Raw genomic sequence first — 1,153,433 nt, 5'->3', positions numbered from 1 at the left:
TACTCAGTGAAGAGCATCAGGAGGCACCCCAAGGCATAGGGGCTCGGACTGGCAGTAGGATGCCTTGCGGTGGACAGCCGAGCTCGATCCTTATAAAAGCTTTTTAACTGCAGCAGCTTTAGTGGACGCTACTGGAGCTGGAATTACGCGGCTGCTGGCATGAGACTTGCCCTCCAATAGATCCTTGTAAATGAATTTAAAGTGTATTTATTCAAATTAGAGAGACAATTTAAATTAAAATGCTTAGAGCTGCCTCCACCACAGGGGGGCTCGCTCGACCCACCAGCGGACAGGCACCAGTATTGGGAGAGGGGGGCTGGCCGTCAGGGTTCACCGCGGCTCTGGCACAAACCCGGCGACACGGAGGTGGCACGGGCAGGAGCGGACTGAGCGTGTTGGCTTCTCACTTTTTGGATTTTAGAAGGGCATGACATGCCTATATCTGTGTCTCCCCCTCCTTTTACTCCTCCACCTCTTTTCTTTTCGCATGACTATATGTACTTGTCACTTTTCCATGTGTTAGTTGTGTCTTCTGAGCAGTTTGTCAGCTTTTGGACACCTTTGAAGGTGTTTTCTATGTGTTTCTATGTGTTTTTGTTTGCCTGCCATTGGTTTTAACGGTGTTCGAAGGTGTTCAACGAACAGTTCGACGAACAGTTCGGCGAACACACGGGTGTTCGACGAACCGAACCGAACTCGAACACTACGGGGGTGGCTCAACACTAATCAAATCTGTGAATTAACACATGTGGAATTACATACTTAACAAAAAAGTGTGAAACAACTGAAAATATGTCTTATATTCTAGGTTCTTCAAAGTAGCCACCTTTTGCTTTGATAACTGCTTTGCACACTCTTGGCATTCAAGAGGTAGTCACCGGAGTGGGGAGAAGTGAATATTCATTTTCTTTAATAGTGGCACACTGTAGCCACAGTCGCCAGCTTCCGGCAGCTGCTCAACGATCACAAATGCACACTACTAAAGAAAATTAATATTCACTGCTCTCCACTCCCATGGGTGTAGGGAGCAATGAATGTTTATTCTCTTTAACAGCGGGCGCACGTGATCACGAGCCTCTGCAGTCCCGAGAATGGGGAGCAGTGAATATTCTGACAGCTGACCTTGACATGTGATGGTGCATGGCAGTGACGTCATGTGCTGCTTACACACTTAGATCAGCAGCTGGCATCAAACAGGACACAGTGCTGGAGCAGAGGGAAGGAAGGTGAGTAGAATTGTTTATTTTTTTTATATGTGCAGCATTATGGAGGCCATGTACACTAGGATGGGGGGCCAGTGTATACCAGGATGGAAATGGAGAGTCATGTACACCAGGATGGAGATGGGGTGGTCATGTATACCAGTATGGGGATAAGGGGGTCATGTACTGTATATCAGGATGGGGATTAGGGGGCCATGTTTACCAGGATAGGGATGAGACGGCCATGTATACGGATGGCGATGAGGGGTCATATATACCAGGATGGCGATGAGGGTGTCATGTATACCAGGATGGGGATGAGGGGGCCATATATAACAGGATGGGGATGAGGGGGTCATGTATACCAGAACGGCGATGAGGGGGTCATGTATATGAGTATGGAGATGAGGAAGGCATGTATACCAGGATGAGGTTGAGGGGGCCTTGTATACAAGGATGGGGATGAGGGGGCCATGTATACCAGGATGGGGATGAAGGGGTAATGTATACCAGAAAGAGGATTTGGGCCATGTATTCCAGAATGGGGGCCATGTATACCAGGATGGAGGTGCCATGTATACCAGGATTATGGACCATGTATACCATGATGGGGGGCATGTACACCTGGATTAGGGGCCTTTTATACCAGGATGGGGAAAATATATATCTGGATTGGGACATATCTACATTGCTCAAAAAATTAAAGGGAGCACTCAAACAACACATCCTAGTTCTGAATGAATAAAATATTCTCATTGAATACTTTGTTCTGTACAAAGTTGAATGTGCTGACCACAAAATCACACAAAAATCATCAATGGAAATCAAATTTATTAACCAATGGAGGCCTGGATTTGGAGTCACCCCTAAAATTAAAGTGGAAAAACACACTACCGGCTTATCCAATTTTGATGTAATGTCCTTAAAACAAGTCAAAATGAGGCTCAGTATTGTGTGTGGCCTTCACGTGCCTGTATGAACTCCCTACAATGCCTGGGCATGCTCCTGATGAGGTTGCGGATGGTCTCCTGTGGGATCTCTTCCCAGACCTGGACTAAAGCATCCGCCAACTCCTGGACAGTCTGTGGTGCAACGTGACGTTGGTGGATGGAGTGAGACATGATGTCCCAGATGTGCTCAATCTGATTCAGGTCTGGGGAACAGGCGGGCCGGTCCATAGCTTCAATGCCTTCATCTTGCAGGAACTGCTGGCACACTCCAGCCACATGAGGTCTGGCATTGTCCTGCATTAGGAGGAACCCAGGGCCAACCGCACTAGCATATGGTCTCACAAGGGGTCTGAGGATCTCATCTTGGTACCTAATGGCAGTCAGGCTACCTCTGGCAAGTACATGGAAGGCTGTGCGGCGCTCCAAAGAAATGTCACCCCACACCATTACTAACCCACTGCCAAACCAGTCATGCTGAAGGATGTTGCAGGCAGCAGATCGCTCTCCACGGTGTCTTCAGACTCTGTCACGTCTGTCACATGTGCTCAGTGTGAACCTGCTTTCATCTGTGAAGAGCACAGGGCGCCAGTGGCGACTTTGCCAATCCTGGTGTGCTGTGGCAAATGCCAAGCATCCTGCACGGTGTTGGGCTGTGAGCACAACCCCCATCTGTGGACGTCAAGCCCTCATACCACCCTCATGGAGTCATTTGTGCAGACACATGCACATTTGTGGCCTGCTGGAGGTCATTTTGCAGGGCTCTGGCAGTGTTCCTCCTGTTCCTCCTTGCACAAAGGCAGAGGTAGCGGTCCTGCTGCTGGGTTGTTGCCCTCCTATGGCCCCCTCCAAGTCTCCTGGTGTACTGGCCTGTCTCCTGGTAGCGCCTCCAGCCTCTGGACACTACGCTGACAGACACAGCAAACCTTCTTGCCACAGCTCACATTGATGTGCCATCCTGGATGTGCTGCACTACCTGAGCAACTTCTGTGGCTTGTAGAGACCGTCTCATGCTACCATGAGTGTGAAAGCACAACCAACATTCAAAAGTGACCAAAACATCAGCCAGAAAGCATTGGTACTGAGATGTGATCTGTGGTCCCCACCTGCAGAAACACTCCTTTATTGAGGGTGTCTTGATAATTGCCAATAATTTCCATGTATTGTCTATTCTATTTGCACAACAGCATGTGAAATTGATGGTCAATCAGTGTTGCTTCCTAAGTGGACAGTTTGATTTCACAGAAGTTTGATTTACTTGGAGTTATATTCTGTTGTTTAAGTGTTCCCTTTATTATTTTGAGCAGTATTTATATCAGAATAGGGAGCAAATCAATTTTTTTACTATTTTCCTCCTCTAAAACCTGGGTGTGTCTTATGGTCCGGTGCATCTTATAGTCCAAAAAATATGGTAAGTAATATCTAGAGTTTCTTTCAAAGTTCACTCTGTAAATGCTGGGTGTAACTACTACAAACCCTCAGTGCAGCACAGAAGATACTAAACCTAAAGAACACAAGGAGTAGAGATGAGTGAATCAGTTCGCAGGACCCTGGTCTTGCAGTTATTTCAATATTCTTGGCTGCCGTTCAGGAGCCCTGAGAACCACCTACCACTTGCCGGCACCTCTTCTGATCAGTAGGCTCAGCTTAATGTCATACTTACATGACATTGTGCCATGCTTACAAATCAGAAGAGAAGGCAAGGGTTACAAAATTTGGAAGGCAGTTTCCATTTACAGGGCACCAATATGTCTGTCACAGAATACTGACGTGGCTGCTGGACCAGAGTCCTACAAAATTATTTGCTCATCTCTAACAAAGTGTGATGTAAAGCTTATAATAAGAGTTAACAAGAAACCACCATAATTGAGAAGTTATCTCTGGATTTGCCTGGAGCATAAGATATATAACTCAAATTAATTGGAAATATAATATGATATGTCGCTTTTACTTGACTTTTTATACAAGTAGTGTATGGGCAAAGAAAGAAGAGATTAGCAAATCTTTTACAAACTGAAGTTTCACAAAATATTTTAAATTGATATACCGCAAATCACAAGTGTCCCAATTGCCCAACAAAAATGCATTTTGACACTCTGAGGTCTCTTAGGACTGTATGAATTCCATTCAAGTTCTTTAACATTAACACAGCCTTAAGGCCCCGTCACACTTAGCGATGCTGCAACGATCCCAACAACGATACGACCTGTCAGGGATCGTTGCTGCGTCGCTATGTGGTCGCTGGTGAGCTGTCAAATAGGCAGGCTCACCAACGATCAGGGGAGCAGCGACATCGTGGAAAGAATCTTTCCACAATGTCCTGCTCCGGTTACCAGCCTGCTGAAGCAGGAGCAGGCTGGTAACCATGATAGACATCGGATTACTAGGGGCACACGCGCACCTAGTAACCCGTTGTTTATCATGGTTACCACTCTGCTACGGTGAGCAGGAGGTTACCGCTCACTTTAGCAGGCTCGTAACCATGATAAACATCGGGTTACTAGGTGCGCGTGTGCCCCTAGTAACCCGATGTTTATCATGGTTACCAGCCTGATCGCTGCTCCCGCTGGTCACACACAGCGATGTGTGCTGACCAGCGGGAGGGCAACGACCAAAAAATGGTCCAGGACACTTTGCAGCGATCAGCGACCTCACAGCAGGGGCCTGATCACTGCAAAGTGTTACACATAGCGACATCGCTGGTGAAGTCGCTGTTGCGTCACCAAAACCGTGACACAGGAGTGATCTCGCTAGTGATCTCGCTATGTGAGACGGGGGCTTAAGTAATGTCACAGTGACATTAAAATATATGGCTATGGGTAAACAAATGGTAATTGTTTTTCACTGCTGTGCTTTTATACATTATCTGTATAATTTGTCCATTGTTTTATGACTTTCACTCCATATCTCTATTGTTAAAGGGAATCTGTCAGCACATTTTTGCTATGTAATGTGAGTACAACATGAGGCAGGGGTTAAAACACAGATTTCAATGATTTGTCAAATGTCAGGATGTCAGCTGTTGTTTACTTACACTGAAGATTTTATCAGTTGGTGATTATCATTGTCTAGACTACAGCAGCTACAGCAACACATGTTTGCTAGTCCGGCTCCACCCCCTCTTGTGATAAGCAGCTCAATGTCAACAGGTCATGTAAATACAGAACCTGGTGTAGACGTGGTTAGCTTTGTTGTAAGTGGGATTAGCTTAATCAGCTCTGCTGCATTCTAAATTTAAGAACTCAGAATGGCTCCTTCAAGTATTCTAAGCGATCCTTGGATTCAGGGTCTCTTTGCCTATATCATGCTGCTCTCAGATGAGGTGTTAGTGTTACGTGTGAGGTGTCATTGTCTGTTATCTGTGATTTGGATGGGGGGGCTTGAAAATGTGTAAAGTTAATCTGTGCTGAAAAATCTACTAAAATAACAACATTATTACAACTGGACATTTTAGATTAGTATTAACAAGAAATCAAAACAGATGAACAGACTTAATTTTGAATTTCATTGGTTGCAAACAGGATGTGAGACAGGCATTCATTTTCGCAACCATGATCCCACTTTTTCTTAAATTTGGATATTCTAATTCAGGCTTTTTTGCACTGTATGTGTCACAGAACACCACAAAACATGAGCATTACAAATGCAAAACTTCAGCACTGAAATTACAAAACCACGAAGTACAATTCGTAGAACTATGGAAATCAGAGGATCGATAGATATTAGAAATGGATGAATATATTAAAGTGAAATATGATAATATTCAAATTTTATAAAAATCCGCATTCGCCAAAATGCATATTTTTTTTTAATTCACTTCTGCACAATTTCAGCAAAATTTTGACCACTGGCCGCAATTTTTCTGAACCGTAAAGAGCCTTCAAAATGTGCAAAAATAAAAAAAATTCTTTTACTCCCCTTGCTGATCACCTCTCCAGCCGTTTTGCTCCTCACCTTCAGCCGTGTGGTCTTCACTGCATCTTCTTATCACTGCCACTCGTGCTGATAGGTGAGAGGTAAATTGAGCATAAGGACTATTTTTTATTTTTTACATTTTATGTTTATTATGCTCTGGGGACTGACCAAGCAATAAAAAAGGGACATTGAATTTGGGGAAAATAACTTTTCTGCAAATCGAATTTCCTAGGAAAATTTGCACGATTCGAATTTCGCCTGATCTGCTTACCTCTTAAACACGTTAATGATATACAAATGATGAGAAAAACTAAACAAAATTTCCAAAACATTTTGATTAATTTAATATTGAGAATGATTGCCACATGCAGAAATGCACTCACTTACACACCTTCACATGCTATCAATGAGGTTAATATTGGTTATCTGAGGAATGTTCTGCCATGCTGAATGCACTTAGGCATGCAAATCATCGAGATCTGCTGCTAGTAGCTACCATTGCAGCTGTCCACGAATTTTATCCCTGATATGCTGGTTGGGAGACAAGGCTGAAGACTCTGTAGGCCATGGTAGCACATTAAGGTCGCACATTTCACATTTTGATAGGACATTTCTCTATTGCATATGTCTGAGCAAATGAATTATTGACAAATCCCCCGACCAAGATGGCTTTCATCCATGAATACTGAGGGAATTGAGCTCAGTAATTGGCAGACTGCTGTAGCTCATATTCTTAGACTCTCTTATAACAAGGGTAGTGCCACAGGATTGGAGGATAGCTGATGAGTTACCGATTTTTAAGAAAGGTAAAAAGGTGGATCCAGGCAACTACCATCCAGTAAATCTGACATCAGTAGTGTGCAAAGTTTTTAAGGCCTTTACAAGAGATGACATGCAGAGACATATTGAAGAGAATAATATAATAAATAACAACTAGCACGGATTCATGAAAGATAAGTTGTGTCAAACCAACATGTTGGGTTTCTATGAGGAGGTAAGTGCAAATCTGGATGTTGGTAATGCGGCTGATGTGATTTATCTGGACTTTGCAAAGGCATTTCATACTGTACCACATAACAACCTTATTCTGAAGCTACAGAAGCAAAGACTGGGGGAAACGATATGCAGATAGGTAAGGAACTGGCTAAATGAAAGGAAACAAAGAGTCGTCATGAATGGTATGTTCTCTAATTGGGATAAAGTCAGCAGTGGGGACCGCAGGGATCTGTACTAGGACCGATTCTTTTTATCCTCTTTAATAATGACCTTGTGGATGGGATTAAGTGTAAAGTGTCAGTCTTTGCTGATGACACCAAACTATGTTGGATATTAAAATCTGACCTTGACATTACAATATTGCAAAAAAATCTAGATAAGATGACTGAATGGGCAAACATTTGGCAAATGAGGTCTAATGTAGATAAATGTAGAGTAATGCACCTAGGACAGAGTAATCCTATTGCTACATATACATTAGATGGGAGTATCCTCAGGACTACAGAACAGGAGGAGAACTTAAAAGTAAGCTGAGCAGCAGTACTCAATGTCAAGCAGCAGCCGAAAAAGCAAACAACATTTTAGAATGTATAAAAAGAGAGATAAAACCCTGCAATCCCAGCGTATTGTTAACCCTTTATAAATCACATGTGAGGCCACATCTAGAATATGGGATCCAGTTTTGGGCTCCACATTTTAAAAAGGATATTCAGTAGTGTTGAGCGAGTATGTTCTATTAACCCTTTCGCCGATTATGCTCGGGCCGAGCTCCGAGTATTTACAGCTACTCGGTGATATGGTTGAATCGCTCCCGTGTACATGATTTGCAACTGTTTGACAGCTTTATTACATGGGAGGAATGTCTATTTTTTACACATTCCTCACATGTAATAAAGCTGTCAAACAGTTGCAAATCATGCAAACGGGAGCGATTCAACCATATCACCGAGCAGCTGTAAATACTCGGAGCTCGGGCCCGAGCATACTCGGACAGAACATACTCGCTCAACACTAATATTCAGAAGTTAGAGTCAGTTCAAAGGCGGGCAACTAGATATTTATAAGGATGGAAGGCCTCTCATATGATGACAGGTTGGAAAAGTTGGGCTTGTTTAGCTTAGAACAAAGATGACTCAGAAGAGATCTCATTTACATGTATAAATATATGTGTGGTCAGTACAAAGGACTGGCACACAACTTATTCCTTCTAAAGACCATACTAAGGACCAGTGGGCCATCATTACGAGTGGAAGAAAGGAGATTCCGGCAGCTAAATAGGAAAGGGTTCTTTACAGTTAGAGCTGTCAGACTGTGGAATGCCACAAGAGGTAGTAATGGCAGACACTATAACAGCTTTTTAAAAAGTGCTGGATGATTTCCTCAATACATATAACATTGTGGGTTATAGGTAAATTAGTGATAAAATGTACAATTGGTGAAGGAAGGTTGAACTTGATGGACCTATGTCTTTTTTCAACCTATGTAACTATGTAACTATATGAGCAACATTCAGCCTGGTGATGGCATGTTGAAAAATGGCTCCAAGAGTACCAAATTTCTCACATATAATGTTAGAATATTAAACAATCGCAAGAAAAGATTTGCAGTTTGGAATATGTAAACATAATATGTCTACAGGAGACCAAATTTAGCAAAGCGAATCATCCATTCCATCACCGAAACTATCCCCACATATTTGAATCCCTCAATACTAAAAAGAAAGCTGGGGTGGCCACAATCATTAAAAATTCTTTCTCATTTAAAATGTTAGAGGAGTTGGGAGATACCCCGGGGAGATACCACATCCTAGTTTGCCATAGCAATAATCACCTTTGTACGATTGTTAAACTTTATATCCCCAACAAAAGACTCTTTAAGTTCTTAGACAAACTAGTTAAAAAATACAGGCAGTAAGGAAAGGCGAACTAATATTTCTTGGTGACTTCAACATGGTACCTGATGGTCATATTAACTCATTTTACACCACAAGACACACTCCCCCATGTTTAAACACTTGGCTAGCAAAAAACAAATTCTTAGATGTTTTCCATTGCATAAATTCATCATCCAGAGAATATACTCACTTCTCTGATGTTAGTAAATCCTCATCCAGAATCGACCTATTTGTAACTGACACCATTTCAATTTCTAAATTTGAAGAGATCTCAATCCTGCCCAGATCCATTTCTGATCATTCCACAGTACTGGGAAAAACCTCAACAAGCCCTCATTTACAAAATAAACAGCTGTGGAAATGTAACTCCACATTATTACAAATCCCCTCCTATAAAACTGAAATTGAATCGGCCATTAAACACTATTTTCATCGAAAATTTCTCTGTTGAAATCAGTCCGTTCCAGGTCTGGAATGTGCACAAAGCGGTTATTAGAGGAATTTTGATGAAAATCTCATCCATTCACAAAAAAAAGACACAGAGAAAAAATCAATTCACTACAACTCTCAATAAAATCTAAAGAAGACTTACAATCGAGCCTTGTTTCCCCTTCGCCCACCTTACAGCGAGAAATTGTGGTTCTCAAACAAGAGCTTAAAAATAACTTTTCTCCTCATATGACTCATATATCAAATCCTGTAAATTTAACTCTTACTGCTCTCTCAAACCAACTAGGTACGTGTCACAGAGAATAAAACACACTAAAACCAAACAAAGGGTCTATCTCCAACAGGTGTGAACAAGTTTCACCCCAAGGATATAGCAGACACCTTCGCCAAGAACTATTCTAGTTTGCATAACTTAGACGCAGACCCCATCAATTAAATCCCCAAGTGAGGAAACCATCAACAAATTTCTCTCAAAAATCAACCTTCCAAAAATCAAACAGACTACTCTAGATTACCTAAATCTTTCCTTCTCTACTGAATAGATTCTAGCAACAATAGAAAAACGTAAAACTATGAAATCTCCTTGTTCTGACGGTTTTCAACAAGGAATACTACAGAAATTTGGTACCATACTTGCTCCTCATCTTATAAAGGTCTTTAATTTGGCCTCAGCTCATGGTTCCTTTCCAGCAGAAATGCTGGAAGCCACAATCATTCTAATCCACAAGTCGAAAGGGGACCATGACCAGGTCAAAAATTACAGGCCGATTTCTTTATTACCTCTGACATTAAAATATAAAGATCCTGGCAAGTAGACTGGAAGCCATCCTACCTGATCTAATTAATAAAGATCAGATATGTTTCATTGCAGGCTGCCAATCAACTAATGGAACCAGTAGGTATCTGAACATCATAAATAAGATGAACTATTCAAACCTCTCTTCCAATCTCCTTACCTCAGATGCCGAAAAAGCATTAGACAGACAAAATTGGGCCTATCTTAAGTTTACACTCTCAAAACTTGGATTGAACAATCCAACTTGGATTCCACTTCCATCTTGGCAATTTACTCTTCCCCAAGGGCCAAACTCTGTGTAATCAAGCACCTTTCAAATCCCATCCAGATACCCAATGGCACTAGATAGGTCTGTCTCCTCTCCCCTCTATAGTTTGCCCTGCAATCGAACCCTTGGCTCAAACTATTAGAGACAATCCTTCTATTAAAAGAATACATACTCCAACTCGCCACTTTAAAATTGGGCTTTTTGCCGACGACCTGATCCTGTCCTTAACTGATCCGGTAATCTCCATTAAAGAACTTTTACTCACTCTAAAATCATTTTAAGTGGTCTCATATTTCAAAATAAACTCTGATAAATCTCTGATTCTCCAGTTCAATCTAAAAAGCTCAACCATTAATGATATAAAAAATATCTTTATTTGGCAGGACAATGAGTTATCGTACCTGGGCATTATTCTTAATAAAAATCTGATATCTATTATCCCTATAAATATGTATAATATGACTAGAGTGATCTCAAAAGATTTATTTACCATTGGTATTTTTAAATTGTTATGAATAGGCAGAGTAATGGCAATCAAAACATTCATTCTTCCCAAAATATCTTATATTTTCAGGACTCTTCCTGTTACTATACCTCAATTCTACCTCATTAAACTACAAAAGATATTGAATGATTTAATCTGGAACATTAAAAAGTTAGAGCAGCAGCTAACAAACTATATAAAAATAAGCTACATGGAGGGTTAAGTCTTCCTAAGCTCTCCGCATACTATCTTGCTAATCTAGTAGATCAAAGTAATGGTTGGTTTAAATCAGAGACTCTCCAAGCTTGGCTAGATCTTGAAATAGAAGTACCAAATAATATAACCCAACATCTGTTGGTAAATTGTGTGTCTGTAATTAGAACAACCTAAGAAGGTGGACACATCAATTAAATCTAGAGTAAAATATAAAGTTTATTATTCAAATACAATAAAACCAGGTAAGGAAAATTAGGGTATGGTGTCCACCAAAAGGAGAGTATGTGGGGTCCAAAAAATTACTATGAATAGTATACAGCTCTCCGATTACAATTACCAAGGAGCACCAGTACAGTTCAAAAAGATGTATATACAGTTATATGAAAAAGTTTGGGCACCCCTATTAATCTTAAGCTTAATGTTTTATAAAAATTGGTGTTTTTGCAACAGCTATTTCAGTTTGATATATGTAATAACTGTTGGACACAGTAATGTTTCTGCCTTGAAATTAGGTTTTTTTGTACTAACAGAAAATGTGCAATCTGCCTTCAAACAAAATTTGACAGGTGCATAAGTATGGGCACCCTTATCATTTTCTTGTTTTAAATACTCCTACCTACTTTTTACTGACTTACTAAAGCACTTTTTTTGGTTTTGTAACCTCATTGAGCTTTGAACTTCATAGCCAGGTGTATGCAATCATGAGAAAAGCTACTTAAAGTGACCACTTGCAAGTTGTTCTCCTGTTTGAATCTCATCTGAAGAGTGGCATCATGGGCTCCTCAAAACAACTGTCAAATGATCTGAAAACAAAGATTATTCAACATAGTTGTTCAGGGGAAGGATACAAAAAGCTGTCTCAGAGTTTTAACCTGTCAGTTTCCACTGTGAGGAACATAGTAAGGAAATGGAAGAACACAGGGACAGTTTTTGTTAAGGCCAGAAGTGGCAGGCCAAGAAAAACATCAGAAAGGCAGAGAAGAAGAATGGTGAGATCAGTCAAGGACAATCCTCAGACCACCTCCAGAGAGCTGCAGCATCAACTTGCTGCAGATGGTGTCACTGTGCATTGGTCAACTATACAACGCAGTTTGCACTAGGAGAAGCTGTATGGGAGAGTGATGCGAAAGAAGCCGTTTCTGCAAGCACGCCACAGAGTCGGCTGAGATATGCAAAAGCACATTTGGAGAAGCCAATTTCTTTTTGGAAGAAGGTCCTGTGGACTGATGAAACCAAGATGGAGTTGTTAGGTCATACAAAAAGGCGTTATGCATGGAGGCAAAAAAACACAGCATTCCAAGAAAAACACTTGCTACCCACAGCAAAATTTGGTGGAGGTTCCATCATGCTTTGGGGCTGTGTGGCCAATGCCAGCACCGGGAATCTTGTTAAAGTTGAGGGACGCATGGATTCCACTCAGTATCAGCAGATTCTTGACAATAATGTTCAAGAATCAGTGACAAAGTTGAAGTTACGCAGGGGATGGATCTTTCAGCAAGACAATGATCCAAAACACCGCTCCAAATCTACTCAGGCATTCATGCAGAGGAACAATTACAATGTTCTGGAATGGCCATCCCAGTCCCCAGACCTGAATATCATTGAACATCTGTGGGATCATTTGAAGAGGGCTGTCCATGCTTGGCGACCATCAACGTAACTGAACTGGAATTGTTTTGTAAAGAGGAATGGTCAAAAATACCTTCATCCAGGATCCATGAAATCATTAAAAGCTACAGGAAGCGACTAGAGGCTGTTATTTTTGCAAAAGGAGGATCTACTAAATATTAATGTCACTTTTCTGGTGAGGTGCCCATACTTATGCACCTGTCAAATTTTGTTTGAATGCAGATTGCACATTTTCTTTTAGTACAATAAACCTCATTTCAAGGCAGAAACACTACTGTGTCCAACAGTTATTACATATATCAAACTGAAATAGCTGTTGCAAAAACACCAATTTTTATAAGACATTAAGCTTAAGATTAATAGGGGTGCCCAAACTTTTTCATATAACTGTATATATATATATATATATATATATATATATATATATATATATATATATATATCAATAATATATGACAGCATATAACATCATATAATAAAGTGCAAAGTATCAGTGCTATACACTGCTGAAATAAATATAAGTGGTTAAATGAATGAACTAACTGTGCAAACCTGCAATGTTTTAAAATACAATAGGAGGAAATAAGAAGGAATACTGACCCCCAGCGCTGCCACCACTCATCCAACGCGCATTTCGCCGATGCTTTAATGAGACTGTGGTAAGTATAGTAGGTAGGGTAATTATAGGGCAAGTAGAAAATGAGAAAACTGTGTGTGCCCTTGTCTGAGGGCTTAATGATCGTGTCTTCTAATGGCTGCAGCTCTTTGATTGCCTCTCTCTCATTTTTACTACAATTATCAAATGGTAGTGTGGTAGGGATCTGTTTGAATTCCTCACTAATGAGTTGGATGAACAGATTAATGTTGAATATAATGAGAGCGGAGGAAATCGTTGGGATTTGGGGATAATGGACATAGGTAACTTACCTGTTGGTTTTTCAGTTTGTTCCTCCAAGAGATTCTCCAGGACCCTTATGGCTTTGTGTTCCGCTGTAGTTGAAATTATACTCATGTCAGGTTTGTTGTAAAACATTTTTTTAAAAATTAACTTACAGGCGTAAAGGTGTAAGTCTTTTAACGCCATAAAATGGTCAAATTTGCTGGAAGGTGAAAAGGTCAGACCTTTACATAGCACATCAATCTGTGATTGTGTGAGTATATGATCAGTCAAATTAATTACCTTCAAAGATAACTTGTCTCCTTCCCCTAAGTTGGTATGTTTGGAAAAGTTTTTCAGGTCTCCATGGTTCCTTTGTCCGCCATTTTGTGTTATATTTGGATACAGAAGATTCGTTGCCACTAGTGAGGAGCGAGCATGCTCGCTACTGCTCGGTGCTCGCCCGAGCATCTCACTGCTATTTCCAGGGTTGCTCGGAGGGAGCTCGGGTCCCCTCCCTGCATGTTTGGCGCTCTTTAGAGCGCCAATCAACATGCAGGGATTGCCTGCCACTCATTGTAATGCCGTAGCCATGTTGGTTGTGGCATTATAGTGATTGGCTGGCCGCATAGCGTCATCGGGTCTATATCAGACCTGGCGCCGCCATGTTCGTCACAGTCACTCCGGAATCAGACAGTATAGGGAGAGGTGCTGCTGCATCAGGGAGAGATTTGCTTGTGTATTAGGTAGTATAGGGAGAAAAACCGTACATTACGCATATCCATCTTAACAAACAGTCCTTTTGAGGACTAACTAATCCATCTGCAGAGATATCAGGCAGGCAGTGTATATAGGCAGTCAGGCAAGGTATATAGCAGACTGCAGTGCATATAGCACAAGAGGCTCCATTTCAAATCTGCCTTCTGCTGCTGTTAGATATTTCTATACAAAGGCCCAGGTCTCAGGGGCCAGGAATACTTTTCTTTGGATCTTAATCCTCATTATTTGCTTGAAAAGCAATCCAGAGGACACTGTTTTTCTGCGCCATTTGCTTGTTGGCACTGGAGAATACAGCAGGTCCTTTCCATATTACAGCACTAGAAATCCAGCTATTTAAAACTGTGTTTTCTCCGTCAAACAGATCACATAAACGTTGGCAGAAAATACTGCCATTTCTGGCCTCCATTAAAAATTTCCTTTAGTGTGTCAGTGAAGCAATTCACATCAGTTTGCTGTTCAAACTACTTACCTACAGGCCAGGTATTTAAAACTCTGCTTTCTCCGTCACACAGATCACATATACGTTGTCAGAAAATACTGCCATTTCTGGCCTCCATTAAAAATTTCTTTCAGTGTGTCAGTGAAGCAATTCACACCAGTTTGCTGTTCAAACTACTTACCTACAGGCCAAGTATTTAAAACTCTGTTTTCTCCGTCAGACGGATCACATATATGTTCGCCCCAAACTCAGTCATTTGTAGTGAGCGTGGAAGATACTGTCCTCCATTCAAAATGGGCAAGGTAAGTGGCAAGGGACGGGGAACTGGACGTGATGGTAATGGTGCATGCAGAGGCCAAGGACATGGCCGAGGGCAGGCTGAAATTGTGCCACAACAAACACCCGCATCTTCTCGCCTGACCTTCCTGTCCCAATTTCTAGGGGACCGCAGCACACCATTATTGAACCCAGAGCAGTGTCAAAAGGTTGTTGGTTGGATAGTGGAAAATGCTTCCAGTCACTTAGCCAACACCACCACCACCACCCTGTCTTCCACACGGTCAAGTCTCAGTAGCCGTGAGTCTGGACCGCATATTCCTCACCCTGGTCCTCCATCCTCCCACCATGCCGAGTGCCCAGAGACAACTGATCCCACACTTGGACACGCTGAAGAGCTGTTCACTTTTCTATTTATAGATTCGGGCCTCACGCACGGTCCACTTGAAGCGGGGTAAGAGGAGATCGCGTGTAGCGATGCCCAAATATTTGAGCCGCCCTGGTCACACGAAGGCGACGGTGGGAAAGTGTCACAAGAGGTGGACGATGATGAGACACAATTGCCAGAAAGTCAGGAGGAGGACCAGGGTGCGGAAGTGAAAGACGAGGTGGTGGATGATATAGTAACTGACCCAACCTGGCAGGTAGACAAGCAGAGCGAGGACAGCAGCACACAGGGGGAGGGAGGCTGAGCACCCCAGCAGGCAGGAAGAAGCACTGTGGTGGCCGCAGACAGAAGGCAGCCATCCGTTCCCCGTAACACCAACACGAAGGAAGTAGCCAGTACAACTGTTAGGTATTCCCGAGTCTGGTTGTTTTTTAAAGACTCTGTCGATAACCCCAAAAAGGCCATTTGCACCACCTGCCAGGCCAAAATCAGCAGGGGTGGCAAAACGACCAGCCTGACCACCACCAGCATGATCAGGCACATGGCAGCAAAGCACCCGACTTTGTGGGCCGAACCCCAGGGTCCAGGAACAGTGTCTGCAGGCGGCACCATTGCTTCCTCCGCTGGTGTGCATGCAAGCCAATCCCCTGTCCATGGTGCATGCGAAGATGCCTCCTGCTCTGCACCTGTCGTTGCGCACTCTCACGTAGCAGCATCAGGAAGCACGTCCATGTCCTTGTCCCAATGCAGCGTTCAGTTGTCCATACCCCAGTCCTTGGAAGGCAAGCGCAAATATGCAGCCAACAACCCAAAGGCCACACTACTAAATTCTCACATTTCACGACTGCTTGCGCTTGAAATGTTGCCTTTCTGCAACCTGATGGCGGCGGCCGTCCCTCGGTACTCGGTCCCCAGCCGCCACTATTTCTCCCGGTGTGCCATCCCCGAATTACACAAAAACATGTCCCAAAACATTAGCCGTGCCCTCAACAACACAGTTACCGGGAAAGTTCACCTAACCACGGACACGTGGACAAGTGCTTGTGGGCAGGGACGGTACATCAGTTAGAACCCCCCTGTTTGTTTTTCCATCTTGTATTTTGCGGTCACATGACCACCTGCCTTTATATTCCAGCTCCGCCCTCCTGGCTGTGCTGGACTTGAGTGTTTGACTGTTTCTCTAGCCAGGTGCTTCTGTGCCTTTCTTTGTCAGTTCGTTTGGTCCTTCTGGACCTCCAGTACCTTTTTGCATGTTTGTATTTTTGTGTTCTGCAACATCTTCTCTGTTTAGGAGGTGTCCCATTTTTGTCCCAGTCCTTAGTTCTTTTAGGGACCCCTCCCCTTATGCTATAGGTCTTCGTTCAGACAAGCTGAGAACTAAGGCAGGTCTGTTCGCTAGGAACAGGCAGCCCGCTACATCGTAGGGATTCAGTTTAGTCTTACTGTAGGGACAGCTTTCCCCTATCTTTCCTTAGTACTTGTTGCAGATCATAACAGTAAGTCCAGCCCAAAAAAAAACTAAAAGGAAAGAAATTCGGGGATCAGTATGGTTTCCGTCCAGAATTTGGCTCAACACCTGCAGGGATTGTCTCTGGAGGTAGCCAAGTTCCAGATACACGTGAGTAGCTGTTCTGAAGCGCATTTTGTGGAACCCAAGGTAGGACTGCCTGATGTTTTTTATGGCAAACAGCAAGATTTTTTTTCCTTTAAAAATTCTTGTTTGTTATATTTTCTTTTGAGACCAAGGTCCTCTGGGAATGAATCACAGCGCATTGGTTTTATTCTGTCACTTTTGCGCAAAGAACGACAGGGGTGGGCCTTTTCTCTCCAACATAATGATCCATGTTTAAGGTTGGTAGAAGCATTTTTTTCTGCTATGGGGCTATTATATGATGATCCTGATCGAGTCTCATCTGCTGAGGCAGAACTCAGGCGTTTGAATCAGGGGTCAGGTGATGGTGAAAATTATTGCACGCACTTCAGAAGATGTGCCTCGGAAGTTAGATGGAATGATCCTGCTCTGAAATGTCTATTTCTTGTTGGTCTGAGTGAAAGGGTTAAGGATTTGCTAATTGCATTCCCCGCACCTGAGACTCTGCAGAATGCCATGCAATTAGCTGTCCATGTGGATAGGAGACTGAGATTTAGACAGAATGAGGTAAAGACTCCTGTAATGCCAGGTCCTAGTCCCCAGAAAATCTGCTCTGACAGCGGAGAACCGATGGAGGTTGGGGCGAAGTTGCTCCCCTCTCAGGAAAGAGACCGGAGGTTCACCGAGGGATTGTGTCTTTATTGAGGTAAAACTGACCATTTGATTAAGTATTGTGAGCTTTGTTTAAGTAAAGAAAAAAAAAGGTCAGTTAAGCCGGTATAGCTTGTTTACGCTCTGCAGGAGTATTTCTTTCTGGGAGTACTACTTTGCAGGAAAACTTGATTGAATTTCAGGTATTTGTGGATTGTGGTTCAACACTTAATGTGATTGATGAAGGGTTTTTAGAAAAACTTAAATTGAAATCCAAACCTTTGTCATCACCTATTTCTGTGATTGCAATTGATAACACTCCCTTGAAATGCATTACTCACAAGGTTGCTGCATTCCCCTCTCTATCAATGGAGTTCACGAAGAAATTTTGGACTTTGTTGTATTAGATAATTTACCCTCTCTGGTCATTTTAGGTTTGCCTTGGTTAAAACTGCACAATCCTTTGCTGGACTGGTCTACTAATGTGATTAAGTCTTGTAGTCTGAAGTGCTATGATAAATGTTGTAATGGTCGCATTGCGGCTGTGGAAAAAGGGGAATTACCTGTACCTATTCAAGATTTTTGGAGGGTTTTTTCAGAGGAGGAGTCGCAAGTTTTACCTCCTCATAGGGATTATGATTGCGCCACTGAGTTTGTTCCTGGAGCTACTCTTCCCAAGAGTCGCTTGTTTAATCTGACTATCCCTGAAAGAAAGGCCTTGGAGAAGTACATACAGGCTAGCCAGGCTGCTCGTCACATTAGACCTTCTAAGTCGCCTGTGGCAGTTGCATTTTTCTTTGTTAAAAAAAAGGACGGGGGTTTACGTCCATGTCTGGATATTCGTGAAATTAATAAGATTACCGTACGCAATTCCTACCCATTGCCGTTAATTCCTGACTTGTTTAACCAGTTGGTGGGGGCCAAGTGGTTCTCTAAAATTGATCTCCGGGGGGGCATACAATTTGTTACGAGTGAAGGAGGGTGATGAATGGAAAACTGCTTTTAACACTCCGGTAGGTCATTTTGAGAATCTGGTGATGCCTTTTGATCTTACCAATGCACCTGCATTTTTTCAGGACCTTATTAATGACATCCTGAGACCTTTGATTGGTTAGAATGTGGTTGTGTATTTGGATGACATTTTGATTTATTCACCAGATCTAGAGTCCCACTGGCAAAGTGTACATGAAGTTTTGCAATTATTGAGTGATAATTAGTGTTGAGCCACCCCCGTAGTGTTCGAGTTCGGTTCGGTTCGTCGAACACCCGTGTGTTCGCCGAACTGTTCGTCGAACTGTTCGTCGAACACCTTCGAACACCGTTAAAACCAATGGCAGGCAAACAAAAACACATAGAAACACATAGAAAACACCTTCAAAGGTGTCCAAAAGCTGACAAACTGCTCAGAAGACACAACTAACACATGGAAAAGTGACAAGTACATATAGTCATGCGAAAAGAAAAGAGGTGGAGGAGTAAAAGGAGGGGGAGACACAGATATAGGCATGTCATGCCCTTCTAAAATCCAAAAAGTGAGAAGCCGACACGTTCAGTCCGCTCCTGCCCGTGCCACCTCCGCGTCGCCGGGTTTGTGCCAGAGCCGCGGTGAACCCTGACGGCCAGCCCCCCTCTCCCAATACTGGTGCCTGTCCGCTGGTGGGTCGAGCGAGCCCCCCTGTGGTGGAGGCAGCTCTAAGCTTTTTAATTTAAATTGTCTCTCTAATTTGAATGAATACACTTTAAATCCATTTACAAGGATCTATTGGAGGGCAAGTCTCATGCCAGCAGCTGCGTAATTCCAGCTCCAGTAGCGTCCACTAAAGCTGCTGCAGTTAAAAAGCTTTTATAAGGATCGAGCTCGGCTGTCCACCGCAAGGCATCCTACTGCCAGTCCCAGCCCCTATGCCTTGGGGTGCCTCCTGATGCTCTTCACTGAGTATCCCGTGGTCCCGAAGCATTTCCTTTGAAAAAATGAAGTGTCCAAACTACAGGTGGTGTAGCTTGCTTAACAGCCGGGATAATCCGCTGACTAGCAGACACTGCTACTAGTCACAAAGTATTTCCTGGGCTAGATGCAGTTAAAAATTTGTAATTAGATACTCTCGTTGGATGCTGAGAAAGCATTCCATAGAGTCTCCTGGCACGCAATATATGATTCTCTTAAAAAGCTTGGGGTAGGGGTCTAGGGGACCCTTTTATAGCCAAAATCACGGCCCTGTATCGCAATACGTCACCTAGGCTGAAGATAAATGGGACTGTAGCACCCTGAGGGCTCGGTTGCTACAGAGGTATTGCACCTCACCCAGAGGTGTGATATCTCACTCTCAGGTAAGGATGTAGTGTGGATCAGGACCCGACACCTGCATGCATTACACCACATTGCCGTGGGGCAGGGCGACCAATATGCCCCTGAGATGTGCACGACAGTAACTGTCCCTGGCTGGAGTGGGGGGAGGGAACACTGAGGAAGGGGAACCCTGTAGTGCAGGAGCAGGGAGGAAGCAGTTCCTGGGTGCATTGAGAAGGGAGTATAAAAGGTGGGCACCATCTTAGTTCAGTGCAGAGAAGTCTGAGCAGAAGTGGCAGGTAGCAGGGGCTCTGCTTGAGCTCTGCTCCGGAGGCAGGCCTAGTAACAGAGGCCCAGGCCTGGAAGAGGGAGAAGGAAGGAAGAGGAGCGGAGAAGGCTCCAGGAATGAGGAACGAAGGGATCCCAGGGGTGCGGACGGGCGAGTCGCCACCGCACGCCCGAATCCACCTGCGTGGAGGGGTCAGGCCAAAGGGGGAGACCGGTCCCCGAAACTAGTGTAGGCTGGAAACGACCCTCAGCTAGAAACAGGAGGCTGGGACATTTTATGTGGCGCAGCCCCTCGCTACACCCGCTAGGAAGGCACCACATAGGGTCAGGGAAACTGGCGCCAAGTTTACCAAGAGGAGGCCCGAGGCAGCCGGACAGAAGGGTTGGTAAGAAAGGCCAGACAAAGGACACACAAAGGGGGTCCTGTGAAGCGCTCCAAAGTTATCTGGGAGTTGTCTGAGCCCCTCACCTGGTGAGCACAGTACGACGTGGGCAGCCGTTACCTGCAGACGTGGTCTGGATAATAAGAACTGTGAGTAAAGGCCCTGGACTGCATCACTGACTCCGTGTCATTACTGCTGCTGCCCTGCACCATCACCCCCATCCTCCGCATACACTGCCCTGAGGCTATACTCCTCCCGTGGGGAGTTATGGTACGCTCTGCTGCACCAACAACACCAGCCTCAGCGGTCTGCCCTGGAGCGGCGGTTCACTCTGACCGCAATCCACGGGTGGCGTAGTCGGACATTTAAACATCAAAACCACATAAATAGTTCCGCCACTGGTTTGACCGCCCTGAGGCACGGAACCGGGTCGCCGCCACGGAGACTACAACCACCAGCATCCACCAAAAAGGGTCCGGCTCCGGGTGTCCCAAGGCCCAGGAGGCGCGTCAGAACATTTTCATCACCTTTCACAATCACCAATGGGACAAGGCAGGGATGTTCTCTGTCCCCTCTCTTATACATCCTAGTGACAGAGCACCTGCTCTCATCAATTCGCCATAACCCCAATATTAGGTGGATTGAGGTGGGAGGCACCGAGTACAAGTGCTCTCTCTTTGCTGATGATGTCCTAGTATATATCACTCAATCACATATATCCATCCATGCTGTTATGGCTGAAATAGATCACTTTGTTACATGGTCAAATTTTAAAATCAATGCAGCGAAGTCTGAGGCCCTCGATGTCTCCCTCCCCAAATCCATATAGGATTCCATCCAGTCCAACTTTCCCTTTGCCTGGCCCTCACAGGGTATCAAATACTTAGGAATTCCTATTCATAGAGACATCTCCCATCTATGTTATCTTAATTTTGGGCCCTTTATTGAACAACTCCATACAGACCACGGTTGGCAAGTTAGAACTGTAAGATTCACTACATGAACCACTGGTGTTTTGTGGAAAAGCACATGTACACTGTGTTCCAAATTATTATGCAAAAAGTGTTTAGGAGTGATAAGGGAAGAATTTGTTTGTTTGTCAGTTAAACTCATTGATGGTGATGTGTGTCAGGGCTCTTTATATCACTGTAAGCAATTGCAGACACCTGTGCTAATTAGTTTGGCAGGTGTGTCCAATGAAAGGCAAGACTACTTAAGAAGGCTGTCTCACATTATTAAGCAGCCTACATTTTCTGCCAAAATGGGAAAGAAAAAGGATGTGTCGGCTGCTGAGAAGCAACAAATTGTGGAGTGTTTAGGTCAAGGCATGACTACAATCAACATTGTGCGATGATCAGGATGAAGTGTCTTGGCAATCAAGAAGTATGCAGCTGATTCACAGTACACACGTGTGCGTGCTGATAAGGGCAAATTGAGGACTCTTTCCTACAGGCAATTACGTCAGGTTGAAAGAGCAGCGGCAAAAAAGCCTTGTCATAGCAGCAGACAAGTTTTTGAAGCTGCTGGTGCCTCCAACGTCCCCCGAACAACAAGATGCAGGGTCCTTCAGAGGTTTGCAGCTGTGCATACGCCATCCTGTCAACCTCCTCTATCCACTTCACACAAGCAGAAACGGCTCCAGTGGGCCAAACATTACATGAAGACTGATTTCAAAACTGTTTTGTTCACGGATGAGTGCCGTGCAGCGCTCGATGGTCCAGATGGATGGAGTGGAGGATGGCTGGTTGATGGACACCCCACGCAAACACGGCTACAGCGCCAACAAGGAGGAGGTGGAGTAATGTTTTGGGCTGGAATCATGGGGAGAGAGATTGTCGGCCCCTTTAGGATCCCTGAAGGCGCTAAAGATGAACTCCATAATGTATGTGGATTTTCTCAAACAGCACTTCCTGCCATGGTTCAAGAAGAAGAACCGTGTATTTCACAGCAAGATCATTTTTCTGCATGATAATGCACCATCTCATGCTGCACATAAAACATCTGCATCTCTGGCTGATATGGACATAAAATGGGACAAACTTATGGTGTGACCCCCATGCTCCCCTGACCTCTACCCCATTCAGAACCTTTGGAGCATCATTAAAAGGAGTGTCTATGATGGCGGGAGGCAGTTCACATCTAAGCAACAGCTCTGGGAGGGTATTCTGTCCTCATGCAAAACAATTGAAGCAGAAACCATCCAAAACCTGACAAATTCAATGGACGAGAGAGTTCAGAAGCTCCTTTCGAACAAGGGGTCCTATGTGAAAATGTAACATCACCTAGAATAAAGTTTTGAGTTGAAAACTGTTTGATTTCAGTTTCTAACAACCTGCTAATGCTATTAATTTCAAAAATGACCATTTTTTTGGTCTTTATTAAAATGAAAAGGTTGATCGAAAAGTTTGGGGGATCTAAGAGTGTGGCAACCCAGTAGTCATGATTACTTCGAATTCTGACAATATGAGGGTCATGCTGCAGGTAGTGCAGCAAGAAGGCACTTATGTGTCTTGCGCATCTCGGAGCCCCAAAATTATTTTCCGGGCTAGATGCAGCTAAAAATTATTATTAATTTTAAATATGGTGAAGCTTTAGTATAGATGGCCTAATAGGATTAGTGCTGCACACTGCTACAAAGCCCAAATTATTTTCCAGTCAAGATACAGATAAACATGATTAGTAATTTTAAATCTGGTGGAGCTTATTATAGATGGCCTAATAGAATCAATGCTGCACACTGCTACAAAGCCCAAATTATTTTCCAGCCAAGATACAGATAAACATGATTAGTAATTTGAAAGCTTAAAACGGTTGGTAGGGTGATTTTAACCAATCATCAAGCTTTTACTCTCCCCAGGATGACACAGTGGTAGAAAAGTCGTTTCGGATCCATGATTTGTTCATCTTTATGAACGTGAGTCTGTCTACATTATCAGTGGAGAGCCGCGTGCGCTTATCTGTCAGCACACCACCAGCAGCGCTGAACACACGTTCAGACAGAACGCTGGCTGCGGGGCATGACAAGATCTCCAAGGCGTAAGTGGCTAGCTCCGGCCATTTATCCAGATTGGAAGCCCAAAAAGAGCAAGGGTCCAGTGACACAGTCATGGCTTCAATGTTTACTTGGAGATACTCCTGTACCATCGTCTCTAGGCGTTGACTATGTGTCAGACTTCTTGTCTCCTGTGGCCTTGCAAAGGATGGGCTAAAATAGTGGTGAAATGATTCCACAAAATTGATGTTACCAGCAGATACAGTGTTTCTGTTACGGTTTGAGTGCTGAACACTTGACGGTCCCACGGTTGGCAAGTTGGAACTGTGAGATTCACTACGTGCACCACTGGTATTTTGTGGAAAAGCACATGTAAGATTCTGCAACAGTCTCTGCTGATACTCCTGCATGCGTGCATCCCTTTCTATGGCAGGAATAATTTCTGCAAATTTACTTTTGTACCGGGGATCTAACAGTGTGGCAACCCAGTAGTCAGGATTATTTCTAATTCTCACAATTCGAGGGTCATGTTGCAGGTAGTGCAGCAAGAAGGCACTCATGTGTGTTGCGCATCCAGGAGCACCAAGTCCCTGTTGTGTTGGTGGCGAGGTAACAATTATGCTTCCTTCCTCTGTCCTCTCCCCCCAACCTCGCACAACAGAAATGTGATCAAGGTCTCCCTCATCTGATGAGTCTTCCATCAGTTCGTCCTCCACTTCTTCCTGGGCTCCTGCACCTTCCTCACTAGTTTGGCTGCTACCATGCGCCCTGGTAAAACCATCTCCCCCACCCTCACATGCCTGCTGCCTTGGTGCTGCCGACCGTCTGGACCTTGCAGATGTTAGCCCTTCCGCATACAACTCCTCCTCCTCTACTTCCTCCACCTCCTCTTGTGCCACCACCTGACTCCGAATTCTATTTAACATGTGCTCCAGCATGTAAATCACCGGAATAGTCATGCTGATAATGGCATCGTCAGCACTAAACATCTTCATCGCCATTTCAAAACTGTGCAGAAGGGTGCATAGGTCCCTGATCTGAGACCACTCCTCCAGCGTGATTTGCCCCACCTCTGGATCTCGTTGGCCCAGGCTATTCGTCAGAACGTATTGCACCAGGGCTTGTCGGTGCTGCCACAGTCGCTGCAACATGTGCAGAGTTGAATTCCACCGGGTAGGCACATCGCATTTTAGCCGGTGAAGTGGCAGGCCCAACGACTTCTGTAGAGATGTAAGTCGCTGAGCTGCGGGATACGAACGGCGGAAGTGAGCACACAGCGACCGTGCCCTCTGCAGAAGGCCATCTAGTCTGGGATAGTGGGCTAAAAATTGCTGGACAACCAGGTTCAACACGTGAGCCATACAAGGCACGTGTGTGACATTGCCCCGGCAAAGGGCCGCACCCAGATTTGCAGCATTGTCGCACACGGCCTTCCCTGGTTTCAGGTCCAGTGGAGACAACCATTCATGAAATTGGTTCTCCAGAGCTGACCACAACTCCTCAGCTGTGTGACTCACATTTCCCAGACATTTCAATGTAAAAACCACCTGATGACGTTGAGCCCTACTGCCAGCATAGTAAGGAGGTGTGCAGGATCCCTTCTGCGCAGTTAGAAAGCTTGTGGCATGACCAGACAGGCTTTGGGTGCAGGTGGAAGACCGAGAGGAGGTTGAGGAGGCAGAAGCAGTGGAGGAACTTTGACATAAAGAGGATTGACGCACAACTCATGGGGACGGCAAGACTTGGACAGCAGCCCCTTGTCCTGCTGTCACCATAGTTACCCAGTGCCCAGTCAGCGACATGTAACGCCCCTGTCCATGCCTACTCGTCCAAGTGTCTGTGGTGAAATGCACCCTGTCACACACAGAGTTTCTCAAAGAAGCGGCGATGTTGTGTGCGACATGCTGGTGGAGCGCAGGCACACCTTTCTTTGAGAAGTAGTGCCGACTGGGCATCTGGTACTGGGGCACTGCGACGGACATAAGGTCTCGAAAATCCTCTGTGTCCACCAGGCGGAAAGGCAGCATTTCTGTAGCCAAGAGCTTGCAGATGGTGAAATTCAACCTCTTAGCTTTCTCATGGCTAGGAGGAAATGGTCTTTTACTTGTCCACATCTGAGGGACCGAGGGCTGGCTATTGTGCTTAGACGGGGTTGATAAGGGTGTCCCCGGCAAACTGCCGGTCTGTGAGGAAGATGCAGGCGGACATGTTAGGTTGCCTTGATCCAAAGGTGGTGCTATCGATGTCGGACAGCGCTCAACACCAGCTGGTGTTACCACCTCCAAAGAAAATGATGACCTGCCAATCACGCTGGCTGTTGCGGGTAAAGAGGTGGCAGGTCTGCGCCCCAAAACAGGTGTGACTGCTGTCCCCCCAGTCACAGAGGATGAAGAGGCCGCGGATGCACAAGATATGGCAGACGGTGGTTGGCCCGGCCGGCTAGGCCGCATTGTAGCACACTGAGCTTCCCACTGCAACTTATGCTTCATGTCCATGTGCCGGTTCATGCATGAATTACTCAAACTATGTATTTTTTGGCCTCTACTTAGCTTTTGCTGACAAATGTTACAGATAACACGAGTTGGGTCATCTTTATCAATCTGAAAAAATGCCCAGGCTATGCAAGGCTTAGCACCCATGCGACCTGAAGAGCCACCACGACTTGTGGTGAGAGGCAGAGTTGTGTTTGAGGATGCAGTTGTTGACGTGCTTCCAGTACTACGTCTCTGTCCAGGAAGGCGCAACCTGACCTCGTCGTCACTAGCATCTTCCTCCACCTCCTCTGCTGACCTCATCTCTTGGCTGACTGTGGGTTAACAGTAAGTGGGATCTCATTGTCTTCCTCATTGTCTCCACCAACAGGAGTTACAGTTTGGGAATGAGGGTCTACATTATGGTCAGAACCTTCTGCGTCTGGTCCTGGATCCGACTCATAAAGATTCTGGCATCAGTGCAGATCATTTCCTCGTCTGGATTCACAGAAGCGCTGGAGTCGACCTCTGATTCCCAGGCTATAGTATGAGTAAACAGCTCTGCAGACTCAACCATCTGTTCTACCTCATACTCAGACGGGCAGCTGGAGATTTGGGAGCTGTGAGGAAGCAAGTGCGATTGGGTTGACACCTTTGAGGACTGGAGTATTTGTGATGTTGAAGTTGATGTGGAGGAGAGCCCACTTAAAGGAGCACTTGATATCCGTTGAAGCACCTGCTGTTTTTGTGCCTCATCTGGAATTTGTAGCGATTGGCATGGCCGTAAGAAAGGGATCTTATCACATTGTCCGCTAAAAGAAGTAGACATTTTAGTTTGGCTGGAAGATGGTCTTTCTTCTGCAGATGTTACTGTTGCTTTAACACCTACCCCACGGACACAACCTTTTTTCCCCTTCCCAACACGCCTATTCCCCTTTCCACCAGCAGCAGGCCTTTTTCCACTCATTTTGGTGGTTAACTAATTCACAATTCTGGAGTTATTTGCACAAAAAAACAATGGATGGGAACCGAGCAGAGCTGAGTGGCCAAACTGTGGTATTAGGCCAAAACTATTGGCTGGGTTAGATGCAGGAAAAAAATATATTTAATTTGCAACCTGATGGAGGTCAGTATAGATGGACTAATAGAACAAGTCCCACACACAGCTAGAAGCCCAAATATTTTTTCAGAGGTAGGTGCAGAAAATTTTTTTATTCAGTTTGCAACCTGATGGAGGTCTGTATAGATGGATTAATAGAACAAGTCCCACACACAGCTACAAGCCCAATATTTTTTCAGAGGTAGATGCAGAAAAAAAATATATTCAGTTTGCAACCTGATGGAGGTCAGTATAGATGGACTAATAGAGAAAGTCCCACACACTGCTAGAAGGCCAAATATTTTTTCAGAGCTAGATGCAGACAAAAAATTATTTTGAATTTGCAACCTGATGGAGGTCAGTATAGGTGGACTAATATAACAAGTCCCACACACTGCTAGAAGGCCAAATATTTTTTCAGAGCTAGATGCAGAAAAAAATTATATTCAGTTTGCAACCTGATGGAGGTCAGTATAGATGGACTAATAGAGAAAGTCCCACACACTGCTAGAAGGCCAAATATTTTTTCAGAGCTAGATGCAGACAAAAAATTATTTTGAATTTGCAATCTGATGGAGGTCAGTATAGGTGGACTAATAGAACAAGTCCCACACACTGCTAGAAGGCCAAATATTTTTTCAGAGCTAGATGCAGAAAAAAATTATATTCAGTTTGCAACCTGATGGAGGTCTGTATAGATGGATTAATAGAACAAGTCCCACACACAGCTAGAAGCCCAAATATTTTTTCAGAGGTAGATGCAGATAAAAATTATTTTTAATTTGCAACCTGATGGAGGTCAGTATATATGGACTAATAGAGAAAGTCCCACACACTGCTAGAAGGCCAAATATTTTTTCAGAGCTAGATGCAGAAAAAAATTATATTCAGTTTGCAACCTGATGGAGGTCAGTATAGATGGACTAATAGAGAAAGTCCCACACACTGCTAGAAGGCCACATATTTTTTCAGAGGTAGATGCAGAAAAAAATATATTCAGCTTGCAACCTGATGGAGGTCTGTATAGATGGATTAATAGAACAAGTCCCACACACAGCTAGAAGCCCAATATTTTTTCAGAGGTAGATGCAGAAAAAAATATATTCAGTTTGCAACCTGATGGAGGTCAGTATAGATGGACTAATACAACAAGTCCCACACACAGCTAGAAGCCCAATATTTTTTCAGAGGTAGATGCAGAAAAAAATATATTCAGTTTGCAACCTGATGGAGGTCTGTATAGATGGATTAATAGAAGAAGTCCCACACACAGCTAGAAGCCCAATATTTTTTCAGGGGTAGATGCAGAAAAAAATATATTCAGTTTGCAACCTGATGGAGGTCAGTATAGATGGACTAATACAACAAGTCCCACACACAGCTAGAAGCCCAATATTTTTTCAGAGGTAGATGCAGAAAAAAATATATTCAGTTTGCAACCTGATGGAGGTCTGTATAGATGGATTAATAGAACAAGTCCCCCACACAGCTAGAAGCCCAATATTTTTTCAGAGGTAGATGCAGAAAAAAATATATTCAGTTTGCAACCTGATGGAGGTCAGTATAGATGGACTAATACAACAAGTCCCACACACAGCTAGAAGCCCAATATTTTTTCAGAGCTTGATGCAGAAAAAAATTATATTCAATTTGCAACCTGATGGAGGTCAGTATAGATGGACTAATAGAATGATGCTATGCCCAAAAGATTTTACTTCACTAGGTGCAGTAAAAAAATTGGTATTCTATACACAGGTGGTATATCTTGCAACACAGATAGGCTACTCCACTGACTAACACACTCTGCAATAGGCCAAAAAGGATTAGCTTTGCTAGATTCAGCCAAATGCTGTGAAAAAAACTTGCACAGCACTGGCACAGACCTGCCTGGCAAAAACTGATAGGAACTGATGTAACCTAGTCCTGAAAAGGACTCCAATTACAATTAGTCTTTACTCCCACAATCTATCTATTTAAGAGCACAGACCTGCCTGATAAAAGTCGTAGGAAATGCTGTAACCTAGTCCTTAAAAGGACTGCAATCACAACTATTCCCTACTCCCAAGCTATCTGTAGATTTGTGCGAAAATTGGCTTGAAATTAACAAGGTATAGCGCACACAGCAACAGCGGTGCCGTCTAACACGCAGCTGCAGCAGTGAGAAAATGGTGGCGACGGGGAAAATGGCTTGTTCTTATAGGGCAAGGACATGTGACATACACTACCAATGACACATGCCCTTGCTTGTGTGAAAAAAAGCACTTCGCTCCGTGTGTGCGCTGCTGATAGGCTGACAGATTGCACCTCCCCACTGTAAATGCGGGAAAGAGAAAAAAAAAATGGAGATCTTCATTGTTCCTGCAGAGATCCATCCCCTGCCCCTCCCCCCACCCCGCTGTACACTCAAACTGCGTATTAACATTAATTTTCATCATTACTGAGAAAAAATCCAGTTATGATTTTGGTGCACGAACAGTTATCGAACATAACCTCGAACAGCCGAATTTTTCTCAAATTGTTCGTGTTCGCCGAACGGCTCGAACACCGCCCAAAACAGCTCGAATTTGAGATTGGCGAACAGTTCGAGTAGAACAACGCTCATCTCTAGTGATAATTCACTCTTTGCTAAGCTGGAGAAATGTGAATTCGCTGTTCAGAAAATTAGTCTTTTGGGCTACATTGTCTCCAGCGAGGGCTTTGAGATGGACCCGGTGAAGGTTCAGGCTGTGCAGGAATGGCCTAGGCCTATTGATTTGAAATCTATACAGAGATTTTTCGGTTTTGCCAATTATTACAGGAAATTCATTAAGAATTTTTCTGTAATTGTTAAGCCTCTGACCGATCTCACCAGGAAAGGTGCGAATACGGTCCAGTGGACTACTGAGGCCATTGAAGTGTCTGAGTATCTCAAAGAGAGGTTCAGTTCTGCCCCTATTCTTATGCAGCCTGTTGAGACCAAGCCTTTTTTGGTCGAGGTCGATGCTTCACCGGTGGGGGTCGGAGCCGTTTTTTCTCGGGAGAACAATGATGTAGTACATCCTTGTGCCTTCTTTTCGAAAAAAAATTCGGAAACCGAACTGAATTATGATGTTGGAAATCAGAAGTTGCTGGCTATTAAACTCGCGTTTGAACATTGGTGTCATTTGTTGGAAGGCGCTAGATTTCCTATTCAGGTGTTCACAGATCATAAGAATTTGATCTATCTGGATGCTGCCAAGCGCTTGAATGCCCGTCAAGCTAGGTGGGCACTTTTTTTTTCTCGGTTTCATTTTTCTGTTACCTATATCCCTGGTACTAAGAATGTTAAAGCCGATGCTTTATCTCGCGGCTTCTCTCCTACGGTCAGTGCCGAGGAGGAGCAGAGCATTTTACAGAAAGGAGTTGTGGTGGCGGCATTGGAATCCGTTTTGGAGAATGGGATTCTGAAAGCTCAAGATGATTCTCCATCTAACACTCCCCATGGGAGGTTGTTCGTGCCTAGAGTCTTTAGGAGAGATTTGTTTGTGGAGTGTCATGAGTCTCGGTTGGCAGTCATACCGTCTGTTCAGCGTGGATGGCCGGAGGACAGAGAGGAGAAGGAGAGCAGGGTCAGTCATCCTCTTGGTGGGGACATGGAAGTCTTTCCTGTTATCAGTCTGGCACGCATGGCTGAGTTTATTTTACGCTGCCTTTCCCATGACCCTCGCGTTCTCAAAATTTTGGGTGACAGTCATTACTGGTTGATGACACTTCTAGACCCACGCTACAAGGAGAACTTTATATCTCTTATTCCTGAGGCGGACAGCTCTTCAAAAATGGGGCTGTACCAGAAGGCCCTTGTTGCGGAGCTATTAAAAAAATTCCCATCTGAAAACACTGGCAGCAGAGGGCACACTTCGCTGGACAACCAAGGAGTACAGGCGAGAGAGACACAACTTCAATCCAGCAGAGGCAGGGGAACACTGTCAAAGTTCTGGGAGAGTTTTCTCAGACCCTCCAATCGCACAGGCCCTGAGGCGCGGGGTACTCTCACAAGGAGTGCAAAGTTTTGCGAGATGCTGAGTGAGTACCTTGCCGACCGTACCAACGTCCTCCGTGATTCCTCTGTGCCTTATAATTATTGGATATTTAAGCTGGATACGTGTAATGAACTGGCTCTCTATGCCTTGGAGGTCCTGGCCTGCTCTGCCGCCAGCATTTTATCACAGCGGGTTTTTAGTGCCGATGGTGGAATTATAACTGATAAGCGCATCCGCCTGTCAACTGAAAATGCTGACAGGCTGACGCTTATAAAAATGAATAAGGGCTGGATTGGGCCAGACTTTTCAACACCACCGAATGATAGCAGCATAACATAAACTCAAATCCAGTGTCTTTTCTTGGGAGGTGTATTCCCATGCACCTTTTCACACCCAGACATGGGTATACGCTTCCTGATTTTGGCTATTTGCTCTTGTCCTCCTCCTTCTCCTCATCTTCCACCACCATATCACCAGGGTGACCGTGGTCCGTGATGCAACATCCACATAATTTTTTAAAGGGTGTTTATGATACCCGTAAAAAAATATTTTTATACAGTATGTTCATGTATACCCCCCAGGGTTAAATATTTGTCAGTCCATACACTTAGAGCATGGGTATTGCAAGTAAAGGAGGCCCGCTCCTTTCTAATGGGAACATTTTTTTATGAGGCCCTCCTCCACGTCTCTTCCAAGGGGCATTGAAGTGCCTCCAAATTTTTGGCAGCCCTTATATTCACTGCATAGGCCAACACTATGGGAGACTCTCTCCTTTCTAATGGGAATTTGTCATTACTGTGGCCCTGCTCTATGTGTCTTTAAATTCTTAGTGGGGTTTTTCCTAAAATTGGTCAGCCGTTGGACTCACTGCATACCCTATTTCTGTATAGCAGAACCTCTCCTTTCTAATGGGAACATGTCGTACTTATTGCTATGGCCCTGCTCTGTGTGTCTTTAAATTCTTAGTGGTTTTTTTTCCTAAAATTGGTCAGCCGTTGGACTCACTGCATAACCTATAACTGTATAGCAGACGCTCTCCTTTCTAAATGGAATTTGTCGTTACTGTGGCCTTGCCCTATGTGTCTTTAAATTTTTTCTGGGGTTTTTCCTAAAATTGGTCAGCCGCTGGACTCACTGCATACCCTATAACTATACAGCAGACTCTCTCCTTTCTAAATGGAATTTGTTGTTACTGTGGCCCTGCTCTATGTGTCTTTAAATTCTTAGTGGGATTTTCCTAATATTGGTCAGCCGTTGGACTCGCTGCATACCCTATAACTGTATAGCAGACTCTCTCCTTTCTAATGGGAACAAGTCGTACCTTGTTACTGTGGCCCTGCTCTATGTGTCTTTAAATTCTTAGTGGGGTTTTTCCTAAAATTGGTCAGCCATTGGACTCACTGCATACCCTATAACTGTATAGCAGACCCTCTCCTTTCTAATGGGAACATGTCGTACTTGTTAGTGTGGCCCTGCTCTGTGTGTCTTTAAATTCTTAGTGGGGTTTTTTCCTAAAACTGGTCAGCTGTTGGACTCACTGCATACCCTATAACTGTATAGCAGACGCTTTCCTTTCTAATGTGAACATGTCGTACTTTTTACTGTGGCTCTGCTCTGTGTGTCTTTAAGTTCTTAGTGGGGCTTTTCCTAAAATTGGTCAGACGTTGGACTCACTTCATAACCTATAACTGTATAGCAGACTCTCTCCTTTCTAAATGGAATTTGTCGTTACTGTGGCTCTGCTCTATGTGTCTTTAAATTCTTAGTGTGGTTTTTCCTAAAATTGGTCAGCCGTTGGACTCAATGCATACCCTATAACTGTATAGCAGACCCTCTCCTTTCTAATGGGAACATGTCGTACTTGTTACTGTGGCTATGCTCTGTGTGTCTTTAAATTCTTAGTGGGGTTTTTCCTAAAATTGGTCAGCCTTTGGTCTCACTGCATACGCTATAACTGTATAGCAGACTCTCTCCTTTCTAAATGGAATTTGTTATTACTGTGGCCCTGCTCTGTGTGTCTTTAAATTCTTAGTGGGGTTTTTCCCATATTTCGGCAGCCCTTGTAGTCACAGCATTGGCATTACCACTATAGGAGACCCGCTCCTTTATAATGGGAACATTTTTTTTACTGATAGCCTCCTCTATGTCTTTTCAAAGGGGTATTGGGTTGTGTCCAAATTTTTGGCAGCCCTTACAGTCACTGGATGCGCAATAACAGTATAGGAAACCCACTAGTTAATAATGGGAACAACAAAGCATAGCCGGCTGATGGCTCTCTAACAATATCGAGGGCCGACTGCTGGCCTTTTAAGAATAGTAAGGGCCGTCTGATGTCCCTATAAAAGTAGGCTTCATGACTTTCAGAGTCCCTCCATCATAAATAAAGCAGGATGTGTCTGATGATGTGTCACACACCACATTGCCAGATAAGGATGAAAAATGTTAAAATGACATTTCCCGGTGAATGCATTTGTCTTAAAAAAGAACGTAAAAAAAACAAAACAATATGATCTTTCTTTAGTATAAAAAACAGCGTCACCAATTTAACCTCAATGTAATCACATTGTTCAGCTCCTGCACCTCCTCCTCCATCTCCGAAATGACCACATCAGTCACAAGCTGACAGCAATGCAGCACTGCCTTGGCCAAGCGACAACAGGCTGTGCTGAAGATAACATGCTTAATGCTTAATTGACAAACCGCCCAGCGCTGCAGAGTTGTTAAAAGCTGTAACACAGCAGCCTGATCTGTGGCTCTCACCGCTGAACATACAGCCAGGCATGGTCGTGTGTGACAATGGGCGGAACCTGGTGACAGAGAAATGACAGCTGGAGTAGATACGGTTTCCCTCTATGCCAGTCCTTTCACCGAGCTAATTACAACTCTCAGCAAAAAAAGCTGTAGACTTGCTCCGTACCGTCCCTGGCCACATTCACCTGTCCACGTGTTTGTGGGTAGGCAGTCCTTCCCAGTAAGTGCACTGGGGAGGGCACGGGTAATGTTGTGGGACTCGTGCTTGTGGAAAGCGGAGACGATACCGGGAAAAATAATGGCGGCTGGGAACTGAGTTTGGATACCCGGTCGCCGCCGTCATAAGATTGTGGACAGCGTCCGCCTCCATGAGCCTAAAAGGCCATATTTCGAGTGCAAGCAGCTGCCCAGAAATCTGGCAGTTTAGTGTTGCGGCCTGTTGGTGGGTGGGTGGCTGGCTGCATACTTGCGCTTGCATTCCAAGTAACAGAAAACAAAGCAGATGGTGGCCTCTATCATTAACATGGCCTCACCTCGGCACTATGAACTCTCCTGAAGGAGAAGCCAGGGCCCACCGGAGGAGTCTCCGGTTCTCTGGTGGGCCCGTCTAACCCTGCCGAGAAGCAGCCCTGGCTAAGAAAATTGTGGGGGAAGGTTCCCGGACACTCTATGGCTGCTTTTTTAATGTGGATCGGACATGCTTATGCATGTTATTTCTTAAACCGCATTGCAGATCAGGCCATTGTCCAACTCTGTATTCATGAAATTAAATGCGCAAAGAAAGATGTTTGTGTGTCAAAGCACCACCGACAAGTGCGAGTTGATTTTGGACGGGCTGCCATTGCTTCTGCAACAAGCTGTATTAAAGGACTTACTGTGAGAAATGACATGCAGGGTAGATACGGTTTCCCTCTATGCCAGTCCTTTCACCGAGCTAAATACAACTCTCAGCAAAAAAAGCTGTGGACTGGCTCCGTACCGTCCCTAGCCACATTCACCTGTCCACTTGTTTGTTGGTAGGCGTTCCTTCCCAGTAAGTGCACTGGAGAGGGCACGGGTAATGTTGTGGGACCCGTGCTTGTGGAAGGCGTAGACGATACCGGGAGAAATAGTGGCAGCTGGGGACCAAGTATGGACACCCGGCTGCTGCCGGCATGAGGTTTTGAAAAGCTTCGGCCTCCACTAGCCTAAAAGGCCACATTTCAAGTGCAAGCAGCTGTCAAAAATAGCTGTCAAAAATTTGGTAGTATAGTATTGCAGCCTGTGGGTGGGTGAGTGGGTGGCTGGCTGCATAATTGCGCTTGCATTCCAAGGAATGGGATAGGGAAAACTGAACGCTGCACTGGGACAAGGACGTGGACAGTGTTGCATGTCTGCCACCATAGGTGCATGGCGGGAGGCATCTTCGCATGCGCCAAGGATCACTTATAATGGGCACACATTTAGGCAGTGACCTTGGAGTCAGAAATGCTTCCAGAGGTCTTCCCCATGCTGTTCCTATGTCTTTTCAGCACTGTGTCTGATGATGTGTCACACACCACATGGCCAGATAAGGTTGTAAAATGTTAAAATTACATTTCCCAGTGAATGCATTTGTCTTTGTTGAAAGCAATGAAAAAGTGCAAAAATGCATCAAAAACACTATGTGTGAACATAGCCCAAGTTGTGGAGGAGTATTTTTGGTTTTGGTTATTTATTTTGCCTTATATACAAGTCATTACCCTGGAAAGGATGTTCCTTAATATATTTCCCAGGAAAATCCATTTTGGTTTTGTTTTTGTATGTTTTACTGTGAATCCGTAAAAGTGGCGTAATACTCTGACAACATTGTTGACAGCAGTGACCTGGGAGTCAGAAATGCTTCCAGGGGTCTTCCCCATGCTGTTCCCATGTAATTTGAGCACTGCTCCCATCGATTTGGGCAATTTTTAGGCCCTCTGCAGACCGCCTGGGGGAGCCGTCTGAAAAATGCTCGAGTTTCCCATAGACTTACATTGGGCTCGTTGCTCGGGTCGAGCACCCGAGTATTCCAATTTGCTTGACCCGAGCAACGAGTACCTGAGCATTTTAGTGCTCGCTCATCACTAGTTGCCACCCTAAGACAAGGGTGGCAATATTGCCTTGCTACCCCTGATAAAATATGAGAGAGAGGTTAAACGCCAAGTACTTGACCCCATTGCATATAAAAAACTTACCTACTATCCTTTGTCCAGTTTTTGGAACTCACTGGAGTCTATTCTATCTGACGCAGTCCAGAGGAACGTATTGATTAAGCAAGAAATGGAATATCTCTATACCAAGAACTCACGTGTAGCCTCGTTTTACATACTACCTAAATTAAATATCTAAAAAAAAAATCAGGTAGGCCCTTAGTGTCTGGGATAGGCAGCTTCTGTGAGCCAGCATGCAAGTTTATAGACCATACTCTGCGGCCAATGGTGGAAACTACCTTCTCATCTTAAGGACACCTCGGACCTCTTGAAGAAATTGGATGGGATCCAGGTGGACGAGAACGTTTTGATGGTGAGCTGTGACGTCGAAGCGTTATACACTTCCATCAAACATGAAGACGGGATTAGAGCAGTAACGTCATTCCTCAGGATTTCCAATATTGATGGTGAGTTGGCGGAACTCATTGTAACACTTTTAGACTTTGTTCTAAAGCACAATTTTTTTCTTTTTAAAGACTCCTTCATCCTATAGCTCCAGAGCACAGCGATGGGGGTGGCATGTGCCCCCGCATATGCTAATTTGTTCCAGGGGCTGTGAGAGAGAGAGATCTTCATGATCAGCCACGCCCTCCAGATTAGCAAAGTACTAAACTGTGGTCGATTCATAGACTATATATTTTTTCTATGGCAGGGTACGGAAGACGACTTAATATTGTTCATTTCAACTTTGAATGAAAATGACCGAAATATCAAATTGACCTGCAAGTTTGGGAGTCACAAAATTGATTTTTTGGATACCGCACTGGATATTGATCAGGAGGTATTCATCCAAACTGATGTTTATTGGAAACCAACCTAGGTAAATTCCCTACTATATGCTGAATCCGCGCACCCCAGAAACCTTATTAATAGAATACCGACAGGACAGCTTCTGAGGATGCGAAGGATCTGCTCTAATGATGAGACATTTGAATCCCAGGCTATTCTACTCAAGGACAGATTTCAGAGACGGGGTTATAGTGAGAAAGCCATGCAGCGGAGCTACTGTAGGGCCAAATTTTCCAGACGTCTAGATCTACTATAAAAAACCCAAAGGCCCATAACCTTGGACCTTGTTAGGGTCATCTCCACATTCAACTCTAGGAGTGGAGATATCTGGGCTGCTTTTAAAAAGCATTGGAGGATCTTACAATTGGACCCAACGTTAGCCCCTTTCCTTCTGGAGAATCCCACCATAACTTATCGGCGTTCACAAAATTTGAGAGACTTACTAGTCAAAAGTCTTTGGCATAGTCCCAAGAAGAATTTGTTTGGATCCAAAGGCCCACAATGGGGGTGTTTCCCTTGTGGCACCTGCGTTGCCCGCCCAAATGTCGAGTCAACTGAAACATTCACCAATGCTGATAGCTCTAAGAGCTACAAAATCATCCACTTCATTGCATGTAATACCATTGGTATAATTTATAGTGCCAGATGCCCTTGCAATAAGGTATACATTGGGATGACAAAAAGGGAACTTCATGGAAGGATGAGAGAGCATGTTCTGGACATCAGGGCTGCGAAAGAGAGTGAGGGATATGAAGATCTGAAGACTCTCTCTCGCCTCTTTAAGAAAGTTCATGACAGTGAACCTACAGGACTCAAGGTTAGTGGCATAGATAGAGTGCACTCGGGGATACATGGGGATGACTGGAAGAGAACACTGACACAGAAGAAGGTCCGTTGGATTAGTGTGATCAATACCATGTCTCCATTTGGTTTAAACGAATCCAATAATTTTTCACCATTCTTATGATCGACATAATTATACCCTAGAATTTATTGGTTTCGATCTATATGTTTTACTCTTCTTGCCTTTAAATATTTTTATCTCTATTCGTTTTAGTTCTTTCGTCTGTCTAACCTCCCTTTTTTGTGTGTGCCTGGTTACCATGGACCCCTTCTCCTCTACCTCGGTACGGATTATTGATCAAGAATAAACACAGCACCTGGGAATTTTTGGTTCTGCTCTTTGGACTTCCATTTTTTCTAACAATATGATGGACATTAGTTTATGTTGGGGCATATACTTCAATCCCTGTTTCACTCTGGATGGGGATTTTTTTGTATCTATTTATCTTTATTATTTATTTTTTATCAAATTATTTTTTTTATTTTTTAATTTTAATTTTTATTTTTCATTTGATATTTTTTATTTTTATTTGCATTTTATGTTCGTCACTGTATACATATTATACATATTGATTCCATTATGTATTTTTAATATACACTGCTCAAAAAAATAAAAGGAACACTTAAACAACAGAATATAACTCCAAGTAAATCAAACTTCTGTGAAATCAAACTGTCCACTTAGGAAGCAACACTGATTGACAATCAATTTCACATGCTGTTGTGCAAATGGAATAGACAATAGATGGAAATTATTGGCAATTTTCTAGATACACTCAATAAAGGAGTGGTTCTGCAGGTGGGGACCACAGACCACACCTCAGTACCAATGCTTTCTGGCTGATCTTTTGGTCACTTTTGAATGTTGGTTATGCTTTCACACTCGTGGTAGCATGAGATGCACTCTACAACCCACAGAAGTTGCTCAGAAAGTGCAGCTCATCCAGGATGGCACATCAATGCGAGCTGTGCCAAGGTTTGCTGTGTCTGTCAGAGTAGTGTCCAGAGGCTGGAGGCGCTACCAGGAAACAGGCCAGTAAACCAGGAGACGTGGAGGGGGCCGTAGGAAGGAAACAACCCAGCAGCAGGACCGCTACCTCTGCCTTTGTGCAAGGCGGAACAGGAGGAGCACTGCCAGAGCCCTGCAAAATGACCTCCAGCAGGCCACAAATGTGCATGTGTCTGCACAAACGGTTAGAAACTGACTCCATGAGGGTGGTATGAGGGCCCGACATCTACAGATTGGGGTTGTGCTTACAGCCCAACACCGTGCAGGATGCTTGGCATTTGCCACAGAAAACCAGGATTGGCAAAGTCGCCACTGGTGCCCTGTGCTCTTCACAGATGAAAGTAGGTTCACACTGAGCACATGTGACAGACGTGACAGAGTCTGGAGACGCCATGGAGAGCGATCTGCTGCCTTCAACATCCTTCAGCATGACCGGTTTGGCAGGGTCAGTAATGGTGTGAGGTGGGATTTCTTTGGAGGGCCGCACAGCCCTCCATGTGCTCGCCAGAGGTAGCCTGACTGACATTAGGTACCGAGGTGAGATCCTCAGACCCCTTGTGAGACCATATGCTGGTGCGGTTGGCCCTGGGTTCCTCCTAATGCAGGACAATGCCAGACCTCATGTGGCTGGAGTGTGTCAGCAGTTCCTGCAAGATGAAGGCATTGAATCTATGGACTGGCCCTCCCGTTCCCCAGACCTGAATCAGATTGAGCACATCTGGGACATCATGTCTCGCTCCATCCTCCAACGTCACGTTGCACCACAGACTGTCCAGGAGTTGGCGGATTCTTTAGTCCAGGTCTGGGAGGAGATCCCACAGGAGACCATCTGCAACCTCATCAGGAGCATGCCCAGGCATTTTAGGGAGGTCATACAGACACGTGGAGGCCACACACAATACTGAGCCTCATTTTGACTTGTTTTAAGGACATTACATCAAAGTTGGATCAGCCTGTAGTGTGTTTCTCCACTTTAATTTTGGGGGTGACTCCAAATCCAGGCCTCCATTTGTTAATAAATTTGATTTCCATTGATGATTTTTTGTATGATTTTGTTGTCAGCACATTCAACTTTGTACAGAACAAAGTATGCAATGGGAATATTTCATTCATTCAGATCTAGGATGTGTTATTTGAGTGTTCTCTTTATTTTTTTGAGCAGTGTATATTCCTATATATTTATCGTATATATTTTATATGTTTATAGCACTATTTCACTTTACACTTCTTTTATTATTGATGATATGAATATGTATGGCATATTAATAACTAATTGTATTAATTGTATGCATTGTTTTATATTTATGCACATTTCCATTTATCTTGATTCATTTACACTTCCATCACTTCTCACAGACATTTCACCTTATTTTCTTCCCCTTCTTGCTATTTCCAGTGTTGAATACATGAATATGTTCATTTCCTCTGAGATTGTTTTGGATGGAACGCAAGTGGCCTATACATGTGATCCCAAGCCTCCCTCTCACATTCGCAGTACGTCATCTCCGGTCCCTAGCTGTGCGGTCAAAGCTGCCACGCACGCCGGCGACATCTGTTCCCTCGGTCCGCCGCGCTCCTAGGAGACACAACTTCCGGGGGGGGAGACGGCACCAGCCTATGGCATGCATGGCGTCCCCTCCACTGGGCGCACACAGTTTTCTCATTGGCTACTTGCCCTATATATACTCTACCTACTATTCTTACCACATCCTCATTAAAGCATCGGTGAAACGCGCGTAGGATGAGTGGTGGCAGCTCTGGGGGTCAGTATTCCTTCTTATTTCCTCCTATTGTATTTTGCACATTGCAGGTTTGCACAGTTAGTTCATTCATTTAACCACTTATATTTATTTCAGCAGTGTATAGCACTGATTATTGTGATTATTATATAGCACTTTGCACTTTATTATATGATGTTATATGCTGTCATATATTATTGGTCTATTTATACATCTTTTTGAACTGTACTGGTGCTCCGTGGTAATTGTAGTAGGAGGGCTGTATACTATTCATAGTAATTTTTTGGACCCCCACACAGTCCCCTTTTGGTGGACACCCTACCCTAGCTTTCCTTACCAGGTTTTTTTATATTTGAATAATAAACTTTATATTTTACTCTAGATTTAATTGATGTGTACCCCTTCTTAGGTTGTTTTAGATCTTGAAATACTTCATAACAATTACCTCACTATTAGAGATCTATTATTCAAACATCTACTCAACCCTAAGTCTCATGAACCAAATCACTCTATTCTCCAGGCCACATTGTTTGCCTGGAAGAAATTAGACAAACCAAGGTAAAAAGAGAAAAAATGTTATCAAATCAAAAACCTTTCCCTTTTGTTGGTTTATACTAATTTCGACTATCAATTATCACCTACTTGGACCTTGGTCAGTCTCAAAAAGATCAAATATATCCACAATGGGATTGACTTTATACCCTTTACAGATCTAAAAAAGAAATATAGCCTTTAAATGACTGATTTCTTACATTATATATCACTGAAGGATCTTGGTAACACTATCTTATGCAATAAAGCCCCTCTGTCTGAGGTGGTATGCAACTAGTGTTGAGCCACCCCCGTAGTGTTCGAGTTCGGTTCGGTTCGTCGAACACCCGTATGTTCGTCGAACTGTTCGTCGAACACCTTCGAACACCGTTAAAACCAATGGCAAACAAAAACACATAGAAACACATAGAAAACACTTCAAAGGTGTCCAAAAGCTGACAAACTGCTCAGAAGACACATATAACACATGGAAAAGTGTCAAGTACATATAGTCATGCGAAAAAAAAAGAGGTGGAGGAGTAAAAGGAGGGGGAGACACAGATATAGGCATGTCATGCCCTTCTAAAACCAAAAATGTGCGAAGCCGACACGGCCAGTCCGTTCCTGCCCGTGCGACCTCCGTGTCGCCGGGTTTGTGCCAGAGCTGCGGTGGACCCTGACGGCCAGCCCCCCTCTCCCAATACTGGTGCCTGTCCGCTGGTGGGTCGAGCGAGCCCCCCTGTGGTGGAGGCAGGTCTAATCTTTTTAATTTAAATTGTCTCTCTAATTTGAATGAGTACACTTTAAATCCTTTTACAAGGATCTATTGGAGGGCAAGTCTCATGCCAGCAGCCGTGTAATTCCAGCTCCAGTAGCGTCCACTAAAGCTGCTGCAGTTCAAAAGCTTTTATAAGGATCGAGCTTGGCGGTCTACCGCAAGGCGTCCTACCGCCAGTCCCAGCCCCTGTGCCTTGGGGTGCCTCCCCGATGCTCTTCACTGAGTATCCCGGGGGCCCGAACCATTTCCTTTGAAAGAATTAAGTGTCCAAACTACAGGTGGTGTAGCTTGCTTAACAGCTGGGTTAATCCGCTGACTAGCAGACACTGCTACTAGGCCCAAAGTATTGCTTGGGCTAGATGCAGTTAAAAATTTGTAATTAGATACTCTCGTTGGATGCTGAGAAAGCATTCCATAGAGACTCCTGGCACGCCATATATTATTCTCTTAAAAAGCTTGGGGTAGGGGACCTTTTATAGCCAAAATCATGGCCCTGTATCGCAATCCGTCAGCTAGGCTGAAGATAAATGGAACATTATCATCACCTTTCATAATCACCAATGGGACAAGGCAGGGATGTCCTCTGTCCCCTCTCTTATACATCCTAGTGATGGAGCACCTTCTCTCATCAATTCACGATAACCCCAATATTAGGGGGATTGAGGTGGGAGGCACCGAGTACAAGTGCCCTACATTTGCTGATGATGTCCTAGTATATATCACTCAACCACATATATCCATCACTGCTATTATGGCTGAAATAGATCACTTTGGTACATGGTCAAATTTTAAAATCAATGCAGCGAAGTCTGAGGCCCTCGATGTCTCCCTCCCCAAATCCATACAGGATTCCATCCAGTCCAACTTTCCCTTTGCCTGGCCCTCACAGGGTATCAAATACTTAGGAATTAGTATTCATAGAGACCTCTCCCGTCTATTTTATCTTAATTTTGGGCCCTTTATTGAACAACTCCATAGAGATCTTACTTCTTGGCCGGTGAAGGATTTTTCCTGGTTCGGCTGAATAAATATAATAAAAATGAACGTCCTACCTAAACTCTTATACTTCTTCCAAACCATTCCCATGGTAATTTCCTCAAATTTTTGGAAAAGACTACGCAGTAGCTTTTGCAGATTTATCTGGGCAAGTGGGCGTCCACGCATTCGGGGGGACGTTCTGATCAGACACAAACAAAAGGGGGGCCTTCGCCTTTCGGATTGTAGAAGGTATTACATGGCAGCAGTACACGCTAGAATCCTGGACTTCTTTCATCATTCGGAGGGGAAATTGTGGGTCAAAATAGCTCAATCCATTTGTCCTAAAGCTCTTACCACTCTCCCACGGTGCGCCCATTTAATTGTCCCCTCTCTTGGCCTCATGTCATATAGTACTTATGCCACTGCTTTGGCTTTGAGATCCCAAAAAAAAAGTTTTTCCTCAATCGACCCCCATGGTCTCTTTCTCTCGATTTCAGATAATCCAGATTTCCCACCAGGACTATCTGCAAATAGATTTCTCAGTTCAAATAAATCCCATCCGATATTATTTTCTCATGTCATCTCCAATACTTCGCTGCTCACCCTCAATGACTTGTTACAGGGAAGAGCCACTTCCCCGAAGGCTAATTTTGAATATAGCCAGCTACAACACTTCTATTCTGAACTGTGAAGAAGCTCACACATCTTCATAGAGATCTCACAAACTTTGAAAAATTGAGCCTATCATTGTCACCCCCTACACACTCCATCTCCCTACTGTATAATCTCCTCATTGCCCAGGTAACTGACAATAGGCCAGGATTCTGCAGTGCATGGGAAAGGGAACTGGGGAAGTCCTTCTCTGACTCACAATGGGATAAATGTTTCTTCCTAACACATAAAACCTCAATAGGGTCCAAAGCTCAGGAAACCTCCTTCAAAATTATCTCTAGATGGTACCGGGTACCAGCAGTCCTTCATAGATGGTATCCAGTGGTCTCAGATAGATGTTGGAGATGTGGGGATGGGGAAGGGACAATGTCACACATATGGTGGGCATGCCCTATAATAAATGCATTTTGGGCAAAGGTGGTTCCCATGATTGAGAAAATAACTGGTCTGACTATCCATAATATGCCAGAAGCCCTCCTTTTATCAATGTTACCAATAAGTAAATGTAGTTATAAAAGGTCATCAATAGGCTACCTAATACAGGCGGCTAAGAATGTCATTCCACGACACTGGAAAAGCAGAGACCCACCCACTGTGGAGGAATGGTTTGCGGAGATCTCCCTCCTTAATAGGATGGAGCATCTGATTGCCATCTCACCGGCTGATGTTGATAGATATTGTGTGATTTGGAGGGATTGGATTGATTTGCAAAACTCTGACGCCTACCATCTAGCCCCCAACTAAAGTTATCCGTGATGTCAGCACAACAATGATCATAATCGCACTCTATTGATTAGTGGTCTGCCGTGGTCCGCTCCCTCTGTCTCTATCTTTCATATGGAAAAATACATGCTTGATCTGGATATTGATGGAAAACCCTCCCTGTACCCCCCAATGTACTGTCGTTATGCATAGATTTATAGTTATACTACCCCTTTTACTATGTATATTGTATTTTCTTGTACTTTTTCAACACAAAAATAAAAAAAAACTTGAATTTGAAAAAAAAAATTGTAATTAGATCTACAGGCGGTGGCTACTCCGCTGACTAGCAGACACTGAAGCTTTGGAGCAGACCTCTGATTCCCAGGCTATAGTATGAGTAAACAGCTCTTCAGACTCAACCATCTGTGTTACCCCAAGCCATAGTGTATGTAGTTTCTTACGGTTAAAAGGGGGGGGGGAGACCCGACCCACCTGGAATTGACGATGGCAACGTCATGTAAAACACAGCAATGGGACTCCAAAAAGAGTCTCCATTTTTTCCCAAAATTGTGGCACAGACACCACTTAAGTGGCATCAATTGTCCCAGAGTTGCTTAAAATGGTTGGTGAGGTGATTTTCCAAAATCCTCATGCTTTTAGTCTCCCCAGAATGACACAGGTGGGGCAGATGGTGGTGGTCCCGGCCTGCTAGGCCGCATTGTAGCACAGGGGGGTTCGCACTGCAACTTATGCTTCATATCCATGTGACGGTTCATGCATGAAGTTCTCAAACTATGCATTTTTTGGCCTCTACTTAGCTTTTGGTGACAAATGTTACAGATAACACCAGTTGGGTCATCCTTATCGATCTGAAAAAATGCACAGGCTATGCAAGGTTTAGAGCCCATGTGACTATGCTACTAGAAATACTATCAAATGATTGGCTGGGTTAGATGCAGAGCGTCTGGGTTTGGTTGGGGATCCCCACAGTCTGCCTAGGCTAGATGCAGTTAAAAATTATTATTAGATACACAGGCGGTGCAGCTTTCTTCACAGCTGGGCTAATGCGTCCAAAGTATTGGTAGACTCTATACTAAATAAGGAAGGATTCACTGACTGTGGTGTCCCCTCCGTGGGCCGTGGTGATTGGTGGAAATTTGGTGGATGATTATAGGAGAAAGCTCCTTAATAGAGAAAGTTGGTGGATTTATACTTTAAATACACGTGTACCAGCAGGTTTAAACATCAGACATGAATTGATGTATCATTATGAATGATCATTTATAGATTTTTATTTTACATATGTTCCTTTTTTCTTCTTTTCTTTTTCTTTTGGATTATTTACATTTATATGCATTGTTTCTATGCTATACGATTTTAACATGGTATGTGTGTATAAATTTCTGATTAACTCAGCCTTGAACAGGTGCATAGCAGGACATGACATATAAATACCACTTCCTTGCTGTTTTTTTGCTATGCAATGATTAAGAACCTTTAGTTCGAAACGCGTTTGCTGTTCTTCTCCAAGGTGGACTTTTAAAATATTTTTTGTATGACCCAATAAAAAGTGGATTTTAGAAGATTTGTTCAGCTGGATCTTCCTGGTTCCTCATGTTCATCTGGTAGCACTCCTGGCTCCGTGCTGTTGATCTTCTAGGTGGGTGAGCTGATTTTTTCCTTTCTTTTTCTGCCATGTGGCGATTGGTCATCCACTTTTGCTGCCCCTTACTCAACGAATTCACAAACATCTCCCGTCGGTTTGGAGTCCCATTATGCCCAACCAAAAACATAGGCCCCACAACTAAAAAAAATCATTCTTAGGCATTGAAATCGACACCACAGCAAGGTTGTTCCGCCTCCCATGGGAAAAAATACCAAAACATTACACCTGATCTAGGTTTTTTGCGCAGTATGGAAAGTAACACTGCAGCAGATGCAAGTATTACTAGGTCTCCTCGTGTTTGCGAGCCGGGTGATGCCAGTCGGAAGGGTTTTTTCTCTTCATTTATCGCCCGCAACAAAAGGGGCATCTAAACCGAGTCATACAATCAGAATCAGCAGGCAGATACAGGCGGACTTAGAGGTGTGGAAAACCTTCTTACAATCATACAACGGTCACACGTTATTTGTGTCAGCAGAACAGTCCAACATTCAACTAAGATTATTCACCGGGGCGGCAGAATCAGGCGGATATGCAGCGATACTAAATAACCAATGGTGCACAAGCTTATGGCCTCCGTATTGGGCAGAACAAGTGCTGACAAAAAAATAGACAGTCCTGGAACTGTTTCCAATAGTGGTAACAATAGAAATATGGGGCGCGCGTCTGGCTAACAAAAATATACTCTTCATAACAAAAAACACCAGCCTAGCGCACTTCATTAATAATATTGCATCATCGTCTCTCCCAGTGCTAGGCCTACTACGCCGGCTAGCATTCCTGTGCCTAAAACACAATGTATGGGTCCGCGCTAGCCATGATGCTGAGGGGTCTAACGCTGCTGCTAACGCTTTATCACAATTCAATTGGCAGATTTTCACAGAGCTCCTCCCCAACGCCCACCCATCTGGCAACAGTTGCTCAGCCTCCCTATGGGATCTACTGGAGAATAGTTGATGCCATTATTCAGAGCGTCAGTTGCCCGTCGATATGGCAAGCATACGGGAAGGAATGGGAAAAGTGGACATGACTAGTAGAGATGAGCGTTGTTCTACTCGAACTGTTCGCCAATCTCAAATTCGAGCTGTTTTGGGCGGTGTTCGAGCCGGTCGGCGAACACGAACAATTTGAGAAAAATTCGGCTGTTCGAGGTTATGTTCGATAACTGTTCGTGCACCAAAATCATAACTGGATTTTTTCTCAGTAATGATGAAAATTAATGTTAATACGCAGTTTGAGTGTACAGCGGGGCGGGGGGAGGGGCAGGGGATGGATCTCTGCAGGAACAATGAAGATCTCCATTTTTTTTTCTCTTTCCCGCATTTGCAGTGGGGAGGTGCAATCTGTCAGCCTTTCAGCAGCGCACACACGGAGCGAAGTGCTTTTTTTCACACAAGCAAGGGCATGTGTCATTGGCAGTGTATGTCACATGTCCTTGCCCTATAAGACCAAGCCATTTTCCCCGTCGCCACCATTTTCTCACTGCTGCAGCTGCGTGTTAGACGGCACCGCTGTTGCTGTGTGCGCTATACCTTGTTAATTTCAAGCCAATTTTCGCACAAATATACAGATAGCTTGGGAGTAGGGAATAGTTGTGATTGCAGTCCTTTTAAGGACTAGGTTACAGCATTTCCTACGACTTTTATCAGGCAGGTCTGTGCTCTTAAATAGATAGATTGTGGGAGTAAAGACTAATTGTAATTGGAGTCCTTTTCAGGACTAGGTTACATCAGTTCCTATCAGTTTTTGCCAGGCAGGTCTGTGCCAGTGCTGTGCAAGTTTTTTTCACAGCATTTGGCTGAATCTAGCAAAGCTAATCCTTTTTGGCCTATTGCAGAGTGTGTTAGTCAGTGGAGTAGCCTATCTGTGTTGCAAGATATACCACCTGTGTATAGAATACCAATTTTTTTACTGCACCTAGTGAAGTAAAATCTTTTGGGCATAGCATCATTCTATTAGTCCATCTATACTGACCTCCATCAGGTTGCAAACTGAATATAATTTTTTTCTGCATCTAGCTCTGAAAAAATATTTGGGCTTCTAGCAGTGTGTGGGACTTGGTCTATTAGTCCATCTATACTGACCTCCATCAGGTTGCAAATTAAAAATAATTTTTTTCTTCATTTAGCTCTGAAAAAATATTTGGGCTTCTAGCAGTGTGTGGGACTTGTTCTATTAGTCCTTCTATACTGACCTCCAGCAGGTTGCAAATTGAATATAATTTTTTTCTGCATCTAGCTCTGAAAAAATATTTGGGCTTCTAGCAGTGTGTGGGACTTGGTCTATTAGTCCATCTATACTGACCTCCATCAGGTTGCAAATTAAAAATAATTTTTTTCTGCATCTAGCTCTGAAAAAATATTTGGGCTTCTAGCAGTGTGTGGGACTTGGTCTATTAGTCCATCTATACTGACCACCATCAGGTTGCAAATTAAAAATAATTTTTTTCTTCATTTATCTCTGAAAAAATATTTGGGCTTCTAGCAGCGTGTGGGACTTGTTCTATTAGTCCATCTATACTGACCTCCATCAGGTTGCAAATTAAAAATAATTTTTTTCTGCATCTAGCTCTGAAAAAATATTTGGGCTTCTAGCAGTGTGTGGGACTTGGTCTATTAGTCCATCTATACTGACCTCCATCAGGTTGCAAATTAAAAATAATTTTTTTCTGCATCTAGCTCTGAAAAAATATTTGAGCTTCTAGCAGTGTGTGGGACTTGGTCTATTAGTCCATCTATACTGACCTCCATCAGGTTGCAAATTGAATAAAAAAATTTTCTGCATCTAGCTCTGAAAAAATATTTGGGCTTCTAGCGGTGTGTGGGACTTGGTCTATTAGTCCATCTATACTGACCTCCATCAGGTTGCAAATTAAAAATAATTTTTTTCTTCATTTAGCTCTGAAAAAATATTTGGGCTTCTAGCAGTGTGTGGGACTTGTTCTATTAGTCCGTCTATACTGACCTCCAGCAGGTTGCAAATTGAATATAATTTTTTTCTGCATCTAGCTCTGAAAAAATATTTGGGCTTCTAGCGGTGTGTGGGACTTGGTCTATTAGTCCATCTATACTGACCTCCATCAGGTTGCAAATTAAAAATAATTTTTTTCTGCATCTAGCTCTGAAAAAATATTTGGGCTTCTAGCAGTGTGTGGGACTTGGTCTATTAGTCCATCTATACTGACCTCCATCAGGTTGCAAATTAAAAATAATTTTTTTCTTCATTTATCTCTGAAAAAATATTTGGGCTTCTAGCAGCGTGTGGGACTTGTTCTATTAGTCCATCTATACTGACCTCCATCAGGTTGCAAATTAAAAATAATTTTTTTCTGCATCTAGCTCTGAAAAAATATTTGGGCTTCTAGCAGTGTGTGGGACTTGGTCTATTAGTCCATCTATACTGACCTCCATCAGGTTGCAAATTGAATAAAAAAATTTTCTGCATCTAGCTCTGAAAAAATATTTGGGCTTCTAGCGGTGTGTGGGACTTGGTCTATTAGTCCATCTATACTGACCTCCATCAGGTTGCAAATTAAAAATAATTTTTTTCTTCATTTAGCTCTGAAAAAATATTTGGGCTTCTAGCAGTGTGTGGGACTTGTTCTATTAGTCCTTCTATACTGACCTCCAGCAGGTTGCAAATTGAATATAATTTTTTTCTACATCTAGCTCTGAAAAAATATTTGGCCTTCTAGCGGTGTGTGGGACTTGGTCTATTAGTCCATCTATACTGACCTCCATCAGGTTGCAAATTAAAAATAATTTTTTTCTGCATCTAGCTCTGAAAAAATATTTGGGCTTCTAGCAGTGTGTGGGACTTGGTCTATTAGTCCATCTATACTGACCTCCATCAGGTTGCAAATTAAAAATAATTTTTTTCTTCATTTATCTCTGAAAAAATATTTGGGCTTCTAGCAGCGTGTGAGACTTGTTCTATTAGTCCATCTATACTGACCTCCATCAGGTTGCAAATTAAAAATAATTTTTTTCTGCATCTAGCTCTGAAAAAATATTTGGGCTTCTAGCAGTGTGTGGGACTTGGTCTATTAGTCCATCTATACTGACCTGCATCAGGTTGCAAATTAAAAATAATTTTTTTCTGCATCTAGCTCTGAAAAAATATTTGGGCTTCTAGCAGTGTGTGGGACTTGGTCTATTAGTCCATCTATACTGACCTCCATCAGGTTGCAAATTGAATAAAAAAATTTTCTGCATCTAGCTCTGAAAAAATATTTGGGCTTCTAGCGGTGTGTGGGACTTGGTCTATTAGTCCATCTATACTGACCTCCATCAGGTTGCAAATTAAAAATAATTTTTTTCTGCATCTAACCCAGCCAATAGTTTTGGCCTAATACCACAGTTTGGCCACTCAGCTCTGCTCGGTTACCATCCATTGTTTTTTTGTGCAAACAACTCCAGAGTTGTGAATTAGTTAACCACCAAAATGAGTGGAAAAAGGCCTGCTGCTGGTGGAAAGGGGAATAGGCGTTTTGGGAAGGGGAAAAAAGGTTGTGTCCGTGGGGTAGTTGCAGAAGAAAGACCATCTTCCAGCCAAACTAAAATGTCTACTTCTTTTAGCGGACAATGTGATAAGATCCCTTTCTTACGGTCACGCCAATCGCTACAAATTCCAGATGAGGCACAAAAACAGCAGGTGCTTCAACGGATATCAAGTGCTCCTTTAAGTGGGCTCTCCTCCACATCAACTTCAACATCACAAATACTCCAGTCCTCAAAGGTGTCACCCAAATCGCACTTGCTTCCTCACAGCTCCCAAATCTCCAGCTGCCCGTCTGAGTATGAGGTAGAACAGATGGTTGAGTCTGCAGAGCTGTTTACTCATACTATAGCCTGGGAATCAGAGGTCGACTCCAGCGCTTCTGTGAATCCAGACGAGGAAATGATCTGCACTGATGCCCAGAATCTTTATGAGTCGGATCCAGGACCAGACGCAGAAGGTTCTGACCATAATGTAGACCCTCATTCCCAAACTGTAACTCCTGTTGGTGGAGACAATGAGGAAGACGATGATAAGACTCAAATACCTGATTGGAGCGACAACTTTAGTTTTTTGTCAGGGCAGGAACAGGTTGGCTCTGAGGACGACGGGTGTGATAACGCACAGGGTGATGATGATGAGGTCGGAGATCCCTCTTACTGTCAACCCACAGTCAGCCAAGAGATGAGGTCAGCAGAGGAGGTGGAGGAAGATGCTAGTGACGACGAGGTCAGGTTGCGCCTTCCTGGACAGAGACGTAGTACTGGAAGCACGTCAACAACTGCATCCTCAAACACAACTCTGCCTCTCACCACAAGTCGTGGTGGCTCTTCAAGTCGCATGGGTGCTAAGCCTTGCATAGCCTGGGCATTTTTTCAGATCGATAAAGATGACCCAACTCGTGTTATCTGTAACATTTGTCAGCAAAAGCTAAGTAGAGGCCAAAAAATACATAGTTTGAGTACTTCATGCATGAACCGGCACATGGACATGAAGCATAAGTTGCAGTGTGAAGCTCAGTGTGCTACAATGCGGTCTAGCCGGCCGGGCCAACCACCGTCTGCCATATCTTGTGCATCCGCGGCCTCTTCATCCTCTGTGACTGGGGGGACAGCAGTCACACCTGTTTTGGGGCGCAGACCTGCCACCTCTTTACCCGCAACAGCCAGCGTGATTGGCAGGTCATCATTTTCTTTGGAGGTGGTAACACCAGCTGGTCTTGAGCGCTGTCCGACATCGATAGCACCACCTTTGGATCAAGGCAACCTAACATGTCCGCCTGCATCTTCCTCACAGACCGGCAGTTTGCCGGGGACACCCTTATCAACCCCGTCTAAGCACAATAGCCAGCCCTCGGTCCCTCAGATGTGGACAAGTAAAAGACCATTTCCTCCTAGCCATGAGAAAGCTAAGAGGTTGAATTTCACCATCTGCAAGCTCTTGGCTACAGAAATGCTGCCTTTCCGCCTGGTGGACACAGAGGATTTTCGAGACCTTATGTCCGTCGCAGTGCCCCAGTACCAGATGCCCAGTCGGCACTACTTCTCAAAGAAAGGTGTGCCTGCGCTCCACCAGCATGTCGCACACAACATCACCGCTTCTTTGAGAAACTCTGTGTGTGACAGGGTGCATTTCACCACAGACACTTGGACGAGTAGGCATGGACAGGGGCGTTACATGTCGCTGACTGGGCACTGGGTAACTATGGTGACAGCAGGACAAGGGGCTGCTGTCCAAGTCTTGCCGTCCCCACGAGTTGTGCGTCAATCCTCTTTATGTCAAAGTTCCACCACTGCTTCTGCCTCCTCAACCTCCTCTCGGTCTTCCACCTGCACCCAAAGCCTGTCTGGTCATGCCACAAGCTTTCTAACTGCGCAGAAGGGATCCTGCACACCTCCTTACTATGCTGGCAGTAGGGCTCAACGTCATCAGGCGGTTTTTACATTGAAATGTCTGGGAAATGTGAGTCACACAGCTGAGGAGTTGTGGTCAGCTCTGGAGAACCAATTTCATGAATGGTTGTCTCCACTGGACCTGAAACCAGGGAAGGCCGTGTGCGACAATGCTGCAAACCTGGGTGCGGCCCTTCGCCGGGGCAATGTCACACACGTGCCTTGTATGGCTCACGTGTTGAACCTGGTTGTCCAGCAATTTTTAGCCCACTATCCCAGACTAGATGGCCTTCTGCAGAGGGCACGGTCGCTGTGTGCTCACTTCCGCCGTTCGCATCCCGCAGCTCAGCGACTTACATCTCTACAGAAGTCGTTGGGCCTGCCACTTCACCGGCTAAAATGCGATCTGCCTACCCGGTGGAATTCAACTCTGCACATGTTGCAGCGACTGTGGCAGCACCGACAAGCCCTGGTGCAATACGTTCTGACGTATAGCCTGGGCCAACGAGATTCAGAGGTGGGGCAAATCACGCTGGAGGAGTGGTCTCAGATCAGGGACCTATGCACCCTTCTGCACAGTTTTGAAATGGCGACGAAGATGTTTAGTGCTGACGATGCCATTATCAGCATGACTATTCCGGTGATTTACATGCTGGAGCACATGTTAAACAGAATTCGGAGTCAGGTGGTGGCACAAGAGGAGGTGGAGGAAGTAGAGGAGGAGGAGTTGTATGCGGAAGGGCTAACATCTGCAAGGTCCAGACGGTCGGCAGCACCAAGGCGGCAGGCATGTGAGTGTGGGGGAGATGATTTTACCAGGGCGCATGGTAGCAGCCAAACTAGTGAGGAAGGTGCAGGAGCCCAGGAAGAAGTGGAGGACGAACTGATGGAAGACTCATCAGATGAGGGAGACCTTGATCACATTTCTGTTGTGCGAGGTTGGGGGGAGAGGACAGAGGAAGGAAGCATGATTGTTACCTCGCCACCAACACAACAGGGACTTGGTGCTCCTGGATGCGCAACACACATGAGTGCCTTCTTGCTGCACTACCTGCAACATGACCCTCGAATTGTGAGAATTAGAAATAATCCTGACTACTGGGTTGCCACACTGTTAGATCCCCGGTACAAAAGTAAATTTGCAGAAATTATTCCTGCCATAGAAAGGGATGCACGCATGCAGGAGTATCAGCAGAGACTGTTGCAGAATCTTACATGTGCTTTTCCACAAAATACCAGTGGTGCACGTAGTGAATCTCACAGTTCCAACTTGCCAACCGTGGGACCGTCAAGTGTTCAGCACTCAAACCGTGACAGAACCACAGTATCTGCTGGTAACATCAATTTTGCGGAATCATTTCACCACTTTTTTAGCCCATCCTTTGCAAGGCCACAGGAGACAAGAAGTCTGACACATAGTCAACGCCTAGGAACGATGGTACAGGAGTATCTCCAAGTAAACATTGAAGCCACGACTGTGTCACTGGACCCTTCCTCTTTTTGGGCTTCCAATCTGGATAAATGGCCGGAGCTAGCCACTTACGCCTTGGAGATCTTGTCATGCCCCGCAGCCAGCGTTCTGTCTGAACGTGTGTTCAGCGCTGCTGGTGGTGTGCTGACAGATAAGCGCACGCGGCTCTCCACTGATAATGTAGACAGACTCACGTTCATAAAGATGAACAAATCATGGATCCGAAACGACTTTTCTACCCCTGTGTCATCCTGGGGAGAGTAAAAGCTTGATGATTGGTTAAAATCACCCTACCAACCGTTTTAAGCTTTCAAATTACGAATCATGTTTATCTGTATCTTGACTGGAAAATAATTTGGGCTTTGTAGCAGTGTGCAGCACTGATCCTATTAGGCCATCTATACTAAAGCTTCACCAGATTTAAAATTAAAAATAATTTTTAGCTGCATCTAGCCCGGAAAATAATTTTGGGGCTCCAAGATGCGCAAGGCACATAAGTGCCTTCTTGCTGCACTACCTGCAGCATGACCCTCATATTGTCAGAATTCGAAGTAATCATGACTACTGGGTTGCCACACTCTTAGATCCCCCAAACTTTTCGATCAACCTTTTCATTTTAATAAAGACCAAAAAAATGGTCATTTTTGAAATTATAAGCATTAGCAGGTTGTTAGAAACTGAAATCAAACAGTTTTCAACTCAAAACTTTATTCTAGGTGATGTTACATTTTCACATAGGACCCCTTGTTCGAAAGGAGCTTCTGAACTCTTTCGTCCATTGAATTTGTCAGGTTTTGGATGGTTTCTGCTTCAATTGTTTTGCATGAGGACAGAATACCCTCCCAGAGCTGTTGCTTAGATGTGAACTGCCTCCCGCCATCATAGACACTCCTTTTAATGATGCTCCAAAGGTTCTGAATGGGGTAGAGGTCAGGGGAGCATGGGGGTCACATCATAAGTTTGTCCCCTTTTATGCCCATATCAGCCAGAGATGCAGATGTTTTATGTGCAGCATGAGATGGTGCATTATCATGCAGAAAAATGATCTTGCTGTGAAATACACGGTTCTTCTTCTTGAACCATGGCAGGAAGTGCTGTTTGAGAAAATCCACATACATTATGGAGTTCATCTTTAGCGCCTTCAGGGATCCTAAAGGGGCCGACAATCTCTCTCCCCATGATTCCAGCCCAAAACATTACTCCACCTCCTCCTTGCTGGCGCTGTAGCCGTGTTTGCGTGGGGTGTCCATCAACCAGCCATCCTCCACTCCATCCATCTGGACCATCGAGCGCTGCACGGCACTCATCCGTGAACAAAACAGTTTTGAAATCAGTCTTCATGTAATGTTTGGCCCACTGGAGCCGTTTCTGCTTGTGTGAAGTGGATAGAGGAGGTCGACAGGATGGCGCATGCACAGCTGCAAACCTCTGAAGGACCCTGCATCTTGTTGTTCGGGGGACGTTGGAGGCACAAGCAGCTTCAAAAACTTGTCTGCTGCTATGACAAGGCTTTTTTGCCGCTGCTCTTTCAACCTGACGTAATTGCCTGTAGGAAAGAGTCCTCAATTTGCCCTTATCAGCACGCACACGTGTGTACTGTGAATCAGCTACATACTTCTTGATTGCCAAGACACTTCATCCTGATCATCGCACAATGTTGATTGTAGTCATGCCTTGACCTAAACACTCCACAATTTGTTGCTTCTCAGCAGCCGACACATCCTTTTTCTTTCCCATTTTGGCAGAAAATGTAGGCTGCTTAATAATGTGAGAGAGCCTTCTTAAGTAGTCTTGCCTTTCATTGGACACACCTGCCAAACTAATTAGCACAGGTGTCTGCAATTGCTTACAGTGATATAAAGAGCCCTGACACACATCACCATCAATGAGTTTAACTGACAAACAAACAAATTCTTCCCTTATCACTCCTAAACACTTTTTGTATAATAATTTGGAACGCAGTGTACATGTGCTTTTCCACAAAACACCAGTGGTTCACGTAGTGAATCTTACAGTTCTAACTTGCCAACCGTGGTCTGTATGGAGTTGTTCAATAAAGGGCCCAAAATTAAGATAACATAGATGGGAGAGGTCTCTATGAATAGGAATTCCTAAGTATTTGATACCCTGTGAGGGCCAGGCAAAGGGAAAGTTGGACTGGATGGAATCCTATATGGATTTGGGGAGGGAGACATCGAGGGCCTCAGACTTCGCTGCATTGATTTTAAAATTTTACCATGTAACAAAGTGATCTATTTCAGCCATAACAGCATGGATGGGTATATGTGATTGAGTGATATATACTAGGACATCATCAGCAAATAGAGAGCACTTGTACTCGGTGCCTCCCACCTCAATCCACCTAATATTGGGGTTATGGCGAATTGATGAGAGCAGGTGCTCCGTCACTAGGATGTATAAGAGAGGGGACAGAGGACATCACTGCCTTGTCCCATTGGTGATTGTGAAAGGTGATGAAAATGTTCTGACGCACCCCCTGGGCCTTGGGACACCCGGAGCCGGACCCTTTTTGGTGGATGCTGGTGGTTGTAGTCTTCGTGGCGGCGACCCAGTTCCGTGGCTCAGGGCGGTCAAACCAGTGGCGGAACTATTTATGTGGTTTTCATGTTTAAATGTCCGACTACGCCACCCGTGGATTGCGGTCAGACTGAACCGCCGCTACAGGGCAGACCACTGAGGCTGGTGTTGTGGGTGCAGCAGAGCGTAGCATAACTCCCCACGGGAGGAGTATAGCCTCAGGGCAGTGTATGCGGAGGATGGGGGTGATGGTGCAGGGCAGCAGCAGTAACGACACGGAGTCAGTGATGCAGTTCAGGGCCTTTACTCACAGTTCTTATTATCCAGACCACGTCTGCAGGTAACGGCTGCCCACGTCGTACTGTGCTCACCAGGTGAGGGGCTCAGACAACTCCCAGATAACTTTGGAGCACTTCACAGGACCCCCTTTGTGTGTCCTTTGCTGGCCTTTCTTACCAACACTTCTGTCCGGCTGCCTCGGGCCTCCTCTTGGTAAACTTGGCGCCAGTTTCCCTGACCCTATGTGGTGCCTTCCTAGCGGGTGTAGCGAGGGGCTGCGCCACATAAAATGTCAGAGCCTCCGGTTTCTAGCTGAGGGTCGTTTCCTGCCTCCACTAGTTCGGGGACCGGTCTCCCCCTTTGGCCTGACCCCTCCACGCAGGTGGATTCGGGCGTGCGGTGGCGACTCGCCCGTCCGCACCCCTGGGATCCCTTCATTCCTCGTTCCTGGAGCCTTCTCCGCTCCTCTTCCTTCCTTCTCCCTCTTCCAGGCCTGGGCCTCTGTTACTAGGCCCGCCTCCGGAGCAGAGCTCATGCAGAGCCCCTGCTCCCTGCCACTTCTGCTCAGACTTCTCTGCACTGAACTAAGATGGTGCCCACCTTTTATACTCCCTTCTCAATGCACCCAGGAACTGCTTCCTCCCTGCTCCTGCACTACAGGGTTCCCCTTCCTCAGTGTTCCCTCCCCCCACTCCATCTCAGGGGCATATTGGTCGCCCTGCCCCACGGCAATGTGGTGTAATGCATGCAGGTGTCGGGTCCTGATCCACACTCCATCCTTACCTGAGAGTGAGATATCACACCTCTGGGTGAGGTGCAATACGTCTTTAGCAACCGAGCCCTCAGGGTGCTACAGTTCCATTTATCTTCAGCCTAGGTGACGTATTGCGATACAGGGCCGTGATTTTGGCTATAAAAGGGTCCCCTAGACCCCTACCCCAAGCTTTTTAAGAGAATCATATATGGCGTGCCAGGAGACTCTATGGAATGCTTTCTCAGCATCCAACGAGAGTATCTAATTACAAATTTTTAACTGCATCTAGCCCAGGAAATACTTTGTGCCTAGTAGCAGTGTCTGCTAGTAAGCAGATTATCCCGGCTGTTAAGCAAGCTGCACCACCTGTAGTTTAGACACTTAATTTTTTCAAAGGAAATGCTTCGGGACCATGGGATACTTAGTGAAGAGCATCAGGAGGCACCCCAAGGCATAGGGGCTGGGACTGGCAGTAGGATGCCTTGCGGTGGACAGCCGAGCTCGATCCTTATAAAAGCTTTTTAACTGCAGCAGCTTTAGTGGACGCTACTGGAGCTGGAATTACCGCGGCTGCTGGCATGAGACTTGCCCTCCAATAGATCCTTGTAAATGGATTTAAAGTGTATTCATTCAAATTAGAGAGACAATTTAAATTAAAAAGCTTAGAGCTGCCTCCACCACAGGGGGGCTCGCTCGACCCACCAGCGGACAGGCACCAGTATTGGGAGAGGGGGGCTGGCCGTCAGGGTTCACCGCGGCTCTGGCACAAACCCGGCGACACGGAGGTGGCACGGGCAGGAGCGGACTGGCCTTGTCGGCTTCTCACTTTTTGGATTTTAGAAGGGCATGACATGCCTATATCTGTGTCTCCCCCTCCTTTTACTCCTCCACCTCTTTTATTTTCGCATGACTATATGTACTTGTCACTTTTCCATGTGTTAGTTATGTCTTCTGAGCAGTTTGTCAGCTTTTGGACACCTTTGAAGGTGTTTTCTATGTGTTTCTATGTGTTTTTGTTTGCCTGCCATTGGTTTTAACGGTGTTCGAAGGTGTTCGACGAACAGTTTGGCGAACACACGGGTGTTCGACGAACCGAACCGAACTCGAACACTACGGGGGTGGCTCAACACTAATGACTAGTAGCAGGCAGACGGGTTGACCAATGTGAACAAGCCAGATTACAAGTCACCATAGAATTTCTCCACCAGCTAATGATGAGGGGCCTATCAGGGACGTCAGCGCAGCGGTGGCTGACCGGAGTAGCATTTCACTTCCAACTACTGAACTGGGGAGATGTGACAAAGAGATTCATCATCAGACAATACATAAAAGGGTGGAAAAGGGGTCAGCCAAGTCTGGAGTGTAGACGTCCCGTCCCGTGTCACTAAAACTGATTTCTCACATCATATCCCTAACACCATTAACATGATACTCACAATTCCAAGCAACACTACTGTCTACTGTATTTGCAATCGCCTTCTTCGGGGCGCTATGCATAAGCGAATTAGTCCCTCAATCCAAAATTATCACCAGTGGAGGCTTATTACACCAGGACGTAGTCATAGCCAATAATGTAATACGTCTACGCATACGCAAATCGAAAACGATTCCAGCGGGCAGGGGCACTTGGGTACTTCTACAACCCACAAATGGTACGCTGAGTCGGGTAACAATAGTAAAAACATATATAACCATCAGATCGCAAAGTAATTTCTTCCTATCACACATTGATGGAACGCCATTATCAAGATACCAGTTCCAAGCTATATTTAATAAATGCATAACATCGGCAGGGAACCACCCCAAAGATTATGGGACACACTCATTCCGCATAGGCGCGGCCACGGAAGCAGCAAGAGCAGGACTGTCAGAAACGCAAGTTCAGAGGATAGGGAGATGGCGATTCACGTGTTTGGCGAGATACATAAGACCGGACTTGTTATCCTAACATGGTTTGTTTCTTTTACAGGTGACGCTAAGCCAACAGTGTGGGTGATAGGCCACTCGTATATATATTGGGCAGAAAAAAGGGCGAAAGTCCACCCAGGTGGGAGGAAATTAGAGTTTCATAACACATATTTCAACTGGAGAGGTATTAGAGGCCTGCAATGGCCACAGGTACTAATGGAGGCAATCAAGGTAGGGAGAGAGGCAAGAGGTCCGGTCATCTTAGTTATACAGGCCGGGGGAAACGACCTAGGTTATCACAAGAGCGCATAACTAATGGCAATAATGAAACTAGACACTGAGCGGTTCAGAGAATTTTTCACAAAAGTAGTCAGAGATTGTGCCGAGCGCAGTATGGCAAGGTGCCCGAGACATCACGGCCATCGAACGGACAAGGCGGCTAATAAATATTTGGATACCAAAATTTATAAGAGACAGAGGCGGACAACTGGAATGAGATAAAGCAGGCCTCATACGTCCAGACTGTGATCACTTAATGGATATTGGACTGGACATATTCCTGTCAGGACTCCAGGATGGAGTGGAACAAGCGTTAAGAGTGATGGATGGGTGTCAGAGTCCTGCATACGAGTACTCAGGATCCTCCGTGGCCTGGAAATAGAAAGGACATGTTGGAGAGTTACACTTGTTGGCCAACTTGCCGTTGTGGAGAGTGGAGACACAGGGCATGCTGCAACAAGCTGAATTATTTTAGAAATAAAATGCCTTTCTAATGTAATGAGTATAAACAGTTAATAAAGCTGTGACCGATCCTCACCCATCCAGTTGTAAGAGTTACATGATTGTATTGTTAATGAGAGGGGGGCGGTAGGGGGCTGAGCATCTGGGTTTGGTTGGGGGTCACCACAGTCTGCCTAGGCTAGATGCAGTTAAAAATCATTATTAGATACACAGGCGGTGCAGCTTGCTTCGCAGCTGGGTTACTACGCTGACTAGCAGACACTGAAGCTTTGGAGCAGACCTCTGAGCAAACAGCTCTTCAGACTGAACCATCTGTGTTCCCCCAATCCATAGTGCATGTAGTTTCTTATGGTTAAAGGGGGGGGAGACCCAACCCACCTGTAATTGACGATGCCAACGTCACGTAAAACACAGCAAGGGGACTCCAAAAAGAGTCCCCATTTTTTCAAAAATGTGGGGCACACACACCACTTAAGTGGCATCAATTGCCCCAGAGTTGCTTAAAACGGTTGGTGAGGTGATTTTAACAATCCTCAAGCTTTTACTCTCCCCAGGATGACACAGGGGTAGAAAAGTCCTTGCGGATCCATGATTTGTTCATCTTTATGAACGTGAGTCTGTCTCCATTGTCAGTGGACAGCCGCGTGCGCTTATCTGTCAGCACACCACCAGCAGCGCTGAACACACGTTCAGAGAGAACGCTGGCTGTGGGACATGACAAGATCTCCAAGGCGTGACTGGCGAGCTCCGGCCATTTATCCAGATTGGAAGGCCAAAAAGAGCAAGGGTCCAGTGACACAGTCATGGCTTCGATGTTCACTTGGTGATACTCCTGTACCATCGTCTCTAGGCGTTGACTATTCGACTGACTTCTTGTCTCCTGTGGCCTTGCAAAGGATGGGCTAAAAAAGTGGTGAAAGGATTCCGCAAAATTGCTGTTACCAGCAGATACTGTGTTTCTGTTATGGTTTGAGTGCTGAAGACTCGACAGTTCCACGGTTGGCAAGTTAGAACTGTGAGATTCACTACGTGCACCACTGGTGTTTTGTGGAAAAGCACATGTAAGATTCTGCAACAGTCTCTGCTGATACTCCTGCATGCGTGAATCCCTTTCTATGGCAGGAATTATTTTGGCAAATTTACTTTTGTACCGGGGATCTAAGAGTATGGCAACCCAGTAGTCAGGATTATTTTGAATTCTGACAATTCGAGGGTCATGTTGCAGGTAGTGCAGCAAGAAGGCACTCATGTGTCTTGTGCATCCAGGAGCCCCAAGTCCCTGTTGTGTTGGTGGCTAGTTAAGAATCATGCTTCCTTCTTCTGCCCTCTCTGCCCAACCTCGCACAACAGATTTGTGATCAAGGTCTCCGTCATCTGATGAGTCTTCCATGCCCATCGCCAGTTCATCCTCCACTTCTTCCTGGGCTCCTGCACCTTCCTCACTAGTTTGGCTGCTACCATGCGCCCTGGTTAATCCCTCTCCCCCACCCTCCCATGCCTGCCGCCTTGGTGCTGCCGACCATCTGGACCTTGCAGATGTTAGCCCTTCCACATACAACTCCTCCTCCTCTACTTCCTCCACCTCCTCTTGTCCCACCACCTGACTCCGAATTCTGTTTTACAATGTGCAGCTAAAAATTATTAGTAATTTGAAAGCTGGTGGAGCTTAGTATAGATGGCCTAATAGAATGAGTACCACAGACTGCTACAGGCCCAAAATTATTTTCCAGACAAGATGCAGCTAAAAATTATTAGTAATTTGAAAGCTGGTGGAGCTTAGTATAGATGGCCTATTAGAATGAGTAACACACACTGCTACAGGCCAAAAATTATTTTCCAGACAAGATGCAGCTAAAAATTATTAGTAATTTGAAAGCTGGTGGAGCTTAGTATAGATGGCCTAATAGAATGAGTACCACACAGTGCTAATATGCTCAAAATTATTTTACAGGCAACATGCAGCTAAAAATTATAAGTAATTTGAAAGCTGGTGGAGCTTAGTATAGATGGCCTAATAGAATGAGTACCACACACTGCTAATATGCCCAAAATTATTTTACAGGCAAGATGCAGCTAAAAATTATTATTAATTTCAAAGCTGGTGGAGATTGGTATAGATGGCCTAATACAATGAGTACCACACACTGTTACTAAGCCCAAAATTATTTTCCGGGCTAGATGCAGCTAAAAATTATTATTAATTTCAAAGCTGGTGGAGCTTGGTATAGATTGCCTAATACAATGAGTACCACACACTGCTACTAAGCCCAAAATTATTTTCCGGGCTAGATGCAGCTAAAAATTATTATTAATTTCAAAGCTGGTGGAGCTTGGTATAGATGGCCTAATACAATGAGTACCACACACTGCTACTATGCCCAAAATTATTTGCATTACATACAGGTGGTGTAGCTTGCAACACAGATAGGCTACTCCACTGACTAACACACACTGCTAATATGCCCAAAAAGTTTTACTTGGCTAGGTGCAGTAAAAAATTTGTATTACATACACAGGTGGTGTAGCTTGCAAAACAGATAGGCTACTCCACTGACTAACACACACTGCTAATTTGCCCAAAAAGTTTTACTTGGCTAGGTGCAGTAAAAAATTTGTATTACATACACAGGTGGTGTAGCTTGCAACACAGATAGGCTACTCCACTGACTAACACACACTGCTAATATGCCCAAAAGGATTTGCTTAGCTAGATTTAGCCAAATGCTGTGAAAAACACTTGCACAGCACTAAAACAGACCTGCCTGGCAAAAAGTGATAGGAACTGATGTAACCTAGCCCTCAAAAGGGCTGGAATTACAACTAGTCACTACTCCCAACCTATCTGTCTATTTAAGAGCACAGACCTGCCTGCTAAAAGTGCTAGGAACTGCTGTAACCTAGCCCTCAAAAGGGCTGCAATTACAAACTAGTCCCTACTCCCTAAACCTTTCTGTCTTTTTAAGAGAAAATTCGCTTGCAATTCACAGTTACACAATATAGCGCTAACAGCAGCAGCAATGACGTCTAACAATTAGCTGCAGCAGTGAGAAAATGGTGGCAATGGGTAAAATGGCTGGGTCTTATAGGGCAAGGACATGTGACATACACAGCCAATGACACATTCCCTTGCTTGTGTGAAAAAAAGCACTTCGCTCCAGTTACGATTTTGGTGCACGAACAGTTATCGAACATAACCTTGAACAGCCGGATTTTTTTCAAATCGTTCGGGTTCGTCGAACGGCTCGAACACTGCCCAAAACAGCTCGAATTTGAAATTGGCGAACAGTTCAATTCGAACACCGCTCATCTCTATATGCAACCTAATCAATGATGGTGATCACAGGATCTTTTGGAGCACAAAGTATCCTTATAATATCTTCAAGGATGATGCTTCTTTCACCAAAACTCACTACATGTTCAACTGGAAATCAGATTTAAACAGGTCATTTACCTCAGAACAATGGGAGAATGCATTGAAATACTCATATTCATCCAATATTTCCATGCTTCTCCATGAGTACTTTTTTAAAGTTTTGGCTAGATGGTACTTTACTCCTGTTAGTCTTGCTCATTTTGATAATGAATGTTCTCCTCTATGCTGGAGGAATTGTGGACAACGGGGTACTCTGTTACATATCTTTTGGAGCTGTCCAAAAGTTAAAATGCTATTTGTTCACTGATCGTGAAACTGTTTAACAAAAATATTTTAATTACTCCACAAATGGCCCTCCTGTCAATTGAGCTGGAAAACTTTGAACCTGCCTACAGATAAATCTTATTTCATATTTTCCTAGTAGTAAAAAACTCCATTGCTTTCCTTTGGAAAGAAACTTTACCACCTAAATTCTGCGATATCATTGAAAAATGTCTCTCCACAGCTCCCTAGAGATTAGATACGCTGTCATTAACAACTACCAGCAAAAATATCTAAAGAAATGGGATTGTTGGACTTCAAACTTCCCTTAATTTTACATGTTATTGTCAAATCCACCTGAGCGTCCTCCATCTCATTTCCGAAATAAAAATTATTGGAAAAGAAAAATGGCTCTTGGAACATTTTAAAAAAATGGCCTTACCACTGGTTCCACCAATAAATAGATGGAACATCAAACTTTTAATATACTTGGAATGAATACTAGAAGGGTCTGGCTACCTTACAGTATGCCACCACATACCATAATCCCAATAATATATTCAATATATGTAATGAATAGTGTTGAGCGAGCACTAAAATGCTCGGTTGCTCGAAGCTTGGGCCGAGCTCACTGTGATACTCGGGTGCTCAACCCGAGCAACGAGCCCAATGTTAGTCTATGGGAGACCCGAACATTTTTGCGGTGGCTCCCCCGGCAGTCTGTAGAAAGCCTAAAAAGTGCCCAAAACGATAGTGACAGTGCTCAAATGACATGGGGACAGCATGGGGATCGCCCCTGGAAGCATTTCTGACCCCCAGGTCACTGCTGTCAACAACGTGGTCAGAGGTATTAAGCCACTTTTACAGGCTCACAATAAAACGTTCAAAAACGAAAGTGAAAGTGCTTTCCTGTGAAATATGTTAACCCCTTAACGACCATGGGTCTTTCTGCTTTTGTGTTTTCCTTTTTTGGTCACCCTTCTTCCCAGAGCCAGAACTTTTTTAATTTTCGTTCAATATGGCCATGTGAGGGCTTATTTTTTGCGGGACGAGTTGTACTTTTAAACACCTTCACTGGTTTTACCATATCATGTGCTGGAAAATGGGAAAAAAATTCCAAGTGCAGTGAAACTGCAAAAAAAAATGCAATTCCACAGTTGTTTTTTGGGTCCTTTTTTTACCACGTTCACAGATTGCTAAAACTGACCTGCCATCATTATTTTCCAGGTCGTTACGAGTTCATAGACACCAAACATGTATAGGTTCTTTTTTATTTAAGTGGTGAAAAAAAAATACAAACCTTGCTAAAAAAACAAAAAAAAATGACACCATTTTCCGAGACCCTTAGCTTCTCCATTTTTCGGGATCTGGGGCCAGGTGAGGGCTTATTTTTTGCGTGCCGGGCTGACGTTTTTATTGATACCATTTTGGGGTAGATCCGATGTTTTGATCGCCCGTTATTGCATTTTATTGCAAAGTTGTAGCGAACAAAAAAACTTAATTCTGGCGTTTAAATTTTTTTTCTCGTTACGCCGTTTACTGATTGTATTAATTCTTCTTTTATATTGATAGATCGGGTGATTCTGAACGCGGCGATACCAAATATGTGTATGTGTTTTTTTTTTATATATATATATTTTATTTTGAATGGGGTGAAAGGGGGGTGAATTAAACTTTTATATATTTTTTATTTTTTTTATTTTTTTAAAAACTTTTTTTTTACACTTTCTGCTTGCTTCTATAGTCTCCAGAGGAGACTAGAAGCAGCAGTTGTCTGATTGCTTCTACTGCATACAAGCGATGAGCAGATCACTTGTATGCAGGAGAAATGCTCACTTGCTATGAGCGCTGACCACTAGGTGACGCTCATAGCAATTGAGACATAACAACCACAGGCGTCTGCTGCAGACCCTGAGTTGTCATGCCCACCCATTGGTGACCCGCGATCAAGTGACGGGGTCACTGATGGGCGGGGCTTAGGACTCCCGGAAGCGCGAGTTAAATGCCACTGTCAGAGATTTAACATGTTAACAGCCGCGGGTGGATTGCGATTCCAATAATCAGCTGACATGTGCTCGCTTCAGTGCGGGCTCACCGCCTGAGCCCCCGCTGAACCGGCCTTCCCGACCTGGTGCGTACTATTACTGACCAGGTCGGAAAGGGGTTAAGGAACATACTTTCCAGGGTAAAGACTTGTGTATAAGGTAAAATAAATAACCAAAAACAAAAATACTCCTCCACACCTTGGGCTATGTTCACAAGTAGCATTTTTTATGCGTTTTTGCACGTTTGTATTGCTTTCAACCGTGACAAATGCATTCACCGGGAAATGTCATTTTAACATTTTACAACCTTATCTGGCCATGTGCTGTGTGACACATGCATACAGTGCTAAAAAGACATGGGAACAGCATGGGGAAGACCCCTGGAAGAATCTCTGACACCCAGGTCACTGCCTAAAAGTGTGCCCATCAGAAGTGATCCTTGCCGCATCAGAAGATGCAGACTTGCAACTATCCCCGTGCAAGTCCTTGTCCCAGGGCAGTGTTCAATTGTACCTCCCCCATAACTTGCAATACAAGCGCAAGTATGCAGCCTGCCACCCACCCACCCCCAGGCTGCAATACCATACTGCTAGCTTGCTTGCACTTGAAATTGGGCCTTTTAGGCATGTGGAGGTGGAATCTGGCCACCACGTCATGGCTGCGTCGGTAGCCTGGTATTCATACTCAGTCCCCAGCCGCCTGGCAGCCGGGTGTCCACGCTTGGTCCCCAGCCGCCAGGGGGCGGCCGGGTGCCCACACACAGTCCCCAGCTGCATGGGGGTGACCGGGTGGCCATAAACGGTCCCCAACCACCCCTATTTGTCCCGGTGCGCCTTATACAAAAGCGCGCATACCAAAACATTACCTGTGCCCTCCCCAGTGCATTTAGTGGGAAGGACAGCCTAACCACAAACACGTGGACAAGTGAATGTGGCCAGGAATGGTCCATCTCACTGATGCCTTCACACTGGGTTAATATTGTGGAAGCCGGGACACAGTTGGACACTGGGATGCAACACGTCCTCCAGATATAGAGGATTGCGGGTCCTGGGTCAATCAGGCTTCAACACAAAGTTCAGAAGGTAGACAGCAGCAGTGGTCGGCCTCCTACACAACGAGTAAATTATTCATGATCATGAGGCCATCCACCTCCTTAGCTTTCTGTTCCTTGGGATGCAAGCGCATGTATGTAGTAGCAGCTAGGCCTGAGGTGGTCAGCGTTTTGGCGCATATTCTACCTCCTTCGAGGATTGCTGGATGTTTTCCTGCTACTATCCCAGTTCTATGACTCCCGTTAAAACAAAGCTTCAGGTGATGAATGATGGATGAGGTGGTGGCAAAGGAGAAAGAGCAGGAGGAACAGGGACCATTCACATCAATATCAGGCCAGCCAACCACACATGTCTTGTAGGATATGTTTCTGAACCAAAAGGAGCGGTTCAGCTACACAGTTATAAGGCATACAGTGAATGCAATGCCTACCAAAAATTTCGAGGTACTCCAATGCCCCTTGGAAGAGACATGGAGGTCAGAGGGCCTTAACTAAACCGTTTTTTCCATTTATAGCAACTGGGTCTCCTGTACACTGTTGGCCTAAGCAGGGAATGGAAGGCTTTCCAAAAATTATTAGGCACTGCAATGCCCCTTGAAACAGACGTGGATTACAGCGTATTAAAAACCTTCTACCCATTATAGGGGAGTGGGTCTCCCTTAGTGTTCGCCTATGCATTGAAAAGCAAAAGCTGACAAAAATTAGGAGGAAATGCAATGCCCGTTGGAAGAGTCGTGGAGGTTAGAGGTAATTAAAAACAACATGTCAATGCACCCTTGGAAGAGCTGTGGAGTTCAGAGTGGTTTAACAAGACGGTTTTAATGCCCCTTAGAAGAGACGTGGAGTTCAGAGTGGTTTAACAAGACAGTTTTAATGCCCCTCGGAAGAGATGTGGAGGTCACAGTAGCTTAACAAGATGGCTTTAATGCCCCTTGGAAGAGACGTGGAGTTCAGAGTGGTTTAAAAAGACAGTTTTAATGCCCCTTGGAAAAGTGGTGGAGGTGACAGTGGAATAAAAAGACAATATCAATGCCCCGTGGAAGAGACGTGGAGGTCACAGTAGCTTAACAAGACAGTTTTAATGCCCCTTGGAAGAGTGGTGGAGGTCGCAGTGGAATAAAAAGACAATATCAAAGCTGTAATGCACACGCCCGGGCTGAGCGGCGTGTGCGTGTGATTGTAGTGATTCCACTGGACCGTGCCGGAGAGTGAATGCCTGGAGGGGCGTAACTAGGTATTCACCCGATCCGACCAGGGTCGCACGACGGCATACGACGCCAGTGCACCAAGGAGGAACCGAGCAGAGGGACCAGGTGCTCCTCCAGGACAGACCCCGGACACGGCTGTTGACCCACACAGGGGAATACAGGAACAGACTGGTAGGCTGGCACACAGACTGGTGGGTATAGGCAGGCACGACTGGTATGCAGGCAGGCGGGAAAGCAGGCAGGGGGGTACAGGCAAGCACAGTTAGAGTGCAGACAGGGAGGCACTAGCAGGTAGGGACACTAGCGGGCTAGGACCCAGTACACACTGGGACTCAGGAACACTCAGGAACAATACAGATGTGGCGGACAAACACAGCAGAGTGAGGCCGCCCAAAGAAGTGAGCGAGAACAGGGCAGGACAAGACCGCCTGGAGCGGTGAGCAAGAGTAGAGAAGGACAAGGCCGCCAGGAGCGGTGAGCAAAGGGTCAGAGCTGAGCGAGACTGCCGGAGCAATGAGCAAGAGTAAAGCAGGACGAGACCGCCTGGAGCGGTGAGCAAGAGTGGAGCAAGACTGCCGGAGCAGTGAGCAAAGGATAAGAGCGGAGCGAGACTGCCGGAGCAGTGAGCAAAAGGGTCAGAGCGGAGCAAGGCTGCCGGAGCAGCGAGCAAAGGAGACAGAGCAGGCTAGAACCGCCGGAGCAGTAAGCAAAGGAGTCAGAGCAGGCTAGAACCGCCAGAGCGGTGAGCAAAGGAGTCAGAGCAGGCTAGAACCGCCGGAGCGGTGAGCAAAGGAGTCAGAGCAGGCTAGAACCGCCGGAGCGGTGAGCAAAGGAGTCAGAGCAGGCTAGAACCGCCGGAGCGGTGAGCAAAGGAGTCAGAGCAGGCTAGAACCGCCAGAGCGGTGAGCAAAGGAGTCAGAGCAGGCAAGGCTGAGCAGGGGGGACAGGGCTCTGTTCACACGGAACAGACAGGAAGGGAAAGGCAGAGACAGATACCCACAGGGTACTTGCAGTGAAGTAGCGAGTGGACCACAAACTCACAAACGGGAGTACAGAAACAACAAGCAGGAGTTAGGTACGAGTTCCGACTCTGCAGAAAAAGGAAGGGAACGGACATAGAGGCAAAACAGGTAAAGGATAGGAGAGAGTTCAGACTGGAACTGAGTGTACGGAGGAGACCGACACTGCAGCGGAATACAGGAGCGGGTCTGGGAATACGGCCCCCAGAGAGGCAGGACGAACAGGCAAGGAGCGTGTTCAGACAGGACAGACAAGATACAGGAGCGGGTCTAGGTAATCGGCCCCTAGAAGGCGGGAGGAAAAGGCTAGGAGCGTGTTCAGACAGGACAGACAAGATACAGGAGCGGGTCTAGGTAATCGGCCCCTAGAAGGCAGGAGGAACAGACTAGGAGCGTGTTCAGACAGGCCTGGAAATACAGCCTCCAGGATAGGCAGACAAGAGAACACAGAACGGGACCTGGCACCTTCAGAGTGCAAGCACACACTGAAAGAAACACTATGCTCAGGCAGGGAATGATTGGAGCAGCTGAGCTATATACCATGTGACAGACAGCAATAGGCTGAGGACGCACAAGGGGTGTGACCCACAGCAGGTACAAAAAGCAGGAAGTGATCGGGCGCCGCCCTTAAGCAGCAGAAACAGACACAAACAGACAGCATGGAGGGAAGCCAGAGAGACATTCTGGACAGGAGAACAAGTGCGCGCTCTTGCACAGTGGGAGATGGACCACTATGCAAGGACGCCGCCAGGTATGTTACAAAAGCCCCTTGGAAGAGTGGTGGAGGTTACAGTGGAATAAAAAGACAATATCAACGCCCTGTGGAAGAGACGTGGAGGTCACAGTAGCTTAACAAGACGCTTTTAATGCCCCTTGAAAGAGTGGTGGAGGTCGCAGTGGAATAAAAAGACAATATTAACGACCCTTGGAAGAGACGTGGAGGTCACAGTAGATTAACAAGACGATTTTAATGCCCCTTACAAGAGCCATGCAGTACAGCATATTAAAAACATTATTCCCATTATTGGGGAGTGGGTCTCCCATAGTCTTTGCCTATGCCTTCCAAGCAAAAGCTGACAAAAATTAGGACAGAGGAACTTGCAATGCTGGCAACATGGACCACGGTCACCCTGGTGGTATAGTGGTCGTGGAGGCTGAGGATAAGGAGAAGAGCAAAAAACAGCCGAAATGAGGAAGCGTATACCCATGTGTGGGTGTGAAGCGATGCATGGGAATACACCTCCCGAAATAACACAGTGGATTTGACTTTATGTTACTCTGCTGTCATTTGGTGGTGATGAGAAGTCTGGCCCAATCCAGCCCTTGTTCATTTTGATAAGGGTCAGCTTGTCAGCATTGTCAGTTGACAGGCGAGTGCGCTTATCAGTTATAATTCCCTCAGCGGCACTAAAAACACGCTCCGATAACACGCTAGCGGCAGGGCAGGCCAGGACCTCCAAGGCATACAGAGTGAGTTCATTCCAAGTGTCCAGCTTGGATACCCAATAATTAAAAGGCACAGAGGAATCACGGAGGACGCTGGTACCCCCTCAACATCTTTTGAAACTTTCCACTCCTTGTGAGAGTACCCTGTGCCTCAGGGCCTGTAAGCTGGGCAGGCCTCAGAAAACTGTCCTAGAACATTGACAGTGTTCCCCTGCCTCTGCTGGATTGGAGTTGCGTCTCTCTCGCCTGTATGCCTTAGTTGGGCAGTGAACTGTGATCTCTGCCGCTACCGTGTTCAGATGGGAATTTTTTTAATAGTTCTGCAGCAAGGGCCTTCTGGTACTGCCCCATTTTTGTAGACCTCTCCAACTCAGGAATAAGAGAGTGAAAGTTCTCCTTGTAGAGGGGGTCTAAAAGTGTTATCAACCAGTAATGACTGTCACCCAACATTTTGACAATGCGAGGGTCACGGTTAAGGCAGCGTAACATAAAGTCAGCCATTGATGCCAGACTGGTAACGGGCAAGACTTCCGTGTCCTCACCAAGATGACGACTGATAGTGTTGAGCGATCACTAAAATGCTCGGGTGTTCGAAGCTCGGGCCGAGCTTACCGTGATACTCGGGTGCTCGACCCGAGCAACGAGCCCAATGTTAGTCTATGAGAGACGCGAGCATTTTTGCGGCAGCACCCCCGGCAGTCAGTAGAAAGCCTAAAAAGTGCCCAAAACGATAGTGACAGTGCTCAAAAGACATGGGGGCAGCATGGGGATCGCCCCTGGAAGCATTTCTGACCCCCAGGTCACTGCTGTCAACAACGTGGTCAGAGGTATTAAGCCACTTTTGCGGGCTCGCAATAAAACGTTCAAAAACGAAACTGAAACGGTTTTCCTGTGAAATATGTTAAGGAATTTCCTTTCCAGGGTAAAAACTTGTGTATAAGGTAAAATAAATAACCAAAAACAAAAATACTCCTCCACACCTTGGGCTGTGTTCACAAGTAGCATTTTTCATGCGTTTTTGCACTTTTGTATTGCTTTCAACCGTGACAAATGCGTTCACCGGGAAATGTCATTTTAACATTTTGCAACCTTATCTGGCCATGTGCTGTGTGACACATGCATACAGTGCTGAAAAGACAAGGGATCCCCCATTCCTTGCAATGCAAGCGAAAATATGCAGCCAACCACCCACCCACCCACAGGCTTCAATACCATACTTCTAGCTTTCACTTGAAATGGGGCCTTTTAGTTTGGAGGAGGCCGAAGCTGGCCACTACCTCATGGCCGCTTCGGCAGCGAGGTATCCATACTCTGTCCCCAGCCGCCCGGCGGCCGGGTGTCCACGCTCGATCCCCATCCACCAGGTGGCGGCCAGGTGTCCATACTCGGTCCCCAGCCGCCCTGATTTCTCCTGTCACCTTCCCCCACACTTTTCTTAGCCTGGCCTGCTTTAGGGCAGCATTGGACGAGCCCACCAGAGAACCAGACTCCTCCGGTGGGCCCTGGCTTCTCCATCAGGGGAGTTGAGAGTGCCTAGGTGAGGAGCATGATGATGATGATAGAAGTTAGCATCTGCTTTGTTTTCTTGGAATGCAAGCGCATGTATGTAGTAGCGGCTAGGCCTGAGGTGGTCCACGTTTTGGCGCATATCCTACCTCCTCCGAGGATTGCTGGATGTTTTCCTGCTACTATCCCAGTTCTATGACTCCCATTAAAACAAAGCTTCAGGTGATAAATGATGGATGAGGTGGTGGCAAAGGAGAAAGAGCAGGAGGAACAGGGACCATTCACATCAATATCAGGCCAGTCAACCAGATATGTCTTGTAGGATATGTTTTTGTAACAAAAGGAGCGGTTCGGCTACACAGTTATAAGTCATACAGTGAGTGCAATGCCTACCAAAAATTTCGAGCCACTCTAATTCCCCTTTGAAATGACATGGAGGTCAGAGGGCGTTAACTAAACCTTTTTTTCGATTTACAGCAACTGGGTCTCCCGTGCACTGTTGGCCTAAGCAGTGAATGGAAGGCTTTCCAAAAATTATGAGGAACTGCAATGCCCCTTACAAGAGCCATGTGTGGCACCCCAGGGGTCTGGTCACCACAGTAATAGAGATATTACGTCGGAGAACAAGTGGGAGGTTTCCTGGTCAGGATCCCTTAAACATGCAACATCCTCCTGCCCCAGTCCTGGGAGGGGAGAATTCTGCCCTTATAAACTGGATCTGGGGCGGGGTTGAGTGAGTCAGAGAACAGTCAGAGTCAGAGTGAGAGCAAGGGAAAGTAACAGCAAGGAGCTCTGTAGGAGCTAAAGACCAGGGGCTGAAAGCTGAGCAGAGCTCGCCCTGGCAGAAGACAATAGGAACCGGACACAGGAGTCCGAAGCTGTGAGGACTTATATATCCAGCAGCAGAAACCAGCCGGCAGGGGATTTCAGGTCCTCTGGCCATAGAAGCCCGGAGGCTCAGTCACAAGCAAGGGACCAGCACCGCCGTCGTGGAGCGGAGGCTAACAGAAGGCCCCAAGTCACCAGCCATGCGGGTGAGCACTACACGGTACACTCAGGGATGTGGGCTACTTCTACCCGCTTACAGCAAGGTAGCCAGGAAGAGTGCAGACAGACGGGGAGGCCTACAACTCCACCTGGCCAGGGGAACTCCTGCTTGCTCACAGACTGACCAGGCCTCTTATGCTAGCCAGTACTCCCGGGAGGGTCTACCTTATAATCATCAGTAAAGACCCTGAACTGCACTGCAAAGACTCTGAGTCATTCCTGCTGCGCTCGTGCACCATCACCCCCATCATCCAAACTCACTGCCCTGAGGCTATACTCCTCCCGAGGGGAGTTATCCCATTCTATGCTGCGCACACAACACCAGCCTCAGCGGTCTGCCTCGCAGCGGTGGTACTCCCTGACCGCAATCCATGGGTGGCGCAGTCGGATAATTAACCTCAAAACCTAAGAAAGATTGCCACTGGTTTGACCAGCCTGAGCCACGGGACCGGGTCACCGCCACGGAGACTACAGACCCCAGAGACCCGGCACCGGGTATCCCTCACACGTGTACACACGGCCAAGGGGGCGCGTCACATGCAGTACAGCATATTACAAACATAAGTCCCATTATTGGGGAGTGGGTGTCCCATAGTATTTGCTTATGCTTTGCAAGCAAGAGCTGCCAAAAATAAGGACGGAGCAACTTGCAATGTCCCTTACAAGAGCCATGCAGTACAGCATATTACAAACATAAGTCCCATTATTGGGGAGTGGGTGTCCCATGGTATTTGCTTATGCTTTCCCAGCAAAAGCTGCCAAAAATTATGACGGAGGAACTTGTAATGCTGGCACCCAGGTGGTATAGTGGTGGTGGAGGCTGAGGATAAGGAGAAGAAGATTAAACAGCCGAAACGAGAAAGCGTATACCCATGTGTGGGTGTGAAGCGGTGCATGTGAATACACCTCCTGAAATAACACAGTGGATTTGACTTTATGTTACTCTGCTGTCATTTGGTGGTGATGAGAAGTCTGGCCCAATCCAGCCCTTGTTCATTTTGATAAGGGTCAGCTTGTCAGCATTGTCAGTTGACAGGAGAGTGCGCTTATCAGTTATAATTCCCCCAGCGGCACTAAAAACACGCTCCGATAACACGCTAGCGGCTGGGCAGGCCAGGACCTCCAAGGCGTACAGAGCGAGTTCATTCCAAATGTCCAGCTTGGATACTCAATAATTAAAAGGCACAGAGGAATCACGGAGGACACTGGTACGATCGGCAAGGTACTCCCTCACCATCTTTTGAAACTTTCCACTCCTTGTGAGAGTACCCCGCGCCTCAGGGCCTGTAAGCTGGGCGGGAGTCAGAAAACTGTCCCAGAACGTTGACAGTGTTCCCCTGCCTCTGCTGGATTGGAGTTGCATCTCTCTCGCCTGTACGCCTTGGTTGGGCAACGAACTGTGACCTCTGCCGCTAGCGTATTCAGATGGGAATTTTTTTTAGAGTTCTGCAGCAAGGGCCTTCTGGTATTGCCCCATTTTTGTAGACCTCTCCACCTCAGGAATAAGAGAGTGAAAGTTCTCCTTGTAGCGGGGGTCTACAAGTGTCACCAACCAGTAATGACTGTCACCCAACATTTTGACAACGCGAGGGTCACGGTTAAGGCAGCGTAACATAAAGTCAGCCATGCGTGCCGGACTGGAAACGGGCAAGATTTCCGTGTCCTCACCAAGATGACGACTGACCATGCTCTCCTCCTCCTCTTCCTCCTCCTCCTCTTCCTCCTCCCCCCTGTCCTCAGGCCACCCACGCTGAACCGACGGTATGACACTTGTACAGGTACTACCGTCTACAACGCATGATAGCAGCTCCTGTTCTTCCTCCTCCTCCTCCTCCTCCTCCTCCTCTCCCTCATTGTCCCCCAATGCACGTTGGGATGAGATGAGGCTGGCCTGTGTGTAATCGCCCGCTACGGCTTCTTGATCCATCTCATCATACTCTGGCTGCAATGCCTCCTCTTTAATTCTCTGCAGAGAGCGTTGCAAAAGACAGACAAGTGGGATGCTGACACTAATGATGGCGTCATTGCCACTCACCATCTTGGTGGCCTCCTCAAAGTTTGTCAGGATGGTACATATGTCAGACATCCAGGTCCACTCCTGTGGTCTTATGTGTGGAGTCTGACCTGAATATCGACGGCCTTGTTGCAGCTGGTACTCCACAACTGCTTTCTTCTGCTCACAAATCCTTTGCAACATGTGGAGGATAGAGTTCCAACGTGTGGGGACATCACACACCAGTCGGTGTGCCGGAAGCTGCAAACGCTGCTGCAACACAGCAAGGGCGGCGGAAGCTGTAGCCGACTTGCGAAAATGAGCTGACAGGCGGCGTACTTTCACGAGCAGATCTGACAACTCGGGGTACGATTTAAGAAACCGCTGAACCACGAGGTTAAGCACATGAGCCAGGCATGGTACGTGTGTGATCTCACCTCGCCTCAGAGCCGCCACCAGGTTACGGCCATTGTCACACACGACCATGCCGGGATGTAGGTTCAGCGGTCTCAGCCACAGATCTGCCTGCTCTTTCACAGCTGTCCACAACTCACAAGCAGTGTGAGGTTTATCACCTAAGCTTATGAGTTTCAGCACAGCCTGTTGCCGCTTGGCGGAGGCAGTACTGCAATGCTTCCAGCTTGTAACTGATGTGGTGATATCTGAGATGGAGGCTTAACATGAGGAGGAGGAGGAGGATGCACAGGAGCTGTACACTGTGGGGGCAACTCTGACTGACATAGGGCCCGCAATCCTCGGTGTGGGGAGGATGTGTTCCGTCCCAAGGTCCGACTGGGTCCCGGCTTCCGCTATGTTTATCCAGTGTGCCGTCAGAGAGATGTACCGTCCCTGGCCACAAGCACTGGTCCACGTGTCCGTTGTCAGGTGGACTCTCCCAGTAACTGTGTTGTTGAGGGCACGGCAGATGCTTTGGGACACGTGCTTGTGTAGTGCGGGGATGGCACACCGGGCAAAATAGTGTCGGCTGGGGACCGAGTACCGAGGGACGGCCACCGCCATAAGATTGCGGAAGGATTCCGTCTCCACCAGCCTAAAAGGCAGCATTTCCAATGCAAGCAGTCGTGAAATGTGCGAATTTAGGACTGTGGCCTGTGGGGGGTTAGCTGCGAATTTCCGCTTTCGTTCAAAGGTCTGGGATATGGACAATTGAACGCTGCGGTGGGACATGGACGTGGACGTTGATGCTGTTTCTTGAGAAACTGCCATAACATGTGAAGACTGAGAGGAGGGGGCATCTTTACATGCAGTATGGACAGGGGATTGCCTTGCACACACAACAGGTGGTTCTATTGCACGCACAACAGTGGAAGAAGCAGTGGTGACACCCGCTGACACTCGTCGTGGACCCTGGGTTTCGCCCCACAAAGTCGGGTGCTTTGCTGCCATGTGCCTGATCATGCTGGTGGTGGTCAGGCTGGTAGTTTTGTCACCCCTGCTGATGCTGGCATGGCAGGTGGAACATATGGCCTTTTTGGGGTTATCAGCAGAGTCTTTAAAAAAATTCCAGACTCTGGAAGACCTACCGCTTGTACTGGCAACGTCCCTCATGTTGGTGTTACGGGGAACGATTGCCTGCCTTCTGTCTGCGGCCACCACACTGCTTCTTCCTGCCTGTTGGGGTACTCTGCCTCCCTCCCCCTGTGTGCTGCTGGTCTCACTCTGCATGTCCTCCTTCCACATTGGGTCAGTTACTAGATCATCCACCACCTCCTCCTCTTCCACTTGCGCACCACGATCCTCCTCCTCACTTCCTGGCAATTGTGTCTCATCATCGTCCACCTCTTGTGACAGATTGCCAACGTCGACTTCCTGTGGCCGTGGCTGTTCAAATATTTGGGCATCGCAACATGGGATCTCCTCTTCCACCACTTCAAGCGTATCAGGCGAGGGGCCCAAATATGGAAATGGACCAGTGAACAGCTCTTCAGAGTGTCCAAGTGTGTGATCACTTGCTGTCTGACGACACTCGGCATGGTGGGAGGAAGGAGCATCAGGGTGAGGAGGAGTATGCGGTCGAGACTCACGGCTACTAAGAGTTGACCGTGTGGAAGACAGACCGGAGGTGGTGGTGCCCAGGTAACTGGAAGTATTGTCTGCTATCCAATTAATAACCTGTTTTCACTGATCAGTTCTCAATACTGGTGTTGTTCTGTGCTTCCCTAGTAATTCGGTCATGAAGTGGGAGCGAGAAGATGTGGCTGTTGGTTGTGGCACATTTTCACCTTGGCCACGGCCCCGTCCTCTGCACGGACCATCACCAGAATGTCCACTTCCACGTCCCTTGCCACGCGCCTTGCCCATTGTAAATGAAGTAAAATAGCTTACACCTGCACTATCAATGGAAAAAGGGTAATAAAGAGTAGATTAGAACCGTGGAAGAGGAAAACCACAGTTATTGTTTACTGGGGTATACCACACTTTTCTAAATAGAGATATTTGCGGCTGAACAGTGAGCGACACACTCAAACTGCTTTTCTTTTAGATACCAAAGGCCCAAAACTGGGTAGTACAGCGATTTGACCCGTGGAACTGCGAAACCACACAGGGATGTCGGTCCTACACAAGACTATTTTCAACAGATATATTTTTGTGTCACAACAGTCAGGAGACACTACTGTTTTTCTTTACGGAAAAAACTACCAAAAGCTGAATAATAGAGATTTTTTACCGTGGGATGGCAAAACCACAGTTATTGTTTACTGGGGTATACCATACTTTTTCATATAGAGATATTTGCGGCTGAACAGTGAGCGACACACTCAAACAGTTTTTTTTTTAGATACAAATGGCCCAAAATGGATAATACAGAGATTTGAACCGTGGAAGTGCAAAACAACACTTCTGTTTCTCTAGCCTACACCAGACTATTTTCAACAGTTATATATGTGTCTAAAAAATCAGAGACATGCTTTTTTTTGGGGGGGGGAGGGGGGACACACCAAAAGGTTAATAAGACGGGTATTTGTACAGTGTGAAGGAGGAAAAAAAAAGGAGGATTTAGATGGAAAAAAAGGATTTTTCCTGGCCCTCGACACCTGGTGCTAAGTCCAGCAACTTGAGCAACAGGAGCACACAGGACTGTAATGCAGCGTTTGCTGGTATAACCACTGTGTCTCCTATACAGCCTGCCTGCCTGGTATCTGGGATGGATATTAGTCCTGAAAAGGACTGTTTGTTTGTTCTGGCAGCCTTTACAGACCCTACACTAACTATTTCGCAGTTTATATCTCTCCCTAAATCAGCAGCGCTGTCCCTACACTGTCTAATCCAGAGCGACTGTGTCCAAGATGCCGGCGCCCAGTTTTAAATACTCGAGGTGACACTGTGCGGCCAGCCAATCACTGTAATGCCCACAGCCAACATGGCTGCAGCATTACAGTGACTGGCTGGCAATCCCTGCATGTTCCTTGGCTCTGTAAAGAGCGCCAAACATGCAGGGCGGAGACCCGAGCTCCCGCCCGAGTAACCCGGAAATGCTCGGTGCTCGCCGAACATCCCGAGTAGCGTGATGCTCGGGCGAGTACCGAGCAGTGTCGAGCATGTTCGCTCAACACTAGTAATAAACTGTGTCCTAACATCTGATTTATGCTTTTAAGACAGTCCTGAGAAATACAGCAAACCTTTGTGTGACGGCATATATAGATTTGCCATAGTGGAGGAGCTAGACTACGTATGCAACCTACATAATTTGCAGTTCCTGCATTTTCAGTTCAGCAGTTTCTTAGGTTAGAAGAGCACACAGATGGTATCATCAGGGTTATTTGTAGCATCATGTGATCATGATTATATACTGCTGTGTGCGTGTTAGATACAAGTACATGTGTCTTATATACTGGTGTGTCTGTCACCTACTGACAGTGGGCAGCACGGTGGCTCAGTGGTTAGCACTCCAGTCTTGCAGTGCTGGAGTCCTGGGTTCAAAGCCCACCAAGGATAACATCTGCAAGGGGTTTGTATGTTCTCTCCATGTTTGCATTGGTTTCCTCCTACACTCCAAAGACATACTGATAGGGAATGTTTATTGTGAGCCCCAATGGGGACAGTGCCGATATTGACTGAGTTGTAAAGCACTGCAAAATATGTTGGCGCTATATACATAAAAAAATTATTATTAATATTATACAAAAGATTACTATTACTGATGCGTTATGTACTGGTGTGCGTGTGTGTGTAACATACTGATGTGTGTGTTATATATTGATGTGTGTCTTACATACTAATGTGTGTGTGTGTTATGTACTGGTGTGCATGTGTGTATTGCATACTGATGTGTGTGTTATAAATAAGAGCGTTTGACATGCCAGAAAAACATCGGTTTGTTTTTAAATCACCGTCTTTCATATTAATGGATTGGAATTAGTTACATTTTTTTATTACTCACTGTGCGGAAGTGCTGTTCCTCCGTCCTCTTCACTACTCCTGCTGTGCTGCACCAGCGAGAGACATGGCACCCGTTGGACTGCTCCTCCTGGTGTTTCAAATGCAGGCGTGGTAAGCTCCTTCCCCCCTACTCTGCCATTACTTTTGTGTTTTATGTACTGCTGTGTTTGTTACATATTGATGCTTGTGCTATGTACTGGTGTGCATGTGTACAGTGATGGCCAAAAGTATTGGCACCCCTGCAATTCTGTCAGATAATACTCAGTTTCTTCCTGAAAATGATTGCAATCACAAATTCTTTGGTATTATTCTCTTCATTTAATTTGCTTGCAAGGAAAAAACACAAAAGAGAATGAAGCAAAAATCAAATCATTGATCATTTCACACATAACTCCAAAAAAGGGCAGGACAGAAATAATGGCACCCTCAGCCTAATACTTGGTTGCACAACCTTTAGCCAAAATAACTGCGAACAACCGCTTCCCGTATCCATCAATGAGTTTCTTACAATGCTCTGCTGGAATTGTAGACCATTCTTTTTTGGCAAACTGCTCCAGGTCCCTGATATTTGAAGGATGCCTTCTCCAAACTGCCATTTTCAGATCTCTCCACAGGTGTTCTATGGGATTCAGGTCTGGACTCATTGCTGGCCACCTTAGAAGTCTCCAGTGCTTTCTCTCAAACCATTTTATAGTGCTTTTTGAAGTTTGTTTTGGGTCATTGTCTTGCTGGAAAACCCATGACCTCTGAGGGAGACCCAGCTTTCTCACACTGGGCCCTACATTATGCTGCAAAATTTGTTGGTAGTCTTCAGACTTCATAATGCCATGCACACGGTAAAGCAGTCCAGTGCCAGAGGCAGCATAGCAACCCCAAACATCAGGGAACATCCGCCATGTTTGACTGTAGGGACCGTGTTCTTTTCTTTGAATGCCTCTTTTTTTTCCTGTGCACTCTATGTTGATGCTTTTTCCCAAAAAGCTCTACTTTTGTCTCATCTGACCAGAGAACATTCTTCCAAAACGTTTTAGGCTTTCTCAGGTAAGTTTTGGCAAACTCTAGTGTAGCACCCTGAGGATTCGGCTGCTACAGGGGTATTGCACCTCAACCCAGAGGTGTGATATTCCACTCCCGGGTAAGGATGGAGTGTGGAACTGAGCTAGTAGGCTGCATGCACTACACACATCCCATTTCCGGGGAACAGACCGATGGTACTCCCACTAGAGAAATGTGCAGGTACGACAGTGTCTGTTCCTGGCTGGAGTGGGAGGGGGGTGGAACATCCCAGTAGTGTAGGGGCAGATAGGGGGAGCAGCCTGGGTAAAGCTAGGAGCTCATTGGGTGCTGGTCACCTGAGCTCACACATAGAGGGAGTATTTAAGGTGGGCACCATCTTAGATCAGGGTCAGTCTGTGAGACGTCAGTCAGTCAGCCACAGTCAGTCAGTCGGACAGTCTGTCTGAGAGCCTGAGAAGCAGAGCAGAGGAGAAGAGAGAGAGACCCAGAGGCGCAGAGGGGACCCCAAGAGCCCATAAGAGAGCTAATAGGGTGAAGGGTCGGCAACAGGGTACCGGATCCCAAGCTGGCAGAGGCTACAGCACACCTTAGCCAGGAACCGGAGGTCGTGGGCAGGATCTGCCACGATCACCCACTAAATCCACCCGGAAGGCAGACCAAGAATAGGGTCAGGGAGCCCAGAGGAGGCTTGACCAACAAGAGGCCCGAGGGAGCCGGACTTAGGTGGATCCCTGGTGGGAACGGCCAGAAGAAGGGAGAGACAGAAAGGAGCTCAGGACCACACTCCGGAGTTGCCTGGGAGTTGACCGAGTCCAGGACCTGGTGGACGCAGCACGGCTTGGGTGGTCACTGCTGTACACAGTGACCCGAGCAACACCAGTAAGTAAAACCCTGGAACTGCATTTTATGCCTCTGAGTCTCCTTGCTGCACCTTCACAACCACCATCCTCCACGGCTGACCCCCTGAGGCTATACCCCTCCCGTTGGGGGTTATACTACCTAAGCTGCACTCACATCATCAGCCTCAGTGGACTCTGCTGCAGCGGCGGCCGTATTGACCGCAAATCAACGGGTGGCGTAGCCGACACAAAAGAACATCTAGTAACATCATAAGGACTGCCACACACTGAGTTTGACACCCTGGGCACGGACCGGGTCACAGCCACTCGGAGACTACAACCCCCATCTGATCCGGCTCCGGGTATCCCCAACAGCACTGGCCCAGGGGGCGCGTCAACTTTGGCATAGTCGGCAGGATTACGTGCCCGCAACAACCGGGTACTGCGTGCCTGAAGAAAAGTTCACCGTTACCTTAAAAAGAAGTCTCCCGCCGGTTCCGGAGGGTCCCCGCCAACGGACCCCATCACAGGTCGTTTCCCGCCGGTTGTCCGCCATTTGCAGCTTTTTCCCGCCATCCATGGAGTTTCCCGCCACTGGGAGACGATTCCCGCCATTTCCGAAGATTTCCCGCCTTGGAAGAGCGGACGCCATTATGGGCGTGCCACAGGGTGGCAAGAGGTCACCTCCCATCGTGGGCCAGGTCGAAGAATGGCGCCAAAAGCGGAAACCGCGCCCACCAACAGAGACTGTGATGCTGGAAGTGTCCATCAGCGTAAGAGAACTGCCCCTGGAACTGACAATCACAAAGTTGCCCCAGGACCACCCTCGATGTGGGCAGAGACAGAAGAAGAGAACAAAGATGGGTGTCGCCTGGAGCAGTCTGGAGAGAGCGCACCCGGAGACAAGACGTCTGGAAGAGAGTCCAGAGAGAGCCTACCCGGAGATGGAGGGAGAGTCAGGCAGCACCGACCCTGTGGTCAGGAGCCTGTTGCAGGTCGCCACTCCAGAAGGCCTGCTGGAGATCCTAGCACAGCTCCCCCGAGACCGGGAGTGTGCACAGACCGCGCTGGAGGGCCTCGCACGGAGGATGGCCCGGGTGCAGCGAGAGACGTTGGCGGAGTGGAGCCGAGAGATGGCCCAGCAGACCGAAACCCGTCAGCGGAGCATGCCACCTGAGACGAGGAGACAGACCGCCTCTGAGGATGGCGCAGGAGGAATGAAGGCAGGAGACGGCGCCGAGAAGGGAGCTGAACGGACGGAGGCAGGTAAAGGGGACGTCTCTACCCCGAGCCGGGAAACCGCGTGCCTGCCCCAGCTCCCCGTCGCAGAGCCCGAAGTTCCCCCTGCCGTGCCCGTCGCTGCATCGACACCGCCGCCGACTAGGCCTCAACCGGAAACCGCGGCCGCGACCCCTGTGACGTCACACGCCTCGACCTCGAGCGTGGCCAAGCAGGAAATACCACCGGCCTGGTCGCAAGGCCTAGTACCTCCGGGCGCCGCAATACCAACAGCGCCCCCTACCTCCGCGGAGCCACCGGCCTGGCCGCAGGGCCGAGTAACCACGGGCGCCGCCGTTCTTACGGTGCCCTTTTCCTTTAGGGTGCCCCAAGCCTGGTCGCAAGGCCTGGTCAACCCGGGCGCCGCTACCATCAACGCGCCCTCAACATCTCGAGTGCCGCACCTGGGTGAAGATCTATTCGCCCAGCATACGTGCCCGGATGGGCAGCCCTTCATATGGCCCCAGGAGTACATTCAGCTGGAACTCCAGAGAGCAAGGCCCATGTGCGAGCCCCTGATTCCGGCTCCGAAGCCTGTAAAGAGGACCTCACCCCCGCTGGAGGAGGCACAGTTTGAGTGGGACCCCACCGGAGAAGACCTCATGGGGTTCACTCAGGAGACTCGGGCGGCCGCAGCAGAGCGTGCAGAGTGCTGCCGGCAGCAGCTCGAGGTCTTCGAGAGGGAGCGGAGAGAGAGGCGGGTCCGGGAACAGCAAGCGCAGATAAGGAGCGCGGAGCAGAAGAGCCGGACCAGGAGGAATCCCCGTGCAGCACATGGTCCCCCTTCCACCGGGACTGTGATAAAATTCAACATGCAGCACGGATGGGGCTTTATTAGAGACCATCAGACCCCCGGCGACGTCTTTGTAACCCGCAGAGACGTAGAAAGCCATCTGCCAGAGGGACACAGAGGTCGTGACCTGTATGTAGGGGACGAGGTCACCTTCACCCGGCACAAGTGTGCCAAAGGACCCTACGCCCTCCATGTGCATCGCCTGACGGAGGAGGAGCTGCGGTGTGAGGAGGAGCAAGAGGACCCGGACGGGTCTGAAGAATCTAAAGAAGGAGCAGGAGGACGCCGTCGTTGAAGTACGGTAGAGGGAGACTGTACATAGTTACCCGTCAGGGTATAAGAACTGTTCTAGTTAAAATATAGTCCCCGTTGGGACCAGCCAATTGAACTGATGCCCGCGTGTCCCTAGTTCCTAATACCTGGCCGAGGACTGAGAGCGGCCATATCCCCTTGTATATAGTTGCGCTTCCTAAAAGCGCCCCCTACCGGTTTTATAGGAAACTGTTTTCCTCAAGAGACTGTAGCACTTTACCCGGTCACAAGTTGCACCGTGACCGGAGGAGCCAGAAACAAGAATGTTATTTATGAAAAGTTTTTATGTGAAGAGTTTATTGCTGCTGATGATGTATATGATGTTTTATATGTTTATGAAAAAAAAAAAAATTTTGGATGTTGTGGATGTTTATATTTTACAGCCCGAGGACGTGCTGTGATTTACCAGGGGGGAATGTAGCACCCTGAGGATTCGGCTGCTACAGGGGTATTGCACCTCAACCCAGAGGTGTGATATTCCACTCCCGGGTAAGGATGGAGTGTGGAACTGAGCTAGTAGGCTGCATGCACTACACACATCCCATTTCCGGGGAACAGACCGATGGTACTCCCACTAGAGAAATGTGCAGGTACGACAGTGTCTGTTCCTGGCTGGAGTGGGAGGGGGGTGGAACATCCCAGTAGTGTAGGGGCAGATAGGGGGAGCAGCCTGGGTAAAGCTAGGAGCTCATTGGGTGCTGGTCACCTGAGCTCACACATAGAGGGAGTATTTAAGGTGGGCACCATCTTAGATCAGGGTCAGTCTGTGAGACGTCAGTCAGTCAGCCACAGTCAGTCAGTCGGACAGTCTGTCTGAGAGCCTGAGAAGCAGAGCAGAGGAGAAGAGAGAGAGACCCAGAGGCGCAGAGGGGACCCCAAGAGCCCATAAGAGAGCTAATAGGGTGAAGGGTCGGCAACAGGGTACCGGATCCCAAGCTGGCAGAGGCTACAGCACACCTTAGCCAGGAACCGGAGGTCGTGGGCAGGATCTGCCACGATCACCCACTAAATCCACCCGAAAGGCAGACCAAGAATAGGGTCAGGGAGCCCAGAGGAGGCTTGACCAACAAGAGGCCCGAGGGAGCCGGACTTAGGTGGATCCCTGGTGGGAACGGCCAGAAGAAGGGAGAGACAGAAAGGAGCTCAGGACCACACTCCGGAGTTGCCTGGGAGTTGACCGAGTCCAGGACCTGGTGGACGCAGCACGGCTTGGGTGGTCACTGCTGTACACAGTGACCCGAGCAACACCAGTAAGTAAAACCCTGGAACTGCATTTTATGCCTCTGAGTCTCCTTGCTGCACCTTCACAACCACCATCCTCCACGGCTGACCCCCTGAGGCTATACCCCTCCCGTTGGGGGTTATACTACCTAAGCTGCACTCACATCATCAGCCTCAGTGGACTCTGCTGCATTGACCGCAAATCAACGGGTGGCGTAGTCGACACAAAAGAACATCTAGTAACATCATAAGGACTGCCACACACTGAGTTTGACACCCTGGGCACGGACCGGGTCACAGCCACTCGGAAACTACAACCCCCATCTGATCCGGCTCCGGGTATCCCCAACAGCACTGGCCCAGGGGGCGCGTCACTAGCCTGGCTTTTTTATGTCTCAGGGTAAGAAGTGGGGTCTTCCTGGGTATCCTACCATACAGTCCCTTTTCATTCAGACGCCGACGGATAGTACAGGTTGACACTATTGTACCCTCGGACTGCAGGGAAGCTTGAACTTGTTTGGATGTTAGTCGAGGTTCTTTATCCACCATCCGCACAATCTTGAAATCTCTCGTCAATTTTTCTTTTCCGTCCACATCTAGGGAGGCTAGCCACAGTGCCATGGGCTTTAAACTTCTTGATGACACTGCGCACGGAAGACACAGGAACATTCAGGTCTTTGGAGATGGACTTGTAGCCTTGAGATTGCTCATGCTTCCTCACAATTTGGTTTCTCAAGTCCTCAGACAATTCTTTGGTCTTCTTTCTTTTCTCTATGCTCAATGTGGTACACACAAGGACACATGACAGAGGTTGAGTCAACTTTAATCCATGGTAACTGGCTGCAAGTGTGATTTAGCTATTGCCAACACCTGTTAGGTGCCACAGGTAAGTTACAGGTGCTGTTAATTACACGAATTAGAGAAGCATCACATGATTTTTGAATGGGTGCCAATACTTTTGTCCACCCCCCTTTTTTAGGTTTGGTGTGGAATTATATCCAATTTGGCTTTAGGACAATTCTTTTTGTGTTTTTTTCATTGAAGACAAATTAAATGAAGAGAATAATACCAAAGAATTTGTGATTGCAATCATTTTCAGGAAGAAACTGAGTATTATCTGCCAGAATTGCAGGGGTGCCAATACTTTTGGCCAGCACTGTATGTTACATACCGATGTGTGTGTAATATATTAATGTGTGTGTTATATTCAGAGGTGTGTTATATACAGAGGTGTGAGTTATACAGTATACTTCATTGTGTTTTATACTGATGCGTGTGTTATATTACCGATTTGTGTGTGATATATTGATGTATGAATTTTAAACTGATGTATGTGTGTAATATACTGATGTGTGTATATAACTATAACAGGTAGTATGCGTATATGTATGTAACAGTGTGTATGTGTGTGTAACATGCAGCTTGTCACATGCAATGTGTGTGTGCAACATGCAGAGTATATGTGTTGGTGTACGTAATATACCGTGTGTGTGTGTAGCATCCACATTTATAAATATAATGCAGATAAGAGTTTGTCAGTGTAAACATGTCCACTATCACTCAACAAACTAGCAAACTGATGCTCATTCCACGAGTGATTGGATTGTTTATGACGGAACAAAATAAACTTTTTATAGCAGGTGATGTGTTGCTGATAACATAAAACTCTGTGGCCATATAGCGATCTGTTAGTGATAGTTCTAAACCCATCATTCTTTGTCAGCCTTTGTAACGAGGAGGGAAAACTACTTCTGAACTACTTGAATATAGTTGCTTGGAGCTCATTTAATGGTCTGAAATCAGCTCTTATAAATGCACCCTGAATGTTCCTATGTGATAGTGCACTATGTCAGCATGTGGGGATCTAATTTAAATTTTTGCTCAGTGCCACACTTTGTAATTGATGTGATTATGGAACCAGTATTACTCTTATTTCTCCAAAGTGTCCCGTAAGTCATTTTTCAACAGGACAATGCCATGCCGCATGTTGCATGGCCTAAATGTGCTACCATGACCTGCAGCGTCTCCTTACTTGTCTCTCATCGAACAAATCTGAGGCGTCATTGAAAGGCAGTTGCAAAGGAAACTGTCAACAGTGGATCTTCATCATTTGCGAGACCAAGTGCATTTAACATGGTAAACCATCCTCAGACAACCATTAAAACTCTCATTGATAGAATGTCAAGGGGGAATAAGTGGTTATATTTCTATGGGTTGTGCTCATACTCAATATAGAATAAATCGATATGTTATGAAAAAAATTTGATTCCATTTTTATTATCATTTGGGGTAATGTTTCTCCTTGTGGAGAGAGACATACCGCATCTGGCATGTAAAGGTAAGGAGGCTTATTCGCTGTGCAGTGCTCCTCTGGGAAATTTAATATGCAAATCACCTCTTCAGAGAAAAAAGAGGACATGAACTCTATAGCGCCACTTATTGGAAGCAGCAATCCTACAAGTCACAATCAACCCTCCACAAGGAGAAATGTTACCCCTTAGACCTCAGTCCAGAGCCTCTCATATAGCCAATTAGTTCTCATACTTTGCACTGATGTGGGTACACAGCCTGAAACACGGTGTCTGCAAATTGAGATTCTGATTTGGATTTTATCCTAAGTCATATTGCATGACTCGTTAAAGGGTTGAATGTGACTTGTAGGATTGCTGCTTTCAATAGGTGGCACCATAGAGTTCAAGTCCTCTTTTTTCTCTGAAGAGTAGAGATGAGCGGTGTTCTACTCGAACTGTTCACCAATCTCAAATTCGAGATGTTTTGGGCGGTGTTCGAGCCGTTCGGCGAACACGAACGATTTGAAAAAAATTCGGCTGTTCGAGGTTACGTTCGATAACTGTTCGTGCACCAAAATCATAACTGGATTTTTCTCAGTAATGCTGAAAATTAATGTTAATACGCAGTTTGAGTGTACAGCGGGGCGGGGGGAGGGGCAGGGGATGGATCTCTGCAGGAATAATGAAGATCTCCATTTTTTTTCCTCTTTCCCGCATTTACAGTGGGGAGGTGCAATCTGTCAGCCTATCAGCAGCGCGCACACGGAGCGAACTGCTTTTTTTCACACAAGCAAAGGCATGTGTTGTTGGCAGTGTATGTCACATGTCCTTGCCCTATAAGACCCAGCCATTTTCCCCGTCGCCACCATTTTCTCACTGCTGCAGCTGCATGTTAGACGGCACCGCTGTTGCTGTGTGCGCTATACTTTGTTAATTTCAAGCCAATTTTTCGCACAAATCTACAGATAGCTTGGCAGTAGGGAATAGTTGTGATTGGAGTCCTTTTAAGGACTAGGTTACATCATTTCCTACGACTTTTATCAGGCAGGTCTGTGCTCTTAAATAGATAGGTTGTGGGAGTAAAGACTAATTGTAATTGCAGTCCTTTTCAGGGCTAGGTTACATCAGTTCCTATCACTTTTTGCCAGGCAGGTCTGTACCAGTGGTGTGCAAGTTTTTTTCACAGCATTTGGCTAAATCTAGCTAAGCAAATCCTTTTTGGCCTATTGCAGAGTGTGTTAGTCAGTGGAGTAGCCTATCTGTGTTGCAAGCTACACCACGTGTGTATAGAATGCAAATTTTTTTACTGCACCTAGTGAAGTAAAACATTTTGGGCATAGCATCATTCTATTAGTTCATCTATACTAACCTCCACCAGGTTGCAAATTCAATATAATATTTTTCTGCATCGAGCTCTGCAAAAACATTTAGGCTTCTAGCAGTGTGTGGGACTTGTTCTATTAGTCCATCTATACTGACCTCCATCAGGTTGCAAATTCAATCTAATTTTTTTCTGCATCTAGCTCTGAAAATATTTAGGCTTCTAGCAGTGTATGGGACTTGGTCTATTAGTCCATCTATACTGACCTCCATCAGGTTACAAATTCAATATAATTTTTTTCTGCATCTAGCTCTGAAAAAATATTTCATCTTGTAGCAGTGTGTGGGACTTGTTCTATTAGTCCATCTATACTGACCTCCATCTGGTTGCAAATTCAATATAATTTTTTTCTGCATCTAGCTCTGAAAATATTTAGGCTTCTAGCAGTGTATGGGACTTGGTCTATTAGTCCATCTATACTGACCTCCATCAGGTTGCAAATTCAATATAATTTTTTTCTGCATCTAGCTCTGAAAAAATATTTCAGCTTGTAGCAGTGTGTGGGACTTGTTCTATTAGTCCATCTATACTGACCTCCATCAGGTTGCAAATTCAATATAATTTTTTTCTGCATCTAGCTCTGAAAAAATATTTCAGCTTGTAGCAGTGTGTGGGACTTGTTCTATTAGTCCATCTATACTGACCTCCATCAGGTTGCAAATTCAATATAATTTTTATCTGCATCTAACCCAGCCAATACTTTTGGCCTAATACCACAGTTTGGTCACTTAGCTCTGCTCGGTTCCCATCCATTGTTTTTTGTGCAAACAACTCCAGAGTTGTGAATTAGTTAACCACCAAAATGAGTGGAAAAAGGCCTGCTGCTGATGGAAAGGGGAATAGGCGTGTTGGGAAGGGGAAAAAAGGTTGTGTCCGTGGGGTAGGTGTTAAAGCAACAGTAACATCTGCAGAAGAAAGACCATCTTACAGCCAAACTAAAATGTCTATTTCTTTTAGTGGACAATGTGATAAGATCCCTTTCTTATGGCCACGCCAATCGCTACAAATTCCAGATGAGGCACAAAAACAGCAGGTGCTTCAACGGATATCAAGTGCTCCTTTAAGTGGGCTCTCCTCCACCTCAGCTTCAACATCACAAATACACCAGTCCTCAGAGGTGTCACCCCAATCGCACTTGCTTCCTCACAGTTCCCAAGTCTCCAGCTGCCCTTCTGAGTATGGGGTAGAACAGATGGTTGAGTCTGCAGAGCTGTTTACTCATACTATAGCCTGGGAATCAGAGGTCGGCTCCAGAGCTTCTGTGACTCCAGACGAGGAAATGATCTGCACTGATGCCCAGAATCTTATGAGTCGGATCCAGGACCAGACGCAGAAGGTTCTGACCATAATGTAGACCCCTGTTCCCAAACTGTAACTCCTGTTGGTGGAGACAATGAGGAAGCCGATGATGAGACTCAAATGCCTGATTGGAGCGACAACTTTAGTTTTATGTCAGGGCAGGAACAGGTTGGCTCTGAGGACGACGGGTGTGATAACACACAGGGTGATGATGATGAGGTTGGAGATCCCACTTACTGTCAACCCACAGTCAGCCAAGAGATGAGGTCAGCAGAGAAGGTGGAGGAGGATGCTAGTGACGACGAGGTCAGGTTGCACCTTCCTGGACAGAGACATAGTACTGGAAGCACGTCAACAATTGCATCCTCAAACACAACTCTGCCTCTGACCACATGTCGTGGTGGCTCTCCAGGTCGCATGGGTGCTAAGCCTTGCATAGTCTGGGCATTTTTTCAGATCGATAAAGATGACCCAACTCGTGTTATCTGTAACATTTGTCAGCAAAAGCTAAGCAGAGGCCAAAAAATACATAGTTTGAGTACTTCATGCACGAACCGGCACATGGACATGAAGCATAAGTTGCAGTGGGAAGCTCACTGTGCTACAATGCGGCCTAGCCGGCCGGGCCAACCACCGTCTGCCCCATCTTGTGTATCCGCGGCCTCTTCATCCTCTGTGACTGGGGGGACAGCAGTCACACCTGTTTTGGGACGCAGACCTGCCACCTCTTTACCCGCAACAGCCAGCGTGATTGGCAGGTCATCATTTTCTTTGGAGGTGGTAACACCAGCTGGTGTTGAGCGCTGTCCGACATCGATAGCACCACCTTTGGATCAAGGCAACCTAACATGTCCGCCTGCATCTTCCTCACAGACCGGCAGTTTGCCGGGGACACCCTTCTCAACCCCGTCTAAGCACAACAGCCAGCCCTCGGTCCCTCAGATGTGGACAAGTAAAAGACCCTTTCCTCCTAGCCATGAGAAAGCTAAGAGGTTGAATTTCACCATCTGCAAGCTCTTGGCTTCAGAAATGCTTCCTTTCCGCCTGGTGGACACAGAGGATTTTCGAGACCTTATGTCGGTCGCAGTGCCCCAGCACCAGATGCCCAGTCGGCACTACTTCTCAAAGAAAGGTGTGCCTGCGCTCCACCAGCATGTCGCACACAACATGACCGCTTCATTTAGAAACTCTGTGTGTGACAGGGTCCATTTCACCTCAGACACTTGGACGAGTAGGCATGGACAGGGGCGTTACATGTCGCTGACTGGGCACTGGGTAACTATGGTGACAGCAGGACAAGGGGCTGCTGTCCAAGTCTTGCCGTCCCCACGAGTTGTGCGTCAATCCTCTTTATCTCAAAATTCCTCCACTGCTTCTGCCTCCTCAACCTCCTCTCGGTCCTCCACCTGCATCCAAAGCCTGTCTGGTCATGCCACAAGCTTTCTAACTGCGCAGAAGGGATCCTGCACACCTCCTTGCTTTGTTGGCAGCAGGACTCAAAGTCATCAGGCGGTTTTTACTTTGAAATGTGTGGGAAATGTGAGTCACACAGCTGAGGAGTTGTGGTCAGCTCTGGAGAACCAGTTTCATGAATGGTTGTCTCCACTTGACCTGAAACCAGGGAAGGCCGTGTGCCGACAATGCTGCATACCTGGGTGCGGCACTTCGCCGGGGCAATGTCACACACGTGCCTTGTATGGCTCACATGTTGAACCTGGTTGTCCAGCAATTTTTAGTCCACTATCCCGGACTAGATGGCCTTCTGCAGAGGGCACGGTCGCTGTGTGCTCACTTCCGCCGTTCGCACCCCGCAGCTAAGCGACTTACATCTCTACAGAAGTCGTTGGGCCTGCCACTTCACCGGCTAAAATGCGATGTGCCTAACCGGTGGAATTCAACTCTGCACATGTTGCAGCGACTTTGGCAGCAGCGACAAGCCTTGGTGCAATACTTTCTGATATATAGCCTGGGCCAACGAGATCCAGAGGTGGGGCAAATCACGCTGGAGGAGTGGTCTCAAATCAGGGACCTATGCACCCTTCTGCACAGTTTTGAAATGGCGACGAAGATGTTTAGTGCTGACGATGCCATTATCAGCATGACTATTCCGGTGATTTACATGATGGAACACATGTTAAACAGAATTCGGAGTCAGGTGGTGGCACAAGAGGAGGTGGAGGAAGTAGAGGAGGAGGAGTTGTTTGCGGAAGGGCTAACATCTGCAAGGTAGAGACGGTCGGCAGCACCAAGGCAGCAGGCATGTGAGGGTGGGGGAGATGGTTTTACCAGGGCACATGGTAGCAGCCAAACTAGTGAGTAAAGTGCAGGAGCCCAGGAAGAAGTGGAGGACGAACTGATGGAAGACTCAACAGATGAGGGAGACCTTGATCAAATTTCTGTTGTGCGAGGTTGGGGGGAGAGGACAGAGGAAGGAAGCATGATTGTTACCTCGCCACCAACACATCAGGGACTTGGTGCTCCTGGATGCGCAAGACACATGAGTGCCTTCCTTCTGCGCTACCTGCAACATGACCCTCGAATTGTGAGAATTAGAAATAATCCTGACTACTGGGTAGCCACACTGTTAGATCCCCGGTACAAAAGTAAATTTGCAGAAATTATTCCTGCCATAGAAAGGGATGCACGCATGCAGGAGTATCAGCAGAGACTGTTGCAGAATCTTACATGTTCTTTTCCACAAAACACCAGTGGTGCACGTAGTGAATCTCACAGTTCCAACTTGCCAACCGTGGGACCGTCGAGTGTTCAACACTCAAATCGAAACAGAAACACAGTATCTGCTGGTAACATCAATTTTGCGGAATCATTTCACCACTTTTTTAGCCCATCCTTTGCAAGGCCACAGGAGACAAGAAGTCTGACACATAGTCAATGCCTAGAGACGATGGTACAGGAGTATCTCCAAGTAAATATTGAAGCCATGACTGTGTCACTAGACCCTTGCTCTTTTTGGGCTTCCAATCTGGATAAATGGCCGGAGCTCGCGACTTACGCCTTGGAGATCTTGTCATGCCCCGCAGCCAGCGTTCTGTCTGAACGTGTGTTCAGCGCTGCTGGTGGTGTGCTGACAGATAAGCGCACGCGGCTCTCCACTGATAATGTAGACAGACTCACGTTCATAAAGATGAACAAATCATGGATCCGAAACGACTTTTCTACCCCTGTGTCATCCTGGGGAGAGTAAAAGCTTGATGATTTGTTAAAATCACCTCACCAACCGTTTTAAGCTTTAAAATTACTAATCATGTTTATCTGTATCTTGGCTGGAAAATAATTTGGGCTTTGTAGCAGTGTGCAGTACTGATTCTATTAGGCCATCTATACTAAGCTCCACCAGATTTAAAATTACTAATCATGGTTATCTGTATCTTGGCTGGAAAATAATTTGGGCTTTGTAGCAGTGTGCAGTACTGATTCTATTAGGCCATCTATACTAAGCTCCACCAGATTTAAAATTACTAATCATGTTTATTTGTATCTTGGCTGGAAAATAATTTGGGCTTTGTAGCAGTGGGCAGTACTGATTCTATTAGGCCATCTATACTAAGCTCCACCAGATTAAAAATTACTAATCATGTTTATCTGTATCTTGGCTGGAAAATAATTTGGGCTTTGTAGCAGTGTGCAGTACTGATTCTATTAGGCCATCTATACTAAGCTCCACCAGCTTTCAAATTAATAATAATTTTTAGCTGCATCTAGCCCGGTAAAAATTTTGGGTCTCCTAGATGCGCAAGACACATGAGTGCCTTCTTGCTGCACTACCTGCAACATGACCCTCAGATTGTCAGAATTCGAAGTAATCCTGACTACTGGGTTGCCACACTCTTAGATCCCCCACACTCTTCGATCAACCTTTTCTTTTTAATAGAGAACAAAAAAAATGGTCATTTTTGAAATTATAAGCATTAGCAGGTTATTAGAAACTGAAATCAAACAGTTTTCAACTCAAAACTTTATTCTAGGAGATGTTACATTTGCACATAGTACCCCTTTTTCGAAAGTAGATTCTCAACTCTCTCATCCATTGAATTTGTCAGGTTTTGGATGGTTTCTGCTTCAATTGTTTTGCATGAGGACAGAATACCCTCCCAGAGCTGTTGCTTAGATGTGAACTGCCTCCCGCCATCATAGACACTCCTTTTGATGATGCTCCAGAGGTTCTGAATGGGGTTGAGGTCAGGGGAGCATGGGGGTCACACCATAAGTTTGTCCCCTTTTATGCCCATATCAGCCAGAGATGCAGATGTGTTATGTGCAGCATGAGACGGTGCATTATCATGCATGAAAATGATCTTGCTGCGGAATACACGGTTCTTCTTCTTGAACCATGGCAGGAAGTGCTGTTTGAGAAACTCCACATACATTATGGAGTTCATCTTTACCCCTTCAGGGATCCTTAAGGGTCCGACAATCTCTCTCCCCATGATTCCAGCCCAAAACATTACTCCACCTCCTCCTTGTTGGCGCCGTAGCCATGTTTGCGTGGGGTGTCCTTCAACCAGCCATCCTCCACTCCATCCATCTGGACCATCGAACGTTGCACGGCACTCATCGGTGAACAAAACAGTTTTGATGTCAGTCTTCATGTATTGTTTAGCCCACTGGAGCCGTTTCTGCTTGTGTGGAGTGGATAGAGGAGGTCGACAGGATGGCTTACGCACAGCTGCAAACCTCTGAAGGATCGTGCATCTTGTTGTTCGGGGGACGTTGGAGGCACCAGCAGCTTCAAAAACTTGTCTGCTGCTATGACAAAGCTTTTTTGCCGCTGCAATTTTAACCTGACGTATTTGCCTGTAGGAAAGAGTCCTCAATTTTCCCTTATCAGCACGCACACGTGTGTACTGTGAATCAGCTACATACTTCTTGATTGTGCGATGATCAGGATGTAGTGTCTTGGCAATGTTGATTGTAGTCATGCCTTGACCTAAACACTCCACAATTTGTTGCTTCTCAGCAGCCGACACATCCTTTTTCTTTCCCGTTTTGGCAGAAAATGTAGGCTGCTTAATAATGTGGGACAGCCTTCTTAAGTAGTCTTGCCTTTCATTGGACACACCGGCCAAACGAATTAGCACAGGTGTCTGCAATTGCTTACAGTGATTTAAAGAGCCCTGACACACATCACCATCAATGAGTTTAACTGACAAACAAACAAATTCTTCCCTTATCACTCCTAAACACTTTTTGCATAATAATTTGGAACACAGTGTACATGTGCTTTTCCACAAAACACCAGTGGTTCACGTAGTGAATCTTACAGTTCTAACTTGCCAACCATGGTCTGTATGGAGTTGTTCAATAAAGGGCCCAAAATTAAGATAACATAGACGGGAGAGGTCTCTATGAATAGGAATTTCTAAGTATTTGATACCCTGTGAGGGCCAGGCAAAGGGAAAGTTGGACTGGATGGAATCCTGTATGGATTTGGGGAGGGAGACATCGAGGGCCTCAGACTTCGCTGCATTGATTTTAAAATTTGACCATGAAACAAAGTGATCTATTTCAGCCATAACAGCAGGGATGGATATATGTGATTGAGTGATATATACTAGGACATCATCAGCAAATGCAGAGCACTTGTACTCGGTGCCTCCCACCTCAATCCACCTAATATTGGGGTTATGGCGAATTGATGAGAGCAGGTGCTCCGTCAATAGGATGTATAAGAGAGGGGACAGAGGACATCCTGCCTTGTCCCATTGGTGATTATGAAAGGTGATGAAACTGTTCTGACGCGCCCCCTGGGCCTTGGGACACCCAGAGCCAGACCCTTTTTGGTGGATGCTGGTGGTTGTAGTCTCCGTGGCGGCGACCCTGTTCCGTGGCTGAGGGCGGTCAAACCAGTGGCGGAACTATTTATGTGGTTTTGATGTTTAAATGTCCGACTACGCCACCCGTGGATTGCGGTCAGAGAGAACCACCGCTGCAGGACAGACCGCTGAGGCTGGTGTTGTGGGTGCAGCAGAGCGTAGTATAACTCCCCACGGGAGGAGTATAACTCAGGGCAGTGTATGCGTAGGATGGGGGTGATGGTGCAGGGCAGCAGCAGTAACGACACAGAGTTAGTGATGCAGTCCAGGGCCTTTACTCACAGTTCTTAATATCCAGACCACTTCTGCAGGTAACGGCTGCCCACGTTGTACTGTGCTCACCAGGTGAGGGGCTCAGACAACTCCCAGATAACTTTGGAGTGCTTCACAGGACCCGCTTTGTGTGTCCTTTGTCTGGCATTTCTTACCAATGCTTCTGTCCAGCTGCCTCGGGCTTCCTCTTGGGAAACTTGGCGCCAGTTTCCCTGACCCTATGTTGTGCCTTCCTAGTGGGTGTAGCGAGGGGCTGCGCCACATAAAATATCACAGCCTCCAGTTTCTAGCTGAGGGTCGTTTCCCGCCTCCACTAGTTTCGGGGACCGGTCTCCCCCTTTGGCCTGACCCCTCCACGCAGGTAGATTCGGGCGTGCGGTGGCGACTCGCCCGTCCACACCCCTGGGATCCCTTCATTCCTCGTTCCTGGAGCCTTCTCCGCTCCTCTTCCTTCTTTCTCCCTCTTACAGGCCTGGGCCTCTGTTACTAGGCCTGCCTCCGGAGCAGAGCTCATGCAGAGCCCCTGCTCCCTGTCACTTCTGCTCAGACTTCTCTGCACTGAACTAAGATGGTGCCCACCTTTTATACTCCCTTCTCAATGCACCCAGGAACTGCTTCCTCCCTGCTCCTGCACTACAGGGTTCCCCTTCCTCGGTGTTCCCTCCCCCCACTCCAGCCAGGGACAGGGATTGTCGTGCCCATCTCAGGGGCATATTGGTCGCCCTGCCCCACGGCAATGTGGTGTAATGCATGCAGGTGTCGGGGTCCAGATCCATACTCCATCCTTACCTGAGAGTGAGATATCACACCTCTGGGTGAGGTGCAATACCTCTGTAGCAACCGAGCCCTCGGGGTGCTACAGTTCCATTTATCTTCAGCCTAGGTGACGTACTGCGATACAGGGCCGTGATTTTGGCCATAAAAGGGTCCCCTAGACCCCTACCCCAAGATTTTTAAGAGAATAATCTATGGCGTGCCAGGAGACTCTATGGAATGCTTTCTCAGAATCCAACGAGAGTATCAAATTACAAATTTTTAACTGCATCTAGACCAGGAAATACTTTGTGCCTAGTAGCAGTGTCTGCTAGTCAGCAGATCATCCCAGCTGTTAAGCAAGCTACACCACCTGTAGTTTGGACACTTAATTGTTTCAAAGGAAATGCTTCGGGACCCAGGGATACTCAGTGATGAGCATCAGGAGGTACCCCAAGGCATAGGGGCTGGGACTGGCGATAGGACGCCTTGCGGTGGACCGCCGAGCTCGATCCTTATAGAAGCTTTTTAGCTGCAGCAGCTTTAGTGGACGCTACCGGAGCTGGAATTACGTGGCTGCTGGCATGAGACTTGCCCTCCAATAGATCCTTGTAAAAGGATTTAAAGTGTATTCATTCAAATTAGAGAGACAATTTAAATTAAAAAGCTTAGACCTGCCTCCACCACAGGGGGGCTCGCTCGACCCACCAGCGGACAGGCACCAGTATTGGGAGAGGGGGGCTGGCCATCAGGGTCCAAAGCAGTTCTGGCACAAACCCGGCGACACGGACGTCGCACGGGCAGGAACGGACTGGCCGTGTCGGCTTCGCACTTTTTTGGTTTTAGAAGGGCATGACATGCCTATATCTGTGTCTTCCCCTCCTTTTACTCCTCCACCTCTTTTCTTTTCACATGACTATATGTACTTGTCACTTTTCCATTTGTTAGTTGTGTCTTCTGAACAGTTTGTCAGCTTTTGGACACCTTTGAAGGTGTTTTCTATGTGTTTCTATGTGTTTTTGTTTGCCTGCCATTGGTTTTAACGGTGTTCGAAGGTGTTCGACGAACAGTTCGACGAACAGTTCGGCGAACATACGGGTGTTCGACGAACCGAACCGAACTCGAACACTACGGGGGTGGCTCAACACTACTGAAGAGGCAATTTTCATATTATCATTTGTACACTATAATAATAACATGTCTATCGATCCTGTGATTTTACTAATTCCACCAGATTTCCTTATTGGTGTTACAATTTCAATGTTGAAGAGTGTATATATACACACATATACACACGTGGTCAAAATTGCTGGTACCCCTCATTTAATGAAAGAAAAACCCACAATGGTCACAGAAATAACTTGAATCTGACAAAAAAAATAATAAATTAAAAATCTATGAAAATGAACAAATGAAAGTCAGACATTGCTTTTTAACCCTGCTTCCACAGACTTTTTAAAAAAAAATAAACTCATGAAATAGGCCTGGACAGAAATGATGGTACTCTTAACTTAATATTTTGTTTAACAACCTTTTGAGGCAATCACTGCAATCAAACGATTCCTGTAACTGTCAATGAGACTTCTGCACCTCTCGACAGGTATTTTGGCCCACTCCTCACGAGCAAACTGCTCCAGTTGTCTCGTGTGTGAAGGTTGCCTTTTCCAGACAGCATGTTTCAGCTCTTTCCAAAGATGCTCAGTAGGATTTAGGTCAGGGCTCATAGAAGGCCACTTCAGAATAGTTTCATAGTTTCATAGTTTCATAGTTTATAAGGCCGAAAAAAGACAATCGTCCATCCAGTTCAGCCTATTTCTTGTGCACTGCAGCTATTCCGCAGCGTTGATCCAGGGGAAGGCAACAAAAAAAACATGCGGTATAGGCCAATTTACATCATTGAGGAAAAATTCACTTCCCGACACCAATCTGGCAGTCAGATTAAATCCCTGGATTAATTAACTAAGCATAAGATGTAATTTTATTGTTCTCAAGAAAGGCGTCCAGGCCTCTCTTGAACTCTTTAAGTGAGTTGGACATCACCACTTCCTCTCCCAGAGAGTTCCAGAGTCTCACGGCTCTGACCGTAAAGAATCCCCTTCTATGCTGGTGCAGGAACCTCCTTTCCTCCAGACGCATAGTGTGCCCCCTCGTCTTTGTCACCATCCTTGGTATAAACAGGTCATGGGAGAGATCTCTGTACTGCCCCCTGATGTATTTATACATGTTTATGAGGTCTCCCCTAAGCCTTCAATAGTCCATTGTTTTCCTCTTAGCCATTCTAGGGCGTTTTTAGCTGTGTGTTTTGGGTCATTATCCTGTTGCAAGACCCATGACCTGCGACTGAGACCAAGCTTTCTGACACTGGGCAGCACATTTCTCTCTAGAATCCCTTGATAGTCTTGAGATTTCATTGTACCCTGCACAGATTCAAGACACCCTGTGCCAGATGCAGCAAAGCAGCCACAGAACATAACAGAGCCTCCTCCATGTTTCACAGTAGGGACAGTGTTCTATTCTTGATATGCTGCATTTTTCCATCTGTGAACATAGAGCTAATGTGCCTTGCCAAAAACTTCCATTTTTGTCTCATCTGTCCATAGGATATTCTCCCAGAAGCTTTGTAGCTTGTCAACATGTAGTTTGGCAAATTCCAGTCTGGCTTTTTTGTGATTTTTTTTCAACAATGGTGTTCACCTTGGTTGTCTCCCATGAAGTCCACTTTGGATCAAACAACGACGGATGGTGCGATCTGACACTGATGTTCCTTGAGCTTGAAGTTCACCTTTAATCTCTTTAGAAGTTATCCTGGGCGCTTTTGTTACCATTCGTATTATTCGTCTCTTTGATTTGTCATTAATTTTCCTCCCAAGGCCACGTCCAGGGAGGTTGGCTACAGTCCCATGGATCTTACATTTCTGAATAATATATGCAACTGTAGTCACAGGAACATCAAGCTGCTTGGAGATGGTCTTATAACCTTTACCTTTAACATGCTTGTCTATAATTTTCTTTCTAATCTCCTGAGACAACTCTTTCCTTTGCTTCCTCTGGTCCATGTTGCGTGTGGTACACACCATGTCACCAAACAGCACAGTTAGTATCTGTAGCCCTATATACAGGCCCACTGAGTGATTACAAGATTGGACACACCTGTGATGCTAATTATTGGACACAACTTGACTTAACATGTCCCTTTTGTCACATTATTTTCAGGGATACCATCATTTCTGTAGAGGCCTATTTCATGAGTTTAATTTTTTTTTTAATTCTGTGGAAGTAGTGTTGAAAAGCAATGTCTGACTTTCATTTGTTCATTTTCATAGATTTTTAATTTATTATTACTTTTGTCAGATTCAAGTTATTTCTGTGACCATTGTGGGTTTTTCTTTCATTAAACGAGGGGTATCAACAATTTTTACCACGTGTGTACATATTAATGTAAGATGAAATTTTTTGTGAACAACAATACACTATACAAATTTAAATAAGGTAACATTATCAAGTTATATTTTCTTCTCTTTTCTAAGTTGTTCTCAACTGTGTCTACGATGTGTGCAATATTTGTATTTGTATTTGTATGCTTACATTTAATATAAGCAACAGGCTTATATATAATTCAATGACAGCATGCATAACATTTTAGTATGCTATCAATACAATTTTGTGATAGGCCTTTGCACTGCATTTTAGATTGGCAATAGAAACTACAAGGAAAGAAAAACAACCTGAATTATGAGTCTAGGAGAAAGTCCTCTGAGGATCAAGAGTAATAATACTGATTGCATACATTTTTCTTAACGACACATTAGAATAAAATTTGACCTGACTACCATAAAAAAACAGAAAACTTATTTTAAAGGGTAGTCCACATGAAGGACCTTAATTATAGAATTATACATCTATAAAAATGCATGACTTTGTGACATCATTCACTTAAATTAAAAAGTGAATGTCACATAACCTAAGCATTTTAATAAGTAAATATGATACAATTCTTTAAAGTGTTTAATTACTTATTTAATACAGGAAGTGTTGGATTGGGGTTCCAAAGGCCTACCTGTAACATTGACTGTGGGCTATCACTGTTGAGCTTGATGCAAATTTTATATTACCCTCATTCACAAATTTATATAATAATACACTGGATAGTTTGTTAAATAAATGTATATTCAACCCTGAATATACTAAAATGTTAGTGCATGCCCTCATAATCTCCCACCTTGACTACTGCATATCCTCCTCTGTGGACTCCCTGACATAACAAACAAAGTAAACAGTCTATATGGAAGCAGGGGCTCACCCGTTCAGATAAGTGTCCAGCTCTTAGTCTCTGGCAGAGACAAAACACCAGAGGTCTTTCTGTCTTTCTACCTCCACTTAAAGACAACTCTGAGGCAGTTCAGCTGTCCTTTTAACCCAGTTGCACTTCATGGATGGGAACAACCATTCTCGCCCAGCACTAACAGCCATTCCTAAAACCCAGACCGAAAAATCTGGGCCCATTCACAAACCTCTCAGCACCTATTCTCCTGGATCCTTCTTCTCTGGGTTTCATATCTGGGAGCAGATATGCGCTCCCAGGTGAGCGGGCAAGAGTCTCTGGACAGGCAGGTGGTCACGGCACGTGACGGCAGAGCCTCCAGGTAGGCTAGCAGGCAGGTAGCAGATATGCGCTCCCAGGTGAGCAGGCAAGAGTCTCTGGACAGGCAGGTGATCACGGCACGTGACGGCGGAGCCTCCAGGTGGGCTAGCAGACAGGTAGCAGGTGAACGCTCCCAAGTGAGCGGGCAAGAGTCTCTGGACAGGCAGGTGGTCACGGCACGTGACGGCTGAGCCTCCAGGTAGGCTAGCAGGCACGTAGCAGGTGAGCGCTCCCAGGTGAGCGGGCAGACTGATCCAGAGACAGACTGGCAGGGCTGGTAGGCAGACTGTCGGACCGCAGGAATGAAAGCAGGTAGATAAGTATCAGGCAGGTATTAAGCAGGAATCTGGCAGGTAACTGGCAGGTAACTGGTAACGGGACCTGAGGGCTGAAGCAGAGTTGAAAGGCTTTGCAACAACATTGCTCGGGCACCTCCATTTTGGAGGAGGTGCCTTATATATGGTGAGGTCCTCTGGCCATTGGCCGGGGACTCCTTAGGACGGCGCGCGCGGCCCCTTTAAGAGAGGGGGAGCGCGCGCGCGCGCGCGCCCTAAGCACAGTGGTCGGGAAGCAGCGTGCGCTGCCAGCAGAGCGGGAGGAAGACGCCGGGCACGGAGCGGAGAGGTGAGGGTAACGGCGTCCCTGCCTAGCAGGAGGCAGGGATGCCGACGCTACAGTACCCCCCCTTTAGGCCCCCCTTTTTTTAGGCCAGACAGAAATTTACCAAGGATGAGAGGGGCTTGGATGTTCTCCCGGGGCTCCCACGTTCTCTCCTCAGGACCAAACCCCTTCCAATCTACCAGAAAAAAGGTTTTTCCTCTTACCCTTTTGGTGGCCAGAATGTTCTCTACCTCAAACTCGTTTTCAGCGGAAACCGGAGCAGGGGGCGTACCTGTAGACTTGGAAAAAGAGTTAAGTATCACGGGTTTGAGGAGAGATACATGGAAGGAGTTAGGGATCCGCAAGTTGGCCGGGAGTTTCAATTTATAGGCCACCGGGTTGATTTGTTTGATAACTTCCAGTGAGCCGATGAACCGAGGCCCTAACTTGTAGGAAGGAACCTTGAGCCGGACATACTTGGACGAGAGCCAGACTTTATCTCCCGGACGGAATTGTGGAGGATCCAGGCGTTTTTTGTCAGCGTGTTTTTTCATCCACTCGGACGACTGAAGGAGTGCGGATCGGGTACTCTCCCAAATGGAGGAAAATTCGTTAACGAGAGATTCCGCAGCCGGATTGTCCACCGAGGTGGAGACGGGAAACGGGATCCGAGGCTGCTGACCGAAGACTACAAAAAACGGGGATTTGGAGGAAGATTCGCTCTCGTGATTATTGTAAGAGAATTCGGCCCATGGTAGGAGATCCACCCAGTCCGAATGGTGGGCATTAACGAAGTGCCGGAGGTAACTGGTCAGGATCTGATTGATCCGCTCCACTTGACTATTGGACTGTGGGTGGTAAGCGGAGGAGAAGTCCAGGGTGACGTCTAGCAGCTTACATGTGGCTCTCCAGTACCGTGAGGTGAACTGAACCCCACGATCCGACACGATGTGGAGGGGCAGGCCATGGAGACGGAAGATGTGGCGGATAAAGTCTTTAGCCAGCTCGGGTGCAGACGGGAGGCCCGGCAGGGGAATGAAGTGAGCCATCTTGGAAAAGCGGTCAGCGACCACCCAAATGACAGTACAACCGACAGAGACAGGGAGATCCGTTATAAAGTCCATAGCTATATGCTGCCACGGGGCAGCAGGTACTGGAAGAGGAAGGAGGCGACCGGCTGGCAGGTGTCTCGGAACCTTGTTGCGGGCGCAGGACACACAGGCTGAAACAAAGTCTATTACGTCCTTGTGCAGGGTAGGCCACCAGTAATGCCGGGCAATAAGCTGGAGGGTCTTTTTCTGACCGGCGTGGCCAGCTAGCTTAGACGAGTGACCCCAGTGTAGGACCTTCTTCCGATCAGGTACTGTTACGAACGTCTTACTGGGAGGGAGACGATTTAGATTCACGGGGGACACCTGCATTACTCTGGCGGGATCAATGATGTGCTTAGGTTCGTCCTCTAGATCAGACACCAGGAATGATCAGGACAAGGCGTCAGCTTTGATGTTTTTGTCTGCCGGGCGAAAATGAAGAACGAAATCAAAGCGGGCAAAAAACAAGGACCACCGGGCTTGGCGCGGGTTAAGTCTCTGGGCGCTCTGGAGGTAAGCCAAGTTCTTGTGGTCCGTGTAAATTATTACCGGGTGAAGAGCCCACTCGAGCAGGTAACGCCACTCCTCCAGTGCCAGCTTAATGGCCAATAACTCTCGGTCTCCTATAGAATAATTGCGCTCAGAAGGGGAGAAGAGTTTGGAGAAGAAGCCACAAGTAACCATTCTTCTGGAAGGCGAATTTTGGGTAAGTACCGCTCCGGCTCCAGAGGAGGAGGCATCAACTTCCAGGAAGAATTGTTTGTTGCCGTCCGGACGATGCAGCACCGGGGCGGAAGAGAAAGCCTGTTTTAAGGAAAGAAAGGCTTCCTCTGCTTCGGGCGGCCATTTTCTGGGATTAGTGCCCTTACTGGTGAGCGCAGAGATTGGGGCAGTCCGGGAAGAGAAGTTCGGTATGAAGAGGCGGTAGCAGTTGGCGAAGCCCAGGAACCGTTGAATAGCCTTGAACCCCTCTGGTCGGGGCCACTTCTGGATGGCAGACAGTTTCTCAGGATCCATTCATAGGCCGGTCTGAGAGATTATGCAGCCAAAAAATGGAAGCGAGGTCTGCTCAAAAAGGCACTTCTCATATTTAGCGTAGAGGTGGTTCTGCCTGAGCCTGAGCAGGACCTGACGAACATCTCTTCGGTGAGTGAGAAGATCCAGAGAGAAGACCAAGATGTCGTCCAGGTGCACCACTACGCAGGAGTAAAGAAGGTCCCGGAAGATGTCATTGACCAACTCTTGAAAAACGGCGGGAGCGTTACAGAGACCGAAGGGCTTTACAAGGTATTCATAGTGGCCGTCCCGGGTGTTGAATGCCGTCTTCCATTCATCCCCCTGACGGATACGGACCAGGTTATACGCCCCACGGAGTTCCAGCTTGGTGAAGATTCTAGCCCCCCTCAGACGGTCAAATAATTCCGGAATGAGCGGAAGGGGGTATTTATTCTTCACCGTGATCTGGTTAAGGCCTCTATAGTCTATACAGGGACGGAGTGAGCCGTCCTTCTTTTTGACGAAGAAGAAGCCTGCTCCCGCCAGGGAGGTAGATTTCCGGATAAACTCCCGGGCCAGATTCTCCTCAATATATTCAGACATGGACCGGGTCTCAGCAGCGGACAAAGGGTAAATACGCCCACGGGGAGGAGTAGCGCCCGGTATCAGGTCGATTGGGCAGTCGTATGGTCTATGAGGGGGTAATGTCTCTGCCTCCTTTTTATTAAAGATGTCCGCATAAGACCAATAGAGAACCGGAAGACCAGGTAGATTGGCTGGGGTAGGAGAAGGACGGACAGGATGGACGGGAACTAAACAAGTCTTATGACAGTCCTGTCCCCAGCGAAGGACTTCTCCGGTCTGCCAATCAAGCACGGGTGCATGTTTCTGAAGCCAAGGTAGGCCTAGCAAGATGGCGTGAGAGAGTCCAGGCAGAACATGAAAGAAGATGCTCTCAGAGTGCAGCATTCCCACCTGCAGAGTTATGGATTTGGTGATGAGTTGGATGGGATGTGGTAAGAGGCCCCCATCCACGGCAGCGACAGATAAGGGTACAGCCAGAGGTTTGGTGGGAATGCGGTATTTCTCTACCAGGGACTGAGAAATGAGATTTCCGGCAGCTCCAGAGTCAAGTTGGGCTAGTTCAAAATAACGGTTCTCCCCGCAGATGATAGAGACCGACAGCAACAGAGATGGAGAGGGTTTACTCTTGTCTAGGATGACCTCTCTGAGCGATCCTAGACACAGGCGTTTCCCGACCTCTCCGGGCAGGAACGGATCCGGTGCTCCTTACTGCCACAGTAGAAGCAGCTCCCCTCGGCTCGGCGTAACTCTTGACGGGTTTTGACCATCTTGGTCTGGTCGACCTGCATAGGCTCGGGTGAGTGCGCCTGTGGAGTAATGGGAGAAGTGACGGGTTTCTGGAAGGTAGGGGCTAGACGTGGAAACCTCCTCTCACGGGTGACCTCTTTGGCGCGCTCCTGGAACCGGATGTCAATCCGGGTGGCGAGTGTTATTAAGTCGTCGAGAGTGGTAGGAATGTCCCGACCAGCGAGTTCATCTTTAATACGGCAGGACAGACCCTCCCAAAAGACGAACACCAGGGTGTCGTTATCCCAGGCAAGCTCCGAAGCAAGGGTACGGAACCGTATGGCATATTGGCCCACGGTGAGATTTCCTTGACGGAGGCATAGCAGAGATGATGCGGATGAGGTCTTCCGTCCTGGTTCGTCGAAGACTTTCCGGAAAGCCGTGAGAAAGGCTGGCAGGTTGGACACCAGGGGGTCTCCTCTCTCCCATAGAGGATTTAGCCAAGCCAGTGCCTCCCCCGTGAGATGGGACATGATGAAGGCTACTTTGGCTCGGTCGGTGGAAAACTGGTGTGCCAACAGTTCGAAGTGCAGAGTGCACTGGTTAATGAAGCCCAGTGCCTGGCTGGGATCTCCGCCAAAACGAGGAGGGGCGGAGAGGCGGGGACCGGGAAGAGATGCCATGGTATTGATGGGCAGTGGCGGTGCCGGGGTAGTCAGTGTGCGAGTGGAGGCAGCTCCCGATGAGGTAGTCAATGTGTCCAGGCGGGAGTTAACACTACACAGGTGACTCAGGATGGACTCCTGTTGGGACCTCTGACGGGAAAGTTCATGACAAAGGTCCGAGAGCGAGGGAGCTTGGTTGCCACCGGGTTCCATGGCCCGAGCAAACTGTAACGGGTCTGGGAGGTGGAAACTCTGAGCAACTATACAAAGGGGCAGTCCTTGTAAGGAATCGGGTGGCTCCCAGGGAAGGCGGGCAGGTAGTCACAGCAAGTGACAGGGACAGTCTCTGGGTAGAAGGGCATGAGGTCACGGCAAGTGACGGGGACAGTCTCTTGACAGGCGGGTGGTCACGGCAAGTGACAGCAGGGTATGAGTCTCTAGACAGGCAGGTGGTCACGGCAAGTGACAGCGGGATAAGAGTCTCTAGACAGGCAGGTGGTCACGACACGTGACGGCAGAGCCTCCAGGTAGGCTAGCAAGCAGGTAGCAGATGAGCACTCCCAGGTGAGCGGGCAAGAGTCTCTGGACAGGCAGGTGGTCACGGCACGTGACGGCGGAGCCTCCAGGTAGGCTAGCAGGCAGGTAGCAGATATGCGCTCCCAGGTGAGCGGGCAAGAGTCTCTGGACAGGCAGGTGATCACGGCACCTGACGGCGGAGCCTCCAGGTAGGCTAGCAGGCAGGTAGAAGGTGAGCGGGCAAAAGTCTCTGGACAGGCAGGTGGTCACAGCAAGTGACGGCGGAGCCTCCAGGTAGGCTAGCAGACAGGTAGCAGGTGAACGCTCCCAGGTGAGCGGGCAAGAGTCTCTGGACAGGCAGGTGGCCACGGCATGTGACAGCAGAGCCTCCAGGTAGGCTAGCAGGCACGTAGCAGGTGAGCGCTCCCAGGTGAGCGGGCAAACTGATCCATAGACAGACTGGCAGGGCTGGTAGGCAGACTGTCAGACTGCAGGAATGAAAGCAGGTAGATAAGTATCAGGTAGGTATCAAGCAGGAATCTGGCAGGTAACTGGCAGGTAACTGGTAACGGGACCTGAGGGCTGAAGCAGAGTTGAAAGGCTTTGCAACAACATTGCTCGGGCACCTCCATTTTGGAGGAGGTGCCTTATATATGGTGAGGTCCTCCAGCCATTGGCCAGGGACTCCTTAGGATGGCGCGCGCGGCCCCTTTAAGAGAGGGGGAGCGCGCGCAGAACAGTGGCCGGGAAGCAGCGCGCGCTGCCAGCAGAGTGGGAGGAAGACGCCGGGCACGGAGCGGAGAGGTGAGGGGAACGGCGTCCCTGCCTAGCAGGAGGCAGGGACGCCGATGCTACATTCATCTTCTGTCATCATGCAATGTATACATGACAGGATATCCGAATTCGCATGTTGCCTCCTAGGCCTACGATTAACTTTATACTTAAAGTCCAGCAGGGCCAGAAACCACCAGGTCACTGGGGCATTGTCCACCTTTTTCTCCCGCATCCACCTCAACGGGGCATAGTTTGATACTATACTAAATTTTCTGCCCAACAAATAGTACATGAGACAGTCCAATGCATACTTGATGGCCAGGCATTCTTTCCACACTATGGAGTAGTTATTCTCACAAGTGAACAGCTTCCAACTTTATCACACAGCCCAACATCTGAAGCACCAAAAAATGGTGTAAAGTCCGGTGCCACCAACACTGGCTGTCTGCAGAGGGCCAGATTCAGTACATGAAAGGCTGCCTCAGCTTCCGGGAACCATTTAGCCATTGCTGACTGAGATCCGTCAGAGGAATTTCTATCAAGGTGAAGTTAGGGACAAATATTCGGTAGTAGCCCACAATGTCAAGAAATGCCCTGACCTATTTCTTCGAGAGTGGTTGTGGCCAGCTCTGTATTGCCTCTACCTTATTTATTTATGGTTTTATCTCTCCTCTGCCTAATACATAGCCCAAATATTGGGCCTCCTCCATCCCCATTTCTTTGTGTTGAAGGTAAAGCCCACCATCCATTATCATCTGGACTTTCCGCAGATGACTTCCACAGTACTGGCTGAATATTACAATGTCATCCAGGTAGGCTGCCTCACTTTTTGTAAAGGGCTAGGACCTGATCCATGGGCCTCTGAGAGTTGGTTGGAGCCCATGTATTGGTAACATATGTCTTACATCAAGAAGGCTGTCTTCCCCTTGGCCTCCTTAGATAGGGGTATGCTTTCATGTGGTCCAGGGTGATGATGTATCGGACTGGCCCCAGACTTTCAATCAGCTCATTTACCCTGGGCATTGGGTAGATATCAGACTTTAAGACCTCATTAAGCTTTCTATAGTCATTACTGAACAAATGACCGGAAAGACCAGTCCCGCTCAGCTCTACCAGCCATTCCTAAAACTCGAACCCAAAAATATGGAGCCATTAACAAAACTTCTCAGTACCTACTGTGCTGGAGCTTTCTTCTCTAGGTTTCTCATCACCGAGGCTAGGCACCTCAGTGACACATAATTTCTATTCATTATCTTCCCAGATGCAAGCCTACAATATATTTGTGTGATACAATATGAGCAATATAGATAATTATGGTATATTCACTGTTATATATATATTAATCTGATAGATATTTATGTTTGTATTATGTTAATGTTTCTGACTAGTATATGTGGACATGCATGCAGCATATTCCCTGGTTTCTGTAGTGTAGCTAACGATACGGAAGCAGAGAAGGCAGTCACCCCAGACCATTCACTTGAGGAGGGACCTCACTCAGGAAGCCCATCCCAAGCTACCACCACTTTTAACTATATCAGTATGTACAGAATGCTGATACGGTTCAACTCTACAATAGATACAGTGAAGGAAATAATTATTTGATCCCTTGCTGTTTTTGTAAGTTTGCCCACTGACAAAGACATGAAGAGTCTATAATTTTAAGGGTAGGTTAATTTTAACATTGAGAGATAGAATATCTGAAAAAAAATCAAGAAAATCACATTGTATAAATTTGATTATTTTTTTTGCATTTTGCAGTGAGAAATAAGTATTTGATTCCTCTGGCAAACAACACTTAATACTTGTTGGCAAGTACAGCAGTCAGACGTTTTTTGTAGTTGATGATGAGGGTTGCGCACATGTCAAGAGGAATTTTGGTCCACTTCTCTTTGTAGATCATCTCTAGATAATTCAGATTTTGAGGCTGTTGCTTGGCAACTCGGAGCTTCAACTCCCTCCATAAGTTTTCTTTGGGATTAAGGTCTGGAGACTCGCTAGGCCACTCCATGACCTTAATGTGCTTCTTTTTGAGCCACTCCTTTGTTGCCTTGGCTGTATGTTCTGGGTCATTGTCTTGCTGGAAGACCCAGCCACGACCCATTTTTAATGTCCTGGCAGAGGGAAGGAGGTTGTCACTCAGGATTTTACGGTACATGGCTCCATCCATTCTCCCATTGATGCGGTTAAATAGTCCTGTGCCTTTAGCATAGAAACACCCCCAAAACATGTTTCCATCTCCATGCTTGACAGTGGGGACGGTGTTCTTTGGGTCATTATTTCCTTCACTCTATATGGTCTCCTTGCACTACTGCTCCCTGTTCTAAAGGCCTCAGATTGCTTTGTGCCTGTGTCCCAGATAACTTGTGGCTGACACAACGGATGAGTCCCAGAGGAAGGTGGACCAATCTGATAACGTCATTGCAAACGGACTCTAATGTCCTGTGCTTGCCCTGGCAAGATGACATCACCGTGTTGGTCCATCCACAACTTGCCATTGTCTGCCGGCATACTCACAAGGATCCACTGCAGGCAGTTCCTTTTGCAATTGCTGATCATTGACATCCCAGATGTGCTTAATGGGAGACAAGTATGGAGATACTACAGGCTATGGTAGCACGTTTCATCCATGCAGGCTGCTTTCAGTAGCAAGAGTGACATGTGGCCTGGTGTTATACAATAGCTTCTGGGACACTTTGGAAAAATGACCATTCCACTGGTTCCATGACCAAATTAATGTAACACTGGGCTGATAGTGTAACTGCAATAAAAAATAGAAGGTCTGGCTACTGAATATTATGCTACCCTATACCATAATCCCTGAGTATGTGCATTGTGATGTTTGGTCTTATGGTTCCAGACAAATTTCCAGCATGAGTGCAGCCAATGCAAAAGTAGGACTCATTCCTGAAGAGGATAGACATCCCTTTAAGATTGCAATGGGGTTTTGCTCTTAAATATGATAGTTTTTGAGAGTGGTGGATAAGATTTCTGGAACACCTATTACTGGAATATCAGCCTCATAGCCCAATGCAAATTCCTTCTTATGGATTATGTATACACTGTTTGAAACCTTAGGCTTGGTATATGATGTCCAATTTCATTTGCAATACAGAATGGATCACAAAACTTCATTCTTCCAATCTGATGATCTGTCCATGCAGAGGATCACCTCTGTGCAGAGATTTGCCTCTTTGTACCTCTTACTGTCATTACAGTTCGTCGCTGTTCTCCCAATTGCAACATGCAACCTTGAACAGTTCTGGCATCTCAGCCTATGTGTATTACAATCTATTTGCGATAAACAGAGTTCTCTCAGTTCAAGGATTCTGTCACTCTCACAGTTTGCGACACTGGTTTTGAGTGGCAAACAGGAAGCACCTCAACAAGACTAAATTCAATTTTTGAAGTTTCATGTGGCTAAACATTTTTGCTTTCTTTCTGGATTTAATGACTTTACCACATGCCACAGATTGAAGCTAAGTGCTTGAAAATTTGATCATTTTCAGATCTTTGCAACACGTGCTACTTTTCTGGTTTTGACAGCTTTGTGGCTTGGACAACCTTGCTGCTGAATTTTCAATGTTGAGGCATTTATTTAGCTATAATTGATATGTATTGCAGATTGTATCTATGAATCATAGCTAGCAATTTTGAACTAAATACAATTATGGCTATTGAACTCTTATCAATTGCAATTATTTATAGAACACTGATGCCATTACAGTTATACAGGCACATTCTGGTATGGGTTAATTTTTTGCTCTTTATTTAATCATACTTAGCATTTACAATCATGTTCATGTTATATGACACTAGGCACTTACTTTACCTTCTGATAGGCAGTGGATCATTCTTTTCAGTTATGCACTTTGTGTTTCATTAAAACAATTAAAGCAAAAAATAAGGAAGGGGATATATGTAGAATCCCTACTCTGCCAGATCCACTAGTCAAAACAAATATAGAAAATAAAGTGGATTTAAAATTAGCTTTTGCTATCAAAAGGTAAAAACTGGCAATCCTCAATACAAAATTGACAGTACACATAACAAATACATAGGAATCTAGGATATATAAAAGTTGAGAAAATTGCCCGTGTCGATGTATGGGATCATGAACTAACAGTAGTCAGAAAATGGCAATGGCATCAGTGAATACCGATATTCCTCCTCCACAGTACCCCGTCATGTCGAGTCCAGGTGGTCTGCTATCCCTGTCAGTCCCTAAGATTTGGAACTGACCCTCAGACCCCAAGACTCCAACTCTTACAAGGGCAGTCCAAAGTCCAGCTTGAGTCATCAGGGGATTGGCACATATAACTGCAAAAACAGGAACATATGGCTTAACACCCACTACCTTGGGTGTGATCTGGGCCATTACCAGCATATGTGAATACGTTTTTGGACAGATCCCTAGCACATTAAAGGATTCATTTATAATGTGTTAAAACTATGGGAAAGATAAAATAAAAAAGAGTGCAACAGTTTGACCACCTACCTCCAAAATCACTTAAATCTTGGATGTAAGAGATAGCATATGGACTTCACTAGGATAACTGTGGAGTTCTTCCAGCAATATCTTAGCAGTGTTGATATTTTATCAAGCTAATGTTCACCTCCCATTTTTCTTTGATGGTTGCTGGAAATTTCTTTATTGAGTATTGTCAATTAAAGATTGTAAGGGTAAGGCGAATAAAAAAAAAATGATACATTGTATTATTTCTTGTGGGTCTTTAAATTGTGACATCCAAGTCCAGAATATAAACAACCGGCGCTGCTCTGCTATGAGGGAACTGTAGTGGAACCCGCTTTTCATTCTCCATGGGATATGCTCTGATTACATTTCCATCTCATTCTCAATAGTACAGGCACAGTCCTAATATAATGTAGCAAAGAGCAGAAATTCCACAAGACTCACCAAGATGTAAAATCAAACTCCATCAGCGATACCAGCTTGTTTTACCTCTCATATGTACCACTTATGGAATAAACTGCTTTGATTTTATGCTTTGGTAAGTGCTGACGAATTTCTGCTCTTTGCTACGTTATGTTGATCAAACTGCCATGCAAAGGTCGTTACAGAAAGTACCTCTTTATTTTAGCAGGGATTTAAGTAAATATTCTGAAGAGAATTTAGAGTAAAAAGACCAAAAGCCATAAAACAGTAAACAATTACCAAAAATTGGCACTTGACAATTAACAATTTAACGGGAAAAAAAAAGGAAAAATATTTGCTGGACCAAATCCATGTTCATAAGTGGCAGATTTGTTGTGGATGTGAGATGAAATCTTATTTTACAAACCCTATAGACACACATTAAATGTAAAATCTGATTATATTTATAGGAAACCTTGATGTAGATTTCACCTTTGTCAGCTCCACAAACGTATTTATGTGAATTCGCTGTAGATTAGATTTCTTGACCTATATTAATTTTCTCCTCGATAGGATGCATATAGAAAAGTGTACACAGCAGTACAGTACACAAAAGCTATACTAGTCCATAGGTTAGTTGTAGATGACCATGTATTTTATCATCCAAGAGAATTGGGTAATTATACAATTCACACTGTGATAAAACTTTGATCAGAGTTTTGATCAGAGTGTGATCATAGTGTGAGCCGATTTTCGTGGATGAGGAGAAGATGGAGACTAAAAATTCTCCATTTTCTCCATTCTGTTAGTATTTGAAAATTGTACTATTCTCAGACAACATCCGAGTGCACTCTGATAGTTTCCATGGACTCATTGACTTGCATGGCCAGGTGCAATCCAAATATTGGATCCAACTCAGCATGCAGTGATTTTATTCTCAGACCGGCTTGGTCCAAGGAAAATATCTGTCATGTGCACAGCCTTATATAATTACATTGATCTGATGTGCAGAAAATAAACTGATGGCACTTCCAATACAAGAAATTGGTGTGAACAGGTGCTTATTAGGAGAAGCTACCTCCATATACAATTAACAAACAAACAAAGTAGCACGCTGTAAGGCTAAGTATGTAAATATGAAGTATGAAATATGAATAGAATTACTGCTGTATAAAAAAGGAATTAAATGAGAAATCTTAGCGCATAAATTGGCCAATTCATAGGGGTGGAGTACTCAGTCAAAGCAGTCAAAGGAAGCTTCTCCTAGTAAGCACCTGTTGACACCTATTTCTTGTATTGGAAGTGCCATCAGTTTTTTTTCTGTTTATATGTTTAAGCTTTGACTGAGCTCTCCACCCCCATGCCGCAGGTGGTTTTATATGCAGTAGGATCTTACTTTCCCACACATAAGCAGACGGATGTCCGTTAGAGAGGTATTCACATTGGTAGGGTCCTGACATCGAGAAACGCCTTACCGTGGCTGCCAGGTACACATGAATTGGCCAATTTATGCGCTAAGATTTCTCATTTATTTCTATTGTCTACAGCAGTAATGCTATTCATATTTCATACTTCATATTTACATACTTAGCGTTACAGAGTGCTACTTTGTTTGTTAATTGATCTGATGTGCATTAGCCCTTAGTGAGTAAATCCCCTACCCCTCTACTCTTTAATATAGAGTATCACAGACTCTGCCCTGCAATACAGGCATGGTTGCCAACCGTCTAGAAATTCCAGCACAGTTTGTAAATATAAGCCACTTTTTTCCCTGTCTGTAAAAAATTTTGTTGTTCATGATTTTTTTTGAAGCTGAAGAAACTTCTACAGATAATTTTGACTGTAATTATCATCATTTTACAGTTTACAGTGAATGCAGATAATGTCTTTATATCAGAATTATGGGCTGTAGACATATATCACTTATAATCATAATGATTTTTTATGGTTTTCCAATGTGTCTGTAAAATATATTGTCTGTCGGTGAATTTTTGATAAGCTATCCAGAAAAAATAAAAAGTCAAGTTGGCAATAGTGAATATGGGCTCTGTCAGCCTCTGTGTATACAGAGATATCGTCATCTAGTACTATATGGAAGAGTATATTTGTACATGCAGAGTTAAACGAAACATGCCACAATTTAAAGGGGATATCATTTTTACTGTGGTGCCCCGTGCCATTCTTTGCTGACACAGATCGGTCACAGAACACTACTGTCGGCAATTCAGCTGCTTGTGCTGATGTCATGTCGACAGAAAAGCGGCTGCTTTTCCACTTTGCTCTGCTGACAGGGCGGGTCTGCCGACATCATTCTGTTTGACAGCCGGATCCCCTCTGTCAAACTGGAGGAGCCAGCTATCAATGAACATTATGTCATAAGTCGCCACGTACAAGAAGCAGGTAGGTAGGCACTGCATGCCTGTTAGTGCTTAGGCACATTTTTTTTTTACAATATCCCAGATAACCCCTTTAAGCGTGGAATTGGAGATGTATGGAGGAACAACAGAGAGAATACGGAAATCTACAGTATGGCTGCTGTATTGTGGCTACAAGATGAGGATGTAATATGGTCATATACATAGGCAGCATGTATCGTGTTCATTAATTTGGTTGAAAATTTTCTATTAATGTGTCCAGACCCAATTTTACTTGACATAAAGGGCAGATAATATCTTTCTGATTAACAGCCTAAAAAGTTATATGAATTATCATTAATTCCCTAAGGGATAACCAGCACTGGTGAAATAATGTGTTGTGTTAGAAGGCTCTACTTTAAAGCATTTATTAAGATTTTGTAATGTGCTCAAACACAGCAAGCTTGCTGTGCATTTCTTTGTCTCCCGTTATCCCTGTCTAATGATGCTGTATGTCTGCAAGAGAAAAAGGTTAGTCCCTTCAGACTGATAGGTCTGCATTATACGTGCACTTGTCTAAACTCATTTGTCTTGCCGGGAAAATGTATTATAGGAAATGCACAATCTTTTGCTATAAGTAATGTTTCATACAGCTTCACCTTTGCATATCAAGTAGTTTAAATGTCCTACTACAGTTTCTCATGATGTTAATGAAATTGTTATAAATTGTTTCTCATCACAATATGTCTACTCATAAAGGAGTCATTATAGTGTTTGTTATACCAAACCTGATGTGTGTAATGTAATGCTATTGTATAAGCGATAATGCTTGTCTTTTTCAGTTGATAATGATGAATGTCCTCCCTCTATGTCACTTCAAGGTCACTGTCATTATTGTCAGTTTTATTGATATGCTTTACACAAATCATTTTAAAATAGTATAATAAAAACGTGTGTGCAATGAAAAGTGTCACCCACTAGTTATTGTATATTTTTCACGTTGTGGAGTTTCTAATCTTTAGCAAAATTCAATATTAGAGAAAAGCAGAGTGATTTTTTAAAATGTTTCCTTTATTCATCTATGGAACACCCAAAAGCACCATTGTGAAAATATAAAAGAACCAATAAAGAATGTTAGGAATGTGATTAACTTACAGTGGCTTGCAAATGTATTCAACATCTTGGCTTTTTTCGTGTTTTGCTACCTCACAAACTGGAATTTCACTGTTTTTTTGAGGGTTTGCATCAGTTAGTGTAAAAAACATGCCTACAACTGTGAACATTTGTTTTTCTTTTTATTGTGAAGCAAACAACAAATGGAACAAAATAACTGAAAACTTCAGGGTGCATAACCATTCACCCCCTAAACTCAGCATGTTTTACTGTGGGGATGGTGTTCTTAGGGTGATGAGCTGTGACAGCTTGGCACCAGACATAGCGTTTAGCTTGGTGGCCAAAAAGTTCAATTTTGGTCTCATCTAACCACAGCACCTTCCTCTATACATTTGTGGAGTCTCCCACTCAAACCAGCCTTACAATTTTTGTGTGTGAGTAAAGATTTTTTTTGCCCACTCTTCCATGAAAGCCATCTTTATGCAGTGTATGGCTTATTGTGGTCATATGTACAGATACTCCAGTCTCTGCTTGGGAACTCTGCAGCTCCTTCAGGGTTGGTCTCTGTTCTGCCTCTCTGATTAATGCTCTCTTGGCAAGATAGTTGTGGTACCATATTCTTTCCATTTGATGATAATGGATTTGATGGTGCTCCAGGGGATCATCAGAGATTGGGATATTTTTTTATACCCCAACCATGACTTGTACTTCTCAACAACTTTGTCCCTGACTTTGTTTGGAGCTCTCCTTGGTCTTTATGGTGTGGTTTGGTTAGTAGTGCCTCTTGCTTAATGGTGTTGCAGCTTCTGTGGCCTTTCAGAAAAGGTGTGAATACTGACAGACCATGTGTCATTTAGATTGCACACAGGTAGACTTCCTTTCACTAAGCATGTGACTTATGAAGGTCATTGCTTGCACCACAAATTTGTGCTGATGTAACACACACAAATTGGATTACAAAAATATTTAAACACAGATTAGAATGTAACAAAATAGGTAAAAAAAACAATGTGGGTGAATATTTTCGCAAGCCACTATATGTCTACTTTCCACCTAAAAATTTTTTAAAACTGTGAAAGAAGACTTCTGATATGTGTGTTTTAAGGAAATCCCATACAATATTCCTTCTTAAGTATTTGTTTTATTATCTCAATGGCAAATGTTTAAATCAAATTAACAATTGAATGTTACTAGTTCCCTTGACTATCAATTGATTCTTTACACCAAATCAATAGCTAGGAAATGCTGCATGTAGTTAGTGAAGTAAAGAAGTTATTTTTATGGTAAAAAAGAGGTTAATGGGCACAATCCATAGTCAAGAACCAGGTAACCAACAGTTTACTTAGCCATTTTGAGTTCCTATCTGGTGTCCAAAGATAACATTGTAATAGCTGAGTGTGCAAAGATTTTGTCATATAGACATTCAGGGACAATGTTCAAACACTATCATCAGGATCTGGTGATTTTTCATATTTGTTCTTTTCTTTTTCTTCTCTTTCTTTCAAGAATCATAACTTATTTTTCTACTGACAGCCATTTGTGGGCTTGTTTTTTGTGAGACAAGTTTTAGTTTTGAATGACACCACCCATAAAACGTAAAAAAAAATGTTGAAAAAGTCCACAATTCCACCATATTTTTTTTACGCTTTGTTTTACGGCGTTCATCTTGTAGCAAAAATGACAACATGATTCTTCAGGTCACTATGATTAAATGGCATTAATAAACAGTTTTTTTAAAATATTTTAATGGATAAAAAAAATTCTGAACCTTGTAAGAAAACAAAAGTTTCTGAGACCCTATATTTTTATTTTTACATCACACTAAGCTGTACATCACATTGCTACCTGTTTGGTGTAAATACCATGCTGTGATAATTTTTTATTGCTTTTATTTGAGAAAATGCAGAAGCTAAAATATGGCAGTTCTGAAATTTTAATTGTTCTTTTACATTTTGGCATTAAATTTATGGCTTTAATAATTTTCTAATTTGACAGATCAGAAATTAATAAACATGCTGATACCAAATATGATAATTCTATTACTTTATTTTTCTTTATTTTTGAACTGGTAATTTAAACTTGTAGACATTTTTTTATATTTTAATATTTTTTTTTATTTTTTTAGCCCTATTAAGGAACTTGAAAGTGTGATCAGTTGATCACATACTATATAGCTGCAATATTTTAATATATAGTGTAAATAATTGTCTGGCTGGTATTTCCAGGAGTACAAAGATAGGAGTACCAAGATGGCTGTCAAGGAGGTCTTCAGTTAACCCCCATCTGCAATTTTAGCTCATTGTTTAAATTACAGAGGGCAGATTGGAGGCAGTGCACACACACACTAGTGATCAATCCATTTAGGCTACATGCCAAAGATCAGGAATAGCAGCTTTTTATACACAGCTCACCAGCGTTGTGTCTAAAATGCTGCATTCTATGATACAAACACAGTGGATGGGATTTATAGAAATCCTATTCCCACAGTGGTTTTATTTGATGCTGCGTAAACTCACCCACGAGATGGGTTTATGAGCTGCAGCATGTCAATTTCTGTTGTGGAGATGCTAGTCTCCGCAACAGAAATTCCCACAATAGTATGTATTGGATTCGGTAAATCCACATTGTTCAATGAACACATGTTGATTTAACTACGTGATTGAACGCAAAAATACGCTGAATCCAAAAGGCTGCTATTTCCTGATCGTGGGCACATAGCCCAAAATGTTTTTGTCAATGATTGAAGGCAAACTCCAGCCGCTGCTGTTAAAAGCAGATGCTGACTTTGTAACACAGCTAGCATAGTCTTGAATCTTTTCAGCTTCTGAGCCTGTCCCATATATCCCGAATGCAGACTGAGACTAAAATTGTAAGTCAAAGTTTGTTAACAAGTTAAAGAGTTAAAGGGGTCATCCATAAACAACATTTATACCTATCCACATTACCATATCCAATCCTAAATATAAAAGTTCCAAATCCCCATGTGAATAGAGCATTAGTGCCCATCATTGACCAACAAGCCACCTTTTTCTATTAGCCTGTGGGAGCAGTAGTGTGCATATGTGTCCTCTCCTCCTATAGATAGTGAAAGAAGTGATGACAAAAACAGCAATAAGTGTACCTAAAACTTAACCTTTACTTACAAATAAGATTAAAATTGGCAATCCTCATATAAAAAGTGTTGACATACAAACATAATAATTAAAAAGTAGTTACAAGATCTTGTAAAGGCGCCTGTGTCTCTGTGAGAGAACCAAGACTGACAGTGGTCAGACAAAAATAGGGAAATTACACCAAGAGATGTCACAATATATATAGATAAAAGTACACAGAAGGTCTATAAGGCTCTTAGGCTTATATATAAACACATTTTCAAAAGCATTAAAGAGAACAATAGCAATAGAGGAAAGATCTCACCAAGTATGTGGTTCTCAGAGAATCTCCAACCAAGTCCTCTTAATACCCCTTTAGATGGAGTCCTGGTCATCCATTATCTCTGTCAGTCCCTATAGAATGGATCTGACCCTGAGACCCCAAGACTCCGGCACTTACAAGGGTAGTCTACAGCTGGCCCTGAGGTACTAACGTGGCCCTGGACTGACCCTGTGTTCCTCCCGACGCATTTCTTCAGTCAGCTGAGTCAGCAGGGGAATGGCACATATATTTCCACACAAAGCCTGATGACAGGGACAGTGGATGACCAGGGCTCCATCTAAAGGGGCATTAAGAGGACTTTGTCGGAGATTCTCTTGGTGAGATCTTTCCTCTTTTGTTATTGCTCCCTTTAATGCTTTTGAAATTGTGTTTATATATGAGCCTAAGAGCCTTATAGGCCTTTGTGTGCTTTTCTCTATATACATTGGGACATCTCTTGGTGTCATCGCCCTGTTTTGGTCTGACCACTGTCAGTCTTGGTTCTCTCACAGGGACACGGGCGCCTTTACAAGTTTTTGTAACTACTTTTTAATTATTATGCTTGTATGTCAACACTATTTTATATGAGGATTGCCAATTTTAATCGTATTTGTTAAGAAAAGGTTACGTTTTAGGTACACTTATTGCTGTTTTTGTGATTTTGACCAGTGGATTTGGCGGAGTGGGGTCCGGAAACATGTCCCCCAACAATTTCACTTTCTGCTTTATCATTGAAAGAAGTGATGGTCAAACATGATCATTCCTGCTCTATTCTCTAAAATGGGATACAACTTTTCCTGACTGGTGGGGGTCCCAGTGGTTAGACCCAAAGCGATCATACATTTATTATCTATTTAATAGCTAAGGGTTAAATGTTGTTTGTTAGGTCATCCCCTTTATTTACAAAATACCCAGAATATGAAAAGGTTAAATTTCTATTAGAGTGCATTAGTCACTTTTTACTATATGTTTACAAAACTGAAAGATTGATAGGTGCAACTGGATAAGCAATTTGTGGAGACCAGCCAAAACTTTCATTAGAATCTAATTCAGCCTGGCTCCAGTTCCACTGTAATAAGAAATTTTAGACATTTGAATAATATGATAACAAATTTGATCACAAATAGTAAGCAATGAAGCAGAACGTCTTTGATATTAAACATGGAAATTTAAAAGTTCATATTCTAAGTTACTGAGTGACCTTAATGAGTTTCCAGCACTTAGCGGTGCGATATCATCAAACTGCTTAAGGAAATTATGCTGCTGAAGAGATACGGATCCAAATATCAAAACGTATTTATTAGTTTTAGAGTTCCAAGGAAATGAGCTCATCTTAAATTAAACATTTTAAAATGTAATTACATGAAGCTTATACCGTTATTTTCACTCAAGACAATTTGATGTTTACTTGCAAAATGATAATTAAATAAACAAATTTTACTTATCTGTTCTAACCAATATCCAAGTTTGTTGAATTCATGGTTAGGAAAAAGAAAAAAAAAAGAAGACGAAGAAAAAAAAAATAATTTATGTGAAATTAGGCTTTAAAGGGGTATTCCTATCTCCAACATCCTATCCCAATATTTATGTGCAAAATATTAGCAGTCTAACATTAATAATGTGTGTAATTACTGTTTACGGCAGAAAATATCATACAAGATGGGTAAAAAAATTCATGACTACGTATAGGTGAGTAATGGGCAACCAACAGAATCAACAGTCATAACATGAACACTGCTAATTGGGTGTAATTGACTCATTTAATGAAAGGAGGTGTTCAAATTAATAGCACTGCTGAGTTCTATTAGTGAGGTCATTCATTCTGTGAAGAAGCAAGGTCAATTATGACCCTTATATAAAGGGAACCTGTCACCAGAAAAACACTATTGATTTGCAGATGTGGGGTTATTCTGCAGGTTAATAGCATTATTAATTTGCCTGCCAGCGTTTGGCCAATTGCGGTGCCGGGCAAATTAATAATGTTATTAAAATTAACTTTTTTCTTCCTGGCAGTGTTCTGGTTTCCGTCATGGGGGGGGCTCGGTGCCCCGCACCCCTGGTTCTGACTTACACTGGCTCTGAATTGGGGCCGGCTTTCAGACAGGGCCAGGGACATGGTTACAGATGCCGCTCTGTAACCTCAGAGCGGTGACTGAACCCGTGCCGGTGCCACCCTCATGACTGAAACTGGAACAATGCCAGGGGGAATAAAGCTCATATTCTCCCGGCAGCACTCGAATAAGTGCAGGCGCCAGGCAGGTTCAGAAGGCTATTAACTTGCAGATTAAATTCATATCTACAGGTTAATAGAGTTTTTTCTGATGACAGGTTTCCTTTAAAGAAGGAGAGCAACAAATGTTGTAACCTGTTCACTGAGTAAAATGGGTCATTCCAGACATTTTAGTGAAGGACAGAGAAATTTGTACAAGAAGTTGATAGGAAAGGAGAAAGCATACAGCGAGTATAATATGTTTTGAACACATCAACAGTTTTCTAAGTAAATATATTTGTAAAGGTGCAATTGATATGAAATTCTCACCAGATGTCGGTAACAACTAGTAATGAGCGAGCATACTCGCAAGTACTCGGTACTCGCCCGAGCATCTCAGTACTCGAGATGCTCGGAGCTCGCCGAGTACTTGAGAGATGCTCGGGCGGATGCTCGGGTCCCCTCCCTGCATGTTTGGCGCTCTTTAGAGCGCCAATCAACATGCAGGGATTGCCTGCCACTCATTGTAATGCTGCAGCCATGGTGGTTGTGGCAGGCCGCACAGCGTCATCAGGTCTATATCAGACCTACTCCGCAATCAGGCCGTGTAGGGAGAGGTGCTGCTGAGACTTGGAGAGATTTGGTTGTGTATTAGGTAGTGTAGGGAGAAAACAAGTACATTACACATATCCATCTCAACAAACAGTCCTTCTGAGGACGAATCCATCTGCAGAGATATCAGGCAGGCAGTGTATATAGGCAGGCAGTGTATTTAGGCAGGCAGTGTATATAGCAGATTGCAGTGCATATAGCACAAGAGGCTCCATTCCAGTTCTGCCTTCTGCTGCTGTTAGATATTTCTAGACAAAGGCCCAGGTCTCAGGAATAATTTTTTGCTTCAAAAGCAATCCAGAGAACACCGTTTTTCTGCGCCATTTGCTTGTTGGCACTGCAGAATACAGCCAGGTCCTTTCCATATTACAGTGCTAAAAATCCAGCTATTTAAAACTGTGGTTTGTCCGTCACACGGATCACATATCATTGCGCTGAAAATTCTGCCATTTTTGTCCTCCATTCAAATTTTTTTCAGTGTGTCAGCAAAGTGTTTGGCACCGTTTGCTGTTCAAAATAGTTACCGACAGGCCAGGTATTTAAAACTGTGGTTTCTCCATCACACGGATTACATATAACTTTGCATCAAATTCAGCCATTTGTAGTGAGCGTGGAAAATATTGTCCTCCATTTAAAATGGGCAAAGCGCGTGGCAAGGGACAGGGAACTGGACGTGATGGTGATGGTGCATGCAGAGGCCAAGGCCGTGGGCAAGCTGAAATTGTGCCACAGCAAACACCCACATCTTCTCACCCGACCTTCCTGTACCAATTCCTAGGGGACCACAGAACACCACTAGTGAACCCAAAGCAGTGTCAAAAGGTTGTTGGTTGGATAGCAGATAATGCTTCCAGTCACTTAGCCACCACCACCACCCAGTCTTCCACACGGTCAAGTCTCAGTAGCTTTGAGGGTGGACCGCATATTCTTCACCCTGATCCTCCTTCCTCCCACCATGCCAAGTGCCCAGAGACTACTGATCCCACACTTGGACACTCTGAAGAGCTGTTCACTTATCCATTTATAGAATCGGGCCTCTCGCCTGGTCCACTTGAAGCGGGGCAAGAGGAGATTGCATGTAGCGATGCCCAAATATTTGAGCAGCCACAGTCACATGAAGGCGACGGTGGGAAAGTGTCACAAGAGGTGGATGATGATAAGACACAATTGCCAGAAAGTCAGGAGGAGAACCAGGGTGCTGAAGTGGAAGACGAGGTTGTGGATGATATAGTAACTGACCCAACCTGGCAGGAGGACATGCAAAGCGAGGACAGCAGCACACAGGGTGAGGGAGGCAGAGCACCCTAACAGGCTAGAAGAAGCAGTGAGGTAGCCGCAGACAAAAGGCAGGCAACCGTTCCCCGTAACAACAACACGAAGTAAGTTGCCAGTACAACTGTTAGGTCTTCCCGAGTCTGGTTGTTTTTTAAAGACTCTGCCGATAACTCCAAAAAGGCCATTTGCACCACCTGCCAGGCCAGCATCAGCAGGGGTGGCAAAACTATGAGCCTGACCACCACCAGCATGATCAGGCACATGTCAGCAAAGCACCCGACTTTGTAGGCCGAACCCCAGGGTCCAGGAACAGTGTCTGCGGGTGGCACCATTCCATCTTCCGCTATTGTGGATGCAAGCCATTCCCCTGTCCATGGTGCATGAAAAAATGCCTCCTGCCCTGCACCTGTCGTTGCACACTCTCAAGTAGCAGGATCAGGAAGCACGTCCACGTCCTTGTCCCAGGGCAGTGTTCAGTTGTCCATACCCCAGTCCCTGGAATGCAAGCGCAAATACGCAGCCAACGCCCCACAGGATACAATACTAATCTCCCACATTTCATGACCGCTTGCGCTCAAAATGTTGCCTTTTAGGCTCGTGGAGACGGAAGAATTCCGCAACTTGATGGCGGCTGCCGTCCCTCGGTACTCGGTCCCCAGCCGCCACTATTTCTTCTGGTGTGCCGTCCCCACATTACACAAGCACGTGTCCCAAAACATTAGCCGTGCCCTCAAAAACACAGTTACAGGGAAAGTCCACCTAACCACGGACACGTGGACAAGTGCTTGTGGGAAGGGACGGTAATTCTCACTGACAGAACACTGGGTTAACATAGTGGAAGCCGGGACCCAGTCGGACCTTGGGACGGAACACGTCCTCCCGACGCCAAGGATTGCGGGCCCTAGGTCAATCAGGGATGCCCCCACAGTCTACAGCTCCTGCACCTCATCCTCCTCAGCCTCCTCCTCCTTTTTAGCCTCCATCTCCGAAATGACCACATCAGTCACAAGCTGGAAGCACTGCAGCACAACATCGGCAAAGTGGCAACAGGCTGTGCTCTAGCTAATATGCTTAGCTGACAAACTGCACAATGCTGAAGAGTTGTGTACTACTCTGAAAGAGCAGGCAGATCTGTGGCTCACACTGCTGAACCTATAGCCAGGAATGGTCATGTGTGACAATGGCCGGAACCTGGTGGCGGCTCTGAGGCGAGGCGAGCTCACACACGTACCATGCCTGGCCCATGTGCTTAACCTCGTGGTTCAGCGGTCTCTCAAATCCTACCCGGAGCTGCCATATCGGCTTGTTAAAGTACGCCGCCTGTGTGCCCATTTTAGAAATTCACCTACAGCTTCCACCGCCCTTGCCATGTTCCAGCAAAGTTTGCAGCTTCCAGCTGGTGTGTGATGTACCCACGCGTTGGAACTCTACACTGCAGATGTTGGGAAGGATTTGTGAGCAGAAGAGGGCAGTTGTTGAGTACTAGCATCAACAAGGCAGTCGGTATTCAGTTCAGACTCTACACATAAGACCTCAGGAGTGGACATGGATGTCAGACATATGTACCACCCTTCAAAACTTTGAGGACTCCACCAAGATGGTGAGCGGCGATGACGCCATAATTAGCATCACCATCCCGCTTCTTTCTCTTCTGAAATGCTCTCTGCTCACAATCAAAGAGGATGCATTGCAGGCGGAGCGCGATGAGATGGAGCAAGGAACCATACAGGGTGATTACACACAGCCCAGCCTCATCTCATCCCAACATGGATTGGGTGACAATGAGGAAGAGTAGGAGGAAAACAGGAGCTAGTTTAATGCGCTATAGACGGTACTACCTGCACAGCTGTCATATCTTCTGTTCAGCGTGGATGGCCAGAGGACAGAGAGGAGGAGGAGGAGAGCATGGTCAGTCATACTCTGGGTGAGGACACGGAAGTCTTGCCTGTTAGTAGTCTGGCACACATGGATGAGTTTATGTTACTCTGCCTTTCCCATGACCCTCGCGTTCTCAAAATTTTGGGTGACAGTCATTACTGGTTGGTGACACTTCTAGACCCATGCTGCAAGGAGAACTTTATATCTCTTATTCCTGAGGCGGACAGGTCTACAAAAATGGCGCAGTACCAGAAGGCCCTTGTTGCGGAACTATTAAAAAAATTCCCATCTGAAAACGCTGGCGGCAGAGGTCATACTTCTTTGGACAACCAAGGAGTACACGCGAGAGAGACACAACTTCAATCCAGCAGAGGCATGGGAACGCAGTCAAAGTTCTGGGACAGTTGTTTCAGCCCCTCCCATCGAACAAGCCGTGAGGCGCGGCGTACTCTCACAAGGAGTGCGTAGTTTGGGAAGATGCTGAGGGAGTACCTTGCCGACTGTACCAACGTCCTCCGTGATTCCTCTGTGCCTTATAATTATTGGGCATCCAAGCTGGATACGTGGAATGAACTGGCTCTCTATGCCTTGGAGGTCCTGGCCTGCCCTGCCTCCAGAGTTTTATCAGAGCGGGTTTTTAGTGCCGCTGGTGAAATTATAACTGATAAGCGCATCCACCTGTCAACTGAAAATGCTGATAAGCTGACTTATAAAAATGAACAAGGGCTGGATTGGGCCAGCCTTCTCAACACCACCGAATGATAGCAGCGTAACATAAACTCAAATGCAGTGTCTTTTTTTGGGAGGTATATTCCCATGCACCCCTTCACACCCATACATGGGCATACACTTCCTGATTTTGTCTATTTGCTCTTGTCCTCCTTCTCCTCATCATCCACCACCATATCACCAGGGTGACCGTGGTCCGTGATGCAACACCCACATAATTTTTTAAAGGGTGTTTATAATAACAGTAAAAAAATTTTTTATACACTATGTTCATGTATACCTCCCAGGGGTAAATATTTGTCAGCCCATACACTTAGTGCATGGGCTTTACAAGTATAGGAGACCCGCTCCTTTCTAATGGGAACATTTTTTTATGAGGCCCTCCTCCACATCTATTCCAAGGGGCATTGGAGTGCCTTCCAATTTTTAGCAGCCCTTGCATTCGCTGCCTAGGCAAACACAATGGGAGACCCACTTCCAAATAATGGGAACATTGTTTTAAGGAGGCCCTCTGACCTCCACATCTCTTCCAAGGGGCATTGGAGTGCCTCCAAATTTTTGGCAACAGTTGCATTCACTACATAGGCAAATACCATAGGAGACCCACTTCCTAATAATGGGAACAATTTTTAAGGAGTCCCTCTGACCTCCACGTCGCTTCCAAGGGACATTGGAGTGCCTCCAAATTTTTGGCAACCCTTGCATTCACTACATAGGCAAGCACAATGGGAGACCCACTTCCTAATAATGGGAACATTGTTTTAAGGAGGCTCTCTGACCTTCACGTAACTTCCAAGGGGCATTGGAGTGCCTCCAAATTTTGGGCAACCCTTGCATTCACTGCATAGGCAAACTCAATGGGAGATCCACTTCCTAATAATGGGAGCATTGTTTTCAGGAAGCCCTCCTCTATGTCTCTTCAAAGGGGTATTGGGGTGCGTACAAATTTTGGGCAGCCCTGCCATTCACTGCATACGCACTAACAGTATAGAAGACCCATTCTTTAGTAATGGGAATAATAAAACATAGCTGGCTGATGGCTCTCTAAGAAAAGTGAGGGCGGACTGCTGGCCCTTTAAGAATAGTAAAGGTCGCCTGATGGCCCTATAAAAATAGGCTTTGTGACTTTCAGAGTCCCTCCTTCATAAATGAAACACGATGTGTCTGATGATATCTCACACACCACATGGCCAGATAAGGTTGTAAAATGTTAAAATTACATTTCCTGGTGGATGCTTATGTCACGGTTGAAAGCAATACAAAAGTGCAAAAACGCATCAAAAATGCTTCTTGTGAACATAGCCCAAGGTGAGGAGGAGCATTTTTGTTTTTGGTTATTTATTTTGCTTTATATACAAGTCATTACCCTTGAAAGGATGTTCCTTAACATATTTCCCAGGAAAATCCATTTTGGTTTCGTTTTTAAATGTTTTATTGTGAGTCCGTAAAAGTGGCGTAATACCTCTGACAACGTTGTTGACAGAAGTGACCTGAGAGTCAGAAATGCTTCCAGGGGTCTTCCCCATGCTGTCCCCATGTCATTTGAGCACTGTTCCCATTGATTTGGGAACTTTTTAGGCCCTCTGCAGACCGCCAGGGGGAGCCGTCTGAAAAATGCTCGAGTTTCCCATAGACTTACATTGGGCTCGTTGCTCGGGTCGAGCACCCGAGTATTCCAATTTGATCGACCCGAGCAACGAGTACCCGAGCATTTTAATGCTCGCTCAACACTAGCAACAACTCATCCAATCCACATAGGCAAAGAATTAAAACAAAAATGTCCAAAATAGTGACAATCGAGCACTAAAATGCTCGAGTGCTCAGTAGTCGAATCGAGCAGGTCAGACGTTTGGATGGACTCGACCCGAGTGAAGAGTATAGTGAAAGTCAAAGGGAAACTTGAACATTTTTCCGCAAGACCCTACCCAGCGGGCTGGAAGGCAGGAAAATCCCTGAAATGGGTGGAAACAGTACTCATAAAGAATGGAAACAGCATAGGGAAGACATCTGGACACGTTTCTGACTCCCAGGTTGCTGCTGGGAACAATGTTGTCAGAGTATTACGAAACTTTTAAGCACCGACAATAAAACATACAAAACCAAAGATAAAATGGATTATACAGGAAAAAATGTTAGGAAACATTTTTTCCTGTATAATGACTTGTAAATAAGGAAAAAGAAAAAAGAAAAAAAAAAGCCTCCTCCACCCTGTCATCTATGACTACAGTAGATGACATAGTAGAGAGGGAAATAAAACTACACCTGTTAGTACAATAAACCTCATTTCAAGGCAGAAACATTACTGTGTCCAACAGTTATTATATATATCAAAGTGAAATAGCTGTGGCAAAAACACCAATTTTTATAAAACATTAAGCTTAAGTTTAATTGGGGTGCCCAAACTTTTTCATATAACTGTAGCTGAACTGGTAGAGGATGAAATGCTGCAACAAATTAAAAATGCAGCAAACAATAATAGGGTCCTTATTATGGGGGATTTTAACGATCCAGATATTTAATGGGACATAGAATCTTCCAGTTGTGCTAACAGCTGAAAGTTCATATCCACAGTTCAGGACAATTACCTCTCTCAGCTGGTAGATGAACCAACCAGGGGAGGTAATCTGCTGGATCTGATACTGTCAAATAGACCAGATACAATTTCAGATCTACAGGTCTGGGAGCATTTGGGAAACAGCGACCATAATATGGTAAGTTTCAATGTAATATTCAATAAAACATATCAAAAGGGAAATGCAAAAACCTGGAACTTTAGGAAATCTGATTTCAACAAATTAAGGGAAGAGCTTAATCATGTAGACTGGGACCATGTCATGGTAACTGGGGATACCGAATGTAAATGGGGCATGTTTAAGGAAATACTACTGGAATCCTGTAGAAAATTTACACACTCTGGTAATAAGATGTACAGGAATAAAAAGAAACCATTATGGATTAATAAGACAGTACAAAGTTTAATAAGACAAAAACATGAGGGAAGAGCATACAGAAATAGCATTTCAGGAATATAAAGGCTAGTGATGAGCGAACGAGCTCGCCACTGCTCGGTTCTCACCCGAGCATCACTGTGCTCGACGAGCTCGGCGCACGGCGATCGACGAATATTTCTGGGTTGCTCGGGCGGGAACTCGGTTCCCCTCCCTGCATGTTTGGCACTCTTTAGAGAGCCAATGAACATGCAGGGTGTAGCATCGGCGTCTCTGCCTGGCAGGAGGCAGAGACGCCGTTCCCCTCACCGCCACGGTCCCGGTCCAGCATCTTCCTGTTCCCCTGCTGCTAAGGCGCGCACTGCACGCAGCTTCCTGGGCACTGTGCTTAGGGCACGTGCATTCCCTCCCTCTAAAAGGGGCCGCGCACCGTAATAAAGAGTTCCCAGTCGATGGCCGGAGGACCGCCCCTATATTAAGCACCTCCTCCAAAATGGAGGTGTTTGTGTGCTAACACTCTCCTCAGCCCTCAGGTTCCCTGCCCGGCAGTCTGTCTAACAGTTCTGCCTGCCAGTCTGTCTATCAGCCGTGCCCGCCAGCCTGCCTACCCGGAGCACCTGCCAGGTTACCTGCCGTGCCCGCCAGCCTTCCTACTCTGAGCACCTGCCAGTTACCCGCTGTGCCTGCCTGCCAGCCTACCCAGAGCACCTGCCAGTTACCTGCCATGCTTTCCAGTCTGCCAACCCGCAGCACCTGCCAGTTACCTGCCATACCCGCCTGCTCATTTACTCGGAGTACCTACCTGGCTATCCGCCGTACACGCCTGCTTGTCTACCCGGATCTCCCGCCAGCCTACCTGCTGTGCTCATCCGCTATACCAGTCAGCTCCTGCCATCTGACCCATGGGAGTCACCTGCTCTCACACAAGGTCGGTCCCAGAGTGGCACCTGGTTCACCTGGCCGGTCCCTCCTTGGTTCACAGAGTCAACTAAGCCGCCGTGTGACCTGGTCGTTCCGAGTAGGCACTTCGTTACGCCCCTCTGCTCCCTCCTGGCATTAAAGCACAGAGGTTCCACCACCCGGACCCGTAACACAGGGATTGCGTGCCATGCACTGTAATGCCGTAGACATGTTGGTTGTGGGCATTACAGTGATTGGCTGGCTGTACAGCTTCATCAGGTCTATATAAGACCTGGCGCCGCTATGCTCGTCACAGTGTACCCAGGAATCAGGCAGAGTAGGGAGAGGTGCTGCTGTGTCAGGGAGAAATTTGCTTCTTTATAGTTAGCATAGGTATTCCGCAACCTATATACAGTATATATCCATCTCAAATAACAGTCCTTCTGAGGACTAATCCAGCTTCAAATATTCAGTGATGATAGCAGGAGTTAGGGAGGCAGGCAGTGTATGTGGCAGACTTCAGTGCATGATACAGCACAAGAGGGTACATTGAACGTCCTGTTAGTATAGGTATTCCACAACATATATATATATATATACATCTGAACTAACAGTCCTTCGGAGGACTAATCCAGCTGCATATAATCAGTGCTAGGCAGGCAGGCAGTGTATGTGTCAGACTGCAGTATATGATACAGCACAAGAGGGTCCATTGAACGTTCTGTCTGCTGCTGCTGTAATAATTACAGATATTTGTAGACATAGCCCCAGATATCAGGGAAAAAAATTTTTTGATCTTAATCCTGGTTATGTGCTTAAAAAGCAATCCAGAGTACACCATTTTTCTGCTCCATTTGCTTGTTCTCAATGCAGAATAAAGCGAGATATGTTCCATATTTCAGCGATAAAAATCCAGAAATTTAAACTGAACGTGGAAAATATTGGCATCCTTTTCCATTCTGTTGTAGTGTGTCTTTCAAACTATTCACACTAGGTGTCTGTTAAAAATAGTATTAGTAAATTATAAGCCTGCTATTTAAAACCGCGGTTCTCTGTCAGACATAACACCTATAAGAGTGTTCTAAAATCAGCCATTTCTTCTATTTTCATTCAGTTGCAGTGTGCCGGTCAAGCTATTCACACTAGGTGTCTGTGAAGGATAGTATTAGCAAATTACAGGCCTGCTATTTAAAACCATGGTTCTCTGTCAGACATAACACCAATAAGAGTGTTTCAAAATCAAACATTTCTTTTATTTTCATTTCATTGCAGTGTGTCGGTCAAGCTATTCACACTAGGTGTCTGTGAAGGATAGTATTAGCAAATTACAGGCCTGCTATTTAAAACCATGGATCTCTGTCAGACATAACAAGTATAAGAGTGTTCAAAAACCAGACATTTCTCATCAGACATAACACCTATAAGAGTGTTCCAAAATCAGCCATTTCTTCTATTTTCATTCCTTTGCAGTGTGCCGGTCAAGCTATTCACACTAGGTGTCTGTGAAACATAGTATTAGCAAATTACAAGCCTGCTATTTAAAACCGTGGTTCTCTGTCAGACATAACACCTATAAGAGTGTTCAGAAATCAGACATTTCTTCCATTTTCATACTATTGCAGTGTGTCGGTCAAGCTATTCACACTAGGTGTCTGTGAAGAATAGTATTAGCAAATTTCAGGCCTGCTGTTTAAAATAGTGTTTCTCTGTCAGATGTATCACATATAACTGCATTCCAAAATCAGCCATTTCTTGTGTACGTGGAAAATATTGTTCTCCATTAAAAATGAGAAAGATCCGTGGCAAGAATGGGGAGATAGACTTGATGGTGATGGTGCATGAAGAGGCCGAGGCCAAGTACGTGGCCGTGGACAAGCTGTAATTGTGCCACAACAAACACCCACATCTTGTTGCTCGACCTTCCTTTCCCAATTACTAAGAGACTGCAGAACACCACTATTGAACCCAGAGCAGTGTGAAAAGGTTGTTGGTTGTATAGCAGATAACGCTTCCAGTCACTTTGCTACCACCACCACCACCCTGTCTTCCACACTGTCAAGTGCCCGAGTGACAACTGATCCCACACTTGGACAGTCAGACGAGCTGTTCACTTTTCCATTTGTAGATTCGAGCCTCTCGCTCTGCCAGCTTCAAGCGAGTCAAGAGGATAACGCGTGTAGCGATGCCCAAGGCGATGGTGGGAAAGTGCAATTACTGTCGTGAGAGGGGGATGATGATTATGATAATGAGACACAATTGCCGGAAAGTCAGGAGGAGGACCAGGGTGCGAAAGTGGAAAACAACGTGGCGGATGATATAGTAACTGACCCAACCTGGCAGGGGGACACACAGAATGAGGACAGCAGCACACAGGGGGAGGGAGGCGTAGAACCACAATAGGCAGAAAGAAGCAGTGTGGTGGTTGCAGACACAAGGCAGGAAAGCGTTCCTCGTAATGCCAACACAACGGAAGTTGCCAGTTCAACTGTTAGGTCTTCCCGAGTCTGGTTATTTTTTAAAGACTGCAGATAACCCCAAAAAGGCCATTTGCACCACCTGCCGGGCCAGCATCAGCAGGGGTATCAAAACTAGCAGCCTGATCACCACCAAGTTGACACCACTGCTTGTTCCGCTGTTGTGCGTGCAAGCCAATCCCCTGTCCATGGCGCAAGACAAGATGCTTCCCGCCCTGCACCTGTCGTTGAACACTCTCAACTAGCACCAACAGCAAGCAGGTCCACATCCTTGTCCTAGCGCAGTGTTCAGTTGTCCCTACCCCAGTCCTTGGAACGCAAGCGCAAATACGCAGCCAACTACCCACAGGCCACACTATAAAATTCACACATTTTGCGAATGCTTACACTCAAAATGTTACCTTTTAGGCTCGTGGAGACAGAGCCTTTCCACAGCCTGATGGGGGCAGCCGTCCCTCGGTACTCGGTCCCCAGCCGCCACTATTTCTCCCGGTGTGCCGTCCCCACATTACACGATCACCTGTCCCACAGCATTAGAGGTGCCCTCAACAACGTAGTTACTAGGAAAGTCCACCTAACCACAGACACGTGGACAAGCTCTTGTGGGTAGGGACTGTACATCTTGCTGACAGCACACTGGGTTAATATAGTGGAAGCCTTGACCCAGTCGGACCTTGGGATGAAACACGTCCTCCCGACGCCAAAGATTGCGGGCCCAGGGTCAATCAGGGTTGCCCTCACATTCTACAGCTCCTGCACCTCCTCCTCCTCCTCTTCCTCTTCAGCCTCCATCTCTGAAATGACCACATAAGTCGCAAGCTGGAAGCACTGCAGCACTGCCTTGGCCAAGCGGCAACAGGCTGTGCTGAAGCTGATATGCTTAGGTGACAAACCGCACAACGCTGAAGATTTGTGGACAGCTCTGAAATAGCAGGCAGATCTGTGGCTGACACCGCTGACTCTACAGCCAGGCATGGTCATGTGTGAAAATGGCTGGAACCTGGTGGCGGCTCTAAGGCGAGGCGAGCTTACAGATGTACCGTGCCTGGCCCATATGCTTAACCTCGTGTTCAGCGGTTTGTCAAAACCTACCCAGATTTATCGGATCTGCTTGTCAAAGTACGCTGCATGTGTGCCAATTTTAGACAATCTGCTACAGCTTCTATCTCTCTTACTGTGCTTCAGCATTGTTTGTAGCTTCCAGCTCACCGACTGATCTGCGATGTCCCAACGCGTAGAACTCTACATTGCAGATGTTAGGAAGGATTTGTAAGCAGAAGAGGGCAGTTGTTGACTACCAGCATCAACAAGTCCGTTGGTATTCAGGTCAGACTCCACACATAAAACCTCAGGAGTGGACATGGATGTCAGACATATGTGCCATCCTCCAAGACTTTGAGGACTCCACCAAGATGGTGAGTGGTGATGTCTCCATAATTAGCATCACCATCCCGCTTCTTTCTCTTCTGAAATGCTCTCTGCTCACAATCAAAGAGGATGCATTGCAGGCGGAGCATGATGAGATGGAGCAAGGAACCATACAGGGTGATTACACACAGCCCAGCTTCATCTCATCCCAATGTGCATTGGGTGACAATGAGGAAAAGGAGGAGGAGGAAGGACAGGAGCTAGTTTCATGCGCTATAGACGGTACTACCTGCACAGCTGTCATACCGTCTGTTCAGCGATGGCCAGAGGACAGAGAGCATGGTCATTCATCCTCTTGGTGAGGACACGGAAGTCTTGCCTGTTAGTAGTCTTGCACGCATGGCTGAGTTTATGATATGCTGCCTTTCCCATGACCCTCGCGTTCTCAAAATTGTGGGTGACAGTCATTACTGGTTGGTGACACTTCTAGACCCACGCTACAAGGAGAACTTTATATCTCTTATTCCTAAGGCGGACAGGTCTACAAAAATGGGGATGTACCAGAAGGCCCTTGTTGCGGAACTATTAAAAAAATTCCCATCTGAAAACGCTGGCGGCAGAGGGCACACTTCGTTGGACAACCAAAGAGTACAGGAGAGAGAGACAACTTCAATCCAGCAGAGGCAGGGGAACACTGTCAAAGTTCTGGGAGAGTTTTCTCAGTCCCTCCCATCGCACAGGCCCTGAGGCGCGGGGTACTCTCACAAGGAGTGCAAAGTTTGGGAAGATGCTGAGGGAGTGCCTTGCCGACCGTACCAACGTCCTCCGTGATTCCGCTGTGCCTTATAATTATTGGGTATTCAAGCTGGATATGTGGAATGAACTGGCTCTCAATGCCTTGAAGGTCCTGGCCTGCCCTGCCGCCAGCGTTTTATCAGAGCGGGTTTTTAGTGCCGCTTCTGGAATTATTACTGATAAGCGCATCTGCCTGTCAACTAAAAATTCTGACAGGCTGACTCTTATAAAAATAAACAAGGGCTGGATTGGGCCAGACTTCTCAACACCACCGAATAATAGCAGCGTAACAAATTCAAATCCAGTGTCTTTTCTTGGGAGGTGTATTCCCATGCACCTTTTCACACCCAGACAAGGGTATACGTTTCCTGACTTTGGCTATTTGCTCTTGTCCTCCTCCTTCTACTCATCCTCCACCACCATATCACCAGGGTGACCGTGGTCCAAGATGCAACACCCACATCATTTTTTAAAGGGTGTTTATGATGCCCGTAAAAAAAATTTTATACAATGTGTTCATGTATACCCCCAGGGGTAAATGTTTGTCAGCCCATATACTTAGTGCATGGGCATTACAAGTATAGGAGGTCCGCTCCTTTCTAATGGGAACATTTTTTAATGAGGTCCTTCTCCACGTCTCTTCCAAGGGGAATTGGAGTGCCTCCAAATTTTTGGCAACCCTTGCATTCACTGTATAGGCCAACACTATGGGAGACCCACTTCCTAATAAGGGGAACATTGTTTTGATGAGGCCCTCTGACCTCCATGTCTATTCCAAGGGGCATTGAAGTACCTCCAAATTTTTGGCAACCCTTGCATTCACTTCATAGGCCAGCACTATTGGAGACCCACTTCCTAATAATGGGAACATTGTTTTGAGGAGGCCCTCTGACATCCATGTCTCTTCCAAGGGGCATTGGAGTGCCTCCAAATTTTTGGCAACCCTTGAATTCACTGCATAAGCAAGCACAATAGGAGACCTACTTCCTAATAATGGTAACATTGTTTTCAGGAGGCCCTCCTCTAAGTCTCTTCAAAGGGGTATTGGGGTGCGTACAAATTTTGGGCAGCCCTGGCACTCACTGCATACGCAATAACAGTATAGGAGGCCCTCTCTTTAGTAATGGTAACAATAAAACATAGCCGGCTGATGGCTCTCTAAGAATAGTGAGGGCCGACTGCTGGTCCTTTAAAAATAGTAAAGGCCGCCTAATGGCCCTATAAAAATAGGCTTTGTGACTTTCAGAGTCCCTCCTTCATAAATGAAACACGATGTGTCTGATGATATCTCACACCACATGACCAGATTAGGTTGTAAAATGTTAAAATGACATTTCCTGGTGAATGCATTTGTCACAGTTGAAAGCAATGCAACAGTGAAGAAACACATCAAAAACGCTACGTGTGAACATAGCCCAAGGTGTGTAGGAGCATTTTTGTTTTTGGTTATTTATTTTGCTTTATATACAAGTCATTACCCTGGAAAGGATGTTCCATAACATATTTCCCAGGAAAATCCATTTTGGTTTCGTTTTGGTATGTTTTATTGTGAGTCTGTAAAAGTGGCGTAATACTCTGACAACGTTGTTGACAGCAGTGACCTGGGAGTCAGAAATGCTTCCAGGGGTCTTCCACATGCTGTTACCATGTCATTTGAGCACTGTTCCCTTCGATTTGAGCAATTTTTAGGCCCACTGCAGACTGTCGGGGGGAGCCACCTGAAAAATGCTTGAGTTTCCCATAGACTTACATTGGGCTCGTTGCACGGGTCGAGCACCCGAGTATTCAAATGTGCTCAACCCGAGCATCGAGCACCAGAGCATTTTAGTGCTCGATCATCACTACTCCTTGTTTGCCCAACAAACTGTGACCTCTGCTGCCAGCGTTATTAGGCCTGTCCAGCATGGGAATAAGAGACAGAAAGTTTTCCTTGTACCATGGGTCTAGAAGTGTCACCAACCAGTAATGACTGTCACCCAAAATTTGGACAATGCGATGGTCAATGGAAAGGCAACTTAACATAAACTCAGCCATGTGTGCCAGACTGCAGAGGCAAGACTTCCATGTCCTCATCTACAGGATGACTGACCATACCCTCCTCCTCCTCTTTCTCCTCCTCCCTGTCCTCAGGCCATCCACGCTGAACAGACGGTATGACAGGTGTACAGGTAGTACTGTTTATAGCCCAGGAAACTAGCTTCTGTTCTTCCTCCTCCTCCTCTTCCTTATTGTCACGCAATCCACATTGATATGAAATGAGGCTGGGCTGTGTGTAATCACCCTGTATGGTTCCTTGCTCCATCTCATTGTGCTGCACCTGCAATGCATCCTCTTTAATTATGAGCAGAGAGCGTTTCAGAAGACAGAGAAGTGGGATGGTGACGCTAATTATGGCGTCATCACCGCTCACTATCTTGGTGGAGTCCTCAAAGTTTTGGAGAATGGTACATATGTCTGACATCCATGTCCACTCCTGAAGTCTTATGTGTGGAGTCTGAACTGAATACCGACGGCCTTGTTGATATTGGTACTCAACAACTGCCCTCTTTTGCTCACAAATCCTTCTCAACACCTGCATTGTAGAGTTCCAACGTTTGGGGACATCGCAGATCAGTCGGTGAGCCGGAAGCTGTAAATGCTGCTGAAGCACGGCAAGAGCGGCAGAAGCTCTAGCTGACTTTCTAAAATGGGCACACAGGTGGCGTATTTTGACAAGCAGATCTAGCAGATCCGGGTAGGTTTTGAGAAACCTCTGAACCACGAGGTTAAGCACATGGGCCAGGCATGTTGCGTGTGTGAGTTCGCCTCGCCTCAGAGCTGCCACCAGGTTCTGGCCATTGTCACACATGACCATGCCTGGTTGTAGGGTCAGCAGTGTGAGACACAGATCTGCCTGCTCTTTCAGAGCTGTCCACAACTCTTCAGCATTGTGCGGTTTGTCACCTAAGCATATTAGCTTCAGCACATCCTGTTGCCGCTTGGCTGAGGCAGTGCTGCAGTGCTTCCAGCTTGCGACTGATGTGGTCATTTTGGAGATGGAGGCTTCCGTTTCCATGAGCCTAAAAGGAAACTTTTTGAGCGCAAGCATTCGCAAAATGTGTGAATTTACTAATGTGTCCTGTGGGGAGTTGGCTGAGTATTTGCGTTTGCATTCCAAGGACTTAGGTAGGGACAATTGAACGCTGTGCTGGCACAAGGATGTGGATGTGCTTGCTAATGTTGCTAGTTGAGAGTGTTCAATGACAGGTGCAGGGCGGGAAGCATCTTGGCATGCGCCATGGACAGAGGATTGGCGTGCATGCACAACAGAGGAGCAAACAGTGGTGTCACCTGCAGGCACTGTTGCTGGACCCTGGGGTTGGGTCCACTTAGTTGGGTGCGTTGCTGTCCTGTGCCTGATCATGCTGGTGGTGGACAGGCTGCTAGTTTTGCTACCCCTGCAGATGCTGGCCTGGCAGGTGGTGCAAATGGCCTTTGTGGGGTTATCTGCAGAGTCTTCAAAAAATAACCAGACTCGGGAAGACCTAACATTTGTACTGGGAACTTCCGTCGTGTTGGCATTACGAGGAACGTTTTCCCGACTTGTGTCTGCGGCCACCACACTGCTTCTCCCTGCTTGTTGTGGTGCTACACCTCCCTCCCCCTGTGTGCTGCTGTCCGCACTCTGTATGTCCCCCTGCCAGGTTGGGTCAGTTACTATATCATCCACCACGTCGTCATAAAATTCCGCACCTTGGTCCTCCTTCTAATTTTCTGGCAATTGTGTCTCATCATCATCATCCAACTCTTGTGACAGTAACTGCACTTTCTCACCGCCGCCTTCATGTGACCCTGGCTGCTCAAATATTTGGGCATCGCTACACGTGTTCTCCTTTTGACTCGCTTGAAGCTGGCAGGGCAAAAGGCCCAAGTCTACAAATGGAAAAGTGAACAGCTCTTCTGAGTGTCCAAGTGTGGGATCAGTTGTCTCTGGTCACTCGGCATGGTGGGAGGAAAGAGGATCATGGTGAGTAATATGTAGTTCAGATTCACGGCTACTGAGACTTGACCGTGTGGAAGACAGGGTGGTGGTGGTGGCAAAGTTACTCGAAGCATTATCTGCTATCCAACCAACAACCTTTTGACACTGCTCTGGGTTCAATAGTAGTGTACTGCTGTCCCCTAGTAATTGGGACAGGAAAGTCGAGCAACAAGATGTGGGTGTTTGTTGTGGCGCAATTTCAGTTTGTCCACGTCCTCAGGCTCTGCATGCACCATCACCATCTCGTCCACTTCCCTGTCCTTTGCCGCGCACCTTGCCTATTTTGAATGAAGGACAATATTTTCCACGTTCATGAGAAATGGCTGATTTTGGAATGCAGTTATATGTGATATGCCTGACAGAGAACCACAATTTTAAATAGCAGGCCTGTAATTTACTAATATTGTTCTACACAGAGACCTAGTGTGAGTAGCTTGACCGACACACTGCAACAGAATGGAAATGGAAGAAATGTCTGATTTTGGAACAGTCTTATAGGTGATATGTCTGACAGAGAACCACAGTTTTAAATAGCAGGCCTGTAATTTACTAATACTATCCTTCACAGACACCTAGTGTGAATAGCTTAACCGACACACTGCAACAGAATGGAAAAGGAGGCCTATATTTTCCACATTCAGTTCAAATTTCTGGATTTTTATCGCTGAAATATGGAACAGATCTAGCTTTATTCTGCAGTGAGAACAAGCAAATGGAGCAGAAAAATGGTGTACTCTGGATTGCTTTTAAAGCCAATAACCAGGGTTAAGATCAAAAAATAATTGCCATGGCCCCTGATATCTGGGGCTATGTCTACAAATAACTGTAGTTATTACAGCAGCAGCAGACAGGACTTTCAATGGACCCTTTTGTGCTGTATGATACTGCAGTCTGCCACATAAACTGCCAACCTGCCTAGGACTGATTATATGCAGCTGGATTATTCCTCAGAAGGACTGTTTGTTCAGTTGGATATATATATATATGTATATATATATATATATATATATATATATATATGTTGTGGAATACCTACACTAACTATAAATAAGCAAATCTCTCCCTGACGCAGCAGCACCTCTCCCTACTCTGCCTGATTCCGGGGTAGACTGTGACGAGCATAGCGGCACCAGGTTTTATATAGACCTGATGATGCTGTGCGGCCAGCCACCCACTGTAATGCCCACAACCAACATGGATACGGCATTACAGTGCATGGCAGGCAATTCCTACATGTTCATTGGCACTCTAAAGAACACCAAACATGCAGCAACCCGGAAATACTCGCCGAGTGTCGAGCTTGTCGAGCACAGTGATACTCAGGCGAGTACCGAGCAGTGGCGAGCACGTTCGCTCATCACTATTGAACAGTTAAATTCCATTGTTACCTCTTTTTGGCTTTTGTCTGACTTGACTCTCAGAATAATAAGCTTCCTGACATCTGGTGATAAATTTGGCTTTGATTTTGCCATGTTTTAACCTAAAAAACACATTAAAAAAGAAAAAGTTTAGGCAAAATGCGAGTACCCAAGACAAAATATGCAAAACATTTGGCCCAGCATATGTTAAAAATGAACACATAAAGGGATGAATCAAGGTCAAACGCAATTTTCATCCTTATGTAGCTGACAATCATTTGCTTCCGGTTTACTAAATTCACCATGAAAATGGCATCACAACACCCAGACAGAAGTAATCAAACTTTGAAAAAAATGCAAAAATGCTTTGGTTGTCACTGGGTACACATATACATATATATGTATATATATATATATATATATATATATATATATATATATATATATATATATATATGTATATTGTAAGGCAGCGCTAGTCATCATACTGGGGGATACTCGCAGCATCGGGTCAATTAAAGCACACATGCAATGTCTTTCCGGTATTTCACAATGCAGCAGTTTATTACTTATCATAAACCGCTTATGACACATATAATGTCCACGAGCCTTTCCAGTGGAAGCTATGCCCACTTGGCTCCAGTTACAGCCTTCAGCAAAGTAACTATAACAATGTCCATATAACGTACCGCTTTTACCTTTTGCCGGGTCTTAACAGTTTCAGACTTATTCTGCCACCACTATGGCTTTTAGGCTTCCCAGGTGGGGGTCTCCAGCCCTCGTACCTTCGAAGGCTACTGGTATGTCTTCACACTTAACATCCAGCCACTGCCTTTCAGGACTCTTGTCTTTTAAGCCTCTGCCCTCCAAGGCCACTGGCATCGCTTACACCTAAGGATCCAGCCTCGACCTTTCAGGCTTCACCAGGCTTCACACTAACGGTGTCCCACACGGGAACAGGCCTCACGCCTTACACACCCTGTCTCAAGACTACCAGGGTTTATATATCCTGTAATACACACACACAGGACCTGTGCTGATGTCACAGTCATGTGACCAGACATTCTGTGTGCACAGGGCCTGTGCTATGTCACAGTCATGTGACCAGTCATCTGAGGGGGAGGTACATGGTCAGCCAAAACACATCCTGGACCATTACCGTAAGGCCGCAAGTCACTGCATTACATATCCCCCCCCTCTGTTCAAACTAGTGGGGTTGAACACATAATATACACAATCACATTATAACCCCCAGTTCACACAGAGACCATGTACTTGACAATTGCGCTACTCAGCCCATGGAACCTTAGTCATCGACATTAGCCCATTCCTTAGGGACCTACCATCCGTCATTGTCACCAACTTCGTCAAGTCACATTTCCGGGTCATAACCTTGTCAGACCTCCTCCGCTCCCAGCGGTCAGTCGTAACTTTGTCAGACCTCCCCCGCTCCCAGCGGTCAGTCGTAACCTTGTCAGACCTCCCCCGCTCCCAGCGGTCAGTCGTAATCTTGTCAGACCTCCCCCGCTCCCAGCGGTCAATACAGCAGTGTGACTCACATGCCCTGGTATCTAAGGTCCGGTTAGACTCCGTACTGTCCCGTACTCTATCGGGTGGTTTTTATGGGCCTCTCAAACCTGAGTTACTGGAGGTTTCATTACCTCTAAACCCACGCCCACTATCCTCAGAACATCTTGAAAGGTCTTTAACTTCAGCTGTAGCTATTCTGTTATTTGAAGGGCCCTTTCTCTGTCTGGTCTCACAATTTCTAGACGGCTGCCATCTTCTGCTGCTCAGGCGATTCTGTCTTTCCACTCGCAGTCTAGCGAGATTCAACTGTTCTACCTCTCGCAGGTAGGTCACTCGGTACTACATCAGCATGCGTATATATGCAAGACTTTCTTCCGTTCCTGCAGCGGAGAATGACACCATGCCGTCTTCATCTGGCATCCAGTCCTGTTGATCACGTGGACTGCTTACTCTCATCACACCAGACTTCTTTGCCATCATCTGCATGGCTCGGCCATTTCTCCCAATGAGCTTTCTCACCAGAACATGAGGCACCCGGATGACCTCTTCCCGCAGACTGTGAGATTTTCTCATAAGCTCCAGTTGTCTAACGGCTTGTTCCGTCTTCAACCGGAGAAACCGCTTGGTGCGAATACATCGCCAGTGTATGTCACTTAGGATCGCCACCCTCTTCACTGTGACTTCGGTCGTGGACAGGACCACCAGCTGTTTAGCTTCTGAGGTCGAGTACACCTTACAGGCTCCCACAGCCTTCTTAAACTCTTCATGCACGAACTCACTGGTGCATTCTTCTCTCAAATCCTCTGGTACATCTATGAGGCATTTGTACCGAGACATTTCTGTCTCACCAGTGGTTTCCAGATGATCAACCAGCTCAAGTTTCAGAGACAACTGACTTTCAGCTTCTTCACCCTGTATGCTTCCCCTGAGCTGACTCACTGCTACAACTTCAAGAATTTTCAACTTGACCACTCCCATTTCATATTTATCTTCTGTTGACACTCTCTTAGCTCTCCTCAGGTCCACCTTCTCATGGTATAAGGGAGAGAGTGCAACTTTTTTTTCCTTTTCCTTCTCCAAGGAGGCCTGGTTCACTGAGTGATACTTTGCCAGGCGACTTTTGAGCTTGAAAACTTCTTCCTCTAGCTCAGCGACTCGCCTCTCAGCAGCCCATCTCTGAAGCTCTTCCTGCTTCAGCTGCTCCTTTAAAAGTAGAGTGTTCTCAGACCTCTCTGTCTCCAATGCGCTCACTTGGCTCTTAACAGCCAGTCTCTCAAGCTTCTCTTGCTTCAAATGGGCTTGTAGCAACTTCTTGAGCTTTTTGATCTCGACTCCTACATCCACCGAATCATCCAAGCTCGCATCATTCGAGTAGGTATTTTTTTCATACCTCCCATCTCCAGTGGCCAACTCCTGGCCCTGGTCTCTGGCTTCTCCGATAGACTCCTCCATCTTTTTCCGCTCAGCTTCCATCTTGCTGATTCTTTCCTTAAGGTAGGTCTCTGCCCTCTGGAGATTATCACAGAACGTCTGCAGCTCCTTTACCTGAGCTTCCAGACCTAGGATCTTTCTGCGGAGATCACCATTTTCATCACGGGTGTCCTGCAGAGTGGTCTCAACCACTTGGCGCATGTGCTCTGCATCCGCCTTATCATCCTCTAGTTTTTCTTTAACCCTGAGGAGATCCTCATAGTCTCTCTTAATTTGTTGCAGTTCCCCACTGTGTTCACCATATTCCTTCTTGGATTCACACAGCTCCCGATTGAACTGTTCGCGCAGTCGTTCTAGGTTTTGTTCACTCCCAGAAACTTCATCCTGCAGCGCCTCCTTCTCAAGCTTCAACGGGAAAACCTCCTCCTTGGTTTTGCGGCGGTCCTCCTTAATTTCCTGGAACATTTCCTTCCATTGGTTAATTTCCTCGTTGCTTGCCTCCAGGTCTCGCTGTAAGTTCTTCACAACCTGGTATATTTTCTGCCGTTCAGACTTCAGGCTCCGCTGGTCTGAGGATACATTCTCAAGGTTTTCCCATAGTTGCTGCACGTCACTCTGACACTGCTGCCTGATAGGCTCCAGCTCTTGGTCATGACAGGCCACCTCCTCTTCTGCCTCTAAAGGAGGATCCAAACTTGAAGCAAAGTCACACAGTACTAAATTTTCTTTATTTTCACTTGCAGCAAAGACTACAGGAGCAACCTTTTTGTGGCCCTTGCGCCGTTGACGACGAGAGGGGGACTCTCTCCCCTCGTCTAACCCTGCCGGACTGACCTCTCTTTCTACTTTCATAGTGTCACCATCAGCTACGGGGTCTATGTCACTCCCCATGGTTTTGTGGACTAACAGGTCACCTCCCACTTTGACGTCAACCCCTTCTACTGGAGCTACCCCGTTATCAATGGTCAAATTGTCATTTTTAGGCGGTACCCACCCACAACCAGTAACAAATTTTGGTTTTCTAAACTCCACGCTCTTGTGACAATCCGCGCCCTTTTGAGACTCCGCCCCCTTTTGAACAACCACATAGGTAGGGGAATTTTTACGAAAAATATCAGCAATAGTCTTAGGACCCAGTTCACAACATCTCTTACCACCTCCCTGGGCACTCTGGGACAATAATGGCGCCCCCAGAGAGTTTACAGAATGGTCCACTGCCGCCACTCTATACGGTGCCCACAGCTCCGGTGGTTCCTGCACCATGTCCAGTAGAAGTTTCCCAAATACCTGCTGCGGTCCCAACAGGCACCTTAATCGCTCAATAGCTTCATTTACTTTTGCTGCTCCGTTCACAGCCATCGCGGTACACTATTCATACTAGACACTTCACCGCTTTCCCGGAAAAAATTTTGCGGCCCCGCCGAGCCACAGCAAACCAGGTTTGAGTGTGAGGACAATTTTCGTAACCCCGCCGAGTTACAGCAAACCAGGTTTGAGTGCGAGGACAATTTTCGTAACCCCGCCGAGTTACAGCCAGATGCTTTAATTTTCGTGACCCCGCCGAGCCACAGCAAACCAGGTTTGAATGCGAAGACAATTTTCGTAACCCCGCCGAGTTACAGCAAGATGCTTGTATCCACACTCATCATCCTGTGCTATTGCCCCTAGCAACCGGGCTGCAGATGCCCCTAGCTACCGGGCTGCAGTTGCCCCTAGCAACCAGGCTGCAGTTGCTCGCATTCTCCAACTATCTGTAAGGCAGCGCTAGTCATCATACTGGGGGATACTCGCTGCACCGGGTCAATTAAAGCACACATGCAATGTCTTTCCGGTATTTCACAATGCAGCGGTTTATTATTTATCAAAAACCGCTTATCACACATATAATGTCCACGAGCCTTTCCAGTGGCAGCTATGCCCACTTGGCTCCAGTTACAGCCTTCAGCAAAGTAACTATAACAATGTCCATATAACGTACCGCTTTTACCTTTTGCCGGGTCTTAACGGTTTCAGACTTATTCTGCCACCACTGTGGCTTTTAGGCTTCCCAGGTGGGGGTCTCCAGCCCTCATACCTTCGAAGGCTACTGGTCTGTCTTCACACTTAACATCCAGCCACTGCCCTTCAAGACTCTTGTCTTTCAAGCCTCTGCCCTCCAAGGCCACTGACGTCGCTTACACCTAAGGATCCAGCCTCGACCTTTCAGGCTTCACCAGGCTTCACACTAATGGTGTCCCACACGGGAACAGGCCTCACGCCTTACACACCCTGTCTCAAGACTACCAGGGTTTATATATCCTGTAGTACACACACACAGGACCTGTGGTGATGTCACAGTCATGTGACCAGACATTCTGTGTGCACAGGTCCTGTGCTATGCCACAGTACCTGTGCTATGTCACAGTCATGTGACCAGTCACCTAAGTGGGAGGTACATGGTCAGCCAAAACACATCCTGGACCATTACCGTAATGCCGCAAGTTGCTGCATTACAATATATATACATATATATATATATATATATATATATATATAAATAAATAAATATATATATATTTTCTTTACATATATAAAATATATATGTATATATACAGTACAGACCAAAAGTTTGGAGATACCTTCTCATTTAAAGATTTTTCTGTATTTTCATGACTATGAAAATTGTACATTCACACTGAAGGCATCAAAACTATGAATTAACACATGTGGAATTATATTCTTAACAAAAAAGTGTGAAATAACTGAAAATATGTCTTATATTCTAGGTTCTTCAAAGTGGCCACCTTTTGCTTTGATGACTGCTTTGCACACTCTTGGCATTTTCTTGATGAGCTTCAAGAGATAGTCACCAGAAATGGTTTTCACTTCACAGGTGTGCCCTGTCAGGTTTAATAAGTGGGATTTCTTGCCTTATACAGTTATATGAAAAAGTTTGGGCACCCCTATTAATCTTAAGATTAATGTTTTATAAAAATTGGTGTTTTTGCAACAGCTATTTCAGTTTGATATATGTAATAACTGTTGGACACAGAAATGTTTCTGCCTTGAAATGAGGTTTATTGTACTAACAGAAAATGTGCAATCTACATTCAAACAAAATTTGACAGGTGCATAAGTATGGGCACACTTATTATTTTCTTGTTTTAAATAATCCTACCTACTTTTTACTGACGTACTAAAGCACTTTTTTTGGTTTTGTAACCTCATTGAGCTTTGAACTTCATAGCCAGGTGTATGCAATCATGAGAAAGGCCAGAAGTGGCAGGCCAAGAAAAACATCAGAAAGGCAGAGAAGAAGAATGGTGAGATCAGTCAAGGACAATCCTCTGACCACCTCCAGAGAGCTGCAGCATCAACTTACTACAGATGGTGTCACTGTGCATCGGTCAACTATACAACGCACTTTGCACAAGGAGAAGCTGTATGGGAGAGTGATGCGAAAGAAGCCGTTTCTGCAAGCACGCCACAAACAGAGTCGGCTGAGGTATGCAAAAGCACATTTGGAGAAGCCAATTTCTTTTTAGAAGAAGGTCCTGTGGACTGATGAAACCAAGATTGAGTTGTTTGGTCATACAAAAAGGCGTTATGCATGGCGGCAAAAAAGCACAGCATTCCAAGAAAAACACTTGCTACCCACAGTAAAATTTGGTGGAGGTTCCATCATGCTTTGGGGCTGTGTGGCCAATGCCGGCACCGGGAATCTTGTTAAAGTTGAGGGATGCATGGATTCCACTCAGTATCAGCAGATTCTTGACAATAATGTTCAAGAATCAGTGATAAAGTTGAAGTTACGCAGGGGATGGATCTTTCAGCAAGACAATGATCCAAAACACCGCTCCAAATTTACTCAGGCATTCATGCAGAGGAACAATTACAATGTTCTGGAATGGCCACCCAGTCCCCAGACCTGAATATCATTGAACATCTGTGGGATCATTTGAAGAGGGCTGTCCACGCTCGGCGACCATCAAACTTAACTGAACTGGAATTGTTTTGTAAAGAGGAATTGTCAAAAAGACCTTCATCCAGGATCCAGGAACTCATTAAAAGCTACAGGAAGCGACTAGAGGCTGTTATTTTTGCAAAAGGAGGATCTACTAAATATTAATGTCACTTTTCTGGTGAGGTGCCCATACTTATGCACCTGTCCAATTTTGTTTGAATGCAGATTGAACATTTTCTGTTAGTACAATAAACCTCATTTCAAGGCAGAAACATTACTGTGTCCAACAGTTATTACATGTATCAAACTGAAATAGCTGTTGCAAAAACACCAATTTTTATAAAACATTAAGCTTAAGATTAATAGGGGTGCTCAAACTTTTTCATATAACTGTAAATGGTGTTGGGACCATCAGTTGTGTTGTGCAGAACTCTAGTGGATACACAGCTGATAGTCCTACTGAATAGGCTGTTAAAATTTGTGTTATGGCAAGAAAAAAGCAGCTAAGTAAAGAAAAACGAGTGGCCATCTTTACTTTAAGAAATGAAGGTCAGTCAGTCCGAAAAATTGGGAAAACTTTGAAAGTGTCCCCAAGTGCAGTTGCAAAAACCATCAAGCGCTACAAAGAAACTGGCTCACATGAGGACCGCCCCAGGAAAGCAAGACAAAGAGTCACCTCTGCTTCTGAGGATAAGTTTATATGATTCACCAGCCTCAGAAATCGCAGGTTAACAGTAGCTCCGATTAGAGACCTGGTCAATGCCACACAGAGTTCTAGCAGCAGACACATCTCTTCAAAAACTATTAAAAGGAGACTTTGTGCAGCAGGCCTTCACGGTAAAATAGCTGCTAGGAAACCACTGCTAAGGACAGGCAACAAGCAGAAGAGACTTGTTTGGGCTAAATAACACAAGAAATGGACATTAGACCAGTGGAAATCTGTGCTTTGGTCTGTTCAGTCCAAATTTGAGATCTTTGGTTCCAACCACCGAGTCTTTGTGCGACGCAGAAAAGGTGAACGGATGGACTCTACATGCCTGGTTCCCACCATGAAGCAAGGAGGAGGAGGTGTGATGGTGTGAGGGTGCTTTGCTGGTGACACTGTTGGGGATTTATTCAAAATTGAAGGCATACTGAACCAACATGGCTGCCACAGCATCTTGCAGCGGCATGCTATTCCATCCGGTTTGCATTTAGTTGGACCATCATTTATTTTTCAACAGGACAATGGCCCCAATCACACCTCCAGGCTGTGTAAGGGCTATTTGACCAAGAGGGAGAGTGATGGGGTGCTACGCCAGATGACCTGGCCTCCACAGTCACCAGACCAGAACCCAATTGAGATGGTTTGGGGTGAGCTGGACCGTAGAGTGAAGGCTAAAGGGCCAACAAGTGCTAAGCATCTCTGGGAACTCCTTCAATATTGCTGGAAGACCATTTCCGGTGACTACCTCTTGAAGCTCATCAAGAGATTGCCAAGAGTGTGCAAAGCAGTCATCAAAGCAAAAGGTGGCTACTTTGAAGAACCTAGAATATAAGACATATTTTCAGCTGTTTCACACTTTTTTGTTAAGTATATAATTCCACATGTGTTAATTCATAGTGTTCATGCCTTCAGTGTGAATATACAATTTCCATAGTCAAGAAAATACAGAAAAATCTTTAAATGAGAAGGTGTGTCCAAACTTTTGGTCTGTACTATATATATATATATATATATATATATATATATATATATATATATATATATATATATACACTCTGCGGTCCAGCTCACCCCAAATCATCTCGATTGGGTTCAGGTCTAGAGAATGTGGAGGCCAGGTCTTTGCGTAGCACCCCATCACTTTCCTACTTGGCCAAATAGCCCTTACACAGCCTGGAGGTGTGTTTGGGGTCATTGTTCTGTTGAAAAATAAATGATGGTCCAAATAAATGCAAACCGGATGGAATAGCATGGCCCTGCAAGATGCTGTGGTAGCCATGCTGGTTCAGTATGCCTTCAATTTTGAATAAATCCCCAACAGTGTCACCAGCAAAGCACCCCCACACCATCACACCTCCTCCTCCATGCTTCACGGTGGGAACCAGGTATGTAGAGTCAATCCGTTCACCTTTTCTGCATCGCACATAGACACGGTGGTTGGAACCAAAGATCTCAAATTTGGACTCATCAGACCAGAGCACAGAGTTCCACTGGTCTAATGTCACTTCCTTGTGTTATTTAGCCCAAAAAAGTCTCTTCTGCTTGTTGCCTGTCCTTAGCAGTGGTTTCCTAGCAGCTATTTTACCATGAAGGCATACTGCACAAAGTCTCCTCTTAACAGTTGTTGTAGAGATGTGTCTGCTGCTAGAACTCTGTGTGGCATTGACCAGGTCTCTAATCTGAGCTGCGATTTCTGAGGCTGGTGACTCGGATAAACTTATCCTCAGAAGCAGAGGTGACTCTTGATCTTCCTTTCCTGGGGCGGTCGTCATGTGAGCCAGTTTCTTTGTAGCGCTTGATGGTTTTTGCAACTGCACTTGGGGACACTTTCAAAATTTGCCCAATTTTTCAGAATGATTGACTTTCATTTCTTAAAGTAATGATGGCCACTCGTTTTTCTTTACTTAGCTGCTTTTTTCTTGCCATAATACAAATTCTAGCAGTCTGTTCAGTAGGTCTATCAGCTGTGTATCCACCTGACTACTGCACAACACAACTGATGGTCCCAACCCCATTTATAAGGCAAGAAATCCCACTTATTAAACCTGACAGGGCACACCTGTGAAGTGAAAACCATTTCCAGTGACTACCTCTTGAAGCTCATCAAGAGAATGCCAAGAGTGTACAAAGCAGTCATCAAAGCGAAAGGTGGCCACTTTGAAGAACCTAGAATATTAGACATATTTTCAGTTGTTTCACACTGTTTTGTTAAGTATATAATTCCACATGTGTTAATTCATAGTATTGATGCCTTCAGTGTAAATGTACAATTTTCAAAGTCATGAACATACAGAAAAATCTTTAAATGAGAAGGTGTGTCCAAACTTTTGGTCTGTACTATATATATATATATATATATATATATATATATATATATATATATATATTTTTTTTTTTTTTTGCATAACATACAAAGGAAATGTGTCATTGTGTCATGTTTAACTTTAGGCCTTTTAGAGATAATTTCATCTTCAACATGCTTAACTGTCCACAATAACTGTAATTTTGTCCAGGGGTGCCCAAACATTTACATGCCACTGTATAGTTACCATCAGCGGATGTGTAAGACCCTCACTAGCTAATTTCATTGGTTCCTATATGATTTTCAAATAAAACTTTAACTATAAAGGTTAATGATAGAGATTAGCAAATTAAAAAAAATGATTTTGGCTTAAGTAAGTATTGGCCAAAATTTATTTTCATATTTATATATAAATTTATTTGGACAGAATCGATTCATCTAAACCGAAAGTTCCTCAAAATACTTTTATAGTGATACGAGGTCTTTCTAGTTACCAGAGCATAATAAATGGATGGGTGGGAAAGTGATCAAAATTAATTACATATTATACACATTTTTTGTAAAGTTTGAGGCAAATTTAAATTATCTCAAACTAATTTGATCATCTCTACTAGTGAAGAGCAAATATGTTCAAAATCCGATCTCCAAACTTAAGTTCGACATGAATGTGGCACATTCGGATTCGTGATCAGAAACATGAGCATTTTTTCTTAAATTCTGTAAAATCTGCACCATTTGGCGGATAAGTGAGGGAATGTGATTGCAGGGCAACTACAGCGTTTTTAACAGTTTAGAAAGCATAATGCTTGCGTATGATGAGTGAGGGGGACATGTTAGATAAGTGAAAGGCCTGGTGAAAGCTCAGAACAGGTCAGATCAGCGGCGAGCTTGTAATCTTTTTTTTTTTCTTTCCTGTAACTTTAAGTGAGGAAAGAAAAGCTAGCCCATCAGAGCGCAGGAAGCATCCACAGTGTCCAAATACAAGGGCTTCTGCCATTGGCTGCTGAAATCACATGTCCTCTCTATATAAAGAGCGGCCATGTTCCCTTAGTGCAATTTTATCCATGTCACATCGCCAGTGATAGAAGCTGCTCAGTGTGCTCCTGTTTAATGAGAGATATTCGCTAGATACATAGGCGCTTGTTTGGAAGTCAGATAGTGTAGATAAGTCCTCTGCTGTGTACCTGTTAAATCGACCTTGCAGCACATTTTTTCTTCTTTTGCAATTACTGAGATCCAGACAGAAACAGCAGGGCTCATGGCATATAACTATGTTGTGCACTGCTTGTATTGTGCTGTATGCACGAGTATACCTTCAATCTATTTTTTCACTTGCTTATGTGATAAAGCAAGAAAGCCCTTGTAGGCCACCTTTTGATTTTGTGGGGTTGAAATTCAGCTGTCTGCAGACTCTGCAGAGCTTCTCAGTGCAGAGCACAAAAAAACTTTTTTTTTCATTTGCTAATGTGATAATGCAATCTATGGTAGCCCACTTTGTCATTATAGTGGGTGAAATTCAGCTGTTTGCACAGTAAAAAATATATATTTTTTCTGTTTCTAGCCAGAGTCCACAAAAGATTTTTTTGTGTCGTAACCCTGATACACACTGCTATAAGCCATCGACTATTTTAGTGGCGTTGAACTTCAGCTGTTTTCAGAGTAAAAAAAAAGATTTTTTTCTGTTGCTAGCCAGAGACTAAAAAATATTTTTTCTCTCTTAAACGTGTTACACTGTGCTATAAGCCAGCTACTACATCAGTGGCGGTCAAATTCAGCTGCTATAAGCCACCTAGTCCTTTAGTTGCGGTGAAATTCAGCTGTGTGCAGAGCTTATGCAGAGTAGTAAAATCTATTTTTTCCTGTTCCTAATGTGATACAGCAGGCTAGATCCGAGTTTGAAATATCTTGGAGCATATATTCTATGCTATACAGGGCTCATCCACAGTAAAAAATCCATTTTTATGTTCCTAACGTGATACAGCTGTTATGATCTGCTACAGGGACTAAGGAAAGACAGGAGAACTGTCCCTACAATAGAACTAAACTAGATCCCTACGATGTAACAGGGAACCTGATTCTGCGATCTGACCCGCTAAAGTCCTCGGCTAGTCTGAACGAAGACCTATAAATGTGAGGGAGGGATCCCTACAAGAACTAGGGACTGGGATAAGTTGGACACCTCCTAGCAGAAATAGTAGCAGTCAAAGACAAACACACAACAAAAAGCATAGAGGTCAGAAGACCTAGCAAAACTAACAGAGAACGGCAACAGAGCACCAAGCTAGCTCAAGAGTAGTAAATACAATGAAGTCCAGCAAGACCAGGAGGGCGGAGCCGGATTAAATAGGCAAAAATGGTCATGTGACCAGCAAACTAAAAAAAAACTAACAGGAGAGTTCTAACAGTACCCCCTCTTCTAAGAGGATCCTCCTGATCCCCTAGGCCCAGACTTACCAGGAAAACTCCTGTGAAACGCTCTGACAAGTCTGGTAGCAGAAACATCATCCGCCCTCACCCATGAGTTATCCTCAGGTCCGAAACCCTTCCAAGCGACGAGATACTGCAAACTCCCTCTATACCGTCTAGAATTTAGGATGCGGGAAATTTCATATTCCCCGTCCTCCACCACCGGAGGAACAGTGGCAGAGGCATCACCATCAGACACATCAGCTTTTTTCAACAGAGAAACATGAAACACCGGGTTAATCTTCCAGGACGTAGAAACCTCCAACCTAACAGCAGATTGGTTAACTATCTGAAGCACCTTAAAGGGCCCTACGAACTTGGGACCCAATTTTTTAGAAGGAATCCTCAATTGCAGATTCTTAGAGGACAACCAAACCATGTCAACAACAGCAAACAAAACCTCTTGCCGTTTCCTATCAAAGTACCTCTTAGATTTTTTGTTAGCCTCCTGAAGATTACCACGCACATCCGTCCAAACTCTCTCCAAATCACCGGAAAAACTCTCCTCCTCAGGCACAGCCGAAACCAATTTGGAGAATGACCCAAAAGACGGATGTCTCCCAGAACAACAAAAAAAAGGCGAACACCCAGAAGAAGAGGATGTATGGTTGTTAAGAGCAAATTCAGCAAGTGGCAGAAACTCAGACCACCCCTCTTGATTGTCTGCCACAAAACAACGCAAGAACTGCTCAACATCCTGGTTCTTCCTTTCTGTCTGGCCATTAGACTCAGGATGATATCCAGATGAAAACGACAAATGAACTCCCAACCTGTCACAAAAGGCACGCCAAAAACGAGCCACGAACTGAGGTCCCCTATCAGAAACAATGTCAGTAGGAACACCATGTAGTCTGACAATTTCCTTGACAAAGGCCTTAGCGAGTGTCTTAGCGCAAGGCAGTTTGATGAAGTGACACATCTTGCTAAAACGGTCCACGACCACCCAGATGACCGTGAAACCTTCAGAGGGGGGAAGGTCAGTAATAAAGTTCATAGCCAGATGTGTCCAAGGTGCACTAGGAACCTCCAGAGGGCAAAGCAACCCCGCAGCAGGAGCATGCGAAGACTTAGATCTAGCACACACAGTACATTGGCGCACCCACTTAATGACTTCCTTCTGCCATCCAGGCCACCAAAAACTGCGACCCACAAGTCTCTTGGTCTCAGAAATTCCTGGATGACCTGCCAATCGAGACTCATGACACTCAACAAACAAATCTCTCCTAAAGGTCCTAGGCACAAACAACCTCCCATGGGGAGTGTTAGATGGGGCATTCTCCTGAGCTTTAAGAATCTCATCCTCCAAAACGGAGTCCAAAGCAGCAATCACAACACCTTCTTGTAAAATGCTCTCCTCTTCCTCCTCAACACCGACCAAGGGAGAAAAGCTGCGAGACAAAGCATCCGCTTTAACATTCTTGGTACCCGGGATGTAAGTAACGGAAAAATTAAACCGCGAGAAAAAAAGTGCCCACCTAGCCTGACGGGCATTCAAGCGCTTGGCAGCATCAAGATAGATCAGATTTTTATGATCAGTGAAAACCTGAATGGGAAATTCAGCACCTTCCAAGAGGTGACGCCAGTGTTCAAATGCGAGTTTAATCGCCAGCAATTCCCGATTACCAATATCGTAATTAAGTTCAGTCTCAGAAAATTTTTTTGAAAAAAGGGCACAGGGATATACTCCATCCTTGTTTTCCTGAGACAACACCGCACCGACCCCAACCGAAGAAGCATCAACCTCAACCAAATACGGCTTAGTCACATCAGGCTGCATAAGGATGGGAGCAGAGGTGAACCTCTCCTTTAGAAGCACAAAAGCTTCAATGGCCTCAGAAGTCCACTGAACCGCATTAGCACCTTTCCTGGTGAGATCGGTCAGCGGTTTGACAATAATAGAAACATTTTTTATGAATTTTCTGTAATAATTGGCGAAACCCAAAAACCTCTGTATCGATTTCAAACCAATAGGCCTAGGCCATTCCTGCACAGCTTGAACTTTAACCGGGTCCATCTCAAAACCTTCACTGGAGATAATGTAGCCCAAAAAACTAATTCTCTGTACAGCGAACTCACATTTCTCCAGCTTAGCAAAAAGCGAATTGTCCATTAATAACTGAAATACCTCACGTACGCTCCGCCAATGAGACTCCAGATCAGGCGAATAAATCAGAATGTCATCCAAATACACAACCACATTTTTGCCGATTAAAGGTCTAAGGATGTCATTAATAAGATTCTGAAAAAATGCTGGAGCATTGGTAAGACCAAAAGGCATAACCAGATTCTCAAAATGACCCACAGGAGTGTTAAAAGCAGTCTTCCATTCATCACCCTCCTTCATGCGCAACAAATTGTATGCCCCACGGAGATCAATTTTAGAGAACCACTTGGCCCCCACTAACTGGTTAAATAAATCAGGAATCAATGGCAGTGGGTAAGGATTGCGTACAGTAATTTTATTAATCTCACGAAAGTCCAGACAAGGACGTAAACCGCCATCTTTTTTTTTTACAAAAAAAAATCCAACAGCCACAGGAGACTTGGAAGGCCTAATGTGACCGGCGGCCAAGCTTGTCTGTATGTATTCCTCCAAATCCTTTCTCTCAGGAATAGTAAGATTAAATAAACGACTTTTAGGAAGAGTCGCTCCAGGGACAAATTCAATGGTACAATCATAGTCTCTATGGGGAGGCAAAATTTGTGACTCCTCCTCAGAAAAAACTCTCCAAAAATCCTGAATAGGTACAGGCAATTCCCCTTTATCTACAGCAGCAATATGTCCGTTACAACACTTGTCATAACACTTAGGGCTCCAGGACTTAATTTCATTGGTAGACCAATCCAGTACAGGATTGTGCAATTTTAACCAGGGTAACCCCAATATTACTGGAGAAGGCAAATTATCAATACCACCAAATCCAAATTTTCTTGGTGAATACCATTAATAGTGAGGGGAAATTCACAGACCTTATGAGTAACACTCTTCAAGGGAGAGCCATCAACAGAAACCTCAGCAATAGGGGATGACAAAGTTTTAGGTTCTAATCTAAGTTTTTCCAAGAATCCCCCATCAATCACATTCAGAGTAGAACCACAATCCACAAATACCCGAAATTCAATTAATTCATCCTGAGCAGCAGTTCTTAATAAAATGACCAGAATTTCCGCAATAGAAGCACAAGCCTTCAGAAAGCCTGCGATCTTTTTCCTGAGAGCGGGGTGCCATCGCCCCAATCTCCATCGGCTCTCCATTGTCAGCACAGACCCTCTCAAGACTCGGAGCTGACATAGCAGAGGATTTGCTCTCATTAACCCTTGCACGCAGTCTCCTGTCCACCCGTATAGCTAATTGCATTGCCTCCTGCAAGGTTCCAGGTGTGGGATAAGCAATCAGTAAATCCTTAACCCTTTCACCTAGCCCTGCAAGAAACAAGCTTTTCAAAGCTGAATCGTTCCACCCCACCTGGGCAGACCACCGACGGAAGTGAGAACAATATTTTTCCACATTACCTGATCCCTGCCTCAAACGTCTCAATTCAGACTCAGCAGATGAGACACGATCAGGATCATCATACAACAAACCCAGAGCAGAAAAAAAACTATCCACTGATCTAAAGCACGGATCACTAGGTTGGAGAGAGAAGGCCCATCCCTGAGGATCTTTGCGCAAAAGTGACATTATGAACCCTATGCGCTGTGATTCATCACCAGAGGATCCGGGTCTCAAACGAAAATACAATAAACAAGCATTTTTAAAAGAAAAAAAATCTTGCTGTTCGACTAAAAATAAATCAGGCAGACGTACCTTTGGTTCCACAAAATGTGCTCCAAAACAGCTACTCACGTGTTGTTGGAGCTTGGCCACCTCCAGAGAGAGGCGTTGAGCCAAATCTTGAACCGAGACCATGATGGAAAACTGGAGGTCTTTCCTTAGAGAAAATTTTTTTTTTTTTTTCTTTTAGGGCTGGACTTACTGTTATGATGTGCTACAGGGACTAAGGAAAGACAGGAGAACTGTCCCTACAATAGAACTAAACTACATCCCTACGATGTAACGGGGAACCTGATCCTGCGATCAGACCCGCTAAAGTCCTCGGCTAGTCTGAACGAAAACCTATAGATGTGAGGGAGGGATCCCTACAAGAACTAGGGACTGGGATAAGTTGGACACCTCCTAGCAGAAATAGTAGCAGTCAAAGACAAACACACAACAAAAAGCATAGAGGTCAGAAGACCTAGCAAAACTAACAGAGAACGGCAACAGAGCACCAAGCTAGCTCAAGAGTAGTAAATACAATGAAGTCCAGCAAGACCAGGAGGGCGGAGCCGGATTAAATAGGCAAAAATGGTCATGTGACCAGCAAACTAAAAAAAAACTAACAGGAGAGTTCTAACAACAGCAGGGGACATCTCAGTTTGAAATTGCTTGAAGCATGTTTCCTATGTTCTACAGGCCTCATCCACAGTAAAAAAATACTTTGCTAGGTTCCTAACGTTATTTAGCAGGGGACATCTCAGTTTGAAATAGTTTGGAGAATATCTTGTATGTTATATAGACCCTCATCCACACTTCTGTTAGTAACATTATACAGCAAGCCATATCTTACCTTGTTATTTATTGCCGCTGAAATTCAGGTGTGTGCAGAGCTGTTGCAGAGGAAAAAATCAAATTTTGATTTGCTAATAGCATGCTCCTATGACACTATCTGAGCAACATGAGTGGGAAAAAGAGAGGTCGCGATGGAAGGGGGAATAGGTTGGTGTTCAAGGTATACGTGGGGTAGGTGGTAATGTTAGTTAAAGCACTAGTGAACCAACACCATCATGTCCTCTCCGAAGACAGCTGACAACTTCTGGTGCTGGACGGGCTTCTCCGCTCCCTTTCTTTGTCAGCCACACAGCGATATGCCTTGTTGATAAGGGCCAAAAAGAGCAGGTGCTCCAGTGGATGGCAAGCGCTGCTTCAAGTGGCCTCTCTTCTTCTTCCTTCACCTCAATATCACACACAGCACAGTCCACAGAGGTGGCACCCCAGTTATCCATACTTCACCCCACGTCACAACTGGCCAACTGCCCAACTGACTGTAGAGAACCACAGATGAGTGAGTCTGCAGAACTGTTCACCCATTCTATACCATGGACATCAGAAGTGTACTCCAAACTTTGACAGAGTCAAGAAGAGGAGGAAAGCATCTACTTTGATGCCCAACATTTTTTTCAGTTGGCTTTGGGGCAGGACAGAGTAGGGTCCAAGCAGGATCCTGACCCTCATCACCAGACATTAACCACCGGGGAGGGAGGTGATCCTGATGAGACTCAGATACCTGAGGCTCATGCGGACTGTACTGTGCTGTCAGGGCAACAAGAGGAGAAGGGTTACTTTGAGGGTGAGGAATGGGATAACAAATTGGATGATGACGAGGTTGAAGATCCTACTTGGTGTGAACCCAGAGTCACGCTGCCAAGTAGCTCATCTGAGGAGGTAGAGGAGGAAGACGAGGAGGTTACCTTTCAACCTAAGGTGCAGTCATGGAGCGATGCAAGCACAAGGAACACTGAATCCTTAGCCACAACTGTCGCGGGTCTGCAGCCCGCAGGGGCGGCAAGGGTTGCCTAGCATGGGCCTTATTTGTCACTGCAAAACACGAGTCAACTCACATTAACTACACACTTTGCGAGAAAAAACTCAGTAGAGGGAATAAGTGCAATAATTTGACGACTACATGCATGAACCTTCACATGTGCCATCAACATGCATTACTCTGGCAATCTAACTGCGATAAAACGCAGACCTCAACAACCATCAGCCACCCCATCAACCACATCTTCTGCTTCTTCCTCCTCCTCTTTTACCATGCCAAGTATTGTCACGCAGGTCTCCCGCCGCAGAACCTCCTGTTCTTTACCCGCTCCAGGCTGAGTGAGAGCCTGTCAGTTGTAACGGAAGCGGACATGCCTGCTGTTTATGACTGATCTCAGAAAACAAGCACACCACAACTTTATCAATCTTTTGTAACATCTCCACCTGCATCTCACTCACGGTCCAGCAGTTTTTATGGTTCACCGTACTCTGCCCTCTCTCAGCACAGCAGCCAGCTCTCGGTCCTGTAAAAGATTGTTTCCTCCTTCACATGACAAAGCTAAGAGGTTGAACTCCACCATCTCCAATCTGTTGGCCATGGAAATGGTGGTGTCAGGCCCTAATTTTTTGAACTGTGACCACTCCTGTATGGCTGCTTTTTTTACTGAGGAAGAAACCAGAGAACCTGGGGGAAACCCTCACAAATATTGTCCTTGGTAGGATTTGAACCCAGGACTCCAGCGCTGCAAGGCTGCAGTGCTAACCACTGACCCATCGTGCTGCTCTTTCTAATCTTCCTGCTTTGATATCTAACATGCTGGAGAAACTTGCACCTACTGCCATTCAGTGTTTTCAGCTTCTTTGCGAGAAACTAATGTTTAGGCAGCCACTCAGTCTACCAAATAAAATTTGTGAGAAAGAAATTGTGGATGGCTTCGCTTCTGCTACTGGGTGCACTGCTAATACCATAGCATTGTGCAATAATTCTCTGAAAATATTCCAGGCACATTCCCACAGAAAAGTACTAGCAGCAAGTTGAGGAGATGGTTATCATCATAAAGGAATTAGCTTGTTGTCTAGAAGACCGACCAGCGTTGCAGTCTACCTTGTGAACATTGTGTTGAATCTTGCAAGGTGTCACAGGTTTACAGTGACAGAGAGGAGCTAGAAGACCGCAGCGTCTGATTCCTCCCACTCCTGAAGTCATTAGAAGCCTTTCGCCTTTATACTAATTGGTGCAGGGGATAATCTGCTCAGTTGTGAGCTCCTGGAAGCTTACCGTGATTTTGGTTCTCAGCAGATTTGTCCCGTGCATCTCACCTACTGTGTAACGCTGTACCCCAACACATCAGACTGTTGCCTACCATGCAAACCTTGAAAAGGAAGCTGATGACCCACTTCTTCTGACAAATGTACAATCTGCGGTAACCCTCACCCCAGCATACCGCTGCACGACTAGCTGTACCCTGACCTACTGTATCCTCACCCATCCCTTTTAGATTGTTTGTGCGCCCTCACAGGCTGGGTCCTCTCTCCTCTTGTACCAGTTGGTGAGTCACCGACGGAGACCCCTTTCACATGTAAAGCGCCAAGGTATAAATGTCACTGTAATAATAATAATAACCGTATATTACTTGTACTTTGTCATTTGATTGCATTTTCCAGGTGTCTACTAGTGTTGAGCCACCCCCGTAGTGTTCGAGTTCGGTTCGGTTCGTCGAACACCCGTATGTTCGCCGAACTGTTCGTCGAACTGTTCGTCGAACACCTTCGAACACCGTTAAAACCAATGGCAGGCAAACAAAAACACATAGAAACACAAAGAAAACACCTTCAAAGGTGTCCAAAAGCTGACAAACTGCACAGAAGACACAACTAACACATGGAAAAGTGACAAGTACATATAGTAATGCGAAAAGAAAAGAGGTGGAGGAGTAAAAGGAGGGGGAGACACAGATATAGGCATGTCATGCCCTTCTAAAACCAAAAAAGTGCGAAGCCGACACGGCCAGTCCGTTCCTGCCCGTGCGACCTCCGTGTCGCCGGCTTTGTGCCAGAGCTGCGGTGAACCCTGACAGCCAGCCCCCCTCTCCCAATACTGGTGCCTGTTCGCTGGTGGGTCGAGCGAGCCCCCCTGTGGTGGAGGCAGGTCTAAGCTTTTTAATTTAAATTGTCTCTCTAATTTGAATGAATACACTTTAAATCCTTTTACAAGGATCTAATGGAGGGCAAGTTTCATGCCAGCAGCCACGTAATTACAGCTACAGTAGCGTCCACTAAAGCTGCTGCAGTTGAAAAGCTTTTATAAGGATCGAGCTCGGCGGTCCACCGCAAGGTGTCCTACCGCCAGTCCCAGCTCCTATGCCTTGGGGTGCCTCCTGATGCTCTTCACTGAGTGTCCCAGGGTCCCGAAACATTTCCTTTGAAAAAATTAAGTGTCCAAACTACAGGTGGTGTAGCTTGCTTAACAGCTGGGATAATCCGCTGACTAGCAGACACTGCTACTAGGCACAAAGTATTTCCTGGGCTAGATGCAGTTAAAAATTTGTAATTAGATACTCTCGTTGGATGCTGAGAAAGCATTCCATAGAGTCTCCTGGCACGCCATATATTATTCTCTTAAAAAGCTTAGGGTAGGGGTCTAGGGGACCCTTTTATAGCCAAAATCACGGCCCTGTATCGCAATACGTCACCTAGGCTGAAGATAAAGGGAACTGCAGCACCCTGAGGGCTCGGTTGCTACAGAGGTATTGCACCTCACCCAGAGGTGTGATATCTCACTCTCAGGTAAGGATGGAGTGTGGATCAGGACCCTGACACCTGCATGCATTACATCACATTGCCCTGGGGCAGGGCGACCAATATGCCCCTGAGATGGGCACGACAGTCCCTGTCCCTGGCTGGAGTAGGGGGAGGGAACACCGAGGAAGGGGAACCCTGTAGTGCAGGAGCAGGGAGGAAGCAGTTCCTGGGTGCATTAAGAAGGGAGTATAAAAGGTGGGCACCATCTTAGTTCAGTGCAGAGAAGTCTGAGCAGAAGTGACAGGGAGCAGGGGCTCTGCATGAGCTCTGCTCCGGAGGCGGGCCTTGTTACCGAGGCCCAGGCCTGGAAGAGGGAGAAGGAAGGAAGAGTAGTGGAGAAGGCTCCAGGAACGAGGAACGAAGGGATCCCAGGGGTGTGGACGGGCGAGTCGCCACCGCACGCCCGAATCCACCTACGTGGAGGGGTCAGGCCAAAGGGGGAGACCGGTCCCCGAAACTAGTGGAGGCGGGAAACGACCCTCAGCTAGAAACCGGAGGCTGTGACATTTTATGTGGCGCAGCCTCTCGCTACACCCGCTAGGAAGGCACCACATAGGGTCAGGGAAACTGGCGCCAAGTTTACCAATAGGAGGCCCGAGGCAGCCGGACAGGAGCGTTGGTAAGAAAGGTCAGACAAAGGACACACAAAGGGGGTCCTGTGAAGCCCTCCAAAGTTATCTGGGAGTAGTCTGAGCCCCTCACCTGGTGAGCACAGTACGACGTGGGCAGCTGTTACCTGCAGAAGTGGTCTGGATAATAAGAACTGTGAGTAAAGGCCCTGGACTGCATCACTGACTCCGTGTCGTTACTGCTGCTGCCCTGCACCATCACCCCCATCCTCCGCATACACTGTCCTGAGGCTATACTCCTTCCGTGGGGAGTTATACTACGCTCTGCTGCACCCACAACACCAGCCTCAGTGGTCTGCCCTGCAGCGGCGGTTCACTCTGACCGCAATCCAGGGGTGGAGTAGTCGGACATTTAAACATCAAAACCACATAAATAGTTCTGCCACGGGTTTGACCGCCCTGAGCCACGGAACTGGGTCGCCGCCACGGAGACTACAAACACCAGCATCCACCAAAAAGGGTCCTGCTCCGGGTGTCCCAAGGCCCAGGGGGCGCGTCAGAACATTTTCATCACCTTTCATGATCACCAATGGGACAAGGCAGGGATGTCCTCTGTCCCCTCTCTTATACATCCTAGTGACGGAGCACCTGCTCTCATCAATTCGCCATAACCCCAATATTAGGTGGATTGAGGTGGGAGGCACCGAGTACAATTTGCTGATGATGTCCTAGTATATATCACTCAATCACATATATCCATCCCTGCTGTTATGGCTGAAATAGATCACTTTGTTACATGGTCAAATTTTAAAATCAATGCAGCAAAGTCTGAGGCCCTCGATGTCTCCCTCCCCAAATCCATACAGGATTCCATCCAGTCCAACTTTCCCTTTGCCTGGCCCTCACAGGGTATCAAATACTTAGGAATTCCTATTCATAGAGACCTCTCCCGTCTATGTTATCTTCATTTTCGGCCCTTTATTGAACAACTCCATACAGACCACGGTTGGCAAGTTAGAACGGTAAGATTCACTACGTGAACCACTGGTGTTTTGTGGAAAACCACATGTACACTGTGTTCCAAATTATTATGCAAAAAGTGTATAGGAATGATAAGGGAAGAATTTGTTTGTTTGTCAGTTAAACTCATTGATGGTGATGTGTGTCAGGGCTCTTTTTATCACTGTAAGCAATTGCAGACACCTGTGCTAATTAGTTTGACAGGTGTGTCCAATGAAAGGCAAGACTACTTAAGAAGGCTGTCCCACATTATTAAGCAGCCTACATTTTCTGCGAAAATGGGAAAGAAAAAGGATGTGTTGGCTTCTGAGAAGCAACAAATTGTGGAGTGTTTAGGTCAAGGCATGACTACAATCAACATTGCCAAGACACTTCATCCTGATCATCGCACAATCAAGAAGTATGTATCTGATTCACAGTACACACGTGTGCGTGCTGATAAGGTAAAATTGAGGACTCTTTCCTACAGGAAATTACGTCAGGTTAAAAGAGCAGCGGCAAAAAAGCCTTGTCATAGCAGCAGACAAGTATTTGAAGCTGCTGGTGCCTCCAACGTCCCCCGAACAACAAGATGCAGGGTCTTTCAGAGGTTTGCAGCTGTGTATACGCCACCCTGTCGACCTCCTCTATCCACTGCACACAAGCAGAAACGGCTCCAGTGGGCCAAACAATACATGAAGACTGACTTCAAAACTGTTTTGTTCACGGATGAGTGCCGTGCAACGCTAGATGGTCCAGATGGATGGAGTGGAGGATGGCTGGTTGATGGACACCCCACGCAAACACGGCTACAGCGTCAACAAGGAGGAGGTGGAGTAATGTTTTGGGCTGGAATCATGGGGAGAGAGATTGTCGGCCCCTTTAGGACCCCTGAAGGGGTAAAGATGAACTCCATAATGTATGTGGAGTTTCTCAAACAGCACTTCTTGCCATGGTTCAAGAAGAAGAACCGTGTATTCCACAGCAAGATCATTTTCATGCATGATAATGCACCGTCTCATGCTGCACATAACACATCTGCATCTGTGGCTGATATGGGCATAATAGGGGACAAACTTATGGTGTGACCCCCATGCTCCCCTGACCTCAACCCCATTCAGAACCTCTGGAGCATCATCAAAAGGAGTGTCTATGATGGCGGGAGGCAGTTCACATCTAAGCAACAGCTCTGGGAGGGTATTCTGTCCTCATGCAAAACAATTGAAGCAGAAACCATCCAAAACCCGACAAATTCAATGGACGAAACAGTTCAGAAGCTCCTTTCGAACAAGGGGTCCTATGTGCAAATGTAACATCACCTAGAATAAAGTTTTGAGTTGAAAACTGTTTGATTTAAGTTTCTAATAACCTGCTAATGCTTATAATTTCAAAAATGACCATTTTTTTGTTCTTTATTAAAATGAAAAGGTTGATCGAAGAGTGTGGGAGATCTAAGAGTGTGGCAACCCAGTAGTCAGGATTACTACGAATTCTGAGAATCTGAGGGTCATGTTGCAGGTGGTCCAGCAAGAAGGCACTCATGTGTCTTGCGCATCTGGGAGACCCAAAATTATTTTCCAGACTAGATGCAGCTAAAAATAATTATTAATTTGAAAGCTGGTGGAGCTTAGTATAGATGGCCTAATAGAACCAGTACTGCACACTGCTACAAAGCCCAAATTATTTTCCAGCCAAGATACAGATAAACATGATTAGTAATTTTAAATCTGGTGGAGTTTAGTATAGATGGCCTAATAGAATCAGTACTGAACACTGCTACAAAGCCCAAATTATTTTCCAGCCAAGATACAGATAAATGTGATTAGTAATTTTAGTAATTTTAGTAATTTTAGTAATTTTAAAGCTTAAAACAGTTGGTGAGGTGATTGTAACAAATCATCAAGCTTTTACTCTCCCCAGGATGACACAGGGGTAGAAAAGTCGTTTCGGATCCATGATTTGTTCATCTTTATGAACGTGAGTCTGTCTACATTATCAGTGGAGAACCGCGTGCGCTTATATGTCAGCACACCACCAGCAGCGCTGAACACACGTTCAGACAGAACGCTGGCTGCGGAGCATGACAAGATCTCCAAGGCGTAAGTGGCGAGCTCCGGCCATTTATCCAGATTGGAAGCCCAAAATGAGCAAGGGTCTAGTGACACAGTCATGGCTTCAATGTTTACTTGGAGATACTCCTGTACCATCGTCTCTAGGCGTTGACTATGTGTCAGACTTCTTGTATCCTGTGGCCTTGCAAAGGATGGGATAAAAAAGTGGTGAAATGATTCCGCAAAATTGATGTTACCAGCAGATTCTGTGTTTCTGTTACGGTTTGAGTGCTGAACACTCGACGGTCCCACGGTTGGCAAGTTGGAACTGTGAGATCCACTACGTGCACCACTGGTGCTTTGTGGAAAAGCACATGTAAGATTCTGCAACAGTCTCTGCTGATACTCCTGCATGCGTGCATCGCTTTCTATGGCAGGAATAATTTCTGCAAATTTACTTTTGTACTGGGGATCTAACAGTGTGGCAACCCAGTAGTCAGGATTATTTCTAATTCTCACAATTCGAGGGTCATGTTGCAGGTAGTGCAGCAAGAAGGCACTCATGTGTCTTGCGCATCCAGGAGCACCAAGTCCCTGTTGTGTTGGTGGCAAGGTAACAATCATGCTTCCTTCCTCTGTCCTCTCCCCCCAACCTCGCACAACAGAAATGTGATCAAGGTCTCCCTCATCTGATGAGTCTTCCATCAGTTCGTCCTCCACTTCTTCCTGGGCTCCTGCACCTTCCTCACTAGTTTGGCTGCTACCATGCGCCCTGGAAAAACCATCTCCCCCACCCTCACATGTCTGCCGCCTTGGTGCTGCCGACCGTCTGGACCTTGCAGATGTTAGCCCTTCCGCATACAACTCCTCCTCCTCTACTTCCTCCACCTCCTCTTGTGCCACCACCTGACTCCGAATTCTGTTTAACATGTGCTCCAGCATGTAAATCACCGGAATAGTCATGCTGATAATGGCATCGTCAGCACTAAACATCTTCGTCGCCATTTCAAAACTGTGCAGAAGGGTGCATAGGTCCCTGATCTGAGACCACTCCTCCAGCATGATTTGCCCCACCTCTGGATCTCGTTGGCCCAGGCAATACGTCAGAACGTAGAATACCTATCTGCCTACCATAAAATACATCGTCCGCAAATCCCTATAATAAAAGCAAAACCAAAAATATCTATTCTGGAGAAAAAAAAATATATATATTACAAAACCTTTCCCTCCAAAACAGGTGATAATTAAAGTCTATTAGTAGATGTTCTCCAAACAGACACATATAAGGGAAAATAGAGAAAATATTCTTTATTGAAAAAGATATAAATATCATAAAAATTACAATCAATATAAATAATAAAGTACAAAATAAAGACAGCAGGGGAGGGGAAGAGGGGGCAGCTAGAGAGTAATAGAATAAGGTGATAAATATAGCAGAGAGACTAACACCCCAAAAAAAGCATTCAATCTATGACAGATGTAAGTAAAAAATCCTAACACTGACCATATCAGATAATAATAATAATAATAACAGATCCTCTAGGGGAAGCTGAGAACATGTCTAACATAGAACCAATAATCCTATATATAAAATATATATATATATATATATATATATATATATATATATATATATATATGTATCAGAGTATATATGTATCAGAGTTGTTATATGCTGTCAAGTGGACTGTATAATCATAATAAATGCGCAATGAGATATACATGTCAGTGAGTCATAGAGACAGACATGGAGCTTCCATTACCTTGGGTCATGTCAGTGGGATTCAAGGCAGCGTGGGAGAGAATGCTAGGAGTGCAAGTGAGCCTCGACGCGCGTTTCGCCTGGAAATGGATTCGTCAGGAGGCGTCAGAACATATTGCACCAGGGCTTGTCGGTGCTGCCACAGTCGCTGCAACATGTGCAGAGTTGAATTCCACCGGGTAGGCACATCGCATTTAAGCCGGTGAAGTGGCAGGCCCAACGACTTCTGTAGAGATGTAAGTCGCTGAGCTGCGGGATGCGAACGGCGGAAGTGAGGACAAAGCAACCGTGCCCTCTGCAGAAGGCCATCTAATCCGGGATAGTGTGCTAAAAATTGCTGGACAACCAGGTTCAACACGTGAGCCATACAAGGCACGTGTGTGATATTTCCCCGGCGAAGGGCCGCACCAAGGTTTGCAGCATTGTCGCACACGGCCTTCCCTGGTTTCAGGTCCAGTGGAGACAACCATTCATGAAGCTGGTTCTCCAGAGCTGACCACAACCCCTTAGCTGTGTGACTCACATTTCCCAGACATTTCAAAGTAAAAACCGCCTGATGACGTTGAGCCCTGCTGCCAGCATAGTAAGGAGGTGTGCAGGATCCTTTCTGCACAGTTAGAAATCTTGTGGCATGACCAGACAGGCTTTGGGTGCAGGTGGAGGACCAAGAGGAGGTTGAGGAGGCAGAAGCAGTGGAGGAACTTTGAGATATAGAGGATTGACGCACAACTCGTGGGGACGGCAAGATTTGTACAGCAGCCCCTTGTCCTGCTGTCACCATAGTTACCCAGTGCCCAGTTAGCGACATGTAACGCCCCTGTCCATGCCTACTCGTCCAAGTGTCTTTGGTGAAATGCACCCTGTCACACATAGAGTTTCTCAAAGAAGCGGTGATGTTGTGTGCGACATGCTGGTGGAGCGCAGGCACACCTTTCTTTGAGAAGTAGTGCCGACTGGGCATCTGGTACTGGGGCACTGCGACAGACATAAGGTCTCGAAAATCCTCTGTGTCCATCAGGCGGAAAGGCAGCATTTCTGTAGCCAAGAGCTTGCAGATGGTGAAATTCAACCTCTTAGCTTTCTCATGGCTAGGAGGAAATGGTCTTTTAGTGGTCCACATCTGAGGGACCGAGGGCTGGCTGTTGTGCTTAGACGGGGTTGAGAAGGGTGTCCCCGGCAAACTGCCGGTCTGTGAGGAAGATGCCGGCGGACATGTTAGGTTGCTTTGATCCAAAGGTGGTGCTATCGATGTCGGACAGCGCTCAACACCAGCTGGTTTTACCACCTCCAAAGAAAATGATGACCTGCCAATCACGCTGGCTGTTGCGGGTAAAGAGGTGGCAGGTCTGCGTCCCAAAACAGGTGTCACTGCTGTCCCCCCAGTCACAGAGGATGAAGAGGCCGCGGATGCACAAGATGTGGCAGACGGTGGTTGGCCCGGCCGGCTAGGCCGCATTGTAGCACAGTAAGCTTCCCACTGCAACTTATGCTTCATGTCCATGTGCCGGTTCATGCATGAAGTACTCAAACGATTTATTTTTTGGCCTCTACTTAGCTTTTGCTGACAAATGTTACAGATAACGCGAGTTGGGTCATCTTTATCGATCTGAAAAAATGCACAGGCTATGCAAGGCTTAGCACCCATGCGACCTGAAGAGCCACCACGACTTGTGGTCAGAGGCAGAGTTGTGTTTGAGGATGCAGTTGTTGACATGCTTCCAGTACTACGTCTCTGTCCAGGAAGGCGCAACCTGACCTCGTCGTCACTAGTATCCTCCTCCACCTCCTCTGCTGACCTCATCTCTTGGCTGACTGTGGGTTGACAGTAAGTGGGATCTCCAACCTCATCATCATCACCCTGTGTGTTATCACACCCGTCGTCCTCAGAGCCAACCTGTTCCTGCCCTGACAAAAAACTAAAGTTGTCGCTCCAATCAGGTATTTGAGTCTCATCATCGTCTTCCTCATTGTCTCCACCAACAGGAGTTACAGTTTGGGAGCGAGGGTCTACATTATGGTCAGAACCTTCTGCGTCTGGTCCTGGATCCGACTCATAAAGATTCTGGGCATCAGTGCAGATGATTTCCTCGTCTGGATTCACAGAAGCTCTGGAGCCGACCTCTGATTCCCAGGCTATAGTATGAGTAAACAGCTCTGCAGACTCAACCATCTGTTCTACCCCATACTCAGACGGGCAGCTGGAGACTTGGGAGCTGTGAGGAAGCAAGAGCGATTGGGGTGACACCTCTGAGGACTGGAGTATTTCTGATGTTGAAGTTGAAGTGGAGGAGAGCCCACTTAAAGGAGCACTTGATATCCGTTGAAGCACCTGCTGTTTTTGTGCCTCATCTGGAATTTGTAGCGATTGGCGTGGCCGTAACAAAGGGATCTTATCACACTGGCCGCTAAAAGAAGTAGACATTTTAGTTTGGCTGAAAGATGGTCTTTCTTCTGCAGATGTTACTGTTGCTTTAACACCTACCCCACGGACACAACCTTTTTTCCCCTTCCCAACACGCCTATTCCCCTTTCCACCAGCAGCAGGTCTTTTTCCACTCATTTTGGTGGTTAACTAATTCACAACTCTGGAGTTGTTTGCACAAAAAAACAATGGATGGGAACCGAGCAGAGCTGAGTGGCCAAACTGTGGTATTAGGCCAAAAGTATTGGCAGGGTTAGATGCAGATAAAAATTATATTGAGTTTGCAATCTGATGGAGGTCAGTATAGATGGACTAATAGTACAAGTCCCACACACTGCTACAAGCTGAAATATTTTTTCAGAGCTAGATGCAGAAAAAAATTATATTGAATTTGCAACCTGATGGAGGTAAGTATAGATGGACTAATAGAACAAGTCTCACACACTGCTAGAAGCCCAAATATTTTTTCAGAGCTCGATGCAGAAAAAAATTATATTGAATTTGCAACCTGATGGAGGTCAGTATAGATGGACTAATAGAACAAGTCCCACACACTGCTACAAGCTGAAATATTTTTTCAGAGCTAGATGCAGAAAAAAATTATATTGAATTTGAAACCTGATGGAGGTTAGTATAGATGGATTAATAGAGCAAGTTCCACACACTGCTAGAAGCCTAAATATTTTTTCAGAGCTAGATGCAGAAAAAAATGATATTGAATTTGCAACCTGATGGAGGTCAGTATAGATGGACTAATAGAACAAGTCCCACACACTGCTACAAGCTGAAATATTTTTTCAGAGCTCGATGCCGAAGAAAATTATATTGAATTTGCAACCTGGTGGAGGTTAGTATAGATGGACTAATAGAATGATGCTATGCCCAAAAGGTTTTACTTCACTAGGTGCAGTAAAAAAATTTGTATTCTATACACAGGTGGTGTAGCTTGCAACACAGATAGGCTACTCCACTGAATAACACACTCTGCAATAGGCCAAAAAGGATTGCTTTACTAGATTTAGCCAAATGCTGTGAAGAAACTTGCACAGCACTGGCACAGACCTACCTGGCAAAAAGTGATAGGAACTGATGTAACCTAGCCCTGAAAAGGACTGCAATTACAATTAGTCTTTTCTCCCAACCTATCTATTTAAGAGCACAGACCTGCCTGATAAAAGTCGTATGAAATTATGTAACCTAGTCCTTAAAAGGACTGCAATCACAACTCTTCCCTACTCCCAAGCTATCTCTAGATTTGTGCGAAAATTGGCTTGAAATTAATAAAGTATAGCACACACTGCAACAGCGGTGCCGTCTAACACGCAGCTGCAGCAGTGAGAAAATGGTGGCTACGGGGAAAATGGCTGGGTCTTATAGGGCAAGGGCATGTGACATACACTGCCAATGACACATGCCCTTGCTTGTGTGAAAAAAAGCAGTTCGCTCCGTGTGTGCACTGCTGATACGCTGACAGGCTGCACCTCCCCACTGTAAATGCAGGAAAGAGAAAAAAAAATGGAGATCTTCATTATTCCTGCAGAGATCCATCCCCTGCCCCTCCCCCCGCCCCGCTGTACACTCAAACTGCGTATTAACATTAATTTTCAGCATTACTGAGAAAAAATCCAGTTATGATTTTGGTGCACGAACAGTTATCGAACATAACCTCGAACAGCCAAATTTTTTTCAAATCGTTCTTGTTCATCGAACGGCTCGAACACCGCCCAAAACAGCTCAAATTTGAGATTGGCAAACAGTTTGAGTCGAGCACCGCTCATCTCTAGTGTCTACCCCTAATTTGATGTGTTTTGGAATCTTTTGGGCCCAATTTCAAGGTGTTGTACATGCATTTTTTTTACACCCCATTGAATCCTATAGCGTTTGGTGATGTTCGGCAAATATTCGATGAATAAATCGGCGAATATTGCATATTCGACCATTGTAATCCGAACCGAATACTGAAACATTTGCTCATCTCTAATTTCTTCTACTGCATAGACCTTAAAGGGAATCTGTCACCCCTGGTACTTATCTGACCTCTAATATGGGCATACAGGTGATAGAAATGTAAATCTATTCATACCTGTATGCCTCATATTAGAGGTCTTGATATTGTGAAATCAAAAGTTATAAGTAATCCAGGCTCAACTATTGTACATAGGTGCCAGGAACACAACGTAATCAACTGTATACAAATAAAGTTCCGACACTCATAAAATGATGTAGAGAGTCAATACTTTCACTTTCATAAAGATCCTTTAATTGGTTCTTCAATAAATGATTGCCCAGTTGCCCAACGTTTCAACCCCACCGCGGTTTTCATCAGGGGCTTCAAATTAACTAATGCAAGATCATAGAAATAAACACAAATAAGTATAATATTAATATTAAACAAAAATATGACATAATAATAGAAGAATCACAAAAAAATGATTTACATCATAATAATCACCACACTGGATGGTCATAGAAACAACAAAGAGACCACATAAAAGGTCACAGAGACAACAAAGAGAAAAAAAGGATGTAGATATACTTATATCACAAAAGGCCTATGACCGTGTTAGAAGACACCTTCCGACATAATGCATATTGCATATTTTAGCCCATGTGATCCAAATATACATTAGGACCAAGGTAAGAATAATAAACCCAGAGGGAAGTACTAAGAGGAAACAAATATGATATGAATATGTAGAATACCTAAATGGTAATTTCTTTTCTCATGTGAGTAGGGGATCCTCAGAAGAAGGAGTGTGATATCCAGACACAAAATGCTTAATGCTGGTGACAGAAAAGATTTGGCTCAAGTAAATTATTAATCAAATGTCAGAATTTAGTGAATAAAGACTTACCCACCTAGAATTAAAGGTATGAGGTATGTCACATATGGTAGAAAAATCAGGTGTTGCCACCAATGATTATCAGGGAATTTCACCTGTCGGTCTAGAAAATTAGAATAAATCTTCAATAATAGTGCTATAGTATACTGTCTAATCCCCTAGAATTGGGATCGTGTACATACCTCTATGTGTTCCAATACCTCTGGCGCAGGTGACTGTGGTGTGCTCTGTGTACAGGGCTAACAAGGTTTAAATAGCGCTATCTTTCGCGCTCTATTTCCTGAATCGGGAGTTCCGTGACGTGACATCCAGTTTAGTGGAATACAATTTCCGGTTATGTGGAACGCATTGTCGCGCATGCGTGAGATGTATACTTCCTGTCTCAATTGGAACGCTAAGGCTACGTTCCACTGTGAGGGTAACGTGAATACATAGTGCACCCCTTCGTAGACTCGCATAGATGTATGACACATGTATGTGTTAAAGTGCAGATAGGGGAAAGGAATGGGAAGAAAAATGGAAAGGGGAAGGAAAGTAAAAGATAATTGGGAAAGATGAAATGTATGATATAATAGTTATAGAGCCAACACAATTCAGGTCTATAGAGGTATATCAAATAATCTGGAAATTATATGATTCCGATGTGTACGGTGTTCTGGTCATAGCTGGCATGGAAAAGACATCTTGTCTAAACATGATGAGTCTGAAAAAAATGAGCAGAACTATAATATTAAATGCTGTTCTAAAACTCGTCTCTAGACAAAAGGTAAGTGATCTGAGGGATCCATTTTATCTATAATGCAAAAAATGATAAGGAATGTAGAAAGAAAAAAAAATAAAAATTTGGGCGAAAAAATATGAATAAAAAAATTACAAAAAGTTCTTTTTAAAAAAATTTTTTAAAAAGATTTTTCCCAAAATTTTTTTTGCCGGAAAGGCAATCGAGGACGGATATCCTCTATTGACAAATTTATGTCCCATCTCCACGTGGCGTTTAATCTTTAATGACGAGTCTGACACTTCCTACCCACTCTGGTATGTTGTGAGATGGGGAGAGACTTTTTCACATGTCTTGGATGACAGCTGGTGTAATTCAATAAAGCATTACGATCTGTTGATTTCACAAATAAGTCAGTGGTGAAACGTCCCCTATCATCCACAATGACCATTATGTCCAGAAAATTGATGCGACTTCTATCATAATTCAATGTGAAGGAAATGCGTGGTGTGCAACCATTGAGATATGCCAGGAATTCGCCAAGTGCTATTTCATCTCTATCCCAGATCGCGAAAACATCATCAATATAGCGTTTCCATAGCCTAACACCTGGAAATGTGCCTGTACTAGGGGATACATATTTATCTTCAAAATGTGCCATGAACATATTGGCATATGGGGGGGCCATATTTGACCCCATAGCTGTCCCTCGTTTCTGCAAATAGAATCTGTCACCAAACAGAAAAAAATTATTATGTAGAATGATATCGGACAAATCCACACAAAGATCTTTGCATGGCTGTGAAAAAGAACTGTATTTGTCCAAGAACCAAGTCAATGCTTCATGATCGATTGAGGTGTACAAACTATTAACATCCAATGTGACCAAAATAGATCCCGAACGAATGCTATCAAGTTGGTGTACTTGTGACAGAAAATCTGTTGAGTCCTTGACATATGATGGAATGGCTGGCAAAAGAGGTGTTAACATTTTTTCTACCGTTTTGGCAAGAGGGGAGAGTAGGGAATCTATAGATGCCACTATTGGCCGTCCGAGAGGAAACTGTAAGTTTTTGTGGATTTTAGGGAGTGTGTAAAACACTGGTACCACTGGATGTTTATTGATCAGATAATCTGATAATTTCTGATCCATGATTCCTAGGCTAGATAGTGTATCTACCTTCGTACGAATAAGTTGACTGATACGAGCTGTAGGATTAATGGAGACCATGGTATATACTTCCGGATCACTAAGTTGCCCTTCAATTTCTCTGATATAATATGAGCGATCCATGACCACTATTGCACCCCCTTAATCAGCTGGCTTAATCATAATCTGATTATTTGTAGATAATGAATGTAGGGCCTGTTTTTCCACCTTATTAAGATTCATCCGAAGCGGATATATATCACTAGATATCTTGGTCATAAGCGTGTCAATGTCCCTTTTCACCAATGTGATATATGTCTCTACTGGATGATATGTTCTAGGAGGGTTAAACTGAGAAGGTATCCTAAGCCCCAATTCCTTGAGGGAAAGTTGTTCCGTCTTTTGTTGAATGGGTCGATGGCTAGAGAGATCATCATTAGTAGAAAAATGGACCTTCAGTCTGAGATTACAGAAAAATCGCCTAAGTTCTAAATCTAGGGTGAATGGGTCAAAGGACGGGGTTGGACAAAAGGATAATCCTTTTTGTAATAATCTGTTCTCTGTGGGAGTAAGGACCTGTGATGAGATGTTGTAAACGAGGATTTCGGGCCTACCTGTGACCGGAGTGTCATCCTGTCGGACTGTATCGGCATGGAAACAGGGGGTGGTGCTATTGTTTATGGCGTGTTGGGTTCTACGGAATGACTTCATATTACCCCGCCACATCTGGCGCATCGGGGTTGACGTGTCCCAAAAAAACATCTTGGATGTGGGGGTATATATTCCCCTTTGCTGCCGGAGGAAGAATAAAAGCGGGAACTTTGTGTTGTATAGCCAGCCCGCCATCTATACACTTGACCTGATAAATAGTCCTCTTGGTCTCTTCTAAACTTAGATATTTTACGATCCTGTAATGTTTTCTTATAGGTTATTAATGTATCTGTAGTTCTTTTTTTACGGTTCTCAAATTGTTCTACAGGCGTGGTATTAGCTAACTGATCCTCCAAGGAAATAATCCTTCTTTCAAGTTCAGTAATCTATTTTTGTATAGACTCTATAATAAGCAAAATAAGGTCCATAGAGCATTTGTTGAGAATGCTCTCAAATTTGTTACAAAATTCAATGTTGTCTGCAAAAAGAGTCGGTTGGAGATTAACTCTGAGTCCTCTAGGAATCCGTTTGACATGGTGATACTCTGCCAGAGTGGAGAGATGAAGGTCCAGGGTGACTAATTTTTTTCTTTCTTTTTCATAATCAAGGGTTTTATTATCTTCAGTGGAAGAGTGAAGAAAGGTATTCCTGTCAATCCTTGACAGGATAGCTGCAGTATCTTCGTCGTTATATGCAAATGTATTGAACGACATAAGGGTTAGAAATAGGAGCTCTGGTATAAACCAACAAGTAGACCTCAAAAGTTATATATAATCCAGGCTCAACTATTGTACAGTGGTGGCCAAAAGTATTGGCACCCTTGCAATTCTGTCAGATAATACTCAGTTTCTTCCTGAAAATGATTGCAATCACAAATTCTTTGGTATTATTATCTTCATTTAATTTGTCTTCAATGAAAAAACACAAAAAGAATTGTCCTAAAGCCAAATTGGATATAATTCCACACCAAGCCTAAAAAAGGGGGTGGACAAAATTATTGGCACTGTTTGAAAAATCATGTGATGCTTCTCTAATTTGTATAATTAACAGCACCTGTAACTTACCTGTGGCACCTAACAGGTGTTGGTAATAACTAAATCACACTTGCAGCCAGTTAATATGGCTTAAAGTTGACTCAACCTCTGTCCTGTGTCCTTGTGTGTACCACATTGAGCATGGAGTAAAGAAAGAAGACCAAAGAACTGTCTGAGGACTTGAGAAACCAAATTGCGAGGAAGCATGAGCAATCTCAAGGCTACAAGTCCATCTCCAAAGACCTGAATGTTCCTGTGTCTTCCGTGCGCAGTGTCATCAAGAAGTTTAAAGCCCATGGCACTGTGGCTAACCTCCCTAGATGTGGACGGAAAAGAAAAATTGACGAGAGATTTCAACGCAAGATTATGCGGATGGTGGATAAAGAACCTCGACTAACATCCAAACGAGTTCAAGCTGCCCTGCAGTCCGAGAGTACAACAGTGTCAACTCGTACTATCCGTCGGCGTCTGAATGAAAAGGGACTGTACGGTAGGATACCCAGGAAGACCCCACTTCTTACCCTGAGACATAAAAAAGCCAGGCTGGAGTTTGCCAAAACTTACCTGAGAAAGCCTAAAATGTTTTGGAAGAATGTTCTCTGGTCAGATGAGACAAAAGTAGAGCTTTTTGGGAAAAAGCATCAACATAGAGTGTACAGGAAAAAAAAGAGGCATTCAAAGAAAAGAACATGGTCCCTACAGTCAAACATGGCGGAGGTTCCCTGATGTTTTGGGATTGCTTTGCTGCCTCTGGCACTGGACTGCTTGACCGTTTGCATGGCATTATGAAGTCTTAAGACTCCCAACAAATTTTGCAGCATAATGTAGGGCCCAGTGTGAGAAAGCTGGGTCTCCCTCAGAGGTCATGGGTCTTCCAGCAGGACAATGACCCAAAACACACTTCCAAAAGCACTATAAAATGGTTTGAGAGAAAGCACTGGAGACTTCTAAGGTGGCCAGCAATGAGTCCAGACCTGAATCCCATAGAACACCTGTGGAGAGATCTCAAAATGGCAGTTTGGAGAAGGCACCCTTCAAATATCAGGTACTTGGAGCAGTTTGCCAAAAAAGAATGGTCTACAATTCCAGCAGAGCATTCTAAGAAACTCATTGATGGTTACCGGAAGCAGTTGTTCGCAGTTATTTTGGCTAAAGGTTGTGCAACCAAGTATTAGGCTGATGGTGCCAATACTTTTGTCTGACCCATTTTTGGAGTTTTGTGTGAAATGATCAATGATTTGATTTTTGTTTCATTCTCTTTTGTGTTTTTTCCTTGCAAGCAAATTAAATGAAGATAATAAGACCAAAGAATTTGTGATTGCAATCATTTTCAGGAAGAAACTGAGTATTATCTGACAGAATTGCAGGGGTGCCAATACTTTTGGCCACCACTATACATAGGTGCCAAGAACACAACGTAATCAACTGTATACAAATAAAGTTCCGGCACTCATAAAATGATGTAGAGAGTCAATAATTTCACTTTCATAAAGATCCTTTAATTGGTTCTTCAATAAATGATTGCCCAGTTGCCCGTTTCAACCCCACCGCGGTTTTCATCAGGGGCTTCAAATTAACTAATGCAAGATCATATAAATAAACACAAATAAGTAAAATATTAATATTAAACAAAAATATGACATAATATTAGAAGAATCACAAAAAAATGATTTACATCATAATAATCACCACATTGGATGGTCATAGAAACAACAAAGAGACCACATAAAAGGTCACAGAGACAACAAAGAGAAAAAAAGGATGTAGATATACTTATATCACACAAGGCCTAATGACCGTGTTAGAAGACACCTTCCGACATAATGCATATTGCATATTTTAGCCCATGTGATCCATATATACATTAGGTCCAAGGTAAAAATAATAAACCCAGAGGGAAGTAAAAGGAGGAAACAAATATAATATGAATATGTAGAATACCTAAATGGTAATTTCTTATCTCATGTGAGTAGGGGATCCTCAGAAGAAGGAGTGTGATATCCAGACACAAAATGCTTAATGCTGGTGACAGAAAAGATTTGGCTCAAGTAAATTATTAATCAAATGTCAGAATTTAGTGAATAAAGACTTACCCACCTAGAATTAAAAGCATGAGATATGTCACTTATGGTAGAAAAATCAGGTGTTTCCACCAAGGATTATCAGTCTACCACCCTACACGTGCCCTCCGTTCTGCAAATGACTTAAAACTAGTGTTGAGCATTCCGATACTGAAATATCGGGTATCGGCCGATATTCGCGGTATCGGAATTCCGATACTTAATTCCGATACTTTTGCAATATCGTATACCGGAATCGGAAGTTCCCATAATGCAATGAGACATTTTCATTTTATTCAGCCAATGAGGATCCTAAGAAGTGTGGGCACATCCTGTTAGGCATGTAGGCATCTTAACTAATGGCATGGCTGTGATTGGCTGCTGAAATGATGTCATGATGCACTATAAAAGCCACCGCCGCCATTTTGAGCTCACTCTGCTGTGAATTCAGTTAGGGATAGGACGCTGTTGTTCTGAGGGACAGTTTTAGCTACCTATTTGCTCTATACTGCTTTACCCAAGCTACTTTCTAAATCACTGTGCCTTGCAGTGCTAGTGCACAGTTCCCTGTGCTGTTCACCGCTGTCTGCAAGGTCTGTGTGTGTGAGTGCAGCTCACCCTGTAGTGTGTGCTTCAGCCAAGTCTGGTTGTAGTGCACTCAGTGTGTGTCACTGCCTCATACATTGTCCTTTTTTGCCAATTCATAATTTTTCCTGATATCTCCTATTAGTGTGGTGGTTCCATCTGTATTCAGCTAAATTGGTTCCAAACACACTATATAGGAGTAGATAGAGAAATTTTTTTCCGTCTTGCAGCGCTAGTGCACAGTGCTCTGCATCTGTACTGTTCACCGCTGTCTGCAAGGTCTGGTGTGTGAGTGCAGCTCACCCTGTAGTGTGTGCTTCAACCCCGTCTGGTTGTAGTGCACTCAGTGTGTGTCACTGCCTCATACATTGTCCTTTTTTGCCAATTCATAATTTTTCCTGATATCTCCTATTAGTGTGGTGGTTCCATCCGTATTCAGCTAAATTGGTTCCAAACACACTATATAGGAGTAGATAGAGAAATTTTTTTGGTCTTGCAGCGCTAGTGCACAGTGCTCTGCATCTGTACTGTTCACCGCTGTCTGCAAGGTCTGGTGTGTGAGTGCAGCTCACCCTGTAGTGTGTGCTTCAACCCCGTCTGGTTGTAGTGCACTCAGTGTGTGTCACTGCCTCATACATTGTCCTTTATTGCCAATTCATAATTTTTCCTGATATCTCCTATTAGTGTGGTGGTTCCATCCGTATTCAGCTAAATTGATTCCAAACACACTATATAGGAGTAGATAGAGGAGCCTTTCTGCAGCCTTGGGCCCTGCAGCCCCAGCCAGATTAGTATTAGCCTATTTTTTGCAGCCTCATCTATTGCATTGTAGGTTACCTTCCTACATTGTAATAGCTACAAAAAGTTTGTGATACTATCGTTATTACATCTTTAGGCACATCCAGTGTCTTTTTGTGACAAAAAAAAACCTAAATAAAGTTCACCAAACACTCCACTTTACAGTTGTGTAGGCCACATTAGCTCATATTAAAGTCTAGTCCACACTTTATAAAATTAGTGTTTCTTATACCTGTTAGCAGCTGTTCAGGAATAAGCACACTAAGCCCTTAGTACTTTTCTGCCTATCTTTATCAGTCTACCAAGATGAAGAAGGCAGGGAGTAAGGCATGTGGTCGTGGGCGTGGGCGTGGGCGTGGAGTTTCTGCAGGGAGAGGACGTGAGGATTCTGTGCCTGCAGGGAGAGGACGTGGGGATTCTGTGCCTGCTGCGGGCACCAGTGACTCAGCATCCCCCAGTTTTACCAGGGAACAGTCCTTTATGCGCAGCTTTGTAGGAGCTAGCCGTACCCCACTGCTGCGCGAGGACCAAATTGAAGCCGTTGTCGGATGGATGGCAGCTAACGCATCGACTTCAATTAGTTCCAGATCCTCTCAGGTCCTGAGCACTGAAGAGCACCCATCTGTCTCTTCACCACCTGCCAAATTGCCCAGGCAGTCAGAGAGCCCTGGACAGGAGCCATCTCTACTTCTGTTCTCTGAATCTCTTGGCTTGGAAAGAGGGGGCCAGCCAAGCAGAATTTGAGAATTTGAAGAAGAGGTAGTATGCAGTGATGCGCAACCGTTTTGTCTCTCTGAATCTGAAGAGGCGGGTGGGCCAGTGCCTATGGTCAGCAGCACACCTCAGTACGCATCTGATGATGAGACTCAGGTGCCACTTTTTGGTGCGTACTGTGCTGTCGAGACTACCCAGGAGAAGCAGTTGTTTGAAGAGGGTGGTGTAGATGATGAGATCCTTGACCCATCATGGCGTGAGGGACAGGAAGGTGGTGGGAGCAGCTCTGAGGAAGAGATTCCCCGAACGGCCCAAAAAGGAGGGAGAGGGAGGGGGCAGACTTGGTTGCCTGTAGCCTCCACTTCGGCACCCATTAGGAGCATGGCTCTTCCAAAATCCAAAGCGGGCGCTCCCAAGACTTGCAGTGCCTGGTCCTTTTTTGACACAGTTGCAGATGACATTTGCTTTGTCAAATGCAAGCTGTGTAATCAGAAGGTGAAAAGAGGGAAAAGTGTCAGCAACCTCAATACCACAAATATGTGGAAACATGTGCGGACCAAGCACGTGGTGGAGTTACACAAACACACTGAAGACCTAGGCCAACCTACAGCGCCACCTACCACCTCTTCAGCTCGTGTTGTAGCCTCTTCCTCCAGCTCACACACAGCTGGTTCGGCTTCCTCACAGGATCGCCATGGAAGAATCTCTGGCACTGTTGTACAGAGACACAGTGTAATTCCACCCACAGCACCACTTTCCCAGTCATCCTCACACTCCCAGGCCAGTCTACAGCCATCGTTAGCACAGGCATGGGAGAAAAGGCGCCCATACTCGGCAAACCACCCCCGAGCACAGGCTCTGAATGCTGGCATTGCTAAACTACTGGCCCTTGAAATGCTATCATTCAGGCTGGTGGAGACTGACACATTCCGTAACTTTATGGCATTGGCAGTCCCACAATACAACGTGCCCAGCCGCTTTTATTTCAGCAGGCAAGCCGTCCCTGCCCTGCAACATCATGTGGAGGGAAAAATTAAACATGCGCTACAAAACGCCGTCAATAGCAAGGTCCACCTGACCACTGATGCGTGGACCAGTAAGCATGGACAGGGACGATACCTTTCCCTCACTGCCCATTGGGTAAATGTTGTGGAGCCGGGTACAGATCTTGAGAGTGGCGCTGTACGTGTTCTGCCAACTCCAAGGATTGCAGGAATCCAGTCTGTACACATTGACTCCTCCTCATACTCCAGTTCCTCTGAATCAGCGCTGCAGGAGCCGTCACGGTCTACCTCCACATCGACCCGTGAACGGGTTACCTGTTATGATGACCGATATGAGCACAGCCGTGGCCAAACGTCAACAGGCCGTATTAAAATTAATTTCTTTGGGGAATCGAAGCCACACAGCGCAGGAGCTCTGGAATGCCATCAAGCAGCAGAGTGACGTGTGGTTTGTGCCAGCGAATCTCCAGCCAGGCATGGTAGTGTGTGACAATGGCCGAAATCTGGTGGCAGCTCTGGGCCTAGGCAACCTCACTCACATCCCATGTCTGGCACATGTGCTCAACTTGGTCGTGCAGAGTTTTTGAGGGACTATCCGGATCTTGATGCACTGCTTCACAAGGTCCGCATAGAGTGCGCTCACTTGCGGCGTTCCAGCAATGCAAGATCACGCATTGCAGCTCTGCAGCGCCGATTATGTCTTCCGGAACATCGCATCATATGTGACCTACCCACCAGGTGGAATTCAATGTTACATATGTTGGAGAGGTTGTGTGAGCAGCAGGCAGCAGTAATGGAGTACCAGCTGCAGCAGGCGCAAACAAGTCGCAGTGCGCGCCGTTCACACTTCACCACCACTGAGTGGGCCTCTATGAAGGACATTTGCCACGTTTTGCGTGCCTTCGATTATTCCACGCGGATGGCGAGTGCAGATGATGCACTAGTCAGCATGACTATCCCCCTTATCTGCCTGCTTGAAAAAACACTGCAAGCACTAAGGGACGAGGTTTTGGAAGAGGTGGAGGATGAGGAGTCACAAATGCCATCTGCTTCTCTACAGTCTGCGCAACGTGGTTCCTCACAAAGGCCTAGGCAGGGGACACTTTGTGAGGAGGATGAGGAGGAGTCAATGAATGAGGAAGACATCTGTCCAGAGGAGGGAGGTACACAATGCTCTAGTAGTCAGTATCTAGAGCGAGGGTGGGGTGATGCAGAGCAGGCAGAGATCACGCCTCAAGCAGGGGACAGCCTTTCTTGGCCAGTTGGCAGTCTGCAGCACATGGTTGATTTCATGCTGCAGTGCCTGAGAAACGACCGCCGCATCGCCCACATTCTCAACACGGCTGATTATTGGGTGTCCACCCTCCTAGATCCTCGCTACCGGGACAACTTACAAAGCCTCATAACACCGTTGAACCGGGAGCGTAAAATGCGGGAGTACCAAGACGCACTGGTGCATTCCATCATGTTCTCCATTCCAACCGAGAGCAGTGCTGCTAGTGCTTTACAAAGCAGCTCAGTGCGTCGAGGCAGTGGAGGAAGCTCTGCACAAAGAGGGAGCAGAAGCAGCGCCTCAGCACAAGGCAAGACCAGTATGGCCGAAATGTGGCAAAGTTTTGTGTCCCCGCCGCCACAAATGTCTACACCATCACAGACGGCTCCAGTCAGCAGGAGGCAACGTTTCCGTCAGATGGTGACAGACTACATGTCTTGCCCTCTTAGTGTACTCCCAGACGGCTCTTCTCCCTTCAAGTTTTGGGTCTGTAAGCTGGATACATGGCCAGAGCTTAGTCAGTATGCACTGGAGGTGCTAGTTGCCCTGCTGCTAGTGTATTATCGGAACGCGTCTTTAGTGCCGCAGGTGGTGTACTAACAGACCGTCGCATGCGACTATCCTCCGATAACGTTGACTGGCTTACTTTTCTCAAAATGAACAAGGCCTGGATCTCTCATGAATTTGCCAGTCCTCTTCCAGAACAAATAATTGGTTGGCAACAGTATCCAGGTCACCTGTTCTGATCATGTTTCTACCACCTGAACTGTAATCCCTGAGCTCCAACACCGCCAGTTGGCGCTCGGAAGTGCCGTCTGCACAGTCAACACTTGCTGCCGTGTTATTGGGGTTCAGTAACGTCAGCTGTTCCCCTGCTGTGCGGACGGCAATTTCTCCTGCTCTGTCCACATCCACTGTACTACTGATTTAAAACCTCCTCCAAATACACCTCTGGCTCCTCTGTTTTCAGTATTATCCCTGAGCTCCAACACCGCCAGTTGGCGCTCGGAAGTGCCGTCTGCACAGTCAACACTTGCTACCATGTTATTGGGGTTCAGTAACGTCAGCTGTTCCCCTGCTGTGCGGACGGCAATTTCTCCTGCTCTGTCCACATTCTCACTACTACAGATTTTAAAGTTGCTCCAATTACACCTCTGGCTCCTCTGTTTTCAGTATTATCCCTGAGCTCCAACACCGCCAGTTGGCGCACGGAAGTGCCATCTGCACAGTCAACACTTGCTGCCGTGTTATTCGGGTTCAGTAACGTCAGCTGTTCCCCTGCTGTGCGGACGGCAATTTCTCCTGCTTTGTCCACATCCACTGTACTACACATTTTAAAGTTGCTCCAATTACACCTCTGGCTCCTCTGTTTTCATTCTTATCCCTGGGCTCCAACACCGCCAGTTGGCGCTCGGAAGTGCCGTCTGCACAGTCAACACTTGCTGCGGTGTTATTGGGGTTCGGTAACGTCAGCTGTTCCCCTGCTGTGTTCACGGCAATTTCTCCTGCTCTGTCCATATTCACTGTGCTACTTATTTAAAACTTGCTCCAATTACACCTCTGGCTCCTCCGTTTTTAGTATTTACCCTGGGCTCCAATACCGCTAGTTGCTGCTCAGAAGTGCCGTCTGCACAGTCAACGCTTGCTCCAGTGTTATTGGGGTTCAGTAACGTCAGCTGATCCCCAGCTGTGTGTCCGGCAAATTCTCCTGCTTTGTCCACATCCACTGTACTACGGATTTAAAACCTCCTCCAAATACACCTCTGGCTTCTCTGTTTTTAGTATTTACCCTGGGCTCCAACACCGCCAGTTGGCGCACGGAAGTGCCATCTGCACAGTCAACACTTGCTGCCGTGTTATTGGGGTTCAGTAACGTCAGCTGTTCCCCTGCTGTGCGGACGGCAATTTCTCCTGCTTTGTCCACATCCACTGTACTACACATTTTAAAGTTGCTCCAATTACACCTCTGGCTCCTCTGTTTTCATTCTTATCCCTGGGCTCCAACACCGCCAGTTGGCGCTCGGAAGTGCCGTCTGCACAGTCAACACTTGCTGCGGTGTTATTGGGGTTCGGTAACGTCAGCTGTTCCCCTGCTGTGTTCACGGCAATTTCTCCTGCTCTGTCCATATTCACTGTGCTACTTATTTAAAACTTGCTCCAATTACACCTCTGGCTCCTCTCTATTTTTATTCTTATCCCTGGGCTCCAGCACCGCCAGTTGGCGCTCGGAAGTGCTGTCTGCACAGTCAACACTTGCTGCCGTGTTATTGGGGTTCGGTAACGTCAGCTGTTCCCCTGCTGTGTTCACGGCAATTTCTCCTGCTCTGTCCATATTCACTGTGCTACTTATTTAAAACTTGCTCCAATTACACCTCTGGCTCCTCTCTATTTTTATTCTTATCCCTGGGCTCCAGCACCGCCAGTTGGCGCTCGGAAGTGCTGTCTGCACAGTCAACACTTGCTGCCGTGTTATTGGGGTTCGGTAACGTCAGCTGTTCCCCTGCTGTACGGACGGCAATTTCTCCTGCTCTGTCCATATTCACTGTGCTACTTATTTAAAACTTGCTCCAATTACACCTCTGGCTCCTCTCTATTTTTATTCTTATCCCTGGGCTCCAGCACCGCCAGTTGGCGCTCGGAAGTGCTGTCTGCACAGTCAACACTTGCTGCCGTGTTATTGGGGTTCGTTAACGTCAGCTGTTCCCCTGCTGTACGGACGGCAATTTCTCCTGCTTTGTCCACATCCACTGTACTACACATTTTAAAGTTGCTCCAATTACACCTCTGGCTCCTCTGTTTTCATTCTTATCCCTGGGCTCCAGCACCGCCAGTTGGCGCTCGGAAGTGCCGTCTGCACAGTCAACACTTGCTGCGGTGTTATTGGGGTTCGGTAACGTCAGCTGTTCCCCTGCTGTGTTCACGGCAATTTCTCCTGCTTTGTCCACATCCACTGTACTACACATTTTAAAGTTGCTCCAATTACACCTCTGGCTCCTCTGTTTTCATTCTTATCCCTGGGCTCCAACACCGCCAGTTGGCGCTCGGAAGTGCCGTCTGCACAGTCAACACTTGCTGCGGTGTTATTGGGGTTCGGTAACGTCAGCTGTACCCCTGCTGTGTTCACGGCAATTTCTCCTGCTCTGTCCATATTCACTGTGCTACTTATTTAAAACTTGCTCCAATTACACCTCTGGCTCCTCTCTATTTTTATTCTTATCCCTGGGCTCCAGCACCGCCAGTTGGCGCTCGGAAGTGCTGTCTGCACAGTCAACACTTGCTGCCGTGTTATTGGGGTTCGGTAACGTCAGCTGTTCCCCTGCTGTACGGACGGCAATTTCTCCTGCTCTGTCCATATTCACTGTGCTACTTATTTAAAACTTGCTCCAATTACACCTCTGGCTCCTCTCTATTTTTATTCTTATCCCTGGGCTCCAGCACCGCCAGTTGGCGCTCGGAAGTGCTGTCTGCACAGTCAACACTTGCTGCCGTGTTATTGGGGTTCGGTAACGTCAGCTGTTCCCCTGCTGTACGGACGGCAATTTCTCCTGCTTTGTCCACATCCACTGTACTACACATTTTAAAGTTGCTCCAATTACACCTCTGGCTCCTCTGTTTTCATTCTTATCCCTGGGCTCCAGCACCGCCAGTTGGCGCTCGGAAGTGCCGTCTGCACAGTCAACACTTGCTGCGGTGTTATTGGGGTTCGGTAACGTCAGCTGTTCCCCTGCTGTGTTCACGGCAATTTCTCCTGCTCTGTCCATATTCACTGTGCTACTTATTTAAAACTTGCTCCAATTACACCTCTGGCTCCTCCGTTTTTAGTATTTACCCTGGGCTCCAATACCGCTAGTTTCTGCTCAGAAGTGCCGTCTGCACAGTCAACGCTTGCTCCAGTGTTATTGGGGTTCAGTAACGTCAGCTGATCCCCAGCTGTGTGTCCGGCAAATTCTCCTGCTTTGTCCACATCCACTGTACTACAGATTTAAAACCTCCTCCAAATACACCTCTGGCTCCTCTGTTTTTAGTACTTACCCTGGGCTCCAGCACCGCCAGCTGGTTCTCGGCAGTTCCATTCGCTCTTGTACCTTCTGCTACCCATCCGGGTTCCAGTACCGTCAGCTGGTCCTCGGTAGTTCCATTTGCTCTTGTATCTTCTGCTACCCATCCGGGTTCCAGTACCGTCAGCTGGTTCTCGGCAGTGTCTTTGGCACGGGTACTCCCTCCTGCCCAGCCTGGTTCCAGCACGCCAGCTGTTTCCGGGTAGTGTCAACGTCACTTTGCCTCCAATGCGTTGTCCTGTCGTGTTGCGGTCGGGTTAGCCGACTCTATGGTGCCTGCAGTTTAGGTGACTCCTATGTGGGCTGCGGGATCTGGCAATGAAGGCTGGTTCCATAGTGCCAATAGGACAAGCACCCCCTGTAGGACTGTGGGTTTTGGTAACTGCGGCCGGCTCGCGGCCTTGAACTTTTTTTTACATGGGTACCTTCTGCTACCCATCCGGGTTCCAGTACCGTCAGCTGGTTCTCGGCAGTGCCTTTGGATTAGGTGCCTCCTTCTCGGTATCCAAGTTCCACCAACGTCTGCTGGTCCTTGGTAGTGCTTTCTGGCACAGGTACCTCCTGCTTAGTAACCGAGTTCCAGTAACATCAGCTGGTCCTCGGTAGTTCCATTGGCTCTTGTACCTTCTGCTACCCATCCGGGTTCCAGTACCGTCAGCTGGTCCTCGGTAGTTCCTCAGCTTTCTTGTACCTTCTGCTACATTTCCAAGTTCAAGCTTTTTGAAATGGTTCTTGGTAATCACTCTGGATCTCCCTGACGAGGACCCTGAAGACGAGGACCCTGAAGACCAACCCTAAGAAGACGAGGACCCCGAAGACAATGACCCTGAAGACGAGGACCCTGAAGACCACCCCGAAGAAGACGAGGACCCTGAAGACCACCCCGAAGAAGACGAGGACCCTGAAGACCACCCCGAAGAAGACGAGGACCCCGAAGACGAGGACCCAGAAGACCAACCCGAAGAAGACGAGGACCCCGAAGACGAGGACCCCCAAAGACGACGACCCTGAAGACCACCCCGAAGAAGACCAAGAAGATGACCCTGAAGAAGTTGACCAAGAAGACAAAGAAGAGAAGACAAGCACCAAAATACAGAAGAACAAGAGACAGAAAACCAAGAAGCAGAAATACAAGAAGCTGCAGAACAAAAAGCGGAAGAACATTAAGCATAAGACTAAAAATCAGAGCAAAAGATAATATCTAAATTATAAGCAGAAGATGACTAAGCAGTGTATGGGGGTGAGTCCGTTCCTCCTCGTGGTGCCCCTGGAAAAGACCTGCTGCTGCAGGCCAAACTGAACGCGGACAAATCCTGTTGTAAATCTTTTGTGACGGGCAGAACGAAAGGTGTAATGTCCAACCTTTTATAGATAACAACTACAGGAATGCCTGTCACAAATAAGAATATGATGAAGAAGAAGAATATGAAGAAGATGAAGAAGTAGAATATGAAGAATGTAAAAAAAAGAATAATACGAAGAACGTGAAGAAGAAGAAGGTGAAGAAGAAGTGGATGAAAAAGATGCTGAGGATGATGAAGGAGAAAGTGTGGGAGAAGTAAAAAAGAAGGTGAAGAGCATGGAAGTAGTGAAACATAAATATCTGACAAAATATAAAAATACTTAACATAGTTAATATTTCCGTAACTCAGAACATAATAAAAAAATAGTAATTCCTGCTATTCCATTTGACTGGGCTAAACCTCTATGCCTTTATTGTCTCCCCCACCTCCCCCAATACATTCTACATTATTCTTAGTTGTTTTCCTTCATGTAGAAATAACCTACAAGGAAAGAAAGGGTTTATTTTAATTCCGATATTTATGTCCCATTGACTTGCATTGGTTTCCGGTATCGGAATCGGCGATATCCGATACTTTTTCGGTATCGGTCCGATCCAATCCGATCCGATATTTCCCGATATCGGAAGGTATCGCTCAACACTACTTAAAACTAAAATCCTCAATTCTTTGGAATGCACTACCCCGGACAGTTCGATTAATTCGCAATACCCACAGTTTCAAGCGAACCCTAAAAACACATTTCTTTAGACTGGCGTATCGCCTAAACACACTCTGTCTGTCCAAGTTTTCCCCCATATTAAAATCTTCTTCAACTTCAGGTTCATACCAACCATGCACTTAATAGCCTCTGTCAGGACTGTACACATACTCGCTGGCGACCAGTCCATGTATTATTATTTATCCTATTTAGTATATCAAGGCTGCATTATACAATATATGTACTTTTTACCTTTTGTGTCTCCCCCATTTCCTCATAGACTGTAAGCTTGCGAGCAGGGCCCTAACTCCTTTCGATATGAGATATGCTTATTCTGTATTGTCTGTATATGTCCCCCCTAAAATTTGTAAAGTGCTGCGGAATATGTTGGCTCTATAAAAATAAAAACTATTATTATTATTATTATTATTATTATTAACAGGGAATTTCACCTGTTGGTTGTAACGGGTCTGGGAGGTGGAACCTCTGAGCAACGATACAAAGGGGCAGTCCTTGTAAGGAAGCGGGTGGCTCCCAGGGTAGGCGAGCAGGTAGTCACGGCAAGTGACGGGGACAGTCTCTGGGTAGATGGGCAGGAGGTCTCAGCAAGTGACGGGGACAGTCTCTGGGTAGAAAGCCAGGAGGTCACGGCAAGTGACGGGAACAGTCTCTTGACAGGCGGGTGGTCACGGCAAGTGACGGCTAAGCCTCCAGATAGGCTAGCAGGCGGGTAGCAGGTGGACGCTCCCAGGTGAGCGGGCAAGAGTCTCTGGACAGGCAGGTGGTCACAGCAAGTGATGGCTAAGCCTCCAGTTAGACTGGCAGGCAGGTAGCAGGTGGACGCTCCCAGGTGAGCGGCCAAGAGTCTCTGGACAGGCAGGTGGTCACAGCAGGTGATGGCAGAGCCTCCAGGTAGGCTAGCAGGCAGGTAGCAGGCAGACGCTCCCAGGTGAGCGGGTAAGAGTCTCTGGACAGGCAGGTGGTCACAGCACGTGACGGCAGAGCCTCCAGGTAGGATAGCAGGCAGGTAGCAGATGAGCGCTCCCAGGTGAGTGGGCAATCAGATCCATAGACAGACTGGCAGGGCTGGTAGGCAGACTGTCGGACCGCAGGAATGCAAGTAGATAGACAAGTATCAGGCAGGTATCAAGCAGAAATCTGGCAGGTAACTGGCAGGTAACTGGCAGGTATCTGGTAACGGGACCTGAGGGCTGAAGCAGAGTGATAGGCTATGCAACAACATTGCTCGGGCACCTCCATTTTGGAGGAGGTGCCTTATATATGGTAAGGACCTCCGGCCATTGGCCGGGTACTCCTTAGGACGGCGCGCGCGGCCCCTTTAAGAGAGGAGGAGCGCGCCCGTGCCCTAAGCACAGTGGCCGGGAAGCAGCGCGCACTGCCAGCAGAGCGGGAGGAAGACGCCGGGCACGGAGCGGAGAGGTGAGGGGAACAGCGTCCCTGCCTAGCAGGAGGCAGGGACGCCGACGCTACAGTACCCCCCCCTTTAGGCCCCCCCTTTTTTAGGCCAGACAGAAATTTATCAAGGATGAGAGGGGCATGGATGTTCTCCCGGGGCTCCCACGTTCTCTCCTCAGAACCAAACCCCTTCCAATCCACTAGAAAAGAGGTCTTTTCTCTTACCCTTTTGGTGGCCAGAATGTTCTCTACCACAAACTCGTTATCAGCGGAAACCGGAGCAGGAGGCGTACCTGTAGACTTGGAAAAAAAGTTAAGTACCACGGGTTTGAGGAGAGATACATGGAAGGAGTTAGGGATCCGCAAGTTGGTCTGGAGTTTCAATTTATAGGCCACCGGATTGATTTGTTTGATAACTTCCAGTGGGCCGATGAACCGAGGCCCTAACTTGTGGGAAGGAATCTTGAGTCGGACATACTTGGACGAGAGCCAGACTTTATCTCCAGGACGGAATTGTGGAGGATCCAGGCGTTTTTTGTCAGCGTGTTTTTTCATCCGCTCGGACGACTGAAGGAGTGCGGATCGGGTACTCTCCCAAATGGAGGAGAATTCGCTAACGAGAGATTCCGCAGCCGGATTTTCCACCGAGGTGGAGACGGGAAATGGGATCCGAGGATGCTGACCGAAGACTACGAAAAACGGGGATTTGGAGGAAGATTCGCTCCCGTGATTATTGTAAGAGAACTCGGCCCATGGTAGGAGATCCACCCAGTCCAAATGATGGGCATTAACGAAGTGCCGGAGGTAACTGGTCAGGATCTGATTGATCCGCTCCACTTGACCATTGGACTGTGGGTGGTAAGGGGAGAAGTCCAGGGTGACGTTAAGCAGCTTACATGTGGCTCTCCAGAAGCGTGAGGTGAACTGAACCCCACGATCCGACACGATGTGGAGGGGCAGGCCATGGAGACGGAAGATGTGGCGGATAAAGTCTTTAGCCAGCTCGGGTGCAGACGGGAGACCCGGCAGGGGAATGAAGTGAGCCATCTTGGAAAAGCGGTCAGCGACCACCCAAATGACCGTACAACCGGCAGAGACAGGGAGAACCGTTATAAAGTCCATAGCTATATGCTGCCACGGGGCAGCAGGTACTGGAAGAGGAAGGAGGCGACCGGCTGGCAGGTGTCTCGGTACCTTGTTGCGGGCGCAGGACACACAGGCTGAAACAAAGTCTATTACGTCTGTTATGCACACGCCCGGGCTAAGCGGCGTGTGCGTGTGATTGGTAGTGATTCCACTGGACCGTGCCGGAGAGTGAATGCCTGGAGGGGCGTAACTAGGTATTCACCCGATCCGACCAGGGTCGCACGACGGCATACGACGCCAGTGCACCAAGGAGGAACCGAGCAGAGGGACCAGGTGCTACTCCAGGACAGACCCCGGACACGGCTGTTGACCCACACAGGGGAATACAGGAACAGACTGGTAGGCTGGCACACAGACTGGTGGGTATAGGCAGGCACGACTGGTATGCAGGCAGGCGGGTAAGCAGGCAGGGGGGGTACAGGCAAGCACAGCTAGAGTGCAGACAGGGAGGCACTAGCAGGTAGGAACACAGGCGGGATAGGGCCCAGTACACACTGGGACTCAGGAACATTACAGGCAGAGGGGTACAGGCAGGGCAGGACAGGACTGCCGGAGCAGCGGGCAGAAGCAGGGCAGGACAGGACTGCCGAAGCAGCGGGCAGAAGCAGGGCAGGACAGGACTGCCGGAGCAGCGGGCAGAAGCAGGGCAGGACAGGACTGCCGGAGCAGCGGGCAGAAGCAGGGCAGGACAGGACTCTGTTCACACGGAACAGACAGGAAGGGAAAGACAGATCCAGACACCCACAGGGTACTTGCAGTGAAGTAGCGAGTGGACCACAAACTCACAAACGGGAGTACAGAGACAACAGGCAGGAGTTAGGTACGAGTTCAGACTCTGCAGAAAATGGAAGGGAACGGACATAGAGGCAAAACAGGTAAAGGATAGGAGAGAGTTCAGACTGGAACTGAGTGTACGGAGGAGACCGACACTGCAGCGGGATACAGGAGCGGGTCTGGGAATACTGCCCCCAGAGAGGTGGGACGAACAGGCAAGGAGCGTGTTCAGACAGGACAGACAAGATACAGGAGCGGGTCTAGGTAATCGGCCCCTAGAAGGCGGGAGGAACAGGCTAGGAGCGTGTTCAGACAGGACAGACAAGATACAGGAGCGGGTCTAGGTAATCGGCCCCTAGAAGGCGGGAGGAACAGGCTAGGAGCGTGTTCAGACAGGACAGACAAGATACACAGAAAGGACTCAGTTCAGACACGGGAACTAATACCGCAAAGCAGGAGACATACAGGACTCAGTTCAGACACGGGAACTAATACCGCAAAGCAGGAGACATACAGGACTCAGTTCAGACACGGGAGCTGATACCGCAAAGCAGGAGACATACAGGACACAGTTCAGACACGGGAGCTGATACCGCAAAGCAGGAGACATACAGGACTAAGTTCAGACAGGCCTGGAAATACAGCCTCCAGGAAAGGCAGACAAGGAAACAAAGACGGGACCTGGCACCTTCAGAGTGCAAGCACACACTGAAGGAAACACTATGCTCAGGCAGGGATAGAAGGGAGCTGCTGAGCTATATACCAAGTGTCAGACAGCAATAGGCTGAGGACGCACAAGGGGTGTGACCCACAGCAGGTACAAAAAGCAGGAAGTGATCGGGCGCCGCCCTTAAGCAGCAGAGACAGACACAAACAGACAGCATGGAGGGAAGCCAGAGAGACATTCTGGACAGGAGATCAAGTGCGCGCTCCTGCACAGTGGGAGATGGACCACTATGCAAGGACGCCGCCAGGTATGTTACAGTACCTCCCCCCTTACGCCCCCTCTTCTTCAGGCCTGCCAGAATCTTCCGCAGGGAATTCGAGGACCAGTCGTTCACTGGGTTGGAGGGGGACAGAGACTTGAGGGTAATCTCTGCTTCGAGGTACATCTTGTCAAGCTCACAGGAAAAAATAGACGGGTTATCAGGTACATAATGAGGAAAAGTCACTGTCTCTTTGTTATCTGGTGGTACCCCGGAGGATTCAGGAAACAACTGGAGGTCCTCCGCCGGGTCAGAAGAGTGCAGAGGCTCAGAGAAAACAACTGCTTCAGAGTACACTAGGTCGGACTCACTGGAGGAAGCAGGCGAGGTATCGGGTACCGAGTATAGGAAAGTCTCTGTCCATTCACCACCAGGTGGCACCCCGAAGGGTTCTGAACACAACTGGAGGTCCTCCGCCTGGTCGGAGGGGTGTAGAGACTCGGGAGTAACCTCTGCTTCGGAGTACACTAGGTCGGACTCACTGGACGAAGCGAGCGAGGTATCAGGTACAGGATATAGGAAAGTCTCTGTCCATTCACCACCAGGTGGCACCCCGAAGGATTCTGAACACAACTGGAGGTCCTCCGCCTGGTCGGAGGGGTGTAGAGACTCAGGAGTAACCTCTGCTTCGGAGTACACTAGGTTGGACTCACTGGACGAAGCGAGCGAGGTATCAGGTACAGAGTATAGGAGAGTCTCTGTCCTTTCGCTACCAGGTAGCACCCCGAAGGGTTCAGGAGACAACTGGAGATCCTCCGCCTGGTCGGAGGGGTGTAGAGACTCGGAGGTAACTACCACTTTGGGGTACCCATTGTCAGGCTCACAGGACGAAGCGGACAAAGTATTGAGTACCGGGTGTAGAGAAGTCTCTCTCCATTTGTCATCGAGTGGTATCCCGGAGGATTCTGGAGGCAACAGGGGATCCTCCGCCAGGTAGTAGAGGTGCACAGACTCTGAGGTAACCACAGCTTTGGAGCATCCTTGGACATGCACACCGGTTAAAAAGAGAGAAGCAACTGATGCCGGGTGCAGGAAGTTCTCCTGTGTGGAGTCTGGATGGGCAGAAGTCTCTTCGGGCAGGAGAACTGGTGCACTACCCACGCACATTACCCATTGGGGTTTCTCCGGGATACAGGGAGATGAAGCTTCAGTAGGGTCTTCAAGGTTGGGGTCAGGAGGTCTCAGGGAGGACAGACCCTGGCGTGACGGCTTGCCTCTAAGTCTAGCACGTCTGGACTGCCTCTTGAGGTTGAGAGAAGTATTCCGGAAAGCGTAGTCACCCTGTGAGGATTCTGGGTGGGCAGTAGTCTCATTGGGCTGGAGGACTATTGCGCTACCCACACACATTACCCATCGGGGCTGCTCCGGGATATTGGGAGGTGAAGCTTCAGCAGGAGCCTCCGGGTTAGGATCATCGAAGACCATTAGAAAGGCCACCAGGAAGGCCATTAGGTCCCGGAGGATCGGATCCTGTGTTTCATATAGGGGGTTGATCCATTCCAAGGCATCACCCGCCAGGTAAGACATAATAAAGGCCACTTTAGCCCAATCGGAAGGAAAATAGAGAGTGTAGGCCTTAAAGTGTAGCATGCATTGCTCCACAAATGCACGACACTGTCTTGGATCCCCATAGTAACGTGGCGGATCCGCAGGAACGAGAGCTGATAGATCCATCTGGACGGTGCGTAATTTCGCCTGGAACTCAGCTAAGAGAAAAAAAAATTATTTATTTATTTTAATGCATATATTCGCTGGAAAACTTCTCAGAGGGCGAAGGCCGTGGGGCTCAACGGGAACCATGGCCTGAGCATGCTGTTATGCACACGCCCGGGCTAAGCGGCGTGTGCGTGTGATTGGTAGTGATTCCACTGGACCGTGCCGGAGAGTGAATGCCTGGAGGGGCGTAACTAGGTATTCACCCGATCCGACCAGGGTCGCACGACGGCATACGACGCCAGTGCACCAAGGAGGAACCGAGCAGAGGGACCAGGTGCTACTCCAGGACAGACCCCGGACACGGCTGTTGACCCACACAGGGGAATACAGGAACAGACTGGTAGGCTGGCACACAGACTGGTGGGTATAGGCAGGCACGACTGGTATGCAGGCAGGCGGGTAAGCAGGCAGGGGGGGTACAGGCAAGCACAGCTAGAGTGCAGACAGGGAGGCACTAGCAGGTAGGAACACAGGCGGGATAGGGCCCAGTACACACTGGGACTCAGGAACATTACAGGCAGAGGGGTACAGGCAGGGCAGGACAGGACTGCCGGAGCAGCGGGCAGAAGCAGGGCAGGACAGGACTGCCGGAGCAGCGGGCAGAAGCAGGGCAGGACAGGACTGCCGGAGCAGCGGGCAGAAGCAGGGCAGGACAGGACTGCCGGAGCAGCGGGCAGAAGCAGGGCAGGACAGGACTCTGTTCACACGGAACAGACAGGAAGGGAAAGACAGAGCCAGACACCCACAGGGTACTTGCAGTGAAGTAGCGAGTGGACCACAAACTCACAAACGGGAGTACAGAGACAACAGGCAGGAGTTAGGTACGAGTTCAGACTCTGCAGAAAAAGGAAGGGAACGGACATAGAGGCAAAACAGGTAAAGGATAGGAGAGAGTTCAGACTGGAACTGAGTGTACGGAGGAGACCGACACTGCAGCGGGATACAGGAGCGGGTCTGGGAATTCTGCCCCCAGAGAGGCGGGACGAACAGGCAAGGAGCGTGTTCAGACAGGACAGACAAGATACAGGAGCGGGTCTAGGTAATCGGCCCCTAGAAGGCGGGAGGAACAGGCTAGGAGCGTGTTCAGACAGGACAGACAAGATACAGGAGCGGGTCTAGGTAATCGGCCCCTAGAAGGCGGGAGGAACAGGCTAGGAGCGTGTTCAGACAGGACAGACAAGATACACAGAAAGGACTCAGTTCAGACACGGGAACTAATACCGCAAAGCAGGAGACATACAGGACTCAGTTCAGACACGGGAACTAATACCGCAAAGCAGGAGACATACAGGACTCAGTTCAGACACGGGAGCTGATACCGCAAAGCAGGAGACATACAGGACACAGTTCAGACACGGGAGCTGATACCGCAAAGCAGGAGACATACAGGACTAAGTTCAGACAGGCCTGGAAATACAGCCTCCAGGAAAGGCAGACAAGGAAACAAAGACGGGACCTGGCACCTTCAGAGTGCAAGCACACACTGAAGGAAACACTATGCTCAGGCAGGGATAGAAGGGAGCTGCTGAGCTATATACCAAGTGTCAGACAGCAATAGGCTGAGGACGCACAAGGGGTGTGACCCACAGCAGGTACAAAAAGCAGGAAGTGATCGGGCGCCGCCCTTAAGCAGCAGAGACAGACACAAACAGACAGCATGGAGGGAAGCCAGAGAGACATTCTGGACAGGAGATCAAGTGCGCGCTCCTGCACAGTGGGAGATGGACCACTATGCAAGGACGCCGCCAGGTATGTTACAACGTCCTTGTGCAGGGTAGGCCACCAGTAATGCCGGGCAATAAGCTGGAGGGTCTTTTTCTGACCGGCGTGGCCAGCTAGCTTAGACGAGTGACCCCAGTGTAGGACCTTCTTCCGATCAGGTACTGTTACGAATGTCTTACTGGGAGGGAGACGATTTAGATTCACGGAGGCCACCTGCATTACTCTGGCGGGATCAATGATGTGCTTAGGCTCCTCCTCTAGATCAGACACCAGGAAGGATCGGGACAAGGCGTCAGCTTTGATGTTTTTGTCTGCCGGGCGAAAATGAAGAACGAAATCAAAGCGGGCAAAAAACAAGGACCACCGGGCTTGGCGCGGGTTAAGTCTCTGGGCACTCTGGAGGTAAGCCAAGTTCTTGTGGTCCGTGTAAATAATTACCGGGTGAAGAGCCCCCTCGAGCAGGTAACGCCACTCCTCCAGTGCCAGCTTAATGGCCAATAACTCTTGGTCTCCTATAGAATAATTGCGCTCAGAAGGGGAGAAGAGTTTGGAGAAGAAGCCGCAAGTTACCATTCTTCCGGAAGACGACTTTTGGGTAAGTACCGCTCCGGCTCCAGAGGAGGAGGCGTCCACCTCTAGGAAGAACTGTTTGTTGCCGTCCGGACGATGCGGCACCGGGGCAGAAGAGAAAGCCTGTTTTAAGGAAAGAAAGGCTTCCTCTGCTTCGGGCGGCCATTCTCTGGGATTAGTGCTCTTACGGGTGAGCGCAGAGATTGGGGCAGTCCAGGAAGAGAAGTGCGGTATGAAGAGGCGGTAGTAGTTGGCGAAGCCCAGGAACCGCTGAATAGCCTTCAACCCCTCTGGTCGGGGCCACTTCTGGATGGCAGACAGTTTCTCAGGATCCATTCGTAGGCCGGTCTGAGATATTATGTAGCCCAAAAACGGAAGCGAGGTCTGCTCAAAGAGGCACTTCTCATATTTAGCATAGAGGTGGTTCTGCCTGAGCCTGAGCAGGACCTGACGAACATCCCTCCGGTGAGTGAGAAGATCCGGAGAGAAGACCAAGATGTCGTCCAGGTACACCACTACGCAGGAGTAGAGAAGGTCCCGGAAGATGTCATTGACCAACTCTTGAAAGACGGCGGGAGCGTTACAGAGACCGAAGGGCATTACCAGGTATTCATAGTGGCCGTCCCGGGTGTTGAATGCCGTCTTCCATTCATCCCCCAGACAGATACGGACCAGGTTATACGCCCCACGGAGGTCCAGCTTGGTGAAGACTCTAGCCCCCCTCAGACGGTCAAATAATTCCGGAATGAGCGGAAGGGGGTATTTATTCTTCACCGTGATCTGGTTATGGCCTCTATAGTCTATACAGGGACGGAGTGAGCCGTCCTTCTTTTTGACAAAGAAGAAGCCTGCTCCCGCCAGGGAGGTCGATTTCCGGATAAATCCCCAGGCCAGATTCTCCTCAATATATTCAGACATGGACCGGGTCTCAGCAGCGGACAAAGGGTAAATACGCCCACGGGGAGGAGTAGCGCCGGGCATCAGGTCGATTGGGCAGTCGTATGGTCTATGAGGGGGTAATGTCTCTGCCTCCTTTTTATTAAAGACGTCTGCATAAGACCAATAGGGAACCGGAGGACCAGGTAGATTGGCTGGGGTAGGAGAAGGACGGACAGGATGGACGGTAACTAAACAAGTCTTATGGCAGTCCTGTCCCCAGCGAAGGACTTCTCCGGTCTGCCAATCAAGCACGGGTGCATGTTTCTGAAGCCAAGGTAGGCCTAGCAAGAGGGTGTGAGAAAGTCCAGGCAGAACATGAAAGAAGATGCTCTCTGAGTGCAGCATTCCCACCTGCAGGGTTATGGATTCGGTGATGAGTTTGATGGGATGTGGTAAGAGGCCCCCATTTACGGTAGCGACAGACAAGGGTACAGCTAGAAGTTTGGTGGGAATGCGGTATTTCTCTACCAGGGACTGAGAAATGAGATTTCCGGCAGCTCCAGAGTCAAGTTGGGCTAGTTCAAAATAACGGTTCTCCCGGCATGATGATAGAGACCGACAGCAACAGAGATGGAGAGGGTTTACTCTTTTCTAGGATGACCTCTCTGAGCGATCCTAGATACAGGCGTTTCCCGACCTCTCCGGGCAGGAACGGATCCGGTGCTCCTTACTGCCACAGTAGAAGCAGCTCCCCTCGGCTCGGCGTAACTCTTGACGGGTCTTGACCATCTTGGTCTGGTCGACCTGCATAGGCTCGGGTGAGTGCGCCTGGGGAGTAACGGGAGAAATGACGGGTTTCTGGAAGGTAGGGGCTAGACGTGGAAACCTCCTCTCACGGGTGACCTCTTTGGCGCGCTCCTGGAACCGGATGTCTATCCGGGTGGCAAGAGTTATTAAGTCGTCGATAGTGGTAGAAATGTCCCGACCGGCGAGTTCATCTTTAATACGGCTGGACAGACCCTCCCAAAAGACAGACACCAGGGCGTCGTTATCCCAGTCCAGCTCCTAAGCAAGGGTACGGAACCGTATGGCATATTGGCCCACGGTGAGATTTCCTTGACGGAGGCATAACAGAGATGATGCGGATGAGGTATTCCGTCCTCGTTCGTCGAAGACTTTCCGGAAAGCCGTGAGAAAGGCTGGCAGGTTGGACACCAGGGGGTCTCCTCTCTCCCATAGAGGATTTAGCCAAGCCAGTGCCTCTCCCGTGAGATGGGACATGATGAAGGCTACTTTGGCTCGGTCGGTGGAAAACTGGTGTGTCAACAGTTCAAAGTGCAGAGTGCACTGGTTAATGAAGCCCCATGCCTGGCTGGGATCTCCGCCAAAACGAGGAGGAGCGGAGAGGCGGTGACCGGGAAGAGATGCCATGGTGTTGATGGGCTGCGGCGGTGCCGGGGTAGTAAGTGTGCGTGTGGAGGCAGCTCCCGAAGAGGTAGACAATGTGTCCAGGCGGGAGTTAACACTACGCAGATGACTCAGGATGGACTCCTGTTGGAACCTCTGACGGGAAAGTTCATGACACAAGTCCGAGAGCGAGGGAGCTTGGGTGCCACCGGGTTCCATGGCCCGAGCAAACTGTAATGGGTATGGGAGGTGGAACCTCTGAGCAACGATACAAAGGGGCAGTCCATGTAAGGAAGCGGGTGGCTCCCAGGGTAGGCGGGCAGGTAGTCACGGCAAGTAACGGGGACAGTCTCTGGGTAGAAGGGCAGGAGGTCTCGGCAAGTGACGGGGACAGTCTCTGGGTAGAAGGGCAGGAGGTCACGGCAAGTGACGGGAACAGTCTCTTGACAGGCGGGTGGTCACGGCAAGTGACGGCTAAGCCTCCAGATAGGCTAGCAGGCGGGTAGCAGGTGGACGCTCCCAGGGGAGCGGGCAAGAGTCTCTGGACAGGCAGGTGGTCACAGCAAGTGATGGCTAAGCCTCCAGGTAGACTAGCAGGCAGTTAGCAGGTGGACGCTCCCAGGTGAGCGGGCAAGAGTCTCTGGACAGGCAGGTGGTCACAGCAGGTGACGGCAGAGCCTCCAGGTAGGCTAGCAGGCAGATAGCAGGTGGACGCTCCCAGGTGAGCGGGTAAGAGTCTCTGGACAGGCAGATGGTCACAGCAGGTGACGGCATAGCCTCCAGGTAGGCTAGCAGGCAGGTAGCAGGTGGACGCTCCCAGGTGAGCGGGTAAGAGTCTCTGGACATGCAGGTGGTCACAGCAGGTGACGGCAGAGCCTCCAGTTAGGCTAGCAGGCAGGTAGCAGATGAGCGCTCCTAGGTGAGCGGGTAAGAGTCTCTGGACAGGCAGGTGGTCACAGCACGTGACAGCAGAGCCTCCAGGTAGGCTAGCAGGAAGGTAACAGATGAGCTCTCCCAGGTGAGCGGGCAGTCAGATCCATAGACAGACTGGCAGGGCTGGTAGGCAGACTGTCGGACCGCAGCAATGCAAGTAGATAGACAAGTATCAGGCAAGTATCAAGCAGGAATTTGGCAGGTAACTGGCAGGTAACTGGCAGGTATCTGGTAACGGGACCTGAGGGCTGAAGCAGAGTGATAGGCTATGCAACAACATTGCTCGGGCACCTCCATTTTGGAGGAGGTGCCTTATATATGGTGAGGTCCTCCGGCCGGGGACTCCTTAGGACGGCGCGCGCGGCCCCTTTAATAAAGGGGGAGCGCGTGCGCGCCCTAAGCACGGTGGCCGGGAAGCAGCGCGCGCTGCCAGCAGAGCGGGAGGAAGACGCCGGGCACGGAGCGGAGAGGTGAGGGGAACAGCGTCCCTGCCTAGCAGGAGGCAGGGACGCCGACGCTACATCGGTCTAGAAAATTAGAATAAATGTTCAATAATAGTGCTATAGTATACTGTCTAATCCCCTAGAATTGGGATCGTGTACATAACTCTATGTGTTCCGATACCTCTGGCGCAGGTGACTGTGGTGTGCTCTGTGTACAGGGCTAACAGGGTTTAAATAGCGCTATCTTTCGCGCTCTATTTCCAGAATCGGGAGTTCCGTGACGTGACATCCGGTTTAGTGGAATACAACTTCCGGTTATGTGGAACGCATCGTCGCTCTTGCGCGAGATGTATACTTCCTGTCTCAATTGGAATGCTAAGGCTGCGTTCCACTGTGAGGGTAACGTGAATACATAGTGCACCCCTTCGTAGACTCGCAAAGATGTATGACACATGTATGTGTTAAAGTGCTAGACAAAAGGTAAGTGATCTGAGGGATCCATTTTATCTATAATGCAAAAAATGGTAAGGAATGTAGAAAGAAAAAAAAAATTGGGGGGAAAAAATCTGAATAAAAAAATTACAAAATGTTCTTTTTAAAAAAAAATTTTGAAAAGATTTTTCAAAAACTTTTTTTGGGATAAAGCAAGGGAGGGAAAGGGGAGGAGAAAAAAGGGAAAAGGAAAAAAGGAAAGGAGTCATATATGAACCTCATATTCTCTATTAAGACCATAGGGCTCCAGTGTCTTCAAGGTGAAAATCCAAAATGCTTCCCTATCTTTAAGTTTCTGTATCCTATTGCCCCCCCCTCCTACTGTGTGGAGCATGATCTATGATCTGGAAACGAAGTTGTGCAACTGAGTGATGTTGTGCAGTAAAGTAATTCTGAATGGGTAACAGATTGTATTTGCATCGGATGGTTGATTTGTGTTTACTAATGCGGTCTCGGATATGCTGAGTAGTCTCACCAACATATCCGAGACCGCAAGGACATATGATTATTCCCTGATAATCCTTGGTGGCAACACCTGATTTTTCTACCATATGTGACATACCTCATACCTTTAATTCTAGGTGAGTAAGTCTTTATTCACTAAATTCTGACATTTGATTAATAATTTACTTGAGCCAAATCTTTTCTGTCACCAGCATTAAGCATTTTGTGTCTGGATATCACAATCCTTCTTCTGAGGATCCCCTACTCACATGAGAAAAGAAATTACCATTTAGGTATTCTACATATTCATATTATATTTGGGTCCTCTTTTTACTTCCCTCTGGGTTTATTAATCTTACCTTGGTCCTAATTAGTGTTGAGCCACCCCCGTAGTGTTCGAGTTCGGTTCGGTTCGTCGAACACCCGTGTGTTCGCCGAACTGTTCGTCGAACTGTTCGTCGAACACCTTCGAACACCGTTAAAACCAATGGCAGGCAAACAAAAACACATAGAAACACATAGAAAACACCTTCAAAGGTGTCCAAAAGCTGACAAACTGCTCAGAAGACACAACTAACACATGGTAAAGTGACAAGTACATATAGTCATGCGAAAAGAAAAGAGGTGGAGGAGTAAAAGGAGGGGGAGACACAAATATAGGCATGTCATGCCCTTCTAAAATCCAAAAAGTGAGAAGCCGACACATTCAGTCCGCTCCTGCCCGTGCCACCTCCGTGTCGCCGGGTTTGTGCCAGAGCCGCGGTGAACCCTGACGGCCAGCCCCCCTCTCCCAATACTGGTGCCTGTCCGCTGGTGGGTCGAGCGAGCCCCCCTGTGGTGGAGGCAGCTCTAAGCTTTTTAATTTAAATTGTCTCTCTAATTTGAATGAATACACTTTAAATCCATTTACAAGGATCTATTGGAGGGCAAGTCTCATGCCAGCAGCCGCGTAATTCCAGCTCCAGTAGCGTCCACTAAAGCTGCTGCAGTTAAAAAGCTTTTATAAGGATCGAGCTCGGCTGTCCACCGCAAGGCATCCTACTGCCAGTCCCAGCCCCTATGCCTTGGGGTGCCTCCTGATGCTCTTCACTGAGTATCCCGTGGTCCCGAAGCATTTCCTTTGAAAAAATGAAGTGTCCAAACTACAGGTGGTGTAGCTTGCTTAACAGCCGGGATAATCCGCTGACTAGCAGACCCTGCTACTAGGCACAAAGTATTTCCTGGGCTAGAAGCAGTTAAAAATTTGTAATTAGATACTCTCGTTGGATGCTGAGAAAGCATTCCATAGAGTCTCCTGGCACGCCATATATGATTCTCTTAAAAAGCTTGGGGTAGGGGTCTAGGGGACCCTTTCATAGCCAAAATCATGGCCCTGTATCACAATACGTCACCTAGGCTGAAGATAAATGGAACTGTAGCACCCTGAGGGCTCGGTTGCTACAGAGGTATTGCACCTCACCCAGAGGTGTGATATCTCACTCTCAGGTAAGGATGGAGTGTGGATCAGGACCCGACACCTGCATGCATTACACCACATTGCCGTGGGGCAGGGCGACCAATATGCCTCTGAGATGGGCATGACAGTCCCTGTCCCTGGCTGGAGTGGGGGGAGGGAACACTGAGGAAGGGGAACCCTGTAGTGCAGGAGCAGGGAGGAAGCAGTTCCTGGGTGCATTGAGAAGGGAGTATAAATGGTGGGCACCATCTTAGTTCAGTGCAGAGAAGTCTGAGCAGAAGTGGCAGGGAGCAGGGGCTCTGCATGAGCTCTGCTCCGGAGGCGGGCCTAGTAACAGAGGCCCAGGCCTGGAAGAGGGAGAAGGAAGGAAGAGGAGCGGAGAAGGCTCCAGGAACGAGGAATGAAGGGATCCCAGGGGTGCGGACGGGTGAGTCGCCACCGCACACCCGAATCCACCTGCGTGGAGGGGTCAGGCCAAAGGGGGAGACCGGTCCCCGAAACTAGTGGAGGCAGGAAACGACCCTCAGCTAGAAACCGGAGGCTCTGACATTTTATGTGGCGCAGCCCCTCGCTACACCCGCTAGGAAGGCACCACATAGGGTCAGGGAAACTGGCGCCAAGTTTACCAAGAGGAGGCCCGAGGCAGCCGGACAGAAGGGTTGGTAAGAAAGGCCAGACAAAGGACACACAAAGGGGGTCCTGTGAAGCGCTCCAAAGTTATCTGGGAGTTGTCTGAGCCCCTCACCTGGTGAGCACAGTACGACGTGGGCAGCCGTTACCTGCAGACGTGGTCTGGATAATAAGAACTGTGAGTAAAGGCCCTGGACTGCATCACTGACTCCGTGTCGTTACTGCTGCTGCCCTGCACCATCACCCCCTTCCTCCGCATACACTGCCCTGAGGCTATACTCCTCCCGTGGGGAGTTATGCTATGCTCTGCTGCACCCACAACACCAGCCTCAGCGGTCTGCCCTGCAGCGGCGGTTCACTCTGACCGCAATCCATGGGTGGCGTAGTCGGATATTTAAACATCAAAACCACATAAATAGTTCAGCCACTGGTTTGACCACGCTGAGCCACGGAACCGGGTCGCCGCCACGAAGACTTCAACCACCAGCATCCACCAAAAAGGGTCCGACTCCGGGTGTCCCAAGGCCCAGGGGGTGCATCAGAACATTTTCATCACCTTTCACAATCACCAATGGGACAAGGCAGGGATGTCCTCTGTCCCCTCTCTTATACATCCTAGTGACGGAGCACCTGCTCTCATCAATTCGCCATAACCCCAATATTAGGTGGATTGAGGTGGGAGGCACCGAGTACAAGTGCTCTCTATTTGCTGATGATGTCGTCCTAGTATATATCACTCAATCACATATATCCATCCATGCTGTTATGGCTGAAATAGATCACTTTGTTACATGGTCAAATTTTAAAATCAATGCAGCGAAGTCTGAGGCCCTCGATGTCTCCCTCCCCAAATCCATATAGGATTCCATCCAGTCCAACTTTCCCTTTGCCTGGCCCTCACAGGGTATCAAATACTTAGGAATTCCTATTCATAGAGACCTCTCCCATCTATGTTATCTTAATTTTGGGCCCTTTATTGAACAACTCCATACAGACCACGGTTGGCAAGTTAGAACGGTAAGATTCACTACGTGAACCACTGGTGTTTTGTGGAAAAGCACATGTACACTGTGTTCCAAATTATTATGCAAAAAGTGTTTAGGAGTGATAAGGGAAGAATTTGTTTGTTTGTCAGTTAAACTCATTGATGGTGATGTGTGTCAGGGCTCTTTATATCACTGTAAGCAATTGCAGACATCTGTGCTAATTAGTTTGGCAGGTGTGTCCAATGAAAGGCAAGACTACTTAAGAAGGCTGTCTCACATTATTAAGCAGCCTACATTTTCTGCCAAAATGGGAAAGAAAAAGGATGTGTCGGCTGCTGAGAAGCAACAAATTATGGAGTGTTTAGGTCAAGGCATGACTACAATCAACATTGTGCGATGATCAGGATGAAGTGTCTTGGCAATCAAGAAGTATGTAGCTGATTCACAGTACACACGTGTGCGTGCTGATAAGGGCAAATTGAGGACTCTTTCCTACAAGCAATTACGTCAGGTTAAAAGAGCAGCGGCAAAAAAGCCTTGTCATAGCAGCAGACAAGTTTTTGAAGCTGCTGGTGCCTCCAACGTCCCCCGAACAACAAGATGCAGGGTCCTTCAGAGGTTTGCAGCTGTGCATACGCCATCCTGTCGACCTCCTCTATCCACTTCACACAAGCAGAAACGGCTCCAGTGGGCTAAACATTACATGAAGACTGATTTCAAAACTGTTTTGTTCACGGATGAGTGCCGTGCAGCGCTCGATGGTCCAGATGGATGGAGTGGAGGATGGCTGGTTGATGGACACCCCACGCAAACACGGCTACAGCGCCAACAAGGAGGAGGTGGAGTAATGTTTTGGGCTGGAATCATGGGGAGAGAGATTGTCGGCCCCTTTAGAATCCCTGAAGGCGTTAAAGATGAACTCCATAATGTATGTGGATTTTCTCAAACAGCACTTCCTGCCATGGTTCAAGAAGAAGAACCGTGTATTTCACAGCAAGATCATTTTTTTGCATGATAATGCACCATCTCATGCTGCACATAAAACATCTGCATCTCTGGCTGATATGGGCATAAAAGGGGACAAACTTATGGTGTGACCCCCTTGCTCCCCTGACCTCTACCCCATTCAGAACCTCTGGAGCATCATCAAAAGGAGTGTCTATGATGGCGGGAGGCAGTTCACATCTAAGCAACACCTCTGGGAGGGTATTCTGTCCTCATGCAAAACAATTGAAGCAGAAACCATCCAAAACCTGACAAATTCAATGGACGAGAGAGTTCAGAAGCTCCTTTCGAACAAGGGGTCCTATGTGAAAATGTAACATCACCTAGAATAAAGTTTTGAGTTGAAAACTGTTTGATTTCAGTTTCTAATAACCTGCTAATGCTTATAATTTCAAAAATTACCATTTGTTTGGTCTTTATTAAAATGAAAAGGTTGATCGAAAAGTTTGGGGGATCTAAGAGTGTGGCAACCCAGTAGTCATGATTACTTCGAATTCTGACAATATGAGGGTCATGTTGCAGCAAGAAGGCACTTATGTGTCTTGCGCATCTCGGAGCCCCAAAATTATATTCCGGGCTAGATGCAGCTAAAAATTATTATTAATTTTAAATCTGGTGGAGCTTAGTATAGATGGCCTAATAGGATCAGTGCTGCACACTGCTACAAAGCCCAAATTATTTTCCAGCCAAGATACAGATAAACATGATTAGTAATTTTAAATCTGGTGGAGCTTATTATAGATGGCCTAATAGAATCAGTGCTGCACACTGCTACAAAGCCCAAATTATTTTCCAGCCAATATACAGATAAACATGATTAGTAATTTGAAAGCTTAAAACGGTTGGTAGGGTGATTTTAACCAATCATCAAGCTTTTACTCTCCCCAGGATGACACAGGGGTAGAAAAGTCGTTTCGGATCCATGATTTGTTCATCTTTATGAACGTCAGTCTGTCTACATTATCAGTGGAGAGCCGCGTGCGCTTATCTGTCAGCACACCACCAGCAGCGCTGAACACACGTTCAGACAGAACGCTGGCTGCGGGGCATGACAAGATCTCCAAGGCGTAAGTGGCTAGCTCCGGCCATTTATCCAGATTGGAAGCCCAAAAAGAGCAAGGGTCCAGTGACACAGTCGTGGCTTCAATGTTTACTTGGAGATACTCCTGTACCATCGTCTCTAGGCGTTGACTATGTGTCAGACTTCTTGTCTCCTGTGGCCTTGCAAAGGATGGGCTAAAAAAGTGGTGAAATGATTCCGCAAAATTGATGTTACCAGCAGATACTGTGGTTCTGTTACGGTTTGAGTGCTGAACACTTGACGGTCCCACGGTTGGCAAGTTGGAACTGTGAGATTCACTACGTGCACCACTGGTGTTTTGTGGAAAAGCACATGTAAGATTCTGCAACAGTCTCTGCTGATACTCCTGCATGCGTGCATCCCTTTCTATGGCAGGAATAATTTCTGCAAATTTACTTTTGTACCGGGGATCTAACAGTGTGGCAACCCAGTAGTCAGGATTATTTCTAATTCTCACAATTCGAGGGTCATGTTGCAGGTAGTGCAGCAAGAAGGCACTCACGTGTGTTGCGCATCCAGGAGCACCAAGTCCCTGTTGTGTTGGTGGCTAGGTAACAATCATGCTTCCTTCCTCTGTCCTCTCCCCCCAACCTCGCACAACAGAAATGTGATCAAGGTCTCCCTCATCTGATGAGTCTTCCATCAGTTCGTCCTCCACTTCTTCCTGGGCTCCTGCACCTTCTTCACTAGTTTGGCTGCTACCATGCGCCCTGGTAAAACCATCTCCCCCACCCTCACATGCCTGCCGCCTTGGTGCTGCCGACCGTCTGGACCTTGCAGATGTTAGCCCTTCCGCATACAACTCCTCCTCCTCTACTTCCTCCACCTCCTCTTGAGCCACCACCTGACTCCGAATTCTGTTTAACATGTGCTCCAGCATGTAAATCACCGGAATAGTCATGCTGATAATGGCATCGTCAGCACTAAACATCTTCGTCGCCATTTCAAAACTGTGCAGAAGGGTGCATAGGTCCCTGATCTGAGACCACTCCTCCAGCGTGATTTGCCCCACCTCTGGATCTCGTTGGCCCAGGCTATACATCAGAACGTATTGCACCAGGGCTTGTCGGTGCTGCCACAGTCGCTGCAACATGTGCAGAGTTGAATTCCACCGGGTAGGCACATCGCATTTTAGCTGGTGAAGTGGCAGGCCCAACGACTTCTGTAGAGATGTAAGTCGCTGAGCTGCGGGATGCGAACGGCGGAAGTGAGCACACAGCGACCGTGCCCTCTGCAGAAGGCCATCTAGTCTGGGATAGTGGGCTAAAAATTGCTGGACAACCAGGTTCAACACGTAAGCCATACAAGGCACGTGTGTGACATTGCCCCGGCGAAGGGCCGCACCCAGGTTTGCAGCATTGTCGCACACGGCCTTCCCTGGTTTCAGGTCCAGTGGAGACAACCATTCATGAAATTGGTTCTCCAGAGCTGACCACAACTCCTCAGCTGTGTGACTCACATTTCCCAGACATTTCAAAGTAAAAACCGCTTGATGACGTTGAGCCCTACTGCCAGCATAGTAAGGAGGTGTGCAGGATCCTATCTGCGCAGTTAGAAAGCTTGTGGCATGACCAGACAGGCTTTGGGTGCAGGTGGAAGACCGAGAGGAGGTTGAGGAGGCAGAAGCAGTGGAGGAACTTTGACATAAAGAGGATTGACGCACAACTCGTGGGGACGGCAAGACTTGGACAGCAGCCCCTTGTCCTGCTGTCACCATAGTTACCCAGTGCCCAGTCAGCGACATGTAACGCCCCTGTCCATGCCTACTCGTCCAAGTGTCTGTGGTGAAATGCACCCTGTCACACACAGAGTTTCTCAAAGAAGCGGTGATGTTGTGTGCGACATGCTGGTGGAGCGCAGGCACACCTTTCTTTGAGAAGTAGTGCCAACTGGGCATCTGGTACTGGGGCACTGCGACGGACATAAGGTCTCGAAAATCCTCTGTGTCCACCAGGCGGAAAGGCAGCATTTCTGTAGCCAAGATCTTGCAGATGGTGAAATTCAACCTCTTAGCTTCATCATGGCTAGGAGGAAATGGTCTTTTACTTGTCCACATCTGAGGGACCGAGGGCTGGCTATTGTGCTTAGACGGGGTTGATAAGGGTGTCCCCGGCAAACTGCCGGTCTGTGAGGAAGATGCAGGCGGACATGTTAGGTTGCCTTGATCCAAAGGTGGTGCTATCGATGTCGGACAGCGCTCAACACCAGCTGGTGTTACCACCTCCAAAGAAAATGATGACCTGCCAATCACGCTGGCTGTTGCGGGTAAAGAGGTGGCAGGTCTGCACCCCAAAACAGGTGTGGCTGCTGTTCCCCCAGTCACAGAGGATGAAGAGGCCGCGGATGCACAAGATATGGCAGACGGTGGTTGGCGCGGCCGGCTAGGCCGCATTGTAGCACTCTGAGCTTCCCACTGCAACTTATGCTTCTTGTCCATGTGCCGGTTCATGCATGAAGTACTCAAACTATGTATTTTTTGGCCTCTACTTAGCTTTTGCTGACAAATGTTACAGATAACACGAGTTGGGTCATCTTTATCGATCTGAAAAAATGCCCAGGCTATGCAAGGCTTAGCACCCATGCGACCTGAATAGCCACCACGACTTGTGGTGAGAGGCAGAGTTGTGTTTGAGGATGCAGTTGTTGACGTGCTTCCAGTACTACGTCTCTGTCCAGGAAGGCGCAACCTGACCTCGTCGTCAATAGCATCTTCCTCCACCTCCTCTGCTGACCTCATCTCTTGGCTGACTGTGGGTTGACAGTAAGTGGGATCTCCAACCTCATCATCATCACCCTGTGCGTTATCACACTCGTCGTCCTCAGAGCCAACCTGTTCCTGCCCTGACAAAAAACTAAAGTTGTCGCTCCAATCAGGTATTTGAGTCTCATCATCGTCTTCCTCATTGTCTCCACCAACAGGAGTTACAGTTTGGGAATGAGGGTCTACATTATGGTCAGAACCTTCTGCGTCTGGTCCTGGATCCGACTCATAAAGATTCTGGGCATCAGTGCAGATCATTTCCTCGTCTGGATTCACAGAAGCGCTGGAGTCAACCTCTGATTCCCAGGCTATAGTATGAGTAAACAGCTCTGCAGACTCAACCATCTGTTCTACCTCATACTCAGACGGGCAGCTGGAGATTTGGGAGCTGTGAGGAAGCAAGTGCGATTGGGGTGACACCTTTGAGGACTGGAGTATTTGAGATGTTGAAGTTGATGTGGAGGAGAGCCCACTTAAAGGAGCACTTGATATCCGTTGAAGCACCTGCTGTTTTTGTGCCTCATCTAGAATTTGTAGCGATTGGCGTGGCCGTAAGAAAGGGATCTTATCACATTGTCCGCTAAAAGAAGTAGACATTTTAGTTTGGCTGGAAGATGGTCTTTCTTCTGCAGATGTTACTGTTGCTTTAACACCTACCCCACGGACACAACCTTTTTTCTCCTTCCCAACACGCCTATTCCCCTTTCCACCAGCAGCAGGCCTTTTTCCACTCATTTTGGTGGTTAACTAATTCACAACTCTGGAGATGTTTGCACAAAAAAACAATGGATGGGAACCGAGCAGAGCTGAGTGGCCAAACTGTGGTATTAGGCCAAAACTATGGCTGTGTTAGATGGAGAAAAAAATTATATTCGATTTGCAACCTGATGGAGGTCAGTATAGATGGACTAATAGAACAAGTCCCACACACAGCTAGAAGCCCAAATATTTTTTCAGAGGTAGATGCAGATAAAAATTATTTTTAATTTGCAACCTGATGGAGGTCAGTGTACATGGACTAATAGAGAAAGTCCCACACACTGCTAGAAGGCCAAATATTTTTTCAGAGCTAGATGCAGATAAAAATTATTTTTAATTTGCAACCTGATGGAGGTCAGTATAGATGGACTAATAGAGAAAGTCCCACACACTGCTAGAAGGCCAACTATTTTTTCAGAGCTAGATGCAGAAAAAAATTATATTCAGTTTGCAACCTGATGGAGGTCTGTATAGATGAATTAATTGAACAAGTCCCACACACAGCTAGAAGCCCAATATTTTTTCAGAGGTAGATGCAGAAAAAAAATATATTCAGTTTGCAACCTGATGGAGGTCAGTATAGATGGACTAATAGAGAAAGTCCCACACACTGGTAGAAGTCCAAATATTTTTTCAGAGCTAGATGCAGAAAAAAATTATATTCAGTTTTGAACCTGATGAAGGTCAGTATAGATGGACTAATAGAGAAAGTCCCACACACTGCTAGAAGGCCAAATATTTTTTCAGATCTAGATGCAGATAAAAAAAATTTTTAATTTGCAACCTGATGGAGGTCAGTATAGATGGACTAATAGAGAAAGTCCCACACACTGCTAGAAGGCCAAATATTTTTTCAGAGCTAGATGCAGAAAAAAATTATATTCAGTTTGCAACCTGATGGAGGTCAGTATAGATGGACTAATAGAACAAGTCCCACACACTGCTAGAAGCCCAAATATTTTTTCAGAGCTAGATGCAGAAAAAAATTATATTCAATTTGCAACCTGATGGAGGTCAGTATAGATGGACTAATAGAATGATGCTATTCCCAAAAGATTTTACTTCACTAGGTGCAGTAAAAAAATTGGTATTCTATACACAGGTGGTATATCTTGCAACACAGATAGGCTACTCCACTGACTAACACACTCTGCAATAGGCCAAAAAGGATTAGCTTTGCTAGATTCAGCCAAATGCTGTGAAAAAAACTTGCACAGCACTGGCACAGACCTGCCTGGCAAAAACTGATAGGAACTGATGTAACCTAGTCCTGAAAAGGACTGCAATTACAATTAGTCTTTACTCCCACAATCTATCTATTTAAGAGCACAGACCTGCCTGATAAAAGTCGTAGGAAATGCTGTAACCTAGTCCTTAAAAGGACTGCAATCACAACTATTCCCTACTCCCAAGCTATCTGTAGATTTGTGCGAAAATTGGCTTGAAATTAACAAGGTATAGCGCACACAGCAACAGCGGTGCCGTCTAACACGCAGCTGCAGCAGTGAGAAAATGGTGGCGACGGGGAAAATGGCTTGGTCTTATAGGGCAAGGACATGTGACATACACTGCCAATGACACATGCCCTTGCTTGTGTGAAAAACAGCAGTTCACTCCGTGTGTGCACTGCTGATAGGCTGACAAACTGCACCTCCCCACTGCAAATGCGGGAAAGAGAAAAAAAAATGGAGATCTTCATTATTCCTGCAGAGATCCATCCCCTGCCCCTCCCCCCACCCCGCTGTACACTCAAACTGCGCATTAACATTAATTTTCATCATTACTGAGAAAAAATCCAGTTATGATTTTGGTGCACGAACAGTTATCAAACATAACCTCGAACAGCCGAATTTTTCTCAAATCGTTCGTGTTCGCCGAACGGCTCGAACACCGCCCAAAACAGCTCGAATTTGAGATTGGCGAACAGTTCGAGTAGAACAACGCTCATCTCTAGTCTAATGTATATATGGATCACATGGGCTAAAATATGCAATATGCATTATGTCGGAAGGCGTCTTCTAACACGGTCATTAGGCCTTGTGTGATATAAGTATATCTACATCCTTTTTTTCTCTTTGTTGTCTCTGTGGCCTTTTATGTGGTCTCTTTGTTGTTTCTATGACCATCCAATGTGGTGATTATTATGATGTAAATCATTTTTTTGTGATTCTTCTAATATTATGTCATATTTTTGTTTAATATTAATATTTTACTTATTTGTGTTTATTTCTATGATCTTGCATTAGTTAATTTGAAGCCCCTGATGAAAACCCCGGCGGGGTTGAAACGTTGGGCAACTGGGCAATCATTTATTGAAGAACCAATTAAAGGATCTTTATGAAAGTGAAATTATTGACTCTCTACATCATTTTATGAGTGCCGGAACTTTGTTTGTATATTGTTGTTGTGAAATGTCTTTTTATTCAATCAAGTTTCTGATGCTTGCAGGCCCGGGGACAGTGGTAATTATAATGTACCCTCCTCCCTACATGTCACAGTGCCCTGTGATGTGCAGTTGCCGCAGCCAAATCTGGACACTGACCTGCAGGGGACGGGGGAAACATTTTAATTAACTCAGTAGGCGGGGATTTCTTCCAGTCCCCGGGCCTGCAAGCATCTGAAACTTGATGGAATAAAAAGACATTTCACAGCAACAAGATCTCTAATATGAGGCATACAGATAGGAATAGATTTACATTTCTATCACTTGTATGCCCATATTAGAGGTCAGATAAGTGCCAGGGAGTGACAGATTCCGTTTAAAGGATATACATTATGTTTATAAGAAACAAGTGATAAGTAGTGTTGAGCGATACCTTCCGATATCGGGAAATATCGGATCGGATTGGATCGGACCGATACCCAAAAAATATCGGATGCTCTGGATGCCGTCACAGCCAGACACTGCAGAGAGCAAGCATGCCTGAGCTTCTCAGTGTCTGCGGCATGGCAAGCTGGATGGCAGCTTTCGGCTGCGATCCAGCCTGTCATGTCAATGTAGCAGAGCTGGAGCCGTTGTGGGAACCATGGAAAGGTAAGGATGAGGTTGCGTTATTATTTTACTTTTATTGCAGAAGACATTGGCTTCAGCTGGATTGGGCGTGATGGTAAGTATGGTTTAATTTAGAACATTAAAACATTGTGTGTTTATTTAAATTAAAGGACTTTATTATGGGTGTTGTGTTTTTTTAAATACTTTACTAGAAATTCATGGCGGTGATGTCTAATATTGGCAAGACCCCATGAATTTCGGGCTCAGGGACAGCTGATAATGCCAAGCTGGCCCTAACCCCTTTATTACCCAGTGAGCCACTGCACCAGGGCCCTGGATGAGTTGGGTACAGCGCCAGAACATGGCGCTTCTATGAACGCGCCATTTTATGGGGTGGCTGCGGACTGCAATTTGCGGGGGGGGCCCAGAAAGCTTGGGCCTCCCTGTGCTGCGGATTCCAGCCCCCAGCTGCCTAGTTGTACCTGGCTGGACACAAAAATAGGGCGAAGCCCCACGTATGTTTTTTTAATTATTTCATGAAATTCATGAAATAATAAAAAAAAAAAGGACTTCCCTATATTGTTGTGTCCGGCCAGGTACAAATAGGCAGCTGGTGGTTGGGGGCAGCCCGTTCCTGCCTGCTGTACCTGGCTTGACACAAAAAGAGAATCCTGACAGCGCACAGTGAGTGACTGCAGACATCTACCCTTGACAAACCCTTTAAACTATATAATTGTAGAACCAAATAATTTGCATACAAGACAATACAAGTGAGATGTACGTATATTTTGCATCATTTATCAAAACTGTCAGAAATATTAATCTTGTTGCTCATAGTAACCAATCAGAACTCATCTTTCATGTTTTAAAGTGGGACTCACAACAAATTTCACCACACTAGTTGCATACGATAATTAATACACCACATGAGACTGTTGTACTTTCATTAAATATCCATGTCAGAAAGGCTTTTAATTTCTGAACATTTTATGAATGAAATTAAAGAATGAGAAATGTTATAAGTCCAAATTTATTCAATCACTAATTATCCAGCCTGACTGGCTGCAGTTTATACTGATTGGCATGAGATTTCAGCAGCAGGGAGACATCGTTTTAGAAATAAGGTCATTAGCTTCATCAGGTCTAAAAGATCTATTCAATAATCTATAATGTGAAATTTGGTGACAGATCCACTTTAGCTACTCTGGAAGAATGAACTTTTATATCTGATCAGACAGTATATTTATATACAGACCAGTATAATGTAGCAAAGGGATTTCCATAGCAAAATACATTATGTAGTTGCACATGTATTACACAGATACTCTTTAATATGTATATTGCTATCTTTCTAGCACAGTTGGTGTTTTGAGTTGGATTGGGCATGAAAATTAAACTTGATTTAGTCAATTTAAGGCAACTGAGTTCTGGCATCCAAGGGTAGCGAATACAGTACAGTTTACACTTGGATGCTGGTGGGCTATGCTCCACAATAACATACAGTTAGTTTTTAGGCATATTCTTTAATGAATTTAACTGCAGTGCAGTAAGGTGCATACTGTGCATTCTCTGAACTTGCTGACTACATAAGGATCTCTTCCATGACATTTGCTGGTTAATGCAAAAGTATAGCCTACTGCACTGGGGTGATGATTTACAAAAAAGAAGTCTTATTTATAGTGTCGTCCCTGCAGATTGAATAGTGTAATGATGAATTCTCTAAATCACATTTAAAGAAAGGATAGGTGTTCAAACCTTGACAAGATTTATATGCCGGTATGAATCTCCAGCCAATTGTTCACGATATGGCTCAGTTTTCTGGGCTGAAAACCAAATATGAATCACACTGTTAGGACAGTAATATATTTGACACACTGTAATCAATACATACTTTACAGAACGATGAGCTGCCTGCGCTGGTGGAAAACCATTTTCGTATCATTGCTTTTAAAAAACTATGTATTAAGAACAATAAGAGATAATGATGGAAAGAGACGCGGGAAAGAGAGAAATAGACTATCCTGGTGATAACTCCGCATACAGATATAAAGACAGATAAAAACAAATGGTTTCTGTAATAAGGGTTTAGTAGTGACCTTGTAGTTTAATAAAGGTCACTTCTGACTGATATTACAGTAGTTTTGCACTGAAGTGAAATACACTGAATCTTATCCTGAAGAGACTATTTTAAACCACAGGACATACGTATTCTTGAAAAATAAATTCAGAAAAAATTCAGTCTACTATTAGAGGCCACGATTCATTACACAAGACTAGTTAAACATACCACTTCCAAATTAGCTAAAATATATTAGGAATTACTGTACATAAATTGCATTATACAGTAGGGGTTAGGCCTAAACACTTAAAACACTGAAAGGGAAATTGTCAGGCGATTCATGCTATTCAAACCGTAAGCAGCATGAATCACATGTGGGCTGCAGAATTACAGCCAGGTATAATATTCTCACACGTACATAAGAATAGACCTGTCAATCACCTACAGCAGCAGTAGGAAGAGCCAAACTAGTCTGATCCCCAGCCATGGTCCCTGGTCTCGGGGCTGGATCTTAAACGTATATTTTACCGGGAGCATTTCAGAGAACAATTTACAGCGCCTTGAAAAAGTATTCATACCCCGAGAATTTTTCCGCATTTTTTCACATTAAACTGTAAAATTTAAATGTATTTTGTCGCGGTTTTATGTGATATACCAATACAAAGTTATAAGTATTTGAGAAGTGTAAAGGAAATGATTTATAGTCTTTTTAATTATTTTGAAAATATAAATCTGAAAATTGTGACATGCATTTGTATTCATCCTGAGTCAAAACTTTGTAGGACTAAACCATTGTATTGTAATTCTGGCAGTATGTTTAGAGTGCTTGTTCTGCAGGATGGGAACCTACTCCCAAGTCTCAAGTCTTATGTAGCTTGCCCTGTATTCGGCTCCATCCATCTTCCATCATTTCCAACTAGCTTTCCTGTCCCTGCTGAAGAATGTATCCCGGCAGCATGATGCTGTCACTACCATGCTTTACTGTGGGTATCATGTTTGCATGGTGATGTGCAGTTTTTGTTTTCCGCCAGACATAGCGTTTTGCATTTAGCCCAAAAAGTTCTACTTTGGTCTCATCTGAGCAGTGCACATGCGTCCACATAATAACTGTGTTCCCTACATGACTTTTTGCAAACTATAAACGGGATTTGGTTTGCTTGAAAAAATGGCTTTGTTCTTGCCACTCTTCCATAAAGGCCAGATTTGTGGAGTATACAGTACGACTAATAGTAGTCATGTGGACAGACTCTCCTACCTAAGCTTTGGATCTCTGCAGCTCCCCCAGTATGACCATGGGAATCTTTGCTGCTTCTCTAACTAGTGCTCTTCTTGTTTGGGATGTCACTTTAGGTGGACAGCCATGTCTTGCTAGGTTTACAGTTGTGCCATGCTCCTTCCATTCTTGGATGATGGATTGAACAGTGCCCCATGAGATCTTCAAAGCTTGGGCTACTTTTTTTCTAATCTAACCCTACTTTGCTCTTCTCCACAAGCTTACCCCTGACCTGTCTGGTGTGTTCCTTGGTTTTCATGATTCTATTTGATCTGTAATGTTCTCAAATAACCCTCTGAGACCTTCACAGAATAACTGTAGTTATACAAAGAATAAATTACACACAGGTGGGCTCTATTTACTAATTATGTGCTTATTGAGGTAATTTGCCACCCAGGATTTTTTTTATTGGTTTCAGACTACAGGGGGCTGAATACAAATGCATATCACAATTTTGAGATTTATATATTTAAAATAATTGTAAAACCTTTACAGTTCACAACTAGTTGCTACTTTGTGTTGGTATATCACATAAAATCCCAATAAGTTTCTGGGTGTAACTTGAAAAATGTGGAAAAGTTCACGTGGCATGAATACTTTTTCAAGGCACTATACCTTTGTACAATCATACAGCCAGGTTGCTATTCCTTTACAGAAAAAAACCGCTACATTTGTCATTTTAAGAAAGGGTACATGTGTATTAGTATTTTAACATAGTGGTTTCAGTTTTGATCTGTGATTAAACTGCATTTATTCCTTCGTAAATAGAAAATGAAACCCACCACACAAATTATTGATGTTGCAGTTTCACTTCTATCTTTGGTAATCGAGTGTTCGTGCCTGATGATCTTGTAATTTCATATTCATTATAATTAACCACCCTCTATTTCTATTTTTTCATAGTCATTGCTGATAAATACAATATAGTTTTGTGCTAATTGCTGACAATTTGGTAAACATCCTTAATGATCAAGCAATAAGTTGTTCATTTGGTGGTCATCATCACTTTCTTCTCAGATAATAAGCCATGAGAGGCTGATTGCTCTGAAAGTAATTTTCACAAAGGTACATTTCCACAGGAAATATCCATGTGAGTAGGTGGATTTAAAATTTGGACTACATACTCTTGCAGGACCAAACTGAGTTCAGTCAGGTGTACAGTATATATAGTGTCCTCGGTTTTCTATAAATTATCTATCTATCTTCAAAATCTATTTATGAGTCGTCTGTAGACAGTCAGCATCTATTACAAATTTTGTCTGTAAGGACTATTACTATTTGTTAGGCTCCCCTATATATTATTTTCTTGTTTTCCACACCAAAGATGTATTTTTTCCTGTGTGTGATTGATTGTTTTAAATTTGGGAATAGGAATTGATAAAGACATTTTTTGCAAGTGAACGAATATGGCAAAGTTCGAATTCACCAAACTGCATGAATTTTTCAGGAAAATTTGATTCTCTTCTAAGTTATTCTCGGTAAATTGAATGTGACTTATTCAGATGCAGACCCCATATCATGATACAAATAATATGTTAAAGATAAAAATGTCTTATACTCACCTTGCCGCTCATTTCTATGGCTGCACCAGTCTGCTCAATCCTCTGTCCGGTCTTTGTTGCATTTTATTATCACTATTGCAAGTGCTATAAACATGGGCACACTTCGTGACACTTTGACTATACGCATGCATACATAGAACCATCCCAGGCCCCATCAAAGCCAGAAAACCAGCCCTAGTGTGAGAGACCCATGAATTTTTAGTGCTTGTGATGACAGTAAGAAGATGCGATGAGGACAGGAATGGTATACGTATTTTTTTTTTTTTTTTTTTTTTTTAATTTGCATTCTGATGGTTTTTTACAGGTCAGTGAAATGGCACCTAGCCAGACACTATTTTGCGAATCCATGCAGAAGCAAATTAAAAAAATATCTGCATTTTGAATGATATGGATTTTTGTAAAATTCAAGTAAAATTCAACTCCTCTTTGATACATTTTCTAATCTAATAATTATGATTTTAACTTGTGGCTATTTAGTCTAAAGCAAAACTTCTCCACTATTTGCAGTAGCATATTACATTGTGATTTGTAAATTGTTGCTACAGTCATGGCAGAAAGTGTTGGCACCCTTAAAATTGTTACAGAAAATTAAGTTTTTCTCCAAGAAAATTATTGCAATTACGCATGTTTTGTTATACACATGTTTATTTCCATTAAGTCTATTGTAACAACACAAAAAAAACAGAGAAAAAAAGGCAAATTGGACATAATTTCACACAAAACCCCAAAAATGGGTCGGAAAAAATTGTTGGCACATATCCAAAATTGTGGGTAAACAACTTTGTTTCAAACGAGTGATGCTCATTCAAACTTACCTGTGGCAAGTAACAGGTGTGGGTAATATGAAAATCACACCTGAAACCAGATAAAAAGGGGAGAAATTAACTCAAACTTTGCATTGTGTGTCTGTGTGTGCCACACTAAGCATGGAGAACAGTAAGAGTAGAGAACTGTCTGAGGACTTGAGTACCAAAATTGCTGAAAAATATCAACATTCTCAAAGTTACAAGTCCATCTCCAGAGATCCTGATGTTCCTTTGTCCACAGTGTGCAACTTAATCAAGAAGTTTACAACCCATGGCACTGTAGCTAATCTCCCTAAAAGTTGGCAGCAGAGAAAAATTGATGAAAGGTTGCAACGCAGGATTATCCAGATGGTGGATAAGCAGCCCCAATCAAGTTCCAAAGAAATTCAAGCTGTCTTGTTGGATCAGGGTGCTGTCCATTGACATTTGAATGAAATGAAAGGATATGGCAGGAGACCCAGAACGACCCCACGGCTGACACAGACATAAAAAAGCTAGACTATAGTTTGCCAAAACATAAGTCAAAATCCTTCTGGTAAAGTGTCTTGTGACAGATGAAACTAAGATAGAGGTTTTAGGTAAAGCACATCATTCTACTATTTACCAAAAGTAGAACGAGGCCTACAAAGAAAAGAACACAGTTCCTGCAGTCAAATATGGTTCAAAGATGTTTTGGGGTTGTTTTGCTACCTCTGGCATTGGGTGCCTTGACTGTGTGCAAGGCTTCATGAAATCTGAAGATTTCTTAGGTAATCCCTGCACATGTTGCAGCTGTCTAACAGCCACGAGACATGGAGCCGTGGCGACGTGAACATATTTTTCAAGCACGCCAAACATACCCTGTTAGCACCTGAGCGCGCTCGGATCACACCTTATTCAAGCACATTCACACATCACTAGTGTGCAACCAAATATTAAGTTGAGGGTGCCAACAATTCTGTCCAACCAATTTTTGTGGTTCAATATGAAATTATATCAAATTTGCATTTTTTTCTATTTTTTTTGTGTTGTTCCAATACACACAAAGGAACTGAACATGTGTATAACAAAACCTGTATCTACAATAATTTTTTGGGATAAATACTTCATTTTCTGAAACTATTTAAAGGGTGCCAACACTTTTGGCCATGACTGTATATTTTGACTGCAATTAAGACATTTTTGATTTCGATCCAATTTTATTCGGAATGAATCAAATTTGCTGAGTTGTCTCTACTACCTATGTATAAAAACATACATAGATTAAAATATGTGGCTACTAGAGATAAATAGATCAAACAAAATTTGAATTTGCCTCTTTGGATTTTCCTTAACAAATGTAATTTGCAGCCTAGTTATTATTTGCAAATATAATGTCATTTCAGACCCTAGAGTATAATAAATGTAAGATGTGAAAGATAAAAAAAATACTTGTACTACCTTACTGCTCATTTCTCCAACCTATCTGCTCCTCTCTGTCACCAATCTGGTCTTTCTTTCATCGTCTTCTCACCACTGCAAATGCTGAATTCAGGGTTCTGCACAAATGCAAAATGTCATGATGACACGATGTGCGCCATGTTTTTGCTCTCTAGATGTGGCGATACGAGTGGGGTCTGGTATCTTGTCTATTCTAGCACCGCTCATGCCTCTTCCTATTCATGATATGGTATATGTCATGGAGATATTAAGGAAAATATTAAGGATTTCTCTCTTTTGCTGAGTCCCCTCTTCACCCCCCCTCCCCTATACTATTTGTTAAAAGGACCAAGAACTGACACTTGGACCATCTGTCTGTATGCAAATTATCACACACAGCAGAAGTCACTTGAAGACAAATGCAGCACAAAGAAAGGTGCTACAAACCCAATCCGCATGCGAGTGTATTTTCCCCTGGAAGACGCTGGGGATAATTAGACACAGGCTTGCGAGAAATTTACACCTAGCTAAGGAGAATGCAGCTCATTAAATTCAAATACAGTCACAAGTCCCAGCTGCAAATTTCAAGACTTTTGGACACCGACATAAAATATTGAAAATTGTTATTTCCATAATTCTGATACTAATGGGACCCATATTTTAAGTTGCGGGGTCATCTAGGGAACAATATAGATATTTTCCTGTCACTATAAGCCCCTCCAGGGGGCTGTGGCAAAAAAAAGGACCAGAATGACAGATCGCAACTATGCCATGTGTAGTCCCTACGGAAAGGTAAATTCCTAATAAAAAATATGGTATCACTTTCGGGCTTTTGCAATCAACCAGTGAGAAGTTATCAATGAAGTTAGAGTTTTTAATAAAAACATGAAGGGTGGAGCCCAGCCCACATGATGTCAGCACAAGGGGCATGTGAGCAGGACCCCACTTCAGCATAAAAGATCCAACTGAAGATTGATTCATATTCATTGCCAGGAGTATATATTTATTATAGCAAAGGATCCTGTTCGATAACAGTCTAATCAAGCAGAATGTCTGCCCTCCACCTATCTTGAGTCGTCTCAGCAATCTTATAGTAAGTTTCTACTTTAATCCTTATTATTTTGTTTAACTGCATATGTATTGTATTGTCCCCTATTGTAAAATCTTTGTATATTTTTCCTAAACACTGCCTTCCTTTTGGATTAAATATTAAATTTAATAGTCCTGTTTCTTTTGCTCTGTAATCATTCCCTCCCCTGAAGCCATATGCTACCAGAACACAGGCGTCCAGCCAAGCCTGTATTATATTTCAAACTCGGCCGGAGGTGGCAGCGAATAATAATAATTGGGCTATCGTGAACTGGCAGTAACCGTACGGGACGTATGCACATATTCCATGCGCTGGAATCCGGAGGGGTGACACCATACGCTTTCTGCTCGCTAGCCCATAGCTCCATAGTGAGTAGTTGGGATCGTGTGCTCGCGAATCTCTGATAAAATCCTGACAGAGTGACGGCAACGGTGAGATATTGTGTGATCTCCCAGGTGTCGTCTCTGTGAGTCCATGACAGTATACTACTAGACAACTGTGGGCCATGTTGTAGGCACCCAAGCCGTTACAAGTAGCTAGGTTTACTTCATTATGGATGTACCACATCCAGGAGCCACCTTTTTTCTCCATCTGAGGATGTCTCCTAGCAATTGATTATAGCATTTGATTATGGCACCTCATAACTAACCTGTGAATTAGACTTCTTTATTTGGTTATATTCTACCTTTTACTATGTTTGAGTTGTGTGAAATAGCCTACTACTAGTGATGAGCCAGCACTTAAAGGCTCGGGTACTCGTTTCTCAGGTCGAGCAAATTGAAATGCTTGAGTGCTCGGTCTGAGTAACGAGCCCAATGTAAGTCTATGGGAAACTCGAGCATTTTTCCAGCGGCTCCTCCGGCGGTCTGCAGAGGGCCTAAAAATTGCCCAAAACAATGGGAACAGTGCTCAAATGACATTGGAACAGCATGGAAGGTGAAAAAGATGAGGTATTAGGAGTGCTAGGACAAGGGAGTATTATAAAAATATAAGGTAGCAAACCTTTAATATAATTTGGTATAAAAATTCCACAATGCGTTTCGATAGCATCAAGCCATCTTCATCAGGTGGTATATAAAAAACAGGAAGGAAGTGACAAATTTATAAGGGAAAAGGGTTAAGGGTACCTTAAGGGTTAATTGTTAGCAGGGTTAATTGTGTCCTGTGTTTTCATTGATGCTTTTCCTTTATAAATTTGTCACTTCCTTCCTGATTTTTATACTACCTGATGAAGATAGCTTGATGCTATCGAAACGCGTTGTGGAATTTTTGGACCAAATTATATTAAAGGTTTGATACCTTATATTTTTATAACACTCCCTTGTCCTAACACTCGTTTTGCCGCATCTTTCTCACCTTCCATATACTATACCTATTTTGGGCTCGCGGTGGGAGCTGCTTTGGATTATGCATTAATCATCCTGTGGCTCAAGGACCTGCGGTGATCCATTTCCAGCCACGCCTCTCAGTGGTCACGTGACCCGGATTAGGACGCCACACACAGCTTGTTGCCTGACTTTCATCTCCTCACCTTATGCGATTACCGGGGTTGTGCAGGTTTGCAAACCTTAGAAGATCAGTGACCCTTCGATTGCTTTTCTTCATTGTGCCAACAGGTTCCGTTCATTTGCGCTCCTCTTTATCTTTCTATAGGAACAGCATGGGGAAGACCCCTGGAAGCATTTATGACTCCCAGGTCACTGCTGTCAACAATGTTGTCAGAGCTATTACGTCAATTTTACGGACTCACAATAAAACATACAAAAACGAAACCAAAATGGATTTTCCTGGGAAATATGTTAAGGAGCATCCTTTCCAGGGTAATGATTTGTATATAAGGCAAAAAAAATATACAAAAACAAAAATGCTCCTCCGCACCTTGGGCTATATTCACATATAGCATTTTTGATGTGTTTTGCACTTTTGCATTGCTCTCAACCGTGACAAATGTATTCACCAGGAAATGTCATTTTAACATTTTACAACCTTATCTGGCCATGTGGTGTGTGAAACATCATCAGACACATCCTGTTTCATTTAAGAAGGAGGGATTGTGAAAGTCATAAACACTATTTTTACAGCCTTACAATTCTTAAAGGGCCAGCAGTCGGCTATGCTTTGTTGTTCCCATTATTAAAGAATGGCTCTCCTATACTGTTATTGCGTATGCAGTGACTGCAAGGGCTGCCAAAAATTTGGATGCACCCCAATACCCCTTTGAAGAGACATAGAGGAGGGTCTCAGTAAAAAAAAATGTTCCCATAATGGTAATGCCCATGCTGTGACTGCAAGGGCTGCCAAAATTTAAGAAAAACCCCACTAACAATTTAAACACACATAGAGCTGGGCCACAGTAATGACATGTTCCCATTAGAAAGGAGAGGGTCTGCTATACAGTTATAGGGTATGCAGTGAGTCCAACGGCTGTCAAAATTTAGGATAAACCATGCTAGCAATTTAAAAACACATAGAGCTGGGCTACAGTAATGAGTATGACATGTTCCCATTAAAAAGCAGAGGGTCTCCCGCACTTTGGTTATTGCTTATAGAGTGAATGCAACTGCTGCAAAAAAATTGGAGGAACTCCAATGTCCTTTGCAAGAGGCGTAGAGGTCGGACAGCCTCCTGAAAGCAATGTTTCCATTATTAGGAAGTGGGTCTGCCATACTGTATGCCTATGTAAAGAATGCAACGGCTGCCAAAAATTTGAAGGAACTCCAATGCCCCTTTGTCGCGCCAGGTGTGAGTGAAACACAGAGAGTCACGCCAGTTGTGAGTGCAACACAGAGGGGAAAGGGAAAGGAAGCCCAAACACTAGGGAAAGGGGGAAGAGGTGACCTCCTAATCTGTACTAGCGTCACCCTTTCTCCAATTGCATGCCTTGCCCTACTATCCCTGGCATAAGGCTATAGCTAGGGTTGGAAGGAGATGAGCACTAGTCAACCTCCGCTAGTACTCTAAAGACAAAAGGGGAAGACAACACAGGGGAATAACAACTTAGCTTTTAGAAGAATTCCAACAGGGCACACGGCCTCAAGACTCCAGAGAGCATGCGATGCTGCTTCAGCCAAGTTCCAAGTAGAAATGAGTATAACCGGCGACACCCACCTAGACCCACCAGGTATATACACCCAGTCTAAAGGGAGGTAGTCGCTGGGTCCGAAACACAGCCTCCTATCTAGGCAGCTGTCTGCATTGAAAAATGTGGAGATCTCCTGCACACCACTGCACACCACTGTCTGTCACCTCTGACACACCCGTGACAGTATCCCCCCCTCTACAAGTGGCCTCCGGACACTCAGAACCGGGTTTCTCAGGAAAAGAGGTGTGAAAAGAGAGAAACCAATCAGGGAGCATTCACCTCTGACGCTGAAACACACATCCTCTTCTCTGGACCATAGCCTTTCCAGTGCACCAAGTATTACAGAGAATGACGTTGGAGTCGAGAATCTACTATCCTCGAAATCTCGAACTCCAAATTACCATCAACCATTACTGGGGGCGGTGGTAGAGGTGAGGGCTCAAGAGGTCCTACGTACCTTTTGAGTAAGGACCTGTGGATCACATAGTGAACCTTAAGGGCCCGAGGAAGTTCAAGACGAAACGCTGCTGGGTTAATGGTGGTGGCAATTTTGTAGGGACCAATAAACCTAGGTCCCAGCTTCCAAGAAGGAACTTTCAATCTTACTTTCTTGGTAGAAAACCACACAAATTCATTCAAATTCAGGTCCGGACCTGGCAAGCGTTTTCTGTCAGCCATACGTTTATATCTGTCACCCATGGGCTTTAAATTACACAGAACACTCTGCCACACCGAAGATAGTGACGAAGCAAACCATTGCTCTTCAGGAACTCCTGAATCTCCTCCCCCACTGAAAGTACCAAATTGGGGATGATAACCATATGCATCAAAAAACGGTGACCTGCCGGTGGATTCTTGACCATGATTATTGATGTCAAATTCTGCCAGCGGTAAGCTCGGTCTGACCATTCGACTGAGGGTGGAAGGCAGAGGAAAAGGACAGCTGCACCCCCAGTCGAGAACAGAATGCCTTCCAGAACTAGTAAACAAACTGGGTACCCTGATCAGACACCACATTGGAGGGAACCCCGTGAAGCTTCACAATCTCATTTATGAACACCTGAGCAAGTGTCTTAGCATTGGGAAGTGCAGGTAAAGCGACAAAATTAACAATTTTACTGAAGCTATCAACTACTACCAAAACCACAGTTTTTCCTGCAGAAACTGGTAGGTCAGTAATATAATCCATGGACAAGTGTGTCCATGGCCTTCTAGGGATAGGTAGAGGAAGAAGAGTACCAGACGGACAGGTGTGCGAAACCTTAGAATGCATGCAAATACTACAAGCAGCTACGTGTTCAATTAAATCCCGATGCAACCCCAGCCACCAAAAACGAGAGAGGAGACATTCTAAAATGGGCACACAAGCGGCGTACTTTGACAAGCAGATCTGGCAGATCAGGGTAGGTTTTGAGAAACTGCTTAACCACGAGGTAAAACAGATGGGGCAGGCATGGTACATGTGAGCTCGCCTCGCCTCAGAGCTGCCACCAGATTCCGGCCATTGTCACACACGACCATGCCTGGCTGTAGGGTCAACAATGTCAGCCACAGATTTACCTGCTCTTTCAGAGCTGTCCACAACTCATCAGCGTTGTGCATTTTTTCACCTAAGCATATTAGCTTCAGCACAGCCTGTTGCAGCTTGGTCGAGGCAGTGCTGCAGTGCTTCCAACTTGTGACTGATGTGGTCATTTCGGAGATGGAGGCTGAAGAGGAGGAGGTGCAGAAGCTTCAGAATGTGGGGGCAACCCTGATTGACCCAGGGCCCGCAATCCTCGGCGGACATGTTCCGTCCCAAGGTCCAACTGGATTCCAGCTTGCACTATATTAACCCAGTGTGCTGTCAGCATGATGTACCATCCCTGCCCACAAGCATTTATCCACGGGTCCGTGGTTAGGTGGACTTTCTAAGTAACTGCGTTGTTGAGTGCCTGGCTAATGTTGTGGACATGTGCTCGTGTAATGTGGGGATGGCACACCGGGAGAAATAGTGGCGGTTGGGGACCGAGTACATGAGGTTGTGAAAAACTTCCATCTCCATGAGCATAAAAGGCAACATTTTGAGTGCAAGCATTCGTGAAATTTGTGAATTTAGTAGTGTGGCCTTTGCGGCGCTGGCTGAGTATTTGCGCTTGCGTTCCAAGGACTGCTACAAGGACGTGGAAGTGCTTGCTGATGGTGCTAGTTGAGAGTATGCAATGACACGTGAAGGGCGGGAGACATCTTGTCATGCGTCATGGACAGGGGATTGGCGTGCACACACAACAGTGGATAAAGCAATGGTGTCACCCGCTGACACTGTTTCTTGAACCTGGAGTTCGGCCAACTTAGACAGGTGCTTTGCTGCCATGTGCCGGATCATGCTGGTGGTGGTCAGGCTGCTAGTTTTGCTACCCCTGCGGGTGCTGTCCTGGCAGGTAGTGCAAATGGCCTTTTTGGGGTTATCTGCAGAGTCTTTAAAAACAACCAGACTCGGTAAGACCTAACAGTTGTATTGGCTACTTCGTGTTGGCATTAATAGAAACACTTTCTCACGTTGTGTCTGCGGCCGCCACACTGCTTCTTCCTGCCTGTTGTCGTGCTACGCCTCCCTCCCCCTGTGTGCTGCTGTTCTCGCTCTGTATGTCCCCCTGCCAGGTTGGGTCAGTTACTATATCATCCACCACCTCGTCTTCCACTTCCGCACCCTTGTCCTCCTTCTGACTTTCTGGCAATTGTGTCTCATCATCATCATCCACCTCTTGTGACAGTAACTGCACATTCCCACTGTTGCCTTTGTGTGACCCTGGCTGCTCCAATATTTGGGCATCGCTACACGCGTTCTCCTCTTGACTCACTTGAAGCTGGCCGAGCGAGAGGCCCGAATCTACAAATGGAAAAGTGAACAGCTCTTTTGAGTGTCCAAGTGTGGGATCAGTTGTCTCCAGGTACTCGGCATGGTTGGAGGAAGGAGGATCAGGGTGAGTAATATGCGGTCCACTCATGGCTACTGAGACTTGACTGTGTGGAAGACAAGGTGCTGGTGGTGACAAAGTGACTGGAAACATTATCTGCTATCCAACCAATAACCTTTTGATGCTGCTCTGGGTTCAATAGTGATGTACTGTGGTCCCCTAGTATTTGGGACAGAAAGGTCAAGCGACAAGATGTGGGTGTCTGTTGTGGCACAATTTAAGCTTGCCCACGACCACGTCCTCAGCCTTGGCTTCTGCATGCACCATCACAATCACGTCCACTTCACCGTCCCTTGCCATGTACTTTGCCCTTTTAAATGGAGGACAATATTTTCCACATTCACGAGAAATGGCTGATTTTGGAATGCAGTTATATGTGATACGTCTGACAGAGAACCACGTTTTTAAAGAGCAAGCCTTTAGTTTACTAATACAGTGCTGTGCAAATTAATTGGGACAAAGCCAAAAAAACATATTTTTGAATATTTAATAATAAAATGTTATAATGCACTGTTGCATATTAATTTTAGTAAGCAATATGTCCTCCTTTAGCAGATATGAGATTTTCAATGCATTTTGGCCTTGATTCTACCAAGTTTTTGCATAAATTCTTCAATTCTTCATCATGGAACCACACTTGTATGGCACTGTTTATCATGCGTTCTTTGGTTGTACAGTCCATTTTGCCAAGACGTCTCTTCACAATGCTGCACAAATTTTCTATAGGATTTAAGTCTGGTGAATTGCCAGGTCAGTCCAGCACTTTTACTTTATTTTCTTCCAGGAATTTCTTCACACACTTGGAATTGTGGCATGGAGATAAAGTACACTAAACCACTCCTCACAGAAACAAGCTCTCAACTGTAGCTGAGGGGGCAGCTAGCTGTTATTTTCTGACTAAAACCAGTCAAACCACATTTTGTTACTCAAGGTTGTACACTCACACCTGTTCAAAGCAATTAAAACTGGTTTGAATCACTGACTGGTAACAAACTTATGATTTTACTTAAAAAATGCGTTGTCCCAATTAATTTGCACAGCACTGTAATATTCTACACAGAGACCTAGTTTGAATAGATTGACTGACATACTGCAATGAAAATGAAGGCAGAAATGGCTGATTTTGGAACACTGTTATAGGTGATATGTCTGACAGAGAACCACGGGTTTAAATAGCAGGCCAGTAATTTCTAAATATTATTCTACACAGAGACCTAGTGTGAATAGCTTGACCAACACACTGCAACAAAATGGAAGGCAGAAATGACTGATTTTGGAACACTTATAGAGATAGGTCTGACAGCACCATGGTTTTAAATAGCAGGCCTGTAATTTACTAATACTATTCTTCACAGACAACTAGTGTGAATAGCTTCATCGACACACTGCAACAGAATGGAAAAGGGGGTCAATATTTTCCACGTTCAGTTCAAATTTCTGGAAATATGGAACAGATCTGGCTTTATTCTGCAGTGCTAACAAGCAAATGGAGCAGAAATATTGTGTACTCTGGATTGCTTTTTAAGCAAATAGCCGGGATAAAGATAAAAAAAAAATTGCCCTGGCACCTGATATCTGGGGCTGTGTCTACACATATCTGCAATTATTACAGCACAGCAGACAGGACGTTCAATGGACACTCTTGCGCTTTTTGCACTGCAGTCTGCCACATAAACTGCCTGCCTGCCTAACTCCTGCTATCACCTTCACCACTGAAAATATGCACCTGGATTAGTCCTCAGAAGGACTGTTAGTTCAGATGGATATATATATGTTGTAGAATACCTATACTAACTCAGCAGCACCTCTCCCTACTCTGCCTGTTTCCGGGGTTTACTGTTATGAGCATAGCGTTGCCAGGTCTTATATAGACCTGATGATGAGGTGCGGCTTGGAAATCACTGTAATGCCACAAACAGCATGGCTACGGAATTACAGTGAGTGGCAGGCAATCCCTGCATTTTAGTTGGCTCTCTAAAGAGCACCAAACATGCAGGAAGGGGACCCGAGTTCCCGCCCGAGCAACCCGGAAATAATCGTCGAGCGCCGAGCTTGTCAAGCACACTGATGCTCAGGCGAGTACTGAGTTGTGGCGAGCACGTTCGCTCATCACTACCTACTATATTTGTCAAAATGATACATTTGGTATGATGTACATCCTTTGAAGCCTTGATTATGGCCATTGGTGGAAACCGTTATTGTATTAAGTCTGTTTATACTGAATATGGACATACTTTGATATCTTAAACTTAGCTTCCACTCTCTAAAGGGAATTGTATATCATTATACCCTGTGATTTTGACATAGACGGTGCAATATATCCCATTTCCTAATTTGTCGATGGTCCCACCTCTAAGGCATTAAGGAAAGTGAGACATATCTAGTGCCTCTTTATTTTACATCTCTGGCACTCTTGTCTAAACCTATTTAAGAGGGATGCTGAAAGTACCATTTCTTTGTTTAACATAGGCGCAATGTGCGGTGTATACATGCCCATGTTCTTCTAAGCTATTCCTATTATGACTGCTTTGATAGCAATTTTTATTTCAAACTAAAATACAACTGTTTTTTACTTCTTTGAGCCTTCATCAGATATAATATCATGCACATTTTAGTTTGAAATAAAAATTATCTTCAAATCCGAATATCGAATTCCATCATCATCCTTCAGAAGCGTATATTGCTGGGAAAAATATTTACAAAGTGGTATCACTCATGAAAGCACTGTCCAGTAACATAGTAACATAATAACATAGTTTTTAAGGTTGAAGGAAGACTAAGTCCATCTAGTTCAACCCATAGCCTAACATGTTGATCCAGAGGAAGGCAAAAAAAATCCATGCGGCAAACACCAAGCTCTTCATTGGGGAAAAAAATCCTTCCTGACTCCATACGACAATCAGACTAGTTCCCTGGATGAACGCCCTATCAAGGAATCTAGTATTTATAACCTGTAATATTATACTTTTCAAGAAAGGCATCCATGCCCTTTTTAAATTTTAGTAGTGAATCACTCATTACAACATCATGCAGCAGAAAGTTCCATAGTCTCACTGCTCTTACAGTAAAGAATCCGCGTCTGTGATTATGATTAAACATTCTTTTCGGCAGGTGTAGAAGATGCCCCCTTGTCCCCGTCTCAGGCCTCAGAGTAAAAAGATCAGTAGAAAGGTCTTTGTACTGTCCCCTCATATACTTGTACATAGTAATAAGATCACCCCTAAGCCTTCGTTTTTCCAAAATAAATAACCCCAAGTGTAATATCCTGTCTTGGTATTGCAGACCCCCCAGTCCTCTAATAACCTTGGTCGCTCTTCTCTGCACCCACTCTAGTTCAGCTATGTCTTTCTTATACATCGGAGACCAGAACTGTACACAGTATTCTAAGTGTGGTCGCACTAGTGACTTGTATAGAGGTAAAATTATGTTCTCCTCATGAGCATCTATGCCTCTTTTAATGCATCCCATTATTTTATTTGCCTTTGCAGCAGCTGCCTAACACTGGCCACCAAACGTGAGCTTGTCGTCCACCAATACACCCAGGCATAGGCGGATTATAATGAGGGCAATCCGGGCTACCGCCCGGGGCCCCGAGCCTGCAGGGGGCCCGCGGCTCCGGGCGGGGTGTCTAATGCCGGATTGCCCTTATTATATGTGCGGGCCGCCACGGCACATACCGGTATCAGTGGCGGGAGGGGGGTCCCCGGACTGCTCCCCCAGCAGCGGCACACGGCCGCTACTTCTTCATCAGCCGGGCCCGCACTGCAACAGTTAACTCCCCTGTGCTGGCCCGGCCGTGTCTCCTAGCTGTGACGTCACGCAGTGCGCGCCCGGCCTGCACTGCTGCAACGGAGAAGTCAGAGCAGGCAGGGGAAATTGAGCCAGGGGATGGTGAGTCTGTATGTGTATATGTGTGTATGTGTGTATGTGTGTGTGTGTGTGTGTGTGTGTGCAGGCAGATATCATTGTGTGATGTCTGTTTATATGTATTTTTGTGCTTCAAATGTGTTTATGCGTGTATGTATATGTCTGTATATGCTTGTGTGTGTGCGTGACTGCATGCGTGACTGCGTGCGGCCTCCTGCTGAGTATAGTTGGCACCGTGCGGCCTCCCGCTGTCTCTGGGGGGGGCCGTGCGGCCTCCCACTATGTATAGATGGCGCCGTGTTGCCTCCCGCTGTGTATAGATGGCACCGTGCGGCCCCTTGCTGTGTATAGATGGCGCCGTGCGGCCTCCTGCTGTGTATTGATGGTGCCGTGCTGCCCCCTGCTGTGTATAGATGGTGCCGTGTGGCCCCCTGCTGTGTATAGATGGCGCCGTGTGGCCCCCTGCTGTGTATAGATGGTGCCGTGCGGCCCCCTGCTGAGTATAGATGGCGCCGTGTGGCCCCCTGCTGTGTATAGATGGGGCCGTGTGGCCTCCTGCTGTGTATAGATGGCGCCGTGCAGCCTCCTGCTGTGTATAGATGGTGCCGTGCGGCCACCTGCTGTGTATAGATGGCGCTGTGCGGCCTCCTGCTGTGTATAAATGGCACCGTGCAGCCTCCTGCTGTGCATAGATGGCACCGTGCGGCCTCCTGCTGTGTATAGATGGCTACGTGCGGCCTCCTGCTGTGTATAGATGGCGCCGTGCAGCCTCCTGCTGTGTATAGATGGCGCCGTGCGGCCTCCTGCTGTGTATAGATGGCGCCGTGCAGCCTCCCACTGTGTATAGATGGCTACGTGCGGCCTCCCGTTGTGTATAGATGGCTACGTGCGGCATCCCGCTTTGTATAGATGGCTATGTGCGGCCTCCCGCTATGTATAGATGGCACCGTGCAGCCTCCCGCTGTGTATAGATGGCTACGTGTGCTCAATATTGAGTCATACAATTAATGTAAGGCTATGTGCCCATGATACAGAAATGTTCCGGATTTTTTTTGAGCGTTTCTGAATCTCCCTGGCAGAAAAAACGCATGCGGATTCTACATGCGGATTGCACATGCGTTTTCCTGCCAGGGACATGCGGATGTGAAGCGTTCTTCACTTGCATTTCCGCATGCGGGTTGACAAGCGCTTTCCAAGCGATTTTAGCATCACTTGGAAAGTGCTTGACAACTTGGTTACACTATATAAATCCATGCAACCGGCATGGATTTATATAGTGTGACCGTAAAAGAATGGTAAAAAATAAAAAATATATACTTACCTTCTGATGGCCTGCCGACGTCAGTCACATGACTAAATGATGTCACGGCAGGTCCTTTTCAGACCATCACGAGCTGCCGGCAAGCTAGGAAGCATCGGATAAAGACACCGGGGGCCATCAGAAGGTAAGCATAATATTTATTTTTTATTTTATTCTTTTTTTACAGGTTCTATGGTACCCGGGTCTTGAGGAGAGTCTCCTGTTCTCCACACCCGGGTACCATCCGCACATTGAAATGCATGGATTCCACATCTACAGATGCAGGGATGCGGATTCCATGCGTTCTAATGCAAGTCAATGGCGGCGAAAACGCCGCGCTTCCGCAAAATAATTGGTAATGCTGCGGATTTTTCCGCAATGATAATCCGCAGCGGAAATTTCCGCAGCATGTACGCAGCACATGCGGATTATAATTGGGGAACATGGCAGACCTTCTACCAAGCGTTTTTTAAGCGTTTCTGCAGTGGAATTGCTGCTGCGGAAATGCTTAAAAAACGCATAGTGGGCACACAGCCTAAAAAAAAATATTATAATTAATATTGTGCCAAATTAATTTCACGTGAACTATCACATGATCTATCACAGGGGATCATGTGACATGTCACGTGATAAATCAGGTGTGTGTGTGTGTGGGGGGGGGGGGGCCGCGCCTTCTAAACTGCCTGGGGCCCTTGCTACTCTTATCCACCCCTGCACCCAGGTCTTTTTCAGTGACAGTTTTGCCCAGTGTTTTACAATTAAGCATATAATTATACATTTTATTTTCTCTTCCCAAGTGCATTACCTTAGATTTATCCCCATTAAAGCTCATTTGCCATTTGTTAGCCCAAGCCTCTAGTTTACATAGATCCTCCTGTAATATAAAATTGTCCTCCTCTGTATTGATTACCCTGCAGAGTTTAGTGTCATCTGCAAATATTGAAATACTACTCTGTATGCCCCCTACAAGATCATTAATAAATATGTTAAAAAGAAGCGGGCCCAATACTGACCCCTGTGGCACCCCACAGTTAACTGAGACCCAGTCTGAGTGTGTTCCATTAATAACCACTCTTTGTTTCCTATCACTGAGCCAATTCTTAACCCACATACATATATTTTCCCCTATCCCCATTGTTCTCATTTTATGTATCAACCTTTTGTGTGGAACCGTATCAAAAGCTTTTGAAAAGTCCATATACACAACATTCACTGCATTTCCTTGGTCCGGTCCGGAACTTGCCTCCTCATAAAAGTGGATCAGATTAGTTTGACAGGAACGGTCCCTCGTAAACCTTTGTTGATATTGGGTCATGAGGTTATTCTTCTTCAGATACTCTAGTATAGCATCTCTTAGAAAACCCTCCAGGATTTTACCCACAGTAGAGGTTAAGCTTACTGGCCTATAATTTCCAATTTCGGTTTTTGTCCCCTTTTTGAATATTGGCACCACATTTGCTATACGCCAGTCCTGTGGTACAGATTCTGTTATTATGGAATCTTTAAAGATTAAAAATAATGGTCTATCTATGATGTTACTTTATTTCCTGCAGTACTCGCGGGTGTATCCCATCCGGGCCCGGGGATTTGTCAACTTTAGTGATTTTTAGACGTTGCCGTACTTCCTGCTTGGTTAAGCAAGTGACATTTAATGGAGAATTTTTGTCATCACTAATCATCTTTTCTGTCATGCCATTTTCTTGTGTAAATACTGTTGAAAAAAAATCATTTAGCATATTGGCTTTTTCCTCATCCTCATCCACCATTTCACCCAGACTATTTTTAAGGGGGCCAACACTATCATTTTTTAGTTTTTTACTATTTATGTAGTTAAAGAATATTTTGGTATTATTATTTACTTTCTCTGGCAATGAGTCTCTCTGTCTCAATCTTTGCTGCCTTGATTTGGTTTTTAAAGAATTTATTTAATTTTCTGTATTTATTTAATGCCTCATCACTACCTACTTGCTTTGGTTCTCTAAATGCTTTTTTTTTGTCACTTATTGCATCCCTTACAGCTCTATTTAGCCATAGTGGTTTCCTCCTATTTCTACCATGCTTATTCCCATAGGGTATATATTGTGCACAGGTCTTATTCAGGATGCTAATAAATGTCTCCCATTTGCTTTGTGTAGTTTTATGTCTCAGGATATCGTCTCAGTTTATTGCACTAAGGTCATCTCTCAACCGTTGGAAATTTGCCTTCCTGAAGTTTAGTGTCCTTGTAACCCCTCTACTACACATCTTATTAAAGGATAAATGAAAACTTATTATTTTGTGATCACTATTACCCAAGTGACCCCCAACTCGTATATTTGCTATGCAGTCTGGCCTGTTGATTAATATTAGGTCTAGCAGTGCCCCCCTTCTTGTTAGGTCCTGAACCAGTTGTGAAAGGTAATTGTCTCTCAAAGTTGTCAAAAACCTATTACCTTTGCTTGAACTACAGGTTTCTGTTCCCCAATGTATTTCAGGGTAGTTGAAGTCCCCCATAATAATGACTTCTCCTTGACTCGCTGCTTCATCTATTTGCTTTATGAGGATATTCTCCGCTGCTTCCATTATTTTTGGACACTTATAACAAACCCCTATCAGTAATTTATTATTTTTCCCCTTCCCCTTATCTCCACCCACAGGGACTCTACATTTTCATTACATTCACATATATTTTCACGCAAGATGGGTTTTAAGGATGATTTTACATATAAACACACACCCACCCTCGCTTGTTTGTATGGTCATTTCTGAACAGACTATAGCCCTGTAAATTAACTGCCCAGTCATGGCTCTCGTCCAGCCATGTCTCAGATATCCCCACCATGTCATAATTATTTTCCAACAAAATTAATTCTAATTCCTCCATTTTGTTGGTGAGGCTTCTGGCATTAGTGCGCATGCATTTTATGTATCTCTCTGTCCCTCTATTCCTTCTTACTATATTGTCTCTTCTAACCCCACCCCCAATTTCTTTATTTGTGCCCAGGTCACTATCTGCACTATCTTCCCCACCTATAAAATGAATACCCCTCCCCCAATCCCTAGTTTAAACACTCCACCAACCTTCTAGCCATTTTCTCACCCAGCACCGCTGCACCCTCTCCATTGAGGTGCAGCCCATCCCTAGCGTTGAATCTGTAGGCAACTGAGAAGTCGGCCAAGTTCTCCAGGAACCCAAACCCCTCCTTCCTACACCAGTTCCTGAGCCACTTATTTATCTCCCTAATCTCCCGTTGCCTCTCTGGCATGGCACGTGGTACAGGTAGCATTTCAGAGAACACCACCTTGGAGATCCTTGCTTTAAGCTTGCAGCCTATTTCCCTGAAATCATCTTTAAGGACCTTCCACCTACCTCTAACTCTGTCATTTGTGACAATGTACACCATGACCGCTGGGTCCTCACCTGCCCCTCCCAGTAATCTGTCAACCCAATCAGCGATGTGCCATACTCAAGCACCAGGTAGGCAGCACACTGTTCGACGATCCCTGTCTTTGTGATAGATTGCACAATCTGTTCCCTTAATAATTGAGTCCCCCACTACTAGCACCTGCCTGGCCTGCCCTGCTCTCCTATTTCCCCCCTTACAGGAGCTGACACTCCTCCAGCTTTCAGAGGACATGCCTTGCTGCAGCAGTACTACCCCTGTACCGACACCCCCTCATCTGCCAACTTTGCAAACTTATTGTGGTGTGCCAGATCAGGACTAGCCTCCCTGGCACTCTTCCCTCTACCTTGCCTTCTAACTGTCACCAAGCTAGATGCCTCACTGTCCTGCAGCTCCCTACTACCACCCTCCCCCACATCTACCCCAGTGAGCAGCTGCTCAGTGAGCAACAGACTCCTTTCTATATTGTCAATGGATCTCAGTGTTGCCAGCTGTCCATTTAGATCCAGCAGTTGGGCTTCCAAACGCACAACGTGCACACATCTCGCACAGCAGTATGCCTCCACGACCGGCTGTTCACAGATTGCATACATGTGGCAAGATGTACACTGGATAGCATTGTCAATAATGGAGCTCATTTCCTAATGTGGATTTTCCTAGACAGAAATGTTAAGTAAAAATAAATGTAAAGAATTAATAAAATACAGACAGCAATTCAGTCCAAATTCCTCCCTTCCAAACTCCCTGAATTCAAGTCACTGAAAAACATGTCACACACTTACTTCCGTTTGCACTTACACTCCAGTCACACTCAGCTCGTTCACACTCGCTATGGAAGAAGATTTAAAGAGTTTTTTTTTTTTTTTCCTTTTAGCAGCAATCCACCCTACAGCTCATTGCACTACCAAAGTGCTCTCATTAGCTCCCAGATTTCTGCTGGTATCACTTGTTATATATGAGAAGGACTCTACAACCCACTGAAGTTGCTCAGGTAGTGCAGCTCATCCAGGATGGCACATCAATGCGAGCTGTGGCAAGAAGGTTTGTTGTGTCTGTCAGCGTAGTGTCCAGAGGCTGGAGGCGCTACAAGGAGACAGGCCAGTACACCAGGAGACGTGGAGGGGGCCATAGATGTAGATGTGACAGAGTCTGGAGATGCCGTGGAGAGCTATCTGCTGCCTGCAACATCCTTCAGCATGACCAATTTGGCAGTGGGTCAGTAATGGTGTGGGGTGGCATTTCTTTGGAGGGCCGCACAGCCCTCCATGTGCTCGCCAGAGGTAGCCTGACTGCCATTAGGTATGGAGATGAGATCCTCAGACCCCTTGTGAGACCATATGCTGGTGTGGTTGGCCCTGGGTTCCTCCTAAAGCAGGACAATGCCAGACCTCATGTGGCTGGAGTGTTTCAGCAGTTCCTGCAAGATGAAGGCACTGAAGCTATGGACTGGCCCGCCCGTTCCCCAGACCTGAATCCGATTGAGCACTTCAGGGACATCATGTCTCGCTCCATCCACCAACGTCATGTTGCACCACAGACCGTCCAGGAGTTGGCGGATGCTTTAGTCCTGGTCTGGGAGGAGATCCCACAGGAGACCATCCGCAACCTCATCAGGAGCATGCCCAGGTGTTGTAGGGAGGTCATACAGGCACGTGGAGGCAACACACAATACTGAGCCTCATTTTGACTTGTTTTAAGGACATAACATCAAAGTTGGATCAGCCTGTAGCATGTTTTTCCACTTTAATTTTGGGGGTGACTCCAAATCCAGGCCTCCATTGGTTAATAAATTTGATTTCCATTGATGATTTTTGTGTGATTTTGTTGTCAACACATTCAACTTTGTACAGAACAAAGTATTCAATGAGAACATTTCATTCATTCAGATCTAGGATGTGTTATTTGAGTGTTCCCTTTATTTTTTTGAGCAGTGTATATACACATGGTCCTTGCTCGCACAAGTGCAGGACTGCCCTGGTTCTCATTAGAGTTAAAAGCCCAGGCCTAACATGAAGAAGACAAGAGTTTCAGTGCTTCGAGGACAAGATGATGGACAGTGAGTAGTGGAGGGGTCAGATAGGTGAGTGGCAAGGGGATTATAAGTATATTTTTTTATTTTAACAACAACCATTTTGCTGAAGCCACACCAAAAAGAATCTCAAAAATGTTGGTGATTGCGGATTTTTGAAATATTAGTGTAGAATTCAATTCCATATTTGCTAATCATTAGTGACCACTAGTGTTGAGCGATACCTTCCGATATCAGGAAATATCGGATCGGATTGGATCGGGCCAATACCCAAAAAGTATCGGATATCGCCGATTCCGATACAGGAAACCAATGCAAGTCAATGGGACACAAATATCGGAATGAAAATAAACCCTTTCTTTCCTTGTAGGTAAATTCTACATGAAGGAAAACAACTAACAATAATGTAGAATGTATTGGGGGAGGTGGTTGCCCAAATCGATGGGAACAGTGCTAACAGTGAAACATGAAAAGCCGGCAATTCAGCAGCGGCATGCACCAGTACCCGACAATTTAGAATAGAAAGAATAGAGCTTCACACATAGATTGGATAGATAGAAACATGTCAGTCACATATATATTAAGTACAGTGACAGTGTTGCTTACTGTACTTGTCATTTAGTGTAAAGGATTTATTAAAAAAAATAACAGTGTTTTCATGCACAGTCTCTTTAAAAAAGCCGGCCGGCAATTCAGCAGTGGTACCCGACAATTTATAACAGAAAGAATAGAGAATCACACATAGATTAGATAGATAGAAACATGTCAGTCACATATATAAGAAGTACAGTGATAGTGTTGATTACCGTACTTGTCATTTAGTGTTAAAATAAAGGATTTATTAAAAAAAAAATGACGTGAGGTCCCCCCTATTTTAATAGCTAGCAAAGGCTAGGCAGACAGCTGGGGGCTGATATTAATAGCCCAGGAAGGGTGCCATGAATATTGGCCCCCTCCCAGGCTAGAAACACCAGCCGTCAGCCGCCCCAGATATGGCGCATCCATAGGATGGCACTTAGCCTCTCTCTTCCACGCTGCCCTGGTGCGGTGGCAGGGGGTAATAGTGGTAGGGTTCATGTCAGCGCCAGCTGCCATGAAGCACAGGTTAGTAATGATGGGCGTCTATAAGACACCCCCATTACTAACCTACAAAGTGTTAAAAAGAAAAAACGCACACTACACCCTGAAAAAAAAAATTAATTTGAAATAAAACACACCATTTTATTTAATTCTTAGTTTACTGAAAAAAAATAGTTACCTGTCCACGTTCCTCCGCTGATCTCCCATGCACAGCTGTCACATCTGGAGATGGTGACAGCTGTGCATGGCTGCTGTAAGCTCACACTGCCGGGAACACGTCCGCTCCCGGCAGCGTGAGCCCCTGACTGAGGTCACTGGAGTGCATTCAGTCAGCGCAGCTCCGGAGACCTCCTTTACGGCACTGCTGTACCGTGGGAATTTCTCACGGTACAGCAGGGCTGTAAAAGAGCTAACCGGAGCAGCGTTGTCTGAATTCCGGCGAACCCGCTTATGCAATGACGGGGCTGCTTTACGGCCCCGTCATTCTAGCGGCAGCAGCGGTTTAGAGCGTTCACATTCTATGTGGCTGCTCTAAACTGGAGATCATCGTGGGACACTCGTGGACAACTACGGAGGGGTAAGGATAAGGTTGTGGTTTATTATTTTATATTTTATTACAGGAGATCGATGGCTTCGGGGAATTAGGTGTCTAGGTGAATATAGGTGTAGTTTTTTTATTTTTTACTTTATTTTAGATGGCGATCGGCGGGGACAGGTAATGTATAAACTATTTTATTTTAGGCAACCACTGGCCTCCAATGACATGTATTTAAAATTTATTTGGGACCAAAAAAATATATATATGGGGGCCTAAAAAAACACGTATAGGGGCAAAAATAACTCATGGGGCAGTTTAAATAGCAGGATCAGGCTGTTGGGAACTACTGCTCCCATCGAGCTGATCCTGCTGGCACGAGTGGGTGGACGGGGGACAGATGTAGGCCGATGGGAGTAGTAGTGTCACATCGGCGTATGTCTGCCTGCACGCACACACCCGCAGACATCGCACAGACACCGTGCACACCCGCAGACATCGCACAGACACCGCGCACACCCGCAGACATCGCACAGACATCCCGCACACACTCGCAGACATCGCACAGACACCGCGCACACACTAATCATGACGGGCTGATGGTCTGGGAGGTGAGGCTGACCTGTGTGGCCGTGGGAAAGTTCATGTGAGTTCATGCAGTCAAGCATGAACTCACATGAATCCTCTGAGGGCACCGCGGCTACTTCAAATGAAAAGCTGATCAGCATCACCTGATACCTCAGCTGTTCATTTGAAATAACCGGTGGGAAAGCGCAGCACAGAACAGGAAAGCCAGCGGTGAAGTCTTTTCCCTGTCGGCTTCCCCGCCCAGGTCCTTCGATCCCCGCTGCTTGGTGCTGTGCTCCCCGCCCAGTCCAAACTTACGATCAGGATGGGTGGAGCGCAGGATCGGGGTGGGAGGCTGCGGGCAAGCAGTATGGGGCTGTGTGATTGCTTAAAAGCCGGCGCCCCACGACTTTTAAACAATCAGGAGAATTCTCTCACGCTGGGATGGCATTCTGATGACAGGCTGGATCGCAGCTGAGCGCTGCCATCCAGCTTGTCATCCTTCAGAGACACTGCAGAGCGCAGGCGTTATGGGAACTTCCAATTCCGGTATTCGATATTGTAAAAGTATCGGAATTAAGTATCGGAATTCCGATACCGCGAATATCGGTCGATACCCGATATTTCAGTATCGGAATGCTCAACACTAGTGACCACACATTAGAGATGCATGTGTGGCTATGATTAGAAAATATATCCGTGTTTTCCATTCAGACTCAGTGACACAGAAGTGATGGGAGTACAATAAAAGAGTTATCCCTTTCTAGAAACAAACATATGATTGTCCTCAACACTCACATGCCAATACAACTGGCATTATGGATCACGCTAAGGGCTCATGCAGATGACAATAATAATCGTAAAAGTGCTATCTCGTCCCTATGTTATTTTATGGGGCTGTGCACATTTCCAATTTTTTTCCTAGGATAGATCCAGGCCGGGGAAAAAATCTCAGCATGCCTGATATTTGGATTGCACTCTGCCATGCAAGTCAATGAGTGAATGGAAAACATTGGACTGCACTTGGATGACATCTGAGTGCTATCCGATTTCCACGGACTGAAAGAATACAGAAGGTGGAGACATTTTTTTCCCCATTTTTTCCTCTTCTTCTCCTCATCTGAGAGAATCGGAGCACACTATCAAAGTTCGATCAGAGTTTGATTTTCATAATCGACCTTGTTTTCTCGGCTGAAAAAACATAGTCTGCTGCACCTAGCCTAATAGTCAAAATTAGAGTGCGAGGAAAATAAGAGGTGATTGATTGTTTATTTTGTTATTTTAAACATTTGCAAGATTCAAAAATTTTTTAACAGATGGAAAACCTCTCTCCAGTCTCCAAGGTTTAATTCTTTTGTGCACTGTCTAAAGTAATTTTCCCAAGCCAGAAAACAAAAATATATTGTATTTTTCAGATTCTTAGGCTCACGTTTTTTCCCAAAATATTTTGGGAAAATGGGGGTACATCTTATATTCCGAATGTAGCTTACTGGGTGGGTGGTTCCGGTGGTGCAGGATCCCAGGATGCAGGGTCGCTGCTGTAGGAAGCTGGCAGCGGTGGCAGGAATGGGACGATGCTGCTGGCCCCGGACAGGAAGGAATGGGTCTTCGGCAGTGCGAGGCTGTGCCGGGCTTCGGGAGTCCCCGCACTTACCATCCTTTTCACTGCAGTGGACTTCAGGAAAATGTCCGCCTCCGGTGGTCATTTCATAGAGTCATAGAATGTTAAAGTTGGAGGGGACCTCCAGGGTCATCTGGTCCAATCCCCTGCTCAATGCATTTTTGAAGTCCACTGTAGTGAAAAGGATGAGAAGCGCGCGGACTCCCGACATATTCTGAAAGCACGGAGTCCGCCGCAGCCTTGGACTGTCGAGCATACCCTACTTCCAGCCCGGGGCCCGCAGCATCGCCCCACTCCTGCCGCCGCCAGATTCCTGCAGCAGTGACCCTGCCTCTTGTGACCCCATAACCCTGCAGCGGTCTTCCCCGGTAAGCTACCGTAAAAGCGGACTAAAAGACGCACCACCATTTTATTTTTAAAAATATTAATTTTTTCCACCCCAAAATTTGGGGTGCGTCTTATGGTCTAGTGAGTCTTATAATCCGCAAAATATGGTAATTTAATAAATCATTTACTAAATGTGAATATAGTTTAATAAAGTAATAATTAATTATACTAAAGGAAATATTTGCAAATAAACAAACCTATCCAGCAAACTATTACTGTAAATTTAATCCTAGACATAAATGGTAATACGCATTGTATGCAGTGTATTATAAATACTGTCAATCTGCCACCATGATAATGTATATTAATCTTGTTCCTATCATAAATGATGTAGGTATAGTGCAGTAAAATATAATAAATTATGTATGGAGCAGGCATAGCATTATCATTGTGATTAATAGCAAAACATTTTAACTAAAGATAATTACCCACTGATTGTTCTTAGTGTAAGAGGTTTTTTTTTTTTACAGAAGACTTTTTTAAACTCAGAACAATGAATCTCTATAATATTAAAATGATATAATTTAAGATTATAAGTAATAAGAAAGTTACAAAGATAATGACATGTTCATAAAAGTACAATATTTGTATCAATCAATTTTGGTCAGAGATTTTCATGTTTCTATGTATGAATTCGTTGTACAGTGTATAATTACCTTTCTGGAGAACAAATCAAGAAATTTGCATGCTCCAGGGTTTTTTTAAGAAATAATTTTCTTTTATCTAAAAAATAAAAGATTAAAATAGTAAGAAATTATGTATGTAATGCACATGCCCGGGTTGAGCGGCGTGTGCGTGTGATTCCACTGGACCGTGCCGGAGAGTGATTGCCTAGAGGGGCGTAACTAGGTATTCACCCGATCCGACCAGGGTCGCACGACGGCATACGACGCCAGTGCACCAAAGGAGGAACCGAGCAGAGGGACCAGGTGCTACTCCTGGACAGACCCCGGACACGGCTGTTGACCCACACAGGGGAATACAGGAACAGACTGGTTAGGCTGGCACACAGACTGGTGGGTATAGGCAGGCACAACTGGTATGCAGGCAGGCGGGTATGCAGGCAGGGGGGTACAGGCAAGCACGGCTAGAGTGCAGACAGGGAGGCACTAGCAGGTAGGAACACAGGCGGGATAGGACCCAGTACACACTGGGACTCAGGAACAGAACCACAGATGTGGCGGACAAACACAGCAGAGTAAGGCCGCCCAGAGTGGTGAGCGAGAGCAGGGCAAGATGAGACCGCCTAGAGCGGTGAGCGAGAGTAGAGCAGGATGAGGCCGTCTGGAGCGGTGGGCGAGAGAAGAGCAGGACGAGGCCACCTGGAGCGGTGAGCAAGAGTAGAGCAGGACGAGGCCGTCTGGAGTGGTGAGCAAGAGTAGAGCAGGACGAGGCCGCCTGGAGCGGTGAGCAAGAGTAGGGCAGTATGAGGTCGCCTGGAGCAGTGAGCAAGAGTAGAGCAGGACGAGGCCGCCTGGAGCGGTGAGCAAGAGTAGTCAGAGCAGACCGAGACTGCCAGAGCAGTGAGCAAAGGGTCAGAGCGGAGCATGACTGCCGGAGCAGTGAGCAAGGCAGAGCAGGCTAGAACCGCAGGAGCGGTGAGCAAGGCAGAGCAGGCTAGAACCACCGGAGCGGTGAGCAAGGCAGAGCAGGCAAGAACTGCCAGAGCGGTGAGCAAGGCAGAGCAGGGGGGACAGGGCTCTGTTCACACGGAACAGACAGGAAGGGAAAGGCAGAACCAGATACCCACAGGGTACTTGAAGTGAAGTAGCGAGTGGACCACAAACTCACAAACGGAAGTACAGTGACAACGAGCAGGAGTTAGGTGCGAGTTCAGACTCTGCAGAAAAAGGAAAGGTACAGACACAGGAAACAGGCTAGAAGAGTATACAGACAAGAACAGACACAGTAGCAAGATACAGGAGCGAGTCTAGGTATGCTGCCCCTAGAAGGCGGGAGGAACAGGCTAGGAGTGTGTTCAGACAGGACAGACAAGATACAGGAGCGGGTCTAGGTATGCGGCCCCTAGAAGGCGGAACGAACAGGCATGGAGTGTGCTCAGACAGGACTGGAAATACAGCCTACAAGAAAGGCAAGCAAGCAAACACAGAAAGGGACCTGGCACATTCAGAGTGAAAGAGCACACTGAATGAAACACAATGCTCAGGCAGGGATTCATTGGAGCAGCTGGGTTAAATATCAGGTGACAGACAGCAATAGGCTGAGGACGCACAAGGGGTGTGCCCGCAGCAGGTATAAGAAACAGGAAGTGATCGGGTGCCGCCCTTAAGCAGCAAACACAGAGGCAAGCAGACAGCATGGAGGGAAGCCAGGCTAGCAGACTGGACTGGAGATCAAGTGCGCGCTCTTGCACAGTGGGAGATGGACCACTATGCAAGGACGCCGCCAGGTATGTTACAATGTAGACATGTCATCCACGTTGCTTGACACTGTATTTTTATATACCCTAGGTAACTCTGATGTGAACCTGTTGCATTTACAAATACATTGCATTGGAAATAATAAATATTGCTCAGTATATCTACAATAACCCCCCAGATTATGACAGAGTCAGACAATTCTTTTATGCAATGGCACCTAACTTATTCTTGCTCAAAAGCCACTTTTAATTATGGCTTGATTGTATCAAGCCACACTAGAAATGATAAAGGAATAGATAGAAAAATGAGTCCTATAGCTGTCACCTAGGAATTAAATAATAATAGTAATCTTTATTTTTAAATAGCGCAAACGTATTCCGCAGCGCTTTCTATACATTATCATCGCTGTCCCCGTTGGGGCTCACAATCTACATTCCCTATCAGTATGTGTTTGGAGTGTGGGAGGAAACCCAAGTAAACACGGGGAAAACATACAAACTCCTTGCAGATGTTGTCCTTGGTGGGATTTGAACCCAAGACCCTAGCACTGCAGGGCTGCTTTGCGAACCACTGAGCTACCATGCTGCCCTTGCTGGATATAAGACTTTGACTTAAGTGATTTTTCAATTTATATTATTATTTTCATTAGACATTCCAGAGGTCCATGTGACTTTTGTGGAACACTGTTATAACATTTATAGGAGTAGCATGTAATAATCTTTTATTCTTTTAGAATATAAGCACTTCCATTAGTGATTGGCCGACAGATCTCTAAAGTGCATTGCAGAATTTAGCAGCAGCTATATAATGTGTCTAACATATTTCATTTACAGACAAAAAGCAAACAAATAAAGCCCGTGCACATAGAACATCATCCAATAAAACAAAAGTATAGATGTGATAGGTGAACCAGTGTGAGATGTGTAGATCAGGAGAGGAGACTGTCAGTCATTACATGTCTCACACTGGCAACTCTAACTTGCATTTAAAATAAGCTCCAGAGGCAGAATTTCAGGGAGATCAGTGTCCAGTTCATAGATCTTAACAGCTCATTTACATATTAAGAAAAGCATGGCTTTTTCTCGAATAAAACATTGGATCTCATATATCAAGGTATCATTTTATTCAACTTTTATTAACCTAGTTTTTCATACAGATGGCTTAGGAGGGTTGATCCTATTGACTAATACTTGTTTTTGCTGTTAAGTTGTTCATGCAATCATTGTTCATGCAAATGTTCACTTTGACTTCTCCCCCTAAATATAGGCACCATTGTATTCCCCTTTATATAACTGCCATTATTTTTATTGCATATATACACCTGAGGAAGAGGCCAGATTCAAAACGTGAAGTGTTTTTACTTTTCTACTCTTTTTAGCAATATTTTTTATATTTTTTATAACAAAAAGAGCTGTTGCAACCATTAAGGTGAGACTAGCCGTTTCAGTTGATGGAGTGGTTATGGATTAACAATTCCACCTGCAGTGCCACTTATGCTACCTGAGAATTTTGACATATTTCATTGTATATTTATACAGTGCCAAACTTCTGAGGCAAATTTCAGCTGCTTAAGAAAGTGTCAAGGGTGTGTAAAGCTGTCATCAGAGTAAAAAGGAAGTACTTTGATGAATATGAGGTTTAACACATACGGTAATCTGATTTGTTGCACATGTTTCTTTACACTCATTCTTTGTTTATGTTGTCTATCATGGTTTTGTTGGCTGCAGTCAGAATTTATAACGTGCACATTCCAATAAGCTCAAGAAAACCATTGCATGAACAGCTGTGTCAAAACTTTTGCACAATATTGTATGTAGAAATGTAATAGAAGGAGAAAAGTCTTTCAGAGAATCAATGCGAGATGTATGTAATAAGGAGAAAGAGCGCCATCTGGTGAGCATTTTAAGTTTGCACACTGGACCTGGTCAGGTGACCTCCAGCAGAGGATTTCAAAATTCAACGGTCGAGAGCGCATTGCCTGAGGTGATTTCGGCAGCAGACACAGAGAGAGACGTGATGCAGGCTGGACGTGCTGAATGAACCAGCGAGAGAGACCGGAATGAGAGACCCATAAGGCAAGATGGGTGGCTGCCGGTGAACGAGCCCCTTTGGTGTCACGGCTAAGGAAGAGGACTGGGACTTTGATACGACATTAAGGAAATGTACAAGACCCTCCTACCCACGAAGTGGTAAACCGCCCCGATTGACAGGACAAAGAGAGGATAGAAACGAGTCGTACCGGAGAGATCTCGTCAGCAGAAGCCGACGAGTGTCATCACTGAACAGGGCTGTCACTTCAACCAATCCCTCATGGTACCGGGAACAATCGGGTTTAGGGTATCAGGTTGGGAGGGGGACGGGTGAGGTGGAACAAGCCAAACGGGATCTAATTGACTTAGCCAGAAAAAGACTTAAAGGCCTAGCGGGAATAACCAGAGACCCCCGCTAGGGCCATTTGCAGAACCAATGGACTTCAGTGCTAATCCCATATTTAGGCTAGACACAGTATTTTAGAGAAAGATTTTATTGCTATGCTATTGTTATTGCTATTGTGATGTATTGTGTGTTATTGGTATTGTTATTGCTATTGTGATAGTGTTCTCATTTTTAACCCCTGTTGCAATCCCTGTCAGCTTTGTTTAATATATATATACATATATTAATTGCTATTTAAAGCTATTTGACTGCCCTCATTTTGTGACTCTGCGCGTTGCATTCTGACACCTGCATTACACAATCAGAAAATCTGAAAATAATAAAATTAAATTACTCAAAGAAAGAAACAAATATATGCAATAAGTTTGAGACACACTTTATTGTACAAGATACTATTTCAATCTTGAAATATGAAACTATTTCCCTTTTCTTATCTAGGATAGTAAACGATCCCTCAAGGAGCAGCTGCATAAATACTGGAACCTATCCCAGGGTATAGTTTTTAAGAAGCTGACATTCTTGTAAATCATTCTTATAAATGTATAATAAATGTATAAATCATCTTTCCACCAAAATTAATTCCAATTAGATGATAATAGAAAATATTATGGGCGCAGGTCACAGTAGTACAAATAGAAAGAGTGGAAAGTACTGTGCTGGAAGTTCAAAAGGAAGAAGTTTTTCTGCCATCTACGAATTTAGCTGTTAAGTACAATATTATTATTATTATTATTAATTTATATAGCGCCATTGATTCCATTATATATGGGCACAGTTATCAAAGGTTTTCCCAAATATTATTTCTTTGTAACAACTACACAAATCACAAATAACACAAAACAATGTTGGTTTTATAGCTTAACATTCTGGCTTCATAAAACATACCTCTACCAAATATAGGCAAATTAAACTTATGGCAAAAGTTTTTTTCAGAAAATTCCCCAAACAATGCTAAGAAAAAAATGGGTAATCACATTTCTAAAATATTATCACAAGTCTAAAAATGCAAATTAGTCTGTAGTTAAAAGTGAGAAATTACAACTGTTAGACTTGAAAAAAAGCACAGTTGTCAGTTGGTACGATGTAAAAAATTATAAAATCCTTCAATGTCAAAATCCAATACAGAGAGTATTTAAAGATTATGATTGTTCCCAGTCAGCTGTGTGTAAATTTTGATGCAAGTATAAGTAACATGGGAAGGTAATAGAAAAAAATAAAAAAGAGATAAAAACTCAAAACCATATGCATTGAAAATAAAAAAATATACAACAAAACAGAGGAAAAACAATTAGACGTAAACTGGAGAAAATGTATTTGACAGAACGGAAAGTATTAGTTGCCAGGAAATTAATTTATATATGTAGAAAAATCCAAATGAAAAAAGAATAGTAACACTTACACAGAGGGAATTAAAGTTACAGTGGGATGAAAAAAGCAATTATGGAGTGTGTGAGATTGGAAAAAAGGATATTCAGTTAAAAACGATAAAGAAGATAATGCTAAACTGGTGGTATTCTAATGAAACAAGTGAAGATGACTGCCTGAAATAAAATGTCTCCCTCATTTATGATACTGGGGCTGAATGTCATGTAGCGGACTGGGAGAAATGACAATGAGAAATGACAGTCAAGGTGCATGTGTACGTAGACATTTTGGACATTTTTTTATACTATTGATATAAATACAGTAGGTGTGATGATAACGATGCAGCTGCTCATGATGATGGTGAAGTCATTTTTCTTGGTGATGATGCCACTAGAACACAGAGTTTTAAAGCTTTTCTTCAAACGACATACAGTAGCGACCAAAGGATTTGCATTTTATTTAAAAGTGTAATTACTTCTGTCTGGTTGTTGTGATGCTATTTTCCTGGTGATGAAATGAAAGTGCATGAAGTTGTCATCATGCAAGACCCTAATTTTAACCAAAATACTTTTGAATATAGGTATGGTCATTTAATTAAAGAAAACTTACTGCCAAAAGTTTTGCGTATACTATTTATTGATCACAATATAGAGAGGAATTCATTGTTTACAATGCCATGACTTAGTATTTTGTAGCATAACCTCTTGCTTTAATTACTGCACTACACCGATGGGGCATTGAAGCCACTAGGGTATTCAAGACATCTTGAGGGATCTTGCTCCATTCCATTTGAAAATCTGCAAACAATTTATCTTTATTAATATGGGTAAGGGCCCCAACTCGTCACCCTAACTCCTCCCAAAGGTACTCTATAGCAGTTTTCCCCAACTCCACTTCTCAAGACCCACCAACAGGCCATGTTTTCAGGATTTCCTAAGTATTGCACAGGTGATAATTACATCACCTGCACAGGCAATAATTCCATCACCTGTGCAATACTAAGGAAATCCTGACAACATTATCTGTTGGTGGGCCTTGAGAACTTGAGTTGGGGAACAATGCTCTATAGGGTTTAAATCAGGTGATTGACTTGGCCATTGCAAGAGGCAAACATTTTTCTTTGCTAACCAATGTTTGACTGAATTGGATGTGTGCTTAGGATCACTGTCTTGCTGGAATTTCCATCCCCTGCCTACTTTGGTTTTACCATGTGGCAGCATTACATTCTCCAGTATACCCTTGTACATGGTAGCAGTCATATTTCCATCAATTCTATGCATAGGGCCAATGGCAGATGCAGAAAAGCAGCCCCAAACCATGACATTGCCTCCACCATGTTTCACTGTAGGTGTTTGGTACTTTACATCATTATGTTTTCCAATTGGGCGGTATATACAGTATTTATACATTCCCAATCTCACAGTATGTTCGTACCCACAGTATGATGCCCCCTAGAGCTCCCCCACAATATGATGGCCCCTACAGCCTCCTATACAATATGATGGACCCCACACCCCATACACACAGTATGATGGCTCCCACAGGCCCCACACTTTATTGTACTACATTCTCTCCTAACTTAGGAGATGAGCCACCGCTGATAGAATGCAGAGGTGGCAGGAACCCTAGGCAAGATGCTGTACACAATAAAATTACATGATAAATAAGTAAATTGCAAAGTTACTTGTCATCACAGGTTGTTTTTTGGAACTTAGCACATTTCTATTGAAGTGAGCGGTGCAGAATTGCAATGCCACACACAAACTATGGACTGAGGTGGTACTGTTTTGTGTAGACAACAGCCAGGTTTCCTTATGCTGGACAAGCCTTTTAACTCACTTGAATGATGTACAATTCAGTTCAAAGAGCAATAATAAGATTCCAGCATATTTTTTTGTAAATAATTTGTGGCATAAATAAGTCACAACCTAAAATAGATTCTAGAATGTAAGGCATCACTGGATTATCAGAATTAGATTGCAATCCTAAATCTAATGGATTTTTACAATGATTACATCAGATAAAATCACCATGGAAAACATACATAATGGGATTTTCTTTTCTATAATGAAAAGTTCCAACTTTCTTATGTGTTTTGTGTTTCAGTTTCTCTTTTTTTCATAAATTAACTAAATGCTGCTTACACATCTGCTGCAGTTCTTACAATAGACAGTATCAGAGCTCTCAGCCTGGAGTCTAGACATTTATGGTGCAGCTGTGTTTCTGCTCCTTTTACCATATGTAACTATACGGCATAGAGTTCCATGCTGATTTTTTTCCACTACATATATTGTACGGCAAATTGGCATGGAGTTTCAGTATCTGCACCACAAATCAATGGCATTTCAAAATAATTATTTTTTATGCAAAAATAGTCCTATAGAAGAGGAATGAGGTAAATTATATTTATATAATTTACTCTTGGCCGTGTAATTGCGCAAGAGAAAAAAAAAATGGATATGCAGTAATAGTATATTCAATGATATAAATATTCATTAATTCACTTTACAAACTTATGTATCTATGCAATATATCAACTGTCAGACTTCACAAAACAAGCAAGTCTAAGTATTTCATGACTCTATCTAGTTTATTCATGAATTTATATATTTTTTGTCCCTTCAGTGAAAAGTATTCTAGGATAACACTGCATATTTAAAAATCTGTCAAATTTTACCATCATAAAAAAGTTGCTGTTCAAGCAAGTTTGGGAATAGTTTAATTATGAATATGGATTGCATGGAAATGAGAAGCTCCATTTTTATAGGCAAAAAAAGAAAACTCTCACATGGGTATGATTCCCCTGAAATATGCATAAATATAATATTATTATTAATATTATGCGATTATTTAAGCAATAGTTGAGATGATGTTATTAAAACAAATCACTCTAAGAACAGGTTTCAGACTTCAGAGCAGTGGCTGCAAACCCCTCTATTCAAAGTCATTCTCACTTGGGGTCGAGGAAGCAAAGATAATATCAACTATTACATTTTCAAATTATATAAATTGTATAATTTATTATATTTTTTGTCAACTCATTTATAGTGAAACCTAAAAGACTACCTCTTTGATTCAGACTAGACTTCTGTGTCAGAATATTCAATTCAATTACATCACATTGAATATTCAAATATATGGTTCTTATTCTTTAAAGGTAACCTTTCACCAAATATTTCATGTTGAACTGGACACAGGGTGTAATAGTGGCTACAGAGTGAAATATAACATTATTTTCACATTTGCTTCTCTGTTTCAGAGATATTAGCAATCAAAATATTTGGCACCAAATGAGTTAATTTTTGTTAAGTCCGGGTAGGTGCTATTAGATAGTTGTCACTGAGGGCATGTACTTCTTTTCCTTGTATGATGCTAGCCAATCATAACCAGGCTCATAAGTAGGCAGTAACGCTCAACGTAAAGAAGAACATGGCTCCACTTTAGCTTAGAGCAGGTTTCCCAGTGTGTGAGATGTAATGACACAGCTCTGATCTCTTGGTATAAAGCTGTGTGCCCACGATGCGTTTTTTAAGCGTTTCCGCAGCGGCAAAAACGCTGCGGAGACGCATTAAAATCACATGGTAGAAGGCCTGCCATGTTCCCCAATGATAATCCGCATGTGCTGTGCACATGCTGTGGACATTTTTGCTGCGGATTATCATTGCGGAAAAAAACACAGCACTACCAATTATTTTGCAGAAGCGCTGCGTTTTCGCCGCCATAGACTTGCATTGAGCCGCTTCAAATCCGCAAGTATGTAAAACTACTTGCGGAATTGAAGCACATTTGCTGCGATTTTGGAACACAAGACCGCAGCAAATGGGAAGTGACCTCATGCCGGGGCATTCCTGCCAACCCAGACCATCCCATAAATCCAGGAAGACGAGAATCCCATACCATTCCCGTCTTCCTGGATCATGGCTGAGCATCTGGGGTGGTACAAAAGGATGGACCTGAATGTCCCGGTCATGATTAGTGTGGTGTGTGTCTGCCAGTGTCTGCGTGTGTCTGCCTTTGTCTGCGTGTGTCTGTGGTGTCTGCGTGTGTCTGCCGGTGTCTGCGTGTGTCTGTGGTGTCTGCGTGTGTCTGCCGGTGTCTGCGTGTGTCTGCCGGTGTCTGCGTAGGTCTGTGGTATCTGCGGGTGCTCTGTGCGGTGTCTCCGTGCAGGCAGACATAGGCCGATGTGACACTACTACTCCCATCGGCCTTTGTCTGTCCCCCGTCCACTAGTGCCAGCAGGATCAGCTCGATGGGAGCAGTAGTTCCCATCAGCCTGATCCTGCTGTTAAAATTGCCCTAATGTGTCCTTTAAACTGCCCCCATATGTTAATTTTTGGCCCCCATAGGTTTATATTTTGCCCCTATATCTTTTTATTTTTTATTTTTTATGCCCCCATATTTTTTTGATTTCACTTATTTAGTTATTTTTTTTATTTTTAATTTACAGTCCCCATTTTTTTTTTTTTTGGTCCACAAATTTTAAAAATACATTTCATTGGTGGCCAGTGGTTGCCTAAAATAAATTTAGTTTATACATTACCTGTCCCCGCCGATCGCCACCTAAAATAAAGTAAAAAATAAAAAAAATACATCTATACTCACCTAGACACCTAGTTCCCCGAAGCCATCGATCTCCTGTAATAAAATATAAAATAATAAACCACAAGTGTATCCTTACCCCTTCGTAGTAGTACACGAGGGTCCCACGAAGATCTCCAGTTTAGAGCAGCCACATAAAATGTGAACGCTCTAAACCGCCGCCGCTACAATGACGGGGCCGTAAAGCAGCCCAGTCATTGCGCAAGCGAGTTCACCGGAGTTCAGGCAGCACTGCTCTGGTGAGCTCCTTTATGGCGCTGCTTGCCGTGAGAAATTCCCACGGTACAGCGGGGCCGTAAAGGAGGTCACCGGAGCTGCGCTGACTGAATGCACTCCGGTGACCTCAATCAGGGGCTCATGCTGCCGGGAGTGGACGTGTTCCCGGCAGTGTGAGCATACAGCAGCCATGACAGCTGTCACATCTCCAGATGTGACAGCTACAGCTGTGCATGGGAGATCAGCGCAGGAACGTGGACAGGTAATTATTTTTTTTTAGTAAATTAATAATTAAATAAAATTGTGTCCTTTATTTCAAATAAACAATTTTTTTTCTGGGTCTAGTGTGTTTTTTTTTTTTTAACTCTTTGTAGGTTAGTAATGGGGGTGTCTTATAGACGCCCCTAATTACTAACCTGGACTTCATGGCAGCTGGCGCTGACATGAACCCCACCACTATTACCCCCTGCCACCGCACGAGGGCAGCGTGGAAGAGTGAGGCTAAGAGCCAGATTTGGCACACAAATATGATGGGCCAAATCTGGGGCGGCTGAGGGCTGATATTATAGCCTGGGAGTGGGCCTATAATCATGGCCCCTTTCTAGGCTATTAATATCAGGTCGCAGCTGTCCGCCTAGCCTTTGCTGGCTCCAATTTATAGGGGGACCCTATATATTTTTTTTGCGGGGTCCCCCTTTAGAATGGTCAGTAAAGGCTAAGCTAACTGCTGCAGCCTGATATTAATAGCCTAGAGAGGGGCCATGATCTCTGGCTACTTCCCAGACTATAACATCAGCCCTTATCCGTCTGCTTTCCCTCTGCTGGTTATTAAAAATACGCGTCAGCCCACCCAATTTTTTTTATTTTTAAATACATTGAAATGTAAGATTATTATACAGCGTATGCGTGACCAAGCATACATTGAAATGGGTCTGTGTGTCTCCGGTATGTGTGGAAAAAGTCATCACCACTTGTACCAGAGATTCTGACGTGTGAATTGGATATTGGGGGGAGGGGTTGCCCATGTGTGTAGGGGTTTGACTAGGAAATGACATCAAATTGACCCTTTTTTTTTTTTCACTAACTTTATTTGGCTTCAAAAATGTTTCAAAAAAGCTTACAAAATGCATCAAAAACGCATCAAAACCGCACATAGAATCCACTTGTGTTTTTCAGCCAGGGAGATGCAGAAATGGTCAGGAAAATTTCTGCTTCATTTCTGCATCGTGGGCACATAGCCTAACCTTGGTTTAACTTCAAGAGTCAGAAAGAAGGATGGGGAAATGCAGCAGAAATTAGCTGTGTGACTTTACAGACCCTTCTACCAGCTTTCCCAATCTCATACCAGGTTAATCTCCACTGTACTGCTCACCCTTCCACACTGCCTGTCTGTAGATGTGAGCCTGAAGTGTCATCATCACACGCATGTCTGATTTACTCAACAAGTCAACAAGTAATTGCTGTGCAGTTAGAACAGAACAGGTTGATATTTCATCTCATACAGGAGTAACATGCCTGTTCTGGACTATTCTGGTGTGAGTTAAAATGACACCTCTGCTTTGATCTCACTGTAGCGCAATTACAAGTTAAACAAATCAGACATAAGTGTGATACTGACACTTTCAGCTCTCATTATGGACAAAAAATGTGGGAGAGGGGCAATACAACAGATGACCTTGCTATGAGAGGAGGAAAGCTGATAGAAGGGTCTGTAATGTGACTTAGCTTATCTCGGCTGCATTGCCCTCCCTATACTGACTCATGCATGAGATAAGACTAGGAGATCAGGGCTGTATCATTACATCACAGACACTGAGAAACCTGTTCTAAGGTATGGTGGGGTGTGTTCTTCTTTTCTTTGAGTGTTGTTGCCTGCTTATGAATGGTCAGTGTCATATATTTGCAAAAAGTACACGCCCTCAGTGACAACAATCTGATAACACCCACTTGGACTTAACAAAACATAACTCTTCAGGAATAGAGATGAGCGGACCCCTGGAAGTTCGGGTTCTGGTACTTGACCTGAACTTTATTCCATAGTTTGGTACGGGTACCAGAAATCTACCCGAACTTGAACCAGAACCCAAACTCAAGTTCTACAAAATTCTCTCTCGCTCTGCAATGGACTTCCCCCGGAACTCCGAACATTGCAGCATACTCCCGGGAGATGTCCGTGTTCGGCGTTTAGCACTGGACAGTTACTGTTAAGTTCGTGTTCGCTCATCTCAAGAATGAAATACTTTGATTGCTAATATGTCCAAAATCAAAAGATGAAATTAAGAAAAGGAATGTTTCATTCCACTCTGCAGTCACTATTACATGTGTCTATGTGTGTCCAGCTCAACATTAAAAATTTGATGAAAGGTCCTCAATAAATAGACTAAACCTCTAGGGAACCATTTTGGGTGATCTGCTATAGATATTACTTTTACTGGCTGAATGAGCTGATACACAATGATTTGAGATTAGCACTGTCAGCAAACTAAATGAAGTCACTGAGCAAAATCACTTTTAAACACAGCCTGCCATGTGAAAAAATGATATTAACCTGCAGATATGGGAGTAATCTGCAGTTAATCGCATTCTTAAACCATCTAGCCTCTGAACTTAAAGCCCGGCTGTCGGTAGGAAATTAACTTTATTCCTCCCGGCAGCCTCATGCTTTAAGTCATAAAGCCCAGCTTCAGTCACCACTCAGTACATATTGAGCGGTGGCTGTAAGCATGTGCCAGCATTGACTAACAGTTGGGTTTACAGGGCATCATTGCTAAGTCAGCTGTCAGTCAACACCAGGGGTGTGATTTCAGGCACCACTCACTATGTACTATATACTGTCCAATGCACATTTTGATGCCTCAAATGTTAAAACTATTTTGGGGTATATTCAACCTGCTGATTCCAAAAATGACAACCATTTTTCCCTATCAGCTCTAGTTTTTGAGATTCAGAACATAAGCCATATGCCAGATTTTACTCTGCTTGTCCATAAAAAAAATCAGAATATTTTAATGTAGTGTTTAAATTAATATATTTTCAGCATGAATAAAACATGGTGAAAATTAAAAGAAAAGTGTACTACCTGAAAATCTATTCACATCATATCAAAAACACATATTTATGATGCAAACTGTTATTAGACACACAAGAAGCTCCTTTTGTAAGACTTCTGAGGCTATGTGCCCACGATGCAGAAATGCTCCGGACTTTTCCTGATCATTTCTGCATCTCCCCTGGCAGAAAAAACGCATGCGGATTGTACATGCCAGGGACATGCGGATGTGAAGCGTTCTTCACATGCATTTCCGCATGCGGGTTGACAAACACTTTCCAAGCGATTTTAGCACCAACTTGGTCACACTATATAAATCCATGCAAAAGGCATGGATTTATATAGTGTGACCCCAAAGAATGGTTAAAAATAAAAAAATAAATCTATACTTACCTTCCGATGGCCTCCGGAGTCTTGCTTCACCATCCTGGCTGCCGGCAGATCGCGGTACACTGAAGGACCTGCCGACGTCAGCATCGCGTGACCTGTCACATGACTATTGCGTCAGTGCAGGTCCTCCAGTCCATCGCGATCTGCCGGCAAGGGAGGACGAGCACACCGGGGACCTCCAAAAGGTAAGTATATATTTATTTATTTTTTTATAGTCTCTATGGTACCCGGGTCCGGAGGAGAGTCTCCTCTCCTCTAGACCTAGGTACCATCCGCACATTGAACGCATGTATTCCGCATGTGCTTATCTAGTGAAGCGGAATACATGCGTTCTAATGCAAGTCAATAGCGGCGAAAACGCAGCGCTTCCGCTAAATAATTGGTAGTGTTGCGTTTTTTTCCGCAATGATAATCCACAGCGGAAATTTCTACAGCATGTGCACAGCACATGTGGATTATCATTGGGGAACATGGCAGACCTTCTACCATGCGTTTTTTAAGCGTTTCTGCAGCGTTTTTGCCGCTGCGGAAATGCTTAAAAAACGCATCGTGGGCAAACAGCCTGAGAGTGGGATCTTCTAAGACAATCCTGCATACAATTCTAACAAAAGTCTGCTATCATGTGTACATCCCATCTTCCTTGGTATCTTGCGTCCATTGTTTTTATGGCTTGGTGAAATTTTTCACCTTGCTTATGCCACCAAAGTTCTCTGAAAATCAATCTACGTGACTGTGCAGATAATGGACTCTCTCACTCATGTTACAGCCAAGCCTACTGAAATGAAAGAGCATATACTCTACTAATTGAATGTAGTTTTCTACCTTCATGTTGCCCAGAAAGGTTTTCACAACAAGAACAAATGAAGATCATGCACATTATTTGATTTCATTAATTAATGACATCATATGTGGGTCACTTAACAGTTGTCTGATCTGTGGACCATCGAAAATTCCAGCCTTCAGTTTTTTCATGGTAAGTCCAGGTAGCTTGTGCTCTATGCATTCAAATTAAATAAAATCCAATTTGAAATGGACAGTATTCACATAGGTGGTCACCACCAAATATATAGCTATTAGAAAATAGGAAGGGTACCAAGGAGGAAAAGTATGTGAATAAAATGTAACTTTTAATAATAAAATTAAAATATTGATGAAACAAATTATCATACATCCAAGGGGATGTATATTGGGCCACTGCTGTAATAAATTATAAACAGCTATGACCCACAAAGTCCTGACTTCAATGTGACAGCACCAATACAAAATATTCTACAACCAATGTCCCTACAATTAGATGGTTGGGTGTTATAAATCTCCTATCTAGGGATCACATCTATCCCCATCTTAGCCTATCAAAAATTATTAATGTTATCTATTTCTGTTAATTATGCCGTATAATGAAAAGCAACATCAATATGAAAGGTGGCTAATATAGAAATCACCATCCATCAGCCTCATATTTGATCATATATCAGGTCTGTGGGGCTGATATACTGATATCTATAATAAATGAAAAGATGGCAGCTATTATAGGGATATAGTCCTATAGTGGGGAGTTTTCACGTGTGCCACAGTTATGTCGGCGTGAGCAACTAACACCCCACGTTGCTCACCCCATCTCACACTAGAGATTTCCTTGTCATTCCCGGCTCCTGCCATGTGCCATTTTCACTTCCTAAGTGCCTCACTATATGATTAGCATAACGCAGCGTGATGTTTGCTGTGCTGCTCCTGCCGCCTGAATATATCTAGCGGCACTGACCGCATGCGCACCACCTGCACACGATCAGCCTGCAAGCTCTGTGTGGGAGACTGTTCTAATCTATGTGCAGTACCTTCGCATGTGCCGATGAAATATCGTCACATGTGCTGGCAATTCACCTACCCAACGTGGGGTGTTAGTTGCTCACGCTGACATAACTGTGACACGCGTGAAAACTCCCCACTATAGGACTATATCACTATAATATCTGCCGTCTTTTCATTTATTATAGATATCAGTCATAGCTGTTTATAATTTATTACAGCAGTGGCCCAATATACATCCCCTTGGATGTATGATAATTTGTTTTATCAATATTTTAATTTTATTATTAAAAGTAAAGTTTTATTCACATGCTTTTCCTCCTTGGTACCCTTCCTATTTTCTAATTGCTCTATGCATTCAATGTGCATACCGTCCTTTTTCAAAGCCTTTACAAATTATTTTTTCAGGACTAGCTGTCATGGGAGTGTTAGATGTAGCAGACAGTTGTTCTGCAGCTGGTTGTAGAAGATCACTTTGTTTGGCATTACAGATGCCTTCTTAAATCTGTCTCACTCTAGGACCCAAAGGCTATCTCCTTCCTGCTCTGATTGACACCCTGGCCTGGGTGTTTAAATGCTTTCAGTTTGCTACAGGGAGGCACCGGTAATATTCACATGTTCTCTTGTGAAGGCTTGGAGCTATTGCAGTCTGCTTACTCTCTGGTGCTTGGAGGACGTATGGTGTAATCTCTCTGAAGTCTGCTGAAGCTAAATTGCTTCCCCCTGTGTTTGTCTCCCTTGTTGTCTTTAGTTGTTAGTAGGAACTGACTGGTGCTCATTCCCCCCTTTCCTATCCAGGGCCTAGCTCTAGGGAGATACAGGGCTTAGGTTTCCTGTTCGGTGATTGGTGAGGAACCAATATAGGGACGGTAGGGGAGCAAGGCGATATTAGATCAGCCTAGGTGGTCTCCACTCCCCCTTTCCGAAGTGTCTGGGCTCCCTTCCCCTCATCCCTTCATGTTGCACTTTGTCTTTCCTACACTGTGCATGATACCAGCTTTATCTAAGATACTAGAGCTGATGCAATCTATCCAAAGTAATTTCCTGAATCAATGCCCCAAATAACTCAAGGAACAGGCATATAAACAGCCCAGTAGAGATATGAGGGGGTGGCACACTGTATAAGGTAAAATCTTCTTTATTAGAAAACAAGTTAAATCATGGATGTAGGGGAGCAGGAGAGCGGGTCCACAGAAGGACAGCATGAATGTTCAATAATACGGTGTCTATGTCTTCATGACCAGAGTAAGAGAAACAAAAGAGGTCAGAAATTACAGACAAAACTGATAAGCTGTTAATTTCAGGCATTATAAAAAAACACAGGTATGCTTTGTATACATGAAGACCTCATGCTACTGATGCGATCAACTATTCCTTAGAAAAACTTGTTATAGGGCTACCTAATAGGGTTTTTTTTCTATACCACCATTGTATTCAATGTTTAGCCATCACCTCATATTCAGTGGCTAAAAATAATATTTTCATTGCTTGCTATATGAGACTCCAATTGTACCAATGTTGCAGCTCTAATGCTGAGCCGGCTGTCAGTGCCAGAGACGTGGTTATAGCCTCCGCTCATTATGTAATGAGCAGTGCCGAAGCTGCGCAGGCCCGCCCTATGACTGAAGGCCCAAGACTGCCAGGAGTAATAAAGTTCATTTCCTCCCAGCAGCGGGGCTTTTAATACAGGAGCCCGGCAGCTTCAGAACACAATTATCCTGCAGATTAACCCCATATCTGAGGGTTAATTCTGTTTTTTTTTTTTTACATGACAGGTTCCTTTAAAATGATCTTGACGCCGGTTTTTAACATATAATATTAATAAAGCTATTGGACTTTTTAATCAAGTTTTGGTGTTGTATGTCTTCCAAGAAGTCACAAATAATGTTTAAAGGCTTGCACCTTGATGTAGATAGGATTTTGTTATTATTTCATGTTCCATCACTTACTTAAAGTGATATCTAAATAGGATTTATTTAATGTAATAAAAAATATTTTAAACTAATTAGGAATCCATAGATAGCCAAGGAATGTGGTATTTGTGACTACGGTTCAGTCCTACATGGCTGGTTCAGATCTTCTAGATGAACGAAATGTCAGATTTTGACAATGATTATAAGGTGAGTACCAAAAGGTGTGATGTATTCATACAACATATTTGTTTTAGACAAAGCAAAACAATAGAGTCTACTAGTTACTTTGGTTGACCATCAATGGTGCAAGCATGAACTGCTGTTAGGTTGCATCCTGGAAACTCTGTTAAGAAATTCTATTGTGAAATGCAAATCAAAGGCAAAGCATCACTGGAAATTGCTATCAAATGTTGGCATGCATATATTAAGCAGGATCCAGAGACAGGGTATACAAGACCAAGTTCCATAGCTTTTGGCTCTTTGTCAGTGGTGTATCAGCTGAAAGATATTTAAGGAATACAGCAAAGGCTAGAAAAAGTGAAGGGGTTGCTGGACACATTCCTGCAAATTGCTTAGTTTTCTATAAACTGGATGGATAACAGTTTAGCAGCAGCTCCAGTTTATCTTTGGCTATATTTTTTTGACAATATTATCCAAGCCTATAAATTAGTATATATATGCCATAGTTGTTTCATGATAAATACAGAAATTATAGAAGCAAATTTACTGAGCAAATGGTTAAATTGAGTTTTGCAAAATTAATTAAGTGGTTTGATCACTTCCACAACCAATTTTTGTATTTGTGATTTTTTTCCTCCCTATTTCAAGATGCCTCAGATTTTTTCAATCAGCATAGCTGCATGAGGGCTTGTTTTATGCAGGACAAGTTGTAGTTTTAAATGACACCACTTAATGCTAAAAAATGTAAAAATAATGTATGTTGTGTGCAATAGTGAAAAATAGTTACAATTTGCCTCATAGTGGCACAGGGCTTATTTTTATGTGTTAATGATCAGCATCAGGCAGCTCTACTTACAGTTGTCGGTTTGACCAAAAGCTTAACTCGTCACTTTAGTTTGGAGGACAGGACGTTTTGCCTTAAGGGATATTTTCTACTCACCTGCCCCAATACAGGTGGTGGACCTGGCTCCCTTTTCCTATAGAAGCCTCCCTTTGTAGTGTTCCATTTTGGTTTTTTCAGCTAACCTGACCCCCTTCTCTGACATAATCATCCTAGGCCTTTTAAGTCCAACCTAGGCAGAAGTCAGCAGCTTAGATATTAAATAATATTGTCCACAGTTCGCTCATGTTGATCAGGAGACTTTATTTCACTTGGCTAAGCTCCAGCAAGTAGTCTATCATATTCTTTGCTATTCCTGACTCTTATGCTACAACCAATGTCATTCTAAGCTCAGGCCAATATACTAGATATTGTACACATCAACCTCTCAGACTCTCAGCACACAGGTTACCAAATTCCTTATGGCTGTTTTCAGTCCTGCTCAACTCCTGGCCTTTACAACAAAGTAAAACATCTCTTTAGGCATGTCTCCAAGTTTGCATTTACTTCTTTACACATCACTTTCATTAACCACTGCCCACTAGAAATGAAAACAAGGCACCAATGAGATCCCAGAAGTCCTGCATGGCCAGTCTAATGTCCCCTCACACCAATGTGCTTTTTGCTGCCAGCTTTTTCTTCCCCCGAAAGAAGTTGGCAGTGAAACGCGCGTTGAGATGAGGGGACATTGGACCGGCCATGCAGGACTTCTGTCATCTCTTTGGTGCTTTGTTTTCATTATTCACAGGTAATCTGGAACAGTCCTAAGAGACCTTCATAAGCGATTTGAGTTGAAGGTTAGACTGGGTGATACCATTCACTATACATATTTACCTGTTTATTATCTTTACACAGTAGCCATTCGAGCTTTGGATTAGTAATTAATATGTAGGGTATCCATACTATTTGTCACCTAGGTGTTTTGATTTGATTTTGTCTTATTGACATTGATCACAGAGTTTGTTATTTGTTGTACCTTATTGAATATACACTGTGTGCAGAATTAATAAGCAAGTTGTATTTTAGAGGACTATTTTTATTATTGATCAACAACTATGTTCTCAATCAACCCAAAAGACTCATAAATATCCAAGATTAATATTTTTGGAAGTTGGAGTGGTTTTTTTTTAGATTTGGCTATCTTAGGAAGATATCTGTTTCTGCAGGTAACTTTTACTGTGCAGAATTATAAGGGCAACTTAAAAACCAAATATAATCCCATCACACTTTTTTATTTTCACCAGGTAAACAAATATCAGTGCACAAAATTTAGAAATAAACATTTCTGACATGAGTACGGCAGCTCTAGTCATCATGCTGGGGGACACTCGCTTCACCGGGTCAATTAAACCACACATGCAACGACTTTCTGGTATTTCACAATTCAGCAGTTTATTACACTTCATAACTGCTTATAACCGAGTCCATCTCAGTGGCTCGCCGACATATTACACATATAATGTCCAAGAGCCTTTCCAGTGACAGATATGTCCACTTGGCTCCAGATACAGTCTTCAGCAAGGTAACAATATAAATGTCCATAAATAGTGTCAAGTAGTGTTTTTACCTTTGCTGGGTTTTAGCTGCTTCAGATTTGTTCTGCCACAGCTGTGGCTTTATGGCTTCCCAAATGGGGGTCTGCAGCCCTCATACCTTCAAAGGTTACTGGTATGTTTTCACACATAACATACAGCCTCTGCCTTCAAGGACTCTTGCCTTCCAAGCCTCTTGCCTGGTCAGCCAAAACACACCCTGGACAATTACAGTAATGCCGCAAGCGGCTGCATTACATATCCCCCCCCTCTGTTCAAACTTGTGGGGTTGAACACATAATATACACAATCACATTATAACCCACAGTTCACACCGAGACCATGTACTTGACAATTGCGCTGCTCAGCCCCTGGAACATTAGTCAACGACATTAGCCCATTCCTTAGGGACCTGCCATCTGTCATTGTCACTGACTTCGTCAAGTCACATTTCCGGGTCGTAACCTTGTCAGACCTCCGCCGCTCCCAGCGGTCAGTCTTAACCTTGTCAGACCTCCCCTGCTCCCAGCAGTCAGTCATAACCTTGTCAGACCTCCCCCGCTCCCAGCAGTCCATACAGCAGTGTGACTCACACGCCCTGGTATCTAAGGTCCGGTTCGACTCCGTACTGTCCCGTACTTTATTGGGTCGTTAGTATGGGCCTCTCAGACCTGAGTTACTGGAGGTCTCACTACCTCTAAACCCACACCCACTATCCTCAGGACATCTTGAAAGGTCTCTAACTTCAGCTGTAGCTATTCTGTTATTTGAAGGGCCTTTTCTCTGTCTGGTCTCACAATTTCTAGACGGCTGCCATCTTCTGCTGCTCAGACGATTCTGTCTTTCCACTAGCAGTCTAGCGAGATTCAACTGTTCTACCTCTCGCAGGTAGGTCACTTGTTACTCCATCAGCATGCGTGTATATGCAAGACTTTCTTCCGTTCCTACAGCGGAGAATGACACCATGCCATCTTCATCTGGTATCCAGTCCTGTCGATCACGTGGACTGCTTACTTTCATCACACCCGACTTCTTTACCATCATCTTCATGGCTTGGTCATTTCTCCCAATGAGCTTTCTTACCAGAGCATGAGGCACCCGGATGACCTATTCAGGCAGACTTTGAGCTTTTCTCATAAGCTCCAGTTGTCTAATGGCTTGTTCCGTCTTGAACCGGAAAAACCACTTTGTGCGAATACATAGCCAGTGCATGTCACTTAGGATAGCCACCCTCTTCATTGTGACTTCGGTTGTGGACAGGACCACCAGCTGTTTAGCTTCTGAGGTCAAGTACACCTTACAGGCCCCCACGGCCTTCTTAAACTCTTCATGCACGGACTCACTGGTGCATTCTTCTCTCAAATCCTCGGGTACATCTATGAGGCACTTGTACCGAGACGTTTCTGTCTCACCAGTGGTTTCCAGTTGATCAACCTGCTCAGGTTTCAGGGGCAACTGACTTTCAGCTTCTTCACCCTGTATGCTTCCCCTGAGCTGACTCACAGCTACAAATTCAAGAATTTTCGTCTTGACCTCTTCCATTTCATATTTATCTTCTGTTAACACTCTCTTAGTTCTTCTCAGGTACACCTTCTCATGGTATAAAGGAGTAAGTGCAACTTTTTTTCCCTTTTACTTCACCAAGGATGCCTCATTCACTGAGTGATACTTTGCCAGGCGACCTTTGAGCACGAAAACTTCTTCCTCTAGCTCAGCTACTCGCCTCTCAGCAGCCCATCTCTGAAGGTCTTCCTGCTTCAACTGCTCCTTTAACAGCAGAGTTCTCTCAGACCTCTCTGTCTCCATTGTGCCCAATCGGCTCTCAACAGCCAGTCTCTCAAGCTTCTCTTGCTTCAAATGGGCTTTTAGCGTCTCCTTGAGATCCTTGATCTCGGTTCTTACATCCACCGAATCATCCGAGCTTGCATGATTCGAGGAGGTATCTGTTTCATACCTCCCATCTCCAGTGGCCAACTCCTGGCCCTGATCTGTGGCTTCTCCGATAGACTCCTCCATCTTTTTCCGCTCTGCTTCCATCTTGCTGATTCTTTCCTTAAGGCACGTCTCTGCCCTTTGGAGATTATCACTAGAGATGAGCGTTGTTCGACTCGAACTGTTCGCCAATCTCAAATTCGAGCTGTTTTGGGCGGTGTTCGAGCCGTTCGGCGAACACGAACGATTTGAGAAAAATTTGACTGTTCGAGGTTATGTTCGATAACTGTTCGTGCACCAAAATCATAACTGGATTTTTTTCACAGTAATGATGAAAACTAATGTTAATACGCAGTTTGAGTGTACAGCGGGGTGGGGGGAGGGGCAGGGGATGGATCTCTGCAGGAATAATGAAGATCTCCATTTTTTTTTCTCTTTCTCGCATTTACAGTGGGGAGGTGCAATCTGTCAGCCTATCAGCAGCGCACACACGGAGCGAAGTACTTTTTTTCACACAAGCAAGGGCATGTGTCATTGGCAGTGTATGTCACATGTCCTTGCCCTATAAGACCAAGCCATTTTCCCCGTCGCCACCATTTTCTCACTGCTGCAGCTGCGTGTTAGATGGCACCGCTGTTGCTGTGTGCGCTATACCTTGTTAATTTCAAGCCAATTTTCGCACAAATCTACAGATAGCTTGGGAGTAGGGAATAGTTGTGATTGCAGTCCTTTTAAGGACTAGGTTACAGCATTTCCTACAACTTTTATCAGGCAGGTCTGTGCTCTTAAATAGATAGATTGTGGGAGTAAAGACTAATTGTAATTGCAGTCCTTTTCAGGACTAGGTTACATCAGTTCCTTTCAGTTTTTGCCAGGCAGGTCTGTGCCAGTGCTGTGCAAGTTTTTTTCACAGCATTTGGCTGAATCTAGCAAAGCTAATCCTTTTTGGCCTATTGCAGAGTGTGTTAGTCAGTGGAGTAGCCTATCTGTGTTGCAAGATATACCACCTGTGTATAGAATACCATTTTTTTTACTGCACCTAGTGAAGTAAAATTTTTTGGGCATAGCATCATTCTATTAGTCCATCTATACTGACCTCCATCAGGTTGCAAACTGAATATAATTTTTTTCTGCATCTAGCTCTGAAAAAATATTTGGCCTTCTAGCAGTGTGTGGGACTTTCTCTATTAGTCCATCTATACTGACCTCCATCACGCTGCAAATTCAAAATAATTTTTTGTCTGCATCTAGCTCTGAAAAAATATTTGGCCTTCTAGCAGTGTGTGGGACTTTCTCTATTAGTCCATCTATACTGACCTCCATCAGGTTGCAAATTAAAAATAATTTTTTGTCTGCATCTAGCTCTGAAAAAATATTTGGCCTTCTAGCAGTGTGTGGGACTTTCTCTATTAGTCCATCTATACTGACCTCCATCAGGCTGCAAATTAAAAATAATTTTTATCTGCATCTACCTCTGAAAAAATATTTGGGCTTCTAGCTGTGTGTGGGACTTGTTCTATTAGTCCATCTATACTGACCTCCATCAGGTTGCAAACGGAATATAATTTTTTTCTGCATCTAGCTCTGAAAAAATATTTGGCCTTCTAGCAGTGTGTGGGACTTTCTCTATTAGTCCATCTATACTGACCTCCATCAGGTTGCGAATTAAAAATAATTTTTTGTCTGCATCTAGCTCTGAAAAAATATTTGGCCTTCTAGCAGTGTGTGGGACTTTCTCTATTAGTCCATCTATACTGACCTCCATCAGGTTGCAAACTGAATATATTTTTTTTCTGCATCTACCTCTGAAAAAATATTTGGGCTTCTAGTTGTGTGTAGGACTTGTTCTATTAGTCCATCTATACTGACCTCCATCAGGTTGCAAACTGAATACAATTTTTTTCTGCATCTACCTCTGAAAAAATATTTGGGCTTCTAGCTGTGTGTGGGACTTGTTCTATTAGTCCATCTATACTGACCTCCATCAGGTTGCAAACTGAATACAATTTTTTTCTGCATCTACCTCTGAAAAAATATTTGTGCTTCTAGCTGTGTGTGGGACTTGTTATATTAGTCCATCTATACTGACCTCCATCAGGTTGCAAATTGAATATAATTTTTTTCTGCATCTAACCCAGCCAATAGTTTTGGCCTAATACCACAGTTTGGCCACTCAGCTCTGCTCGGTTCCCATCCATTGTTTTTTTGTGCAAACAACTCCAGAGTTGTGAATTAGTTAACCACCAAAATGAGTGGAAAAAGGCCTGCTGCTGGTGGAAAGGGGAATAGGTGTGTTGGGAAGGGGAAAAAAGGTTGTGTCCGTGGGGTAGGTGTTAAAGCAACAGTAACATCTGCAGAAGAAAGACCATCTTCCAGCCAAACTAAAATGTCTACTTCTTTTAGCGGACAATGTGATAAGATCCCTTTCTTACGGCCACGCCAATCGCTACAAATTCCAGATGAGGCACAAAAACAGCAGGTGCTTCAACGGATATCAAGTGCTCCTTTAAGTGGGCTCTCCTCCACATCAACTTCAACATCACAAATACTCCAATCCTCAAAGGTGTCACCCCAATCGCACTTGCTTCCTCACAGCTCCCAAATCTCCAGCTGCCCGTCTGAGTATGAGGTAGAACAGATGGTTGAGTCTGCAGAGCTGTTTACTCATACTATAGCCTGGGAATCAGAGGTCGACTCCAGCGCTTCTGTGAATCCAGACGAGTAAATGATCTGCACTGATGCCCAGAATCTTTATGAGTCGGATCCAGGACCAGACGCAGAAGGTTCTGACCATAATGTAGACCCCCGTTCCCAAACTGTAACTCCTGTTGGTGGAGACAATGAGGAAGAGGATGATGAGACTCAAATACCTGATTGGAGCGACAACTTTAGTGTTTTGTCAGGGCAGGAACAGGTTGGCTCTGAGGACGACGGGTGTGATAATAACGCACAGGGTGATAATGATGAGGTTGGAGATCCCACTTACTGTCAACCCACAGTCAGCCAAGAGATGAGGTCAGCAGAGGAGGTGGAGGAAGATGCTAGTGACGACGAGGTCAGGTTGCGCCTTCCTGGACAGAGACGTAGTACTGGAAGCACGTCAACAACTGCATCCTCAAACACAACTCTGCCTCTCACCACAAGTCGTGCTGGCTCTTCAGGTCGCATGGGTGCTAAGCCTTGCATAGCCTGGGCATTTTTTCAGATCGATAAAGATGACCCAACTCGTGTTATCTGTAACATTTGTCAGCAAAAGCTAAGTAGAGGCCAAAAAATACATAGTTTGAGTACTTCATGCATGAACCGGCACATGGACATGAAGCATAAGTTGCAGTGGGAAGCTCAGTGTGCTACAATGCGGCCTAGCCGGCCGGGCCAACCGCCGTCTGCCATATCTTGTGCATCCGCGGCCTCTTCATCCTCTGTGACTGGGGGGACAGCAGTCACAACTGTTTTGGGGCGCAGACCTGCCACCTCTTTACCCCCAACAGACAGCGTGATTGGCAGGTCATCATTTTCTTTGGAGGTGGTAACATCAGCTGGTGTTGAGCACTGTCCGACATCGATAGCACCACCTTTGGATCAAGGCAACCTAACATGTCTGCCTGCATCTTCCTCACAGACCGGCAGTTTGCCGGGGACACCCTTATCAACCCCGTCTAGGCACAATAGCCAGCCCTCGGTCCCTCAGATGTGGACTAGTAAAAGACCATTTCTTCCTAGCCATGAGAAAGCTAAGAGGTTGAATTTCACCATCTGCAAGCTCTTGGCTACAGAAATGCTGCCTTTCCGCCTGGTGGACACAGAGGATTTTCGAGACCTTATGTCCGTCGCAGTGCCCCAGTACCAGATGCCCAGTCGGCACTACTTCTCAAAGAAAGGTGTGCCTGCGCTCCACCAGCATGTCGCACACAACATCATCGCTTCTTTGAGAAACTCTGTGTGTGACAGGGTGCATTTCACCACAGACACTTGGACGAGTAGGCATGGACAGGGGCGTTACATGTCGCTGACTGGGCACTGGGTAACTATGGTGACAGCAGGACAAGGGGCTGCTGTCCAAGTCTTGCCGTCCCCACGAGTTGTGCGTCAATCCTCTTTATCTCAAAGTTCCTCCACTGCTTCTGCCTCCTCAACCTCCTCTCGGTCTTCCACCTGCACCCAAAGCCTGTCTGGTCATGCCACAAGCTTTCTAACTGCGCAGAAGGGATCCTGTACACCTCCTTACTATGCTGGCAGTAGGGCTCAACGTCATCAGGCGGTTTTTACTTTGAAATGTCTGGGAAATGTGAGTCACACAGCTGAGGAGTTGTGGTCAGCTCTGGAGAAGCAATTTCATGAATGGTTGTCTCCACTGGACCTGAAACCAGGGAAGGCCGTGTGCGACAATGCTGCAAACCTGGGTGCGGCCCTTCGCCGGGGCAATGTAACACACGTGCCTTGTATGGCTCACGTGTTGAACCTGGTTGTCCAGCAATTTTTAGCCCACTATCCCAGACTAGATGGCCTTCTGCAGAGGGCACGGTCGCTGTGTGCTCACTTCCGCCGTTTGCATCCCGCAGCTCAGCGACTTACATCTCTACAGAAGTCGTTGGGCCTGCCACTTCACCGGCTAAAATGCGATGTGCCTACCCGGTGGAATTCAACTCTGCACATTTTGCAGCGACTGTGGCAGCACTGACAAGCCCTGGTGCAATACGTTCTGACGTATAGCCTGGGCCAACGAGATCCAGAGGTGGGGCAAATCACGCTGGAGGAGTGGTCTCAGATCAGGGACCTATGCACCCTTCTGCACAGTTTTGAAATGGCGACGAAGATGTTTAGTGCTGACGATGCCATTATCAGCATGACTATTCCGGTGATTTACATGCTGGAGCACATGTTAAACAGAATTCGGAGTCAGGTGGTGGCACAAGAGGAGGTGGAGGAAGTAGAGGAGGAGGAGTTGTATGCGGAAGGGCTAACATCTGCAAGGTCCAGACGGTCGGCAGCACCAAGGCGGCAGGCATGTGAGGGTGGGGGAGATGGTTTTACCAGGACGCATGGTAGCAGCCAAACTAGTGAGGAAGGTGCAGATGAGACTCATCAGATGAGGGAGACCTTGATCACATTTCTGTTGTGCGAGGTTGGGGGGAGAGGACAGAGGAAGGAAGCATGATTGTTACCTCGCCACCAACACAACAGAGACTTGGTGCTCCTGGATGCGCAACACACATGAGTGCCTTCTTGCTGCACTACCTGCAACATGACCCTCGAATTGTGAGAATTAGAAATAATCCTGACTACTGGGTTGCCACACTGTTAGATCCCCGGTACAAAAGTAAATTTGCAGAAATTATTCCTGCCATAGAAAGGGATGCACGCATGCAGGAGTATCAGCAGAGACTGTTGCAGAATCTTACATGTGCTTTTCCACAAAACACCAGTGGTGCACGCAGTGAATCTCACAGTTCCAACTTGCCAACCATGGGACCGTCAAGTGTTCAGCACTCAAACTGTAACAGAACCACAGTATCTGCTGGTAACATCAATTTTGCGGAATCATTTCACCACTTTTTTAGCCCATCCTTTGCAAGGCCACAGGAGACAAGAAGTCTGACACATAGTCAACGCCTAGAGACGATGGTACAGGAGTATCTCCAAGTAAACATTGAAGCCATGACTGTGTCACTGGACCCTTGCTCTTTTTGGGCTTCCAATCTGGATAAATGGCCGGAGCTCGCCACTTACGCCTTGGAGATCTTGTCATGCCCCGCAGCCAGCGTTCTGTCTGAACGTGTGTTCAGCGCTGCTGGTGGTGTGCTGACATATAAGCGCACGCGGCTCTCCACTGATAATGTAGACAGACTCACGTTCATAAAGATGAACAAATCATGGATCCGAAACGACTTTTCTACCCCTGTGTCATCCTGGGGAGAGTAAAAGCTTGATGATTGGTTAAAATCACCCTACCAACCGTTTTAAGCTTTCAAACTACTAATCATGTTTATATGTATCTTGGCTGGAAAATAATTTGGGCTTTGTAGCAGTGTGCAGCACTGATTCTATTAGGCCATATATAATAAGCTCCACCAGATTTAAAATTACTAATCATGTTTATCTGTATCTTGACTGGAAAATAATTTGGGCTTTGTAGCAGTGTGCAGCACTGATCCTATTAGGCCATCTATACTAAGCTCCACCAGATTTAAAATTAATAATAATTTTTAGCTGCATCTAGCCCGGAAAATAATTTTGGGGCTCCGAGATGCGCAAGACACATAAGTGCCTTCTTGCTGCACTACCTGCAACATGACCCTCATATTGTCAGAATTCGAAGTAATCATGACTACTGGGTTGCCACACTCTTAGATCCCCCAAACTTTTCGATCAACCTTTTCATTTTAATAAAGACCAAAAAAATGGTCATTTTTGAAATTATAAGCATTAGCAGGTTATTAGAAACTGAAATCAAACAGTTTTCAACTCAAAACTTTATTCTAGGTGATGTTACATTTTCACATAGGACCCCTTGTTCAAAAGGAGCTTCTGAACTCTCTCGTCCATTGAATTTGTCAGGTTTTGGATGGTTTCTGCTTCAATTGTTTTGCATGAGGACAGAATACCCTCCCAGATCTGTTGCTTAGATGTGAACTGCCTCCCACCATCATAGACACTCCTTTTGATGATGCTCCAGAGGTTCTGAATGGGGTAGAGGTCAGGGGAGCATGGGGGTCACACCATAAGTTTGTCCCCTTTTATGCCCATATCAGCCAGAGATGCAGATGTTTTATGTGCAGCATGAGATGGTGCATTATCATGCAAAAAATGATCTTGCTGTGAAATACACGGTTCTTCTTCTTGAACCATGGCAGGAAATGCTGTTTGAGAAAATCCACATACATTATGGAGTTCATCTTTAGCGCCTTCAGGGATCCTAAAGGGGCCGACAATCTCTCTCCCCATGATTTCAGCCCAAAACATTTCTCCACCTCCTCCTTGTTGGCGCTGTAGCCGTGTTTGCATGGGGTGTCCATCAACCAGCCATCCTCCACTCCATCCATCTGGACCATCGAGCGCTGCACGGCACTCATCCGTGAACAAAACAGTTTTGAAATCAGTCTTCATGTAATGTTTGGCCCACTGGAGCCGTTTCTGCTTGTGTGAAGTGGATAGAGGAGGTCGACAGGATGGCGTATGCACAGCTGCAAACCTCTGAAGGACCCTGCATCTTGTTGTTCGGGGGACGTTGGAGGCACCAGCAGCTTCAAAAACTTGTCAGGTGCTATGACAAGGCTTTTTTGCCGCTGCTCTTTTAACTTGACGTAATTGCCTGTAGGAAAGAGTCCTCAATTTGCCCTTATTAGCACGCACACATGTGTACTGTGAATCAGCTACATACTTCTTGATTGCCAAGACACTTCTTCCTGATCATCGCACAATGTTGATTGTAGTCATGCCTTGACCTAAACACTCCACAAATTGTTGCTTCTCAGCAGCCGACACATCCTTTTTCTTTCCCATTTTGGCAGAAAATGTAGGCTGCTTAATAATGTGAGACAGCCTTCTTAAGTAGTCTTGCCTTTCATTGGACACACCTGCCAAACTAATTAGCACAGGTGTCTGCAATTGCTTACAGTGATATAAAGAGCCCTGACACACATCACCATCAATGAGTTTAACTGACAAACAAACAAATTCTTCCCTTATCACTCCTAAACACTTTTTGCATAATAATTTGGAACACAGTGTACATGTGCTTTTCCACAAAACACCAGTGGTTCACGTAGTGAATCTTACAGTTCTAACTTGCCAACCGTGGTCTGTATGGAGTTGTTCAATAAAGGGCCCAAAATTAAGATAACATAGATGGGAGAGGTCTCTATGAATAGGAATTCCTAAGTATTTGATACCCTGTGAGGGCCAGGCAAAGGGAAAGTTGGACTGGATGGAATCCTATATGGATTTGGGGAGGGAGACATCGAGGGCCTCAGACTTCGCTGCATTGATTTTAAAATTTGACCATGTAACAAAGTGATCTATTTCAGCCATAACAGCATGGATGGATATATGTGATTGGGTGATATATACTAGGACATCATCAGCAAATGCAGAGCACTTGTACTCGGTGCCTCCCACCTCAATCCACCTAATATTGGGGTTATGGCGAATTGATGAGAGCAGGTGCTCCGTCACTAGGATGTATAAGAGAGGGGACAGAGGACATCCCTGCCTTGTCCCATTGGTGATTGTGAAAGGTGATGAAAATGTTCTGATGCACACCCTGGGCCTTGGGACACCCGGAGCCGGACCCTTTTTGGTGGATGCTGGTGGTTGTAGTCTTCGTGGCGGCGACCCGGTTCCGTGGCTCAGGGTGGTCAAACCAGTGGCGGAACTATTTATGTGATTTTGATGTTTAAATGTCCGACTACGCCACCCTTGGATTGCGGTCAGAGTGAACCGCCGCTGCAGGGCAGACCGCTGAGGCTGGTGTTGTGGGTGCAGCAGAGCGTAGCATAACTCCCCACGCGAGGAGTATAGCCTCAGGGCAGTGTATGCGGAGGATGGGGGTGATGGTGCAGGGCAGCAGCAGTAACGACACGGAGTCAGTGATGCAGTCCAGGGCCTTTACTCACAGTTCTTATTATCCAGACCACGTCTGCAGGTAACGGCTGCCCACGTCGTACTGTGCTCACCAGGTGAGGGGCTCAGACAACTCCCAGATAACTTTGGAGCGCTTCACAGGACCCCCTTTGTGTGTCCTTTGTCTGGCCTTTCTTACCAACCCTTCTGTCCGGCTGCCTCGGGCCTCCTCTTGGTAAACTTGGCGCCAGTTTCCCTGACCCTATGTGGTGCCTTCCTAGCGGGTGTAGCGAGGGGCTGCGCAACATAAAATGTCACAGCCTCCGGTTTCTAGCTGAGGGTCGTTTCCTGCCTCCACTAGTTTCGGGGACCGGTCTCCCCCTTTGGCCTGACCCCTCCACGCAGGTGGATTCGGGCGTGCGGTGGTGACTCGCCCTTCCGCACCCCTGGGATCCCTTCATTCCTCGTTCCTGGAGCCTTCTCCGCTCCTCTTACTTCCTTCTCCCTCTTCCAGGCCTGGGCCTCTGTTACTAGGCCCGCCTCCGGAGCAGAGCTCATGCAGAGCCCCTGCTCCCTGCCACTTCTGCTCAGACTTCTCTGCACTGAACTAAGATGGTGCCCACCTTTTATACTCCCTTCTCAATGCACCCAGGAACTGCTTCCTCCCTGCTCCTGCACTACAGGGTTCCCCTTCCTCAGTGTTCCCTCCCCCCACTCCAGCCAGGGACAGGGACTGTCGTGCCCATCTCAAAGGCATATTGGTCGCCCTGCCCCACGGCAATGTGGTGTAATGCATGCAGGTGTCGGGTCCTGATCCACACTCCATCCTTACCTGAGAGTGATATATCACACCTCTGGGTGAGGTGCAATAACTCTGTAGCAACCGAGCCCTCAGGGTGCTACAGTTCCATCTATCTTCAGCCTAGGTGACGTATTGTGATACAGGGCCGTGATTTTGGCTATAAAAGGGTCCCCTAGACCCCTACCCCAAGCTTTTTAAGAGAATCATATATGGCGTGCCAGGAGACTCTATGGAATGCTTTCTCAGCATCCAACGAGAGTATCTAATTACAAATTTTTAACTGCATCTAGCCCAGGAAATACTTTGTGCCTAGTAGCAGTGTCTGCTAGTCAGCGGATTATCCCGGCTGTTAAGCAAGCTACACCACCTGTAGTTTGGACACTTAATTTTTTCAAAGGAAATGCTTCGGGACCATGGGATACTCAGTGAAGAGCATCAGGAGGCACCCCAAGGCATAGGGGCTGGGACTGGCAGTAGGATGCCTTGTGGTGGACAGCCGAGCTCGATCCTTATAAAAGCTTTTTAACTGCAGCAGCTTTAGTGGACGCTACTGGAGCTGGAATTACGCGGCTGCTGGCATGAGACTTGCCCTCCAATAGATCCTTGTAAATGGATTTAAAGTGTATTCATTCAAATTAGAGAGACAATTTAAATTATAAAGCTTAGAGCTGCCTCCACAACAGGGGGGGCTCGCTCGACCCACCAGCGGACAGGAACCAGTATTGGGAGAGGGGGGCTGGCCGTCAGGGTTCACCGCGGCTCTGGCACAAACCCGGCGACACGGAGGTGGCACGGGCAGGAGCGGACTGAACGTGTCGGCTTCTCACTTTTTGGATTTTAGAAGGGCATGACATGCCTATATCTGTGTCTCCCCCTCCTTTTACTCCTCCACCACTTTTCTTTTCGCATGACTATATGTACTTGTCACTTTTCCATGTATTAGTTGTGTCTTCTGAGCAGTTTGTCAGCTTTTGAACACCTTTGAAGGTGTTTTCTATGTGTTTCTATGTGTTTTTGTTTGCCTGCCATTGGTTTTAACGGTGTTCGAAGGTGTTCGGCGAACACATGGGTGTTCGACGAACCGAACCGAACTCGAACACTACGGGGGTTGCTCAACACTAATTATCACAGAACGTCTGCAGCTCATTCACCTGAGCTTCCAGACCTAGGGTCTCTCTGCGGAGATCATCATTTTCATCACGGGTGTCCTGCAGAGTGGTCTCAACCACTTGGCGCATGTTCTCTGCATCTTCCTTATCATCCTCTAGTTTTTCTTTAACCCTGAGGAGATCCTCATAGTCTCTCTTAATTTGTTGTAGCTCCCCACTGCGTTCACCATATTCCTTCTTGGATTCACACAGCTCCCGGTTGAACTGTTCGCGCAGTCGTTCTAGGTTTTGTTCACGCCCAGAAACTTCATCCTGCAGCGCCTCCTTCTCAAGCTTCAACCCCAAAACCTCCTCCTTGGTTTTGTGGCAGTCCTCCTTAATTTCCTGGAACATTTCCTTCCATTGGTTAATTTCCTCATTGCTTCCCTCAAGGTCTCGCTGTAAGTTCCTCACAACCTGGTATATTTTCTGCCGTTCAGACTCCAGGCTCCGCTGGTCTGAGGACACGTTCTCCAGGTTTTCCCATAGTTGCTGCACGTCACTCTGACACTGCTGCCTGATAGGCTCCAGCTCTTGGTCATGACTGGCCACCTCCTCTTTCAGGGCTGTCAGATCCTGATCCTTCTGTCTCAGTACTGTACCGGAGGTTGCTACTGGCAACGTCACCTCCTCTTCTGCCTATAAAGGAGGATCCACACTTGAAACAAAGGCACACAGTACTACATTTTCTTTATTTTCACTTGCAGCAAAGACTACAGGAGCAACCATTTTGTGGCCCTTGCGCCGTCGACGACGAGAGGGGGACTCTCTCCCCTCGTCTAGCCCCTCCTGACTGACCTCTCTTTCTACTTTCATAGTGTCACCATCAGTTGTGGGGTCTGTGTCACTCCCCATGGTGTCGTGGACCAACATGTCACCTCCCACGTTGACGTCAACCCCTTCTACTGGAGCTACACCGTTATCAATGGTCAAATTGTCAGTTTTAGGGGGTACCAACCCACAACCAGTAACAAATTTTGGTTTTCTATACTCCACGCTCTGGTGAAAATCCGCCCCCTTTGAGACTCCGCCCCCTTTTGGACACCCACACCTGTAGGGGGAATTTTACAAAAAAATCAACAATAGTCTTAGGACCCAGTTCACAACATCTCTTACCACCTCCCCGGGCACTCTGGGACAATACTGGCACCCCCAGAGAGTTCACAGAATGGTCCACTGCCGCCATTCTATATGGTGCCCACAGCTCCTGCCCTTCCTGCACCATGTCCTGTAGACGTTTCTCAAATACCTGCTGCGGTTTTAACTGGTACTTTAATTGCTCAATAGCTTCAGTTTCATTTGCTGCTCCGTTCACAGCCATCGCTGTATACTATTCACACTAGACACTTCACACCGCTCTCCCCGGAAACCTGCACAGCAAGCCAGGTTTGAGTGCGAGGACAATTTTCGTAACCCCGCCGAGTTACAGCCAGATGCTTTAATCTTTGTGACCCTGCCGAGCCACAGCAAACCAGGTTTGAGTGCGAGAACAATTTTCGTAACCCCGCCGAGTTACAGCAAGATGCATTAATCTTTGTGACCCCACCGAGCCACAGCAAGATGCTTGTATCCACACTCGTCATCCTGTGTCGTTGCCCCTAGCAACCGGGCTGCAGTTGCCCCTAGCAACCGGGCTGCAGTTGCCCCTAGCAACCGGGCTGCAGTTGCCTGCATTCTCCAACCACATGTAAGGCAGCGCTAGTCATCATGCTGGGGGACACTCGCTTCACCGGGTCAATTAAAGCACACATGCAACGACTTTCCGGTATTTCACAATTCAGCAGTTTATTACACTTCATAACTGCTTATAACCGAGTCCATCTCAGTGGCTCGCCGACATATTACACATATAATGTCCAAGAGCCTTTCCAGTGACAGATATGTCCACTTGGCTCCAGATATAGCCTTCAGCAAGGTAACAATATAAATGTCCACATCAAGCAGTGTTTTTACCTTTGCCGGGTTTTAGCTGCTTCAGATTTGTTCTGCCACAGCTGTGGCTTTATGGCTTCCCAGATGGGGGTCTCCAGCCCTCGCACCTTCAAAGTCTACTGGTATGTTTTCACACATAACATACAGCGTCTGCCTTCCAGGACTCTTGCCTTCCAAGCCTCTTGCCCTCCAAGGCTACTGGCATCTCTTACACCCAAGGATCCAGCCTCTGCCTTTCAGGCTTCGCCAGGCTTCACACTCTCACGGTGTCCCACACACGGGGAACAGGCCTCACGCCTTTCACACTGTCTCAAAACTACCAGGGTTTATATATCCTCCAGTGCACACACAAGACCTGTGCTGATGTCAGTCATGTGATCAGACCTTCTGTGTGCACAGGACCTGTGCTGACGTCACAGTCACTTAAGGGGGAGGTACATGGTCAGCCAAAACACACCCTGGACCATTACAGTAATGCCGCAAGCCTCTGCATTAAACATGCAAAAACAAAAGCCAAAAAAATTAGTGATCAATATAGCCACCTTTCTTTATGATGACACTTAACAGCCTTCCATCCATAGATTCTATCAGTTGCTTGATCTGTTTTCGATCAACATTGTGTGCAGCAGCCACCACAGCCTCCCAGACACTGTTCCGAGAAGTGTACTGTTTTCCCTCCCTGTAGATCTCACATTTTGTGATGGACCACGGGTTCTCTATGGGGTTCAGATCAGGTGAACAGGGGACCATGTCATTATTTTTTCTTCTTTTAGACCTTTACTGGCCAGCCACGCTGTGGAGTAGTTGGATGCATGTGATGGAGCATTGTTCTGCATGAAAATCATGTTTTTCTCGAACGATACCAACTTGTTCCTGTACCACTGCTTGAAGAAATTGTCTTCCAGGAACTGGCAGTAGATCTGGGACTTGAGCTTCACTCCATCCTCAACCCGAAAAGGTCCCACAAGATCATCTTTGATGATACCAGCCCATACCAGTACCCCACCTCCACCTTGCTGGTGTCTGAGTCGGAGTGGAGCTCTCTGCCCTTTGCTGATCCAGCCTCTGGCCCATATATCTGGCCCATCAAGAGTCACTCTCATTTCATCAGTCCATAAAACCTTTGAAAAATCAGTCTTAAGATATTTCTTGGCCCATTCTTGACGTTTTATCTTATGTTTCTTGTTCAAAGGTGGTCGTTTTTCAGCCTTCCTTACCTTGGCCATGTCCCTGAGTATCGCACACCTTGTGCTTTTTAATACTCCAGTAACGTTGCAGCTCTGAAATATGGCAAAACTGGTGGCGAATGGCATCTTGGCAGCTTCACGCTTGATTTTCCTCAATTCATGGGCAGTTATTTTGCGCCTTTTTTGGCCAACACGCTTCTTGTGACCCTGTTGGCTATTTGCCATGAAACGCTTGATTGTTTGGAGATCACGCTTCAAAAGTTTGGAAATTTCAAGACTGCAGCATCCCTCTGCAAGACATCTCACAATTTTGGACTTTTCAGTGTATATCATTTCTGCATCATTGGCCATCCCCTGATGTTGCCCCCTGATGATATTTTGCTATTTTTATTGTTTCTATGATATTTTTTCATTAAATATTATTGTTTTAGTAAATGGATTGCTTCCGTACCCAGTTTTTGTACTTTGAGCCAGGCTTTTTTTTGTGGTTTTGCAATTACTTCATATTTTTACTTGTGTTTAACCATGTTTTTTTTGGAAGATACCAGACTGCTTTCCTGTGATTAAATGCCTTCTCTTCTCGTGTGTCTGCTAACTTACACAACTTACTGTCCTGGTCCTTGCTGATCCATGTGTTGTCCACCAAGACCTGCTTTCCTTAGAGAATTCATCTCTGCAGGTGAATGAATATATTATTTTATTAATAATATTCAATTCCTGGACTAAGAAATGACACAGCGGTTTATGTTAAATAAACAACATTTTCTTTATCAGGCATGTACTAGGCGAATAGAGTTGATCAGTTTGGCTGAAGTCTGATGTTTTGAGTAATGAGATCACAAGGATTTTGAAGATTGGAAATAGCAGGGAAAACTTGGAGACGATAATATAAGGAACAAAGTTTCCAAAAATCTGGAAATTATTTAACATCCCATAAAAATATTGAAATGTCCCTCAGCTATTGATGTATGCATGATTTGTTTTAGTCGGAGAAAGTTCTGGTGTACTATGGTAATGAGATGCAAATTATGAGGAATGGGGAAAGAATATAGGAGACATCGATGTGAGGAGCATGCTGACCAATAATTCTTAAATTCACAGACAGTCCACAAAATTTGGAATGGATGTGTCTATGATTTAAGCTGGGGGAGCTTTTAAGGGTTATTATGGTTTTTATTGCCATATTTTTAGATCTCACAGTAAATGTGAGGATACATGGTAAACTTTTATTGGAACAATAAGAAAACAATGAATTGACGAGGCAGGCTGTGGATGTCTTTATACTTGTCATTATTATAAATTGAGTTTGCTGGGCAACTAGAGGTTACATTAGGACAAGAGAGTAGAGATGAGCGGTGTTCGACTCGAACTGTTCGCCAATCTCAAATTCGAGCTGTTTTGGGCGGTGTTCGAGCCGTTGGGCGAACACGAACGATTTGAAAAAAATTCGGCTATTCGAGGTTATGTTCGATAACTGTTCGTGCACCAAAATCATAACTGGATTTTTTCTCAGTAATGCTGAAAATTAATGTTAATACGCAGTTTGAGTGTACAGCGGGGTGGGGGGAGGGGCAGGGGATGGATTTCTGCAGGAATAATGAAGATCTCCATTTTTTTTTCTCTTTCCCGCATTTACAGTGGGGAGGTGCAATCTGTCAGCCTATCAGCAGCGCACACACGGAGCGAAGTGCTTTTTTTCACACAAGCAAGGGCATGTGTCATTGGCAGTGTATGTCACATGTCCTTGCCCTATAAGACCCAGCCATTTTCCCCGTCGCCACCATTTTCTCACTGCTGCAGCTGCGTGTTAGACGGCACCGCTGTTGCTGTGTACGCTATACCTTGTTAATTTCAAGCCAATTTTCGCACAAATCTACAGATAGCTTGGGAGTAGGGAAGAGTTGTGATTGCAGTCCTTTTAAGGACTAGGTTACAGCATTTCCTACGACTTTTATCAGGCAGGTCTGTGCTCTTAAATAGATAGGTTGGGAGTAAAGACTAATTGTAATTGCAGTCCTTTTCAGGACTAAGTTACATCAGTTCCTAACAGTTTTTGCCAGGTAGGTCTGTGCCAGTGCTGTGCAAGTTTTTTCACAGCATTTGGCTAAATCTAGCAAAGTTAATCCTTTTTGGCCTGTTGCAGAGTGTGTTAGTCAGTGGAGTAGCCTATCTGTGTTGGAAGCTATACCACCTGTGTATAGAATACCAATTTTTTTTACTGCACCTAGTGAAGTAAAACCTTTTGGGCATAGCATCATTCTATTAGTCCATCCATACTAACCTCCACGAGGTTGCAAATTGAATATAATTTTTTTCTGCATCTAGCTCTGAAAAAATATTTGGGCTTCTAGCAGTGTGTGGGACTTGTTCTATTAGTCCATCTATACTAACCTCCATCAGGTTACAAATTGAATATAATTTTTTTCTGCATCTAGCTCTGAAAAAATATTTGGGCTTCTAGCAGTGTGTGGGACTTGTTCTATTAGTCCATCTATACTGACCTCCATCAGGTTGCAAATTGAATATAATTTTTTTCTGCATCTAGCTCTGAAAAAATATTTGGGCTTCTAGCAGTGTGTGGGACTTGGTCTATTTGTCCATCTATACTGACCTCCATTAGGTTGCAAATTAAAAATAATTTTTATCTGCACCTAGCTCTGAAAAAATATTTGGGCTTCTAGCAGTGTGTGGGAATTGTTCTATTAGTCCATCTATACTGAACTCCATCAGGTTGCAAATTGAATATAATTTTTTTCTGCATCTAGCTCTGAAAAAATATTTGGGCATCTAGCAGTGTGTGGGACTTGGTCTATTAGTCCATTTATACTGACCTCCATCAGGTTGCAAATTGAATATAATTTTTTTCTGCATCTAGCTCTGAAAAAATATTTGGGCTTCTAGCAGTGTGTGGGACTTGGTCTATTAGTCCATCTATACTGACCTCCATCAGGTTGCAAATTGAATATAATTTTTATCTGCATCTTGCTCTGAAAAAATATTTGGGCTCCTAGCAGTGTGTGGGACTTGTTCTAATAGTCCATCTATACTGACCTCCATCAGGTTGCAAATTGAATATAATTTTTTTCTGCATCTAGCTCTGAAAAAATATTTGGGCTTCTAGCAGTGTGTGGGACTTGTTCTATTAGTCCATCTATACTGACCTCCATCAGGTTGCAAATTGAATATAATTTTTTTCTGCATCTAGCTCTGAAAAAATATTTGGGCTTCTAGCAGTGTGTGGGACTTGGTCTATTTGTCCATCTATACTGACCTCCATTAGGTTGCAAATTAAAAATAATTTTTATCTGCTAGGTATAAATTCGCGCCAGTGGTAGTGGGCCTGGAGAAAGGAAGCCAGAGGCGGACAATTAAAAATATATTTATTGAGAAGATAAAAAGCAAATAAAATATATTTTATTTGCTTTTTATCTTCTCAATAAATATATTTTTAATTGTCCGCCTCTGGCTTCCTTTCTCCAGGCCCACTACCACTGGCGCGAATTTATACCTATTATTTAACCTAACCTTTACCTGGACACCGGTGGTTCCCTGTCCATTAATTCGCCGCTTTGTTAGTGTTTAGCCGGTAGCGCCTTCTAAACCTACTATTACCTCTAATTTTTATTTGCACCTAGCTCTGAAAAAATATTTGGGCTTCTAGCAGTGTGTGGGAATTGTTCTATTAGTCCATCTATACTGAACTCCATCAGGTTGCAAATTGAATATAATTTTTTTCTGCATCTAGCTCTGAAAAAATATTTGGGCATCTAGCAGTGTGTGGGACTTGGTCTATTAGTCCATTTATACTGACCTCCATCAGGTTGCAAATTGAATATAATTTTTTTCTGCATCTAGCTCTGAAAAAATATTTGGGCTTCTAGCAGTGTGTGGGACTTGGTCTATTAGTCCATCTATATTGACCTCCATCAGGTTGCAAATTCAATATAATTGAATATAATTTTTATCTACATCTAACCCAGCCAATACTTTTGGCCTAATACCACAGTTTGGCCACTCATCTCTGCTCGGTTCCCATCCATTGTTTTTTTGTGCAAAGAACTCCAGAGTTGTGAATTAGTTAACCACCAAAATGAGTGGAAAAAGGCCTGCTGCTGGTGGAAAGGGGAATAGGCGTGTTGGGAAGGGGAAAAAAGGTTGTGTCCGTGGGGTAGGTGTTAAAGCAACAGTAACATCTGCAGAAGAAAGACCATCTTCCAGCCAAACTAAAATGTCTACTTCTTTTAGCGGACAATGCGATAAGATCCCTTTGTTTCGGCCACGCCAATCGCTACAAATTCCAAATGAGACACAAAAACAGTAGGCGCTTCAACGGATATCAAGTGCTCCTTTAAGTGGGCTCTCCTTCACCTCATCTTCAACATCACAAATACTCCAGTCCTCAGAGGTGTCACCCCAATCGCACTTGCTTCCTCACAGCTCCCAAATCTCCAGCTGCCCGTCTGAGTATGGGGTAGAACAGATGGTTGAGTCTGCAGAGCTGATTACTCATACTATAGCCTGGGAATCAGAGGTTGGCTCCAGAGCTTCTGTGAATCCAGATGAGGAAATGATCTGCACTGATGCCCAGAATCTTTATGAGTCGGATCCAGGACCAGACGCAGAAGGTTCTAACCATAATGTAGACCCTCATTCCCAAACTGTAACTCCTGTTGGTGGAGACAATGAGGAAAACGATGATGAGACTCAAATACCTGATTGGAGAGACAACTTTAGTTTTTTGTCAGGGCAGGAACAGGTTGGCTCTGAGGACGATGGGTGTGATAACACACAGCGTGATGATGATGAGGTTGGAGATCCCACTTACTGTCAACCCACAGTCAGCCAAGAGATGAGGTCAGCAGAGGAGGTGGAGGAGGATGCCAGTGACGACGAGGTCAGGTTGCGCCTTCCTGGACACAGACGTAGTACTGGACGCACGTCAACAACTGCATCCTCAAACACAACTCTACCTCTGACCACAAGTCGTGGTGGCTCTTCAGGTCGCATGGGTGCTAAGCCTTGCATAGCCTGGGCATTTTTTCCGATCGATAAAGATGACCCAACTCGTGTAATCTGTAACATTTGTCAGCAAAAGCTAAGTAGAGGCCAAAAAATACATAGTTTGAGTTCTTCATGCATGAACCGGCACGTGGACATGAAGCATAAGTTGCAGTGGGAAGCTCACTGTGCTACAATGCGGCCTAGCCGGCCGGGCCAGCCACCGTCTGCCACATCTTGTGCATCCGCGGCCTCTTCATCTCTGTGACATGGGGGACAGCAGTCACACCTGTTTTGGGACGGAGACCTGCCACCTCTTTACCCGCAACAGCCAGCGTGATTGGCAGGTCATCATTTTCTTTGGAGGTGGTAACAGCAGCTGGTGTTGAGCGCTGTCAGACACCGATAGCACCACCTTTGGATCAAGGCAACCTAACTTTTCCGCCTGCATCTTCCTCACAGACCGGCAGTTTGCCCGCGACACCCTTTTCAACCCCGTGTAAGCACAACAGCCAGCCCTCGGTCCCTCAGATGTGGGCAAGTAAAAGACCATTTCCACCTAGCCATGAGAAAGCTAAGAGGTTGAATTTCACCATCTGAAAGCTCTTGGCTACTGAAATGCTGCCTTTCCGCCTGGTGGACACAGAGGATTTTCGAGACCTTATGTCCGTCGCAGTGCTCCAGTACCAGATGCCCAGTCGGCACTACTTCTCAAAGAAAGGTGTGCCTGCGCTCCACCAGCATGTCGCACACAACATCACCGCTTCTTTGAGAATCTGTGTGTGTGACAGGGTGCATTTCACCACAGACACTTGGATGAGTAGGCATGGACAGGGGCATTACATGTCGCTGACTGGGCACTGGGTAACTATGGTGACAGCAGGACAAGGGGCTGCTGTCCAAGTCTTGCCGTAACCACGAGTTGTGAGTCAATCCTCTTTATCTCAAAGTTCCTCCACTGCTTCTGCCTCCTCAACCTCCTATCGGTCCTCCACCTGCACCCAAAGCCTGTCTGGTCATGCCACAAGCTTTCTAACTGCGCAGAAGGGATCCTGCACACCTCCTTACTATGCTGGCAGTAGAGCTCAACGTCATCAGGCGGTTTTTACTTTGAAATGTCTGGGAAATGTGAGTCACACAGCTGAGGAGTTGTGGTCAGCTCTGGAGAACCAATTTCATGAATGGTTGTCTCCACTGGACCTGAAACCAGGGAAGGCCGTGTGCGACAATGCTGCAAACCTTGGCGTGGCCCTTCGCCGGGGCAATGTCACACACGTGCCTTGTATGGCTCACGTGTTGAACCTGGTTGTCCAGCAATTTTTAGCCCACTATCCCGGACTAGATGGCCTTTTGCAGAGGGCACGGTCGGTGTTTGCTCACTTCCGCCGTTCGCATCCCGCAGCTCAGCGACTTACATCTCTACAGAAGTCGTTGGGCCTGCCACTTCACCGGCTAAAATGCGATGTGCCTACCCAGTGGAGTTCAACTCTGCACATGTTGCAGCGACTGTGGCAGCACCGACAAGCCCTGGTGCAATACGTTCTGACGTATAGCCTGGGCCAACGGGATCCAGAGGTGGGGCAAATCACGCTGGAGGAGTGGTCTCAATTCAGGGACCTATGCACCCTTCTGCACAGTTTTGAAATGGTGACGAAGATGTTTAGTGCTGATGATGCCATTATCAGCATGACTATTCCGGTGATTTACATGCTGGAGCACATGTTAAACAGAATTCGGAGTCAGGTGGTGGCACAAGAGGAGGTGGAGGAAGTAGAGGAGGAGGAGTTGTATGCGGAAGGGATAACATCTGCAAGGTCCAGACAGTCGGCAGCACCAAGGTGGCAGGCATGTGAGGGTGGGGGAGATGGTTTTACCAGGGTGCATGGTAGCAGCCAAACTAGTGAGGAAAGTGCAGGAGCCCAGGAAGAAGTGGAGGACGAACTGATGGAAGACTCATCAGATGAGGGAGACCTTGATCACATTTCTGTTGTGCGAGTTTGGGGGGAGAGGACAGAGGAAGGAAGCTTGATTGTTATCTCGCCACCAACATAACAGGGACTTGGTGCTCCTGGATACGCAAGACACATGAGTGCCTTATGCTGCACTACCTGCAACATGACCCTCGAATTGTGAGAATTAGAAATAATCCTGACTACTGGGTTGCCACACTGTTAGATCCCCGGTACAAAAGTAAATTTGCAGAAATTATTCCTGACATAGAAAGGGATGCACGCATGCAGGAGTATCAGCAGAGACTGTTGCAGAATCTTACATGTGCTTTTCCACAAAACACCAGTGGTGCACGTATTGAATCTCACAGTTCCAACTTGCCAACCATGGGACCGTAGAGTGATCAGCACTCAAACCGTAACAGAAACACAGTATCTGCTGGTAACATCAATTTTGCAGAATCTTTTCACCACTTTTTTAGCCCATCCTTTGCAAGGCCACAGGAGACAAGAAGTCTGACACATAGTCAACGCCTAGAGACGATGGTACAGGAGTATCTCCAAGTAAACATTGAAGCCATGACTGTGTCACTGGACCCTTGCTCTTTTTGGGCTTCCAATCTGGATAAATGGCCGGAGCTCGCCACTTACGCCTTGGAGATCTTGTCATGCCCCGCAGCCAGCGTTCTGTCTGAACGTGTGTTCAGCGCTGCTGGTGGTGTGCTGACAGATAAGCAAACGCGGCTCTCCACTGATAATGTAGACAGACTCACGTTCATAAAGATGAGCAAATCATGGATCCAAAACGACTTTTCTACCCCTGTGTCATCCTGGGGAGAGTAAAAGCTTGGTGATTGGTTAAAATCACCTCACCAACCATTTTAAGCTTTCAAATTACTAATTATGTTTATCTGTATCTTGGCTGGAAAATTATTTGGGCTTTGTAGCAGTGTGCAGTAATGATTCTATTAGGCCATCTATACTAAGCTCCACCAGATTTAAAATTACTAATCATGTTTATCTTTATCTTGGCTGGAAAATTATTTGGGCTTTGTAGCAGTGTGCAGTACTGATTCCATTAGGCCATCTATACTAAGCTCCACCAGATTTAAAATTACTAATCATGTTTATCTGTATCTTGGCTGGAAAATTATTTGTGCTTTGTAGCAGTGTGCAGTACTGATTCTATTAGGCCAACTATACTAAGCTCCACAAGATTTAAAATAAATAATCATTTTTATCTGTATCTTGGCTGGAAAATTATTTGGGCTTTGTAGCAGTGTGCAGTACTGATTCTATTAGGCCATCTATACTAAGCTCCACCAGATTTAAAATGAATAATCATGTTTATCTGTATCTTGGCTGGAAAATTATTTGGGCTTTGTAGCAGTGTGCAGTACTGATTCTATTAGGCCATCTATACTAAGCTCCACCAGATTTAAAATTAATAATAATTTTTAGCTGCATCTAGCCCGGAAAATAATTTTGGGGCTCCTAGATGTGCAAGACACATGAGTGCCTTCTTGCTGCACTACCTGCAACATGACCCTCAGATTGTCAGAATTCGAAGTAATCCTGACTACTGGGTTGCCACACTCTTAGATCCCCCACACTGTTCGATCAACCATTTCATTTTAATAAAGAACAAAAAAAAATGGTCATTTTTGAAATTATAAGCATTAGCAGGTTATTAGAAACTGAAATCAAACAGTTTTTAACTCAAAACTTTATTCTAGGTGATGTTACATTTGCACATAGGACCCCGTGTTCGAAAGGAGCTTCTGAACTCTCTCGTCCATTGAATTTGTCAGGTTTTGGATAGTTTCTGCTTCAATTGTTTTGCATGAGGACAGAATACCCTCCCAGAGCTGTTGCTTAGATGTGAACTGCCTCCGGCCACCATAGACACTGCTTTTGATGATGCTCCAGAGGTTCTCAATGGGGTTGAGGTCAGAGGAGCATGGGGGTCACACCATAAGTTTGTACCCTTTTATGCCCATATCAGCCAGAGATGCAGATGTGTTATGTGCAGCATGAGACGGTGCATTATTAAGCATGAAAATGATCTTGCTGTGGAATACACGGTTCTTCTTCTTGAACCATGGTAGGAAGTGCTGTTTGAGAAACTCCACATACATTATGGAGTTCATCTTTACCCCTTCACGAATCCTAAAGGGGCCGACAATCTCTCTCCCCATGATTAGAGCCCATAACATTAATCCACCTCCTCCTTGTTGGTGCTGTAGCCGTGTTTTCGTGTGGTGTCCATCAACCAGCCATCCTCCACTCCATCCATCTGGACCAAGGAGCATTGCACGGCACTCATCCGTGAACAAAACTGTTTTGAAGTCAGTCTTCATGTATTGTTTGGCCCACTGGAGCCGTTTCTGCTTGTGTGCAGTGGATAGAGGAGGTCGACAGGATGGCTTACGCACAGCTGCAAACCTCTGAAGGACCCTGCATCTTGTTGTTCGGGGAACGTTGGAGGCACCAGCAGCTTCAAAAACTTGTCTGATGCTACGACAAGGCTTTTTTGTCGCTGCTCTTTTAACCTGACATAATTGCATGTAGGAAAGAGTCCTCAATTTGCCCTTATCAGCACGCACACGTGTGTACTGTGAATCAGCTACATACTTCTTGATTGTTCGATGATCAGGATGAAGTGTCTTGGCAATGTTTATTGTAGTCATGCCTTGACCTAAACACTCCACAATTTGTTGCTTCTCAGCAGCCGACACATCCTTTTTCTTTCCCATTTTGGCAGAAAATGTAGGCTGCTTAATGATGTGGGACAGCCTTCTTAAGTAGTCTTGTCTTTCATTGGACACACCTGCCAAACTAATTAGCACAGGTGTCTGCAATTGCTTACAGTGATATAAAGAGCCCTGACACACATCACCATCAATGAGTTTAACTGACAAACAAACAAATTCTTCCCTTATCACTCCTAAACACTTTTTGCATAATAATTTGGAACACAGTGTACATGTGGTTTTCCACAAAACACCAGAGGTTCACGTAGTGAATCTTACAGTTCTAACTTGCCAACCTTGGTCTGTATGGAGTTGTTCAATAAAGGGCCCAAAATTAAGATAACATAGACGGGAGAGGTCTCTATGAATAGGAATTCCTAAGTATTTGATACCCTGTGGGGGCCAGGCAAAGGGAAAGTTGGACTGGATTGGGGAGGGAGACATCGATGGCCTCAGACTTCGCTGCATTGATTTTAAAATTTGACCATGTAACAAATAGTGTTGAGCCACCCCCGTAGTGTTCGAGTTCGGTTCGGTTCGTCGAACTGTTCGTCGAACACCTTCGAACACCGTTAAAACCAATAGCAGGCGAACAAAAACACATAGAAACACATAGAAAACACCTTCAAAAGTCCAAAAGCTGACAAACTGCTCAGAAGACACAACTAACACATGGAAAAGTGACAATTACATATAGTCATGCAAAAAGAAAAGAGGTGGAGGAGTAAAAGGAGGGGGAGACACAGATATAGGCATGTCATGCCCTTCTAAAATCCAAAAAGTGAGAAGCCGACACGGCCAGTCCGCTCCTGCCCGTGCCACCTCCGTGTCGCCGGGTTTGTGCCAGAGCCGCGGTGAACCCTGACGGCCAGCCCCCCTCTCCCAATACTGGTGCCTGCCCGCTGGTGGGTCGAGCGAGCCCCCCTGTGGTGGAGGCAGCTCTAAGCTTTTTAATTTAAATTGTCTCTCTAATTTGAATGAATACACTTTAAATCCATTTACATGGATCTATTGGAGGTCAAGTCTCATGCCAGCAGCCGCGTAATTCCAGCTCCAGTAGCGTCCACTAAAGCTGCTGCAGTTAAAAAGCTTTTATAAGGATCGAGCTCAGCTGTCCACCGCAAGGCATCCTACTGCCAGTCCCAGCCCCTAAGCCTTAGGGTGCCTCCTGATGTTCTTCACTGAGTATCCCGTGGTCCCGAAGCATTTCCTTTGAAAAAATTAAGTGTCCAAAATACAGGTGGTGTAGCTTGCTTAACAGCCGGGATAATCCGCTGACTAGCAGACACTGCTACTAGGCACAGAGTATTTCCTGGGCTAGATGCAGTTAAAAATTTGTAATTAGATACTCTCGTTGGATGCTGAGAAAGAATTCCATAGAGTCTCCTGGCACGCCATATATGATTCTCTTAAAAAGCTTGGGCTAGGGGTCTAGGGGACCCTTTTATAGCCAAAATGACGGCCGTGTATCGCAATACGTCACCTAGGCTGACGATAAATGGAACTGTAGCACCCTGAGGGCTCGGTTGCTACAGAGGTATTGCACCTCACCCAGAGGTGTGATATCTCACTCTCAGGTAAGGATGGAGTGTGGATCAGGACCCGACACCTGCATGCATTACACCACATTGCCGTGGGGCAGGGCGACAAATATGCCCCTGAGATGGGCACGACAGTCCCTGTCCCTGGCTGGAGTGGGGGGAGGGAACACTGAGGAAGGGGAACCCTGTAGTGCAGGAGCAGGGAGGAAGCAGTTCCTGGGTGCATTGAGAAGGGAGTATAAAAGGTGGGCACCATCTTATTTCAGTGCAGAAAAGTCTGAGCAGAAGTGACAGGGAGCAGGGGCTCTGCATGAGCTCTGCTCCGGAGGCGGGCCTAGTAACAGATTCCCAGGCGTGGAAGAGGGAGAAGGAAGGAAGAGGAGCGGAGAAGGCTCCAGGAACGAGGAACGAAGGGATCCCAGGGGTGCGGACGGGCGAGTCGCCACCGCACGCCCGAATCCACCTGCGTGGAGGGGTCAGGCCAAAGGGGGAGACCGGTCCCCGAAACTAGTGGAGGCAGGAAACGACCCTCAGCTAGAAACCGGAGGCTGTGACATTTTATGTGGCGCAGCCCTTCGCTACACCCGCTAGGAAGGCACCACATAGGGTCAGGGAAACTCGCGCCAAGTTTACCAAGAGGAAGCCCGAGGCAGCCGGACAGAAGGGTTGGTAAGAAAGGCCAGACAAAGGACACACAAAGGGGGTCCTGTGAAGCGCTCCAAAGTTATCTGGGAGTTGTCTGAGCCCCTCACCTGGTGAGCACAGTACGACGTGGGCAGCCGTTACCTGCAGACGTGGTCTGGATAATAAGAACTGTGAGTAAAGGCCCTGGACTGCATCACTGACTCCGTGTCGTTACTGCTGCTGCCCTGCACCATCACCCCCATCCTCCGCATACACTGCCCTGAGGCTATACTCCTCCCGTGGGGAGTTATGCTACGCTCTGCTGCACCCACAACACCAGCCTCAGCGGTCTGCCCTGCAGCGGCGGTTCACTCTGACCGCAATCCACGGGTGGCGTAGTCGGACATTTAAACATCAAAACCACATAAATAGTTCCGCCACTGGTTTGACCACCCTGAGCCACGGAACCGGGTCGCCGCCACGAAGACTACAACCACCAGCATCCACCAAAAAGGGTCCGGCTCCGGGTGTCCCAAGGCCCAGGGTGTGCATCAGAACATTTTCATCACCTTTCACAATCACCAATGGGACAAGGCAGGGATGTCCTCTGTCCCCTCTCTTATACATCCTAGTGACGGAGCACCTGCTCTCATCAATTCGCCATAACCCCAATATTAGGTGGATTGAGGTGGGAGGCACTGAGTACAAGTGCTCTCTATTTGCTGATGATGTCCTAGTATATATCACTCAATCACATATATCCATCCATGCTGTTATGGCTGAAATAGATCACTTTGTTACATGGTCAAATTTTAAAATCAATGCAGCGAATTCTGAGGCCCTCGATGTCTCCCTCCCCAAATCCATATAGGATTCCATCCAGTCCAACTTTCCCTTTGCCTGGCCCTCACAGGGTATCAAATACTTAGGAATTCCTATTCATAGAGACCTCTCCCATCTATGTTATCTTAATTTTGGGCCCTTGATTGAACAACTCCATACAGACCACAGTTGGCAAGTTAGAACTGTAAGATTCACTACGTGAACCACTGGTGTTTTGTGGAAAAGCACATGTACACTGTGTTCCAAATTATTATGCAAAAAGTGTTTAGGAGTGATAAAGGAAGAATTTGTTTGTTTGTCAGTTAAACTCATTGATGGTGATGTGTGTCAGGGCTCTTTATATCACTGTAAGCAATTGCAGACACCTGTGCTAATTAGTTTGGCAGGTGTGTCCAATGAAAGGCAAGACTACTTAAGAAGGCTGTCTCACATTATTAAGCAGCCTACATTTTCTGCCAAAATGGGAAAGAAAAAGGATGTGTCGGCTGCTGAGAAGCAACAATTTGTGGAGTGTTTTGGTCAAGGCATGACTACAATCAACATTGTGCGATGATCAGGATGAAGTGTCTTGGCAATCAAGAAGTATGTAGCTGATTCACAGTACACATGTGTGCGTGCTAATAAGGGCAAATTGAGGACTCTTTCCTACAGGCAATTACGTCAAGTTAAAAGAGCAGCGGCAAAAAAGCCTTGTCATAGCAGCAGACAAGTTTTTGAAGCTGCTGGTGCCTCCAACGTCCCCCGAACAACAAGATGCAGGGTCCTTCAGAGGTTTGCAGCTGTGCATACGCCATCCTGTCGACCTCCTCTATCCACTTCACACAAGCAGAAACGGCTCCAGTGGGCCAAACATTACATGAAGACTGATTTCAAAACTGTTTTGTTCACGGATGAGTGCCGTGCAGCGCTCGATGGTCCAGATGGATGGAGGATGGCTGGTTGATGGACACCCCACGCAAACACGGCTACAGCGCCAACAAGGAGGAGGTGGAGTAATGTTTTGGGCTGGAATCATGGGGAGAGAGATTGTCGGCCCCTTTAGGATCCCTGAAGGCGCTAAAGATGAACTCCATAATGTATGTGGATTTTCTCAAACAGCACTTCCTGCCATGGTTCAAGAAGAAGAACCGTGTATTTCACAGCAAGATCATTTTTTTGCATGATAATGCACCATCTCATGCTGCACATAAAACATCTGCATCTCTGGCTGATATGGGCATAAAAGGGGACAAACTTATGGTGTGACCCCCATGCTCCCCTGACCTCTACCCCATTCAGAACGTCTGGAGCATCATCAAAAGGAGTGTCTATGATGGCGGGAGGCAGTTCACATCTAAGCAACAGCTCTGGGAGGGTATTCTGTCCTCATGCAAAACAATTGAAGCAGAAACCATCCAAAACCTGACAAATTCAATGGACGAGAGAGTTCAGAAGCTCCTTTCGAACAAGGGGTCCTATGTGAAAATGTAACATCACCTAGAATAAAGTTTTGAGTTGAAAACTGTTTGATTTCAGTTTCTAATAACCTGCTAATGCTTATAATTTCAAAAATGACCATTTTTTTGGTCTTTATTAAAATGAAAAGGTTGATCGAAAAGTTTGGGGGATCTAAGAGTGTGGCAACCCAGTAGTCATGATTACTTCGAATTCTGACAATATGAGGGTCATGTTGCAGGTAGTGCAGCAAGAAGGCACTTATGTGTCTTGCGCATCTCGGAGCCCCAAAATTATTTTCCGGGCTAGATGCAGCTAAAAATTATTATTAATTTTAAATCTGGTGGAGCTTAGTATAGATGGCCTAATAGAATCAGTACTGCACACTGCTACAAAGCCCAAATAATTTTCCAGCCAAGATACAGATAAACATAATTAGTAATTTGAAATCTTAAAACGGTTGGTAGTGTGATTTTAACCAATCATCAAGCTTTTACTCTCCCCAGGATGACACAGGGCTAGAAAAGTCATTTCGGATCCATGATTTGTTCATCTTTATGAACGTCAGTCTGTCTACATTATCAGTGGAGAGCCGCGTGCGCTTATCTGTCAGCACACCACCAGCAGCGCTGAACACACATTCAGACAGAACGCTGGCTGCGGGGCATGACAAGATCTCCAAGGCGTAAGTGGCTAGCTCCGGCCATTTATCCAGATTGGAAGCCCAAAAAGAGCAAGGGTCCAGTGACACAGTCATGGCTTCAATGTTTACTTGGAGATACTCCTGTACCATCGTCTCTAGGCGTTGACTATGTGTCAGACTTCTTGTCTCCTGTGGCCTTGCAAAGGATGGGCTAAAAAAGTGGTGAAATGATTCCGCAAAATTGATGTTACCAGCAGATACTGTGGTTCTGTTACGGTTTGAGTGCTGAACACTTGACGGTTCCACGGTTGGCAAGTTGGAACTGTGAGATTCACTACGTGCACCACTGGTGTTTTGTGGAAAAGCACATGTAAGATTCTGCAACAGTCTCTGCTGATACTCCTGCATGCGTGCATCCCTTTCTATGGCAGGAATAATTTCTGCAAATTTACTTTTGTACCGGGGATCTAACAGTGTGGCAACCCAGTAGTCAGGATTATTTCTAATTCTCACAATTCGAGGGTCATGTTGCAGGTAGTGCAGCAAGAAGGCACTCATGTGTGTTGCGCATCCAGGAGCACCAAGTCCCTGTTGTGTTGGTGGCGAGGTAACAATCATGCTTCCTTCCTCTGTCCTCTCCCCCCAACCTCGCACAACAGAAATGTGATCAAGGTCTCCCTCATCTGATGAGTCTTCCATCAGTTCGTCCTCCACTTCTTCCTGGGCTCCTGCACCTTCCTCACTAGTTTGGCTGCTACCATGCGCCCTGGTAAAACCATCTCCCCCACCCTCACATGCCTGCCGCCTTGGTGCTGCCGACCGTCTGGACCTTGCAGATGTTAGCCCTTCCGCATACAACTCCTCCTCCTCTACTTCCTCCACCTCCTCTTGTGCCACCACCTGACTCCGAATTCTGTTTAACATGTGCTCCAGCATGTAAATCACCGGAATAGTCATGCTGATAATGGCATCGTCAGCACTAAACATCTTCGTCGTCATTTCAAAACTGTGCAGAAGGGTGCATAGGTCCCTGATCTGAGACCACTCCTCCAGCGTGATTTGCCCCACCTCTGGATCTCGTTGGCCCAGGCTATACGTCAGAACGTATTGCACCAGGGCTTGTCGGTGCTGCCACAGTCGCTGCAACATGTGCAGAGTTGAATTCCACCGGGTAGGCACATCGCATTTTAGCCGGTGAAGTGGCAGGCCCAACAACTTCTGTAGAGATGTAAGTCGCTGAGCTGCGGGATGCGAACGGCGGAAGTGAGCACACAGTGACCGTGCCCTCTGCAGAAGGCCATCTAGTCTGGGATAGTGGGCTAAAAATTGCTGGACAACCAGGTTCAACACGTGAGCCATACAAGGCACGTGTGTGACATTGCCCCGGCGAAGGGCCGCACCAAGGTTTGCAGCATTGTCGCACACGGCCTTCCCTGGTTTCAGGTCCAGTGGAGACAACCATTCATGAAATTGGTTCTCCAGAGCTGACCACAACTCCTCAGCTGTGTGATTCACATTTCCCAGACATTTCAAAGTAAAAACCGCCTGATGACGTTGAGCCCTACTGCCAGCATAGTAAGGAGGTGTGCAGGATCCCTTCTGCGCAGTTAGAAAGCTTGTGGCATGACCAGACAGGCTTTGGGTGCAGGTGGAAGACCGAGAGGAGATGGAGGAGGCAGAAGCAGTGGAGGAACTTTGAGATAAAGAGGATTGACGCACAACTCGTGGGGACGGCAAGACTTGGACAGCAGCCCCTTGTCCTGCTGTCACCATAGTTACCCAGTGCCCAGTCAGCGACATGTAACGCCCCTGTCCATGCCTACTCATCCAAGTGTCTGTGGTGAAATGCACCCTGTCACACACACAGATTCTCAAAGAAGCGGTGATGTTGTGTGCGACATGCTGGTGGAGCGCAGGCACACCTTTCTTTGAGAAGTAGTGCCGACTGGGCATCTGGAACTGGGGCACTGCGACGGACATAAGGTCTCGAAAATCCTCTGTGTCCACCAGGCGGAAAGGCAGCATTTCTGTAGCCAAGAGCTTGCAGATGGTGAAATTCAACCTCTTAACTTTCTCATGGCTAGGAGGAAATGGTCTTTTACTTGTCAACATCTGAGGGACCGAGGGCTGGCTATTGTGCTTCGACGGGGTTGATAAGGGTGTCCCCGGCAAACTGCCGGTCTGTGAGGAAGATGCAGGCGGACATGTTAGGTTGCCTTTATCCAAAGGTGGTGCTATCGATGTCGGACAGCGCTCAACACCAGCTGGTGTTACCACCTCCAAAGAAAATGATGACCTGCCAATCACGCTGGCTGTTGCGGGTAAAGAGGTGGCAGGTCTGCGCCCCAAAACGGGTGTGACTGCTGTCCCCCCAGTCACAGAGGATGAAGAGGCCGCAGATGCACAAGATATGGCAGACGGTGGTTGGCCCGGCCGGCTAGGCCGCATTGTAGCACACTGAGCTTCCCACTGCAACTTATGCTTCTCGTCCATGTGCCGGTTCATGCATGAAGTACTCAAACTATGTATTTTTTGGCCTCTACTTAGCTTTTTCTGACAAATGTTACAGATAACACGAGTTGGGTCATCTTTATCGATCTGAAAAAATGCCCAGGCTATGCAAGGCTTAGCACCCATGCGACCTGAAGAGCCACCACGACTTGTGGTGAGAGGCAGAGTTGTTTTTGAGGATGCAGTTGTTGACGTGCTTCCAGTACTACGTCTCTGTCCAGGAAGGCGCAACCTGACCTCATCGTCACTAGCATCTTCCTCCACCTCCTCTGCTGACCTCATCTCTTGGCTGACTGTGGGTTGACAGTAAGTGGGATCTCCAACCTCATCATCATCACCCTGTGCGTTATCACACCCGTCGTCCTCAGAGACAACCTGTTCCTGCCCTGACAAAAAACTAAAGTTGTCGCTCCAATCAGGTATTTGAGTCTCATCATCGTCTTCCTCATTGTCTCCACCAACAGGAGTTACAGTTTGGGAATGAGGGTCTACATTATGGTCAGAACCTTCTGCGTCTGGTCCTGGATCCGACTCATAAAGATTCTGGGCATCAGTGCAGATCATTTCCTCGTCTGGATTCACAGAAGCGCTGGAGTCGACCTCTGATTCCCAGGCTATAGTAAGAGTAAACAGCTCTGCAGACTCAACCATCTGTTCTACCTCATACTCAGACGGGCAGCTGGAGATTTGGGAGCTGTGAGGAAGCAAGTGCGATTGGGGTGACACCTTTGAGGACTGGAGTATTTGTGATGTTGAAGTTGATGTGGAGGAGAGCCCACTTAAAGGAACACTTGATATCCGTTGAAGCACCTGCTGTTTTTGTGCCTCATCTGGAATTTGTAGCGATTGGCGTGGCCGTAAGAAAGGAATCTTATCACATTGTCCGCTAAAAGAAGTAGACATTTTAGTTTGGCTGGAAGATGGTCTTTCTTCTGCAGATGTTACTGTTGCTTTAACACCTACCCCACGGACACAACCTTTTTTCCCCTTCCCAACACGCCTATTCCCCTTTCCACCAGCAGCAGGCCTTTTTCCACTCATTTTGGTGGTTAACTAATTCACAACTCTGGAGTTGTTTGCACAAAAAAACAATGGATGGGAACCGAGCGGAGCTGAGTGGCCAAACTGTGGTATTAGGCCAAAACTATTGGCTGGGTTAGATGCAGAAAAAAATTATATTCAATTTGCAACCTGATGGAGGTCAGTATAGATGGACTAATAGAACAAGTCCCACACACAGCTAGAAGCCCAAATATTTTTTCAGAGGTAGATGCAGAAAAAAAATATATTCAGTTTGTAACCTGATGGAGGTCAGTATAGATGGACTAATAGAGAAAGTCCCACACACTGCTAGAAGGCTAAATATTTTTTCAGAGCTAGATGCAGACAAAAAATTATTTTTAATTTGCAACCTGATGGAGGTCAGTATAGATGGACTAATAGAGAAAGTCCCACACACTGCTAGGAGGCCAAATATTTTTTCAGAGCTAGATGCAGATAAAAATTATTTTTAATTTGCAACCTGATGGAGGTCAGTATAGATGGACTAAAAGAGAAAGTCCCACACACTGCTAGAAGGCCAAATATTTTTTCAGAGCTTGATGCAGATAAAAATTATTTTTAATTTGCAACCTGATGGAGGTCAGTATAGATGGACTAATAGAGAAAGTCCCACACACTGCTAGAAGGCCAAATATTTTTTCAGAGCTAGATGCAGAAACAAATTATATTCAATTTGCAACCTGATGGAGGTCAGTATAGATGGACTAATAGAATGATGCTATGCCCAAAAGATTTTACTTCACTATGTGCAGTAAAAAAATTGGTATTCTATACACAGGTGGTATATCTTGCAACACAGATAGGCTACTCCACTGACTAACACACTGCAATAGGCCAAAAAGCTTTGCTAGATTCAGCCAAATGCTGTGAAAAAAACTTGCACAGCACTGGCACAGACCTGCCTGGCAAAAACTGATAGGAATTAATGTAACCTAGTCCTGAAAAGGACTGCAATTACAATTAGTCTTTACTCCCACAACCTATCTATTTAAGAGCACAGACCTGCCTGATAAAAGTCATAGGAAATGCTGTAACCTAGTCCTTAAAAGGACTGCAATCACAACTATTCCCTACTCCCAAGCTATCTGTAGATTTGTGCGAAAATTGGCTTGAAATTAACAAGGTATAGCGCACACAGCAACAGCGGTGCCGTCTAACACACTGCTGCAGCAGTGAGAAAATGGTGGCGACGGGGAAAATGGCTGGGTCTTATAGGGCAAGGACATGTGACATACACTGCCAATGACACATGCCCTTGCTTGTGTGAAAAAAAGCACTTCGCTCCGTGTGTGCGCTGCTGTTAGGCTGACAGATTGCACCTCCCCACTGTAAATGCGGGAAAGAGAGAAAAAAATGGAGATCTTCATTATTCCTGCAGAGATCCATCCCCTGCCCCTCCCCCCGCCCCGCTGTACACTCAAACTGCGTATTAACAATAATTTTCATCATTACTGAGAAAAAATCCAGTTATGATTTTGGTGCACGAACAGTTATCGAACATAACCTCGAACAGCCGAATTTTTCTCAAATCGTTCGTGTTCGCCGAACGGCTCGAACACCGCCCAAAACAGCTCGAATTTGAGATTGGCGAACAGTTCGAGTCGAACAACGCTCATCTCTAGTAACAAAGTGATCTATTTCAGCCATAACAGCAGGGATGAATATATGTGATTGAGTGATATATACTAGGACATCATCAGCAAATAGAGAGCACTTGTACTCGGTGCCTCCCACCTCAATCCACCTAATATTGGGGTTATGGCGAATTGATGAGAGCAGGTGCACCGTCACTAGGATGTATAAGAGAGGGGACAGAGGACATCCCTGCCTTGTCCCATTGGTGATTATTAAAGGTGATGAAAATGTTCTGACGCGCCCCCTGGGCCTTGGGACGCCCGGAGCCGGACCCTTTTTGGTGGATGCTGGTGGCTGTTGTCTCCGTGGCGGTGACCCGGTTCCATGGCTCAGGGCGGTCAAACCAGTGGCGGAACTATTTATGTGGTTTTGATGATTAAATGTCCACCTACGCCACCCGTGGATTGCGGTCAGAGTGAACTGCCGCTGCAGGGCAGACCGCTGAGGCTGGTGTTGTGGGTGCAGCAGAGCGTAGCATAACTCCCCACGGGAGGAGTATAGCCTCAGGGCAGTGTATGCAGAGGATGGGGGTGATGGTGCAGGGCAGCAGCAGTAATGACACGGAGTCAGTGATGCAGTCCAGTGCCTTTACTCACAGTTCTTATTATCCAGACCACTTCTGCAGGTAACGGCTGCCCACGTCGTACTGTGCTCACCAGGTGAGGGGCTCAGACAACTCCCAGATAACTTTGGAGCGCTTCACAGGGCCCCCTTTGTGTGTCCTTTGTCTGGCCTTTCTTACCAACGCTTCTGTCCGGCTGCCTCGGACCTCCTCTTGGTAAACTTGGGGCCAGTTTCCCTGACCCTATGTGGTGCCTTCCTAGCGGGAGTAGCGAGGGGCTGCGCCACATAAAATGTCACAGCCTCCGGTTTCTAGCTGAGGGTCGTTTCCTGCCTCCACTAGTTTCGGGGACCGGTCTCCCCCTTTGGCCTGACCCCTCCACGCAGGTGGATTCGGGCGTGAGGTGGCGACTCGCCCGTCCGCACCCCTGGGATCCCTTCGTTCCTCGTTCCTGGAGCCTTCTCCGCTCCTCTTCCTTCCTTCTCCCTCTTCCAGGCCTGGGCCTCTGTTACTAGGCCCGCCTCCGAAGCAGAGCTCATGCAGAGCCCCTGCTCCCTGTCACTTCTGCTCAGACTTCTCTGCACTGAACTAAGATGGTGCCCAGCTTTTATACTCCCTTCTCAATGCACCCAGGAACTGCTTCCTCCCAGCTCCTGCACTACAGAGTTCCCCTTCCTTGGTGTTCCCTCCCCCCACTCCAGCCAGGGACAGGGACTGTCGTGCCCACCTCAGGGGAATATTTGTCGCCCTGCCCCACGGCAATGTGGTGTAATGCATGCAGGTGTCGGGGTCCTAATCCACACTCCATCCTTACCTGAGAGTGAGATATCACACCTCTGGGTGAGGTGCAATACCTCTGTAGCAACCGAGCCCTCGGGGTGCCACAGTTCCATCTATCTTCAGCCAAGGTGATGTATTGCGATACAGGGCCATGATTTTGGCTATAAAAGGGTCCCCTAGACCCCTACCCCAAGCTTTTTAAGAGAATAATATATGGCGTGCCAGGAGACTCTATGGAATGCTTTCTCAGCATCCAACGAGAGTATCTAATTACAAATTTTTAACTGCATCTAGCCCAGGAAATACTTTGTGCCTAGTAGCAGTGTCTGCTAGTCAGCGGATTATCCCAGCTGTTAAGCAAGCTACACCACCTGTAGTTTGGACACTTAATTTTTTCAAAGGAAATGCTTCGGGACCCCGGGATACTCAATGAAGAGCATCGGGAGGCACCCCAAGGCATAGGGGCTGCAACTGGCGGTAGGACGCCTTGCGGTGGACCACCGAGCTCGATCCTTATAAAAGCTTTTTAACTGCAGCAGCTTTAGTGGACGCTACTGGAGCTGAAATTACGCGGCTGCTGGCATGAGACTTGCCCTCCAATAGATCCATGTAAAAGGATTTAAAGTGTATTCATTCAAATTAGGGAGACAATTTAAATTAAAAAGCTTAGAGCTGCCTCCACCACAGGGGGGCTTGCTCGACCCACCAGCGGACAGGCACCAGTATTGGGAGAGGGGGGCTGGCCGTCAGGGTCCACCGCGGCTCTGGCACAAACCAGGAGACACAGGGGTGGCACGGGCAGGAACGGACTGGCCGTGTCGGCTTCTCACTTTTTGGATTTTAGAAGAGCATGACATGCCTATATCTGTGTCTCCCCCTCCTTTTACTCCTCCACCTCTTTTCTTTTCGCATGACTATATGTACTTGTCACTTTTCCATATGTTAGTTATGTCTTCTGAGCAGTTTGTCAGCTTTTAGACACCTTTGAAGGTGTTTTCTATGTGTTACTATGTGTTTTTGTTTGCCTGCCATTGGTTTTAACGGTGTTCGAAGGTGTTTGACGAACAGTTCGACGAACAGTTCGGCGAACACAAGGGTGTTCGACGAACCGAACTCGAACACTACGGGGGTGGCTCAACACTGCAAGAGAGTAACTTTGAAGTGTTATGAGTGCAAGTGATAGCGTAAATCATGGAATTTTATGACCTGTCTTAGGCAGGTTCCAGGTTTACATGCAATTCTTTTCATGCATCACTGCTCAGAACTGAGCCATAATTCCAGTAGTATGACACAACACCACTAAGGCCACTGACTGTCTGTAGTGGTCACATGCTGACTACGGTACTTGTTCATAAAAACCAGTAGGACAACCAAAACTTTACTAGATTTGCAGAGAATAGGAGAGATTAGTCTTTTTATTAGTTTTAAAGTATTTGCTGCTTTTTCTATTTTTTTTCATTTCTTATTGTCATGTTATGAACAGTATAACATCATATTTATGCTGTATCTAATTTAAAGGGCAAAACATACATGTCCAGTAGTACTGTAAGCCCATGCGTTTGAAGATAATTCATTTGGAAAAAAAGTAAAGTTAGGGGAAATATATTATTATTCATGTACTTATAAACCTTCCTAGACAATGAGCTGCTGCATTAGCAAAGCTGGAGTACAAGACTACATGGTAGCACACACATACATGGCAATTTAATATCAAGCTTGTACATATTCAGTTCATTCCTCTGTCACATGCTCTAATATCAATACTTTCCACCCATGTTTACAAACCTACTAGTTTTATAGGGTGCAGTTCCCTGATATCATTGCTCCACCCTTTACTTACTTTTCCTCCCATATTGATCAATGTCATTTTTACTGAATCATTCAATCCACAGAGAGAAAACAGAGCAGGCAATGATTTGATTCCTAATTATTGACATGAGTACATTTGCTTCCAAAAGTTTATAGCCAGGATTTAACTATATTATTGCTAATTAATTCAAATATTAAATTTTGTTATTTAATAAAAAATAAACTAGGACTTGTATTTTTTTTTAAAGCACTCTTACTTTGTAGCATTTTTGCATAGTATTGAACATTCCATCCTCTGTCAGCATCATTTTGAAAGTAAAAGTAAATGGTGCTGTTATAAAGATTAAATTATTACCTAATCTCCAATGAGATTTATGTGCATAGGCCCGGGGCAGGAACAGAAGACCATATGCATAGTCCTACCCAGTACACTTAAAAGGATTGTGCCACCATAAAGAATACATTTAACTAGTCAGAAAACGTGGAAATAAATGTTTTTGTAATTTACAGAAATTAAAAATGATGCACCGTTCAAAAAATAACAACCTTTCATCTTCTGAAGTGTGTTCCCTTATGCCCCCTGGTGTTATTCCATTCCGTCCTCCCAGTGGTCAATCAGATGGTTGAGCATGCGCAGTTCCTGTCATCATAAGTGTTACCCCACCTCCCCACCCCCAGTGTGCACAAAGTATGTGAGATGTTCACAGAGGTCTGACAGCGAGTGCAGGATGCAGATTGCTGAGAAGCACAGGAAGCGTGTGCAGTAGTGATGAGCGAACAAGCTCACCACTGCTCAGTACTCGCCCGAGCATCACTGTGCTCGACCAGTATTTCCGGGATGCGTGGGCGGGAAATCGGGTCCCCTCCCTGCATGTTTGGCGCGCTTTATAGAGCGAATGAACATGCAGGGATTGCCTGCCATGCACTGTAATGCCGTAGCCACGTTGGTTGTGGGCATTACAGTGATTGGCTGGCCGCACAGCATCATCAGGTCTATATAAGACCGGACGCCGCCATGCTCGTCACAGTCTACCTGGGAATCAGGCAGAGTAGGGAGTGCTGCTGCTGCATCAGGAAGATATTTGCTTCTTCATAGTTAGTATAGGTATTCCACACCATATATATACTAGCTAATGAGCCAGTTCTACGCCCGGGTGGCGAGCATTTTTATTGGTATATGGTCTCCCATGCTGGCAAGTGCTGCCCCCATCCTGGTATTTGTGTTCCCCAATCCTGTTCCCCCATCCTGTTATGTGCTGCCCTCATCCCTATCCTGGTATGCATGGCACGCCTCATCCCTATCCTGGTATGCATGGCACCCCTCACCCCCAATCCTGGTATGCATGGTCCCCTCACCCCCAATCCTGGAATGTATGGCACCCCTCATCCCCCAATCCTGGCATGTGTGGTCCCCTCACCCCCAATCCTGGTATGTATGGCCCCCTTCATCCCCCAATCCTGGTATGTAAGGTATCCCTCATCCCCCAATCCTGGTATATGTGGCCCCCTCATCCCTCAATCCTGGTATGCATGGTCCCCTCACCACCAATCCTGGTATGCATGGTCCCCTTACCCCCAATCCTGGTATGCATGGTCCCCTCATCCCCAATCCTGGTATGCATGGTCCCCTCATCCCCAATCCTGGTATGCATGGCACCTCTCATCCCCCAATAATGGTATGTATGGGCCCCTCACCTCCAATCCTGGTATGCATGGCACCCCTCATCCCCCAATCCTGGTATGCATGGTATCCCTCATCCCCCAATCCTTGTATACGTGGCCCCCTCATCCCTCAATCCTGGTATGCATGGTCCCCTCACCCCCAATCCTGGTATACATGTCCCCTCATCCCCCAATCCTGGTATGTATGGCCCCCTCACCCCTTTCACGCTGCACACATATAAAAAAAATAAACACTTATACTCACCTTTCTTCCCTGTGCTCCAGCACTGCCTTGTCCTATTCTGCCGCAGGCTGGGGGAGGAGTGCAGCGCCGGAGCACCGCGCTGTCCGGCGCCATTTTGCTAAAGACACACTGAAAATGTGTCTTCAGTAAAATGGCGCCGGATAGCGCTATGCGCATGCACCGATTCTGACATCTCCATTCCGCCTCCGGTCTCCGGCCAGGAGAGAGGGGCCACGGCAACACTCCTTCCGGTCAGGTAAGTATGTAAGTATGGCGCCGGAGATCGCTGTATGCATTCAGTGTCTACGCATACCGCGATCTAATGGCACCATGCACTCCTCCTACCTGTAACGGCTCCATGCGTTCTTCTGTCTGGAGCCAGACTGCGCGTCGCGCATGCGCAGTTTATGGAGGCTTCAGACAGAGGGACACTTGGACGATTATATTATAGATATATCTATCTGAACCAACAGTCCTTCTGAGGACTAATCCAGCTGCATATAATGAGTGCTAGGCAGGCAGGCAGTGTATGTGGCAGACTGCAGTGTATAATACAGCACAAGAGGGTTCATTGAACGTCCTGTTAGTCTAGGTATTCCACAACATACATACATTATATAGATACAGTACAGACCAAAAGTTTAGACACACCTTCTCATTTAAAGATTTTTCTGTATTTTCATGACTATGAAAATTGTACATTCACACTGAAGGCATCAAAACTATGAACTAACACATGTGGAATTATATAGTTAACAAAAAAAGTGTGAAACAACTGGAAATATGTCTTATATTCTAGGTTCTTCAAAGTAGCCACCTTTTGCTTTGATGACTGCTTTGCACACTCTTGGCATTCTCTTGTTGAGCTTCAAGAGGTAGTCACCAGAAATGGTCTTCCAACAATCTTGAAGGAGTTCCCAGAGATGCTTAGCACTTGTTTGCTCTTTTGCCTTCACTCTGCGGTCCAGCTCACCCCAAACCATCTCGATTGGGTTCAGGTCTGGTGACTGTGGAGGCCAGGTCATCTGGCGTAGCACCCCATCACTCTTCTTCTTGGTCAAATAGCCCTTATACAGCCTGGAGGTGTGTTTGGGGTCATTGTCCTGTTGAAAAGTAAATGATGGTCCAACTAAACACAAACCGGATGGAATAGCATGCCGCTGCAAGATGCTGTGGTAGCCATGCTGGTTCAGTATGCCTTCAATTTTGAATAAATCCCTAACAGTGTCTTCAGCAAAGCACACCCACACCATCACACCTCCTCCTCCATGCTTCACGGTGGGAACAAGGCATGTAGAGTCCCTCCGTTCACCTTTTCTGCATAGCACAAAGACACAGTGGTTGGAACCAAATTTGGACTCATCAGACCAAAGCACAGATTTCCACTGGTCTAATGTCCATTCCTTGTGTTCTTTAGCCCAAACAAGTCTCTTCTGCTTGTTGCCTGTCCTTAGCAGTGGTTTCCTAGCAGCTATTTTACCATGAAGGCATGCTGCACAAAGTCTCCTCTTAACAGTTGTTGAAGAGATGTGTCTGCTGCTAGAACTCTGTGTGGCATTGACCTGGTCTCTAATCTGAGCTGCTGTTAACCTACGATTTCTGAGGCTGGTGACTCGGATAAACTTATCCTCAGAAGAAGAGGTGACTCATTCTCTTGATGAGCTTCAAGAGGTAGTCACCGGAAATGGTTTTCACTTCACAGGTGTGCCCTGTCAGGTTTAATAAGTGGGATTTCTTGCCTTATAAATGGGGTTGGGACCATCATAGTAACATAGTAACATAGTTTGTAAAGCCGAATAAAGACTTGCGTCCATCAAGTTCGACCTGTTAGTTCTGTAATTGCTAAAGTTGATCCAGAGGAGGGCAAAAACCCCAAATGATTTGGCCAATCTTCACCTGAGGAAAAATTCCCTCCCGACTCTGAAACCAGCAGTCAGAATAAATCCCTGTATCAACCTACTATTTTATTTTATTTTTAAGTATATGCTGAAATCTGCCTGGTATCTAGAAATGCATCCAGTCCCCGCTTGAACTGGTGTAGTGAATCCACATTACCGTCTCCTCACTCAGTGAATTCCATATTCTCACTGCTCTTACCGTAAAGAACCCCTTCCTATGCTGGTGCTGAAACCTTTTCTCTTCCAGTCTTAGTGAGTGCCCTCTTGTTACCGTAATATCCCTCCTTTTGAACAAATCCCGGGCAAGATCTCTATACTGTCCCCTAACATATTTGTACACATTTATTATGTCCCCCCTCAACCTTCTCTTTTCCAGGCTGAATAGTCCTAGTTTTGCCAACCTCTCTGGGTATTGCAGTCCCTCCATTCCCTTTATTAATTTTGTTGCCCTCCTTTGTACCTTTTCAAGCTCATTTATATCCTTTCTATATTTTGGGGCCCATAACTGAGCACAGTATTCCAAGTGTGGTCTGACCAGTGCTTTGTACAGTGGAAGAACAATGTTCTCATCCTTTGCAGCTATACCTCTTCTGATACATCCCATTACCCTGTTTGCCCTTACAGCAGCGGCCTGACTTTGGGCACTCCAATTTAGTTTGCTATCAATCAAGATGCCCAAGTCCTTCTCCATCTCTGAATTCCCCAATGATTTCCCATTCAGTGAGTACTGGTGACTTCCATTTTTCCTTCCCATATGTATGACCTTACATTTCTCCTCGTTAAACCTCATTTGCCATTTAATGCTCCACCTACCCAGCTTATCCAAATCAATCTGTCGGTCTGCACTGTCCTTTTTTGTATTAATTGTTTTACATAACTTTGTGTCATCTGCAAATATTGATATTTTACTATTTATCCCGTTGACTATGTCGTTAATAAAGATATTAAATAACATTGGGCCTAGTACAGACCCCTGTGGTACCCCACTAGTGACGCTTACCCAATCTGAGTATATTCCATTTATAACCACCCTCTGCCTTCTATCCTTTAGCCAGTTAGCTACCCACTTGCAGACATTTTCCCCCAGCCCCATCATTCTCATTTTGTATACCAACCTATTATGTGGCACGCTATCGAACGCTTTTGAGAAGTCGAGATACACGACATCCACTGGTTCCCCCTGATCTACTCGAGAGCTAACCTCCTCGTAGAAGTCATTCAGGTTTGTTTGGCAGGAGCGATTCCTCATGAATCCATGTTGGTTCGGGATTAAAAGATTATTAGCATCAAGATGCTCCGTAATTGCCTCTTTAATGAAGCTTTCAAAAATTTTGCCCACAACGGACGTCAGACTCACCGGCCGATAGTTTCCGGCGTCACTTTTCGCTCCCTTTTTGAATATTGGCACTACATTCGCCTGTCGCCAATCAAGTGGCACAGACCCAGTCTCAACAGAGTCCTTAAATATAAGATATAACGGTCTGTCTATCACATTCCTTAGTTCCCTTAGTACCCGTGGGTGTATGCCATCAGGTCCTGGTGATTTGTTTATTTTAATGTTACTGAGGCGTTTCTGTACCCCAGCTTGGGTTAGATTTGTCATACTTAGTGGAGGATTAAGTTTGTCACTTCTCATTTCTCCTGTTAGTTCGATTTCCTTTGTGAAAGTTGTCGAAAAAAAATTATTTAATAGATTAGCTTTATCCTCATCTTTCTCTATGATTTTGCCTTCCTCACTTTTTATCGGTCCAATATTATCCGATTTAATCCTTTTACTATTTATATACGTAAAGAACAGTTTGGGATTTGATCTACTTTCCCTAGCAATACGTCTCTCTGTTTCCTTCCTCGCTATTTTTATTTGTTTTTTACAGGTTCTCGTTTTTTCCTTGTAACACATTAGTGCCTCCTTACTGTTTTCCTGTTTTAATCTCTTGAATGCCTCTTTTTTGCTATTTAACGCCCCTTTTACGTTCTTGTTCAACCATATTGGTTTCCTCTTATTTCTGGCCCTTTTATTCCCATACGGTATATATCTCTCGCACTGAGTATTCAGAATTCTTTTGAAGGTTTCCCATTTACTATTCGTATTCCTTTGATTAAGAACTTTGTCCCAGTCAATAAGTTGAAGGCTTTCTTTCAGCTGATCAAACTTCGCCCTCCTAAAGTTTAATGTTTTTGTTGTTCCCTTATTGATAACCCTACTGAAGGGCATTTTGAAGTCGATAATATTATGGTCGCTATTACCTAGGTGCCCCCCTATCTGTACCTCAGTTATTCTATCAGGCCTATTAGTCAATATTAAGTCCAACACGGCCTTCCCTCTCGTTGGTTCCTGCACTAGTTGGGAGAGATAATTATCCTTAATATTTGTCAAGAACCTTTTTCCTTTCTGAGATCTACAGGTTTCTGTTTCCCAGTCAATATCCGGGTAGTTGAAATCCCCCATTACAATCACTTCATTATGTTTTGCTACTTTGTCTATTTGTCCTAATAGCAGATTCTCATTCTCCTCTGTTATATTGGGTGGCTTATAGCAGACCCCCAGTAATATATTATTATTATTTTTAGTTCCCTCTATCTCTACCCACATGGACTCGACCCCCTCTTCTCCCTCTCCTATATCTTCCCTTAGTCTGGGTTTTAGACATGACTTTACATATAAGCAGACTCCTCCGCCTTTCCCCTGTTTCCGGACCCTTCTAAATAAACTATAATCTAATAAATTTACCGCCCAGTCGTAGCTATCGTCTAGCCAAGTCTCTGTTATACCTACGATGTCATACCTCTCCTCCGATATAAGCGCCTGCAGCTCATCCGCCTTATTGGTCAGGCTTCTTGCGTTGGTCAGCATGCAAGATAAAACTTTGGGGTTATTTAACATCCTATTCTTCTCTAACGATCTAACTGTACTATCCCCACCCCCCTCTCCACCCTCATTATATTCACTTCTCCCCTTCCCCCTTGCTTGCCTCACATCCCACCTATTTCCTTGGTTTCCCCCCCCCGTCTCTAGTTTAAAAACTCCTCCAACCTATTAGCCATCTTCTTCCCCAGACTTCAGTTGTGTTGTGCAGAAGTCTGGTGGATACACAGCTGATAGTCCTACTGAATAGACTGTTAGAATTTGTATTATAGCAAGAAAAAAGCAACTAAGTAAAGAAAAACGAGTGGCCATCATTACTTTAAGAAATGAAGGTCAGTCAGTGCGAAAAATTGGGAAAACTTTGAAAGGGTCCCCAAGTGCAGTTGCAAAAACCATCAAGTGCTACAAAGAAACTGGCTCACATGAGGACCGCCCCAGGAAAGGAAGACAAAGAGTCACCTCTGCTTATGAGGATAAGTTTATCCGAGTCACCAGCCTCAGAAATCGCAGGTTAACAGCAGCTCAGATTAGAGACCAGGTCAATGCCACACAGAGTTCTAGCAGCAGACAGATCTCTTCAACAACTGTTAAGAGGAGTTTTTGTGCAGCAGGCCTTCAAGGTAAAACACAGAAGCTTCTAGGAAACCACTGCTAAGGCCAGGCAACAAGCAGAAAAGATTTGTTTATGCTAAAGAACACAAGGAATGGACATTAGACCAGTGGAAATCTGTGCTTTGGTCTGATGAGTCCAAATTTGAGATCTTTGGTTCCAACCACTGTTTCTTTGTGCGACGCAGAAAAGGTGAACGGATGGACTCTACATGCCTGGTTCCCACCGTGAAGCATGGAGGAGGAGGTGTGATGGTGTGGGGGTGCTTTACTGGTCACACTGTTGGGGATTTATTCAAACTTGAAGGCATACTGAACCAGCATGGCTACCACAGCATCTTGCAGCAGCATGCTATTCCATCCGGTTTGCGTTTAGTTGGACCATCATTTATTTTTCAACAGGACAATGACCCCAAACACACCTCCAGGCTGTGTAAGGGCTATTTGACCAAGAAGGAGAGTGATCCGGTGCTACGCCAGATGACCTGGCCTCCACAGTCACCAGACCTGAACCCAATCGAGATGGTTTGGGGTGAGCTGGACCGCAGAGTGAAGGCAAAAGGGCCAACAAGTGCTAAGCATCTCTTGGAACTCCTTCAAGATTGTTGGAAAACCATTTTTGGTGACTACCTCTAGAAGCTCATCAAGAGAATGCCAAGAATGTGCAAAGCAGTCATCAAAGCAAAAGGTGGCTACTTTGAAGAACCTAGAATATATGACATATTTTCAGTTGTTTCACACTTTTTTGTTAATTATATAATTCCACATGTGTTAATTCATAGTTTTGATGCCTTCAGTGTGAATGTACAATTTTCAAAGTCATGAAAATACAGAAAAATCTTTAAATGTGAAGGTGTGTCCAAACTTTTGGTCTGTACTGTATATATATATATATATATATATATATATATATATATATATATATATATATATATACACACACACTAGCCATTGAGACCGTTCTAAAACCGGGTGGTGAGCATTGTTATTGGTATATGGTCTCCCATGCTGCTATGTGCTGCCCCCATCCTGGTATTTGTGCTGCCTCCATCCTGGTATTTGTGCTCCCCAATCCTGTTCCCCCATCCTGCTATGTGTTGCCCTCATCCCTCTACTGGTATGCATGGCATGCCTAATCCCTATCCTGGTATGCATGGCACCTCTCACCCCCAATCCTGGTAGGCATGGCACCCCTCATCCTCAATCCTGGTATGCATGGCACCCCTCACCCCCAATCCTGGTATGCATGGCACCCCTCACCCCAAATTCTCCCAATCCTGCATGCATGGCACACCTCACCCCCAATTCAGGTCTGCATGGCACCCCTCATCCCCAATCCTGGCATGCATGGCGCCCCTCATTTCAATCCTGGCATGCATGGCGCCCCTCATCCCAATCCTGGCATGCATGGCGCTCCTCATCTTGGTATGCATGGCTCCTTCATACCCAATCCTGGTATGAATTGTACCCCATCCCTCATCCCTATCCTGGTATGCATGGCAGCCCATCCCCAATACTGGTATGCATGGTACCCCTCATCCCTATCCTGGTATACATGGTACCCCTCATCCCTATCCTGGTATGCATGGCCCCTCATCCGAATCCTGGTATGCATGGCCCCCCCAGATTCCTATCCTGGTATACATGGTACCCCTCATCCCTATCCTGGTATGTTTGGTACCCCTCATCCCTATCCTGGTATGCATGGCACCCCTCATCCCAAATCTGGTATAGATGGCACCCCTCATCCCAATCCTAGTATGCATAGCCCCCTCAACCCAAATTTGGCATAAATGGCACCCCTCATCACAATCCTGGTATGCATGGCACCTTTCATCCCCCAATCCTGGTATATATGGTACCCAATCCCTCATCCTGGTATGCATGGCACCCCTCATCCCCAATCCTGGTATACATGGTACCCCTCATCTCCAATTCTTGTATGCATGGCACTCCTCCTCGTCCCCATCCTGGTATGTATGGTTCCCCTCATCCTGGTATGCATGGCACCCCATCCCTCATCCTGGTATGCATGGCACCCCAACCCTCATCCTGGTATGCATGGCACCCCACATCCCTGTCCTGGCATGCATGGCACCCCACATCCCCAATCGTAGTATGCATGGTACCCCTCATCACCAATCCTTGTATGCATGGCACTCCTCGTCCCTATCCTGGTATGTATGGTACCCCTCATCCTGGTATGCATGGCACCCCATCTCTCATCCTGGTATGCATGGCACCCCAACCCTCATCCTGGTATGCATGGCCCCCTGCATCCCTATCCTGGCATGCATGGCAGCCCACATCCCCAATTGTAATATGCATGGTACCCCTCATCCCCAATCCCAGTATTCATGGCACCCTCATCCCAATTCTGGCATGTATGACCTCCTCATCCCTCAATCCTGGTATGCATGACACTCCATTCCTCATCCTGGTATGCATGGTACCCGACATTCCTCTCCTGGTATGCATGGTACCCCTCATCCTGGTATGCATAGCATCCCATCCCTCATCCTGGTATGCATGGCACCCCATCCCTCATCCTGGTATGCAAGGTGCCCCACATCCCTATTCTGGTATGTATGGCACCCTTCATCCCCCAATCTTGGTATGTATGGCCTCCTCATCCCAAACTCCTGATATGCATGGTACCCAACCCCTCATCCTGGTATGCATGGCTCCCTCATCCCCAATCCTGGTATGTATGGCCCTCTCATCCCTATTCTGGTATGCATGGCACTCCTCATCCCCCAATCCTGGTATGCATGGCACCACATATTACTATTCTGGTATGCATGGTACCCCTCATCCCTATCCTGTTATGTATGGTACCCCTCATCCTGGTATGCATGGCACCCCAACCCTCATCCTGGTATGCATGGCACCCCGCATCCCTATTCTGGCATGCATGGCACCCCACATCCCCAATCGCAATATGCATGGTACCCCTCATCCCTAATCCCGGTATACATGGCACCCCTCATCCCAATTCTGGTATGCATGACCTCCTCATCCCTCAATCCTGATATGCATGGCACTCCATCCCTCATCCTGGTATGCATGATACCCCGCATCCCTATTCTGGTTTGTATGGTACCCCTCATCCTGGTATACATGGCACCCCTCATCCCAATTCTGGTATGTATGACCTCCTCATACCTCAATCCTGGTATGCATGGCACTCCATCCCTCATCCTGGCATGCATGGTACCCGACATTCCTATCCGGGTATGCATGGTACCCCTCATCCTGATATGCATGGCACCCCATCCCTCATCCTGGTATGCAAGGTACCCCACATCCCTATTCTGGTATGTATGGCACCCCTCATCCCTATTCTGGTATGCATGGTACCCCTCATCCTGGTATGCATGGCACCCCATCCATCATCCTGGTATGCATGGTACCCCGCATTCCTATCCTGGTATGCATGGCACTCCTCATCCCCAATGCTGATATGCATGGCACCCCTCACACCTCAATCCTGGTATGCATGGTCCCCCCCCCAATCCTGATATGCATGGTCCCCCCCCCATTCCTGGTATGCATGGTCCCCTCACCCCCAATCCTTGTATGCATGGCACTCCTCATCCCTATCCTGGTATGTATGGTACCCCTCATCCTGGTATGCATGGCACCCCATCCCTCATCCTGGTATGCATGGCACCCCAACCCTCATCCTGGTATGCATGGCACCCCGCATCCCTATCCTGGCATGCATGGCACCCCACATCCCCAATCGCAGTATGCATGGTACCCCTCATCCCTAATCCCGGTATACATGGCAGCGCTCATCCCAATTCTGGTATGTATGACCTCCTCATCCCTCAATCCTGGTATGCATGGCACTCCATCCTTCATCCTGGTATGCATGGTACCCCGCATCCCTATTCTGGTATGTATGGTACCCCTCATCCTGGTATACATGGCACCCCTCATTACAATTCTGGTATGTATGACCTCCTCATACCTCAATCCTGGTATGCATGGCACTCCATCCCTCATCCTGGTATGCATGGTACCCAACATTGCTATCCTGGTATGCATGCTACCCCTCATCCTGATATGCATGGCACCCCATCCTTATCTTGGTATGCAAAGTACCCCACATCCCTATTCTGGTATTTATGGCACCCCTCATCCCCCAATCTTGGTATGTATGGCCTCCTCATCCCAAAGTCCTGATATGCATGGTACCCAACCCCTCATCCTTGTATGCATGGCTCCCTCTTCCCCAATCCCGGTATGTATGGCCCCCTCATCCCTATTCTGGTATGCATGGCACTCCTCATCCCCCAATCCTGGTATGCATGGTACCACATATTAATATTCTGGTATGCATGGCACCCCTCATCCCTATTCTGGTATGCATGGTACCCCCCATCCTGGTATGCATGGTACCCCTCATCTCTATTCTGGTATGCATGGTACCCCTCATCCTGGTATGCATGGCACCCCATCCATCATCCTTGTATGCATGGTACCCCACATTCCTATCCTGGTATGCATGGTGCTCCTCATCCCCAATGCTGGTATGCATGGTACCCCTCACCCCCCAATCCTGGTATGCATGGTCCCCTCACCCCACAATCCTGTTATGCATGGTACCCCTCATCCCCCAATCCTGGTATGCATGGCACCCCTCATCCCCCAATCCTGGTATGCATGGTCCCCTCCCCCCCAATCCTGAAATGCATGGTCCGTCCCCCCCAATCCTGGTATGCATGGTCACCTCACCCAACAAATCCTGGTATGCATGGCACCCCTCAATCCCCAATCCTCATGTGCATGGTCCCCTCACCTCCAATCCTGGTATGCATGATCCCCTCACCCCCAATCCTGGTATGCATGGTCCCCTCATCCCCCAATCCTGGTATGTATGGTACCTCTCACCCCCCAATCCTGGTATGTGTGGCCCCCTCACCCCCCAATCCTGGTATGTGTGGCCCCCTCACCTCCCAATCCTGGTATGTGTGGCCGTTTCATCCCCAATCCTGGTATGTGTGGCCCCCTCATCCTGGTATGCATGGCACCCCATCCCTCATCCTGGTATGCATGGCACCCCAACCCTCATCCTGATATGCATGGCACCCCACATCCCTATCCAGGCATGCATGGCACCCCACATCCCCAATCGTAGTATGCATGGTACCCCTCATCACCAATCCTTGTATGCATGGCACTCCTCGTCCCTATCCTGGTATGTATGGTACCCCTCATCCTGGTATGCATGGCACCCCATCTCTCATCCTGGTATGCATGGCACCCCAACCCTCATCCTGGTATGCATGGCCCCCTGCATCCCTATCCTGGCATGCATGGCAGCCCACATCCCAAATTGTAATATGCATGGTACCCCTCATCCCCAATCCCAGTATACTTGGCACCCCTCATCCCAATTCTGGCATGTATGACCTCCTCATCCCTCAATCCTGGTATGCATGGCACTCCATTCCTCATCCTGGTATGCATGGTACCCGACATTCCTCTCCTGGTATGCATGGTACCCCTCATCCTGGTATGCATGGCATCCCATCCCTCATCCTGGTATGCATGGCACCCCATCCCTCATCCTGGTATGCAAGGTGCCCCACATCCCTATTCTGGTATGTATGGCACCCTTCATCCCCCAATCTTGGTATGTATGGCCTCCTCATCCCAAACTCCTGATATGCATGGTACCCAACCCCTCATCCTGGTATGCATGGCTCCCTCATCCCCAATCCTGGAATGTATGGCCCTCTCATCCCTATTCTGGTATGCATGGCACTCCTCATCCCCCAATCCTGGTATGCATGGCACCACATATTACTATTCTGGTATGCATGGTACCCCTCATCCCTATCCTGTTATGTATGGTACCCCTCATCCTGGTATGCATGGCACCCCAACCCTCATCCTGGTATGCATGGCACCCCGCATCCCCATCCTGGCATGCATGGCACCCCACATCCCCAATCGCAATATGCATGGTACCCCTCATCCCTAATCCCGATATACATGGCACCCCTCATCCCAATTCTGGTATGCATGACCTCCTCATCCCTCAATCCTGATATGCATGGCACTCCATCCCTCATCCTGGTATGCATGATACCCCGCATCCCTATTCTGGTTTGTATGGTACCCCTCATCCTGGTATACATGGCACCCCTCATCCCAATTCTGGTATGTATGACCTCCTCATACCTCAATCCTGGTATGCATGGCACTCCATCCCTCATCCTGGTATGCATGGTACCCGACATTCCTATCCGGGTATGCATGGTACCCCTCATCCTGATATGCATGGCACCCCATCCCTCATCCTGGTATGCAAGGTACCCCACATCCCTATTCTGGTATGTATAGCACCCCTCATCCCCAATCCTGGTATGTATGGCCCCCTCATCCCTATTATGGTATGCATGGCACTCATCATCCCCCAATCCTGGTATGCATGGCACCACATATTACTATTCTGGTATGCATGGTACTCCTCATCCCTATTCTGGTATGCATGGTACCCCTCATCCTGGTATGCATGGCACCCCATCCATCATCCTGGTATGCATGGTACCCAGCATTACTATCCTGGTATGCATGGTACTCCTCATCCCCAATGCTGATATGCATGGCACCCCTCACACCTCAATCCTGGTATGCATGGTCCCCCCCCAATCCTGATATGCATGGTCCCCCCCCAATCCTGGTATGCATGGTCCCCTCACCCCCAATCCTTGTATGCATGGCACTCCTCTCCCTATCCTGGTATGTATGGTACCCCTCATCCTGGTATGCATGGCACCCCATCCCTCATCCTGGTATGCATGGCACCCCAACCCTCATCCTGGTATGCATGGCACCCCGCATCCCTATCCTGGCATGCATGGCACCCCACATCCCCAATCGCAATATGCATGGTACCCCTCATCCCTAATCCCGGTATACATGGCACCCCTCATCCCAATTCTGGTATGCATGACCTCCTCATCCCTCAATCCTGATATGCATGGCACTCCATCCCTCATCCTGGTATGCATGATACCCCGCATCCCTATTCTGGTTTGTATGGTACCCCTCATCCTGGTATACATGGCACCCCTCATCCCAATTCTGGTATGTATGACCTCCTCATACCTCAATCCTGGTATGCATGGCACTCCATCCCTCATCCTGGCATGCATGGTACCCGACATTCCTATCCGGGTATGCATGGTACCCCTCATTCTGATATGCATGGCACCCCATCCCTCATCCTGGTATGCAAGGTACCCCACATCCCTATTCTGGTATGTATGGCACCCCTCATCCCTATTCTGGTATGCATGGTACCCCTCATCCTGGTATGCATGGCACCCCATCCATCATCCTGGTATGCATGGTACCCCGCATTCCTATCCTGGTATGCATGGCACTCCTCATCCCCAATGCTGATATGCATGGCACCCCTCACACCTCAATCCTGGTATGCATGGTCCCCCCCCCAATCCTGATATGCATGGTCCCCCCCCCATTCCTGGTATGCATGGTCCCCTCACCCCCAATCCTTGTATGCATGGCACTCCTCATCCCTATCCTGGTATGTATGGTACCCCTCATCCTGGTATGCATGGCACCCCATCCCTCATCCTGGTATGCATGGCACCCCAACCCTCATCCTGGTATGCATGGCACCCCGCATCCCTATCCTGGCATGCATGGCACCCCACATCCCCAATCGCAGTATGCATGGTACCCCTCATCCCTAATCCCGGTATACATGGCAGCGCTCATCCCAATTCTGGTATGTATGACCTCCTCATCCCTCAATCCTGGTATGCATGGCACTCCATCCTTCATCCTGGTATGCATGGTACCCCGCATCCCTATTCTGGTATGTATGGTACCCCTCATCCTGGTATACATGGCACCCCTCATTACAATTCTGGTATGTATGACCTCCTCATACCTCAATCCTGGTATGCATGGCACTCCATCCCTCATCCTGGTATGCATGGTACCCAACATTGCTATCCTGGTATGCATGCTACCCCTCATCCTGATATGCATGGCACCCCATCCTTATCTTGGTATGCAAAGTACCCCACATCCCTATTCTGGTATTTATGGCACCCCTCATCCCCCAATCTTGGTATGTATGGCCTCCTCATCCCAAAGTCCTGATATGCATGGTACCCAACCCCTCATCCTTGTATGCATGGCTCCCTCTTCCCCAATCCTGGTATGTATGGCCCCCTCATCCCTATTCTGGTATGCATGGCACTCCTCATCCCCCAATCCTGGTATGCATGGTACCACATATTAATATTCTGGTATGCATGGCACCCCTCATCCCTATTCTGGTATGCATGGTACCCCCCATCCTGGTATGCATGGTACCCCTCATCTCTATTCTGGTATGCATGGTACCCCTCATCCTGGTATGCATGGCACCCCATCCATCATCCTTGTATGCATGGTACCCCACATTCCTATCCTGGTATGCATGGTGCTCCTCATCCCCAATGCTGGTATGCATGGTACCCCTCACCCCCCAATCCTGGTATGCATGGTCCCCTCACCCCACAATCCTGTTATGCATGGTACCCCTCATCCCCCAATCCTGGTATGCATGGCACCCCTCATCCCCCAATCCTGGTATGCATGGTCCCCTCCCCCCCAATCCTGAAATGCATGGTCCGTCCCCCCCAATCCTGGTATGCATGGTCACCTCACCCAACAAATCCTGGTATGCATGGCACCCCTCAATCCCCAATCCTCATGTGCATGGTCCCCTCACCTCCAATCCTGGTATGCATGATCCCCTCACCCCCAATCCTGGTATGCATGGTCCCCTCATCCCCCAATCCTGGTATGTATGGTACCTCTCACCCCCCAATCCTGGTATGTGTGGCCCCCTCACCCCCCAATCCTGGTATGTGTGGCCCCCTCACCTCCCAATCCTGGTATGTGTGGCCGTTTCATCCCCAATCCTGGTATGTGTGGCCCCCTCATCCTGGTATGCATGGCACCCCATCCCTCATCCTGGTATGCATGGCACCCCAACCCTCATCCTGATATGCATGGCACCCCACATCCCTATCCAGGCATGCATGGCACCCCACATCCCCAATCGTAGTATGCATGGTACCCCTCATCACCAATCCTTGTATGCATGGCACTCCTCGTCCCTATCCTGGTATGTATGGTACCCCTCATCCTGGTATGCATGGCACCCCATCTCTCATCCTGGTATGCATGGCACCCCAACCCTCATCCTGGTATGCATGGCCCCCTGCATCCCTATCCTGGCATGCATGGCAGCCCACATCCCAAATTGTAATATGCATGGTACCCCTCATCCCCAATCCCAGTATACTTGGCACCCCTCATCCCAATTCTGGCATGTATGACCTCCTCATCCCTCAATCCTGGTATGCATGGCACTCCATTCCTCATCCTGGTATGCATGGTACCCGACATTCCTCTCCTGGTATGCATGGTACCCCTCATCCTGGTATGCATGGCATCCCATCCCTCATCCTGGTATGCATGGCACCCCATCCCTCATCCTGGTATGCAAGGTGCCCCACATCCCTATTCTGGTATGTATGGCACCCTTCATCCCCCAATCTTGGTATGTATGGCCTCCTCATCCCAAACTCCTGATATGCATGATACCCAACCCCTCATCCTGGTATGCATGGCTCCCTCATCCCCAATCCTGGAATGTATGGCCCTCTCATCCCTATTCTGGTATGCATGGCACTCCTCATCCCCCAATCCTGGTATGCATGGCACCACATATTACTATTCTGGTATGCATGGTACCCCTCATCCCTATCCTGTTATGTATGGTACCCCTCATCCTGGTATGCATGGCACCCCAACCCTCATCCTGGTATGCATGGCACCCCGCATCCCCATCCTGGCATGCATGGCACCCCACATCCCCAATCGCAATATGCATGGTACCCCTCATCCCTAATCCCGATATACATGGCACCCCTCATCCCAATTCTGGTATGCATGACCTCCTCATCCCTCAATCCTGATATGCATGGCACTCCATCCCTCATCCTGGTATGCATGATACCCCGCAACCCTATTCTGGTTTGTATGGTACCCCTCATCCTGGTATACATGGCACCCCTCATCCCAATTCTGGTATGTATGACCTCCTCATACCTCAATCCTGGTATGCATGGCACTCCATCCCTCATCCTGGTATGCATGGTACCCGACATTCCTATCCGGGTATGCATGGTACCCCTCATCCTGATATGCATGGCACCCCATCCCTCATCCTGGTATGCAAGGTACCCCACATCCCTATTCTGGTATGTATAGCACCCCTCATCCCCAATCCTGGTATGTATGGCCCCCTCATCCCTATTATGGTATGCATGGCACTCATCATCCCCCAATCCTGGTATGCATGGCACCACATATTACTATTCTGGTATGCATGGTACTCCTCATCCCTATTCTGGTATGCATGGTACCCCTCATCCTGGTATGCATGGCACCCCATCCATCATCCTGGTATGCATGGTACCCAGCATTACTATCCTGGTATGCATGGTACTCCTCATCCCCAATGCTGATATGCATGGCACCCCTCACACCTCAATCCTGGTATGCATGGTCCCCCCCCAATCCTGATATGCATGGTCCCCCCCCAATCCTGGTATGCATGGTCCCCTCACCCCCAATCCTTGTATGCATGGCACTCCTCTCCCTATCCTGGTATGTATGGTACCCCTCATCCTGGTATGCATGGCACCCCATCCCTCATCCTGGTATGCATGGCACCCCAACCCTCATCCTGGTATGCATGGCACCCCGCATCCCTATCCTGGCATGCATGGCACCCCACATCCCCAATCGCAGTATGCATGGTACCCCTCATCCCTAATCCCGGTATACATGGCAGCGCTCATCCCAATTCTGGTATGTATGACCTCCTCATCCCTCAATCCTGGTATGCATGGCACTCCATCCTTCATCCTGGTATGCATGGTACCCCGCATCCCTATTCTGGTATGTATGGTACCCCTCATCCTGGTATACATGGCACCCCTCATCCCAATTCTGGTATGTATGACCTCCTCATACCTCAATCCTGGTATGCATGGCACTCCATCCCTCATCCTGGTATGCATGGTACCCAACATTGCTATCCTGGTATGCATGGTACCCCTCATCCTGATATGCATGGCACCCCATCCCTCATCTTGGTATGCAAGGTACCCCACATCCCTATTCTGGTATCTATGGCACCCCTCATCCCCCAATCTTGGTATGTATGGCCTCCTCATCCCAAAGTCCTGATATGCATGGTACCCAACCCATCATCCTTGTATGCATGGCTCCCTCTTCCCCAATCCCGGTATGTATGACCCCCTCATCCCTATTCTGGTATGCATGGCACTCCTCATCCCCCAATCCTGGTATGCATGGTACCACATATTACTATTCTGGTATGCATGGTACCCCTCATCCCTAATCTGGTATGCATGGTACCCCCCATCCTGGTATGCATGGTACCCCTCATCTCTATTCTGGTATGCATGGTACCCCTCATCCTGGTATGCCTGTCACCCCATCCATCATCCTTGTATGCATGGTACCCCACATTCCTATCCTGGTATGCATGGTACTCCTCATCCCCAATGCTGGTATGCATGGTACCCCTCACCCCCCAATCCTGGTATGCATGGTCCCCTCACCCCACAATCCTGTTATGCATGGTGCCCCTCATCCCCCAATCCTGGTATGCATGGCACCCCTCATCCCCCAATCCTGGTATGCATGGTCCCCTCCCCCCCAATCCTGAAATGCATGGTCCCCCCCCCAATCCTGGTATGCATGGACACCTCACCCAACAAATCCTGGTATGCATGGCACCCCTCAATCCCCAATCCTCATGTGCATGGTCCCCTCACCCCCAATCCTGGTATGCATGGTCCCCTCACCCCCAATCCTGGTATGCATGGTCCCCTCATCCCCCAATCCTGGTATGTATGGTACCTCTCACCCCCCAATCCTGGTATGTGTGGCCCCCTCACCCCCCAATCCTGGTATGTGTGGCCCCCTCACCTCCCAATCCTGGTATGTGTGGCCCCCTCATCCCCAATCCTGGTATGTGTGGCCCCCTCATCCCCCAATCCTGGTATGTGTGGCCCCCCTTATTCCCCCAATCCTGGTATGTGTGGAACCCTCATTCCCCAATCCTGGGATATGTGGCCCCCTCATTCCCCAATCCTGGCATGTGTGGCCCCCTCTTCCCCCTATCCTGGTATGTGTGACCCCCTCATCCCCCAATCCTGGTATGTGTGGCCCCCTCATCCCCCAATCCTGGTATATGCGGCCCCCTCATCCCCCAATTCTGGTATGTGCGGCCCGCTCATCATTTTCACGCTGCACACCCACAAAAAAAAAAAAATTATCTTAATCCTGATTATTAGATCTGGCTTTATTCTGCTCACTGCAGAATAAAGCCAGATCTGTTCCATATTACAGCAATAAAAATCCAGAAATTTGAACTGAACGTGGAAAATATTGGCCTCCTTTTCCATTCCATTGCAGTGTGTCAGTGAAGCTATTCACACTAGGTCTCCATGTAGAATAATATTAGTCAATTACAGGTCTACAATTTAAAGCCGTGATTCTTTGTCAGACATATCACCAAAAAGACTTAAAAAATCATACATTTCTTCCATTTACATTCCATTGCAGTGTGTCGATGACACTATTCACACTAGGTCTCCGTGTAGAATAATATTAGTAAATTACAGGCCTGCTATTTTAAATCGTGGTTCTCTGTCAGACATATCACATATAACTGCTTTCCAAAATCAGTCATTTCTCATGAACGTGAAAAATATTGTCCTCCATTTAAAATGGGCAAGATGCATTGCAAGGGATGGGGAAGTGGACGTGATGGTCATTGTGCATGCAGAGGTTGAGGATGTGGCCGTGGGCAAGGTGAAATTGTACCACGACAAACCCCCACATCTTCTCACTGGACCTTCTTGTCCCAATTACTAGGGAACTGCAGAGCACCACTTTTGAACCCAGAGCAGTTTGAAAAGGTTATTGGTTGGATAGCAGATAATGCTTCCAGCCACTTGGCCACCACCACCTCCACCCTGTCTTTCACACGGTCAAGACTCAGTAGCCATGAGTTTGGACCGCATATTGCTCACCCTGATCCTCCCTCCTCCCACCATGCCGAGCGCCCAAAGACAACTGATCCCACACTTGGACACTCAGAAGAGCTGTTCACTTTTCCATTTGTAGATTCGGGCCTCTTGCCCGGCCACCTTCAAGTGAGTCAAGAGGAGAACGCGTGTAGTGATGCCAAAATATTGAAGCAGCCACGGTCACATGAAGGCGATGGTGGCAAAGTGCAATTACTGTCGCAAGAGGTGGATGATGATGATGAGACACAATTGCCAGAAAGTCAGGAGGAGGACCAGGGTGCAGAAGTGGAAGACGAGGTGGTGGATGAAATAGTAACTGATCCAACCTGGCAGAGGGACACACACAGCGAGGACAGCAGCTCACAGGGGAAGGGAGGCGTAGCACCCCAACAGGCAGGATGAAGCAATGTGGTGGCCGCAGACACAAGGCAGGAAAGCGTTCCTTGTAACGTAACATAAACATGACAGAAGGTGCCAGTACAACTGTTAGGTCTTCCGAGTCTGGTTGTTTTTTTAAAGACTCTGCAGATAACCCCAAAAAGGCTATTTGCACCATCTGCCAGGCCAGCATCAGCAGGGATAGCAAAACTAGCGGCCTGACCACCACCAGCATGATCAGGCACACGGCAGCAAAGCACCCGACTTTGTGGGTCGAACCCCAGGGTCCAGCAACAGTGTCTGCAGGTGACACTACTGCTTCTGCCACTGTTGTGCATGCACGCCAATCCCCTGTCCATGGCGAGTGCAAAGATATCTCCCTCCCTGCACCTGTCATTTCACACTCTCAAGTAGCACAATCAGCAAGCACGTCCACGTCCTTTTCCCAGCGAAGCGTTCTGTTGTCCCTACTTCAGTCCTTGGAGCACAAGCGCAAATTCGCAGCTAACGCCCCACAGGCCACACTACTGAATTCACATGATTTTGCGAATGCTTGCACTCAAAATGTTGCCTTTTAGGCTCATGGAGACGGAAGTTTTCCGCAACCTGATGGCGGTGGCGGTCCCTTGGTACTCGGTCCGCAGCCGCCACTATTTCTCCTGGTGTGCCATCCCCACATTACACAAAAACGTGTCCCACAATATTAGACGTGCCCTCAACAACGCAGTTACTGGGAAAGTCCACCTAACCACGGACACGTGGACAAGTGCTTGTGGGCAGGGACGGTACATCTTGCTGACAGCACACTGGGTTAATATAGTGGAAGCCGGGACCCAGTCGGTCCTTGGGACAGAACACATCCTCCTGACACTGAGAATTGCGGGTCCTGGGTCAATCAGGGTTGCCCCCACATTCTACAGCTCCTACACATCTTCCTCTTCAGCATCCATCTACGAAATGACCACATCAGTCGCAAGCTGGAAGCACTGCCTCGGCCAAGCGGCAACAGGTTGTGCTGAAGCTAATATGCTTAGGTGACAAACCACACAAGGCTAATGAGTTGTGGACAGCTCTGAAAGAGCAGGAAGATCTGTGTCTGACACTGCTGAACCTACAGCCAGGCGTGGTCATGTGTGACAATGGCCGGAATCTGGTGGCAGCTCTAAGGTGAGACAAACTCACACACGTACCATGCCTGGCCCATGTGCTTAACCTTGTGGTTCAACATTTTCTCAAAGCCTACCCGGATATGCTGGATCTGCTTGTCAAAGTATGCCACCTGTGTGCCCATTTTAGAAAGTCAGCTACAGCTTCCGCCACCCTTGCCATGCTTCAGCAGCGTTTTCAGCTTCCAGCTCACCGACTGATCTGCGATATACCCATGCATTGGAGCTCTACATTGTAGATGTTGAGAATGATTTGTGAGCAGAAGAGGGCAGTTGTTGAGTACCAGCATCAACAAGGCCATCAGTATTCAGGTCAGACTCCACACATAAGACCTCAGGAGTGGACATGGATGTCAGACATATGTACCATCCTCCAAAACTTTGAGGACTCCACCAAGATGGTGAGCGGCGATGACGCCATAATTAGTGTCACCATCCTGCTTCTCTGTCTTTTGAAACGCTCTCTGCTCTCAATTAAAGAAGATGCACTGCAGGCGGAGCACGATGAGATAGAGCAAGGAACCATACAGGGTGATTCCACACAGCCCAGCCTCATCTCATCCCAACGTGGATTGGGTGACAATGAGGAAGAGGAGGAGGAGGAGGAGGAAGAACAGGAGCTAGTTTCCTGCGCTATAGACAGTACTACCTGCACAACTGTCATACCGTCTGTTCAGCGTGGATGGCCTGAGGACAGGGAGGAGGAGGAAGAGGAGGAGGATGAGGAGGAGAGCATGGTCAGTCATCCTCTTGGTGAGGACACAGAAGTCTTGCCTCTTTGCAGTCTGGCAAACATGGCTGAGTTTATGTTACGCTGCCTTTCCTGTGACCCTCTTGTTGTCTAAATTTTGGGTGATAGTCATTACTGATTGGTAATTGATATAATTATTGGGTATCCAAGCTAGACACGTGGCATTAACTGGTTCTCTACGCCTTGGAGGTCCTGGGCTTCCCTGCCACTAGCATTTTGTCAGAGCGGGTCTTTAGTGTCGCCGGTGAAATAATAACCAATAGGCGCATCCGCCTGTCAACTGAAAATGCTGACAGGCTAACTCTTATAAAAATGAACAAGGGCTGGATTGTGCCAGACTTCTCATCACCACCGAATGATAGCAGCGTAACATAAACTTAAATACAGTGTCTTTTTTTTGGGGAGGTCTAACTCTATTCCCATGCACCTCTGTCTTCACACCCAAAAATGGGTATATGCTTCCTCATTTTGTCTGTCTGCTCTTGTCCTCCTCCTTCTCTGCATCCTCATCCTCCACCACCATATCACCACCATATGTACCATATAAACATATCTACGTCTCTTGCAAGGGGAATTGGAGTTCCCCCAAATTTTTGGCAGCCGTTGCTTCAGTGCATAGGCAAATAGTTTGGGAGACCTACTTCCTAATAATGGGAGCGTTTTTTTCAGGAGGCCTTCCAACCTCTACACGTCTCTTGCAAGGGGTATTGGAGTGTCTCCAAATTTTTGATAGCCATTTCAGTCACTGCATAGGCAAACAGTATGGGAGACCCGCTCTTTCTAATGGGAATATGTCATTACTGAGGCCCACCTCTATATGTCTTTAAATTGTTATTGAGGTTTTTCTTAAATGTTGGTAGCCGTTGGACTCACTTCATACACTATAACTGTATAGCAGACCCTCTCCTTTCTAATGGAAACATGTCGTTACTGTGGCCCTGCTCTATGTGTCTTTAAATTGTTAGTGGGGTTTTTCCTAAATTTTGGCAGCCATTGGACTCACTTCATACCCTATAACTGTATACCAAACCTGCTCCTTTCTAATGGAAACATGTCGTTACTGTGGCCCAGCTCTATGTGTCTTTAAATTGTTAGTCGTTTTTTTCCCAAATTTTGGCAGCCCTTACAGTCACAGCATGGGGATTACCACTCTAGGAGACCCGCTCCTTTATAATGGGAACATTTTTTTTACTGAGACCCTCCTCTATGTCTCTTCAAAGGGATATTGAGTTGCGTTCAAATTTTTGGCAGCCCTTGCAGTCACTGGATACGCAATAACAGTATAGGAGACCCACTCATTAATAATGGGAACAACAAAGCCTAGCCGGCTGATGGCTCTCTAACAATAGCGAGGGCCGACTGCTGGCCCTTTAAAAATAGTAAAGGCCGCCAGATGACTCTATAAAAATAGGCTTTGTGACTTTCAGAGTCCCTCCATTATAAATGAAACAGGATGTGTCTGATGATGTGTCACACACCACATGGCCAGATAAGGTTGTAGAATGTTAAAATAACATTTCCCAGTGAATGCATTTGTCTTAAAAAATGATGTAAAAAAAATAAAAACACAGTAGAACATTTGTTTAGTATAAAAACCAGACTCACCAATCTAATCTCAAAGTAATCACATTGTTCAGCTCCTGCACCTCCTCCTCCAGTTCGGCCTCCATCTCCGAAATTACCACATCAGTCAAAAGCATTGTGACTAAAAGGGGAAAAAAAAACAAAACCTCCTTATATCTTCCTTAGAGAGTGTGAACGAGCTGAGTGTGACCGGTGAGTAAGTGCAAACGGAAGTAAGTGTGTGACTTGTTTTTCAGTGACTTGGATTCAGGGTGTTTGGGAGGGAAGAATTTGGACTGAATTGCTGTCTGTATTTTATTAATTCTTTACATTTCTTTTTACTTAACATTTCTGTCTAGTGCAATCCCCATTAGGAAATGATAATAAATGATCAGTTGGCAACACTGAGATCCATTAACAATATGCTCACTGGGGTAGATGTGGGGTAGGGTGGTAGTAGGGAGCTGCAGGACAGTGAGGCAGCTAGCTGGGTGACAGTTAGAAGGGGGGTAGAAGGAAGAGTGCCAGGGAGGCTAGTCCTGATCTGGCACACCACAATAAGTTTGAAAAGTTGGCAGATGAGGGGGGTGTTGGTACAGGGGTAGCATTGCTGCAGCAAGGCATGTCCTCTGAAAGCCGGAGGAGTGTCACCTCCAGTAAGGGGGGGGGGGAAGGAGAGCAGGGCAGGCCAGGCAGGTGCTGGTAGTGGGGGACTCAATTATTAGGGGAACAGATAGGGCAATCTGTCACAAAGACAGGGATCGTCGAACACTGTGCTGCCTACCAGGCGCTCGAGTCCGGCACATTGCTGATCGGGTTGACAGATTACTGGGAGGGGCTGGTGAGGACCCAGTGGTCATGGTGCACATTGGCACAAATTACAAAGTTAGAGGTAGGTGGAAGGTCCTTAAAGATGATTTCAGGGAATTAGGCTGCAAGCTTAAAGCAAAGACCCCCAAGGTGGTATTCTCTGAAATACTACCTGTACCATGTGCCATGCCAGAGAGGCAACGGGAGATTAGGGAGATAAATAAGTGGCTCAGGAACTGGTGTAGGAAGGAGGGGTTTGGGCTCCTGGAGAACTGGGCCGACTTCTCAGTTGGCTACAGATTCTACGCAAGGGATGGGCTGCACCTCAATGGGGAGGGTGCAGCTGTGCTGGGTGAGAAAATGGCTAGAAGGTTGGAGGAGTGTTTAAACTAGGGATTGGGGGGGATATTCATTTTATAGGTGGGGAAGATAGTGCAGATAGTGACCTGGGAACAAATAAAGAAATTGGGGGTGGGGTTAGAACAGTCAATATAGTAAGAAGGAATAGAGGTACAGAGAGATACATAAAATGCATGTACACTAATGCCAGAAGTCTCACCAACAAAATGGAGGTATTAGATTTAATTTTGTTGTAAAATAATTAGGACATTTTGGGGATATCTGAGACATGGCTGGACGAGAGTCATGACTGGGCAGTTAATTTACAGGGCTATAGTCTGTTCAGAAATGACCGTACAAACAAGCGAGGGAGGGTGTGGGTTTTTACGTAAAATCATCCTTAAAACCCATCTTGCGTGAGAATATATGTGAATCTAATGAAAACGTAGAGTCCCTGTGGGTAGAGAAAAAGGGAGGGGGAAAAAATAATAAATTACTGATAGGGGTTTGTTATAAGTCGGCAAAAATAATGGAAATATAAAGTGCCAATATTCAAAAAGGGGACAAAAAACAAACTTGGAAATTATAGGCCAGTAAGCTTAACCTCTACTGTGGGTAAAATCCTGGAGGGTTTCCTAAGAGATGCTATATTAGAGTATCTGAAGAAGAATAACCTCATGACCTAATATCAACATGGGTCTATGAGTGACCATTTCTGTCAAACTAATCTGATTAGCTTTAATGAGGAAAGAAGGTTTAATCGTAATCATAGACGCGGATTCTTTACTGGAAGAGCTGTGAGACTATGGAACTCTCTGCCGCATGATGTCGTAATGAGTGATTCACTACTAAAATTTAAGAAGGGCATGGATGCCTTTCTTGAAAAGTATAATATTACAGGTTATGTATACTAGATTCCTTGATAGGGCGTTTATCCAGGGAACTAATCTGATTGTCGTATGGAGTCAGGAAGGAATTTTTTTCCCCAATATGGAGCTTGGTGTTTGCCACATGGGTTTTTTTTTGCCTTCCTCTGGATCAACATGCTAGGCTATGGGTTGAACTAGATGGACTTAGTCTTCCTTCAACCTTAAAAATTATGTTATTATGTTACTATGTAGCACTGCCTTGGCCAAGCGGCAACAGGCTGTGCTGAAAATAACATGCTTAATGCTTAGGTGACAAACCGCCCACCGCTGCAGAGTTGTTGAAGGCAGTAACACAGCAGCCTGATCTGTGGCTCTCACCGCTGAACATACAGCCAGGAATGGTTGTGTGTGACAATGGGCAGAACCTGGCAACGGAGAAATGACAGTCGGAGTAGATACGGTTTCCCTCTATGCCAGTTCTTTCACCGAGCTAAAGAATATGGCTGTGGTAAAATACAATTCCCACTGAGAAGCAGTTTCAAATTGAAAAACATTGGGCCCACCAGAGGATTTGATTCTGAGGGCTCAACTTTCTCCCCCGCTCAAGAGCTCCATAGCTGCTGCAAAGTTTGCGCTATCATGAACTCTCCTGATGGAAAAGCCATGGCCCACCCGAGGATTCTCTGGTGGGACCGTCCAACCATGTCGAGAAGCAGTCCTGGCTAAGAAAAGTGTGTGGAAAGGTTCCCGGACACTCTATGGCTGCTTTTTTTAGTGTGGATTGGACGTGCTTAATTGCATGTTATTTCTGAGACCGCATTGCAGATCAGGCCATTGCCCAACTCTGTAGTCATGAAATTAAAGGGCAAAGAAAGATGTTTGTGTGTCGAATCACCACCAACAAGTGCAAGCTGATGTTGGATGGGCTGTCCTTGCTTATGCGCCAAGCTGCATTAGAGGACTTCTTGGGAGAAATTACAGCTGGAGGAGATACGGTTTCCCAAGTCAGTCCTTTCAGCGAGCTAAAAAATATTGCTGTGGAGAAATACAACTCTCACAAAAGCTGTGGACTGGCTCCGTACCATCCCTGGCCACATTCACTTGTCCATGTGTTTGTGGCTAGGCGGTCCTTCCCAGAAAGTGCACTGGGGAGGGCATAGGTAATGTTCTGGGACCTGTGCTTGTGGAAGGCGGAGACGATACCGAGAGAAATAGTGGTGGCTGGGGACCGAGTATGGACACCCGGCCGCCGCCGCCATGAGGTTGTGAAAAGCCTCAGCCTCCACGAGTCTATAAGGTCACATTTCAAGTGCAAGCAGCTGCCCAGAAATCTGGCAGTTTACGATTGTGGCCTGTTGGCGGGTGGGTGGCTGGCTGCATACTTGCGCTTGCATTCCAAGTAACAGAAAACTAAGCAAATGGTGGCCTCTATCATCATCATGGCCTCACCTCAGCATTATAAACTCTCCTGAAGGAGAAGCCAGGGCCCACCGGAGGAGTCTTCAGTGGGCCTGTCCAACCCTGCCGAGAATCTGCCCTGGCTAAGAAAAATGTGTGGGAAGGTTCCCGGACACTCTATGGCTGCTTTTTTTTAGTGTGGATTGGACGCGCTTAATTGCATGTTATTTCTGAAACCGCATTGCAGATCAGGCCATTACCCAACTCTGTAGTCATGAAATTAAAGGGCAAAGAAAGATGTTTGTGTGTCGAAGCACCACCGACAAGTGAAAACTGCTGTTGGATGGGCTGCCATTTCTTATGCGCCAAGCTGCATTAGAGGACTTCCTGGGAGAAATGACACCTGGGTAGATATGGTTTACCAAGTCAGTCCTTTCACCGAGCTAAAAAATATGGCTGTGGTAAAATACAACTCTCGCAAAAAGCTGTGGACTGGCTCTGCACCGTCCCTGGCCATACTCACTTGTCCACATGTTTGTAGTTAGGCGGTCCTTCCCAGAAAGTGCACTGGGGAGGGCATGGGTAATGTTCTGGGACCCGCGCTTGTGGAAGGCGGAGACGATACTGAGAGAAATAGTGGCGGCTGGGGACCGAGTATGGACACCCGGCCTTGGCCATAAGGTTGTGGACAGCTTCCTCCTCCACGAGTCTAAAAGGCCACATTTCAAGTGCAAGTAGCTGTCAAAAATTTGGCAGTAGAGTATTGCAGCCTGTGGTTGGGTGGGTGGCTGGCTGCATACTTGCGCTTGCATTCCAAGGAATGGGGTAGGTACAACTGAACGCTGCGCTGGGACAAGGACATGGACGGTGATTGTTGCAAGTCTGCTATGATAGGTGCATGGCGGGAGGCATCTTCGCATGCAAAAAGGATCACTTATGATGGGCACACTTTTAGGCAGTGACCTGGGAGTCAGAGATGTTTCTATGGGTCTTTCCCATGCTGTTCCCTTGTCTTTTCAGCACTGTATGCATGTGTCCGATGATGTGTCACACACATGGCCAGATAAGGTTGTAAAATGTTAAAATTACGTTTCCCAGTGAATGCATTTGTCTTGGTTGAAAGCAATGCAAAAGTGCAAACACGCATCAAAACGTTACATGTGAACATAGCCCAAGGTGTGGAGAAGCATTTTTGATTTTGGTTATTTATTTTGCCTTATATACAAGTCATTACCCTGGAAAGGATATTCCTTAACATTTTTCCCAGGAAAATCCATTTTGGTTTCGTTTTTTCATGTTTTATTGTGAGTCCGTAAAAGTGGCGTAATACCTCTGACAATATTGTTGACAGAAGTGACCCTGTGCATCCGAAATGCTTCCAGGGGTCTTCCTCATGCTTATCCCATGTCATTTGAGCACTGTTCCCATCGATTTGAGCCATTTTTAGGCCCTCGGCAGACCGCCGGGGGAAGTCGTCGGAAAAATGCTTGAGTTTCCCATAGACTTACATTGGGCTCGTTACTAGGTCTGAGCACTCGAGCATTCCAATTTGCTTAACCCAAACAGCGAGTACCCGAGCATTTTAGTGCTCACTCATCACCAGTGTGCAGTGATTTTGCCCCCAGCACTCACACAGCTGACATCTGGGTGAAATCGTTCTGCTTCACATGCTCACGTTCAGAGCTGTGTGAGCGCAGGAAGCGTCTGTCTGCAATCGCAATATAACAGCACTATTAAGGCCATGTCTTTACTTTAAAGGGGTTTTCCACTACTAGGACAACCCATTCTTCAACTAAATGCTTGGCCCCAATAAAATTAAAAAACCTATACTTACCTCTGATGCTGGCGTTGTTCCAGCGATATCAGCGCTTGTGGTCCCAGGGTTGTGATGCAGTGGAATGACATGTGGTGTCCAGTGCCCAATTAGCGCTGGCATCACTGTCCCAGCCTTCGGACAAATCGAACATCAGAGGAAGTCAAGGCTGCAGCTGGATTTCCTTCTCATGTTCAATTCGAGAGGAGGCGGGGACAGTGACACCATTGCCATTCCATCACAGTCCCGGGACCGCGAGTGCTGATACCGCTGGAATGGCGCCAGCACCGGAGGTGAGTATAGCCTTTTTTTTATTGGGGCCAAACATTTAGTTCAATAAGGGGTTGTCCTAGTAGTTGACAACCCCTTTAACTTTCAAAATAGTGCTGACAAGTTCTCTTTAATCTCTACATATTGCATGTTGTGATTGTAATGACACGGTAGTAATATAACAAAAATTATGTACTGTATTTACAACTTCCTATTCATTTAATAAATAAAATAAAAAATACACACAAAATATATATCTTTTAAAACTGGCATTTAAATGTCCAGTCTTAGGAGCCATTGTGTTTTGCCCCTTCGTTCTGAATTCCTGAAAATTAGAATTCAGAAAGAACCTCTGGATAAAAGCATGGCTGGAGTCCATTTTAACTTCATTTGTCTCCATTATACTCTATAGCTCTGTCAGAGGTTCTATCTAAATCCTGTCTTTCAGGAATTCAAATGAAACAGGCTGTCAAAGGGGCAAACCGGTGTGTGAATTGTCACAATGCTTCTGAGAAAAACACAAATAGTGACAGTAGATGAAATGATAAGATTTTCTCCACTGCATGTCATTTTCACATCATAGTATTTTCCTCAGTATTACAGCAGGTGTTACTTTTTTTAGCTCCATATTTGGAAAGATTCTCCTTTCTGGCAGATACCAATTGTGAGGGGTGGGAGGGTAGCTGATTGAATGCAACATCTGTATGAGAATTCATTCAGGGTGAACAAATCAAATGAGCTGTTATGGGCTGACTATGTGACAGAAAACAAAATTATGAACTGACCTGGATTTGGGTATTGCTCACACCACCATAATTCCCATCTGAGTGTGATTCGACAAAACATTGGATCACACTCAGATGAATGTTATTCTATGGGGCCGTGCACATGTCCAATTTTTTCCTCAGACCAAGTCTGTCCGAGGAAAAAATTGCAGCATGTCCAAGTTTGATCTGATATGCAAGTCAATGAGTGCGTGGAAAGAACAGAACTGCACTCGGATGACATCTGAGTGCAGTCCGTTTTCCACGCACTGACAATGGAAAAGATGGAGAAATTGTGCTCTCCATCTTCTCTTTATAGTATGCTCAGATTCTCTTATCTGAGAGAATCAGATCACACTATGCTGACACTCTGATTAAACTCTGAACAGAGTTTGATCAGCGCCCCATTTGCATAAATGTTCCGATTCCCTCGGATGAGAGAATATACGGCCATCTAACCCTAGCCTTTGTGCAATAATTTATGACAATTTCTGGCATAAATTATGGCTGTGTGTGTCCCCTTCACCCCTCCCAGTTTGCTCATCAAGACTGAAAAGTGACTCTAGCGCAAAGCAGAAGCAATGCTGAAAAATGTTACACATTTTTTTAAGCAAAAATGACGTTTGCCAAAACTTGAACTTTTTTTATCCCAGTAAAATGGAAAACAGGTTGTCTTGATAAATATTTTTACCTCCTTGAATTGTACTATTAATATATAATTGTTACATCTATGAGATCTGCTTCTTCTGCATAGGCAAGAAAAAAGATCAAGGATTTTCAGAAAAAAATGCACAACCATTACCATAAAATTGCACTGCCAACCAATAGACCTAGATGTTTCTTCACAATCATATGGACATGTAAGCTCTTGTACCTTTACATAAATCTCTAAAACATTAAAATATGTGGATTTATTTCTTCAAAATTGCAAAAAAGTCTCCACATATGTATATATAAGAAAAAACAGCATTACAAATAAATGTGTTCTGCATGACACTGAAACTTCCGATTCTATTAAACCTTTTGTTTTTATTTGTGAGTTTATGTTTCCTTTCATTATGTTAGCAAAGAAAAATGCAGTTGTGTGCACTTCAAACCTTCTGAAATGGGAGAATGTCTGCTGAAAATAAGCGAAAATGATCTACTGCTCCGTTTCATTCAGTATCAAAAGGGGAGAAAGAGTCAAAGGGTTCACATCGGCTTGAAGCCAACATAATGAAAGAAGGGAAAGTCAGAGACAGCTGTCAGAAATAGAAGGAGAGGTTATTCTGTCATGCAAGCTCTACAAAATTAAAAATACACAGAAATATCATCAGTTTAAATATTCAATGCAGAAGACCATTAATATTTAATATCTAAGTTACTATATGTCTAACATTTTACTGTAATATATGTATTTATATAAATAGTTTAAATATTTAACCTGGGTGACAATTGATTACAAGTATCTAACACCTAAGTGATTTATTATAGATGAGCAAATCTGTTCACCATATCGCCTGGATTTTTTTTTTTTATTTACAGCTGGCTTATTATATGAAAGTTGAATGTTCCTTATTATGCTCTATGGTCTGTAAAAGAAAACAATTAAATTTCATCTCTCCTTTCACCTTCATTGTATGGTCCTCGGTGCATTTTCTTACTGCTGTCACGTGTACTGGATATTCACACTAGGACATGACTTCCAGTTATAACTAGGCCTGGTATGACTGCGCATGCGCAATGTCACCCCAAGCCTAGTCGTGGCTGAAAGTTCAGGTTGTGGGGTTACAGCGTACTTCGAGACCTCACCATGCCGCTGTGAATTACAACGCTCATGCACAAAGATGTAATACACCTATTTGCAAACTGTAGTCCAGAAATGTCTCTGCGCATGCGCATTGCAGGACAGCGGTGACGTCGGACAGTCACAATGTATGCCACAAATTTGTGTACCGCTTATTATAAAGAATCCAAATTCTGGACAATACAGATTTTTATAAAATTCGGACAAAATTAAATTCCACTAAAATATATTTTCCCATATCTAATATTTGTGCTTTACAAGTTAGTTGGAATTAAAAACAAAACGTGCAGGGAATTTAAGAAGGCGATTTCACAAAAAGTCATCTGTAATTTACCTTTTGCAAGTAAACTTAGTAAACATCATATAATATTAAGAAATAAGATTCTATATTAGAGGAACGTCAATATTAAAATGATTATGTAATTATTTGTAAAAGGAAGAATTGACATGTGAAGTATTAAGCTGTGTGCCCACTATGCGTTTTTTAAGCGTTACCGCAGCGGCAATTCCGCTGCAGAAACACTTAAAAAACGCTTGATAGAAGGTCTGCCATGTTCCCCAAAGATAATCCGCCTGTGCTGTGCACATGCTGCAGAAATTTCCGCTATCGATTATCATTGTGGAAAAATCCGCAGCACTACCAATTATTTAGCGTAATCGCGGCTTTTTCGTCGCCATTGACTTTCATTGAATCGCTTAATATCCGCATGACTACATGTGCACATGCGGATATTAAGCGATTCAATGTGCGGCTGGTACCCAGATCTGGAGAAGAGGAGACTCTCATCCAGACCCAGGTACTATAGTACCTGTTAAAAAAAAAGAATTGAAATAAGAAATCTACATTATGCTCACCTTCTGATGGCCCCCGGTCTCCTTAGTGATGCGTCCTGGCTTCCCGGCAGCTCGCGATGGTCTAAAAGGACCTGTCATGACATCATTTAGTCTTGTGATGGGTCACGAGACCGCTGACGTCGGCGGTCACGTGACCCGTCACATGACTAAATGATGTCATGGCAGGTCCTCTTACACAACCGCGAGACATCGGGAAGACCGGACGCATCGGACAAGGAGACCAGGGGCCATCGGAAGGTGAGTATAATGTTTTTTTTTAATTTTTTACTATCTTTTTTTAACTAACTTGGTCACACTATATAAAATTCATGCCGGTTGCATGGATTTATAAAGTGTGACCAAGTTGTCCTGCACTTTCCAAGTGATGCTACAATCGTTTGGAAAGAGCTTGACAACCCGCATGCGAAATCGCATGATCAAAACGCTTCAATTACGCTTGTCCTTGGCAGAAAAACGTTTGTAAAATCTGCATGTGTTTTTTCTGCCAGGGAGATGCAGAAACGCTCAGGAAAAATCCGTACCATTTCTGCATCGTGGGCACTTAGCCTTAGTCTGATATCTGTAATGACTAAAATCTAAAAATGGACCCATACTGACAGCCATATTTTAGCCAAGTTTTGTAAATAGGCTTATAATTAGATATTAACAATTGTTTCAAAATTCAAATTCAATAGCATTTTTCCAAAATAATAAATTCTTGTTGAATCAGTTTTCCATGAAAGCAAATATTGAAAGGACTTCAATTGCCCCGAAAAGACATGTATAACTCTGAGGTCTCCTAGCACTGTATCCAACCCTTGTCAAGCTATCTAAAGGGATTGTGCAGTACCTAAAATGTATTTTCTAACTATCTATGGTTACACCTTAACCAACTTTCTAATTTGCTTAATTGCGCAATGCCATAATCTTTTCTTTATCTACCTAATCGCTAAATGTGTTTTTTTAATGTACTTCCTGTGATGTTTTGTTTTCTTTGAAAAATGTTTTTGCCATTTATGCCCAGTAGTGAGCATATGTTACTATGTCCAAATGCATGGCAGTCATTGTCCAAATTCATGCAACATCACTTAACAAGTTAAGAAGTAAGCGATGAGTTACAAGGAGCAATGCAGTGTGGCATTTGACACAATCTGCTGCCTTGTTTCCGGGTCTTAATTGCTGTTGAAATTGGAGTGCTCCTTGCAGGACAACATCAATACCAAGAAGTGAAAGGTTTACATTTGATCAAATTGCTGGTCAGTTTGTTTTTTTCCACTTAAGTAGGTGATGCAACTTTATTTGCTGACAAAGAGCCATAATCCTTAGTCTGTTCAAGCTAGGATATCCACTGCTTATTTTCCTTCTGAAGAGCTTGCACACACCAAAAGATTGTTCCTCCGGCAAAATGTATTCCCACATGTAGGACTCACCACCAGCATGACCACAATCAGCTTTCAGGCATTTATGAGCCTCCTACACCAGCTGCAATTACAGCATCACCTGTTTCTGAGCTGACTGCAGAAGTTGTAGATATGCATCTGGAAGATCTTTTAACCTCAGGTCACTGATGTGTCAGAAGTGACAGACAGTCGCCCTGCAGTTGGTTTCAGGATATCTCTGTGTTTGACATTACAGACATCTTCTTAGAGGCTGTCGCTTGGACCCAACGGCTACCTTCTTCTGGCTAATTAACACCCTGCCTGGGTGTATAAATACCTGCTATGTTTTCAGAGGGAGGTGCCGGCGATATTCATTACTACTGGTGAATGCTTAAGCAAGAGCAGCACTGCATCCTCTCTGCAGCTTGAGGACTTGTGCACATTTGTCTGGATTCATCTAAAGCTAAGCAATTTCCCCCTGTTTTTGTACCCTTGTTGTATATAGTGTTTAGTGGAGATCGACTAGTGCTCATCTCCTCCCTTCCCTAGCCATACACATACGCCAGGGAAAGTCAGAGCGAGGCACTCATGCGGCGATTGGTGAAGAGCCAATACAGTGAGATTAAGGAATGCTAGATCAACCTAGGAGGTCTCCACTCCCCCCCCCTTTCCCTAGAGTCTGGACTCCCTTTACCTCTACCCTTTGTGTTGTACTAAGTCTTTCCCACACCTTGTGTGACACCTCACCTCGGATCTACTCTTTATCATCAATGCTATTACTCTCCTCCTCTGATGATATCACCTCGCCATCACCTCTTTCAGTTTCCCAGATTTTGTGTACCACATGATCATCATCATCCATGATCTGGCTGTCAGTTGTTTCAGTGTGTCCTAAGTTCCATAGCCACCCTGATTTCCACATCTAGATTTGCCCTAACTCAGAGTGCCACTATTCCCTTGTCTGCCAATGCTACTGGCATTAATATCATGACTGACACGGCCACCAACACAGTTAGGCATTTGAATTATGTCCTTCATCTCCTCCAGCCCCATCTCAGTGCAAACAATGAAAATCAAAAATAAATTTTGAATGATCTTCCTAAGCTACTACTATATGGTACCTTTGTGGATCATAGAGGACAAAAGTCATTGCTGGAACTGAAAGTCCGAAATGTAAAAGATACTTTTACAGGGGTGGAGGGGGACAGTGCAGAACACTGACTGGAACTGACAATGTCACTGTCAGATGTAACAGTATCCTGCTGTGACTGAGACAAGTGAAAGCCCATATATTCTATAACACCCACCAGTTCATCCTCACTAAAATATTTGTCAGAGGCAAAGGAGTCAATTGTTATCTGTGCTCGGGAGTACTATTGAATGGATGATTGGTGCCAGTGGTGGTGATGTTGCTGCTTGCAACTTCCATAGTCTTAGTCATGGCATGTTTTTTTTTTTATTTTAACATTACCCAGTGTATTTGAAATTGCCACTCTTTCTTTTACCATTTATTTTTATAATGTCATATTTAACTTTTGTAAATCTTTTCAACCCCAGTTATATTCACCTTTTCAATGAGTACTTAACCACTTTACAGCCTGGGGCGTATTAGTACGCACCAGGCTGTCACCCCCTGTTCAGCGCTGGCTCTGGCGGTGAGCCCACACTGAACCGGGCACATGTCACCTGATTATTACAGCTGACATGTGCCCGCAACAGCCGCAGGTGGAATCGCGATCCACCAGCGGTTGTTAACATATTAAATGCCGCTATCAATCTCTGACAGCGGCATTTAACATAGCCGCGTCGGAAGCGCGTCACTTACCCCGCCCATCGGTGACCCTGTCATGTGACCGCAGATGCGTGGGCATGACAACCCTGAGTCTGCAGCAGACCCCAGTGGTTGTCATGTACTGATCGCTATGAGCGCCACCTAGTGTTTGGCGCTCGTAGCACAGGAGCATTTCTGCTACATAGAGGTGATCTGCTCATCACCTCTATGTAGCAGAGGCGATCAGACAAGTGCTGCTTCTAGTCTCCTATGGAGACTATAGAAGCAAGCAAAAAGTGAAAAAAAAATGTTTTAAAAAATATTAAAAAAATTAAAAAAATATAAAAAGTTTAAATCACCCCCCTTTCGTCCCATTCAAAATAGAATAATAAAAAAAAAAAACACACATATTTGGTATCGCCGCATTCAGAATCACCCGATCTATCAATATAAAAATGATTTAATCCGATCGGTAAACGGCGCAACGAGAAAAAAATTCTAAACGCCAGAATTACGTTTTTTGGTCGCCGCCAACATTGCAATAAAATGCAATAATGGGCGATTAAAACATCGGATCTACCCCAAAATGGAATCAATAAAAACTTCAGCTCGGCGCGCAAAAAAAAAGCCCCAGATCCCGAAAAATGGAGACTCTACAGGTCTTGGAAAATGTCGCTTTTTTTTTTTTTTTTTTTAAAGCAAACTTTGGAATTTTTTTTCACCAGTTAAAAAAGAACCTATGCATGTTTGGTGTCGACGAACTCGTAATGACCTGGAGAATAATAATGGCAGGTCAATTTTAGCATTCAGTGAACGTGGTAAAAAAAATAAAAAACAACATCTGTGGTATTTCACTTTTTTTGCAATTTCACCGCACTTGGATTTTTTTTCCCGTTTTCCCGTACACGATATGGTAAAACCAGTAGTGTTTTTCAAAAGTACAACTCGTCCTGCAAAAAATAAGCCCTCACACAGCCATATTGACGAAAAAATAAAAACGTTATTGCTCTGGAAACAAGGGGAGCAAAAAGCGAAAATACAAAAACGGAAAATCCCAGGGTTGCGAAGGGGTTAAAAAGAAATGCTAGCTAGGAAGGTACATTCCAAAGTCAAATGCGACTACAGACTGCAGTATACAGTGGGTGTGGTGTGTATACAAGTTTCACATTTGACTACTAAAATAGATGAGCAAAAAACATTGTTATATGAAGAGTTTATTTTTATAATTTTTTTCCAATCTTTTTAACACAATTATATACTTTACCCCAAAAATGATGCAACAAGAACTGCTAGTTAGATAGGTAGGTATCCAGAAAGCCAAAATAGCTAACTATCCGCTCTGTTGGTGATGTTTGTATGTGTGTCAAATTTCAATAGTAATTAAGTATGCAGAAACACACATGCACATTTAAATGTCTGGACTTTCTAATTTTTTTTAAGTTTTTCTTAAAAAAATCCCCCCCCCTCTTCCTAAAAAGTATGTAGCAAGAAATTCTAGTTAGGTAGTACATATCCAAAAATACAGAAACTGCAAGTTTATTGTATTACTGCAACAGTTTATTGTATTAGTGTAATTTATAGATGTTATATTTGACTAATAAAGCACGTCTCTAAAATGAAAAGTATGTGTGGCATGTACACCTTTTGAGATAGGCAGTCACAGTTAAACTTCTGGATTTAGTTTCATTTTCTTTTATATTTTTTAAAACAATAATTCCGTAGAATAGTATTGCACAAGAAATGTAAAAATTCACTACTTGCATCTGGCAGATGCAATCTTCTGCAATTTGTCAAAAGGAAAAACAGTTTTTTGCACCACATAATCCAATTGAAAAAAGATTGATTGCTTCAAAAACAATATAGTACTTGTGTAGATATGATACCTTTGAATACCTTTCTTTAGATACTTTGTTATACTATGCCTAATAAAAATACCTAAGTAATATCGAAAGCTTGCTTTGTGATAACATTTTATTTATGTCACCAATTAAAAGTTATCATATTGATAATATAAGTATTTTGTTTATTTTACTGATGGCAATCAATCTTCTGCTTTTTGTAAAATGGTAACAAGTATTTTTTAGGCAATTTGCACAAATTGAATTAAAAATTGCTCTAATGCACCGAGCTCATCGAGTTTTCTAACAGTTCCCATCAAACGAATTTACTCATCTCTATTTAAAATGTTTCTACCAAGTTATAATCCACAAGCAGAATAAGTAATTACTATGATTGCTTGGGGTCCCACAGTTGGGACCTCCACAGATTCCTAAAATGAGGCACTGTAAAGATCTCCTCAAAATGAGCAACTGTTAAACATTTTCACTTCCACACTACTTGTACAGACTGACTGGAGATAGCTTGAGGTCTAAGGGGTAAAGGTTTCTCCCTGTGGAGAGTGACATACCGGCCCTGGCATGCCAAGGTAAGGAGGCTTATTCGCCGTGCAATGCGCCTCTGGGAAATTAAATATGCAAATTGCCTCTTCAGAGAGGAAGAAGACTAGAACTCTATAGTGCCACCTGTTGGAAGCAGTGATCCTAAAAGTCACTATTCACCCTTTAATGAGCCTTGCAATATGACTTAGAATAAAAGCCAAATCAGAATCTCAATATCCAGAAAAGTTGTTTCATAGTATTGTCCCTCGTAAGTGCAAAGTATGAGATCAGATATGGCTAGGTGAGAAGCTCTGGACTGAGGTTTATTCGCTGTGCAATGCTCCACTGGGAAATTAAATATGCAAATTCCTCTTCAGAGAAGACAAGGACTAGAACTCTATAGCGTCACCTGTTGGAAGCAGGGATCCTACAAGTCATATTGCAAGGATCAATAATAAGCCTCCTTACATTGGCATTCCAGGTCCGGAATGTTATTCTCCACAAGAAGAAACCTTACGCCTTAGATCTCAACAAATTGAGATTGTGATTTGGCTTTTATACAAAGTCATATTGCAAGGCTCATTAACCCCTTTCCGACCCAAGGCATACTAATACGTATCTGTGCCCTGGGACTTATGGACCTGATACATATTAGTACGCCCTGGCGATTTCTCCCGCACACAGGCTGTGCGGGCGCAATCGCCGCCGGGTGTCAGCTGATTGTCACAGCTGACACCCGGTACTATGTGCAGGGAGTGGTCACACACCGCTCCCAGCACATTAACACCCGCGATGCTGCGATCGAAGTCGATCGCAGAATTGCGGTGGCAAGGGGAGGTGATCGCCGATACTGACCTCCTCTTCCGGCCTCCAGCGATGTCTGCTGGGGCTTACAGGATGTTGCCATGACGACCCGATGTCGTCATGACAACATCCGGGTCACCAGACAGCAGGAAGATTTTTTGGACATACGCAGTGCATCTCCAAACAATCTTCTCCCTGTCCACCGCTGACAGCCTGCATGGCACAGGGATGGTGCTGCATTCCTGTGCCATGCAGGCGATCAGAGAAAAAAAGTGAAAGTCCCAGAGTGGGACAAAGTAAAAAAGTATAAAAACTATCAGAAAGTGAAAAAAAAAAAAAAAAAGTAATAATATTTAAAAAAAAAATAAAAAAAATAATCCACCAAAAATAAAAATATAATGTACCCATCAATAAATATTATTATAAAAAAAAAACAATAAAAGTACACATATTTGGTATCGCCACGTCCGGAACAACCTGACCTATAAAACTGTCCCACTAGTTAACCCCTTCAGTGAACACGGTAAAAAATAAAAATTAAAAACGAAGCAAAAAACAATGCTTTATCATCATAACGCCAAACAAAAAATGGAATAACACGCGATCAAAAAGACAAATATAAATAAAAATGATACCACTGAAAATGTCATCTCGTCCCGCAAAAAACAAGCCACAATACAGCTCCATCAGCTGAAAAATAAAAAAGTTATAGCTCTCAGAATAAAGCTATGCTAAAAAATATTTTTTTCTATAAAATTGCTTTTATTATGTAAAAGTGCAAAACATAGAAATACGATATAAATGTGGTACCACTGTAAACGTACTGACCCGAAGAATAAAGCTGCCTTATCAATTTTACCACACGCGGAACAGAATAAAAAAAAAAAAAAAAAAACATTCCTGAATTGTTGGTTTTTGTTTATTCTGCCTCCCAAAAATCGGAATAGAAAGCGATCAAAAATGTCACGTGCCTGAAAATGGCACCAATAACAACGTCAACTCATCCCGCAAAAAACAAGCCATCACATGACTGTCTGCCAAAATCTGGAAAAATTATAGCTCTCAAAATATGGCGATGCAAAAACTAGATTTTACAAAAAATGCGTCTTTTAGTGTGTGACAGCTGTCAGTCATAAAAACCCCATATGATTCTGGTATCGCTGTAATCGCACCGACCCGAAGAATAAAGTAATCTCATCACTTATACCGCACGAGGAATGGCGTAAAAAATAAACTCTCAGATTAGGGTTGTGCTACGGTTAGTGTTGTGTTAGGGTTGTGTTAGGGTTAGGGCTGGGGTTGGGGTTAGGGTTGTGATGGGGTTGGGATTTTTTTCAAAAGTAAGAAAAAAAGATGACGATATGGTGACTAGTGTTGAGCGCAAATGCTCGCTACTTGAGTTTGCATCGGGTGTTCTGGTATGCATTGAGTATCGTGGATATTTGAGCGACATGCTCGAGTCTCCGCCCCATATGCTTCACGGCCCAAAAAACTATGCGGTGATTGCCTGCCATGCACGAGCGATCCCCGCATGTTTTTTTGGGGTGTCTAATAACCGTGAAACATCCGGGCGGGGACTCGAGCATGTCACTCGAGCACACGTAGTACATGGTGCATACCTGAGTACCCGATGCAAACTCAAGTAGCGAGCACTTGCGCTCAAGACTAATGACAACTTATTCAATATGATGACGTAATGTTATCAAATTCTGTGTTGTACCTCTGGGTTCAAAATGTTCACTATACACCTTAATAAAATCCTTGAGGGGTATAGTTTCCAAAATGGGGTAACTCGTGGGGGAGCTCCACTGTTTAGGCACATCAGGGGCTCTCCAAACGCGACATGGTGTCCGCTAACAAATTGAATGGAAAATCGGCTCAAATTGTTAGCGGACGCCATGTTGCGTTTGGAGAGCCCCTGCGTGCCTAAACTTTGGAGCTCCCCCACAAGTGACCCCAATTTGGAAACTAGACCACCCAAGGCACCTATCTAGATGAATAATGAGCACTTGGAACCCCCAGGTGCTTCACAAATTGATTCGTAAAAATGAAAAAGTGGAAAAAAAAAACTTTTTCATTTTTACGAATCAATTTGTGAAGCACCTGGGGGTTCCAAGTGCTCATTATGCATCTAGATAGCTGCCTTGGGGGGTCTAGTTTCCAAAATGCGGTCACTTGTGGGGGAGCTCCAATGTTTGGGCACACAGGGACTCTCCAAACGCAACATGGTGTCCGCTAACAATTTGAGCCGACAATTTGTTAGCGGATACCATGTTAAATTGGAGAGTCCCTGTGTGCCCAAACATTGGAGCTCCCCCACAAGTGAACCCATTTTGGAAACTAGACCCCCCAAGGCACCTATCTAGATGCATAGTGAGCACTTGGAACCCCCAGGTGCTTCACAAATTGATTCATAAAAATGAAAAAGTGTTTTTTTTTTCACTTTTTCATTTTTACGAATCAATTTGTGAAGCACCTGGGGGTTCCAAGTGCTCACTATGCATCTAGATAGGTGCCTTGGGGGGTCTAGTTTCCAAAATGGTGTCACTTGTGGGGGAGCTCTAATGTTTGGGCACACAGGGACTCTCAAAATGCAACATGGTATCCGCTAACAAATTGTCGGCTCAAATTGTTAGCGGACACCATGTTGCGTTTGGAGAGCCCCTGTGTGCCCAAACATTGGAGCTCCCCCACAAGTGACACCATTTTGGAAACTAGACCCCCCAAGGCACCTATCTAGATGCATAGTGAGCACTTGGAACCCCCAGGTGCTTCACAAATTGATTCGTAAAAATGAAAAAGTGAAAAAAAAACACTTTTTCATTTTTATGAATCAATTTGTGAAGCACCTGGGGGTTCCAAGTGCTCATTATGCATCTAAATAGGTGCCTTGGGGGGTCTAGTTCCTAAAATGGGGTCACTTGTGGGGGAGCTCCAATGTTTGGGCACACAGGGGCTCTCCAAACGCAACATGGTGTCCGCTAACAATTTGAGCCGACAATTTGTTAACGGATACAATGTTGCATTTGGAGAGTCCCTGTGTGCCCAAACATTGGAGCTCCCCCACAAGTGACCCCATTTTGGAAACTAGACCCCCCAAGGCACCTATCTAGATGCATAGTGAGCACTTGGAACCGCCAGGTGCTTCACAAATTGAGTCGTAAAAATGAAAAAGTGAAAAAAAAAACACTTTTTTATTTTTATGAATCAATTTGTGAAGCACCTGGGGGTTCCAAGTGCTCACTATGCATCTAGATAGGTGCCTTGGGGGGTCTAGTTTCCAAAATTGGGTCACTTGTGGGGGAGCTCCAATGTTTGGGCACACAGGGTCTCTCCAAACGCAACAAGACATCCGCTAGTTATTCAAGCAAATTTTACAATCAAAAAGTCAAATGGCGCTCCTTCCCTTCCGAGCCCTGCTGTGCACCCAAACAGTGTTTTTTTCCCCACATATGGGGTATCTGCGTGCCCAGGGGAAATTGCAGAACAAATTTTGGGGTCCATTTTTTCCTGTTACCCCTGCGAAAATAAAAAAAATTGGGTCTAAAGTAACATTTTTGTGAAAAAAGTTAAATGTTCATTTTTTTCTTACACATTCCAAAAATTCCCGTGAAGCACCTGAAGGGTTAATAAAGTTCTTGAATGTGGTTTTGAGTACCTTGAGGGGTGCAGTTTTTAGAATGGTGTCACTTTTGGGTATTTTCTGTCATAAAGACCCCTGAAAGTGACTTCAAATGTGATGTGGTCCCTAAAGAAAATGGTTTTGTAAATTTTGTTGGAAAAATGAGAAATCGCTGGTCAACTTTTAACCCTTATAGCTCCCTAACAAAAAAAAATTTTGGCTCCAAAATTGTGCTGATGTAAAGTAGACATGTAGGAAATGTTCTTTATTAACACTTTTGTGTGACATATCACTCTAATTTAAGGGCATAAAAATTCAAATTTTGAGAATTGCAAAATTTTCAAAATTTTTGTCAAATTTCCATTTTTTTCACAAATAAGCGCAAGTGATATCGAAGAAATTTTACCACAGTCATGAAGTACAATATGTCACTAAAAAACATTCTCAGAATCAGGGGGATCCGTTGAAGCGTTCCAGAGTAATTACCTCATAAAGTGACAGTGGTCAGAATTGTAAAAATTGGCCTGGTCATTAACGTGCAAACCATCCTTGGGGGTAAAGTGGTTAGAGAGTCAATAGTGACTTGTAGGATCGCCGCATCCAACAGATGGCACTATAGAGTTCTAGTCCTCTTCCTCTCTGGAGAGTAGAGATGAGCGGTGTTCGACTCGAACTGTTCGCCAATCTCAAATTCGAGCTGTTTTGGGCAGTGTTCGAGTCGTTCGACGAACTCGAACGATTTGCAAAAAATTTGGCTGTTCGAGGTTATGTTCGATAACTGTTCGTGCGCCAAAAGCGTAACTGGATTTTTCACAGTAATACTGTTAATCAATGTTAGTAGACAGTTTCAGCGTAGAGTGGGCGGGGGGAGGGGCAGGGGATGGATCTCTGCAGAAATAATGCCGATCTCCTTTTTCTTTTTTCTTTCCAGCATTTACAGTGGGGCGGTGCAGTCTGTCAGCCTATCAGCAGCACACACATGCAGCGAAGAGCTTTTTTTTCACACAAGCAAGGGCATGTGTCATTGTCTGTGTATGTCACAAGTCCATGCCCTATAAGACCCAGCCATTTTCCCCGTCGCCACCATTTTCTCACTGCTGCAGCTGAGTGTTAGATAGCACCGCTGCTGCTGTGTGCACAATACAGTATAACTTTGTGAATTGCGAGCGAATTTCTAGTTACCTAGAGAGAGAGGTTTAGGGAGTAGGGATTAGTTGAAATTGCAGCCCTTTTGAGGGCTAGGTTACAGCAGTTCATAGCACTTTTTGCCAGGCAGGTCTGTGCCAGTACTGTGCAAGTGTTTTTCACAGCATTTGGCGAAATGTAGCTCAGCCAATCCTGTTGGACCTGTAGCAGTTTCTGCTAGTAATTGGAGTAGCCTATCTGTGTTGCAAGCTACACCACCTGTGTATCTAATACCAATTTTTTACTGCATCTAAGCCAGCCAATCCTTTTGGGCCTGTAGCAGTGTCTGGTAGTCAGCGGAGTAGCCCATCTGAAGCAAGCTACACCACCTGAGTATCTAATAAAATTTTTTTACTGCATATAACCCAGTAAATCCTTTTGGGCATAGTATCAGTGTCTCGTAGTCAGCGGAGTAGCCCACCTGTGAAGGAAGCTACACCTCCTGTGTAACTAATTCTAAGTTTTTACTGCATCTAACCCAGGAAATCTTTTTGGGCATAGTAGCAGTGTCTCGTAGTCAGCGGAGTAGCCCTCCTGTGAAGGAAGCCACACCGCCTGTGTATCTAATTCTAATTTTTTACTACATCTAACCCAGGAAATCCTTTTGGGCCTAGTAGCAGTGTCTGGTAGTCAGTGGAGTAGCCCATCTGAAGTAAGATACACCACCTGTGTATCTAATAACAATTTTTTACTGCATCTAACCCAATAAATCCTTTTGGGCATAGTAGCAGTGTCTCGTAGTCAGCGGAGTAGCCCACCTGTGAAGGAAGCTTCACCGCCTGTGTATCTAATTCTAATTTTTTACTGCATCTAACCCAGGAAATCCTTTTGGGCCCAGTAGCAGTGTCTGGTAGTCAGTGGAGTAGCCCACCTGAAGCAAGCTACACCACCTGTGTATCTAATAACATTTTTTTACTGAATCTAACCCAGTAAATCCTTTTGGGCATAGTAGCAGTGTCTCGTAGTCAGCGGAGTAGCCCACCTGTGTAGGAAGCTACACCGCCTGTGCATCTAATTCTAATTTTTTACTGCATCTAACCCAGGAAATCCTTTTGGGCTTAGTAGCAGTGACTCGTATTCATTGGAGTAGCCCACCTGTGAAGGAAGCTACACCGCCTGTGTATCTAATAAAACCCAGCCAATCCTTTTTGGCTAGTACCACAGTTTGGCCACTCAGCTCTGCTCGGTTTCCATCCATTGTTTTTTGGGCAAACAACAACAGAGTTGCCAATTAGTTAACCACCAAAATGAGTGGCAAAATGCCTGCTGCTGGTGGAAAGGGGAATAGGTGTGTTGGAAAGGGAAAAAAGGTTGTGTCCGTGGGGTAGGTGGTAAAGCAACAGTAACATCTGCAGAAGAATGACCATCTTACAGCCAAACTAAGATGTCTACTTCCTTTCGTGGACAATGTGATATGATCCCTTTCTTACGGACATGCCCACCGCTACAAATTCCAGATGAGGCACAAAAACAGCAGGTGCTTCAATGGATATCAAGTGCTCCTTCAAGTTGGCTCTCCTTCACCTCAACATCAACATCACAAATACTCCAGTCCTCAGAAGTGTCACCCCAATCGCACTTGCTTCCTCACAGCTCCCAAGTCGTCAGCTGCCCGTCTGAGTATGGAGTAACACAGATGGTTGAGTCTGCAGAGCTGTTTACTCATACTATAGCCTGGGAATCAGAGGTCTGCTCCAGATCTTCTGTGAATCCAGACGAGGAAATGATCTGCACTGATGCCCAGAATGTTTATGAGTCGGATCCAGGCCCAGATGAAGAAGGTTCTGAGCATAATGTAGACCCTCGTTCCCAAACTGTAAATCCTGTTGGTGGAGAAAATGAGGAAGATGATGATGAGACTCAGATACCTGATTGGAGCGACAACTTGACTTTGGCTCTGAGGACGACGGGTGTGATAACACACAGGGTGATGATGACAAGGTTGGAGATCCCACTTACTGTCAACCCACAGTCAGCCAGTCGATGAGGTCAGCAGAGGAGGTGGTGGAGGATGTTAGTGACGATGAGGTTAGGTTGCGCCTTCCTGGACAGAGATGGAGTACTGGAAGCACGTCAACAACTGCATCCTCAACCACAACTCTGCATCTGACCACAAGTCGTGGTGGCTCTTCAGGTCGCATGGGCTCTAAGCCTTGCATAGCCTGGGCATTTTTTGAGATCGCAAAGGATGACCCAACTCATCTTATCTGTAACATTGGTCACCAAAAGCTATGTAGAGGCCAAAAAATCCATAGTTTGAGTACTTCATGCATGAACCGTCACATGGATAAGAAGCATAAGTTGCAGTGGGAAGCTCACTGTGCTACAATGCGGCCTAGCGGGCCGGGCCAACCACCGTCTGCCCCATCTTGAGCATCCGTGGCCTCTTCATCCTCTGTGACTGGGGGGACAGCAGTCACACATGTTTTTGGACGCAGACCTGCCACCTCTTTACCCGCAACAGCCAGTGTGATTGGCAGGTCGTCTGTTCATTTGGAAGTGGAAACACCTGCTGGTGTTGAGCGCTCTCCGACATCGAGAGCACCACCTTTGGATCAAGGCAACATAACATGTCCGCCTGCATCTTCCTCACAGACCGGCAGTTTGCCGGGGACACCCTACTCAACCCCGTCTAAGCACAACAGCCAGCCCTCGGTCCCTCAGATGTAGACAAGTAAAATACCATTTCCTCCTAGCCATGACAAAGCTAAGAGATTGAATTTCACCATCTGCAAGCTGTTGGCTACAGAAATTCTGCCTTTCCGCCTGGTGGACACAGAGGATTTTCAGGACCTTATGTCCATCGCAGTGACCCAGTACCAGATGCCCAGTGGCCACTACTTCTCATAGAAAGCTGTGCCTGAGCTACACCAGCATGTCGCACACAACATCACCGCTTCCTTGAGATACTCTGTGTGTGACAGGGTGCATTTCACCACAGACACTTGGACGACTAGGCATGGACATGGACGTTACATGTCGCTGACTGGGCACTGGGTAACTATGGTGACAGCAGGACAAGGGGCTGCTGTCCAAGTCTTGCCGTCCCCACGAGTTGTGCGTCAATCCTCTTTATCTAGAAGTTCCTCCACTGTAGAGATGAGCGTTGTTCGACTCGAACTGTTCGCCAATCTCAAATTCGAGCTGTTTTGGGCGGTGTTCGAGCCGTTCGGCGAACACGAACGATTTGAGAAAAATTCGGCTGTTCGAGGTTATGTTCGATAACTGTTTGTGCACCAAAATCATAACTGGATTTTTTCTCAGTAATGATGAAAATTAATGTTAATACGCAGTTTGAGTGTACAGCGGGGTGGGGAGAGGGGCAGGGGATGGATCTCTGCAGGAATAATGAAGATCTCCATTTTTTTTTCTCTTTCCCGCATTTACAGTGGGGAGGTGCAATCTGTCAGCCTATCAGCAGCGCACACACGTAGCGAAGTGCTTTTTCTCACACAAGCAAGGGCATGTGTCATTGGCAGTGTATGTCACATGTCCTTGCCCTATAAGACCAAGCCATTTTCCCCGTCGCCACCATTTTCTCACAGCTGCAGCTGCGTGTTAGACGGCACTGCTGTTGCTGTGTGCGCCATACCTTGTTAATTTCAAGCCAGTTTTCGCACAAATCTACAGATAGCTTGGGAGTAGGGAATAGTTGTGATTGCAGTCCTTTTAAGGACTAGGTTACAGCATTTCCTACGACTTTTATCAGGCAGGTCTGTGCTCTTAAAGAGATAGATTGTGGGAGTAAAGACTAATTGTAATTGCAGTCCTTTTCAGGACTAGGTTACATCAGTTCCTATCAGTTTTTGCCAGGCAGGTCTGTGCCAGTGCTGTGCAAGTTTTTTTCACAGCATTTGGCTGAATCTAGCAAAGCTAATCCTTTTTGGCCTATTGCAGAGTGTGTTAGTCAGTGGAGTAGCCTATCTGTGTTGCAAGATATACCACCTGTGTATAGAATACCAATTTTTGTACTGCACCTAGTGAAGTAAAATCTTTTGGGCATAGCATCATTCTATTAGTCCATCTATACTGACCTCCATCAGGTTGCAAATTGAATATAATTTTTTTCTGCATCTAGCTCTGAAAAAATATTTGGGCTTTTAGCAGTGTGTGGGACTTGTTCTATTAGTCGATCTATACTGACCTCCATCAGGTTGCAAACTGAATATAATTTTTTTCTGCATCTAGCTCTGAAAAAATATTTGGCCTTCTAGCAGTGTGTGGGACTTGTTCTATTAGTCCATCTATACTGACCTCCATCACGCTGCAAATTCAAAATATTTTTTTTTCTGCATCTAGCTTTGAAAAAATATTTGGCCTTCTAGCAGTGTGTGGGACTTTCTCTATTAGTCCATCTATACTGACCTCCATCAGGTTGCAAACTGAATATAATTTTTTTCTGCATCTAGCTCTGAAAAAATATTTGGCCTTCTAGCAGTGTGTGGGAATTGTTCTATTAGTCCATCTATACTGACCTCCATCAGGTTGCAAACTGAATATAATTTTTTTCTGCATCTAGCTCTGAAAAAATATTTGGCCTTCTAGCAGTGTGTGGGACTTTCTCTATTAGTCCATCTATACTGACCTCCATCAGGTTGCAAATTAAAAATAATTTTTATCTGCATCTAGCTCTGAAAAAATATTTGGCCTTCTAGCAGTGTGTGGGACTTTCTCTATTAGTCCATCTATACTGACCTCCATCAGGTTGCAAACTGAATATATATTTTTTCTGCATCTACTTCTGAAAAAAGAATTGGACTTCTAGCAGTGTGTGGGACTTTCTCTATTAGTCCATCTATACTGACCTCCATCACGCTGCAAATTCAAAATAATTTTTTGTCTGCATCTAGCTCTGAAAAAATATTTGGCCTTCTAGCAGTGTGTGGGACTTTCTCTATTAGTCCATCTATACTGACCTCCATCAGGTTGCAAATTAAAAATAATTTTTATCTTCATCTACCTCTGAAAAAATATTTGGGCTTCTAGCTGTGTGTGGGACTTGTTCTATTAGTCCATCTATACTGACCTCCATCAGGTTGCAACTGAATATAATTTTTTTCTGCATCCAGCTCTGAAAAAATATTTGGCCTTCTAGCAGTGTGTGGGACTTTCTCTATTAGTCCATCTATACTGACCTCCATCAGGTTGCAAATTAAAAATAATTTTTATCTGCATCTAGCTCTGAAAAAATATTTGGCCTTCTAGCTGTGTGTGGGACTTTCTCTATTAGTCCATCTATACTGACCTCCATCAGGTTGCAAATTCAAAATAATTTTTTGTCTGCATCTAGCTCTGAAAAAATATTTGGCCTTCTAGCAGTGTGTGGGACTTTCTCTATTAGTCCATCTATACTGACCTCCATCAGGTTGCAAATTCAAAATAATTTTTTGTCTGCATCTAGCTCTGAAAAAATATTTGGCCTTCTAGCAGTGTGTGGGACTTTCTCTATTAGTCCATCTATACTGACCTCCATCAGGCTGCAAATTAAAAATAATTTTTATCTGCATCTACCTCTGAAAAAATATTTGGCCTTCTAGCTGTGTGTGGGACTTGTTCTATTAGTCCATCTATACTGACCTCCATCAGGTTGCAAACTGAATATAATTGTTTTCTGCATCTAGCTCTGAAAAAATATTTGGCCTTCTAGCAGTGTGTGAGACTTTCTCTATTAGTCCATCTATACTGACCTCCATCAGGTTGCAAATTAAAAATAATTTATATCTGCATCTAGCTCTGAAAAAATATTTGGCCTTCTAGCAGTGTGTGGGACTTTCTCTATTAGTCCATCTATACTGACCTCCATCAGGTTGCAAATTAAAAATAATTTTTTGTCTGCATCTAGCTCTGAAAAAATATTTGGCCTTCTAGCAGTGTGTGGGACTTTCTCTATTAGTCCATCTATACTGACCTCCATCAGGTTGCAAACTGAATATATTTTTTTTCTGCATCTACCTCTGAAAAAATATTGGGCTTCTAGCTGTGTGTGTGACTTGTTCTATTAATCGATCTATACAGACCTCCATCAGGTTGCAAACTGAATATAATTTTTTTCTGCATCTAGCTCTGAAAAAATATTTGGCCTTCTAGCAGTGTGTGGGACTTTCTCTATTAGTCCATCTATACTGACCTCCATCAGGTTGCAAATTAAAAATAATTTTTATCTGCATCTAGCTCTGAAAAAATATTTGGCCTTCTAGCAGTGTGTGGGACTTGCTCTATTAGTCCATCTATACTGACCTCCATCAGGTTGCAAATTCAAAATAATTTTTTGTCTGCATCTAGCTCTGAAAAAATATTTGGCCTTCTAGCAGTGTGTGGGACTTTCTCTATTAGTCCATCTATACTGACCTCCATCAGGCTTCAAATTAAAAATAATTTTTATCTGCATCTACCTCTGAAAAAATATTTGGCCTTCTAACTGTGTGTGGGACTTGTTCTATTAGTCCATCTATACTGACCTCCATCAGGTTGCAAATTGAATATAACTTTTTTCTGCATCTAACCCATCCAATAGTTTTGGCCTAATACCACAGTTTGGCCACTCAGCTCTGCTCGGTTCCCATCCACTGTTTTTTTGTGCAAACAACTCCAGAGTTGTGAATTAGTTAACCACCAAAATGAGTGGAAAAAGGCCTGCTGCTGGTGGAAAGGGGAATAGGCGTGTTGGGAAGGGGAAAAAAGGTTGTGTCCGTGGAGTAGGTGTTAAAACAACAGTAACATCTGCAGAAGAAAGACCATCTTCCAGCCAAACTAAAATGTCTACTTCTTTTAGCGGACAATGTGATAAGATCCCTTTCTTACGGCCACACCAATCGCTACAAATTCCAGATGAGGCACAAAATCAGCAGGTGCTTCAACGGATATCAAGTGCTCCTTTAAGTGGGCTCTCCTCCACATCAACTTCAACATCACAAATACTCCAGTCCTCAAAGGTGTCACCCCAATCGCACTTGCTTCCTCACAGCTCCCAAATCTCCAGCTGCCCGTCTGAGTATGAGGTAGAACAGATGGTTGAGTCTGCAGAGCTGTTTACTCATACTATAGCCTGGGAATCAGAGGTCGACTCCAGCGCTTCTGTGAATCCAGACGAGGAAATGATCTGCACTGATGCCCAGAATCTTTATGAGTCGGATCCAGGACCAGACGCAGAAGGTTCTGAGCATAATGTAGACCCTCATTCCCAAACTGTAACTCCTGTTGGTGGAGACAATGAGGAAGACGATGATGAGACTCAAATAACTGATTGGAGCGACAACTTTAGTTTTTTGTCAGGGCAGGAACAGGTTGGCTCTGAGGACGAGGGGGGTGATAACGCACAGGGTGATGATGATGAGGTTGGAGATCCCACTTACTGTCAACCCACAGTCAGCCAAGAGATGAGGTCAGCAGAGGAGGTGGAGGAAGATGCTAGTGACGACGAGGTCAGGTTGCGCCTTCCTGGACAGAGACGTAGTACTGGAAGCACGTCAACAATTGCATCCTCAAACACAACTCTGCCTCTCACCACAAGTCGTGGTGGCTCTTCAGGTCGCATGAGTGCTAAGCCTTGCATAGCCTGGGCATTTTTTCAGATCGATAAAGATGACCCAACTCGTGTTATCTGTAACATTTGTCAGCAAAAGCTAAGTAGAGGCCAAAAAATACATAGTTTGAGTACTTCATGCATGAACCGGCACATGGACATGAAGCATAAGTTGCAGTGGGAAGCTCAGTGTGCTACAATGCGGCCTAGCCGGCCGGGCCACCCACCGTCTGCCATATCTTGTGCATCCGCGGCCTCTTCATCCTCTGTGACTGGGGGGACAGCAGTCACACCTGTTTTGGGGCGCAGACCTGCCACCTCTTTACCCACAACAGCCAGCGTGATTGGCAGGTCATCATTTTCTTTGGAGGTGGTAACACCAGCTGGTGTTGAGCGCTGTCCGACATCGATAGCACCACCTTTGGATCAAGGCAACCTAACATGTCCGCCTGCAGTTTGCCGGGGACACCCTTATCAACCCCATCTAAGCACAATAGCCAGCCCTCGGTCCCTCAGATGTGGACAAGTAAAAGACCATTTCCTCCTAGCCATGAGAAAGCTAAGAGGTTGAATTTCACCATCTGCAAGCTCTTGGCTACAGAAATGCTGCCTTTCCGACTGGTGGACACAGAGGATTTTCGAGACCTTATGTCCGTCGCAGTGCTCCAGTACCAGATGCCGAGTCGGCACTACTTCTCAAAGAAAGGTGTGCCTGCGCTCCACCAGCATGTCGCACACAACATCACCGCTTCTTTGAGATACTCTGTGTGTGACAGGGTGCATTTCACCACAGACACTTGGACGAGTAGGCATGGACAGGGGCGTTACATGTCGCTGACTGGGCACTGGGTAACTATGGTGACAGCAGGACAAGGGGCTGCTGTCCAAGTCTTGCTGTCCCCACGATTTGTGCGTCAATCCTCTTTATGTCAAAGTTCCTCCACTGCTTCTGCCTCCTCAACCTCCTCTCGGTCTTCCATCTGCACCCAAAGCCTGTCTGGTCATGCCACAAGCTTTCTAACTGCGCAGAAGGGATCCTGCACACCTCCTTACTATGCTGGCAGTAGGGCTCAACGTCATCAGGCAGTTTTTACTTTGAAATGTCTGGGAAATGTGAGTCACACAGCTGAGGAGTTGTGGTCAGCTCTGGAGAACCAATTTCATGAATGGTTGTCTCCACTGGACCTGAAACCAGGGAAGGCCGTGTGCGACAATGCTGCAAACCTGGGTGCGGCCCTTTGCCGGGGCAATGTCACACACGTGCCTTGTATGGCTCACGTGTTGAACCTGGTTATCCAGCAATTTTTAGCCCACTATCCCAGACTAGATGGCCTTCTGCAGAGGGCACGGTCACTGTGTGCTCACTTCCGCCGTTCGCATCCCGCAGCTCAGCGACTTACATCTCTACAGAAGTCGTTGGGCCTGCCACTTCAGCGGCTAAAATGCGATGTGCCTACCCGGTGGAATTCAACTCTGCACATGTTGCAGCGACTGTGGCAGCACCGACAAGCCCTGGTGCAATACGTTCTGACGAATAGCCTGGGCCAACGAGATCCAGACGTGGGGCAAATCACGCTGGAGGAGTGGTCTCAGATCAGGGACCTATGCACCCTTCTGCACAGTTTTGAAATGGCGACGAAGATGTTTAGTGCTGACGATGCCATTATCAGCATGACTATTCCGGTGATTTACATGCTGGAGCACATGTTAAACAGAATTCGGAGTCAGGTGGTGGCACAAGAGGAGGTGGAGGAAGTAGAGGAGGAGGAGTTGTATGCGGAAGGGCTAACATCTGCAAGGTCCAGACGGTCGGCAGCACCAAGGCGGCAGGCATGTGAGGGTGGGGGATATGGTTTTACCAGGGCGCATGGTAGCAGCCAAACTAGTGAGGAAGGTGCAGAAGCCCAGGAAGAAGTGGAGGACGAACTGATGGAAGACTCATCAGATGAGGGAGACCTTGATCACATTTCTGTTGTGCGAGGTTGGGGGGAGAGGACAGAGGAAGGAAGCATGATTGTTACCTCGCCACCAACACAACAGGGACTTGGTGCTCCTGGATGCGCAACACACATGAGTGCCTTCTTGCTGCACTACCTGCAACATGACCCTCGAATTGGGAGAATTAGAAATAATCCTGACTACTGGGTTGTCACACTGTTAGATCCCCGGTACAAAAGTAAATTTGCAGAAATTATTCCTGCCATAGAAAGGGATGCACGCATGCAGGAGTATCAGCAGAGACTGTTGCAGAATCTTACATGTGCTTTTCCACAAAACACCAGTGGTGCACGTAGTGAATCTCACAGTTCCAACTTGCCAACCGTGGGACCGTCAAGTGTTAAGCACTCAAACCGTAACAGAACCACAGTATCTGCTGGTAACATCAATTTTGCGGAATCATTTCACCACTTTTTTAGCCCATCCTTTGCAAGGCCACAGGAGACAAGAAGTCTGACACATAGTCAACGCCTAGAGACGATGGTACAGGAGTATCTCCAAGTAAACATTGAAGCCATGACTGTGTCACTGGACCCTTGCTCTTTTTGGGCTTCCAATCTGGATAAATGGCCGGAGCTAGCCACTTACGCCTTGGAGATCTTGTCATGCCCCGCAGCCAGCGTTCTGTCTGAACGTGTGTTCAGCGCTGCTGGTGGTGTGCTGACAGATAAGCGCACGCGGCTCTCCACTGATAATGTAGACAGACTCACGTTCATAAAGATGAACAAATCATGGATCCGAAACGACTTTTCTTCCCCTGTGTCATCCTGGGGAGAGTAAAAGCTTGATGATTGGTTAAAATCACCCTACCAACTGTTTTAAGCTTTCAAATTACTAATCATGTTTATCTGTATCTTGGCTGGAAAATAATTTGGGCTTTGTAGCAGTCTGCAGCACTGATCCTATTAGGCCATCTATACTAAGCTCCACCAGATTTAAAATTAATAATAATTTTTAGCTGCATCTAGCCCGGAAAATAATTTTGGGGCTCCGAGATGCGCAAGACACATAAGTGCCTTCTTACTGCACTACGTGCAACATGACCCTCATATTGTCAGAATTCGAAGTAATCATGACTACTGTGTTGCCACACTCTTAGATCCGCCAAACTTTTCGATCAACCTTTTCATTTTAATAAAGACCAAAAAAATGGTCATTTTTGAAATTATAAGCATTAGCAGGTTATTAGAAACTGAAATCAAACAGTTTTCAACTCAAAACTTTATTCTAGGTGATGTTACATTTTCACATAGGACCCCTTGTTCGAAAGGAGCTTCTGAACTCTCTCGTCCATTGAATTTGTCAGGTTTTGGATGGTTTCTGCTTCAATTGTTTTGCATGAGGACAGAATACCCTCCCAGAGCTGTTGCTTAGATGTGAACTGCCTCCCGCCATCATAGACACTCCTTTTGATGATGGTCCAGAGGTTCTGAATGGGGTAGAGGTCAGGGGAGCATGGGGGTCACACCATAAGTTTGTCCCCTTTTATGCCCATATCAGCCAGAGATGCAGATGTTTTATGTGCAGCATGAGATGGTGCATTATCATGCAAAAAAATGATCTTGCTGTGAAATACACGGTTCTTCTTCTTGAACCATGGCAGGAAGTGCTGTTTGAGAAAATCCACATACATTATGGAGTTCATCTTTAGCGCCTGCAGGGATCCTAAAGGGGCCGACAATCTCTCTCCCCATGATTCCAGCCCAAAACATTACTCCACCTCCTCCTTGTTGGCGCTGTAGCCGTGTTTGCATGGGGTGTCCATCAACCAGCCATCCTCCACTCCATCCATCTGGACCATCGAGCGCTGCACGGCACTCATCCGTGAACAAAACAGTTTTGAAATCAGTCTTCATGTAATGTTTGGCCCACTGGAGCCGTTTCTGCTTGTGTGAAGTGGATAGAGGAGGTCGACAGGATGGCGTATGCACAGCTGCAAACCTCTGAAGGACCCTGCATCTTGTTGCTGGGGGACGTTGGAGGCACCAGCAGCTTCAAAAACTTGTCTGCTGCTATGACAAGGCTTTTTTGCCGCTGCTCTTTTAACCTGACGTAATTGCTTGTAGGAAAGAGTCCTCAATTTGCCTTTATCAGCACGCACACGTGTGTACTGTGAATCAGCTACTTACTTCTTGATTGCCAAGACACTTCATCCTGATCATCGCACAATGTTGATTGTAGTCATGCCTTGACCTAAACACTAGACAATTTGTTGCTTCTCAGCAGCCGACACATCCTTTTTCTTTCCCATTTTGGCAGAAAATGTAGGCTGCTTAATAATGTGAGACAGCCTTCTTAAGTAGTCTTGCCTTTCATTGGACACACCTGCCAAACTAATTAGCACAGGTGTCTGCAATTGCTTACAGTGATATAAAGAGCCCTGACACACATCACCATCAATGAGTTTAACTGACAAACAAACAAATTCTTCCCTTATCACTCCTAAACACTTTTTTCACAATAATTTGGAACACAGTGTACATGTGCTTTTCCACAAAACACCAGTGGTTCACGTAGTGAATCTTACAGTTCTAACTTGCCAACCGTGGTCTGTATGGAGTTGTTCAATAAAGGGCCCAAAATGAAGATAACATAGATGGGAGAGGTCTCTATGAATAGGAATTCCTAAGTATTTGATACCCTGTGAGGGCCAGGCAAAGGGAAAGTTGGACTGGATGGAATCCTGTATGGATTTGGGGAGGGAGACATCGAGGGCCTCAGACTTCGCTGCATTGATTTTAAAATTTGACCATGTAACAAAGTGATCTATTTCAGCCATAACAGCATGGATGGATATATGTGATTGAGTGATATATACTAGGACATCATCAGCAAATAGAGAGCACTTGTACTCGGTGCCTCCCACCTCAATCCACCTAATATTTGGGTTATGGCGAATTGATGAGAGCAGGTGCTCCGTCACTAGGATGTATAAGAGAGGGGACAGAGGACATCCCTGCCTTGTCCCATTGTTGATTGTGAAAGGTGATGAAAATGTTCTGATGCACCCCCTGGGCCTTGGGACACCCGGAGCCGGACCCTTTTTGGTGGATGCTGGTGGTTGTAGTCTTCGTGGCGGCGACCCGGTTCCGTGGCTCAGGGCGGTCAAACCAGTGGCGGAACTATTTATGTGGTTTTGATGTTTAAATGTCCGACTACGCCACCCGTGGATTGCGGTCAGAGTGAACCGCCGCTGCAGGGCAGACCGCTGAGGCTGGTGTTGTGGGTGCAGCAGAGCGTAGCATAACTCCCCACGGGAGGAGTATAGCCTCAGGGCAGTGTATGCGGAGGATGGGGGTGATGGTGCAGGGCAGCAGCAGTAATGACACGGAGTCAGTGATGCAGTCCAGGGCCTTTACTCACAGTTCTTATTATCCAGACCACGTCTGCAGGTAACGGCTGCCCACGTCGTACTGTGCTCACCAGGTGAGGGGCTCAGACAACTCCCAGATAACTTTGCAGCGCTTCACAGGACCCCCTTTGTGTGCCCTTTGTCTGGCCTTTCTTACCAACCCTTCTGTCCGGCTGCCTCAGGCCTCCTCTTGGTAAACTTGGCGCCAGTTTCCCTGACCCTATGTGGTGCCTTCCTAGCGGGTGTAGCGAGGGGCTGCGCCACATAAAATGTCACAGCCTCCGGTTTCTAGCTGAGGGTCGTTTCCTGCCTCCACTAGTTTCGGGGACCGGTCTCCCCCTTTGGCCTGACCCCTCCACGCAGGTGGATTCGGGCGTGCGGTGGCGACTCGCCCGTCCGCACCCCTGGGATCCCTTCATTCCTCGTTCCTGGAGCCTTCTCCGGTCCTCTTCCTTCCTTCTCCCTCTTCCAGGCCTGGGCCTCTGTTACTAGGCCCGCCTCTGGAGCAGAGCTCATGCAGAGCCCCTGCTCCCTGCCACTTCTGCTCAGACTTCTCTGCACTGAACTAAGATGGTGCCCACCTTTTATACTCCATTCTCAATGCACCCAGGAACTGCTTCCTCCCTGCTCCTGCACTACAGGGTTCCCCTTCCCCCACTCCAGCCAGGGACAGGGACTGTCGTGCCCATCTCAGAGGCATATTGGTCGCCCTGCCCCACGGCAATGTGGTGTAATGCATGCAGGTGTCGGGTCCTGATCCACACTCCATCCTTACCTGAGAGTGAGATATCACACCTCTGGGTGAGGTGCAATACCTCTGTAGCAACCGAGCCCTCAGGGTGCTACAGTTCCATTTGTCTTCAGCCTAGGTGACGTATTGTGATACAGGGCCGTGATTTTGGCTATAAAAGGGTCCCCTAGACCCCTACCCCAAGCTTTTTAAGAGAATCATATATGGCGTGCCAGGAGACTCTATGGAATGCTTTCTCAGCATCCAACGAGAGTATCTAATTACAAATTTTTAACTGCATCTAGCCCAGGAAATACTTTGTGCCTAGTAGCAGTGTCTGCTAGTCAGCGGATTATCCCGGCTGTTAAGCAAGCTACACCACCTGTAGTTTGGACACTTAATTTTTTCAAAGGAAATGCTTCGGGACCACGGGATACTCAGTGAAGAGCATCAGGAGGCACCCCAAGGCATAGGGGCTGGGACTGGCAGTAGGATGCCTTGCGGTGGACCGCCGAGCTCGATCCTTATAAAAGCTTTTTAACTGCAGCAGCTTTAGTGGACGCTACTGGAGCTGGAATTTCGCGGCTGCTGGCATGAGACTTGCCCTCCAATAGATCCTTGTAAATGGATTTAAAGTGTATTCATTCAAATTAGAGAGACAATTTAAATTAAAAAGCTTAGAGCTGCCTCCACCACAGGGGGGCTCGCTCGACCCACCAGCGGACAGGCACCAGTATTGGGAGACGGGGGCTGGCAGTCAGGGTTCACCGCGGCTCTGGCACAAACCCGGCGACACGGAGGTGGCACGGGCAGGAGCGGACTGAACGTGTCGGCTTCTCACTTTTTGGATTTTAGAAGGGCATGACATGCCTATATCTGTGTCTCCCCCTCCTTTTACTCCTCCACCTCTTTTCTTTTCGCATGACTATATGTACTTGTCACTTTTCCATGTGTTAGTTTTGTCTTCTGAGCAGTTTGTCAGCTTTTGGACACCTTTGAACATTTTTTCTATGTGTTTCTATGTGTTTTTGTTTGCCTGCCATTAGTTTTAACGGTGTTCGAAGGTGTTCGACGAACAGTTCGACGAACAGTTCGGCGAACACACGGGTGTTCGACGAACCGAACCGAACTCGAACACTACGGGGGTGGCTCAACACTACTCCACTGCTTCTGCCTCCTCAACCTCCTCTCGGCCCTCCACCTGCACCCAAAGCCTGTCTGGTAATGCCAGTCGCGTTCTAACTGCACAGAAGGAATCCTGCACACCTCCTTGCTATGCTGGCAGCAGGGCTCAATGGTATCAGTCGGTGTTTACGTTGAAATGTCTGGGAAATGTGAGTCACACAGCTGAGGAGTTGTGGTCAGCTCTGGAGACCGAGTTTCATGAATGGTTGTCTCCAATGAACCTGCAGCCAGGGAAAGCCGTGTGTGACAATGCTGCAATCCTGGGTGGGGCCCTTCGCCGGGGCAATGTCACACACGTGCCTTGTATGGCTCACATGTTGAACCTGGTTGTCCAGCAATTTTTAGACCACTATCCCGGACTTGATGGCCTTCTGCAGAGGGCACAGTCGCTGTGTGCTCATTTCCACCGTTCGCATCCCGCAGCTCAACGACTTACATCTCTACAGAAGTCGTTGGGCCTGCCAGTTCACCGGTTGAAATGCGATGTGCTGACACAATGGAATTCAACTCTACATATGATGCAGCGACTGTGGCAGCACCATCGAGCCCTGGTGCAATACGTTATGACGTATAGCCTGGGCCAATGAGATCCAGAGGTGGGGCAAATAACGCTGCAGGAGTGGTCTAAGATCAGGGACCTATGATCTCTTCTGCACAGTTTTGAAATGTCGATGAAGATGTTTAGTGCTGACGATGCCATTATCAGCATTACTATTCCGGTCATTTACATGCTGGAGCACACTTTAAACAGTATTCGGAGTCAGGTGGTGGGACAAGAGTAGGGTGAGGAAGTACAGGAGGAGTCGTATGCGGAAGAGATAATGTCTCCAAGGTCAAGACGGTTGGCAGCACCAAGGCATCAGGCATGGGAGGGTGGGGGAGTGGGATTAACAAGGGCGCATGGTAGCAGTCAAACTGTTGAGGAAGGTGCAGGAGCAGAGGAAGAAGTGGAGGACAAACTGGCGATGGGCATGGAAGACTCATCAGATGAGGGAGACCTTGATCACATTTCTGTTGTGCGAGGTTGAGGGGAGAGGGCAGAGGATGGAAGCATGATTCTTACCTCGCCACCAACACAATAAGGACTTGGTCCTCCTGGATGTGCAAGACACATGAGTGCCTTCTTGCTGCACTACCAGCAACATGACCCTCGGATTGTCAGAATTCGAAGTAATCCCGACTACTGGGTTGCCACACTCTTAGATCCCCGGTACAAAAGTAAATTTGCCAAAATAATTCCTGCCATAGAAAGGGATTCACGTATGCAGGAGAATCAGCAGAGGCTGTTACAGAATCTTACATGTGCTTTTCCACAAAACACCAGTGGTGCACGTAGTGAATCTCACAGTTCTAACTTGCCAACCGTGGGACTGTTGAGACTTCATCACTCAAACCGTAACAGTAACACCGTATCTGCTGGTAACAGCAGTTTTGTGGAATCGTTTCACCAATTTTTTAGACCATCCTTTGCAAGGCCACAGGAGACAAGAAGTCTGACACATAGTCAACGCCTAGAGAGGATGGTACAGGAGTATCTCCAAGTGAACATCGAAGCCATGACTGTGTCACTGGACCCTTGCTCATTTTGGGCTTCCAATCTGGAAAAATGGCCTGAGCTCGCCACTTACGCCTTGGAGATCTTGTCATGCTACGCAGCCAGCATTCTCTCTGAACGTGTGTTCAGAGCTGCTGGTGGTGTGCTGACAGATAAGCGCACGGGGCTGTCCACTGAGAATGTAGACAGACTCACGTTCATAAAGATGAACAAATCATGGATCCGCAAGGATTTTCTACCCCTGTGTCATCCTGGGGAGACTAAAAGCTTGAGGATTTTGGAAAATCACCTCACCAACCATTTTAAGCAAATCTGGGGCAAATGATGCCACTTAAGTGGTGTCTGTGCCACAATTTTTGGAAAAAATGAAGACTCTTTTTGGAGTCCCCTTGCTGTGTTTTACATGACGCTGGCATCGTCAATTCCAGGTGGGTCGGGTTGCCCCCCGCCATCCTTTTAACCGTAAGAAGCTACATACACTATGGCTTGGGGTAACACAGATGTTTTAGTCTGCAGAGCTGTTTACTCATACTATAGCCTTGGAATCAGAGGTCTGCTCCAAAGCTTCAGTGTCTGCTAGTCAGCATAGCAGCCCAGCTGTGATGCAAGCTACACCACCTGTGTATCTAAAAACAATTTTTTACTGTAGCTAACCCAGCCAATCATTTTGGACTAGTAGCAGTGTCTCGTAGTCAGCGGAGTAGCCCATCTGAAGCAAGCTACGCCACCTGTGTATCTAATAACAATTTTTTACTGCATCTAACCCAGGAAATCCTTTTGGGCTAGTAGCAGTGTCTCGTAGTCAGCGGAGTAGCCCATCTGAAGCAAGCTACAACGCATTTGTATCTAATAACAATTTTTAACTGCATGTAGCCCAGGCAATACTTTGGTCCTAGTAGCAGTGTCTGCTAGTCAGTGGAGTAGCCCAGCTGTTAAGCAAGCTACACAGCCTGTAGATCTAATTACAAATTTTTAACTGCATCTAGCCCAGGCAATACTTTGGGCCTAGTAGCAGTGTCTGCTATTCAGCGGAGTAGCCCATCTGTTAAGCAAGCTACACCACCTGTGCTTTGGACACTTAATTTTTTCAAAGGTAACGCTTCGGGCCACCGGGATACTCAGTCAAGAGCATCGGGGAGGCGCCCCAAGGCAAAGGGGCTGGGACTGGCGGTAGCACGCCTTGCAGAGGACCGCCAAGCTCGATCCTTCTTAAAGCTTTTTAACTGCAGCAGCTTTAGTGGACACTACTGGAGCTGGAATTACAGTGGCTGCTGGCACCAGACTTGTCCTCCGATAGATCCTTGTAAAGGGATATAAAGTGTACTCATTCAAATTACAGAGCCAATTTAAATTACAGAGCTTAGACCTGCCTCCACCGCGGGGGGTCTCGACCCACCAGCGGACAGGCACCAGTATTGGGAGAGGGGGGCTGGCCGTCAGGGTCCACCGTGGCTCTGGCACAAACCTGGCGACACGGAGGTCGCACGGGCAGGAATGGCCTGGTCGTGTCGGCTTCGCACTCCAGCGTAGTCCCTCTGACCGCTCGCGCCCGTAACCTCAAAGGGATGCGCAAGCGGTTTTTCTTCCCATGGCTGTTCCCCGCCCAGCAGGAACGTGGGGGAGCTCAGGTCGGCCTTCGACCGGACTCCCTTACCTCCCTCGCCCTCTTTCCTTCTTCCGTTCTCCATCTAACCCCTCGGTTCTGTGGTGTCCGCTCTCCCTCCAGCTCTCTCCTTCTCACAGGTGGACTACCGCGTGTATTCACACTGTGGCGAATCTTCTGGGCCCAGGCATAAGAAGTCGTCGAGGTAATGGATAATATGTGCCCCCTTAGAAACGTCCATGATGACCCATTCGAGGAAGCAACTAAACACCAAAAATAGTGAGCAGGATATGGAGAACCCCATGGGCAAACAGCGATCTATATAGTATGCTCCTTCCCAGAAGCAGCCCAATAGTCGGACACTATTCGGAGGCACAGGTAGTAACTAACCGAAACGCCCCCTTAATGTCTGTTTTGGCCATTAGGGTGCCCCTTCCCAACTCCTTGACCCGCCTGATTGCCTTGTCAAAGGATGTACAGTATATACTACTGTACTTGGTTCCGCGTCGATGTTGTCTTTTACTGACCTGCCCCTTGGATATGACAAATAGTGGATTAGTCCAAATGTATTGGGTTCCGTTTTTGGCACGACTCCCAACGGGGATACCGCTACGTCTTGCAAGGAAAGTGTTCTGAATGCAAACGCCATTCTACCTAAAGATATTTCTTTTTTTAATTTTCTTGTCACGACTAGTGTTGAGCGAGCACTAAAATGCTCGGGTGCTCGAAGCTCGGGCCGAGCTCGCCGTGATACTCGGGTGCTCGACCCGAGCAACGAGCCCAATGTTAGTCTATGTGAAAAGAAAAGAAAGGGCGCATGTGTAGACTCACAGGGCTATTTAATTAAATTAAAAAGTGCCAGTACACTCACCTGTGATGGTTGTGTACGTCTACACAACCAAGATTAAGCGTGTGATTAATGAGGCTCCGGGTCGCCTCTATTTGTAGTACAGTCCTGTCATTGTTTGCCTCGCAACTCCGTGCTCCTCAAGTGGTCACACGATCCTGCTGGACCAGATACTACGTCACCGCAGGTCCTCAGTAGTTTAACCCGGTGGCTGGATAACCGCAGGTCCTCAAACATCCAAATAGACCAGGCTGCTCCTGCCGCTTTGGCTCCGTATGGAGATATTTCACAAGTAAACAATGGTGCAGCGGTCTCAGGGAGCGCCAAAGGAATACTGGACATTTTAATAGATGGCAACCGACTTTTATTCTTCCTCCAATACCACTGCCACAACGCGTTTCAACGGTCTAAGCCGTCTTCACCTGATGAAGACGGCTTAGACCGTTGAAACGCGTTGTGGCAGTGGTATTGGAGGAAGAATAAAAGTCGGTTGCCATCTATTAAATTGTCCAGTATTCCTTTGGCGCTCCCTGAGACCGCTGCACCATTGTTTACCAATGTTAGTCTATGGGAGACTCGAGCATTTTTGCGGTGGCACCCCCGGCAGTCTTTTAAAAGCCTAACAAGTGCCCAAAACGATAGTGACAATGCTCAAATGACATGGGGACAGCATGGAGATCTCCCCAGGAAGCATTTCTGACCCCCAGGTCACTGCTGTCAACAACGTGGTCTGAGGTATTAAGCCACTTTTACGGGCTCATAATAAAACGTTCAAAAACGAAAGTGAAACTTTTTTCCTGTGAAATATGTTAAGGAACATCCTTTCCAGGGAAAATACTTGTGTATAAGTTAAAATAAATGACCAAAAGCAAAAATACTCCTCCACACCTTCGGCTATGTTCACAAGTAGCATTTTTTATGCGTTTTTGCACTTTTGTATTGCTTTCAACTATGACAAATGCATTCACCGGGAAATGTAATTTTAACATTTTACAACCTTATCTGGCCATGTGCTGTGTGACACATGCATAAAGTGCTGAAAAGACATGGGAACAGCATGGGGAAGATCCCTGGAAGCATCTCTGACTCCCAGGTCACTGTCTAAAAGTGTGCCCATCATAAGTGATCCTTGCCGCATCAGAAGATGCAGACTTGCAACTATCCCCATGCAAGTTCTAGTCCCAGGGCAGTGTTCAATTGTACCTCCCCCATTCCTTGCAATACAAGCGCAAGCATGCTGCCTGCCACCCACCCACCCCCAGGCTGCAACACCATACTGCTTGCTTGCTTGAACTTGAAATTGGGCCTTTTAGGCATGTGGAGGTGGAATCTGGCCACCACGTCATGGCTGTGTTGGCGGCCTGGAATCCATACTCAGTCCCCAGCCGCCCGGCGGCCGGGTGTCCATACTCGGTCCCCAGCAGCCCCTATTTCTCCTTGGAACATCCCCCCACACACTTTTCTTATCCCGGCCTGCTTTAGGCAGCATTGGACGAGCCCAGCAGAGAACCAGACTCCTCCGGTGGGCCCTGACATCTCCATCGGTGGAGTTGAGAGTGCCAAGGTGAGGAGCATGATGATGATGACAGAAGTGAGCATCTGCTATGTTTTCTTTTAATGCAAGTGTAAGTGTGCAGCCTGCCACCCACCCACCCCCAGACTGCAATTCCCTACTGCTAGCTTGCACTTGAAATGGGGCCTTTTAGTTTGGAGGAGGCCGAAGCTGGCCACTACCTCATGGCTGCTTCGGCAGCGAGGTATCCATACTCAGTCCCCAGCCGCCCCTATTTGTCCTGGTGTGCCTTATGCATAAGATTAAGCGCGTATACCAAAACATTACCTGTGCCCTCCCCAGTGCATTTAGTGGGATGGAGAGCCTATTCCGCTGTAGTGTGTGCGTGCCAAACCCCTGTTCATGGTACATGCGAAGATGCCTTCCACCTTGCACCTGTCGTTGCAGACTTGCAACTATCCCCATTCAAGTCCTTGTACCAGGGCAGTGTTCAATTGTACCTCTCCCATTCCTTGCAATGCAAGCGCAAGTATGCAGCCTGCCACCCACCCACCCCCAGGCTGCAATACCATACTGCTTGCTTGCTTGCACTTTAAATTGGGCCTTTTAGGCATGTGGAGGCGGAATCTGGCCACCACGCCATGGCTGTGTCGGCGGCCTGGTATCCATACTCAGTCCCCAGCAGCCTGGTGGCCTGGTGTCCCCGCTTGCTCCCCAGCCTCCAGGGGGTGGCCGGGTGTCCATACTCGGTCCCCAGCCACGCATATTTGTCCCGGTAACCTTTCCCACACTTTTCTTAGCCTGGCCTGCTTTAGGGCAGCATTGGCCGGGCCCACCGGACTATCAGACTCCTCCGGTGGGCCCTGGCTTCTCCATCAGGGGAGTTGAGAGTGCCAAGGTGAGGAGCATGATGAGGATGATAGAAGTTAGCATCTGCTTTGTTTTGTTGTAATGCAAGCGCATGTATGTAGTAGCGGCTAGGCCTGAGGTGGTCAGCGTTTTGGCGCATATCCTACCTCCTCCGAGGATTGCTGGCTGTTTTCCTGCTACTATCCAAGTTCTATGACTCCCGTTAAAACAAAGCTTCAGGAGATAAATGATGGATGAGGTAGAGGCAAAGGAGAAAGAGCAGGAGGAACAGGGACCATTCACATCAATATCAGGCCAGTCAACCAGATATGTCTTGTAGGATATGTTTCTGTAACAAAAGGAGCGGTTCGGCTACACAGTTATAGGGCATACAGTGAGTGCAATGCCTACCAAAAATTTCGAGGCACTCCAATGCCCCTTGGAAATGACATGGAGGTCAGAGGGCGTTAACTAAATCTTTTTTTCCATTTATAGCAACTGGGTCTCCTGTGCACTGTTGGCCTAAGCAGTGAATGGAAGGCTTTCCAAAAATTATGAGGAACTGCAATGTCCCTTACAAGAGCCATGTGTGGCACCCCAGGGGTCTGGTCACCACAGTAATAGAGATATTACGTCGGAGAGCAAGTGGGAGGTTTCCTGGTCAGGATCCCTTAAACATGCAACATCCTCCTGCCCCAGTCCTGGGAGGGGAGAATTCAGCCCTTATAAACTGGATCTGGGGCGGGGTTGAGTGAGTCAGAGAACAGTCAGAGTCAGAGTGAGAGCAAGGGAAAGTAACAGCAAGGAGCTCTGTAGGAGCTAGGAGCTAAAGACCAGGGGCTGGAAGCTGAGCAGAGCTCGCCCTGGCAGAAGACAATAGGAACCGAACACAGGAGTCCGAGGCTGTGAGGACTTATATATCCAGCAGCAGAAACCAGCCGGCAGGGGATTTCAGGTCCTCTGGCCATAGAAGCCCGGAGGCTGAGTCACAAGCAAGGGACCAGCACCGCCGTCGTGGAGCGGAGGCTAACAGAAGGCCCCAAGTCACCAGCCATACGGGTGAGCACTACACGGTACACTCAGGGATGTGGGCTACTTCTACCCGCTTACAGCAAGGTAGCCAGGAAGAGTGCAGACAGAAGGGGAGGCCTACAACTCCACCTGGCCAGGGGAACTCCTGCTTGCTCACAGACTGACCAGGCCTCTTATGCTAGCCAGTACTCCCGGGAGGGTCTACCTTGTAATCATCAGTAAAGACCCTGAACTGCACTGCAAAGACTCTGAGTCGTTCCTGCTGCGCTCGTGCACCATCACCCCCCATCATCCACACTCACTGCCCTGAGGCTATACTCCTCCCGTGGGGAGTTATCCCATTCTCTGCTGTGCACACAACACCAGCCTCAGCGGTCAGCCTCGCAGCGGTGGTACTCCCTGACCGCAATCCACGGGTGGCGCAGTCGGACAATTAACCTCAAAACTTAAGAAAGACTGCCACTGGATTGACCAGCCTGAGCCACGGGACCGGGTAACCGCCACGGAGACTACAGACCCCAGAGACCCGGCACCGGGTATCCCACACACGTGTACACACGGCCCAGGGGGCGCGTCACATGCAGTACAGCATATTACAAACATAAGTCCCATTATTGGGGAGTGGGTGTCCCATAGTATTTGCTTATGCTTTACAAGCAAAAGCTGCCAAAAATTAGGACGGAGCAACTTGCAAAGCCCCTTACAAGAGCCATGCAGTACAGCATATTACAAACATAAGTCCCATTATTGGAGAGTGGGTGTCCCATATTATTTGCTTATGCTTTCCAAGCAAAAGCTGCCAAAAATTAGGACGGAGCAACTTGCAATGCCCCTTACAAGAGCCTTGCAGTACAGCATATTACAAACATAAGTCCCATAATTGGGGAGTGGGTCTCCCATAGTATTTGCTTATGCCTTGCAAGCAAAAGCTGCCAAAAATTAGGACGGAGCAACTTGCAATGCCCCTTACAAGAGCCATGCAGTACAGCATATTACAAACATAAGTCCCATTATTGGGGAGTGGGTCTCCCATAGTATTTGCTTATGCCTTGCAAGAAAAAGCTGCCAAAAATTAGGACGGAGCAACATGCAATGCCCATTACAAGAGCCATGCAGTACAGCATATTACAAACATGAGTCCCATTATTGGAGAATGGGTCTCCCATAGTATTTGCTTATGCTTTCCAAGCAAAAGCTGCCAAAAATTAGGACGGAGCAACTTGAAATGCCCCTTACAAGAGCCATGCAGTACAGCATATTACAAACATAAGTCCCATTATTGGGGAGTGGGTCTCCCATAGTATTTGCTTATGCTTTCCAAGCAAAAGCTGCCAAAAATTAGGACGGAGCAACTTGCAATGCCCCTTACAAGAGCCATGCAGTACAGCATATTACAAACATAGGTCCCATTATTGGGGAGTGGGTCTCCCATAGCATTTGATTATGCCTTGCAAGCAAAAGCTGCCAAAAATTAGGACGGAGCAACTTGCAATGCCCCTTACAAGAGCCATGCAGTACAGCATATTACAAACATAAGTCCCATTATTGGGGAGTGGGTCTCCCATAGTATTTGCTTATGCTTTCCAAGCAAAAGCTGCCAAAAATTAGGACGGAGCAACTTGCAATGCCCCTTACAAGAGCCATGCAGTACAGCATATTACAAACATAAGTCCCATTATTGGGGAGTGTGGCTCCCATAGTATTTGCTTATGCTTTCCAAGCAAAAGCTGCCTAAAATTAGGATGGAGCAACTTGCAATGCCCTTTACAAGAGCCATGCAGTACAGCATATTACAAACATAAGTCCCACTATTGGAGAGTGGGTCTCCCATAGTATTTGCTTATGCCTTGCAAGCAAAACCTGTCAAAAATTAGGACGGAGCAACTTGCAATGCCCCTTACAAGAGCCATGCAGTACAGCATATTGCAAACATAAGTCCCATTATTGGGGAGTGGGTCTCCCATAGTATTTGCTTATGCTTTCCAAGCAAAAGCTGCCAAAAATTAGGATGGAGCAACTTGCAATGCCCCTTACAAGAGCCTTGCAGTACAGCATATTACAAACATAAGTCCCATTATTGGGGAGTTGGTGTCCCATAGTATTTGCTTATGCCTTGCAAGCAAAAGCTGCAAAAATTAGGACGGAGCAACTTGCAATGCCCTTACAAGAGCCATGCAGTACAGCATATTACAAACATAAGTCCCATTATTGAGGAGTGGGTGTCACAAAGTTTTTGCTTATGCCGTGCAAGCAAAAGCTGCCAAAAATTAGGACGGAGCAACTTGCAATGCCCCTTACAAGAGCCATGCAGTACAGCATATTACAAACATAAGTCCCATTATTGGGGAGTGGGTCTCCCATAGTATTTGCTTATGCCTTGCAAGCAAAAGCTGCCAAAAACTAGGACGGAGCAACATGCAATGCCCCTTACAAGAGCCATGCAGTACAGCATATTACAAACATAAGTCCCATTATTGGGGAGTGGGTGTCCCATAGTATTTGCTTATGCCTTGCAAGCAAAAGCTGCCAAAAATAAGGACTGAGGAACTTGCAATGCTGGCACCCTGGAGGTATAGTGGTGGTGGAGGCTGAGGATAAGGAGAAGAAGATAAAACAGCCGAAACGAGGAAGCGTATACCCATGTGTGGGTGTGAAGCGGTGCATGTGAATACACATCCCGAAATAACACAGTGGATTTGACTTTATGTTACTCTGCTGTCATTTGGTGATGATGAGAAGTCTGGCCCAATCCAGCCCTTGTTCATTTTGATAAGGGTCAGCTTGTCGGCATTGTCAGTTGACAGGCGAGTGCGCTTATCAGTTATAATTCCACCAGCGGCACTAAAAACACGCTCCGATAACACGCTAGCAGCAGGGCAGGCCAGGACCTCCAAGGCGTACAGAGCGAGTTCATTCCAAGTGTCCAGCTTGGATACCCAATAATTAAAAGGCACAGAGGAATCACGAAGGACGCTGGTACGATCGGCAAGGTACTCCCTCACCATCTTTTGAAACTTTCCACTCCTTGTGAGAGTACCCCGAGCCTCAGGGTCTGCAAGCTGGGAGGGTGTCAGAAAACTGTCCCAGAACATTGACAGTGTTCCCCTGCCTCTGCTGGATTGGAGTTGCATCTCTCTCGCCTGTACGCCTTGGTTGGGCAACGAACTGTGACCTCTGCCGCTAGCATGTTCAGATGGGAATTTTTTTAAGAGTTCTGCAGCAAGGGCCTTCTGGTACTGCCCCATTTTTGTAGACCTCTCCACCTGAGGAATAAGAGAGTGAAAGTTCTCCTTGTAGCGGGGGTCAACAAGTGTCACCAACCAGTAATGACTGTCACCCAACATTTTGACAACGCGAGGGTCACGGTTAAGGCAGCGTAACATAAAGTCAGCCATGCGTGCCAGACTGGTAACGGGCAAGATTTCCGTGTCCTCACCAAGATGACGACTGACCATGCTCTCCTCCTCCTCCTCCTCTTCCTCCTCCCCCCTGTCTTCAGGCCAGCCACGCTGAACCGACGGTATGACACTTGTACAGGTACTACCGACTACAACACATGATAGCAGCTCCTGTTCTTCCTCCTCCTCCTCCTCCTCCTCCTCTCCCTCATTGTCCCCCAATGCACGTTGGGATGAGATGAGGCTGGGCTGTGTGTAATCGCCCGCTATGGCTTCTTGATCCATCTCATCATACTCTGGCTGCAATGCCTCCTCTTTAATTCTCTGCAGCGAGCGTTGCAAAAGACAGAAAAGTGGGATGCTGACACTAATGATTGCGTCATCGCCACTCACCATCTTGGTGGCCTCCTCAAAGTTTGTCAGGATGGTACATATGTCAGACATCCAGGTCCACTCCTGAGGTCTTATGTGTGGAGTCTGACCGGAATATCGACGGCCTTGTTGCAGCTGGTACTCCACAACTGCTCTCTTCTGCTCACAAATCCTTTGCAACATGTGGAGGATAGAGTTCCAACGTGTGGGGACATCACACACCAGTCGGTGTGCCGGAAGCTGCAAACGCTGCTGCAACACAGCAAGGGCGGTGGAAGCTGTAGCCGACTTGCGAAAATGAGCTGACAGGCTGCGTACTTTCACGAGCAGATCTGGCAACTCGGTGTTAGAACTCTCCTGTTAGTTTTTTTTAGTTTGCTGGTCACATGACCATTTTTGCCTATTTAATCCGGCTCCACCCTCCTGGTCTTGCTGGACTTCATTGTATTTACTACTCTTGAGCTAGCTTGGTGCTCTGTTGCCGTTCTCTGTTAGTTTTGCTAGGTCTTCTGACCTCTATGCTTTTTATTGTGTGTTTGACTGCTACTATTTCTGCTAGGAGGTGTCCAACTTATCCCAGTCCCTAGTTCTTGTAGGGATCCCTCCCTCACATCTATAGGTCTTCGTACAGACTAGCCGAGGACTTTAGCGGGTCTGATCGCAGGATCAGGTTCCCCGTTACATCGTAGGGATCTAGTTTAGTTCTATTGTAGGGACAGTTCTCCTGTCTTTCCTTAGTGCTTGTAGCAGATCATAACAGTAAGTCCAGCCCTAAAAGAAAAAAAAAAATTTCTCTAAGGAAAGACCTCCAGTTTTCCATCATGGTCTCGGTTCAAGATTTGGCTCAACGCTTGCAGGGACTCTCTCTGGAGGTGGCCGAGCTCCAACAACACGTGAGTAGCTGTTCTGGAGCTCATTTTGTGGAACCAAAGGTACGTCTGCCTGATCTATTTTTTGGCGAACAACAAGATTTTTTTTCTTTTAAAAATGCTTGTTTATTGTATTTTCGTTTGAGACCCGGATCCTCTGGTGATGAATCACAGCGCATAGGGTTCATAATGTCACTTTTGCGTAAAGATCCTCAGGGATGGGCCTTCTCTCTCCAACCTAGTGATCCGTGCTTTAGATCAGTGGATAGTTTTTTTTCTGCTTTGGGTTTGTTGTATGATGATCCTGATCGTGTCTCATCTGCTGAGTCTGAATTGAGACGTTTGAGGCAGGGATCAGGTAATGTGGAAAAATATTGTTCTCACTTCCGTCGGTGGTCTGCCCAGGTGGGGTGGAACGATTCAGCTTTGAAAAGCTTGTTTCTTGCAGGGCTAGGTGAAAGGGTTAAGGATTTACTGATTGCTTATCCCACACCTGGAAACTTGCAGGAGGCAATGCAATTAGCTATACGGGTGGACAGGAGACTGCGTGCAAGGGTTAATGAGAGCAAATCCTCTGCTATGTCAGCTCTGAGTCCTGAGAGGGTCTGTGCTGACAATGGAGAGCCAATGGAGATTGGGGCGATGACACCCCGCTCTCAGGAAAAAGACCGCAGGCTTTCTGAAGGCTTGTGCTTCTATTGCGGAAATTCTGGTCATTTTATTAAGAACTGTGTGCTTCGTATGAAGAAAGAAAAAAAAATGGTCAGTTATGCCCGTATTGCCTGTTTAAATTCTAAGGGAGTATTCCTATCTGCCACTACTGCTGCTCAGGATGAATTAATTGAATTTTGGGTATTTGTGGATTGTGGTTCTACTCTGAATGTGATTGATGGGGGATTCTTGGAAAAACTTAGATTAGAACCTAAAACTTTGTCATCCCCTATTGCTGTGGTTTCTGTTGATGGCTCTCCCTTGAAGAGTGTTACTCATAAGGTCTGTGAATTTCCCCTCACTATTAATGGTATTCACCAAGAAAATTTGGATTTGGTGGTATTGGATAATTTGCCTTTTCCAGTAATATTGGGGTTACCCTGGTTAAAATTGCACAATCCTGTACTGGATTGGTCTACCAATGAAATTAAGTCCTGGAGCCCTAAGTGTTATGACAAGTGTTGTAATGGACGTATTGCTGCTGTGGATAAAGGGGAATTGCCTGTACCTATTCAGGATTTTTGGAGAGAGTTTGGACGGATGTGCGTGGTAATCTTCAGGAGGCTAACAAAAAATCTAAGAGGTACTTTGATAGGAAACGGCAAGAGGTTTTGTTTGCTGTTGGTGACATGGTTTGGTTGTCCTCTAAGAATCTGCGATTGAGGATTCCTTCTAAAAAATTGGGTCCCAAGTTCGTAGGGCCCTTTAAGGTGCTTCAGATAGTTAACCAATCTGCTGTTAGGTTGGAGGTTCCTACGTCCTGGAAGATTAACCCGGTGTTTCATGTTTCTCTGTTGAAAAAAGCTGATGTGTCGGATGGTGACGCCTCTGCCACTGTTCCTCCGGTGGTGGAGGATGGGGAATATGAAATTTCCCGCATCCTAAATTCTAGACGGTATAGAGGGAGTTTGCAGTATCTCGTCGCTTGGAAGGGTTTCGGACCTGAGGATAACTCATGGGTGAGGACGGATGATGTTTCTGCTTCCAGACTTGTCAGAGCGTTTCCTGGTAAGCCTGGGCCTAGGGGATCCGGAGGATCCTCTTAGAAGAGGGGGTACTGTTAGAACTCTCCTGTTAGTTTTTTTTTAGTTTGCTGGTCACATGACCATTTTTGCCTATTTAATCCGGCTCCGCCCTCCTGGTCTTGCTGGACTTCATTGTATTTACTACTCTTGAGCTAGCTTGGTGCTCTGTTGCCGTTCTCTGTTAGTTTTGTTAGGTCTTCTGACCTCTATGCTTTTTGTTGTGTGTTTGACTGCTACTATTTCTGCTAGGAGGTGTCCAACTTATCCCAGTCCCTAGTTCTTGTAGGGATCCCTCCCTCACATCTATAGGTCTTCGTACAGACTAGCCGAGGACTTTAGCGGGTCTGATCGCAGGATCAGGTTCCCCGTTACATCGTAGGGATCTAGTTTAGTTCTATTGTAGGGACAGTTCTCCTGTCTTTCCTTAGTGCTTGTAGCAGATCATAACACTCGGGGTACGATTTAAGAAACCGCTGAACCACGAGGTTAAGCACATGAGCCAGGCATGGTACGTGTGTGATCTCACCTCGCCTCAGAGCCGCCACCAGGTTACGGCCATTGTCACACACGACCATGCCGGGATGTAGGTTCAGCGGTCTCAGCCACAGATCTGCCTACTCTTTCACAGCTGTCCACAACTCACAAACAGTGTGCGGTTTATCGCCTAAGCTTATGAGTTTCAGCACAGCCTGTTGCCGCTTGGCGGAGGCAGTACTGCAATGCTTCCAGCTTGTAACTGATGGGTGATATCTGAGATGGAGGCTGAACATGAGGAGGAGGAGGAGGATGCGCAGGAGCTGTACACTGTGGGGGCAACTCTGACTGACATAGGGCCCGCAATCCTCGGTGTGGGGAGGATGTGTTCCGTCCCAAGGTCCGACTGGGTCCCGGCCTCCACTATGTTTACCCAGTGTGCCGTCAGAGAGATGTACCGTCCCTGGCCACAAGCACTTGTCCACGTGTCCGTTGTCAGGTGGACTCTCCCAGTAACTGCGTTGTTGAGGGCACGGCAGATGCTTTGGGACACGTGCTTGTGTAATGGGGGATGGCACACCGGGCAAAATAGTGTCGGCTGGGTACCGAGTACCGAGGGACGGCTACCGCAATAAGATTGCGGAAGGATTCCATCTCCACCAGCCTAAAAGGCAGCATTTCCAATGCAAGCAGTCGTGAAATGTGCGAATTTAGGACTGTGGCCTGTGGGGCGTTAGCTGCGAATTTCTGCTTTCGTTCAAAGGTCTGGGATATGGACAATTGAACGCTGCGGTGGGACGTGGACGTGGACGTTGATGCTGTTTCTTGAGAAACTGACATAACAAGTGAAGACTGAGAGGAGGGGGCATCTTTACATGCAGTATGGACAGGGGATTGCCTTGCACACACAACAGGGGGTTCTATTGCACGCACAACAGTGGAAGAAGCAGTGGTGACACCCGCTGACACTTTTCGTGGACCCTGGGTTTCACCCCACAAAGTCGGGTGCTTTGCTGCCATGTGCCTGATCATGCTGGTGGTGGTCAGGCTGGTAGTTTTGTCACCCCTGCTGATGCTGGCATGGCAGGTGGAACATATGGCCTTTTTGGGGTTATCAGCAGAGTCTTTAAAAAAATTCCAGACTCTGGAAGACCTACCGCTTGTACTGGCAACGTCCCTCGTGTTGGTGTTACGGGGAACGGTTGCCTGCCTTCTGTCTGCGGCCACCACACTGCTTCTTCCTGCCTGTTGGGGTACTCTGCCTCCCTCCCCCTGTGTACTGCTGGCCTCACTCTGCATGTCCTCCTTCCACGTTGGGTCAGTTACTAGATCATCCACCACCTCCTCCTCTTCCACTTGCGCACCACGATCCTCCTCCTCACTTCCTGGCAATTGTGTCTCGTCATCGTCCACCTCTTGTGACAGATTGCCAACGTCGACTTCCTGTGGCCGTGGCTGTTCAAATATTTGGGCATTGCAAAATGGGATCTCCTCTTCCACCACTTCAAGCGTATCAGGCGAGGGGCCCAAATATGGAAATGGACCAGTGAACAGCTCTTCAGAGTGTCCAAGTGTGGGATCACTTGCTGTCTGACGACACTCGGCATGGTGGGAGGAAGGAGCATCAGGGTGAGGAGGAGTATGCGGTCGAGACTCACGGCTACTAAGAGTTTACCGTGTGGAAGACAGACCTGAGGTGGTGGTGCCCAGGTAACGGGAAGTATTATCTGCTATCCAATTAATAACCTGTTCACACTGATCAGTTCTCAATACTGGTGTTGTTCTGTGCTTCCCTAGTAATTCGGTCAAGACGTGGGAGCGAGAAGATGTGGCTGTTGGTTTTGGCACATTTTCACCTTGGCCACGGCCCCGTCCTCTGCACGAACCATCACCAGAACGTCCACTTCCAGGTCCCTTGCCACGCGCCTTGCCCATTGTAAATGAAGTAAAATAGCTTGCACTTGCACTATCAATGGAAAAAGGGTCATAAAGAGTAGATTAGAACCGTGGAAGAGGAAAACCACAGTTATTGTTTACTGGGGTATACCACACTTTTTTAAATATAGATATTTGCAGCTGAACAGTGAGTGACACACTCAAACTGCTTTTTTTCTAGACACCAAAGGCCCAAAACTGGATAGTACAGCGATTTGACCCGTGGAACTGCGAAACCACACTGGGATGTCGGGCCTACACAAGACTATTTTCAACAGATATATTTTTGTGTCACAACAGTCAGGAGACACTACTGTTTTTCTTTACGGAAAAAACTACCAAAAGCTGAATAATAGAGATTTTTTACCGTGGGATGGCAAAACCACAGTTATTGTTTACTGGGGTATACTACACTTTTTTAAATAGAGATATTTGCGGCTGAACAGTGAGCGACACACTCAAACTGCTTTTTTTTTAGATACCAAAGGCCCAAAACTGGATAGTACAGCAATTTGACCCGTGGAACTGCGAAACCACACTGGGATGTCGGGACTACACAAGACTATTTTCAACAGATATATTTTTGTGTCACAACAGTCAGGAGACACTACTGTTTTTCTTTACGGAAAAAACTACCAAAAGCTGAATAATAGAGATTTTTTACCGTGGGATGGCAAAACCACAGTTATTGTTTACTGGGGTATACCACACTTTTTTAAATAGAGATATTTGCGGCTGAACAGTGAGCGACACACTCAAACTGTTTTTTTTTTTAGATACAAATGGCCCAAAATGGATAATACAGAGGTTTGAACCATGGAAGTGCAAAACAACACTTCTGTTTCTCTAGCCTACACCAGACTATTTTCAACAGTTATATTTGTGTCTGAAAAATCAGAGACACGCTTTTTTTTGGGGGGGGGGCACACCAAAAGGTTAATAAGACGGGTATTTGTACAATGTGAAGGAGGAAAAAAAAAGGAGGATTTAGATGAAAAAAAAAGGATTTTTCCTGGCCCCCGACACCTGGTGCTAAGTCCAGCAATTTCAGCAACAGGAGCACACAGGACTGTAATGCAGCATTTGCTTGTATAACCACTGTGTCTCCTATACCGCCTGCCTGCCTGGTATCTGGGATGGATATTAGTCCTGAAAAGGACTGTTTGTTTGTTCTGGCAGCCTTTACAGACCCTACACTAACTATTTCGCAGTTTATATCTCTCCCTAAATCAGCAGCGCTGTCCCTACACCGTCTAATCCGGAGCGACTGTGTCCAAGATGGCGGCGCCCAGTTTTAAATACTCGAGGTGACGCTGTGCGGCCAGCCAATCACTGTAATGCCCACAGCCAACATGGCTGCAGCATTACAGTGACTGGCTGGCAATTCCTGCATGTTCATTGGCTCTGTAAAGAGCGCCAAACATGCAGGGCGGAGACCCGAGCTCCCGCCCGAGTAACCTGGAAATGCTCGGTGCTCACCGAACATCCCGAGTAGCGTGATGCTCGGACGAGTACCGAGCAGTGTCGAGCATGCTCGCTCAACACTAGTCACGACGTCTGGGTGTTGGTAGGCAGATTTTAGATTTTTACTCCAGCTTTTCTTGATTTTAGAAGGGCATGACATGCCTATATCTGTGTCTCCTCCTCCTTTTACTCCTCCACCTCTTTTCTTTTCGCATGACTATATGTACTTGTCACTTTTCCATGTGTTAGTTGTGTCTTCTGAGCAGTTTGTCAGCTTTTGGACACCTTTGAAGGTGTTTTCTTTGTGTTTTCTATGTGTTTCTATGTGTTTTTGTTTGCCTGCCATTGGTTTTAACAGTGTTCGACGGTGTTCGACGAACCATTCGACGAACTGTTCGACGAACATGCCGGTGTTCGACGAACCGAACCGAACCTGAACACTACGGGGGTGGCTCAACACTACTGGAGGGGCAACTTGCAGAGATAGCTTAGCATTAAACTCTTTTTTAGGGTTCGTGCAGACTTTGCAAATAACTTTTCTCTGAAGTGATGGAGTCTCATCAGTGGAACTCCTACCTTGTATGTACAATTGCTCAACTCCTATGAATAGATGATAGTTTCAAAATGGATTCAATGGGATTTTTCTGGCCTCTACGGTACCTATAAATTGCTTATACAAAGGCAGAATGGTAGCACAGGAGGCCTTATTGTTCTGTCTTAAGGCATTATAACTAGTGATGAGCGAGCACTAAAATGCGCACCTATGGATGCGCCATTTCTGGGGCGGCTGGCGGCTGGTTTTTCTAGCCTGGGAGGGGGCCAATATTCATGGCACCCTTCCTGGGCTATTAATATCAGCCCCCAGCTGGCTGCCTAGCCTTTGCTAGCTATTGAAAGAGGGGGACCGCAGGTCATTTTTTTTGGGTCCCCCATTTTAATAGCTAGTAAAGGCTAGTTATTCAGCTGGGGGCTGATATTAGTAGCCTGGGAAGCTCCGTGGGTATTACCCCCTTCCCAGGCTTCAAACATCTGCCCCAGCCGTCTGCTTAACCTCCGCTAGAGACTAAAATTTTGGGGAACCCCACGCCAATTGTTTGTTTTTTTTAATAAATCCTTTATTTTAACACTAAATGACAAGTACAGTAACCAACACTGTCACTGTACTTATTATATATGTGACTGACATGTTTCTATCTATCTAATCTATGTGTGATGCTCTATTCTTTCTGTTCTAAATTGTCAGGTACCGATGTATGTCGCTGATGAATTGCCGGCAGCCTTTTTTAAAGAGACAGGTGCATGAAAACACTGTTATTTTTTTAAAAAAAATTCTTTATTTTACCACTAAATATCAAGTACAGTAACTAACACTGTCATTGTACTTATTATACATGTGACTGACATATTTCTATCTATCTAATCTATGTGTGATGCTCTATTCTTTCTATTCTAAATTGTCGGGTACCGGTGTATGCCGCTGATGAATTGCCAGCTTTTCATGTTTCACTGGGAGCACTGTTCCCATCGATTTGGGCAATCACTGTAATGCTACAACCACCATGGCTGTGACATTACAGTGAGTGGCAGACAATCCCTGCATGATTGGTGCTCTAAATAGCGCCAAACATGCAGGATGGGGACCCTAGCTCCCGCCCGAGCATCGTGCAAGTACTCGGCGAGCTCCGAGCAACTCGAGTACTGAGATGCTCGGGCTAGTACCGATCAGTGGCGAGCATGCTCGCTCATCACTAATTATAACCTATTATTATGTATTAGGTGCTTGGAGAGGTCCTATACTGCTTGTACTCCTATCAATGTAAAAGTGTTGGATTCTCGAAGAGCAATTTGATTCTTTTGTAACCAAGGTGATTCAAAAAGGGAACAATAATAGTATAGGGTTTTTCCTAGGTTATAAATTAAAATGTAGCTGAAAAATTCTGTGAACCACTAGACAGTCTATATAGTTGTATAAAGATTGGTGAGGATGATACTAGTCTATTGTGACTTATCTCCTTAGAAATACAGAATGAATGACAGGTGTCAGGTGAACTTTCTTATTCACTGAGCAGCAGAATGTTGTTCCAAGGGCAGAATGTCAAGGAGTTACATTAAAGATCAGGGCAGGCATTTGAATAAAGGCAGCATGAGATGGCATGGAGGTGAAGTTATAAATAAATAGTTTTTACGTTACAATCTGCCACTGTAGTCTTTTGCATGTCAGTTACAGTTGGCTTACACAGCAGTTAGAAAACCACATTTTTGGATATGTAAAGATCTAAAAATTTGACGTAAGATATTGCATCAATTGATTTATACTAGTTTTCTTTTTCAATGTCTCTTTGCCTTTTGCTGTGTGCTATTAACAAATTAACTGTCAGCATAATACAAAATATGTAAATTATTTCATTTATATTTTATGTCTTTTATTTGGTAGCACCAATTTCTTATAGTTTTGTAATTTATTTTAGGTTGAATTACATACCTTTGTAGGGAGCTGCAATCTCAATTGGCACATGCGCCGCCTCCAGCGACTCTTTTCCTAAAGCCCACCGCAGGGAAATCAATGGGAAAGTACAGGGCCTCCGTTCAATGCCGACATTTTCGGACAGCCCAGGGCCCACAGCCTCGCAGCTCTGGGGCACCCCCTCCTCCCAGGCTGGGGCACTCAGCATGGCCCCACTCCTGCCGCTGCCGGCCTCCTGTACCCTCTCTCCACCGCAGCCAAACCGGATGTAGCTTTCTCCAGATAAGCTACATCCGGATTATAAAACGCACCCACATTTTCCTCCCAAATTTGGAGGGGAAAAAGTGCGTCTTATAATCCAAAAAATATGTTACATTTATCACAGCATCTTTGTTCAATAAGGTAAAGGTCCCAGGATGAGTATTTGATGCATAATGAATCAAATAATCTAATACTGAATTAGATTACTTGCCATTTATCATTGCATTTTTTACATATGTTTTTATATTAAACAATTCAGCGTGTGTTTTTGTCTGTTTTGGTTTGCCTTGTTTTAGTTAAAACTGCTTTGTTTGGAAACCTCCTGTTAATTATATGCGATAAACCTTTATTGATAAAGTCATGTGCGGACTGGATTCATTTTTATCTGCGGATTTTCCTCATCTCATTCAAGTCTATGGGAAAAATTTGGGAACAAAACACATATTTACTGCAAGAGAATGTCGCAGATGTCAGTTTCTGCAGTGTAATAAAAGCACAGTGGCCATAAGATTTCTATAAATCCCATTCACTTTGCGAGAAGTGTAGAACACTGCGCTTTTTCAACACAAAATTATGCATCAGAAAAAAAAGTACAAGATATTCATTGTGGGAATTTTGATTTTCATTTGCAGATGATACAGGTACATTACCATGATGAGTATTTGGTGCGTTTTTTTCGGCTGCCTTTTTTCCAGTGTCTGTCCCTCGCTTGAATTTCTCCATGATGACTCTTTATATAAATCTATTATTATTTCCTCTAGCAAATGACTTTGGATGCATGCGGGGACCAAGGGCAACTATAGAGAAAAGAAATTGTTTGCTTTTTAATTACTGTATTCTATCCATTGGTGGATTTGTATGCTTGGCATTAAACGTAACCAACATAACCAGTTATCCTAAGTTGATGTAATAAGATTTCCCACATGAACATGCAGCACTGGGACCAAAAGATTACATTAACTCGCAACTAGTGTTGAGCATTCCGATACTGAAATATCGGGTATCGGCCGATATTCACTGTATCGGAATTCCGATACTTAATTCCGATACTTTTATAATATCGAATACCGGAATCGGAAGTTCCCATAATGCCTGCGCTCTGCAGTGTCTGTGAAGGATGACAAGCTGGATGGCAGCGCTCAGCTGCGATCCAGCTTGTCATCAGAATGCCATCCCAGCGTGGGAGAATTCTCCTGATCGTTTAAAAGCCGGCGCGCGGTAAAAAGCCGCCGGCTTTTAAACAATCACGCAGCCCCATACTGCTTCCCCGCAGCCTCCCACCCCGATCCTCCGCTCCCCTCGCCACCTCCAATCCCAATCGTAAATTAGGACCGGGCGGGGAGCGCAGCACCAAGGAGCGAAGGACCCGGGCGGGGAAGCCGGCAGTGAAAAGACTTCACCGCCGGCTTTCCCGTTCTGTGCTGCGCTTTCCCGCCGGTTATTTCAAATGAACAGCTGAGGTATCAGGTGATGCCGATCAGCTGTTCATTTGAAGTAGCCGCGGTGCCCTCAGAGGGTTCATGTGAGTTCATGCTTGACTGCATGAACTCACATCAACTTTCCCACGGCCGCACAGGTCAGCCACTCCTCCCAGACCCGTCATGATTAGTGTGTGCGGGGTGTGTGTGCGGGGTGTGTGTGTGTGCGGGGTGTGTGTGTGCGGGTGTGTGTGTGTGCGGGGTGTATGTGTGTGCGGGTGTGTGTGCGGGGTGTCTGTGCGTGCAGGCAGACATAGGCCGATGTGACACTACTACTCCCATCGGCCTATGTCTGTCCCCCGTCCACTCCTGCCAGCAGGATCAGCTCGATGGGAGCAGTAGTTCCCATCAGCCTGATCCTGCTATTTAAATTGCCCTACTGTGTCCCCAATAAATTTTAAATACATGTCATTGGTGGCCAGTGGTTACCTAAAAGAAATTAGTTCATACATTACCTGTCCCCGCCGATCGCCACCTAAAATAAAGTAAAAAATAAAAAACTACACCTATACTCACCTAGACACCTAATTCCCCGAAGCCATCGATCTCCTGTAATAAAATATAAAATAATAAACCACAACCTTATCCTTACCCCTCCGTAGTAGTCCACGAGTGTCCCACGATGATCTCCAGTTCAGAGCAGCCACATAGAATGTGACCGCTCTGAACCGCTGCCGCCGCTAGAATGACGGGGCCGTAAGGGTTCACCGGAGTTCAGGCAGCGCTGCTCCGGTTAGCTCCTTTACGGCACTGCTGTATCGTGAGAAATTCCCACGGTACAGCACTGCCGTAAAGGAGGTCTCCGGAGCTGCGCTGCCTGAATGCACTCCGGTGACCTCAGTCAGTGGCTCCCGCTGCCGGGAGCGGACGTGTTCCCGGCAGCGTGAGCTTACAGCAGCCATGCACAGCTGTCACCATCTCCAGATGTGACAGCTGTGCATGGGAGATCAGCGCAGGAACGTGGACAGGTAACTATTTTTTTTTTAGTAAACTAAGAATTAAATAAAATGGTGTTTTATTTCAAATAAATTATTTTTTTCTGGGTGTAGTGTGTTTTTTCTTTTTAACACTTTGTAGGTTAGTAATGGGGGTGTCATATAGACGGCCATCATTACTAACCTGGGCTTCATGGCAGCTGGCGCTGACATGAACCCCACCACTATTACCCCCTGCCACCGCACCAGGGCAGCGTGGAAGAGCGAGGCTAAGTGCCAGAATTGGCGCATCCTATGGATGCGCCATTTCTGGGGCGGCTGACGACTGGTGTTTCTAGCCTGGGAGGGGGCCAATATTCATGGCACCCTTCCTGAGCTATTAATATCAGCCCCCAGCTGTCTGCCTAGCCTTTGCTAGCTATTAAAATAGGGGGGACCCCACGTCATTTTTTTTGGGGGGGTCCCCCATTTTAATAGCTAGTAAAGGCTAGGTATTCAGCTGGGGGCTGATATTAGTAGCCTGGGAAGCTCCGTGGGTTTTACCCCCTTCCCAGGCTTCAAACATCTGCCCCAGCCGTCTGCTTAACCTCCGCTAGAGACTAAAATTATGGGGGATCCCACGCCATTTTTTTTTTAAATAAATCCTTTATTTTAACACTAAATGACATTTGAGGACTTAATAAAGATGCAGTCCCTAAATTATTATTTATTTTTTAATAAATTTTTCCCAAAACTTTTGACGTGGGCTTCGCCATATTTTTGTATGCCTGCCAGGTACAGCATCCAGCTTCTATGAACGCGCCATTTTCCGGGGCGGCCGCGGACTGCAATTTTCAGTGGGGGGGGGGGGCAGAAAGCTTGGGCCTCCCTGCGCTGCAGATTCCATCCCCCAGCTGCCTAGTTGTACCTGGCTGGACACAAAAATAGGGAGAAGCTCCACGTTTTTTTTTTTTAATTATTTCATGAAATTCATGGAATAATTAAGAAAAAAAGGGCTTCCCTATATTGTTGTGTCCGGCTAGGTACAAATAGGCAGCTGGTGGTTGGGGGCAGCCCGTTCCTGCCTGCTGTACCTGGCTGGACACAAATATAGTGTGAAGCCCCACGTCAATTTTTTTTTAATTATTTCAGGAAATTCATGAAATAATTAAAAAAAAATTATGTGGGGCTTCGCCCTATATTTGTGTCCAGCCAGGTACAGCAGGCAGGAACGGGCTGCCCCCAACCACCAGCTGCCTATTTGTACCTAGCCGGACACAACAATATAGGGAAGCCCTTTTTTTCTTAATTATTCCATGAATTTCATGAAATAATTAAAAAAAAAAATGTGTGGCGCTTCGCCCTATTTTTGTGTCCAGCCAGGTACAACTAGGCAGCTGGGGGCTGGAATCTGCAGTGCAGGGAGACCCAAGCTTTCTGGGCCCCACCCGCTGCAAATTGCAGTCCGCAGCCGCCCCGGAAAATGGCGCGTTCATAGAAGCGCCATCTTCTGGCGCTGTACCCAACTCATCCAGGGCCCTGGTGCGGTGGCTCACTGGGTAATAAAGGGGTTAAGGCCAGCTTGGCATTATCAGCTGGCCCTAAGCCCGAAATTCATGGGGTCACGCCAATATTAGACATGACCGCCATGAATTTCTAGTAAAGTATTTAAAAAAAACACAAACACCCAGAAAAAAGTCCTTTAATTGAAATAAAGACACAATTCTTTATTGTTCTAAATTAAACCATACTTACCGCCACGCCCATTCCAGCTGAAGCCAACGATCTCCTGCAATAAAAGTAAAATAATAAAGCAACCTCATCCTTACCTTTCCATGGTTCCCAGGACAGCTTCAGCTCTGCTACATCGAGATGACAGGCTGGACCGCAGCAGAACGCTGCCATCCAGCCTGTCATCCCGCGGACACTGAGAAGCGCAGGCATGCTTGCGTTCCTCAGTGTCTCTCTGTGACGTCATCCAGATGAGCCGAGGTCATGTCCAATGAACTCAGCTCACCTCATGCACGTCACTGACAGCGTGGGAAAATTCTCCTGCACTCAGCGCTTCAGCGTGAGAATTCTCCCACGCTGTCAGTGACGTGCATGAGGTGCGCCGAGTTCATTGGACATGACCTCACCTCATGCACGTCACTGACAGCGTGGGAAAATTCTCACGCTGAAGCGCTGAGTGCAGGAGAATTCTCCCACGCTGTCAGTGACGTACATGAGGTGAGCCGAGTTCATTGTCGGCTCATCTGGATGCCGTCACAGCCAGTCACTGAGGAGTGGAAGTATGCCTGCGCTTCTCAGTCTCTGCGGGATGACAGGCTGGATGGCAGCGTTCTGCTGCGGTCCAGCCTGTCATCTCGATGTAGCAGAGCTGGAGCCGTCGTGGGAGCCATGGAAAGGTAAGGATGAGGTTGCTTTATTATTTTTCTTTTATTGCAGGAGATCGTTGGCTTCAGCTGGAATGGGCGTGATGGTAAGTATGGTTTAATTTAGAACAATAAAGAATTGTGTGTTTATTTCAATTAAAGGACTTTTTTCTGGGTGTTTGTGTTTTTTTTAAATACTTTACTAGAAATTCATGGTGGTCTTGTCTAATATTGGCGTGACCCCATGAATTTCGGGCTTAGGGCCAGCTGATAATGCCAAGCTGGCCTTAACCCCTTTATTACCCAGTGAGCCACCGCACCAGGGCCCTGGATGAGTTGGGTACAGCGCCAGAAGATGGCGCTTCTATGAACGCGCCATTTTCCGGGGCGGCTGCGGACTGCAATTTGCAGCGGGTGGGGCCCAGAAAGCTTGGGCCTCCCTGCGCTGCAGATTCCAGCCCCCAGCTGCCTAGTTGTACCTGGCTGGACACAAAAATAGGGCGAAGCTCCACGTTTTTTTTTTTAAATTCATGAAATTCATGGAATAATTAAGAAAAAAAGGGCTTCCCTATATTGTTATGTCCGGCTAGGTACAAATAGGCAGCTGGTGGTTGGGGGCAGCCCGTTCCTGCCTGCTGTACCTGACTGGACACAAATATAGGGCGAAGCCCCACATCAATTTTTTTAAATTATTTCATGAATTTCCTGAAATGATTTAAAAAAAATTGACGTGGGGCTTCGCCCTATATTTGTGTCCAGCCAGGTACAGCAGGCAGGAACGGGCTGCCCCCAACCACCAGCTGCCTATTTGTACCTGGTTGGACACAACAATATAGGGAAGCCCTTTTTTTCTTAATTATTTCATGAATTTCATGAAATAATTAAAAAAAAAAAATACGTGAAGCTTCTCCCTATTTTTGTGTCCAGCCAGGTACAACTAGGCAGCTGGGGGATAGAATCTGCAGCGCAGGGAGGCCCAAGCTTTCTGCCCCCCCCCCCCCCCCCCGCTGAAAATTGCAGTCCGCAGCCACCCCGGAAAATGGCGCGTTCATAGAAGCTGGATGCTGTACCTGGCTGGCATACAAAAATATGGCGAAGCCCACGTCAAAAGTTTTGGGAAAAATTAATTAAAAAATAAATAATAATTTAGGGACTGCATCTTTATTAACTCCTCAAATGTCATTTAGTGTTAAAATAAAGGATTTATTTTAAAAAAAATTGACGTGGGGCTTCGCCCTATATTTGTGTCCAGCCAGGTACAGCAGGCAGGAACAGGCTGCCCCCAACCACCAGCTGCCTATTTGTACCTGGCCGGACACAACAATATAGGGAAGCCCTTTTTTAAAAAAATTATTTCATGAAATAATTAAAAAAAAATTGACGTGGGGCTTCGCACTATATTTGTGTCCAGCCAGGTACAGCAGGCAGGAATGGGCTGCCCCCAACCACCAGCTGCCTATTTGTACCTGGTTCGACACAACAATATAGGGAAGCCATTTTTTTCTTAATTATTCCATGAATTTCATGAAATAATTTAAAAAAAAAATGCGTGGGGCTTCGCCCTATTTTTGTGCCCAGCCAGATACAACTAGGCAGCTGGGGGCTGGAATCCGCAGCGCAGGGAGACCCAAGCTTTCTGGGCCACCCCCGCTGCAAATTGCAGTCCGCAGCCGCCCCAGAAAATGGCGCGTTCATAGAAGCGCCATCTTCTGGCGCTGTACCCAACTCATCCAGGGCCCTGGTGCGGTGGCTCACTGGGTAATAAAGGGGATAAGGCCAGCTTGGCATTATCAGCTGGCCCTAAGCCCGAAATTCATGGGGTCACGCCAATATTAGACATGACCACCATGAATTTCTAGTAAAGTATTTAAAAAAACACAACACCCAGAAAAAAGTCCTTTAATTGAAATAAACACACAATTCTTTATTGTTCTAAATTAAACCATACTTACCATCACGCCCATTCCAGCTGAAGCCAACGATCTCCTGCAATAAAAGTAAAATAATAAAGCAACATCATCCTTACCTTTCCATGGCTCCCACGAAAGCTTCAGCTCTGCTACATCGAGATGACAGGCTGGACCGCAGCAGAACGCTGCCATCCATCCTGTCATCCCGCAGACACTGAGATGCGCAGGCATACTTCCACTCCTCAGTGTCTGGCTGTGACGGCATCCAGATGAGCCGAGGTCATGTCCAATGAACTCAGCTCACCTCATGTACGTCACTGACAGCGTGGGAAAATTCTCCTGCACTCAGCGCTTCAGCGTGAGAATTTTCCCACGCTGTCAGTGACGTGCATGAGGTGAGCTGAGTTCATTGGACATGACCTCACCTCATGTATGTCACTGACAGCGTGGGAGAATTCTCACGCTGAAGCGCTGAGTGCAGGAGAATTTTCCCACGCTGTCAGTGACGTGCATGAGGTGAGCTGAGTTCATTGGACATGAACTCGGCTCATCTGGATGACGTCACAGAGAGACACTGAGGAGTGCAACCATGCCTGCGCTTCTCAGTGTCTGCGGGATGACAGGCTGGATGGCCGCGTTCTGCTGCGGTCCAGCCTGTCATCTCGATGTAGCAGAGCTGAAGCTGTCGTGGGAACCATGGAAAGGTAAGGATGAGGTTGCTTTATTATTTTACTTTTATTGCAGGAGATCGTTGGCTTCAGCTGGAATGGGCATGATGGTAAGTATGGTTTAATTTAGAACAATAAAGAATTGTGTCTTTATTTCAATTAAAGGACTTTATTCTGGGTGTTTGTGTTTTCTTTTAACTTTGACTATGGGGTTAGTAATGGGGGAGTCTTATAGACGCCTCTCCATTACTAACCTGGGCTTGATGTCAGCTGGCATTATAAGCTGACATCAACCCCAACCCTATTACCCCCTGCCACCGCACCAGGGCAGCGTGGAAGAGCGAGGCTAAGTGCCAGAATTGGCGCATCCTATGGATGCGCCATTTCTGGGGCGGCTGACGGCTGGTGTTTCTAGCCTGGGAGGGGGCCAATATTCATGGCACCCTTCCTGGGCTATTAATATCAGCCCCCAGCTGTCTGCCTAGCCTGTGCTAGCAATTAAATTAGGGGGGACCCCACGTTATTTTTTTTGGGGGGGTTCCCCCATTTTAATAGCTAGTAAAGGCTAGGTATTCAGCTGGGGGCTGATATTAGTAGCCTGGGAAGCTCCGTGGGTATTACCCCCTTCCCAGGCTTCAAACATTTGCCCCAGCTGTCTGCTTAACCTCCGCTAGAGCCTAAAATTAAGGGGAACCCCACGCCAATTTTTTTTTAAATAAATCCTTTATTTTAACACTAAATGACAAGTACAGTAATCAACACTGTCACTGTACTTCATATATATGTGACTGACATGTTTCTATCTATCTAATCTATGTGTGAAGCTCTATTCTGTCTGTTATAAATTGTCGGGTACCGATGCTGAATTGCCGGCCGGCTTTTTTAAAGAGACGGTGCACGAAAACACTAATATTTTTTTTAATAAATCCTTTACACTAAATGACAAGTACAGTAAGCAACACTGTCACTGTACTTCATATATATGTGACTGACATGTTTCTATCTATCTAATCTATGTGTGATTCTCTATTCCTTCTATTCTAAATTGTCGGGTACAGATGCTGAATTGCCGGCCAGCTTTTTTAAAGAGACGCTGCATGAAAACACTATTATTTTTTTAAATAAATCCTTTACACTAAATGACAAGTACAGTAAGCAACACTGTCACTGTACTTCTTATATATGTGGCTGACATGTTTCTATCTATCTAATCTATGTGTGATGCTCTATTCTGTCTGTTATAAATTGTCGGGTACCGCTGCTGAATTGCCGGCCGGCTTTTTTAAAGAGATGGTGCACGAAAACACTAATATTTTTTTTAATAAATCCTTTACACTAAATGACAAGTACAGTAAGCAACACTGTCACTGTACTTCATATATATGTGACTGACATGTTTCTATCTATCTAATCTATGTGTGAAGCTCTATTCTTTCTGTTGTAAATTGTCGGGTACCGGTGTATGCCGCTGATGAATTGCCGGCTTTTCATGTCATTCTACATTATTCTTAGTTGTTTTCCTTCATGTAGAATTAACCTACAAGGAAAGAAAGGGTTTATTTTCATTCCGATATTAGTGTCCCATAGACTTGCATTGGTTTCCGGTATCGGAATCGGCGATATCCGATACTTTTTGGGTATCGGCCCGATCCAATCCGATATGATATTTCCTGATATCGGAAGGTATCGCTCAACACTACTCGCAACATAATCCAGATCCTAGAGGAAGGACAGAATTGCTCAAAGCAGTGAATGGCATTTTTTTCTCCAATAGTATTTTCTAATACCCTAATACCCGCTCAGGGGGATTACATCTCCTAATTTGGTCAAGGGTTGGCCCAATGAGTCTCTGATTTCACTTTTCCACAACCAAATTGGTGCAGAAATGAAAACAGGTGAACTGAATTAATTTTGTGGTGCTGAAAAGGAATATGATGCTTAAATTTGCTCTAATTTTCAAGGTCCAGAGGAGATTGTAATTACTTATGACACCTTTTATGCAGGCTTATAGAAAAATTGGATCTTTATTATTTCATCATCACTATTGCACTGTTAGTAGCTAGTAGAGATGAGCGTTGTTCAACTCGAACTGTTCGCCAATCTCAAATTCGAGCTGTTTTGGGCGGTGTTCGAGCCGTTCGGCGAACACGAACGATTTGAGAAAAATTCGGCTGTTCGAGGTTATGTTCGATAACTGTTCGTGCACCAAAATCATAACTGGATTTTTTCTCAGTAATGATGAAAATTAATGTTAATACGCAGTTTGAGGGTACAGCGGGGCGGGGGGAGGGGCAGGGGATGGATCTCTGCAGGAATAATGAAGATCTCCATTTTTTTTTCTCTTTCCCGCATTTACAGTGGGGAGGTGCAATCTGTCAGCCTATCAGCAGCGCACACACGGAGCGAAGTGCTTTTTTTCACACAAGCAAGGGCATGTGTCATTGGTAGTGTATGTCACATGTCCTTGCCCTTTAAGACCCAGCCATTTTCCCCGTCGCCACCATTTTCTCACTGCTGCAGCTGTGTGTTAGACGGCACCGCTGTTGCTGTGTGCGCTATACCTTGTTAATTTCAAGCCAATTATCGCACAAATCTACAGATAGCTTGGGAGTAGGGAATAGTTGTGATTGCAGTCCTTTTAAGGACTAGGTTACAGCATTTCCTGTGACTTTTATCAGGCTGGTCTGTGCTCTTAAATAGATACAGTTATATGAAAAAGTTTGGGCACCCCTATTAATCTTAAGCTTAATGTTTTATAAAAATTGGTGTTTTTGCAACAGCTATTTCAGTTTGATATATGTAATAACTGTTGGACACAGTAATGTTTCTGCCTTGAAATGAGGTTTATTGTACTAACAGAAAATGTGCAATCTGCATTCAAACAAAATTTGACAGGTGCATAAGTATGGGCACCTCACCAGAAAAGTGACATTAATATTTAGTAGATCCTCCTTTTGCAAAAATAACAGCCTCTAGTCGCTTCCTGTAGCTTTTAATGAGTTCCTGGATCCTGGATGAAGGTATTTTTGACCATTCCTCTTTACAAAACATTTCCAGTTTAGTTAAGCTTGAGGGTTGCCGAGCACGGACAGCCCTCTTCAAATGATCCTACAGATGTTCAATGATATTCAGGTCTGGGGACTGGGATGGCCATTCCAGAAAATTGTAATTGTTCCTCTGCATGAATGCCTGAGTAGATTGGGAGCGGTGTTTTGGATCATTGTCTTGCTGAAAGATCCATCCCCTGCATAACTTCAACTTTATCACTGATTCTTGAACATTATTGTCAAGAATCTGCTGATACTGAGTGGAATCCATGCGTCCCTCAACTTTAACAAGATTCCCGGTGCTGGCATTGGCCAAACAGCCACAAAGCATGATGGAACCTCCACCAAATTTTACTGTGGGTAGCAAGTGTTTTTCTTGGAATGCTGTGTTTTTTTGCCACCATGCATAACGCCTTTTTGTATGACCAAACAACTCAATCTTGGTTTCATCAGTCCACAGGACCTTCTTCCAAAAAGAAATTGGCTTCTCCAAATGTGCTTTTGCATACCTCAGACGACTCTGTTTGTGGCGTGCTTGCAGAAACAGCTTCTTTCGCATCACTCTCCCATACAGCTTCTCCTTGTGCAAAGTGCGTTGTATAGTTGACCGATGCACAGTGACACCATCTGCAGCAAGTTGATCCTGCAGCTCTCTGGAGGTGGTCTGAGGATTGTCCTTGACTGATCTCACCATTCTTCTTCTCTGCCTTTCTGATGTTTTTCTTGGCCTGCCACTTCTGGCCTTAACAAGAACTGTCCCTGTGTTCTTCCATTTCCTTACTATGTTCCTCACAGTGGAAACTGACAGGTTAAATCTCTGAGACAGCTTTTTGTATCCTTCCCCTGAACAACTATGTTGAATAATCTTTATTTTCAGATCATTTGACAGTTGTTTTGAGGAGCCCATGATGCCACTCTTCAGAGGAGATTCAAACAGGAGAACAACTTGCAAGTGGCCACTTTAAGTAGCTTTTCTCATGATTGCCTATACCTGGCTATGAAGTTCAAAGCTCAATGAGGTTACAAAACCAAAAAAAGTGTTTTAGTAAGTCAGTAAAAAGTAGGTAGGAGTATTTAAAACAAGAAAATGATAAGGGTGCCCATACTTATGCACCTGTCAAATTTTGTTTGAATGCAGATTGCACATTTTCTGTTAGTACAATAAACCTCATTTCAAGGCAGAAACATTACTGTGTCCAACAGTTATTACATATATCAAACTGAAATAGCTGTTGCAAAAACACCAATCTTAAGAAAACATTAAGCATAAGATTAATAGGGGTGCCCAAACTTTTTCATATAACTGTAGGTTGTGGGAGTAAAGACTAATTGTAACTGCAGTCCTTTTCAGGACTAAGTTACATCAGTTCCTATCAGTTTTTGCCAGGCAGGTCTGTGCCAGTGCTGTGCAAGTTTTTTTCACAGCTAGTGGCTGAATCTAGCAAAGCTAATCCTTTTTGGCCTATTGCAGAGTGTGTTAGTCAGTGGAGTAGCCTATCTGTGTTGCAAGATACACCACCTGTGTATAGAATACCAATTTTTTTACTGCACCTAGTGAAGTAAAACCTTTTGGGCATAGCATCATTCTATTAGTCCATCTATACTGACCTCCATAAGGTTGCAAATTGAATATAATTTGTTTCTGCATCTAGCTCTGAAAAAATATTTGTCCTTCTAGCAATGTGTGGGACTTGTTCTACTAGTCCATCTATACTGACCTCCATCAGGTTGCAAATTCAAAATAATTTTTTGTCTGCATCTAGCTCTGAAAAAATATTTGGGCTTCTAGCAGTGTGTGGGACTTGTTCTATTAGTCCATCTATACTGACCTCCATCAGGTTGCAAATTAAAAATATTTTTTTGTCTGCATCTAGCTCTGAAAAAATATTTGGCCTTCTAGCAGTGTGTGGGACTTGGTCTATTAGTCCATCTATACTGACCTCCATCAGGTTGCAAATTGAATATAATTTTTCTGCATCTAACCCAGACAATAGTTTTGACCTAATACCACAGTTTGGCCACTCAGCTCTGCTCGGTTCCCATCCATTGTTTTTTTGTGCAAACAACTCCAGAGTTGTGAATTAGTTAACCACCAAAATGATTGGAAAAAGGCCTGCTGCTGGTAGAAAGGGGAATAGGCATGTTGGGAAGGGGAAAAAAGGTTGTGTCCGTGGGGTAGGTGTTAAAGCAACAGTAACATCTGCAGAAGAAAGACCATCTTCCAGCCAAACTAAAATGTCTACTTCTTTTAGCGGACAATGTGATAAGATCCCTTTCTTACGGCCACGCCAATCGCTACAAATTCCAGATGAGGCACAAAAACAGCAGGTGTTTCAACGGATATCAAGTGTTCCTTTAAGTGGGCTCTCCTCCACATCAACTTCAACATCACAAATACTCCAGTCCTCAAAGGTGTCACCCCAATCGCACTTGCTTCCTCACAGCTCCCAAATCTCCAGCTGCCCGTCTGAGTATGAGGTAGAACAGATGGTTGAGTCTGCAGAGCTGTTTACTCATACTATAGCCTGGGAATCAGAGGTCAGCTCCAGAGCTTCTGTGAATCCAGACGAGGAAATGATCTGCACTGATGCCCAGAATCTTTATGAGTCGGATCCAGGACCAGACGCTGAAGGTTCTGACCATAATGTAGACCCTCATTCCCAAACTGTAACTCCTGTTTGTGGAGACAATGAGGAAGACGATGATGAGACTCAAATACCTGATTGGAGCGACAACTTTAGTTTTTTAAAATAATGCAAGGAGCAGTGGCGCTGGTAGGTGGTCAGTTAGGGCTTGCAGCAAGTCTGGAACAAGAGCCACTACTTGTCCAAAATCATAAAATGGTACCGAAAAAAGTGTTTAAAATACAGTAGATTCGCGCTTCCCTTTAGACCAAAATGTGATGGGGTACTACGTAAATTGTAACAAATAGGGTAGATAAGGGAGTATGTGGGTATAGATATGAGGATAATATGATAGATAGATAAAAATATATAAATAGATGACTAAGAAATATAAAAAGGAATATATAAACAATGGTATTGGAAAATAAATAGATGATGTAGAAAAAAGTGACCAGCAGTAATTGTATTAGTATAAAATCCCAAAGAGGGAGTAAACGGACACTGGCAAGTATCAGTAGAAAAAAATATTTATTTTTATTATATATCTAATAAAAGAAGCAGGGGTAAATAGATAAAAACAAGAGAGGTCTTGGGCACAATAAAAATGAGGTTAAAATGGGAGGACTCCAAGGTTCCTGGTGGGGTCCGCTGTATGGATAAGTGAGGGTGCCTCAGGTAGGGGTTCTGCTGCAAAAGTAGAGAAAGAGAGGAATGAGTAGTGTATGTGGGATGTGAATGGTGTGAACTAGGGCTCAACATCATCAGGCAGTTTTTACTTTGAAATGTCTGGGAAATGTGAGTCACACAGCTGAGGAGTTGTGGTCAGCTCTGGAGAACCAATTTCATGAATGGTTGTCTCCACTGGACCAGAAACCAGGGAAGGCCGTGTGCGACAATGCTGCAAACCTGGGTGTGGCCCTTCATCGGGGCAATATCACACACGTGCCTTGTATGGCTCACGTGTTGAACCTGGTTATCCAGCAATTTTTAGCCCACTATCCCGGACTAGATGGCCTTCTGCAGAGGGCACGGTCACTGTGTGCTCACTTCTGCCGTTCGCATCCCGCAGCTCAGCGACTTACATCTCTACAGAAGTCGTTACGCCTGCCACTTCACCGGCTAAAATGCGATGTGCCTACCCGGTGGAATTCAACTCTGCACATGTTGCAGTGACTGTGGCAGCACCGACAAGCCCTGGTGCAATACGTTCTGACGTATAACCTGGGCCAACGAGATCCAAAGGTGGGGCAAATCACGCTGGAGGAGTGGTCTCAGATCAGGGACCTAAGCACCCTTCTGCAAAGTTTTGAAATGGCGACGAAGATGTTTAGTGCTGACGATGCCATTATCAGCATGACTATTCCGGTGATTTACATGCTGGAGCACATGTTAAACAGAATTCGGAGTCAGGTGGTCGCACAAGATGAGGTGGAGGAAGTAGAGGAGGAGGAGTTGTGTGCGGAAGGGCTAACATCTGCAAGGTCCAGACGGTCGGCAGCACCAAGGCGGCAGGCATGTGAGGGTGGGGGAGATGGTTTTACCAGGGCGCATGGTAGCAGCCAAACTAGTGAGGAAGGTGCAGGAGCCCAGGAAGAAGTGGAGGACGAACTGATGGAAGACTCATCAGATGAGGGAGACCTTGATCACATTTCTGTTTCGCGAGGTTGGGGGGAGAGGACAGAGGAAGGAAGCATGATTGTTACCTCGCCACCAATACAACAAGGACTTGGTGCTCCTGGATGCGCAGCACACAAGAGTGCCTTCTTTCAGCACTACCTGCAACATGACCTTTGAATTGTGAGAATTTGAAATAATCCTGACTACTGGGTTGCCACACTGTTAGATCCCCGGTACAAAAGTAAATTTGCAGAAATTATTCCTGCCATAGAAAGGGATGCACGCATGCAGGAGTATCAGCAGAGACTGTTGCAGAATCTTACATGTGCTTTTCCACAAAACACCAGTGGTGCACGTACTGAATCTCACAGTTCCAACTTGCCAACCGTGGGACCGTCGAGTGTTCAGCACTCAAACCGTAACAGAAACACAGTATCTGCTGGTAACATCAATTTTGCGGAATCATTTCACCACTTTTTTAGCCCATCCTTTGCAAGGCCACAGGAGACAAGAAGTCTGACACATAGTCAACGCCTAGAGACGATGGTACAGGAGTATCTCCAAGTAAACATTGAAGCCATGACTGTGTCACTGGACCCTTGCTCTTTTTGGGCTTCCAATCTGGATAAATGGCCGGAGCTAGCCACTTACGCCTTGGAGATCTTGTTATGCCCCGCAGCCAGCGTTCTGTCTGAACATGTGTTCAGCGCTTCTGGTGGTGTGCTGACAGATAAGCGCACGCGGCTCTCCACTGATAATGTAGACAGACTCACGTTTATAAAGATGAACAAATCATGGATCCGAAACGAATTTTCTACCCCTGTGTCATCCTGGGGAGAGTAAAAGCTTGATGATTGGTTAAAATCACCTCACCAACCATTTTAAGCTTTCAAATTACTAATCATGTTTATCTGTATCTTGGCAGGAAAATTATTTGGGCTTTGTAGCAGTGTGCAGTACTGATTCTATTAGGCCATCTATACTAATCTCCACCAGATTTAAAATTACTAATCATGCTTATCTGTATCTTGGCTGGAAAATAATTTGGGCTTTGTAGCAGTGTGCAGCACTGATTCTATTAGGCCATCTATACTAAGCTCCACCAGATTTAAAATTAATAATAATTTTTAGCTGCATCTAGCCCGGAAAATAATTTTGGGGCTCCGAGATGCGCAAGACACATAAGTGCCTTCTTGCTGCACTACCTGCAACATGACCCTCAGATTGTAAGAATTCGAAGTAATCCTGACTACTGGGTTGCCACACCTTTTCATTTTAATAAAGACCAAAAAAATGGTCATTTTTGAAATTATAAGCATTAGCAGGTTATTAGAAACTGAAATCAAACAGTTTTCAACTCAAAACTTTATTCTAGGTGATGTTAGATTTGCACATAGGACCCCTTGTTCGAAAGGAGCTTCTGAACTCTCTCGTCCATTGAATTTGTCAGGTTTTGGATGGTTTCTGCTTCAATTGTTTTGCATGAGGACAGAATACCCTCCCAGAGCTGTTGCTTAGATGTGAACTGCCTCCCGCCATCATAGACACTCCTTTTGATGATGCTCCAGAGGTTCTGAATGGGGTAGAGGTCAGGGGAGCATGGGGGTCACACCATAAGTTTGTCCCCTTTTATGCCCATATCAGCCAGAGATGCAGATGTGTTATGTGCAGCATGAGACGGTGCATTATCATGCATAAAATGATCTTGCTGTGGAATACACGGTTCTTCTTCTTGAACCATGGCAGGAAGTGCTGTTTGAGAAACTCCACATACATTATGGAGTTCATCTTTACCCCTTCAGGGATCCTAAAGGAGCCGACAATCTCTCTCCCCATGATTCCAGCCAAAACATTACTCCACCTCCTCCTTGTTGGCGCTGTAGCCGTGTTTGCGTGGGGTGTCCATCAACCAGCCATCCTCCACTCCATCCATCTGGACCATCGAGCGTTGCACGGCACTCATCCGTGAACAAAACAGTTTTGAAATCAGTCTTCATATTATGTTTGGCCCGTTTTTGCTTGTGTGAAGTGGATAGAGGAGGTCGACAGGATGGCGTATGCACAGCTGCAAACCTCTGAAGGACCCTGCATCTTGTTGTTCGGGGGACGTTGGAGGCACCAGCAGCTTCAAAAACTTGTCTGCTGCTATGACAAGGCTTTTTTGCCGCTGCTCTTTTAACCTGACGTAATTGCCTGTAGGAAAGAGTCCTCAATTTGCCCTTATCAGCACGCACACGTGTGTACTGTGAATCAGCTACATACTTCATGATTGCCAAGACACTTCATCCTGATCATCACACAATGTTGATTGTAGTCATGCCTTGACCTAAACACTCCACAATTTGTTGCTTCTCAGCAGCCGACACATCCTTTTTCTTTCCCATTTTGGCAGAAAATGTAGGCTGCTTAATAATGTGGGACAGCCTTCTTAAATAGTCTTGCCTTTCATTGGACACACCTGCCAAACTAATTAGCACAGGTGTCTGCAATTGCTTACAGTGATATAAAGAGCCCTGACACACATCACCATCAATGAGTTTAACAGACAAACAAACAAATTCTTCCCTCATCACTCCTAAAAACTTTTTGCATAATAATTTGGAACACAGTGTACATGTGCTTTTAAACAAAACACCAGTGGTTCACAAAGTGAATCTTACAGTTCTAACTTGCCAACCGTGGTCTGTATGGAGTTGTTCAATAAAGGGCCCAAAATTAAGATAACATAGATGGGAGAGGTCTCTATGAATAGGAATTCCTAAGTATTTGATACCCTGTGAGGGCCAGGCAAAGGGAAAGTTGGACTGGATGGAATCCTGTATGGATTTGGGGAGGGAGACATCGAGGGCCTCAGACTTCGCTGCATTGATTTTAAAATTTGACCATGTAACAAAGTGATCTATTTCAGCCATAACAGCAGGGATGGATATATGTGATTCAGTGATATATACTAGGACATCATCAGCAAATAGAGAGCACTTGTACTCGGTGCCTCCCACCTCAATCCACCTAATATTGGGGTTATGGCGAATTGATGAGAGCAGGTGCTCCGTCACTAGGATTTAAAGAGAGGGGACAGAGGACATCCCTGCCTTGTCCCATTGGTGATTATGAAAGTTGATGAAAATGTTCTGACGCGCCCCCTGGGCCTTGGGACACCCGAAGCCGGACCCTTTTTGGTGGATGCTGGTGGTTGTAGTCTCCGTGGCGGCGACCCGGTTCCGTGGCTCAGGGCGGTCAAACCAGTGGCGGAACTATTTATGTGGTTTTGATGTTTAAATGTCCGACTACGCCACCCGTGGATTGCGGTCAGAGTGAACCGCCGCTGCAGGGCAGACCGCTGAGGCTGGTGTTGTGGGTGCAGCAGAGCGTAGCATAACTCCCCACGGGAGGAGTATTGCCTCAGGGCAGTGTATGCGGAGGATGGGGGTGATGGTGCAGGGCAGCAGTAACGACACGGAGTCAGTGATGCAGTCCAGGGCCTTTACTCACAGTTCTTATTATCCAGACCACGTCTGCAGGTAACGGCTGCCCACGTCGTACTGTGCTCACCAGGTGAGGGGCTCAGACAACTCCCAGATAACTTTGGAGCGCTTCACAGGACCCCCTTTGTGTGTCCTTTGTCTGGCCTTTCTTACCAACCCTTCTGTCCGGCTGCCTCGGGCCTCCTCTTGGTAAACTTGGCGCCAGTTTCCCTGACCCTTTGTGGTGCCTTCCTAGCGGGTGTAGCGAGGGGCTGCGCCACATAAAATGTCACAGCCTCCGGTTTCTAGCTGAGGGTCGTTTCCCGCCTCCACTAGTTTCGGGGACCGGTCTCCCCCTTTGGCCTGACCCCTCCACGCAGGTGGATTCGGGTGTGCGGTGGCGACTCGCCCGTCCGCACCCCTGGGATCCCTTCGTTCCTCGTTCCTGGAGCCTTTTCCGCTCCTCTTCCTTCCTTCTCCCTCTTCCAGGCCTGGGCCTCTGTTACTAGGCCCGCCTCCGGTGCAGAGCTCATGCAGAGCCCCTGCTCCCTGTCACTTCTGCTCAGACTTCTCTGCACTGAACTAAGATGGTGCCCACCATTTATACTCCCCTCTCAATGCACCCAGGAACTGCTTCCTCCCTGCTCCTGCACTACAGGGTTCCCCTTCCTCAGTGTTCCCTCCCCCCACTCCAGCCAGGAACAGGGGCTGTCGTGCCCATCTCAGGGGCATATTGGTCGCCCTGCCCCACGGCAATGTGGTGTAATGCATGCAGGTGTCAGGTCCTGATCCACACTCCATCCTTACCTGAGAGTGAGATATCACACCTCTGGGTGAGGTGCAATACCTCTGTAGCAACCGAGCCCTCAGGGTGCTACAGTTCCATTTATCTTCAGCCTAGGTGATGTATTGCGATACAGGGCCATGATTTTGGCTATAAAAGGGTTCCCTAGACCCCTACCCCAAACATTTTAAGAGAATAATATATGGTGTGCCAGGAGACTCTATGGAATGCTTTCTCAGCATCCAACAAGAGTATCTAATTACAAATTTTTAACTGCATCTAGCCCAGGAAATACTTTGTGCCTAGTAGCAGTGTCTGCTAGTCAGCGGATTATCCTGGCTGTTAAGCAAGCTACACCACCTGTAGCTTGGACACTTAATTTTTTCAAAGGAAATGCTTCGGGACCACGGGATACTCAGTGAACAGCATCAGGAGGCACCCCAAGGCATAGGGGCTGGGACTGGCAATAGGATGCCTTGCGGTGGACAGCCGAGCTCGATCCTTATAAAAGCTTTTTAACTGCAGCAGCTTTAGTAGATGCTACTGGAGCTGGAATTACGCGGCTGCTGGCATGAGACTTGCCGTCCAATAGATCCTTGTAAATGGATTTAAAGTGTATTCATTCAAATTAGAGAGACAATTTAAATTAAAAAGCTTAGAGCTGCCTCCACCACAGGGGGGCTCGCTCGACCCACCAGCGGACAGGCACCAGTATTGGGAGAGGGGGGCTGGCCATCAGGGTTCACCGCGGCTCTGGCACAAACCCGGCGACACGGAGGTGACACGGGCAGGAGCGGACTGGCCGTGTCGGCTTCTCACTTTTTGGATTTTAGAAGGGCATTATATGCCTATATCTGTGTCTCCCCCTCCTTTTACTCCTCCACCTCTTTTCTTTTCGCATGACTATATGTACTTGTCACTTTTCCATGTGTTAGTTATGTCTTCTGAGCAGTTTGTCAGCTTTTGGACACCTTTGAAGGTGTTTTCTATGTGTTTCTATGTGTTTTTGTTTGCCTGCCATTGGTTTTAATGGTGTTCGAAGGTGTTCGACGAACACACGGGTGTTCGACGAACCGAACCGAACTCGAACACTACGGGGGTGGCTCAACACTAGTAGCTAGTCTGTTACATCATCTATTTAGGCTATTGAGCCTTCAGTACTCTATCATCTTAGGGTGACCAAACAAAAAACACCAACTCAGCACCAATGACTTAATCCTAGTGCTGAGCGAGCACTAAATTGCTCAGGTGCTCGAAGCACGGGCCGAGCTCACCGTGATACTCGGGTGCTCGACCCGAGCAACGAGCCTAATGTTAGTCTATGGGAGACCTGAGCATTTTTGCGGCGGCACCCCCGGCAGTCTGTAGAAAGCCTAAAAAGTGCCAAAAACGATAGTGTCAGTGCTCAAATTACATGGGCACAGCATTGGGATCGCCCCAGGAAGCATTTCTGACCCCCAGGTCACTGCTGTCAACAACGTGTTCAGAGGTATTAAGCCACTTTTACGGGCTCACAATAAAACATACAAAAACGAAACAAACTGTTTTCCTGTGAAATATGTTAAGGAACATCCTTTCCAGGGTAAAGACTTGTGAATAAGGTAAAATAAATAACCAAAAACAAAAATACTCCTCCACACCTTGGGCTATGTTCACAAGAAGCATTTTTTATGCTTTTTTGCACTTTTGTATTGCTTTCAACCGTGACAAATTCATTCATGGGGAAATGTCATTTTAACATTTTACAACCTTATCTGGTCATGTGCTGTGTGACACATGCATACAGTGCTGAAAAGACATGGGAAGAGCATGGGGAAGACCCCTGGAAGCATCTCTGACACCCAGGTCACTGCCTAAAAGTGTGCCCATCAGAAGTGATCCTTGCCGCATCAGAAGATTCAGACTTGCAACTATCCCCGTGCAAGTCCTTGACCCAGGGCAGTGTTCAATTGTACGTCCAAAATTCCTTGCAATGCAAGCACAAGTATGCAGCCTGCCACCTACCCACCCCCAGGCTGCAATACCATACTGCTTGTGTGGCGCCCTGCTGCGCATTGGTGCCACAGACCCCAGAAGGGTGCATGGATGGACTTCTTCACAAGAGGCCCTCATACATTCACACACCTCCACCCTACCACCTCAGACCAGCAGAGGGAGCCCGTTAGGGATATATAAAGGGAGGGTGGAGCCAGGAAGCTCAGTCTGTAAGGAGTTCAGTTACAGTACAGTCTAGTCTCAGTTTCAGTTCAGTGTTCAGAGAGGAGCACAGCTCAGAGTGAGCGAAGAGCGTGCCCACGCTCAGAGAGCGGTGAAGGCGCAGCACGCCAGCTGCCAAGTAGTGAGGGCCCCGAGTGTGGTCGACGGAGAGGAGAAGAGGAGAAAAAGAAGAGTGGAACTCAGGGGGCAGAGGAGCATAGTAAGCTCACCCCGATATATATACCGGACACCGGGTCCGTGCCTACAGGGACTCTCTACACCCAGTAGGAACCCCTGGAGAACTACAGGTCCCAGGTCCACCTAATGCTGATTGTAGTACCAGGGCTAGGTGTCACATAGGTCCCAGCATCCAGGGAGAGTTATCTCCAAAGAGAAGGCCCTACCACCAGGTCAGCAGGTGCAGAGAAAGACAGTAACCAAGCTAGGCCCAGCTCCAGGCAGGCCAGAAGCTTAGAGAGTAAAGCAATGGATCAGTAGGCCCTATACCCGCTCACTGGGGAGAGTCCAGAAGTGCGCCCTTCAACGGGGGTACCCTGGACTGTGCCTGTAGCATCACCAGTAAAAGTACTGAAGCTTACCCCTATGTGAGTGTTCATCCTTCCTCCGGGACCGACCTGCCATCTCTCCCCTGCACCATCATCCAGTACATCCCCTACACTGCCCTGAGGCCTGCTCCACCTGTGGGGAGCTGTCCCATCATTTGCTGCCCTAACATCTGCCTCAGAGGACTGTTGCAGCGCTGGTGATCCTCACCAGACACCACTGGTGGCGTCACAAATAATTCCAAAAACCCCAAATAATAGAAGTTTCCCCATTTCACTGACCGCCCTGGGTCACAGAATAGGGCCAGCCACCGTGATACCCCCGGCAACCAGAGGCCCGGCTGCCGAGTACCCCACGGCCCTGGGGGCGTGTCAGCTTCAGGCATCACAAACAGGATTGCATGCCCGTTGCCACCGGGTACTGTGCGCCTTAAAAGACTGTAACCCTTACCGTGGTGAAGTTTTCCCACCATTCCTGATGTTTTACCACTATATCCGCCATTTTTCCTGTTGCCGCGCGGGAAGAAGAAGGGCGTAACCGTTGGAAGCGCGTGAAGCCAAAGACCCGCCCCGCCCCCGACGTCGTACCTGGTAGCGTCAGGTACAGGAAGGAGCGACAGGACTCTCTGACGTCAGACGCGAGCGATTCAAGGTCCTGGAAGAAGACTGTCGCCCGTGGAGCTGCGGCCTACCTGTTGAAGAAGGTAGGCTCCGGTTCACTAGGGGGGCGCAAACATGGCCGACGACCAGCAAGCCACCGGAGCACCGGTTAACTCTCCTGATGTCCAACTTGCACCCGGCACTGCACAGGCCGGAGCGGCCGCTCCACCAGCAGGGGTCGTAACTCCGTTGATACCTATGGCCCTGCCGTATATCCCTGGTGTGAAGTAGTTCCCCTAGTATAATGGTAAGCCAGACACACTGTCCGGATTCAAGACGCAAATATGCGGCATACTGGATATGTGTTCTATGACTGGCAAGCAGAGAGCCGCTGTAGTGTAAGGACAATTGACTGGTGTGGCTGAGCAAGAAGTTGAAACCTGGCCAGCCGCAGACCAAGAATCAGTGTCCATCATCTTTAAAAGATTGCAAACAGCATTTGAAAACAGCACTGAGACAGATCTCCATAACAGTGTGTCCAGAAACCTGAGGACAGTATCCGGGACTATGCCTGGCGTTTACAGGAGGCCCTGCGGGCCCTGAAACAGGTTAATCCAGCCAGCATCCATAAGGAAAATAAAATGCTGACAGAGCAATTCATCCGGGGGTTGAAGTCCCAGGAAGAGAGCAGAACTGTACGGTGATGGACCTTAGACCATCCAGATGCCACCTTTGACACCCTTAAGGACATGGCTATAAAGGGCCTGCAGCCCCTGGAAACCACAGACACTGCTATCCAGCATTACCAGGGTGTTGCCACCCCAGTGCCTGCAACACCCACCGCTCCTTCACTAACGGCCGAAACAAGGATGCAAACAGTGCCCCCTAGTGAGCTGGACAGCCTATGCTCTGAAGTGCGCCAGCTAAGTAAAACCCTGTCCACTGTTATGAGCACCCTGAAGCTGCAGACGGAGCCTGAGCCGGAAGGAAGGATCCTGCTAGCCGACAGCCCTGAGGATGTCCCCTGGATGAGAAGAAGAAGGACAATGCCACCCCGTAGGAAGACAACGCCACCCCGTGGGAGAACCCACGACCATCGTCGCCCTCCAGGAGAGTTTATCTGCTATCGCTGCCAGAAAGCAGGCCACACCACGCGGACCTGCCCTTTAAACGAGGAAACCCTGGGGCCGAGGGCCGACACCCAGGAGTAGACCAACCAGGCCCATTAAACTGGTACCGCCGGTTCGTAGGAGGAAGACCTTTCCTGTCCATTGTGCAGGACGGCATCGCGACACCTGCCTTGCTGGACACAGGATCTCAGGTAACCATCATGCCTGATGTCCTCTACAAAAGGTTCTGGTCCATAGACGTACTTCGCCCGCCAGCTCCAAACCTTTCCGTGTATGCCTCTAATGGCCTCCACCTTAACCTAGTTGGGGTTAAGGATGTGGCAGTAAAGGTGGGAAGAGTGGAACTGAAGGACCAGGGACTAATTGTAGTAGAGACTAATCCTGATGATACAGACTTGTATATGGTACTTGGCACAAATATTGTTAGTAACTGTTTGGGAGAAGTGTTGTTCTTGCTCCAACAGATGGCTGCCACCGCCAGACCAGTGCAGAGGAGGGTGCTCCAGAAAGAGATCCGAGCCCTTATGTACCAGCAACAGGTAAAGCTATCAGGTGGTGAAATTGGTAATGTATGGGTGACAGACCCGATACCCATTGTGATTCCCCCGATGAGTGAGATGCTGATTTGGTGTAGAGCAGCAATAGGTCTCAAAGGACGGAGCTACCAGGCGGTAGTAGAGCCCCTTAGCTCGGAGCATAGACCTACACTCTTGACTGCCAGAGGGGTAGTGGATGTACGCAATGGGAGGGTGCCCGTACGCCTCCTAAACTATGGGGAGGACGAGGTTAGATTACCACGCCATGCCACTGTGGCCAAACTGTACACAGTAGATAACAACTCCATACACACGGCGGAGTCCTTAGCCTCACAAGACGAAGTGGAGGATAATGACCCGGGAACCCAGGTGGAGGATTGATGTCAGCAGCTCCTTGTTGGGACAGACACCACTCCTGCCCATCAGAAGCAGGGTGTACACTGGGTGGTTCAGGAATACGAGCAGGTATTCAGTAAACACCCACTTGACTTTGGGAGGATTAAAGGGGTACAACACCATATACCCACAGGTGACCATCCAGCTATCAAAGAACGTTACAGGCCCATACCACCAGCACACTACCAGAAGGCGAAGGAGATGTTGCACGACATGAAGAAGGCAGGGGTAGTAAGGGATAGCTGTAGTCCCTGGGCAGCTCCCCTGGTCCTAGTCAGGAAAAAGGATGGAAACATGAGAATGTGTGTAGATTACAGACAGGTAAATCGCATAACACACAAAGATGCATACCCTTTGCCCCGTATAGAGGAATCCCTGGTTGCATTAAAGTCTGCAAATTACTTCTCCACCTTTGACCTCACTAGTGGGTACTGGCAAGTAGCTGTTGCTGAGGAGGATCGGGAGAAGACGGCCTTTACTACCCCGATGGGACTCTGCGAGTTCAACAGTATGCCGTTTGGACTCTGCAACGCCCCCGGAATATTCCAGAGATTGATGGAGTGCTGCCTGGGACATCGCAACTTCGAGACTGTACTGCTATACCTGGATGACGTGATAGTGTACTCCAAAACGTATGAAGACCATTTGAAGCACCTGGCAGAGGTATTTGAGTCACTGTCCCGGTATGGGATGAAGCTGAAACCCTCCAAGTGCCACCTGCTCAAGCGAAAGGTACAGTACCTGGGGCACATCGTCAGTCCAGAAGGAGTAGCACTGGACCAGGAGAAGGTCACTGCCATCCGGAAATGGCCAGAGTCGAAGAGCCTCAAGGAGGTACGTCAGTTCCTGGGACTAGTCGGGTATTACCGGAGGTTTGTGAAGGACTACACCAAGAAAGCGGAGCCTTTGCAAGATCTCCTGGTAGGACAGTCCGGGAGAGGCAGAAACCCCCCGTTCCAGTGGCGCAAGGAGCAAGCTGAATCCTTTGAGGTGATGAAGGAGATCCTGACGGGCGAAGAGATCCTAGCCTTCCCTGACCACAGCCAAACGTTCCTGCTGTACACTGATGCCAGCAACAAGGGATTAGGAGCTGTGTTAAGTCAGAAGCAGAATGGCTGAGAGAAGGTGATCGACTATGCAAGCAGGAAGCTCCGCCCGACCAAGAGGAACCCAGAGAACTATAGCAGCTTCAAGTTGGAGTTCCTGGCCTTGGTCTGGGCAATCACCGAGCGGTTCAAGCACTACCTAGCCTCCAGTAAGTTCACTGCCTACACTGATAAAAACCCCTTGACTCGTCTGGAAACAGCCAAGTTAGGAGCCATGGAACAACGATGGATGGCTCGCCTGTCAAACTACCAGTTCACCATTAAGTACCGGGCAGGCCGCAAGAATGCCAATGCCGATGCCCTGTCCAGGATGCCTCACCAGTCGGACACTGAAGAAGAAGTGGATGAACTGGAGGAGATTGAGCTACCTGCCTTGCACTATAATGGAATGGTTCACGAGCAACGAGCCTCCAGGAGGCATTGCGGTAAGACGTTAAACCCTTTGCCTCACCACAGCTGGAAGGAGACCCAGGACAGCGACCCGGTTGTCAGCCGTATCAAAGAACTGATAACCCAGGAAGGTTCCTCCCTGGAGAAGGACGCGTCTCCACAAGCCAAGCAATTGTGGAATGAAAGAAGCCGGCTGTTTATCTATAGAGAGAAGCTGTGCAGAAGGTACGTCAACCCGTGGACCCATGAGATGGTATGGCAGATCGTAGTTCCTAGGACGGACATCCAGATGGTGTTGGAGGCCTACCACGATCAAGTGGGGCACTTTGGCTGAAAGATTCTAGAAACCCTGCTGAAAGGTCGGTTTAATTGGGTTGGAATGCGTAGTTCCATAGAGAGATGGTGCCGGGATTGTGGACCCTGTAGCCTCAGAAGAAAAGACTACAGCAGCGAGAAGGCACCCCTGCAACCCATCAAGACAGCCCGACCCTTGGAGATCTTGGCCCTGGATCATGTCAAGCTGTCACCCAGTAGGTCAGGATATTCCTATGCCCTGACCATGGTGGATCACTACTCCCGGTTCCTGGTGGTTGCCCCCGTCAAGGATCTGACGACAGAGACTGCGGCGAAGACATTTCAGGCGTACTTCTGCAGGCCCCATGGATACCCGGAGCAGGTGCTGACAGATCAGGGCCCTGCGTTTGAAGCCGATTTGTTCAAGGAGTTCTGCCATCTGTACAGGTGTAAGAAGATCCGGACCACCCCCAAACCAATGGGTTTTGTGAAAAGATGAATAACATCGTCATCGACCTGTTGAAGACCTTACCGCTAGAGGAAAGAAACCAGTTGCTCGACAAGCTACCTGACCTGGTAGATTTGTACAACCACATACCTGTGAGTTCCACCAATTGTACTCCAGCATATCTCATGCGTGCAAGACCCGGAAAGTTGCCCATGGACCTGGAGCTTGGTGTAGTAGAACCCGAAGCAGATATGTCCACTGAGGACTGGGATACGATGCGACAGGAACAGTACAGAAGAGTACAAGCCTGTGTCGAAGACAGTCTGAATAGGATAAGAGACAAGCAGGAAGCACAGTACAACAAGAGTGCGCCAGCAGAACCCTTTTCACCTGGAGAAGTCGTGCTAAAGAAAATAAAAGAAAAAGCCACAAACTTGATGACCAGTGGAAGAGGGAACCCTACACTGTGTTAAATTCAAGATTTGATAACAGGACGACCTGTTTGATTACCAAGGACGGAGGAAGAACGACTGCAACAGTATCTAGAGACCATCTGAAGTTGTGTCCAGGTCTGCTAAAGCCCCAGGAAGAAGTGCCTCTCACCGTACCGGTGGAGCCTAAAGAAGAAGTACTCCGCACTGAATTAGGAGATTTCCCGGCAGATTGGTCTCACCTAGGTGGAGCATTAATAATACCTGTGATGCATTTTTACCAACAGCCAGAAGACCCTCCACAGCAAGTAGAACCTGTAAGTGCCCCAGAAGAGACTACTCAAGAAGAATCCCCAGCTGGAGCAGAGCAAGAAGGCCTAGCCAATGGTATGCTTGCCAGTCCCATAGAGAGGTTAAGGCAGTTTTACAATTTACCCACACGTAGAACTGACAGGGTAGCAGACGGTGCAGACACAGATGCCATCCACACTCCCGTACTACGCAGATCAACACGTAGCACCAAAGGCCAGGCCCCTGTCAGGTTCAGTGAATAAGTAGAAATACCTATAGTATAAATAGTTGCCCCTGGGGTATGTTATTCTTGTGTGATTTTCATGTATTTATTTATTAATGTGTTTTGCCTTACAATGGACAATTTATATGAACATTAATTACCCGTAAGGGTGTATATATAAAGGACTCAGTGGCTGAGGACTGTGAGCAGCCCAAAAACTCTTATGTATGTAGTTGCACTCCCTGGAGTTCCCTTTTATGTGACCACTGAACAAAAACCCGTTTGGCGTGGCGGAAGCCGTGGTCCAGCACTTGGATCACCTATGCCCTGTAGCCACGCCCAGGGCCTACATTGAGGGTTTTCAGGCGGGTCCCTCATGTGCCTCATGTTCTTTCACCGGTGAGATGGACACCATTAGCTTGTAAGACTCTGAGGCTGCTCTATATTTGTATATATTTATTATGTTTTTACACCTGTAACATTCAAGAGATGTGCCTCCTATAAAGGCAAGAAATGGTAATGTTATTGTTAACCTGTTTTTGAAAAATGCTTCAGTCCAGGAGTACTGAGTTTTACTAGGGGGGAATGTGGCGCCCTGCTGCGCATTGGTGCCACAGAACCCAGAAGGGTGCATGGATGGACTTCTCCACAAGAGGCCCTCACACATTCACACACCTCCACCCTACCACCTCAGACCAGCAGAGGGAGCATGTTAGGGATATATAAAGGGAGGGTGGAGCCAGGAAGCTCAGTCTGTGAGGAGTTCAGTTACAGTACAGTCTAGTCTCAGTTTCAGTTCAGTGTTCAGAGAGGAACACAGCTCAGAGTGAGCGGAGAGCGTGCCGACGCTCAGAGAGCGGTGAAGACGCAGCACGCCAGCTGCCAAGTAGTGAGGGCCCTGAGTGTGGTCAACGGTGAGGAGAAGAGGAGAAAAAGGAGAGTGGAACTCAGGGGGCAGAGGAGCATAGTAATCTCACCCCGATATATATGCCGGACACCGGGTCGTGCCTACAGGAACTGTCTACACCCAGTAGGAACCACCGGAACCCCTGGAAAACTACAGGTCCCAGGTCCACCTAATGCTGATTGTAGTACTAGGGCTAGGAGTCACAGAGGTCCCAGCATCCAGGGAGAGTGATTGCCAAAAAGAAGGCCCTACCACCAGGTCAGCAGGTGCAGAGAGAGACAGTAACCAAGCTAGGCCCAGCTCCAGGCAGGCCAGAAGCTTAGAGAGTAAAGCAATGGATCAGGAGGCCCTATACCCGCTCACTGGGGAGAGTGCAGAAGTGCGCCCTTCACCTGGCGTACCCTGGACCGTGCCTGCAGCATCACCAATAAAGGTACTGAAGCTTACCCCTGTGTGAGTGTCCATCCTTCCTCCGGGACCAACCTGCCATCTCTCCCCTGCACCATCATCCAGTACATCCCCTACACTGCCCTGAGGCCTGCTCCACCTGTGGGGAGCTGTCCCATCATTCGCTGCCCTAACATCTGCCTCAGAGGACTGTTGCAGCGCTGGTGATCCTCACCAGACACCACAGGTGGCGTCACAAATAATTCCAAAAACCCCAAATAATAGAAGTTTCCCCATTTCACTGACCGCCCTGGGTCACGGACCGGGCCAGCCACCGTGATACCCCACGTCCCTGGGGGCGCGTCACTTGCTTGCTTGCACTTGAAATTGGGCCTTTTAGGCATGTGGAGGCGGAATCTGGCCACCACGTTATGACTGCGTCGGCGCCGGGTGTCCACGCTTGGTCCCCAGCCGCCAGGGGGTGGCCGGGTGTCAATACTCGGTCCCTAGCCGCCCCGCGGCCGGGTGCCCACATTTGGTCCCCAGCCGCCCCTATTTGTCCCAGTGCACCTTATACACAAGCGCACATACCAAAATATTACCTGTGCCCTCCCCAGAGCATTTAGTGGGAAGGACAGCCTAACCACAAACACGTGTGCAAGCAATTGTGGCCAGGGATGGTCCAACTCACTGACGCCTTCACACTGGGTTAATATTGTGGAAGCCAGGACACAGTTGGACACTGGGATGCAACACGTCCTCCAGACATAGAGGATTGCGGGTCCTGGGTCAATCAGGCTTCAACACAAAGTTCAGAAGGTAGACAGCAGCAGTGGTCGGCCTCCTACACAATGAGTAAATTATTCATGATCATGAGGCCATCCATCTCCTTAGCTTTCTGTTCCTTGGAATGCAAGCACATGTATGTAGTAGCGGCTAGGCCTGAGGTGGTCAGCGTTTTGGTGCATATCCTACCTCCTCCGAGGATTGCAAGGATGTTTTCCTGGTACTATCCCAGTTCTATGACTCCCATTAAAGCAAAGCTTCAGGTGATAAATGATGGATGAGGTGGTGGCAAAGGAGAAAGAGCAGGAGGAACAGGGACCATTCACATCAATATCAGGCCAGTCAACCACACATGTCTTGTAGGATATGTTTCTGTACCAAAAGGAGCGGTTCGGCTACACAGTTATAGGGCATACAGTGAGTGAAATGCCTACCAAAAATTTCGAGGCACTCCAATACCCCTTGGAAGTGACATGGAGGTCAGAGGGCCTTAACTAAACTGTTCTTTCCATTTATAGCAACTGGGTCTCCTGAACACTGTTGACCTAAGCAGTGAATGGAAGGCTTTCCAAAAATTATGAGGAACTGCAATGCCCCTTGAGCAGACGTGGATTACAGCATACTAAAAACCTTCTACCCATTATTGGGGAGTGGGTCTCCCTTAGTGTTTGCCTATGAATTGAAAAGCAAAAGCTGACTAAAATTAGGAGGAAATGCAATGCCCGTTGGAAGAGTCATGGAGGTTATAGGTAATAAAAAACAACATTTCAATGCCCCTTGGAAGAGCTGTGGAGTTCAGAGTGGTTTAACAAGACGGTTTTATTGCCCCTTGAAAGAGACGTGCAGTTCAGAGTGGTTTAACAAGATGGTTTTACTGCCCCTTGGAAGAGATGTGGAGGTCCCAGTGGAATAAAAAGACAATATCAATGCCCCTTGGAAGAGTGGTGGAGGTCCCAGTGGAATAAAAAAACAATATCAATGCCCCTTGGAAGAGTGGTGGAGGTTACAGTGGAATAAAAAGACAATATCAATGCCAGTTGGAAGAGTGGTGGGGGTCGCAGTGGAATAAAAAGACAATATCAATGCCCCTTGGAAGAGACGTGGAGGTCACAGTAAGTTAAGAGGACGATTTTAATGCCCCTTGGAAGAGACGTGGAGTTCAGAGTGGTTTAACAAGACGGTTTTAATGCCCCTTGGAAGAGACGTGGAGGTCACAGTAGCTTAACAAGATGGTTTTAATGCCCCTTGGATGAGACGTGGAGGTCACAGTGGAATAAAAAGACAATATCAATGCCCCCTGGAAGAGACGTGGAGGTCCCAGTGGAATAAAAAGACAATATCAATGACCCTTGGAAGAGACGTGGAGGTCACAGTAGCTTAACAAGACGATTTTAATGCCCCTTACAAGAGCCATGCAGTACAGCATATTAAAAACATTATTCCCATTATTGGAAATCTACACCCGAATCTTTTAAACAGATATATTTGTGTCTGAACAGTCAGCAAGTCACTGAAACTGTCTTTTTTTTATGCAAAAAGGTGAATTACACCCAGATTTGAACCGTGAAAGAGGAAAACCACAGTTCTAGTTCTCTGGCCTACACCAGAATCTTTTAAACAGATATATTTGTGTATGAACAGTCAGCGAGACACTCAAACTGTTTTTTTTTTATGGAAAAAAGCCTAAAAGGTGGATTACACCCAGATTTGAACCGTGGAAGAGGAAAACCACAGTTCTAGTTCTCTGACCTACACCAGGATCTTTTAAACAGATATATTTGTGTCTGAACAGTCAGCGAGACACTCAAACAGTTTTTTTTATGGAAAAAAGGCAAAAAAGTGGATAATACAGAGATCTGAACCGTGGAACTGCAAAACCACAGTTCTAGTTATCTGGCCTATACAAGAATCTTTTAAACAGATATTTTTGTGTCTGAACACTCACAGACACACTCAAATTTTTTTTTTGGGGGGGGAAATACCAAAAGGTTAATAAGATGGGTATTTGTACAGTCTGACTGAGGAAAAAAAAAGAGGATTTAGATGAAAAAAAAAAGTATTTTTCCTGGCCCCTGAGACCTGGGGCTAAGTCTAGCAATTTGAAAAGCAGCACACAGGACTGTAATGCAGTGTTTGCTGGTATAACCACTGCATCTCCTATACAGCCTAGCCTGCCTGATATCTGGGATGGATATTAGTCCTGAGAAGGACTGTTTGTTTGATTTGGCAGGCTTTAGAGACCCTGCACTACCTATTTTGCAGTATAAATCTCTCCCTAGCTCAGCAACACTCTCCCTACACCGTCTGATCTGGAGCGACTGTGTCCAAGATGGCAGCGCCCGGTTTTAAATACTCGAGGTGACGCTGTGCGGCCTGCCAATCACTGTAATGCCCACAACCAACATGGCTGCAGCATTACAGTGACTGGCTGGCAATCCCTGCATGTTCATTGGCTCTGTAAAGAGTGCCAAACATGCAGGGCGGAGACTCGAGCTCCCGCCCGAGTAACCCGGAAATGCTCAGTGCTCGCCGAACATCCCGAGTAGTGAGATGCTCAGGCGAGTACCGAGCAGTGTCGAGCATGCTCGCGCAACACTACTTAATCCTAATTACAGTTGCATCGCCTACTTTTATAAAAGCTCTTTGTGTAAGGTATACAGTTTTAGCATTTCGTAGCTTAGTTTCTTCGCATATTGACATGTTTCTATATGTTTTGTTTCAGATATGCCTAGCTCTTGCATTAACAAAGCGGATAGTTTTTGCTACCGGAGAAGTGACTTTTGCGTCATGAAGACGAAACTTGACTACCATGATAAGGAAAGCCTACTATCTGTATCTTGGCTGCAGAATAGAAGTTTGGCTCCACACATATGCTGCAATAAATGTACATCACATCTTACCCAGTAGTTGCATGGGAAGAGGCAATCTATGCCTTTTGCAGTCCTAATGATTTGGAGAAAGCAAACCGATCACACGACCAATTACTATTTCTGCATGGTGCCCTCCATTAGGAAAGAAATTTCAGTATCTAAACATTCCATCTGCAGTATCACATGCAAAAGAACTGCTGGTTCCAAAAGCACCAGAAACATTTTCCGCTGAGCCAAGTGGGGAAGAAGAGTGTCATTTTGTGTCATGAAGCATCTTCCTCTCATGATCCAGTCTTTCTGTCAGCAACCTCAATTGAACCACACCTTATAACACAAAGTGAACTGAACGATCTTGTCAGAGATTTGGATCTGTCCAAGAGTAAGGCTGAGCTCTTAGCTTCCAGCTTACAGCAATGGAATATCCTAGTGGGCGATGTTCAGATTTCTTTGTTCCGCAACCGTCATAAAGATCTTGTCCAATACGTCTTCATGGAGAGCGATCTTGTGGCATTCATCATCATCATCATCACTTTAATGGAAGCTCTGAAGATAAGTCATAATCCAGAGGAATTATGTCAATTCATCCAAAACGAGCCTCAAAGCTGCCTTGCTGCATAATGGCAATGTTCTACCTCCAATTCCAGTTGATTATGCAGTCCACATGAAATAAGCCTATGACAACATGAAACTATATGAAACTACTGATGAGGTGCCTGAACTATGACCAATATTTGTGGCCTCTCTGTGGTGACTTAAAGGTGGTTGCCCTCTTACTTTGTCTGTAGGGTGGATACACAAAGTGCTGCTGCTTTCTGTTTGAGGGGGATAGTCGTGCAATAGAATATCACTACAATAAAAGAGAGTGGCCTAACCAACATTCCCTTCAACTAGGGAGTAAAAATGTCCTGCATCCATCACTTGTTGACCTACATAAGATTTTGTTACCACCATTGCATGTCAAGTTGGGCCTAATGAAGAACGTTGTAAAGGCAATGAATAAAAATGTCAAAGCATTCAAGTATATCATTGATACATTTCCAAGGTTGACTGAAGCAAAGATAAATAAAGGAGTCTTTATTGAACATCAGATTTGTAAAATTCTTCATGACGAGGAGCTTCTATGTTTGTTGCAGGGCAAAGAAAATTCTGCATGGGTAGCATTTGCATTAGTGGTAACTAATTTTTTTGGAAACTCAAGAGCAGATAACTATGAAGAGTTTGTGGAAAATCTCCTCAAAACATATAGTATAAAAGGATCTTGGCTGTAACATGTCCTTAAAAATGTATTTCTTTCATTCTCATCTAGACTTGTCTCCACCAAACTGCAGATCAGTGAGTGATAAGCGCGTTGAGAGATTTCACCATGATATTGCGGCTATGGAGAAAAAATATCAAGTAAATTGGAATCCATCAATGTTTGCAGATTACTGTTGGACAATTGTAAGAGATGTGTGAGACAATCAGAAAAGAGTTGTCTCTGAATTCTGTAACTGTTTATAATTCTCATTAGTGTCTAAACATGTTTTAGTTATCTGAATTGTTGCTAAATTTCCTCTAAATAAATATCAGAAAATTGGCAGAACAAAATATTCTACATCTTTATATTTGCAAAAATAATGTTTCAAAGTACTGAAACTTTTATGCATTAAATGTAGCAGTAAAAGAAAAACCCTTTGATATAATAGAAACAAGAGGCAACTAAAAATTTTCATTGTCAGATTTGAATTCGAGAGGTCAAAATCATTAAGAAATGGCTCATTTCATACCTGAACCTGACAACTCTTGAAAATATGTAGAATAGTGTTTTTGGATACAAATTCTTGGGGTTATATAGAACAGAGCTTTGTGGGTTTGGTACATACAGTGCTGCAGGTAAGGTTATCCACTTTGGGGTTGTTCTTTCTGTTATGATGCCCATGTAAATGGACTATTATGAAAATGTTACCAAATTGCAAGGTCTGAACATTGATAGGTACCATCCCTATCCCATTTACACTTGAGGGCTGCTATTTTATTACCACAATATGCTGCTGACAAGAATAGGTAAGACTATAATTTATTTCCAGCCTGATCTGTTATTGAATGTCTCCTCATCTGATTTCTCACTGCAACTAGTGTTGGGGGGGACAGGCCCACTGAAATGTCACAGACTCTCTTTGTTCAACAGATTGCTTTATTTTTGCACATAAAGAATTGACAAGTGTAGAGATCCGAGGTTGTGGGTTGAAAGTAATCACCTAGGTAGGTTAACAATGCTGCAATATTTTATTAATCACCTCCATGGTAATGCAGCAGTTCCAAGTAAATGGCCAAAATACAGTTCTCTCAGTCCTTAAGTTCTCAACCTGGGATCAGTAGTTCCACTGGCTTTGTATCACGTGATACGCACTGTCTCCCAACTTTTGGTTGGCCCACAGATTTCATATCTCCAGCCAGTATAGTCTGTAGCCACAGTCCATGATCCTCCAGATGACAGATAAAACGATGGAAGCACAGGTATCCATTAGCAGCAGTCCTTCAATAAAATTTAAATTCAAATGACATATCCACAACTAAAGCATGTTTATCCACTTTAGTTGATAACATATCTTCAACACTCCGTAAGTCATCCATCCAACAGCTCCAGGTCCACAGCCATAGATCCTAACCCTCCGGCATCCTTCCACCAACTCCTAGACTAAAACTTGTCTCTCCTCTACTTCTCTGGGGTCAGCCCCCTCCGAGCTCAGAAGTGCTGACACCCTTCCCCTTAAGCATTTACTGTTCACTAAAACAATGAAGAATATTCTAGAAGCCTTCATCTGAGACTGCCTGTAAGACCCCCCTGTGGTGACGGCTCCACTGTGTCTCAATCTACACTCACCTAATGAGATTATTGGCTGTTGAAACAATGGACTCCTGAGATAAAGATGAGATTAGTGGAATGCTGGACATTTTACAAGTGAATCTTACATACTGACAAGTAAGCAGAACTATATAAAAAATAACAAGTAAATCACTAATAAAACGCAATAATAACATAGACAAAATGGTGGTCCGTTGCTGGAAAAGTATCATAGTCTTTAGTAAGTGGGCAGCTCCTCACATACCTCCCCCACTTTTTCAGCACGGACACAAATTTAAGAGGTCTCGCCTTTATGAGAACGAAACTTTACATCATCCAGTTTCCTCAAAGCATATTCCATGTCGTCCTTGCGAATATACTCCACAGTCCCCATTCCACCCTGGTATACATCAGTGTAATAGCCATCTCCAGCTTCTATCATATGGTCTTTCAGATACTGCCAACTTCCCGATGGGGGAAGCCCTTAAACAAGGACTCAGTATTTAGTTCACTGGATCAGGGGTCTGTCCTTTCCGTACGGTCTTCCATACCCCCCTCCAGATCCCTGGTTTGTCCTGAGAAACTCCCCACGTGCCCAATAAGAACCAAACTTGTATCCATTGCGACCAACCCCATAGTGCTGACACCCAGTTAGGGGGATGGTCACTTGGCGGCCTGGTAAAGGGAGCTCTGGGGGGACAGTTTCTGGGCTGACCAGGGTGATGGTAGATCCAGTGTCCCGAAGTCCCTGGGCCTCCTCCCTGATGTAATTTACCTCCCCCAGATTACATTCCTTCATTGTGACAGTCATTGCATTTTGTGTATCACTCACCGCTGACATGTTGATATTGCTCTTTACCCTATCGGTTGATGCAGTGTGAACCGGTCCTTGGCTTCCAGTTACGACATTGGCCCAGTGGCATACCAATCCTGCTCCCAGATTGTTTCCCAGCAACACATCTACTGGTAGGTGCCGCACTACTCCTACATCCACCATTCCATGACTGTGACCCCAGTGTAAATGTAGTCGGGCCCTCAGAATGTTCAAAGATTCTCCTCTGGCTACATTGACTAACATATGGCTGCCGGGGACAATACATTGGTCTGGTACTAAATGGTCTTTTATCAATGTGACTGAGGCTCCGGAGTCACGGAGCCCCACAGCCTCCACACCCTCTACCCAGACCGGCTGCAGATGCTGGTTAATGGACTCTGAGGTGTCCCATCTAGTCCGGGACACTTCTCCTTGTACAACATATGCCTCTTCTTCTTCCGGTCGGGGTAGTGGGACCTCTCTCCCTCAGCATTCCAGCCCCATTGCAGCACAGTGTTTACAGGTTGGGGACGTGGATGATGTGGACTACATTGTTCTCGGCATTCCCTGGCAAAGTGTCCCATGCGTCCACAGTTATGGCAGTTAAGCCTTCCTCGCCCCAACATAGGCCGTACTTGGGGGATTGGGCAACCTCCCCCTCTTTGTGAAGTCCGTACTCCCTGCCGTTCCTGCTCTGGCCAGTCCATGGGTTTCAATAACCTCCCTGTAAGCTCTTGTTCCCAACTCACTGGGGCTGTACTTCCACATTGCCCTGGTCAATTAGCAGACCAATCATCAGCCAATCTTGCAGCCTCATCCAGGCTGAGTGGTTTTCTATCTGCCACCCATTCTTTTAAATTTCCTGGGAGCTTTGACATAAATTGTTCCGGCATGATTATATCCATTACATGTTCTGCTTCCCAAGCCCTCAGTCCTTCTATCCACCGAGTGCATGCCGTACGTAGTGTGTTGGCAAACTCCCGATGTGTGTGTGCAGTGGGCTTGTCAGTCTACCAAAACTTCCTCCGGTAGGTTTCTGGCGTGACCGCATACCTCTCTAGTAATGCGCTGCGAATGGTATAGTAACATCTCTGATCCCCAGAAGACAAGTTATTAAAAGCTTCTCTTGCTTTTCCGGTCAAGCCAACACTCAAAAATCTGGGCCAGTCAGTGACTGATACCTCATGCAGCATACAGAGGTTCTTCAATAACCGGAGATGTTCATCAATATACGAGCTGTCCTCATTGAACTGTGGTATATCCCGGTACCTTAAAGATGTGGGCCCCTCTCTCCTGTTATCCATTGTCCTCTGCAATGGGGCGGGTTGGGGTAATGCTACATGCACACCCAGATATTTGCTTAACACTGCCGCCTGCTCTATCTCCGTAGCCCGATCTCCTAGTGCGTCCAGCATCCGCCTCAACTCAGTTGGTCGATCCTCCACCATCTGGATGATAGCTCTGGGCTGTTGTCCCTCATCCACGTCTGAACTGACCTCCTCATGTGGTTGCTCCTGGTCCCAATCATCCAAGCGTTGCATTAGGGTCACCCAATTGTCCTCCGGCAACCACTCTAGTTCTCTCGCAGAGCAAAGAGCAATCAGCTCCTCCATTTGAGCCTCTTGTAGATGGAGTCTGCCATTTCTTCTGCCAAGTCACCTCTCAGAAACTTTCCCTGGTATGCTGTCCAGAGATAGGTGATCCCACCTGCTGCCACCACTTGTAGAGATCTGAGGTTGAGGGTTGTAAGTAATCACCTAGGCAGGTTAACAATGCAGCAATATTTTATTAATCATCTCCATGGTAATGCAGCAATTCCAAGTAAATGGCCAAAATACAGTTCTCTCACTCCTTAAGTTCTCAACTTGGGATCAGTAGTTCCACTGGCTTAGTATCAGGTGATACCCACTGTCTCCCAACTTTTAGTTGGCCCACAGATTTCGCATCTCCAGCCAGTATAGCCTGTAGCCACAGTCCATGATCCTCAAGATGACAGATAAAACGATGAAAGCACAGGTATCCAGTAGCAGCAGTCCTTCAATAAAGTTTAAATCCAAATGACATATCCACAACTGAAGCACATTTATCCACTTTAGTTGATAACAGATCTTCAACACTCCGTAAGTCATCCATCCAACAGCTCCAGGTCCACAGCCACAGATCCTAACCCTCTGGCATCCTTCCACCAACTCCTAGACTAAAACATGTCTCTCCTCTACTTCCCTGGGGTCAGCCACCTCCCAGCTCAGAAGTGCTGACACCCTTCCCCTTAAGCATTTACTGTTCGCTAAAACAATGAAGAATATTCTAGAAGACCCCCTGTGGTGACGGCTCCACTATGTCTCAATCTGCACTCACCTAATGAGATTATTGGCTGTTGAAACAATGGACTCCTGAGATAAAGATGAGATTAGTGGAATGCTGGACATTTTAAAAGTGAATCTTACATACTGCCAAGTAAGCAGAACTATATAAAACATAACAAGTAAATCACTAATAAAACACAATAATAATATTGACAAAATGGTGGTCCGTTGCTGGAAAAGTATCATAGTCTTTAGTAAGTGGGCAGCTCCTCGCAACAAGTTTAACTGTAACTTTTAGAACTTTCAGAACTTCAACTTTACTTCTCTTTAAGAAGTCCTCCTACTCTGCACTCATTACCTGTATTAATTGCACCTGTTTGAAATCGTTATCTGTATAAAAGACACCTGTCCAAACACTGAATCACACTCCAACCTCTCCACCATGGCCAAAAGGCCAAAACCAAAGTGTGTCTAAGGACACCAGTGAAAAAATTGTAGATCTGCAGAAGGCTGGAATGAGCTACAGGATAATAGGCAAGCAGCTTGGTGAGAAAGCAAGGATGTGGGGTAAGGATGATTCTGAGAAAGGTCAGGAATCAGCCCAGAACTAGATGGAAGGACCTGGTCAATGACCTAAAGAGATTGGGTCCACAGTCTCAAACATTACAGTTAGTAACACACTATGCCATCATAGACTAAAATCCTGCAGAGCATGAAAGGTCTCCTTGCTCACGCCAACACATATCCAGACCTTTTTGAAGTTCGCTAATGAGCATCTGGATGATCTAGAGGAGGCATGAGAGAAGGTCATGGGGTGAGACCAAAATAGAACTTATTGGTATCAACTCCACTCGCCGTGTTTGGAAGAAGATGAAGAAGGAGGATGAGTACAACTCCAAGAACATCATCCCAACTATGAAGCATGGTGGGAGAAACATCATTCTTCAGGGGTGCTTTTCTGCAAAGGGGACAGGATGACTGCACCATATTGAAGGGAGGGTCGGTGGGGTCATGTTTCCTGAGATTTTGGTCAACAACCTCCTTCCTCAGTAAGAGCATTGAAGATGGGTCTTCCAGCATGACAATGACCCAAAACACACAACCAGGGCAATTAAGGCGTGGCTTTGTAAGAAGAATTTCAAGGTCCTAGAGTGGCCTTGCCAGCCTCCAGACCTGAACCCAATAGAAAATCTTTGGAAGGAGCTGAAACTCAATGTTGCCCACCAACAGCCTCGAAACCTGAAAGATCTGGAGAAGATCTGTATGGAGGAGTAGGCCAGGAGCCGCGCTGCGGTACAGTGTGCACGCTATTGAAGAGACTGAATTGTCACTGCTCCCCACACACAGAGTCCCGGCGCGAGGAGCAGTGACTATTCCGACACAGCATCTCACACTGTCCTGCCCTGCCACGCACAGCTCACACAGTGAGAGTGTCAGCAGCAGAGCGGGACAGCGCTGGTTGAGAGAAGAGGTGAGTATGATTGTTTATTTTTTTTGTGGGCAGCATGATGGGGGCTCAAGGGGTGCCATGCGTACCAAGATGGGGGATAAAGGGGTGCCATGCATGCAAGGATGGGGGATCAAGGCGTGCCATGCATACCAGGATGGGAGATCAAGGGGTGCCATGCATACCGAGATGGGGGATCAATGGGTGCCATGCATACCAGGATGGGGGATCAAGGGGTGCCATGAATACCAGGATGGGGGATCAAGGGGAGCCATGAATACTAGGATGGGGATCAGGGGGTGCCATGAATACTAGGATGGGGATCAGGGGGTGCCATGCCTACTAGGATGGGGGATAAAGGGGTGCTATGCATACCAGGAAGGGGGATCAAGGGGTGCCATGCATATCAGGAAGGGGGATCAAGGGGTGCCTTGCATATCAGGAAGGGGGATCAAGGGGTACCATGCATACCAGGACGGGGATGAGGGCCACATATACCAGGATAGGATGGGGGCCACGTATACCAGGAAGGAAGGGCCATACATACCAGGATGGAGGATATTCACAGAATTGGAGTACATTACCCCAATATCATGTCAGCAGCAGACCCCCTCTCACATAACAGGGCATCATTTTCCTCCTCTAAAACCTAGGTGCGTCATATCGTCCGGTGCATCTTATAGTCTGAAAAATACGAATATCATACGAGATTTTCTGGATTCTCTCTCACAGTTGAAGTGTTACTACCATGAAAATTACAGACCTCTCCACTATTTGTGGGTGGGAAAACTTGCAAAATTGTCAGTGTATCAAATACTTATTTTCCCCACTGTCAATCAAGTATTATGACAGCATAGCTGTCTAGGAACATTATGAGACCCCCACATCTTCCTATATACAGTATAGTCCAGCACTGGTAGCATCCCAGCATGATCAGAGCAATGCAGTGATGTCATCATACCAATTGCGCTGACATCCAATGCATGCTCCTACAGCAAACTGTGGTCTACAGCACAAAGAGCAGTTGAGCAGGGAGACTATGGAACCCTGCACTACCACAGAATTTAATTGTATCAGCACACTGTACAGGTTGATACACTAAAGGCTCATTCACACTGGTGAGTAGCCAGTTTATATCTCGGATGAGTGCTATCCAATGTTTCATTGGATAGCATTCACTCCAATGGTTTACTATGGAGCAATGCCGACTTGCATTTATATTCTGATGCCGATTCGGCATGAGAAAAAAAAAATCGCTGCATGCTGCAATTGGCAGCGTATATCAGCTGACATGCACCCATACAAGTCTAAGGGTGCATGCAAAACATCGGACTGCACTCGGATGTCATCCAAGTGCAGTGCGATTACCGAGAACGCCGGCAATGGAGGAGATGGGGAAATTACTTTTTCTGTCTCCTCCGCACCTGTGCTGCGATTCTCTCATGTGAGAGAATCGGATTCCAGTAAAATGACATTCGGTTCACATTCGCAGCAGAGTGTCATTAGCACTTTCAAAGCTTTTATCTCTAGAAGATAAATATCCCTACCTTTCACATGCACTTGATGTCAAATACTGTGTCTTATAGACACGTCCATCATCACCGTCGCAATTTGCATCCAAATAACCCTATTTTTATTACTATGAAAGGAATGGATTTTCTGGGGTTCATAATTGATCTGTGCAAGTTAACATAGCATCACAAAAACAATAATGAATAATAATCTTTTTTTTATAATAATAATCTTTTTATTTATATAGCACCAACATATTCCGCAGCATTTTACAATTCAGACAATTTTACAGACATTATCATCACTGTCCCCATTGGGGCTCAGAATCTACATTCCCCATCAGTATAACTTTGGAGTGTGGAGGAAACCAGAATACCCAGAGCAAACCCACACAAACACGGGGAAAACATACAAACTCCTTGCAGATGTTGTCCTTGGTGGGATTTGAACCCAGGACCCCAGCGCTGCAAGGTTACAGTGCTAACCACTGAGCCACCATGCTGCCAATTCCTAAATTCACATACACAATGTTATGTAAGAGAGCAAGAGTGAATTATCCCTAGTTTGACCTCCTTACAAGTATTGACATTTGTGATCATATTAAAAAAAACAATATTTGTTTGATTTATATTTGGTCCAATATGTGATGATTACAAGATATATCTAATAAAAATGATGGTTCAATGTTTTCACTACGTTTTATTGTAATAATATACAATATATAATTAATGCTACCCTGTTATGGGAACTAATGTATGCAGCACTCCTCTGTTTTATTAGACACATTTTGTATAGAGCTCAAATTCATTACAAAATACTATATGTATAAAGTTGTAGGATGATACATGTCAGAAGCCCGTAATGCAAAGTCGTGACATAGAAGTGTATTATAGAAATCTATATTTTCAAATATTCTCTTAGAATTTCTATAATTAATCATTACACTTAGCGTTGGAATTGAGTTTGGACATTGCAAGAATTCCAAAGTGAGGACTTGTCAATGGAGCATGGGTCAGTGCTGCGTGCATTATAGCTGGAAGGGCTGTCCCTCCCTTCTCACCATCTGGTCTGAGCTTTTTTATTCTCCCATTCTGTAAAGACTGGATAAGGGCCAGCTGGCATTCGTATTAATAGATGCCCTGCTTTGCTATTGGAGAGAAGCTCTGAGGCAGCAGCTGCAGCCGCAGGACAGAGCAAAGCCAGGGTGGAGACAGGAACACTGACACCAGACACCTGTAAAATATTCACTTGTGCAGAGGACACCCCGCAGTGATTTCCCTTGGGACTAGGATTTCATTTGGGGAGCCCTTAGGCGAAGCAAGCAGAAGTCACCTTCAACGTCCAGAGGCCACAGTGATCAGCAGCCAGAATATACACACTGCCGGGCATATGGAGGGTAACAGACTGTGCTTCTCTCTATCCTTCCAGCATCAGTTCATTAGGCAGCATGCAGCAGCTTACATGCATATATAGGTTTTGTATTTCCAACATAAGGAAACATTGTCTTCTCACTAGAGCGCGTAGAACGCCTGCTTATTGTATGCATGCTCATTGCCTTTCATTCACGGTCAGAGCTTATCATGTTTTATAGTAGATGATATTGATTGGAATAGTTGCTGTGACTTGAGAAAGAACTAACTTTACTGAAGTGCACATTTCCAGACCTAAAATCATATTGTAAATTGTATGCTTTAAAATGATCAATATATAGTTAAGCAGAAAAGTATTATCACTTGTTCTAGTAATGAATGCTAACATTTTACCTACTTCCCCAGATACGTAGATGATCTACATAATGTATAAGCCATGAAATCAAGCTGTCACTGCTGGGTTAAGGGTTATTATTGAGGTCAAGTATTCCTAGCTGGGGCCTTATCTAAGGTTTCTGACCCTGAGGTGTCTGCTCCAATTGTTGTCTCCAGTAATACGTTTGTGGTGTTATACTTTACTTAAGTTTTTGAAGTCTGAATTTGATATCAGAAAATTATATACTTTATTTCCATGTACGATAGATGTTGTGAACATAGTTATTTTTAGTGACACATTTAGGGTTCACTCACTTTTGCGATTTTTTTTATTTATTTTTTTTTATCGGATTGCACTCGGACCAATGTTATTCAATGAGGCAGTACAGATCTGCACATTTTTTCTCAGCTGTATTTGGCGTGAAAAAAAAAAAATCACAGCATGCTGCGATTTCACTCTGAAATCTGATGAGTGTGAGAAAACATGCCATAAGGAACATCAATATATTACAATTCTGTAGCATAAGAAACTGTAAATGGTCCTGTAAAAGATTAATAGCTGCTGAGTGAAAAATCGGATTGTATACGGACAGCACATGGATGACAACTGAGGAAAAGTATCGTCCCACTCTCCTGGATGAGAATGGGACCGATTTTTATATACACTAATGTGAGCGAACCCTTAATGAATATGTTTTTATACAGAGAAAAAGGAACAAAACATGGCAAACATTTTAGATAAAGTTTATTATATGCTTATTGTCATACAGTTTGGATTGTTATTTGGCTTTCTCAGTACAGAATAGACCTTTAAAATAGGCTGTCTAAAGTGATATAAAACTCCTGCCTTTCCGTTGAGTTTCTTTCTTTACCAGCAAATGTTTAATTTACTAATGAAAGCACAAAATGTTACAGAATGTTCTTCTAATATAGTATTAGATAAATGTAGCAAAACTAGAGCAGGGAATAAATATCAACCAATAAGATTCCATCTCTCCACTTTTTCTCCATTTACCTCTTGTACTAATTTACCTTTGTGTTTGAGTTTCTTGATATTTGGGCTTGTGCCCAGAATTGTACGACACTGTATTAGACCGCCCATACAAGTGCATGAGCCTCTACAGGTACTTTCCAAAGACAAGATAAAATAATATTTATGTGAGCGCACTGTGCAATGGAAGTTGCTTGAGAAAGTACAAGCACATAGATCATCTTTGCATATACATTTCTAGAGAGGTCTTGAACTGCAATTCTATGTGCCACTGTACCTATTGTTTAACTGTTGGTTTTATGTTAAAGTATAGTCTATTTGCAGAAGATGAGAAATAGGTCTTCATTAGCAATGTTTAAATCCCTTCAGCATTGTACTTCAGGCAGCGCCTTTATAGCAAAACCAAAGTTAAGGTGATATTTCAATCTACATAAATTATCATTTATCTGCTGGAGTTAAGATAAGTTTAAGATTGTTGGCCCCAATGTTGGGAACCCAACAAGTTGACAGAATGGGGAACCTGTGTGTGTCCTGTTCTCTCGTGACCATATGACTGTGGACCAGACATGGTGAAATGGTTGGTTCTTTGTGTATGCACCCTGTTGCCCCTATTTTTGCATCTTCAGTACCATATACTTAGAATGGAGCTTCCCCCCTTAGTAGAGCACCTGTGTGACCAGCCACTCCATTCTACTTCTCCTGGCTTTAGTCTAACGACCAGTGAAGGACCAGAGAAACATAGGACACATGTTTCTTTTTCTGGCAATCAATAAAAGTCGGACTCAAACCAATCTAACAGTTATCTCCTATCCAATGGATAGGTGATAATGTGTGTGGACAGGTTTTCAATAGAAACAGCTGCTACTTTCCCACACAGATGGACAAATTCTGACAGTCCTGATAACACCTGACATAACTATCATAAGTTAATGTACATGCTACAATTATATGCTGCCTAATTTATATATTACGGGTCTAATGAGGTTTTCTGAGAAATCATTAAATCACCAATCCTTAAGATAGGTTACCAATTTGTGGTAGATGAATTCCAACAACCAGCAATTAACCCTTCCATACATGAAGCAGAACCTGTAACTATTTATCACTTGTAGCTAAACATCACTGAAATGAGAATGAGTTGAAGTACCAGAGACCGACTCATGTATGGATATGCTGATGTGCCTGAATAAACATTAAATAGGTTAATGTGCTTCATTAGTTTTGAGATTTCCAAAAGTCAGAGAGTATGAATTCGCTTTCATTATCTATTGCTGGAGATTCCCTTCAAATCTAAACCCATGGAACTTTTAAAATACCACTATGGATCATTACAGTGTGTAGTTTCTACAAGTACAATTTTTTGTAAATTTAATTTATAGTTAGTGAGGCACATTTAACATATGGATCACTAATTTGGCTTCGAAGGCCATAAATGTACAAACAAGTCACATTTTGGTCACGTTCAAAAGTTCAGTATTTGGTCAGTTATTTTACATTAGTAGTTCTAAGCCAAAATTAGATGTGGAACAATCAGAATTTTTCACCCACTCCTGGCTATGGTTTACAAATAGTGACGTAAAATACTGACTAAATACTGAATATGTGAACGTGGCCTAAATGACATTAGTATATTTTTGGATAAAAGGATTGATTATGGTTTTAATTTTTTTTTTTTTAATTAAAGGTCTTTTTGAGTCTTGTAAGCTTTAAGTCATAAAAAAAGCCTCCTCATGTTTCCTAGAGGATAAATGACCATTTCTTTCATCTTAAGAATAAATATGCCTCCATAGATCTTAAATCAATACATAGTATTGGCACCCCTGCAATTCTGTCAGATAATACTCAGTTTCTTCCTGAAAATGATTGCAATCACAAATTCTTTGGTATTATTATCTTCATTTAATTTGCTTGCAAGGAAAAAACACAAAAGAGAATGAAGCAAAAATCAAATCATTAATCATTTCACACAAAACTCCAAAAAAGGGCTGGACAAAAGTATTGGCACCCTCAGCCTTACACTTGGTTGCACAACCTTTAGCCAAAATAACTGCGAACAACCGCTTCCGGTAACCATCAATGAGTTTCTTACAATGCTCTGCTGGAATTGTAGACCATTCTTCTTTGACAAACTGCTCCAGGTCCCTGATATTTGAAGGGTGCCTTCTCCAAAGTGCCATTTTGAGATCTCTCCACAGGTGTTCTATGGGATTCAGGTCTGGACTCATTGCTGGCCACTTTAGAAGTCTCCAGTGCTTTCCCTCAAACCGCTTTTGGAAGTGTGTTTTGGGTCATTGTCCTGCTGGAAGACCCATGACCTCTGAGGGAGACCCAGCTTTCTCACACTGGGCCCTGCATTATGCTGCAAAATTTGTTGGTAGTCTTCAGACTTCATAATGCCATGCACACGGTCAAGCAGTCCAGTGCCAGAGGCAGCAAAGCAACCCCAAAACATCAGGGAACCTCCGCCATGTTTGACTGTAGGGACTGTGTTCTTTTCTTTGAATGCCTCTTTTTTTTCCTGTACACTCTATGTTGATGCTTTTTCCCAAAAAGCTCTACTTTTTTCTCATCTGACCAGAGAACATTCTTCCAAAACGTTTTAGGCTTTCTCAGGTAAGTTTTGGCAAACTGCAGACTGGCTTTTTTATGTCTCGGGGTAAGAAGTGGGGTCTTCCTGGGTATCCTACCATATAGTCCCTTTTCATTCAGACGTCGACGGATAGTACGGGTTGACACTGTTGTACCCTCGGACTGCAGGGCAGCTTGAACTTGTTTGGATGTTAGTCGAGGTTCTTTATCCACCATCCGCACAATCTTGCGTTGAAATCTCTCGTCAATTTTTCTTTTCCGTCCACATCTAGGGAGGTTAGCCACAGTGCCATGGGCTTTAAACTTCTTGATGACACTGCGCACGGAAGACACAGGAACATTCAGGTCTTTGGAGATGGACTTGTAGCCTTGAGATTGCTCATGCTTCCTCACAATTTGGTTTCTCAAGTCCTCAGACAGTTCTTTGGTCATCTTTCTTTTCTCCATGCTCAATGTGGTACACACAAGGACACAGGACAGAGGTTGAGTCAACTTTAATCCATGTTAACTGGCTGCAAGTGTGATTTAGTTATTGCCAACACCTGTTAGGTGCCACAGGTAAGTGACAGGTGCTGTTAATTACACGAATTAGAGAAGCATCACATGATTTTTCAAAGGGTGCCAATACTTTTGTCCACCCCCTTTTTTAGGTTTGGTGTGGAATTATATCCAATTTGGCTTTAGGACAATTCTTTTTGTGTTTTTTTCATTGAAGACAAATTAAATGAAGATAATAATACCAAAGAATTTGTGATTGCAATCATTTTCAGGAAGAAACAGAGTATTATCTGACAGAATTGCAGGGGTGCCAATACTTTTGGCCAGCACTGTATAATATAATACTTCACTTCTTTATACACTAGAATGAATGAATTTGATAAGAAAACTTTTACACATGTATAATTAGATTTTCATTTCACAATAAATTATCTGCGTTTGAAAAGGAAACATGATGTGTACGCAAGGGCTGGCTGGCAATGTTTGGCCTGGGGGGCAATCCCATAGCACTGACACATGAGCTGCACAACCCTTTCTTTAAGTTTGGGTCTCATGTAGCACTCGTTTGGAGATTAATAAAAAATGGTTTTCTTATTGTTAATAGTTGCACACTTTCAAAAAAATATGCAGCCATTAACAATAAGTAAATTGCACTTGATTTCTAATTTTGCATAGAAAGACTCTGCAGTTTGAGGCAATCACATAGATAGTGCAGTAATAAAGAAAAATGCAGGTGATCCAGCAAAAAAAAAAAAAGCTTAGATACAAACTATAAAACTTAGCTTTTATTAGCCAATAAAATAATGCTCGAAAAACATTTTGGCAAGAGTACAATGTAAAGATTAGGACCTACGCATAAGACGTCTTACTCATCTAATATATATAATAGTCTTATCCCGTCTGTCTGTCCTTCTGTCCAGGAAATTCCGTGTCGCTGATTGGTCCGGCCGCAGCCAATCAGCGATGCGGGATTTCAGAAAAAGATGGCGGCCGTTAGCGGCTCATCTGCCACACGGAGGTCAGCGGCGATGCAGCCGGGAGATGACAGGCGATAGCCGGTCATCTCCTGGCTGCTCGCAGCAGAAGTACCCCAACCGGCGGAAGTACCCGCACAGGCAGCGCCGCTCCCCGGTCCTCACTAATACCGGCCGCGACCAATCAGCGATATTGGCGCCAAATTTAAACACCGCTCTGCTGATTGGTCGTAACCGCTGGCCTCGACCAATCAGAGATATTGGAGCCAAATTTAAACACCACTCTGCTGATTGCGCCCGGTCGGCCACATACATATTCTAGAATACCCGATGCGTTAGAATCAGGCCACCATCTAGTAAGACCATAAGTAAGAATGCTTGTCGAAATGCGTATGTCCTAGTCTTTGCATAGCATTATTTTAATAGCTATTAAAGGCTAAATTTTATAGTTTTGTATCTAAGCCTTTTTTTGCTGGATCACCTGCATTTTTCCTGGTTCCACTTCAGCTGCTCTGATTTGATCCGTGCGAGACGATGAATGCTCCACGCCCTGTAAGGTGAGCGGACTTTCTTTTTTCTTGTTCAATGCAGTAATAAACCCCCTTCATAGCAGAATAATAAATCATCCCCCACACCATTATAAGTTCATACCCTTTTGCAGTGATTACCTGTAGTATATTAATCCTCCCACTCTGCAGTAATCAGCCACCACTTCCCACCAATTATAATCATACATCCCCTTATAAATAATAATTCATCAACCTCCATACATGTAACATATCTGCTGCAATATTCAATCCCCTCCCCCTGCATTATAGATAGGATAGAGCATGGGTCCCCAACCTGTGGCTCAGGAGCCACATGTGGCTCACGGGCCTATAATTTGTGGCTCACGGCTGTCTTCTAACTTGATGCATTAGGAAACATCTGTGGAGATGATGAATTTTGTGAGTAGCCCCACACCGAAGAGCGGATCTGGATGCATACTGTTTACTGACCTTGAGAGTTTAGAGATCAATTAAGTATAGTAATCTAGATATAAAATGATACTGCCAGTCGGAGGGTTGCTTGAACTTGGACGTGGCAGTGTAGTGGGAGTGCTTAATGTGAGAATAAAGAATCTGGGTAAGGTGGGAACCCCCTGATGTAAATATACTGCCTACAAGGAATTGTGACACAAAATTTGATGTGATTGGGAAACTTTGGCTGCCATACCAGTAAAGGGGGTGACAGTATTTTAAGGTGAGGGAGCAGGATGTTGCTACTCCTGGGGAGAGAGGTCAGGTTGTGGCTCGCGAACCTCAGAGCTGAATGTGGCTCTCCAGTTTGAAAGGTTGGGGCCCCCTGGGTAGAGATTAACATGCTGATCACTGGGGAGTGCAAACATAGGGGGGGCTCTGGAACATGCGTCTCAGTAGTGTAGGTGCACAAACGCAGCCTCCACTCCATGCATTGTTTATGGCATTGCCAAGTACAGTGCTTGGCTATTTCCAGCAGTCTCATAGATAATGAATGGGGCAGACCGAGCATGTGCACCTTCAGTCCATTCACGACGGGGCTGCAGAGCATCGCTTTCAGGATTGCTTGGGGTCCCAATGGTCAGATCCCCAGTGATTAGCAATTTATCCCCTAGTCTATGAATAGTGAATAGCCTCATTTTTTGGTAATAACACTTTAATCACTCTACAACCAAAGATTAAAATAATACCCCACCCCTAATGTGTGTGTGTGTGTGCGTGTGTGTGTGTGAGATAGAGAGATATACAGTACAGACCAAAAGTTTGGACACACCTTCTCATTTAAAGATTTTTCTGTATTTTCATGACTTTGAAAATTGTACATTCACACTGAAGGCATCAAAACTATGAATTAACACATGTGGAATTAGATACTTAACAAAAAAGTGTGAAACAACTGAAAATATGTCTTATATTCTTGGTTCTTCAAAGTAGCCACCTTTTGCCCAGGTGACTAGCAACCAATGGGCTCCTACCTATGCCCAGAGACCCACCCCTATCTGCTCCTACACCACTGAGTTTTCCTCCCCCTCCCCACTCCAGCCAGGGACAGAAGCTGTCGTACCTGCACTTCTGCGGGAGCACCGTTGAGCTGTCCCTCGGAAATGGGGTGTGTGTGGTGCATGCAGCCTAACGAGCCCTAGTCCACACTCCATCCTTACATGGAGTGGAATATCACACCTCTGCTTTGAGGTGCAATACCGCTGTAGCAGCCGAGCCCTCGGGGTGCTACTCATGCACACACACACACATACAGTATACTTACATATATATATGTATATTGTGAGGTAGCACTATTGATCATGTTGAGGGGCACTCACTTCACCGGGTCAATTAAAGCACACAAGCAACGTTTTCCAGTAAACTAAAGTCCTGCAGTTTATTATACATCATACACTGCTTATAACATGGTCCATCTCAGTGGCTAGCAGGAATGTTACACACGTAATATCCTAAAGCCTTTCAGTGGCAGCTATGCCTGCTTGGCTTCAGATACTGTCCTCAGCAAGGTAACAACACTAATTGTCCATATCAAGCACCATCTTTTACCTTTGCCGGGTCTAGCTGCTTCTATCAGTTCTGTTCTGCCAAAGCCGTGGTTTAAGGCCCACCAGACTTGGTCTCCAGGCCTCATGCCTTCCAGGGCTAATGGTGTCCCAGGCACAGATATCAGGTCTCTTGCCTCTCTGTGTTTCAAAACCATCTTGATATATATCTCCTCTGTGCGCACAGGACCTGTGATGACTAGTGTTGAGCCACCCCCATAGTGGTCCGGTTCTGTTCGGTTCGTCGAACACCGGGTGTTCGAGGAACTGTTCGTCGAACTGTTCATCGAACACCTTAGGACACCGTCGAACACCGTTAAAACCAATGGCAGGCAAACAAAAACACATAGAAACACATAGAAAATACATTCAAAGGTGTCCAAAAGCTGACAAACTGCTCAGAAGACGCTCTCTTTAAAAAAGCCGGCCGGCAATTCAGCAGCGGTGCCCGACAATTTAGAACAGAAAGAATAGAGCTTCACACATAGATTAGATAGATAGAAACATATCAGTCACATATATAATAAGTACAGTGACAGTGTTGCTTACTGTACTTGTCATTTAGTGTAAAGGATTTATTTAAAAAAATAATAGTGTTTTCATGCTCCGTCTCTTTAAAGAAGCCGGCCGGCAATTCAGCAGCGGTACCCGACAATTTAGAACAGAAAGATAGAGCATCACACATAGATTAGATAGATAGAAACATGTCAGTCACATATATAAGAAGTACAGTGACAGCGTTGGTTACTGTACTTGTCATTTAGTGTTAAAATAAAGGATTTATTAAAAAAAAAAATTGGCGTGGGGTTCCCCGTAGCTTTAGTCTCTAGCGGAGGTTAAGCAGATGGCTGGGGCAGATGTTTGAAGCCTGGGAAGGGGGTAATACCCATGGAGCTTCCCATGCTACTAATATCAGCCCCCCGCTGAATACCTAGCCTTTACTAGCTATTAAAATGGGGGACCCCCCCAAAAAAATGATGTGGGGTCCCCCCTATTTCAATAGCTAGCAAAGCCTAGGCAGACAGCTGGGGGCTGATATTAATAGCCCAGGAAGGGTGCCATGAATATTGGCCCCCTCCCAGGCTAGAAACACCAGCCGTCAGCCATTCCAGAAATGGCGCATCCATAGGATGCGCCAATTCTGGCACTTAGCCTCGCTCTTCCCACAGCCCTGTAGCGGTGGCAGTGGGGTAATAGGTCTGGGGTTGATGTCAGCTTATAATGCCAGCTGACATCAAGCCCAGTTTAGTAATGGAGAGGCGTCTATAAGACACCCAAATTACTAACCCCATAGTCAAAGTTAAAAAAAAACACAAACGCCCAGAATAAAGTCCTTTAATTGAAATAAAAACACAATTCTTTATTGTTCTAAATTAAACCATACTTACCATCACGCCCATTCCAGCTGAAGCCAACGATCTCCTGCAATAAAAGAAAAATAATAAAGCAACATCATCCTTACCTTTCGATGGTTCCCAGGACAGCTCCAGCTCTGCTACATCGAGATGACAGGCTGGATCGCAGCAGAAAGCTGCCATCCAGCCTGTCATCCCGCAGACACTGAGAAGCGCAGGCATGCTTGCGCTCCTCAGTGTCAGTGTGACGGCATCCAGATGAGACGAGGTCATGTCCAATGAACTCAGCTCACCTCATGCACGTCCCTGACAGCGTGGGGAAAATTCTCCTGCACTCAGCGCTTCAGCGTGAGAATTTTCCCATGCTGTCAGTGACGTGCATGAGGTGAGTTCATGTCCAATGATCTCAGCTCACCTCATGCACGTCACTGACAGCGTGGGAGAATTCTCACGCTGAAGCGCTGAGTGCAGGAGAATTTTCCCACGCTGTCAGTGACGTGCCTGAGGTGAGCCGAGTTCATTGGACATGAACTCGTCTCATCTTTATGCCGTCACAGCGAGACACTGAGGAGCGCAAGCATGCCTGCGCTTCTCAGTGTTTGCGGCATGGCAAGCTGGATGGCAGCGTTCTGCTGTGATCCAGCCTGTTATGTGAATGTAGCAGAGCTGAATCCGTCGTGGGAACCATGGAAAGGTAAGGATGATATTGCTTTATTATTTTATTTTTATTGCAGAAGACATTGGCTTCAGCTGGAATGGGCGTGATGGTAAGTATGGTTTAAGCTAGAACAATAAAGAATTGTGTGTTTATTTCAATTAAAGGACTTTATTCTGGGTGTTTGTGTTTTTTTTTAACTTTGACTATGGGGTTAGTTATGGGGTTGTCTTATAGACGCCTCTCCATTACTAACCTGGGCTTGATGTCAGCTGGCATTTTAAGCTGACATCAACCCCAGCCCTATTACCCCACTGCCACTGCTATGGATGCGCCATTTTTGGGGCGGCTGACGGCTGGTGTTTCTAGCCTGGGAGGGGGCCAATATTCATGGCACCCTTCCTGGGCTATTAATATCAGCCCCCAGCTGTCTGCCTAGCCTTTGCTAGCTATTAAAATAGGGGGGACCCCACGTCATTTTTTTGCAATAAATACATAACCAGTTAAGCACTGCAAACAGTGTGACATAACGAAATGCACAAAGCAGTGTCAGACTAATAGCAGTGCTCAACAATCTGAGTACTACTGTATGAGTGATCAATCTCACATGGTGTCATTGCCATGGACAATGTCGTCTCATGCCCCAACAGCACTGCACTCTGGAGGGAAGCATGAAAACGCATCATGCTGCATGGGCGCATCTTAAAGATTGTGACATGACCGCAGATTTACTCCTTTCAGCCCCCTCTATACACAGTACAATCCCAAACTTCAGTAAATGGCTCCACAACCCCTGTATAGAGTTTCCTTATGCAGTAAATGCTCTTCAGCATCTATATACAGCCTCCACATGCAGTACATGCTCCTAAGCCCCTGTATACAGCCTTTATCTGCAGTGCCTCACTCCCATATACAGCCTCCAATGCAGTACATTACTCCTCAGGAGCTGTATACAGCCTCCATCTGCAGTACATGTTCCTCAGTTTCTGTATACAGCCTCCATCTGGAGTACGTGTTCCTCAGTTTCTATATACAGCCTCCATATGGAGTTCATGTTCCTAAACCCCTGTATATAGAAGTACATTGTTCCTCAGCCTCAGTATACAGCCTTCATGTGCAGTACCTGGTCCTCAGCCACAGTACACAGTCCCCATGTGCAGTACATGTTCCTCAGTCTCCGTATGTAGCCTGTCTGCAGTACAACTCTCTTCAGCCTATGAGTATGTGTGTGTGTGGATAGATAGATAGATAGATAGATAGACAAATACACCCACACACATATTGTGGTAGATCGGCTCGCTCAGCTGCACACGGAGGTAGACCCAGGAACACTCTTGCTTTAAATTTCGCAGTGGTTTATTAAGGTATAATCCACTGTCAAGTCCATCAAAACAAACAGGCCTATCTTGGCACCAAGGGATAAAGGGGTAAATAAAAGAAAAAATAGATAGCACAGTCCAGAGGCCTGTGGGGGTCCGCCCGCACACGGTTAGCAAATCACACACGATTCAGGTCTGTACAACCACAAGCTCCTTTTTCTGCAGCTGGACTCTCCAGATACACTGAACAACTAATGCCTCAGCAAGCGGTCTATTTAAACCCCAGACCACACCCTGGGGTGGAGATATGGTGAACGACCTCCCATCCGCTCTATGGTCGTTCACAAAAACCCAGCCCTTTTAAAATGGTTGCTTAACTCCTTGTAACATTTAGTGTGTGGAGCAAAAACGTCTGAGTTTCAGATCACTGAAGCTAATAGCCTCAGTGAAAGATTTCTCATCTCCTGCCCTTTGCCAGTGACTTTGTCACAATATATATACAGTAGTGTTCAAAATAATAGCAGTGTATTTAAAAACATGAATTAAGCACAAAATCTTTATACTAGTTTTATTTCCATGCATTGGGAACATTGCACACTGTTTTCTAATTCAAAACATGAAGAGAAATGTATATAATTTTTAACTACTGTACAGAAAATAACAAAAAATGAACATTGGGCTGTTCTAAAAAATAGTAGTGTCTGCATTTGTCTTTACAAACTCACAATATGTACTCTTTGTGAGGATTTAACATTCCTGTTAATCACTAACCTAATATTTAATTGTATACCCACATTTTTTTAGAACTGCTTCACATCTATGTTGCATAGAGCCAACCAATTTCTGGCACCTGTCAACTGTTATTCCAGCACAGGATGCTTTGACTACATCCCACAATTGTTTGGCATTTATTGGCTTTGCCTTCAGAAACAGCATTTTTGATGTAACCCCACACATGTTCTATCTGATTAAGGTCCGGGGATTTGGCTGGCGACTCCATAACCTCAATTTTGTTGGACTGGAATCAAGATTTTGCTCATTTACTGGTGTGTTTAGGGTTGTTGTCTTGTTGAAACACTCACTTCAAGGGCATATCCTCTTCGTATGAGGTAACATCACCTCTTCACGTATTTTAATATATGCAAACTGGTCCATGATCCCTGGTATGCAATAAATATTTCCGGCACCAAAGTAAGAGAAACATGCCCATATCATGATTCTTGCACCACCATGCTTCACTGTCTTCAGAGTGTACTGTGGCTTGAATGCAGAGTTTGGGGGTCATCTGACGAACTGTCTGCGGCCCTTGGACCCAAAAAGAACAATTTTACTTTCATCAGTCCACAAAATGTTTCTCCATTTCTCTTTAGGCCAGTTGATGTATTCTTTGGCAAATTGTATCCGCTTCAGTACATGTCTTTTTTTACCAGTGGGACTTTGCAGGGACTTCTTGCTAAGAGATTAGCTTCACACAGGCGTCTTCTAACTGTCACAGAACTCACAGATAACTTGAGAATGTCCTTGATCATCCTGGAGCTGATCATTGGCTCAGCCTTTGCCATTCTGTCTATCCTTTGATCCATTCGAATGGTAGTCTTCCGTTTTCTTACACGTCTCTCTGGTTTTGCTCTCCATTTTAAAGCATTGGAGATCATTTTAGTTGAACAGCCTATCATTGTCTGCACTTCTTTATATGCTTTACCCTCTCCTATCATTTTTTTAATCAAAGTACACTGTTCTTCTGAACAATCTCTCGAATGACCCATATTTCTCAGGCTTTCAAGGAAAAATGCATGTACAACATGTGCTGGCTTCACCATTAAATAAGGGCCACCTGATTCACACCTGTTTTTTCACAGAATGATTGACCTCACTAATTGAACTCCACACTGCTATTATTTTGAACACACCCCCTTTCAATTAATTTTTCAAATACATAGACTCAAAAACATGCAGATCATGAATGCTGAGTCTGTTGGTTTTCTTAGAATCTACAGCACCAACTGATAAATTGTTTGACGTGGTAATATAATTTATACCAAAACCACAAAACCAATGATTAATCTGGTTAGTCATATTGGACTGCAATTATTTTGAACAATACTGTAAATACACACACACACAGCTTGCATATACAGCACATGCGCCTCAGGTTCTGAACACAGCCTTCATATGCAATAAATGCTCCTCAGCCTTTGTATACAGCTTCTGAATGCCCTACATGATCCTCAGCCCTTGCATACTGCCTCCATATGTAGTGCATTGCTCCTCAGCCCCAGTACACAGCCTCTGTAAACAGCCTTCATGTGCAGTACATCGCAATTTAGCCCCTGCATACAGCCTCCACAAGCAGTACATCACCCCTTAGCCCCTGTATCCAGCCTCCATATGCAGGACATGATCCTCAGCTCCTGTATACAACCTCCATCACTCCTCAGCCCCTTTATAATTACCCAGCCTTCCTCTGCAGTTCATTCCATCTCTTGATCCAATACTCCACTCCGGCAGGCAGTTAGAGGCTTATCTTCAGACGTGCGCAGCATGCCTCTGCATGTGCGTGTATTTTTCTTGCTTATTAAATTTAAAGGTACAGCATGCTCAGGGCCAGTGGCAAAGCCCTGATTATTGGCCAACCTCTTTAATTCTTACAATGTTTTTGAGACGTAGGTGACATGAGTGAGAAAGTGATTGGCTATAGGGAGTAAAGGAAAGATCTGATTCAAATATAACCCCAGACAGAGAGTGAGCTGCTTGGAAGTTATGGTGGCGCAAACCAAAAAAATGGTAATATCAGGTTTAGGTAGGTTAGTAGAGGATGGAAACACAAAGAGTCCAGTTTTGGAAATAATCAGTTTTAGATAGAGGGAAGAAATAATGTTAGATACAATTACTGATATTTTGTATTAATGCAGGGGTGATATCAGGAGAAGATGTGTGTAAGTGGGATTCATCAGCATAGACATGGTATGAAAATCAAATCTGCTGGTGGTTTGTCCAATAGAGGTGGTGTATATAGAAAATAGGTAGGGACCATGGACTGGACCATCAGGAACAGCAACAATAAGGGAAAGAGTAGGGGAAGAAAAAACAGCTAATAATATACAGAAGGAGCAGTAAGAAAGGTAAGAGTAGAACCAAGAGAAAGCAGTATTCTTGAGAGTGAGGGTACCTGCCCACGGTCAGGAGCCACCTGACATGATTTGTGACTATTTGGCAGCGTTAATAGGTAGGAAAAATAGGTATTCCTCACATGTATTAAAGCTGTCAAACAGTCACAAATCTTGTTCACGGAGCGATGAAAACGTAACCCCCGAGCACGCTGAAGATAATAGGTGCTCGCCCGAGCATGCTCGTGAATCTCGAGCAACGAGCATGCTCAATCATCACTAGTCTTGACCATCCTTTTGCTTAACCCGTTTGTCGTGATTCGTTACCGTCTTGGAATTCTGACCTTGGACTGTTTCCTGACTATGCCTTTGTCTCTTCATCTGTCTATGACATACTCTCTTGGCTTTTGACCTCGGACCTCTTGACTGCCCAGCATCATGGCTTATCTGTCAGTAGTAACTAGCATCATATAGACCAGTAAAGTTTGATTTCTCCTTATTTCCCATGTTTTTTAAGGAATTATTATTTAATGGCGATGTCTAGTTTAATGACTGAGTGTAATATATATATATATATATATATATATATATATATATATATATATATATATGTAGCACCCTGAGGACTCGGCTGCTACAGGAGTATTGCACCTCAAACCAGAGGTGTGGTATTCCACTCCCGGGTAAGGATGGAGTGTGGGACAGAGCTCAGATAGCTGCATGCACTACACTCACCCCATTTCCGGGGGACAGAACAACGGTACTCCCACCAGATAGATGTGCAGGTACGACAGCGTCTGTCCCTGGCTGGAGTGGGGGGGGGGGAACATCCCAGTAGTGTAGGAGCAGATAGGGGAGGGACTCTGGGCATAGGTAGGAGCCCATTGGGTGCTAGTCACCTGGGCTCGGGTGTCAGAGGGAGTATATAAGTTGGGCACCATCTTTAGACAGGGTCTGTTCAGCCTGGAGGAGTGGAGAAAGGAGCTCAGCCAGAGAGGGCTGAGGGGGAGCTGTGGCTCCGTCTGGGCCCAGCTCCAGAGCCAGGCCTGAAGCATAGAGAGGGAAGGAAGAAGAAGAACACAAGGAAAGGCCCAGAGACGCAAGCAGAAGGAACCCTGAGATCCCACGAGTGAACTAAAACGGGTGAAGGGTTGGCAGAGAAGGATACCGGATCCCAAACTGGTGGAGGTCAATCATCCTTAGCCAGGAACCGGAGGTCGTGGTCAAGCTTTGGCACGACCCCTCGCCACATCCACCAGGAAGGCACGCCACATAGGGTCAGGAAAGCCGGAGAGAGGTTTTGCCCCATAAGACCCGAGGAAGCCGGACATAGGTGGGTCCCTGGTGAGGACGGCCAGTAGGAAGGAAGAGAGGGGAGCTCTGGACCACGCTCTGGAATCGCCTGGGAGTTGGCCGAGTCCCTGACCTGGTGGACGCAGCACGGCTCGGGTGGTCCTACTGTGCACAAGGATCTGATAAAGAACTGTGAGTAAAGCTTTTGAAACTGCACTTCCCGCCTCTGTGTTCCTGCCGTCTCACCTGCACCCTCAGCACTGGGACACCCTCACCATCACTCCCATCATCATCTCTAACAGATCTGCCCTGAGGCCATACTCCTCCCGTGGGGAGTCATCTCATTCTCAGCTGCACAAACAACACCGGCCTCAGCGGACTGCCGTGCAGCGGCGGTCCCGTGACCGCAATCCACGAGTGGCGTAGTCGAACATTCTAACATCTACTGCTAAATACTGCCGCTCAGTTTGACTCCCTGGGCACGGACCGGGTCACCGCCACAAGACTACTACCCCCATCTGATCCGGCTCCGGGTAAGCCCCCGTGCGCGTGATGCCGCACGACACAGCAGGCCCAGGGGCGCGTCAACTTTTGGCGTAGTCGGCAGGATTACGTGCCCGCAACCGACGGGTACTGCGTGCCTGAAGAAAAGTTCATATTTACCGTAAAAAGGAGTCTCCCGCCAATTCCAGAGGGTTCCCGCCATCGGACGCCATCTCGGGTCGTTTCCCGCCGTTTGCCCGCCATCTGCAGCCTTTTCCCGCCATCCACGAAGTTTCCCGCCATAAGGAGACGATTCCCGCCATCTGAGACGATTTCCCGCCCTGGCAGAGCGGACTCCATTATGGGCGTGCCAGAGGGTGGCAAGAGGCCACCTCCCATCGTGGGCCAGGTCCAGGAATGGCGCCAAAAGCGGAAACCGCCCCCACCAGCAGAGACTGCAATGATAGAGATGTCCATCAGCATGAGGGGGCTGCCCCTGGAACTGACTGTCACCAAGTTGCCCCGGGACCACCCTCAAGGGGGGCGGATAGAGAACAAAACAGAGAAGATGGGTGCGGCCTGGAGGAGTCTGGACAGATCGCACCCGGAGATGGAGGAAGAGTCGAGCAGCACTGACCCTGTGGTCCGGAACCTGTTGCAGGCTGCCACCCCAGAAGGCCTGGTGGAGATCCTGGCACAGCTCCCCAGAGATCGGGAGCGTGCACAGACCGCGCTGGAAGCCCTGGCCCGGAAGATGGCCCAGGTACAGCAGGAAGCACTGGCCGAGTGGAGAAGGGAGATGGTCCAGCAGGCTGGAACCCGCCAGCAGAGGACGCCACCCGCATCGTGGAGCATGTCTGCCCCTGAGGATGGTGCAGGAGGGACGAAGGCCGGAGACGACGCCGCGGAGGGAGCCGCAGGGATGGAAGCAGGTAATGAGGACGTCATCACCCCGAGCCCAGTAGCCGTAAGCCTGCCCCAGCTCCCCGTCGCAGAGCCCGAAGTTCCACTCACCGCGCCCGTTGCCGCACCGCCGCTGCTTCCAACTAGGCCTCAAGCGGCAGGAGCCGCGGTCGCGCCCTCTGTTACGCCACGCCCCTGGACCCTGAGCGAGGCAAAAGAGGAAGTGCCCCCGGCCTGGTTGCAGGGCCGAGTACCCCCGGGCGCCGCGGTCTAAACAGCGCCCTCCTCCCGGGAGGCGCCATACCTGAATCCAGACAGGATGCCTACAGCCTGGACGCAAGGCCGAGCGCCCCCGGGCGCCGCTGCCCCTACAGCGCCCTCTACCTCCACCGTGCCACCCCTGGGTGAAGATCTGTTCGCACAGCATACTAGCCCGGATGGGCTGCCTTTCGTTTGGCCACCGGAGTACGTCAACCCCCGACTCCGGAAGGAATGGCCTCTGTGTGAGCCTCTGATCCCGGCTCCGGCGCCCGCCAAAATTGTTCCGCTCCCGCTGGAGGAGGCCCAAATTGCATGGGACCCCACCGGTGAAGACCTCATGGGGTTCACCCAAGAGACCCGGGCGGCCGCAGCCCAGCGTGAGGAGTGTTGCCGTCAACAACTGGAGGTCTTTGGGAGGGAACGGCGAGAGAGGCGGATCCGCGAGGAACGGCTGCAGGTCCAAAGCGCGGAGCAGAAACGCCAGGCCCGACGAAACCCCCGTACGGCCCACGGTCCCCGCGCCACCGGGACGGTAATAAAGTTTCAACTGGAGAATGGCTGGGGCTTTATCCGGGATCACCGAACCCCCGGCGACGTCTTTGTCACCCGCAGGGATGTCGAGTCTCACCTGCCGGAGGGACACCGAGGACGTGACCTTTACTCAGGTGATGAGGTCACCTTCACCCGGCATCAGTGTGCCAAAGGACCATACGCCCTTCACGTGCACCGGTTGACGGAGGAGGAGATGCAGGATGAGGAAGACCAAGAGGACCCGGACGGGTCTGAAGACTATCCTCGGGAGGAAACAAGGAGAGGATACCGCTACTGAAGGAAGTAGCATAAACAAAGTACTGTATATAGTTACCCGTCAGGGTATGAGAACTGTTGCTGAGTGAAGTGTGGTCCCCGTTGGGACTAGTGTGGAATTGTTTAAAGGGACTGTATCCTGTGTGCCCCTAATCCCTTACCAGGCTGAGGACTGTGAGCAGCCATTTCCTTATTTCCCACTGGCCGAGGACTGAGAGCGGCCATACCCTGTAAATAGTTGCGCTTCTTCAGGCGCACCCTACTGGTTTTATAAGGAACTGTTTTTCTACTAGTGACTGTTGCACTTTACCTGGTCACAAGTTGCACCGTGGCCAGAAGAACAAGAACGTTCTATATGAAAGAGTTTTATATTGAAAATGTATGCTGCTAAGATTATAATATAAAAAGTTACCTGTAAAGTTATATTTTCTGATGTTTTCGTAATGTTTTATACCCGTAAATTTAAAAGAGAAAAGTACCTCCCATAAAGGGATGATTTTGTAGTTAATGTTTTATATGTTAGCGTATACTTTAAAATTTTGTATGTTTATTATGTTTTGCTCTTTTCCAGCCCGAGGACGTGCTGTGATTTACCAGGGGGGAATGTAGCACCCCGAGGACTCGGCTGCTACAGGGGTATTGCACCTCAGACCAGAGGTGTGGTATTCCACTCCCGGGTAAGGATGGAGTGTGGAACTGAGCTCAGATACCGCGCGCCGGTAGCTTTTTTTTTAAGCTTTTTTCACTGTTTTCAGAACATTAACAATAAGAACATGGAAGAGTCCAGGAGCCATTTGGTGAGCTGCATATCCTGCTACATGTTCACAGACTTGCCAGTGGAAAAGCCAAACTTCACATGCCAGAAATGCAAGCTTGTGTCCCTGTTGGAGGAAAAGTTGCAAAATCTAGAAGAGAGGTTAACTACCTTGAAAATCATTAAGGAAGGTGAAGAGTTCTTAGACAGAGCAGAATTATCTCTTCATGATTCAGAAAGAGAAGAAATTCGATCTGCACCTGACGAAACAGAGGAATGGAAGCATGTGACCCACAGAAGCAGGAGGATCGAGAGGCAGTCAGCACCCATACTGCTCAGGAACCAGTACCAGGCTCTCACGCAGGAGAACCATGAAGAAATACAGCAAAATAAGACTTTGCCAGCAATGAATAACCTTGTAAGCCCTCAAAATCCTCCTGGATGGAGAAAGAAGAATGTTGTGAAGAAAAAACGGAGAGTGGTGGTCATGGGGGATTCCCTGTTAAGAGGAACAGAGGCCGCTATCTGCAGACCAGACATAACCTCAAGAGAAATGTGCTGTCTTCCAGGAGCAAAAATTAAAGATGTGTCTGACAGGATATCAAGACTCTTCAGACATACAGATCACTACCCATTCCTGCTAATACATGTGGGGACAAATGACACCGCAAGAAAGGACCTGGAAACCATCTGCAGTGACTTTGAAGACTTAGGCAAGAAAGTGAAAGAATTGGGAGCGCAGGTGGTCTTCTCATCCATCCTCCCAGTGGATGGCCATGGAACAATGAGGTGGAATAAGATTCTACAGGTGAACAACTGGCTACGTCGATGGTGCCGTCAACAAGGATTTGGATTTCTGGATCACGGGATGAATTACCTATACGATGGACTACTTGCTAGAGATGGGGTGCACCTTACGAAGACTGGAAAACATGTATTTGGAAGTCGCCTTGCTACACTCATCAGAAGAGCTTTAAACTAGAACAATGTGGGAAGGGAAGCAAAAGGCCAGAAAAAGCCATACAGCTGACAAATACTATTGAGATCTCTGCTACTGGAAGTGGAAAGGAAGAACAAAGACAAAACAATTTAAATAATAAAAATATGGGAGGAAGAGAAACCAATCACAAACTAAAATGTTTTTATACAAATGCACAAAGCATGGGCAACAAACAAGGAGAATTGGAACTACTAATGCAGGAAAAGGAATATGATGTCATTGGAATCACTGAAACTTGGTGGGACGATACACATGATTGGAATAAAAGGCTAAAAGGATACAACTTATTTGCAAGAAACAGACTTGATAAACGAGGAGGAGGTGTTGCATTGTATGTTAGAAAAGCGTATATCTGCACAGAGATTGAAGCTTCAGAGACTGGGAGTTCTGTGGAAACTGTTTGGGTAAGAATACAAGGAGAGAACAACGGAAAGGACACCATTGTAGGCATTTACTACAGGCCACCTGGGCAAGCTGAAGATATGGATGAACTCTTTATGTATCAAATGACCAAGTTCTCCAAAAAATATGACGTAGTGGTCATGGGAGATTTCAACTATCCAGACATTTGTTGGGAATCTCTCTCAAGTAAAACTAACAGGTCAAGCAAATTCTTATCCTCTCTTGCTGACAACTTTATCTTCCAAAAGGTAGGGGAGAAAACAAGGGGATCTGCTACTTTGGATCTAATCCTTATAAACAGGGAGGAAATGGTTGAGGAGGTAAAGGTGGCTGGGACCCTAGGAGGCAGCGATCATGCTATTATAGAATTTTGGATAACTAGAGGAGGAAGACATGTGAAGACTCAGACTTCAAGGTTAGATTTTAGAAAGGCAGATTTTAAGAGACTCAGAAAGAGAATAGGAGGGATCCAATGGCTGGATGTCCTTAAGGACAAAAATGTCCAGGAAGGATGGGAAATTTTTAAAAATGAGATTCTCAAAGCACAATCGTTAACAATCCCGAAAAGTAGGAAGAATGGGAAGCATTTAAGGAAACCAGGATGGATGAACACAGAACTTAAACACATGCTAAAAAGAAAGAAAGAAATGTTTATTAAATGGAAAGAGGGAGGCATATCTAAAGAAGATTATAATGCAGTCTGCAGATCCTGCAGGGCACGTATCAGGTTAGCTAAAGCTGACAATGAATTAAGGCTTGCAAGAGATGTCAAAAGCAATAAAAAAGGATTTTGGGGGTATGTCAAAAGTAAAAGAAAAGTCAAAGATGCTATAGGATTTTTACAGGATGAAAATGGAGAAATGGTAAGAGAGGATGTTGAGAAGGCCGAACTTTTTAATTCCTATTTTGAATCTGTTTTCTCTCAGAAAGAAAATGTAACATCAACTGATCTTCACTGTCCTTTTAAAGGAATAGAGGAATCCAAGTTATCTGTAAACAGAAAGATTGTGAGGGAATATTTAGCTAACATAAATGAGTTCAAGTCTCCAGGTCCAGATGAATTACACCCCAGAGTACTGAAGGAGATCGTAGAAGAAATTTTAGAACCACTCTCCATAATCTTTGAAAATTCTTGGAGAACAGGAGAAGTCCCAGAAGACTGGAGAAGAGCAAATGTTGTTCCTATCTTCAAAAAGGGGAAGAAGGTGGACCCAGGGAACTATAGGCCAGTGAGTCTGACTTCTATACCAGGAAAGATCTTTGAACAAATTATTAAACAACATGTATGTAAGTACATGGATAAGAATGAAGTGATTAACCAGAGTCAGCATGGGTTTGTAACTAACAAGTCATGTCAGACTAACTTAATTTCCTTCTATGACAGAATCACTGACTGGGTGGATCAGGGAAATGCTGTAGATATAGTATATCTTGACTTCAGCAAAGCATTTGACAAAGTATCTCACACCATCCTTATTGAAAAAATGACCAAGTATGCAATGGACCAGGCAACTGTTAGGTGGATTCATAACTGGCTTAGTGATCGGACTCAAAGGGTGGTTGTAAATGGCTTCACATCCAGCTGGATGAATGTCTCAAGTGGGGTACCACAGGGCTCCGTCCTGGGACCTGTATTGTTCAACATCTTTATCAATGATTTAGATGAAGGAATTGAGGGTAAACTGATTAAATTTGCTGATGACACAAAGCTAGGAGGGATAGCTAATACTAGAGAAGAGAGAGAGAGGATTCAAAAAGACCTAAATAAACTGGAGCAGTGGGCAGCAACCAACAGAATGTTTTTTAACAGGGAAAAATGCAAAGTACTACATCTGGGCAATAAAAATGAAAAAAGCATATACAGAATGGGAGGAATAGAGCTAAGCAACAGTACATGTGAAAAAGACTTAGGTATACTAATAGATCATAGACTGAACATGAGTCAACAGTGTGATGCAGCAGCAAAAAAGGCAAATACAATTTTGGGATGTATTAACAGAAGCATACAGTCTAGATCACGTGAAGTCATTATCGGTCTTTACTCCTCTTTGGTCAGACCTCATCTGGAATACTGTGTACAGTTTTGGGCACCACATTTTAAAAAAGACATAGACAAACTGGAGCAAGTTCAGAGAAGAGCGACCAGAATGGTGACTGGTCTGCAAACCATGTCCTATGAGGAACGGTTGCAGGATTTGGGAATGTTTAGCTTGCAAAAAAGAAGACTGAGAGGAGACTTAATAGCTGTCTACAAATATGTCAAGGGCTGTCACATTGTAGAAGGATCATCTTTATTCTCATTTGCACAAGGAAAGACTAGAAGCAATGGGATGAAACTAAATGGGAGGAGACAGATTAGATATTAGAAAAAACTTTTTGACAGTTAGGGTGATTAATGAGTGGAACAGGCTGCCACGAGAAGTGGTGAGTTCCCCTTCAATGGAGGTCTTCAAACAGAGGCTGGACAGACATCTGTCTGAGATGATCTAGTGAATCCTGCTTTGAGCAGGGGGTTGGACCAGATGACCCAGGAGGTCCCTTCCAACTCTACCATTCTATGATTCTATGATTCTATGATTCTATGATAGCTGCATGCACTACACTCACCCCATTTCCGGGGGACAGAACAACGGTACTCCCACCAGATAGATGTGCAGGTACGTCAGCGTCTGTCCCTGGCTGGAGTGGGGGGGGGAGGAACATCCCAGTAGTGTAGGAGCAGATAGGGGAGGGACTCTGGGCATAGGTAGGAGCCCATTGGGTGCTAGTCACCTGGGCTCGGGTGTTAGAGGGAGTATATAAGGTGGGCACCATCTTTAGACAAGGTCTTTTTGGGTCTGCTCTGTGCAGAGAGGAGCTCAGCCAGAGAGGGCTGACAGGGAGCTGTGGCTCCGTCTGGGCCCAGCTCCAGAGCCAGGCCTGAGGCAGAGAGAGAGAGAAGGAAGAAGAGGAACACGGAGAAAGGCCCAGAGACGCAAGCATAGAGGGAACCCTGAGATCCTACGAGAGAACTAAAACGGGTGAAGGGTTGGCAGAGAAGGGTACCGGATCCCAAACTGGTGGAGGTTAATCATCCTTAGCCAGGAACCGGAGGTCGTGGTCAAGCTTTGGCACGACCCCTCGCCACATCCACCAGGAAGGCACGCCACATAGGGTCAGGGAAACCGGAGAGAGGTTTTGCCCCCATAAGGCCCGAGGAAGCCGGACAAAGGTGGGTCCCTGGTGGGGACAGCCAGTAGGAAGGAAGAGAGGGGAGCTCAGGACCACGCTCTGGAACTGCCTGGGAGTTGGCCGAGTCCCTGACCTGGTGGACGCAGCACGACTCGGGTGGTCCTACTGTGCACGGGCGACCTGGTAAAGAACTGTGAGTAAAGCTTTTGAAACTGCACTTCAAGCCTCCGTGTTTCGTCGTCGCACCTGCACCATCAGTACTGGGACAACCGCACCATCACTCCCATCATCTTCTCTAACAGATCTGCCCTGAGGCCATACCCCTCCCGTTGGGGGTTATACCATCCACGCTGCACATCCGTACCACCGGCCTCAGCGGACTGCCCTGCAGCGGCGGCTTCATAGCCGCGTTCAACGGGTGGTGTAGTCGAACATTCTAACATCTACTGCTAAAGACTGCCATTTAGTTTGACACCCTGGGCACGGACCGGGTCACCGCCACGAGGACTACTACCCCCAACAGATCCGGCTCCGGGTATTCCCCGCGTGCGCAACGCTACACAAACATGGCCCAGGGGGCGCGTCAATACAGGCACGTGGAGGCCACACACAATACTGAGCTTCATTTTGACTTGTTTTAAGGACATTACATCAAAGATGGATCAGCCTGTAGTGTGTTTTTCCACTTTAATTTTGGGGGTGACTCCAAATCCAGGCCTCCATTGGTTAATAAATTTGATTTCCAATGATGATTGTTGTGTGATTTTGTTGTCAGCACAATCAACTTTGTACAGAACAAAGTATTCAATGAGAATATTTCATTCATTCAGATCTAGGATGTGTTATTTGAGTTTTCCCTTTATTTTTTTGAGCAGTATATATATATATATATATATATATATATATATTCTATGATAAAAGCAGATTTATGCATTGTGTCTGAGGAGGTAGGGATAATGTAAGTTAATTAAAACAGATTAGGATTGATATTTGTATGCAGGAAAATTAAATTCAGGTTAGACAAATGTCCAAATGGTTTTATGATTAATGCAGGGCCTAGGGGCAAAGCTTGATATCAGACTGAAAGAGCACCAAAGAAAGAATCCTAGTGCCATGGCATTGCTATTATTTTTATCTTTGACTGGATTTTCCCTTAAAAGTACCAACAACAAGGATTAGTAGAATATTTACACCCAAAGAAACGAATGCCATCTATCTTCATAACATGGATAACATTGGGAAGATAATAAGCAGTATTAGAATAGTTAAGTCATGCTTCCAGCAAAGTTATATTTTATTCTCTCTATTACTCATGCCTGATGACATTAATAAGTGACTGTAATACTGAGAAAGCAGTCCATCGAATGACAAAAACTGCAGTGCATTTTATTTAGTGGATGTGATCGGTTTATAAAACATGGCATTTTGAGGACAACTTCAAAATCTATAATGCACATTATCCAGTATTGAATAAAATTGAACTGTATAAATGTCAAGATTACTTTAACTCAACTTTTATTACATTGATTTTATGCATGCAATGTGAATAAGAGCGAATATATATTGCAGCCTTAGAATCTGTGACTATACAGAGCTACTGTAAGTTAACTAGTTATGTACCAGTAATACTGCAAACAGAGCATGAATGAGAAGGTGGACAAGGATCAGAATTACTGAGGTCTTTAGAAGTCGGATGCAAAACTGACTGTGTAGGTTTGCTTCAGTGCATCCTGCAGTTATGTACCGTATGGGCCATCCATCTTTCTGGCTGCTTAGTATCAGCTGCATGTCACTGGCCCAAATTCTGTGTAGGCAGATATAAGAGATGTGTTAAATACCTGTTGCTATAAAGTTCTGATGACATGTACTAAATAAAAAACTCGGCTTTGATACTCGTATATCTCTAAAAAGAATGTGCTCAATACAGGCGATATAACGTCTTCTATCATCCTTAATTACACTTCTCTGACCAAGTTTTCCAACTTTCTCTTGTCAGTATTACTGTAACTGATCCAACAATGCAAAGTTTCCCTGCAATCTGGACGCAATGATGATCTCACAAGGAGTTAAAGAGAATCTATCATCAATTTTCGGTACCATTTCTGAGAGCAGCATGACTTGGGGTAAAGACCCTGTTTCCAGTGATGTATCACAAACTGGGCTGCTTGCTGCTTTTGGTGTACACTATGCATAGGCAGAAAGCTGTCAATTAGGGGTGGGGGCGTGGTTATACAGCGCTCATGAATATGGGGGACTACATGGTGGCAGGTTTACTATTGATAGTGTTCTATTGATAATCTTCTGCTGATAAAACACTGATTTTATCAAAACTACTGGAATCAACCCAGCAAGTTACACATCACTGGAAATGGGGTCTCTATCTGTTCATCATTAGGTGGCAAAAACATAGTGACAGATTTATTTTAATGAAGTCTAGTGTCTGAACGTTACGACGTGCAATATTCCTCATTAAGAAATAGCTTTTGCAATCATGTCCATGTAGTTATGCTGTTCAAGGATCTGCTTTTTGAAATACAAATTAAATTATTTTCTAGGGTAGTGTTTGTAAACTGTCACCAAGTTTGCATCACCTTGGAATGAAAGATTTGCCTTTTATGCTATTATACTCATTGTTTGCTTGTTTGTTTTTTCATTTTAAAGTGTGTCAACCATATGGCCTGTGAAAAAGCCAAAAAGAGCTTACAAGAGACATAGTAGCACACATATTTTCTAGTGTCACTGACACTTTCTTCTAGAGTTTCGCAGGGGTCATTTTGGACAGACACCCACTGATCCTATACCCGACAATAATGTTTATGCTGCTAAGGTAACCATTTAAGGCGACTGAGTAAATATCTATAAATATATATATATATATATATGTGTGTGCGTATATATTTATATATATATATATTTGTCAGACAGTAAGGGGAATCATATGTGAAGGTTGTTATGTATCCCCTAGGGGAACCCGCTGGAGTGCATAGTAATCACAGCCACAGATGTGGTTGCAGTGTAAAATAAAAGTAAGTGTGGACTTGGTCAAGCTAGTTGACCAAGTTAGATTTAAGAAATCCTGACATGGGCTTTTATTTTTGGAGAAGTCTATAGGATTCGTAGTGGGATGAATCTCGTCCTCCACTCCATGTCTACGAAAACTCATTTTGGCCGTGCTGATTTTTGGATGGCATATTCATTTTAAAATATAGAGTAAGGGAAAAAGGGTAAAAAAATTCTAATTGATGTGAAATTCTGAAAATAAAATTCAATTCTGCCATTGTTTTTTGGATTTTAGTTTTACTGCATTAATTGTGCAGTAAAAATTACCTGAAAACATGATACTCCAGTTAAGTACGATTACTGAGATAACAAATGTATAGTTTGTTTTTATTATTTTATTGCCTCAAAAATATTACCATCAATGGAACTGTGTGGGGGCTTATTTTTTGAAAGGTGAGCTGGTATTTTTTCCTACAAAATTTTGAGGTACAGAACATACTATGGTCTTCTTTCTTCAAGTTTTGTGATTTTCTAGCCAATTTTGATGAGGGGCGTGGTGGAGTCAGATGCTCCTGATTCATGAAGAGGCACACAACTCTTCATGAACCTATAGTGTCTGAAGAGTGGCTTGCACCTCCATGCGCTGCGTCACAAATCTTACTCTAGTAAGGGACTTGAGTGAGATTTCTAGCAGACAGAATGCCACAGCTCGTCATGAATTAAACAAACCGCCACATACTGCCTTCGACAAACTCCCATTTTGCTTGGAGAAACTGGTGTGAAAATGTGAAAAGTTTCAAAATTGTGTCACAACTGTTAGTTGCTCCAAAATTTTGCAGCTTTTCAAAGTTTTTATGCCACTTTTTGGCATAAAATCTTTGATGAATTGGGGGCCTATGTTTTGATTTCTTTCGGATTGAAAAACTGTTTCTCTGGTATTTCGATTCTTTAACTCTTTTTACAGCATTTACCAATCAGGTTCACCCCCTCATGACCTCACGATTTTCCGTTTTTGTGCTTTCATTTTTTCTTCACCTTTTTCCAAGAGCCATAACTTTTTTAATTTTCTGTCTCCATAGCCGTATGAGGGCTTGTTTTTTTGTGGGGCAGGTTGTACTTTTGAATGCCACTATTCATTTTATCATGTGTGCATGGGAAAGCAGAAAAAAATTCCAGGTGCTGAATTTTTGTGACCAGAGCTGATGTTTTTATTGATACAACTTTGGGGTAGATACGATGTTTTGATCGCCTCTTATTGCATTTTATTGCAGTGTTGCGGGGGCCAAAAAATGTAATTCTGTAAAGAGAGGAGAGAACAAGGCGCAATGGGTGACTCAGTATTACAATTTGTAGAGGGGTGTGGGGATGGCTACTAACCTTATGAAGTTGTGCACCTCTGCACAACCCCAGTGTAAAGCTCCACAAGCTCCGCTCTGTTGGTGGCTGTCATCTATTACCAGCGGCGTTCACAGATCCTGATCTCTCGGTGGTATATCACGTGGTCAGGTTAGTAGCAGGTAACGCCGAGATAGACGCCCAGCTTCACCAACACCCCCGGCAGCGTTCCGGAGGGGTTAAGGCAGCGCAGCTTGGAAAACCAGGGTAGTAATTTTAATTAAATTGCTCCCACAGGTGAAAAAACAATAGATTAAAGGCAGCTCTACCGCACCCCAACAGGGGGAAAAGGACAATCAGTGAATATGAATAGCGGTACCAGAGCGCCAATAACAGGGCAAAAATAGTAAAAGGACTGATTTATTAATATACACACAACGCGTTTCGGTGGACACAGCCACCTTCATCAGGTGTGACAAGCAGCAAACAATTGATCCTTATACACATTTGACTAGGTATACAATTACTTAAAAGGGGCGGGCCAGATACAGAGTAATACCTCTATATTAACCCCTTGAGTTCATATATGCTCAATAGAGTAAAAAGGATTGTTATAAAATAATGCCTAATGAAGCATATAGGGTTCTTATAAAAAGGATTCGCTGTAAAAAAAAACAAAAAACTTGTGAATCCTATAATCTTAATACTTCATAGGATATATTGTCATCTACCACCCTATATTTTAGATTATATAAAAAAATAATAATAATAATTTTTACATACAACAAAAAAAATTCCAAAAAAATCCCCAAAACCCCCCCCCCCCCCTCCCAAAAAAAAAAAAAAAAAAAAAAAAAAAAATTCCAAAAAATTTGACTTTGATAATGAACAGGGGCTGGTACGTCAAGGAGGGCCTCAGAATCTTAGACGACTCAAACTACTACGTGAAATTAGAAGCAGACCCATCTGTAACCATTTTTTTGGAGTACAAAGGACTTGTAGCAGGGGCCTCTACAGCTGGCTTCCTCAATAAAAAAGAAAAATCCTTTTTAGACATTAATCCTTTTAAGTAATTGTATACCTAGTCAAATGTATATAAGGATCAATTGTTTGCTTCTTGTCACACCTGATGAAGGTGGCTGTGTCCACCGAAACGCGTTGTGTGTGTATTAATAAATCAGTCCTTTTAATATTTTTGCCCTGTTATTGGCGCTCTGGTACCGCTATTCATATTCACAAAAAATGTAATTCTAACATTTAGATTTTTTTTATCATTCAAATTTATTTATTTTATATTTTGATAGATCAGACTTTTACAAACATAGCGATACCAAATATGTGTTTTTTTTCAATTGGTTTATTTTTAATGGGGCAAAAGAAGGGTGATTTGAACTTTTGTGCCCTTAGGGGACTTGAAGCTGCAAATTGTTTGATTGCTTGTACTATGCACTGATGTACTGTTATGTGTAGCAGAAATCACAGTCTCCTATGAACGCCGGCCATGGAGGATCGTAATGACAAGTACATAGGTCATCAGCAGACCCCCAACTGTCATGACAACCCACCATCGCCCTGCAATCAAGTGATGGGCGGGATGAATGATGAGTGGCGCCTTTTAAATCCCACTGTCAGTGGTTGTGGTTGACAACGGGATATAATTGGTTAACAGCCAAGGGTGTAGCACCGTTCCACCCATGGATGTTAAAGGCACATCATGGCTGATTAAATTGGATATCATGTGGGGCTTGGCTTGTGAGCCTGCATCAAAGGCAGGGACACGACCTTTGACGTAAATGTACATCAAAGGTCGTGAATAGGTTAATTAAATTTATATTTTGATAGCTCGGACTATTCTGGATGCCGCAATATCAAATGTGTATGTATTCTATTTTTACATTTCTTTATTGTTATCTGGGGACATTTTTACCTTATTTCTTGGCCCCACATAGGGAACTTGAACCTGCTATTGTCTGATAGCGTCTACAATTTACTAAAGTATTGCTGTATATTGTAAAAAATAACAGTCTTGTATGACATCCAGCCCCAAGGTACATATCAGAGAAGAGATCATATGACAGGAATTGGGAACTTCAACCAATCACCAGCTGTCATAGCAACCCATTGACTGCCTGTGATCGCATCACGGGGGGATGTCAATGAGTGCCCAAACTAATGTCAGATTGCGAGGCTTGAATGCCAGCAGGTGTGCCAATCACTGCTGATAAAGGAAGAAGCTGGTTATGTAATATAGCCAATATCTGCCCTGTTTAGACCACGCTCTGCTTCTGAGTCTGCTCTAACAAGCTTCATGACTTCATGGAGTTTGCAGGGGTTGATACACCATTCTGTCTTTAAGTAGATGATCTAAACTTAATAAAGCATCACTCTTGTTATGTCGGTGACTCGCATGGTTTGTAAGCGCCATCCTACTCACTGCGTGCACTGCTCTGCTCCTGCCAGTGTCAAACCATCTTACTGAACTGCCTCAAGCAACATTTTCAGCACCGCTATATCCTCCTTGTGATGGAGAGTCTCCACTTCGCTATAGGGAGGCGTGGCCAGACTCTGACCACTGTGTCTTGCAGAGTTTTGCTTCCCTGTCTTATCCCCTGCCAGCAGTGGGTATATTAGGCATCTCCTCCCTTGCCTCAGCTTAGGTTCTTGCTGCAGTTTGTCTCTTGTTACCTGTCTAGGTGCATTTTTGTTTTGACTGTCCTGTTACTGACCCAGCTTGTACACTTGTTTAGTCTAATCTCTCGAATTCTGACCTCGGCTTTTTATTTTGAACCTGTGCTGTCTGCCCCGTCCTCCGTCTGTCTGACCACGTCTCTGTCTTCACACTCTGTGCCTCGTATTTCTGCTTTGACCCATTGGTCAGCTGCTGCAGCCTATCGTCATCACCAAAGGCTGTAGTGAAGACCAGATAGTTATGCCCCTCTAAGGTCAGCCCAGCCAGTGGTTCAGTGGGTCCCCACCCACCGTTGTCTCAAGTCTTTTAAGCAATTTCACTCGTAAAATCTTCCAAAACTTCCACTGGTAAATATCAAGGATATAAAAATACTAAGAGTGATAAAAAATGTCAAGGAGAAAGGTAAATGTTGCATTAGAAAGAATTGTTTAGTATAGAATGTTCTTTTACTAGAAAAATTAGTTGTATATATGTACAGTGGGTACGGAAAGTATTCTGACCCCTTTACATTTGTTGCTCTTTTTTTCATTGCAGCCATTTGGTAAATTCTAAAAAGTTATTTTTTTCTCATTAAAGTACACTCTGCACCCCATCTTTACTGAAAAAAACAGAAATGTAGAAATTTTAGCAAATTTATTAAAAAAGAAAAACTGAAATATCACATGGTCATAAGTACTCAGACCCTTTGCTCAGACACTCATATTTAAGTCACATGCTGTCCATTTCCTTGTGATCCTCCTTGAGATGGTTCTACTCCTTAATTGGAGTCCAGCTGTGTTTAATTAAACTGATAGGGCTTGATTTGGAAAGGCACACACCTGTCTATAAAAGACCTCACAGCTCACTGTGCATGTCAGACCAAATGAGAATCATGAGCTCAAAGGAACTGCCCAAGGAGCTCAGAGACAGAATTGTGGCAAGGCACAGATCTGACCAAGGATACAAAAGAATTTCTGCATTAATCAAGGTTCCTAAGAGCACAGTGGCCTTCATAATCCTTAAATGGAAGAAGTTTGGGACCACCAGAAGTCTTCCTAGACCTTGCCGTCCAGCCAAACTGAGCAATCGTGGGAGAAGAGCCTTGGTGAAAGAGGTAAAAAGAACCCCAAGATCACTGTGGCTGAGCTCCAGAGATGAAGTAGGGAGATGGGAGAAAGTTCCTCAAAGTCAACTATCACTGCAGCCCTCCACCAGTCGGGTCTTTATGGCAGAGTGGCCCGACAGAAGCCTCTCCTCAGTGCAAGACATATGAAAGCCAGAATAGAGTTTGCTCAAAAACACATGAAGGACTCCCAGACTATAATTCTAAGCGGTATGTGTGGAGAAAACCAGGCACTGCTCATCACCTGCCCAATACAATCCCAACAGTGAAACATGGTGGTGGCAGCATCATGCTATGGGGGTGTTTTTCAGCTGCAGGGACAGGACGACTGGTTGCAATTGAAGGAAACATGAATGCGGCCAAGTACAGAGATATCCTGGATGAAAACCTCTTCCAGAGTGCTTTCGACCTCAGACTTGGCCGAAGGTTCACCTTCCAACAAGACAATGACCCTAAGCACACAGCTAAAATAACAAAGGAGTGGCTTCAGAACAACTCTGTGACCATTCTTGACTGGCCCGGCCAGAGCCCTGACCTGAACCCAATTGAGCATATCTGGAGAGACCTGAAAATGGCTGTCCACCAACGTTCACCATCCAACCTGCCGGAACTGGAGAGGATCTGCAAGGAAAAATGGCAGAGGATCCCCAAATCCAGGTGTGAAAAACTTGTTGCATCATTCCCAAGACTCATGGCTGTACTAGCTCAAAAGGGTGCTTCTACTCAATACTGAGCAAAGGGTCTGAATACTTATGACCATATGATATTCCAGTTTTTCTTTTTTAATAAATTTGCAAAAATGTCAACATTTCTGTTTTTTTTTTCAGTCAAGATGGGGTGCACAGTGTACTTTAATGAGAAAAAAAATGAACTTTTTGGAATTTACCAAATGGCTGCAATGAAACAAAGAGTGAAAAATTTAAAGGGGTCTGAATACTTTCTGTACCCACTGTATGCTCATGGGTAACGCTTCTTGACACTTGAGAAAGTTTCCCAATAAAAATACAATAGTTAGTAATATAAACTGTTTAAAGCATCACTACAGAATTTTTTTTTCAGCGCTTGAGTGGCGCTTTAAATGTAAGTCTCCTGCCTCCGTTCTTATACTTACCATCCGGCGGCTTCACCCTTTACCAATGCGTCTTCGATCCTGCTGCCCCATCTTGTGTCCATAACTTCTGACTGGCCAGAAGTCAGAAGTTACATCACAAGAGCTCAATGCAAGCCTATGAGAGACAAAGCGAGGCTCTCATAGAGATGTATTGAAAAGTGACCTCCGGCGTGCTCCATGAAACACTGGAGCTTCCAGCAGGCAACTTTTCTTCAGAGACCAACGGGAGGAACAATTACCAGTTAATGCTAAGGTCAAAGCATTCCTTTTTTTACAAGACATTTATTTGAGGTATTCTTAGCAAGACTCTACTTACAGTATATTTAATTGTATCACTGTAATTTACATAGTGCTCATATTTTAAGCATGCTGTTGCAGTTGTAAACCTTTTAGTCTTCGCTTTTATGAAATGTAAAAGACAGGTCTTTTTTTATTCCTGTTTGCTTATATCTGTTTATTCATAAAGTGTATTTCAATTATTGTATTACAACCATTTAACAAAAAAAGAATAGGACATTTAGGTTGAGATAAAATACTGCTTTATATTTTTGCAGAGGTGAGAACTTGAGATAAGTAAATCTTTTCTGATAGTCCCTCCTGATTGGCTTTGCTATGCCATATGATTTACAAGACATTATGGGGAAACACATCTAGCCATGCCCAAGGTCATGTGAGTCTGATCTGATACAATCTTCTTCACTGTATCAAATGGCAACAATCATTTTTAGGAATTGGTGGGAAGTGACTCGCAATTTGTTTAAAATCACTAGATCCAGCATATTTCCTAAAATTGAACATAAATTCAATCTACATCATATGTATTAGCTCACTTCTTGAGTGAGGATCTATTATACATTGCTCAAAAAAATAAAGGGAACACTTAAATACCACATCCTAGATATCACTGAATGAAGTATTCCAGTTGAAAATCTCCATTCATTACTTAGTGGAGAACAATAAAACATCAAAATGATCAATGTAAATAAAAATTAATATAACATGGAGGTCTGTATTTGGAATGATACTCAAAATCAAAGTGTAAAATCAAATTACAAGCTGATCCAACTTCAGTAGAAATGCCTCAAGACAAGGAAATGATGCTCAGTTGGATGTGTGGCCTCCACATGCCTGTATGACCTCCCTACAATGCCTGGGCATGCTCCTGATGAGGCGGCAGATGTTCTCCAGAGGGATCTCTTCCCAGACCTTGGTTAATGCATCAGTCAACTCCTGGATAGTGTTGAGCCACCCCCGTAGTGTTCGAGTTCGGTTCGGTTCGTCGAACACCCGTGTGTTCGCCGAACAGTTCGTCGAACTGTTCGTCGAACACCTTCGAACACCGTTAAAACCAATGGCAGGCAAACAAAAACACATAGAAACACATAGAAAACACCTTCAAAGGTGTCCAAAAGCTGACAAACTGCTCAGAAGACACAACTAACACATGGAAAAGTGACAAGTACATATAGTCATGCGAAAAGAAAAGAGGTGGAGGAGTAAAAGGAGGGGGAGACACAGATATAGGCATGTCATGCCCTTCTAAAATCCAAAAAGTGAGAAGCCGAGACGGCCAGTCCGCTCCTGCCCGTGCCACCTCCGTGTCGCCGGGTTTGTGCCAGAGCCGCGGTGAACCCTGACGGCCAGCCCCCCTCTCCCAATACTGGTGCCTGTCCGCTGGTGGGTCGAGAGAGCCCCCCGTGGTGGAGGCAGCTCTAAGCTTTTTAATTTAAATTGTCCCTCTAATTTGAATGAATACACTTTAAATCCATTTACAAGGATCTATTGGAGGGCAAGTCTCATGCCAGCAGCCGCGTAATTCCAGCTCCAGTAGCGTCCACTAAAGCTGCTGCAGTTAAAAAGCTTTTATAAGGATCGAGCTCGGCTGTCCACCGCAAGGCATCCTAGTGCCAGTCCCAGCCCCTATGCCTTGGGGTGCCTCCTGATGCTCTTCACTAAGTATCCCGTGGTCCCGAAGCATTTCCTTTGAAAAAATTAAGTGTCCAAACTACAGGTGGTGTAGCTTGCTTAACAGCCGGGATAATCCGCTGACTAGCAGACACTGCTACTAGGCACAAAGTATTTCCTGGGCTAGATGCAGTTAAAAATTTGTAAGTAGATACTCTCGTTGGATGCTGAGAAAGCATTCCATAGAGTCTCCTGGCACGCCATATATGATTCTCTTAAAAAGCTTGGGGTAGGGGTCTAGGGGACCCTTTTATAGCCAAAATCACGGCCCTGTATCACAATACGTCACCTAGGCTGAAGATAAATGGAACTGTAGCACCGAGGGCTCGGTTGCTACAGACGTATTGCACCTCACCCAGAGGTGTGATATCTCACTCTCAGATAAGGATGGAGTGTGGATCAGGACCCGACACCTGCATGCATTACACCACATTGCCGTGGGGCAGGGCGACCAATATGCCCCTGAGATGGGCACGACAGTCCCTGTCCCTGGCTGGAGTGGGGGGAGGGAACACTGAGGAAGGGGAACCCTGCAGTGCAGGAGCAGGGAGGAAGCAGTTCCTGGGTGCATTGAGAAGGGAGTATAAAAGGTGGGCACCATCTTAGTTCAGTGCAGAGAAGTCTGAGCAGAAGTGGCAGGGAGCAGGGGCTCTGCATGAGCTCTGCTCCGGAGGCGGGCCTAGTAACAGAGGCCCAGGCCTGCAAGAGGGAGAAGGAAGGAAGAGGAGCGGAGAAGGCTCCAGGAACGAGGAATGAAGGGATCCCAGGGGTGCGGACGGGCGAGTCGCCACCGCACGCCCGAATCCACCTGCGTGGAGGGGTCAGGCCAAAGGGGGAGACCGGTCCCCGAACTAGTGGAGGCAGGAAACGACCCTCAGCTAGAAACCGGAGGCTCTGACATTTTATGTGGCGCAGCCCCTTGCTCCACCCGCTAGGAAGGCACCACATAGGGTCAGGGAAACTGGTGCCAAGTTTACCAAGAGGAGGCCCGAGGCAGCCGGACAGAAGTGTTGGTAAGAAAGGCCAGACAAAGGACACACAAAGGGGGTCCTGTGAAGCGCTCCAAAGTTATCTGGGAGTTGTCTGAGCCCCTCACCTGGTGAGCACAGTACGACGTGGGCAGCCGTTACCTGCAGATGTGGTCTGGATAATAAGAACTGTGAGTAAAGGCCCTGAACTGCATCACTGACTCCGTGTCGTTACTGCTGCTGCCCTGCACCATCACCCCCATCCTCCGCATACACTGCCCTGAGGCTGTACTCCTCCCGTGGGGAGTTATGCTACGCTCTGCTGCACCCACAACACCAGCCTTAGCGGTCTGCCCTGTAGCGGCGGTTCACTCTGACCGCAATCCACGGGTGGCATAGTCGGACATTTAAACATCAAAACCACATAAATAGTTCCGCCACTGGTTTGACCGCCCTGAGCCACGGAACCGGATCGCCGCCACGAAGACTACAACCACCAGCATCCACCAAAAAGGGTCCGGCTCCGGGTGTCCCAAGGCCCAGGGGGTGCGTCAGAACATTTTCATCACCTTTCACAATCACCAATGGGACAAGGCAGGGATGTCCTCTGTCCCCTCTCTTATACATCCTAGTGACGGAGCACCTGCTCTCATCAATTCGCCATAACCCCAATATTAGGTGGATTGAGGTGGGAGGCACCGAGTACAAGTGCTCTCTATTTGCTGATGATGTCCTAGTATATATCACTCAATCACATATATCCATCCCTGCTGTTATGGCTGAAATAGATCACTTTGTTACATGGTAAAATTTTAAAATCAATGCAGCGAAGTCTGAGGCCCTCGATGTCTCCCTCCCTAAATCCATATAGGATTCCATCCAGTCCAACTTTCCCTTTGCCTGGCCCTCACAGGGTATCAAATACTTAGGAATTCCTATTCATAGAGACCTCTCCCATCTATGTTATCTTAATTTTGGGCCCTTTATTGAACAATTCCATACAGACCACGGTTGGCAAGTTAGAACTGTAAGATTCACTACGTGAACCACTGGTGTTTTGTGGAAAAGCACATGTACACCGCGTTCCAAATTATTATGCAAAAAGTGTTTAGGAGTGATAAGGGAAGAATTTGTTTGTTTGTCAGTTAAACTCATTGATGGTGATGTGTGTCAGGGCTCTTTATATCACTGTAAGCAATTGCAGACACCTGTGCTAATTAGTTTGGCAGGTGTGTCCAATAAAGGCAAGACTACTTAAGAAGGCTCTCTCACATTATTAAGCAGCCTACATTTTCTGCCAAAATGGGAAAGAAAAAGGATGTGTCGGCTGCTGAGAAGCAACAAATTGTGGAGTGTTTAGGTCAAGGCATGACTACAATCAACATTGTGCGATGATCAGGATGAAGTGTCTTGGCAATCAAGAAGTATGTAGCTGATTCACAGTACACACGTGTGCGTGCTGATAAGGGCAAATTGAGGACTCTTTCCTACAGGCAATTACGTCAGGTTGAAAGAGCAGCGGCAAAAAAGCCTTGTCATAGCAGCAGACAAGTTTTTGAAGCTGTTTGTGCCTCCAACGTACCCCGAACAACAAGATGCAGGGTCCTTCAGAGGTTTGCAGCTGTGCATACGCCATCCTATCGACCTCCTCTATCCACTTCACACAAGCAGAAACGGCTCCAGTGGGCCAAACATTACATGAAGACTGATTTCAAAACTGTTTTGTTCACGGATGAGTGCCGTGCAGCGCTCGATGGTCCAGATGAATGGAGTGGAGGATGGCTGGTTGATGGACACCCCACGCAAACACGGCTACAGCGCCAACAAGGAGGAGGTGGAGTAATGTTTTGGGCTGGAATCATGGGGAGAGAGATTGTCGGCCCCTTTAGGATCCCTGAAGGCGCTAAAGATGAACTCCATAATGTATGTGGATTTTCTCAAACAGCACTTCCTGCCATGGTTCAAGAAGAAGAACCGTGTATTTCACAGCAAGATCATTTTTCTGCATGATAATGCACCATCTCATGCTGCACATAAAACATCTGCATCTCTGGCTGATATGGGCATAAAAGGGGACAAACTTATGGTTTGACCCCCATGCTCCCCTGACCTCTACCCCATTCAGAACCTTTGGAGCATCATTAAAAGGAGTGTCTATGATGGCGGGAGGCAGTTCACATCTAAGCAACAGCTCTGGGAGGGTATTCTGTCCTCATGCAAAACAATTGAAGCAGAAACCATCCAAAACCTGACAAATTCAATGGACGAGAGAGTTCAGAAGCTCCTTTCGAACAAGGGGTCCTATGTGAAAATGTAACATCACCTAGAATAAAGTTTTGAGTTGAAAACTGTTTGATTTCAGTTTCTAACAACCTGCTAATGCTTATAATTTCAAAAATGACCATTTTTTTGGTCTTTATTAAAATGAAAAGGTTGATCGAAAAGTTTGGGGGATCTAAGAGTGTGGCAACCCAGTAGTCATGATTACTTCGAATTCTGACAATATGAGGGTCATGCTGCAGGTAGTGCAGCAAGAAGGCACTTATGTGTCTTGCGCATCTCGGAGCCCCAAAATTATTTTCCGGGCTAGATGCAGCTAAAAATTATTTTTAATTTTAAATCTGGTGAAGCTTATTATAGATGGCCTAATAGGATCAGTGCTGCACACTGCTACAAAGCCCAAATTATTTTCCAGTCAAGATACAGATAAACATGATTAGTAATTTGAAAGCTTAAAACGGTTGGTAGGGTGATTTTAACCAATCATCAAGCTTTTACTCTCCCCAGGATGACACAGGGGTAGAAAAGTCGTTTCGGATCCATGATTTGTTCATCTTTATGAACGTGAGTCTGTCTACATTATCAGTGGAGAGCCGCGTGCGCTTATCTGTCAGCACACCACCAGCAGCGCTGAACACACGTTCAGACAGAACGCTGGCTGCGGGGCATGACAAGATCTCCAAGGCGTGAGTGGCTAGCTCCGGCCATTTATCCAGATTGGAAGCCCAAAAAGAGCAAGGGTCCAGTGACACAGTCGTGGCTTCAATGTTTACTTGGAGATACTCCTGTACCATCGTCTCTAGGCGTTGACTATGTGTCAGACTTCTTGTCTCCTGTGGCCTTGCAAAGGATGGGCTAAAAAAGTGGTGAAATGATTCCGCAAAATTGATGTTACCAGCAGATACTGTGGTTCTGTTACGGTTTGAGTGCTGAACACTTGACGGTCCCACGGTTGGCAAGTTGGAACTGTGAGATTCACTACGTGCACCACTGGTATTTTGTGGAAAAGCACATGTAAGATTCTGCAACAGTCTCTGCTGATACTCCTGCATGCGTGCATCCCTTTCTATGGCAGGAATAATTTCTGCAAATTTACTTTTGTACCGGGGATCTAACAGTGTGGCAACCCAGTAGTCAGGATTATTTCTAATTCTCACAATTCGAGGGTCATGTTGCAGGTAGTGCAGCAAGAAGGCACTCATGTGTGTTGCGCATCCAGGAGCACCAAGTCCCTGTTGTGTTGGTGGCGAGGTAACAATCATGCTTCCTTCCTCTGTCCTCTCCCCCCAACCTCGCACAACAGAAATGTGATCAAGGTCTCCCTCATCTGATGAGTCTTCCATCAGTTCGTCCTCCACTTCTTCCTGGGCTCCTGCACCTTCCTCACTAGTTTGGCTGCTACCATGCGCCCTGGTTAAACCATCTCCCCCACCCTCACATGCCTGCCGCCTTGGTGCTGCCGACCGTCTGGACCTTGCAGATGTTAGCCCTTCCGCATACAACTCCTCCTCCTCTACTTCCTCCACCTCCTCTTGTGCCACCACCTGACTCCGAATTCTGTTTAACATGTGCTCCAGCATGTAAATCACCGGAATAGTCATGCTGATAATGGCATCGTCAGCACTAAACATCTTCGTCGCCATTTCAAAACTGTGCAGAAGGGTGCATAGGTCCCTGATCTGAGACCACTCCTCCAGCGTGATTTGCCCCACCTCTGAATCTCGTTGGCCCAGGCTATACGTCAGAACGTATTGCACCAGGGCTTGTCGGTGCTGCCACAGTCGCTGCAACATGTGCAGAGTTGAATTCCACCGGGTAGGCACATCGCATTTTAGCCGGTGAAGTGGCAGGCCCAACGACTTCTGTAGAGATGTAAGTCGCTGAGCTGCGGGATGCGAACGGCGGAAGTGAGCACACAGCGACCGTGCCCTCTGCAGAAGGCCATCTAGTCTGGGATAGTGGGCTAAAAATTGCTGGACAACCAGGTTCAACACGTGAGCCATACAAGGCACGTGTGTGACATTGCCCCGGCGAAGGGCCGCACCCAGGTTTGCAGCATTGTCGCACACGGCCTTCCCTGGTTTCAGGTCCAGTGGAGACAACCATTCATGAAATTGGTTCTCCAGAGCTGACCACAACTCCTCAGCTGTGTGACTCACATTTCCCAGACATTTCAATGTAAAAACCGCCTGATGACGTTGAGCCCTACTGCCAGCATAGTAAGGAGGTGTGCAGGATCCCTTCTGCGCAGTTAGAAAGCTTGTGGCATGACCAGACAGGCTTTGGGTGCAGGTGGAAGACCGAGAGGAGGTTGAGGAGGCAGAAGCAGTGGAGGAAAAATGACATAAAGAGGATTGACGCACAACTCGTGGGGACGGCAAGACTTGGACAGCAGCCCCTTGTCCTGCTGTCACCATAGTTACCCAGTGCCCAGTCAGCGACATGTAACGCCCCTGTCCATGCCTACTCGTCCAAGTGTCTGTGGTGAAATGCACCCTGTCACACACAGAGTTTCTCAAAGAAGCGGTGATGTTGTGTGCGACATGCTGGTGGAGCGCAGACACACCTTTCTTTGAGAAGTAGTGCCGACTGGGCATCTGGTACTGGGGCACTGCGACGGACATAAGGTCTCGAAAATCCTCTGTGTCCACCAGGCGGAAAGGCAGCATTTCTGTAGCCAAGAGCTTGCAGATGGTGAAATTCAACCTCTTAGCTTTCTCATGGCTAGGAGGAAATGGTCTTTTACTTGTCCACATCTGAGGGACCGAGGGCTGGCTATTGTGCTTAGACGGGGTTGATAAGGGTGTCCCCGGCAAACTGCCGGTCTGTGAGGAAGATGCAGGCGGACATGTTAGGTTGCCTTGATCCAAAGGTGGTGCTATCGATGTCGGACAGCGCTCAAGACCAGCTGGTGTTACCACCTCCAAAGAAAATGATGACCTGCCAATCACGCTGGCTGTTGCGGGTAAAGAGGTGGCAGGTCTGCGCCCCAAAACAGGTGTGACTGCTGTCCCCCCAGTCACAGAGGATGAAGAGGCCGCGGATGCACAAGATATGGCAGACGGTGGTTGGCCCGGCCGGCTAGACCGCATTGTAGCACACTGAGCTTCCCACTGCAACTTATGCTTCATGTCCATGTGCCGGTTCATGCATGAAGTACTCAAACTATGTATTTTTTGGCCTCTACTTAGCTTTTGCTGACAAATGTTACAGATAACACGAGTTGGGTCATCTTTATCGATCTGAAAAAATGCCCAGGCTATGCAAGGCTTAGCACCCATGCGACCTGAAGAGCCACCACGACTTGTGGTGAGAGGCAGAGTTGTGTTTGAGGATGCAGTTGTTGACGTGCTTCCAGTACTACGTCTCTGTCCAGGAAGGCGCAACCTGACCTCGTCGTCACTAGCATCTTCCTCCACCTCCTCTGCTGACCTCATCTCTTGGCTGACTGTGGGTTGACAGTAAGTGGGATCTCCGACCTCATCATCATCACCCTGTGCGTTATCACACCCGTCGTCCTCAGAGCCAACCTGTTCCTGCCCTGACAAAAAACTAAAGTTGTCGCTCCAATCAGGTATTTGAGTCTTATCATCGTCTTCCTCATTGTCTCCACCAACAGGAGTTACAGTTTGGGAATGAGGGTCTACATCATGGTCAGAACCTTCTGCGTCTGGTCCTGGATCCGACTCATAAAGATTCTGGGCATCAGTGCAGATCATTTCCTCGTCTGGATTCACAGAAGCGCTGGAGTCGACCTCTGATTCCCAGGCTATAGTATGAGTAAACAGCTCTGCAGACTCAACCATCTGTTCTACCTCATACTCAGACGGGCAGCTGGAGATTTGGGAGCTGTGAGGAAGCAAGTGCGATTTGGGTGACACCTTTGAGGACTGGAGTATTTGTGATGTTGAAGTTGATGTGGAGGAGAGCCCACTTAAAGGAGCACTTGATATCCGTTGAAGCACCTGCTGTTTTTGTGCCTCATCTGGAATTTGTAGCGATTGGCGTGGCCGTAAGAAAGGGATCTTATCACATTGTCCGCTAAAAGAAGTAGACATTTTAGTTTGGCTGGAAGATGGTCTTTCTTCTGCACCTACCCCACGGACACAACCTTTTTTCCCCTTCCCAACACGCCTATTCCCCTTTCCACCAGCAGCAGGCCTTTTTCCACTCATTTTGGTGGTTAACTAATTCACAACTCTGGAGTTGTTTGCACAAAAAAACAATGGATGGTAACCGAGCAGAGCTGAGTGGCCAAACTGTGGTATTAGGCCAAAACTATTGGCTGGGTTAGATGCAGAAAAAAATTATTTTTAATTTGCAACCTGATGGAGGTCAGTATAGATGGACTAATAGACCAAGTCCCACACACCGCTAGAAGCCCAAATATTTTTTCAGAGCTAGATGCAGAAAATTTTTTTATTCAATTTGCAACCTGATGGAGGTCAGTATAGATGGACTAATAGACCAAGTCCCACACACTGCTAGAAGCCCAAATATTTTTTCAGAGCTAGATGCAGAAAAAAATTATTTTTAATTTGCAACCTGATGGAGGTCAGTATAGATGGACTAATAGACCAAGTCCCACACACTGCTAGAAGCCCAAATATTTTTTCAGAGCTAGATGCAGAAAAAAATTATTTTTAATTTGCAACCTGATGGAGGTCAGTATAGATGGACTAATAGACCAAGTCCCACACACTGCTAGAAGCCCAAATATTTTTTCAGAGCTAGATGCAGAAAAAAATTATTTTTAATTTGCAACCTGATGGAGGTCAGTATAGATGGACTAATAGACCAAGTCCCACACACCGCTAGAAGCCCAAATATTTTTTCAGAGCTAGATGCAGAAAATTGTTTTATTCAATTTGCAACCTGATGGAGGTCAGTATAGATGGACTAATAGACCAAGTCCCACACACTGCTAGAAGCCCAAATATTTTTTCAGAGCTAGATGCAGAAAAAAATTATTTTTGATTTGCAACCTGATGGAGGTCAGTATAGATGGACTAATAGACCAAGTCCCACACACCGCTAGAAGCCCAAATATTTTTTCAGAGCTAGATGCAGAAAAAAATTATATTCAATTTGCAACCTGCTGGACGTCAGTATAGAAGGACTAATAGAACAAGTCCCACACACTGCTAGAAGCCAAAATATTTTTTCAGAGCTAAATGAAGAAAAAAATTATTTTTAATTTGCAACCTGATGGAGGTCAGTATAGATGGACTAATAGACCAAGTCCCACACACTGCTAGAAGCCCAAATATTTTTTCAGAGCTAGATGCAGAAAAAAATTATTTTTAATTTGCAACCTGATGGAGGTCAGTATAGATGGACTAATAGACCAAGTCCCACACACTGCTAGAAGCCCAAATATTTTTTCAGAGCTAGATGCAGAAAAAAATTATTTTTAATTTGCAACCTGATGGAGGTCAGTATAGATGGACTAATAGACCAAGTCCCACACACCGCTAGAAGCCCAAATATTTTTTCAGAGCTAGATGCAGAAATTTTTTTTATTCAATTTGCAACCTGATGGAGGTCAGTATAGATGGACTAATAGACCAAGTCCCACACACTGCTAGAAGCCCAAATATTTTTTCAGAGCTAGATGCAGAAAAAAATTATTTTTAATTTGCAACCTGATGGAGGTCAGTATAGATGGACTAATAGACCAAGTCCCACACACCGCTAGAAGCCCAAATATTTTTTCAGAGCTAGATGCAGAAAAAAATTATATTCAATTTGCAACCTGCTGGACGTCAGTATAGAAGGACTAATAGAACAAGTCCCACACACTGCTAGAAGCCCAAATATTTTTTCAGAGCTAAATGAAGAAAAAAATTATTTTTAATTTGCAACCTGATGGAGGTCAGTATAGATGGACTAATAGACCAAGTCCCACACACTGCTAGAAGCCCAAATATTTTTTCAGAGCTAGATGCAGAAAAAAATTATTTTTAATTTGCAACCTGATGGAGGTCAGTATAGATGGACTAATAGACCAAGTCCCACACACTGCTAGAAGCCCAAATATTTTTTCAGAGCTAGATGCAGAAAAAAATTATTTTTAATTTGCAACCTGATGGAGGTCAGTATAGATGGACTAATAGACCAAGTCCCACACACCGCTAGAAGCCCAAATATTTTTTCAGAGCTAGATGCAGAAATTTTTTTTATTCAATTTGCAACCTGATGGAGGTCAGTATAGATGGACTAATAGACCAAGTCCCACACACTGCTAGAAGCCCAAATATTTTTTCAGAGCTAGATGCAGAAAAAAATTATTTTTAATTTGCAACCTGATGGAGGTCAGTATAGATGGACTAATAGACCAAGTCCCACACACCGCTAGAAGCCCAAATATTTTTTCAGAGCTAGATGCAGAAAAAAATTATATTCAATTTGCAACCTGCTGGACGTCAGTATAGAAGGACTAATAGAACAAGTCCCACACACTGCTAGAAGCCCAAATATTTTTTCAGAGCTAAATGAAGAAAAAAATTATTTTTAATTTGCAACCTGATGGAGGTCAGTATAGATGGACTAATAGACCAAGTCCCACACACTGCTAGAAGCCCAAATATTTTTTCAGAGCTAGATGCAGAAAAAAATTATTTTTAATTTGCAACCTGATGGAGGTCAGTATAGATGGACTAATAGAACAAGTCCCACACGCTGCTAGAAGCCCAAATATTTTTTCAGAGATAAATGAAGAAGAAAATTATTTTTAATTTGCAACCTGATGGAGGTCAGTATAGATGGACTAATAGACCAAGTCCCACACACTGCTAGAAGCCCAAATATTTTTTCAGAGCTAGATGCAGAAAAAAATTATTTTTAATTTGCAACCTGATGGAGGTCAGTATAGATGGACTAATAGACCAAGTCCCACACACTGCTAGAAGCCCAAATATTTTTTCAGAGCTAGATGCAGAAAAAAATTATTTTTAATTTGCAACCTGATGGAGGTCAGTATAGATGGACTAATAGAAGAAGTCCCACACGCTGCTAGAAGCCCAAATATTTTTTCAGAGATAAATGAAGAAAAAAATTATTTTTAATTTGCAACCTGATGGAGGTCAGTATAGATGGACTAATAGACCAAGTCCCACACACTGCTAGAAGCCCAAATATTTTTTCAGAGCTAGATGCAGAAAAAAATTATTTTTAATTTGCAACCTGATGGAGGTCAGTATAGATGGACTAATAGACCAAGTCCCACACACCGCTAGAAGCCCAAATATTTTTTCAGAGCTAGATGCAGAAAAAAATTATATTCAGTTTGCAACCTGATGGAGGTCAGTATAGATGGACTAATAGAATGATGCTATGCCCAAAAGATTTTACTTCACTAGGTGCAGTAAAAAAATTGGTATTCTATACACAGGTGGTATATCTTGCAACACAGATAGGCTACTCCACTGACTAACACACTCTGCAATAGGCCAAAAAGGATTAGCTTTGCTAGATTCAGCCAAATGCTGTGAAAAAAACTTGCACAGCACTGGCACAGACCTGCCTGGCAAAAACTGATAGGAACTGATGTAACCTAGTCCTGAAAAGGACTCCAATTACAATTAGTCTTTACTCCCACAATCTATCTATTTAAGAGCACAGACCTGCCTGATAAAAGTCGTAGGAAATGCTGTAACCTAGTCCTTAAAAGGACTGCAATCACAACTATTCCCTACTCCCAAGCTATCTGTATATTTGTGCGAAAATTGGCTTGAAATTAACAAGGTATAGTGCACACAGCAACAGCGGTGCCGTCTAACACGCAGCTGCAGCAGTGAGAAAATGGTGGCGACGGGGAAAATGGCTTGGTCTTATAGGGCAAGGACATGTGACATACACTGCCAATCACACATGCCCTTGCTTGTGTGAAAAAAAGCACTTCGCTCCGTGTGTGCGCTGCTGATAGGCTGACAGATTGCACCTCCCCACTGCAAATGCGGGAAAGAGAAAAAAAAATGGAGATCTTCATTGTTCCTGCAGAGATCCATCCCCTGCCCCTCCCCCCGCCCCGCTGTACACTCAAACTGCGTATTAACATTAATTTTCATCATTACTGAGAAAAAATCCAGTTATGATTTTGGTGCACGAACAGTTATCGAACATAACCTCGAACAGCCGAATTTTTCTCAAATTGTTCGTGTTCGCCGACCGGCTCGAACACCGCCCAAAACAGCTCGAATTTGAGATTGGCGAACAGTTCGAGTAGAACAACGCTCATCTCTACTCCTGGACAGTCTGTGGTGCAACATGGCGTTGGTGGATGGAACGAGACATGATGTCCCAGATGTTCTCGATTGGATTCAGGTCTGGGGAATGGGGAGTCCAGACCAAATCATCAATGACTTCATCATGCAGGAACTGCTGACATACTTCAGCCACATGAGGTCTAGCATTGTCATGCATCAGAAGGAACCCAGGGCCCACTGCACCTGCAAATGGTCTCACAGTGGGTCTGAGGATCTCATCCTGTTACCTAATGGCAGTCAGGGTACCTCTGGCTAGCACATGGAAGGTTGTGCGGCCCTCCAAAGAAATGCCTCCCAACAGCTGCCAAACCGGTCATGCTGGAGGATGTTGTAGACAGAAGAACATGCTCCATGGTGTCTCCAGGCTCTGTCACATCTGTCAGATGTGCTCAGTGTGAACCTGCTCTCATCCATGAAGAACACAGGGCACTAAAGTCGAATCTGCCGATCTTGGTGTTCTCTGGCTAATGCCAATCACCCTACATGGTGTTCGGATGTAAACTCAACACCCACTTGTGGACATCGAGCCCTCATACTACCCTCATGGAGTCTGTTTCTGACAGTTTGAGCAGACACATATACAGGGTGGTCCAAAAGTAGGTGGACAGAAAGTGTAATAAGGTTATGAAGGTTATGGAACAGTCACAGGAGATAAGTATCTCGAAATTCTAATGAATCAAGTTGTTCCCCAGTTACAGCAATAGCCTAATTCAAATGACCTTTATTTCCAACAAGATGGGGCCCCTCCACATTATTCAAGAGTAGTCCGCGAGTATCTTGATGAAACATTTCCTAATAAATAGATTGGCCGTAGAGGCCCACGTGATTGGCCGGCACGTTCACCAGACTTGACCCCAATGGATTTTTTCTTTTGGGGAGTACTCAAGGACAAAGTTTATAGTCGAAAACCAAAAAGTGTCAGTGATTTGAAAAATTACATGAGAGATGCATTTCAAGAAATTAATACCCAAAGAGACTTGTGCAAAAAAGTTTGTCAAAGCGTAAGAGGCGACTTGAAAGCTATGCAAATTGTAATGGAAAACAGTTTGAGCGCCTGCGCTGATAAAATTTAAGGGCTTTTGTATTATTGTTCAGAATAAAATTTAATTGTCAATGTTATGCTTGTGTTAGCAAATATAATTTTATATATAAATCAAAATAAATGTTATTATTTTCTGACCACCTACTTTTGGACCACCCTGTATGTTAGTGGCCTGATGGAGGTCATTTTGCAGGGCTCTAGCACTGCTCCTCCTGTTCCTCCTTGCACAAAGTAGGAGGTAGCGGTCCTGCTGCTGATTTGTTGCCCTCTTATGGCCCCCTTCATGTCTCCAAGTGTACTGGCCTGTCTCCTGTTATCTTCTCTATGCTCTGGACACTGTGCTGACAGACACATCTACCCTTCTTGCCACAATTCGCATGGATGTGCCATCCTGGATGAGCTGCACAACCTGAGCAACTTCTGTGGGTTGTACTGTAGACACCACCTCATGCTACTGTAACTCCAGGGGTGAGAGCAATGACAAAATGCAAAAGTGACCAAAAGAACAGACAAAAAAAGATGAGAACAGAAAAATGGTCTGCACCACTTGCAGAACGACTCCTTTATAGGGTTGTCTTGCTAATTGCCTATAATTTCTACATTTTGTCTGTTCCATTTGCACAACAGCAGGAGAAATTGATTCACGATTAGTGTTGCTTCATAACTGGACAGGTTGATTTCACAGAAGTGTGATTGACTTGGAGTTACAAGTTACATTGTGTTGCTTAAGTGTTCCTTTTTTTTTTTTGAGCAGTGGACAGTACAGACCAAGACACACCTTCTCATTTAAAGATTTTTTCTGTATTTTCATGACTATGAAATTTGTACATTCACACTGAAGGCATCAAAACTATGAATTAACACATGTGGAATTATATACTTAACAAAAAAGTGTGAAACAACTGAAAATATGTGTTATATTCTAGGTTTTTCAAAGTAGCCACATTTTGCTTTGATGACTAATTTGCACACCATTGGCATTCTCTTGATGAGCTTCAAGAGGTAGTCACCGGAAATGGTCTTCCAAAAATCTTGAAGGAGTTCCCAGAGATGCTTAGCACTTGTTGGCCCTTTTGCCTTCACTCTGGGGTCCAGCTCACCCCAAACCATCTCTATTGGGTTCAGGTTTGGTGACTGTGGAGGCCAGGTCATCTGGCGTAGCACCCCATCACTCTCCTACTTGGTCAAATAGCCCTTACACAGCCTGGACGTGTATTTGGGGTCATTGTCCTGTTGAAAAATAAATGATGGTCCAACTAAACGCAAACCGGATGGAATAGCATGCCGCTGAAAGATGCTGTGGTAGCCATGCTGGTTAAGTATGCCTTCAATTTTGAATAAATCCCCAACAGTGTCACCAGCAAAGCACCCCCACACCATCACATCTCCTCCTCCATGCTTCACGGTGGGAACTAGGCATGTAGAGTCCATCCGTTGACCTTTTCTGCGTTGCACAAAGACACGGTGGTTGGAACCAAAGATCTCAAGTTTGGACTCATCAGACCAAAGCATAGATTTCCACTGGTCTAATGTCCATTCCGTGTGCTCTTTAGCCAAAACAAGTCTCTTCTGCTTATTGCCTGTCCTTAGCAGTGGTTTCCTAACAGCTATTTTACCATGAAGGCCTGCTGCACAAAGTCTCCACTTAACAGTTGTTGAAGAGATGTGTCTGCTGCTAGAACTTTGTGTGTCATTGACCTGGTCTCCAATCTGAGCTGCTGTTAGCCTGCGATTTATGAGTCTGGTGACTCGGATAAACTTATCCTCAGAAGCAGAGGTGACTTTTGGTCTTCCTTTCCTGGGGCGGTCCTCATGTGAGCTAGTTTCTTTGTAGCGCTTGATGGTTTTTGCAACTGCGCTTGGGGACACTTTCATAGTTTGCCCAATTTTTCGCACTGACAGACCTTAATTTCTTAAAGTAATGATGGCCACTCGTTTTTCTTTACTTAGCAGCTTTTTTCTTGCCATAATACAAATTCTAACAGTCTATTCAGTAGGACTATCAGCTGTGCTTCCGCCAGACTTCTGCACAACACAACTGATGGTCCTAACCCCATTTATAAGGCAAGAAATCCCACTTATTAAACCTGACAGGGCACACCTGTGAAGAGAAAACCATTTCTGGTGACTACCTCTTGAAGCTCATCAAGAGAATGCCAAGAGTGTGCAAAGCAGTCATCAAAGCAAAAGGTGGCTACTTTGAAGAACCTAGAATATAAGACATATTTTCAGTTGTTTCACACTTTTTTGTTAAGTATATAAATCCACATGTGTTAATTCATAGTTTTGATGCCTTCAGTGTGAATGTACAATTTTCATAGTCATGAAAATACAGAAAAATCTTTAAATGAGAAGGTGTGTTCAAACTTTTGGTCTGTACTATATATTTATATCACTACTCTAGTGTACTGTACTTTTAAACTTTGCAAGAATGTTCGGGAAATTCCAAAATAAGGGGAAGAGTAGACATGTCTCCTGGGTGCCATATCTTTAGATGGTCACTGTATTTTCAGACAACTTAATTTCATTTTGTTCTATGTACAGAACCTCAAAATGAGTTTACTTAACCACTTAATAACCTGTGAAGTATACATCCATCACAGGTTGAGTATGGGTGTATGGGGAGTTCTTCGGACTTCGGAAATTTACAGAGCATGGCAATCAGGACAGTTTCTGGACATAAACAATGAATATGTGCACCAAAAGCAATTTTCATTTATTGTGAGGAATGAAAGCAACAGGACTAAGATTTTCTAAATGGTTTGGACTAGAATCTCACAGTGTCTGCATTTGATCAGGAGGTCTGGTCTATGGTCTGCATTTATTCAGGGCTATGATGTATGGTCTGTGTTGGATTATTGGAGTCTGATCTATGATCTGTATTAGTTTAGGGGCCCTGGTCTGTGGTCCTGTATAACTTGGCAGGATACAAAACAAAAAAAAATTGTACTAAGTGTTGAAAAAAATATGTCCCATCTTCCTAAGATGTAAAAAAAATCTAAAAATAAAAACAGTGATAGTGTCTATGGTAGCCTTAAGATATATGCATTTGTAATTTTTACAGGGTTGTAAAATGAAGGATAATTTAAAGGGGTTCACTGCTAATATAAATATAGTTTATAATTTAGTTTAAATGAAACTAGGCAGTACAGCAGCTCTTTAATATACACATGTAGACACTGCATTTTGCTCCCTGATACACGTTATGGTTACTTGCATAGGCAGAATGTATCATTATGTACTGTGTATTACAAAGTGATGTGCTGATAATTTGTAACATACTGTAGATTTACATAGGTGACACAAAACCCAAATACATGGTTGCTGGGGGCACGTCAATATTCATAGGTAGGAACGTGCCACAACAGCAGCATAGCTCCAAAATACATATAATAACAGGAGACAACAGGAGCTTTTAGATGCAAATAAGAAGAATCTTTATTAAATATATATATAAACTGTAAAAATTCATATAAAGTCCATAAAAAATATATGATGTGTTCAGAACAGAAGCAGACACCCAGTCAGAGTAACCAGCCCAGGGGATAAAGTGCAAGGTGAATGGGATTATACACTAAACAAAACCACATGTCCACATAAGACCACCTGGCACACTAAAGATTTTAAAAGTGGAGTTAATAAAGGGGAGGCAGACAATGCTGATGTAGCACCCCACAAAAAGTCAAAAGCAGAGAGCAACAGGTAGTAGCCCTCATAAGGAATTGTGCTACAGGTGAGACTAAAAAGGGGCTAGTGGTGAGTAGAGATGAGCGTTGTTCGACTCAAACTGTTCGCCAACTCAAATTCGAGCTGTTTTGGGCGGTGTTCGAGCCGTTCGGCGAACACGAACGATTTGAGAAAAATTCGGCTGTTCGAGGTTATGTTCGATAACTGTTCGTGCACCAAAATCATAACTGGATTTTTTCTCAGTAATGATGAAAATTAATGTTAATACGCAGTTTGAGTGTACAGCGGGGCGGGGGGAGGGGCAGGGGATGGATCTCTGCAGGAATAATGAAGATCTCCATTTTTTTTTCTCTTTCCCGCATTTACAGTGGGGAGGTGCAATCTGTCAGCCTATCAGCAGCGCACACACGGAGCGAAGTGCTTTTTTTCACACAAGCAAGGGCATGTGTCATTGGCAGTGTATGTCACATGTCCTTGCCCTATAAGACCCAGCCATTTTCCCCGTCGCCACCATTTTCTCACTGCTGCAGCTGCGTGTTAGACGGCACCGCTGTTGCTGTGTGCGTTATACCTTGTTAATTTCAAGCCAATTTTCGCACAAATCTACAGATAGCTTGGGAGTAGGGAATAGTTGTGATTGCAGTCCTTTTAAGGACTAGGTTACAGCATTTCCTACGACTTTTATCAGGCAGGTCTGTGCTCTTAAATAGATAGATTGTGGGAGTAAAGACTAATTGTAATTGCAGTCATTTTCAGGACTAGGTTACATCAGTTCCTATCAGTTTTTGCCAGGCAGGTCTGTGCAGGTGCTGTGCAAGTTTTTTTCACAGCATTTGGCTGAATCTAGCAAAGCTAATCCTTGTTGGCCTATTGCAGAGTGTGTTAGTCAGTGGAGTAGCCTATCTGTGTTGCAAGCTACACCACCTGTGTATAGAATACCAATTTTTTTACTGCACCTAGTGAAGTAAAATCTTTTGGGCATAGCATCATTCTATTAGTCCATCTATACTGACCTCCATCAGGTTGCAAATTAAAAATAATTTTTTGTCTGCATCTAGCTCTGAAAAAATATTTGGCCTTCTCGCAGTGTGTGGGACTTTCTCTATTAGTCCATCTATACTGACCTCCATCAGGTTGCAAACTGAATATATTTTTTTTCTGCATCTACCTCTGAAAAAATATTTGGGCATCTAGCTGTGTGTGGGACTTGTTCTATTAGTCCATCTATACTGACCTCCATCAGGTTGCAAACTGAATATAATTTTATTCTGCATCTACCTCTGAAAAAATATTTGTGCTTCTAGCTGTGTGTGGGACTTGTTCTATTAGTCCATCTATACTGACCTCCATCAGGTTGCAAACTGAATATAATTTTTTTCTGCATCTAGCTCTGAAAAAATATTTGGCCTTCTAGCAGTGTGTGGGACTTGTTCTATTAGTCCATCTATACTGACCTCCATCACGTTGCAAATTCAAAATAATTTTTTGTCTGCATCTAGCTCTGAAAAAATATTTGACCTTCTAGCAGTGTGTGGGACTTTCTCTATTAGTCCATCTATACTGACCTCCATCAGGTTGCAAACTGAATGAAATTTTTTTCTGCATCTAGCTCTGAAAAAATATTTGGCCTTCTAGCAGTGTGTGGGACTTTCTCTATTAGTCCATCTATGCTGACCTCCATCAGGTTGCAAATTAAAAATAATTTTTGTCTGCATCTAGCTCTGAAAAAATTTTTGTCCTTCTAGCAGTGTGTGGGACTTTCTCTATTAGTCCATCTATACTGACCTCCATCAGGTTGCAAACTGAATATATATTTTTTCTGCATCTACCTCTGAAAAAATATTTGGGCTTCTAGCTGTGTGTGGGACTTGTTCTATTAGTCCATCTATACTGACCTCCATCAGGTTGCAAACTGAATATAATTTTTTTCTGCATCTACCTCTGAAAAAATATTTGGGCTTCTAGCTGTGTGTAGGACTTGTTCTATTAGTCCATCTATACTGACCTCCATCAGGTTGCAAACTGAACGTAATTTTTTTCTGCATCTAGCTCTGAAAAAATATTTGGCCTTCTAGCAGTGTGTGGGACTTGTTCTATTAGTCCACCTATACTGACCTCCATCAGGTTGCAAATTCAAAATAATTTTTTGTCTGCATCTAGCTCTGAAAAAATATTTGGCCTTCTAGCAGTGTGTGGGACTTTCTCTATTAGTCCATCTATACTGATCTCCATCAGGTTGCAAACTGAATATATTTTTGTTCTGCATCTAACCCAGCCAATAGTTTTGGCCTAATACCACAGTTTGGCCACTCAGCTCTGCTCGGTTCCCATCCATTGTTTTTTTGTGCAAACAACTCCAGAGTTGTGAATTAGTTAACCACCAAAATGAGTGGAAAAAGGCCTGCTGCTGGTGGAAAGGGGAATAGGCGTGTTGGGAAGGAGAAAAAAGGTTGTGTCCGTGGGGTAGGTGTTAAAGCAACAGTAACATCTGCAGAAGAAAGACCATCTTCCAGCCAAACTAAAATGTCTACTTCTTTTAGCGGACAATGTGATAAGATCCCTTTCTTATGGCCACGCCAATCGCTACAAATTCCAGATGAGTCACAAAAACAGCAGGTGCTTCAACGGATATCAAGTGTTCCTTTAAGTGGGCTCTCCTCCACATCAACTTCAACATCACCAATACTCCAGTCCTCAAAGGTGTCACCCCAATCGCACTTGCTTCCTCACAGCTCCCAAATCTCCAGCTGCCCGTCTGAGTATGAGGTAGAACAGATGGTTGAGTCTGCAGAGCTGTTAACTCATACTATAGCCTGGGAATCAGAGGTCGACTCCAGCGCTTCTGTGAATCCAGACGAGGAAATGATCTGCACTGATGCCCAGAATCTTTATGAGTCGGATCCAGGACCAGACGCAGAAGGTTCTGACCATAATGTAGACCCTCATTCCCAAACTGTAACTCCTGTTGGTGGAGACAATGAGGAAGACGATGATGAGACTCAAATACCTGATTGGAGCGACAACTTTAGTTTTTTGTCAGGGCAGGAACAGGTTGGCTCTGAGGACGACGGGTGTGATAATGCACAGGGTGATGATGATGAGTTTGGAGATCCCACTTACTGTCAACCCACAGTCAGCCAAGAGATGAGGTCAGCAGAGGAGGTGGAGGAGGATGCTAGTGACGACGAGGTCAGGTTGCGCCTTCCTGGACAGAGATGTAGTACTGGAAGCATGTCAACAACTGCATCCTCAAACACAACTCTGCCTCTCACCACAAGTCGTGGTGGCTCTTCAGGTCGCATGGGTGCTAAGCCTTGCATAGCCTGGGCATTTTTTCAGATCGATAAAGATGACCCAACTCGTGTTATCTGTAACATTTGTCAGCAAAAGCTAAGTAGAGGCCAAAAAATACATAGTTTAAGTACTTCATGCATGAACAGGCACATGAACATGAAGCATAAGTTGCAGTGGGAAGCTCACTGTGCTACAATGCGGCCTAGCCGGCCGGGCCAACCACCGTCTGCCATTTCTTGTGCATCCGCGGACTCTTCATCCTCTGTGACTGGGGGGACAGCAGTCACACCTGTTTTGGGGCGCAGACCTGCCACCTCTTTACCCGCAACAGCCAGCGTGATTGGCAGGTCATCATTTTCTTTGGAGGTGGGAACACCAGCTGGTGTTGAGCACTGTCCGACATCGATAGCACCACCTTTGGATCAAGGCAACCTAACATGTCCGCCTGTATCTTCCTCACAGACCGGCAGTTTGCCGGGGACACCCTTATCAACCCCGTCTAAGCACAATAGCCAGCCCTCGGTCCCTCAGATGTGGACAAGTAAAAGACCATTTCCTCCTAGCCATGAGAAAGCTAAGAGGTTGAATTTCACCATCTGCAAGCTCTTGGCTACAGAAATGCTGCCTTTCCGCCTGGTGGACAGAGGATTTTTGAGACCTTATGTCCGTCGCAGTGCCCCAGTACCAGATGCCCAGTCGGCACTACTTCTCAAAGAAAGGTGTGCCTGTGCTCCACCAGCATGTCGCATACAACATCACCGCTTCTTTGAGAAACTCTGTGTGTGACAGGGTGCATTTTGCCACAGACACTTGGACGAGTAGGCATGGACAGGGGCGTTACATGTCGCTGACTGGGCACTGGGTAACTATGGTGACAGCAGGACAAGGGGCTGCTGTCCAAGTCTTGCCGTCCCCACGAGTTGTGCGTCAATCCTCTTTATCTCAAAGTTCCTCCACTGCTTTTGCCTCCTCAACCTCCTCTCGGTCCTCCACCTGCACCCAAAGCCTGTCTGGTCATGCCACAAGCTTTCTAACTGCGCAGAAGGGATCCTGCACACCTCCTTACTATGCTGGCAGTAGGGCTCAACGTCATCAGCCGGTTTTTACTTTGAAATGTCTGGGAAATGTGAGTCACACAGCTGAGGAGTTGTGGTCAGCTCTGGAGAACCAATTTCATGAATGGTTGTCTCCACTGGACCTGAAACCAGGGAAGGCCGTGTGCGACAATGCTGCAAACCTCGGTGCGGCCCTTCGCCGGGGCAATGTCACACACGTGCCTTGTATGGCTCACGTGTTGAACCTGGTTGTCCAGCAATTTTTAGCCCACTATCCCGGACTAGATGGCCTTCTGCAGAGGGCACGGTCGCTGTGTGCTCACTTCCGCCATTCGCATCCCGCAGCTCAGCGACTTACATCTCTACAGAAGTCGTTGGGCCTGCCACTTCACCGGCTAAAATGCGATGTGCCTACCCGGTGGAATTCAACTCTGCACATGTTGCAGCGACTGTGGCAGCACCGACAAGCCCTGGTGCAATACGTTCTGACATATAGCCTGGGCCAACGAGATCAAGAGGTGGGGTAAATCACGCTGGAGGAGTGGTCTCAGATCAAGGACCTATGCACCCTTCTGCTCAGTTTTGAAATGGCGACGAAGATGTTTAGTGCTGACGATGCCATTATCAGCATGACTGTTCCCGTGATTTACATGCTGTAGCACATGTTAAACAGAATTCGGAGTCAGGTGGTGGCACAGGAGGAGGTGGAGGAAGTAGAGGAGGAGGAGTTGTATGCGGAAGGGCTAAAATCTGCAAAGTCCAGAAGGTCGGCAGCACCAAGGCGGCAGGCATGTGAGGGTGGGGGAGATGGTTTTACCAGGGCGCATGGTAGCAGCCAAACTAGTGAGGAAGGTGCAGGAGCCCAGGAAGAAGTGGAGGACGAACTGATGGAAGACTCATCAGATGAGAGAGACCTTGATCACATTTCTGTTGTGCGAGGTTGGGGGGAGAGGACAGAGGAAGGAAGCATGATTGTTACCTCGCCACCAACACAACAGGGACTTGGTGCTCCTGGATGCGCAACACACATGAGTGCCTTCTTGCTGCACTACCTGCAACATGACCCTCGAATTGTGAGAATTAGAAATAATCCTGACTACTGGGTTGCCACACTGTTAGATCCCCGGTACAAAAGTAAATTTGCAGAAATTATTCCTGCCATAGAAAGGGATGCACGCATGCAGGAGTATCAGCAGAGACTGTTGCAGAATCTTACATGTGCTTTTCCACAAAACACCAGTGGTGCACGTAGTGAATCTCACAGTTCCAACTTGCCAACCGTGGGACCGTCGAGTGTTCAGCACTCAAACAGTAACAGAACCACAGTATCTGCTGGTAACATCAATTTTGCGGAATCATTTCACCACTTTTTTAGCCCATCCTTTGCAAGGCCACAGGAGACAAGAAGTCTGACACATAGTCAACGCCTAGAGACGATGGTACAGGAGTATCTCCAAGTAAACATTGAAGCCATGACTGTGTCACTGGACCCTTGCTCTTTTTGGGCTTCCAATCTGGATAAATGGCCGGAGCTAGCCACTTACGCCTTGGAGATCTTGTCATGCCCCGCAGACAGCGTTCTGTCTGAACGTGTGTTCAGCGCTGCTGGTGGTGTGCTGACAGATAAGCGGACGCGGCTCTCCACTGATAATGTAGACAGACTCACGTTCATAAAGATGAACAAATCATGGATCCGAAACGACTTTTCTACCCCTGTGTCATCCTGGGGAGAGTAAAAGCTTGATGATTGGTTAAAATCACCTCACCAACCGTTTTAAGCTTTCAAATTACTAATCATGTTTATCTGTATCTTGGCTGGAAACTAATTTGGGCTTTGTAGCAGTGTGCAGCACTGATTCTATTAGGCCATCTATAATAAGCTCCACCAGATTTAAAATTACTAATCATGTTTATCTGTATCTTGGCTGGAAAATAATTTGCGCTTTGTAGCACTGTGCAGTACTGATTCTATTAGGCCATCTATACTAAGCTCCACCAGATTTAAAATTACTAATAATTTTTAGCTGCATCTAGCCCGGAAAATAATTTTGGGGCTCCGAGATGCGCAAGACACATAAGTGCCTTCTTGCTGCACTACCTTCAACATGACCCTCATATTGTCAGAATTCGAAGTAATCATGACTACTGGGTTGCCACACTCTTAGATCCCCCAAACTTTTCGATCAACCTTTTAATTTTAATAAAGACCAAAAAATTGGTCATTTTTGAAATTATAAGCATTAGCAGATTATTAGAAACTGAAATCAAACTGTTTTCAACTCAAAACTTTATTCTAGGTGATGTTACATTTTCACATAGGACCCCTTGTTCGAAAGGAGCTTCTGAACTCTCTCGTCCATTGAATTTGTCAGGTTTTGGATGGTTTCTGCTTCAATTGTTTTGCATGAGGACAGAATACCCTCCCAGAGCTGTTGCTTAGATGTGAACTGCCTCCCGCCATCATAGACACTCCTTTTGATGATGCTCCAGAGGTTCTGAATGGGGTAGAGGTCAGGGGAGCATGGGGGTCACACCATAAGTTTGTCCCCTTTTATGCCCATATCAGCCAGAGATGCAGATGTTTTATGTGCAGCATGAGATGGTGCATTATCATGCATAAAAATGATCTTGCTGTGGAATACACGGTTCTTCTTCTTGAACCATGGCAGGAAGTGCTGTTTGAGAAATCCACATACATTATGGAGTTCATCTTTACCCCTTCAGGGATCCTAAAGGGGCCGACAATCTCTCTCCCCATGATTCCAGCCCAAAACATTACTCCACCTCCTCCTTGTTGGCGCTGTAGCCGTGTTTGCGTGGGGTGTCCATCAACCAGCCATCCTCCACTCCATCCATCTGGACCATCGAGCATTGCACGGCACTCATCCGTGAACAAAACAGTTTTGAAATCAGTCTTCTTGTAATGCTTGGCCCACTGGAGCCGTTTCTGCTTGTGTGAAGTGGATAGAGGAGGTCGACAGGATGGTGTATGCACAGCTGCAAACCTCTGAAGGACCCTGCATCTTGTTGTTCGGGGGACGTTGGAGGCACCAGCAGCTTCAAAAACTTGTCTGCTGCTATGACAAGGCTTTTTTGCCGCTGCTCTTTTAACCTGACATAATTGCCTGTAGGAAAGAGTCCCCAATTTGCCCTTATCAGAACGCACACGTGTGTACTGTGAATCAGCTACATACTTCATGATTGCCAAGACACTTCATCCTGATCATCGCACAATGTTGATTGTAGTCATGCCTTGACCTAAACACTCCACAATTTGTTGCTTCTCAGCAGCCGACACATCCTTTTTCTTTCCCATTTTGGCAGAAAATGTAGGCTGCTTAATAATGTGGGACAGCCTTCTTAAGTAGTCTTGCCTTTCATTGGACACACCTGCCAAACTAATTAGCACAGGTGTCTGCAATTGCTTACAGTGATATAAAGAGCCCTGACACACATCACCATCAATGAGTTTAACTGACAAACAAACAAATTCTTCCCTTATCACTCCTAAACACTTTTTGCATAATAATTTGGAACACAGTGTACATGTGCTTTTCAACAAAACACCAGTGGTTCACGTAGTGAATCTTACAGTTCTAACTTGCCAACCGTGGTCTGTATGGAGTTGTTCAATAAAGGGCCCAAAATTAAGATAACATAGATGGGAGAGGTCTCTATGAATAGGAATTCCTAAGTATTTGATACCCTGTGAGGGCCAGGCAAAGGGAAAGTTGGACTGGATGGAATCCTGTATGGATTTGGGGAGGGAGACATCGAGGGCCTCAGACTTCGCTGCATTGATTTTAAAATTTGACCATGTAACAAAAGTGATCTATTTCAGCCATAACAGCATGGATGGATATATGTGATTGAGTGATATATACTAGGACATCATCAGCAAATAGAGAGCACTTGTACTCGGTGCCTCCCACCTCAATCCACCTAATATTGGGGTTATGGCGAATTGATGAGAGCAGGTGCTCCATCACTAGGATGTATAAGAGAGGGGACAGAGGACATCCCTGCCTTGTCCCATTGGTGATTGTGAAAGGTGATGAAATTGTTCTGATGCACCCCCTGGGCCTTGGGACACCCGGAGCCGGACCCTTTTTGGTGGATGCTGGTGGTTGTAGTCTCCGTGGCGGCAACCCGGTTCCGTGGCTCAGGGCGGTCAAACCAGTGGCGGAACTATTTATGTGGTTTTGATGTTTAAATGTCCGACTACGCCACCCGTGGATTGCGGTCAGAGTGAACTGCCTCTGCAGGGCAGACCGCTGAGGCTGGTGTTGTGGGTGCAGAAGAGCGTAGCATAACTCCCCACGGGAGGAGTATAGCCTCAGGGCAGTGTATGCGGAGGATGGGGGTGATGGTGCAGGGCAGCAGCAGTAATGACACAGAGTCAGTGATGCAGTACAGGGCCTTTACTCACAGTTCTTATTATCTAGACCACGTCTGCAGGTAACGGCTGTCCACGTCGTACTGTGCTCACCAGGTGAGGGGCTCAGACATCTCACAGATAACTTTGGAGCGCTTCACAGGACCCCCTTTGTGTGTCCTTTGTCTTGCCTTTCTTACCAACCCTTCTGTCCGGCTGCCTCGGGCCTCCTCTTGGTAAACTTGGCGCCAGTTTCCCTGACCCTATGTGATGCCTTCCTAGTGGGTGTAGCGAGGGGCTGCGCCACATAAAATGTCACAGCCTCCGGTTTCTAGCTGAGGGTCGTTAAATGCCTCCACTAGTTTCGGGGACCGGTCGCCCCCTTTGGCCTGACCCCTCCACTCAGGTGGATTCGGGCGTGCGGTGGCGACTCGCCCGTCCGCACCCCTGGGATCCCTTCGTTCCTCGTTCCTGGAGCCTTCTCCGCTCCTCTTCCTTCCTTCTCCCTCTTCCAGGCCGGGCCTCTGTTACTAGGCCCGCCTCCGGAGCAGAGCTCATGCAGAGCCCCTGCTCCCTGTCACTTCTGCTCAGACTTCTCTGCACTGAACTAAGATGGTGCCCACCTTTTATACTCCCTTCTCAATGCGCCCAGGAACTGCTTCCTCCCTGCTCCTGCACTACAGGGTTCCCCTTCCTCAGTGTTCCCTCCCCCCACTCCAGCCAGGGACAGGGACTGTCGTGCCCATCTCAGGGGCATATTGGTCGCCCTGCCCCACGGCAATGTGGTGTAATGCATGCAGGTGTCGGGTCCTGATCCACACTCCATCCTTACCTGAGAGTGAGATATCACACCTCTGGGTGAGGTGCAATACCTCTGTAGCCACCGAGCCCTCAGGGTGCTACAGTTCCATTTATCTTCAGCCTAGGTGACGTATTGCGATACAGGGCCGTGATTTTGGCTATAAAAGGGTCACCTAGAGCCCTACCCCAAGCTTTTTAAGAGAATCATATATGGCGTGCCAGGAGACTCTATGGAATGCTTTCTCAGCATCCAACAAGAGTATCTAATTACAAATTTTTAACTGCATCTAGCCCAGGAAATACTTTGTGCCTAGTAGCAGTGTCTGCTAGTCAGCGGATTATCCCGGCTGTTAAGCAAGCTACACCACCTGTAGTTTGGACACTTAATTTTTTCAAAGGAAATGCTTCGGGACCACGGGATACTCAGTGAAGAGCATCAGGAGGCACCCCAAGGCATAGGGGCTGGGACTGGCAGTAGGATGCCTTGCGGTGGACAGCCGAGCTCGATCCTTATAAAAGCTTTTTAACTGCAGCAGCTTTAGTGGACGCTACTGGAGCTGGAATTACGCGGCTGCTGGCATGAGACTTGCCCTCCAATAGATCCTTGTAAATGGATTTAAAGTGTATTCATTCAAATTAGAGAGACAATCTAAATTAAAAAGCTTAGAGCTGCCTCCACCACAGGGGGGCTCGCTCGACCCACCAGCGGACAGGCACCAGTATTGGGAGAGGGGGGCTGGCGTCAGGGTTCACCACGGCTCTGGCATAAACCCGGCGACACGGAGGTGGCACGGGCAGGAGCGGACTGGCCGTGTCGGCTGCTCACTTTTTGGATTTTAGAAGGGCATGACATGCCTATATCTGTGTCTCCCCCTCCTTTTACTCCTCCACCTCTTTTCTTTTCGCATGACTATATGCACTTGTCACTTTTCCATGTGTTAGTTGTGTCTTCTGAGCAGTTTGTCAGCTTTTGGACACCTTTGAAGGTGTTTTCTATGTGTTTCTATGTGTTTTTGTTTGCCTGCCATTGGTTTTAACGGTGTTCGAAGGTGTTCGACGAACAGTTCGGTGAACAGTTCGACGAACACACTGGTGTTCGACGAACCGAACCGAACTCGAACACTACGGGGGTGGCTCAACACTAGTGGTGAGACGCTTACCCAAGGGCTGGAGACCCCCCCAATGGGATGAAAAGGTGCTGTAACAACTTCCTGGGTTTCCTGGGCTGGTTTCTCTGACGGGGTGTCTGCTTCTGTTCTGAACACATAATATATTTTTTATGGACTTTATATGAATTTTTACAGTTTATATATATATATATATATATTTAATAAATATTGTTCTTATTTTCATCTAAAAGCTCCTGTTGTCTCCTGTTATTAGATTTACATTGGTGCAGACCTTACCGATCCTTATTGGGAAGAGGAAAGGATTGCACTTAGTGAAAAATGATCCTCACGTACATGTCAGCAAGGATATAAATTGGCATCATTATTCTTATATATTGTTTTGTTTTTATGCAGTAGATTTCTTCGTAGATATTTCCAGCTTGATCTGATATTCTCAGATGAGGAAAAGATGGAAAAAAAAATTCTCCATCTTCTCCATTATGTCAACACTTGGAGGTCTTCCGAGTGCAGTCTGATTTTTTCCACATACTCATTGACTTCCATGGCTAAGTGCGATACAATTTAGGGATGAAAATTATACTTGATGTGATTTTATTCCTAGGACAGACTCAAAAAAAAAAAAATTGGACATGTGCCTGGCCCCAGAAAATAACATTGGTTCGAGTGCATCCGATGTTTTGTGAGATCGCACTTGGACTGAAAATACAGGCGTCTGCATGAGCCCTTATGGTGACAAAAAAAATATTGGCAGCACATTGCCCCTTGTAAACAATAGTGACAGCCGGCTCTACACGGAGAAGCTGCAAAGCCAGCTGTCAGCTGGCTGTCAGTCAGTGTTGAGGCTTGATTACAGTCGCCGCTCTCAGTGCTGTGAGCGGTGACTGTAGTTGCTCCGTACATTTCTGCATTACTTAAATCAGGCGGCTACAGGAGAAATAAAGTTAATTTTGTGCCAGGTGCCGCACTCTCAGCACTATGGCCGAGCACCTTCATTGCGCTATTAACCTGCAGATTAACCATATAACTGCAGTTTAATAGCATTTTCAGACTTGACTGGTTCCCTCTAATGATCATTCTGCCCCCTTCATTGTTCTTCTGGCTGTGTAGACATGCTGATAAAAGACCTATCCACAAAAGAGGTGTGTGGAAGATGGTCCTCTAGCAGGGACCGCATCTGATCATATGAATGACTGGCCCCAGTCATCCTACAACTGAGCATGCACACTGCTACTCATTTTACAGTTAAGAGTAGATAGAGTCCCGTGGACTGGTAATATATTGCAGTATAAGCAGTGTCCCTAACTGTGTGTTCCCTTATCTGACATGGAACATGGTGAGAAACGGCACGAGGATTGGAACAGATACAGCAGTAACCATAAAATACCTTAAGAATCTATTGCATGAATACTAAAGCAATTATGAAACCCCTGTGGGTTAGGTTATTATTTGTGGGGGCTAAAAAATAGAATTTGCATAATTACCTCCTCTGCATTCCTCGTTGACTCCTTTTCAAATTTCTGATATCACAACAGAATTCCTGTGAGTGATATTACTAGCTATAGCCAACTGCTCTTTTCTCTCAAGTTGTGCTGATATCTGTTACATAGTCTTAGGGCTCATTCATTCATTTTCTCATGTACAAGAAAAACAGACCAAATATTTTGATCAGAGTGTGGTCCGAGTGAAACATAGGAAAGGGACGGCCACAGGTTGAGAGGTAAAGGAGCAGTCTGCAGACACACACAAAGATTAGATAATAAAATAAGAACATTTACTAACCAGTTTATAAAACAAAGGAAAGGATGATAGGTAAAAAGTGTAAAAATAGCAAATATAATGACAGGAGTTACTCTAAATAATACCCACTAAGAGTATTCACAATTACACTTAACAGAATTAACAGTTATATGCAAACAAAATATACACGGTTAACCCTTTTTATTCATAAATCCACAAAATGACAGTGTTGTGCCAGCACTTTAGTAACCTCCTACTCAAAGCAGTTTTTGAAGTATCTCTTAGAGAGGAGGCCTTTTCTCCTAGATAAACATCTATAAATTTATTTATATATGCGCATATATATTCAGATGTAAGATGGTATCGGTACGTCCTCAGACTGAAGTAGAAGGGTCCTTGCTGGGCTGATTCCCAAATAATCAGAAACACTGACTTGAATCTCTTAGAGAATTCCGATCTCTTCAACGCAGGGCTTCCCTAAGTCATTAGAAATAAGGCCTCACGTGGCCTAGCCCAAGATGCTGTGTACTTGGTTGTCCTCATTGAGTCGGCTCATGTCAAGCCGAACAACGTGTCCCAAAGTCACCAAAAACAGATTCCGAGTCACATCGCTCCATCCAGACCTTTTTCCAATGATGGGCAGCTTCACTTTCACCTTCAACTCCCCTAACAACTGTCATCAACTGCCAAACGCCTGAGCTGCAACTCCGGCCTCTCCACAGCCCTCTACTGATCAGATCATATGTTACAACACAAATCTCCAACAATACAGTAAACTGTGATTAACCCTTATACAAGTGTCATCAGTTTTTCTCATACTGGAAGGAAAAAAAAAATGTTATGCACCTTCTCCTTTCTGACAGCACTTGAAAATTGGACTGCACTCTGATGTTATCCAATTGTGATCCGATTTTTTTTCAAAGAACCATAGACTTGCAATTATAGTTTTGATTCGACCCTTGTACATGTCTCATGCTTTTAAAATGGACCAGTTGGTCCGAAGAGATATTGGACATATGACCAGCCCTATAGACTATCATAGATACAAGTACTATCCATAAAAAACATGGATAGCACTTGTACGAGAAAAAAACTGAAGTCTGAATGAGCCCTTAGACTTCTAGGTGCCAGCACAATCTTAGATTACCACTTTGGCACTTACAAAAACAGCTGAGAAAATATTAAACCATTGGTCATTTCAATCTCCTCGTAGCTGTGGTCTTGCTGTTTGGGCGAATGGAGTTTCCCTTTTGGGTAATCAGTGGGGATTCTAGCAATCAGCTCCTCACTGATTTAGTGCCTGTACTGTCGAAAGCTAATAAGTGCATCAGACCTGAATATCCATTTAAGCCTTGTGCATTATTTCTACCAGTGATTCTACCATCTCATTACATATTACTGACAAGCATTATTTCCATCTGATTGTTTTGTTTATTACCCAATAACCTGTTATAACTTACCTTTAGTTTCCTGGAGGGGGAAACTACTTCTATAGATAACGAGCATTGCTGTGATTTGGGGTTTTTCATAATACTAAATTAAAAAAGACACATTTCTCACCTGTCACCCCTGATAAAATAATTTGAAGAATATTGGAAGGAAACTTTATTTTGGCCTTATGCCCAGAATAGTGTTACAACAATATGATACAAAATCTATAAACATTTAATGCAAAGCTCTATTAATTTATTGGCTTGGCATATTGCCTGGTATAATGTAATAAAAAGTATACTAAGTATGTCAGTCGTCTTCCTGGCAAGTATCCAAGAATGGTAATACTTTCTGCTGCGAATTATGTAGCCACAGTGGAAAGAGAATGTGCATTGCCTTTTCCCTGAGTCATATATTGTAAGCGTCAATGAAAAGTAAACACAGTTAGCTCATATCATATATTTTAAGTTAACAAACTATTTCAAAACATAGGATATTATTAGGTTTATTTGTGGAAATATTTTTGCCAAAATATTAACTTTGAGAATCAATAATAGGTAAAAGTTAAACACAAATATTTTTCCCAAGGGGCCATATGAGAGACCGTGACTGTGTGAAACATCGAACCAACAAGTTGAACTATTTTTTGCTCAGAATTACTTGAATCATTATTTATTTAATATTAATTCTTATTGTTTAATATTGAGCAGAGTTAATATGTTGACTCGATGCTTCTGATGATACATTTTGCGAAAGGGCTTATTTTAACATGTATTCTAACAAGTAACAGTTAATCCAAACTATATAATTTACTGTTTTTTATAAATATTATAAAAAGCAGTAAATCATGCTATTCCAGTTATAAAGCCTTAAAGGGGTTGTCCACTACTCAGATAACCCCTTCTCAATTGCTATATTCTCCCTTATAAAATAAAAACTCTCCAATATTCGCTTAAAGGGGTTTGCGTGATGTTGTTAAGAAACTTGAGCTCTGCAACCAATCAGTGGCTGCTTGACTCTCTCATTTCTTTGTATGAAACTAATACCGGAAAAATTGTCAGCTGCTGCTGCTCTCTGCGTTTCTCTTAGTTTTAGTTATGTCAGAAGCAAATGAGAGTGTAGTGGCTGATTCACTGCAGAGCTCACATGGCATAACAACATCATGCGATCTGTGGGAAACCAGGTGCCAAGGTCACAGGAATGGCACCTGCACCGCAGGTGATATAAATTGTTTTTTATTTTAAAACAGGAATTTAGCAAATACGAAGGGGTTGTCTGAGTAGTGGACAATCCTTTAAGTACAGCGCTCAGCATAAATGAATACACCCCAGCAGATTTGTCAAAGAACCCTTAATTTCCTTTTAGAATCAACATTTTCCATACTATAAAATACTCTGAAAAATGTGAGCCATTAATTGCAAACAAAATTTGTTATTTTGCACACCCAAAATAAGTAATTTTCCTTCAAGGCAATGTTGCAAAAAATGTGTACACCCCAATGAAAGCCTTAGGAGAAAAGCTTAAGTTTAGGCTACACAATTCTAATTAACAAGAATTCAACCACAGGTAATCTTTCATTAAACAGGTGTCCAGCAGATAGTTTGCTAAAAAATAGGCATTACTTAAAGTAAAAAACAGCTTCCCATTTCATGCTGCCAGCAATGGCACCCCATGGAAGAGAAATGCCACACCCCATGGAAGAGAAATGTCACACCCCATGGAAGAGAAATGTCATAAGACCTGATAAAGAAAATAATTTTTTACACAATAAATGTGAAGACTACAAGAAGGCCAGAAAAACTTTACCTTTGTCAGAATGCTGTACGAAAAGTTGCACAAAATTTTAACAATTAACTTGATGGAACTAGGTCTTTTTTCTACTTTTGTAACTATGTAATGATGGAACTGCAACCATTTCACAGACATCCAGGACAACCAAGGAAGTAAAAGAGAACCTGTCAGCACTATTTTGTAATGTATAGTAAAGATATTTGTGTGATGATGCTGAAATAGAGATTAAATTGATACCTTTGGTGAAGAAACCCACTCTGTGTTTCTTCTTTAAGCATTTGAAATTTTCTGCTACATAGATTTTGATGCATATGGGCTGGTCTTTACACTGGGTCTTCTCTTCAGTGTCTGTGATTCCCCAGCCCCTCTGCTCTCCTCTGGTCTCTGAATGATCTGCCTCCTCTGTTTGAAATCTCAGCAGTGACCTGTCATTGAAAAATCAGTGGCAGGTGGAGGGGCCGGGGAATCACAGACAGGGAGGATAAGACCCAGTGTACACTCTAGCCCCTGTGCATGGAAATCTAATTAGCAGAAAGTTTCAAATGCTGATTAAAGAACAATAAAGTGGATTTCTAGACCAAGGGTATCAATGTAACCTGTATGACAGTGCCATTACAGCTATGTCTTTACTTTACATTACAAAATCATGCTGACAGGTTCTCTTTAGCACCTAAACACCTAAATCAGTGTTTTCTGATGAGAAGAGTTGAAAAAAATCAACATGCAAATTCACTGCAATTAGTAAAAGAAATAAAAAGCCAAACTGGGGTGAGTGTTTCACGTGACACAATGCAGTGTACACTGCAGAGGAATGGCATGCATGTCATTCACGAAGGAAGCCTTTCCTAAAGCCCATGCAATAAAAGCCCAACTACAATTTGCCAGGGCCCCTGCTGACTGATATGTCGACTACTGGGACTTTATACTCTGCAGTGATAAGACCAAGATAAATGCTTTTGGAACTGATGGCTTCAAACTTGTATGGTGTTGTAAAGGTGAAAAGTACAAAGAAAAATGCATGGTACCCACAGCGAAACATGGTGGTAGCAGTGTCCTTATATGTGTCTGTATGAGTACTGCTGGTGTTGGACAGCTGCATTTCAATGATGAAATCATGAATTCAAAGATGTACTGCTCGATGTTGAAAGATGATGATACCATCACTTCATGCCCTTGGTAGACGAGCACTTTTCCAACATGACAATTATCCAAAATACACATCTGTTGCATTTTTGAAGAAGAAGAAGGTGAAAGTGATTTCAGTGACCAAGTTTTTCTCCTGATCTGAACCCAATCAAAAACCTATGGGGAATTTTGAAGAGGCAAGTTAAGCATCATTATCCGTCCAGCATCAAGGATCTTAAAATGGTCGGAAGGTCGAAAAAAGAATGTAAAAAGACATGTTGCATAATGTCACCTACTTGTTCATTCCATTTCTAGAAAACTTGATATTGTCCTTAACAATCAAGGAGGTCATGCAAAATACTAGATGTAGTTGTTTTTTATGTGGGCTGTATTCATTGGTACATCAACTAATTTGACTAAAACTGAAAATTTTGTAATGAAAATTACACTATTAACCTTACATGGTATACCGTATTTTGCGGGCTATTAGATGCACCGGACCATAAGACGCACCACAAATTTTAGGGAGGAAAATGGGAAAAAATAGGAGAAAATAGTCTACTGAGATGACCTCCGGCAGCCATTTTTGCAAAGCTCACCACAGGAAAATCAATTGGGAGATGATTACGTTCACCACTGACATTTTATGAAAGCCCAGGGCCTGCAGCCTCACACTGCTGGGACACCCCTCCTCCCAGCCCCCAACATTGCCCCACTCCTACTGCCGCTCGCCTCCTGCAGCAGTGACCCTGCCTCCTGTGACTCGGTTCCATCGCAGCTGGTAAGCTACATTCGGATTATAAAACTCACCCCCATTTTCCTCTCAAATTTGGGGGAGAGGGAAGTGCGTCTTATAATTAAAAAAATACGGTAAATTGAAAAATGTTCTATGAAACTCAGTCTTGTAAAAATTTTGGAAATTGTTCTTGTATTCAGTGAGATATTGGTTAAAAGCTAACTTTTCAAAGGGGGTGTACTTATTTATGCTTAGCACTGTATATATAATAAGTATAGATGTACTTTCATTGACGCTCCCCATACTACTTGATGTTTCTACTGTTTCCTATATGATGCCTCCCACACAAAGTTTTATGCTCTCATAGCCTCCACACACAGTAAGATGCCCCTCACACACAGTATGATGCCCCAACAGTTGCCACAAACGCAGCATGATACACAACAGAGTATAAGGTGAAAAGTATTGCATAGGGTTTTTTACCCTCCTTCAGGACAGTAGTGATATGGGCCTAAAGAACCTGGCAAATCTAGTTTTACATGTGTAACAAATGGAGGAAAAGGAAGAAGGAGAACAGATTTAAAAAAATTTAAGTATACAGTGGGGGAAATGAGTATTTGATCCCTTACTGTTTTTGTAAGTTTGCCCACTAACCAAAACATGAGCAGTCTATAATTTTAAGGGTAGGTTAATTTTAACATTGAGAGAATATCCAAAAAAATCAAGAAAATCCCATTGTATAAATTAGATAATTTTTTTTACATTTTGCAGTGAGAAATAGGTATTTGATCCATCTGGCAAACTACACTTAATACTTGGTGGCAAAACCCTTGTTGGCAAGCACAGGAGTCAGACATTTTTTGTCGTTGATGATGAGGTTTGCGCACATGTCAGGAGGAATTTTGGTCCACTCCTCTTTGCAGATCATCTCTAAATCATTAAGATTTTGAGGCTGTCGCTTGGCTACTCGGAGCTTCAATTCCCTCCATAAATTTTCTATGGGATTAAGGTCTGGAGACTGGCTAGGCCACTCCATGACCTTACTGTGCTTCTTTTTGTGCCACTCCTTTGTTGTCTTGGCTCTATGTTTTGGGTCATTGTCTTGCTGGAAGACCCAGCCACGACCCATCTTCAATGATCTTACTGAGGGAAGGAGGTTGTTGGCCAAAATCTCACGATACATGACCCCATCCATCGTCCCTTCAGTATGGTGCAGTCGTCATGTCCCCTTTGCAGAAAAGCAACCCCAAAGTAGAATGTTTCCCCCACCATGCTTCACATTTGGTACAATGTTTTCAGGGTTGTACTCATCCTTCTTCTTCCTCCAAACACGGTGACTTGAGTTAATGCCAAAGAGCTCAATTTTTGTCTCATTTGACCAAAGCATCTTCTCCCAATAACTCACAGAATCATGCAGGTGTTCATTGACAAACTTCAGATGGGCCTGCACATGTGCCTTCTTGAGCAGAGGGACCTTGCGGGCAGTGCAGGATTTTAAACCTGTAAGGCGTAATGTGTTACCAATGGTTTTCTTGGTGACTGTGGTCCCAGCTGCCTTGAGATCATTAACAAGTTCCCCCTGTGTAGTTTTAGGATAATCTCTCATCTTCCTCATGATCAAGGATACCCCACGAGGTGAGATTTTGCATGGTGCCCCAAATCGATGTTGATTGACAGTCATTTTGTATTTCTTCCATTTTCTTACTATTGCACAGTTGTCTTCTTCTCACCCAGCGTCTTACTTATGGTTTTGTAGCCCATTCCAGCTTTGTGCAGGTCTATGATCTTGTCCCTGACATCCTTAGAAAGTTCTTTTGTCTTGCCTATGTTGTAGAGGTTAGAGTCTGACTGATTAATTGAGTCTGTGGACAGGAGTCTTTTATACAGGTGACTATGTAACACAGCTGTCTTTAATGCAGGTAACGAGTTGATTAAGAGCGTCTAACTGGTCTGTAGGAGCCAGAACTCATAATGGTTTGTAGGGGATCAAATACTTTTTTCTCACTGCAAAATGCAATAAAATGTATCTAATTTATACAATGTAATTTTCTTGATTTTTTTGGGGGATATTCTATCTCTCAATGTTAAAATTAACCTACCCTTAAAATTATAGACTGTTCATGTCTTTGTCAGTGGGCAAACTTACAGAAACAGCAAGGGATCAAATACTTATTTCCCCCACTGTTCAATGTGTAACCTATTTGGACCTGGGTTCTTTTCTATGAGAATGTTAATCAATACTTATTTGAGTCTGTCACTTTTTAGCCCACTCATATTAATTATTCATACTTATTGAATAAATACTGTGTGTTTAAGTCACATGAGCACTTACATATTGGCCTACTCCTCTCACCATTTGTGGTTAAATGTTTAATAATCTCTAATTAAGACATAACTATTAGAACTAAATTCTAATGAACATCCGTTATAATCTGGGAAAATGCCTCAAACGCATGAGGAACCTTGTTTCGATATTTCTTGTGCTGTTAGAGAGAATACATTGGATTATTTGCATCAAGCAAAACAGGAAATATGTTGAATGTGTGATATTTCTAACATTTATCACTGTGGTCACTTGGTGGCTTCCACTTTGGGTACTTGCTTAATTATTTTACTACTACTGGTGCAGTTCCTACTATGCATCGCGTAAGAATAACCTGTTTTTGTCTTCAGTTGTGCTACCTGTACAAGCCCCAGTCTGTAAATGGTCATGTTATTAGCATTGCTCCTTCAAGGGAATACAGATGAAAGAACTTGTGTGCGTTGATTTTTTGACAGTACCTTAGGCTATGAGAAATAATCAGTTCTCAGAAAAAATTGGCACCCGTGTCTGACAGACATACAAAAATAAGGTCAAATAAGACATAGAATTGAATTTAATCCAAAAGGAGATGGATGATAGACACAGAGATGCGGCACAATCTGCTAAATATCGGTTTGTGGCAGATAACTGCAATGGGAAAGCAAACTGAGAACACAAGCTTCATGGATTGATAATTATACTTTACCCTACTATAGAATTATAATAATAATTACAGTATATTACACTTCCGAGAGAATTATGAAATATATTTGGCTTGTGTATTTACATTTGCTATGAATCCTATATGATAAGGAAATTCATTTTCAAGCAAAGTGTTCTGATTTAAAACTGTGGATTTAAATAAAAATTCATAAAATTGCCTTTCTAATCTTGCAGCTACTGTTTACTTAGCCCTTTATTTGTTCTTCGATATGATATATAAAAAATCCAGAAATGATTATTGAGTGATTAAGGAAATGGGTTTTAAAATCACTGCTGAAAATCAGGGCTGTGGCCCCTTTACTGTTTTTTGCTGCATTGTGGTGTTCTTGCCCACCAGGATCTGTGATAAACTTAAGCTGACCAATTCACTTGAATAGAATAGTGACACATGCAGATCCTTTATAAATCAAAGGCTAAAGGAGCATGTAGACATGGTGATGGTGACATCTGTCCAAGAGCAATGATCATTTAAGCTACGATCCAAGGCAAAAATGATATTTTAATAACAGATTTGAAAGTATTTTTTTTCTTGGCTTTAGCGAAAAATATCCATTCATGTTCACATTTAGATTAAAATAAAGAATCATATTTTATTACTGTTTGCTATAAAACCAGTATGTAAATCAATATTTAGGTTGTTTCATTATTATATTGTTTGTGTTGTTGTTTTTTTACTGTTTTCCTTTTTATATTTCTTTTGGAAAGTATTAAGCTGTCTTTCTCACATATAATATAAGTTTTTTGCTTTGAGTACACAGGAAAATAATGTCCTGAATAAAATAGAGTTTTGCTTGGCACGTTGCATTATTTGGCTATCCTTTCTAATCTGTTAACAAAGCCAGATGCTTTCAATGGGACTTCTATAATGATTAAAACTGGAAGTTTTTCTCTGTATGTCAAATGAACTGTATGTCATGATTTGTTTTTCTCAGAAGGACATACAAGTAAAGACAATGGTCTTGATTCATTAAGACTGCCGATTTTCTCTTCATCCTTGATGAGAGGCATAATGAAGTCAGATGCTCCTGATTCATGAAGATTTCTGGCATAGGGAATCTCTGGCATGAGATTTCTGGAATAGGGAACACCACAGCTCAAGATGAGTTAGACAAACTATGGGACCATGATCCCATCGCCGGCCCCTTTGTCCCACACCATCCCCACCAATTTTGTAAAGGATGGGTGAAACTGGAGTTAAAACACCAAAAGTGGCAAAATATTGGCACAACTCTGTGCTTCGCGACTTTTCATAGCTTTTACGGCACTTTTTGGTCATAAAAGATTTAATGAATCGGGGCTTGCTTATCTTTCCTGTGGTTATTTTTTTTTTTAACTAAAGCTAGTCTATGGCATCAGCATGGTGGCTCAGTGGTTAGCACTGCAGCCTTGCAGCGCTGGGGTCCTGGGTTCAAATCCCACCAAGGACAACATCTACAAGGTGTTTGTATGTTCTCCACGTGTTTGTGTGGATTCCCTCCAGGTTCTCCAGTTTTCTCCCATACTCCAAAGACATACTAATAAGGAATGTAGATTGTGAGTCCCAATGTGGACAGTGCCCATAATGTTTGCAAATTGTGTGAACTGCAAAGCACTGTGGAATATGTTGGTGCTATATAAATAAAAATATTATTACTTGATGCTTCTAATCTTTTGCATGTTCATTTTTTTGCATGGAATAGTCTGGTTGATTGACCATTTACACAACTATGCAAAAATTTTAGACAGTTGTTGAAAAATGCTTCAAAGTAACAATGCTTTAAAATGTAACAATTTTGTTACAGGTCCAAGAAGTCACATGAGTCGTGTGTAGAGATGAGAGATCAGGCGATATTTGAATTTGCCTCTTCACCTGTTTTTTTTTTTTTTGTGAAATTCGTTTTGTGGAGAAGTTATTCTCCCTGAATTTAAGATCCTTTACTATGCTCTGGGGTCTCTACAGACCCAGACATAATAAATGTAATATGTAAACAATAAAGAAAATCCTTATACAATTGGGACAGTGGCCATAATGTCTGTAAAGCTTTATGGAATTAATGCCACTATATACAGTAAGTGAGTAAAATAAATAAATAAATAAAATACTCACCTTACATCTCCCCTCTCTGGTCCCTCTGCTCCATTCCTCATCATCACATGTCCAGTCTTTGACAAATCTTCAGATCAGTACTGCTCATGCTTAAATCCCTGGGCCTCTCATGCTGAGCCTACACTTTTGGCTTTGATAGTCGGCTTAGGAGGGTTGATCCTACTGACAGATTCCGTTTCATAGTTACTTTTTTGTTCGTTTTCACACAGTGACAGGAAGCAAGGGTAGCATTGCAGATTTTGCAACTAAATCTGAATTTAAGGATTGTTTCTGTTTGTAAATGAAAGCACATTCCCTATGATTTTAGACCTGCAATTTTTATTCTAAGGGACATCTCCAAATCCTCAAAATTTAATCACAGGTTTAACCACCAAAGTGGGAGCATTGTTTAAAATAATTTGTTGAGTTCGCTACACTGATTCAATAATCCCATCCTATTTGATAAAGGCACCAGAACATTTTTTATTTTATTTTATTTTGTAAGTGAAAAAAACCTGCATAATTCTGAAACTTAAACACAAGTGTTCATCTACTAAAGTGTGTGCATAGTTTGAAATTATTTGTTGAGCCTTCTTCATTGCTCCAATTAGTCTAATATTAGACCTGTACACACGACACCTGAGTAGAGCGGCTAATTGCACATGCTTGCTTGTGGCAAGTTATTCTATCTGCATTTTCTGGTCCCATCCGATTTTGAAAAAGAATGTGGTTTATTTTTTTTCAACCTTAATTTAACTTTTATTTTTGGAATACCTGTTTTAATTGCATATTGTAGATAATGTATACCTCAGAGCCACACTTCCATTGTGAAAACATGTTTGCTACCAGTCGTGAACCTACATGTAGCTACTTCGCAAGGTCACTGCTGTGAACAACGTTGCCAGAGGTATTACGCCACTTTTATGGACTCACAATAAAACATACAAAAACGAAACCAAAATGGATTTTCCTGGGAAATATGTTAAGGAACATCCTTTCCAGGAAAATGATTTGTATATAAGGCAAAATAAATAGGCAAAAACAAAAATACTCCTCCACACTTTGGGCTATGTTCATACATAGCATTTTTGATGCGTTTTTGCCCTTTTGCATTGATTTCAACAGTGACAAATGCATTCACCAGGAAATGTCATTTTAACATTTTACAAAGTTATCTGGCCATGTGGTGTGTGAGAGATGATCAGACACATCCTGTTTCATTTATGAAGGAGGGACTCTGAAAGTCACAAAGCCTATTTTTATAGGGCCATCAGGCGGCCTTTACTATTCTTAATAGGTCAGCAGCTATGCTTTGTTGTTCCCATTACTAAAGAGTGGGTCTCCTATACTGTTATTTCATATGCAGTGAGTGTCAGGGCTGCCCAAAATATGGACGCACCCCAATACCCCTTTGAAAATTTGAACGCACCCCAATACCCCTTTTGAAGAGACTTCGAGGAGGGTCTCCTGAAAACAATGTTCCCATTATTAGGAAGTGGGTCTCCCATACTGTTTGACTATGCAGTGAATGCAAGGGCTGCCAAAAATTTGGACCTACTCCAATGCCCCTTGGAAGAGACGTAGAGGAGGGCCTCCTGAAAAAAAATGTTCCCATTATTAGGAAGTGGGTCTCCCATTGTGTTTGCCTATGCAGTGAATGCAAGGGTTGCCAAAAATTAGGTGGCACTTCAATGCCCCTTGGAAGAGACCTGGAGGTCAGAGGGCCTCCTGAAAACAATGTTCCCATTATTAAGTAGTGGGTCTCCCATAGTGTTGGCCTATGCAGTGAATGCAAGGGCTGCCAAAAATTAGGAGGCACTCCAATGCCCCTTGGAAGAGACGTAGAGGGCCTCATGAAAAAATGTTCCCATTATTAGGAAGTGGGACTCCCATAATGTTGGCCTATGCAGTGAATGCAAGGGCTGCCAAAAATTAGGAGGCACTCCAATGCCCCTTGGAAGAGACGTAGAGGGCCTCATAAAAAAATGTTCCCATTATTAGGAAGTGGGTCTCCCATAGTGTTGGCCTATTCAGTGAATGCAATGGCTGCCAAAAATTGGGAGGCACTCCAATGCACCTTAAAAAGAAGTGGAGAAAGGCCTCATAAAAAAATGTTCCCATTAGAAAGGAGCGGGTCTCCTATACTTGTAATGCCCATGCACTAAGTGTATGAGCTGACAAACATTTACCCCTGGGGGTATACATGAACATAGTGTATACATTTTGTTTTTTTATGGGTATCATAAACACCCTTTAAAAAAATTAGGTGGGTGATCAATCACGGACCACGGTCACCTTGGTGTTATGGTGGTGGAGTATGAGGATGAGGAGAAGGAGGTGGACAAGAGCAAATAGCCAAAATAAGGAAGCTAATACCCATGTGTGGGTGTGACTTTTCATGGGAATTCACCTCCCTAAAAAAAGCACTGGATTTGAATTTATGTTACGCTGCTATCATTCAGTGGTGTTGAGAATCCTGGCCCAATCCAGCCCTTGTTCATTTTTTATAAGAGTCAGCTAGTCAGCATTTTCAGTTGACAGGTGGAAGCCCTTATCAGTTATAATTCCACCAGCGGCACTAAAAACCCGCTCTAATAAAACTCTAGCGGCAAGGCAGGCCAGGACCTCTAAGGCATAGAGAGCCAGTTCATTCCACGTGTCCAGTTTGGATACTCAATAATTATAAGGCACAGAGGAATCACGGAGGACGTTGGTACGGTCGGCAAGGTACTCCCTCAGCATCTTCCCAAACTTTGCACTCCTTGTGAGAGTACCCCATTCCTCAGGGCCTGTGCGATGGGAGAAGCTGAGAAAACTCTCCTAGAACTTTGACAGTGTTCCCCTGCCTCTGCTGGATTGGAGTTGTGTGTCTCTCGCCTGTACTCCTTGGTTGTCCAATGAACTATGACCTCTGCCACCAGCGTTTTCAGATGGGAATTTTTTTAATAGTTCTGCAACAAGGGCCTTCTGGTACTGCCCCATTTTTGTAGACCTGTCCACCTCAGGAATAAGAGATATAAAGTTCTCCTTGTAGCATGGGTATAGAAGTGTCACCAACCAGTAATGACTGTCACCCACAATTTTGAGAACATGAGGGTCACGGGAAAGGCAGCGTAACATAAACTCAGCCATGCGTGCCAGACTGCTAACAGGCAAGACTTCCATGTTCTCACTATGAAGACGACTGACCATGCTCTCCTCCTCCTCGTCCTCAGGCCATCCATGCTGAACAGACGGTTTGACAGTTGTGCAGGTAGTACTGTCTATAGCTCATGAAACTAGCTCCTGTCCTTCCTCCTCCTCATTGTCACCCAATCCACGTTGGGATGAGATGTCACTGGGCTGTGTGTAGTCACCCTGTATGGTTCCTTGCTCCATCTCATCATGCTCTGCCTGCAATGCATCCTCTTTGATTGTGAGCAGAGAGCGTTTCAGAAGACAGAGAAGCGGGATGGTGACGCTAATTATGGCGTCATCGCCGCTCACCATCTTGGTGGAGTCCTCAAAGTTTTGGGTGATGGTACAGATGTCTGACCTCCATGTCCATTCCTGAGGTCCTATGTGTGGAGTGTGAATACCGACGGCCTTGTTGATGCTGGTAGTCAACAACTGCCCTCTTCTGCTCACAAATCCTTCCCAACATCTGCAGTGTAGAGTTCCAACGCGTGGGGACATCACACATCTGTCAGTGAGCAGGAAGCTGCAAACGCTGCTAAAGCATGGCAAGGGCGGCGTAAGCTGTAGCTGACTTTCTGAAATGGGCACACAGGCGGCGTTCTTTAACAAGCAGATCAGGCAGCTCCTGGTAGGTTTTGAGAAACCGCTGAACAAGGAGGTTAAGCACATGGGCCAGGCATGGTACATGTGTGAGCTTGCCTTGTCTCAGAGCCGCCACCAGGTTCCGGCCATCGTCACACACGACAGTGCCTGGCTATAGGTTCAGCGGTGTCAGCCACAGATCTGCCTGCTCTTTCAGAGCTGTCCACAACTCTTCAGCATTGTGCGTTTTGTCTCCTGAGCATATTAGCTTCAACACAGCCTGTTGCCGCTTGGCTGAAGCAGTGCTGTAGTGCTTCCAGCTTGTGACTGATGTGGTCATTTCGGAAATGGAGGCTGAAGAGGAGGCTGAGGGGGATGAGGTGCAGGATCTGTAGACTGTGGGGGCAACCCTGATTGACCTAAGGCCCGCAATAAGGAGTAGGATGTTTTCTGTCCCAAGGTCCGACTGGGTTCCGGCTTCCACTATGTTAACCCAGTGTGCCATCAGCGAGATGTACCATCCCTGCTCACAAGCACTTGTCCGCGTGTCTGTGGTTAGGTAGACTTTCCCAGTAACTGCATTATGAGGGCACGGCTAATGTTTTGGGACACGTGCTTGTGTAATGCGGGGACGGCACATAAGGAGAAATAGTGGCGGCTGGGGACCCAGTACCGAGGGATGGCTGCCACCATCAGATTGCCGAAAGCTTCCGTCTCCATGAGCCTAAAAGGCAACATTTTGAGCGCAAGCAGTCGCGAAATGTGTGAATTTATTAGTGTGGCCTGTAGGGCGTTGGCTGCGTATTTGCGCTTGCATTCCAAGGACTGTGCTGGGACAAGGACGTGCTTGCTGATGGTGCTAGTTGAAAGTGTGCAATGACAGGTGCAGGGCAGGAGGCATCTTCGCATGCACCATGGACAGGGGACTGGCTTGCACGCACAACAGTGGAAAAAGTATTGGTGTCACCCGCAGACACTGTTCCTGGACCCTGGGGTTCGGCCCACAATGTCGGGTGCTTTGCTGCTGGTGGTGGTCCGGCTGGTAGTTTTGCTACCCCTGCTGATGCTGACCAAGCAGGTGGTGCAAATGGCCTTTTTGGGGTTATCGGCAAAGTCTTTAAATAATAACCAGACTCGGGAAGACCTAACTGTTGTACTGGCAACTTCCGTCCTGTTGGTGGTACAGGAAACGGTTGCCTGCCTTCTGTCTGCGGCCACCACACTGCTTCTTCCTGCATGTTGGAGTGCTCTACCTCCCTCCCCTATGTTGCTGTCCTCGCTCTGCATGTCCTCCTGCCAGGTTTGGTTAGTTACTATATCATCCACCTCCTCGTCTTCCACTTCCACACCCTGGTCCTCCTCCTGACTTTCTGGCAATTGTGTCATATCATCGTCCACCTCTTGTGACACTTTCCCACTGTCGCCTTCGTATGACCGTGGCTACTCAAATATTTGGTCATAGCTACATGCAATCTCCTCTTGCCCCGCTTCAAGTGGACCAAGCGAGAGGCTCGAATCTATAAATGGAAAAGTGAACTGCTTTTCGGAGTGTCCAATTGTGGGATCAGTTGTCTCAGGGCACTTGGCAAGGTGGCAGGAAGGAGGATCAGGGTGAGGAATATGCGGTCCAGACTCACGGCTACTGAGACTTGACCGTGTGCTCTTAGGCCCCCTTCACAGGTATGTGTTTAAGTACGTACGTGAAAAAATGGTACTGGTGCTATTAGTGTTTTTCATCAGTGTCATCTGTGTGTCCATCTTTACCATCAGTGTGTCATCAGTGTTCTTCCAGTATGGATAGAGAAAGAATTAAATTTCAAAGCTTCTCCTATACTTTGCAATGATAAACACGAGCAGCACATGGATGACAGTCGGATGCCATTCGTGTGCTATAGCGTTTTTCAAGGACCCTTAGACTTGTATTGGTCCTTGTCATATGTTCCGCTGGAAAAAAACAGACATGTGTATGTGTTTTGCGCGGACACACAGTGTTTAAAAACAAGGGCTTGTGCATAGCAGCATAGGTTATAATTGGTATTTGTGATACCCGTGAAAAAAATTGATACCACATGTACCGGAAACATGGACATGTGAAAGTGGCCTCAAAGAGATATTTTTGGAAAGATTATGAAAAAGCTAGCACTTCTCCATTTTCCAAAGTGTCAAACTCTTTATACTCCCCAAACAGGGATTAATTATTGCATCCAACTGTGTGAAAAAGCCATGGAGTTCTCCACTTGCACTACCTGTTTATATACAACATCAGTGCATCTATCTGCTCACCAAAAAGGGATAATTTTTAGAACTATATATGAAATTTAGGTAGCCTAAAAAGTCTGATATTACAGTTTGTTGGTTACCTTTGGTTATCATCTATTTTCCCCCAGCCAGAAATGTTGAAGTCATTTGAACTTTAACCCCTTATTAGCCTGGGGCGTATTAGTACACCCCAGGCCATCACCCCCAGTTCAGCATGGGCTCCGGCGCTGAGCCCGCTCTGAACTGGGCACATGTCAGCTGATTCTTACAGCTGACATGTGCCGGCAACAGCGATCCACCCACGGCTCTTAACCAGTTAAATGCCGCTGTCAATCTCTGACAGCGGCAATTAACAGCACTGCGCCAGAAGCGCAGCATTAGCCCCGCCCATCGGTGACCCCGTCACATGATTGCGGGTCATCGATGGGTGAGCATGACAACCCGGGGTCTGCAGCAGACCCCTGTGGTTGTCATGTCTCGCTTGCAATGAGCGCCACCCAGTGGTCGCCGCTCATTGCAAGTGAGCATTTCTGCTACACAGAGGTGATCTGCTCATCGCCTCTGTGTAACAGAGCCGATCAGATAACTGCAGCTTCTAGTCTCCTATGGAAACTATTGAAGCCTGCAGAAAGTGGAAAAAAATGTTTTTAAAAATATTTAAAAAATAAAAAAAAATCTTAAAGTTTAAATCACCCCCCTTTCGCCCCATTCAAAATAAAATAATAAAAAAAACCACATACACATATTTGGTATCGCCGAGTTCAGAATCGCCCGATCTATCAATATAAAAAAATAATTAATCCGATCGGTAAACGGTGTAATGAGATAAAAATTCTTAACGCAAGATAGATAGACCATTATCTTTAATCTTTAAAGATTCCACAATAACATAGTCTGTACCACAGTACTAGCATATAGCAAATGTGGTGCTAATATTCAAAAGGGGACAAAAACCGAACTTGGAAATTATAGGCCAGTAAGCTTAACCTCTACTGTGGGTAAAATCCTGGAGGGTTTCCTAAGAGATGCTATACTAGAGTATCTGAAGAAGAATAACCTCATGACCCAATATCAACATATGCTTACAAGGGACCGTTCTTGTCAAACTAATCTGATCAGCTTTTATGAGGAGGCAAGTTCCGGACTGGACCAAGGAAATGCAGTGGATGTTGTGTATATGGACTTTTCAAAAGCTTTTGATACGGTTCCACACTAAAGGTTGATACATAAAATGAGAACAATGGGGATAGGGGAAAATATATATATGTGGATTAAGAACTCACTCAGTGATATGAAACAAAGGGTGGTTATTAATGGAACAAACTCAGACTGGGTCTCAGTTAACAGTGGGGTACCACAGGGATCAGTATTGGGCCCGCTTCTTTTTAACATATTTATTAATGACCTTGTAGGGGGCATACAGAGTAGTATTTCAATATTCGCAGATGACACTAAATTCTTCAGGGTAATCAATACAGAGGAGGACAATTTTATATTACAGGAGGATCTATATAAACTAGAAGCTTGGGCTGATAAATGGCAAAGGAGCTTTAATGGGGATAAATGTAAGGTAATGCACTTGGGCAGAGGAAATAAAATGTATAATTATATGCTTAATTGTAAAACACTGGGCAAAACTGTAACTGAAAAAGACCTGGGTGTATTGGTGGACGTCAAGCTCACGTTTGGTGGCCAGCGTCAGGCAGCTGCTGCAAAGGCAAAGAAAATAATGAGATGCATTAAAAGAGGCATAGGTGCTCATGAGGAGAACATAAGTTTACCTCTATACAAGTCACTAGTGCGACCACACTTAGAATACTGTGTACAGTTCTGGTCTGCGGTGTATAAGAAAGACATAGCTGAACTAGAGCGGGTGCAGAGAAGAGTGACCAGGGTTATTAGAGGACTGGGGGGTCTGCAATACCAAGACAGGTTATTACACTTGGGATTATTTAGTTTGGAAAAACGAAGGCTTAAGGGTGATCTTATTACTATGTACAAGTATAACAGGGGACAGCACAAAGACCTTTCTAATGATATTTTTACTCTGAGGCCTGAGACGGGGACAAGGGGGCATCTTCTATGTCTGGAGGAAAGAAGGTTTAATCATAATCACAGACGGGGATTCTTTACTGTAAGAGCAGTGAGACTATGGAACTCTCTGCCGCATGATGTTGTAATGAGTGATTCACTACTAAAATTTAAGAAGGGAAAGTATAGTATTACAGGTATAAAATTACACGTTATATATACTAGATTCCTTGATAGGGCGTTGATCCAGGGAACTAGTCTGATTGTCGTATGGAGTCAGGAAGGAATTTTTTTCCCCAATGCGGAGCTTGGTGCTTGCCACGTGGTTTTTTTTTGCCTTCCTCTGGAACAACATGTTAGGCTATGGGTTGAACTAGATGGACTTAGTCTTCCTTCAACCTTAAAAACTATGTTACTATGTAGAATTACGTTTTTTTGGTCGTCGCAACATTGAAATAAAATGCAATAATATCACATCTACCTCAAAATAGTATCAATAAAAACGTCAACTCGACACGCAAAAAAAATAAGCTCCCACCCGGCCCCAGATCCCGAAAAATGGAGACGCAACGAGTCTCGGAAAATGGCGCCACTTTTTTTTTAGCAAGCTTTGTTGTTTTTTTTCACCACTTAAATAAAAAAGAACCTATACATGTTTGGTGTCTACGAACTCGTAATGACCTGGAGAATAATAATGGCAGTTCAGTTTTAGCATTCAGTGAACTTGGTAAAAAAAAAAAAAACAACCATGGAATTGCATTTTTTTGCAATTTCACCACACTTGGAATTTTTTTCCCATTTTCCAGTACACGATATGGTAAAACCAATGATCGCGTTTAAAATTACAACTCGTCCCGCAAAAAATAAGCCCTCACTTGGCCATATTGACAGAAAAATAAAAAGGCTCTAGCTCTGGGAAGAAGGGGAGCAAAAAAACGAAAACACAAAAATGGAAAATGCTCTGGTCATTAAGGGGCTAAAAGGCTGTGTTTACATTACAGAGCTCAAAACTTATTCAATTGACTGCAAGGCAAACTCATAGTGTTCTCCAAATGTATTCCAGGCAATTAGAGGCTTATTAATTATGCGATTCACACAAATTTATTTGACACAAATCAGATTTCTTTGGGAAATTTGCAGTAGCCGGTGAATTGGAATTTCAAAAGGTCTGCTCATCTCTACTATTCAAATATATGATCCATGTTGAGTTGCCAGTCTGTTTTTTTTTCTGCAGTTTTATTGTCTCCTGTTGCCTTAAGCTAGTTGATTGATTGCTAACGAGTTAAATCTGTGTAGATCTAAGCAGATACGTCCATATATATTGAGACATAGTCAAGGGGCAGCATTTATGCGGGGGCATTTATGCATACTTTATCGAAGTGCCATAGTTTATCAAAGTGCCTCGGCAGTTAGATATGGCAGTTGGACAGGGCAGGAGACAGGTAAGACATGCAAGACAATTAAAAAACTTGCTTCCAGGTCATCTGTTTTGCAAACAGTATTCACCATTTGTATTTGTGCCATTTATGTTCTGGCTGCTACAATCATCCACATTCACTGTTCTCCCACAAATTCTGAACACCTCATCCATTTTAACCCCTCTCTCCTCTCTTCTCCTATGTACAGCTGTCATGCTCTCTTCACAATGTTATACCACACAGATCCATTCATTCCCACCATACAACACAGGAAACGCTCTCACAAATCACTCAACCATCTGCTCACTCTCTGTATCTTCCTTCTCTTAGTCGCAGGTGATATTTCTCCTAATCCAGGGCCCTCCAGTAATAATAACACTAACTCTATCCCTGTTACATTCAGAAACCCTGCTAATCTCATTAATATTCCCTGCCTATCTTCTGTCCCATTCAACTGTGCCCATTGGAATGCGCGCTCGGCATGTAATAAACTCTCTTACATCCATGACTTTTTCCTCTCTAATTCCCTCAAACTTCTGGCTCTCACTGAAACCTGGATCCAGCAGTCAGACACCACCGCCGCTGCAGCTCTGTCCTATGGTGGCCTACACTTCTCTCATACCTCGTGACTGGACAACAGATCAGGGGGAGGTGTTGGTCTGCTTCTTTCAACAAAATGTACTTTTCAGGTTATCCCCCCAGTACCCTCCCTATCTTCCCTTCTTTTGAGGCCCACACAGTCAGACTCCACCAGCCCTTCTCCCTGCGAATGGCGGTTGTCTATCGCCCTCCAGGTCCCCCCCGTCAGTTCTTGGATCACTTTGCTGCCTGGCTTCCAAATTTTCCATCCTATGACATCCCCACGATAATCATGGGAGATTTTAACATCCCAATGGCGATTATCTTTCCCCATCTGCAGCTCATCTTTTATCATTAACCTCCTCCTTCGGCCTTTCACAGCTTGCTAATTCTCCTACACATGAAGACAGGAACACATTGGACCTGATCTTCTCCCGGCTTTGCTCAGTACATGACTTTACTCTCTCTCCCCTTCCACTCTCTGACCATAATCTTCTTTCATTCTCTGTCAAGAACTGTGACTCTACTCAAGACACCCCCACTCTCCACACTTATAGAAATATACGCGCCATTAACACCCAGAAATTTATGAAAAAGTTGAAATCATCATTGGCCCCAATCTCCTCCCTCTCATGTCCCGACTCTGGATTGAAGCAGTATAACGAAATAATGCTATGCGCCCTGGATGAAGCCGCACTCCTAAACAAAGAACAATTCAGCATAGACGGCGATTACCCTGGCACACGCCTCAAACACGTCTTCTCCAGCGGTGCTCCAGGTACGCTGAATGGCTGTGGAGAAAATCTAATCTGCCCGAAGATTTCCTCCATTATAAATTTATGCTGAAAACATATAACTCTGCCCTTCACCTCTCCAAACAAACCTACTTTAACAACCTCATCATCTCACTTTCCAATAATCCTAAACGACTCTTTGACACGTTTCATTCTCTCCTCAATCAAACAGCACAGGCCCCGACCACCGACCTCAGCGCTGACGATCTGGCCAATTATTTCAAAGAAAAATTTGACCATATCCGACAGGAAATTTTCTCCCAATACCCAAACATTATGCATGCTCTCCCTGCCCCATTGTATCCTGCTCACTCTCTGACTTCGAACCAGTCACGGAAGATGAAGTGATCAGGCTCCTTGCATCTTCTCGCCCTACCACCAGCACCAGAGACCCTATTCCCTCACATCTCCTTCAGTCCCTTTCTACAGCTGTCACCACTCACCTAACTAAAATTTTCAACCTCTCCCTCTCATCTGGTATCTTTCTCTCTTCTTTTAAACATGCCAGCATACATCCATTACTTAAAAAACATCCCTTGACCAGAACTGCACGGCCAACTACAGACCTGTTTCCAATCTTCCCTTTATCTCTAAACTCTTGGAATGCCTGGTCCATTCCCATCTAATCCGCTATCTCTCCGACAACTCTCTTCTTGACCCTTTACAATCTGGTTTCAACTCTTTACATTCTACTGAAACTGCCCTCACAAAAGTCTCTAATGATCTACTAACAGCTAAATCTAATGGTCACTACTCCCTGCTGATTCTCCTGGATCTCTCTGCAGCATTCGACACTGTGGATCACCAGCTCCTCCTCACCATTCTCCACACTATTGGCCTCAAGGACACTGTTCTCTCCTGGTTCTCCTCCTATCTCTCTGACCGCTCCTTCTCTGTGTCTTTTGCTGGCTCCTCCTCCTCCTCCTCTCTCCTTCCCATTACTGTTGGTGTTCCTCAAGGATCAGTTCTAGGCCCCCTTCTTTTCTCCTTATACAACGCTCCTATTGGACAAACAATCAGCAGATTCAGTTTTCAGTACCATCTCTATGCTGATGACACCCAATTATACTCCTCTGCTCCAGACATCACCCCTGCATTACTTCAAAAGACCAGTGATTGTCTTTATGCTGTGTCTAACATTATGTCCTTCCTCTGTCTAAAACTGAATCTGTCAAAAACTGAAATACTCACATTTCCTCCCTCCACTAACCTACCTGTGCCCAATATTACCATTTCCTTTTGTGGCTCAACCATTACTCCCCAGCAACAAGCCCGCTGTCTTGGGGTCATTTTTGATTCAGATCTTTCCTTCACTCCTCGCATCAAATCACTCGCTCGTTCATGTCATCTACACTTCAAAAACATCTCAAGAATCAGAACTTTTCTCACCTTTGACTAGGCAAAATCTCTTACTGTAGCTCTTATTCATTCTCGTCTCGACTATTGCAACTCTCTAGTAATCGGTCTCCCTCTTACTAAACTTTCCCCTCTCCAATCCGTCCTTAACGCAGCAGCCAGGATCATATTCCTAGCTAACCGCTACACCGATGCCTCTTCCCTGTGCCAGTCATTTGTATTGGTTGCCCATTTAATATAGAGTTCAATTTAAACTTATTACGCTTACCCACAAAGCGATCCATGCTTCAGTACTCCCCCTACATCTCCTCCCTTGTCTCAGTCTACCACCCTACACGTGCCCTCCGATCTGCCAATGACTGAAAGCTAAAATCCTCCATAATCCGAACTTCCCACTCCCGTCTCCAAGACTTCTCGCGTGCTGCGCCAATTCTTTGGAATTCACTACCCAGGACAGTTTGATTAATTCCCAATACCCACAGTTTCAAGCAGACCCTAAAAACCCATTTCTTTAGACTGGCGTATCGCCTCCACACACTATCTGTCTGTCTCAGTTTTCCCCCATATTAAAATCTTCTTCAATTTCAGATTCATACCAGCCATGCAGTTAATAGCCTCGGTCAGGACTGTACACATACTGGCTGGCGACCAGTCCATTTATTATTATTTATCCTATTTAGTTTATCAAGGCTGCATTATACAATATATGTACATTTTACCTTTTGTGTCTCCACCATTTCCTCATAGACTGTAAGCTTGCGAGCAGGGCCCTCACTCCTTTCGACATGAGATATGCTTATTCTGTATTGTCTGTATAAGTTCCCACTAAAATTGTAAAGTGCTGCGGAATATGTTGGTGCTATAAAAATAAAAAATTATTATTAAATATAAAGTTATGTTCTGGGAGTAACTTTTTCTTTCCATTGGCTTACACTACGTTAAAATAAATCAAGTCAGGTTACCATTTTCAGGTCCAAGGCTTTGCCAGTACACAGATCTGTTTTAATAGGCAGCTGCAGTGTTGTTATGACTAAGGCACGCAATACTTTTGCAGTCAATCACTGGATTCAACAGATCACACTGTCTACATTGTCATTGCAGCTTAGCCGAGTGATTGACTGCAGCGGCTGCGTGTGCTGTAGTTCTGAAGTTACCTCTGTAAGCCATTAATAAAAATCAAAGCAGTTACAGAGATGCCTTGTTGAACCTTAGTAGGGGATTAACACCTGAAATTATTATCCTAGCCTAGCATAAGCTGACAGGAAGGAAAAAGTTTTTGACCGGAAACTGTTGTAACCCTATGAACTTCCCAGAAAAGGAAGCTTCCTTTTACATATTTATTCTGATATCGTCAGTGCATGAAATCCCATTGAATCTTGGATTCAATTAAACTGATAAGCTTTTATTTTTTTGTTTTTCCTTGCTAGTTGATAATGGTGTGTGCTAGGTCAATTTCAATGATCCCAAGGGCTGTAAAAATTGAGATAGCTGCTGTTGTGGATTTAGGATTTTGTACATGGAATGAAATATGATTAAAATAAGGCAGTTTGCACACCTGTCACCTTCTTGAGCAAAAACAAGAATAAATCGGTGCAGCCTTTTTCTCCAGTAAAAAAATAACATCAGACAGAAGAACATGATTAACTGTGAATGTCCGTGAGGAATGCAAAAATGGCATCTTAAATATTCTATTTGTGCTAAGGAAGGTTAAGGGAAACTCCTGTAAACACTTTTCTCTTGTGGCAAAACATTGTGCTGTGAACACAGTTTTATGTCCATGTTTTTCGAAGTTATAGAAAATAGAAAAGGTACTGCAACATGCAGGTTTTTACAGATTCAATTACTTAATTACAGTACAGCATTATATTTTGCTGTATTAAAACCATGTGCAATCAAATTACAATGTAAAATTCTTTAAAGACTAATTAAACTTTTTTTTAAATTAAATTATTGGTCAGCTTTTGCATAGCTATGCATATTTTACTATATTACCCTATTTTGCTTCTGATTTCAGTAGTGATGAGCGAGCGTGCTCTCCACTGCTCAATACAAGATCGAGCATTGGGGTGCTCTGGTATGCTCGTTATTCGATCGAGTATTGCAGGTGATCAAGTCCACATCATGTTTCGTGGTTGTTAGCCAATAAACATGCAGGGACTGCCTGCCACACAAGGTAATGCCATAACCATGGAGGCTACTGGCATTACTGTCATTGGCCAGCTGCATTGCGTCATCGGGTCTTCTAAGATGTATTAATCCGCAATTAAAAAAAAGCATATGCATTGTAAGTGCATTTACGCAGATGTTTTAGCCTGATTTTAATAAATAAATAGTTTTAAAAAATTACGTGGGGTCCCCCCTATTTTTGATAACCAACCAAGGTAAAGCAGACAACTGCAGCCTTATATTATCAGGCTGGGAAGGTCCATGGTTATTGGTCCCTTCCCAGCCTAAAAAAAAGCCCTCAGCCACCTCAGAATTGGCGCATCTTATGAGATGCGCCAATTCTGGTGCTTTGCCCGCCTCTTCCTGATTGACCTGGTGCAGTGGTGATCGGAGTAATGGTAGTTGAGGTTGATGACAGCTGTGATTTGCCAAAAATCACAGCTGCCATCAACCTTTGGGGTTAGTAATGGAGAAGTGTCTATTAGACACCCCCATTACTAACCCAGTAATAAAAAATAAAAACACACACAGAAAAAAAACTTTATTTGAATAATGACTCCCCCACACTATCCCTCATTCACCAATTTATTTAAAAAAATAAAAAAATTCCATGCTTGTCCTAAGTAATCCAACGAATCCAAAATAGTCCAGAAAAGGATACCTTAAAGACAGAAATAAAGACAATAGACACTCTCTCATTCACCCATTTATTACCCCAAATGTTGCCACGCAGGTCTGATGTAGTCCACGTTCCTCGATTCTGTGAATTACAGTAAAGTTCTGCTATCCACAGGCACCAGGTAGTAACTACAACTCTCATTAGAGAAGTCGGGTCTCTATGCACTCATGAAGACCCAGTGATGATGATGAGTGTTGACAGTATGATGGCCCCCTAGCCCCTAAACACAAATTATGGTGGCCTACCAGCCTAGTACTATGACCCCACAAGCCCATATAGTGTTATGCCCCTCCATAGTGCCACTATAGCCAACAAAACAGATCATAATGGCTCCTACAGTTCACAACACACAGTTTCATTGCCTCCATTCTCTCATACAAAGTATGAAAATCAACTCAAATACCTTCATAGTATGATGACCCCCACAGACCTCAGCATAATATAATGGATCCCACAGCCCCCAACACAGTATAATGGCCTCCACAGACCCCAATGCAGTATAATAGGTTCCACAGCCCCACACACAGTATTATACCCACAGTCCCCCACACCATTTGATCAGCCCCTCTGCCCCCCATACACAGTACGATGGAAACCTCAGCTTCCCCATACACAGTATGATGTGTCTATCAGCCATCCATACACATTATGATGGTCTCACAGCCTCTCACACACAGTATGATAATCCCCACAACCCCTCACACAGTATGTTGGACACCACGGTTCCCCCACACACAGTATAATGGCCCAGTGTCATAGAGTGAAGGAACTAGCGATTGGAATTGTTATGGCCATTGTTGCTAGTGTACTGTGGCAGTGACTTTTTCATAGAAAACACAGGAGCACTCAGCTAAGCCGAGCATTCATGTATGTCAGGGAGTTGATAGAGAACTTTCACATTGTATGATTTTTGCATAATTAATTTGATTTTATTGCATGAAATAAGTATTTGATACAATAGAAAAACAGAACTTAATATTTGGTACAAAAACTTTTGTTTGCAATTATAGAGGTCAGACGTTTCCTGTTCTTGTCCAAGTTTGCTTACACTGCAGCAGGGATTCTGGCCCACTCCTCCATACAGATTTTCTCCAGTTCTTTCAGGTTTCGTGGCTGTTGCTGGGCAACATTGAGTTTCAGCTCCCTCCAAAGACTGGCTAAACCACTCCAGGACCATGAAATGCTTCTTATGGAGCCACTCCTTAGTTGCCTTGGCTGTGTGTTTCAGGTCATTGTCTTCAATGCCCTTACTTACGGAAGGAGGTTGTTGGATAATATCTTGAGATACATGACACCATCCATCCTCCCTTCAATACAGTTCAGTCGTCCTGTCCCCTTTGCAGAAAAGCACTCCCAAAGTATGGTGTTTCACCCACCATGCTTCACGGTTGGGACGGTGTTCTTGGAATTCTACCCATCCATTTCTTCCTCCAAACATGGCGCATGGAGTTGATCATCTGACCAAATAATCTTTTCCCATGCATCCTCTGGATCATCCAGATGATCATTGGCAAACTTCAAACGGGCCTGAACATGTTCTGGCGTGAGAGCAGGGGGACCTTGCGTGCCCTGCAGGATTTTAATCCATGATGGTGTAGTGTGTTACTAACGGTAATGTTTGAGACTGTGGTCCCACCTTTCTTCAGGTCATTGACCAGGTCCTCACGTGTAGTTCTGGGCTGATACCTGACCTTTCTCAGAATCATCCTTACCCCACGAGGTGAGAGCTTTTATGGAGTCCCAGACTGAGGAAGATTGAGAGTCATCTTGTGTTTCTTACATTTCCTAATAATTGTGCCAACAGTTGTTGCCTTCTCACCAAGCTGCTTGCCTATTGTCCTGTAGCCGATCCCAGCCCTGTGCACATCTACAATGTTGTCCCTTGTGTCCTTAGACAGCTATTTGAAGACTGTGAGGACCAGAATTCTTACTGGTTGGTAGGTGATCAAATACTTTTTTCATGCAATAAAATGCAATATACCTTTTAAAAAATCTTAAAATGTGATTTTCTGTTTTTTATCTTTAGATTCTGTCTCTCATAGTTGAAGTGTACCTACGATAAAAATGACAGACCTCTCCATTTTTTGTATGTGGGAAAATTGCCAGTGTATTAAATACTTATTTTCCCTACTGTATCTATCATTTATCTATTTAGTCCAGAACTCAAAGTAGCACTAGTTTAAATTCCACATTGGTTCATGCCCTCAATTCCCAAACCACTGACTCCAATGTACAAACTCCCCAAAAAACAGCTACACAGCACTCCTGAAGAATTTAAGGGTGGCTAATAGGTTATTATCCTTTCTCTTAAAGGATCTATCTATCTATCTATTTATTTAGATAGTTTGTAACTATCCTTTATGTTATGTCACCATCATGGGTGCATGATTGCTTTCCCTTACACTGACCTTGTTGCAGATTTTTTTAAAACCTGTACTATGTCCAGAAAATATAATGATTAGTGTCATGCCATTGATTGGCCATGGATTGTAATAAGCGACTGTTTATTATTATCAATGACCTTGTGTTTGTTTTCCTGTTGAGATGTCCTTATGAGCGGCACACTTCCTATGCATGATCTTCTTAGATAGTGCCCTTTGTGATAATGCTGTTAAAAAGAATTAAACGTCTGAACTCACCTTTCTATTGGTAATCCTAAATCCCCGTCTTAGCCCATTTCTTTTTGATAATGTATCTCTGTTCCTAATCCTACATTACATAATTGAAGTTTCAGAGTGTGACTCCACTCTGCTCTATCCATATTTTACTGCACAATTTAACACTACTTCTCATGTTGTTAGAGATGAAATAAATGAAATTGCTCTTGTCACAATGTCTTTAGATTCCACTGGCCTTTACATTATAATCCATACAAATCTTCCTTTCTAAGATACAAACTCATATAGTCTAAAATAAATCAATCATAGGTGATGAAAGGGTTAATGATGTGTGATATGAACTCAGAGAAGCACTGACACTTTATAGCTTTACTGTACTGACGCATGTTTATATATAGAACAGATGAAAAATAGACTTTTTTTCATTTCACACAGTCGAAATATTAAAAAGAAAACAGGACTGCTAATTACCCTGTCAGATACACTGCTCAAAAAAATAACGGTAACACTCAAATAACACATCCTAGATCTGAATGAATGAAATATTCTCATTGAATACTTTGTTCTGTACAAAGTTGAATGTGCTGACAACAAAATCACACAAAAATCAATGGAAATCAAATTTATTAACCAATGGAGGCCTGGATTTGAAGTCACCCCCAAAATTAAAATGGAAAAACACACTACAGGCTGATCCAACTTTGATGTAATGTCCTTAAAACAAGTCAAAGTGAGGCTCAGTATTGTGTGTGGCCTCCACGTGCCTGTATGACCTCCCTACAATGCCTGGGCATGCGCCTGATGAGGTTGCGGATGGTCTCCTGTGGGATCTCCTCTCAGACCTGGACTAAAGCATCTGCCAACTCCAGGACAGTCTGTGGTGCAACGTGACGTTGGTGGATGGAGTGAGATATGATGTCCCAAATGTGCTAAATTGGATTCATGTCCGGGGAAAGGGCAGACCAGTCCATAGCTTCAATGTCTTCATCTTGCAGGAACTGCTGACACACTCCAGCCACATGAGGTCTGGCATTGTCCTGCATTAGGAGGAACCCAGGGCCAACCGCACCAGCATATGGTCTCACAAGGGGTCTGAGGATCTCACCTCGGTACCTAATGGCAGTCAAGCTACCTCTGGCGAGCACATGGAGGGCTGTGCGGCCCTCCAAAGAAATGCCACACCATTACTGACCCACTGCCAAACCGGACATGCTGAAGGATGTTGCAGGCAGCAGATCGCTCTCCACGGCATCTCCATGCTCTGTCATGTCTGTCACATGTGCTCAGTGTGAATCTGCTTTCATCTGTGAAGAGCACAGGGCGCCAGTGGCGACTTTGCCAATCCTGGTGTTCTGTGGCAAATGCCAAGCATCCTGCACGGTGTTGGGCTGTGAGCACAACCCCCATGTGTGGACGTCAAGCCCTCATACCACCCTCATGGAGTCGGTTTCTAACCGTTTGTGCAGACACATGCACATTTGGGGCCTGCTGGAGGTCATTTTGCAGGGCTCTGGCAGTGCTCCTCTTGTTCTTCCTAGCACAAAGGCATAGGTAGCGGTCCTGCTGCTAGGTTGTTGCCCTCCTACGGCCCCCTCCACGTCTCCTGGTGTACTGGCCTGTCTCCTGGTAGAGCCTCCAGCCTCTGGACACTACGCTAACAGACACAGCAAACCTTCTTGCCACAGCTCACATTGATGTGCCATCCTGGATGAGCTGCACTACCTGAGCAACTTCTATCAGTTGTAGAGTCCGTCCCATGCTACCACGAGCGTGAAAGCACAACCAACATTCAAAAGTGACCAAAACATCAGCCAGAAAGCTTTGGTACTGAGATGTGGTCTGTGGTCCCCACCTGCAGAACCGCTCCTTTAATGAGTGTATCTTGATAATTGCCAATAATTTCCATCTATTGTCTATTCCATTTGCACAACAGCATGTGAAATTGATTGTAAATCAGTGTTGCTTCCTAAGTTGACAGTTTGATTTCACAGAAGTTTGATTTACTTGGAGTTATATTCTGTTGTTTAAGTGTTCCCTTTATTTTTTTGAGCAGTGTATATTACGATTGAACACCATTTTAACCTTAGGATGTTTAAGAACCAAACAAAACCAGGCATTCTTATATATAATAATGAATGTAAATACAGGAGATACATGGGTGGATTGGAAAAGAGAAGGGATTTATTTTTTTGTTACACCCACACTAACTATATGCCTTCAACTTAGAATTATTTAAAACCTATTCAAATGAGTTTTTAACTATTAAAGGAAACCTGTCAGAGTAGAGTAGAAGCGCAAACACTTCTGGGATTTAGGTCTGTGTATGCAAGGTGTAGGGCTAGTGTAAGTTTCTTAGACTCAGCAAGAGGCCCAGAATATTAAGCTGCTGAAGCACTCTGTTTCTCATACTATTGTGTAACGATGTGTCTGGCCCCCTGCACGCTGTCTCGTTCTCCCAGAATGCAGGGATGTCGGATTACTTACTGCCCCAGTCCCTGCGCCGTGGTCCTCAGCACCTTCCCTGTCCTGCTCCTGTGTTTCTGGTGCGCACACAGCACTGTGTTGGCCTGGGGTGCGTTCACTTTCTTCTTTTTAATGGGATAGTGCGCATACATGGTTAATGCTCCCAGCAACACCTGAGAAGCATTTAGGTTAATGTAGGCACACCTGCAAGGTGTCTCCCAACCAATAGCTTGGAGACATCTTGTATAAAAGGAACCCTCCCTAATAGGGAGTTGCCTGAGCTACCTAAGCAATCATTATAGTTTAGTAGGAGGTACTGTGAGAAACTGTATGTTGCCATGTCCCCTGTCCTTAGCCTGTTATAGTTATCCCATGTCCCGTATCCTGAGTCCCTTAGTCTAGTCTAGTTACCCATGTTCCTGAAAACGCAGGTGCGGTACCTGTCCACGATCCTGGGGGCTGAATACCCATGTCAGTCCCGTCAGTGTTACCTGAACTTGTCTCTGTGGCCGCTCTGCCTTCATTGTGTGAACTTATCCATGTGGCCGTCCAGCCAGCACCCTGTGACCCTGTCCCTGTGGACGTCTTGTGACTCTTGTCGGCACAGTCTGAACTTGTCCCAAGTGGCCGTCCTGTCTGAACAAGTCCCAAGTGATCGTTCTGGACGGTAGTACCGTTCCTGCCCTTTGGAATCAGCAGCTAATGCCGGAGGCACCCAGGAGTGGTACCTGGCAGCTACCTGCTGCACAAGTCTTATCTCACCACTAGAGGCTCCAGGGAACACCAAGGTAGATGCTTAGTCATGCCCCTCCAAGGTAAGTCCGGTTCATGGCACAGTGGGTCTTAAAACCACTTGCGACACCTTAAAGCGTGACATGCTCTATGGACTCTTTGTTTTGTTATTATTTTCTACTAGAAGTTTATGAAATTAATATACATTCCTGTTTGGACAAGAAAATGTATGCCTGTGTGAACACGGCCAACTACCAATGAGCTAAATTCTTCCAGGGCGTATTTGGGTCTGACTCTCCTGATTCATTAGGAGGCAAATTCCTCTTAATGAATATGTCACTTCTGAAAAAAGATGTGCACCTATGTGCACTGCCCCACAAATCTTGCATTAGTCAGAGGCTGGAGTATGCATTATATACCTCGCATGAATTAGACAAGTTCTAGTATCCCGATCCTGTTCCAGCCTATCTTGCCCCAGCTCCAACCATTTTGGGGCAGCTGCACAAAACCAACGTGAAAATACCAAAAGTCACAAAATTTTTGTGCAACCTTCAAAGTGTTTTGGTTAAAAAGCTTTAATAAATTGGGGCCAATTTTGGCCTACATGCGAAGTCCATGTAGTCCTAAAATTTGCCTTGGGTGCATCGTGGGTAATCTATCCCTGTTATTCTTCCACAAAGTATCTACTTTCAATCCAATTTAATGTATATAACATAAATACAAATGTAGCAATTATAGACTGGACACTTCAAGGTTTTTGTCATCACTGATCTTCAGAAGCAGACTCCTCACCATCCATCTAGCTTCCAACTACCCGAAAGGCAATGCACTATTGATTGATTGACAATTTAGCCCAGTGGCTCTCGTCTCAACTGTTTTAATCACAGATGTTGCAAGCAGTTTTTTCTCTAAAGCATAGGACGAGCCCAAGGTGACTGAAGCTGGCTGGATCCAGTGATCTGGATAGCTTCAGAACAGAATTTACATGCTCTATAGAAAAACGCTTGAAAGGATTGTGCTCCTTTCCTATGATTGAACCACAGCTAATACACTGCAGGCAAGACTGGTAAAATAGGCAGCCAGTAGTAAACAATACAATTAAAAATTCCTCCTTTTTTGTGAATTTTTAATAAGTAAATTACAAATTTTTTAACCTTTCTGCAATTTTAGCAATTTATCATTATAAGAATAACTCTTTAAAGTGTTATAGATCATGAAGTACCAAACCTTAAAGTGACCCTTAGCACAGCATAATCTAAAAGTGTTAGTTAAAAGGCTTTATCCCATAAACAACAAACATCACTAATCCACCACTCCTTTCACAAAAAAAACTTTAGGCCCCCATTCTCAGAGGGGTTCTCTGCAGCCAGACTCCCAGTAATCATACATTTATTGTGGTTAGGCAATAAATGTTCTATATGTGACAATCATTTTAAAAGGTTATGCACCAGTAAGTATCAACAGGATAGTGGATAATTTGCTGATCACTGAAGGTCTGAGCAGACCAACAATTATCCTGAGAATAGGCTCCTGAACCGAGGAATCAGGATCCGTACAGCCTCTATCTTCATCGAATCGAAGGTGATAATACTTGAAATCAACTTCATTCACGGTCTATGAAATTTAAAAAACAACTGAGCACTTTGCTCGGCTTTCTCCTGCAGTCCCATTGACCATGAATTGAGTGAAGGTCATGAAGAAGGGGCATCTTTGCTCAATTCAAAGTGGCCTATGCAAAGCCTGTTTCCCAGGTTTCAGAGCCCCATTCGCGAGATCGCAGGGTGTACCAGAGGTTTAACTGCCCAGCAATCAGTGAATTGGGAATGACTTACTATATGTGCGGCATCAAGGTTTGCTGCATCATGGTCTGTAACATGAGTCATGTTGATAATTAGTATATCAGTAACATGAATATTACAGAGTTAAATAGTTGTATACAGTGGGGAAAATAAGTATTTTATACACTGCCGATTTTGCAAGTTTTCCCACCTACAAAGAATGGTGAGGTCTGTAATAATTATTGTTATCGTAGGTACACTTCAACTGTGAGAGACAGAATCTTAAAAAAAATCCAGAAAATCACATTGTATGAGCTTCACAAAATTAATTGCATTTTATTGCATGAAATAAGTATTTGATACAATAGAAAAACAGAACTTAATATTTGGTACAGAAACCTTTGTTTGCAATTACAGAGGTCAGAAGTTTCCTATAGCTCTTGACCAAGTTTGCCCACACTGCAGCAGGGATTTGCAGCAGGGATTTTGGCCCACTCCCCCATACAGATCTTCTCCAGATGTTTCAGGTTTCAGGGCTGTCACTAAGCAACATTGAGCTTCAGCTCCCTCCAAAGATTTTCTATTGGGTTTTTGTCTGGAGACTGGCTAGGCACCTCCAGGACCTTTAAAAAGCTCCATAAGGAGCCACTCCTTAGTTGCCCTGGCTGTGTGTTTCAGGTCATTGTCATGCTGGAAGACCCACCCATAACCCATCTTCAATGCTCTTACTTAGGGAAGGAGTTTGTTTGCCAAAATCCCACGATACATGATCCCATCCATACTCCCTTCAATATGGTGCAGTCATCCTGTCCCATTTGCAGAAAAGCACCCCCAAAGTATGATGTTTCCCCCACCATGCTTCATGGTTGGGACGGTGTTCTTGGGGTAGAACTCATCCTTCTTCCTTCAAACACTGTGAGTGGAGTTGATACCAAAAAGTTTTAATTTGGTCTCCTCTGACCACATGACCTTCTCCGATACCTTCTCTGGATCATCCAGATGGTCATTGGCGAGCTTCAAACGGGCCTGTACATGTGCGGGTGTGAGTAGGGGGACCTTGCGTGCCCTGCAGGATTTTAAGCAATTATGGTGTAGCGTGTTACTAACGGTAATGTGAGATTGAGATTGTGGTCCCAGCTTTCTTCAGGTCATTGACCAGGTTCTTCCGTGTAGTTCTGGGCTGATTCCTGACCTTTCTCAGAATCTTCCTTACCCCATGAGGCAAGATCTTGCATTGAGCCCCAGACCAAGGAAGATTAAGAGTCATCTTGTGTTTCTTCCATTTTCTAATAATTGTGCCAACAGTTGTTTTCATCAAGCTGCTTGTCTATTTTCCTGTATCTCATCCAAGCATCCAAGCCTTGTGCAGGTCTACAGTTTTGTCCCTGGTGTCTCTAGACAGCTCTTTGGTCTTGCTATGGTGGAGAGGTTAGAGTGTGATTGATTGAGTGTGTTGACAGGTTTCTTTTATACAGGTAACGAGTTCAAAGAGGTTCAATTAATACAGGTAATGAGTGCAGAGTAGGATGGCTTCTTAAAGAAAAATAAACAGCTCTGTGAGAGCCAGAATTCTTCTTGCTGGTTGGTAGGTGATCAAATACTTAAACTCCCCACACGATATGTCATCGTGAACTCCCCGGCAAAAAAGCCATGCCTTGCAGGAGCATTTAACCCCTTGAATGTCACTCCCTTCCTGCCCCCTGGGTGTAACCTAAGTCCCCTTCCCTGGAGGTTTGTAGCTGAATCTCCCAAAACCGATTAAAAATCATAACTCCTTTCTGGACGGTCCTAGGGCAGCGGTTCTTGTGCCGTTGGATCTGGAGACTAAACACAGCTTAGCTATCTGGTTGTTACTAGTTGTTCTATGTATCTCCGTATCCCTATGTGCTACAACGAGTCGAGACCCAGGTAGGCATTCGTCATGTTCTGAGGAACTCGAAAATATACACGATGTATGGCTAGTGTGCACAATAAGTCCATATTCTCCTTATGAAATCATAGCTGACTCAGACCGCATGGTATTCACATGCCAATCTAGCCCTTTCTTTTGAGCTGAGCTGGCTCAAGGTATGAGATCTGTTACTCACAGTCTTTGGACTCTTGACCCCATCCTGCTGCTGCTAGCTGTTCTGTTACAACTGCACAATGAAGGGGATTTTATAATACCATGCCAAATAGGACACAAAGGATTGACATGGAATTGTATGTCCAATATTCTTCACACATATATTGTCCTCTGGTCCCTGCTTCTGGAGCTTTAGTACAAGGTTGTTGTGTAGCACAGTATCAAATGTCTTTATTAATATAGAAAAAGACTACAAAATCTTACCAAATTCCTTGACTTTAAATGAAGATATTAAACTATTCTATTTGATGTATCCATTTATTCAATGGCAAGATCTTTTTAAAATTGGTTTCATAAATCAAATATAAAGTTGTCTTGAGCTAACATTTGCGACGTTATCATAACTACTCTCATGATGTTGTGTATGCATATGATCTCTTATTTTTGTCTGCATTGATTTCCAAAGATTAAGGCTGTAAATTTCCCTTTGACCTGTCATGCATTAGACAAGATAGTGCCCCCCACTGAGCATTAAAGAGCATAAGTATGCTATTACTTTGCAGAAAAAATGTTACTTTTACTTTCTTTTATTTTCACTGAATATAATTTCCTGGAGGAGTTTTATTTCTAATTGAAATCATTTTGTTTTTTAGCTGATTCAAGCTCACAAGAGACAAAGGGAATGAAAAAAAATGCGGTACTTGTGGAAGGTGTTGTACTCAATGGACCAATAATTGACTGTGTTTCTGGAGAAAAATTTGTGGAAGACGTTTTTAGGATATTGATGAATGAGGTTGTATACAAAGCAAATGATGTTTCTGAAAAGGTAAAATTATGATTGCTGCTAACTTTAATATAGTGTTCAATCATGACGAGTGAACCTCCAATAATGTAATGAATATGCCTAGTTAACAAAAGTGAGCTAAATAGTGATCACACCTAAATCATAATAGTTTTAAGTGATAGGTCCATTACACTCCCTGACAGAAGTTATGTCGCTTATCCATGTTATGTAAATAAAAGCTTATAACCTTACATTAAATTCATCCATTGGTTTTATAAATTACTCTTTTGAAAGCTGAAACTCTCCCAAATTTGGTTTAGGTTAAGAATATAAATTGGCATCAATGCTAAAATATTGATCATTTAATGAACACAGAATGGTCAGATTTTGGCAAGACAAAAGTTTTGTCGTCTGGTGATATAATGCACCCAATTCCTAGTTTACATCCTCACCAGTGCTCAGTAAATGATCGGTTAATTAGTGGGTGTGTATAAAAAGAAACCCAGCACCCCAGACCTTCACTTTAACTGCAACTTGAGCTCTGACAACATGCCAAAAATCCACCCTGCGACCAAAGCCTTGATTATCAAGAGGCTGGAGACCAGATCCACTGCAGAGGTGGCTGGCACATTTAATGTGTCTTAGCTTCAAGTACAAAGAATTTAACAAAGATTTGAAGAGACTGGAGATGTGTTTGACAAGCCCAGGTCCAGCAGACCCGGCAAGACAACTGCTCAGGAGGAACGTTTGTTGGTTAGAAATTCCAAAGCAAGCCCCTCTTCCACTGCAGCAGAGCTCCAACAGGCCTGGTCACCTCAAGTCACTGTGTCAACTAGAACAGTTTGTAGGATTCTGTCTCGAAATGGCCTCCATGGTCGAATCAGTGCCCAGAAGCCAACACTAAACAAAAGGCAAATAAAAAGCATTTGCAAAGTACCACAGCCTGCTAAACAGATGAACGCTGGAAAAGTGGCAGAAGGTGGATTTCTCTGATGAATCTTCAGTAGAATTACACCACAGCCGCTGCAAATACTGCAGGAGACCTACTGGAGCCCGTATGGAGCCCGTATGGATCCAAAATACACCCAGAAAACAGTTACATTTGGTGGTGGAAAGATCATGGTCTGGGGTTACATTCAGTATGGGGGTGTGCAAAACATTTGCAAGGTGGAAGGCAATAGCAATAGCCTAAAATATCAAGAAGTATTAGCTACCTCTTACATTCCAAATCATAAAAGGGGTCAAATGCTGCAGCAGGATGGTGCTCCATCTCATACATCCATCTCTACAACAAAGTTCCTCCAGGCAAAAAAGATCAAGATGCTCAAGGACTGGCCAGCCCAGTCACCAGACATGAACATCATTGAGCATGTTTGGGGTAGGATGAAAGAGGAAGCTTGGAAGATAAAACCAAATAATCTAGATGAACTCTGGGAGGTATGTAAGACGGCATTCTCTGCTATTCCTGATGACTTCATTAATAAATTGTATGAATCATTGTTGAACCGCATGGATGCAGTCCTTCAAGCTCATGGAAGTCACACAAAATATTAAATATGACTCTAATAACAGCACAACTTCATTCACCAATGTTATGCAACATATATTTGTATTTTAAGATAATTATTTGTTTGAATATCACATTACTTTCTGTGGGCGACAATACTTTTGTCTTGCCAAAATCTGACCAGTCTGTGTTCATGAAATGATCAATATTTCAGCATTGATGCCAATTTATTTTCTTAACCCAAACCAAATTTGGGAGGGTTTCAGCTTTCAAAAGAGTAATTTATAAAACCAATGGATAAATTTAACGTCAGGTTATAAGCTTTTATTTACATAACATGGATAAGCAACAAAACTTCTGTCAGGGACTGTATAGGAATCATGAGTATACATTGTTACAATATGCCATTCATTCATGATCAGAACAGATGTGACCTCTAGGACCCCTGTTGATTACCTTAAGCAATTGACAAAAGCCCATTTTGTCAGTAAGACTGCTTGCCCTCTATTCGTTTTTCAAGCGTTTTTGCCACGGAATTTCCGCAGCAAAAACGCTTAAAAAACGCTTGGTAATACGTGACCCATGGTCCCCAATGATAATCCGCATGTGCTTTGCACATGCTGCGGAAATTTCCGCTGAAGATTATCATTGTGGAAAAATACGCAGCATGTCCATTAATTTTGCAGACACGAAGCGTAATCACTGCCATTGACTTGCATTGGACCGCATGACATCCGCATCACTGCATCTGCTCAAGCGGATATCACACGGTTCAATGTGCAGATGGTACCCAGGTCTGGAGGAGAGGAGACTCTCCTCCAGACCTGGGTACCACAGAAACTGTAAAAAAAAGAATTTAATATAAAAAATAAAGATTATACTTACCTTCCGATGTCCTCCCGGTGTTTTCTCTCCGCCGTCTGGTCTGCTGTATGGGTCGCGTTGTTGTGAAGGACCTGCCATGACGTCATTGAGTCATGTGACCTGTCACACCACGCGAGCCGCCCAAGACACCGGATGCTGCATTGAGGCACCGGGAGGACATCGGAAGGTGATTATAATTATTATTATTTTTTTTTTCCATTCTTATTCTTTTTTTTTTAACTAAATTGGTCACACTACTATAAATCCATGTCGGTTGCATGGATTTATATAGTGTGAACAAGTTGTCAAGCACTTTCCAAGTGATGCTAAGGCTGTGTGCCCACGTAGCATTTTTCAAGCGTATATGCTGCGGAATTTCCGCAGCGTAAACGCTTGAAAAACGCATGTATATCCGCACCCCATTGTCCCCAATGGGATTCCGCAAGTTCTATGCACATGCTGCGGATTTTTCCGCAGCGTTTATGCCGCGTTCAAAAATCCGCAGCATGTCATTTAATTTTGCGTTTCAGCAAGCGGAATTGCCTTTGTCCAATGCATAAAAAACGCAAGGCAATTCCGCATGTGGAAAACGCGTGATAAACGCGCGAAAAATGCGCGATAAACGCGTGCGGAATTCCGCATGCGTTTTTCCGGGAGAGGACTTGCATTTATGCAGCAGAAATTTTCTGCTTCATAAATGCAACGTGGGCACATAGCCTAAAATCGCTTGGAAAAGCGCTTGATAACCTGCATGCAGAAATGCATGCAAAAACGCTTGACAAACGCTTCTACCTGGCGGGAAAAACGCATGTAAAAACTGCATGCGTTTTTCCTGCCAGGGAGAAGCGGAAAAAATATGAAGCATTTCTGCATCGTGGGTACACAGCCTAAATACTCTCAACTACTTAATGGCACCTTGTGAATGTGGCTATGTTGCAATTTACTGCACAAAAGGTGAATGGCAGAACATCGGAGCAAGAAAAATCTGTTAAGGAATTAGTGCTAAGGATGAACAGACCCATGGATAATCGGGTTCGTCGAGTTTGGCTGAAATTAAAAAAAACATCTTAATTCGGGTACCAGAATGGTATCCAAATTTGATGCCAAACCAGAACCTTATTCAGGTGGCCTGAATGTCTAGCGGTTCCCACTCTGTCCTCTGTGTAACATCGTGGGAAACACCGGCTGTGACCAGCGGTAACCTTACTGAAGTCACCGCCGGTCACAGCCGTTGGGTATGAGCCAACAGCTGTAACCGGTGGTGACAAGATTACCGCTGGTCAGTCACCAGTTGATGATTACTACTGTTGTCAGCATCGCCTGCTCTCGCTGATAACAGCGAGAGTAGGTGACGCTAATAAGAGTATTTATCAGCTGGGGCCTGTGCATAATGGTAGCTTTACTGTTATTCACAGGCACCGGAGACAAAGAAGAAGATGGAAGTGGATTACTTTGTTGGATCTTTTTATTAATATATGGGTGAAAAAGGGCTAGTGTGAGGGAGTCTTTAATCAAATGAATTTTTTTTCTGTGTGTGTTTATTTATTTTTACTACTGGGTTAGTAATGGGGATGTCTGACTGATACTTCTCCATTACTGACCCCAAAAAACAAATTACCCCGATTGCCACCGCACCAGGGCAATCTGGAAGAACTGAGACTAAGTGCTAGAATTGGTGCATCAGATATGATGCTCCACCACTGGGGTAGCTGCAGGCTGATATTTGTAGGTTGGGAATGGCCCAATAACCATGGAGTTTTCCAGCCTCTTAATATAAGCCCGCAGCTGTCTTCTTTCCCTTAGCTTGATCATGCCATTTTTTAAATTTGCTTATTTATTTATTTATTACTAATAAATGAATGAATGAAAGAATGAAAAATACTAATAAATAAATAAATGAAAAAAACGACATGGGGTCACCCCTATTTTTAATAATTAGCCAAGGGAAAGAAGACAGCTGTGAGCTGGCCTTATTATGCTGGGAAGGGGCCAATAACCATGGGCATTTCCAGCCTATTAATATCAGCTTGCAACTATCTGCTTTCCCTTAGCTGGTTATTAAAAATAGGGGGACCCCACACCGTTTTCTTCATTTATTTATTTATTACTGTTACGCACATGCCCGGACTGACTGACGTGAGCATGGCTAGTGATCCCACTGGACAATGAACCGAGGAGTGCCTGGAAGGGCATGACTAAGTATTAACTCGGTCCGACCAAGGTTGCACAGCAGCTCGGTCGACTCTGTGAACCAGGGAGGAACCTAGCAGAGGGACTAGGTGCTACTCCAGGTCAGACCCCAGTCACAGCTGTTGACCCACACCGGGGAATGCAGGATCAGGCAAGTTAGGCTGGCATACTGACAGGTGGGTACTGGCAGGCGCGGCTGGTATGCAAACAGGTGGGTACTGGCAAGCAGGGACGCAGGCAGGATAAGGACCAGTACAGACTGGGATACAGGAACAGAGACGCAGGTGCGGCAGACAAGCAGAGCAGAGCAAAACCCGCAGGTGCTGTAAACGAGCAGAGTAGAGCAAAACCCGCAGGTGCAGTAGACAAGCAGAGCAGAGCAAAACCCGCTGGTGCGGTAGACAAGCAGAGCAGAGCAAAACCCACAGGTGTGGTAGATGAGCAGAGCAGAACCCGCAGATGCGGTAGACAAGCAGAACAGAGCAAAACCCGCAGCTGCGGTAGACAAGCAGAGCAGAGCAAAACCCGCAGGTGCGGGAGACAAGCAGAGCAGAGCAAAACCCGCAAGTACGGTAGACAAGCAGAGCAGAAACACACCAAGTACTTACAATGAAGTAGCGAGTGAACACTAAACTCACAAACAGAAGTACAGAGACAACAAATTGGAGTTAGGTGCAGGTTCAGACACTGCAGGAAAAGGGAAGATGCGAACATAGAGACAAACAAGTAATGAGCTAGGACATAGTTCAGACAGGAACTGAACCAGGAACAAGATACAGGAAAGACCCTGGGAACTCAGCTACTAGGGTGGAGGAAACAGACTAGAAGTCACAGATACAGGTAACGAGCCTGGGTATACAGCCCCCAGGGTGGCGGAACAGACTAGAAGTCACAGATACAGGTAAGAGGCCTGAGTACAGGGTGGTGGAAGCAGACAAGATACAGGACAGGACCTGGCAACTCAGTTGCACAGAACATACTGAAAGAAAGTGTTGCTCAGGCCCCTCCTACTGGGTGGAGGGGGTTTAAGTATCCAGTGACTCACAACAATAGGCTGGGGATGCATTAGGAGTGCGCACACAGTAACTATAAGAATCAGACAGTAACCCCGCCGCCGCCCTAAGCAATCAGACAAGAGACATGCACACAGCAGGTTCTGGAGCAAAGTGTGCAGCCAGGACTGATAGGTAAGATGGCGGTCTTACATGGTGGAAGGTGGTAAGCCATACCAGCACGCCGCCAGGGATGTTACAATTACTAATAAAAAAGTAAATTAAAATACTAATAAATAATGAATGAAAAGAATAACGTGGAGTCCCCCCTATTTTTAATAACTACCCAAGGGAAAGAAAACAAATGTGGGCTGGAATTATTATTCTGGGAAGGGGCCAATATCCATGGACCTTCCCATCCTATTAATATCAACCCCCAGTTGTCTGCTTTGTCTTTGCTGGTAATTAAAAATGGGGGTATGCTAAAAAAAAAATGATGTGGGGTCTCCCCTATTTTTAATAACTAACTAAGTCAAAGCAGACATCTGCAGACTGATATTAATAAGCTGGAAAGGGCTATGGATATTGGCCCCATCCCATCCTAATAAGACCATCCCTCAGCAGCCCCAGAAATGACTCATCCATTAGATGCACCAGTTCTGGCACTTAGACTTGGCTCTTCCTGATTGCCCTGGTGCGGTGGAAATCATAGAAATGGGATTGTGGGGTTGATGTTAGCTGTGTAATGTCTGCTGACATCAAGCCCACGAGTTAGTATTGGAGAGGCGTCTAGCAGACACCCTCTTTACTAACCCAGTAAGTAAAAAGAGAAGAAAACACACTGAAGAAAAATCTTTATTTGAAAAAAACCTCTCCAATAATGTCTCTTTTTCCCATTTATTAAAAAATAATAATGAAAAAAAGTAATAATAAGCCACAGGGTTCAACATAGTCCATAATATAGGGGTCCCAAAAAGATCCCAGTCTTCTTCATCCAGTTTATGGAGCTCCAGTTTGAGAACATTCTGAGAACGAAGCTCCATAGGGTTACTCGCCGTCAGTAGCAGGCAGGAGTGTGAGAATTTCCGTGCCTGCCACTGACCGCAAGTGAACTATGAATTCTCGTTCTGAGAACTGTCTCAGAACGAGACTCCATAGTATCCGAAGGGCGTCGTGGCAAATTTCACTATTGGATTACCGTCGCAACTTCCTGGATTTATTTTTAATTAATAAATGAGTAAACGAGGGAGTGTGGGGAGTCTTTATTCAAATAAAATATTTTTTTCCTGTGTGTCTGTGTTTTATTAACAACATTTTGTCGGAAAGGGTGTGGCTCAAATTGAAATCAATTTGTGCCAAAGTTTAGGGTACATTTTCTGTAGTTTGCCAACTAAAAGTTGGAGTAAACATTGATAAATTTTCACTTTCTAAAAGTTATACAGTTTTAATAAACCAGCCCAATTTTTTTTCCACATTTAATCTATTTATTAGAAAGGAGAGATTCTTTTAAAATTTTAACTTACCAGCTTTAACAATGTTTTTTTTGTTTATTGATTTGCAGCAAATCGCAAATAGACGAATTGACTTGAAAAAATATGTACAGCACTCTAAGAACAATATCAAACTAATATCAATCTCTTTAATCCAAACACATCCCTAATAATATCAAAGTGACTTTAACATATATGGCTATGGGTAACCAGATGGTAACAGTTTTTTATTGCTGAGCTGATACCTATTATCAGTAATGTTTGTTCAATGTTTTATGGCTTTCTCTCCCTATCTCTATTGCTAAGCTGTGAGCTGTGAGGTCTCTCACTATCAAGATACACCCCCAAATGGCAGCTGTATTCCCTATTTCTGCTTTTATACAGACTATGATAGTTCCTTACCGCTATGCTATACAGCTGTACTATAGTGTGATAGCTGCAAGGCATTATAGGGAAGTCTGCTAAGCTTTGCCCAAGGTCATGTAGCCCTTCTCTGCCATTTTACACATTGCTAAAGACTGCTTTAACCAATGGGGATTTTTGGATATTTGTGGGAATCCAGTTGTAAATTCTTAAAGTTTGTAAAAAATCATCAGGAATTTGATTCACATCAAATTAGTTTGGTTATATCTAATTTTTATACATGGATGAACATAGCAGATATACATAATAACCATTATTATTCAAAACTCGATTTGTATAAAATAAAGTGAAAAACTCTATGGGATCTCAAGATATCTTTGATCCTTGTATTTTCACGCAGAGGACCTGATTTACTAAAGTTATCTAACTTTTAAACAGTGAAAACTTGGACTATACAGTCTTAAAATGTGCCTAATTTATTAAAGTGAGAAGCTCTGGAGAGGGACAAAAGCGTACACAAAATAGGGCAATGCCGTCTGGCAATGGGTAGGTGTAATCAATGGTAGCACTCACCTAAAGGTGTTGTGTGCAGGCACAACACCTATAATGGCATCAAAAGCCACTGCTGCTTCCCACGTGGCTGGAGGAAATGGTTCTTCCAAAGGTAATGGCAAAAAATGGAAGCTGGCACTTTAGGTGGGCTGCGCTGCGGGAATGAAGAGGCTTGGGATTCCAAGATGGTTTTTATTAATACCAACGCGCTTCTCCGCCGGACCAGCACCTTTCTCAAGGTATAAAAACCAAATGAACAGCACACAACAACTGAGGACTTTAAGTAGGAGAAAATGGCTCCAAAAAGCATAAGGAGCGCACCTGAAAGGGAGGGGGGGTAGCAAGGAAAAAGAAAAAAAAGGAGAAAAAAAAAAAGGAGAGAGAAAGAAAAAAAAAAGGGTGTTGACACACGGAAGGTAAAGTGGTTAATAAAGTAGAGAAAAACTAAATAAATAAATAGGGAAGGAGTGCAGGGAATAAGGTTAAACCTTGATCGAGCAGACTGATATGTAAAATATAAAAAAAATAAAAAGAGGTGATGAATATATATGAATTGTGAGCAAAGATAAACATAAAGAGTAATTAAAAAATACAAGAAAGGCTGAGTGCACACAATGCGGTTTTAATGCATTTACGCAGCGTTTAAATCGCCGCAGAAACGCATTAAAACCGCTTCGTAAGAGGTCTGCCATGCTTAGCAATGATAATCCGCATGTGCTGTGCACATGATGCGGAAATTTACACTGCGGATTATCATTGCGGCACAAACCACAGCACGACCAATTTTGGCGCGATTTCATTGACTTGCATTAAATCGCAGCAAACCCACATGTATAATATCTATATATGCGGATTTGCTGCATTTCAATGTAAAACAATAGGCGCAAAATCGTGCCACGGCTGATACCCGGGTCGGGAGAGGAGGCTGCTACTCCTCTCATCTGACCGCTGCTCTGGTTGATAACAGCGAGAGCAGCGTGAATGGGAGAAGTGGCAGCCTGCCAGTGGCAGTGTAAAAAAAGAATCAAAAAGTAAAAATAAAAAAATAAACCTTCATACTTACCTCTCCGATGGCCCCCGGTGACCTCCTGGGTGATGCTGTTCCATTGGCGGTTCGCTGCACACTGCGGGGACCTGCAGTGATGTCACTGATCACCTGATGGTCACGCGACCATCAGGTGATCTGTGACATCACCGATCAGCTGATGGTTGTGTGACCATCAGGTCATCAGTGCCGCTGATTGCTAAAGCCAGTAATCAGCTAATCGGTCTCATGACCGATCAGCTGATGCTCACGTGACCTCCCCATGGAAGCATTCTCAAAAATTCTCCCATGGTGGCTAGCTCACCGGGGCTCATCAGCTGATCTTCAGCTGATGAACCCCAGTGACCCCCTGCAGCACTGTATACTGACAGGGGGTGATTTTACACCCCTGTCAGTATACAGTGCTGTATTCTACAGCTGTGACATCAGTGATTGCTGATGTCACAGCTGTAGAAATTATCCAGATCATCGTGGGACCTTGGCGTTACGTGGATTACGTCATTGACGGCGGACAGGTGAGGAATATTGTTGTTTGTTTTTTTACATTTTTTTTCAGGAGATCGAGGGCTTCGTGGAGGCGTGTAATAAAAAAATTGTAGAACCTTGTCTGTTTTATGTCATTAAAATTCTTTATTCTGGCCGTGTCTTTTAATTAAAATGCGCCCACCATTTTACTACGTGGTTAGTAATGGGGGCGTCTTATAGACGCCTTCCATTACTTACCTGATCTTCACGTCAGCCGCCAATACAAGGCTGATGTGAACCCCAACCCCATTACCCGTTCCACCACTACAGGGCAGCGTGGAAGAGTGAGGCTAAGCGCCAGATTTGGTGCATCTTATGGTTGCGCCATTTATGGGACTGCTGAGGGGTGATATTAATATCCACAGAGGGGACTAGTATTCATGGCCTCTTCCATGGCTATTAATATCAGCCACAGCTGTCTAGTTTAGCCTTTGCTGGCTAGATTTTAAAGGGGGACTCCATGTCAATTTTTTTCTGGGGTCCCCCTGATATCTAGCCAGTAAAGGCTAAACTGACAGCTGTGGGCTGATATTAATAGCCATGGAACATTCTTGGCTAATGGCCCCTTCCGCGACAACTAATATCAGCCCCCAACGGTCGGCTTTCCCTCTGCTAGTTATAAAAATGACGCGGGAGCCTACACCATTTTTTTAAGCTTTGTGCCAATAATTCAGACGTAGCACTGCTTTAGACGCAAATTTTGGCTGCGTTCAAAACGTTGCATTTTATTGAACGCAGGTAAATCCACATGTGTTCACTGAACCATGCAGATTTACCGCATTCAATACTTTCTAGTGGTCTGATTTCTGTTGTGGAGACTAGCGACTCCACAAGAGAAGTTGGCATGCTGTGGTCCTGAAAGACGCACCACATGTCAGTGTCCGCGGGTGATTCTCAGCCTAAGATACACTCATAGCAGACAAGGGATTTCTAGATATCCCATCCACTATGCTGTAACATCCGGACGCTGCGGATTTGACGCTGTATAAACATGCAGCGTCAAACCTGGTGCGGCTCCTGACCGTGGCCATGTACCCAAACTCACCCGCAGCATGTCAACTTCTGTAGCGGACGCGCTAGTCTCCGCCGCAGATTTTGACCGATTGAAGTGTCATTATGTGCGGTGGATTCACATTTACTGACAACAAAAGTGCGGGATTATAAGACCGCATTTTGGACTCAACATAAATACGTTGTGTCCAAAGCGCAAAGCGCTGCTGAGTGCTGATCTGGGGGGGGGGACGTAGGGGCTAATGAACCAGCTGTGAGATGTTAATTATGGCCAGGGAAAATGTTTTCCTAGTGGCACATTCCCAAGCTAAGAAAAACAGCTCACAGCAGTCGCATAAATTACGTGAATAGAAATGCTAATGAAGATTGGGTGAATGGGACTAGCTGACAACCAGCTTTTTTTGTTTGGTGATGTTAAGGTGTCAATCAGACCTTTTCATGACCAAAGTAAAGAAACACACAGACACAGTGTAATCACTTTATTTGAAATACAACAGACCCATTCTTTAATCATTTAAATTAACCAATATACTCACCCCAGTTCTTATGGCAATCCAAGGGCTTAATCTATGTCCCACCAACTTTATTTAGCTCCAAAAATCATTAAATCATTCATTGTTGCTCAAAAATGCTTCAAAAACGCTTAAAAAAATGTATGTAGAAATGCGTCAAAAACACATGTAAAAGCTGCATGCGTTTTTTCTGACAAGGAGAGGCAAAAACGCTCAGGAAATTTCTGCTTCAAATCTGCATCGTGGGCACATAACCAAAGTGAGACAACCAAGATTAGATCTTGTCTCACAGTGGGATAGATTTAACCAAAGTCAGGATATTTAGGTGTGTGGCCATATGAGAATCCAGTGTGAAGCTAAGAAGAGAAAAGGAAAAGAGAAAGAAAAAAAAAAGCACAACTCGGCATGCATTCAGAGAAAGTGCTCCAGAGTTTCAGCATGGGGTTATAGTGGAGACTGTGTGCAAAAATAAAGTTAGTGCAAATGTGGTGAAAGTAATTAAAATAAAAAAGTACAAGAAGATATATATAAATATATATATTTATATTATATTATATAAATATATATATATACAGTACAGACCAAAAGTTTGGACACACCTTCTCATTTAAAGATTTTTCTGTATCTTCATGACTATAAAAATTGTACATTTACACTGAAGGCATCAAAACTATGAATTAACAGACGTGGAATTATATACTTAACAAAAAAGTGTGAAACAACTGAAAATATGTCTTATATTCTAGGTTCTTCAAAGTAGCCACCTTTTGCTTTGATGACTGCTTTGCACACTCTTGGCATTCTCTTGATGAGCTTCAAGAGGTAGTCACCGGAAATGGTTTTCACTTCACAGGCGTGCCCTGTCAGCTCTAATAAATTGGATTTTTTGCCTTATAAATGGGGTTGGGACCATCAGTTGTGTTGTGCAGAAGTCTGGTGGATACACAGCTGATAGTCCTACTGAATAGACTGTTAGAATTTGTATTATGGCAAGAAAAAAGCAGCTAAGTAAAGAAAAATGAGTGGCTATCATCACTTTAAGAAATGAAGGTCAGTCAGTCTGAAAAATTGGGAAAATTTTGAAAGTGTCCCCAAGTGCAGTTGCAAAAACCATCAAGCGCTACAAAGAAACTGGCTCACATGAGGACCGCCCCAGGAAAGGAAGACCAAGAGTCACCACTGCTTCTGAGGATAAGTTTATCCGAGTCACCAGCCTCAGAAATCGCAGGTTAACAGCAGCACAGATTAGAGACCAGGTAAATGCCACATAGAGTTCTAGCAGCAGACACATCTCTTCAACAACTGTTAAGAGGAGACTTTGTACAGCAGGCCTTCATGGTAAAATAGCTGCTAGGAAACCACTGCTAAGGACAGGCAAGAAGCAGAAGAGAACTTGTTTGGGCTAAAGAACACAAGGAATGGAAATTAGACCAGTGGAAATCTGTGCTTTGGTCTAATGAGTCCAAATTTGAGATCTTTGGTTCCAACCACCGTGTCTTTGTGCGACGCAGAAAAGGTGAACGGATGGACTCTACATGCCTGGTTCCCACCGTGAAGCATGGAGGAAGAGGTGTGATGGTGTGGGGGTGCTTTGCTGGTGACACTGTTGGGGATTTATTCAAAATTGAAGGCATACTTAACCAGCATGGCTACCACAGCATCTTGAAGCTCATCAAGAGAATGCCAAGAGTGTGCAAAGCAGTCATCAAAGCAAAAGGTGGCTACTTTGAAGAACCTAGAATATAAGACATATTTTCAGTTGTTTCACACTTTTTTGTTAAGTATATAATTCCACATGTGTTAATTCATAGTTTTGATGCCTTCAGTGTGTATGTACAATTTTCATAGTCATAAAAATGCAGAAAAATCTTTAAATGAGAAGGTGTGTCCAAACTTTTGGTCTGTACTGTATATAGTGAAAATTTTGACAAAGCAGCTCAATATCAAAAAGGCATAAAGAATTAGCGTATAAAGTAACAATATAAAATATATAAAAATAAGGCCGCTCTATATTTCTTTGATAGGTTGTGTACCCTCATAAAACCATAAGAGAATCTCCACTGGTAAGCATAAATAAAATAAAAATGACAATTAGAGTATAAAATATGATAATAAAATAAAAATATTATGTGTAAAAATATAAAAATACATAAAAAAAGCTCTAGTAAAAATAATCCATAGACTTGCCAACCTCACATAAAAAACTTCTGTGATCTCATTAAGTCCATGAGGCTCTAAGGTATTCAACCTATAGATCCAATAATTTTCCTTTGTTTTGAGGATTTCCATCCGGTTAAGGTTTCAGGGGGAATAAACTCAATTGGGACAATAGAAATACATGCATGTTCATTGGTACAATGTCTGGAGAGACCATGATACATAAAGCGTTTGGCTATGTTAGCTCTGTGTGAATTGAGCCTTTTATGTAAAGTTTGCTTTGTCCTACTAACAAACTGAAGGCCACATTTACACTCAATAAGGTTTATTATGAATTCAGTCTGACAGGTCATATAAGTTTTTAAAGGGAAGGTTTCTCCTATTTTACTTGACCTGAAAAAAATGTGTATTGTGCAAAATGCATTTGCAGCACAGACATTTTTTTGCTTGCATTTAAAGCTGCCAGGGGACTGCATGTTCAAGGTCTGCTGTGTCAAGGTACTTCCAAAGGTCTCAAGCGACTTGGAGCTATTAGGTTTCTCAAAGTGGGTGCCCGTCTGAAAGTAAACCGTGGTTGGTCAGAGATAAGGGGACCAGTATAGGGTCTTTTTGTAAAATGTGCCAATGCTTTTGTAGAACTTTCCTTAGAGGGAAATGAGCTGAATTAAAAGTAGTTAGAAAATTACTTGATAACTCATTTGTTCCCTTTTCATTGTCCTGGGATCTGGGTTCCAAACATTGTTGCTGTTTGAGCCCCCTGGTCCTTTGGTAGGCACTAGTGATGAGCGAGCATGCCTGCTACTGCTCAGTGCTCTCCTGAGCATCTCACTCCTCGAGATGCTCGGTGCTTGCCGAGTATTTCCAGGGTTGCTCGGGTCCCCTCCCTGCATGTTTGGTGCTCTTTACAGAGCCAATGAACATGGAGGGATTGCCTGCCACTCACTGTAATACCGCAGCCATGTTGGTTGTGGCATTACAGTGATTGGCTGGCCGCACAGCGCCATCAGGTCTATATATGACCTGGCGCCGCCATGCTCGTCACAGTCAGTCCGGAATCAGACAGTGTTGGGAGAGGTGCTGCTGAGCTAGGGAGAGATTTACTTGTTTGTAGTTAGTGTAGGTATACCAAACTATATTAGAGACACATATCCATCTCAACAAACAGTCCTTCTGAGGACTAATCCATCTGCAGAGATATCAGGCAGGCTGGTAAAATAGCAGACTGCAGTGCACATAGCACAAGAGGTTCCATTCCAGTTTTGCCTGCTGCTGCTGTTAGATATTTCTAGAAATAGGCCCAGGTCTTAGGGGCCAGTAATAATTTTTTTTGGATCTTAATCCTCATTATTTGCTTAAAAAGCAATCCAGAGAACAGAGTTTTTCTGCGCCATTTGCTTGTTGGCACTGCAGAAAACAACCAGGTCCTTTCTATTTTACAGCGCTAAAAATCCAGCTATTTAAAACTGTGGTTTGTCCGTCACTTGGATCACATATAATTGCGGTGAAAATACTGCCATTTATGGCCTCCATTAAAAATGTATTTCAGTGTGTCAGTGAAGCTATGGACACCAGTTGGCTGTTCAAAACAGTTACCTACAGGCCAGGTATTTAAAACTGTGTTTTCTCTGTCACACGGATCACATATACTTTTTCAGAAAATATTGCCATTTCTGGCCTCCATTAAAATTTTATTTCAGTGTGTCAGTGAAGCAATTGACACCAGTTTGCTGTTCAAAATAGTTACCTACAGGCCAGGAATTTAAAACTGTGGTTTGTCCGTCACACGGATCACATATAAGTTCGCTTCAAATTCAGTCATTTGTAGTGAGCGTGGAAGATATTGTCTTCCATTTAAAATTGGCAAGGCACGTGGCAAGGGACAGGGAACTGGACGTAATGGTGATGGTGCATGCAGAGGCCGAAGATGTGGGCAAGCTGAAATTGTGCCACAACAAACACCCACATATTCTCCCTCGACCTTCCTGTCCCAATTAATAGGGGACCGCAGAACACCTCTATTGAACATAGAGCAGTGTGAAAAGGTTATTGATTGGATAGCAGACAATGCTTCCAGTCACTTAGCCACCACCACCACCACCACCTTGTCTTCCACACGGTCAAGTTTCAGTAACTGTGAGTCTGGACCGCATATTCCTCACCCTGAACCTCCTTCCTCCCTCCATGTCGAGTGCCCAGAGACAACTAATCCCACATTTGGACACTTTGAAGAGCTGTTCATTTTTCCATTTATAGATTCGGGCCTCTCGCCCGGTCCACTTGAAGTGAGGCAAGAGGAGATCGCAAGTAGCGATGCCCAAATATTTGAGCAGCCACGGTCACACGAAGGCGATGGTAGGAAAGTGTCACAAGAGGTGGACGATGTTGAGACACAATTGGCAGAAAGTCAGGAGGAGGACCAGAATTTTGAAGTGGAAGACGAGGTGGTGGATAATATAGTAACTGACCCAACCTGGCAGGAGAACATGCAGAGCAATGACAGCAGCACACAAGGGGAGGGAGGCAGAGCACCCCAACAGGTAGTTGATGATGATTCACAATTGCCAGAAAGTCAGGAGGAGGACCAGGGTGCGGAAGTGGAAGACGAGGAGGTGGATGATATAGTAAATAACCAAACCTGGCAGGAGGACATGCAGTGTGAGGACAGCAACACAGGGGGAGGGAGGCAGAGCACTCCAACATGCAGGAAGAAGCAGTGTGGTGGCCGCAGAGAGAAGGCAGGCAACTATTCCCCGTAACACCAACACAAAAGAAGCTGCCAGTACAACTGTTAGGTTTTCCCGAGTCTGGTTGTTTTTTAAAGACTCAGTCGATAACCCTAAAAACGTCACTTGCACCACCTGCCATGCCAGCATCAGCAGGGGTGGCAAAACGAACAGCCTGACCACTACCAGCATGATCAGGCACATGGCAGCAAAGCACCCGACTTTCTCGGTCGAACACCAGGGTCCAGGAACAGTGTCTGCGTGAGGTACCACTGCTTCCTCCGCTGCTGTGAATGCAAGCAAATCCCCTGTTCATGGTGTATGCAAAGATGCCTCCTGCCCTGTACCTGTCACTGCACATTCTCAAGTAGCAGCATCAGGAAGCAAATCCACGTCCTTGTCTCAGCGCAGCGTTCAGTTGTCCATACCCCAGTCCTTGGAATGCAAGTGCAAATACGCAGCCAACGCTCCAAAGGCCACACTACTAAATTCTCACATTTCGCCACCGATTGCACTCGAAATGTTGCGTTTTAGGCTGTTCCTCGGTACTCGGTCCCCAGCCGCCACTTTTTCTCCCGGTGTGCCATCCCCGCATTACACATGCACGTGTCCCAAAACATTAGCCATGCCCTCAACAACGCAGTTACCGGGAAAGTCCACCTAACCACAGACACGCGGACAAGTGCTTGTGAGCAGGGATGGTACATCTCGCAGACGGCACACTGGGTTAACATAGTGGAAGTCGGGACTCAGTCAGACCTAGGACAGAACACGTCCTCCCGACTCCAAGGAACGCAGGCCCTAGGTCAAACAGGGTTGCCCCCACAGTCTACCGCTCCTGCACCTCATCCTCCTCAGCCTCCTCCTACTCTTCAGCCTCCATCTCCAAAATGACCACATCAGTCACAAGCTGGAAGCACTGCAGCACTGTCTCGACCAAGCATCAACAGGCTGTGTTGAAGTTAGTATGCTTAGGTGAAAAACCGCACAATGCTGAAGAGTTGTGGACAGCTCTGAAAAAGAAGGCAGATCTGTGGCTCACACCACTGAACCTACAACCAGACATGGTCGTGTGTGACAATGGCCGGAACCTGGCTCTGAGGCGAGGCGAGCTCACACACGTACCATGCCTGGCCCATGTGCTTAACCTCGTCGTTCAGTGATTACTCAAATCCTACCCAGAGTTGCCGAATCTGGTTGTTAAAGTACGCCGCCTGTGTGCCCATTTTAGAAAGTCACCTACAGCTTCTGCCGCCCTTGCCGCGTTTCAGCAGCGTTTGCAGCTTCCAACTCACAGACTTGAGTGATGTCCCCACGCATTGGAACTCTAAACTGCAGATGTTGGGAATGATTTGTGAGCAGAAGAGGGTAGTTGTTGGCTACCAACATCAACAAGGCCGTCGGTATTCAGTTCAGACTCCACACATAAGACCTCAGGAGTGGACATGTATGTCAGACATACACTGTGTGCAGAATTATTAGGCAAGTTGTATTTTAGAGGATTATTTTTATTATTGATCAACAACTATGTTCTCAATCAACCCAAAAGACTCATAAATATCCAAGCTTAATATTTTTGGAAGTTGGAGTGTTTTTTTTTTAGATTTGGCTATCTTAGGAGGATATCTGTTTGTGCAGGTAACTATTACTGTGCAGAATTATTAGGCAACTTATTAAAAAACAAATATAATCCCATCTCACTTGTTTATTTTCACCAGGTAAACCAATATCAGTGCACAAAATTTAGAAATAAACATTTCTGACATGCAAAAACAAAAACAAAAAAAATTAGAGATCAGTATAGCCACCTTTCTTTATGATGACACTCAACAGCCTTCCATCCATAGATTCTGTCAGTTGGTTGATCTGTTTTCGATCAACATTGCGTGCAGCAGCCACCACAGCCTCCCAGACACTGTTCCGAGAGGTGTACTGTTTTCCCTCCCTCTAGATCTCACATTTTATGATGGACCACAGGTTCTCTATGAGATTAAGATCAGGTGAACAAGGGGGTCATGTCATTATTTTTTCTTCTTTTAGACCTTTACTGGCCAGCCACGCTGTGAAGTAGTTGGATGCATGTGATGGAGCATTGTCCTGCATGAAAATTATATTTTTCTTGAACGATACCGACTTCTTCCTGTACCACTGCTTGAAGAAGTTGTCTTCCAGAAACTGGCAGTAGGTCTGGGAGTTGAGCTTCACTCCAACCTCAACCCGAAAAAGTCCCACAAGTTTATCTTTGATGATACCAGCCCATACCAGTACCCCACCTCCACCTTGCTGGCATCTGAGTCGGAGTGGAGCTCTCTGCCCTTTACTGATCCAGCCTCTGGCCCATCCATCTGGCCCATCAAGAGTCACTCTCATTTCATCAGTCCATAAAACCTTTGAAAAATCAGTCTTAAGATATTTCTTAGCCCATTCTTGACGTTTTATCTTATGTTTCTTGTTCAAAGGTGGTCGTTTTTCAGCCTTCCTTACCTTGTCCATGTCCCTGAGTATCGCACACTTTGTGCATTTTGATACTCCTGTAATGTTGCAGCTCTGACAGAAATATGGCAAAACTGGTGGCGAATGGCATCTTGGCAGCTTCACGCTTGATTTTCCTCAATTCATGGGCAGTTATTTTGCGCCTTTTTTGGCCAACACGCTTCTTGCGACCCTGTTGGATATTTGCCATGAAACGCTTGATTGTTCGGTGATCATGTTTCAAAAGTTTGGAAATTTCAAGACTGCTGCATCCCTCTGCAAGACATCTCACAATTTTGGACTTTTCAGAGCCCGTCAAATCTCTCTTCTGACCCATTTTGCCAAAGGAAAGGAAGTTGCCTAATAATTAAGTACACCTTATATAGGATGTTAATGTCATTAGACAACACCCCTCCTCATTACAGAGATGCACATCACGAGATTTACTTAATTGGTAGTTGGCTCTCAAGCCTATGCAGCCTTGAGTAGGACAACATGTATAAAAAGTATCGAAGTGATCAAAATATGCATTTGCCTAATAATTCTTCACGTGGTGTATGTACCATCCTTCATAACTGAGGACTCCACCAACCTGTTGAGTGGCGATGACGCCATAATTAGCGTCACCATCCTGCTTCTCTGTCTTTTGAAGCGCTCTCTGATCACAATCAAAGAGGATGCATTGCAGGCGGCGCACGATGAGATGGAGAAAGGAATCATACAGGGTGATTGCACACAGCCCAGCCTCATCTCATCCCAATGTGGATTTTGTGACAATGAGGAAGAGGAAGGGGGAGGAGGAAGAACAGGAGCTAGTTTCATGTGCTATAGACGGTACTAACTGCACAACTGTCACACTGTAACGACAACTTTCATAAAGGATGTTATTCCAAAAAAGCAGAAAAATAAGTATATTAGATCATAAAATTTAACCTTTATTTAATAATGTCATGACACAATAAAAAACATAATAAAAAAAACACCAGTTGCTTCATATATAAAGGTGGGTATCGTCTATACAAGTAAATGACATGTACCATGTAAGTGGATCACAAAACAATGAAACAAGAATGTGTGGCTGAGGTATATGTACCCATGCTATTGTGTTCAAAAAACAATTTATTTATGCACATTTATAAATTTATATTAATTTTGAACGTATTCTGTCCGGCACAAACCTTTCCACATGTTCCCTGCATTGTAGATGGGTGTGCGCATGTAGGATAGACTAACTTTCTGTTTCTTCCCGACATGGGCAATGTGACCGCTGACATTTGTGTTGCTATGCAACCCAGCGCTTGCGAGTCACGGACCATGATCGGACGTCCACACTTCATAGGAAGTCGTCATCTGACATGCACGCCGAGTACCATCTGACTTCCGGTTGGCGGCAATTGATTGAATGGCTGCAAGTGCTGTTCGGGTGGACGGTAACCCCTATATATAGCTTACAATACACATTTAACATTGCGCTCCCTGAAGAAAGCTGACGAAATGCGCGTCGGGGCGGCGGGTCATCCGGTTGGTTTACCTCCCTATTACACCAGGTAATGGACATTATGGCAAACACTGCTTATGTGACTATATTTTGGTAGATTTCATCCTGACCTATTTATGTGAGCTATTAATACCAATCATACTCTTAATACACATTTTGTGCAACCTTATTTTTTCGTCTGATATAGCCACTGGGCTCAGTACATATACCCCAGCCACACATTCTTGTTCCAGTGTTTTGTGATCCACTTATATGGTAGTTGTGATTTACTTGTATACGGACGATACTTTAGATATGAAGCTACTGGTGTTTTTTTATTTTGTTTTTATTGTGTCATGAAGGATTTTACACTGTGTTCCAAATTATTATGCAAATAATATTTTCTCAGATTTTCCCAAATTACCTATATGAATTGCAGTCATTGTAATTTTCCAGTCAAATAACTATTAGAGTACAATTGAAAGTTTTTTGCACAAACTGCCTATGATAACAGTATATTTTTAAAAAAATAAAAAACTCAAACTGCACTCAAAATGCATGTTCCAAAGTATTATGCACAGCAGAGTTTTCAACCTTTTCATTTTAATAAAAAACAAAAAAATGGTCATTTTTGAAATTATAAGCATTAGCAGGTTATTACAAACTGAAATCAAACAGTTTTCAACTCAAAACTTTATTCTAGGTGATGTTACATTTGCACATAGGACCCCTTGTTCGAAAGGAGCTTCTGAACTCTCTCGTCCATTGAATTTGTCAGATTTTGGATGGTTTCTGCTTCAATTGTTTTGCATGAGGACAGAATACCCTCCCAGAGCTGTTGCTTAGATGTGAACTGCCTCCCGCCATCATAGACACTCCTTTTGATGATGCTCCAGAGGTTCTCAATGGGGTTGAGGTCAGGGGAGCGTGGGTGCGACACCATAAGTTTGTCCCCTTTTATGCCCATAGCAGCCAGAGATGCAGATGTGTTATGTGCAGCATGAGACAGGGCATTATCATGCATGAAAATTATCTTGCTGCGGAATGCACGGTTCTTCTTCTTGAACCATGGCAGGAAGTGCTGTTTGAGAAACTCAACATACATTATGGAGTTCATCTTTACCCCTTCAGGGATCCTAAAAGGGCAAACAATCTCTCTCCCCATGATTCCAGCCAAAAACATTACTCCACCTCCTCCTTGTTAGCGCCGTAGCCGTGTTAGCATGGGGTGTCCATCAACCAGCCATCCTCCACTCAATCCATCTGGACCATCGAGATCATTTCATGCATGATAATGCCCCGTCTCATGCTGTACATAACACATCTGCATCTCTGGCTGCTATGGGCATAAAAGGGGACAAACTTATGGTGTGGCACCCATGCTCCCCTGACCTCAACCCCATTCAGATCCTCTGGAGCATCATCAAAAGGAGTGTCTATGATGGCAGGAGGCAGTTCACATCTAAGCAACAGCTCTGGGAGGTTATTCTGTCCTCATGCAAAACAATTAAAGCAGAAACCATCCAAAACCTGACAAATTCAATGGACGAGAGAGTTCAGAAGCTCCTTTCGAACAAGGGGTCCTATGTGCAAATGTAACATCACCTAGAATAAAGTTTTGAGTTGAAAACTGTTTGATTTCAGTTTGTAATAACCTGCTAATGCTTATAATTTCAAAAATGACCATTTTTTTGTTCTTTATTAAAATGAAAAGGTTGAAAACTCTGCTGTGCATAATAATTTGGAACATGCATTTTGAGTGCAGTTTGAGTTTTTTATTTTTTTAAAAATATACTGTTATCATAGGTAGAGATGAGCGTTGTTCAACTCAAACTGTTCGCCAATCTCAAATTCGAGCTGTTTTGGGCGGTGTTCGAGCCGTTCGGCGAACACGAACGATTTGAGAAAAATTCGGCTGTTCGAGGTTATGTTCGATAATTGTTCGTGCACCAAAATGATAACTGGATTTTTTCTCAGTAATGATGAAAATTAATGTTAATACGCAGTTTGAGTGTACAGCGGGGCGGGGGGAGGGGCAGGGGATGGATCTCTGCAGGAATAATGAAGATCTCCATTTTTTTTTCTCTTTCCTGCATTTAGAGTGGGGAGGTGCAATCTGTCAGCCTATCAGCAGCGCACACACGGAGCGAAGTGCTTTTTTTCACACAAGCAAGGGCATGTGTCATTGGCAGTGTATGTCACATGTCCTTGCCCTATAAGACCAAGCCATTTTCCCCGTCGCCACCTTTTTCTCACTGCTGCAGCTGCATGTTAGACGGCACCGCTGTTGCTGTGTACGCTATACCTTGTTAATTTCAAGCCAATTTTCGCACAAATCTACAGATAGCTTGGGATTAGGGAATAGTTGTGTTTGCAGTCCTTTTAAGGACTAGGTTACAGCATTTCCTACGACTTTTATCAGGCAGGTCTGTGCTCTTAAATAGATAGGTTGTGGGAGTAAAGACTAATTGTAATTGCAGTCCTTTTCAGGACTAGGTTACATCAGTTCCTATCAGTTTTTGCCAGGCAGGCCTGTGCCAGTGCTGTGCAAGTTTTTTTCACAGCATTTGGCTGAATCTAGCAAAGCTAATCCTTTTTGGCCTATTGCAGAGTGTGTTAGTCAGTGGAGTAGCCTATCTGTGTTGCAAGATATACCACCTGTGTATAGAATACCAATTTTTTTACTGCACCTAGTGAAGTAAAATCTTTTGGGCATAGCATCATTCTATTAGTCCATCTATACTGACCTCCATCAGGTTGCAAATTGAATATAATTTTTTTTTGCATGTAGCTCTGAAAAAATATTTGGGCTTCTAGCAGTGTGTGGGACTTGTTCTATTAGTCCATCTATACTGACCTCCATCAGGTTGCAAACTGAATATAATTTTTTTCTGCATCTAGCTCTGAAAAAATATTTGGCCTTCTAGCAGTGTGTGGGACTTGTTCTCTTAGTCCATCTATACTGACCTCCATCACGTTGCAAATTAAAAATAATTTTTGTCTGCATCTAGCTCTGAAAAAATATTTGGCCTTCTAGCAGTGTGTGGGACTTTCTCTATTAGTCCATCTATACTGACCTCCATCAGGTTGCAAATTAAAAATAATTTTTATCTGCATCTATCTCTGAAAAAATATTTGGGCTACTAGCTGTGTGTGGGACTTGTTCTATCAGTCGATCTATACTGACCTCCATCATGTTGCAAACTGAATATAATTTTTTTCTGCATCTAGCTCTGAAAAAATATTTGGCCTTCTAGCAGTGTGTGGGACTTTCTCTATTAGTCCATCTATACTGACCTCCATCAGGTTGCAAATTAAAAATAATTTTTATCTGCATCTAGCTCTGAAAAAATATTTGGCCCTCTAGCAGTGTGTGGGACTTTCTCTATTAGTCCATCTATACTGACCTCCATCAGGTTGCAAATTAAAAATAATTTTTAGTCTGCATCTAGCTCTGAAAAAATATTTGGCCTTCTAGCAGTGTGTGGGACTTTCTCTATTAGTCCATCTATACTGACCTCCATCAGGTTGCAAACTGAATATATATTTTTTCTGCATCTAGCTCTGAAAAAATATTTGGGCTTCTAGCAGTGTGTGGGACTTGTTCTATTAGTCCATCTATACTGACCTCCATCACGTTGCAAATTCAAAATAATTTTTTGTCTGCATCTAGCTCTGAAAAAATATTTGGCCTTCTAGCAGTGTGTGGGACTTTCTCTATTAGTCCATCTATACTGACCTCCATCAGGTTGCAAATTAAAAATAATTTTTTGTCTGCACCTAGCTCTGAAAAAATATTTGGCCTTCTAGCAGTGTGTGGGACTTTCTCTATTAGTCCATCTATACTGATCTCCATCAGGTTGCAAACTGAATATATTTTTGTTCTGCATCTACCTCTGAAAAAATATTTGGGCTTCTAGCTGTGTGTGGGACTTGTTCTATTAGTCCATCTATACTGACCTCCATCAGGTTGCAAACTGAATATAATTTTTTTCTGCATCTAGCTCTGAAAAAATATTTGGCCTTCTAGCAGTGTGTGGGACTTGTTCTATTAGTCCATCTATACCGACCTACATCAGGTTGCAAACTGAATATAATTTTTTTCTGCATCTAGCTCTGAAAAAATATTTGGCCTTCTAGCAGTGTGTGGGACTTGTTCTATTAGTCCATCTATACTGACCTCCATCAGGTTGCAAACTGAATATAATTTTTTTCTACATCTACCTCTGAAAAAATATTTGGGCTTCTAGCTGTGTGTGGGACTTGTTCTATTAGTCCATTTATACTGACCTCCATCAGGTTGCAAACTGAATACAATTTTTTTCTGCATCTACCTCTGAAAAAATATTTGGGCTTCTAGCAGTGTGTGGGACTTTCTCTATTAGTCCATCTATACTGATCTCCATCAGGTTGCAAACTGAATATATTTTTTTTCTGCATCTACCTCTGAAAAAATATTTGGGCTTCTAGCTGTGTGTGGGACTTGTTCTATTAGTCCATCTATACTGACCTCCATCAGGTTGCAAACTGAATATAATTTTTTTCTGCATCTAGCTCTGAAAAAATATTTGGCCTTCTAGCAGTGTGTGGGACTTGTTCTATTAGTCCATCTATACTGAACTCCATCAGGTTGCAAACTGAATATATTTTTTTCTGCATCTACCTCTGAAAAAATATTTGGGCTTCTAGCTGTGTGTGGGACTTGTTCTATTAGTCCATTTATACTGACCTCCATCAGGTTGCAAACTGAATACAATTTTTTTCTGCATCTACCTCTGAAAAAATATTTGGGCTTCTAGCTGTGTGTGGGACTTGTTCTATTAGTCCATCTATACTGACCTCCATCAGGTTGCAAATTGAATATAATTTTTTTCTGCATCTAACCCAGCCAGTAGTTTTGGCCTAATACCACAGTTTGGCCACTCAGCTCTGCTCGGTTCCCATCCATTGTTTTTTTGTGCAAACAACTCCAGAGTTGTGAATTAGTTAACCACCAAAATGAGTGGAAAAAGGCCTGCTGCTCGTGGAAAGGGGAATAGGCGTGTTGGGAAGGTGAAAAAAGGTTGTGTCCGTGGGGTAGGTGTTAAAGCAACAGTAACATCTGCAGAAGAAAGACCATCTTCCAGGCAAACTAAAATGTCTACTTCTTTTAGCGGACAATGTGATAAGATCCCTTTCTTACGGCCACGCCAATCGCAACAAATTCCAGATGAGGCACAAAAACAGGAGGTGCTTCAACAGATATCAAGTGTTCCTTTAAGTGGGCTCTCCTCCACATCAACTTCAACATCACAAGTACTCCAGTCCTCAAAGGTGTCACCCCAATCGCACTTGGTTCCTCACAGCTCCCAAATCTCCAGCTGCACGTCTGAGTATAAGGTAGAACAGATGGTTGACTCTGCAGAGCTGTTTACTCATACTATAGCCTGGGAATCAGAGTTCGACTCCAGCGCTTCTGTGAATCCAGACGAGGAAATGATCTGCACTGATGCCCAGAATCTTTATGAGTCGGATCCAGGACCAGACGCAGAAGGCTCTGACCATAATGTAGACCCTCATTCCCAAACTGTAACTCCTGTTGGTGGAGACAATGAGGAAGACGATGATGAGACTCAAATACCTGATTGGAGCGACAACTTTAGTTTTTTGTCAGGGCAGGAACAGGTTGGCTCTGAGGACGATGGGTGTGATAACGCACAGGGTGATAATGATGAGGTTAGAGATCCCACTTACTGTCAACCCACAGTCAGCCAAGAGATGAGGTCAGCAGAGGAGGTGGAGGAGGATGCTAGTGACGACGAGGTCAGGTTGCGCCTTCCTGGACAGAGACGTAGTACTGGAAGCACGTCAACAACTGCATCCTCAAACACAACTCTGCCTCTCACCACAAGTCGTGGTGGCTCTTCAGGTCGCATGGGTGCTAAGCCTTGCATAGCCTGGGCATTTTTTCAGATCGATAAAGATGACCCAACTCGTGTTATCTGTAACATTTGCCAGCAAAAGCTAAGTAGAGGCCAAAAAATACATAGTTTGAGTACTTCATGCATGAACCGGCACATGGACATGAAGCATAAGTTGCAGTGGGAAGCTCAATGTGCTACAATGCGGCCTAGCCGGCCGGGCCAACCACCGTCTGCCATATCCTGTGCATCCGCGGCCTCTTCATCCTCTGTGACTGGGGGGGACAGCAGTCACACCTGTTTTGGTGCGCAGACCTGCCACCTCTTTACCCGCAACAGCCAGCGTGATTGGCAGGTCATCATTTTCTTTGGAGGTGGTAACACCAGCTGGTGTTGAGCGCTGTCCGACATCGATAGCACCACCTTTGGATCAAGGCAACCTAACATGTCCGCCTGCATCTTCCTCACAGACCGGCAGTTTGCCGGGGACACCCTTATCAACCCCGTCTAAGCACAATAGCCAGCCCTCGGTCCCTCAGATGTGGACAAGTAAAAGACCATTTCCTCCTAGCCATGAGAAAGCTAAGAGGTTGAATTTCACCATCTGCAAGCTCTTGGCTACAGAAATGCTGCCTTTCCACCTGGTGGACACAGAGGATTTTCAAAACCTTATGTCTGTCGCAGTGCCCCAGTACCAGATGCCCAGTCGGCACTACTTCTCAAAGAAAGGTGTGCCTGCGCTCCACCAGCATGTCGCACACAACATCACCGCTTCTTTGAGAAACTCTGTGTGTGACAGGGTGCATTTCACCACAGACACTTGGACGAGTAGGCATGGACAGGGGCGTTACATGTCGCTGACTGGGCACTGGGTAACTATGGTGACAGCAGGACAAGAGGCTGCTGTCCAAGTCTTGCCGTCCCCACGAGTTGTGCGTCAATCCTCTTTATCTCAAAGTTCCTCCACTGCTTCTGCCTCCTCAACCTCCTCTCGGTCCTCCACCTCCACCCAAAGCCTGTCTGGTCATGCCACAAGCTTTCTAACTGCGCAGAAGGGATCTTGCACACCTCCTTACAATGCTGGCAGTAGGGCTCAACGTCATCAGGCGGTTTTTACTTTGAAATGTCTGGGAAATGTGAGTCACACAGCTGAGGAGTTGTGGTCAGCTCTGGAGAACCAATTTCATGAATGGTTGTCTCCACTGGACCTGAAACCAGGGAAGGCCGTGTGCGACAATGCTGCAAACCTGGGTGCGGCCCTTCGCCGGGGCAATGTCACACACGTGCCTTGTATGGCTCACGTGTTGAACCTGGTTGTCCAGCAATTTTTAGCCCACTATCCCGGACTAGATGGCCTTCTGCAGAGGGCACGGTCGCTGTGTGCTCACTTCCGTCGTTCGCATCCCGCAGCTCAGCGACTTACATCTCTACAGAAGTCGTTGGGCCTGCCACTTCACCGGCTAAAATGCGATGTGCCTACCCGGTGGAATTCAACTCTGCACATGTTGCAGCAACTGTGGCAGCACCGACAAGCCCTGGTGCAATACGTTCTGACGTATAGCCTGGGCCAACGAGATCCAGAGGTGGGGCAAATCACGCTGGAGGAGTGGTCTCAGATCAGGGACCTATGCACCCTTCTGCACAGTTTTGAAATTGCGACGAAGATGTTTAGTGCTGACGATGCCATTATCAGCATGACTATTCCGGTGATTTACATGCTGGAGCACATGTTAAACAGAATTCGGAGTCAGGTGGTGGCACAAGAGGAGGTGGAGGAAGTAGAGGAGGAGGAGTTGTATGCGGAAGGGCTAACATCTGCAAGGTCCAGAAGGTCGGCAGCACCAAGGCGGCAGGCATGTGAGGGGGGGGTGGATGGTTTTACCAGGGCGCATGGTAGCAGCCAAACTAGTGAGGAAGGTGCAGGAGCCCAGGAAGAAGTGGAGGACGAACTGATGGAAGACTCATCAGATGAGGGAGACCTTGATCACATTTCTGTTGTGCGAGGTTGGGGGGAGAGGACAGAGGAAGGAATCATGATTGTTACCTCACCACCAACACAACAGGGACTTGGTGCTCCTAGATGCGCAACACACATGAGTGCCTTCTTGCTGCACTACCTGCAACATGACCCTCGAATTGTGAGAATTAGAAATAATCCTGACTACTGGGTTGCCACACTGTTAGATCCCCGGTACAAAAGTAAATTTGCAGAAATTATTCCTGCCATAGAAAGGGATGCACGCATGCAGGAGTATCAGCAGAGACTGTTGCAGAATCTTACATGTGCTTTTCCACAAAACACCAGTGGTGCACGTAGTGAATCTCACAGTTCCAACTTGCCAACCGTGGGACCGTCGAGTGATCAGCACTCAAACGGTAACAGAACCACTGTATCTGCTGGTAACATCAATTTTGCGGAATCAATTCACCACTTTTTTAGCCCATCCTTTGCAAGGCCACAGGAGACAAGAAGTCTGACACATAGTCAACGCCTAGAGACGTTTGGACAGGAGTATCTCCAAGTAAACATTGAAGCCATGACTGTGTCACTGGACCCTTGCTCTTTTTGGGCTTCCAATCTGGATAAATGGCCGGAGCTAGCCACTTACGCCTTGGAGATCTTGTCATGCTCCGCAGCCAGCGTTCTGTCTGAACGTGTGTTCAGCGCTGCTGGTGGTGTGCTGACAGATAAGCGCACGCGGCTCTCCACTGATAATGTAGACAGACTCACGTTCATAAAGATGAACAAATCATGGATCCGAAACGACTTTTCTACCCCTGTGTCATCCTGGGGAGAGTAAAAGCTTGATGATTGGTTAAAATCACCTCACCAACCGTTTTAAGCTTTCAAATTACTAATCATGTTTATCTGTATCTTGGCTGGAAAATAATTTGGGCTTTGTAGCAGTGTGCAGCACTGATTCTATTAGGCCATCTATAATAAGCTCCACCAGATTTAAATTTACAAATCATGTTTTTCTGTACCTTGGCTGGAAAATAATTTGTGCTTTGTAGCAGTGTGCAGCACTGATTCTATTAGGCCATCTATACTAAGCTCCACCAGATTTAAAATTAATAATAATTTTTAGCTGCATCTAGCCCGGAAAATAATTTTGGGGCTCCGAGATGCGCAAGACACATAAGTGCCTTCTTGCTGCACTTCCTGCAACATGACCCTCATATTGTCAGAATTCGAAGTAATCCTGACTACTGGGTTGCCACACTCTTAGATCCCCCAAACTTTTCGATCAACCTTTTAATTTTAATAAAGACCAAAAGAATGGTCATTTTTGAAATTATAAGCATTAGCAGGTTATTACAAACTGAAATCAAACAGTTTTCAACTCAACACTTTATTCTAGGTGATGTTACATTTTCATATAGGTCCCCTTGTTCGAAAGGAGCTTCTGAACTCTCTCGTCCATTGAATTTGTCAGGTTTTGGATGGTTCTGCTTCAATTGTTTTGCATGAGGACAGAATACCCTCCCAGAGCTGTTGCTTAGATGTGAACTGCCTCCCTCCATCATAGACACTCCTTTTGATGATGCTCCAGAGGTTCTGAATGGGGTAGAGGTCAGGGGAGCATGGGGGCCACACCATAAGTTTGTCCCCTTTTATGCCCATATCAGCCAGAGATGCAGATGTTTTATGAGCAGCATGAGATGGTGCATTATCATGCATAAAAATGATCTTGCTGTGGAATACACGGTTCTTCTTCTTGAACCATGGCAGGAAGTGCTGTTTGAGAAACTCCACATACATTATGGAGTTCATCTTTACCCCTTCAGGGATCCTAAAGGGGCCGACAATCTCTCTCCCCATGATTCCAGCCCAAAACATTACTCCACCTCCTCCTTGTTGGCGCTGTAGCCGTGTTTGCGTGGGGTGTCCATCAACCAGCCATCCTCCACTCCATCCATCTGGACCATCCAGCGTTGCACGGCACTCATCCGTGAACAAAACAGTTTTGAAGTCAGTCTTCATGTAATGTTTGGCCCACTGGAGCCGTTTCTGCTTGTGTGAAGTGGATAGAGGAGGTCGACAGGATGGCGTATGCACAGCTGCAAACCTCTGAAGGACCCTGCATCTTGTTGTTCGGGGGACGTTGGAGGCACCAGCAGCTTCAAAAACTTGTCTGCTGCTATGACAAGGCTTTTTTGCCGCTGCTCTTTTAACCTGACGTAATTGCCTGTAGGAAAGAGTCCTCAATTTGCCCTTATCAGCACGCACACGTGTGTACTGTGAATCAGCTACATACTTCTTGATTGCCAAGACACTTCATCCTGATTATCGCACAATGTTGATTGTAGTCATGCCTTGACCTAAACACTCCACAATTTGTTGCTTCTCAGCAGCCGACACATCCTTTTTCTTTCCCATTTTGGCCTTCTTAAGTAGTCTTGCCTTTCATTGGACACACCTGCCAAACTAATTAGCACAGGTGTCTGCAATTGCTTACAGTGATATAAAGAGCCCTGACACACATCACCATCAATGAGTTTAACTGACAAACAAACAAATTCTTCCCTTATCACTCCTAAACACTTTTTGCATAATAATTTGGAACACAGTGTACATGTACTTTTCCACAAAACACCAGTGGTTCACGTAGTGAATCTTACAGTTCTAACTTGCCAACCGTGGTCTGTATGGAGTTGTTCAATAAAGGGCCCAAAATTAAGATAACATAGATGGGAGAGGTCTCTATGAATAGGAATTCCTAAGTATTTGATACCCTGTGAGGGCCAGGCAAAGGGAAAGTTGGACTGGATGGAATCCTGTATGGATTTGGGGAGGGAGACATCGAGGGCCTCAGACTTCGCTGCATTGATTTTAAAATTTGACCATGTAACAAAGTGATCTATTTCAGCCATAAGAGCATGGATGGATATATGTGATTGAGTGATATATACTAGGACATCATCAGCAAATAGAGAGCACTTGTACTCGGTGCCTCCCACCTCAATCCACCTAATATTGGGGTTATGGCGAATTGATGAGAGCAGGTGCTCCGTCACTAGGATGTATAAGAGAGGGGACAGAGGACATCCCTGCCTTGTCCCATTGGTGATTGTGAAAGGTGATGAAAATGTTCTGATGCACCCCGTGGGATTGGGACACCCGGATCCGGACCCATTTTGGTGGATGCTGGTGGTTGTAGTCTCCGTGGCGGCGACCCGGTTCCGTGGCTCAGGGCGGTCAAACCAGTGGCGGAACTATTTATGTGGTTTTGATGTTTAAATGTCCGACTACTCCACCCGTGGATTGCGGTCAGAGTGAACCGCCGCTGCAGGGCAGACCGCTGAGGCTGGTGTTGTGGGTGCAGCAGAGCGTAGCATAACTCCCCACGGGAGGAGTATAGCCTCAGGGCAGTGTATGCGGAGGATGGGGGTGATGGTGCAGGGCAGCAGCAGTAACGACACGGAGTCAGTGATGCAGTCCAGGGCTTTTACTCACCGTTCTTATTATCCAGACCACGTCTGCAGGTAACGGCTGCCCACGTCGTACTGTGCTCACCACGTGAGGGGCTCAGACAACTCCCAGATAACTTTGGAGCGCTTCACAGGACCTCCTTTGTGTGTCCTTTGTCTGGCCTTTCTTACCAACCCTTCTGTCCGGCTGCCTCGGGCCTCCTCTTGGTAAACTTGGCGCCAGTTTCCCTGACCCTATGTGGTGCCTTCCTAGCGGATGTAGCGAGGGGCTGCGCCACATAAAATGTCACAGCCTCCGGTTTCTAGCTGAGGTTCGTTTCCTGCCTCCACTAGTTTCGGGGACCAGTCTCCCCCTTTGGCCTGACCCCTCCACGCAGGTGGATTCGGGCATGTGGTGGCGACTCGCCCGTCCGCACCCCTGGGATCCCTTCGTTCCTCATTCCTGGAGCCTTCTCCGCTCCTCTTCCTTCCTTCTCCCTCTTCCAGGCCTGGGCCTATGTTACTAGGCCCGCCTCCGGAGCAGAGCTCATGCAGAGCCCCTGCTCCCTGTCACTTCTGCTCAGACTTCTCTGCACTGAACTAAGATGGTGCCCACCTTTTATACTCCCTTCTCAATGCACCCAGGAACTGCTTCCTCCCTGCTCCTGCACTACAGGGTTCCCCTTCCTCAGTGTTCCCTCCCCCCACTCCAGCCAGGGACAGGGACTGTCGTGCCCATCTCAGGGGCATATTGGTCACCTGCCCCACGGCAATGTAATGTAATGCATGCAAGTGTCGGGTCCTGATCCACACTCCATCCTTACCTGAGAGTGAGATATCACACCTCTGGGTGAGGTGCAATACCTCTGTAGCAACCGAGCCCTCAGGGTGCTACAGTTCCATTTATCTTCAGCCTAGGTGACGTATTGCGATACAGGGCCGTGATTTGGGCTATAAAAGGGTCCCCTAGACCCCTACCCCAAGCTTTTTAAGAGAATCATATATGGAGTGCCAAGAGACTCTATGGAATGCTTTCTCAGCATCCAACGAGAGTATCTAATTACAAATTTTTAACTGCATCTAGCCCAGGAAATACTTTGTGCCTAGTAGCAGTGTCTGCTAGTCAGCGGATTATCCCGGCTGTTAAGCAAGCTACACCACCTGTAGTTTGGACACTTAATTTTTTCAAAGGAAATGCTTCGGGACCACGGGATACTCAGTGAAAAGCATCAGGAGGCACCCCAAGGCATAGGGGCTGGGACTGGCAGTAGGATGCCTTGCGGTGGACAGCCGAGATCGATCCTTATAAAAGCTTTTTAACTGCAGCAGCTTTAGTGGACGCTACTGGAGCTGGAATTACGCGGCTGCTGGCATGAGACTTGCCCTCCAATAGATCCTTGTAAATGGATTTAAAGTGTATTCATTCAAATTAGAGAGACAATTTAAATTAAAAAGCTTAGAGCTGCCTCCACCACAGGGGGGCTCGCTCGACCCACCAGCGGACAGGCACCAGTATTGGGAGAGGGGGGCTGGCCGTCAGGGTTCACCGCGGCTCTGGCACAAACCCGGCGACAAGGAGGTGGCACGGGCAGGAGCAGACTGGCCGTGTCGGCTTCTCACTTTTTGGATTTTAGAAGGGCATGACATGCCTATATCTGTGTCTCCCCCTCCTTTTACTCCTCCACCTCTTTTCTTTTCGCATGACTATATGTACTTGTCACTTTTCCATGTGTTAGTTGTGTCTTCTGAGCAGTTTGTCAGCTTTTGGACACCTTTGAAGGTGTTTTCTATGTGTTTCTATGTGTTTTTGTTTGCCTGCCATTGGTTTTAACGGTGTTCGAAGGTGTTCGAAGAACAGTTCGACGAACAGTTCGGCGAACACACGGGTGTTCGACGAACCGAACCGAACTCGAACACTACGGGGGTGGCTCAACACTAATCATAGGCAGTTTGTACAAAAACCTTTCAATTGTACTCTAAAGGTTATTTGACTGGAAAATTACAATGACTGCAATTCATATAGGTAATTTGGGAAAATCTGAGAAAATATTATTTACATAATAATTTGGAACACAGTGTATTCAATAAAGGTTACATTTTATGATCTAATAAATTAATTTTTCTGCTTTTTTGGAATAACATCCTATATGAAAGTTGTCGTTACATATTGTTAGAGTTTTTGTGATCATTATCATTACATATGGCATACAATTGTGGGACTTTTGTGAGCTACAACTGTCATACTGTCTGTTCAGTGTGGATGGCCTGAGGGCAGAGAGGAGGAGGATGAGGAGGAGGATGAGAGCATGGTCACTCATCCTCTTGGTGAGGACACGGAAGTCTTGCCTGTTAGCAGTCTGGCACTCATGGCAGAGTTTATGTTATGCTGCCTTTCCCATGACCCTCGCGTTCTCAAAATTTTGGGTGACAGTTATTACTGGTTGGTGACACTTCTAGACGCATGCTACAAGGAGAACTTTATATATCTTATTCCTGAAGCGGACAGGTCTACAAAAATGGGGCAGTACCAGAAGGCCCTTGTTGTGGAACTATTAAAAAAATTCCCATCTGAAAACGCTGGCGGCAGAGGTCATAGTTCGTTGGACAACCAAGGACTACAGGCAAAAGAGACACAACTCCAATCCAGCAGAGGCAGGGGAACACTGTCAAAGTTCTGGGAGAATTTTCTCAGCCCCTCCCATCACACAAGCCCTGAGGCACGGGGTACTCTCACAAGGACTGCAAAGTTTGGGAAGATGCTGAGGAAGTACCTTGCCGACTGAGCCAAGGTCCTCCGTGATTCCTCTGTGCCTCATAATTATTGGGTATCCAAAGTGGATACGTGGAATGAACTGTCTCTCTAAGCCTTGGTAGTCCTGACCTGCCCTGCCACTAGCGTTTTATCAGAGCGGGTTTTTAGTGTCACTGGTGGAATTATAACTGATAAGCTCATCCGCCTGTCAACTGAAAATGCTGACAGGCTGACTCTTCTAAAAATGAACAAGGGCTGGATTGGGCCAGACTTCTCAACACCATGGAATGATAGCATCGTAATATAAACTTAAATTGAGTGTCTTTTCTAGGGAGGTGTATTCCCATGCACCTTTTCACACCCACACATGGGTGGTATACACTCACTGATTTTGGCTAATTGCTCTTGTCCTCCTCCTTCTCCTCATCCTCATCCTCCACCACCATATCACCAGGGTGACTGTGGTCCATGATGCAACACCCACATAATTTTTTTAAAGGGTGTTTATGATGCCCATAAAAAAATTTTAATACAGTATGTTCATGTATACCCCCTAGGGGTAAATGTTTGTCAGCCAATACACTTAGTGCATGGGCATTACAAGTATAGGAGACCCGCTCCTTTCTAATGGGAACATTTTTTTATGAGGCCCTCTAAGTCTCTTCCAAGGGGCATTGGAGTGCCTCCCAATTTTTGGCAGCCCTTGCATTCACTGCATAGGCCAACACTATGGGAGACCCTCTCCTTTCTAATGGGAATTTGTCATTACTGTGACCTTGCTCTATGTGTCTTTAAATTATTAGTGTTTTTTCCTAAATTTGTTCAACCGTTGGACTCACTGCATAACCTCTAACTGTATAGAAGACCCTCTCCTTTCTAATGGGAACATGTTGTACTCGCTACTGTTGCCCTGCTCTATGTGTCTTTAAATTCTTAGTGGGGTTTTTCCTAAATCTGATCAGTTGTTGGACTCACTGCATACCCTATAACTGTATAGCAGACCCTCTCCTTTCTAATGGTGTAACATCCCTGGCGGCGTGCATGCATGGCTTACCACCTCCCACCATGCAAGACCGCAATCTTACCTATCAGGCCAGGCTGCACATTTTGCTCCAGTACCTGCTGTTTGTATGTCTCTTGTCTGCTGGCTTAGGGCGGCGGCGCTGTTAGTTTTTGATTCTTAAAGCTACAGTGTGTGCAGTCCTAATGCGTCCCTAGCCTATTGTTGTGAGTCACTGGATACTTAAACCCCCTCTACCCAGTAGGAGGTGCCTGAGCAACACTTTCCATCTGTGTGTTTCTTGCAACTGAGTTTCCAGGCCCTGTCCTGTATCTAGTTTGTTTCTGCCTCCCTGGGGGCTGTATACCCAGGCCTGTTACCTGTACCTGTGACTTCTAGTCAGTTTCCGCCACCCTGGGGGCTGAGTTCCCAGGCTCTTTCCTGTATCTTGTTCCTGGTTCAGATCTTGTCTGAACAGTGTCCTAGTCCGTTACCTGTTTGTCTCTATGTCTGTACCTTTCCCTTTTCCTGCAGTGTCTGAACCTGCACCTAACTCCAACTCGTTGTCTCTGTACTTCTGTTTGTGAGTTTTGTGTCCACTCGCTACTTCATTGCAAGTACCTTGTGTGTATCTGGTTCTGCTCGTTCTGTTTTCCTGCCTCTGTATCTAACTTCTGTGTTCCAGCTATCTTCTTGTGTTTTCCAGTCTGTTCCAAGTGAACAGAGCCCTGTCCTGTCTACCACATCTGCGGGTTTTGCTCTGCTCTGCTTGTCTACCGCTTCTGTGGGTTTTGCTCTGCTCTGCTTGTCTACCGCACCTGCCGGTTTTGGTCTGCTCTGCTTGTCTACCGCATCTGCGGGTTTTGCTCTGCTCTGCTTGTCTACCGCACCTGCGGGTTTTGCTCTGCTCTGCTTGTCTACCGCTTCTGTGGGTTTTGCTCTGCTCTGCTTGTCTACCGCACCTGCGGGTTTTGCTCTGCTCTGCTTGTCTACCGCATCTGTGGGTTTTGCTCTGCTCTGCTTGTCTACTGCATCTGCGGGTTTTGATCTGCTCTGCTTGTCTACCGCATCTACGGGTTTTGCTTTCCTCTGCTTGTCTACCGCATCTGCGGGTTTTGCTCTGCTCTGCTTGTCTAGCGCATCTGCGGGTTTTGCTCTGATCTGCTTATCTACCGTATCTGCGGGTTTTGCTCTGCTCTGCTTGTCTACCGCACCTGCGGGCTTTGCTCTGCTCTGCTTGTCTACCGCACCTGCGGGTTTTGCTCTGCTCTGCTTGTCTACCGCATCTGCGGGTTTTGCTCTTCTCTGCTTGTCTACCGCATCTGCGGGTTTTGCTCTTCTCTGCTTGTCTACCGCTTCAGCGGGTTTGGCTTTGCTCTGCTCTGCTTGTCTACCGCATCTGTGGGTTTTGCTCTGCTCTGCTTGTCTACCGCATCTGCGGGTTTTGCTCTGCTCTGCTTGTCTACTGCATCTGCGGGTTTTTCTCTTCTCTGCTTGTCTACCGCATCTGCGTGTTTTGCTCTGCTCTGCTTGTCTACCGCACCTGCGGGTTTTGTTCTGCTCTGCTTGTCTACCGCATCTGCGGGTTTTGCTCGTGCCTGCCAGTGCCCACCTGTCTGCATGCCAGCCGTGCCTGCCAGTGCCCACCTGTCTGCATACCAGCCTTGCCTGCCAATACCCACCTGTCTGCATACCAGCTCTGCCTGCCAGTATCCACCTGTCTGTATGCCAGCCTAACCTTCCTGTTCCTGCATTCCCTGGTGTGGGTCAACAGCTGTGACTGGGGTCTGACCTGTAGTAGCACCTGGTCCTCTGCTCGGTACCTCCCTGGTTCACGGAGTCGACTGAGCCGCGGTGTGACCTTGGTCGGCCCATCCAGGCACTCCTCTGTTCATGGTACAGTGTGATCACTAATCATGCTCACGCCAGTCAGTCAGGGCATGTGCGTAACAAATGGGAACATGTCTTACTTGTTTTTGTGGCCCTGCTCTATGTGTCTTTAAATTGTTAGTGTTTTTTTTCCCAAATTTTGGCAGCCCTTGCAATCACAGCATGGGCATTACTACTATAGGAGACCCGCTCCTTTATAATGGGAACATTTTTTTTAACTGAGACCCTCCTTTGCATCTCTTCAAAAGGGTATTGGGTTGCGTCCAAATTTTTGTCAGCCTTTGCAGTCACTGCATACATTATAATAGTATAGGAGACCCACTCGTTAATAATGGGAGCAACAAAGCATAGCCGGCTGATGGCTCTCTAACAATAGCGAGGGCCACCTGATGGCCCCATAAAAATAGGCTTAGTGACTTTCAGAATGCCTCCATCATAAATGAAACAGGATGTGTCTGATGATGTGTCACACACCACATTGCCAGATAAGGTTGTAAAATGTTAAAATGACATTTACTGGTGAATGCATTTGTCTTAAAACTAACGTAAAAAAAATAAAAAAAAACAGTAGGATCTTTCTTTAGTATAAAAAACAGAGTCGCCAATGTAACCTTGATGTAATCACATTGTTCAGCTCCTGCACCTCCTCCTCCATCTCCGAAATGACCACATCAGTCACAAGCTGAAAGCACTGCAGCACTGCCTTAGCCAAGAGGCAACAGGCTGTGCTGAAGATAACATGCTTAATGCTTAGGTGACAAACCGCCCAGCACTGCAGAGTTGTTGAATGCTGTAACACAGCAGCCTGATCAGTGGCTCTCGCCGCTGAACATACAGCCAGGCATGGTCGTGTGTGACAATGGGCAGAACCTGATGACAGAGAAATGACAGCCAGAGTAGATACGGTTTCCCTCTATGCCAGTCCTTTCAACAAACTAAAGAATATGGCTGTGGAGAAATACAACTCCCACTGAGAAGCTGTTTCAGATTGAAAAACATTGGGCCCACCAGAGGATTTGATTCTGAGGGCTCACCTTTCTCCTCCGCTCGAGAACCCCATAGCAGCTGCAAAGTTAGCACTATCATGAACTCTCCTGATTTAGAAGCCAGGGCATACCAGAGGATTCTTTGGTCCTTGCTGGGATTTGAACCCAGGATCCCAGCGCTGCAAGGCTTCAGTGCTAACCTCTGATCCAATGTGCTGCCGTTCGCCTTCTGATATCTAACAGGCTGGAGAAACTTGCACCTACTGCCATTCTATCTTCAGCTCCTTTGTGAGAAACTAATGTATTTGGACAGCCACTCAGTCTACCAAATAAAATTCCTGATAAGGAAATTGGGGATGGCCTCACTACTGGTACTGGGTGCAGTGCTAATACCATGGCGTCGTACCATAGTTTACTGGAAATATTCCAGGCTGGTAGGAGGCAAGCAGATTCCCACAGAAAAGTATCAGCAGTAATGTTCAGGGACCCGCCCTTGTAGAAGGCGAAGATGATACCAGGAGAAATAGTGGCGGCTGGGGACCGAGTATGGACACCGGGCTGCCGTCGTCATGAGGTTGTGAAAAGTTTCCGCCTACACGGGCCTAAAAGGCCACATTTCAAGTGCAAGCAGCTGCCCAGAAATCTGGCGATTTAGTATTGCGGCCTGTCGGTGGGTGGGTGGCTGGCTGCATACTTGTGCTTGCATTCCAAGTAACAGAAAACTAAGCAGATGGTGGCCTCTATCATCATCATGGCATTACCTCGGCACTATGAACTCTCCTGAAGGAGAAGCCAGGGCCCACCGGAGGAGTCTCCGGTTCTCTGGTGGGCCCGTCCAATTCTGCCGAGAAGCAGCCCTGGCTAAGAAAAGTGTGTGGGAAGGTTCCTGGACAATCTATGGCTGCTTTTTTATTGTGAATTGGACGTGCGTGTGCATGTTATTTCTCAAACCGCATTACAGATCAGGCCATTGTCCAACTCTGTAGTTGAAATTAAAGGCGCAAAAAAAGATATTTGTGTGTCGAAACACCACCGACAAGTGCGAGCTCATGTTCGACGGGCTGCCATTGCTTCCGCAACAAGCTGTATTAGAGGACTTCCTGGGAGAAGTGACACCCAGAGTAGATACGGTTTCCCAAGTCCTTTCACCAAGCTAAGGACTATGGCTGTGGTGAAATACAACTCTCAGCAAAAAAAGCTGTGTAATGGCTCCGTACAATCCCTGGCCACATTTATCTGTCCACGTGTTTGTGGTTAGGCGGTCCTTCCCAGTAAGTGCACTGGGGAGGGCACAGGTAATGTTGTGAGACGCGTGCTTGTGGAAGGCGGAGACGATACCGGGAGAAATAGTGGCGGCTGGGGACCGAGTATGGACACCCGGCAGCAGCCGGCATGAGGTTGTGAAAAGCTTCTGCCTCCACAAGCCTAAAAGGCCACATTTCAAGTGAAAGCAGCTTTAGAGGACTTCCTGGGAGATATGACAGCTGGAGTAGATATGGTTTCCCAAGTCCTTTCACCAAGCTAAAGAATATGGCTGTGGTGAAATACAACTCTCAGCAAAAAAAGTTGTGGACTGGCTTCCTACCATCTTTGGCCACATTCACTTGACCACGTGTTTGTGGGTAGGCGGTCCTTCCCAGTAAGTTCACTGGGCAGGGCACGGGTAATGTTATAGGACCCGTGCTTGTGAAAGGCAGAGACAACACCGAGGCAAATAGTGGCGGCTGGGGATCGAGTATGGATTCCCGGTCGCTGCCACCATAAGATTGTGGACAGCTTCCGCCTCCACGAGCCTAAAAGGTCACATTTCAAGTGCAAGCAGCTTTCAAAAATTTGGCAGTATAGTATTGCAGCCTGTGTGTGGGTGGGTGGCTGCCTGCATACTTGCGCTTGCATTCCAAGGAATGGGGTAGGGACAACTGAACAGTGCACTGTGACAAGGATGTGGGTGGTGATTGTTGCAAGTCTGCAGCGAAAGGTGCATGGCGGGAGGCATCTTCGCATGCGCCAAGGATCATTTATGATGGGCACACTTTTAGGCCGTGACCTAGGAGTCAGAGATGCTTCCAGGGGTCTTCCCCATGCTGTTCTCATGTCTTTTCAGCACTGTATGCATGTGTCTGATGATGTGTCACACACCACATGGCCAGATAAGGTTGTAAAATGTTAAAATGACATTTCCTGCTGAATGCATTTGTCTTGGTTGAAAGCAATGCAAAAGTGCAAAAACGCATCAAAAACGCTACGTGTGAACGTAGCCCAAGGTGTGGAGGAGTATTTTTGTTTTTGGTTATTTATTTTGCCTTATATACAAGTCATTACCCTGGAAAGGATGTTCCTTGACATATTTCCCAGGAAAATCCATTTTGGTTTAGTTTTTGTATGTTTTATTGTGAGTCTGTAAAAGTGGCGTAATACTCTGACAACGTTGTTGACAGCAGTGATCTGGGAGTCAGAAATGCTTCCAGGGGTCTTCCCCATGCTGTTACCATGTCATTTGAGCACTGTTCCCATCGATTTGGGCAATTTTTAGGCCCTCTGCAGACCGCCGCAGGGAGCCGTCTAAAAAATGCTCGAGTTTCCAATAGACTTACATTAGGCTCGTTGCTCGGGTCGAGCACCCGAGTATTCCATTTTGCTCGACCTGAGCATTTTAGTGCTCGCACATGACTAGTGGTAAACTTTATCTTGAAATAGAAAATAATTGTTGCATAAAATTAACTCAAGGCTTTCAAGGATGAAGGCTCTATGTTCTTCAGTCTTGTAGATGGCTTGGCAAATTTTTAACATATGTCTGTAAGATATTGTCTAAATAATATGATAAATTGCTATTGAGGGATCCAATTTCTGAAATTATAGGGAGGCTGGTGGGATTTGTTAGAGACTTGTGAACCTTTGATAAATGACATAGGAATGGCTTGCTGGAGTCTGTAATGGTGAGGAACTTTTTTTCCTTTTTACTTAATATGCCTTTGTCAAAGGCTGTATGGATAAGATTGGTATAATTCACTTGAATAGATGGAAAAGGATTTGAGGGTGTCATGGAGTAGTGGTCAGGACTGGATAATAAATTACACTACCGTTCAAAAGTTTGGGGTCGCCCAGACAATTTTGCGTTTTCCATGAAAACTCATACTTTTATTTATCAAATAAGTTGCAAAATGATTAGAAAACATAGTCCAGACATTGACAAGGTTAGAAATAATGATTTTTATTAGAAAGAATAATTTTCTCCTTCAAACTTTGCTTTCGTCAAAGAATGCTCCCTTTGCAGCATTTACAGCATTGCAGATCTTTGGCATTCTAGCTGTTAATTTGCTGAGGTAATCTTGAGAAATTTCACCCCATGCTTTCTGAAGCCCCTCCCACAAGTTGGATTGGCTTGATGGGCACTTTTTGCGTACCATACGGTCAAGCTGCTCCCACAACAGCTCAATGGGGTTGAGATCTGGTGACTGCACTGGCCACTCCATTACAGATAGAATACCAGCTGACTGCTTCTTCCCTGAATAGTTCATGCATAATTTGGAGGTGTGCTTTGGGTCATTGTCCTGTTGTAGGATGAAATTAGCTCCAATAAAGCGCTGTCCACTGGGTATAGCATGGCATTGCAAAATGGAGTGATAGCCTTCCTTATTCAAAATCCCATTTACCTTGTACAAATCTCCCACTTTACCAGCATCAAAGCAACCCCAGACCATCACATTACCTCCACCATGCTTGACAGATAGCATCAGGCACTCTTCCAGCATCTTTTCAGTTGTTCTGCATCTCACAAATGTTCTTCTGTGTAATCCAAACACCTCAAACTTTGATTCGTCTGTCCATAAAACTTTTTTCCAATCTTCCTCTGTCCAATGTCTGTGTTCTTTTGGACAGAGGAAGATTAATCTTTTCATTTTATTAGCCAGTCTCAGATATGGCTTTTTCTATGCCACTTTGCCCTGAAGGTCAGCATCCCGGAGTCGCCTCTTCACTGTAGATGTTGACACTGGCGTATTGCGTGTACTATTTAATGAAGCTGCCAGTTGAGGGGCTGTGAGATGTCGATTTCTAAAACTAGAGACTCTAATGTAGTTGTCTTGTTGCTCAGTTGTGAAGCGGGGCCTCCTACTTCTATTTCTACTCTGGTTAGAGCCTGTTTGTGCTCTCCTCTGAAGGGAGTAGTACACACCGTTGTAGGAAATCTTCAGTTTCTTGGCAATTTCTCGCATGGAATAGCCTTCATTTCTGAGAACAAGAATAGACTGTCGAGTTTCACATGAAAGTTCTCTTTTTCTGGCCATTTTGAGAGTTTCATAGAATAAACAAATGTAATGCTCCAGATTCTCAACTAGCTCAAAGGAAGGTCAATTTTATAACTTCTCAAATCAGCCAAACCGTTTTCAGCTGGGCTAACATACTTGTGCAAGGGTTTTCTAGGGTTTTCTAAACATCCATTAGCTTTCTTACACAGTTAGCAAACACAATGTACCATTAAAACACTGGAGTGGTGATTGTTGGAAATGGGCCTCTCTACACCTATGTAGACATTGCAATAAAAACAAGACGTTTGCAGCTAGAACAGTCATTTACCACATTAACAATGTATAGAGTGTATTTCTGATTCATTTAATGTTAGCTTCATTGAAAAAAAATGTTCTTTGCTTTCAAAAATAATGAAATTTCTAAATGGCCCCAAACTTTTGAACGGTAGTGTATATGCTTCTTTCAAGTAGTCATTTTGAGGAGATTTCAAGGTTTAACCGTATTCCCTGTCCCCCTTCCCTATTTATTTATTTAGCTTTTCTCTACTTCATTAACCACTTTACCTTCCATGTGCCAACACCCTTTTTTTTTTCCTTTCTCTCTCCTTTTTTTTTTCCCTTTTTTCTTTTTCCTTGCTTTCTCCCCTTCCCCTTTAGGGGTATTCCTTATGCTTTATGGAGCCATTTTCTCCTACTTAAAGCCCTCAGTTGTTGTGTCCTGTTCATTTGGTTTTTATACCTCGAGAAAGGCGCCGGTCCGGCGCAGAATCGCGTTGGTATTAATAAAAACCATCTTCGAATCCCAAGCCTCTTCATTCCCGCAGCACAGCCAGCCTAAACGTGCCAGCTTCCATTTTTTTTAATTTATTAAAGGGGCTCAATCTTGTTTGATAAATTTAATTCATCTTTAGACTGCTCAGCTTAAGTTTGATAGCTTACTAGGTCTTCCAAGTTATCCCATATAATTTTTGAGCAATTTTGGTGCACAGGATCACAATTTAGGCCTCTTCTCTTTTCCCTCATTAGTTTCTAATAGGTTTCATTCTTTTGTTGGATGTGTTAAAAACATGTAATTTGAGGCATGTAAGATAGTTTTCTGGTCCAAATTAAAGTGCTTCTCCCAGAATCAAAAGTTGTCCCTATGGGTCTGACTTCTAGGAACTTCAGCAATTCTGAGAACAATGCTTGAAAATGAGCTCTGCATAACGCCATCTTGAATTTATTGTCTATGGGAATGCCAGAAATAGTCACTTTCTGAGAATAACTTTTTAAGACAAAATTCTGGCACATGTAGCTTAGTAAACCAGCCCAAATGTCCATATACTGTATTTGGGATGTGAATATTAAATTTGTATTTTTCATATTTTTCATAAGTATGTGATGTTGATTATCAATCCAAATTTCCATTCCAATACTCATATTGAGTGGCTGAGAAATTTGGAAAGAATAATGTAACTCTTATTAAGAGCTGCTGTAGGAGCCTCCAACCTTTTTCTCGATTACCTTGACAAAGAGGTATGCCTACCAGCCACATAATTATGATTCAGCTGCCATTTTACAACCCCTATAAAATCAATTGATGATTAATTCTGACAATACTTCATTTACACCCACTAAGTAGACTCAACAAAGCAATTTTTTGCAGTTTATAGTTAACAATCTTGTTCAATCATCATCAATTACTTTCCATTCGCACATAGTGATTTTCTTGCTATGCTCTTTGGCTTGCTCCAGGCAAGCTTTTACAGTTTACTAGCTTGCTTAATGGTTTTGTGTAAAACAGCAGAAGGATGGATAACTTACACATATTTTTGCCATTCTGTGTGCTAAATGAGCCACATTAAATGTTTAAAAAATCCATGATAAGGGAGAATATTGTATCTAATTTGGCACAAGCTTCCAAGGAGCAAGAAAAATATTGATCAAATGAGTCTTTCATTAAATGGCACATCTTGTATTCCTAATGATGTGCACAATTATATTTGTATATTTTTCGCATAGTTTATTAATCAACAAATTAAACATCAAGTTGAGCTTGTCTATTTTCAGAACTACTATCAAAGAGCTTGTTTTTTTTAGGGCAAGTTTTAGGTTTGAATTGCATGATTCATTTTACCACATAATGTTATGAAAAAAGGGAAATAAATTCCAAGTGAGATGAAATGGAAAAAAAAAAACATAACTTTTTTATTTTTCCATCAATGGCTCTGTTTATGATCTTGTTTTTTTATGCTCCCTAAGCCATAGTTTTTATGGATACTGATTTGGTTTACAATGTTTTCATTGCTTTTCATGGGAGATGGTTTCCTTTTTGGTTAACGTATGGGTTAAATAATTTTATAGTTTAATTGTATGAACTCGACTTTAATTCTAAATTTTTAAATTAGGAAAAGGGTCGTGATTTAAAGAAGACCTGTCACTAGGCAAAAAGTGGCCAATTTTTGTTTTTATTTTATTCCTATTGCTCCCCTGACTAATTCTTTCATTGTTTGTTTGTTTTTTTTAATTAACCTTATGGTTTCTAAAATATGTGCCTTTTTTATGGTCCTTACCAACAGGTCATAGCTCACATGGTAATAATGCAGAGCAGTCTGAAGACACTAGAAAATCCTGTGGACCATGCCCCCTTAAAAAGACCATACAAAATAGCACAAAATGTTCAAAAATGAAACATATATCCCACACTGATTGCCCCTAATGTATGATATGAATACATTCACATTCAATGTCTAACAAGAAACTGCAGGCTTGGATGGCTCAAATTATAGACCTCTGTGTTGCTCTTTCTCCTCCTCAGTTCAGTGATTATGTGTTCAGTACATTCCCTGTGTGTTATCCTTACTCCCACAGTTCAATGTACACTAGCAGTACACTGTGCCCATGTACTGCCTACAGCCAGACCTCCCCACTCAGCTAAGCATTGTGTCAGCTCAGGGCGCTAATGCAAACTGTGCCAAAAGTTTATTTCTTTATTGAAAGTTCAGTAGATGTAAATAAGATAGAAATGCTAGAACTGTAAGTGATAATGATGACAAAGTGTTCACTGTGCAATCTCGCTCATTCCTATGGGTGTGAAGATTGGATAGTGTAATGCTTTATTTGCCAAAGGTTGTAAGTATATCTAATGTGATATCATAGCACATTCTCTTATTACAGGTCTGTGAATGGAAAGATCCTGAACAGCTTAAGAAACTCCTAGATGTAAATCTGAAAGACATTGGAGAACCTCATCAGAAATTATTACAACTTTGTCAGAATGCTATTAAGTATAGTGTCAAAACAAGTAAGAAATCAAACTGTTAAATGCTTATAATGTTGGTCAAGAAACATATACTTGTATTATAGAGATGAAATCTTTGTGTGCCTTTCATTCATTGTTCAAATATATGCCAATAATCTTTACAAAAGTAAAATGTTACTGATAACCTGTCACCAGGTCAACAGTGCACAGTTTGTGCTTTTATTTTATTCCGGCTTTATCCCCCGAGTATTCAATTTTTTTAATCTGCCATAGAATTCCAGAGATGAGGAACTTTTTATTTAATTATAATTTTTATGGCCATCAACAAGGAGGTGAGGCTGGAGAACATTCTCTTGGGTGTGCCATTAGGTTGTTTATGCATTAGTACCCTGTGAGCACCGCCCTTTTGTAAAAACCATAATAAATTAGCACTAAATAAAATTGCCCACATCTTTGGAACCAAGTGGCAGATTTCAAAAGAAACAAACAAAAAATAAAGAAAAATAAAAACAGAATACTTAGTGAGCATTGGTAATAAAATAAGAGCAAAAACTGGCCACTTTTGACCTGGTGACAGGTCCTCTTTAACCTTACTTCTACTGTGCTGATTGTTAAAGTTTTATATGTATATACCACATGTCATGCAGGTAAGTTTAGGCTTTATTTTTAGGGATGAGCGAGTATGCTCATCGCTACTCGTCACTTGCCCGAGCATCACATTGCTCAGGGTGCTTGTTACTTGGCGAATATTGTTTAAATGTTCGGGCGTGAGCTCAAGTTCCCGCCCCACATGTTTGGCGCTTTTTAGGCAGCCAATTAACATGCAGGGATAGCCTGACAGTCACTGTAATGCCATAGCCTTGTTGGTTGTGGCATTACAGTGATTGACTGGCCACATTGCATCATAGGGTCTATATAAGACCCGGGACCCTATGCTCATCACAGTCTACCCCATCAAACAGGCAGAGTAGGGAGAGGTGCTGCTGAGCGAGGCAGAGAATTTGAGCTTGTTTTAGGCAGGTATTCCACACCACTATTATTCATTTCATCTACACTAACAGTCCTTGTAAGGGCTCATTCTGATGAATATTAATACTGCTGTTAGCAGTAATTGGGCAGAGTTTGTGGAGAGATAGTATAGTACAGAATATGGTTCACTGCAGGTTCTTTCTGCTGCTGGTGCTCATATCAATAGCCCTAGATATCAGGGCTAATAATATTCTTTTTGCTCTTAATCCTGATAATTGTAGTGAAAAGCAATATAATACACCATTTATACTGGTCCATATGCTTGTTAACAGCATACAGCCAGATTAGTGCAAGCAGAGAAACTTGTTCATCATCAGAGGTGATCAAATATTACTGCGGTAATAATCGTGAACTTTTTTGGAAGTTGTCAAATATTATACTTTATTTAAAATGAGCAAGGCGCGTGGTAAGGGATGGGGAAGTGGACATGATCTGATGGTGCATGCAGAGGCCGAGGCTGTGGGTAAAGTGTGCCAGTTGTGCGTTTAAAACATATATCCAGACTTGGCCGCTGACCAATAGCATCGCTCTACTGCTATTGCAGACAAACATGGTCATCAGAGGTGATCAAATATTTCTGCAGTAATAATCCTGAATTTTTTTGGAAGCTGCCAAATATTATACTCTATTTAAAATGGGCAAGGCGCATGGTAAGGGACGGGGAAGTGGACATGATGATGATGGTGCACACAGAGGCCGAGGCTGTGGGCAAACTGTGCCTGCTGCGGGAGCACAACAAACACCCACATCATGTCGAACTAGCTTCCTGTCCCACTTTCTAGGGGATCGGAGAACACCATTCTAGAACGCAGACCAGTGTGAAAAGGTTGTTGGTTGGATAGCAGATAATGCTTCCTGTCAGTTTGCCACCACCACAAGCGATTCCACACTTGGACACTCTGAAGAGCTTTTCACATTTCCATTTTAAGATTCTGGCCCCTCGCCCTGGCCTCTTCAAGCAGGACATGAGAAGATTGCATGTAGCGATGCCCAAATATTTGCGCAGCCACGGTCACAAGAAGGGAAACTGCAATTACTGTCTCAACAGGTTGATGATGATGAGAGACAATTGCCAGAAAGTCAGGAGTAGGGCCAGAGTGCATATGTGGAAGACAAGCTGGTGAGCACAGAGGAGGAAGGGAGCCATAGCACCACAAAAGGTAGAAAAAAACAGTGATGTGGCCACAGACGCAAGGCGGGCAACTCTTCCCCAGAACAACAATACGAGGGAAGTTTCCAGTCCAACTGCTAGGACTTCCCAAGTCTGGCGCTTTTTTAAAGACTGTCAGTTAATCCAAAAAGGCCATTTGCAACTTCTGCCATGCAAGAATCAGCAGGGGCAGCAAAACTACCAGCCTGACCACCCCCAGCATGTTCAGCCACATGAAAGCAAAGCACTAGGGATGAGCGAGTATACTCGTTACTATTCGGTACTCGCCGAATAGTACAGTACTCGGGCTAACGAGTACAATGTAAGTCAATGGGAAAAGCGAGTAAGCCGAGTAATTGTCTGCTGGAGCCTATAAAGCGGTCTGGGGGCTGAGGAAAAGGCTGAAATGGGTGCATGATTGTTTAAAAGCCGGCGGTAAAAAGCCGCCAGCTTTTAAACAATCACTCAGCCCCATACTCGCTTCCCCGCAGCCTCCCATCCCGATCCTCCGCTCCCCCCGCCGCTTCCCATCCCGATCCTAAGTTAGGACCGAACGGGGAGCGAAGCACCAGGGAGCGGGGTGCGCAGCACCAGTGAGCGGGGAGCGAAGGACCCGGGCGGGGAAGCCGGCAGTGAAAAGACTTCACCGCCGGCTTTCCCGTTCGGTGCTGCGCTCCCCGCTCCCCGATATACACTCCCCGCTCCCTGGTGCTTCGCTCCCCGCCCGGTCCTAACTTAGGATCGGGATGGGAGGCAGCGGGGGAGCGGGGAGCATACATTAGGGAGCGCAGCACCGAACGGGAAAGCCGGCAGTGAAAAGACTTCACTGCCGACTTTCCAGCTGGTTATTTCAAATGAACAGCTGAGGTATCAGCTGATGCTGATCAGCTGTTCATTTGAAGTAGAACAGCCTGTTCCTGCCTGCTGTACCTGGCTGGACACAAAAATATGGCGAAGGCCACGTCAAATTTTTGGTGAAAAATTCACTAAAAAATAAAAAAAAAACACATTTAGGGATTGCATCTTTATTAACCCCTCCACTTGAGGGATTAATAAAGATGCAGTCCCTAAATTATTATTTTTTTTATTTTTTAATTAATTTTTCCAAAAAATTTTGACGTGGGCTTTGCCATATTTTCGTATGCCAGCCAGGTACAGCATCCAGGAATGAGCTGCCCCCAACCCACAGCTGCCTATTTGTACCTGGCCAGACACAACAATATAGGGAAGCTCTTTTTTTTAATATTTCATGAATTTCATGAAATAATAAAAAAAAAAATTACGTGAGGCTTCGCCCCATTTTTGTGTCTAGCCAGGTAGAACTAGGCAGCTGGGGGCAGGAATCCGCAGCGCAGGGAGGACCAAGCTTTCTGGGCCCCCCCCGCTGCGAATTGCAGTCCGCAGCCACCCCAGAAAATGGCGCGTTCATAGAAGTGCCATTTTCTGGCGCTGTACCCAACTCATCCAGGGCCCTGGTGCTGTGGCTCACTGGGTAATAAAGGGGTTAGGGCCAGCTTTGTATTATCCGCTGGCTCTAAGCCCGAAATTCATGGGGTCACGCCAATATTAGACATGGCCACCATGAATTTCTAGTAAAGTATTTAAAAAAAACACAACACATAGAAAAAAATATTTTATTAGAAATAAAACAAAAAAACACTTAGAGACTCCATCTTTATTAAAAAAAATTATCTCCCGTCCGACGTAGTCCAATGAAGTCTTCTTCTTTAGCTCAGCTACATCTCTGGTAGAGATTCTCTACCAGAGATGTAGCTGAGCTGTGCGGCCGTGGGAAAGTTGATGTGAGTTCATGCAATCAAGCATGAACTCACATGAACCCTCTGAAGGCACCGCGGCTACTTCAAATGAACAGCTGATCAGCATCAGTTGATACCTCAGCTGTTCATTTGAAATAACTGGCGGGAAAGCCAGCAGTGAAAAGACTTCACCGCCGGCTTTCCCATTCGGTGCTGCGCTCCCTGCTCCCTGATGTAGGCTCCCCGCTCCCCCGCTGCCTCCCATCCCTATCCTAAGTTAGGACCGGGCGGGGAGCAAAGCACCAGGGAGCGGGGAGCGTACAACAGGGAGTGGGGAGCACAGCACCGAATGGGAAAGCCGGCGGTGAGGATCGGGATGGGAGGCTGCGGGGAAGCGAGTATGGGGCTGAGTGATTGTTTAAAAGCCGGCGGCTTTTTTCCGCCTGCTTTTAAACAATCATGCACCCATTTCAGCCTTTTCCTCAGCCCCCAGACCACTTTATAGGCTCCAGCAGACAATTACTCACCTTACTCGCTTTTCCCATTGACTTACATTGGGACCTACTCGTTACGAGTATAGCGAGTCCGATTATTTCACTACTTGCTCATCCCTACAAAGCACTTGACTATCTGGGCTGAATGCCAGGGTCCAGAAACAGTGTCTGAGGGTGACACCACTGCCTGTTCTGCCGATGCATGACTCAGGTGAAGATGCCTCCCACCCTGCACCTGTCGTTGCACACTTGAAACCACAATCATTAGCAACCACGTCCACGTCCTTGTCCCAGGGCACTGTTAAGTTGTAAACGTAGTCCTGGAAACGTAAGCACAAATACGCAGCCACCCACAGGCCACAATACTAAACTGCCACATTTCCAAACTGGTTGCACTAGACATGTTGCTTTTTAGGCTTGTGGAGAAGGAAGCTTTCCACAACTTCATAGCGGAGGCTGTCCCTAGGTACTCGGTCCCCAGCCGCCAATATTTCTCCCGGTGTACCATCCCCACATTACACAAGCATGTGTCCCAGAACATTACCCATGCCCTTACCATTGCACTTACTGAGAAGGTCCACCTAACCATGGACATGTGGACAAGTTCTTGTGGCCAAGGATGCTACATTGCACTTATGGCACACTGGGTAAATATTGTGGAAGCCAGGACCCAGTCGGACACTGGGGCGGAACATGTGCTACCGACGCCGAGGACTGCGGGCCCTGGTTCAATCAGGGTTGACCCTACATTCTACCGCAGTTCCTACAGCTCCTCCTCCCCCTCAGCCTCCATTTCCAAAATGACCATATCAGACGCAAGCTGGAAGCACTGCAGCACTGCCTCGGACAAGCAACAACAGGCTCTGCTGAAGCAAATCTACATAGGTGACAAACCGCACACCGCTGTAGAGTTGTTGAAAGCTGTAACAAAGCAGGCAGATCTGTGGCCCTCACTCCTGAACCTACAGCCAGGCATGGTTCGTGTGTGACAATGGCCGGAACCTGGTGGCGGCTCTGAAGTTTGGCAACCTCGCAAATGTACCATGCCTGGCCCATGTGCTCAGTTTACTGGTTCAGAGGTTTCTCAAAACCTACCCTGATCTGCCTGAGCTGCTTGTGAAATATGCCGCATGTGTGCGCAGTTCCAAAAGTCAGCTACAGCTTCCACTGCCTTGACAGTGTTTCGTGTTTCAGCAGCGTTTTCAGCTTCCAGCTCACTGACTGGTGTGTGATGTCACCACACTTGGAACTTAACGTTGCATATGTTGGCAAGGATTTGTGAGCAGCAGAGGGCAGTTGTTGAGTACCAGCTCCAACATGCCCTTTGGTATTCCGGTCAGCCTCCGTACATAAAAGTTGATGAGTGGGCATGGATGTCTGACATCTGTGCAGTTCTCCAAAACTTTGAGGACTCCACCAAGATGGTGAGCAGCGATGATGCCATAATTAGCATCACCATCTCGCTTCTCTGTCTACTAAAACACTCGCTGCTCGCAATTAAAGAGGAGGCTTTGCAGGCAGAAAAGAAAACAAGCAGAGATGTCTCCAGCGGGATCAGGATTGTAGATATCTTTTAAAACTTCACTTTTAATTGCGTATCATAAAAGCCATGGATGAGTTACAAAGTAAGCAGTGTAGCGGCTCTCAAGTACAACACATTCCAATGCGTTTCGGCTAAACCTTATTCATGGAATAGTGGCAGGGTGCGATGAGATGGAGCAAGGAACTCTACAGGGTGATGCTACACAGCCCAGCTTCATCTCATCTCAACATGGATTGGGTGATACTAAGGAGGAGGAGGCTGAGGAGAAGGAACAGAAACTGGTTTTCTGTGATACAGACAGTACTACACACACCATATTTATACCATCTGTTCAGCGTGGATGGCCTGAAGAGGAGAAGGAGAGAGAGGTTGAGAAGGAGGACCAGGAGGAGGATAAGGAGGAGAATATGGACAGTCGTCCTCTTGGTTGGGACAGGGAAGTCTTGGCTGTTTGCAGTCTGGCACACATGGCTGAGTTTTTGTTTTGCTGACTTTCCCATGACCCTCGCATTGTACGCATTTTGGGCAACAGTAATTACTGGTTGGTGACACTTTTAGACCTGCTCTTCAAGGAGAACTTTGTATCTCTCCTTCCCGTGGCGGAGTGGTCTAATAAAATGTTGCAGTACCAGAAGGCCCTTGTTGAAGAATTGTTAAAAAATTTCCAGCTGACAATGCTGGTGGCTGAGGTCACATTTCCTTGAACAACCAAGTACAGGCGAGGGAGACACCAAATAGATGCAGTAGAGGCAGAGGAACACTGTCAAAGTTCGGGGACAGTTTTCTCAGACCCTCCCAGCGCCCAGGCCCTGATGCATGGTGGTTTACTCTGACAAGGATGGAAAAGTTTTGGAAGATGCTGAAGGACTACCATGGTGACCGTACCAGTGTCCTCCGTGATTCCTCTGTGAATTACAACTATTGGCTATCCAAGCTGGACACGTGGCATGAACTGTCTCTCTATGCCTTGGTGGTCCTGGCTTGCCCTGCCGCTAGCTTTTTGTCACAGCAGGTTTTTAGTGCTGCCGGGGGTATTAGAACTGATAAGCGCATCCTCCTGTCAACTGAAAATGCTGACAGGCTGACTCTTATCAAAATGAACAAGGGCTAGATTGGCCCAGAATTCTCAACACCACCGGATGATAGCAGCAGAACATAAACTCAAATCCATTGTTTGTTTGTTTGTTTTTTTGGTATTCCCTTGCATCCTTTACACCCAGACATGGGTATACACTTCAGGATTTCATCTTTTTTATGTCATCCTCCTCCGTCTCCTTCTCGTCATCCTCACCACCATATCAACAGGGTGACCATCATGCAACATTAATTTTTTTAAGGGTGTTTATGATGCCCGTAGGAACAACCTTTAGAGGCCTACATCTAGCATTCCATAACATATCTATATATAATCCCCAGGGGTAAATGTTTTTCAGCCCATGCACTTAGTTCATGAGCATTACCAGTCTAGGAGACCCACTCCTTAATAATGAGAAAAACATTTTTTACTGAGGCCCTCCACTACGTCTCCTCAATGTGGTATTGGAGTGCATCCTATTTTTTGGTAGCCCTTGCACTTACTGCATACACAATAACAGTATAAGAGACTAATTCCTTAATAATGGGAAGGCCAATTGAAATCGAATCTAAATTCTACAATATTACCTCTCTTATCTGCAATTCGTGTATGGGTGAGCTATCGCAATAGGGATATTGTATTACACGCATCCAACCAGAGATTATTGCCTTATACTCCTTGCTGCTGCTGCCAAACAAAAAATAAATAAATAAATATTTTATATTCCCTATTGATACTTCTGTTAGCTGCATTTACAATAGGAACATGTGCTAGGTGGTAACATCGCCTGGAAATGAGTGTTCATTCTGGTCACATACATCTCTACATCTCTTCCATGTGCATAACTTGATTTATTCTTCCCATGCACTCATTGACTCTCTTATCTGCAATTCGTGTACGGGTGAGCTATCGCACTATGGATAGCGTACTTCAAGTATCCAGACAGGGATCATTGCCTTATAGTCCTTGCTGTTGCAAACAACGACAAAAAAATTACATATATTCTATTCCTTATTGATACCGCTGTTAGCTGCATTTACAATAGGGACAGGTGCTCGGTAGTAACATATGTTGGAAATGAGTGTTCATTCTGGTTGCATACATCTCTTACACTGTAACTCAATTGCTTTTCTCAAAAAATCATTGAGAGATTCATGTTTTTTAATATACTCTGCACTCAGAAATTTATCAAAGCAGGCAGCTTGCGTTCCTCCATAGCTTGATGCTGCCACGTACGAAAAAAAAACTCTGCGGAGCCGTTTTAAATCTATTTTATATTCTCCCATATTACCTCTCTTCTCTGCAATTCATTTACAGGTGAGCTATTGCACTAGGGATAGCGTATTACACGCATCCAGCCAGGGATTATTGCTTTATACTCTGTGCTGCTGCAACTAAAAAAAAAAGAAAAAAAAAGTTTATTCTATTCCCTAATAATAACGCTGTTAGTTGTATTTAGAATAGGGACAGGTGCTAGGTATCATCGGCAGGAAATGAGTGTTCATTCTGATCGCATACATCTCTTCCACAGTCCATAAATGTGTTGCTTTTTCAAAAAATCAATGACAGATTCATGTTTTTTTAATATAATCTGCACTCAGAAATTCATTAAAGCAGACTGGGTTGCTTGCGTTCCTCCACAGTTTGGTGCTGCCACGTACCAAAAAAAATCCTTTGGGGCTGGATAAAATCTATTCTATGTTCCACAATATTATCTCTCTTATCTGCAATTCGTGTACTGGTGAGCTATTGCACTATGGATAGCATATTACACGTATCCAGCCAGGGATTATTGCCTTATATTCCTTCCTGCTGCAAGCAAACAAATTTTTTTTTTATACCGCTCTGAGCTGCATTTACAATAGGGACATGTGCTAGGCATCATCAGCTGGAAATGAGTATTTATTCTGGTCGCATACATCTCTTACTCTGTCTATTTCTTGATTGCTTTTTTCCAAAAATCATTGACAGATTCATGTTTTTTTAACATAATCTGCACTCAGAAATTTATTAAAGCAGGCTGGGTTGCTTGTGTTCCTTCACAGTTTGGTGCTATCAAATCCAAAAAAAACTCTTCTTGGCCGGCTAAAATCTATTTTATATTCTACAACATTACCTCTCATCTGCAATTTGTGTACGGGTAAGATATCGCACTGTGGATAGCATGTTACAAGCATCCAGCCAGGGATTATTGCTTTATACTCCATGCTGCTGCAAACATAAAAAAAATCTATTCTATTCCCTATTAGTACCGCTGTTAGCTGCATTTACAATAGCGACAGGTGCTAGATGGTAATATCTGCTGGAAATTAGTGTGTTTCTTCTGGTCACATACATCTCTTCCACAGTCCTTAAGTAGAATGATTTTTTTTTCCATACACTCATTGACCAATTCATAATTTTTACGGTGATCTGTACTCAGAAATTGATCAAAGTCGACAGAAGTTTATCATAGTTGACAGAAATTCATCAAAGTTGGCTGAAATGTTTCAAATTTGACATAAATTAATCAAAGTTAACAAAATTTAATGATTTAATGTGTCCATTCACAGTTTCTCTGCAGCTTCTGTATGTTAGAGGTAGTGGTGGGAGACTTGACGCTGTAATTACTACTTCAGAACTCTCTAGTGCTTTGTTTCCATCAATTTCTGGGTGCTTCTTGAAACATGTTTGGGGTCTTTGTCCTACTGGAACATCCATGACCTAGGATGCAAACCCAGCTTTATGACAGTGGGCACTACATTGTGACCCAAAATCCTATAGGAATCTTCACATTTCATTATGCCTTGCACACAGTCAAGGCACCCAGTCCCAGAGGCAGCAAAACAACCCCTAAATATATTTGAACCTCCACCATATTTGACTTTAAGTACTGTGTTCTTTTATTTGTAGGCCTCAGTCCATTTACAGTAAACAGTTGAGTGATGTGCTTTACCAAAAAGCTCTATCTTGGTCTCATTTGTCCCCAAGACACCTACTGGCCCTCTAAATATAGTGGAGTCCACTTGCTGGCACATTATAAATTGTGAGGGCCACCTGTTGGACATCAAAGTTTCAAACTTTATAGAATATATACAAAAAAGAAAATTTTACCGCCTCTGATGGATACATTATATTGCAATAGTCGCATGCTGGCCCTCCAAGTTTCAAATTTTACAGTATTAATACGGAAAAGAAAATTTGCCCACCTCAAATGGATAAATTATATTGCAGTAGTAATATACGGCTGTGCAAAATATAGCTGGCTGCTGGCCCTCTAACAATAGTGAAGGCCAACTGCTGGCCCTCTAACAATAGTAAGGGCCGCCTCATGGCCCTCTACAAATAGTGAGGGCCGTCTGATGGCCCTGGAAAAAATAGGCTTTGTGACTTTCCTAAATGAAACAGGAAGTGTCTAATCATGTCTCTCACACCACATGGCCAGATAATGTAGTAAAATGTTAAAATTACATTTACTGGTGAGCGTATTTTTCACCAACCATTGAAAGCAATGCGAACGTTCAAAAACACTACGTGTGAACATAGCCCAAGGTGTGGAGGAACTTTTTGTTCTGTTTTTTATTTTGCCTTAAATACAAGTCATTATCCTGGAAAGAATGTTTCTTAACATTTTTTCCAGGAAAATCCATTTTATCTTCGTTTTTGTATGTTTTATTGTCAGTCCGTAAAAGTGGCGTAATACTCTGACAACATTGTTCATAGCAGCGATCTGGGATTCAGAGACGCTTCCAGGGGTCTTCCCCATGCTGTTCATATGCTATTTCAGCACTGTTTCCATCGATTTAACCAATTTTTGGACCCCCCTCTAGGCCAATGGGGGGGGTGGCAGGAAAAATGTTCGAGTTTCCCATTGACTTACATTGTACTCATTGCTCAGGTTAAGCACCCGGGCATTATGATTTGCTCGACCCGAGTAACGAGTACCCGAGCATTTTAGTGCTGGCTCATCACTATGTATCATTTAAAAACATTTGCATGTTCCTATGAGAAACTTATGATTGCATAAATGGAAGTCAACATCTAAAAATTAAGATATCTTCCATCAACACCATTGGCAACCGGTTTCCCCACCTAGCCACATAATATCAATCACTTACAGGTATATTAAGAATAGTGTTGAGCCACCCCCGTAGTGTTCGAGTTCGGTTCGGTTCGTCGAACACCCGTGTGTTCGCCGAACTGTTCGTCGAACTGTTCGTCGAACACCTTCGAACACCGTTAAAACCAATGGCAGGCAAACAAAAACACATAGAAACACATAGAAAACACCTTCAAAGGTGTCCAAAAGCTGACAAACTGCTCAGAAGACACAACTAACACATGGAAAAGTGAAAAGTACATATAGTCATGCGAAAAGAAAAGAGGTGGAGGAGTAAAAGGAGGGGGAGACACAGATATAGGCATGTCATGCCCTTCTAAAATCCAAAAAGTGAGAAGCCGAGACGGCCAGTCCGCTCCTGCCCGTGCCACCTCCGTGTCGCCGGGTTTGTGCCAGAGCCGCGGTGAACCCTGACGGCCAGCCCCCCTCTCCCAATACTGGTGCCTGTCCGCTGGTGGGTCGAGAGAGCCCCCCTGTGGTGGAGGCAGCTCTAAGCTTTTTAATTTAAATTGTCCCTCTAATTTGAATGAATACACTTTAAATCCATTTACAAGGATCTATTGGAGGGCAAGTCTCATGCCAGCAGCCGCGTAATTCCAGCTCCAGTAGCGTCCACTAAAGCTGCTGCAGTTAAAAAGCTTTTATAAGGATCGAGCTCGGCTGTCCACCGCAAGGCATCCTAGTGCCAGTCCCAGCCCCTATGCCTTGGGGTGCCTCCTGATGCTCTTCACTGAGTATCCCGTGGTCCCGAAGCATTTCCTTTGAAAAAATTAAGTGTCCAAACTACAGGTGGTGTAGCTTGCTTAACAGCCGGGATAATCCGCTGACTAGCAGACACTGCTACTAGGCACAAAGTATTTCCTGGGCTAGATGCAGTTAAAAATTTGTAAGTAGATACTCTCGTTGGATGCTGAGAAAGCATTCCATAGAGTCTCCTGGCACGCCATATATGATTCTCTTAAAAAGCTTGGGGTAGGGGTCTAGGGGACCCTTTTATAGCCAAAATCACGGCCCTGTATCACAATATGTCACCTAGGCTGAAGATAAATGGAACTGTAGCACCGAGGGCTCGGTTGCTACAGACGTATTGCACCTCACCCAGAGGTGTGATATCTCACTCTCAGATAAGGATGGAGTGTGGATCAGGACCCGACACCTGCATGCATTACACCACATTGCCGTGGGGCAGGGCGACCAATATGCCCCTGAGATGGGCACGACAGTCCCTGTCCCTGGCTGGAGTGGGGGGAGGGAACACTGAGGAAGGGGAACCCTGCAGTGCAGGAGCAGGGAGGAAGCAGTTCCTGGGTGCATTGAGAAGGGAGTATAAAAGGTGGGCACCATCTTAGTTCAGTGCAGAGAAGTCTGAGCAGAAGTGGCAGGGAGCAGGGGCTCTGCATGAGCTCTGCTCCGGAGGCGGGCCTAGTAACAGAGGCCCAGGCCTGCAAGAGGGAGAAGGAAGGAAGAGGAGCGGAGAAGGCTCCAGGAACGAGGAATGAAGGGATCCCAGGGGTGCGGACGGGCGAGTCGCCACCGCACGCCCGAATCCACCTGCGTGGAGGGGTCAGGCCAAAGGGGGAGACCGGTCCCCGAACTAGTGGAGGCAGGAAACGACCCTCAGCTAGAAACCGGAGGCTCTGACATTTTATGTGGCGCAGCCCCTTGCTCCACCCGCTAGGAAGGCACCACATAGGGTCAGGGAAACTGGCGCCAAGTTTACCAAGAGGAGGCCCGAGGCAGCCAGACAGAAGTGTTGGTAAGAAAGGCCAGACAAAGGACACACAAAGGGGGTCCTGTGAAGCGCTCCAAAGTTATCTGGGAGTTGTCTGAGCCCCTCACCTGGTGAGCACAGTACGACGTGGGCAGCCGTTACCTGCAGACGTGGTCTGGATAATAAGAACTGTGAGTAAAGGCCCTGAACTGCATCACTGACTCCGTGTCGTTACTGCTGCTGCCCTGCACCATCACCCCCATCCTCCGCATACACTGCCCTGAGGCTATACTCCTCCCGTGGGGAGTTATGCTACGCTCTGCTGCACCCACAACACCAGCCTTAGCGGTCTGCCCTGTAGCGGCGGTTCACTCTGACCGCAATCCACGGGTGGCGTAGTCGGACATTTAAACATCAAAACCACATAAATAGTTCCGCCACTGGTTTGACCGCCCTGAGCCACGGAACCGGATCGCCGCCGCGAAGACTACAACCACCAGCATCCACCAAAAAGGGTCCGGCTCCGGGTGTCCCAAGGCCCAGGGGGTGCGTCAGAACATTTTCATCACCTTTCACAATCACCAATGGGACAAGGCAGGTATGTCCTCTGTCCCCTCTCTTATACATCCTAGTGACGGAGCACCTGCTCTCATCAATTCGCCATAACCCCAATATTAGGTGGATTGAGGTGGGAGGCACCGAGTACAAGTGCTCTCTATTTGCTGATGATGTCCTAGTATATATCACTCAATCACATATATCCATCCCTGCTGTTATGGCTGAAATAGATCACTTTGTTACATGGTAAAATTTTAAAATCAATGCAGCGAAGTCTGAGGCCCTCGATGTCTCCCTCCCTAAATCCATATAGGATTCCATCCAGTCCAACTTTCCCTTTGCCTGGCCCTCACAGGGTATCAAATACTTAGGAATTCCTATTCATAGAGACCTCTCCCATCTATGTTATCTTAATTTTGGGCCCTTTATTGAACAATTCCATACAGACCACGGTTGGCAAGTTAGAACTGTAAGATTCACTACGTGAACCACTGGTGTTTTGTGGAAAAGCACATGTACACCGCGTTCCAAATTATTATGCAAAAAGTGTTTAGGAGTGATAAGGGAAGAATTTGTTTGTTTGTCAGTTAAACTCATTGATGGTGATGTGTGTCAGGGCTCTTTATATCACTGTAAGCAATTGCAGACACCTGTGCTAATTAGTTTGGCAGGTGTGTCCAATGAAAGGCAAGACTACTTAAGAAGGCTCTCTCACATTATTAAGCAGCCTACATTTTCTGCCAAAATGGGAAAGAAAAAGGATGTGTCGGCTGCTGAGAAGCAACAAATTGTGGAGTGTTTAGGTCAAGGCATGACTACAATCAACATTGTGCGATGATCAGGATGAAGTGTCTTGGCAATCAAGAAGTATGTAGCTGATTCACAGTACACACGTGTGCGTGCTGATAAGGGCAAATTGAGGACTCTTTCCTACAGGCAATTACGTCAGGTTGAAAGAGCAGCGGCAAAAAAGCCTTGTCATAGCAGCAGACAAGTTTTTGAAGCTGCTTGTGCCTCCAACGTCCCCCGAACAACAAGATGCAGGGTCCTTCAGAGGTTTGCAGCTGTGCATTCGCCATCCTGTCGACCTCCTCTATCCACTTCACACAAGCAGAAACGGCTCCAGTGGGCCAAACATTACATGAAGACTGATTTCAAAACTGTTTTGTTCACGGATGAGTGCCGTGCAGCGCTCGATGGTCCAGATGAATGGAGTGGAGGATGGCTGGTTGATGGACACCCCACGCAAACACGGCTACAGCGCCAACAAGGAGGAGGTGGAGTAATGTTTTGGGCTGGAATCATGGGGAGAGAGATTGTCGGCCCCTTTAGGATCCCTGAAGGCGCTAAAGATGAACTCCATAATGTATGTGGATTTTCTCAAACAGCACTTCCTGCCATGGTTCAAGAAGAAGAACCGTGTATTTCACAGCAAGATCATTTTTCTGCATGATAATGCACCATCTCATGCTGCACATAAAACATCTGCATCTCTGGCTGATATGGGCATAAAAGGGGACAAACTTATGGTGTGACCCCCATGCTCCCCTGACCTCTACCCCATTTAGAACCTTTGGAGCATCATTAAAAGGAGTGTCTATGATGGCGGGAGGCAGTTCACATCTAAGCAACAGCTCTGGGAGGGTATTCTGTCCTCATGCAAAACAATTGAAGCAGAAACCATCCAAAACCTGACAAATTCAATGGACGAGAGAGTTCAGAAGCTCCTTTCGAACAAGGGGTCCTATGTGAAAATGTAACATCACCTAGAATAAAGTTTTGAGTTGAAAACTGTTTGATTTCAGTTTCTAACAACCTGCTAATGCTTATAATTTCAAAAATGACCATTTTTTTGGTCTTTATTAAAATGAAAAGGTTGATCGAAAAGTTTGGGGGATCTAAGAGTGTGGCAACCCAGTAGTCATGATTACTTCGAATTCTGACAATATGAGGGTCATGCTGCAGGTAGTGCAGCAAGAAGGCACTTATGTGTCTTGCGCATCTCGGAGCCCCAAAATTATTTTCCGGGCTAGATGCAGATAAAAATTATTTTTAATTTTAAATCTGGTGAAGCTTATTATAGATATCCTAATAGGATCAGTGCTGCACACTGCTACAAAGCCCAAATTATTTTCCAGTCAAGATACAGATAAACATGATTAGTAATTTGAAAGCTTAAAACGGTTGGTAGGGTGATTTTAACCAATCATCAAGCTTTTACTCTCCCCAGGATGACACAGGGGTAGAAAAGTCGTTTCGGATCCATGATTTGTTCATCTTCATGAACGTGAGTCTGTCTACATTATCAGTGGAGAGCCGCGTGCGCTTATCTGTCAGCACACCACCAGCAGCGCTGAACACACGTTCAGACAGAACGCTGGCTGCGGGGCATGACAAGATCTCCAAGGCGTAAGTGGCTAGCTCCGGCCATTTATCCAGATTGGAAGCCCAAAAAGAGCAAGGGTCCAGTGACACAGTCGTGGCTTCAATGTTTACTTGGAGATACTCCTGTACCATCGTCTCTAGGCGTTGACTATGTGTCAGACTTCTTGTCTCCTGTGGCCTTGCAAAGGATGGGCTAAAAAAGTGGTGAAATGATTCCGCAAAATTGATGTTACCAGCAGATACTGTGGTTCTGTTACGGTTTGAGTGCTGAACACTTGACGGTCCCACGGTTGGCAAGTTGGAACTGTGAGATTCACTACGTGCACCACTGGTATTTTGTGGAAAAGCACATGTAAGATTCTGCAACAGTCTCTGCTGATACTCCTGCATGCGTGCATCCCTTTCTATGGCAGGAATAATTTCTGCAAATTTACTTTTGTACCGGGGATCTAACAGTGTGGCAACCCAGTAGTCAGGATTATTTCTAATTCTCACAATTCGAGGGTCATGTTGCAGGTAGTGCAGCAAGAAGGCACTCATGTGTGTTGCGCATCCAGGAGCACCAAGTCCCTGTTGTGTTGGTGGCAAGGTAACAATCATGCTTCCTTCCTCTGTCCTCTCCCCCCAACCTCGCACAACAGAAATGTGATCAAGGTCTCCCTCATCTGATGAGTCTTCCATCAGTTCATCCTCCACTTCTTCCTGGGCTCCTGCACCTTCCTCACTAGTTTGGCTGCTACCATGCGCCCTGGTAAAATCATCTCCCCCACCCTCACATGCCTGCCGCCTTGGTGCTGCCGACCGTCTGGACCTTGCAGATGTTAGCCCTTCCGCATACAACTCCTCCTCCTCTACTTCCTCCACCTCCTCTTGTGCCACCACCTGACTCCGAATTCTGTTTAACATGTGCTCCAGCATGTAAATCACCGGAATAGTCATGCTGATAATGGCATCGTCAGCACTAAACATCTTCGTCGCCATTTCAAAACTGTGCAGAAGGGTGCATAGGTCCCTGATCTGAGACCACTCCTCCAGCGTGATTTGCCCCACCTCTGAATCTCGTTGGCCCAGGCTATACGTCAGAACGTATTGCACCAGGGCTTGTCGATGCTGCCACAGTCGCTGCAACATGTGCAGATTTGAATTCCACCGGGTAGGCATATCGCATTTTAGCCGGTGAAGTGGCAGGCCCAACGACTTCTGTAGAGATGTAAGTCGCTGAGCTGCGGGATGCGAACGGCGGAAGCGAGCACACAGCGACCGTGCCCTCTGCAGAAGGCCATCTAGTCTGGGATAGTGGGCTAAAAATTGCTGGACAACCAGGTTCAACACGTGAGCCATACAAGGCACGTGTGTGACATTGCCCCGGCGAAGGGCCGCACCCAGGTTTGCAGCATTGTCGCACACGGCCTTCCCTGGTTTCAGGTCCAGTGGAGACAACCATTCATGAAATTGGTTCTCCAGAGCTGACCACAACTCCTCAGCTGTGTGACTCACATTTCCCAGACATTTCAATGTAAAAACCGCCTGATGACGTTGAGACCTACTGCCAGCATAGTAAGGAGGTGTGCAGGATCCCTTCTGCGCAGTTAGAAAGCTTGTGGCATGACCAGACAGGCTTTGGGTGCAGGTGGAAGACCGATAGGAGGTTCAGGAGGCAGAAGCAGTGGAGGAACTTTGACATAAAGAGGATTGACGCACAACTCGTGGGGACGGCAAGACTTGGACAGCAGCCCTTTGTCCTGCTGTCACCATAGTTACCCAGTGCCCAGTCAGCGACATGTAACGCCCCTGTCCATGCCTACTCGTCCAAGTGTCTGTGGTGAAATGCACCCTGTCACACACAGAGTTTCTCAAAGAAGCGGTGATGTTGTGTGCGACATGCTGGTGGAGCGCAGGCACACCTTTCTTTGAGAAGTAGTGCCGACTGGGCATCTGGTACTGGGGCACTGCGACGGACATAAGGTCTCGAAAATCCTCTGTGTCCACCAGGCGGAAAGGCAGCATTTCTGTAGCCAAGAGCTTGCAGATGGTGAAATTCAACCTCTTAGCTTTCTCATGGCTAGGAGGAAATGGTCTTTTACTTGTCCACATCTGAGGGACCGAGGGCTGGCTATTGTGCTTAGACGGGGTTGATAAGGGTGTCCCCGGCAAACTGCCGGTCTGTGAGGAAGATGCAGGCGGACATGTTAGGTTGCCTTGATCCAAAGGTGGTGCTATCGATGTCGGACAGCGCTCAAGACCAGCTGGTGTTACCACCTCCAAAGAAAATGATGACCTGCCAATCACGCTGGCTGTTGCGGGTAAAGAGGTGGCAGGTCTGCGCCCCAAAACAGGTGTGACTGCTGTCCCCCCAGTCACAGAGGATGAAGAGGCCGCGGATGCACAAGATATGGCAGACGGTGGTTGGTTGGTGGTAGGCTGCATTGTAGCAAACTGAGCTTCCCACTGCAACTTATGCTTCATGTCCATGTGCCGGTTCATGCATGAAGTACTCAAACTATTTATTTTTTGGCCTCTACTTAGCTTTTGCTGACAAATGTTACAGATAACACGAGTTGGGTCATCTTTATCGATCTGAAAAAATGCCCAGGCTATGCAAGGCTTAGCACCCATGCGACCTGAAGAGCCACCACGACTTGTGGTGAGAGGCAGAGTTGTGTTTGAGGATGCAGTTGTTGACGTGCTTCCAGTACTACGTCTCTGTCCAGGAAGGCGCAACCTGACCTCGTCGTCACTAGCATCTTCCTCCACCTCCTCTGCTGACCTCATCTCTTGGCTGACTGTGGGTTGACAGTAAGTGGGATCTCCGACCTCATCATCATCACCCTGTGCGTTATCACACCCGTCGTCCTCAGAGCCAACCTGTTCCTGCCCTGACAAAAAACTAAAGTTGTCGCTACAATCAGGTATTTGAGTCTTATCATCGTCTTCCTCATTGTCTCCACCAACAGGAGTTACAGTTTGGGAATGAGGGTCTACATTATGGTCAGAACCTTCTGCGTCTGGTCCTGGATAAGACTCATAAAGATTCTGGGCATCAGTGCAGATCATTTCCTCGTCTGGATTCACAGAAGCGCTGGAGTCGACCTCTGATTCCCAGGCTATAGTATGAGTAAACAGCTCTGCAGACTCAACCATCTGTTCTACCTCATACTCAGACGGGCAGCTGGAGATTTGGGAGCTGTGAGGAAGCAAGTGCGATTTGGGTGACACCTTTGAGGACTGGAGTATTTGTGATGTTGAAGTTGATGTGGAGGAGAGCCCACTTAAAGGATCACTTGATATCCGTTGAAGCACCTGCTGTTTTTGTGCCTCATCTGGAATTTGTAGCGTAAGAAAGGGATCTTATCACATTGTCCGCTAAAAGAAGTAGACATTTTAGTTTGGCTGGAAGATGGTCTTTCTTCTGCACCTACCCCACGGACACAACCTTTTTTCCTCTTCCCAACACGCCTATTCCCCTTTCCACCAGCAGCAGGCCTTTTCCTACTCATTATGGTGGTTAACTAATTCACAACTCTGGAGTTGTTTGCACAAAAAAACAATGGATGGTAACCGAGCAGAGCTGAGTGGCCAAACTGTGGTATTAGGCCAAAACTATTGGCTGGGTTAGATGCAGAAAAAAATTATTTTTAATTTGCAACCTGATGGAGGTCAGTATAGATGGACTAATAGACCAAGTCCCACACACCGCTAGAAGCCCAAATATTTTTTCAGAGCTAGATGCAGAAAATTTTTTTATTCAATTTGCAACCTGATGGAGGTCAGTATAGATGGACTAATAGATCAAGTCCCACACACTGCTAGAAGCCCAAATATTTTTTCAGAGCTAGATGCAGAAAAAAATTATTTTTAATTTGCAACCTGATGGAGGTCAGTATAGATGGACTAATAGACCAAGTCCCACACACCGCTAGAAGCCCAAATATTTTTTCAGAGCTAGATGCAGAAAATTTTTTTATTCAATTTGCAACCTGATGGAGGTCAGTATAGATGGACTAATAGACCAAGTCCCACACACCGCTAGAAGCCCAAATACTTTTTCAGAGCTAGATGCAGAAAAAAATTATATTCAATTTGCAACCTGCTGGAGGTCAGTATAGAAGGACTAATAGAACAAGTCCCACACACTGCTAGAAGCCCAAATATTTTTTCAGAGCTAAATGAAGAAAAAAATTATTTTTAATTTGCAACCTGATGGAGGTCAGTATAGATGGACTAATAGACCAAGTCCCACACACTGCTAGAAGCCCAAATATTTTTTCAGAGCTAGATGCAGAAAAAAAATATTTTTAATTTGCAACCTGATGGAGGTCAGTATAGATGGACTAATAGACCAAGTCCCACACACCGCTAGAAGCCCAAATATTTTTTCAGAGCTAGATGCAGAAAAATTTTTTATTCAATTTGCAACCTGATGGAGGTCAGTATAGATGGACTAATAGACCAAGTCCCACACACTGCTAGAAGCCCAAATATTTTTTCAGAGCTAGATGCAGAAAAAAATTATTTTTAATTTGCAACCTGATGGAGGTCAGTATAGATGGACTAATAGACCAAGTCCCACACACTGCTAGAAGCCCAAATATTTTTTCAGAGCTAGATGCAGAAAAAAATTATTTTTAATTTGCAACCTGATGGAGGTCAGTATAGATGGACTAATAGACCAAGTCCCACACACCGCTAGAAGCCCAAATATTTTTTCAGAGCTAGATGCAGAAAAAAATTATATTCAATTTGCAACCTGCTGGAGGTCAGTATAGAAGGACTAATAGAACAAGTCCCACACACTGCTAGAAGCCCAAATATTTTTTCAGAGCTAAATGAAGAAAAAAATTATTTTTAATTTGCAACCTGATGGAGGTCAGTATAGATGGACTAATAGACCAAGTCCCACACACTGCTAGAAGCCCAAATATTTTTTCAGAGCTAGATGCAGAAAAAAATTATTTTTAATTTGCAACCTGATGGAGGTCAGTATAGATGGACTAATAGACCAAGTCCCACACACCGCTAGAAGCCCAAATATTTTTTCAGAGCTAGATGCAGAAATTTTTTTTATTCAATTTGCAACCTGATGGAGGTCAGTATAGATGGACTAATAGACCAAGTCCCACACACTGCTAGAAGCCCAAATATTTTTTCAGAGCTAGATGCAGAAAAAAATTGTTTTTAATTTGCAACCTGATGGAGGTCAGTATAGATGGACTAATAGACCAAGTCCCACACACTGCTAGAAGCCCAAATATTTTTTCAGAGCTAGATGCAGAAAAAAATTATTTTTAATTTGCAACCTGATGGAGGTCAGTATAGATGGACTAATAGAACAAGTCCCACACGCTGCTAGAAGCCCAAATATTTTTTCAGAGATAAATGAAGAAAAAAATTATTTTTAATTTGCAACCTGATGGAGGTCAGTATAGATGGACTAATAGACCAAGTCCCACACACTGCTAGAAGCCCAAATATTTTTTCAGAGCTAGATGCAGAAAAAAATTATTTTTAATTTGCAACCTGATGGAGGTCAGTATAGATGGACTAATAGACCAAGTCCCACACACCGCTAGAAGCCCAAATATTTTTTCAGAGCTAGATGCAGAAAAAAATTATATTCAATTTGCAACCTGCTGGAGGTCAGTTTAGAAGGACTAATAGAACAAGTCCCACACACTGCTAGAAGCCCAAATATTTTTTCAGAGCCAAATGAAGAAAAAAATTATTTTTAATTTGCAACCTGATGGAGGTCAGTATAGATGGACTGATAGACCAAGTCCCACACACTGCTAGAAGCCCAAATATTTTTTCAGAGCTAGATGCAGAAAAAAATTATATTCAGTTTGCAACCTGATGGAGGTCAGTATAGATGGACTAATAGAATGATGCTATGCCCAAAAGATTTTACTTCACTAGGTGCAGTAAAAAAATTGGTATTCTATACACAAGTGGTATATCTTGCAACACAGATAGGCTACTCCACTGACTAACACACTCTGCAATAGGCCAAAAAGGATTAGCTTTGCTAGATTCAGCCAAATGCTGTGAAAAAAACTTGCACAGCACTGGCACAGACCTGCCTGGCAAAAACTGATAGGAACTGATGTAACCTAGTCCTGAAAAGGACTCCAATTACAATTAGTCTTTACTCCCACAATCTATCTATTTAAGAGCACAGACTTGCTTGATAAAAGTCGTAGGAAATGCTGTAACCTAGTCCTTAAAAGGACTGCAATCACAACTATTCCCTACTCCCAAGCTATCTGTATATTTGTGCGAAAATTGGCTTGAAATTAACAAGGTATAGCGCACACAGCAACAGCGGTGCCGTCTAACACGCAGCTGCAGCAGTGAGAAAATGGTGGCGACGGGGAAAATGGCTTGGTCTTATAGGGCAAGGACATGTGACATACACTGCCAATCACACATGCCCTTGCTTGTGTGAAAAAAAGCACTTCGCTCCGTGTGTGCGCTGCTGATAGGCTGACAGATTGCACCTCCCCACTGCAAATGCGGGAAAGAGAAAAAAAAATGGAGATCTTCATTGTTCCTGCAGAGATCCATCCCCTGCCCCTCCCCCCGCCCCGCTGTACACTCAAACTGCGTATTAACATTCATTTTCATCATTACTGAGAAACAATCCAGTTATGATTTTGGTGCACGAACAGTTATCGAACATAACCTCGAACAGCCGAATTTTTCTCAAATTGTTCGTGTTCGCCGACCGGCTCGAACACCGCCCAAAACAGCTCGAATTTGAGATTGGCGAACAGTTCGAGTAGAACAACGCTCATCTCTAATTAAGAATAAGAGTGCTGAAATAATAACCACAATGGTTATGTGATCCAAAGTACATTTATACAGGGAAGAGTGACCCCACTTATTTACCCAGATTGACTTACTGTACTTTCAAGAACAGATGCTATCCAGTGTATCCACGCCAACTAAGGGTTAAGAGAAGCATAGGTGACTAAGAATCATTAGGATGTAAACCACTGAGTCCACATGTGTTTATCAGCTTAAGCTAGTCAGAAACATTATAGAGTGTCGAGGGAATAAGAATACTTTCATTCACAAGGCAGCTCTAGAGCAGTGGAAAATGACATGATGATCATCCATTGGGTAGGGTGGGGTGGTTTTGTTTTAAGAAGGTAAGTGGTGTCCTCCTTACAAAGCACCTGTCATCTCTCCTGATACATCTATTTTAGTAAATACTTGTAGCCCCCATGAAAGAACAATGCTAGAACATCCTTTCCTTGAACTCTGTATTGTGCTTTACCTCTTTTATTCCTCCAAGAAAATAAATAAATTGACTACTAGTTGCTACTCTTTCCCATTGACAAATGGGTATCTCTATACTGACAGCACTGATTGGATAAAACTATAGGGGCACACCCCAACTGGTATTTTGCTGGGTTCTAAATTTATTGATGCATTTCTCGCAGGAATAACAGTGGAAGAGTACAGTGGAGAGGTCTCAGGCAAGGAGGGTCCAGGATTGTTATATTTTGGGGTATATATGTATTTACTAAAACAGACAAGAGCTAGATACTTTAAATAGTGATTCATATTAGGGTTGGGCATGCATCTTAAACCAATGTCATGCATGTTTGTGTCTACTCAGTGCTATATCTAACTTACCGGATGACAAATGCCAATGGAAACACTAACCACACTAGTTTTATAAGACAAACTATAGTGCCCTGATACTATCATTTACAGAGCAGCCACAATTTCCGCATTGGTTCTCAAATAACACTTGATATAGTAAATGCCTTCATGGTCCTAGCCGATAGGGATGCAGAGATCGTAGTCGTTCCTGGCCCAAGTGTCTCATGGGGCCCAAAGGTAAATCTGTCACCAGTATTATAAAAGCACATCAGGCACGGTGTTTCATTTTGTATACTTTGCATTGGAATCCATCATATTCATGTTATGCCTGAATGTTGGGAAGCAAAGTATACATTATATTTTTTACTGTACTTTTTTTTTCTATTTTACGGTATCTTTTTTCCTTTATTTATCTTAAAACCCACTTGCATGTCCCCTGATAAAATTGAAAAGAGAAATATTAGATAACCGTGGGAATAATTTTGATAGTTTACAATATATTTTACGCACTTTCTATGGCTGTAAATAGAATCATAAAATATGAATGAAGAACACAAGTCGCTAAAAATATTTATGTATTTTAACATCAAGCTGCTAGAAGCTCATTACGTCCCGGCATATACTGTGCGTGAATATCTCACTTGGTGTTATTACTTTAGAAGCACAGTACATTTATGCATAACTTTCACTGCTGTTTCTTCTGCTACTTTCAAGACTCCCGCAGGTATCAAAGCATGATATCTAAAAAGAATAGCAAGAGTGCAATGCTCATCATGAGACAATAAGCGATTATTTTCATTACGGAAAGGAATGTTCTAGTCCCGCTATTATTGGTATTACTGTCTGATGAGTTTACACATTTCCAACATCAAAGCTATAATGATTAAAGTGTAAGAGGTCGCACACACATCGACTGTTTGAGTTTTTATATGCAAACATACCTGACGGCATTGCATCTATGAATATAGCGTCTGCCCTCAGACTGCCTCATTTAAGTGTAGAGCTATAAAGAGAATACACATTGAAAATCATTAGAGAATTTTTTATTTTATTAATTTGGAAAAATAACAATTGCTTTAAAATGTTTCTTACCTTTTTTTCCTATTTATCTTAGGCTGTGCGCCCACGTAGCGTTTTTCAAGCGTTTATGCTGCGGAATTTCCGCAGCGGAAACGCTTGTGAAACGCTAGGTAATCCGCACCCCATGGTCCCCAAGGGGATTCTGCATGTTCTATGCACATGCTGCGGATTTTTCCGCAGCGTTTATGCTGCGTACAAAAATCCGCAGCATGTCATTTAATTTTGCGGAAGCGCAGCGGAACTCCCGCCATTGACTTGCATTGAGACGCATAGAAACCGCGACTGTACATTTTTACAAGCGGCTTCTATGCGTCTCTATGTGCGGATGGTACCCAGTTCTGGAGGAGAGGAGACTCTCATCCAGACCTGGGCACCATTGTACCTGTAAAAAAAGAATAAAATAACAAATAAAGTTTATATTCACCTGTCCGGCGGCTTCTCTCTAAATGCCGGCATCGTTTGAGGACCTGCGGTGACGTCACAGTCATGTGACCGCAGGCCCTTCACCGCTCTGTCTCGCGAGATGCCGGCATCCAGGAACCAGACAGGAAGCAGCGCTGCAGCCACGCCGGGGCCTCGGGGATGAGTATAGCTTTATTTGTTTTAATTTTTACGGTTCACACTGTATAAATCCATGCTGTTTGCATGGATTTATACAGTGTGACCTAGTTGTCAAGCACTTTCCAAGTGATGCTATCGCCTGGAAAGCGCTTGTCAATCTGCATGCAGAAACGCATGTGAATCTGCATGTGGATCCGCATGTATTCTGCAGGAAAAACGCATGCACAATCTGCATGCGTTTTTTTCTGCCAGGGAGATGCAGAAATGCTGCAGAAATTTTCTGCTTCATTTCTGCATCGTGGGCACATAGCCTTAGATTCCACCTGCATTTTAGACCATTATTGTATTCAAAATTCTACAAGCTTCAGAGTTAATATTTCACAGAATTGATTGATGGCTCAGTATCAGCTCAGAGCTTTCTCTTATGCCATGTAATCAAGATGTCTGGTGCCACCTTAAAAAGAAGCAAAGGCAGAAGTCAATATCGACACTTTAAAGGGAACCTGTCAGAAGGTTTCCCAATATAAAGTCACCATCTTTAACTTCTCTTGTATCTTGGTCCAGCAATCTGTATATAAGCCCCCAACTCTCCCTGAATATCCAAAATATACCTTTTATAATTCTCTCATTCTCTATGCTAATTTGGCAGTCCAATCAAATGGGTGATGCTGGCCTTTCAGCGCCTTCTCTTTCCCTCTAATCACTTCCTCCTGCCTTGTATGATATTGATGGCGTATCCTATGTCATACACACAGTGCTTCAAATCTTGCACCTGTCCAGTTGAACCACAGCACTATTGTGAATGGCATAGAATGCGTATATCAATCAAGGCAGGAGGATGCCATTGAGGGGATGGAGGCAAGCACCAACAATGCCCATTGTACTGAACTGCACCAACTAGGATATGGTATGGGAGAATTATAAAATGTATTTTTTGGATATGTAGGGGGAGTTGGGGGCTTTTATATAGATTGATAGACTGTGGTACAAGAGGAATTATAGGTGTTGGCTTTAATTTATATTGCAAAAACGTGCTGACAGATTCCCTTTAAAGAGTTTGACCACATGACTTTAGATAAAAGTCCAAATCAGATCTTTGCGGGACAAGATGATGTTTTCAGTGATACCATTTTTATTTACATTGCCTTTTTATCATGTTTTATTCCACTTTTTTTGGTGGTGATTAAAAAGCATAGTTTTTTTGCCACTCTTTTTATTCATTTTTTCACGGTGTTCACTAAAGGTGTTAAATAGCTTTATAGATTGGTCACTCCGGACAAAGAGATATCAAATATGTGTACTTTTTTTACATAAATATATGTATTTATTGGTATAATATTTTCTTTAACTTTTTGTTCTTTATTTTGTTTTTGCTTTTTTTAAAAAGTACAAATTTTTTTAACTTTTTTTTTTCCTTTTTTTTACTTAGTCCATCTATTTAACTTTTATTACTCTGTTCACTGGTATAATTCATTGCAATGCACCAGCATTGCAATGCATTATATATGTCAGTGTTAAACTGACAGAACGCCTTTTAGACCATGCTTCTGGCATAGTCTAAACAGGCCACCATAGCTGGCTGACTTGCATGACCTCATGTTGCCGTGGTAATGACTGGCAGCCCACGATCATGTTGCAGAGGTGCCAATCACGTGGGAGAGGGAGCCCACTCCGTCTCCAAGCCTTCTAAATGCTGTGATAGTTATTGATCACTGAATTCATGGGTTTAAATGACCAGTGGTGAATCGGCACCACCCATGACTGTGACAGCCGGTGCTCAGCTATTACTGAAGTAGAGCTCCGGGCAGCAAACATGCGGACACAACTCTTGTGCGCACATGACTACAATTAGAGTATACGGACATTACAAAATAGGATCGCAGCAGCTGTGATCCCATGCTGTAATGTCTGTATACTCTTTTGCGTCTTCCCCTGCCCAGGAGATGTGGTATGATCAGATCATGTCCCTGCACGGTCAGACACAGCCATTACACAGTACACAGCAGGGGCACATTTATAAGATTATCTTAGCACAGGAACATTTTTTAACACCTCAAATTGTGGAACTAATTTGTATTCCAAGATCTGCTGATTAAAATGTGCTTTGTTTGTTGGTCAAAGAATATTGACTTCTAAGAGTTCTATTTTCAACCAATGGCTCCTGGTCTTTTCCTCAGTGAAGAGAATATTTACAAGTTTTACTTTCCGAGGGATCATTGCATGGTGTGTAAATCACCCTGCAAAAGTTTGATGCTTTCCTTAAATGTGTTGTCAAGCCTAATGCAATTTTTTAGCAAGCACTACAGCTTACTGAATCCTAACTGTGTGTATGTTACACACTGTTAGGATTCAGCACTGCATGCCTGGTTGCATGATTTGTATACTTACAGTAATGAACAGAATAGCTTCACATCCACTTCAATGCTGTATTTTCAAAAGCACACAAGAATATAGTTGGCACATAAGAGATTGTCTGGCTAGATGTGAGGTCTTCAAAATTGCACTACAAGATTTTTATCTGCTTTGCTCAATGTTCTATTATTGAGTGAAGTGGATGAGAAGCTTAGCGGTTCATTACCACAAGCAAGCTAATCTCTGAATCTTAACTGTGTGCATAATTAATTTTACTTATTAAATCAGTGTGTCTCAAACTTTGAGGCTAGCCTCACTGGTGAAGAACCAGCTAGGTGCAGGTTTCATATAAGTAATTACATGTTGCACTGTTCTTTCTATGGCTTCAGCAATATTTAAGTTTAGCAACATACTGTAATTGACTCATATCCAATAATCTGTTGGGTTAAGGAGACAAAAAAGTTAATAGATATTTTAAATATTAGTAGTAGTGGTATGGACTTCCACTACAGATGTTTGGACCTGGGCACCACCTAAGTGCATTATATTATGAGGCCCAAGTAGAAAAAGTTTGAGAAGTCATGGCCTAGAGCATTCTTTATAACAGGCATACTATAGTAATCTGATGCAAGAACAAAAACTGTTTTACTCTGCTAGAAGAGGTAAATCATGGTATTTATGGTAAATTACAGTTTGCCCTGGATTTTCAATGTATCACTAACATTAGAAACAAGAAAGCTGACTCCTGTATAGGCTGAGAAAAGCAGCTTCCAACATGCACAGTAAATCTCTAGAAATGGAGAAGAAGCTGTGCAACTGTATCAAGGTCGATTTCTAATACTTTGGGCCACAATTCACAAATATTTTTCTTCCACAGAGTATTATAGTATTCTTTGCAGTTTTAGTATTTGTATATTTGTACATAGTAAGTCACTCAAATACAGTCATTAATAAAGAAAATTAATATAATGTTATTTGCATAGACGTGCATCATTTAAAAGATAGAACTTACATAGAGTTTGCCAATGGACCTCTTATATTAAAGTCCATCAATTATAATCCACAATTTGTACCGCACTAGGCTCATTGTTACAAATTTTCAGCTCTTGTCAGAGCTGGATAGTTGGAGATATATTACTCATAATACAGTCCATAGCTAAACAGTAGGGAGTAAGATATGCAGTAAGGCTGTGTGCCCACTATGCCCACTAACGCTTAAAAAACGCTTGGTAGAAGCTCTGCCATGCTCCCCAATGATAATCCGCATGTGCTGTGCACATGCTGCAGAAATTTCCCCTGCGGATTATCATTGCGGAAAAATCCGCAGCACTACCATTAATTTTGCGTAAACGCGGCATTTTCGCCGCCATTGACTTGCATTGGACCGCATGGATTCCGCATCACTGCATCTGCAGATGTGGAATCCAAGCGTTTCAATGTGCAGATGGTACCCGGGTCTGGAGAGGAGGAGACTCTCCTTCGGACCCGGGTACCATAGAACCTGTAAAAAAAAGAATAAAATAAAAAATAAATATTATACTTCCCTTCTGATGGCCCCCGGTCTCCATAGCGATGCGTCTCGGCTTGCCGGCATCTTGCAATGGTTTGAAAAGGACCTGCCGTGATGTCATTTAGTCATGTGATGGGTCACGCGACCGTTGATGTCGGCAGGTCCTTTAGTGTACCGCTAGCTGCCGGCAAGCCAGGACGCATGAAATAAAGACTCCGCAGGCCATAAGAAGGTAAGTATAGATTTTTTTTTTTTTTTTTAACCATTCTTTCGGTCACACTATATAAGTCCATGTCAGTTGCATGGATTTATATAGTGTGACCAAGTTGTCAAGCACTTTCCAAGTGATGCTAAAATCGCCTGGAAAGTGCTTGTCAACCCGCATGCGGAAATGCATATGAAGAACGCTTCACTTCCGCATGTCCTTGGCAGGAAAAACGCATGTACAATCCGCATGTACAATCCTCATGTACAATCTGCATGTACAATCCGCATGCGTTTTTTCTGCCAGGGAGATGCAGAAACGCTCAGGAAAAATCCGGAGCATTTCTGCATCGTGAGCACATAGCCTTAAAGGTTGTTGGTGATGTGACAGGTGTAAGTAAGAACCAGTAAAAAAATGTACAAAGTAGTGAATTAGAGATGATAATACATATGACCAATAAAAAAACTCTGCTACTTTTTTATTTTGTAAGACAGGCAACTAGAAACTTCTGTTTCAATGTAAAATCTAAAAATCTACAACATGACCCTTAACATTGACACCTAGTACTGGCTTTTTGTTGGACAAAGCAACCTTTTGTTTCAGGGAATAAATGTTACTGCAAATGTTATACCCTTTATATTTTTCCCTTTGCTTGTATAAAGCAACCATAATGTCATGGGAGCAATATATCCCATGCCTCCTGTTTAGCTGCATAGGGGCAATTTGGTCATGTGGGGAAAATGACCCACTCTGTTCACAAAGGGTTTAAATTAAGTGTGGAGACAAGAGGGTCAGCATCTGTTGGCCTGGCTGTTTTCAGAAAGACTGCACTAGTCAAGGCTCATCCCACTGAATATCCGTACACCTTCCCATGGGGCAAAATACTACTCAGACAACACAGGGTGAGCGTAACACACTGCAGTAATACTTTATTGGATCACCAACAGTCAACAACATATAGTACAGTCCCATCAAGTACACAAGATTGTGAAAATGACAGTCTCACTCTTCCGCTGGTTCGCTGGGGATTAGAACCTCTGAGACTTCAAGGCATCCAGGGCCAACTACTCCAACCAGTAGCACTCCGCTATTGGCGGGCACCCACAGAGAGGAGGTAGCGGCAAGCTTAGGTATCTGACTGAGTACAGTGAGGTATGTGGCCAGGTGACCTGATTGTCCCAACCTGGATTCTCCAAATGACTTTGTGGGTTAAGTGATGGGCAGTGGAGCATATCTGTATTCTACCAGCTGGAGCCATGGTTCCTTGGGCTGATGTCCTGAAGAGTCTCTCTGGAAACAGAGGCAGCCCCCATTTATATTCCACAGTTCTCATTCAGTGTTATGTTCTGCTACCAAAGCTAAGGAAAGAGAGGAGATCTGTCCCTACTATAGGACTCAGCTGAATCCCTACGATGTAACAGGGAACCTGATCCTGCGATCAGACCTGCTAAAGTCCTAATCTAGTCTGTACGGAGACCTATAGATGTGGGGAGGGAATCCCTACAAGTACTAAGGACTGGGAGGAATATGGGACACCTCCTAACAGAAATAGTAGCAGACAGACGAACAAACAAAATAGATAGAACATAGAGGTCCGTAGACCAAGCAAACTAACAGAGTTAGATACAGAGCACAGGCTAGCTAGAAAGTAGATACACAATGAAGTCCAGCAAAGCCAGAAGGGCGGAGCAGGACTAAATAGGCCAACAAGGTCATGTGACCAGCAAAGGAAAAAAAAACCTAACAGCAAGGTTCTAACAGTACCCCCCCTTCTAAGAGGATCCTCCGGATCCCCTAGGACCAGGCTTATCAGGAAATCTCCTGTGAAACGCTCTGATAAGTCTGGACGCGGAAACATCATCTGACCTCACCCAAGAGTTATCCTCGGGTCCGAAACCTTTCCAGGCCACAAGATACTGCAAACTACCTCTATACCGTCTAGAGTCAAGGATGCGAGAAATTTCATATTCCCCGTCCTCCACCACCGGAGGAACAGAGGCAGAGGCGTCACCATCCGACACAACAGCTTTTTTTAACAGAGAGACATGAAAGACCGGATTAATTCTCCAGGAGGTAGGAACCTCCAACCTAACAGCAGATTGGTTGACAACCTGAAGCACCTTAAAGGGCCCTACAAACTTGGGACCCAATTTCTTAGAAGGAATCCTCAACCGCAGATTCCTAGAGGACAACCAAACCATGTCACCAACAGCGAACAAAACCTCCTGTCGTTTCCTATCAAAGTAGTCTTTAGATTTTCTGTTGGCCTCCTGAAGATTACCACGCACATCCGTCCAAACTCTTTCCAAATCACCGGAAAAATTCTCCTCCTCAGGCACGGCAGATCCCAACTTGGAGAACGACCCAAACGACGGATGTCTCCCAGAACAACAAAAAAAAGGCGAACAACCAGCAGAAGAAGATGTATGATTGTTCAGAGCAAATTCGGCAAGTGGCAGAAACTCAGACCACCCCTCTTGATTGTCTGCCACAAAACAACGCAAGAACTGCTCAACATCCTGGTTTTTCCTTTCTGTCTGGCCATTAGATTCAGGATGATATCCGGACGAAAACGACAAATGAATTCCCAACCTGTCACAAAAGGCACGCCAAAAACGAGCCACGAACTGAGGACCCCTATCAGAAACAATGTCAGTAGGAACGCCATGAAGTCTGACAATTTCCTTGACAAAGGCCTTAGCGAGAGTTTTAGCGCAGGGCAGTTTGACGAAGGGAACCAAGTGACACATCTTGCTAAAACGGTCCACGACCACCCAGATGACAGTAAAACCCTCAGAGGGGGGAAGGTCAGTTATAAAGTCCATAGCCAAATGTGTCCAAGGAGCACTGGGGACCTCCAAAGGACAAAGCAACCCCGCAGCAGGAGTATGTGAGGACTTAGATCTAGCACATATAGTACATTGGCGCACCCACTTAATGACCTCCTTCTGCCATCCAGGCCACCAAAAACTGCGACCCACCAGTCTCTTGGTCTCAGAGATTCCGGGATGACCTGCCAACCGAGATTCGTGACACTCAACAAACAAATCTCTCCTAAAGGTCCCAGGCACAAACAACCTCCCATGAGGAGTGTTAGATGGGGCATTCTCCTGAGCTTTAAGAATCTCATCTTCTAAAACGGAGTCTAAAGCAGCTATCACAACACCTTCTTGTAAAATGTTCTCCTCTTTCTCACCACCGACTATGGGAGAAAAACTGCGAGACAAGGCATCCGCCTTAACATTCTTAGTACCAGGGATGTAAGTAACGGAGAAATTAAACCGCGAGAAAAACAGTGCCCACCTAGCCTGACGGGCATTCAGGCGCTTGGCAGCATCAAGATATATCAGATTTTTATGATCCGTAAGAACCTGAACGGGAAATTCCGCACCTTCCAAGAAGTGGCGCCAGTGTTCAAATGCGAGTTTAATAGCCAATAATTCCCGATTACCAATATCGTAATTCAGTTCAGTCTCCGAAAATTTTTTTGAAAAAAAGGCACAGGGATGTAATCCATCCCCGTTATCCTGAGACAATACTGCGCCAACCCCCACAGAGGAAGCATCAACCTCAACCAAAAACGGCCTAGTAACATCAGGCTGCATAAGGATGGGAGCAGAGGTGAACCTCTCCTTGAGATACACAAAAGCTTCAATGGCCTCAGAAGACCACTGAACCACATCAGCACCTTTCCTGGTGAGATCAGTCAGAGGTTTGACAATACTAGAAAATTTTTTTATGAATTTTCTATAGTAATTGGCGAAACCCAAAAACCTCTGTATCGATTTCAAACCAATAGGCCTAGGCCATTCCTGCACAGCCTGAACCTTAACCGGATCCATCTCAAAACCTTTGCTGGAGATAATGTAGCCCAAAAAACTAATTCTCTGTACAGCGAACTCACATTTCTCCAGCTTAGCAAAAAGCGAATTGTCCATTAATAACTGTAATACCTCACGCACGCTCCGCCAATGAGACTCCAGATCTGGCGAATAAATCAAAATGTCATCCAAATACACAACCACATTTTTACCGATCAAAGGTCTAAGGATGTCATTAATCAGATTCTGAAAAAATGCAGGAGCATTAGTAAGACCAAAAGGCATAACCAGATTCTCAAAATGACCCACAGGAGTGTTAAAAGCAGTCTTCCATTCATCACCCTCCTTCATGCGCAACAGATTGTATGCCCCCTTAAGGTCAATTTTAGAGAACCACTTGGCCCCCAATAACTGGTTAAACAGATCAGGAATCAATGGCAGTGGGTAAGGATTGCGTACCGTAATTTTGTTAATCTCACGAAAATCCAGACAAGGACGTAAACCGCCGTCCTTTTTTTTTACAAAAAAAAATCCAACCACCACAGGAGACTTAGAGGGCCTAATGTGACCGGCGGCCAAGCTTGTCTGTATGTATTCCTCCAAAGCCTTCCTCTCAGGAATAGTAAGGTTAAATAAACGACTCTTAGGAAGAGTCGCTCCAGGGACAAATTCAATAGAACAATCATAGTCTCTATGGGGAGGCAAAACCTGCGATTCTTTCTCAGAAAAAACTCTCCAAAAATCCTGAATAGGAACAGGCAATTCTCCCCTATCCAAAGCTGCAATACGCCCGTTACAACACTTGTCATAACATTTATGGCTCCAGGATTTAATTTCACTGGTAGACCAATCCAGTACAGGATTGTGAAATTTTAACCAGGGCAAACCCAATATTACTGGAGAAGGCAAGTTATTCAACACTACCAAATCCAATTTCTCATGGTGAACACCATTAATAGTGAGAGGAAATTCACTGACCTTGAGAGTAATATTCTTCAAAGGGGAGCCATCCACAGAAACCACAGCAATGGGGGATGATAAAGGTTCAGGTTTTAAATTGAGTTTTTCCACGAATCCCCCATCAATTACATTCAGTGTAGACCCGCAATCAACAAACACCCGAAATTCCATCAATTTTTCCTGAGCAATCGTGGAAGCAGCTAAAAATATACCCTTGGAATTTAAACAGGCAATACGGGCGTGACTGACCATTTTTTTTTCTTTCTTCATACGAAGCTCACAGCCTTTAATCAAATGACCAGATTTTCCGCAATAGAAACACAAGCCTTCCGAAAAACGACGGTCTTTTTCTTGAGAGCGAGGTGCCACCGATCCAATCTCCATCGGTTCACCACTGTTAATACACACATTATCATAACCAGAAACTGACATAGCAGAGGATTTGCTCTCATTAACCCTAGCACGCAGTCTTCTATCCACCCGTATAGCTAATTGCATAGCCTGTTGCAAATCCTCAGGTGTAGGATAAGCAATTAGCAGGTCTTTAACCCTTTCACTGAGCCCAGCAAGAAATAGACTTTTCAGAGCAGAATCGTTCCACCCTGTTTGAGTGGACCAACGACGAAAATGTGTACAATATTTTTCCACATTACCCGATCCTTGTTTTAAACGTCTCAACTCAGTCTCAGCTGATGCGACACGGTCAGGATCATCATATAATAGTCCCAAAGCAGAAAAAAAACTATCCACTGATCTGAAGCATGAATCACTAGGTTGCAAAGAAAAGGCCCACTCCTGAGGCTCTTTGCGCAAAAGTGACATTATGAACCCTACGCGCTGGGATTCATCCCCAGAGGACTTAGGTCTCAAAACGAAAATACAATAAGCAAGCATTTTTAAATGAAAAAAATTCTCGGTGTTCACCAAAAAATAAATCCGGCAAACATACCTTAGGCTCCAAGAAATGTGCTCCAGGACAGTTACTCACGTGCTGATGGAGCTCGGCCACCTCCAGAGAGAGTCCCTGCAGGCAATGAGCCAAATCCTGAACCGACACCATGATGGAACAGAAAAATCTTTCCTTAGAGAATTTGCTGGCTGGACTTACTGTTATGTTCTGCTACCAAAGCTAAGGAAAGAGAGGAGATCTGTCCCTACTATAGGACTCAGCTGAATCCCTACGATGTAACAGGGAACCTGATCCTGCGATCAGACCTGCTAAAGTCCTAATCTAGTCTGTACGGAGACCTATAGATGTGGGGAGGGAATCCCTACAAGTACTAAGGACTGGGAGGAATATGGGACACCTCCTAACAGAAATAGTAGCAGACAGACGAACAAACAAAATAGATAGAACATAGAGGTCCGTAGACCAAGCAAACTAACAGAGTTAGATACAGAGCACAGGCTAGCTAGAAAGTAGATATACAATGAAGTCCAGCAAAGCCAGAAGGGCGGAGCAGGACTAAATAGGCCAACAAGGTCATGTGACCAGCAAAGGAAAAAAAAACCTAACAGCAAGGTTCTAACATTCAGGGCATTCTCCCACAAATTGGGGAAGGTGGGGGGAGATAATCCCTCATTGTTCGATTGTTCAATTACCCTGCATATTTGTCCTCCAAGTTGTGGAGATTAGTACACCTCAGGGGACTGATGCAATATGCAATCAGCAGGTATTCCACAAATTGACATTCAAGAGTCAGCGGACAGACTGACATGAAACAATGGCTCATGTCCCTTTACCTACTGAACAAAGGAACAATACGTCTGGCATAATTAAGAATAATTTACCCCTGCACCAGTGACCAGATTGACGCTGTGTCATCACAATAAGTAGTTATCTCTCTTCCCCTCAAACATTTAATGGATCTTTCATAGCTTAAACAGACAAGTCACTCAATCACTAAAAGGGTTGTCCACTACTCGGGCAACCCCTTCTCAATCCTTATGTAAACTAATAACATCCATACTCACCTCTGGTGCTGGCACCATTCCAGCTTCGGCAATGGCTTTCTCAGAGCTCCCATGACATTGTTTTATCATGCAATCCCTGCAGCCAATCAGCACTGGTTTCACTCTCCCTTACTACAGACGATTCAGACATTCACAGGAAGTAAGAGCTACGGCTGCTCTCTCCCTCCGGATGTCAATTATTACCATAGGAAAGGAGAGGAGAATGAAACCAGTGTTGAATGGCCACAGGGATAGCATAACAAAGTCACTCGAACCCCAAGAGTGCCACTGCTGACACCGCTGGAATGGCGCCAGCAAGGAAGGTGGGTATAACTGTTATTATTTTGCTAGGGGGAAAACAGAGATTGAGAAGCAGTTGTCCGAGTAGTGGACAACCCTTTTAAGCCACTATGAATGTATAAGATTTTCTTTGATTGTATGATTGGTTGTTGGCTGTATGTGTGGATAGTCCAGATAGAAAGATAACTATTTACTAACAGCCTTCAGTAAATAGTTAACTCTTTCACAGAACTACCCTTGACAATCAAGGATGTCACTTTTTCCTCCTTTGTTACCTCACCCATCAGGGATATTATCCATCATTGGATGGAAAAATCTGACTGCTAGTTTTTAGAGCATTAACAAAAAATAGTATATTTTACAATTATTTTTAAGATTATTTTATTAATATTTGAAAGCTGCAACTATATAATTAAAAAAGGGTCCACATTGTTTTCTACACAAGTCCTCAGATTTTTAGTGTCTGCTTCAGGATTTATTCACTGTTTGTATGTTTTATGCAAAACTGAAAAAAAGGAAGTTATTATGGGTTAACTTATATTTTTTATCTATAGAGACTAGCTTTGTTGGGCAGTGAAGCAGTGATTTGTCATTTACTCGGCACCTGCGTGAAAAAAATGATTACAGAAATTGAACTTATAAGAAATGTCAGTCCGTCAGCATGAGGGATTTAAGCATCCTATCTTGTACACTGGCCCTGAAGCAATGACAGGCTTTATTAACTTCACTAATGAGACAATGTGATGCTCCTATTGATGTACTGCAGAGAATAAATCTGTTACATGGGAAATAAAGGAAGGCAGAAGCGAGGGGCACACTGTTTAACTTTTCTTCAGTTGATGGGGCAGCTGTTTACTCAGGAAATTAAGTATTCATTTTATTTCTCTAGTCTTCGATGTCAAATAGATTTGTAAAAAGTGCAAATATTTTTTTGCAAACAGAATCACTAGTTATATAGTCAGTCATAAATGCAACTAAAATGTTCTGAAAATGTGGTATGTCTTTTGTATCTCCATGTAATATTGAACTTTCAAAGAAAGGCAAGTTTCAAGTAGAACATTAGGGCATATTCATTAAGCTAAATGCAGTAGAATTTAGAATAATTTGCTCCAAAAATCTGTTCTTCAAGACTCAATATTTATGATGTGTTTTAGACTATTTCTATTACTTGTTTGACTAGGGATGTGACCTAGCTGAAAATGTGGCGTGGCTTAATGTGCAACACAATGAATCAAAAATGTAGAAATAAAATAGTAATTTAACTTCAATTGCGCCAACATATTTTGCAGCACTTTGCAATCGAGCAAGGACATGGTTGGGAAATAAAGACAATACAAAATAACACAATTGTGCACAAGATTAGCCAACTACAACCCCTGGCAAAAATTATGGAATCACCGAGCTTGGAGGATGTTCATTCAGTTGTTTAATGTTGTTGAAAAAAAGCAGATCACAGACATGGCACAAAACTAAAGTTATTTCAAATGGCAACTTTAGGGCTTTAAGAAACACTGAAAGAAATCAAGATTAAAAATGTGGTACTCAGTAAAGGTATTTTTTTTCTGACCAAGCAGAGGGAAAAAATTATGGAATCACTCAATTTTGAGGAAAAAATTATGGAATCATGAAAAACAAACACGCAAAAGAACACTCCAATACATCACTAGTATTTTGTTGCACCACCTCTGGCTTTAATAACAGCTTGCAGTCTCTGAGGCATTGACTTAATGAGTGACAAACAGTACTCTTCATCAATCTGGCTCCAACTTTCTCTGATTGCTGTTGCCAGATCAGCTTTGCAGGTTGGAGCCTTGTCATGGACCATTTTCTTCAACTTCTACCTAAGATTTTCAATTGGATTGAAATCCGGACTATATGCAGGCCATGACATTGACCTTATGTGTCTTCTTTCAAGGAATGTTTTCACAGTTTTTGCTCTATGGCAGGATGCATTATCATCTTGAAAAATGATGTCATCATCCCCAAACATCCATTCAATTGATGGGATAAGAAAACTGTCCAAACTATCAATGTAAACTTGTGCATTTATTGAAGATGTAATGACAGCCATCTCCTCAGTGCCTTTACCTGACATGCAGCCCATATCATCAATGACTGTGGAAATTTGCATGTTCTCTTCATGCAGTCCTCTTTATAAATCTCATTGGAACTGCACCGAACAAAAGTTCCAGCATCATCACCTTGCCCATTGCAGATTCGCGATTCATCACTGAATATGACTTTCATACAGTTATCCACAGTCCACGATTGCTTTTCCTTAGCCCATTGTAACCTTGTTTTTTTCTGTTTAGGTGTTAATGATGGCTTATGTTTAGCTTTTCTGTATGTAAATCCAATTTCCTTTAGGTGGTTTCTTACAGTTCGGTCACAGACATTGACTCCGGTTTCCTCCCATTCGTTCCTAATTTGTTTTGTTGTGCATTTCCTGTTTTGGAGACAAATTGCTTTAATTTCCCAGTCTTGACGCTTTTATGTCTTCCTTGGTCTACCAGTATGTTTGCCTTTAACAATTCCCCATGTTGTTTGTATTTGGTCCAGATTTTAGACACAGCTGGCTGTGAACAACCAACATCTTTTACAACATTGCGTGATGATTTACCTTCTTTTAAGAGTTTGATAATCCTCTCCTTTGTTCCAATTGACATCTCTCGTGTTGGAGTCATGATTCATGTCAGTCCACTAGGTGCAACAGCTCTCCAAGGTGTGATCACTTCTTTTTAGGTGCAGACTAATGAGCAGATCTAATTTGATGCAGGTGTTAATTTTGTAAATGAAAATTTACAGGGTGATTCCATAATTTTTTCCTCAGAATTGATGATTCCATAATTTTTTCCCTCTGCTTGGTCTGAAAAAAATTTCCCTTACTGAGTACCACATTTTTAATCTTGATTTCTTTTAGTGTTTCTTAAAGCCCTAAAGTTGCCATTTGAAATGACTTTAGGTTTGTGCCATGTCTGTGATCTGCTTTTTTTCAACAACATTAAACAACTGAATGAACATCCTCCGAGCTGAGTGAGTCCATAATTTTTGCCAGGGATTGTACAAGGTGATGTAAACTTAGACTAGACAGACTTGAAATTAGATACATTTATCAAACCACAGGAAACACTTTGATAAATTTGTCACATTTTCAAGCACCACTTTGGCATATTTTTTTTTCATTGCAGCGCTAGAGTGGTGCTTCTAATCTAAGTTACCTGCAGCTAATCTTATACTTACCCACCACTGTCTTCACCTTCTATTGTCATGCTTTGGTCAGTCTTCAGCAGATTGTGTCCTGCCGGATAGCTCCACTGTTTTCTGTATCAAGCCAGAGGTCACTTTTCAATGCAAGTCCATGAGAGCATTGTTCTGGCTCTCATAGACTTGCATTGAGAGCTTGTGACCATTTCCTCTGACTTCCAGCCAGAAGTTGTTGTCACAAAGATGGAGCTGTGGGACTGGAACTACGCTGATAAAAGGTGAAGATGGCGGCTAGTAAGTACAATACTGTGGACAGGAACCTTAGAAGTATCACTCCACTACTTAAAAAAAAGCTGGAGTGATGGTTTAAGATCTAGTCTAGTCTAGTCTAGTCTACTCTAGTTTTAGAATTAGACAGTATGGACACACACACACACGTTTTTAATTGTGTATGTATTGTGTTATTTGGTAATGAATAAAATTATGGTGCGCATGCTCTTCCTATATATGGGTTGACATTTTGAATTCAGTTACAGGGAATTTGTCAGTAGGTTTTTACTATTAAATCTGATAGCAGCAGGATGTATTGGCAGAGACCCTGAAACTATTGATGTATTATTTACTGGTCTGCTTGTTTTTGTTTCAATAAAATCAGTGTTTTATCATCAGATTGTCTCTAAAGGACTACTTGTCTCGTGCCATGTAGTCGTCCTGTTTTGTATAACCTTGCCCCCTTCAGTGATTTGCAGCTTTCTGTCAATTTACAGTGTACACAGAAACTTGTCAATGAGCGGTGTAGACAGGGTTATAAAGAGCTCAGCATTCAGAGAACTGATAGACATGCATCAAAGAAAACAATGATTTTATCAAAACTGCATCAAACAGCCCAGTAAGTGATAGATCGCTAAAATCAGGGTCTCTGTCCTTACATTATGCTGATCTCCGATTACATAGCAAAAACTTGGTGACAGATTCTCACTAGGGGGTTGTCCTTGTGATAAGGTCAGCAATTTTCGATTGTGGTGGTCCATTTCCCAGCTTTCCCATCAATCAACTTTTTTGAGATCCAGAGGCAACTGGATGTAAACAGTTAACAGAATTGAACAGCTCATCTCCATTCAATATGTAGCGACCATTGTTTGGTACTGCAGATTAGCTCTGATTCTCTTTAACAGGAGCTCATTTGCTGTACTCAGCAGTGATCTTGAGCTAACAGTTGATCTGTGGTGGCGCTGGATGTCATCAATATCATATGCTCAGACAACCCCTTTAAGTTTTCTACACAAGCAAAAATACTGTAAATAGGCCCAGGTCGGGTAAATGGGCCGCACATAGTAAAAATTTGAATATGATGGAGTGCATGATGTTTTTAGTGATACCATTTTTCTTCTATATGTTATGGTGCAAGTTGTTTTTTTTTACTTCGGTTTTGACAGAAAACATAATTGTTTTTTTGTTCTCCAATTGTCTCCATACAGTAATATTGTTTAACAATTAGCCCCACATGGTATTTTTGGTTTCAGTCCTGTAATAATGTCCCCCATCCTGGTCCCCATTTTGTAGTAATGTCCCCATTCTGGTCCCATCTTGTAGTAATGTTCCCTATCCTGGCCCTCATCTTGTAATGTCCCCAATCTTGGTCCTGTTCTTGCAATAATGTCCTTATCCTGGTTCCATCTTGTAGTAATATCTTCATCCTGGTCCCCATCTCATAGTAATGTCCCCCATCTGGCTCCCCTCCTTGTAGTAATGTCCCCATGCTGGGCCCATCTTGTAGAAATTTCCCTCCATCCTGCTCCTATCTAGTAGTCACGTCTTCATCCTGGTCCTCAACTTGTAATAATGTCCCCCAACATGTCATTTTTCACATACACATTAAAAAAATTTTTTAACCTGACTGCTCTCCCTAGGCTAATAAGGTAACTAGAAGGAATATAGAGCGCACGTAGGGTCTTATCCGAGATAAAGGAAATATATGTGAAAGATAAATCAAATTCACTCACCTATTGGGGTTGTGTAAGACACAACCACTGCACTTAGCATTGGTGGCTGCTGCAAACCCCGAAACAATGATCCTTTGTTGGGTGAAGAGAATGGGGCATCAAACTGCACTGCTCGCCTGTCAGAATTATGTACCAGAGGAATCCAAGTCGATGTAATAATAAAATAGACTTTATTTCTACGCGTTTCGTGGTGATCACACCACTTCCTCAGGACAGTCTATACACATACACATACAGGGTCTGTTATTTATAGCAAAAGGATACACATGGAGAAGCCTCCCTTACAAAAAATCACCACACCCAGTGGACGGGGAATCAGACTAAATGAATGTATACAACGTAAAGCACACACAAAACAATCATAAAGCATAATAGAATATATCGCTTAAACATTTAAAAATATGACTGCTGTTTTTTTAATATATTAAAAGTGATTAAATAAATTGTATAAGCAAGGGGCGTGCTTGAACCTATGATGTTGACCCATTTGCTCTTTATCAGCACCCTGCTGCTACTGCTGCTTTAAACCAGTGAGCCATGAGTGAATTTGAATTGATCTCTTTATTTGGTAATGGTTTCACAAGAATCAAAATAAATGATAATAATATTAATGATAATAATAATACTAATGGATAAAAGGAGCTCCAAAGCTCTTAGACTAGTTTAAAAGAAGGGATATTCGATTTTATAAGAAATTGCAGTTAGGTGATCCTTATAAAAATCACATAGCAATTGATGGGTCAAAAATAATGGAAACAACTGGGGTTAGATAATAGGAAGCAAAGACAAACCACACTGAAAGGGATGAAACCCCTTCCTAGAAAGAGCTGATTTTTTTTTCCAGTAACATTCATTATTACTAAATACAAAGAAAAAAAAGGAGGTGGTTGTACAGAGGAACAAAGCAGAGTCCATAAATATATCTCAATTAATTGAACAAATCAGTTGTTTCATTGAGTCCATGTGGATTTATAGTGTTCAGCTTGTGAATCCAGAAGATCTCTTTCCTGTTAAGAGTCTGGACTCAGTTGGAGGTCTCATGGGGGACATGGTCAATGGGGATCACCTGAAATGAGATCCTTTTATTGTGATATATCGCATAATGCCTAGAAAGGCCATGTTGTAAAAATCCTTCTTTTATATTATACCTGTGTGAGTTTATAACACAGCTACATAAAAGAATAAACTCACACAGGTATAATATAAAAGAAGGATTTTTACAACATGGCCTTTCTAGGCATTATGCGATATATCACAATAAAAGGATCTCATTTTGGGTGATCCCCATTGACCATGTCCCCCATGAGACCTTCAACTGAGTCCAGACTCTTAACAGGAAAGAGATCTTCTGGATTCACAAGCTGAACACTATAAATCCACATGGACTCAATGAAACAACTGATTTGTTCAATTAATTGAGATATATTTATGGACTCTGCTTTGTTCCTCTGTACAACCACCTCCTTTTTTTCTTTGAATTTTGTAATAATGAATGTTACTGGAAAACAAAATCAGCTCTTTCTAGGAAGGGGTTTCATCCCTTTCAGTGTGGTTTGTCTTTGCTTCCTTTTATCTAACCTCCGTTTTTTCCATTATTTTTGACCCATCAATTGCTATGTGATTTTTATAAGGATCACCTAACTGCAATTTCTTATAAAATTGAATATCCCTTCTTTTAAACTAGTCTAAGAGCTTTGGAGCTCCTTTTATCCATTAGTATTATTATTATCATTAATATTATTATCATTTATTTTGATTCTTGTGAAACCATTACCAAATAAAGATATCAAATCAAATTCACCCATGGCTCACTGGTTTAAAGCAGCAGTAGCAGCAGGATGCTAACAAAGAACAAATGGGTCAACATCATAGGTTCAAGCACGCCCCTAGCTTGGAAAATTGAATACAATTTATTTAATCATTTTTAATATATTAAAAAAACAGCAGTCATATTTTTAAATGTTTAAGCGATATATTCCATTATGCTTTATGATTGTTTTGTGTGTGCTTTACGGTGTATACATTCATTTAGTCTGATTCCCCGCCCACTGGGTGTGGTGATTTTTTGTAAGGGAGGCTTCTCCATGTGTATCCTTTTGCTATAAATAACAGACCCTGTATGTGTATGTGTATAGACTGTCCTGAGGAAGTGGTGTGATCACCACGAAACGCGTAGAAATAAAGTCTATTTATTATTACATCGACTTGGATTCCTCTGGTACATAATTCTGACAGGCGAGCAGCGCAGTTTGATGCCCCATTCTCTTCACCCAACAAAAGACTCCCTAGGCTAATAGCATCCAGTTCCTCCCCCCCAGACAGGGCAACGCATGGCATTGACGTCATGCACTGCTGTGGCGGGCACAATGATGTCAGCTGCCAGACTCTGACTGGCAGTGGTAGGTATAGCTTTTTCGGTGCAGAGAGCTAATCTCTGCGCTGTGATACAATTCAATTTAATGTGTGTCCTCAGATGCACATTCAGCTGAAAATAAGCGCTGGCATCGATGGTCCCCAGACTCTCTGGACGCGATCGTCTTTGGAGCTCAGGGGCATGGATGCTGCACAATGGATCCTCGGGGGCCTCATGCGGTCCATGAACCACGTGTGTGTGACCTCTTGTCTAGGCAGTGCCCACTTATTCTTGTTATTGTCACCTAATTGCCATAAGGAAGTCACAATACATAATAAGGCAATCTTGGGAATACTTTAAAGCAAAATTGACCCCAAATGATGTCGATGTAGTAAAATTCAAAATATTTCCTTGCCTTTCTTTTTGCTTAGAGTTAATTACTTACAATAAACAGTTACCCACTTTGGAAAATCTTTTTATTTTAGAAGTGTCTCCTGATGATCAAACATAATCCCTCTGGCTACCAAGCAGCAACAGTTTAATAACTCTACAAAGTTACCATAGGTCAAATTGATTATATATAACACTGCATATTAATATTAATGAGCTTTTATGTCTGAAGTATAAAGAAAACCACAAATGACAGACTGCTTTGTAGTATCTCATAATGAGATAATATAAATAGCAATAATAATAATAATAATAATAATAGTAATGAATAATAGTAATGTTTTTTTTGTGTGGATTTTTTTTGCATACAGTTTTAATTGCTATAGTTGACCTTTTGATTCAAATATGACATTACTATTCACAATGACCCTTTCATATACCGTATTTTTCGGACTATAAGACGCACCGGACCATAAGACGCACCTAGGTTTTAGAGGAGGAAAAAAAAAAATGTAAGCAAAAAATGTGTTCATGATGCACTTTTAAGGGGGAGGGGGTCTTCTGCTGACCCTGGTATAGGGATAATGTCCCCCTCATCCCTATCCTGGTATGCAAGGCACCCCTCATCCCTATCCTGGTATGCATGGCACCCCTCATCCCTACCCTATCCTGGTATGCATGGAACTCCTCATCCCTATCCTGGTATGCATGGCACAGCAATCCCGATCCTGGTATGCATGGCACAGCAATCCCCATCCTGGTATGCATGGCGCAGCAATCCCCATCCTGGTATATATGGCACCCCTCATCCCTATCCTGATATGCATGGCACCCCTCATCCCTATCCTGGTATGCATGGCACCCCTCATCCCTATCCTGGTATGCATGGTACCCCTCATCCCTATCCTGATATGCATGGCACCCCTCATCCCTACCCTATCCTGGTATGCATGGCACCCCTCACCCCTACCCTATCCTGGTTTGCATGGAACTCCTCATCCCTATCCTGGTATGCATGGCACAGCAATCCCCATCCTGGTATGCATAACACAGCAGTCCCCATCCTGGTATATATGGCACCCCTCATCCCTATCCTGGTATGCATGGCACCCCTCATCCTTATCCTGGCATGTATGGTCCCTCATCCTTATCCTGGTATGTATGGCCCCCTCATATTTATCCTGTTATGTATGCCCCCCTCAGCGTTATCCTGGTATGCATAGCCCCCTCATCCTTATCCTGGTATGCATGGTCTCCCTAATCCCCATCATGCTGCACATAAACAAAAACACTCCTACTCATCTTTCTTCTCTCCTCCAGCACTGCATCCTGTCTGCCCGCACTGATCTTGCCATGCGAGCCGCGCATGGCGTCACTACCATGCGCGGCTCACAAGGAGAGATCAGCTGCCGAAAATCACGGCTCCCCACGCCAGGACTGTGTGCACGGGGAGCAGTGACTTCACGCTCCTTAATATCAGCACACAGCGTAACCGCAGCACGGCTCCTGCTGCTGCTGGGCTATCGCGTGTGAATATTCACCCCCTTCCCTTGCCCATGAGCATGGAGAGAGGTTGAATATTCATGCCCTTTAACAGCGGGCACACGCGATTCCGGCAACAGCAGGAGCCGTGCTGCAGCTACACTGTGTGCCGCTATTAAGGAGCATGAACATTCAGTGCTTCCCAGGCCCCATGGGCGTGGGGAGCACTGAATATTAATTTTCTTTAGCAGCGGGTACAGTGTAGGCTGCAGCCGGCGGCTGCTGCCTCCTGTGCCCCGCTCCTCCACCGCTACTGCTCCCCCCACACCCCACACAGCATATATATACCCCCTCCCCCCCCCAACATTCGGACTATAAGATGCACTCCCCATTTTCCTCCAAAATTTTGGAGGAAAAAAGTGCGTCTTATAGTCCGAAAAATACGGTAAATGCCATTTCCTTTTCTTATGCAATCTAGACTTGTTATATGAATTTAAAAAAATGCAGTCATTCTGATAAGTTATTAAAACAATAATTTTCTACAAATGCAGTTTGCTTTTTTATTAGTGATTAATAAAATATCTAATGCTATACAGATATACATTTTTTAACTATTCGATCTGTGAAGAATCAGATTTGAGGTTGTAAGTAATCACGTAGGCAGGTTAACTATAGGACAATATTTTATTCCTTATATCAAGGTTTTACAACAACTCCAGGTAAATGGCCAAAATACAATTTTCTCAGTCCACAAGATCCACTCCCCAAGACGGTAGTTCCATTGCCTTTGTACCAGGCGATACTCACTGTCTCCCAATTTTTGGTGGGCCCACAGATTTCGCATCTCCAGGCAGTATGGTCTGTATTCACATTCCACAATCCTCCAGATGACAGAATGAGAGAAGCACAGGTATCCAGTAACAACAATCCTTTAAGAAAATTCAAATCCAGACAACAGATCCCAAAACGGTAGCACATTTATCCAGCCCAGTTGGCAACTGATCTCCAAAACTCCATAGGCCATCCATCCATTGGCTCCAGGATCTCAGCCTAGATCCTATACCTTCCACATAATTCCACCAACTCTCTGACTAAAAATGTGGCTTCTTTTCCTCCCTCCCTGGGATCAGCCCCCTGGGTGGGAAGAAGTGTTCACTACCTCCCCCTTTAGACATTTGCTTTTAGCAGCAACAATGAAAAATCTTTCTGAAGCCCATCACTGGTGACTGCATGTGAGACCTCGGTGGGTCTATTATTCCCATCTACACAATGTGACTACTGGCTGTTAGAGCAATGGCTTGAGGTTCCTGAGATTCTAATGAGATTACTAGAATGCTGGACACATTACTAGTGTTGAGCCACCCCCGTAGTGTTCGAGTTCGGTTCGGTTCATCGAACACCCGTGTGTTCGCCGAACTGTTCGTCGAACTGTTCGTCGGACACCTTCGAACACCGTTACAACCAATGGCAGGCAAACAAAAACACATAGAAACACATAGAAAACACCTTCAAAGGTGTCCAAAAGCTGACAAACTGCTCAGAAGACATAACTAACACATGGAAAAGTGACAAGTACATATAGTCATGCGAAAAGAAAAGAGGTGGAGGAGTAAAAGGAGGGGGAGACACAGATATAGGCATGTCATGCCCTTCTAAAATCCAAAAAGTGAGAAGCCGACACGGCCAGTCCGTTCCTGCCCGTGCCACCTCCATGTCGCCGGGTTTGTGCCAGAGCCGCGGTGGACCCTGACGGCTAGCCCCCCTCTCCCAATACTGGTGCCTGTCCACTGGTGGGTCGAGCCCCCTCCGCGGTGGGGGGGGAGTAACATCTGCAGAAGAAAGACCATCTTCCAGCCAAACTAACATGTTGACTTCTTTTCGTGAACAATGTGATACGATCCCTTTGTTACGGACACGCCCATCGCTACAAATTCCAGATGAGGCACAAAAACAGCAGGTGCTTCAGCGGATATCAAGTGCTCCTTCAAGTGGGCTCTCCTCCACCTCAATTTCAACATCACAAATACTCCAGTCCTCAGAGGTGTCACCCCAATCGCACTTGCTTCCTCACAGCTCCCAAGTCTCCAGCTGCCCGTCTGAGTATGGGGTAACACAGATGGTTGAGTCTGCAGAGCTGTTTACTCATACTATAGCCTGGGAAACGGAGGTCTGCTCCAGAGCTTCTGTTAATCCAGATGAGGAAATGATCTGCACTGATGCCCAGAATCTTTATAAGTCGGATCCAGGACCAGATGAAGAAGGTACTGAGCATAATGTAGACCCTCGTTCCCAAACTGTAACTCCTGTTGGTGGAGACAATGATGAAGACGATGATGAGACTCAAATACCTGATTGGAGCGACAACTTGACTTTTCGGTCAGGGCAGGAAGAGGTTGGCTTTGAGGACGACGGGTGTGATAACACACAGGGTGATGATGACAAGGTTGGAGATCCCACTTACTGTCAACCCACAGTCAGCCAGTCGATGAGGTCACCCGGGCCTTTGCCTGGCCTTGGGGATGTCGCGGTGGTCGGCTCCCTGGCCCGTACCATGGGGTCACTCTTTAAAAGGGTGGATAATTGTTAATTTTATAAGAGTTTGTGACGCCACCTGTGGTATCTGGTGAGAAGCACCAGAGCTGCAGCAGTGCACTGAGGCCCGTGATAAGGCAGCTCGATGGTATAGCTCCCCACAGGTGGAGCTAGGTCTCAGGGCAGCGTATGCAGGGGGAATGCAGGACAGGCGAGACCCAGCTGGGTCAGAGCAAGAACGGGAACGGACACGGTAGTCACTTCAGTACCTTTTACTGGAGGAAATTCAGTCACATCCCGGAGCACTGTACGGTGAAGGGTGCATATCAGGATCCTCCCCAATGAGCGGGTGTAGGGCCTACTGTTTCTTGCCTCTGCGTAGTAAGTTACTGACCTGCCTGGAGCTAGGCCTAACTTTGTCTCTATCCTGCGCTGGCTGACCTTGTGGTAGGGCCTTCTCTTGCAGTTCACGCTCCCAGTATGCGGGGCCTAAGCGTCTCCTGGCTCTGTTACGTATCAGCACCTTAGCGATCCTGGGACTTGTAGTTCTCCAGGGATTCCGGTTATGCCTTACTGGGTCATAGAGATCCCGGTAAGCTCGGATCCGGTGTCCGGTAAATGCTTCAGGGTGAGCTGGTTAAGCTCCTCTGCCCCTTATGTACTAACTCGCCACTCGCCTTCGGCCTACTTGGGCCCTCACTAGGCTATACACACTAACGGCAGCTTGCCGCGCTTCACCGATCTTATGGCGCCGGCACACCTTAAGCTCTATCTGGGCTCCCTGAATCTAGCTAGCAGGAGCCTCGTGCTCCACTGCTGAACTATTAACTAGACTAGACTGAGCTCCACTGCAGACTGGCCTCTCTTAGGCTTCTCTACTGCAGGAACTCTTCAGAGGAACTGAACTGCCTAGCTCCACCTTCCCTATTTATATCCCTAACGGGCTCCCTCTGCTGGTCTGAGGTGGAAGGTGGAGATGTGTGAATGTTTATGGGGGCCTCTTGTGGAGGATTCCATCAATACACTCTTCTAGGATCTGTGATACCAAGCGCAGCGGGGCGTCACAGATGCTATTGACGACGAGGTTAGGTTGCGCCTTCCTGGACAGAGACGGAGTACTGGAAGCACGTCAACAACTGCATCCTCAACCACAACTCTGCCTCTGACCACAAGTCATAGTGGCTCTTCAGGTCGCATGGGCTCTAAGCCTTGCATAGCCTGGGCATTTATTCAGATCGATAAGGATGACCCAACTCGTGTTATCTGTAATATTTGTCACTAAAAGCTAAGTAGAGGCCAAAAAATCCATAGTTTGAGTACTTCATGCATATACCGTCACATGGATATGAAGCATAAGTTGCAGTGGGAAGCTCACTGTGCTACAATGCGGCCAAGCAGGCTGGGCCAACCACCGTCTGCCCCATCTTGTGCATCCGCGGCCTCTTCATCCTCTGTGACTGGGGGGACAGCAGTCACACATGTTTTTGGACGCAGACCTGCCACCTCTTTACCTGCAACAGCCAGTGTGATTGGCAGGTCGTCAGTTCATTGGGAAGTGGAAACACCTGCTGGTGTTGAGCGCTCTCTGACATCGAGAGCACCACCTTTGGATCAAGGCAACCTAACATGTCTGCCTGCATCTTCCTCACAGACCAGCAGTTTGCTGGGGACACCCTACTCAACCCCGTCAAAGCACAACAGCCAGCCCTCGGTCCCTCAGATGTGGACAAGTAAAAGACCATTTCCTCCTAGCCATGAGAAAGCTAAGAGGTTGAATTTCACCATCTGCAAGCTGTTGGATACAGAAATGCTGCCTTTCCGCCTGGAGGACACAGTGGATTTTCGAGACCTTATGTCCGTCGCAGTGTCCCAGTACCAGATGCCCAGTCGGCACTACTTCTCAAAGAAAGGTGTGCCTGCACTCCACCAGCATGTCGCACACAGCATCACCGCTTCATTGAGAAACTCTGTGTGTGACAGGGTGCATTTCACCACAGACACTTGGACGAGTAGGCATGGACAGGGGCGTTACATGTCGCTGACTGGGCACTGGGTAACTATGGTGACAGCAGGACAAGGGGCTGCTGTCCAAGTCTTACCGTCCCCACGAGTTTTGCGTCAATCCTCTTTATCTCGAAGTTCCTCCACTGCTTCTGCCTCCTCAACCTCCTCTCGGTCCTCCACCTGCACCCAAAGCCTGTCTGGTAATGCCACCTGCTTTCTAACTGCGCAGAAGGAATCCTGCACACCTCCTTACTATGCTGGAAGCAGGGCTCAACGGCATCAGTGTTTACTTTGAAATGTCTGGGAAATGTGAGTCACACAGCTGAGGACTTGTGGTCAGCTCTGGAGACCCAGTTTCATGAATGGTTGTCTCCACTGGACCTGCAACCAGGGAAGGCCGTGTGCGACAATGCTGCAAACCTGGGTGCGGCCCTTCGCCGGGGCAATGTCACACACGTGCCTTGTATGGCTCACGTGTTGAACCTGGTTGTCCATCAATTTTTAGCCCACTATCCCGGACTAGATGGCCTTCTGAAGAGGGCACGGTCGCTGTGTGCTCACTTACGCCGTTCGCATCCCGCAGCTCAACGACTTACATCTCTACAGAAGTCGTTGGGCCTGCCAGTTCACCGGCTGAAATGCGATGTGCCGACACGGTGGAATTCAACTCTGCACATGTTGCAGCGACTATGGCAGCACCGACAAGCCCTGGTGCAATACGTTCTGACGTATAGCCTGGGCCAATGAGATCCAGAGGTGGGGCAAATCACACAGCAGGAGTGTTCTCAGATCAGGGACCTATGAAGTTGACGCGCCCCCTGAGCCGTGGGGTACCCGGAGCCTGGCCGGTAGACGGTGGGGGTTGTAGTCACTGTGGCGGTGACCCGGTCCGTGACCCAGGGCAGTCAATCCAATGGTAATTTGTATATATGGATTTTATAATGTCCGACTACGCCACCTGTGGAGTGCGGCCAAAAGGGCCGCCGCTGCGGAACAGTCCTCTGAAGCTGGTGGTTTTGCAGCAATGGTATTATTACTCACCATAGGAAGAGTGTAGCTTCAGGGCAGTGTGGGTGGATGATGGTGGTTGTAGTGCAGGGAGTCAATAATGAACACAGAGTCCGTGTGATGCAGTCCCAAGATCTTTACTCACAGTTGTTGCAGTCCAGATTACAGGTACCAGAGCAATCTCACCCGTCGTGCTGTGCGTACTCAGTGAGGGGCTCAGTCCACCCCCAGATAGCTCCGGAGTACTTAGCAGGACCCCCTTCTGTGTGTCCTTTCTCTGGCCTTCTCCCTGCACCTCACACCCAGTGACACTTCTATCCTGTATCCTCGGGCCTTGGCGGGCGACTTGTGTTCCGTCCCCTGGGTCCTATGTGGCTACCTTATTAGTGAGACTGGTGTGGACTTTTGCCTGCAGTACATGAAATGCTGCAGCCTCCGGTTTCTAGTTGAGCCTTGCTGTTTCTCCTCTAGTTGAGGGACCAGTTCCCTTTATCTGGCCTGACCCCTCTACCTCCTGGTAGCAGCGGGAGTACAGGTGGCCTTCTGCACGGCCCATAGCCCTAGGGTCCCTTCAGTTCCTGGAGCCTTCCTGCTCCCACTCCTCTCTTCTCTCCTTCAGTCCTGGGCCTCCCAGGCTAGGCCCGCCTCCGGAGCAGAGCTCATGCCGAGCCTCTGCTCCTGTCACTTTTCCTCCTCTGACTGGCTTGCTCTTTCTAAGATGGCTTCCTATTTATACTCTCCCTGTCATGTGCTCCCCTAAGCTGCTCCCCTAAGCACCCACTACTTAGGACCCTCCCACCAGCTAGGGACCTGGGACTGTGCTCTCCCTTAGGAGCAATCTCGCCCTACCCCCACTGCGGGTATGTGTTGGATGCAGGTGTTAGGGTCCCGAGCCATACGCCTTCCTTACCTGAGGGTGATATACCACACCTCTGGGTGAGATGCAGTAACTCTGTGGCGACTGAACCATCAGGGGCGCCACACACCCTTCTGCACAGTTTTGAAATGGCGACGAAGATGTTTAGTGTTGACGACGATGCCATTATCAGCATGACTATTCCGGTGATTTACATGCTGGAGCACACATTAAACAGAATTCAGAGTCAGGTGGTGGGACAAGAGGAGGTGGAGGAAGTAGAGGAGGAGTCGTATGCGGAAGGGATAACATCTCCAAGGTCCAGACGGTTGGCAGCACCAAGGCGGCAGGCATGGGAGGGTGGGGGAGAGGGATTAACCAGGGCGCATGGTAGCAGCCAAACTGTTGAGGAAGGTGCAGGAGCCGAGGAAGAAGTGGAGGATGAACTGGCGATGGGCATGGAAGACTCATCAGATGAGGGAGACCTTGATCACATTTCTGTTGTGCGAGGTTGGGGGGAGAGGGCAGAGGAAGGAAGCATGATTCTTACCTCGCTACCAACACAACAAGGACTTGGTCCTCCTGGATGCGCAAGACACATGAGTGCCTTCTTGCTGCACTACCTGCAACATGACCCTCAGATTGCATAATTCAAAGTAATCCCGACTACTGGGTTGCCACACTCTTAGATCCCCGGTACAAAAGTAAATTTGCCGAAATAATTCCTGCCATAAAAAGGGATTGACGCATGCAGGAGTATCTGCAGACGCTGTTGCAGAATCTTACATGTGCTTTTCCACAAAACACCAGTGGTGCACGAAGTGAATCTCACAGTTCTAACTTGCCAACCGTGGGACTGTCGAGTCTTCATCATTCAAACCGTAACAGTAACACAGTATCTGCTGGTAACAGCAATTTTGTGGAATCGTTTCACCACTTTTTTAGACCATCCTTTGCAAGGCCACAGGAGACAAGAAGTCTGACACCTAGTCAATGCCTAGAGAGGATGGTGCAGGAGTATCTCCAAGTGAACATCGAAGCCATGACTGTGTCACTGGATCCTTGCTCATTTTGGTATTCCAATCTGGAAAAATGGCCGGAGCTCGCCACTCACGCCTTGGAGATCTTGCCATGCCCTGCAGCCAGTGTTCTCTCTGAACGTGTGTTCAGCGCTGCTAATGGTTTGCTGACAGATAAGCGCACGCGGCTGTCCACTGAGAATGTAGACACTCACGTTCATAAAGATGAACAAATCATGGATTCGCAAGGACTTTTCTAACCCTGTGTTATCCTTGGGAGACTAAAAGCTTGAGGATTTGGTAATATCTCCTCACCAACCGTTTTAAGCAACTGTGGGGCAATTTATGCCACTTAACCCTAGAACGCATGACCATAAAAATCTACACTTTCATATACCTGGGGCCTTTTAGGCCCGTGTGCAAATAACATGGAATAACTCAAACTCAAATGACAAACAACTATATACATGAAGAATACCTAGAGTTTCAAAATTCTAACTAAAGTAATCTTGCAGAAAATAGAAAACAATTAACAGGGCGGGACTGCGAGGCCCCAGGTATGCGTTCTAGGGTTAAGTGGTGTCTGTGCCTCAATTTTGGGAAAAAATGGAGACTCTTTTGGGAGTCCCCTTGCTGTGTCTTACGTGACGTTGGCATCGTCAATTCCAGGTCGGTTGGGTCGCTCCCCCCCCCCCCTTTTAACTGTAAGAAACTACATACACTATGGCTTGGGGTAACACAGATGGTTGAGTCTGAAGAGCTGTTTACTCAGAGGTCTGCTCCAAATCTTCAGTGTCTGCTAGTCAGCGTAGAATTTTTAACTGCATCTAGCCTAGGCAATACTTTGGGCGTAGTAGCCCAGCTGCGAAGCAAGCTGCACCGCCTGTGTATCTAATAAGAATTTTTAAATGCATCTAGCCTAGGCAAACTGTGGGGACCCCCAACCAAACCCAGACGCTCTGCCCCCCTACCGCCCCCCTTTCCTTGACAATACAATAATGTAACTCTTACAACTGGATGGGTGAGAATCGGTCACAGCTTTATTAACTTTTTATACTCATTCCATTAGAAAGGCATTTTATTTCTAAAATAATTCAGCTTGTTGCAGCATGCCCTGGGTCTCCACTTCGGCAACTTGGCCAACAAGTGTAACTCTCAAACATGTCCTTTCTATTTCCAGGCCACGGAGGATCCTGCGTACTCGTATGCAGGACTCTGACCCCCACCCATCACTCTTAACGCTTGTTCCACTCCATCCTGGAGTCCTGACAGGAATATGTCCAGTCCAATATCCATTAAGTGAACACCGTCGGGCCGTATGAGGCCTGCTTTATCTCCTTCCAGTTGTCGGTGTCGTACCACTACACCGCCTCTGTCTCTTCTAAATTTTGCCATCCGAATATTTATTACCCGCCTTGTCCGTTCGATGGCCGTGATGTCACGCGCACCTTGCCATACCGCTATCGGCACAATCTTTGACCATACTATAGCTAGTTTTGTGAAAAATTCTCTGAAGCGCTCAGTGTCTAGTTTCATTATTGCCATTAGTTATGCGCTCTTGTGATGACCTAGGTTGTTTCCCCCGGCCTGTATAACTAAAATGACCGGACATCTTGCCTCTCTCCCTACCTTGATTACTTCCATTAGTACCTGTGGCCATAGCAGGCCTCTAATACCTCTCCAGTTGAAATATGTGTTATGAAACTCTAATTTCCTCCCGCCTGGGCGGACTTTCGCCCTTTAGTCTGCCCAATATATATACGAGTGGCCTATCACCCACACTGTTGGCTTAGCGTCACCTGTAAAAGAAACAAACCACGTTAGGATAACAAGTCCGGTCTTATGTATCTTGCCAAACATGTGGATCGCCATCTGCCTATCCTCTGAACTTCCGTTTCTGACAGTCCTGCTCTTGCTGCTTCCGTGGCCGCGCCTATGCGGAATGAGTGTGTCCCGTAATCTTTGGGGTGGTTCCCTGCCGATGTTATGCATTTATTAAATATAGCTTGGAACTGGTATCTTGATAATGGCGTCCCATCAATGTGTGATAGGAAGAAATTACTTTGTGATCTGATGGTTAGATATGTTTTTACTATTGTTACCCGACTCAGTGTACCGTTTGTGGGTTGTAGAAGTACCCAAGTGCCCCTGCCCGCTGGAACCATTTTCGATTTGTGTATGAGTAGACGTATTGCATTATTGGCTATGACTACGTCCTGGTGTAATAAGCCTCCACTGGTGCTAATTTTGGATTGAGGGACTAATTTGCCTATGCATAGCTCCCCGAAGAAGGCGATCACAAATGCAGTAGACAGTAGTGTTGCTTCAAATTGTGAGTGTCATGTTAATGGTGTTAGGGATATGATGTGAGAAATCAGTTTTAGTGACATGGGATGGGACGTCTACACTCCTGACTTGGCAGACCCCTTTTCCACCCTTTTATGGATTTTCTGATGATGAATCTTTGTCACATCTCCCCAATTCAGTAGTTGGAAGTGAAATGCTACTCCGGTCAGACACCGCTGCGCTGACGCCCCTGATATGCCCCTCATCATTAGCTGGTGGAGAAATTCTATGGTGACTTGTGATCTGGCTTGTTCACATTGGTCAACCCGTCTGCCTGCTACTAGTGGTGTCCACTCTTCCCATGACTTACCGTATGCTTGCCACGTCAACGGGGCAACTGACGCTCTGATTAATGGCATCAACTATTCGCCACTAGATCCCATAGGGAAGGTGGGCAACTGTTGTCCCGATGGGTGGGCGTTGTGGAAGAGCTCTGTGAAAATCTGCCAATTGAATTGTTATAAAGCGTTAGCAGCAGCTTTAGACCCCTCAGCATAGTGGCTAGCGCGGACCCATACATTGTGTTTTAGGCACAGGAATGCTAGCCTGGGTAGTAGGTCAAGCACTGGGAGAGACGATGATGCCATCTTATTAATGCAGTGCGCTAGGCTGGTGTTTTTTGTTATGAAGCGTATATTTTTGTAAGCCCCATATTTCTATTGCTACCACTATTGGGAAGAAAAATTATTTTCAGGGCTAGATACAGCTAAAAATTATTATTAATTGAAAAGCTGGTGGAGCTTGGTATAGATGGCCTAATACAATGAGTCCCACACACTGCTAGAAGGCCAAATATTTTTTCAGAGTTAGATGCAGAAAAAAATTATATTCAGTTTGCAACCTGATGGAGGTCAGTATAGATGGACTAATAGAACAAGTCCCACACACTGCTAGAAGGCCAAATATTTTTTCAGAGCTAGATGCAGACAAAAAATTATTTTGAATTTGCAACCTGATGGAGGTCAGTATAGATGGACTAATAGAACAAGTCCCACACACTGCTAGAAGGCCAAATATTTTTTCAGAGCTAGATGCAGATAAAAATTATTTTTAATTTGCAACCTGATGAAGGTCAGTATAGATGGACTAATAGAACAAGTCTCACACACTGCTAGAAGGCCAAATATTTTTTCAGAGCTAGATGCAGATAAAAATTATTTTTAATTTGCAACCTGATGGAGGTCAGTATAGATGGACTAATAGAACAAGTCCCACACACTGCTAGAAGGCCAAATATTTTTTCAGAGCTAGATGCAGAAAAATATTATATTCAATTTGCAACCTGATGGAGGTCAGTATAGAGGGACTAATAGAACAAGTCCCACAAACAGCTAGAAGCCCAAATATTTTTTCAGAGGTAGACGCAGAAAAATATTATATTCAATTTGCAACCTGATGGAGGTCAGTATAGATGGACTAATAGAACAAGTCCCACACACAGCTAGAAGCCCAAATATTTTTTCAGAGGTAGATGCAGAAAAATATTATATTCAATTTGCAACCTGATTGAGGTCAGTATAGATGGACTAATAGAACAAGTCCCACACACAGCTAGAAGCCCAAATATTTTATCAGAGCTAGATGGAGAAAAATATTATATTCAATTTGCAACCTGATGGAGGTCAGTATAGATGGACTAATAGAACAAGTCCCACACACTGCTAGAAGGCCAAATATTTTTTCAGAGGTATATGCAGAAAAAAATTATATTCAGTTTGCAACCTGATGGAGGTCAGTATAGATGGACTAATAGAACAAGTCCCACACACAGCTAGAAGGCCAAATATTTTTTCAGAGCTAGATGCAGACAAAAAAATATTTTGAATTTGCAACCTGATGGAGGTCAGTATTGATGGACTAATAGAACAAGTCCCACACACTGCTAGAAGGCCAAATATTTTTTCAGAGCTAGATGCAGATAAAAATTATTTTTAATTTGCAACCTGATGGAGGTCAGTATAGATGGACAAATAGAACAAGTCTCACACATTGCTAGAAGGCCAAATATTTTTTCAAAGCTACATCCAGAAAAATATTATATTCAATTTGCAACCTAATGGAGGTCAGTATAGATGGACTAATAGAACAAGTCCCACACACAGCTAGAAGCCCAAATATTTTTTCAGAGCTAGATACAGAAAAATATTATATTCAATTTGCAACCTGATGGAGGTCAGTATAGATGGACTAATAGAACAAGTCCCACACACTGCTAGAAGGCCAAATATTTTTTCAGAGGTAGATGCAGAAAAAAATTATATTCAGTTTGCAACCTGATGGAGGTCAGTATAGAAGGACTAATAGAACAAGTCCCACACACAGCTAGAAGGCCAAATATTTTTTCAGAGCTAGATGCAGACAAAAAATTATTTTGAATTTGAAACCTGATGGAGGTAAGTATTGACGGACTAATAGAACAAGTCCCACACACTGCTAGAAGGCCAAATATTTTTTCAGAGCTAGATGCAGATAAAAATTATTTTTAATTTGCAACCTGATGGAGGTCAGTATAGATGGACTAATAGAACAAGTCTCACACACTGCTAGAAGGCCAAATATTTTTTCAGAGCTAGATGCAGATAAAAATTATTTTTAATTTGCAACCTGATGGAGGTCAGTATAGATGGACTAATAGAACAAGTCCCACACACTGCTAGAAGGCCAAATATTTTTTCAGAGCTAGATGCAGATAAAAATTATTTTTAATTTGCAACCTGATGGAGGTCAGAATAGATGGACTAATAGAACAAGTCTCACACACTGCTAGAAGGCCAAATATTTTTTCAGAGCTAGATGCAGATAAAAATTATTTTTAATTTGCAACCTGATGGAGGTCAGTATAGATGGACTAATAGAACAAGTCCTACACACTGCTAGAAGGCCAAATATTTTTTCAGAGGTGGATGCAGAAAAAAAATTATATTCAGTTTGCAACCTGATGGAGGTCAGTATAGATGGACTAATAGAACAAATCCCACACACAGCTAGAAGACCAAATATTTTTTCAGAGGTAGATGCAGAAAAAAATTATATTCAGTTTGCAACCTGATGGAGGTCAGTATAGATGGACTAATAGAACAAGTCCCACACACAGCTAGAAGACCAAATATTTTTTCAGAGCTAGATGCAGAAAAAAATTATATTCAATTTGCAACCTTATGGAGGTCAGTATAGATGGACTAATAGAACAAGTCCCACACACTGCTAGAAGGCCAAATATTTTTTCAGAGCTAGATGCAGACAAAAATTTATTTTGAATTTGCAACCTGATGGAGGTCAGTATAGATGGACTAATAGACCAAGTCCCACACACTGCTAGAAGGCCAAATATTTTTTCAGAGCTAGATGCAAAAAAATATTATATTCAATTTGCAACCTGATGGAGGTCAGTATAGATGGACTAATAGAACAAGTCCCACATACAGCTGGAAGCCCAAGTATTTTTTAAGAAGTAGATGCAGAAAAAAAATATATTCAGTTTGCAACCTGATGGAGGTCAGTATAGATGGACTAATAGAACAAGTCCAACACACAGCTAGAAGCCCAATATTTTTTCAGAGCTAGATGCAAATAAAAATTATTTTTAATTTGCAACCTGATGGAGGTCAGTATAGATGGACTAATAGAACATGTCCAACACACTGCTAGAAGGCCAAATATTTTTTCAGAGCTAGATGCAGACAAAAAATTATTTTGAATTTGCAACCTGATGGAGGTCAGTATAGATGAACTAATAGAACAAGTACCACACACTGCTAGAAGGCCAAATATTTTTTCAGAGCTAGATACAGAAAAAAATTATATTCAGTTTGCAACCTGATGGAGGTCAGTATAGATGGACTAATAGAACAAGTCCCACACACTGCTAGAAGGCCAAATATTTTTTCAGAGCTAGATGCAGACAAAAAATTATTTTCAATTTGCAACCTGATGGAGGTCAGTATAGATGGACTAATAGAACAAGTCCCACACACTGCTAGAAGGCCAAATATTTTTTCAGAGCTAGATGCAGAAAAATATTATATTCAATTTGCAACCTGATGGAGGTCAGTATAGATGGACTAATAGAACAAGTCCCACACACAGCTAGAAGCCCAAATATTTTTTCAGAGGTAGATGCAGAAAAAATTATATTCAGTTTGCAACCTGATGGAGGTCAGTATAGATGGACTAATAGAACAAGTCCCACACACTGCTAGAAGGCCAAATATTTTTTCAGAGCTAGATGCAGACAAAAAATTATTTTGAATTTGCAACCTGATGGAATTCAGTATAGATGGACTAATAGAACAAGTCCCACACACTGCTAGAAGGCCAAATAATTTTTCAGAGCTAGATGCAGACAAAAATTATTTTGAATTTGCAACCTGATGGAGGTCAGTATAGATGGACCAATAGAACAAGTCCCACACACTGCTAGAAGGCCAAATATTTTTTCAGAGCTAGATGCAGAAAAATATTATATTCAATTTGCAACCTGATGGAGGTCAGTATAGATGGACTAATAGAACAAGTCCCACACACAGCTGGAAGCCCAAATATTTTTTCAGAAGTAGATGGAGAAAAAAAATATATTCAGTTTGCAACCTGATGGAGGTCAGTATAGATGGACTAATAGAACAAGTCCCACACACAGCTAGAAGCCCAAATACTTTTTCAGAGCTAGATGCAGATAAAAATTATTTTTAATTTGCAACCTGATGGAGGTCAGTATAGATGGACTAATAGAACAAGTCCCACACACTGCTAGAAGGCCAAATATTTTTTCAGAGCTAGATGCAGACAAAAAATTATTTTGAATTTGCAACCTGATGGAGGTCAGTATAGATGGACTAATAGAACAAGTCCCACACACTGCTAAAGGCCAAATATTTTTTCAGAGGTAGATGCAGAAAAAAATTATGTTCAGTTTGCAACCTGATGGAGGTCAGTATAGATGGACTAATAGAACAAGTCCCACACACTGCTAGAATGCCAAATATTTTTTCAGAGCTAGATGCAGACAAAAAATTATTTTGAATTTGCAACCTGATGGAGGTCAGTATAGATGGACTAATTAAACAAGTCCCACACACTGCTAGAAGGCCAAATATTTTTTAAGAGCTAGATGCAGAAAAATATTATATTCAATTTGCAACCTGATGGAGGTCAATATAGATGGACTAATAGAACAAGTCCCACACACAGCTGGAAGCCCAAATATTTTTTCAGAGGTAGATGCAGAAAAAAATTATATTCAGTTTGCAACCTGATGGAGGTCAGTATAGATGGACTAATAGAACAAGTCCCACACACAGCTAGAAGGCCAAATATTTTTTCAGAGCTAGATGCAGACAAAAAATTAATTTGAATTTGCAACCTGATGGAGGTCAGTATAGATGGACTAATAGAACAAGTCCCACACACTGCTAGAAGGCCAAATATTTTTTCAGAGCTAGATGCAGAAAAATATTATATTCAATTTGCAACCTGATGGAGGTCAGTATAGATGGACTAATAGAACAAGTCCCACACACAGCTAGAAGCCCAAATATTTTTTCAGAGGTAGATGCAGAAAAAATTATATTCAGTTTGCAACCTGATGGAGGTCAGTATAGATGGACTAATAGAACAAGTCCCACACACTGCTAGAAGGCCAAATATTTTTTCAGAGCTAGATGCAGACAAAAAATTATTTTGAATTTGCAACCTGATGGAGTTCAGTATAGATGGACTAATAGAACAAGTCCCACATACTGCTAGAAGGCCAAATAATTTTTCAGAGCTAGATGCAGACAAAAATTATTTTGAATTTGCAACCTGATGGAGGTCAGTATAGATGGACCAATAGAACAAGTCCCACACACTGCTAGAAGGCCAAATATTTTTTCAGAGCTAGATGCAGAAAAATATTATATTCAATTTGCAACCTGATGGAGGTCAGTATAGATGGACTAATAGAACAAGTCCCACACACAGCTGGAAGCCCAAACATTTTTTCAGAAGTAGATGCAGAAAAAAAATATATTCAGTTTGCAACCTGATGGAGGTCAGTATAGATGGACTAATAGAACAAGTCCCACACACAGCTAGAAGCCCAAATATTTTTTCAGAGCTAGATGCAGATAAAAATTATTTTGAATTTGCAACCTCATGGAGGTCAGTATAGATGGACTAATAGAACAAGTCCCACACACTGCTAGAAGGCCAAATATTTTTTCAGAGCTAGATGCAGACAAAAAATTATTTTGAATTTGCAACCTGATGGAGGTCAGTATAGATGGACTAATAGAACAAGTCCCACACACTGCTATAGGCCAAATATTTTTTCAGAGGTAGATGCAGAAAAAAATTATGTTCAGTTTGCAACCTGATGGAGGTCAGTATAGATGGACTAATAGAACAAGTCCCACAAACTGCTAGAATGCCAAATATTTTTTCAGAGCTAGATGCAGACAAAAAATTATTTTGAATTTGCAACCTGATGGAGGTCAGTATAGATGGACTAATAGAACAAGTCTCACACACTGCTAGAAGGCCAAATATTTTTTCAGAGCTAGATGCAGATAAAAATTATTTTTAATTTGCAACCTGATGGAGGTCAGTATAGATGGACTAATAGAACAAGTCCCACACACTGCTAGAAGGCCAAATATTTTTTCAGAGCTAGATGCAGATAAAAATTATTTTTAATTTGCAACCTGATGGAGGTCAGAATAGATGGACTAATAGAACAAGTCTCACACACTGCTAGAAGGCCAAATATTTTTTCAGAGCTAGATGCAGATAAAAATTATTTTTAATTTGCAACCTGATGGAGGTCAGTATAGATGGACTAATAGAACAAGTCCCACACACTGCTAGAAGGCCAAATATTTTTTCAGAGGTAGATGCAGAAAAAAAATTATATTCAGTTTGCAACCTGATGGAGGTCAGTATAGATGGACTAATAGAACAAATCCCACACACAGCTAGAAGACCAAATATTTTTTCAGAGGTAGATGCAGAAAAAAATTATATTCAGTTTGCAACCTGATGGAGGTCAGTATAGATGGACTAATAGAACAAGTCCCACACACAGCTAGAAGACCAAATATTTTTTCAGAGCTAGATGCAGAAAAAAATTATATTCAATTTGCAACCTTATGGAGGTCAGTATAGATGGACTAATAGAACAAGTCCCACACACTGCTAGAAGGCAAAATATTTTTTCAGAGCTAGATGCAGACAAAAAATTATTTTGAATTTGCAACCTGATGGAGGTCAGTATAGATGGACTAATAGACCAAGTCCCACACACTGCTAGAAGGCCAAATATTTTTTCAGAGCTAGATGCAAAAAAATATTATATTCAATTTGCAACCTGATGGAGGTCAGTATAGATGGACTAATAGAACAAGTCCCACATACAGCTGGAAGCCCAAGTATTTTTTTAGAATTAGATGCAGAAAAAAAATATATTCAGTTTGCAACCTGATGGAGGTCAGTATAGATGGACTAATAGAACAAGTCCCACACACTGCTAGAAGGCCAAATATTTTTTCAGAGCTAGATGCAGAAAAATATTATATTCAATTTGCAACCTGATGGAGGTCAATATAGATGGACTAATAGATCAAGTCCCACACACAGCTGGAAGCCCAAATATTTTTTCAGAGGTAGATGCAGAAAAAAATTATATTCAGTTTGCAACCTGATGGAGGTCAGTATAGATGGACTAATAGAACAAGTCCCACACACAGCTAGAAGGCCAAATATTTTTTCAGAGCTAGATGCAGACAAAAAATTTATTTGAATTTGCAACCTGATGGAGGTCAGTATAGATGGACTAATAGAACAAGTCCCACACACTGCTAGAAGGCCAAATATTTTTTCAGAGCTAGATGCAGAAAAATATTATATTCAATTTGCAACCTGATGGAGGTCAGTATAGATGGATTAATAGAACAAGTCCCACACACAGCTAGAAGCCCAAATATTTTTTCAGAGGTAGATGCAGAAAAAATTATATTCAGTTTGCAACCTGATGGAGGTCAGTATAGATGGACTAATAGAACAAGTCCCACACACTGCTAGAAGGCCAAATATTTTTTCAGAGCTAGATGCAGACAAAAAATTATTTTGAATTTGCAACCTGATGGAGTTCAGTATAGATGGACTAATAGAACAAGTCCCACATACTGCTAGAAGGCAAAATAATTTTTCAGAGCTAGATGCAGACAAAAATTATTTTGAATTTGCAACCTGATGGAGGTCAGTATAGATGGACCAATAGAACAAGTCCCACACACTGCTAGAAGGCCAAATATTTTTTCAGAGCTAGATGCAGAAAAATATTATATTCAATTTGCAACCTGATGGAGGTCAGTATAGATGGACTAATAGAACAAGTCCCACACACAGCTGGAAGCCCAAATATTTTTTCAGAAGTAGATGCAGAAAAAAAATATATTCAGTTTGCAACCTGATGGAGGTCATTATAGATGGACTAATAGAACAAGTCCCACACACAGCTAGAAGCCCAAATATTTTTTCAGAGCTAGATGCAGATAAAAATTATTTTGAATTTGTAACCTGATGGAGGTCAGTATAGATGGACTAATAGAACAAGTCCCACACATTGCTAGAAGGCCAAATATTTTTTCAGAGCTAGATGCAGACAAAAAATTATTTTGAATTTGCAACCTGATGGAGGTCAGTATAGATGGACTAATAGAACAAGTCCCACACACTGCTAAAGGCCAAATATTTTTTCAGAGGTAGATGCATTAAAAAATTATGTTCAGTTTGCAACCTGATGGAGGTCAGTATAGATGGACTAATAGAACAAGTCCCACAAACTGCTAGAATGCCAAATATTTTTTCAGAGCTAGATGCAGACAAAAAATTATTTTGAATTTGCAACCTGATGGAGGTCAGTATAGATGGACTAATAGAACAAGTCTCACGCACTGCTAGAAGGCCAAATATTTTTTCAGAGCTAGATGCAGATAAAAATTATTTTTAATTTGCAACCTGATGGAGGTCAGTATAGATGGACTAATAGAACAAGTCCCACAAACTGCTAGAATGCCAAATATTTTTTCAGAGCTAGATGCAGACAAAAAATTATTTTGAATTTGCAACCTGATGGAGGTCAGTATAGATGGACTAATAGAACAAGTCTCACACACTGATAGAAGGCCAAATATTTTTTCAGAGCTAGATGCAGATAAAAATTATTTTTAATTTGCAACCTGATGGAGGTCAGTATAGATGGACTAATAGAACAAGTCCCACACACTGCTAGAAGGCCAAATATTTTTTCAGAGCTAGATGCAGATAAAAATTATTTTTAATTTGCAACCTGATGGAGGTCAGAATAGATGGACTAATAGAACAAGTCTCACACACTGCTAGAAGGCCAAATATTTTTTCAGAGCTAGATGCAGATAAAAATTATTTTTAATTTGCAACCTGATGGAGGTCAGTATAGATGGACTAATAGAACAAGTCCCACACACTGCTAGAAGGCCAAATATTTTTTCAGAGGTAGATGCAGAAAAAAAATTATATTCAGTTTGCAACCTGATGGAGGTCAGTATAGATGGACTAATAGAACAAATCCCACACACAGCTAGAAGACCAAATATTTTTTCAGAGGTAGATGCAGAAAAAAATTATATTCAGTTTGCAACCTGATGGAGGTCAGTATAGATCGACTAATAGAACAAGTCCCACACACAGCTAGAAGCCCAAATATTTTTTCAGAGGTAGATGCAGAAAAAAATTATATTCAATTTGCAACCTTATGGAGGTCAGTATAGATGGACTAATAGAACAAGTCCCACACACTGCTAGAAGGCCAAATATTTTTTCAGAGCTAGATGCAGACAAAAAATTATTTTGAATTTGCAACCTGATGGAGGTCAGTATAGATGGACTAATAGACCAAGTCCCACACACTGCTAGAAGGCCAAATATTTTTTCAGAGCTAGATGCAAAAAAATATTATATTCAATTTGCAACCTGATGGAGGTCAGTATAGATGGACTAATAGAACAAGTCCCACATACAGCTGGAAGCCCAAGTATTTTTTTAGAAGTAGATGCAGAAAAAAAATATATTCAGTTTGCAACCTGATGGAGGTCAGTATAGATGGACTAATAGAACAAGTCCAACACACAGCTAGAAGCCCAATATTTTTTCAGAGCTAGATGCAGATAAAAATTATTTTTAATTTGCAACCTGATGGAGGTCAGTATAGATGGTCTAATAGAACATGTCCAACACACTGCTAGAAGGCCAAATATTTTTTCAGAGCTAGATGCAGACAAAAAATTATTTTGAATTTGCAACCTGATGGAGGTCAGTATAGATGAACTAATAGAACAAGTACCACACACTGCTAGAAGGCGAAATATTTTTTCAGAGCTAGATACAGAAAAAAATTATATTCAGTTTGCAACCTGATGGAGGTCAGTATAGATGGACTAATAGAACAAGTCCCACACACTGCTAGAAGGCCAAATATTTTTTCAGAGCTAGATGCAGAAAAATATTATATTCAATTTGCAACCTGATGGAGGTCAATATAGATGGACTAATAGAACAAGTCCCACACACAGCTGGAAGCCCAAATATTTTTTCAGAGGTAGATGCAGAAAAAAATTATATTCAGTTTGCAACCTGATGGAGGTCAGTATAGATGGACTAATAGAACAAGTCCCACACACAGCTAGAAGGCCAAATATTTTTTCAGAGCTAGATGCAGACAAAAAATTATTTTGAATTTGCAACCTGATGGAGGTCAGTATAGATGGACTAATAGAACAAGTCCCACACACTGCTAAAGGCCAAATATTTTTTCAGAGGTAGATGCAGAAAAAAATTATGTTCAGTTTGCAACCTGATGGAGGTCAGTATAGATGGACTAATAGAACAAGTCCCACAAACTGCTAGAATGCCAAATATTTTTTCAGAGCTAGATGCAGACAAAAAATTATTTTGAATTTGCAACCTGATGGAGGTCAGTATAGATGGACTAATAGAACAAGTCTCACACACTGCTAGAAGGCCAAATATTTTGTCAGAGCTAGATGCAGATAAAAATTATTTTTAATTTGCAACCTGATGGAGGTCAGAATAGATGGACTAATAGAACAAGTCTCACACACTGCTAGAAGGCCAAATATTTTTTCAGAGCTAGATGCAGATAAAAATTATTTTTAATTTGCAACCTGATGGAGGTCAGTATAGATGGACTAATAGAACAAGTCCCACACACTGCTAGAAGGCCAAATATTTTTTCAGAGCTAGATGCAGATAAAAATTATTTTTAATTTGCAACCTGATGGAGGTCAGTATAGATGGACTAATAGAACAAGTCCCACACACTGCTAGAAGGCCAAATATTTTGTCAGAGCTAGATGCAGATAAAAATTATTTTTAATTTGCAACCTGATGGAGGTCAGAATAGATGGACTAATAGAACAAGTCTCACACACTGCTAGAAGGCCAAATATTTTTTCAGAGCTAGATGCAGATAAAAATTATTTTTAATTTGCAACTTGATGGAGGTCAGTATAGATGGACTAATAGAACAAGTCCCACACACTGTTAGAAGGCCAAATATTTTTTCAGAGGTAGATGCAGAAAAAAAATTATATTCAGTTTGCAACCTGATGGAGGTCAGTATAGATGGACTAATAGAACAAATCCCACACACAGCTAGAAGACCAAATATTTTTTCAGAGGTAGATGCAGAAAAAAATTATATTCAGTTTGCAACCTGATGGAGGTCAGTATAGATGGACTAATAGAACAAGTCCCACACACAGCTAGAAGACCAAATATTTTTTCAGAGCTAGATGCAGAAAAAAATTATATTCAATTTGCAACCTTATGGAGATCAGTATAGATGGACTAATAGAACAAGTCCCACACACTGCTAGAAGGCCAAATATTTTTTCAGAGCTAGATGCAGACAAAAAATTATTTTGAATTTGCAACCTGATGGAGGTCAGTATAGATGGACTAATAGACCAAGTCCCACACACTGCTAGAAGGCCAAATATTTTTTCAGAGCTAGATGCAAAAAAATATTATATTCAATTTGCAACCTGATGGAGGTCAGTATAGATGGACTAATAGAACAAGTCCCACATACAGCTGGAAGCCCAAGTATTTTTTTAGAAATAGATGCAGAAAAAAAATATATTCAGTTTGCAACCTGATGGAGGTCAGTATAGATGGACTAATAGAACAAGTCCAACACACAGCTAGAAGCCCAATATTTTTTCAGAGCTAGATGCAGATAAAAATTATTTTTAATTTGCAACCTGATGGAGGTCAGTATAGATGGACTAATAGAACATGTCCAACACACTGCTAGAAGGCCAAATATTTTTTCAGAGCTAGATGCAGACAAAAAATTATTTTGAATTTGCAACCTGATGGAGGTCAGTATAGATGAACTAATAGAACAAGTACCACACACTGCTAGAAGGCGAAATATTTTTTCAGAGCTAGATACAGAAAAAAATTATATTCAGTTTGCAACCTGATGGAGGTCAGTATAGATGGACTAATAGAACAAGTCCCACACACTGCTAGAAGGCCAAATATTTTTTCAGAGCTAGATGCAGAAAAATATTATATTCAATTTGCAACCTGATGGAGGTCAATATAGATGGACTAATAGAACAAGTCCCACACACAGCTGGAAGCCCAAATATTTTTTCAGAGGTAGATGCAGAAAAAAATTATATTCAGTTTGCAACCTGATGGAGGTCAGTATAGATGGACTAATAGAACAAGTCCCACACACAGCTAGAAGGCCAAATATTTTTTCAGAGCTAGATGCAGACAAAAAATTTATTTGAATTTGCAACCTGATGGAGGTCAGTATAGATGGACTAATAGAACAAGTCCCACACACTGCTAGAAGGCCAAATATTTTTTCAGAGCTAGATGCAGAAAAATATTATATTCAATTTGCAACCTGATGGAGGTCAGTATAGATGGATTAATAGAACAAGTCCCACACACAGCTAGAAGCCCAAATATTTTTTCAGAGGTAGATGCAGAAAAAATTATATTCAGTTTGCAACCTGATGGAGGTCAGTATAGATGGACTAATAGAACAAGTCCCACACACTGCTAGAAGGCCAAATATTTTTTCAGAGCTAGATGCAGACAAAAAATTATTTTGAATTTGCAACCTGATGGAGTTCAGTATAGATGGACTAATAGAACAAGTCCCACATACTGCTAGAAGGCCAAATAATTTTTCAGAGCTAGATGCAGACAAAAAATATTTGGAATTTGCAACCTGATGGAGGTCAGTATAGATGGACCAATAGAACAAGTCCCACACACTGCTAGAAGGCCAAATATTTTTTCAGAGCTAGATGCAGAAAAATATTATATTCACTTTGCAACCTGATGGAGGTCAGTATAGATGGACTAATAGAACAAGTCCCACACACAGCTGGAAGCCCAAATATTTTTTCAGAAGTAGATGCAGAAAAAAAATATATTCAGTTTGCAACCTGATGGAGGTCAGTATAGATGAACTAATAGAACAAGTCCCACACACAGCTAGAAGCCCAAATATTTTTTCAGAGCTAGATGCAGATAAAAATTATTTTGAATTTGCAACCTGATGGAGGTCAGTATAGATGGACTAATAGAACAAGTCCCACACATTGCTAGAAGGCCAAATATTTTTTCAGAGCTAGATGCAGACAAAAAATTATTTTGAATTTGCAACCTGATGGAGGTCAGTATAGATGGACTAATAGAACAAGTCCCACACACTGCTAAAGGCCAAATATTTTTTCAGAGGTAGATGCAGAAAAAAATTATGTTCAGTTTGCAACCTGATGGAGGTCAGTATAGATGGACTAATAGAACAAGTCCCACAAACTGCTAGAATGCCAAATATTTTTTCAGAGCTAGATGCAGACAAAAAATTATTTTGAATTTGCAACCTGATGGAGGTCAGTATAGATGGACTAATAGAACAAGTCTCACGCACTGCTAGAAGGCCAAATATTTTTTCAGAGCTAGATGCAGATAAAAATTATTTTTAAGTTGCAACCTGATGGAGGTCAGTATAGATGGACTAATAGAACAAGTCCCACAAACTGCTAGAATGCCAAATATTTTTTCAGAGCTAGATGCAGACAAAAAATTATTTTTTTAAATTTGCAACCTGATGGAGGTCAGTATAGATGGACTAATAGAACAAGTCTCACACACTGCTAGAAGGCCAAATATTTTTTCAGAGGTAGATGCAGAAAAAAAATTATATTCAGTTTGCAACCTGATGGAGGTCAGTATAGATGGACTAATAGAACAAATCCCACACACAGCTAGAAGACCAAATATTTTTTCAGAGGTAGATGCAGAAAAAAATTATATTCAGTTTGCAACCTGATGGAGGTCAGTATAGATGGACTAATAGAACAAGTCCCACACACAGCTAGAAGCCCAAATATTTTTTCAGAGGTAGATGCAGAAAAAAATTATATTCAATTTGCAACCTTATGGAGGTCAGTATAGATGGACTAATAGAACAAGTCCCACACACTGCTAGAAGGCCAAATATTTTTTCAGAGCTAGATGCAGACAAAAAATTATTTTGAATTTGCAACCTGATGGAGGTCAGTATAGATGGACTAATAGACCAAGTCCCACACACTGCTAGAAGGCCAAATATTTTTTCAGAGCTAGATGCAAAAAAATATTATATTCAATTTGCAACCTGATGGAGGTCAGTATAGATGGACTAATAGAACAAGTCCCACATACAGCTGGAAGCCCAAGTATTTTTTCAGAAGTAGATGCAGAAAAAAAATATATTCAGTTTGCAACCTGATGGAGGTCAGTATAGATGGACTAATAGAACAAGTCCAACACACAGCTAGAAGCCCAATATTTTTTCAGAGCTAGATGCAGATAAAAATTATTTTTAATTTGCAACCTGATGGAGGTCAGTATAGATGGACTAATAGAACATGTCCAACACACTGCTAGAAGGCCAAATATTTTTTCAGAGCTAGATGCAGACAAAAAATTATTTTGAATTTGCAACCTGATGGAGGTCAGTATAGATGAACTAATAGAACAAGTACCACACACTGCTAGAAGGAAAAATATTTTTTCAGAGCTAGATGCAGAAAAATATTATATTCAATTTGCAACCTGATGGAGGTCAGTATAGATGGACTAATAGAACAAGTCCCACACACAGCTAGAAGTCCAAATATTTTTTCAGAGGTAGATGCAGAAAAAATTATATTCAGTTTGCAACCTGATGGAGGTCAGTATAGATGGACTAATAGAACAAGTCCCACACACTGCTAGAAGGCCAAATATTTTTTCAGAGCTAGATGCAGACAAAAAATTATTTTGAATTTGCAACCTGATGGAGTTCAGTATAGATGGACTAATAGAACAAGTCCCACACACTGCTAGAAGGCCAAATAATTTTTCAGAGCTAGATGCAGACAAAAATTATTTTGAATTTGCAACCTGATGGAGGTCAGTATAGATGGACCAATAGAACAAGTCCCACACACTGCTAGAAGGCCAAATATTTTTTCAGAGCTAGATGCAGAAAAATATTATATTCAATTTGCAACCTGATGGAGGTCAGTATAGATGGACTAATAGAACAAGTCCCACACACAGCTGGAAGCCCAAATATTTTTTCAGAAGTAGATGCAGAAAAAAAATATATTCAGTTTGCAACCTGATGGAGGTCAGTATAGATGGACTAATAGACCAAGTCCCACACACAGCTAGAAGCCCAAATATTTTTTCAGAGCTAGATGCAGATAAAAATTATTTTTACTTTGCAACCTGATGGAGGTCAGTATAGATGGACTAATAGAACAAGTCCCACACACTGCTAGAAGGCCAAATATTTTTTCAGAGCTAGATGCAGACAAAAAATTATTTTGAATTTGCAACCTGATGGAGGTCAGTATAGATGGACTAATAGAACAAGTCCCACACACTGCTAAAGGCCAAATATTTTTTCAGAGGTAGATGCAGAAAAAAATTATGTTCAGTTTGCAACCTGATGGAGGTCAGTATAGATGGACTAATAGAACAAGTCCCACACACTGCTAGAATGCCAAATATTTTTTCAGAGCTAGATGCAGACAAAAAATTATTTTGAATTTGCAACCTGATGGAGGTCATTATAGATGGACTAATTAAACAAGACCCACACACTGCTAGAAGGCCAAATATTTTTTCAGAGCTAGATGCAGAAAAATATTATATTCAATTTGCAACCTGATGGAGGTCAATATAGATGGACTAATAGAACAAGTCCCACACACAGCTGGAAGCCCAAATATTTTTTCAGAGGTAGATGCAGAAAAAAATTATATTCAGTTTGCAACCTGATGGAGGTCAGTATAGATGGACTAATAGAACAAGTCCCACACACAGCTAGAAGGCCAAATATTTTTTCAGAGCTAGATGCAGACAAAAAATTATTTTGAATTTGCAACCTGATGGAGGTCAGTATAGATGGACTAATAGAACAAGTCCCACACACTGCTAGAAGGCCAAATATTTTTTCAGAGCTAGATGCAGAAAAATATTATATTCAATTTGCAACCTGATGGAGGTCAGTATAGATGGACTAATAGAACAAGTCCCACACACAGCTAGAAGCCCAAATATTTTTTCAGAGGTAGATGCAGAAAAAATTATATTCAGTTTGCAACCTGATGGAGGTCAGTATAGATGGACTAATAGAACAAGTCCCACACACTGCTAGAAGGCCAAATATTTTTTCAGAGCTAGATGCAGACAAAAAATTATTTTGAATTTGCAACCTGATGGAGTTCAGTATAGATGGACTAATAGAACAAGTCCCACATACTGCTAGAAGGCCAAATAATTTTTCAGAGCTAGATGCAGACAAAAATTATTTGAATTTGCAACCTGATGGAGGTCAGTATAGATGGACCAATAAAACAAGTCCCACACACTGCTAGAAGGCCAAATATTTTTTCAGAGCTAGATGCAGAAAAATATTATATTCAATTTTCAACCTGATGGAGGTCAGTATAGATGGACTAATAGAACAAGTCCCACACACAGCTGGAAGCCCAAACATTTTTTCAGAAGTAGATGCAGAAAAAAAATATATTCAGTTTGCAACCTGATGGAGGTCAGTATAGATGGACTAATAGAACAAGTCCCACACAAAGCTAGAAGCCCAAATATTTTTTCAGAGCTAGATGCAGATAAAAATTATTTTCAATTTGCAACCTGATGAAGGTCAGTATAGATGGACTAATACAACAAGTCCCACACACTGCTAGAAGGCCAAATATTTTTTCAGAGCTGGATGCAGACAAAAAATTATTTTGAATTGGCAACCTGATGGAGGTCAGTATAGATGGACTAATAGAACAAGTCCCACACACTGCTAAAGGCCAAATATTTTTTCAGAGGTAGATGCAGAAAAAAATTATGTTCAGTTTGCAACCTGATGGAGGTCAGTATAGATGGACTAATAGAACAAGTCCCACACACTGCTAGAATGCCAAATATTTTTTCAGAGCTAGATGCAGACAAAAAATTATTTTGAATTTGCAACCTGATGGAGGTCAGTATAGATGGACTAATTAAACAAGTCCCACACACTGCTAGAAGGCCAAATATTTTTTCAGAGCTAGATGCAGAAAAATATTATATTCAATTTGCAACCTGATGGAGGTCAATATAGATGGACTAATAGAACAAGTCCCACACACAGTTGGAAGCCCAAATATTTTTTCGGAGGTAGATGCAGAAAAAAATTATATTCAGTTTGCAACCTGATGGAGGTCAGTATAGATGGACTAATAGAACAAGTCCCACACACAGCTAGAAGGCCAAATATTTTTTCAGAGCTAGATGCAGATAAAAATTATTTTTAATTTGCAACCTGATGGAGGTCAGTATAGATGGACTAATAGAAGAAGTCGCACACACTGCTAGAAGGCCAAATATTTTTTCAGAGCTAGATGCAGACAAAAATTATTTTGAATTTGCAACCTGATGGAGGTCAGTATAGATGGACTAATAGAACAAGTCCCACACACTGCTAGAAGGCCAAATATTTTTTCAGAGCTAGATGCAGAAAAATATTATATTCAATTTGCAACCTGATGGAGTTCAGTATAGATGGACTAATAGAACAAGTCCCACACACAGCTGGAAGCCCAAACATTTTTTCAGAAGTAGATGCAGAAAAAAAATATATTCAGTTTGCAACCTGATGGAGGTCAGTATAGATGGACTAATAGAACAAGTCCCACACACAGCTAGAAGCCCAAATATTTTTTCAGAGCTAGATGCAGATAAAAATTATTTTCAATTTGCAACCTGATGAAGGTCAGTATAGATGGACTAATAGAACAAGTCCCACACACTGCTAGAAGGCCAAATATTTTTTCAGAGCTGTATGCAGACAAAAAATTATTTTGAATTTGCAACCTGATGGAGGTCAGTATAGATGGACTAATAGAACAAGTCCCACACACTGCTAAAGGCCAAATATTTTTTCAGAGGTAGATGCAGAAAAAAATTATGTTCAGTTTGCAACCTGATGGAGGTCAGTATAGATGGACTAATAGAACAAGTCCCACACACTGCTAGAATGCCAAATATTTTTTCAGAGCTAGATGCAGACAAAAAATTATTTTGAATTTGCAACCTGATGGAGGTCAGTATAGATGGACTAATTAAACAAGTCCCACACACTGCTAGAAGGCCAAATATTTTTTCAGAGCTAGATGCAGAAAAATATTATATTCAATTTGCAACCTGATGGAGGTCAATATAGATGGACTAATAGAACAAGTCCCACACACAGCTGGAAGCCCAAATATTTTTTCAGAGGTAGATGCAGAAAAAAATTATATTCAGTTTGCAACCTGATGGAGGTCAGTATAGATGGACTAATAGAACAAGTCCCACACACAGCTAGAAGGCCAAATATTTTTTCAGAGCTAGATGCAGATAAAAATTATTTTTAATTTGCAACCTGATGGAGGTCAGTATAGATGGACTAATAGAACAAGTCGCACACACTGCTAGAAGGCCAAATATTTTTTCAGAGCTAGATGCAGACAAAAAATTATTTTGAATTTGCAACCTGATGGAGGTCAGTATAGATGGACTAATAGAACAAGTCCCACACACTGCTAGAAGGCCAAATATTTTTTCAGAGCTAGATGCAGAAAAATATTATATTCAATTTTCAACCTCAAGGAGTTCAGTATAGATGAACTAAGAGAACAAGTCCCACACACAGCTAGAAGCCCAAATATTTTTTCAGAGCTAGATGCAGAAAAAAATTATATTCAGTTTGCAACCTGATGGAGGTCAGTATAGATGGACTAATAGAACAAGTCCCACACACAGCTAGAAGGCCAAATATTTTTTCAGAGCTAGATGCAGAAAAAATTATATTCAATTTGCAACCTTATGGAGGTCAGTATTGATGGACTAATAGAATGATGCTATGCCCAAAATGTTTTACTTCACTAGGTGCAGTAAAAAAATTGGTATTCTATACACAGGTGGTGTAGCTTGCAACACAGATAGGCTACTCCACTGACTAACACACTCCGCAATAGGCCAAAAAGGATTAGCTTTGCTAGATTTAGCCAAATGCTGTGAAAAAAACTTGCACAGCACTGGCACAGACCTGCCTGGCAAAAACTGATAGGAACTGATGTTACTTAGTCCTGAAAAGGACTGCAATTACAATTAGTCTTTACTCCCACAACCTATCTATTTAAGAGCACAGACCTGCCTGATAAAAGTCGTAGGAAATGCTGTAACCTAGTCCTTAAAAGGACTGCAATCACAACTCTTCCCTACTCCCAAGCTATCTGTAGATTTGTGCGAAAATTGGCTTGAAATTAACAAGGTATAGCGCACAAAGCAACAGCGGTGCCGTCTAACACGCAGCTGCAGCAGTGAGAAAATGGTGGCGACGGGGAAAATGGCTGGGTCTTATAGGGCAAGGACATGTGACATACACTGCCAATGACACATGCCCTTGCTTGTGTGAAAAAAAGCACTTCGCTCCGTGTGTGCGCTGCTGATAGGCTGACAGATTGCACCTCCCCACTGTAAATGCGGGAAAGAGAAAAAAAAATGGAGATCTTCATTATTCCTGAAGAGATCCATCCCCTGCCCCTCCCCCTGCCCCGCTGTACACTCAAACTGCGTATTAACATTAATTTTTATCATTACTGAGAAAAAATACAGTTATGATTTTGGTGCACGAACAGTTATCGAACATAACCTCGAACAGTCGAATTTTTTTCAAATCGTTCGTGTTCGCCGAACGGCTCGAACACCGCCCAAAACAGCTCGAATTTGAGATTGGCGAACAGTTCGAGTCGAACAACTCTCATCTCTATACATTACAAGTGAAATTAAAGCACATAAACTAATGAGCAAGAAGAACATTAATAAAACGCAGCAAGTAAATCTCTAATAAAGCACAACAATAAGATTGACAGAACCCGTGCCCTGTGCTGGAAAAAGTCTGCATCCCTTAGAACCATGGACTCCTCTCCATGTGCCTTGGTTCAACAGTCTTAGAGCAAGGGCAGCTCCTGACAAGATTCATCTCAGCGAGTGTAAACATTGAGGGGAATATTTTTGGAAAAGCATTCTTTAGGCCTCATTCAGACGTTTCACATACATGTTCTATTCGTGATTTTCTGTGTATCCATGCAGACATCACAGAGACATGTTATTTTTTTTCTGGCATTGTGGATGAACAGTACTAATTACAAATAAGTGAATAAATTTGAGTGGAATTATAATTTACTCAAATTTTACAAAAATCAGAATGCACCAAATTGCAGATTTTTTTTATAATTCACGTCTGTGTGCACTCAGCAAAATGGCAGCCAATGGCCATCATTTTTCTGAACTGTAACTGGCCATCAAAATGGCTTCCACGTCTCCTGTCTGGTCCTCGCTGCATCTTCAGATTGCTGCCGCTCGCACTGAAATCCACAGTCCTCTAACTGTCACGCAAGGTGTGGGAAAGACTTAGTGCAACACAAAGGGAAGAGGGAAGAGGGAAAGGGAGCCCAGACTCTAGGGAAAGGGGGAAAGTGGAGACCTGCTAGGTTGATCTAGCGTCACCCTGTCTCCCCTAACGTCCCTGTATTGGCTCTTCACCAATCGCCGCACGAGTGCCTCGCCCTGTCTTTCCCTGGCGTATGGCTAAGGCTAGGGAAGGGAGGAGATGAGCACTAGTCGATCTCCACTAAACACTAAAGACAACAAGGGTGGACAAACAGGGGAATTTGCTTAGCTTTAGACGAATCCAGACAAATGCGCACACGTCCTCAAGCTCCAGAGAGGATGAACTACTGCTCTGCTAAAGCCTTCACAAGTAGTAATGAATACCCTCGGCACCTCCCTCTGAAACACAGCAGGTATTTATACACCCAGGCAGGATGTTACTTAGCCAGAGGGAGGTAGCCACTGGTCCTACAGACAGCCTCTAAGAAGATGTCTCTAATGCCAAATATAGAGATCTCCTGAAACCAACTGCAGGATGACTGTCTGTCACCTCTGACACGCCGTGACACTAACACTGGGCCGGGAATTTTGGCTTTGATGAAGCCTGGTAGGATTTTGTACAGGCACACAAAAGGTCATGGCGTCATGACATCTCTGTGTGCACTATGACCTTATTCACACATGCATAGAACCCTTCCACGCCTCTTAAAATTCAGAGGTCCCAGTCCAGTGTGAGAGGCACAGGGTTTTCAGTGTGAGCAACAGCGATCTAAAGATGCATCAAAGACCAGACTGGTGGTGGAGGGGAGCGGAGGGGCTGGATAGATGAATGGTGAGGTGATAATAATAAGCATTTTTTTTATTTTTTACATCTAACGTTTATTATGCCCAAAGCATGAGAGACATTAAATCCATGGAGAATAACTTCTCTATAAATCTAATTTCCAGGGAAAATCTATGTGAACCACCAAATTCAAATTTTGCCTGATTTGCTCATCTCTAGAACAAGTCTATGGGTCTGTGAAAATCATGTGTATCACACAGATGCTGTCAGTGTGGCATCCCTGTGCTGTTCGTGATTAACATTGCAAAAGATAAACTTTGTAATTTATTTAACTGTACATGAAAATAACTGATGAAACACTGATGGTAAAAGTATGTGGCAAAACACAGCTGTCTGAATAAGGTCTTAAGCAAACAAGATGAGCCTAATTTAATAAGAGTAGAGATGAGCGGATTGATCCACAAAGGATCAAGTTTGGGTCGAATTTCTTGGAATCTAAGAGGTAAGTTTTCTCCTTGCTAAGAGTGACATGTCAGGTCTGGAATGCCAGTATGAGGAGACTTAAACGCCTTGCATGCTCCTCTGGGAAATTAAATAGGCAAATTGTCTCTTAAGAGAGTAAGAGGACTTAAACTCTAGTGCCACCTAGTGGAAGTAGCAATCCTACAAGTCAATATCGACCCTTTAATGAGCCTTGCAACATGACCTAGGATAAAAGCCAAATCAGAATCTCAGTTTGCAGACACAGTGTTTTGGGTTATTGCCCCTCATCAGTGCAAAGAATGAGATCTGATTTGGCTGAGTGAGAGGCTAAGACTGGGATCTAAGGGGTAAGTTTTCTCCTTATGGAGAGTGACATGCCAGGTCTGGCATGCCAGTATGAGAAGACTTAAATGCCTTGCTCTTCTGGGAAATTAAATATGCAAATTATCTCTTTAAATTTCTTGAAATTCATGGCTCCATGTGAATTTAAACAATTTGAGATTTAATTTGCGATTCACCAAAAAAAACCTGCCCAGCACAATTTCCCACACTGTTGAAGCATCAAAGAGCAGGTTAATGTTTTTTTGGGTGGCCGAGCAGGCTTCTCCATAATGTCCAGCAGCTGTTAAATCACATCTCAGTTTATAAGGCAGTATTTTCATACATTGTACAGTAATGATGCTTAGTACACCACTGGGTCATCAGAAATCAGTGGTTCCCAGTGGAGTATGTATGACAGCGTTGGACTCCATATCCAGATCCACCGGGTAAGTTAATTAGACAGGTTATATTGAAAGAAAATGTATTTTTCTGGTGCTCTCTCTCTTTTACTGTACATCTTCCATGCAGCTCCATTTTTTAGATCAGCACAAATTTAGTCCCTTAATTTTTGGGGAAATTTCAGTGAAGTTGGCGAATTCGAATTTCAAATGATCCGCTCATCTCTACATAAGAGTCATCCTTAATAAAGTATCCCTTGCAATATGTGCCTATGACCATATATCAAATACTCTATTGCTGGTGTAGATTTGCATTTTAATTTGCATCACTTTCTAGCATAAATTATAATATATTTATAGGCCTATATTTAGCTAAGCTTGTATAGTAAGTTTGACTTTACTAATCATCTCTGATACAGATTTATATATTATCTTTAGAAACAATGTTCAACTCCATTTGATTTTACTTTAGCTAAATTACTCATAAATTAATTATAGAAACTGTGGCTGAATGTGTTTACAAGGTCCAGGCTTTACCATCAGCATAAGAAATGCATGTTATTTGCTAAGTATGAAGAATGATTACTGATAAGTAGCATTTCATATGTCATCAGCAACAAGCCGTGAGTGATGAACGGTAACGGATGAGTTTTGAATGGCAAGTGATGATGTGTATGTGACAAGGGAAGAACAATGTGTAAATATGTGAAATTATTATTTATGCCAATGGATAAAACGTGATGAAACCAATCATCAGCAGATTTCATTTTACTGCACTCTCTTGTCTGGTTTTATTCATCTAAAATTACTGGATCTCCATGCTATTAAAGAAAACAATGTTGACCTTCTATCAGTATCCTAATCCCAAGAAAATAATATATGGGGGGTTTAAAAAAAAATCAGTAAAGCCCCAGAGACAAGACAAGACGACAGATTCCTAAAGATAATAATTTGCCAATTTTATTGAATTCCAAAAATAACTATTTTATTGGTCCAATACAATAAGCCTATATCTATCCATGGTTGCAGACTACAGACAAGCCCTTTATAGTCCTTGTTCTGGAAAATTCACTGAAGTCAACCCATAAATTCAAATCATTCTAAATAAGCTTCAGTCTAAATGGAAGATGCCCCAAAAAGATGTTTATTATGCTCTGATATCACTATAGACCTAAAGGAATAATAATGGAATGGGAGGAAATGGGATTAAAGGAATAAAATATTATAAGGCTGCCCAGTCTTCCCCGCTCTCTCTCTCTGATGTTTGGATCTTCTGGCGTTGTCTAGGCCTCAAAGCATAAAGGGCGCAATGCAAGTCTATGAGCTGGGTCATTCCACACAATCACGTAGGGTGCATTACATGTCATTGACAACAAAAATGCTTGTCACTCACCACGTGACAGCATGAGGCATTGTCTGTATGAGTGAAGTACAGTGGCAGAACAGGGGGAGGTCGGCCCAGGATAGGTGAATATAATCTTCTATTATTTTTTCAAACCCTTCCCGGCCCTCACAGGTATCCAGAAAAATGGCATCTGGCTGGCAACTAATTTGCTAGTTTCATGCAAATCAAATGTCGAAAAACTTGGGTTCTGGTAAATCTAAACTTCGGAAAATTCACAAGTTTGATTTATTTTGAATCAATTCATTCAATTGTTAGCACCCAGTTGTTATAATTTTCATAAACTTTTAATATGAATAACAGAGTTAAGAGTTAAAAAATAAAAAATAATTATGTGGAATGCATGTATTCACTAAAATAAACATGTCAGGACAACAGGTTGTCTTTAAAGGGAATCTGTCACCAGCTTTTTGCTGCCTAGAGATAGCAGCATAATATAGAGACATTGACCTTAATTCCCGCAATGTGTCACTTACTGGGCTTCTTCCTGTAGTTTTGATATAATAACTGTTTTACCAGCAGGAGATCATCACTAGAGGACTAGTAAACCTGCTGCTAGATAGTCGAGCTTATTCATCAGTGCTGTATAACTCCACCTGCACTGTTGATTGGCAGTTTCCTGTGTACACTGTGCATGGGCAGAAAGCTGCCAATCAGTGGTGTGGGCGGGGTTATACAGAGCTCAACATTCAGAGAACGCTAGATTTCCAGCACAAACATCAGAGATTTTATCAACATGACAGTAAGCCGCTCCATAAGTGTTACATCAATGGAATCAGGGTCTCTGCCCCCACATTATGCTTTTCTAAGATGGGGTAGGAAAAACCTGGTGACATTCCCTTTAAAGCTCTGTGGCGCACTTATGCTATTGCTTAAAATTATAGAGCTCTGAGTATATACTGAACACTAAGTTTTATGGGTAGCAAAACCCACAGCTAAGTGCTTGTTGAAAATATTTCATTTAATGATAAATCATTATTGTACATCGTATACGTGATGAACATAAAAATGAGTAACAAAAGATGAGGTGCACACCAATGATCAAATGTGTTTGCATTTGTATTTTATGTTTTGACTTCACTCGCTTATATGTGATAAATTCATTGGAACCCGATAATCTGGGTATTTTGACAACACGGACAAGCGTTATTTGTTTATTTCAGGGCTTTTTCACATTTTGTTCCAAATAATGACGATGAATTGACAAACAATCTTCTTTATTTAATTCTATTGACTCATTTATTCCTCTGTTAATGGGAAAAACTGACCCTGTGCTAGACGGCCAGAGTTGATAGATGAAAGCTAATCTGGGACACACGAATTTGAAGTGACAAGGTTAATTGAAAACATGGCAGACTGTATTTATATTTCAATGCATTAAATCTTGAAATGGCTGTTTATAAAACTTTGTAATGAAGGCTTCACATTCATCTCTTTCATTTGGCTCTCACTTTTATTTTCTTGTAGTAGTACAAGATGAAATGTTCTGACTATTCAGAGCATTTTCATATACTGCAAGATAATGGGTCATGTCCACAACTTTAGTGTTTCTCTATTATTGCAAAAAAATAAGGATTTGATAAATAGATGTTGAGGTTTTTGCTAATAAATAATCTTGTTTAGTTACCTTTTTTAATTTATCTATATAGAGACGTTTTTGAGGTGTATGCATACAGGCTCAGACTGGCCCACCGGGGAACTGGTGAATCCCCCTGTGGACCCGTGTGCAATAGTAAACTACTCCCCCCAATATTAGCAGAGGTTGGCCTAATACATTTGATTCACTATGTACAGACAAAGGGAGCATCTCATTTTTCATTCATCAAGCAACCCAGTTTATTATCATATAAATAGCATAGGCAAGTTGGTTAACCCTCCGTCACATACAATATCGGTTCTAACGAGTTCACATACAATGTGACTGTCAGGCGCAGGCTAGAAAAATACCTATAATATCTAATGTTTGCAATTTCAGTGCTCTAAAAGTGATCAGTGACCTTCATAGGGATGTAATAAAAGAGACTACACATAATCAGGTGCAAAAAAAAAACATTTACTTAACATAAAACTAATAACTGAAATACAAACATTTCAAAACTCCCGCCAAATAGTCCCCAGTTCGACTCTGTCCAAAAACTTTACAAAGAAAATTTATGGAAACAAACTTAATTTTAAGGTACCTTAAGTACTATTAAACACATATTCAATCAGAATTAGATCCTGAAGTTTCCCCAGAAAAATTACACTTGCAGAGCAAAGAGCAAGAGTTACACATCATTTTTGCATGTGTCAGGCAGATTGCATTATGACATTTGTGACATTCATAATTAGAAAGCCTTCTGATTCCGCTTTCCGTGGTGCAGGTAGTGCATCTTCTTCTTTTGGGAGGTGGTGCAGGTGGTGAATTTTCACTATCATCTTCTGGGAGGAATCTTTTGAGCTGAACTTGAAGGCGAGAGGGGATACCGATTGTTTTCATACTTCTCCTGCGTAGCTCTCCAAGCACTAGTTCATGGGCCAATTTTTTCAGATAGAATCGACTACGGAGTGGTTCAAGCTTGTTTTCAAGGTAAATTACTTGTGAATTTATACCACCCAAATTCAACATAGCAAAAAATATGACCATTGGCCAGCGTTTGGTGTTTCTGCTGACGTTGAAAGTTGAGCACATCTGATCAGCTGTATCAACACCCCCTTTGGTTGCATTATAAAATGTAATTATCTCCATTTTTTTTTTGTGCCTCAGTCCCAGGATCGATGGCATCATCATCATGAAGTGTTGATAGAAGAAGTACAATTTTTTTTGCTTGTGGTACATAGGAAACCAAAACCTTTCCACTATGGAATGCAAACATACTGCTGTACTATTGTCTCCCTTTCACACTTACAAACTGTGTAGGCAATTCTTTTTTATTTTTTCTTACAGATTCGACATATGAAAGCTTCTGCATTTTCAGATAATCAATCAGATCACAATTTGAAAACCAATTGTCAGCTGTTATATTGCGACCCGATCCAAATAAGGGCTCAGCCAGTCTTTTTACAACATCACTGGGTTTGTTGCTGACACAGTAAGGACCTTCTGGTTGTTTTGCTGCATAAACTTCCAGGTTGTAAGTGTAGGTCTTACTGGCATCAACAAGGGCATACATTTTTATTCCATATTTGTTAGGCTTTGATGGAATATATTGACGAAAGGCACATTTACCACGAAAACCAGGGAGCATTTCGTCAATAGTGAGATTCTCCCCAGGGCAATAACTTTTTTTACAGTTTTCAACAAATTTTTGGAATATATCACGAATTGGAGCAAGTCGGTCATGTGTTTTATGTTCGGTTCGGGTAGTTCTGTCGTCAAACCGAAGGCAGCGAATTAGAAGCTTGAATCTGTTTATGGACATAACAAGGCCAAATTTTTCAACTCCATCCCAATCTTTACTCCAAAGTTCCTCCAAACTTTGTCTATTTGCCCTATAAGCTCCTGCAAGGTATAATAATCCAAAAAAAGCACGCAGTTCTATTTCATCTGTGGCCTTGATGGTTCTGTTGCAGATGAACTTGTCCTTTATAATGTCTATATATTGGTTGGTATATGTGACAATAGAGTCCAGAATGTCATCTGTGAATAAACTATTCCAGCATTCAACTGCAGTTTTTGCATTACTTGCAGTTCCTATAACTGCAGGAAGGTGAGTAATAATGTTTTGAGGTTCCCTATGTTTTTTCTGGAGTGGCTTCTTGTTCCATGGGTTTTTTTTATCTTTTCCCATATAATAAGATTCTACATCTTCATCCTCATCACTGTCACCATCTTGCTCTGTTTCAGAATCCACTTCACATACTTCCACCTCATCATGAGAATCAATCTCACTTTCCTCTCCTAAATCCTCATTCAGTGTGGGGTCTGCATCATCTAACAGCATGTTTGTTATTTCCTCAACATCAAGGTTTTTTGATAAATTGTACATTTTCCTCTCCATTTCAGCAGATAATCTGAAGCAAGAGAAGGAATATGTGTTAGGGAACTACTGTATATGCCTGAGCAGCACACTTTCTTTTTTAATCTGCCTTATTTCTATGAAATATCCTCACACTTTGTGCTATACATTCATAAAACAAGCTAAATAAACAATTGTGATGAATAAAAACATAAAATACCAACCTTATTGAGTGTGACGTGTTCACATACAATGAGCCTGAGAGATTAGCGCAGTTATATCTGTCCTCCTGAAGCTCTGCAATCCAACTGTGGTATGAGGTTTCACAGAGCTGCTAGAGACAGGAGACTACCTGGAGGGAGGGGATTTCCTCACAATCTGGTGAGGAAGGAGAAATGAAAGTAAAGGAGATGTGCCTGTCAGGCCTATTGTATGTGACGGAAGGTTAAAGAGGATAATGTAATATTTGCACGCAGCTAAACAGTTGCCCCACAGAGTCAATGGTACAGGTGAGGCCTTGCCATCCCAGTCTGACACTGTATTGCACATTACCAGAAACATATTGTAAGCCATATATAGTCCATGTGAAGTGTAGTCTATCAGACAGATCCTAAATACAAGAAAAAAGACAGAGGCGCTCCCTTGTGTGAACCCACTCAGACTGACATATTGGAGCCGATTGTGGACAGGCTTACCTAGATAAATTGCACAATCACAGGCACAACTCTGGTATAGGCAGACTGCAGAACTCGTCATCAATCCCAGCAGAAATAATGGAATCCAAGGAACCAGAAAAGAAAAAATTATGATCTAAAGGCGCTGTCTCACCAGATTAATTTAAAATAACTGTTTTTATTAATAAAACAACGCGTTTCTAGAGTGGACTGCTCTCTTCATCAGGTACAAATAAAAACATACATACAGAGTGAACTGAAATCTTAGTACATAAAACGAGGTGTAAGTGTTTAGATTCATTAACTAGTTAAGCCTTACCATGTAATCACTTTTCAGTACAAAAATATACTTCCAGATATTACACAGAGCGGTTAACAATAACAAACAAAAATCAATACATCTCTATTCAACCTATATGGTCTATACATTCAGGAACTAATGTGGACAATTTAAAAATCCAGAAACTTTCCCTATTCACTAATCTTTGATATATATTAGTATGACTAGCCAGTTTTTGTTCTATTATAAGCGATTTATAGACGACTTGTTTTTTATTTAGATCGGTACATTAGAAGAGGCAAACCACTTTCTCCAAGAGCTAAACAATAATAAATGGGGTCTGAAATTCACATCCACCTTTTCCCTTACCGCTATTGAATTCCTGACTATTGTGGACTATATATACTGGACTATTCGGACGTGCATCCTTTTTAAACAGGTAGATGTAAACAGTTACTTTGACTTCACAAGTAGACATCTACCCGGTTGCGTGAAAAATATACCTTATGGCCAATTTTGGCAGATTCGTAAAAACTGTACATCTGAAGTTGATTTTTATAATGAATCCAGGATCCTAAGGGATAGATTTTTGGAAAAGGAATACCCCAAACAACTTATAAAAGATACCTTTGAAAAAAACTATAAGGTTGAAACAAAAAGATTGTATAGTTACAAGATCTGAAAAGTAATCCTGTTTGGGGAATATTAGATTCTAGTTTAGTTTTGTAACAACTTTTAATAAATCATATAGAAAAGTGAAAGAAACTCTTAAAAAATATTGGTTTATTCTGAATGGAGACCCCATTTTATCAAAAATTTGCCTGAGGATCCTGTTGTAGTATATAGGCGAAATACAAATCTGAAAAACATAATATCACCCAGTCAAATTAATAAGAAAATCAATTATGGAATAGGGGGTTATAAAAATGAAGGGACTATTCTGGAAACTTGTGGAACCTGTAAATGTGGTAATCAGAAATGTATGAGCTGCAAATGGATACACTCAGGTAGAAAGCAATTTGTATCAGTTGCTGCATATGAAAGTTTTTTAGTAAAATGTTTTTTAAAATGTGACAGTTCGTATGTAATTTATGTATTGCATTGTCAATGCAAATTGCAATAGATGGGAGGGAACACTACACCAATATATTTCAGGATGAATAAGCACAGGTCTAATATAAAAAATTTAATTTTGAATCACAGTTTGTAGAGGTATTTTTTCATGTACATGATAAAAACTCATTATAATAGAACAAATAGTGGCTAGTCATACCTAGAGATATCAAAGATTGGTGAATAGGGAAAGTTTCTGGATTTTTAAAGTGATTACATGGTAAGGGTTAAATAGTTAATGAATCTAAACACCTACACCAGGTTTATGTACTTAAAAGAATACAATTCACTTTGCATGTTTGTTTCATTTTACCTGATGAAGGGAGTGGTCCGCTCTAGAAATGTGTTGTTCTATTAATAAAAATAGTCATTTTAAATTAATCCGGCGAGACAGCACCTTGAGATTGTCATTTTTTCTTTTTTTGGCTCCTTAGATCCTAAATAGTCATGCCTGTAAAACCATACAGATGAGAGTGTAGTTGGCTGACAAGCATGCTTTGCTAGCTCCACATACTTTACCCTTCTTGCCCCCTAACATCCATAGTCAGGGGAAGTCTCAATACTCACAGATTAGTTGACTAAGCTCTGATTAAGACACAACTGTATCAATGTAGCATACCTTTAGTGCCCTGAAAAATAATTGCTTTTTTTTAATTAAGTTTTTCGTAACCTGACGATCAGTACGATGAGGGATGACAAAATGGTATTTATCCTAGGTTAAAGCACAGTTGGAAAATAATGTTGCATAAATTTTACAACATGATTCTCCTTTATATTGAAACCTTATACCCTTCCTTTGTATCACATGGATAAAATGTGGAATCTAAAGAATTATTTCGGTTCATTCTGTACTTGTATGTACCTCTGACGTGATCTGGACTCTGGAGACACACAGAATTTTTTTTTAAGGAAAAAGTGCTATGTCTTATTATATGCACTAAAGAAGAATACAGAAACTCACAGAAGCACCATACGCACTATACTCCATTAGTATGGCTGTGTTCTCAAGCTCCAGAACTTAATATTAGAACAGTGGTTCTGAATCCATGCTTGAAATACTTTTAAGCATACTGTTGTGCTCAAGAGTTAACATACCCCGGCAGAATTTTTCCTTTCTTGGCCTTGTTTCAGAGAATATTAATGATAACAAAAAAAAAATTTCTCCACTCATGGTTATTGTAGTTTGACAATAAATGGCTTCACCCAACCAATAACCACGAGTGGAGAAAAAATTTTTTTGTTATCATTCATATTCTCTGAAATAAGGCCAAGAAAGGGTATGTAAACTTTTGAGCACAATTGTACCTTTTTAAAGGGTATTTCCAAGATTAGTAAAAAAAAAAAAGTACAGTGCTGCACATCCATGTGACCTCTGCAGTCCATCGCTATCCTCAGAGGTCTTGTGACATATTTGCATATATCACTGCTCTGGCCAATAATTTGCTGCAACAAAGAAGAAATACAATAGTGGGAAACACAAGAACACCAGAGCAATAACACTGGATGGGATTTAATTGGTGAGTAATTTTTATATTATCGTATTCCCTGCGCAGGTAAAAAAAAAAATTCTGGATAATCCCTTTAAGGACACACAGATTTCTAAAATAATGGGAAACTGATACTACACTGAAGATACAATTGCTGGCCTAAATGATATGCTGTAAAAGTTAACTACACTTCATAAACCTTGACAAGTAGTATATAACATTATTATTTATTACCTAGTTGTTGTAAGCCATTATTGATGTGCAAGCCTTAACTTATAACATGCACAGCAATCTGTCTAGCATGCTTTTCTTGTATTAAAATACGTCTATATAACCTTAGTCATTTGCTTGGTAGCTCATACATTTGTCTTGTTTTAAGGTCATCCAAGATTCTTCAATCAGTTGTATGGGGGAATGGATCATTACTCTTTAGCAGCACGTTTTATTACTGAAGCTTTGAACCCAAGTGTGTACGTAGCATTATTTTTAATAGCAATTAAATTGATGCACTGATCCATAGAGGGAGTGTTCATGTTCCATATATTAATGCAGTGAATTTCATTAATTTCTTTTGTAAATATTGCTTTTCTTGGCCAATAAGTAATTAATTCTGGACGGCAAGTCAGAAAGCTATGGCAGGTGATGGGGCATAATCGACAGCATAAAGTGATCGTTTTTTAATTTCATTGAACCAGTAGTTTTGAGGTAGTGGCATAAGATTAAAAAAAATGTTTAACATTTTTTTATATTTTTTTTAAAGAGACAGTGATACTCTTCATTATAATCTGTGTTTGATTTTGAACCACAGCCCAATTCTTAGCAGCAGTACTGCTCATGTAATAATTAGAATTTTTATTTCTATTACTTTATTTCTCAGCACTTTCCAAAAATTTACCTTTTTTTCTAAAAAATAGTAGACCCCATTTTTTTTTTTAGCTAAAACATATTTTAAAAAGTAGAAAGAAATGTAGTGTGAAGAAATTAATGCTTTGTAAAAAGTAAAGATGTAAGTTTTGGCAATATAAACTTGTTTTTATCTTTTTTCATCTAGGTACACTTATGAAGTATCCCCTGTATTTATACTAACTGAGGAGGCTGTCCTGTTGAAGATGATGGAATTTCTAGGTTGGAAGGAAGGAGATGGCATATTTAGTCCAGGTATGTCTCTCAGGTTACTCAGAGGTGCAGCTGCGAGAGGTAGCGTGCAGCTGGGTGAGGACAGTTCTTCTACTAGGGCATGTGGGCCAACAACAAATTTTTCCTTTTCCTGCATATTTAGAAACAGCAAAACTTTGCCAGAGGTGAAAGAAATCCTATATATTGCTCTGGTATGTCTGGAATATTGTTTTTAGTCTCAGGTCTCATCTTTTTTGGAGATCCAATTGAGCTCTGACATTGCAAGTTTTATTATTTTAGATGAAAACTAGAACTGCATGCTGAGATATTTTACCATTAAAACATAGGATATTTTGGATGAACCCAGTGGACCCCATTATAAACCATGAGTGTCATCTATAGGCATTGCACAATGGATGTGCTGTGGCATTGTGCCTTTCAATATAAGTGTAAGCTACAACGCAGGTGTGATTAGAGCATTGCTTCTTACATGATGGGAACTAAAGAAGAGCAGTATTTCTTTCATATTATGGTTAGAGATGAGTGAACTCAAACTTTAAAGTTCGGGGTTCGTACCAGAGAGTCAGTGTCTGGTGCTAGACAACAATCACGGACTTCTCCCGGAAGTCCGTTGCAATGATCGGAGTTCCAGGGGAAGTCCGTTGCAGAGAGAGATATTTTACAGCTCTAAAGTTTGGCCCTCATTTTTTTTTAATGGGGTTTCGGTCCTGGTTCAAGTTTGGGTACAGTTCTGGTACCCAAACCGAACTTTGGAATAAAGTTCAGGTTATGTACCAGAAAACGAACTTCCACGGGTCCACTCATCCCTAGTTATGGTCATACTAATAGAATGTTCTGTTATGTTCACACTTCCAAGCTCATAGACTGATCTTTTTTGTAGCCCATAATAGGCCTGAAGTGTGGCAAAGAATATCTAAGTATGAAAGGCATATAATTATTGATTCCAGTAATCTTTTGTGGCATCCTGTATCTAGAGTTTTTTTAAAAATTGCTATTTTATTAGTAGAATAATCAAAAATACACAGTGCAAGATATAATACAGCTCACGTGTTTCTATCGTGTTCACGCACTTATTCACAGCAAACGACCAAGAACAAACGGGTGTGTCTGATTACACTTACATCAGAAAACCCATTCATTATGATCATTAGAACAAACCACATTAAGACATTTATAATGGCAGAAAAAACTGTCATCAAAAATAAACATGTGTATTATGACACAAGTCATGACACAAGTCAGTAATACATGATATCCCACTTCAAATTTAAACCCATAGGAACAATTGTACTAAGACAGTAAATTGAAAAAGCTACGATATTCAAAAGAGCCTTTCTTATATCAACTCTACACACGTTTACAAACAAGTTAAATGCCATAAGCGCAAATGCTATTAGTCCTCCGATGATGCATGTCCGTAAAATGTTCAGCAGCACCAGAGATATTATTGTGTTTTTGAATATTAAAAATATCTTTAAATTGATTAAGAATCCTAATTTCTAAAAGTTGGCCTGTATAGACGACATACAAGAGCTTATAATTGGTGCACTCAATAATCTATAAAACATTAATGGGGTTATTCTGGAGTATTTCATTTTTTTATGGGCCTAAGAACTTACAGATAGGAAGTTGCTAACTAACTGCTTGTTATGCCCGACAGAAATCTCTGCCACTTCAGAGCAGTCATGGACAGTGTAGCTGCTTCTCTTCCACTTTCCTCTGTTGACATGGTGAAGCCATGCTGATAGACAGCTTGCTTTCCGCTGCATAACTGCAAGTAGCTAACTGTCAATCAGCATAACGTCGTCAGTTACTTCCCGTTTACAGAGATGCCCAGAAGAAAATGAGCTGCTCTGTTGACGTATAACAGCAGAATCTCTGGCAGGAGCGTTCTGTGACCGTTCTGAGCCAGAGTTGGGCAGAACAGGTAGGTAATTAGCAACTACATGCCTGTCAGTTCTGAACCCCATGAGAAAATAATAAAATATTCCCAGATAACCCCTTTAAAAGAATTGCAATCGATATAATGTTGAATTACAGTGCCTTGAAAAAGTATTCATACCCCGTGAACTTATCCACATTTTTTCACGTTACACAGAAAGCATCTGTGAACAGCAATTTTCAAGTTTTGACACAGATTCTCAATGAGATTTATGTCTGAACTGTGACTGGGCATTCAAACACATGTGTATGCTTTGGTCTAAACCATCCATTGTAGCTCTGGCAGTATGTTTAGGGTCGTTGTCCTGCCGAAAGGTGAAAATACACCCCAATGTCAAGTAATTTGCAGCCTTTAGCAGGTTTTCTCCAGGATTGCCCTGTATTTAGCCCAATCCATTTCCCTATCACCTCTGACCAATTTCCCTGTCCCTGCTGAAAAAAAAATCCATACTGTATGATTCTGCCACCACCATGTTTGGCGGTGAGTATGGTGTTTTCAAGATGATGTGCAATGTTAGTTTTCTGCCACATATAACATTTTGCATTTAGCTATAAAGTTACTTTTTGGTCTCATCTGACCAGAGCACCTTCTTCCAAATGCTAACTGCATAGCTTTTGCAAACTGCAAACATGATTTCTTATGGCTTTCATTTTAAAATGGCTTTTTTCTTGCCACTCTTCCACAAAGGCCAGATTTGTGAAGTTGATGACTAACAGTTGTCCTGTGGACAGATTCTCCCACCTGAGCTGTTGATCTCTGCAGCTCCTTCAGTGACCATGGTCCTTTTGGCCGCATTTCTAATTAGTGCTCTCCTTTCTCGGGATGTCAGTTTAGGTGAATGACCACGTTTTGGTAGGTTTGCAGTTGTGCCGTATTCCTTCCATTTTTGAATGATGGATTGAACAGTGCTCCGTGAGAGCTTGGACTATTTTTTTATAGCCTAACCCAGCTTTACTCTGTCTTCTCCACAACATTACCCCTGATCTGTCTGGTGTGTTCCTTGGTCTTCACTATGCTGTTTGATCCCCAATGTTCTCAAACAAGCCTCTGAAGCCTTCACAAAACAGCTGTAGGTAAACTGAGAATAAATTACACACAGATATACTCAATTTACTACTTATGTGACTTCTGGAGGCAAATGGTCACTCAGGATTTTATTTAGGTGTATCAGACTATAGGTGGCTGAATACAAATGCAAATCACAATTTCAGATTTATATTTTTTAAATAATTAAATGTATTATTTAACTTACACTTCATTAAAACGTGCTACTTTGCGTTGGTATATCACAAAACGTCCCAATAAAATACATTTAAGTTTGTGGGTATAATGTGAAAAAATGTGGAAAAGTAAGCAGGGTATGAATACTTTTTCAAGCCACTGTAAAAAAAGCATTATAAAACTTGAAATTAAAAGTTCCTTGCACTTTTTATTATATTGTTACATTTCACAGGAATTGTTATCAGTTCTCAATTAAGAAAATCCTTTGTTATACAACCAAGTCTGTTTCTTTTGCTTTGGAATATACTGACTAGGTGATAATTTGTTGCCAATAGTAGTGGCATGTTTAGAGAAAATTCTATACCCATTGCTCAAAATTAATTGCAACTTCGAATCCTCATTTAGAGCTGGTAAGTAATTCAGAACCATGCTTTTTATTTTATTTAACTGCTCAGTATAAGTCAAAGTCAGTATTGGTTTGTGTATATCATTCCTTGAGATTATTGAATGAGATTTATGAACAATAAGATCCTTATGCTCTTTTCTTTCGACTGTATAAGTAGTCAGTTTTAGTAGTCATGTTGGATATCTTCCACCAACCATTAGTCTTTGTTGTATTTTTTTGTGATTCTGTCGCAAAGGTTAGGTCAGATATACAATTACACTTTACACATGTCAATTCTCCCACCAGTATAGACTTTCTTGTAAAACATGTATAATCATGTAGAATTGTATTCCTGGCAGTTGTTATACTATATATAGAAGTACGAACTAGGTTTATAATTACCCCTTTCAGATGAAAGTCCAGAAATTATATTTCAACTGATGTGTAGTAAAGGTGAAAGAAAGATTATGGACTTTTCAATTAATATACTTAATTCTCAGGTACAGCAAGTACATCTCCAGGTTAAAATATCAATCATTACAGAAAAAGAATGGTATTGACCAAAAATTGTGAATTATTCCCACCAGTACATTGTTAAAGAGAACTTGTCACCTCCAGAAACACTATTACCTGGAGATCCACTGGTAATCTGCACAGAATATCATTTAGGCTGCGTGCCCACGTTGCGGATTACAAGCGTTTTTGATGTGGAATTTCCGCAGCGGAAACGCTTGTAAAACGCTAGGTAATCCGCTCCCCATGGTCCCCAAGGGGATTCCGCAAGTTCAATGCCCACGCTGCGGATTTTTCCACAGCGTTTATGCTGCGTTCAAACATCCGCAGCATGTCAATTAATTTTGCGTTTCCGCAAGCGGAATTGCCTTGAGCTATGCATAAAAAGCGCAAGGCAATTCCGCATGTGGAAAACGCGCGATAAACGCACGAAAAATGAGCGATAAACGCGTGCGGAATTCCGCATGCGTTTTTCCGGGAGAGGACTTGCAGAAATGAAGCAGAAATTTTCTGCTTCATTTCTGCAACGTGGGCACATAGCCTTATAGCATACCTTGATGACTTACTGGAGCAGTGGCTAGAGGGAGAAAAGTAAGTTATATTCTCCCTGCAGCCACTCGCTTTCAATAATTGGGCAGTGCGGGTGACTCGCCCCCTGGGCCTAGTGTGCACATGTAGTGGGTTACCCGGAAACTGGTCTCTGGGGGATGCTTGGGTTTGTAGTCTCCGTGGTGGCGACCCGGTCCCGTGGCTCAGGGTGGTCAAACCAGTGGCAGTCTATTTGTAAGGTTTTAATTTAATTATCCGACTACGCCACCCGTGGATTGCGGTCAGTGCGGACAGCCGCTGCAAGGCAGACCGCTGGGGCTGATGGGGTATGCAGCTGAGGTAGTGTGAATCCCCACGGGAGGAGTGCAGCCCCAGGGCAGTGAATGTGGATGATGGGAGTGATGGTGCGCGGGAGTCCCAGCACTAGTAGTGCTGGTGCGGCGATGAAGCAGGAACGACTCAGAGTCTTTGCAATGCAGTTCAGGGTCTTTACTGGTGATGTTAAGGCAGACCCTCCCGGGAGTACTGGCTAACATAAGGGGCCTGGTCAGTCTGCAAGCAAACAGGAGCTCCCCTGGCCAGGTGGAGTTGTAGGCCTCCCCGTCTATCTGCACTCTTTCTGGCTACCTTGCTGTACGCGGGTAGAAGTAGCCCACGTCCCTGAGTATGCCGTGTGGTGCTCACCCGTATGGCTGGTGACTTGGGGCCTTCTGTTAGCCTCCGCTCTTGGATGGCGGTGCTGGTCCCTTCCTTGTGACTGAGCCTCCGGGCTTCTTTGTCCAGAGGACCTGGAATCCCCTGCCGGCTGGTTTCTCCTGCTGGGTGGATATCACTCCCCACAGCCTCGGGCTCCGGTGTCCGGTTATCAGATTCTTCTGCCAGGGCGAGCTATATCTCTGCTTAGCTTCCAGCCCCCGGTCTTCTGCTCCTAGCTCCTACAGAGCTCCTGCTGTAACTTTCCATCTCCAGGCTCTGACTCAACTGACTAATCCCGCCCCAGACCCAGTTTATAAGGGCAGATTCCTCCCCTCCCAGGTCTGGGCAGGAAGTGTTGCATGCTTTAGGGCTCCTGACCAGAGAAACCTCCCACCTGCTCTCAGACGTAATATTTCTATTACTGTGGCAACCAGACCCCTGGCATACAACTGCTACAGTCTCCACTCACTGTGGAGAATATAAAGTGCAATTTGATTATGGCATTTTGTAATCACTCTCCTGCACCTTTACTGACAGCTTGCTCTGCTCACACACATGCAGAAACACAGACTACAGAGGAGGCCATCAATCAAAATGCCGGGAGTGATTACAGCATGCTTACAGTATGGTGAGTGGCTACAGGTATAATATCGCTTAATTTTCTCCCTGAAGCCTCTGCTCCTTTAAGCAAGAAGGGCATGAAATAAACTCTATTTACCTGCAGATTTCCACTACAGTATATAGCATTTTTGGAGGAAACAGATTCCCTTTAAATTCACAAGACAAGGGGAATATTAGTCCGCCTCTTATACGCCTTGAGTTTGAATAGTGGGCTCCACAAATGTAATAATAAATAAATAAAAGGGTGCTACAAAAGGCTATGCAAAATTGAGAACTGTGAGAAGCTAGAAAAAGCTACACTGCAATTGAGAGTGTACACCTACATGACGTGTAAAAGATTAAACATGGTTTTAATGAGTATCAAAAATAATGCTGACAAATAAACGGATGACAGAAATAAAAACAATTAAAAGAGAATATGTAAATAGCAGAGGGATATGATAATCCAAAATCATCTCCAAAACACCAGGCATACGTGAATGTAATAAATTATGTTATGGGTAATGATACACTCATATGCAAATAAAATAAACAAAGTTAAAAAGTAAACTAATAGATACATGAATAAATAAATTAATAGATAATAAATCAGTAAGTTATATAAGTGTTATAATAATAATTGAAACAAATATATACAAAGGCAATCAATGAAAAACAAAATATAACCTGCAGGTGGAGCATCGATATATGAATCCCAGCAAATGAGAGACCAAGAGAACATGCAAATATGCAAGAAAATGCCTGGAAGAAGAGACCTGAACCCTGCGAGTATCGCTACGTAACGTAGCCTTGTTAGGTGTCTTCATCATACTCCCAACAAAGCTACATTAGGTAGCGACGCACGTTGTGTTCAGGTCTCTTCCACAAGGCATCGTCTTGCATATTTGCATGTTCTCTTGGTCTCATTAGCTAGTATTTATATATTGATGCTCCACCTGCTGGCTATATTTTGTTTTTCGTTAATTGCCTTTTAATATATTTGTTTCAATTATTATTATAGCACTTATATGTCTTGCTGATTTATTTATATATTATCTATTAATTAATTAATTCATTTATCCATTTATTTACTTTTACACTTTGTTAATTTTACCTGTATATCTGAGTGTATCATTACCCACAACATCATTTATTACATTTACGTATGCCTGGTGTTTTGGGGATCATCTTTGATTATTATATGCCTCCCCTGTTCTGATATTTACATATTTTCTTTTATATGAATTTATTCTTGCCCTCCATTTGTTTGCCAGCATGATTTTTGATACTCAGTAAAACCATGTTTATTTTTATTTTTTTACATATCATTTGGGTGTGCACTCTCATTGCTGTGCAACTTTTTTCTTTTGTTTCTCTGAGTTTGAATATGCTGATTCTGATTCTTAGTCATGTTTGGCCATAGGACACCCTATAGGCTGTTTCTCGCTATCCTTCCTTATTTTCCATGCCTTTTTTCTATTTCCTGATGTTTATTCCCATGTCATTCTTGATAGTATCTAGCCAGTGGCACTCCCCTGTTTCCTTTCGATGACTGATCATTCCAAGTAGAATCTCCCTTTCTAGTGAATTAGCCCTCATCACATGTTCGAAACAGGTCTGTTCCTATTTGGTAATCTTGCCTTCCAGGGACAGCTCTGAGTTTAAATAATCAAGAACATCTTAATTGGTGATCCTAACAGTCCTTTCGTTTCGAAGAATTCTTCTCCCTCACCACAATCACAGAACACATAGGCATCAATTTTTCTTCTGTCTACTTTCACGAATGTCTATATCTCACATTCATGTCGCAATTGTCAACACATATGTCGGAATTATAGTAACCAGTCTTTGTTTGATGGTGATTGAGATGTGCTTTTATGTCCTTATTTTGTCCATGCTCACCATGGATGCACGTCCCAGTACTATTTGACACTTGATCTTTTCTGTCATATCGCTACTGTGATTAATGAGGAACCAAAGGGAAACAAAGCCATTGATCATTAATATTTATTCATTGTTGATCTTTATATGGACTTCTTTTTTGGTGGTAGTCTTGATTTTGGTCTTCTTGATGTTCATGTAAAGTCTCATCTTCTCTCTTTCTTTAATCTTTAAGATTAGCTTTTTCAAGTCCTTCTCACTGTCTGCTATGAGGGTTGTATCATTTGCATATCTTAGATTACTGATGGTCCCATTTTTACCCCAACACTGGAATCATCTATGTCCAGCTTCCTCATGATTACTTCAGCATAGAGGTTAAAAAAAAGGAAAGTGAGGATGCGTCCTTGTCTTGTGCCATTTTTGATCTTGAATAGTGATGAGCGAGCATGCTCGCCACTGCTCGGTACTTGCCTGAGCATTTTAGTACTCGAGATGCTCAGAGCTCGCCGAGTACTTTCGAGATGCTCAGGCGGGAGCTCGGGTCCCTGTCCTGCATGTCTGGCGCTATTTAGAGCACCAATCATGCAGAGATTGTCTATCACTCACTGTAATGCCGCAGCCATGGTGGTTGTGGCATTACAGTGATTGCCCAAATCGATGGGAACAGTGCTCATAGTGAAACATGAAAAGCCGGCAATTCATGAGCGGCATACACCGGTACCCGACAATTTAGAACAGAAAGAATAGAGCATCACACATAGATTAGATAGATAGAAACATGTCAGTCACATATATAATAAGTACAGTGACAGTGTTGGTTACTGTACTTGTCATTTAGTGTTAAAATAAAGGATTTATTTTAAAAAAATAATAGTGTTTTCATGCACCCGTCTCTTTAAAAAAGCCGGCCGGCAATTCATCATCTGTACCCGACAATTTAGAACAGAAAGAATAGAGCATCACACATAGATTAGATAGACAGAAACATGTCAGTCACATATATAATAAATACAGTGACAGTGTTGGTTACTGTACCTGTCATTTAGTGTTAAAATAAAGGATTTATTTAAAAAAAAATTGGTGTGGGGTTCCCCGTAATTTTAGTCTCTAGCGGAGGTTAAGCAGACGGCTGGGGCAGATGTTTGAAGCCTGGGAAGGGGGTAATACCCACGGAGCTTCCCAGGCTACTAATGTCAACCCCCAGCTGAATACCTAGCCTTTCCTAGCTATTAAAATGGGGGACCCCCCAAAAAAAATGATGTGGGGTCCCCCCTATTTTAATAGCTAGAAAGGTTAGGCAGACAGCTGGGGGCTGATATTAATAGCCCAGGAAGGGTGCCATGAATATTGGCCCCCTCCCAGGCTAGAAACACCAGCCGTCAGCAGCCCCAGAAATGGCGCATCCATAGGATGCGCCAATTCTGGCACTTAGCCTCGCTCTTCCCACTGCCCTGTAGCGGTGGCAGTGGGGTAATAGGGCTGGGGTTGATGTCAGCTTATAATGCCAGCTGACATCAAGCCCAGGTTAGTAATGGAGAGGCGTCTATAAGACACCCCCATTACTAACCCCATTGTGAAAGTTAAAAAAAAGCACAAACACCCAGAATAAAGTCCTTTGAAATAAAAAATTGAAATAAAGACACAATTCTTTATTGTTCTAAATTAAACCATACTTACCATCACGCCCATTCCAGCTGAAGCTAACGATCTCCTGCAATAAAAGTAAAATAATAAAGCAACATCATCCTTACCTTTCCATGGTTCCCACGACAGCTGGAAGATGGTCTTTCATCTCAGATGTTACTCCCCCCCACCGCGGGGGGGCTCGACCCACCAGCGGACAGGCACCAGTATTGGGAGAGGGGGGCTGGCCGTCAGGGTCCACCGCGGCTCTGGCACAAAACCGGCGACACGGAGGTGGCACGGGCAGGAACGGACTGGTCGTGTCGGCTTCTCACTTTTTGGATTTTAGAAGAGCATGACATGCCTATATCTGTGTCTCCCCCTCCTTTTACTCCTCCACCTCTTTTCTTTTCGCATGACTATATGTACTTGTCACTTTTCCATGTGTTAGTTATGTCTTCTGAGCAGTTTGTCAGCTTTTGGACACCTTTGAAGGTGTTTTCTATGTGTTTCTATGTGTTTTTGTTTGCCTGCCATTGGTTTTAACGGTGTTCGAAGGTGTTCAACGAACAGTTCGACGAACAGTTCGGCGAACACATGGGTGTTCGACGAACCGAACCGAACTCGAACACTACGGGGGTGGCTCAACACTACTGATCTCCTCCTTTGGCCTTGTTCAGATCCTCCAAATCTTCAAACATAGTGCTGTCAGTACAGCGCTTGGGACTGGTTGAGCAGATCCACAGGAATATCATCGATGCAAGGTGCTTTGTTGTATGGCAACTACCACATCACCCAATCCACTTCACTATCCAATTTGTCTGGTTCTGGCTCCTCTTGGACCATATGCTACTCATGATGGTCAATTCTGCCACTGGCATATAGTTACATGGAGTTTCTTGGTGAATGTTTAATGAGGTAGGTCACCAGGTCTTTCCACAATCCATATCACTTAGTCACACAACTGCCACAGTTGGTATGTCATGTATTACCACTCTTCTGGCACTTTGAATACATTAGCTACTATTAAGCATAAAAGAATAATGCATTAACAAAAGATATGTAATTTAAATAATGTATTAATTTTTTTTTAGATTTGTGCTATAATTATTGTAATTGTCCATATGTTACTTTAGTGCTTGTAATATGGAGTTATGCAGGATTCATATGTATAAAGCTGAAACATCACAGCTCAACCATAGAAACTCATGTGTCCATTTGACATCATATAGTTGTTTAAAAACATCTCTTGTGTCTATTTTGTCTCTGAACCAAAGTCTGGGAATGGCTGTCCAGCCACTCTCCCAGCCTTTCACTCTCAAACCTCATGCTAGAGATAATAGGTATAACGCAGAAAGCTTTGGACTCACTGCGCCAAGGGCCGGTCTTGCCCTGGAAGTGCGTAACTAAGTAACTACTGGGTATTCACTAAAGCCTATGATGGTGAGGATAGGCTTGGCAGTCAATAGTCACCAGGTACCACTCCAGGTCTGTCCCAAGATCTGCAGCAGCTGACCTGAAAGTCAGAGAAATGGGTACGAGGTAAAGGTGGACGGAGACAAAGATGTGGTCAGACAATTCGAGGTTAGGGCAGGAAGCACAAGTTCAAGTGAATAGGTCAGAATAAAGTAGGCAGGCCGGGTCAGAACACATGAGAAACAATACAAGAAAGCACCTTGCAGGAAACTAGACAGGAACTTAACTAGCACTTATATCAGGCAAAGAGTGGTTTGAGGAGCTGCTTAATAAACCCCCTTCTGCTTGGGAAAAGGCAAGAGAATTTCACCAATGCCGGCCACAATGGGGTTAAATGCCTGCAGAATGTGGTCGCGTTTCCCTATAGCCAGGTGGAGACTTACCAGCAGCAGGAGGATGAAGAAGTGTTGGAAATGCTACAAGAGGCAGCTCAGTGTGACAACCTGAGACTGGGAAGAGCAGAGCAGTGAAAGCAGTGACAGTAGGTCTGAATTGTAACAGAGAAATACCTTTAGGAACTTTAGGCAATGTATGCATTATTAGAATGATTGGATGAGGTGAAATAAACACTTTTAAACATTGTCATAATACTAAGAGATAGCCCATCATCATTAATTCTAGAGATCTGTTCCCAAAATTGGCTGTGGGGTCATGTGGCAATAAATTATAAACATTTGAATCTCATGACATCAACTCTATTGTTGTACAATACTTTTTCTCATTCAAAAGTACGACCATTCCATCATTATCAGATATTTGAATAACAATCCACTTCATTGTTTGCTTATCGGTTATATTATTACTGTGATTGTTATTTTGTAACTTCAAATAATTTTTGTAAATCATTTTTTAATAGTTGCTGAAAATGGTTTATCTCTGGCAACAATCCTTGCAGAGGTTCGCACTGTTGCTTTGCGGTCCTGGGTTCAAATCCCACCAAGGAGAACATCTGCGAGGAGTTTGTATTTTCTCCTCCTAAGGGTTTCCTCCATATATTAATGTTTCCCCCCCACACTCGAAAGGGAATTTAGATTGTGAGCCCTATTAGGGACTGCGATGATAATGTATGTGAATGCTGTGGAATATGATAGCACTATATAAGCAATGCATAATAAATAAGAATAATATCAGCTGTAATTGATTAAAGGTTCATAAATTGTTCAGTGTACTGATTGTAAACTCTTATAAGTCAGCTGTACAGGCCAACCTCTGAAAGATAGAATTCTTGAGCACCTTAATGATATTTCTAATATTCAAAAATGTCTTAATATCTCTGGAAGTGCATAACATATTACATGAAGATCAAATTAATAGCTTGTGTGCTTACGACATTGAATTAATAAAGAAAAAAAGCATGCGTGCGGAGGTTATATAAGAAGAGCTGTTTCGAATTCTGAGTATTTTTGAATTTTCTATCTTAAAGTGAATCTGTCAGTAGGATCAATCCTCCTATACCGTTTATATGAGCATACTGGTCATAGAAAGCTGAACAAAAATGATACCTTGACATCTGTGATCCAATGTCTTATTCCAGAGTAATTTTTCTTAAAGGGTTAGTTCAGTACCTAAAATGTCCTTTTTAAATATTTATCTTTATACCCTAACCGCAATGTGTTTTTTTTTACTTCACTTCCTGTGACATTTCGCTAAAAAGGAGTCTTAAAAAGGAAGTCACAGGAGCCTGGGGCTGTACTCATTCCTCGCAGCATCCATCGCCCCTCCAGGAGCAGGATGTCACCAGGGGTCAGAGCTGCAGTTATGTGCTACTCTTTCTTGCATCGTGCCCTCTGAAGATGTCCTGGATCCATGGTGATAGAACTGTGGGAGAGGTGAGTGCAGCGCCCACACTCTGCTTCTATCTCTGACGTTGTATGTTCAGTGGACCCGGGACATACTCAGAGAGCTGCGATGCATCAAAGTAACTGCAGCGCTGCCCGCTGATGATGTCTTGTTCTAGGCAGAAATATAGGGTATTGTATAATAAAGCTAATTAAATAAGTGATTTAGGGTGTTAAGATAGATATTTAGAAAGGACATTTTAGGTACTGGACAAACCCTTTAATATGTAAATGAGCTGTTAAAATCTATGGGCTGGACATAGCTTTCCCTGATAGACTACCGCCAGAGATTATTTTAAATGAGGGTATTACCAGCATGAGACATGTAGATCAGGAGAGCGGACTATCAGTCGTTACATGTCTCACACTGGTAACTCCCCCTTTCATTTAAAATAACCTCTGGAGACAGATTCTCAGGGAGATCAGTGTCCGGCCCATAGATCTTAACAGCTCATTTACATATTAAAGGGTTTGTCCAGTACCTAAACTGTCTTTTCTAAATATCTATTAACAGCTCATTTACATATTAAGAAAAATGTGTATTTCTCTGGAAAAAGATATCGGATCATAGATATCAAATTATCATTTTATTCAGCTTTTTATCCCCTACATGCCCATATAAAATGGCTTAGGAGAGTTGATTCTACTGACAGATTCTCTTTAATACGTGATTTCCTTTTCACATTTCAATCCATAGGAACAATTGTTTTATTACTGACTTATAGAATTTGTATGGCATTTTTTTTATTTTTCATGACTGTTTTTTTTATCATTGTAAAAGACAACATATTCTGTTCTTAACAGTCTTGGCGGGTGTGTTTTGTGACGTATATGTAATCAGATATCACCTGTTTTTTAGCTCAGTTTGTGCTTAGCACCATTTGCACTTTGCCATTTGCTTTGAGCAGCACCATCGATACATTAGAAACATGAAAGTTGAGCAGAGATACTGTGTCTTGCACTGTGAATTTGCAATTGTTACTAATAAAAAAATGAACTTTTTTCAACTCTCAATGCTGGACTCAACAAAAAAAAATCTTTAAAGCTTTAACTTGGACCCTGGTCAGAGGTCGAGACCATGCAGGGAATGGCATTTGCTAACATAGGTGAGTTATTAGCAAAATTACTATTTTGATATAATTATTGATGTCAGGGCTATATGTTCAGTGTATACTGCAGGAGATTATACTATGGACAGAGCCTAAGACAACAGTGACAGAAATAGGAATCACTATTAAAGCATCAGCTATATTGGCCATATTTAGTTTTATCATTTAAATTCATTTCTATTGTTTTAGAGAAACAGTATATGAAAAAAAACATGGTGGTCATTAAATTAGTCCTGCACACCTTTTAAAGGGAATCTGTCACCAGGTTTTTGCTACCTCGTCTAAGATATGTATCACTTATTGAGCTGCTTGTTGCAGTTTTGCTAGAAAAAAAAAACTGCGGCAGATCTACCAGATCTCTAAATGCTGCTTTCTATATAACTCCGCCCACACCGCTGATTGACAGCTTCCTGTGTACATAGGCAGCTTTCTGTCAATGCACAATCAGTGGTAGTGTCGGGGTTATACAGAGTTCATGAATATGGAGGACTACATGGAAGAAGGTTTACTAGTCTTCAAGTAATAATTTACTGCTAATAAAACAGTGATTTTAATGAAACTACAGCAAGGAGCCCTGTAAGTGACACATCACTGGAATCAGGGTATCTGTCTCTACATCATGATGCTCTCAGATTAGGTGTCAAATACCTGATTACAGGTTCCTATTAATAGGAAGAAAAATGTAAAGAATTTGCTGACTTGACCAGGCAGCAGCATTAGTGTGAAAATTAAATTATACTGTGACTTCCATGCATGACTCCATGTAAAATGTTTTCTAATTAATCTCTAGGTGGCTCCGTATCCAATATGTATGCTGTAAACTTAGCGAGGTACAAGTTCTGTCCTGACATAAAAGAGAATGGGCTGTCAAGTGTTCCCCGACTTGTCATGTTTACTTCCGAAGAGGTATGATGTGAATCTGAGACCAAGAGAATTAGAAAAATGAAAAGTGCATCCTCTGTGTTGCGTGTAGTAATATAGTTTTCTATTTTGTATGACAAAAGCATAAATGCATAAAGTAAATATAAGGGAAGCAGGTCTCCATTGCTGTACAAGGTTGAGAGAAATAAAAAGATCACCTCCGGGTCTAAATGGCTGATTTTGACTGTTAAAGGAATCTGTCACTAGGTTTTCGCTACTCCATCTGAGGGCAGCATGATGTAGGAGCAGAGGCCCTAATTCCAGTAATGTATCACTTACTGGGCTGATTGCTGTAGTTTTGATAAAATCACTGTTTTATCTGCTGCAAACCTACTAATCTACTTAATTGTGATCTCTGTATGACCCCCATGCACATCACTGATTGACGGCATTTTATGTGCAATGTATATGGGTGGAAAATTGCTAATCATGTGTGGAAGTGGGGTTATAGAGAGCTCATGAATATGGAGGACTACATGGCAATAGATTTACTAGTCCTCTAGTGATAAACTCCTGCTGATAAAACTGCAACAAGCAGCCAAGTAAATGACACATCGCTGCAATCAGGGTCTCTGTCCCTATATTAAGGTGTTCTCATATTAGATGGCAAACACCTGGTGACAAATTCCCTTTAATGTAGAAGAGTGACTACCAGTCACAGCCACTCTCCTATTCCTGATCACCAAGGTATCCTGCAGGAAGCGCATAACGCAGATAACGTACATGTCTGCCATTTATGGGACGGAAGATAAAAAAATGTCTCGGCTAAAACAATGCACTATGTTATATTTAGTTGTGAGACCCAAGGGTGCACCGCTATGTCTTGCTGCACAGGTCTGCATTAGACATAACTCAGTTTGTTCATTAAGAAGGCAACATTTAGTGCCTAATGAATTGAATACTAAATGTCACAACTGAACACTAAATGTTACAATCGCCTTTTTGGAAGTGAATATTCCGTATTTCATACTTACATCCAGCATATATCACAATAACGTTACATTATTTTTATTTTTACCGTTTTACAAATTTATATCTCTAAAACATTTCTGCTGTCCCCTCATCTTTGCAATATTGATGGCACTTGATGTACTTAATTATTCCAGATGAATTGAATTAAGTCCTAATAAAATAAAGTATGTCTAATGAATACAAATGAACCGGACAAATGTAATTTGTTAAGCAAAACATAGAAAAGATTAAATTTAGTTTGATCAGAACTGGCCAGCTATATTTCCAGTGCTCCTAAAAGGTATTTAATTACTTAGGTTCATTCCTGCTTTAATATTTAATAACAGTGAATTGCCATGGATAACAAATATGTCATAACAAGAAGAAACCTTTCAAATTAATATAACATAAGATAAAACAATGCAAAATGACTATTCACCTTCATTCCCATAAAGTACGTATGTATCATAGCTGCAAAGACATATTGTTTAAAGTAAAAGGAGTTGTGTGGTCTAAAGCTACAAGTCTGCAATCATCCTATTTGACTGCAGACTTGTGAATTTTCACATCGTGTGCAATATGCACTGTGGGGATTCTCTGGTGTTAGCGTCGGGTGTGGGGGAACACGTGACCAGCAAGTATGCAATATGAATACTCCTGGCCACATTCCACTAGTGTATTGAGTGAGGCCAGAAATAGTCTAGTTGGAATGTGGCCAGGAATATGCCTATCGCATACTTGTGGGCACATGACCACCTACTCCCGGTGACGGCACAATAGAATTCTCACGGCGCGTTGTGCGTGAAATGTGAGGATTCACAAGTCTGTCGTCAGATAGAAACCTTTAAGGAAAATTTATCAATTATCGATATCCAAGTAGTGGTCCGACCACAAGACCTTCTACTGATTGGCAGAATAAGGACCTTTTATCCCTATTTGAATGGAGTGACAGTGGACTTACTCAAAAATCTCCATTTGTTCACTATGGGCAGGGCCGGCGTTAGGGGGAAAGCAGACTAGGCATCTGTCTAGCGCCCCCGCTCCCGGAAAGGTCCCCAGGCAGTGGCGTGCCACTAATAGCGGCACACCACGTGGCCACTTTGGGGTCTATGAGTCAGAGGGGCCTGGCACCAGCGCCGACCCCCCTCCTGCATTCAACTGTATCAGCATCATAGATACCGATACAGCTGAAAGCAATGATGGAGGAGGTAGCGTCATGTGATGCTCCCTCTCCCATCATTCCCCCTCTGCCTCTGAAGCAGCGTGCGCGATTCTGTCACCAAGCTGTACAAGCAGTGGAGCTGCTGAGACGGGTTGCAGAGTCCGGAACAGTGGGGGAATGAGGAGAGGTAAGTATTGTATTTATTTTTCTTTATATATACAGTATATCAGTGAGTACATGGTGGTCATAACACTGCAGGACTATGGGGGCTACATTATACTATATAGGGGGCTGCATTAAACTATGAGGGGGCTGAATTATACTTTATGATGGGGCTGCATTATACTCTGAGGGGGACTGCATTATACTTTATGTGGGGGCTGCATTATACTTTATGAGGGGGGCTGCAGTATACTTTGATGGGGCTGCATTATACTTTGAGGGGTGACTGCGTTATACTCTGAGGGAGGCAGCATTATACTCTATGGGGTTGCTGCATTATACTCTATGAGGGGGGCTGCATTATACTCTATGGGTGGGCTGCATTACACTCTGTGGGGGGCTACATTATACTTTGTAAGGGCTGCATTATATTTTATTGGGTAGCTGCATTATATTCTATGGGGAGTTGCATTATACTATACGGGGTCTGCATTATACTCTGAGGGAGGCTACATTATACACTATGAGGGGGGTTACATTATACTGTATTTGGGAGCCGCATTATACTCTATGAGGACTATGGGGTGCATTATACTTTATGGGGTCTGCATTATACTATATGGGGTCTGCATTATACTATATGGGGGCTGCATTATCCTCTATCAAGGACTATGGGGAGGGCATTATTCTATTTTACTATATGGGACCTGCATTATACTGTATCGAAGACTATGGAGAATGTATTATATCATATGAAGGACAATGGGGTGCATTATACTATGGGGAGTGTGTTGTACTATATGGAGGACTATGGGGTGTGCATTATACTATATGGCGGACTATGAAGAATTCATTATACTATATTGAGGACGATGTGGAGTGTAGTATACTATAGGAAGGGTATGGTGCTGTCCATTATAATTTATGGAGGACAATGGGGAGTGTTTTATACTATATGGAGGACTATGGGGAGTGTTTTATACTATATGGAGGACTATGGAGAGTATGTTATACTATATGGAGGACTATGGAGAGTGTAGTATACAATATGGAGGACTATGGGGAGTGCATTTTACTATGTGGAGGACTATGAGGAGTGTGATATACTATATGGAGAGCTATGGGGAGTGTATTGTACTATATAGAGGATTATTGGGAATGTATTATACTATATTGGTGCTTTATTCACATCACCATATTTTCACAGAGAGGTAGATTACATTTGGGGTGTAGAAAAGCCAACAGATACCATATTTTCACAGAGAGGTAGATTACATTTGGGGTGTAGAAAAGCCAACAGATACACTTCCTTTTATTAAAAAATTATATCTTTATTGAAAATATAAATCAACACAGAAGAAAACACATTAAAAACAATAAACAAGATTGTATCGCAGTAAACACAGGTAAATATGCATACAGATATTATGTCAGTCCAAGATATATTTCTTAATGTCGACTATTTCCTGCTAATGACCTATATGGAGAAAATATATTACATTTTATACTTCAGTTAGAAATGGGTATTAGGTCTCCATCTAGTGGCCAAAAAGAGTACTTACTACAACAAGTAGGTAGATTCGTATAATCCCCATTTCATAAAGTGCATGTGCTAAATAAAAGGCCATTATGAGGAGTGTTAAATAAAAATAATCCTAATGATCAGATGCTCCATTACCTCAAACAAGCATATATATTAAAGAAGTTGTCCGGTACTTTTTTTAAATTGCCCAATGTATTCAGCATGTGGGCATAAGTATATTTGTAAATACCTTGTGTTGCTTTTAATGCCTGTGAGAAGCGCTATCGGTGGCCGGTCACAGGCATCATGTGACCCCGCGCTGACGTCACGACAAGTGAGGCGTGACTCAGCGCTGGGGTCCCAGCGGTGGCTGCTGGGTTGTGGGCGGGGTCACCCCCCGCGTCACACCCAGCATCCACCGCACGCTCTCCCTCTCCCCATTCATTGGGAAAGCGTGCGGTGGATGCCGGGTGTGACGCAGGGGAATAACCCCACCCACAACCCAGCAGCCACCAGTGGAACGCGGAAGAGGGACCCTCGGCTGCAGCCTGGGCTTGTCGTGACATCAGCGGATGTCAGCGCCGGCTGCAGCCGGGGGTCATGTAATGCCTGTGAGCGGCCAGTGATAGCGTCGATCACAGGCATTATCTGCAACACAAGGTAATTACAGAGATACTTATGCCCACATGCTGAATACATTGGGCAATTTAAAAAAAAAGTACCGCAAACCCCTTTAACAATAAGGTGCAAGTGCATGAAAACAGGTAAGTAGAGGAACGAGGAGCATCAGACCAGAAGTTAAAGGTTATTCAGCCAACATTACACATTGCAGAGGACAAGAAAAGACATTTCCATATTTACCATCTATAAGCCCTTTAACGCACATTTCACAGAATGCTTCATCAGAAATGTTGTGTCAACCAAGGCAGTGCACAATATTTAAATGATCAAACAGCCAATCCCGTTGGTCCCATTCAGAAATTCCGAAAAATCTTTTGGACTGACATAATATCTGTATGCATATTTACCTGTGTTTACTGCAGTACAATCTTGTTTATTGCTTTTAATGTGCTTTCTTCTGTGTTGATTTATATTTTCAATAAAGATGTACTTTTTTAATTAAAGGGAGTGTATCTATTGACCTATCCAGTTTAATACTTCCTTATTAGTGTTGAGAGAACATGCTCGACACTGCTCGGTACTCACCCGAGCATCACGCTACTCGGGATGTTTGGCGAGCACCGAGCATTTCCGGGTTACTCGGGCGGGAGCTCGGGTCTCCGCTCTGCATGTTTGGCGCTCTTTACAGAGCCAATGAACATGCAGGGATTGCCAGCCAGTCACTGTAATGCTGCAGCCATGTTGGTTGTGGGCATTACAGTGATTGGCTGGCCGCACAGCGTCACCTCGAGTATTTAAAACGGGGCGCCGCCATCTTGGACACAGTCGCTCCGGATTAGACAGTGTAGGGACAGCGCTGCTGATTTAGGGAGAGATATAAACTGCGAAATAATTAGTATAGGGTCTGTAAAGGCTGCCAGAACAAACAAACAGTCCTTTTCAGGACTAATATCCATCCCTGATACCAGGCAGGCAGGCTGTATAGGAGACACAGTGGTTATACCAGTAAACGCTGCATTACAGTCCTGTGTGCTCCTGTTGCTGAAATTGCTGGACTTAGCACCAGGTGTCGGGGGCCAGGAAAAATCCTTTTTTTTTCATCTAAATCCTCCTTTTTTTTTTCCTCCTTCACACTGTACAAATACCCGTCTTATTAACCTTTTGGTGTCCCCCCTCCCACAAAAAAAAAGCGTGTCTCTGATTTTTTAGACACAAATATATCTGTTGAAAATAGTCTTGTGAAGGCCTGACATCCCAGTGTGGTTTCGCAGTTCCACGGGTCAAATCGCTGTACTATCCAGTTTTGGGCCTTTGGTATCTAAAAAAAAAGCAGTTTGAGTGTGTCGCTCACTGTTCAGCCGCAAATATCTCTATTTAAAAAAGTGTGGTATACCCCAGTAAACAATAACTGTGGTTTTGCCATCCCATGGTAAAAAATCTCTATTATTCAGCCTTTGGTAGTTTTTTCCGTAAAGAAAAACAGTAGTGTCTCCTGACTGTTGTGACACAAAAATATATTTGTGGAAAATAGTCTTGTGTAGGCCCAACATCCCAGTGTGGTTTCGCAGTTCCACGGGTCAAATCGCTGTACTATCCAGTTTTGGGCCTTTGGTATCTAAAAAAAAAGCAGTTTGAGTGTGTCGCTCACTGTTCAGCCACAAATATCTCTATTTAAAAAAGTGTGGTATACCCCAGTAAACAATAACTGTGGTTTTGCCATCCCACGGTAAAAAATCTCTATTATTCAGCTTTTGGTAGTTTTTTCCATAAAGAAAAACAGTAGTGTCTCCTGACTGTTGTGGCACAAAAATATATCTGTTGAAAATAGTCTTGTGGAGGCCCGACATCCCAGTGTGGTTTCGCAGTTCCACGGGTCAAATCGCTGTACTATCCAGTTTTGGGCCTTTGGTATCTAAAAAAAAAAGCAGTTTGAGTGTGTCGCTCACTGTTCAGCCGCAAATATCTCTATTTAAAAAAGTGTGGTATACCCCAGTAAACAATAACTGTGGTTTTGCCATCCCACGGTAAAAAATCTCTATTATTCAACTTTTGGTAGTTTTTTCCGTAAAGAAAAACAGTAGTGTCTCCTGACTGTTGTGACACAAAAAATATATCTGTTGAAAATAGTCTTGTGTTGGCCTGACATCCCAGTGTGGTTTCGCAGTTCCACGGGTCAAATCGCTGTACTATCCAGTTTTGGGCCTTTGACCGAATTACTAGGGAAGCACAGAACAACACCAGTATTGAGAACTGATCAGTGTGAACAGGTTATTAATTGGATAGCAGATAATACTTCCAGTTACATAGGCACCACCACCTCCGGTCTGTCTTCCACACAGTTAACTCTTAGTAGCCGTGAGTCTCGACCGCATACTCCTCCTCACCCTGATGCTCCTTCCTCCCACCATGCCGAGTGTCGTCAGACAGCAAGTGATCCCACACTTGGACACTCTGAAGAGCTGTTCACTGGTCCATTTCCATATTTGGGCCCCTCGCCTGATACTCTTGAAGTGGTGGAAGAGGAGATCCCATGTTGCGATGCCCAAATATTTGAACAGCCACGGCCACAGGAAGTCGACGTTGGCAATCTGTCACAAGAGGTGGACGATGACGAGACACAATTGCCAGGAAGTGAGGAGGAGGATCGTGGTGCGCAAGTGGAAGAGGAGGAGGTGGTGGATGATCTAGTAACTGACCCAACGTGGAAGGAGAAGATGCAGAGTGAGGCCAGCAGCACACAGGGGGAGGGAGGCAGAGTACCACAACAGGCAGGAAGAAGCAGTGTGGTGGCCGCAGACAGAAGGCAGGTAACCGTTCCCCGTAACACCAACACGAGGGACGTTGCCAGTACAAGCGGTAGGTCTTTCAGAGTCTGGAATTTTTTTAAAGACTCTGCTGATAACCCCAAAAATGCCATATGTTCCACCTGTCATGCCAGAATCAGCAGGGGTGACAAAACTAGCAGCCTGACCACCACCAGCATGATCAGGCACATGGCAGCAAAGCACCCGACTTTGTGGGGCGAAACCCAGGGTCCACGACCAGTGTCAGCGGGTGCCACCACTGCTTCTTCCACTGTTGTGCGTGCAATAGAACCCCCTGTTGTGTGTGCAAGGCAATCCCCTGTCCATACTGCATGTAAAGATGCCCCCTCCTCTCAGTCTTCACTTGTTATGGCAGTTTCTCAAGAAACAGCATCAACGTACACGTCCACGTCCCACCGCAGCGTTCAATTGTCCATATCCCAGACCTTTGAACGAAAGAGGAAATTCGCAGCTAACGCCCCACAAGCCACAGTCCTAAATTCGCACATTTCACGACTGCTTGCATTGGAAATGGTGCCTTTTATGATGGTGGAGACGGAATCCTTCCGCAATCTTATGGCGGTGGCCGTCCCTCGGTACTCAGTCCCCAGCCGACACTATTTTGCCCGGTGTGCCATCCCCGCACTACACAAGCACATGTCCCAAAGCATCTGCCATGCCCTCAACAACGCAGTTACTGGGAGAGTCCACCTGACAACGGACACGTGGACAAGTGCTAGTGGCCAGGGACGGTACATCTCTCTGACGGCACACTGGGTAAACATAGTGGAAGCCGGGACCCAGTCGGACCTTGGGACGGAACACATCCTCCCCACACCGAGGATTGCGGGTCCTATGTCAGTCAGAGTTGCCCCCACAGTGTACAGCTCCTGCGCATCCTCCTCCTCCTCCTCCTCCTCATGTTCAGCCTCCATCTCAGATATCACCACATCAGTTACAAGCTGGAAGCATTGTAGTACTGCCTCCGCCAAGCGGCAACAGGCTGTGCTGAAACTCATAAGCTTAGGTGATAAACCTCACACTGCTTGTGAGTTGTGGACAGCTGTGAAAGAGCAGGCAGATCTGTGGCTGAGACCGCTGAACCTACATCCCGGCATGGTCGTGTGTGACAATGGCCGTAACCTGGTGGCGACTCTGAGGCGAGGTGAGATCACACACGTACCATGCCTGGCTCATGTGCATAACCTCGTGGTTCAGCGGTTTCTTAAATCGTACCCCGAGTTGCCAGATCTGCTCGTGAAAGTATGCCGCCTGTCAGCTCATTTTCGCAAGTCGGCTACAGCTTCCGCCGCCCTTGCTGTGTTGCAGCAGCATTTGCAGCTTCCGGCACACCGACTGGTGTGTGATGTCCCCATACGTTGGAACTCTACCCTCCACATGTTGCAAAGGATTTGTGAGCAGAAGAGAGCAGTTGTGGAGTACCAGCTGCAACAAGGCCGTCGATATTCAGGTCAGACTCCACACATAAGACCTCAGGAGTGGACCTGGATGTCTGACATATGTACCATCCTGACAAACTTTGAGGAGGCCACCAAGATGGTGAGTGGTGATGACGCCATCATTAGTGTCAGCATCCCACTTGTCTATCTTTTGCAACGCTCTCTGCAGAGAATTAAAGAGGAGGCATTGCAGCCAGAGTATGATGAGATGGATCAAGAAGCCGTAGCGGGCGATTACACACAGCCCAGCCTCATCTCATCCCAACGTGCATTGGGGGACAATGAGGGAGAGGAGGAGGAGGAGGAGGAAGAACAGGAGCTGCTATCATGAGTTGTAGACGGTAGTACCTGTACAAGTGTCATACAGTTGGTTCAGCGTGGGTGGCCTGAGGACAGGGGGGAGGAGGAAGAGGAGGAGGAGGAGGAGGAAGAGAGCATGGTCAGTCGTCATCTTGGTGAGGACACGGAAATCTTGCCCGTTACCAGTCTTGCACGCATGGCTGACTTTATGTTACGCTGCCTTAACCGTGACCCTTGCGTTGTCAAAATGTTGGGTGACAGTCATTACTGGTTGGTGACACTTGTAGACCCCCGCTACAAGGAGAACTTTCACTCTCTTATTCCTGAGGTGGAGAGGTCTACAAAAATGGGGCAATACCAGAAGGCCCTTGCTGCAGAACTCTTAAAAAAATTCCCATCTGAACATGCTAGCGGCAGAGGTCACAGTTCGTTGCCCAACCAAGGCGTACAGGCGAGAGAGATGCAACTCCAATCCAGCAGAGGCAGGGGAACACTGTCAACGTTCTGGGACAGTTTTCTGACACCCGCCCAGCTTACAGGCCCTGAGGCGCGGGGTACTCTCACAAGGAGTGGAAAGTTTCAAAAGATGGTGAGGGAGTACCTTGCCGATCGTACTAGCGTCCTCCGTGATTCCTCTGTGCCTTTTAATTATTGGGTATCCAAGCTGGACACTTGGAATGAACTCGCTCTGTACGCCTTGGAGGTCCTGGCCTGCCCTGCCGCTAGCGTGTTATCAGAGCGTTTTTTTAGTGCCGCTGGGGGAATTATAACTGATAAGCGCACTCGCCTGTCAACTGACAATGTTGACAAGCTGACCCTTATCAAAATGAACAAGGGCTGGATTGGGCCAGACTTCTCATCACCACCGAATGACAGCAGAGTAACATAAAGTCAAATCCACTGTGTTATTTCGGGGGGTGTATTCACATGCACCGCTTCACACCCACACATGGGTATATGCTTCCTCGTTTCGGCTGTTTAATCTTCTTCTCCTTATCCTCAGCCTCCACCACCACTATACCACCAGGGTGCAAGCATTGCAAGTTCCTCCGTCCTTATTTTTGGCAGCTTTTGCTTGCAAGGCATAAGCAAATACTATGGGACACCCACTCCCCAATAATGGGACTTATGTTTGTAATATGCTGTACTGCATGGCTCTTGTAAGGGGCATTGCAAGTTGCTCCGTCCTAATTTTTGGCAACTTTTGCTGGAAAAGCATAAGCAAATACTATGGGACACCCACTCCCCAATAATGGGACTTATGTTTGTAATATGCTGTACTGCATGGCTCTTGTAAGGGGCATTGCAAGTTGCTCCGTTCTAATTTTTGGCAGCTTTTGCTGGGAAAGCATAAACAAATACTATGGGACACCCACTCCCCAATAATGGGACTTATGTTTGTAATATGCTGTACTGAATGGCTCTTGTAAGGGGCATTGCAAGTTGCTCCGTCCTAATTTTTGGCAGCTTTTGCTGGGAAAGCATAAGCAAATACTATGGGACACCCACTCCCCAATAATGGGACTTATGTTTGTAATATGCTGTACTGCATGGCTCTTGTAAGGGGCATTGCAAGTTGCTCCGTCCTAATTTTTGGCAGCTTTTGCTGGGAAAGCATAAGCAAATGCTATGGGACACCCACTCCCCAATAATGGGACTTATGTTTGTAATATGCTGTACTGCATGGCTCTTGTAAGGGGCATTGCAAGTTGTTCCGTCCTAATTTTTGGCAGCTTTTGCTGGGAAAGCATAAGCAAATACTATGGAACACCCACTCCCCAATAATGGGACTTATGTTTATAATATGCTGTACTGCATGGCTCTTGTAAGGGGCATTGCAAGTTGCTGCTTCCTAATTTTTGGCAGCTTTTGCTTGGAAAGCATAAGCAAATACCATGGGACACCCACTCCCCAATAATGGGACTTATGTTTGTAATATGCTGTACTGCATGTGACGCGCCCCCCCGACCGTGTGTACACGTGTGTGGGATACCCGGTGCTGGGTCTCTCTTGTCTGTAGTCTCCGTGGCGGTAAACCGGTCCCGTGGCTCAGGCTGGTCAAACCAGTGGCAGTCTTTCTTAGGTTTTGAGGTTAATTGTCCGACTGCGCCACCCGTGGATTGCGGTCAGGGAGTACCACCGCTGCGAGACAGACCGCTGAGGCTGGTGTTGTGTGCGCAGCATAGAATGGGATAACTCCCCTCGGGAGGAGTATAGCCTCAGGGCAGTGAGTGTGGATGATGGGGGTGATGGTGCACGAGCGCAGCAGGAATGACTCAGAGTCTTTGCAGTGCAGTTCAGGGTCTTTACTGATGATTATAAGGTGGACCCTCCCAGGAGTACAGGCTAGCATAAGAGGCCTGGTCAGTCTGTGAGCAAGCAGGAGTTCCCCTGGCCAGGTGGAGTTGTAGGCCTCCCCGTCTGTCTGCACTCTTCCTGGCTACCTTGCTGTAAGCGGGTAGAAGTAGCCCACGTCCCTGAGTGTACCGTGTAGTGCTCACCCGTATGGCTGGTGACTTGGGGCCTTCTGTTAGCCTCCGCTCCACGACGGCGGTGCTGGTCCCTAGCTTGTGACTGAGCCTCCGGGCTTCTATGGCCAGAGGACCTGAAATCCCCTGCCGGCTGGTTTCTGCTGCTGGATATATAAGTCCTCACAGCTTCGGACTCCTGTGTCCGGTTCCTATTGTCTTCTGCCAGGGCGAGCTCTGCTCAGCTTCCAGCCCCTGGTCTTTAGCTCCTAGCTCCTACAGAGCTCCTTGCTGTTACTTTCCCTTGCTCTCACTCTGACTCTCACTGTTCTCTGACTCACTCAACCCCGCCCCAGATCCAGTTTATAAGGACAGAATTCTCCCCTCCCAGGATTAGGGCAGGAGGATGTTGCATGTTTAAGGGATCTTGACCAGGAAACCTCCCACTTGCTCTCCGACGTAATATCTCTATTACTGTGGTGACCAGACCCCTGGGGTGCCACACATGGCTCTTGTAAGGGGCATTGCAGTTCCTCATAATTTTTGGAAAGCCTTCCATTCACTGCTTAGGCCAACATTGCACAGGAGACCCAGTTGCTATAAATGGAAAAAAAGGTTTAGTTAACACCCTCTGACCTCCATGTCATTCCCAAGGGGCATTGGAGTGGCTCGAAAATTTTGGTAGCCATTGCACTCACTGTATGCCCTATAACTGTGTAGCCGAACCGCTCCTTTTGTTACAGAAACATATCCTACAAGACATATCTGGTTGACTGGCCTGATATTGATGTGAATGGTCCCTGATCCTCCTGCTCTTTCTCCTTTGCCACTACCTCATCCATCATTTATCACCTGAAGCTTTGTTTTAACGGGAGTCATAGAACTTGGATAGTAGCAGGAAAACATCCAGCAATCCTCGGAGGAGGTAGGATATGTGCCAAAACGCTGACCTCCTCAGGCCTAGCCGCTACTACATACATGCGCTTGCATTACAACAAAACAAAGCAGATGCTAACTTCTATCATCCTCATCATGCTCCTCACCTTGGCACTCTCAACTCCCCTGATGGAGAAGCCAGGGCCCACCGGAGGAGTCTGATAGTCCGGTGGGCTCGACCAATGCTGCCCTAAAGCAGGCCAGACTAAGAAAAGTGTGGGAAAGGTTACTGGGACAAATAGGGGTGGCTGGGGACCGAGTATGGACACCCGGCCACCCCCTGGAGGCTGGGGAGCAAGCGGGGACACCCGGCCACCAGGCGGCTGGGGACTGAGTATGGATACCAGGCCGCCGACACAGCCATGGCGTGGTGGCCAGATTCTGCCTCCACATGCCTAAAATGCCCAATTTAAAGTGCAAGCAAGCAAGCAGTATGGTATTGCAGCCTGGGGGTGGGTGGGTGGCAGGCTGCATACTTGCTCTTGCATTGCAAGGAATGGGAGAGGTACAATTGAACACTGCCCTGGGACAAGGACTTGAATGGGGATAGTTGCAAGTCTGCAACGACAGGTGCAAGGTTGCAAGGTGGGAGGCATCTTCGCATGTACCATGAACAGGGGTTTGGCAAGCACACACTACAGCGGAATAGGCTCTCCTTCCCACTAAATGCACTGGGGAGGGCACAGGTAATGTTTTGGTATACGCGCTTAATCTTATGTATAAGGCACACCAGGACAAATATGGGCGGCTGGGGACTGAGTATGGATACCTCGCTGCCAAAGCAGCCATGAGGTAGTGGCCAGCTTCGGCCTCCTCCAAACTAAAAGGCCCCATTTCAAGTGCAAGCTAGCAGTATGGAGTTGCAGTCTGGGGGTGGGTGGGTGGCAGGCTGCACACTTACACTTGCATTAAAAGAAAACATAGCAGATGCTAACTTCTGTCATCATCATCATGCTCCTCACCTTGGCACTCTCAACTCCACCGATGGAGAAGTCAGGGCCCGCCGGAGGAGTCTGGTTCTCTGGTGGGCTCGTCCAATGCTGCCTAAAGCAGGCCGGGCTAAGAATAGTGTGTGGGGGGATGTTCCAAGGAAAAATAGGGGCGGCTGGGGACCGTTTATGGACACCCGGCTGCCCCCAGGCGGCTGGGGTCCGAGTATGGACACCCGGCCGCCGGGCGGCTGGGGACTGAGTATGGATTCCAGGCCGCCAACACAGCCATGACGTGGTGGCCAGATTCCGCCTCCACATGCCTAAAAGGCCCAATTTCAAGTTCAAGCAAGCAAGCAGTATGGTATTGCAGCCTGGGGGTGGGTGGGTGGCAGGCTGCATACTTGAGCTTGTATTGCAAGCAATGGGGAAGGTACAATTGAACACTGCCCTGGGACTAGAACTTGCATGGGGATAGTTGCAAGTCTGCATCTTCTGATGCGGTAAGGATCACTTATGATGGGCACACTTTTAGACAGTGACCTGGGAGTCAGAGATGCTTCCAGGGGTCTTCCCCATGCTGTTCCCTTGTCTTTTCAGCACTTTATGCATGTGTCACACAGCACATGGCCAGATAAGGTTGTAAAATGTTAAAATGACATTTCACGGTGAATGCATTGTCATAGTTGAAAGCAATACAAAAGTGCAAAAACGCATAAAAAATGCTACTTGTGAACATAGCCGAAGGTGTAGAGGAGTATTTTTGTTTTTGGTCATTTATTTTAACTTATACACAAGTCTTTACCCTGGAAAGGATGTTCCTTAACATATTTCACAGGTAAAAAGTTTCACTTTCGTTTTTGAACGTTTTATTGTGAGCCTGTAAAAGTGGCTTAATACCTCTGACCACGTTGTTGACAGCAGTGACCTGGGGGTCAGAAATGCTTCCTGGGGCGATCCCCATGCTGTCCCCATGTCATTTGAGCACTGTCACTATCGTTTTGGGCACTTGTTAGGCTTTTAAAAGACTGCCGGGGGTGCCACCGCAAAAATGCTCGAGTCTCCCATAGACTAACATTGGGCTCGTTGCTCGGGTCGAGCAACCGAGTATCACGGCGAGCTCGGCCCGAGCTTCGAGCACCCGAGCATTTTAATTCTCGCTCAACACTATTCCTTATACTTAGGACCTTTGTTTAGGTATCTACATTTGTGGTGTGTTAATGCACCTATACACATGGAACATTGAGTTTGGGTAGGACAGGCCGGTCCTTGTCCTTAGTTAGATTCAAACTCAAGACTCAGTGCTACAAGGTAACACTGCTATGGCCCTTGAGGCGTTAACCATTAAAGCGAAACAGGGGGAAAATTTACTTCCCAATGATACATTTCTGACACATTTTAGCACACAAAACATGTTATATCTTTCAAAAATGCCAAATTCAAAATCCTAAATTAAAGTTGATAATCCATCATGGTAGTGCAAACCCATCATTCCCTTTCAAAACTTAAAAAGGGATGCCAAATTTTGTATTTTATTGGGCTCTACAGACTCTTTTTAACCTGCACATGTATCTTTAATGTGGTTGGAGGTCATAAATCAGATAAAAGATGCCCCAAAAACGACAGACAAAAGATAAATGTGTATGTGTATTAGTGATGGGCGAGCATTAAAATGCTCGGGTGCTCGATGCTCGGATCGAACACATTGGAATACTCGGGTGCTTGACCCGAGCAACGAGCCAAATGTAAGTCTATGGGAAGCTCGAGTATTTTTCAGGCGGCTCTCCCCGATGGTCTTCAGAGGGCCTAAAAATTCCCCAAATTGATGGGAACAGTGCTCAAATTACATGGAAACAGCATGGGGAAGACCCCTGGAAGCATTTCTGTCCCCCAGGTCACTGCTGTGAACAATGTTGTTAGAGGTATTAAGTAGTGTTGAGCCACCCCCGTAGTGTTCGGGTTCGGTTCGGTTCGTCGAACACCGGGATGTTCGAGGAACTATTCGTCGAACTGTTCGTCAAAGACCTTAGAACACCGTCGAACACCGTTAAAACCAATGGCAGGCAAACAAAAACACATAGAAACACATAGAAAACACCTTCAAAGGTGTCCAAAAGCTGACAAACTGCTCAGAAGACGCTCTCTTTAAAAAAGCCGGCCGGCAATTCAGCAGCGGCATACACCGGTACCCGACAATTTAGACAAGAAGGAATAGAGCATCACACATAGATTAGATAGATAGAAACATGTCAGTCACACATATAAGAAGCACAGTGACAGTGTTGCTTACTGTACTTGTCATTTAGTGTACAGGATTTATTAAAAAAAATAATAGTATTTTCGTGCACCGTCTCTTTAAAAAAGCCGGCCGGCAATTCAGCAGCGGTACCCGACAATTTATAACAGAAAGAATAGAGCATCACACATAGATAGATATAAACATGCCAATCACATATATAATAAGTACAGTGACAGTGTTGGTTACTGTACTTGTCATTTAGTGTAAAGGATTTATTTAAAAAAATAATAGTGTTTTCATGCACCGTCTCTTTAAAAAAGCCGGCCGGCAATTCAGCCTCGGTACCCGACAATTTAGAACAGAAAGATAGAGCATCACACATAGATTAGATAGATAGAAACATGTCAGTCACATATATAAGAAGTACAGTGATAGTGTTGATCACTGTACTTGTCATTTAGTGTTAAAATAAAGGATTTATTAAAAATAAAATTGGCGTGGGGTTCCCCGTAATTTTAGTCTCTAGCGGAGGTTAAGCAGACGGCTGGGGCAGATGTTTGAAGCCTGGGAAGGGGGTAATACCCACGGAGCTTCCCAGGCTACTAATATCAGCCTCCAGCTGAATACCTAGCCTTAACTAGCTATTAAAATGGGGGACCCCCCCAAAAAAATGACGTGGGGTCCCCCCTATTTAAATAGCTAGCAAAGGCTAAGCAGACAGCTGGGGGCTGATATTAATAGCCCAGGAAGGGTGCCATGAATATTGGCCCCCTCCCAGGCTAGAAACACCAGCCGTCAGCTGTCCCAGAAATGGCGCATCCGTAGGATGCGCCAAATCTGGCACTTAGCCTCGCTCTTCCCACTGCCCTGTAGCGGTGGCAGTGGGGTAATAGGGCTGGGGTTGATGTCAGCTTATAATGCCAGCTGACATCAAGCCCAGGTTAGTAATGGAGAGGCGTCTATAAGACACCCCCTTTACTAACCCCATAGTCAAAGTTAAAAGAAAACACAAACACCCAGAATAAAGTCCTTTAATTGAAATAAACACACAATTCTTTATTGTTCTAAATTAAACCATACTTACCATCACGCCCATTCCAGCTGAAGCCAACGATCTCCTGCAATAAAAGTAAAATAATAAACCAACATCATCCTTACCTTTCCATGGTTCCCACGACAGCTTCAGCTCTGCTACATCGAGATGACAGGCTGGACCGCAGCAGAACGCTGCCATCCAGCCTGTCATCCCGCAGACACTGAGAAGCGCAGGCTTGCTTGCGCTCCTCAGTGTCTGGCTGTGACGGCATAAAGATGAGCCGAGGTCATGTCCAATGAGCTCGGCTCACCTCATGCACGTCACTGACAGCGTGGGAGAATTCTCACGCTGAAGCGCTGAGTGCAGGAGAATTTTCCCACGCTGTCAGTGACGTGCATGAGGCTGATATTTAAATTTGGCGCACAAATCGGTGATTGGTCGCGGGCAGCGTCCGCGACCAATCAGCACAGTAGTGTTTAACTTTGGCGGCAAGATCAGTGATTGGTCACGGTCAAGACGGCGACCAATCACCGATTTGTGCGGCACATTTAAATAGCGGCCGTGACCAATTGGATGTCAGCACCGCTCCCCGGTCCTCCCTTCACGCCCTAGCCGCATGGATGTCAGCGGCGCTGCCTGTGCGGATACTTCCGCTGCGAGAACCCGGGACATGAGCGGGCGCTCGGAGCAGAAGTATCCCGACCCGCAGCGCCGCTCCCCGGTCCTCCCTTCACACCCTAGCCGCTGATGTCCCCACAGTATCCCCAGGCAGCGGCGCTCCCCGGTCCTCACCAATACGATTCGCTGATTGGTCGCGCTCTCCGCACGCGACCAATCAGTGATCTTGGCGCTAAAGTTAAACACCGCTCTGCTGATTGGTCGCGGAAACTGCCCGCGACCAATCACCAATTTGGGCGCCACATTTAAAAAAGCGGCCGCGACCAATCAGTGAGATTGGCGCCATATTTAAAACAACGCTCTGCTGATTGGTCGCGGACTCTAGCCGTGACCAATCAGCGAGATTGGCGCCAAATTTAAACCCCGCTCTGCTAATTGGTCGCGGATGCCGGCCGCGACAAATCAGCATTATTGGCGTCAAATTTAAACACCGCTCTGCTGATTGATCGCGGTCGCCGTCCGCAACCAATCAGCAGTATTGGCGCCAAATTTAAACCCTGCTCGGCTGATTGGTCACGGTTGCCGGCCGCGACCAATCAGCAGTATTGGCGCCAAATTTAAACCCCGCTCTGCTGATGGGTCACGGTTGCCGGCCGCGACCAATCAGTGATTTTGGTGCCAAATTGAAACACCGCTCTGCTGATTGGTCGTGGCCGGCGATTGCGACCAATCAGCATTATTGGCGCCAAATTTAAACCCCGCTCTGCTGATTGGTCGCGACCGCCGGCCGCGACTAATCAACATTGTTGCCGCCAAATTTAAACACCGCCCTGCTGAATGGTCGCGGTCGTGACCAATCACCGTTATTGGCGCCAAATTTAAACACCGCTTTGCTGATTGGTCGTAACCGCAACCAATCAGCATTATTGGCGCAAAATTTAAACACCGCTTTGCTGATTGGTCGCGACCGCGACCAATCAGCATTATTGGCGCAAAATTTAAACCCCGCTCTACTGATTAGTCGCAACCGCCGGCCGTGACCAATCAGCGATATAGTCGCCAAATTTCAACACCGCTTTGCTGATTGGTCGCGGTTGCTGGCCGTGACCAGTCAGAGATTTTGGCGCCAAATTTAAACACCGCTCTGCTGATTGTGCCGGGTCTGCCACATACATATTCTAGAATACCCGATGCGTTAGAATCGGGCCACCATCTAGTTTCATGAAATAATTTAAAAAAAAATTGACGTGGGGCTTCGCACTATATTTGTGTCCAGCCAGGTACAGCAGGCAGGAACGGGCTGCCCCCAACCACCAGCTGCCTATTTGTACCTGGTTGGACACAACAATATAGGGAAGCCCTTTTTTTCTTAATGATTTCATGAATTTCATGAAATAATTAAAAAAAAAAATATGTGGGGCTTCGCCCTATTTTTGTGTCCAGCCGGGTACAACTAGGCAGCTGGGAGCTGGAATGTGCAGCGCAGGGAGGCCCAAGCTTTCTGGGTCCCCCCCGCTACAAATTGCAGTCCGCAGCCACCCCGGGAAATGGTGCGTTCATAGAAGCGCCATCTTCTGGCGCTGTACCCAACTCATCCAGGGCCCTGGTGCGGTGTCTCACTGGGTAATAAAGGGGTTAGGGCCAGCTTGGCATTATCAGCTGGCCCTAAGCCCAAAATTCATGGGGTCACGCCAATATTAGACATGACCGCCATGAATTTCTAGTAAAGTATTTAAAAAAAACACAACACCCAGAATAAAGTCCTTTAATTGAAATAAACACACAATTCTTTATTGTTCTAAATTAAACCATACTTACCGTCACGCCCATTCCAGCTGAAGCCAATGTCTTCTGCAATAAAAGTAAAATAATAAAGCAACCTCATCCTTACCTTTCCATGGTTCCCACGACAGCTTCAGCTCTGCTACATCGAGATGACAGGCTGGACCGCAGCAGAACGCTGCCATCCAGCCTGTCATCCCGCAGACACTGAGAAGGGCAGGCATGCTTGCGCTCCTCAGTGTCTCGCTGTGACGGCATAAAGATGAGACGAGTTCATGTTCAATGATCTCAGCTCACCTCATGTACGTCACTGACAGCGTGGGAAAATTCTCCTGCACTCAGCGCTACAGCGTGAGAATTCTCCCACGCTGTCAGTGACATGCATGAGGTGAGCTGAGATCATTGGACATGAATGAGCTCACCTCATGCACGTCACTGACAGCGTGGGAAAATTCTCATCTCTAGTATTAAGCCACTTCTACGGACTCACAATAAAATAAACAAAAATGAAACCAAAATGGATTTTTCTGGGAAATATGTTAAGGAACAACCTTTCCAGGGTAATGACTTGTATATAAGGCAAAATAAATAACCAAAAACAAAAATACTCCTCCACACCTTGGGCTATGCTCACACGTAGCGTTTTTGATGCGTTTTTGCACTTTTGCATTGCTTTCAACCAAGACAAATGCGTTCACCAGGAAATGTCATTTTAACATTTTACAACCTTATCTGGCCATGTGGTGTGTGACACATGATCAGACACATCCTGTTTCATTTAAGAAGGAGGGCCTCTGAAAGTCACAAAGCCTATTTTTATAGGGCCATCAGGCGGCCTTTACTATTCTTAAAGGGTCAGCTGTCGGCCCTCACTATTCTTCGAGAGCCATCAGCCGGCTATGCTTAGTTGTTCCCATTAATAAAGAGTGGGTCTCCTATACTGTTATTGCGTATGCAGTGAGTGGCAGGTGTGCCCTAAATTTGGATGTACCCCAATACCCCTTTGAAGAAACTTAAAGGAGGGCCTCCTGAAAACAATGTTCCCATTATTAGAAAGTGGTTCTCTCATACTGTTTGCCTATGCAGTGAATGCAAGGGTTCCCAAAAATTTGGAGGCACTCCAATGCCCCTTGGGAGAGATGTGGAGGTCAGAGAGCCTCCTGAAAACAATGTTATCATTATTAGGAAGTGGGTCTCCCATAGTGTTGGCCTATGCAGTGAGTGCAAGGCCTGTGAAAAATTGGGAGGTACTCCAATGCCCCTTGGAAGAGATGTAGAGAGCCTCATGAAAAAATGTTCCCATTATTAGGAAGTGGGTCTCCCATAGTGTTGGCCTATGCAGTGAATGCAAGGGCTGAAAAAAAAATTGTGAGGCACTCCAATGCCCCTTGGAAGACACGTGGAGGAGGGCCTCATAAAATAATGTTCCCATTAGAAAGGAACGGGTCTCCTATACTTGTAATGCCCATGCACTAAGTGTATGGGCTGACAAACATTTACCCCTGGGGAATATACATGAACATACTGTATAAAAAAAAATTTTTACGGGCATCATTAACACCCTTTAAAAAAATTATGAGGGTGTTGCATCATGGACCACGGTCACCCTGGTGATATGGTTGTGGAGGATGAGGATGAGGAGAAGGAGGAGTACAAGAGAAAATAGCCAAAATCAGGAGGCGTATACCCATGTGTGGGTGTGAAAAGGTGCATGGGAATACACCTCCCAAAAAAAGACACTGGATTTGAGTTAATGTTACGCTGCTATCATTCGGTGGTGTTGAGAAGTCTGACCCAATCCAGCCCTTGTTCATTTTTATAAGAGTCTGCCTGTCAGCATTTTCAGTTGACAGGTGGATGCGCTTATCAGTTATAATTCCACCAGCGGCACTAAAAACCCGCTCTGATAAACTGCTGGCAGGGCAGGCCAGGACCTCCAAGGCGTAGAGATCCAGTTCATTCCACGTATCCCACTTGGATACCCAATAATTAAAAGGCACAGAGGAATCATGGAGGACGTTGGTAAGGTTGGCAAGGTACTTCCTCAGCATCTTCCCAAACTTTGCAATCCTTGTGAGAGTACCTCGCGCCTCAGGGACTGTGCGATGGGAGGATCTGAGAAAACTCTCCCAGAACTTTGACAGCGTTCCCCTGCCTCTGCTGGATTGGAGTTGTGTCTCTCTCGGCTGTACCCCTTGGTTGTCCAACGAACTGTGACCTCTGCCGCTAGCGTTTTTATATGGGAATTTTTTCTTAATAGTTACGCAACAAGGGCCTTCTGGTACTGCCCATTTTTGTAGACCTGTCCGCCTCAGGAATAAGAGATATAAAGTTCTCCTTGTAGTGTGGGTATAGAAGTGTCACCAACCAGTAATAACTGTCACCCAAAATTTTGAGAACGCGAGGGTCACGGGAAAGGCAGAGTAACATAAACTCAGCCATGCGTGCCAGACTGCTAAAAGGCAAGACTTTCTTGTCCTCACCAAGAGGACAACTGACCATGCTCTCCTCCTCCACCTTTTCCTCCTCCCTGTCCCCAGGGCATCCACGCTGAACAGACGGTATGACAGTTGTGCAAGTAGTACCGGCAATAGCGCATGAAACTAGCTCCTGTTCCTCCTCCTCCTCCTCCTCTTCCTCATTGTCACCCAATCCATGTTGGGATGAGATGAAGCTGGGCTGTGTGTAATCACCCTGTACGGTTCCTTGCTCCATCTTATTGTGCTCTGCCTGCAATGCATCCTCTTTGATTGTGAGCAGAGAGGGTTTCAGAAGACAGAGAAGCGGGATGATGACGCTAATTATGGCGTCATCGCCGCTTACCATCCTGGTGGAGTCCTTGAAGTTTTGGAGGATGGTACACATGTCTGACATCCATGTCCACTCCTGAGGTCTTATGTGTGGAGTCTGAACTGAATACCAATGGCCTTGTTGATGATGGTACTCAACAACTGCCCTCTTCTGCTCACAAATCCTTCCCAACATCTGCAGTGTAGAGTTCTAACGCTTGGGGACTAGAGATGAGCGTTGTTCTACTCGAACTGTTCGCCAATCTCAAATTCGAGCTGTTTTGGGCGGTGTTCGAGCCGTTCGGCGAACACGAACAATTTGATAAAAATTCGGCTGTTCGAGGTTATATTCGATAACTGTTCGTGCACCAAAATCATAACTGGATTTTTTCTCAGTAATGATGAAAATTAATGTTAATACGCAGTTTGAGTGTACAGCGGGGTGGGGGGAGGGGCAGGGGATGGATCTCTGCAGGAACAATGAAGATCTCCATTTTTTTTTCTCTTTCCCGCATTTGCAGTGGGGAGGTGCAATCTGTCAGCCTATCAGCAGCGCACACACGGAGCGAAGTGCTTTTTTTCACACAAGCAAGGGCATGTGTCATTGGCAGTGTATGTCACATGTCCTTGCCCTATAAGACCAAGCCATTTTCCCCGTCGCCACCATTTTCTCACTGCTGCAGCTGCGTGTTAGACGGCACCGCTGTTGCTGTGTGCGCTATACCTTGTTAATTTCAAGCCAATTTTCGTACAAATATACAGAGAGCTTGGGAGTAGGGAATAGTTGTGATTGCAGTCCTTTTAAGGACTAGGTTACAGCATTTCCTACGACTTTTATCAGGGAGGTCTGTGCTCTTAAATAGATAGGTTGTGGGAGTAAAGACTAATTGTAATTGGAGTCCTTTTCAGGACTAGGTTACATCAGTTCCTATCAGTTTTTGCCAGGCAGGTCTGTGCCAGTGCTGTGCAAGTTTTTTTCACAGCATTTGGCTGAATCTAGCAAAGCTAATCCTTTTTGGCCTATTGCAGAGTGTGTTAGTCAGTGGAGTAGCCTATCTGTGTTGCAAGATATACCACCTGTGTATAGAATACCAATTTTTTTACTGCACCTAGTGAAGTAAAATCTTTTGGGCATAGCATCATTCTATTAGTCCATCTATACTGACCTCCATCAGGTTGCAAATTAAAACTAATTTTTATCTGCATCTACAGTACCTCTGAAAAAATATTTGGGCTTCTAGCTGTGTGTGGGACTTGTTTTATTAGTCCATCTATACTGACCTCCATCAGGTTGCAAACTGAATATATTTTTTTCTGCATCTACCTCTGAAAAAATATTGGGCTTCTAGCTGTGTGTGGGTCTTGTTCTATTAATCCATCTATACTGACCTCCATCAGGTTGCAAACAGAATATAATTTTTTTCTGCATCTAGCTCTGAAAAAATATTTGGCCTTCTAGCAGTGTGTCGGACTTTCTCTATTAGTCCATCTATACTGACCTCCATCAGGTTGCAAATTAAAACTAATTTTTATCTGCATCTACAGTACCTCTGAAAAATTTTGGGCTTCTAGCTGTGTGTGGGACTTGTTGTATTAGTCCATCTATACTGACCTCCATCAGGTTGCAAACTGAATATATTTTTTTCTGCATCTACCTCTGAAAAAATATTGGGCTTCTAGCTGTGTGTGGGACTTGTTGTATTAGTCCATCTATACTGACCTCCATCAGGTTGCAAACTGAATATATTTTTTTCTGCATCTACCTCTGAAAAAATATTGGGCTTCTAGCTGTGTGTAGGTCTTGTTCTATTAATCCATCTATACTGACCTCCATGAGGTTGCAAACTGAATATAATTTTTTTCTGCATCTAGCTCTGAAAAAATATTTGGCCTTCTAGCAGTGTGTCGGACTTTCTCTATTAGTCCATCTATACTGACCTCCATCAGGTTGCAAATTAAAACTAATTTTTATCTGCATCTACAGTACCTCTGAAAAAATATTTGGGCTTCTAGCTGTGTGTGGGACTTGTTGTATTAGTCCATCTATACTGACCTCCATCAGGTTGCAGATTAAAAATAATTTTTATCTGCATCTACAGTACCTCTGAAAAAATATTTGGGCTTCTAGCTGTGTGTGGGACTTGTTGTATTAGTCCATCTATACTGACCTCCATCAGGTTGCAAACTGAATATATTTTTTTCTGCATCTACCTCTGAAAAAATATTTGGGCTTCTAGCTGTGTGTGGGACTTGTTGTATTAGTCCATCTATACTGACCTCCATCAGGTTGCAAACTGAATATATTTTTTTCTGCATCTACCTCTGAAAAAATATTGGGCTTCTAGCTGTGTGTGGGACTTGTTGTATTAGTCCATCTATACTGACCTCCATCAGGTTGCAAACTGAATATATTTTTTTCTGCATCTACCTCTGAAAAAATATTGGGCTTCTAGCTGTGTGTGGGACTTGTTGTATTAGTCCATCTATACTGACCTCCATCAGGTTGCAAACTGAATATATTTTTTTCTGCATCTACCTCTGAAAAAATATTGGGCTTCTAGCTGTGTGTGGGTCTTGTTCTATTAATCCATCTATACTGACCTCCATCAGGTTGCAAACTGAATATAATTTTTTTCTGCATCTAGCTCTGAAAAAATATTTGGCCTTCTAGCAGTGTGTCGGACTTTCTCTATTAGTCCATCTATACTGACCTCCATCAGGTTGCAAATTAAAACTAATTTTTATCTGCATCTACAGTACCTCTGAAAAAATATTTGGGCTTCTAGCAGTGTGTGGGACTTGTTGTATTAGTCCATCTATACTGACCTCCATCAGGTTGCAAACTGAATATATTTTTTTCTGCATCTACCTCTGAAAAAATATTGGGCTTCTAGCTGTGTGTGGGACTTGTTGTATTAGTCCATCTATACTGACCTCCATCAGGTTGCAAACTGAATATATTTTTTTCTGCATCTACCTCTGAAAAAATATTTGGGCTTCTAGCTGTGTGTGGGACTTGTTGTATTAGTCCATCTATACTGACCTCCATCAGGTTGCAAACTGAATATATTTTTTTCTGCATCTAACCCAGCCAATAGTTTTGGAATAATACCACAGTTTGGCCACTCAGCTCTGCTCGGTTACCATCCATTGTTTTTTTGTGCAAACAACTCCAGAGTTGTGAATTAGTTAACCACCAAAATGAGTGGAAAAAGGCCTGCTGCTGGTGGAAAGGGGAATAGGCGTGTTGGGAAGGGGAAAAAAGGTTGTGTCTGTGGGGTAGGTGTTAAAGCAATAGTAACATCTGCAGAAGAAAGACCATCTTCCAGCCAAACTAAAATGTCTACTTCTTTTAGCGGACAATGTGATAAGATCCCTTTCTTACGGCCACGCCAATCGCTACAAATTCCAGATGAGGCACAAAAACAGCAGGTGCTTCAACGGATATCAAGTGCTCCTTTAAGTGGGCTCTCCTCCACATCAACTTCAACATCACAAATACTCCAGTCCTCAAAGGTGTCACCCAAATCGCACTTGCTTCCTCACAGCTCCCAAATCTCCAGCTGCCCGTCTGAGTATGAGGTAGAACAGATGGTTGAGTCTGCAGAGCTGTTTACTCATACTATAGCCTGGGAATCAGAGGTCGACTCCAGCGCTTCTGTGAATCCAGACGAGGAAATGATCTGCACTGATGCCCAGAATCTTTATGAGTCGGATCCAGGACCAGACGCAGAAGGTTCTGACCATAATGTAGACCCTCATTCCCAAACTGTAACTCCTGTTGGTGGAGACAATGAGGAAGACGATGATAAGACTCAAATACCTGATTGGAGCGACAACTTTAGTTTTTTGTCAGGGCAGGAACAGGTTGGCTCTGAGGACGACGGGTGTGATAACACACAGGGTGATGATGATGAGGTTGGAGATCCCACTTACTGTCAACCCACAGTCAGCCAAGAGATGAGGTCAGCAGAGGAGGTGGAGGAAAATGCTAGTGACGACGAGGTCAGGTTGCGCCTTCCTGGACAGAGACGTAGTACTGGAAGCACGTCAACAACTGCATCCTCAAACACAACTCTGCCTCTCACCACAAGTCGTGGTGGCTCTTCAGGTCGCATGGGTGCTAAGCCTTGCATAGCCTGGGCATTTTTTCAGATCGATATAGATGACCCAACTCGTGTTATCTGTAACATTTGTCAGCAAAAGCTAAGTAGAGGCCAAAAAATACATAGTTTGAGTACTTCATGCATGAACCGGCACATGGACATGAAGCATAAGTTGCAGTGGGAAGCTCAGTGTGCTACAATGCGGCCTAGCCGGCCGGGCCAACCACCGTCTGCCATATCTTGTGCATCCGCGGCCTCTTCATCCTCTGTGACTGGGGGGACAGCAGTCACACCTGTTTTGGGGCGCAGACCTGCCACCTCTTTACCCGCAACAGCCAGCGTGATTGGCAGGTCATCATTTTCTTTGGAGGTGGTAACAGCAGCTGGTGTTGAGCGCTGTCCGACATCGATAGCACCACCTTTGGATCAAGGCAACCTAACATGTCCGCCTGCATCTTCCTCACAGACCGGCAGTTTGCCGGGGACACCCTTATCAACCCCGTCTAAGCACAATAGCCAGCCCTCGGTCCCTCAGATGTGGACAAGTAAAAGACCATTTCCTCCTAGCCATGAGAAAACTAAGAGGTTGAATTTCACCATCTGCAAGCTCTTGGCTACAGAAATTCTGCCTTTCCGCCTGGTGGACACAGAGGATTTTCGAGACCTTATGTCCGTCGCAGTGCCCCAGTACCAGATGCCCAGTCGGCACTACTTCTCAAAGAAAGGTGTGCCTGCGCTCCACCAGCATGTCGCACACAACATCACCGCTTCTTTGAGAAACTCTGTGTGTGACAGGGTGCATTTCACCACAGACACTTGGACGAGTAGGCATGGACAGGGGCGTTACATGTCGCTGACTGGGCACTGGGTAACTATGGTGACAGCAGGACATGGGGCTGCTGTCCAAGTCTTGCCGTCCCCACGAGTTGTGCGTCAATCCTCTTTATGTCAAAGTTCCTCCACTGCTTCTGCCTCCTCAACCTCCTCTCGGTCTTCCACCTGCACCCAAAGCCTGTCTGGTCATGCCACAAGCTTTTTAACTGCGCAGAAGGGATCCTGCACACCTCCTTACTATGCTGGCAGTAGGGCTCAATGTCATCAGGCGGTTTTTACATTGAAATGTCTGGGAAATGTGAGTCACACAGCTGAGGAGTTGTGGTCAGCTCTGGAGAACCAATTTCATTAATGGTTGTCTCCACTGGACCTGAAACCAGGGAAGGCCGTGTGCGACAATGCTGCAAACCTGGGTGCGGCCCTTCGCCGGGGCAATGTCACACATGTGCCTTGTATGGCTCAAGTGTTGAACCTGGTTGTCCAGCAATTTTTAGCCCACTATCCCAGACTAGATGGCCTTCTGCAGAGGGCACGGTCACTGTGTGCTCACTTCCGCCGTTCGCATCCCGCAGCTCAGCGACTTACATCTCTGCAGAAGTCGTTGGGCCTGCCACTTCACCGGCTAAAATGCGATGTGCCTACCCGGTGGAATTCAACTCTGCACATGTTGCAGCGACTGTGGCAGCACCGACAAGCCCTGGTGCAATACGTTCTGACGTATAACCTGGGCCAACGAGATTCAGAGGTGGGGCAAATCACGCTGGAGGAGTGGTCTCAGATCAGGGACCTATGCACCCTTCTGCACAGTTTTGAAATGGCGACGAAGATGTTTAGTGCTGACGATGCCATTATCAGCATGACTATTCTGGTGATTTACATGCTGGAGCACATGTTAAACAGAATTCGGAGTCAGGTGGTGGCACAAGAGGAGGTGGAGGAAGTAGAGGAGGAGGAGTTGTATGCGGAAGGGCTAACATCTGCAAGGTCCAGACGGTCGGCAGCACCAAGGCGGCAGGCATGTGAGGGTGGGGGAGATGGTTTTACCAGGGCGCATGGTAGCAGCCAAACTAGTGAGGAAGGTGCAGGAGCCCAGGAAGAAGTGGAGGACGAACTGATGGAAGACTCATCAGATGAGGGAGACCTTGATCACATTTCTGTTGTGCGAGGTTGGGGGGAGAGGACAGAGGAAGGAAGCATGATTGTTACCTCGCCACCAACACAACAGGGACTTGGTGCTCCTGGATGCGCAACACACATGAGTGCCTTCTTGCTGCACTACCTGCAACATGACCCTCGAATTGTGAGAATTAGAAGTAATCCTGACTACTGGGTTGCCACACTGTTAGATCCCCGGTACAAAAGTAAATTTGCAGAAATTATTCCTGCCATAGAAAGGGATGCACGCATGCAGGAGTATCAGCAGAGACTGTTGCAGAATCTTACATGTGCTTTTCCACAAAATACCAGTGGTGCACGTAGTGAATCTCACAGTTCCAACTTGCCAACCGTGGGACTGTCAAGTGTTCAGCACTCAAACCGTAACAGAACCACAGTATCTGGTGGTAACATCAATTTTGCGGAATCATTTCACCACTTTTTAAGCCCATCCTTTGCAAGGCCACAGGAGACAAGAAGTCTGACACATAGTCAACGCCTAGAGACGATGGTACAGGAGTATCTCCAAGTAAACATTGAAGCCACGACTGTGTCACTGGACCCTTGCTCTTTTTGGGCTTCCAATCTGATAAATGGCCGGAGCTAGCCACTTACGCCTTGGAGATCTTGTCATGCATCGCAGCCAGCGTTCTGTCTGAACGTGTGTTCAGCGCTGCTGGTGGTGTGCTGACAGATAAGCGCACGCGGCTCTCCACTGATAATGTAGACAGACTCACGTTCATAAAGATGAACAAATCATGGATCCGAAACGACTTTTCTACCCCTGTGTCATCCTGGGGAGAGTAAAAGCTTGATGATTGTTTAAAATCACCCTACCAACCGTTTTAAGCTTTCAAATTACTAATCATGTTTATCTGTATCTTGACTGGAAAATAATTTGGGCTTTGTAGCAGTGTGCAGCACTGATTCTATTAGGCCATCTATAATAAGCTCCACCAGATTTAAAATTAAAAATAATTTTTAGCTGCATCTAGCCCGGAAAATAATTTTGGGGCTCCGAGATGCGCAAGACACATAAGTGCCTTCTTGCTGCACTACCTGCAGCATGACCCTCATATTGTCAGAATTCGAAGTAATCATGACTACTGGGTTGCCACACTCTTAGATCCCCCAAAACTTTTCGATCAACCTTTTCATTTTAATAAAGACCAAAAAAATGGTCATTTTTGAAATTATAAGCATTAGCAGGTTGTTAGAAACTGAAACCAAACAGTTTTCAACTCAAAACATTATTCTAGGTGATGTTACATTTTCACATAGGACCCCTTGTTCGAAAGGAGCTTCTGAACTCTCTCGTCCATTGAATTTGTCAGGTTTTGGATGGTTTCTGCTTCAATTGTTTTGCATGAGGACAGAATACCCTCCCAGAGCTGTTGCTTAGATGTGAACTGCCTCCCGCCATCATAGACACTCCTTTTAATGATGCTCCAAAGGTTCTGAATGGGGTAGAGGTCAGGGGAGCATGGGGGTCACACCATAAGTTTGTCCCCTTTTATGCCCATATCAGCCAGAGATGCAGATGTTTTATGTGCAGCATGAGATGGTGCATTATCATGCAGAAAAATGATCTTGCTGTGAAATACACGGTTCTTCTTCTTGAACCATGGCAGGAAGTGCTGCTTGAGAAAATCCACATACATTATGGAGTTCATCTTTAGCGCCTTCAGGGATCCTAAAGGGGCCGACAATCTCTCTCCCCATGATTCCAGCCCAAAACATTACTCCACCTCCTCCTTGTTGGCGCTGTAGCCGTGTTTGCGTGGGGTGTCCATCAACCAGCCATCCTCCACTCCATCCATCTGGACCATCGAGCGCTGCACGGCACTCATCCGTGAACAAAACAGTTTTGAAATCAGTCTTCATGTAATGTTTGGCCCACTGGAGCCGTTTCTGCTTGTGTGAAGTGGATAGAGGAGGTCGACAGGATGGCGTATGCACAGCTGCAAACCTCTGAAGGACCCTGCATCTTGTTGTTCGGGGGACGTTGGAGGCACAAGCAGCTTCAAAAACTTGTCTGCTGCTATGACAAGGCTTTTTTGCCGCTGCTCTTTCAACCTGACATAATTGCCTGTAGGAAAGAGTCCTCAATTTGCCCTTATCAGCACGCACACGTGTGTACTGTGAATCAGCTACATACTTCTTGATTGCCAAGACACTTCATCCTGATCATCGCACAATGTTGATTGTAGTCATGCCTTGACCTAAACACTCCACAATTTGTTGCTTCTCAGCAGCCGACACATCCTTTTTCTTTCCCATTTTGGCAGAAAATGTAGGCTGCTGAATAATGTGAGAGAGCCTTCTTAAGTAGTCTTGCCTTTCATTGGACACACCTGCCAAACTAATTAGCACTGGTGTCTGCAATTGCTTACAGTGATATAAAGAGCCCTGACACACATCACCATCAATGAGTTTAACTGACAAACAAACAAATTCTTCCCTTATCACTCCTAAACACTTTTTGCATAATAATTTGGAACACAGTGTACATGTGCTTTTCCACAAAACACCAGTGGATCACGTAGTGAATCTTACAGTTCTAACTTGCCAACCGTGGTCTGTTTGGAGTTGTTCAATAAAGGGCCCAAAATTAAGATAACATAGATGGGAGAGGTCTCTATGAATAGAAATTCCTAAGTATTTGATACCCTGTGAGGGCCAGGCAAAGGGAAAGTTGGACTGGATGGAATCCTATATGGATTTGGGGAGGGAGACATCGAGGGCCTCAGACTTCGCTGCATTGATTTTAAAATTTGACCATGTAACAAAGTGATCTATTTCAGCCATAACAGCATGGATGGATATATGTGATTGAGTGATATATACTAGGACATCATCAGCAAATAGAGAGCACTTGTACTCGGTGCCTCCCACCTCAATCCACCTAATATTGGGGTTATGGCGAATTGATTGAGAGCAGGTGCTCCGTCACTAGGATGTATAAGAGAGGGGACAGAGAACATCCCTGCCTTGTCCCATTGGTGATTGTGAAAGGTGATGAAAATGTTCTGACGCGCCCCCTGGGCCTTGGGACACCCGGAGCCGGACACTTTTTGGTGGATGCTGGTGGTTGTAGTCTCCGTGGCGGCAACCCGGTTCCGTGGCTCAGGGCGGTCAAACCAGTGGCGGAACTATTTATGTGGTTTTGATGTTTAAATGTCCGACTACGCCACCCGTGGATTGCGGTCAGAGTGAACCGCCGCTCCAGGGCAGACCGCTGAGGCTGGTGTTGTGGGTGCAGCAGAGCATAGCATAACTCCCCACGGGAGGAGTATAGCCTCAGGGCAGTGTATGCGGAGGATGGGGGTGATGGTGCAGGGCAGCAGCAGTAATGACACGGAGTCAGGGATGCAGTCCAGGGCCTTTACTCACAGTTCTTATTATCCAGACCACGTCTGCAGGTAACGGCTGCCCACGTCGTACTGTGCTCACCAGGTGAGGGGCTCAGACAACTCCCAGATAACTTTGGAGTGCTTCACAGGACCCCCTTTGTGTGTCCTTTGTCTGGCCTTTCTTACCAACCCTTCTGTCCGGCTGCCTCGGGCCTCCTCTTGGTAAACTTGGCGCCAGTTTCCCTGACCCTATGTGGTGCCTTCCTAGCGGGTGTAGCGAGGGGCTGCGCCACATAAAATGTCACAGCCTCCTGTTTCTAGCTGAGGGTCGTTTCCTGCCTCCACTAGTTTCGGGGACCGGTCTCCCCCTTTGGCCTGACCCCTCCACGCAGGTGGATTCTGGCGTGCGGTGGCGACTCGCCCGTCCGCACCCCTGAGATCCCTTCGTTCCTCGTTCCTGGAGCCTTCTCCGCTCCTCTTCCTTCCTTCTCCCTCTTCCAGGCCTGGGCCTCTGTTACTAGGCCCGCCTCCGGAGCAGAGCTCATGCAGAGCCCCTGCTCCCTGCCACTTCTGCTCAGACTTCTCTGCACTGAACTAAGATGGTGCCCACCTTTTATACTCCCTTCTCAATGCACCCAGGAACTGCTTCCTCCCTGCTCCTGCACTACAGGGTTCCCCTTCCTCAGTGTTCCCTCCCCCCACTCCAGCCAGGGACAGGGACTGTCGTGCCCATCTCAGGGGCATATTGGTCGCCCTGCCCCACGGCAATGTGGTGTAATGCATGCAGGTGTCGGGTCCTGATCCACACTACATCCTTACCTGAGAGTGAGATATCACACCTCTGGGTGAGGTGCAATACCTCTGTAGTAACCGAGCCCTCAGGGTGCTACAGTTCCATTTATCTTCAGCCTAGGTGACGTATTGCGATACAGGGCCGTGATTTTGGCTATAAAAGGGTCCCCTAGACCCCTACCCCAAGCTTTTTAAGAGAATCATATATGGCGTGCCAGGAGACTCTATGGAATGCTTTCTCAGCATCCAACGAGAGTATCTAATTACAAATTTTTAACTGCATCTAGCCCAGGAAATACTTTGTGCCTAGTAGCAGGGTCTGCTAGTCAGCGGATTATCCCGGCTGTTAAGCAAGCTACACCACCTGTAGTTTGGACACTTCATTTTTTCAAAGGAAATGCTTCGGGACCACGGGATACTCAGTGAAGAGCATCAGGAGGCACCCCAAGGCATAGGGGCTGGGACTGGCAGTAGGATGCCTTGCGGTGGACAGCCGAGCTCGATCCTTATAAAAGCTTTTTAACTGCAGCAGCTTTAGTGGACGCTACTGGAGCTGGAATTACGCGGCTGCTGGCATGAGACTTGCCCTCCAATAGATCCTTGTAAATGGATTTAAAGTGTATTCATTCAAATTAGAGAGACAATTTAAATTAAAAAGATTAGAGCTGCCTCCACCACAGGGGGGCTCGCTCGACCCACCAGCGGACAGGCACCAGTATTGGGAGAGGGGGGCTGGCCATCAGGGTTCACCGCGGCTCTGGCACAAACCCGGCGACACGGAGGTGGCACGGGCAGGAGCGGACTGGCCGTGTCGGCTTCTCACTTTTTGGATTTTAGAAGGGCATGACATGCCTATATCTGTGTCTCCCCCTCCTTTTACTCCTCCACCTCTTTTATTTTCGCATGACTATATGTACTTGTCACTTTTCCATGTGTTAGTTATGTTTTCTGAGCAGTTTGTCAGCTTTTGGACACCTTTGAAGGTGTTTTCTATGTGTTTCTATGTGTTTTTGTTTGCCTGCCATTGGTTTTAACGGTGTTCGAAGGTGTTCGACGAACAGTTCGACGAACAGTTCGGCGAACACACGGGTGTTCGACGAACCGAACCGAACTCGAACACTACGGGGGTGGCTCAACACTAGTGGGGACATCACACACCAGTCGATGAGCCAGAAGCTGCAAGCGCTGCTGAAGCATGGCAAGGGCGGCGGAAGCTGTAGCTGACTTTCTAAAATGGGCACACAGGCGGCGTACTTTGACAAGCAGATCCGGCAGCTCCGGGTAGCTTTTGAGAAACCGCTGAACCACGAGGTTAAGCACATGAGCCAGGAATGGTACATGTGTGAGCTCGCCTCGCCTCAGAGCTGTCACTAGGTTCGGGCCATTGTCACACACGACAATGCCTGGCTGTAGATTCAGCGGTGTCAGCCACAGATCTGCCTGCTCTTTCAGAGCTGTCCACAACTTTTCAGCATTGTGTGATTTGTCAGCTAAGCATACTAGCTTCAGCACAACCTGTTGCTGTTTGGCTGAGGCAGTGCTGCAGTGCTTTCAGCTTGTGAATGATGTGGTCATTTTGTAGATAGAGGCTGAGAGGAGGAGGAGGCTGAGGAGGATGAGGTGCAGAAGCTGAAGACTGTGGGGACAACCCTGATTGACCTAGGGCCCGCAATCCTCGGCATTGGGAGGATGTGTTCCATCCCAAAGTCCGACCGGGTCTCGGCTTCCACTATGTTAACCCAGTGTGCTATCAGCGAGATGTACCTCCCCTGCCCACAAGCACTTGTCCACGTGTCAGTGGTTAGGTGGACTTTCCCTGTAACTGCATTGTTGAGGGCACGGCTAATGTTGTGGGGCACGTGCTTGTATAATGCGGGGATGGCACACGGGGAGAAATAGTGAAATAGTGGCGGCTGGGGACCGAGTACCAAAGGACGGCCGCTGCCATCAGGTTGTGGAAAGCTTCCGTCTCCATGAGCCTAAAAGGCAACATTTCGAGCGCAAGCAGTCGGAAAATGTGGGAATTTAGTAGTGTGGCCTGTGGGGCATTGGCTGCGTATTTGCACTTGCGTTCCAAGGACTGGGGTATGGACAGCTGAACACTTCGCTGGGACAAGGACGTGCTTGATGATGGTACTAGTTGAGAGTGTGCAACGACAGGTGCATGGCAGGAGGCATCTTCGCATGCACCATGGACAGGGGATTGGCTTACATGCACAACAGCGGAAGAAGCAATGGTGCCACCCGCAGACACTGTTCCTGGACCCTGGGGTTCGGCCCACAAAGTCGGGTGGTTTGCTCCCATGTGATTGATCATGCTGGTGGTGGTCAGGCTGGTCGTTTTGCCACCCCTGCTTATGCTGGCCTGGCAGGTGGTGAAAATGGCCTTTTTGGGGTTATTGGCAGAGTTGTTAAAAAACAACCAGACTCGGGAAGACCTAATAGTTGTACTGGCAACTTCCGTTGTGTTGGTGTTACGGGGAACAGTTGCCTGCCTTCTGTCTGCGGCCACCACACTGCTTCTTCCGGCCTATTGGGGTGTTCTGCCTTCCTCCCCCTGTGTGCTGCTGTCCTCTCTCTGCATGTCCTTGTTAGAACCCTCCTGTTAGTTTTTTCTATCTTGTGTTTTGCGGTCACGTGACCATCTGCCTATATATTCCAGCTCCGCCCTTCTAGCTTTGCTGGACTTCAGTGTTGTTTGACTGTCTTGCTAGCCTGGTGCTTCAGTGCCTATGTCTGTCAGTTCGCTTGGTCCTCTGGGACCTCTAGTACTTTTTGTCAGTTTGTCTTTTGTGTTCTACAACAACTTCTGTTTAGGAGGTGTCCCATTTTTGTCCCAGTCCTTAGTTCTTTTAGGGACCCCTCCCTTAATTCTATAGGTCTTCGTTCAGACTAGCCGAGGACGAAGGCGGGTCTGTTCACTAGGAACAGGCAGGCCCCTCCATCGTAGGGATTCAGCTTAGTCTTACTGTAGGGACAGCTTTCCCCTATCTTTCCTTAGTTCTTGTTGCAGATCATAACAGTAAGTCCAGCCCAAAAAAACTCAAAGGAAAGAAATTTGGGGATCAGTATGGTTTCCGTCCAGGAGTTGGCTCAACGCTTGCAGGGATTATCTCTGGAGGTGGTCGAGCTCCAGCAACACATGAGTAGCTGTTCTGGAGCGCATTTTGTCAAACCCAAGGTAGGATTGCCTGATGTTTTTTGTGGTAAACAGCAAAATTTTTTATCCTTTAAAAATGCTTGTTTGTTATATTTTCATTTGAGACCAATATCCTCTGGGAATGAATCACAGCGCATTGGTTTTATTATGTCACTTTTGCGCAAGGAACCACAGGGGTGGGCCTTTTCTCTCCAACTTAATGATCCGTGTTTTGGGTCTGTTGAGGAATTTTTTTCTGCTATGGGGCTATTATATGACGATCCTGATTGAATCTCATCTGCTGAATCAGAACTTAGACGTTTGAATCAGGGGTCAGATGATGTTGAAAATTATTGCACACACTTCAGGAGATGGGCATCAGAAGTTAAATGGAATGATTCTGCACTGAGATGTTTATTTCTTGCTGGTCTGAGTGAAAGGGTTAAGGATTTGCTAATTTCATTCCCTGCACCTGAGACACTGCAGGAGGCTATGCAGTTAGCTGTTCGTGTGGACAGGAGACTGAGGTCCAGGGTGAATGATGTAAAAATTCCTGTAACGTCAGGTCCTAGTTCCATGAAAATCTGCTCTGACAGCGGAGAACCAATGGAGGTGGGGGCAATGTCTCTCCGCTCTCAGGAAAGAGACTAGAGATTCGCCGAAGGTTTGTGCCTTTATTGTGGTAAAGCTGACCATTTGATTAAGTATTGTGAGCATCGTTTAAGTAAAGAAAAAAAAGGTCAGTTACGCCCGTATAGCTTGTTTACGCTCTGCAGGAGTATTTCTTTCTGTGAGTACCACTCTGCAGGGAGATTTGATTGAATTTCAGGTATTTGTGGATTGTGGTTCAACACTTAATGTGATTGATAAAGGGTTTTTGGAAAACCTTAAATTGAAATCCAAACCTTTGTCATCACCTATTTCTGTGGTTGCAATTGATAACACTCCTTTGAAATGTATTACTCACAAGACTGCTGCATTTTCCCTCACTATCAATGGAGTTCACCAAGAAATTTTGGACTTCGTTGTTTTGGATAATTTGCCCTCTCCAGTTGTTCTAGGATTGCCTTGGTTAAAACTGCACAATCCTTTATTGGACTGGTCTACTAATGTGATTAAGTCTTGGAGTCCGAAGTGCTATGATAAATGTTGTAATGGTCGCATTGTGGCTGTTATAAAAGGGGAATTACCTGTACCTATTAAAGATTTTTGGAGGGTTTTTTCGGAGGAGGAGTCGCAAGTTTTACCTCCTCATAGGGATTATGATTGCGCCATTGAGTTTGTTCCGGGTGCCACTCTTCCCAAAAGTCGCTTGTTTAATTTGACTATCCCTGAAAGAAAGGCTTTGGAGGAGTACATAGAGACTAGCCTGGCTGCTGGTCACATTAGACCTTCTAAGTCGCCGGTGGCAGTTGGATTATTCCTTGTTAAAAAAAGGACGGCGGTTTACGTCCATGTCTGGATTTTCGTGAAATTAATAAGATTACCGTACGCAATTCCTACCCATTGCCGTTAATTTCTGACTTGTTTAACCAGATAGTGGGAGCCAAGTCGTTCTCAAAAATTGATCTCCGGGGGGCATACAATTTGTTACGAGTGAAGGAGGGTGATGAATGGAAAACTGCTTTTAACACTCCGGTAGGTCATTTTGAGAATCTGGTGATGCCTTTTGGTCTTACCAATGCATCTGCATTTTTTAAGAACCTTATTAACGACGTCCTGAGACCTTTGATTGGTAAGAATGTGGTTGTGTATTTGGATGACAATTTGATTTATTCACCAGATCTGGAGTCCCATTGGCAGAGTGTACGTGAAGTTTTGCAGTTATTGAGTGATAATTCACTCTTTGCTAAGCTGGAGAAATGTGAGTTCGCTGTACTGAAAATTAGTTTTTTGGGCTAGATTGTCTCCAGCGAGGGCTTTGAGATGGACCCTGTGAAGGTTCAGGCTGTGCAGGAATGGCCTAGGCCTATTGGTTTGAAATCTATACTGAGATTTTGGGGTTTTGCCAATTATTACAGGAAATTCATTAAGAATTTTTCTGTAATTGTTAAACCTCTAACGGATCTCACCAAGAAAGGTGCGAATACGGCCCAGTGGACTACTGAGGCCATTGAAGTGTTTGAGTATCTCAAGGAGAGGTTCAGTTCTGCCCCTATCCTTATGCAGCCTGATGAGACCAAGCCTTTTTTGGTCGAGGTCGATGCTTCATCGGTGGGGGTCGGAGCAGTTTTGTCTCAGGAGAACAAGGGTGGAGTACATCCTTGTGCCTTCTTTTCGAGGAAATTTTCAGACACCGAACTGAATTATGATGTTGGAAATCGGGAGTTGCTGGCTATTAAACTTGCGTTTGAACATTGGCGTCATTTTTTGGAAGGCGCTAGATTTCCTATTCAGGTTTTCACAGATCATAAGAATTTGATCTATCTGGATGCTGCCAAGCACTTGAATGCTCGTCAAGCTAGGTGGGCACTTTTTTTTTCTCGGTTTCATTTTTCTGTTACCTATATCCCGGGTACTAAGAATGTTAAAGCCGATGATTTATCTCGCAGTTTCTCTCCTACGGTCGGTGCCGAGGAGGAGGAGAGCATTTTACAGAAAGGAGTTGTGGTGGCGGCTTTGGACTCCGTTTTGGAGAATGGGATTCTGAAAGCTCAAGATGATGCTCCATCTAACACTCCCCATGGGAGGTTGTTCGTGCCTAGAGCCTTTAGGAGAGATTTGTTTGTTGAGTGTCATGAGTCTCGGTTGGCAGGTCATCCAGGAATTTCGGAAACTAAGAGACTTATCAGTCGCAGTTTTTGGTGGCCTGGATGGCAGAAGGAAGTCATCAAGTGGGTGCGTCAGTGTACGGTGTGTGCTAGGTCTAAGGCTTCACATACTCCTGCTGCGGGGTTGCTTTGCCCTCTGGAAGTTCCTAGTGCGCTTTGGACGCATCTTACAATGGATTTTATTACTGATCTTCCTGTGTCCGAGGGTTTTACTGTCATCTGGGTGGTTGTGGACCGTTTTAGTAAGATGTGTCACTTGGTTCCATTCATTAAGTTGCCCTGCGCCAAGACACTTGCTAAGGCGTTTGTTAAGGAGATTGTCAAACTCCATGGCCTTCCCACAGATATTGTTTCTGATAGAGGACCTCAGTTTGTGGCTCGCTTTTGGTGTGCTTTTTGTGACAGGTTGGGAGTCCATTTGTCATTTTTGTCTGGTTATCATCCTGAGTCTAATGGACAGACTGAAAGAAAGTACCAGGGTGTTGAACAGTTTTTGCGGAGTTTTGTGGCAGACAATCAAGAGGTGTGGTCTGAGTTTCTGCCTCTCGCAGAATTTGCTCTTAACAATCATACATCCTCCTCTGCTGGGTGTTCTCCTTTTTTTTGTTGTACTGGGAGACATCCGTCTTTTGGTTCGTTCTCCAAATTAGGGTCGGCGGTGCCAGAGGAAGAGAATTTTTCCTGTGATTTGGAGAGAGTTTGGACTAATGTACATTTCAACCTTCAAGAGGCTAACAAGAAATCCAAGAAGTATTTTGACAGGAAACGTAAGGAGGTTTTGTTTACTGTGGGTGACATGGTTTGGTTGTCCTCGAAGAACCTGCGGTTGAGGATTCCCTCTAAAAAACTGGGTCCTAAGATTGTGGGTCCATTTAAAGTGCTTCAGGTTGTTAACCCATCTGCTGTTAGGTTGTATGTCCCTACTTCCTGGAAGCTTAATCCTGTGTTTCATGTTTCCTTGTTGAAAAAGGCTGACGTTTCTGATAGGGACGACACTGTCACAGTTCCTCCTGTGGTGGAAGACGGCGAATTTGAGATTTCGCGTATCTTTAATTCTAGATGGCATAGAGGGAGATTACAGTATCTTGTCTCCTGGAAGGGTTTCGGTCCCGAAGACAACTCCTGGGTAAGGACGGATGATGTCTCTGCTCCTAGGCTTGTTAATGCTTTCCACAGGAGGTTTCCGGATAGGCCTGGGTCTGGAGGATCCGGAGGATCCGGAGGAACCTCATAAAAGAGGGGGTACTGTTAGAACCCTCCTGTTAGTTTTTTCTATCTTGTGTTTTGCAGTCATGTGACCATCTGCCTATATATTCCAGCTCCGCCCTTCTGGCTTTGCTGGACTTCAGTGTTGCTTGACTGTCTTGCTAGCCTGGTGCTTCGGTGCCTATCTCTGTCAGTTCGCTTGGTCCTCTGGGATCGCTAGTACTATTTGTCAGTTTGTCTTTTTTGTTCTACAACAACTTCTGTTTAGGAGGTGTCCCATTTTTGTCCCAGTCCTTCGTTCTTTTAGGGACCCCTCCCTTAATTCTATAGGTCTTCGTTCAGACTAGCCGAGGACTAAGGCGGGTCTGTTCACTAGGAATAGGCCGTCCGCTACATCGTAGGGATTCAGCTTAGTCTTACTGTAGGGACAGCTTTCCCCTATCTTTCCTTAGTTCTTGTTGCAGATCATAACAGTCCTCCTGCCAGGTTGGGTGAGTTACTATATTATCCACCACCTCGTCTTCCACTTCTGCACCCTGGCCCTTTTCCTGACTTTCTGGCAATTGTGTCTCATCATCGTCCACCTCTTGTGCCACTTTCCCACCGTCGCCTTCATATGACCAAGGCTGCTCAAATATTTGTGCATCTCTACATGTGATCTCCTCTTGCCCCGCTTCAAGTGGACCAGGTGAGAGGCCCGAATCTATAAATGGAAAAGTGAACAGCTCTTCGAAGTGTCCAAGTGTGGGATCAGTTGTCTCTGGGGACTCGGCATGGTGGGAGGAAGGAGGATCAGGGTGAGGAATATGCGGTCCAGACTCACGGCTACTGAGATTTGACCGTGTGGAAGACAGGGTGGTGGTGGTGGTGGCTAAGTGACTTGAAGCATTATCTGCTATCCAACCAATAACCTTTTCACACTGTTCTGTATTCAATAGTGGTGTTCTGCGGTCCCCTATTAATTGGGACAGGAAGGTCGAGCGAGAAGATGTGGGTGTTTGTTGTGGCACAATTTCAGCTTGCCCACGACCTCGACCTCTGCATGCACCATCACCATCACGTCCAGTTCCCCGTCCCTTGCCACGTGCCTTGCCCATTTTAAATGGAGGACAATATCTTCCACGCTCACTACAAATGACTGAATTTGAAGCGAACTTATATGTGACCTGTGTGACGGACAAACCACAGTTTTAAATAGCTGGTCTGTAGGTAACTATTTTTAACAGCAAACTGATGTCAATAACTTCACTGACACACTGAAACAAAATTTTAATGGAGGCCAGAAAATGCAACATTTTCAGTGCAATTAAATGTGATCCGTGTGACGGGCAAACCACAGTTTTAAATAGCTGGCCTGTAGGTAACTATTTTAAACAGCAAACTGGTGTCAATAACTTCACTGACACACTGAAACAAAATTTCAATGTAGGCCAGAAATGGCAATATTTTCAGCGCAATTTTATGTGATCCATGTGACGGACAAACCACAGTTTTAAATAGCTGGATTTTTAGCACTGTAATATGGAAAAGACCTGGCTGTATTCTGCAGTGCCATCAAGCAAATGGCACAGAAAAATGGTGTTATCTGGATTGCTTTTTAAGCAAATAATCAGGATTAAGATAAAAAAAAAATATTCCTGGCCCCTGATACCTGGGGCTATTTATAGATATATCTGTAAAAGCACAAGCAGCAGACAGAACTGGAATGGACCGTCTTGCTATGTGCACTGCAGTCTGCTATATACCCTGCCTGCCTTGCATTGATATCTGTGCAGCTGGATTAGTCCTCAGAAGGACTGTTTGTTGAGATGAAAATGTGTCTGTAATATAGTCTGGTATACCTACACTAACTAGAAATAATCAAATCTCTCCCTAGCTCAGCCGCAGCTCTCCCTACACTGCCTGATTCCGGAGTGACTGACGAGCATGGCGGCACAAGGTCTGATATAGACCTGATGACGCTGTGCGGCCAGCCAATCACTGTAATGCCACAACCAACATGGCTGCGGCATTACAGTGTGTGGCTGACAATCCCTGCATGTTTATTGGCGTTCTAAAGGGTGCCAAACATGCAGGGTGGGGACCCGAGCTCCCGTCGAGGAACCTCGGAAATCCTCCGCGAGCACCGAGCATCTCGAGCAGTGAGATGCTCGGGCGAGCACCGAGCAGTAGTGAGCATGCTCGCTCATCACTAATGTGTATACATATATATGTATATGTATATATATATGTGTATATCTACAGTGGCATGTAGAAGTTTTGGCACCCCTGGTAAAAATTACTGTTGTGGACAGTTAAAAAGTTGAAGATGAAATAATCTTTAAAAGGCCTAAAATTAAAGATGACACATTTCCTTTGTATTTTAGACAAAAAAATATATATATATATATATATACACATACATACATATATATATATATATATATATATATATATATATATATACATATATCATAATTATTTTCATTTTAAAAATTACAAAATGGGAATGGGCCGAAGCAAAAGTTGGGCACCCTATATGTTTAGTTCATAGTAGCAGTTTTGCAAGTTTCTCAGCCTGTAAGCGCTTTTTGTAGCCAGCCAAGAGTCTTTCAATGCTTGTTTGAGGGATTTTCATCCATTGCTCCTTGGAAAATTCTCAAAGTTCTGTGAGATTCCTTTTTCATCTTGCATGCACTGCTATTTTGAGGTCTAGCCACAGATTTTCAATGATGTTCAGATCAGGGGACTGTACTGTGAGGGCCATTGTAAAACCTTCTGTTAGAACCCTCCTGTTAGTTTTTTCTATCTTGTGTTTTGCGGTCACGTGACCATCTGCCTATATATTCCAGCTCCGCCCTTCTGGCTTTGCCGAACTTCAGTGTTGTTTGACTGTCTTGCTAGCCTGGTGCTTGGGTGCCTATCTCTGTCAGTTCGCTTGGTCTTCTGGGACCTCTAGTACTTTTTGTCAGTTTGTCTTTTGTGTTCTACAACAACTTCTGTTTAGGAGGTGTCCCATTTTTGTCCCAGTCCTTAGTTCTTTTAGGGACCCCTACCTTAATTCTATAGGTCTTCGTTCAGACTAGCCGAGGACTAAGGCGGGTCTGTTCACTAGGAACAGGCTGCCCGCTACATCGTAGTGATTCAGCTTAGTCTTACTGTAGGGACAGCTTTCCCCTATCTTTCCTTAGTTCTTGTTGCAGATCATAACACCTTCAGCTTGTCCATTGTGGATTTTGACATGTGTTTACTATCATTATCCATTTGTAGAAGCCATCCTCTTTTCAAATTCAGCTTTTTACAAATGGTGTTATGTTTGCATAAAGAATTTGTTGAAATTTCATTGAATCCATTCTTCACTCTACCCGTGAAATGTTCCCTGTGCCATTGGCTGCAACACAACCCCAAAGCATAACTGATCCACTCCTATGCTTAATTGTTGGTGGGATGTTATTTTCCTGAAATTCTGTACCTTCTTCTCAACACATACCTTTGATCATTGTGGCCAAAGAATTATATTTTAACCTCACTGGTCCACAGGACTTGTTTCCAAAATGCATCAGGCCTGTTTAAATGTTCTTTCGCATACATCCGATGCTAAATTTTTCTGGTGAGGATGAAGGAGAGGTTTTCTTCTGATGACTCTTCCATTAAGGCCTTATTTGTGCAGGTGTCTATGTAGAACAATGTACCACAACTCCAGAGTCTGCTAAATCTTTCGGAAGGTCTTTTGCAGTCAAGCGGGGATTTTGATTTGCCTCTCTAGCAATCCTACAAGCAGCTTTCACTGAAATTTTGCTTGGTCTTTCAGACATTATTTTGACCTCTACTGTTCCTGTTAAGATTTCTTAATTACATTTCGATCTTAAGAAAAGGCAACTTGAAAACGCTTTGCTATCTTTCTTATAGCCTTCTCCTGGTTTGTGGGCCTCCACTACTTTCATTTTCAGAGTGCAAGACAGCTGCTTAGAAGAACCCATGGCTGCTGTTTTTTGGCACAAGGTTAGAGGAGGCTGGGTTTTTATAAAGCTGGGAAATTTGCATCACCTGGCCTTTCCTAATGATAATAGTGAACAAGCCATAATCCTAACAGGCTAATTAAGGTCCAAAACTTTGGTCAAAGTTATCTGTGCACACAAATCTCCAAGGGTGCTCAAAATTTTGCATCAGTCCATTTCCTTTTTGCAATTTGTAAATACATATATATATATATATATATATGTATATTGCCTAAAATACAAAGGAAATTTGTCATCTTTAACTTTAGCCCTTTTAGAGATCATTTCATCTTCAACTTGCTTAGTTGTTCACAATAACAATAATTTTGACCAGTGGTGACCAAACTTTTACATGCCACTGTATGCTAAAGGATAACCCCTTTAATTGGTCTCTTTGGCACTGGATCTAATTTTCCGATGGAAACAAATGGGCCCGGGATGCTGGCCAACAAGTCTCTCTCTCTCTATACGGGCTGCGTATCTCCAGAAGCACGAGTTGGGCACAATGCATGGGGCACTACAATGTACTGGGCATTATAATGTACAGATTTGCATTTTTCACTCAGCAACATCCATTGCTGCTTGTTTTCTGTAAAACACCCATGAAGTCAAAATTGTCAGTACACCTGTAGATAAATTCCCAGAGGGGTGTAATTTCCAAAATGGGGTCACTTGAGGGAGAATTTTGCTCTTCTGGCACTTAGGTTCTCTATATATGGGGTTCGCAAAAACTGCCATAATAAGCAGAAACTGGGTGACAAATTTTGGTGCCATTTTTTACCCATTTCCATTTGTGACAATGAAAAATCTGGGTTTAAACAAAAATTTTGTGTTAAAAATGTATTTTTTTTTTTCACCACTCAGTGGTATAAATTTTGCAGCATGCCTGTGGCATCAATATCATCACAACACCCTTAGATGAATTCATTTAGGGGTTCAGTTTGTAAAGTGGGATCACTTATGGGTGCTGCTGCTGTTTTGGCACCTCAGGGCCATTTCCAATGTGACATGGCACCCTCAAACCATTCCAGCATAATCTGAAATCCAATACGGCACTCCTTTCCTTCTGAGCTTTGCACTGTGCCTCAAAAATAGTGTTAGACCATGTATGGGGTATTGGCATACGCAGGAGAAATTGTTTAACAAATTGTATTGTTCGATTTTTCCTATGATCCCTTTTGAAAATTAAAAACTTGGGGCCAAATTTTAGTGTAAAAATGGTAATTTTTCATTTACTCAGCCCAATGTTATGCAACTCTGTGAATCGCTTGAGTGATAGATATGCTCACTACACACCTAGATGAATTACTCAAAATGTGTAATTTCAAAAATGATTTCACTTGTGGGAGTTTCTGCTGTTTTGGCATATCAGTGGCTCTTCAAATGTGACATGGTGTCCTCAATCAATTCCAGCCAAAATGGCGTTTCAAAATTCAAATAGTGTTCCTTCCCTTCTGAGCCCTGTCATGAGCCCAAACAGTAATTTTCCTCCACATATGGGGTATTGGTGTATTAAGGAAAAATTGCATAACAATCTGTATGGTCCATTTTTTCTTGTCTCCCTTGTGTAAATGAAGAATTTGGGGCTAAAAAAATTTTGCGGAAAAAATGTTTTGTTTTTTCTTATTTTCACGGTTCAACGTTATAAAATTCTGTGAAGCACCGGTGCTCACCACACCTCTAAATAAATTCAATGTGGGGTGTAGTTTCCAAAATGGGGTCACTCACTGGTGGTTTCCACTGTTTAGGCACATCAGGGCCTCTGTAAACGTCCCCTATCTACTTCAGTCAATTTTGCGCTCCAAAAGTCGAATAGTGCTCCTTCCAAACTGATCCCTGCCGTGTACTCAAACAGTAGTTTTGTCACCAGATACAGGTATCGGAGTACTCAAGAGAAATTGTACAACAAACGGTATGGTCCAATTCTTCCTGTTACCCTTGTGGGAAAAAATGAAATGTTCATCTTTTCCTTCCACATTCCCTTATTTTCCGTAATGCACCTAAAGGGTTAATAAACTTCTTAAATGTGGTTATGAACACTTTGAGGGGTGCAGTTTTTAAAATGGTGTCACTTTTCACTATTTTCTGTCACATAGGCCCCTCAAAGTCACCTCAGATGTGATTTGATCCCTAAAAAAACTTTTTGGAAATTGTTTGAGAAAATTTAGAAATTGCTGACAAACGTTTAACCTTTCTAACTTCCTAACAAAAAAATTAAATTATGTTTAAAAAATATTGATATAAAATAGACATGTGGTAAATGTTATTTATAAACTATTTTGTGTGATATAATTCTCTGGTTAAAGGACATAAAAATTCAGAGTTTGAAAATTGCGAAATTTTCTAATTTTTTGTGAAATCTTTGATATTTTCATACATAAACACAAATTACATCAACCCAAATTTACCATTAACATGAAGTACAACATGTTATGAAAAAACTTTCTCAGAATTACTGGGATATGTTGTAGCGTTCCAGAGTTATTACCTCATAATGAGGTCTGAATGAGCCAGAGAGGGGTGAGCTGTAAGGCAAGTTTAAGTATTTTCTTTTATTTTTTAACCTTTTGAGGGCCCTTTCCAATTGAGCAAAATGGCAACCTGCCAGTTGCCACCTTGCTGAATCCTTACAAAAGTGCAAAAATTACAAAAATGCATTTGGCGAATGTAGGCTTTTGTAATATTCAAGAAGAATTAAACTCCACTAGAACAAATTTGATCATTTCTAGCTATAGGTATTGAAAAAGCATACCACAGAGCAGAGCATTAGATACAGGATGGCTTTAGAGGTGTGTGTTTGTGCAGCAGTGCTGTGTGAGTGTGCATATGTATGCAGCAGAGCTGTGTGTGCAGCAATGCTTTGTGCTTGTATGTATGCGGCATAGCTGTGTGAATGTGCAGCAATGCTGTGCAAGTGTGCTTTTGCATACAGCAGAGCTGTGTGTGCAGCAGTCCTGAAGTGTATATGTATTCAGCAGACTGAGCAGCAGCTCTTTGTATGTGTCTGTGTTGAGCAGTGATGTGTGTATGCATCTGTGCGGAAGAGCTGCAAGTGTAGAAGTGCTGTTCGTGTGCAACAGTGCTGACTGTACTGTGTGTTTGTTCATCTCCTGTGTGTGCAGAAGTGTTGTGTGTGCATGTGAATTGCAGTTATTTGTGTGAGAATTTTGTCTACTTGCTCTGTATTGCAGACTCTGACTCCACAGGCAGATTATACTGATAAAAATACACTGCTATGTGTAATGTATGTATTTGTATTCTAGAAGGAGAACAAGAGATTTTTTCATCCTTTAAAATTACTAAAAAATGATAATGATAAACACTTGATAATGAACAAAATAATGCAATTTTTAATGCGTTTTTTTTAAATAATGTGCCTGTAATCGTAAAGACCCGCGCAACAAGGCGATCAAATTATTTACGGGGATCAGTTAATGACGTAAAAAAAAATGGCATGATTGATATTTTTCCTCTATGAAACCCATAAAAATGTAATAAAACTTTAATGCTGAGGTCATGTTCACATGTACCGTAAAAGCTGCATTCTTTCTGGTGCTTTTCTTCTGCAGGTGTCTTCTCCACATAATGCAATAACAATCTTCTCTAATTATTGCATGTTTGCTGCGTTTCTTTTATGCATTTTACCCTTATTTGATGCGATTTCGGTGCAGATGTGAAGCAGAGTTTTTAATGCTTTTTTAATAGTACAGAAAAGTTTTCATTCTGAGCTTAAAAATACAACAGCTCAGAAGAAGCCTATAAAGAAAAAATATACCAAAACCGCAGAGTTCAGCAGCATCTTCAGACCACAGAGGGCAGAGATTTCATGGAATGGCATCCACTTCCAAATTTAGACCTTGCTCACATGTAGTGTAAATGTTGTGTATTTTCTGCTGCTTTTTTTGCACAAAAATTCTACTGTGTTTAACTGTTGAAGCAATGTGGATGTGATTTCATGAAAACTGTGCCAGCTGTGCTCCCAAGGACGCTGCTGAACTGTGCGGTTTTGGTGCTTTTATTCTCTCTTGTCTTCTATGTTGAGCCTAAAAAAAGTGCATGTAAAAAACTGCAGTTATTTTTTTTAAGAGCAGAATCAAAGCTTTTCTGTACTATAAAAACCTATTAAAAATGCAGCTTCACATCTGCACTAAAAAGTCATCAAAAAAGGGGGAGAAGATTGTTATTATGTAGTTTGGTGAGGACATCTGCAGAAAACAAGAAACACAGTATTTCTGCAATGTGTGAACAAGACCTTACAGACACAAAAAAGCCAGATGTCATTTAGTGAAACTACATAAAGATGAGAAAGTTCTGGCGGCTCTGACTGTGAATGAATAAACAAAAATTAAATACATAGGTCCCAACTAGAGATGAGCAGGACACATGGATGACTTCCCACCAGCTCGCCGGGGACGCCGGAAGGTTAGAGATTCGCAGACCTCTCATCAAGCTGCCAGGTAGCAATGATCTGGACGCTGCACCAGAGACCCGTGAATCCATCGGCTCATCTATAGTCTCAACTGTCCTGGATAAAGCGGACAGTCCCAGATTTGAGTCTGTGCCCTGCAGTCTTGAGAGTCAGCTGAATTTACCTCACTACCACCGCTCCTCTCACATCTCCTCTTGCCAGGGAAGAAAGAAATGGTAAATGGGCATGGATTTGGGTGTGGCCTTGGGCGTGGCCAAATTTTTCCATGGCGCTCTGTGCGCGCCTCATGATCTGGACCTCTTTCTCTTCTTCAAAAGTTGAGAGGTATGAGTATGTGCTACATAGAAACACTACAAGAGATTTCCGTCAACTAATACCCCCAATTATTTACACAACCAATGAATATTTTCTAATGTCTAAACCTGGTATATGTCTTACAGAAAAGTCCATCCTATCGTCAGAAAAATACAATATATTACCTGGGCATGCTGCTCTGCACTAGTGTCAGGATAAGATGAAATATCAAATATCCCCTTAGATGTCCTCCTTATACATCAGTGCCCAAAATTGTACATAATATTTATTTTGTTGTTCTGAGCAGTCATTTGTGTGACCCCTTTAGTGAATCCCCTTAGTGAACATTGTAAAAAAAAAAAAAAAAAACGAGGCAAAAAACAATGCTTTATCATCGTACTGCCGAATAAAAAGTGGAATAAAACGCAATCAAAAAGACAAATGTAACTAAAAATGATATTGCTGAAAACGACAACTTACCCTGGTAAAAACAAGCCGGCATACAGCTCCATCAGCCAAAAGACAAAAAAGTTATAGCTCTCAGAATAAAGCGATGCAAACATTTTTTTTCTATAAAATAGTTTTTATTGTGTAAAAGTGACAAAACATAAAAAATATAAATGTAGTATCGCTGTAATCATACTGACCTGAAGAATAAAGTTGCCTTATCAATTTGACCATACACGGAACGGCATAAATAAAAAAACAAAAAAACAATTCCTAAATTGTTGTTTTTTGCTTATTCTGCCTCCCAAAAATCGAAATAGAAAACGATCAAAAAATGTCACGTGTCTGAAAATGTTACCAATAAAACGTCAACTCGTCATGCAAAAATCAAGCCATCAAATAACTCTGTTGGCTGAAATAGGCAAAAATTATAGCTCTCAAAATATGGCGATCTTTTAATATAAGCGTCTTTTAGTGTGTGACAGCAGCCAAACATAAAACCCATTATAAATCTGGTATCGCTGTAATCGCACCGACCCGAAGAATAAAGTCATCTAATCACTTATACCGCACGAGGAACAGCGTAAAAAATAAATAAAACCAATTCTTCACCTGCTGCTGATTTGTTCATTCTGCCTTCCAAAGATCGTAGTAAGGCTCGGCTCACATTTATCCTGTGCTCTGCGCTGAGCCCTTACACTGGGGTTTCTGTGTAAATCTCTGAAATATGTGATTCAGATGGAACCCACTGCGGAAGGTTTCCTATAATTAGGCAGATGGAGGCTGTGTGGACTCCGTCTGGTCTGTGATCCCACGATATCTGTCTTTTTATTAGGCGTGCATAAAAGTGCCATCAACCACAGTTTTGTGAACCTCTGAAAAAAAGGACACCCCTGAACAGAGGCCAGACTGAGTCCAGAATAACTCTGCTGCCTCATTATAGTGAATGGATCCGTCGGGGTTTCATCTGAATTACGTCACTCAGAGATTTAAATGGAAACCTCAATATCAGTGATCATCATAGAGCACAGGATAAATGGGAACATTTTACATAACATTTTGGATCATAATAAAAGCTTTGACTCAATCCACAAAAAAAGCAAGTCCCCAATCAGGTCCGTCATCTGTTAACAGAAATATAGGGGGCTTCCACGTTACTAGTAGTACAAAGGCTCTGGAAAAGCAAAATTTACTTTGCCCCCAAAACAAATTCAGCATATTCTGTGCTCCCAAATCCAAATACCCAACACCCTTCTGATCCCCACAGTGTGCCTTAACCGCAGTTAGCGTCCACATGTTTGACATTTCTGTAGCGATGAGAGCCCGGGTGCATGTCTCCAGAGGCACAAGTTGGGCATAATGTACTGATCACTACAACGACAGTTTGCAATTTTCACTCAGCAATATCCACTGCTGCTTGTTTCTGGAAAAAATCCATGTAGTTAAAATCCTCACCACACCTGTAGATAAATTTCCAAAGAGGTATAATTTCCAAAATGGTGTCACTTGAGGGGGAATTTTGCTCTTCTAGCACTTTGGGTCTCTGTATATGGAGTCTCCATACTATTCTAGGAAAATATGCGCTCCAGGAGGCAAATAGCGCTCTGTCCCTCCCGAGTCTCACCGTGTGGTTAAGCAGTACTATACAACCACATATGGGGTATTTCTACATTCAGCAAAAATTGTGGGACAAATTTTGGTGCCATTTTTACACATTTCCCAGTGTGAAAATGTAAAATCTGGGGTGAAAAAAACTTTGGTGGTAAAAATATAATTATTCTTTCTTCACCATCCAATGGTGTCAAATTCTGAGGCACATGTGGTGTTAATATGCTCACTTCACCCGTAGATGAATTCATTGATAGGTGTTGTTTGTAAAATGGAGTCTCTTATGGGGAGTTCTGCTGTTCTGGCACCTTAGGGTCTCTGCCAATGTGACATGGCACCATGAAGCCAGCCCAGCAAAATATGAACTCCAATATGGCGTTTCTTCCCTTCTGAGCTTGCAGTGTGCCTCAAAAGTAGTGTTAGACCAAATATGGGGTATCAGCATACTCAGGAGAAATTGCACAGCAAATTTTAGGTTCCATTTTCTCCTGTTACCCTTGTGAAAATAAAAAAATTGATGCTAAAAGAGCGTTTTTGTGGGAAAATATATTTATTTTCACGGCTCAATGTTATAAACTTTTGTAAAGTAAATAGGGGTTCAAAGTGCTCACCACACATCTAGATAAGTTCCCCAAGGGGTCTAGTTTCCAAAATAATGCCACCTGTGGGGATTTCCATTGTTTAGGCAAATCAGGGGCTCCCCAAACTCAGCATGGTGTCTACTAATTATTCCAGCAAATTTTGCCTTCAAAAAGTCAAATTGCGATCCTTCCCTTCCAAGCCCTGCTATGCTCCCAAACTGTAGCTTTTTTTCCACATATTTGGTATCGGCGTACTCAGTAGAAATTGCACAACAAATTGTATGGTGCAATTTTTCCTGTTACCCTTATGAAAATAAAAAAATTTGGGTCTAAAGTAAAATTTTTGTGAAAAAAAAGTTAAATGTTCATTTTTTTCTTCCACAATCCAAAAATTCCAGTGAAGTACCTGAAGGGTTAATATAATTCTTGAATGTGGTTTTGAGCACCTTGAGCGGTGCAGTTTTTAGAATGGTGTCACTTTTGGGTATTTTCTGTCATGTAGACCCATCAAAGTCACCTCAAATGTGATGTCATCCTTAAAAAAATGGTTTTGTAAATTTTGTTGGAAAAATGAGAAATCGCTGGTCAACTTTTAATCCTTATAACTTCCTAACAAAAAAATATGTGTTTCAAAAATGTTGCTGATGCAAAATACACATGTGGGAAATGTTATTTATTAACTATTTTGTGTGACATGACTCTCTGATTTAAGGGCATAAAAATTCAAAGTTTGAAATTTGCAATATTTTCAAAATTTGTGGCCAAATTTCTGTTTTTTTTTTACAAATAAAAGCAAATCATATTGAAGAATTTTATCACTATCATGAAGTACAGTATGTAATGAAAACACAATCTCAGAATTAGTGTGGTCCATTGAAGCATTCCAGAGTTATTACCTCATAAAGTGACACTGGTCAGAATTGTAAAAATTGGCCTGGTCATTAATGTGCAAACAGCCTTGGGGGATAAAGGGGTTAAATACAAGAGAAGCATGAACTGAGTTATAGATTTAACAGTACTGACCGAACCATTGTTCAACCAAATGTGCTGCAGACGCAGATAAGTTACAAACAAGCCCATTCTTAATTGTACCATAAGTCACAGTTGCATGCATGTCTATATAAAAGCCAAATGGACCAATCATAGCAAATTATAATGTAACTCAAAAGCAAACTCCAAATTACTGATCACTTAAAACTACTATAATTGCAATACCCATTTCATGGAAAATACTTACTGAAATAAAGTTCCACTGTAATGATAATAGACATGAAGAAGATAATACCTACAAATTGGACCCTTAGAAAATGTGATGCGAGTCCTTTCTAGCTGATTTGATCTTCGACAATATGTAAAATGTCACTGGTCATTTTTTGGGTGCAAAATCACAGCTGGTTTGAGTTCACCGGCATCTACGAATTTAATGAACTTTGACACAAAGTCGATTTGGAAATTGGGTTTTACTAGTCCAATTTTTTCACAAGCCAATTTGCATTGAATTGATTCACTAATCTCTACTATTTACCATCTTGGATTTGAGACATTTTTAAAATACATCATTTAATCAATTATAAGTTCCAGTTCTCATATTTATATTTTTACTTGCCTTCGTAGTATACTAAAAGCTTTAATACATGTTTTTTTCCCTCCTAAAGGGGTTGAGCCAACTGTACAACCCCTTTTTAGCTGTAAAAATAAAACAAATGTATATAAAAAAAAAATGTCTCCTAAAGGACCCTTCCTTTTTATGCCAGAAGAGAAAACCTCTGCAAAGAGTGGCTTCCACTTTGGTGGACTCAACATCCATTTATTTTAGCTCTCCCCTGAGATAATAGCTTAGGCACCCTGAATCTAAGATAGCATGGTTCAGATAGAAAAGTCTTTGTAAAGTGTTGACCCTATAAAATACATTTATAGCATATCCAGAGAATAGAATAGTCTACAAATATTAATGTAACTTACATAGAATATAATTAAAAAAGTAATGAACTTGCTTGATCAGTTCTATCCTGTCTCTTCTCCCCTTTATGTCTCCCACAGGCAAACATCTACAGGCATAAAGAAACTGGTTTCCCAAAACATAGGGGTTCAAGAGGTTGAACTGCCAAACTCCAACCTATAAGATATATATCAGATATTCATTTTGTCAGAATACACCAATGAAGCTACTCAGTTTCATTAAAAAGATAGTGTTGGTTTTTACAGATCCATTTAATTTAGTGTAGAAATTCTTTACTTTATGTAAATAAAATTAATTTTTCCATTTCTCAAATGATTAACATTTCAATGAAAATGGATAACGTGAAGGCAGACGTAGATAAAGAACGAAAACCCTAAGAAGTTACGAAAGAGGGAGATTTATTATTTAAGTGGTGATTTAGAAAATGCTGGTGGATGCTTGGCAGTGGTATTAAATATTTCATGCAGCTAACAGCCTGGTCTGTGGAATTTAAAGAGATTGATTTTTAGATTGTGAAAAATGCTTTATAGAATCATTTGGGAGAGAATTAAAACAAAACCTCGGCAAACAATCCCTTTGTAATTAACATTTTTTCATTCTGTTCTATGACAAATCTGGAGAGACCAATTTATTACAAACCGCATTGGCTTATCTGGAGAATACAAGAATCTATAGACTTTAGGGAACACAAATCACGGATCATTGGGAATTGGACTCATTTAAAAATATTTAAATGAACGAGTATGAAGAAATGTATATTCTGAATGACATCTCTAAACCCTTTCCTTTCAACCATTTTTTCAAGCTAAAACAGATTGCAGACTCTCAGGCAAAAATGAATCACAAAGTCAGGAACCAGTTTGCATTTTCAATGAGGTTTCTTATTGAGATGAACATTGACAAGTATCAGGGCTTTTTAATATTTGTGAAAAATTGTATGTTTGTGTGCCACAAAATATTTTAGAGGTTGTCACTTATATTTTGACCACTCTGAAATGTCTTGTGAATGGAGCTTTGTTATGAGAAGTCGTGTGCTACATTTTACTGTTCTTTCTAACCTGTACACTTTACATAGGTAAAAGATCAAAAAACAATATAATGAGTCAGAGGCCACAGTAATCGCTCCATCTAATTGCAACATGAGGAATTTCCACAGCTTATACACTCCTCAACATTGAAATTGCAATACCAAGAAGGAACAGTTGTGAAATTATGGAACTCATAGGATCGATAGACATGTTAATTATATGAAAATTCTGAAAACATGTAAGCAAAATTTTCAAAATATCTCAATTTATTTAGTATCGACTCAGATATGAGCTTCACGTTTAAAAACACACACACACACACTTACACATCTTGAAATGCTATAAATGAGCTCATTAGTGGCTGTCTGAGGAATGTTCTGCCACACGGGATTCCCATGGGCATGCAAATCATCAAGATCCTTTTCTAGCAATTCCCTTTGTAACTGCCGACCAATTATATCCCATATGTGCTCAATGGTAGAAAAGTTCAGAGATTCTTCAGGCTATGGTGGCATATCTAGGCTGCTCACAGAAGTCTAAGTAAAATACAGTCTGGGGTCTTGTTGGAAAATGGCTCCTGGTACACTAAGGAGAAATGTCTGTTCCATTGATTCCACCACCTAATCAATGTAACATCCAATTGATAGTGTAACTGGAATGAAGATTAAAGGGATCCCACTACTGTTCAGTATGCCACGCCACACTACAATCCAGGGAGTAGTACCATTGTGACTTTCCCTTATGAAGGCTTTTTTATGGAGTGGTCCATGTGGATTCCAGACCAGAGGCTCTAATGGAGCTATTGAGACTGAAATTGAGGTCTAATCTCTTCAGCGATGAGTGCAATGATTGCTGGAGATGGGTCTGGAGACAATGTGGGCATCACTATGAAGAGGCCACCATGAGAGATTTTCATACCAGGATTATTGTGTGGAATGGCATAATGTACAAAAGCTGGACATCTCTAGTCTTTGTTCCAGGTACACTAACTGCTTGATATTACATTGATTTGGTTGTGGAACCACTGGTATGGTCATTTCTGCTAAGTGTCCCAAAAGCTGTTTTTCAATATAACAATCCTAGGCCGCATGTTGCTCTTCCTACTGTGAGCAACCTGTGTGGACTAAACATGCTTTTATGGCCTGTAGCCTTTCTCGACTTGTCTCCCAATGAGGACAACTGGCCGGCAATTGCAAATGGAGCTAACAGAAGCAGATTTTGATGATTTTCTTGTCTAAGCACATTCAATGTTGCAGAAAATTACTCAGACAACCATTAATAACCTCAATAAAAGCATGACAAAGTGTATAAGTGGAGGAATTTCTGTGCTTGACGATTATACTCAATGCAAAATAATAAATAGAGATTTAGCAATTTTGTTTTCATTTTTTTCATCATTTGTATACCATTGACATGTCTATCGATCCTATGATTTCCATAACTCTACAAATTTTTCTTCTTGATATTACAAATTGAATGTTGAGGAGTATATAACGTGCATACAGAGCACAAAGTCTGAGCTGTAGCCAATAGTTGGGTGATGTCCATACATTTCTACAGCTGTACAGACAAGAAATATGCAGCCATTCTATTTCCTATATTATAAAGGACCCTTGGTGTGTGCAGCACACTGAAAACTTGCTTTTGATGTTTCAAGAAAGTGAAAAAAGTAATTTCAATCATACTGAATACTACTGTATAATTATTTTCCACATTTTTACATTACGTTACTTTTGATAAAGTACATTGAATACACAATAAGCACAAGCAGTTTTCTTATAAAGCAGACACACAAAAAAGGTTTGCAAAATAATTTGTATGTAGATATTGTCATCATGCTTATTATTATTATTATTATTATTATTATTATTATTATTATTTACCACTGCTGCTACTAAATGCAAAAAAAAATATTATTGTTAGATTGTATCTGATTAAAACAAATTATACAGACTTAGCAATTACCACCTCGATGGGCAGTGATACGTGAGTGGCTTAGTGCACCGTGCTGTCCACACAATTAGAAATGGGCAGCCTGGTCCACAAATTGCTTAGGCGCGCTACGCTGCAGCAACTATCAAAATAACATCTCCATCAGCTATATATTTTCTTCACAGGACAAATTTATGTACAAATTTAATACATATAAGAGGGAATCTGTCTGCACAGTTTTTCAGCTGACGTTATGATTGTATAGTGGAGAATAAATACCTTTGTAAACTTGTACATATGGGATTCGGATGATTGACTAAGAGGTAGAAAGTGAACTTATATCACCACTGTGAACTTCTTGGTACTAGTCTTCTGGGCAGAGCTGAAGCTATGAACAGAGGCGGCCGTAATCAGGTTTGTTGCCGTAATCGCCCCCACTGTTCATTGATTGGCTTCCTGTTCCATGTGTGAATATGCTGAGCTGGACGTCAATCAAGGAAGAGTGGACATGATTACGGGAAAGACCTTAATCACAGAGTTGTTCACTGCTTCTGTTCCACCCTGATGACTGAAGCAGATTGACCCTTGCCATTGACATACATTAACTTTTTTGCTCCCTCCCAGTCATACATTTAATCTTTACTTGGACCTGCTCACAGAGCTACTCATTGTACAGCCATGAAAATATCTGCTGATAGGCTCCTCTTAAGTAGTTTGTAATGTTATATTATTCTATGGGCTATGAATATCCATTTAAATATATTTTCAAATGTGTTTACTCTTAGAAACAGTTGCAATCATTACATGATACCGTGTCCATATAGTAATGAATAAAACATGTACTTCACTTCATTATTCATTATGTATATTTACTTTTTCCATATATGTTAGACTATCTAATTCTTCCATTTACACAATAGTTCTGTAAATCTTTCTGTTAATTTTCCATCTGTATGTACAGTCATTATTTTGTTTTCAACAGTGTCACTACTCCATGAAGAAGGCAGCTGCTTTCCTTGGTATTGGCACATACAATGTGTATTTTGTTAAGGCTGATGATCAGTAAGTGGATATGTAATTTAAACTTTGATTTTTTATTAATCATACAAAGTGTTTGCAATTTTACAAAGCGTCATTCACATGCTTTATAAGCATTTTCTTGACTGATACTTTCCTCAAAAAGAATGGGCGTTGGAATGTAGTTTGCATTTTCAATTATCATTGACTCCACTAAAAACATTTATCAAAAAGATATATAGGTTTGTTTTCCAACAGCTGTATATGGTAGAAGTATATTTAATCTATGGAACTGATCACCTTGTTATCAAAGCTAGTACAGTATGAATGCTCACTAAACAGATAAAAATAAAGTCTAAAAGTAGAAAAACACATTTTATGTTAATTGGTTTTTCTGTTTCAAGCTGCTCAAAAAAAAAAATGTTGGGTACTCATTAAAACAGGCATACATGGAGAAACCTTACCCCTGGAGAAACCTTAGCCCTTAGATCCCAGTCTTAGCTGCTCACCTAGCCAAATCAGATCTCATACTTTGCACTGATGAGGGGCAATACTCTGAAACACTGTGTCTGCAAATTGGGATTCTGGTTGGGCTTTTATCCTAAGTCATATTGAAAGGCTTGTTAAAGGATCGATATTGACTTGTAGGATTGCTACTTCCAATAGGTGGCACTAGAGTTCAAGTCCTCTTCCTATCCAAAGAGACAATTTGCATATTAAAACAGGCATAGTGAATTAAAGGAGTTCTTGGTGTTATTAATAGTGGCACTGGCAGCCATGATGGGAGGGGAACTGGCAGTCGCCACTGAGATTGTAGTGGAAATCTGAGTCAGAGCAAATCTAGACGTTGGAATAAAAAAGGTAGCAAGAAGTTCAGAACTTTTTAACCCCTTTAAAGCCCATGACATATTAATACGCGTCTGTGCCCTGGGCTTTAAGAGCCTAACCCGTATTAGTACGTCATGGCGATCGCCCGTGCACACAGGCTGTGCGGGCCAGATCGTCGCTGGGTGTCAGCTGATTATCACAGCTGACACCTGGTACTATGTACAGGGAGTGGTCCCGCACCGCTCCCGGCACATTAACCCCCGCAATGCTGCTATCGAAGTCGATCGCAGCATTGCGGTGGCTAAGGGGAGGTGATCGGTATACTCACCTCCTCTTCCGGGCTCTAGCGCTGTCTGCTGCGGCTTCCCGGATGTTGCCATGACGACCCGATGTTGTCATGACAACATCCGGGTCACCAGATAGCAGAAAGATTTTTTGGTCATGCGCAGTACATGACCAAACTATCTTCTCACTGTGCAGCGCTGACAGCCTGCATGGCACAGGGATGGTGCTCCATCCCTATGCTATGCAGGCGATCAGAATAAAAAAAGTGAAAGTCCCATAGTGGGACAAAGTATACAAATAAAAAAACTGTCAGAAAGTGAAAAAAAAAATTAAAAAAAATTATAAAAATTTAAAAAAAATAATCCACCAAAAATAAAAATATAATGTACCCATCAATAAATATTATGAAAAAAAAAAACAATAAAAGTACACATATTTGGTATCGCTGCCTCCTGAACGATGTGCCATATAAAATTGTCCCACTAGTTAACCCCTTCAGTGAACACGGTAAAAAAATAAATTAAAAAACGAAGCAAAAAACAATGCTTTATCATCATACTGCCAAACAAAAAATGGAATAACACGCAATCAAAAAGACAAATATAAATGAAAATGGTACTGCTGAAAACGTCATCTTGTCCCGCAAAAAACAAGCTACTATAGAGCTCCATCAGCCGAAAAATAAAAAAGTTATAGCTCTCAGTATAAAGCGATGCAAAAAAATAATTTTTTCTATAAAATAGCTTTTATTGTGTAAAAGCACCAAAACATAGAAAAACAATATAAATGTGGTACCACTGTAAATGTACTGACCTGAAGAATAAAGTTACCTTATCAATTTTACCACAGGTGGAGCAGAATAAAAAAATTAAAAGAAAAACAATTCCTGAATTGTTGGTTTTTTATTTTTCTGCCTCCCAAAAATCGGAATAGAAAGTGATCAAAAAATGTCACGTGCCTGAAAATGGCAACAATAAAAACATCAACTCATCCCGCAAAAAACAAGCTATCACATGACTCTGTTGGTCAAAATATGGAAAAATTATAGCTCTCAAAATATGGTGATGCAAAAACTAGATTTTACAAAATATGTGTCTTTTAGTGTGTGACAGCTGTCAATCATAAAAACCCGATATGATTCTGGTATCTCTGTAGTTGCACCGACCCAAAGAATAAAGTCATCTAATTACTTATACCGCACGAGGAACAGCGTAAAAAATAAACGCTAGGGCTGGGGTTGGGGTTAGGGCTGGGGTTAGGGTTGTTTTTTTTTCTCAAAAGTAAAAAAAAAAAAAAAAAAAAAAAAAAAGATGACGATATGGCAACTAGTGTTGAGCGCAAGTGCTCACTACTTTAGTTTGCATCGGGTGCTCGGGTATGCACTGAGTATCGCGGATGCTCGAGTGACATGCTAGAGTCTCCGCCCCATATGCTTCGCGGAAAAAAAAAACTCTCGGGGATTGCCTGCCATGCACGAGCGATCCCCGCATGGTTTTTTTGGGGTGTCTAATAACCGTGAAACATGCGGGCAAGGACTCGAGCATGTCACTGAAGCACCCTTGATACATTGTGCATACCTGAGTACGCGATGTAAACTCAAGTAGTGAACACTTGCGCTCAAGACTAATGACAACTTATTCAATATGATGACCTAATGTTATCAAATTCTGTGTTGTACCTCTGGGTTCAAAATGTTCACTATACCCCTTGATAAAATCCTTGAGGGGTGTAGTTTCCAAAATGGGGTCACTTGTGGGGGGTTTCCACTATTTAGGCACATCAGGGGCTCTCCAAACGCGACATGGCATCCGCTCTCGATTCCAGTCGATTTTGCGTTCAAAAAGTTACACAGTGCTCCTTCTTTTCTGAACTCTGCCATGCACCCAAACACTGTATTTTCCCCACATATGGGGTATTGGCGTACTCATGAGAAATTGCGCAAAAGGTTTTGGGGTCCATGTTCTCCTCTTAACCTTGTGAAAATAAAAAAATTGGGGCTAAAACATCATTTTTGAGGAAAAAGTTAGATTTTTTTATTTTCACGGCTCCATGTTATAAACTTATGTAAAGGACTTTGGGGTTCAAAGTGCTCACCACACATCTAGATAAGTTCCCTGAGGGGTCTAGTTTCCAAAATGATGTCACTTGTGGGGGGTTTCCACTGTTTAGGCACATCAGGGGCTCCCCAAATGCAACATGGTGTCCGCTAATTATTCAAGCAAATTTTACAATCAAAAAGTCAAATGGCGCTCCTTCCCTTCCGAACCCTGCCGTGCGCCCAAACAGTGGTTTTCCCCCACATATGGTGTATCTGCTTACTCAGGAGAAATTGCACAACAAACTGCATGGTGCAGTTTCTCCTGTTACCCTTATGAAAATGCAAAACTGGGGGCTGAAAAACATTTTTGTGGGAAAAATGTGAAAATTTTATTTTTACAGCTCAATGTTATAAACTTCTGTGAAGCACCTGGGGGTTCAAGGTGCTCACCACACATCTAGATAAGTTCCCTGAGGGGTCTAGTTTCCAAAATGATGTCACTTGTTGGGGGTTTCTACTGTTTAGGCACATCAGGGGCTCTTCAAATACAACATGGCGTCTCGTAATTATTCAAGCAGATTTTACATTCAAAAAATCAAATGGCGCTCCTTCCCTTCCGAACCCTGCCGTGCACCAAAACAGTGTTTTTTCCCCACATATGGGGTATCTGCGTGCCCAGGGGAAATTGCACAACAAATTTTGGGGTCCATTTTTTCCTGTTACCCATGCAAAAATAAAAAAACTTGAGTCTAAAGTAACATTTTTTTGAAAAAAGTTAAATGTTAATTTTTTTCTTCCACATTCCAAAAGTTCCTGTGAAGCATTTGAAGGGTTAATAAAGTTCTTGAATGTGGTTTTGAGCACCTTGAGGGGTGCAGTTTTTAGAATAGTGTCACTTTTGGGTATTTTCTGTCATAAAGACCCCTCAAAGTGACTTCAAATATGATGTGGTCCCTAAAAAAATGGTTTTGTCAATTTTGTTGGAAAAATGAGAAATCGCTGGTCAAATTTTAACCCTTATAGCTCCCTAATAAAAAAAAATTTGGTTCCAAATTGTGCTGATGTAAAGTAGACATGAGGGAAATGTTATTTATTAACTATTTTGTTTGACATATCTCTCTGATTTAAGGGGATAAAAATTCAAATTTTAAAAATTGCAAAATTTTAAAAATTTTTGCCAAATTTCCATTTTTTTCACAAATAAACGCAAGTGATATCGAAGAAATTTTACCGCAATCATGAAGTACAATATGTCACGAAAAAGCAGTCTCAGAATCAGGGGGATCCGTTGAAGCGTTCCAGAGTAATTACCTCATAAATTGACAGTGGTCAGAATTGTAAAAATTGGCCTGGTCATTAACGTGCAAACCACCTTGGGTTGTAAAGGGGTTAAAAAAAAATTATTAACTTTATTTAATTTAATTTTGTTTCTTTTTTTTCTTAATATAGTTGAAACCAGAAGTTCACATACACTATATAAAAAGACACATATGCATGTTTTTCTCAATATCTGACATGAAATCAGAGTAAACATTTCCCATATTAGATCAATTAGGATTACCATAATTTTTAACCCCTTAATGACCAGAGCATTTTCCATTTTTGTGTTTTCGTTTTTTGCTCCCCTTCTTCTCAGAGCCATAGCCTTTTTATTTTTCGGTCAATATGGCAATGTGAGGGCTTATTTTTTGCAGGACAAGTTGTACTTTTAAACGCCATCACTGGTTTTACCATATCGTGTACTGGAAAATGGGAAAAAATTACAAGTGCGGTGAAATTGCAAAAAAAATGCAATTCCACGGTTGTTGTTTTTTTTTACCACGTTCACTAGATGCTAAAACTGACCTGCCATTACTATTCTCCTGGTCATTACGAGTTTGTAGACACCAAACATGTATAGGTGGTTTTTTATTTAAGTGGTGAAAAAAAAAATCGAACGTTTGCTTAAAAAAAAAAAAAAAAAACGCCATTTTCAGAGACCCGTAGTGTCTCAATTTTTCAGGATCTGGGGCCAGGTGAGGGCTTATTTTTTGTGCGTTGAGTTGACATTTTTATTGATACTATTTTGGGGCAGATGTAATGTTTTGATCGCCCGTTATTGCATTTTATTTCAATGTTGCGACAACCAAAAAAACGTAATTCTGGCGTTTAGAATTTTTTTCTCATTACGCTGTTTACCGTTTGGATTAATTATTTTTTTATATTGATAGATTGGGCGATTTTGAAGGCGGTGATACCAAATATGTGTATGTGGGTTTTTTTTTAATTATTTTATTTTGAATGGGGCGAAAGGGGGGTGATTTAATCTTTTATTTCTTTATTTTTTTTATGCTTTTAAAAACATTTTTTTCCACTTTCTGCATGCTTCAATAGTCTCCATAGGAGACTAGAAGCTGCAGTTATCTGCTCGGCTCTGTTACACAGAGGCGATGAGCAGATCGCCTCTGTGTAGCAGAAATGCTCACTTGCTATGAGTGCTCATAGCAAGCGAGACATGACAACCACAGGGGTCTGCTGCAGACCCCGGGTTGTGATGCCCACCCATCGGTGACCCGCGATCACGTGATGGGGTCACCGATGGGAGGAGCTAATGCCGTGCTTCCAGTGCGATGCTGTTAAATGCCACTGTCAGAGATTGACAGCGGCATTTAACTAGTTAACAGCCACGGGTGGATCGCGATTCCACCCACTGCTGTTGCGGGCACATGTCAGCTGTAAGAATCAGCTGACATGTGCCCTGTTCAGTGCGGGCTCAGTGCCGGAGTCCATGCTGAACCGCCCCAGGCCAATAAGGGGTTAATATTTGCCAAATGCCAGAATAATGAGAGAGAATGTTTTAAGGCATTTTTATTACTTACAACAAAGTCAAAAGTTTACATACATGTCATTAGTATTTGGTATCATTGCCCTTAAACTGAATGACTTAGGTCAAACATTTGGGATATCCTTCCAAAAGCTACTCACAATAGTTGGTCGGAATTTGGGCCCATTCCTCCTAACAAAACTGGTTTAACTGATCCAGATTTGTAGGTCGCCTTGCTCGCACCTGCCTTTTCAGCTTTGCCCATAAATTTTCAATAGGATTGAGATCAGGGCTTTGTGATAGCCACTCCAAAATATTGACTTTGTTATCCTTAAGCCACTTTGTTACCATTTTGGCAGTATGCTTTAGGTCATTGTTCATTTGTAAGACCCATTTCCGCCCAAGCTTTAACTTCCTGGCTGATGTCTTGAGATGTTGCTTCAGTATTGACACATTATCTTCTTTTCTCGTGATGCCATCTATTTTGTGAAGTGCACCAGTCCCTCCTGCAGCAAAACAACCCCACAATATGATGCTGCCACCCCCGTGTTTCACAGTTGGGATGGTGTTCTTAGGCTTCCAAGCTTCTCCCTTTCTCCTCCAAACGTAATGATGGTCATTATGCCCAAAAAGTTAAATTTTAGTTTCATCAGACCACAGGACATGTCTCCAAAAATTAAGGTCTTTGTTCCTGTGTGCATTTGCAAACATTAATCTGGCTTTTTTATGTTTTTTTTTGGAGTAGTGGCTTCTTCCTGGCAGAGTGGCCTTTCAGCCCATGTTGATACAGCACTCATTTCACTGTGGATATTGACACAATCTTACCAGTTTCCGCCATCATCTTAACAAGGTCTTTTGCTTTTGTCCTTGGGTTGATATGCACATGACGGACTAAAGCACGTTCATCTCTGGAACACAGAATCCATCTCTTTCCTGAGTGTTATGATGGCTGTACATTCCCATCTTGTTTGTACTTGCATATAATTGTACAGATGAAAGAGGCACCTTCAGGTAACTTGAAATTGTACCCAAGGATGAGCCAGACTTGTGCAAGTCCATAATTCTCTTCCTGATATCTTGGCTGATTTCTTTAGACTTTCCCATGATGCTACACAAAGAAGCAGTGTGTTTCAGGTGTGCATTAAAATGTATCCACAGGTGTGTCTCTAATTAACTCAGATATTGCCAAAAAACCTATTAGAAGCTTCGAAACACAAGACATCATCATATGGGCAGTTCAGAATTGTTTAGAGGCATAGTAATCTTAGTGTATATAAACTTTTGACTTTGCAGTAAGTAATAAAAATGCCTTGAAACATTTTCTCTCTCTCATTATTCTCGCATTTGGAAAATATTAAAATATATTAATCCTAATTGACCTAAAACTTTTTATATAGTACATGTAAACTTCAAGGTTTCAACTGTATGTAGTCCTATTTTTCTTGTTTTGCACTAGTTGCACCTTTCTTTGCGCTTGGACACTTGCACTTGCACTTTGTTGTTCACTATTTTATATTGCAATATATTTTTTATTTTCATTGATCCCTTTCCCTTTACAGCCCTTTTCTTCACATTTACTGCCTTTTAATCTGATATTTTTGTTGGCGGAACTTGTTTCTTATGCCCATACTTCCATGCATGCGTAGTAATCCTCTTTGGCGGCTTCGCCACAATGTGCAGCCGACGCTGCACAATTGTGATGGCGTTTACAATTTACTAATAAGTGCAGTTACATTATATATACCTTCCATGACTGACGTTTGACTGACCACCTCAGTCGAAACTACACATGGTAACGATACACATTGGGCTTAGGCTCCATACCGGATATACTATTATTTGTATATATGTCCCTTTGGTACTTACTGCAGGTATTTTTCACGTCCATGTTTTTGCAGGATCAGTGGCTTTAATATTCTTCTGCCCCTTGTCTTTAGGAGTTCAAGTTCCTTAAAGGATACATTATTATTCATTACAGATCATTTTGGAATCATTTAGGCATTTCATTTATTTCCTTTAGGATATTAGGCACTTTTCACTTTAATTGTTTATCTTTATTAGCACCTGCATTATTCATTTGCTATTTCAAGCATTCATATATCCTTATGTATGATTTGTTTCAGTTCTAATCCTATTGTGTTAGGAGCCTCTGCACTTAGCACTTTACATTGACCTATATCTACCATTTTTTTGTGCTCTATATATACTTTTGATACTAATATACTTCTTAATATTCTGTCCTGCTCTTACATGAATTGTAACCTTGGACATTGTCTTCATAAAACATCTAATCTATACCTGTTTGGCGGGGTGTTTTTTTTTATATACATATATATATATATATATATATATATATATATATATATATATATATAGTACAGACCAAAAGTTTGAACACACCTTCTCATTTAAAGATTTTTCTGTATTTTCATGACTTTGAAAATTGTACATTCACACTGAAGGCATCACAACTATGAATTAAGACATGTGGAATTATATACTTAACAAAAAAGTGTGAAACAACTGAAAATATTTCTTATATTTTAGGTTCTTCAAAGTAGCCACCTTTTGTTTTGATGACTGCTTTGCACACTCTGGGCATTCTCTTGATGAGCTTCAAGAGGTAGTCACCGGAAATGGTCTTCCAACAATCTTGAAGGAGTTCCCAGAGATGCTTAGCACTTGTTGGCCCTTTTGCCTTCACTCTGCGGTCCAGCTCACCCCAAACCATCTCGATTGGTTCAGGTCTGGTGACTGTGGAGGCCAGGTCATCTGGCATAGCACCCCATCACCCTCCTTCTTGGTCAAATAGCCCTTACACAGCCTGGAGGTGTGTTTGGAGTCATTGTCCTGTTGAAAAATAAATGATGGTCCAACTAAACGCAAACCGGATGGAATAGCATGCCGCTGCAAGATGCTGTGGTAGCCATGTTGGTTCAGTATGCCTTCAATTTTGAATAAGTCCCCAACAGTGTCACCAGCAAAGCACCCCCACACCATCACACCTCCTCCTCCATGCTTCACGGTGGGAACCAGGCATGTAGAGTCCATCCGTTCATCTTCTCTGCGTTACACAAAGAGACGGTGGTTGGAACCAAAGATCTCAAATTTGGACTCATCAGACCAAAGCCCAGATTTCCACTGGTCTAATGTCCATTTCTTGTGTTCTTTAGCCCAAACAAGTCTCTTCTGCTTGTTGCCTGTCCTTAGCAGTGTTTTCCTAGCAGCTATTTTACCATGAAGGCCTGCTGCACAAAGTCTCACCTTAACAGGTGTTGTAGTGATGTTTCTGCTGCTAGAACTCTGTGTGGCATTGACCTGGTCTCTAATCTGAGCTGCTGTTAACCTGCGATTTCTAAGGCTGGTGACCCGGATAAACTTATCCTCAGAAGCAGAGGTGACTCTTGGTCTTCCTTTCCAGGGGTGGTCCTCATGTGAGCCAGTTTCTTTGTAGCGCTTGATGGTTTTTGCAACTGCACTTGGGGACACATTCAAAGTTTGCCCAATTTTTCGGACTGACTGACCTTCATTTCTCAAAGTAATGATGGCCACTCGTTTTTCTTTACTTAGCTGCTTTTTTCTTGCCATAATACAAATTCTAACAGTCTGTTCAGTAGGACTATCTGCTGTGTATCCACCTGACTTCTGCACAACACAACTGATGGGCCCAACTAGAGATGAGCGATGTTCGACTCGAACTGTTCGCCAATCTCAAATTCGAGCTGTTTTGGGCGGTGTTCGAGCCGTTCGGCGAACACGAACGATTTGAGAAAAATTCGGCTGTTCGAGGTTATGTTCGATAACTGTTCGTGCACCAAAATCATAACTGAATTTTTTCTCAGTAATGATGAAAATTAATGTTAATACGCAGTTTGAGTGTACAGCGGAGTGGGGGGAGGGGCAGGGGATGGATCTCTGCAGGAATAATGAAGATCTCCATTTTTTTTTCTCTTTCCCGCATTTAAAGTGGGGAGGTGCAATCTGTCAGCCTATCAGCAGCGCACACAGGGAGCGAAGTGCTTTTTTTCACACAAGCAAGGGCATGTGTCATTGGCAGTGTATGTCACATGTCCTTGCCCTATAAGACCAAGCCATTTTCCCCGTCGCCACCATTTTCTCACTGCTGCAGCTGCATGTTAGTCGGCACCGCTGTTGCTGTGTGCGCTATACCTTGTTAATTTCAAGCCAATTTTCGCACAAATCTACAGATAGCTTGGGAGTAGGGAATAGTTGTGATTGCAGTCGTTTTAAGGACTAGGTTACAGCATTTCCTACGACTTTTATCAGGCAGGTCTGTGCTCATAAATAGATAGATTGTGGGAGTAAAGACTAATTGTAATTGCAGTCCTTTTCAGGACTAGGTTACATCAGTTCCTATCAGTTTTTGCCAGGCAGGTCTGTGCCAGTGCTGTGCAAGTTTTTTTCACAGCATTTGGCTGAATCTAGCAAAGCTAATCCTTTTTGGCCTATTGCAGAGTGTGTTAGTCAGTGGAGTAGCCTATCTGTGTTGCAAGATATACCACCTGTGTATAGAATACCAATTTTTTTACTGCACCTAGTGAAGTAAAATCTTTTGGGCATAGCATCATTCTATTAGTCCATCTATACTGACCTCCATCAGGTTGCAAATTGAATATAATTTTTTTCTGCATCTAGCTCTGAAAAAATATTTGGCCTTCTAGCAGTGTGTGGGACTTTCTCTATTAGTCCATCTATACTGACCTCCATCAGGTTGCAAATTAAAAATAATTTTTTGTCTGCATCTAGCTCTGAAAAAATATTTGGCCTTCTAGCAGTGTGTGGGACTTTCTCTATTAGTCCATCTATACTGACCTCCATCAGGTTGCACACTGAATATAATTTTTTTCTGCATCTACCTCTGAAAAAATATTGAGCTTCTAGCTGTGTGTGGGACTTGTGAAATTGACCTCCATCAGGTTGCAAATTAAAAATAATTTTTATCTGCATCTACCTCTGAAAAAATATTTGGGCTTCTAGCTGTGTGTGGGACTTGTTCTATTAGTCCATCTATACTGACCTCCATCAGGTTGCAAACTGAATATATTTTTTTTCTGCATCTACCTCTGAAAAAATATTGGGCTTCTAGCAGTGTGTGGGACTTTCTCTATTAGTCCATCTATACTGACCTCCATCACGCTGCAAATTCAAAATAATTTTTTGTCTGCATATAGCTCTGAAAAAATATTTGGCCTTCTAGCAGTGTGTGGGACTTTCTCTATTAGTCCATCTATACTGACCTCCATCAGGTTGCAAATTAAAAATAATTTTTATCTGCATCTACCTCTAAAAAAATATTTGGGCTTCTAGCTGTGTGTGGGACTTGTTCTATTAGTCCATCTATACTGACCTCCATCAGGTTGCAAACTGAATATAATTTTTTTCTGCATCTAGCTCTGAAAAAATATTTGGCCTTCTAGCAGTGTGTGGGACTTTCTCTATTAGTCCATCTATACTGACCTCCATCAGGTTGCAAACTGAATATATTTTTTTTCTGCATCTACCTCTGAAAAAATATTGGGCTTCTAGCAGTGTGTGGGACTTTCTCTATTAGTCCATCTATACTGACCTCCATCACGCTGCAAATTCAAAATAATTTTTTGTCTGCATCTAGCTCTGAAAAAATATTTGGCCTTCTAGCAGTGTGTGGGACTTTCTCTATTATTCCATCTATACTGACCTCCATCAGGTTGCAAATTAAAAATAATTTTTATCTGCATCTACCTCTGAAAATATATTTGGGCTTCTAGCTGTGTGTGGGACTTGTTCTATTAGTCCATCTATACTGACCTCCATCAGGTTGCAAACTGAATATAATTTTTTGTCTGCATCTAGCTCTGAAAAAATATTTGGCCTTCTAGCAGTGTGTGGGACTTTCTCTATTAGTCCATCTATACTGACCTCCATCAGGTTGCAAATTAAAAATAATTCTTATCTGCATCTAGCTCTGAAAAAATATTTGGCCTTCTAGCAGTGTGTGGGACGTTCTCTATTAGTCCATCTATACTGACCTCCATCAGGTTGCAAATTCAAAATAATTTTTTGTCTGCATCTAGCTCTGAAAAAATATTTGGCCTTCTAGCAGTGTGTGGGACTTTCTCTATTAGTCCATCTATACTGACCTCCATCAGGCTGCAAATTAAAAATAATTTTTATCTGCATCTACCTCTGAAAAAATAATTGGCCTTCTAGCTGGGTGTGGGACTTGTTCTATTAGTCCATCTATACTGACCTCCATCAGGTTGCAAACTGAATATAATTTTTTTCTGCATCTACCTCTGAAAAAATATTGGGCTTCTAGCTGTGTGTGGGACTTGTGAAATTGACCTCCATCAGGTTGCAAATTAAAAATAATTTTTATCTGCATCTAGCTCTGAAAAAATATTTGGGCTTCTAGCTGTGTGTGGGACTTGTTCTATTAGTCCATCTATACTGACCTCCATCAGGTTGCAAGCTGAATATATTTTTTTCTGCATCTACCTCTGAAAAAATATTGGGCTTCTAGCAGTGTGTGGGACTTTCTCTATTAGTCCATCTATACTGACCTCCATCACGCTGCAAATTCAAAATAATTTTTTGTCTGCATCTAGCTCTGAAAAAATATTTGGCCTTCTAGCAGTGTGTGGGACTTTCTCTATTAGTCCATCTATACTGACCTCCATCAGGTTGCAAACTGAATATAATTTTTTTCTGCATCTACCTCTGAAAAAATATTGGGCTTCTAGCTGTGTGTGGGACTTGTGAAATTGACCTCCATCAGGTTGCAAATTAAAAATAATTTTTATCTGCATCTACCTCTGAAAAAATATTTGGGCTTCTAGCTTTGTGTGGGTCTTGTTCTATTAGTCCATCTATACTGACCTCCATCAGGTTGCAAACTGAATATATTTTTTTTCTGCATCTACCTCTGAAAAAATATTGGGCTTCTAGCAGTGTGTGGGACTTTCTCTATTAGTCCATCTATACTGACCTCCATCACGCTGCAAATTCAAAATAATTTTTTGTCTGCATCTAGCTCTGAAAAAATATTTGGCCTTCTAGCAGTGTGTGGGACTTTCTCTATTAGTCCATCTATACTGACCTCCATCAGGTTGCAAATTAAAAATAATTTTTATCTGCATCTAACTCTAAAAAAATATTTGGGCTTCTAGCTGTGTGTGGGACTTGTTCTATTAGTCCATCTATACTGACCTCCATCAGGTTGCAAACTGAATATAATTTTTTTCTGCATCTAGCTCTGAAAAAATATTTGGCCTTCTAGCAGTGTGTGGGACTTTCTCTATTAGTCCATCTATACTGACCTCCATCAGGTTGCAAATTAAAAATAATTTTTATCTGCATCTAACTCTAACAAAATATTTGGGCTTCTAGCTGTGTGTGGGACTTGTTCTATTAGTCCATCTATACTGACCTCCATCAGGTTGCAAACTGAATATAATTTTTTTCTGCATCTAGCTCTGAAAAAATATTTGGCCTTCTAGCAGTGTGTTTGACTTTCTCTATTAGTCCATCTATACTGACCTCCATCAGGTTGCAAACTGAATACATTTTTTTTCTGCATCTACCTCTGAAAAAATATTGGGCTTCTAGCAGTGTGTTGGACTTTCTCTATTAGTCCATCTATACTGACTTCCATCAGGTTGCAAATTAAAAATAATTCTTATCTGCATCTAGCTCTGAAAAAATATTTGGCCTTCTAGCTGTGTGTGGGACTTTCTCTATTAGTCCATCTATACTGACCTCCATCAGGTTGCAAATTCAAAATAATTTTTTGTCTGCATCTAGCTCTGAAAAAATATTTGGCCTTCTAGCAGTGTGTGGGACTTTCTCTATTAGTCCATCTATACTGACCTCCATCAGGCTGCAAATTAAAAATAATTTTTAACTGCATCTACCTCTGAAAAAATATTTGGCCTTCTAGCTGTGTGTGGGACTTGTTCTATTAGTCCATCTATACTGACCTCCATCAGGTTGCAAACTGAATATAATTTTTTTCTGCATCTAGCTCTGAAAAAATATTTGGCCTTCTAGCAGTGTGTGGGACTTTCTCTATTAGTCCATCTATACTGACCTCCATCAGGTTGCAAATTAAAAATAATTTTTTGTCTGCATCTAGCTCTGAAAAAATATTTGGCCTTCTAGCAGTGTGTGGGACTTTCTCTATTAGTCCATCTATACTGACCTCCATCATGTTGCAAACTGAATATATTTATTTTCTGCATCTACCTCTGAAAAAATATTTGGGCTTCTAGCTGTGTGTAGGACTTGTTCTATTAGTCCATCTATACTGACCTCCATCAGGTTGCAAACTGAATACAATTTTTTCTGCATCTACCTCTGAAAAAATATTTGGGCTTCTAGCTGTGTGTGGGACTTGTTCTATTAGTCCATCTATACTGACCTCCATCAGGTTGCAAATTGAATATAATTTTTTTCTGCATCCAACCCAGCCAATAGTTTTGGCCTAATACCACAGTTTGGCCACTCAGCTCTGCTCGGTTCCCATCCATTGTTTTTTTGTGCAAACAACTCCAGAGTTGTGAATTAGTTAACCACCAAAATGAGTGGAAAAAGGCCTGCTGCTGGTGGAAAGGGGAATAGGCGTGTTGGGAAGGGGAAAAAAGGTTGTGTCCGTGGGGTAGGTGTTAAAGCAACAGTAACATCTGCAGAAGAAAGACCATCTTCCAGCCAAACTAAAATGTCTACTTCTTTTAGCGGACAATGTGATAAGATCCCTTTCTTACGGCCACGCCAATCGCTACAAATTCCAGATGAGGCACAAAAACAGCAGGTGCTTCAACGGATATCAAGTGCTCCATTAAGTGGGCTCTCCTCCACATCAACTTCAACATCACAAATACTCCAGTCCTCAAAGGTGTCACCCCAATCGCACTTGCTTCCTCACAGCTCCCAAATCTCCAGCTGCCCGTCTGAGTATGAGGTAGAACAGATGATTGAGTCTGCAGAGCTGTTTACTCATACTATAGCCTGGGAATCAGAGGTTGACTCCAGCGCTTCTGTGAATCCAGACGAGGAAATGATCTGCACTGATGCCCAGAATCTTTATGAGTCGGATCCAGGACCAGACGCAGAAGGTTCTGACCATAATGTAGACCCTCATTCCCAAACTGTAACTCCTGTTGGTGGAGACAATGAGGAAGACGATGATGAGACTCAAATACCTGATTGGAGCGACAACTTTAGTTTTTTGTCAGGGTAGGAACAGGTTGGCTCTGAGGACGACGGGTGTGATAACGCACAGGGTGATGATGATGAGGTTGGAGATCCCACTTACTGTCAACCCACAGTCAGCCAAGAGATGAGGTCAGCAGAGGAGGTGGAGGAAGATGCTAGTGACGACGAGGTCAGGTTGCGCCTTCCTGGACAGAGACGTAGTACTGGAAGCACGTCAACAACTGCATCCTCAAACACAACTCTGCCTCTCACCACAAGTCGTGGTGGCTCTTCAGGTCGCATGGGTGCTAAGCCTTGCATAGCCTGGGCATTTTTTCAGATCGATAAAGATGACCTAACTCGTGTTATCTGTAACATTTGTCAGCAAAAGCTAAGTAAAGGCCAAAAAATACATAGTTTGAGTACTTCATGCATGAACCGGCACATGGACATGAAGCATAAGTTGCAGTGGGAAGCTCAGTGTGCTACAATGCGGCCTAGCCGGCCGGGCCAACCACCATCTGCCATATCTTGTGCATCCGCGGCCTCTTCATCCTCTGTGACTGGGGGGACAGCAGTCACACCTGTTTTGGGGCGCAGACCTGCCACCTCTTTACCCGCAACAGCCAGCGTGATTGGCAGGTCATCATTTTCTTTGGAGGTGGTAACACCAGCTGGTGTTGAGCGCTGTCCGACATCGATAGCACCACCTTTGGATCAAGGCAACCTAACATGTCCGCCTGCATCTTCCTCACAGACCGGCAGTTTGCCGGGGACACCCTTATCAACCCCATCTAAGCACAATAGCCAGCCCTCAGTCCCTCAGATGTGGACAAGTAAAAGACCATTTCCTCCTAGCCATGAGAAAGCTAAGAGGTTGAATTTCACCATCTGCAAGCTCTTGGCTACAGAAATGCTGCCTTTCCGCCTGGTGGACACAGAGGATTTTCGAGACCTTATGTCCGTCACAGTGCCCCAGTACCAGATGCCCAGTCGGCACTACTTCTCAAAGAAAGGTGTGCCTGCGCTCCACCAGCATGTCGCACACATCACCGCTTCTTTGAGAAACTCTGTGTGTGACAGGGTGCATTTCACCACAGACACTTGGACGAGTATGCATGGACAGGGGCGTTACATGTCGCTGACTGGGCACTGGGTAACTATGGTGACAGCAGGACAAGGGGCTGCTGTCCAAGTCTTGCCGTCCCCACGAGTTGTGCGTCAATCCTCTTTATGCAAAATTTCCTCCACTGCTTCTGCCTCCTCAACCTCCTCTCGGTCTTCCACCTGCACCCAAAGCCTGTCTGGTCATGCCACAAGCTTTCTAACTGCGCAGAAGGGATCCTGCACACCTCCTTACTATGCTGGCAGTAGGGCTCAACGTCATCAGGCGGTTTTTACTTTGAAATGTCTGGGAAATGTGAGTCACACAGCTGAGGAGTTGTGGTCAGCTCTGGAGAACCAATTTCATGAATGGTTGACTCCACTGGACCTGAAACCAGGGAAGGCCGTGTGCGACAATGCTGCAAACCTGGGTGCGGCCCTTGGCCGGGGCAATGTCACACATGTGCCTTGTATGGCTCACGTGTTGAACCTGGTTGTCCAGCAATTTTTAGCCCACTATCCCAGACTAGATGGCCTTCTGCAGAGGGCACGGACGCTGTGTGCTCACTTCCGCCGTTCGCATCGCGCAGCTCAGCGACTTACATCTCTACAGAAGTCGTTGGGCCTGCCACTTCACCGGCTAAAATGCGATGTGCCTACCCGGTGGAATTCAACTCTGCACATGTTGCAGCGATTGTGGCAGCACCGACAAGCCCTGGTGCAATACGTTCTGACGTATAACCTGGGCCAACGAGATCCAGAGGTGGGGCAAATCACGCTGGAGGAGTGGTCTCAGATCAGGGACCTATGCACCCTTCTGCACAGTTTTGAAATGGCGACGAAGATGTTTAATGCTGAGGATGCCATTATCAGCATGACTATTCCGGTGATTTACATGCTGGAGCACATGTTAAACAGAATTCGGAGTCAGGTGGTGGCACAAGAGGAGGTGGAGGAAGTAGAGGAGGAGGAGTTGTATGCGGAAGGGCTAACATCTGCAAGGTCCAGACGGTCGGCAGCACCAAGGCGGCAGGCATGTGAGGGTGGGGGAGATGGTTTTACCAGGGTGCATGGTAGCAGCCAAACTAGTGAGGAAGGTGCAGGAGCCCAGGAAGAAGTGGAGGACGAACTGATGGAAGACTCATCAGATGAGGTAGACCTTAATCACATTTCTGTTGTGCGAGGTTGGGGGGAGAGGACAGAGGAAGGAAGCATGATTGTTACCTCGCCACCAACACAACAGGGACTTGGTGCTCCTGGATGCGCAACACACATGAGTGCCTTCTTGCTGCACTACCTGCAACATGACCCTCGAATTGTGAGAATTAGAAATAATCCTGACTACTGGGTTGTCACACTGTTAGATCCCCGGTACAAAAGTAAATTTGCAGAAATTATTCCTGCCATAGAAAGGGATGCACGCATGCAGGAGTATCAGCAGAGACTGTTGCAGAATCTTACATGTGCTTTTCCACAAAACACCAGTGGTGCACGTAGTGAATCTCACAGTCCCAACTTGCCAACCGTGGGACCGTCAAGTGTTCAGCACTCAAACCGTAACAGAACCACAGTATCTGCTGGTAACATCAATTTTGCGGAATCATTTCACCACTTTTTTAGCCCATCCTTTGCAAGGCCACAGGAGACAAGAAGTCTGACACATAGTCAACGCCTAGAGACGATGGTACAGGAGTATCTCCAAGTAAACATTGAAGCCATGACTGTGTCACTGGACCCTTGCTCTTTTTGGGCTTCCAATCTGGATAAATGGCCGGAGCTAGCCACTTACGCCTTGGAGATCTTGTCATGCCCCGCAGCCAGCGTTCTGTCTGAACGTGTGTTCAGCGCTGCTGGTGGTGTGCTGACAGATAAGCGCACGTGGCTCTCCACTGATAATGTAGACAGACTCACGTTCATAAAGATGAACAAATCATGGATCCGAAACGACTTTTCTACCCCTGTGTCATCCTGGGGAGAGTAAAAGCTTGATGATTGGTTAAAATCACCCTACCAACTGTTTTAAGCTTTCAAATTACTAACCATGTTTATCTGTATCTTGGCTGGAAAATAATTTGGGCTTTGTAGCAGTGTGCAGCACTGATTCTATTAGGCCATCTATAATAAGCTCCACCAGATTTAAAATTACTAATCATGTTTATCTGTATCTTGACTGGAAAATAATTTGGGCTTTGTAGCAGTGTGCAGCACTGATCCTATTAGGCCATCTATACTAAGCTCCACCAGATTTAAAATTAATAATAATTTTTAGCTGCATCTAGCCCGGAAAATAATTTTTGGGCTCCGAGATGCGCAAGACACATAAGTGCCTTCTTGCTGCACTACCTGCAACATGACCCTCATATTGTCAGAATTCGAAGTAATCATGACTACTGGGTTGCCACACTCTTAGATCCCCCAAACTTTTCGATCAACCTTTTCATTTTAATAAAGACCAAAAAAATGGTCATTTTTGAAATTATAAGCATTAGCAGGTTATTAGAAACTGAAATCAAACAGTTTTCAACTCAAAACTTTATTCTAGGTGATGTTACATTTTCACATAGGACCCCTTGTTCGAAAGGAGCTTCTGAACTTTCTCGTCCATTGAATTTGTCAGGTGTTGGATGGTTTCTGCTTCAATTGTTTTGCATGAGGACAGAATACCCTCCCAGAGCTGTTGCTTAGATGTGAACTGCCTCCCGCCATCATAGACACTCCTTTTGATGATGCTCCAGAGGTTCTGAATGGGGTAGAGGTCAGGGGAGCATGGGGGTCACACCATAAGTTTGTCCCCTTTTATGCCCATTTCAGCCAGAGATGCAGATGTTTTATGTGCAGCATGAGATGGTGCATTATCATGCAAAAAAATGATCTTGCTGTGAAATACACGGTTCTTCTTCTTGAACCATGGCAGGAAGTGCTGTTTGAGAAAATCCACATACATTATGGAGTTCATCTTTAGCACCTTCAGGGATCCTAAAGGGGCCGACAATCTCTCTCACCATGATTCCAGCCCAAAACATTACTCCACCTCCTCCTTGTTGGCGCTGTAGCCGTGTTTGCGTGGGGTGTCCATCAACCAGCCATCCTCCACTCCATCCATCTGGACCATCGAGCGCTGCACGGCACTCATCCGTGAACAAAACAGTTTTGAAATCAGTCTTCATGTAATGTTTGGCCCACTGGAGCCGTTTCTGCTTGTGTGACGTGGATAGAGGAGGTCGACAGGATGGCGTATGCACAGCTGCAAACCTCTGAAGGACCCTGCATCTTGTTGTTCTGGGGACGTTGGAGGCACCAGGAGCTTCAAAAACTTGTCTGCTGCTATGACAAGGCTTTTTTGCCGCTGCTCTTTTAACCTGACGTAATTGCCTGTAGGAAAGAGTCCTCAATTTGCCCTTATCAGCACGCACACGTGTGTACTGTGAATCAGCTACATACTTCTTGATTGCCAAGACACTTCATCCTGATCATCGCACAATGTTGATTGTAGTCATGCCTTGACCTAAACACTACACAATTTGTTGCTTCTCAGCAGCCGACACATCCTTTTTCTTTCCCATTTTGGCAGAAAATGTAGGCTGCTTAATAATGTGAGACAGCCTTCTTAAGTAGTCTTGCCTTTCATTGGACACACCTGCCAAACAAATTAGCACAGGTGTCTGCAATTGCTTACAGTGATATAAAGAGCCCTGACACACATCACCATCAATGAGTTTAACTGACAAACAAACAAATTCTTCCCTTATCACTCCTAAACACTTTTTGCATAATAATTTGGAACACAGTGTACATGTGCTTTTCCACAAAACACCAGTGGTTCACGTAGTGAATCTTACAGTTCTAACTTGCCAACCGTGGTCTGTATGGAGTTGTTCAATAAAGGGCCCAAAATTAAGATAACATAGATGGGAGAGGTCTCTATGAATAGGAATTCCTAAGTATTTGATACCCTGTGAGGGCCAGGCAAAGGGAAAGTTGGACTGGATGGAATCCTATATGGATTTGGGGAGGGAGACATCGAGGGCCTCAGACTTCGCTGCATTGATTTTAAAATTTGACCATGTAACAAAGTGATCTATTTCAGCCATAACAGCATGAATGGATATATGTGATTGAGTGATATATACTAGGACATCATCAGCAAGTAGAGAGCACTTGTACTCGGTGCCTCCCACCTCAATCCACCTAATATTGGGGTTATGGCGAATTGATTGAGAGCAGGTGCTCCGTCACTAGGATGTATAAGAGAGGGGACAGAGGACATCCCTGCCTTGTCCCATGGGTGATTGTGAAAGGTGATGAAAATATTCTGATGCACCCCCTGGGCCTTGGGACACCCGGAGCCGGACCCTTTTTGGTGGATGCTGGTGGTTGTAGTCTTCATGGCGGCGACCCGGTTACGTGGCTCAGGGTGGTCAAACCAGTGGCGGAACAATTTATGTGGTTTTGATGTTTAAATGTCCGACTACGCCACCCGTGGATTGCGGTCAGAGTGAACCGCCACTGCAGTGCAGACCGCTGAGGCTGGTGTTGTGGGTGCAGCAGAGCGTAGCATAACTCCCCACGGGAGGAGTATAGCCTCAGGGCAGTGTATGCGGAGGATGGGGGTTATGGTGCAGGGCAGCAGCAGTAATGACACGGAGTCAGTGATGCATTCCAGGGCCTTTACTCACAGTTCTTATTATCCAGACCACGTCTGCAGGTAACGGCTGCCCACGTTGTACTGTGCTCACCAGGTGAGAGGCTCAGACAACTCCCAGATAACTTTGGAGCGCTTCACAGTACCCCCTTTGTGTGTCCTTTGTCTGGCCTTTCTTACCAACCTTTCTGTCCGGCTGCCTCGGGCCTCCTCTTGGTAAACTTGGCACCAGTTTCCCTGACCCTATGTGGTGCCTTCCTAGCGGGTGTAGCGAGGGGCTGCGCCACATAAAATGTCACAGCCTCTGGTTTCTAGCTGAGGGTCGTTTCCTGCCTCCACTAGTTTCGGGGACCGGTCTCCCCCTTTGGCCTGACCCCTCCACGCAGGTGGATTCGGGCGTGCGGTGGCGACTCGCCCGTCCGCACCCCTGGGATCCCTTCATTCCTCGTTCCTGGAGCCTTCTCCGCTCCTCTTCCTTTCTTCTCCCTCTTCCAGGCCTGGGCCTCTGTTACTAGGCCCGCCTCCGGAGCAGAGCTCATGCAGAGCCCCTGCTCCCTGCCACTTCTGCTCAGACTTCTCTGCACTGAACTAAGATGGTGCCCACCTTTTATACTCCCTTCTCAATGCACCCAGGAACTGCTTCCTCCCTGCTCCTGCACTACAGGGTTCCCCTTCCTCAGTGTTCCCTCCTCCCACTCCAGCCAGGGACAGGGACTGTCGTGCCCATCTCAGAGGCATATTGGTCGCCCTGCCCCACGGCAATGTGGTGTAATGCATGCAGGTGTCGGGTCCTGATCTACACTCCATCCTTACCTGAGAGTGAGATATCACACCTCTGGGTGAGGTGCAATACCTCTGTAGCAACCGAGCCCTCAGGGTACTACAGTTCCATTTACCTTCAGCCTAGGTGACGTATTGTGATACAGGGCCGTGATTTTGGCTATAAAAGGGTCCCCTAGACCCCTACCCCAAGCTTTTTAAGAGAATCATATATGGCGTGCCAGGAGACTCTATGGAATGCTTTCTCAGCATCCAAAGAGAGTATCTAATTACAAATTTTTAACTGCATCTAGCCCAGGAAATACTTTGTGCCTAGTAGCAGTGTCTGCTAGTCAGCGGATTATCCCGGCTGTTAAGCAAGCTACACCACCTGTAGTTTGGACACTTAATTTTTTCAAAGGAAATGCTTCGGGACCACGGGATACTCAGTGAAGAGCATCAGGAGGCACCCCAAGGCATAGGGGCTGGGACTGGCAGTAGGATGCCTTGCGGTGGACAGCCGAGCTCGATCCTTATAAAAGCTTTTTAACTGCAGCAGCTTTAGTGGACGCTACTGAAGCTGGAATTACGCGGCTGCTGGCTTGAGACTTGCCCTCCAATAGATCCTTGTAAATGGATTTAAAGTGTATTCATTCAAATTAGAGAGACAATTTAAATTAAAAAGCTTAGAGCTGCCTCCACCACAGGGGGGCTCGCTCGACCCACCAGCGGACAGGCACCAGTATTGGGAGAGGGGGGCTGGCCGTCAGGGTTCACCGCGGCTCTGGCACAAACCCGGCGACACGGAAGTGGCACGGGCAGGAGCGGACTGAACGTGTCGGCTTCTCACTTTTTGGATTTTAGAAGGGCATGACATGCCTATATCTGTGTCTCCCCCTCCTTTTACTCCTCCACCTCTTTTCTTTTCGCATGACTATATGTACTTGTCACTTTTCCATGTGTTAGTTGTGTCTTCTGAGCAGTTTGTCAGCTTTTGGACACCTTTGAAGGTGTTTTCTATGTGTTTCTATGTGTTTTTGCTTGCCTGCCATTGGTTTTAACGGTGTTCGAAGGTGTTCGACGAACAGTTCGACGAACAGTTCGGCGAACACACGGGTGTTCGACGAACCGAACTCGAACACTACGGGGGTGGCTCAACACTACTGGAAACCACATCAAAGTGAATTGGAGGTGATGTCATCAAAGGAGGAGAGCGGTGGCATCTGTGTTAAAGATTGGAGCTGACACTTGGTTAAAATACCTTGCAGGATCTGCTCTGCTTCTTATGCAGTTATATCTGGAGTAGGCAAATTATCTAGAGGACTAGAACTCTAGTGCCACATATAGGAAGTAGCAATCCTTGAAGTCAGTATCAACTCTCTAACGAGCCTAGTCACATGACTTAGAATAAAAGCCAGAATCAGAATCTCAATTTGCAGACACTGTGTTTTGGGGTACTGCCCCTAGTCAGTGCAAAATGTGAGATCTGGTTTGGCTGGGTGAGAGACGTCTGACCGGGATCCAAGGGGTAATGTTTCTCCTTGGAGAAAGTGACATGTTAAGCATGTCAAGGTGAGGAGACTTTTAAGCCGCAATGCTCCTCTCGGAAATATGCAAATTGTCTCTGGAGTAGCTAATGCAAAGCTGATATTGGTGGAGGAGGAATTTCATCAGTGCTTGAAAGCTCTGGTGGTAGTCACTGTGGCATGATCTATGTGCTGTCATCTAAAGTGTGACAATCCCATGTTGCCAGCCAATGAATCTTTTGCAGTGTTCAGGCTCTGCAGGAAAAAAACAAGCCATAAACGTCCTGGCACAAATCTTCTTGAAACATCATCACATGAAGCAAGATCACTTGGAAAAACAATCTGGTCAGCAATATGGCTCAAGCTTTCCACCTAACTGCATCAAAGGATACATGATCTGTGCAGGAGAACATGGTCTGCTCCCTGAAATTGTCAATGAGTATGAAAGTGCACTGCACTAATGACATGTTGAGCTAAAATTAAGGACAATTCCAGGAAATGTCTTTCATTGGATACTGGGTCAAAGTTTTGAGTGGCAGTGATGCACCACAGCAACCAGGACAGGTGGTGAAGCCTCTACGGTTGGGCATTAGGTCTTTTACCAATTCAAGGCAGCTCTTCTCTATCTCCTCTTACAATTCTGCCACATCCTTACTTTTTGACATGTCATGGGAGATCAAAGCCATACAGGTGTTTAGTTCCTCCTTTGCATCAAGCGGCAAATCTTACTCAGGATTATTCCCTCTCAATTACATTTGGCCATTATAGTAAGCCCAGACAATGTCCAGAACATTTTCATGCACTAAGTTTGGGTAAACTAAAACATGCTCTGTGCATGACGCACATCCTACATTTTTTCAAGAAATATACTCTCCCAAAGAAGGGGGTAACCATAAACAGGAGACTCTCTGGGCTTTTCATCCATTCTTATGTGGCAGAGAATGCTTTTTAGACTGTCCAAAACTGCCTGATTTGAGACATTGCTATGTAAAGGAATTCAATGCTACATATTTTGTAGCATTTGTATAAGCAGCGTAAAGCAATGACTGATTATATCATGTAAGCAGGCAAACTGGAGCTTGGGTTACCATGAATTCCACCATTGAAAGCTGATGTTGCCTATTGAGACCCTTCCAAGAGGCTATTAAAATTGTCAGTTGGACGAACTGTGACATCAACAAAGTTATCACCCTCATATTCGTATTGGAAAAAAACACTGAAAAGAATGGAGAAACAGCAGGTGTATGTGTAGAAGACATTGAGTTACCCTAGACACTGTCAGGGGACAAGGCCATCAGTGTAAAATTGACCATCATGACGATGATGACGCTGTTCACTATGATGACCAATCTTTACAGCAAAGAAGGAGTGGGGTGTGAAGAAATTGAACCAATAGGACCTTAATTCAGGCTAAGAAGGGCAAGTAGCATTTTGATTGCTTGTAGGTTGACAGGCATATTGTTATCATCAAGCAGAGTGATGACTATTAGATAGTAATGCTTTTAGACCCTTGGGGGATTATTTTTCTGGCTTCTGAATTGTCATATTACCAGAATAAGCTGCTTTCCATGCTCAGCTAAGCTTTTACCAAGAAAATGTCTTATGATTGCATGTTTGAATAGGTAACCCATCTCCGCTAACCGCAGAGCAACATTCTCCTGACTGATACACTGCTACCACTATTAAAAGTAGCCAAAGCAACAGCGATTACAGTATATATAACATGATGGAGTAGATATTTTACACACTTCAACAAATAGAGACACACAACCTGAACAGTCAGGTTCAAGCTTACCTGGACTGTGTCCGTTCTCTGGCAGATACCCTAAGCTCCGACCCAAGGGGCTTCTGGGTCAGTAAACTTGACCTGTGGCAAGAACGGGTCTTTTTTCTTGTGTTCAAAACTTTCTTGTTTGTTTTTTTGCTACCACTAGTGCTAGTACCCATACACAGCTGAGCATCTCCTGCCTGTCCATCATGTTCTATCTATACTGTGCTGCTGTTGCTGCCTTTGCTGTTATTACACAAATGCACATCCCCTGCCTGTGTACTGTATCTTATTATTAACAGTTGTTGCCACTGCCGCTTTGAAAAAGAAGCCACACATCTCCAGCCTTTCCAATGCTCTATATCGTTATCTCTAGTGCATTTCAGCTGCTTCACGGGCTGCCAGAGCTGGTAATACACAGCCATACATCTCCTTGCTTGTCCTTTGATATTCTATACTGCGTGTTTGCTGCTGGTGCCACTGTTGACAGCCACACATCTCCTGCCCATACATTGTGTTCTATATCTATACTGTACTGCTGCTGGGAATCCATGCCATCACAGGTTAAATAAAAATGAAACTGTTCCCAAAAAAACAAAATTGGTCATTAAAGATGTAATATAAACAAAGTGCATAACGAAAAGATAAGCCTATAGGGTCACAATCAGGCCCCAAGGTTTATCAAAAATCACTCCATTATAATTGAACAAACGCAAAGAAAAAGGAGTACATGATTTAAGCAAAAAGATGTAAGAAAAGTTTGTTGAAAATTATACTTACATAAAAAATGCTGAATTAAAACGAGGACAGCAAGAGATAAAACATGTTAGCTCTGTACACAATAGTAAAGTGACAATAGTGCTCAAAGATAGTCCGTAGTGCGCTGCAGCAATAACATTGTGTGCTGCAGATAACACCTAAGCAGTGCAAAAAGTACTTAGGCACAATGCACTATGCCTCTTCCTGGAGAGAGCCACAGGGGTCAAAAAAAGCATATGTCAATCGTTTAAAGACCAAGTGGCCAATGACAGTAATAACAACGCTGTTACCTAAAGATGTGTGCAGAGGTACTGGCAGGAGAAGAACCAAGTGAAGGGGCAATCCCCACATGGGCCTCCGACGCGTGTTGTTTTATCAAGGAGGAGGGTGCCATGTCTGGAGTACGGGCAAGGACCTTTTTAAAGGTGGGGTCGAGAGGTCTCGTGGCGCCCCACATGACCAATCATCATATCCATCAGGGCAGCTCCCGAAAAAAAAAAATGGATGGGTATTTTAAAAACGAAAAAAAGTAAAAAGCCATTGCTTCTTCACTTTTCAAACAGCAAACTTTTTTCTACCCCTCAAAAAGAGACAATTTCTAGACATTTTTTTTACATTTTAAAAAGCATAAAAAGTCCAATGTTGCACTATGTTATGAAGTGGGCTGATGGGATACCACTCATTCCTAACTGTTTATTCATAGCCATACACTTTAACGTTACATTGACAATAGTTAGGCCCCTTTCACACGTACGTGTTTCCGGTACGTGTGGCTTCCATTTTCACATGTACCGGAGACAAGTACACACGCACACACATTATAATCTATGGGGCTGCGCACATGTCTGTGTTTTCACACAGACCGTGTGTAGACATGTCCATATTTTTCAATCGGCACCAATGACAATACGTGCCGCACACATGCACAAGGATGAAATAGAGTGTGACACGTGCCAGAATAGAATGCAGACTAGAAATTACAGATGTTCAGGTGTTAAAGATGTGTAAGATGTGTAAGATAGATGAATAGATAGCTAGATAAATATGCGTTAGATATATAATTAGTTCCTTGTGTGTGTTGGTTACCATGCATCTATTAAACTAATAAATAAATGAAAAAAAATGATGTGAGGTCCCCCCTATTTTTCATAACCAGTATAGGTAAAACAGACAGCTGTGAGCTGATATTATCAGGCTGGGAAGGTCCACGGTTATTGGGCTCTAATGCACTAATTCTGGTGCTTTGCCCCTCTCTTTCCGATTGCGCTGGTGTGTTGGCAATTAGGGCAATGGTATTGGGGTTGATGTTGGCTGTGATTTGTCAACCATCGAACCGGACCATCCCACCCTGTAGGTGAATATTTTAAAAGGTCTTTTTTTGCTTTGCAGGGCAAATTGGACTTATATGTACAGGGTTTTAGAATGCTGTCATATGGAGCTGAAAGGTAGAGACCATAGGTTATATCGGAAAAAACGTGTGACAGGTTCCCTTTAACACCTAAACGTCTGTAATTTCTATTCTGCATTCTATTCACGTATGTGTCAAGTGGATGGTGCACACGGACGGCACAAGGCTGTCACACAGATGTCACACAGATGGTACACATGGATGGCTAATTGAAACTTACACAGATATTAAAAAAATGATCTTCAGACGGGAACGTTTTGAAGTGGACTGTGTTAGCTCTAAAGAGTTTGAAAGGAGTTATAGGAGACCTCAGAATGTCATACACATTTTTCTGGGTAATTGGAGGCTTTGCAGTAATTGTTATTTGTCATCAGTCAATTTAAAAAAGCATTGATAAAGCTGAACACTGGCGGACGCAGAAGAGGCACCTGTGAAAGAACAATATATGGACCCTTTGCCATCCAATAGATCATCATGATTGGAGATGAAAATAGGCCCCCTTACCTCTTGGGCTCCCGTGTGGTTGCACAGGTTGCACCAATGATATGTCCGCCCCTGAAGCTAAACTTGAATTACAAATTATTCGCTAATCTCTATGAAGCATGGATGATTATTATTGCTCTTAGACTTGGACTGTTTGTGTGCCAACATTTAGTCATGATCCTGTTCTGCACACAAGAAAAATGTGCACTAAAAAAGCTAACTGGCAAAAGAGTAATTAAAATATTGGTTTATTATTTATGGCTAGATCACGTGCACACGATAAAAAGCCTGTCAATTGTACAGTAGTTCTCAAACATAATTTTTCCCAAATAAATTATCTGCAACTCTATGTAATTGTTTAATCTTTTATATGCAACAAAATACAGTACATACTGCAAAGATACGAAATAAAAAAGACTTAAAACGATTCTCTGCTTTGCACAATTTTACTTGATAGAAGATTTACTTGACAGTAAGTGGATCACAAAGCGTCCACTTTCTGGGAATCCGAGCAATAAGCTGTCATATATGGAGAAACCTCGTAGTAAAACTGGCCTGGTTAATTAGATAAATATAATCTTGTACTTGGTTAATTAATTGTACATTGGATCACTTGTCCAAACAATCCAACCACCAACATGACTAACTGGGAGAGGAGGGTGGTGGCTTAAAATGGTTTTCAATTGTGCTGTAATCAGCGCTTCTCAAACCAATATACAATCTCTGTAACATTTCCTTAGTAATTCTTTATTGTTCCCTTACTGCCAGTATATCCTTGCATGTTATTCATAAAAACATCACACCGTGTCCTGTTATCAAAGATGCTAATGACATCTCATCCATAGTGATAACACACTTGGTTCCATGGACAGGTACAATGGTATCTTCACGAAAAATATTTAATTACACAGGGTTAAAAAAAAAATCATAAAAAAGGTGCTAACAAGGAAACAGTGAAGCATGTTACAAAATGTGTTGTTTTCCTAATTCTCAATTGTATGAACAATAGCAACTAAATTGAGAGTGTGGGGAAAGGGGTAATGACACTTAGGACGCAACTAAAATGACCTTTTTTTTGTCGATTTAATCTTTAATATTGTTTTAATATTCAGATGTGTTCAGATATTTGCAAATGATTAATAGGAGTCTGTAGTTAGCTGGTGGATTCTGACTATAAATAGTCTCTTTTGTAGTTAGGGGCAGTAAATATTCTGAGGATGGTGAGAGTGGAAGACTATGTTCACACGTTCAGTATTTTACATCAGTATTTGTAAGTCAAAATCAGGAGTGATTGAAAAATGCAGAAGTGGTGACTAGAGATGAGCGGTGTTCGACTAGAACTGTTCGCCAATCTCAAATTCGAGCTGTTTTGGGCGGTGTTCGAGTTGTTCGACGAACCCGAACGATTTGCAAAAAATTCGGCTGTTCGAGGTTATGTTCGATAACTGTTCGTGCACCAAAAGCGTGTCCTGCATGTCTGGCGCTATTTAGAGCACCAATCATGCAGGGATTGTCTGCCACTCACTGTAATGCCACAGCCATGGTGGTTGTGGCATTACAGTGATTGCCCAAATCGATGGGAACAGTGCCAACAGTGAAACATGAAAAGCCGGCAATTCAGCAGCGGCATACACCGGTACCCGACAATTTAGAACCGAAAGAATAGAGCTTCACACATAGATTAGATAGATATAAACATGTCAGCCACATATATACGAAGTACAGTGAAAGTGCTGCTTACTGTACTTGTCATTTAGCGTAAAGGATTTATCAAAAAAAATAATAGTGTTTTCATGCACCGTCTCTTTAAAAAAGCCGGCCGGCAATTCAGCAGCGGTACCCGACAATTTATAACAGACAGAATAGAGCTTCACACATAGATTAGATAGATAGAAACATGTCAGCCACATATATACGAAGTACAGTGACAGTGTTGCTTACTGTACTTGTCATTTAGCGTAAAGGATTTATCAAAAAAAATAATAGTGTTTTCATGCACCGTCTCTTTAAAAAAGCCGGCCGGCAATTCAGCAGCGGTACCCGACAATTTATAACAGACAGAATAGAGCTTCACACATAGATTAGATAGATAGAAACATGTCAGTCACATATATATGAAGTACAGTGATAGTATTGGTTACTGTACTTGTCATTTAGTATTAAAATAAAGGATTTATTATTAAAAAAATTGGCGTGGGGTTCCCCTTAATTTTAGGCTCTAGCGGAGGTTAAGCAGACGGCTGGGGCAGATGTTTGAAGCCTGGGAAGGGGGTAATACCCACGGAGCTTCCCAGGCTACTAATATCAGCCCCCAGCTGAATACATAGCCTTTACTAGCTATTAAAATGGGGGACCCCCCAAAAAAAATGACGTGGGGTCCCCCCTAATTTAATAGCTAGCAAAGGCTAGGCAGACAGCTGGGGGCTGATATTAATAGCCCAGGAAGGGAGCCATGAATATTGGCCCCCTCCCAGGCTAGAAACACCAGCCGTCAGCCGCCCCAGAAATGGCGCATTTATAGGATGCGCCAATTCTGGCACTTAGCCTCGCTCTTCCACGCTGCCCTGGTGCGGTGGCAGGGGGTAATAGGGTTGGGGTTGATGTCAGCTTATAATGCCAGCTGACATCAAGCCCAGGTTAGTAATGGAGAGGCGTCTATAAGACACCCCCATTACTAACCCCATAGTCAAAGTTAAAAAAAACACAAACACCCAGAATAAAGTCCTTTAATTGAAATAAAGACACAATCCTTTATTGTTCTAAATTAAACCATACTTACCGTCACGCCCATTCCAGATGAAGCCAACGATCTCCTGCAATGAAAGAAAAATAACAAAGCAACCTCATCCTTACCTTTCCATGGTTCCCACGACAGCTTCAGCTCTGCTACATCGAGATGACAGGCTGGACCGCAGCAGAACGCTGCCATCCAGCCTCTCATCCCGCAGACACTGAGAAGCGCAGGCTTGCTTGCGCTGCTCAGCGTCTCTCTGTGACGACATCCAGATGAGCCGAGTTCATGTCCAATGAACTCGGCTCACCTCATGCACGTCACTGACAGCGTGGGAAAATTCTCACGCTGAAGCGGTGAGTGCAGGAGAATTCTCCCACGCTGTCAGTGACGTGCATAAGGTGAGCTCATGTTCAATGAACTCAGCTCACCTCCTGCACGTCACTGACAGCGTGGGAGAATTCTCCTGCACTCAGCGCTTCAGCGTGAGAATTCTCCCACGCTGAAGCGCTGAGTGCAGGAGAATTTTCCCACGCTGTCAGTGACGTGCATAAGGTGAGCTCATGTCCAATGAACTCAGCTCACCTCCTGCACGTCACTGACAGCGTGGGAGAATTCTCCTGCACTCAGCGCTTCAGTGTGAGAATTCTCCCACGCTGAAGCGCTGAGTGCAGGAGAATTTTCCCACGCTGTCAGTGACGTGCATGAGGTGAGCCGAGTTCATTGGACATTAACTCGGCTCATCTGGATGCCCTCACAGAGAGACACTGTGGAGCGCAAGCAAGCCTGCGCTTCTCAGTGTCTGCGGGATGACAGGCTGGATGGCAGCGTTCTGCTGCGGTCCAGCCTGTCATCTCGATGTAGCAGAGCTGAAGCTGTCATGGGAACCATGGAAAGGTAAGGATGATGTTGCTTTATTATTTTTCTTTTATTTCAGGAGATCGTTGGCTTCAGCTGGAATGGGCGTGATGGTAAGTATGGTTTAATTTAGAACAATAAAGAATTGTGTGTTTATTTCAATTAAAGGACTTTTTTCTGGGTGTTGTGTTTTTTTTAAATACTTTACTAGAAATTCATGGTGGTCATGTCTAATATTGGCGTGACCCCATGAATTTCGGGCTTAGGGCCAGCTGATAATGCCAAGTTGGCCCTAACCCCTTTATTACCCAGTGAGCCACCGCATCAGGGCCCTGGATGAGTTGGGTACAGCGCCAGAAGATGGCGCTTCTATGAACGCGCCATTTTCCGGGGTGGCTGCGGACTGCAATTTGCAGCGGGGGTGGCCCAGAAAGCTTGGGCCTCCCTGCGCTGCGTATTCCAGCCCCCAGCTGCCTAGTTGTACGTGGCTGGACACAAAAACAGGGCGAAGCCCCACGTCAATTTTCTTTAAATTATTTCATGAAATAATTAAGAAAAAAAGGGCTTCCCTATATTGTTGTGTCCGGCCAGGTACAAATAGGCAGCTGGTGGTTGGGGGCAGCCCGTTCCTGCCTGCTGTACCTGGCTGGACACAAATATAGTGCGAAGCCCCACGTCAATTTTTTTTAAATTATTTCATGAATTTCCTGAAATAATTTAAAAAAATTGAAGTGGGGCTTCGCACTATATTTGTGTCCAGCCAGGTACAGCAGGCAGGAACGGGCTGCCCCCATCCACCAGCTGCCTATTTGTACCTGGCCGGACACAACAATATAGGGAAGCCCTTTTTTTCTTAATTATTTCATGAATTTCATGAAATAATTAAAAAAAATTGAAGTGGGGCTTCGCACTATATTTGTGTCCAGCCAGGTACAGCAGGCAGGAACGGGCTGCCCCCATCCACCAGCTGCCTATTTGTACCTGGCCGGACACAACAATATAGGGAAGCCCTTTTTTTCTTAATTATTTCATGAATTTCATGAAATAATTAAAAAAAATTGAAGTGGGGCTTCGCACTATATTTGTGTCCAGCCAGGTACAGCAGGCAGGAACGGGCTGCCCCCAACCACCAGCTGCCTATTTGTACCTGGCCGGACACAACAATATAGGGAAGGCCTTTTTTTCTTAATTATTTCATGAATTTCATGAAATAATTAAAAAAAAAGTATGTGGGGCTTCGCCCTATTTTTGTGTCCAGCCAGGTACAACTAGGCAGCTGGGGGCTGGAATCTGCAGCGCAGGGAGGCCCAAGCTTTCTGGGCCCCCCCCCCCGCTACAAATTGCAGTCCGCAGCCACCCCGGAAAATGGCGCGTTCATAGAAGCGCCATCTTCTGGCGCTGTACCCAACTCATCCAGGGCCCTGGTGCGGTGGCTCACTGGGTAATAAAGGGGTTAGGGCCAGCTTGGTATTATCAGCTGGCCCCAAGCCCAAAATTCATGGGGTCACACCAGTATTAGACATGACCGCCATGAATTTCTAGTAAAGTATTTAAAAAAAAACACAACACCCAGAATAAAGTCCTTTAATTGAAATAAAGACACAATTCTTTATTGTTCTAAATTAAACCATACTTACCATCACACCCATTCCAGCTGAAGCCAACGATCTCCTGCAATAAAAGAAAAATAATAAACCAACCTCATCCTTACCTTTCCATGGTTCCCACGACAGCTTCAGCTCTGCTACATCGAGATGACTGGCTGGACCGCAGCAGAACGCTGCCATCCTGTCTGTCATCCCGCAGACACTGAGAAGCGCAGGCATGCTTGCGCTCCTCACTGTCTCGCTGTGACGGCATCCAGATGAGCCGAGGTCATGTCCAATGAACTCGGCTCACCTCATGCACGTCACTAACAGCGTGGGAAAATTCTCACGCTGAAGTGCTGAGTGCAGGAGAATTCTCCCACGCTGTCAGTGATGTGCATGAGGTGAGCTCATGTCCAATGAACTCAGCTCACCTCCTGCACGTCACTGACAGCGTGGGAAAATTCTCCTGCAATCAGCGCTTCAGCGTGAGAATTTTCCCACGCTGTCAGTGACGTGCATGAGGTGAGCCGAGTTCATTGGACATGAACTCGGCTCATCTGGATGTCGTCACAGAGAGACGCTGAGCAGCGCAAGCAAGCCTGCGCTTCTCAGTGTCTGCGGGATGACAGTCTGGATGGCAGCGTTCTGCTGCGGTCCAGCCTGTCATCTCGATGTAGCAGAGCTGAAGCTGTCGTGGGAACCATGGAAAGGTAAGGATGAGGTTGCTTTATTATTTTTCTTTTATTGCAGGAGATCGTTGGCTTCAGCTGGAATGGGCGTGATGGTAAGTATGGTTTAATTTAGAACAATAAAGGATTGTGTCTTTATTTCAATTAAAGGACTTTATTCTGGGTGTTTGTGTTTTTTTTAACTTTGACTATGGGGTTAGTAATGGGGGTGTCTTATAGACGCCTCTCCATTACTAACCTGGGCTTGATGTCAGCTGGCATTATAAGCTGACATCAACCCCAACCCTATTACCCCCTGCCACCGCACCAAGGCAGCGTGGAAGAGCGAGGCTAAGTGCCAGAATTGGCGCATCCTATGAATGCGCCATTTCTGGGGCGGCTGACGGCTGGTGTTTCTAGCCTGGGAGGGGGCCAATATTCATGGCTCCCTTCCTGGGCTATTAATATCAGCCCCCAGCTGTCTGCCTAGCCTTTGCTAGCTATTAAATTAGGGGGGACCCCACGTCATTTTTTTTGGGGGGTCCCCCATTTTAATAGCTAGTAAAGGCTATGTATTCAGCTGGGGGCTGATATTAGTAGCCTGGGAAGCTCCGTGGGTATTACCCCCTTCCCAGGCTTCAAACATCTGCCCCAGCCGTCTGCTTAACCTCCGCTAGAGCCTAAAATTAAGGGGAACCCCACGCCAATTTTTTTAATAATAAATCCTTTATTTTAATACTAAATGACAAGTACAGTAACCAACACTATCACTGTACTTCATATATATGTGACTGACATGTTTCTATCTATCTAATCTATGTGTGATGCTCTATCTTTCTGTTCTAAATTGTCGGGTACCGCTGCTGAATTGCCGGCCGGCTTTTTTAAAGAGACAGTGCATGAAAACACTATTATTTTTTTAAATAAATCCTTTACACTAAATGACAAGTACAGTAAGCAACACTCTCACTGTACTTATTATATATTTGACTGACATATTTCTATCTATCTAATCTATGTGTGAAGCTCTATTCTTTCTGTTCTAAATTGTCGGGTACAGATGCTGAATTGCCGGCCGGCTTTTTTAAAGAGACGGTGCATGAAAACACTAATATTTTTTTAATAAATCCTTTACACTAAATGACAAGTGCAGTAACCAACACTGTCACTGTGCTTCTTATATGTGTGACTGACATGTTTCTATCTATCTAATCTATGTGTGATGCTCTATTCCTTCTTGTCTAAATTGTCGGGTACCGGTGTATGCCGCTGCTGAATTTGCCGGCCGGCTTTTTTAAAGAGAGTGTCTTCTGAGCAGTTTGTCAGCTTTTGGACACTTTTGCAGGTGTTTTCTATGTGTTTCTATGTGTTTTTGTTTGCCTGCCATTGGTTTTAACGGTGTTCGACGGTGTTCTAAGGTGTTCGACGAACAGTTCGACGAACAGTTCCTCGAACATCCCGGTGTTCGACGAACCGAACCGAACCCGAACACTACGGGGGTGGCTCAACACTAGTGGTGACGTGTTTCTATTATACTTTATCATTAACTGTTCCTATCCTGATTTTGGCTTGAAAATACTGATGTGAAATACTGACAAAATACTGAATGTGTGAGCTTGGCCTTAGAAAGAAGATTTTCTCAGTGATGGACTACATTCACACGTTCAGTATTTGGTCAGTTTTTTACATCAGTATTTGTAAGCCAAAATCAGGAGAGGAACAATCAGAGGAAAAGTATAATAGAAACACGTCACCACTTCTGTATTTATCACCCAGTCCTGATTTTAGCTTACAAACACCTTGTGACATGTAGGATTGCTGCTTCCAATAGGTGGCGCTATAGAGTACAAGTCCTCTTTTACTCTGAAGAGGCAATTTGCAGCTTACAAATACTGAGGTAAAATATTGACCAAATACTGAATGTGTGAATGTGTCTTAAGAGAAAATGATCACATACAGGAAAGGAAGATGGAAATTGTATAGTTTACACCACAATGAAGTTTTCTGTGATAAAACAGTGATCACACACCAGAAAGAAGTTAACTTGACTTCTATGTAAATTTTTTCCAAATTGCCCAATTTTCCATTTCCCAATTTGAGTAGGTTAGAGTAACGTGAAAAAAAAAATCAAGACTGAAATAAATATGTGTGTAGCTCTGTCTGATGCTCCATTGAGACATAGCAATGTCCTATGCTTGATCCTCATTCGTAATTTTGTAATATTGTTGTTTGCAAACCACAGGTTAGATTAAACTTTGTTTTGGTTACTTATATTTTTAAAAGTTTTGATAACTTTAAATCCACTTACAGGATTAATTCTTTTTATGCTCGCACAGCATGGATATAATTTATGCATTTTCTATTGCATGTAGTCTGAGATGTTTCATTTCTGGGGGTGACTAGAACTCTAGTGCCATCTATTAGGGGTAGAAATCCTCAATATTGAACCCTGCCACATAACTTAGGATAAAAAGGCAAATGAGAAACTCGATTTGCAGACATGTTTCAGGGTGTTTGCCTCTCATCAGTGCAAAGCACACACCCCGAAACACTGGTCTGCAAGTTGAGTGTCTGCTTTGGCTTTTTATGCTAAATCATGTGGCAAGGCTTGTTAAAGGTTCAATATTGACTTTTAGGTTTTTCCACTCCTAAAAGGTTTTGCTAAAGTCTTAGTCTTTCTCTCTGGAGAGGATATTTGCATATTGTCTATAGTAGTAATAATAATAATAGCACATAAATCTTCATCGTGTATATCAACCCCTGCCATTAATGGGCTCACAGTCTATTGTATCTGAGAAATACACACATTGAAGACAATTTCATTAGAAACAAAATACCTAACAGAATAGTTATTTGGAATGTGGGAGAAATCTTAAAACTTAAGTAGTGATGGAAAGCGCATGTATCACGAAGGCATCATACAAACTCCATACAGATGTTACTCCAAGGATATGTGCACACAGCATCTTGTACCGAAGGCACAGAAAACTCTTCTGTTTAAAAAAAAACATCCACGGCCACATCAGTAGTTAGTTTGAAGTGTGGCAGTGGAAGTTTTTTTTTTTTAATTATACAGTAATAAGTATTGTGCTCCACTCAACATATTTTAATAGGGCAGGCATATCACCTAAGGTGTATGGCACATCACGACCCTCCCTCCAGTAGAAGACAAAATAATAAACAATTAAATGGGTTATCCCCTTTCAGAAAGTCTTTGTGGGTTTTTTTTTCATTGTGAAATTCAGATCCATTTGAGACAAAATTTGCTGTCAATATTTATCTGATTTTTAAACTGAACTAGGAATAAAAAAATCTTTTTTTCTGACATTATGTACACTAAATAGTCTTTAATACTGACAAACAGTACTAGCCGTCCTCTTTTGATGTGCACAAAATGTCTGCTGGCTTAATGCATTCTTCCATTCTCCCTGAAAGAAACTGCAAAAACCCCACACACAACAACAGACTACCGTAATTAAAAAATATACTTATTACGTGCACTATCTGCCAGTCAACACAATAAATTTCCACCACTTCATTATTCAATAAATTATTCTAACACCTTATAAGTGTAGCCATAAAGAACCATTAATATAACTATTGTTGATTTTTGTAACTATATCTGATGAATACAGATTTAGCTCTGAAATCTGAAGAATGATTTTGTGCTGAAGGCATGCAGAGAATACAATCTTGAAATTCACAGCTTCAGGGCATCCTTCGAGGTGAAAGAGCCCTCTAGTGCAAATCCATATGTCTTAGATCATGAGAATCAGACAGAAAGAAATAGTGGCATTCTCCACCAGGCTTCATATGATCAGACATTTTCCTTCTATAGGAGAATACCTCCGTAAATTATGATTACTATGAAGCCTGCACCACAGTGGATGTTGTATTTCTTTACACTAAAAACGCCAAACAAGCTCCATTTTTTGATATACAGGCTCTATGAACAAGGCATGCAGAGGAGTCATAAGGCTACATTGGCAGCATAAAATGTATTGCTTTACCTGGCCCCAAACTATATTGTATGGGCACCTCACATAGGTGCATGAAAACTACAGGTGTCTAGAACTAGGTTTATTGTCTATTACAACCATTTAGATTTCAGCTTTCATTTTTGCTTACACAAGTAAACCCATTTAAAATCATTTTTCATATAATTTTTCTGACTGTCTATTATCTTACCGAGACCATTATATTGAACTATAAGAACTATATGTTTGTGCCCATGTAGTCTAGAAGAAATATTGGGGCATATTCATCAATTTTGTTTAATTCTTCAGCAGTGCAAAATTAACACTGAGCAGTCTTAAATGCTCTAAATTTCGCGTGGTGGTTGGTTTACTTTGCGCCAGATCCTAATCCAGTTTGTGTCAAATTTTTAGGAGCCCTGTGATTTCAAACAATTTGCATTTTGCTTCAGGCAGATACAATGGCCTAAAATGGCTGTTGCTATTTTATACATTGCAGAAGATTGTATCAGCTAGAGAAAGATCTCATGACCTTAAGTACTCCATAATGTCTTGCAGTTAACTTATGGCATGGTTTAGCAATTCTTGGTCGATCTTTTTTGGGAAGGAGGCAAATGTGGTTCAAAACACAACTTAAGTATTTCTAGTAAAATAATGCATACTAAATGAAACTCTGGAAATGGATTGGGTAATGTAGAACAAGAAATAAAACACACAATATCTAAGGAAGATATTTCACAACAACTGTTTCCCAGTGATTTGTTGGATGAGAACCGTCAGCATTTGTTCTTAGGAGAGATGGGGCAGGAGAGGTGATGGACTTGATTTATATGGTATATGTCTTGGGGGTGGTAGTGGCACTGGCAGCTGTGGTGGTAGGGGCATTAGCAATGGCAGGCGGCATGTTAGTGGCATATTAGGTCAGGGCAAATGTAGAGGTGGGAATCAGGATGGGGTAAGAAGCTCAGAACATTAACAACATTGGCACAACTGTCTGCCATGACGGGGAATATGATAATGATGATTTAGTGGTAGACAGGATCTGAAAACCAGATAAGGGTGACAATATGGTAAAGTCATAAAAGAAAGAGGGTAGTGGCATATGCAATAAGGAACAGCGCTAAGATCCGGCAGTATGCAGGCTCTAAACTACAGCTTTCCGTCAGCACATGGAGCATCATCATCTGATCAAATGAAAAAGCAAACTTGCCAACAATATGAGCAAGTCTTAAGCTGTCTTGCTCTACCTTTTCCTCTTCCTGGTAGCCAGGTTGAATTGCCAAGCAGTACCTGGACGATGTCATTATCATCATCATTATCTGCTTTTTACTGTACTCTGATTATTCCTCTTCCCCCTAACCCAATTTCACCATCAGATATCCTCATCTGATTATATGACCAAGAAACATAATTAAATACCCAGTAATCTCTTGTGCCCCAACTGCCAACTGAACTCTCTCCTGGTTAAGTTTCTCCGGGTGCAGTAGATGCTTTACCCCTTAGTGGGTTCCACTGCCTTGCAGGAAATGATGACTTGCACTCAACATTGATGAAAGATACTCAGCTACCATTATTTGTCATGGAAAGTGGTGCCAGCTCTGCTCTCTCACATTAAGGAGGATATTGGCACTCCCTGGACATGTAATTGAGCTCGAAAGTGCACTACCAACACGTGGAACAGTAATAAAGGAAATTGAGAGTGCATATCTTTCACATCTCTGGGGGTCAATGATTTGAGTGGCAAAGATGCACCAAAGCAACAAGGACAGATCATGAAACCTTCATGGTTGGTCACTAATTCTAGCAAGAACACAAGATGACTTTTAGCCACCTACTCCACACCTCCACTACAATTTCCTCAGTGGAAATTAGTACATCCTTAACAGCAACATTCCAAGTTGCATCCACTCCCCACCCTAAGCCTTTTTTTTCTTGTAAGCTTAAATCACTACCAAGCTATAGGTACAGCTTATGAGCTTGGGCGACAAAGTCATACAGTGGATGAGTTAATCCTTTGCATCAAAAAGACAATCTCATGCTGGATGACTCCCTTTAAACTCCCTTTAGGCATTTTAGTAAGTGATAATGCTCGGAATAATGCTCGAGACACAGATATTCTCCTAAGAAAGATAAAACCTCACTTTTAATTTTATAAATATTCAGGTTCCCGGTTTACTAACCTCTTGAATTGACTGACAGCAAATTAGTTGTTCAATAATAAAATTAATTATCAAAAATAGAAGTTGCCTAATAAGTATGCACATAATGTACAGACATTCCCATCAAAAAAAATTAAAAATGTTTGGTTTATTAATTATTTCTCTTGTGTACAACTATACTATTTCCTTTTCAATTTGGAGAAATTGTTTGTTTCCTGATTTATTTTCTTTTAACCCCTTCACTCCTGAGCCATTTTATGTTTTTGCGCTTTCGTTTTTTGCTCCCCTTCTTCCCATAACTTTTTATTTTTCTGTCAATATGGTCATGTGGGTGCATACTGCTGTGCGAGATGTGAGCACGTTGTGCGTTTGGAAGCCCAGTTACTGGATATAAATGAGCAGCTGGCAACACTGAGATCCATTGACAATATGGAAAGGAGTCTGCTGCTCACTGAGCAGCTGCTCACTGGGGTAGATGTGGGGGAGGGTGCGAGTAGGGAGCTGCAGGACAGTGAGGCATCTAGCTGGGTGACAGTTAGAAGAGGGGGTAGAGGGAAGAGTGCCAGGGAGGCTAGTCCTGATCTGACACACCCCAATAAGTTTGCAAAGTTGGCACATGAGGGGAGTGTCGGTACAGGGGTAGCACTGCTGCAGCAAGGGAAATAGGAGAGCAGGGCAGGCCAGGCAGGTGCTGGTAGTGGGGGACTCAATTATTAGGGGAACAGAAAGGGCAATCTGTCTCAAAGACAAGGATCATCGAACAGTGTGCTGCCTACCTGGCACTCGAGTCTGGCACATCACTGATTGGGTTGACATTACTGGGAGGGGCTGGTGAGGACCCAGTGGTCATGGTGCACATTGGCACAAATGACAAAGTTAGAGGTAGGTGAAAGATCCTTAAAGATGATTTCAGGGAATTAGGCTGCAAGCTTAAAGCAAGGACCTCCAAGGTGGCATTCTCTGAAATACTACCTGTACCACATGCCACGCCAGAGAGGCAATGGGAGATTAGGGAGATAAATAAGTGGCTCAGGAACTGGTGTAGGAAGGAGGGGTTTGGATTCCTGGAGAACTGGGCTAACTTCTCAGTTGGCTACAGATTCTATGCTAGTGACGGGCTGCACTTCAATGGGGAGGGTGAAGCTGTGCTGGGGGAGAAAATGGCTAGAAGGTTGGAGGAGTGTTTAAACTAGGGATTGGGGGGGAGGGTGTTCATTTTATAGGTGGGGAAGATAGTGCAGATAGTGACCTGGGCACAAATAAAGAAATTGGGGGTGGGGTCAGAACAGTCAATATAGTAAGAAGGAATAGAGGTACAGAGAGATACATAAGATGCATGTACACTAATGCCAGAAGCCTCACCAACAAAATGGAGGAATTAGAATTAATTTTGTTGGAAAATAATTATGACATGGTGGGGATATCTGAGACATGGCTGGAAGAGAGCCATGACTGGGTAGTTAATTTACAGGGCTATAGTCTGTTCAGAAATGACTGTACAAACAAGCGAGATGGGGGAGTGTGTTTATATGTAAAATCATTCTTTAAACCCATCTTTCGTGAGAATATATCTAATGAAAACTTAGAGTCCCTGTGGGTGGAGATAAGGGGAGGGGGGAAAAATAATAAATTACTGATAGAGGTTTGTTATAAGTCTCCAAAAATAATGGAAGCAGTGGAGAATATCCTCATAATGCAAATAGATGAAGCCGCGACTCAAGGAGAAGTCATTATTATGGGGGACTTCAACTACCCTGAAATACATTGGGGAACAGAAACCAGTAGTTCAAGCAAAGGTAATATGTTTTTGACAACTATGAGAGACAATTACCTTTCACAACTGGTTCAGGACCCAACAAGAAGGGGGGCACCACTAGACCTAATATTAAACAACAGGCCAGACCGCATATCAAATATACGAGTTGGGGGTCACTTGGGTAATAGTGATCACAAAATAATACGTTTTCATGTATCCTTTAATAAGATGTATAGTAGAGGGGTTACAAGGACACTAAACTTCAGGAAGGCAAATTTCCAACGGTCAAGAGATGATCTTAGTGCAATAAACTGGGACGATATCCTGAGACATAAAACTACACAAAGCAAATGGGAGGTATTTATTAGCATCCTGAATAGGACCTGTGCACAATATATACCCTATGGGAATAAACATGCTAGAAATAGGAGGAAACCACTATGGCTAAATAGAGCTGTAAGGGGCGCAATAAGTGACAAAAAGAAAGCATTTAAAGAACTAAAGCAAGTAGGTAGTGATGAGGCATTAAATAAATACAGAAAATTAAATAAATTCTGTAAAAACCAAATAAAGGCAGAAAAGATTGAGACAGAGAGACTCATTGCCAGAGAAAGTAAAAATAATGCCAAAATATTCTTTAACTACATAAATAGTAAAAAACTAAAAATGATAGTGTTGGCCCCCTTAAAAATAGTCTGGGTGAAATGGTGGATGAGGATGAGGAAAAAGCTAATATACTAAATGATTTTTTTCAACAGTATTTACACAAGAAAATCGCATGACAGAAAACATGATTAGTGATGACAGAAATTCTCCATTAAATGTCACTTGCTTAACCCAGCAGGAAGTACGGCGGCGTCTAAAAATCACTAAAGTTGATAAATTCCCAGGCCAGGATGGGATACACCCGCGAGTACTGCAGGAATTAAGTAACGTCATAGAGAGACCATTATTTTTAATCTTTAAAGATTCCATAATAACAGGGTCTGTACCACAGGACTGGCATATAGCAAATGTGGTGCCAATATTCAAAAAGGGAACAAAAACCGAACTTGGAAATTATAGGGCAGTAAGCTTAACCTCTATTGTCGGTAAAATCCTGGAGGGTTTTCTAAGAGATGCTATACTAGAGTATCTGAAGAAGAATAACCTCATGACCCAATATCAACATGGGTTTACGAGGGACCGTTCCTGTCAAACTAATCTGATCAGCTTTTATGAGGAGGCAAATTCTGGACTGGACCAAGGAAATGCAGTGGATGTTGTGTATATGGACTTTTCAAAAGCTTTTGATACGGTTCCACACAAAAGGTTGATACATAAAATGAGAACAATGGGGATAGGGGAAAATATATGTATGTGGGTTAAGAACTGGCTTAGTGATAGGAAACAAAGGGTGGTTATTAATGGAAAGCACTCAGACTGGGTCTCAGTTAACAGTGGGGTACCACAGTGGTCAGTATTGGGCCAGCTTCTTTTTAACATATTTATTAATGACCTTGTAGGTGGCATACAGAGTAGTATTTCAATATTTGCAGATAACACTAAACTCTGCAGGGTAATCAATACAGAGGAGGACAATTTTATATTACAGGAGGATCTATGTAAACTAGAAGCTTGGGCTGATAAGTGGCAAATGAGCTTTAATGGGGATAAATGTAAGGTAATGCACTTGGGCAGAGGAAATAAAATGTGTAACTATATGCTTAATTGTAAAACACTGTGCAAAACTGTAACTGAAAAAGACCTGGGTGTATTGGTGGACAACAAGCTCACGTTTAGTGGCCAGTGTCAGGCAGCTGCTGCAAAGGCAAATAAAATAATGAGATGCATTAAAAGAGGCATAGATGCTCATGAGGAGAACATAATTTTTCCTCTATACAAGTCATTAGTGCGATCACACTTAGAATACTGTGTTCAGTTCTGGTCTCCGATGTATAAGAAAGACATAGCTGAACTAGAGCGGGTGCAGAGAAGAGAGACCAAGGTTATTAGAGGTCTGGGGGGGTCTCCAATACCAAAACAGGTTATTACACATGGGGTTATTTACTTTGGAAAAACGAAGGCTTAGGGGTGATCTTATTACTATGTACAAGTATATGAGGGGACAGTACAAAGGCCTTTCTATTGATCTTTTTACTCAAAGGCCTGAGACAGGGACAAGGGGGCATCTTCTACGTCTGGAGGAAACAAGATTTAATCATAATCACATACGCGGATTCTTTACTGTAAGAGCAGTGAGACTATGGAACTCTCTGCCGCATAATGTTGTAATGAGTGATTCACTATTAAAATTTAAGAAGGGCATGGATGCCTTTCCTGAAAAGTATAATATTACAGGTTATATATACTAGATTCCTTGATAGGGCGTTGATCTAGGGAACTAGTCTGATTGTCGTATGGAGTCGGGAAGGAATTTTTTTCCCCAATGTGGAGCTTAGTGTTTGCCACATGTTTTTTTTGCCTTCCTCTGGATCAACATGTTAGGCTATGGGTTGAACTAGATGGACTTAGTCTTCCTTCAACCTTAAAAACTATGTTACTATGTTACTGTTACTATATGAAGGCTTATTTTTTGCAGGACAAGTTGTACTTTTCAACGTCACCATTGGTTTTACCATATCATGTACTGGAAAATTGGGGGGAAAAAATTCCAGGTGCGGTGAAATTGCAAAAAAAGTGCAATTCCACAGTTGTTTTGGTTTTTTTTTTTATCACGTTCACTATATGGTATAGCTGACCGGCCATTATGATTATACAGGTCATTATTAGTTAGATGCCAAACATATATAGGTTGTTTTTTATTTCAGTGATGAAAAAAAATAAAAAATTTGCTAAAAAAAATTGCATTTTATTGCAAAGTTGCGGCGATCAAAAAAACATAATTCTGGTGTTTTGATTTTTTTTTCTCATTACACCGTTTACCAATCTGACTAATTCTTTTTATATATTGGAAGATCGGGCGTTTCTGAACACGGCGATACCAAATATGTGTATATTTGATTTTTTTTTATTGTTTTATTTTGAATGAGGCAAAAGGGGGGTGGTTTAAACCTTTAAATTTTTTTATTTTTTTAAATATTTTTAAAAACTTTTTTTTTTACTTTTCACTTGCTTCAATAGTCTCCATGGGAGTCTAGAAGCTGCAATTATCTGATTGGCAGTGCTACACACAGGCGATCATCAAATCTGTGTGTCGCAGAAATGCTCACTTGCTATGAGCGCCGACCGCTGACATGGGACATGGGCGCCGATGGGCAGGACTTATAACGTCCTTCCACCTCGGCCATGTTAAATGCCGCTGTCAGAGATTGACAGCAACATTTAACATGTTAACAGCCGCGGGTGGATCGCGATTCTACCAGCGGCTGTTAGGGGCACATGACCCACAGGATCAGCTGTCAAGTCCCCGGAAAGGTACAGGCTCATCGCCGGAACCCACACCAAAGGGAGAGACACGACATGTGGCGTACATGTACGGCACATGTTGGAAAGGGGTTAAAACATTTTTATTGTGTTTATGACATTTAAATTTTGCTTTTGTTTTACTGCAATATAATATTAACTTCACTGCCTATAATATGTATTCCTATTTTTAAAATTCCGAACTATTTGCATTAGTTTTTATTAGTCATTCATTCATTCTTAATATTCTTGTTTCATTTAGAGGAAAAATGATTCCAGAAGACCTGGAAAAGCAAGTACTGAAAGCAAAGGATGAAGTAAGTTAAAAAAAATGTGCACCGATTTTATTCCAAAAAAGTTTACAACTGCCAATAACTACCAGATGTTTGCTATTGAGGCCCCTTCCAAATTTAATGGGCATCACCTATGTCAGTGTTGAAGAAAAGCCCATTGAATTAAGATGTGTAAAATATATATACAGGGTGGTCCAAAAGTAGGTGGCAGAAAATAATAACATTTATTTTGATTTATATATAAAATTATATTTACTAACACAAGCATAACATTGACAATTAAATTTTATTCTGGACAATAATACAAAAGCCCTTAAATTTTATCAACGCAGGTGCTCAAACTGTTTTCCATTACAAGTTGCACAGCTTTGAAGTCTGCTTCTTACGCTTCGACAAACTTTTTTGCACAAGTCTCTTTGGGTATTAATTTCTTGAAATGCATCTCTTATGTAATTACTCAAATCACTGATACTTTTTGGTTTTCGACTATAAACTTTGTCCTGGAGTACTCCCCAAAAGAAAAAATCCATTGGGGTCAAGTCTGGTGAACGTGCCGGCCAATCAATTGGGCCTCTTTGGCCAATCCATTTATTAGGAAATGTTTCATTAAGATACTCGCGGACTACTCTTGAATAATGTGGAGGGGCCCCATCTTGTTGGAAATAAAGGTCATTTGAATTAGGCTGTTGCTGTAACTGGGGAACAACTTGATTCATTAGAATTTCGAGATACTTATCTTCTGTGACTGTTCCATCAAAAAATATTGGTCCTAAAACATCAAAACTTGAAATACCACCCCAAACATTGACACCAGGCTCATTTAGTTGCTGCTCTAATGTTAAATGCATGTTCTCATTATACCAGTAAATACAATTATGTCTGTTAATATGGCCGGATAATTTGAAAGAAGCTTCATCACTCCACATAATGTTATCTAAAATTACTGGATTTTGTTTGATAAATCTCCCCCTTCATAACCTGATGCGACTTTGCAAGGACAGGAGTACATTTCTGGCAAAAATGTTGCTGAATTTGCCACATCCCATCTCACTCAAGCTTTGCCCACTTTGGTTGTCTTAAGATCACTAAAATAATTCTAACACAGTGTTGATTCAGGCCTATAGATTTCTGTAGAGAATGTTTCTGAACACACACTTACAATCAAAATGATACAACCCACAATGCTAATTAGCTATTTTTTGAAAATTACAAACTTTTTGCTTTTTGTTAAAAAAAACAATCAAATACCTCATTACGAATACTTCTGCAACTGCCTCTCTCACACATCTCACAGCACTGTCAGTCTAGGGAGGGGGAGAAAAGCAGAACTGACAGCACAGTGAGATCTCTCATCTCTGCAACAGCAGACGTGTTTGTAATGACATTCAGATCTTCTCTTCTCACACTCCTCCTACACAGTGCCATGAGATGAGAGCTGCAACTGCAGAGGTGTTTGTAATGACATACAGATCTTCTCTTCTCCCACACAGTGCCATGAGATGAGAGCTACAACTGTAGAGGTGTTTGGAATGACACAGCTCCTCCCCATTTGTAATCACAGTAAATGCCAGCAGTGAGATCAGTGAGGAGAGCAGGACTGTGTGTCATTTCATGTCTTACACAGATAAATCAGATTCAAAGCTTCTTCGGGGGCATATTCTTTGTTTCTCCTCCTGCTTATGATTGGTTAACCTCTTACAGGGGAAAAAGCAACCTCCTTACTTTGCAATATATCGTATTAGAGAATTTTCTAAAGATACCAGTTCCACATTTTGTAATATACCCATATGTTAGCTACTCATCATAATATGTATACTAAGGAGAATCAGAGTCTATTTTGCTATAAAGTTATTTGAATTTTATTTAGAATAAGAAATAACATAAACAAAAAAATCAAAAATAAACATAGATAATTCATACTGAATATCATGGGTACATGAAAGTTTCAATGTTTAAAGTTTCTGCTTCTTTCTCTTTCAGCACTGATCATTCATTTTCAAAATTCTCAATTCATAGGTAAAATCTGGAGACGACAATTGTTACTAATAAGATTCTATGTAGAGGTGAGGGGGATGAGAAGAGAGGAGCTAGAGTCAGATCTCCTCCACCTTGTCATCTCCTCTCAGTAATGTAATAATCTGTCTGCACACAATACAGATTTTACCCCTGAATTTTCCTAGAGGAGAAATAATTGGATTTCTCTGATAGGATACACTATAAAATTATTTATTTTCATGTGTACCATTGATACGTGAAGGGAAAAAAAATAAAATGATGGTTAGATTACATTTTAAGTTTCTAAAATAAACTTGTTTCTATCCTATTTTTTGCAGGGAGCTGTGCCATTCCTTGTTGTTGCTACGTCTGGTACTACAGTGTTAGGAGCATTTGATCCTTTGGATGAGATTGCAGACATCTGTGAAAAGCATAAACTTTGGTTCCACGTTGATGTAAGTTAGAATATCATGTATTATGGCTATGTACTTTTACCCCTTCACCCTCGGACCATTTTCCATTTTTGTGTTTTTGTTTTTTGCTCCCCTTCTCCCCAGAGCCATAACTTTTTTATTTTTTGTTCAATATGGCCATGTGCAGGCTTATTTTTTGCGGGACAAGTTGTACTTTTGAAAGGCACCATTGTTTTTTTTTTATATAATTTTGGGGTAGATACAATGTTTTGTTCTCCCGTTATTGCATTTTATTGTAATGTTGAAAACCGTAAATCTGGTGTTTTGATTTTTTTTTCTCATTATGCCGTTTGCCGATCACATAAATTATTTTTATTGATTTTTTTTTGTTTTATTTTGAATGGGACGAAAGGGGGTTAATTTAAACCTTTATATTGTTTTAATTTTTTTTTTATATTTTTAAAAACATTTTTTTTTTTAATTTTTACATGCTTCAATAGTCTCCATGGGAGACTAGAAGCTGTGATCATCAGATTGCATGTGTGTAGCAGACATATTCACTTGCTATGAGTGCATCATAGCATCCTGGCAATGACAACAGCAGGGGTCTGATTCAGATCCCGGGTTGTCATGCCAACCCATCGGTGACCCGGGTCATGTGATATGGGCGCTGATGGGCCGGACTAGTGATGTTCTTCCACCACAGCCATGTTAAATGCCGCTGTCAGATATTGACAGCGGCATTTAACATGTTAACCGCCACGCGTGGATCGCGATTGCACCCACAGCTGTTAGGGGCACATGACAGCTGATCAAATCAAAAAGGGAGACACGCCATGTGCCGTACTTGTATGGCACATGTGTTTAAGGGGTTAATGGAGCACATCCAGATTTACAAGACATTCCCCTCTAAAAATTAAAAACCAAATCACTAATACATATGAGTCCTTGACTCATCGGTTTGTGGCCATTACAAAAGGTTTGAGGAACTTTAAACATTCCAGATTATGAAGATTTACAACTATTTATTCTAAGATTTGAAATCATTGTAATGTGATGAGTAAACTAAAACGTAACTGCAGTAATTATAATGATAGTTTTATTGAAATATATCTCATGAGTTTCTAAGAGTATGGCAAGGATTTCACATTTTTATTCCCCTTTTCTCAATTTTCAACAGCACTTCATAAAGGTACTCTCATATAGACAAACCCATTTATGAAAAAAACTCACTTCCATCAAAGTTTTTATGCTCTCAGTATAATGCAATCATCATACTATATAGCACTGTGTACTTACAATTGCTCATTTTGCCTTTCTACCAAGCAAATTATTCTCATTTTTCTGCTCTGTAGAAACAGGAAGTCTCTTGTCCCTGCATTTATCATTTCCCTCTTCAATTCCTGACCCAGCTGCCCCCTCCCCCCCCCCTGCCAGGGACTTTGGCAATGACTTATGACTCATATAGGAAAATTGACTTCCTGTTTCTACATAGAGCTTAGAAGGATTCAGCTAGTCAGTTTTCAATCACATGATGTCATAGACCTAATGAATAAGAGAAGAATTAGCTGGGTAGAAAAGCAAAATGAGAAAATGTAAGTATTGAGTAATTTATAATGTGATGATTGCAATATTTTAAGAGAATAAACATTTTTTTGGTGTTTTAATAGTTTTCACGGAATGGCTATACTCTCTAAATAGAGTGGGTCCCCTGCGGGGGTTCCCTGTATGAGAACTGTATGCACTTTTAAGGCATATGGGAAGGAATTGTCTTCATGACGCAATGCCTTTAAAGAGCAGACTAAAAGTAAAGTCTGTAATACATTCACATCCCTTTGTAAAATTATCTTAAAACTGTATTGTGACTATCCCTGAATAATACCGTTACATATTACTGCAGATTACATTGCTTCAGTATTAAAAAGGCTGTTTAAATTGTTAACAATTTGTTATATAATTCAGACCAACAATTTTATACATTTTTATGTTATTATTCTGTTTTCATATCTATATCCATTTGTTTGTAGGCATCTTGGGGAGGATCAGCGCTACTGTCACGAAAATATAGGAAACTGCTGCATGGAATCACCAGGTTCGTGCAGGTTCCTTCTTCGTGTTAGGTCTCGTTTTGATGTCAGTGATTTTTACCGTACGTAAAAATCGGTGTTTGGTTATGAATTTTATCATTTCTTTCAGCTTTAAACAGTGTTTTATTAATGATTTTCTCGCATGTAAAAATAAAAAAAAGTGACAAAGCTTCTCCTGCCCATTGCAATGATAATTACGGACAGTACACGAATGGCATCCATGTGCTGTCTGTGATTTTTACGGACCCATAGACTTGCATTGGCAAGTTTGATCTATGACTCAGGGCTTAGTCAGACGGTAGTATTACATCGACAACGATAGCATTGCAATGCTCGGACTGGCCACCGCTCTCCTGACCCGAGCGTGACAGCATGTATTTCTATGCAGCTGTCACGCTCAGATCAGGAGAACCGCCGGCCAGTCCGTGCATTGCAATGCGATCTCGTCCGTGTTATACGACCATCTGACTGCGCCTTCAGAAAAAAACGTATATGTCTTAGTTTACTTTTGAGGACCACATGATCTGCAAAAAAAATGACATGTGCACAGCTCTAAAGACAATTATGGGTATGAATTCTGTGGGTGAAAAACACAGGTGGGACGTATACATCAAAAATGACGCCTAACATTATATGGAATAATCTGGTTAACAAGAAGTGCATTTCGTAACAGCGCTATCTATTTTCTAACAGGGCTGATTCAGTGGCATGGAATCCTCATAAAATGTTAATGGCTGGAATCCAGTGCTGCGCTCTGCTGGTGAAAGACAATGCAGTAAGTCAAATAATCATATAAAAGAGGATCTCTCTCTCTCTCTCTTTCTTTCTCATCAGATCCATAGCTATGTTGTATTTGCTTTAAAAAAAAGAAAATGATCAAAATCCCAAATAAATTAATTAATAAATAAGTACAAATGAAGCTTTTTTACTCCCAACTTTAAATTACAATATGATAAAGCAGCAATCTCATTATAAAATTTAGACCCTCACCTGTTCACGGAGCGGAGAACCTACAAAGAAACCTATAGGAATATGCATGAAATAAATGCCATACTTAGAACGTGCTGTATTTTGTTAGAAGACAGTGCCCTAAAAAACAAGTCAAAAGGGAATAGTATGAATCAAAAACCACACTGGTGGTAGGACATTGAATATTTTTGTGTTGACTCATAATATCTAGACTCAGTGTTTTAGCTTAAATTTCTAGGAAAAAAACAAGAAAAAACATCAAAAGAAAACCTGATTATTTTTTTCTGAAAAAAGAAGATCTTGTGGAATTTCGCAAAATAGGGCTCTTGGGGCAATGTGGGGTTATTCAAAAAAAAGACTTGATGGCCATATATTTAGTTTACTCTGTACTCCAGAGAGCTAACTAAACATAACAATACAGTAGAAATGTGCAGATCAATTAGTGGAGGATCAAGTTTGAATCAAATTTCCTGAAATTGGTGGTTTCACAAGAGCACTTTGAAATTTGATTTGCAATTCGCAAAGGAAAACAAAATTTTTCCCACATTGCTGAAGCATCAGACAGTAGGCAAACATAATTTTGCATTACTGCGTGGGCTCTCCATAATGCCCTGCAGCAGTGACATCTTACGGATTTTCATACCGTGTACAGTAGGAGCCAGTACCTGGGTCATCAGAGATTAGTAGTTTCCAATGGAACATACTTCGTGCAGCAGAGACGTTTTCCATCTCCTGAGTCACTAAGCCTCTTTTTTCTATACAGTGTCAGCTCTTATGATCAGCGGGACCCTCTCTCTCTATTGTAGAATGTGAGCTCTTATCAGCCGGGTCCACCCTATCCCGTAGAATGTGAGCTCTCATGGTCAATGGGGTCATCTCTCTCTTCTGTAGAGTGTAAGCTCTTATGGTCACCAGGGTCTTCTCTATCCTGTAGTATGTGAGGTCTTATGGTCAGTGGGGTCCTCTCTCTCTTCTGTAGTGTGTAAGCCCTTATGGTCAGCAGAGTCTTCTCTATCCTGCAGTATGTGCGCTCTTATGGTCAGTGGGGTCCTTTCTCTCTTCTGTAGTGTGTAAGCCCTTATGGTCAGCAGAGTCTTCTCTATCCTGTAAAATGTGAGCTTTTAAGTTCAGTGGGGTTCTTTCTTGCCCATAAAGTGTTATCTTTAATGGTCAGCGGGATCCTCTCTTTCTTTCCTATAAAGTGTAATCTCTTATGGTCAGTGAGGGTCTCTCACTCTCCTATCCCCCACTTGTATTTTGCAAGCAATTACAATGAAAATGTTGGGGTAAAGCTCAGCAAAGTTGGCTCATTCAAATTTAAAAAGATCCGCTCATCTCTACAGTACAGCAAACCGTTTAGTAGATATTTTGCTACATTTCCTAGTCTATGAATGCATTTTGCTTCCTAAAATATGATTAATCCATTTAATTTTCCTCATAATGTTACATCATGATATTATCTCTCCTATTGTACCAGTCAGAAATACCAGATGAAAAAAACAAAAATCAGCTTCCTACTTGTTTTCAAATGAAAGGTTTTCGGCATACATTTATATCTTTCACTGTGTTAATTGAATTGTTTAGTACCTGATGACAATTACACGGTTCCCTGCCACCTACATCCCCATAATAAGCTCTTATCTTCCATCTCACTGTTTGCTACAGTAGACTGCAGGACCCTCTAATTTTCATCTGCTGCTCAGTTCTTTTGTCACTCAGAGTCCTTCATAGTAATTTATTATCATCGATATTTATCTATCAGTGGTGATTTGTTTCAATGAGACAAAATGTTTTTCTATTTTTTGAATATTCACGTACTTTTACCTGGTTAATAGCTAATGCATAAAAAAATAGAATTGTCCATTAAATCTAGCAGCTCACATCAAAGCTCATTAAATCTGCTCATTTAGGAGTCTCCGAATGTTGCCAATACTAAAATAGTGCTACGGTGATTACAGCACTTTGCCAGTTTGCACTCTTCAATTTACATGGCTGCTACCGTATATTTAGCTACTCCAGCAATCACACTGTGTATGGTTTCTTTAGCAAGCCGCACTTTTCTTCCTCATAGGAACAGATTTGTCTTTGTTATGCCTTGATATATTTGCTCTTAAGCTGCACTGACACCAAGCATGCTGACTGTTCATTAGGCGGGCTATCATTTCCACAGAGCGAGAAAGCTGCAGATGGCTAGTAGCATTACAGCAGCAAGAACCAAGCAGGATTATGACTTACTGTAGTATCTTTTTGCGTCTACAGCTTTGTTAGCTAATCTCGCCCTTGTCTTTAGGTAATGACTGCAATCACTCTTGGAAACTTGAGCTGAAGTTTAGAAAGATTGGGAGTGTTTATTTCTGACATGGTTCGCTGCCTAAAATCATAGACTCCATGTTTACGACTATCATTTTCTGCATTTTAAAGGGAACTGGCATCAATTAGTTGGTAAATTCCCCTAGTAATCCTCATAAAGGGATGGGTGAAGCGATTTGATGCTAATTGAAATTGTGATGAATTTTTAGGAATTCATTGTGTAGCACCCCGAGGGCTCGGCTGCTACAGGGGTATTGCACCTCAGACCAGAGGTGTGATATTCCACTCCCGGGTAAGGATGGAGTGTGGACCAGGACTCAGTAGCTGCATGCACCACACACACCCCATTTCCGAGGGACAGCTCAACGGTGCTCCCACTAGACAGAAGTGCAGGCACGACAGCTTCTGTCCCTGGCTGGAGTGGGGAGGGGAAGGAAAACCCAGTGGTGTAGGAGCAGATAGGGGTGGGTCTCTGGGCATAGGTAGGAGCCCATTGGTTGCTAGTCACCTGGGCTCATACACAGAGAGGGAGGTATAAAAGGTGGGCACAATCTTAGAACAGGGTTCAGTTCAGTTAAGAGTGAGAGAAGAAGACAGGAAGCAGAGCCTCTGCATGGGCTCTGCTCTGCAGGCAGGCCTTGTCAGAAGGCTGGAGCTTGAGAGAGAGAAGAAAGAACAGAAAGGAAAGTAAGAAAGGAACTGGAACAGAGGAGAAAGGAAGCAAGGAACACAGAGAAAGGCCCAGAGACACGAGGACAGAAGGAACCCCATATGCCCAGGAGATACAGGGTGAAGGGTTAGCAGAACAGGGTACCGGAACCCAAATTGGTGGAGGCAACAGATTCCTCAGCCAAAGACCGGAGGTTGTTACCACATCTTGGTGCGACCCCTCACTACATCCACCAGGAAAGCATACCACATAGGGTCAGGGAAACTGGAGATAGGTTTCGCCAAGAGAATGCCCGAGGAAGCTGGACAAAGGTGGGTCACTGGTGGGGACGGCCAGAGAAAGGAAAGGAAGGGAGCCCTGTGCCACGCTCTGGAATTGCCTGGGAGTTGGTCGAGCCCCTTGCCTGTTGAACGCAGCACGGCTCAGGTGGTCCCTCATGTGCACAAGTGACCAGAATAGCAACTGTGAGTAAAGCATTGGAAACTGCACCAGAAGTCTCTGTGTTTCAGTGCCGCACCAGCACCATCAGTACTGGGACGCTCACACCATCACTCCCATCATCCACATTAGCTGCCCTGAGGCAATACTTCTCCCGTGGGGAGTTATTCCATACTCGGCTGCGCAAACTACATCAGCCTCAGCGGTCTGCAGCGCAGCGGCGGTCCCCACTGACCGCAATCCACGGGTGGCGTAGTCGGACATTCTTATTACTTAAGATCGCCACTGGTTTGACCGCCCTGGGCACGGACCGGGTCACTGCCACGGAGAACTACAACCCCCAGCGATCCGGCTCCGGGTATCCCCCTGCACAGCACAGGCCCAGGGGGCGCGTCAACTTTTGGCGGGGTCGGCAGGATCTTTACCAACCTGCCACAAGCGGGTATTGCGTGCCTGAAGAAGATTGTACATGTACCTTGAAAAGAAGTCTCCCGCCATTTCCAGAAGTTTCCCGCCGTCCGGAGTCGTTTCCCGCCATCCGGAGCCGATTCCCGCCATCGGACGCCATCTTGGGTCATTTCCCGCCGTCTTCCCGCCATCCGCAGTCGTTTTCCCGCCATCGGGCGCCATCTTCGGGACGCTGCGCGGGAAGAAGAGGGGCGTGGACGCCTAAACGCGCGAGATCTGATGCTCCGCCCCACGCACCGACGCTGCGTGAGGTCCTGGAAGGGAGAGGGAGCGACGCTGACGTCACAGGAGCGCGACGCAAGGTCCTCAACCCCGACGATCGACTGCGGAGCCACGGCCTACGGAGGAAGATCAACGCAAGGTAGGCCACAGTCCACCAGGGGGGAGGAGGACACCAGGAACGGAGAGCAAGATGGCGGACCGGCAGCAGACTAAGCTGCCCAGCATCGGCAGTGCCCCAGCCGTCGCGGGCTCCGACCAGCACCAGGAGAAGACGCGTGATGCAGGAGCGGTCGCGGCAGCAAGTAAGAGGAGTCTCCCTGTCCCGGACGCTGCCAGCGTCAGCCTGCTCCCGGGCCCCCTGGTGGAGCCGCCGATCCCGGGCGCTGCAAACACCGACCTGCTTCAGACCCCGCAATAAGCCCTGCTGCCAAGCCCTCCAGCCCTGGTCGCTGCCGCCACCAGCCCGCGCACAGGCCCAAAGTCACACCCTCTGACCCCGGGCGTCATCAACAGCGACCTTCTCCAGGCCCTGTCGCAAGGCCTGCTACACAAGGGCGCAAAGGGACTGTATGCCCTCCATGTCCACCGTCTAACAGAGGAAGAACTGCGGTACCGCCCAGACATGGACTACCCTGAGGGTCCGGACGGATCTGCAGAGTACAAGGAGGAAGCATCAGGAGGACACCATTACCAGTGAACGGTAAATGGAACTGTATATAGTTACCCGTAAGGGTATAGAAACTGTTGCTGAGTGGAGTGTGGTCCCCGTTGGGACTGATATAGAACTGTGTAGAAGTTACCCCCTATATCCCTTATCTGTCTGGGGACTGAGAACAGCCATCCCTTTTTCCTAATCTGGCTGGGGACTGAGAGCAGCCATTCCCCTAAAAAGAAAGAACACCTGGTCGCAAGTTGCACCGCGGCCAGAACTCAAGAATGTGTTTTTGAAAAAAAAAAAAAAATGTTTTACTTAAGAATGTCTTATACTGAAAAAGTTTAATTTGGTGCTAAAAGAGCCTATAGTATTTTCCGTGTATGAAGAAAGTCTTATAATGTTTTATGAAAATGTTTTATACCAGTAACATTAAAAAGAGAAGAATACCTCCCATAAAGGGATGAGTGAAAAGTCAATGTCTTATATGCGAATGCATTCTAAAAATTTGTATGTTTTAAATTGTTTTGCTCTTTTCCAGCCCGAGGACGTGCTGTGATTTACCAGGGGGGAATGTAGCACCCCGAGGGCTCGGCTGCTACAGGGGTATTGCACCTCGAACCAGAGGTGTGATATTCCACTCCCGGGTAAGGCTGGAGTGTGGACCAGGACTCAGTAAGCTGCATGCACCACACACACCCCATTTCCGAGGGACAGCTCGACGGTGCTCCCACTAGACAGAAGTGCAGGCACGACAGCATCTGTCCCTGGCTGGAGTGGGGAGGGGAAGGAAAACCCAGTGGTGTAGGAGCAGATAGGGGTGGGTCTCTGGGCATAGGTAGGAGCCCATTGGTTACTAGTCACCTGGGCTCATACACAGAGAGGGAGGTATAAAAGGTGGGCACAATCTTAGAACAGGGTTCAGTTCAGTTAAGAGTGAGAGAAGAAGACAGGAAGCAGAGCCTCTGCATGGGCTCTGCTCCGCAGGCAGGCCTTGTCAGAAGGCTGGAGCCTGAGAGAGTGAAGAAAGAACAGAAAGTAAAGTAAGAAAGGAACTGGAACAGAGGAGAAAGGAAGCAAGGAACACAGAGAAAGGCCCAGAGACACGAGGACAGAAGGAACCCCATATGCCCAGGAGATACAGGGTGAAGGGTTGGCAGAACAGGGTACCGGAACCCAAATTGGTGGAGGCAACAGATTCCTCAGCCAAAGACCGCAGGTTGTTACCACATCTTGGTGCGACCCCTCACTACATCCACTAGGAAAGCATACCACATAGGGTCAGGGAAACCGGAGATAGGTTTCGCCAAGAGAAGGCCCGAGGAAGCTGGACAAAGGTGGGTCACTGGTGGGGACGGCCAGAGAAAGGAAAGGAAGGGAGCCCTGTGCCACGCTCTGGAATTGCCTGGGAGTTGGTCGAGCCCCTTGCCTGGTGAACGCAGCACGGCTCAGGTGGTCCCTCATGTGCACAAGTGACCAGAATAGCAACTGTGAGTAAAGCATTGGAAACTGCACCACAAGTCTCTGTGTTTCATCGCCGCACCAGCACCATCAGTACTGGGACGCTCACACCATCACTCCCATCATCCACATTAGCTGCCCTGAGGCAATACTTCTCCCGTGGGGAGTTATTCCATACTCGGCTGCGCAAACTACATCAGCCTCAGCGGTCTGCAGCGCAGCGGCGGTCCCCACTGACCGCAATCCACGGGTGGCGTAGTCGGACATTCTTATTACTTAAGATCGCCACTGGTTTGACCGCCCTGGGCACGGACCGGGTCACCGCCACGGAGAACTACAACCCCCAGCGATCCGGCTCCGGGTATCCCCCTGCACAGCACAGGCCCAGGGGGCGCGTCAACTTTACCCTGTAAATTTGAAAATTTATGATTTCTGTGAATTGCCTAAAATGTCTGGTGCTATTCTATACATTTTAAAAGATTTCATAAGCCAGAGAAAAATCACATGATCTCGGGTATGGCCAGAGGTAATTCTATGCCAGTGGAATTACATTTTTACTTGAATATTTAAAAAATCTTTTGGGCCAAAATTAAGATATCTTGTATTTTGCTTCTGTGCTGAACCGTAAAGGGCCCTCTAAAGGTAAAAAAATATATATGAACTAACATTACTGCTCACCTCTCTGGCTTCTCTGCTCCTCACCATCACCCATTTGACCCTCATTGCATCTTCTTATCACCAAGTGCTGAAATCACTGGGTCTCTTAAGTTAGGCCAGGAATTCTGGCTTTGATGAGGCCCGGGATGGTTGTGCAAGGTCTCTGTGGACATCCTGAAGTCATTACATCATGACCTTTTGTTTGAGCAGAATCCTCCCATGCCTCATCAGATCTGTAATTCCTGTCGTAGCTTGAGGAGGCCCGGGGACTCAGTGCTTGCAGTGGTGATAAGAATATGTAGCAAGGACTGGACGAGTGACGGTGAGTAGTGAGATGAGAATAAGTATTTTTTTTACATCTTACAGCTATTATGCTCTGGGGTCAGGAAAGACCCCAGAGCCTAATAAAGTACATTACATTGGAGGAGAAAAACTTCTCTAAGAATTGAATTTCCCGGAAAAATCTATGTGAACAGGTGAATTTGAATCCTGATCCACTTATCTTTAAAGCTGACCCATAATACCTAGCAATTATCACATCATATGGTATCGAACTGCAAATTAGGAAGAACTATTGTAGCCTGTATAAAAGCAGAAGCAGGAAATGCAGCAGCCATTTTGTGGTGACTTTAGAAAGTGAGGTCATCAAAGCTCAAGCTCATAGCTTAGCCATAGAAATAGGGAAATAAAGCCATGCATCACAGAGGAGACTAAACAGATAGTGAATGTAACAGCATAACAGTAAAGAAGTGTTAAGGGTTCACATGGTGAGGTTGATTTTCTAAGTTGCCTCTCAGGGTGCACAGCAACAATAAAAGGCAATGGAACAATGGGCAGGACTTGCAGGATAGTACATAAAACAGTGAAGATCAGGACAACTGGCAGACAAGAGGCACTGACTATAGCAGAAGACAGAGAAAGGAGCAGGACTTGCAGGATAGTACATAAAACAGTGAAGATCAGGACAACTGGCAGACAAGAGGCACTGACTATAGCAGAAGACAGAGAAAGGAGTGGCACACAGGAACTGAAGATGTATAATCAGGTCAGGACTAGCAGTAGCATTTACAATGTGAACATGTTCAGAGATTAATTTATTATGCTGACAGCAAACAAATACAGTATATAGCTGCTAGAAGTAGTGATGATGAGGCCAGCTTGTTTGTAAAGATAATACACTCTAATGCAGCAGTATTTGAAATGTGAACAAATCCAGTGATGGGTTTGTTATGCTTACAGCAGACAAACAGTTAGGCTGTGTGCCCACGATGTGTTTTTTAAGCGTTTCTGCAGCGGCAAAAATGCTGCAGAAACGCTTAAAAAATGCATGGTAGAAGGCCTGCCATGTTCCCCAATGATAATCCTCATGTGCTGTGCACATGCTGCGGAAATTTCCGCTGCGGATTATCATTGCGGAAAAAAACGCAGCACTACCAATTATTTTGCGGAAGTGCTACATTTTCTCCGCCATTGACTTGCATTAGACCACATGGATTACGCATCACTGTATATGTAGATGCGCATTCCATGCGTTCCAATGTGCGGATGGTACCCAGGTCTAGAGAAGAGGAGACCCTCCTCCGGACCCGGGTACCATAGAAACTGTAAAAAAAAGAATAAAATAAAAAATAAATATATACTTACCTTCTGGCGGCCCGCGGTGCGCTCCTCCTTGCTTGGCAGCAGTTCGCGATGGAATGAAGGACCTGCGCTGACGTCAGAGTCATGTGACGGGTCACGCGACGCTGATGTCGGCAGGTCCTTCACTCTACCGCTGCCGGCAGCCGGGACGGAGGGAATCAAGACAGCGCGGGCCATCGGAGGGTAAGTATACATTTATTTTTTTATTTTTTTACATTCTTTTGGGTCACAGTATATAAATCCATGCCGTTTGCACGGAGTTATATAGTGTGACCAAGTTGACAAGTACGTTCCAAGTGATGCTAAAATTGCTTGGAAAGCGCTTGACAACCCGCATGCGGAAATGCAAGTGAAGAACGCTTCACATCCGCATGTCCCTGGCAGGAAAACGCATGTACAATCCGCATGTACAATCCGCATGCGTTTTTTCTGCCAGGGAGATGCAGAAACGCTCAAAAAAAATCCTGAGCATTTCTGCATCGTGGGCACATAGCCTTAATTGCAGGTCTGAGCCAGGAGGTAAATGCAGATTATAGAAGCAAGAGTTTGCTGAAATGATAGTCAGCCGAGTGAGCTGGTGAGAAAAGCTACAAGGCACAATGAGGCTGAGCATAAAGCTTCTTAAGGGCTTGCTCATACTGGTATATAACACAGTCGAGTGCTATGTTATGTTTTATTGGATAGCACTCGGACCAATGTTATACTATGGGCTATTTTTTTCTTATGCTGATTCAGCATGAGAAAACAATCGCAGCATGCTGCGAGTGAATCTGAGAATCGGATCGCACACAATCATACAAGTCTATGGGTGAGTGTGAAACATCCGACTGCACTCAGATGTCATCCAAGAACAATCTGACATCCGTGGACACAGAGAACAAGGAAATTAAGTTCTCCATCTTCTCTGCACCTGTGCTAAATTCTCTCATAATAGAGAATCAGATCATACTCACATGACACTCGGCTCAAACTCTGAGAGAGTATCAGGTGAGTGTCATTAGCATAATTAGGTTATGGCCCCACTATCAGTATTTGGTCTGTATTTTTCATCAGTATTTGTAAGCCAAAACCAGGAATGGGTGATAAATGCAGAATTGGTGTACTTCTATTATACCTTTTCTCTAATTATTACTCACTTGGTTTTGGCTTACAAATACTGAGGAAAAATACCGACCAAATACTGATAGTGGGGCCATGGCCTTAGCCCAATTCTCTCGCATGAGAGAATATATGGCTCTGTGAGTGAGTCATAATACTCAGACACATGAGTGACAGAGTGCTCCTTAAAAGGCCTTGTGTGATGATGTCACTGAGGTTTGCTGGCCAACTTGTGAAACCCGAAGTGGAGCAGAGCAAACAGGGAAAGGGAGCAGGATAGTGAGTGAGGAAAAGAGAATAATACAGATTTAATCTTTGTTTAAGAAGACCTGTCACATGACTAAATGACGTCATGGAAGGTCCTTTTAGACCATCGCGAGCTGCCGGGGAGCCAGGATGCATCGCTAAGGAGACCGGGGGCCATCAGAAGGTAAATATAATGTTTATTTTTTATTTTAAAATCTTTTTTTTTTTACAAGTACTACTGTACCCGGGTCTGGAGAAAAGTCTCCTCTTTTCCAGACCCGGGTACCATCCGCACATTGAATCACTTAATATCCGCATGTGCAAATGTAGTCATGCAGATATTAAGTGATTCAATGCAAGTCAATGGCGGCAAAAACGCCGCGCTTACGCTAAATAATGGGTAGTGCTGCGGATTTTTCCGCAATGATAATCCGCAGCGGAAATGTTTCTGCGGCGGAATTGCCGCTGCGGAAACGCTTAGAAAAACGCATAGTGGGCACACAGCCTGTCCTCAACATATAGAAGGGGTGAGTAATGTGCACTGCACGCTATTGGTGTAGGGGCAATGATACTATGTGGGTTTAATACTGAGTGATGGTTGTGGAGGCCATCATACTGACAGATGTGGGGGTATTACACTCTGTGTGTGTGGGTGGGGGCATTTATGAAAGGATTAAACTCTATAATGGCCATGAAAAAGGTTTTGTAAGTGAGAACACTAAGAGGCTGGCATAATAACTGTATGCGTGCCACAATATATGTCCCTTTCCCTGTTTATAACTTTTGCTATAGAACCCCATACATTTTATGTACGCCTCTGTTTAGACTAGTACATATGTTGGGAGGGAAGGTGACATTGATCATCTACATCTCCTGCTGTTCTAGGCACTGAGACTGAATACACCCCATTTGGTTGGCAGCCACTTTTCTTAAGAATTTCTAAACACTCATTTATGCATTTTCATAAAGATATTACAATAACTTTATATATCACAACATCCAGCCCAACTTAAAGGTAATAAATAGTGTTGAGTGAAAGTGCTCGGATAATGTGCTATAAAGGGGTCCCCAACCTGTGGATCAGGAGTCACATGTGGCTCGCAGGCCCAAGATGTGTGGTTTGCGGCTTTCTGCCAGCTTGGAGCATTAGCACCAGGTCTAGCAACAAGCTATGTAGAATGGGTGTCCAAATTGTGACTTTTGTGAGTAGCCTTGCTCATAAGTAAAGACCTAGATGTGCATTTATTTGTATAGGGGATGGAGGTGAGAAATATACATGGTAAACTGGAGATAGGATGATACTGTTAGTTAGAGGGGAGCTTGAAGCTGGATAAGATAGAAAGGAGGGAGTGCTTGATACAAGAATGCCAAATGAGGGTAAAGTGGGAACTTTTGGATGTAATCATTCTGCCTATATAGGAGTGGGGTACAGGATCTAGTTTGCTTTCTGTGGATAAGCTTTGGCTTTCATCATACCAGTAATGGTGGGCTCTGAGTTTTACTACTGTGGGGGTGAGGGGGCACTGGATGTGGCTTGCGATCATCTCTCAGAGTTGAATGTGACTCGCAAGGTAAGAAAGGTTGGGTACCGCTGACCTAGTCCATCTAAAATGTGTACTGTATTACACATCTTTTGCTGTCTCCATTAATAACTACAGTAAACTGTTTCATCTAATTTTTTTAGGTATTATATTTTGCTGTGTTAACTCTTTTTGTGCAGCATGTTCCAGAGAAAATATTCATAGTAGTCATTGCTTCATTGGGACACAAGAAAAAAACAAAAGAGCCTAAGTTTAATTAGCCCTGAGGATGTAAAGCTTATAACACAATGAGAACAGTACCAAATAAAATATGTATATGAAATGTGCATGCAAATGCAAGATACGGCACACCAAGCAATACAAGATTATTAAAGTTTTAACTGTACCAGTGTAAGTCAAACACATGATGTGATCACGCACATAGACAATATTTGGCAAATTTTTCCTAAAAGTATATCAAATCAGACATTGAAGCACAATAAATGTGGCACTATCCACACAAAGATGTTTACTCAAAGAGAACCCTCTGGGATAAGTGAAAATGAATGGTCAAATGTACAAGAGCATGATATGTAGTATGTCAATAAATAGACACAAAATGGGAAAGAGCTGGGCATAAAGCAAGAAGTCAGGGCTGAGAATCTCGGCGGGAAGAGAAATTCCCCAAGCATATCACCGTATAAAGAAACAGCTTCCTCGCCTCATTGGGACAGATAATCTATTTTCATTTTTGCAGTCATCCTGGGCAAATTTAATAGGAAATCCAACTTGTTTTTGGAGTGTGAAAGGAAACCACAATGTCCAGAAAAAACCTACATAAATGTGATACGAAGATAAGGTTTTGGGGAAGATGTTAACCTGTTCTGGATTAAAACAATGAAACAATGTCCCTAATTTCATCCTTAAATATGGATTTTCAAAATCAATGACAGGATTTAGAGTCATTTAACCCCTTTAGAGCCCATGCCATATTAGTATGCACATTTGCGTACCCCCGGTTCAGTGAGGGCTGCTGCGCTGAGCCCTCACTGAACCGAGCACATGTCAGCTGATTCTTACAGCTAACATGTGCCCGCAACAGCCGCGAGTGGAATCGCGATCCACCCGTGGCTGTTAACCTGTTAAATGCCGCTGTCAATCTCCGACAGCAGCATTTAACGCGCGCTTCCTGGAAGCGCGTCCTAAGCCCCGCCCACCGGCGACCCCGTCACGTGATCGCGGGTCGCCGATGGGCGTGCATGACAACCCAGGGTCTGCAGCAGACGCCTGTGGTTGTCATGATCTGGTCGCTATGAGCGCCACCTAGTGGTCGGCGCTCATAGCACAGAACCAATTCTGCTATATGCAGGGGATCTGCTGGTCCCCTGTATGTAGCAGAGCCGATCAGACAACTGCTGCTTCTAGTCTCCTATGGAGACTATTGAAGCATGCAGTAAGTGAAAAAAAAAAGTTTTTAAAAAAATAAAAAAAATTAAAAAAATATAAAAATTTAAATCACCCCCCTTTTGCCCCATTCAAAATAAAATAATAAAAAATAAACCCCACATACACATATTTGGTATCGCCGCATTCAGAATCGCCCGATCTATCAATATAAAAAAAGAATTAATCCGATCGGTAAACGGCGTAACGAGAAAAAAATTCTAAGCGCCAGAATTACGTTTTTTGGTTCCCGCAAAATTGCAATAAAATGCAATAACGGGCGATTAAAACAGTGGATCTACCCCAACATGTTATCAATAAAAATGTCAGCCCGGCGCACAAAAAATAAGCCCTCAACCAGCCCCAGATCACGAGAAATGGAGACACTACAGGTCTCGGAAAATGGTGCTATTTTTTTTTTTTTTTTTTACCAAATTTTGGAATTTTTTTTCACCACTTAAATATAAAATAACCTATACATGTTTGGTGTCTATGAACTCGTAATGACCTGGAGAATAAGAATGGCAGGTCAGTTTTAGCATTCAGTGAACGTGGTAAAAAAAATAAATAAAAAACAACTGTGGTATTGCACTTTTTTTGCAATTTTACCGCACTTGGAATTTTTTTCCCATTTTCCCGTACATGATATGGTAAAACTAGTAATGGCGATGAAAAGTACAACTTGTCCCGCAAAAAATAAGCTCTCACATGGCCATATTGACCAAACAATAAAAACGCTATGGCTCTGGGAACAAGGGGAGCAAAAAACAAAAAAGCAAAAACGACAAAACCCAAGGTTGCGAAAGGGTTAAAAAATGTAATTATTTATATTACAAAAGTTCCTAAAATATCGGATGACCCTTAATGTAACTTGTTTTAGTTATTTTAAGGATTTGCATATATAAAACATAAATTATTAGTTTAAGCAGAAAATAGTATTTTTTAAAACGTTATCGATATTGGAAAATTAATAGAAATATCCAAAATCTTTACGCTACACTATATCTTTTAATCTTATAATTGTGTAATTTTGTTTTGAGCGGAAAAAAAAAATCGAAAACAAATTTGAAATGCAGACTGATAATCCACTCTGTCGCCCTTGTCAATACATACACTGACCTCTGCAAAAAGTTAGTCAAGCTTGTTTCAAGAAATCTATTTCTCCAAAAGATGTGATTTGCTTCAGCAATCTCTCTACCTTCCTGAAAATGTGTCATGCTTAAAAATGTGAGAAAACTGTACAGCATATTGGATTATTCAGTCCTTTAACATCTTCATGCTTCATCATTCATATTTTGGAATATTGAACACAAGTTACTATTATTAGTGCTCCTCATTAACATAGGTACAGTTGTGCTCAAAAGTTTACACACCCCTGTTGAATTTTTGCTTTCTTGGCCTTGTTTCAGAGAATTTGAATGATAACAAAAAAACTTTTTCTCCACTCATGGTTATTGGTTGGGTGAAGACATTTATTGTCAAACTACTGTGTTTTCTCTTTATAAATCTTAATGACAACCAAAAAAACCAAATGACCCTGATCAAAAGTTCACATACCCCAGTTCTTAATACCGTGTATTGCCCCCTCTAACATCAATGACAGCTTGAAGTCTTTTGTGGTAGTTGTGGATGAGGTTCTTTATTTTCTCATATGGTAAAGCTGTTCATTCTTTTGGCAAAAAGCCTCCAGTTCCTGTAAATTCCTGGGCTGTCTAGCATGAACTGCGCGCTTGAGATCTCCCCAGAGTGGCTCAATGATATTGAGGTCAGGAGACTGAGATGGCAACTTCAGAACCTTCACTTTGTTCGCCTGTAGCCAATGACAGGTTGACTTGGCCTTGTGTTTTGGATCGTTGTCATGTTGGAATGTCCAAGTACGTCCCATGCGCAGCTTCAGGGCTGATGAGTGCAAATTTGCCTCTAGTATTTGCTGATAACGTGCTGCATTCATCTTTCCTTCAACTTTTACCAAGTTTCCTGTGCCTTTGCAGCTCACACATCTCCAAAACATCAGCTATCCACCTCCATGGTGTTCCTTTCTTCATAGGCCTTGTTGACATCTCTCCAAATGTAACGTTTATGATTGTGGCCAAAAAGTTCAATTTTGGTCTCATCACTATTGTTGAGCGAATTTGTTCGGCATTTCAAATTCGTGTTTGTGTTTGGGGTTACGAATTGTTCGCACCAAAAAAACGGCTCTGCCCATGAACATCCCTGATTTCCACGCTGTCACGCAGATCATGGAATATGGCCTGAGGATTCTCTTATCCCGCAGTGAGTTCTTTATCGGGAGTATCATTTACCTTTGGACTTTGGTCCGGCTCTGGCTTTTATGGACTCTCTTATTGACTAATGGGTGTGTATGTTTCTGGAATATATACAACAACGTCTCAGATACTGACATTATACCCCTGAGGAAGCCATGTTTGGATGGCGTAACTCGTAGGATTCATATATTTGATATCTCCTGTCTTCTTCTGTGGATATATATGGTCTGTCTGTTATGATTCCTCCTTACCTTGGGACCTCTTTCCTTATCCCTTATTATATATATACTTATTAAGTATCCCATTTTCTCTGGGGCCATATATTGGGTATTAAGATGTGTAGTGGTCCTGGAGGGTTTATTTAAACTACTTTGTTAGCCAAATATCAGACCTATTAGGTTATTTTAAATATATCTGTCAAATATTTTCCACAGATCAATTGTTTGTTATAAAAGATCGTATTAGGTTGATATGTCAATTCATGTAAGGGGATTTTGCTGCTTATGTGTTTTTTTCTTGTCTTGCATGTTTTTTAATGATGTTTTTAATGGTTGTGTCTAGTGTCGTAATAAAATTTATATACCTTTTTCATGATATTTTATTTATATTTAACTATTTAGCGTGCTTGGTGCCTCTATTGTCCCTTTTCCCCTTCCTTTCTGAATCCTAATATAGGGCCCCATACAGCAAAGCTTTCACACCAGAATTCTGGCATTAAAAGCTTTGAAAAGTCACAAATTTAGGTGCAACTTAAAGTTACACCTAAATTTTGTTATTTTTGCCATTTTCACGCCAATTTCTCCCAGCTCCACCAAAATGGGTGGAACTGTAGCAGGACGAGGCACAATGGCTGCATAATGCCACAGCTTGCTTATTTCATGATGAGCTGTGGCACTCGCTATGCTAGAAATCTCAGTCCAGTACTTGACTACAGTAGGCCCCTCATGAAGACTGGCGTGAACAACACCGGTTTTGATGAATCAGGCAGGCAGTTTTGGTTTGTTGTGTATATATAACTGTAATAGAGCTATATATATACACTCCTGAATATTGAAATTTCAACACCTAGAAGGAAAAGTTGTGCAATTAGTCCACATTCACACGTTAAGTATTTGGTCAGTATTTTACATTTGGTATTTGTAAGCCAAAATCATGGGGCTCCCAGGTAATGGGGCATTACTACAAGATGAGGACCAGGATGGGGTACATTACTACAAAATGGGGAACAGGAGAGGGCACATTACTACAAGATGTTTGTCAGAATTAATATACAGTATGGCGCTGATTGTAAGACAATATTACTGTATGTGGCCAATTGGGGGAAACAAAAATGTAAAAATGTGAAAAAAAGATCAAAATAAAGCATGACAAAATATTTTTCAACTAAAAAATGCTGTTTTATATATAAACTAAAGTAAACCAAAAAAGTGCACTTTTGTTATCGCCACATTCCCCCAAAATGGTATCACTAAAAATGTCAATTTGTCCTGCAAAGAATGCGGCTCCCCAAATTCAATTTTTTTCTATGTGCGGCCCATATACCCAGCTGAGTTTGAGACCCCTGGTGTATAATCTATCTTACTTTGATTGCATTGCTTAGTCACTGTGTCAATTTCCTTTATAAAAATGGTCCTTTTAGTTTTAAAGAACATTTGACAAAGAATCATCTTGAAATATCAATTGTATGTATGTAACAAAAACAATCTAAACAATTACATTCTGTTTTCTCATGTGAGACAAACATTGCTTATCTATTTCTTTCAACTGTGTGTACATTAAAAATTTATGATATTTTGGTACCAATTCTAAAAACCTTCGTGTGTCAATTGATCCAGGAGTTTCATCAACATCAGAGGTAAGCTGGTATTTTCTAGCTCTCTAAAAAAAAATTCTTAAGGCATTCAACACTCAGAGCAATTTTTAACACTGTTGAAAGTGCATGTTTTAATGTTCAAAATAGTCAGATCTTGGCTAAATCTTAGAGTAAATTAAACCATTTAGGGCATGTTTTATCATAATGAAGTAGGGTAACTTGTTTTGCAGCTGCATATTAAACAGGATTTTACAAAAGAAGAAGCAAAACATGAGAGAAATGTTAGTAAATGAATGTAGTCATGGAAGCATGGCTATGACATGGCTCCAATAAAAATGATACATTTTTGTAGACAACCAATGAGCTAGTTATGAGAAATCTAGTGTAGAAGTCATGTGCAAACCCGTCTGGAAGTGCACTGGGGGCAAGTCAAAGTCAAGAAGCAGGCCAAATGCATTGATGCATCTACAATGCAATTCCAGTCTGATTTTTACATGGCTTTTACACTAGATTTATCATACATGGCATTTTAGTGGCACATTGAATCTCTACAAATGTTTTTATTGAAGGCCAAACGCCTATATAGCCATACTACAGCTTCCATATGTAAAAAACATGCTGACTGGTTTCTTTTAAAGGATGTGAAAAGCTTTTTTTATATTATGCATTTATGGCTAATAATAAATATTTTAGCATTATAAGTTTTGAAACATGTGGCTTTTTTAACTTATTTATCACATTACATAGCTGACTAGACAATGAGTTGAAGAGAAAGCAACAATGAGAAAGCAACCCACAGCCACCCACTCACAGAGCGTAATACTTCCATGGCATCTGTGAAAGAGATTCTAGTGCATCTTTAAGGCCACTGCTCTACTATCAGTATTTGGTCAGCATTCAGTCAGTATTTTTTCTCTGGAGTGGGAGCCATAAAACAGCTGACATCAACCCCACAAAAATTACTCCACTTGCCACCGCACCAGGGTAAGTGGGAAGAGCAATGCTAAGCGTCAGGTTTGATGCATCTTATGGATGCGCCATTTCTGGGGCAGCTGAGGGCAGATGTTTTTAGTCTGGGAGGGGGGCAAATATCCATGAATCCTTCCCAGGCTATTAATATCAGCCCACAGCTGTCTGTTTAGCCTTTCCTGGTTAGTAATTTTCGGGGGATGCTATGTCATTTTTTTTCTGGGTTCCCCCCCATAAACTAACCAGTAAAGGCTAAGCAAGCAGCTTTGAGCTATATAGTTATTAATAGCTTGGGAACCTTTAGGGCTTTTGGCCCCTTTCCCAGATAATTAACATCAGCACCCAGGTGCCGGCTTTCCCTTAGCTGTTTATGAAAATTAAAAGGAACCCCACGCCATTATTTTTTAAATTGATTTATTTAAATAATAAATACAAGTCAAGAAAAATAAGCACTGATTGTATATCACACTGACATACTTCTATCTATCATCTATCAAGTTCCTCATCGCTATCTATCTCTATCTTTCAACATCTTTATTACATAACACTCTTTATTTTCTATGCTGCATTTCATTCCATATGCGTCACACTGACAGCACATGGACTCACGGACATGAACAGCACACAGACACATGAATGTCACATACGTACACACGAAAGGCACATGGACACGGACCATGTATCTCACCAGTGCTGTTTTTTCCTGTACCAGAATCACCAGAATGTGTGAAGGATGCCTTGGGACACAGTCAGATGGCTGTATAAAATGGACGACGATTGCATCTTAATGCTCGGAATGGCCGTCGGTTCTCCTGACCCAAGCATGACCGCATGTACAGTGATGAAAATAAGTATTTGCTACACTGTAGATTTTGAAAGTTTTCCTACCTACAAAGAATGGAGAAGTCTGTAATTTTTATCGTAGATACACATCAACTGTGAGAGACAGAATCTAAAAAAATTCAGAAAATCACATTGTATAATTTTTACATAATTAATTTTCATTTTATTGCATGAAATAAGCATTTGATACAGTAGAAAAACACAGCTTAATAGTTGATAGAGAAACTTTTGTTTGCAATTACAGAGGTCAGACGTTTCCTGTAGTTCTTGACCAAGTTTGCACACACTGCAGCAGAGATTTTGGTCCACTACTCCCCACATAATTTCTCAAGATCTTTCAGGATTCAGGGCTATCACTTTGCAACACTGAGTTTCAGCTTCCTCCAAAGATTTTCTATTGGGTTTAGGTCTGGAGACTGGCTAGGCTACTCCAACACCTTGAAATGCTTCTTACAGAGCCATTCCTTTTTTGTGTGTTTCGGGTCATTGTCATGCTGGAAGACCCAGCCATGACTCATCTTCAATGCCCTTACTGAGGGAAGGAGGTTGTTGGCCAAAATTTCTCGATACATGACCCCATTCATCTTCCCTTCAATACTGTGCAGTCGTGCTGTCCCCTTTGCAGAAAAGCACCCCAAAGTATGATGTTTCTTCCACCAAGCTTCATGGTTGGGATAGTGTTCTTAAGGTTGTATTCATCCTTCTTCCTCCAAACACTGCGAGTGGAATTGATACCAAAAAGTTATATTTTTGTCTCATCCGACCACATGACCTTCTCCCATGTCTCTTCTGGATCATGTAGATGGTCATTGGCGATCTTCAAACAGGTCTGGACATGTGCTGTCATGAGCAGGGGAACCTTGTGTGCCATGCTGGATTTTAATCCATGACGGTGTAGTGTGTCACTAACGGTAATGTTTGAGACTGTGGTCCCAGCTCTCTTCAGGTCAATGACCCCTGTAGTTCTGGACTGATTCCTGAATCATCCATACCCTACGAGGTGAGATGCTGCATGGAGCCCCAGACCGAGGAAGATTGACAGTCATCTTGTGTTTCTTCCATTTTCTAATAATTGTGCCAACAGTTGTTGCCTTCTAACCAAGCTGCTTGTCTATTGTCCTGTAGCCCATCCCAGCCTTGTGCAGGTCTACAATTTTGTCCCTGGTGTCCTTCGACAGCTCTTTGGTCTTGGCCATGGTGGAGAGGCTGGAGTGTGGTTGAGTGAGTGTGGACAGGCGTCTTTTCTTCAGGTAATGAGTTCAAACAGGTGAAATTAATACAGGTAATGAGTGCAGAGTAGCAGCGCTTCTTTAAGAAAAACAGGTCTGTGAGAGCCAGAATTCTTGCTGGTTGGAAGGTGATCAAATACTTATTTCATGCAATAAAATGCAATTTAATTATGTAAAAATCTTACAATGAGATTTTCGAGATTTTATTTTTAGATTCTATCTCTCACAGGTGAAGTGTACCTATGATAAAAATTACAGACCTCTCCATTCTTTGTAGATGGGAAAACTTGCAAAATCGGCAGTGTATCAAATACATCATCATTATTGGCACCCCTTCATTTTTTTCAAAGACTGTGCAATATCTTCAGAAATAAATGGAAATGTACCAAATATATATCCTCAGGATTTTTTAACTAGCAATTAACAATAAAACATTGTTTTCCAACTTCCATGTTGCAATTTCAAAGAAAAAGCAGAATAAACAGCATGTGCAGCAATAAAGGCACCCCTAATTAATACTTGGTTGCACACCCTTTGGCATTGCTGACAGCCTCCAAATGGTTCTTGTGGTCTTCTATAAGCTTCTTGCACTTCTCAGCTGGAATTTTCTACCCCTCTTCCTTTGCAGTTTGTTCAAGCTCTTGAATGTTTGCAGGGTTCTTTTTCCCAATGACAGAATTCAGCTCAACCCAAAGATTTTCAATGGGATTGAGGTCAGGACTCATTGCTGGCCATTTTAAAACAGTCCATTTTTTTATTTTTCAACCACTCCTGTGTACTTTTTGTTATGTGCTTTGGGTCATTGTCTTGTTGGAGGACCCATGATCTTCTCCAACCAAGTTTTCTTTTAGTGGGTAGGACATTTCGCTCTAAAATCTCTTGATAATTCTCTGATTTGATGATTCCTGTGATACAGTCAAGGCCTCCAGAACAAGACGCAGCAATGCAACCCCTCAGCATTATGGATCCTCCACCCTGCTTAACTGTTGGTATGTTGTTCTTTTCCTTATAAGCTTCATTGCGCCATCTGTAAATAAACTGTTGCTTTGCATTGCCAAAAAGCTCTATTTTTGTTTCATCTGTCCACAGAACACTTTCCTAGAAGGATTGTGGTTTGTCAAGGTACTCTTTGGCAAAGATCAGTCGTTCCTTTTTGTGTCTTTTCTCCAGCAGTGGTTTCCTCCTTGCCTTCACCCATAAAGCTATGCTTTGTTTAGTGGGTGGCTTATGGTACTTGTTGAAACCATGACCCCAGATTGTTCCAGGTTGGCCTTCAGGTCTTTGGATGTTGACTTAGTGTTTTTTTTCCACTGTTCACACCAACCTTCAAAGACATCTCTTGTCAATGTTCTTTTTTCCCCCACGTCCAGGGAGGTTGCTGACAATTCTATGCTTGACAAACTTCTTAATAACACTGCGCCCTGTTGAAACTGGGATATCAATGTCTTTGGAGATGGCCTTATATCCTTTGGAAGTCTTGTGTTTGATATTAATAGCAGTTCTGATGTCCTCAGATAGCTCCTTACCATTGTGATAAAGAAACAGGGCCAACCATTTGGCTTTTTAAAACACTGAAGTCATCATTCATTGGCTACTTCATGTCACGTGGGCATCAACAATAAAATCACAGGTGAATCTCTTTTGTGATTTACCACAGGCGAGTCAAAATGTGTTTCCATACTAAATTAATGTAAAGGGTGCTAATACCAGTGACACAGCAAGCTTTAGGTTTTTCTATTTTTCCCTCTTATTGTTTTTTTGTTTTAAATTATTGTTTATCATTTGGTCTTTTGTATTTAACACGAGTGCTCTGTACAAAAAAACTGTTTCACTTGATTATTTTTTTTCAGGATATGCTCCACACTATGTACTTAAACTTCATGGGTGCCAATAATGATGAGCAGGACTGTACTTATTTTCCCCACTGTACTTCTATGCAGCTATCACGCTCGGGTCAGTAGAGCCACCAGCCACTCCATACACTGCGATGCGATGGTCGTCCGTGTTATATGATTGTCTGACTGAGCCTGTCCCTTACAGGTTGCAGAAAGTGTTAACTGAGAATCTGCCAGTAAGCTTATTCTGATGGTCTAGTTGAAGAGTTTGTAACTCTTTTACCTGCCTTTTTTGAGCTCTTATCAGCAGATAACGCTAGCTTACCGTACCAGCATAACATTTTGGAACAATTTGAATAAAATTAAAGGTTAGGACCCAAAGTTTATGGTAGCCTTATTAGGCACCGTTAAAGCTGCTTAGACTACACAGATATCATGCCTACCTAATACTATTCTTAAATGCCCAGTGAAAAGAGTTTTCATCCTGACAATTAGAACAAGCAATTGAAAAAAAGAATGATCTTCTTCACATTATTTGCTTATGTTTATCTATAACTACTATTTTTGCTATTAGAATATGTGCATGTTATTCAGATCTATGTCAACATATAAAGTCAATTCCAATTTTCTCATATCCATTTTTTTGGCATCAATGGATAGTGTTTTAAATTCATATCTTTAAAGTGCAACATTGTGATAATGAAAGCTTTCTGAAGCAAGATTTAAGCAGGATAATACCCAAGTATTTTTATTCATTAGTAGGAAATGGCTTAACATGTTTGATGAAATTAGCCTATTTTTGTTTGAATACAAAGTGCATCCAATAAACATAGCACAGATTGAAGAGAACTCTTGTGCATTCTGCTGTGACAGAGATACCAACATCAATTTCTATCACAGCAGGCTACAACCAAGCCTGGGACTTATTTCACATTAGTATCATCTGTAATGAGCACTCTGCAGTCATACGAGTAACTCAATATTAGAAACAACTCTCCTATCTCTTCTAAAACTGACCTAAAATCTCAACAATTAACAAATGATACCCTGTACATGTATGGTTGTTGCCTACAAGACATAAAACAATTATTTGCTTTGACATCTCAGGAAAAAAAAATACATTTCCATAAATTTCAGTACAAACTGTTGGGACTAAATGTATCAGGCAAGTACAATTAATATATCCTCTTCTCTAATTATTGAAAACTGCCTACTACTACTTTTTTTTACCCAAACAATGGCAGGTAGTATCTAAGTACAGTATATACATTTTGGTATACATGATTATTGGTATTAAATAAAGGTAAAGCCAGCCTATGTGACCATGTCATCAATTGACCTCTTGTCGTAAGTAGTAGAGGTGATGAATGATTACTGGAGATGAGCAGATACAGCAAAATTTGAATTCGCCAGATCGTGTGGCTTTTCCCAGGAGATTCAATTTGCAGCAAAATTGTTCTCCATGAATTTAAAGTACCTCATTATGTTCTGAGGTCTAGACAAAAAAAAAAAATCTTTAAAGCCCCTCTGCTCCTCACCGTCCCCTGTCCATTATTTGTCAAATCTTCTTATCACCGCCTTGGCACACTTGGTCAGGTCATCCAGTTCTGAGGCCCCGGCAAAGTTCTGTGCAGCACACGTAAAGTCACAGTGTATGTCATGACATTGTAAACTTACACGCATGCACAGAACTGTCCCAGGTCCCATCAGAGCCAGTAGTCCTGGTCTAGCATAACAAGGTCTGGGATTTCAGCACACAAGACAATGATAAGAAGATGCAGCAAGGTCCGTGAGAATCTTAGGAGTTGAGAATCTTAGTGAGTTTCCACTGCAGAAACGCACTAAAACGCATGTAATCTGCACATGACAGTATCAATAAAGCTTTGAGTCAGAGAGATGAGCGGTGCAGTGAATATAACTGTTTTTTTATTATAATCTTTTGAAGGCCCTTTATCATTTAACAAAGTGCTGAATCCATGCAGAAGTAAAATAAAAAATATCATCATTTTGGCAAATGCAGATTTTTGTAAAATTTGTTTAGAATTCAATGCCACTCAAATAAATTCTTTCATCTCTAGTGACTATGCACCAAATTCTCTTTACTGAAGTCTATTGGAGTCGGGATGGAGACAGCCAAGCCAACAACACACATCTTATCTTGGCATATATTATCCTAATAGTGTCCTTAAAATATAATTCAGATGGACTAACCCCTTCCTCATACGTGGAATGATTGGCTGGCCATCTAATGTGTATTTCAGTGTTTAAACTGTTTCTTGATGGAAAATGTTGAGTGAAGAAAGTATTTGTCATGGCCACTGCCAGACATTTCTGGCATCAGTTTATTTCCACCTCTGGGTTGGAAACACATGCACATGCAGTCTAACTGAGCATGCATGGGTGTGTGGGGGTCAGGAAAATTTTCTGCAAATCAAACAAGTGTTTGGCTGTCAGCTATTTAATAAGGACCAGAGCTTTTGCCGTTTTTGCGTTTTCGTTTTTTGCTCCCCTTATTCCCAGAGCCATAGCGTTTATATTTTTTGGTCAATATGGCCGTGTGAGGGCTTATTTTTTGCGGGACGAGTTGTACTTTTCAACGCCATTACTAGTTTTACCATATCGTGTACAGGAAAACAGGAAAAAAATTCCAAGTGTGGTGAAATTGCAAAAAAAGTGCAATACCACAGTTGTTTTTTATTTATTTTTTTTACCACGTTCACTGAATGCTAAAAATTACCTGCCATTCTTATTCTCCAGGTTATTATGAGTTAGTAGACACCAAACATGTACAGGTTCTTTTATATTTAAATGGTGAAAAAAAATTCCAAAATTTGGTAAAAAAATAAAATAAAAAATAGAGCCATTTTCTAAGACCTGTAGCATCTCCATTTTTCGTGATCTGGGGCTGGGTGAGGGCTTATTTTTTGCACGGGGCTGACGTTTTTATTGATTACATTTTGGGGTAGATCCGATGTTTTTATTGCCCGTTATTGCATTTTATTGCAATTTTGCTGCGACCAAAAAACTTAATTCTGGCGTTTAGAATTTTTTTCTCGTTACGCTGTTTACCGTTCGGATTAATTCTTTTTTTATATTGATAGATGGGGCGATTCTGAACGCGGCGATACAAAATATGTCTATGTAGGGTTTTATTTTTAATATTTTATTTTGAATGGAGCGAAAGAGGGGTGATTTAAACTTTTATATTTTTTTTATTTTTTTTATATTTTTAAAAACGTTTTTTTTTCACTTTGTGCATGCTTCTATAGTCTCCATAGGAGACTAGAAGCAGCAACTATCCCATCGCTTCTGCTACATACAGGGGATCAGAAGATCCCCTGCATATAGCAGAATTGGTCCTGTGCTATGAGCGCCGACCACTAGGTGGCGCTCATAGCGACCAGATCATGACAACCACAGGCGTCTGCTGCAGACCCTGGGTTGTCATGCCCACCCATCGGTGACCCACGATCACGTGATGGGGTCGCCGATGGGCGGGGCTTAGGACGCGCTTCCCGGAAGCGCTCGTTAAATGCCGCTGTCTGAGATTGACAGCGGCATTTAACATGTTAACAGCCGCGGGTGGATCGCGATTCCACCCGCAGCTGTTGCGGGCACATGTCAGCTGTAAGAATCAGCTGACATGTGCTCGGTTCAGTGAGGGCTCAGTGCCGCAGCCCTCACTGAACCGGGGGAGGAGTGCTATGACGTACTAAGACGTCATGGGTTGCAAAGGGGTTAATGTATATGTCCATATTAACAGTGCAAAAGATTGTATAGTTACCAATAAAAGATGAGCGGATAGATTTAATGCAAATCAGATTCACGTTAATGAAACTTGTTTTAGGAAATCCACTGGATTTGGCGAATTCAAACAATTTGTGATTCAATTCACGTAATTTTCCAAAAATGCCTGCCGCTTTTTTACACAATGCAAAAAATGTCATCATCTAGAGAAGGCTGAAATGACCTTGGGCATGATCGGACATGCTTCTCAATAATGCTTGGTAACATTCACATCACACAGTATAGTACATCACACAGTGTTGTCCCCACTGTACAAAAGAAGACTTGCTGTTTTATTTGGCCCCATTTCCACCCAACATGATTCGTTCCTGTTTTTTTTCAGTATATAGTATGGTAAAATGAATAATGTCTTTAAAAAAGTCATCTCACAATAATCAAGCTCTTATTTGGCAATTTTAGCAGCAAAGTAAAAAAAAGTTCTGGCTCTTGGAATGTGAGGTGGAAAAAAACGAAATAAAAAAAAGGCATTATCTCCAAGGGGTTAAATAGTCACTGTTATGTCAACAAACTTCGCAAATGTATTAGGAAGTAGTGTTGAGCGAGTATGTTCTGTTAACCCTTTCGCCGAGTATGCTCGGGCCCAACTCCGAGTTTTTACAGCTGCTCGGTGATATGGTTGAATCACTCCCGTGTGCATGATTTGCAACTGTTTGACAGCTTTATTACATGTGAGGAATGTGTAAGAAATAGACATTCCTCACATGTAATAAAACTGTCAAGCAGTTGCAAATCATGCACACGGGAGTGATTCAAGCATATCACCGAGCAGCTGTAAATACTCGGAGCTCGGCCCGAGCATACTCGGCGAAAGGGTTAACAGAACATACTCGCTCAACACTAATTAGGAGGCATGCACTTTTTGATAATTTTGGCTTAAATCTCAGTTTTAATATATCTGATTCAGAATGTTTGAAAGTAGCATTCTTTTTTTTGTATAGTAACTCTCGTAATAGTAATAAGTTGTTGGCGATATTGTAAAATTTAAATTAAAAAATGTCTATAACTTTGTAAATTGGGGGTTTCCACCACCCTTCCTCTTGAGCAGTTATCCCATCTAGATAACTCCATCCATGCCTGAGACTCTATCTTGCAATAAAAGGTTTAGTTACCACGATGAGTTTTTGACACTGCATATTTTCGTTGCGCAAAACATACAGCGTCTTACACCTCCAACAAAGTGGATGGGTTTTAAAGAAATCTCATACCCACTTTTTTTATTTTTTCTTGCTTTCTAAACTGACCTGCGGTGCGTTTTTGAAATCTGCAACACGTTACTTTCTCTTGCAGATCTGCTCAGTTTTTTTTGCGTATTTTTCCCATAGTATGGCAATAAATGAGGAAAATACACACGTAAGAAGCACATATGCATTTTTAGTGTATTCCCACTGCGGAAACGCACTAAAAACGCATGTAATCCGCACATGACAGTATCAATAAAGCTTTGTTAAAGCTAAATACCAGGAAGTGTCAAAAACAAAGCAGCTTTATTTAAAGAGAAGGTGCCGCGATTTTTATTTTTGTATTAATAATTATTGATTATACATTCAATTCTTTTTAATACAAAATTAAATGTACTACTTTAATCGTTTTTTATTTATTACTTTTTACTTCAGCCACTAGGGGCTTCCATTTGCATTTGGGGGTGTGTAAGTGTCTGAGCACGACACTTACATTCTTCAAATAAGGCAGCCTCTGGACATAAGAGACTGCAGCCACCGTCCGACCACATCTCTTGTATTGAGGCTGCTCCTCCAGCCTCTAGCTGTGACCTTGTCACTCCCCCTGGGCTGTCCAGGTCACAGCTGTGGGGAGGAGATTGGCGCTATCTTTGTGTAGCCGCGGGCTGCACTTTCCCCCTATCATCGCCCACACTTTCAGCAGCTGCTTCCCCTAGTGTTTAAAAGTGGAGATTCCAAACCTTTTTAAATTATTTTTCACATTTTACATCATTATGAACAATTGTAATATTAAAAAAAAAAAAAAACACAAATACTTTACAATTTTTCAATTTTGAAAAAAACATTTTTTGATGGCAACTTACCTTTAAAACATGACATACCAAAAAGAGACGAAAACCACAGCATCAAAAACCATGATGAAAACAAATGTAAAAAAAATGCACTCAAAAACCCAATTAAAAAAAACGCAACTAATCTAATTTACTTAATAGGAATCTGCAACATCAAAACACTCACCAAGTACTCATCGTGGGAGCATAGCCTGAGAGCGTTATTTGCATTGCTGGTTATAGCAAATTTGTGTTCAAGATAGGAAATAAAGTTTGAGCCCCTTAGGGCGAGTTACTAATGTGAATGATAACAGTCCATGTGTAATGCTGCTGAATAGGTTGAGGTAACTGTATATGAGCAATCTGAAATAAGTATATAATATTCGGCATTGGCATATTGACCTTTATAAAAGAAAAGTGTGTGACCGCAGGGGTTTTTTTGCTCATTATGTGGGTGTGTTGTGACACAATCTGCAGTAATTCAGAATAAAGTATAGTACAATAAAATTGCTTCATTGTAGCTGGATACTCTAATCTGTTTTTTGTGCTTCTGCCTTAGGCCCATATTTATTTCTAAAAGAATTCTCCACTTCACCAATTTTGTTGTATTCTTAATGAATAGAACTATTGCCACCTAATTTTTTCGCTTAAGGAACCATGACTCTTACTCCATTGTAAGATAAACTGATCGATTTACCTGTCTTTTAAAGAACTGCAATTCTGCAGTCAAAAAGTAATTTTCTACCTGGATCAACCTGTGACTATCACAGTGGGAAAATAAAAAAAAGTCTTCACTTGTATGAATTCATTATCTTTAGCGAGTCTGTTCTTCCGTATAATCAGTACAGGTTTTCTCATTTTCAGGCTCTTTTCAAGTCTGTCTTTTTCTATACATATCTTTCTATATCGCTCCAAAAAGTCTCCACTTAAAATTACTATGTAAAGACACCTGTAAGCAAAATTGCTTCATCTAGAAGTTTTACTGCAAAAATATAATAGGTGTTTGTTTATACCTGAGACATAGAGAGAGGTGTACCCTTGGACCCAATCTAAAATCTGTTACAGAGCCCCACACCTGTCATTTATACATCTAGTGTGTTTTGATGTGGTAGAAGGACCTTCGGGCCCTATTAAATACCATGGCACAGGTGCTATTTCCATCTTTGCACCTAATGGAGCTATTCCCTTGCAATTGGTTTAGATACTTGTGTTAGAATTGTTAAATCCACTTGCATTATAGCTAAAAATAATGTATTTTTTATTATATGTAGCATATATGTAGAATTTTCTGTGCATTGACCTTTAGATTTTAATGTTAGAATACAAAAATTGTCATCTCGGGATTTGTCAAGAAAATTAAAGTCTTTCTTTTGCTGTGATATGATATGTCTAGTACTCGAGAAAGATTGGATTTTTTTTTCACATCCAGTATTTAATGCACTGTTGAAATACTGTCAACTTTTATAGCAGAAATGTACAGAGCAGCCAACTTATATCATAAAGCAAAAGGCATAGAAAACAGATGGCATTTCTTTGGGGACTATAGCAATCATTACTGAGATTGGATTGGTTTGTATTATGCCGAGTGAAAGAATTTCCTATCACAGCCCAATATGATTTGCAACAATTCTCATTATTCATAAAACTAGGAGTAATGCTAGAAATTTAGCATGCTCTGTCATTTCTGGTAGCAGGCGCTACACTATACGATCATTAAAGCCAGCAACAGCAGCTGGTCTAAAAATATGATAAAGAGGAACAATGGCTAAATGTATTTATATCTATCACGCCTACACAAAAGTTGGCTGGGTGATTAGAAGCACTGGCGGCAGCAATTATGTTAAAATCTCAGTGTAAATGAGTTGTCTGCCTACAGTATTGTCTGTTACCTTTCTGCGTGTCTAGAACTAGGTTGTTAAAATATACAAAATAAATTGTACTTAAAGGGAAATATAGCTTATTTGCAAAACAAATAAAAAAATCCAAATGTTGCAAAGAGGAAATGCTTTACAGAATTAGAAATGTTTATAGCTTTTTATTACCACCCTTTGCCTTCAAAACAGTATAAAATCATCAATTCTTCTAAGTACACTGGCACACAATTTTTGAAGGAACTCAACAGGGAGGTTGTTCCAAACATCTTGGAGAACTAACCACAGATCTTCTGTAGTCATAGGCTTGTGAAAATCCTTCTGTCTCTTCATGTAATTGCAGACTAGATAATATTGAGATGAGAGGTCTGTGGGGGGCCATATCATCGCTTCCAGGACTAGAATCCTTTAAAGGGACTTTGTCAGCAGGATTTCACACCCCAAACTATCTTTATACGAATGTAGTGTTTTCAAATACAAGTCAAACAATGCATTTGTAAGACGTGCCATTATTGCGAATAACATCAATAATGAATGACGTGGATGCTGAACAATAACAAAATCAAGAAATATTATTATCAACAACACCAATATCAAATGATAAGAATATGGAACAACAAAACCTAAGATAAAAACAAAATGAGCAAATACCTTGTCAATAGTAAGTAAATAAATGCAGTAAATAGTAATTGTACATGTAACTAACATAGGGTACTTAGGTATCACTACTTTGATCAAAAAATTGTAAAAGCCATTCCACCTCGACAAGTTCTACCCAATAAGGACGGTCCTATGTCTATCTGTATTGCTTGGAACATAAGACAGGGTCTTATATTATTTTTTGCTCTGAAAAATGGGTTAGGGATTATTTTCATGGAATGGCACTTTCACAAAATTATATCATCCTACAAAGAGACAGAAGCAAGAGTCATCCAAATTCAAATATAATAGACTTTATTGATCAAAATCAAGATATATAAAACACTAAAAACAAGGGGAAACAACACAGAATTAACTACGTCAATAAAGTCTATTGTATTTGAATTTGGATGGCTCTTGCTTCCATCTCTTTATAGGTTGATATCATCACATGACCAGTTTGCCGCCTCCCACACCAAACACCAGTACTGACTGTACCTAAGGTCTATTTTTGGAGTAGGGCTTATTTTTCAAGCATACTCCAAAAATCCTGTTAAATCATGCTAGGGCCTATTTTTTAGGTAGGTCTTATTTTCGGGGAAACACAGTATTAAGTCTTTCTATGTGTTTACAGATCCCAAAATAGATGGGGCAGAGAAGGACCCAGAACCGACTGTTCAGACACCTGCCCGTGGAAAGCTATATAGATAAAATGCCCAGCCCAAGAAGGGGGAGCCACACCCCTGTTTGTACAAAGTACAAAAAACGAATGCAAAACCAAAGAAATGAGCCATAACCTATGTTGGTATAAGTGCAATGAGTAGGTACACATTCATACTGTGGCCGTTTAACTGACAAAACTCAGGATAAAAACATGTAAATAACATAGTTTTTGATTGAGTTGAGGTCAGAGGACTGTGGGGGCCAATCCAGCACCTCTACTTCATTGTCACTGAACAATTTCTTCGTCAATCTCGACATATGCTTTGGGCCATTATCCTGCTGGAACACTATGTCGCCCTTTTCATACCCATAGTACTGGAGTGTGCGAAGTAACTCGTCTTTTAGCATACTCACATAAGGCTCAGCAATAAGACCACCATTGATCCTGGTCAAGTATCCAATGCTTTTGGTTGTGAAACAACTCTATATCAGGGCAGCACGGTGGCTCAGTAGTTAGCACTGCAGCCTTGCAGCGCTGGGGTGCTGGGTTCAAATTCCACCAAGGACACCATCTGCAAAGAGTTTGTATGTTATCCCCATCTTTGCGTGGGTTTCCTCCCACATTCCAAAGACATACTGATAACAAATTTAGATTGTGAGCCCCAATGGGGACAGTGTTTATAATGTCTGTAAAGCACTGTGGAATTAACAGTGCTATATAAGTGAGTAAAATAAATAAAATATCAGGCTTCCCCCATAGAACTTGACAGTTCCTTCAATTTCTCAATCCGTTAGCCCCTTTTTCCCTTGTTTCTTCCAGACCCATTTGCACCCATCACAGTCTAGTCTATTGACTCTCCTCTCATCAATCCATATCACCCATTTCCAATCTTCTACTGTCCACTTTTTGTACTTTTTTGTAAACTCAAGCCTTTTTCAGGCCACCATTCCAGACTTGTGTAATGTGCGTTGCAGAGTACTTGCATGAGCGTCTGTGATCTCACTATTACAAAGCAAATGAGCCATCTCCACTGCCATGTTTGTCACACTAGAACAGATAGACCTTGTAGTGAGCCGACCTGTTGACTCCAATATTTTGCCTGGACGTCCACCTCTTGGCTTTTGAATGGATGGATTGACTTCATTTCATATTCTTCCAACTGTCATGGCACTCACATGATACAGTTTGGCAATTTTCTAGGCCGAGAGACCGCTATCGATGAGCTGGATGATGCTGTTTCTCTTTTCTTGGGAAATCTTCTCCATTGCTGCTCCTCAATTTGAACCAGTGTCCATTCTCTTGGGAATCAAACTAATAACACACTGAGCTATTAGGGAATGTGAGAACAGATTGTAATTTGTAGTATACAGGAAGAAGAAAATGTTTCTACCAACAGGAGCAAGACAGTAACAATGCAGCGACATGACAAGAATCTGCGTAACTAATCAAATGCTAAATAGTTGCAAGTCAAATCTATGTATGAGATAGCCAAGATATGGAACCTGAAAGTCGAAAGTTCAAAACATTGTTACCTTTTTGCTAATCAGTGTATTACAAAGTTGCTTATTTTTATGTGTACTATTAATTTATGTAACAAAAATAAAAATGACAGTTACACTTTAAGCTTATAGTCATTTCCATCATGCTACCAGAAAGGAACCTTTCATATAGTGCCTCCTGGTTATTTCATCTTGTTTTGGCCCTAATCTCCTTGCAATGTCTTTTCCTTGGTATGGCCTATCTCTCTCAGCAACTCATCCCTGAATGTCAAACTTCATCTCCCCATCCCCTCTCTTGTTATGCTTGGGTCTTTATACCCCATCTGGTATGCACATTTTTCACTTTCCCCTTAATCCTGGAGACACTGTATCTCACTTTGTGATCAAATAACTGCTTTGATCTACCTTTTCTTTCCCTAAAATATGCTTTCAAAAGACCTTAAAATCATATCTTCCCCAGTTAGCATTTTGAATGACATCCTGGTTAATTTTCAATAACACACTGTATTGAAATTACACAGAGATGTGTTGGTCAGGTGGTATCCTCCCCTACTGATTGTAATGCTATGGGGAATTTCTTATGGTCTCAGGAGCTTTTGTACTTTAAGATACTGTAAACATTGATATGAGCATCCTGGTTACCACTTCTAAGGCCCTTTTAGATATTGCCCAAGACCTAACTTTTAGCTACAGAACGCAAAATAATATATACCCATATTTCAATAACTTATATCTGTATATCTTACAGCTTTGCATGGCCAATCTGTTCCTCTGTTGCTGAGAACTCAGCTTTTGAATTGATATGCAAATGAGACTTTAGACCAGAAGCCTTTGTCACTCCAGCTCTATTTCCCACCCAACAACTCCTTCTCATGCTTGACTGACAGCCCTTATGATGTTTGTCTTCAGGCAAAGGGGCCATCGGTCAAGCAGGAGGAGGCAATGCTGGGTGGGGAATACATCTGGTATAACAGAGGCTTCATATCTACACAGTCTCATTTGCGTATGAATTCAAACACTGATTTCTCAGTAATGGAGGAAAGGACAGTCTGGGTAAAGATATTGCTAGAATTTTCTTTGAAAAAGGTACATACAAATATAAATAGTTTGGGGTGTGAAATCCTGCTGACAGATTTCCTTTAAAGCAGTTCTTAGTTATATTGGCTGTATACTTGGGTTCATTGTCCTACTACAGAATAAATTTAGACTCCTCCCTAATGGTATTACATGATGGATACATAATTTCTCATTATTGAGCACATCATTAATCTTCACAAAATCCACAACTCTATTTGCTGATATTCAGTTCCAAACTTGCAAGTAACCCCCACCGTGTTTCACTGTTGCCTACAGAAACTCACTATTGATCTCAAACCTTTCAGCCCTAAACCTGCCCTCTGTTAGAGACAAACATTTCACATTTTGACTCATCTGTCCAGAGCACTTCCTGTCATTTTCCTACACGTTTTTATGCTTCCATGCATAGTTAAGTCACTTGGCTTTGCTTCAATGTTGAATTTATGGTATTCGACCACAGTTCCTCCATGGAGGCCACTTTCGGCAAGACTTCTCTTGAACTGTAAATCAATGTAGCTGGGTCCCACTGGTTGTTGCCAGTTCTGACCTGAGGGAACTACTAGACATCTTCTGATTTCAAAAGGAAGTAAGCATCATGTGTTTTTCATCTGCTGCACTTTGCTTGGTCAACCACTACACGTATGGTCATCGTTATTGCTCATTTCTTTGTGTTCTAAATGATAACAAATACAGGCAGATACGTATTCATCATACAATACCATCAGGGAGACATTTGATGGGCTCCAAATTTATTCTACAGCATAAGAACTACCTTTAGCATAAAGTAGAACAAGAAATCCTAGAAGTGGTTATATGGTCCCATAGATTCCTGATCTCAACATCATTGAATCTGTGTGGGATTACATAAAAAGAAAGAAGGATTTGTGCCAGCCTACAGCCACATGAGATCTGAGGTCAGTTCTCCAAGATATATGGAGCAATTTCACTGCCATGTTCCTTCACAAACTGTGTGCAAGTGGAAATAGAAGAATTAAAGAATTCATTTTTTGGAGTTACTAACCTTTTGCCTTCAAAATATCATCAAATATTTATTTGATTTCTCTTATTGTTCATTCACTTTGCAATTGAATTGATAAAAATAAACAACTAACTCTATATTTGGAAGTATTCTCAGTATTTGCAGAATTTTTTTTCACACCTGCCTAAAACTTTTACACTAAACCGTACTTGTCTTTGTGTGTGAGAGTATATGTATGCTATATATATAAATACACACATAAAGACATATACAGTATATGTGTGTGTGTGTCTATATATAAATATACATAAACTGGTGGCACCATTTTACTGGATTATGAAGGTTAAGAAAATGAAATAACTATACTCCATAATTCCATGACCTGTCCCGCCATGTAGCCCTTCTCCACTCCAGTTTTCTTTGCTCCTGTCTTCTGTGAGCCATCCTCAGTATCGGCCGGCACCCACCATCTTACCTTCTTCTTTGCTTCCTGTGCAGACTAGGTCCCGTTATGTGCCGAGACAGATGATATACTTTATTCTTTTGTTGCTTTAATCTACGTTTATTATGCTCTGGGGTCTGGAGAGACCTCAGAGCATAATAATGCACATTTGATTCTCTCTGAATAAATTTGATACAAATCTTATTTTGCGGACATATTTGAGCAAATCTGCAAATTTAATTTTTTTGCAAATTTGTTAATCTTTATTTCTAATCCAATGATCATTTGCAATTCTATCAAACAATTCTCACTTGGGGGGATTTTTTCACTTATCCAATATTGAAATACTATTTTAATGGGAACAAATAATGTAATAATATAAATAATGCCATGTGCTGAAATAAGGGCTTAGAAAATATTACCCTGCTTACTGCTGCTGTTTGCATTATTTTTACAAATAACTCATTTATAGATTTGTAATCAGATGTTTAGCTATAGGGGGTGAAGAGGATACAGCCTACACAGGGGCTGGGGGGCCCAAAGGCCCTTTGTCACAAATGAAGACATCAATAGTTTAAATACAGTGGTGTGAAAAAGTGTTTGCCTCCTTTCTAATTTCTTATTCCTTTGCATGTTTGTCACACTTAAATGTTTCAGATCACAAAACAAAATTAAATATTAGACAAAGATGACACAAGTAAACACAGTTTTTAAATGAAGGTCTTTATTATTAAGGGAAAAAGAAATCCAAACCTACAGGGACCTGTGTGAAAAAGTGATTGCCCCTAAACCTAATAACTGGTTGGGCCTCCCTTAGCAGCAACAACTGCAATTAAGCGTTTGCGATATTTATGGCTGTTAGGCTATGTGCCCACAATGCAGAAATGAAGAAAATTTCTGCAGCATTTCTGCATCTCCCTGGCAGAAAAAACGCATGCAGATTGTGCATGCATTTTTTCTGCAGAAAACATGCGGAATACATGCGGATTCACATGCATACCCACATGCGTTAACGCATGTGTTTCCGCATGCGGACTGACAAGCACTTTCCAAGCGATAGCATCACTTAGAAAGTGCTTGACAACTAGGTCACACTATATAAATCCATGCAAATGGCATGGATTTTTATAGTGTGACAGTAAAAATAAAAAATTAAAGCTATACTTACCCCCGATCCCCCACCGCGTGTGCTGTCGCGCTCGTCCTGGCTTCTTCCGGGTTGCTGACATCTCGCGAGACAGCCTCGCGAGACCACGACGTCATCTCAGGTCCTGGAAGGAGAAGCGCTGCAGGGGCCGCCGGACAGGTGAATATAAACTTTATTTATTATTTTATTCTTTTTTTTACAGGTACAATGGTACCCAGGTCTGGATGAGAGTCTTCTCTCCTCCAGAACTGGGTACCATCCGCACATAGAGACGCATATTATCCGCTTGTACAAATGTACAGACACGGATTCTATGCGTCTCAATGCAAGTCAATGGCGGCGCTTCCGCTGCGCTTCCTCAAAATTAATGAACATACTGCGAATTTATTTGCGCTGCAGAAACGCTGTGGAAAAATCCGCAGCATGTGCATTGACATTGCGGAATGCCATTGGGGACCATGGGGTGCGGATTACCATGCGTTTTTGATGCGTTTCCGCTGCGGAAATTCCGCAGCATAAACGCATGAAAAACGCATCGTGTGCACGCAGCCTTAGACAGCCTAATAACATGTGAGGATTTCCTAGCAAACAGGCAATCATTTCATGCGTTGAGGCTGTCTTGTGACCATAAATCATGCAGACGCAGGGACTCGAGCATAATAGCAGGCCGAAGATACTCGGTAAGCACCCAAGCATGCTCGGTGAAAGGGTTAAACAAGCATGCTTGCTGATTACTACTGGCAATGAGTCTTTTATAACACTCTGGAGGAATTTTGGCTCACTCATCTTTGCTAAATTGTTGTAATTCAGCCATATTGGAGGGTTTCCCAGCATGAACCGCCCTTCTAAGGCCATGCCACAGCATCTCAATCGGATTAAGGTTACAACTTTGACTAAGCCACTCCAAAGTCTTAATTTTGTTTTTCTTATGCCAGTCAGAGGTGGACCTGCTGGTGTGTTTTGGATCATTGTCCTGCTGCATAACCCAAGTGCGCTTCAGCTTGAGGTCAAGAACAGATGGCCGAGCATTGTTCTTCAGGATTTTTTGGTAGACAGCAGAATTCATGGTTCATTTACCACAGCAAATCTTCCAGGTCCTGAAGCAGCAAAATGACCCCAGACCATCACACTACCATCATCATATTTTTCTGTTGGTATAATGTTCCTTTTCTGAAATGCTGTGTTACTTCTATGCCACATGTAAAGGGTCATACACCTTCCAAAAAATTCAACTTTTGTCTCGTCGGTACATAGAGTATTCTCCCAAAAGTCTTGTCAAATCAAGATGTTTTATGGCAAAACTGAGACAAGCCACTATGTTCTTTTTGCTCAGCAGTGGTTTTAGTCTTGGAACTCTGTCATGCTTGCCATTTTTGCCCAGTCTCTTTCTTATAGTGAAGTCATGAACACTGACCTTAACTGAGGCAAGTGAGGCCTGCAGTTCTTTGTTTGTTGTTGTGAGGTCTTTTGTGACCTCTTGGATGAGTCAACGCTGCGCTGTTGTTATAATTTGGTCAGTCGGATAAGGTTCACCAATGTTCCATGTTTTCGCCATTTGAAGCTAATGGCTCTCACTGTGGTTCACTGGAGTCCCAGAGAACAAATGTCTTATAGCCTTTTCTAGACTGATAGATCCCAATTACTTTGTTTTTCATTTGTTCCTGAATTTCTTTTGATCACAGCATGATGTCTACCTTTTGAGGATCTTTTGGTCTAATTCACTTTGTCAGGCAGGTCTTATTTAAGTGAATTTTTGATTGAGAAAAGGTGTGACAATAATCAGGCCCATGTATGGCTAGGGAAAATGAACTCAGCTTCCCAAAGATGTGATAAACCACAGTTAATTTATGTTTTAGGGTGGGGGGGGGCAATCACTTTTTCACACAGGGCCCTGTAGGTTTAGATTTGTTTTTCCCTTAATAATAAAGACCTTCATTTAAAAACTGTGTTTACTTGTGTTATCTTTGTCTAATATTTAAGTTTGTTTTGTGATCTGAAACATTTAAGGGTGACAAACATGCAATAGAATAAGAAATCAGGAAGGGGGCAAACACTTTTTCCCACCACTGTATAACCCTGCCCAAAGGACCATGTTACAAATTTTGCAATAAGCCCAGAAAAAGTTAAATCTCCTTATGTAATACCTTCAGTGCTCTATTGAAGTCTTTGTATTTCCACGTGCTCTGAAAGACTATGTTCAGATCATATTTGAATCCATTGTAATGATATAAAATCTACAGTTTAATACTGGTTATGTCACAATGCAATTGTTACACAATTTAGCTTGAATTACAATGACGGCGGTTTCCTAGTGTAATCAGAATGCATACAATCCACTGTTATAGTTTTATTATGTTTTCTTTATCTTTTCAGGACTTGCTCAAAAGATGTCATTCAGCGGAAGCCTCCTATCTCTTCCAGCAGGATAAATTCTATGATGTTCGATATGACACTGGGGACAAGTCTATTCAGTGCAGTAGACGAGCAGACGCATTCAAATTCTGGATGATGTGGAAGGCTTTAGGGACCATAGGACTCGAGGAGAGGGTGAACCGCGCACTAGCATTATCCAAGTAAGAGAATAAGATGCATTAGTTTGTATAATTAGGTGTAATTTATTTGTACTTACAATACTTTAGCATAACTACTCCAAATATGTGCCCCTTGTACGCCATAAAACACTGTAACTGAAACGTGACCAACTATATTATTTACAAAAGGTAATGTCTATCCTTCCATAACATGGATGCAAAACATATGTGATGCTTGAATATATATGCAGTATTTGTTCCGAAATAAGTCAACAGATGATAGTCCACTATTTCAACCTTGTTTGGTATTTCAAGGAATTTGTCAGGTACGCCTGTGTATGCTTAAAGGGGTGGTCCGAATTCCAGTTTAGTTTTCATCCTAAATCTATCTTTCCGTATCTATTTAATGCCTTAATCTAAACTATTTTCTAATGTACTTGAATTAAAAATTACCTATCCTTCCATAACTAAACTTTTTTTCCCACTTCCTTTTTAAAGACACTTTGTTTGAGAATCACAGTGCATGCTGGGATACTCAAACGAAGTGTCATCAGGGGACAGAGGCAGAGGTCTCTGCCACAGCCTCTGCCCCCTTCTTAATACGAAGCAGCATCAGTGATGCTCGTTTAGGGGCTGGGTTAGTCCCTGCGAGATATGCACAATTACAGCAAGCTCTCTCGATGGGTCAGATCAGCTGTAATGAGCAGGCAACAGAGCACGTTGTCAGAATAAACGATGTGCAGAGACCAGTGCTGCCCCCGCAAGTGACATTACTGGTCTCTGCACGTTGGTTATTCTGACATCGCACTCTGTTGCCTGCTCATTACTGATGTTCTGAGCTGGCAACACAGAGCGTGTTATCATTGTGCAAATCGTGCAGGGACTAGCCCAGCTCCTGAAAAAAGGTCACTGATGACACTTCATTTCAGAGAGGAGGCAGAACTTTCAGCAGTTAACCCAGTTTCTGCCACATGATGACTCTTTATTTGAGTATCCCAGCCTGCATTGGGATTATCAAACAAAGTGTCATTAAAAAGGAATTGAAAACAAAAATAGAAATGCATTTAAATAGTGCAGTTAGGGAAGGATAGGGAATTTTTAATTCAAGTATATTAGAAAATTGTTTTGATTATGGCATTAGATACGAATTTAGGATGAAAATAAATTTAGATTTTGGACCACTCCTTTAAAGAAATGACTGGTGAATAGTGATGAGCGAATGTTCTCGCCACTACTCGGTATTCGCCCGAGCATCATGGTCCTCGACAAGCTCGGCGAGTATTTCCGGGTTGCTCGGGCTTGAACTCGGGTCCCCTCCCTGCATGTTTGGCGCTCTTTAGAGAGCCAATGAACATGCCGGGATTGCCTGCCATGCACTGTAATGCCGTAGCCATGTTGGTTGTGGGCATACAGTGATTGGCTGGCCGCACAGCATCATCGGGTCTATATCAGACCTGGCGCCGCCATGCTGGTCACAGTCACTCCGGATCAGACAGTGTAGGGAGAGCTGCTGCCGTGTCAGGGAGAGATTTGATCGTGTATTAGGTAGAGTAGGGAGAAAAACCATACATTACACATATCCATCTTAACAAACAGTCCTTCTGAGGACTAATCCATCTGCAGAGATATCAGGGAGGCAGGGTGTGTAGGCATGCGGTGTATATAGCAGACTGCAGTGCATATAGCACAAGAGGCTCCATTTCAGTTCTGTCGGCTGCTGCTGTTAGATATTTCAGGAAATAGGCCCAGGCCTCAGGGACCAGGAATAATTTTTTTTGCATCTTAATCCTCATTATTTGCTTAAAAAGCAATTCAGAGAACACGTTTTTTCTGCACCATTTGCTTGTTGGCACTGCAGAATACAGCCAGGTCCTTTCCATATTACAGCGCTAAAAATCCAACTATTTAAAATGTGTTTTCTCCATCACACGGATCACATATACGTTTTCAGAAAATACTGCCATTTCTGGCCTCTATTAAAAAATTTTTTCAGTGTATCAGCAAAGTTTTTGACACTGGTTTGCTGTTCAAAACAGTTACCTACAGGCAAGGTATTTAAAACTGTGTTTTCTCTGTCACACGAATTACATATACGTTTTCAGAAAATACTGCCATTTCTGGCCTCCATTAAAAAAAATTTCAGTGTGTCAGTGAAGCAATTGACACCAGATTGCTGTTCAAAATAGTTACCTACAGGCCAGGTATTTAAAACTGTGTTTTCTCTGTCACACGGATCACAAATAAATTTGCTTCAAACTCAGTCATTTGTAGTGAGCGTGGAAGATACTGTCCTCCATTTAAAATGGGCAAGGCACGTGGCAAGGGACAGGGTACTGGACGTGATGGTAATGGTGCATGCAGAGGCCGAGGACAAAGCCGCGGGCAAGCTGAAATTGTGCCACAACAAACACCCACATCTTCTCGCCTGACCTTCCTGTCCCAATTTCTAGGGGACCCCAGCACACCACTTTTGAACCCAGAGCAGTGTCAAAAGGTTGTTGGCTGGATAGCAGATAATGCTTCCTGTCACTTAGCCACCACCACCACCCTGTCTTCCACACGGTCAAGTCTCAGTATCCGTGAGTCTGGACCGCTTATTCCTCACCCTGAACCTCCTTCCTCCCACCATGCCGAGTACCCAGAGACAACTGATCCCACCCTTGGACACTCTGAAGAGCTGTTCACTTTTCCATTTATAGATTCGGGCCTCTCGCCCGGTCCACTTGAAGCGGGGCAAGAGGAGATCGCGTGTGGCTATGCCCAAATATTTGAGCAGCCACGGTCACACGAAGGCGACGGTTGGAAAGTGTCACAAGAAGTGGACGATGATGAGACACAATTGCCAGAAAGTCAGGAGGAGGACCAGGGTGCGGAAGTGGAAGACGAGGTGGTGGATGATATAGTAACTGACCCCACCTGGCAGGAGGACATGCAGAGTGAGGACAGCAGCACACAGGGGGAGGGAGGCAAAGCACCCCAACAGGCAGGAAGAAGCAGTGTGGTGGCCGCAGACAGAAGGCAGGCAACCTTTCCCATAACACCAACACGAAGGAAGTTTCCAGTACAACTGTTAGGTCTTCCCGAGTCTGGTTGTTTTTTAAAGACTCTGCCGATAACCACAAAAAGGCCATTTGCAACACCTGCCAGGCCCGCATCAGTAGGGGTGGCAAAACGACCAGCCTAACCTCCACCAGCATGATCAGGCACATGGCAGCAAAGCACCCGACTTTGTGGGCCGAACCCCAGGGTTCAGGAACAGTGTTTTCGAGTGGCACCATTGCTTCTTCCGCTGTTGTGCATGCAAGCCAATTCCCTGTCCATGGTGCATGCGAAGATGCCTCCTGCCCTGCACCTGTTGTTGCACACTCTCAAGTAGCAGCATCAGGAAGCACGTCCATGTCCTTGTCCCAGCGCAGCGTTCAGTTGTCCATACCCCAGTCCTTGGAATGCAAGCGCAAATAAGCAGCCAACGCCCCACAGGCACACTACTAAATTCTCATATTTCACGACTGCTTGCGCTCTAAATGTTGCCTTTTAGGCTCATGGAGAGGGAAGCATTCCGCAACCTGATGGCGGCGGCCGTCCCTCGGTACTCGGTCCCCAGCCGCCACTATTTCTCCCTGTGTGCCATCCCCGCATTACACAAGCACATGTCCCAAAACATTAGCCATGCTCTCAACAACGCAGTTACCAGTAAAGTCCACTTAACAACGGTTTGTGGGAAGGGATGGTACATCTCGCTGACGGCACACTGGGTTAACATAGTGGAAACCGGGACCCAGTCGGACCTTGGGACGGAAGACGTCCTCCCAACGCCAAGGATTGTGGGCCCTAGGTCAATCAGGGTTGTCCCCACGGTCTACAGCTCCTGCACCTCATCCTCCTCAGCCTCCTCCTCCTCTTCAGCCTCCATCTTCGAAATGACCACATCAGTCAGTAGCTGGAAGCACTGCAGCACTGCCTCGGCCAAGCGGCAACCGGCTGTGCTGAAGCTAATATACTTAGGTGAAAAACCTCACAATGCTGAAGAGTTGTGGATAGCTCTGAAAGAGCAGGCAGATCTGTGGCTCCCACCGCTGAACCTGCAGCCAGGCATGGTGGTGTGTGACAATAGCCGGAACCTGGTGGCGGCTCTGAGGCGAGGCGAGCTCACACACATACCATGCCTGGCCCATGTGCTTAACCTCGTGGTTCAGCGGTTTCTCAAATCCTACCCAGAGCTGCCAGATCTGCTTGTTAAAGTACGCCACCTGTGTGCCCATTTTACAAAGTCAGCTACAGCTTCCGCCGCCCTTGCAGTGTTTCAGCAGCATTTGCAGCTTCCAGCACACAGACTGGTGTGTCATGTCCCCACGCTTTGGAACTCTACACTGCAGATGTTGGGAAGGATTTGTGAGCAGAAGAGGGCAGTTGTTGAGTCCCAGTATCAACAAGGCCATCGGTATTCAGTCCAGACTCCATACATAAGACCTCAGGAGTGGACATGGATGTCAGACTTATGTACCATCCTCCAAAACTTTGTGGACTCCACCAAGATGATGAGCGGCGATGACACCATAATTAGCGTCACCATCCCGCTTTTCTGTCTTCTGAAACACTCTCTGCTCACAGTCAAAGAGGATGCATTGCAGGCGGAGCACGATGAGATGGAGCAAGGAACCATACAGGGTGATTACACACAGCCAAGCCTCATCTCATTCCAACGTGGATTGGGTGACAATGAGGAAGAGGAGGAGGAAGGACAGGAGCTAGTTTCATGCACTATAGATGGTACTACCTGGACAGCTGTCATGCCATCTGTTCAACGTGGATGACCAGAGGACAAGGAGGAGGAGGAGGATGAGAGCATGGTCAGTCATCCTCTTGGTGAGGACGCGGAAGTCTTGCCTGTTGGTAGTCTGTCATGCATGGCCGAGTTTATGTTACGCTGCCTTTCCCATGACCCTCGAGTTCTCAAAATTTTGGGTGACAGTCATTACTGGTTGGTGACACTTCTAGACCCACGCTACAAGGAGAACTTTCTATCTCTTATTCCTGAGGCGGACAGGTCTACAAAAATGGGGCTGTACCTGAAGGCCCTTGTTGCGGAACAATTAAAAAAATTCCCATCTGAAAATGCTGGCGGCAGAGGGCACACTTCGTTGGACAACCAAGGAGTACAGGCGAGAGAGACACATCTTCAGTCCAGCAGAGGCAGGGGAACACTGTCAAAGTTTTGGGAGAGTTTTCTCAGACCCTCCCATCACACAGGCCCTGAGGCACGGGGTACTCTCACAAGGAGTGCAAAGTTTGGGAAGATGCTGAGGGAGTACCTTGCCGACCTTGCCGACCGTACCAACGTCCTCCGTGATTCCGCTGTGCCTTATAATTATTGGGTATCCAAGCTGGATACATGGAATGAACTGGCTCTCTATGCCTTGGAGGTCCTGGCCTGTCCTGCCAGGTTTTTAGCGCCGCTGGTGAAATTATAACTGCTAAGCACATCCGCTTGTCAGCTGAAAATGCTGACAAGCTGACGCTTATAAAAATGAACAAGGACTGGTTTGGGCCAGACTTCTCAACACCACCGAATGATAGCAGCGTAACATAAACTCCAATCCAGTGTCTTTTCTTGGGAGGTGTATTCCCATGCACCTTTTCACACCCACACATGGGTATACGCTTCCTGATTTTGGCTATTTCCTCTTGTCCTCTTCCTTCTCTTCATCCTCCACAAACATATCACCAGGGTGACCGTGGTCCGTGATGCAACACCCACCTAATTTTTTTAAAGGGCTTTTAGAATGCCCGTAAAAAAAAAATTTTATACAGTATGTTCATGTATACCCCCCAAGGGTAAATGTTTGTCACCCCATACACTTAGTGCATGGGCAATACAAGTATAGGAGGCCTGCTCCTTTCTAATGGGAACATTTTGTTATGAGGCCCTCCTCCACGTCTCTTCCAAGGGGCATTGAAGTGCCTCCAAATTTTTGGCAGCCCTTGCATTCACTGCATAGGCCAACACTATGGGAGACTCTCTCCTTTCTAATGGGAATTTGTTGTTACTGTGGCCCTGCTCTGTGTGTCTTTAAATTCTTAGAGGGGTTTTTCGGAAAATTGGTCAGCCGTTGGACTAACTGCATACCCTATAACAGTATAGCAGACTCTATCCTTTCTAATGGGAACATGTCCTACCTTGTTACTGTGGCCCTGCTCTGTGTGTCTTTAAATTCTTAGTGGGGTTTTTCCTATAATTGTCAGCCGGTGGACTCACTGCATACCCTATAACTGTATAGCAGACCCTCTCCTTTCTAATGGGAACATGTCGTACCTTGTTACTGTGGCCCTGCTCCGTGTGTCTTTAAATTATTAGTGGGGTTTTTCCTAAAATTGTCAGCTGTTGGACTTACTGCATACCCTGTAACTCTATAGCAGACCCTCTCCTTTCTAATGGGAACATGTCGTACTTGTTACTGTGGCCCTGCTCCATGTGTCTTTAAATTCTTAGTGGTGTTATTACTAAAATTGTTCAGCCATTGGACTCACTGCATACCCTGTAACTGTACATCAGACCCTCTCCTTTCTAATGGGAACATGTCATACCTTGTTACTGTGGCCCTGCATTTTTTTTTACTGAGACCCTCCTCTATGTCTCTTCAAAGGGGTATTGGGTTGCATCCAAATTTTTGGCAGCCCTTGCAGTCACTGTATACGCAGTAACAGTATAGAAGACCCACTTGTTAATAATGGGAACAACAAGCATAGCCGGCTGATGGCTCTCTAAAAATAGCCAGTCCTTTCACCGAGCTAAATAATATGGCTGTGGTGAAATACAACTCACACTGAGAAGCTGTTTCAGATGGAAAAACATTGTGCCCACCAGAGGATTTGATTCTGGGGGTTAACCTTTCTCCCCCCGCTCAAGAGCCCCATAGCAGCTGCAAAGTTAGAGCTATCATGAACTTTCCTGAGGTAGAAGCCAAGGCACACCAGAGGATTCTCTGGTGGGACTGTCCAACCCTGCCAAGAAGCAGTCCTGGCTAAGAAAAGTGTGTGGAAAAGTTCCCGGACACTCTATGGCTGCTTTTTTACTGAGGAGGAAACACACGCAAACACAGGGTGAACATACAAAGTCCTTGCAGATGTTGTCCTTGCTGGGATTTGAACCGAAGATGTGTTCGGGAACCTTCCCCCACACTTTTGTTAGCCAGGGCTGCTTTTCGGCAGGGTTGGACGGGCCCACCAGAGAACCGGAGACTCCTCCGGCGGGCCCTGGCTTCTCCTTCAGGAGAGTTCATAGTGCCGAGGTGAGGCCATGATGATGATAGAGGCCACCATCAGCTTAGTTTTCTGTTACTTGGAATGCAAGTGCAAGTATGCAGCCAGCCACCCATGCACCCACCCACAGGCAGCAACACTAAACTGCCAGATTTCTGGGCAGCTTTTTGCACTTGAAATATGGCCTTTTAAGTTTGTGGAGGCGGAAGCTTTTCACAACCTCATGCCGGCGACGGCCGGGTGTCCATACTCGGTCCCCAGCCACCACTATTTGTCCCGGTGTTGTCTCTGTCTTTCACAAGCACGGGTCCCACAACATTACCCATGCCCACCCCAGTGCACTTACTGGGAAGGACCGCCTAACCACAAACACATGGACAGGTGAATGTGGCCAGGGATGATACGAAGCCAGTCCGCAACTTTTTTTTGCTGAGAGTTGTATTTAGCTCGGTGAAAGGACTGGCATAGAGGGAAACCCTATCTACCCTGCGTGTCATTTCTCCCAGGAAGTCCTGTAATTGAGCTTGTTGCAGAAGCAATGGCAGCCCGTCCAACATCAACTCGCCTTTGTCGATGGTGCTTTGACACACAAACATCTTTCTTTGCGCATTTAATGTCTTGAATACAGAGTTGGACAATTGTCTTATCTGTAATGCGTTTTGAGAAATAACATGCATAAGCATGGCCGATCCACATTAAAAAAGCAGCAATAGAGTATCCGGGAACCTTCCCCCACATTTGTCTTAGCCAGGGCTGCTTTTTGGCAGGGTTGGACGGGCCCACCAGAGAACCAGAGATTCCTCCGGCGGGCCCTGGCTTCTCCTTCAGGAGAGTTCATAGTGCCGAGGTGAGGCCATGATGATGATAGAGGCCACCATCTGCTTAACTTTCTGTTACTTGCAATGCAAGTGCAAGTATGCAGCCAGCCATCCACCCACCCACAGGCTGCAACACTAAACTGCCAGATTTCTGGGCATCCTTTTGCACTTGAAATATGGCCTTTTAAGCTCGTGGAGGCGAAAGCTTTTCACAATCTCATGCCGGCGGCAGCCGGGGGTCCATAATCGGTCCCCAGCCGCCACTATATTTCCCGGTATTGCCTCCGCCTTCCACAAGCATGGGTCCCACAAAATTACCCGTGCCCTCCCCAGTGCACTTACTGGGAAGGACCGCCTAACCACAAACACGTGAACAGGTGAATGTGGCCGGGGACGGTATGGAGCCAGTCCACAACTTTTTTTGCTGAGAGTTGTATTTAGCTGGGTGAAAGGACTGGCATAGAGGGAAAGCGTATCTACCCTGCGTGTCATTTCTCCCAGGAAGTCCTCTAAAGCTGCTTGCACTTGAAATGTTGCCTCAACATTACTGCTGGTACTTTCTGTGGGAATTTGCTTGCCTCCTACCAGCTTGGAATATTTCCAGCAAACTATGGTACAACGCCATGGTATTAGCACTGCCCCCAGTACCAGTAGGGAATCCATCCCCAATTTCCTTCTCAGGAATTTTATTTGGTAGACTGAGTGGCTGCGCAAATACATTTTCTCACAAAGGAGCTGAAGATAGAGTAGCAGTAGGTGCAAACTTCTCCAGCCTGTTAGATATTAGAGGGTGAACAGCAGCACATTGGATCAGTGGTTAGCACTGAAGCCTTGCCGCGCTGGGATCCTGGGTTCAAATCCCAGCAAGGACAACATCTGCAAGGACTTTGTATGTTCACCCCATGTTTGCATGTGTTTCCTCTTCAGTAAAAATAGAGTGTACGGGAACCTTCCCACACACTTTTCTTAGCAAGGACTACTTCTCGGCAGGGTTGAACGGTCCCACCAGAGAATCCTCTCGTGTGCCTTGGCTTTTACCTCAGGAAAGTTCATGATAGCTTTAACTTTGCAGATGCGGGTGAGAAAGGTTATCCCTCAGAATCAAATCCACTGGTGGGCACAATGTTTTTCAATCTGAAACAGCTTCTCAGTGGGAGTTGTATTTCACCACAGCCATATTCTTTAGCTCGGTGAAAGGACTGGCATAGAGGGAAACCATATCTACCCCGGCTGTCATTTCTCCGTCACCAGGTTCCGCCCATTGTCACACACGACCATGCCTGGCTGTATCTTCAGCGGTGAGAGCCACAGATCAGGCTGCTGTGTTGCAGCTTTCAACTAGTGTTGAGCCACCCCCGTAGTGTTCGAGTTCGGTTCGGTTTGTCGAACACCCGTGTGTTCGCCGAACTGTTCGTCGAACTGTTCGTCGAACACCTTCGAACACCGTTAAAACCAATGGCAGGCAAACAAAAACACATAGAAACACATAGAAAACACCTTCAAAGGTGTCCAAAAGCTGACAAACTGCTCAGAAGACACAACTAACACAAGGAAAAGTGACAAGTACATATAGTCATGCAAAAAGAAAAGAGGTGGAGGAGTAAAAGGAGGGGGAGACACAGATATAGGCATGTCATGCCCTTCTAAAATCCAAAAAGTGAGAAGCCGCTCCTGCCCGTGCCACCTCCGCGTCGCCGGGTTTGTGCCAGAGCCGCGGTGAACCCTGACGGCCAGCCCCCCTCTCCCAATACTGCTGCCTGTCCGCTGGTGGGTCGAGCGAGCCCCCCTGTGGTGGAGGCAGCTCTAAGCTTTTTAATTTAAATTGTCTCTCTAATTTGAATGAATACACTTTAAATCCATTTACAAGGATCTATTGGAGGGCAAGTCTCATGCCAGCAGCCGCGTAATTCCAGCTCCAGTAGCGTCCACTAAAGCTGCTGCAGTTAAAAAGCTTTTATAAGGATCGAGCTCGGCTGTCCACCGCAAGGCATCCTACTGCCAGTCCCAGCCCCTATGCCTTGGGGTGCCTCCTGATGCTCTTCACTGAGTATCCCGTGGTCCCGAAGCATTTCCTTTGAAAAAATTAAGTGTCCAAACTACAGGTGGTGTAGCTTGCTTAACAGCCGGGATAATCCGCTGACTAGCAGACACTGCTACTAGGCACAAAGTATTTCCTGGGCTAGATGCAGTTAAAAATTTGTAATTAGATACTCTCGTTGGATGCTGAGAAAGCATTCCATAGAGTCTCCTGGCACGCCATATATGATTCTCTTAAAAAGCTTGGGGTAGGGGTCTAGGGGACCCTTTTATAGCCAAAATCACGGCCCTGTATCGCAATACGTCACCTAGGCTGAAGATAAATGGAACTGTAGCACCCTGAGGGCTCGGTTGCTACAGAGGTATTGCACCTCACCCAGAGGTGTGATATCTCACTCTCAGGTAAGGATGTAGTGTGGATCAGGACCCGACACCTGCATGCATTACACCACATTGCCGTGGGGCAGGGCGACCAATATGCCCCTGAGATGGGCACGACAGTCCCTGTCCCTGGCTGGAGTGGGGGGAGGGAACACTGAGGAAGGGGAACCCTGTAGTGCAGGAGCAGGGAGGAAGCAGTTCCTGGGTGCATTGAGAATGGAGTATAAAAGGTGGGCACCATCTTAGTTCAGTGCAGAGAAGTCTGAGCAGAAGTGGCAGGGAGCAGGGGCTCTGCATGAGCTCTGCTCCGGAGGTGGGCCTAGTAACAGAGGCCCAAGCCTGGAAGAGGGAGAAAGAAGGAAGAAGAGCGGAGAAGGCTCCAGGAACGAGGAACGAAGGGATCCCAGGAGTGCGGACGGGCGAGTCGCCACCGCACGCCCGAATCCACCTGCGTGGAGCGGTCAGGCCAAAGGGGGAGACCGGTCCCCGAAATTAGTGGAGGCAGGAAACGACCCTCAGCTAGAAACAGGAGGCTGTGACATTTTATGTGGCGCAGCCCCTCGCTACACCCGCTAGGAAGGCACCACATAGGGTCAGGGAAACTGGCGCCAAGTTTACCAAGAGGAGGCCCGAAGCAGCCGGACAGAAGGGTTGGTAAGAAAGGCCAGACAAAGGACACACAAAGGGGGTCCTGTGAAGCGCTCCAAAGTTATCTGGGAGTTGTCTGAGCCCCTCACCCGGTGAGCACAGTACGACGTGGGCAGCCGTTACCTGCAGACGTGGTCTCTATAATAAGAACTGTGAGTAAAGGCCCTGGACTGCATCACTGACTCCGTGTCGTTACTGCTGCTGCCCTGCACCATCACCCTCATCCTCCGCATACACTGCCCTGAGGCTATACTCCTCCCGTGGGGAGTTATGCTACGCTCTGCTGCACCCACAACACCAGCCTCAGCGGTCTGCCCTGGAGCGGCGGTTCACTCTGACCGCAATCCACGAGTGGCGTAGTCGGACATTTAAACATCAAAACCACATAAATAGTTCCGCCACTGGTTTGACCGCCCTGAGCCACGGAACCGGGTCGCCGCCACGGAGACTACAACCACCAGCATCCAACAAAAAGGGTCCGGTTCCGGGTGTCCCAAGGCCCAGGGGGCGCGTCAGAACATTTTCATCACCTTTCACAATCACCAATGGGACAAGGCAGGGATGTTCTCTGTCCCCTCTCTTATACATCCTAGTGACGGAGCACCTGCTCTCATCAATTCGCCATAACCCCAATATTAGGTGGATTGAGGTGGGAGGCACCGAGTACAAGTGCTCTCTATTTGCTGATGATGTCCTAGTATATATCACTCAATCACATATATCCATCCATGCTGTTATGGCTGAAATAGATCACTTTGTTACATGGTCAAATTTTAAAATCAATGCAGCGAAGTCTGAGGCCCTCGATGTCTCCCTCCCCAAATCCATATAGGATTCCATCCAGTCCAACTTTCCCTTTGCCTGGTCCTCACAGGGTATCAAATACTTAGGAATTCCTATTCATAGAGACCTCTCCCATCTATGTTATCTTAATTTTGGGCCCTTTATTGAACAACTCCATACAGACCACGGTTGGCAAGTTAGAACTGTAAGATTCACTACTTGAACCACTGGTGTTTTGTGGAAAAGCACATGTACACTGTGTTCCAAATTATTATGCAAAAAGTGTTTAGGAGTGATAAGGGAAGAATTTGTTTGTTTGTCAGTTAAACTCATTGATGGTGATGTGTGTCAGGGCTCTTTATATCACTGTAAGCAATTGCAGACACCTGTGCTAATTAGTTTGGCAGGTGTGTCCAATGAAAGGCAAGACTACTTAAGAAGGCTGTCTCACATTATTAAGCAGCCTACATTTTCTGCCAAAATGGGAAAGAAAAAGGATGTGTCGGCTGCTGAGAAGCAACAAATTGTGGAGTGTTTAGGTCAAGGCATGACTACAATCAACATTGTGCGATGATCAGGATGAAGTGTCTTGGCAATCAAGAAGTATGTAGCTGATTCACAGTACACACGTGTGCGTGCTGATAAGGGCAAATTGAGGACTCTTTCCTACAGGCAATTACGTCAGGTTGAAAGAGCAGCGGCAAAAAAGCCTTGTCATAGCAGCAGACAAGTTTTTGAAGCTGTTGGTGCCTCCAACGTCCCCCGAACAACAAGATGCAGGGTCCTTCAGAGGTTTGCAGCTGTGCATACGCCATCCTGTCGACCTCCTCTATCCACTTCACACAAGCAGAAACGGCTCCAGTGGGCCAAACATTACATGAAGACTGATTTCAAAACTGTTTTGTTCACGGATGAGTGCCGTGCAGCGCTCGATGGTCCAGATGGATGGAGTGGAGGATGGCTGGTTGATGGACACCCCACGCAAACACGGCTACAGCGCCAACAAGGAGGAGGTGGAGTAATGTTTTGGGCTGGAATCATGGGGAGAGAGATTGTCGGCCCCTTTAGGATACCTGAAGGCGCTAAAGATGAACTCCATAATGTATGTGGATTTTCTCAAACAGCACTTCCTGCCATGGTTCAAGAAGAAGAACCGTGTATTTCACAGCAAGATCATTTTTTTGCATGATAATGCACCATCTCATGCTGCACATAAAACATCTGCATCTCTGGCTGATATGGGCATAAAAGGTGACAAACTTATGGTGTGACCCCCATGCTCCCCTGACCTCTACCCCATTCAGAACCTTTGGAGCATCATTAAAAGGACTGTCTATGATGGCGGGAGGCAGTTCACATCTAAGCAACAGCTCTGGGAGGGTATTCTGTCCTCATGCAAAACAATTGAAGCAGAAACCATCCAAAACCTGACAAATTCAATGGACGAGAGAGTTCAGAAGCTCCTTTCGAACAAGGGGTCCTATGTGAAAATGTAACATCACCTAGAATAAATTTTTGAGTTGAAAACTGTTTGATTTCAGTTTCTAACAACCTGCTAATGCTTATAATTTCAAAAATGACCATTTTTTTGGTCTTTATTAAAATGAAAAGGTTGATCAAAAAGTTTGGGGGATCTAAGAGTGTGGCAACCCAGTAGTCATGATTACTTCGAATTCTGACAATATGAGGGTCATGCTGCAGGTAGTGCAGCAAGAAGGCACTTATGTGTCTTGCGCATCTCGGAGCCCCAAAATTATTTTCCGGGCTAGATGCAGCTAAAAATTATTATTAATTTTAAATCTGGTGAAGCTTTAGTATAGATGGCCTAATAGGATCAGTGCTGCACACTGCTACAAAGCCCAAATTATTTTCCAGTCAAGATACAGATAAACATGATTAGTAATTTTAAATCTGGTGGAGCTTATTATAGATGGCCTAATAGAATCAGTGCTGCACACTGCTACAAAGCCCAAATTATTTTCCAGCCAAGATACAGATAAACATGATTAGTAATTTGAAAGCTTAAAACGGTTGGTAGGGTGATTTTAACCAATCATCAAGCTTTTACTCTCCCCAGGATGACACAGGGGTAGAAAAGTCATTTCGGATCCATGATTTGTTCATCTTTATGAACGTGAGTCTGTCTACATTATCAGTGGAGAGCCGCGTGCGCTTATCTGTCAGCACACCACCAGCAGCGCTGAACACACGTTCAGACAGAACGCTGGCTGCGGGGCATGACAAGATCTCCAAGGCGTAAGTGGCTAGCTCCGGCCATTTATCCAGATTGGAAGCCCAAAACGAGCAAGGGTCCAGTGACACAGTCATGGCTTCAATGTTTACTTGGAGATACTCCTGTACCATCGTCTCTAGGCGTTGACTATGTGTCAGACTTCTTGTCTCCTGTGGCCATGCCAAGGATGGGCTAAAAAAGTGGTGAAATGATTCCGCAAAATTGATGTTACCAGCAGATACTGTGGTTCTGTTACGGTTTGAGTGCTGAACACTTGACGGTCCCACGGTTGGCAAGTTGGAACTGTGAGATTCACTACGTGCACCACTGGTATTTTGTGGAAAAGCACATGTAAGATTCTGCAACAGTCTCTGCTGATACTCCTGCATGCGTGCATCCCTTTCTATGGCAGGAATAATTTCTGCAAATTTACTTTTGTACCGGGGATCTAACAGTGTGGCAACCCAGTAGTCAGGATTATTTCTAATTCTCACAATTCGAGGGTCATGTTGCAGGTAGTGCAGCAAGAAGGCACTCATGTGTGTTGCGCATCCAGGAGCACCAAGTCCCTGTTGTGTTGGTGGCGAGGTAACAATCATGCTTCCTTCCTCTGTCCTCTCCCCCAACCTCGCACAACAGAAATGTGATCAAGGTCTCCCTCATCTGATGAGTCTTCCATCAGTTCGTCCTCCACTTCTTCCTGGGCTCCTGCACCTTCCTCACTAGTTTGGCTGCTACCATGCGCCCTGGTAAAACCATCTCCCCCACCCTCACATGCCTGCCGCCTTGGTGCTGCCGACCGTCTGGACCTTGCAGATGTTAGCCCTTCCGCATACAACTCCTCCTCCTCTACTTCCTCCACCTCCTCTTGTGCCACCACCTTACTCCGAATTCTGTTTAACATGTGCTCCAGCATGTAAATCACCGGAATAGTCATGCTGATAATGGCATCGTCAGCAATAAACATCTTCGCCGCCATTTCAAAACTGTGCAGAAGGGTGCATAGGTCCCTGATCTGAGACCACTCCTCCAGCGTGATTTTCCCCACCTCTGGATCTCGTTGGCCCAGGCTATACGTCAGAACGTATTGCACCAGGGCTTGTCGGTGCTGCCACAGTCGCTGCAACATGTGCAGAGTTGAATTCCACCGGGTAGGCACATCGCATTTTTGCCGGTGAAGTGGCAGGCCCAACGACTTCTGTAGAGATGTAAGTCGCTGAGCTGCGGGATGCGAACGGCGGAAGTGAGCACACAGCGACCGTGCCCTCTGCAGAAGGCCATCTAGTCTGGGATAGTGGGCTAAAAATTGCTGGACAACCAGGTTCAACACGTGAGCCATACAAGGCACGTGTGTGACATTGCCCCGGTGAAGGGCCGCACCCAGGTTTGCAGCATTGTCGCACACGGCCTTCCCTGGTTTCAGGTCCAGTGGAGACAACCATTCATGAAATTGGTTCTCCAGAGCTGACCACAACTCCTCAGCTGTGTGACTCACATTTCCCAGACATTTCAATGTAAAAACCGCCTGATGACGTTGAGCCCTACTGCCAGCATAGTAAGGAGGTGTGCAGGATCCCTTCTGCGCAGTTAGAAAGCTTGTGGCATGACCAGAGAGGCTTTGGGTGCAGGTGGAAGACCGAGAGGAGGTTGAGGAGGCAGAAGCAGTGGAGGAACTTTGACATAAAGAGGATTGACGCACAACTCGTGGGGACGGCAAGACTTGGACAGCAGCCCCTTGTCCTGCTGTCACCATAGTTACCCAGTGCCCAGTCAGCGACATGTAATGCCCCTGTCCATGCCTACTCGTCCAAGTGTCTGTGGTGAAATGCACCCTGTCACACACAGAGTTTCTCAAAGAAGCGGTGATGTTGTGTGCGACATGCTGGTGGAGCGCAGGCACACCTTTCTTTGAGAAGTAGTGCCGACTGGGCATCTGGTACTGGGGCACTGCAACGGACATAAGGTCTCGAAAATCCTCTGTGTCCACCAGGCGGAAAGGCAGCATTTCTGTAGCCAAGAGCTTGCAGATGGTGAAATTCAACCTCTTAGCTTTCTCATGGCTAGGAGGAAATGGTCTTTTACTTGTCCACATCTGAGGGACCGAGGGCTGGCTATTGTGCTTAGATGGGGTTGATAAGGGTGTCCCCGGCAAACTGCCGGTCTGTGAGGAAGATGCAGGCGGACTTGTTAGGTTGCCTTGATCCAAAGGTGGTGCTATCGATGTCGGACAGCGCTCAACACCAGCTGGTGTTACCACCTCCAAAGAAAATGATGACCTGCCAATCACGCTGGCTGTTGCGGGTAAAGAGGTGGCAGGTCTGCGCCCCAAAACAGGTGTGACTGCTGTCCCCCCAGTCACAGAGGATGAAGAGGCCACGGATGCACAAGATATGGCAGACGGTGGTTGGCCCGGCCGGCTAGGCCGCATTGTAGCACACTGAGCTTCCCACTGCAACTTATGCTTCATGTCCATGTGCCGGTTCATGCATGAAGTACTCAAACTATGTATTTTTTGGCCTCTACTTAGCTTTTGCTGACAAATGTTACAGATAACATGAGTTGGGTCATCTTTATCGATCTGAAAAAATGCCCAGGCTATGCAAGGCTTAGCACCCATGCGACCTGAAGAGCCACCACGACTTGTGGTGAGAGGCAGAGTTGTGTTTGAGGATGCAGTTGTTGACGTGCTTCCAGTACTACGTCTCTGTCCAGGAAGGTGCAACCTGACCTCGTCGTCACTAGCATCTTCCTCCACCTCCTCTGCTGACCTCATCTCTTGGCTGACTGTGGGTTGACAGTAAGTGGGATCTCCAACCTCATCATCATCACCCTGTGCGTTATCACACCCGTCGTCCTCAGAGCCAACCTGTTCCTGCCCTGACAAAAAACTAAAGTTGTCGCTCCAATCAGGTATTTGAGTCTTATCATCGTCTTCCTCATTGTCTCCACCAACAGGAGTTACAGTTTGGGAATGAGGGTCTACATTATGGTCAGAACCTTCTGCGTCTGGTCCTGGATCCGACTCATAAAGATTCTGGGCATCAGTGCAGATCATTTCCTCGTCTGGATTCACAGAAGCGCTGGAGTCGACCTCTGATTCCCAGGCTATAGTATGAGTAAACAGCTCTGCAGACTCAACCATCTGTTCTACCTCATACTCAGACGGGCAGCTGGAGATTTGGGAGCTGTGAGGAAGCAAGTGCGATTGGGGTGACACCTTTGAGGACTGGAGTATTTGTGATGTTGAAGTTGATGTGGTGGAGAGCCCACTTAAAGGAGCACTTGATATCCGTTGAAGCACCTGCTGTTTTTGTGCCTCATCTGGAATTTGTAGCGATTGGCGTGGCCGTAAGAAAGGGATCTTATCACATTGTCCGCTAAAAGAAGTAGATATTTTAGTTTGGCTGGAAGATGGTCTTTCTTCTGCAGATGTTACTGTTGCTTTAACACCTACCCCACGGACACAACCTTTTTTCCCCTTCCCAACACGCCTATTCCCATTTCCACCAGCAGCAGGCCTTTTTCCACTCATTTTGGTGGTTAACTAATTCACAACTCTGGAGTTGTTTGCACAAAAAAACAATGGATGGGAACCGAGCAGAGCTGAGTGGCCAAACTGTGGTATTAGGCCAAAACTATTGGCTGGGTTAGATGCAGAAAAAAATTATATTCAATTTGCAACCTGATGGAGGTCAGTATAGATGGACTAATAGAACAAGTCCCACACACAGCTAGAAGCCCAAATATTTTTTCAGAGGTAGATGCAGAAAAAATTTTTATTCAGTTTGCAACCTGATGGAGGTCTGTATAGATGGATTAATAGAACAAGTCCCACACACAGCTACAAGCCCAATATTTTTTCAGAGGTAGATGCAGAAAAATAATATTTTCAGTTTGCAACCTGATGGAGGTCAGTATAGATGGACTAATAGAGAAAGTCCCACACACTGCTAGAAGGCCAAATATTTTTTCAGAGTTAGATGCAGACAAAAAATTATTTTGAATTTGCAACCTGGTGGAGGTCAGTATAGGTGGACTAATAGAACAAGTCCCACACACTGCTCGAAGGCCAAATATTTTTTCAGAGCTAGACGCAGAAAAAAATTATATTCAGTTTGCAACCTGATGGAGGTCTGCATAGATGGATTAATAGAACAAGTCCCACACACAGCTAGAAGCCCAAATATTTTTTCAGAGGTAGATGCAGATAAAAATTATTTTTAATTTGCAACCTGATGGAGGTCAGTATAGATGGACTAATAGAGAAAGTCTCACACACTGCTAGAAGGCCAAATATTTTTTCAGAGCTAGATGCAGATAAAAATTATTTTTAATTTGCAACCTGATGGAGGTCAGTATAGATGGACTAATAGAGAAAGTCCCACACACTGCTAGAAGGCCAAATATTTTTTCAGAGCTAGATGCAGATAAAAATTATATTCAATTTGCAACCTGATGGAGGTCAGTATAGATGGACTAATAGAACAAGTCCCACACACAGCTAGAAGCCCAAATATTTTTTCAGAGGTACTGTAGATGCAGATAAAAATTATTTTTAATTTGCAACCTGATGGAGGTCAGTATAGATGGACTAATACAACAAGTCCCACACACAGCTAGAAGCCCAATATTTTTTCAGAGGTAGATGCAGAAAAAAATATATTCAGTTTGCAACCTGATGGAGGTCAGTATAGATGGAGTAATAGAACAAGTCCCACACACAGCTAGAAGCCCAAATATTTTTTCAGAGGTAGATGCAGATAAAAATTATTTTTAATTTGCAACCTGATGGAGGTCAGTATAGATGGACGAATAGAGAATGTCCCACACACTGCTAGAAGGCCAAATATTTTTTCAGAGCTAGATGCAGATAAAAATTATATTCAATTTGCAACCTGATGGAGGTCAGTATAGATGGACTAATAGAGAAAGTCCCACACACTGCTAGAAGGCCAAATATTTTTTCAGAGCTAGATGCAGATAAAAATTATATTCAATTTGCAACCTGATGGAGGTCAGTATAGATGGACTAATAGAACAAGTCCCACACACAGCTAGAAGCCCAAATATTTTTTCAGAGGTACTGTAGATGCAGATAAAAATTATTTTTAATTTGCAACCTGATGGAGGTCAGTATAGATGGACTAATAGAGAAAGTCCCACACACTGCTAGAAGGCCAAATATTTTTTCAGAGCTAGATGCATAAAAAAATTATATTCAGTTTGCAACCTGATGGAGGTCAGTATAGATGGACTAATAGAGAAAGTCCCACACACAGCTAGAAGCCCAATATTTTTTCAGAGGTAGATGCAGAAAAAAATATATTCAGTTTGCAACCTGATGGAGGTCAGTATAGATGGACTAATACAACAAGTCCCACACAGAGCTAGAAGCCCAATATTTTTTCAGAGGTAGATGCAGAAAAAAATATATTCAGTTTGCAACCTGATGGAGGTCTCTATAGATGGATTAATAGAACAAGTCCCACACACAGCTAGAAGCCCATTATTTTTTCAGAGGTAGATGCAGAAAAAAATATATTCAGTTTGCAACCTGATGGAGGTCAGTATAGATGGACTAATACAACAAGTCCCACACACAGCTAGAAGCCCAATATTTTTTCAGAGGTAGATGCAGAAAAAAATATATTCAGTTTGCAACCTGATGGAGGTCTGTATAGATGGATTAATAGAACAAGTCCCACACACAGCTAGAAGCCCAATATTTTTTCAGAGGTAGATGCAGAAAAAAATATATTCAGTTTGCAACCTGATGGAGGTCAGTATAGATGGACTAATACAACAAGTCCCACACACAGCTAGAAGCCCAATATTTTTTCAGAGCTAGATGCAGAAAAAAATTATATTCAATTTGCAACCTGATGGAGGTCAGTATAGATGGACTAATAGAACAAGTCCCACACACAGCTAGAAGCCCAAATATTTTTTCAGAGGTACTGTAGATGCAGATAAAAATTATTTTTAATTTGCAACCTGATGGAGGTCAGTATAGATGGACTAATACAACAAGTCCCACACACAGCTAGAAGCCCAATATTTTTTCAGAGGTAGATGCAGAAAAAAATATATTCAGTTTGCAACCTGATGGAGGTCAGTATAGATGGAGTAATAGAACAAGTCCCACACACAGCTAGAAGCCCAAATATTTTTTCAGAGGTAGATGCAGATAAAAATTATTTTTAATTTGCAACCTGATGGAGGTCAGTATAGATGGACGAATAGAGAATGTCCCACACACTGCTAGAAGGCCAAATATTTTTTCAGAGCTAGATGCAGATAAAAATTATATTCAATTTGCAACCTGATGGAGGTCAGTATAGATGGACTAATAGAGAAAGTCCCACACACTGCTAGAAGGCCAAATATTTTTTCAGAGCTAGATGCAGATAAAAATTATATTCAATTTGCAACCTGATGGAGGTCAGTATAGATGGACTAATAGAACAAGTCCCACACACAGCTAGAAGCCCAAATATTTTTTCAGAGGTACTGTAGATGCAGATAAAAATTATTTTTAATTTGCAACCTGATGGAGGTCAGTATAGATGGACTAATAGAGAAAGTCCCACACACTGCTAGAAGGCCAAATATTTTTTCAGAGCTAGATGCATAAAAAAATTATATTCAGTTTGCAACCTGATGGAGGTCAGTATAGATGGACTAATAGAGAAAGTCCCACACACAGCTAGAAGCCCAATATTTTTTCAGAGGTAGATGCAGAAAAAAATATATTCAGTTTGCAACCTGATGGAGGTCAGTATAGATGGACTAATACAACAAGTCCCACACAGAGCTAGAAGCCCAATATTTTTTCAGAGGTAGATGCAGAAAAAAATATATTCAGTTTGCAACCTGATGGAGGTCTCTATAGATGGATTAATAGAACAAGTCCCACACACAGCTAGAAGCCCATTATTTTTTCAGAGGTAGATGCAGAAAAAAATATATTCAGTTTGCAACCTGATGGAGGTCAGTATAGATGGACTAATACAACAAGTCCCACACACAGCTAGAAGCCCAATATTTTTTCAGAGGTAGATGCAGAAAAAAATATATTCAGTTTGCAACCTGATGGAGGTCTGTATAGATGGATTAATAGAACAAGTCCCACACACAGCTAGAAGCCCAATATTTTTTCAGAGGTAGATGCAGAAAAAAATATATTCAGTTTGCAACCTGATGGAGGTCAGTATAGATGGACTAATACAACAAGTCCCACACACAGCTAGAAGCCCAATATTTTTTCAGAGCTAGATGCAGAAAAAAATTATATTCAATTTGCAACCTGATGGAGGTCAGTATAGATGGACTAATAGAGAAAGTCCCACACACTGCTAGAAGGCCAAATATTTTTTCAGAGCTAGATGCAGATAAAAATTATATTCAATTTGCAACCTGATGGAGGTCAGTATAGATGGACTAATAGAGAAAGTCCCACACACTGCTAGAAGGCCAAATATTTTTTCAGAGCTAGATGCAGATAAAAATTATATTCAATTTGCAACCTGATGGAGGTCAGTATAGATGGACTAATAGAACAAGTCCCACACACAGCTAGAAGCCCAAATATTTTTTCAGAGGTACTGTAGATGCAGATAAAAATTATTTTTAATTTGCAACCTGATGGAGGTCAGTATAGATGGACTAATAGAGAAAGTCCCACACACTGCTAGAAGGCCAAATATTTTTTCAGAGCTAGATGCATAAAAAAATTATATTCAGTTTGCAACCTGATGGAGGTCAGTATAGATGGACTAATAGAGAAAGTCCCACACACAGCTAGAAGCCCAATATTTTTTCAGAGGTAGATGCAGAAAAAAATATATTCAGTTTGCAACCTGATGTAGGTCAGTATAGATGGACTAATACAACAAGTCCCACACACAGCTAGAAGCCCAATATTTTTTCAGAGGTAGATGCAGAAAAAAATATATTCAGTTTGCAACCTGATGGAGGTCTGTATAGATGGATTAATAGAACAAGTCCCACACACAGCTAGAAGCCCAATATTTTTTCAGAGGTAGATGCAGAAAAAAATATATTCAGTTTGCAACCTGATGGAGGTCAGTATAGATGGACTAATACAACAAGTCCCACACACAGCTAGAAGCCCAATATTTTTTCAGAGCTAGATGCAGAAAAAAATTATATTCAATTTGCAACCTGATGGAGGTCAGTATAGATGGACTAATAGAGAAAGTCCCACACACTGCTAGAAGGCCAAATATTTTTTCAGAGCTAGATGCAGATAAAAATTATATTCAATTTGCAACCTGATGGAGGTCAGTATAGATGGACTAATAGAGAAAGTCCCACACACTGCTAGAAGGCCAAATATTTTTTCAGAGCTAGATTCAGATAAAAATTATATTCAATTTCCAACCTGATGGAGGTCAGTATAGATGGACTAATAGAACAAGTCCCACACACAGCTAGAAGCCCAAACATTTTTTCAGAGGTACTGTAGATGCAGATAAAAATTATTTTTAATTTGCAACCTGATGGAGGTCAGTATAGATGGACTAATAGAGAAAGTCCCACACACTGCTAGAAGGCCAAATATTTTTTCAGAGCTAGATGCATAAAAAAATTATATTCAGTTTGCAACCTGATGGAGGTCAGTATAGATGGACTAATAGAGAAAGTCCCACACACAGCTAGAAGCCCAATATTTTTTCAGAGGTAGATGCAGAAAAAAATATATTCAGTTTGCAACCTGATGTAGGTCAGTATAGATGGACTAATACAACAAGTCAAACACACAGCTAGAAGCCCAATATTTTTTCAGAGGTAGATGCAGAAAAAAATATATTCAGTTTGCAACCTGATGGAGGTTTGTATAGATGGATTAATAGAACAAGTCCCACACACAGCTAGAAGCCCAATATTTTTTCAGAGGTAGATGCAGAAAAAATATATTCAGTTTGCAACCTGATGGAGGTCAGTATAGATGGACTAATACAACAAGTCCCACACACAGCTAGAAGCCCAATATTTTTTCAGAGCTAGATGCAGAAAAAAATTATATTCAATTTGCAACCTGATGGAGGTCAGTATAGATGGACTAATAGAATGATGCTTTGCCCAAAAGATTTTACTTCACTAGGTGCAGTAAAAAAATTGGTATTCTATACACAGGTGGTATATCTTGCAACACAGATAGGCTACTCCACTGACTAACACACTCTGCAATAGGCCAAAAAGGATTAGCTTTGCTAGATTCAGCCAAATGCTGTGAAAAAAACTTGCACAGCACTGGCACAGACCTGCCTGGCAAAAACTGATAGGAACTGATGTAACCTAGTCCTGAAAAGGACTCCAATTACAATTAGTCTTTACTCCCACAATCTATCAATTTAAGAGCACAGACCTGCCTGATAAAAGTCGTAGGAAATGCTGTAACCTAGTCCTTAAAAGGACTGCAATCACAACTATTCCTTACTCCCAAGCTATCTGTAGATTTGTGCGAAAATTGGCTTGAAATTAACAAGGTATAGCGCACACAGCAACAGCGGTGCCGTCTAACACGCAGCTGCAGCAGTGAGAAAATGGTGGCGACGGGGAAAATGGCTTGGTCTTATAGGGCAAGGACATGTGACATACACTGCCAATGACACATGCCCTTGCTTGTGTGAAAAAAAGCACTTCGCTCCGAGTGTGCGCTGCTGATAGTCTGACAGATTGCACCTCCCCACTGTAAATGCGGGAAAGAGAAAAAAAAAATGGAGATCTTCATTGTTCCTGCAGAGATCCATCCCCTGCCCCTCCCCCCACCCCGCTGTACACTCAAACTGCGTATTAACATTAATTTTCATCATTACTGAGAAAAAATCCAGTTATGATTTTGGTGCACGAACAGTTATCGAACATAACCTCGAACAGCCGAATTTTTCTCAAATTGTTCGTGTTCGCCGAACGGCTCGAACACCGCCCAAAACAGCTCGAATTTGAGATTGGCGAACAGTTCGAGTAGAACAACGCTCATCTCTACTTTCAACAACTCTGCAGTGCTGGGCGGTTTGCCAATTAAGCATTAAGCATGTTATCTTCTGCACAGCCTGTTGCCGCTTGGCCAAGGCAGTGCTGCAGTGCTGTCAGCTTGTGACTGATGTGGTCATTTCGGAGATGGAGGAGGTGCATGAGCTGAACATTGTGATTACAATGAGGTTAAATTGGTGACGCTGTTTTTTATACTATAGAAAGATCTTATTGTTTTGGGGGTTTTTACGTTATTTTTTAAGATAAATGCATTCACCGGGAAATGTTATTTTAACATTTTACAACCTTATCTGGCAATGTGGTGTGTGACACATCATTAGACACATCCTGTTTTATTTATGAGGGAGGGACTCTGAAAGTCATAAAACCTATTTTTATAGGGCCATCAGACGGCCCTTGCTATTCTTAAAAGGCCAGCAGTTGGCCCTAGCTATTGTTCGAGAGCCATCAGCCGGCTATGCTTTGTTGTTCCCATTATAAACAAGTGGGTCTTCTATACTGTTATTGCGTATCCAGTGACTGCAAGGGCTGCCAAAAATTTGGACGCAACCCAATACCCCTTTGAAGAGACATTGAGGAGGGTCTCAGTAAAAAAAATGTTCCCATTATAAAGAAGCGGGTGGTAATGCCCATGCTGTGTCTGCAAGGGCTGTCAAAATTTGTGAAAAACCCCACTAAGAATTTAAAGACACATAGGGCAGAGCCACACCACAGTAATGACAAATTCCACTTAGAAAGGAGAGAGTCTGCTATACAGTTATAGGGTATGCAGTGAGTCCAACGGCTGACCAATTTTAGGAAAAACCCCACTAAGAATTTAAAGACACAAAGAGCAGGGCCACAGTAACAAGGCATGACATATTCCCATTAGAAAGGAGAGGGTCTGCTATACAGTTATAGGGTATGCCGTGAGTCCAACGGCTCACCAAATTTAGGAAAAACCGTACTAAGAAATTAAAGATACATAAAGCAGGGCCACAGTAACGACAAATTCCTATTACCAAAGAGCGAGTCTGCTATACAGTTATAGGGTATGCAGTAAGTCCAATGGCTGACCAATTTTAGGAAAAACCCCACTAAGAATTTAAACACACACAGAGCAGAGCCACAGTAACAAGTACGACAAGTTCCCAAAAGGAAGAGGGTCTGCTATACAGTTATAGGGTACACAGTGAGTCCAACGGCTGACCAATTTTATGAAAAACCCCACTAAGAGATTAAAGACACATAGAGCAGGGCCACAGTAACCACAAATTCGCATTATAAAGGAGAGGGTCTGGTATACAGTTATACGGTATGCAGTGAGACCAACGGCTGACCAATTTTTGGAAAAACCCCACTAAGAATTTAAAGACACACAGAGCAGGGCCACAGTAACAAATACGACATGTTCCCATTAGAAAGGAGGGTGTCTGCTATACAGTTATAGAGTATGCAGTGAGTCCAACGGCTGACCAATTTTAGGAAAAACCCCACTAAGAATTTAAAGACACATAGAGCAGGGCCACAGTAACAAGGTACGACATGTTCCCATTGGAAAGGAGAGGGTCTGCTATACAGTTATAGGGTATGCAGTGAGTCCAACAACTGACCAATTTTAGGAAAAACCCCACTAAGAATTTAAAGACACATAGAGCAGAGCCACAGTAACAAGTACGACAAGTTCCCATTAGAAAGGAGAGGGTCTGCTATACAGTTATAGGGTACACAGTGAGTCCAACGGCTGACCAATTTTAGGAAAATCCCCACTAAGAGATTAAAGACACATAGAGCAGGGCCACAGTAACCACAAATTCGCATTATAAAGGAGAGGGTCTGGTATACAGTTATACGGTATGCAGTGAGTCCAACGGCTGACCAATTTTTGGAAAAACCCCACTAAGAATTTAAAGACACACAGAGCAGGGCCACAGTAACAAATACGACATGTTTCCATTAGAAAGGAGGGGGTCTGCTATACAGTTATAGAGTATGCAGTGAGTCCAACGGCTGACCAATTTTAGGAAAAACCCCACTAAGAATTTAAAGACACATAGAGCAGGGCCACAGTAACAAGGTACGACATGTTCCCATTGGAAAGGAGAGGGTCTGCTATACAGTTATAGGGTATGCAGTGAGTCCAACAACTGACCAATTTTAGGAAAAACCCCACTAAGAATTTAAAGACACATAGAGAGGGGCCACAGTAAGGACAAATTCCCATTAGAAAGGAGAGAGTCTCCCATAGTGTTGGCCTATGCAGTGAATGCACGGGCTGCTAAAAATTTGGAGGCACTTCATTGACTCTTGGAAGAGACGTGGAGGAGGACGTCATAAAAAATGTTCCCATTAGAAAGGAATGGGCCTCCTATACATGTAATGCCCATGCACTAAGTGTATGGGCTGACAAACATTTACCCCTGGGGGGTATACATGAACATACTGTATAAAAAAAATTTTTTACGGCATCATAAACACACTTTAAAAAAATTATGTGGTTGTTGCCTCACGGATCATGGTCCCCCTGGTGATATGGTGGTGGAGAATGAGGAGAAGGAGGAGGACAAGAGCAAATATCCAAAATCAGGAAGCATATACCCATGTGTGGGTGTGAAAAGGTGCATGGGAATACACCTCCCAAGAAAAGACACTGGATTGGAGTTTATGTTACGCTACTATCATTCGGTGGTGTTGAGAAGTCTGGCCCAATCCAGCCCTTGTTCATTTTTATATGAGTCAGACTGTCAGAATTTTCAGTTGACAGTTGACTGGTGGTATAATTCCACCAGTGGCACTAAAAACCTGCTCTGATAAAACGCTGGCGGAAGGGCAGGCCAGGATCTCCAAGGCATAGAGAGCCAGTTCATTCCACGTATCCAGCTTGGATACCCAATAATTATAAGGCACAGCGGAATCACGGAGGACATTGGTACGGTCGGCAAGGTACTCCCTCAGCATCTTCCCAAACTTTGCACTCCTTGTGAGAGTACCCCGCGCCTCAGGGCCTGTGCGATGGGAGGGTCTGAGAAAACTCTTCCAGAACTTTGACAGTGTTCCCCTGCCTCTGCTGGATTGAAGTTGTGTCTCTCTCGCCTGTACTCCTTGGTTGTCCAACGAAGTGTGCCCACTGCCGCCATCGTTTTCAGATGGGAATTTCTTTAACAGTTCTGCAACAAGGGCCTTCTGGTACAGCCCCATTTTTGTAGACCTGTCCGCCTCAGGAATAAGAGATAGAAAGTTCTCCTTGCAGCATGGGTCTATAAGTGTCTCCAACCAGTAATGACTGTCACCCAAAATTTTGAGAACTCGAGGGTCATGGGAAAGGCAGCGTAACATAAACTCAGCCATGCGTGTCAGACTACTAACAGGCAAGATTTCCGTGTCCTCACCAAGAGGATGACTGAACATGCTCTCCTCCTCCTCCTCTCTGTCCTCTGGCCATCCACGCTGAACAGACGTATGACAGCTGTGCAGGTAGTACCGTCTATAGTGCATGAAACTAGCTCCTGTCCTTCCTCCTCCTCCTCCTCTTCCTCATTGTCACCCAATCCACGTTGGGATGAGATGAGGCTTGGCTGTGTGTAATCACCCTGTATGGTTCCTTGCTCCATCTCATCATGCTCTGCCTGCAATGCAGCCTCTTTGACTGTGAGCAGAGAGGGTTTCAGAAGACAGAGAAGTGGGATGGTGATGGTAATTATGGCGTCATCACCGCTCACCATCTTGGTGGAGTCCTCAAGGTTTTGGAGGATGATACATATGTCTGACATCCATGTCCACTCCTGAGGTCTTATGTGTGAAGTCTGAACTGAATACCGACGGCCTTGTTGATGTTGGTACTCAACAACTGCCCTCTTCTGCTCACAAATCCTTCCCAACATCTGCAGTGTAGAGTTCCAACGCGTGGGGGCATCACACACGAGTCTGTGAGCCGAAAGCTGCAAACGCTGCTGAAGCACAGCGAGGGCGGCGGAAGCTGTAGCTGACTTTCTAAAATAGGCACACAGGCGGCGTACTTTAACAAGCAGATCCGGCAGCTCCGGGTAGGATTTGAGAAACCGCTGAACCACGAGGTTAAGCATGTGGGCCAGGCATGGTATGTGTGTGAGCTCGCCTCGCCTCAGAGCCGCCACCAGGTTCCAGCCACTGTCACACACGACCATGCCTGGCTGTAGGTTCAGCGGTGGGAGCCACAGATCTGCCTGCTCTTTCAGAGCTGTCCACAACTCTACAGCATTGTGCAGTTTTTCAGCTAAGTATATTAGCTTCAGCACTGCCTGTTGCCGCTTGGCCGAGGCAGTGCTGCAGGGCTTCCAGCTTGTGACTGATGTGGTCATTTCGGAGATGGAGGCTGAAGAGGAGGAGGAGGCTAAGGAGGATGAGGTGCAGGAGCTGTAGACTGTGGGGGCAATCCTGATTGACCTAGGGCCTGCAATCCTTGGCGTCGGGAGGACGTCTTCCGTCCCAAGGTCCGACTGGGTCCCGGCTCCCACTATGTTAACCCAGTGTGCCGTCAGCGAGATGTACCGTCCCTGCCCACAAGAACTTGTCCACGTGTCCGTGGTTAGGTGGACGTAACCGGCAACTGCGTTGTTGAGAGCACGGCTAATGTTTTGGATCACGTGCTTGTGTAATGCGGGGACGGCACACCTTGAGAAATAGTGGCGGCTGGGGATTGAGTACCGAGGGACGGCCGCCACCATCAGGTTGCGGAATGCTTCTGTCTCCATGAGCCTAAAAGGCAACATTTCGAGCGCAAGCAGTCGTGAAATGTGAGAATTTAGTAGTGTGGCTTGTGGGGCGTTGGCTGCATATTTGCGCTTGCGTTCCAAGGACTGGGGTATGGACAACTGAATGCTGCGCTGGGACAAGGGCATGGACGTGCTTCCTGGTGCTGCTACTTGAGAGTGTGCAACGACAGGTGCAGGGCAGGAGGCGTCTTCGCATGCACCATGGACAGGGGATTGGCTTGCATGCACAACAGCGGAAGAAGCAATGGTGCCACCCGCAGACACTGTTCCTGGACCCTGGGGTTCGGCTCACAAAGTCGGGTGCTTTGCTGCCATGTGCCTGATCATGCTGGTGGTGGTCAGGCTGGTCTTTTTGCCACCCCTGCTGATGATGGCCTGGCAGGTGGTTCAAATGGCCTTTATGGGGTTATCGGCAGAGTCTTTAGCAAACAACCAGACTCGGGAAGACCTAACAGTTGTACTGGAAACTTCCTTCGCGTTGGTGTTACGGGGAACGGTTGCCTGCCTTCTGTCCGCGGCCACCACACTGTTTCTTCCTGCCTGTTGGGGTGCACTGTTTCCCTCCCCCTGTGTGCTGCTGTCCTCATTTTGCCTGTCCTCCTGCCATATTGGGTCAGTTACTATATCATCCACCACCTCGTCTTCCACTTCCGCACCCTGGTCCTCCTCCTGACTTTCTGGCAATTGTGTCTCATCATCGTCCACCTCTTGTGACACTTTCCCACCGTCGCCTTCGTGTGACCGTGACTGCTCAAATATTTAGGCATCACTACACGCCATCTCCTCTTGCCCCGCTTCAATTGGACCGGGCGAGAGGCCCTAATCTATAAATGGAAAAGTGAACAGCTCTTCAGAGTGTCCAAGGGTGGGATCAGTTGCCTCTGGGTACTCGGCATGGTGGAAGGAAGGAGGATCAGGGTGAGGAATATGCGGTCCAGACTCACGGCTTCTGAGACTTGACCGTGTGGAAGACAGGGTGGTGTTGGTGATGGCTAAGTGACTGGAAGCATTATCCACTATCCAACCAACAACGTTTTCACACTGCTCTGGGTTCAATAGTGGTGTGCTGCTGTCCCCTAGAAATTGGGACAGGAAGGTCAGGCTAGAAGATGTGGGTGTTTGTTGTGGCACAATTTCAGCTTACCCACGGCCTTGTCCTCGTCCTCTGCATGCACTATTACCATCACGTCCAGTTCCCCGTCCCTTGCCATGTGCCTTGCCCATTTTAAATGGAGGACAGTATCTTCCACACTCACTACAAATGACTGAGTTTGGAGCGAACTTATATGTAATCCGTGTGATTGCGAAAACAGAGTTTTAAATACCTGGCCTGTAGGTAAGTATTTTGACCAGCAAACTGCTGTGAATTGCTTCAATGACACACTGAAAGAAATTTTTAATGTAGGCCAGAAATGGCAATATTTTCTGACAACGTATATGTGATCCGTTTGACGGAGAAAACACAGTTTTAAATAGCTGGATTTCTAGCGCTCTAATATGGAAAGGACCTGCCTGTATTCGCAAGTGCCAACAAGCAAATGGCGCAGAAAAAATGGTGTTCTCTGGATTGTTTTTTAAGCAAATAAGGAGGATTAAGATCCAAAGAAAAGTATTCCTGGCCCCTGAGACCAGGAGCAGAAGGCAGAATTGGAATGGAGCCTCTTGTGCTATATGCACTGCAGTCTGCTATTTACCCTGCCTGCCTGTTTATATACACTGCCTGCCTGATATCTCTGCAGATGGATTAGTCCTCAGAAGAACTGTTTGTTAAGATGGATATGTGTAATGTACGGTTTTTCTCCCTACACTACCTAATACACAATCAAATCTGTCCCTGACGCAGCAGCAGCTCTCCCTACACTGTCTGATTCGGAGTGAATGTGATGAGCATGGCGGCGCCAGGTCTGATATAGACCTGATGACGCTGTGTGGCCAGCCAATCACTGTAATGCCCACAACCAACATGGCTACGGCATTACAGTGCATGGCAGGCAATCCCTGCATGTTCATTGGCTCTCTAAAGAGCGCCAAACATGCAGGGAGGGGAGCCGAGTTCCTGCCCGAGCAACCCGGAAATACTCGGTGAGCGCCGAGCATCTCGAGCAGTGAGATGCTCGGGCGAGCACCGAGCAGTAGCGAGCATGCTCGCTCATCACTAATCCTGACACTAATTAAAATTATATGTGATTCTTCTAGTTTTATCTTGCTTAGCTATTTCTTTCTATCTGAATATTCCTGGAATCTTTGTCTTCAGTTAGGTTATGTGATCTACTGTTCACCCCTTGCTGTCTCCCCTCTCCAGTACACTATAGAATACATGCAGAATGGCTAGGTCACTCCATGACCTTAATGTGCTTCTTTCTGAGCCACTCCTTTGTTGCCTTGGCTGTATGTTTTGGGTCATTGTCTGGCTGCCCAACCCAGCCATGACCCATTTTTAATGTGCTGGCGGAGGGAAGGAGGTTGTCACTCAGGATTTTATGTCTCTCATTTTGGAAATGGGGATGCTGTAGGGCTCTCATGCAGAACATGGGGAGGCTGTAAGGCTGTCATGCTGAACATGAGGAGGCTGTGGGGCTCTCTGCTAGACATAGGGAGGCTGTGGGGCTCTCTGCTAGACATAGGGAGGCTGTGGGGCTCTCATGCTAGACATGGGGAGGCTGTGGGGCAATCACGCTGGACATGTGGAAGCTGTGGGGCTCTCATGCTGGACATGGGGAGGCTGTGGGGCTCTCATGCAGGACATGGGGAGGCTGTGGTGCTCTCATGTTGGACATGGGGAGGCCGTGTGGCTCTCATGCTAAACATGGGGAGGCTGTGAGGCTCTCATGCTAGACATGGGGAGGCTGTGGGGCTCTCATGCTAGTTAATTTTCTCCCCACTGCATTTGGCTGTGTGCAGGCACCGGGCAGCAGAATAACACTATTAACCTGCAGATTAACCTCATATCTGCAGGTTAATAACGTTATTTCTGGTGACAGGTGTCCTTTAATTTCGTAGTATAATATTTCAACAAAATGATGCCAGATTCAGCATGTGCGCATACCACGCTATCCGATGACATATTTTTGAAGACCCTGTGTCTGAAAATTTGCATTTAGTGTCTTCAATAAAATAGCGCCGGAGATCACGGTATGTGCATGCGCCATTTTATTAAAATAATGAACTACAACGTCAACATAGCAGTGCACATGCACCGGCCATTGCCAGTATCCCTATGGCCAGCACGGGCGCCATTTCATTGAAGACACTATATATGCGAATTCGCAGACAGTGTCTTAAAAAAAATGGAGCCAGAAATGTACCAATAAAAATGCTCATCACCTGGGCGTAGAATGGGTTCAATAGCTAGTGTGTATATATACGGTACGGTATGGAAAGTACGGAAAGTATTCAGACCCCTTTAAATTTTTCACTCTTTGTTTCATTGCAGCCAATTGGTAAATTCTAAAAAGTTAATTTTTTGTCTTTTTGTCTCATTAATGTACACTCTGTACCCCATCTTGACTGAAAAAAGGACAGAAATGTAGACATTTTTGCAAATTTATTAAAAAAGAAAAAGTGAAATATCACATGATCATAAGTATTCAGACCCTTTGCTCAGACACTCATATTTAAGTCACATGCTGTCCATTTCCATGTGATCCTCCTTGAGATGGTTCTACTCCTTCATTGGAGTCCAGCTGTGTTTAATTAAACTGACAGGGCTTGATTTGGAAAGGCACACACCTGTCTATATAAGACCTCACAGCTCACAGTGCATGTCAGATCAAATGAGAATCATGAGCTCAAAGAAACTGCCCAAGGAGCTCAGAGACAGAATTGTGACAAGGCACAGATCTGGCCAAGGTTACAAAAGAATTTCTGCATTACTCAAGCATTTACTTTAATTACTAAGAGCACAGTGGCCTCCATAATCCTTAAATGGAAGAAGTTTGGAACCACCAGAAGTCTTCCTAGACCTTGCCGTCTAGCCAAACTGAGCAATCGTGGGAAAAGAGCCTTGGTGAGAGAGGTAAAGAAGAACCCCAAGATCACTGTGGCTGAGCTCCAGAGATGCAGTAGGGAGATGGGACAAAGTTCCACAAAGTCAATTATCACTGCAGTCCTCCACCAGTCGGGCCTTTATGGCAGAGTGGCCCGACGGAAGCTTCTCCTCAGTGTAAGACATATGAAAGCCCGCATAGAGTTTGCTCAAAAACACATGAAGGACTCCCAGACTATGAGAAATAAAATTCTCTGGTCTGATGAGACGAAGATAGAACTTTTTGGTGATAATTCCAAGCGGTATGTGTGGAGAAAACCAGGTACTGATCATCACCTGCCCAATACAATCCCAACAGTGGCAGCATCATGCTATTGGGGCGTTTTTCAGCTGCAGGGACAGGACGACTGGTTGCAACTGAAGGAAACATAAATGCAGCCAAGTACAGAGATATCCTGGATGAAAACCTTTTCCAGAGTGCTCTGGACCTCAGAGTTGGCCAAAGGTTCACCTTTCAACAAGACAAGGTCCCTAAGCACACAGCTAAAATAACAAAGGTGTGTCTTCAGAACAACTCTGTGACCATTCTTGACTGGCCCAGCCAGAGCCCTAACCTAAACCCAATTGAGCATTTCGGGAGAGACCTGAAAATGCCTGTCCACCAACGTTCACCCTCCAACCTGACGGAATTGGAGAGGATCTGCAAGGAATAATGGCAGAGGATCCCCAAACCCAGGTGTGAAAAACTTGTTGCATCATTCCCAAGAAGACTAATGGCTGTACTAGCTCTACTCAATACTGAGCAAAGGGTCTGAAGTTATGACCATGTGATATTTCAGTTTTTCTTTTTTAATAAATTTGCAAAAATTTCTACATTTCTGTTTTTTTCAGTCAAGATGGGGTGCAAAGTGTACTTTAATGAGAAAAAAAATGAACTTTTTAGAATTTACCAAATGGCTGCAATGAAACAAAGAGTGAAAAATTTAAAGGGGTCTGAATACTTTCGTACCCACTGTATGTTGTAGGGTTATACTCACTCAGCTGCGTTTGAGGTAGGCACAGGAAGCGGTTTCTTAAAAAATTGTCCAAGGCAGGTTTATTATTCTTCATAAACCACACTTTAGAAGTAAACAAAACACAGCCTTGTCCGGCACAGAGTAACAAAACAGAAAATAAACAGTCCATACAGTATTGCGGGTTCACCCGCTCATGGTCAGTGTCCTTTAGCACAAACACGCTGGAGGTCTCCACACCTCCAGCCACAGACACTGAATGAGACACTTGGTCCCCATTTTATTAGCAAAAACCACGCCCTGGGGGTAGGGAAATGTGAACAGCCATTCCCTCCCATCTATTATGATTGCTCGTAAAACCCTGCCCTGGTACGCCCTATTAAACTTCTCAGCACTATGCGTGCTAGAGCATGTTTTCCTGCTGGTTTACATCACCGAAGCTACCAACCTTGGTGATACATATCTCTCCTCAAGGACCTGTCCGGCAGCCATCTTGCAATATATATATATATATATATATATATATATATATATATATATATATATATACTGTAGTGTGGCGGTGTTCACACAGTGCGATTTAACAGCCAGTGACCCAAGAATGTCCAACTTAAAGTTTTTATTGTCCGAAAACTCACAGAGTGAAGGCAGCTTTATCCTCCGTATCGCAGCCGGGTTGTCCACAATAGTCCGTACAAACAAAACACCATTGCCGTGGGCGACTGCACTGCTGTATCACTCTGAGGTGCATCAGAAGCTTTGCCTACTTGGGGCTCTGTGTTCATGTCACACAGGCCTGTGTAGCTCAGAGTCTCCTGCTCTGCAGCTTGCTAACCAAAGACTGACACACCTAATCCTTTGCTGTAGGTTTTTAAATGAAAACTGTGTACTAGAGATGAGCGTTGTTCTACTCGAACTGTTCGCCAATCTCAAATTCGAGCTGTTTTGGGCGGTGTTCGAGCCGGTCGGCGAACACGAACAATTTGAGAAAAATTCGGCTGTTCGAGGTTATGTTCGATAACTGTTCGTGCACCAAAATCATAACTGGATTTTTTCTCAGTAATGATGAAAATTAATGTTAATACGCAGTTTGAGTGTACAGCGGGGCGGGGGGAGGGGCAGGGGATGGATCTCTGCAGGAACAATGAAGATCTCCATTTTTTTTTCTCTTTCCCGCATTTGCAGTGGGGAGGTGCAATCTGTCAGCCTATCAGCAGCGCACACACGGAGCGAAGTGCTTTTTTTCACACAAGCAAGGGCATGTGTGATTGGCAGTGTATGTCACATGTCCTTGCCCTATAAGACCAAGCCATTTTCCCCGTCGCCACCATTTTCTCACTGCTGCAGCTGCGTGTTAGACGGCACCGCTGTTGCTGTGTGCGCTATACCTTGTTAATTTCAAGCCAATTTTCGCACAAATATACAGATAGCTTGGGAGTAGGGAATAGTTGTGATTGCAGTCCTTTTAAGGACTAGGTTACAGCATTTCCTACGACTTTTATCAGGCAGGTCTGTGCTCTTAAATAGATAGATTGTGGGAGTAAAGACTAATTGTAATTGGAGTCCTTTTCAGGACTAGGTTACATCAGTTCCTATCAGTTTTTGCCAGGCAGGTCTGTGCCAGTGCTGTGCAAGTTTTTTTCACAGCATTTGGCTGAATCTAGCAAAGCTAATCCTTTTTGGCCTATTGCAGAGTGTGTTAGTCAGTGGAGTAGCCTATCTGTGTTGCAAGATATACCACCTGTGTATAGAATACCAATTTTTTTACTGCACCTAGTGAAGTAAAATCTTTTGGGCATAGCATCATTCTATTAGTCCATCTATACTGACCTCCATCAGGTTGCAAACTGAATATAATTTTTTTCTGCATCTAGCTCTGAAAAAATATTTGGGCTTCTAGCAGTGTGTGGGACTTGGTCTATTAGTCCATCTATACTGACCTCCATCAGGTTGCAAATTAAAAATAATTTTTTTCTTCATTTAGCTCTGAAAAAATATTTGGGCTTCTAGCAGTGTGTGGGACTTGGTCTATTAGTCCATCTATACTGACCTCCATCAGGTTGCAAATTAAAAATAATTTTTTTCTGCATCTAGCTCTGAAAAAATATTTGGGCTTCTAGCAGTGTGTGGGACTTGGTCTATTAGTCCATCTATACTGACCTCCATCAGGTTGCAAATTGAATAAAAAAAATTTCTGCATCTAGCTCTGAAAAAATATTTGGGCTTCTAGCGGTGTGTGGGACTTGGTCTATTAGTCCATCTATACTGACCTCCATCAGGTTGCAAATTAAAAATAATTTTTTTCTGCATCTAGCTCTGAAAAAATATTTGGGCTTCTAGCAGTGTGTGGGACTTGGTCTATTAGTCCATCTATACTGACCTCCATCAGGTTGCAAATTAAAAATAATTTTTTTCTTCATTTAGCTCTGAAAAAATATTTGGGCTTCTAGCAGTGTGTGGGACTTGTTCTATTAGTCCTTCTATACTGACCTCCAGCAGGTTGCAAATTGAATATAATTTTTTTCTGCATCTAGCTCTGAAAAAATATTTGGGCTTCTAGCGGTGTGTGGGACTTGGTCTATTAGTCCATCTATACTGACCTCCATCAGGTTGCAAATTAAAAATAATTTTTTTCTGCATCTAGCTCTGAAAAAATATTTGGGCTTCTAGCGGTGTGTGGGACTTGGTCTATTAGTCCATCTATACTGACCTCCATCAGGTTGCAAATTAAAAATAATTTTTTTCTGCATCTAGCTCTGAAAAAATATTTGGGCTTCTAGCAGTGTGTGGGACTTGGTCTATTAGTCCATCTATACTGACCTCCATCAGGTTGCAAATTGAATAAAAAAAATTTCTGCATCTAGCTCTGAAAAAATATTTGGGCTTCTAGCGGTGTGTGGGACTTGGTCTATTAGTCCATCTATACTGACCTCCATCAGGTTGCAAATTAAAAATAATTTTTTTCTGCATCTAACCCAGCCAATAGTTTTGGCCTAATACCACAGTTTGGCCACTCAGCTCTGCTCGGTTACCATCCATTGTTTTTTTGTGCAAACAACTCCAGAGTTGTGAATTAGTTAACCACCAAAATGAGTGGAAAAAGGCCTGCTGCTGGTGGAAAGGGGAATAGGCGTGTTGGGAAGGGGAAAAAAGGTTGTGTCCGTGGGGTAGGTGCAGAAGAAAGACCATCTTCCAGCCAAACTAAAATGTCTACTTCTTTTAGCGGACAATGTGATAAGATCCCTTTCTTACGGCCACGCCAATCGCTACAAATTCCAGATGAGGCACAAAAACAGCAGGTGCTTCAACGGATATCAAGTGCTCCTTTAAGTGGGCTCTCCTCCACATCAACTTCAACATCACAAATACTCCAGTCCTCAAAGGTGTCACCCAAATCGCACTTGCTTCCTCACAGCTCCCAAATCTCCAGCTGCCCGTCTGAGTATGAGGTAGAACAGATGGTTGAGTCTGCAGAGCTGTTTACTCATAGTATAGCCTGGGAATCAGAGGTCGACTCCAGCGCTTCTGTGAATCCAGACGAGGAAATGATCTGCACTGATGCCCAGAATCTTTATGAGTCGGATCCAGGACCAGACGCAGAAGGTTCTGACCATAATGTAGACCCTCATTCCCAAACTGTAACTCCTGTTGGTGGAGACAATGAGGAAGACGATGATAAGACTCAAATACCTGATTTGAGCGACAACTTTAGTTTTTTGTCAGGGCAGGAACAGGTTGGCTCTGAGGACGACGGGTGTGATAACGCACAGGGTGATGATGATGAGGTCGGAGATCCCACTTACTGTCAACCCACAGTCAGCCAAGAGATGAGGTCAGCAGAGGAGGTGGAGGAAGATGCTAGTGACGACGAGGTCAGGTTGCGCCTTCCTGGACAGAGACGTAGTACTGGAAGCACGTCAACAACTGCATCCTCAAACACAACTCTGCCTCTCACCACAAGTCGTGGTGGCTCTTCAGGTCGCATGGGTGCTAAGCCTTGCATAGCCTGGGCATTTTTTCAGATCGATAAAGATGACCCAACTCGTGTTATCTGTAACATTTGTCAGCAAAAGCTAAGTAGAGGCCAAAAAATACATAGTTTGAGTACTTCATGCATGAACCGGCACATGGACATGAAGCATAAGTTGCAGTGGGAAGCTCAGTGTGGTACAATGCGGTCTAGCCGGCCGGGCCAACCACCGTCTGCCATATCTTGTGCATCCGCGGCCTCTTCATCCTCTGTGACTGGGGGGACAGCAGTCACACCTGTTTTGGGGCGCAGACCTGCCACCTCTTTACCCGCAACAGCCAGCGTGATTGGCAGGTCATCATTTTCTTTGGAGGTGGTAACACCAGCTGGTCTTGAGCGCTGTCCGACATCGATAGCACCACCTTTGGATCAAGGCAACCTAACATGTCCGCCTGCATCTTCCTCACAGACCGGCAGTTTGCCGGGGACACCCTTATCAACCCCGTCTAAGCACAATAGCCAGCCCTCGGTCCCTCAGATGTGGACAAGTAAAAGACCATTTCCTCCTAGCCATGAGAAAGCTAAGAGGTTGAATTTCACCATCTGCAAGCTCTTGGCTACAGAAATGCTGCCTTTCCGCCTGGTGGACACAGAGGATTTTCGAGACCTTATGTCCGTCGCAGTGCCCCAGTACCAGATGCCCAGTCGGCACTACTTCTCAAAGAAAGGTGTGCCTGCGCTCCACCAGCATGTCGCACACAACATCACCGCTTCTTTGAGAAACTCTGTGTGTGACAGGGTGCATTTCACCACAGACACTTGGACGAGTAGGCATGGACAGGGGCGTTACATGTCGCTGACTGGGCACTGGGTAACTATGGTGACAGCAGGACAAGGGGCTGCTGTCCAAGTCTTGCCGTCCCCACGAGTTGTGCGTCAATCCTCTTTATGTCATTTTTCCTCCACTGCTTCTGCCTCCTCAACCTCCTCTCGGTCTTCCACCTGCACCCAAAGCCTGTCTGGTCATGCCACAAGCTTTCTAACTGCGCAGAAGGGATCCTGCAAACCTCCTTACTATGCTGGCAGTAGGGCTCAACGTCATCAGGCGGTTTTTACATTGAAATGTCTGGGAAATGTGAGTCACACAGCTGAGGAGTTGTGGTCCGCTCTGGAGAACCAATTTCATGAATGGTTGTCTCCACTGGACCTGAAACCAGGGAAGGCCGTGTGCGACAATGCTGCAAACCTGGGTGCGGCCCTTCGCCGGGGCAATGTCACACACGTGCCTTGTATGGCTCACGTGTTGAACCTGGTTGTCCAGCAATTTTTAGCCCACTATCCCAGACTAGATGGCCTTCTGCAGAGGGCACGGTCGCTGTGTGCTCACTTCCGCCGTTCGCATCCCGCAGCTCAGCGACTTACATCTCTACAGAAGTCGTTGGGCCTGCCACTTCACCGGCTAAAATGCGATGTGCCTACCCGGTGGAATTCAACTCTGCACATGTTGCAGCGACTGTGGCAGCACCGACAAGCCCTGGTGCAATACGTTCTGACGTATAGCCTGGGCCAACGAGATTAAGAGGTGGGGCAAATCACGCTGGAGGAGTGGTCTCAGATCAGGGACCTATGCACCCTTCTGCACAGTTTTGAAATGGCGACGAAGATGTTTAGTGCTGACGATGCCATTATCAGCATGACTATTCCGGTGATTTACATGCTGGAGCACATGTTAAACAGAATTCGGAGTCAGGTGGTGGCACAAGAGGAGGTGGAGGAAGTAGAGGAGGAGGAGTTGTATGCGGAAGGGCTAACATCTGCAAGGTCCAGACGGTCGGCAGCACCAGGGCGGCAGGCATGTGAGGGTGGGGGAGATGATTTTACCAGGGCGCATGGTAGCAGCCAAACTAGTGAGGAAGGTGCAGGAGCCCAGGAAGAAGTGGAGGACGAACTGATGGAAGACTCATCAGATGAGGGAGACCTTGATCACATTTCTGTTGTGCGAGGTTGGGGGGAGAGGACAGAGGAAGGAAGCATGATTGTTACCTCGCCACCAACACAACAGGGACTTGGTGCTCCTGGATGCGCAACACACATGAGTGCCTTCTTGCTGCACTACCTGCAACATGACCCTCGAATTGTGAGAATTAGAAATAATCCTGACTACTGGGTTGCCACACTGTTAGATCCCCGGTACAAAAGTAAATTTGCAGAAATTATTCCTGCCATAGAAAGGGATGCACGCATGCAGGAGTATCAGCAGAGACTGTTGCAGAATCTTACATGTGTTTTTCCACAAAATACCAGTGGTGCACGTAGTGAATCTCACAGTTCCAACTTGCCAACCGTGGGACCGTCAAGTGTTCAGCACTCAAACCGTAACAGAACCACAGTATCTGCTGGTAACATCAATTTTGCGGAATCATTTCACCACTTTTTTAGCCCATCCTTTGCAAGGCCACAGGAGACAAGAAGTCTGACACATAGTCAACGCCTAGAGACGATGGTACAGGAGTATCTCCAAGTAAACATTGAAGCCACGACTGTGTCACTGGACCCTTGCTCTTTTTGGGCTTCCAATCTGGATAAATGGCCGGAGCTAGCCACTTACGCCTTGGAGATCTTGTCATGCCCCGCAGCCAGCGTTCTGTCTGAACGTGTGTTCAGCGCTGCTGGTGGTGTGCTGACAGATAAGCGCACGCGGCTCTCCACTGATAATGTAGACAGACTCACGTTCATAAAGATGAACAAATCATGGATCCGAAACGACTTTTCTACCCCTGTGTCATCCTGGGGAGAGTAAAAGCTTGATGATTGGTTAAAATCACCCTACCAACCGTTTTAAGCTTTCAAATTACTAATCATGTTTATCTGTATCTTGACTGGAAAATAATTTGGGCTTTGTAGCAGTGTGCAGCACTGATCCTATTAGGCCATCTATAATAAGCTTCACCAGATTTAAAATTAAAAATAATTTTTAGCTGCATCTAGCCCGGAAAATAATTTTGGGGCTCCGAGATGCGCAAGACACATAAGTGCCTTCTTGCTGCACTACCTGCAGCATGACCCTCATATTGTCAGAATTCGAAGTAATCATGACTACTGGGTTGCCACACTCTTAGATCCCCCAAACTTTTCGATCAACCTTTTCATTTTAATAAAGACCAAAAAAATGGTCATTTTTGAAATTATAAGCATTAGCAGGTTGTTAGAAACTGAAATCAAACAGTTTTCAACTCAAAACTTTATTCTAGGTGATGTTACATTTTCACATAGGACCCCTTGTTCGAAAGGAGCTTCTGAACTCTCTCGTCCATTGAATTTGTCAGGTTTTGGATGGTTTCTGCTTCAATTGTTTTGCATGAGGACAGAATACCCTCCCAGAGCTGTTGCTTAGATGTGAACTGCCTCCCGCCATCATAGACACTCCTTTTAATGATGCTCCAAAGGTTCTGAATGGGGTAGAGGTCAGGGGAGCATGGGGGTCACACCATAAGTTTGTCCCCTTTTATGCCCATATCAGCCAGAGATGCAGATGTTTTATGTGCAGCATGAGATGGTGCATTATCATGCAGAAAAATGATCTTGCTGTGAAATACACGGTTCTTCTTCTTGAACCATGGCAGGAAGTGCTGTTTGAGAAAATCCACATACATTATGGAGTTCATCTTTAGCGCCTTCAGGGATCCTAAAGGGGCCGACAATCTCTCTCCCCATGATTCCAGCCCAAAACATTACTCCACCTCCTCCTTGTTGGCGCTGTAGCCGTGTTTGCGTGGGGTGTCCATCAACCAGCCATCCTCCACTCCATTCATCTGGACCATCGAGCGCTGCACGGCACTCATCCGTGAACAAAACAGTTTTGAAATCAGTCTTCATGTAATGTTTGGCCCACTGGAGCCGTTTCTGCTTGTGTGAAGTGGATAGAGGAGGTCGACAGGATGGCGTATGCACAGCTGCAAACCTCTGAAGGACCCTGCATCTTGTTGTTCGGGGGACGTTGGCGGCACAAGCAGCTTCAAAAACTTGTCTGCTGCTATGACAAGGCTTTTTTGCCGCTGCTCTTTCAACCTGACGTAATTGCCTGTAGGAAAGAGTCCTCAATTTGCCCTTATCAGCACGCACACGTGTGTACTGTGAATCAGCTACATACTTCTTGATTGCCAAGACACTTCATCCTGATCATCGCACAATGTTGATTGTAGTCATGCCTTGACCTAAACACTCCACAATTTGTTGCTTCTCAGCAGCCGACACATCCTTTTTCTTTCCCATTTTGGCAGAAAATGTAGGCTGCTTAATAATGTGAGAGAGCCTTCTTAAGTAGTCTTGCCTTTCATTGGACACACCTGCCAAACTAATTAGCACAGGTGTCTGCAATTGCTTACAGTGATATAAAGAGCCCTGACACACATCACCATCAATGAGTTTAACTGACAAACAAACAAATTCTTCCCTTATCACTCCTAAACACTTTTTGCATAATAATTTGGAACGCGGTGTACATGTGCTTTTCCACAAAACACCAGTGGTTCACGTAGTGAATCTTACAGTTCTAACTTGCCAACCGTGGTCTGTATGGAATTGTTCAATAAAGGGCCCAAAATTAAGATAACATAGATGGGAGAGGTCTCTATGAATAGGAATTCCTAAGTATTTGATACCCTGTGAGGGCCAGGCAAAGGGAAAGTTGGACTGGATGGAATCCTATATGGATTTAGGGAGGGAGACATCGAGGGCCTCAGACTTCGCTGCATTGATTTTAAAATTTTACCATGTAACAAAGTGATCTATTTCAGCCATAACAGCAGGGATGTATATATGTGATTGAGTGATATATACTAGGACATCATCAGCAAATAGAGAGCACTTGTACTCGGTGCCTCCCACCTCAATCCACCTAATATTGGGGTTAAGGCGAATTGATGAGAGCAGGTGCTCCGTCACTAGGATGTATAAGAGAGGGGACAGAGGACATCCCTGCCTTGTCCCATTGGTGATTGTGAAAGGTGATGAAAATGTTCTGACGCACCCCCTGGGCCTTGGGACACCCGGAGCCGGACCCTTTTTGGTGGATGCTGGTGGTTGTAGTCTTCGTGGCGGCGATCCGGTTCCGTGGCTCAGGGCGGTCAAACCAGTGGCGGAACTATTTATGTGGTTTTGATGTTTAAATGTCCGACTACGCCACCCGTGGATTTCGGTCAGAGTGAACCGCCGCTACAGGGCAGACCGCTAAGGCTGGTGTTGTGGGTGCAGCAGAGCGTAGCATAACTCCCCACGGGAGGAGTATAGCCTCAGGGCAGTGTATGCGGAGGATGGGGGTGATGGTGCAGGGCAGCAGCAGTAACGACACGGAGTCAGTGATGCAGTTCAGGGCCTTTACTCACAGTTCTTATTATCCAGACCACGTCTGCAGGTAACGGCTGCCCACGTCGTACTGTGCTCACCAGGTGAGGGGCTCAGACAACTCCCAGATAACTTTGGAGCACTTCACAGGACCCCCTTTGTGTGTCCTTTGTCTGGCCTTTCTTACCAACACTTCTGTCCGGCTGCCTCGGGCCTCCTCTTGGTAAACTTGGCGCCAGTTTCCCTGACCCTATGTGGTGCCTTCCTAGCGGGTGGAGCAAGGGGCTGCGCCACATAAAATGTCAGAGCCTCCGGTTTCTAGCTGAGGGTCGTTTCCTGCCTCCACTAGTTCGGGGACCGGTCTCCCCCTTTGGCCTGACCCCTCCACGCAGGTGGATTCGGGCGTGCGGTGGCGACTCGCCCGTCCGCACCCCTGGGATCCCTTCATTCCTCGTTCCTGGAGCCTTCTCCGCTCCTCTTCCTTCCTTCTCCCTCTTGCAGGCCTGGGCCTCTGTTACTAGGCCCGCCTCCGGAGCAGAGCTCATGCAGAGCCCCTGCTCCCTGCCACTTCTGCTCAGACTTCTCTGCACTGAACTAAGATGGTGCCCACCTTTTATACTCCCTTCTCAATGCACCCAGGAACTGCTTCCTCCCTGCTCCTGCACTGCAGGGTTCCCCTTCCTCAGTGTTCCCTCCCCCCACTCCAGCCAGGGACAGGGACTGTCGTGCCCATCTCAGGGGCATATTGGTCGCCCTGCCCCACGGCAATGTGGTGTAATGCATGCAGGTGTCGGGTCCTGATCCACACTCCATCCTTATCTGAGAGTGAGATATCACACCTCTGGGTGAGGTGCAATACGTCTGTAGCAACCGAGCCCTCGGTGCTACAGTTCCATTTATCTTCAGCCTAGGTGACGTATTGTGATACAGGGCCGTGATTTTGGCTATAAAAGGGTCCCCTAGACCCCTACCCCAAGCTTTTTAAGAGAATCATATATGGCGTGCCAGGAGACTCTATGGAATGCTTTCTCAGCATCCAACGAGAGTATCTACTTACAAATTTTTAACTGCATCTAGCCCAGGAAATACTTTGTGCCTAGTAGCAGTGTCTGCTAGTCAGCGGATTATCCCGGCTGTTAAGCAAGCTACACCACCTGTAGTTTGGACACTTAATTTTTTCAAAGGAAATGCTTCGGGACCACGGGATACTTAGTGAAGAGCATCAGGAGGCACCCCAAGGCATAGGGGCTGGGACTGGCACTAGGATGCCTTGCGGTGGACAGCCGAGCTCGATCCTTATAAAAGCTTTTTAACTGCAGCAGCTTTAGTGGACGCTACTGGAGCTGGAATTAGGCGGCTGCTGGCATGAGACTTGCCCTCCAATAGATCCTTGTAAATGGATTTAAAGTGTATTCATTCAAATTAGAGGGACAATTTAAATTAAAAAGCTTAGAGCTGCCTCCACCACAGGGGGGCTCTCTCGACCCACCAGCGGACAGGCACCAGTATTGGGAGAGGGGGGCTGGCCGTCAGGGTTCACCGCGGCTCTGGCACAAACCCGGCGACACGGAGGTGGCACGGGCAGGAGCGGACTGGCCGTCTCGGCTTCTCACTTTTTGGATTTTAGAAGGGCATGACATGCCTATATCTGTGTCTCCCCCTCCTTTTACTCCTCCACCTCTTTTCTTTTCGCATGACTATATGTACTTGTCACTTTTCCATGTGTTAGTTGTGTCTTCTGAGCAGTTTGTCAGCTTTTGGACACCTTTGAAGGTGTTTTCTATGTGTTTCTATGTGTTTTTGTTTGCCTGCCATTGGTTTTAACGGTGTTCGAAGGTGTTCGACGAACAGTTCGACGAACAGTTCGGCGAACACACGGGTGTTCGACGAACCGAACCGAACTCGAACACTACGGGGGTGGCTCAACACTACTGTGTACATGAGTCACTTGTAAGACCCGGCCGGAGCGAGCGACCTGCCCCACTTCCATTCTGTAGATCACTCCAAAAATAAAAGCCCATGCTGGATTTTCTTAATCTGACTTGGTCAAATAGCTTGAACAAGTTCAATTTACTTTTAGTTTGCATTGCAACCACAGCTGTGCCTGTGATTGCAATGCATTCCAGCGGGTTCAAAATGCCTCTATGCGCATACATACCGTCCCTCGTATATGATCCCCCTCACTGACTCACAATACATATATACCTACCCTCACCTACTGTATCCTCACCCATCCCTTGTAGACTGTGAGCCCTCGCGGGCAGGGTCCTCGCTCCTCCTGTACCAGTCGCCGTCACATTGTGTTCAAGATTATTGTAACTGTTCTTGTATGTATACCCCTTCTTCACATGTAAAGCGCCAAGGAATAAATGGCGTTATGGTAATAAATAATAATAATAATAATATATTCTGATTCCACTTCCTAAAGCTCCGTGGACTTTTGTCATTACCTCAACTCTCTCTAATTTTTTTTTTATTTGTTACAATGTATTATGAAACCAGTAAATCACTGTAGATTTTTATGAGCGAGTACTCAAGCTATACCTCTGTTATTTGTACTTGTGTGACACAATATATATATATATTGTAGGGGTTTGGTACTCACTCAGCCACGGTTCAGGTAGGAACAGAAAACGTTTTCATACAAACCACGCCGTGGGGTGGGGATATGTGAGCAGCCACTCCCACCCATCTCTTATGACTGCTTGTAAAAAACGGCCCTGATACGCCCTATTAACCCTCACAGCACTATGTGTGCTGGAGCATGCTTTCCCAGTTTTATATCACTGAAGCTGCCAACCTCAGCGATACATATCTCCCCTCAAGGACATGTCCAGCAGCCGTCTTACTATATATATATATATATATATATATATATATATATATATATATACAGTTATATGAAAAAGTTTGGGCACCCCTATTAATCTTAAGCTTAATGTTTTATAAAAAATGGTGTTTTTGCAACAGCTATTTCAGTTTGATATATGTAATAACTGTTGGACATAGTAATGTTTCTGCCTTGAAATGAGGTTTATTGTACTAACAGAAAATGTGCAATCTGCATTCAAACAAAATTTAAATGTATTTTACTGGGATTTTATGTGATAAACCAACACAAAGTAGCAAGTATTTTCAAAATGTAAAGGAAATGAAACACAATTTTGTAATTATTTTAAAAATATAAATCTGAAAATTGTGACATGCACTTGTGTTCAGCCCCTCTGAGTCAATAAACTTGGTCTTGCTCAGTGAGATTGGATGGAGAGTGTCTGTGAACAGCAATTTTCAAGTCTTGCCACATATTCTCAACAGGATTTAGGTTTGGACTATGACACATGAATATCCTTTAATTTTAACAACTTTTACTTCAGGATTGCCCTGTATTTAGCTGCATTCATGTTCCCATCACCTCTGACCAGCTTCCCTCTTCCTGCAAAAGAAAAGTATCCCCACATCATGATACCACTACCACCATGTTTGACAGTGGGAATGATGTTTTTATGGTTATGTGCATTGTTAATTCTTCGTCACACATAGCATTTTGCATTTAGGTCAAAAAAGTTCTACTTTGGTCTGATCTGACCAGAGCACTTTCTTCTACATGCTACCTGTGTCCCCTACATGGATTTTTCCAAACTGTAAATGGGACTTTTTATGGCTTGATTTCAAAAATGGCTTTCTTTTTGCACTCTTCCATAAAAGACAGATTTGTGGAGTATACGACTAATAGTTGTCCTGTGGACAGATCGTCCCGCCTGAGCTGTGGATCTCTGCAGCTCCTACAGAGTGACCATGAACCTCTTGGCTGCTTCTTTAATTAGAGCTTTCATTGCTTGGAATCTCAGTTTAGGTGGACGACCATGTCTTGGTAGGTTTGCAGCTGTGCCATACACCTTCCATTTTTGGATGATGGATTAAACAATGCTCCATGAGATGTTCAGAGATTGGGTTATTCTTTTATAAACTAACTTTATTATTCTCCACAACTTTATCCCTGACCTGTCCGGTGTGTTCCTTGGTTTTCATGATGCTGTTTGATCCCTAATTTTCTCAAACAAACCTCTGAGGACTTCACAGAACATCTGTAGTTATACTGAGAATAAATTACACACAGGTTGATTCAATTTAGCAATTATGTGACTTCCGGTGGCAATTTATTTGTTATTTAAGATTTTATTTAGGGGTGTCAAACTACAGGGGCCTGTATACAAAGACACGTCACTTTTTTCAGATTTATATTCTTAAAATATCTAAAATATTTTTAAAATATTTAGTATTTAAAGAACTATGTATCATTTCTATGTACACTTCACAAATACTTGCTACATTTTGGTGGAATATCACATAAAATTCCAATAAAATACTTTTTAGTTTGTCGGTATAACATGAACAAATGAGTAGTTCACGTGGATGCGAATGCTTTTTCAAAGCACTGCATATATAAAAATTGTATATAGTAAAATGTATACTTTAAAATTGTCTTCAAGGGAATGCAAAGCAATAAGCTTTCAGATAAATCATAGTAGAAAATAATCTACTTTTAAGTCACATAGGAGCACAAGTTCCTAAATTTATGATTCAAGGTAACCTGTTCTTAACATTTATTTACAACATAAGCATTAGATTTATAAAGCATAAACATTTTTATATGAGTGAAACATTTTTATGTTTTATTTGTTGCTTTGCTTTCTAATCACTAAGTGTTCTTGACACTGCACTCATTTATCTTAAACCGAGTTTTGCATCAATCCATTGCCTTATTAGTAAAGTGTAATAAATAAAGTCGACCTAACATCCCGCCTTTATACTCTAATTGAAAACAAGATCTCATGATAAGGCTTTTAGAGAACACTTTGCAGCACTACATCTTGTCCAGTTGTCTTCTGGTTCTAACCTTTTAACATAATGTTGTCATCACTTTTGTTTGTTTCGAGAGCAAATTGTAACATTAATGAGATTATTGCATCAGTCAAAGCTTTTATAGCCACAATCTTATCGGATGCAGTTACATAAAATGCTCCAATTTGCTTTTGCCATTGCCCTGATAGGATTTGATACGGTTTTACCGTCTCTGTCAACTGTCTGTTTTATTTTTCGATTTCTTTTATCCAACTTTTCAGCTTTTTTGGCTTGTTGAACTGCTCATGTCTTGCTGATATATTACATTGGGGATTACTTGAAGGATACAGAACTAATGTGCCTCGGAGTCTGAAAATAGATTTGGCTTTGTGAGTTTGTCTTCTGACCTTATATCTTAAGGACAGTTCTTTTCCACTGCACAAGGCCAACTTTGAGGTGTTAAAGTTGTCATAGGTGTCATTTTTTCACTGACTCATTCTTTCAAGTCGTCCCAGGGAAAGTACAGTTACATCAATTATGTGTTATTAGTTTGAGCTTTATTTTTATGATCCATCAGGGAGATATATCTCATGACTGTCACGCTAAAGAGGAATGAGTTCATTTTTCTCAATTTGAAAATCTTGGAACTTCACTGACTTTTCTACAGTGTAATAATGAGGGCTTGTTAAACAATTTTGTCAAGGACAGGAAAACAACATTTATATGGTGTCAGAGAAGAACTCTTAACGTACAAACCTGTTCTAGTCAAACGTATGTCATCATAACCTAGTGGTTTTCTTAGTGTATACCTAGAGTATTAATAGTGATTTTCTTTGTGTATACCTAGAGTATACCAAATGATTTTCATAAAAAATGACACCATGTTTTTTTTCCAGAATTCCTTTATAATGAAAACCATAGTAGACTAGAGAGAGTTGAAATATCTGTTGATGCATATTGAACTAACATAAGCTAAATACCTGTAGATCCCCATTTATAGTTTGAACCTGCCATCATGTATTACCTCTCTGCTTCTTCTTACTATCGTTTTCTATGTAAAAGAATGCATAAGATGGAATAAGGATTAAAAGAAGGGCGAACATCTAATGACTTGCTTTCCCGGTTAATACCGTATGTGTCCATTCCAACAACTAAAGAGATAATTTTGATTCCCAGACACCTTTGAGGCCCGTAAAAGGGATGAAGCAGAGTCTGCTACCTTTTTTTATTACAATTGGAGACTTGTGCTATCTGAACCCAATTGTTTAATTTTGGACTATAAAGGTCTTTCATATCCTTTGTTTTTGGATAACTTACCTTTGGCCCTTTTGAGGTGGAGATACCATCTGGTGCCTAAGTAGTCTTATTTGTGCTAATTTGAGTTGTGTACACCCCTGACACTGTTACTGCTCAGTCTTATGCCTGTTTTAGTTCTTAGATATATAATATTAATAATATTTATTATTGCTGTTTTCGTGATAGGTACTGCCTAATGTCACATACAGAATAGTGTGTATCTATCTATCTATCTATCTAAAGAAAAAATAGTAGAGACAGCACTCCAAAATAGATGGTTTATTAGCTCAAAAGAGCTGTGGCAACACCTCTTTTGAGCTAATAAACCATCTATTTTGGAGTGCTGTCTCTACTATTTTTTCTTTATATAAGAAGGTTTGGTATTTACCTGAAGGACGGGCACCCAGCTATTCACATTTTGCTTGCTTGTGCTGCTTTTTCCTCTTCTTTTCTATCTATCTTTCTATCTATCTATCTAAATGGAAAAAATCAGGCCGCACTCCAGTTCAAGGTAAAATTGTGGACTTTAATCCAGCAGGAAGCGGTGCAACGTTTCGATCTCACAACACGGTCTTTGTCAAGATCTATCTAGCTATCTACAGTGGTGGCCAAAAGTATTGGCACCCCTGCAATTCTGTCAAATAATACTCAGTTTCTTCCTGAAAATGATTGCAGTCACAAATTCTTTAGTCTTATTATCTTAATTTAATTTGCTTGCAAGAAAAAAACACAAAAGAGAATGAAGCAAAAATCAAATCATTGATCATTTCACACAAAACTCCAAAAATGGGCCAGACAAAAGTATTGGCACCCTCAGCCTAATACTTGGTTGCACAACCTTTAGCCAAAATAACTGCGAACAACCGTTACCGGTAACCATCAATGAGTTTCTTACAATGCTCTGCTGGAATTGTAGACCATTCTTCTTTGGCAAACTGCTCCAGGTCCCTGATATTTGAAGGGTGCCTTCTCCAAACTGCCATTTTGAGATCTCTCCTTCTGTGTTCTATGGGATTCAGGTCTAGACTCATTGCTGGCCACCTTAGAAGTCTCCAGTGCTTTCTCTCAAACCATTTTATAGTGCTTTTGGAAGTGTGTTTTGGGTCATTGTCCTGCTGGAAGACCCATGACCTCTGATGGAGACCCAGCTTTCTCACAATGGGCCCTACATTATGCTGCAAAATTTGTTGGTAGTCTTCAGACTTCATAATGCCATGCACACGGTCAAGCAGTCCAGTGCCAGAGGCAGCAAAGCAACCCCAAAACATCAGGGAACCTCCGCCATGTTTGACTGTAGGGACCGTGTTCTTTTCTTTGAATGCCTCTTTTTTTTTCCTGTACACTCTATGTTGATGCTTTTTCCCAAAAAGCTCTACTTTTGTCTCATCTGACCAGAGAATATTCTTCCAAAACGTTTTAGGCTTTCTCAGGTAAGTTTTGGCAAACTCCAGCCTGGCTTTTTTATGTCTCGGGGTAAGAAGTGGGGTCTTCCTGGGTATCCTACCATACAGTTCCTTTTTATTCAGACGCCGACGGATAGTACGGGTTGACACTGTTGTACCCTCGGACTGCAGGGCAGCTTGAACTTGTTTGGATGTTAGTCGAGGTTCTTTATCCACCATCCGCACAATCTTACGTTGAAATCTCTCGTCAATTTTTCTTTTCCGTCCACATCTAGGGAGGTTAGCCACAGTGCCATGGGCTTTAAACTTCTTGATTACACTGCGCACGGAAGACACAGGAACATTCAGGTCTTTGGAGATGGACTTGTAGCCTTGAGATTGCTCATGCTTCCTCACAATTTGGTTTCTCAAGTCCTTAGACAGTTCTTTGGTCTTCTTTCTTTTCTCCATACTCAATGTGGTACACACAAAGACACAGGACAGATGTTGAGTCAACTTTAATCCATGTTAACTGGCTGCAAGTGTGATTTAGTTATTGCCAACACCTGTTAGGTGCCACAGGTAAGTTACAGGTCCTGTTAATTACACGAATTAGAGAAGCATCACATGATTTTTCAAACAGTGCCAATACTTTTGTCCACCCCCTACGTTAGGTTTGGTGTGGAATTATATCCAATTTGGCTTTAGGAGAATTCTTTTTGTGTTTTTTCATTGAAGACAAATTAATTGAAGATAATAATACCAAAGAATTTGTGATTGCAATCATTTTCAGGAAGAAACTGAGTATTATCTGACAGGATTGCAGGGGTGCCAATACTTTTGGCCACCACTGTATGTATATTTATTTATATACATACATAGATACATACATATGTACTAAGGCAGAACTGAGTTATCGTTTATTACAACTGAAGTGCAACACTGCAACAATTTTTGGGAATGCTGCAATGTCATTGAATAAAAATGAATGATAGAAACACCTTAGGTCAATTGCAAGGACTGAAGGGTGTGCCCTCTCCTAACAAACAGGCATTCCTCACATGTATTAAAGCTGTCAAACAGTTGCAAATCATGCACACGGAGTGACTCAAACATAACATTCGAGCACTCCGAAGATACTAGGAAAACACTCAAGCATGCTTGTAAATCTCGAGTAATGAGCATGCTCGCTCATCACTAATGGTAACCTATCTCTAAAGTAAAGTATCTCTATGGCATCAAGGTCAACTTTACCCCATAGCAGCCAGAGAGAGATTTCTCAGTCCTGGACAGTTCAGAACATAACAGGTAGTTAGTTCAAGTAGTATAAGTCCTTACTTTTTACAAGAGGCCGGTGGACCCTTTTCGACCCACTTACAGTTTTTGCCCTATTTTTACCATAATTGTTCTTAATAGTATTATGAATGTTATCTACTGTATATCTGAAAAATTGGTGGCTAAATATCAAAGCATCTGTTTAATGGCATCTATGCAGAGCATTTGCTCTTGAGATTTAACATTAACAGGTAATATATTCTTGCATAATCCTATTCTGAGATCATATTTCCATTTACTTTTATAAAAATTGCCCTTTTGTTCAAAATGTCATTATTTATAATAAGGAACAATATTACATAAGAATATTCACATAATAAAATAAAACCTACAAGTATGTTCTCCTTTCTATCTGAGAAGACAATGCTTACAGATGTCAATACATCAAGTTTTGAAAAGATAGTCTTGGCATTATTGTTTTCTTCTCCTTTGTGAGCCTGTTTCAAATGTCAGTTCATTAGAACAATGTTTTACCTACTCACTCTTGGTTATTCTTATCTGTATCTGATGGAAGAAATAGAAAATTTCTATTAAATGAGATTTACTCTTACAATACTAGACAACTTAGTAGTAGTGTTGAGCCACCCCCGTAGTGTTCGAGTTCGGTTCGGTTCGTCGAACACCCGTGTGTTCGCCGAACTGTTCGTCGAACTGTTCGTCGAACACCTTCGAACACCGTTAAAACCAATGGCAGGCAAACAAAAACACATAGAAACACATAGAAAACACCTTCAAAGGTGTCCAGAAGCTGACAAACTGCTCAGAAGACATAACTAACACATGGAAAAGTGACAAGTACATATAGTCATGCGAAAAGAAAAGAGGTGGAGGAGTAAAAGGAGGGGGAGACACAGATATAGGCATGTCATGCCCTTCTAAAATCCAAAAAGTGAGAAGCCGACACGGCCAGTCCGTTCCTGCCCGTGCCACCTCCGTGTCGCCGGGTTTGTGCCAGAGCCGCGGTGGACCCTGACGGCCAGCCCCCCTCTCCCAATACTGGTGCCTGTCCGCTGGTGGGTCGAGCGAGCCCCCCTGTGGTGGAGGCAGCTCTAAGCTTTTTAATTTAAATTGTCTCTCTAATTTGAATGAGTACACTTTAAATCCATTTACAAGGATCTATTGGAGGGCAAGTCTCATGCCAGCAGCCGCGTAATTCCAGCTTCAGTAGCGTCCACTAAAGCTGCTGCAGTTAAAAAGCTTTTATAAGGATCGAGCTCGGCTGTCCACCGCAAGGCATCCTACTGCCAGTCCCAGCCCCTATGCCTTGGGGTGCCTCCTGATGCTCTTCACTGAGTATCCCGTGGTCCCGAAGCATTTCCTTTGAAAAAATGAAGTGTCCAAACTACAGGTGGTGTAGCTTGCTTAACAGCCGGGATAATCCGCTGACTAGCAGACCCTGCTACTAGGCACAAAGTATTTCCTGGGCTAGATGCAGTTAAAAATTTGTAATTAGATACTCTCGTTGGATGCTGAGAAAGCATTCCATAGAGTCTCCTGGCACGCCATATACGATTCTCTTAAAAAGCTTGGGGTAGGGGTCTAGGGGACCCTTTTATAGCCAAAATCACGGCCCTGTATCGCAATACGTCACCTAGGCTGAAGATAAATGGAACTGTAGCACCCTGAGGGCTCGGTTGCTACAGAGGTATTGCACCTCACCCAGAGGTGTGAAATCTCACTCTCAGGTAAGGATGTAGTGTGGATCAGGACCCGACACCTGCATGCATTACACCACATTGCCGTGGGGCAGGGCGACCAATATGCCCCTGAGATGGGCACGACAGTCCCTGTCCCTGGCTGGAGTGGGGGGAGGGAACACTGAGGAAGGGGAACCCTGTAGTGCAGGAGCAGGGAGGAAGCAGTTCCTGGGTGCATTGAGAAGGGAGTATAAAAGGTGGGCACCATCTTAGTTCAGTGCAGAGAAGTCTGAGCAGAAGTGGCAGGGAGCAGGGGCTCTGCATGAGCTCTGCTCCGGAGGCGGGCCTAGTAACAGAGGCCCAGGCCTGGAAGAGGGAGAAGGAAGGAAGAGGAGCGGAGAAGGCTCCAGGAACGAGGAACGAAGGGATCTCAGGGGTGCGGACGGGCGAGTCGCCACCGCACGCCAGAATCCACCTGCGTGGAGGGGTCTGGCCAAAGGGGGAGACCGGTCCCCGAAACTAGTGGAGGCAGGAAACGACCCTCAGCTAGAAACAGGAGGCTGTGACATTTTATGTGGCGCAGCCCCTCGCTACACCCGCTAGGAAGGCACCACATAGGGTCAGGGAAACTGGCGCCAAGTTTACCAAGAGGAGGCCCGAGGCAGCCGGACAGAAGGGTTGGTAAGAAAGGCCAGACAAATGTGACACCCCAGGGGTCTGGTTGCCACAGTAACGTAATGTTATGTCTGAGAGCAGGTGGGAGGTCCTTTAGTCAGGGATCCTGTGCATGCCACACCTCCTGCCCAGTCTTGGGAGGGGAAGAACTTCCCCTATATAAACCTGGGGCTGAGGCAGGCTGAGTGAGTAGAAGAAGAGAAGAAGTAGAGACAGCATAGGAAGAAACAGCAGTTACAAGGAGTCAGGGGCTGGCAGCTGCAGAGTTCGCCCTGACTAAGAAGACTTTTTACCGGACCCGGAGTCCGAGGCTGTGGGGACTAATTCCTGCCCAGCAGCAGAATCCGTCAGGCAGGGGATTTCAGGTCCTCTGGCCCAGAAGCCCGAAGGCACGGTCACACGCGTGGGACCAGCACCGCCATCGTGGAGCGGAAGCCATTAGAAGGCCCCGAGTCACCGGCCATACGGGTGAGCACCACACGGTACACTCAGGGACGTGGGCTACTTACATCAGCTCCTAGCAAGGTAGCCAGAAGAGTACAGTCAGTTTGGGAGGCCTACAACTACGCCTGGCCAGGGGAGATCCCATCTGCTCAAGGACTGACCAGGCCCCATCCGCTAGCAAGTACTCCGGGAGGGTCTTTTGTTGTTACCAGTAAAGACCCTGAACTACACCGTACCGTCTCTGAGTGGTTCCTGCTACCCCCATCATCCACGTCGGCTGCCCTGAGGCCATACCCCTCCCGTTGGGGGTTATACTATCACGCTGCACAATCCCACCATCGGCCTCAGCGGTCTGCCCTGCAGCAGCAGCCCCCTGGCTGCACTCAACGGGTGGCGTAGTCATCAACCATTTACTACTAATGGACTGCCGTCTAGTTTGACTCCCTGGGCACGGACCGGGTCACCGCCACGAGACTACAACCCTCCACAGATCCGGCTCCGGGTAAGCTCCCGCATGCGCAGCGCAGCGCGACACAGGCCCAGGGGCGCGTCAACTTTGGCGTAGTCGGCAGGATTTCGTGCCCGCAACCACCGGGTACTGCGTGCCTGAAAAGCAAAGACTGTTCAAACTTACCAGTGGTGAAGATTCCCGCTATCCGTGGAGGTTTCCCGCCATCCGGCGCCATCTTCTACCTTCTTCCCGCCATCCGCGAAGTTTTCCCGCCATCCGGCGCCATCTTCGACCTTCTTCCCGCCATCCGTGGAGTTTTCCCGCCATTGGACGCCATCTTGAGGACGCCGCGCGGGAAGAAGAGGGGCGTGGACTCCGAAAGCGCGCGAGAACTGAAGCCCCGCCTCACGTCCGGACGTTGCGTAAGGTCCTGGAAGGAGCCCAGCAGACGCCGAAGTCACAGGAGCGCGACGGAAGGTCCTCAACCCTGACGATCCACTGCGGAGCCGCGGCCTACGGAAGAGGATCATCGCAAGGTAGGCCACGGTCCACTAGGGGGGAGGAAGATGTCGGATACGGAGGAGAGCTTCACTGCCTCAACCCCCGCCAGCGCTACCGCTGCTGCAGTTATGCCCTTCACCATGCCCTATATCCCGGGAGCAGCTTGGCTACCCCAGTACTCAGGGGAGTCACATACCCTGCATGACTTTAGAGAAAAGCTGGATAGCCTCTTCCAGGTGTACCCCCTCACAGAAGAGCAAAAAGTGAGCATCCTGGTGGCCCAACTAACCGGGGCAGCCAAAAGAGAAGTAAAATCTTGGCCACCTGGGAGGAGGACTGTCGCAGAGATACTAACCCGGCTGAGGGACACCTTCGATACCCGCACCTCAGCCGAGATCAAGCTTAGATTCTACGGGTGCAAGCAGCGAGCGCATGAGAGTATAAGGGACTATGCACTAAACCTACAAGAGGCTCTGAGGGCCATAAAGCAGACCGACCCTGATGGGGTGGGAAACGAGGACAGGCTGTTGACTGAACAATTTATAGAGGGTTTATATTGCAATGCCCACCGAACCCAGTTGCGGGCAATGGCCTTACAGGATCCCCATCTGGACTTTGCACAGTTCAAGGATAGAGCTATCCGGGTGCTCCGAGAACCAGCACCGGGTGGCGTTGTGACCCACAGGCGCCCAGCTATCACTTACCACCAGGAGGCGGCGCCCTTGTCGACAGGGCCTGTGGGAGCTCATGCGCAGGCTTTGGACAATGACCCGGCTCCAGACCTACACCATCAGGTCCAAGAGCTAGTTAAGAGCGTTGCTGCGCTAACCCGAACTGTGCAGTCTTTACAGGTTTCCACCCCAGGGAAGATCCAGCTGGCATCCGGACCGGAGGACATCCCGTGGCGTCGACCAAGGAGGACCCCACCGGCCAGAGGAAGACCCAGTGACCGATACAGCGAGGACGGACGACCCATCTGCCGCCGCTGCAATCAACCCGGACATATGGAAAGGTACTGTTCTTTAAACGGGCACAACCTGGGGTAGAGGGCCAACCCCCAGGAAAAAGATCACCAGGCCCATCGAACTGGCGCGACAGATATGTGGGAGGACGTCCAGTCTTGCCTGTGGTACTGGATGGCATTCCCATGAGTGCCCTACTGGATACCGGGTCACAGGTCACCACCATCCCGTACGTGCTCTTCAAGCAGTACTGGAATGACTCGGATATTACTCGCTACCCTGACGACGACTTGAGTATCATCGCCAGCAATGGCCAGCCCGTGCCACAAATCGGATTTAAAGAGGTGACCCTCAAAATCGGTAGAGTCGAACTGGCCGCACAGGGACTGATCATTGTAGATATTGATAAACATGAGAGTCACCCAAAAATAACTCTAGGAACTAACGTAATTGAAAATTGTCTTGCAGAGGTGATTTTCCTTTTACAGCAGGTTGCCAAGAACGCCAGCTCCGGCGAGCAGCGGGTGCTCCAGAAAGAGATCCGGGCACTGATGCAACGGCAACAAGTGGAACTCTCCGGCGGTGAGATTGGTAGCGTAAGAATGTGTGACCCTTTTCCTATTGCCATGCCCCCAAAAAGTGAAATGATGATTTGGTGCCGGGCAGCTATTGGTCTGAGAGGTAGAGATTACCAGGCAATGGTAGAACCAGTTTACTCAGACAGTAGGCCCACCATTTTGACAGCACGGGGGGTGGTCAATGTACGCCATGGGAGGGTGCCCGTTCGCATAATAAATATCGGGGAGAGGGAAGTGTACCTGCCCCGGTATGCCACGCTAGCCAAATTATATACCACTAATCAAAATTCTATACAATCTGTGGAACCCTTGCCTCCATCTCACCCGGAGGAAGGTAACGGCTCTAAGAAAGACATGGAAGACTGGTGTCAGCAACTACATCTGGGTACTGACTCCACTCCCTCACATCAGAAACAAGGAGTCTATCGGGTGGTTCAAGAGTATGAGAGAGTGTTTAGTAAACACCCGTTAGACTTCGGGCGAGTCAAGGGGGTAGAACACCGCATCCCCACGGGAGATCATCCTCCCATAAAAGAGAGGTATCGACCCGTACCCCCTGCACATTACCAACACGCCAAGGGGATGCTTAGAGACATGAAGGAGGCTGGGGTAATCCGGGATAGCTGTAGCCCCTGGGCAGCCCCACTAGTTTTAGTCAAAAAGAAAGACAACACCATGAGGATGTGTGTAGATTACCGGAAAATCAACCGTATCACACACAAGGATGCGTACCCCTTACCAAGGATAGAGGAGTCATTGGCTGCTTTAAGATCTGCTAACTTCTTCTCTACCTTGGATCTCACTAGCGGGTACTGGCAGGTTCCTGTAGCAGAGGCGGACCGGGAGAAGACCGCATTCACCACCCCGATGGGACTTAGCGAGTTCACCTGCATGCCGTTCGGACTCTGCAACGCCCCAGGAACCTTACAACGATTAATGGAGTGCTGTCTGGGCCACAGAAACTTCGAGACGGTCCTGTTGTACCTGGACGATGTCATCGTATACTCCAAAACTTATGAGGACCACCTGAAACACCTGGCGGAGGTGTTCGAAGCTCTGGCGAGTTACGGCCTAAAGGTGAAACCCTCCAAGTGTCACCTCCTGAAACCAAAGGTGCAATACCTGGGACACGTGGTGAGCGCTGACGGAGTGGCTCCCGACCCCGATAAGATCACCGCAATTAAGGGATGGCCAAGCCCCTCCAGCGTAAAAGAAGTGCGGCAGTTCCTAGGGTTGGTAGGCTACTACCGAAGGTTTATTCCCGGTTTCACCAAAAAGGCAGCACCTATGCAGGACCTCCTGATAGGCCAGTCCCGGAAGGCCAAGAACCAGAAGCCGCCCTTCAAATGGGAAAAGCTAGAAGAAGAGTCCTTCCGCCAGCTGAAGATGGCCCTCACGGGGGATGAAATCTTGGCGTACCCGGACTATAGCCAGCCCTTCATCCTCTACACCGACGCCAGTAACATCGGGCTAGGAGCCGTACTGTCCCAGATTCAGCAGGGGAGAGAACGGGTAATCTCCTATGCCAGCCGAAAACTGCGACCCACCGAAAGGAACCCCGAAAATTACAGCTCATTTAAGCTAGAGTTCCTGGCCGTGGTATGGGCAGTCACCGAGCGCTTTAGGCATTACCTCGCTTCTTCCCGGTTCACCGTATACACGGATAACAACCCGTTGACACACCTGGACACGGCAAGACTCGGTGCCCTGGAGCAGAGGTGGATGGCCCGTCTGTCCAACTACGAGTTCACAATCAAATACCGGGCAGGACGCTCCAATACTAACGCGGACGCCCTGTCCAGGATGCCCAACCTGCCGGACGAAGGAGAAGATCCGGAGGGACTGGAAGAAGTTGAACTCCCTGCGTTCCACCGTCATGGGACTATCCAGTATTCCCACCGGGTAAGGGGTAAGCAGGCTGCTACGTTGAACCCCTTACCCCACTACAACTGGGCGGAAACGCAAGACAGCGACCCTGCCGTCCGACTGGTGAAGGAGATGCTGACTCGGCCGGAGGCTCGCCTTGAACCAGACGCTCCGGAGGAAGCCAAACAACTATGGGCGGAGAAGAGTCGACTATTCCTTTACAAGGGGAAGTTGTGCCGCAGAATGGTCAACTCCCGGACGCAGCCATGGTGATGGAGGCATACCACGACGGAGCTGGACACTTCGGGTGGAAAAAGCTGGAGTTCCTGCTGCGCGAGCGGTTCCACTGGGTAGGCATGAGGGGAACCATCGAGAAGTGGTGCAGAGACTGTGGCCCGTGCAATCTGAGAAGGAAGGACCGGGCCAGCCAGAAGACTCCCCTGCAGTCCATCGTCACCCGGCAACCGTTGGAACTGGTAGCCTTGGATCATGTAAAACTGACCCCAAGCAGAAGTGGCTACGTCTACGCGTTAACCATCGTGGATCATTACTCCCGGTTCTTGGTTGTCGTCCCCGTCAAGGACTTAACGGCTCAAACAGCAGCTAGGGCCTTCCAGCAGCACTTCTGCCGTCCACACGGGTACCCGGACCAAGTGCTGACGGACCAGGGACCTGCCTTTGAAGCGGAGGTCTTCCAGGAATTCTGCAATCTGTATGGCTGCCGGAAGATAAGGACGACACCCTACCATCCGCAAACTAATGGACTTTGTGAAAAAATGAACCAGGTGGTAATGGATCTTCTAAAAACATTGCCCCTGGAAGAACGCAGTCTGTGGCCTGAGAAGTTGCCCGATCTGGTGGACCTATACAACCACATCCCGGTAGGTTCCACCAACTGTACCCCGGCTTACCTAATGAGGGCGAGACCTGGTAAGTTACCTGTTGACCTGGAAATGGGAGTCCTGACACCTGAGGACACTTCACCAGAAACAGACTGGGACACAGAGAGGCAGCAGCAGTACCGGAGAGTACAGGAGAGCGTGGAGCGAAGTCTCTGTCAGGCTAGGGAAAGACAAGAGAAGACTTACAACCAGTATGCTCCCGCTGTTCCCCTGGTACCCGGAGAGCAGGTCTTGAAGAGGAAAAGACGGCTCCACAAGTTGGATGACCAGTGGGAGAAGGACCCGTACACCGTACTGCCCTCAAGCCACGAGAACCCGAAGGTCTGTACCATCAGTAAAGACGGAGGGGAAACCACAGCCATTGTATCCCGGGACCACCTGAAGAAGTGTCCCGAACAACTGAGGAACCCTGAAGAGGAACAAGAAGACCATCGACCCGTGGGAGAAAGGGAAGATATGGTTAGTACCGTGCTCGGGGACTTCCCTCGGTCTTGGACTCAAGTCAATGGTGCAGTTGTGGTACCCGTACTCACCTTCCTCCAACCATCATCCCAAGAACCTACGGAGCAACGGGTAGAGCTGGAAGAACAGCCGGTCCAGGAGGCAGAAGACTCCACACAAGTAGAACAGGAGAATCAACCCTCTGCTTATAGTGAGCCTGCCGTACCCCTAGTGAGACAAAGAGCCGGTAGACAGCTGCCCAGTTTACCCTTGACAGCTCCTACACCCTGTAGTTCAGGGCCAGACAGTCAGCTCCGTAGGTCCACTAGGGCCACTAGAGGCCAGTTACCCGCACGTTGGAGGATCTAAATGTTTAAGCTATTTTATAATGTTTACCTGTCTATAGTTGCTTGTGTGTAATTTTGTATTTCTAGTTGTTTTTAGGAATCCTTGGTGGATTTACCGGGAATCCTTGTATATAGTTGGAGCGTAACCCAGGATGGACTAAAGACTGTCAAGGACTCGGGGTAGAACAGACCCCTACCTGGTTACGTCTCCCTGTGTTGGTGAAATGGACACCTTGCTTTCTTCAGAGACTGCACCCGGTTGCGGACACGCCGTAACCATCTTTATGTGTTTTCTTATTGTATTATTAATGTTTTGCCTTGTTATGTTTTCTAAATGTGTTTAGTCCCGGAGTACTAAATTTTACTAGGGGGGAATGTGACACCCCAGGGGTCTGGTTGCCACAGTAACGTAATGTTATGTCTGAGAGCAGGTGGGAGGTCCTTTAGTCAGGGATCCTGTGCATGCCACACCTCCTGCCCAGTCTTGGGAGGGGAAGAACTTCCCCTATATAAACCTGGGGCTGAGGCAGGGTGAGTGAGTAGAAGAAGAGAAGAAGTAGAGACAGCATAGGAAGAAACAGCAGTTACAAGGAGTCAGGGGCTGGCAGCTGCAGAGTTCGCCCTGACTAAGAAGACTTTTTACCGGACCCGGAGTCCGAGGCTGTGGGGACTAATTCCTGCCCAGCAGCAGAATCCGTCAGGCAGGGGATTTCAGGTCCTCTGGCCCAGAAGCCCGAAGGCACGGTCACACGCGTGGGACCAGCACCGCCATCGTGGAGCGGAAGCCATTAGAAGGCCCCGAGTCACCGGCCATACGGGTGAGCACCACACGGTACACTCAGGGACGTGGGCTACTTACATCAGCTCCTAGCAAGGTAGCCAGAAGAGTACAGTCAGTTTGGGAGGCCTACAACTACGCCTGGCCAGGGGAGATCCCATCTGTTCAAGGACTGACCAGGCCCCATCCGCTAGCAAGTACTCCGGGAGGGTCTTTTGTTGTTACCAGTAAAGACCCTGAACTACACCGTACCGTCTCTGAGTGGTTCCTGCTACCCCCATCATCCACGTCGGCTGCCCTGAGGCCATACCCCTCCCGTTGGGGGTTATACTATCACGCTGCACAATCCCACCATCGGCCTCAGCGGTCTGCCCTGCAGCAGCAGCCCCCTGGCTGCACTCAACGGGTGGCGTAGTCATCAACCATTTACTACTAATGGACTGCCGTCTAGTTTGACTCCCTGGGCACGGACCGGGTCACCGCCACGAGACTACAACCCTCCACAGATCCGGCTCCGGGTAAGCTCCCGCATGCGCAGCGCAGCGCGACACAGGCCCAGGGGCGCGTCACAAAGGACACACAAAGGGGGTCCTGTGAAGCGCTCCAAAGTTATCTGGGAGTTGTCTGAGCCCCTCACCTGGTGAGCACAGTACGACGTGGGCAGCCGTTACCTGCAGACGTGGTCTGGATAATAAGAACTGTGAGTAAAGGCCCTGGACTGCATCACTGACTCCGTGTCATTACTGCTGCTGCCCTGCACCATCACCCCCATCCTCCGCATACACTGCCCTGAGGCTATACTCCTCCCGTGGGGAGTTATGCTACGCTCTGCTGCACAACATCAGCCTCAGCGGTCTGCCCTGGAATGGCGGTTCACTCTGACCGCAATCCACGGGTGGCGTAGTCGGACATTTAAACATCAAAACCACATAAATAGTTCCGCCACTGGTTTGACCGCCCTGAGCCACGGAACCGGGTTGCCGCCACGGAGACTACAACCACCAGCATCCACCAAAAAGGGTCCGGCTCCAGGTGTCCCAAGGCCCAGGGGGTGCGTCAGAACATTTTCATCACCTTTCACAATCACCAATGGGACAAGGCAGGGATGTTCTCTGTCCCCTGTCTTATACATCCTAGTGACGGAGCACCTGCTCTCATCAATTCGCCATAACCCCAATATTAGGTGGATTGAGGTGGGAGGCACCGAGTACAAGTGCTCTCTATTTGCTGATGATGTCCTAGTATATATCACTCAATCACATATATCCATCCATGCTGTTATGGCTGAAATAGATCACTTTGTTACATGGTCAAATTTTAAAATCAATGCAGCGAAGTCTGAGGCCCTCGATGTCTCCCTCCCCAAATCCATATAGGATTCCATCCAGTCCAACTTTCCCTTTGCCTGGCCCTCACAGGGTATCAAATACTTAGGAATTCCTATTCATAGAGACCTCTCCCATCTATGTTATCTTAATTTTGGGCCCTTTATTGAACAACTCCATACAGACCACGGTTGGCAAGTAAGAACTGTAAGATTCACTACGTGAACCACTGGTGTTTTGTGGAAAAGCACATGTACACTGTGTTCCAAATTATTATGCAAAAAGTGTTTAGGAGTGATAAGGGAAGAATTTGTTTGTTTGTCAGTTAAACTCATTGATGGTGATGTGTGTCAGGGCTCTTTATATCACTGTAAGCAATTGCAGACACCAGTGCTAATTAGTTTGTCAGGTGTGTCCAATGAAAGGCAAGACTACTTAAGAAGGCTGTCTCACATTATTCAGCAGCCTACATTTTCTGCCAAAATGGGAAAGAAAAAGGATGTGTCGGCTGCTGAGAAGCAACAAATTGTGGAGTGTTTAGGTCAAGGCATGACTACAATCAACATTGTGCGATGATCAGGATGAAGTGTCTTGGCAATCAAGAAGTATGTAGCTGATTCACAGTACACACGTGTGCGTGCTGATAAGGGCAAATTGAGGACTCTTTCCTACAGGCAATTACGTCAGGTTGAAAGAGCAGCGGCAAAAATGCCTTGTCATAGCAGCAGACAAGTTTTTGAAGCTGCTTGTGCCTCCAACGTCCCCCGAACAACAAGATGCAGGGTCCTTCAGAGGTTTGCAGCTGTGCATACGCCATCCTGTCGACCTCCTCTATCCACTTCACACAAGCAGAAACGGCTCCAGTGGGCCAAACATTACATGAAGACTAATTTCAAAACTGTTTTGTTCACGGATGAGTGCCGTGCAGAGCTCGATGGTCCAGATGGATGGAGTGGAGGATGGCTGGTTGATGGACACCCCACGCAAACACGGCTACAGCGCCAACAAGGAGGAGGTGGAGTAATGTTTTGGGCTGGAATCATGGGGAGAGAGATTGTCGGCCCCTTTAGGATCCCTGAAGGCGCTAAAGATGAACTCCATAATGTATGTGGATTTTCTCAAACAGCACTTCCTGCCATGGTTCAAGAAGAAGAACCATGTATTTCACAGCAAGATCATTTTTCTGCATGATAATGCACCATCTCATGCTGCACATAAAACATCTGCATCTCTGGCTGATATGGGCATAAAAGGGGACAAACTTATGGTGTGACCCCCATGCTCCCCTGACCTCTACCCCATTCAGAACCTTTGGAGCATCATTAAAAGGAGTGTCTATGATGGCGGGAGGCAGTTCACATCTAAGCAACAGCTCTGGGAGGGTATTCTGTCCTCATGCAAAACAATTGAAGCAGAAACCATCCAAAACCTGACAAATTCAATGGACGAGAGAGTTCAGAAGCTCCTTTCGAACAAGGGGTCCTATGTGAAAATGTAACATCACCTAGAATAAAGTTTTGAGTTGAAAACTGTTTGATTTCAGTTTCTAACAACCTGCTAATGCTTATAATTTCAAAAATGACCATTTTTTTGGTCTTTATTAAAATGAAAAGGTTGATCGAAAAGTTTGGGGGATCTAAGAGTGTGGCAACCCAGTAGTCATGATTACTTCGAATTCTGACAATATGAGGGTCATGCTGCAGGTAGTGCAGCAAGAAGGCACTTATGTGTCTTGCGCATCTCGGAGCCCCAAAATTATTTTCCGGGCTAGATGCAGCTAAAAATTATTTTTAATTTTAAATCTGGTGGAGCTTATTATAGATGGCCTAATAGGATCAGTGCTGCACACTGCTACAAAGCCCAAATTATTTTCCAGTCAAGATACAGATAAACATGATTAGTAATTTGAAAGCTTAAAACGGTTGGTAGGGTGATTTTAACCAATCATCAAGCTTTTACTCTCCCCAGGATGACACAGGGGTAGAAAAGTCGTTTCGGATCCATGATTTGTTCATCTTTATGAACGTGAGTCTGTCTACATTATCAGTGGAGAGCCGCGTGCGCTTATCTGTCAGCACACCACCAGCAGCGCTGAACACACGTTCAGACAGAACGCTGGCTGCGGGGCATGACAAGATCTCCAAGGCGTAAGTGGCTAGCTCCGGCCATTTATCCAGATTGGAAGCCCAAAAAGAGCAAGGGTCCAGTGACACAGTCGAGGCTTCAATGTTTACTTGGAGATACTCCTGTACCATCGTCTCTAGGCGTTGACTATGTGTCAGACTTCTTGTCTCCTGTGGCCTTGCAAAGGATGGGCTAAAAAAGTGGTGAAATGATTCCGCAAAATTGATGTTACCAGCAGATACTGTGGTTCTGTTACGGTTTGAGTGCTGAACACTTGACGGTCCCACGGTTGGCAAGTTGGAACTGTGAGATTCACTACGTGCACCACTGGTATTTTGTGGAAAAGCACATGTAAGATTCTGCAACAGTCTCTGCTGATACTCCTGCATGCGTGCATCCCTTTCTATGGCAGGAATAATTTCTGCAAATTTACTTTTGTACCGGGGATCTAACAGTGTGGCAACCCAGTAGTCAGGATTATTTCTAATTCTCACAATTCGAGGGTCATGTTGCAGGTAGTGCAGCAAGAAGGCACTCATGTGTGTTGCGCATCCAGGAGCACCAAGTCCCTGTTGTGTTGGTGGCGAGGTAACAATCATGCTTCCTTCCTCTGTCCTCTCCCCCCAACCTCGCACAACAGAAATGTGATCAAGGTCTCCCTCATCTGATGAGTCTTCCATCAGTTCGTCCTCCACTTCTTCCTGGGCTCCTGCACCTTCTTCACTAGTTTGGCTGCTACCATGCGCCCTGGTAAAACCATCTCCCCCACCCTCACATGCCTGCCGCCTTGGTGCTGCCGACCGTCTGGACCTTGCAGATGTTAGCCCTTCCGCATACAACTCCTCCTCCTCTACTTCCTCCACCTCCTCTTGTGCCACCACCTGACTCCGAATTCTGTTTAACATGTGCTCCAGCATGTAAATCACCGGAATAGTCATGCTGATAATGGCATCATCAGCACTAAACATCTTCGTCGCCATTTCAAAACTGTGCAGAAGGGTGCATAGGTCCCTGATCTGAGACCACTCCTCCAGCGTGATTTGCCCCACCTCTGAATCTCGTTGGCCCAGGCTATACGTCAGAACGTATTGCACCAGGGCTTGTCGGTGCTGCCACAGTCGCTGCAACATGTGCAGAGTTGAATTCCACCGGGTAGGCACATCGCATTTTAGCCGGTGAAGTGGCAGGCCCAACGACTTCTGTAGAGATGTAAGTCGCTGAGCTGCGGGATGCGAACGGCGGAAGTGAGCACACAGCGACCGTGCCCTCTGCAGAAGGCCATCTAGTCTGGGATAGTGGGCTAAAAATTGCTGGACAACCAGGTTCAACACGTGAGCCATACAAGGCACGTGTGTGACATTGCCCCGGCGAAGGGCCGCACCCAGGTTTGCAGCATTGTCGCACACGGCCTTCCCTGGTTTCAGGTCCAGTGGAGACAACCATTCATGAAATTGGTTCTCCAGAGCTGACCACAACTCCTCAGCTGAGTGACTCACATTTCCCAGACATTTCAATGTAAAAACCGCCTGATGACGTTGAGCCCTACTGCCAGCATAGTAAGGAGGTGTGCAGGATCCCTTCTGCGCAGTTAGAAAGCTTGTGGCATGACCAGACAGGCTTTGGGTGCAGGTGGAAGACCGAGAGGAGGTTGAGGAGGCAGAAGCAGTGGAGAAACTTTGACATAAAGAGGATTGACGCACAACTCGTGGGGACGGCAAGACTTGGACAGCAGTCCCTTGTCCTGCTGTCACCATAGTTACCCAGTGCCCAGTCAGCGACATGTAACGCCCCTGTCCATGCCTACTCGTCCAAGTGTCTGTGGTGAAATGCACCCTGTCACAAACAGAGTTTCTCAAAGAAGCGGTGATGTTGTGTGCGACATGCTGGTGGAGCGCAGGCACACCTTTCTTTGAGAAGTAGTGCCGACTGGGCATCTGGTACTGGGGCACTGCGACGGACATAAGGTCTCGAAAATCCTCTGTGTCCACCAGGCGGAAAGGCAGCATTTCTGTAGCCAAGAGCTTGCAGATGGTGAAATTCAACCTCTTAGCTTTCTCATGGCTAGGAGGAAATGGTCTTTTACTTGTCCACATCTGAGGGACCGAGGGCTGGCTATTGTGCTTAGACGGGGTTGATAAGGGTGTCCCCGGCAAACTGCCGGTCTGTGAGGAAGATGCAGGCGGACATGTTAGGTTGCCTTGATCCAAAGGTGGTGCTATCGATGTCGGACAGCGCTCAACACCAGCTGGTGTTACCACCTCCAAAGAAAATGATGACCTGCCAATCACGCTGGCTGTTGCGGGTAAAGAGGTGGCAGGTCTGCGCCCCAAAACAGGTGTGACTGCTGTCCCCCCAGTCACAGAGGATGAAGAGGCCGCGGATGCACAAGATATGGCAGACGGTGGTTGGCCCGGCCGGCTAGGCCGCATTGTAGCACACTGAGCTTCCCACTGCAACTTATGCTTCATGTCCATGTGCCGGTTCATGCATGAAGTACTCAAACTATGTATTTTTTGGCCTCTACTTAGCTTTTGCTGACAAATGTTACAGATAACACGAGTTGGGTCATCTTTATCGATCTGAAAAAATGCCCAGGCTATGCAAGGCTTAGTACCCATGCGACCTGAAGAGCCACCACGACTTGTGGTGAGAGGCAGAGTTGTGTTTGAGGATGCAGTTGTTGACGTGCTTCCAGTACTACGTCTCTGTCCAGGAAGGCGCAACCTGACCTCGTCGTCACTAGCATCTTCCTCCACCTCCTCTGCTGACCTCATCTCTTGGCTGACTGTGGGTTGACAGTAAGTGGGATCTCCAACCTCATCATCATCACCCTGTGTGTTATCACACCCGTCGTCATCAGAGCCAACCTGTTCCTGCCCTGACAAAAAACTAAAGTTGTCGCTCCAATCAGGTATTTGAGTCTTATCATCGTCTTCCTCATTGTCTCCACCAACAGGAGTTACAGTTTGGGAATGAGGGTCTACATTATGGTCAGAACCTTCTGCGTCTGGTCCTGGATCCGACTCATAAAGATTCTGGGCATCAGTGCAGATCATTTCCTCGTCTGGATTCACAGAAGCGCTGGAGTCGACCTCTGATTCCCAGGCTATAGTATGAGTAAACAGCTCTGCAGACTCAACCATCTGTTCTACCTCATACTCAGACGGGCAGCTGGAGATTTGGGAGCTGTGAGGAAGCAAGTGCGATTTGGGTGACACCTTTGAGGACTGGAGTATTTGTGATGTTGAAGTTGATGTGGAGGAGAGCCCACTTAAAGGAGCACTTGATATCCGTTGAAGCACCTGCTGTTTTTGTGCCTCATCTGGAATTTGTAGCGATTGGCGTGGCCGTAAGAAAGGGATCTTATCACATTGTCCGCTAAAAGAAGTAGACATTTTAGTTTGGCTGGAAGATGGTCTTTCTTCTGCAGATGTTACTGTTGCTTTAACACCTACCCCACGGACACAACCTTTTTTCCCCTTCCCAACACGCCTATTCCCCTTTCCACCAGCAGCAGGCCTTTTTCCACTCATTTTGGTGGTTAACTAATTCACAACTCTGGAGTTGTTTGCACAAAAAAACAATGGATGGTAACCGAGCAGAGCTGAGTGGCCAAACTGTGGCATTAGGCCAAAACTATTGGCTGGGTTAGATGCAGAAAAAAATATATTCAGTTTGCAACCTGATGGAGGTCAGTATAGATGGACTAATAGAGAAAGTCCGACACACTGCTACAAGGCCAAATATTTTTTCAGAGGTAGATGCAGAAAAAAATTATATTCAGTTTGCAACCTGATGGAGGTCTGTATAGATGGATTTATAGAACAAGACCCACACACAGCTAGAAGCCCAATATTTTTTCAGAGGTAGCTGCAGAAAAAAATATATTCAGTTTGCAACCTGATGGAGGTCAGTATAGATGGACTAATACAACAAGTCCCACACACAGCTAGAAGCCCAATATTTTTTCAGAGGTAGATGCAGAAAAAAATATATTCTGTTTGCAACCTGATGGAGGTCAGTATAGATGGACTAATACAACAAGTCCCACACACAGCTAGAAGCCCAAATATTTTTTTCAGAGGTACTGTAGATGCAGATAAAAATTATTTTTAATTTGCAACTTGATGGAGGTCAGTATAGATGGACTAATAGAGAAAGTCCGACACACTGCTAGAAGGCCAAATATTTTTTCAGAGCTAGATGCAGAAAAAAATTATATTCAGTTTGCAACCTGATGGAGGTCAGTATAGATGGATTAATAGAACAAGACCCACACACAGCTAGAAGCCCAATATTTTTTCAGAGGTAGATGCAGTAAAAAATATATTCAGTTTGCAACCTGATGGAGGTCAGTATAGATGGACTAATACAACAAGTCCCACACACAGCTAGAAGCCCAAATATTTTTTCAGAGGTACTGTAGATGCAGATAAAAATTATTTTTAATTTGCAACCTGATGGAGGTCAGTATAGATGGACTAATACAAAAAGTCCCACACACAGCTAGAAGCCCAAATATTTTTTCAGAGGTACTGTAGATGCAGATAAAAATTATTTTTAATTTGCAACCTGATGGAGGTCAGTATAGATGGACTAATACAACAAGTCCCACACACAGCTAGAAGCCCAAATATTTTTTCAGAGGTAGATGCAGAAAAAAATATATTCAGTTTGCAACCTGATGGAGGTCAGTATAGATGGACTAATACAACAAGTCCCACACACAGCTAGAAGCCCAAATATTTTTTCAGAGGTACTGTAGATGCAGATAAAAATTATTTTTAATTTGCAACCTGATGGAGGTCAGTATAGATGGACTAATACAACAAGTCCCACACACAGCTAGAAGCCCAAATATTTTTTCAGAGGTACTGTAGATGCAGATACAAATTATTTTTAATTTGCAACCTGATGGAGGTCAGTATAGATGGACTAATAGAGAAAGTCCGACACACTGCTAGAAGGCCAAATATTTTTTCAGAGCTAGATACAGAAAAAATTATATTCAGTTTGCAACCTGATGGAGGTCAGTATAGATGGATTAATAGAACAAGACCCACACACAGCTAGAAGCCCAAATATTTTTTCAGAGGTAGATGCAGAAAAAAATATATTCAGTTTGCAACCTGATGGAGGTCAGTATAGATGGACTAATACAACAAGTCCCACACACAGCTAGAAGCCCAAATATTTTTTCAGAGGTACTGTAGATGCAGATAAAAATTAGTTTTAATTTGCAACCTGATGGAGGTCAGTATAGATGGACTAATAGAATGATGCTATGCCCAAAAGATTTTACTTCACTAGGTGCAGTAAAAAAATTGGTATTCTATACACAGGTGGTATATCTTGCAGCACAGATAGGCTACTCCACTGACTAACACACTCTGCAATAGGCCAAAAAGGATTAGCTTTGCTAGATTCAGCCAAATGCTGTGAAAAAAACTTGCACAGCACTGGCACAGACCTGCCTGGCAAAAACTGATAGGAACTGATGTAACCTAGTCCTGAAAAGGACTCCAATTACAATTAGTCTTTACTCCCACAACCTATCTATTTAAGAGCACAGACCTCCCTGATAAAAGTCGTAGGAAATGCTGTAACCTAGTCCTTAAAAGGACTGCAATCACAACTATTCCCTACTCCCAAGCTATCTGTATATTTGTGCGAAAATTGGCTTGAAATTAACAAGGTATAGCGCACACAGCAACAGCGGTGCCGTCTAACACGCAGCTGCAGCAGTGAGAAAATGGTGGCGACGGGGAAAATGGCTGGGTCTTATAGGGCAAGGACATGTGACATACACTGCCAATGACACATGCCCTTGCTTGTGTGAAAAAAAGCACTTCGCTCTGTGTGTGCGCTGCTGATAGGCTGACAGATTGCACCTCCCCACTGCAAATGCGGGAAAGAGAAAAAAAAATGGAGATCTTCATTGTTCCTGCAGAGATCCATCCCCTGCCCCTCCCCCCACCCCGCTGTACACTCAAACTGCGTATTAACATTAATTTTCATCATTACTGAGAAAAAATCCAGTTATGATTTTGGTGCACGAACAGTTATCGAACATAACCTCGAACAGCCGAATTTTTATCAAATTGTTCGTGTTCGCCGAACGGCTCGAACACCGCCCAAAACAGCTCGAATTTGAGATTGGCGAACAGTTCGAGTAGAACAACGCTCATCTCTACTTAGTAGCTTATCACTGTATTACAATAAAGCTTGGATTTTTTTTAGTGTCACTATCAATGCTGATGTTACTTCACAATTAATGAACAAATTCAAATTTAAATACACAGGGAAATATTCACAGAACCTATTTGAAAGGCATATAATAAAAGCTAAAACGTGTGGTTTTCTATAGCATTTTTCCCATCAAAAAAGTACGTAAATGTCCTACAGCTAGGACATGCCATTATTGTCTAGACTGTCGTGAAGCAACTGATCGAAGCCACATGGTTCTCAGAATGAAGAAGCTGCTGTGGTAATTAAGCTCACTGACCCATAAACAGTTTTTCTACGCAGCATGGAAAGTTGTCTACGGCCTTGTTCACAACTCCTTTTTTCTAGTACGTGTATTACCCATTTTTTACACAGATAGACCACGTACACTTTATAATCTATGGTACTATGCACATGTCTGTGTTTTTAAATGGGCCATGTGTCCATGCAAAACACACCGAGACATGTCCGTTTTTTTTCCGGCAGCACGGATGACAAGGGCCAATAAAAGTATATGGGTCCATGCAAAAAATACGTACAGCACATGGATGACATCTGTGTGCCATCCGTGTGCTGTCCATGTCTAACATTGCAAAGTATAAGAGAAGCTTTGTAATTTAATTTTTTTTTTTATCTATACCGGAAAAACATTGATAGTAACTAGTGATGAGCGAGCATGTTTTGTTAACCCTTTCGCCAAGTATACTCGGGCGAGTATTTATAGCGTGCTCGGTGATATGTTTGAATCGCTCCCGTGTGCATGATTTGCGACGGTTTGACAGCTTTAATACATGTGAGGAATGTCTGCTTCTTACACATTCCTCACATGTATTAAAGCTGTCAAACAGTCGCAAATCATGCACACGGGAACGATTCAAACATATCACAGAGCACGCTGTAAATAGTCGGTGCTCGCACGAGTAGACTTGGCGAAAGGGTTAACAGAATATACTCGCTCATCACTATTAGTAACATAGTAACATTGGTTGAATAAATTCCTAGGTCCATCCAATTCAACCTTTCTCCTCCAATTGTTTTCCCTACATTAACATACTAACTTACTGGGACTAGGCCTCACAAATGTATTATGACACACTGATGGTAAAAACGGATACACTGATGGTAAAAACAGACACACTGATAAAACACTGATGGAAAACACTGATGATGATACCGGTACCATTTTTTAACATACTTGTTTTATAAGGACATGTGAAGTAGGCCTAAGAATAGCCACAAGGAATGGCTTCCACCACAGTTTCTTTCCAGTATCTGACTCTTATATCTTTTTGAATTCACTTAAGATGGGAATGACACAAAAGTGATGAAAAAGTATAATGAAAGCTTTAGAGTTCTTTAAGAATATGTATGCATTGTTGTTTTTTTATTATTTCTTTGCTTCCTAATTGCAAATCATTGTAAATAATCTTTACTAAAAATTTCTGACCGTTTTGTTGCTGTAGAGTCTATGTAACCTCCAAACATAGCAGGTTGTCCTGCTGTTTCTGACATCTATCCAGCAGCACTTTGCTCATATGTGTGTATGAGCTCTCATTTGTCCTTTATCTCATGGTTAGATGTGACCGCAGGGTGTGGAGAAGAGAGAAGGCATCCAAGTCTATAGGGAAAGAAGATCACTTTGACATGTAGTATATCAAACAGAAGATAGGGAGGAAAACATAAGCAAATCAGTCTGCAGGGAGTGAGGGAGATAACACTAGTTTTATAGTACAGGGAAAAAAAATTAAACAATCTCATTGCACACATTTTAGCATCCAATTCTGATAGAACAGAATGAGTAGATGACTCATGGACTGTAGAAGGGAAAGTAGCACAGGAATGCAGCATTGCTGATACATGATATTTAATGCAATCGTCAGCATTCTAGACACACAATGAGATATCCTGAATGTGGATTCCTAATATTAACATTAATTGTATTCAGTATCACTGTCTATCATAAAAAACAAACGGTACATTTACTTTTTCTTTCACAGGTACCTAGCTAATGAAATTAAGAAGAGAGATGGATTTGAACTTCTCTGGGAGGTATGTAATTACTTTAATGAAATCTACAATATATGGTATAGAATTGGATTCTAGTGTTTTCCCTTGACCTTGTTTCATGCAGAATTTCTCTATAATATGGGATAGAGTGTGTCATGTTTTTTCTCATTATTCTATAGAAAAGCTTGCATTCCTCTAATAGATTTCTATGGTATCGTTTTATAATATATTTATATAATATGTGTACACGAGTTTTTCAAGCAGAAAACGCTTCAGATAGCGCTGGAGTTTTTTTTTTCCTTTAGTGTTTTTGTGTAATTTTTGGGGTTATTTCCTGAGCGTTTTTTGATGGTTTTAGTTACTATTGTTTTTTTGGAGGTTTTGCCTATGGTTTCTGTGACATCATTTTTACTATAATTTTCCTTTAATTTTTTCACACGATTGAATAAGGCTATGTGCACACAGATTTTTTTTGCAAAGTTTTTGGAGCAGTAATTGAGCAGAACCTTCAAGTTTTTGAGGAGTTATGTGTCTTTGAGGAGGATTTGAAGACCTTCCGCTGAGTTTCTATTCTGAAAACTGAGATAATCAATATTTTTCACTTCACCTGTTATTAGTTTTAAAGTATGGTCTCATTGTACAGCCTGTCTCATACAGGCAAAGACCATGTCTGCGAGTAGGGGTGAGTGACAACAAAAATTCCCCAATAACGCGTCAATATTAATACAGGCTTGTGTACTCATTCACCACTACAGGTTGGATTAGCTTTTGGTCACATGAGGCAGCCGCAGTGTCAGGTCATAACCTAAAATCATTTTTAGGTGATGTGAATAATTTTAAATAGTTAGTTACATTGACAACTGTAAAGGAGTGTGTTATATTAGGCAGCAAACAGTCAGTTGTTGAAGCCTATGTGTAGAACGAAGAAAAATGATCAGTGAGTTGGAAGATTTGTGATGGCTAAAACTTTGAGTTAAGAGTATTTGTTCAATGGCTACTGGTAGTGATGAGCACAAGTGCTCGTTACTGGAGTTACCCGTGTACAGTACAGACCAAAAGTTTGGACACACCTTCTCATTTAAAGATTTTTCTGTATTTTCATGACTTTGAAAATTGTGCATTCACACTGAAGGCATCAAAACTGTGAATTAACACATGTAGAATTATATACTTAACAAAAAAGTGTGAAACAACTGAAAATATGTCTTTGATGACTGCTTTGAACACTCTTGGCATTCTCTTGATGAGCTTCAAGAGGTAGTCACCGGAAATGGTCTTCCAACAATCTTGAAGGAGTTCCCAGAGATGCTTAGCACTTGTTGGCCCTTTTGCCTGCACTCTGCAGTCCAGCTCACCCCAAACCATCTCGATTGGGTTCAGGTCTGGTGACTGTGGAGGCCAGGTCATCTGGCATAGCACCCCATCACTCTCCTTGCTTGGTCAAATAGCCCTTACACAGCCTGGAAGTGTGTTTGGGGTCATTGTCCTGTTGAAAAATAAATGATGGTCCAACTAAACGCAAACCGGATGGAATAGCATGCTGCTGCAAGATGCTATGGTAGCCATGCTGGTTCAGTATGCCTTCAATTTTGAATAAATCCCCAACAGTGTCACCAGCAAAGCACCCCCACACCATCACACCTCCTCCTCTATGCTTCACGGTGGGAACCAGGCATGTAGAGTCCATCCGTTCACCTTTTCTGCGTTTCACAAAGACACGGTGGTTGGAACCAAAGATCTCAAATTTGGACTCATCACACCAAAGCACAGATTTCCACTGGTCCCTTGTGTTCTTTAGCCCAAACAAGTCTCTTCTGCTTGTTGCCTGTCCTTAGCAGTGGTTTCCTAGCAACTATTTTACCATGAAGGCCTGCTGCACAAAGTCTCATCTTAACAGTTGCTGTAGAGATGTGTCTGCTGCTAGAACTCTGTGTGACATAGACCTGGTCTCTAATCTGAGCTGCTGTTAACCTGCGATTTCTGAGGCTGGTGACTCGGATAAACTTATCCTCAGAAGCAGAGGTGACTCTTGGTCTTCCTTTCCTGTAGCGGTCCTCATGTGAGCCAGTTTCTTTGTAGCGCTTGATGGTTTTTGCAACTGCACTTGGGGACACATTCAACCTTTGCCCAATTTTTCGGACTGACTGACCTTCATTTCTTAAAGTAATGATGGCCACTCATTTTTCTTTACTTAGCTGCTTTTTCTTGCTATAATACAAATTCTACCAGTCTGTTCAGTAGGACTATCAGCTGTGTATCCACCTGACTTCTGCACAACACAACTGATGGTCCCAACCCCATTTTTAAGGCAAGAAATCCCACTTATTAAACCTGACAGGACACACCTGTGAAGTGAAAACCATTTCCGGTGACTACCTCTTGAAGCTCATCAAGAGAATGGCAAGAGTGTGCAAAGCAGTCATCAAAGCAAAAGGTGGCTACTTTGAAGAACCTAGAGTATAAGACATATTTTCAGTTGTTTCACACTTTTTTGTTAAGTATATAATTCCACATGTGTTAATTCATAGTTTTGATGCCTTCAGTGTGAATGTACAATTTTCAAAGTCATGAAAATACAGAAAAATCTTTAAATGAGAAGGTGTGTCCAAACTTTAGGTCTGTACTGTATGTCAGGCAATCTCTGCATGTTTTGTGGCTGGCTAACAGTCACAAAACATATGGGCTTGGGAACTCGAACATGTCATTCGAGCACCCGTGATACTCGGTGCATACCTGAGCACCCTACGCAAACTCGAGTTACAAGCACTTGCGCAAATCACTAATGGCTAGTCTTGTTGGGTGTTACCAGTAGGGCTTAGGACCTACGAAAATTTGCTCCAAGAAAGAAAAGCAATTAAATCAGCATCAGTTTCACAGCGCCCAGGCTCATGCTACGTCTAGGAAGTGAGAGCTAGTCTATATGGTTCAGTCTTACAGAAGATACAATATTGCTCAAATTGCAAGAAGTTAATGATGGCTTTAATAGAAAGGTGTTAGAACACAGCCAATTGCATTTATCTGTATATGGTGCTACACAGCAACAGAAAGTCAGAATTGTCATCTGCAATGCCTTATGAAAGAAAATTGAAAAAAAAAATTACATGATGCTCCATAGTGAGCAGATCAGTTTTAATGGCAAAACCATCAAAGGTTTAAGGTAGTGTGCTCATCTTGTAAGGATGTGCTACTGCCAGGGACAATGCTGTTTCAAAGCTAAAGGTAGGTAAGTCATCAGCAGATTGATTCAAAATACTGATCAGTAATAACAATCAGCGGTGGTAGAATAAATATTTAAAAATAAAAAAAGGGGTAATAATAACCAATGGGGCTGCTGTTTTATGAAGAAATGTGGATAGTCAGAAATGGAAGCCACAAGTTTAACCATGATAAAACCTGCTTCCGTGCTGAAACTCATAGCCTATTTTATCATCATTAAACCTGTTATTTTCATCTCTGCTAATCTTCCATACTTCAAAAATCAGCAGGGCCTATGATTACCACTTTATTTTATTTTATATTTTGAACTGTTTAGAGTTCTTATCTAGACACCTATCCACATGAGCATTAGAACTAGACCATGGAGTAATGGAAGAAAGTTGCATAGCCTGGTAAACTTACTCACACCATTTGAATAGTTAACTGCATGTATTTCACCTACATATGGAATAGATAACACAAGCATGCACTATATGTGAAAGGCAAGAAGCTGGTTTAGGCACCACTTACCTAACTATTGTTGTAAATGAAGAAGACCCCTAATGGCAATTGGCTCGTTTAGCAGAATAGTCCACCCTGCACACTACAAAGTTAGTATAAGGAACATGAAAAAGTGATATAGGTGTTAATATTTTGATCTGATCAAACATCTTTAGGGTGCATTAGAGATCTATAGATTGGCCCCACAATGCAACTTAGGTGATTTAAATAATCTGTCACTAACGTCTTGGTGTAAGATGCCCCAAGACACTTTCTGAGATCTTGTGGAGTCCATGCTTTTAACAGGACAAGCTCCTTAGCAGGCCAATGTGGATCTATACAATGTTAGACAGGTGGTTATTATTATATGGCTGATTTGTGTTTAGTATTATTATCGTACTGTATCTAGGCCTCCAGCAGAACAATATAGATGTCATGAACTTGCCAACCCTCTAAAGATAATGCAATGATTCTCCTCATCCTGTGTCAGTGTAAAGGCTGACACATGAGCTACCGAGAACGCAAAGCATCAGCTTATTTTATTGCTCAATGCTTTTTCTGTGAAGCCATATTAAATATTTGTGATTTTTTTTAATTTTTAAATATAATTGTGTTTAAAAAGACTGGGTTCACTAGTCTCTTTTTTTCGGATGATACATTATTGAAAAGACACATCAGAAATAAGCTGGATGGGAAGGAGTTAGCAATATTATTTTCTTTTGACTACTTTTTTATTGGATTACTCCCACTTGTTAAGGAAACAATTCCACAATTATATTATATCATAAGTGCAGTTTCATCAAAGCTGATTATTCTAAAGAACCTGCTGGGTCAAGAACACAATGATCCAGAGTAAAATTTAACTTACCTCCTTTATCAGGAATGAGGTGAACAGAAGTGAAGGAATCTAAGACAGGATTATGTAAAACAATGCATTATCTCTCTGGCAAATCTAAAGTAATATATTCAATATTGGTGGAGGTGTGTGGGAAAAGTAAATTTAATATTATGATGAATCACATTATCACTCCATGAGATTGGCTTTAATAAAAAGTATTTATCAGATACCTGGTAATCCTATAATTTGCTCTATTATCCATCTATCTATCTATCTATCTATCTATCTATCTATCTATACACACGAGGGGGTACCCAAAAAGAGAGAATTCTTTTCTGTAGGCAAGTGGGTTGTCAGTGCTGCCCTCTCCCTCTAGGTGCTCTTAGTAGACACTCTCCCTGCTCAGTTGGCCAAGTGGGGTTCATGAGAAATCATTAAAATGGACAGACTATGTGTGCACGATGCGGAATTGAAGCAGAAATTTCCTGACTGTTTTTGCCTCTCCCTGGCAGAAAAAATGCATGTTGATTTACATGCGTTTTTGACGCGTTTTTACATGTGTTTTTTTTAAGCGTTTTTTGAAACATTTTTGTACATCAATGAATGCTTTTTGGAGCTAAATAAAGTTATTTGGTGGGACATTGCTTAAACCCTTGGATTAAGAACTGGGGTGAGTATATTGGTTCATTTAAATGACTAAAGAATGGGTCTGTTGTATTTCAAATAAAGTGTTAGCTATGTGTGTGCTTTTTTAACTTTACTTTAACTTTTTTAACTTTAACTTTACTTTATCTTTACTTTACTTTAATTAAGTTTGGTCATGAAAAGGTCTGATTGACACCTTGTCATCATCAAACAAAAGAGCTGGGTGTCAGCTAGTCCCATTCACCCAATCTTCATTAGCATTTCTGTTCCTGTAATTTCTGCAGCTGCTGTGAGCTGCTAATTTTAGCCTGGGAAGGTGCCAATAGGCAAACATTTTCCCTGGCCATAATTAACATCACACAGCTGGTTCATTAGCCGCTATGTTTGGGGATCAGCACTCAGCAGCGATTTGAACACAACATATCTATGTTGCATCCAAAACGTGGTGTTATAATGCAGCACTTTTGTTGTTGGTACATGTGAATCCACCGCATATAATGACACTTCAATCTGTCAAAATCTTCAGCGGAGACTAGTGTATCCGCTAGAAAGTATTGAATGCGGTAAATCTGCATGGTTCAGTGAACACATGTGAATTTACCTGTGTTCAATAGAATGCAACATTGGACGCAGCAAAAATTTGCATCCAAAGCGCTGCTACATCCGGATCGTGGGCACAGAGCCTAAAATTTTTAAAAACATGGCATGGGCTCCCGCCTAATTTTTATAACCAGCAGAGGGAAAGCCGACTGCTGGGGGCTGATATTAGTAGCCAGGGAAGGGACCATTAGCCAACAATGTTCCCTGGCTATTAATATCAGCCCACAGCTGTTTGTTTAGCCTTTACTGGCTAGATTATAGGAGGACCCCAGAAAAAAATTGACATGGGGTCCCCCTATAAAATCTAACCAGCAAAGGCTAAACTAGACAGCTGTGGGCTGATATTAATAGCCAGGGAAGGGACCATGAAGGGGCCATAAATACTAGCTCCCTCCATGGCTATTAAACACCCCTCAGCAATACCAGAAATGGCGCATCCATTAGATGCTCCAAATCTGGCGCTTAACCTCGCTCTTCCCACTGTAGCGGTGGCAGTGGGGTAATGGGGTTGTGGTTCACGTCAACCTTATATTGGCAGCTGACGTGAAGCCCAGGTTAGTAATGGAAGGCATCTATAAGACGCCCCCATTACTAACCGCGTGGTAAAATAGTCGCCGCCTTATCAATAAAAACACATCCGGAATAAAGTATTTTAATGAAATAAAAAACACGTTTTTTTTTTTTTAAAAATACTTTATTGTACACCTCCGTGAAGCCATCGATCTTCTGAAAATAAAGTAAAAAAACAAACAACCATATCCCTCTCCTGTCCGCCGTCAATGACGCAGTCCACGATCACCGCCGATTGTCCCTCGACAATCTGTGTCACTTCTACAACAGTGACATCAGCAATCACTGAAGACCAACTGATGAGCCCCAGTGAGCTAACCACCGTGGGAGCATTCTTGAGAATGCTCCCACAGGGGAGGTCACATGAGTATCAGCTGATCGGTCACGTGACCGATCAGCTGATCACTACAGTACAGTACCTGCCGTGACATGAGCATCAGATTACCGGTCGCATGACCGATCAGCTGATCACTGACATCACCGCAGGTCCTGGCAGCTCAGTACACTGCGGGGAGCGAGCCCGATCCCCACAGGGTGCCGCTAGCCTGTTATCAGCGAGAGCGGTGACCGGATGAAAGGAGTAGTAGCCTCCTCTCCCGCCCATGGTACCACACACAGCGAGTTTCCGCTGCGAATTCGCGGCCATTGACTTTAATTGAAACTCAGCAAATCCACTGGTTACCTGCAGGTTCAATTCAAGTCAATAGGTGTGAATTCACGTCGGAAACGCCAGAACAATGGTAGTGCTGCATTTTTTTAACACAATGCGAATCTGGAGTGGAAATTTCCGCATCATGTGCACAGCACATGCAGATTTGCATTGCAATGCATGGCAGACCAATTACAAGCATTTTTGATGCGTTTCCGCAGTGGGAAACTGGCCGCAAAAACGTTTCATGTGCACATAGCCTAAGGAGCAACATGCCAACATCAAATTCTGTTTCCTGTTAAAGAAAACGATGACAGAAACAGTTTCAATGCTTTGGGAAGCTTATGGGAAGGAAGCTCTTAGCCAGGCAATAATTTACGTGTGGTTTGCACTTTTCAGAAGCGGCCAAATGTCATCTAAAGATGAATCCTGTTCAAGTTGACGCTCAAAGTCCAGAACAGATGACAATGTTCAAAAAGTGCGTGATGCCATCATGTTTGATCGTCATAAAGCAATCAACAAATTGGAGTAAATAACTGTAATTTCCTGGAGTTCATATAAAAGAATCTTAACTGAAGATTTGAACATGAGATGCATCGCGGCAAAGTTTGTTCCACAACTGCTTTCCGATAACCAGGGGGTGGACTGTCTGAGAGTGTGTCAGGAATTGAAAGAACAGGCAGAAACTGATCCTGATTGTTTGTCAAAAGTCATCACAGGGGATGAATCTTGGAGTTACGTCTATGATCAAGTGAAATGTAATTTGAAGTCCATGATGGTTTGTGTTTTTGACATCGAAGGAGTCGTTCAAGTTGAATTTGTTCCTCAGTGCACCACAGTGAACCAACATCTGAATTGTGGCAATTGGGGGACAGGCTGCATCATCATAACAAAGCGCCTGTCCACACAGCATGGAAAATAAACCAGTTTTTGGCAAAAAAAAACGCATAATCGTGGTTTCTCTCTTACTTGCCTGAACTAGCACCCTTGACTTCTTCTTATTCCCAAGAATGAAGAAAAACCTAAGGGAAAGTATTTTCAGGACATAGAAGAGGTTAAGAAATAATAGCTGGAGGCACTTAACAGTATTAGTTCAGAAGAACCTAAAAATTGTTTCGAACAGTGGAAAAAACATTGGGACATGTGCATATCATCTAATGGACAGGATTTTGAAGGGTTTTCAAGATGTTATCTTGAATAAAAAAATATAAATAAGTAATTCTCAATTTGGGGGGTACCCCGTCGTACATATATATAGTATATATATATATGTAAATACTATAAATAAGAAGAGAAATTTCTAAGCAGAGACTTAACTTGCAGCCCTTGGGCCCCAATGCAAAATGTCCAACAGGACCCCCAACTATTGCAGGTCTTTAATATTAAAAGTCTTTTTATATGAACCAAAGGGACCTTTGGGGCACGTTAGCATTTGGGCCCCTTTGCGATTGCAACCCCTGCACCTATAGAAACTCCCCTGTTTCTAAGGAAAAAGTGAGATTTTAAGAAAAATAAATAAACAGTCAAGATGTGTCTAAGCATATAAATAGATGTGAGAAATGTAGACATTGTTACATCATTGTTTTGTTGTATGCTACTTTATTTTACTTACATGTATTTTTCTGTTTGCTCTTTTTAGCCACAATATGCAAATATCTGTTTTTGGTACATTCCACCAAGTTTAAGAAAAATGGATAAGGGACCAGAATACTGGCATATTCTGAACCAGGTAGGCATTCGGCAGTTCTTCACAGATACAGTATATTTGGAACTGTTAACCTTTTAGCTCAAAAATAATCTGTACAAAACTACAACACTGAACTGAAAAATAGTAATTGTTTAGGGAGTATTAAGTTTCTGACTCCCCCATGTGGTAAATGAGGACGAATGCAGGTAAGTATAAAGGAATCACAATCACCAGTGGTTTGACAAATCTTCCTTATTGTTTATAACATAGTCAGTCTCTTGGCTAACTACAGATTCTAATTATAGTAAAATAAAGTTTTGTGTTTTCTTCTTTTTCTACTCTATTTTTCTTTTCTAGTTACTTCTATTATGTGATTCTTTAGCTTCACTACTGTAAATAGTTTAACATAGAATATTAATTTCAGAACAATGTTTGCAAAGAGATTTGTGCTTTAATTCACATTTTAAATACACACAAGAGTTATACTTGTGTTGTGTGGCAGTTGTGAGACCCTGTTAAGGTCCATTTATACTACATGATTATTGTGAATAAGCATTTATTCCAATGCTTCTCTCATGATAATTGTGCCGTATAAACTGGCTGCTAATAACCCGACTAACGAGTAAAATACTCTTTTGTTGGGTGAAATGATCTTTAGCAAGCAGAACTCACATTACTAAGAGCATGGTATATTTAGCACACTGAAAGATTTATCAAAAATTGTTCACTACATGTCGGATGCGGGTCTTCCTATATAAAAAGGCTATTTAATGACCATTGATCATCAAGCAAGTAGCTGATTGGTCGTTATTTAGTGCCACTGGTCGGCTAATGTAAACTAACCTTTACAGTCTGTGGCATTTACATGCAAAGGTGTTTAACCATGGTCATGACCTTACGATTTTCCGTTTTTGTACTTTTGTTTTCTCCTCCCCTTATTCCAAGTGCCATAACTTTTTTTTTTTTTCTGTCCCTATGCAAGTTGTACTTTTTAATGAAGCCATTCATTTTATCATGTGATATCATGTGATGCCGAAATTGCTAATAAAGTGCAATTCCGCAGTTGTTGTTTTTTTTTTTTTGCCATTTTCACTATATGGTAAACCTGATCGGGCCATATGATTCTCCAGGTCAGCACGGGTATGTAAAAGTGAACAAATGTAATTTTCCCTACCTAGCAATGGTGATATGACACTCATATATATATATATATGAGGCATCGTCATATTATCCAAAGGTGTGTGTTCCTTTAAACAGAACCTTTCATCACAATATTCAGGTTGAACTGCATACACAATGTAATAGTGAATGGGCACGTTTTTGTATTTAAATTTTGCCTCTCCATTGGAAAGATATTAGCAGTCAAAGTATTTGTCCCCTAATGAGTTAATTTTCGTTAAGTCCAAGTGGGTGTTATCAGATAGTTTTCCCTGGGGGCATGTAGTCTTCCTGTATGATGTCAACCAACAATTAACAGCCAGCAACATTCAAAGGAAAGAAGAACACGTTCCCACCTTAGCTGAGAGCAGGTTTCTCAGTGTGTGAAGTGTGTGATAAAGCTCTGATCTTCTGGTCTAACCTCCTGCATGAGTCAATATGAGGGAAGGGGCAGTGCAGTTGAATTTAGCTATGTCACATTACGAACCCTTCTAATAGATCTCCTTATTTCATAGCACTTTCACCTCTGCTATGCTAGGAAAAAGAAGAACATGCCCCTCAATAGCTTAGAGCAAGTTTATCAGTGTGATATGTATAATGTCAGACATCTCTGATCTACTGGTCTAACCTACCGCATAAGTCAGTGTGGAGGAGGGGCAGTGCAGCTGAATTTAGCTGTGTCATATTACAAACCCTTCTATCGGCTCTCCTCCTTTCATACCACTGTTATTTCCACTCTACCACCCCCCCAACCACACACTGACTGTCCAGAGGTGTATCAGTAATCACACTTATGCCTGATATTCGCAAGCACCTTGTAAATGCTCTGTTCTAAAATCAGTGTTATTACATTTCACACATTTATTGTCTGCCTTTTGTGGACTACTCCTGTGTAAGGTATAATGACACCGTTCTCTGATCTGGCTACAGAGGGATTACAGGTTGCCCTGAGCACAGCAGACATAAGTGATTACTTATGCTTGACTGCATTTTTGTATCAGTTTGACCATCAGTTCTGATCTGTTGTATTGCATCAGGCTCCAAAAACTGAAGCATAAAATATATAAAAACCAACCAACATAGTAACATAGTTTTTAAGGTTGAAGGAAGATTAAGTCCATCTAGATCAATCCATAGCCTAACATGTTGATCCAGAGGAAGGCAAAAAAACCCATGTGGCAAACACTAAGCTCCACATTGGGGAAAAAAATTCCTTCCCGACTCCATACGACAATCAGACTAGTTCCCTGGATCAACGCCCTATCAAGGAATCTATTATTTATAACCTGTAATATTATACTTTTCAAGAAAGGCATCCATGCCCTTCTTAAATTTTAATATGAATCACTCATTACAACATCATGCGGCAGAGAGTTCCATAGTCTCACTGCTCTTACAGTAAAGAATCCCCGTCTGTGATTATGATTAAACCTTCTTTCCTCCAGACGTAGAAGATGCCCCCTTGTCCCCGTCTCTGGCCTCAGAGTAAAAAGATCAGTAGAAAGGTCTTTGTACTGTCCCCTCATATACTTGTACATAGTAATAAGATCACCCCTAAGCCTTCTTTTTTCCACACTAAATAACCCCAAGTGTAATAACCTGTCTTGGTATTGCAGACCCCCCAGTCCTCTAATAACCTTGGTCGCTCTTGTCTGCACCCGCTCTAGTTCAGCTATGTCTTTCTTATACACCGGAGACCAGAACTGTACACAGTATTCTAAGTGTGGTCGCACTAATGACTTGTATAGAGGTAAACTTATGTTCTCCTCATGAGTATCTATGCCTCTTTTAATGCATCCCATTATTTTATTTGCCTTTGCAGCAGCTGCCTGACACTGGCCACTAAACTTGAGCTTGTCGTTCATCAATACTCTTAGGTCTTTTTCAGTTACAGTTTTGCCCAGTGTTTTACAATTAAGCATATAATTATACATTTTATTTCCTCTGCCCAAGTGCATTACCTTACATTTATCCCCATTAAAGCTCATTTGCCATTTATCAGCCCAAGCTTCTAGTTTACATACAGTAGATCCTCCTGTTAAATCTGTTAATATTTCCCTGTCTTTTACATTTTCTTAATAAAGGGAATATTTTGATCTTACTTAAATACCTAAACAAATCTAGTTATGCAAATCAGTAAAACCAACATATGAGAAGATCCTATTAATCAATCTACATTTTCCTGTAAAAAATGTTTGGCCTCCTTCACCCTCATTTTTATATATTCCAAATATGCGATTTGCATCTTAAAAGAGAAAGAGGAATTGAACTCTAGTGCCACTTATTGGAGGCAGCAATTCTAAAAGTCAATATCAACCCTTTAACAAGCCTTGCCATAAGACTTAGGAAAAATGACAAACCAAAATCTTTATTGCCGACACATGTTTCAGGGTGTTGCCCATCCTCAATAAGTAATATGATTTGGCTATATGAGAGGCCTCTGACTGGGATCTAAGGAATAACATGTCTCCTTCTGGAGAGTGATGTGCCTGACATGCCAGTGTAAGGAGACTTAAAGGCCATGCAATGTTGGGAAGTTAAATATGCAAATCACCTCTTCAGAGAAGATGACTTGAACTTTATTGCCACTTATGGAAAATATCAATCCTAAAAATCAATATTGACCATTTAATGAGCCTTTCTACATGACAAGATAAAGTTCAAAAATTAATCTCTATTTGCAAACATGTGTTTCAAGGTGTTGCCCCTCCTCAGTGCAAAGTAAGATATCTGATTTGGCTGTATGAGATACCTTTGACTGGGGTCTAAGAGGTAATGTTTCTCCTGGGGGAGAGTGACATGTCAGTGTAAGGAGACTTAAAGGCCATGCAATGCTCCTCTGGGAAATTAAATATGCAAATTGCTTCTTCGGAAAGAAAGAGACTTGAACTGTAGTGCCACTTATTGGAGGCAGCATTCCTAAAAGTCAATATCAACCCTTTAATAAGCCTTGACACTTGACTTAGGGTAAAAGCAAAACCGGAATCTCTATTTGCAGAAACATGTTTTGGGATGCTACACCTCCTAAGTGCAAAGTAAGAGATCTGATTTGGCTGTATAAGAGTCCTCTGACTGGGGTTTAAGGGGTAACATCTCTCTTTGTAGAGAGTGACATGTCTGACATGTCTAAGTAGACTTATAAAAGATTCTTTTGGTCATATATTTTTGACGTGTCTTTTTTCACTTGTTTCTAGAGAAGCATTTGAAAAAATAAACATATGAATAAGTGCCACACCTAGAGCAAACTTAATAAAAGTCATACAAAAGCACTGTTTGAAGTACAGTTTATATTTCAATATTGCCTTACAGCTTATATATATGGCTGCATAGAATATGCCATAACATTCCTGGCAAAAATTGCGAGAAAAATAATGCTACAAAAAATGTTGCATTTTCCCAAAAAATGCTGTTTGTCCACAAGCCCTAAGTGGAGGGGTGGGGGGAAGGGCAGTGAAATTTCCATCCATAAGTATCAGGGCCAAGCTACTTCCCTTAAAAATATGCATATCTATTATTCTTTCACATATATAGCAGCTGAAAACCTTTTGAATTTAAACAAAGCACTAATTCGACAGGAATTTTTCTGTGAGATGAAAAAAAAAAGTTTCCAATTTGTAGTTAGCGTGCTTTATGTTTGAACTTTGTGCTGCATTTCCTTTAGAAAATAATGTGTTGTTCTGAAGTCAAATAGTTTTGCCTGAGGAACTCTAAAGATATAAACCTGGTAGTTTAGATTGAATTTTTGATTTCAGAAATATAGTACTTTTACTTTCTTTCTGATAATAAAGATATGCCATATTTTTTTTTATTTAGTCTCTTCCAACAAAAATACCTCCAGAGTACAAAAAAAGTCTCTATGATATAGTAACTATTACAGGGGAAAGAACTTTTAGAGGCTGCAATTACTGTGGAAATAAAATAACAGATGAAAAAGTATCCAAAATTGACATCTGTGCCTAGAAACATGAAGGGCTCGTGAATGCTCCATGTAGATATTACCCATGGGACTAGATTTGTTCTCTTTGTTACAGTGTCACAACAAATACAATTCTTCAATATGAAATAATATGCAATTTATTCATGAATATGAATAACTTATAATAATTTGATTAACTTTGTGAAACACAATGAAGAGTCAGATCAGCAAATTGGTAAATAGAACTCAAAATAAATAAGTAATATGGATCTTTATTTAATTTGTGATGAGGTAATGAGAATTCAGATTTGCCCTGTTCCATACCTAAAAATAAGCAAGTGAGGACCATTAATAATCGGCATTTATAATGACCAGTCTTGATGTTGTAATATACTTACCTCTCTGTGCTTCTGCACTGTCAGTTACAGAGGTAATATTAGTGGTGGTAGACATGCGGTACAAAATATGCAGTTCACGCAATTGTCCATTTATCTACTGTATGTACCTGATTAGCCAAAAAAAGATACCCCCAGATTGGCTGACCTGATAGTGCTAAGATCGGCTGATCGGCAGATCAGAAGGTCCAGTCACCTTGTCAATCAGTACTGAGAGCTCTGTTTGAATGTCCCATATACCAAAGTCTTCTGCCAATTCATACTTTGGATGTTTTTAGTATGCTATTATAAATATGCTTAAACGAAATCTGTCACTAGGTTTTTGTTAAGCCATCAGAAAGCAGCATGTTATAGAGGCCGTGATCTTGATTCCAGCAAAGTATCACTTGCTTTACTGGCTGCTGCAGTTTTGATTAAAATCTATTTTTTCTGCTGCAGTCCATTCAATTCTCTGAATGTTGAACTCTGCATAACCCCACCCACATCACTGATTGGCAGCTTTCTGTATACACTGTGCATAAGCTGAAAGCTGCCAATCAGTGTTGGGGGCGTGGTTTGAATACCTGGCAGCAGACCAAGTAGTCTTCTAGTGATAATCTCCTGATGATGAAACCTTAATTTTATTAAAACTACAGCACGCAGCAAAATACCATATTTTATGGACTATAAGACATACCAGACCATAAGACACACCCAGGTTTTAGAGGAGGAAAATAGAAAAAAAAATTTAAGCATGGTCATGATGCACTGTTAAGGGGGAGGGGATCTGCTGCTGACACTGTTATAGGGGTAATGTCCCCAATTCTGTTAATATCCCCCATCCTGGTATATATGGTCCCTCCTCTTCCTATTATATGTAGCCCCCATCCCCATCCTGGTATGCATGGCACCACTGATCCCCATCCTGTTATGCATTGCACCCCTGATCTTCATCCTGGAATGTATGCCGCCCCTGATCTCCATCCTAGTATGCAAGGCACCCCTCATCCTAGTATGCATGGCAGCCCTCCATCCTGGTATGCATGGCACCCCTGATCCCCATCCTGGTATACATGGCACCCCTGATCCCCATCCTGGTATGCATGGAACCCCAGATCTCTATCCTTGTATGCATGGCACCCCTGATCTCTATCCTGATATGCATGGCACCCCTCATTCTAGTATGCATGGCATCTCAATCCCCCATCCTGGTATGCATGGCACCCCTTCATCCTGTTATGCATGGCACCGCTGATCCCCATCCTGGTATGCATGGCACCCCAGATCTCCATCATGGTATGCATGGCACCCCTCATCCTTATCCTGGTATGCATGGCAACCCTCATCCTTATCCTGGTACAGTGAAGGAAATAATTATTTGATCCTCTACTGCCAGCACTCATCTTACCTTGTGAGAGGCGCATGACGTCACTGTCATGTGCCCTCACAAAGTGAGATGATTTGCCGGAATAGTCACTGCTCCCCACACCGGGACAGTGTGCGTGAGGAGCAGTGACTTCACTCACCTTAATAGCCGGCACACAGTGTAGCCTCAGTGCAGCTCCTGCTGCTGCTTGCGATCTTGTGTGCCTACTATTAAAGAGCATGAATAGTCACCCCTCTCCACGCCCATGCCAAGCAGCAGCAGGAGCCACGCTGCGGCTACACTGTGTGCCTATTATTAAGGAGAACGAATATTCAGTGCTTCCCATGTCTATGGGCATGAGAAGCACTGAATATTCATTTTCTATAGCAGTGGGCACACGCAGGAGCTGCAGTAGCACTCCTGCCTCCTGTGCCCCACTCCTCCACCTCTGCCTCTCCCACTGCCCCCACAACCCACAACAGCCACAGTGTGTGTATATATATTTGTATATATACACACCACATTCGGACTATAAAAAGCACTCCCCACTTTCCTCTAAATTTTTAGTCCAAAAAAGTGATACATATCTGGAATCAAGGTCTCTGCTCCTGCATTATGCTTCTCTTAGAATAGGTAGCAAAAACTTGGCGACAAATTCCCTTTAATGCATTGGCATCTATGCCAGTACATATAGTACATTTTTTTTAAAAAAATGTAAAAGTAACCTATTATAAGTTTTCTCTATGAAAGCCATTAACACCCTGTTTTACAGGCTTTTTATGTATTTCGAAAAAACAAACAAATTGTAAATGCAATAGTGTATTTTAATATAAAGGAAAGGAGTTCAGCTCAACAATCAGGTTCTTCTTTATTCAGATAAAATTCATGCAAAGGACAATAAAGAAGAACCTGTTCATTGAGATGGACTCATTTCCTTTCTATTTGCATTTCTGAGCTGTGGCAGAGACAGTGTCCGAGCTCCGTTCGGGTCGGGAGAACAACGGTGAGCTGGAATTGCTATTAGTGTATTTTAATGGTTGTCTCCAGATCATTCTCAGTGCCTCCTTTCTGTCTTGTAATGCCACCCATCCATGGAATAATAATGTGGATGATGTCTTCTACTTCATTCACACAACCGTCAAAGTTTCACGCCTGACGTCACCCATGTCAATCGTAGCTTTGCAAGGTTTGTGCCGAACATAGTCCGTAAAATAGAATACATCAGGACAACTTCAAAGCTTTTTTTTTAATGTATGCATTGCTCCCAGAGTGATATACAAGGCATGTTAGGAATAGATTAAAATCCTGAACTACAGGGTTACAACAGAAAAACATGACATGGTTCACTTGAAGTAGAGTTCAAAATAAAAATTTAAGTTTTGAAAAGAATCATTGGAAGCTTTCTAAGCACAATCCTGCTGACTGGTGTGCTTTAAGTTAACATTAAAATTAAAAGCACAATATTCTAAACACTATTCTAAAAATTCTTAGAGATATGCAAAAAGGAAAGTAGAACTTATTAAATATTTTATTTTCCTATGATTCTTTTCAAAACAACATTGATCTGTAGAACAAAATGGATGCCAATCCCATTTTAGACCTTCACCTTAAAATATCATGGAAAAATGGAGGTATGTTGCACATTAATATTTCTAAAAATCAATACCTCTTTATTAGGAATCCATATGAAAATAGCTAACACTTGTTATGTATATGGTATGCAAGGAGATGGATCCGCACTTTCGGCGGTGTGGTCCACCTTGACACGCACGCTGCCGATACATTGAAACACCCTGGTTCCTCCTTTGCTCCTGGCCTCATTTTCACACTACTTTGGAGGTAATTACCATATTTTTCGGATTAAAAGACGCACCATTTCCCATCAAATTTGAGAGGAAAAAAGGGGTGCATCTTATAATCGGAAGTTATCTTACCTGGGGGACTGTGGCAATGGAGCAGGGACACAAGAGCAAGGGTCCGCTGATTCAGGAGGTTGGCAATGGCAGGAGGAGTGGGGCGATGCTGCGGGCCCCGTCCTCTCAGAAGATGTTGGCGCTGGAGAGCGGGGATCTCTTCTCACTGGTGCCGACATCTTCTGAGAGGATGAGGCCTGCAGCATTGGCCCACTCCTCCTGCCACCACCGCCGCTGCTGACCTCCTGAATCAGCAACCCTTCGGAGATGATGGGGCCCACAGAATCACCCCACTCCTGCCATCACCGACCTCCTGAAGCAGTAACCCTGGTTCCCGAGACACCGTTCCACCGCCGTCGTCCCCCAGGTAAGCTACCGTTAAAACGGATCATAAGGCCCACCACGATTTTATTTAAAAAAATGTTTTCCTATTTTCCACCCCGAAATTTGGGGTGCATTTTATAATCTGGTGCGTCTTACAATCCGCAAAATACGGTATACTTCAGACTTGCATGTTCTAGATATTTATTATATATATTGATGCTTTACATTGCACTTTACCCCTGAGGAAGCCACATCTCTGTGGCGTAATGCGTGGGGTTTTTGACTCACTCGCTCTCTCACATTTTTCTGTGGGTTGGGAGTATTCAGGGCTCAATACTCTTAATGAGTATTTATATTATCTCATCCTGTTTATATTCCACTAGATCTATTTTGTTCATATAGACATTTCAGTATATTTAATGTGTTATTTATTCTGCCCTCTTGTTGGGACCATTGTTATTTTATCATCCTTTCATGTACTTCTTTGCATAATCCATGTGCAATTTTGTTCCTCGGCAACCCTTATGCATTCATTTATTTTTGTATTTTGTGTTCTTCTTGGGGATTGTCTTTTTCTACCTGTTTATTGTGACATAGAGATTGTTATTTTACCAAAGGTATTCCCCTACTTTTTGTTTTTTTAATTGATTTTATTGTGCACTTTGAAGGCTTAGGGTTCATTCTCATCTGCAAGAAAAATGGACTAGTGCAATCCGATAAAAAATCAGATTGCACTCTGACTAATGTTATTCAATGATTCTCTGCTTATCTCAGCTTTTTTTCTCAGCTCAGATCGGACTGAGGAAAAAGTCGCAGCATGCTGCGTGTGGCTGCATATATCGGATGAGACTTTCCAATGCAAGTCAATGGGTGCGATAAAAAATTTGCATGGTACTTAGACCATGCGTAGGCCTTCCAATTTTTCCAAACCCATCTCCTAGAAAACCCAACATTTCATCAGCCGAGTACAGTAAATTCACAGTATGACCCGTCACAATGGAATAGATATATACATGAATAGAAAGATGTCAGTGATCTATAGAATTAGTACAATGCGTGTGTAGTTTAATGTTCATGTATTTAGCTAATAATTTAATAAATTAAATAAAAAATGGCATGGGGTCCCCTTGAGATTTTAATAACCAGCTGAGGGAAAGCCGACAGCTGGGGGCTGATGTTTATAGCCTGGGAAGGGCGTAATACACATGGAGCTTCCCAAGCTATTAATATTAGCTCACAAGTGTATACTTAGCCTTTACTGGTTATTAAAATGGGGGACCCCCCAAAAAATTAGGTAAGGTCCCCCTATATTTAATAACCAGCAAAGGCTAAGCAGACAGCTGCGGGAGGATATTAATAGGCTAGGAAGGGCCCCTCCCAGACTAAAAACATCAGCTTTCAACCACCCCAGAAATAGTGCATCCATAAGATGTGCCAATTCAGGCGCTTAGCCTCCACTCTTCCCACTTGCCTTGGTGCACTGGCAAGTGGGTTAATAGTATTGGTGTTGATGTCAGCTTTGTATTTGGAGCTGACATCAAGCCCAGGGGTTAGTAATGGAGAGGCGTATATATGACGCCCCCATTACTAACCCCATAGTCATATTGTAAATAAAACACACCAAGGATAAAGTCTTTTTTTGAAGTAATGACCCAGACTCGTTTATTAAAATAAACATTCCCAGTCCCTCTTTTACTCATTTATTATGGAAAAAGGAAAAAATAATAAACCACCTTATTCCTCACCTGTCCGACAAGAATATAATCCATTGAAGCCTATGTCCCCTGTAAAAGTCAAAAAATAATAAACCACCATATTCCTCACCTGTCCGAGAAGATAATCCATTTGTCCCGCAACAAGTTTAGCTCTGCTACATATAGATGCCTTGCTGAATGGTTGCATGATGCCACCATTTAGCCTGTCATCCTGCAGAGACACTGAGCTGCACGTGCTAGCGCAGTATCAGTGACGTCCGGTGACGGAAATAAGATGAGCAGAGTTCATAGATATAAAGATATAAAAGATATAAAAATTGCATAGAAAATTCCAATAGTACTGGTAAAAAAACTTTAAGTAAAAAAAAGTCTTTAATGCTAGAAATTACTGTAAACAATGTCCAAATGAGGATCCAAGGGCCCACCAGTAACATTGACTCTGAGCCCCACTGTTCAACTACAAGCAAATATTACACTAATCTCATTTATAAATATACATCATATATAATAACATACTGGGTGGATTATTAATCGAAAGGTGAGATGCTGCCTTTGTCTGTTCAAAGGGAATTAAGTCTATTGTGCCAATTATTGCTCAAATAGGGGGTCGACTCCTGCACAGCAGCCCACCAGGGGATTGACCTGTTCATCTGTGGGTCAGTCTGAGCCTGGCTTTAAAATAAAAAGGGTTTAAAGCAGTACATACAATTTATCAGAAAGAAATATCAAAAATTGTCAAAAATTATGCACGGTGTGATTAAGAATCTGTACTCCATAAGGGGATAATGTAAAAATATCAGAACTGGAAGCTTTTGGCTATTTTGGGAGGGGGATAATGTAGTCAAAATGCTTAAATAAATGTTGTTAGATTGATTAAATGGTAAATGCTTATATAAATGGAAAGTTAAATTACACATGGAAATTGCATGCAGTTTCCAAATGTATTCACTAGATGGTGTTGAAATCTAGTGCATCAGTTTCCAAGGACACTGCGAACAGCTTACAAAAGGATTGCTGGATAGAACATATACATATATACATTTATTTAAGCAGGACCTCAGCCACCGGTTATGAAAATGATGTTTGTATATTATAAACTATAAAATAAATAAACTATTTTTGGTATGACTATAGCTACTTATATAATTTTTATTAGTAGTTTCAACCCTGGCAAACAAGTCAAATGTTACATTCCTGTTTTATGTAAAATTCTGTGCAAAAAAATGCTATAATAGACATGCACTGAAAATCAGGACTGTCTCCAGGGCATATTTGCCCAGGATCCCAAAGCCTGATGAGTCCTGGCCTCCATTCATCTATCATGACTGTAATTGGAAATATTAATAGTAAAGCTTTTATGATGTTATTATTATTATTATTATTATTAAATGTCATTAGTATTGTTTTTTGAAGATGATCATTATTGCTGAGGTTAATAATAAATCAGATTTTCCTTAAGTGTTTTTTGGGGGGCTTCTCATACTCATGGCCTATCATTAGTATAAGTCTTCAATATTAGATCAGTAGGTATCTGACTCCCAGTCTCCCCACCATTCATCTGGTATTGGATCTGGTGACTGCCAGATGTAAACAGTTATTGGAGCTGAACATCACAGCTCCATTCACTGTGTAGTGGCCCTGCCAAGGACTGCACATCATCTTCTCTTCTTTTCAATGAGCTGAGCTGCAGTTCTTATCAGTGGCCACTACACAGTCAGCGGCGCTGTGCTGCTCAGCTCCATTCTCTGTTTATCTGCTGCCACTGATGAAGCTGACAATAGCTGATCGGTGTGGATGCTGGTGATTAGACCACAACTCACCCGATATTGTTCATTAATTCTAAGGGTAAGTGATAAGTATCATAATGTCAGACACCTCCTTTAAATTATACCTTAAAATAATTATTACACAAATTAACTCATGCATAAAGAAAGTACACCCTCCTTAAATTGTATATATTTATTTTTAGCATGAGGCGCTTACCTTCAGAGCAACAAATAATAAATGACCATCTTTTATCATTAAAAAAAGGATAAGGGAGGATAAAGTTTAGAATCACAGTGCGGAGACATTTCATTGGGACTGCAACACAGTTTAGCAGCTGATATCTCACATGATAAATTAGATACACGGCTCTGCAGAATACATCACACAATAGAATAAAATCCATGGCTCTGCGTCCTGTATCGCACACGATAGGATGATATACATGGACTGTAGCACACTTGATAGAAGATATATTGCTCTGTGGAATGTATCTCACATGGTAGGATTAGATATACGGACTGTAGCACATGTGATAGGATTAGATACTGTGCCCTACATTACACATGATAGAATCCACAGAGCCGTGTATCTAATCCTATCTCAAATAAAAAAAATAGATACACAGCTCAGTGGATTATCACACATAATAGCGTTAGATACATGGCTCAGCAGACTTTATCACATATGATAGGATTAGATACACAAATCAGAAGACTGTATCATACATGACAGAATTAGATACATAGCTCTGCAGACTGTATCACAAATTATAGGATTAGATACATGGCGTTGCAGAATGTATCACATGTTTGGATTAGATACACAAATCAGCAGGCTAAATCACACATGATAGCATTAAACAAGTGGCTATTTGGACTGTCTCACACATGATAGGATTAGATACATGGCTTTGTGGAATGTACCACATGCCAGAATTAGATACATGGCTCTGTGGGCTGTATCACACACGATAGAATTAGATACATGGCTCAGTGGACTGTATCACACACGACAGAATTAGATACATGGCTCTGTGGACTGTATCACACACGATAGAATTAGATACATGGCTCTGTGGACTGTATCACACACGATAGAATTAGATACATGGCTCTGCAAACTGTATGTACTGTACTCACGTGATCAGATTAGACACATGGCTCCGTGGACTCCAACTCAGGATTAGATACATGGCTCAATGGACCGTATCACAAATGATAGGATTAGGTACATGGCTCTGTGGACTATATCTCACATGATCGATTTACTCACGGCTCTTTGGAGTCTCACAAATGATAGGATTATATACACAGCTCAGCGGACAATTACAGTTATCTGAGCAGAGCTGTCATGTCATTGTGTCTGCTGCTCTCAGATCACAGTGATGAACGCACACCAGGTCCAGGTATCAGCACATCAGTGGTGATTTTGTCCATTGATGCGTATTCACCGCTGGATGAAGACACTGCTTGCAAATGCAGCAGTAAAACCTCATTCTTACGTTCCTGCATCATGGACGTCTGAATGAGTCTTTACATTGATTGAGCAGAGCTGAGTCTTCAGATTGACAGCAATCTCCTATAGCCCGGGGCTGCCATATTTGCAGAGTGTAAGTGTCGTGCTCTAACACTTACCAGCAAATAAAAATGGCAGCCCCCCAGCAGCAGCAGAAAGAAAAAAGAATAAAAGAATAAATGTTAAAACAGTACATTTAATGTAGTTTTAAAAATAAATGATTATGTAATTAATAATTATAAATTCAAAAATAAAAATCGTGACACCTTCCCTTTAACAGGCATATACAATTTTATTTTAGCTCAAAATAGTATAGTGCAGTGTTTCCATAAAGAGACCAGATAAACCAGTCAAGAAACAAATCAGTAAAGCATACACTCCAGTAACATATAGACTCAGCTTTATCTGATTTAAACCTAAACTGATTTAATGTATTCCCATCTCACATATCCACAGGATATGCCATAAATCTATCTTCCGAACTTGTCCCTGATGCACGCTGCTCATACTGAAACGGTGGTCAGAATTCTTACACAAATAAATGTGAATTCCGATCACGGATCCACTAAGAAGAGCGTACATCAAGGCTCCGTTCTCGAGATAGAAGCGGGACTAGTTGGTGGGATACTCATATACTGTACATTTATGACATAACCTTTGAGTATAATAATGTTTTCTGTAGCTTAGCTGCCTTTCGCATCATTTTGAAAAAATGTTGTCTCACTGTTTCTTTACACTATAGCACCAGTTCATTTGTGTTTAAAGTGGAACTGTTGTTTCAAGAGAACTTATAGCAAAATTTTTGTGCCTGCCTCTAGCTCCTCCTCCCCTCTCCATAGAACTTTATGGGCACCAACTGTCATCTCCTATCTCAGTAATGTGAAAATCTGTCTTCCTTGAACACAGATTTTATCCATGAATTGAGAGTAAAAGATCAATATGACGCGCCCCCTGGTCTGTGGGGTACTCGGTGCCGGGCCGGTCGTTGTAGGGGATGTCACAGTGGCGGTGACCCGGTCCGTGACCCAGGGCGGTCAATAAAAGGGGATTTATAGAAAAGGATTATAGTTTTTATATTTAATGTTCGTGACGCCACCTGTGGTATGTGGCTATATGGAGCCGCCGCTGCGGAGCAGGTCCTCTGGAGCTGATGTTAATGCAGCAGAGTTGGTTCAGCTCTCCACAGGTAGAGCTTAGCTCCAGGGCAGTGTAGATGTTGTATGAGGTAGATGTGATGGGTGCTGTGTAGCACAGGCAGGTGATGGCGCAGCAATTATTCACAGAGACAGTGGGGTGCAGTCTTCAGGGTTTTACTCACAGTTTGCCAAGATTCCAGGTTACAGTTACCGGTGTATAACCTCCCACGTCGTCCTGTGTCTACTCAGGGAGGGGTTCAGCATACCCTCAGGTAATTTGAGAGCACTTAGTGGGACCCCATTCTGTGTGCCTTTTCTGGTCGACTTCCTGCGCTGGTTCTCATCCTCCTGCCCTGCGCCTCACACCCAGTGTCCCAAGCCAGTGACCGCGGACCTTGTCGGGTGACATCTTCTCTGTCCCCTGGGCCCTCTATGGCCTCCTTCTTGGCGATTAGGTGTGGCTGTGTGGCTGTAGCACCTGAAATGCTGCACCCTCTGGTTATCTAGTTGAGACTTGAAGAACTCTGCTAGATTAGGGGCCGGTCCCCTCTCTACAGCCTGATCCTTCCACTCCTGGTGGGTTCGGGCGCACAGGTGGCATCCGCACTGCCCGTGCCCCTGAGATCCTTTCTGTTCTGAAGCCTTCCTTCCTGCTCCTCTCCTCTCTTCAGTCTGTCCTGGGCCTCTCTCACTAGGCCCTCTTCCCTGAGCAGAGCTCCTGCAGAGCTCCTGCTCCTCCTCTGACTGAACACTCTGACTGACATGATGGCTTCCCTTTTTATATTACTCCTTCTCAAGTGCTCCCCTGAACTTCTTCCTCCACCCACACCCTCTACATGGTTCCCCCTCTCTTGGTTCCCCCCACTCCAGCCAGGGTCAGGGCTCAGCAGAGGAGCAGCGCATCTTGCCCCTACTGCTGGTCTGGAGTAGTGTAGTGTTGGATGCAGGTGTTTGGGTCCCGGGCAGTACTCCATCCTTACCTGAGAGTGAGATACCACACCTCTGGGTGAGATGCAGTACCTCTGTGGCGACTGAACCCTCAGGGGCGCCACAAATACATGAGATGAAGCAAGCTAATTTTTCTGATTGCAAAGTTGCTTATTTTCACAAGTACTGTTGATTTATGAGACAAAAATTAAAATTACGGTTACTATGTAGATTAGGATCATATGTATTTTTTATCATCCGAGAAAATCAGGCCAATTATTCTAATCACACTATGATCAAAGAGTTTAATCAGGGTATGATCATAGTGTGATCTGTTTTTATCGGGTGAGGAGAAGATAAAGAAAAAAATTTCTCCATATTCTCCATTCTGTCATTCCAATTATTCTCCATCTTCTCTATTCTGTCAGTCCGTGAAAATCGGACTGCACTCGGATGTCACTTATTGACTTGCATGGCCAAGTGCAATATCAGATGAAAATCGTGCATGTTGCAATTTTTGACTTGGACAGACTCAGTCCAAGCAAAAAAAATCGGACATGTGCACAGCCTCACAGAATAACATTGATCTGCTGTTTTGTCTGGTGGCGTTCGAAACAAAAATTCAGTCACTTGGACGAATCCTTAAAGAGGTGGTCCACTACATTGTATAATGCCCCCCATTGATTTACATCTTTTAACTAAGTATTTTTGTAAAAACCTTCTGCTTCCATATGTGCCCGTAAGTGGCGCTATCGCTGACCGCTCAGTCAGCATCACGTGACCCTGGCTGAAGCTGCCGCTGACATCCGCTGATGTCACATCAACTTCCTGATCTCCTGGATTTCCCCAGGCGTGACCCAGTCACACACACTCCTCCTGATTGATGGGTTGCGGTGACAGCCCTTCTCCTCTGCTTTCATTGGCCGCAAGTGCGTGCTTGATACTAGGCTTTGAAACACCGCCCACAACCCAGTCAATCAGGGGGAATGCGTGTAACTGAGTCACGCCTGGGGGCATCCAGGAAATGCGGAAGTTGATGTAACATTAGCGGATGTCAGCGGCGGCTGCAGCCAGGGTCATGTGATGCAGACTGAGCGGACAGCGATAGCGCAGCTCATAGGCACATATGGAAGCAGCAGATAGTTCCAAAAATACTTAGTTAAAAGGTGTAAATCAATGGGGGCATTATACATTGCAGTGGAACACCTCTTTAAGCCTCATTCACACATCAGTATTTTGCATCAGTATTTGCATGCCAAAACTAGTAGTGGAACTTACAGAGAAAAACTATAACTGAAAGATTAACACCTGTTCTGTGTTTTGGAGACACTCCTGGTTTTGACATATAAATACTGATGAAATACTGATCAGAAATACTGATATGTGAATAAAGCCTAAAGGTGTGCATCTTGGTGCTTTAACACCAAATTGATGGTATGCAGGGAAAATTTCAATGGTGATTGTATGTACAGAGTCTACCAAAAGAGTAACCTAGCATGCACTGGAGGTATATATCCATTTGTTTTCAAATTAGCTTAGTTTAGTGTTTCCAATGTGAGATGTAAACCATGGCAGGAAATACTCCGGTGTCCCAACAAATCTGTGGAATGCTCATGTGATATGAACCAGGTCTACATTGGCAATACAGAAAATTAAAAAATAAATAATGCATAGGCTCTAATGATTAGCTAAGAAAGAGAAGGGATAAAGGTTCATTTAGATGATATTTTATTACAGGTTAATGTTCTAAGGTGCTGAAATGGGTTTATATGAGAGTCTTTAGAGGTCTAGGGAAGTAAGGGGGTTATTTTCAGGATCTCTTGTGGTCTAAGGCAGTGAAAATATGTTTATGTTAAAGCCCTGGATGTCCAGGCAGTGTCGTACTGCCAATGGCGTCAGGCCACGCCATTGCTATGGGGCCCAAGAGCCGAGAGGGGTCCCGCCTCCGACCGTTAGCATCCCCACTGCCTGGCTGTCAGCCGGCAGAAGATGCTGGGGGTGGAAATGTCTGCTTATGCTCCTTCATCCACCACCATTGCTCGCACTGATGGCCGGAGGTGGGGCCCAGTGCAAGCAATGATGATGGAGGAGGGAGCGTCAGCAGACTGGACCATCAGTTGGAACCAGGAAAGGTGAGTACTGTATTTATTTTTTTTAAATCAGTGACCAGTGGCCATAATACATTATGGGGGGTGCATTATATTGTGTGGAGGACCATGGGGGGATGCATTATATTGTGTGGAGGACCATGGGGGTGCATTATGTTGTATGGAGGACTATGGGGGTGCATTATGCTATATAGAGGACCAAGGGGGTGCATTATGCTGTATGGAGGACCATGTGGAGTGCATTATACTGTATGGAGGACCATGGGGGTGCATTATGCTGTATGGAGGACCATGGGGGGTGCATTATGCTGTATGGAGGACCATGGGGGGTGCATTATACTGTATAGAGGACCATGGGGTGCATTATGCTGCATGGAGGATCATAGAGGTGTATTATACTGTATGGAGGACCATGGGGGTGCAGTATGTTGTATGGAGGACCATGGGGGGTGGAATATACTGTATGGAGGACCATTGGGGGTGCATAATATTGCATGGAGGACCATGGGGGTGCACTATATTGTATGGAGGACCACGTGGAATGCATTATACTGTATGAATGACCATGGTGGTGCATTATACTGTATGGAGGGCCATGGGGAGTGCATTATATTGTATAGAGGACCATGAGGGTTGCATTATACTTTATGGAGAGGACCATGGGGGTGCATTATATTGTTTGGAGGACCATGGGGGGTGCATTATATTGTATTGAGGATCATGGGGTGTGCATTAAATTGCATGGAGGACCATGGGGAGGTGCATTATATTGTATGGAGTACCATGAGGGGTGCATTATACTGTATGGAGGACCTTGGGGGTGCATTATGCTGTATGGAGGACCATGGGGAGGTGCATTATATTGTATGGAGTACCATGAGGGGTGCATTATACTGTATGGAGGACCTTGGGGGTGCATTATGCTGTATGGAGGACCATGGGAATGCATTATGTTGTATGGAGGACATGGAGGAACATTTTAATGTATGGAGGACCATGGGGGTGCATTATACTGTATGGAAGACCATGGGGGTGCATTATACTGTATGGAGGGCCATGGAGAGTGCATTATATTCTATGCAGGACCATGGGGCTGCATTATATTGTATGGAGGACCATGGGGGTGCATTATATTGTATGGAGGACCATGGGAGGTGAATTATACTGTATGGAATACCATGGGAGTGCATTGTACTGTATGGAAAGCCATAGTTGTGCATTATACTGTATGGAGGACCATGGGGTGTGCATTATATTGTAAACAGGACCATGAGGGGGGCGCATTATACTGTATGGAGGACAATGGGGGTGCATTATATTTTATGGAGGATCATGAGGAGTGCATTATATTGTATGGAGGACCATGGGGTGTGCATTATATAGTCTGGATGACCGTGGGGTGTGCGTTGCATTGCATGGAGGACCATGGGGGGTGCATTATATTGTATGGAGGACCATGGGGGTGTGCATTATATTGTATGCAGGACCATGGGGGGTGCATTATAATGTATGTAGGACGATGGGAGGTGAATTATACTGTATGGAATACCATGGGAGTGCATTGTACTGTATGGAAAACCATAGTGGTGCATTATACTGTATGGAGGACCATTAGGTGTGCATTATATTGTAAACAGGACCATGGGGGGGCGCATTATACTGTATGGAGGATCATGGGTGTGCATGATATTGTATGGAGGACCATGGGGAGTACATTATATTGTATGGAAAACCATGGGGAGAGCATTTTATTACATAGAGGACCATGGGAAGAGCATTTTACTATATAGAGGACCATGGAGGGTGCATTATATTATATAGAGGACCATGGGGGGTGCATTATATTGTATGCAGGACCATGGGGGGTGCATTATATTGTATGGAAGACCATGTAGAGAGCATTTTACTATATAGAGGACCATTGAGGGTGCATTATATTGTATAGAGGACCATGGGGAGTGCATTATATTCTTTAGAGAGCCATGGGGAGTGCACTATATTCTATGGAGGACCATGTGGAGTGCATTATATTGTATGCAGGACCATGAGGGGTGCATTATATTGTATGGAGGACCATGTGTAGAGCATTTTACTATATAGAGGACCATGGAGGGTGCATTATATTGTATAGAGGACCATGGGGAGTGCATTATATTCTATAGAGGACCATGGAGGGTGCATGATATTGTATAGAGGACCATGGAGGGTGCATTATATTGCATAGAGGACCATAGGGAGTGCATTATATTCTATGGAGAACCATGGGAAGTGCATTATATTCTATGGAGGACCATGTGGAGTGCATTATACTATATGGAGGATTAGGAGGGGTGCATTATACTATCGGGAAGGTTATGTGGGGCCATTATAATATGTGGGGCTCCATTATACTGTATGCAAGCAATTATCAAGTGTGAAGGTTTGAGTGGGTCCATCATACTGTGTGGGGGGCGTTATACTGCATGGAGGGCTAGTGGGGATCATCCTGTGTAGGGGTCACCATACTTTGCCTTGGGAGTTGAAGTGGGGTACAGTAGAGTCATTATACTGTGCATGTGGGGGAATTCACCATGGGGGTATCATACTGTCCTTGGGGGGCACTATTGTTGGCATCATACTTTATGGGGGCAATGAAAAAGGGATCTAGGACTTCAGCAGGAGGAAAATTACTATGTAAAGGCTGGAAAGTCGTGAGATATGCTCTTCTGTGACCCCGACAATTATTTATTTATTTATTTTTGGGGGGTGGGGGGACAATTAGAACTTCTGCTATGGGGCCCCATGATTTCTATGCACGCCCCTCTACAGTCCAGGGCTATATATGAGCTAACTTTAGGAACCCTAATGGTCCGGGGACATAAAATAGTTAATATTATGGTCACTGGTATAGAGGTTAATATTTCATACCTGAGGTTCACTGGATTAATCACCTATCCAAGCTGTAGCTGAAATCTACACAGGGAGCTCTGCCCGATCATTAGGGTTGATGGGCACACTTTCCCTGAGCAGAGGGAGCGTTCTTGGTTTTTGTTAAGGGAACAATGCCTTTTAGATGTAATAAATGAAATTAATTTAGAAATTACAGTTAAAATAAGAACCAATCTGAAAAAGAGTGGAAACATAAGGCCAGATGAAATTAGTAGTACGGCAATATAATACTTTTCCAAACATGATGGTTAAGAAACTAGAGAACACGCTCTGGTGATGTAAATGTATTAAAACCATAAAAATAACACTTTTTCCATCTGCTTTAGTGAAGTAACTAAACTGTTCAGATTATCACAGCTTGATGCCATTGAAGCATTCTGTGGCATATGAGGCAACTGCATTATATAAAATGAAAGAACAGAAATTTCACTATGTCCTTATATAACCCTGAGTGTATTGTACAGTTATCAGGAAAATGTCAATGTGAATCGTCCCTTTGTGTGATGGTTTTTTTTACGTAATCAGTTATATCTGGTTTCTAATGACCTCTGTAACTGAAGTGCGGCTTGTGACGAGGATTTTCACAGATCCACAATCACACATAGCTCTTTAAATTCTGCATTCAATGATATTCATACACAGAATCAGTCATCACAAGATAAGGATTTTGTGGTGCTGCAATATGTGTACTTACCATTGGGAGAAGGAGCACGGATGGAAGTAATGGAAGGACCCTACGACACAATGATGGCACAATTTAGGGAAATCTGATTGGATTATACTTACTCTTTAATGGTGGGCACTAGAGATGAGAAAATTCATATTTGTCAGTGGGGATTATACCTGGAAATTCGATTCACAGAAAAGTTACTCTCCATAAATTGAAAGTCCCTTATTATGCACTGTGGTCTCTCCAAACAATAGAGCATAATAAACGTAAGATGTACAAAATAAAGAATACTTATACTCACATCCTCACACAGCTCTCCGGCCGCCCCCTCTGTCACATCCTTCATGGAGGATATTGTAAAGTGTTCCTATTTGTGTTTTTCATCACTTTCTTCTAAAAGTTGTGACTCTTTTAGTTTTTTTTATTTAGCTGTTTGATGGTTTATTTTAGTGCTAGAGCCTGGGATTGTAACTCCTAATTGCACCACTTTGAGATATATACAGTATAATGCATTGAATAACTTTTTGGGATTACTTTCACTGTGCTTCATTGTTCAGTATAATTGACATGTTGTCTTGATCACAGTAAAATCAGATTATATAAAGTGACATATTATTTTGATCACAGTAAAATCAGATTGGAAGCACGAGGCTAGTTGTCCTCTAGTGACAATCTCCTGCTGATAAACCACTGATTGTATTGAAAAATGAAAAAAAAAAACGTGTAACTGACACATCCCTGTAATCAGGCTCTCTTCCACTATATCATGGTGCTCTCAGATTGCATAGCAAAAACATGCTGACAGATTCCCTTTAAAGCCATACCAATCATGTACAGTTTGCTCACAAACATTTTGTTAGTCCCTAAGTTAGACTCGAACTTGCGATGTTACTTCAGTTTATTAATGGCTTAATAATTTCTATGATGCATTGGAATAAGAAAGACCCTTCTTTTGAAAAAAAACTTAGATGCTGCAGTCAACACAGTTTAGATACCACGGGTCAAACAGCCAGGATTTGGGTTATCTGTGACCCCGCCATTTCAGCAGTGTCAGCTGTATGAAATGTACAAAATGATTCTGTTTGATGAAATAATAATCCAGCCACTCCATAGTGTATCATATTTTGCTTTGTACATACAAGTGGATACTGTACTTAAAAAAAAAAAAAACGCATCTGACATTAGGGAAAAAATATATAATTTATTGGTTAAAATAACATTTCATACTTTCAGGCCACAATCCTTTCGATACAGAACTCTTAACTCAGCTAAATGTCCTCATGAGAGTTATGAACCAGTGAGGAAATGCGTTTGCTACAAAGAGAACATTATTTTGTAGGCAGTAACAGCATTTTGTTGGCAGGAACACCTTCATTTCCCAATATTGAAGGGGTGATCCTGCCAACAATAATAATGGTATCTGGAGAGTAGAGAATGTTCCATTTCCAAAACAAATGTCCTTGCCAGTCTGTGAGATACAGCACAAACACATTACTACAGAATTCTACTTTTCTGTATTAGTCTGAGCTATTCTTTTTTTTCCACTTTAATTAAATGAAAAATATATCCAGTTATAAATATCCCAGCCATTGTTCTGCATACTGAGCACTCACTTCATAGGATGTTTCTAGTTTCCCAATGCGCAATGACTGAGAGGCTTTCCTTGATCACGGCATTGTCTTGGGAACATGGAATAACTTGGTAATTGTTATAGTCTCTTTTAACTCAACTTTTATTATAGGCAGAAAGCAGTATCTAGTTAAATGAAATGCAAGCATCATTTGACAATTCTACATAAATTTGTTCATACTATTATGGAGTTCCATTTTTGGGGATTTTCAGTAGTTTTGTCAGCAAGAACAATAGCTTGCACCGGGTTAAAAAGTAGAAAAGGCTCAAAAATATGTTCTAAATGTCACCATCACCAACAACATTTATCACCTATCTATAGGAGATGTGATAGAGTTGAGCAAAATGATATGCAAGCACCAGGGGCGTACATAGAAATCATGGGGCCCTATAGCAGAAGCTCTAATTGGGCCCCCCTTCCCACAAAAAATAAATAAATATTTGTCTGTGTCACAGAAGAGCAGATCTCACAACGTTCCAGCCTTTACATAGTAATTTTCCTCCTGCTGAAGTCCTAGATTAATCTTTCACTGCCCCCATGAAATATGATGCCAATAAAAGTGCCCAACAAACACAGTATGATACCCCCATGGTGCATTCCTCCACATTAGCCTCCACATGCACAGTCTAATGACCCTGTTGTACCCCACCTCAACTCCCAAGGCAAAGTATGGTGACCCCAACACAGTATCATCCCCCAACTGTGACTCCCACACAACCCTCCATACGGTATAATGGGCCTACATACAGTATAATGGCCCGCGCTAGCCCTCCAAACAGTATAATGGCCCCACACAGCCCTCCAAACAGTATAATGGACCCCACACAGCCCTCCAAACAGTATGATGGACCCCACACAAACCTTCACACCGTATAATTGCTTTCATACAGTATAATGGCCCCCATATAGCCCTCAAAATAGTATAATGGCCCCACATAGCCTACCATATAGTATAATATGCCACCCATAATCCTCCATATAGTATAATGCGCCCCCCATAATTCTACATACAGTATAATGTGCCCCCCATAATCCTCTATATAGTAATATAGTATAATGAACTTCCCATGATCCTCCATAGAATATAATGCACTCCCCATAGTCCTCCATATAGTATATTACACACCCCATAGGGTAAAATTCAGCCCCTATATACTATAATGCACCCCACAGTCCTGCAGTATTATGGGCACCACGTACTCACTGATTTCAAAATACAGTGCATTTTAAATAAGCCGATCCGAGTATAAGCTGAGGCCCCTAATTTTACCACAAAAAAAATGGGAAAACGTATTGACTCGAGTATAAGCCTAGGGTGGAAAATGCAGCAACTACTGGTAAATTTCCCCATCCTGGTATGTAAGGCACCCCTCATCCCTCAATCCTGGTACATATGGCACCCCTCATCCCCCAATCCTGGTACGCATGGCACCCCTCATCCCCCAATCCTGGTGCGCATGGCACCCCTCATCCCCCAATCCTGGTATGTATGGTAACCCTCATCCCCCAATCCTGGTATGTATCAGACCTCTTATATCCCAATCCTGGTATGCATGGTCTCCTCATCCCCCAATCCTGGTATGTGTGGCCCCCCTCATCACCCAATCCTGATATGTATGGCCTCCTCATCCCCCAATCCTGGTATGCATGGCCCCCCTCATCCCCCAAACCTGGTATGCATGACCCCCTCATCCCCCAATCCTGGTATGCATGGCCCCCCTCATCCCCCAATCCTGGTATGCATGGCACCACTCATCCCCGATCCTGGTATGAATCGCCCCCTCATCCCCCAATCCTGGTATGCATGGCCCCCTCAACCCACAATCTTGGTATATATGGCTCCCCTCATCTCCCAATCCTGGTATGCATGGCCTCCTCATCCCCCAATCCTGGTATGCATGGCCTCCTCATTCCCCAATCCTGGTATGCATGGCCAGCTCATCCTCCAACCCTGGTATGCATGCCACCTCATCCCCCAATCCTGGTATGTGTGGCTCCCCTCATCCCCCAATCCTGGTATGCATGGCACCACTCATGCCCAATCCTGGTATGAATCTCCCCCCTCATCCCCCAATACTGGTATGTATGGCCCCCCTCAACCCCCAATCCTGGTATATATGGCACCCCACATCCCCCAATCCTTGTATGTATGGCCCCCTCATCCCTGAATCCTGGTATGCATGGCCCCGTCATCCCCCAATCCTGGTATGCATGGCCCCCTCATCCCCCAATCCTGGTATGCATGGCCCCCTCTTCCCCAATCCTGGTATGCATGGACCCCTCATCCCCCAATCTTGGTATGCATCGTCTCCTCATCCCTCAATCCTGGTATGCATGGCACCACTTATCCCCCAATCCTGGTATGCTTGGCCTCATCATCCCCCATTCCTGGTATGAATGGCCTCCTCATCCCCCAATCCTGGTATGCATGACGCCCTCATCCCTAAATCCTGGTATGCATAGCCTCCTCATCCCCCAATCCTGGTATGTGTGGCCCTCCTCATCCCCCATTCCTGGTATGCATGGCACCCCTCATCCCCCAATCCTGGTATACATGTCACCACTCATCCCCAATCCTTGTATGAATCGCCCCCTCATCACCCAATCCTGGTATGCATGGCCCCCCTCAATCCCCAATCCTGGTATATATGGCACCCCTCATCCCCCAATTCTGGTTTGCATGGCCTCCTCATCCCCCAATCCTGGTATGAATGGCCTCCTCATCCCCCAATCCTGGTATGTATGGCACCCCTCATCCCCCAATCCTGCAATGTGTGACCCCCCTCATCCCCCAATCCTGGTATACATGTCACCACTCATCCCCAATCCTTGTATGAATCGCCCCCTCATCACCCAGTCCTGGTATGCATGGCCCCCCTCAATCCCGAATCCTGGTATATATGGCCTCCTCATCCCCCAATTCTGGTATGTGTGGCCCCCCTCATCCCCCATTCCTGGTATGCATGGCACCCCTCATCCCCAAATCCTGGTATGAATGAACTCTTCATCCCCCAATCCTGGTATGTATGGCACCGCTCATCCCCCAATCCTGCAATGTGTGACCCCCCTCATCCCCCAATCCTGGTATACATGTCACCACTCATCCCCAATCCTTGTATGAATCGCCCCCTCATCCCTCAATCCTGGTATGCATGACGCCCTCATCCCTAAATCCTGGTATGCATGGCCTCCTCATCCCCCAATCCTGGTATGTGTGGCCCCCCTCATCCCCCATTCCTGGTATGCATGGCACCCCTCATCCCCCAATCCTGGTATGAATGAGCTCTTCATCCCCCAATCCTGGTATGTATGGCACCCCTCATCCCCCCATCCCGCAATGTGTGACCCCCCTCATCCCCCAATCCTGGTATACATGTCACCACTCATCCCCAATCCTTGTATGAATCGCCCCCTCATCACCCAATCCTGGTATGCATGGCTCCCCTCAATCCCCAATCCTGGTATATATGGCACCCCTCATCCCCCAATTCTGGTTTGCATGGCCTCCTCATCCCCCAATCCTGGTATGAATGGCCTCCTCATCCCCCAATCCTGGTATGCATTGCCACCTCATCCCCCAATCCTGGTAAGCATGGCCACCTCATCCCCCAATCCTGGTATGCATGGCCCTCTCATCCCCAATCCTGGTATGCATGGCACCAGATCCCTTATCTTGGTATGCATGGCCTCCTCATCCCCAATCCTGGTATGCATGGCCCCCTCATCCCCAATCCTGGTATGCATGGCCCCCTCATCCCCAATCCTAGTATGCATGGCCCACTCATCCCCCAATCCTGGTATGCATAGTCTCCTCATCCCCCAATCCTGGTATTTATGGCCCCCTCATCCCCCAATCCTGATATGCATGGCCTGCTCATCTCCCAATCCTGGTATGTTTGGCCTAATCATCACCCAATCCTGGTATGTGTGGCCCCCTCATCCCTCAGTCCTGGTATGTGTGGCCCCCTCATCCCTCAGTCCTGGTATGTGTGGCCTCCTCATCACCCAATCCTGGTATGTATGGCACCCCCTGGGGCTGTGGCGTACTCGGCGCTGGGCCGGTCGGTTCTTTTGGCATAGTCACGGTGGCGTGACCCAGTTCATGGCGCCAGGCGGTCAGTAACAGAGGGGAATAAAGTTTTGGGGACAAAGTTTTGTGACACCACCCGAGGTATGGGGCTATAGGTTGCCGCCACTGCTGTTCAGATCCACTGGGGCTGTTGGTGATGCAGCAGAGATAGTTCAGCTCTCCACGGGTAGAGCTAGGCCCCAGGGCAGTTAAAGAGGTAGCTTTGTTGTTGGTATAGTGCAAGGCAGGTGACGCAGCAATTAAGTCAAGGACACAGTGGGGTGCAGTCTTCAAGTTTTTACTCACAGTTCTTATGATGTTCCAGGTTACAACTGCCAGTAGGTTAGAACAGCCCACCGAGTCCTGTGTCCTCCGGGGAAGTGATCCAGCCAACTCTCAGATAACTTGGGTGCACTTGATCTGGACCCCCTTCTTGTGTACCTTTTCCGAGTCGTCTCTCTCTGCGCTGGCTCTCGCCCTCCTGCCCTGCACCTCACACACAGTGTCCCGAGCCAGTGGCTACGGGCCTTGTCGGGCAACGTCCTCTCTGACCCCTTGGTCCTATATGGCCACCTTTTCAGCAAAGGTGTGTGGTTTTGGCTATGGCACTTAGAGATACAGCAGCCTCTGGTTTGCTAGCTAAGTCTTGCAGTCCTCCACTAGTCTGGGGCTTTTCCCCTACTGCGACCTGATCCCTTCTCCCGACTACAGTTGGAGAGAGTTCGGGCACACAGGTGGACTCCGCACTTCCCGCGCCCCTAGGATCCCTTCTCTGTCTCTGGAGCCCTTCTCTGACTCCCTCGCTCCTCTCGTTCTATCTCCTACTCGGCCCCTCTGACTGGGCCCTCACTCTGTCTGGACCCTACTCCTCAATGGTCCTCACTCACTGGGCGCCTAGATGTTTCTACCTGTCTTGTTATACTGTCTGTCATGTGACCCACGTCACTAACTGTCACTCTATGTGGTCCCCTCTACATTTAGTCCTTCCTTGTGTGCTCCCCTAAACTACTTCCTCCACCCACCTCCCCTACCTAGTTCCCTCCTCCAGACAGGGACAGGGACTGTGCTCTCTCTCAGGAACAATCTCGCCCTTCCCTACTGGAGTGATGTGGTGTTGGATGTGTGAGTCACCGGGAAGTGCTCCCTCCTTACCCGAGAGTGGGGTACCACACCTCTGGCTGAGATGCAGTACCTCTGTGGCGACTGGACCCACAGGGGCTCCACATATGTATGGCCCCCTCATCCCCCAATCCTGGTATGTATGGCCTAATCACTGCACACATAAAACAAATAAACCCTAATACTCACCTTCCTTCCTTGCCTCTGCTCCAGCGCTGCGTCCTGTCTGCCAGCAGCTCATGTCAGCATCTGAGCAGTGCACTCTCTCAGATGCTGATGTGAGCTGCCGGCATATTCACTCCTCTCCACGCCGGGACTATGTGCGTGGAGAGGAGCGAATATGCATTTTATTTAGTAGCGGGCACTGTCAGCAGGAGCCGCGGCTCAGCGCTCCTCCGTGCCCGCTGATAAAGAGAATGAATATTCATTCTTCTCCACGCCCATGGGAGTGGAAAAGAGGGAATATTAATTTCCCTTTAGCAGCGGGCACACGCGGTAGCTGCAGCAGCGGCTACCGCGTGTGCCCGCTCCTCCGCAGCCGCAACGTCCCTCCCCCCCAAAACTCACCTATCCTCCTCGTTCCCCCGCTGCTTCAGGGCTCTCCCGGCTCACGGGCCCCATAGCAGTGTCAAGGCCTGCCCACATTGGCGGTACGCCACTGGCAAGCACCCTGGTTCATGGCCACTAACCAGAGCTCTGCAAACCTCCTTTTGATCAGTAGGACCAGAGCGACATCTCAAGTATGTCTTGAAGCAACAATGAAGTTGTGCTGGACCTATAAATCAGAAGAAGCACAATGGATTCTGGCTGGTAGGAGGTAGACTGCAGGGCCCTACTCAACAGCCATGGACTACTGACATAGCTGTGGGTCCAGGGTCTTATGAAATGTTACGATCATCTCTAATGGTAAATGTATGATTGGTGAGATTCGTACAGCAGAGACTGTCACCAACCCTGAAAACATTGATTTTGCAGATTTTTCCCTCCTGTGGGCAAGTGCAGCTACTACACTATTTAATGTCTATAAGAGCAAAGGTCACACTTCCACACTCTACTCCTATAGAAGTAAATGAAGTCCCATAGAAGTAAATTTGTCCAAACTTGTGCACACTACATTCACATAGGTGATATAGGACTTCTATTTACTGTCCCACTGTCTGTTTACTCTTTTGCTCCCCCCCTACCCAGGAGATGTGGTATGATCAAACCAGGTTCCTGCATGATCAGACACAACCATTACACAGTACACAGCAGGGGCACATTTATAAAATTATCTCAGCACAGGAACATTATTTTTAATCACTTCCAATTGTGAAACTTATTTTATAGCAAGATCTAGTGAATCAAATGAACATGTGTTTGTGGGAAAATCCCTTTAAGAATCCCCAATATTAAATAATATCTACAATAAAGGGGTTGTCCAGTCAAAAGTGATAAGTCTGCAGTCACTCTGTGTGACTGCAGACTTATGAATCCCCCCCAGCGCAGGCATTGTGTGCTATGAGGATTCGCTGGTTTCAGACCCGGGGACCAGAGAGTATCTGTGAGTTACATATACCCCCAACCAGTGGGTGTGGCCTCGCTCTCCATACACTTGTATTGAGCAAGGCCACGCCTTCTAGTCGGATGCACCCACTGGCTGTCTGCCTCACTAGACACGGCTTGGCCTCGCTCTATACAAGTGTATGGAGCGAAGCGGTGCTGAATGGCTGGGGGTATGTATAACTTATACATAGCCTCCGGTCCCAGGTCTGAAACCGGTGAATCCCCGCAGTGCACAGTGTTTGCGCCGCTGGAGGGATTCATAAGTCTGCAGACACACAAAGTGACTACAGACTTATCACTTTTGACCGGACAACCCCTTTAAGGCTAGGGCTCAATGCTGTCACTTTAATCTGTAAAATGTATTATTATGCATTTTGTGCTCTCAATGTTTCCTATAGGCCATTTTCACAGCATTTTGGTCATTATTTTGTATCCCTGAAAGCCAAAAATCATGAGTAAGTCAAAAATATAGAAGAGGTAAAAATATTTCTATTCTAACTTTTTTTTGTATATGTTCCACTTATGAAGCAGATGAGAACATATCCATTCCTTACATCATAATGTAGCAAAAAACAGCTGAAAAATGTATATGTGTGAAACCAATTATACTGTATATTACAAGATGTGTGATCGTTGTACTAGATATAACCATGAGTTTTCAGTAAAGAAAGATTGTGCAACTTTTTTATTAATAATGATAATTTATAAAAGTCTGACGCAATCAGAGATGTTTGATCTCTCAGTAAATCCACATATGTTTCAGCCCAGTTATAGAGTCCTCTGAGGACGTGTTCTGAGAATCAGTCCCAAGAGCAGATAGTACAAGTGCTTTCTCTGTTTTCAACTTGTTCCAGACAAGCAAATAAGTGAAATATTTACTGGCACAAACCAGATTCACAGCTTTAGTGGAAAGGGATGTTCCATATAGCTTGTTATAAAAGCAGTATTGCAACATGTAAAGTGAATAGAAATGTATCTGGAAAGATTTCAGTAACCCAGAGAACAACATAAATTACCTTACAAGGCAGAAAGTACGATTGTGATAGAATAAATTGGATCCTGTTATTGCTTTGTTCTCTTTCCATGGGGTTTTCTTAACTAACTTACTGTATACAGAAGAGACTAAATGTGTTTTGAATGAATAAATAACAGTTTACATTCCCTTTATGATGAAAAGTAATTGTCAGAGAATTCTATATGTTTAAATCATATTGTTCTAAAAACAGTTTTTATACATGATATTTATTTAGTTTTCTATTTTACTTCTGCTGTAAAGCCTTTCCTGTTTTCTGAAGATCGCTATTCGGCTTTTCTGGATAGACTGGTACTAAGTCGGCAGAGTCATTAGAGAATTTAACAGCTGAAATATGTTACTGCTGGAAGCCTAGATAAAGCAAAAGAGCAACAAAGTTCAGACACATATTGATCTGCGTGCATGTTCTCAAGTGGCATCTTCAGGAGTGCACCACTCCGCAGGTTGACACACCACATTCAGTGATGCTGACCTATATGTAGTTACCTGATGTAGTTTTCCTAAGGAATCTACATCAATAAGTAAGATGTCACTAATTTTAAATTTATGGCCATTTTTTTTTTACAAAAATAGGCACTATTAAAGAGCACCCATCGCCAGATAAAGTGACCAATTTTTGCTCTTATTTTATTACTGCTTCTCCCTTGAGTAAATGAGTAAACTGGTTGTTTTTTTTTGTTGTTCTATTTTAATCCATCATATGGTTCCTGGGACATGGACCTCATTATTTAGTGAACATTTTTATGTTCTTTACCAAGAGGTATGGCTCATAAAATTATCTGGTGTATGTTTCTGCTCTGAATAGTTACCCTGTTAGCTCCTTCCTCTTGGTAAAGACCATGACAATTAGCACTAAATAATAAGGGGAAAAGCAAGAATAAAATAAAAGGGAAAAATGTGCAATTCTCGACTTGGTGACAACTCCTCTTTAAGTTAATTTATTGGGAGCAAGAAGTTGGGAGTAAATTTGACAAAGGCCAAATTCAAACTCCTAGATGACTGGATTTGAGCATCTCCCAAATGCTAGGTCCTATTGTAAAGTGACCGCGTGCGGTAGCCATGGTCGAGCTGTTGCTTCATAATGCCCTGGTTTTTTACAGGAAAAGATAGGTCCTGGCTGGGTGTTGGTAATGTGAGGGCTTTGCCCCCATGCAGGCCATATTTAGCCGATGGTATTGACTGGCCAAGACGATGAATTCCACAGGTTAATAAAAGAGACTCCCATTCAAACATGGGGACTTTACTGAACTTGATAAGGGTAATGTACAAGGGATAGCAAGTACACAGTCTTAAGCATGTTTCCTTCACAATGAAAAGCATTTTCACACATATCATTTCCTTCCATTGTAGTCTAATCGGGGCCAGTGACGCACACTGTTTCGACCTGTTTTGCCACAACCCAACTTCTAGGCCACAGTCTTGATCAGAGAGTTTCTCTCTACTTGCTCAGTGGTTCTGTGTATTATTACTATGGACATACTGGATCTACCGCTCCAGACCCCCACTAGTCCCACACACTCAGTCCTCTTTAGGTCCGTTACCTTCAGCCCTAGCAAGCTCTCAGGTTTCTCGTGGCCTGTTGTCCTTACTAAGGACCCCTTTAAGGTGGAAGGCCACTCTGTCTCATCAGTAATTCTCTTCAGGATCTCACTATCCCTGTTCGTATGTCTCTTTATGCTGTGGATCACCCCTCGGCAGCACTGCGCACTTGTTACTTCTGCAGACTCTAACTCCTATGTGACTCTAACCAGGAAACACAGTCCTTTCCCTATCAAGAAGCCCCCCCCCTATAAGTCTATAAAATGCAGCAAATATAATGCAACAGTATAATATGTACTAGGATGTTGTATGACCAGTCTGTTTCTGCAGATATGTAGGTAAAATCTGAAGCAAAACTCCTCGTAGTCAGAATGACCTGTCCTGGTGACTGCATATCATTGCTTGCCAAGTGTATTTTGCTTTTAAATATTTCATCAGGAAAATTAGTAAAATGCGTTAATAGGCTCTCACTGCATGAGCCAAAAGAACATATACAATAAGTGAACCCTTTGGAATTACTTATTTCTGCATTAATTACTTATCAAATATGGTCAGATTGTTTCTAAGTTACACTTACAGACAAACACAATCTAACAATTGTAATGTTCATGTCTTTTATTGAGCACATTATGTAAACATAAAAGTTGAGATGAATGGATTGATGATTTATTTGAGTGGAATTTAATTCTACTCAAAATTTACAAAGAAAAATAGTATTCTCCAGAATGTGGATTATATGCAATTCACCCTAAGTGAATTCAAGCAAATGGCAGCAAGCTGTGTCCACCATTTAACTGAATCATAAAGAGCCAGTAAAAAGGGTAAAATAAATAATACTTAGCCACTCACCCATCCCACCAGTCCCAAAGCCTGCCATCTGATCCTCCGGATCTCTTCTTTTCACCTTTGCCTTCTTGGGCATTTTCATTCCATGCCCTGGCTTCCAGCTCGACTAGGCCTCTGAGTTGACTGCATGCTGTGTCATCATGGAGGCTGTCATCAAGATGACACTACATTAAGACGCATGTCACCAGAACAATGGCTTTGTATGCAGTGAAATCAGAGTTTTAGTCCAGCCGGAAGCAAGGTTATGGAGTAAACAGGCCAAACAGGATGCATGTGACGGGGGGGAAAGGAAAACAAAAAAATACTTGTGAGATACAGTAGGGTGGAGAATGATACGGTATGTCCAGCATAAGCCATTGCTCTAGAGCAGGGATGAGGAACCTTCTTTCTGCCAAGGGCCATTTGGATATTTATATCATCCTTCGGGGGCCGTATAAATTGTGCGCTAACACCGCCCACAAAGTAAGTCTTGTTGCTGGCACTGGTGTCAGGACGTAATTTTTCATTGGATGTGTTCAGCGTTCAGTAGTGAATGCTGCGTGTGCGTGCTCACAGAGAAAGAAGATGTTAAAAGACTGGTGGCCATCAAAACACTGTGGTTCCCTGGAATCCCCCCGGGGCAGGAAAAAAGGTTATCGTGGGCCCTTGGGCCTGAGGTTCCCCACCTTAGATATCTGGATTTCTTCAGGTTATTTGGCTCTAATTCCATTGGGGACCAGAACTGGTTTGAATTGTTGTATTATCTCTACAGTGCAGCAGAAAATGTTTGTGCCATAAAAGTTATTTCTAAGTAATATTATCTACTGTCTTTATGAGAAATGACCATTTTGTTCACGCATAAATAAAATATAGCTATATCAATACATTTTGACAAGCTTTCTTAGTTATGCAGAGTGCATACATCATTACTTCATTGGAGTTTATTTTTCTTATAGAGCGCAAAGCAGTAGGAGGGCAGGAGGCAAGGTCCTCCTCTGTGTATTGCTGTAGAAAAGTACTATGTGTGCTACAGACAGAACGAGAACGCTCAAAGCCTTGCACAAATTAGCAGCCAAAAGAGAAGACATGTTTGATTTGTGGATAATTCCTAATTCCTTTGTCCCAGATGACAACTGACAAATAATGGCATTTGTTTCAAATTAGCATACGAAGAGAAACTCTGCAACTAATCTGTATCTGCAGCTAATTTTATACCCAAACATTACAAATGTCTTTTTTGAAGTCACAGATTAGCACATGCTGAATGAACTAGTCCCAGTATTTACTGCCTCCAGATTCAGTGAGCAAACACAATACTGGATCTTGGTTTGATCACTATGACGCCCTTTATAGTATTATGAGGTTGGGTATATCAGAAATTCCCATAGCATACACAGCAGTGTGGATTGTGGAGATTAGAAGTGAAGGTCAACAGACAACAGTGCATTATTTCTCAATAAAAGCTGATATTTACATACTCATTATTCTACACCGCACTAAGATACAGTATGAGAGTGATTTGTATTGTAAATTAAACACTGGCATTCAAACATTGGATCAATTATTCATCTAACAACATAAGTAACGAAAGAGAGATGTCAGCTGAGGCTTCCAATTGTTTTAACTAAATGGTAATTTTTTAAATATCAGCGCTGTAGTTTACTGTATAGTCCAATAATGTCGTCCCCAACCCTAAAAAATAAGGTTTTACTAAAGGCTATCTATCTCCAAATTTTATGACTTTAAACTACCACAGTATTGGTATACTTGACAGTAAAACATTTCCAATGATGGCCGTATCTTAAGTGGATAAAGTACAGTAGTTATAAAGCAGTATGTGCTGTAAATTAGAGATGAGCAGATCTTTTGAAATGCAAATTTGCCGGCTTTGTTAAATTTTCTCAAACAACTCCATTTGTGGCAAATAAATTAGCGCTAATTTCAATACTAGCAAGCCTGAGAATGCATGTGATGGATAAGAAAGGAGAGAAAGAGAAAACTTCCTGACCATAAGAGTTTACACTCAATAGGAGAGACAAAGGATCTCATTGATCATAAGAGTTAAAGTCTACAAAGTGAGAGAGAGACAGAAGACCCCACTGACTATGAGAGCTTACACTCTCCAGGAGAGAGAGGACCCTACTGACCCATAAGAGCTTATACTCTCCAGGAGAGAGGGAGGACCCCACTGACCATAAGAGCTTACACTCTCCAGGAGAGAGCGAGAGGACCCCACTGACCATATGAGCTTACACTCTCCAAGAGAGAGAGAGGACCCCACTGACCATAAGAGCTTACACTCTCCAGGAGAGAGAGAGGACCCCACTGACCATAAGAGCTTACACTCTCCAGGAGAGAGAGGACCCCACTTACCAAAGGAGCTTACACTCTCTGGGAGAGAGAGAGGACCCCACTAACCATAAGATCTTATACTCTCCAGGAGAGAGGGAGGACCCAACTGACCATAAGGGCTTATACTCTACAGGAGAGAGAGAGGACCCCACTAACCATAAGAGCTTATACTCTCCAGGAGAGAGAGGACCCCACTGACTACAGGAGCTTACACTCTCCAGGAGAGAGAGAGAGAACCCCACTGACCATAAAAGCTTACTCTCTGCAGGAGAGAGAGGACCCCACTGACCATAAGAGCTTACAGTCTACAGGAAAGATAGATAGATAGATAGATAGATAGATAGATAGATACATAGATAGATAGATAGCCTGAGAATGCATGTGATGGATAAGAAAGGAGAGAAAGAGAAAACTTCCTGACCATAAGAGTTTACACTCAATAGGAGAGACAAAGGATCTCATTGATCATAAGAGTTAAAGTCTACAAAGTGAGAGAGAGACAGAAGACCCCACTGACTATGAGAGCTTACACTCTCCAGGAGAGAGAGGACCCTACTGACCCATAAGAGCTTATACTCTCCAGGAGAGAGAGAGGACCCCACTGACCATATGAGCTTACACTCTCCAAGAGAGAGAGAGGACCCCACTGACCATAAGAGCTTACACTCTCCAGGAGAGAGAGAGGACCCCACTGACCATAAGAGCTTACACTCTCCAGGAGAGAGAGAGAACCCCACTGACCATAAGAGCTTACACTCTCCAGGAGAGAGAGGACCCCACTGACCAAAGGAGCTTACACTCTCTGGGAGAGAGAGAGGACCCCACTAACCATAAGATCTTATACTCTCCAGGAGAGAGGGAGGACCCAACTGACCATAAGGGCTTATACTCTGCAGGAGAGAGAGAGGACCCCACTAACCATAAGAGCTTATACTCTCCAGGAGAGAGAGGACCCCACTGACTACAGGAGCTTACACTCTCCAGGAGAGAGAGAGAGGACCCCACTGACCATAAAAGCTTACTCTCTGCAGGAGAGAGAGTACCCCACTGACCATAAGAGCTTACAGTCTACAGGAAAGATAGATAGATAGCCTGAGAATGCATGTGATGGATAAGAAAGGAGAGAAAGAGAAAACTTCCTGACCATAAGAGTTTACACTCAATAGGAGAGACAAAGGATCTCATTGATCATAAGAGTTAAAGTCTACAAAGTGAGAGAGAGACAGAAGACCCCACTGACTATGAGAGCTTACACTCTCCAGGAGAGAGAGGACCCTACTGACCCATAAGAGCTTATACTCTCCAGGAGAGAGGGAGGACCCCACTGACCATAAGAGCTTACACTCTCCAGGAGAGAGAGAGGACCCCACTGACCATATGAGCTTACACTCTCCAAGAGAGAGAGAGGACCCCACTGACCATAAGAGCTTACACTCTCCAGGAGAGAGAGAGGACCCCACTGACCATAAGAGCTTACACTCTCCAGGAGAGAGAGAGAACCCCACTGACCATAAGAGCTTACACTCTCCAGGAGAGAGAGGACCCCACTGACCAAAGGAGCTTACACTCTCTGGGAGAGAGAGAGGACCCCACTAACCATAAGATCTTATACTCTCCAGGAGAGAGGGAGGACCCAACTGACCATAAGGGCTTATACTCTGCAGGAGAGAGAGAGGACCCCACTAACCATAAGAGCTTATACTCTCCAGGAGAGAGAGGACCCCACTGACTACAGGAGCTTACACTCTCCAGGAGAGAGAGAGAGGACCCCACTGACCATAAAAGCTTACTCTCTGCAGGAGAGAGAGGACCCCACTGACCATAAGAGCTTACAGTCTACAGGAAAGATAGATAGATAGATAGATAGATAGATAGATAGCCTGAGAATGCATGTGATGGATAAGAAAGGAGAGAAAGAGAAAACTTCCTGACCATAAGAGTTTACACTCAATAGGAGAGACAAAGGATCTCATTGATCATAAGAGTTAAAGTCTACAAAGTGAGAGAGAGACAGAAGACCCCACTGACTATGAGAGCTTACACTCTCCAGGAGAGAGAGGACCCTACTGACCCATAAGAGCTTATACTCTCCAGGAGAGAGGGAGGACCCCACTGACCATAAGAGCTTACACTCTCCAGGAGAGCGAGAGGACCCCACTGACCATATGAGCTTACACTCTCCAAGAGAGAGAGAGGACCCCACTGACCATAAGAGCTTACACTCTCCAGGAGAGAGAGAGGACCCCACTGACCATAAGAGCTTACACTCTCCAGGAGAGAGAGAGAACCCCACTGACCATAAGAGCTTACACTCTCCAGGAGAGAGAGGACCCCACTGACCAAAGGAGCTTACACTCTCTGGGAGAGAGAGGACCCCACTAACCATAAGATCTTATACTCTCCAGGAGAGAGGGAGGACCCAACTGACCATAAGGGCTTATACTCTGCAGGAGAGAGAGAGGACCCCACTAACCATAAGAGCTTATACTCTCCAGGAGAGAGAGGACCCCACTGACTACAGGAGCTTACACTCTCCAGGAGAGAGAGAGAGGACCCCACTGACCATAAAAGCTTACTCTCTGCAGGAGAGAGAGGACCCCACTGACCATAAGAGCTTACAGTCTACAGGAAAGATAGATAGATAGATAGATAGCCTGAGAATGCATGTGATGGATAAGAAAGGAGAGAAAGAGAAAACTTCCTGACCATAAGAGTTTACACTCAATAGGAGAGACAAAGGATCTCATTGATCATAAGAGTTAAAGTCTACAAAGTGAGAGAGAGACAGAAGACCCCACTGACTATGAGAGCTTACACTCTCCAGGAGAGAGAGGACCCTACTGACCCATAAGAGCTTATACTCTCCAGGAGAGAGGGAGGACCCCACTGACCATAAGAGCTTACACTCTCCAGGAGAGAGCGAGAGGACCCCACTGACCATATGAGCTTACACTCTCCAAGAGAGAGAGAGGACCCCACTGACCATAAGAGCTTACACTCTCCAGGAGAGAGAGAGGACCCCACTGACCATAAGAGCTTACACTCTCCAGGAGAGAGAGAGAACCCCACTGACCATAAGAGCTTACACTCTCCAGGAGAGAGAGGACCCCACTGACCAAAGGAGCTTACACTCTCTGGGAGAGAGAGAGGACCCCACTAACCATAAGATCTTATACTCTCCAGGAGAGAGGGAGGACCCAACTGACCATAAGGGCTTATACTCTGCAGGAGAGAGAGAGGACCCCACTAACCATAAGAGCTTATACTCTCCAGGAGATAGAGGACCCCACTGACTACAGGAGCTTACACTCTCCAGGAGAGAGAGAGAGGACCCCACTGACCATAAAAGCTTACTCTCTGCAGGAGAGAGAGGACCCCACTGACCATAAGAGCTTACAGTCTACAGGAAAGATAGATAGATAGATAGATAGATAGATGGATAGATAGATATATAGAGCTTACACTCTCTTATGGTCAGTGGGGTCTTCTCTCTTCATCTATCTCTGTCAGGGACGGAGAACCTTTTTTCTGCCTAAAGCCATTTGGATATTTAAACCATCCTTCAGGGGCCGTACAAATTGTGTGCTAACTCCGCCAACAGAGTTAGCCTTGATGCTGGCACTTTTGCCAGGACGTAGTCTTTCATTGAATGTGCTCAGCTATCAGTAGTGAATGGTGCATGCTCGTGCTCTCAGAGAAAGGAGATGTTAAAAAGCTGGTGGCCATCAAAACACAGCTGCCGGCCCAAGCAATATGGTACGCAGGAATCTGCCCGGGCCAGAGAAAAGGTTATTGTGGGCTGTAAATGGCCTGCAGGCCTGTGGTTCTCTATCCCTGATCTACGATAGCTAGATAGATAGAGAAAATCATAATTAAAGAAGTTGTCCTCAACATTTTATTATCCCCCCAATGTATTCAGCCGGTGCCCATAAGGGTTTTTGGTAATTACCTTTAGTTATCCATTTTGCCTGTGAGTGGCGCTATCCTTGGCCGCTCATAGGCATCACATGACCCCCTGCTCATGTTACGTCAAGTGAAGTGTGACATCAGTGACGCGGTCCCTGCAGTGGCTGCTGGGCTGTGGACAGGGTTACCCCACGCGCCACACCCAGCATCCACCGCGCACTTTCCCAATGAATGAGGAGATGGAAAGCGCGTGGTCGATGTTGGGTGTGATGCACAGGGTAACCCCGCCCACAACCCAGCATCCACCATGAAATGCAGAAGTGAGTCACCCCCGGCTGCAGCCGGAACTTGACATGACATCAGTCGATGTTAGAGCTGGCTGCAGAAGGGGGTCATGTGATACCTTTGAGCGGCCAGTGATAGCGCCTCTCACAATCCATAAGGACAGCAGAAGTAATTACAAAAACCCTTATGGGCACTGGCTGAACGCATTGGGGGGATAAGAAAAAGTAGTGGACAACTCCTTTAAGTTTCCAATTCTTAAATATTTTACTTTTAAAACTATATACCTAGATGTAAGGCTCTACCAACTGCTTCTGACATCCCAACTTTTTTTATAATATTTTTAAAGTGTACAATTAGGCCTATTTGTAGGTGTAATATAAAGATATCCACTAACTGATATTATTGATGAAGCTTTCCCCATCACCAGAGCTCAAAATGTGGATCTTTTAGACTTTTGCATATTGCTTACAGTGTACAAAATCCCATGTGCCGTCTGACGTAATATCAACAACTGCACCATATGGACCAAAAGAAAATTGTCATGAAAAGGACACAATTTATTAATGTCATCAAGGAGCATAGGCGGATTATAATGAGGGCAATCCGTGCTACCGCCCGGGGCCTCGAGGCTCCAGGGGGCCCGAGGCTCTGGGGTGTCTATGGCCAGATTGCCCTCATTATATGTGCGGCGCCGCGGCACATACTGGCAGACAGTGGCGGGGGGGCCCCCGGACCGCTCCCCCAGCAGCGCCGCACGGACGCTGCTTCTTCTCCGGCCGGGCCAGCACTGCAGCAGTTAACTTCCCTGTGCTGGCCCGGCCACGTCACTGCTAGGAGACACGGCCCTGTGCGCGGCCGTGTCTCCTAGCTGTGACGTCACGCAGTGCGCGCCCTGCACTGCTACTTACCACCAGAGAGGAGCAGGACTGGAGCCGAGCCGGGGGATGATGAGTCTGTGTGTGTCTGTGTGTGTGTGTGTTTGTGTCTGTATCTGTGTGTGTGTGTGTGTGTGAGTGTGTGTGTGTGTGAGAGTGTGTATGTGTGATTGAGTGAGTGTGTGTGTGTGTGCAGGCAGATATCATTGTGTGATGACTGTTTATATGTATTTTTGTGCTTCAAATGTGTTTATGCGTGTATGTATATGTCTGTATATGTTTGTGTGTGCGTGACTGCGTGTGGCCTCCCGCTGTCTCTGGGGGGGGGGCGCCGTGCGGCCTCCCGCTGTGTATAGATGGCGCTGTGCTGCCTCCTGCTGTGTATAGATGGCACTGTGCAGCCTCCTGCTGTGTATAGATGGCTACATGCAGCCTCCCGCTGTGTATAGATGGCACCATAAGGCCTCCCGCTGTGTATAGATGGCGCCGTGCGGCCTCCCGCTGTGTATAGATGGCGCCGTGTGGCCTCCCGCTGTGTATAGATGGGTACGTGCGGCCTCCCGCTGTGTATAGATGGCGCCGTGCGGCCTCCCGCTGTGCATAGATGGTGCCGTTCGGCCTCCCGCTGTGTATAGATGGCCCCGTGTGGCCTCCCGCTGTGTATAGATGGCTACGTGAGGCCTCCCGCTGTGTATAGATGGCGCCATGCGGCCTCCTGCTGTGTATAGATGGTGCCGTGCGGCCTCCCGCTGTGTATAGATGGCTATGTGTGGCCTCCCACTGTGTATAGATGGCTACGTGCGGCCTCCCGCTTTGTATAGATGGCTACGTGCGGCCTCCCGCTGTGTATAGATGGCTACGTGCGGTCTCCCGCTGTGCATAGATGGCTACGTGCGGCCTCCCGCTGTGTATAGATGGCTACGTGCGGCCTCCCGCTTTGTATAGATGGCTACGTGCGGCCTCCCGCTGTGTATAGATGGCTACATGCGGCCTCCCGCTGTGTATAGATGGCTACGTGCGGCCTCCCGCAGTGTATAGATGGCTACGTGCGGCCTCCCGCTGTGTATAGATGGCTACGTGCGGCCTCCCGCTGTGTATAGATGGCTACGTGCGGCCTCCCGCTGTGTATAGATGGCTACGTGCAGCCTCCCGATGTGTATAGATGTCTACGTGCGGCCTCCCGCTGTGTATAGATGGCCCCGTGTGGCCTCCCGCTGTGTATAGATGGCTACGTGAGGCCTCCCGCTGTGTATAGATGGCGCCATGCGGCCTCCTGCTGTGTATAGATGGTGCCGTGCGGCCTCCCGCTGTGTATAGATGGCTATGTGTGGCCTCCCACTGTGTATAGATGGCTACGTGCGGCCTCCCGCTTTGTATAGATGGCTACGTGCGGCCTCCCGCTGTGTATAGATGGCTACGTGCGGTCTCCCGCTGTGCATAGATGGCTACGTGCGGCCTCCCGCTGTGTATAGATGGCTACGTGCGGCCTCCCGCTTTGTATAGATGGCTACGTGCGGCCTCCCGCTGTGTATAGATGGCTACATGCGGCCTCCCGCTGTGTATAGATGGCTACGTGCGGCCTCCCGCAGTGTATAGATGGCTACGTGCGGCCTCCCGCTGTGTATAGATGGCTACGTGCGGCCTCCCGCTGTGTATAGATGGCTACGTGCGGCCTCCCGCTGTGTATAGATGGCTACGTGCAGCCTCCCGATGTGTATAGATGTCTACGTGCGGCCTCCCGCTGTGTATAGATGGCGCCGTGCGGCCTCCCGCCGTGTTTAGATGGCTACGTGTGCTCAATATTGAGTCATACAATTAATGTAAGGCTATGTGCCCACGATGCAGAAATGCTCAGGTCCCTGGCAGAAAAAACGCATGCGGATTTTACATGCGTTTTTCCTGCCAGGGACATGCGGATGTGAAGCGTTCTTCACATGCATTTCTGCATGCGGGTTTTCAAGCGCTTTTCCAAGCGATTTTAGCATCACTTGGAAAGTGCTTGACAACTTGGTCACACTATATAAATCCATGCAACCAGCATGGATTTATATAGTGTGACCGTAAAAGAATGGTAAAAAATAAATATATACTTACCTTCTGATGGCCTGCCAATGTCAGCGGTCGCGTGACCCGTCACATGACTAAATGACGTCACGGCAGGTCCTTTTCAGACCATCGTGAGCTGCCGGCATGCCAGGACGCATCGGATAAAGGCACCGGAGGCCATCAGAAGGTAAGTATAATATTTATTTTTTATTTTATTCTTTTTTTACAGGTTGTATGGTACCTGGGTCTGGAGGAGAGTCTCCTCTTCTCCAGACCCGGGTACCATCCGCACATTGAAACGCATGGATTCTGCATGTACAGATGCAGTGATGCGGATTCCATGTGTTCCAATGCAAGTCAATGGCGGCGAAAACGCCGAGCTTCCGCAAAATAATTGGTAATGCTGTGGATTTTTCCGCAATGATAATCCGCAGCGGAAATTTCCGCAGCATGTGCACAGCACATGCGGATTATCATTGGGGAACATGGCAGACCTTCTACCAAATGTTTTTTAAGCGTTTCTGCAGTGGAATTGCTTAAAAAACGCATAGTGGGCACACAGCCTAAAAAAAATGATAATTAATATTGTGCCAAATTTCACGTGAACTATCACATGATCTATCACAGGGGATCATGTGACGTGATACATCAGGTGTGTGTGTGGGGGGGGAGGGGCGCGCCTTCTAAACTGCCCGGGGCCCTTGCTACTCTTAATCCACCCCTGTCCAGGAGTGCTAGGAAATGGCTAAAAGTGGTTCCAGGCATTGAGACTCTATGGGTATTGCTTGATTCCTGATAGATCTTTATTCTGGATGCTGTATTTGATTTTGTGGAACTTGCACATTTAATATTTGCTATAATTACTACCTTTTTTAGGTTTCTCCTTTCATGCTGAAGGATAATGACTCTTTTCAGGGCCACATTCCTTCACCTCAGACTGTTGACACCTGACATCACTCACTTGCTGATACACGCTTTATGTCTGTCATTATCACAAGCAGTCGGGAAAACATGTTAATTACACCGCCGCAGGAATATTACTTGTCTTTTTTTTCTTTGGCATCATCTGCAAGGCTGAAACAGTAAAACTTCTTCAAATTCTCTTACATCGAGGATTGCTGGTTGAGTAGTTTCTATAAACAGACATGGGCAGATGAAAATTATGAGGCCACAATTGTGGATATTTATAAATCCAATCATTATTCTGGTACAGTTGCACTGACAAAATTGTGTCTACATCAAGCTCCACCACTCTTTTTACTATGCAAGATAAATGTCCGAAAAAAGGCCCTGATTTCTTATACGGTTTTATAACCTTGTGAAGTTCAATAGCTTTCATCATGTGCCTCAATAAATGTGTCTAAGGCCCCCTTCACATGTCTGTTTTTTTTGTTTTTTATGCGGTCCATTTTTAAGGACTGCAAATAAGGACACACGCACACTCAATGTATTCAATGGTGCACATCTCAGGCGTTTCACACGGACCGTGTCTATGTAAAAAACCCGCAGGCATGTCCTTTTTTATCCGGCATCATGGAGGAAATGCGCGCCACACATGTGCACACTGATGACATATGTATGACAGCTGTGTGACCTGTACCGGAATAAAAAGCTCCGGTGGCTGGGAAAAGCAGTACAGTTAGCAATTTTCCCAGGCACCGAGTGCTGACTTCAACTCTCATCATTCTATGATCGCAGGGAGATCAGGCGGCGCTGATGATCGTTGTAGTCAGCTCATTAAATAAATAAATAAACTTAAAAAATGGTGTGGAATCCCCACTATACTTTAAAATAGCCGCCATAGAATTGGCACATCACATTAGATGCACCAATTCTGTTTTACATGATTTATCCTGATGCCCTCGTGCGCTGACAATCAGAGTAATATATCGGTTTGATGACAGCTGTCAAAAATCGCTATCAAGCCCTGGGGTTAGTAATGGGGATGTGTCAGTCAGACAGCCCCATTACTAACCCCATTGTGAAAAGAAATAAACACACACAGAGAAAACTCCTTTAATTGTAAAAATTACCCCTCGACAATTACCGTCATCTAACAATTTATTATCAAAAAAATAATCCACAGGGATCCGCATAAATCCATAATAAAGAGGTCCCATGACGATCCCTGACTCTGCTACATCCAGATGCTGTGGTGAGCAGTGACATGAGTAATGTGAACGCTCACCACGGTAGCCGAAAAACACTGACAGTAGCATGACAGCTCTGCTGCAGTGACGAGAGGTGACGTAATTAAGGTTACCGCAGGTCACAGGTGACGGTTCTCATGGTAACCTCTGTGCGAGCCAACCTGTGAAATGTGGTAACCTTTCTCGCAGAATTTCTCACGCTGAGACACGGATGGCACATGGACATGGACCACGGGCTTCACCGGTAATGGTTTTTCCAGTACCGGAAACCTCAGAATGTGTCAAGAGGGCCTAATGTTGGGCATACGGTGTATGTCACATTGTAATTGCTGGTTCATGGTACTCCTGTATTAGTACACATGAATGTACGACATCTATTGTGAAAGAAGATAGAGAAGAGCGCTCCGTGTGTGGATCAACAAAGATAAATTTTGGTAGATGAAAAGTGTTTCACTCACTTAATGTGGTTGTGCAAGGCCGGCACAACACTCTGTATTATCAGGGTAAATTCCTCTAAAAGGCTGCTGCTGTGACCGCTAGTTACTGGACTCATGAATGCCAGAAATGAAGACCTTCGATTTGCTGAAAAAAAAATTAGCCGATATAGGGAGCGTTTCCAAGGATGTAGATCTGGAGGAGATATGGTAAAAAATCTTTAGTAAAAGATAAGCTACATGTTATGGATCTTCGTAACGCATAGCTCATGCTTTAACAAAGTTTTTTTTTTACAATATCTCCTTCAGATCTCCTACATCCTTGGCAGCGCACCCCAGATCTACTATTTTTTTTTCCTGCGAATAGACGATATCTATTGTGGGAACATGTTAGTGAATCTCTACAACCAATCACTGGTAAATGGAGGTCTTGGGCTTAGAAATGATTGAATAAATTTGATGCAAAGCGAATTCAAATAGAATTTTCTGAAATGCACAGGTCACGGTGAACTCTAACAACTCTATTTAAGCGACTGGCAAAAAATGCTAGCCATTATTTTACTCTTTTGCAGAAGATTGCATTAGTCCCAGAAAACTGACAAAACCTCAAATGTGATCAGTCAGGATTCTCCATAATGTCTTGCAGCTATCACATCATATGGTATAGCACAACCAATAAGGAAGGATTATCAGAGTGCATATAAAAGCCTAAGCTGGGAATGCAGCAGCCATTTTAGTGTGGTTTATAGTTCCAATAAAGGGATGCGCCTTGTCGCTGGCTTTTGGGCTCACACAAAATGGTCTATTTGTGCGCAAAGTACCTTTATTTTTTAGCATGTTTTCTACAGCAGTAATGCAGTTCTAATTTCATACATTCAATGTTTACATATTATAGCACTTCAGAGTATAGCTTTAATTTCTTAGTTATATAGAATGGGTCTTTTTGGTTGAACCTGTTCACACTTGTTTATTTCTGTTTGGAAGTGCTGGTCAGTTTTTTGATATTTTTTTACAGACAAATTTAAAAATCAAAGTGAATGATAGAAAATGTATATGTTATACATGTCTCTAGCTCAGGGATTAAACTCAAACACACAGAGGGCCAAATTGAAGAACTTGGACAAAGTCGTGGGCCAGCCAGTATACAGAATGATGGGCCCCACATAGTCCTCCATTCAATATTATGGGCATCATATAGTTCTCCATGCAAAATAATGGGCCCCACATAGTCCTCCATACAGAATAATAGCCCCACATAGGGGTGTTGGTTCTGGTGTCCCAGACCAAATTAAACCCCCTTGCTGTCCAGATTTGGCCCATGAGCCAGAGTTTGACATGTATGCTCTAGCTCAATATCCTGATATGAACTTGGAGCTGTTAATTACAATGATAAGACCTGCTCATGTACTCAAAAAAAAATAGATGCATCGTTTTTTGTTTCCACTTGCACAGGAAATAGGCAACTATTATTGTGGACAGTTGGTAATTTATGCTGAGGCCCAAACCCCTTCACTTTTTATACTTCCTATTGTAACACAAAGAGTGAAATGAGTGTTTCCACACATAAAACTATGAATTGTACTATTAAAACTGAAAATGAGCAGGACTTCCCAGATAGTGGATCTCTAGAATAGAGCAAACATAAGAGATGATATTTTAAAGGATAAATATTTCTGTAAGGAGTATATTTCCCATCAGATAAATTTATATACAATATATACATTTATGTCCAATACGGACATTTCAGCTTTTCTTTCATTATTGCTATTGTGTATGTCTTTCTTAAGCAAGTTTTTCACTTTCAGGACAGTGGACCCTAAACATCGTAAAATAAATAAAATAACAAAGGTCAGGTATTCCGCCTCCCCGGGTCCAACTTTGGGTCCACACAACTGCTGGGGTTTGGCGTTTTGGTTTCAGCAGTGATTTCACATTGACAGTGTGCATCACCGCTATAGCCAAACACTGAGTTTAGCGGCTGTGCCGAGATAGATGGCACAAGCCACTGAACTCAGTGATTGCCTACAGCAGTGATTTGCTCTGTTGACATAACGTCACAGCTGCAGCTTAAACACTGAGACCGAAGCAGTGGCGAGGAATGGCGCTGGACCAGAGGAGGGTGAGTACCCGCTCTTTGGTGGTGGTGTGGGGGGGGGGGGTTGTTTGTTATTCTATAATATTTGGGGTCCACTGAAAGTGGAAAACCTCTTTAATTTTTATGCTTTGCGAATAAGCAGTGACAAATATATTCACAATCTTGTTCATATTTCTATAGTGATTACATGTGGGAAAGAAAGTATTGTTGCATCATTCGACCTCTAGTTCTTTTATATCCTTTTGTTGCAACATGTCTTCTAACAACTCCCCCACCTCCTCCATATTTCTCCATCTCCACAGCCTCGCGGCGGTCTGTTGTTCATCAGTAGCATTAAAAGTGACAAGTTGTCAAGGCTGAGGGACAATAGTTATAAAGTCATTATTGCATTTGTGGGAACATTCTCTTCCAACTGAGGAACAGCAAAATATAATTTGTACAAAAATAGACCATTTCTATTGGAACATAAAGTTCAGAAATGCAAAATGTTAATAATAGTAATAATAATGATTTTTTAATGATGTTTTAATGATTTTTTTTTGCCTGTGTAAAAGCTGAAATATTTTATGTCTTGATTATTTTTTCAAATTGCTTGACAGCAACAGTAATTGCTATTTTATAATTTATCTATAATACTAACATTATTTTTTAAAGTGTATCTGTCATTGTAATATTATTACCCGAGTGATAATCCACAATATTCATAAACCTGGCACCCCCATCCCTTACATGTCCCAACCACCATCCATCAGTCATACAGGTTCTCCTCTGGTCTTGTTTGTGCAGACTTCCTCACCGACTGCACAACTCTCCTGTCCATAAAATGGCATCTGGTGGAGAAGCATGTCTATGGGCTACTCCAAATTAAACGTCCAATATTTGTGGCTAAAAATAATTTTTGAAATTGGGCTTCATTAAAGCACCACTCCAGCATTTAGGGTTTTTTATTTCAGTGCTGGAGTGGTGCTACCCCTAATATTATACTTACCTGCCACCGTCTTCAGTTCCTCCCAGCGTCACTCGGGTCCTGCGCTGTCATTGTGTGATCGCAACTTCTGACTGACCAGAAGTCAGAGGTAACGGTTGCAAGCTCTCAATGCAAGTCTATTAGAGCCTCGTTCTGGCCTCATTCTTGTTATTGTAAAAATAATTGAAAAATAAAAAAATATTGTTCCCAAAAGTAGTCAACCCTTTAACCAGTTGATGGCTGGACAATTTTCCACCTTTCCTATCCATGCAAATCTTCAGGTTTTATCATATACCGCATTTTTCAGACTATAAGATGCACTGGACCATCTTTTAGAAGATGGAGTCCGTCTTATAGTCTGATTAGGTATCTTACCTGGGGGGTGGTGGAGCAGGATCGCAGGTCCCTCCATTCCCTGCCTCAGGAACCCGGCGGCAGCAGAAGAGATGAGATGCCAGTGTCTGGTTGGGGCCTGTGGACTGGGGCCTGGCTTGGCCTGTGGACTGGGGCCCGGCCTGGGGCTTGTGGACTGGCCTGGGGCTTGTGGACGGGCCTGGGGCCTGGCCTGGCCTGTGGACTGGGGCCTGGCCTGTGGCCTGTGGACTGAGGCCTGGCCTGTGGCCTGTGCACTGGGGCCTGGTCTGTAGACTGGGGCCTGGCCTGTGGATTGGGGCCTGGCCTGGTCTGTGGCCTGTGGACTGGGGCCTGGCCTGGCCTGTGGACTGGGGCCTGACCTGGTCTGTGGACTGGGGCCTGGACCTGTGGACTGGGGCCAGTACCTCTGCTGGTGTCTGGCAGTGAGGCAGAGGAGCCGGGGCCTCTGCCGGGCAGTGAGCAGCGTCCGGCGGTGAGGCAGAGGAGCCGGGGCCTCTGCCGGGCTGTGAGTGGTTTCCGGCGATGCGGCAGAGCAGCTCTGGCGACCAATTTCCCATGGATTACGGCCTCGGGAAGATGACCACGGCCACCAGAAGCTGCACACGCTGCACACCGCTCACAGCCCGGCAGAGGCCCCGGCTCCTCTGGCTCACCGCCGGACACCAGCAGAGATACAGGCCCCGGCTTCAGCCGCATCTCACCTCTGCCGCCGACCCTGCGATCCCCGCTCCACCACCACCACCGGTAAAGTACCGTTCGGGCCATAAGACCCACTTTCCTTCCAAATTTTGGGGAAAAAAAGTGCGTCTTATGGTCCGAAAAATACGGTATGTGCTTTTAACAGCACTAAAAAAATTTCAAATAATTCCTGATAGATGAGGCATAATTTGTATATAGTTTGTATATAATTTTTATATTCTTTTTTTTTTGCTGACTTTAAGAGAGAAAGTGTAAACACATACCTATCTTTTACTTTTTTAATTTTGTTTTCTTATGCAACCACAAAGGACCACTAAAAACATTTAAATTGTGTCCCTTTTTTAAAAAAATATTTGCATATATTGGACATATTTTTTTAATTGGGGGCAATGCTAGAAACAGTGATTTATAATAATAATAATAATAACCTTTATTTTTATATAGTGCCAACATATTCTGCAGCGCTTTACAGACATTATCATCGCTGTCCCAATTGGGGCTCACAATATAGATTCCCTATCAGTATGTCTTTGGAAGAAACCCACACAAACACGGGGAGAACATACAAACTCCTTGCAGATGTTCTCCTTGATGGGATTTGAACCCAGGACCCCAGTGCTGCAAAGCAACAGTGCTAACCACTGAGCCACCATGCTGCCGATAGTGTTTCAGAATAGCAGTGCCTCTTTGTTTGTTTTTCTATCTTATTTTTTTATTTTATTTTTTATTTATCATACACACAGTGCCCCTTATAATGTCTTGACCTTCGCAGGGCATTTTAACATGTTAATACATTCTTTTTTATTGCTTATTTCCCCTGTTACTGGGTGTAGGGAAAGAGCTTCTGCTCTTTGTCCTACACCCAGTGATCACATGGATCACATCACAAGGAGGAATCACTGTCAGTGCTTTTGCTTTCTAATCTGTATACACAAGCACTGCTTCAGCACTGTGTACAGTCATGGCCAAAAGTATTGAGAATGAGACAAATAGTAATTTTTCCAAAGTTTACTGCTTCATTTTTTGTAATGGCAATTTGCATATACTCCTGAATGTCAAAGAGTGATCAGCTTAACAGCAATTACTGTACTTGCAAAGTCAATATTTGCCCAGAAAATGAGCTTTAACCCCCAAAACACATTTCAACATCATTGCAGTCCTGCCTTAAAAGGAGCAGCTAACATCGTTTTAGTGATTGATCCATTAACACAGGTGTGGGTGTTGATGAGGACAGGGCTGGCAATCAATCAGTCATGATTAAGTAAGAATGACATCACTGGACACTTTAAAAGGAGGCTGGTTCTTGGTATCATTGTTTCTCTTCAGTTAACCATGGTTATCTCTAAAGAAACACGTGCAGCCATCATTGCACTGCACAAAAATGGCCTAACAGGGCCAGCTACAAAGATTGCACCGCAGTCAACAATCTATCGCATCATCAAGAACTTCAAGGAGAGAGCTTCCATTGTTGTCAAAAAGGCTCCAGGGCGCCCAAGAAAGACCAGCAAGCACCAGGACCGTATCTTAAAACTGTTTCAGCTGCGGGATCGGACTACCAGCAGTGCCGAGCTTGCTCAGGAATGGCAGCTGTTACAACTCTCCTGTTAGGTTTTTTTTAGTTTGCTGGTCACATGACCATTTTTGTCTATTTAATCCGGCTCCGCCCTCCTGGCTTTGCTGGACTTCATTTGTATTTACTACTGTTGAGCTAGCTTGTTGCTCTATTGCCGTTCTCTGTTAGTTTTGCTAGGTCTTCTGACCTCTATGCTTTTTGTTGTGTATTTGTCTTTGACTGCTACTATTTCTGCTAGGAGGTGTCCAACTTATCCCAGTCCCTAGATCTTGTAGGGATCCCTCCCCCACATCTATAGGTCTGCGTTCAGACTAGCCGAGGACTTTAGCGGGTCTGATCGCAGGATCAGGTTCCCCGTTACATCGTAGGGATCTAGTTTAGTTCTATTGTAGGGACAGAGGACAGATCTCCTGCCTTTCCTTAGTTTCTGTAGCAGATCATAACAGTAAGTCCAGCCATATATAAAAAAAAAAAAAAAGGAAAAGGATTTTCTCTGGGGAAAGACCTCCAGTTTTCCATCATGATCTCGGTGCAAGATTTGGCTCAACGCTTGCAGGGACTCTCTCTGGAGGTGACCAAGCTCCAACAACACGTGAGTAGCTGCCCTGGAGCGCATTTTGTGGAACCAAAGGTACGTCTGCCTGATCTATTTTTTGGCGAACAAGATTTTTTTTCTTTTAAAAATGCTTGTCTATTATATTTTCGTTTGAGACCCGGATCCTCTGGTGATGAATCACAGCGCATAGGGTTCATAATGTCACTTTTGCGCAAAGATCCTCAGGGATGGGACTTCTCTCTCCAACCTAGTGATCCGTGCTTTAGTTCAGTGGATAGTTTTTTTTCTGCTTTGGGTTTGTTGTACGATGATCCTGATCGTGTCTCATCTGCTGAGTCTGAATTAAGACGTTTGAGGCAGGGATCAGGTAATGTGGAAAAATATTGTTCTCACTTTCGTCGGTGGTCTGCCCAGGTGGGGTGGAACGATTCAGCTTTGAAAAGCTTGTTTCTTGCAGGGCTAGGTGAAAGGGTTAAGGATTTACTGATTGCTTATCCCACACCTGGAAACTTGCAGGAGGCAATGCAATTAGCTATACGGGTGGACAGGAGACTGCGTGCAAGGGTTAAGGAGAGCAAATCCTCTGCTATGTCAGCTTCGAGTCCTGACAGGTTCTGTGCTGACAATGGAGAGCCGATGGAAATTGGGGCGATGGCGCCCCGCTCTCAGGAAAAGGACCGCCGACTTTCTGAAGGCTTGTGTTTCTATTGCGGAAATTCTGTTCATCTTATTAAGAGCTGTGTGCTTCGTATGAAGAAAGAAAAAAAAATGGTCAGTCATGCCCGCATTGCCTGTTTAAATTCTAAGGGGGTATTCCTATCTGCCACTACTGCTGCTCAGGATGAATTAATTGAATTTCGGGTATTTGTGGATTGTGGATCTACTCTGAATGTGATTGATGGGGGATTCTTGGAAAAACTTAGATTAGAACCTAAAACTTTGTCATCCCCTATTGCTGTGGTTTCTGTCAATGGCTCTCCCTTGAAGAGTGTTACTCACAAGGTCTGTGAATTTCCCCTCACTATTAATGGTATTCATCAAGAGAATTTGGATTTGGTGGTATTGGATAATTTGCCTTCTCCAGTAATATTGGGGTTACCCTGGTTAAAATTGCACAATCCTGTACTGGATTGGTCTACCAATGAAATTAAGTCCTGGAGCCCTAAGTGTTATGACAAGTGTTGTAACGGGCGCATTGCTGCTGTGGATAAAGGGGAATTGCCTGTACCTATTCAGGATTTTTGGAGAGTTTTCTCTGAGGAGGAGTCGCAGGTTTTGCCTCCCCATAGAGACTATGGTTGTACCATTGAATTTGTCCCTGGAGCGACTCTTCCTAAGAGTCGTTTATTTAATCTTACTATTCATGAAAGAAAGGCTTTGGAAGAATACATACAGACAAGCTTGGCCGCCGGTCACATTAGGCCTTCTAAGTCTCCTGTGGCTGTTGGATTTTTTTTTGTAAAAAAAAAAGATGGCGGTTTACGTCCTTGTCTGGACTTTCGTGAGATTAGTAAAATTACTGTACGCAATCCTTACCCACTGCCATTGATTCCTGATTTATTTAACCAGTTAGTGGGGGCCAAGTGGTTCTCTAAAATTGATCTCCGGGGGGCATACAATTTGTTGCGCATGAAGGAGGGTGATGAATGGAAGACTGCTTTTAACACTCCTGTGGGTCATTTTGAGAGTCTGGTTATGCCTTTTGGTCTCACCAATGCTCCTGCATTTTTTCAGAATCTTATTAATGATATCCTTAGACCTTTAATCGGCAAAGATGTGGTTGTGTATTTGGATGACATTTTGATTTATTCGCCGGATCTGGAGTCTCATTGGCGGAGCGTACGTGAGGTATTACAGTTATTAATGGACAATTCGCTTTTTGCTAAGCTGGAGAAATGTGAGTTCGCTGTACAGAGAATTAGTTTTTTGGGCTACATTGTCTCCAGTGAAGGTTTTGAGATGGACCCAGTTAAAGTTCAGGCTGTACAGGAATGGCCTAGGCCTATTGGTTTGAAATCGATACAGAGGTTTTTGGGTTTCGCCAATTATTACAGAAAATTCATAAAAAATTTTTCTATTATTGTCAAACCGCTGACCGATCTCACCAGGAAAGGTGCTAATGCGGTTCAGTGGACTTCTGAGGCCATTGAAGCTTTTGTGTTTTTAAAGGAGAGGTTCACCTCTGCTCCCATCCTTATGCAGCCTGATGTGACTAAGCCGTTTTTGGTTGAGGTTGATGCTTCTTCGGTGGGGGTTGGTGCGGTGTTGTCTCAGGAAAACAAGGATGGTGTACATCCCTGTTCCTTTTTTTCAAAAAAAATTTCCGAGACTGAACTTAATTACGATATTGGTAATCGGGAATTGCTGGCGATTAAACTCGCATTTGAACACTGGCGCCACCTCTTGGAAGGTGCTGAATTTCCCGTTCAGGTTTTCACTGATCATAAAAATCTGATCTATCTTGATGCTGCCAAGTGCTTGAATGCCCGTCAGGCTAGGTGGGCACTTTTTTTCTCACGGTTTAATTTTTCCGTTACTTACATCCCGGGTACCAAGAATGTTAAAGCGGATGCTTTGTCTCGCAGCTTTTCTCCCATGGTCGGTGTTGAGGAGGAGGAGGAGACCATTTTACAAGAAGGTGTTGTGATTGCTGCTTTGGACTCCGTTTTGGAGGATGAGATTCTTAAAGCACAGGAGAATGCCCCATCTAACACTCCCCATGGGAGGTTGTTTGTGCCTAGGACCTTTAGGAGAGATTTGTTTGTTGAGTGTCATGAGTCTCGGTTGGCAGGTCATCCAGGATTTTCTGAGACCAAGAGACTTGTGGGTCGCAGTTTTTGGTGGCCTGGATGGCAGAAGGAAGTCATTAAGTGGGTGCGCCAATGTACTGTGTGTGCAAGATCCAAGTCTTCGCATGCTCCTGCTGCGGGGTTGCTTTGCCCTCTGGAGGTTCCTAGTGCACCTTGGACACATCTGGCTATGGACTTTATTACTGACCTACCTCCCTCTGAAGGTTTCACGGTCATCTGGGTGGTCGTGGACCGTTTTAGCAAGATGTGTCACTTGGTTCCCTTCATCAAACTGCCTTGCGCTAAGACACTCGCTAAAGCCTTTGTCAAGGAGATTGTCAGACTACATGGTGTTCCTACTGACATTGTTTCTGATAGGGGACCTCAGTTCGTGGCTCGTTTTTGGCGAGCCTTTTGTGACAGGTTGGGAGTTCATTTGTTGTTTTCATCCGGATATCATCCTGAGTCTAATGGCCAGACAGAAAGGAAGAACCAGGATGTTGAGCAGTTCTTGCGTTGTTTTGTGGCAGACAATCAAGAGGGGTGGTCTGAGTTTCTGCCACTTGCTGAATTTGCTCTTAACAACCATACATCCTCTTCTGCTGGGTGTTCGCCTTTTTTTTGTTGTTCTGGGAGACATCCGTCTTTTGGGTCATTTTCCAAATTGGTTTCGGCTGTGCCTGAGGAGGAGAGTTTTTCCGGTGATTTGGAGAGAGTTTGGACGGATGTGCGTGGTAATCTTCAGGAGGCTAACAAAAAATCTAAGAGGTACTTTGATAGGAAACGGCAAGAGGTTTTGTTTGCTGTTGGTGACATGGTTTGGTTGTCCTCTAAGAATCTGCGATTGAGGATTCCTTCTAAAAAATTGGGTCCCAAGTTCGTAGGGCCCTTTAAGGTACTTCAGATAGTTAACAAATCTGCTGTTAGGCTGGAGGTTCCTACATCCTGGAGGATTAATCCGGTGTTTCATTTTTCTCTGTTGAAAAAAGCTGATGTGTCGGATGGTGACGCCTCTGCCACTGTTCCTCCGGTAGTGGAGGACAGGGAATATGAAATTTCCCGCATCCTAAATTCTAGACGGTATAGAGGGAGTTTGCAGTATCTCGTCGCTTGGAAGGGTTTCGGACCTGAGGATAACTCATGGGTGAGGGCGGATGATGTTTCTGCCCCCAGACTTGTCCGAGCGTTCCACAGGAGGTTTCCTGGTAAGCCTGGTCCTAGGGGATCCGGAGGATCCTCTTAGAAGAGGGGGTACTGTTACAACTCTCCTGTTAGGTTTTTTTTAGTTTGCTGGTCACATGACCATTTTTGTCTATTTAATCCGGCTCCGCCCTCCTGGCTTTGCTGGACTTCATTTGTATTTACTACTGTTGAGCTAGCTTGTTGCTCTATTGCCGTTCTCTGTTAGTTTTGCTAGGTCTTCTGACCTCTATGCTTTTTGTTGTGTATTTGTCTTTGACTGCTACTATTTCTGCTAGGAGGTGTCCAACTTATCCCAGTCCCTAGATCTTGTAGGGATCCCTCCCCCACATCTATAGGTCTGCGTTCAGACTAGCCGAGGACTTTAGCGGGTCTGATCGCAGGATCAGGTTCCCCGTTACATCGTAGGGATCTAGTTTAGTTCTATTGTAGGGACAGATCTCCTGCCTTTCCTTAGTTTCTGTAGCAGATCATAACAGCAGCAGGCTGGTGTGAGTGCTTCTGCACGCACTGTGAGGCGGAGACTCTTTGAGCAAGGGCTGGTTTCAAGGAGGGCAGCAAAGAAGCCACTTCTCTCCAGAAAAAACATCAGGGACCGACTGATATTCTGCAAAAGGTACAGGCAGTGGACTGCTGAGGACTGGGGCAAAGTCATTTTCTCTGATGAATCCCCTTTTCGATTGTTTGGGACTTCTGGAAAACAGCTTATTCGGAGAAGAAGAGGTGAGCGCTACCACCAGTCTTGTCTCATGCTAACTGTAAAGAATCCTGAAACTATTCATGTGTGGGGTTGCTTCTCAGCCAAGGGAATCGGCTCACTCACAGTCTTGCCTAAAAACACGGCCATGAATAAAGAATGGTACCAGAATGTCCTCCAAGAGCAACTTATCCCAACCGTCCAAGAGCAGTTTGGTGCCCAAAAATGCCTTTTCCAGCATGATGGAGCACCTTGCCATAAATCAAAGGTGATAACAAAATGGCTCATGGAACAAAGCATAGAGATTTTGGGTCCATGGCCTGGAAACTCCCCAGATCTTAATCCCATTGAGAACTTGTGGTCAATCATCAAGAGACGGGTGGACAAACAAAAACCAACAAATTCTGGCAAAATGCAAGCATTGATTATGCAAGAATGGACTGCTATCAGTCAGGATTTGGTCCAAAAGTTGATTGAGAGCATGCCAGGGAGAATTACAGAGGTCTTGAAGAAGAAGGGGCAACACTGCAAATATTGACTTGCTTCATTAACTCATTCTAACTGTCAATATAACCTATTGGTACTCATAATATGATTGCAATTATATTTCTGTATGTGATATAGACATCAGACAAACACTAATAAAAACCAGAGGCCAGCAGATCATGTGAAAATATAATTTTGGTGTCATTCTCAAAACTTTTGGCCATGACTGTATACAGAGGTCGACAAGGTGCATATAGTAATAACAATGTTTACCTTCTGTCTGGGAAGTCTGGCTGTGCCTGACAGCCAACTCCACACCCCCACAGCTGCACGACCTTAAAGCACCACTGCAGCGTTTTTTTTATTGCATCTCTGGAGTGGTGCTTTAAGGCTATGTGCCCACTTTGCGGAACTGAAGCATATTTTTTACGCTTCTCCCTGGCGGGAAAATCGCATGCGGATTTTACATGCGGTTTTCCCGCCAGGTAGAAGCGTTTGTGAGGCATCTTTGCAGCGTCTTTGCATGCATTTCCGCATGTGGGTTATCAAGCACTTCTCCAAGTGATTTAAGCATCACTTGGAAAAGTGCTTGACAACTTGTTCACACTATATAAATACATGCAACCGGCATGGATTTATATAGTGTGACCAAGTAATAGTTAAAAAAAGAATCAGAATGGTAAAAAATAAAAAAATAAAGTTTATACTCACCTACCGATGCATTCTCTGCCCCGTCCGGAGTCTTGAGCGGCTCACGCTGTTGTGTGCAGGACCTGCGGTGACGTCATTGAGTCTTGTGATGGGTCACATGACTCAATGACGTGGCAGGTCCTTCAGACAACAGCGCGACGGAGGGAAAACATCAGAAGATAAGTATAAACTTTATTTTATTCTTTTTTTTACAGGTTCTTTGGTACCCAGGTCTGGATGAGAGTCTCCTCTCCTCCTGACTTGGGTACCATCCGCACATTGATTCCGCATGCGGAAACGCAAAATTAATGAACATGCTGCCGATTTTTGACCGCAGCATATACGCTGCGGAAAAATCCGCAGCATGGACATTGACATTGCGGAATGCCATTGGGGACCATGGGGTGCGGATATACATGCGTTTTACAAGCATTTACGCTGCGGAAATTCCGCAGCATATACGCTTGTAATACGCAATGTGGGCACGCAGCCTAAATGTAATTCCCCTGCCCTCTGTCTTATACTCACCTGCTGCTGCCTTCATCGTTTTCCAGCATTGCTCCAGTGTTTCATGAAGCTGTGTGGAGGAGACTTTTCAATACAAGTCTATGAGAGCGTCGTTCTGGCCTCGTTCTAGCTCTCATACACTTGCATTGAGAGCCTGTGACGTAGCTTCTGACTTTTAGCCATTCAGAATCTGAACTCACAAGATGGCGTGGAGTGGTATTGAAAAATAGTGAAGACGCCAAAGAGTGTGTATATGACACTTAATATGCCACTCCAGTGCTGAAAAATAACCCCGCTGGATTGGTGCTTTAAGCAAGCTGCTTACACCGTATTGAAGTTTTAGAATGTTAATGCAGAGTAATTTGAGGACTTCCAAATGGTTTAAGTCTATGGGCAGTTCAGAAGTAGCTAGAGGTGTTGGAGGAGACTGATGGTCTGATCATAACCATTTTGTGTATAGAGGTATAGAGGTACACAGTCTGTGAGGACGGTGGCACTAAAAAGTGCAAGTGCAAGAAGCACCACATAGCCATTCTCTACAAAAAGGTGCAATGTTTAATGAGTGGATCCACTCAATCTCTGGTCTTCTTAATCACAGAAACCAAAGCAGCTGCTAACAATGCAGTTGCTCTGTAGAGGAAAGTATTGCATAAAGTATCGATGGGGATGGAACAAACCACCGATGGTGTTATACCTAATGCACTATGTTCTTACTGATTCAAACTCTTCCTGTCTAGAAATGAAAGCATCGATAGTCCAAGGATTGAGTTTGAGTCGAATTTCCTGAAGTTTACGGTTTCACACAAATTTGAATATTTTGATATTTGATTTGGTTCAAAAAAAAAAATAAAAACTTACTCAGTACTTTTTTCCACACTGCTGAAGCATCAGAGAGCTGGCAAATATCATTTTGCATTGTTCCATAGGCTTCCAATAATGCCTTGCAGCTATGACATCTTACGTACTATCACACCTTGTACAGTGGCGGTCAGTTCCTGGGCCATCAGAACTGAAGAGGAAAGTGGAGCACAGTTTGTGTGGCAGGGTAATTTTCCATTACTGGATAAGTCTCTCTGTTCTGTAGAATGTAAGCTCTCATGTAGAGATGAGCGGTGTTCGACTAGAACTGTTCGCCAATCTCAAATTCGAGCTGTTTTGGGCGGTGTTCGAGTCGTTCGACGAACGCGAACGATTTGCAAAAAATTCGGCTGTTCGAGGTTATGTTCGATAACTGTTCATGCACCAAAAGCGTGTCCTGCATGTATGGCATTTAGAGCACCAATCATGCAGGGATTGTCTGCCACTCACTGTCATGCCACAGCCATGGTGGTTGTGGCATTACAGTGGTAGCCCAAATCGATGGGAACAGTGCTCACAGTGAAACATGAAAAGCCGGCAATTCAGCAGCGGCATACACCGGTACCCGACAAATTAGAACCGAAAGAATAGAGCATCACTCATAGATTAGATAGATAGAAACATGTCAGTCACATATATAAGAAGTACAGTGACAGTGCTGCTTACTGTACTTGTCATTTAGTGTAAAGGATTTATTAAAAAAAAGATTAGTGTTTTCATGCACCGTCTCTTTAAAAAAGCCGGCCGGCAATTCAGCACCGGTACCCAACAATTTATAACAGAAAGAATAGAGCATCACACATAGATTAGATAGATAGAAACATGTCAGTCACATATATAAGAAGTACAGTGATAGTGTTGATTACTGTACTTGTCATTTAGTGTTAAAATAAAGGATTTATTAAAAAAAAAAATTGGCGTGGGGTTCCCCGTAATTTTAGTCTCTAGCGGAGGTTAAGCAGACGGCTGGGGCAGATGTTTGAAGCCTGGGAAGGTGGTAATACCCACGGAGCTTCCCAGGCTACTAATATCAGCCCCCAGTTGAATACCTAGCCTTTACTAGCTATTAAAATGGGGGACCCCCAAAAAATGATGTGGGGTCCCCCCTATTTTAATAGCTAGCAAAGGCTAGGCAGACAGCTGGGGGCTGATATTAATAGCCCAGGAAGGGTGCCATGAATATTGGCCTCCTCCCAGGCTAGAAACACCAGCCGTCAGCCGCCCAAGAAATGGCGCATCCATAGGATGCGCCAATTCTGGCACTTAACCTCGCTCTTCCCACTGCCCTGTAGCGGTGGCAGTGGGGTAATAGGGTTGGGGTTGATGTCAGCTTATAATGCCAGCTGACATCAAGCCCAGGTTAGTAATGGAGAGGCGTCTATAAGACACCCCCTTTACTAACCCCATAGTCAAAGTTACAAAAAAACACAAACACCCAGAATAAAGTCCTGTAATTGAAATAAAGACACAATTCTTTATTGTTCTAAATTAAACCATACTTACCATCACGCCCATTCCAGCTGAAGCCAACGATCTCCTGCAATAAAAGTAAAATAATAAAGCAACATCATCCTTACCTTTCCATGGTTCCCACGACAGCTTCAGCTCTGCTACATTTACATGACAGGCTGGACCGCAGCAGAATGCTGCCATCCAGCTTGCCATGCAGCAGACACTGAGAAGCGCAGGCATGCTGCGCTCCTCAGTGTCAGGCTGTGACGGCATAAAGATGAGCCGAGGTCATGTCCAATGAACTCGGCTCACCTCATGCACGTCACTGACAGCGTGGGAAAATTCTCAGCGCTCAGCGCTTGAGCAGGAGAATTCTCCCACGCTGGAATGGCATTGAGATGACAGGCTGGATCACAGCTGAGCGCTGCCATCCAGCATGCCATCATTCACAGACACTGCAGAGCGCAGGCATGCTTGCGCTCTGCAGTGTCTCTGAAGGATAACAAGTTGGATGGCAGCGCTTAGCTGTGATCCAGCCTATCATCTCAATGCCATCCCAGCGTGGGAGAATTCTCCTGCTGAAGCGCTGAGCGCAGGAGAATTCTCCCACGCTGTCAGTGACGTGCATGAGGTGAGCTGAGTTCATTGGACATGAGCTCACCTCATGTACGTCACTGACAGCGTGGGAAAATTCTCCTGCACTCACCGCATGCGCAGGAGAATTTTCCCACGCTGTCAGTGACGTGCATGAGGTGAGCTGAGTTCATTGGACATGACCTCGGCTCATCTGGATGCCATCACAGCCAGACACTGAGGAGCGCAAGCATGCCTGCGCTTTTCAGTGTCTGCCGCATGGCAAGCTGGATGGCAGCGTTCTGCTGCGGTCCAGCATGTCATGTGAATGTAGCAGAGCTGGAGCCGTCCTGTGAACCATGGAAAGGTAAGGATGATGTTGCTTTATTATTTTACTTTTATTGCAGGAGATCGTTGGCTTCAGCTGGAATGGGCGTGATGGTAAGTATGGTTTAATTTAGAACAATAAAGAATTGTGTCTTTATTTCAATTAAAGGACTTTATTCTGGGTTTTTGTGGTTTTTTGTAACTTTGACTATGGGGTTAGTAATGGGGGTGTCTTATAGACGCCTCTCCATTACTAACCTGGGCTTGATGTCAGCTGGCATTATGAGCTGACATCAACCCCAACCCTATTACCCCACTGTCACCGCTACAGGGCAGTGGGAAGAGCGAGGCTAAGTGCCAGAATTGGCGCATCCTATGGATGCGCCATTTCTGGGGCGGCTGACGGCTGGTGTTTCTAGCCTGGGAGGGGGCCAATATTCATGGCACCCTTCCTGGGCTATTAATATCAGCCCCCAGCTGTCTGCCTAGCCTTTGCTAGCTATTAAAATAGGGGGGACCCCACATCATTTTTTGGGGGGTCCCCCATTTTAATAGCTAGTAAAGGCTAGGTATTCAGCTGGGGGCTGATATTAGTAGCCTGGGAAGCTCCGTGGGTATTACCCCCTTCCCAGGCTTCAAACATCTGCCCCAGACGTCTGCTTAACCTCCGCTAGAGACTAAAATTACGGGGAACCCCACTCCAATTTTTTTTTTAATAAATCCTTTATTTTAACACTAAATGACAAGTACAGTAATCAACACTATCACTGTACTTCTTATAAATGTGACTGACATGTTTCTATCTATCTAATCTATGTGTGATGCTCTATTCCTTCTGTTATAAATTGTCGGGTACCGATGCTGAATTCCCGGCCGGCTTTCTTAAAGAGACGGTGCATGAAAACACTGTTATTTTTTTAAATAAATTCTTTAGCACTAAATGACAAGTACAGTAACCAACACTGTCACTGTACTTCTTATATATGTGACTGACATGTTTCTATCTATCTAATCTATGTGTGATGCTCTATTCCTTCTTGTCTAAATTGTCGGGTACCAGTGTCTGCCGCTGCTGAATTGCCGGCCGGCTTTTTTAAAGAGAGTGTCTTCTGAGCAGTTTGTCAGCTTTTGGACACCTTTGAAGGTGTTTTCTATGTGTTTCTATGTGTTTTTGTTTGCCTGCCATTGTTTTTAACGGTGTTCGACGGTGTTCTAAGGTGTTCGACGAACCGAACCGAACCCGAACACTACGGGGGTGGCTCAACACTACTCTCATGGCCAGTGAGGTCCTTTCTCTCTCTCCTGTAAAGTGTAAATTCTTATTATCAGTATGGACCGCTCTCTCCTGTAGAGTGTAAGCGCTATTGGTCAGCGGGGTCCTCTCATTCCTGTAAAGTGTCATCTCTTATGATCAGCGAGATCCTCTCTCTCCAGTAAACTGTAAGCTGTTACGGTATATTAGGTTCACTCTCACTCCTCTCGCCCACGTGTATTTTACGAGCAATTACGAGCTTTACACTATTGAAATCTGCGCAAATTATTTTGCTGCAAATTGAATTTTTTGGGAAAATTCTGGAAAGTCGGCGAATATGAATTTCAAAAGATTCACTCATCTCAATTCCTGTTCGAAAAAAATTGTAGTCTGTCAGAGAAAATTTGTTGCGTTTTCTATTTTTTTCTGTCTTCTATGATTAAATTGTGCATCCTGAATCTTCAAGGGCTATTTATAAGACATTGTCTTTGGAAATAAGGGCTGATTTACTGTTTCATTCAGGGTCCGACGTTGCAGGGTTCTGATGATTTAGTGGGCCCATATAAATAGACAACAGGTAAATTACGTGATAAGTGACGCCCTATTATTCCTCTGATATTAGTTGTGAGGCAGTGACTGGGATCGTATAAGAGGGACGTTATATATCCCCCAGAATGTGTACAAAGACCTATTAAATCCATTGGAGTGCATTGCAGTCACAAACTCACCCGCGGCTGCAATGCCGGAATGAAGGTGAGCATTGACCTGGTCAGGCTATCTGGCTAAGGCAGATTAGTAAAACCCGGCAGTGCCTTCATTTCTTGGAGGAAGTTACAGGAAGGCAGTGGGGCGGCCTCCTCCCTCCAACCCGGGTTTTCCAATGGCTCTTGCCACAGGTCCTTTACAAACCCTGCAGTAAGGATTAGTGTTGCTCAGTGTTGGGACCTGCTAGGAGGATAGCAGGAAAGCTTGGCAGGATTGTGCATAGATGAACCCACGCCTGGGAAGGCTCTGCACCCGTCAGGCTCTGAGCGGCCCGGCGCGGCGGTTGTGTATGGACTTCTGTTAACCCGGCTGCGAACCGGAGGACTTTCTGTTAACCCATGAGTTGCTGAAATAAAAGCTGTTTATGTTGGACTTGCTTGGGTCACTGCCTCAGTTACTGCACGGTGTGAACACCGCCGCCTTACATAGTCCAGAAATCTAGAAATGAACTTAGCAACCATGAACATACATATATTAAATTATACCATAAATGTATTTAGAAATTATATTTTTCTACTTTCTACTATAAAATGACATATTTACGGATCATAAATATGCCTCAACTGTAACTTTGTTTTTGGGGGGGGGGGGAGTTGTAAAGTAGAACCATATACAATTTTTTTTCAAGTAAAAACCTTACCTTTATGAATCTTAATAGCTTTATTTCTACACACTATTATTTATGTGATAACAAGAAGCAGAGTCTGCCAGCTTTAATTGGGAAAATCTTTAGAATATTGACCGTGTTGAGCTATAAACCTTCATGCAGTCAATACCGCGTAATATATGCAAACCTTGACTTTTCACAGTGCTTCACTTTAATGAGTCATATAGTAAATAGCGCGCACATGTACTTAGAAATCAGGGCATTAGTCACCTATGATTCATTCTTCAGATAATACAACTAAATTGTAGAATATTGCTTTAACTTTATTATTGTTTGTTACTAATGTACAGAATGACAAATATGATGGCACCTATTTCCTATACATAAGTACTGTATATTCATCTGTTATCTGCAGGTATATTTGTAATCGGAAAGTGTCAACTGTTTAAAAGGAAACTGTCACCCCTCCAAACTATTTATATGCGCATGTAGCTCTTTCAAAGACAGGTCTAGCAATACCTTTACATGGCCAGTCTGGTCCTCAGTATAGGGGCTGTCAGTCAAGCAGGAGGAGGTCGTGCTGGGCAGAGAATAGAGCTGGAGTTACAGGTACTTCAGATCTACCATAGTCCTTCAGCTTTATTTGCATATCAATTCAAATGCTGATTTCTGAGTAACAGAGGAAGGACTGGCCATTAGTGTTGAGCGATACCTTCCGATATCGGGAAATATCGGATCGGATGGGATCGGACCGATACCGAAAAAGTATCGGATATCGCCGATTCTGATACCGGAAACCAATGCAAGTCAATGGGACAGAAATATCGGAATGAAAATAAACCCTTTCTTTCCTTGTAGGTTAATTCTACATGAAGGAAAACAACTAAGAATAATGTAGAATGTATTGGGGGAGGTGGGGGAGACAATAAAGGCATAGAGGTTTAGCCCAATCAAATGGAATAGCAGGAATTAATATTTTTTTTAAGACGCTCTGAGTTACGGAAATATTGACTATGTTAAGTATTTTTATATTTTGTCAGATATTTATGTTTCACTACTTCCATGCTCTTCACCTTCTTTTTTACTTCTCCCACACTTTCTCCTCCATCATCCTCAGCATCTTTTTCATCCACTTCTTCTTCACCTTCTTCATCTTCTTCTTCTTCACCTTCTTCGTATTATTCTTTTTTTTTACATTCTTCATATTCTACTTCTTCATCTTCTTCATATTCTTCTTCGTGACAGGCATTCCTGTAGTTGTTATCTATAAAAGGTTGGACATTACACCTTTCGTTCTGCCCGTCACAAAAGATTTACAACAGGATTTGTCCGCGTTCAGTTTGGCCTGCAGCAGCAGGTCTTTTCCAGGGGCACCACGAGGAGGAACGGACTCACCCCCATACACTGCTTAGTCATCTTCTGCTTATAATTTAGATATTATCTTTTGCTCTGATTTTTAGTCTTATGCTTAATGTTCCTCCGCTTTTTGTTCTGCAGCTTCTTGTATTTCTGCTTCTTGGTTTTCTGTCTCTTGTTCTTCTGTATCTTGGTGCTTGTCTTCTCTTCTTTGTCCTCTTGGTCAACTTCTTCAGGGTCATCTTCTTGGTCTTCTTCGGGGTGGTCTTCAGGGTCGTTGTCTTCGGGGGTCCTCGTCTTCGGGGTCCTCGTCTTCTTCGGGTTGGTCTTCTGGGTCCTCGTCTTTGGGGTCCTCGTCTTCTTCGGGGTGGTCTTCAGGGTCCTCGTCTTCTTCGGGGTGGTCTTCAGGGTCCTCGTCTTCTTCGGGGTGGTCTTCAGGGTCCTCGTCTTCAGGGTCGTCGTCTTCGGGGTCCTCGTCTTCTTCGGGTTGGTCTTCAGGGTCCTCGTCTTCAGGGTCCTCGTCAGGGAGATCCAGAGTGATTACCAAGAACCATTTCAAAAATCTTGAACTTGGAAATGTAGCAGAAGGTACAAGAAGGCTGAGGAACTACCGAGGACCAGCTGACGGTACTGGAACCCGGATGGGTAGCAGAAGGTACAAGAGCCAATGGAACTGCCGAAGACCAGCTGACGGTACTGGTGTTAGAACTGTCCTGTTAGTTTTTTTTTAGTTTGCTGGTCACATGACCATTTTTGCCTATTTAATCCGGCTCCGCCCTCCTGGCCTTGCTGGACTTCATTGTATTTACTACTCTTGAGCTAGCTTGGTGCTCTGTTGCCATTCTCTGTTAGTTTTGCTAGGTCTTCTGACCTCTATGATTTTCGTTGTGTGTTTGTCTTTGACTGCTACTATTTCTGCTAGGAGGTGTCCAACTTATCCCAGTCCCTAGTTCTTGTAGGGATTCCTCCCTCACTTCTATAGGTCTTCGTACAGACTAGCCGAGGACTTTAGCGGGTCTGATCGCAGGATCAGGTTCCCCGTTACATCGTAGGGATCTAGTTTAGTTCTATTGTAGGGACAGATCTCCTGTCTTTCCTTAGTCCCTGTAGCAGATCTTAACAGTAAGTCCAGCCCTAAAAGAAAAAAAAAAAAAGAAAAATTTTCTCTAAGGAAAGACCTCCAGTATTCCATCATGGTCTCGGTTCACGATTTGGCTCGACGCTTGCAGGGACTCTCTCTGGAGGTGGCCAAGTTCCAACAACACGTGAGTAGCTGTTCTGGAGCACATTTTGTGGAACCAAAGGTACGTCTGCCTGATTTATTTTTTGGCGAACAACAAGATTTTTTTTCTTTTAAAAATGCTTGTTTATTGTATTTTCGTTTGAGACCCGGATCCTCTGGTGATGAATCACAGCGCATAGGGTTCATAATGTCACTTTTGCGCAAAGATCCTCAGGGATGGGCCTTCTCTCTCCAACCTAGTGATCTGTGCTTTAGATCAGTGGATAGTTTTTTTCTGCTTTGGGTTTCTTGTACGATGATCCAGATCGTGTCTCATCTGCTGAGTCAGAATTGAGACGTTTGAGGCAGGGATCAGGTAATGTGGAAAAATATTGTTCTCACTTCCGTCGGTGGTCTGCCCAGGTGGGGTGGAACGATTCAGCTTTGAAAAGCTTGTTTCTTGCAGGGCTAGGTGAAAGGGTTAAGGATTTACTGATTGCTTATCCCACACCTGGAAACTTGCAGGAGGCAATGCAATTAGCTATACGGGTGGACAGGAGACTTCGTGCAAGGGTTAATGAGAGCAAATCCTCTGCTATGTCAGCTCCGAGTCCTGAGAGGGTCTGTGCTGACAATGGAGAGCCGATGGAGATTGGGGCGATGGCACCCCGCTCTCAGGAAAAAGACCGCAGGCTTTCTGAAGGCTTGTGCTTCTATTGCGGAAATTCTGGTCATTTTATTAAGAACTGTGTGCTTCGTATGAAGAAAGAAAAAAAAATGGTCAGTCATGCACGTATTGCCTGTTTAAATTCTAAGGGAGTATTCCTATCTGCTACTACCGCTGCTCAGGAAGAATTAATTGAATTTCGGGTATTTGTGGATTGTGGTTCTACTCTGAATGTGATTGACGGGGGATTCTTGGAAAAACTTAGATTAGAACCTAAAACTTTGTCATCCCCTATTGCTGTGGTTTCTGTTGATGGCTCTCCCTTGAAGAGTGTTACTCATAAGGTCTGTGAATTTCCCCTCACTATTAATGGTATTCATCAAGAGAATTTGGATTTGGTGGTATTGGATAATTTGCCTTCTCCAGTAATATTGGGGTTACCCTGCTTAAAATTGCACAATCCTGTACTGGATTGGTCTACCAATGAAATTAAGTCCTGGAGCCCTAAGTGTTATGACAAGTGTTGTAACGGACGTATTGCTGCGGTGGAAAAAGGGGAATTACCTGTACCTATTCAGGATTTTTGGAGAGTTTTTTCTGAGGAGGAGTCACAAATTTTGCCTCCCCATAGAGACTATGATTGTACCATTGAATTTGTCCCTGGAGCGACTCTTCCTAAAAGTCGTTTATTTAATCTTACTATTCCTGAGAGAAAGGCTTTGGAGGAATACATACAGACAAGCTTGGCCGCCGGTCACATTAGGCCTTCCAAGTCTCCTGTGGCTGTTGGATTTTTTTTGTAAAAAAAAAGATGGCGGTTACGTCCTTGTCTGGACTTTCGTGAGATTAATAAAATTACTGTACGCAATCCTTACCCACTGCCATTGATTCCTGATTTATTTAACCAGTTAGTGGGGGCCAAGTGGTTCTCTAAAATTGATCTCCGGGGGGCATACAATTTGTTGCGCATGAAGGAGGGTGATGAATGGAAGACTGCTTTTAACACTCCTGTGGGTCATTTTGAGAATCTGGTGATGCCTTTTGGTCTTACCAATGCTCCAGCATTTTTTCAGAATCTTATTAATGACATCCTTAGACCTTTAATCGGCAAAAATGTGGTTGTGTATTTGGATGACATTCTGATTTATTCGCCTGATCTGGAGTCTCATAGGCGGAGCGTACGTGAGGTATTACAGTTATTAATGGACAATTCGCTTTTTGCTAAGCTGGAGAAATGTGAGTTCGCTGTACAGAGAATTAGTTTTTTGGGCTACATTATCTCCAATGAAGGTTTTGAGATGGACCCGGCTAAAGTTCAAGCTGTGCAGGAATGGCCTAGGCCTATTGGTTTGAAATCGATACAGAGGTTCCTACGTCCTGGAAGATTAACCCGGTGTTTCATGTTTCTCTGTTGAAAAAAGCTGATGTGTCGGATGGTGACGCCTCTGCCACTGTTCCTCCGGTGGTGGAGGACGGGGAATATGAAATTTCCCGCATCCTAAATTCTAGACGGTATAGAGGGAGTTTGCAGTATCTCGTCGCTTGGAAGGGTTTCGGACCTGAGGATAACTCATGGGTGAGGGCGGATGATGTTTCTGCTTCCAGACTTGTCAGAGCTTTTCACAGGAGGTTTCCTGGTAAGCCTGGGCCTAGGGGATCCGGAGGATCCTCTTAGAAGAGGGGGTACTGTTAGAACTCTCCTGTTAGTTTTTTTTTAGTTTGCTGGTCACATGACCATTTTTGCCTATTTAATCCGGCTCCGCCCTCCTGGCCTTGCTGGACTTCATTGTATTTACTACTCTTGAGCTAGCTTGGTGCTCTGTTGCCGTTCTCTGTTAGTTTTGCTAGGTCTTCTGACCTCTATGCTTTTTGTTGTGTGTTTGTCTTTGACTGCTACTATTTCTGCTAGGAGGTGTCCAACTTATCCCAGTCCCTAGTTCTTGTAGGGATCCCTCCCTCACTTCTATAGGTCTTCGTACAGACTAGCCGAGGACTTTAGCAGGTCTGATCGCAGGATCAGGTTCCCCGTTACATCGTAGGGATCTAGTTTAGTTCTATTGTAGGGACAGATCTCCTGTCTTTCCTTAGTCCCTGTAGCAGATCATAACAACTGGAACTCGGTTACTAAGCAGGAGGTACCTGTGCCAGAAAGCACTACCAAGGACCAGCAGACGTTGGTGGAACTTGGATACCGAGAAGGAGGCACCTAATCCAAAGGCACTGCCGAGAACCAGCTGACGGTATTGGAACCCAGATGGGTAGTAGAAGGTACCCATGTAAAAAAAAGTTTCAAGGCCGCGAGCCGGCCGCAGTTACCAAAACCCACAGTCCTACAGGGGGTGCTTGTCCTATTGGCACTATGGAACCAGCCTTCATTGCCAGATCCCGCAGCCCGCATAGGAGTCACCTAAACTGCAGGCACCATAGAGTCGGCTAACCCGACCGCAACACGACAGGACAACGCATTGGAGAAAAAGTGAGGTTGACACTACCCGGAAACAGCTGGCGTGCTGGAACCAGGCTGGGCAGGAGGGAGTACCCGTGCCAAAGACACTGCCGAGAACCAGCTGACGGTACTGGAACCCGGATGGGTAGTAGAAGGTAGAAGAGCAAATGGAACTACCGAGGACCAGCTGACGGTACTGGAACCCAGATGGGTAGCAGAAGGTACAAGAGCCAATGGAACTGCCGAGGACCAGCTGACGGTACTGGAACTCGGTTACTAAGCAGGAGGTACTTGTGCCAGAAAGCACTACCAAGGACCACCAGACGTTGGTTGAACTTGGATACAGAGAAGGAGGCACCTAATCCAAAGGCACTGCCGAGAACCAGCTGACGGTACTGGAACCCGGATGGGTAGTAGAAGGTACCCATGTAAAAAAAAGTTTCAAGGCCGCGAGCCGGCCGCAGTTACCAAAACCCACAGTCCTACAGGGGGTGCTTGTACTATTGGCACTATGGAACCAGCCTTCATTGCCAGATCCCGCAGCCCGCATAGGAGTCACCTAAACTGCAGGCACCATAGAGTCGGCTAACCCGACCGCAACACGACAGGACAACGCATTGGAGGCAAAGTGAGGTTGACACTACCCGGAAACAGCTGGCGTGCTGGAACCAGGCTGGGCAGGAGGGAGTACCCATGCCAAAGACACTGCCGAGAACCAGCTGACGGTACTGGAACCCGGATGGGTAGTAGAAGGTGCAAGAGCAAATGGAACTACCGAGGACCAGCTGACGGTACTGGAACCCGGATGGGTAGCAGAAGGTACAAGAGCCAATGGAACTGCCAAGGACCAGCTGATGGTACTGGAACTCGGTTACTAAGCAGGAGGTACCTGTGCCAGAAAGCACTACCAAGGACCAGCAGACGTTGGTGGAACTTGGATACCGAGAAGGAGGCACCTAATCCAAAGGCACTGCTGAGAACCAGCTGACGGTACTAAAACCCGGATGGGTAGTAGAAGGTACCCATGTAAAAAAAAGTTTCAAGGCCGCGAGCCGGCCACAGTTACCAAAACCCACAGTCCTACAGGGGGTGCTTGTCCTATTGGCACTATGGAACCAGCCTTCATTGCCAGATCCCGCAGCCCACATAGGAGTCACCTAAACTGCAGGCACCATAGAGTCGGCTAACCCGTCCGCAACACGACAGGACAACGCATTGGAAGCAAAGTGACGTTGACACTACCTGGAAACAGCTGGCGTGCTGGAACCAGGCTGGGCAGGAGGGAGTACCCGTGCCAAAGACACTGCCGAGAACCAGCTGATGGTACTGGAACCGGGATGGGTAGTAGAAGGTACAAGAGCAAATGGAACTACCGAGAACCAGCTGACGGTACCTGAATCCGGATGGGTAGCAGAAGGTACAAGAGCCAATGGAACTGCCAAGGACCAGCTGATGGTACTGGAACTCGGTTACTAAGCAGGAGGTACCTGTGCCAGAAAGCACTACCAAGGACCAGCAGACGTTGGTGGAACTTGGATACCGAGAAGGAGGCACCTAATCCAAAGGCACTGCCGAGAACCAGCTGACGGTACTGGAACCCGGATGGGTAGTAGAAGGTACCCATGTAAAGAAAAGTTTCAAGGCCGCGAGCCGGCCACAGTTACCAAAACCCACAGTCCTACAGGGGGTGCTTGTCCTATTGGCACTATGGAACCAGCCTTCATTGCCAGATCCCGCAGCCCACATAGGAGTCAACTAAACTGCAGGCACCATAGAGTCGGCTAACCCGTCCGCAACACGACAGGACAACGCATTGGAGGCAAAGTGACGTTGACACTACCCGGAAACAGCTGGCGTGCTGGAACCAGGCTGGGCAGGAGGGAGTACCCGTGCCAAAGACACTGCCGAGAACCAGCTGACGGTACTGGAACCCGGATGGGTAGTAGAAGGTACAAGAGCAAATGGAACTACCGAGGACCAGCTGACGGTACTGGAACCCGGATGGATAGCAGAAGGTACAAGAGCCAATGGAACTGCCGAGGACCAGCTGACGGTACTGGAACTCGGTTACTAAGCAGGAGGTACCTGTGCCAGAAAGCACTACCAAGGACCAGCAGACGTTGGTGGAACTTGGATACCGAGAAGGAGGCACCTAATCCAAAGGCACTGCCGAGAACCAGCTGACGGTACTGGAACCCGGATGGGTAGTAGAAGGTACCCATGTAAAAAAAAGTTTCAAGGCCGCGAGCCGGCCGCAGTTACCAAAACCCACAGTCCTACAGGGGGTGCTTGACGTATTGGCACTATGGAACCAGCCTTCATTGCCAGATCCCGCAGCCCACATAGGAGTCACCTAAACTGCAGGCACCATAGAGTCGGCTAACCCGACCGCAACACGACAGGACAACGCATTGGAGGCAAAGTGACGTTGACACTACCCGGAAACAGCTGGCGTGCTGGAACCATCCTGGGCAGGAGGGAGTACCCGTGCCAAAGACACTGTCGAGAACCAGCTGACGATACTGGAACCCAGGGTAAATACTAAAAACAGAGTGGAGCCAGAGGTGTATTTGGAGGAGGTTTTAAATCAGTAGAACAGTGGATGTGGACAAAGCAGGAGAATTTGCCGGACACACAGCTGGGGATCAGCTGACGTTACTGAACCCCAATAACACTGGAGCAAGCGTTGACTGTGCAGATGGCACTTCTGAGCAGCAACAAGCGGTATTGGAGCCCAGGGTAAATACTAAAAACAGAGGAGCCAGAGGTGTATTTGGAGGAGGTTTTAAATCAGTTGTACAGTGGATGTGGAAAAAGCAGGAGAATTTGCCGGACACACAGCTGGGGATCAGCTGACGTTACTGAACCCCAACAATACCGGAGCAAGCGTTGACTGTGCAGACGGCACTTCTGAGCAGCAACTGGCGGTATTGGAGCCCAGGGTAAATACTAAAAACAGAGGAGCCAGAGGTGTATTTGGAGGAGGTTTTAAATCAGTAGTACAGTGGATGTGGACAAAGCAGGAGAATTTGCCGGACACACAGCTGGGGATCAGCTGACGTTACTGAGCCCCAATAAAACTGGAGCAAGCGTTGACTGTGCAGACGGCACTTCTGAGCAGCAACTGGCGGTATTGGAGCACAGGGTAAATACTAAAAACAGAGTGGAGCCAGAGGTGTATTTGCAGGAGGTTTTAAATCAGTAGTACAGTGGATGTGGACAAAGCAGGAGAAATTTCCGGACACACAGCTGGGGATCAGCTGACGTTACTGAACCCCAATAACACTGGAACAAGCGTTGACTGTGCAGACGGCACTTCTGAGCAGCAACTGGCGGTATTGGAGCCCAGGGTAAATACTAAAAACAGGAGCCAGAGGTGTATTTGGAGGAGGTTTAAAATCAGTAGTACAGTGGATGTGGACAAAGCAGGAGAATTTTCCGGACACACAGCTGGGGATCAGCTGACGTTACTGAACCCCAATAACACGGCAGCAAGTGTTGACTGTGCAGACGGCACTTCTGAGTAGCAACTGGCGGTGTTGGAGCTCAGGGATAATACTGAAAACAGAGGAGCCAGAGGTGTATTTGGAGGAGGTTTTATTCCTGTAGTAGTTAGAATGTGGACAGAGCAGGAGAAATTGCCATCCGCACAGCAGGGGAACAACTGACGTTACTGAACCCCAATAACACGGCAGCAAGTGTTGACTGTGCAGACGGCACTTCCGAGCGCCAACTGGTGGTGTTGGAGCTCAGAGATAATGCTGAAAACAGAGGAGCCAGAGGTGTATTTGGAGGAGGTTTTAAATCAGTAGTACAGTGGATGTGGACAAAGCAGGAGAATTTTCCAGACACACAGCTGGTGATCAGCTGACGTTACTGAACCCCAATAACACGGCAGCAAGTGTTGACTGTGCAGACGGCACTTCTGAGCAGCAACTGGCGGTGTTGGAGCTCAGGGATAATACTGAAAACAGAGGAGCCAGAGGTGTATTTGGAGGAGGTTTTAAATCTGTAGTAATGAGAATGTGGACAGAGCAGGAGAAATTGCCGTCCACACAGCAGGGTAACAGCTGACATTTCTGAACCCCAATAACACGGCAGCAAGTGTTGACTGTGCAGAGGGCACCTCCGAGCGCCAACTCCCGGTGTTGGAGCTCAGGGATAATGCTGAAAACAGAGGAGCCAGAGGTGTAGTTGGAGCAACTTTAAAATCTGTAGTAGTGAGAATGTGGACAGAGCAGGAGAAAGTGCCGTCCGCACAGCAGGGGAACAGCTGATGTTACTGAACCCCAATAACACGGCAGCAAGTGTTGACTGTGCAGACGGCACTTCCGAGCGCCAACTGGCGGTGTTGGAGCTCAGGGATAATACTGAAAACAGAGGAGCCAGAGGTGTTATTGGAGCAACTTTAAAATCTGTAGTAGTGAGAATGTGGACAGAGCAGGAGAAATTGCCGTCCACACAGCAGGGGAACAGCTGACGTTACTGAACCCCAATAACACGGCAGCAAGTGTTGACTGTGCAGACGGCACTTCCGAGCGCCAACTGGCGGTGTTGGAGCTCAGGGATAATACTGAAAACAGAGGAGCCAGAGGTGTAATTGGAGCAACTTTAAAATCTGTAGTAGTGAGAATGTGGACAGAGCAGGAGAAATTGCCGTCCGTACAGCAGGGGAACAGCTGACGTTACTGAACCCAATATCACGACAGCAATTGTTGACTGTGCATACGGCACTTCCGAGCGCCAACTGGCGGTGTTGGAGCTCAGGGATAATACTGAAAACAGAGGAGCCAGAGGTGTAATTGGAGCAACTTTAAAATCTGTAGTAGTGAGAATGTGGACAGAGCAGGAGAAATTGCCATCCGCACAGCAGGGGAACAGCTGATGTTACTGAACCCCAATAACACGGCAGCAATGTTGACTGTGTAGACGGCACTTCCGAGCGCCAACTGGCGGTGTTGAAGTTCAGGGATAATACTGAAAACAGAGGAGCCAGAGGTGTAATTGGAGCAACTTTAAAATCTGTAGTAGTGAGAATGTGGACAGAGCAGGAGAAATTGCCGTCCGCACAGCAGGGGAACAGCTGACGTTACTGAACCCCAATAACACGGCAGCAAGTGTTGACTGTGCAGACGGCACTTCCGAGCGCCAACTGGCGGTGTTGGAGCTCAGGGATAATACTGAAAACAGAGGAGCCAGAGGTGTAATTGGAGCAACTTTAAAATCTGTAGTAGTGAGAATGTGGACAGAGCAGGAGAAATTGCCGTCCGCACAGCAGGGGAACAGCTGACGTTACTGAACCCAAATAACATGGCAGCAAGTGTTGACTGTGCAGACGGCACTTCCGAGCGCCAACTGGCGGTGTTGGAGCTCAGGGATAATAATGAAAACAGAGGAGCCAGAGGTGTAATTGGAGCAACTTTAAAATCTGTAGTAGTGAGAATGTGGACAGAGCAGGAGAAATTGCTGTCCGCACAGCAGGGGAGCAGCTGACGTTACTGAACCCCAATAACACGGCAGCAATGTTGACTGTGCAGACGGCACTTCCGAGCGCCAACTGGCGGTGTTGGAGCTCAGGGATAATATTGAAAACAGAGGAGCCAGAGGTGTAATTGGAGCAACTTTAAAATCTGTAGTAGTGAGACTGTGGACAGAGCAGGAGAAATTGCCGTCAGCACAGCAGGGGAACAGCTGACGTTACTGAACCCCAATAACACGGCAGCAAGTGTTGACTGTGCAGACGGCACTTCCGAGCGCCAACTGGCGGTGTTGGAGCTCAGGGATAATACTGAAAACAGAGGAGCCAGAGGTGTAATTGGAGCAACTTTAAAATCTGTAGTAGTGAGAATGTGGACAGAGCAGGAGAAATTGCCGTCCGCACAGCAGGGGAACAGCTGACGTTACTGAATCCCAATATCACGGCAGCAAGTGTTGACTGTGCATACGGAACTTCCGAGCGCCAACTGGCGGTGTTGGAGCTCAGGGATAATACTGAAAACAGAGGAGCCAGAGGTGTAATTGGAGCAACTTTAAAATCTGTAGTAGTGAGAATGTGGACAGAGCAGGAGAAATTGCCGTCCGCACAGCAGGGGAACAGCTGACGTTACTTAACCCCAATATCACGACAGCAAGTGTTGACTGTGCAGACGGCACTTCCGAGCGCCAACTGGCGGTGTTGGAGTTCAGGGATAATACTGAAAACAGAGGAGCCAGAGGTGTAATTGGAGCAACTTTAAAATCTGTAGTAGTGAGAATGTGGACAGAGCAGGAGAAATTGCCGTCCGCACAGCAGGGGAACAGCTGACGTTACTAAACCCCAATAACACGGCAACAAGTGTTGACTGTACAGACGGCACTTCCGAGCGCCAACTGGCAGTGTTGGAGCTCAGGGATAATACTGAAAATAGAGGAGCCAGAGGTGTAATTGGAGCAACTTTAAAATCTGTAGTAGTGAGAATGTGGACAGAGCAGGAGAAATTGCCGTCCGCACAGCAGGGGAACAGCTGACGTTACTGAACCCCAATATCACGGCAGCAAGTGTTGACTGTGCAGACGGCACTTCCGAGCGCCAACTGGCGGTGTTGGAGCTCAGGGATAATACTGAAAACAGAGGAGCCAGAGGTGTAATTGGAGCAACTTTAAAATCTGTAGTAGTGAGAATGTGGACAGAGCAGGAGAAATTGCCGTCCGCACAGCAGGGGAACAGCTGACGTTACTGAACCCCAATAACACGGCAGCAAGTGTTGACTGTGCAGACGGCACTTCCGAGCGCCAACTGGCGGTGTTGGAGCTCAGGGATAATACTGAAAACAGAGGAGCCAGAGGTGTAATTGGAGCAACTTTAAAATCTGTAGTAGTGAGAATGTGGACAGAGCAGGAGAAATTGCCGTCCGCACAGCAGGGGAACAGCTTACGTTACTGAACCCCAATAACACGGCAGCAAGTGTTGACTGTGCAGACGGCACTTCCGAGCGCCAACTGGCGGTGTTGGAGCTCAGGGATAATACTGAAAACAGAGGAGCCAGAGGTGTAATTGGAGCAACTTTAAAATCTGAAGTAGTGAGAATGTGGACAGAGCAGGAGAAATTGCCGTCCGCACAGCAGGGGAACAGCTGACGTTACTGAACCCCAATATCACGGAAGCAAGTGTTGACTGTGCACACGGCACTTCCGAGCGCCAACTGGCGGTGTTGGAGCTCAGGGATAATACTGAAAACAGAGGAGCCAGAGGTGTAATTGGAGCAACTTTAAAATCTGTAGTAGTGAGAATGTGGACAGAGCACGAGAAATTGCCGTCCGCACAGCAGGGGAACAGCTGACGTTACTGAGCCCCAATATCACGGCAGCAAGTGTTGACTGTGCAGACGGCACTTCCGAGCGCCAACTGGCGGTGTTGGAGCTCAGGGATAATACTGAAAACAGAGGAGCCAGAGGTGTAATTGGAGCAACTTTAAAATCTGTAGTAGTGAGAATGTGGACAGAGCAGGAGAAATTGCCGTCTGCACAGCAGGGGAACAGCTGACGTTACTGAACCCCAATAACACGGCAGCAATGTTGACTGTGCAGACGGCACTTCCGAGCGCCAACTGGCGGTGTTGGAGCTCAGGGATAATACTGAAAACAGAGGAGCCAGAGGTGTAATTGGAGCAACTTTAAAATCTGTAGTAGTGAGAATGTGGACAGAGCAGGAGAAATTGCCGTCCGCACAGCAGGGGAACAGCTGACGTTACTGAACCGCAATAACACGGCAGCAAGTGTTGACTGTGCAGACGGCACTTCCGAGCGCCAACTGGCGTTGTTGGAGCTCAGGGATTACAGTTCAGGTGGTAGAAACATGAACACAACAGGAGACCTGGATACTGTTGCCAACCAATTATTTATTCTGGAAGAGGACTGGCAAACTCATGAGAGATCCAGGCCTTGTTCATTTTGAGAAAAGTAAGCCGGTCAACGTTATCAGAGGATAGTCGCATGCGACGGTCTGTTAGTACACCACCTGCGGCACTAAAGACGCGTTCCGATAATACACTAGCAGCAGGGCAAGCTAGCACCTCCAATGCATACTGACTAAGCTCTGGCCATGTATCCAGCTTACAGACCCAAAACTTGAAGGGAGAAGAGCCGTCTGGGAGTACACTAAGAGGGCAAGACATGTAGTCTGTCACCATCTGACGGAAACGTTGCCTCCTGCTAATGGTGTAGACATTTGTGGCGGCGGGGACACAAAACTTTGCCACATTTTGGCCATACTGGTCTTGCCTTGTGCTGAGGCGCTGCTTCTGCTCCCTCTTTGTGCAAAGCTTCCTCCACTGCCTCGACGCACTGAGCTGCTTTGTAAAGCACTAGCAGCACTGCTCTCGGTTGGAATGGAGAACATGATGGAATGCACCAGTGCGTCTTGGTACTCCCGCATTTTACGCTCCCGGTTCAACGGTGTTATGAGGCTTTGTAAGTTGTCCCGGTAGTGAGGATCTAGGAGGGTGGACACCCAATAATCAGCCGTGTTGACAATGTGGGCGATGCGGTGGTCGTTTCTCAGGCACTGCAGCATGAAATCAACCATGTGCTGCAGACTGCCAACTGGCCAAGAAACGCTGTCCCCTGCTTGAGGTGTGATCTCTGCCTGCTCTGCATCACCCCACCCTCGCTCTAGATACTGACTACTAGAGCATTGTGTACCTCCCTCCTCTGGACAGATGTCTTCCTCATCCATTGACTCCTCCTCATCCTCCTCACAAAGTGTCCCCTGCCTAGGCCTTTGTGAGGAACCACGTTGCGCAGACTGTAGAGAAGCAGATGGCATTTGTGACTCCTCATCCTCCACCTCTTCCAAAACCTCGTCCCTTAGTGCTTGCAGTGTTTTTTCAAGCAGGCAGATAAGGGGGATAGTCATGCTGACTAGTGCATCATCTGCACTCGCCATCCGCGTGGAATAATCGAAGGCATGCAAAACGTGGCAAATGTCCTTCATAGAGGCCCACTCAGTGGTGGTGAAGTGTGAACGGCGCGCACTGCGACTTGTTTGCGCCTGCTGCAGCTGGTACTCCATTACTGCTGCCTGCTGCTCACACAACCTCTCCAACATATGTAACGTTGAATTCCACCTGGTGGGTAGGTCACATATGATGCGATGTTCCGGAAGACGTAATCGGCGCTGCAGAGCTGCAATGCGTGATCTTGCATTGCTGGAACGCCGCAAGTGAGCGCACTCTATGCGGACCTTGTGAAGCAGTGCATCAAGATCCAGATAGTCCCTCAAAAAACTCTGCACGACCAAGTTGAGCACATGTGCCAGACATGGGATGTGAGTGAGGTTGCCTAGGCCCAGAGCTGCCACCAGATTTCGGCCATTGTCACACACTACCATGCCTGGCTGGAGATTCGCTGGCACAAACCACACGTCGCTCTGCTGCTTGATGGCATTCCAGAGCTCCTGCGCTGTGTGGCTTCGATTCCCCAAAGAAATTAATTTTAATACGGCCTATTGACGTTTGGCCACGGCTGTGCTCATATCGGTCATCATAACAGGTAACCGTTCACGGGTCGATGTGGAGGTAGACCGTTACGGCTCCTGCAGCGCTGTTTCAGAGGAACGGGAGTATGAGGAGGAGTCAATGGGTACAGACTGGATTCCTGCAATCCTTGGAGTTGGCAGAACACGTACAGCGCCACTCTCAAGATCTGTACCCGGCTCCACAACATTTACCCAATGGGCAGTGAGGGAAAGGTATCGTTCCTGTCCATGCTTACTGGTCCACGCATCGGTGGTCAGGTGGACCTTGCTACTGACGGCGTTTTGTAGCGCATGTTTAATTTTTCCCTCCACATGATGTTGCAGGGCAGGGACAGCTTGCCTGCTGAAATAAAAGCAGCTGGGCACGTTGTATTGTGGGACTGCCAATGCCATAAAGTTACGGAATGTGTTAGTCTCCACCAGCCTGAATGATAGCATTTCAAGGGCCAGTAGTTTAGCAATGCCAGCATTCAGAGCCTGTGCTCGGGGGTGGTTTGCCGAGTATGGGCGCCTTTTCTCCCATGCCTGTTCTAACGATGGCTGTAGACTGGCCTGGGAGTGTGAGGATGACTGGGAAAGTGGTGCTGTGGGTGGAATTACACTGTGTCTCTGTACAACAGTGCCAGAGATTCTTCCATGGTGATCCTGTGAGGAAGTCGAACCAGCTGTGTGTGAGCTGGAGGAAGAGGCTACAACACGAGCTGAAGAGGTGGTAGGTAGCGCTGTAGGTTGGCCTAGGTCTTCAGTGTGTTTTTGTAACTCCACCACGTGCTTGGTCCGCACATGTTTCCACATATTTGTGGTATTGAGGTTGCTGACACTTTTCCCTCTTTTCACCTTCTGATTACACAGCTTGCATTTGACAAAGCAAATGTCATCTGCAACTGTGTCAAAAAAGGACCAGGCACTGCAAGTCTTGGGAGTGCCTGCTTTGGATTTTGGAAGAGCCATGCTCCTAATGGGTGCTGAAGTGGAGGCTACAGACAACCAAGTCTGCCCCCTCCCTCTCCCTCCTTTTTGGGCTGTTCGGGGAATCTCTTCCTCAGAGCTGCTCCCACCCACCTTCCTGTCCCTCACGCCATGATGGGTCAAGGACTTCATCATCTACACCACCCTCTTCAAACAACTGCTTCTCCTGGGTAGTCTCGACAGCACAGTACGCACCAGAAAGTGGCACCTGAGTCTCATCATCAGATGCGTATTGAGGTGTGCTGCTGACCATAGGCACTGGCCCACCCGCCTCTTCAGATTCAGAGAGACAAAATGGTTGCGCATCACTGCATACTACCTCTTCTTCAAATTCTCGAATTCTGCTTGGCTGGCCCCCTCTTTCTAAGCCAAGAGATTCAGAGAACAGAAGTAGAGATGGCTCCTGTCCAGGGCTCTCTGACTGCCTGGGCAATTTGGCAGGTGGTGAAGAGACAGATGGGTGCTCTTCAGTGCTCAGGACCTGAGAGGATCTGGAACTAATTGAAGTCGATGCGATAGCTGCCATCCATCCGACAACGGCTTCAATTTGGTCCTCCCGCAGCAGTGGGGTACAGCTAGCTCCTACAAAGCTGCACATAAAGGACTGTTCCCTGGTAAAACTGGGGGATGCTGAGTCACTGGTGCCCGCAGCAGGCACAGAATCCCCACGTCCTCTCCCTGCAGGCACAGAATCCTCACGTCCTCTCCCTGCAGAAACTCCATGCCCACGCCCACGACCACATGCCTTACTCCCTGCCTTCTTCATCTTGGTAGACTGATAAAGATAGGCAGAAAAGTACTAAGGGCTTAGTGTGCTTATTCCTGAACAGCTGCTAACAGGTATAAGAAACACTAATTTTATAAAGTGTGGACTAGACTTTAATATGAGCTAATGTGGCATACACAACTGTAAAGTGGAGTGTTTGGTGAACTTTATTTAGGTTTTTTTTGTCACAAAAAGACACTGGATGTGCCTAAAGATGTAATAACGATAGTATCACAAACTTTTTGTAGCTATTACAATGTAGGAAGGTAACCTACAATGCAATAGATGAGGCTACAAAAAATAGGCTAATACTAATCTGGCTGGGGCTGCAGGGCCCAATGCTGCAGAAAGGCTCCTCTAACTACTCCTACATAGTGTGTTTGGAACCAATTTAGCTGAATACGGATGGAACCACCACACTAATATGAGAAATCAGGAAAAATTATGAATTGGCAAAAAAGGACAATGTATGAGGCAGTGACACACACTGAGTGCACTACAACCAGACGTGGCTGAAGCACACACTACAGGGTGAGCTGCACTCACACACACAGACCTTGCAGACAGCGGTGAACAGTACAGATGCAGAGCACTGTGCACTAGCGCTGCAAGTCCAAAAAAAATTCTCTATCTACTCCTATATAGTGTGTTTGGAACCAATTTAGCTGAATAAAGATGGAACCACCACACTAATAGGAGATATCAGGAAAAATTATGAATTGGCAAAAAAGGACAATGTATGAGGCAGTGACACACACTGAGTGCACTACAACCAGACGTGGTTGAAGCACACACTACAGGGTGAGCTGCACTCACACACAGAGACCTTGCAGACAGCGGTGAACAGCTCAGAGAACTGTGCACTAGCACTGCAAGGCACAGCGATTTATAAAGTAGCTTGGGTAAAGCAGAATAGACCAAATAGGTAGCTAAAACTGTCCCTCAGAACAACAGCGTCCTATCCCTAACTGAATTCACAGCAGAGTGAGCGGCTTTTATAGTGCATCATGACATCATTTCAGCAGCCAATCACAGCCATGCCATTAGTTAAGATGCCTACATGCCTAACAGGATGTGCCCACACTTCTTGGGATCCTCATTGGCTGAATAAAATGAAAATGGCTCATTGCATTATGGGAACTTCCGATTCCGGTATACGATATTGCAAAAGTATCGGAATTAAGTATCGGAATTCCGATACCGCGAATATCGGCCGATACCCGATATTTCAGTATCGGAATGCTCAACACTACTGGCCATATAAAGATATTACTGGACTTGTCTTGGAGAGAGCTGCACGCACATATAAATAGTTTGGGGGTGAAATCTTGCTGAAAGATTCCCTTTAATTCAAGTTTTCATATTTTTTTAAAGAATCGTTGATGATGCTTTTTTTTTTATTTTCTATATCATTATGTATATGTAGCACCCCGAGGACTCGGCTGCTACAGGGGTATTGCACCTCAAACCAGAGGTGTGGTATTCCACTCCCGGGTAAGGATGGAGTGTGGGACTGAGCTCAGATAGCTGCATGCACTACACTCATCCCATTTCCGGGGGACAGAACTACGGTACTCCCACCAGTTAGATGTGCAGGTACGACAGCGTCTGTCCCTGGCTGGAGTGGGAGGGGGGGAGGAACATCCCAGTAGTGTAGGGGCAGATAGGGGAGGGACTCTGGGCATAGAGGTAGGAGCCCATTGGGTGCTAGACACCTGGGCTCACACATAGAGGGAGTATATAAGGTGGGCACCATCTAGGAAGAGGGTGAGTTCAGGGAGTGAGTTCAGAGAGGAGCTCAGCCAGAGAGGGCTGACAGGGAGCTGTGGCTCCGGCTGGGCCCAGCTCCAGGGCCAGGCCTGTAGTGGAGAGACGGAGGAAGAGAGGCCCAGAGACACAAGACAAGAGGGAACCCTGAGATCCCAGAAGTAAACCAGAAGGGTGAAGGGTTGGCAGAAAAGGGTACCGGATCCCAAACTGGCAGAGGCAAAATATCCTTAGCCAGGAACCGGAGGTCGTGGTCAAGTTTTGGGCACGACCCTCACCACATCCACCAGGAAGGCATACCACGAATAGGGTCAGGAAAGCCAGGAAAGGTTTTGCCACCAAGAGGCCCGAGGGAGCGGGACAAAGGTGGATCCCTGGTGGGGACGGCCAGTAGGAAGAAAGAGAGAGGGGAGCTCAGGACCACGCTCTGGAACTGCCCGGGAGTTGACCGAGACCCGCACCTGGTGGACGCAGCACGGCCCGGGTGGTCACCCTTGGCCGAAGTGACCGGAGCAACACCTGTGAGTAAAAACCCTGAAACTGCATCACACGTCTCTGAGCTTCCTTGCCGCACCATCACTACCACCATCATTCACATCTGCTGCCCTGAGGCCATACCCCTCCCGTTGGGGGTTCTACCAGCTACGCTGCACAACCTTACCACCGGCCTCAGCGGTCTGCCCTGCAGCGGCGGCTTCATAGCCGCATTCAACGGGTGGCGTAGTCGAACATTCTAACATCTACTGCTGAAGACTGCCGCTCAGTTTGACTCCCTGGGCACGGACCGGGTCACCGCCACGAGACTACTACCCCCATCTGATCCGGATCCGGGTAAGCTTCCCCGTGCGCGCGATGCAGCAGGCCCAGGGGCGCGTCATATATTTAACAAATCATGAAATCTTGCAGTTTCTATTCTGGCCACTGAGCCTTGTAATATAATAGTTACAAATGTTGTATTTAAATTAGTAGTAAATAAATATGGGGGATACATTCCATTTAACCTCTTTATAACGTGGGGCGTATTAGTACACCCCACGTCATCACCCCCTGTTTAGCGCAGGCTCCGGCGCTGAGCCCACACTAAACCGGGCACATGTCAGATGATTTATGCCCGCAACAGCCGTGAGTGGAATCGCAATCCACTGCAATACTGTTAACCAGTAAAATGCCGCTGTCAATCCCTGACAGCGGCGTTTAACATCGCCGAGCCGGAAGCTCGTCATTGGCCCCGCCCATAAGTGACCCCGTCACACGATCGCGGGTCACCAATGGATTGGCATGACAGCCCAGGGTCTGCAACCCACCCCTGTGGTTGTCATGTCCAGATTGCTATGAGCGCAGCCCTGTTGCCGGCGCTCAGCAAGTGAGCACATCTGCTGCATACAGGCGATCTGCTCATCGCCTGTATGCAGCAGAGCCGATCAGACAAGTGCTGCTTCTAGTCTCCCATGGAGACTATAGAAGCATGCAAAAAGTAAAAAAAAATGTTTTTAAAAATATAAAAAAATAAAGTTTAAATCACCCTCCTTTTGCCCCATTCAAAATAAAACAATTAAAAAAAAAACACATACACATATTTGGTATCACTGCGTTCATAATCGCCCGATCTATCAACATAAAGAAAAGAATTAATCCGATCGGTAAACGGCGTAACGAGAAAAAAAATCTAAATGCCAGAATTACATTTTTTTGGTCACCGCAATATTGCAAAAAAATGCAATAACGGGCGATAAAAACATCGTATCTACCCCAAAATTATATCAATAAAAACACCAGCTCGGCGCGCAAAAAATAAGCCCTCATCCGGCCCCAGATCATGAAAAGTGGAGACGCTACGGGTCTTAAAAATTGAACTTTTTTTTTTTTTAGCAAACTTTGGATTTTTTATTCACTACTTAAATAAAAAAAATAACCTATACATGTTTCATGTCTACGAACTTGTAATGACCTGGAGAATAATAATGTCAGTTTTAGCATGCAGTGAGCGTGGTAAAAAATAAAAAAAACTGCGGAATTTCGGGTTTTTTTGCAATTTCACCGCACTTGGACTTTTTTTCCCGTTTTCCAGAACATGATATGTTAAAACCAGTGATGTCGTTCAAAAGTACAACTTGTCCCTCACACGGCCATATTGACCAAAAAATAAAAAAAGTTATGGCTCTGGGAACAAGGGAAGCAAAAAACGGAAATGCAAAAACAAGAAAATGCTCCGGTCATGAAGGGGTTAAAGGAAACCTCCACAATGTTCTGACATTGAATGTATGGATATAATTTTAAAGCTATTCTGTTCCCTGCAGCCTCATGAACGTGGTCATGTAACGTCTTTGTACAAAATCTGGGTTGTATGCATTCGTATTATAGCATCCATTGAAAGCTGTGGGTCTCCAATTTCATATCAATTTTCTCATGAATTCCCTAAAACATTCTGCATGTGATCATCAGATTTCAAACTTCTCTACAGCGACTTAGTCTCTGTTCACGTTAATGCATTTTCTCTATAGTTTTCTGTTATGTTGTATTTTCTGTTTGTTAACAACCTTAGCAGAATCAATGTTCTGAGCACAAATAGCCTCTGTTCCATCAGAAAACTTTATTTTGAGTTACTTGTATTGATTTTATGCTATAAAACATCACAGCTTTTTCTCCATGTATACATCTCAAATTGCTTTCAAAAGTTTGCTATTTGCTGCTTAGAATACTAGATTACTATTGCAATTTATCCAAACAAAAAGGTAACTTAGAGTGTACTCTTTAAAGGGAATCGCTCAGTAGGATCAACCCTCCTAAGCCGTCTATATGGGCATCCAGGTCATAGAAAGTTGAATAAAATGATATCTTGATATCTGTGGTCCAATCTCTTATACCAGAGATATATACATTTCTCTTAATATGTAAATGAGCTGTTAGGATCTATGGGCTGGACACCAGTCGTCCTCAGAATCTGCCTCCATGGGTTATTTTAAATTAAAAGGGGCGGCTGTTACCAGTCTGAGAAATGTAATAACTGTCAGTCTGCCTTTCTGAATTCACTGCAGAACTAAAACAGTTCAGCAGAGCTGAAGTTTGTCTGATTACAAGCACATCTGCAGCTACAACTCTCCTCTCATAGTGCTGTAAACTCAGTAGTGCCTGATTACAACTAACACTTCTTCAGCTGCCATCTCATAGGCAGCCAGTATGGGATGAGGGGAGTATGGCAGAGCTGACAGCACTGTGAGAGGAGAGCTACAAATTTGGATGTGTTTGTAATGAGTTAAACTTGAGCTCTGCTGTACTGTGTTAGCTATAATCACAAACAGCTCTGCAGTGACATCAGCAGAGCAAACTGTGAGTTAATGACGCTTTCAGTCAAAGACCCCTGGAATTCACTGTAATAAGACATCAGATCACAGGAGGGTTGATCCTACCGACAGATTCCCTTTAAGAAGTGAGATATTATAAATGCTCCTAAAAAGTGTAATTTTTCTTTAAACAACTATTATAACTGGATTTTCTTTTTGTAATTTTTAGGTAGCTCCCACAATTAAAGAGAGAATGATGAAAAAAGGAAGCATGATGATAGGATACCAGCCTCACCGTGATAAAGTCAATTTTTTCCGTCACATTATAATCAGTCCCCAGGTCAGCCGCGAAGATATGGACTTTGTATTGGATGAAATGGAACTACTTGGCAAAGACTTGTAGCTGTGGCCCAGCAGCACATTGTGCTGCTCTTGCTTGGGTTCTGAAGTCAGAGACTGCAGCATTTGAACCTCCTGTATATCAGTGAATTTTGTCATTACTTTTCATGTTAATCAGGTATAATTGTTAAAGCAACAAACAATCAACACTGTGAAAATACTATAGATAATGCAATGAGGGGTAACCACCGCTAGAAAAACATGCTATACTTACACCATGCTTGTGAACAAGTTCTGTCATTTTAGAGGGCTCACAGTCTGTATATGTGTAACATGCATGGGATATTAAAGAGGTTGTCCACTACTTTATCACTGATGACCTATCCTTAAAATAGGTCATCAATAGCTGATCGGTCAGGGTCCAACAACCGGCAACCCTGCTGATCAGCTGTTCTTGGTGTCGGCGGCCGCCGCCTGCCAGTACTGCTCAATTGCGGAGCTGCTCCATCTTCTAATAGTGGCCACAGCAGTGCACTGCACATCCACCTCCTATTGATTTGAATATTGATTGATTTCAGCGGCCGCCGACACCAAGAACAGCTGATCAGCAGGGTTGCCGGTTGTCGGACCCTGACCGATCAGACTTTCTAAGGATAGGTCATCAGTGATAAAGTAGTGGACAACCTCTTTCATATATTCTCTCCTCAAATAAGGGAGATATGGCACTGTTTCTATTGCTGCTATTGGGAAGCATGAGTTTGCTTCTCTTTACAAATGAAAAATGATAAAGCTTAGGAAAAATAATGATTTCTCTTTATGAACAGTAAATAGTTAATTATAATGAACATGATGCAATGCTAGGAAAAAATGAAAATATGGCTATAATTCATAGATGTATTCCTTTTAACAAGATAATTAATTTCCTAATCGTATATAAGACAATTTGAGCTCCATGTAAAAAAATGTGGCTCCCAATCCTATGCTTTCCCTGCATATGGTCCTCATACTTATTAGGGTAGGTTCAGAATCGGTAGATATTTTACCGTGAATTTGTGCTAAATCCATGAGAAATCTTTGACAAAAATCTGCTTGTGTTACATGAAGATTTTGTCATGAAGTTGGTTGTGGTTTTTTTTCATCCTACTGCATTGCAAAGTGTAAGGGCCCTTTCACACAGCGTTTTCTTACACGTTTTTATTTGTGCATTCAGCGACAGTTATCATTTATAGCCTAGGTTAGCATACCAGGCAAACTTGAGCAGACGCCAGTGCTCAAGGACCTTCACTGGTTGAAGTGTGTATAAAAAAAATTCAAAGTGAATGATATATGAATATCTCCGATAGGACATTTGAGAGATATAACATAAGAGGGAGGGCTGGTATTGCCAAGTAGCAGACTCAATTCACATGTGATGTACATAACACAATGATGGACATAATACGAGGATGCAGCAAGATATCGAAATGCAGAAACCTATTCCTCAATACCTACGTAACTTGGCTTATTCAAAGCCATTGCTATGTTGAAGGGTACCTGATAGCTCCCCAGGCATCCCAACCTGTCAATATGTATTAATTGCAATCTTTATACCCTTCCTAACTAGCCCATTTATTGTGTTAATGATTACTGCATATGTCAAGAAAATGTATAACTTCGGTGGCAATATGCTAACTATTGTGTGACTAGTTGTGGCCTCGCTGGTTTCCCCAGACTGATCATCCCACTAATCATGTCATCATGATTTTAAAGGGCGGCTCTATGCAAATTTCTGCTTCCCTGACATCCCGGCTTCAGCAAAGCACTGCGCATGCCCAGGGACAACTCAACCAGCCGCTAAATTTATAGAGTACGGCGGTAATTACTGATTCAGTCCTGCATTATCGCTGCATCACTGGGCATGCACCGGGTGCAAATGAAGGCGGGTACATATACCCGGCTTACTTGGAAATCATGTTACTCATGTCCACAGCATCAAGATACAACTTTCTGCTTGTGAGATCTATCTTCCTCTTGGTATAATGGCCATCCTGTGTGTTAAGATGAGAAATGCTACGTCTGTATTCTGGCCTCGGCAAGTTTAATTATGGATCCTTAAAAGAGTTGCCTACACATTGGCCAACTCTTCTTAACTGCAGCAATTTCCGCATATCATTAAAGTAAAATTATATTCACCTTGTGTACCAGCACCATTCTAGCGGCTGCTAATTGACTTCAGCACTCTCAACTCCCCCAGACATCTAAGTTTTGTCCAAATAAAGTGTGAGTGAGGTAGCCCATTAACAGCTGCTTATTGTCTGAAGCACACATGTGATATAATGTCACGGGAGCTCCTGGAGAAAAGGCGCTGATATTACTGGAAAGGCTCCAATTTGGAAGAGGAGTATAAGTTGGTTGTTTTTTTTTTTTACTCAGTGAACTACTGCATTTCAAAAGGGGTTATCGAAGTAGTGGACAACCCCTTTAAGGATTCCCTTATAAATGATTACAATATACTTTTTTCCTTTAGTTGCAATAGATTAAACTTTAAATGAGCTTAACGTATCAAGAATAGAAAGTCAACAAGATTTAATAGTATTTGTATTTTTCTGTTAATGTACTCAATAGGTTTAATATATCATAGAAGGTTTAATATGTGGCTGACAATGTATCAACGACAACTTGCTTCTGATGATGAATTGATGTGGAACCAGCTGTAATGTGCAGAAATATTACCCATCTTTGAGATCACGATTAAAACTGTTTTCTGGGCATCTTTTTCTTAAAGGAATAAGACACAAGTCTGTCTGAGCCATTGGACTTCTGCATAAAACTTTCTGATTATATTTCCAGGACATGGGGCACATGAGACATTGTACAATGGCTGCATACATTTGCAACACTTGAAATTAAAAGAAAAAGAAAAAAACACTGAGTTGAATGCTTGCCAATATGTGTACTGATAGCCAACCTAATTCCTTATTACTTTCTGTATTAAATTGTCTCATCCTATGCCTTCTATTGGGTCATGTGAAACCACTGTGACCATTTGTGCCTTACTGACGTCGCTATTCTAGAAAAAGTCACTATCTCAAATGCGACCTACTTCCATTTGACAACAAGCTTCAGCAGACATCACACAACCATTCCAAAGAAAGAGACCTCTACCATGATGTATCTGCACTCCATCTCCACAGTTGCATAAAAAAAGACCAAGCCTGGTAGTGTGTGGCATCCCTGTGTAGACTCAACAACCCAGTCTTCCTGCAATAATGACAGTCATCGTAAGATATGTAGTTGACGACAAACTACAAGTGCTTGCATTGACATGTGCTGTCAACACTGTCCACCGATACAGGAGAAGCATATAAGATAATGAACACATTGAGAAGGAGCCGCTACTGCAAAAGAAGTGTAGGCAGGGGTGGACATATTACAGTATTGGTTCAACCTGTCTAGTCGCATAGCGGCTCAAGAGGTAAGGGGTCCATTTCCACCTCTAAAGCAGGTGGAATTTTGCATTACGATCAGCGATTTTACTGCAAAGGGCCCATATATTATTCTTACAAAGGGGTCCTTTTCTGTATTTTCCTACCAGTGATTGTAGGTACTATGAGTTTAATAATTTTTACTAGTGTTTTTCATTGATCCTTAGGAGGTCATGGGAAGGCGTTAAAAAAGTTGCTGGAGTGCTAAATATTTTATGCATATATCTGAGAGAAGATCCAAAATGACATTTTATAATTAGTATAAGGCCCATATAGTTATAGCAACTCTGGATAAATTTAAACAAGGGAGGACGATGAGTCAATGCTATTACAAGTTAAAAAATATATAGTTTATTTCATAATAGATAGAATTGAACATAATACAAAAGGAAAGGGGGGCAAAAGAGGTATGAACAACATTACAAAATAGAAGCAGAAACCCAGAAAGGGGTCAGGTGGTGCCAGCTACTATTTAAGTAAACATAGTGCTATGCATGACCATAAAGGAGCAAAAGTACCGTCAATCAAAATTCCTGTTAGGAATGTAAAGACAGGGCAGTATAATGCAACCATGCACTCAATGTCACAACAACGTGTACTAGTATCTACAGTGGGGGAAAAAACGTCTTTAGTCAGCCACCAATTGTGCAAGTTCTCACACTTAATAAGTTGAGAGAGGCCTGCAATTGACATCATAGGTAGACCTCAACTATGAGAGACAAAATGAGAAAACAAATCCTGAAAATCAAATTGTCTGATTTGGAAAGACATTTTTTTCAAATTTTGGTGGAAAATAAGTATTTGGTCAATTACAAACAAACAAGATTTCTGGCTCTCACAGACCTGTAACTTCTTTAAGAGGCTCCTCTGTCCTCCTCCACACAGCTTGGTGTGAAGAAATCAACTGTGGGAGCAATAATTAGAAAATGGAAGACATACAAGACCACTGATAATCTCCCTCGATCTGGGGCTCCACACAAGATCTCACCCCGTGGGGTCAAAATGATCTCAAGAACGGGGAGCAAAAATCCCAGAACCACAAGGGGGGACCTAGTGAATGACCTGCAAAGAGCTGGGACCAACATTACACAGGCTACCATCAGTAACACTACACTGCCAGGGACTCAGATCCTGCAGTGCCAGACGTGTCCCCCTGCTTAAGCCATTACATGTCTGGGCCAATCTGAAGTTTGCTAGAGAGCATTTGGATGATCCAGAAGAGTATTGAGGAATATCATATGGTCAGATGAAACCAAAGTAGAACTGTTTGGTAGAAACACAACTCGTCATGTTTGGAGCAGAAAGAATGCTGAGTTACATCCAAAGAACACCATACCTACTGTGAAGCTTGAGGGTGGCAACATCATGCTTTGGGGCTGTTTCTCTGCCAAGGGACCAGGACGACTGATCCGTGTACATGAAAGAATGAATGAGGCCATGTATCATAAGATTTTGAGAGCAAACCTCCTTCTATCAGGACATTGAAGATGAAACGTGGCTGGGTCTTTCAACATGACAATAATCCCAAGCACACCACCAGAGCAATGAAGGAGTGGCTTCGTAAGAAGTATTTCAATGTCCTGAAGTGGCCTAGCCAGTCTCCAGATCTAAATCCTATAGAAAACCTTTGGAGGGAGTTGAAAGTCCGTGTTGCCCAGCGACAGCCCTAAAACATCACTGCTCTAGAGGAGTTCTGCATGGAGGAATGGGCCAACATGCCAGCAACAGTGTGTGCCAACCTTGTGAAGACTTACAGAAAATTTTTGACTTCTGTTATTGCCAGCAAAGGATATATAACAAAGTATTGAGATTAACTTTTGTAATTGACCAAATACTTATTTTCCACCAAAATTAAAAATTCTTTCCAAATCAGACAATGTGATTTTCAGAATTTGTTTTCTCATTTTGTCTCTCATAGATGAGGACTTGCACAATTAGTGACTGACAAAATACTATTTTTCCCCACTGTATCACTGGTAACTCAATCACATTAATATGAGACCATACAGGGATAGAGTAAATGTGTAAAGTATATGGATGAAGTAAATACTCATGGTCCAAAGTGGTGGCAGTCCAGACTCCTGATCCCCAACGTGCGTTTCGCTATAATAGCTTCCTTGGGGGGGGGGGGTGGCCAAAGGTAGCAGATGTCCCATTTAAGTAACAGGACCTTACGGTCACATGACCGGCTGGGTCCAATAGTAGATAGTCTGTTTGGCGCATGCACGTCGATTACCCAATCCTGTGGCACATCCACCGGAGTTTATGTGTCGATTGAGCTTGAACAAATATAACATCAAACTTACCTATAATTGTAGTGAATGGGAGTTTGACTTTTTGGACATTGATACCAACAGATGATTAAAGACTGATGTCTACAGATAGCCAACCTCTGTGAACGCACTCCTGCATGCCAGTTCCAGCCACCCCCAATTGATTATGAGGGCCATCCCGGCAGGACAATATCTAAGGGTGCGACGCATCTTCTCTTCTGACTCCAAAATTGAGGCACAGGCAGCAGATCTTTGGCAGCGTTTTCGAGTACGAGGATACAGTAACCAAAGTATTAAACGCGGTTACCTTAGGGCAAAAAATAGCAGGAGAGGAACATTATTGTGCCCCTCATCTAAAAGAAAAAATCCTCAGGAAGAAAGAATACGATTCATTGCAACATACAATGGTGACTAGGACACTATGAGAGAGTATCTCAGCCGTCATTGGAATATCCTAAAAACTGAAACTATATATTTTTTAACCTGTAATAGCTTTGACTCATCGTCTTCCCTAGTTTTAATTTTACGTTATGCATATGTTGCACCAGTCATAAGACAGCACATGAATCTATTCCTTGTGTTAAGCACAGGGCTGGAAATGGAGCTAATAAACCTGAGATCAAGGCTGGCAACTAAAGATCTGGACTCCTTTGAAAATGTATATTAGGAAGTTCTTTATAATCATATTCTGAAAACATCTAACAGTAATTTTTGGGAAAGAACAACTCTTAACCTCTGACATGATATGTAAAGCACTTGTCCAACTGGATACATTATTCACTTGTTGGAGTTAAAACACCTGATAAAATCATCTGTATTTGAATGCTGATAATCTAATAAAAATGTGAATACATTATGCTGGAACTGTATATAGTGGATTTAAGGTATTCTTTAGAAAACACAAATAAGACCTATGGTTTGGGACACAATAGGTACTGCACATGAATACTTAAATATATAGAAAAAGTAGCCTTTAGTGTATTGCAAACAATGAGTCTTCTGAGCTACTGTTGATTTAGACAAAGGTGATCTGTTATGGCCCTGCCTTTGTTTGCGTTACCAGTAAGATACCAACCATAGCCAATTTATTGTACTAGCCTGTTATAGTAGTTTATCCATAGGTAAAAGGGGAAGGGCAAAGTTCACATAAGTATTTTATCAACTTTAGTTTGGCTTTGTTAGGCAAATCAATATTAGCCATGCCGTTGACTGTTAAAAATACAATAAAGTCATTTGAACAATTTAAGAAAAACTTTTTTAATTACTTACACATTCTTTATTCATTCCATGTACATTTTTAGTAACAGTTTGCTTATTTAAGTCCTAATAATGTAGTCATTGTTTCAATTATATTGGGAAAAAAATGAATTTGACTCCTAAATACATTTTGATAAAATATATTCTCTAATGTGGAGTTGGTTCTGGGGTGTTGGCCCTTCATCAGTGTGGAGCAGGAGAACCAATTTGGCTGGGTGACAGGCATCTGACAAGTGGTTTAAGGGGTAAAGTTTCTCCTTGTGCAGAGTGCTATGTAAGGAGACTTAAAAGCCATGCAATGCGCCACTATAAATCCAAATATGCCAATAGTCTCTTCAGAAAGGAAGAAAACTGGAACTCTACTGTTACCTATAGTAGGCAGCTATCTTTAAAGTCAATTATGACCATTTAGATGGCCTTACCATAGGAATTAAGTTTAGAAGTCAACCCAGAAACTCCATTTGCAGACACATATTTTGGGCTATTTACCCATTATCAGTGCAAAGACTGAAAGCCCAATCAAATCAGTTCATTTGAACTGATAAGGGATAAACAGCCCAAAACAAGTGTCTGCAAATAGAGTTTCTGGGTTGGCTTCTTATCCTAAGTCATTTGACAAACATGATAGGTTTATGCTATGGTTTTACAAATTCCTGTCTGACAACCTATTACCTTCTTTTAACATTTAAAGTAGTCTCAGTGGGACATCTCAATCATTTCAAGCATATATCATAGTTGCTCCTAAACCAGACAATAACATCTTACAATAACTATAGACCTATCTCTCTTAATAACCCCTTAACGTCCAAGCAACAAAATTTTTCCTCCCCATCTTTCAAGAGGCATAATTTTCTTAGTTTTCTGATGGCTTGTTTATTGTGGGACAAGTTGTAGTTTTGAATGATCTCATTAATTTTAAGTTAAAATGTACTAAAAAAATAAAAAATCAGAGGACATGGTAAAAAAAAATGCAATTTTGCCATAGTTTTTTTTTTTTATTTTTAGTTTTTATGGTGTTCATTGCACAGTAAAAATGACCTGGAAACATGATTCTACAGGTCAGAACAATTAGGGTGTAATTGGTTTCGGTCACCATTTTCTGAGACCCATAATGTTTCTATTTTTCCATTGAAAGATGTGTGAAGGCTTATTTTTTTGACAGCGTGCTTATGGGTTTTTATACCATTTAAAGGTGGATGCGATGTTTTGATCATTTCTTATTGTATTTTTAGAGAAGTGTGGTGAAAAGAAAAGGACAGGGGACTAACTGGCCAGACACCTGGTTATAGGAAGCTATATAACTGAAATGCCTAGCTCAAATAAGAAAGCTACACCCCTGTTTGTGCAAAGCTCAAAAAACTACAGCAAAACCAAAGAAATGAGCCGAAGCATAAGTGACCATTTAACAGACAAAAGCAAATACAGAAACAAAATGAGCATATACCCTGCTGTACGTAACTAAATAATAATAGTACATATAAATAACATAGGTGTTATGATAGTGTTGCAGCTCATTCAGGAAAATAAGTTGCACACTAAAAACTGCAAGTGACCCTGCCAGTCCCCGTACAGACTAGAGATCCTGACCCAGCAGTCCCTAGTGGTTCCTAAGTGAGCTGAGATAGCCCTTACCACAGACTAGATGATGGAAACTCGAACCTATGCTGTCTGAAAGACTGTCAAGAGCTTCATGTTCCTCCTAAAGAACAGGATGGCAGAGCAGAGTGCAAATTACCTACAGAAGGAAAAATATGCTGAAATAGAAAGATCCCAGAATGAGTAAAACAAACCACTAAATACAAAATAAAGGATTAAGTATATACTGTTAGAGAATATGCCACTTACTTCCTAAAAAGAAACAGAAGATAGATGCAGGCTAAAGCACATAAACTGCAGAGAGATAAACCCTAGCTGGTCTTTCGCTGACTGGCTTAAACTACAGCAGTATCACTGGACATCCAAATAAGACCGTTACCAGCAGGAAATACCAGCAGGGGGAAAGTATATAAAGCCGCACCCGAAATATGACAGGGCAGATAAATAAGTAAATGAAAGCACCTGTTACCCTGAAAAGACTGAAGAAAAGGTAAACAGAAACTAAACACCCGGAGTAAAGGTGTATCTGCTATGGCTCGGCGGATAGAGAAGTCGACCACAAAGCAAAGGCTCAAGGGTTTGTACCCAGATGCTTGACAATAGGGTACATAGTAAACAGTGTTTTTGATTAAAAAAAACCGCAAAAGCCATCCCACCATGACAAGGTGTACCCCAATCGGGAGGATCCTTTCCTCTAGTATTAAAACCTCATCTATTGTCAGATGACCTCAATGTAGATGGGGCAGAACAGGACCGGGGTCTGACTGGTCAGACACTTGGCCATGGGAAGTTATATAAATGAAATGCCTAGCTCAAAAAAAAAAAGCCACACCCATGTTTGTGCAAAGCACACAAAACTACAGCAAACCCAAGAAATGAGCTGGAACATAAGTTCTGCTCTGCCAATTTCTGGGCCTATTCACTGCTTGGAGTTTATCGCAGTTTCTGTGTTTTTGTTTGTCCATTTGATAATTGAGGATTGACTACTGGTTCTTAATAGGATTGACATCTGAGGTGCTTTCTAGACATGGATCCAAAATTTTAATGTTTTGTTACTCGAGGGACTTAGTTATCACTTTTGCCTTGTGATATGGTCTCCATCATGCTGGTAAAAGCATTGTTCATCACAAGATTGCTTTAGAATTGCTGGGAGAAGTTGCTCTTGGAAGATATTTAGATACCATCCTTTAGTCATATCAGTGTTCTTGGGCAACACAATCAGGTATGGATTGCTGATGATGGAAAGAAACAGGAGTAGTCAAAATATGACATAAAAATAGATGGTAATGACATTAAAAGCGTCGACAATGACAACAACCACATACTACATGTGGATGTGGATCAAGTACCACAACAAAGATGATGGGGAGGAGGACAGCCTTGCACAAATTACTGGTCAGTTTAACTTTCCCACTCAAGTACTTGATCCTGTTTCATATGCTGGTGGAGAGCTGTATTTGTTGTATTGGAGTCAGTTTGGCCATGACTTATTTTCTGCCTGCAGAGTTTGCACACTATAATGTACAGAAAAATGCCCAAACGAGATATGCCTGCAAATAGTCACCTCCAGAAACGCTAACAATATTTCTGCCACCACCAAAGCTTTCCTGACAGCTTTTGAGCCTGTTCCAACAGCAACAATGACATCGTCTGCTCCCCAGCTGACCACAGTTGAGCAGATTTTCCTCTGGAAGGGTTTGACTGTACGTTGGCTACACACCTCCTCATTACCCCAAACTGATTTCCATGTTTTGCCCAACACACAGTCATCATCATAATTAATGTTACTTTTCTTAGTAAGATAAATCACATTGTCTAGTCATCCCTCTTCTCATGATTCCCACCTCTGAACTTGCCCTGAGTGTCAGTGCACTACCATGACGATGGCTACAAATGCCATTACTACCACCAACACAGCTATGGATTTCAGTCCTCCACCTTTATTTGATCCTCTACCTCATTCCAGTCCATTCCAGATGTTTTTATTCAACGCAACAAAAATTATATTGAGAAAAAAATATCTCTTAGCACAAAATAAAACCTCTCATTATGGGACAGTAAAGACAGATTACAGCATAGAAAGGCCACTATGGAAATGAACTATTATTCCAGAGGAGGAGGAGTGGGCTGTGCACAATCTCAGTCACAATGTCATTGTCAGAGGTAATATCATCCTACCTTGATGGAGATGAGTGAGCCATTATCGAAGCACTCCCATCAAAGTTTTTATCCTCTTAATATATTGAAATCATAATATTATATGGCACTGTGTACTTACAATTGCTCATTTTGCCTTTCTACCCAGCTAATTATTCTCTTTTCTCTGCCCTATTTAGAAACAGGAAGTCTCTTTTCCCTGCATTTATCATTCCCCTCTACAACTCCTGACCCAGCTGCCCCCTCCTCCCCTTTGCCAGGGACTTTTGCAGTGACTTTTGACTCATACAGGGAAATCCGACCTTCTGTTTCTACATAAAGCTTAGAAGGATTCAGCTAGTCAGTTTTTAACCATGTGGTGTCATAGACCTAATGGAACAGAGAAGATTTAACTGGGTACAAGGATAACAATTTTGATGGGAGTGCATAACTTTTTCCAGACTCTGCAATAATATGCCACCAGAGGCAAACGACAACTGCGGCCTGTGCCTGCTAACTACTAGTTTTTTTGTATGTCAATGAAATCAATGTCTTTAGTGAGCCAAAAAAAGAACACTATATACTATGTGAAATTAGATTAAACAGTTAATATCAGATTGGTAGGGGTTTAACTCAAATTCATAATTCCTCACTCAGAATTTAATTCAGGAAAATTAATGCATTATTTTTATTGCTTTTCAATTGGATTATTTGTTAATAAGCCAACATAACATTAATTCCCAGTAATTGTTTTTTTTTCATCGAGGAGTTTCACTGAGAAACCTGACATTTAGAATGTAAATCTCCTATGTTTTCTTTGTAAGCAACCTACAGGATTTCGTTAGATTTACATCCACACACAGCAGGCATAACCTTTGTAAGAAAGTATCCAATAAGTTAAAAAGTGGATGTCCAAATAGTAAAAGTAGACACCTGACGAGATGTGACTGAGAAAGAATCCATAACCAAAAAATAATGAGTTATAGTTTCATTTATTTTATATACATGTATACAAATTGACACAAGAACAAGAGTGCTTAAATATTCTGATATATTTCTGATATATTTTTAGGTAATTTTTTTTAAAAAAAAGCCATTAAAAACAACATAACTTTTCTTTGGTAACAGAAAATAATCTGTGCAGAATATGATCATTTTTTTAAAAAGATTTTAAACTAAATTGCACAGTCAATGTTTTATGCTTTTATGCCACTTTATTACCGGATCATAAAACTGACAATCACAAAGATGTTGGAAAACCTCAAACATAATAATATGTCCACAATATGACCGCTCTCCACCAAGTACAGTTTTGTTTTCTTTAGGAATCACAGTCATCACATAAGAGTGGATAGGGCACAAAACCTCCAACTAAGAATCACAGCTGAGCCATCATATAACGTATCAGTCAATGACACACATTAATAGTACTGTCAGGATAAAATACTTTAGGTATTGTGAGAAAAATTCACTCTCTTCGATCCCTTTCGAACTCTAGATATTAAAGTATGTTTCGAGATCTCAAGGAAATCCATACAGCCCAGTCTTGTATGGCGTACTAGATAGGACTTCTGCTTTACCAGCACATGTAGGAACTTAAAGGGGTTGTCCCACAAACAAAGTACATTTTAATAGATCTTAGAATAAAAATAAGTTTCACAAATGGGTATGTTAAAAAAAAAAATGTTCCTGTGCTGAGATAATCTTAGAAATGTGCCCCTGCTGTGTACTGTGTAATGGCTGTGTTTGACAGTGTAGGAACATGGTCTGATCATACCTCATCTCCTGAGCAGGGGAGGAAGCAAGAGAGAGTATACAGATATTACAGTATGGGGATCACAGCTGATTCTTTCTGTGAGGTAAAACATGTTTTTAAACAGGCAGTGAAATGTTTTCCCTACAGAAAGCAGCATCCCATGCTATCCTGTCTGTACACTCTCTTTTGCTTCCTCCTCTGTGAAAACTGCTTGTAAAATTGGCTCCTTAATGTTTTTGGCAGAGGTCTTGAGTGAAAATACCATTCTGTTAAGTGTCCACAGCTCCTATGCAGACTCATGTGTCTTAATTAAAGAATTCTTAAAAGAAAAAAAGTTGTTTTTTTACAAATATGTTTGACAAAGGTTTAAAGTGAAGCCATTTATTGTCCAATTTCATACATTTTAGGTAGTTTTATTTATTAAAATCTACTGTGGTCCCTAACCTTGAAGACACTGTGCACATGAATAACCATTCAAACCAAGTACGGGCGCTCGGCGCACTAAGGAGTGGACAAACATTTAATGGCACCTTCCCGTTTTCCCTCTATCTCCGCCGTTCTCTAACTCGATGAAGCCTGAACTGTCACTCAAAGAGGAGGAGGGGGCACTCAAATGACTGGCTCCACTATGATGCACCGAGTGGCAGTACTTGGTTTGAACAGTCATTCTGTGCTGACAGACTCCCTTTAAAATCAGTTGTTCTCTAAATTTGTAATATTTAAGTGTCAGGTTTTGATAAAAGCCTACGAATGATTTCTTTTTTTTTTTAGAAAGTTAAGAACTAAGAGTAATACTTCCATAGTAATATCCAAACACTATCGCCGTACAATGCCTCCATAACACCAACAAATAAAAGTGTTGACATAATACTGTCAAGCTGTGACCTAATGTGAACGTGAGTGCTATACCACTCAATATAAAATCAACCTGAAGAAAGTAAGGTGAAATTAAGCCACTGGTATCGGTGGAGGACCTTAAATTGTTGAAGCCCAAAGTTGTCCTTCACTTTATAAAATATAGCAGGCCCAGGTATTTCCATATGACTTCTGACTGAGGCCGTATACTTTTCCATTGATATTTGAGACATCTAAAATAAGAATTCCTATTAAGCAAGGGACTTTATAGAAGTAGGATTTTAATTTCCATGATGGCAACTCTCTTTTAATAAGAGTCATAACATTTCATCTGTAATCTATAACCTTAGGGCGCATTCAGACGTTTGAACAAATGAGTCCGAGATCGGACAGCAATGCGGGTCACCCAACACAAGCGCGACAGCTTCATATATTTATATACGGCTGTCATGCTGGGGTATAGATGCGCCCTTAGGCTGGCTTAACATGTTATTTTTGCAACTACAAAAACCCCCCCCTAATTTTAACAATATTCTAACACAATTCATCATTTGTAGTTTGTTAGTTTGTGTGACATCAATGTGTTTAGTAAGAGTATTGCGTGAAATAAAATGGGTTATTGAATTAATTTTGTTACAGCATATAAAATATATTTCTTTATACATAAAGGGTATAAATTTATCTTAGTTGTAGTGTATGCATTGGATTAAATGCGCTGAATTTAATATACATGTTTAACTTGTTTTGCTAGTGTTAAGAGTCTTGTACAAGTCTTATTTATTGGACATTCATGTTACTACATGTATAGAGAATGCCAGTCTCAATACTTCTCACTTTTTTCCCCACAATGATCCTTAGGTATGGATTTTCTTCCCCTGCCTTCAACTACCTTGCTCCTTATGACTGACAGATTTGTGTGTGTGTCAATTAAAGAGAAAATGGTAAGGAGGGCAAAAAGGTTCTGCCCATTGGACACATCTCCATTGGTTTAATTTGGCGCTGCCTCTTTTCCTGTACCACCATTTTGAACCAACTAAACTGAGAAGAAACATTTTTATTCCTCAATGCTATGGCCATTGATAAGAACAGAGGGCCGGACAAAGACAATCTGAGTTTGCAGCGTCTTAACCAAGATGTATTTTAAGGTGAAGATCACTCTACCCCAAATGGGTGAACATTTTTTTTACAATGATGATCCAGCTTTTAAAAAAATCAAAATCTCCTAGCACAACAAAGGGGTTATCAATACGGTTTAGAACTACAGATCTCAAAAGGTGAAATCAGCTCTAATCACCAGATTTGGCAAATTTTTCCCCTAAATTCTATTTCTGGTGGCTAAATTTGCAGTGAATTGCAGTTGGTCCATCTGTCCCGAAATGATGTTGCTTACACTGAGGTTTCCTAGTAGTATATGCTACTTATTTTAATGTTTTTATCAGGCTTCAGTGATTTGGAATAGGAGAGAGATTTCCTGCATACAATTTTCAGATGAAAGAACAGCAAGCAGTGCTAACTGTAGGATTACCACCTTCAGAAAAGCATGGTATCATAGTCTCTCCTGGTTAATGGCGTTCTACCACGTGATGCGATAGCTGCAAGGTATTTTAGGGAAGCCCATACAGTCTTTGACTCATGCAATCGACTACAATGTGTAACATGATGAAGGATAATTTTGGGTGATTACTGCAAATCAAATGACTCATTGTTTGAATTCATGGGGATCTGAGGATTTTAGGAAACTCAATTTGTATTGAATCAATTGGGTCATCTCTACTAAGAACCCTTTTATTTTGGAAACGACAGGAGACCAAGAAGGCAGTCTTCAGCAGTTGGATCTTCTGACATGTATCTACAACAAATCAGACCCTACAGTAATTATTACTATTTTCCCTTTAAGTAACACTGTATTCCACTGACTGTGCATTGTGCTACCTACAACTAGATTACTGTAATATTGTAACAGGATGGATTATACTCATCCATACCCACCTGATTATTTCCATAATCAATAGTATTGGAGCTACAGAAACTGATGGCTGAGCACATGGGTTTTGTCTTAAAAATATTTTTTTCTAGAATACGTACACTGAGTAGTTGCTCTCAGCGTGATTATCATTAAGGAGGCACTTATAAAAAGAAGTACTGCACAAAAAGCAACTAATAGCTCAAGATAAATATTCAACAATTATAACAAAAATACAGTAGTCCGAAAGTATCAATGTGATATTGTCATTTTTTTCTCTTTCCTACACCAGGTAATTCAATGTGTTCCTCGTGAGACGTACACGTAAAAAAGTAAAGCAACATAGGACAACAAATCAAACCACTATAAAAGTGTGAACTAACGGCGCCTTGAAAACAGATTTTGTAGTCTTGCATTTTCATACCCACTTATGCATTCAGAGTTCTCGCAGTCCTTTTGCAACTCATTTGAAGGGTTTAGTAATTTGGATTAAAATATAAATCCTTTAAAAGAGGATTTCCAACTGCAATAAAAAAAGGAAAGAAAAACAACCGCCCAAAAATGATAGCCATGGCATTGAGCAGTCCCAAAAATGTAGCTGATCGGTATTTGTTTTTCTTTTAAATTGAGGACTGACATTTGATTATTCTTTTTAACTAGAGAATTCTTATTTCAACAGTAAACTAGTATTTTCATCTTCTACGATTTCCTAGACTATAATATTTGGGAGGAGAAACGAAAAGAAAGTCAATCGTCTTTCTCAAAAAGGGAAATAAAAGGAAAGAAGGTTAGGGACTCAAAAATAACCAAAGATTTCAATAAACGTAAAAAAATAAAATTTCAGTCTCATACAACAATCATACAAACACACCCGACCACAGCTTATACGATGAGTTTTTGAATAGGTCTATCAAATATTCTTTTCCATAATAAAATCAATTCTCCTATGCTTTGTACATTTTCCTGGCAACATACTTTTGGCTTATTATAGACAATGTGTCCATATATTAAAGCCCATGTGTAGTTTTATACAAATATTAATAAAGTGCACATTGAGTATGGCTATTTTAAGAACAACAAGTCTCGAGAGATCCTTCAATGATCTCCCTATGGCACTGTCAATTGGAAAGTAAGTTCGATATGGCTGCAGATGTAAACAATCCATCCTGGAATGAATGGTTTATTGCATAGATTTCCAAGTGATTTCCTTAGCTTCGCTCTCTGCAGCGAGACATTTCTACAAAAAATGGCTGCAATGTAGGTTTCATATGCTTGTGCTTTCTGTACAGTCCTCTGGTATTTTTTCTTCTGACCAGCTTCTCTCAGAGATTCTGTCAAGATGCTCTATCTCATGGAATCTCTCGGCCACGCATTGGGCTGTGAGTCTGGCCTCTGGGTCATGGTCCCAACATTCTGTGATGGTTTCACATACTAGCTGAATACCCTGGGGAATAAATGCACAAGTTAATACAGATGTATATAAATGTCTTGACCGTATTAATTTTTAAAAAAGCCCATCATGGTTCAGATGTAGCAGAAGCTAAATGTGTCCTTCAACCCTGAATCATGGTGTCTTTTGTCACTAAATAACTGATGGAAATACATAATATCACATAGAGTCACAAAAAACAAGTTTAAAGGAAACTTGTCAGGCAATTCATGCCTCCCAAATCGCGGACAGAATGAATCGCAGCCTTGCTGCATGATAGCTAAGAATATACATTTTGAAGATCCGGCCACAGGTCTGGGAGACCATAAAAAGAAAGAGGAGACTAGTTCTCGGCTGTTTCTTCTCACTGCTGCTGCAAATAATTGACGTATGTATGTAATCCGAGACCTTTTAATCACCTCTAGCAGTGCTGGGAAGAGCCGGCCAGAGGCAGAACCAGCCTAGTCTGGACTCCAGCTGATTCCAAGCTAGATCTTCAAAGCAGGGGTGGACATACTATTAGTGCAACCTGTGCAGAAGCACAGGACCCAAGAGATAAAGGGGACAACTTGCACCTCCAAAGCAGCAAAAAGCTTTTGTCAGGGACATTATTGGACCACAAAGGGCCCATATACTGTTCTTGCACAGGGGCGCTCTTCCGTCTTTGTCTGTCCCTGCTCCAAAGTATATGTTCTCCAAAATGACAGAGCATCTAAGAGAAAAAATATACCTGGCTGCCATCATGGCAGCGATTTGGGCAACATGAATCGCCTGTCACATTCCCTTTAAGTAAAATCTGTTCTTGGAGTGAGACTGTGATTGACTACTGTTAACTGGATGCCATATGTGTACATGAAATTCTTGGCTCCACTTTGCCATATTTTGTTCACATTTAAAACATTTCGGATTTTAAAAATTTGCATTAAACATAATTTAAGTAAAACTGTAACAGCATTAGTGTTCCCGGCCAATTTTTCCCAATTATTTTCACATATGTTAGGCCTATCTTCTCATAATGCAATTGTAGTTCCTCCTCACTGCTATCTAGCACTTTATTACTGGCCCTACCAAAGAGGCAATCTTAGAATACCAATTATCCCTACTGCAATAAGAGGATTAAAAACAGAAATTGTTTTATTGCTGGCCTTAGGTGTTACAGAACCTTTAAAAGATTATGTACCATGATGCCCCACCCCTTCAAAAAAACAAGTTATACAGTATATGCATAGCATTGATGATGTTTTCAAATAATACAATTATACAGTGCATGCATTGGTTTAAGGTACCCAAATAGCATTGTGTAATCAAACTATCTTTAGGCACTTTAGGCACACGGTGCGGGATGAAAGTGCAGGTAATCATACTTGCTAACATTTAGAATGCCAAATTTGGGATTTTTAAGCAAACATGAACATTTAGGATATCCACCTCTCTTGCATTTCGGCCTGTGAGATTGTCCCAGGAAAATAGCCCTGTGTGCAAACATGGCCTGTTCCTAACTTCCCAGACTGTCACAACACCTTCATTAGAGATTGGCAGTGATGAGTAAATTTGTTGAAATTCAAATTTGGCATTTGGCTCTAATTTATTAAGGAAAGATGAGCAAATTTGTTTAAAATGACTTGACATTACCTTAAATTTTACAAAAAATTCAGATTCTTCTAAATAGGATTTTTTTTGCCACTTGGTTCGTCCAGTCACCATGCTAGCACAGTATTTATGTATGGCCACACAGGCAATCCCCGCATGTTTTGTGGCTGTCTATCAGCAGTGAAACATGCGGCTATGGGGACGTGAACATCTCACTCGAACACTCGCAATATTCTGTGCATACCCGAGCACCCTCGGCAAACTCGAGTAATGGGCACTTGTGCTCATCACTAGTGATAAGGAGTAAATTTTAGATATCAAACACCACAAAATTATTTTTATTACACATCGCAAATACTATACTGCATATTCATTAACATATAAATGCTATATGACAAAATCTTACCTGATGGTTTAACCAGGTATTAGAAATTTCTGGTCTACCCCTGTCTCTTAACACGTTGTCCTTCATGCTTTCAACGCATGGATGCTCCCGTACCTTGGAGCCAAATGGTGGTTCATAGTCCTTTACCTCTGAAAAACATAATTGGATATTTGAAATTTAGAATATAGACCTTCATAAGGCCTTAATACAATTACGGTAGTCCTCTTTTAGCATTATTAAAAATTAGTAAATTACTTGCAGAATCTCTTCAAACTAGATGTTCCTTCATCTCAAATAAATCTAAACAGTTTACAAAAATGGATTTTACTCTCTCTATCATATTGTAAAAGTTTCCTGATCAGGAATAACAAACAACAAATACCTGACAATGACGATAAAATGCTCATTTATGGTAAAAATCTTTGGAATACAGAGAAGTTAACGGGGAACTGAAATATGTATGCAGTAATAGGAGGATTAGTGAGGTATTTACGGACATTGAACTTGCTTTGAACATTACCATTCAACACTTTTACATAGTTGCCTACAGTCTTGAATTTGACGAGACAGTCCCAGTTTCTCAGAAACAATTCCATTTTACCAGGCTGAAAACGTGTGATGTTTCTGACAACCTTTCCAAGAGTGGGCAGTCCCGTTTTGTTTTGTGGCCAATCCCGGGTAGAGTTGGGTCATTGCTGGGTGAAACTGGGGCCAAAGTTATTCTCACAGAAACAATGTTGATAAAAATTAATTTAAAAGAAGATTATGGGAAGTTTGGGTCTTAGTGCAAATCATTCAAGTTCTTAAAAAAATCAGCAAACAAAGGTATTGTCATAATGGAACAGTTAGGGTTCTTCAACAATATGATTCTACGAAGTTTGAAGTATTCAATTGTCTAGACTGTAAGGATACTCGAGAGGTCGAACCTTAAAAATCAGTTCATTATTATTATTCCTCTTACACAAAAGATTAAAAAGTTTGTTCTACAGAATCAAGCAAAAAACATTTCTCCCAGATATTTTTTGACACGTGACTTAAAGGGTTTATATGAAATTTTCCTTCTCTTTTGTACAGGCAAGAACTTACTGACAGGTAGTTGCTAAGCAACTGCCTGTTCTGCCCTCCGACAATATGTGCCAGTTCAGAGTAGTCACGGCCACTCCTGACATCAATTCTCCAGCTTCCAGTAACATCACATAGACAGAAAATCTTATAATCTGTTCTGCTCTGTCAACAGGGTGTCACTGTCAAGCTGATTAACAGCCAGCTCCCTGCTTCCTAACTGCGGGGAGCCGGCTGTCAATCAGCATGACATCGGCAGTGGTGACACTCCTTTGAGAGAGCAAACTGGAAGAGCTGCTCTGTCAATGTGAGGTCAAAGGAAGCAGAAGAGTCACTGGATGAGCAGGGAAAGATCATCACTAGGCAGAACAGGCAGATAGTTAGCAACTACCTGCCAGTAAGTTCTTAGCCCTAAAGTCTCAGGCTATGTGCCCACGATGCAGAAATGAAGCAGAAAATTTCTGCAGCATTTCTGCATCTCCCTGGCAGAAAAAAAGCATGCAGATTGTGCATGCGTTTTTCCTGCAGAATACATGCGGATCCACATGCGTTTCCGCATGCAGATTGACAAGCGCTTTCCAGGCGATAGCATCACTTGGAAAGTGCTTGACAACTAGGTCGCACTGTATAAATCCATGCAAACAGCATGGATTTATACAGTGTGAACCGTAAAAATTAAAACAAATAAAGCTATACTCACCCCCAAGGCCCCGGTGTGTGCAGCAGCGCTCGTTCCTGTCTGGTTCCCGGCTGCCGGCATATCGCGAGACAGAGCGGTGAAGGGCCTGCGGTCACATGACTGTGACGTCACCGCAGGTCCTCAAGCGATGCCAGCATTCAGAGAAAAGCCTTCGGAAAGGTGAGTATAAACTTTATTTGTTATTTTATTCTTTTTTTACAGGTAGAATGGCACCCAGGTCTGGATGAGAGTCTTCTCTCCTCCAGAACTGGGTACCATCTGCACATAGAGACGCATAGAAGCCGCTTGTACAAATGTACAGTCGCGGTTTCTATGCGTTTCAATGCAAGTCAATGGCGGGAGTTCCGCTGCGCTTCCGCAAAATATAAATGACATGCTGCGGATTTTTGTACGCAGCATAAACGCTGCGGAAAAATCCGCAGCATGTGCATAGAACATACGGAATCCCCTTGGGGACCATGGGGTGCGGATTACCTAGCGTTTCACAAGCGTTTCCGCTGCGGAAATTCTGCAGCATAAACGCTTGAAAAACGCTACGTGGGCACACAGCCTCAGACAACTTCTTTAATGGTAAGATATGATTCATTAAAGTCAAAAAGTCTATTCACCGCTCCAGATTTCAATGGTTGTATGCCCACACTTGACGATTGCACATGATGATTGTATTGTAAGTCTTTGATCGTTTCAGTTCAACCTACTGAACTAGGTCTACAATTCTCTTAAATTTTCTGCACCATTTTGCAATGTTTGTGCCAAATTCACATATAAGAATTGCATGCATTCCATATAAAGGGACAAAAATGCAGCATTTTTGTAAAATTGCAGCAAAACTGCAGAATTTTTATGTATTTTTGTAGCAGGCATGCTGCAGTATCTGAATATACATTTACATTACTATTTATTGGTGTTTTGTGACATTTTTGGAATTGTGGTAAACATGACCCATGTTTGCTATGATTTCACAATTGTTGAAAAAATACACCATTATTCTATGATTTATGTGATTGTAACAAAGAAAAACACTGCTGTGCTCTGATTTTGCCACAGTTAGGAAAAATGTGAAAAAAGAAGACGCTCAGGTTGTGGATGGAGGAGGGTTCTGAGGCCTTCACTAACCGGGTTGAGTTGGCTTTGTTGTGTAGAAGTGCCAAACTGATGCTGCTGAATATTATTAGACTAGTAAACACTTCAAAACTTCCAACTACTTTATTAGCCTTAGACGCTGAAAAGGCATTTGACAGAATACATTGGCTATACCTGAAACAATCCCTTATTAAATTTGGCTTCAACAGTTGTTTTCTCTCATCAGTCATGGCCCTATATTCCAATCCTCAAGCAAAAATTTATGTAAATAATTATCTTTCAAACCCTATCCCCATCACGAATGGTACCAGGCAAGGCTGTCCCCTTTCTCCCCTTCTCTTCGCCCTGGCCATGGAACCACTTGCCCAGAAAATCAGGGAGAACCCCAACATTAAAGGAATTTCTACCCCTTCTCGCCAGTTCAAAATTAGTCTCTTCGCGGATGATATCATACTCTCCCTGTTAGAACCAACAAATTCAGTCATAGAAGTTTCAAATATTTTGAAATCATTTTCTTTGATCTCTTATTTTAAGATTAATAATGAAAAATCGAAACTTCTAAACATTAATTTAGACCAACAATCCAAAAAAACTCTACATTTAAACACATCTTTTGGGTGGGCCAAAAGAAACCTGACTTACCTCGGGATCATCGTTGGGAAAAACATTGACTCAACAATCTCCACCAAATTAAATTTAATCAATGATATTGTCCAGAGGGATGTGTTGGATTTTGCGAGAAGGGACCTTTCATGGTGGGGTAAAATTCTTTCAATCAAAATGTTTACTTTACCTAAAATTTTATATATCTTCCGTAATATGCCCTCCAATCTCAGATAAATTCCTACATTTGGGATAAGAAGAGAGCGAGAATCTCTGCTAACATTCTATACAGGAACAAACGCAATGGAGGTCTCGGCCATCCCAACATGTTTGCCTATTATTTAGCAAATCTGATTAAACAGAGCGCAAATTGGTTCAATAACACTAACCCCCCGGCTTGGACAACTCTGGAGTCATTCCTAAACAATAATTCCCCCCCTCGTGAACTTTTATTAAAACATATTTTCAAAAAAACCACACATGATCCAACCCATCCTATTTTTCAGGCGATAATAGGAGCCTGGAAAAAAAAATCGCAAAACGGAAAAAAAGAATTCCTCCTAAGGATCTTGATACGAATAACCTTACTCTTATAAAAAAAATTTCAATTTCTTTTGTGGCCTCCTTACACGACTCTTTCGTACCAACTGATTGGGAAAGTAAAGGGTTGAGGAAAATTAAAGATTTATGTGAAAACTCCATTATCTTACCTTTCCAAACCCTTAAAATAAAATTTGGTTTGCCATCTTCTGACTTTTTCCTCTACTCCCACTTAAAGGGAATCATCCTTAAATTTATTTCAAGCAAAATCTCCATTTCTGAAACCTCGGCAAATCTGTTATGTAACCCAACTCATAAAATTTTCTGGAGCTTGCGGCATATATACAACAGCTTTAATGATGATTTATTATTTAAAAAGAATCTTTATATGCTCCGATGGGAAAAAGATTTAAAACTTTCCTTTTCTACTGACCAATGGGAGAATGATATCTCTTTTACTCAAACCTCTAACATTTCTATGCCACTACTAGAGGCCTACTTTAAAATTCTGACTAGATGGTACTATACCCCGATCAGACTCCGTCATATAAAGTCTAGCAATTCTCCCCTATGTTGGAGAAATTGTGGGCTCAGAGGGGATATTCTCCATCTTTTTTGGAGTTGCCCCAAAATTCGGAATTTCTGGGCACAGATTTCAATCTTATTATGTGATCTATTGAACGGACCTTTTACCCTGATCCCTCAACTAGCTTTATTATCTTTAGATTTAGAATCTTACAAATCCCATGAAAGGTCTATTATAATTCATTTACTTCTGGTTTGTAAAAACGCATTAGCATTCAATTGGAAGAAATCACATATCCCTACGGTGGAGGAGCTGGTTGACAAAATGAATCATCACAGAATTTATGAACAAAGATTTGCAACTATTAACAACAACCTACATAGATTCTCAAAGAAATGGGACATTTGGTCAACTAAATTTCCTTGTGCTTCTTAATATTGATAAACCATAAGATGTGTGTCATTTTAGTATTTACTCAGTGTATATGATCTCAAGTTAAATTGATGATGTTACTATTACTATTGTTATTAACTTACGTTGATACAGATAATTTCTGACTCTTGTTCCTTTCCTTTTCTATACCTCTTTAAAATACTTCATCACATGACGATTCAATTTCTTCCCACTTTCCTTGTTTATTCCACCCGATCGTTCCCATCCATTCCCTATTCCTCCCTCAGTCCCCTTACCATTTCCTTCCGTTTACCTTCTCAACCATTTTACTTATGTTAATGTTAGCATTTCCCGTGTTAAGTGTTTTTTTTTTTTTTTTTAAATAAATAAAAATTATTGTAAAACAAACTGATGCTGCTTTTCCAGCATCTTGTAAAGAGCCATCGCATGGTGCACAGGTCCTGGGGCCTCTTTAAGTCTTAACTACTGACATTGGACCCCCACCAACCAGCACAATGAAGTACCAGGAACAGTTTCCATTACCAGTAAGTCATTTTGCCTATGTGAACACATCGTGGTTTCCTTTAGTGCCTTTATGATTCGGATCCTAGTCCTTGAGGTCAGACACAAACCAGTCAAATATGACTATTTCTAGTTATCAATTTTAAAGAGGTTGTTCAGGACATTGATTTTGATGGTCTATCTTTAGGATAGGTCATCAATGTCTGATCGGTTGGGACGCGACACCCAGGAACCCCGCTGATCACCTGCTCCCAGTGTTGGCCAGAACTGCTCAGCTGCAGTGCTGCACAGCACAACTCCATCAAGGGAATAGAGGCCACGGCCATGTGCTGAACATCCAACCCCTATTGATTTTAATAGGTGGCGGGGGTGCAGTACCCGGCCGCAGCTACTATTCCGTCGACAGAGCTGTGCAGCTCCGCAACTGAGCAGTTCCGGCCAACATCGGGAACAGCTGACCAGAGGAGTTCCTGGGTGTTGCACCCTAACCGATCAGCTGTTATCGGTGCCGGCGGCGTCAGCCACAAGTCCTTACCTGCGGTGCTTGGCCGTCCATCTGTAGTAGCCGCCGCTTGTAACTGCACATCTGCCTCCCACTAAATGGGAGGTGGATGTGCAGATACAAGCGACGGCCACTACAACCGATAACAGCTGATTGGCGGGGCATCAATGTCACAGTAGTGGACAACCTCTTTAAAGTCCAGAAGAACTCATCTAATTACCCTTTTCATTATTTTGCATATATAAAAATATAGAACACCAGCAGCAGCTATCAACAACAAGAGCATTTAATACATGAAGACAAAAAGAGTTTTTATAAGAGGGTACATCCTAGAGATGTAAAAAAGTAATACATTTTCACAGACACCATAAAGGGCATGCACAACATAAACAGTATAATATGGTTTGTGGTTAGAGTCTGGACACCTTTAAGATTGTCCTATTATACCACTGGCGTACAGTCTTTGAATAAGATTCCGGCTTTTTAAGAGGTTTGTTATTATAACCTTTAAATAATGTTTAGCAACAGAGCAATTTGCGTATCGGGGCCTCGAGGGGATGGGACTCCTGTAAATATTCATGTAGTATTTTTACTGCTTAGGACTAATGAAAATACCAAGGAATAAGATAGATTCAACTCATGTTGTTTTCGAGACTCAAGACACGGCAGGAGCATTTTGACGACTGCTGTGTAAGATACAAAGCATATTCATTTGCATCTGTATGACATGGTTACTAATGCATCACCTGAATTTACCTTATCTGACAAACTGCAGAAAACAAGCACAGGATCAATATTGAGTCATGGGATAACGTTCAACTGTTAAATATTATTTCTCCATCCAAGGAAAGCTTCATAGATGAATAAGTTTCCAATCTCATTTCTACAACCACTTTGGGGACCTTTGCGCTAACTCAAGTTGTTCATTTCATATGCAAGTTGTATACATTTCAGACGTTTATTAGCAAATTTCATGCCACATAGTCTGTCATTGCTTGTGTTCAACGGATGGAGCAACCGAGTATTTAGAAAATAGGATAACCAACATCTGTAAGATTTACATGCTTTTTTATATCACAGATGAGTGGTAAACGCACCACAATAATGAAGACACAAAAGACTCAACCACATTTCACTCACCACCAATTGCATTACAGCGGGACGTGATTTCCCACAGGACAAGGGCCATAGAATACACATCTGCTTGCTTAAATGACTCCATGTTCTCCAAATTAATTCTTGATTCAAGGACCTCTGGGGCCATATATCTAGCAGTCCCAACCTGTAGATAAAAGCATCAAAAGAGTGAACAGAAAATCCAACGAGGAAGCACAAATTAATGTAGACCTATGCGCATCAGTTGCGAGAAGCTTGCACCTATAAACAACAATGTAAATCCAATTCATCATTTATAGACTTTTTTAAGTCACTTTTTTTTTTTACTTATGGTCTTTACAACATTTTTTGTATTAAATTCTTCAAAATGGCACACGGTTGCCGTATGTTGCTCAGAATCAATAGTACTCTTTATTTTTGCCTTTAACCTTTTCAGAGCAAACAGTCACATGTTTCGTTAAAAGGTAGCACAAAACTTTATCATTTGCTCAAAAATTTCTGGTATCCAAAAAAATAATGGGGACTGGAGTACATTGGCCCAAAAAAAATTAGAAAGTTTTTAAAAAGTCACAATTGATGAATTAGCTGCAAACATCTGAATAACATAAAACACATAGTGGCGAAAAATGAAAACAGGCAAATTCAATTAAAATAGACTTAAAAAATATCCAATCTATAAAAATAGAGGTAAACACAATAATGAATCAGGCTCATAGTTTTTTTTATCTAAACTAGCTCAAAATTCTGTGCCGATTAATTCCTGATATTCTTTAGATTTGTCAGAGCATCGTTTTTCTAAGGGCTCGCTCCCACTTGAGATGCAATCAGACAAGTGCAATTCGATAAAAAAATCGAATTGTACTCGCCCCAATGTTACCCTATGGTGCAGCTCACATCTGCGATTATTTTCTCATGTCGATTCGGCATGCGAAAACAATCACAGCATGCTGCGATTGCATCCGCAAGTTGGATCACATGCACCCATACAAGTCTATGGCTGCGTGTGAAGCATCGCACTGTACTCGGATATCACCAGAGTGCAACGTGATTCCCGTGGACGCCAGCAATGGAGGATATGGAGAAATTACTTTCTCCATCTCCTCCGCACCTGTGCTGTTATTCTCTGTGACGCGCAGTTCGCATGGCTGGATCCCGTGCCTGCACACTTCACCTTCTTCCGCAAGGCACATTTCCCTGCCCATCTACAAGTGTCTAGAGCAGGGATCTAGTGCGCAGGCACTGGGAAGTCAGAGTGACTCACCGGCGCCTGCACACAAGTTCCCTGCTCTACAAGGATACACAGACGGCAGGGAAATGCGCCTTGCGAAAGAAGGTGAAGTGCGCAGGCGTGGGATCCGGTCATGGAAACTGCGAGTCACAGGGCACTGTGACGTGTAGGGGAGGGGAGAAATATATTAATTAAACAAGTAAGCGGGATTTCTTCCCGTCCCCCATACGGGAACACATCACAAGCCACAATAAATAAAAAGCAATTTCACAGCCACAAGACCTCCAATATGGGACATACAAGTAAGTATAGATTCACATTTCTATCACCTGTATGCCCATATTAGAGATATGAAAAGTCCCTGGGGGTGACAGATTCCCTTTAAAGAGGACCTATCACTTGATTAAAAAATTGAGTGTAATTACTTGTAAAAATTTCTGAGCTCCCCTGATTCTTCCACTGCTTTCTATTTATTTTGGCTGCGTCACTCCATTGTAGAGATATTCACATTTATTGCTTTTGGAGGGCAATATGTGAAATCTCTGCTTGTAGTTCAACTGAATATTGCTTCACAGTCTTCTCTGGGGGCGTGCACTTTCACCCCTTCCTCTCAGATGCTGCCAATCACAAATCAGCAATTGATATAGTAGTCTCAGACGCTTCATAGCTGTAATTGGCAATGTCTGATAGGGAGGGGTAAGAGAGCACGCCCCCAGAGAAGACTATTAAGAAACTATATAGATTTTACAGATTTACATTTGTTGCATTTGGAGCACAATATGTTTGCAATGGAAAGACGCAGCACAAAATGAATAATAAAAACAAACAAAAAACAGCAAAATCAGGGGCGCTCAGGTAAAAGAAAGCTATCTTTTTGAGCAGTCCTCTGTAAAATGAAATGCACATTTAAAATTTTCCATCGATACTTTTAATTATCACTTTATGAATTGAAGCCATTCAGGTTTATGAGAGGACAGTAGGATGGAAATATTATCCTCAACTACTTTCCCTAGAGTCTTCCAAATAATAAAAATCACTGCTCATGACTCCTGTGTTCTGTCTGTGGTGTGAGAAAAAAAGACCTATCAGAATGGTTGTCAACACTTCTTCATGACATCTCTTTATTTAGAGAAGTCATGAATACCGCGGATGACTCGAGAGACAGAATCTATATGGAATTTTTTTATCTTGCTTTCTTCTATCATCAGCTCACTTTTCACTTTCAGAGTGCATGAAATAGAAGAACAATAGACAGTAGCTGTAAACAAAAAAAATTGTAGCAAATTATAAGAGGTCATCAAGTATATAGAAAATATTTACTTGAGTGACTTACCTGCCCACTGTTGGCAAGGTCATCTACTGACAGAGATGGGTCAAGGCGAAGGGATAACCCAAAGTCACATACGCAACAAGTTTGATCATTTTTAACAAGTATGTTTGAACTTTTCAAGTCTCGATGAACAACGGGTGTCTTTGGTCTTCCACAAGGTGTGTGGTCGCTATGTAAGTGTGCCACACCATGAGCTAAAGAGCAACCAAGCTGTAACAAGTCCTCCCAGCTAATGATGTGCCTTGATAAGTATTCTTGCAAATTTCCCTTGGAATGGAAAGCTGTGATTAGCCAATATTGTTTGCCAAGATCGGTCTTCCTCTCTTCGGCAGTCAAGAACTGCAAAACATTTTCATGTTTAAGATTTATGTCCGAAAATATTTCTTTCTCCATTTTCCAGGATGCATACTCTTCGTAAGGAAAAATTTTGACAGCTACTGTTTCAAACTGATCTGAAGTATTTTGTTTGAGTTTGGCCTTGTACACCTCTGCGAAACGCCCCTTTCCGACTAATGTGTCTAGTTCAATGGGTAGTAGCTCAGTGTTGTGATTCAAGTTGTTGGCACAAGTTGAGCTTATGTCTGAGCGGTCATCATCCATCATGATGGCACAATCACTGCACTCCATATTTTGGTGTCGCAGACATTTTGGATTATTTTCCCATTTTTTGTGGAGCTTATTTTTTCTATAGACACGGTAGCAATAAAAAATACCAATTACAGCAACTGCAATCGCAACTGGTGGTAGAAGACTTGAAAGGGCCACAAAAGTTGTATCTGGCCATACAAGATCGAGAATGTTATTCTCTGAAGAAAGAAAAAAAAAAAAAAAGAAGATATCTAGTAAATGTTATTTATATATTTTTTTTTTACTTGACTCAAGTTTATGGTATTGTTGCATTGTAATTTACCTATTGCCCATGATATTGCTACACCACAAAACCATTCATGCTAGATTCTGGCCCACTATGGATCACAAGGCAATTGCACAATCTAGTCATAGTACATCACTTATAAGTAGTGTTGAGCGAGCACTAAAATGCTCGGGTGCTCGAAGCTCGGGCCGAGCTCGCCGTGATACTCGGGTGCTCGACCCGAGCAACGAGCCCAATGTTAGTCTATGGGAGACTCGAGCATTTTTGCGGCGGCTCCCCCGGCAGTCTTTTAAAAGCCTAACAAGTGCCCAAAACGATAGTGACAGTGCTCAAATGACATGGGGACAGCATGGGGATCGCCCCAGGAAGCATTTCTGACCCCCAGGTCACTGCTGTCAACAACGTGGTCAGAGGTATTAATACACTTTTACAGGCTCAAAATAAAACATTCAAAAACGAAAGTGAAAGTGCTTTCCTGTGAAATATGTTAAGGATAGTGTTGAGCAATACCTTCCGATATCAGGAAATATCGTATCGGATTGGATCGGACCGATACCCAAAAAGTATCGGATATCGCCGATTCCGATACAGGAAACCAATGCAAGTCAATGGGACACAAATATCGGAATGAAAATAAACCCTTTCTTTCCTTGTAGGTTAATTCTACATGAAGTAAAACAACTAAGAATAATGTAGAATGTATTACGCGAAAAGCCGGCAATTCATCAGCGGCATACACCGGTACCCGACAATTTACAACAGAAAGAATAGAGCTTCACACATAGATTAGATAGATAGAAACATGTCAGTCACATATATATGAAGTACAGTGACAGTGTTGCTTACTGTACTTGTCATTTAGTGTAAAGGATTTCTTTAAAAATATAATAGTGTTTTCATGCACAGTCTCTTTAAAAAAGCCGGCCGGCAATTCAGCATCTGTACCCGACAATTTAGAATAGAAGGAATAGAGAATCACACATAGATTATATAGATAGAAACATGTCAGTCACATATATAAGAAGTACAGTGACAGTGTTGATTACTGTACTTGTCATTTAGTGTTAAAATAAAGGATTTATTTAAAAAAAAATTGGCGTGGGGATCCCCCATAATTTTAGGCTCTAGCGGAGGTTAAGCAGACGGCTGGGGCAGATGTTTGAAGCCTGGGAAGTGGGTAATACCCACGGAGTTTCCCAGACTACTAATATCAGCCCCCAGCTGAATACCTAGCCTTTACTAGCTATTAAAATGGGGGACCCCCCCAAAAAAATGACGTGGGGTACCCCCTATTTAATAAGTAGCAAAGGTTAGGCAGACAGCTGGGGGCTGATATTAATAGCCCAGGAAGGGTGCCATGAATATTGGCCCCCTCCCAGGCTAGAAACACCAGCCGTCAGCCGCCCCAGAAATGGCGCATCCATAGGATGCGCCAACTCTGGCACTTAGCCTCGCTCTTCCACGCTGTCCTGGTGCGGTGGCAGGGGGTAATAGGGTTGGGGTTCATGTCAGCACCAGCTGCTATGAAGCCCAGGTTAGTAATGATGGGCGTCTATAAGACACCCCCATTACTAACCTACAAAGTGTTAAAAAGAAAAAACACACACACTACACCCAGAAAAAAATAATTTATTTGAAATAAAACACACAATTTTATTTAATTCTTAGATTACTAAAAAAAAATAGTTACCTGTCCACGTTCCTGCGCTGATCTCCCACGCACAGCTGTCACATCTGGAGATGGTGACAGCTGTGCATGGCTGCTGTAAGCTCACACTGCCGGGAACACGTCCGCTCCCGGCAGCGGGAGCCACTGACTGAGGTCACCGGAGTGCATTCAGGCAGCGCAGCTCCGGAGACCTCCTTTACGGCACTGCTGTACCGTGGGAATTTCTCACAGTACAGCAGGGCCGTAAAGGAGCTAACCGAAGCAGCGCTGCCTGAACTCCGGCGAACCCTTACGGCCCCATCATTCTAGCGGCGGCAGCGGTTCAGAGCGGTCACATTCTATGTGGCTGCTCTAAACTGGAGATCATCGTGGGACACTCATAGACTACTACGGAGGGGTAAGGATAAGGTTGTGGTTTATTATTTTATATTTTATTACAGGAGATCGATGGCTTCGGGAAATTGGGTGTCTAGGTGAGTATAGGTGTAGTTTTTTATTTTTTACTTTATTTTAGGTGGCGATCGGCGGGGACAGGTAATGTATGAACTAATTTATTGTAGGTAACCACTGGCCACCAATGACATGTATTTAAAATTTATTGGGGACACAGTAGGGCAATTTATATAGCAGGATCAGGCTGATGGGAACTACTGCTCCCATCGAGCTGATCCTGCTGGCACGAGTGGACCGGGGACAGACATAGGCCGATGGGAGTAGTAGTGTCACATCGGCCTATGTCTGCCTGCACGCACACACCCGCACACATCGCACAGACACCGCACACACTCGCAGACATCGCACAGACACCGCACACACCCGCAGACATCGCACAGACACCGCACACACCCGCACACATCGCACAGACATCGCAGACACACGCACAGACACCCACACACACCAATCATGACGGGCTGATCGTCTGGGAGGTGACGCTGTGCGGCCAGCCTATCACTGTAATGCCCACAAACAACATGGCTGCGGCATTACAGTGACTGGCTGGCAATCCCTGCATGTTCATTGGCTCTGTAAAGAGCACCAAACATGCAGGGCGGAGACCCGAGCTCCCGCCCGAGTAACCCGGAAATGCTCGTTGCTCGCCGAACATCCCGAGTAGCGTGATGCTCGGGCGAGTACCGAGCAGTGTCGAGCATGTTCGCTCAACACTACTTATAAGATGTGGATAACTCCTTAAAAAATTCTATTACCAGAAAACCTGATTTAAAGGGGTCTTTCTCTGTCAGAAAACCCCTGCCTCCCTAGTGCAGCTTAAAAAAAAAAAAAAACTAACAGGGTGTTACTCACCCTTCTCGAGTCCAGTGTTGGGTATCCTTCACTGCTCTCAGTGTCTGTTGGCCAATACCTGAGCTCTGCCCGAGTTGATGGCATTACCCATTCAGAGCCACTGAGCTCAGTGATTAGCTGCAGACAATAAAAGACATTGGAAGCAGCAGTGGAAACGTAGAGCTGGACCCAGGTAAGGTGAGTAAAGCACAGTTTGTTTTTTTAAATACTACAGTTGAGAGACAGGGGTGTTCCGAAACCAGAAAACCCCTTTAAATATATAATTAATTTAAAGGGGTTGTCCGGTCAAAAGTTAAAAGTCTGCAGTCACTCTGTGTGACTGCAGACTTATGAATCCCACCAGTGCACACGCTGCGTGGATTCGCCAGTATCAGACCCGGGACCGGAGGCTATGTATACGTTATACATACCCCCGGCCAGTGGGTGCGGCCTCGCTCTCCATACACTTGTATTGAGTGAGGCTGTGCCTTCTAGTCAGACGTGCCCACTAGCTGTCCACGTCATTAGATGGGGCGTGACATCGTTCCATACAAGTGGCAGCGCCGGCTTCCCGGGGGAATGTATAACGTATACATACCCTCCGTTACAGAGTCTGAACCGGCGAATCCCTGCAGTGCATGGTTCATGCGCTGGGGGGATTCATAAGTCTGCAGTCACACAGAGTGACTGCAGACTTATCACTTTTGACCGGACAACCCCTTTAACTATAAGCTAATGCTACTATAAGATATAGTGTGCAGGATTCAAGGATGACCATGTTTGTGAAACAATTATTAAAATTTTTGCATGCAAAAAACCGGAATGAAATTATAAAAAAAAAACCAAGACACAAACTATTGAGAGGACAAAAGACTATTGATGAGCGCATGTGCTCGTTACTCGAGTGTGCCTCGAGTGATTGGGTATGCATGGAGGATCGTGGGTGCTCAAGTGATATGTTCAAGTCCCCGCACCCGCATGTTTCGCAGCAGCTAGACAGCAACAAAACATGCAGGGATTGCTTGACAAACACGGGCAATCCCCGCATGTTTTGTGGCTGTCTAATAGCCATGAAACATGCGGCCACGGTGATTCGAACATGTCACTTGAGCACCCGCAATACTTGGTGCATACCCGGGCACCCTAGGCAAACTCCAGTAATGAGCATTTGGGCTCATCACTACAAAAGACACAGAAACACAGATAGGAATATTAAATATCAGAATGCTAGGAAAGCTCATACCTTTTTCCCATATAAACCTGCTATTACATTCTTCTCCACTGCAGGAGCACATGAACATGGTTCCTTCCGCAGTCTTTCTTTCTTTCATGATGCAATCTTTGTTGTCATAGTCATCAAGCATGTAACCATATAGAAGTTGTGTTTTGTTATGGCACAGGGTTTCTTCGGTTATGTGAGTGCCATTATTCCTCCTAAAAGTAAAGAAAAGATATAATTAGTGTTGAGCGAGCACTAAAATGCTCGGGTGCTCGAAGCTCGGGCCGAGCTCACCGTGATACTCGGGTGCTCGACCCAAGCAAGGAGCCCAATGTTAGTCTATGGAAGACCTGAGCATTTTTGCGGCGGCACCCCCGGCAGTCTGTAGAAAGCCTAAAAAGTGCCCAAAACGATAGTGACAGTGCTCAAAAGACATGGGGACAGCATGGGCATCGCCCCAGGAAGCATATCTGACCCCCAGGTCACTGCTGTCAACAACGTGGTCAGAGGTATTAAGTCACTTTTACAGGCTCACAATAAAACGTTCAAAAACGAAACTGAAACGGTTTTCCTTTGAAATATGTTAAGGAACTTCCTTTCCAGGGTAAAGACTTGTGTATAAGGTAAAATAAATAACCACAAACAAAAATACTCCTCCACACCTTGGGCTATGTTCACAAGTAGCATTTTTTATGCATTTTTGCACTTTTGTATTGCTTTCAACCAAGACAAATGCATTCACCGGGAAATGTCATTTTAACATTTTACAATCTTATCAGGCCATGTGCTGTGTGACACATGCATACAGTACTAAAAAGACATGGGAACAGCATGGTGAAGACCCCTGGAAGCATCTCTGACACCCTGGTCACTGCCTAAAAGTGAGCCCATCCGAAGTGATCCTTGCCGCATCAGAAGATGCAGACTTGCAACTATCCCCATGCAAGTCCTGGTCCCAGGGCAGTGTTCAATTGTACCTCCCCCATTCCTTGCAATGCAAGCGCAAGTATGCAGCCTGCAACCCACCCACCCCCAGGCTGCAATACCATACTGCTAGCTTACACTTGAAATGGGGCCTTTTAGTTTGGAGGAGGCCGAAGCTGGCCACTACCTCATGGCCCCTTTGGCAGCGAGGCATCCATACTCAGTCCCAAGCCGCCCGGCGGCCGGGAGTTCACGCTCGGTAAGCAGCCGCCAGGGGGTGGCCGGGTGTCCATACTCGGTCCCCAGCCGCCCTGCAGCCGGGTGTTCACACACGGTCCCTAGCCACCTGGGGGCGGCCGGGTGTCCATAAACGGTTCCCAGCCGCCCGTATTTCTCCTTGGAACATCCCCCCATACTTTTCTTAGCCCGGCATGCTTTAGGGCAGCATTGGACGAGCCCACCAGAGAACCAGACTCCTCCGGTGGGCCCTGGCTTCTCTATCAGGGGAGTTGAGAGTGCCAAGGTGAGGAGCATGATGATGATGATAGAAGTTAGCATCTGCTTTGTTTTCTTGGAATGCAAGCGTAAGTGTGCAATCCGCCACCCACCCACCCCCAGGCTGCAATACCATACTGCTAGCTTGCTTGCACTTGAAATTGGGCCTTTTAGGCATGTGGAGGCAGATGCCGACCACCATGTGATGGCTGCGTCAGCTGCCTGGTATCCATACTCAGTCCCCAGCCGCCCGGCGGCCGGGTGTCCACGCTCGGTCCCCAGCTGCCAGGGGGCGGCCGGGTGTCCATACTCGGTCCTCAGCCGCCCCGTGGCCGGGTGTCCACACACGGTCCCCAGCCGCCTGGGTGCAGCCGGGTGTCCATAAACGGTCCCCAGCCACCTCTATTTCTCCTTGGAACTTCCCCCCACACTTTTCTTAGCCCGGCCTGCTTTAGGGCAGCATTGGACGAGCCCACCAGAGAACCAGACTCCTCCAGTGGGCCCTAGCTTCTCCATCAGGGGAGTTGAGAGTGCCAAGGTGAGGAGCATGATGATGATGATAGAAGTTAGCATCTGCTTTGTTTTCTTGGAATGCAAGCGCATGTATGAAGTAGTGGCTAGGCCTGAGGTGGTCAGCGTTTTGGCGCATATCCTACCTCCTCCGAGGATTGCTGGATGTTTTCCTGCTACTATCCCAGTTCTATGACTCCCGTTAAAACAAAGCTTCAGGTGATGAATGATGGATGAGCCAGTCAACCACACGTCTTGTAGGATATGTTTCTGCACCAAAAGGAGCAGTTCGGCTACACAGTTATAGGGCATGCAGTGAGTGCAATGCCTACCAAAAATTTCAAGGCACTCCAATGCCCCTTGGAAGTGACATGGAGGTCAGAGGGCCTTAACTAAACAGTTTTTTCCATTTATAGCAACTGGGTCTCCTGTGCACTGTTGGCCTAAGCAGTGAATGGAAGGCTTTCCAAAAATTATGAGGAACTGCAATGCCCCTTGAAAAAGACAGGGATTACAGCATACTAAAAACCTTCTACCCATTATTGGGGAGTGGGTCTCCCTTAGTGTTTGCCTATGCATTGAAAAGGAAAAGCTGACTAAAATTAGGAGGAAATGCAATGCCCGTTGGAAGAATGGTGGAGTTCACAGTGGAATAAAAAGACAATATCAATGCCCCTGGGAAAAGTGGTGGAGGTCGCAGTAGCTTAACAAGACGGTTTTAATGTCCCTTGGAAGAAAGGTGGAGTTCGCAGTGGAATAAAAAGACAATATCAATGCCCCTTGAAAAAGTGGTGGAGGTCGCAGTAGCTTAACAAGATGGTTTTAATGCCCCTTGGAAAAGTGGTGGAGGTCGCAGTGGAATAAAAAGACAATATCAATGTCCCTGGGAATAGTGGTGGAGGTTGTAGAGGAATAAAAAGACAATATCAATGCCCCTGGGAAAAGTGATGGAGGTCGCAGTAGCTTAACAAGACGGTTTTCATGCCCCTTACAAGAGCCATGCAGTACAGCATATTAAAAACATTATTCCCATTATTGGGGAGTGGATCTCCCATAGTCTTTGCCTATGCCTTCCAAGCAAAAGCTGCCAAAAATAAGGACGGAGGAACTTGCAATGCTGGCAAAACGGACTAAAGTCACCCTGGTGGTATAGTGGTGGTGGAGGCTGAGGATAAGGAGAAGAGCAAAATACAGCCGAAATGAGGAAGCGTATACCCATGTGTGGGTGTGAAGCGGTGCATGGGAATACACCTCCCGAAATAACACAGTGGATTTGACTTTATGTTACTCTGCTGTCATTTGGTGGTGATGAGAAGTCTGGCCCAATCCAGCCCTTGTTCATTTTGACAAGGGTCAGCTTGTCAGCATTGTCAGTTGACAGGCGAGTGCGCTTATCAGTTATAATTCCCCCAGCGACACTAAAAACACGCTCCGATAACACGCTAGCGGCAGGTAAGGCCAGGACCTCCAAGGCGTACAGAGCGAGTTCATTCCAAGTGTCCAGCTTGGATACCCAATAATTAAAAGGCACAGAGGAATCACAGAGGACGCTGGTACGGTCGGCAAGGTATTCCCTCACCATCTTTTTAAACTTTCCACTCATTGTGAGAGTACCCCGCGCCTCAGGTCTTGTAAGCTGGGCGGGTCTCAGAAAACTGTCCCAGAAAGTTGACAGTGCTCCCCTGCCTCTGCTGGATTGGAGTTGCATCTCTCTCGCCTGTACACCTTGGTTGGTCAACGAACTGTGACCTCTGCCGCTAGCGTGTTCAGATGGGAATTTTTTTAACAGTTCTGCAGCAAGGGCCTTCTGGTACTGCCCCATTTTTGTAGACCTCTCCACCTCAGGAATAAGAGAGTGAAAGTTCTCCTTGTAGCGGGGGTCTAATAGTGTCACCAACCAGTAATGACTGTCACCTAACATTTTGACAATGCGAGGGTCACGGTTAAGGCAGCGTAACAAAGTCAGCAATGCGTGCCAGACTGGTAAAGGGCAAGACTTCCGTGTCATCACCAAGATGACGACTTACCATGCTCTCCTCCTCCTCCTCCTCCTCCCCCCTGTCCTCAGGTCACCCACGCTGAACCGACTGTATGACAGTTGTACAGATAATACCGTCTACAGCGCATGATACCAGCTCCTGTTCTTCCTCCTCCTCTCCCTCATTTTCCCCCAATGCACGTTGGGATGAGATGAGGCTGGGCTGTGTGTAATCGCCCATTACGGGTTCTTGATCGATCTCATCATACTCTGGCTGCAATGCCTCCTCTTTAATTCTCTGCAGAGAGCATTGCAAAAGACAGACAAATGGGATGCTGATGCTAATGATGGCATCATCGCCACTCACCATCTTGGTGGACTCCTCAAAGTTTGTCAGGATGGTACATATGTCAGACATCCCGGTCCACTCCTGAGGTCTTATGTGTGGAGTCTGACCTGAATATCGACGACCTTGTTGCAGCTGGTACTCCACAACTGCTCTCTTCTGCTCACAAATCCTTTGCGACATGTGGAGGGTAGAGTTCCAACGTGTGGGGACATCACACACCAATCGGTGTGCCGGAAGCTGCAAATGCTGCTGCAACACAGCAAGGGCGGCGGAAGCTGTAGCCGACTTGCAAAAATCAGCTGACAGGCGGCGTACTTTGACGAGCAGATCTGGCAACTCGGGTATGATTAAGAAACCGCTGAACCACGAGGTTAAGCACATGAGCCAGGCATGGTACGTGTGTGATCTCGCCTCGCCTCAGAGCCGCCACCAGGTTACGGCCATTGTCACACACGACCATGCCTGGATGTAGGTTCAGCGGTCTCAGCCACAGATCTGCCTGCTCTTTCACAGCTGTCCACAACTCACAAGCAGTGTGAGGTTTATCACCTAAGCTTATGAGTTTCAGCACAGCCTGTTGCCGCTTGGCTGAGGCCGTACTGCAGTGCTTCCAGCTTGTAACTGATGTGGTGATATCTGAGATGGAGGCTGAACATGAGGAGGAGGAGGATGATGAGCAGGAGCTGTACACTGTGGGGGCAACTGACTGACATAGGGACCACAATCCTCGGTGTGGGGAGGATGTGTTCCGTCCCAAGGTCAGACTGGGTCCCGCCTTCCACTATGTTTACCCAGTGTGCCGTCAGGGAGATGTACCGTCCCTGGCCACAAGCACTTGTCTACGTGTCCGTTGTCAGGTGTACTCTCCCAGGAACTGCGTTGTTGAGGGCACGGCAGATGTTTTGGGACACGTGCTTTTGTAGTGCGGGGATGGCACACCGGGCAAAATGGTGTCGGCTGGGGACCGAGGGAAGGCCACCGCCATAAGGTTGCGGAAAGATTCTGTCTCCACCAGCCTAAAAGGCAGCATTTCCAACGCAAGCAGTCGTGAAATGTGCGAATTTAGGACTGTGGCCTGTGGGGTGTTGGCTGCGAATTTGCGCTTTCGTTCAAAGCTCTGGGATATGGACAATTGAATGCTGCGGTGGGACGTGGACGTTGATGCTGTTTCTTGAGAAACTGCCATAACAAGTGAAGACTGAGAGGAGGGGGCATTCTTTGCATGAAGTATGGACAGGGGATTGCCTTGCATGCACAACAGGGGGTTCTATTACACGCACAACAGCGGAAGAAGCAGTGGTGACACCCGCTGACACTGGTCGTGGACCCTGGGGTTCGCCCCACAAAGTCGGGTGATTTGCTGCCATGTGCCTGATCATGCTGGTGGTGGTCAGGCTGGTAGTTTTGTCACCCCTGCTGATGCTGGCATGGCAGGTGGTACAAATGGCCTTTTGGGGTTATCAGCAGAGTCTTTAAAAAAATTCCAGACTCTGGAAGACCTACCGGTTGTACTGGCAACGTCCCTCGTGTTGGTGTTACGGGGAACTGTTGCCCGCCTTCTGTCTGCGGCCACCACACTGCTTCTTCCTGCCTGTTGGGGTACTCTGCCTCCCTCCCCCTGTGTGCTGCTGGCCTCGCTCTGCGTGTCCTCCTGCCACGTTGGGTCAGTTACTAGATCATCCACCACCTCCTCCTCTTCCACTTGCGCACCACGATCCTCCTCCTCACTTCGTGACAATTGTGTCTCATCATCGTCCACCTCTTGTGACAAATTGCCAGTGTCGACTTCCTGTAGCCGTGGCTGTTCAAATATTTGGGCATCGCTACATGGGATCTCCTCTTCCACCACTTCAAGCGGAGCAGGCGAGGGGCACAAATATGGAAATGGACCAGTGAACAGCTCTTCAGAGTGTCCAAGTGTGGGATCAGTTGCTGTCTGACGACACTCGGCATGGTGGGAGGAAGGAGCATCAGGGTGAGGAGGAGTATGCAGTCGAGACTCACGGCTACTAAGAGTTGACCGTGTGGAAGACAGACCGGAGGTGGTGGTGCCCAGGTAACTGGAAGTATTATCTGCTATTCAATTAATAACTTGTTCACACTGATCAGTTCGCAATACTGGTGTTGTAGTGTGCTTCCCTAGTAATTCGGTCACGAAGTGGGAGCGAGAAGATGTGGCTGTTGGTTGTGGCACATTTTCACCTTGGCTACGGCCCCGTCCTCTACACGTACCATCACCAGAATGTCCAGTTCCACGTCCCTTGCCACGCACCTTGCCCATTGTAAATTAAGTAAAATAGCTTACACTCGCACTATCAATGGAAAAAGGGTAATAAAAAGGAGATTAGAACCGTGAAAGAGGAAAACCACAGCTCTATTTCTCTGGCCTACACCAGAATCTTGTAAACAGATATATTGGTGTCTGACCAGTCAGGGAGACCCTATTACAGTTTCTTTTTACGGCAAAAAATGCCAAAAGCAGAATAATACAGAGATTTGACCAGTGGAACTGCAAAACCACAGTTATAGTTATGTGGCGTACACCAGACTTTTAAACAGATATACTGGTGTCTGAACAGTCACAGACACACTAAATTTTTTTTTTTTGGGGGGGGGGGGGAATATAAAAAGGTTAATAAGACGCGTATTTGTACAGTCTGACTGAGAAAAAAAAAATACAGGATTTAGATGAAAAAAAAAAAATTTTCCTGGCCCCTGAGACCGGGGTGATAAGTCTAGCAATTTGACCAACAGGAGCACACAGGACTGTAATGCAGCGTTTGCTGGTATAACCACTGCGTCTCCTATACAGCCTGCCTGCCTGATAACTGGGATGGATACTAGTCCTGAGAAGGACTGTTTGTTTGATTTTGCAGGCTTTAGAGACCTTACACTACCTATTTCGCACTATATATCTCTCCCTAACTCAGCAGCACCCTCTCTACACTGTCTGATCCGGAGCGACTGTGTCCAAGATGGCGGCGCCCGGTTTTAAATACTCGAGGGGACGCGGTGCGGCCAGCCAATCACTGTAATGCCCACAAACAACATGGCTGAGGCATTACAGTGACTGGCTGGCAATCCCTGCATGTTCATTGGCTATGTAAAGAGCGCCAAATGAGCAGGGCGGAGACATGAGCTCCTGCCCGAGTAACCCGGAAATGCTCGGTGCTCGCCGAACATCCCAAGTAGTGAGATGCTCGGGCGAGTAAAAAGCAGTGTCGAGCATGCTCGCTCAACACTAGATATAATACATCTTAAAAAGAAGCAAAAAACAGTATATTGCTGAGAATGCTGATAAAATGATTTTAACATAAAAAATGACAGAACAAGAGACATTTTAAAGGGGCCTAAAACAATTCACAGAAATGTTATTAAAATGGTTATAGTATGTGTTAACCGTACGGACTGCCCTTCAATGGGGCATTTTAGAGATGCCTTGAAGGGAATCTGTCAGTAGGATCAACCCCCCCCAAGACATCTATATGGGCACGTAGGTCATAGAAAGATGAGTAAAGTGACACTTTGTCATCTGTGTGTGTATATATATATATATATATATATATATATATATATATATATATATAAAATAAAATGTAACTAATATACAGTACAGACCAAAAGTTTGGACACACCTTCTCATTTAAAGATTTTTCTGTATTTTCATGACTATGAAAATTGTACATTCAAAGTAGTCATCAAAGCAAAAGGTGGCTACTTTGAAGAACCTAGAATGTAAGACATATTTTCAGTTGTTTCACACTTTTTTGTTAAGTATATAATTCCACATGTGTTAATTCATAGTTTTGATGCCTTCAGTGTGAATGTACAATTTTCATAGTCATGAAAATACAGAAAAATCTTGAAATGAGAAGGTGTGTCCAAACTTTTGGTCTGTACTGTATATATATATATATATATATATTAGTTAAATAGGTTGAAAAAAAGACCCAGGTCCATCAAGTTCAAACTTTCTTCGTCAATTGTACATTTTGTCACTAAATTATCTATAACCCACAATGTCATGTGTACTGAGGAAATCACCCAGACCTTTTTTCAAAAGCTATTATAGTGTCGGCCATTACTACCTCTTGTGGTCGGCATTCCATAGTCTGACTGCTCTGACTGTAAAGAATCATTTCCTATGCAGAGAAATCCATTTTTAATATCTAAATGAACTGTTAAGATCTATGGGACATACACAGATCTCCCCGAGAATCAGCCTTCAGATCTTATTTTAAATGAAAGGGGGCATTACCAGTGTGAAACATGTAATGACTGACAGTCTGCTCTCCTGATCTACATGTCTCACACTGGTAAAACCCCCTCTCATTTAAAATAAGCTTTGGATGCAGATTCTTTGGGAGATTTATGTCTGGCCTAAAGACCTTAGCAGCTTATTAACATATTAAGAAAAACATAGACTTCTCTGGAATAAGACATCGCATTGCAAAAAATGAAGGTATTAACTCAACTTTCTATAACCTACATGCCCATATAGACTGCTTTGGAGGGTTGATCCTATTGACAGATTCCTTTCAAATATAGGAAAGTCAAGATACATACTGTAAATGTAAAAAAATACCCAACTTTTTCCTTGGGTAAAACAATAATAGCTAGAATGGAAAAAAAGACATAGAAAGCTCAAAATCCACCATTTCCCATACTGTCCTAGCTCACTCCCCCAAAATCCAAGGTTGTCAAAAGTGCTGAAGAGTGGTAAGTGGTTTTACTGGTTGTTCGTAGCATCAGTGTCTCGCAAACACAATGAGTCAACTAATAGCCATCTCTCCTAACTCCCTGTACACTTGAATCCTTGGCTAAGAAGAGAGAAATCCATTGCCAGACATCTCTGCCCTCTTGAAACGCTTCTGGCAGCTAATCTTCCCTGAAAATAAGAGGATTGGATGTTTACATTTAAACTGCCCAATCCTTTTCTCCACCAACATCATCTATCATCATCTGTTATCTGTTGGAGGACATTCTGGAGGCCCTCATAAACATCAGATGCTTTGATGCTCCAGATAAAATAAGATTTTCCACTAACTTTAATCTAATGTTTATGGGGGCTTTAAATGCCAAAAAGTATCAAGTAAGAAAATATTACACGTGATATAGATTATTACACATAACTATAAAGAAAGCCCAATTGTATTTCCTTACAGGATTAGGTATAGACATTGGGGTGATTTACTAAGCAAAGTGTAGAAGACTTCTGGCTCAATTTATGCAGTGTGCCAGTTCTTGTCACCTCCAAAAATGAAATTTGCCTGCAAATAAACTGCATGTAAGTAGTGTTTAAATCATGTCTGACTGCCTTACTAGAGTACAACAGCTACAGAAAGAAAATAAAGTTACATTATAGCACTATGGTGGATCAGTGGTGAGCACTGTTGCTTTGGAGCACTAGGTTCAAATCTCACAATATACATCTACAAGGAGTTTGTATGTTTTTTCCATGTTTGTGCTGGTTTCCATTGGGCAAGCTTGGACTGGCCCACAGGAGAATCCTCCGGTGGGCCCTGTGCAGGAATGGGCCACCATCCTCTTATGTGAGCAGTACTTAGCACAGTATACTTGATTCACCATATAAAGGCAAAGGCAACATCTTATTAATTTAACAATTGACCTAGTTTATTGCTATGGAATTTTGTGAATGAGGATAAAGTCATATTTGCATGTAGCTGAAAAGTGGGGTGCTGGAGTTGAAGTTACTGGTGGGCCCTTGGCACAACAGTCCAATACTGCCTCTGGGTATTTAGGTATCCTCCCATATGTAATGGAGACAGTGATGAAAAAGTCTGTAAAGTGTTGTGAAATATGATGGTGCTATAATAAGAAAAATAAATAAATTCTCCCTGCAGCTGCTCGCTTCCATGCTGGCTGTATAGCACAGCTGCCATCAGCTGAGTATGGTATGAGCTCAGCACCTGAGCCTGCTCCATACATGCTGACCCGACGTAGTATGTATTATTACGCCGTAGAATAGGGAAGGGGCTAATAAATCAACTACACTGAAATAGGGTGGGGAATAAAGCTACACTTAACATAGATGACACTCATTCCATCTGTCATCTATTTTATTGTAACTTACCTAATATATGTTAAAAAGAATGAAGGGACAGATGGAAGGATATGACTGCACAGTTTGATTGTGAAGGTTGACAGGGACTTGAGCTGTAGTCAAAGATGAAGGATTTTCAGCCGTTTTTTTATTAAAAATATTCGTAAATTTTATTCCAAAGTCTATCCAAACAATATGTCATTTTTCCTTTGTGTTTCAAACCAAATCGAAGTACTTATTAATGAATGAATTAGGAAGCCATAAAAAAGGATTTGGATTTAGTCGGAAATACATTGGAAAAATTACATATTCTTAGTATATACCTTGGAATACCATGATTGTCATTTTTATTACCTTTGGAAAAAAGTTTAACAATATTTCAAATTTAAAAAAAAAAAAAAAAAAAAAAAAAAAAATCGCCTGGAAAATCCTTCATCTTTTATTACTGTTTTACCACATTGGGCAGGCGTGGTGTTTCCGTGCCCAAGGATCCTGGAAGCCTCCATCAGGGTGAGCTGGTTCATTCAAGCTTGAACTGTAAGCATGGCAGCTAACAGAGCCAAATACAACCCTCTCTGTTCTAATGCAGAGAAGGTGCAGATTTCTTCAGCCTCAGGGGCAAATATTTTTGATACTGAACATGACAAGACTGACTGAATGATAATAGACACTGCCTTACCATATCCCCACGCACGCTTCGTCTTCTTTTGCACAGATTGATGTTATATGACAAATGCTTTCACAGTCCGGTTCTTTCAGCTTACATTTGGAAGTCATATTGTCACAGAAGTAGCACAAGTTTTTTAGTTGTATAAAATCTAGACCATTACTTGAAACATCGGTTGGATCTGGAAAATAAGACAAACAAAACTTTTTGTAAGTGAAAACTACTCTAATTTCTAGTAATGTTAGTACACCCGGCTTCTCCTTTTAGCTTAGATCTCAGCTGGTTAAACTAGTTAACCACTTCGCGCCAGAGCTTGTTTTTGCCTTCGTGACCGGGCCAATTTTTTCAATTCTGACCGCTGTCACTTTATGAGGTAATTACTCTGGAACACTTCAACGGATCCCCCTGATTCTGAGATTGTTTTTTTGTGACATATTGTAATTCATGATAGTGGTAAAATTTCTTTGATATCACTTGCGTTTGATTGTGAAAAAATCGGAAATTTGGCGAAAATTTTGAAAATTTTGCAATTTTCAAACTTTGAATTTTCATGCCCTTTAATCAGAGAGATATATCACACAAAATAGTTAATAAATAACATTGCCCACATGTCTACTTCACATCAGCACAATTTTGGAACCAAAATTTTTTTTTGTTAGGAAGCTATAAGGGTTAAAAGTTGACCAGCGATTTCTCATTTTCACAACAAAATTTACAAAAACATTTTTTTTAGGGACCACATCTTATTTTGAAGACTTTGAGGAGCCTTTATGACAGAAAATACCCAAAAGTGATACCATTCTAAAAACTGCACCCCTCAAGGTGCTCAAAACCACATTCAAGAAGTTTATTAACCCTTCAGGTGCTTCACAGGAATTTTTGGAATGTGGAATAAAACAATGAACATTTAACTTTTTTTCACAAAACTGCTACTTTAACCTCAAATTTTTAATTTTCACAAGGGCAGCCAGAAAAAATGGACCCCAAAATGTGTTGTGTAATTTCTCCTGAGCACGCTGATACCCCATATGTGGTGCAAAGCCACTGTTTGGGCGCACGGCATGGCTTGGAAGGTAAGGAGCGCCATTTGACTTTTGGAATGGAAATTTGACTGGAATGGATCGCGGACGCCATGTTGCATTTGGAGAGCCCCAGAGGTGTCTAAACAGAGGAAACCCCCAACAAGTGACCCCATTTTGGAAACTAGACCCCTCAAGGAACTTATCTAGATGAGTGGTGAGCACCTTGAACCCCCAGGGGCTTCACAGAATTTTATAATGTTGAAGTGTGAAAATAAAAAAACACATTTTTAACACAAAACTGCTACTTAAGCCTCAAATTTTTAATTTTCACAAGGGCAGCCAGAAAAAATGGACCCCAAAATGTGTTGTGCAATTTCTCCTGAGCACGCTGATACCCCATATGTGGTGCAAAGCAACTGTTTGGGCGCACGGCATGGCTTGGAAGGTAAGGAGCGCCATTTGACTTTTGGAATGGAAATTTGACTGGAATGGATAGCGGACGCCATGTTGCATTTGGAGAGCCCCTGAGGTGCCTAAACAGAGGAAACCCACAACAAGTGACCGAATTTTACAATCTACTCCTCTGTATAAATTAATCTAGTGGTGGGAAAATAAGTAGATAGGTAAATGGTCACTAAACCCATAGATGTATTCCCACAGAGGTGTCATTTCTATAATGGGGTCACTTCAGGGGGGATTATGCTGTTCTGGCACTTTTCAGAGTACCAGAGCTAAAGAATCCCCCCTGAAGTGACCCCATTTTGGAAATGAAACCCCTCTGGGAATTCATCTATGGGTTTAGTGACCATTTTAACTCAATGGATGATTTCCAGAAACAAGCATGCAATGGAAGGTTTAGATTCTGGAGAACCCCCCCTGGAAATTAAGTGAGCTCTACTCGAATGTGTCATTCACTAAATGAACCAAATGTTTGAATGACAAATTGGGATACATTTTTACAGTTTAAAAACGTGGTTCTGTGTGGAAGATTTTAAAGCAGTCAGTGACGCATAAGGCTGGCAATGATGGGCATTGTGGGCAATAGTAGCGGGTATCACGCCTCATTCCTCTCTTAGTACATACACGACATCTTTTCTGGGGGTTCCTTCTTGTTTCCGTTGCTGGAATAAGTGCAATAAAATGTCGCTCAGTGAGTCTTTTCACATCCTCAGATTCTAATGGATGAGCGGGGCTAACACTTTGAAAGACAAGATTTTCAATTACCTTTTCTTGATAATCAAGAAAAGGATCTGAATTTCCTGCTTTTTTGTACAACACAAAAGAATTGTATGTGGCCACCTGAAACAAATAAATAACCAACTTTTTATACCAGGTATAGGACTTTCTTGATACCTGGTATGGCTGTAGAACCTGGTCTGCAAGGTCCACACCCCCCATGTGTTTGTTGTAGTCAATGACTGACACAGGTTTTTGCTTCGGAGTGGTGAATCCTAGTTCTACAGTGGCCCTTGTGGCATCTGTGTGGATCGAGCTGAGGACAAAAATATCCCTCTTATCCCTATATTTCAGGGCAAGCAGCTCTCCGTTGCGTACAGCCCCTGACTGCCCCTTTTGAAACTTTTGGTTGACCAATGGTTGTGGAAACCCCTGACGGTTTTTACGGATGGTCCCACAAGCCCCGATGTTGTGTTCAACCAGACTTTTAAATAGGGGTATGCTGGTGTAATAATTGTCCACATATAGATTGTAGCCTTTTTGAAAAAATGGACTTATCAGCTCCCAAACAATTTTTCCAGATGTCCCCAGATAAGTAGGGCATCCTGGTGGGTTTAGTTGGCTATCTTTCCCCTCATATATGCGAAAAGCGGATGTGTATCCGGTTGAACTTTCGCACATTTTATAGATCTTTATTCCAAACCTTGCCCTTTTAGATGGGATAAATTGCTTGAGGTGCAGTCTTCCTTTGAATTTTACAAGGGACTCGTCTATAGAAATATTTTGTGTTGGGGTGTAGAGGCTTAAGAATTTTTCTGACAAATTTTCAATGATGGGTCTAATTTTATATAACCTGTCATGTTCTGGGGCATTTCTGGGCAGGCATTGACTATTGTCGTTAAAATGCCAAAACCGCATGAGCATTTCATAACGGGTCCTAGGCAGAATGACTGAAAACATAGGGGTGGCTTGAACAGGGTGGTTGGACCAGTAGGATCGAATGCTCGGTTTTTTAACAAGCCCCATGGCAAATGTAAGTCCTAAAAATTTTTTTATTTCCGGGACATTAGTTGGTGTCCATAAATTTGCCCTAGCATAGTAAGATCGGGGATTCTGGCTTATGAATTGGGACACGTATAAATTTGTTTGCACGACAATATGCTCTAGCAAGCTGTCTGTAAAAAACAAATTAAAAAAATGAATTGGTCCAAAATCTTCCACCTCCACATTTATACCAGGAATGGCGTTGAAATCAGGGCTGAATGGAGCAGCCGAATCTGAAGCCTCCCATCTGGGAAATGCTAGATCATGTGGCAACGCCCCTTGTACACTGGCGTGCGCCAATTCACTAGTAGCAGGGACAGCGCTTGTACTGGGCAGTGTTCCCTGATTTGGAGACGTTTCTCCAGTAGCGCTATTTGCCCCTATTGCTGTACTGGTCCTTGGGCTTGAGGATGGAACAGAATCACTGCTCATTTCTGGGCTCTCAGTGTCGCCGCTACTAAAGCCCTCAAAATCCATATCTCCATCTGAGATTGCGCTGTCATCAGTGTCAGAACACAGCAGGGCATATACCTCCTCTGCGGTATAAGTCTGACGGGCCATTTTATTTTTATATTTTTTGACTGGACTTAACGGACCGGACTGACCGGACTGATCTGACTGATCTGACAGGACTGACTTACTGACAGATCTGACAGGACTGACAGATCTGACAGGACTGACTGACTGACAGATCTGACAGGACTGACTGACTGACAGATCTGACAGGACTGACTGACTGACAGATCTGACAGGACTGACTGACTGACAGATCTGACAGGACTGACTGACTGACAGATCTGACAGGACTGACTGACTGACAGATCTGACAGGACTGACTGACTGACAGATCTGACAGGACTGACTGACTGACAGATCTGACAGGACTGACTGACTGACAGATCTGACAGGACTGACTGACTGACAGATCTGACAGGACTGACTGACTGACAGATCTGACAGGACTGACTGACTGACAGATCTGACAGGACTGACTGACTGACAGATCTGACAGGACTGACTGACTGACAGATCTGACAGGACTGACTGACTGACAGATCTGACAGGACTGACTGACTGACAGATCTGACAGGACTGACTGACTGACAGACTGACAGATCTGACAGGACTGACTGACTGACAGATCTGACAGGACTGACTGACTGACAGATCTGACAGGACTGACTGACTGACAGATCTGACAGGACTGACTGACTGACAGATCTGACAGGACTGACTGACTGACAGATCTGACAGGACTGACTGACAGATCTGACAGGACTGACTGACAGATCTGACAGGACTGACTGACAGATCTGACAGGACTGACTGACAGATCTGACAGGACTGACTGACAGATCTGACAGGACTGACAGATCTGACAGGACTGACTGACAGATCTGACAGGACTGACAGATCTGACAGGACTGACTGACAGATCTGACAGGACTGACAGATCTGACAGGACTGACAGGACTGACAGATCTGACAGGACTGACAGATCTGACAGGACTGACAGATCTGACTGGACTGACAGATCTGACTGGACTGATCTGACAGGACTGACTAACCCTAACTCTTACTTTCTTTTTTCTTTTTATTTTTTTTACTTTCACAGTGGCAAGGCTGACAGCTCTTGTCACACTGTTTCTCCTCTGCTCTCTCACTGAGATCGGAGGAGAAACTGCATTTATCAGGCAGATCGCCCGGGAAAGTTTGTTGCTAAAACAAACTTCCCTGGTGATCTCTCTGATTGGCTGGTGTGACGCTGACATCATCGAGACCTGATTGGCTCAGGTCTCGATGATGTCAGCGTCACACCAGCCAATCAGAGAGATGTCAGAGGTCACAGCACCGGGATCCCCGCGGCTGACAGGTATGTGGGGGGTCCCGATCGCCGACCACCGGCTGTCCCTATCTTTTAAATGCCGCGATCGCTATGGATCACGGCATCTAGAAGATTGGATCAGGTCCCCATGATGCCACATGTCAGAGCTATCGCTCTGAACCGGTACCGCAGCGCTAGCAGGACCCTGGGGGTCCTGAGCGCTGCGGGACCACCCACCGTTTTTAAACGTCGGCGCTGCACAGAGCCCAGGCAGCGCCGACGTTTATGTACAGTGGGCGGTCCTGAACCGGTTAAGGTACCCGGTAGCCTCCATTTTAATGCTCAAATGGTTCCTTCATTTTTTAGTAGCCTCTTTCGTAAAATGACGGCCAGTTTTTCAGACTACCCGATACACAGTGTGCTTTAGTTGCCAGAGACACAAGCCCCTTATCTGGGTTGATGCATCTGTAGCACCCCGAGGGCTCGGCTGCTACAGGGGTATTGCACCTCCACCCAGAAGTGTGATATTCCACTCCCGGGTAAGGATGGAGCGTGGACCAGGACTCGTTAGGCTGCATGCACCACACACACCCCATTTCCGAGGGACAGCTCAAAGGTGCTCCCACAGAAGTGCAGGCACGACAGCATCTGTCCCTGGCTGGAGTGGGGAGGGGGGAGGAAAACCCAGTGGTGTAGGAGCAGATAGGGGTGGGTCTCTGGGCATAGGTAGGAGCCCATTGGTTGCTAGTCACCTGGGCTCGGGTGCTAGAGGGAGGTATAAAAGGTGGGCACCATCTTAGAGTAGTCAGTTCAGTTCAGTTCAGTCCGGAGAGGGAGTTCAGTCTGAGGAGGAGTGACAAGGAGCAGAGCTGCTGCATGGGCTCTGCTCCCCAGGCAGGCCTTGTCAGGAGGCCGGGGCCTGAGAGAGAGCGAGAGAGAGAGAGAGAGAGAGAGAGAGAGAGAGAGAGAAGGAACAGAAAGGAAAGTAAGAAAGGAACAAGAACATCAAGAAAGGCCCAGAGACACGAGGACAGAGGGAACCCCAAAGGCCCAGGAGATTACGGGTGAAGGGTTGGCAGAGCAGGGTACCGGGACCCAAATTGGTGGAGGCAACAGATTCCTCAGCCAAAGACCAGAGATTGTGACCACATCTTGGTGCGACCCCTCACTACATCCACCAGGAAAGCATACCATATAGGGTCAGGGAAACCGGAAATAGGTTTCGCCAATAGAAGGCCCGAGGAAGCTGGACAAAGGTGGGTCACTGGTGAGGACGGCCAGAGAAGGGAAGAGAAGGGAGCCCTGTGCCACGCTCTGGAATTGCCTGGGAGTTGGTCGAGTCCCCTGCCTGGTGGACGCAGCACGGCTTGGGCAGTCATCGCCTGCAGGATTGACACGAATAACAACTGTGAGTAAAGCATTGGAAACTGCAACCCCACGTCTCTGTGTTTCATCGCCGCACCAGCACCATCAGTACTGAGACGCTCACCCCATCACTCCCATCATCCATACTAGCTGCCCAGAGGCAATACTTGGCTGCGCTTACAACATCAGCCTCAGCGGTCTGCAGCGCAGCGGCGGTCCCCACTGACCGCAATCCATGGGTGGCGTAGTCGGACATTTGTTATTACACTAAGACTGCCACTGGTTTGACCACCCTGAGCCACGGACCGGGTCGCCGCCGCACTGAGACTACCACCCCCAGCATCCCACCAGAGGCCCGGTTCCGGGTTCCCCACGCGGCCCAGGGGGCGAGTCAACTTTGGCGTAGTCGGCAGGATTTCGTGCCCGCAACCACCGGGTACTGCGTGCCTGAAGAAGACTTTTGTACTTACCTGTGGCGAAGTTTCCCGCCGTCCGGAATCGTTTCCCGCCATCGGATGCCATCTTGGACCGTTTCCCGCCATCTTCATCTGTTTTTCCCGCCCTGGCAGAGCGGACGCCATTATGTGCGCACCAAAAGACAGCAGGAAGCCGCCTCCCATCGTGGGCCAGGTCCCAGAGTGGCGCCAAAGAAGGGGCCTGCCCCCCGCAACTATGAGTGCAGCAGTGGAAATGTCCATCAACGTGGGGGGCTGCCCCTAAGGGTGATTGTCAGCAGATGCCCCCAAGACCACCCCCCATGGGGGCGGATAGGAAAGAAAACTGTGGGGCCGGGCGCAGCCTGGATCAGTCTGGACCTGCTGCACCCGAAGAAGGAGGGAGCAGCGAACCTCACCAGCACCCTGGCCCGCAGCCTGCTGCAAGCTGAGCCACCCTGCAGCCTGACAGAGTTGCTGGCCCAGCTGCCTAGAGACCCGGACTGCACACGAGCTGCGCTAGAGGACCTAAACCAGAGGATGGTCCGGGCGCAGCGAGATGTGTTTGCCGGGTGGAAGGAGGAGTTGGCCCGGCAGCACGAAAACAGCCAGCGGAGGACCCCGCAAGGACCGAGCAGCGCGCCTGTCGCTGAGCGCAGTGAAGAAGGACCGGCGGTGGCAGACGACGCCGCGGAGGAAGCCACGGAGGCCGAGGCAGGTAACAGGGACGTCATCGCCCCAAGCCCTGAGATCACCAACCTGCCCCCACCCTCCGTTGCGGGACCCGAAGCCCCGGGGACCGTACCTGACACCACGCCTCCACCGCCGCCAGCTAGGCCTCAGGCAGCAAGCATCGCTGACACGCCCCGCCCCGCGCTGTGCCCTCTGAACCCGGGCGCCGTAAAGCAGGAGACGTCACAGGCCGGGACGCAGGGCCTAGTACACCCGGGCATCGCTGCCCCATCAGTGCACCCTACCGTGACTGTGCCATCCCCGGGCGCGACCATCAGATGACCACCGGCCGGGTCGCAAGGCCGAGTGCCCCCGGGCGCTGCTCCCCAAAGGGGGGCCCGTGCCATACCACCCCTGGGCGCGGATCTCTTCACCCAGAACACGGGCCCGGATGGGATGCCCCTGGTGTGGCCGGCCGAACTGACCAGCGGTCAGCCCTGGAGAGTTACACCCCCGCGTGAGCCTCTAATACCGGCTCCGGAGCCCGCGGAAGTCGCCCAGCCCGCACTACAGGAAGCCCAGCGCGAATGGGACCCCACCGGCGAAGATCTAATGGGGTTCCCCCAAAGGAACACGGGCGGACGCAGCCCGTCGCCTGGATCCCTGCCGTCAGCAGCTGGCCACCTTTGAAAGGGAGCGACGGCAGAGGCGCATCAGGGAGGAGCGACTCCAAGCCCGGAGCGCGGAGCAGAAGAGGAGGGCCCGTCAGGACTCCCAAGCCATAAGCGGTCCCCAAGCCACCGGGACCGTAGTAAAGTTCCAGCTGGAGCACGGCTGGGGCTTCATAAGAGACCCGGAGGCTGACACCGACGTCTTTGTCACTAGAAGGGATGTTGAAAGCCACTTGCCAGAGGGACATCACGGCCGTGACCTGTACCCCGGTGACGTGGTCACTTACACCCGGCACAAGGGCGCAAAGGGACTGTACGCCCTCCATGTCCACCGTCTAACGGAGGAGGAACTGCGGTACCGCCCAAACATGGACTACCCTGAGGGCCCGGACGGGTCTGAAGATTACGAGGAAGGAGCATCAGGAGGACACCGTTACTGAATAAACGGTAAAATGAACTGTATATAGTTACCGTCGGGGTATAGAAACTGTTGCTGAGTGGAGTGTGGTCCCCGTTGGGACTAGTGTGGAACTGTTAAAGGACTGTTACCTGTGTGCCCCTAATCCCTAACCAGGATGAGGACTGTGAGCAGCCATTCCCCTATCCCCACTGGCAGAGGACTGAGAGCGGCCATCCTTGTAAATAGTTGCGCTTCTTAAAGCGCCCCCTACTGGTTTTATACAAAAACTGCAACGTCTACCTCAAGATTAACTGGACTGTTGCACCTTTACCTGGTCGCAAGTTGCACAGCGGCCAGAACTCAAGAATATGTTTTGAATGTGTTTCACCTGAAAATGCTTTAATGTGAAAAGTTTAATATGCTGCTAGAACAGTAATTCAAAAGTTCTATATATTGTTTCATAAAAGAGTTCCGGTGGCATTAGCCAGGTATTTTATAATGTTTTATGCCAGTAACGTTCCAAGAAAAGAGTACCTCCCATAAAGGGATGAGTTTTTGGTTAATGTCTTATATGCGAGTGCACTTTAAAAATTTGTATGTTTTAGATTGTTTTGCTCTTTTCCAGCCCGAGGACGTGCTGTGATTTACCAGGGGGGAATGTAGCACCCCGAGGGCTCGGCTGCTACAGGGGTATTGCACATCCACCCAGAGGTGTGATATTCCACTCCCGGCTAAGGATGGAGCGTGGACCAGGACTCGTTAGGCTGCATGCACCACACACACCCCATTTCCGAGGGACCGCTCAAAGGTGCTCCCACAGAAGTGCAGGCACGACAGCATCTGTCCCTGGCTGGAGTGGGGAGGGGGGAGGAAAACCCAGTGGTGTAGGAGCAGATAGGGGTGGGTCTCTGGGCATAGGTAGGAGCCCATTGGTTGCTAGTCACCTGGGCTCGGGTGCTAGAGGGAGGTATAAAAGGTGGGCACCATCTTAGAGTAGTCAGTTCAGTTCAGTTCAGTCCGGAGAGGGAGTTCAGTCTGAGGAGGAGTGACAAGGAGCAGAGCTGCTGCATGGGCTCTGCTCCCCAGGCAGGCCTTGTCAGGAGGCCGGGGCCTGAGAGAGAGAGAGAGAAGGAACAGAAAGGAAAGTAAGAAAGGAACAAGAACATCAAGAAAGGCCCAGAGACACGAGGACAGAGGGAACCCCAAAGGCCCAGGAGATTACGGGTGAAGGGTTGGCAGAGCAGGGTACCGGGACCCAAATTGGCGGAGGCAACAGATTCCTCAGCCAAAGACCGGAGGTTGTGACCACATTTAGGTGCGACCCCTCACTACATCCACCACGAAAGCATACCATATAGGGTCAGGGAAACCGGAAATAGGTTTCGCCAATAGAAGGCCCGAGGAAGCTGGACAAAGGTGGGTCACTGGTGAGGACGGCCAGAGAAGGGAAGAGAAGGGAGCCCTGTGCCACGCTCTGGAATAGCCTGGGAGTTGGTCGAGTCCCCTGCCTGGTGGACGCAGCACGGCTTGGGCAGTCATCGCCTGCAGGATTGACACGAATAACAACTGTGTAAAGCATTGGAAACTGCAACCCCACGTCTCTGTGTTTCATCGCCGCACCAGCACCATCAGTACTGGGACGCTCACCCCATCACTCCCATCATCCATACTAGCTGCCCTGAGGCAATACTTCTCCCGTGGGGAGTTATCCCATACTTGGCTGCGCTTACAACATCAGCCTCAGCGGTCTGCAGCGCAGCGGTGGTCCCCACTGACCGCAATCCACGGGTGGCGTAGTCGGACATTTGTTATTACACTAAGACTGCCACTGGTTTGACCACCCTGAGCCACGGACCGGGTCGCCGCCACACTGAGACTACCACCCCCAGCATCCCACCAGAGGCCCGGTTCCGGGTTCCTCACGCGGCCCAGGGGGCGAGTCACATCCAGGAGCATGGGAAGTGGCTCAGGTTATACTACGCACATTGTGGTAGTCTGAGACCCTCCCTGTGTAAATTAGCTGGATCTAGTCAACAGCAGGGAAAAGTGACGCAGACAGTAAAAAGACACTTTGCTTTAGGGTGGCCTGAGAAGATTGCAGTCTTTTTACAAAATTAAAGAGACACTGGAAATCTTAAAGATTAAATTATTATCCCAGTTCTATTGTTAACAAAATAGACACTTTAAAAGGCAGGTTATGAAAACATTTTTCTTTAAAGGGGAATCTATCACCAAGTTTTTGCTATCAAATCTGAGAGCAGCAAAAGGTAGAGACAGATCTTGATTCCAGCTATATATCACTTACTTGGCTGCTTACTGTATTTTATTTTTTTTTTTAAATCATCGTGCAAGAGATGATCATTAATGGACTACTTGGCATAGTCCAACCATGCTCCCACCACGGATCAGCATCTTTCTGCTTATGCACAATGTACACAACAAGCTGTCAATCAGTGGAGGGACAGGCTTATATCATAGCTAATACAATGTGGGAGATGGGGCAGTACAGCAGAGGTGACTGTGTTATGAAAGGAGGAGAGCTGATAGAGGGGTCATAACTTGACACTGCTAAATTAAGCTGCACTGCCAATCCATACTGATTCATGGAAGAGGTTAGACAAGGAGATCAGGGCGTGTTCTTCTTTCCTTTGAATACTGATGCTTGCTTATGATTGGACAATCTCATACAGGGGGAAGAAGTACACACCCTCAATTAAAACTATCTGATAATTTTTGTTAAAGGGGTTTTCCCATGAACAAAAGTTCATTTTAATCAATAGATCTTGGAATGATAATAAGTTCCACAATTGAAAGTATTTAAATAAAATGTTCCTGTGCTGAGATAAACTTATAAATGTGCTCCTGCTGTGTACTGTGTAATGCCTGTGTCTGACCGTGCAGGGACATGGTCTGATCATACCACAGCTCCTGGGCAGGGGAGGAAGCAAACTAGTCTACAGACATTTCAGCATGGGATTCTTTCTTTGAAGAAAAACATTGTTTAACAACAGGCAGTGAAATTTTTTACCTCACAAAAATAATCAGCTGTGATCCCCTGCAGTAATGTCAGTATACTCTTTGCTTCCCCCCCCCTTGCCCAGGAGCTGTGGTATGATCAGACCATGTTCCTGTACAGTCAGACACAGCCATTACACAGTACACAGCAGGGACACATTTATAAGATTATCTCAGCACAGGAACATTTTATTTAAACACATCCAATTGTGAAAGTTATTGTTATTCCAAGATTTATTGATTAAAATGAACTTTCGTTCGTGGGAAAACCCCTTTAAGTCCAAGTGTATGTTAACTTACTAAGGGCCAAATACTTTGATTGCTAATATCTCTGCAACAGAGAGGCAAAATAAAAAAGTGTATTCCACTCTGCAGCCACTATCACATTGTGTGTCAAGTTCAACATAAAAATTTGGTGAAGGGTCCTCTTGAAGCTGGCAATCATAGATGAAAGCTTTCAACTGAACAGCCCAATTCTTCACTTCCTCTTCATCTGTCAGTAAAGAGTTGGGAGCGATCCATAGGTTTAGTCTAATGTAAAGTACATGGGGGCCTTAAGAAACTATGAACTTCCATTGTGGGATGAAATACATTTCAGCTACCATAAAGCACACACATCCAAATACAATGTAGGATAAATATTGTGCTTTTAAAATCACGACTAATTTTTTACTTAAAAAAAAACAAAACATTTCTCTACTACAGACTAATGAAACTAAAATTAGGTACAATGACTTTAAGTTAAGTTTTATATACAGATATATATATGGCAGTGTCCGTATACAAAGTAAAGAAGAATAAAGGGTTGACTTACTTTCAGGTAGTTTTGACTTTTCTGGTGGTACTCCATTGTTTTTTCTTCTTTTATGACCTGGTGTGACTTTGTGATTATCTTCTGAAAATAAGAACACCATGGTTAAAACTGATCACACACAGTTGTACCTTAATGTGCTACAAAATAACCCCTAAATTTAGCCGGCAAAAAACAAGCCCTGATGCAACTCAATCAGCAGAAAAAAGTAATGGGTTTCAGAATAAGGAAACACACATTTAATTTTAATATATTTAAATATTTATTTTCTTTTTTGTTTTATCATAAATCAGTAAAAAAAAAAAAAGTATAAAATTTATATCACCGTCATGATATTGACGCACAGTAAAAAGTTAACATGTCACTTGTAAAACATAGTGAAAAAAAAAAGCTTGATTAAAGGGAGGCATAAAAGATATAGCTCAAGTAGAAAGGAGCCTCGTTAAAGGGAATCTGTCAATAGGTTCTCGCTACTCCATCTGTGAGCAGCATGATATAGGGTTAGCAATTCGGATTCCAGCGATGTATCACTTACTGGGCTTCTTGCTGCAGTTTTGATAAAATCTCTGTTTTATCTACTGAAGATCTAGCAGATCTCTGAATGCTGAGCGCTGTATAACCCCGCCCACGCCACTGATTGGCAGATTTATGTGTACATTGTCTATAGGCAGAAAGATGCCAATCAGTGGTGGGGGCGTGGTTATACTACATGGCAGCAGGTTTACTAGTCCTCTTGTGATAATCTTATAAAACAAATAAAGCAGTGATTTTATGAAAACTTTACCAAGCAGCCCAGTAAGCAACACATCACTGGAATCAGAGTCTCTGTCTCTACAGCAAGCTCCTCTCAGATTAGCTCTCAAAAATCTGGTGACTGATTTCCTTTAAAGGGGTTGTCTGGTCCCAAAGTATTGGTGACCTACAGGTCATCAATATCCGATAGGTGGGGGTCCAACACCTGGCACCCCCACCGATCAGATGATATAAGCTCCAGTGGTGGGTGGATGTAAATACAATGGATGGAGATGCAATGCTACACATTGAGTTTCGGGTTGTGACTCCTGACAGGTGCTGCAGAACAGAGCCTATTCAATTGAATAGAAACTGTTTTCTTAACCAAGTTCAGTTCTGCAGAACCCGACACATTGAATGGAGTCACTGAGGTTATAACAGCTATTCCTTGATCTGAAATTTTTGATAATTTTTTTTAAAGAATAGATCATTAATATCTTGCGCCCAGACACCGCATTTAATACTGTAATGCAAGCCTTAAAATGCAGTAGAAAAGGAGTTACATAGCAATGAGTGTTCACTATGGGCTTTATATTGATGCATTAACGTGTTTTCTATTAGATTATTATTGCTGTGTTAGATACAATACTCAGCATAAATGAGTACACCCCAACAGATTTATCAGAAAACCTTTAGTTTCCTTTCAGAATCAACATTTTCTATGGGATACCATACTACAAAATACTCCCACAAATGTGGGTGAATGATTGCAAATTGTTATTTTCCACACCCAAAATAGTAAATTTTCCTAACAAATTCCTTCAAGACCATATTGCAACTATGAGAACACCCCAATGAAAGTCTTAGGAGCAAAGAAAGTTTAGACCACAAAATTCTAATCAATAAAAATTAAAGCACAGGTAAGCCTAATCTTTCATTAAACAGGCACGTGGCGGCGCTCATAGTAGATCAGCAATGACAACCACAGAGGTCTCATGCAGACCCTGGGCTGTCATGCCAATTCATCAACACCCCACGATCATGTGACCGGGGTGCTGATGGGCGGAGCTAGTGACGTGCTTCTGGCGCGGGCCTGTATAGCATGTTAACAGCATTGGGTGGATTGAAATTCGACTAGTGGCTGTTAGGGGCACATGACAGCTGATCAGATCAGCTGCCATGTGCCTGAAAACATGCGGGCTCAGCGCCGGAGCCCGCATGGAATGCAGGGACGCAACCTATGATGTACCTATCAGCAAGGCTGTGGAGTCGGTAGACTCAGACAACGACGACTCAGACGACTCCTCCTCAATTTCCATGACACCAACTCCAACTCAGACTCCATGACTCAGACTCCCTCATACATGGCTCATGTTTAAAGTTATAAATTTACTGTAGCACAGATTCATCTCAGCTAAAAGTCTAGACCCTTAGATCAGGAATAGGACAGACATTGATAGGACATTTCATAACTTTCCCAAATTCTTATGAAAAAATATTCCCCACAAACTGCACTGAACTACTGTACCCAGTTTATTATATATTTGAGGAGTTGGAGTCGGTCCATTTTATACCGACTCCACCAAAATGGACACCGACTCCGACACCACAGCCCTGCCTATCAGTCACAGGTCGTGAAGGGGTTAAAACATGACTTACCAAAATGAGGCAACCAAGCCCCACAGTTTCAAATACGCGATAAAAACGCATGTAAAAAAAAAAACGTAAAAAATGTAAATAACCTACTTTACTTAATAGGTGGAGAAGTGCTACAACATTAAAAAAACACCAAGTTCATTTTGGGAATGTAGCTTTAGGTTATGTTCACAGGTTGCGTTTTTACACTCATTTTTACAACATAAAAAGCACAGATTTTTCCTGTCACAGCAATATTGAGATTCCTGAAGTCTCATGCACATGTAACTTATTTTTCCCTTGCAGATTTGTAGCAGTTTCCAATCTGCAGCATCTCATTTCTTTCAGCATTTTTCACCCATTCTAATGAATAGGAAAAACATGCATAAATAAAAGAATTAAAACACAAGTTGTTGTTTTTTACATACCCAGAACTAACGCATGCATTTATCTCTACTCTAATCACTTGCTTGAGTATAAGTGAGCATAAGCAATACTAACTATACTCAATGAGAAAAAGTGTCCATTCGTAGGCAAAAAAAAAAAGACACATTTTTCGAAGCTTGGACTTCCGTGGACTATGTCGGAGTTACTTTTTTTCATACATATCAACTTACTTTTGTCAAACGTAAACTGTTGGTTACAGAGATCTTCATTACAAGCGCAGATATACAGAGCTTCTCCATGTGTCTTTTTTCTTTTCATGTGACATGTTGAGGAGTTGTAATCAGTTAACCTGTGTCCATATAGTGGTAACCGGGGATCGTGACACAGTGTTTCCACAGTTGCCGAGGAACCATGACTTCTCCTTTAAAAAAACAACAAAAACAAAACAATTTGATTTGTCAGTTGTAAAGTAATAGCAATAGTCTAATCAACAAGAACCCCCTAATGTAATGGTTGAATGACTGTTAGTGGCAACTCATGATATATAATTAAAGGGGTTTTCCCATGAACAAAAGTTGATTTTAATCAATAAATCTTGGAATAATAATAAGTTCCACAATTGGATGTGATTAAATAAAATGTTCCTGTGCTGAGATAATCTTATAAATGTGCCCCTGCTGTGTACTGTGTAATGGCTGTGTCTGACCATACAGGAACATGGTCGGATCATACCACAGCTCCTGAGCAGGGGGGGGGAGCAAAAGAGTATACAGAAAGGACAGCAGGGGATCACAGCTGATTCTTTTCGTAATGATAAAATATTTCCCTGCCTGGTTTTAAACAATGTTTTACTTCAAAGAAAGATTCAGCTGTGATCCCCTGATGTAATGTCTGTATACTCCTTTGCTTCCCTCCCCTACTAAAGAGATGTGGTATGATCAGACCATGTTCCTGCATGGTCAGACACAGCCATTACACAGTACACAGCAGGGGCACATTTATAAGATTATCTCAGCACAGGAACATTTTATTTAAATACATTCAATTGTGGAAATAATTATTATTCAAAGATCTATTGATTACAATGTACTTTTGTTCTTGAGAAAACCTTTTTAATGCTAGAGACATGATAGGACAGTCCCAACTGGGAACACATTGCTGCGGTGGGATGGTTTTTATGCTTTTTAGATCAAAATAGTGTTAACTAAGTACCCCATGTTATTTATGTGTACTATTACTATTTACTTACTATAGGAGAAACTGCAAGTGTAAATGGAGCAACCATAAACCACCAGAGAGTATAAAATAGTAGAACTTTACTGAGAAAAAATAAAAACACATATATACACAGAAGAAATAATTGAGGTTTATATAGAATGAGGAAACATGGAAAATGTGCAGGAAGAGACATGGTAATGTAAGGAATATGGGAGCAATGTTCATAACGGGCTACGGAGAAATATCAAAGAGATGCATATAGTAAAACATCCTAATCATTAACAGCCGATCAAAGCAACCCAACCATGGTCAAATCCACAATAAAGTGTGATGTGGAAACCTATATGCAAAGTTTTAGGAGAAGCTCAAGAGGCTTCACACGTTTGCCAGTTTTGATCAAATCAGGGAGTCGATCGATTGGAGACAAGAGAACACACAATCAATTCTGTGTCCCAGACTCGTCTGAGTCTCAGATGCCTGGTCACAAGTTTTTATTACAAACCAAATCTGGTAATCCAGGAAGACCAATTATATCACTAGTGGGCACCCTTACTGAGCAAGTTTCTGGATGCGTAGAGGGTGTTCTTAAACCCCTGGTAAAGAATACACCCAGTTACATTCAGGGCACGACGGACCTACTGAATAAACTAGCAGCAATAGGTCCTCTACCAGAAGGAACCATCCTGGTCACCATGGTTGTGGAATCTTTGTATTCTAATATCCTACACCAGGATGGATTAAATGCCTGCAAAATCTTCATAGAAAATACAGGAATTGATGAAGATTCCGTAGTGAAACTGACAAAATTCATCCTCACCCAAAATTACTTTGAATTTGATAACAATATACACTGCTCAAAAAAATAAAGGGAACACTTAAACAACAGAATATAACTCCAAATAAATCAAACTTCTGTGAAATCAACGGTCCACTTAGGAAGCAACACTGATTGACAATCAATTTCACATACTGTTGTGCAAATGCAATAGACAATAGATGGAAATTATTGGCAATTATCAAGACACCCTCAATAAAGGAGTGGTTCTGCAGGTGGGGACCACAGACCACATCTCAGTACCAATGCTTTCTGTCTGATGTTTTGGTCACTTTTGAATGTTGGTTGTGCTTTCACACTCGTGGTAGCATGAGAAGGACCCTACAACCCACAGAAGTTGCTCAGGTAGTGCAGCTCATCCAGGATGGCACATTAATGCGAGCTGTGGCAAGAAGGTTTGCTGTGTCTGTCAGAAAAGTGTCCAGAGGCTGGAGGCGCTACCAGGAGACAGGCGAGTACACCAGGAGAAGTGGAGGGGGCCGTAGGAGGGCAACAACCCAGCAGCAGGACCGCTACCTCCGCCTTTGTGCAAGGAGGAACAGGAGGAGCACTGCCAGAGCCCTGCAAAATGACCTGCAGCAGGCCACAAATGTGCATGTGTCTGCACAAACGGTTAGAAACTGACTCCATGAGGGTGGTATGAGGGCCCGACGTCCACAGATGGGGGTTGTGCTCACAGCCGAACAAAGTGCAGGACGCTTGGCATTTGCCACAGAACATCAGGATTGGCAAAGTCGCCACTGGCACCCTGTTCTCTTCACAGATGAAAGCAGGTTCACACTGAGCACATGTGACAGACGTGACAGAGTCTGGAGACGCCGTGGAGAGCGATCTGTTGCCTGCCACATCCTTCAGCATGACCGGTTTGGCAGTGGGTCAGTAATGGTATGGGGTGGCATTTCTTTGGAGGGCTGCACACCCCTCCATGTGCTCGCCAGAAGTAGCCTGACTGCCATTGGGTACCGAGATGAGATCCTCAGACCCCTTGTGAGACCATATTCTGGTGTGGTTGGCCCTGGGTTCCTCCTAATGCAGGACAATGCCAGACCTCATGTGGTTGGAGTGTGTCAGCAGTTCCTGCAAGATGAAGGCATTGAAGCTATGGACTGGCCAGCCTGTTCCCCAGACTTGAATCCAATTGAGCACATCTGGGACATCATGTCTCGCTCCATCCACCAACGTCACGTTGCACGACAGACTGTCCAGGAGTTGGCGGATGCTTTAGTCCAGGTCTGAGAGGAGATCCCACAGGAGGCCATCCGCAACCTCATCAGGAGCATGCCCAGGCATTGTAGGGAGGTCATACAGGCACGTGGAGGCCACACACACAATACGGAGCCTCATTTTGACTTGTTTTAATGACATTACATCAAAGTTGGATCAGCCTGTAGTGTGTTTTTCCACTTTAATTTTGGGGGTGACTCAAAATCCAGGCCTCCATTGGTTAATAACTTTGATTTCCATTGATGATTTTTGTGTGGTTTTGTTGTCAGCACATTCAACTTTGCACAGAACAAAGTATCCAATGAGAATATTTCATTCATTCAGATCTAAGATGTGTTATTTGAGTGTTCCCTTTATTTTTTTGAGTAGTGTATATCTACAGGAGACTGGTACAGCGATGGGAAGTAAAATGGCTCCACAGTACGCAAATCTTTTCATGGTCAAGCTTGAAAATGGACTTTTTGTCCTTATATCACATCAGGCCTGTGGCCTACTATCGTTTCATTGACGATATCTTAATCATCTGGACGAAGTCTGAGCAACAGCTGAAGACGTTCTATGAACACTTTAATCAATTTCATCCCACCATCAACTTAACACTCAACTACTCCTGTACTGAAATTAACTTTTTGGACACCATCATCAAGCTACAGAACAATGAAAGAGACATCCTTGTACCGGAAGCCAATCGACCGTCCAACATATCTTAAATGGGACAGTTTCCATCCGAAACACATAAAAAAACCTCTACTGTCCACAGCCAAACCATCAGATACAATCGGATATGTTCCAACCCTATTGATAGAGACAGACACCATGATGGCCTCAGAAAAACCTTTTTGAATCAGGGCTACCATCCAAGAACAATTGAGAACCAGATTACAAGAGCCACCAGAATATCAAGGAATCATCTCCCACATTATAAAACTGAACAAGAAAGCAATCGGGTACCTTTTGTAGTCACCTAAAATCCAAATCTAGAGGCGCTAAGGAGAGCTGCATGGAAACTACAACCTTTACTACAAAAAGATGCCCAAATACAATCCATATTTTGTGTTTCAGGCAGCCCCCAAGTCTAAGAAGCATCATTGTCAGAAGCTCCCTGTCATCTCCACCAGCTACAGGTACCTTAACTTGTAACCAGAAAAAAAAAATGTAAAACCTGTCCGTTTATAATGACCACAGACAAGATGAAGATACAAAACTCACATCAAGACTACAAGATCCCAGGTACTTTCAGCTGTATCACATCTAATGTAGTGTACTTAATTATATGTACCAAATGTCCAGCTGGGTGTCTGTAGGTAGGGGAGACGGGGCAAAAACCTGTAGCCAAGCATTTTTGTTCCCCTGATCACAGCATCAAAGACATGAAATTAATGGTATTAAAAGGTGACTTCAAATCTCAGGGAGAAAGGATAGTCTCCCAATATAAACTAATGGTGACCTTTGACACCTTCAGAGCAGGAATGAATGTGTCGCATGGATTTATGTCATTCTACATCAACTAAGGAATGTGCCCATCAGACTTTTTGGGACATCACAACATTGCACCAAAAAATCAAACTTTCACAGTCCTTATCTATGAAGTGAACTGCTAAAATATTTACAGCCAGAAATGTTTATCTCTCCAATAGTAATAGCTCAGCTTTTCATCACCTGTCTCATCTATTGCATTAATTCTGTGCCCTAGTGTGTATAAATATGTGACTTCATATTTTTGGTTATACTAGCCTGATGAAGAGAACTGAGTAGTCTCGAAAGCTTGCAATCTGTTACCATCTTTTCAGTTACCATTAAGAGGTATGAACCGCTGAGGACTCTCAAATTCTATATTATATACAGTACAGACCAAACGTTTGGACACACCTTCTCATTTAAAGATTTTTCTGTATTTTCATGACGTTGAAAATTGTACATTCACACTGAAGGCATCAAAACCATGGATTAACACATGTGGAATTATATACTTAACAAAAAAAGTGTGAAACAACTGAAAATATGTCTTATATTCTAGGTTCTTCAAAGTAGCCACCTTTTACTTTGATGACTGCTTTGCACACTCTTGGCATTCTCTTGATGAGCTTCAAGAGGTAGTCACCGGAAATGGTTTTCACTTCACAGGTGTGCCCTGTCAGGTTTAATAAGTGGGATTTCTTGCCTTATAAATGGGGTTGGGACCATCAGTTGTGTTGTGCAGAAGTCAGCTGGATACACAGCTAATAATCCTACTGAATAGACTGTTAGAATTTGTATTATGGCAAGAAAAAGCAGCTAAGTAAAGAAAAAAAAGTGGCCATCATTACTTTAAGAAATGAAGGTCAGTCAGTCCGAAAAATTGGGCAAACTTTGAATGTGTCCCCAAGTGCAGTTGCAAAAACCATCAAGCGCTACAAAGAAACTGGCTCACATGAAGACCGCCCCAGGAAAGGAAGACCAAGAGTCACCTCTGCTTCTGAGGATAAGTTCATTCGAGTCACTAGCCTCAGAAATCGCAGGTTAACAGCAGCTCAGATTAGAGACCAGGTCAATGCCACACAGAGTTCTAGCAGCAGACACATCTCTACAACAACTGTTAAGAGGAGACTTTGTGCAGCAGGCCTTCATGGTGAAATAGCTGCTAGGAAACCACTGCTAAGGACAGCAACAAGCAGAAGAGACTTGTTTGGGCTAAAGAACACAAGGAATGGACATTAAACCAGTGGAAATCTGAGCTTTGGTCTGATGAGTCCAAATTTGAGATCTTTGGTTCCAACCATGTCTTTGTGCGACGCAGAAAAGGTGAACGGATGGACTCTACATGCCTGGTTCCCACCGTGAAGCATGGAGGAGGAGGTGTGATGGTGTGGGGGTGCTTTGCTGGTGACACTCTTGGGGATTTATTCAAAATTGAAGGCATACTGAACCAGCATGGCTACCAGAGCATCTTGCAGCGGCATGCTATTCCATCCGGTTTGTGTTTAGTTGGACCATCATTTATTTTTCAACAGGACAATGACCCCAAACACACCTCCAGGCTGTGTAAGGGCTATTTGACCAAGAGGGAGAGTGATGGGGTGCTATGCCAGATGACCTGGCCTCCACAGTCACCAGACCTGAACCCAATCGAGATGGTTTGGGGTGAGCTGGACCGCAGAGTGAAGGCAAAAGGGCCAACAAGTGCTAAGCATCTCTGGGAACTCCTTCAAGATTGTTGGAAGACCATATCCGGTGACTACCTCTTGAAGCTCACCAAGAGAATGCCAAGAGTGTGCAAAGCAGTCATCAAAGCAAAAGGTGGCTACTTTGAAGAACCTAGAATATAAGACATATTTTCAGTTGTTTCACACTTTTTTGTTAAGTATATAATGCCACATGTGTTAATTAATAGTTTTGATGCCTTCAGTGTGAATGTACAATTTTCAAAGTCATGAAAATACATAAAAATCTTTAAATGAGAAGGTGTGTCCAAACTTTTGGTCTGTACTGTATATATAGATTGAAAAAAAGACCTAGGTCCATCTAGTTCAAACTTTCTTTGTCAATTGTACATTTTGTCACTAAATTATCTATAACCCACAATGTTATGTGTACTGAGGAAATCGCCCAGACCTTTTTTTTTTTATTTTCCTGTATTACAAACCACAAAGAGAAGTAAAGTAGGAGTGGCTTACATTACATTACATTACATTACCTAAAAAGAGAGATAAGTTGAGAAAAACAAGGTCGTAGATCATGTCATCCTTAGGAGGCTGGTTATAGCTAGTTTTACTCCACTTTCAGAACAAAGGAAGGCTTTAATACATCTCACCCTGTTATTTAAGAATAACACTTATAAAGCTAATATTGAAATACAAAATTATCAAGGATATATGAATTGTCTAAATAATAAAGCAAAGTATAAATATTTACCATAACAAGTGCAATATGCAGTATATAAAGGACTATTGCTTACCACAGTAATCCAAAGCCATGGACAAATCTCTCCCTACAGCCCCTGACGCGCGTTTCGCATACCTGCTTTATCGAAAGGATAGGGTATATGCTCATTTTGTTTTTATTCTTGGGTTTTGTCATGGTATATAATATATATTCACTAACTGCTTCTTCCATGTGCACTGATAATATGTTACAGGCTCATAATTCACATCAACAATCCAAATTTGTTTGCATGTTCACAATAAATACTTACCACAAGGTGACACAAACTTCCTTTGCGTATTCACAATAGGCGTCTAAGTTACAGCTCGTTTCGCAAGTTCCTTTGCTTTCTGTGCAGGTAGCATTTTGAACATCACAAAACGCACAGATCATATGGGAAGGCAGGTTCGGCATGAAACTTGCATCATCTGTAGAAAAAAAGATAGAAAGCGAATAAACATTTCAATACGTCTTTGAATAGGTTGTTGATATACAGTATTTCTCACTGTCTGTGATAAAAAGAGTTAAAGAGCTAAATATCTGTACTGCCCTCATTGAAAGCCGCCTAGAATTAAAAAGCCTCTATAACAGGAATGGCTCTCACCCCTATCTTTTTGGACAGTAAGCTGAATCACAGTAATGCAAACAGGAGCACAATCAAAGGTTTAGCTTACACTTAGGCTATGTGCCCACGATGCAGAAATGCTGCATATTTTTTCCGCTTCTCCCTGGCAGGAAACACGCATGCGGATTTTACATGCGTTTTTCCCGCCAGGTAGAAGAGTTTGTCAAGCGTTTTTGCATGCATTTCTGCATGCAGATTATCAAGCGCTTTTCCAAGCGATTTTAGCATCACTTGGAAAAGTGCTTGACAACTTGGTCACACTATATAAATCCATGCAACCGGCATGGATTTATATAGTGTGACCAAGTAATAGTTAAAAAAAAAAAGAATAAGAATGGTGAAAAATAAAAAATAAAGATTATACTCACCTTCCGATGGCCCGCGGTCTCCTTCTCCACTGCGTCTGGTCTCCCCGGTGTCTGGCGGTGGTGTGAAGGACCTGCGATGAGGTCACTGAGTCATGTGACAGGTCACGTGACCGCCGACGTCAGCGGTCGCGTGACCTGTCACATGACTCAATGACGTCATGTCAGGTCCTCACACCACTGCGAGCCGCCCAACACACCGCACGCATCGCTGAGGAGGCCGGGGGCCATCGGAAGGTAAGCATAATCTTTATTTTTTATTTTAAATTCTTTTTTTTTACAGTTTCTATGGTACCCAGGTCTGGATGAGAGTTTCCTCTTCTCCAGGCCTGGGTACCATCCGCACATTGAATCGCTTCATATCCGCATGTGCACATGTAGTGATGCGGATATCAAGCGTTTCAATGCAAGTCAATGGCGGCAATTATGCTGCGTGTCCACAAAATTAATGGACATGCTGCGTACTTTTCCGCAATGATAATCCGCAGTGGAAATTTCCGCAGCAGTGCACAGCACATGTGGATTATCATTGGGGACCATGGGGCACAAATTACCAAGCGTTTAAGCATTTTCGCTGCTGAAATTCTGTGGCAAAAACGCTTGAAAAACGCATAGTGGGCACACTGCCTTACTCTTACCAACTTTTCATCATGTCTATTTAGGAGGAAAATGATAAGGAAATGCCTAAATTTTAGGCCATGGCCCCTTGTTTCCACTGTCTCTGGATATGCATTTGGATGCTACCAAAATCTCCGAAAACCTGCATTCTAGCAGATTTGGGGAAGCTTTGATAGAGCCCTGGAGATTTGCCAAATTTCCTACTTGTCCAGGTGCTCTCCCCTGTTTTACAAGTGCTCCCTAGATGTTCTGAGTTGGAAGATAGTGGAGGTATGCATCGGTTTATGGAGCTGGTGTACCAGTTGCTGGGTGCTAGGGAAGTTTAAAAAAAACACTTCACTTTGCCCAAAGTATTTCGGTACATAGCTAGAACAAAAACTTAAAAGAGATATTACCATCTCCAAGATCGTATCCCAATATGTATTAGGTGAAATAATAATGATATTAGCAAATACCTCCAATTAGAAATGTAGTATAATTCTCCTGATAAGCTATGTTTCTTACCCCATGTGCAGGGCATTGTAGTAGCTTTAGGTATCCATTGTTAAGAGCACTAACAACTAACAAATTGTTACTATATGAGTGGTCGTGCCCTTCAATACCCAAACTACTGCAATGCCCTACACATGGGGTAAGCGACATAGCGAATTTAAAGAACTATACTAAATTTCTATTTAAAGGTATTTGTTAATATTATTATTATTACAAAAGTACCTATAAATGACCGAAAAAAGTAAATGGCAACTCCTTAATAGAATCTAATAATACAAAGATCAAAATAGGAGTGGCAACGCCAAGATAAAATATTAAATCTTTATTAGTTGATAAAACAATAAAAAAACAGAGAACATCGTACAGAAACGAGGACCATACAGAATATCCTACAATCAATTGCCAATTATATTATAAATACATGCCTTATTCAATCCACCACTATATGTATAATGGTAATCTACGGATATGACTTTTAAAGTGCAAAGTGTAGAAAAAAATAATAATCAGATGTGGTTCTAAATTCTCTTATTCAACCCACTTAGTTGTGGAAAAGGTGATATAGCAGTATGCATATGGCAACATAATATCTCCATCCCCATCTTCCTGTAGAATGTAAACCCGCAAGGTCCTCTTCGCTCTGTACCTGTCTATCATTGTTATATTGTTAACTATAAGGCTATGTTCACACATCTTGTTTTATTCAGAGGTTTTTTTATGCAAATTTGCAGCTGCGTTTTACAGTACCAACAAAGTCTAAGATTCCAGAAATCTCATGCACACATCTTGTTTTTTTTTTTTTTTGTTCAGGTTTTTGTGCTTTGCATGTTTTTTTTGCAAAATAGAGCATGTCACTTCTTTCAGCGTTTTTTCACCCATTGTAAGTAATGGGTGATGAAAAAAAACGCAACCAAAAACGAGGGGGTCAGGTTTTTCAGCGTTTTTGTGCCAAAACCAGAATGAGATTTTTTTTTTTTTCCACTGAACTTTATCTACATGCATAAAGAGACAAAAAGGACAGTGAAAAAAACGCAGCAAAAAAATCAAGAAAAATCCTGAACAATTTCTTGCAGCAGAAAAAAAAAGCAATGTGTGAACATAGCCTAAGTGATATCTGTATTTATAGCTCTGGAGGTAAAAAAGTGTAATTACACAGAGTATATATCTATATGTGTAACAGTGGACCAAGTCCTACCAAAGGTAGGATATAAGCTAGGATGACTTATAATGCACAGAAACGGTACAACATTATAATATGAACGTGGACATTGTCCCACTATAAATTAACTCAACATCTCAACATATGAGGTTTTCAAAAGTTTATATACAACTTGCTTGTAAATAGATACACAAAGGTTAAAATGCAAATTGCAAAACAAGGCACAAATTAGATAAATGATATAGCAACCTGCATGGACCTGGATGTACCCCTTTAAATCTTTGCCTTATTGAATTAAAGCGCAACTTCTGTAATAATGAATGTTATGGAGCCGTGTTGTGTGAGAACAGAAAGCTACCACTATTGTTAGAAAAAACTCTCTCGTATCACCTGTTGAAAGTCTTCTGACCATAAAGTAGATTGTATAAGTTACATCTAGAGTGAAGGAATTAAGTATTTGATCCCTTGCTGTTTTTGTAAGTTTGCCCACTGAAAAAGACATGAACAGTCTATAATTTTAAGGGTAGGTTAATTTTAACATTGAGAGATAGAATATCAAAAAAAAAACAAAAACACAAGAAAATCCCATTGTATAAATAAGATACATTTTTTTACATTTTGCAGTGAGAAATAAGTATTTGATCCCCTACAAACCATTATGAGTTCTGGCTCCTACAGACTAGTTAGACTTGTTTGATTCCTCTTGCAAAAAACATTTAATACTTGGTGGCAAAACCCTTGTTGGCAAGCACAGCAGTCAGATGTTTTTTTATAGTTGATGATGAGGGTTGCGCACATGTCAGGAGGAATTTTGGTCCTCTCCTCTTTGCAGATCATCTCTAAATCATTCAGATTTTGAGGATGCCGCTTGGCAACTCTGAGCTTCAACTCCCTCCATAAGTTTTCTATGAGATTAAGGTCTGGAGACTGGCTAGGCCACTACATAACCTTAATGTGCTTCTTTTTGAGCCACTCATTTGTTGCCTTGGCTGTATGTTTTGGGTCATTGTCTTGCTAGAAGACCCAGCCACGACCCATTTTTAATGTCCTGGTGGAGGGAAGGAGGTTGTCACTCAGGATTTTACGGTACATGGCTCCATCTATTCTTTCATTGATGCGGTGAAGTAGTCCTGTGCCCTTAGCAGACAAACACCCCAAAAACATAATGTTTCCACCTCCATGTTTGACAGTGGGGACGGTGTTCTTTGGGTCATAGGCATCATTTCTTTTCCTCCAAACACGGCGAGTTGAGTTAATGCCAAAGAGCTCAATTTTTGTGTCATCTGACCACAGCATCTTCTCCCAATAACTCACAGAATCATCCAGGTGTTCATTGGCAAACTTCAGACGGGCCTGCACATGTGCCTTCTTGAGCAGGGGGACCTCGCAGGCACTGCAGGATTTTAAACCTTTAAGGCGTAATGCGTTACCAATGGTTTACTTGGTGACTGTGGTCCCAGCTGTCTTGAGATCATTAACAAGTTCCCCCCATGTAGTTTTAGGCTGATCTCTCTCATCTTCCTCATGATCAAGGATACCCCACGAGGTGAGATTTTGCATGGTGTCCCAGATCGATGTCGATTGAGTCATTTTGTATTTCTTCCATTTTCTTACTATTGCACCAACAGTTGTCTCCTTCTCATCCAGCATTTTACTTATGGTTTTGTAGCCCATTCCAGCTTTGTGCAGGTCTATGATCTTGTCCCTGACATCTTTAGAAAGCTCTTTGGTCTTGCCCATGTTGTAGAGGTTAGAATCTGAATGATTAATTGAGTCTGTGGACAGGAGTCTTTTATACAGGTGACTATGTAAGACAGCTGTCTTTAATGCAGGTAACGAGTTGATTAGGAGCGTCTAACTGGTCTGAAGGAGAACTCATAATGGTTTGTAGAGGGATCAAATACTTATTTCTCACTGAAAAATGCAAATAAATGTATCTAATTTATACAATGTGATTTTCTTGATTTTTTTGGGGGGGATATTCTATCTCTCAATGTTAAAATTAACCTACCCTTAAAATTATAGACTGTTCAGGTCTTTGTCAGTGGACAAACTTACAAAAACCGAAAGGGATCAAATAGCTACTTCCTTCACTTCCTTCACGGTGTGCAATAGGCCATATTGGTCACCCATCTTTTTTAAAATCCTAAAAAATAGATCATCTAATCCACGCTGCCAAATACAATTATACAATTTTTAAATTTTGTGTTTTTAAAGATAAACACTCTTTCGCGTACTCCTATCAATTTATGGTCAATGCAAGTTTTCTCAATTGAAAATTAAGACTTTAGACAGGGTGAAACAGTCTAGGATTTTTTTCACAATACAATGATCAGTGAAAGCTGGGAACAGTTAGTTTAATATTTTTTTTGCTCTGTAAATGTCACATTTCTATTTAAGCGGTGTTAGAACGTACATGCTGAGAGTTAAATGGTGCGTAAGCAATGCTGATTTACTGCTTCCATGAGGCAATATAAACATAATCTGGGAAAAGACATATTTTCCACCAAGCACTAAATATTACAGTTTGATGATCAGCACAGACATTCACCAACCGTAAATGCGGAGGAATTAAATGTCAGCACGCCGAAACTGTATACTAATGAGGTGAATGTTACAGAAACATCTCTGGTGACATTTGATATTGGTCTCACATTTCTTGTTAGCTACTGCATCAAACTGAGAGCGATATGAGGGTCACGGGACGGTGCACTGCTGTTCTAGAATACAGCTGCAAATCTGTGATAAGCCACATAAACAAGTACCACAAAGGAGCTACTAATACAAAGAAAGGTGCACAAACAAAACCAAAAAAAATCAGGGAAATCGGATATACCGTATATTGCATATCCCCCCAAAAATATAATAAATCAAGAATTTTCTATATCTTTTAGGTTTTCAATCCTCAAAAATAAATAAAATGTTTAAGAGATCGTTTATAGAACTGCTCAGAGCAACCAAACCGAATACTGCTGACAGGACCCTATATGCGAGAGCTTTTCTTCATTATTTTTTATACATGAAGGCTTTTACACAATTGTTTTTATGGTTGTGAAAGGTTACATTTACTTTTGTCCATAGTAAGCCAGGAAGCCATTTTATAGGACTTTGTTGGAGTGAATTTCTGTCACTGGACTACGAATTTTTGGAACGGCCCCAAAACTTCTTGCCCAGGCCTTTAGGAGGCTAATCGTGATGTACACTGATGAGCAAAAGGGTAAAACTGTTTTGAACTTTTGACATTCAGGCTCCATATCTCACCATCCACTACTGCTTCGAACATGAGACTACCATCATTTTATAGACAATCATCTTGGCTATCTCATATATGAATTTGACTTGCAACTATTTTGCATATGATTAGTTATGCAGATTCTTCTCAGGTCATTTCATTGTTACTGTTTTGCTCCAAAAATATACATTTGAATTTTTATTATTTTGTTAGTATTTTGTGAATCCACCTTTGACTTTCAACACTGCTGACTGAATCCTTCGGGCATGCTCTCGATCAGAGAGCATGCCCGAAGGATTTTCATTTGGAAATCAAGGTCCCAGAGTCTGGAGGAAGAGTGTAGAGGCCACAATCCAAGCTGCTTGAGGTCTAGTGTGAAGTTTCCACAATCAGTGATGGTTTGGGGAGCCATGTCATCTGCTGGTGTAGGTCCACTGTGTTTTATCAAGACCAAAGTCAGCGCAGCCGTCTATTTGGGTCTACGCCCTGCAGCCTACGGAGACTGCTGAATGTCCGTCATTACCAGCTCCCCTCTGACAACTCCTCCTGGTGGGGGAGAAAGAAATAGTAAATGGGCATGGATTGGGGTGTGGTCAAAATTTGCCGAGGCACGACACGCGCCACATGAGGTGTCCCTCTTTCTGTTCTTCAAAAGTTGGGCAGTATGTTAAAGGTGATCCTGTGATTCATGTCTTTAGAGGCTACATGTCATGTCTCTACTTTACTGTTCTCATGCGGTGCAGTACAGTAAATAACCATAGTAGGGGGTACTCGATTGGGGGTCCACTCAGCTTTATAACTTTTTTTTCTATAAAACATGGAGCACCATCACATGAGTATTCCCACACACAGTGATCCAATGCATTCATTGTGTATTTATACAGTTTAAGAGTCAGTTGATTTTTTTCGAAACCACAAGACTGAACTAAACGGTGCACAATGTAATGTAGAATTAAACATTAACTCACTATAGTGCATATTCTCATAAGATTCTCAGCAGAAATGTTTATATCACATCAAGCAGTGCATAACTTCCCAGTGCCAAGATGATGAAATAACCCACCAATTCCCCACCTGGTAGGTAATAACTCACAAAGTGCTATAAATTTGTTCTGTGCCCCATGACTCAGTTATATGTAACCTGGTGTGGGAGTAGAACTGTAACTTTACAAACAGGAAGGCAGGAAACACATTCGTCTTAACCTTTGAACAAAGCAATTCAGTAGCTAAAGAGGCAATCTCTAAACCATAATGCCGCACTGAACATTTATGTGCAATATGAAAATCTGCTATGAATTTACAAATTTGAGCTAATTTTGTACTAATATTATACATATATACACATACATACAGTACATACACAGTTAAGTCCAAAAATATTTGGACAGTGACACAAAGTTTTGGCATTTTAACTGTTTAGCAAAACATATTAAGATACAGTTATACATTCAATATGGGGCTTAAAGTGCAGAATTTCAGCTTTAATTTGAGGGAATTCACATCCTAATTGGAGTAAGGTTTTAGGGATTACAGCGCTTTAATATGTAGATTGATGTCTCTTTTTAAAAGGGACCAAAAGTAATTGAACAGATATCTTTTTAATGGGCTGCATGGGCTACTCCTTCATTAATCCATCATCAATTAAGCAGGTAAAAGGTCTGTAGCTGATTCCAGGTGTGGCATTATGCATTTGGAAGCTGTCGCAGTGAACCCACAACACAAAGTCAAAGAAGCTCTCAATAAAAGAGAAACAGACCATAAGGCTGAAAAAAAGAGGAAAGCCATCAGAGAGATAGCAGAAATGTTAGGAGTGGACAAAACAACAGTTTGGAAAGGAACATTTTGCAAAAAAAAGAGCGCAGTGGTGAGCTTGGGAACTCAGAAAGGCTTGGATATCCACAGAAGACAACAGTGGTGGATGATTGCAGAATCCTTTCCGTGGTGAAAAAAAACCCTTAAAGAGGTTGTCCACTACTTTAGATTACCCTCCCCCAATGTAGCCCTCCGGGGACCCTAAGACTTTTTGCAAATACTTTCCGTGGCAGATAATGCCTGCGAGCGGCGCTATCGCTGGCCGCTCGCATGCATCACGTGACCTCACGACAAGTGCTGGCAGCAGCCGGAGGTCTTTTCCTTCCTGGTTCCACGGTGGATGCCAGGCTGTGAGCGGGGTTACCCCCCGTCACACCCGCCATCCACCGCGCACTCTGCCTCTTCCCATTCATTGGGAAAGCGCGCGGTGGATGCTGGGTGTGACGAGGGGGGTTAACCCCACCCACAACCCAGCAGTCACCGCGGGGACCCCAGCGCTGAGTCACGCCTCACTTATCGTGACGTCACGGGATGCCTGTGAGTGGCCACTGATAGCGCCGCTCACATGCATTATCTGCAACGGAAGGTATTTACAAAAAGTCTTAGGAGCCTCGGGGGGATACAGTGGAGGGGTAATCTAAAGTAGTGCACAACTTCTTTAATAGCCACCCAGGTGAAGAACACTCTCCAGGAAGTAGGTGCTCCAGACTCAGTCTATCATATAGAGAAGACTTCATAAGAGCAAGTACAGAGGGTTCACCACAAGGTGCAAACCATCAATCAGCCTTAAAAATAGAGAGGCGAGATTAGACTTTGCCAAAGAAAAATTGCATCTCAGTTATTTCATTTTAAATAAAAAAATAGTGGCATGCAGAGCCAAAATCACGAAGACTCAGGCACTGTCCAAATATTTCTGGACTTAATTGAACACACAACACATACACACACAGTTATATTTTCACATAATATCATTACTGTTATGTTACTGATGTGTGTATTTATTACTTGAATGAATAGGATAATACAGTATCTAGATTAAAGGGAGTATGATGTCAAGATGGAGCCATTCAATATACGGCATGTAAGGGACATTAATTTAGTGTTGAAATTGATCACGTAGTGTAGGACCATATGCCTACTATATACGCTACTCACAAAAAGTTTGGGATATTTAACTTTCAGGTAAAATTTCAGGATGAACCTAAAATGCACTGTAACCTTTTTAGGTGAACTTAATGTGACCCTGGCTAAACTTTTGAATACACATGTCCAACTGTTCAATGTTTCTGCACTTTTTGCACAACTTGCTGTTCTCGAACAAGGAGCTTACCGGCAAAATTCACAACAGGTGCTTGATCCATGAATCTGTCAATACATTTTGGGGTTCAATTAGAATTGGTATTTAAACAATCCTCCTCATCCTGCTGTGCACATTTTGACATTGTGAGATCAAGACGACACCTAACAATTGATCAACAGTACCTCGTCAATGCGAAGCATCATGCAGGATGTTCTCAAATGGAAGTGGCCACGGAGCTTAGTGTCACAGAGTGTCATCAGCAAGTTGCAACAGAGATACAGTGACACTGGAAGTGTAAAAGAAAGGCATAGAAGACGTCCTTTGGCCATATCCCATACTAATGACCGCTTCATTGTGAACAATGCCCTTAGGAACTGGATGATGAATGGCACACAACTCCAGTCACATTGCATATGATTAGTTATGCAGATTCTTCTCAGGTCATTGCATTGTTACTGTTTTGCTCCAAAAATATACATTTGAATTTTTATTATTTTGTTAGTATTTTGTGAATCCACCTTTGACTTTCAACACTGCTGACTGAATCCTTCGGGCATGCTCTCGATCAGATTCATGTCTCTACCAAAATCTGATCCCAGGTCTCTTCTATACGTTCCCAAAGTTGATGCATTCTGGTCGACTCACTTGGGTATGTATAGAGCTTTTTCTTCAACTCTACCCACAAGAGTTCAATTGGGTTGAGGACTGGGGACTGAACCATTTCTTCGCCAATCTCGACGTATGCTACGGATCGTTGTCCTACTGGAACTCTATGTTGTCCTTTTCATACTCAAAGTACTTGGGTGTATGAAAAAACTTGTCTTGCAGGATACTCACATACAGTAAGTTAATTTAACTCAGTTCGTCAATACAAAAAGTGAAACTCATTATATAGAGTCTTACAAACAGAGTGATCTATTTCAAGTGTTTATTTCTGTTAATGGTGATGATTATGCCTTACAGCCAATGAAAACACAACAGTCATTATCTCAGTAAATTAAAATACTTTATAACAGCTTGAAAAATGTTTTTAAAATCTGAAATGTTGGGCTACTGAAATGTATGTCTAGTAAATGAACTCAATATTTGGTCGGGGCTCCTTTTGCGTCAATTACTGCATCAATGCAGCGTGGCATGGAGGCGATCAGCCTGTGGCACTGCTGAGGTGTTATGGAAGCCCAGGTTGCTTTGATAGCAGCCTTCAGCTCGTCTGCATTGTTGGGTCTGGTGTCTCTCATCTTCCTCTTGACAATACCCATAGATTCTCTATGGGGTTAAGGTCAGGTGAGTTTGCTGGTCAATCAAGCACAGTGATACTGTTGTTTGTAAACCAGGTATTGGTACTTTTGGCAGTGTGGACAGGTGCCAAGTCCTGCTGGAGAATGAAATTTCCATCTCCAAAAAGCTTGTCGGCAGAGGGAAGCATGAAGTGCTCTAAAATTTTCTGGTAGACGGCTGCGCTGACTTTGGTCTTGATAAAACACAGTGGACCTACACCAGCAGATGACATGGCTCCCCAAACCATCACCGATTGTGGAAACTTCACACTAGACCTCAAGCAGCTTGGATTGTGGCCTCTACACTCTTCCTCCAGACTCTGGGACCTTGATTTCCAAATGAAAATTTTTCAAGCTGTTGAAAGTATGTTAAAGTATTCTAATTTACTGAGATAATGACTTTTGTGTTTTCATTGGCTGTAAGCCATAATCATCAACATTAACAAAAATAAACCATGCCAATTTTCTGGAATGCACTGCCCCAAATTATCCGACTAATATCTAGCCCCTGATGACCATGTTCTACCTATTGTGTCACCCCACTTCCATGTAGATTGTAAGCTTGCGAGCAGGGCCCTCACTCCTCCTGTAACTGTTGAAATGTGATTGTATTGTTTTTATTGTCTGTACATGTCCCTACTTAATTGCAAATTGCTGAGGAAAATGTTGGTGCTATATAAATAAAATTTATTTATTATTATTATATCGCATAATTTAAAACAGACTAGCTAAATCCTTCTAAGCTATGTAGAAACAGGAAGTCCATGTTCTCTGCATGAGTCATGAGTCGCTGCAAAAATCCCTGGCAGAAGGGAGGAGGGAGCAGCTGGGTAAGGAGTTGAAGAGGGGGGATGACTCAAACAGGGAAAAGAGACTTCCTGTTTATACTTCCAGCAGAGAAACGTGAATAAGCTAGTTAGGAAGGAAAAATGAGCAATTGTTAGTCCACAGTGCCATATAATATGATTACTGCAATATATTAAAACTTTGATAGGAGTATTTCTTTAAGCTCTGCAAAGATTAGATGTTCTGCTCATGTGATGTAGGTGAACTATTGGTTCTCCTTAAAAAGAACAATTCAGTACTGAGTTTTACAGGCAATGCTCCCTGGTCATGTTGAAAGGCTCTTTTATGAATTGCATTTTTTTTTCACCATCACATCGCACTAAGACTATTTTTCCTTGTTTTTCAGTACATTACATTCCGTACCCTACAACTTGTCCCATGAAAAAAAAAACCTGAAACGGCTATGTCAATGGAACAGCAAAAAAAAAACAGTGATTATTAAAGGCATAGCGCCCAACCATCCCTTTTTCAGCGGGACTGTCCCGCTTTGAGGGCTGAGTTCCTCATCCAGTCAATGGTCAGCTGTTCTCCCGCCTTCTATACTTACCTCTCCCACGTTCTCCTAGCTCCTCCTCTTCAGGGGCAGGGCTTATAATCTCTTCTCAGTGCATAAATTAAATTATATATTCACCTCCTCTCACTCCTGTTACCGGTCTCACCCAGGACTCGAACTCACAATTACAGTGTCACAACATGCTTCACAATGCTCACAGGCTGTGTGCTCGAACCCATAATGATAAAGATAAGAGATTTTGGTTATCTTGACTCTACATTGCAATGAATCCAGAAGCAGAGTATACATCTCCATAGAAATACATTGTATATATATAACAATGTATTTTTATGGTGGCTGTATACGGAGGTGAAGAAAAACATTTATCTTGCTCCTACAAGGCTATAAGCCCACGCTCCGTAACGGCAGCTCACCTGCGCTGCGTAAACTCGCCAGCGGTGTGGATTTACAAACCGCAGCATGTTAATTTCTGTTGCAGTGACGCTGGTCTCCACTATGAAATTTCCACAATAGAATGTCATTAGATGCGGTAGCTCCACATGGTTCAGTGAACATACGCGGATTTACCTGCGTGATTATAACGCAGAGTTTTGGACGCAGCGAGAATAAGCTGCGTCCAAAGCGCTGCTGTTCCTGATCGTGGTAATGTAGCCAAAAAGTATTAAAAATAATAAGCAATTACTTTTTTTTTTTTTTTTGTCTACTCAGGTCTTAAACTCACAAACATTCACACATTACAGATAGATGGGAGCTTTAATGTGCTGAGCCACAAGCTCTTGTGGGGTAATGAGCAGAATTCCATGTACTTGATCTGTACTGCAGAATCTGACTAGGCTGATAGGAATACACTGCTGTGTACAATGTATGCATTTTTATTCTACAGGGAGAATCAGGGTATGTGCGCACGATGCGTACAAGCCTGCAGGCCTAACCCTCCGGAATAGCAGCCGGCTCAATATGAAAATGAGCGGCGCCATTTTTTTTTTCCCACCTGTGGACTTTCCTCATAGAGGTTAGGTCTATGGGGAAAGCCCGCATACGGACCCGCAAGAGAAATTGACATGCTACGGTTTGGAAAGACATGCCGCATATCAGTTTCCGCGGGTGTTCCGCAGGTGCAGGGAGACGCATAGTGGATATGGGATTTCTACAAGTCCCATCCACTATGCTGTAACAGTTGGCCACTGTGGGTTTGACGCTGCATATCACGCAGCGGCTCTGGATCGAGTGCACATACCCTAAGAGATTTTTCCATCTTATAAAATTACTAAAAAAATAATAAATGAAAAACACTTGATAATGAAAAAAAAATGTTATTTTTAATGCGTTTATTTTTAAATAATGAACATCACAAATCAGCAAACAACATGGACATATTTGGTGTCCCTGTAATCATAACGACCCGCACAACAGAGTTATCAGATTTACGGGGATCGGTAAATGACGTAAAAAAAAATGGTGTCATTTATATTTTTCTCTATTAAACCCATAAAAATGTGATAAAACGGTAGTGCTGGGGCCGTGTTCACACGTAGCGTAAATGCTGCGTTCTTTCTGCAGGTGTCCGCACCACACGACACAGTAACAATCTTCTCGGATTATTGGAGTTTGCTGCGTTTCTTTTATGCACTTTCCTCTTCGTTTGACATGATTTTGGGGAAGATATTAAAGAGTTTTTTATGCTTTTTAACAGTACAGAAAAGCTTTGATTCTTATTGTGGAGTTTGGTGCGGATCCCGCAGAAAACAAAAAAGACAGTATTTCTGCACTGTGTGAACATGGCCTTATAGATACAAAAAAGCCAGATGTCGTATAGTGAAGCTACCTAATGATGAGGAAGTTCTGGCCGCTCCGACTGTGAATGAGGGAACAAAAAATAATCCACAACCAAAGAGGAGCAGGAAGTACAGATGACGTCGCGCTGCCCCGGGTGATCAAAAGCCGCTGGGAACGCTGGATGGTTAGATTCGTGGCCTCCTGTCCAGCCACCAGGTAGTACTGATCTGGACTCTGGACCAGAGACCCGGGAATCCATCCGCTCATCTCTAGTCCTAACTGTCCCAGATAAAATGGACAGTCCTGGATTTGGGTCTACGCCCTGCAGCCTATGGATTCTGCTGAATGCCCGTCATTACCAGCTCCCCTCTGACAACTCCTCCTGTTGGGGGAGAAAGAAATAGTAAATGGGCATGGACTGGGGTGTGGTCAAAATGACACGCGCCACATGAGGTGTCCCTCTTTCTGTTCATCAAAAGTTGGGCAGTATGTTAAAGGTGATCCTGTGATTCATGTCTTTAGAGGCTACATGTCATGTCTCTACTTTACTGTTCTCATGCGGTGCAGTACAGTAAATAACCATAGTAGGGGGTACTCGATTGGGGGTCCACTCAGCTTTATAACTTTTTTTTTCTATAAAACATGGAGTACCATCACATGAGTATTAACCCACACAGTGATCCAATGCATTCATTGTGTATTTATACAGTTTAAGAGTCAGTTGATTTTTTTCGAAACCACAAGACTCAACTAAACGGTGCACAATGTAATGTAGAATTAAACATTAACTCACTATAGTGCATATTCTCATAAGATTCTCAGCAGAAATGTTTATATCACATCAAGCAGTGCATAACTTCCCAGTGCCAAGATGATGAAATAACCCACCAATTCCCCACCTGGTAGGTAATAACTCACAAAGTGCTATAAATTTGTTTTGTGCCCCATGACTTAGTTATATGTAACCTGGTGTGGGAGTAGAACTGTAACTTTACAAACAGGAAGGCAGGAAACACATTCGTCTTAACCTTTGAACAAAGCAATTCAGTAGCTAAAGAGGCAATCTCTAAACCATAATGCCGCACTGAACATTTATGTGCAATCTGAAAATCTGATATGAATTAACAAATTTGAGCTAATTTTGTACTATTATACATATATACACATACATACAGTACATACACAGTTAGGTCCAAAAATATTTGGACAGTGACACAAAGTTTTGGCATTTTAACTATTTACCAAAACATATCAAGATACAGTTATATATTCAATATGGGGCTTAAAGTGCAGAATTTCAGCTTTAACTTTAGGGAATTCACATCCTAATTGGAGTACGGGTTTAGGGATTACAGCGCTTTAATATGTAGATTGATGTCTCTTTTTAAAAGGGACCAAAAGTAATTGAACAGATATCTTTTTAATGGGCAGCATGGGCTAGTCTTTCATTAATCCATCATCAATTAAGCAGTTAAAAGGTCTGTAGCTGATTCCAGGTGTGGCATTATGCATTTGGAAGCTGTCGCAGTGAACCCACAACACAAAGTCAAAGAAGCTCTCGGTGAAAGAGAAACAGACCATAAGGCTGAAAAAAAGAGGAAATCCATCAGAGAGATAGCAGAAATGTTAGGAGTGGACAAAACAACAGTTTGGAAAGGAACATTTTGCAAAAAAAAAAAAAAGAGCGCAGTGGTGAGCTTGGAAACTCAAAAAGGCTTGGACATCCACAGAAGACAACAGTGGTGGATGATTGCAGAATCCTTTCCGTGGTGAAAAAAAACCCTTAAAGGGGTTGTCCACTACTTTAGATTACCCCCCAATGTATCCCTCCGGGGACCCTAAGACTTTTTGTAAATACCTTCTGTGGCAGATAATGCCTGTGAGCGGCGCTATCGCTGGCCGCTCACAGGCATCACGTACACCCGGCTGCAGCCGCCTCTGACATCTGCTGATGTCAAGACAAGTGCTGGCAGCAGCCGGGGGTCTTTTTCTTCCTGGTTCCACGATGGATGCCAGGCTGTGGGCGGGGTTACCTCCCGTCACACCCGCCATCCACCGCGCACTCTGCCTCTCCCCATTCATTGGGAAAGCGCGCGGTGGATGCTGGGTGTGACGAGGGGGGTTAACCCCACCCACAACCCAGCAGCCACCGCGGGGACCCCAGCGCTGAGTCACGCCTCACTTATCGGGACGTCAGCGCGGGATCACGTGATGCCTGTGAGCGGCCACCAATAGCGCCGCTCACAGGCATTATCTGCAACGGAAGGTATTTACTAAAAGTCTTAGGCGCCTCGGGGGGATATATTGGGGGGGTAATCTAAAGTAGTGCACAACTTCTTTAACAGCCACCCAGGTAAAGAAAACTCTCCAGGAAGTAGGTGCTCCAGACTCAGTCTATCATATAGAGAAGACTTCATAAGAGCAAGTACAGAGGGTTCACCACAAGGTGCAAACCATCAATCAGCCTTAAAAATAGAAAGGCCAGATTAGACTTTGCCAAAGAACAATTGCATCTTCTCAGTTATTTCATTTTAAATAAAAAAATAGTGGCATGCAGAGCCAAAATCACGAAGACTCAGGCACTGTCCAAATATTTTTGGACTTAGTTGAACACACAACACATACACACACAGTTATATTTTCAAATAATATCATTAGTGTTATGTTACTGATGTGTGTATTTATTACTTGAATGAATAGGATAATATCTAGATTAAAGGGAGTATGATGTCAAGATGGAGCCATCAATATGCGGCATGTAAGGGACATTAATTTAGTGTTGAAATTGATCACATAGTGTAGGACCATGTGCCGACTATATACGCTACTCACAAAAAGTTTGGGATATTTGACTTTCAGGTACAATTTCAGGATGAACCTAAAATGCACTGTAACCTTTTTAGGTGAACTTAATGTGACCTTGGCTAAACTTTTGAATACACATGTCCAACTGTTCAATGTTTCCGTACTTTTTGCACAACTTGCTGTTCTCAAACAAGGAGCTTAACGGCAAAATTCACAACAGGTGCTTGATCCATGAATCTGTCAATACATTTTGGGGTTCAATTAGAATTGGCATTTAAACAATCCTCCTCATCCTGCTGTGCACATTTTGACATTGTGAGATCAAGACGACACCTAACAATTGATCAACAGTACCTCGCCAATGCGAAGCATCATGCAGGATGTTCTCAAATGGAAGTGGCCACGGAGCTTAGTGTCACAGAGTGTCATCAGCAAGTTGCAACAGAGATACAGTGATACTGGAAGTGTAAAAGAAAGGCATAGAAGACGTCCTTTGGCCATATCCCATACTAATGACCGCTTCATTATGAACAATGTCCTTAGGAACTGGATGGTGAATGCCACACAACTCCAGTCACATTTAAGGCTGGTGAGAGGCACCCAAGTGTCACGTCAGACCATTCGAAAATGTTTACATCAGTGTGATCTGCTAGACAACCTGCAAGGGTAATTTACCATACCACCAGGCACGGACGTCATCATCTTGCTGAACAAGGAACCAGTGGGCCTCAGTACTGTTCACTAATGAAAGTCGATTCACGCAGAGCAGAAATGATGGCCGCCAATGATCTTGGAGGCGTTAAGGAGAGCACTATGCATCAGCCACTGTTGTCACCAGACGAGCCTTTGGTGGTGGTGTTACAGTGTGGGCAGGTGTGTCTAGTCAATACAGTACTGTCTTACACTTTGTGAATGGTACAATGACAAGCCCCTACTACTTGAAAAACATCATTAATCCAGTCATTGTGCCTCTGCATGAACAACAGAGGCCTAATTTCATCTTCATGCATGTCAATGCTCCAGCTTATCATGATTGTATCATTAGGAAATGGCTGCTGGAGTACCTCAAATGGAGTAGCCTTCACTTTCTCCAGACCTGAATCTCATAGAAAACCTATGGAATCAGCTGAGTTGCCGTGTAGAGGCTTGTAACTCTGTACCCCAGAACCTCAATGACCTGAGGGCCATCCTACAAGAAGAGTGGGATGCAATGCCTTAGTAGACAACTCAACTTGTGAACAGCATGAGACATTGTTGTCAAGCTGTAATTGATGCTCAAGGCCACATGACAAGTTATTGAAATGTTGACATTTTTTGAGGGTATGCTCACCAATGTTGTTGGCTTTAGTTTTAATAATCTGTTTGAGATGAGGAAATCACCATTGCATGCTTCTATTAAATGCCCTACTTTCATGATAAAATATCACTGTAGTGTGAACTTTTTACATTTTCCATAAAGTTTGCCTGAAAGCCAAATATCTCTAACTTTTTGTGAGCAGTGTATAAGAGGAAGCTGCCATGGATGTCATTTAAAGTTAAATATTGTAAAATCTACCTTCAAAAACCAGATTTAGCTTTTTTTTTGGGGGGGCAATTTTCCCACAAACTTTTCAGTAGGAAAAATCATGTACAAGAAGTCAAACATCCAAGTCCACATGTGTAAAAAGTAAAAAAATATTTGAAAAGAAAGCGTGTTTGCAGTTCATGAACATCATTAATGTATTATATGCCTTTTAGAAAAGTACATACAAGGACACCATATGCTCTTAAAAAGGTATATTCTTGCAAGGAAGCATATAAATGGCTAGGTATGTTCATATGATGTGATTTGGTGTGTGATCGCACTCTGATGTGTTTTGAGGTTACATTTAACTTCATTTACTTAATACTTTTTCTGGCATTTTATCTGTCTCTGTATATTCAGATGTGACAGATGCTTTTAAAAGGTTATCTTTTTCCCTGTTTAAAAAAATGTGACTATCTGATGCTCAATCCAGATATTTTTAAGTATTAGCATGTGACATTCAGAGATTAAGGATGAGCAGCATATCTTTTAAAATTTGAATTTTCTGGCTTAGCCAAATTTTGCCCAAAAGTTACATTAGGGGCAAATAAATTTGCACAAATCTCAGTTTTAAAAGCTTGAGAGAGAGAAAACGAGAGCAAGATACAAAAGTTCGAAGTACAACAAACAACATGTAACTCTAAAAAAATTAAAACCCTTTACATTTTTAAGAACTTATGTGTTGCAATCATGGTTACTTGCAACATGACTACATTCCTACAATGTGCTAAAACATAGCAGTGCCATAATGGAATTAATGGCCTCCTGACCTGTGTGACGATAAAAGTCAAGGTGCAGTTCCAAACTAAAATTGTTAAAAGGGGTTGACCACTTTATCTCTATTTAATAAGTGTATTTGGGGACATGATTTGAATGGCACTTACTAATATACTGTAGGAGTATTGCAACTTTTTGCCCTTTACAATGGCCGCCATAATTCCAAATGTGGGCATGTCACCGCATGCTAAATTTACTTTAAGGTACACCAGACAACTGACATACATTATAGCTTAGAACTATCTCAGCTCAGACCTGAAGGCTCGTACACATGAAGGATTTTCTCATACGAGTGCTATCCGCATTTTTTTCACGAATAGCACTCGTGTCTATGATATACTATGGGGCTGTGCACATGTCTGATTTTTTCCTCTGAGTGCACGTGTCCGAGTGTCGGATCAAAATCGGCAAGGTAATTCTATGGGTCCATGAAAAAAAAAAAAAATTGGACCGCATTCGGTTGTCATCCGAGTGCAGTCCATTTTTCACAGACTGACAGAAAGGAGAATGTGGAGAATTTTCTTTTTTCTCCACGTCTGAGGAAAAAACGATGCCACCCTGATCAGAATAATCGGACGGTTTTTCCTGTATGTGGAGAATTTGCCAACTACCAACTTTAAGGTATATTGGAATTTATCTATTTATTGTACTCATTTATATAGCACTATTAATTTCTATAGAGCTGTACAGACATCACGGTCTACATTTGGGGCTTACAATCTACGTTCCCTATCAGTATGTCTTAGGCTGCGTTCACACATTGCGTATTTTCAAAAAGCGAGCGCGAAAATACGCAATGTGCTTTGTGTCTGCCAGCAAAGTGAATGGGAAATTCACTTTGCCGTTCAGACACTGTGTAATTTTACGCAGCGGGAAAGCGCAGCTGCGTAAAGAATTGGCATGTCAATTCTTTACGCAGCTGCGTCCTGCGCTTTCTCTCTATTGTGCCCATTATAAGCGATGGAATTACGCAGCGGTGTTCACACACTGCGTAATTCCATCGCTTTTTTACGGAGGCGCAGGATGGATACTCGCCTACCCGATGTCAGGGGAGAGGAGTCCGGTCCGCTCCAATCCCGCGCTTCCAGCATCTGCCGGTGAGCCGATCAGCTGTTAGCTAACCGGCTTGTAACCGGCAGGCCAGCTGATTACAAGCCGGTCACGTGACAGTCAGCTGATCGCTTCACGGCAGATGCTGCAAGCGCGGGACGGAGCAGACGCGTCTCTCCTGCATCGGGTAGGTGAGTATCCATAGTATGTACATACACTGCTAGGGACACACATACACAGACAGTACACGTCACCCTTCATTTTCACACTGCGTTTTTTGCTGCGCTTTTTTACGCAGTGTGTGAATGGAGGTGCTTTTTTTACCTGCTTAAAAAAACGCAGGTTAAAAAAGCAGGAAAATACGCAGCGTTAAAAAAAGGCAGGGAAATACGCAATGTGTGAACGCAGCCTTAGGAGTGTGGGAGGAAACTGGAGTAAACCTAAGCAAACACATGGAGGAAATACAAACTCCTTGCAGATATTGTCCTTTGTGAGATTAGAATCCAAGACCCCAGCACTATAAGGCTACAGTGCTAACCACTGAGCCACCGTGCTGATCACATAAATGCTGTTTATACATTCTAGAGTTTTAACTGGACACGGCCCTTCGCTGACTTGTTGTGGTCCTCAAAGTCAGATCCATTCTTCATTAACCAAGTCAGATCCATTCTTCATTAACCAATTCAATTAGGTTATAATTTAAAACCCCACAAATAACACATCCTGACACTACAGATTTTTGTTGCAATAACAGCAAAGCAAACTACTCTTACTCAAAACCTGTTCTCTCGTGACATGCTTTTTTATAAGTATTTCAAATACTATATGGAATTTGCTTCTACAGAAGTTTTGTTGTCTTTAATGGAATTTCGGTTTCATCTTCCCTGTTTACATTTAAAGACGTGACAAAATCTTTACGAGAAGTATGCAGAGTCGAAACTGTAATACTGTCATCTATATTTCTATACTTTAAGCACAGTAGTACATATGGTGTAGGATACCAAATTATGTGCCCAGTGTAAAAGCAAAATCACCCTGTATAAATAAACATCGGAAGATTACACATAAACAGGAAAGAGGAAATGTGAAAAGGAACATTTCACCTGCATGTAGACATATGCAGTTCAAATTGAGACACTCATTTCATTGGGGCGTACACAAAATCTTGGCAAGAAGCTAAACCCAACTGAAGTTATTAATAGTGTAGAGTGAGGAGCATTCAGCCCAAAAAGTGTTTAGTCTAAATGATCAGTGAGCATGAACTGTCTGAAAACTGCATCCTACTAAAGAGCCCTTGGGTTTGATACTTCAAGCAAAAAATATCATACATCTTTATATACAAGTAATTAAAAACTTTAGTTTTAACTTTTAACTTGACCTTACAAATTATTTCTTAAATAAGGTGAATAATATAGTACAATATTTAACATTCATAGAAAATATTATTTCATTGCTTCAGAGCATACAATGGCTGATTTAATATAAAATCTGATCTGAAAAATATTCAGTATACTGCATAAAAGCATTCAAAAGCCAGTGAGTAGTAGAGATATCTTGGATACAATGAAAAAAATGACTGCACAGTAATGTTGAAACACTGGGATTACATGTACCCATATGTTTTATATGCCTAGAGCAGGGATGTCTAACACACAGAGGGACAAAATGAAAAACTTGGACAAAGTCGCAGGCCAACCAGTATACAGTATAATGGGTCCCACATAGTCCCCCATACAGAATGGCCCCCCCATAGTCCTCCATACAGTATAATGGGCCCCGCATTGTCCTCCATACAGAATAATGGGCCCCGCATAATCCTCCATACAGAATAATGGGCCCCGCATAATCCTCCATACAGAATAATGGGCCCCGCATAATCCTCCATACAGAATAATGGCTCCACATAGGGATGGTGGTTCTGGTGTCGCGGGCCAAATAAAACCACCCTGCGTGCCTGATTTGGCCCACTGGTCAGGCTTTGACATGTGTGACCAAGAGGGTGCCAATATATAGCCATTGCTAATTTATTCTGTCTGATCTCCTGAGCTCTTAAAGGGCTGCCCTATTCCGTCATTGTCAATGCTTTTATGGTTCTGATGGTGGTTTGTGATTTCTCTTTCAGCTTACTTTACTGGTCAAAGACTATGTACTCTTCAGACTCACCCTGGGTACCTCTTTTGTATAGGTCAAATCCCTGTTATAGGAGTTTAAGGGAGAAAAGCAAGGAGCCCATCTGACTCTGCTAAACAGATTGGCTAGGGCCAAGCTGGACCATCAGACTCAGTTTTAGGTGACTGATGCCATAAACTACGACCAGAATCTTCCAGACTGGAGTTACACACCTGTCTTGATGACTGCAGTAAGATGGCGCACCTTTCAACTATTGTGCCCTACCACTAGAAGTGACTGGAGTACATTTCTATCACAATTACCACCAGATTTGTGGAATAAACTAGGATTTATTTTCTCTAGGCAATGCCCTTCCCAGTAAAGCTTTTTCCATTTTTCCCCCAAAGGTTGACAGAGCTGGCCAGACTGGTGTAAAAGTTAATAAACAGCACAAAATTTTGAGACATTTCAAACAGTTTAATGCCAGAATTTGGGCGAAAACAGATGAATTGGGGTCAATGTCTTTGATTTATTATTGTGCTAAATAAGTTATAATGTAAAAATCCTTTGGGCAGGTTTTGTAGAACTCGATCACCATTCTGCACTTGCTGTTTGTTAGGTGGTTAGTAATATTTTTGTACTATGTGAACAAAAAAAAGTACAAGCAAAAGAAAACTTACTATGCCCTAAATAGTCTTTTTATACGAGATATTTTAATTTAATAGAGAGAATTAGAAGCATCCGGAAATAAAGACATTTAGGTGCTGTGATAAAGCCGCTGTTTTATATTGTACACAGCAATAGGGGCGACTGCTCGCTTAATATCTCCATATTTAATCTACGAGGTGGCCACACTTTATAGCATCAGTGGATTTGTTAATGTATAAATGCAAATATGTGTTACTTATGCAGGTTTAAGGATTAATTCGTCCTCTTCCAATCACACCAGTAGCATTTTTATTGGTGACATGCTTCACTAAGAATGTATAAATGGCACCATATAACTGCGGGAGAATGAAGGTATTAACTGCACTAAATACAGTGTTCTTCTGCAAATAAACACAGCTTTATATGACACATTAATGCCATTTTACATGCCACTTAAACGTACAGTATCATAAAAAGGGCCATTTTAAAATCGCACTAACACTTATAGTTTGCGAGTATATTATTTTATACATCACTAAAAGAAGTGACAACATTACGCTATTTATTTGATCCATCGTGTCACAGCAATCACTGGTGTATCCCCAGGCTCTTCGTAAAAAAAAGTCTTTATTATTTCGAAGTTTTATTGCTACCATATTTGCCGTGTAAAGTCAAAGACATACTGTAGACCCCAATTACAAATGGTAAATGCTAAGCATTACACAGTCTCCTATTGCTCTCTGGCGGATGTAAAGCACTGGGATTTATGCAGTGCTATCACCTGAGTTGTAAAAAATGCCTAAAGTGGCTGACTTATGAAAAAACTCCTGTCCATATGCCCTATTATGACATCTATAAAAACATGGAAGTGGTTCCCCTTGTATTACAAGGATGGCCATTCATCTTAATAAAAATAGGAAAAATTATCAACTCACCACCACTACGAGAAATGCAGACGGTATAACGGAGACCTCCAGGCCAGTTTTCTCTCGTTACAGCAGAATAGTAGAATTTTTTTTTATAACGGAATGAAACTCGATCTTTATTATACAAAATCTCTATAAAAATTAAGTAAAACAGACCATGGAAAAGAAGAATACGTAAGAGTCTTACGCGTTTCGGACTGCTAAGAGCCCTAAGCCATAGAAATGCTAAGCACTGTTCCAATGCTGGACTGGAACATTCACTATTCATCTTAATGGTCGCCATGTAATACTACACCCTCGCTGCCTTGTTGGCCACAGATTCCCCAAGCAAAATACTGCTGGGGGCGTTGTAAGTCCAGTCATTAGTTTTGAGAATTAAAAAAACACATTCCGGTTTTGCCTTAAAGAGGATTTACACTAAAATGTGAAATTAAATGTGGCAGCCAATACGTAACAGCAATAGCGCCATATTATGTATCGTTTAACGGCTTCTAAAAACTCCAAATAAATTTAAACATCTTTGGCCCCAGTGCACAATCCCTAACAGGGTCCCCAATTAAAATGTGTCTTTAATAGAATTGACTTTTACAAATAGGTCAAAGGGAACATAGTTTCTAGGGCCTTAGCGCAACTGCAACCTCTGCACTCCCTATAGTTACACTCCATGGTATATTACATTGTAATTATCCATACACTCAAAATTAGCTCCCACTGTCAAGCTTGCCAATGACCGCTCTGTTTTGCAGAATTTAAGTGGCTTCTTGGAGCCCCAACCCCTCCCTTATTGAAGGGTTTGGCTTTCCAACCAGTGGCTCTCAGGTTGCTTCCCCAGAGTAGCTACTGACTGAGGGAGCAAGCTGACGGAAAAAACTAAACAAGCCAGGGTTGGAAGCACAGGAGAAATAACATTGACAGTTTGATTTAGAAATGTAGTCAGGGTTAGCCATTCCAGAGCCTAGGAAATGAGGCAGCAATGCCCAGCAAAGAACTCGTTGGTCAAACCAGTATGGGCATAGGGGGGGTCAATCCAAAAATATGGTCAAGAGGAAAGTCGAGTAGGAACAGAAGTATAGCAATCCAAAAAGATCCAGGGTAGTATCAGAATACAAAAGCTCCTTTAAAACTTAAAAACAAGGAAAGTTAAATAGCCCACGTGAAACCCTGACTTTTGAATGGGCCAAAATGGCAGTGCCTGAAAGAAGTGACCAGTCCTGGAGTGCCCTATTGAACTGGACTGAAATATTGCACCCCCGTTATAGGTTGTGCATTGTAATTTGGAGTGCTGCCTAATACTTTGATTTCTAGACATTTACATAAGATACAGCATAGCCAAATAAAAAAAATAACCAAAGATGGATGTGTCTGGCATTTAAAGTAATTCAGACACTTTACAAGGAATACATTCATATCTTAATATCCTCTTCTTGCCTAAAACTTTGTATATACTGGACATTACAGCTGTCATGAAAGGAACCCTGGTGATGAAACTAATACACTAATGCCTCTTGCATGGGCTAAGGGGGATGCATGATGCATGGACTGAAAGAAAGCCATAGAGGGACAACTTGTCTCCACAGTCACTAGTGTTTGTCTATACAAAATTTGAGAGATCATGTGAGCCCTGGAAAATATTAGAAGCTTATGGCATAGTTCCATAGTAAGGCCACAGCCCCACTATCAGTATTCGGTCAGTATTTTTTCTCAGGAGTGGGAGCCAAAACCAGGAGTGGGTGATAAATGCAGAATTGGTGACTTGTTTCTATTATACCTTTTCTCTGATTGTTCCTCACCTGGTTTTAGCTCCCACTCCTGAGAAAAAATACTGACCCAATACTGATAGTGGGGCCGTGGCCTAAAGAAGTAATGCCGGACACACATTAGTTACAAGCATGGTATGGAGAGATTTCCTGTAATAAAGGGTGTTTTATATAGCAGACCCATGTCCTTACTCTTAGATTTCTTTTCATTAATGCGGAAGTTACAGAAAGGCAGTTTTATTCTACAAATAATTTAAAAACTAAAAATTAGAATTGTGTATAAAAAGTTACATTAGTAAAGAACAACTTATACATTGCTTTGTTTCAGGTATTGTTGGCTTATTTTTAAGCAGATCCAATGACTAAAGAAGCACTCCCATTAAAATTTGTTTCCTCTTAATATATTGCAATCATCGTATCATATTATATATTAGTGTTCTTACAATTGCTCATTTTGCCTTTTTACCCAGCTAATTCTTCTCTTTTCCATTAGGTCTATGACATCACGTGATTAAAAACTGACTAGCTGAATCCTTCTAAGCTCTATGTAGAAACAGAAGGTCAATTTTCCCTGTATGACTCATAGGTCACTGCAAAAGTCAATGGCAGGAGGGAGGAGGCAGCAGCGGGGTCAGGACATGAAGAGGGGAATGATTTTTGCAGGGAAAAGAGACTTTCTGTTTCTACATAGAGCAGAGAAAAGAGAAGAATTAGCTGGATAGAAAGACAAAATGAGCAATTGTAAGTACACAGCGCCATATAATATGATGACTGCAATATATTAAGAGGATAAAAACTTTGACGGGAGCACTTCTTTAAACAACATAATTTAATAGATTACATAAAGTTTTCTTTATTTGCTTGCTTCTTTATATAGTGCCAATATATTCTATAGTACTTTACAGACAAAGTCAACACTCTCCCCATCGGGGTTCACAACGTAAATGTCATCTCAGTATGTCTTTGTGAGAAAACCGAAATACCCATTGGAAAGCTATACGAGCTCCATACAAATGTTGTCCGTGGTGGGATTTGAATAAAGACCATAGAGTTGCAAAAGGAATAGTGCTAACCACTGAGCCAACGAGATGCTAAATTAAAGTGGTAAAAATTGTAGACTATGGAAACTAAGGGTTATTTTACACTAGCAAACAGTGTCAGACAGGTGTTTCTACAGGACAAGAATCACGAATGAGTATTTTTGGATAGTTGCTCAACCCATTCACATTACACAATTATTGTGAACGATGGATTGTTAGTGTTAGAATCTGACATTATTGGTCAGTGAAACACAGCAACTTAAAGGGGTTTTCCCACAAACAAAACTTCATTTTAAAAATTGTTTCTGTCTGACCATGTATAGAACATACCCCATCTGTTCCGTACACCATCAGACAAAGCCAATTTTTAAAATGAACTTTTGTTCGTTGGAAAACCCCTTTAAGCAACTGCGAAAGTGATTGAACAGGGGCACACAGTTGTGTGAATCACAACTCATGCAATCTGTCTACGATTAGGATCTAAAATAATCACGTAACAGCAAGCACAAATGTTTTGGCTTGATTTTGACCTGTCTGAAAATTACTGTCTTGTGACCAGAGTCGCAGTGTGGCCTTATGCCACGGCTCCACTATCAGTATTCGATCAGTATTTTTTGTCAGGAGTGGGAGCCAAAACCAGGAGTGGGTGATAAATGCAGAATTGGTGACTTGTTTCTATTGTACCTTTTCTCTGATTGTTCCTCACCTGGTTTTGGCTCCCACTCCTGAGAAAAAATACTGACCAAATACTGGTAGTGGGGCCATGGCCTTAGTCGTCTTATTCTCACCTAGAGTTTCTTTCCTTGGAAGACAAAATTCTCTTTTTGTACCAGTTTGTCTCTCAGTAAGCTTATGTTTTCTTGTCTAGTGGTTGTTGTATATTATCTATTTAGTTCTGAATTCCATATGTACAACATCATGTAAGGTAATAACTTAATAAAAGAAATATAAAGAAAAGAATATAGGTAAAATAGCAAAATACTTTTACAATTGACTTTTTTTTTTAAAAAATTCTCGAGAACAATTAATGTATTTATTTTTTTTATTTTATAGTATACAGCTTATTCTCTAGGTTACCGGTCACTCTGCAATCTCAGAGTGGTCTGTTAGCTAGGAAAAAAAGGGTACGCTCTATGGTTTAGATCCTGAATGTGTCACTCTGAGGCTGGCTGGATCGATGGATCTGGCCACCTTCAATCCTCGTTCTGCAAAGGCAAAAGCAGCCTGTACCAGCAACCCTGCTGCTAGCTCGAACTGTCAATCTTCAGGGTGCACTACTCCCAGCATCTAGGAAGCCAGGAGGCATAGGAGCACTGCGTTCCTACAGATTGAAGATGCAAACACCCTCTAAATGCTTTAACATAATTTCCTGAGATTTCAGTTGTTATCAATTTATTAATACAATTGCATTTTCACATATATAAAATAATCATCAAATTATACATCCAAATAGTCAGAAAATAACCAAACATCTCAGTAATGACACTGTGTTCAGCTACAGAAGTTTATCAACGCAAAAGAAAATTAAATTCTTCACAAGACTTTTGGTCTAGACATGTATCCTTAGGCAGCAAAACCATTAACTGTACACCATTTATGCAGCATTCAAAAGTACAGTAATCAAAAACAAAGTACAGAAAGGAAATTACAATAAAAAAAAAAACTGGTTGCTAGAGATGAGCAGATCAGGCGAGATTCAAATTCACCAACTTGTGCATATTTTCCATTGAAATTTGATTCACAGCAAAGTTATTCTCCAAGAATTGAATATCCATTATGCTGTGAGGTTTTTTCTAGACTCCAAAAGATTGTAAACCTAAGTAGTAAAAAAACTAAAAAGAAAACTCGCCTCATTGCTCCACCTGTCCGTCCCCTCAGAGGGACGCTGCCCCCCGTTCAGCCTTCGGAGCGGCCTCTTTTTCATCCTGTGCTCTGCATCTTCTGGACTTCTGGCTGAGACTAGACCTTAGAGGTCATCGCGCGTCACAAGTGCTTGATGTCACGGCGTTCCATGCACAGTGAATTCTGAGGCCTGGTCGTGGCAGGAAGTCACAGCTGTGAGTGAACAAGTAGGAGCTATGACGGCATTAAGAAGAGGCCCTGAAAACTGGACAGGGGCAATTCTTTTCTTTCACCCATTTTGAGCTGGATCTGGCCTGTTCACTTTAAACCAGGAATTCTGGCCGCGAACAGAACTAAGAGATGACTGAGCGGCACACGTTTGTAGTCCTGGCTGCTAGTGAACAGGCTGAAGCTATGATGGCAGAAAGAAGTGGCGTTGAGGACTGGATAGCAGGTAGTACTACTTACCATACAGTCCTCTTCTTTTCCCCGACGGAAGTAGCATCTCCCGGTTCGTTCACTCTAGGGCAGAACTTTCAACTGCGACTAGGCCTCATAGGTGCACACCATGCAGTCAAGGAATTGTGAAGTGAACTCTGAGGCTTGGTCATGGCTGGAAATCACAGCCTAGTGAACATGCAACTCATCAAGAGGTGGCGCTGAGGACTGGACTGCAGGCTACGAGCAGTGGACAGGCTTGACTGGTGAGCAGTGACTATAAGTGCTGCTTTTAATTTTATTTTAAACTTTTGCCAGTCGACTACAGTTCACCAAAATGGTGGTCAACTGAACCTGTGCCAAGCAAATTTACTCATTCTCAAAATAAGGTTTTTTTTTTTATATTCAAGTAGAATTCATTTCCACTTGAATACATTTGACATCTCTAGCGGCTACCAATGAAGTCTATCAAAAGGTGGCCAAGCATGTGCAATGCTTACAAGGTCTTCTCTATTGAACTTGCAAGCACTGCACTGAAGCTAGTGGGGTTTGCTGAAGCGTTTTAAACCCTGATCCCGGTCAGCTTCGGTGCAAAGGAAAAGTCAAAGCTGCCTCATGAAACAGCCTTGGGATCGCACCGTTTAGTCCAGCAATGCAACATTGTACCTGGTCCAAACGGCCAATCAAGAAATCTGAAGGCAGAAGGTGAGCTCCTGAACACCCCAAGTGCTTGTTTCTGTTTTATAATAGTCCATATGAAGCAGGAGGATTTTCATATCTTCCATATAGGGGTATGGCATATACATTAATTACTATAAAATATAAAAAATATAATTCTTGTTTAACTAAACTGTAAAATACAGAGACTGACCCTTATTGGAAGCAATTAGAAGCCAAGTTTTTTGCATTTGTATGCAGGCAGCAAAACGGACTGTAATCTATACTAACAAAAACAAAAACCATAACTGACAATTTAATGATGTGATTTTACTAAAATAATATTAGACACTCAGTACATTAAAGAGAACAAACATTTTCTCATTTTAAGACAGTTTTTTCACCATTTTTGGCAGAATCTGCAACTTAGGCTCCTAACAAGGTATAGAAGTGAATAAAGCCTTTCATGATGATTCACACAGTAATGGTTGTACTCCGTAGTAGAGCTCTCTACCAAACCAGCTACACCTAGAAATTTAAGATATAGGTCCTAAGGCTATTTATCATTCTACACGCAACCACGAAGCTGCAAGTATCATAGTAAATTTATGTCAGTTTTACCACAGTGTCATATGACTCCTGACATGACACCAATATTCAACAAAATGTACTGCTATCTAATTTAATATGACCTGACTGTGGGTATATACTGTACATTCCATATACCGTACATTCCTGTAATGCATTTAGAAAAATACCTATTTGTTATATACTTTCCCTAGTCCAATATCATGTAATCTAAAGCTGTCAAACAAATAATTGCATTAGCACAGCAAGTGCACCCCCCTTCCCAACTCCTTTGGCATTTTTCATGTTTTGCTACCTCACAACCTGGAATTTCATTGGTTATTTTTAGGGTTTGCATCAGTTCATGTAAAGAACATGCCTACAACTGTGAACATTTGGTTTTCTTTTTATTGTGAAGCAAACAACAAATAGAACAAAATAACTAAAAACTTCAGTATGCATAGCTATTCACCTCCTTAAAGTCAGTACTTTATGCTGCAAAAGGAGGCTCTACAAACAGCTGCAAGTAGCTTTGGATAAGTCTCTGAGCTTTCCACATCTGGCCACAGGGATTTTCTCCCATTCCTCCAGATAAAACTACTTTAGCTCCTTCAAGTTAGATGGTTTCCTCTAGTGAACAGCAATCTTCAAGTCTGACCACAGATTCTCAATTGGATTAAAGTCTGGGCTTTGACTACGCCAGTCCAAAATATTTACAGGTTTCTCCTTAAAAGGGGATATCTGGGACTTAATAAAAAAGGCATGTGGTTGCGAACAGAGGCAACTACCTGTCTGTTGTACCCAGCACTGGTCAATGACCTCTCCAGCCATAGATTCAGCTCACGTTTCACTGTGGGGATGGTGTTCTTGGGATGAAGAGTTGTGTTGGTTTGGCGCCAGACATAGTGTTTAAATTGGTGTCCAAAAGGTTCAATTTTGGTCTCATCTGACCACAGCTCCTTTTTTAGGGGCTATATATCGCAAAAGGGGTGAATACATATGCCCATGCCAATTTTTAGATATTTGATCCCACATATTTAATTAATGCCTATATTTTTCTCACTTCACGTCACCAACTTAGACTATTTAGTGCTGATGCATCACATACAAATCGGATTACAAAAATATTTGAACTCAGGTTGCAACGTAATAAAACAGGTAAAAAGCTAAGGGGGGTTTCACAAGCCACTGTATGTTAGCATCGAACATATGAATTTTGAACTGCATTGCTGCTACATAGACTAGACTTACAACAGAGGAACTTAAAGGGAATCTGACATCAGATTTTTGCTCTGTAACCTGAAGACAGCAGGAGATACAGGCTGAAACACAGAATTCAGGGATGTTTCACTTGTCAAAGTGCGTGCTGTTGAGTAACTAAAGGATTTATCACTAAGAGATTAACAATGCTGGACTAATCCAGCAACTAAGCAACTCAATGTCTATGGACTACATGGAGAGCCTGGTGTGGGCGGGGTTAGCTTTCTCAGCTCTGCTTCATTCTAAATCTAAAACCACTGATTGTGTCATAACTACGGCACCCAGTAATCTAAGTGATACATTGTAGGATTCAGCTTCTCTTTGCCTACATCACGCTGCTCTTAGATGAGTTAGCAAAATCCTCCTGACAGATTCCCTTTAATACTGTGGATTAAAATTAACATTTGTATCAATGTTCAAACATATAAACATAGGAGGACGCTTATGAAGGGCCTTGTGCGTGTTGAATTGTGGCATTCAAAAGTTGCATATTTTTGCACAAACCATACATGGTGAAAAATTTGGGATTTTTTAAAAAGGGACTGTGTGCACAGAATGACTGTTCCAACAAAGTACAGGCGCTCGGTGATTCATGGCAGGGCCAATCATTCAAATACACCTTCCCATCAGCATGGTTTTTATCTATCGCCTTCCTTCTCTGGCTCTATGAAGCCATAACTGGCAATCAAAGAAAGAAAGGGGACGGAGATAGAGGAAAACAAGCAGGTGTGAAGGTGTATAGAAATGATGGGCCCCGCCATGAAGCACTGAGCTGTGGAACTTTAGTCATTCTGTGATGACAGAGTCCCTTTAACCCTTTTTCCGCTGCCCTCAGCACTGTAAAAAACAATGGTGGTATAAGCTTAGTGGAATGATATGAGGCCACTGAAATTATTAGACTTTCTTTTTAAATTATATTGGAAATCTATGCCAGCTCATAACTACTGTAAATATCTGTTTGAAGCACATAAGTTGCCCAAGATGTGCCCTAATTTATTTGGCATATTTCACTCCACAGCTTCTTTTTTTAATATATTATTAAGACCAGTGTATGGTTGGGTTGTCTCATCTTTATTAATAGGTAAAATTGCAAAGTACTTGTAAAAACAAGCAAGTTTGCAATTTACCTCTTTTTCAAAATGCTCTTCATTCTCAAGAAAGGAGTGATTTTTAATGTTATGTACAGCTCATTGCCTAGGTTATTGGCCACTCTACGGTCTCAGAGTGTCAGGTTACCAAGGCAAGAAGCAATGCCTCTGCTAGTAGCATGGGACAGGCAGACAGAAAAACAGTTCAGATCAGTGGCGCGACCATGCTGCTGGTCCAATCTGACAATTTTCAGGAGTGCACTGTCACCCAGCAAGCAGGAAGCTGCGATGCAGAGGAGCGGCGCACTCCTGATGAAAAAAAAAGATGAGACAAATCCTTTAAGTAAATGTCCCATATAACTGATCCTATTAAATACAGTTCGGATGTAGTTACTGTATTTTCCGGACTATAAGACGAACGGGACAATAAAACGCACCAAGGTTTTAGAAGAGGAAAATAGAAAAAAAAATTAAGCAAAAAATGTAGTCATGATGCACTGTTATGGGGGAGGGGCACCCCCTGATCCCCATCCTGGTATGCAAGGCACCCCTCATCCCCCATCCTGGTAATGCATGGACCCCCCGATCCTATTCCTGGTAATGTAGGGCCCCCCACCGATCCCCATCACACTGTGCACACAAAAATAAACAGTTATACTCACCTCCTCTCTCCTCCAGCGCTGCATCCCACTCTGCTGCCGACACTCTCACTGTGTGAGCCACGCATTGCAGGGCGCGCATGGTGTACCTGCCATGTGCCCTCACATTGAGATGCTCTGCTAGAATAGTCCCTGCTCCCCACTCCGGGAATGTGTGAGTGGAGAGCAGTGACTAGTCACTCTCCTTAATAGCGCGCGCACTGTAGCCGCAGCACGGCTCCTGCTGTGGTCGGCGGTCTGTGTGCCCGCTATTAAAGACCATGAATATTCACTAAAACCCATGGGAGTAGGTTGTAGTGAATATTCATGGTCTTTAATAGCGGGCACACTGACCGCCAAGCACAGCAGGAGCCGCACTGCGGCTATAGTGTGCACGCTATTAAGGAAGATGAATATTCATTGCTCTCCACGCCCATGGGCATAGGGAGCAGTGAATATTCATTTTCTTTAGCAGCGGGCACAGCGTAGGCTGCAGCAGGCAGCTGCTGCCTCCTGTGCCCCACTCCTCCTCAGCCCCCCCACCACTCACAGTATATAGTATATACTATGGCTAGTATTCGGACTATAAGATGCACACCCAATTTCTTCCAAAATTTTGGAGGAGAAAAAGCAAGTCTTATAGTCCGAAAAATACGGTATGTAGCTAGAAAAAAAGCCAACATTTGGTGTTAATTGACTCAGCAAAGAGTATCTTTTGTTATATATTAACCCTAATATTCTACAACTCTCTTTCGGTCCTTCAGGTAATACATTTACTTGCATTTATACTACTTAAATTTGTAGCTTTGGTTTTGTAAGGTATTGTAGAGAAGATTATCTTTACTAGAAATTATGTATTTCTAGTAAAAAAAAAAAAAAAAAAGCTTTTCTCCTAGCACTTGGGTGCTTTTCCTCACAGCGCCATACAGGACTTCCTGATGCATGAATTTTGCTAACAATCCCTGGCTCTTTCTCCAGCCATACTTACTCAGCTACAACACTCTGTTCTGAAGAAGGCCAGAAAATAGGCCGAAACGTTAACATATATTGGGAACAAACTGGATTGTTTTGCACAATAAAATTATTTTTTTTTTTGCATGAAATCTTGGAGTGCCAAATCTATTTTTTCTTACTTCTGGAGTGGTATCCTATTTTTGCACCCTCTAAGCGAGTGCCACGTATCCGCTTTTCTACTTGCAATATTTCTAGTAAAGCTATCACATCTACTGCTCTTTATATACCTTTTTCCATATTCTTAACGGTTACTATAATTAAACATAGTTACAAATTCTATATATAAGAAAAAAAAAAAGTTCTGGTTCAGGAACCTCCTAGTAAAATGCAAGATCCAGTGTCATATTGGACATTGATTTAGGACATGAGTTTATACAGAATGAATGCGTGTTTCTTGATGTCAGTTCTGTCAGACATTTGTATGACTCATCCTACATACAGCTAAGAGCAGAAAAATAAAAAATAGCCAGTGTGGCCTTGTTCTAATGGCTTCACAGCATTGCTTGGACTCCGGTAGCTTAGCATAAAAATCTGAATTCTACATTGGAACAGTAATTATTGTGGCTCATTCAGATGTCAGCTTTTTTAGTATGATTTCTATACGTTTTTTTTTTTTAACAGATAGTTTATGGAGCGGTGCACAAGTTTGAGAATTTTTGCAGCCTGAGTAGTCAGCCCAAAATCACCAAGACGTCCAATTTTGATTTGAGTCTTAGATTAAACTCACCAATGCAAGCCTATCAGTTTGTAAAAAGTTTTGGACAGCACTCAGATGCAATCTGCACACAGTCTGTTTCTTATGGACTGTTTGATATAAGGTTGAGAAACGTTCAGAATTTTTTTTTCATCCTACAAAAACTGATGAATCTCTGCACAAACTCCCATGGTAAAATTGAAAGCGACCAAACTGTGCTGAAACTCTGATAAAACTCGGAGCGTTTTTTCCATACAAAAACAATCACTGATGTTTGAAAGAGAGCTTAGTGAGTGGAGAGGTACTATAAGATATATTATAACATATGTGAAGACTCGGGGTCTTCCGTGGGCGTAATACTACTTACACAGGGCGTAACACTACAACACTTTCAGTGAGGGTAAAACAGCGTGGCAATACTTTATTGAACCACAAAACGGGCAATATACACATAGAACAGTCCCAGCAAATGGCCAAGATGGTACAACATTACACAGGCCTCACCCTTCTGCTGGCCTGCCTGGGATAGAACAGCAGCGACTTTGGGACTTCCAGGGCCAACTATCTCAACCAGTGGCCCCCCTCTTCTGGCGTGTCCCCACATGGAAGGTAGCGGCACGCTTAGGAAACTAGCTGAGAGCAGTGAAGTCTGGGGCTAGGTGACCTGCTTGACCATTGCGGAACCCTCAGAGACGTCTTGAAGAATCGAGGTTGGGACAATGTAGCCGATCTGTATTCCTCTAGCTGGGGCCGGAAGTCCCCCAAGCTGACATGCTCTAGAATGACACCGAATAGAGGCAGAGACCCCCTTTTTATAGATTACAATTGTTCTAGAAGCCCTCATTCACAGGTCAAGGGTCAGGGATGAAGATGGAAAGAGCTCATGACTCATTGTATGAGCATTTAATCAACTTGCATAGTTTGTCCTCCATTGCTCGGCAAATCAACAACTTCCTGGGCTGGTATAATATGCAATCAGCATATTGTCAAACAGTATTACTCCATGACCCTATCTTGCAAGATTTGCAGACAATAAGTTGCAGTACATTATAACTCAAGTGTCAACTTTCAGGATTATTCAAATAATAGTCTGTGTTAATCAACCAAAGAAGAACACAGGTTAAAAAAGTCAACGTAAAAATAAAGGTATATTGCTCTTGGCCATCATAAAGTATGTCTGGCATAATTAAGAAGAAAACCTGTGTCGTCACACAGAAAATATAGGCAACCGGACACAAATCTGCTGTAACACCAAAAATCAGAATAAATTGCTCTTTTTCCTCGGACCACTGCGATCTTTTTCCTTGGACCGCTCGGAAAAAAAAAATTGGACATGTGCACCGAATAACATTGGTCCAAGTGCAATCTGATGTTTTGACGGATCACACTCGGACCGTAACTACGGTCGTCGGAACGAGCCTTACAGCCTACAAGCTATACAACATCTATATTAGTTTATACTTTAGGCCTATATGCCTCAGATTTTATTGTGCCATGTTCCATCAGATGCTACAGAATCAATTAATGACTCTATAATATATATATATATATATATATATATATATATATATATATATATATATATATATATATATATATATATATATATATATATATATATTAGTACACTTATGTCATCAAACTGCATCTAAAAAAGACTGGTATGAGACCAAAGCAGACCGTTACTGCACATACATCACAGTCAATGCCACAAACAAGTGATAAAGGCTCCTCAGATAAAATGAAGAATAGAGACACTGAATAATACAGCATAATGGTAATGAGAAGAAAATCCTTGCTTCAAATGACCAATTTACGACCGTACAATAAACCACTGTATGTTGAGAATGTTATTTCCAAGAGATCAGCTGTCAAGACAAGGAGGAGGACGTACAATAGTGCTAAAAATTCCATGCACACAAATCTTCCATTATTTTGATGCAGTTGTGGAAAAACAATGCTAGCACAGCGGTATGAAAAGATTCATTCATTTCTGGATTTGATATAGTGCTTCCAGTGTCTGGAGGCAAAATGAACGCTAACCCTAGTGGTCCATATACCGCTTCAGATTAGCTTTTTTCGATTTGTGTAGGATTTTTTGCAACCAATTGTCCAATTTCTCGGAGAGATAGAAGCTGTAATCACCTCTAACAGATTCAATCATTATCTGATTCAATCTAAAATTTCCCCGAGATGAAAGACATAACAATTGTACTACGATGGTAATTTGTAAGCAGTGATTGGAAAAGCTGTCGGATTACGGTATGGAAAGAACATGGATATAGAAATATATTATATAGGAACAATTTTTGCTACAACATATCCAAATATATTTCAGAGAACATAAATGTAATAATTAAACTGATATTGAGTGTTGTGTCCTGGCACACAATTGAAATAGCACCAAATTGTGCATTGTGTAATGCAGGGATGGTACATGAATCCCTGTTTGATTTACACAATAAATCCATATTGTTTGCAACTTTCCTTTAAAAATCCGTAAGACTAGAACAATGAAATAAGAGTCCCACTTATGACACAGACTAGCGAGTATTCTGGGCACGGCACTATGGAATGGGTTGGCGCAATAGAAGAAATAGGGGAAAAAAATAGAATTAGACTTACCGGTAATTCGATTTCTAATAACCACCACGACAGCACCAAAGGAGGATGTCACCCCACCCTAATAGGGACAGGAAGCACAAAGAGGTTACATAGCCCCTCCCACATCCTCCCTCCAGTGTTTTATAAAGGACCACACAAGTATGGATGCTTCAAATTATATTTATTCAAATTAAATGATTGGCTAACCAAGCCTGGGAGGGAATTACCAGTGCTGTAGTGGTGGTTATTAGAAATCGAATTACCAGTAAGTCTAATTCTATTTTCTCCAATAACCCCACGACAGCACCAACGGAGGAGTACCAAAGACTCATGTTTAGGGAGGGACAATGGCCTGAAGCACTTTCCGCCCAAAGGCCAAGTCTTTAATGGACATTAAGTTTAGTTTGTAATGCTTGGTGAAGGTATGGACCGAAGACCATGTAGCTGCTCTGCATATATGCTCGAGGGAAGCGCTGGCCTTTTCTGCCCAGGAGACGGACATGGCTCTAGTAGAGTGTGCTTTCAGTTTCTCTGGTGGTGAGAGATTTTGGATCCGATATGATTCCACAATTGCTTTCTTGATCCAAGTAGCGATGGTAACTTTTGAGACCTTTTTCCCCCTGTTCTGACCAAATGGCTGAATAAAGAGGTTCTGATCTTTTCTCCAGGACTCTGTCCTCTGGAGGTAGTGAAGAACAACCCGTCTTACATCCAAAGTATGGTATTCTTCTTCTCTTTTATTTTTTGGGTCTTGACAGAAGGAAGGCAGAATTATCTCCTGAGACCTATGAAAGTCTGAGACTACCTTTGGTAAGAAAGATGGGTCCAATTGTAGAATAATCCTATCATCCAGGATTCTCAGATATGGATCATTTACCGAGAAGGCTTGGATTTCTCCCACTCTCCTGGCAGTGGTAATTGCTATTAGAAATGTTGTTTTCCAAGCTAATTTATCCAGCTCTATTGAGGCCAAAGGTTCAAATGGTGGTAGTGTCAGACCTTTAAGGACAATATTAAGATCCCAGGAGGGAACGTGGTTAATTATTCTGGGACGCAGACGAGTAGCTGCTGTCATGAACCTTTTTACCCATCGGTGTTCGGCAAGGCTCTGGTCGAAGTAGATACTCAGTGCCGCAATCTGAACTTTGAGGGTGCTGGGTCTAAGACCCTTCTCCAGCCCTTCTTGTAGAAAATCCAAGATCTGGGTCATGTCAGGATGCCGAAGATCTGGTACATTTGGTTTATACCATGCTAGGAAGGTCTTCCATATCTTTCTGTATATGGAGTTTGTGATTTGTTTCCTACTTTTTTGTAGGGTATGAATTACTCGGTCTGAGAGCCCTCTAGCCTTCAGGATTGTGAATTCAGAAGCCAGGCTGCTAGATGGAGGTTCTCTGGGTCTGGATGGAGTATTGGACCCTGATGGAGAAGGTTTCTGATTGCTGGTAGAATGAGGGGTCCCTCTATGCTTAAATTGTTTAGTGCACAGAACCAACTTCTTTTGGGCCAAAGCGGGGCTATCAAGATTATCTTGACCTCCTCGGTCCTTACTTTCTGTAAGGTTCTGGGTAGCAATGGAATTGGGGGAAAGGCGTAAGCCAGATGGAAACGCCATGGGTGAGCGAATGCATCTATCCCCAGGCATGCGTTGTCTGGATCTAGGGAGAAGTATTTTTCTGCCTTGGTGTTCTGGCGTCTTGCAAAGAGGTCCACCTCCGGACGACCCCATCGTTTAGTCAGCATGTGGAAAATGTCTGAGTCCAGCTCCCATTCTCCCGGATGGATATTCCTTCTGCTCAGAAAGTCAGCTTGGGTGTTGTCTGAGCCTTTTATGTGCAACCCTGATAAGGAACGAAGATGTCCTTCTGCCCAGAAGAATATTCTTGCCGAGATACTCTTTAGATTCTCGCACCTTGTGCTCCCTTGATGAGATAGATGAGCTACGGTAGTCATGTTGTCTGAGTAGACTTTTACGTTTTTGCCCGTAATGATTGGAGCCGATATCTTGAGTGCTTCCTCCACTGCCTTTAATTCGCGGAAGTTGGAGGATTTCTTGCTGGTTTCTTTTGTCCAGACCCCCTGGAAGGGGGTTTGAGCAACAACGGCTCCCCATCGTGTTTTGCTGGCATCTACCGTGACTGTTACCAGAGGGAACCGAGACCATGGAACCCCTATTCTTAGGTTCCTTGGGTTGAGCCACCATGATAGGGATGTTTTCACATAATGAGGGATCCTGATCTTCCTGTCTAGTGAGTTTGGGGATCCGTCCCACTGTGCAAGAATGTGAGTCTGCAAAACTCTGGTGTGAGCCTGAGCCCAGGCTACAGATTGAATGCAGGCTGTCATGGAGCCGAGGGTCGACATGGCAGACCTTAGGGACACTCTGTTTAGGGTCTTTAGATTCGATATCTTGGACCTCAAGAGTATCTGTTTGTCCTTTGGTAGGAAGGAGGTTTGTCTGGCGGAATCTAGTAGAACCCCCAGGAACGTTTTTTCTGTGGCAGGGACCAGGTCTGACTTTTGATGATTTATCAACCACCCTAGGGTGGTCAGGATCTGGATTGTTCTTTGCAGATCTTCCTGGAGTGATTCTACCGAGGGACTTACTAGTAAGAAGTCGTCGAGGTAGGGAATGATGTAGATTTTCTCTTTCCTGATTGAAGCCACTACTTCGGACATAATTTTGGTGAATATTCTTGGTGCTGAAGAGATCCCGAACGGCAATACATTGAATTGGAAGTGTAACGTCTGATCCTCTTGAACCACTGCAAACCTTAGAAATTTCCGGTATGTTGGATGTATAGGGACGTGATAGTATGCGTCCTGTAAGTCTATGGTTGCCATCATATACCCCTGCCCTATTAAGGGAACTGCTGATTTGATAGACTCCATCTTGAATCTTCGGTAGACAATGTACTGGTTTAAGGGTTTTAGATTTATTATTATTCTGTATGTGCCGTTTGGTTTCTTTATCAAAAACAGGCGTGAATAGTGGCCTGTGTATCTTTCTGTTTTTGGAACTGGTGAAACAGCCCCCAAGGATAGTAGGTTTTTTAGGCCGGACATCAGAACGGTTTTTAATCTTGGAGAGGTTAGATGAGTTATCCTTACTCTTTTGGGAGGATATGAGGAGAATTCGATCTTTACCCCTTCTTGAATTACATTTAAGACCCAATGACGGGAGCAGATCTTTTGCCATTGGGGAAAGTATTTCATGATTCGTCCCCCCACCGCACTGGCGTCACCGCTTCTGTTGTCGTTGTCCTTGTGGGGAAAAAAATATTCCTATCTTTACCCCCTTTGGGGTAGCTCCATCGACCGGATTTGCCCTTCCCCCTGTATTGGGGATTCTGTTCCCGAGGGGGGCGAAAGGGGGTCTTCTTATAGTGTCTGGGTTCAGGCAAGGATTTCTTTTTGTCAGCCGCCTTTTCCAGAAGGTCGTCAAGGGCCTGGCCAAACATATATTCTCCCTTGAAGGGAATAGAACAAAGTTTTATTTTAGAGGCCACATCACCGCTCCACGATTTCAGCCATAGTGCTCGCCTTGTGGAGTTTGACAGGGCTGCTGCCCTGGCGGTTACCCTCACGGATTCTGCTGAAGCATCCGTCAGGAAGTCGGTGGCTTTCTGCAGTAAAGGTAGGAAAGCTTGTATCTCCTCTCTGGATGTGCCCATAGCCCGGTGTTCTTCAAGCTGGTTGAGCCATCTTGACATGGACCGTGCAACGCATGTGGAGACTACATTTGTGTTCATAAGGACTGTTGATGTCTCCCAGGATTTCTTGAGAAGGCTGTCAATCTTATGGTCCAGAGGATCTTTTAGTTGGGAGGAATCTTCGAATGGCAATACTGTTTTTTTAGCTACTCTTGCCACTTGAATGTCGACCTTAGGTATCTCGGTCCAACATTTTGCAGTTTCTTCATCTACTGGAAACCTATTTTTCATTTCCGCTGGTGTATTCAGCCGTCTTTCAGGGTTTCCCCATTCGTCCAGGATTAGATCCTGAATGTTTTTATGTAATCGGGAACACCATCCTTTTCTTTGAACGGAGACCACCGAACATCTCTCCCTGGACTGATCTAGTGGGCTTCTCTTCTTCCACTTCCATCGTTCTTCTTACTGCTGAGAGGAGGTCTTCCATAAATTCCATTGAAAAATAATATTTTTTATTTTCCGGACCTTCCTCTGCTGAACTAAGTTCACCTTCCTCTGTAGGGTCTTCTGGAAGGAATGTCTCATCCTGGGAGTCTGAGTCTCCTCTTTCTTCCAGGTAAATTTTCCTCTTTTTTGCCTATGGAGGCGAATCAGAAGTGGATCGGGAAAAGGAGGCCAATGAAGATTGAATCTCCTGCCAGACTATTCCTTTGATTTCGTCCATAAGGGACGGCTGTTCTTCCCTCAATCTTTTCTGTGCATTTCTGGCATAAATATTTTTTGCTGGAAGAAGACAGTTTTTTTTGAACATATCGCACACTTCCGGCTAGATTTATTTCCTGGTGCAGGATCCTTGTCCCCCTAAAAAAGAGGGAGAAGGGTAATTAAATATTAATTCTAACCTGCACCTAGGAAAGGACCCCCAGTGCCAGACTTACTGGGACTGGAATCGCGCTGGGCTCGTCAGACATGGCAAAGATAGACTTTTGACATCCAATGTAGCAAACAAATGGATTAGGTCCTACCTTAGCTGTCTTCAGTCCAGGGCTGTTACATAGGCGACTGGACTCAGCGCTCCGCCCCTTCCCTGGGGAGGGGGGTGGTGTAGCTCCTCCCCCTGGGTCCAATTTGGTAAAGCAGGAACACCTGCGGGGTTATTCACTTTTTTTTTTTTTTTTTTTTGTACAGACCGGAAGTGACCTCAGGGACCCATTTCCAGTGTCCCACGCAACTTTCCGGCCGCTTCCTGGTTTTTGCGCTCCAGGGTGGAACGCATACCGGAAGTGACGTCTCCCGGCGGTCCGTGTCACTTCCGGGATTCCACACGTGGCGCTCCGCTACGGAGACCGCCGGAGGCCGCTTAGAGGGGGGAGAGGAGCAGGGCTGGAGAGCTCGAGGAGGCCTCCAGCCCGACACCCACCGGACCTTACCCGCAGGCGCGGACACGGTGGGGACAGAAGTCCCGAGTCCAGAGGAGAAGTGAGCAGCATCAGGGAAGGGGGAGAAAACTGCCCGGTCCCAGCTGCCCGGATTAAACAGGTATGTCAGGTGTCTGCCGCCGGCACAAAGCACCCTGGATGACCTCTTCATCCCAATAGGGACAGGAAAAAACACTGGAGGGAGGATGTGGGAGGGGCTATTTAACCTCTTTGTGTTTCCTGTCCCTATTAGGGTGGGGTGAATCCTCCTTTGGTGCTGTCGTGGGGTTATTGGAGAAAATATATATTTTGACAAATTTACAATAAATCATGCATATTATGTAAATGCATATGTATATTAAGGCTTACATCATTGAACCAATATTTTAACAGTACAACATAAGTGTGTCCTCCAGATATAAGTGATGCACTCATGGAGGAATTATAAGTACATAGGTATGGTTCTCGGAAGGATACAATGCTTCTGACCTGGGGCTATGAAAGAGATATTTAGATAAGAGTCATGATGTACGTTATTACCTGTCTAAAGAAATGACTAGGGGAATGGCCCTGTCAATGATAAATCCAGTTACATGTCAAGGCAAAGCTCTCAATTGTGTGAAGGTCTTAGGAGGAGTTTTGAAATGTGTCACCACACTTCTCACACAAGGGCACTGCACGTTAACCATTAACTTCAAAGGTGCATTTTCCCTATATAGAGTAGCTCAGCATAAATGAGTACACGCCAACAGATTTGTCAGAAAACCTTTAGGTTTCCTTTCAGGACCAACCTTTTCCATGGGAAACCATGCTACAAAATAGTCGCACAAATGTAGGCCATTGATTGCAAACAAGATTTGTTATTTTACACACCCAAAAAATAAGTTTTCCTAATAAATTCATTCAAGACCATGTTGCAAAAGTGAGTACGCCCCAATGAAAGTCTTAAGAGCAAAGCTAAAATTTAGAGTGCAAAATTTTGATTAACGAGAATTCAATCACAGGTAAGTTTATACTCTGGAGTGATGAGACCAAGATAAATGGTTTTTGTAACTGATGGCTTCAAAACTGTATGGTATTGCAGAGTTGAGGAGTACAAAGAAAAATGTATAGTGCCTACAGTGAAACATGGTGGTGGCAGTGTCCTTATGTGGGGGCTGCATGAGTGCTGCTGGTGTCAGGGACGGTATCATGAATTCACGTAGAGTGCTGCTCTACATTGAAAGAAAATGCTGCCATCACTCCATGCACTTTTCTAACATAACAATAATCCAAAACACACATCTGTTGCATTTCTGAAGAAGCACAGGATGAAAGTGATTCAATGGGCAAGTATTTCTCCTGATCTAAACCCAATTAAACAATTATGGAAGAAATTCTGAAGAGGCAAGATGTCATCACTCTCCAACCAGCATCCAGGCTCCAAAAGAGATCTTTAGAATGGAAAAGATAGATGTTGCAATATGAAGCCAACTTGTTCATTCCATGCCTAGAAGACTTGGTGCGGTCCTTAAAAATCATGGAGGTCATAAAAAATACTAAAAGTAGCAGTTTTTGATGTGGGGTGTACTTATTTTTGCATCAGCTTATTTGAGTAAAACTCAAGATTTTGTAATGAAAGTTATATTATTTACCTTTCATGTGATGGGTTAAAAAATGTTTTACGAAACAAAGTCTTGTCAAAAGTTTGGAAATTGTTCTTGTATTCAGTGAGATATTGATCAAACTCTTATTTTTCAAAGGTAGTGTACTCATTTATGCTGAGCAATGTATGACTATATAATTTTATCAGACCATATGAATTGTTAAAATTTCTAATATACAATAATGTAGTTGAACATATGGGAACCTTAGCTATGTCTTACTCCGTGTGTCACAATACGACAGCTACAAAGATACTAGTTTATCAAAAATATCGTATTCACCAATCTTTAGATGAAACATTTTTGATCCCATCAGAGGAAAGTGAGACCTGATTCAATCTGACTCAAATGATTTTTGATGCAAAAGTCCAACATATATGGAGCCATAATATACACCTAGAAACCTCTAACTTCAAATGGAGAAAAAAATGGCATGCGCTATTGGATACCGTATTAAAGAAGCACCATTTCTAAGGGAGAATGTTTGCTAAAAGGGGTTTTCCGGGACTATTTTATTATTTTTACTATGGGCTATAGGGTTCATTGGCAATAAACAAATCACGAAGTGTCCACCTACTGGGACCCCAAGCAATTAGCTGGAATCCAAAAGGAAACCTGGCAGAAAAGTGTTAAAGGGGTATTCTCATGTTTGAAGGTTATACCCTATTCATGGGGTCAGGGATAATTTACTGATTGCTGGTGGTCCGACAAGTGGAACCTGAAAGGATCATGAGAACCGGGTTCTTCAGCCCTACGTGAATGGAGTGGTGGTCACTACCACTTCATTCATTCTTAATGGGCCCACAAGAGATACTGTAGAAGGGCGCTGTGCTCGACTGGTCTTCGGCACTCCCATATGAATTAATGGAGTGGCAGTGTGCATGATCGATCTCCACTCCATTCACATTGGGCGATTCTCTGGATCGGTGTACTCTGCTTAATTTTAAGCAGCATAAAGGCACCATGCAGTGAAACATAAAATAGGAACTGTGTTTTGCTATGTAGGCCCTGTGTACATAACCGTGTGCATATGTTGTGTGGCCTAATTTCCCACCCTATAAAAAATAAAATAAAATAAAAAAAAACATTAAAACCATATTACATACTATATGATGTCATAGTGAAGGAAAACATCACTATTTTTACTCTTGCTTGTGTATAGCATGTGTTAAGGATCCGGGTGGTTGAACCTCTGTGCTGTGATACAAGGAGGGACCAGAGGGGCGTAACCAAGTGCCTACCTGGACCGACCCTGGCCACACGGCGGCTTAGTCGACTCCGTGAACCAAGGAGGGACCGGGAAGGTGAACCAGGTGCCACTCTGGGTCCGACCTCGTGTGAGAGCAGGCGACTCCCACGGGACTGATGGCCGAAGCCGACAGGCACAGGTGATGAGCATGGCTGGCAGACAAGCATGTGATGCGGGTGGACCAGCAGGCGGGCACGGGAACCTGAGGGCTGGAGAGAGTGTTAACACACAAACAACAACTTTGCACAGGCACCACCTTTCTATACAAACAGCAAATAACTTGATTTAATTTCTAAATCTATATCACTGTCATGGCCTAATTTTCACGCACAAGCAATAGTATTTTAATATCACAGTAATTATGCTGAAGTAAACCTTTCTTTCTGAAATCATCTCCAATATAACCATAATCTGAGTATACAAAAGAAAGTGGCATTTTACTAAGTGAAGTCATCTGTGTGTTTCTCTTCCTTCCTGTGACATTTGGTGACATCCTGGCAGCATGGATACAGTCATGCCCATATTGAGACCACATGCTTTCTGATCAGCAGCAGTTTTGCTCCTTCCATACTAAATTTTACACATTTTATAGTCCAACAAGCATGTCATTTTTCTTTTTTACCTTAGGTGAGGTCCTGTTTTAGCAGTCACACAAAGGAATGCTAAATAATCAAGTTAACACAATTCAAAAAATAAAAACAAAATTCTACTACTAGACCTTCCATGGCATTACTATAGATACCTATATGGACCTGTGCCACAAGACAGATCAATGCTACCACACCAAGGAAAGGTGACCAATGCCATGCTGTGAGGTGGCGATAACCCAGCACTGGGCCAACAGTAACCTGACCACATTCATATTAACGCTGCCCCCCACACAATGACCTTAACTTTAGCTTCTGGGCCCCAGTAAAAAAAAAAAATCTGTAAAGTCACTCATAATATACATCATTAATAATACTGCTGTTTTTTTTTTTAAAGTAGCAGAGTCCTTTGAGCCCATCATATATGAGGGCCAGTACCCGCTATTTCTACACCCTACATAGATAATCTAGCCATTATGCATTAAGGAAAAGAAAGAAGAAAAACCTAGTCGAAGCTCTACAAAGGGTCTTGTCAAATTTGTTTATGGGGTACGTCTTGTAATTGGAAGGCCCCCAATACACGTTAACGTTATCTGAACCCACCAATTTTGACCTCCCGGCTTTACACCAGTTAGGACAGGGCATAGCTGCTTTGGTTCACGCTGTGTATCATGACACATGTGACAGTTACACAGATGTGTCAAGCACATGCTCCGCATAGGTCAATGACAAAAAAACTATTTTTCTTGTTTCCTTTAGCACAGTTTTGACTTTCCATGTAAAAACATATGAATAATTGCTTAGAAAATATGATTACAAGCATCACTCAATCACTAGATCATAATGTTAGACATGTATGCTGTGCACCCTGACCCTGGACACATTTTTGCAGAATCTGAATCACAGAAAAACTTTGCTTTGTTTCTTTGCTCAACTGGTCTAACTTTCGCTGGCTAAATGTTCTCTTAAATAGCTTAGGAAAAAAAGGTTTCCTTTTCACCCTAGAAAATAAGTGTTTTCACTGAAAAAAAAGCAGACCCTTTTTTAATATCAGACAACCCCTATAAAAAGGGCACAAAACTCAATTATAATTTTGTCTTCAACAAGAGATCTCTAATATCTTGTACTACAACATTAGTAGCCTTTATATACATCTTGTCCATAATAAGGCAATACATCAAAACCCTATATATGGTATATATGTGGTCTATATCCCAGACATGAGCATTAAAGTAAATGGAACGTTAACGTAAATCATTGTGGTTTGGTCCTGATGAAGAGGCTTGAAAACCTTGAAACGCGTTGACACAAAAAAACGCATTCATGCTTCACCTCTGTGTGTGATCGTACTTTTGAATCTCGGGCATTGCGGATTCTGAACCACCGCATTCCCCACTCATTGTATCATACCCCATTGGTGGTCCTGCAGCAGCCCTTACATGCTGCTATAGGAAGTGTCACTTTCACAACCCTATCACGTGAGCGTACCTTTAATAATTTACACCACTTTGTTACCAGTTAAGACCCTATTTTGCACTTTTGTCTCTCGAGTTTTACCTTTTGCTTCACGTTTATGTAAATGGAAGACATGACTGATTTGGAGTAGACTGTAAAAATTGCCCAGAGAGTTAGGCTATGTGCCCACGATGCAGAAATGCTCAGGATTTTTTCCTGAGCGTTTCTGCATCTCCCTGGCAGAAAAAAATGCATGCGGATTGTACATGCGTTTTCCTGCCAGGGACATGCGGAAATGGAGCGTTTACCCACTGACATTTCCGCATGCGGATTGACAAGCGCTTTCCAAGCAATTAGCATCACTTGGAAAGTGCTTGTGACAACTAGGTCACACTATATAATTCCATGCAAAGAGCATGGATTTATATAGTGTGACCCGAGAGAGTGGTAAAAATAAAAAAATAAATGTATACTTACCCTCCGATGGCCCCCGATGTCCAGCTCACTCCGTTCTCCCTTGCCGGCAACAGTGAATTGAAAGACCTGCCGACGTCAGCGTCACGTGACCAGTCACATGACTCGGACGTCAGCGCAGGTCCTTCAACTCACTGTAAAGTGACGGGAACCAAGCAGGAGCGGTGCGCGGGCAGACAGAAGGTAAGTATACATTTATTTTTTATTTTATTCTTTTTTTACAGATTTTTTAATGGTACCTGGGTGTGGAGGAGAGTCTCCTCTCATCTACACCCGGGTACCATCCGCACATTAGAACGCTTGGATTACGCATCTACATATACAGTGATGCGTAATCCATGCGGTCTAATGCAAGTCAATGGCGGCGAAAACGCAGCACTTCCGCAAAATAATTAGTAGTGCTGCGTTTTTTTCCGCAATGATAATCCGCAGCAGAAATTTCCGCAGCATGGGCACAGCACATGCGGATTATCATTGGGGAACATTGCTGCCCTTCTACCATGCGTTTTTAATGCATTTCCGCAGCTGCAAAAATGCTGCGGAAACGCATTAAAAACGGATCGTGTGCACACAGCCTTAAAATGTTTTCAAGAAATAAAGGTTTCACGCATATAGAAATGAAATTGGGGAAAAGGATCAGCATTGTCCTGAGGAAAAGACGACTACGAATAACATACTGCGAATGTAGACCTTAAAACACTTACTAAACCGTCTTCAAGCCAACATTGGGATTTTTTAGCTTAGTAGTGCTACTGAAAGACCTCCAACATTTTCACCAAACCTGAGAATTACGAAAAGTAATTAAGAAGGCAAGCAGCAACAAACAGTTTTTTCTACTAAAGCATAAAGGTTTTTTGCCCCATGTATAACCTTATAAGGGGACCGAATTTACCTAGACGCATGTTCACCTTGACTTTTGCCCGGACAGTCCGGCAAACAAAAGAGGGGCAGGGTTGGCCAATAATTGGATATTTTTTAAGTGTTTCAAGGGTGTAACTGGGCATTAATGGAGGTGGAGCTTAGACATTAGAATTTTGCCATGGAAAGGTTGGTAGGTATGCCAATTAGCACTCCACAAGGCACCGTACCTTTGCCCCCATCTGTTACCCCATAAAGCACAGTAACTTCCCATCTTTCTGTATAGCATATGTCATCAGAAAGTGAATTGTGAAATTGTATAAGAAAGAATGATCAGTCTCAAGCTGGCGATAATTGCTCCATGTAGCGCTAGTCAACTTACTATATCATCAATTGGCGCCAGTTTTTGGCAGAAGACTGCTTTGTGTAAAAAGGCCCTTAAACATCATACGCCTTTCAGTTGCTGTGAAATGTACAACATTGGAAGTGTTCATTCTGAGGCAATTTAATGTTGTATAAAACATTTAATCTTTGATAAAACAGATTCTTTGAGATTGAAAAGCCCCGGGCAAGTGTCCTGTATGACCTTGAAAGACACAGTACTGTAGTCATTGATTCAGGATTCCTCCTTAATACAGTAGGCAGGAAGTTCTGCTCAATTAATTACACAAGGACGTATTTATAAGGCTAAATGCCACATGAGTGTGATATAACTCTGATATAATTATACATCAGACATACGTAGAGGATGAAGAAGAGCTCTATGTACTCTACTGCTTTGTAGACATAAATGGTAGAAGTGTTTGACCTTAAAATCACAATTACATTTTTGTGGTTACAAGTCTATTAGGAAATTCATGGAACCAATTCCTTCTTGGGTCAAAATTAATCTGATTTATACCTCATGCACATGGAAAGTTGTGGGTATAGAGTGTTTAACAAGTCATTTATACAACTTTTTATGCACTAGAACCTCCCTTTAATCTGAGATATGATCGATACATTAAGATGACTCTATACATTATTGCAGTAAATGAGATATTTGCATTTTTTGGGGGGGGGGAGGGTATCTGGGACTTTGCTTATTTTTCCCAATGGGGCTAAAAACTTATAGGCAGGTTCCAATCTCTGCTGGATTAAAGCAGTCACAGACCACTCCGGCCAGCGATTCTGCTCCTTCATTTGACCTCATGTCAACAGAGCAGATCATCCTCTTTCGTCCTGATCTGTAAATGGGGAGCCACTGATGACATCATGCTGATTAAGTAGGGGAGTGGAGCAGTAGGAAACTGGCTAGCAATCAGCATGACATCGGCAACGTTGCCCCACTGACAGACAGAAAGAAGAAGCTGCTCTGTCGACGTGATGTCAGCAGAAGCCGCAGAATCGCCGGCAAGAGCAGTCTGTGAACGCTCTGAGCCAGCGCCGGTTAGAACAAGCAGGTAGATAGCAACTACCTGCCTGTTAGTTTTTGGGCCCATAATAAAATCATAAAATAGTCCCATGACAACCCCTTTAAACGACCATTTGCAATGGACAAAACCTAGGGGTTAAAAGGGTTCATTGGCAATACAAAAAAAAAAATCACTAAGAGTCCATCGCAGCATGGCTGACAGCAGTGGTCCTTGACCGTTCTGATATTAGTAACTACCTGCCGTTAAGTACTTAGCCCAATACGGAAAATAAGTAAAGTTTTGGATAACCCCTTTAACTAAATTTCTGTTTAAATAACCAGGAAATCATGTGATTTCCCCTGTAAATTTGTACATATATACATATAGCTGTATTCAGAGATGTTTCAGGGTTTTGTTCCTCATTTTTAAAAGGGAAGCAGAGTTTTTATCTTCAGACAGCAGTTTCTCAAATCTACTGCATTCTATCCACACGCTAGGATTTTGGTTTCATGCAGACAAGAATTTTAGATTTCACGACTTTGTGTGATTATATCAGATTGAGGTTTTGTATTTGCTTTATTTGCAGGCTAGCTAAACTGGCCAATCACACAATAGGTTTTCAGAAACCACGTCTGTCTGCAAAATTAAGGTTATTGTACAGTATAGGTATTTGCTGCCAGGGCCTACCAGACAAGCAACTCACAGGCAGGTTCTATATCCGACCGGATATATTGCACATAATGCACATTATACATAAAATGTAAACATTTCACAGCCAGTTCATGGTTCCGTGTTGTACTGTGTCTGACCATAATGCTGAATGCTTTTAAAGCTCTCAGTCCTGCCGAAAAGAGTAATGTACTTTATGTTCCTTCAGGTAAGACAATATGTGTTTTTTTTTCTTTTTTAACAGAAAAACCAAGCATATACAGGTGCATCTCACTAAATTAGAATATCATCAAAAAGTTAATTTATTTCAGTTCTTCAATACAAAAGTGAAACTCATATTATATAGAGTAATTAGAAACACAGTGATCTATTTCAAGTGTTTCTTTCTGCTAATGTTGCTGATTATGGATTACAGCCAATGGAAAAACACAAAAGTCATTATCTCAGTAAATTAGAATAATTAACAAAAAACACCTGCAAAGGTTTCTTATGCATTTAAAAACAGGGCTCTGGAGTCGGAGTTGGAGCCCATTTTGGTGGAGTCGGAGTCAGCATCAAATGGACCAACTCTGACTCCTAAAATATATAATAAATTGGGTACAGTAGTTCAATGCAGTTTGTGGGGAATATTTTTTCATAAGAATTTGGGAAAGTTATGAAATGTCCTATAAAGGTCTGTCCTATTCCTGATCTAAGGGTCTAGACTTTTAGCTGAGATGAATCTGTGCTACAGTAAATTTATCACTTAAACATGAGCCATGTATGAGGGAGTCGGAGTCGTGTAGTTGGAGACGGAGATGGAGTCGGTGTCATGGAAATTGAGGAGTCGGAGTTGGAGGCTTGGCTTACCGACTCCACAGCCCTGTTTAAAAAAAGTCCCTTAGTTTACTTCAGGAGTCTTCACAATCATGGGGAAGACTGCTGACTTGACAGATGTCCAGAAGGCAGTCATTGACACACTCCACAAGGTCCCAGAGTTTCAATTTTTACTTGGAAATCAAGGTCCCAGAGTCTGGACGATGAGTGGAGAAGCACACAATCCAAGCTGCTTGAGGTCTAGTGTGAAGTTTCCACAATCAGTGATGGTTTGGGGAGCCATGTCACCTGCTAGTGTAGGTCCACTGTGTTTTATCAAGACCAAAGTCAGCGCAGCCGTCTACCAGGAAATTTAGGAGCACTTCATGCTTCCCTCTGCAGACAAGCTTTTTGGAGATGGAAATTGCATTCTCCAGCAGGACTTGGCACTTGTCCACACTGCCAAAAGTACCAATACCTGGTTTACAAACACCAGTATCACTGTGCTTGAGTGGCCAGTAAACTCACCTTAACCTATGGGGTATTGTCAAGAGGAAGATGAGAGACACCAACAATGCAGATGAGCTGAAGGCTGCTATCAAAGCAACCTGGGCTTCCATAACACCTCAGCAGTGCCATGCCGCATTGATGCAGTAATTTATGCAAAAGGAGCCCGACCAAGTATTGAGTGCATTTACTGAGCATACATTTCTGTAGGCCAACATTTCGGATTTTAAAAACATTTTTTCAAGCTGTTATAAAGTATTCTAATTTACTGAGATAATGACTTTTGTGCTTTCATTGGCTCTAAGCCATAAATCATCAACATTAACAGAAATAAACACTTGAAATAGATCACTCTGTTTGTAATGACTATATAATATAGGAGTTTCACTTTTTGTATTGAAGAACTGAAATAAATTAACTTTTTGATGATATTCTAATTTAGTGAGATGCACCTGTACATATGAACAAGACCCAACATAGACCATATTGGTGCATACATGGAACTCAAGGACTATATACGTTTACGGGAGTCTGACCTCCAAAGTGAAGACGTGATCACTTTCTAGAAATTACAAGAGCTTTATTGAAATGGTTGTAAGGCTCCACTGACATCTGGTTTGATAGTTGTAGAGATATATATGCATAAAACAAAAAAAAGAGAGAATGCTGTATGTCGATGGTTTCAATTATGAACCAACTGCGCACTAAACAATCTAAGTATTTGTAAAATGCAGTTGTTTCACTGTTAAACATTGTTCGGACATGTTTGGAGAGATCTTTCCTTTTTTTTTCTTAAGGAAATAGGAGGAAGGAAACATTTCTCCCTCCCTTTATCTTCAGGCTTATACAAGTGTTTAACCATATGTTTGGCTCTGTATGACATTGACTTGATAGAATGGAGTAGCATAAGAAGATGCACAGAAAATTGTACTGTAGAATTCCAGTTGCTTATATGTGAAATATATTGAAAGACCCATTAAAATTAATATATTTTTTCTATAGTCCTAAAAACATTTACTACAACTGTTTCATTAATATGGCTGTCCTACCTGATTATCATCATCATCATCGTCAAGCCAAACTGCTCTATGATTCTAAAATAAAGTATACTCACCTTAACAATACCATGCTAGCAGTGACTGGCTGCAGCAGTCACATGCCCGTTGGGACTGAATAGGAAGTACGTATAATGGTAGGGGACCCCAGCAGCATTAGAAGAGGAGAAGTAGGGGACCGATAAGGTGAGTATACTTTATTTGACTATTTTAAGGCATAATAGATTTTTTTTCTGTAATTAAGAGGGAATCTGTTACCAATTTTTTACTACCCCATCTGAGAGCAGTATAATATAGAGGCAGAGACCCTGATTCCAGCGATGTGTCACTTACTGGGCTGATTGGTGCAGTTTTCATAAAATCACTGTTTTCTCTTCTGCAGATCTAGCAGTTCTCTGAATACTGAGCTCTGTATAACCCCGCCCACACCGCTGATTGCCAGCTTTTGTGCACACTGTGCATAGGCATAAAGCTGCCAATCAGTGGTCGAAGCGGGGTTATACCGAGCTCATGAATATGGAGGACTACATGGCAGCAGATTTACTAGTGATAATCTCCTGTTGATAAAACAGTGGTTTTATAAAAACTACAGCAAGCAGCCCAGTAAGCGACACTTCGCTGGAATCGGGGTCTCTGCCCCTATATCATGCTGCTCTCAGATTAGGTGGGAAAAATATGGTGACACATTCCCTTTAACTAAAGAATGCAAGTCAAACTTGTATCAAAAGGGTATGTGTTTTGTTGAATGGTAATTTAAAAAAACCCTTTCAGATGTATGAGAAATGTGAGTAAAATCTGCCATATGGGAAGATACTCAAAAATTGTTTTGATTTTATCAAAAAGCTCAATAAGATCAATATTTGCAATCAGATAAAACTGCATGTTGAAGAATTTTCATGTTAATTCATAGGAGTATGTGATATCACAGAATATCACTCTACAATCTAATGTGATCACATTGATGCAATAAGTAGCTGTGATTTATTGCTATGGGGAGCTGGCCTAATGTAAAGAATAACGAATAATTAATCACTACAACGCACAAAAATGTTTGTTATTGTTTAAATTTAGAGACGAGCGAATAAATACGAGTGGAATTGAATTCTAACAGAATTTTACAAAAATTTGCATTCGCCAAAGTGCAGATTTTCTGTAATTCACTACCATGTAGATCCAGAAAAATGGTGGGCCACTGAACCATAAAGTGCCATCAAAAGATTAAAAAAAACCATTATGCTCATCTTATCTTACCCCTCACTACTCCGACCCCTCTGACACTTTTTTTTTTCAACATGCGATGCTACCCAATATGTTTGTTTTTTGAATATTATTACTTCATTCTTGAATGGGTAAAGGGGGGGTGATTTAAACTATTTTTACATTATTTTTTAGTCACCCTAGAGGACTTGATCCTTCAATCAATGCCACAGTATTGCTGGATATAGTGAAATTGCGGTTTTCCTATAAAGCTCAGCCTGTGGTTGATTGACAGCGGCATTTAAATGGATAAACTGCAAAGATCGGAGCAAACTCGGGTCGCTGCACTTACAGCAGATAAAGCCTATGTAACACAGCTGGCATTTGCCTTTTATGAAGCAGGCTCAGCTCCTGAGCCAGATACATCATTTCCCTAGCGACCTATGATGAAAATGTACATCATACTGTAGGTCGCTAAGGAGTTAAAACTAGTCCTATTGTTAAAAGGGTACATGGCTGCACAGAATTGATTGGGCAGTGTCAGACTGTGTCTGAGGGTCTCCCCTAAATATTAACACCCAGTTGTAAATTTATTTATACATTTCTAGGAGGAACAGAGGAAAGATACAGTGCATAGCCCTGAGAAAATATGTCCTGGAATTAAATATCTATTAAAATAAAGACATCAGGAGAGATAATGTGTTTTCGTTAAATGCTGCAATCTTAAGATATCAGAAAACATCTAATATGATTACCTCTTCAAAAGAGCTGTGTCCTAATATTAACTGACTAAGGCTCTGTTCACACTTTGTTTTGTGTATATACCTGGCATGTAATCTTTGGCTACAGGATGGACAACAGCATGCCTTATATATATACAGGGGCGTACCAATCACGGTAGCTGAGGCAGCAACTGGGCCCGTGCGGGTGAGTAGCCCACCGATGCCAGCGCAAACTTCAACTGGATGTGCGTCCTCACGCGCACATTCAGCTTTAGTGTATTGTGGCGCAGAGACCCACTGGGTCTGTGCAGTCCAATATACACTGGCGGCCAATCAGAGGCCAGCAGCTGATGTCGGCATGCACATGACTGGGGGCACATGGCAGTGACGTCATGAGCTATCGTCCCTTGCACGCTGAACTCAGCTGCCGGCTTCAGAAGAGGACGCTGCATGGTGGGGGAGCGGAGGAAGTGGAGTAGAGTATTTTTTTTTTTTTTTCAATGCATTAAAGAACAGCTTCAGAATGGGGGACATATACTAGGATGGGAGTGTGTATATATAAACAGGATGGGGAACATACATACCAGGATAAGGGACATACATACCAGGATAAGGGACACATACATACCAGGATAAGGGACACATACATACCAGGATAAGGGACACATACATACCAGGATAAGGGACACATACAAACCAGGATAAGGGACACATACAAACCAGGAAGGAGCCCAAGATGGGGAACATTACTACACAGTGGGAAAGGAGGTGCAATCTGTATATCCTTAGAATTTAGAACCCTGCAAGGGCCCATACATCTCTGACCAACATGCAGGGTGGAGGGCCCAGGGTGCAGCCATACAAACAAGTTCTGTTCAATGCCCCTCATAATACTTTGAGTCAACAACTAGAGGAGAGCGAGTCTAGCTTTATGCTAAAAGTGAATCTCAGATCTGGCAAAATTATTGAGTCACTGTATCCTTATAGCAGAGTAATCACAGACTAATTCCTAAAAATCCAGAATCTGGGGGGATAGCCATAGACATTACCATTATTAATGTTTCTCCCCATTTGTATGGAAAGTTCTATCTATGATCAGCATCAGCCCAGGGCAGTAACATGATAAGAACAATGTACTGATCACAAGCACCAGAACAGATCTAGCACTAGTAAAGTATCACTTTGTGTCTTCTCCGGCCAGTCCACAGTGCGGTCATGAGTGGGTGACACGCTACACCGTAGTCTCGCGGCGTGGAGCTGCAGAGCAGCCAGCGCCGCCTCGGGCTGCACATTCCCCACCTAGGTGCCTCTTCTCTCTGTCTACAAGTGTCACATTACTGCAAACCAACTTCAGAGCTAACAGTATTGCTCTGCCCAGGGAAACCCACACAAAGAAAGGTACAATGCCAGTCACTTACCCACAAAGGAGAGGGAGGCAGAGGTGCCGGCTACCAGGGTCCAGAGCAGAGTAAGGAGCTGCACCCGAGCCATAAAATCCATTTTCCCGGCCTCATAGAAATCTACAACTGTAATCCACAAAGTTAGTTCAGTGCTCGGCTTCCCCGGGCTGAGGAGCCAGCCGCCCTCCCTGCATTCCTATGGGCACCGTTGGCTGCCTGCTGCAACCTCTGTGACTCACACGCCAGCAACTTCAGGGGAAACAGGAAATCTTCAACTTCACAAACAGCTGTGCTGCTGGGCCTCTCTACTCTTTTTTTTTTTTTTTTTACTTAAAAACCTCACCCAGTTGCTGTCAGTCATATGACATAAGCCAGCCCCCTCTGCCTCATGTTACAACTTCTTACTATTGTGCAGTTTAGAAGGAGACTGTCACTTTTTCCTTAAAGCTGTACACTGAGTTCTGCTGGATCAATCAGCCCAGTACTTGCATTTAGGGAACAGATGTGTGCGCTCCTTTATCTGAGAATCACATTATAAGAATTTAATGGGGCGCTGTCCTGATTTTATTCACTGTAACTTTGAGTGTAGACCTCAGCTGCATAAGATCCTAAATGGAGAAATATTTGATCTCTATGAACCTTTCTATATTTTATATAGGTCACTATGTAAGTATTGAGCTGCGCTGAGACATCAGAGCTCAGACACACAGAGAATGATGGAGTAGGGAGCAGATGGCTTCTTCATCCATCATTGCTTTCTATTGTATCAGCATCCAGGATGATACAGTTGCAGGTGCGATGTCGGGGGACGGTGTCGGCACTGGCATTGGGCCCCTCAGACTCACGGTCCCCACAGCGGCCACGTGGTCTGCCACTATTAGTGGTATGCCACTGTTTCATGCTACAAAAAGTGAAAATTGAAATGGCACCTCTCCTCACAGTGCATTAAAAACCTGCCATGAATAAACACAATTCTGAAATTGTTTGGGGGGTAGCCTCTACAGTATTAATTACATGGTATAATTGACCCGTGAACATGATTTTAATTGTTATATATTTTTTATAGTTTTACATTTTTTTCTATTTTTTAGTCCATTTATGGTACTCATCTGATCACTTATACAATATACTGCAAAACTACAGTATTGAAATACAGTATATAGGACACATCATGGTTTCTTATGGAGCTCAGCATGGGGATGAGCTTTTCAGGAGAGCCGAAATGGCAGTGATGGGGGCTTTCAAATATAAAGGTTTAATGCACCTAACAATAAATACGGCACACAAAGATAGAACCAGTACGAACATCAGTACATGAATACAGAACCAACATCAATACATGAATACAGAACCATCATCAGTCCATGAATATAACACCAGAGTCATAGTAACATAGTAACATAGTTTGTAAAGCCGAATAAAGACTTGCGTCCATCAAGTTCGACCTATCAGTTCTGTAATTGCTAAAGTTGATCCAGAGGAGGGCAAAAACCCCAAATGATTTAGCCAATCTTCACCTGAGGAAAAATTCCCTCCCGACTCTGAAACCAGCAGTCAGAATAAATCCCTGTATCAACATACTATTTTATTTTTAAGTATACGCTGAAATCTGCCTGGTATCTATAAATGCATCCAGTCCCCTCTTGAACTGGTTTAGTGAATCCGACATTACCATCTCCTCACTCAGTGAATTCCATATTCTCACTGCTCTTACCGTAAAGAACCCCTTCCTATGCTGGTGCTGAAACCTTTTCTCTTCCAGTCTTAGTGAATGCCCTCTTGTTACCGGAATATCCCTCCTTTTGAACAAATCCCGGGCAAGATCTCTATACTGTCCCCTAACATATTTGTACACATTTATTATGTCCCCCCTCAACCTTCTCTTTTCCAGGCTGAATAGTCCTAGTTTTGCCAACCTCTCTGGGTATTGCAGTCCCTCCATTCCCTTTATTAATTTTGTTGCCCTCCTTTGTACCTTTTCAAGCTCATTTATATCCTTTCTATATATTGGGGCCCATAACTGAGCACAGTATTCCAAGTGTGGTCTGACCAGTGCTTTGTACAGTGGAAGAACAATGTTCTCATCCTTTGCAGCTATACCTCTTCTGATACATCCCATTACCCTGTTTGCCCTTACACCAGCGGCCTGACTTTGGGCACTCCAATTTAGTTTGCTATCAATCAAGATGCCCAAGTCCTTCTCCATCTCTGAATTCCCCAATGATTTCCCATTCAGTGAGTACTGGTGACTTCCATTTTTCCTTCCCATATGTATGACCTTACATTTCTCCTCGTTAAACCTCATTTGCCATTTAATGCTCCACCTACCCAGCTTATCCAAATCCCTCTGTAGGTCTGCACTGTCCTCTTTTGTATTAATTGTTTTACATAACTTTGTGTCATCTGCAAATATTGATATTTTACTATTTATCCCGTTGACTATGTCGTTAATAAGGATATTAAATAACATTGGGCCTAGTACAGACCCCTGTGGTACCCCACTAGTGACGCTTACCCAATCTGAGAATATTCCATTTATAACCACCCTCTGCCTTCTATCCTTTAGCCAGTTAGCTACCCACTTGCAGACATTTTCCCCCAGCCCCATCATTCTCATTTTGTATACCAACCTATTATGTGGCACGCTATCGAACCCTTTTGAGAAGTCGAGATACACGACATCCACTGGTTCCCCCTGATCTAATCGAGAGCTAACCTCCTCGTAGAAGTCAATCAGGTTTGTTTGGCAGGAGCGATTCCTCATGAATCCATGTTGGTTCGGGATTAAAAGATTATTAGCATCAAGATGCTCCATAATTGCCTCTTTAATGAAGCTTTCAAAAATTTTGCCCACAACGGACGTCAGACTCACCGGCCGATAGTTTCCGGCGTCACTTTTCGCTCCCTTTTTGAATATTGGCACTACATTCGCCTGTCGCCAATCAAGTGGTACAGACCCAGTCTCAACAGAGTCCTTAAATATAAGATATAACGGTCTGTCTATCACATTACTTAGTTCCCTTTGTACCCGTGGGTGTATGCCATCAGGTCCTGGTGATTTGTTTATTTTAATGTTACTGAGGCGTTTCTGTACCCCAGCTTGGGTTAGATTTGTCATACTTAGTGGAGGATTAAGCTTGTCACTTCTCATTTCTCCTGTTAGTTCTATTTCCTTTGTGAAAGTTGTCGAAAAAAAAATATTTAATAGATTAGCTTTATCCTCATCTTTCTCTATGATTTTGCCTTCCTCACTTTTTATCGGTCCAATATTATCCGATTTAATCCTTTTACTATTTATATACGTAAAGAACAGTTTGGGATTTGATCTACTTTCCCTAACAATACGTTTCTCTGTTTCCTCCTTCGCTATTTTTATTTGTTTTTTGCAGGTTCTCGTTTTCTCCTTGTAACACTTTAGTGCCTCCTTACTGTTTTCCTGTTTTAATCTCTTGAATGCCTCTTTTTTGCTATTTAATGCCCCTTTTACGTTCTTGTTCAACCATATTGGTTTCCTCTTATTTCTGGCCCTTTTATTCCCATACGGTATATACCTCTCGCACTGAGTATTCAGAATTCGTTTGAAGGTTTCCCATTTACTATTCGTATTCCATTGATTAAGTACTTTGTCCCAGTCAATAAGTTGAAGGTTTTCTATCAGCTGATCAAACTTCGCCCTCCTAAAGTTTAATGTTTTTGTTGTTCCCTTATTGATAACCCTACTGAAGGGCATTTTGAAGTCGATAATATTATGGTCGCTATTACCTAGGTGCCCCCCTATCTGTACCTCAGTTATTCTATCAGGCCTATTAGTCAATATTAAGTCCAACACGGCCTTCCCTCTCGTTGGTTCCTACACTAGTTGGGAGAGATAATTATCCTTAATATTTGTCAAGAACCTTTTTCCTTTCTGAGATCTACAGGTTTCTGTTTCCCAGTCAATATCCGGGTAGTTGAAATCCCCCATTACAATCACTTCATTATGTTTTGCTACTTTGTCTATTTGTCCTAATAGCAGATTCTCATTCTCCTCTGTTATATTTGGTGGCTTATAGCAGACCCCCAGTAATATATTTTATTATTATTTTTTGCCCCCTCTATCTCTACCCACATGGACTCGACCCCCTCTTCTCCCTCTCCTATATCTTCCCTTAGTCTGGGTTTTAGACATGACTTTACATATAAGCAGACTCCTCCGCCTTTCCCCTGTTTCCGGTCCCTTCTAAATAAACTATAATCTAATAAATTTACCGCCCAGTCGTAGCTATCGTCTAGCCAAGTCTCTGTTATACCTACGATGTCATACCTCTCCTCCGATATAAGCGCCCGCAGCTCATCCGCCTTATTGGTCAGGCTTCTTGCGTTGGTCAGCATGCAAGATAAAACTTTGGGGTTATTTAGCATCCTATTCTTCTCTAACGATCTAACTGTACTATCCCCACCCCCCTCTCCACCCCCATTATATTCACTTCTCCCCTTCCGCCTTGCTTGCCTCACATCCCACCTATTTCCTTGGTTCCCCCCCCCCGTCTCTAGTCACCATCAGTAAATTAATATAATACCTTAGCCATCATCAATACATGAATACAAGCTCAAGAATCGTTATTAGTACATAAATACAGCATTAGAACCATCATCAGTACATCAAGATATCACCAGAACCATCATATGTACAGAAATACATCATCAGAAAAACCACTGATACATGAATTCATCATCACATCCATAATCAGTGCATGAAAACAGCATCAGAACCATCATCAGTGCATTAATACAAAACCATCATTAGTACACAAATACAGCACCAGAAACATCACTGGTACATATATTCATCACAAGAATCACCATCAGTACAGGAACGAAGTATCAGAACCGTTATCAGTACAAGACTACAGCACCAGAACCACCATTAGTAAATGAATACACAACTAAGCTTAGTATAGCGATCAATTACAATGTCAGGTCATGTCAACATATACAGTTGTGTCTCATGAACCTGAAACTCCCAGTATGTCATTAACAACTGTAAGGAGATGCTGGAAGTTTTTGTTACCTGACATCAACAAACTGCGAACCATACAGGAAACACGCTACTGATTATACAAAGCCAGAATCATAAATAAACATCTATATTTAGGTAACTTTGAGGTGACTAGACATAAGTAGATCGATCTTTAGAGAATCAACTTTGAGTCAAATTGCCTGAAATTTGCAGGTAGCCACAAATTCCAACACCTTGTGATTCAATTCATCAGTCCCCAGCTGCTTTTCACACACTGCTGAAGACTTACACAGTAAGCTAATTTCTACAGGCTCAGCCTCGCACGCTTCCTAAGTGCCCTGGAGCTATCACATGACAATCAGGGGGTGCTATCACACTCAGACGATGCCCCCTTTCCACACTGTCCCTCTCGTACAGCTACCTATCCTTACCTTTGCCCAGCACTGCCCCTTCTCTTTACTGTCTCCCCACGTTGCCACCTCTCCATACTGTCCCCCTTCACTGCCCCCTCTCCATACTGTCCCCATGCTCCCTCCTTCCATTCTGTCTCCCCCCACTTTCACCTCTTCATACTGTCCCCATGGGCTGCCACCTCTCCATACTGTCCCCCTCACTGCCCCCTCTACATATTCTTCCCCATGTTGTCACCTCTCTATACTATCCCTTCAAACTTCCCCCTCTATATAGTGTTGCACCATGATCCCCATCTCCATACTGTCTCCCCAAACAGTCTGTGCAGCTGTCTCTCCATACCATCCACTCCCACTACCCCTTTTCCATACTGTCCTCCCACGCTGCCACCTTTCTATACTGTTCCCATACGCTCCTCTCTATAGTATCCTTCCATGCTTCCCCCTCAAAATACCATCCCCCCAATCTGCTCCCTCTCCATAGCGTCCCCTCACCCGAACACTCTCCCCTATCCATGCTAAGTTTTAGAAATCTAGAGAAGAAAGATGAAATAGTGGACAGACATTGTGGGATTCTGGTTAGTAAGGAGGTGATATCAGGTCCAGAGAGGTAGATCTGTGTGTCATCAGCATAGAGGTGATACTGAAAGTCATGAGACTCTATGAGCTGTCCCAGGCCGAAGATGTAGATGGAAAAGAGCAGGGGTCCTAGAACTGAACCTTGGGGGACACCAATACATAGGGGGCGAGATGAGGAGGTGGTGTGTGAGTGGGAGACACTGAATGTCCAGTCTGTTAGGTATGAGGATATCCAAGATAGGGCCAAGTCTGTAATGCCAAGACTAGAGTTGAGCCACCCCCGTAGTGTTCGGGTTCGGTTCGTCGAACACCGGTATGTTCGCCGAACTGTTCGTCGAACTGTTCGTTGAACACCGTCAAAACCAATGGCAGGCAAAGAAAAACACATAGAAACACATAGAAAACCCCTTTAAAGGTGTCCAAAAGCTGACAAACTGCTCAGAAGACACAACTAACACATGGAAAAGTGACAAGTACATATAGTCATGCGAAAAGAAAAGAGGTGGAGGAGTAAAAGGAGGGGGAGACACAGATATAGGCATGTTATGCCCTTCTAAAACCAAGAGAGGCTGGAGTAAAAATCTAAAATCAGCCTACCAACACCCAGACATCATGACAAGAAAATTAAAAAAAGAAATATCTTTAGGTAGAATGGCGGTTCCATTCAGAACACTTTCCTTACAAGACGTAGTGGTATCCCCGTTGGGAGTCGTGCCAAAAACGGAACCCAATACATTCGGACTAATCCACCATTGAACATATCCAAGGGGCAGGTCAGTAAACGACAACATCGACGTGGAGCCAATTACAGTAGTATATACTGTACATCCTTTGACAAGGCAATCAGGTGGGTCAAGAAGTTGGGAAGGAGCACCCTAATGGCCAAAACAGACATTGAGGGGGCGCCTATTGGGCTGCTTCTGGGAAGGAGCATACTATATAGATCGCTGTTTGCCAATGGGGTGCTCCAGATCCTGCTCACTATTTGAGGCGTTTAGTTGCTTCCTCAAATGGGTTGTCATGGACGTTTCTAAGGGGCCACAGATTATCCATTACCTCGACAACTTCTTATGCCTGGGCCCAAAAGATTCGCCACAGTGTGAATACACGCGGTAGTCCTCCTGTGAGAAGGAGAGAGCTGGAGGGTGAGCGGACACCACAGAGCCGAGGGGTTAGATGGAGAACGGAAGAAGGAAAGAGGGCGAGGGAGGTAAGTGAGTATGGTGGAAGGCCGACCAGAGCTCCCCCACGTTCCTGCTGGACGGGGAACAGCCCCTGGAAGAAAAGCCGCTTGCGCATCTCTTTGAGGTTACGGGTGCGAGCGGGCAGAGGGACTATGCTGGAGTGTGAAGCCGACACGGCCAGTCCGTTCCTGCCCGTGCGACCTCCGTGTTGCCGGGTTTGTGCCAGAGCCGAGGTGGACCCTGACGGCCAGCCCCCCTCTCCCAAAACTGGTGCCTGTCCACTGGTGGGTCGAGACCCCCCACGGTGGAGGCAGGTCTAATCTCTGTAATTTAAATTGGCTCTGTAATTTGAATGAGTACACTTTAAATCCTTTTACAAGGATCTATTGGAGGGCAAGTCTGATGCCAGCAGCCGCGGTAATTCCAGCTCCAGTAGCGTCCACTAAAGCTGCTGCAGTTAAAAAGCTTTTATAAGAATCAAGCTTGGCGGAACACTGCAAGGCGTGCTACTGCCAGTCCCAGACCCTCTGCCTTGGGGCGCCTCCCCGATGCTCTTCACTGGGTGTCCCGGGGGCCCAAAGCGTTTCCTTTGAAAAAATTAAGTGTCCAAACCACAGGTGGTGTAGCTTGCTTAACAGCTGGGCTCCTCCGCTGACTAGCAGACACTGATACAAGACCCAAAGTATAGCCTGGGCTAGATGCAGTTAAAAATTTGTAATTAGATCTACAGGCGATGACTACTCCGCTGACTAATAGACACTGAAGCTTTGGAGCAGACCTCTGATTCCCAGGCTATAGTATGAGTAAACAGCTCTTCAGACTCAACCATCTGTGTTACCCCAAGCCATAGTGTATGTAGTTTCTTACGGTTAAAAGGGGGGGAGAGACCCGACCCACCTCGAATTGATGATGCCAACGTCATGTAAAACACAGCAAGGGGACTCCAAAAAGAGTCTCCATTTTTTCCAAAAATTGTTGCACAGACACCACTTAAGTGGCATCAATTGTCCCAGAGTTGCTTAAAATGGTTGGTGAGGTGAGTTTCCAAAATTCTCAAGCTTTTAGTCTCCCCAGGATGACACAGGTGGGGCAGATGGTGGTTGGTCTGGCCCGCTAGGCCACATTGTAGCACAGTGAGCTTCGCACTGCAACTTATGCTTCATATCCATGTGACGGTTCAAGCATAAAGTACTCAAACTATTGTTTTTTGGGCCTCTACTTAGCTTTTGGTGACAAATGTTACAGGTAACATGAGTTGGGTCATCCTTAGCAATCTCAAAAAATGCCCAGGCTATGCAAGGTTTAGAGCCCATGCGACTCTGCTACTAGCAATACTAGCAAATGATTGGCTGGGTTAGCTGCAGTAAAAAATAGTTATTAGATACACAGGCGGTGCAGCTTGCTTCACAGCTGGGCTACTACGCCCAAAGTATTGGTAGACTCTATACTAAATAAGGAAGGAGTCACTGACTGTTGTGGCCCCTCCGCGGGCTGTGGCGATTGGTCATCCCCTTTCGCTGCCCCTTACTCAACGAATTCACAAACATCTCCCGTCGGTTTGGAGTCCCATTATGCCCAACAAAAACCATAGGCCCCACAACAAAGCTATCGTTCTTAGGCATTGAAATCGACACCACAGCAAGGTTGTTCCGCCTCCCATGTGAAAAAATACCAAAACATTACACCTGATCGAGGGTTTTTGCGCAGTATGGAAAGTAACACTACAGCAGATGCAAGTATTACTAGGTCTCCTCGTGTTTGCGAGCCGGGTGATGCAAGTCGGAAGGGTTTTTTCTCGTCATTTATCGCCCGCAACAAAAGGGGCATCAAAACCGAGTCATAGAATCAGAATCAGCAGGCCGCTACGGGCGGACTTAGAGGTGTGGAAAACCTTCTTATAATCATTCAACGGTCACATGTTATTTATGTCAGCAGAACAATCCAACATTGAACTAAGATTATTCACCGGGGTGGCAGAATCAGGCGGATATGCAGCGATACTAAATAACCAATGGTGCACAAGCTTATGGCCTCTGTATTGGGCAGAACAAGTGCTGACCAAAAAAACAGACACTCCTGGAACTCTTCCCAATAGTGGTAGCAATAGAAATATGGGGCGCGCGCTGGCTAACAAAAATATACGCTACATAACAAAAAACACCAGCCTAGCGCACTGCATTAATAAGATGGCATCATCGTCTCTCCCAGTGCAAGGCCTACTACGCCGGCTAGCATTCCTGTGCCAAGAACACAATATATGGGTCCGCGCTAGCCTCGATGCTTAGGGGTCTAACGCTGCTGCTAATGCTTTATCACAATTCAATTGGCAGATTTTCACAGAGCTCCTCCCCAATGCCCACCCATCGGGCAACAGTTGCCCACCCTCCCTATGGTATCTAGTGGTGAATAGTTGATGCCATTAATCAGAGCATCAGTTCCCCCGTGGCATGGGAACAGTGGACACGACTAGTAGCAGGCAGACAGGTTGACCAATGTGAACCAGCCAGATTACAAGTCACCATAGAATTTCTCCACCAGCTAATGATGAGGGGCATATCACGGGCGTCAGCACAGCGGTGGCTGACCGGAGTAGCATTTCATTTCCAACTACTGAATTGGGGAGATGTGACAAAGAGATTCATCATCAGACAATACATAAAACGGTGGAAAAGGGGTCAGCCAAGTCAGGAGTGTAGACGTCCCGTGTCACTAAAACTGATTTCTCACATCATATCCCTAACACCATTAACATGACACTCACAATTTGAAGCAACACTACTGTCTACTGCATTTGCGATCGCCTTCTTCGGGGTGCTATGCATAAGCAAATTAGTCCCTCAATCCAAAATTACCACCAGTGGAGGCTTATTACACCAGGACGTAGTCATAGCCAATAATGCAATACGTCTACGCATACGCAAATCGAAAACGGTTCCAGCGGGCAGGGGCACTTGGGTACTTCTACAACCCACAAACGGTACACTGAGTCGGGTAACAATAGTAAAAACATATATAACCATCAGATCACAAAGTAATTTCTTCCTATCACACATTGATGGAACGCTATTATCAAGATACCAGATCCAAGCTATATTTAATAAATGCCTGACATCGGCAGGGAACCACCCCAAAGATTACGGGACACACTCATTCCGCATAGTCGCAGCCACGGAAGCAGCAAGAGGAGGACTGTCAGAAACGGAAGTTCAGAGGATAGGGAGATGGCGATCCACCTGTTTGGCGAGACACATAAGACCGGACTTGTTATCCTAACGTGGTTTGTTTCTTTTACAGGTTACGCTAAACCAACAGTGTGGGTGATAGGCCACTCGTATATATATTGGGCAGAAAAAAGGGCGAAAGTCCGCCCAGGCAGGAGGAAATTAGAGTTTTATAACACATATTTCAACTGGAGAGGTATTAGAGGCCTGCAATGGCCACAGGTACTAATGGAGGTAATCAAGGTAGGGAGAGAGGCAAGAGGTCCGATCATCTTAGTTATACAGGCCGGGAGAAATGACCTAGGTCATCACAAGAGCACAGAACTAATGGCAATAATGAAACTAGACACTGAGCGCTTCAGAGAATTTTTCACAAAACTAACTATAGTATGGTCAGATATTGTGCCAATAGCGGTATGGCAAGGTGCGCGGACATCACGGCCATCGAACGGACAAGGCGGGTAATAAATATTCGGATGGCAAAATGTATAAGAGACAGAGGCGGTGTAGTGATACGACACCGACAACTGGAAGGAGATAAAGCAGGCCTCATACGGCCCGACGGTGTTCACTTAATGGATATTGGACTGGACATATTCCTGTCAGGACTCCAGGATGGAGTGGAACAAGCGTTAAGAGTGATGGATGGGGGTCAGAGTCCTGCATACGAGTACGCAGGATCCTCCGTGGCCTGGAAATAGAAAGGACATGTTGGAGAGTTACACTTGTTGGCCAACTTGCCAGTGTGTAGACACAGGGCATGCTGCAACAAGCTGAATTATTTTAGAAATAAAATGCCTTTCTAATGGAATGAGTATAAAGAGTTAATAAAGCTGTGACCGATCCTCACCCATCCAGTTGTAAGAGTTACATTATTGTATTGTCAAGGAAAGGGGAGTGGTAGGGGGGCTGAGCAACTGGGTTTGGTTGGGGGTCCCCACAGTCTGCCTAGGCTAGATGCAGTTAAAAATTCTTATTAGATACACAGACGGTGCAGCTTGCTTCACAGCAGGGCTACTACGCCCAAAGTATTGCCTGGGCTAAATGCAGTTAAAAATTCTTATTAGATACACAGGCGGTGCAGCTTGCTTGGCAGCTGGGCTACTACGCCCAAAGTATTGCCTGGGCTAGATGCAGTTAAAAATTCTTTTTAGATACACAGGCTGTGCAGCTTTCTTGGCAGCTGGGCTACTAAGCCCAAAGTATTGCCTGGGCTAGATGTATTTAAAAATTCTTATTAGATACCCAGGCGGTGCAGCTTGCTTCACAGCTGGGCTACTACGCTGACTAGCAGACACTGAAGCTTTGGAGCAGACCTCTGAGTAAACAGCTCTTGAGTAGAGATGAGCGTTGTTCTACTCGAACTGTTCGCCAATCTCAAATTCAAGCTGTTTTGGGAGGTGTTCGAGACGTTCGGCGAACACGAACAATTTAAGAAAAATTCGGCTGTTCGAGGTTATGTTCGATAACTGTTCGTGCACCAAAATCATAACTGGATTTTTTCTCAGTAATAATGAAAATTAATGTTAATACGCAGTTTGAGTGTACAGCGGGGTGGGGGGAGGGGCAGGGGATGGATCTCTGCAGGAACAATGAAGATCTCCATTTTTTTTTTCTCTTTCCCGCATTTGCAGTGGGGAGGTGCAATCTGTCAGCCTATCAGCAGCGCACACACGGAGCGAAGTGCTTTTTTTCACACAAGCAAGGGCATGTGTCATTGGCAGTGTATGTCACATGTCCTTGCCCTATAAGACCAAGCCATTTTCCCCGTCGCCACCATTTTCTCACTGCTGCAGCTGCGTGTTAGACGGCACCGCTGTTGCTGTGTGCGCTATACCTTGTTAATTTCAAGCCAGTTTTCGCACAAATATACAGATAGCTTGGGAGTAGGGAATAGTTGTGATTGCAGTCCTTTTAAGGACTAGGTTACAGCATTTCCTACGACTTTTATCAGGGAGGTCTGTGCTCTTAAATAGATTGGTTGTGGGAGTAAAGACTAATTGTAATTGCAGTCCTTTTCAGGACTAGGTTACATGAGTTCCTATCAGTTTTTGCCAGGCAGGTCTGTGCCAGTGCTGTGCAAGTTTTTTTCACAGCATTTGGCTGAATCTAGCAAAGCTAATCCTTTTTGGCCTATTGCAGAGTGTGTTAGTCAGTGGAGTAGCCTATCTGTGTTGCAAGATATACCACCTGTGTATAGAATACCAATTTTTTTACTGCACCTAGTGAAGTAAAATCTTTTGGGCATAGCATCATTCTATTAGTCCATCTATACTGACCTCCATCAGGTTGCAAATTAAAACTAATTTTTATCTGCATCTACAGTACCTCTGAAAAAATATTTGGGCTTCTAGCAGTGTGTGGGACTTGTTCTATTAGTCCATCTATACTGACCTCCATCAGGTTGCAAACTGAATATATTTTTTTCTGCATCTACCTCTGAAAAAATATTTGGCCTTCTAGTAGTGTGTCTGACTTTCTCTATTAGTCCATCTATACTGACCTCCATCAGGTTGCAAATTAAAACTAATTTTTATCTGCATCTACAGTACCTCTGAAAAATTATTTGGGCTTCTAGCAGTGTGTGGGACTTGTTCTATTAGTCCATCTATACTGACCTCCATCAGGTTGCAAACTGAATATAGTTTTTTCTGCATCTACCTCTGAAAAAATATTGGGCTTCTAGCTGTGTGTGGGTCTTGTTCTATTAATCCATCTATACTGACCTCCATCAGGTTGCAAACTGAATATATTTTTTTCTGCATCTACCTCTGAAAAAATATTTGGCCTTCTAGTAGTGTGTCGGACTTTCTCTATTAGTCCATCTATACTGACCTCCATCAGGTTGCAAACTGAATATAATTTTTTTCTGCATCTAGCTCTGAAAAAATATTTGGCCTTCTAGTAGTGTGTCGGACTTTCTCTATTAGTCCATCTATACTGACCTCCATCAGGTTGCAAATTAAAACTAATTTTTATCTGCATCTACAGTACCTCTGAAAAAATATTTGGGCTTCTAGCAGTGTGTGGGACTTGTTCTATTAGTCCATCTATACTGACCTCCATCAGGTTGCAAACTGAATATAGTTTTTTCTGCATCTACCTCTGAAAAAATATTGGGCTTCTAGCTGTGTGTGGGTCTTGTTCTATTAATCCATCTATACTGACCTCCATCAGGTTGCAAACTGAATATATTTTTTTCTGCATCTACCTCTGAAAAAATATTTGGCCTTCTAGTAGTGTGTCGGACTTTCTCTATTAGTCCATCTATACTGACCTCCATCAGGTTGCAAACTGAATATAATTTTTTTCTGCATCTAGCTCTGAAAAAATATTTGGCCTTCTAGTAGTGTGTCGGACTTTCTCTATTAGTCCATCTATACTGACCTCCATCAGGTTGCAAATTAAAACTAATTTTTATCTGCATCTACAGTACCTCTGAAAAAATATTTGGGCTTCTAGCTGTGTGTGGGACTTGTTGTATTAGTCCATCTATACTGACCTCCATCAGGTTGCAAACTGAATATATTTTTTTCTGCATCTACCTCTGAAAAAATATTTGGCCTTCTAGTAGTGTGTCGAACTTTCTCTATTAGTCCATCTATACTGACCTCCATCAGGTTGCAAATTAAAAATATTTTTTATCTGCATCTACAGTACCTCTGAAAAAATATTTGGGCTTCTAGCTGTGTGCGGGACTTGTTGTATTAGTCCATCTATACTGACCTCCATCAGGTTGCAAACTGAATATATTTTTTTCTGCATCTACCTCTGAAAAAATATTGGGCTTCTAGCTGTGTGTGGGTCTTGTTCTATTAATCCATCTATACTGACCTCCATCAGGTTGCAAACTGAATATAATTTTTTTCTGCATCTAGCTCTGAAAAAATATTTGGCCTTCTAGTAGTGTGTCGGACTTTCTCTATTAGTCCATCTATACTGACCTCCATCAGGTTGCAAATTAAAACTAATTTTTATCTGCATCTACAGTACCTCTGAAAAAATATTTGGGCTTCTAGCTGTGTGTGGGACTTGTTGTATTAGTCCATCTATACTGACCTCCATCAGGTTGCAAACTGAATATATTTTTTTCTGCATCTACCTCTGAAAACATATTTGGCCTTCTAGTAGTGTGTCGGACTTTCTCTATTAGTCCATCTATACTGACCTCCATCAGGTTGCAAATTCAAAATAATTTTTTTCTGCATCTAACCCAGCCAATACTTTTGGCCTAATACCACAGTTTGGCCACTCAGCTCTGCTCGGTTACCATCCATTGTTTTTTTGTGCAAACAACTCCAGAGTTGTGAATTAGTTAACCACCAAAATGAGTGGAAAAAGGCCTGCTGCTGGTGGAAAGGGGAATAGGCGTGTTGGGAAGGGGAAAAAAGGTTGTGTCCGTGGGGTAGGTGTTAAAGCAACAGTAACATCTTCAGAAGAAAGACCATCTTCCAGCCAAACTAAAATGTCTACTTCTTTTAGCGGACAATGTGATAAGATCCCTTTCTTACGGCCACGCCAATCGCTACAAATTCCAGATGAGGCACAAAAACAGCAGGTGCTTCAACGGATATCAAGTGTTCCTTTAAGTGGGCTCTCCTCCACATCAACTTCAACATCACAAATACTCCAGTCCTCAAAGGTGTCACCCAAATCGCACTTGCTTCCTCACAGCTCCCAAATCTCCAGCTGCCTGTCTGAGTATGAGGTAGAACAGATGGTTGAGTCTGCAGAGCTGTTTACTCATACTATAGCCTGGGAATCAGAGGTCGACTCCATCGCTTCTGTGAATCCAGATGAGGAAATGATCTGCACTGATGCCCAGAATCTTTATGAGTCGGATCCAGGACCAGACGCAGAAGGTTCTGACCATAATGTAGACCCTCATTCCCAAACTGTAACTCCTGTTGGTGGAGACAATGAGGAAGACGATGATAAGACTCAAATACCTGATTGGAGCGACAACTTTAGTTTTTTGTCAGGGCAGGAACAGGTTGGCTCTGAGGACGACGGGTGTGATAACGCACAGGGTGATGATGATGAGGTCGGAGATCCCACTTACTGTCAACCCACAGTCAGCCAAGAGATGAGGTCAGCAGAGGAGGTGGAGGAAGATGTTAGTGACGACGAGGTCAGGTTGCGCCTTCCTGGACAGAGACGTAGTACTGGAAGCACGTCAACAACTGCATCCTCAAACACAACTCTGCCTCTCACCACAAGTCGTGGTGGCTCTTCAGGTCGCATGGGTGCTAAGCCTTGCATAGCCTGGGCATTTTTTCAGATCGATAAAGATGACCCAACTCGTGTTATCTGTAACATTTGTCAGCAAAAGCTAAGTAGAGGCCAAAAAATACATAGTTTGAGTACTTCATGCATGAACCGGCACATGGACATGAAGCATAAGTTGCAGTGGGAAGCTCAGTGTGCTACAATGCGGCCTAGCCGGCCGGGCCAACCACCGTCTGCCATATCTTGTGCATCCGCGGCCTCTTCATCCTCTGTGACTGGGGGGACAGCAGTCACACCTGTTTTGGGGCGCAGACCTGCCACCTCTTTACCTGCAGCAGCCAGCGTGATTGGCAGGTCATCATTTTCTTTGGAGGTGGTAACACCAGCTGGTGTTGAGCGCTGTTCGACATCGATAGCACCACCTTTGGATGAAGGCAACCTAACATGTCCGCCTGCATCTTCCTCACAGACCGGCAGTTTGCCGGGGACACCCTTATCAACCCCGTCTAAGCACAATAGCCAGCCCTCGGTCCCTCAGATGTGGACAAGTAAAAGACCATTTCTTCCTAGCCATGAGAAAGCTAAGAGGTTGAATTTCACCATCTGCAAGCTCTTGGCTACAGAAATGCTGCCTTTCCGCCTGGTGGACACAGAGGATTTTCGAGACCTTATGTCCGTCGCAGTGCCCCAGTACCAGATGCCCAGTCGGCACTACTTCTCAAAGAAAGGTGTGCCTGCGCTCCACCAGCATGTCGCACACAACATCACCGCTTCTTTGAGAAACTCTGTGTGTGACAGGGTGCATTTCACCACAGACACTTGGACGAGTAGGCATGGACAGGGGCGTTACATGTCGCTGACTGGGCACTGGGTAACTATGGTGACAGCAGGACAAGGGGCTGCTGTCCAAGTCTTGCCGTCCCCACGAGTTGTGCGTCAATCCTCTTTATGTCAAAGTTCCTCCACTGCTTCTGCCTCCTCAACCTCCTCTCGGTCTTCCACCTGCACCCAAAGCCTGTCTGGTCATGCCACAAGCTTTCTAACTGCGCAGAAGGGATCCTGCACACCTCCTTACTATGCTGGCAGTAGGGCTCAACGTCATCAGGCGGTTTTTACATTGAAATGTCTGGGAAATGTGAGTCACACAGCTGAGGAGTTGTGGTCAGCTCTGGAGAACCAATTTCATGAATGGTTGTCTCCACTGGACCTGAAACCAGGGAAAGCCATGTGCGACAATGCTGCAAACCTGGGTGCGGCCCTTCGCCCGGGCAATGTCACACACGTGCCTTGTATGGCTCACGTGTTGAACCTGGTTGTCCAGCAATTTTTAGCCCACTATCCCAGACTAGATGGCCTTCTGCAGAGGGCACGGTCGCTGTGTGCTCACTTCCGCCGTTCGCATCCCGCAGCTCAGCGACTTACATCTCTACAGAAGTCGTTGGGCCTGCCACTTCACCGGCTAAAATGCGATGTGCCTACCCGGTGGAATTCAACTTTGCACATGTTGCAGCGACTGTGGCAGCACCGACAAGCCCTGGTGCAATACGTTCTGACGTATAGCCTGGGCCAACGAGATTCAGAGGTGGGGCAAATCACGCTGGAGGAGTGGTCTCAGATCAGGGACCTATGCACCCTTCTGCACAGTTTTGAAATGGCGACGAAGATGTTTAGTGCTGACGATGCCATTATCAGCATGACTATTCCGGTGATTTACATGCTGGAGCACATGTTAAACAGAATTCGGAGTCAGGTGGTGGCACAAGAGGAGGTGGAGGAAGTAGAGGAGGAGGAGTTGTATGCGGAAGGGCTAACATCTGCAAGGTCCAGAAGGTCGGCAGCACCAAGGCGGCAGGCATGTGAGGGTGGGGGAGATGGTTTTACCAGGGCGCATGGTAGCAGCCAAACTAGTGAGGAAGGTGCAGGAGCCCAGGAAGAAGTGGAGGACGAACTGATGGAAGACTCATCAGATGAGGGAGACCTTGATCACATTTCTGTTGTGCGAGGTTGGGGGGAGAGGACAGAGGAAGGAAGCATGATTGTTACCTCGCCACCAACACAACAGGGACTTGGTGCTCCTGGATGCGCAACACACATGAGTGCCTTCTTGCTGCACTACCTGCAACATGACCCTCGAATTGTGAGAATTAGAAATAATCCTGACTACTGGGTTGCCACACTGTTAGATCCCCGGTACAAAAGTAAATTTGCAGAAATTATTCCTGCCATAGAAAGGGATGCACGCATGCAGGAGTATCAGCAGAGACTGTTGCAGAATCTTACATGTGCTTTTCCACAAAATACCAGTGGTGCACGTAGTGAATCTCACAGTTCCAACTTGCCAACCGTGGGACCGTCAAGTGTTCAGCACTCAAACCGTAACAGAACCACAGTATCTGCTGGTAACATCAATTTTGCGGAATCATTTCACCACTTTTTTAGCCCATCCTTTGCAAGGCCACAGGAGACAAGAAGTCTGACACATAGTCAACGCCTAGAGACGATGGTACAGGAGTATCTCCAAGTAAACATTGAAGCCATGACTGTGTCACTGGACCCTTGCTCTTTTTGGGCTTCCAATCTGGATAAATGGCCGGAGCTAGCCACTTACGCCTTGGAGATCTTGTCATGCCCCGCAGCCAGCGTTCTGTCTGAACGGGTGTTCAGCGCTGCTGGTGGTGTGCTGACAGATAAGCGCACGCGGCTCTCCACTGATAATGTAGACAGACTCACGTTCATAAAGATGAACAAATCATGGATCCGAAACGACTTTTCTACCCTTGTGTCATCCTGGGGAGAGTAAAAGCTTGATGATTGGTTAAAATCACCCTACCAAACGTTTTAAGCTTTCAAATTACTAATCATGTTTATCTGTATCTTGACTGGAAAATAGTTTGGGCATTGTAGCAGTGTGCAGCACTGATCCTATTAGGCCATCTATAATAAGCTCCACCAGATTTAAAATTAAAAATAATTTTTAGCTGCTTCTAGCCCGGAAAATAATTTTGGGGCTCCGAGATGCGCAAGACACATAAGTGCCTTCTTGCTGCACTACCTGCAGCATGACCCTCATATTGTCAGAATTCGAAGTAATCATGACTACTGGGTTGCCACACTCTTAGATCCCCCAAACTTTTCGATCAACCTTTTCATTTTAATAAAGACCAAAAAAATGGTCATTTTTGAAATTATAAGCATTAGCAGGTTGTTAGAAACTGAAATCAAACAGTTTTCAACTCAAAACTTTATTCTAGGTGATGTTACATTTTCACATAGGACCCCTTGTTCAAAAGGAGCTTCTGAACTCTCTCGTCCATTGAATTTGTCAGGTTTTGGATGGTTTCTGCTTCAATTGTTTTGCATGAGGACAGAATACCCTCCCAGAGCTGTTGCTTAGATGTGAACTGCCTCCCGCCATCATAGACACTCCTTTTAATGATGCTCCAAAGGTTCTGAATGGGGTAGAGGTCAGGGGAGCATGGGGGTCACACCATAAGTTTGTCCCCTTTTATGCCCATATCAGCCAGAGATGCAGATGTTTTATGTGCAGCATGAGATGGTGCATTATCATGCAGAAAAATGATCTTGCTGTGAAATACACGGTTCTTCTTCTTGAACCATGGCAGGAAGTGCTGTTTGAGAAAATCCACATACATTATGGAGTTCATCTTTAGCGCCTTCAGGGATCCTAAAGGGGCCGACAATCTCTCTCCCCATGATTCCAGCCCAAAACATTACTCCACCTCCTCCTTGTTGGCGCTGTAGCCGTGTTTGCGTGGGGTGTCCATCAACCAGCCATCCTCCACTCCATCCATCTGGACCATCGAGCGCTGCACGGCACTCATCCGTGAACAAAACAGTTTTGAAATCAGTCTTCATGTAATGTTTGGCCCACTGGAGCCGTTTCTGCTTGTGTGAAGTGGATAGAGGAGGTCGACAGGATGGCGTATGCACAGCTGCAAACCTCTGAAGGACCCTGCATCTTGTTGTTCGGGGGACGTTGGAGGCACAAGCAGCTTCAAAAACTTGTCTGCTGCTATGACAAGGCTTTTTTGCCGCTGCTCTTTCAACCTGACGTAATTGCCTGTAGGAAAGAGTCCTCAATTTGCCCCTATCAGCACGCACACGTGTGTACTGTGAATCAGCTACATACTTCTTGATTGCCAAGACACTTCATCCTGATCATCGCACAATGTTGATTGAAGTCATGCCTTGACCTAAACACTCCACAATGTGTTGCTTCTCAGCAGCCGACACATCCTTTTTCTTTCCCATTTTGGCAGAAAATGTAGGCTGCTTAATAATGTGAGAGAGCCTTCTTAAGTAGTCTTGCCTTTCATTGGACACACCTGCCAAACTAATTAGCACAGGTGTCTGCAATTGCTTACAGTGATATAAAGAGCCCTGACACACATCACGATCAATGAGTTTAACTGACAAACAAACAAATTCTTCCCTTATCACTCCTAAACTCTTTTTGCATAATAATTTGGAACGCGGCGTACATGTGGTTTTCCACAAAACACCAGCGGTTCACGTAGTGAATCTTACAGTTCTAACTTGCCAACCGTGGTCTGTATGGAATTGTTCAATAAAGGGCCCAAAATTAAGATAACATAGATGGGAGAGGTCTCTATGAATAGGAATTCCTAAGTATTTGATACCCTGTGAGGGCCAGGCAAAGGGAAAGTTGGACTGGATGGAATCCTATATGGATTTGGGGAGGGAGACATCGAGGGCCTCAGACTTCGCTGCATTGATTTTAAAATTTTACCATGTAACAAAGTGATCTATTTCAGCCATAACAGCATGGATGGATATATGTGATTGAGTGATATATACTAGGACATCATCAGCAAATAGAGAGCACTTGTACTCGGTGCCTCCCACCTCAATCCACCTAATATTGGGGTTATGGCGAATTGATGAGAGCAGGTGCTCCGTCACTAGGATGTATAAGAGAGGGGACAGAGGACATCCCTGCCTTGTCCCATTGGTGATTGTGAAAGGTGATGAAAATGTTCTGACGCACCCCCTGGGCCTTGGGACACCCGGAGCCGGAACCTTTTTGGTGGATGCTGGTGGTTGTAGTCTTCGTGGCGGCGACCCGGTTCCGTGGCTCAGGGCGGTCAAACCAGTGGCGGAACTATTTATGTGGTTTTGATGTTTAAATGTCCGACTACGCCACCCGTGGATTGCGGTCAGAGTGAACCGCCGCTACAGGGCAGACCGCTGAGGCTGGTGTTGTGGGTGCAGCAGAGCGTAGCATAACTCCCCACGGGAGGAGTATAGCCTCAGGGCAGTGTATGCGGAGGATGGGGGTGATGGTGCAGGGCAGCAGCAGTAACGACACGGAGTCAGTGATGCAGTCCAGGGCCTTTACTCACAGTTCTTATTATCCAGACCACGTCTGCAGGTAACGGCTGCCCACGTCGTACTGTGCTCACCAGGTGAGGGGCTCAGATAACTCCCAGATAACTTTGGAGCACTTCACAGGACCCCCTTTGTGTGTCCTTTGTCTGGCCTTTCTTACCAACACTTCTGTCCGGCTGCCTCGGGCCTCCTCTTGGTAAACTTGGCGCCAGTTTCCCTGACCCTATGTGGTGCCTTCCTAGCGGGTGTAGCGAGGGGCTGCGCCACATAAAATGTCAGAGCCTCCGGTTTCTAGCTGAGGGTCGTTTCCTGCCTCCACTAGTTCGGGGACCGGTCTCCCCCTTTGGCCTGACCCCTCCACGCAGGTGGATTCGGGCGTGCGGTGGCGACTCGCCCGTCCGCACCCCTGGGATCCCTTCATTCCTCGTTCCTGGAGCCTTCTCCGCTCCTCTTCCTTCCTTCTCCCTCTTCCAGGCCTGGGCCTCTGTTACTAGGCCCGCCTCCGGAGCAGAGCTCATGCAGAGCCCCTGCTCCCTGACACTTCTGCTCAGACTTCTCTGCACTGAACTAAGATGGTGCCCACCTTTTATACTCCCTTCTCAATGCACCCAGGAACTGCTTCCTCCCTGCTCCTGCACTACAGGGTTCCCCTTCCTCAGTGTTCCCTCCCCCCACTCCAGCCAGGGACAGGGACTGTCGTGCCCATCTCAGGGGCATATTGGTCGCCCTGCCCCACGGCAATGTGGTGTAATGCATGCAGGTGTCGGGTCCTGATCCACACTCCATCCTTACCTGAGAGTGAGATATCACACCTCTGGGTGAGGTGCAATACGTCTGTAGCAACCGAGCCCTCAGGGTGCTACAGTTCCATTTATCTTCAGCCTAGGTGACGTATTGCGATACAGGGCCGTGATTTTGGCTATAAAAGGGTCCCCTAGACCCCTACCCCAAGCTTTTTAAGAGAATCATATATGGCGTGCCAGGAGACTCTATGGAATGCTTTCTCAGCATCCAACGAGAGTATCTAATTACAAATTTTTAACTGCATCTAGCCCAGGAAATACTTTGTGCCTAGTAGCAGTGTCTGCTAGTCAGCGCATTATCCCGGCTGTTAAGCAAGCTACACCACCTGTAGTTTAGACACTTAATTTTTTCAAAGGAAATGCTTCGGGACCATGGGATACTCAGTGAAGAGCATCAGGAGGCACCCCAAGGCATAGGGGCTGGGACTGGCAGTAGGATGCCTTGCGGTGGACAGCCGAGCTCGATCCTTATAAAAGCTTTTTAACTGCAGCAGCTTTAGTGGACGCTACTGGAGCTGGAATTACGCGGCTGCTGGCATGAGACTTGCCCTCCAATAGATCCTTGTAAATGGATTTAAAGTGTATTCATTCAAATTAGAGAGACAATTTAAATTAAAAAGCTTAGAGCTGCCTCCACCACAGGGGGGCTCGCTCGACCCACCAGCGGACAGGCACCAGTATTGGGAGAGGGGGGCTGGCCATCAGGGTTCACCGCGGCTCTGGCACAAACCCGGCGACATGGAGGTGGCACGGGCAGGAGCGGACTGGCCGTGTCGGCTTCTCACTTTTTGGATTTTAGAAGGGCATGACATGCCTATATCTGTGTCTCCCCCTCCTTTTACTCCTCCACCTCTTTTATTTTCGCATGACTATATGTACTTGTCACTTTTCCATGTGTTAGTTGTGTCTTCTGAGCAGTTTGTCAGCTTTTGGACACCTTTGAAGGTGTTTTCTATGTGTTTCTATGTGTTTTTGTTTGCCTGCCATTGGTTTTAACGGTGTTCGAAGGTGTTCGACAAACAGTTCGATGAACACACGGGTGTTCGACGAACCGAACCGAACTCGAACACTACGGGGGTGGCTCAACACTACTCTTGAGACTCAACCATCTGTGTTACCCCAAGCCATAGTGTATGTATTTTCTTACAGTTAAAAGGGGGGGAGCGACCCAACCCACCTGGAATTGACGATGCCAACTTCACGTAAAACACAGCAAGGGGACTCAAAAAAGAGTCTTCATTTTTTCCAAAAATTGTGGCACAGACAACACTTAAGAGGCATCAATTGCCCCATAGTTGCTTAAAATGGTTGGTGAGGTGATATCACCAAATCCTCAAGCTTTTAGTCTCCCCAGGATGACACAGGGGTCGAAAAGTCTTTGCGGATCCATGATTTGTTCATCTTTATGAACGTGAGTCTGTCTACATTCTCAGTGGACAGCCGCGTGCGCTTATCTGTCAGCACACCACCAAGGCGTGAGTGGCGAGCTCAGGCCATTTTTCCAGATTGGAAGCCCAAAATGAGCAAGGGTCCAGTGACACAGTCATGGCTTCGATGTTCACTTGGAGATACTCCTGCACCATCCTCTCTAGGCATTGACTATGTGTCAGACTTCTTGTCTCCTGTGGCCTTGCAAAGGATGGTCTAAAAAAGTGGTGAAATGATTCCAAAAAATTGCTGTTACCAGCAGATACTGTGTTACTGTTACGGTTTGAGTGAAGACTCGACAGTCCCACGGTTGGCACGTTAGAACTGTGAGATTCACTATGTGCACCACTGGTGTTTTGTGGAAAAGCACATGTAAGATTCTGCAACGGCCTCTGCTGATACTCCTGCATGCGTGAGTCCCTTTCTATGGCAGGAATTATTTTGGCAAATTTACTTTTGTACCGGGGATCTAAGAGTGTGGCAACCCAGTAGTCGGGATTACTTAGAATTCTGACAATCCGAGGGTCATGTTGCAGGTAGTGCAGCAAGAAGGCACTCATGTGTCTTGCGCATCCAGGAGCACCATGTCCTTGTTGTGTTGGTGGCGAGGTAAGAATCATGCTTCCTTCCTCTGCTCTCTCCCCCCAACCTCGCACAACAGAAATGTGATCAAGGTCTCCCTCATCTGATGAGTCTTCCATGCCCATTGCCAGTTCGTCCTCCACTTCTTCCTGGGCTCCTGCACCTTCCTCAACAGTTTGGCTGCTACCATGTGCCCTGGTTAATCCCTCTCCCCCACCCTCCCCTGCCTGCCACCTTGGTGCTGCCGACCGTCTGAAGCTTGGAGATGTTATCCCTTCATACGACTCCTCCTCTTCTTCCTCCACCTCCTCTTGTCCCACCACCTGACTCCGAATTCTGTTTAACGTGTGCTCCAGCATGTAAATCACCGGAATAGTCATGCTGATAATGGCATCGTCAGCACTAAACATCTTCGTCGCCATTTCAAAACTGTGCAGAAGGGTGCATAGTTCCCTGATCTGAGACCACTCCAGCAGTGTGATTTGCTCCACCTCTGGATCTCGTTGGCCCAGGCTATACGTCAGAACGTATTGCACCAGGGCTTGTCGGTGCTGCCACAGTCGCTGCAACATGTGCAGAGTTGAATTCCACCATGTCAGCACATCGCATTTCAGCCGGTGAAGTGGCAGGCCCAACGACTTCTGTAGAGATTTAAGTCGTTGAGCTGTGGGATGCGAACGGCGGAAGTGAGCACACAGCGACCGTGCCCTCTGCAGAAGGCCATCTAGTCTGGGATAGTGGGCTAAAAATTGCTGGACAACCAGATTCAACACGTAAGCCATACAAGGCACGTGTGTGACATTGCCTCGGCGAAGGGCCGCACCCAGGTTTGCAGCAATGTCGCACACGGCCTTCCCTGGTTGCAGGTCCAGTGGAGACAACCATTCATGAAACTCCAGAGCTGACCACAACTCTTCAGCTGTGTGACTCACACTTCCCAGACATTTCAAAGTAAAAACCGCCTGATGCCGTTGAGCCCTGCTGCCTGCATAGTAAGGAGGTGTGCAGGATTCCTTCTGCGCAGTTAGAAAGCGGGTGGCATTACCAGACAGGCTTTGGGTGCAGGTGGAGGACCGAGAGGAGGTTGAGGAGGCAGAAGCAGTGGAGGAACTTCTAGATAAAGAGGATTGACGCACAACTCGTGGGGACGGCAAGACTTGGACAGCATCCCCTTGTCCTGCTGTCACCATAGTTACCCAGTGCCCAGTCAGCGACATGTAACGCCCCTGTCCATGCCTAATCGTCCAAGTGTCTGTGGTGAAATGCACCCTGTCACACACAGAGTTTCTCAAAGAAGCGGTGATGTTGTGTGCGACATGCTGGTGTAGCGCAGGCACACCTTTCTTTGAGAAGTAGTGCCGACTGGGCATCTGGTACTGGGGCACTGCGACGGACATAAGGTCTCGAAAATCCTCTGTGTCCACCAGACAGAAAGGCAGCATTTCTGTAGCCAACAGCTTGCAGATGGTGAAATTCAACCTCTTAGCTTTCTCATGGCTAGGAGGAAATGGTCTTTTACTTGTCCACATCTGAGGGACCGTGGGCTGGCTGTTGTGCTTAGACGTTGAGTAGGGTGTCCCCGGCAAACTGATGGTCTGTGAGGAAGATGCAGGCGGACACGTTAGGTTGCCTTGATCCAAAGGTGGTGCTCTCGATGTCGGAGAGCGCTCAACACCAGCTGGTGTTTCCACTTCCAAATGAAATGATGACCTGCCTATCACACTGGCTGTTGCGGGTAAACAGGTGGCAGGTCTGCGTCCAAAAACATGTTTCCCCCCAGTCACAGAGGATGAAGAGGCCGCGGATGCACAAGATTGGGCAGACGGTGGTTGGCCCGGCCTGCTAGGCCGCATTTTAGCACAGTGAGCTTCCCACTGCAACATATGCTTCATATCCATGTGACGGTTCATGCATGAAGTACTCAAACTATAGATTTTTTATCCTATACTTAGTTTTTGGTGACAAATATTACAGATAACACGAGTTGGGTCATCCTTATCGATCTGAAAAAATGCCCTGGCTATGCAAGGCTTTGAGCCCATGTGACCTGAAGAGCCACCACGACTTGTGGTCAGAGGCAGTTTGTGGTTGAGGATGCAGTTGTTGACATGCGTCCAGTACTCCGTCTCTGTCCAGGATGGCGCAACCTAACCTCGTCGTCAATAGCATCCTCCTCCACCTCCTCTGCTGACCTCATTGACTGGCTGACTGTGGGTTGACAGTAAGTGGGATCTCCAACCTCGTCATCATCACCCTGTGTGTTCTCACACCCGTCGTCCTCAGAGCCAACCTCTTCCTGCCCTGACCGAAAAGTCAAGTTGTCGCTCCAATCAGGTATTTGAGTCTCATCATCGTCTTCATCATTGTCTCCATCAACAGGAGTTACAGTTTGGGAACGAGGGTCTACATTATGCTCAGAACCTTCTTCATCTGGTCCTGGATCCGACTCATAAAGATTCTGGGCATCAGTGCAGATCATTTTCTCGTCTGGATTCACAGAAGCTCTGGAGCAGACCTCCGATTCCCAGGCTATATTATGAGTAAACAGCTCTGCAGACTCAACCATCTGTGTTACCCCATACTCAGACGGGCAGCTGGAGACTTGGGAGCTGTGAGGAAGCAAGTGCGATTGGGGTGACACCTCTGAGGACAGGAGTATTTGTGATGTTGAAGTTGAGGTGGAGGAGAGCCCACTTGAAGGAGCACTTGTTATCCGTTGAAGCACCTGCTGTTGTTGTGCCTCATCTGGAATTTGTAGAGATGGGCGTGTTCGTAAGAATGGAATCGTATCACATTGTCCACGAAAAGAAGTAGACATCTTAGTTTGGCTGGAAGATGGTCTTTCTTCTGCAGATGTTACTGTTGCTTTAACACCTACCCCACGGACACAACCTTTTTTTCCCTTTCCAACACACCTATTCCCCTTTCCGCCAGCAGCAGGCCTTTTGCCACTTATTTTGGTGGTTAACTAATTGACAACTCTGTAGTTGTTTGCACCAAAAACGATGGATGGAAACCGAGCAGAGCTGAGTGGCCAAACTGTGGTACTAGCCCAAAAGGATTGGCTGGGTTAGATGCAGTAAACAATTTTATTAGATAAACAGGTGGTGTAGCTTGGTACAGATGGGCTACTACAATGAGTAACAGACACTGCTGCAGGCCCAAAATTATTTACTGGGCTAGATGCAGTAAAAAATTGTTATTAAATTCAAAGGTGGTGGAGCTTGGTACAGATCGACTACTACAATGAGTAACAGACACTGCTACAGGCCCAAAATTATTTACTGGGCTAGATGCAGTAAAAAATTGTTATTAAATTCAAAGGTGGTGGAGCTTGGCTCAGAAGGGCTACTACAATGAGTAACAGACACTGCTACAGGCCCAAAATTATTTACTGGGCTAGATGCAGTAAAAAATTGTTATTAAATTCAAAGGTGGTGTAGCTTGGTACAGCTGGGCTACTAGAATGAGTAACAGACACTGCTACAGGCCCAAAATTATTTACTGGGCTAGATGCAGTAAAAAAATTGTAATTAAATTCAAAGGTGGTGTATCCTGGTACAAATTGGCTACTACAATGAGTAACAGACACTGCTACAGGCCCAAAATTATTTACTGAGCTAGATGCAGTAAAAATAGTTATTAAATTCAAAGGTGGTGTAGCTTGGTACAGATGGGCTACTACAATGAGTAACAGACCCTGCTACAGGCCCAAAATTATTTACTGAGCTAGATGTAGTAAAAAATAGTTATTAAATTCAAAGGTGGTGTAGCTTGGTACAGATGGGCTACTACAATGAGTAACAGACACTGCTACAGGCCCAAAATTATTTACTGGGCCAGATGCAGTAAAAAAATATTATTAAATTCAAAGGTCGTGGAGCTTGGTACAGATGGGCTACTACGATGAGTAACAGACACTGCTACTATGCCCAAAATTATTTACTGGGCTAGATGCAGTAAGAAATTGTTATTAAATTCAAAGGTGTTGGAGCTTGGTACAGATGGGCTACTACAATGAGTAACAGACACTGCTACTATGCCCAAAATTATTTACTGGGCTAGATGCAGTAAAAAATTGTTATTAAATTCAAAGGTGGTAGAGCTTGGTACAGATGGGCTACTACAATAAGTAACAGACACTGCTACTATGCCCAAAATTATTTACTGGGCTAGATGCAGTAAAAAATTGTTATTAAATTCAAAGGTGGTGTAGCTTGGTACAGATGGGCTACTACAATGAGTAACAGACACTGCTACAGGCTCAAAATTATTTACTGGGCTATATGCAGTAAAAAATTGTTATTAAATTCAAAGGTGGTGTAGCTTGGTACTGATGGGCTACTACAATGATTAACAGACACTGCTACAGGCCCAAAATTACTTACTGGGCTAGATGCAGTAAAAAATTGTTATTAAATTCAAAGGTGGTGTAGCTTGGTACAGATGGGCTACTACAATGAGTAACAGACACTGCTACAGGCCCAAAATTATTTACTGGGCTAGATGCAGTAAAAAAATGTTATTAAATTCAAAGGTGATGGAGCTAGGTACAGATGGGCTACTAGAATGAGTAACAGACACTGCTACAGGCCCAAAATTATTTACTGGGCTAGATGCAGTAAAAAATTGTTATTAAATTCAAAGGTGGTGTAGCTTGGTACAGATGGGCTACTACAATGAGTAACAGACACTGCTACAGGCCCAAAATTATTTACTGGGCTAGATGCAGTAAAAAAATGTTATTACATTCAAAGGTGGTGTAGCTTGGTACAGATGGGCTACTACAATGAGTAACAGACACTGCTACAGGCCCAAAATTATTTACTGGGCTAGAGGCAGTAAAAAAATGTTATTAAATTCAAAGGTGGTGGAGCTTGGTACAGATGCGCTACTACAATGAGTAACAGACACTGCTACTATGCCCAAAATTATTTACTGGGCTAGATGCAGTAAAAAATTGTTATTAAATTCAAAGGTGGTGGAGCTTGGTACAGATGGGCTACTACAACGAGTAACAGACACTGCTACAGGCCCAAAATTATTTACTGGGCTAGATGCAGTAAAAAATTGTTATTAAATTCAAAGGTGGTGGAGCTTGGTAGAGATGGGCTACTACAATGAGTAACAGACAATGCTACTATGTCCAAATGGTTTTACTTGGCTAGGTGCAGTAAAAAATGGTATTAGACACACAGGTGGTGTAGCTTTCAACACAGATAGGCTACTCCACTGACTAACACACACTGCTAGAGGCCCAAAAGGATTGGCTTAGTTAGATTTAGCCAAATGCTGTGAAAACACTTGCACAGCACTGGCACAGACCTGCCTGGCAAAAAGTGCTAGAAGCTGCTGTAACCTAGCCCTTAAAAGGGCTGCAATTACAAACTAGTCCCTACTCCCTAAACATATCTATTTAAGAGAAAATTTGCTTGCAATTCACAGTTACACAGTATAGCGCTAACAGCAGCAGCGGTGCCATCTAACACTCAGCTGCAGCAGTGAGAAAATGGTGGCGATGGGGAAAATGGCTGGGTCTTATAGGGCAAGGACATGTGACATACACAGCCAATGACACATGCTTGCTTGTGTGAAAAAAAAAGCACTTTGCTGCATGTGTGCGCTGCTGATAGGCTGACAGACTGCACCGCCCCACTGGAAATGCGGGAAAGAAAAAAAAAATGGAGATCGGCATTATTTCTGCAGAGATCCATCCCCTGCCCCTCCCCCCGCCCGCTGTACACTGAAAATGTGTATTAACATTGATTAACAGTATTACTGTGCAAAAATCCAGTTACAATTTTGGTGCACGAACTGTTATCGAACATAACCTCGAAAAGCCGGATTTTTTGCAATTCGTTCGGGTTCGTCGAACGGCTCGAACACCACCCAAAACAGCTCGAATTTGAGATTGGCGAACAGTTTGAGTCGAACACCGCTCATCTCTAGCCAAGACATGAGAGAGTCTGAAGTAAGATGGAATGATCCACTGTGTTGAAGGCAGATGACAGGCTCTCCAGGAGGAGCAGCTGGTAGTGTTGCTTGGATTTGGTACTTCGTAGGTCATTGGTGGATATATAGGCAGTTTCAGTGGAATGGTGCGGATGGTAGCCAGATTGTAAGCGGTCAAATAGGGAGCAGGAGGAGAGGTGGGAGTACAGTTCAAAATGGATGTGTTGTTCCAGTAGATTTGAGGCATAGGGGAGAAGTGATATGGGGCGATAGCTAGACATAGTGTTAGAACTCTCCTGTTAGTTTTTTTTCTATTTTGGTCATGTGACCTGCTGCCTATTTATTCCAGCTCCGCCCTTCTGGCTTTGCTGGACTTCAGTGTTATTTGACTCTCTATCTAGCCAGGTGCTTTTGTACCTATCTCTCTAGTTCGTTTGGTCCTTTGGACCTCTAAGTACTTTTTGTCAGTTTGTCTTTTTGCTCCGCTACAACATCTGCTAGGAGGTGTCCAATTTTGTCCCAGTCCTTAGTTCTTTTAGGGACCCCTCCCTTTATTCTATAGGTCTGGGTTCAGACTAGCTGAGGACGAAGGCGGGTCTGTTCACAAAGAACAGGTCGCCCGCTGCATCGTAGGGAATCAGCTTAGTCTTATTGTAGGGACAGATTCCCTTTCTTTCCTTAGTTCTTGTAGCAGATCATAACAGTAAGTCCAGCCCAAACTAAGCTTGGAAAGAAATCCTGGGATCAGTATGGTGTCTGTTCAAGAGTTGGCTCAACACCTGGAGGGATTGTCTCTAGAGGTGGCCGATCTCCAGCAACACGTGAGTAGCTGTCTTGGAGCTCATTTTGTGGAACCAAAGGTAGGACTGCCTGATATTTTTGATGGTAAACAAGATTTTTTTTTCCTTTAAAAATGCTTGTTTATTATATTTTCTTTTGAGACCCAGGTCCTCTGGGAATGTATCACAGCGCATTGGGTTTATCATGTCACTTTTGCGCAAGGAACCATAGGGGTGGGCCTTTTTTCTCCAGCTTAATGATCCGTGTTTTAGATCAGTGGAGGATTTTTTTTCTGCTATGGGGTTATTGTATGACGATCCTGATCGAGTCTCATCTGCTGAGACAGAACTGAGACGTTTGAAGCAGGGGTCAGGTGATGTTGAAAATTATTGTACACACTTCAGAAGGTGGTCTTCAGAAGTGAAAAGGAATGATTCGGCTTTAAAATGTTCGTTTCTTGCCGGTCTAAGTGAAAGGGTTAAAGATCTGCTGATTCCATTTCCTGCACCTGTGACATTGCAAGAGGCCATGCAATTAGCTATACGTGTGGACAGGAGACTGCGTGCCAGGGCTAATGATGAGAAAATTCCTGCAATGGCAGCTCCTAGTCCTCAGAGGGTCTGCTCGGACAGCGGAGAACCGATGGAGGTTGGGGCGATGTCACTCCGCTCTCAGGAAAGAGACCGCAGGTTTTCCAAGGGATTGTGTTTTTACTGTGGTAAATCTGGCCATTTAATTAAGAACTGTGAGCTTCGTTTAAGCAAAGAAAAAAAAAAGGTCAGTTACGCCCATATTGCTTGTTTGAATTCTAAGGGAGTATTTCTTTCAGGGAGTACCTTATTGCAGGAAGATTTGATTGAATTTCAGGTATTTGTGGATTGTGGTTCAACACTTAATGCGATTGATAAGGGGTTTTTGGAAAAACTTAAATTGGAATCCAAACCTTTGTCATCACCTATTTCTGTGATTGCTATTGACAACACTCCTTTGAAATGTATTACTCACAAGGTTGCTGAATTTCCCCTCACTATCAATGGTATTCACCAGGAAAATTTGGATTTGGTGGTATTAAATAATTTACCTTCTCCAGTAGTTTTAGGTTTGCCTTGGTTAAAACTGCACAATCCTTTACTGGACTGGTCTACTAATGAGATTAAGTCATGGAGTCCTAAGTGCTATGATAAGTGTTGTAACAGTCGCATTACGACTGTGGAAAAAGGGGAATTACCTGTACCTATTCAGGATTTTTGGAAGGTTTTTTCAGAGGAGGAGTCGCAAGTTTTACCTCCTTATAGGGACTATGATTGCACCATTGAGTTTGTTCCTGGAGCTACTCTTCCCAAGAGTCGCTTAATACATACAGACGAGCTTGGCTGCTGGTCACATTAGACCTTCTAAGTCACCTGTGGCTGTTGAATTTTTTTTGTAAAAAAAAAAAGGACGGCGGTTTACGTCCATGTCTGGACTTTCGCGAAATTAATAAAATTACCGTACGCAATTCCTACCTATTGCCGTTAATTCCTGACTTGTTTAACCAGTTAGTGGGGGCCAAGTGGTTTTCTAAAATTGATCTCCGGGGGACATATAATTTGTTACGAATAAAGGAGGGTGATGAATGGAAAACTGCTTTTAACACTCCGGTAGGTCATTTTGAGAATCTGGTGATGCCTTTTGGTCTTACCAATGCACCAGCGTTTTTTCAGAACCTTATTAATGACATCCTGAGACCTTTGATTGGTAAGAATGTGGTTGTGTATTTGGATGACATTTTGATTTATTCGCCAGATCTGGAGTCTCATTGGCAGAGCGTACGTGAGGTATTGCAGTTTTTAAGTGACAATTCACTTTTTGCTAAACTGGAGAAATGTGAGTTCTCTGTGCAGAGAATTAGTTTTTTGGGCTACATTATCTCCAGCAAGGGCTTTGAGATGGACCCGGTGAAGGTTCAGGCTGTGCAGGAATGGCCTAGGCCTATTGGTTTGAAATCGATACAGAGATTTTTGGGTTTCGCCAATTATTACAGAAAATTCTTTAAGAATTTTTCTATAATTGTTAAGCCACTGACCGATCTCACCAGAAAAGGTGCGAATACTGTCTAGTGGACTACTGAGGCCATTGAAGCTTTTGTGTATCTCAAGGAGAGGTTCAGTTCTGCCCCTATCCTTATGCAGCCTGATGAGACCAAGCCTTTTTTGGTCGAGGTTGATGCTTCTTCGGTGGGGGTTGGTGTGGTTTTGTCTCAGGAGAACAAGGATGGAGTACATCCCTGTGCTTTTTTTTTTTTTAAATTTTCAGAATCCGAACTTAATTACGATGTTGGTAATCGGGAATTGCTGGCTATTAAACTCGCGTTTGAACATTGGCGGCATTTCTTGGAAGGTGCTAAATTTCCGGTTCAGGTTTCCACTGATCATAAAAATTTGATTTATCTGGATGCTGCAAGCGCTTGAATGCCTGTCAGGCTAGGTGGGCACTTTTTTTTTATCGGTTTAATTTTTCTGTTACTTACATCCCTGGTACCAAGAGTGTTAAAGCCGATGCTTTATCTCGCAGTTTTTCTCCCATGGTAGGTACCGAGGAGGAGGAGAGCATTTTACAGGAAGGAGTTGTGGTAGCAGCATTGGACTCCGTTTTGGAAGATGGGATTCTGAAAGCCCAGGAGGATGCCCCATCTAACACTCCCCATGGGAGGTTGTTTGTGCCTAGAACTTTAGGAACGATTTGTTTGTGGAATATCATGAGTCTCGGTTGGCAGGTCATCCAGGAATTTCTGAGACTAAGAGACTTATAAGTCGCAGTTTTTGGTGGCCTGGGTGGCAGAAGGAAGTCATCAAGTGGGTGCGTCAATGTACGGTGTGTGCTAGGTCAAAGGCTTCGCATACCCCTGCTGCGGGGTTGCTTTGCCCTCTGGATGTTCCTAGTGCACCTTGGACGCATCTGGCAATGGATTTTATTACTGATCTTCCTGTGTCCGAGGGTTTCACTGTCATCTGGGTGGTCGTGGACCGTTTTAGCAAGATGTGTCAATTGGTTCCTTTCATTAAACTACCCTGAGCTAAGACACTCGCTAAGGCGTTTGTTAAGGAAATTGTCAGACTCCATGGCGTTCCCACCGACGTTGTTTCTGATAGGGGACCTCAGTTTTTGGCTCGCTTTTGGCGTGCTTTTTGTGACAGGTTGGGAGTCCATTTGTCATTTTCATCTGGGTATCATCCTGAGTCTAATGGATAGACAGAAAGAAAGAACCAGGATGTTGAACAGTTTTTGTGTTGTTTTGTGGCAGACAATCAAGAGGGGTGGTCTGAGTTTCTGCCACTCGCTGAATTTGCTCTTAACAACTATACATCCTCTTCTGCTGGGTGTTCTCCTTTTTTTTGTTTTCTGGGAGACATCCGTCGTTTGGTTCGTTCTCCAAATTGGTGTCGGCTGTGCCGGAGGAGGAGAATTTTTCCGGTGATTTGGAGAGAGTTTGGACTGACGTACATTGTTACCTTCAAGAGGCTAACAAAAAGTCCAAGATGTATTTTAACAGGAAACGGAAAGACGTTTTGTTTACGGTGGATGACATGGTTTGGTTGTCTTCAAAGAATCTGCGGTTGAGGATTCCCTCTAAAAAATTGGGTCCGAAGTTTGTGGGGCCATTTAAGGTGCTTCAGGTGGTTAATCAGTCTGCTGTTAGGTTGGAGGTCCCCACCTCCTGGAAGATTAATCCTGTGTTTCATGTTTCCTTGTTGAAAAAGGCTGATGTATCGGATAGGAATGCTACTGTCACAGTTCCTCCAGTTGTGGAAGACGGCGAATATGAAATTTCTCGTATCCTGAATTCCAGAAGACATAGAGGGAGATTACAGTATCTCGTTGCTTGGAAAAGTTTCGGTCCCGAGGATAACTCCTGAGTAGGGGCGGATGATGTCTCTGCCCCTAGACTTGTCAGAGCGTTCCACAGGAGGTTTCCTGCTAGGCCTGGGCCTGGAGGATCCGGAGGATCCTCATAGTAGAGGGGGTACTGTTAGAACTCTCCTGTTAGTTTTTTTTCTATTTTGGTCACGTGACCTGCTGCCTATTTATTCCAGCTCCGCCCTTCTGGCTTTGCTGGACTTCAGTGTTATTTGACTCTCTATCTAGCCAGGTGCTTTTGTACCTATCTCTCTAGTTCGTTTGGTCCTTTGGACCTCTAAGTACTTTTTGTCAGTTTGTCTTTTTGCTCCGCTACAACATCTGCTAGGAGGTGTCCAATTTTGTCCCAGTCCTTAGTTCTTTTAGGGACCCCTCCCTTTATTCTATAGGACTGCGTTCAGACTAGCTGAGGACGAAGGCGGGTCTGTTCACAAGGAACAGGTCGCCCGCTGCATCGTAGGGAATCAGCTTAGTCTTATTGTAGGGACAGATTCCCTTTCTTTCCTTTGTTCTTGTGGCAGATCATAACACATAGGTTAGGATGGGTCAAGGGAGGGTTTTTTGAGGATGAGTGTGATCGAGGTATGTTTGAAGCACGAGGGGAAGACACCAGTTGTTAGTGACAGGTTGAAGAGGTGGGTTAGGGCTGGGATGAAGACTGTAATAAGGTTTGGAATGAAGTGGGATGGTATTGGGTCAAGTTCACAGGTGGCGAGATGTGATTTGAAGAGTATAGATGAAAGTTGATCTTCCATGATGGCAGAGAAGCTGGTTTTGGAGGAGGATGGTTGTGTAGTTATGAGGAGGGACTGTGGGGACTTTAGACAAAAGCTTTGCCTTATGTTGTCAATCTTCTGCTAAAAGAATGAGCAAAGTCTTCAGCTGAGATGAGAGGAGAGGGAGGGGGAGCTGGGGGATGAAAGAGTGAATTTAAAGTACTGAATATCTATTTAGAGCTGTGAGACAGGGATGATATGAGAGATGAGAAGTAGGTTTGTTTTGCTGCAGTGAGTAATAGCGTTTTGACAACTTCTATTACTGGACGGGCTACTCTACTCCCTCTCTTTGGCAACCGCACAGCAGTTCGCCTTGTAGATGAGGGTCAGAAAGAGCATGTGCTTCAGTGGATGGCAAGCGCTGCATCAAGTGTCCTCTCCTCCTCTTCCTCCACCTTAACATAACACACAGTACAGTCCTCAGAGGTGGCACCGCAATTACCCTTGTTTTCCCCCAAGTTACAACTCTCCAACCGCCAAACTAACTGTGGGGAACCACGGATTAGCGAGTCTGCAGAGCTGTTGACACATTCTATTCCATGGGCATCAGAGGTCTGCTCTAAAGATTCACAGACTCAAGAGGAGGAAAGCATCTGCAGCAATGCCCAAAGTTTTTTTCCCTTGGATCTGGGGCCGGATGAAGTAGGGTCTGAGCAGAATCCAGACCCTCCTCACCAGATGAGGAGGGTGTGGATCCCTATGAGACTCAGATACCTAAGATGCACGCGGACTGTACTGTGTTGTCAGGGCAGGAAGAAGAGGAGGGTGACTTTCAGGGAGAACTGAGAGAATGACAATGAGATTGTAGATCCTGCTTGTGTGATCTCAGAGCCACGCAACTAAGTAGCTCAGTAGAGGAGGTGGAGAAGGAGGAAGATGAGGAGGTTACGTTGCGGCTTCCCGCACAGATACGGAGTGATGTAACGACAACAAGCACAACTTTGGCAGTGGCCAGCAGTGATTGCGGGTCTCGAGTTCACTGGGGCAGCAAGGGTTGCCTATCCTGGGCCTTTTCGCAGGCCGCAAATGATGACCCAGCTCACATTATCTGCCAACTTTGTTAAAAACGACTGAGCAGAGGCAAAAATTGCAATAAATTGACTACTACATTCATGAACTGGCATATGAGCGATAAACATGAGTTAGTCTGGGAATCTAACTGTGCTAAAATGCAGACTAGCAGGCCTCGCCAACCACCGGCCACCCTATCAACCGCATCTGCTGCTTCTTCTCCACTGTCATGGTGGCTACTGTTCTCACACAGGTCTCCGGCCACAGAACCTCCACTTGTTTACCCACTACAATCGGAGTGAGTGAGAGCCCATCAGCTGTTACAGAAGTGGACATGCCTGCTGTTTTTGACCAATCTCAGACACTGAACACACCACATCTTTCTCAATCCACAATAACATCTCCGCCTGCATCTCTCTCACAATACAGCAGTTTGTCGTGTCCACCCTACTCCAACTTCTCTCAGCACAGCAGCCAGCCCTCAATCCCGCAGTTGTGGTCACATAAAAGATTGTTTCCTCCTACCCTGCCAAAGCAAAGAGCTTGAACATCGCCACCCACCGCCGCAGCAACAATGCACCAGTTACAATGCTCCTTTCATGTGGCATTGGTGCAGTGTTTTGGCCATTGTTGCTGTGGTTTTGTGCTTGTGGGGTGGTGCGGTCTGGAGTCATGGAGACTCAGTCTTGCAGCCTGGGTACTGTGAGGCACCAGGCCACCCTCCCTGCTGGTTGCAATGTGGCGGTGGCAGGCGCACGGCACCGCTCCTTTAAGGCAGGAAATGTTAGGACCCACTAAGAGGTTTGCCGTGTTGTGGCAGTAGGCTTCATACAGTCTGATCAGATTGTTAACCACTTCGCGCCAGAGCCTGTTTTTGCCTTCGTGACCGGGCCAATTTTTTCAATTCTGACCACTGCCAGTTTATGAAGTAATTACTCTGGAACGCTTCAACGTATTCCCCTGATTCTGAGATTGTTTTTTCGTAACATATTGTACTTCATGATAGTGGTAAAATTTCTTCGATATAACTTGTGTTTATTTGTAAAAAAATCGAAAATTTGGCGAAAATTTTGAAAATTTTGCAATTTTCAAACTTTGAATTTTCATCCCCTTAAATCAGAGAGATATGTCACACAAAATGGTTAATAAGTAACATTTCCCACATGTCTACTTTACATCAGCACAATTTTGGAACCAAAATTTTTTTTTGTTAGGGAGCTATAAGGGTTAAAAGTTGACCAGCGATTTCTCATTTTTCCAACAAAATTTACAAAAACATTTTTTTAGGGACCACATCATATTTGAAGTCACTTTGAGGGGTCTTTATGACAGAAAATACCCAAAAGTGACACCATTCTAAAAACTGCACCCCTCAAGGTGCTCAAAACCACATTCAAGAACTTTATTAACCCTTCAGGTGCTTCACAGGAATTTTTGGAATGTGGAAGAAAAAAATGAACATTTAACTTTTTTCACAAAAATGTTACTTTAGACCCAATTTTTTTTATTTTTACAGGGGTAACGTGAAAAAATGGACCCCAATTTTTTTTGTGCAATTTCTCTTGAGTGTGCTGATACCCCATATGTGAGGGAAAACCACTGTTTGGGCGCACGGCAGGGTTCGGAAGGGAAGGAGCGCCATTAGACTTTTTGAATGTAAAATTTGTCTGAATAATTAGCAGACGCTATGTTGCGTTTGGAGAGCTCCTGATGTGCCTAAACAGTGGAAACCCCCCACAAGTGACACCATTTTGGAAACTAGACCCCTTAGGGAACTTATTTAGATGTGTAGTGAGCACCTTGAACCCCAAGGTGCTTCACAGAAGTTTATAATATTGAGCTGTAAAAATAAAATTTTCACATTTTTCCCACAAAACCGTTTTTCATCCCTTAATTTTGCATTATCATAAGGGTAATAGGATAAATTGCACCATGAAATTTGTCATGCAATTTCTCCTGAACACGCTGATACCCCATATGTGGAGGCAAATTACTGTTTGGGCACATGGCAGGGTTTGAAAGGGAAGGAGCGCCATTTGACTTTTTGAATGTAAAATTTGTTTGAATAATTAGCGGACGCCATGTCACATTTGGGGAGCCCCTAATGTGCCTAAACAGTGGAAACCCCCCACAAGTGCCACCATTTTGGAAACTAGACCCCTTAGGGAACTTATCTAGATGTGTGGTGAGCACCTTGCACCCCCAGGTGCTTCACAGAAGTTTATAATATTGAGCCGTAAAAATAAAATTTTCACATTTTTCCCTCAAAAAATGTTTTTCATTCCCTAATTTTGTATTATCATAAGAGTAACAGGATAAATTGCACCATGAAATTTGTTGTGCAATTTCTCCTGAACACGCCGATACCCCATATGTGGAGGCAAATTACTGTTTGGGCACATGGCAGGGTTTGAAAGGGAAGGAGTGCCATTTGACTTTTTGAATGTAAAATTTGTTTGAATAATTAGCGGACGCCATGTCACATGTGGGGAGCCCCTAATGTGCCTAAACAGTGGTAACCCCCGACAAGTGCCACCATTTTGGAAACTATACCCCTTAGGGAACTTATCTAGATGTGTGGTGAGCACCTTGCACCCCCAGCTGCTTCACAGAAGTTTATAATATTGAGCCGTAAAAATAAAATTTTCACATTTTTCCCTCAAAAAATGTTTTTCATTCCCTAATTTTGTATTATCATAAGGGTAACAGGATAAATTGCACCATGAAATTTGTTGTGCAATTTCTCCTGAACACGCCGATACCCCATATGTGGAGGCAAATTACTGTTTGGGCACATGGCAGGGTTTGAAAGGGAAGGAGTGCCATTTGACTTTTTGAATGTAAAATTTGTTTGAATAATTAGCGGACGCCATGTCACATTTGGGGAGCCCCTAATGTGCCTAAACAGTGGTAACCCCCCACAAGTGCCACCATTTTGGAAACTATACCCCTTAGGGAACTTATCTAGATGTGTGGTGAGCACCTTGCACCCCCAGCTGCTTCACAGAAGTTTATAATATTGAGCCGTAAAAATAAAATTTTCACATTTTTCCCATAAAAAATGTTTTTCATTCCCTAATTTTGCATTATCATAAGGGTAACAGGATAAATTGCACCATGAAATTTGTTGTACAATTTCTCCTGAGTACACCGATACCCCATATGTGGGGGAAAACCACTGCTTTGGTGTACGGCAGGGTTCGGAAGAGAAAGAAGCGCTATGTTGGCTGGGATAGGCAGCAGACACCATGTCACATTTGAAGAGTCGCTGACATGCCAAAACAGCAGAAACCCCCACAAGTGACCCCATTTTGTAAACTACACCTCTCAAGGAATTCATCTAGGGAAGTAGTGAGCATTTTTTAATTTTTAAATTTATACCATTGGGCAGTGAAAAAAGCATAATTATATTTTTACCACAAAAAAATGTTTTACCCTCAGATTTTACATTTTCACACAGGGCAATGGGTAAAAATGGTGCCGAAATGTGTCACTCAATTTCTTCTAAAAGTGGCAATACCCCATATGTGGCTGTATCGTACCGCTCAGCCATATGGCGAGATCTGGGGGGGGACGGAGTGCTATTTGACAATTGGAGAACAAATTATTGTAGAATAGGCATTTGGATTTGGGAGCACAAAATTTTCTGAATTTCTTTTGGGGGGCAAGGACCATTTTGCTTTTCCAGAGCCTTTCTGCTACCAGTAACTTGGAAGTCCCTTATATTTTTAACAGATGATGGACCTGAGTGGGGACTAGCTTTTTTTGAGGACTGAGTTGAAGCTTTTATTGGTAACATTTTACGTAACATTTATCCGGCGCTCTAGGCTGAGCACTTACATCGGGGTTTCCATCTAAATTTCCAAGTGATGTATTTCAGATGAAACCCCTCCAGGATCCATTCACTATAATGAGGCAGCAGAGTTACTCTGGACTCCGTCTGGCCTCTGTTTAGTGGTGTCCTTTTTTTCAGAAGTGCACAAAACTGTGGCCAACTGCACTTTTATGCACGCCTAAAACAAATGACACCGTGGGATCCCAGGCTAGACGGCGTCCACAGTGGCCTATAGCTGCCTCATTACAGGAAATCTTCCATCATGGGTTCTGGCTGAATCACGTATTTCAGAGATTTACACGGAAACTCTGGTGCAAGTGCTCAGCGCAGAGCGCAGGATAAATGTGGGCAGAGCCTTACTGGGATCTTTGGGAGACATAATAAACAAATCAGTAGCAGGTGAATAATATTTGTTTTATTTATTTTTTATGCCGTTCCTAGTGTGATATAACTGATTAGATTACTTTATTCTTCGGGTCGGTGCGATTACAGAGATACCAGATTTATATCGGGTTTTTATGTTTGGCAGCTGTCACACACTAAAATACGCTTTTTTTGCAAAATCTAGTTTTTGCATCACCATATTTTGAGAGCTATAATTTTTCCATATTTCGGCCGATAGAGTTATGTGACAGCTTGTTTTTTGCGGGACGAGTTGACATTTTTATTGGAACCATTTTTGGGTACGTGACATTTTTTGATCGCTTTCTATTCCGTTTTTTGGGAGGTAAAGTTAACAAAAACAAACACTTCAGGAATTGTTTTTTGAGGTTTTTTTTATGCCGTTCTGCGTGTGGTAAAAGTGATCAGGCAGCGTTATTCTTCGGGTCAGTACGTTTACAGCGATACTACACTTACTGTATTTTTTTTATGTTTTGGCGCTTTTACACAATAAAACAATTTTATAGAAAAAAAAATTTTTTTTTGCATTGCTTTATTCTGAGCGCTATAACTTTTTTATTTTTCGGCTGATGGAGCTGTATGGCGGCTGTTTTTTGCGGAACAAGATGAAGTTTTCAGTGGTACCATTTTTATTTCTATTCTGCTTTTTGATCGCATTTTTTTCCACTTTTTGTTTGGCGATATGATGAAAAAGCATATTTTTTTGCTCCGTTTTTTATTTATTTTTATTACGGTGTGCACAGAAGGAGTTAATTAGTGTGACAATTTTATAGCTCGGGTTGTTTCGGACGCGGCGATACCAAATATGTGTACTTTTTTTGGTTTTGTAATAATATGCGGATTTATTGGTTTATTATTTTATTTATTTATTTTTATTTATTTTGTGATTTTTTTTTTTAATAGTTTAAAAACTTTTTTTTTACTTTTTTTTACATTTTTACTTAGTCCCTGTATGAGACATAATTTTTTATTTTTCTGATCACTGATCTCATGTAATGTAATAGACATATATTACATTACATGAGATCTTCACTGACTGTTTCAGTCTCCTGTCTGGAATCAGCTACATACAGGCTGAAGCCAGACAGGAAGGACACCATATATGGCAGAGCTGGAGGCGGTCATGTGACCTCCAGCTGTCATAGCAACCCCAGGTCCTCAAACGAAACGGAGGTCTTCGGAGGTAAGTAAGACGACCCCCTCTCCTCTTGCTGTCTCCTATATGCCGCAATCACTATAGATCACAGCATATAGAAGACAGCAAAGGGTTAACATCACTGGGACCTGATCTAATCAGGTCCCGATGATGTACCCTGTCAGAGCTAACGCTCTGCACCGGAATCGCAGTGCTTGCAGGACCCTGGGGGTCCTGAGCACTGCGAGACCGCCCACCGTTTTTAAACGTCGGCGCTGCACAGAGCCCGGCAAGCGCCGACGTTTATCTACAGTGGGCGGTCGGGAACCGGTTAAACTAAGAACCTCATGTTCAGTTTTATATATTTTTGCCGAGAGGCATTAGATCAATGTATGTTTTTGGAGGTGTTGTCTATTCTCTTTTTTTCAGCGTAATGCATGATCTGTCCTTTTTTTTCAGATGTGCACTCCTCCCATTTGGCACATGTGATTTTAATTAGCAGGAGACTGCAAAGAGGGTCTAGCCTATTTTTGCTCTCACTTGAGAGTTTGACGAAGGTGAGTTACAATGATCCTTTCATGTGGTGTTGGTGCAGTGTGTTGACCATTTTTGCTGTGGTTTTTTGCTTGTGGGGCGGCGCGGTCTGGAGACATGAGGACTCAGTCTTTCTGCATGGGTGCTGTGAGGCACCAGGCCACCAACCCTGCTGGTACTTTGTCGCTGTGGCGGTGGTTTGCACACAGCGCCGCTCCTTTATGGCAGAAAATGTTAGGACCCACTAAGAGGTTTACCGTGACGTGTAGGTGGGCTTCATACAGTCTGATCAGAATGTTAAACTAAGAACCTCATGTTTAGTTTTATATACACTGCTCAAAAAAATAATGGGAACACTCAAATAACACATCCTAGATCTGAATGAATGAAATATTCTCATTGAATACTTTGTTCTGTACAAAGTTTAATGTGCTGACAACAAAATCACACAAAACTCATCAATGGAAATCAAATTTATTAACCAATGGAGGCCTGGATTTGGAGTCACCCCCAAAATTAAAGTGGAAAAACACACTACAGGCTGATCCAACTTTGATGTAATGTCCTTAAAACAAGTCAAAATGAGGCTCAGTATTGTGTGTGGCCTCCACGTGCCTCTATGACCTCCCTACAACACCTGGGCATGCTCCTGATGAGGTTGCGGATGTTCTCCTGTGGGATCTCCTCCCAGACCTGGACTAAAGCATTCGCCAACTCATGGACAGTCTGTGGTGGGTGGAGCGAGACATGATGTCCCAGATGTGCTCAATCGGATTCAAGTCTGGGGAACGGGCGGGCCAGTCCATAGCTTCAATGCCTTCATCTTGCAGGAACTGCAGGCACACTCCAGCCACATGAGGTCTTGCATTGTCCTGCATTAGGAGGAACCCAGGGCCAACCGCACCAGCATATGGTCTCACAAGGGGTCTGAGGATCTCATCTCGGTACCTAATAGCAGTCAGGCTACCTCTGGCGAACACATGGAGGGCTGTGCGGCCCTCCAAAGAAATGCCACCCCACACCCACTGCCAAACCAGTCATGCTGAAGGATGTTGCAGGCAGCAGATCGCTCTCCACAGCGTCTCCAGACTCTGTCACGTCTGTCACATGTGCTCAGTGTGAACCTGCTTTCATCTGTGAAGAGCACAGGGTGCCAGTGGCGACTTTGCCAATCCTGGATGAGCTGCACCACCTGAGCATCTTCTGTGGGTTGTAGAGTCCGTCTCATGCTACCACGAGTGTGAAAGCACAACCAACATTCAAAAGTGACCAAAACATCAGCCAGAAAGCATTGGTACTGACTGAGATGTGGTCTGTGGTCCCCACCTGCAGAACCACTCCTTTATTGAGTGTGTCTTGATAATTGCCAATAATTTCCATCTATTGTCTATTCCATTTGCACAACAGCATGTGAAATTGATTGTCAATCAGTGTTGCTTCCTAAGTGGACAGTTTGATTTCACAGAAGTTTGATTTACCTGGGAGTTATATTCTGTTGTTTAAGTGTTTCCTTTATTTTTTTTGAGCAGTGTATTTTTGCCAATAGGGATTAGATCAATGTATGTTTTTGGAGGTGCTGTCCATTCTCTTTTTTAAACACCTAGAATTGGAGAACTAAACCACTACACACCTACAATGTAGGGAATTGAAAAGTAAAGCACTAGACACCAAGGTGTTACTAGACACTAATTCTTGGAATCCCAAAGGCTTGCGGAACAAACTTCTGTATCTAACACTTCCTCCACTTCTTCTCCCTCCTCCACCTCCTCTAGGGCCTCCACCTGCACCCTCAACCACTCCCTTAATAAGACACGTGTTCCAACAGTGCAGAGAGCTCATGAGTTGTGGACAGCTATCCAGGCCGATTTAGAGCAATGGCTGTCCATACACTGAACCTGGAGCCAGGGAAGACCATGTGCTATAAAGCTGCGAACCTGGTGGTGGCGCCTTGGCAACCTCACACACGTGCCTTGCTTGGCTCACATCCTCAACCTGGTGGTACAGCTACAGGTGCATCTCACAAAATTATAATATCATCAAAAAGTTAATTTATTTCTGTTCTTCAATACAAAAAGTAAAACTCCTATATTATATAGAGTCATTACAAACAGAGTGATCTATTTCAAGTGTTTATTTCTGTTAATGTTGATGATTACGGCTTACAGCCAATGAAAACACAAAAGTCATTATTTCATTAAATTAGTAAACTTTATAACAACAGCTTGAAAAATGTTTTTAAAGTCCAAAATGTTGGCCTACTGAAATATATGTTCAGTAAATGCACTCAATACTTGGTCGGGGCTCCTTTTGCATCAATTACTGCATCAATGCGGCGTGGCATGGAGGCAATCAGCCTATGGCCCTGCTGAGATGTTATGGAAGCCCAGATTACTTTGATAGCAGCCTTTAGCTCATCTGCATTGTTGGGTCTGGTGTCTGTCATCTTCCTCTTGACAATACTCCATAGATTCTCTATGGGGTTAAGGTCAGGCGAGTTTGCTGGCCAATTAAGCACAGTGACACTGTTGTGTTGTAACCAGGTATTGGTACTTTTGGCAGTGTGGACAGGTGCCAAATCCTGCTGGAGAATGAAATTTCCATCTCCAAAAAGCTTGTCGGCAGAGGGAAGCATGAAGTGCTCTAAAATGACCTGGTAGGCGGCTGCGCTGACATTGGTCTTGATAAAACACAGTGGACCTACACCAGCAGATGACATGGCTCCCCAAACCATCGCTGATTGTGGAAACTTTACACTAGACTTCAAGCAGATTGGATTGTGTGACTCTCTACTCTTCCTCCAGGCTCTGGGACCTTGATTTCCAAATGAAATGCTAAATTTACTTTGCATTTACTTAGTGTCAATGACTGCCTTCGGGACATCTTTTTAAATGCTTAAGAAGCTTTTGCAGTTGTTTTTTGTTAATTATTCTAATTTACTGAGTTAATGACATTAGTGATTTCATTGGCTGTAATGCATAATCATCAACATTAACCCCTTTCCGACCAGGTCAGTAATAGTACGCACCTGGTCGGAAAGGCCGCTTCAGCGGGGGCTCCGGCGCTGAGCCCCGCACTGAACCGGGCACATGTCAGCTGATTCATACAGCAGACCTGTGCCCATAACAGCCGCGGGTGGAATCGCGATCCACCCGCGGCTGTTAACATGTTAAATGCTGGTGTCAATCTCTGACAGCAGCATTTATCTTGCGCTTCCGGGAAGCGCGTTCTAAGCCCCGCCCATCGGTGACCCCGTCACGTAATCGTGGGTCATTCTATGGGTGGGCATGACAACCCAGGGTCTGCAGCAGACGCCTGTGGTTGTCATGTCTCAATTGCTATGAGCGCCACCTAGTGGTCGGCGCTCATAGCAAGTGAGCATTTCTGCTGCATACAAGCGATCTGCTCATCGCCTGTATGCAGTAGAAGCAATCAGACAACTGCTGCTTCTAGTCTCCTATGGAGACTATTGTAGCATGCAGTAAGTGTAAAAAAAATGTTTTTAAAAATATAAAAAAAATAGCCTTAGTTACTTACCGGTAACGGGATTTTTCGGAGCCCATGACAGCACCACGTGAGAGAGAGGATCCGCCCATCAAGGACAGGAAACCTACAGGTTAAAAAGGGCGGCCCTCTCTTCCGCCTCAGTTTAGTTAACAGAGCATGAGAGTACCGCCAAGGTTAGTTATAACAAAACATAATCACATTAAGTACATTACTTTTCATCAATTTCCCACAAGGGTGCACAAAAAGAAATCAAATCTACAGGAGTGCACAACACCAGTGAAGGGAGGGAATATACGGGTGCTGTCATGGGCTCCGAAAAATCCCGTTACCGGTAAGTAACTAAGGCTTTATTCGGTCGTCCATGACAGCACCACGTGAGAGAATTAAAGAGACGAAGGAAATTAGGGAGGGACCACAGCTTGAAGCACCCTTCTCCCGAAAGTGAGATCTGCAGAGCCACCCAGATCCAATCTATAGTGCCTATAGAAAGTAGAGGGAGAAGACCAAGTGGCAGCCTTACAAATATCCTCAATGGAAAGCCCTGTCTTCTCCGCCCAGGAGGTGGACACCGCTCTCTTAGAATGCGCCCTCAATCCCTCCGGTATCTCTTTATCCCCTGAGGAGTATGCGAGGGAAATGGCCTCCTTGATCCATCTAGCGATTGTAGCCTTTGAGGCCTTACAGCCCTTCCTAGCCCCCTGATAGCAAATAAATAGGGACTTATCCTTTCTAAAGCCATGTGATACTTCTAAGTACCTTAGCACGCACCTCCTAACATCTAAAGTGTGAAGTCTCGCCTCTTTTTGATTTTTGGGCGGAAAGCAAAAAGTTGGGAGAACTATTTCCTGGGTTCTATGGAATCGAGTGGCCACTTTAGGAAGAAAGGCTGGATCAGGTTTTAATATAATCCTATCGTCCAGAATTTGCGTGAATGGAGGGCATATTGAAAGGGCCT

At 44.1% G+C, this 1,153,433-nt stretch overlaps 2 protein-coding genes across 2 annotated transcripts; one reads left to right on the top strand and one right to left on the bottom strand.

Moving 5' to 3' along the window:
- The first annotated feature begins 422,065 nt into the window (after positions 1-422,065).
- Positions 422,066-986,200, top strand: GADL1 (glutamate decarboxylase like 1). Its single transcript, XM_073678031.1, has 15 exons — positions 422,066-422,356; positions 521,192-521,364; positions 566,546-566,672; positions 654,271-654,361; positions 654,943-655,049; positions 669,652-669,767; positions 726,156-726,235; positions 771,188-771,242; positions 773,552-773,668; positions 775,654-775,718; positions 776,407-776,488; positions 814,971-815,170; positions 888,458-888,509; positions 897,105-897,194; positions 983,463-986,200. Exons 1-15 carry the CDS (start codon positions 422,350-422,352, stop codon positions 983,634-983,636), a joined length of 1,536 nt encoding a protein of 511 aa, XP_073534132.1. The 5' UTR covers positions 422,066-422,349; the 3' UTR covers positions 983,637-986,200.
- Positions 986,201-995,973: 9,773 nt separating this feature from the next.
- TGFBR2 (transforming growth factor beta receptor 2) lies at positions 995,974-1,107,178 on the bottom strand. The gene is made up of 10 exons (XM_073678030.1): positions 1,106,866-1,107,178; positions 1,050,549-1,050,705; positions 1,043,331-1,043,521; positions 1,040,350-1,040,430; positions 1,027,924-1,028,092; positions 1,016,949-1,017,139; positions 1,011,885-1,012,687; positions 1,009,348-1,009,489; positions 1,002,298-1,002,425; positions 995,974-1,000,316 (listed from the first exon to the last, which is right to left on the bottom strand). The coding sequence occupies exons 1-10, from the start codon at positions 1,106,945-1,106,947 to the stop codon at positions 1,000,137-1,000,139; spliced, it is 2,124 nt and encodes a 707-aa protein (XP_073534131.1). The 5' UTR covers positions 1,106,948-1,107,178; the 3' UTR covers positions 995,974-1,000,136.
- Positions 1,107,179-1,153,433: the final 46,255 nt, after the last annotated feature.

This window comes from Phyllobates terribilis, unplaced genomic scaffold, assembly GCF_046119375.1.
Source record: "Phyllobates terribilis strain yellow unplaced genomic scaffold, ASM4611937v1 Scaffold_4__5_contigs__length_816908805, whole genome shotgun sequence".
NCBI lineage: Eukaryota > Metazoa > Chordata > Amphibia > Anura > Dendrobatidae > Phyllobates > Phyllobates terribilis.
The sequence above is the reverse complement of the archived record's forward strand: the minus strand, read 5'-3'. Positions and strand labels throughout refer to the sequence as shown.

Coding starts and splice junctions, on each gene's coding strand:
- GADL1 (XM_073678031.1), top strand. Junction 726,236..771,187: donor TTTGTTAAGGCTGATGATCA/GTAAGTGGATAT, acceptor TGTTTCATTTAG/AGGAAAAATGATTCCAGAAG. Junction 771,243..773,551: donor TACTGAAAGCAAAGGATGAA/GTAAGTTAAAAA, acceptor TATTTTTTGCAG/GGAGCTGTGCCATTCCTTGT.
- TGFBR2 (XM_073678030.1), bottom strand. CDS start 1,106,947: ATGGATTTTATGGCTCGGGTGCAGCTCCTTACTCTGCTCTGGACCCTG. Junction 1,028,093..1,040,349: donor AAAGTCAAAACTACCTGAAA/GTAAGTCAACCC, acceptor CTTATTTTCCAG/ATCCAACCGATGTTTCAAGT. Junction 1,002,426..1,009,347: donor CCGCTGTAATGCAATTGGTG/GTGAGTGAAATG, acceptor TATGTTTTTCAG/AGGTAAAGGACTATGAACCA.